The sequence below is a fragment of the Emys orbicularis genome, chromosome 5, assembly GCF_028017835.1.
Source record: "Emys orbicularis isolate rEmyOrb1 chromosome 5, rEmyOrb1.hap1, whole genome shotgun sequence".
NCBI lineage: Eukaryota > Metazoa > Chordata > Testudines > Emydidae > Emys > Emys orbicularis.
In genome coordinates this window covers 135,418,192-136,571,624 of record NC_088687.1, presented here as the reverse complement: position 1 = coordinate 136,571,624, position 1,153,433 = coordinate 135,418,192, and the positions used below count along the sequence as shown (strand labels likewise).

At 41.4% G+C, this 1,153,433-nt stretch overlaps 2 protein-coding genes across 7 annotated transcripts; one reads left to right on the top strand and one right to left on the bottom strand.

The window, feature by feature from the left end:
- The first annotated feature begins 405,147 nt into the window (after positions 1 to 405,147).
- CTNNA2 (catenin alpha 2) lies at positions 405,148 to 1,063,717 on the top strand. 6 transcript variants are annotated; one of them, XM_065405683.1, is made up of 21 exons: positions 405,148 to 405,249; positions 474,916 to 475,111; positions 522,773 to 522,939; positions 531,700 to 531,819; positions 534,778 to 535,044; positions 565,886 to 566,089; positions 596,679 to 596,693; positions 652,026 to 652,037; positions 804,521 to 804,529; positions 902,902 to 902,982; positions 921,393 to 921,545; positions 980,609 to 980,701; positions 980,991 to 981,147; positions 987,503 to 987,703; positions 1,008,045 to 1,008,196; positions 1,016,050 to 1,016,163; positions 1,020,459 to 1,020,640; positions 1,023,487 to 1,023,592; positions 1,027,195 to 1,027,329; positions 1,040,144 to 1,040,287; positions 1,063,430 to 1,063,717. In XM_065405683.1, the coding sequence occupies exons 1-21, from the start codon at positions 405,148 to 405,150 to the stop codon at positions 1,063,715 to 1,063,717; spliced, it is 2,898 nt and encodes a 965-aa protein (XP_065261755.1). The 6 variants fall into 6 exon arrangements, with proteins under 6 accessions (XP_065261755.1, XP_065261754.1, XP_065261756.1 ...); XM_065405682.1 differs by lacking the exon at positions 804,521 to 804,529 and adding an exon at positions 706,852 to 706,860; XM_065405684.1 differs by lacking the exons at positions 596,679 to 596,693; positions 652,026 to 652,037; positions 804,521 to 804,529.
- LRRTM1 (leucine rich repeat transmembrane neuronal 1) lies at positions 849,488 to 851,053 on the bottom strand. The gene has a single exon (XM_065405688.1). The coding sequence runs from the start codon at positions 851,051 to 851,053 to the stop codon at positions 849,488 to 849,490; it is 1,566 nt and encodes a 521-aa protein (XP_065261760.1).
- Positions 1,063,718 to 1,153,433: the final 89,716 nt, after the last annotated feature.

Below are 1,153,433 nucleotides of genomic sequence, written 5' to 3'. Positions count from 1 at the left end.
AATGTTACTTCTGAGTTTGTTCACTATTTTGAACATTTGAGATGAACTCCAATAATTCCTGAGGCTGAAAACCCTATGAACAAATGGCATTTGAATGGCTTATTGGTATGACATGGGAGCAGCTTGCAATACTAAATATCATCCATAAGAAGAGATGGATGAGTAATTGAACAGCGTGCTAATGGCGGGATATTTTGCAAATGGGATAAGTCAGCATTCAGAGTAATCTGATGGGAAATGTCCTGCTGCTAGAAAAGGCCACTTAGGAACATCTTACTCATGTGAGTAACTGTTGGCATTGTGAGAAGGTCATGAACTGGCCCCAGACCTAAACTGGTTTGTCACTAGAATAAAAATGGCCAACATTTATACTACATAATGGCTGTGGAATGCACACTGATGGGTGTGTAACTGCAATAGGACCAAAACCACTTAACAGTGTAGCCTACCTTAATTCATTATTATTGTGGATTATTACAAACTTTGCAGGAGACCATCCAACATCATTGAAACTATGCTAATAAAGGCAAGGACAGTGACTTAACAGTGTTTGTGTTTGTTTGTTTTTTGTTGTTGTTGTTGTTCCCACTGTGAGACCTGTAGTAGCTAATAATCAGAATTTGGAATATATCTATAGAAGTGAAATACTTCACCGGAAATCTGTCATCTTCATGACATTATTGTGTGTGTGTGGGGGGGGAGTTAGTGACAGTTTACAGTCATCAGAGCGGAGAGAATAAGGAAATACTTATCCAGTTACAAAAGTTAGTTTAGAATTCTGCCTATTAAAGGTTTCCTAGCCAAGTCATGGAAATAAAAAGCCCTGATCCAGCAAAGCCCATCAGCCCATGATTAACGTTAAGCATGTGAATAAATACCAGCAAAGCCACGTGCTGAAGGGCGTTGCTGGACCGAGGACAAAGAGCATTTGAAACACCACAAGGCACCTTTGTGGTGCTTGGAGCCTCTCTGTTATGGGTTTGGCCATAAGAGGGTACAACAGGGTGCATGATTGTTTGGGCTATTATCTAGATATAGAGATTAGTGGACTGTTCTGTCCAGCTGAGTTTCTGAGTGTGTCTATAATCATTATTCTGTGCCTAGAGCATTAGATAAATGCTTCTCTCATTTAGTCAGCTATAGGAATCGTATGCAAATTCATCTTTCCTCTCCCCAGTCATAAGTCACAATATGGTGCTTATGGGCCCCTTGTTTATATTTCTGTTCTCCACCTATTGTTCTTCTCCATCAAAATCTCATTTTTTATTATCCTAGGTTTTTTAAGAAATATTTTAAAACTAAATGATATGAAGGTTTTGTTTTCTTACTAACTTCATAGATGGTGAAGCCCCAGTTCATTGAATGCTGGTATCAACATTAATCCTATCCTCTTCTCTCTGCTAAATAAGACCTATCCTGATGGAAAGCCAAGCATATTTGACAAATATTTACAATCCACAGACAAATAGGATGATGCATAAAGAATATGACTTTTGCTCTTCCAGATGGTGAGCTAAGGTTACAACACTGAAGATGACCCCCCCTGGGGTTTTACTTCCTCCCCTGCCACTGACCAAATATTTGACCTTTGGCAAGTCCCCCAACGTCTCAGTGTCTCAGAATATTCATTTGCCAAATGGGGAACAATGCTTATCTACCTCCTGGAAGTGCTGTGAAGCTTATTTCTTAAAACTTTGTGAAGTATTTTAGGAGCTTAAGGTGGAAGGTGGCATAAGTTCAATTCAAATATCTTCCACCTTAGGAGGTTTCATTAGTGGATAGTTAATAGTTTAAAATACATGGATTTGGCATTCTCCCAGCAGCTGAGAGTAGATAAGAGGCTGCCGACCTGCAGATAATCACAAGTGGTGTTTGCTGCAAAGGGAACCTTCTTGACTCTCCTCATCATAGGCCTGGTGTGGAGAGACCACTTGCTCTCATCTATACCTTCCCCACTCATCGGTACTCTGCTCTGGAAGACATCCACGCAGTGTGCAGTGGCAGTCAAAAAAGCAAACAGGATGTTAGGAATCATTAAAAAAGGGCTAGAGAATAAGACGGAGAATATCTTATTGCCCTTATATAAATCCATGGTACGCCCACCTCTTGAATACTGCGTACAGATGTGGTCCCCTCGTCTCAAAAAAGATATACTGGTATTAGAAAAGGTTCAGAGAAGGGCAACTAAAATGATTAGGGGTTTGGAACTGGTCCCATATGAGGAGAGATTAAAGACGCTAAGACTTTTCAGCTTGGAAAAGAGGAGACTAAGGGGGGATATGATAGAGGTATATAAAATCATGAGTGGTGTGGAGAAAGTGAATAAGGAAAAGTTATTTACTTGTTCCCATAATATAAGAACTAGGGGCCACCAAATGAAATTAATGGGTAGCAGGTTTAAAACAAATAAAAGGAAGTTCTTCTTCACACAGTGCACAGTCAACCTGTGAAACTCCTTGCCTGAGGAGGTTGTGAAGGCTAGGACTATAACAGGGTTTAAAAGAGAACTAGATAAATTCATGGAGGTTAAGTCCATTAATGGCTATTAGCCAGGATGGGTAAGGAATGGTGTCCCTAGCCTCTGTTTGTCAGAGGGTGGAGATGGATGGCAGGAGAGAGATCACTTGATCATTACCTATTAGGTTCACTCCCTCTGGGACACCTGGCATTGGTCACTGTCGGTAGACAGGATTCTGGGCTGGATGGATCTTTGGTCTGACCCAGTACGGCCATTCTTATCCACGCTGATGCTGCTTTTGGGACTCTGATAGGCTAGCCATATATTTTTGTCGTCTTCTTGTTTTTGTTGGGTCTCTTCTTCCATGTGTTGGACTTAGCAGGAAAATGTCAGCAAAAACCAGGTAATCCAGTTATCAATTGTCTTCTGAATTTACCTTCCCCATGACTTAGTCAATGACCAGTGAAAACAACATTGAGAGCATAATACACCCTTGCTTTACATTAGTTTTCCCTGCAAACCACTGGCAAATGTTGCTATCATCTCAGTGCCAAGTGGACAGTCCATCATATAGCGCCTTGATTCTCCTTATTTTTGCTGGTATTCCATAATAAGCCCTAGTTTTGTAAGGACTGTCTGTGTAGATTGTCAAAAACCTTCTGGAAATCTACCAAAACAAAACAAAAAAAATCAAGAGTTGCTTGCTATTCCACACTTTTGTTCTCAGATATTGTTATATAACACAGAATGGTCTGCATGTGATCTCGGTTGTCTAAAACCCTTTTGTTCCTGCAATGTCCTGTCCCTTTCTGCCCCTCACCCCTCTCCAGTCTGTTAGTTTTTGTTGCCAGAGAACACCACAGTATACAGCTGTGTATCTATCTGCTCCCTTTGTCTCCTTCTTTACTAGGTCCAAATATAATAGTTCCTATCTAAATTGGCGATCTAATTCTTTCTTGATATACTCAGGATTATGTTGCACATGATTCTTCCAGGCTCTGAGTAATGTGATTCCTCTCCAGTTATTGCGGTTAGTAAAGTCACCCTTCTTTGGTAATTTTACTGTAAGGCCTCTCTTCCATAGGGCTGGGTTCCCTTTCATCATTCCACATTGTATCCAAAAACCAAAGGAAAGTCTGGAGGCTGTTTAGCCACTTGCTTTAATCATCTCAAGTAACGTTATCCCCTCTATTTACTTTCCCATTTTTGAGTTGATCAGAGATTTCTCCCCGCCCCCCAACTTCTTTCCTTGCAATAGTTACTAAGCATATTATGTTTCTGCAAAAATAAATCCTTTTCTGCTGGTCAACACCCCTTCAGAGCTATTGTTTCAGTCTATCTGCAGCCACAGAAAGATGATATTGGTATACACTTTGCAGATTAACTCTGACCCAGAAGGGGCTAGTAAAGTGATATTCTTAGTAGTTTCAAACTGGTCAACGGCTAAGAAGCTCATTTGACAATAGGAACGAGAGACCTTGAATTATCAAACTGTGCCAAACGCTACCCCTGGTAGAAGAAGGAGATAGCGATTGAATGTACCAGGTTTGTGAAATGCTGACCTCTGGAAGCTATTTGCTATGAAGCAGGGGACTGGACTGATCTCTGCTGCCCTTTTTGCCTGTGGAATGATCCACTTCCCAGGATCTCTCCCCCCTCAGCAGAATTTAGTTTGTGATGTCTTGCATTAAAAGATGAGTTGTGGAATAAAAAAACAAGGGTGATTTCATGGAAGGGGTCTACTACAAAGCATCTAACCAGGAAGAAGTAAGTGGATGAGGCTTTTTCTTTATTTAAAAAACAAACAAGGAAACAAACAAACAACCCTCAAAAGCACAGGACTTCAACTACCTAGACATCTGTTGGGAAAAATAACACAGCAGGACACAGATTATCCAACAAGCTCTTGGAATGTATTGGGGAACATTTTTTAGTTCAGAAGGTGGAGCAAGCTACTTGGGGAGAGGCTGTTCTAGATTTGGTTTTTGGACAAATAGGGAGGAACTGGTTGAGAATTTGAAAGTGGAAGACAGCTTGGGTGAAAGGGATCATGAAATGGTAGAGTTCATGATTCTAAGGAATGGTAGGAGGGAAAAGAGCACAATAAAGATGATGGATTTCAAGGAGGCAGACTTTAGTTAAATGCAGGAAGTTGGTAGGTAAAATACCATGGGAAGCAAGTCTAAGGGGAAAAACAGTTCAAGAGAGTTGGCAATTTTTCAAAGAGACATTATTAAGAGCAGAAGAGCAAACTATCCCACTGCGTAGGAAAGATTGGAAGTATGGCAGAAGACCACCCTGGCTTAATCAGGAGCTCTTCAATGTCTGAAACTCAAAAAAGAGTCCTACAAAAAGTGGAAACTAGGTCAAATTACAAATAACACAAGTATGTAGGGATAAAATTAGAATAAACTAGCTAGAAACATAAAGGTAACAAGAAAACATTGCTCAAATACATTAGAAACAAGAGGAAGACCAAGGACAGGGTAGGCCCATTACTTAATGAGGGGAGGAAAAACAATAACAGAATGTGGAAATGACAGAAGTACTAAATTACTTTTTTTTGTTTTTCACCAGAAAGGTTAGTAGCGATTGAACATCTAACATCGTGAATACCAGTGAAAATGTGGTAGGCTCAGAGGCTAAAATGGGGAAAGAACAAATTAAAAATTACTTAGACAAGTTAGATGTTTCAAGTCACTGGGGCTTGATGAAATACCTCCTAAAATACTCAAGGAGTTGACTGAGGAGATATCAGAGCCATTAACGAATATATTTGAAAAGGCATGGGATACGGGAGAGATTCCAGAGGACTGGAAAAGGTCAAATATAGTGCGAATCTATAAAAAGGGGAATAGGGACAACCTGGGGAAATACAGAGCAGTCAACTTAACTTCCGTACCCAGAAAGATAATGGAGCAAATAATTAAACAATCAATTTGAAAACCCCGAGAAGAAGATAAGGTAATAATTAACTTTCAGCGTGGATTTGTCAAGAACAAATCTTGTCAAACCAACCTAATAGCTTTTTTTGACAGGGTAACAAGACATGTGGATTATGGGGGAAGCTGTAGATGTGTTAGATCTTGACTTTAGTAAGGCTTTTGGTACTGTCTTTCATGACCCTCTTATAAACAAACTAGGGAAATACAAAATAGATGGAGCTACTGTAAGGTGGGTGCATAACTGGTTGGAAAACCGTTCCCAGAGAGTAGTCATCAGTGGTTCACAGTCAAGCGGGAAGGACATAGCGAGTGGGCTGCTGCAGGAATTGGTTCTGTGTCCGGTTCTGTTCAATATCTTCATCAATGATTTAGATAATGGTATAGAGGGTACACTTATAAAGTTTGTGGATTATACCGTGACATTCTGTACCTCGGGGGAACACCTAGCACCTCCATGTTCATCCTTATAATATGATTGTGTGGTATCTAATGCAAAGTTTGTCATGTCAGGTGTCTTCGGAAGGATCATGATGCACTGAGCATTGTTGTTATTGTAATGTTATAGACTGTAATTTCATGTATATAGTTATGAGGCTGAAAATGTGTTCTTATGGCTTAAAGCAAGCCCAGGCAAAAACTCTCCAGAAGCAGAGGGGTAGTTCACAACTCATCAGGGCATGTATCGGACAAACCCAGCCCAGCCTCACAGGAACAAAGGGCGCTGGCCTAGGCAACAGCAAAGGATCTGTTGGACTCTCGAGTGAGTCACCCCCTTCCTTTGGTCAGTTTGGAACTGTGATGTGGTTATGCTAACCTGACTCTGAAGGGGGGGGCGCAAAGCCAAGAGGGAAGAAAGGACATGATAAAAGGGAGAGATGTTTGCCATGCTCTTCCTCTCTTTTCCACCTACATCTACAACCATCCCCACGGAGCAACTGAAGCGCTGATCAAAGGGGAGAGCCTGGCTGAAGGGCAACCAGCCAGCCTGTGGTGAGAAGCATCTAAGTTTGTAAGGGCATTGAAAGTGTGAAGATCAGCTTATAATGCATTTTGCTTTTATTTCATATGACCAAATCTGATTTGTTATGCTTTGTCTTATAATAATTAAAATCTCTCTTTGTGGTTAATGAATCTGTTTGTTTATTTTACCTGGAGTAGTGAATTTAGGTTGAACCATGTCAGAGACTCCCCTTGGGATAACAAGCCTGGTACATATCAATTTCTTTGTTAAATTGACGAACTCATATAAGCTTGCAGCATCCAGCGGGCATAACTGGACACTGCAAGATGGAGGTTCCTAGGCTTGTGTCTGGGACTGGAGATATTGGCTAGTGTCATTTGGTTGCACAATCCAAGGAGCAGCTTACATGCCAGAGACTGTGCGTGAACAGCCCAGGAGTGGGGGGTCTCACAGCAGAGCAGGGTAAGGCTGGCTCCCAGAGTCAAGGATTGGAGTGATCTAGCAGATCACCGGTCTGGATAACACCAGAGGGGAACGTCACAGATACCAAGCTGGAAGGGGTTGCAAGGGCTTTGGAGGATAGTATTAAAACTCAAAATCATCTGGAGAAATGGTCTGAAGTAAATAGGATGAAATGCAATAAGGACAAATGCAAAAGTACTCCACCTAGGAAAGAACAATCAGTTGCACACATACAGAATGGGAAATGACTGCCTAGGAAGGAGTGCTGAAGAAATGGATCTGGGGGTCATAGTGGATCACAAGCTAAATATGAGTCAACATTATTATTTATTTAAAAAAAAGCAAATATCATTCTATGATGTATTTGCAGGAGTGTTGTAAGCAAGACACGTGAAATAATTCTTCCATCTTACTCCACACTGATTAGGTCTCAGCTGGAGTATTGTGTCCACTTCTGGGTGCCACATTTCAGGAAAGAGGTGGACACATTGGAGAAACTCCAGAAAAGAGCAACAAAACTGATTACAGCTCTAGAAAACATTACCTATGAGGGAAGATCAGGTTTGTTTAGTCTGGAGAAGACTGAAGGGAGACGTAACTGTTTTCAAGTACATAAAAGGTTGTTACAAGGAGTTGGGAGGTAAATTTGTGCCCCTTAACCTCTGAGGATAGGACAAGAAGCAATGGGCTTAAATTGCAGCAAGGGCAGTTTATGTTGGACATTAGGAAAAACTTCCTAACTGTCAGACTAGTTAAGCACGGGAATAAATTGCCTAGGGAGGTTGTGGAATCTCCATCATTGGGGATTTTTTTTTTAAGAGCAGGTTAGATAATCACCTGTGAGGGATGGTCTAGATAATACTCACTCTTGCCTTGAGTGCAGAGGACTGGACTAGAAGACCTTTTGAGGTTCCTTCCAATCCTATGATTCTATATCAGCTTTGTTGTAATCATGGGATAGATGTCTAAATGAACTTTACCAGAGAGACTGCAGACCCACTCCTGTCATACCATCCAGAAGAGATCTTGGTGTAAACAAGCAGAACTGCAGGATATGAAAATACCAGGGACACTCTAGTTACAGAGTCAACTGTCTGAAATCAGATACACCTCTACCCTGATATAACGTGACCTGATATAACATGAATTCGGATATAATGTGGTAAAGCAGTGCTCCGGGGGGGCGGGGCTGCGCACTCCAGCGGATCAAAGCAAGTTCGATATAACGCGGTTTCACCTATAATGCAGTAAGATTTTTTGGCTCCCGAGGACAGCGTTATATCGGAGTAGAGGTGTACTTCAGTTAATATATTCAGAGGGTGACTTATATTAACCTTGCACAAGTCACTTACTCTCTCTCTACTTCAATTCTCCATCCGTAAAAGGGGGTAATTCTTCCTCTTTCCTAACCTTTGTTTTCCTTGTCTATTTGTTTAGACTTTAAACTCTTGAGGGTATACTGTACATGTGTGTGTATATACCAGTGCTTAGCACATTGAGACCCTGTGCTTAGTCAAAGTCTATGGATACTACAAGTCCTATTGTCATATATAAAAAGCTTCTTATTAACTAACCACATGGAATAGGGAAAATAGACATTTGTCATAGCATCTAGCAGCTCCAGTCGTAGGCTAAGATCCCATTGTGCTAGGTGCTGTACCGACATAGAATGAAACAAGTCCCTACCTCGAAGAGCTTTCAATCGAAGAAAAGAGACAACTGATAGATACAGATGAGGCAGTTCAAGGGAACAATGAGACAAAATTGGTCAGCATGATCAGCAGTGGTCTCAGCTCACCAGCAGCCTAACCATTGTCAAGTTTTTTGTTTTGTGGGGTTTTTTTTTAATGCATAATTACAAAGGAAAGCTTTTAAGGAGGGATTTGAAGGAGGTGGATGTTTACAGGGAGTTCCATGATAAATATAACTCTCCCCTTTTTATAATGAAACCTTTATGCATGGACTTACTAAATGAAGTCTGTCAGCATGCCGACGTGTGGCAGGAGAGGTCTGATTAACATAATAAGGAAAGAGAATCCCTGTAGCCAATCCCTGTTGTCGTAAAGTACAGAATGTTTTTGCTGGGGCTGGATAAAATCTGCTGTCTCACTGTTGGATGAAGTATGAGAACTTGTGTCTTTAGATCCTAGAATAAGGAAAGATTCAGGCTGCACAGAATAGACTGCTAGAGGGGAGAATATTAATGATGTGGAAATACTGGCCTGTCACTTCCCTTGCAAATAAGAGAAAACAATTGTCTGTAACAGTTGCAAGGACATCACTGTAACAACACTATGCTTGAGGAGGATTGTTTTGACAATGTTCAGGTGTACTGCACTGTCAGGACTGATCATTTGCAACCATAAGGCAGTGCTGTATGAGCAAATATAATGTCAAATGAAAATCAACTACTTTCTTTAAACAGATAGAACCTCCTTCCCCTCCATTTTCAAAGGCTAGCCCTATGGATTATTCATTTAGGGCCTTGTTCTGCATTCCTTAGTAACATTACCTAGCATTTATGTATCAGAAAAATACTACTGCATTAAATGGAATTATTCAAGGAGTAAGGTACCATTCAACATGAGTGAGGATAGTAAAATTGGGCCCAAAATTATTGCTACTTGAAATCTGTGTCAGGTTGACTTAATGTCAGTGGAAGACACAACTGAGAACCCAGTGAGTATTTCACATACTGGGGGAGATGAATGATGTTAATGATTAAGTTGCTGCCAACTCCCTTAATGTCAAAGGCTTGTGACTGGTCTAAATGGATTTACCTACAATACGTACTAGGAATAATTACATGAAATTGAGATGGTAAAATGTGGCTTAATAGCAGGGGGAAATGTCCTGACACTGAGATGCATTAGAGTAGAAAAGTTTCCAAAGAGAAATAGTGGAAGGCTCATTACTTTGAAATGTCCCCAGCAGACTTCATCAAATGATGGCAAATGTATTGTAGGGAAAATCCATCAGGCATATTGATGGGGTGACCCAATAGGTCTCTTCCATTTGTAACTTCCAGGGGTGTGGCTATGCCCTTAATGATGCAGTCTAAAATTCAAAAAACTTATTAGGGCTAATGGATGAGTTCATGAAATGTTGTTAAATGGCATGCTTTTTCCTTACTTCTTAACATGGTTGTTCTCTGTACCCATTCCATTTTGCTTGTGAGCACTCAGGAGCTTGTCCAAAGACGGCTGAAATCAACTAATCTTTTCATTGATTTCAGGACCTTAAGTACCACCATTTGTAACAAAAAAATGAGATAGAAGCCATTACCATTGGAGCTGATTGCCATAAATGATTAGTACAAACTAGTGTTTGTAAGGAATCCTAACACAACAATGCCTACAATTCTGCCACCATTGTAACAAGATATCACAAAATAAATTGGTTTGAAATAGATTATTTGAATTTCAAAATATTGTTCCTCAATGTTGTTTCAAGTAATATCTGGAGCCTCAATGGGAAAAAATGAAAACATTTATCACTAGGAATAAATGTGAAACCTGGCTTGAATATGGTGGTAACTTTGGCCCACTTGTGGAATACAAAAGAGAACATGGTAGAATCTGCAAATCCTCAGTCTTTGGGGTAAAGTGCAATTAAAATAGCTAGCTCCTAAATGTCATTACTTGTTCCATATGTTATCCTTGGATAGTCCATCTACATTCTTTAAATAATAAGAAACCTCAATCTCAAGATTGTTTTGGATAACAAAAGGCATAGAATAGAAAACTAAGATTCTTGCAATTGAAGAAAATCATAGCTTATACGGCTGGTAAGAACCATGTGGTCATCTTGTCTGACCTCTTGTATAATATAACATAGGCCATTGGACTGGGCTGTATTAGTTCTTATTTGAACTAAAGCAGATCTTTTAGAAAAACATCCGATCTTGATTTTAAAATTGCCAGTCACTAAGCATCCACCATAACCCTTGGTAAATTGTCCAATGGTTATTTTTACACACACTGTATTTAAAAAAGAAATAAAAAAAGTGTGCCCTATTTCTTGTCTGAATTTGTCTAGCTTCATGTCTAGCCCCTGGATCGTGTTAGCCCTTTTGCTATGTTGAAGAGCCCATTATCAAAGTTTTATTCCCTGGATAGGTATTTATGAAATGTGATGGAGTCACCCCTTAGTCTTCTCTGTGCCAAACTAAACAGATTGGCAGAGTTTAAAATTACCCAGTGTATGTCTCGAATAAACCCAAATGTTGATACCATCACAGACTGTTAGGGTATAAGAGATGCATGAAGCTATACAACTGTGGTCAAGATGGCATCCCAAAGAACAGGATCATAGGAGGCTAACATTTACCTTCAATATAGAAGGATTAACTAAAGCCATGTAGCAAGGCATATCTTAAATCTTGGAATAAGTATCACAGAATTTTGAAAATTTAATCAAGGTAACTTTTTTGTAACTACAGTATTTTGAATAAGCCTTATATAAAAATAGCAAGAAGAAAATTCTGGAATTCCAACCAGTCTTAAAGATTTAAATCTCTCCTAAGATCTACTACTGCCATGATGCCCACCCCTCCCCCTTTAAGCCAACTAATGGCTGGGTAGAGGGACAGTTAGCTTTGTTTTATTAAATATGTGACAGATTCCTATTTAAATGAAAGTTTGTGTGTATGTTAGTATTTCTTTTCCCCACAACCTGGATCTGTCTTAGTGTAAGATCTTTTGGGCAGGGAGTATCTTCATATGTATTTGGACAGCACATGGCACATGATGGGTGCTAGAGAAGTAAAAAAAAACCACTATGTAGGGTTTATGAGACACATCTCAAATGACCAACATAATCTAATACCTAAGTGGTTTAAAATAAGCCTTCAGAAAACACAGAGCATATATCTACAATTGGTCATTAGACCTTGAAGTCAAAGTTTGTTTGAGCAAGAACATCACCTCTAAGGAAAAGGCATGGAATTATATCTGGTCCTCCACCTGTAAAGCATGCTGGGATGCCAATTGTAGGATAACACATCTTGCTCCTTTGAACAAACTGTAGAGGACCCCTAAAGTTTAATCCCGCAGAAATCAAACATTGCATTTTGTGTCTGCACCTGGTTATTGGCCTCTGACATTGAAACTCTTAACAAAATGTTGGGAGCAAAACCTAGTATCAGCTGTAAAGAGAAGATTTGGAATATCTTTCTGTCCTAAACCTGCAGAGTAGAAATGGACTCTAGCCTCTGATCAACAGAGTTTAAAACTCTGTCCAAGTTTTACTGGATTCCTGAGATGTAACAGGCTGGGGCTTCAGGCTCTCTGATCATTGCTGTCAATTTCTGAAAACATTTAGGAACAGATTTGCACTTGTCTGGGAAAAGTACATAAGTGAAAGGACTTTAGGCAAACATTCTTTCAAATAAAGTACACCTTTTAAACACAGATGTCATCTGACAATACTACTCTATATATTGGGAAATGCATATGCCTCGTTTACTGTAAAATCCACTCCCTTTGTAAGTTAAGTACCATTACCAGGTTATTATCACATACAAGGGAAAGTCCTCTCTCCCTCTTGCATATTCAGAGTGCTTCTCTGAGGCTGCTACTTACAGAGAGAATTATCTCCAGAGGACAGGCTAAAGCCAAGGCCTTACATGTGGGTTCCTTTTTTAAAGCACTTGGAGCTAAACTTAAATGTTCACATGCATTTCCCTGGCCTGTCTATTATTATTACCTTTGACTCTTTACCCCACTTCCATCAGTCTCTTTCACTGTTGATTTTCCTCCTTAGTCTGAGTCACTTCCTAAATTAGGCTGATAAGGACATAGTGGATATGTCTACACAGCAATGAAAAACCCACAGCCTGCTCATGCCAGCTGACTCGTGCTGTGGGGGAGTTTCATTGCGGTGTAGACTTCTGGGCTCGGGCTGGAGCCCAGACGCTGGGATCCACCCACCCTGCTGGGCCTTAGAGCCCGGTCTTCAGCCTGAGGCCAGACGTCTACACAGCAATGAAACAGCCCTGCATCTCGAATCCTGCAAACCCGGGTCAGCTGGTATGGGTCAGCCATAGGTTTTTCTTTGCTGTGTAGACATACCTTAGGCCGTGGCTGCACCATTGTTTCCTTGGCTAGGCAGTCTGGGTCTCTGTCACCCAGCCTAATGTAGGTTCTTCTGAAGTTTCTTTAAAAAAATTGCCTTGACAATATTGCATTTACTGATTTGTCCTGGCAAGACTGTATAATAAGAGTAGCACCTAGGAGACCTACTGAGATCGGACCCCCCTTGTGTTAGGTGTGTACATACACCTAGTAAGAGGCAGTCCCTGCTCTGAAGAGTTTACACTCTAAATAGACACAGGATGGGAAAGGAAGGAAAAGCAAAGTGATTTTGGCCAAGATCGCACAGAAGGTCAGTAGTAGAGCTGTGTTAGAACCCAGGCCTCCTGCGTCCCAGTCAAATGCTCTATCATCTGAACCAGGGGTCAGCAACCTTTCAGAAGTGGTGTGCTGAATCTTCATTTATTCACTCTAATTTAAGGTTTTGTGTGCCAATAATACATTTTAACATTTTTAGAAGGTCTCTTTCTATAAGTCTATAATATATAACTAAACTATTGTTGTATGTAAAGTAAATAAGGTTTTTAAAATGTTTAAGAAGCTTCATTTAAAATTAAATTAAAATGCAGAGCCCCCCGGACCAGTGGCCAGGACCCGGGCAGTGTGTGCGTCACTGAAAATCAGCTCGTGTGCCGCCTTTGGCATGCATGCCATAGGTGGCCTACCCCGATCTGAACAATGCTGCCTCCTAACTATTACTAATAAATTAATAACCTGGGATTGAAATAAATGATCAAGGAAAAGAATAGTAGTTGCTCTTTTTTTTGGGGGGGGGGGGAGCTAACCTCCTTCACTTTCACCCTGCTACCTCCGTTGCTGTTACAGCAGGCACCATTCTATCCCTTATCTTTGCCCAGAACTCCCATCAGCCTTAGTGGGTGCTCCACATGCTAAACAAAGGTGGACTATGGCCCAATTAGTGCAAAACAACACAGTTTCATGAGTCTCACTGCAAGGTCCAGTTGGTGCTAGCCCTTATTGTAAATGCATCCTCTCTTTAAATATGCAGGCGTGTTGTGCTAAATATTCCATCATCGGGTGGCTGGCCTTTTAAAGGGAGTGAGGTCCTAGCCCATCTGTGATACGGCCAGTTTACCTCTCCAGGGGCAGAGAATGAAATTAAATTGTGACATATGGTCATGTGACCAAACCAGGCCTCTGTTGGGAGTGAGGAGTGGGGGGGGGGACAAAGCCTTGGAACAGCTGCTCAAAGTGGGAGGAGGGTCTGGGCCCACCCTACGGGTGGGGGGAGGGGGTAAGAATGGTCCTCTCCAGAAGCAGGAATCTGTGTAAATTTACACAGCCTGGGGGAAGACTGTGACACTCCTCTGCCATCGCTCCTCACCAAGAACTACAGCCAACAGACCTGCAGGGAGGAGGAATTGTGCCCAGCTGGAGTTTGGGTGAAAGAGACTGGATTATTTCAGTTTAAGTGTTTTAAATCAATCAAGGATCAATTTGAGCAAAACCAAAATAAGTGTCCATGCAGTCTCCTACACTGGTTTAACTAAATGGGTTTAAAATCCAAACTCATGCAGCTTTTTATTTTAGACAAGGCCTACGAATAATCCCTTGTCCCCCAGCAGGCTTAGTCAGACCCATTTGGCATGTTAACTACCTGCTTTTTAACAGGCTGTGCGGTGCCAAACTTTTTGTGAGTACCAGATTTTTGTTTACTGACCTAAAAAAACAAAAAAAATTAATAAAGATGGTAGCTCTATACAGACCAGTAAAGAAGAAATCAATTCCTTGCAAAACCTCCTACTTTCACTTATGTTATCCTGGAAAGGAATAAAAAAACACCAGCTCAGTTAAATACTGGGTTGGATAAGGCCTGGGAAATCCAATCAGAGATGCACAATTGTGACAATATAAGGCCCGCACTGGATATGACCTTACCCTGGGTACAATCTGGACTGATGGATAGCGGTGTCCCCTCAATTATCCAACCTGGGGTGCCTTTCACCCTGCTTCGCTGTGAGAGCAACCACTCCCAGTCTGCTCTCACACAGCTTCCGGCATGTAAATCACTGCCAGCTATACTGAATGAGTGCTATGGCCAGCCATTCATGAATTACATTACAGGGCAACACCAGCAAACTTCTAGTCCCAGAATGTGCATCTTGTACTGCTCAGCACCATCTTGGATAATACAAGCTCATATGAAGTCCATCATTCCATTACTAGAAAATGATATGCACAAATCTTGTAATCCCAAATGGAGTTTCCCAAACACATCAATCCAAACACGCTGGTTTAGATAAAACACCAAAACAAATTTGTTAACTACAGAAAGATTTTAAGTGATCACAAGTAATAAGGCATACAAGTCAGAAATGGTTACAAGGAAACATGTTAGGTGTTAGTTGCATTTTACCTTTTAACAAGCTAAATGAATACAAAGCAAAAGTCCTTTTCACCACATGTTCCAACAATCTTACTAGGTGAACCTCTTTCAGTCAGCATCTCTACCCCCTCCCATCCCAATCTGTTTCTTCCCTTGTTCTTCAGGGGTTGATGTTGCCCTGGGTAGAAAATAAGGGAGAGATGATTTGGGGCGTCCGCCCTCTCCTCTTATTTCACTTTCTCTTGCACAAGAATGATATGCAGCTGATGTTCAAGAGACACAGTTGGTGTGGCCAGGAACTTTAAGCTGTTTCTTTGTCAAAATGTAGATCTTTTCCTCACACCCTTTAAGTGGCCAATCTTTGGCAGGTGAATCGGCTGATGGTCCCTTTGATTCCGTTGACACCTGGCTGAGGCTAGCCTTTTGTCTCTTCAGAACTTGTTTGTGACTGCCCTCCAGAACATGTCTTGGTAATATTATACAGTGGAATCTTATAACTTTACATACAATGTTGCCACACATATTTTACCAGGACAATAATGATCAGAAAATCATGAGTTTTCAAATGATACCTTACACAGTATGCTTTGTAACATTTAACATAGTCTTGGAAAAGGGGTGAACATAGAATATACAATTGTATATAAGGCTAATGAGAACTTATTCCTGACACCAATACTCTTGTTTTTTCTAACGTGAATGAAAAGATCATAATGGCACCAAAGTGTCTCTAGCTATGAAAAATGGTTTTTGAACTGGAGTCCAAACAATAATTCAAGACTTTTTGTTTTTAAGTATGAAATAACTTGTCCTAGTTTACATACTGCTAAAAATGCTTATTATAATTAACTTAGTTTAATGATGGTTTTATGGACTCGCAGTCAATAATGGATTCCCAAAGTATGAAATTTTGGCAAAATTATCTTTTACTGAGATTATGTTGAAAACATAATTATCTGGAATAGAATAAATCAGTGGCGGGGGTGGGGGGAGATGCTTACAGTGTAGGGAAAAATCAAAAGGGAGCTATTTTCCCATTTGTTCACAAGAAAATTTACTTGTGCAACTACCATTTGTTTAACTCCCCCACATATCACTGGAGAAACAGCTCTCTGAGTCCCTAATCTGATTGTAGCTTGCAATAAGAGAGAAAATGATCTGAGACTATAATAACTCAGAGTTTGGGAAATGGACTGGATGATAAAACAGGTTCTAAATTGCAAGTTTTCTAATTTATTCCAGTGTGTGCTGTTGTTTGTAGGATAGTTAACTTTCTAGGAGAGTTGCTTCACGTCAACTACTGTAGCAATCAGCTGTATAAAAATAGTATTTGTAGTAGGAACTGTACTGTTAGAGATTCTGTTCTTTCCTTCCCCCCAATTCCTACTGAGCCAGTGGAAGCTAGGTCCATGTGTTAGAGTAAGGGTGTTAATAGGTCCTTTTTTGTACTTAATCAGAATTTATAGATTGGCTTCCCATGTATTGGTGTCAGATTAAGAATTGTCTTTAACTTTCCAGCCAATTGTATAGAAACTCTGACTCAGAAATGAATGGCAGTCTCATTACGGTTTTCTGTCATGTGCTAAAAGAGTAGATTCCATATAAATCCTTCACTTGTACACTAATCTTGATTCATTAGAAATTATTACCATTACATGGCTGTAGGCATAGGCACCGACTCTGTGGGTGCTCCAGGGCTGGAGCATCCATGGAAAAAAATAATGGGTGTTCAGCACCCACTGGAAGTCCTGTGGATCAGCATCTCTCCCTCCCCTCCAGCGCCTCCCACCTGCCATGGTCAGCTGTTCAGCAGCGTTCAGGAGGCGCTGGGGGAGAGGAGGAGGAACAGGGGCAGGAACAGGAAGGGGTGGGAAGAGGTGGGGTGAGGGTAGGGCCTGGGGCAAAGTGGGGGGTCAAGCACCTCCCAGGAACAGAGGAAGTCGGCACCTATGGTTGTAGGATTTATTTATTTATTTTATTTTTGGGGGGGTATTTGTATTTCATGGTTAATTCTGTGGAAAACTGGTGACTAGATCATAGCAGTGAGAGATGGAAGAGCCCTTTTTAAATCACTGCATTACCCCTCTTCCCATTAATGCAGTATCTAGTGTTTGCGTGTGTATATATATATAAATGAGATATTGGATAATAAATGAATGCTATGATTACTCTGGGGCAAAGGTTGAGGAAAAAGCAATGGTATATGCTCATAACCACTGTTACTGGAGCTCACAATTAGGGCTGTTAAATGATTAAAAATAATTTTGATTAATTGTGAGATAAAAATTAATAGCAGTTTTAATTGCACTGTTAAACAGTAATAGAATACCATTTATTTAAATATTTTTGATGTTTTTTCCATTTCCAAATATATTGATTTCAGTTACAACACAGAATACAAAGTGTACAGTGTTCACTTTATATTATTTTTATTACAAATATTTGCACTGTAAAAGAGAAAAAATAATTTTAAATTCACCTCATACAAGTACTGTAGTGTAATCTCTTTATCACGAAAATGCAATTTACAAATGGAGAATTATTTTTTTACATAACTATTTTATTTTTGAGGGCAGTGTAAAACTTAGAGCCTACTAGTCCACTCGGTTCTACTTCTTGTTCAGCCGATCAGTAAGACAAACAAGTTTGTTTACATTTACAGGAGATAATGCAGTCCGATTATTTGCAATGTCACCTGAAAGTGAGAACAGGCGTTCACGTTGCGCTATTGTAGCAAGCGTTGCAAGGTATTTATATGCCAGGTATGCTAAACATTTGTATGCCCTTTATGCTTTGATCATCATTCCAGAGGACATGCTTCTCTACTGATGACGGGTTCTGTTCAATAACAATCCAAAGCAGTACAGACTGACACACGTTCATTTTCATCATCTGAGTTGGATGCCACCAACTGAAGGTTGATTTCATTTTTTGGTGGTTTGGGTTTTGTAGTATCTGCATAGCAGTGTTGCTCTTTTAAGATTTCTGACAGCATGTTCCAGACCTCATTCTTCTCAGATTTTGGAAGGCAATTCAGATTCTTAAACCTTTGGTCGAGGGCTGTAGCTATCTTTTAAAATCTCATATTGGTACCTTCTTTGCATTTTGTCAAATCTTCTGTGAAAGTGTTCTTAAATTACAACATGTGCTTGGTCATCATCTGAGACTGCCATAACACAAAATATGTGGCAGAATATGGGTAGAACCATGGAGCAGGAGACATACAATTCTACCCTAAGGAGTTCAGTCAAAAATGTAATTAACACATTATTTTTTTTAATGAGCATCATCAGCATAGAAGCATGTCCTCTGGAATGGTGGCTGAAGCATGAAGCGACATACGAACTTTTAGAATATCTGGCATGTAAATACTTTGCAATGCTGGCTACAACAGTGCCATGTGAACACCTGTTTTCACTTTCAGATGACATTGTAAATAAGGAGCAGGCAGCATTATCTCCCGTAAATGTAGACAAACTTGGTTGTCTTAGCAATTGGCTGAACAAGAAGTAGGACTGAGTGGACTTGTAGGCTAAAAAGTTTTATATTGTTTTTTGAGTGTATCTATGTAACAAAAAAAATCTACATTTGTAAGTTGCACTTTCATAATAAAGAGATTTCATTACAGTACTTGTATGAGGTGAACTGACAAATACTATTACTTTATCTATTTTACAGTGCAAATATTTGTAATAAAAAATAATATATAAAGTGAGCCCTGTACACTTTGTATTCTCTGCTGTAATTGAAATCAATATATTTGAAAATGAAGAAAAACATCCAAAAATATTTATAATAAATTTCAATTGGTATTCTATTATTGTTTAACAGTGTGATTAAACCTGTGATTAATCACGATTAATTTTTTTAATCTAGTTAATTTGTTTTGAGTTAATCACTTGTTAGCTGTGATTAATTGACAGCCCTACTCACAATGTAATGAACCTGAAATATTTGAAGTATACTTTGACTTCGTAAAAACGATAAGATTTTGAGTGAAGTGGAAGATCTAAATTTTCAAAAGTCACTAGTGATTATTGGGTGTCCAGTCTGAGACATTTTCGAAAGGACTCCTTTTTAGGTGGGTGCTCAGCAACGTCTGAAAACCAGATCCTTAAGGTGTCTCCAAGCAGATCTGAAAAAAATTACCCCTTGTATGTAGGCCAGAGTGTTTTTTCAGCTGGTTTATCCATACCCAGTGACAATCCAATGAAGGATGCGAGTGTGCATGTGCATGCTGTGACAGAGGTGAGACCTGGGAATCATGAGGTCTTCAGAAGATTATTATATTGAAAGGTGCCAGGCAGGCATGGACTATTGGGACAATAAATGTTAAATGTGTTTTGGGGGTCCTGTCTTACTGAACTGGTTTCCTGGGGAATCTCTGAGTGGTGGTTAATGCAAATTCCCCAACACTAATTAGGCAAAAACCCAGAGGTTGAAACTTCACCCTCTGAGGAGAGGGACATTTACTGGTGTTATCTGTTACAGGAGGCCAAAGATCAAGGTCCTGAACCATATACAGAAATAGCTTCCCCACACAGATATGTATGTATAGACTGTAATGAAGTCAACCCCTTAACCTTCTTTGTTAAGCTAAATAGACTCAAGAAGCTCAACCTATTTAGTTTAACAAAGAGAAGATTAAAGGGTAACTTGTTCAGTCTATAAGTACCTAAATGGGGAACAAATATTTAATAATGGGCTTTTCAGTCAAGCAAAAAAAGTTATAACATGGTCCAATGGCTGGAAGCTGAAGCTAGACAAATTCAAACTGGAAATAAGGCAGACATTTTTAACTGTGAGAGTAATGAACCATTGGAGCAATTTACCAAGGGTTGTGGTGGATTCTCCATCACTGACAACTTTTAAGTGAAGATTGGATGTCTTTCTAAAACACTATGCTCTAGGCATTATTTTGGGGGAGTTCTATGGCCTGTGTTATACAGTGGTCAGATAAGATGATCTGGCCTTAGAATCTATTAGCTATCCCAAGGTGGTTCTTGTCAGATTTCAGATCAAGAACAGGAACTTCTAACTAAGAGAGCAAACCCAGTTGAGGAGTTTGAAAGACTGACATCTACCAGAACCCTATTTCGAGTTGGGGTTACCTTACTATGCATATAGGACCATTTATTGTCTTGTGTATGTTTTCTGTGTGATGCTTTTGCCCTAAGAATGAATGTACTTTGCTTTTCGGAGGCTGGTTGATAACTGGTATACACTGTTTTAGCCCCTGGAGAAAGCGCAAAGCGCAAACCACAGGTGCCGGCACCAAGTCAGACCTGTTGAGGAAGTCACAGTGAGGTGCAGAGGGAATCAAATCCTAAACTGCTGCTCTGGAGGGAGAGAGACGTGAGTTTCTTCCCAAGAGAGGTGATAGCTAGGAGGCATGAAACCTTAAGTGGGTGCCGTCAAGGATGCCAAGGAAGGGCATGCGGTGAAGCTAACCCTGAAATTGTGACATGAGCATCATGCTTCTGGAAGGTGCCATACTGATGGATCTGAATACTCTGTAGGGGCTGTAATTGACACAGCAAGTTCGGCAATAAAGGATTAGTGCTGTGTGTCATCAGTTCAAATTTATTTATAGTGATCAGGGTCTGAGTCAGGAAATACTTGTTCCAAAGGAGAGTCTGAAAGAATCTTTGCATTTCTCCAGAGATGCATTTCTCCAAGGCTTCAATCAGTGGATGGGTTTCTTTATCTGTTACTAGGGTGACCAAATGTCCTGATTTTATAGGGACAGTCCCGATTTGGGGGGGGGGGGGTTGTCTTACATAGGTGCCTATTACCCCCCACCTCTGTCCCGATTTTTCACACTTGCTGTCTGGTCACCCTATCTGTTACATATTTTTGGAATCCTCCTGCCCCCATAGATGGTAGAACAGGATAATTTTTGTTAAAGCAGCTTTTTTTTTTAGCACTGACTTCTTTGCTGCCAAAGCGTGTCATGGAATGATCTGGCAAGCCTTCTTCCTCCTCTCTGTAGAAATCCTCACCATCTTTCCAGCAGCACAAGACCGATTATTGCAGAACATTTTCACCATTTGTTTGATCACTGATGTTTGGAGTAGCTAGTAGGAATATTTTTATTCGGTGCATCTTCCAGGCACAGTCCAAGCACTACTTTGTCTCCCTCTCAGGTCTCCATAAACCATAGATTGAGAACCTCCAGGGTATATGTCCCTCTTCTTTCTCTCTCCAGTCAAAAGGGGGGTGATGTGGCTCAGTCAGTTGTAGAGCTGATTGAATTCTTTTTTTGCTCTTTGTCCAAAAAAGACCATTTTCATTTTGGTTGACATTTTCCAGTTTTTCCAATAGAAAAACTGGAACATTTCAAAACACCCAAATATGTTTATGTTATTTTTTTTTGTTTTTGGAAAAATATATTCCCCAAACTGGCTTGTGAAAACAAACAAACCTGGAGTCTTGGATTTAGGTTTTTTTGTTGAAAAATGAAAAATATTTACAAGAGTGGTGGTGGTGGGGAGGGAAGGAGGGTGTTCAACACAATTAAAACTAAAACCCATGAAAAATTATTGGCTTTTTTGATCATCTTAAATTAGTTTCTTCTTGCTGCCTCCTGCTCACTCTACATGACCTGTCATTTATTTCTGCCTTTCCCAGCAACAGCCTTTGTCCTTGTGTGGTCTCTTGGGTCCTGCTTGCATTATGTCAGCTTCAGAGAAGGCAGCAGCTTCTTAGACGGTATCTGCTCCCCTCAGCCTTAAAACATTAAGGAAGAAAATGGATGTGAGAGGCAGCAGCTGGGTTTATTTTATCTTAATGATGCAGCCTTAAACTTCAGCCCCAGAGAGCAGCTACCTCTGGGGCTGAAGGTAAACATTATTTAGAAACCTATTGTTTTGTTGAATGTATCCATCAGCAGATTATTGTGCTTAGCCATGTTGCTTCATTTTTCTCTCTGCTGAAGGTACAAGTGCAGCAATCCTCCATCCTCCTGCTCCTCTTGCTGACTTTGGATCCAGGGGAAAAGCAGTTTTTGTTCGGTTACCCAAACATGCATGTAATAGCAAGATTAATTCTGGAGCGGGATGTTGTTGCTCTGCTGGATGAGTGACTCTTTGGAAAAGAGACAAGAGGCGGTGAGGTAATATCTTTTACTGGACCAGCCTTGGTACAATAAAAGATATTACCTCACCCATCTTATCACTGTAATGTTCTGGGACCAACACGACTTCAAAAACACTGCAAATAATGTTGGAAAAGAGACCATTGTCGATGGACAGACTTTAAATGCTGATCATCAGGATTGTTTTTAATTCAACTCACCTCACATTGACTCTGGCACCTTCTGCTGCTTGTGGGAAACAGATGTACTGTCCATGAGCAGGACTGAGAACCAGGTGTTCCTGAGTTCTGTTACCAACTTGGCCATTGATGACCTCTCCGGGCTTGAACAAATCACCTAAGGCTAGATTCATAAAGGTATTTAGGTGCCTATAGATGTAGATACGCATGTAGGGTGGGATTCACAAAAGTATATAAGTACCTAACACCCACTGGAAGCCAATACATTGAAATATCTGGCCCTTAACCTCTCTGAACCAGATCTTCAGGCATACCTCCAGAGTAATAAGCTCTTATATGGTCCTTTCCATTTGAAGATCACAGATCATTTCGCAAATACTAAGGGCCAAATTCTGATGATGTTACATATTTTCAGTAACCCCTTACTCCACAAGGAGTTCTGTTGACTTCAGTGGAAAGGTTTTGTGGAGTAAAGGTATCGGAATCTGGCTGTAATTGACTAACCTTTAGTATCATCCCCAACTTACAAATATGGAAGCAGAGACAGAGGTGAAATTGTTTACCCAAGATAACCCAGCAAGTCAGAACTCAAATTAGAACCCAGGCCTCCTGATGCCTAGTCTTGAGCTTTAACCACTGGACAACACTGCCTCCCTTGTGAGACTGTGCTGAAGAACAAAGATAAGTGCAGTCGCACCCTCACCCTTTATCTGCCAATGCAGCAGCAATCGAAATGGGAAACTTCTCTCCATTTCTCTTCCCGTAACGTAGTCCTTATTGCTTGGAATTCCTTCCAGCTCCTAGTGTGTGTGTTTGCCTCCTTCTCTTCCTTCAGATCCCTCCTTAAAACTGCGCACCTTCCTGAAAGCCTTTCAGTGATAATCCACTGTAATGTTAAAAACAGGTGGGCCACTTTCATATTGGCCCCTCTGCCTATGTCACTGATGCGTGAAGTGTGATAACACTGTTTGCTTTGGGGAGGTACAATGTCTTTTCTGCTCCTCCTTCAGCCAAGTGTTTTCTGCCATGTGGTAGAGATCTGTGCTGACTGGCCTGGGCTCAAGCTCTGATGATGACCCAGGCTATGGTCATTAAAGCTGCACAGGCTAAAATGTGGAGGAAGGATTGTCTTGTGGTTTAGGCATTAGTCTGTGACTCAGGAGATCTCATTTTAGTTCCAGCCAATGCCATAAGCGCTGTGTGACCTTAGCTGAGCCATTTCTCTGTAAAATGGGGTGATAGTGTTACCCAGAGCTCTTGGTAACTTTTACTCTGTGCAAGGTGGTGTCAGGAAATAAATCAGGGGAGACACGACCGTCCGACCAATAGATGGCTGGCACAAACAAGACAACACGAGAGTGCTTTCACTTAAAGCTAAACTTTACTTAGTCTCAAGCACTTACACACGTCCACAACAGGTTAGTAAAACACCCCCAACCCTTGATAATTACCGAAGCTGAGTGTGACTCTCGAGTGGCACAGGGACAGCCTTCCGTTGGCCAAACTTCCGTCTGCCGGTGGGGACCACAAGATGTGTCCAGAGGGAGAGTCCCTGAAGAGCCCCTTCTGAGGAGTCCACTACCTCAAACTTTTCCCCCTTATTTATACATTAGTAATACAATGACCTATCACTTAAAGAAAATTTGCTAAAGAAGCAGTTTCTAAAGGACAAGTAAGAGGTTTCCTTCTGGTCATCAATTAACCAGCTGTGGGTTTTTTCAGAGTGTTCATGCCTTGGGGCCCTGACAAACCCATTCCTGAGGGCACATATAGACAAGCTTCCTGTTTTTCTAAAATACATGTATCAGCAATTTCAACATTCTTAGCAGGAAGGACACGGGGTCAAGCTGCCCTTTCTGTGGCACCCAAAACCCGCTCCCCTCCTACCTTGGTTAAGCTAGGGCCACTGCATGGCCAATTTACCGCCTGCTGACTTGGCTACTTTTAGTAATAAGCAATACTGGTTCAGTGCGGCCTGCTGACTTGGCTACTGTTAGCAATAAGCAATAGTGATCCAGGCACTTTACTGATTTGCCAAAAACTTCCCGTACAATAGCACTTCCCTATCTCACAGGGTGTTGTGACAATCAATTTATTAATGCATGTGAGGTGCTCAGATACTATAACAATGGGGACCATGTAGGCACTGGGATAATTATACCTGAATGGCATAGTACATTTGTATGTTGCTGATTGCAAGTCATGGTGAAATTTGGGAGGTACACAGGCTTGTTTTACCTTCACAGGTGAAGGTGGAGTTAGAGGGAAATAGATAAGTAGGGAGATAACAAATGAGGAATATACAGACTTATTTTCTAAGGTAGAGCAAGCAAAATATCGACTTAAACATTAAATGAGAGAGAGAGAGAATATACGTCAGAACACATGGTTTAGAAGAGACTGCACAAATATTTTGCTTCATTAGCATTCATTCATTTTCGGTCTAAGCTATTTCCCAAGCAGATTAATGTCATCAGGAACATGAATACATTTAAAAACATTATAGCCAGCATAGCTAAAGCCTTGTTTAAAGAATAAATGAGAAACAGCAGTTCGTAATGGCAATTCATCTCCCATAGTGTGTGGTTAATGTGAGGAACAACATTCAAAGCAGGTCTGGCATGGGGTGGGGGAAGACAGATTCTCTACAAATGGGAAGAATGCTGGCCTGCTGAGCCCAGAGGCAACATGGCAGTAAGTCAATCTGACAAGAGATAAATAAAGGCATCTCTGTGTAGATCTGAGAAGCAAAATTGTTACACAAGCGAGGGGTGGCCGTGTCATTTAGTCTCTCAGGTTGGGCATCACCCAGACACATGTGCAGGGTTGATCCAAAAAGCAGTGCTAGTGTTTCTCAAGAGGTGTATATAGGGAGGAATAAGGGATATAATAACTGATCAGAACCTCTGCCCAAAACACCAAACGGAAACCCCTGAGATTTTGAAAAAAATCCATCCATATTTAATCACCTAACTTTAGGCACCCAATGTTGAAATTGTTGGCCTAGGGATTGAACAAACCATTTTCCCTATTATCAGAGGCTTAGCCATGTTAGTCTGTATCTACAAAAACAACGAGGAGTCCGGTGGCATCACTTGCCCCATAACCTCAGCGGTACAGAATGCAATGTCATCCACAGTCTCAGAAACAACTCTGACATTATAATCAAAGGGGCTGACAAAGGAGGTGCTGTAGTCATCATGAACAGGTTGGATTATGAACAGGATGCTGCCAGGCAACTCTCCAACACCACATTCTACAGTCCACTATCCTCTGATCCCACTGAGGAGTACCAAAAGAAACTACACCATCTGCTCAAGAAACTGCCTGCTATAGCACAGGAACAAATCTACACAGACACACCCCTAGAGCCCCGACCAGGGGTATTCTATCTGCTACCCAAGATCCATAAACCTGGAAATCCTGGATGTCCCATCATCTCGGGCATTGGCACTCTTACAGCAGGATTATCTGGCTATTTGGACTCTCTCCTCAGACCCTACACTACCAGCACTCCCAGCTATCTTTGAGACACCACCGACTTCCTGAGGAAACTACAATGCATTGGTGTTCTTCCTGAAAACACCATCCTGGCCGCCATGGATGTCGAAGCTCTTTACACCAATATTCCACAGGAGGATGGACTACAAGCTGTCAGGAATAGTATCCCTGATGTGGCCATGGCACACCTGGTGGCTGAGCTTTGTGACTTTGTCCTCACCCACAACCATTTCAAATTTGGGGACAACTTATACCTTCAAGTCAGTGGCACTGTTGTGGGTACCCGCATTGGCCCCACAGTATGCCAACATTTTTATGGCTGACTTAGAACAATGCTTCCTCAGCTCTCGTCCCCTAGTGCCCCTCCTCTACTTGCACTACATTGATGACATCTTCATCTTATGGACCCACGGGAAGGAGGCCCTGGAAGAATTCCACCTGGATTTCAACAATTTCCACCCCACCAACAATTCAGCCTGGACCAGTCCACACAAGAGATCCACTTCCTGGACACTACAGTGCAAATAAGTGATGGTCACATAAACACCACCCTATACCGGAAACCTACTGACCACTATACTTACCTACATGCCTCCAGCTTCCATCCTGGACACATCACACGATCCATTGTCTACAGCCAAGCCCTAAGATACAACCACATTTGCTCCAATCCCTCAGACAGAGACAAACACCTACAAGATCTTTATCAAGCATTCTTAAAACTACAATACCCACCTGGGGAAGTGAGGAAACAGATTGACAGAGCGAGACGGGTACCCAGAAGTCACCTACTTTAGGACAGGCCCAACAAGGAAAATAACAGAACACCACTGGCCATCACGTACAGCCCCAGCTAAAATCTCTCCAGCACATCATCAATGATTTACAACCTATCCTGGAAAACAATCCCTCACTCTCACAGCCCTTGGGAGGCAGGCCAGTCCTTGCTTACAGACAGCCCCCCAACATGAAGCAAATACTCACCAGGACTACACACCACAGAAAATACTAACCCAGGAACCAATCCCTGTAACAAACCCTGTTGCCTACTCTGTCCCCATATCCACTCTAGTGATACCGTCAGAGGACCCAACCACATCAATCACACCATCAGGGGCTCATTCACCTGCACATCTACCAATGTGATATATGCCATCATGTGCCAGCAATGCCCCTCTGCCATGTACATTGGCCAAACCAGACAGTCTCTATGTAAAAGAATAAATGGACACAAATCAGACATCAGTAATGGTAACATACAAAAGCCAGTAGGAGAACACTTCAGTCTCCCTGGACATTCAATAACAGATTTAAAAGTAGCCATACATCAACAAAGAAACTTGAAAAACAGACTTCAAAGAGAAACTGCAGAGCTACAATTCATTTGCAAACGTAACACCATTAATTTGGGCTTGAATAGGGACTGGGAGTAGCTGGCTCACTACAAAAGCAATTTTCTCTCTCTTGGGATTGACACCTCCTGATCAATTATTGGAAGTGGACCACATCCAGCCTGACTGAATTGGCCTTGTCAGCACTGGTTCTCCACTTGTAAGGTAACTCCCTTCTCTTCATGTGCCAGTATATTTATTATCTGTAATTTTCCCTCCATGCATCTGAAGAAGTGGGGGTTTTTACCCATGAAAGCTTATGCTCAAATAAATCTGTTGGTCTTTAAAGTGCCACCGGACTCCTCATCATTTTCACTGTGGAATAAACACTTTGCAATTCCATAGGCATGATTAAGATTCATTGGGTCACACAGGTGGTTATGAATCAAATGCCATGTTTCTTGCTTCTATCTTTCGTTCTTTAGTCCATGCTACTGAAATGAACAGTCACAGTAATGTCATGATAATTTTGGGAGAATTGCATACCAAGAAAAGCTTAGAATATAACTTTCTATTTATCACAACTAATCAGTTCCTTTGTGAAAAGCAGCTACTGGCTTACTGCTCATGATTCACCATAGTGGAAGTGATTTGTGTACATGCTTTACTAAATATTTGGGGATAAATTCTGCACTTAACTGCATGTTCAAAGATCCCATCGAAGTAAATGGGAGCTGTGTGTGTGCATCAGAGGGCAAAATCTGGACCTTGATTCACTCTGCTAGTTACAGTAGTAAGAAATATGCATTCGTGTTCTGGATTTTGTTTTATCATACTGTCTGTGTGTGTGCTACAGTATCTCTGGGCTTCAGAGACTCTTCATAAAGAAATGTAGGCACCAAAGGGACACATATATTCTATTAATGTTGTTGTTGCTATTTACCTAGGTTCCTTCCTACCTTTCTTCTATAGCTCTGCCCCCCTTCTGGGTCACCATCAGAACAACTTCTGCTCCCTGTGGCTATTTCATTCCTCTCAGATTCTTGTCCGAATCCGTATTCCAAGGTAGGATCTCAGGGCTTATTCCCCCCTATAACTACCCAGTGTCTGTTGCCAACTCCCCTCCTATCTAGGGAGTGACTGAAGAGTTGCTTCCTTTGGTCCTCTTAACACCAACTTCCTCTGTTTATAGCTGTCCCAGCTCCTCCCCCAACTGGGCTTCATCAGCCATTAAGCCTTTTCAGTCCTGATTCTCTTCCAGGTGCAGACTCTCATGTGGTTAACTGGCCCTCTTTTCCTACTCAGGCCTCATGTGGAGTAGACACCCCATCACAACACCCCAGAATATTTCCATTTTGTAGTTATGCATTTGATTTTTAACCCCTTCCTAAGTGTAGTACTTTGCATTTGTCTTGATTGTATTTCATCATGTTGACTTCAAGCCAATTCTCCAATTTGTCAAGGTTTTTTTTAATACTACTCCTGTCCTCCAAAGTGATTGCAACCCTTTCCAGCATGGTGTCCTCCCCGAATTTTATAAGCATACTCTCCACTCCATTATCCAAATTATTAATGAATATATGGAATAGTACCAGACCCAGGACAGACCCCTGCAGGACATCTCTAGATACATCCTTCCAATTTGATTGTGAACCATTGGTAACTACTTTTTGAGTACAGTCATTCAACCAATTGTGCATGCACCTTCTAGTAATTTCATGTAGACCACATTTCCCTAGTTGGCTTATGAGAATGTCATGCAGGACTGTACCAACAGCCTTACTAAAATCAAGGTCTATCATGTCTACTGCATCTCCCCATCCATTAGGCCAGCAACCCCTTTCAAAGATGGAAATTAGGTTGGTTTGGCATGATTTGTTCTCAACAAATCCATGCTGGTTATTCCTTATAACCCTATTACCCTCTAGGTGTTTACAAACTGATTATTTAATAATTTGTTCCAGTATCTTCCAGGTATCGAAGTTACACTGACTGGTCTATTATTCCCCAGGTTCTCTTAGTTACTTTTTTTTAAAAAATAGGTACTATGTTTGTAGTTCTCCAGATATCTAGGACATCACCCATCCTCCTGTGAGTTCTGAAGATAATTGTTAACAGTCCGCGATTGCTTCAGCTAGTCCCTTAAGCATTCTCGGATGAATTTCATCAGGTCCTGCTGGCTTGAATACATCTAACTTATATAAATATTCTTTAACCTGTTCCTTCCCTATTTTGGCTTTGTGTCCAAATAGCATGAGGTGAAACAACTTTTATTTTTTGAATGCGGATCCCCTGAAACTTGCTTGAGGCCCCCCCAGTTGAAAACCACATAAGTAGAGGACCTACACTTTCCTTAGTCTTTCTCTTGTTCATAAGGTTTTTGAAGAACCTCTAATTATCTTCCATGTCTCTTGCTAAGTTTAATTCATTTTGTGGCGTAGCCTTTCATTTTGCCCCTACATGCTTGTGCTATTCTTTTGTATTCATCCTTAGCAATTCATACACGTTTCCATTTTTGTAAGATTCCTTCTTGACATTCAGGTCATTAAAGAGCTTCTGATGGAGCCATATCGGTCTCTTACTATTCTTCCTATCTTTCATTTGCTGTGGGATAGTTTGAAGTTGTGCATTTAATATTGTCTGCTTAAGAAACTCCCAGCTCTCCTATACTCCTTTATCCCTTAGATTTTCTTCCCAAGGGACCTTACCTAAAATTCTCTGGGTCCATTAATCCTTCTTTTCTGAAGTCTATTGTCCTTATTTTGCTGTGCTCACCCTTTCCTTTCCTTAGAATAATGAAATATCATTTAATCCTAATGGCCTTCCACCTTCAGACTTTCAATCAATTCCACCCTGCTGATAAGAATCCACCTCCTTTTCCGGATGTCATGGTCTATAGTAGACTCCTACCATGGGTCACCCCTATTTTTTTTTGTTACCCCTTTTATCTTCGCTCAGACTTTCAACTGGTCTGCCTCTCACCTCCTTCTGGACCTTAGAACAAGTGTATACCTTCTTGATGTGCAATGAAACACCCCCTCCCTACCCCCCCATCTGCCTTCCTGAACAAGCTGTACCCTCTATCCCAATATTCCTGTCATGAGATTGTCATAATTTAGCTTATGTGCTAATACTTTTAGTTCTGCCTGTTTATGTCCCAATCTCCTTGCATTTGTGTATAGACACCTAAGATGTTGAGCAGACTCCCCCCACCGATTTCCCTGTTGTTGCTCCTCTGACTCTGTGTGCTACCCACAACATCTGGCCCTCTGAGGTCATCTTTTGAATGCTTACCTCTGGGCTTTTGTCACCTACCCCTTTGAACTTAGAGCCCTCTTCACTAGGTTCTCCAGTTAGTGTGCAAAGATGCTTTTCGTCCTCTTGGTCAGGTGGACCCCTTCTCTTCCCAGCTCCTTCCCGGAACGGCATCCCATGGCCAAGGAAGCCGAAACCCTCCCACTGACACAATCTGTGCAGCTATGTATTCATCTCCAGGCTGCAGAGATATAGCCAAAGAGCATTGCTGTGTTTGCTTTCTTGTCAGCTGCCTCTGTAAAGCTTCCCTGAGGATGTTCCAAGCTAGTGGTTGACATAAAAGGGCTGTGTTATCAAATTAGTGTGTGACATTTAATCTGCAGCACACCCACTGATACCAAATTCTCCAGAGTCTATTTTGCATTCCTGACCTCCATTTTGAATAAGCAAGAGTCACTCCGCCATTGGAAGCTACAGGTCACATGATATTACCAAGCATGCACAGTCAAAAGTAGGGGAAAGGTCAGCTGAGTTTCAAAAATAGGGGAAGGATCAAATGAGGTAAACAATCAAAGTAGGGGAAAGGTCAGGTGATCATAACTCTGAGGTAAACAATGGCAGTGAGCATGTGTGGAATGTTTTGAATGTTGTCATGCATTCAAGAATGTTTGGAATGTTGGTACTGAGTATGTGCAGTAAAGATTTGATGTCATGTCTAAAAATAGAATTGGGAAACAGTATAAAGGTCAGTGTGTCAGTGGGCAGCGGACAGTGTGCTGACAGGATAGCTGAAGAAAGGAGTAGGAGGTGAAGAGTGGAATAAAGCGGAGTGGACATGGTGGAGAAACATGGACCAGTGCGGAGAAGAACAGCAGTGGCAGAATCATCATCAGCAGTAACAGGAAAAAACCAGCAGCAGGAGTCCTGTGTCAGCAGACAGAGTAAGCTTATCAAATTATAATTGTAGTGTAGTACAGTATAGTGTTAGTGTGTGGATTAATAAAGATGTATGTGCATTGATTGTGAAAGAAATGTATAAGATTTAAAGTGTTTAGAAAATGCTATCAGCAACCTGTGACAGACTGGCCATCTGTGACAGGGTGCAACCACTTAGAATCATGTCAACTGTACGTTATTGAAGTCTGGAATGCTCTCTAACTTTGTTATAAGGGATTTGTGTTCTAGATCATTATTGCTAGGAATTATTATTTGCACCAATAAAGAGGTGCCATGTTTTGGAAAGAACACTGTCTTTGTGTCAGTCATTTATCGGAAGGCTGTATCCGTATCCTCCAGGTAATTTCTTAGCCACCTTGGATGCAAACTACTACCGTTGGAAAACAGATTGGTTGTAAAAAGTGCTGTTTTGAAGGAATCCCTTGGTAAACCCAGGTAGGGGCAATAGATTAGTTATGTTCTGGGGGTACCCTAAATCTGTTTTTGGGGTAACACCACAAGCTGGAATGGGAGTGGAGCAGCTAGAATAGGGATGGGCAAACTTTTTGGCCCGAGGGCCACATCTGGGTATGGAAATTGTATGGCAGGCCATGAATGCGCACAAAATTTGGGGTTGGGGTGTGGGAGGAGGTGAGACCTCCAGCTGGGGGTGCGGGCTCTGGGGTGGGGCTGGGGATGAGGGGTTGGGGGTGCAGGAGGGTGCTCCAGGCTGGGACCAAGGGGTTTGGAGGGTAGGAGGGGGAATCAGGGCAGGGGCTTGGGGTGCAGGAAGGGATAAGGGGTGCAGGCTCTGGGCGGTGCTTACCTCAAGCAGCTCCCAGAAGCAGCGGCATGTCCCCCCTCCGGCTCCTACATGGAGGCACAGCCAGGCGGCTCTGCGTGCTGCCCCGTCCGCAGACGCCACCCTTGCAGCTCCCATTGGCCACAGTTTCTGGCCAATGGGAGCTGCGAGGGCAGCGTGTGGAGCCCCTTGGCTGCCTCTATGCATAGGAGCCGGAGTGGGGACATGCCCCTGCTTCTGGGAGCCACACAGAGCAGGGCAAGCCCTAGATCCCACTCTCCAGCGGGAGCTTAAGGGCCAGATTAAAACATCTGGAGGGACAGATGCAGTCTCCAGGCCATAGTTTGCCCTGAGCTAGAACCTCCATGGACCACTTTGACAATGGTGATGCTTTCCACTTCCTAGCACTTTTCCTTAGAGCATCACAAAGGTCTTTATAACCGTTTAGCCTCATCACACCTGTGAGGTATGAATTTCTGTAACCATGTCACAGAAGGGTAAACTGAGGCACAGAAGTCAAGTGATTAACTCAAGGTTACACAGCAAGTTGGTGTCAGGACTGAGTCTTGACCTCCTCTTTCTCTAATCACTTGATAAGCCTACTTCATATGCTACCCCCATGATCTTTCCTACAAACAAGTTCAGCTTGCTCTTATGCTAGGTGCTAAATCCATGGTCCCATTGAAGTCAAATGGAGTTTTGCTTCTGATGTCAGTACAGACCAGGATTTGGCTAGGAAGGCCTGAGCCTACAATTGAATTGATTTCAGTGGGGCTTCAGGAGGGCAGATTCATATGTCCATGCAGAGCAGATTTGCCCATGCAGATCAGATGGCAGGATCACAGCCTAAATTGATAGAATTTCCTTATAAGAATTCCAGTGCATCCCAGGCTACACCACACATTTTATTAAATTCAGATAAAATTGATTTTCAGTTGCTGCACTGTCTAAATACACAATAGAAATCCTCTGAGCCACTCACCCAAAGCTCCAGATAGTCCTCAAGTGGAAAATTACATCAGTTTTCCCAAATGCTCATCTTGCTTCTGTTTGCAAGAAACCATAACACCCTAGATCCTCAGCTGCTATAAATGAGCACCGTTCCATTTACTGTGGTGAAGCTATACTGATTCGCACCAGCTAAAGATCCCACTCAGAGTGGGTCAAACATATAATTATAAAACTGGTATTAGTGGGTGAGGGCTTCCTATGAGTTCAGTGAAGCTTTCAAAACTAGGTGAGCTTAAGACTATGGAAAAATTCCCGTGGCATGTAATTGTTTAAAAGGTGCTGGGCTAGCAAGGGGACAGTCAAATGGGGTGGAGAGGAACAGCACTGCAGCTGGAGACCCCATGAAGAATTCTCCCAGACTCCACCTGTGCAGAGGGTGTGCTTCCTTATCCACACCTAGAAAGCTCCCTGAGTTGCTCTAGGAGATGGGGCTGAGGGCATGTCCTTGCCTTTCAACCGAGGGCATGGCTACACTCGCAGATGTAGAGCGCTTTGAGTTAAACCAGCCTTCGTAGAGTGCAGTAGGGAAAGCGCTGCAGTCTGTCCACACTGGCAGCTGCCAGCGCACTGGTGTGGCTACATTAGCAGCTCTTGCAATGGCCACAGAGAGCAGTGCATTGTGGTAGCTATCCCAGCATGCAAGTGGCTGCAACGTGCTTTTCAAATGTGGGTGGGGTGGAGTGTGACAGGGAGTGTGTTGTGTGTATGTGGGGGGAGAGAGTGTGGGTTTTTGGGGGGCTGAGAGCATGTCAGCATGCTGTCTTGTAAGTTCAGACAGCAACAGACCTCCCCTACCCCCCGCCTCTCTCTCACACACACAGCATTCCACAGTAACGGCTTGCATGCTGGCTGTCAGAAATGGAGCTTTGAAAGGGCATTTCCGCATTCCTACAGGAGTTCAAAACAATGACAAGTGGCCACTTGACTTAAGGGGATTATGGGACGTTTCCGGAGGCTGGTCAGAGCGCAGTAATGCAACACCTCGTTCACACTGACGCCCGGGCGTTGTAGCCAAGGCGCAGCAAACGTTATTCCTCTCACCGAGGTGGAGTACCAGGAGCGCTCTAGCCGCAGAGTCAGAGCGCGCTACGTGCCTTGCCAATGTGGACGGGGAGTGAGCTAGTGCGCCCGGGGGTCCTTTATTGCGCACTAATTCGCAAGTATAGCCAAGCCCATAGGCACGTGTGGGGAGGCTACGACACAGCAGGTAGCCCACGTAATTCTAGTCAACCCCTCTCTAGTGGTGAAATGGGGTATGTACTTATCTATAAATACCCCTGTAGACACAAACAGACTAAGGATCTATGTGCTTTATCGGTATTAAGGAACTAATCCTCACAACACACTGCTAATATAAGGACGCAGGCAATAATTAGACAGTTCTTCCTAGTGAGTAGAGCAATAGAGTGAAATTTGGGGGACCGGGGTTCTATTCCCAGCTCTGTCATTGACCTTTGGGTATTTCATCCCTCTCTGCCTTAGTTTCCCCAATTGTAAAAGGGGGCTAATGATGCTGATGAGCTCTTTTATAAAATGCTTTGAGATCTACTAAGGAAAAACACTGTAGATGAGCTAGTTGTTGTTATGGTTAAAATTAACATTTGCTACCATTGGCGATGACTTAATTCTTTCCACTTGCATAGGAACACAGGAATTACCATATTGGAGCAAACCATTAGCCCATCTACTCCAGTAAACAATCTCTAAATGTGGTCGGTACCAGGTGTTAAATAGAAGGGGCAAGAAACTCTGAAGTGGGCAATAATAGAATAACCAGCCTACAAGGAGAGTTTCTTTCTAACCCTCTCAATGACTGGTTCTATTCTATATAGGCTCTTCTGCTATGCTCATCACTGTAGTACCTGAGCACTTCTTATGCCCTGAAGCACGAAGGCTTATGATCCTTCCAAACTTACTTTGTTTTAATCCTGACGAAAATTGTGGATACGCTCCTATCTTCTTGAGGGGAGGGAGGGTGTCACACTTCTGTAGGCTGAGCTCCCTGCATCCCTCCATTCCCACTCACAAGTTCCCTGTGCACCTCCCTCCCATCCTCTGCTATTTCAGGCAGGACTCTGTGTTCTCCCCGAGTTGGGGTGTAAACACCGTGCACTGGCAGCAAAAGGGTAATGAGGAGCCTGAAGGATAAATTAGCCCACTTGGTGGCACCTGGAGGGTGGGGGAAACCAATTAATCATTGGATCCAGCTGGGGAGGAGCTCAGAGCAGCGGGAGAGGGCTGAGAGAAAGAAAGCTAGGAGAACGGTAGGCTTTGGGGAGCTCCCTTAAGAAGAGAACTCTGATAAGAGGCTAGGAGAGAAACTGAGAAACCACAGGGACAGAGCAGACCCTACAGAGAGCCTTGATAAAGGGCGGGGAATGCCTTGGGAGTTGTTGCTGGCTACCAGAGCCAGAAAGGACTCTGTGGAGTCCAGAAATTCATACAGACCCTAAGGCTAGAAGAGACCATTGTGGTCATCTACTCTGACCTCCTGCACTTGCAGTCCACAGCTGGAGTGGGTGTTGGCAGAGGCTGCTGTTAGCGGGGAGAGCCTCCTATGCCATGCCCAGTCATGAATGTGTGCAGGGGTGGGTCTACCTTTTTATGCTCCTAAACCAGAGTCTCCCATTTTCTCTATGTCAGGGGCTCTGTGTATCTCCTTCCACCATGCCAGTGTCCCCCACTCTCAGCACCATGACAGAGGGTCTGGTATGACTCCTGAACAGCAACGTTCCCCATTTTCTGCATCATACCAAGGGCTCTTTATATATGTCTCTTCCTCCTCCTCCTTCTGCCACCCCCATTACCTTTCTTTTCCCCTGTCTGAAAAGGAGGGGTGGACAGTCAGTACCCTCTCTTCCCCCACCTGGAGGAGGTAAGATGTCAGGAAGGAGGACTGAATTAAGCCTCTCTCCCTCTGCCTGACCCTGCTGGATAAGTATCTGCCCCACAGCTCCCAGCAGGTGGAGCAATTATTCCCCTGCTGTCATTCAGGATGCCATCAGGTTGAACTCTGGGAGGATGAGCCGGGGTATTGCTATGCTACAAAGTGTTAATGGATGCCATCAACAGGTGACAGCAGCTTCATGTGTCCCCCATTGTCCCCTCTTTCAACGTTCTGATTGTCCCACCAATCAATACAGTTCCGGTGATTAATGCCTGGGGTGTTCCCTGAAAGATTAGAATCAATTGGATGCGGTATTCAAAAGTTACTGTGTTGCAGATGGACAAACAGACATGCTGTCCAGTTGAGAGTAAGGCCTCACGAGCTTGCCCGATAATAAATGTCTAACTTTCTTTTGAGCCCTGCTAAATTCTTGGCCTCTGTCTTGTGTCAGTGAGTTCCATGGACTAATCAGACATTTCTTTGGGGCGGGGGGAGGAGGGGGGAATATATGTTTCCTTTTTGTCAGCTTTAAATACAACAGAAAGCAACTGCGTTCTCATGCTGCCACCCTCTCATTTAATATAGGCTAGCAGGAGTCGTTCAGCATAGCTTGCTTATCAGAGTGCTACTGGTGTACATCATACTGGTAAGGAAGATGGCAAACCTCCTTTTACAATAGACAGTGACTTTATACCTAAACATACGCACCACACACATCAGCCTCTATACATGGCTGCTGCTTTGTTTTTGTTTTGCTTCGCATGATCCTTTATACTGAATTAACGACTTACATAACAGTTGTCATGTTTTGCTGAGCTGCCTGGCGTATGTTCCCTGAATCCAGATGCACGATGCTTTTCCTTCTACCTTGAATGCTGATGAATAAGTCAGCTGTGCCTCTGACGTGGACGTGCTAAACAATAGATCAAACCAATGGATGTATTTGAGCAGAAGTTCCCTTGGTTTGCACGTTTCCATGACAGCTAAACTGAAGTGTCTCTGGACATGCCTAGTGCACCATCTTGTGTTTATTTGCTGTAAATGCATGATTTACAGAGTTACAGTTGATCCACATTTCATTGAATTTAGACACAGGTAGGGTGACCAGATAGCAAGTGTGAAAAATTGGGACGGGGGTGTGGGGTAATAGGAGCCCATATAAAAAAAGCCCCAAATATCGGGGCTGTCCCTATAAAACTGGGACATCTGGTCACCCTAGACACAGGTGAGGGTGTGAAATCAATGTCAATCAAGGTTTCTTCATTGGTGTCTCAGCAAAGATTGGGGTGGGGAGAAAGAAGAGACACTTGCATTTGGGAGTGGAGGGAATTCTTGGCAACTCGGTGTTTGGCAGAAGTTTGTGTCCGATCCTCAGCTGCTGTAAACGGGTGATCCAGTGATTTGTCAGAAGCTTGTGTCAAATCTTCAGCTGGTGTAAATTGTTGTAGCTCTATTGAGGTCAGTAGAGCAATGCCAATTTATACCAGCTCAGGATCTGGCCCTTCATATAACTGCTTCATTACTAAAAATGAAACAAAGTAAAAACAGCTTGGGAAATTAACTCACATCAGCCTGCTGCATGAAATAAAAACTTTTGTTTTAATCTCCAGCCACTCTGAATAATTTACTTATGCATTCAATTCACAATCCTATTCTTTGGGTCTTAAAAGCACATTGAAAGGCTTTTCAGATCATGATCAATGGTACATGGAAGCTAAAGAGATTTTCCTGGTCCTCCTTAGTATGCTTGCTGGCCTGTCATGGGCAGATTGCCCATGTCTTTCTCCCTGTTCTGCTTTTTACCACTTCCAGACAAGGAAGAAATCCTTCTAATAATTATCCATTTTGATGTTGTCAGCATAATTTCTTCTTATTGATTTTCCTTTCTAGCTTCAGCCCTACTATTGCAAGTCTAAGTTTCCCAGAACAGTCACCATAGTGACAGCTTTTGAAAGAGCCTCGACTGGACATGTGAGGTGCCTATTAACAGTGAGACAATGATAGAAAGACTTCCCTTCCCTTCTCAGTTATGCTAAATGGAAATCTAAACTTACCTGAACAAAGTTGCCCTCAAATTATCCTGGCTGGTTCATTCCCACTCCTCTCACTGCCTCTTTGCATTGACTGATTAAGGTTTATAAGCTGGCCAATAACTCCTTGCACAAGGAGGGCTAAAGTATATTCTTGCTTCATGTCCTTGGCACTGTGACTGGGTCTATCAGGCCTTCTCTGCCTCTTACTGCAGCCTTCAATGCCCTGACAAAAACCCATTCAAGTGGGGCTACCAACAAGACTTAGGCAAGGTCTACACTATGGGGGGGGGGGTGTCGACCTAAGATATGCAACTTCAGCTACGCGAATAGCATAGCTGAAGTTGTGTATTTTAGGTCGACTTACCTGGCTGTGAGGACGGCGGCAAGTCGACCGCTGCCGCTCCCCCGTCGACTCCGCTTCCGCCTCTCGCTGCAGTGGAGTTCCGGAGTCGACGGCAGAGCGATCGGAGATTGATTTTATCGCGTCTACACTAGACGCGATAAATCGATCCCCGATAGATCGATTGCTTCCCGCCGATCCGGCGGGTAGTGAAGACGTGCCCTTAGTCCCCCAGCAGCTGAGACACAGACAAATTGGGAGCCAGCAGTCCAGTTAAGAAGGCTTGGCTGGCTGCTTCCTTTCAGGGGGGAGTGGTGGGTTGAACCTAGTTCTAACCACACCACTATTCCCGAACCCCAAGGCTGTGCCCAGGCCTTTGCTTAAAATGCTGCAACCAAGCAGTTGCCACTTCTGTAGGTTTGCTAATTTAAAGGTGCAGACAGCCAAATTCCAAGTTCTGTTGTTTAGCCATTTAAAGACTGATGCTGATCTTATGGTATTTGCTGTTCTGCTCTGGGCAGGCTGCTATAGGCATGCATTGAAGTCAAAGGAGACAGAGAACAAAATAAGGTCAATATGTGCAATATTACAGAGTTTTAAGGGGGACTGCCAAAATTCTGGTCTTAGCCACATCCTATGCAATGCCATACTTTGGCCCATTTATGTATTCTCAGGCCTTAATGCTGCTATTATAAACAGAATTGCATTGACAGCCAGTCATGCAAATTTCTTACATGGGGCTTATGTCTGTTTTGTAAAGCACTGAGCAAACTGTTGGCAATCAGCACAATCACCTGTAAAGAAGGTCAAGAAAGAGTCACCGGGCACTATGATAAAACCACCACACGCATTTCTGCTTGTCAGCTAAACAGGAGTTTTCATCTGGATGAAGGTCTACTGCAAAAATGTGAATAATATTTTTTATGATACTTGATGCTGCCTCAGCACAGGGGTCTGGACTCTATGACCTCCTCAGGTCCCTTCCAGATCTACATTTCTATGATTCTCTATTTTTTTTTAAGTAACTGGGGTAGGGAGGGGGGAAGCACAATGGTTAATTTCAGATGAGGCATGAGTCATGTGTCATAACTTTGGCCACTGTTGCTGTGGTAACCAACTATGACAATGTGTCAGACGACAAGTACACTTTAGACAAAATAAACTGTTTCTGAAATGTGTGGGAAAAACAGATGGATTTTGTCTTAAAATGGACTCTTCAGCGTTTGCGTTCTGAAAGAACTTACATGGAGAGAAAATAAATCCACGTTCATTTCACGGTAGCTGTTCAGAAGCTTGACCACAGGACTGTGAGGTATCTGAATTCCCCTGTACTCACTCAGCAAAGCACTTTCCTACCTCCATAAAAACTGGTACTCTGGCCACCTAGCAGTGAGAGAAGGATGTGAGCTTTGCCTCGTGTTCTTCCAGATGCATTTCTCCCCTCTAAGGGTATGTCTACACAGCAAAGAAAAACCCAGAGCTGGCCTATGCCAGCTAACAGGCTCCTGGGGCTTGGGCTGCGGGCAGGGGTGCTGGAACAATTTGGGGGTGCTAAGACCCAGGGAACCCAACTGTAAACCCTGTATATGATAGAAACCACTTCAAGGCAGCACCCCTCGTTCCAGCAGCCCTGGCTGCGGGATTGTCTCATTGCAGTGTAGACCTTTGGGCTCAGGCGGGATTCTAGGACCCTGCGAGGTGGGAGGGTGTCAGATCTCGGGCGCCAGCCTGAGCCCGGAAGTCTACACCGCAACGAAACAGCCCCGCAGCTTGAGTCCAGGTTGACATACTCTTAATGACTTGTTTTGGACACACACTCAGCTGTCCTTTCAAACCACATACTTATATACACATACTTGTAGACATAGAAACAAGCAGTAGTTGGAACCACTGTTACCTGATTGGCTCCAACACTCAATGGCACATGTCACCATGGGTTTTTTTGTGTGTGCAGAATGGATACAGCTGCAATTCTGGCCTTTGTTCCTATTAATAATTGTGAGTGTTTCCACTTTTTGACCAGCTCTAGGAATCAGTATTTTCCATCTCCTGGGAAATGACACTATTTTGACATTTTGTTTTTATCCCAAATTAGGGGCAAAAAATTGACATTTCAAAATTTTTCATGATGCAGAAAGCTAAAAAAATAATTAAAATCAGAAATTTCAAATCCTTTAGTTCACTGTCCAACTAGGTCAAAACTATGTCAGCCATGCTGCGGTTCCCCATGGGAGTGGTAGTTCAGAAACCTCATGTCTCTCTTCTCTTCTATGAGCCAGATTGCTCAATCAGATTACATCTCCCATGATGCCCCATGGTCATGAGATTCCTATGATGCCCTGTGACAGTTCAACCATAGGGGAGATTGTGGGGTTTCATAGGTTATTGTAATGGTTGTCTGCCTCTTTAAGGGCCAGAGGCCTGCACTATCAGTCCTATTTACTAATCAAATGTGGGTGGGAAGAAGACAGGTGTGCCCTATACAATGCTGCAGGAGAATTGCAAGAGGGGACTCTGTTGATGGGGGAGCTGCCAGAGGGATAGGGTCTTCTCTGCCTGGCCCTGAAGGAAGAGGCCAAATCCCGTCAGACAAATGGGGATTTGCATCTAGCTTGGGAAGAGGCAGACAAGGGGAAGGACTTTATGGAAGAAGGCTGAGAGTCAGTGGCTTGAGGGGAGGTAGGCCTCCAGGGAGAAAGCCCTGAAAGGTCGTGCTCTATAAGAGGAGCAGAGAAGAACTCTGAAGAGCCCAGGTGAGGGGGTAAAGAGTCTGTAGAAAACTGAGCCTAAGAAGGAAGCTAGAGTTTACGTTCTGTTATGTTTACTTTCCACTTGGGAGAGTAGAACTGCGGATAAGCCCAGCTGAGGTAGAAGATCTTTTGATCTGTGGTATGTGAAACATTTGGTTTGGACTTTGTTTACCCTGGTAGTGGGGATAGAACTGAGGGTGAACTGGCTGAAGGGGCCAAGTCACCATACGGGATGCACCGAAGCCTGAAGGAGACAGGGCTGAGTTGCTGCAATGCCAGGTCATGCTGGGCAAGGGTGCTTCTGGGATGGTGAATCTTGTTTCAGAGATATAGTCCATGTTGATAGGAAAGTGCCAAACCAGCTCTACTTATTTTATAAATAGTCATGGTGGTTTATAGACAAATGAAAGAATGTAGGCCAAAATCTGCTCTGAGTTACACCAGTGTAAATCTGGAGTAACTACAATGACTGTAACTTCCAGAGGAAGAACCATCAGTAGTGGCAGGAGGCAGTCAATCCTGTGTGTTTCGCTGTGTTTCCCTCGATATAATGCAGTATATGATGGTCCGATGTTAGTAGGATCATCCTAAAACTCATAACAATAAAACTCCTGCAAGGAAAGCTTTGATAGTCTCTAAAACCCACAGGGAATTCCAGGAAGGTTCATGTAATAAAGGATCAAAAGGTACCTACAGGATTTCAGACATTGCACTCTCCACAGCTTGCTACCGAATCATACAAATTAGAGAAGCCCTGTTAGGTTGTCTAGCACGTCTCATGACAATGTGGGACTTCTCCCTGCTATCCACTGTATTGCAGTATTTTGTCCAGACCAGTTTTGAATGTTTCTGGGATTTCTAACACATCCTTCAGGCAGTCGAATACTACCTCAACCTGCACATGTCTCTTGAGAGGCTCTGGAGTGGAGCTGAGCTGAGCATCTTTCAGGAGGTGCTCTGCCTCTCAAAGGGTCAAATCCATAGATCTCTCCATTGGAGAATTGCTCCTGACATTAAAGCCTATGTTTCCCTTTGTTTAATTTAATCCTACTGCTCCTAGTGATGCCCCGTGGGCCACCTTAAACAATTCTTCTCCATTCATGGTGTTTATCCTTCAGACTTACTCCCCTTTTCCTTAGTTCAACATCATTGTTCTTCTGATCTTTTCTCAAAAGTCAGTCCCTCCAGCCTTCTAATAATTTTTCTTCTTGGAATTCCCTCCAATTTGTCAACATGTTCCTGCCTTGCAGGTACTTAGTAGTGAAATCAGCTTTACACAGGTAGTCAGCATGGTTGCCTTTTATAGGTGGCTATAGTTTTTTCGGCTACTTTGCCTGCCATTATCATTTCTGGCTCAAATTTCTTCCTTTTACCAATCTCCTTAAAACACATTTCAGGGTAGCAAAGGTTCGTTCTTGCTGGAAAGATTTGACCCTATGTAGCTGAGGGAGCATATTGAAAACATGGTCCTCAAACGTTCCAACACCCAACTACATGCTTGTAGTTTCTGAATATTTTACACTATTGTAGGCATTAAAAGGCCTGCTGTTACCCCTCTCAAATATTCATCAGAACAGCCTGAGGCAACAACTTAAGACAAACACTTGGGGATGCTTCCTAAGGTTACTTATGAACATCTGAGTGGTTAGATGCCAGAAGCATTAATAAAACGTAACCTGTCCATGTGAAATAGTGCTATTACAGAAGGGCACAGGAAGGACATCAATTTAGAGAAGGAAAGGAAAATAAACTTTCCCCAGCCTGTTAAAATGTCAGCTGCAGTCCAACACCAAGCACTTTGAAAGTAAATTGCATATGTAAACAATGGGAGGCAGTTGAAGGTTGTGGGGGCAGAGAAACCTGTGCTGTTTTATTGTTTCATAATATTCACCATCTCTCAAGGTGAAAACCAACAACCAATCTTGCTATCAATAAATATTTAGCCCTTTCAAATAGCAAAGTAAGGCTGAATCTGCGTCAGTATTATTCCCCTTTCTAATGTTTTCATTAAGACCAGGGTTATACGATACACAGACATATTTTTGTACTTATCATGCATGCTTAATTGATTTACATTGTATGAACATATTGTTATCTACGAAAAGATACCTTCGCAGTGTCCTTAAAACCTCATTAGCTTCTGCTTAATATCCATTTAAATTTGAGTTTTATTCACAAATGCAAATTACAAACATTCTTAATTGCATGTCACACATCATTGTGATTACAACTCCATTTCCTCTGTCTTGACGTAATGCGGATTTAATATTTTGCTAAATCACAAGCCGAGATAATGCATAATGACTTATCACTTAAACGGAGGCAAATCTTTCCCATTGTTCTGTCAATTTGGTAAATATGTGCAGCAAGGAAAGATATCTTGCAACTAGCAGGAACAAATTAACATTAGCACTCTCATGGCCCAGTGTAAAAGCAATACAGCACTCACTTTCAAACAGGAATCAGTAAGTAATCCTTTGTTAAGCAAAATAAACGCCATAATGCACATTTCAGCTTTGTACAGTACAGCGGTGTCCCATAGAAACTATATCTCAAAGCCTATTCAGTGTTAAATTATATAATTAAAAGGAAAATAAAAGCCAAATTCAGCATCACCTGAGCTGTACCAGTGTAGCTTTTTCTCATTTAAGGCACAGGGTTTTTGAAGATCACGACATTCGAACAGACACCAAGCTTCTTGTTTATCAAGCCGTTATTCTCCCAACACTGTTGTATGGGTCTGAAACTTGAACAACCTATAGACACCACTTGAAAGTCCTTGAGAGGCACCATCAACGCTGCCTTCGTAAGATTCTGAAGATCAAATGGGAAGAAAGGCGCACCAATATAACTGTCCTGGAAGAGGCAAAGACCACCAGTATTGAGGCAATGATCATCTGTCATCAATTCTGCTGGACTGGTCACGTTGTCCGGATGCCAGACCATCACGTCCCAAAACAGGTCCTGTTCTCTCAGCTGAAAGAAGGGGACCATAATGTGGGTGGACAATGGAAGCATTATAAGGACTTACTGAAGGACAACCTAAAAAAGTGTAATATTGACATTGACACTTGGAAGACACTTGCCCAGGATTGCTTAAAATGGAGTGAAGTCCTACATGATGGTCCCCTGCATTTTACTTGCTCACGAACAAGCTGTAGAGGACAAGAGGCGCACAAGGAAGGAGAGACTGGCTTCCAGTCATGGTCAACAGCCTCCTGCTGAGCCTGAAAACATCTGCCCTCATTTCAATAAAACTTGTGGTTCAAGGATTGGCCTCCTGAGGACCCATAACTCCCATGGAAGATGATCATAATCGGTAACGAGTGATCGCCCATCATCATCATCATCAAAAGCCAAGGGAGAGAAACTGAAAGGTCCAGATTGTGTCAATTACATCTCTGGGCATGCAGCAGAATCAGAGTGCAATTCTAGGCTAGATTGTGTCTTTAGGAACAGCCCTGATGAAGGGGTGTTACATAAGCTGTACTACTCCATTTGCTGCCTAAGGAGGGATTATGTTTCGGAGACGCCCCTCTCAGTCAGAAGTTTTCTCCGTACTCTGAATGGGGAAGGGTAGTCATTTTTCTGCTGGCCTATACTATTAATAACTTACTATTACTAACCTTCCTCTGCCCCACCCTTTCCTTATGAACTTATGCTGGGCAATGAGTATGGGGGTGGAGTAGAGGCTGAACTCAATCCCTGCCCAACTCTGATGGGGAGGGAGTAAATGAATGCATAGATTTGCTGACTATTGTGTGCCAAAACACACCTTCTGGGGGTGGGAGGGATAGCTCAGTGGTTTGAGCATTGGCTTGCTAAATCCAGGATTGTGAGTTCAATCATTGAGGGGGCCATTTGGGGATTTAGTTGAGGATTGGTCCTGCTTTGAGCAGGGGGTTGGACTAGATGACTTCCTGAGGTCCCTAATAAGCTATGACCTTTTAGAAAGAGAACCTTGATTTAAGGACTTCAAAAGATGGAGACTCCACCAGACCCGTAGTGAAGCTGTTTGAATGGCTAATTCCCACACTTAAAAATGTGCACCTCGTTTCTAGTCTGAGTTTGTCTAGCTTCAGTTTCCAGCCTTTGAATTTGGTTATATATTTGTCTGCTAAAGTAAAAAGCCCTTTTCTATCAGAAGTCTTCTCCCCATATTGGTGCTTATCACCCACTTAATCTTCTCTTTGATAAATGAAAGAAATTGACTTTACTCATTTGCTGTAAGGCAGGTTTTCCAGACTTCGCATCATCCTTGCAGCCTTTCTCGGAACACTTTCCATTTTGTCAACGTCCTTTTCAAAATATGGACACCAGCCCTGGACACACTAATGCCAGGTGGAGCCCAGATGTACAGGAGAACAGTTACAGGTGACAGGAGCTGTAGAGGAGAAGCCTCAATATGATGGGACAGGGAAGCCACTGTTAATTGAGTGAAGCTAGCTGAAAGGGGAGTTGAGAGAGACAGGGCCTTGAGCAAGACCACTCCAGGACTTAAATATTGCATGTGTTTCCTCTAATGTACTTAGCTAACTTGACAGCTGAAATATCCCTCTGCCCATTTTTCACTCGAAATACTTTATTTACAGGTTTATAGCTGGTTTCTTGTCTCTTACTGTTGTGGGCTTATGGAGTTGAAAGTAATTAATCATAATGAATAGAGACTCTGCCAATGAAGGAGAGATGTGCAGTTCTGCAGGCTGTTAGTCAATAAAGAGACTTTAAAGGCATTCTTAATTATCTGTTATTTATCACTAGTTTTCAAGCAGCAAAACCTTCAGTTCACCCAGCTGCAAAATGGGCACCTGATCCATTGGGTTAGGGCAGTCAAAGGCAGTCAGACGTGATGCTGGCCACGTCACTTCCTTGTGTACTGATGGCTGTGAAACTCACATGCCTTAACCACGTCAGCCCAATGAGCCATGGCTTGGGGGAATGTGACATTGCCCAGGATGCAACCTGGACTGCTGTGTCCCCTTAGCACTCCAGCCTTTTACACTGCTTTTCTGGTGAACAGCAACCCCTCCAGGCTCTGCTCACACACAGACACTAGCATGTAAAATCACTCCCGCCCGAATACCTGAATGCTATGCCCAGCCATCTATAAATTACATACAGGGTGACACCTGCATATCTCCAATCCCAGCTTTGCTGCCCCAGAAATGTGTGTCTTACACTGTTCTATACCCTCCTGGACAGTGTAAGCTCATAGATATTCCAACACTGGGAATGATTATGCACCAGGCTTGTTGATTTGAGCACCTGAGAGATCCCCAAGTACTTCAAAACACACTGGTTTAGATAAAACAATAAAACAAGTTTATTAACCAGAGGAAGATAGATTTTAAGTGAATACAAGTGATAAGGCATAAAAATCAGAATTAGTTACAAAAGAAATAAAAGGATGAATACGCAAGCTAATTCCTAAACTTTACCAAGGCTAATAGGTTTAAAATAGGGCTGTCAAGCAATTAAAAAAATTAATCGCGATTAATCGCACTGTTAAACAATAATAGAATACCATTTATTTAAACATTTTTGAATGTTTTCTATATTTTCAAATATATTGATTTCAATTACAACACAGAATACAAAATGTACAGTGCTGACTTTATATTTTTTTCTGATTAAAAATATTTGTGCTTTAAAAAAACAAAATAAATATTATTTTTCAATTCACCTCGTACAAATACTGTAGTGCAATCTCTTTATCATGAAAGTTGAACTTACAAATGTAGAATTATACAAATGTACAACAAAATAACTGCATTCAAAAATAAAACAATGTAAAACTTTAGAGTCTACAAGTCCACTCAGTCCTACTTCTTGTTCAGCCAGTCACTCAGACAAACAAGTTTGTTTACATTTGCAGAAGATAATGCAGCCCGCTTCTTGCTTGAACAGGCATTCACATAGCACTGTTGTAGCCGGCATTGCAAGATATTTACGTGCCAGATGCACTAAAGATTCATATGTCCCTTCATGTTTCAACCACCATTCCAGAGGACATGCGTCCACGCTGATGACGGGTTCTGCTCGATAATGATCCAAAGCAGTGCAGACCATCGCATGTTCACTTTCATCATCTGAGTCAGATGCCACCAGCAGAAGGTTGATTTTCTTTTTTGATGGGTTGGGTTCTGTAGTTTCGGCATCAGAGTGTTGCTCTTTTAAGACTTCTGAAAGCATGCTCCACAACTTGTCCTTCTCAGATTTTGGAAGGTACTTCAGATTCTTAAACCTTGGGTCGAGTGCTGTAGCTATCTTTAGAAATCTCACACTGGTACCTTCTTTGCATTTTCTGAAATCTGCAGTGAAAGTGTTCTTAAAATGAACATGTGCTGAGTCATCATCTGAGACTGCTATAACATGAAATACATGGCAGAATGCAGGTAAAACAGAGCAGGAGACATATTATTCTCCTCCAAGGAGTTCAGTCAAAATTTAATTAACACATTTTTTTAACGAGCATCATCAGCATGGAAGCATGTCCTCTGGAACGATGGCTGAAACATAAAGGGGCACGTAAATACCTTGCAATGCTGGCTACAAAAGTGCCATGTAAATGCCTGTTCTCACTTTCTGGTGACATTGTAAATAAAAAGAGGGCAGCATTATTTCCCATAAATGTAAACAAACTTGTTTGTTTAAGTGTTTGGCTGAAGAAGAAGTAGGTCTGAGTGGACTTGTAGACTTGCATTATTTTGTTTCTGAGTGCAGTTATGTAACAAAAAAAATCTACATTTGTAAGTTGCACTTTCATGATAAAGAGCTTGCATTATGGTACTTGTATGAGGTGAATTGAAAAATACTATTTCTTTTGTTTATCATTTTTACAGTGCAAATATTTGTAATAAAAATAATATAAAGTGATCACTGTACACTTTGCATTTTGTGTTGTAATTTAAATCAATATATTTGAAAATGTAGAAAAACATCCAAAATAGTTAATAAATATCAATTGGTATTCTATTGTTTAACAGTGCAATTAATCACGATTAATTTTTTTAATTACGATTAATTTTTTGAGTTAATCACATGAGTTATCTGCAATTAATCAACAGATCTAGTTTAAAAGCAAGAATGGAGTTTTTTCTCACCAAAAGCCTACTGCAGTCTGTACTGTCTGGAAAACCTCCAGACAGGACCACTCCCCAATTCAATTATGCTTCTTTTGTCTTTCAAGCGATCTCAGTGCCGTGAGTAGAGATGGAGGGGGAGAGCCTCTTATTTTTATACCCTCCTCCTTTCTTTGAGAATTACTCCTCACGGGGTTCAGACAGTCTCCTGTGTACATGAGGTTTGAAGTGTTTCTGGGATGAAATATAAATTCTTTGTTTATACCTTCCCTCCTGCTGGTGGTTGGCCAGTTAAGCAGGTAGAGGCTCTTTAGCACCTTGCTGGTGTGCCAGTAAGCCTTTGTCTATTAAAAAATGGTTTGTGAGCATTCCCCAGAAATGCAACATATTTCAGTAACAATCATATAGCATAATCTCATAATTTTACATGCAGTCATGTTACACACACTTCAACAGGATAATAATATTCAGCAGGTTATGAGTTTTCAAATGGTACCTCACAAGGCATACTTTGTACAAAATATATTATAACCTTACAACAGTGGTGAACATGAGATACAGGGTGTCACAGGGAACTTTGACTTTGAAACCTCTGCTAATGGTACCTTTGCAGTACTTAGGAGTTGTAATCAAATAGAGATTGGTACTGAGCAAAAAAGATGATCTTTAACCCATCACCTTTATGCTACATTAGATTTTCAAGGTCTGAATTTGAAGAGAAGAGAGACAAGCCTAGGAAAAGGAGGAACTGGGTGCAAAGATCTAGGTAGAATCTAAGCACCTAATAAGAGAAGTAAAGATAGGATAGTATAGCTAGCAGAGGAGGAGTAAAGGCAGGGAAATAAAGTCGAAAACCATCAGAGAAGATGAGAACCTAGAAAAGCCACTAGACAGAAGTTGTGGGGACAAACTTTAGAAATGTAAAAGTATTTTAGGAAGGACAAAAGAACAACTAAAAAACTCCTGGGGTAGGACACACTGAGTTATAATGACCACACTATGAAAATAGTTGTCTTGACGCTCCAGAATGATGTGGTGAAGTTAAACAAGAAAAGAAAAAAATGTAGGAAAAATGTTCCAACAGAGTAAGATCTATCAGACTGGAGAATATTCTCCTAAGGGAACTGATGAAAGACCAGTCACTTCAGACAAGCCTAAGATGCAGAATCTATAGTGCTTGGTAAACTATAATAAATGGACTGTATGTTAGATTGGAGAAGACATTCTAGTTTCTATGAGCTAGATAGTAACTTGAGCTACAGACACATGGAGGAGAATAAGAGGGGGTTATTTATTTGTGTTTATTACAGTAGTATCTAAGGGGCAACTGATGAGCTTACACTGAGTGGCAACACCTTCTGAGGTTAGTCATAGAGTGGTGCAGCCCTAGGTTGCACCTAAAGTCACAGTCCAGTCCTGTGATATTACATGCCCTATTATCTGATTGTGATGGGTTGGATCACAGAAACCCCCTTGGGGCTGCCAGCTAATGCGCCAAGACTACTTCTGCCCCTGCTTTCCTGCCCTGGCAGCTCAGGACTTCAGTGTCCTGCCTGGTTTGAGCCAGACCCGCTAGCCTGCTGCAAACCCAGACCCAGGTCTGAATCAAGTCCCCTAACAGCTGTAGGCTTAACTGAAAGCACCTTACAGAAGTTTTCTTGTCTTTACCACTCAGATGCCCAACTCCCAATGGGGTGTAAACCCAAATAAATCAGTTTTACCGTATATAAAGCTTATACAGGGTAAACTCATAAATTGTTTGCCCTCTATAACACTGATAGAGAGATATGCACAGTTGTCCCTCCCCCCACCCCCCGGTATTAATACATACTCTGAGTTAATTAATAGTAAAAAGTGATTTTATTAAATACAGAAAGTAGGATTTAAGTGGTTTCAAGTAGTAACAGACAGAACAAAGTGAATTACCAAATAAAATAGAACATGCAAGTCTATGTCTAAGAAACTTAATACAAATAACACCTCACCAATTCCAGTAAGCTTCCTTTTACAGACTAGTCTCCTGCTAGTCTGGCTCCAGCAATCACTCACACCCCCTGTAGGTAGTGTCCGTTGTTCCAGTTTCTTTCAGGTATCTTTGGGGGTGGAGAGACTCTCTCTTTAGCCAGCTGAAGACAAAATGGAGGGGTCTCCCGGGAGTTTAAATAGACTTTCTCTTGTGGGTGGAGATCCCCTCCTCACTCCTATGCAAAGTCTAGCTCTAAGATGGAGTTTTGGGGTCACATGGGCAAATCACATGTCCATGCATGACTCAGAACTACAGGTAGCAGCCATGATTCACATGCTACCTTGAACATCCTCATGTAGACTTCTTATGTGGATTGGAGCAATCCAAGATCCATTGTTCCTTAAGTGCTTCTTGATTGGGCATTTAACTTTGCAAATTCCTTTCTAAAGAAGCTGACCAAATGCCTTACAAAGCTTACTTAGAAATCAAGCAAGTATACAGCCAATATTCATAACTTCAAGTACAAAAATGATATATGTGTACAAATAGGATGAATAGATTCAGTAGACCATAACCTTTACAGAGATAAGTTACATGGCACATGTAGCATAAAACATACTCCAGTTATGTCATATTCCCATCAAGCATTATGAAATACGTCATCACACTGATAAATAATACATAATGGCACAAACAGGGACCATGCTATAAGGCATATACACAAGGGAGTCTAGTTAAGGTTGAGCTTTCAGCCTTAACATTGATTTTCTCTGTTTGAATGTTTACAAGGAATTATGATGTCCGCACTGTAGTAAAGATTATTTTTAAAAAATTATTGGAAAGGCAAGTCCTTCAAGTGAAAATCTGCAATATGGGATAACCGTCAAGGTACAGCACGCTAAGTGTTTAGTTCTAACAGCCTCCCTTTAAGTGCCATCAGAGAAAACAATCTTTAACATAATGATCCAGAAAGGAGGCTTTGGAAGCAATTGAAGACACGGCTCTTTGACTCTATAAGGAAGGCTAGCCTGCAAAAAGGCTGCAGACGAGAAATGCTGAGAGAAGGCACTGTGTCTATTTGAAAATGGCGTATGGGGGATGCGGACAGAAACAAACTTGGATACGTACGGCATGAGCCCATTTGGGTCACTGTTCTCTAGTGATTTAAAAAAAAAAAAGTCATCCTACTATGGAAGTTTAGAAGCACTGTCCTGCTGTTTGCTGCTGCTAAAAGGAACGTAGGTACGCAGAGCATCACAGCAGTTCCTTTAGGCTGGCACTCCTTAACCAAATCTCTGGCCTGTACCCCCGCGATCACTCCATTCTGAAGGGAATGTGCTATGAGCAAAGCTGCATGCAGTGAACTGTTTTTACCCAAGGCGAATCTTGGGCCTGTCGCCATGGCTCTGGAAGATTCCTTGGCAATGGAACTGCCATTCAGTTCAGGCAGGGCAAGACAAGAGTTGTCTAGTGATGGGGCTATGGTTGGGGAATCCTTGGCTGCATGGAATCTCTTATCCTCACCAATGGGAATGGAGCATTTCTCTAGCTATTCTTCTGCCCACCAGTACATTTCCCCAGCACCCAGCCCTGTTACTCACTCTACGTGTTATACAGAGAATCTGCCCCCGACTGAGTGTGGATGTGCTGAGAAAGCTGGTTTAGTACACTCCATTTAATCAGTGTGTGCTTAATCGGGATGGCTCTTTTAGTGGGATATCTCCCATGTAACCAATTTTGCCTAATGATACTCAGTGCAATAACTGATGCTTAATTAGAACAGTCATAGCTATTGCCGGAGTTTAGAAATGGATAAGACAACGTAAGTCATCTCATCCCTCTCCCTCTGAATACAGCATGTGACTTAAACTTGTTGTCATAGGTTGTAGTTCTGGCTTTTGAGTGAAGTGTGGCAGCACAGAAAGCAGGAATCTTGATACCAGCTTTTGAGCAAGTAAATACAATGAACCTCAGCATTTATATAGATTGCTTGTATAAATGATCAGCGGAGGGATCAAGGTCCCTGATCAACAATAGCTCTGTTTCCTCACATTAAAAATTAGAATCACCTTAATCAAGGGAGCCTAAATGGTGATGGGCTGACTGATCACAAGCAGTCCGAACTAAGGGCCTGATCCCGCAGTCCACAGCCAGACAAAGCTCCTATTTATTTCCCTAGTCGATGTTCTCACCTAAGGAATGAGCCTTACACACAGCCGCGTGGAATATCACACACACAGAGACAAGAGCATCCTTCTGAGGGAGGTTAAGCAAAAGAGAACTTGCGCAAGAAAGAAAGAAAAAAATCCAGTGCAGAATGGACAACAATTTAAATAAGAGAGAACACATACTTAGAAGCATCTGCTATGTATGACACTGAACACAAAGGAAAGCGAACAAGAAAAGACTAGTTGCAAACACAGAACAAGAAAATCTGGATTAAACCCAAATGAAGCAAGAGCATGCCCGTTTTCAGTTGGGAGTGAGAACAGAGATCATAACCAGCAAGATGAACAAACAAGATACTTCAATGGTAGAAGGTCAAGATTCACACGTGATGGGATCTACCTACCAGTCACTAATGAATCACTTCATTTTATAATCCCAGAGAACCTCAACCCTGTCTGTCTGGTATCAGCTGCCACAAGTATCATGGCCATGTGGCTGCAAGGGGGAAGTGAAGATTGATGTTCGAGATTTGTACACAAGAGAAATCTGGTAGGAATGAGCTAATCAGTTTGGGTAATGTAACAACTGCTATCTGAACCTTTATCCACTGCCGTCCCCAAAACACCAAAACCTAAACAAACACCAGACCTTCTGATGATGGAATCTTAGTGCCCATCACTTCTATCCCTCCATCCAGCTTATAATCTAGTTCTTCTATCCTGTTAATTGTGCACCTGCAACTCCCTCTGCAGTCATAGGGTTTGCTCCTACAGTCATGGAGCGTTGAGCACACGCAACTGAGGGTATGAGCAGGCCCTTGGCCTGCTTCTGCTACGGATGTTTGAGTACCACCAGTAGTATTCTCCACTGGACAGCTTGCATGGGTATGGATGCTTTCTGAGGGGGATGCAGGGTTGTGAGTTATCTCACTACTACCTACCCTTAGTGAGAGGGATCTCTGTCTGGACCTGCCAGAGGTCAGCTACCTGCCAGCTCTGCCCCAAGCAACACAAGCACTCCCCTCTCAGCCAGTGCAGGCTTCGCTGTCCCTCATGCAGGCTAGCGATAGGCATGCTCCAATGCCTGCGTCCTCTGAGCGTCCCCCTGTGGCGTCCAGCCATTGATCTACTGGATACTCACAGAATTACCAGGGTTGCTGTCCCCAAAGGAACAATCCACTGCAGCTTACTAGTTACACCTTAGAACCCAGCTCTGCTTCACACACAGCAATGAGATTTGTTTATAGAAAAAGCAAGTATAACAAAGAATAGGGATTCACGTGATACCAAACAGAACTGTTGGAAAGAAAGGGTTACATATAAAAGCAAATTGTAGCATGCATTGTAGAGCCTAAGCTCAACTACCAAGAGGCACTCTTGTCTAATAAAGTACTGCTTGCCCCCAAATCCTTAGCAGCATTTTTCAGTCAGGATGGGTGAGACCCTTCTTTCATGAGGCCAAGATCACTAGCAACGTGCCTTCCCTGATGAAAAATAACTAGGAATTCGTCTGCACCCCAGGTATAGTTCCAAAAATGCATTGTCTTTACTCCTAAACAGAATAACCCCTGGTGCTTTTTGTTTTTTTCCTGTGGTCCCTGGAATTTATTAACATTTGTTCAGAATGCAAATGGTTGTCCATTGTGAACCATATAATACTGAATTTGCTCATGTTTGGTCAGAGAGAGAGAGAGAGAGAAGCTTCTCTCCCTCCCCTCTCCTACCTGACAGGAGTATGTGAATCACTATTTGATGACTTGTCTTAACTACAAGGGCTTAGCACATACTTTCCAACATATATATATATATATATACACACACACACCCCTTCTTAAATATTATCCATACACACATTTTGCAATGACTATGAAGACCAGTGTGACATTGTCTTCAGAAAAAACCTTACATGACACTCTTTGGAGAACTAGAATGTAAATACCAGACCCTAGGGGTCCCTGTAACATGTATTCCCTCTGTGCCCTCTACAGTTGGCATCAAGAAGTCCTTGGGTCACATTGGGCACCTCTAAATTGTCTGTGCTTGCTGTCTTTTCTGTGGTGTTCCTACCAAAGAAAGTGCAGAGGCAGCAAGGGGGCTGGCACTGCATTCTGAATGGTGAAGGGATGGCTGGAGAATCTGCTGCTAGCAATTCCTGCTGCTAGTATAGGGGCCACTACCACATCTCACCTTTGAACAATGCTACCACAGGAAGGAGAACCTCCAAAGCTGCTGTTAGTGTTACACCTTCCCTGTAGAAAAAAGTGCAAGGTCAGTGAGTGGGCTGGGGTTCAGATAACTTAATAATGATTTAAGAGTCATTCATCACTAGCATTTAGGAAGGTACCCATGTTGGAAACTGGCTAGGTCTCTGGAGTTAACACCCTTAGGCTTGGTTAGGAAAAGTGTCCCAGGATCATTGGTGACTATAAATGGTCGTGGTCTCGCATTTTAGAATCTGATTAGTTAAATCAGGTCCTCTCACCAAATTAGATATCAGTTCCATGCTGATTCAGAGGGAAGAGCACCCCCTACTGAACTGCCAATGCATCTTTGTGGCAGCGTTAGGATTTTCTTCAAAAGTCGCTCATCCCATCTTAGCCTATAGAATCTGAGAAGGGCAGAGCCTGAGCTATTATGACTGAATTTCAGTCCAATCAGCATAGCATGGATCATTTGATGTTTACCCACACACGAAGAGAAGCTCTATAGCTTGAGCCTGAATAAGTTATTTTATATTAATGGAAACAGCAAAGTAAGAAAGAACGAATATAAAGTCTCCATGAAACAGAGAGAGTGGTGCACAACTCGATCTGTAACATCAGGACCTTGAACTGAATCTGTTCTCCAAAATAGAGACCCTTGTAGCAGAGAGACACGTGGCTATCTTAACATTTTTTATGTATACAGCAAATAGGGAGAGATACTAGACTGCTATAAACTTCACGGCTACTTGTTGAGTTACAGTTACTTTTTGTTACTTTTGAGATAAAGTCAGTCCTAACAGAATTTTCTACTGCTATATAGTTAGGGGATGGAGGATTCCTGACCTTCTTTCTCATTCATGTGCCCAAATATAAACTATGGTCTATTATATCCCCCATTAAGAGGGAACGCTAAGTTTAACAACACTCCTGGATGGCTCATCAGTAGGATGTAAAGAAAGGATCATTTGATCTAAAAGCATCAGCTGCTACTATTCAAACTAAAGGTTCAAGGATCTGAGCCAAAGACCACTGAGTTCAATGAGTCTTTTCATTGACTTCGGGTTGGGTTTAAGTCCATTATTTGGAAGCTATAGGCCTGGTCTACACTACCCGCCGGAATCGGCGGGTAGAAATCGACCTCTCGGGGATCGATTTATCGCGTCCCATCAGGACGCGACAATCGATCCCCGAATCGACGCTCTTACTCCACCAGCGAAGGTGGGAGTAAGAGCCGTCGACGGGAAGCCGCGGAGGTCAATTTTTCCGCCGTCCTCACAGCGGGGTAAGTCGGCTGCGATACGTCGAATTCAGCTACGCTATTCGTGTAGCTGAATTTGCGTATCTTAAATCGACCCCCCCCTGTAGTGTAGATGTAGCCATAGAGAACTGGTAAACCTCTAATGTAGATGAACCATTAGTAAAGGAGACCCTGACTGTGTTCATAAGACTTCCATATAGTTGAAGAGTTGTTTCTGTTATACACCGCTGACTTCAGACTCTCGTAATTTTCTGTCAAAAATTTCCCTTTCAGGCTGGACTTTTCCATCATTGGTCTCAGCCAAATTTTGATCTCTTTTCTTGACTATTTGAGGCAACTTCATTTAGCCAATTACATATATTTTCCCATTTCAAAGAGAATTCTACTCACACTTTTTTTTAAGTCACAGCTAAAGTCAAAACAGCTGCAGCTTGAAAATTGGCATGTAAATACCTTTTAATGAGCATTAGCACTTTTGGGATTGGGGAAAAATAAAGTTGAAACATCACAGTCAAGGACTTTTGGTGGGTGTGTGATCAGAAATAGAGCTTAACATAGCCTTGTCCAGGAGGAAACTATATATGTTAATAAAATCACATGTTATTTTAGTGTCTTTCCTATGTTTGTACTATATCCTGAAATGTTAGAAATTCCACACTTTTTCAAAAATAAAATAAAATAAAATAAAAAGCCCCAAACATAATTGGGTATTTTCTATTGTTTCAAAGATACTACCCCAACTCACATTGGGTGCTCTACCAACACTCAGACAAAGACTCTCTGTCCCAAAGAGCTTACCATCTAAATAGACAAAAAGTGGGGAAAAGGGATTAAATATACAAGTGTACCCCTTCTGCCAGGTGGAGCCAGCATCAACCAGGACCGGGTTCAATATCTAGGGGTTCCTTTCCATTGATACAACACAGAACCGGCTCGAGCCCCCACCCAGTAACCTGGGAAATTTACACACCATCCCTGGGTGCCTCTGAGAGGCAAAACTTCCCCACTCACAAGCACAGACTCTGAGCGTAGAAAAGAAACTTTTAATAAAAAGAGGGAAGTAACTGGATGCTAATTTGGGAAAACACCGCAAACAGGGTTCATAAACCATGAGTAAAAGACCCAGCCCAAGTAGGTTGGGCAGTGCCCTTTTCCCCTCAGGTTCCTAAGTCCAGCAACCCAAAAGTCCCTTTCAGGTACCTGACCCTTCTCTGCTCCCCACTCACAGTTGCTGTCCTTGGTCAGTGCAGACCCAGAGTTCCTAGGTGCATTTGCAGAGTTCACCTCCCAGCCTGGGTGGGGTAAAGAGGTACCTTACTCGCTCTGCTGCTCGGGCACTCGCTCACTGCTCCTCTCTGCCAGCCACCCTGTTGGCCACTCTTGCTTGCTGCATCTACCGGCCGCCTGCTCACCACACCTCTCCACCAGCCACCCTGCTGGCAGCTCATCACACCTCTCCGCTTCACCAGCCACTCGTTCACCAGCTGACTGTCAATGGCTATCTGCTGCCACCTGCCTCTCTGCTGTGACCTCTGCACATCAGTCTCTTAGTAATTTTCAGCTCTTTGCAGGCTGGGCAGAAACACTTCCCTATCTCAAGTGATTTCAACTCTGATTGGGCATTTAACATAACAAAGAGGTGCCTAATGAAGCCTATTTAGTGCTATTCTTTGAATAGTGGGGAGGAACAGGTTAATACAGTTTAGGGAGGATGAGAATTTGCAGCCTCCTGACCAGGAATTATTATCCCCACCCTTCTTACTTTCACAGGGTGCTGGCATTCGAGCCCCTGGCTTAATGACGTCCTTTCAGCTAAGGGTGATCCCCTCATTTGGGACAGGTTCAGCACAGTACTGCTTCCCTGTATTCCCACAATAATTACAACATTTTGGTAACAGCATTTCACTACCTCTGCATTCAGTACTAAAGTGATTTGTACCCAACACCAGCCAAAATTGATTACTTTGACACTGCTCTATGTGCTGAATATCTAAGCAGAGCAGGAGCAAACTGTATTTACATAAACACGCCCAAGTCTGTCCCCCTCCCAGCGAGCTGTCAGGGAAGCATTCAGACCCTGCTTACACAAGCATAAGCTTGGGAACTAAATTGGTGAGAGATTAAGGCCAGGTTTTTCAAAGGAGCCTACCTCAATGATAGTTGAATGCTAAACTCACTTGCAATCCTTTGAAAATCCCAACCTAATGGATTAGGGTTGGAAGGCTGGGTTAGAAGCAGGAATCAAACCAAGGTTTCTCAAATCCCTGTCCAGCCCCTTAGCCACAAGACAACTCAATTGTGATAGTTGTCATGCTGCTCCGTTAACTAGGTGGAAACAGAAAACTGCTTGCAGTCAAACAGTAGCAGCAAAAAGGCGGGAAAAGTCAGGACAAGGTTGACAGTAATGAGTCTACACCATTGTTCATTGAGTCATGAACAAATGTTTTATGACATTTATATTTATAAAATTTATATTTATATATGTTATTACTTTAGTTCTGCCTCTCATCTAGCAAGCGGGGCAACAGGAGTGAGTTCGTAGGAAGGATTTGGGTGAAGTGGTGAGGAACGTGTCTGAGGAGGGGGTTGCAAGCATGAGGGACAGCTTAGAAGAAGGCATGGAAGCACCCGTGGGACGAGGAGATACATAGATTATTGAGGCTGATGGTACTGGAAGAGCAGAGGGGAGGGGAGGATTTGAAACTATACCAGGTCCACAATGTAAGCAGAGGCTGCTTGATAAAGGGCCACTACTAAAAGGGAATTACATTAAATGCACTTTATAACCATGAGGGTGAAGTTATTACAACATAAATAATGGTAGGGCCTGTGTGAAATTCCTTAGCTGAAGAAGAAAAAGACTAAAATTCTTTTGTTCCGATGCGGTTTTCAGTGGGAGGGACTTAATGATTAAAAATAAGGTCAAGATTTTTCAGCCTACTTCCAGACATGCCTCCCAGTAAGGACCTGATCCAAGGCCCGTTGAAGTCAAGGGAAATACTCCTTCTGACTTCAGTGGGCTTTGGGTCAGGTCCTAAGGGCATTATTGTCACTTACACTACCTTTAAAACCCTTTGACACTGCAAGAGCAATATAAAGCAGTCTTAGTGTAAAGGAGAATCAGGCCCTAAATGAGGAAACAAACGGAGAGAGAGAGAGCCTCCTCTGGAAATGACCCCATACCCTGCAAGCCTCCATTCTTGGTTAGAGAATGAAGCAATTTCAATGCATCTTGCTTGTAATATTGTCCAGAAGCCATCCAGCATGGAGAGCCAACCTAGCAGGCTCGACAGATATACAGGTGCAAATTGTTAGCATGCTACCTTATCTTGTGTTTATGACTAATAAAATCCAGTGTCTAATGCTAGGTGGGTTGAAGCTTATTCGGATACTCTCTTTCCCTGAGTTTATAATTCCTTGCACAGATAACATTTAGTGCCAAAGATAAAATGTGCTTAAAGCAGAAGAATTGGCTGATGAGTAATCCCTGCTTCAAAATGAGAAAGCAATAGCTATTACCCAGTTGCATGTTTTTTGCTCTGTGGGTTTCCTCTACAGGGTGGTATAAAACTTCTAACCAATCTGCCTAATGATAATATCCACAAAATGAATTTCTTCAGACCGGCAATTAAAATTAAATTTAACAGAAGGTCTGACGTGATTAATAAAACCTTGGGAAAAATTCAATTCCTCTTCATGCCCTAAAACATACACACAAGCTGATATCAGTATGGTATGGGGCTAATTCCTAATTGTGTGTGTGTGTGTGTGTGTGTAATTTTTTACCCTAATGGTTTATTATGATTAATGGGATCTGTAAACTTCAGCGCCACACAGCAGATATTTTTAAATAATATTGAAATCACATTTATGATGTTAGCTATCCGGAGGAAAAAAACGGTTCATGGTTACAAGTATCAGGGGGTAGCCGTGTTAGTCTGTATCTACAAAAACAACAAGGAGTCTGGTGGCACCTTAAAGACTAACAGATTTATTTGGGCATAAGCTTTCATGGGTATCCAAAGAAGTGAGGTTTTTACCCACGAAAGCTTATACCCAAATAAATCTGTTAGTCTTTAAGGTGCCACCGGACTCCTTGTTGGTTCATGGTTAGTACATTAATGAGGAGGCCAAGTTGATAGAGTGGCTAATTCCACCCTCTTGAAGCAATGCAGTATGTGCAAGACCATCTCTGTGAGGGATTATTACTGGAAAGATAGTTCCGATGAGCCTGACCCAAACCTGATTGAAGTGAATGGAAAGGCTCCCACTGAATTCATTGGATTTGGCCCCATTAAAAAAGTGTGTTAAATATATAATTAAATATACAAAATTACATTAAAATAACATAAAGTTGTGATGTCAAGCACTCAAAAGTTGAGAAGTGCCAGAATTGAGGTTCCCTATGCAATCTTAATTTGCTCTCCCGTGTGTGTGTGCATTATGATATAGCCTTTAATTACTTGATCACATACTATTTTTTCCACAGGATGCCTGCATCATTCAGTGCATGGGATGAATGGCGCTCACTTAATGAGCAGCTCTTTTGTTTTATCTTCATTGTTCACTGGGTGACCCCACGCTGGTAGAGGTAAAACATTGTTAGTAGCTGACAAAATAGCTACTTGCTGGCCTATGTGAAAACAAGTTCAGTGGCCTCAGTGCAGCTCCTATATGTAATCTATCTATGGCATTTGTATCGCCATAGTATCTGAGTATCTCATAATCTTGAATGTATTTACCTTCACAGTGCCCCTGGGAGATACAGAAGTGCTATTATCTCTGTTTTACCGAGATGAGCTAAGGCACTGAGAGATTATGCAGTTTGCTCAAGGTCAGCAGGAAGTCTGTAGCAGACAGGGTCAGCTCCAGCTTTTTTGCCGCCCCAAGCGGCGAAGAGAAAAGGGAAAAAAAACAAAAAAAGCCGCGATCGGCGGCACTTCGACGGCAGCTCTACCGCCACTGCTTCTTCGGCGGCAATTCAGCGGCCGGTCCTTCCCTCCGAAAGGGACAGAGGGACCCGCCGCCAAATTGCCGCTGAAGACCCGGACGTGCCGCCCCCTTCCATGGGCCGCCCCAAGCACCAGCTTGCTGCGCTGGTGCCTGGAGCCGGCCCTGGTAGCAGAGCAGGGAACTGAAGTTGGATCGCCTGAATTCCAGGCTAGCCCCCTAAACACTGAACCACCCTTCTTCTCCCGAAAGCCACTATCCTCATTAGCATCCTAGTTTGTGTTCCCAGAAAAAAGGCCATGGTGGGCTCCAAACCGGTCACAGTGATTGTGAAGTATGGGGAAGCTTCCCCTTTGCCTTTTCTTTCCCTGTTCTCTGCATGCACAGGTGACTTCCTTCTCCAGTGCTGTGCTGTCAATTTGGCATCCTTTGATATATTACAATTCTCTTAACATGAAAATAATAACAACCTTGCATGGAAAGTATGAGGTTACTACCTTAACTGACATGTTCCTATTGAAAGCGCAGTCTTCGCGTGTCATCTGAGTGTAATGTGACAATATAATCAGATCTGACAAATCATCCACTTGCCACGTCAAGCCAAGGAAACTTGAAGGACACTGTTAAATTTTCTGCAGCTTTTAAATTTTTTACATTTTCATAACAGGCAGTGCAAATCCTAGGTCTTTTCAAAGTGACACAATGCTCTTTTATCATTGACTTGCTCAGAACTCTGATGCTAGAGCCTTGTAAAGAGATGCAGGGTTATTTCAGCTGTCTCACTCTGATGTCAGAGCATGTGGGTCCTATGAACTGAACAATAGAAGGGGATGGCCTTTTTCTCTGAGGTACAAAGACATTTGGCCAGGGACAACCCCTACAAGAAAAATCCTAACAACCAAGCTCAGAAGAAAACTTATATTTCATTTGTATTTACATTAACATTAAAGGCAAACCCCAGAAAGCAGGTAAGATAGGACCGTATCCAGTGGGTCAGTGCTAATGACAGCAGCATGGAAACTCCACTTTCTTACAAGGTTTCATTTATTTATTTTAAGTTAACAGTGTATTGGGCACATGGGACAGTAGATGTAACACTTGCATGATATATGGCACATGGCCACTTTACACAGTCACCCCTTGAAAAAGCATGGCACTGTCATGGCTAAATTGAAATTGGGCTCCTTGGAACTATTGATGCTGATTGACCTCTGGATGATGAATCTCAAAGCTGAGGGTTTCAAAAGGTCCAGTTTAGGCTCACTAGAGCAGGGAGGGCCTGGGCCATGAGCCTTGCGTGTGACTGCTTGTGAACTTTTGGGGAACCTGTCACTCCACCATTGTCCTAGCAGGTCACGGGCCAACCCCATCTCTCTACTAGTGGGAACAGAATGGAGAAAAACATTTGGTCCCATTCCCTCCCCCTACCACTTCCTATCTCTGCATGCGGACCAGAGGGTGAGGAAGTTCTCAGCCTGCACAACAACTCTCCACTGGTAATGTGACCTCAAGCATAGATCAATCAGCCCCGAATATCTGCCTGTAGCCTCTTGGAACCCTGCCTTTACTGGGCAACATGTACCTGTGTTTGACACAGAGAAGGACCCAACCTGCAAAGTCCAGTTCCAGATTCTCCTTTCAGATCACTCAAAGTTCAGACAGATATCACTCCAGGGTTTTGGTTTGTCCCATTGTACAGACATAGGGGGCACTTGCAAAGTGAGGATCTGGATTTTGAACATTCCTAAGGTTCATGGATGGATGTTGGGTCTGGGGGAGGTAAGGATTGGCAGGGGTCGTCTCTAGTGGGGATGTCCATAAGTTAATCACTTTTGGTTTGTGGGGAGTATCTCCCCACACCAGTTCACCTACAGGTCTGATTCTCCTCTTGCTTGTATTGGTTTTGCACTGGTGTAATTCCACTCTTTCTGGTGGAGTCACTTCTGATTTACACTGGTGTGAGTGAGAGAAAAATCAGGTTCCTTCTTCTCTCACGTCTTTTTCCCTTTTCTTCTTTTAGTCTATTTTCACCTTCCTCTTCTCCTTTTTTTATTCCCCCCACTGGCTTCAGTAGCATAGTCCATGCCAGTTACGTTGTTTTTGTTCACCTTCTTTATAATTGGTTCTGAAAGGCTTAAGGTAAACAAAGAGGAGCAGCCTGATAAACAACTGCTGCAAGAAAGCCAAGCACAATAAAAGATAGCAGTCTGGAGCAATATTTGGGAGTAGGATGTAATTTTAAAGGTCAATAATGCACCAAGGAAATTTTGCCTGAAGCATGGCTCACATTGATAACTGAGAGTTTGGTATCTTCGGATTTTTTTTTTTTTGTGGTGAACTGCTAAATGAGTTTAACAGCCTACCTCTGAGTTTATCATTCTATCTCCCACATCTTGCTTCAGGCTAACCTCTTTCCTTTTTCTTCTTCTTCTTCTTCCCGATTTATCATCGGAGCTTTTAAAGTCTTTTAGCACATCCTGAAGTTCATCTGTTTAGCGTTTATTAAAATTATTTTTCATTTCTAGATCCGGTGGAGTCAACGTGTGCCAGGGCCCTCAGTAGCCACGATAACAAGAGTGAGTTTTGCCTTTAGATTGCGAGGCAGTGTGGTCTAGTGAGAAAGGATCAGCCCCTAGCAGACAAGTTCTGTTACTAGCTCTGTTAACAATTTACTGTGTGACCTTGGACATACCTCTTCACCTCTCTGGGCTTCTGTTTCCCCCTCCCATCCTTCGTCTGTCTCTATTTAAACTGTGAGCTCTTGCCGGTAGAGTCTGTGTCCTACATTGTGCCTAGCTTAATGGAGCCCTGAACTCAGTGGGGTTTCTGTCAGTGGGGTCTGATTATGTGAATGGTGTAGGAGATACGGATTTCATTCAGATAGTTGAGAGTTCAGCTAATCAAGGGGGTAGGAGCCATTCAGCAGAGGGATTGCCTCCCCCGTGGCTGGGGGCTCTTCGTTCTCCTCCTGGCAGTCTCTGCTCTATTATCCAAACTGATGCATTATCCAGACTGGGGGACAAGGAAGGGATTCGGATAATGCAGAGGTTCAGATAACAGGGTTTCAGATAAACTGGATTATACTGTACTAATCATCATATTAAAAGCAAGCAGTAAAGGGAACCCTGAGATCTTTTCATCCAAAGCTGTATTAAAATGAGAAATCAAATGATGTTTAAACATTACACCATGTATTCTCTCACTTCTTAAAATACATAATGAAAACCCGGGCTATAAAACCTGGCAAAGATTTTCAGAAGTGCCTATGGATTTGGAGTGGCTCCATTTTTCAGTCCTCACTTGAGACGTCTTAAAGAAGCCTGATTTTCAGAGGATGAGGGCTCAGTGTTTTCTGAAAATCAGACCCATTTTAGGTGATGCAAGTTAGGGTGCCAAAAAATTAGGGCACTCAAAGTCACTGGTCATTTTTGAAAATTTCAATATAATATCCCAACTTAAAAGGAATTTGCAGCTTAATATATAATAATCTTTCATCAGAGGAGCGAAAAGCACTTTACAAAGGCAGGCATGTGTTATTGTCCCTAGTGTACAGATAGGAAAACTGAGGCACAGACAGGTTGAGTGACTTCCCAAGGTAACACAGAGAATCAATGGCAAAGTTAGGAATGGAACACAGCTCTCCAAATTCCCAGTCACCTGGCCTAACCTTTAAGAATTGCTTTCTAACAGGTATTTTTGGTATATCTACTTACCAGGAAGATTAAATAGCTAAAAATGTTTGTCTTTAATATAGTAACAAAAAAAGAATAGCACTGTAGAAGCGGAAAATATTTGTGGTTAATATGTCAGTGAATGGCTCATTATCCAATGAAGCAAAATATTATTTTAAAAAAGAACTTACTTTACAGCATCTCTGAGGGTCTACTTTTCAAATGCTGCCTGTCATTTTGCACGTGCATATATTTGCATGAGGAAATCCCCAAATCTGCGTGTGCACATGGAAAATGCATATGCAGAATAGGAAATTAAGAGGCTGATTCTCCACTGCTCAGTACTTTGTCATCATTTGCTTCTGTACAAAATGAATGCACAATGCTACCGCTCTGATCCAGTAGCATTTGAAACTCTCTTTGTGTTCGCTTTGCACAGGAGTAAATGACAACACAAGATACTAGGCAGTGGAGAATCAGCCAAGGTGTAAGTCTACCCAGTGTTGTGAGTACCTTTGTGAGATGTTCCCCCGTCTCCTGCAAAGCCCGGGTGCTACTGTATGTGACTAGAACCTTTCAGATGTCCTCAGCAAGGGCCTGGGACTCAGCTCCCTGGGTAGGAGTAGGGCCGTAGCAACAAAGAACGTGGCCCCCTCTGAACGGTGGCCCCCTCCGAACATATGTCCGGGCGGGGCCCCTTACAATGCAGAAACTGGAATGCGGTATTTATTTTGCCACTTTTAGGGGCCCCCTTCCTTGCGGGGCCCCCTCCGGTCGGAGGGTACGGAGGGCGCTCACTACGCCTCTGGGTAGGAGCTACGTTTAGTGGGTGCATAGCTATTCATTTGCCCATGACAGGGTTTTTTTGGCTTGGGTTATACAGAAGGTCAGACAAGATGATCAGAGTGGCTCTTTCTGGCCTTACAATCTATGAACTCCCTCATTATACCAATATATTTCCATAGACACAGATCACAGGCAGACTGTACAGCTCATGCCAAGTATCATGTGTTAGAGGAAACAGGACTATAAAGACTGAAGAATTTAGATTCACCCATTGCTAAAATACTGCCATCTCTGGGACGGAACATAGGACCTGTCACACAGCAGCGACACAAAGCAAATGTGACAATATTTATGGAGCATGATATGCAGCTGTTTCAGGAGATATCTGTTCAAAGCATGCTGTTACTAGGAGAATGGAAAGCTTTATTATCCCTAAAATATCACCAGTGGAAGCTTCAGATATATTGGATGTATCTTTTAATTAAAGCTTTGGACAGACTCCTGAGCCAATAAAGTAGCCCATAAAGTATTAAAGTAAAAGCCATTACTATTATAAAGTTCTAACATTAATATGACAAGACTTCTTGATTTTGTTATTTGGTTCTTAGGGGTTGTATTTTTTTTTTTTTTTTTTAGACTCTTCCTTGTATAGGGCTTGTCTCTGCAAACAAAGGTCAGAGGAAGATTGCATTTTCAACTGAGCTCACTGCATCTGACAGGTAAACACAAATGGCAATTAATACCATCAGCACTAATTAATACTGCTAAAAGAACAATGCCCAGAAGGCAGCCACATATGGAACTTAACATAAGAAAATAATCTTAGCAAAAAGAGATTATTTTCTTGTATTAACTAATTATAGGGTGCTCTAGGTGTTTTCCCTCCATCTTCACAATGAGATACGGTAGCACAATAAAGTGTCAAGTTGGCCCTATCTAGGACTCTGTGAGCCTTGCTGCTATTCATATACTCATGTTATTAGGCTTTCACAACACCAATTACCTTCATATTAAAGATCTGAATTTCCTATGCAGAAATTCACTTTTGCCTTTTCGTTAAGGTTTTATTTTATACCTAAATACTTGGCTCAGTAAAACTCAGCAGAAAATTCAGGCCAGATTGAAGTGTTTCTCAGGATGAGTAAAGCTATACCTTCACTGCAAAAAAAACACACCAGGTGTTGTGGAGGTTTTTTTTTTGGGGGGGGGAGGAGTAGGGGTTACAGCTGGCTAACCTTCATTAGCTATCCCACCGTGAAATCATAAGTGGAGACAAGGTTCCTCTAGTTTTTAACCATAACCTTGGCGAGGTCAGTATTACCCTCCCTCCCAGCATTTGTCTACAATTCTGAAGGTTGTGGATTTGAGTCTCACTTGATCTCACACTGAAATGCTACTTCCAGTTCAGCCAGCTGCAAACTAGGTACCTGATCCATTGCATTAGAGGAGTCAGAGGCGGCTGGACGTCATGCTGGCCACATCGTTCCCTTTTGTACCATTGACTATGAAACTGATGTGCCTTAACTGCGTCAGCCTGCTAAGCCATTGACTTGGGTGACCTTTGATATGGTTGACGCGCGTAGTTTACTCCACAGTAAGAGTATAGGACCCTGTCTCCACCAAGATTTTACAGCTAGTTAGTTAACATTAGTTCTGCTATGGTAAAAATGCACCTTTTTTGAAGACAAAGCCTGAATATATGCCTTATGCTCTGAATAGGGCCCTCAACCTTTCAGAATAAGCCTTGCAAGAATACTAGATCAAGATTGTACCCAATTACAGCAGGTCAGAAGTTTTGCTGGCATTTTGACAAAATGGAAATGCTCATGAAAAAATATGTTTTTGCTGAACATTTTCTGGTTTTCATTGAAAACCAAATAAACTTCATTTTTCTGTTGCCTTAAGCCAAACAGTTTCAGTTTTACACCAAAACATTTAAGTTTTCAGTGGCCGAAAACTGCAAAGTTTTCTTTTGAAATGAAAGGAAGGGATTGGAGTTATTACTATTTGTCCAATCATCAGGTTGTAAAAGAAAAATGTAGGGTGGGGACACGATATCGAAGGCTCGCGTATACATCGGTTTTATGATTAGTGACAACACAGTAATGTCCCTCCATGTTATTGGTTACTCTTCCCACTGATTGCCTCCATTTCATTAGCCTGACTGGACATAAGGCAGTGGTGGCCAGCTGATCTGTCTCATTTACCCCATCTGATTGGTCCAGTGCTGTATGTACACTCACCGGGGTTGCAATATCAAAGACTTGCACACATATCGATGTCCCGCAAAGGAACAGCACGCTGTGTGTGGAGCCCTGCATGACTGTGTGGTTTATGGTAGACCAGTAACTATGGCAAGCCCAGTCACTTCTTAAAGGTGCCAACATCCAAGCACCCTACTGAATGGACAGTGGCTAATTTCTTAATTACTGCAGTGCCAGGGTCTATCACCCATAAAGACATTGTGAAAGACCTATATAGGACCTAGAGACTGAGCACAACAGTGTGAGATAACATGAGCCTTGATTTGAATGTGGTATCACTGACCCCAAATTCTTAATTGTACTAAAAGGTATCTTCTGACATGATTTAATATACTGAGGCTTTTCCTCATTACCCATAGGGGGCAGTACCATGTCAAATCATAGAAATATAGGGCTGGAAGGGACATCAAGAGGTCATCAGGTCCAGCCCCTTGCACTGAGGCAGCACCAAGTAAGCCTAGACCATCCCTGACAGGTGTTTGTCCCACCTGTTCTTAAAAAACCTCCCTTGGAAGCTGAATTTGAGAAGCTGCTCACTCTTAATGATATCAGGAATTTTGCCTTGCTTAATGCTTTTGAGTGTTGTGACTATGGTGTTTGACACATAGCTCCTATAGGCAGAGCAAATAATTTTCCTGCCCAACTGTCGAATCATAAAGTCAGACCCCAGGATATCTTGTGGTTCCAATGAAAGGGCAAAAACATAAAGTCTACACATTGACCCTGTTGCTACCAGAAGAGGTTAAGAAAGTAAAGGAACAAGGTTACTTGGAAAATTTTCTAAAGCAAAGGGTTTTCCCAAAGAGAGAGGAGGAGGAATACAGGGTTGTTGTGGTTTTTTACATATAGCTCCTATATCTGTTAACATATTAAGTGAATCACCTTCAACTAATAACTTACATTACCAATAAACAAGCAACAAAATATTCTCTCTCTTTCTCTCGTTATATATATAAACACACACACTTAATGCTTTCATTTACCCCTAAGGGTTTTACTTTTGCTCTTTCTCCTACTTCCCCTGCCCCTGCCATACTTTGAGGTTAGAAGGATGGTGAGCAAAATTTTATTTTTATCCTATTTTCATTTATTAATTGACCTTTTCCATTTACATCAGGCATCGCCTTTTTTAAACAGATGCTGAACTTTATAAAAGCACTGATAGGCTCAAAGGGGCATCTAATTAAAATGTATAGTTTAATTGCTAAACAACAAAGCCAATTGACAGTAGTTACTTATGTTTGACTTGCATTTTGCTTTAGAGTTTAAGATCCATTATTCAAATTTAAAATACAAATTTTAATACTTTAAATGTAATTGGGGGGGGGGGTTACATTTTTTTTCTTAGGACTGGGCGCCATGGGCAACAAATATTAATTGTCATTAACCAAATTTTAGATTAACAGCAATTTGCTTATCTGTCTCTTTTTTTACAGACAAAGACTTCCAGGAAAGACACTGGTTTTTTTCTTTACTGCAACATGTTGGCCGCCAGCCAAAAAGTCTTAAATGACATTTTTGCCCTTTGCTCTTCACTATCCTCTGTCAGCTTTTCAACTTGGACCTAATGATTACACAGGAATTACAACCCAAAACCACAGAAACACTTAATGACTTAATACCTTTAACTTTAAAGTATTTGGTGAATTACTTGAATAATACCTTTATTCCAACAAGGTTACTTTATCTCACCTTTACAGAGATTTAACTCTTTAATTATTAAGGCAGATTCTTAGGGGAATCTTTTGAAAGCCCATTTATTTTAGACACACATTTTACATACACCTCCATCCTTCTATGCAGGGAGTTTTTGTTAAAGCCTTCCACAATTGTACAAATGTGTTGCCTCTCCTTTTAAGTGTTCTGCTTAAAATGTAGATTAATTTACTTAAATTAATTTTTAACTTAGACTCATGTGATTACATGGATATACTCCTCCCCCCTGCCCCCCGCAGGAAGTGGGGTGATGTGCATAGATCACACCCATATGTTAATTTGCAAAAGCATTTTATGGCAAATTCACATTTTTAAATTATTTAGTTGGGTAGCAGGAATTTTTACCTGCTTTTTAACCGCTAGCCAACTGTATTTTTTTTCAACTTAATATAAAATTTGTTAAAACCACACTGCTTTTCTTTTTAAACTAATCATTTAGGTTAGATTTCATATTACAGTTTTCCTTTAGGAGTTTTGTCTGGATCTATTATTAGACTGATGTGGTTTTTATTCCACGCTGGTAGTTTCTTCAGATAATCTTTTTTATTTGTGCGTGTACCTCTACTCTGTAACCATAGTTGGTCCCACTCATAGTCAGATTTCTGATAACAAGAACCCTTGTTCCCTATGGGACCCAGATAGGGTGGAGCAGAAAGTCACAACACTATGGGCCCCATAGCCGTGATCTGTTCCTTCAATACATGAATTTGCTCCCTTAATTCTTCCTGCTCCTCTTTACACCTGATTCTCCTGTAAAACAGCATAAGTGCTTTTTAAATGCTTGGCTTGCTCTTTCTAGGGTGACCAGACATCCTGATTTTATAGGGACCGTCCTGATATTCGGGGCTTTTTCTTATATAGACGCCTATTACCCCCTCTCCCATCCCGATTTTTCACACTTGCTATCCGGTCACCCTAGCTCATTCCAACTAACCTCCTGTCCTATCTCCTCTCCCCATCCTGTGCTCTTCCCTGTCTGCACTGATCTTGGCAGTCTTTTGAATTTCACTTTGTTTTTTTGTACATGGTAGGCTAGTGAAGCAGTCAGGCCTCTAGCATTTTTCTAATTGCTATTTTAATTCTACATTTTGCTGCCATTCCTTCTCTAATTTCTCCCCCAGCTCCTTAAGGTTTTCCTTTATTTCCTTTATCCTGTAGTCTCAAACTCTGGCAACCAGGAGAAGACACTGCATTGCTTTGCCCTTTCTTTTAAGCTCCTTTGCAAACAGTGATTCCACGTGACCCCACGGGTCTGGGTGGCACACAGTGTCCAACGCTATGTCTGAACCTCCACGGTACCTGTCATAACTATAAAGGGAAGGGTAACAGCTCTCCTGTGTACAGTACTATAAAATCCCTCCTGGCCAGAGACTCCAAAATCCTTTTACCTGTAAAGGGTTAAGAAGCTCGGGTAACCTGGCTGACACCTGACCCAAAGGACCAATAAGGGGACAAGATACTTTCAAATCTTGGGGGGGGAGGCTTTTGTTTGTGCTCTTTGTTTAAGGGGTTCGTTCGCTCTTGGGACTGAGAGGGACCAGACATCAATCCAGGTTCTCCCCATCTTTCTAAACAAGTCTCTCATATTTCAAACTTGTAAGTAAAAAGCCAGGCAAGGCGTCTTAGTATTACTTTGTTTTCTCAACTTGTAAATGTACCTTTTACTAGAGTGTTTATCTTTGTTTGCTGTACTTTGAACCTGAGACTAGAGGGGGGTCCTCTGAGCTCTTTAAGTTTGATTACCCTGTAAAGTTATTTTCCATACTGATTTTACAGAGATGATTTTTACCTTTTTCTTTAATTAAAAGCCTTCTTTTTAAGAACCTGATTGATTTTTCCTTGTTTTAAGATCCAAGGGAGTTGGATCTGTATTCACCAGGAGTTGGTGAAAGGAAGGAGGGGGGAAGGGTCAATTTCTCCTTGTTTTAAGATCCAAGGGGTTTGGATCTGTATTCACCAGGAGTTGGTGAAAGGAAGGAGGGGGGAAGGGTCAATTTCTCCTTGCTTTAAGATCCAAGGGGTTTGGATCTGTATTCACCAGGAGTTGGTGAAAGGAAGGAGGGGGGAAGGGTCAATTTCTCCTTGCTTTAAGATCCAAGGGGTTTGGATCTGTATTCACCAGGGAATTGGTGAAAGGTTTCTCAAAGCTTCCCAGGGAAGGGAATTAGCTTGTGGGAATGGTGGCAGCGGACCAGATCTAAGCTGGTAGTTAAGCTTAGAAGTCCTCATGCAGGCCCCCACACTTGTACCCTAAAGTTCAAAGTGGGGATACAGCCTTGACAGTACCAGATACACTTTTTAACAAATTACACTAGAGTTCCTTTAACTTCATAAACGGACATTACACTACTATTTTTTACTGAGGGTGGCGTTATGCCTTTCTCCCTTCTCTTCTATTGATATATGTATTCATTTTGCTATTATTCTTTTACAGCATTCACCAGGGCAGCGTTTCGCATAGTTATTTTATATGTTCTGGTTAAGCCCTTATCCCTTATTTTGATGCTTCTATATCTATTTATCTGATCTGAAAGGCCTGCATGCAGGGTGTGCTCTGCTCCTGAACATCCAGTCAGAGTCCCAGCTCTACTCTAACAAGTCCTGCTCCCGGCAGGTAAATTGCTACTCCACCTTGCCATATCAGTCATTAGCCACCTGTCAAGGTCCCTGATCTTACACACTTATTGATAATTGATAATAGATCATTAATAGATAATTAGTAATATGTTGATAATCAATAACCAACTGATAACCAATAACTGAGAACAATTTTAATTGAGACTGCATGTTTAGTGATAGAGGTTTTCCAATAGTCTGGTTTAGTTTAAACCCGATAAATCAGCTTTGACTGAATTTATTGATTCAACAGCAGTTTTAAAAATACACTAAAGATTATTGCTCAGCAAAATGCCACTTCTTACAATTAGCTCAACTGCAAAGCACCAGGAGACCCTTGCTCCCAGGTGAGCCTTAAGGTCTCCCTTTGTACTTAAATATCAATATCACACGGCTTTTTTTCCTACACACTGCGGACAGATGCTTAAAAAGACAGGCATTCTGTTCCCTGGTGTAGTTTGGTGGTCTGTAGTAGACAGCAAATAACATCCCATCTTGTGCTTCATCTATTAGGACCTTGATCCATAAACATTCGAGATCAGTTTCTTCTGAGCTATTAGTGACTTGGAAAAAGGTAATGCCATTTTTGACAAAGAGTTTGTTTGCCCACTCAATCCTTCCTAAATGGGTTATAACCATTGATTTTAGCACTCCAGTTGTGCGCATCAGCTCACCAGGGTTCAGTAGTACCAACTAAACTGAATGTATGCACCTAAATGAGCAATTCCAATTCCCTTTGTTTGTTACCCAGACTCATAGCCTTGGTGTAAAGGCAATTAAGGAATTTCCTCTCTTCATGTCCTTTGGCTCCTTGACTAATTTTGTTCTCAACATCTTGCTTCTCTACTAAATGAGTGTGCATATCTTCCCTCTTTTTATCCTCCCCTTTTGTTAATAGTTTAACACTCTCTTGACTACTCTAGCCAACCTGTCCCTGGGGAGCTTTGTTTCCATTCTACTGAGATGGAGGCTGTCCAAACTATAAAGTCCCCTCTCCCTATAGAAGGTGGACCTATGTTCCACAAAACCAAAACCCTCCACCACTTACCTAGTCAGGGCTTCACTTTCAGAATATTCTGCCTTCTGTCTTCCTTTGCTTGCGGGACAGGAAGGATCTCAGAGAAGATTGTTTGAACATTCTAACCCTCTGGCCAATTCACAGGAGCTAAAATAGCTGCAATGACCCTTGATGGATAGACTGTAAAACACAGAAACCAGAATCTAAACATAAATAAACAAATGACTGAAACTCTGTCAAAAACAAGCCAAAGTGTAGTTGTCCCTGGAGCTTCAGAATGGCAGCAGGTAACTCCCCTGTCCAGCTATGGCTTCTCTGTTCAACAAATCAGGTGTGCTCTTCTGGCAGTGTGTCCTGTGTTCAGTAGGATGTACTGTCCATTCCCAGCTATAAATTAATAGATTGTTCAGACCAGAAGGGACCATTACAATCATCTCATCTGACCTTCTGCATAACACAGGCCAAAGAACCTCACCCAGTGATTCCTACATCAAGCCCTTAACCTCTGTTTGAGCTAGAGCATATATAATTTAAAGATATCCAGTCTTGACTGAGACTTCAAGTGATGGAGAATCCACCGCTCCACAGGCAATTTTTTTCAGTGGCTAATAACCCTCACTGTTAAAAAAATCATGCCTTATTTCTAGTTTGAATTTGTCTCACTTCACCTTCCAGCTGTTGGATCTTATGACTTTGTCGGCTCAAGAGATGTCTGGCAGAAATCTCTTCCCAGATACTAAGAAGTAGCCTTTTTAAACAGCAATCTGTGAGGAGAAAAACTCAATAGAAACATGTGAACATCCCACATGAATTGCAGTGTGCTAAAGGGTGGATTGTGGTGTAGTAGTCACTGGAGGCTTCTGGGTTCTATTACTGCAGTAATTCTACCATTGATGTTACATGTATTGATATAGTGTACTTGGATTTTCAGAAAGCCTTTTACAAAGTCCGACACCAAAGACTCTTTAGCAAAGTAAGCAGTCATGGGATGAGAGGGACGGTCTTCTCATGGATCAGCAGCTGGTTAAAAAATAGTAAACAAGGGGTAGGAATAAATGGTCCATTTTCAAAATAGAAAGAGGTAAATAGGAAGCCCCCCTCCCCAGAACCTGTATTGGGACCTGTGCTGTTCAACATATTCATTAATGATATGAAAAAGATGGTGAACAGTGAAGTGGCAAGCTTTGCAGATGATATGAAATTAGTCAAGATAGTTAAGTTCAAACCAAACTGTGAGAAGTTACAGAAGGATCTCACAAAACTGGGTGACTGGGCAACAAAATGGCAGATGAAATTCAACATTGATAAGTGCAAAGTAACGCACATTGGAAAAACTATTCCCAATTAGCTGTTACCATTCAAGAAAGAGATCTTGGAGTCACAATGGATAGTTCTCTGAAACTTCATCTCAATGCGTGACAGCTTATCCTAATAGAAAATAAGACAGAAAATATACAAATTCCAATATATAAATCCATGATTTGCCCACACCTTGAATACTGCGTCCTTTTTTGGCCCCATCTCAAAAAAGATATGATGGAACTGGAAAAGATTCAGAGAAGGGTAACAAAGATGATCAAGGGTATGGAACGGCTTCCATACAAGAAGAGACTAAAACAAGTACGGCTCTTCAACTTAGAAAAGAAATGAGTAAGGGGGTATGATAGAGGTCTATCAAATCATGAATGGTGTGAAAAAAGATAATAGAGAAATGTTATTTACCCTTTCACACTGTACAAAAACTAGGGGTCATCGATGAAATTAATAGCAGCAGTTTTAATATTAACAAGAGGAAGTACTTTTTCACACAACACACAACTAATCTGTGGAACTCATTTCCATGGGATATTGTGATGGCCCACAGTTCAAAAAATAGATGGATAAGTTCCTCAGTAGCTCTTAGCCAATATGACCAGGGCACATCCCAATGCTTGGGGCAACCCGAGACCTCTGACTACCAGAAGCCAGGAGTGGAAAACAGGAATGGATCACTCCATAATTGCCCTGTTCTGTATATTCGCCCTGAAGCTCTGGTATAGGTCACTGTCAGAGACAAGATACTGGGCAAGATGGACCACAGTCTGACCTGGTATAGCAGTTGTTATGTTCTTATCTGTAAGATATCCCGCGGTGCAGTGTCATTAGTGCTCATGAGAATTCTCACCAATGGATCCTTTTCCATCAACTTCAAAAGCCTACCTAATTGTTAGAGTGACTTCTCATGTCTTGGCTCAGGGAAGGGAGCACACTGTCCTGTTGTCTTCCTGTCCCTTCCAGAATGTTGTTTTGATTCTTCTGAGTATTGAATCCCCAACAAAGACTGTCCATCTTCCTTGGACTGTTGGAGAATTCTTTGTGGGCAAGCTTGCCTTTCTTACAGATTAGGCCAAGCTGCCATTCACAGGTGGGTCCTGTATATCTCTCTGTACTCTTGGACCAGCTGGATCTTGAGAGTTATCTTCCATAGTTTCTACCTTGAGGACCTGGTATGAATTGGAAACTTATGGTGTGGAATTCCTCCTCTTCTCTCCAGTAGCTACAGCCTACCCATCCTCATCTGTCTCCAGCTGTGAAGAATACCAACATGACCTCTTGTCTCTGGTGGTTATGAATTGCCACGCCTCCTCTATGACTTCCCATCTCTCTGATTCTTTGGTAGCCAGCTCCTTTCTTCCTTGAATCTGGAGTACTGATGTTTTTTGACTAGGAACTCTTCAGCTTCTCTGATTCTCAGTAGTGTCTCTACTTGCCCCTTCAATCCAAAATCTTTTCCTCCATCACAGTCACCAACTTGCACTTCATGCACAGAATATCCCGTCTGGCTTCAGGCAGGAAAGAAAACTTGGCTAATCTGGTGCAGGTCAAGACCACTGTCCCATTGCTGGCCATCTTGATACTGCTCATAGAGCTGAACTTGAAAGGAAAGCCTTTCACACTCCCTCTCCAAATGCTCTCCAAATGTCTCCTGTTTGTGGCTTCTGTTCATGGCTCTCAAGTTCACCTAGCATGTGCTTTTTTAAACCAAGTCACCCTGCTTAGCTCAGCTCCTCCCCTTACTTCAGGGGAGCGCTAAACCACTCTGAGACTTCAAACAGCAGCTCCAAAGTTCAGAGCCTCATGGCCTTTACCAAAGGGACCAACAAACAAGACCTCTCTCATCTGCTTACTCAGGGGCCTACTGCAGACTCTGTGTTTGGAGGCACAATAAAAAAACCCAAAAATGGATCAAATAACACTCACCAAGTCTTGCTGCCTCCAAACACAGTCCAAACGACACCCTCCAAAACTCTCCTATTAGCTGCTGCTGTTAGCAGCTCTCATGTTCACCTACCAAGTGATTTATTTTTATAGCAAGTCATGGTGCTTTCATACTTTCTTTTGGAAGGCTATATTGTACTAGATATCTCAGGCTGATGTTTAGCCTACATTTTCCTTATCTTCTTCCCATTACTTCCAATGATATGCCCTGTACCTGCTAAGTATTTATGGTTTGTATCTTTCAGCCATCACTTAGAGGGTCATGAGGTTCCCACTCAGATAAGCTATGGCTCTCCTTTTCTTTCTTTAGAAATCAGTCCCTTCAGCTCCTTAATCATTACTTTTGTGTGTCTCTGAGCTTCCTTGGCTCTCTCTGGTAATGAGGTGCCCTGAACTGAAAACAGACAGGGACAATCACCTCCTTGATGTGTAGCAGGACGCCTCCGCATAGAATCATAGAATATCAGGGTTGGAAGGGACCTCAGGAGTCTAGTCCAAAGCAGGACAAATCCCCAGACAGTTTTTGTTGTTGTTTTTTACCCCAGTTCCCTAAATGGCCCCCTCAAGGATTGAACTCACAACCCTGGGTTTAGCAGGCCAATGCTCAAACCACTTCACATCTTCACACAGTGAGCAGCTTTCATATTGAATGAAAGGTTAGAATCTACAAAACTCAGCAACAGTCGGGGAAATATGGATTTTCCATGCCCTCACCAATTTCTCTTACCTCTGTTAAATGTATTGGACCAGTCCCATTGTCGTTTTGCCATTGATTTCAATGGGCCCATAGTTTGGCTGTTTCCTTCCTCGATAAAAGCAGTATCATATTTTCAAAATGGAATAACATAAGCAGGCTTTTATCACAGAGTTTATCATCCTGCTGTCCTTTCTCTGTAGTCTTTGTGTAATAGGCTGTGCACTAGTACGTGAGCCTAAAGAAAGATAAACAGAGCTGGTATTAAACAAACACACAAAGCTATTCACTGCTGCAGTGAATCACTTCAGATGATTCAGAATTCTCAGCTCATTGGATGTGGCTTAGACACTACCATTAACATTACTGTGGATTGCTTCTCTTGCCTTGTCCTTCCTTTAGTCTTTCTCTACTACGCTCACATCTGCTGCCTTTTTGCTCAGCATCCCTTATGCCTGGAAAAGACTCCCTGTTTCATCATGCCATGCATCCTACACTCCTCCTCTGAATTCCTCCTCAAATCTGGCTTCGTTCCATTACCCTTTCACGACTGATCTTTACTCTTTATGCCAGCTACTCATGCAAGTGTGCTTGGCCTTATCTTTGCCCAATAAAACAAAAATTCCAGTGCTAGCTTGATGTATTTGCAATGATAAATTCCTCCCTGGTGGGACTCCATTTACGTTACTGGGATACCACCAAGGAGAATTTAACTGACTATCTTTGCTGTTCCATCCTCCTCCCCTCCCTGCACTGCAAATATCTTAAATAAACTCTTTGAGGCAGAGATGTGTCATCTTATACATACAAAGCACAGGACCCACCTTATGGTGTAGTATAAATAAATAATAAAGGAGTCCTCCAAATCAACTTGTTGGTGTGGCTCCAAGTATTTGGATCTGGGGGAAGTTAGTAAAGCACTGTAGTAGCACTCAGGCAATGTGCAAGTATACCCAATGTGCCCCTGGAAAGAGACACTACATTCTTTAAGCCGTGGGAGAGTTTTTCAAGGCCTTGAAAGGGGAGAACATTACTTTATGCTATAGGCAAGGAGAGAGGAAGGCTGGTCTTCTGGTTAAGGCACTAGGTCGAGACTCAGAACAGCTATGTTCAGTTCTCACCTCTGCCTCAGCCTCTCTGTGTGACATTGGGCAGACAATTTCTCTGTGCCTCAGTTCCCAACCTGTCAAATGGGCATAATAATACCTAACTTTCTCTCTCTTGTCCATTGATACTGTACACTCTTCAAGACAGGGACTGCTTCTTATTATGTTTACATACAGTGCCTAGCACAATGAGGCCCCAATCTCAGTTGGGGAATCTAGGCCCTACTGTAATTACCAGTAGGAATACTAATAAAGAGTGCTTGTAGACTTGTTCAAAGGGGGGAAGTGATATAGTCAGATCAACAGGTGAGAATGATCATTTGGATTTTGGAGAGCCTGGAAAAGGGCAATTTGGGAATTATGGAAGTTGGTGAGAAGGAGGTTGCAGTAATGAGGGGGAAGATGATTAGGGCATGAAGGAGCAAGCATTTTAGCTGCGAAGAAAGATAGGCAGGATCATATTTTAGATATATTGCAGGCAGCAATCTCTAGACAAGATTAAAACATGGCTGCTGATTACCTAGGCATGTGTGCATTCTCAGGGGAGAAACACACCAATTAATGCGAAATATTGAACCTAGAGTCTATCTCAGCCCTCAAGACCTATTACCGATATTGGCAAGATGGATCATTAAAAGCAACACCTTTTGGCTTAATTTGCACAGCACCTGGAAGCAAACGCGGCATGAAGATGGATGTGTTTGTTAAAAAGGAAAAGAGATTTCAAATGTCACTGTGGGGATTGTGGGGGCGAGAAATAGCACCTTCCTAGTCCTGTGATGTGGACACAAATATATATAGATTAAAAAAAGAAAAGAAGAAAGCTTTCTTCATTAATATTGGAAGCCCACAGACTGCTGAAAAGTAGCCTGTGTTTTGGCTTCCTCAGAGTAGACAGTCTGCTGATAGAAATCTATCGAGGACTATATCACAATTACCAAAATACTCATACCCACACCCACCTATCATCCTTTCCTGACTACTTAACTCCATTCCACCGCTTGTTCCCCATAACTCTGTTTGGCAGGGGACAAGCTTACTCTGTATTTGTTAACAATGAGATATTAGCATTTAGGAAGCTTGAGATTTTCCTCACGTATAATATTTGCACCCGGTTACCTAAGCCCGGATTTCAAAGGGAGTTAGGTACCTAAATACCTATGAGGATCTGTCTGGGTGTTGTTAATCCGAAAATAAAGCCTCCCAAATATAAAGTGGGAAGATTTTCCAAAGTGCCACAGGATGCTAAGAGATCTTTTATAGGCCATGGGACTTGTGCTCTTAAATCATTCATTCATTCATTCATTCATTCATTCATTCATTCATTCTTCAGCTCATGGAGCATAGAGGGCATACTTCAGATCCCTCATTTCCAGAGAGCCCTATCTGCTGCCAGTGTTGCGAGCTGCTCTATTTTAAGGCAGAGTTGGGCGAGATCAGAAGCCACAACATCCTTTCAGAGTGTTTAAGGTTGTCCACAAGATCTTCTTCAACCAGCTTGAGTTGGCTTAAATGCATAAAGTTGGTGGGCTGACATATGAAGCAGATAGTGAAGCCGCCTGATCCGATATTGAATCACTTGGGAAGACATTGGAGGCTGGTTGGTCTGACACCAGACATCTTCCTTTGTAACGTGATGAAACCATCATATGCATTCAATACGTCTCCTAAATCCCTTACATCATGTTTAAAATCTCCCCACAAGTGAAACGGGACGTTGGTGGGACTCAAGAACTGTCTTCTTTGAGACCTAAATGGAAACCTTCTTCTCCTGCTTCTCTTCTATTCAGTCTTGTTTTCATGACTGCCCCATCCATGAAGATGGCATTACTGAAGCTCCTGAGTGTTTGGAGGCAGCTCTTACAACTTGAGGAAATCTTCTAGAAGTCCAGGTCTCAGGCCAAAAAGCCTATGGTTATTTTAGTCTTACAGAAACGGTGTCTGGAATTCTTCCTATCCCCCCACTCTCTTGGACCCACTAACTCACTACTTCTCCTTAAACAATCACTCTAATACCTAATCTAGCTTAACTGGCATAACGATCTACCGACCTTAAAGCTCTTTGAAGATGAACAGTGCTATGGAAATGTTGAACAGACTGCTTAGCCCAAACTGTCATGGGCATGACCAACTCCTGGTCTAAAAGGAGAATTTTCATTCCAGAGAATCCCAAAGAGCTATACAGACTGCAGAGATGCAGGAGTGATTTCACCAGTGGAGGTGGGGCTTGATCCTGGGCCCACTGAACTTGGTGATAAAGTTTCCATTGACTTTAATGGGACAGCATCAGTCACCTGGAGACCAGCACACTACACACTGGGAGAAAAGACAAACTTGGGGCTTGTCTTTTGACAAATCCACTGACAACTTTGGCATCAATACCAAATAAACTGCTAGAAAACCTGAAAGCAATCAGCTGGAAGGTGAAATATTCTTCAAACCAATCCTATCTCTATGGTTCACTATCATGGGACCACCTCCTTGTAACTACATCCTGCCAGTGACCCTTGTATAAAGCATCCTGACTGGAAACATTAGGAGATGCTGCATAAAAAGCAGTGGCCAGAATAGAGCCAAACATTTGGCTTGTGATAAAGTCCTTCACGCTGAGAGTTTAGAGAAGTGATACAGCAGCTGTTATAATGGAGAACAGGGGCTAAGTTGAAGAGTAATGACACCCTTACTTTTGCAAAGTGCTTTGACATCTATGGGAGAAGAGTACTGTATACGTGCTGAGTGTTAGTTCAGTTAAAGTTGCAGGGAAGCTACAAGAACTGCTCTTTTCTTTCCCCCTCTCCCTAGATAAGACGTAGAACCAAGATTCTCATTATTTGTGATTAAGATTCCAAGTTAGCTTTGTTAGAGCAGGAGTTCTAGCCTCAATATGCTGGCAAAATTCCAAATGGATAATTACTTTGTGCCAATCTAAATTCCTCCTGAAATTTATATTGGATAAAGCACTTCTCACTTAGCCGAGTTACTGTTTTAAGAGTGCTGTCTTCCAAACCAGCAGTAGCTGCTTTTCAGTGGTGGGGGAAATAAACAATCCTCATAGAAATCTAATTTTTAATGAGTGCTTTGGGATCTTTGACTTCAAGGCGCTATGTCCAGTACAGTAAATGTCAAATATGTTTTTCATGTATTACGTGTATGGAATAAAATCCTATAGTACAAAAAAGTCCATCAAATGTGTGGTTTCAATGAGTAATGTAACCACAGGCACTGGGGGAAATATGCTTTGAGCAATTCACATTTGCTTTCAAAATAATTAATTGTATCAACATTCTGCTCCATAAATAGCTTTTAATGAAATGACATTTAAAATGTGTATGATGCATATAAAAATAAACAGCTGTTCACCTGCTGAAAATTCCATTAGCAAAAATCCAAGCAAGATGAACTGAAATTAATAAAAAGCTGTGAACTTCCTTGAAATGTGATTTAAAAGTTTCCAGTTAAGTAAATAATTAATTGGTATGAGTTTCTGCTTCATTTCAGCAATATAAACTTTTGGAGCATAGTATACATGCCCTTTACTTACTAATGATTCTCAGTGCATCAAAGCTCACCTGTTAGGATGACCAGATGTTCCGGTTTTATAGGGACAGTCCCGATATTTAGGGCTTTGCCTTATAGAGGCGCCTATTACCCTCCAACTCCGTCCTGATTTTTCACATTTGCTATCTGGTCACCCTACTACCTGTGTTGGGTAAGGCAGAACAGCTGAAGAGAATGTGTAAATACAACAATAAAATTGACACAAGGCTACATTAAGGTGTTCAGGGATTGCAGGGATCTAGTCAGTGTTCCCAAAATCTAGTCCTGGCATTGTTGCTTGTTGTCAGCCGAATGCTGGTTAGTCACATGTTGTTGGCTGTAGTCCTTGTTTCCAACTGATAACTCACAGTAGAATAAGCTTAGGCCTTGGCTACACTCGCAGATTCACAGTGCTGCCGCGGCAGCGTTGCCGCGGCAGCGCTGTGAAGCGCGAGTGTAGTCGCGCCGCCAGCGCTGCGAGAGCTCTCTCGCAGCGCTGCAAGTACTCCACCTCTCCGAGGGGAATAGCTTGCAGCGCTGCGAGGGAGCGTGCAGCGCTGCAGGCGCTGATTACACTGGCGCTTTACAGCGCTGCACTCGCTGCGCTCAGGGGGGGTGTTTTTTCACACCCCTGAGCGCAGCAAGTGCAGCGCTGTGAATTGCCAGTGTAGCCAAGGCCTAAGAGTACAGTAAAAGGTTTCCTACTGTGACTTTTTCACAGAATCTCAAAGATGTTACTCAGTCACTGGTGGGAAGGGGAAGTGATTCATGCAATCATGAAAGGGAGGGGAGTTGGTCTACGAGACAAAGAAAAAAAAATGAAGAAAAGAAACAATGAAAAAAATCCTGCACATCATTCATTGCAATGTATTTAGTTGCAAAATGGGAAAAGGAGAAAAAGGGGGGGAAGGAGCGGAAGGAACATACATTTTTTAAACCTGAAATTTTCAAAAATTTAAAATTTCCATGAAAAGGCTAAATATGTGGAATGGTAATTCCTTCAAACTTTTTTCCCCCCCTGACCGGCTCTGTGTATTTCTGTTGCAGGAAGAATTGTTTGTAAACAATTTCAGGTGTCCCAAGTCTTCCACTGCTGGGCTTCAGACTTTTCTCCATACCCACACTGACTGCAGCCAGGTGCTTTTCCAGAACCTTTTGGCTCTGATGGCCCAGGCCTTTGACATGATGGCACCTCAAGCCCCAGTCTAGCTCTTCTGAGGCCAGGAGTGAGATCTATTTCAGCAGCTACGTCCAGAAGCATCTGCCCAATGGTACTGATCCACATTGGAGCTGAGCAACATTTTTCATGCAAACTGTTATTCTTTGCTGAAAAAATGCAGATTTGGGGCAACCAAAAGTATTCACAAATTCAGGTAGATTTTGGCAAATAGTTTTTGTCAAAAAAAGAAAAAAAAATCAGAAATGTCAAGATTCATTTTATTTCCAAAAGAAAACGCTTCAATGTTTCATTTCAAAAAGCTGTTTCCTTTTTGGAATTTTCCATAATTTTATTCAAAATCACATTTTAAAATGTTAACAGCCGCTGCCCCCAAAAAAATAGATTTATTTTTTTTTACTTTTTTGTTTCCCTGAATTTTTTTTTTTAAAAAATCATATTTTGGTTCAAGCTGAAATGATTCTCCCTACCCTGGATTTGGCACCCAAACAAACAAAAAAATGGTTATTCACCCAGCTCTAGTCCTTAAGTTCGTTTAGCTTCAACACAAGATATTGCATTTGACAGAGAAAATAGAAAGTTAAACAGAATAAATTATAACGAATCTAATGACTTGGGCAACAGCAGCTCCAGCCAAGCCAAATCTTGCAATTACAAGATAGTGATTAAACCGGATTAAACATCTTACATGTAAAAGGCTCCTCGGTCGGTTACTTTCTGATTAGTGCAGTGTTTCTTAAACTCCCTGGGTGAAATCCTGACCCCAGAGAAGTCAAGGGTAAAATACCCATTGCCCACAGTGGAGCCATGATTTCACTCGCGTCTGATGTTTATATTCTTTATTTCTTAGGTATTATCCCACCACACAGTATCTGAGCACCGATGCTTAAGTGAGCCTTTGTGCTGACCTGCCAAAAGCCTTATTGATAGGGCAGACTTCTAAGCAAATAGCCAAGCACAATGAGCTTTGAGACATTGCTAGTCCAGTTTGTGATCCCTAATCCGGAGAGAAGGGCCTCCTCCATTAGCTTTTGAACAGTAATTAGCAAATTAGAACCACACACCGCACCATAGTAACTCTAATTCAGGAACCAATCCATGCAACAAACCTCGATGCCAACTCTGCCCACATATCTACACCAGCGACACCATCACAGGACCTAACCAGATCAGCCACAACATCACTGGTTCATTCACCTGCACGTCCACCAATGTTATATATGCCATCATGTGCCAGCAATGCCCCTCTGCTATGTACATCGGCCAAACTGGTCAGTCTCTACGTAAAAAGCTAAATGGACACAAGTCAGATATTCAGAATGGCAATATACAAAAACCTGTAGGAGAACACTTCAACCTCCCTGGACACACAATAGCAGATTTAAAGGTAGCCATCCTGCAGCAAAAGAACTTCAGGACCAGACTTCAAAGAGAAACTGCTGAGCTTCAGTTCATTTGCAAATTTAATACCATCAGCTCAGGATTAAACAAAGACTGTGAATGGCTAGCCAACTACAAAAGCAGTTTCTCCTCCCTTGGTGTTCATACCTCAATTGCTAGAAGAGGGCCTCATCCTCCCTGATTGAAATCTCTAGACTAATTCTTGCTTGCATATTTATACCTGCCTCTGGAAATTTCCACTACATTCATCTGACGAAGTGGGTATTCACCCACGAAAGCTTATGCTCCAATACGTCTGTTAGTCTATAAGGTGCCACGGGACTCTTTGTCGCTTTTTACAGATCCAGACTAACATGGCTACCCCTCTGATACTTAGCAAATTAACGTTTCTTCTTAGACTGTAAATTGTTCACAGCTGGGGCTGTCTTTTCCTGTGTGGTTTCACAGTGCCCAGCACAATGGGCCCCCAAATCTTGCTTGGGGCTTTTAAGTGACACTGCAGTATAAATGTAGAATGATAATAATATGAAATATAATATCAAAGGGAACTTTTGAGTTCAGTGTACACATGCATTAAGAGTTTCATCCTAGGTGTTGTTTGTCTTCCCAAAGGCTAGCCATCCCCTGCTGTGGACTTGAGCAAACATCCCATTTTGAATAGGTCTATTAGCATTGTAATCACCTCTTCATCTCAGGAAGTGTCTCTGTTTTCCCTAGCTGAGCAGTCGTTTTGCATACTTATTTTAGACACCAGCTAAAAGTTTAATCCTGCTGTAATAATTATAGTTTTTTATCCAACAATCAAGTTTTAGGTTGCCACAGTAAGGAAGCTTATCTAAGAAGCAAATTTTAGTACCTAATCTGAATTCTAGGCACTGTCACTAGAACATACTTTGGGACATATTTTAGCTAGCAGTGGAGTGATGGAGATAAGACTGCCTTTTAGCCATGGGCCTGATCCCAAGCCCATTGGAAAGACTCCCAGGGACTTCAGTGGGCTTTGAATCAGGACCCCTAGGATTGATCCATTGAAGTCAATGGGCATTGGATCAGGTCCTCTTTGGATGGTACCTTCAACTCATTCACTTCCATGGCAGTTTTATGACACATACATTATGCATTATAGCATGAGAGAGTATTGAAGGGAATGGTGACTGTATAGCAATAGGAATTTGAAGTGTCCCAAATATATATATCTACAGAGCTGTATATGTTCTTTGTCTGCCTAATCAACTTAAAAACCTTGACTAGTCTGGTACTATGGTCTAGACAGTATTTGGTCCTGCCATGCGGGCAGGGGACTGGACTCGATGACCTCTCGAGGTCCCTTCCAGTCCTAGAATCTATGAATCTATGAATTATGTAGTCTGAGTATATTACTATTAGAATGGCAAAGAGTCAGGAGCAAGGACTGCTGGATTTTATTCCTAGCTCTGGCACTGATTCACAACACTTTGAGCAAAGTCATGTATAGCTTCTTTGTACCTCAGCTTCCCCATCTGCAAAATGGTAATAATAATGTCTACCTCACTGGAGCAAAGTGGGGCTTAATTAACCTGTGTAAAAGCACCTTGAAATCCTTAGATAAAAGGTGCAGTAAAGGGCAGATATAATTACTGTTATTGGAGTGGTGCTGCTATAAAATAGTCATGGTGTAATGGCAAGTCCAGTGAACATTCATGAGCTTGTATGATCAAATATAGGCAGTGATAGGATAACTTGCCCCCAGGGGAAGTTTCTTCCTGCTCTCCCATTATTTAGCGGCTGGGTTCTGCCCTGAAGTCTGATGGTTTATGTCTCTTCCAAGATTCTTCTTTCTTTCTTTTTAATCCTTTCTCATGTCCCTTAGTTGTTCTTGTTATCCATGTAGCTCACCAGTTCTTTTCTGGATCCTCTGAATCTCTTAGCCTCAATGCTATTATGTGGCAAATTTTGTGCTGCAGGAATAGAGCCCTGGGGACACTTGGTTTATGCATGTGCATATATTGGCCATTCTGTAAAGTTCATTTTCTAATCTAAAACAATAATAAAGATAAAATTATTGACTTCCTAATCCAGGGAGAATTTGGTTTTCTGGATGGATTTAAATGAGAGAAGGACAGATGCTTAGTTGAGCAGAGTTAGGAGGGCAGGCATGAGAGTGGCAAGCAAAGTTTCCTCTAATTTTTTCCATCCTTGCGCGGAATAAATGTTGTTATGTGCACCGAGGTATGTGTGGATCTGCGCCACCAGTAGAAACAAAAAAACCTAGATATAATATATATTTTTAAAAAGTTATCATAGGGATAATTAGTCCATCCAGGACAGGTTAAGCATTTTAGAACTCACTACTCAAAGAATTAAATTTAAGTGTAAGAGAAATAAAAATTATGAAATGCATAGACCAGTCAACACCCTAAAATAACACCCTTTGAAAGAATAAAATTACAGAGAATATATGTGCATTGCAGGAAGTACCAAGAAGTAACAACAACAATAATACAAGTATGTGTTGGGAGGTGAGTGTGAAAGAGACAGAGTGTGTGTATGACACAGAGACTGTGTGTGTGTGTGACACAGAGACTCTGTGTGTGTGTGTGTGAGAGAGAGAGAGAGAGCAAGAGAGAGAGATTGGGTGTGCTGCCTGCTGAGGAAGTCTCTGAGACCGTGCATTATCTCTTTAAGGCACACTCACTCACTCACCCGGAAGGCTGGTTCAGACCTCAGACTGCAGCAGCTCTCTCCTGCTCTGAGACTTGAGCCAGGCTGTCCTCTCTCCTCTGCTCTGTGGAGATGCGGTACAGGGGTGGTGGAAGGGAGACACCCTGACATCAGCACCCCTTCCCCCCTGCTCTGCACAGCCAGCAGGATGGTCCCGGGAGCAGCTGCAGGAGCAACGTGGCTGCAAAGCAGCTGGGGGAGGGACACCTGAACAAATGCTGCCGGATGTGTGTGGCTTTCCTAATCAAGTGTGCGGCACTTGAATCTCTCCTGGGCAGCCGCCCAACCGTGCAGCTTAGAGGGAACACAGGCGGCAAGCAGAAAAGGTTCAGACACTTGACAAAGGGAGCTGGGATCAATGGTGGGACAGGGGGAGGTCAGTGAAGCGGTGCAATAAAGACAAGAGTATATAAACAAGAAGGTTCAGATTTGTGATTGGCTCATCAGTGAAGACAAGACAAGAATTTGATTTGCCGGAACAAGCCAGCTACTAGAGAGATTTAAGGAGGGGGATGGGGGCTAGAAAGGTCATTTTAGCCACCACATTTTGGAGGGATAATTTGCAGGAGATAAGATAAGTATGGCCACACTGGATCCGATCAATGGTCCATCTAGCCCAGTATCCTGTCTTCTGAGAGTGACTGGTGTCAGATGCTTCAGAGGGAATGAAAAGAAAAGGGCAATTTCAAGTGATCCATGTTGTCCATTGCCAGCTTCCGGCATTTGAAGGTTTAGGGACATGCAAGGCACAGGGCTGGGTCCATGGCTGTCTTAGCTAACTATCCAATAGGACCTATCCTCCATGAACTTAGCTAATTCTTTTTTTAACCCAGTTATGTTTTGGCTTTCATGAAATCTCATGGCAACGAGTACCTCAGATTGACTATGTATTATGTGACGAACTATTTCCTTTTCTTTGTTTAAACCTGCTACTTATTAATGGCATCGGGTGACCCTCTAGTTCAGGGGTTGGCAACGTTCGGCACGCGGCTCGCCAGGGTAAGCACCCTGGCGGGCCGGGCCAGTTTTATTTACCTGCTGACGCGGCAGGTTCGGCTGATTGCGGCCCCCACTGGCTGTGGTTCGCCGTCCCGGGCCAATGGGGGCGGCAAGAAGCGGCGCGGGTGAACGATGTGCTGGCCGCGGCTTCTCGCCGCCCCCATTGGCCCGGGACGGCGAACCGCGGCCAGTGGGGGCCGCGATCGGCCGAACCTGCAGCGTCAGCAGGTAAATAAAACTGGCCCGGCCCGCCAGGGTGCTTACCCTGGCGAGCTGCGTGCCGAACGTTGCCGACCCCTGCTCTAGTTCTTGTGTTTTCTGAAGGGGTAAATAACACTTCCCTATTCACTTTCTCCATTGCATTCGTGATTTTATCGACCTCTATTATACACACTCCCCTCCTTGGTTCTCTCTTTTCTAAGATGAACAGCTCCAGTGTTTTTAATCTCTCATAGCATGGAAGCTGTTGCACAACACTAATCATTTTTGTTGCCCTCCTCCACACCTTTTCCAACTCTAATATATCTTTTTTGAGATAAGGTGACCAGAACTTCCTGCAGTATCCAAGGCGTGAGTGAACCATGAATTTATATACTGGCATTATCACATTTTCTGTTTTATTGTCTATCCCTTTCCTAATGGTTCCTAACACACTGTTAGCCTTTTCGATTGCCACTGCACATTGAGTGGATGTTTTCAGAGAACTATCCACAATGACTCCAAGATCTCTTTCTTGAGTGGTATCAGCTAATCTAGACCCCACCATTTTGTATGTAGAGTTGGAATTATTTTTTCCAATGAGCATTACTTTGCACTTATCAGCATTTAATTTCATCTACCATTTTGTTGCTCAGTCACCCAGTTTAATGAGATCCCTTTTTAACTCTTCAGTCGGCTTTGGACTTAATTATCACGAGTATTTTTCTATTGTCTGTTCTGTTCAGCCCCTTTTCTAGATCACCTGTGATATACTGAACAGCACAGGCCCTAGTACTGATCCTTGGGGGTGCCGATATTTGTCTCTCTCCATTATGAAAACTGACTATTTATTCCTACCCTTTGTTTTTAGCCACTTACTGATCCATGAGAGGACCTTCCCTCATAACCCATGATTGCTTACTTTGCTTAAGAGTGTTTGGTGTGTTTCCTTGTCAGATTTCTTCTGAAAGTCCAAGTATACTATATCAACTGGATCACCCTTGTCCACATAATTGTTGAAAGCCTCAAAGAATTCTAATAGGATGGTGAGGCATGATTTTCCTTTACAAAAGCAGAGTTGACTCTTCCCAAACATATCATGTTCATCTATGTGTCTGATGAGTCTGTTTTTTTTACTATAGTTTCAATCACCGGCCTGTAACTGCTAGGATCGCCGCTGGAGCATTTCACAATCACTGTCACCATCCTGGTCAGGTGGTTGGTAGCATATTCTTACTACTATCCTCTTATTGTCCAAGCATGGAATTTCTATCCATAGAGATTCTATGGTACAGTTTGGTTCATTTAAGATTTTGATTTGATTTGACTCTGATTTCTTTCACATATAGAGCCACTCCTCCCAGTGTGACCTACTCTGTCACTCCTATATACTGTATACTTTGGTATCACCATGCCCCATTGATTATTCTCATTTCACCAAGTTTCTGGGAAGCCTGGTATATCAATATCCTCATTTAATGCCAGGCACTCTAGTTCACCCATCTTAGTATTTAGACTTCCAGAATTTGTATATAAGCATTTGTACATTTTGTCAATTTTCGGTTGAGATAACATTGGCAGCTGCAATTTCTTATTGGCTGGAAAACAATTAGACACAAGGACGGGAACAAGTGATGTGGGTGTCATGGAGGCCAAAACAGATGGGACGTGGTCATGGACAGGTCATGGACAGGAGTTTTAGCAAGCCTGCAAAGAGAAGAAGGGCTGGGTCTTTAAAATGTGGTGGAGGAAGAACCAGCAAGATTTGCGCACTGTCTGGATGTGAGGGAGAAAGAGAGGAGGAATCAAAGATGACTGGCAGGTTAGGAGCCAAAGTGGCAGGAAGGATGCTGCTATTGTGAACAGGTGATGGAGAAAAGAAGAAGAGGAGAGGATTTGGGTGGGAAAATAAGGAGTTCGATTTTAGCCCTTGCTAAGAGAGATACCCTACAAGAGATGTCAGGCTGAGACATGGGATAGGATCAATGAAGACATATCATGGGCAGAGATGTAGAGTTGTGAGATTTCAGAGAGATGGTAATACTCTTCATCTTTCATCCTGGCCAGGCAGATCCTGGAATGCTTTGCACTTAGTATATATTATGTGGGGATTAATTCATCTGCTATTAAAATCCAGCCACCTCTCAGGTGAATTGTTCCATCCATCCTGTGCCAGCAATAGTACACAAAAGCTTTATGAGAGGAAGTGAATAGTTTCCCCCAATGAAACTATTATAGGAATTTATGTGAGCAAAATGTAATTATCCAAACTGTAATTCAGCCAGCACACTGGTTTTATGTCTCATCTGAAAGAGAACACCTCAGACAGCCAGGAGCCCTTCAGACACACATTTGGGGCATGTTTTCAGTCCTGATTCAGAAGGAAGAGTGCTCCCGAAGAGCCTGATCCTGGCAAGTCCTGAACACACACAGCTCCTATTGTCTTTATGGAGAATAACAGAGCCATCGCTTGGGTACGGCGAATCAGGGCGACTGATGCGATTGGCTGGCGCCAGACATGGTCTGTCCTGGAAGTGCTGGTGCAATTGGCCGGCCCGGTCGATCCCGGAAGTGACGGGTCAGTCCTGGAAGTGACGGATTTGTCACTTCCGTCCCGGGACCCGCACCCTCCTAGGGACGGCCCTGATGGAGATAGCAGGGTGCTCAGCTCCTTTGAGGATTGTACCCTAATGAAGTTGGTGGGAAGGGGTGAGTCAAAAGGCCAGATCCTGCTCCCATATAGACAATAGGAGTTTTACCATTCATTTCAAAAGGAGTACAATCTGCTCCAAGAACACATTCTTTTGCTATTGTGTTTTGCTTGAAGGTCTGTCATCCAGCCCTGGCCAGACCTGACCCTGCTGAGAGTGTCAGATCTGACAAAATCGGAGCCCCAAAAAGTACAGCTGGAAGGGGTATTGAGCATAATTTGGGGCTGTGAAAATTTGGGGCCAGATTCACAAATTAGTCCTGATTCCTTTATGCCACACAGGTAATGAAGCAGGCTGCAACTCAGCCACAAATGCCCAGCAAAGAATTTCCCTGACAAATTCCTTGCTGGCTTATCTGCAGTGCAGCCAGACCCTGCACCTTTGTCCTGATGTTGTTGTAAGGGACATATTGGGGGCAGGAGGGGGCCTGAAAGGGGCAGGAGGGGTTGTGCTGGAGTTCTGCCCTGCCATGGCAATCCTCCACTGGCATAGCTTTGCTCGGCGCACGGGACAATACAACCCTTTATAGTTATTTTTTTTTAAATAGGTCTCTGTGGAGCAAATCTCTTGGGCATCTGTGTCACTTTCTATTTTACTGTGTTTCATTTTTACTATGCAACATCCTATTGAAATGATTGAGCTGCTGCTTGCATCATTATTTCATTGCAGTATTATCATATGGAAAGATGTCCCATAGTAAAACTAATATCAGAGAATCATAGAATTATTGGACTGGAAGGGACCTTGAGAGGTCTTCTAGTCCAGTCCCCTACATTCAAGGCAGGGTATGATTGTTGCTGCTTCATATCATGAGCCGATAGCAATGAATCTGTCTATTGAATTGGTCCGTAAAATACTGTCTTAAAAATAAAATAAATTAATAAAGAGTAAGTTAAAAACACACTATTGTTAAAATTGTCCACCTAACTAATCCTACCTGCTCTGCCCCACAGTGGTGTTGTGAGGGTTAATTAGGGAATGCTAATGTTAATTAGGTGATCTGAAGATGAAAAGCACTGTATAAATGGGTAACATCAGAGGTGCATTTCTCTCTGATATACAGCTTTCCTCATTTGTCCACACCTTGGTGACCTTGGGATTTGATTACTGCAAAGCTCTACCCTTGAAGACCACTAGGAGGCTGTAGCTGGCAAAGTTGCTTCCTTCCTTAGAAAGCATCCCATTTTCCAGGCACCATACCAGCTTCCTTTTTGGTTCAGGTTGCTGCTTTTGACCTTATGTGATTTGGGGCCTTCCTTGTGGGTGTACTGAAAACTATGTTAAAATAACAAGCTATCACTTTAAATTCTCTGGGGTTTTCCTGATCCTGCTCACAGGCTGAGGGGCTCTGTAGGAAAGTGTGCTATCTAGGTCTTCAGCAATCAGTCTGCAAAGATCCAGCCTGGAACAAGGTGGCGTGAGTTGTGACTCTCAGCCTTAGGAAGCAGCCTGCTTTGTCTCTCATTTTTTAATTCCTGTGTGTTGAATTTCTGAATTTTAAGGGGGGGGAGGGAAACAGTGTTATGTTGCACCTTCCAGAAAGATAAGAACATAAAATATTCTAACTTCTCTCTTGGTATGTGGTAAACATAATATTCCCCAGCTAAGTGGCCTTCTCTCTTCCTATGGACCCAGCCAGGATGGGCAGGGATAGTGTCCCTAACCTCTCCTTGCCAGAAGCTGGGAATGGGTGACAGGGGATGGGTCATTTGATGATTACCTGTTCTGTTCATTCCCTCTGGGGTACCTGGCATTGGCCACTGTCGGAAGACAGGATACTGGGTTCGATGGACCTTTGGTCTGACTCAGTATGGCCGTTCTTATATTCTTATCAGCCACAGAAGAGGTCACTTAGGATGCTCTTGTTCACAAATCCTAAATAGGAATGTCTGGCTGCAAGATGTGCTGAGGGGAGGGCCCTCACTTCTGAAATTCCCTCCCTGCACTGAACCCATATTTACTGATCTTCAGGGCATGGTCCAAGGTCCAGCTACAATACTGACAACTCTTGCCCTTTTATCGCGAGTCTCGCAATATTGGGTGTTTTGCTTAAAGCCCCAGCTCCTGGAGTCATGTTTTCTAATGGGAATCTTAACTTTAGTTTAAAGTATTGATTAGACAAGTCACTGTTGATCTGAGGTCTCTCCTTTCTGTACACTTCTAACTAATATACAGAGCCAAATTATGCCTGTTCCTGCTGCATGGTTATGCTGTAGGGAGAGGACTGTGCAGGGAACTCTCTCCCTTCCCAGTGTGACAATGCTGAAGGGAACCAATTATTGGTAAATATCAGCATTTTAAGATATTTGTATGCTAAACTCTCATAATTCTTTGTACATTAATCTTTGCTGTATTAGGCAAAAGTGTGTCTGGGCGCTAAGGCCTCATAGTGTTGGTTCTTAATCTGAACTTAGTGTGTGGCCAGTGTTCAGGAATTTATATATTGGGTTGTACCTAATTCTCCTCAGCACTTCTCAGTCTCTGAGAGTCCAAATTCCCAGGAAAAGGACCCCTCAAAACTAATGAAAGATGCCTATAGAAGTATGTTTGATTAAATAATTTCATTTGAGCCTGTTACTTTGACAGCTCACATTGTTTTTGTTATTAAATTCAAACATGCAACACAGTCTTCTAGAGTGGAAGGTAGAGAGGCTAGTTAATGCTGCCTGCAGCACTTACCAGCTACAGCAGAGACATTTCTAGAAGGGGTTTGGAAGGGTCGGTGGTTTGGCTTTACTGTGAATCAAGATAGCTACACTGTTTGGATAGTGCTTGCCACACCTTTGAAAAAGCATAGTAAGGGAAGAGGGCCACCTACTGTACTACCAGCACCACTTTTAACACATAGCCGTGCCGTAGAGAGGTGGGTCTCATCTAAATACTGAACTAGCCCAACTTGTTTGCATTGTGAAGTCAAGTTGAATGGTTTGGAAGTAGAGGTGAAAGTAAGCCGGTACAGTCGGATACAGCGTACCAATAAGAAAGTGGCCACCGGTACACAGCCAACCATACCGTCAGGGCCACTGATGGGGGGGGGGGGGAGGCAAAAGGGGCAGCTGCCCCAGGGCAGCGCCCAAGGGCTGGCTTGGGGAGTCTGACCTCAGCCCCGCCCCTTCTTCCCAAGACCCCGCCCCTTCCACCCGAGACCCCACCCCTTCCAGGAGCCCAGAGCCGTTTCCCCACACACACACCTTGCCCAGGACGCCAGCCACTCTGTGTACCGGTAAGTCCGTTAAGTTACTTTCGTCCCTGTTTGGAAGTCTAAAAGAAGCAGCCACAGCGAACTCCATTTGATCATGGGGGTATCCATTTAATCTTTTAGCATGTGTTTGTGTTTTTAAAAGCTTGAATTGTTTTCTCTTTTTCTCTAATGGATTCTTGCCTGCTATCATGGCTCATTGGTTTGTTTGTGTATGGAGGGGTATTTTTTTTTTCTACTCGGAGTGACAATTTAAAGCCATGAGGGATGGATGACTTAGTATTTTATTTTGTCTTTTCCTTTTCTTCTTTGTCGGAAATCAAATTCTGGCCTTCCGTCCAGCAAAGAATTTATGATGGGGGAATAAAATAAAAGTTTCAGCTCATATGGTTCAGATGGAGAATAAACGGCTCCCTAGACTCTAGAGCAAAGTGGCTCACAATGAAGCACCAATTCAATGGCTAAAAGTTACTATACTGTCTTATTAATATACAGTGTAAATGTTCTTTAAGGGTTAAGGAGCTTTCTGCCAGCATTCAAAGCCTTAAAAATACTCCATGGGTCAAATTCAGAGTAATGGAGTTCAGAATTTGGCCATATATCTCTCACAAAATTTCAGAGAGCTTTTAAAGAAATGGCTAGAGAGTGCTGCTGAGAGAGGGCCAGATTTTTAAAGGTCGTTAGGTGACTAAAGAGACAGATAGGGACATAGCGGGATTTTCAAAAGCACATAGACAACTAAACTGCTATCAAAGTCAATGGGAATTAGGCACTTTGGGCCAGATTTGTAAAGGTATTTAGGAGCCTGGTGGGATTTTGAAAATCCCCCTAGGCATCTAAATGTCTTAAAAAATCTGGCCACCAGGCTCTTCTGAAAATCCCACAAAGTGCCTATCTGCATCTTTAGGCACCTAAATACCTTTGAAAATCTTGCCTAGAGTCCTTTGGCAATGGAAGGAATATGTGGCACATTTGTGTAAGACTGGATGGATGGCTTCAAAGAGCTACTTATTAAAAGGGTAAAGCAGTCCCTAGACAGGGTTGAGAAGTCACTTTTACTGTGATTCCTATCCTAAAAAATAATAATAATAATTTCTTTGGGTTTTCTTTCAACTTTAATAATTTTTTTAGTATCTGTATGACGTCTTGGGGCCCCAGCTGAGATCAGGCCCCAGTGTGCTAGCTGCTGGCACAAAGATCATTACATACATAGTAAGACAGAGACCCTCCCCCAGGGGCTTACAACCTAAATTGCCTTCTCATGTGTGTGGACAGTGTCTAGCACATTGTGGGCATTCCCAGAATAGAAATAATGAAGAAGAAGAAGAAAGAAGAAAGAAGCCAGGTCCCCACCTTGAGGTTCTTATTGTCTAACTTAATAATAAACGCTGGCAAAATGGGTATTAGGAACTACTAATATCAGTTAGATTCACAGACTGTCGCTTACTGTAGATGTGTACAGTGCCTAGCATTATGGTACCTTGATCCTGATTGGAACTTCTGGGTACTACTATAATATAAATAATAACACAACTAAAATATATATATACACCACTGGTGCAAGGAAAGCAGACACAACAGCAAATAAAGGGAGGAGAATGCTGCTCTTGAGGGATCTCCCTTTGTATTCTGCAGAGAGGGGAGAGTACATATGTTGGGGTTTTGGGGGTGGGGAGAGTCATACATAGCTTGTTTGCTGTTTTATTTAGTGTTACATATGGTTCAGGGCAGACCAGGGGTAGCTAGCACTGGAGTGAAGATGGCTAGTAAAAAGAAGAGACTTTCAAGGTGAGAGTTGAAGGATAATGAGGTGGTTTGTTCTATAGGACTGTTGAGTCAGTTCTAGTTGGAAGGAGCAGTATGAAAAAAAAAACATGCAGTCAAGAGTGGAAGAGGACATCAGGAGCATTAAGTAGAGAGATATGGGCAGGGTGCATGAGGGTGAACAGGAAGAAATGAGGGTTGAGGGAAAGGAAGGGACAGCTTGGCGGGAGGTGCATGAAAATAAGGATCCTGAATTTGTTACAAGACAGGAAGCCAGTGAAGGGATTCTGAGAGATGGTGGAATAATATGGTCAGAGTGGTAAATGCTTCGGAGGGCAGGGAGGAGATGATTACAGTGATCAAGGTGAGAGATGAGCAGGGTCTGAACAGAGGTTTTTGCAGTATAGATAGATTGGAGAGGATGGGTTTTGCTAACACAGTGTGACAATTTGGGGTATACAATTTATGAATTCTGGTTGATATTGTGAAGTTGCCCTGATGACAATTGCTGAATCATGGAGTGCCTCTTTGTCTGTCTATCCACCATTGCTGACAAGGCTTTAAGCATCCCAGGTGAGATACAATGGGGAGTGGTTACCCTTAACTGCTCTACTTTGACCAGTCACTGGGTATGCTGAGGAAATTGGCTAATGCTGGGAGAAGCCACTTCCTCCACCTTTTCTGCAGAGGGCTGGCATTTGGAGAATGGAAAATCACCACCAGCAGAACAAGGGACCCAGGTGGTGGTGGTGGGACATATAAACTTGAGGGACTCAGAGAGTCACAGAGGAAACTTTGGGTAGGAAGGGAAGACATAGGCATTCTTCTGTAGCAAGAGGGGAGCAGTTTAGCTTCAGGACCAACCAAGGTCAGAGAAAGTAAACTGAGCTAGAGAAAGCGGGGGGGGGGGGGGGCGGTGCTCCTGGACACCACTAGAAGACCCATGCCACAGACCAAAGAATGCTCCAGAGTGGTGAGGGAACTGAGGCAGGGCATATGTGTAAGGTTTAATATTTTTGTACAACTCTGTGCATTTCTTGTGCTATTAAAGAAGAGCAATGGTGTTTTAGAATCCTGTGCGAAGTCTATCTGTGTGGGTGCTATGTGTTATACATGTCACATGTCCCTTTGCAGAGTTAACCTGTGCACCCGGAATACCCACGTGGCTGGCATTCTGGAAGAGGATGCGTTTAAGCTTTGGAGTCTGGGAAGTTTGCACTGATCCCAGGGCTGGGCAGTTGGACTACGCTGCCTCAGCTCTCAGGAGGGGGTGCTACAAGGAGGATCTGCACCTCAAGAGTGTTCCCAGAGACCCCAAGCCAGAGGCAGTGCCTGGACTCAGTTCAGATTCCAGAGGCTTAAAGCACATGGGGTCCAGTGAGGTGGTTCCCCTCACAGCAGTCTAGTGAGTGGCCAAGAGGGGGCGCTTGTCTAGAGTCATGACACACTATACTGGAAACAAAAATGGTAAATGGTGATTTAAAATAACTTTGAGTTATTCCCTCTGTTTTCCCTTGCTCCTGTCTTTTCTGTCTCTGCCTATTTGTAAGGTCTTCATAGAAGGGGGTCTGTGTCTGTTTGTCTCTTTTACAGCGCTGACCATATTGTCTGCGCTAACTAACCAAAGAATAACAATCAGAAAGCACATACAGGGAAATCCTGGCCCCATTGGGGTCCATGGGAGTTTTGCCATTGTCTTCACTGGGGCCAGGATTTCAGTCACAGTGAACACCATGTCTCTGCTCCCACTCTCATTGAAAGTAGTGGGATTCGTGACTCTCAGCCTTGCGATGTGGGTGACAAAGACCTGAAATGAAGGACACACAAAATTATTCATTCAGGAAACTTCTATTGGTGTAGGATTCATTCCTTTAGTGTAAATTATTCTCCCTGCAACCTCACTTTCACGTTTCTTTACTGCTGATGGAAGCAATTTTCATCAATAAACGTGAAGGGATATCCAATTTGTGTGCAAGTTGGGATTAATATAAGTGGTGATGCTTGAAATAAGGGCTGGTTGAGATGTATGATGCCAATCTTTCCATCACCTTAAGTGGGACTTGGAATAATCCTCCTCCCCCCAATTAAGTAATGGATCAAGATGGTGAATGGGTGAGTTGGTTTAAAACTGGAGGAAGTTAGAGGAAGGAAGCCAGGGGCAGTAGAGTTAGACTTTTCATTGGTAAGTATATTAGTCACCTACTGTGATGAAGGTAAGGGATAGAGAAGACAAAATAAGAAAAGCTTTTTATATACGTACCATCCTCCAACATCACAATTCCTCTTCTTCCTTTCCCAATGAAAAACCAAGTGTCTAAACAACTAAATGTCCTGAAAACTTTAAAAGGCCATTCTGTATCTGAGAGGGAAAACATCCTGCAGCTCTCCAAAAAGCAGATGGCCCATTAACTTTCCTTCTGTATATGAATTAAAATACTGCTTCTAAAGTAGCAGTCATGCCTTTAAAGACAATAAACAGACACAATGTCGCTTGCACTGAAGTGTAGAAAACTCTGGTAATAGATTATATGAGCAGATTGTCTCATGTCCATTTTCTGTAAACCTAAAGATGAACAGTGGGGTAGGTACAGATGGCATAGCTGGGCGGTGATGTTCCTATATGTCTTTTGTTTAGTAAATACTATATTTAATGGCCTGCCATTAACTGGCGAACGTAATAAATTAATTTTGTATTTAAATAGCAAAACTTCAAGGAAGTTCATAATTGCATATCTTTTTACAAAATCATGAGCCATATGCTAGGAAATTTCAAACTGCTAATTAAACAAAGCATACCCAAGCGTGTTTTTAACAAATACTTTATATCATTATTTAAATTCAAGGCAAATACTATTCTGAGCTCTACAAATAGCTAAAATGGTGTTCAATAAGCTATGCCATCTGCATTTCAAATTGATGCCATCCACATTCAAATTTCTTACATGCCACTTAACATTTGCCGGGGAGAAGAAATCTATCCGAGGCCGTTTCTGTAAATTTGACACAACTATTGTAATTCTCAGTGCTTATTAAACTCACTGGGGTAAAACTGCCAGAGTGCTAACTGCCAGATTCCAGATTACACAAATTGAGAACTGTGCAAAACCAAATTGAACTGTCCTTTAACAGCTCAGGAAGAGGAATGATTGGAAATAAATCAAAATAAATGCAAGGTCTTTTTCACGCTATATTTAGAAACTTCAAACTATCCATAAAGCCTCATAACATATGGAACCCTACAGATTGCATAATCTGCAGATAGCTCTGCTTAGTCTATCCCTTAATCAGCTGGGACTCAGCAAACAAGAATGAAATGCACAGAATAAAGCTCAAAGAGTGGAAAACACAGCATTAACACGGATAGCCATTTTTTTCATGCTCCGTGTCTGTGTCCTTCCCCCCACTCCCAACACAATGCTTCTGAAATCCAACAGTTGTATGGTTTAGGATCCAAACTTCCACCACATGCACTGTGTGTGCAGGTGCTCAGAATCCAAAACACATTACCTCACCTATGCTAAGGCAGCTGGTATAAGTCGTGGGCTAATTGTGTTAGTTCTTCTGCAAAGGAACTACAGGGTATAGTTATGACAATTAACATGGCAATAACGTGGTGGGGAGAGGGAAGGGATTTGAGTAAAGACATCTGCTGGAAAAAGAAAAAAAATCAGTATGTCCCTAGCCTAATGTTTCTTGTTCTGCAATTGATTTCTTGTGGACAGTTACACTTTCACAGAGCTTATTTACTATTAGACCACACAAGCTATCTGCAGTTGAAAGTTATGGGGAATCCAAAAGCCAGGAAATATTGAGTTAAGACTGCAGTTCTACCCTGTTGGGCCAGAAATATATTGCATCACTTACAGAATGTTAAGGAAGAGCTTAGCTTAGTACTATAAGACAGGGTGAGTTAGGAACTGTAGGCTTCTGCATTTCAACATTAATAGAATTTATTTTTTTGTGATTTAAAAGGGTCGTATAAAAAGTGAAATGTATCATTTATATCTGTGGTACTGAAAGCTCTAAAATCTGTTCCTAGCACACACCATTAAGCTCCTTTTCCTGCAGTCTTTGCGGAGGCAAAGCTATCCTATGCATCAGTGGTTGTTCTGCCTGTGCAGGTATAACTCCTCGGTCAGAGTGTGTTCTGCCTCTCTCTGTCTTTCCAATCTCCAGAGAATGTGAGTCTTCTACAGCACCTACTTGTACATTGTCTAGGCCAAAGATTAAAAAGTGGGGTCCCAGAGATCAAAGCAAAGGTTGGGCAAGAGAGCCTGGCTCATTAGGGCTGGGCCTCTGCATAGGGGTGAATATCGTGGATTTTAAGGCAAGAATGGACTATTAGATCATCCAGTCTGACTTCCTGCACAACACACTCTATAGAAGTTTACCCACTTACCCCTGCATTGAGCCCAATAACTTTTATTTGGCTAAAGCATCTCATCCAGAAAAGCATCTGGTCTTGATCTGAAGACATCAAGAGATGGAGAATCCACCACTTGGTAGTTTTCTCCAATGGTTAACCAGCCTCATTAAGATCCTTATTTCTAATTTGAATTTCTCTGGTTTCCAGCACTGGTTCTTGTTCTGCCTTCTTATTTCCTTATTTATGCCTCACCCAATGTGAGTTCCTGAGCCAAAACCACAACAGCTCAGGAGAATCCTTTAGGCTTTCATCATCCAGTATAGCTACTGGGATTCTGAGAAGCCATCTTCAAAGTCACCTGTGCATCCATACTTCACGGCCACCATGCAGTCTACATACCGTGCCTTGTTGCTGAATGTGCTAAACTACTCAGTCAGTATGAACCTTCCGGTGATCCAAATGTTGCTGACCACCTAATCAAGTCACTGGGCATGATAGGAAAAGACAACTCAGAATATCGATGTCTCTCACTTGTGCCGGAAATGCTGGACTTTGATTCATTGTCACGGTGCAGCTCAGCAACCACCAGCCCTAATCTGACCACCTGTCACACCAAAGCAAGCTGCAAGCCGTCTGCTGAATGTGTCAAAGGCCCCAAATAAAAAGCATGTCAGATGACAAGCCCATGACAAATTGCATTAATTCCACTGGAGAAATGGCACTCAGCGATTCATAGAGCTGCTAACACCCTGACTTAGACAAAATTCTGAGTGATATTAGGAGCAGCACAGTTGCTGGCTATGACAGCATATTGCCAGAGTTCTTGAAGCACCTCAGGATTAGTGCTCACCAGTGGCTGGCGCAGTTCTTCACACACGTAGTCTATGAAGAGCAACTTCTGAAGACATGGTGAATGTCAAAAGTCACTGCTCTCCTGAAACTAGGGAGAGACCCACATAATGCTGCAAACCATCAATCTATATATCTGTTGTTTGTGACATTCAAGGTGCTGGAGCATCTCATTCTTCAGCTCATCTCCCCAGAAGTGGAGTCAATACTCAGCATCAAGCTAGCAGCCTTTCAGAGAGTTTAGAGCACCTATGAGCAAGTGCTGGCTTTGACAACATTCATCAAAAATGGTTTTCAGAAAAGCTTGAAGATGGGAACCATATTTCTGGAACTGAAAGCAGCATATAAGACGGTCTGGTACATGGGGCTCTTAGTCAAATTATCAAGAGCACTCCCAGCATGGATAGTCAATGTCATGGACCTTCTCATGTGCAGCAGACAAACCAATGGTCTATCCCAAGGTTCTGTGCTGGCACGAATGCTTTTCAACCTATACGCAAATGACCTTCCAGTCACCCAGTCCCACTAGTTCATGTACACAGATGACATTTGCTTAGGCAGCCAAGCACAGTCATTCCCTTAAATTGGAAATGCTCTAACCACTGACTTAATTAAGATGGCCAAATAGTATAGTTGGTGTAATTTACAACCGAGTGTGAGCAAGATAATTTTGAGTGCATTCCATCTTTACAATACCAGAGCAGACCAAGAACAGAATATATTTCTCAATGGACATCACTGGAAACATGAATCCCATTCAATCTTCTTCAGAGCAACTCTAGATAGATCTCTCACATATCTTATCCACCTGAAGAAAACTGTGGCTAAAGTGAGGATGCATAACAACCTTCTAAGCATATTGGCTGGCACTTCATGAGGAGCAAATTCTCAAACTCTTTAATCATCTGGTTTAGCCCTCTGTTACTCTGTAGCGCAGGGGTGGGCAAACTTTTTGGCCTGAGGGCCACACTGGGGTTGCAAAACTGTATGAAGGGCTGGGTAGGGAAGGCTGTGCCTCCGCAAACAGCCTGGCCCTTGCCCCCATCCGCTCCCTCCCACTTCCCACCCCCTGACTGCCCCCCTGAGGACTCCCCACCCATCCAACCCCCCTTACTCCTTGTCCCCTGACCGCCCCCTCCCAGGACCCCTGCCCCTAACCGACCCCCCGGGACCTCACCCCCTATCCAACACCCCCTGCTCCCTGTCCTCTGACTGCCCCAACCCCTATCCACACCCCTGTCCCCTGACAGGCCCCCTGGGAATCCCATGCCTATCCAACCCCCCGTTCCCCGTCCCCTGACTGTCCCCCCAGAACCTCCACCCCATCCAACTGTCCCCTGCTCCCTGTCCCCTGACTGCCCCCCTGGGACCTCCTGCCCCTTATCTAACCCCTGCCCCCGGCCCCCTTACCATGCCGCTCAGAGCAACATGTCTGGCAGCTGTGCCACCCAGCCAGAGCCAACCACGCCAGAGTGCTGCCCGCACGGAAAGGGGGACAGTGGGGGAGCCTCCCTGGCTGGGAGCTCAAGGGCTGGGTAGGATGGCCCCGCGGGCCAGATGTGGCCCCCGGGCTGTAGTTTGTCCACCTTTGCAGTAGCAGAATGCTGCGCTCTGGTCTGGCTCCCTTGGTCTCACGTCAAGTTGGTTGACACACAACTACATTCAGCAATGCACATCATAAATGGGACAATTCAACCCCCATTAGTACCATGGCTCCCCATGTTAAGCAACATCACTCCTCCACACATCTGTCGTAAGGATTCTACACCCAGAATGGTTGAGGAGATCGGGGCAAATCCGAGCCTCTTCTACCCAGACGTATTCAACCACTCAAGAGCATACTTGTCTTTGAGGCACCCATTGTGGACCCACTTGCTCTACCTAGATTTCTCTGAAGCATTGATGTGGTGTGAAGAATGGTCTGCAGCTGATTTCAGAAACCAGTCTCTTATAACTCACCCCACCATGCACCTACCTGATTTTGATTTTCCACGCTGCTCATGGGCCCTTTTGAACTGATTTCTAATGGGCAAGAGTCATTGTACATCCAGTCTTCATACCTGGAGCCAACAAGAGAGAGTAGCTGTGGCCAAAGGCTGACAATGCCACACCTCACTGACATATTTGACCAGATTTGCCCTCTGACCAGATTTGATGATGGTGGTCTGAGGGCTCTTGACTTCACTGACGAGCCTGCTGTAAATTGGCCTGGCAAGCTGCTTATCCAATAAGATTTGGAATGTACATTTCCCAAAGCTACAGACTTATTTTAGCCAAAGGACTAGACTCTGGAACAATGCTAAACTTCTTGCAGTACTTTGACAATTATCCCCAGTCCAAGGCACGTACTTTGGCTGGGATTTTTTAAAATGTTCAGCACTGACATAACTCTGTTCCTATTGATTTCAATGGGAGTTTTACCGTTGACTTTAATGGAACCAGAATTCGGCCAACTCTGAGCACACTTCAAAATCCATCTTTTATGTTTCAATCTATCCATTTGAATCAAGTACAAACAGGATCCTAGTCTATGCTATGGATTAATGAACTGCACATTTTCATTTACATTTACATAAGCCAAACACAAGTATGAGGAAAGCAATAAATCTAGCAGTAGTGGGATGTTTCCTTTCCTTTTCACATTCCATCTGTTCCTTTTTTGTGTGCGGCTCTTCTTGAAGACCAGCCAAGTTGATTTTTTTAACTGTCTATTAAAAAGAAAGACAATTTTGATAGCAAAGTTATGAACCTGGGTTTAATTTTAATGATTTTTAACTGAAATAATGAAAAACCTTTAACCTTTGTTGTGCTGCTTGGCAGCAACGCTGTAATGAAGAAAAAATAGTATAAAGTATACTCATTTGCAAATGAAAATTGTTTCCAAAGGAATAGTGGAGAAGCTATTTTTTTATTTATTCTAAAGGACCAAAATAGTTAATTTAACCTACATGTATGGAAACATCTTTCATTTGCTCTGACATAGAGGCTGGGTCCATCAATGGCTATTAGCCAAGATGGTCAGGGAGGCAACCCCATGCTCTGGGTGTCCCTAAACCTCTGATTGCTAGAAGCTGGGACTGGATGACAGGGGGATGGATCTCTCGAATTGCCCTTTTCTGTTCATTCCCTCTGAAGCATCTGGCACTGGCCACTGTTGGAAGACAGGATACTGGGCTGGATAGAATCTGAAGGCCAGATTCTGATGCTTAGACTGAGCAACCCCTCACTCCACAAATGTTCCCATTTACTCTAATGTGACCACTAAGGTATTAGTTAAAGCACCAGATTCTGGCCTTTTGAATCTGGTTGAGTCAGACGAAGTGGGTTTTAGCCCACGAAAGCTTATGCCCAAATAAATGTGTTAGCCTCTAAGGCAGTGGTCTCCAAAGTGGGGTGCGCGCGCACCTCAAGGGGGTGTGCAAGAGGATCCTTGGGGGTGCGCGGCAGGAGGAGTGCTGGTTTTTTGTTTTTTTTTTTGCTTTGGTGCGGCAGGGGGTGCATGCTCAAATTTTTTTTACTGATAGGGGTGCACGATCAAAAAAGTTTGGAGACCACTGCTCTAAAGTGCCACAAGAACTCCTCGTTGTTTTTGCTGATACAGACTAACACGGCTACCACTCTGAAACATATTGGCATATGGACTCATCGCACATGGGACCTGATCCTGCAAGGTGCTGAGCCTTCTCAAATCATATTCATTCCAGTGCATCCCTCAGGCTGCTTCTGCTGGTGAGGTGCTTGTTGAGAGCTCAACTGCAATTTAAAGCTGTCTTTCCATTGGGGTTGCTAGTAGGGAACACACCTGGTGAATCCCCCCAATGTAGCAAGCAGTCCTTGCTAGCTCAGGAAAATGCAATTTGCACCTGCTTCTATAAGTGAGGGTTAGTCAAGACCAATATGTTCATTTCCTCAGCCGGTCCTGTCAGAGAGCACTAGTAGCATATTATATGAACACCAGATGAACAGCAAAAATCTTTGTCGCTTGTTGTAAGAAATGGGAATCTAAATTGTACTCCATTGCTGTATGTCTGGCTACCACCAGGCCAGAGATCCGCAGCACAGACTGGAGAAGAGAAACTTGCATAAAGATTGCAAAAGAGGCGTGAAACTTTCAGTAGCAGCAATACACAGACCACTACCATCCAGCTAGGGCGTGAGAGTCCCCAAATGTACAAAAAGTGCCTAATCTGACCTGTCTTCCCCTGCATAATATTTGACTGCACACGTTCTCATTTGAGCACTTATCCATGACAGGTTGTATTGTCCTGTAATTAGTTTTTATGCCATGTTCTGACAACATTCTGAATGTCACACATTTTAATTAGCTACCAACCCATTTAAAAATGATCCCTTTTCAATCGGTGTGTCCTGAGGAGTCTGAATCGCTTGTAAGGAATGATTGCTTATGAGGATGTGGAGAAGCGATACTAGGAAATCAAACAGGTTTATTTTTTTAAAAATTGGGAATAATTATTTTTCTCCATGAGGAAATTCCCTCGTAGTACTTCAGACAGAGCCATCCAAACAGATAACTGCATGTGTTCAATTGTATCACCTTATCTAGAAAGTGCAGGATTCTTGTACTCCATCAGCAAGTTATTCCCCATTGCTGTACTGTTTAAGGGTGAAAAGTACCCCTGAACTTTCCATCTACAAGGTCATGAGCCTGTAAGCTCATTAAATGATCATAAAAAGACAAAAATACATTTACTCTTTTTTAAAATAAAAATAATTTGTGGTATAGCTGTTAGCAGCTCCAACTCAACCCTTCTCTGTGGCTATTTCTCAGAGTGGATGGCATTCTCCAGTAATTCAGGGTATGTCTACACTGCAAAAAAACTCACCAAAACCAAAACCAAACATGGCAGCAAATCTTAGAACCCGGGTCAATTGACTAACACTATGGGGCTAAAAATTGCCATGTAGATGTTTCCACTTGGAATGGAGCCTGGGCTCAGAAACCAGGTGAGGTGGGAGGGTCTCAGAGTCTTGGCTTCAGCCTAAGCAGGAATGTCTACACTGCTATTTTTAGCCCCATAGCATGAGCCAACAAGCCCAGTCAGTTGTCTTGGGCTCAGAGACTTGCTGCCATGGGTTTTTTTGTTTGGTTGTTGTTTTCTGTTTGGTCATTTTTTTTGCAGTGTAGGTGTACCCACACTGCTCTGAAGGAGTAAGTTTATCATGCAAAATTGTATAAGCATCACTCCGAGCAAAAGATCAACTCTGATAGTGTCTATACTCATTTGATTTGCCCTTAACCCCAAATGCTGTTCTTCACACTGAATGCTCATTCCAATAGCCTGTTTGTTCCTAGTACACTAAAAAAAAAAATTCTTCTACCTTCATAGTCCTCCACAGAAAATCATTTCAGGATTAAACTTCCTACTTCATGCCTTAATCCAATATCTAACTATAAGGTATTAGGAGGAGATCCACGCAGGCAGAGTTTTAATGGTAGACTGCTGCCAGCCAGGGTCCCGGCCACCGGCCCCGCTCAGCCCGCTGCCAGCCTGGATTACGGAACCCCAGACCAGCAGTGGGATGAGCCGCTCAGCCCGCTGCCAGTCTGGGGTTTCAGATGCCAGCCCTTTGCCAGCCGGGGTCCCGGCTGCCGGCCCCGCTCAGCCCGCTGCCGGCCTGGATGGACGGAACTTGGACTGGCAGCGGGCTGAGCGGGGCCAGTGGCCGGGACCCCAGCTGGCAAGTGACCGGCAGCCGGAACCCCAGACCGTCAGCGGGCTGAGCGGCTCATCCCACTGCCAGTCTGGGGTTCCATCTGCCACCCGCGCTGCCGGTCTGGCACACAAAACCTTTTACTAGCACGCGAAACCTTAAATTAATGAAGACTTGGCACACCACTTACAAAAGGTTGCCGACCCCTGGTCTAATGAAAGGTTTCTTGCACCTTCCTCTGAAGCATCTGCTTCTGGCCACTGTTGGCCCTGCGTGTGATGGGGTGTTCACCCCACACACAAGGCAGAACAGGTTAAATTAGGCTAATTAACCTGACAGGATACACCTGGGGGGATCCAGGGATTAAAAGGCTGATTGATGATGGACCCCAGTTGAGAAGGAACATGTGAGGCTGGGAAAAAGCCAGGTAGCTCGCACCAGAAAGGGGCTGCAGGGGAAGTAGTCTGCAGTCACTCCCTGGGAGAAGAAAGGTGTGTTTGGGGCTATGGAGGTAGGTAGTCTGTAGTTACTTCCTGGGGGAGGGAGTTTGAGCTGGTAAACCCAGAGATGGGGGAGCCAGAATTTGTAGGAAGGGGTCCAGGGAAAGAGCAACAGGGACTGAGAGAAAGCAGTCTACAGTTGCTAGACATGGGGTCCCTGGACTAGAACCCAGAGTAGAGGGTGGGCCTGGGTTCCCCTACCAACCACTGAGGGAAATGGCATAGACTGGGCAGTGGCACAGAAGACTGCCTGAAACAGTTGTCTGATAGGACTTTGATACCCTAGAAGGGGAGGTCTATAATGACCTACCTGGAGGGCGGAGTCACAACAAAGGAGGACCTCAAATCCCAGAGAGAGAGGGAGAGAGAGGGCCACGGTGCAAGGAAAGGGGTGTCAGACCTAGAAAGAGCTAATCCCCAGAAAAGCCAGGAGAAGGTACTCTACCAGTGAGTGGACCCCATGACATTGGGGTTTGATCCAGTTCCTATATTCCTAATCATAGTTAGAAAGCTCAGCCCGACATTCACCCACAGATTTAGCATTCACTTTCCACTTTTTTTCCTTCAATAAGCTTCTTCACACATTTCACTTTATGGAGATTGCTTCTCTGTCTAGCTCACTCACCACAAATCAATTGAGCTTGTTTGCATTAAAGAACTGAGTTTACAACATATGCTGGCTTTGCAATGAGAGGGAAGGAGGCCTTTTCAAACACTCTTTTCCATTATGACATTGCCAATATGCCCGGAACAAATATTTTTCAGTTTTTTAAAAAATGAACATTTTGCTTAAGTGAAAAACTCAGACAGTTCAGGTGTTCAAAGACAGGTTTTCAGGCCATGGGGACAGCTCATGAAAAAATAGGTCTGTCCGGATGAAACAAAACTATATGGTCTAGAACTGGTCAGAAAATAGGGTTTTGTTTTGCAGGGAAAATGTAACTTTTCATCCAAAAAAACCCAAAAAAACCCCTAAAAATGGAAAGCTTTTTTGGTTTTCAGATGGAAAGTTTCCTCTTTTTTTTCCCAATTAAATGTGGAAATGTTTTCTTTTTTGATTGAAAACCCAATTTTCTGATGGAAAAACTTTTTCAATGGAAAATTTTCAACTAGTCCTAAAATGGTCTCAATGGCTCTGAACCAGCTGCCATTGGATTGCATGGCGGAACAATGTCAGGTTGTAGAGAGGCTGTAATGAGGCAGAAAAATCCCTGTTGGTGCACATGGCCTCAGGGAGGAAGTGGTTTAAGCATAATTGATCCAGACTAGTACTATTGTATGTATAAGGCACTGTTCATGGGAGCAGTAATGGTAGAATCTAGTCCTCGATTAGGAGGGATTGGCAAAATTGGGCTTTACTCTGTAGCTTCTAGGCGAATGGATCCATGAGCTGTTGCAGAATTAAACCAGCCTGGGAGGAGGATCAGGGCACGCCAGATCAGACGCCTTAATAAATTAACTTTTAAAGAAGTAAAATGCTCTATAAGTGCTAAGAGTCATTAAGATTGCCCCTGGTGTATTTCTCTCTGTGCCTTCCTCCTTTTATATGCTGGTCTCTTGAACATTAGCAATAAACCAATAATTATGTAAAAATGCTTAGCTCTGTACAAATAGCATGGTTAAAATTTTAAATGTTAAAGTAAAGGTGTTTTTCCCCTCTTTAAACAACTGTATTTCTGTGTCATTGTGATTTGGTATGAATATTACATTAGCCTCTGCTAGATAAGTAGGGACTCTTGGGAGTGCTTAGATGGGACGTATTATACTGTAATGATTATTAGAAGATTTCCACTTCCCAAATAAGTAAATGGAGTCATCTACAACAATTCAGCTTATTTAGTAAAGGGTTTTTTTAAATTCTTAGCAGCACCCGTGAATGTTTGACCTCAAGGGGAGGAGTTTGCATTCAGTCCTATATGCTAAGATCAAAACCAATGGTGAACTGTAGAGGGATCTCGTGGTTCCAGAATTTTGCTAAAACTCAGTTGCCAAATTAAAGAGAAGGTTGGAGTGTGACGCAGTAGGGAGCGGGGTGGATTGACCTGGGAATGTCGTTTAGTTTTACTGGGACTGTCTCCATGGGGGATGGGAGAGCAGGGGATGACTTTAGGTGAGGGACGGTACCTGAGCCTGTAACCTAAGCCAGGAAGAGGGGTGGGGCGAGGTGACACCTTTGCCCGGGAAACTGGACAAAGGGAGAGGGGGAAAGAAGGAGAGGGAGAGAGCCTGCTGGAGGGGTTTTTGGTTTCAGTTTTGGGCTGGCTGGGAAGAGGCAGGAAACTCCAAGTCTGGGGTCTAAAATCCTTGCCCCCCAGAGGGACCTGGCTGAGGGGTCCTGGTTGTACCTACAAGCCCTGCTTGGGACTGTGTTCCTGTCATCTAATAAACCTTCTGTTTTACTGGCTGGCTAAAAATCATGGTAAATCGCAGAAAGTGGGGGGTCCAGGGCTCTGACTCCCCCACATTCCGTGACATGGAGTGAGAACCCCTCCTTTGATTGCGTTGCCCAATCCGAGGGAGTTAGTGCGGATGGAGCACAGGATTGTGAATTTAGACACCTGGATTCTATTGCTGGCTCTTCCACTAGCCTGCTGGGTGACTTTGGGCAAGTCACCTCACCTTTCTTGTGCTTTGAGATCTAGTGATGAAAAGAGCTATGTATAAAAGCTAGGTATTATTATTATTTTACCAAAACCTCCATGACAGCAATAACCTCAAGAGCAATTGTATTTATTTATTTATTTACGGCCTTTGGAATGGATGAGATTGCACAGAGTGGCAGGTGTTCTCCAAAAATGGAAGGCGTTTCCCTCAATCCCACCTACAGCAGGATACACACGCGCACACACACAATTTCTAAATACACATGGGATCAGATCTTCAGGTGGTGTAGCATGGTGTCAGGGCACCAGTTCAAGATGTCAGTCCATCTGCCACTTGCCACCAGCTGAGGAGCAGGCCCAGCCCCAAGGTGAACCCTGTGTTTCACTATCCACATCAATCAGGTATCTTTAGGAGCATTTTGAGCAAAGTGCGGCTTAATATAAGTATGGTCTTCTGAGCTGTGCAGTGCTGCCTCCTTCCCTAATGACCCTTGCGGCATATGCTCATGGTCAAACGATGTCCATAACCTCACCCCAGGCTGTTTTTACTTCCTTTATAGAGACAGCACCGCTCCTTAGTGCTTTCCTACCTCTTTCCATCTGTAGATTTCATTATCCTCTGCAGGGAAGGGTAAGCATCACTTAAGTTGATGGGATCTTTGTGTGCTTCGAGTGCTAAAAATCAGGACATAATTGACTTACCCACAGCTACACTGTCAGTCAGCAGCATACTCTGGGACAGAACCCAGTTCTCCTACCGCCCAGTGTCCAGGTGCATTTGTAGGCCCAGCCCTTCTCTGGAGTTATAGCAGCATCATAGAGAAGTTGGTTAGCATAGCTCATACTAGGCCGTATACCACTTATTCCTATTTACCAAGATGTGCACGAGTGCCTGGATGGGCCAAAGTCCACCTCCAGGGTAAAATCCGGGTTCCACTTAAGTCAAGGAAGGTTTTACTATTCATTTCAATGGGGTGATTTCACCACGGAACTCTAAACTACAGCAGGCCTGTGCTGAACTGAGCAGCGAGGCCAATAGAATGACTTCTCTAAGTTGCTTTTAATACAAAGACACAGTAGCTGGTAACCTTGCATGTGGGTCAAGCCCCAGATCCCATTCAGCTCTCTGTTGCCTCAGCTGAGCAGGATAGACTAGTGTATCACACCCCGCTCAGCCTATTGGTTGTGATACCTGTGAACCAAAACCATTTACAGCCTGAACACAGTATATGGAAAGAAGTGTTCTGATCACCAGGAACTCCCTGATCCTAATCTCCTCTCTCATGCAGACTCCCTCACGTCACCTCTCTGCCTCAGTTTCCCCACTTGCAGCAAGGAGATGATTGTACCTACCTTGCAGGGCAGTTGTGAGGTTCAATTATTTACTTTTATGGTTAGCCAAGCACTTTGAAGAGCACTGGATCCATGCTGATTCTTCATTATCAACCTTGCCTTGGAACGGCAGTGCAGCTCAAATTTTTGTAGTGGATTGGAACATGAAGATTTTATCCTCCAGTGGTTACCCCAGATGCTAGTGTTCACTTCTCCTTGAGAAACAAGGCTCAATATTTCTAACAGCATCACACCATAGAGTGAGTGTCATATGCACAATGGGGGAAACCATATTCCCTGAATACATTAATTCTTCCCTTCCCTTCCCCCCTCCAAATGCTAAGTATATTAGAGTCACCAGGAGCTCAGCTGCAAGCTACCACGCTGATTACAGCAACAACCAAGAAAAAGCAAAAAGCCCTGTAACCTTTCTTTGTAATTAAAATTAATTCCTTAATGGAAAGCAAGTAACCGTGACACTAAACCATCAAGCCTTAACCCCACTTTACTCTGATAATGGTGTTATGGAACGAGGGAACCAGTCCTTTCTGTCTGATTTCCCCCCCACCCCACCTTCTTTTTCTGCTTATGAGAAGAAAATGAATCTTTCCATCTGTGAATTGCTCTGTATAAATTATTCATCGAGCACTTTTGTCAACCCTATTAGTGGCACAGGAATCTAGGTAAATGTCAAGTCCTCTTCATTAATCCTTCATTCAGACTGCTGGCAGTGATACTGCACCAGGCAGTAATGCTTTTGACCTCCTGGAGTCTTCACATTGCCAGAGCATCACGTTTTGAGGGGTTAGTAAAAGTGCTTCTGTCTGGTAGAGCATGGACTCCCCTCCCTGCTCCCCAAATAATTGGATGGCATGAGGTGGCCCTTCTGTCTCACATTTCCTTCCTGATTGTGTATGTTCCCTAGAGATGGAGAAGGACTCATTAGCTCCTCTTCTACAGAATACCTTCCACAGTGGGGTCTTGCTCTAAGACTGGGGCTACTACTACAATACAAATAATAATAGTAAATGTTAACATGCCCAACTGTTGTAACACCGACAGACCCCGGTTGTTGGCAGGCAGGATCGAACCTGGGATCTCGGGAACTAAATGCATAAGCTGCTACAGGCCACAGGGTTATTATCTAAAGCTGTAGCAGACTCATTAAGCTCTACCTAGTCTCGGTGCCACTAGAGCAGGACAGAGCACCACACCCAAGAGGTGTGTGGGTTACACTGTCCCATTCAGGACAGATCCTTTCAGGACATTTCTTAGCCTTTGGTCCAGTCTAGTTTTAAAAGTCGCATGTGGATGGGGGTTCCATTGTCTCCCACTTCTACTGCCATCTCTTACCCAAATCCTGATCTTTCTGTCCCTCAGTGGATTATTCATCCTGGGGGTTGTAGGTAGATATAGGGCCAAATCCCTCTAGCCTCATTCATATGGGTAATCCCACTGACTTTGAAACCCTGCCTCTAGGTGAGCTGCATAGGCTGGCACACGGGCCATGTGAAGAAATGTAAAGCCTCAACAGTGATTGAGCTCTTCAGGGAAGGGACTTTATCTCTATCGAAGGTAGGGTCCCATCACCATAGTCTCTGAGCCCCTCACAGTCTTTCATGTATTTATCCACACAACACCCCTGGGAGGCAGGGCAGTGTAGGGATGGGGAACTCAGACATAGAGAGGCTATGTGACTTGCCTGAGGTCACACAGGAAGTGGGTGGTGAAGCAGGAAACTGCACTCAGGTTTCACAGAGATTAAGAACAGCAGGGATTATTAGTCTGATCTCCTGTATATCACAGGCCATTAAATTCCACCTAGATACCTGTATATTGAGCCCAATAACTTGAGCTAGATTAAGGCATTTTAGTCCTCAGGAGACTAAATTGTTATGTGCCAGGCAAAGAACAGGAGACACTAAGGGGCACCAATGCCCAAGGCAGGGAACTGATTGGTGGGATAGGCCCCGATGATCCTAGCAGGTGACCCATGTCCTGTGCTGCAGAGGAAGGTGAAACCTCCCCCCGAAATTCCTGCCAAACTGATCTGGAGGAAAATTCCTTCCCAATCCCAAATTTTGAGACCTGTCAGTTAGCTAGTTTTTAATCCATTTAATGTGCTCATGTTAATTTTATAGCATTCTAGTTTTTTAATAAAATTTTTTGGTCAAACACCTTACAGAAATGTAAACATATTACGTCAACACTACTACCTTGATCAACTAAACTTGCAATCTCATCCAAAAAAAGATATCAAGTTAGTTAGATAGGATCTATTTTCCATACATCCAGTTTGATTTGCATTAATTACATTACCCTCCTTTAGTTCTTTATTAAGCTAGTCCTGTATCAGCTACTCCATTGTCTTGCTGAGGATCAATGTCAGTCTAATAGGCTTATAATTATCACAATCATCCCTTCTGAAACTTCCCCTGTGCTCCAAGACTTAATGTAAATCAGCGTGAAGGGTCCAGTGAGCTCTTTGGCCAGATCTTTTAAAACTCTTAGATGCAAGTTATCTTGACCTGCTGATTTAAAAATTACTAACTTCAGTAGCTCCTGCTTAGCATCCTCCAGAGATATTTATGAGACTATTTCATCTGATTTTTCCCCCACCCTCAAAATCCAGAACAGAAATGTATTAAAGATGTGTGCTTTTTCTGCATTGTCAGGATTCTTTTTGTTTCTAATATATTTAAAAAACTCCTTATTGCTCTTAACTCTGCTGGCCATAGATTTCTCCTTATCAATTTTCTACAATTCCTAACTTCTGATTTGTATTCATTACTATTAACTTCCCCTGTCTTCCATTTGTTAATTAGTTTCTTATTTTTTACAGCTGCCTTCACTTCCCCTCTAAACCAGGTTGGCTTTTTAACCAGCATAGCCTTCTTCCTCAATTGTGGCTTTCAGGGCATCTTCTAATAAGATGTCTGTGATGCTGGCAGAGCAGGTGCCAATTCAGACCAAGGTCCCCATGTCTCAACTGAACACTGGCCAATATAGAGCTGGAATCAATCTGGCTCACCTGTGTGTTGATACTGTTAAAATAGGTCTTAGAATTATAAGAATGTGTTTAGACTTTATTGAATACTTGTGAGTTGCTGCATGCATTCATCTCACTTATAACATCAGTATCCCATCTTGTAAGGTAATATTTGAGCATTCATATTGTAAACCTCTGTAATGGTGTAAATCACTGAACAGGAGAGAGACATTGATTAGTGTGAGATACTGGTTTCCAACGGACGGTGTTATGTCCTGCCCAACAAGGAAGGCCCATCAAGGTGAGATGACCTAGAGTGGAACATCAAAGAGGACAAAAGACTGTTGTTTACTCTCATCCACACCAAAGATGAGTCTTGCAAGTGAATTCCTCCCATCAGCAAACATTGCAGCTCAAAGCAGAAGGGGAGAAGGGTATAAAAGACCCTAACAAGGAGGAGTTGTATTTTCTTGCTGCTTGGACTTTGGGGGACAAGGATTGCTAGGCATAAGCAAAAGATCCCGATGCTTAGCCTGCATTAGCCCTAAAGGACATATTGAGCTTACTTATCATAGAAGCTTCTATTACTTTTTGAAGTTTAAGATTGGAACTCATTTGTGCATCTGTTTATCTGCAGTAACCTTGTAAATAACTAACTTCCTTTTCCTATATAATAAATCTTTACATAGTTTATTAAAAGATTGGCTACAAGCGTTGTCTTTGGTGTGAGATCTAAAGTGCATTTGATCTCGGGTAAGTGACTAGTCATTTGGGGTTGGGAATAGCCTGAATATTGCTGTGATACTTGGCGTAACAGACCATCTATCACAAAGGTAAGCTTACCTGGGTGGCTAGATGGATGGAAGTGCCTAAGGGGTCTGTCTGAGTCTCCATGTTTAGGCTGTTACAGTGCTTGAGGAGTTTATGCTTGATAATTGGTTGGTGAAATCTAAGTATCAAACTCACAACCAATTTGGGGTTTGTGCTCTGCTTCCTAACAGTCTGCCCTGAGGTTGGTTTTCATGCTCTTGAGCCACTGTAGGACAGCTAAATGGAGTTCTTAAATGATTGCCAATTATCATTCACATTTTTCAGATTAAATTCTTCCTCCCAGCTGATTTTGCTCATAATTGTTTTCAGCTTTGTGAAATTGGCCTATTAACGCATCAGGGTATGTAGGAAAAAATGCTGTGTGATCATGGGGAACTTCAATTTGAGTGACAAGGTGGAGGTCTCATGCTGCCAGGGGTACCTAAATTACCATTATCTCTTAGTTCTGTGATCAGTTCCTCTTTATCTGTTAGGAGAAGGTCTAATAAAGAATTCCCCCGTGTTGACTACAACACTTTTTGAGTTAGGAAATTGTCATCTATGTTTAGAAATTCAAAGGATGGTTTACTACTAGCAGCATAAGACTTCCACCCTATGTCACTCAAATGCAAGTTCCCCATGATCACATAACATTTCCCCTACACTTTATAGACAGGTGCATAGGAGTTGGTCATCCAGTTCCCTAGTGTGATTTGGTGGTCTGTAGCAGACCCCAAACTAGTACCCCATCTTGTGCTTTATCCGTTAGGACATTGATCCATTAACATTCTAGATCGTTTTCTTCCAAGTTATCAGTGACTCAGAAACAGGTAATGCCATTTTTGATACAGAATGCTCCTCCCTCTCCCCTTTTGCCTAGTTGATCCTTCCTAAATACATTATAACCATTGATTTTAACATTACAATTATGCAAATCATCCCACCAGGTTTCAATAATACCAGATAGATTAAATTTATGCCCATAAATGAGTAATTGCAATTCCTCTTGTTTGTTACCCAAGCTGCTAGCATTAGTGTTCAATTCAAGAATTTCTTCTCTTCATGTTCTTTGGTTTCTTGATTTAATTTTGTTCTCAACATCTCTTATTTGTGCTGAATGCTCATATCTGCTCTCTTTTACCCTCTCCTTTTACTATTAGTTAACTTCCTCCTGACTCCTCTAGCTAGCCTGTCCCCAAGGTGGTTGGTCCCCCTTTTATTGAAGTAGAGGCCATCCAAACTATGCAACGTCTAAGAAAGAGGATTCTCTCTACCATCTCAGGGCATTGTCCAGGCAACCCCATGCATTGTCCATCTCCAGCAGTGGCCAATCTCTGATGCTTCAGATGAAGGTGTAACCTCATTTCCCTGCCTCCAAATACATCTGCCCTGTTATTCTTGAGGGGAAAAAACCCTTCCTGACACCCTGAAACATGAGTTTTATAGTCATTGGCGTTATGAAGAGCTCCAGATGTTAAGAGCATGTAAGAGGAAATGCAGAGCTTCCTGTTCTCACCATGTCACATGATGGAAGGGAATGAACAAGGGGATTCATAGACTCCAAGGTCATCAGGGACCAGCACGACCACCCAACCTGATACCCCACACATAGAGGCCATCAGATTTCTCCCAGAAACTTGATTAAAGCATATTGGTTAGAAAGATAGCTACTCTCATCTTCAAGACTCCAACCAAGGGTGATTCCACCATCTTCCTCATCAGCTGTTCCCTCACTGCTAAGAAACTGCATCTTATTCCAAGTCTGAATTTGTCTAACTTCTACTTCCAGCCCCTGGATCTTGTGCCTTTGTCAGCAATGTCTCCCACTGCCTAGGCAGGTGCCCTGACCACTGGGCCATCCTCCCTTAGATGCTGTACTTCTCTTACAGTATATGGCTGATAACTACATGGATAACATGGCTTCATCGAGTCAATGAAGTCCGGCCAACCATACAACCTGTTTTCCATCTCCCTGAGTCCCCTCACCCCTATCTTCCCATCGCTGCGGCTGATCCTGCTTGTCAAACATAAAGCAAACATCTACTGGTGCCAATTGGAATATTGCCTGAGAAAGACTCAGCATGGAGATCTCCCTTGGTATCCTTACTGTCTATAATGTTTTTCTAATCTCCTGGCAAGTAAAGCAAGACATATTAAAGCTACAAAGAACCAAGTTTGCATGTTCGCTGCCAGTACTTACTCAACTCCTGCCAACTCGATAATGTACTTCCACCAAGTACATTACCTATGGTGGGAGCAATTATGGGTTTTAAACCAAACCATTCATTTTAAAAGTTACCTTACACCAGACAGTTAAGACAGCTGCCTCCTATCCAGGAGAAGGCAGGAAACCAAGTTCCCTACACAAGAAAATTTATATTTTAAAGATATAGAATTGAAGTGATCAGTTTGGCATGCAGGTCACAACCCAAATGACACACATGCAATTTTTAGACCTGTACCAGTGTGAGTATATCTAGTAGTCATAGCAGCTGATCCAATAACACAGGCTGAGCCCAAATCCCCAGAATATAACATTATTATATTTTGCACTTATAAAGCATCTTTCACCTGAGAATATCAGAGCATTTTGCAAATATTAATTTAACCTCCTAGAAGCCCCCTCTGGTACAGTATATACTGTAAGCGAGTTATCAGTTGGATGAGATATTGGAGGCTGAGGGCAAGGTTATCTATTACATTGCACTTTGTGTAGTCATTTGTATGTGTCTCAAGTGAATGCAAAATGCTACCAGATCAGAGCAGCAGCATTTTGTATCCATTTCTCAGGGATCTAAACAACTTTCAAGGTGCAAGAAAGTGAATAATCAGGTTCAGTGTTTCAGGGATATTTGGGTAGTGGAAGGTACCCAGAAGAGCCGAGTTCATTTTCTGCCTTTGCCAGAGTGTCCCTGTGTTACCTTAGGCAAGTTATTTAATCATCTGTGCCTCAGTTTTCTCATCTGTAAAATGGGGATAAGTAATGCTTATTTTTACCCTTTGTCTGTTTTGTCTACTTAGCTTGTAATCTCTCTGGGCCAAAGACAAGTCTATTGCTGTTTTTGCACAGTGTGGCATGTAGTCGCATTTGGGGCTACAGTAATACAAATAATAATCAGTGGCTTGCTCATGGTCACACAGTGAGTCAGTAGCAGATTAGGGAATAGAACCCAGGAATCCGGTCCCCTGCCCTGACAGCTAGAGAATCTTCTTTTTCACTACAAGATTTTGGTGGTCATTGTTAAGGAAAGGTTACTGCTTGAAAGTGAAAAGAACTGTGAAAAGTGAAAAGAACTGTTGATCCATTGGCAAGACCTGATTGAATGTGATCTCGAAAATGAAGAAAAGCCACCAATAGCTGGTGGATAAGACGCTTTACTTTGGCAGTTATATGCTCCAGGCATGGGCATACAAGTGAGGGTGTTGAGAGACTGGTTGCTAACACCACTTCAGCAAATCGTTGGGAGAGGATATATTTGTTTCAGGCTGGTGCCTGCTCTCCCACAGATAATGAATATTTGCAATCTCCAGTTTTGGAGGGTAGCAACCTGCTCTGTGGAAAAGAAAGAAATATCTTTCAGCCTGTCAGCAGCAGAGACAGATGTTCTTTTATGTGCTAATCTTCCTCCATAGCCCCAGAAAATCAAGGGATTTTGTCATTGAGAAACTACATGGCCAAACTCACTTAAAAGAACATACAGCAAAATGATTTGGGTCGTTATGGATTAGGCAGGCTTCCCACTTCTCCGGGAAATGAAACAACTCATTTAAAGAGCTGTGTGGAATACAATCCTCTTTGATACACTCTGTCCCCTGTTGGTGCCTCACACCTGCACAGAGAGTCTGATTCTCCTCTCATTTATGCGAGTGAGAATCAGGAGCAACTCCATTGAATTCACTGGGGATATACTGGTGGAGGTGAGAAGGGGTATCTGGCTCAAAGCCACCAGTGGGCTTGATCTCAGCTTGCAAATGCAGGGATTACACAAGTACAATTCAAGGGATACACATTAGATGCTTCAGTGCAGCCCATGTCACAGCAGGCTCCAATACCATCCAGTTCTTCATCTGACCACTCTCCTCCACTGTGGTTTGAACTCAAGGGTACGTCCAGACTACCTGCCGTATCGGCGGGTAGCGATCAATTTATCGGGGATCGATATATCGCGTCTTGTTAAGATGCGATATATCGATCCCCAAACGCTCTCCCCGTCGACTCCGGAACTCCACCGGAGCGAGCGGCGGTAGCGGAATCGACGGGGGAGCTGCGGCCGTCGATCCCGCGCCGTGAGGACGGGAGGTAAGTCGGAATAAGATATGTCGACTTCAGCTACGGTATTCCCATAGCTGAAGTTGCGTATCTTACATCGACACCCCCCCAGTGTAGACCAGGCCCAAGTCTCCAGAGGTAGAAAGTGAAAGCACTAACCTGCAGCAGCTAGCTCCTAGTATTTCCCACTGTCAGGCATTCTCTAAGGTAAAATGGCCATTCGTCATATTTAAAACCCCTCCATTGACATTCATATGAATAATGGAAATAGAAACAGTCAGAACTGACCAAATCATTTCATAATGAAAAACTTATTCAACAAATTTAGCTTCTTATTTGACGACTGTCCTTTCTAAAGTGTTATGCTATGGCCCGATTAGGGATATTTGAAATTTGATTTATATTGCTTATTTGTGATTGGTCAGATAAGTCACATGGCATATGTTCCCTGATTGTAAGGTCTTCTAGTGCAAATACTGCCAGATGCAAATTTGATGTTCAGTGTCTGCAACTACTAATGCAGGCTACTTTGGAATTTGTTTTGCATAAACTCTTTTTTGTCTGTAAAACTTGAGTGGTGGAATGATCATGGAAAGGGAACAAAAACCATGTGCAACCATGGTGGAAGCGAATTTATTTTAAAAATTGAATGAACGTTCCTGGGAAGTCTGGGGAAACAAGGTGGGGAAACAATCACAGGTCTTTAACTGTAGAAGCAAAACCAGTGCAGCTAATTACACCTGGCTTGTATGTAAGACAAGATTCTCAGAACTTGGAGGGAGACCCTCAGCTGGTCTCAATGGAACCAGCTCTTCTGAAGTTAAAGATCTGGCCCTTTCAGTGTGCGATGCACATTTACATACTACAGAATGAACAAGTAAATCGTTGCAGAAGAGCGGATGCCAAAATGCCAATGGATAGGTCATTAACACTAGGCAAGTATTTAGGAGCAATGGTGGCATTAGGTGAAGCTGCCTATGCAGCCATGTTGAGGGTCTCTCTTTTCATATATATATGCACCCACCAGCCAAAGCATAAACCCAAAATTCCTTGTCTATGGTCCTTCATTATTCAACATCAGCAGAGAATGGATTCCTTAGCTGCCTTCCTCTTCTCACTCCTACTTTCATGGGCAATGCAGTGGCATCACCAGAAGCACCAGGGCCTCAAATAGATGAGGGGAGAGTCACAACTGCAAGCAGGAGGTGGAGCTGGGTGTGCACAGAGAAGAGAATTTTGTGGGTACACAGAAGGATGTAGTGCACAAAGCTGCATAGGACTTGGATGGAGGGCGGCAGGCACAGGATGCCCGAGAGAAGAGTTTGGAGGAAGTACCAAGACATTTGTCTGCGTGCACATGGCTGGAATGCTAGCAGCAGTCTCAGCATCTCTGTAAATAGGTCTCTTAATAAAGAGATATTTTTTTTTTGTTTTACAACAATGGATCCCTCTCATTTTATTACCCAGGACCTGGTAGTTGAAACAGGGAGGAAGCTAGTTGAGGCCCTTTATCTATAATGGTGGCACTTAATCTATACAAGTTGAAGAGCCACTTCACGATCCAACAGATTCGATCAAAAGTCAAGCATGGGTTAGCTGTCTCTTGGCTTAGAAGAAGGAAACTTAAAATAATGATTGCATTTATCAAGCCCTTCTGGGGGTGCTGCAAGAAGAGTTAAAATCGAACCGTAATAAACACCGAATGTAAACGAGGACGCAGCAACCCCTACGTGACTGGATAACGGATGTTTTCTCTGAGGAACAGTTTTTCAGAGATATGAAACGTGCGTATTTGGGGTTTCAGCAAGCAGCGTCAGTGCACTGGTATAGCGGCACCACTGGCATCCGTGCAAACCCGTGTTATGGACATGTTGGAACAGTGCAAAAAGTGACTTGAACCAGCTTATCCCAGGGTCACATTTTATACTGGTGCAGCACATCTACAACAGCGGCTTGCCCTGGCACAGCAAATCGGTATAGCTACACTTGTGCTTAAAGCGCCAGGGTACAGATGCCCATAAACTGGGTCTCTTCAGTACTGAAGGTACTTAAAGAGCTGCGTGTGTAGAGGCCTGTCACAGGGTCCACTCACTGCTAGGAGATTAGGTCTGTCCAGGTCCGACGCCCCCTTCTGCCATTCATTTGCCACCCTGCCTCTCTCTGCACCTCAGAGTGCTATCTTTTCATGCCTTGGCCCTGTGGCCAAGTCACTGGGTGTTTCCCCCTTCTGGGATATCAAGGTCTCTTCCTTCAAGATGTCAGTCTTCCCTTCGCTGCCCAGGATGTGCCACTACCCCAGTGGCTGGGAGGGGAACCCAGGCCCACCATCTACTCTGGGTTCCAGCCTAGGCACCCTTTAATCAGCAGCCAAGGTCTGCCCCTTAAAGCTTGCCACCTTTTCCCTAAGCCTTTTGCTACACCCTCTCCACCTAGTTTCCTTTCTTTCCCTCTCTAATGTCCAGAGAGTAGTTACAGGCTCCCTCGCTGCAGCCCCATTCCACTGCCAGCTTCCTGGCTTTATCCTAGCACTGCCTGTTCCCTAGATTCTATCATTATTCATTGGTTTCTTAGGCCAGCTAATTCCCCTCAGCTGTGGTCTATCCAGTTAATTGGTCTCTCCTCAGAGTCATTTACCCCTTCTATATTGGTGTGGGATGAACACCCCATCACAAAGTCCAAGTAACATCCTCCTCAGGCATATTTCTAACAAAGGCAGGAAATTCTATAGTTATATGCTGGTCTATAGCTGCAATAGCAGATTGCTGCATAAGATCAATTTACTGGTACTTTTCTAAGGAGAAATAGCTATTATATATTGTTTACCTCTAAAGCAAGCAATCCAGGCAATTTCTGGATTTACTAATTTGTCATCAGTTCCAGGAAACTTTGTTGTTGTTGTTTTTTGTTTTTGCTTTTTAATCCATGAACAGTTGCTAGGGTAAGTGCATGACAGCTCAACAGAAAAGTAATATTTAAAAGCAGAAAATAATATCTACCTTAAATTTGAGGTGTTATGGGATTTTTAAAATGTGCATACTACAGATTTATAGTAGTAGCAAATGTAACATTCTACAGTGTATAGTAGCAGGAAATTCCCAGAGATCCATTCTTGGTTTATGAAGTAGTGGGAAAAGCAAAATCAAATGCTTTCACTATTTAAAGACAGTCAGGATTTAAAGAATTTACTCCAGGGTCATTTTATGTTATCATCAGTATGGATATTCTTTATCACCAAAGACTCAGTAGCCAAATTCCATTGACTTCAATGGAAAGACATCAGCTGAGAATTTGATCTAGTATCTTCTCCCCTAACAATCTGTCACATAGTCCATTCATTTGGAAAAGTTGTTCTGCCTAAGTTTTGCTGAGGTATGTGTTTTTTCTTCAAAATGCTCTAGAAACCTTCATCACTTTACAAACTACAAAAAACATTTCAAATGAATCCTACAATTCAAAACATAGAGGGTTCAAAGAACTTTATCACCTCCACTGAAATAAAAAGTTTGCAGGACTCCAACTTTAGGGTTGCCACAATTTTACTATGATAAACAGCTAAAATTCTGACCTGAACTTATGAAAACCTAAGTTAGAGCTAAATTTGTCAAGTTAATGAATTGGGGGGAAAAATCCACAAGGATTTCAGGGGAAAAGGTTGCCTAGGGCCAATAGGGTTTAAGGAACATTGACTTCCTTTGGAATTTGTGGGGAGAGTGGGCTGTTATAGCAGAAATAAGGGAGAGACAAGACAGAACTGGGGGGGGGAATCAAATCAGTATCTTAGATGTCTGTATACTAATGCAAGAAGTATGGGGAATAAGCAGGAACAACTCGAAATGCTAGTAAATAAACACAACTATGACATAGTTGGCATCACAGAGACCTGGTGGGATAATACGCATGACTGGAATATTGGTATAGAAGGGTACAGCTTGCTCAGGAAGGACAGGCAGGGAAAAAAGGGAGGATGCGTTGCCTTATATATTAAAAATATATACACTTGGACTGAGGTTGAGATGGAAATAGGAGACAGACTTCTTGAAAGTCTGTGGGTAAGGATAAAAGGGGTAAAAAAACAAGGGTGTTGTAAAGGTAGGGATCTACTACAGACCCCCTAACCAGGAAGATGAGGTGGATGAGTCTTTTGTTATACAAAGCACAGGACTTGATGGTGATGGGGGACTTCAACTAACCAGACATCTGTTGGGAAAATAACACAGCAGAGCACAGATTATCCAATAAGTTCTTGGAATGTATTGGAGACTATTTTTTATTTCAGAAGGTGGAGACAGCTACTAGGGGAGAGGCTGTTCTAGATTTGATTTTGACAAATAGGAAGGAACTGGTTGAGAATTTGAAAGTGGAAGGCAGCTTGGGTGAAAGTGATCATGAAATGATAGAGTTCATGATTCTAAGGAATGGTAGGAGGAAGAACAGCAAAATAAAGACAATGGATTGCAAGGAGGCAGACTTTAGCAAACTCAGGGAGTTGGTAGGTAAGATCCCATGGGAAGCAAGTCTAAGGGGAAAAACAATTGAAGACAGTTGGCAGTTTTTTAAAGAGATACTATTAAGGGCACAAGAGCAAACTATCCCACTGTGTAGGAAAGATAGGAAGTATGGCAAGAGATCACCCTGGCTTAACCAGGAGATCTTCAATGATCTAAAAATGAAAAAAAGAGTCCTGCAAAAAGTGGAAACTAGGCCAAATTACAAAGGATGAATATAAACATATAACACAAGTATGTAGGGACAAAATTAGAAAGGCCAAGGCACAAAACAAGATCAAACTAGCTAGAGACATAAAAGGTTACAAAAAAACATTCTATAAATACATTAGAAGCAAGCGGAAGACCAAGGACAGGGTAGGCCCGTTACTCAATGACGGGGGGAAATAATATCAGAATATGTGGAAATGGCAGAGGTGCTTAATGACTTCTTTGTTTTGGTTTTCACCAAGAAGGTTGGTGGTGATTGGACGTCTAACATAGTGAATGCCAGTGAAAATGAGGTAGGATCAGAAGAAGCTAAAATAGGGAAAGAACAACTTAAAAATTACTTGGACAAATTAGATGTCTTTAAGTCACCAGGGCCTGATGAAATGCATCCTTGAATACTCAAGGAGCTGAATGAGGAGATATCTGAGCCATTAGCGATTATTTTTGAAAAGTCATGGAAGATAGGAGACATTCCAGAAGACTGGAAAAGGGTAAATATAGTGCCAATCTATAAAAAGGGAAATAAGGACAACCCGGGGAATTACAGACAAGTCAGATTAATTTTTGTACCCGGAAAGATAATGGAGCAAATAATTAAGCAATCAGTATGCAAACATCTAGAAGATAAGGTGATAAGTAACAGTCAGCATGGATTTGTCAAAAACAAATTGTGTCAAACCAACCTGATAGCTTTCTTTGACAGGGTAACAAGCCTTGTGGATGGGGGGGAAGCGGTAGACGTAGCATATCTTGACTTTAATAAAGCTTTTGATACTGTCATGCATGACCTTCTCATAAACAAACTAGGGAAATGCAATCTAGATGGAGCTACTATATGGTGGGTGTAAAACTGTTTGGAAAACCATTCCCAGAGTAGTTATCAGTGATTCACAGTCATGCTGGAAGAGCATAACAAGTGGGGTCCCACAGGGATCAGTTCTAGGTCTGGTTCTATTAAATATCTTAATCAATTATTTAGATAATGGCATACAGAGTGCACTTATAAAGTTTGCGGATGATAGCAAGTTGGGAGGGGTTGGAAGTGCATTGGAGGATAGGATTAAAATTCAAAATGATCTGGACAAGCTGGAGAAATGGTCTGAAGTAAATAGGATGAAATTCAATAAGGACAAATGCAAAGTACTCCATCTAGGTCTGTTACCCTGACATTGATCCTCAGTACGATAATAGAGCGGCTGATACAAAATGGGAAATGACTGCCTAGGAAGGAGTACTGCAGAAAGGGATCTGGGAGTCATAGTGGACCAAAAGCTAATATGAGTCAACAGTGTAACGCTGTTGCAAAAAAAGCGAACATCCTTCCAGTATGTATTAGCAGGAGTGTTGTAAGCAAGACACGAGAAGTAATTCTTCTGCTCTACTCTGCTCTGATTAGACCTCAACTTGAGTATTGTGTCCTGTTCTGATCACCACATTTCAGGAAGGATGTGGACAAATTGGAGAGAGTCCACAGAAGAGTGACAAAACTGATTAAAGGTCTAGAAAACATGACCTATGAGGGAAGATTGAAAAAATTGGGTTTGTTTAGTCTGGAAAAGAGAAGACTGAGAGGGGACATAACAGTTTTCAAGTATGGTAAAGGTTGTTACAACGAGGAGGAAGAAAAATTGTTTTTCTTAACCTCTGAGGATAGGACAAGAAGCAACGGGCTTAAATTGCAGCAAGGGAGGTTTAGGTTGGACATTAGGAAAAACTTCCTAACTGTCGGGGTAGTTAAGCACTAGAATAAATTGCCTAGGGAGGTTGTGGAATCTCCATCACTGGAGATTTTTAAGAACAAGTTAGACAAACACCTGTCAGGGATGGTCTAGATAATACTTAGTCCTGCCACAAGTACAGGCGACTGGACTAGATGACCTCTTGAGGTCTGTTCCAGTTCTATGATTCTATTATTCCTACATTTCTGCAGCTGGGCAATGAAGTCTGAGGCACAAATTAAAAGAGTATTTAGTGTTCTATTTAAGCAGAGAGAAAATAAGATGTACCTTGATCTTCTTCCTTTTCGATAAAACAGAGCAGCTGGAGGATAAGAGACTTCATTAAGAAAAACATTTCCACCTCCACCTTCTTAATATTAGCTAGTTGATGCAAGGAAAAAAATTGGAAGTCACTCCAGTGAAATTATTGATTTACACCAGCTATTTACTCCCCAGCATGTCACCCTTTTCTGAACCTTTTCCAATTCCAATATAACTTTTTTGAGATGGGGCGAGCACATCTGAACACAGTATTAAATATGTGGGCGTACCATGGATTTATATAGAGGCAACATGATATTTTCTGTCCTATTATCTATCCCTTTCTTAATTATTCCCAGCATTCTGTTCACTTTTTGACTGCCGCTGCACATTGAGTGGATGTTTTCAGAGAACTATCCACAATGACTCCAAGATCTCTTTCTTGAGTGGTAACAGCTAATTTAGACTCCATCGTTTTATATGTATAGTTGGGATTATGCTTTCCAATTTGCATTACTTTGCATTTATCAACATTAAATTTCATCTGCGTTTTTGTTGCCCAGTCATCCACTTTTGAGAGATCCTTTTGTAGCTCTTCACAGTTTCCCTGGGTTTTAACTATCTTTAGTAAGTTTGTATCATCTGCAAATTTTGCCACCTCACTGTTTACCCCTTTTTCCAAATCATTTATGAATATGTTGAATAGGACTGGTCCCAGAACAGTCCTCCGGGGGACACCACTATTTACTTCTCTCCATTCTGAAAACTGACCATTTATACCTAGTCTTTGTTTCCTATCTTTTAACCAGTTACCAATCCATGAGAGCACCTTCCCTCTTATCCCGTGGCAGCTTACTTTGCATAAGAGCCTTTGGTGAGGGACCTTGTCAAAGGCTTTCTGAAAATCTAAGTACATTCTATCCACATGCTTGTTGACCCCCTCAAAGAATTCTAGTAGATTGGTGAGGCATGATTTCCCGTTACAAAACCCATGTTGACTCTTCCTCAACAAATTATGTTCATCTATGTGTCTGACAATATTGTTCTTTATTATAGTTTCAACCAGTTTGCCCAGTACTGAAGTCAGGTTTACAGGCTCTCTGCGCATTGCACCTCCCCCCCCCCCACCTCCAGGGGCCACCCCAACAACTTTCATTGGCTGCAGTTCCTGGCTAATGGGAGCTGCAGAGCCGGCGCTCCTGGGGAGGGGCGACAGCACTCGGAGCCCCCATGGCCAGTCCTATGCCTAGGGGGTGTAGGGACATGTCGTCGCCTCCTGGGACCTGCGCAGAGCCAACCAGTCTTTGGCTGTGCCGACAGGAGCTGCCAGGGTCCCTTTTCAACCGGGTGTTCCAGTCGAAAACCGGATACCTGGCAACCCTAGTTAGCCATTCAAGTACATACCCAGGGTTCTGGGAGGGGTTGTACAGACTGTGCTGCTGCTGTGGCTTCACTGCTGTTCTTGCTAGATAGCAAGATCAAAGCTAGCTCGGGTATGTATACACCTGCTGTGGTCACACCTCTGATTTCAATGTAGATATACCCTGTGTCTAATTTTCAAAAGGGTCTTAGGCCTTGTCTTCAAGGGAAAGTTCTACCGGTTGTACTGGAATATATGCCAGGATCTGAATGGCTTTTTTCAGTTTAGTTTACACCCCTTCCCAAGTGACATAAGCTAAATCAAAAAAGGCAACTAATACTGAACTAAAAGTAACCACATGGGGAGAGTTATTGGTGTAACTATATCAATTTAAATTCATACCTTAACTTATACCAGTATAACTTTCCCATGTAGATAAGACACGGGTGACTTAGGTACATGGGAACCTAAGACTCAGTGAACATCAGTAGGTTTTAGGCTCCCAAGGGCCAGATTTTGAAAGGTATTTAGGCACCTAAAGAGGCAGATAGGTGTTTCGTAAAATTGCAATAGGCACCTATCTGCCTCTTTAGGCACCTAAATACCTTTAACTATCTGGCCCTAGCGGTACTAATCAGTGTAAGTAAGGTTGACAGAATTTGGCCCTAATTAATTAGTGGTTATAAAGTGTTTTAAAGAATTAAATACATGTGAGGGCCCCTCGAGTCTTGCATTGCTAGTGCTCATACAGAGTCTGGATGAATTCAGTCCCTCATACGCAAACATAAAAAGCAATCAAAATAACCCACAAAACCTATCAACTAACTAATCAAGCTATTTCTCCTACTGGCTGGGAAGGAAGAAAGAGATTATTATTGCAATTGCTATGTTTAAATACTGGAGAGGCACTCCAGTGCTCACAGTGCTAGGGGAAATATAAGTACCTGGATAGGAAGAAAGGAAGAAGACAGGCTCCTTCTAACTGAGAACCAAAGCCATAGGGATGGTGTCTGATCTGGAGATTTAAATCAAAACCACCCTAAAAGCTGAAGGGGCTTCAGATATGAGGTTCTATTTTTGGCTCATCCCCAGCTATTAATTGTGAAAAGGGAGGTTTTCTGGAAAGTGAAGCTAGACATACTGGAAACAAAGTACAAGATATAACAGTGAGGGGAATTAACCATTGGAACAACTATCCGAAGGATGTGATAGATTCCCCACCACCTGGAGTCTTTAAATCAGCATTAAGGTTTCTTTCAAGAAATACTGTCTTGCTCAACCACAAGACAAGGGCTTATGCAGAAATTATTGGGTGAGATTCACTGGTCTGTGTTGTGCAAGTGGTCAACCCAAATGATCATAATGCTTCCTTCTATCCTTCAAATTCTGAGTCTATCTAAGTCACAGAGTCTTGCCCCAGGAGGCCTTCCTTGGGAATTATTTGTATTATGGCTGGAGAGAAAACAGAATCTGGGCATGTTAGGTATTGACCTTCTGAAAGACTGTTAGACTCAGTATGTTGTAGTTTGCCTGATCACAATGTCATGTTTAAGAGCCAGCACCTCAGGAGCCCATCTGCAGAGCCTGGTGGTGTAACTGGACCATCTGGAAAATCAAGTAGCTCTCTTCTTTTCTTCAGATTTTGGTGGTGGGTTTGGTCACAGAGACCCCCTTGGGACTGTCACCTGATGTGCTGAATTTACCTCTGAGCCCATTTTCCCTGCCAGCTTGAGACTCCAGTAACCTGCCTTGTTGAGCCAGACATGCTAGCCTGCTGCAACACAGTCCCAGGGTCTGAACCATGCCCCCAAAACTGCAGACTTTAACTGAAAACCACTCAGCAGGATACCTATCTCCAGCACCCAGACACCCAGTTTCCAATGGGATCTAAACCCGAAATAAATCCACTTTACTCTGTATAAAGCTTATACAGGGTAAACGCATGAATTGTCTGCCCTCTATAACACTGATAGAGAGAGATGCACAGCTGTTTGCTCCCCCAGGTATTAATCACTTACTCTGGGTTTGTTAATAAACAAAACTGATTTTATTAAGTATAAAAAGTAGGATTTAAGTGGTTTCAAGTAATAACAGACAGAACAAAGTAAGTCACCAAGCAAAATAAAGCAAAAACATGCAAGTCTAAGCCTACTACATTAAAAAAAACTGTTTAGAAGTAAATCTCACCCTTAGAGATGTTCCAATAAGCTGCTTTCACAGACTAGAATCCTTCCTAGTCTGGGCTCAATCCTTTCCCCCGGTACAGTCTTTGTGAGTTCCAGCAGACATCTTAGATGGAAACTAGGGGTGTTCTCATGACTGGCAGTCCCCTTTGTTCTGTTCCACCCCCTTGTATAGCTTTGGCACAGGCAGGAATCTTTTGTCTCTCTGGGTCCCCACCCCTCCTTCTAAATGGAAAAGCACCAGGTTTAAGATGGATTCCAGTTCAGGTGACATGATCGCATGTCACTGTAAGACCTTCTTCTTCATTACCTAGGAGCTGGCCAACAGGTACACAGGAAGACTTGCAGGTAAACAAATCCATTCACAGTTCATTGATTCTGAAGCACCCTTAATGGCTTCCACTTAATGTGTTTACATCAGTAATACAAGTTTATATCTTATTCTCCTAACTCCAGACATATAAATAATACATGCAAACAAATAGGATGAACACACTCAATAGATCATAAGCTTTGTAATGATATCTTACAAGAGACCTTTTGCATGAAGCATATTCCAGTTACATCATATTTACACTCATAAGCTTATTTCCATAAAACATTATGGAGTGCAACGTCATAGTGGGCTCATGAAGCCCAGAGCTCTTCTAGGCCATCTGTTTGCCCATGTTGCCAGCCCTCCATTTCCATCTATGCTCTGGAGCTGGTTCCCTATAAAATGAACTCTTATGGGATCAATGTCACAATGGGCTGATGTCTTGAGAAAAACCTTATATCCTGATGCAGTTCAATATCCAGTTGGGATGCTCTAAACATTATGGCTAGCATCGTATCTTCTTTAGAATAGCCCAGATAAAGGTTTCAGAAGAAACTGGGTAACAACATTGCATACATAGCTCTTACAGAGGACTTTTCATCTCAAAAGTGGGTATTGTCCTCCTTTAGAGATGGGGAAACTGATGCATAGAGGTTGAAGTGTCTTGCCCTATTCATCAATCCCTACTCCTCTCTATAGTCACAATCACTGCCACATAGGATGACCAATGTGTCAGTCAAAGGATTGTAAATGCTCAGGGGCTGCTTACTGTTAAAATTTCCATCTTCTCCTTTCCAACAATTCTCTTTTCTTCCCGTACTCGGTCTCATAATGCTTCTAGATTATAGCAGTTATCTGTTTTATTTGCCTATGCCCCACCAGTGACTTGCTGAAAACAGATTTATCTTGCAATAATGTAACTAAATAAATTAACATCCAAAAGAATTTTCTATTGAAGCCCACAAGCCTAAAGGCACAGCAAAATTGTATCACTTCTGAAGACAATTATTTGGTTTAAAAAGGATAGTTATTCTGCAGGGAGTTGATGCTGTCTTCGAAGTTGCAGAGCCACTGTCTCTATAAATCAGAAGGAAAGTAAAATGTCTCAGATGGTCCAATCTGCTGACATGTTTTCCCCACATTTATTTTTAAAATATATCTAAAAGCAAGCAAGGTTTATTATTGTTTTATTGGGTTATGTTTGTTTGTTTGTTTTGGTACTGTGGTAGTGTCCAGAATAGTTCTGGATGTTCTTCAAACATAGGAAGATCCAATCTCCACTCTGCGCGTACAGCACGTCAGCTAACTCAAAAGAGTGTTCCTTGAGGAAGAAATCTCATGAAGGAATGGATTTTCCTACTCTTACTCATGCTGGGCATCAGAATCCGGCGCCTAGGTCAGGATTTTCAAAATTGACCAATGATTGGGGATACCTCATTTTTTAGGTGACAACTGGAAAGAACCTGATTATCCAAAAGTGCTGAGTTCTAAATATGACTAGTCACTTTTTAAAAACTTGGCCTAGTTAGTGATTAGTGAAGGAGACTGAGACCCCGAACTCCTGGGTAAGGACTTGTGTTTGCCAGCCATTCCGCCTTGTTTTGACAAAGATTTGGGAAAGCTTCAGGAATACCTTTTCCTCCTAACAGGTTGGGTTTGTCTGTTTTTCTGTAGGGGTGGGCAGAGGGGTGGTAAGAGGTCATTTGAACCAGGCTTTTCTACATTTCATGTTTCAAACATTAATTGGATTGATTTTATACATATTTTATCTAAAATAAGCCTGATTACCCTTTGCTGTACCTTTCCAAGATCCACAGTGTGATTTTACTCTCCTAAGTATAGGATTCTAAATAAGGTCTGATCCATTCATTATAAAAATCTTACTGTAATTTCCTTAGACTGATAACTGACTACATTTTCTCCTGACTTTCAGCTTACCTTTTTGATTTAATTTGTCATAATTTCCTGATAGTGAGAGAGCGAAATCCACTTGAGGGTTCTACATTACATGACCTCAAATTTTTAAGTCTAAAATTAACTGGTCTGATTGATTTTACTTTCCCGACGCTCTACCTTCAAATATAATGCAGCTGAGCATATAACATTTTAATAGCTATGCCTAAAGTTGTGGATTTATGGAACTATACTTTTCTGTGGATTATACACAAAAAAAAGTAGGAGAAACTTGGAGGCCAGTCTTATTCTGAGGCTCTTTCTAAACATCTTCCTGACTCAAAATGTTATCACATTTGGCTATCTTGTGTGTGTGTCCTATCAACTTTGCATCTGTTGTGTGGAAATGTGTTTGCTCTACACTGTGTCAGTTCCACCAACGAAGGGATTCAAACCTTTTGAAATATTGATGTCCTTTCCCTTTGTTTGCACTGTTTCAAATTTTGTGCCATCAGCACATTGCATGTGGGATGTCTGCTCATCAAACTCATGCCTGGAAACAGTAAAAGGTCAAAACTTTGGCTGCTGAAATATGGGAATTCATGAGGTCCCTTGAGTAGGACTGTACTCTCCCATTAGAGGTGCAAGTGTCATACTTACCTGGATTTTGTCTGTCAGTGTTCCCAGCCCCTGTGAATTTGTGCTTTGGTTTAGCTAGAGCACAAACCTATTCTGCAGAACTACATCAGATGTTTTCTTAAGAATGCCAGTCATGTAGGTCAATTCGGGATACTAAGGACAATGTGAAGATTCACAGCTTGGAGTTTGGATCCCAATCCTACAATCATAGAAATTCAGGGCTGGAAGGGACCTTGAGATGTCTGTCACAGTTCAGGACAACTGCACCTGTATTCCCCCTTTATGGTGTACTAAGGGCATCTCTTCTAGTCTCTCAGCTCCTCAGCCATCACTTTTCTGCTCTGGCACATTGTTCAGTACAGTCCTTTGAAGTTCATAACACTTCCCAGAGTGCACATCCTATATTCCCTCTAGAGAGAGGTTATATACAATCCTTGCCCACAATAATATATAAACCATTCATTTCATACACTGGATCCAAACATATTTACACCTCACTCAATAGTTTCTCCCAAGGATATTGCAGGATATTGCCATATTGGTCACAAGGTCTTCTAGTCTATCTTCCCACACTGAGACAGGACCAAGTACACCTAGACCAGCCCTGACAGGTGTTTGTTTAACCTGTTCTTAAAACCTTCATTAACAGGGATTTTACCACCAACCCTGGAAGAACATTCCAGTAATTAATCATCATTATAGTTAGAAGGTTTTCCCTAATATCTAACCTAAATCTCCCTGGCTGCAGATCAAGCCAATTAATTCTTATCCAGCCTTCAGCAAACATGGAAAACAGTTGATCACTGTCCTCTTCATAACAGCCATTAAAATATTTGAAGACGGTTGTGAGGTCTCCCCTGCCCCTCAGTCTTCTTTTCTCAAGACCAAACATGCCCCGTTTTTTTAATCTTTCCTCATATGTCAGGTTTTCTAAACCTTTTACCATTTTTCTAGCTCTCCTCTAGACACTCTCCAGCTTGTCCACATCTTTCTTAAAAAGTGCGGTGCCCAGGATTGGACACAGTAGTCAAGCTGAGCCCTCACCAGTGCTGAGTAGAGCAGGACAATTACCTCCTGTGCCTTACATTGGACACTCATGTTAATATACCCCAGAATGATATTAGCCTTTTTCACAACTGCATCACATTGTTGGCTCATACTCAGTTTGTGATCCACTATCACCCCAGGTCCTTTTCAGCGATTCTACCATATAGCCAGTTATTCTCCATTTTGTAGTTGTGCATTTAATTTTTTCCCTTCCTGCAAGTAATACTTTGTTGAATTGCATCTTGTTGATTTCAGACCAATTCTCTGATTTGTCAAGGTCATTTTGAAGTCTAATCCCATCTTCTAAAGTTCTAGCAACTCCTCCAAGCTTGGTATCACCCACAAATTTCATAAGCATACTGTCCACTCCATTATCCAAGTCATTAATGAAAATATTGAATAGTACCAGAACCAGACTGAGCCCTGCAGGATCCCACCAGATACCCCTTCCAGTTTGACAGTGAATCATCGATAAGTACTCTTTGAGTATTGTCTTTGAAACAGTTGTGCAACCACCTTTTAGTAATTGTAAAGATCTGAGGGTGTGAGACCTCAGTTTTGGTCAGTCTAGAATGGGGGGCTGTGGTGGGCCTGGGTGACCAACATTCCCTCGTTACCACCAAGAAGACAAATGAAGCACCACCTCACTAATCTTGGCAGGTCAGGCCCCACAGGAAATCCAATTGGAATGTTGAAGACCTGGGGGCACCTGACTGGCTCACACCCACTACTTAAGTCCTCTGTTGAAGCAACCGTGCAGACCTGCCTCCTCCTCCCCCTCCACTGCCACCACCTGCAGTTCATGACGCTGACCTTACTTTTTTCCTGTCTCCTCCAATATGCTTCCAACCCTGTTCGTGGTTCCGGATCCTCTCCCGTCCTGTTCCTGGCTCCTGCCTTGCTCCTGATCCTTGCTTTGTTTCTGGTTCCTGCACCTGACCCCTGAGCATCTGCTACCAATCCTGGCTCCGACCCCCCACTTGTCTTCAGGCGACTGACTCCAGGTTGGCCCCCAGCTTCTGATCCCAGCCCCAGCAAGGCTACCTATGTCCTGGTTCCTAACAGTAATTTAATCTAGACCATGTTTCCCTAGTTTGGTTATGAGAATGTCATATGGTACTGTGTCAAAAGCCTTACTAAAATCAAGACATACCATATCTACTGCGTCTCTCCAGCCACTAGGCCAGTAACCTTTTAAAGAAGGAAATTAAGTTGATTTGGCATGATTTGTTCTTGACAAATCCATGATGGCTATTTAGGTGCTTACAAATTGATTGTTTAATAATTTGTTACGGTATCTTTCCAGGTATCAAAGGTAGGTTGACTGTTCTATAATTCCCCAGGCCCAGGCAATGGTATTTACAACAAAATTATGTGAAACTCACCTGATTTGGTTACAAATTCAGAACTCAGATCAGGTTCATATACAGGAAGGATGGTTTTGTGGCTGAGGCACTGGACTTGGACTCAGAAGATCTGGGTTCATTTCCCAGCTCTGTCAGAATGTTTTACCTTGGGCACATCACTTAGCCCTGATCTGCCCTTCAGTGGTAAGTCAACATAAGGCAGCTTATATCAACCTAACTCTGTTAGAGTTTACACTATGCAACTCCCACCCATGCAACTCCCACCCATGCCGCTCCCACCCATGTAACTCGACCACTACACCAACTTAATAACTCCACTCCCACAAGAGGCGTAGCGCTTAGTTCGGTGTAGTTAGGTTAATGCAGTGTCAGTGTAGACAGTGCATTGCTTACATTGACTGTTGCTGCCTTTCAAAAGATGTCCCACAATGCCCCACAGTGACAGTTAAATCGGTGCAAGCACGTCTTGCTGGGAGCCGATCAAAAAAAAGAAGCAAGCAGCAACAAGCTACAAGCCCAAAACTAGCCAACAAGCAACTGACAAGCCAATTAAGCCAAAAACAAGCCCAATTTCTGCATTTTTTCCGTGGGTTTGGCATGTCTGGTTGGAAGAGACCTCAGGACATCATCTAGTCCAATCTCCTGCTCAAAGCAGGACCAACCCCAACTAAATCATCCCAGCCAGGGCTTTGTCAAGCCGGGCCTTAAAAACCTCTAAGGATGGAGACTCCACCACCTCCCTAGGTAACGCATTCCAGTGCTTCACCACCCTCCTAGTGAAATAGTTTTTCCTCATATCGAACCTAGACCTCCCCCACTGCAACTTGAGACCATTACTCCTTGTTCTGTCATCTGCTACCACTGAGAACAGTCTAGATCCATCCTCTTTGGAACCCCCCCTTCAGGTAGTTGAAGGCTGCTATCAAATCCCCCCTCACTCTTCTCTCCTGCAGACTAAATAAGCCCAATTACCAGTATCTATTCCTTTCCTATGGTTCATAACATTCTGTTAGCTTTTTTGACTGGCACTGCACATGGAACAGTTGTTTTCAGAGAACTATCCATAATGACTCCACGATCTCTTTCTTGAGTGATATCACCTTATTTAGACCCCATCATTTTGTATGGATAGTAGGGAATATTTTTTCTAATGTTCATTACTTTGCACTTATCAACACTGAATTTCATCTGCCGTTTGGTTGCCCAGTCACCCTTTGTAGCTCGTCAGCTTTGGACTTGTGCAATTTAGTACATCTTTAAGTTTTGCCACCTCACCATTTACCCCTTTTTCCAGGTCATTTATGATTATGTTAAACAGCACAGGCCCTAGTACAAATCTGTGGGGGACCCTGCTTTTGATTTCTCCTTCCATTCCTTTCCAATCTGCCATTTCCCTATTTCCCCCTCATCTTCTATAGTCAAACAGTACAGAGAGGAAAAGTTATAACCTAGCTGCCTGCCACTGTTGACCTCTTTTGCCTTCATTTGTGAATATGCTTTTTGACTGACTCCTACATTCATTAAATCCAATATTTTAAAAACTAAGTGCTTAAAATTAAGCTCTTAACAGTCTTACTGTCATATTTAGGCATCAAAATAAATAGTTTCCAGAAATGTTGAGCAGCCAGCAGCTCCCATTCAGTTTGTTAGATGTCTATGTATGGCAAGGAGGCGTTTAAGAACAGGTTAAATGAACATCTGTCTGGGACGGTCTATATATACACCTCTACCCTGATATAACGTGATCCGATATAACACGAATTCGGATATAACGCGGTAAAGCAGTGCTCTGGGGGGGCAAGGCTGCGCACTCCGGCAGATCAAAGCAAGTTCAATATAATGCGGTTTCACCTATAACGCGGTAAGGTTTTTTGGCTCCCGAGGACAGCGTTATATCGGGGTAGAGGTGTACTTAATCCTGTCTCAGCACAGGGGGACAGACGAGATGACCTTTGGAGGTCCCTTCCAGACCTACATTTCTATGGTTCTATGATTAGTATCCTAACTTTAGGGTTTTTTTTAAATTGGCGTAGATTTTTAATAAATAATTAGCATTTTAGTTCAACATTTTCAAATTTAGGTGCATAAAGCTAGGCCCTGAAGTCCGTATGTAGGCACCTGAAGAAAAGTGGCCTTATTTTCAGTGGTGATGACCACTCCATAAATCCCATTGCAGTTACTGGAGTCTGCATGTACTCATTACTCCTTTTATTTAGGTGTCATATCTGACTTTTAGACCCAAATCCATATTTAGGTACCTCTGTTTAAAAATAGGTTCTTAAATAATGTCCTGCTAGTGCAAAATATAAGTAAATAGGTTGCTGAAATATATTAAAAAATAAACAGTTGAATCTTTCCACGCCTAAATATAACTGCCAGTACTTTATTCTCTACATGACAGCTGTGTTCCCAATTACATTTCAGGGATTGTTGATGCATGTTTTCTAAGATGTCCTGTAAGGGTGCCCAATCTTACCCAAACAATAGAATAAAGCTTTCCACTTACAGCCATGTATTTCCGGAGAGTCCGCACTTGCCAATTTATCCTGCTGCTTTAACCCTTTGGATCATGTGATCTGATTCGGAGTAGCTTATCCTCTCTCGTCAGCCTTTGATGTCTTGACAATTACTAAGCCATACAAGAAAGAGGTTACAATGACTTTTAAATCTTCTTAGATCGTGTTAAGACACTTGAGCATAATCATTGTTGCAAAGAAAATACTCCAGAGGTCTTTCCCTTTATTTCAGACTGAATTCACCATCTCTGCTGTCACAGTTTTCAAGATAGATATGCCATACTCTACCTACTTATTCTATTGTGGCTTCTTCACTTCAGCACAAAAATGTACCTGTTTTGTTTCTCAGTGTTAATCTTGTTAAAGTTTCTTTACAAATAGATAAGAAGACCTTCAGCCTTTCAGATCTCGTTATGTACCCAGGTACTCAGATGACCCAGTATTTGTTGAGGCTACCAAGGGTAGTTAAAATACCATTAGCAGAGCTCACAGCAGACAGGAGCCAAATTATTGCAACAACTAATGGGCCAGGAGCTATGCTGATTCACACCAGTTGAGGAGCTGGCTAATATAGTCAATTAAAGTAGTTCTTTCCCTGCTCACATAATGTCTGCAGGTGTTACCCACACACCTCCTGGATGTGGTGTTCTGTTCCACCTGGTGGCTCTGGGACCACTTAAAGAGAGAGAGCTAAAATGAGTCTGCTCTACAGCCTTAGCTAACAGCCAGTTGGCTTTTAACTCATGCAGTAGAGGCTCATGCCCTAAGCTCCAGAGGTCCCTGATTCAATTCTGCCCACCGACACCCGGGGTCTGTTGCCGTTACACAGGCATTTCACATTTATTTGTCCATTTGAATTTATTTAACAAATATCTCTTTAATTTTATGGATTCATTGTGACCATTCAAAAACCAAACGCTGGTGCTTCAGTGTGGCTAGTCCAACAAGTCCCATGGCACTGTTTCTGTCCCTGGACTGGATAAGCAGGCAAACACATAAATGCCAATGCCTGCTAGTGTGAATTTAAAATTCTGTGTCTGTAAATACTCATGTTGGTGCCTTTGAAATTTGCTTTCTGCCGAGGGGCAACTCTAACCCACTCTGGATGGCAAAATCTCCCCAAAGGGTCCTTTATCAATACAGAACTGACAGAGCAACATGCCCTGGCTATGTCCCCTCTATCTGATGTGCATCCACGCTGCCCTGCTGCCATGTCCAAGAGAGAAGCGTGACATAGAACCAGATTATCCACCAGCTAAGGGGTAGTTTTCTGATAGCTAGATAGAGCCTGTGTCCAGACCATTTGGGCTGGCTGAAAGGTGCAAATGAATGACATCAGGGCAGGGCCGGCTCCAGGCACCAGCCCACCAAGCTGGTGCTTGGGGCGGCACCTGGAGGGGGGCGGCGACTGGGCTCACCGCCGGGGAGAGCGGAGCTGCGGCGGGCTCGCCGCCCTCCCCCCGGCGCTGCCTCTGGCCGCCGCGGAGAGCGGAGCCCCGGCGGGGCTCTCCGCCCTCCCCCCGGCGCAGCCTCTGGCCACCGCAGAGAGCGGAGCCCCGGCAGGGCTCTCCGCCCTCTCCCCGGCGCAGCCTCTGGCCACCGCGGAGAGCGGAGCCCCGGCGGGGCTCGCCGCCCTCCCCTGGGGGGGGAGGCTTTTTTGCCTGGGGCGGCAAAAAAGCCAGAGCCGGCCCTGCATCAGGGGAGAGAATCTAAAACATCCATGACCTGGTTCTCTGGTGGTATAACTCTATTGACCTCCATGCAATTAATCTGATTTATACTGGTGTAAGCGAAAGGAGAATCAGGCCTCAGACAGGACCCAAATCTGCCATGGAATCTGGGGCATTATCCTTGCAGCACAATGGGCTTCCCAAGGAACAAATCACACAGTACGAACTGGATAGCTTTTCCTTATCAAATTAAGGACAAAGGGAATGCGGTAAAGGTTTCTGGACTTTAGTACAGCATTTGATGCAATGTCCCATGGACTCTCTCTTTAAAAATAATTCAAATTTACTTGGATGTGAGTCACATTGATTAAAAACTGTTTGAAAGACTGAAACAAAGGATAGCAGTAAACAGAAATTTATTGTGTTGGGTGGAGGGGGCCAATGCAGTGCCTTGTCTGGCATTTCTACATAGTTCCAGTGCACAGTTAAAACACAATTATATCTCTCTATCAGAGACATTTCTTAGGTGCCCACTATGGCCAGACTTTCAAGTGTTCCTCCACACCCAGGGGATCTCATTGCAATTTGGCTATTTCCTTTAGATGCCTAAACAGAAGCCGAGTTTTTCTGAAAATAGGTATTAAGGGCCTGATTCTGAACTATTGAAGTCAATGGAAAAGCTCCCATTCATTTCAATAGGCCTTAAATCATGTTCTTTGTATTCAGACTATGTCAGATCTGTGTTGTGTCTGTCCAGGAACATGTCTATGATAACTACTACTGTTGCATCTGAAGAAGTGAGGTTTTTACCCACGAAAGCTTATGCCCAAATAAATCTGTTAGTCTTTAAGGTGCCACCAGACTCCTTGTTGTTTTTGTGATAACTACATACCACAACACAGCTTTATTTATTGTATAGGTGACTAATCAAATAATGACTGAGTAAGCTGCAAAGTCAAACATACATGTTTTCATATAACAGTTATAAACATATTTGAATATCAATAAAGCCGAGTGCAGAAAAAAAAATATTCCTGCTGCCACTGAGAATATCGACAACTCTCTGTTATATACCCAGACATTTCAACAGTCAGTACAATTTAAGAGTGACCAAGAACTAGACATTATTTGGAAGGGATACCCCAGGTAACAGGGATTTGCATTGCAGGAGATTGACAGGTTTTCATCTCTGCTGCCAGCTACATATCACTCCGACATGGCCCAACTGGAGAAATCCATTCCCTGGATTGTTCTCAGACTTGATTTCCTGTTTTATTGAAATCTTTCTGTGCAATATTCTGCTGGTCAGATAGAATGGCATCTGCTCAGACGGCAAAAAGAAAAAAAGGGCAGTATTTAAATCACCCCAATGAATACCAAAGGTTGGGTTTTTTTATACTACAGACAATATTTACAAACTCTAAAGCTTTTATAGAGTCTATTGTATTAAGACTTTAAAGGCTTGTGCTATCCAAATCTCCAGGGTGGAGAGTGGGTGGTAGAGGATCAGGGAAACTACAAATGCACTGTTTCTCTCTGAGTTTTGTTGAAATGGAGCAAAACTCCTGGAGAGATATCACCTCTTTCTACAGGAGTAAGTGAACTCTGCCTCTTGTGCAATTTAGCCAGCCTGTACCCAAGCAATTATTTTTGCAGAAATTTAAGCCCTTGAGTGCTGACTACCCTAGTGCATACAGCAAAGCACCCCTCCATTCCCATCCAAGAGGATGTACCAGTTACATGGGGCATTATAGAATGATAGAGGAAAGTTTTGTAGATATGGAACAGGACTGACAGTAAGGAGAGCTGGCTTCTCTTCCTGGCTTTGCAGCAGCCTTCCTGTGAACATTTTCAACTCACTCAGGCCCCAGTTTTCAAAAGTGGCCATTAATTTTGTTAAGTATCAGAGGGGTAGCCATGTTAGTCTGGATCTGTAAAAAGCAACAGAGAGGCATGTGTCTGAAGAAGTGGGTATTCACCCACAAAAGCTTATGCTCCAATACATCTGTTAGTCTTAAAGGTGCCACAGGACTCTTCATTAATTTTGTGTCTTCTGGTTTTGGGGTGCTCAAATTTAGACTCCTTAATGGCCAAAGCTGAGAACCAAAAAAATGGAAACCAAAAAAAAAAAAAAAAACAGAGACCACTTTTGAAAATGTGTCTTCTAAGTTCTTTGTGCCTCAGTTTACGTCTCTATAAAATGGGCGCGACAAGGTAAGGGCAATGGAGTCTCTTAAGGGTTAACAAGTTCCTGAAGGTCACATGACTGTTTAGGGCAGCATTTAAAAGGAGGGGAGAAGTGGGGTTAAAGGGTAACTAAAGTGGAGGGTTTGTTCTCTCCTCTCTTGGCTGATGAAAGCAGGGAAAGCCTCGAGGGATCATTACCCAGTGTTTCTCGGTTGATTTGTTTTTTTGTTTTGTGACTTTTTTATGGACAATAAAGCAAAGGGCATTTAAAGGCTAATGCTTTCAGCTTCATTTCCCTTCCCTGGCTAGAGAAACTGCCCACCAGTTTACAATGGGGAAAAGAATAATAATTTCCTACCCTGGCATGTTGATGTTCTGAGAGTTAATTCACTGACAGGGTGCTAGAACCAGCGCTCTGGTCACTGAAAGTCCAATTAGTTTCTCTAGAGAAGGGCCTGACTGTAGGAAGCTGGGGCTAATTATTAGATCGTCTGAGCTGGGGAGAGTTAAGGAGCTAATTAACCCATTAACTGGCAGAGCAGAAAGGCGCACATGAAGGACGAACAACGAATGAATGTGGGAGAGAAAGTGTGAGTGGCTAGCAAGGACAGTGCAAAGGGTGACCACTGTGTGAGGAGTTCTCTTCTCTATGGTAAAGGGGGGTAGGGTTGCTAATTTTTGTTGGACGTATTCCTGGAGGCTTCATCACATGACATAATAGTTAATTCTTGGAGACGCCAGGACAATCCTGGAGGGTTGGCAACCCTAAAGGGGGATGATATCGGTATGCCACTGTAAGCAGACTTGCTGCACTGTAAAGGGTGGTGGTTCAGAAAACATAAACTCCATCTCATCGTTTACAAACTGGAGGCATTAGAGCCATTCCTACGAGAAGACTGGAGCGGAGAGCCGCGGCCCTGTCACAGCTACTCAGGGCTGTGCCATGCAAATGCCCATCAAATAGTTTTAAATGATTCATAGATCAGAAGACTAGGAGGGACCACTGTGACCATCTAGCCTTCTGCATAACATAGGCACAGTTGCCAACGTTCCCACGGTAAATAAGCACCCCGACTGGCACAATAAGCCAAAAATTAAGCTAATCCCATTTCAAACCAAGGCCAAAACAAGCCAGTCCCTAAGAACCTCAACACTCTATATGACTAGATCCCCCCAGCGTGCAGTCTGGGACTGTGGTGGGCCCGCTGTGCACCCCGACTCTCCCCCCCCACGCCGCCTGTTGCCCCTCCTTGCGTGGAGCTGATCAAAAAAAAAGAAGCAACAAGCTACAAGCCAAAAACTAGCCAACAAGCAACTCACAAGCCAATTAAGCCAAAAACAAGCCCGATTTCTGCGTTTTTCCCCACGGGTTTGGCATGTCTGAACATAGCCCATAGGACTTCCCTGAATTAATTCCTGTTTGAACTTGAGCACAACTTTCAGAAAAACACTCAAGCTTGGTTTAAAAACAGGGTGACATTTCAGAAAGAATTGGTTTGGGGGGAGGAGTTATCAGCATATAGAATATTGTATGTGATTATACTGGATCCTTGAAAGTCTGGGGGAGTGAGGGTGGGGGTAAAAAGTGGAGCTTATAGATCCATGAAAAGTCTGTGGGGTGGAGACACCTGCCTCCCTTGCCCCATAACAAACCATGTCCCTGTTTGAAAATTGTCAGTGAACGTAACTTAGCAAGTATGTGAGCCATTCTGGTAGCACAAGATACATGAGAGAGGGCTGGAGGTATCAATGTGGACCTGATTAGAAACCCCTCAAAGGCAATGGGAAAACTCCCAGTAACTTCAATGGGCTTTTGAGTCAGACCCTCAGGGAGTGAAATTGGAACGTTTGCACATGCAAGAACACCTGCAGGCTTTTACTGCCACATAGGTGAGAACGCATAGAAGAAATGTGCAACAAAAAATCCAGCAATTATGCTTGCTACACCTACACAAAAGGTTAGAATGATCCCACAAAAAAGACATATTTTTCTCTGGTTATTTGAGTCCTCCGCTGACAATGGTTATGTTTTGTGGGTGGGATGGGAGGAGGGGTAAGATTCTTTTCTTTTTTTTTGCATGCTTTTATATGGTCATACGAGCACTGAAGCCAGCTTGTTTTTGTTGCTTGAAGGTGCATCTGTTCTGTCAGCAATTTCCTATAGAACAGACATTAAAATGAATCTAAGGGCCCTAATTAACTACTGCCTTGTGCCTAGGGCCATGGTGTGGTGGAGTGGCTAGGTCTATGGACCAGGAAACCAGAGCTGTATTCCTGGCTGTGCCACTGACTTACTGTATGAGCTTGAGCAAATCAGTTCACCATTCTATGCCTAGGTTTCCCTTTGTGCCTCTAGTTTATTTAGATTGTAAGTTCTTCAGGGCAGCAATTGTCTCATTATATGTGTGTACAGCATCCAGCACAATGTGGCCTGAGTCTCAGTTACACCCTCTAGGTGCTATTGTAATACTACTACTACTAATAATAATACCAGTCATTCATAACTCTGCAAGATGATGCTTCTCTGTTTCCCAGGGGAATTTTTTTTCTCTGCTGCTTCTTGCACCATAATCCCAGTACTCTTTAGCTCACCAATTGCCTCTTCCCCACTTCAGAGAGCTGTGCCAGTGGCACTGAATGTTCTAGGAGTAGCTCAGACATTTTTTACAATTGAAAGTCTCTGGCTCCAAATCTCAGCTACCCGATGATCTCTTAAATGTGCTTCCTGACTGACAGCAAAGACACAATGTTCTGCCTGTTCATATAGGGACCAGACAGAGGCTTATGTGTTTTCTCACTCGGGATCAAAGGCAGCTGTTCAAGACCCCCCCAAAAAATTCAAAATCAGCCTTGGCAAGGAATAGCAGATGTAAAGGTAGCCATCTTACAGCAAAAAAACTTCAGGACCAGACTCCAAAGAGAAACTGCTGAGCTCCAGTTCATTTGCAAATTTGACACCATCAGATCAGGATTAAACAAAGACTGTGAATGGCTATCCAACTACAGAAGCAGTTTCTCCTCCCTTGGTGTTCACACCTCAACTACTAGCAGAGCACCTCACCCTCCCTGATTGAACTAACCTCGTTATCTCCATACTGATTTATACCTGCCTCTGGAGATTTCCATTACTTGCATCTGAAGAAGTGAGGTTCTTACCCACGAAAGCTTATGCTCCCAATACTTCTGTTAGTCTTAAAGGTGCCACAGGACCCTCTGTTGCTTTTTACAGATTCAGACTAACATGGCTACCCCTCTGATACATTTCTACCATTTGTTGCTCCCGACCTCCCCCAAACCCCAATTTTCATGGGCTAGTGCCAGCTGCCAACTGCTCCTCATTGTCCTCCTCTACCTCCTCCCCCTATTCTGGCATCTAGTCCCCTGTTCAGAGGAGCAGAAGCCCCTCTTGGCTGAACTGCTGAGGTTAGCCCAGCCTGGAGGATCTTTGGGCCTGTGCAGACCATGGATCTTAGGTCACAAAGGGAGGCAGAACAGACTTTGCTAGGGACAGGGAGGCACAGTAAGTCCTAGGGGAGGATGAATAGCCCAAGTTGATAGGAAGAGGAGATGAGACAGAGAGAGAGGTGGATGGCGCAGGAAGAGAAACAAAGGGCAGGAACAGTGACAATCCTAAATTTTTCCTGCCACCATTTTTTCCCCTCCTATTGAGCAATGCTGAATGCAGTAGTTAATTTTTCTAAAGGTCTGAGCCAAAGACCACTGAAGTCAACAGAACGGTTCCCACTGACTTTCAGTGTTGGATTGGCCTTCGACGATTAAGCACCTACCTGGGGGCAGCCTGTAGCCTTCTATTTTGGTCCACACTCCCCTTGATATCAGAGGGACCCCGGTTATGGATTCAGAATTAGTCTACAGTCTTTAACGTTCAGTCCCAGGCCAGGTCTATCCTACACAATGAAGTCGACCTATGTTAGGTCAACGTACAGCCACCGCAATAGATACTGTGTTTTTTCATGTCCACACTAACTTCTGTGTGTTGGTGGGGTGTGTCCTCACGAGGAGCACTTACACTGACTTAACTAGGGCCGGGGGTGGGGGGGGCTGACAGCCTAAACTGCCAGCTCTGCGCAGGTCTGACAGCTGGAGCCACGCTGCTGGGCACCCACAGCCCCTGTTGTCGGCTCTGTATGGAGCTCACAGGCGATGTGAGCAATTCAGGGTCTACACAGACCCTGCGTCACCCTAACTATATTGACCTAAGCTCTATGTCTCTCGTGGAGGTGGAGTTATTAGGTCAGTGTAGTGGGGTTATTTACATTGGCGGGAGCAACCCTGTAGTGTAGACACTTACAGAGTTAGGTTGACGTAATCTGGCATGGCCCCAGCTCCACAGACTCTGACTAAACATGTAATTCAGCCATCTCTGCAGAGTGAGCTTTTAAAAGTTTACAAGTAACTTCTCTGGAAGTGTGACAGTGCCCACAACGTGTGTGATGCCTCTGAGCCAGGCGAGTGCCCTCCACATTCACTAGTCTTTGAATAATTGGAAAATTGCTCACCCAATATTTTATAGCCACTGCTGTAAAGCTTACCCTGAATTGGTGCAACAGCCCTAAATGCTTTGTTTCTGTTTAACAGGATGAAAATCGCGTGGCTGCGAGTTGGCTGGTTGTGTCTGCGTTTGCCTGGGAAAGAGGCATGTATGCTGGTTTTGATCAAGTGTGCTGCAGCGCAAACTGACAGCAATGCTCACACCTCATTTCAACACAGAACTCTGCTTTCTGGAGTGTGCAAACATTCCCCCTGCCTCGCTCCTCTTTCCAACAGTCATGTTTGTATTTATTATTATTATTGCTGAATGTGTGCCAGGCATTTTACAAACAGGCTACATATAGTCCCTTCCCCAACTTGTTTACAATGCAATAGATTATTATGTCATATCTACAATCTTTCTGTCTAGGCTTTTGATCACATTTGACTGTGTGTGTGTGTGTCTGTCTTTCTGTCCATATATAAGATCTCAGTGTAAACTTAATTGTAAAGCCACTATCAGAGCCCCTATAGCATTCATATGTGTTTAAATATATATGTACATGTTTGTATGTATGTGCATGGTCACACACACACACACACACACACACACACACACACACACTGCATTTAATTTTTTAGAGGCTCTGATGTTAATACACTTGGTAATCCCCCCCATTCCTTTAACTCTTCCTTAGCTCATTCTGTCCTGGCCCATCCCTTGTATTTTGTATGGATTTACCCCCTCAGTATTTCAGGTTTTATTACTAAGCTAACATCCCCAACGTAGGCCTATTCACCCCTTGATTAAAACCTACACATTATTATGGGGGGGGTTATTGGTCTTATCTGTTAAATTCTCCTTCCTTCTAGCAATGACCCTCCACTACACTTTGTCCTCCCTCTACCCAGAGGTCTATGGCCCTTTTTCCAGTGTTCTCTTGACACCTCCCAATAACTATCCCCTTTCCTCAGCAAAAGCCTCCTTCCTCAGCATACATAAGCAGTATATGCATATGTGCCAGCAACAGCTTTTATTCCCAAGTTGTTTTTTTTCCTTCCTGCTTTCAGAAGCTGGTTAAAAAAGAAGCAACCATGGTAATTTCCTCAATCATTTGACAGCTGGAAACAATAAACAATTCTCATCCTGTGGGAAGGTTTATTTTGACGGATTGACTGATGGTGTAACCCAAGAGTACCTCCATTGAAGTCAGTGGAGTTGCACTGGAGTGAATTCAGAATTAGGCCCAAAGCCTTCCATGGCAGTGTGAATGGATATGACTGCACTGAAGCAGGAAGAGAGCCTCCCAACGCAGGAAGACAGACTCGTGCTTGCAGGACTCAAGCGAGCATGCTAAAAATAACTCAGTGTGGACTTTGGGCGGCAACTTGGGTTCTCGACGTGGAGAGCCCGCGCACTGCTATTTTTAAGCACCAGCAGCACAAGTTTGTCTGCCTGGTTTGGAACGCTCGGTTGCAGCAGCAGTATTGACATACCCTATAAGTTCATAAGAGATCATTGTGAGTTAAGTGTCTAAGGGTACGTCTACACTACCCGCCGGATCGGCGGGTAGCGATCGATCTATCGGGGATCGATTTATCACGTGTAGTGTAGACGCGATAAATCGATCCCCGATCACTCTCCCATCGACGGCTGAACCCCAGCAGTGCGAGAGGTGGAAGCAAAGTCGACGGGGGAGCCGCGGCTGTCAATCCAGCACCGCGAGGACGCGAAGTAAGTAATTTTAATTCGCTCTAAGATACGTTGACTTCAGCTACGATATTCTCGTAGCTGAAGTTGCGTATCTTAGATCGATCCCTCCCCCCCCAGTGTAGACCAGGCCTAAGGCACAAGTGCACCTAGGTGAAATTGATCCCTGGTGTAATGCAGCTCGTTTCAATGTGGTATTACACCAAGGGTAAAATTGGCCATTAATGTACTACCAGTCATCCCTGGTTTGATAAGACCATTGACATATTAAATAGCACTGCACTGCTCCTCATGGGACTGATGCGTGAAGGCTATGTCACGCTTTTTCACTGAGAGAGAATAAAAATAAACACATAATCCGTATTTAAATGGTGCTTATATCTATGGGGTCTGAACACAGTCATTGTAAAATCCTCTTAATTAAGACACCCATCTTCCCAGTGAAGATTGCTCTTAATTAATAGGTCCCCCAATTCAATTAAGGCTTATTAGCACTGACCCCCCACTTGGTAAGGCAACTCCCATCTTTTCATGTGCTGGAATATCTATTCTGCTTGCTGTATTTTTCACTCCATGCATCAGATGAAGTGGGCTCTAGCCCACGAAAGCTTATGCCCAAATAAATGTGTTAGTCTCTGAGGTGCCACAAGGACTCCTCATTTTTGCTGATACAGACTAACACGGCTTCCGCTCTGAAACCTCTTTTATAAGAAGCCTGAAAAAATACTTAAGTTGACCTATAATTTTGCACTGAATAGGAACCCAAGCTTTTCAATCTCTGTTGTCTTTTCTGCTAGGAGCTTCTGATTTAACTCAGAGTTTGCTGTACTGGTTTACCATTCTGTCATGACTAAAATTGTTTATGCCCAGTATAGATGGAGGCAATTCATGGTATGAAACCTTTTTAATCAACACTTTTATAAGGGAGTCAATGGAGTTGCACCCATTTGTACGAGATCTGGACTTGAGGTCAAATATTTAAGTGATTTAGGAGTAGAGCTGGTTCCAAAAAAAGTTTTCCCCATGGAAATTTTTGACTTTTCTGTGCACAGTGCCATCGGGAAACCAAACATTTCCATTTGGAAATGTGACTCTGGTTCCTCACGGGAGTTATAATTCAGGTGCCTCATTCCCTTATAATTCTCTATAGTTTGGGGGTCGCAAGGTTATTGTAGGGGGGTTGTGGTGTTGCTACCCTTACTTCTGCGCTGCTCCCTGAGGTTTTGGTCAATCTGATCTATGCAGACAGACAATTAAACCTGAATAGAGTCTTGAAGATGTTAATTAGTCAATCCTCACAGATTTCCTGAACCAACATTTTAAAATATGCTACATGATAAAATTCAGAAAAAAATGAAAATCTGTTCTCTACAATACAACAGCTGCTCACACCTCATCTAACTACATAAAGGTTAAGGAATGTGAAGAGAAGGTGTGGAAGCCTTTTCTCAACGAAATCGAAGAGAGAATTTAGGCAGGCACCTCTAAATACCTGATTGGGGAGATAGCCAAGACCCTGATGTTATCACTCCTCCTCTTACAAAAAATTCCATGGGACCTTTAACAACCGCAGGTCCTGGTTTTATGTCTCTTCTGAAAAAAAGCTGGAGATAAAGAGTTAGAGACACAAAAATGGGTTCCATCTGAAAGCCATGAGCATATCTGGTGATAAATGGTGAGGTTCACTGTGAATAAAAGAGCTATCATGATTTTAAGGATTAATGCACGATTATTACTGAATGCAGGGAACCCAAAGAAGTTCAGCCCAAGGGTCCTCAGCCTAGGTTATTTTTAAAGAAATTCAGGAAGCGTATGACTTAGCAGGCTTCAGCCGAGGCCCTTATTAAAACCTGGCTTGCTGTTACCTCTCCTGCCTGTGTTTCTGAGCTTTTTTTTTTTTTTTAAACAGATCATAAAATCTAAGGGAAAAGTAGACAAATCTTCCCAGAGCCTCCTGTCCATGCTGAAGAGGTGTTCAGGCCAGGAGTGCTTGATGTATAAATTCTTCCACCTCAGTGACATTAACCTCTACAGGGGGTTGCTTCTGCCGCAGTGGATGGTTTTCATCTTCCTAAATAGAATCACTGATGAAAAAGCTGAAATGTCAGCAGCACACACAAAAAAGAGATAGCCAAGGGAATTCGTGATCTACTAAGCTTATGGGGGAAGAAAGCAAGAAAAGTTACTCCTGGGTTGTAGTAACTTTTTTATTATTACCTGTATTTCCTGAGCCAGGATGGTCTAACACAGGGGTCGGCAACCTCTGGCACGTGGCTCGCCAGAGTAAGCACCCTGGTGGGCCGGGCCGGTTTGTTTACCTGCCACGCCCGCAGGTTTGGTCGATCACGGCTCCCACTGGCCGCGGTTCGCCGCTCCAGGCCAATGAGGGCTGCGGGAAGCGGCGTCCAGCACATCCTTCGGCCCGCGCCGCTTCTTGCAGCCCCCATTGGCCTGGAGCAGCAAACCGCGGCCAGTGGGAGCCACGATTGGCCAAACCTGCGGACACGGCAGATAAACAAACTGGCCCAGCCCCTGATCTAACAAATAGAGACTGCACTGAGATTTAGGAGATCTGGGTTCTAATCCTGCTTTGGCCACTGATCTGTTCTGTTGGCTTGGGCAAGTCTTTTTATAGTTCTGTGCCTCAGTTTCCCATCCGGTTTGCCTATTTAGGTTATAAGTCCCTGCCCCAAAGAGTTATCTCCTACCATGTGTATGCATAATGGGGTCTTTTGGGGGTATTGTAACATAAATTATAATGATGATTATTTTCCTCTACCTTTCCCACCTTTAAATTGGGAGCTTACCTACCTCATTGGGAGGATGCTGTGTTTAGGGCAATAGCAATTCTAATTTTAGAGGGCAATTTGGAAAATAAGTGACTAAAAGCTTACCTCAGAGTGCACCAGGCCAACTGTGGGGTCTGTGAGGGAACAGATGATGGATAGGAACAATGGAAATAAGGAAAGCATCATAACTCTGGATTGACTGCAAACATATTTTTCAGCTCTTGGGAAAAACTTCAAGTGACTCCTCAAAAGTTGCCGGTCTCCTCTCCCTGCTCCTATGGTGGCCCTAACAAGGTTGGCTGTGGAAGATGTTTATATGTAGAGGACTGCAGTCCCAGGCAGAAACCTACTAGGCCAAGCCTCTCTTTTCTTTTCCAGTAGCAGTCAGCTCAGGTACAAGAACACATGTGGCTCAGAGGCGTATACAGATCAGTGCAGATCCATGAGAGAAGTGGAGTTAAAGAGAGATGCACTCAGAAGAGGGAGAGGAAAAAATTTACTCAGAGAGGGAGACTAAAGACAGCAAGAGAAAAGAATGTGGGGGCAGCAGACAGAGAGAACGGACAGGAAAAAAAACAGGGAATTTTGCCACTCTGCCAAGTCATGGCATGAGGGGCAGGTATGGGAGTCACCCACCCACCAGCTCTTTGTGATGTGAAGGCTCCAGCAACAAGAGAAAGTTTGGTTATGTGCAGCTCACCTTCCCAACCATTCATGGTTTTAGATTGTGAGATCTTCCAGACTGGGACTATCTTCTTGTGTGTGTAGCCAGCTCCTTGCATGCTGTGTACACTTCTGTAATACTGCTGCTGCTAATAATAGTAAAAAAAAAACAAATTAAGTGAGTCAGCTTTAGCAGTGGTGAATCTATTGTGCAGAAGAAGACACTGAACGGCATATACCCATTGTAACATGTTTGAATAGGTCTGTGTCTCTGACATGCTAAAAGGTTACAAGAAACCAGGCACCAAAACTGTTTGCCCAAGGCAGCAAATACAATATTGAATGAAACTGAAACCATACAATGCATATTATATCAATAAGGGACTGGGATTTGTCATGTTCCCCCCAGTGAGCACACTAGTGCAAATATCCTTGTCAGGATGATAATTACAATGAAAGATGTTATGCCTGGGATGCTAATGAGTAAAGTCACACTTTTCCCTGGACTTGTCAGTGTAGGAGTTATGGGCAGAATTTGCCAGACCACGAGAGACCAATGCTTCATGTTAAAGATGTGTGCCTCATTTTGTTTCCCCTTAAGTATATTTTCACAGGGATTGGAGCTCACCTGGGGAATGTTTTAGCCCCAACTCTGACTTTGGTGCTATTTGCTTTTTATTTTGATTACTCTGTTTTTAGTAAATCTTATTTTCTTCAAGATACTTGTGGCCTGACACTGTTCACCCAAATGCATCCTGCAGGATCCTTCTCATCTGGGTCTAGAGTCTATGTCCATTCAGAACGCTTGGTCAAAAGGAAAAAAGTTTGGTCCATAAGGTGTAATCAATGCCAGGACTCTGGTTGGTTAAAAAGCCCCAACGATCACTGACGAGAGCTAAGTCAGAGAGGCATGAGGTGACATAAGATGTCATGTGACAACATAATCAACCAAAGGAATATCAAGTTAGAAATATTACATCAGCAGAACAAATTCTCATTGGCTGATCATACCCTAAAATCCATCATGACAATATTTACAGCAATTTCTGAAAGCCACTTTTTCAAGTTAAACCTTTCAGGTGAATCAATAAAACCACCGATATGATGCATAGTGCTTTGATGTCCTCAGATGAAAGTTTCTATTCAAGCACAAATGTGTATATTATTATTGATTACATGAGCTCAGTCTTTCTGAATGGGCTATCGTGATCTAGACACATTCTACAGATGTTTCTGGGTACAACAGGGGGGGGGGGGGAAGGAAGCCCATTTACTTTCTATAATGGAAGGTGAACACCTGAGCTGAAAATAGAATTAGCTGAGGAACCTGAATGTGAGGTCCTCTGTACTGTAGCAATGGCCATCTGGCAAAAGCTGGGAAGCTTTCTGACATGCTATTTAAATATGAAGGGGACATTGTCAATGAAAAGCTCATGGGAGGTGAAGAAAGGGATGTTGGCTCATGCAGAAATTCTGGGGCAGAGGGTTGCAGTGGACTGGGCTATAGATTAGATTATAGATTATAATGTTATATTTCTATGGCACTTCTAATCCTGAAGGATCCCCAAATTCGTTACATACTATGTATATATAGTACCACTGAAAGCAAGCCACTTCTAGACTGGGAGGGAAATGACCAGCCAGTGCTGGCAGCTCAGTGTGGGAGAAGAGGACATTTTGAGAAGGACACTGGGCACTACTTCTCTTGTTATGCAGCCTGCCAAAGGATCTTTACAGCAAACAAGATTTCATGATGTCAGTGGTATCTGAGAGCGCTCAGTAAATCCAAAAATGAGGCTATCAAGTCTCATCTGAAAGACTCTCCACTCAGTGGAGCGTGGAAGTCGGTTTGTCTGCCTCAGAAGGCTAAGAGACCGAGTCACTTGAACTCATGGTTTCAGAGAATGTATGAATTTCAGGGATTAATTTTAGCAACTAAGCCATACCTTCCAGGCAAAATTAATGTCTGGTCTCAATTATAACCAGCAAGGATTCTTTCCAAAGAAATCCCTGAATTTTAGGACCAGCGGAGAGAAGAAGCTGATGAACCTGGTGATGCAGTGTCCTCAAGGGTGTAAGGCTGATTATGAATAATAAAGTCCCAGAAGTTCCATTCAGAAATAAGGAGGATACAAAGAGTTGACATTTCACATAAGGTTAATGGGAAACTGGGCTAAAATCCTTTCTTGCTTTGAAATGATGGTTTTCTATATTCAAAATGAAGGCTTTGCTGATAGTTTCAATGTGGTTACAGCTGAAGCCAGGGGGAGATGAAGACCATTTTGTATGTGCTTTGGCTGAACACTGTAACTGGGCTGTCTCTGGCTGAGCCCTTGTGTATGTAGAGCTAGAGGTGTGCTGCTTGTCCTGAAAATATCCAGCTCGTTCTTCTTCATCTTCTCCTCGTCCTCTCCCCTTCTCCCTTTTGTTGAAATTAAAACTGTTATTCTTTGCCTAACAATGCTTTTTGACCTGAAAGGTTCACAAAGAATGTGATTCTTGTGTCAGGAAAAACCTGGGGAAATAGAGAGTATTGCCAACTCCCATGATTTAATTGCAAGTCTTGTGGTATTTGGTGTTTTTCAAAAAAGCCCCAGCTCCTGGAGTCAGATGATTAGATAAGAATATCAGCATTCATTTTCAAAACAGTAAGGGTACGTCTATACTTACCTCCGGGTTTGGCGGTAAGCAATCGATCTTCTGGGATCAATTTATCGCGTCTTGTCTAGACGCGATAAATCGATCCCGGAAGTGCTCGCCGTCGACGCCGGTACTCCTGCTCCGAGAGAGGAGTATGCGGAGTCGACGGGGGAGCCTGCCTGCCGCGAGTGGACCCACGGTAAGTACTTTATAGTTTGAACTAAGGTACTTCGACTTCAGCTACGTTATTCACGTAGCTGAAGTTGTGTATCTTAGTTCGAACTGGGGGGTTAGTGTGGACCAGCCCTAAGTTTCTAGCCCTCACAGTAAGGAGAAAAGTTTGAAAGCATGTCCAAGTGTAACAAAGGCTCAGAAACCAGAAGGCAAATAAATAAATAAATAAACAAATCCCAACATGTATTCTTTTAAGCAAACAAACAAACAAACAAAAAACCTCATGATTTTTAAGCCCTTCTTGTTGTTTTTGAGGGAGGCCTGGCTCGTGATTTTTGAACTCTTGGAGTTGTCAGTACTCAGAGTTAGTTTTGGTCCAGAGGCATCCAAGATTTTGGGGTCTCCTTTTTCACTGTGCTTTGTGTACTGATGAGCCAAAGTGCTGCCTAGCAGTTGATGAAAGTCAATATCTAACAGTCCAGTGAGAGAGAGGAGGGATACACCGACTGTAAGGTTATTAGTATTGTTTCTTTAAAACCAGGCAGGAGCAAAGTTCTAGGACTGACCTTTTTTTGTGTATCCATTTAACAAGCTTTTTATCCACACAACCACATGGACATCAGCATTGCAGACTAATCCAGCCTGACCAGCCACTATGCTTTACACCTGACCTGGAAGGGTCACTTCTAGGGGTGTGACACTCTGTACCTCAAAGTAGCACTGTGGAACCCCCATATTCACCACTGTCATATAATTATGATATGTTTTGTACAAAATATGCCATGTGAGGTATCATTTTAAAGGTCTTGATCTGTTGAACATTAATATCCTGTTGGATTGTATGTGCTATCATTATATGTGGAGTTATGAAGTATTGCTATATGTGTTACTGAAATATGTTGTGAGGTTGGGAACACCCACAATCAGCCTTTCAGTTACAACAAAGGAGTAGCCATCGATAGCCGGATGGTCATTAATGGCTCCTCAACACACAATCCACTCTCCCAGAGACTTCTCGGAGAAGGCACATACACCATGGGGGCAGACTAACACACATCGCAGCAAGGATCTTTCTAGCAACTGGGAAAAGGTATAAAAGGAGAGACAGTGACATCATCATTTGGCCTGTCTCTCCCTCCCAATCTCAATACCTGAAAGAAGGTCTGGAAGAAAAAGACACTGAACTGAAGGAGCTTGGTCGCAAACTGGAAAAGGGTCCAGTCTGTGTATTGAAGAACTGTAAGCTGCTTGTATCATCTGTTGGGGTGTTTGATTCAGCTATTGCTTAGACTAAAAGTTTAGGATTTAGAATGTACCTTTACTTTTTATTGTCTTAAGGTAACTATCTCTGACCTTTTTGCCTACCAATCAACTTTTCTGTAATTAAACTTATTTTAACGTTTTAGACAAACTCACTGGTAAGGATACAGTTCTTGGGAAATCTGCTCAGGTTACAAAGGGCTGGTCTACACTAACCCCCCCACTTCGGACTAAGGTACGCAAATTCAGCTACGTTAATAACGTAGCTGAATTCGAAGTACCTTAGTCCGAAGTTACCGCGGTCCAGACGCGGCAGGAAGGCTCCCCCGTCGATGCTGCGTACTCCGCTCGCCGAGCTGGAGTACCAGCGTCGAAGGCGAGCACTTCCGGGATCGATCCGGGGCACTTCCGGGATCGATCCGGGATCGATTTATCGCGTCTTAACCAGACGCGATAAATCGAACTCAGAAAATCGATTGCTTACATCCGGACCCGGATGTAAGTGAAGACGTACCCAAAGGCTGATGTTTGTCCACTTCCCTTTGACGAAGTGGCGAACTAGGTAATGAACTTACACTGGCCAGGCTTCTGACCAGTGCAAGATAGAACAGTTCTGGGTGCAAGGCTGGTGAGTTGGGGGGCCGTGGCTATTGATGGTTCATGAGTGGCTGGGAGATCATTCATGTAATGCAGTTGGGTGTGTCCCTGCCTGTGGATGGCTGTGTAAGTGCAATGCCTGTCAGAGGCTTGTAGCTTGACATCAGCACCACAGTGTGAGAGGCAGCCCAGGCTGGTGGGTTTGGAGGACTCAGCAGTCCCAGAGTCCAGGTTGCACCCCGGTGACCCCATCACAACGGATGAGTGCAATCAATTCTTCATAGCCTGTTCCCTCTTTAGACCCTCTGCTGTGGCTGCTATTAACAGTACCCTTTAGGATGCTGTGTTGGGGCACAGGGCCAATAGTCCATGGGGTACGGATCTGAAACTCTCAAACTCACTTTGAAAAGACCACTGAAAAAACACAGGGGGGGGGAGGGACAAGTTTGGGTCACCACTGACCTGGAAAGGATTTGAATAACTGTCTTAGGCACAAATCCTGGGACAGATTCTGCCCAGGCAGCCCCTAGCATGGAGATTCACCATGCAGAGCCACTTGGAGGATCAGAGCCCTAGAGATGAAAGGCTCCCTAGGTCATTTCTAGTGGTTTTATTTGGAACAAGCAGGATACTTAAAACATGCCCATTCTTCTTATACATTTGAAGATTGATTCTCCTTCCAGGTTAAGAACAAACACCCTGGGAAAACAGGGTCTTTCGAATCCCCCAGGAACCTGACTTGTGGAATGGTGTCCTCACTCCAGTTTATCAGAATAAGGACTTACATTTTTTAAAAGAGGCAGGCACTGCCCAGGCAGTCCTGGAAGCCTTCAGGGAGGGTGGGGAAACAGGAAGGATGGAGGGCAGGGGAGAATACACAGAAGAAACATTGCATTATAACTTTGCTAGGAAAAAACATCCTCTAATTAGATGACAGCAGAATGATGATCCCAAAAAGCCTCACGCACAGTATCAATATTTTATGTTAACGGGGGCCCATCATGCATTCTTTAACATTCATTGTTTGCGCTTCGCAGACTACAGATGGTCTTCGCTTTCTGTGCAAAAATAAGTCCTCATCTTTAGCAACCCTTTGCAAAAGAGAATAGGCTGTTTCCTTGCCATGGATGGATGCAAATTATTTTTTACCCACTGTTGGGATATTTACCTATTTTGAAAATGACAAGATAGAAAACTGTCTCTAAAATTACTTTGGATTTTTTTTTCCATTTATGATGTAAGAGTTTAGAAGCAAAGTGAGAACGAATCCTCATTCTGAATTCAAATTAGATACATATTTTAAAACCCAGCCACACTTGTCCGATGTTTGAAATGCTGTAGACGGGCTTTACTTCATCTCATTTGTTGATGCCATTTTACAACCAAAATGAGCTCTGCTGTGGAAATAACATTCTTTGCAAAGTCATTGTGCACATTTTGTTCGGTAGCAAATGGGCCAAGAGTCTAGTTTCATTATCCCAGTAATGAATTTTAGAATAAGTGAGCTCTTACCACTATGTGAAAAGCCCTTGTCACACTTCTGCAGTGCTCAACATATAGTGCTTGATAGTATAATGGAAGATGGAACTGGAATTATCCTTTTTTATCAGGGGACGATTTTACCCATATGTCATAAATCTTCCTCACCCACCCCCACTCATACATTGTCTGCTGTGCTTGGTGCTAACAATCAAGTCTAGAGGACAGCCTGATCTTTCAGACTAACATGGAAGTCGACTTTCAGCCTCCAAGACATGAAAGTGCTGGTGGCACCTAGGCAGTGGCTATGAACTCTGTTGCCCATATCTCATATGTTATTACTATGTGTATTGCAGTAGAGTCCTGAGCAGGTCCCCAGTGTGTTAGGCACTGTCCATGCACATGCTGAGGGCATGTCTACACTTATCTCCGGGGCGATCGATCCAGCAGGGGTCAATTTATCGCGTCTAGTGAAGACGCGATAAATCAACTGCCGAGCACTCTCCCGTCGACTCTGGTACTCCACTGGAGCAAGAGGCACAGACAGAGTCGATGGGGCAGTGTCAGCAGTCGACTTACCACAGTGAAAATGCCACAGTAATTAGATCTAAGTACATCAACTTCAGCTACATTATTCACATAGCTGAAGTTGCGTAACTTAGATCGATCCCTCCCTCCAATATAGACCAGACCTAAGAGATAGTTGATGCCCCAAAGAGCTCATAGTCTAAATAGAAAAAGGGTGGGAGAAGGCACAGAGAAGAGAAAAGACCTGTCCCCATGCACACAACAGGTAGCTGAGAACACAACCAGCTGGTGTGGCGGTGGTGGCCATCGCCCAACCAGGATGATTTTTTTCCCCATCAAACTTTCTAGAAAGTTGGAATCTGGGTTTTTGCTTTACGGCATTACTCCCACTGTTGTTGATTTTTCTCTTGCTGTTTTTCACTTCTCACTCCCTTTCCCCCCTCTCCCATTACACTGCTCTACAGCCAAAATGCTTCTGAAATAAATGTAGTCAGACTTTACTAATTCTGGGTCCCTGAGAACGAAAATGATGCTTAAAATTGTTGATTGGCTCTAGTTTTCAAGATATGCTATTGGGTCAGTATATACGACCCTTGACTTGGGAATGGCAGAGGATAAGTGAGTTATAAAGGGAAGGGATCTCAATTTAAACCAGAAATGACTAAAATACATCTTTGACTGGATCTATGAATAAATCTATGACTGGGTTTGGACAGTACTTGCTTTTTAGGCAAAACAATGAATGATGCAATCTGAAGCTGGTATTGCGTCATACATGATATGAATTGCATCATGTTATTCCTAGAAGTCATGGATGATGCAATCATAACAAAGCTTACATCACTCTGCTGAACAAATTGCCCTATATCAGCTTTAGAAATCATACAGTGTCGTGCTCTCTTATTTGTCAGTGTTTGATTTTGCAAAGGGACACATTTCTGTTTAGCCAAAGTGAGCAGAGATGCCTCGTACTTGTGTGAACAGTGCAGATAACTTCTGCTATGTTTGTGGTGAAGTGACTTTTGCATCACAAAAGCGCAGTATAACCACTATGGTTAAGAAAGCCTATCACCTTTATTTTGGCTGCAAAATTGGAGATCAGGACAAGAGGTGGGCCCCACACATATGCTGCAACACTTGTGCAACAAATCTTCGCCAGTGGTTGAACAGGAAAAGGAAATCTATGCCTTTTGCAGTGCCAATGATTTGGAGAGAGCCACCAGATCATACCAGCAATTGTTACTTCTGCATGGTGCCTCCACTTGGGAAAGGTGTGTCAAAGAAGAAAAAGTGGACTGTGCATTATCCAAACATTCCATCAGCTATACGCCCAGTACCCCACGGAGAAGGACTGCCGGTTCCTGATGCACCAGAATCATTCTCACTTGAGTCAGATGAGGAAGAGGAAGAGGATGAAACTTCTGGTCCTGAACCATCAATGTCACAGGACCCACATTTTCTCCCATCCTCCTCCTCTGAACCACACCTCATAACACAAGGTGAACTGAATGACCTTGTCAGGGATTTGGAACTACCCAAGAGTAAGGCAGAGCTGTTGGGCTCCAGACTACAGCAGTGGAATCTCCTGGCAGGTGATGTTAGGGTTTCCATGTTCCGTGACCGTCAAAAGGATCTTGTCCCATTCTTCTTCATGGAAGGTGATCTTGTAGCCTGCAACAACATTGTTGCTCTCTTGCTTGGTCTGCAGACTGGATACACAAAGTACTGCTGTTTTCTCTGCAAATGGGATAGTCGTGCAAGAGATTCCCACTACATCAAGAAAGATTGGCCACTCCGACAGTCATTGGAGCTTGGGAGGAAAAGTGTTCAGCATCCACCACTTGTTGAATCAAGGAAGATTTTGTTACCACCCTTACACATCAAGCTGGGTCTGATGAAGAACTTTGTCGAGGCCATTGACAAAACACAAGCAGCTTTCAAGTACCTCCGTGGAAAATTTCCAAGGTTAAGTGACTTGTATACCAATTATAATTGGTAGGAGAAAGGAAGAGTTATTATTCTCCATAGGGAACTGAGGCACACAGAAACTAAAGACCAGATTTCCAGAAGAGCTCAGCTCCCATTTAGGCACCAATGTGGCTAGATTTAATAGAATAAAACATGGATTTACAGGGCTTGCAAACAAGTAGTGAGTCCTGCAGACCCAAAAGCTTGCCCAAGAGTTTTATAAACCCTCAAATGCTAAGAAATTCACATTGCCTTATTTTATTATTAGTGTTTAGTATAAGTTGCTAAAGAATAACTATTGTAAGTGATCTCATCGTCTGTGATCCCCTGAGGTCCAGGATGATCTTTTTCACAGGTTTTATTTTCCATGGGTCCTTTGGTGACTGAGAAGTCCGATCCTTGAGCCACAGGTTCATTGGCAGACATTGCAGGTGGTGTTGGAAGACAGGGTTGGACCGCGATTCCTTTGTGACCGTTGTCTTTCCTTTCTTTTCCGATGCTTTTCTGCGACCAGGGCAAGGCAATTTTCCTCAAAAGTGGACGTTCCCCTCTATGACAAGTCTTCACCAGTTATTCCTATCCTGGGCTGCTCTTTCCCAGTGTGTGGTGTCGATGCCACATTTCTTGCTGTTTATCTTGAGGGTGTCTTTAAAGCATTTCTTTTGGCCTCCCCATTTCCTTTCTCCTTTGATGAGTTGGGCCGCTCCACCTCAGTACCCGCTCCACCTCAGCTGGATAATCAGGGCCTCAACACTGAAGATGTTGGCCTCTGTGAGGACACTCACATTAGTGCGATGATCCTCCCACTTTATGTTGAGGATCTTCAGAAGAAAGTGCTGATGTTGGCGCTCCAGGTATTTCAGGTGTCTTCTATAGGTCACCCAAGTCTCACAGTCATAGAGGAGAGTTGGGATTACCACTGCTTTATAAAGTAAAAGTCTAGTGTGTGTTCTGATGTTGTGATTGTTGGCAGACTGTCTTGCAAGACTGTTCAAACTGTTCAAAGGCAAGGCTGGAACAGCGAATTCTGTGCTGAATTTCGATGTCTATATCTGCCTTCTGTGAGAGATGACTGTCAAGATAGGCAAAGTATTCTAGATTTTCCAGTAGTTCATTGTCGATGTAGCTCTTCCTTGCTGGGTCTGATGATTGACCGGGGACGGGCTGGTGAAGAACTTTTGTTTTGCTGATGTTCAGTGTTAGCATTAGGCTTTTGTAAGCTTCAGAGGAGCAATTAAGGGCTGTTTGTAGATCCTCCTTTGAGTGTGCAACTACAGCACAATCATCTGGAACAATTTTTATAGTGGGGGTACTGGTGATGTAAAGCATGTATTTGGTGTTTGTTATTACTACTTCAAGCCAGGGGTATGGCAGCACCCCTGCATTTACCTCCCTAATCCTGTCTCCCAAGAAATGAAGCCTCACCCATATCTAATTACTCATGCCAACCCAACCCTACAAACATAATCCCAACTATACCTATTAAGTGATGTGCTCTAAATTAGCTATTATCACTCAAGAACGAAATTGTGGATAGTTCTCTGAAAACATCCTCTCAATGTGCAGCAGCAGTCAAACAGTGTTAGGAACGATTAGGAAAAGGATAGATAAGCCAGAAAAATATAATGCTAATATATAAATATAACATTAAAAATATAATGCTACTATATACATACATGGTATGACCACACCTTGAATACCGTGGGCAGTTCTGGTGACCCAATCTCAAAACATATTAGAAAAAGTACAGAGACAGGGGAAAAAATGATTAGGGTTATGGAACAGCTTCCATACAAGAACAGGGCTTTATCTGAGAAAAAAAGACTACTAAGGGGTTGATATGAGAGAGAGCTATCAAATCATGAATAGTGTGTAGAAAGTGAATAAGGAAGGTTTATTTACCCCTTCACACATAACAAGAACCAGGGGTCATCCAGTAAAATTAAATAGGCAGCAGATTTAAAACAAACATAAGGACGTACTTCTTCACCCAATGCACAGTCAACCTGTGGAACTCAGTGTCGGGGGATGTTGTGAAGGCCAGACATATATCTGGGTTCAAAAAAGAATTAGCTAAGCTCATGGAGGATAGGTCCGTCAATGGCTATTAGCCAAGATGGGCAGGGACGCAGCCCTATGCTCCAGGTGTCCCTAAACTGCCAGGAGCTGGGCCTGGACAACAGGGGGATGGATCACTCAATTGGCCTGTTCTGTTCATTCCCTCTGAAATATCAGGCCACTGTGAGAAACAGAATACTGGGCTAGATGGACCCTTGATCTGGGCCTAATGTGGAAATTCTTATGTTTTTTCCCCCAACCCTGAGCAGCCGAGCAAAAATGTCAAAACAGCTGGCTAGTCAGAGGGGATGGAGTGGGGGAAAGGGAGTGGCACAGTGTTACCATACTCTCAGGAAGGAAGATGGCATCCATGGCAATGAGGGAACTGGCCCTGATTTCACCCACTTGCTCAATTCCAGTAGTGGAATTCTAAAGACTGGTGTTTGGCTTTTTGCAGGTGTGTGGGTTTGTTGTGGGAGGAGGTGGCCTTTTGTCTTTACAGACATAACTCCAACTGCTTAAATCCATTTTACTCACCAGGTGACACAGCAACAAAAGAAACCAAAAATAATGGCCTCCTGTATCTTCAAAATATGTGGTACGATCTTCACAAAGAAAACTGGTCCACAGGGAGCCATTTTCCCCTCTGGCTTCCCAATGAATTGATCTCAGTGCTGTTGCTCCTGATTTACACCAGTATATCTGACATCACAGCTGGCCGGTGGTGTAAGGAAGAGGCTTGGTTGAAGATATTGGGGGGGGGGGGGAGAAAGAGTTTTAATAAAAATCTTCTTTCAATCAGTCTCTTTCTACAGTGAATGTACTGAAATTCAGACTCCTGGGAAAGATCTAAGAGACGTACAATTTGACAGACGAGGTTCCTTGGAGAAATTGTTTTCTGGTGTTTCTGTTAAAGTAATGACAGTTTCAATTGGAGAGAAAAAAAACTAATTTAACACTGAGGATTTTGTTCTGAATCACAATGTGCCTCTGATTTAGTATATTTATCGCCAGGTTTCACTTGAGAAAACATGCTGTTGATTAGAATCGAAGCCAAATTAGCAGACGATTCTAGCAGCATCCTTGATGTCTGTTTTTATGTTGAATTCATGCTATACTTATTTAAAGATAAAAGCAATATTATGGGAATTACCAGCAGAGTATTCTTGTTGCATAACTAGCTGAGGCTTGTGAATTACTGCAGCACGTATGTATGGCTGAGTTATACCAAATTGTTTACAAGAGTGATTTGTTAACTCAAGCCGGGTTCAGTTCTAGTTTGTTAATGATTAACAGCGCCAGTCTCATACTGGTCAGTCATCCATTTTTAAGTGCTGCAGTGTAGCTTTGAAACAAACTTGCTGGAAAAAAACTATAGACCACTTTCTAGCATTTTGCATTCCATTAATGCAATGGGACGAACAGGGTAGTCGAAAGGGGCACATAATAAAGCCCAACCGTTTTAAAAACTCCCAGGGAAATTAAGTCCTGTGGAAAAAACAAGTATGTGATGATAATGCGTACTCACAAGGGGGGGGGAGGGGTGAATTAAGATTTCATGAATTCTGACAATTCCTAACTTTTGAGTGCTTGACTTTGCAACCTTAACATTCTTTTAATGTAGTGTGTGTGTGTGTGTGTGAGTGTGTGTGTGTGTGTGTATGTGTGTGTGTGTGTAATACTATATACTTACTCTGTATGTACAACACCTAGGGCCCAATCGAGACAGTACTGTAATAATAATCTTGAAATATTGCCATTTTCTTTCCTTCACCCCATTGTATTTTGTGTTTAGAGATCTGCCCAAGAAAGTATTACATTTTTCTGTGTGTAAAAAGTAAAACTTTGACAATGAAATTTTTTTGTAAAAACACTGGCTTGAAAGAAGAGGCATTTTTCATTTAAAAACAAACACAATCCTTTTCATGTGGGAAATCTCAACCAGCTCTTCCTTTCTGTGAACCTGAGCTGGGTTCTGGGTGTGCCAGATTTATAGGTGGGGCTAGAAAACCAGCAAAGCAGGGTAAGCTTCCTTGGTGTCAACAAGGCAAGAGTTAGTTTGGAGCTTGAAGTGAACCTGCATAATTTTATATCCCTTCATCCATTGGGCCTTCCCTCCTTGAGAAAGCATTTGGAAAACCCTGGATAGGGTGGTCAGGTGTCCGGTTTTCAACCGGAAAGTCCGGTCGAAAAGGGGACCTGACAGTGTCCAGTCAAATCTACTAACCGAACACACAATGTCTGGTTACTGTGGGCGGGGAAGACGAAGACTCACCGAGTCACCACCTCTGCCAGCCTCTACTCAGCTGGGGCCGCCTCCTACCTGCATTGGGTGGCTGCAGCTCCCAGCCCTCACTCTGCAAGCAAGTCCCTCCTGACCTGAGTGGGGGATGAGAAGGAAAAAGCAGCGAATGACAATGGTGAAGGAGGAAGAGGAGTGGACAGGGGTGGGGCCTCAGGGGGAAGAGGCGGAGCAAGGGGAGGTTCCAGCACTCCTGCTGGAGTGTCCAGTTTTTAAATATTCCCAACTTGGCAAACATAACCCTGGAGGATTTTTTTTAACAGTAAATGAAAGGTGTTTTTTTAATTCTTCCTGAAGGTGAGATTCAACAGAGGGCCAACAGAAAATTATATCTAACAAAATTATGATGCTATCTTATAAGGAATTGCCCTTTTATGCATATGGCATCTAGCCACCTTAGTCAGACTGGCTCCTTATTCTTCAGTAGTTGCCAGCTTTATTGCTACAATATACAGAGTGCACCTTGTGAAAAGGGGGAGCCAGCACACCCTCAAGATGAGTTAATGACACTCCCACTTCTAAAACTGTGCCTAGCACATGGCCAGTGGTTGGCCGCTGTGGTCCTGCTCTTTTGGCAAAAGAGCGAATTCCTTTTTTTTAATCATGAAGGGGAAAAAATTCATGAACACCCAGAAAGTCCTGGACATAAAAATTGCACATGAAAATTGCAAAACCTAATGCTTCTGCTGGCATTACCCCTCCTCCCATGTGGATACACGGTCGCTACTAACTGTCTCCTTGTCGATTTAATGATAAACTACCCCTTGTGATAACAACCTGCTGCTGTTTCTTTTCTTTTCCAATCCCCGTTACCATGCGTTAGAGTTTAATCTTTCCAGCTGCCACTACTAAGGGCGCACATAGCTGTGATGTCTCAAGAGCAGAGCAGGCAGCTATGCTCTAGGACAGGAAGTAAACTGTGCCAGCCCTTCACCTGGTAACACTGACTGCCCTATCTTCCCAGGCCAGCACATTGGAATGGAGGCGCCGAGCCCCTGCCCATTCCTCACCCCTGCCCACCAACCCTGGTAGAGGGAGCAGCTGCTCTCTCTTAGATGCTGCTATGCCCAAGGCAGGTACCAAGCCCAGGGTGCTCCTTATGACCCCTTGCTCCTCTGCACAGTTGTGAAGTAAGAGTCATGGGCTGGTCCCAGATAAATAAGGAGACATGGAACCATCTCTTTAAAGCCCTAATTTGCTTTTACAGCAATCTGTCTGTAATTCTTGGTCATCCCTTTCAGTTTGCTCTTCTCACTCAGTGTAAAGTAGCTTCTATTTTTTTCTAGATTATTCCTTTTTATATATTTTAGATATATTTTAGAGATATTAGTTATGAGGTAGCAGAGATGTGGGGTGTTTGTACGCATGTGAGAAAGAGAGAGATACAAACACACAAGCTGGAACTCAGGAGCCCTGGCTTCAGTTCCCAGCTCCACCACAAACCCTTTGTGTGACTGTGTATAAGTCACGCAAATTCCGTGCACCTCAGTTCCTCGTCGCTAAAGTGGGGCCAGCAATACTTCCTTCTGCTTCTCCCCACTCCTCTGGGTTTGCCAGCCTCACAACTCCATGCCCCTGGGGAGTAACCATGGGCTATTTGTCTCTATAGCTCTCATGTCAGCAGAGAAGCAGGTGATGTAGGGGCAGGGTATTTTCTTAGTGCAGTCTACTTAGTCACAAATGAACAGACACAGTCACAAACCACACACAAGCAACTCCATCTTGCAGAACTACTGTCCCTTCAAAAGGAAGAGGCATTTATGGGCCTGTGTCTCATGGCTTCCCTGCCCCTCCTTCAGCTTCTGAGCTTTTTACCTTAGAACCCCCCAAGCCCAAATCTGCTGACCTAGAACTATGTGACCCAAAAATGCGAGCCTAGGCATCAATTCTCCTTTTGTGCAGCTACTTTGCAGTACCACGAGACCTCAGGAAAGGTTTGATTGTGCTTTACTGCACCCCCTTAATGTGTGTCTCAGTGCAGAGAGAATTCTTCCTTGAGTCTTTATATATCAGCAACTCACAGCATGCATGACATTAGCACCTTTCGTACAGACAATAGGTTCTATGTGAAGAATTGGTGAGTCTCAGGCCACTTTTTAATAGACAGGTGTCCAATCACAAGATCACCCCCACAATGGGCATTGTCAGTTTCTCATCAAGAGTTGAAAGGCTGATAGAGAATGACCTACAATCTCCCTGCTAGACTGGAATCCTGCAACTATGAATTGAGGCACATTTCTGGGGCAGCTGACGTGCGTCTATCAATCCTATGCTTCTACCAAGATTATTACTATTAATTATTGATATTACTGTAGAGCCTAGGAGCCGCAGTCGGACTCGTAGACCAGTGTCCTAGGTGCAGTACAACACAGAACAAAATGACAGTCCCCACTTTAAAGAGCTCACAACCCGAGGGCTTGTCTAGATGGAGACAAGCTGGCGTGCAAATCTACAGGGCACACTCACTGCTGTGTTGGCCTGCTGCTGCACACTAAAAATTCCTCAGTTCTTTGAAACTGGAGCTCAAAGCACACTGAGAAAGTTTTAGTGCATGGTAGCAGGGTCCACCCAGGAGTGAGTGTGAGGCAAGCTAATGCACTGTAGAGTTACTCCCCAGTTTGCAGCTATCTCTCTGTCTAGACAAATCCTGAGTTGTCTTCTTTCATATGGCGTAAAAACAGCAATATTATATGTCCAAGGCTAGGTTGGTGAGCCAATTGATTGCTTCAGGTGCTGAGGAGTGGATGGCAGAGATACCACCAGGATATGGTCATTTGGAACTTTGATTGATGAGGTGTACAGATGTGCCATAGTTTGAAGCTCGCTTCTGCAGTCACAGCTAAGATTGTGTCTCAGTCCCCATTTATGGAGAATGAAGGCACATCTGCCATGTGATGTGTGGATGAGAGTCAAAGTGGACCATGTTTTCTGTGCGAGTGAAAAGCCACTGGGTTCACTGGTTGAGTCCTTGATGAGGTGTTTATTCAGGATGCTGGAGTCCTTCCATCTTGCTCACTATTGATCTTTGGGTCTAACTCCCCAGTCTTCAAACTCTTGCACCACGAGCCAAAAAGGCTTTCTGGATTTGAATTGGAGTCTCAGTATATTATTTTGGTCTTCATGTACTAGAAGAGCCTTATTCCCTCAAATACAATGGAGCTCCTGAAGTATTCATATGTCACAGAAAATTGGGGTGGGTGGATATGCACCAGTACAGGAAGCCATGGTTGTGGTATTGATTTTACTGTGCTTGTAATAATCCACATGATGTTGTTAAATTGAGAATCGACAAGTGATGCATGGGAGCTATGTGTCCAGAGAGTTGAGCAGTATTCTGCAGTAGAGCAGACCTCTTCGGTAGTCCTTGTTTATAGAGTTTTTGCATCAGCTCCCCAGGTCAATCCTGCCAGTGTCTGAATGAGATTCACAAGCAACTTTATTTTTTCATGGATATTTTTCAGGTGATGGTGGTGGTATGTGAGGTGGCTTTCTAATGTCACACTAAGATATTTTGAAGTAGGATCGTGTCTCATCTGCTGACTCCAGAAATCCACATGCTGTTCTGCCCTAGCCTTTCAACCACCCATATAAGAAATATTCTTCCATGATTTTAAGGTCCTTAGTGAAGATTTGTTCTATGGTAGGCAAATCCCATGGCTGTATAGTCAGAGCAATGTCACCAGCACAGACAAATTTCTGTGATGATGTTCCCAGAAGGTCACTGATATAGATATTTAATAGGATCAGTGCTTGGACTGGTCCTTGTGGCACACCATCATTGAGAGTGCAGGGACTGATGACCTGGTCACTAAGGCAAATGTAAAACCTATGACTAGTCAGAATTTCTTGGAAGAATTTTTATCATTGCATTGCACAGGTTAATTTGGCTGGCTTTCAGGAAGAGACTGTACCTTCATATAGTGTTATAAGTGGCAGATAAGTCTAAGAAAGCTGTTCCAATCTTGAGTTTTTGCTGGAATCCCACCTCAGTGTGTGTTGTTAAGGCTAATACTTGGTTGGTGCAGGTGCAGCTGCAGCCTTGTTGGAAACCTACTTGTTCATTCAATAACAATGCATCTAAAAGTGGCACAACCCTTGCCGGTAACATTCTGGCCATGGGCTTGTACGATGTGCAGGGGAGAGATATGGGCCGGAACAAGGAAAGATTACTGGTTGGCTTCCCAGGCTTGGCAGTGACAATAACCATACCTCACGCCAGATCCTCAGGACGAACCCTGAGGAATGGATATTGGAGAACAGTGCTGCCTACCATTTCAGTCCTTTGGCTCCAAGGATTATAAAATATTCTGGAAAGACGCCATCAGGTCCGGCAGCTTTCCTGGCTTTCACGAGTGAGGGAGATTTGTTTCCCTCCTCAAAAGTATAGGGTAGTGAGCTATTTATCAGAGCTCTCCGTGTACATGACATTTCATAGATATATGCCCTAGTGCTTTAGAATTCATAAGGAGCATTCTTGCGAGTGCATCCTCTGAGACATCAGGGTTCTGATGTTTAAGTGGGTTTGCAGCTCCACACATAACTAATAGCCAAGCTCCACACAAAAATAGCCAAGCTTTGTGGCTAGAATGAGTGAAGTCCAGAGTTTCAGCCATCCTGATCCATCTTTGATGGTGCGCTAAATTCAGTGACTCAACTAAGGATATTGAAGAACCTGGGTCACCAGGCGTTTGGTACTCCTTTAATAGCCGATCTGTTTCTGGTTTCCAGGATGGGGTGTATCCTTTTCAATAGCGGTGGGAGATGGTTTTTCTTGCGGCTATTTGGATGGGCTTGGTGAAAACAATCAGAATTTCCGGGCATCAGTGGAGCCACATCATTGATTGCCTCCGTTGTTGCAGTGAACCCTGGCCAATTTGTCTTTCAAAAATTCCATCGTGGTTTGGATGATGATATGACTATTGAGAGTTCAGTCCCACTATGGTTGATGCTGACTGTGTGGAATGCTGCCAAGAATAGTTCTGGAGCGGTGATGAGTGACTCTGGAGTAGTCTTTGGTAAGGAAACAGAGATCTGGATTGTAGCGTCTGTTCCCATGGGCAGAATAAAAGGTGCCTCTGTCTTTCACACTGAAAAGAAGGTATGTGTCTTCATTTATTCTGCGAATGCCTTGTCTGCCGTATTGTTACTATTATACTCTCACATCATGCGGTGGCTATTGTACTTACTGACATATATAGACGGCTGAAAGGCTGTGGGTGATGGGGAGATGGCCCACCTGTATTCATTGGTTTATACACATTAGCCACCTTGATTTTGCTAATTCTTATTATGATGGTGAAGGTTCTGGTGCCTATCATGTCATAATCCTTGATGCACTGCTGGAAGTATGTGGCAAGGTCATGTTTCAAGTTATGGAGGAAAGCGACAAGATTATAACTGACAATACAACAGCATGATTCTTGGGCGTCATCATCTTTGAAATGGGTTTCTTGCAGGGCAACGACGTCAATCATATTGTCTCTCATAATGCCAGCTTTTAGAACAGAACATACCTTTGAGGCCCAATTGTCAAATTCATAGCGCTTGGCCTAGGGTTCTCTTCAAATGGCTCTGGAGAGAGTCACTTTTTGTAGAGTAACTATTTTCATAGCTGTTCGATCCAGGACTTCGCTGAGCGATGTTCAGATGCTGATGTGATTACATTGGTTGTGCCTTGGCTCGTCAAAAGGCAGACTGTGAGCAGGTTGTCATCAGCTGCCCTGAGTAATTCTGAAAAACATAGGGCTCTGACCTTCAGGGCCACCAGTTTGGACTAATAAGTCAACTAAAGAAAAGTTTGGGCGGTAAAAAAGGAGAGAGAGAAACTCACTCCACATTTGTTCAAAAAGTGGAGGACCAGGTAGCTCGATCTCCACATTGCTGCCACAGTAACAGACATATTCTGGGTGCCAAATATGCTGAGAATCCTCCCCCACAATCCACTTCTGTTATGATGCTACATAACATATTGCACTTCTTATGCCATTATGTTCCCTTTTTAAAAATACAGACTGTTAGGTTTTTCCTTACACAAATAGCAACCATACTTTGTCAAAATGCCCTATATTGGAGAGAACACTAGACAAGAATGAACAAAAGGGTGGGTCTCTTCTCTGACAGTTTGCACTGAAACCGAATCCAACATAAATTGGTGGAGTGTCTCTGCAGAGGGCAGAGTCCTTAAAGATTAGAAGGTGCAGCATACAGAAAGCAAAGGTTTAGCAGCTACAAAAAATCATAGATTCACAGATTATAAGGACAGAAAGGATGACTGTGATCTTCTAGTCTGATCTCCTGTATAACACAGGCCTTAGAACTTCCATGAATTAATTCCTATTAGCATTACAGCATATCTTTCAGAAAAACATCCACTCTCAATTTTAAAATTGCCAGTGATGGAGAATTAATATAGCATTTTTTTTTTATAAGTTTAATTGGTTTTCCAGGTTTTTTCTTAATCAGAAATGCTTGCTGTATTCCCCCAGTACACAAAGTTTACATGCTGTGAGAAGATAGTAATTCACATTCACCAGTCTCCATTGATTGCAAGAATTCCTAGTTGCAGGGGGTTAACTCTGCTGTTCTTCTTGCAGGGGTATCTCTTTTGCAATTGCTTTTTCACACTATGCTTTACAGTTTAAGAATTTCTGTTTTGGTTTTAGTCCAAAATGCATACCGGTGATGTTAACACCTTGCAGTGTCTCCAGCAACAGTTATCCTAGGCCAGCTCTACTCCACAGCCTCTCAAAAATATGCTTCGAGATGCAGAAGTTATCTTTCAGTTGAGGGTTGTGGCTATTATCCTCTGTCAGTTTTTTTCCTGTAGCAAATTAACTTGCTGTAGGAGAGGATGTACGTTGCCATGCAAGAGATTATGCTGGGTGTAGAGTTGCCAGGCATCTGGTTTTCAACCGGAATGCCCGGTCAAAAAGGGACAATGGTTCGGAGTGCAGGGGAGCACAGCTAACCAGGCCACTAAAAGTACGGTTGGTCGCAGAACCAGCGGGGCAGGCAGGCTCTGTGCCCAGCTCCATGCAGCTCCCAGGAAGCGGCTGGCATGTCTCTCCCGCTCCTATGCAGAGGGGCAGACAGGGGAGCTCCGCATGCTGCTCCTGCAGCTCCCATTGGAACCCTGGCCAATGGGAGCTGTGGGGGTGGCATCTATAGGTGGAGTCAGCGCATGGAGCTCCCTGGCTGCCCTTCCACCTAGGAGCCTGAGGGACATGTCTCTTCTTCCAGGGAGCTGCCTGAGGTCAGCACCGCCCGGAGCCTGCACCCTGAACCCTCTCCCGTGCCCCAACCCCCTGCCCCAGCTCGGAACCCCCTCCCACACCCAAACTCCCTCCCAGATCCTGCACCCCGCACCTCCCCTGCACTCCAACCCCCTCGGCCCCAGCCTGGAGCTCCCTTCTGCACCCCAAATCCCTCACGTCCAGCCCTACCCCAGAGCCTGCACCCAAGCCGGCACCTTCTCCCTGCCCCTCACCCCAGCCCCCTTCCCCAACCAGGAGCCTCCTCCCACACTCCGAACCCCTCAGTCTCACGCCCCAGCCCAGGTCCCCTCCTGCATCCCAAACATCCTGCACCCAGGAGCCTGCAACCTCAGCCGGAGCCCTCACCCCTCCCACACCCCAACTCTCTGCCCCAGCCCTGAGTCTCCTCCCACACTCCAAACCCCTCTGCCCCACCCCAGAGCCCCATCCTGCACTCCAAACCCCCCAGGCCCAGCCGCACCCCAGAGCCTGCAACCTCAGCTGGAGCCCTCATCCCACCCACACCCCAACCCCCTGCCCTAGTCCGGTGAAAATGAGCGAGGGTGGGGTAGAGCGAGCGACCGAGGGATTGAGTGAGTGGGAGGCTGACCTTGGAGAAGGGGCAGGGCAGGGGGTGGGGCAAGGGTGTTTGATTTTCTGAAATTAGAAAGTCGGCAACCCTGGGCAGTTTGGCTTTTTATATATATATATATATATATATATATATATATATGAGAGAGAGAGTTTCTACAGATCTGTGGCCAAGACAGTATTGTCTTAATCTTTTCCTGAGACTCCAAGGCATAAAAAGTTTGGAATGGTATATGGAGATGCACGTCGTTTTATGAACATGCACTACATTTGTAAGGGTATGAAAGCTGACTAATAATAGTTTGCACTTCTGTCTGAGGATCTCAAAGTGCTTTACAGGCATTACTTTAAAATAGACCTGACACCACTCCTCTGAGATAGGTATTATTAGGGCTGTTATTTTCATAGTTATAATGGGTTTAATGCAAATCATTAAATTGACCATTCACTTTAAGAACCATATGGGCCCAGATACTGATTTGCTTTGTGGTCAGTTTATGCTGCTTTATTGGCACAAAGCATCCCTAAAGTCAATGTAGGTGACCATAAGAGGATCGCCCCGGTATAGAGGAATTCTCCAGAGACATAAAGCCATCATAGTGGTTCCTACACTATCATCCCTTCCGATGGCCAGCACAGCTTGTAGCTAGGAGAAAAGGAATGTATCTGTAAATACATATCCTGATCTATATAGATATGCCCTGCTGATCCTCAGCTGCCATATTAGATCTCTGAGGCCACTGACACATGACACAAGTTACAAGGGGAAACCGAGGTGCATAGCTAGTCCATGATTAGGAGAGAACAAAGGCAGACAAAAGCCATCTTTGCGTCCCTCTTTTCTAGACTGTGCTGTGCAAAATCCATAGTTTCCAGTTTTTTTGCTCCACTATGAAAATCATTTTGCTAAATGTGAAAGTCACTCCCTAGAATCTGCTTGCAAGAAAACTGCCAGTTGGAATGAATGTGAAGAACTCTGTCCTTCACTTTGCAGCAGCTTGGGGCTTTATCCTTCCAGGTACGGAGCACTTTGTCCCCAGTCAAGCAAAATAATTAAGTATGTGCTCTACTTGAACCATGTGAGTAATCCCACTGAAGTTGTCTTGTCTTATATTTAGATTGCAAACACTCTGTGGACTCTTTTTTGGCTCCATGTTTGTACAGCACCTAGCACAATGGGGGTCTTCGTCCATAACTGGGGCACCTCAGTGCTAAGGAAATAAATTATAATACAATAATATTTAATAATAATTTGTTAATAATCAGCACCTTTCAGGATTGAGCCCTTTGTGCAGAACATATCCCAGACCTGGCAAACAATTAGTTGGCTTTGTGTGCCAGTCCAGATGACAAGGGCTAAAAGACCCATTTCACACTACTGCTAAATGCTAATCATAGGTTCATGTTGAATTTATACAGCAAGCTGCAACAGGCTGCACTCAGCTGAGCAAAACCATGGAACTTATGCTTATCTTAATTTCGTAAGTGTTCTGTGCAGTTTTGAACATGTTCTCTCCCGTTCTTGGCATTCTTTTTCCAGGTAAAGCTCCAAGGAGCTAAAAAACAAATGGAAAGGTGTGGAAAAACTTCAAGCACCTTAGTGTTTGATTGGTAATGGCCTCTAAAATATGTGCTAAAGACATTTAACAGTGCCCCATGAAACTTGCCATTTTGCTGTCTGGGGAAATATATATATATAGCCTTGGTATTATTATCACAATTTTAATGGGGTGGGGGGAATCTGAGGCCTAGATCCACAAAGGTATTTAGGCTCCTAACTTCCATTGACTTGAAACCAGTGGAAGTTAGGAGCCTAATTACCAGTGAGGATCTAGGCTTAATTCACTTACAGCACCAAATGCCACAGGAAGTGCCAGAAGTAAAACCCAGGAGTTCTAATCACCAGTTTCTTGTTCAACCCACTGGACCATATGCCTTCCCACTGAGTGTTTAATTCTTTCCCACCTTAAGTTCCTGAGATGAAATCCTGGCCACATTGAAATCAGTGAGAGTTTTGCAGAACCAGCTATGCAATTTCCATTATGCGCAGCAATTTGAATATTAGCAATGCCCTCACAGTCTGCCATCGGATATTATGGCGATCAGGGCCAAGTAGCGACCTCAACAGATCACAGCAAACATTTTTCCTGCTGCTGTACTCTAAAACAATCTAATTCTTCTGTCAAAACACACTCCTATTGTCATCCCCATTCTCTCTAATAGGAGCTGCATGCATGCAGTGATGGGAGCATATACCCGTAAGTGGCTTTTGTTCTTCTAATCAGTCATCTGTTCCTTTCGTTCTCTCTGTCTGTTGCTGACTGTGTTCCCATTGTTTCTTTGCTGACTGCCTCTGCCTCATTTCCCTGGGCGTACTGTGCCATAACCACTAAATCCTCTCTCGTCCTCTTCGGCATTAACTACTGTTGTCACCAACTACTTCTTGTCAATATTGCTTGATTTTGTTTATGCTTCACCCTGTCATGATTCCTTCTACCTGAAATTCATCAATACACACAAGCAGTGGGGAGGTAAGTAGCTTTTCTACAGTGTAAAAAAAGTCTCTCTCTCTCTCTCTCACACACACACACCCACACACACACACTCTTCCAATCTCACTTACGACATATTTGTTTTACACTCCCACAGTTCTGCTAACTTCACCTGAGCTCTCCCTAATTTAGACCGGTGTAAGAAGGGGGAAGAGGGATAGCTCAGTGGTTTGAGCATTGGCCTGCTAAACCCAGCAGTGTGAGTTCAATCCTTAAGGGGGCCATTTAGGAATCAGGGCAAAAATCGGTCTGGGGATTGCTCCTGCTTTGAGCAGTAGGTTGGAATAGCTGAGATCCCTTCCCACCCTGATATTCTATGATTATATGGAAGATCAAAATCCAGCTAAGAGGAGAGTACCTCCCTGTTATAGAATTGCTCTTGACCATGCAAGAGATAGAAGGCATATTTTCTCACTAGAAATGGATTTTCATCACATTTGGCATGCAGGGCTCAGTGAAAGAGTGCAATTTGGAATTCTCTGCCAATCATTTGAATGACTGATAATTCTTTAGCAGCCCATAAGCAATAATAACACTCAGCATGGCATGAGAAGTAATGTGATCGGCACATGCAGTACGTGGTGAAAGGCTGAAGGCCAAATTCACCCCCAGTGTAAACAGATTTAACTCCATTGAGTTTGGTGGAGCTGCATCAGCTTACATCAAGGCTGAATTTGGTTCTCGGTGCCTCTAGCCAGCATCCAGGATGTGCAGTAATCCTTGTGATTTGCAGCCCATGTTCTGGCACATTAATTACTCTGATGCTTTTATAAAATGGCTCTTTTTTAATTCTGAAGGTTTTATGTAAGGTTGGAAATACATTTAAATGCAAACTATGGGTGACACTCCGCCAGCACTGTGTGTAATAGAAGCAATGGGCTTAAACTGCAGCAAGGGAGGTCTAGGTTGGACATTAGGAAAAAGTTCCTAACTGTCAGGGTGGTTAAACACTGGAATAAATTGCCTAGGGAGGTTGTGGAATCTCCATCTCTGGAGATATTTAATAGTAGGTTAGATAAATGTCTATCAGGGATGGTCTAGACAGTATTTGGTCCTGCCATGCGGGCAGGGGACTGGACTCGATGACCTCTCGAGGTCCCTTCCAGTCCTAGAATCTATGAATCTATAACATCCCAGTTCACATTGCTATGTATGATCCATATACAGTATACCTTTGAAGGACATAAATCCACACCCTGTAGAGGTCAAGCATAGGAGTTTATTACACACAGCGCTGGCGGAGTGTCACCTTGCTTATTAGGCTCAGAGACACTGCCAATCAATTGATTACACTAGAATATATAGATTTTCCATGAGCGGGGGAAAGTGACAGGGCAGGCAGTTCCACACCCCGGGATAGGTTTTGCAGCAAGAGAAGATAGCACAGTAGCCAATAGTTAACAGGTTACATAATGTCTCCGCCCATGGTCTCAAGTTAGCAAGTTAACATTTAATTAATACTTTGATAAAATGTTATTAGTATCAAATATATATGTTGAATTCTGATTTGGGGTCCATAGGAATGGAGCAACTCCTTTGATTGTCCAACAGGTACATTCCTAGGGGTTAAAGCAAAGAAACAATGAAAGTATATGGCAATAAAGAGTGTCTTCTGTGTGTTTAGGGCAGGCATTGGTCCCTTGGAAGGGGAGGTGGGAGGAGGCCATATCTTATACTGACATGTGCCAACTTTTCATAAACTCAAGGCTGGATCTGTGTGAAGAACGTCTCCCTACAGAAGAAACTAACAACTGAAACAGGGCTTCTTTGTTCAATCTCAACTCTGAATAAGACACAATTATTTAGTTCTTAGCTCCAACACCTGGCAATTCTACTGACCAAGCATATCTTAACAAAAGCAATGTTATCTTGTTTATTCTTCTTTTCCCTTAGCTAATGACTATTTGCTAGGCCTCTGGTTTCTTGACCAAACTCTGGACTTTGGGTCTGGAAAAGAGCTGGCACAATCCATACACCAGGTTGTTATATAAAATGCACATGGATTTTAACCCTTCAACCTTTGAATATGTTCTCCCCTCAGTTACACTGCTGCAGCCTCATATAAATCTATGGGGCTGCCAAAAAGACTTGCCCAATGGGTACTATAAATGGTGATATCTAGCCAATAGGCTGTGCCCATACATTGTACAGAATTAACCACAAAGTTGGGTCTCAGCAGCATTACCTTTCCTCAACAACTTTTCTCAGTGAAAATACAGGAAAAGCACATTATGAAATCATGGACCATGCAATTGGTATGCATTAGTATAGCTCCATTGGCTTCCAGTTTACACCAGCTAGGATCTGGCCCAAATAGTCATTTATTCCCCTTGCTCTTCATGGACTCTGGCTTTTCTCCCTGTTGGGACAAAAACTGCTTGGGTTACAGTTGTGTAAGTGTTTGTTTAATCACCTCAGCATTGCTATCTGAACACCTCTGTAAGCAACTGATCATTCAATAGTTCAACAGATTGCACCACACAGATGTTTTGTCTGACATGCACCCAACATTTTCTTTTATTCAGTCTCATCCCATGATTCCTAGTTATAACCCCCAGGTTCACCCAAAGACATCAGATTTGAGGAGGAAAAGTAGCTATTTCTAATTGCCTTACCCATTAGAAACTCTGAAGGTCATTTTTTGTTTCCAAATATGAAAAAAAAACGTTTTGTTGCATTCACGCTGTGAAGTAAATGCATACTTTGTGAATGTGAGAATTGGTTCGCAATAAAGGTTTGCAATTGGTTTGCGTGCACACACACACACACACACACACACACACACACACACACACATATGTATAGTGACAATCATGTCAGGGCTCAGTGTCTCTCCCTCTGGCGTTGGGAAGGCCTGGAGTAAATCACTCCCACTCTGGAAGTTAGATACTTCATGGTTTATTTACAATATTTTTAGGGTTGGCCTGAGGATGTTTTTTTTACACAAAACAAAAAAAAAATTACATTTCCTAACTCCCACTGAAGTACTGTCTCTTCTTATGCTGACTATCAATTGCCAGCCATCCTCTCTAACCCACTCTTGGCCCAGCTATGCTAGGAACCAAGGCCCTCTCACAAAGCGGAAATAAACACATTTCCCTTGATAGGAATAAACAGCTCTTTATATAGGAGAATCCTTTCCCCCTCACTGCACACAACCCTTCTGCAGCTTACTTCTCATCCCTGGAAGAGGTTTAAAAAGGTCAGAGGCTGCCCTTGAATACATTCAGGTGTCCATAATTAACCTGTGCTAACATCTTTTAATTCATAGGAAAAAAGGACTTTCACCATTCTAAGACTGATATACCTGCCTTCACCATTCTTCCGGAGCTGCCAGTTCTGACTTTGTCACCACACACACACACACACCCCACCTTTACAAAATGCTGGTGCTACAGGTCAGTAAGTAAGGAGAGGTATCACGTTACCAGTGTGGGAGTGAAAGGATGGAATGCTATGACTTTGCTAAAGCGAGTGCGAAGTCCCTGAGCATCAATGTATATTTTTTTGTATTACAATAGCAGGCCTTCATTGTGCCAGGCACTGTTCAACATATAACAAAGTCATGATCCCTGTCCCCAGAGAATTTACAATATAAGTGTAAGAACTAGATAACAGGTGGAGAAAAAAAGACAGGGAGCATTGTATTAATTTGGATGGAATAAATGGGCCAAAGGTGTTAACATAACCTAGTTATTGTCCAACATTAAACGGTGTTAAACAAGGTCCAGAGTTCGGTATACAGAGACCTCTGCTTGCTTAGTATCATGGCAAACACACCATTACAAATCTTTTAAACCTTTTATTAGAGATACTGGAAAGAAGGAAAAACAGTTAAAACACGTGAAATGCAAAGCATTAAAGCTTTCATTTGACATCAGCCCTTGTTCCCTTTAGCTGGAAAGAGTTTTTAGAAATTAAAAAAAAAACCTTGTTTAACAGTCTCTTAGATGGTATCAAAGCTGGTAAGAACTGTAAATGAGAAGAAGTTAGTTGAAATGAGCTGGAGCCATTGTTGTTGCTGCTGTCATTAAAGTCCGATCTCGTTTAATCTCAGGTGGTGTTTGGGATTCAGCTGGAGCTGTTTGGGATGGCGATGTCATTTGAATGCCTCTTTCTGGCCTGGTTCAGTCAGGACATCTCTCAGGATTAGGATGACAAAGGCGCGGGGTCCCAAGAGATGGTAGAGGTGGCAGCCATGATGACGAGGCTTGCCTCAGTAGCCTCCCTCTGTTCTTTTCTATTCCCCCGCCTCAAAGTCTCCTTCTTTAAGGACCCACAAAGGGAATGGTAGGTGGAATAGTCCATCCGCTCATACTGTGTCCATCAATTAAGCCTAATAATTGACTAACCAATTTTAGTTCATTCATTTCTGGTTCCACATCTTCTATTTTATTAAAATAATTTTAACATAGTCCTGGAGTTATATCAGTAGGCCTTTTTTGTTTAGACTAATTCAGTTTTTCTGTCTCCTGTTTGCACTGTTTCCCATCAACCTTTGTTATTCTAGGTTATTGTGACATTTTATGGACATTTACATACTTTTTATAGCTCAGCTTACAATTAAGGTAAATTTGTAGGACCAATTATTACAGCAGGGAGTATAAGGAAACAATGAGATGATATTGGTCAGCATGACACAGCAAATCAGAGGTCTAACCATAGATGATTTTTTGGTAGGTATCACAGCAGAAAAAAGTTTTAAGGAGGAATTTGAAAGAGGAGAGAATGATGTGGTTGTGTGGATATGTATGGGGAGTGCCTCCCATCTATAAAGGGCAGTGTGGGAGAAAGCTGTTGGAGATTTTTTTTAATGGGTGATGAAGACTGGCATCATTTGTGGAATGATGGTGGGCATCCACGTCGCAGTACTGTATAAGAGATGATCGGTTGGGTGGGGATAGGCCACGAAGGGTCTTGAAAGTGAAGATAAGTAGTATGTGTTTGAGGCATTAGAGCAGTGGTGGGCAACCTGCGGCCCATGGGCCGCAGGTGGCCCATCAGGGTAATCTGCTGGCAGGCCACAAGACATTTGGCCAGGAACGGCAAACCGTGGCCACTAGGAGCTGCAGGTGGCAGTGCCTGTGGACGGTCAATGGAAACACTGTCTCATGGCCTGCCAGCAGATTACCCTGACGGGCCGCGTGCCAACCACTGCATTAGAGCAAGGGGATTCAACTGAGGGATGCAAAGAGAGGGGCAATGCGTTTGAAGCAAAGAACCAGGAAAATGATCTTTGCAACAACATTTTGAATGGATATAAATGGGCTATGATGGAGTTTGTCACTGCTAAGAGGAGGAGATTGTAGTAGTCAGGACAGGAGATGATGAGGGACTGGAGAAAAGATTTAGCTGTGTGGACAGAGAGGAAAGGTCTCATCTTAGAGATATCATGCCAAATGAAGTGGCAGATTTAGATATAGCCTGCATGTGAAGATCTAGAGGGTTGAGTCAAAGATCATGCCCTGGCTATGGCCCCGAGTGATGGGGAGTATGGTGATGTTGTCCGTGGTGATTGAGGAAGGGGGCAAGGTTTGGGGGGAAAGATTAAGAACTCTTTTTTGGCCATATTGAGTTTAATCTGATGGGCAGACAAAAATGCTTGACTGTGCGAGAACAGGAGCAAAGTAAGTGAAAGTTGGGGGTGAGCCAGGGCGTGGGGTGAAGAGGGCAGACCTTGCAATGGGAAAGAGGGGCAAAGAGTCAGGAGTGGAGGATAGCGTAGAATGCAGCGCAGAACAAGGAATGAGTCCTGGCTCCACTGAAGCCAATGGTAAAACTCGCATCTTCAGCTCTTCAGGAGCCTGAGCAAACTTAGATTGAGCTGAGTGCTCTTGCAATTAAGTAAAATGCTGAGCAGTCTCTCCCAGCAAACCTGATTCATTGAACATTACTCTGTATTGTCTACCTTGTAGAAAAAAGTGCTACCGACTGAACAACCAATCCTAATTCCTTTCAACAACTAGGTCTCCCTCCCAGTTCTAAACTGGCCTGACCTCATTTAGTTTGCAAATTCTAAGAGAATAATAGTGCAAGGTTGTGTGACAGGTACTGTATATCTGATGTAATCTTAAAACACAACAATTTCTTAAGAGCAAAACTTCCTGTTCTTGTATGTATTATAACGGTGTTTCAATTTTCGAACATACACGAATGAGAGAATAATGTGTGCATATGCTTAGGTGATTTTGGTTGATTTTTTAAAATTGCATTTCTTTTATGCCAGAAACGATGGAATGAGCAAGAGAGGCACCTACTTGTTCTGATTCTTCAACATGCTAAGTGCACGTGCTTTATCTTTATAAATATTATTTTAAATTTTAAATTTACAGCAGGAATATATGGTTGTGGTTCAGATGAAAATTATCATCTTTCAATCTGATCACTTCTCTCAGCACTATTAAATTAGGACCTTTTATATCATCTTGCCACCCTGCTGAGGGACTGAGAGTACAAAATTAGTGGCTGGTCATAAATTCACCCTCCTGTCTGACTCTGTCCTGAGCAAATGTGGTTTTCCTCATTCATTTCCATTTCTTAGCTTATTGAACCATTATTTTGCAGACATGGCTTTCTTCTTTTTCTTTTCTTTTTTTACCAGTTCAGGCAATTACCACGTTATAGCAAAAAGGCATTTACCTTCATGTAAGAAGCCATCTTCCTAAATGTTGATGTGCTATATTGTAATCCAGTGCAAATCCTTAATTAATGTTTGTTTGGGGTGTCCAAGGAATAAATCATGATTCCCTAATGGCTGGAATGACCTATGGTCTAAACATTCATTTAAGGTTAAGCTGTTCTTTGTGTCACTAAAGATCTGGTAAGTAATTCTGTTTCCATTACTTGTTTTCCCTTTAGATACTGTATTCCTTCCATCCCTTTTATGCAGCTAATTATCAGTGCATTTAGTTAATGCTAATTAAAGTGCATTTAGTTTTGAGCCTTATTAATAGGGACCTGAGCTTTTAGATTTGGAGTTGCAATAGCAGAGTATGGTCTCATGATAGTATTAAGAATGTCCTCAGAATTCAGAGTTTCACCTTGAATCTGTACAGGTTAAGCAATTATGTTTTATTAGTTTCACTTTAAAACCTCTTTCTTCAGAGCCTAGTATATGGCATTTCTCAGAACTCTATATACACCATTAGCTGATACGATTGCTTATGGTGTTTAACCTCTCACTGCTACTCAGACAATACATAGATTTACTATTCTGCTGATAATCGGTCCTTTAATCACTGGTGATCAAATAGGACAGTTTAAGCACCTTCACTAATAAGGACACTTGAAACACCCACTACTTCGAACATTTTATGGTTTTGGAGCTGAGATTTTTCAGACCTCTTAAGTGCACCTGCACTTTTTTTTTATTACTCCACTTAAGTGGTTACATTTACTAGCGAGCATAAATCTCTTATATCTGTGCACACCAGAAAAAGAATTATAAAAACAAGAATCATCATATTATAAATTAAAATTTGTTTCTGGGAAAGATAAAAATGTTATCTTTTTCAAAAGTTGGTGCCTAAAGTTAGGAACCCAACCTAGAGCCTATCCCAACACCTATTCAAGTCAATGGATATCCTTCCATTAACTTCATTGGTCATTGGATCAAATTGTAAGTGGCCTAATTTCCAGAGGACCCATAGTTTCCATGAAAACCAGGCTGACCGCCTCTGAAAATCAGGCCACTTTGCATCAATTCAGGACATGAACAAGGAGTAATGGTCTCAAGTTGCAGTGGGGAAGGTTTAGGTTGGATATTAGGAAAAACTTTTTATCTAGGAGGGTGGTGAAGCACTGGAATTGGTTACCTAGGGAGGTGGTGGAATCTCCTTCCTTTGAGGTTTTTAAGGTCAGGCTTAACAAAGCCCTGGCTGGGATTAATTAGTTGGGGATTGGTCCTGCTTTGAGCAGTGGGTTGGACTAGATGACCTCCTGTGGTCCCTTCCAAACTTGATATTCTATGTGGGTTAGCATTGTCCTTAATAGGGATGCTTTCCTGAATCTGAGCTTTAGTTAGGTACCTAGATGTGTGGACCTAGGTGCCTAACTTTAGACACTCATTCTTGGAGAATAAGGTTCCTATTTTAAAGGATTTTTATCTGTGTCGCTTTACTTTTATTTCTTATTATTATTATCACTTATTTTTCACTGTTTATTTCTTTCTTGCATTTCCCTCTGGTCAACAAATCTAGATAGTATAATGTCTCAATTATTTGCTCTCTCATGCACTAGCACAATGGTGCATTGTTTTGGGGTTTCTAGTACTGCAGAGAAAAGTTGAAATTAAAAAGAAAAGCCACAAAAACAGAGGTGTGCATATTAGAATTTGCAAATCCTCTCTTTAAAAAAACAAAACAAACAAACAAAACCCCTTCCATTTTGGAGACCAACCCTACTTGGCAATGTCCCTTTAATAGCAAAGAAATATTATCTCCAAAGGAGATACCGTTCTATACATTTTTGGCCAATATAAGTCTGTGACATTAACACTATTCTGAGCAGCAGCATAAAACCTGGAATCACCATCTAAAGACCTTTGCAAACGTTCCAGGAAAAGCATTACATATGTATTTTTAATCTTTATACTGGCAGCAAGATCAGTGTGAGATAAATTTGCATTTCATAGCTGGAACAAACTCCATGTGGATCTGATAAAAAAACATCAGAACAAGAACAAGATACTTTGGCACGCACATACATTTCCTAAAATGACACAAAATGGGGATTTTAGGAATGCATTTCTACACCTTCTACTTCAAAGTTTTGTTACTTAATCTTATTGAATAAGGAGCAACTATTTCTGGCCCCTTAGTAAAACTCATTTATTTCTGCATGGTTCCCCCATGTAATTCTGACAAAAGGACTGTCCAGGTAAGACGACAGATATGATGTTTTTGCATTAATCAAAGACTGTTTATTACAATGGTACCCCATATAGACTTTACCTTGGGAGATCAGTTCTCACTGGTGTGCCTAAAAGCTTCATCTAACTTTTCCAAGCTTAGGTTTACAGACCAGCACCCACTCCAAGGCTGCATCACCATAGACTTAATAGAACAGCAAGATATACCGTGGCTTTCTGTTATATAAAATGTAGGCTTCTGAGATGCATAAGGGAAAGGCTTCTTAATCTGGTTCCAACTACATTGTACAGAGTTAGGGGACCTGTTCATGGGGATGCATTACCCACAGTGCTCATTACCCTGGTTAGGAAAAATGTAAAAATAGGGGGCAGAGGGTAATGGGATAAAATTGAATCATACTGTCCTGTACAGTAGGTCTAAAATGTTATGTCTTCATTTCCTGTGTACTGCACCTAAGAGCTTTTCCTGGCCTGCAGAGATAGCAGCCATTTTGTTTTCTGAATTGCAACAACCTATTACAGAACAAATGCATACACTGTGCTCTCTCTTGGAGATTTTATTCTAGTTCTTTCTTGTTTTGCTTGCTTCAAACTAATTAATTTTAGACTGAAAGTAAATCCTGTGTTTGGGAAATTGGACATACCATTTTATTAATTCACAAAACAGGAGTATTTGGAACAGAAGTAACACCTTTGTTCTAAAAGTCAGTCATGGAGTCAGAGGAAGAAAAGACCTATTTGAATATAAAGTACATCTCCTCAATCACTGCAGGATACAGTTTTCAGAATCAGGAAGGAGACATAACAGCTTACCCGGATTTAAAAAAATTATTAAAGCTAATGTTAAAAAAAATTATGTAATACATAGGTTGAGAAAAGTGTCTGTCCATCTGGGTATAGTGCTTAGATTATCCACAAATACAGAGTTTGTTTTTAAAAGTCACATGATACATAGAGTACATAATCAGCAATAACACGAATTTAGGTGAATAAATTAAGGAATACAGTTTAGATATTAGCATCCAGGTATTCGGGTACATCACTCATGAGAAGTTGTACAGAGATTTGGTTGTGGAAAGCAAAATATATCAATGAGTGGAGATTTTCCCTCAGTAACTGAGAATTAGGGTAGGTTGTTCATTTAGGAAATACAATCTATCAGGGAAGTCTTTCAGTTACTTTCCTTACTGAGCTTCTCATTGGCACTCTAGCTCATCCTTCCTGGTATTGTCGATGTCCAGTGATGTGTTCTATGTTCTTTGCAGATGTCCCTCGACCATCTGATGGTGTCCAACACCATGAGTTGCCGCATCAGCTGAGCGTAGCATTGACCGATTCCACATTCTCGCAACACCCACTCATTATTGGGGTCCCATGCGCCCAAGGCTATGACGATCAGCGCGTGTGTCTGGACCTGGTAAGCCCTAGCTTTCAAGGTGTCAGCCAGAGGAGTGTATTTCTCCACCTTTTGAGCTTGGGCATCATGGAAGGCCAGGGTTCTGTTTTCGAAGGGCACTGTGACATCCACCGTGATGATCTTTCGGTCCTCGTTGGTGATGACGATGTCCGGTCGCAGTTGGCTGTCGGTTCTGGGGATGGTGGAGTTCAAGGCAACCTTCCCCATGACTGGCGGGATGGCTCTGACCAGGCGATCTTGGGTGGTGTTGTGTTGCAGCTGCCAGGCTCTGGAATGGGGCTAGCAGCTACACAGGACATGGGGTAGTGTCTCGTTGGCATAGTCACACTTCCTACATCACTTGTCCCAATTCCCATGGCAGACGGCTCCGTTCGGTGGGACGCAGTTGAGCTGGGCCCTGTGGATGAACCTCCAGTTGGCAAATTGGGTGAAGCTGCCCCTGGGGAGGAAGCGGTTGCTGGCGTCCCACTTGCACATCACCTCGAACGCCTTGCCCTGGTCTGGCTTCTGCTTCAGGTTTTCCACATACAGGCAGCGGATGGCATCCTTCAGCATCCTCTCCATCATGGTTCTAGCTCTCGGAATGATGGTTGTGTGCTTTGTATTCTTCACCTGTGGCACCAGGACTCCCAGCTCCTGGCATTCCTTGCACCACTTCCAGTGGCAGCCAATACTCTTCTCCAGTCGTCACGTAGCATTGCGGGCACAAGTCCAGAGCGAAGCAAAGTCTCCCCCATCTCTCCCAAATTCGCCTTCCAGCGAGCTGCTCAGGTAGGTGGCGGCATCTTGGTTGGAGGGGGTCCTGGCGATCCACTTCTTGATGACATCCCGCATGGCACTTCCTGCGACGTTCCTCCCCATGATGTCTGGGCACATCAGAAGGTGGAAGGCATGAGTGATCACTGCAACATCTCACAGATCACCCATATGAGGGATGTTGGCACTGCCCTGTCTGTGTGAGATGTATACCAGTTCATTGCTGGCTTTCTGGGGAAGAAACATCCACTTCTTTACTAGCTGTCTGATAGTGTTGTCTGCCTTTTCAGAGGTACCTTCGCCACGGCAGATCCCCTCAGGACAAATGAGAAACAGGGGATCAGGAAGGTGTTCAAGGCGTTGATCTTCCATGGTGCCAGTAGGGAGGAGTCGATCCTGGCCACATCTCATAGGATCTCCACGATGGTATCCTCAGGTGTCTGCTGGACACTGAAACCCGTGGGCATGCCGAGATCTTGGTACGCTTGCTCGTCCTCTAGGAAGATCATGTGTTCACCCTGAATCTGAAAAGACATCGCCTGGACTGAGTCCCTTCTACTGCCATCGATATGCAGGGATGCACACTTCCTGGCATTGAATCAGAGTCCCATCCAGTGGGGAGCCTGGCTGGTGATGTCGAGCATTTGTTAGAGACACTCGGGGTTGTCTGCAATGAGGACCAGATTGTCTGCGAAGGCCAGGATATTCATGCCATTGCCGTACAGGTCGAAACTGCCTAGCCCGCTGGAGATGGCTGAAATGAGTGGCTCCATGGCTAAGTTGAAAACAATGGGACTGAGGGGACAACCTTGCTTCATGCCACTACAGATAGGAATTTCAGGTGTCTCTCCTTCCATGGAGCAGATGGTGGTGGTGCAGCCTTCATAAAGTTCCCCGATAAGTTGGAGAAAGTTTTCAGGCATCCCGAACTCTCACAGCATGACAAAAATGTGCTGGTGGGGCATTGATCCAAAAGCATTAGCCAGATTGAGCCACGCTATGGCACATTGCCTCCGTGCCCTCCTGGCAATGTGGATGGCAGTCTGAAGGACAAAGTTGTGTTCATAGCAGCCTTTGCATGACATGAAGCCTTTCTGTTTGGAGCCGATGGCTCCTCTGTTCACTGACCAGTCTGTGATCCTCGCTGGCATACAGTTTGTACATGGTGGAGCAGAGAGAGATGGGTCTCCAGTTGCTGGGGTAGTCTCGCTTGCCTTTCTTGTAGACGAACACCGTCATAGACTTCTTCCAGGAGCTGGGAGTATGGCAGAATTGTTTGCATTTGTTGAAAAGTGCAGTTAATACCAGGCAGTTGGGGTCTCGTTTTTTCAGGGTGTTATACCAAATGCCATCTTTACCGGGGGCTGTAAGTCTGGTCTCTACTTCCTGTGATGTAAAGTCTTGTTCCAGGTCCTCTGCATAGTCAACCCAGAGTAAAGGATGCAGGCACTCTGGATGCTACGCATAGTTCTGAGCTACACCGTCACACACCCCTTGAAGTACGAGAATAGTCTCTCGGACGGGATTGCGGGCCCATCGAGGATCTCTCTTATAGCCTTAGGGAGGTTTGACTGGTAGAGCTTCTGGATCCTGGATGCTGCTGCTGGATCATAGCAGCAACTGATCTTCCTTCATGTTGTTGTGGTTCTCTCTGGATGCAGGAGTTCTGTGCACACTCAGTGTTTTCTCCTGAGTTCCCTTCCTCCCAGATACGATTTCTGAAGACTGATCTTTAGTGAGTCTGTCTACAAGGAGGTAAAAGTCCTCGAAGGAGACTGTCCTCGCCAACTCCTCCATACAAGCGGCTTGCTATGGTGTGGCAGCTAGTGCTAGCTCTTCCAACGACAGGATCCTGTGAAGTTACCTGGATACAGGTGTGGGGGCGCTGACCCTTCTGACGATGGCGTTGTGCTGGACGTACTGTGAGGAAGCACTAAGCCATCTGGAGATGGAGTTGCCTTGCATAAGCTGTGAGGGAGCACCGATCCTTCTCTTGGCAGAGTCCAGTTTAGGGATTTTCGAGGCAGCACTTACTCTTTCAATGGTAGTATCCAGTTGGGTGGTCCCAGGGGCAGGGGTAGTCCTTCCCTCAGTAGATGGTTGGACCACTTTTTCGTGCTGTGGCACTAGGGGAGTTGGTTGGGATGCAGTAGCCAGAGTGATTGGGGAGCCGGAAGCTGAAGCTGGAGTATGTGGTGTTTCTGCTTTCGGAGCAGAGATGGGGTGGTGGCAACATAGACTGGTAGAGTTGGACTCTTCCAGTTTGAGATGTCCTTTGCAGGTGACTTGATGAGACTTACATTTCTTCTGCATCTCGAAAGGCAGGTCGCAGAGGGCACACCGGAAGGCGATCCGCTTGCTATGGATTCTCTTGAGGTGTCTGCTGAGACCGCCAATGTACTGGAATCCTCAGACCGGATAGCAGATGGGGCAGAGGAGTGTGTCCGTAGGGAGGGTATACTGGAGATGCAATCGTTCTCCTTTTCTTCTCCTTCTGTTGGATGGGCTTCAGTTGTATCAGCGGATTCGCTGGATGGTTCTCGTTGCTCTGGGAGAGTAGTATGGAGAGGTTTGGCTGGGCAGGCATCTAGTGAGACGTTGAGGTCCCGCAGGGTGGTTTCTGAGGGGAGGCTGGTCTCACCAGTTGGGGTACCTTCCAGCACAGAAGGACAATGACCAGCATCAGGATCCTAGGCAATAGGGGAGATGGAAGAAGTTCTCCTTCTAGCATCCTTCTCCTGAGGAGCAGGGGGGATGATGTTTCTCCTGGCTGTGATGTCCTGGAAGACCAACCTCGAGGTGCAAGATCTCCCTGTGGTACATTTTGGCACAGTTTCTGACTCTAGCTGCTCTGAAAATGTTTTGAAGCTGGTAAAAATATAAAGACTCTACATATTACATAAGTACCAGACATGGTTTTATTCGGGTACTTGTTTCTTTAGAGCTTCCCCAGAATGAAAATTATAAACTCTATGTTACAGAGAAAGCCTAATTCCTGCAGCCACAGGGAGAACAACCCTTTCTTTTTTAATTTTGATATGCTTTAGCCCTCAATGCTATCATGTTGCAAAGTGTTCCACAGGCTAACTATGAACTGTGTGAAAAAAGTGACAAAGAGTCCTGTGGCACCTTATAGACTAACAGACCTATTGGAGCATAAGCTTTTGTGGGTGAATACCCACTTCGTCAGACGCAGAATTTCTTTATACCAGTTTTGAATTTGTTGCCTTCCAACTTCAGGAATATCCCCTTATTCTTGTATTATGAGGAAGGGTGAGTGGAAGTTCTTCATCTTTCCTCTCTATACCATTGGTTATGTTCTATACTTGTACCCTGGCCCTTCTCATTTGTTCTGTCTCTTAGGGAATCAGTCCCAATTTTTTAAACTTTCTTTTACAAGAAGTTTTCTATTCTAATCACCTGCTTCTGAATCATCTCTATTTCTGCTTTTTGAGATGATGGGTGACCAGAACCAAACGTAATAGTCCAGTTAAAGGCTGATTTATATAATTTCATGATAGTGTCTGTATTATTCTCCTTCCTACTCCCTATACAAAGTTTCATTTTTGTTTACTGTTTTGACTGCATCTGCACATTGAGCCCAAGTTTTTATCGAGCTGTTCAGAGTGATGCCCACGTCTTTTTTCCTAAGTTGATATAGTTAATTTACAGCTCACACAGTATGGTATATGAGTCATTCAAATTATTCTCTCTTAGTGTGTATTATTTTACATTTATCAGCTCTGATTTTCATCTGCCATTGTGTTGCCCATTTACCTAGCTTGGTTGTGTCTCTCTGGAGTTCTGTTCAGTCTTCTCCAGTCTTGAAAATAATCATTTTGTGTCATCTGCAAATTTTGCCACCTCAATGCTCACCTCCTGTTCTAGATCATTAATAGACACATTTTTTTAAAAACCCATTCTAGAACAGAACCTTGTGACTCCCCACCATTAGCCTTTTGCCACGGTGAAAACTGACCATTTTAGTACAACTCTTGAAAGAGATGCTAAAGGAGTTTGGCACTATCTCTACATTATCATCTTATGTCTATGTTTACTGTCTACATCAGCATCTAACTTGCAGTAGTGTACCCCAAAGCAGAAGTAACTTTCTAAACCAGAAAGACGGGTATATCAGTGTGCTCTGGCTGTTTCACACTGGTGTTGCAAAAGCAGCCATAAACCTTGCTTAATTGGATAGCGCAGAACAGCCAGCGCATAGCAGTGAAACTTGCCCCTGGCTTGTAATACCCTTATAAAGTCCCAAACAGCTTTGGCAATGATCCATTTTGAAAACCTAAGGAACAGAATGTAGGTGCATAACTATTACTTACACCGGTAGTTTGTATCAGAGCTTAAATACCATGTCTGAAGATTCACACTACCATAATCTAGTCTTCCTCAGGCTGCATTTTGCATTAGCAAGAGGGGTGTGGAGTAGATGGCCTAATAGATGGTTTTAATCTCTAACTTCCATGCTGTTCCTAACCCAGCCCACCACAATCCCATCCACAAAATACAGCCTGGAATGTTGCAATGGTTAATGTAGACACTAGAAAGAATCATAGAATCATAGAAGATTAGGGTTGGAAGAGACCTCAGGAGGTCATCTAGTCCGACCCCCGGCTCAAAGCAGAACCAACAACATCTTGTTTTCTTCTACAATAGTTTGAAACTAAGGGGTCTGTGAAGTCTGTGTTGATTCAGAAACAGTGAAAGGGGTTGAATAGAGTTGTATTCACAATTCATTCGCACAGAGGAAATGTTATATTAGCCGCATGCCGATAAGACGCCTGTGCCAACAGCTGCTCAGCTTTCCCACATCTGACAAATGCAGACCAAGATCATAACAGTGTCAGAAGGTGACACTGCAAGAGATTGACTTGCCTTCGTTGTCAGAGTGTGCATTTGTTCTTTCCGTCACTAGGTTACTATCCAGGATGACCAAAAACAATCCAAAGAGTTTATGGGTTATTGGTCTATGCAAAACAGTGTTAAATTTAGCTACAACTGTATTTGCATTTTTGGGGTATTGACTTAAGTTAATGAGGAATGTGATCAGTACTAATGGGGAAGACACTGTGTTTTCACATGTGTATGCAAATGCAAGTAATTAGCATGTGCAAATGAGGAATAGGTGTCCAGGGGAATGTTGCTATTTGCTTTCTATCACTTTTGCATGTTAATTATCCAAATAATATTTGCTAATGATCTTATATTTTAAGTCCAAGGTTAATAATGAAACTCGGTGAGCTTTGAAACAGCAAGGCTTGTATTCTAGCTTTGGCATGCCACCAAGAGTGCTCTACAAACTCATAAGCTTTACTGATTTACAACTCTTAGGCACTATATCTGTCAAGAAATTGGCCCACTTCTCAAGCTTCATGGCTGCTGAACAGGACCATCTGCCCACTTTACTGTCATCTCAGGGTTTTATTTAGGATTTAAGAAACATTGGTCAAGATTTTCAAAATTAGGAGCTAAATTTAGGCAGCTCCATCCCTATTAAGACACCTAAATAAGTGGCCTGATTTTTCATGAGTGATGACCACCCAAGAGGTCCCATTTGGGTGATGGGAGCTGTTAAGTGAATCATAGAATCATAGAATCATAGAATATCAGAGTTGGAAGGGACCTCAGGAGGTCATCTAGTCCAACCCCCTGCTCAAAGCAGGACCAATTACCAACTAAATCATCCCAGCCAGGGCTTTGTCAAGCCGGGCCTTAAAAACCTCCAAGGAAGGAGACTCCACCACCTCCCTAGGTAACGCATTCCAGTGCTTCACCACCCTCCTAGTGAAATAGTGTTTCCTAATATCCAACCTAGACCTCCCCCACTGCAACTTGAGACCATTGCTCCTTGTTCTGTCATCTGCCACCATTGAGAACAGCCAAGTTCCATCCTCTTTGGAACCCCCCATCAGGTAGTTGAAGGCTGCTATCAAATCCCCCCTCATTCTTCTCTTCTGGAGACTAAACAATCCCAGTTCCCTCAGCCTCTCCTCATAAGTCATGCGCTCCAGACCACTAATCATTTTTGTTGCCCTCCGCTGGACTCTTTCCAATTTTTCCACATCCTTCTTGTAGTGTGGGGCCCAAAACTGGACACAGTACTCCAGATGAGGCCTCACCAATGTCGAATAAAGGGGAACGATCACGTCCCTCAATCTGCTGGCAATGCCCCTACTTATACAGCCCAAAATGCCGTTAGCCTTCTTGGCAACAAGAGCACACTGTTGACTCATATCCAGCTTCTCGTCCACTGTAACCCCTAGGTCTTTTCTGCAGAACTGCTACCTAGCCACTCGGTCCCTAGTCTGTAGCAGTGCATAGGATTATTCCGTCCTAGGTGCAGGACTCTGCACTTGTCCTTGTTGAACCTCATCAGGTTTCTTTTGGCCCAATCCTCTAATTTGTCTAGGTCCCTCTGTATCCGATCCCTACCCTCTAGTGTATCTACCACACCTCCTAGTTTAGTGTCATCGGCAAACTTGCTGAGAGTGCAGTCCACACCATCCTCCAGATCATTAATAAAGATATTAAACAAAACCGGCCCCAGGACCGACCCTTGGGGCACTCCGCTTTTAACTGGCTGCCAACTAGACATGGAGCCATTGATCACTACCCGTTGAGCCCGACGATCTAGCCAGCTTTCTATCCACCTTACAGTCCATTCATCCAGCCCATACTTCTTTAACTTGGCAGCAAGAATACTGTGGGAGACCGTATCAAAAGCTTTGCTAAAGTCAAGCTGTGGGAGACCGTATCAAAAGCTTTGCTAAAGTCATCCACTGCTTTCCCCTCATCCACAGAGCCAGTTATCTCATCATAGAAGGCAATTAGGTTAGTCAGGCACGACTTCCCCTTGGTGAATCCATGCTGACTGTTCCTGATCACTTTCCTCTCCTCTAAGTGTTTCATAATTGATTCCTTGAGGACCTGCTCCATGATTTTTCCAGGGACTGAGGTGAGGCTGACTGGCCTGTAGTTCCCCGGATCCTCCTTCTTCCCTTTTTTAAAGATGGGCACTACATTAGCCTTTTTCCAGTCATCCGGGACTTCCCCCGATTGCCATGAGTTTTCAAAAATAATGGCTAATGGCTCTGCAATCTCATCCGCCAACTCCTTTAGCACCCTTGGATGCAGCGCATCCGGCCCCATGGACTTGTGCACGTCCAGTTTTTCTAAATAGTCCCGAACCACTTCTTTCTCCACAAAGGGCTGGTCACCTTCTCCCCATATTGTGCTGCCCAGTGCAGCAGTCTGGGAGCTGACCTTGTTTATGAAGACAGAGGCAAAAAAATCATTGAGTACATTAGCTTTTTCCACATCCTCGGTCACTAGGTTGCCTCCCTCATTCAGTAAGGGGCCCACACTTTCCTTGACTTTCTTCTTGTTGCTAACATACCTGAAGAAACCCTTCTTGTTACTCTTAACATCTCTTGCTAGCTGCAACTCCAAGTGTTATTTGGCCTTCCTGATTTCACTCCTGCATGCCTGAGCAATATTTTTATACTGCTCCCTGGTCATTTGTCCAATCTTCCACTTCTTGTAAGCTTCTTTTTTGCGTTTAAGATCAGCAAGGATTTCACTGTTTAGCCAAGCTGGTCGCCTGCCATATTTACTATTCTTTCTACACATCGGGGTGGTTTGTTCCTGCAACCGCAATAAGGATTCTTTAAAATACAGCCAGCTCTCCTGGACCCCTTTGCCCTTCATGTTATTCTCCCAGGGGATCCTGCCCATCTGTTCCCTGAGGGAGTCAAAGTCTGCTTTTCTGAAGTCCAGGGTCCGTATTCTGCTGCTCTCCTTTCTTCCTTGTGTCAGGATCCTGAACTCGACCATCTCATGGTCACTGCCTCCCAGGTTACCATCCACTTTTGCTTCCCCTACTAATTCTTCCCTGTTTGTGAGCAGCAGGTCAAGAAAAGCTCTGCCCCTAGTTGGTTCCTCCAGCACTTGCACCAGGAAATTGTCCCCTACACTTTCCAAAAACTTCCTGGATTGTCTGTGCACCGCTGTATTGCTCTCCCAGTAGATATCAGGGTGATTAAAGTCTCCCATGAGAACCAGGGCCTGTGATCTAGCAACTTCTGCTAGTTGCCAGAAGAAAGCCTCGTCCACCTCATCCCCCTGCTCTGGTGGTCTATAGCAGACTCCGACCACGACATCACCTTGTTGCTCACACTTCTCAACTTTATCCAGAGACACTCAGGTTTTTCTGCAGTTTCATACCGGAGCTCTGAGCAGTCATACTCCTCTCTTACATACAACGCAACTCCCCCACCTTTTCTGCCCTGCCTGTCCTTCCTGAACAGTTTATATCCATCCATGATAGTACTCCAGTCATGTGAGTTATCCCACCAAGTCTCTGTTATTCCAGTCGCATCATAGTTCCCTGACTGTGCCAGGACTTCCAGTTCTCCCTGCTTGTTTCCCAGGCTTCTTGCATTTGTGTATAGGCACTTAAGATAACTCATCGATCGTCCCTCTTTCTCAGTATGAGACAGGAGTCCTCCCCTCTTGCGCTCTCCTGCTTGTGCTTCCTCCCAGGATCCCATTTCCCCACTTACCTCAGGGCTTTGGTCTCCTTCCCCCGGTGAACCTAGTTTAAAGCCCTCCTCACTAGGTTAGCCAGCCTGCTGGCGAAGATGCTCTTCCCTCTCTTCGTTAGGTGGAGCCCGTCTCTGCCCAGCACTCCTCCTTCTTGGAACACCATCCCATGGTCGAAGAATCCAAAGCCTTCTCTCCGACACCACCTGCGTAGCTCAGTATTCTTTCAAATCAGGACATTTCCATAGATGCCTATATAGGGACTTAGCTGCATAATTTTTAGGCTCCTCGTTTTGAAAATCTTGGCTATCTAGAAGGCACCCCATTAATTGGTCCAACATGCCTGTGTTGTTGTTGTTTTTGTTTGTTGGGGTTTTTTTTGCTTTCCTCATATTAATTAGCTAGTGCCTTTGAAAACTTCACTTATTAAAATAGATATTCTATACGTCAATTAAAGTATGTTATAAATGGCTTATTTAGAGCCTGCAGTAGCTAGACACATAGGATGTGGGAGACCTGCATTCAAGTGCCTGCTCCAAATAAGGTGAGTGGGAATTTGAATCTTGGTCTCCCACATCCCATGTGCATACCCTACCCACTGGGCTATTATTTATTCTGGGACAGACAACCACACCCACACAAATTCTTGCCCCTAGCTGTCTGTCTGGGGCCCAATCCAGTAGGCATGATCTACACATGCCTACCACATTGAGCCCTGTTGAGGAAGTTTGGGAATCCCATTGGGTTTAGGCATGAATGAGGGCACTGAGCATCTCATTAGCTGTGGGGTGATATCAGGAATTAGGCAGCTTTGCACATGGTTATTGGTGGGAATGTAGGTTCTACAAAGGCAGCAGTTGAGCGGTGGTTCTGTGCCTAAATATCTTTGTGAATCTAGCCCTAAGTGGCTTCCTCAAGGTCAGATAGGAAGTCTGTGGTAGAGCAGGGAATTGAAGTCAGGGCTTATGTGCCCTCCAGTAGAATCCTGGCCTCTGGACCATCCTTCAAACTGAAATTAGGGCCTCATCACTCAGTTCACATCAGAAAATGTGTATCAGCTGGGCACTGTACCAATGCTCCTGACCAGAGTTTTCAGAAAGGCTCAGCACCTGCATTCGGAGTCAGATTTACAAGACCTCAGTTCCCATGTAGGCCCTAAAATGAGCAGTCAGATTTTAATAAGGGCTCAGCTCCCAATGTGCTGGGCTTATTTGAAAATGCATCAATAATTAGTGGCAACTCCTGCCCTCCAGAGTTTACAGTCTAAAGGGGGGGAGGGTCTGAATGATGGGATGTGCCAGAGGCCCTGCGAGGTGAAGTGATTTGCACAAGTTTACACAGCCATTCTGTACAAGAGTCAGGGAATATACCCAAGTCTCCTGTATTGCATCATTCTGTATCTAGAGGGAGAAGAAAAATAGATTAACATTTCTGTTTTTTTTTTTTTTTTTTATAAATGGAGATATCCCATCTCATAGAACTGGAAGGGACCTTGAAAGGTCATTGAGTCCAGCCCCCTGCCTTCACTAGCAGGACCAAGTACTGATTTTGCCCCAGATCCCTAAGTGGCCTCCTCAAGGATTGAACTCACAATCCTGGGTTTAGCAGGCCAATGCTCAAACCACTGAGCTATCCCTCCCCCCGTTCTGCTTTGCACAAGAGACTAAAATATGGATTGCAGATTCAGTATTGTACAGTGTAGGTCTTTGCATTAATTTCTTGAATGTGACAGTTTCAAATAAAATGTCTTTTGCCTCAGCATGCTGGGAGGTGGCAAACCTGTTAATTACTCTGCAGTAGCTGACCGCACTTTTGGGGCCAGACCTTTTCCCACTGAAATCAGTGGCATAAATTCCATTGACTTCAATGGAAGCAGAACCAGGCCCAGCACTGCTAGCCATAAACTGATTGGCTTTAACGCAACTACTTGTACCAGCATGTGTTTGCAGGATTGGGCCCACAGTTTGCAAGTGAGAAGCAGCAAGCAAGCAAACCCCTCTCTAGAAAGTTGTTGGAACTTACTTCTATGGAAACAAACACCATGTGAAGACCTTTTCAATATTTCTGTTTCAGTTTATGTGAAACCATTTACATGGCCTGAAGTTGAAGGATCTGGAGTGAGGACCACATACTGAGTGAGCCAGGAGTATCCAAGGGCTTTGTGTAACACCAGAGCTGTCACAAGGATGACTATCGGCTCCATAAGACTACAAAAATGATGATCATACCTGGACCATTTGTAGTTACCTTTAAAGAGCAGCAACTGACTGGGCTGACTGACTCTGGGGAAGCAAAAATATATTTTTAAAGGAAGGGGCAGGAAGACACAGCTTTTGAAAAACAAGCATCACTCTGTCTAGATTAGTACTTACAAAGTGAGCAAGATGCCCCAGATTGCCCCAATCTGCATTAAAGGTAGTAAGTGTCCTCTGGGAAATTGTGACCCCTGGGACATTTACATGTCCGTGAACCCCAGCTTAGCTGGTAAGAAACTGAGATAAGGCAAGGGAGCCTGGGTTTAACTGCGGATAACTTTAGGTATAAAGGTTATTCTTCCTACATGCACTGGAGATACAGACCGAAAGCCCACAGGGTTTACAAAACGACTAATAGGGCCCAGGGAAGTTAGGGACAAATTCTGCTCCCACTGAAGTGAGTAGGAGTTTTGCCATTGACTTTAGTAGAACCAAGATTTAGCCTTATTTGAGGCTGCTTGAGTCTAGAGAAAAGTGCTTAATTTATGCCAGGACTTGCCAGGGCTGAGCCGCAGCATCTCTAGGTTTGGGGGTTCATAGTCCCGGCACCTCTGGGTTTGCCACATCAGTGATGAAAGTAAAATAAAAATTGGCTAGAGCCTGGGCACCTCTTTCTTTACCAATTAAGTGCTGCCAGGGAATAGCAGGGTTCCCCCATCAAAAGGAGTGGGGCTTGGAAAGCAGGGTAGCCTTGTAAAGACAATGATTCATTGTACCAAAACTACCCCCATCATTTTATAATCTATTGTCCATGTTATTAATTCATCATTCCTATTTGCAATCCCATCTTCCTATACCACCCTGCTCCTTCTCACTACAGAGAGAAAAGGCTTACAGCCAGAGGTCTATGCTCTTTATCCCAAACATGCACAACTCCCATTTACATCAGTAAGACCTTGCCTGTATTTAAAAAGCAGTTTAGTTAAACAGGTGCAAACCCCTAATGTAGATACACTTAAACCAGTTTAACTTTTGCTTATAGTGCTTTATCTTTAAGTCAGTAATCTATCAATGCAAGTCAAACTGATTTAAGCAAGAATTAAATTGGTTTAAGGGTAGCTACATTAGAGGTTTAAGCCAGTTTGCACCAGTTGAAGAAGACTACTTTTTATGGAGCATCCCATCACTCTATGTTAAGACACTGGTTCATAGTAACTCAGAATGAATCAATAGTGCTGCTAATTGCTTCACCAACATCACTTTCTGCAGCACCTGAATTCCCTTGAGGAACCCCCGCCTCCTAGTGCTAAAACTAATTGGGCTCAGCCCTGCTTCGTTTATGTCACCTGCTAGTATCCCCCAATGCAGTGGCATGGCTGCAGGCTATGTTAAAGCCAAACAAATAAGGTTTATAGAGCACAAGATATATTGTAGGTAATGTAGTGAAATGCAACATAGCTTTTCATGTCATACTGTTATTTGATTGCACCTCTTAATAATTACTTGTTGGGCACCCAGCAGTTGATTAGACAATACATCTTGTGATTTTACTCTCCTGTGCAATAACTGAAGGTTGCAGCATATTTCTGTCTAGCATACGCATTATTACTTTGATTTTGCTTCCTTTAAAATAAAGCATTATTTTGAACAAAAGCAAAAAAAAAAGTCATTTAGACAGGCACTGCATCGAAAGTCTCATCAATCGGCTGTAATTATACAGAGCCAGTGCAGTACTAACCCAACACAAGGTAGCTGACATATTTTTCAGTTTTCCCTTTTCTCAAGTCTTGAGTGAATTCAGTGCTATTAAACAAAAAACAAGTATATGTACTTCCAGTCACAGTACAAGCAGCCCTGTACAAATGTTAGCCCTGATCCTGATGTATGCACATATTTAATAGAGCTGGGTAGGAAATATATATTTCTCCCTAGTGAAAAAGGTTAAAGAAAACAAAAACAGAGAAAATAAACCCCACATCTAACCTAATATGATACTGAGAGGCGAGGCATGACACCACACAGAGAAATCTTCTTTGGTGATCTCCTACTCCTTATTAAGGCTCCTTAGTGGAGGATTGCCTTCTTATGGGAACTTTATCCCAGCATGCCTTTCTACAGCTAGCCCTTTAAATATGGCAGAACCAAACACTTAGAGCATGAAAGTAGACATTTTATAAATGGTAGCTGTTACTCTCTTTCTTCTAGCTAGTAAGGACTTGTTATGTTTTCCTTATTATTATTGCTGCCTGTTCATGAATCTCTTTTTTAGAGAATATAGATGGTGTTTGCTTTCTTCAAAGAAAGCAGCCTACGGAAGAGTTATCCAAATATTTTAGAGAGAGGCTGAAATTCAAACCATCTCTCTCTCTCCTTGCTTACTTCTCTTCAACTTTAGGAACTATCGCCTCTGATATTGTGCAACTCAAAAGACATGAAAGTAAGGACTAACCCCAAGCATACCCCTCCCTCCTCCCCCCCCCCCAAAAAGCTATTTAAAATATTAAAATTGGGTTCCTTTTTCTTTGGCTTCTCAGGTTTTCACCTTTAGGGCTCCTATGTACAAGCATTTCTCTGCAATCAGGAGGGCTCAAAACTTACTTTTTAAAAATGAAAGCTGAGAGTCTCATGTAATCATATGACCTTTGAAGCTGTGGCTGTGAAAAATACAACCAGTATCACAAGACATCTGATAAAATCACAAGAGTTGGAAATGCTGATTTAATATCTAGCCAAACTAGATAAATGCAATAACTAGGTGTTTGTGGTACAACGCTCATCAATGCAAATCCCGGCCTGCTTCCTTTGAAGTCAATGGTAACAATTCTAGTGATTTAAATAGGAACAAGAGCAGGTCCCCTGTTGAAATTTCAGTTCCTCTTTGTGCAACTGCAATGTTTTGGGTGGGTCTGGAGCTTGCCTAAACAGAAGCAACATGGGGGCCTCAGCATTTATAATTAGGCCTCCAAATTAAACACCTCGTCTCCATAGTCTCATCAAGCTGAAAACTCCTCAGCTAGCGATAAGTGCCTTGCCAAAGATTTTTATCACCACCAATGCCCCAAACCCTTACTAATCCAAATTATTTTACTAGCACTAGAATTCACAGAAAAAATAGTATACTAAATAACACTTGGTTCTTTTAGGACCTGATCCCAAGTCCACTAAAGTCAACAGAAGGACTCCTATTGACTTCTGTGGGCTTTGGATCAGGCCTGCAGAACACTATGGCTCTCAAATCATTTCCAAAGCAGAAAACGCTTCTGAAATAGAAATGTTTTCTGATATTGTTTAAGGGGGTCTCATTTGCACATACTAAAGGCTAGAAAAGCAGCGTGTTGCACACAAGCGGGCCGGATGGCAGGACTACAGAAGAGAAAGCGGTGCCAGAGCACAGTTATTCATATATATTTTAATTCAAATTGTATGGAGCTGAGGGGGGAAAATGTTGAAATCCACAGAAATTGATCTTTTTCCTGCTCTGCTTCAGTGTAATTTAAAACGTCAAACCAGTTTTTAATCAGCTTTAGTGAAATCAGGTCTTGGCTGTGACATTGAATGCCAAGATTTAGCCTGGAGCAAGTTTTCATAGTTGATTTATAAATCGCTATAAAACAGGGTTTGATAAAGAAAACACTGAGTAGCAAGCACTGCTAGAGTATGATGCTGAGGCCTATGCGCAGAGCTGGAATCTGGAGAGAGGTTCTGTGAGGTGAGGTTTGCCTAATCTAGCTATCACAGAGTTAGAAGTTCATTGGCCACGCGGTACTCTTTATATAATGTTAAAACTCTGCATAAGGCATTGTTCTTTCAGAGCTTTATGGCTCTGACATTTTACCATCTTACAATCAATGAGAAAATCACTTTAAAGAAATAAAATACACAGGAAGTGGCACGCACCACCAACCTCTAATGCAACAGAAGCCTCTGAAGGAGAATCGGTATGGTACAGCGAAAAGACAGTCTCGGGAGGCTGGCTTCTATTCCTGCCTTGGCCAATGACTTCCCATGTAACCTTGGACAAATGCTTTCTGTACCTCTGTTTTCCCTCCTACCCCATGTCTTCTCTATACTGTAAACTCTTCAGGGACTGTGTGTGTATGTACAACAGCTATCATAATGGATGCCTGATCTCAGTTGGGGCCTCTGGGTGCTATTGTAATAAAAATCATTAGTGGTAAAATAAAGGGCTACCTTGCTCACTTCTCTCCCACCTCACTACAAAGACAACAGAAATTTAGGGTATTAGGAGGTCACATGTGTCCTCGTTTCCATTTTCCCCTTGTAGGCCTCTCCTATGTGCTCCTTATAATAATAATATAATATATGGAGATATACCAATCTCATAGAACTGGAAGGGACCTTGAAAGGTCATTGAGTCCAGCCCCCTGCCTTCAGTAGCAGGACCAAATACTGATTTTTGCCCCAGATCCCTACATGGCTCCCTTAAGGATTGAACTCACAACTCTGGGTTTAGTAGGCCAACGCTCAAACCACTGAGCTATCCCTCCCTCTTTGAGGAACCTGCTATAATGATTCCATAGCTGCACAGAGTTTATGGTCATCTCTTCAGCTTAATATAGCCCTATGGGTTTCCTTGTCAACAGCATGGGCAAAGCTCAGGAACTTCTGCTCTGAAAACATAATTTGAACTAAAGAAAGATCTCCATTATCTTATAGCCCCTGACTTTCTATTTCGTAGAGGGCAGTGGTGTATATGCTACACCAGCCATCCATTCCGTCCGTGCATGCTCCCACCCTGCGTCCTTCTCCTCAATTTCTCCTCCACTGTCCAAAATATCTTCACTCCTATGAAACTCACAGTAGAACAGAACATTCTTCTTATGTGCATTCCCCTCCTCAGAAAGGTACCTGATTCCCTATGTTCTACATCCACTTTGTAACATCCATTTCCCATAAGAGAAGGCTGATTCTTCCATGTTCCAATCCTTTCCTTCAAACACCAAATTCCCTTTCCCCATACGAGACACAGCACCCACTTTCTGCTCCCTCCCTCTGGCACAGTCAGGAAACTAAACCATCTTTTAAAATAAGTTTAAGGGGAAAAAAGCGATGTGTACATTAAGGTCGTGTTTGTTTCCCACAAGCAGTGCACAAAAACGGGGAAATTATATTATGGTCCTGATCCTGTAATGTGGTCCATGAAGAGCAGACCTCTGTATTTACAAGGTGCATATTGTGGGATCAGGGTCTGTGGGACAGATGCTTCCCCTGTTTTCTCTGAAGAAATTCCATTGACTTCAAATAGGAGTTGGGGTGTGAATGTGGTGGAATAATTTGGTCATTAGCCCTGCACTCTATTTAGATGTAAGACTGATTACTTTTCGGAATAGGTTGAAGAAAACAGAGAGAAATGCTGTGTTTAAATAGCTCCAACGAGAACATTGGGGGGGGGGGGGGGGATGTGTGCTGTGTATAGCAAAATCTTTTTCTACAGCTCCTTATAAAATGTGTGTATGGCTTAAAGTAGTTTGTACTTGACTTTCTATTGTTTGTATTTCATCTCCCTCTGTAGAGAAAAGCAACACAGCCAAATAGATAGGAGCCATCAGAGCTGGGCTGTATTCCTAGCTCCACTACTGACTTGCTGCATGGTCTTGAGCAAGTCCCTGAGCCATTTTGTGCCTCAGTTTCTCTATCTGTAAAGTGTTGTCATGACACCTCTATAAAGCCCTTTGAGATGCACAGGTGCCAGCTATCACTGTCGTTGTTGTCAGTCTGAAGCTAGCTGTTCAGAGCATTCTGTACTGCTGCTGGTGCTCAGAACTGTAGCTACTAATATCCAGTGATCTGATATGCTCCCCTAAAAGAGCTAGGCTGTTTAAATATCTTCTAGTTTCTCTGTCCACCAAGGAAAAAAAGAAAAGCACTTCAAAGAACAACCCCCTTGCCCGGAGCATAAAGATCTGAAAGCACACTGCTCAACATGGTTACAATCCCCCAGCTAGACAGAGATCAAAAATGTAGCTTCAGTAGCTCTCCCTTACAATAAAGCTAATCACGTTAGTCACTTCACAAGAAATAAATCTTTCATTTCCATTTCACTTTGATTTCCCCATTCCATTTTTAATCTTTAATAGGAAATGGTTTGCGTACAGTTATGGCCAACAAAGAGACCCTAGGTGTCACAAAAGGCACACTTGGGACTAGGTTACATTGATGATGACCTAACAAAGGATGCAGTCTTGTAGGTGAGGTTTAAAATTTCACCTTAACATTTTTATAACCTGTTCAGAGGTGCCTTTCCGATTCTTGATCTGTTTTCTTTTGTTGTTGTTTGGGGTTTTTTTTAAGTCTGCCTCTATATCACTTAGAACAAAATGTAAAAAGAAGGAAAATGTGCAAATTTAAACATGCAAAGTTTTCTTCTCCATTGCTTTGCATTTTGTATCCTCATTTACTACCCCATGCAAAGTGGGTACAGGTGAGAGGAGACTGCTGAATTGGTAGCATTTAACCTCTCTGTGCACAAGTGTAATGGACAATAGTGTAGAAGGCAATCGATGACCAGGCCTGTAAGTCAGTGAATGGGGAAAAAAAGCTAAAGCTGCCATAGCATTATCACAATATGAAGTCACCCTCGTGGGAGAGATGCTGCACCACTTTGTACCTGGTGCAGTCAAACCTTGATTTTTAACATAAGAGGAAAAACTCTGTGTGCTTAGAGTTAGCATTTATGCTGTTACTGTTCCACTGGTGGCAAGTTCTCTACGGTGCTATGTCAAAAGGGCAGCAGCGCTTTCATTTACGTTCTAACAGCTTCATCTTCACAAATTGGGGGGAGGGGGCCTGAAACTTGTTTTTAATGAAAAGTTTGAATATTTTGAAAAAGTTCAAAATGTGCAGATAGACCCTAAGACCTCAAGATCGATAAGGGTGTGTGCACACAACTTTTTCTGTCTTTGATGTCAAAGCAGTTTTGGGGAGGAAATGTTCTGTCTGTTTCACTGTTTATAGGGTGGGATTTAGCACTGGCCTAAGGGTATGTTTACATTGGAGCTTACGGTGTAATTTCCAGCTCCGTAGACATACCAGCTCTGGCTCTGATAGTGTTAGAGTGCTAAAATTAGCAGTGTAGCCATGTCTTCACAGGTGGTGGGAGAGACTAGGCACTCCAAATATATACCTATGGTTTCAGATGGGATTGTGGAACGTCGACAGACCCCAGTTGTCAGCAGGCAAGATCAAACCTGGGACCTCTGGAGCTTAGTGCATGAGCCTCTACTGCGTGAGCTAAAAGCCAACGGCTCTGAGCTAAGGCTGTAGAGCAGACTCATTTAACTCTGTCTAAGTGGTCTCGGTGCCACTAGATGGGACAGAACACCACACCCAGAAGGTGTGTGGGTTACAATTGCACTTGGGGCGGCTAGCCCCTCCCACTGCCAATGCCGCGATAGTTACAGTGCTCAGTCAGAGCTAGCGTGGGTATGTCTACGCCTCCAGCTCCAATGTCGACTAGAATTGCTCGTAGAAATGGCATGAAATGAACGTAATGCAGCCCGAGGAGCAAAAATATGAAAGTTGTGACATGAGATAAGGTACTCACACTGCAAGTCCAGAAATGCAATGCAGCAATACATTTTTTCTCTGTGTTAAGAAGTGTGAGAATGATGGAAGTACAGTGTCCCTTTGTATAGAGAGAAGTATCATGACTCAGGCATTAGCCAAAGTCTTACTGCTCTGACATCATCTAGCTGCCATCTTTTTTTATGGGAATTAAGAAATAAAAATAACCCTTCTCAGCCTATCATAATTTGGATGGAGGAGGAGAAAGAGGTTCTTAAATGGAAACCACCATATACTGGTGATTCCGGAAAATAGATAGGCACATCCAACACAACATTACTATTTTCTGTGCTCTGGGTCCCTTTGTCTGCTACTATTCTTGTTGGTCTGATTTGGATGGTTTGGGGAGGCCATTGAAAAAACGGAATAGGCAGTGTTCATGCCAACAGTTCTGAGCTGCTGTCTTTGAGGAAATCTTGCATGTTTGCTTGGTTGTTTTTAACAAGTATGGCCCCCGTCTTGCAAACAAGTAAGCTTCTGTTCTACTCCATGCTTATTACTCCTCAGCATTGTGTCCAGTTCTGGGTGCCACATTTCAGGAAAGATGTGAACAAACTGGAGAAAGTCCAGAGAAGAGCAACAAGAAATGATTAAAGGTCTAGAAAACATGACCTATGAGGGAAGATTGAAATAATTGGGTTTGTTTAGTCTGGAGAATAGAAGACTGAGAGGGGGCATGATAACAGTTTTCAAGTACATAAAATATTGTTACAAGGAGGAGAGAGAATAATTTTTCTCCTGAGCATTTGAGGATAGGACAAGAAGCAACGGGCTTAAATTGCAGCAAGGATGGTTTAGGTTGGACATTAGGAAAAACTTCCTAACTGTTGGTGGTTAAGCACTGGAATAAATTGCCCAGGGAGGTTGTGGAATCTGCATCATTGGAGATTTTTAAGAGCAGGGTTTCTCAAACTGGGGTCCGCGAGTCATATCCAGGGCTGCCGGCCCCACTGATCACCTCCTCCCTCTCCCTTCCCGTGCCTCCTGCACGCTGAGGAACAGCTGTTCAGTGGCGTGCAGGAGGCACTGGGAGGGAGGGGGAGGAGCAGGGACGGGGCACGCTGAGGGGAGGGGGGCAGAAAGAGGCAGAGAAGAGGAGGGGCAGGGGTTGAGCGGGCATGGGAGGCGTCTTGGGGTAAGGGGTGGAAAGGGGGCAGGGCCTGGGGCTGAGCTAGGGGGTTTGGGGGCCCACAACAATTTTTAAATTAAAATGGGGATCCTCAGGTTGCTAAAATTTGAGAACTGCTGTTCTAGATAATACTTAGTCCTGCCATGAGTGCAGGGGACTGGACTTGATGATCTCTCGAGGTCCCTTCCAAGCCTATGATTCTATGCTCATCTTTAAGCATGTGGGTAGTCCTGTTGTTTTCATGCTTAACATTAAGCACATGCTTAACTATTTGCAGGATCAGGACCTTAATTTTTTTTCTCCTTCAAATAAACTTCAAGAGGCATAGAGTAGCAACTGATAGACAATGGCTGTACAAAATGAATTCTCTCTTTGTGTTTACAGGATAATGGAAGAGACAGGAAACTACTAGCCAAGAAAATAAATTAAAAAACAAAAAATTCTAAGCCAGGTGGTTGTTTCTCAAGGGATGTATAAACCATCTTCTTAGCCTGTTAGAATACCTTCTCTCTGCCAAGGTATTTATACCATGCATGTCTCTGGGCTTATCCTATTGTTTGATTTGAGAATTAAGAAAAAGGAAAGCAAAGGAATGGATAAAGATGGTGTTTGGCAAATGGAGTCGTGTAACAGTGTAAGCGGGGGAGAAGGATAATGGTGTTGTGGTTAATGCACTGAACAGGGACTTACAAGATCTGGTTTAATTCCAAGCTCTGCTGTAAACTTCTTCTGTGACCTTGGGGAAGCCTCTGTCGCTCAATTCCCTGTCTGTCAAATGGGGAAATAATATTATAAATTACACCCCAAATGGGTATTTGAGCAGTAACTTCCACAATGCTGACCCAACTCCCACTGAAGTCAATGGAAAAGCTCCCATTGCTTTCCATGGGATCTATGTAGCTACCCTCGTGTTTTATGCTGCCGCCCATCATTGTAGTATCTGAGCCTCCCTCATAAGACCCATAGGAATAGTAAAGTCCCTAATGGACAACTGGAGTCTCTGGTTTGCCTAACTCTTCTTGGTTAATGTGTCTGCTTGGGGATATATTTGCTGTTGATATTGATTGCGGGAGGAGAGGCAGGTTCCAGTTGAGGATACAGCAGACCGTGAAGTCAGGAGCTGTTTATAAATACTAATGGAAACACAAGAAATTAGGCTGAACCAGTAGCACAAGAAGGTAACAAAATCCTTGAAGAGCAAGGGGTCTGAATAGTCGTGAGGTAGCTTGGGAAACGTTTTTTTAATCTGTTTGCTTCACAGCATCGGGATGAGAAAAGGGGTTTTTTTTGGAAAACATAGCATGATATCATGTCATTATAGACTGAATCATAATGTGTCCACATAAAGGGGCTGGTTTCAAGTTGACCAGGCTACCCTAATCCTGGCCTTTCCTAACCTTTTCAGTGTTTGACTCTGCAACCTTAACTTTCTTTTGCCATAGTTCTCTGGATAACATATATATTTATCTTGAAACTTTTCCATCAACAGCCAGTGTTTTAAAATCACAATGAACACAACAAAGTAATGGCTGATTGCATGTGTGTGTATGTGGAGAGAGAGGGAGAGAGAGAGAGAGAGAGAGAGAGAGAGATTCATTCTCTTCTTTATTTTGTTGAGCAATTGCTGAGTATAACATTGCCCTCAAGACAGGAAAAGTCATCTCTGTTGTACTGTACAAATCTCAGCCTGTACCTACAGGCATTACATCATAATCTCAGTAACCTTTTATCCCTAGGGCAATATTTTACCATAATTTCTATCAGCAGTCACTATTTATAGACAGAGAGCCAGCAGATTGTGGTATGTAGTACATGTGGGATTTTGGTTTTTGCATATGGAAAGACCTTGAGGTTTGCTCCTAACAGTCTAGTCTACTTCAATCTACATTCTCCCAACATGCTTGCACAGACTGCTTTCCACTGAAGAGTCTAGCTAGTGCATTTCAAAAGACACTTTCTGTTCCCAGTGCTACTGCCAATTCAGGGCATTCAAAACACTGGGCCAGCTTTATTTTTTCTGCTTTCAGTGACAGTAGCATAAATCCATCTCCAATCCATTAAAGTCAATGGAATGACCCTACTCAAGATTTACACACACATAACAGAGCAGAATTTAGCATACTCTGTGCATATACACAGCCTCCATTACATGCAGAACCTTAATGACACATGCAGTAACATGGTAGGTAAGTTCTTTAGCACTGGTTACACTTGGTTTTTCCATTCTCCCCTCCCAGTTTCAGAGATAGTTACTCCACAGAGAGGGTAGTCTACTTGATGGCATAGGTCATGGGTTCTCAACTTGGGGATCATTAACAGGTTTCAGGGAAGTCTCTTTTTTGAGACATCCTCTTGGGAGGGGAGGAACGTAAAACTTTTCTCTGTTTTAACTTGGGGTCATTGGATGGTCTATTTCTGCTGGGGGAGGTGCAGCACATCCAATTATTAACCCTTAGGCCTGGTCTACACTACGAGTTTAGGTCAACTTTAGCCGCGTTAAATCGAATTAAGCCTGGACACGTTCACACGACGAAGCCCTTTCTTTCGACTTAAAGGGCCCTTTAAACCGGTTTCTTTACTCCACCTCCGACAAGGGGATTAGCGATAAAATCGGCCTTAGGGGGTCGGAATTGGGGTAGTGTGGACGGAATTCGACGTTATTGGCCTCCGGGAGCTATCCCACAGTGCTTCATTGTGACCGCTCTGGACAGCACTCTCAACTCAGATGCACTGGCCAGGTAGACAGGAAAAGCCCCGCGAACGTTTGAATTTCATTTCCTGTTTGCTCAGCGTGGAGAGCACAGGTTACCACGCAGAGCTCATCAGCACAGGTAACCGTGATGGAGTCCCAGGATCGCAAAAGAGCTCCAGCATGGACAGAATGGGAGGTACGGGATCTGCTCGCCATATGGGGAGATGAATCAGTGCTGGCTGAACTCCGAAGCAGTAAACGAAATGGCAAAATATTAGAAAAGGTCTCCAAGGCCATGAAGGACAGAGGGACACACAGCAGTGCCGCGTGAAAATTAAGGAGCTAAGGCAAGCCTACCACAAAGCCAGAGAAGCAAACGGAAGGTCCGGGGCTGAGCCGCAAACATGCCGCTTCTACGCGGAGCTGCATGCCATTCTAGGGGGTGCAGCCACCACTACCCCAACCGTGTGCTATGACTCCCTCACTGGAGAAACACACAGGGAAGAGGGTTCGGAAGAGGAGGATGGAGAAAATGTAGATAGCTCACAGCCGCAAGGAAGCGGAGAAACCGGTTTCCCCAACAGCCAGGATATGTTTGTCACCCTGGACCTGGAACCAGTAACCCCCGAACTCACCGAAGACCCTGAGGGCACACAGGGGACCTCTGGTGAGTGTACCTTTGTGAATATTACACATGGTTTAAAAGCAAGCGTGTTTAATGATTAATGATTAATTTGCCCTGGCAATCGCGGCCAGTACAGCTACTGGAAAAGTCTGTTAACGTGTATGGGGATGGAGCGGAAATCCTCCAGGGACATCTCCAGAAAGCTCTCCTTCATGTACTCCCAAAGCCTTTGCAAAAGGTTTCTGGGGAGGGCTGCCTTATCCCGTCCGCCATGGTAGGACACTTTACCACGCCAGGCCAGTAGCACGTAGTCTGGAATCATTGCATAACAAAGCATGGCAGCGTATGGTCCTGGTGTTTGCTGGCATGCAGACAACATCCATTCCTTATCGCTCTTTGTTATCCTCAGGAGAGTGATATCATTCACGGTCACCTGGTTGAAATGGGGTGATTTTATTAAGGGGACATTCAGAGGTGCCCGTTCCTGCTCTGCTGAACAGAAATATTCCCCGCTGTTAGCCACGCGGTGGGGGGGAGGGGTGAAGTGATCATCCCAGAGAATTGGGTGTGGGGGGGAGGGGAGTTAGTTGTGTTTGTGCTGCATGTTAACCCTGAAACTGCAGCCCCTCCTTTTACATTGCAAACCCATTTTAAATGGCCAACCCAACGGGTGCTTGGTATGGGAAATGAGAGCACTACTGTTTGAAACCATTCCCACATGTTAAGAAGGTTAAAAAAGCCAAAAGACTGTGTCTTACCATGGCTGCCTGCAATCTGAAATCTGTGGCCTGGCACTGCGTGAGTGATCTCTCACACCAAACCGGCAGGCCCTCAATATAAGAGGAAAAATGCGACCTTGTAACGAAAGCACATGTGCTGTGTAATGTGAACAGCAAAATTTAACGTGAAAGAGTGTACCCATTGTTCTCTAAAATGTGTCTTTTTTAACCACCTCTCCCTTCTCCTCCACCAGCTGCAAATAGCAACAGAGGGTCCTGTGGCACCTTTAAGACTAACAGAAGTATTGGGAGCATAAGCTTTCGTGGGTAAGAACCTCACTTCTTCAGATGCAAGAAGTACTTGCATCTGAAGAAGTGAGGTTCTTACCCACGAAAGCTTATGCTCCCAATACTTCTGTTAGTCTTAAAGGTGCCACAGGACCCTCTGTTGCTTTTTACATATTCAGACTAACACGGCTACCCCTCTGATACAGCTGCAAATGTTTCTCCTTCACAGAGGCTAGTGAAGATTAGAAAGAGAAAGCGTAGGACGCGTGATGACATGTTTACAGAACTACAGATGTCCTCCCACGCTGACAGAGAACAGCAGAATGCGTGGAGGCAGTCAATGACTGATTTCAGAAAAGCACAATATGAACGAGAGGAGAGGTGGCGTGCTGAATCGCGGGATGAACAGAGCAAGTTGCAGGCTGAAGATGATAGGTGGCGTCAGCTTGCACACAGAAGACAAGAGTCGATGCTCCGGCTGCTGGAGCATCAAACTGATATGCTCCAGCGTATGGTTGAGCTGCAGGAAAGGCAGCAGGAGCAGAGACCGCCGCTACAGCCCCTGTGTAACCAACAGCCCTCCTCCCCAAGTTCCATAGCCTCCTCACCCAGACGCCCAAGAACATGGTGGGGGGTGGCTCCGGCCACCCATTCACTCCAACCCAGATGATTGCCCTAGCATCAGAAGGCTGGCCTTCAATAAGAGTTAAAGTTTTAAACTGCAGTGTGTCCTTTTCCTTCCCTCCTCCCCCACCCATCCCGGGCTACCTTTGCAATTATCCCCCTAGTTGTGTGATGAATTAATAAAGAATGCATGAATGTGAAGTAACAATGACTTTATTGCCTCTGCAAGTGGTGCTCGAAGGGGGGAGGGTAGGGGAGGGTGGGGTGGTTGGTTTACAGGGAAGTAGAGTTAACCGGGTGGGGGGGGCGGAGGGTTCATCAAGGAGAAACAAACAGAAGTTTCACACCGTAGCCTGGCCAGTCACAAAACTCGTTTTCAAAGCTTCTCTGATGTGCACCGCGCCCTGCTGTGCTCCTCTAACCGCCCTGGTGTCTGGCTGCGCGTAATCAGCGGCCAGGCAATTTGCCTCAACCTCCCACCCCGCCATAAATGTCTCCCCCTTACTCTCACAGATATTGTGGAGCACACAGCAAGCAGCAATAACAATGGGGATATTCTTTTCGCTAAGGTCTGAGCGAGTCAGTAAGCTGCGCCAGCGCGCTTTTAAACGTCCAAATGCACATTCCACCACCATTCGGCACTTGCTCAGCCTGTAGTTGAACAGGTCCTGACTCCTGTCCAAGCTGCCTGTGTACGGCTTCATGAGCCATGGCATTAAGGGGTAGGCTGGGTCCCCAAGGATCACGATAGGCATTTCAACATCCCCAACGGTTATTTTCTGGTCCGGGAAGAAAGTCCCTTCCTCCAGCTTTCGAAACAGAGCAGAGTGCCTGAAGACGCGAGCATCATGTACCTTTCCCGGCCATCCCACGTTGATGTTGGTGAAACGTCCCTTGTGATCCACCAGGGCTTGCAGCAGCATTGAAAAGTACCCCTTGCGGTTTATGTACTCGGTGGCTTGGTGCTCCGGTGACAAGATAGGGATATGGGTTCCGTCTATCGCCCCACCACAGTTTGGGAATCCCATTGCAGCAAAGCCATCCACTATGGCCTGCACGTTTCCCAGAGTCACTACCCTTGATATCACCAGGTCTTTCATTGCCCTGGCAACTTGGATCACAGCAGCCCCCACAGTAGATTTGCCCACTCCAAATTGATTCCCGACTGACCGGTAGCTGTCTGGCGTTGCAAGCTTCCACAGGGCTATCGCCACTCACTTCTCAACTGTGAGGGCTGCTCTCATCCTGGTATTCTGGTGCTTCAGGGCAGGGGAAAGCAAGTCACAAAGTTCCATGAAAGTGCCCTTACGCATGCGAAAGTTTCGCAGCCACTGGGAATCGTCCCACACCTGCAGCACGATGCGGTCCCACCAGTCTGTGCTTGTTTCCCGGGCCCAGAATCGGCGTTCCATGGCATCAACCTGCCCCAGGAACACCATGATTTCCACATTGCTGGGGCCTGTGCCTTGTGAGAGGTCTATGTCCATGTCAATTTCCTCATCACTCTCGTGGCCGCGCTGCAATCGCCTCCTCGGCTGGTCCTGGTTTTGCTTTGGCATGTCCTGGCTCTGCATATACTCCAGGACAATGCGCGTGCTGTTCATAGTGCTCATAATTGCCGCGGTGATCTGAGCGGGCTCCATGATCCCAGTGCTAGCTATGGCGTCTGGTCTGAAAAAAGGCGCGAAACTAGTATCTGACGGACCAGGGGAAGGAGGGAGGGAGGGAGAGAGGGGCGAGTGACGACATGGCGTACAGGTACAGGGAATTAAAATCAACAAAGGTGGCTGTGCATCAGGGAGAAACACAAACAACTGTCACACAGAATGCCCCCCCCCCCAAAGATTGAACTCAAAAGCCTGGGTTTAGCAGGCCGTTGATTTGACGGAGGAAGGGGAAAGCAAATGAATACAGAACAAATCTATATTTTACATCTTAAGACGACGGTGCAGCATGACTGATAGCCCTCGGCATCTTCTGGGTGCTTGGCAGCAAATACTGGGCGCTTGGCAGTTATAGCCACATTTTTTCTGTATGATGACGATGGCCTTCAGGCCTATTGCATGATCTGCTGCTCAGGGAAGACTCTGCTAATGTGCGATGGGCGCTTGGCAGAAAATGACATACTACGACTGATAGCCATCATCGTCATTGTGAAGGCAGCAGAATATGACTGGGGGGATGGGGGACTGGGGGACATACGGAGTTCCAGCCACTGCTGTACGACGATGACAGTTACCAGTCGTAATAAACCATCTACTGCCAAAAGGCAAAAGGCAAGGGCTGGTGCAATGCAGCCCTACGGCTGCCAGCCCCACGGCTGCCAGCACCCAGATCGCCGATGAAGGCTACCAGTCATGCTGCACCGTCTACCGCCAAAAGGCAGTTAGCTGCTGCTGCTGTGTAGCAATGCAGTCCCACGTCTGCCGGCACCCAGATGACATATGGTGACGGTGAGCTGAGCTGAGCGGGCTCCATGCTTGCCGTGGTATGTTGTCTGCACAGGTAACCCAGGTAAAAAGGCGCGAATCTATTGTCTGCCGTTGCTCTGGCGGAGGGGGAGGGGCCTGACGACATGTACCCAGAACCCCCCGCGACACTGTTTTGCATCATTCGGGCATTGGGATCTCAACCCAGAATTCCAATGGGCGGCGGAGACTGCGGGAACTGTGGGATAGCTACCCATAGTGCAATGCTCCGGAAGTCGACGCTAGCCTCGGTACTGTGGACGCGGTCCGCCGACTAGAGCACTTAGAGCATTTTATGTGGGGACACACACAATCAGCTGTATACAACCGATTTCTATAAAACCGGCTTCTATTAATTCGACCTAATTTCGTAGTGTAGACATACCCTTAGATAATTTGCTAATTCCCAGCTGTACAACTTCTGCCAACTTGTTAATTTCCAGCATTTGCAGGTGGCCACTGTGGGGCATTTCTAGCTGCTGAGAGATGGGCAGCTGGGAGGAGGGGTGGTGAAGGAGGTCCCAATCCACTCTGCTGAAAATACGCCCTTCCCCCGCAACCACCACTACTGAGTCCTAACCTCTGCTTCAGGCTGGGAACCAGTAGGGAGACAAGGTTCACCAGTGGACCTGATCCTTAACAGCTAGGTGGGCTGCCCTTCCAGCTGAGTGTTTAATCTTTGGTTCACAGGTAGCATAATAAAGCATGAGATTGCTCCTCTCCAGCACTTCACCTCGTCTCCTAGGCACTGGCCTTAGCATACATCAGACAAGGGATAGAAGGGATGAAAGAAGAGGGTTAATGCACAGCCTGAGCTAACCGGCTGGGCTCCCAGATCTCATTCCTCCATAGGCAGGGGAGAGGAGAAGGATAAAACCTTTCCTGGGTGACAGATAAGTTGAAAATCCTTCCCATGAAGTAGGTAAATTGTGCTGAATAAATGAGATTCCCTGCCTAAAAAGCTTACGATATAAAACATAACCTAGAGTTTACGTAACCTAGGTCCTAGACCAAGGTAAACCCAAGTGGAAAGAGTGAGGTCATCAGAGCTGAAGTACTCCCCAAAAGAAATGGGCATCTGGGAGTTTCTTAGAGAAGTCCAGGGTGGTAGAGCTGGTCCCCAACTAACAATTATTTTTGGTGGGAAATGTCAGAAGAAAATATTCATTTTTTTTAAATTTCTCATAATTAATTTTCTGGGAGATTTTTTCAGAAAACAAAACTAAAAAATGTTTGGATTTCAAAGGCTGTTTTGGTGAAAATTGTCCATTTTTTGAAAAATATTTTAAACTGAAAAATGGCAGTTTAAATTTTTACTTAAATATTTCTTTGTTTTTCATTGAGAAACCATGCATCAAAAAATATTTTTTCTGTTAAAATTTTCACTTTTGACAAAAAGCCATTTTTCACGTAAATTACTTTTTAACCAAAAAAAACCCGATCTAGCTGTTGGAATTTGGCAGGTATTCACTAAGGGGCCTTTTCAAGCACTCAGGCTGCTTGAGAGATGCTTTGAAGATCATAGAATCATAGACTATCAGGGTTGGAAGGGACCTCAGGAGGTCATCTAGTCCAACCCCCTGCTCAAAGCAGGACCAATTCCCGACTAAATGAGTGTCATCAAAAGAGTCAAAGGAAGACATCAAGACATCAAAGTGCTGCTTCTCCCCTCACAAGAGTTTTACACTGGTGTAACTTTATTGACATCAATAGAGATATTCTTCATTGACCCCATTTTAAATCATGCCAGATTTGGGCCCAAGCTTGGGAAGAATAAGATTAGTAGGAGAGGAAGAAGATTAGAGGAGAAGGTGGGAAAAGAAATGGAGATGGGGCAAAGTTGTGTAGTGTCTTCTTAGATTTCAAGGCCAGAAGGGACCATTGTGATTGTCCAGTCTGGCCTCCTGTATAACACAGGCTATAGGACTTCCCTCAATGAATTCCTGTTTGAACTACAGCAGATATTTTAGAAAAAGTCCAATCTTGATTTTAATTGCCAGTGATGGAGAGTCCATTACAACCCTTGGTAAGTTTTTTCCCCCCCAGTAGTTGATTACCTTCATTGTTAAAGACTTGTGCCTTATTTCCAGTCTGAATTTGTCTAGCCTCAGCTTCCATCCATTGGATCTTGTTATACCTTTTTCAACTAGATTGAAAAGCCCATTTTCAAATATTTGTTCTCTATGTAGGTACTTGTATACTGCGATCAAGTCATCCCTTAACCTTCTGTTTGTTAAGCTAAATAGATTGAGTTCTTGGTGTCTACCATTGTAAGACATGTTTTCCAATCCTTTAATCATTCTTGTGGCTCTTCTCTGAACCCTCTCCAACTGATCAACCATCACCAGCAAATGCACATAGTCTGCCGAGAACTTTTGCACCAGCCAGAGTGACCAAGGCTGATAGATCACACCAGGCATCATAATGTGAAGTTTCCAGGTCTGGCTCAATCCTGCAAATCCATGAATCTCTGGGGCAGCCCCATGAGCAATTCTAGATAGGGTCAGGGCATGCACTCCTTCACATGTCCACGGAGCATTTGAGAGCATGGTGTACATGGTTTGGGGTTTTTTTTTGTTGACCATACACATGATGTGGCTGAAAAGTATGCAACACTGCTTTTGCATGTACTGAACAGTTAGTTGGAGGAAGGCCAGATTCTTGCAAGATTGTGGCATTTCACACAATGTTGAACCACATTCTGCTCAGGATTTGTTGCTGACAGCGCGCATGGAGTTGATCAACATCCTTCTTGAATTGTGGACACCAGAACTACACACAGTATTCCAGTAGTGGGCACCTTAAAATTGACACTGAGTACCTGGAGGAATGGAAACCAGCAATGGCCATGAAGCAGTGGAGAGTTGTATTTAAGAGTTAAATGTAGAAAAGAGTTAAATATAAGAACCTGCCCTTGTGATAGTCCCCACTGTACCTGGCTTCTTGTTATTGTTAAACTTTGGGGGGTATTGAACAGAAGAGATTATGTAACTCAGAAAGTTTCCAGGGACACCAATAATCTTCTCCCCTCTTTCTTCAGGACCTCAATTTAAATTTAGTCTACATGAAAGTATATCACCAAATCTCCACTCCTTAAAAAGAAATTCCTAATCTAGCTTTTCCTGTCTGTCAAAAAAATATTCTACTAAACTCAGCACTAAGTGGAAGTGAGTGGGCTCAGCCTATATCCAACTGAATGTAAGAGCAGCAAAAAAAGACCGAAACAAGCAGACACATATGAAAACAGGACTATAAATTGTAGATTACAGCACCCTGTGCAATGAAATTAGAGAGAGACATTGAATCTTGCAATGGTCATGTTCACTTGGGATGCATAGACCCTGGATGGTCATGTTCATTTTAATACAAACGAAACAAAGCGCATCACCTGATTTTTGCCCCTTCTCTTTGCACTGTTTCCATGCTGCCTTTTATGCTTGGAACTCCCAGGGGTAGCTGTGGAGTGTGCTTCTCCGGAGCCCTGGAGAAATTCTGCTGCATCAATCACAAAACTTGTGGGTCTTCTGCTGTGGTGATACATCTCCACATGCCCCCTTGCCCTCCAGGGACAGTATCTTAAATGTGCAGCTAACCCCTTACCTTACAGAGCTGCTGGCAGGATAAAATTTCTTGTTTTGAAGGGCGACTTGAGGTCATTTGATAGTAGGTGGTATAGAGACAATGCTGACAGACCCACTCAATCAAAAGGCAGAGTACTAACGATATAATGCTGGCTCACTAGATCGTCATTGTGTAGAGGAAATACAGGTCTGATTCTGATCTGGCTTATGCCAGTATACATCAGGAGCAGCACCTTGAACTCTGTGTTTGTACAGTGCCTAGCACAGTGCAGTCCTCATCCATTATGGGGGCTCTTATGCACTCCTCCAATACAGATAAATAAATAATAATAATAATAATTAATAAGTCAGTGGAATTACGTGAACATAAAACTGATATGAGAGGAGAATTGGGTCCTACATATTTTTCTCCTTACTTTGCTGTTAATTATCCCATGTTGGCCTTCAATAAAGGGCTGGCAATTAAAATTACACTGATCTAATTTAACATAAATGACATTTCCTATGCCTTTGTTATCCTGATGATTCAGCATTTTTATAGCTATAATTATGATAGTGACAAATACTTTGCATTTGTATTATGCCTTCCATCCAAGGATCTCTGAGCTCAAGTAAACCCCACAACTCCACTGTGAGACAGGCAAATGTTCTCAATTTTATGAGTAGGGATCCTGACCCAAGGAGAAATCAAGTGTCCAACATCTCATCATGGAGGAGGCCACCCAAATACCCCAGAAGAATATGCTTCAATATGGGGGATAGGCCACACTGACCACACACTGCTAATTGTCATGTGTGCCCCCACTAGAACCCCACATAGAGGGTATCATAAAACAGTCAGAACCCTGAACCCTCTCTTCTGGCCTTCAGACAACCCCCCAAGCTCATCGTCGGATGCGAGTTTCCCCACTGACCAGGGCACACCAACTCAAAGGAGGACCAGACCCTGCCAGAACAACAGATGCAAAACCTGCAGACATATCTCCACTGATAGACTGATCAATACTCACTGTCAACCTGTTTGGAGTGGCTCAGGAGCGTGAGTACCAACATCAGGACAGACTGTTAAGAAGAAGGGCACAAAACCCAAACTGGTTCTGAGGGTACTTAGATTTCACCAACCAGGTACCAACTGTGAACTTCTCAAGTGATATGACAGCCTTAACGTGGAGTCACAGACAGTTCCCTTGGGTACTGCGGTCTATCTTGCCACCCGGGTAAGCTTAACTTTGTGATAGACGGTCCCTTACACCAAAAATCACACAATATTCAGATTAATCCCAGTCCCAAAGATCCAGTCTTTTACCCCAGGTCAGTTGCACCTCAGATCACCTACCAAAGACAACGCTTGTAGCCAATCCTATAATAAATTAACTAAAGGTTTATTAACTAAGAACAAGAAACTGAGTTGTTCACAAGTTTAAAGCAGGTAAACCATACACACACACACACAAATGAGTTACCTTTTGAAACCTAAGACTGTAATAAAAGCTGCTGTAATATGCAAGCTCTATATGTTCTCTAGGACTAAACCAGGCTAAGCAACTGGGAATCCCTTTCTTATGCTTAGAAATCTTGCCCTCTTGAAGTCCAAGCAGCACAAAGATCCAGTTTTTTCTTGTCAGGGATTTGTATTCCCTTCCCCCAGAGTACAAGATGGGACAAGTCCAAGTCTCCTTTTCATGGTTGTGGGGGGAGCAATTAAAGTCGTTCTACTTTGATGTTTCACAATGGCTCATTTGGTTTCAATGGACCTTCTTAGTGGACAGGACCTAACATCTTCTGTAGGAAGCCAGAATTTTACATTAATTATTGCTCCTTTCCTGTTTGATGACTTGCACCATTACAAAGGGTACACAGGGTACAGATGTTATAAGTGAGATTACTACATACAGCATCCTACTAGCATTTCATAAAGTCTAAACACCAAACACCTTCTTATAAACTTAACATCTATTTTAACAATACTAATACATAGGTGAGCCAGACTGGTTTCCAGCTATGTATTGGTCAGTGTTAATTTGAGGCTAAGGGTCCTTGGGATAAGCTGATACCTGGTCTGCCAGTGTCACGCCCTCCCCACAACACATCTTTCACGCTCCATAGGTCCCTACGCATGCCTATCACAGCCTGTGGTGTACCTCATCCAGTGTATCAAATGCCCCTACAACAACTATGCACTCAATCACTGCGCTCTTGAATGAACGCAAACCGAAAAATGATAAAAGACAAAAACATGTATCATTTGTGGGGGAACTCTTTTCACAAAATGATCACTCCCTATCTGACCTCTCAGTCCTCGTTCTCACATGAAACCTGTACAACACCTTTAAAAGACAAGCCGGGAACTTAAATTCATAATTCTGCTGCTGGACACCAAAAACCATGGACTTAACAGATAAATTGGTGTTATGGCCCATTATAACAATTTGTAACATACCCTGCTGTCTACTAATCCTCCATTGTACTATGATTGCGGAGGTATTAATTGCCACTTTATTTTAAGTGGTCTCCAAGAACATGTGTGAGCCCCATTTGCTTAATCTGCCTCACCTTATATTTAACGTGAACACTCTGTTTTCCTTCTCCAGATCTGAGTAAGAGCTCTGTGAAGCCTGAAAGCTGTCCCTTCCACCAACAGAAGTTGGCCCATCCACTTTGTCTCCCTCAAGATCTCCTGGTAAGTCAATGACCAAACTGAGAATGCAGTTTAGGAGACCTGACTCTTTCCCCTCTGTAACCACTAAACAACAGATTGGGGAAAGCCTCAGTACAATAGCACCTCAGAGTTACAAACACCAGAATTATGAACTGACCAGTTGACTGGTCAACCACACAATTAATTTGGAACTGGAAGTATGCAATCAGGCAGCAGCAGAGACCCCCTCCCAAAAAAGCAAATACAGTTCTTGACATGTACAGAGGAATTTGCCCCTATAAATCCCAATGCACTTTACAAAGGAAGGTATTATCCACATTTAATAGATGGGGAAACTGAGGCACAAAGAGGCGGGGAGGGGATTTGTCCAGAGTTACACAGCAAGTCAATGGCAGAGCCAGGAATAAAATACAAATCTGTTAACTCCTAGCCATTGTCTTATCCAATGAAACCTTCTGCTTCCGTCCTTCCTCACCACCACAACTCGTATGACTGTCTCAGAACTCATGGAAGTTTGGCCCATGGAGAATATATCTGTCTTCAGTACAAAATAAACAAATTATAACCTCTTGGTACATTGGTCACACTTTAAAAGTTGCTTCAGTTTTAACAATGATTATTGTTCCCACTGGTCTTCTCCATTTTAAGTACCGGGAATATCTCTCATAGATCAGGTTCTGTGATCACAATGGTCCCTTCTGGCTTTAAAATCTATGAACCAATAGAATCTTTCAGACCTGAAGAAATGCTGTCACTGAACATAAGCAAATTTCTCTCTCTTTTCTTCCACCTTCTTTTCATTTTTTATTTATCTATAGCCAGTAACAACCTGCATTCTGAGGCCATGCAAATCAGACTTGGAGTAGCAGTAGGTCTGCGTTTCTACTCTCCAGATGACACGCTTTCTATTTCCAGCCATGTGCACCAGCTGTCAATTTCCATCTTGCCTTTATTGAATCTGATTCTCTATCAAGCTGATTCTTTTCCCCAAGCTTGTGCGGCTTCCAGCTGGGTGTCCTTAAAACAGTGATTTGCAAAACATTAAGGCAGGCACATAAATAAGTCACGATCTAAGAATGAGTCATTATTTAATAGAAAACTGCTGCCAAATCCATAGTTAGCAGAGGGGTTATTAAAGCTAAACAGGGCCTTGCTCCACCAAAACTTCATACCAGTTTCCTCTGCCCCCTACTCTGGGTGGACAACAGTCTTTCTTCCACTCAAGAAGCCTTGCTGTTCCTCATAAGTAAGACAACCCAACGTAGCCCAGCAGCCGGCAAATGAGGGGTGTGCTGCACCAGTGTGCACTGCTCCAGCTCCGAATCACTGCTGCTGCTTCCTATAACCATGGGGCCTACGTTCTAGGAAATCTTTGGCTCTGCCCTGAAGCAGGGTATTGGTTTATCAGTGATGGGGGTGGTGGGAGGGAGGATGAAGTGGAATAGCAAATACTGTCTTGTCTTCAGTCCACTTTGTACATATAGTAGGGCTGTCGATAATCGCAGTTAACTCATGCGATTAACTCAAAGAAATTAATCGTGATTTAAAAAATTAATCACGATTAATCATAGTTTTAATCGTACTGTTAAACAAGAAGTAGGACTGAGTGGACTTGTATTCTCTCAAGTTTTACATTGTTTTGTTTTTCAGTGCAGTTATGTCTGAAAAAAAAATCTACATTTGTAAGTTCAACTTTCATGCTAGAGAGATTGCACTCCGCTACTTGTAATAAGTGATTTGAAAAATACTATTTCTTTTATTTTTACAGTGCAAATATTTATAATAAAAAATAAATATAAAGTGAGCACTGTGCACTTTGTATTCGGTGTTGAAATTGAAATCAATATATTTGAAAATGTGGAAAACATCCAAAAATATATAAATGGTATTCTATTATTGTTTAACAGCATGATTTGTAGCGATTAATTTTTTTGATTTGTTTTTTTTTAAATCGCTTGACAGCTCTAATGTATAGCCCTGCCCCACAAAGACCTATAATTTGGGGTCAGAGAGCATCTCCTCCTCAGAGACCATCTCAAAGCTCAGCAGTTAGATTCTGTACATGCACCACGCTGCTGCTTGGCTTTTCATGTGTAAAAAGGGGGAGGATTACATGAAACCCATCGTCCAGCAACACCCTTGTCCCTACATTCATGCTCCAGTTCCAAATAGCCCTCCATATACTTTTCTAAACATATATGCAGCCCAGCTCAGAGACTTTCTCTTTCTCTAATGCCATTCCCATTCCCACTGTACTGCCCTCCATTCTGTTGGCTCATATTCGCGGCATTGCTCATATCAAGACCTTTCTCCTCTGCAGTGCCACTCAGCTCGAACAGCCATCCCGCATGGCTCTGCCTCGAGCAGTGACAAAGTCAATCCTCTCAAACAGAACAGTACAACCAGCATAGACTTTTTATTTCTTTAGTCTTCATTCAGTTCTTTCTTCATGGCTCTCTACTTGAAGAATCCCAGCTAGTGAAGTCCGAGTGTATTTCAACAGGATTACACAAGCTGAATTTTTTTGAGGATTATTCTGTGTTCTGGCAGGTGCAACCCCCCTTTAACAATAATGATCATTTTCTCATATGAGTACATTGCCCTGAAGCTTCCACATGGCCTGTCAGTATACAGAATAGATGTGCTTTGTTTTACACATTCAACAGCATTTTTTAAAAGGTATATAAAAATGCTATAATGTAAAGCTCAGTATTAGCCTGTCAGGCAGGACTTGTGGGTCAGTTCCTCAGTTGGTGTAAATCAGTGTCGCTCCACCGAAGCAAAACCCAAAGTGTTATTGAAAGGAGCTATGCTAGTTTAACCTGCTGGGGATCTGACCCTGTGACTTTCAATGCCTTTGTACAGCCCCTTGCACATTTTCAGTGCTACTGCAACATAAATAATCAATGGTGATTAATAATTTATCTTTCTAGCTTGCTTTGATCCACACTCAGCTCTCACTCGCACCAGAGTAAATCCATTTGTTTGCATACGTTTTAAGGGGAGCAGAATTTGGCCCTTGTTTTGGACTCAAAGTACATTTACAAGAGTCCCACAATGTTGTCCTTATAGGCAAGAGTGCCAGTGAAATCAAAGCAGCAGGGAGGGAGGATGGGCTTGTGGTTAAGGCATAGACTTGAGATTCAGGAGATCTGGGTTCAGTTTCCAGCTCTACCCCTAACCTAAGGCAAGTTGCTTTCCCTCTCTGTGCCTCTGTTTCCCATCATTTGTCTGTTTAGACTGTGAGCTCTTTGCAGGGCCACCAAGAGCAGGTTTGGGCCCCAGTGAAAAAAATTTTTCGGGCCCCCCAGCAAGGGCGGACTGGCTAAACAGGGCTGACGAGAGGGGGGGGAAGTCGGACCCTGGGCCTCCTTCCGGACCGCCGGGCCCCAGTAATTTGTACCGGCTTCCCCCCCCCCTCTAGTCGGCCCTGGCTCTTCATGCAAGGTCTCTCTCCTACTATGTGTTTGTGCTGTGCCTAACACAATGAGGTTCTGATCTTAATTGGGACCAGAAGATGTTCTGTAATATAAATAATAAATACTTATAAAATGACCAAGATGTCATTTCAAATCAGTGACTGAGCTTGGAATACAGCCTAGGAATCTCAACTCTCAGTCTCTTTCTGTAACTACTAAGTCATGGACCGGGGAAGCCCCCCAATATGTGGAAGATTGAGATAAATTTGAATCTAAAAGAAGGTATGTGTCCTGTAATGAGGTAGAATGGTTAGCAATGGTTGTGTTTGGTATATAATGCTGACCACGTCCAATTCCCATTAATGGGCAGGCAGAGCCAAGCTATACAAGACGATTTTTTTCTTTATGCATCCTGAAGATTACAAATACATGACAGAGGTTCTGTCTCCTTTGCCCTCCAGTCTTTCCCTTACTTTGGCGAGGAGCCAGTGTGGAAAGTCTGTTTACTCACAGCAAAGAAAGCTCTGTTAAAGTGAGTGGAAAGGAGTAAATAATTAGCTGTCCTTTTTTTTTTCCAAATCATTTAGGCTAAATTGTCTGCCACTGGAGAAAATAATCATCTTAATGGGATATTTTTGTTTTGCTTTTGGAAACAAGGAAATGTAGCATGTCTTGACAACAGGAGAGATTTAATTCTACTTAAAACAAACCAGGAAATACATTTACCAACACGGTATCATAAAATCAATATTGATTATTTTTATGAATAAAAGGACTAGTTCCTGACCTCTTGTGGTCCTCATTTCTCACAAGTGTTAAAGTATTAAACCTGATCTCTTAGTGAAATCCCATTTGGATATTACATTTCTCTTTTGCAAACCCTTCCCCTTCAGTTTCAATTAGATAAGGCATTCTTCACTTCCTGTCCTAAACTGGTTGTGAAGGCTATTATCATGGTGCTACAGGGGCAATGGTCAGAGGGAAAGAAGACAATGCGATGGAGACACCTGCCTACCACACCCCTGTCTGCACAGGTGGGTTATCTTTTTCCTGCATGTGCACATCTAGTGGTGCAGTGGAACAATACACACCAATTAATTGTCAATACAGTCATGCAGCACGAACTGGCATAACTTCTGATGACATCTGTGGGCGATTTATTTGAGTGAAAAAATGTAGGATTTGGTCCATAGATAGTGTTCAGCCCATCCCATTACCGGTGAATAATGTATATCACTACTGTGTTCTCATGCATTAATTGGCATCTGATCCCTTGCTTGTTTTTATTTAGTTAGTTAATTAAAGTTACCTGTGTATGAAGAAAAGAATAAACAAAAGCCACATTTGGAGCAGATACATTTTCAACCTGTGTAGATAGGTGGGTGTACCAGTGTCTTCACCTGCCTAATAAAAAGAACCTATTAATATGATTTACAAATTTGGTTTGTACATAAAGCAAATTAATCATATTGTACAAGTTTCAAAAATATGCCAAGCATTTTATAAGTTAAGAAAACTTTGTGATTAAATCCTCTTAAGATTCAATATGCACTGCAGAGGTTAATTACATTTTTATGGATTTATTCTTCATTCAGTGATGTAAAAGGTTCTTCTGTTTCAGCTATCATTGCCAACGTGATGGAAGAAACAGAGCCCAGAACTATATCAATTTTCTCTGTAACCAGATGCTGAAATAGTGTATAGAATACCAGTATGGCATGAAATGGGGAGAAATGGAAGAGGGGGGAATTACAACTGAATGTCATTTGGATGCTCTGTGAAATACAAGGAATAATATATTTCCACAGACACTGAAAGGAAGGAAACCCATGAAACCCAAGAAAGTTTGAGACTTTCTTACACTGTGCATTTAACACAGCAGAATGAATGCCCTCCATCTAATTAGTCAAACAAAACTGATAAACACTGATAGTCAAACAAAACTGATTCACTATACAGAGAGCAGGTAAAGTGTATGCCAATTCCTTGAAAATATCAAAGGAAATATAGTTATTAAATGCTTAGATAGCTCCTGTGACTCTCCATATTATAATTAGTAGTAAATATTTCCATAGCCATAGACCTAGGAACCGCAGCCAAGGATCAGGGTTCCAGTGGTAAGGCACTGTACAGATGTGTAGCAAAGCAGATGGACATCCCCTGCCCCAGAGAGATTTACATTCTAGGTGTTGGACAGTATATAGCAGGTGGATGTAACAGAAAAATATGAGGGACAATGGGAAACTGAGGTAACAATGAACGGAATACAATTTAGAATAAAAGTAAAAGTCTCTGCTTGCCATTTGCCTAATTAGTTCCTTAAGGTCCTGGCTCAGCAAAGCTTAACACATACTTCAGTCATCCCTTTTCAGCAAAGCACTTAAGCACATGCTTTACACTAAGGAGGTGATTAAGTGCTTCATTGCATATGGATTTAATCTGATGAGGTTCAACAAGGACAAGTGCAGAGTCCTGCACTTAGGACAGAAGAATCCCATTCACTGCTACAGACTAGGGACCGAATGGCGAGGCAGCAGTTCTGCAGAAAAGGACCTAGGCATTACCATGGCCGAGAAGCTGGATATGAGTCAACAGTGTGCCCTTGTTCCCAAGAAGGCTAACGGCATTTTGGGCTGTATACAGGGCCGGCTCCAGGCACCAGGCAACCAAGCTGGTGCTTGGGCGGCACCTGGAGGGGGGCGGCGCGGCGCTCGGGCCGCCGGGGACAGCGGGGCCACAGCCGGGCTCGCCGCCCTCCCTCCGGCGCTCTGGCCGCCCTCCCCCCCGCGCCCTCCCCCCGGCTGCTGGGGGGAGAGCGGTCTGCGCTCTGGCCGCCGGGGGGAGAGCCGAGCCCCAGCCGGGGCTCGCCGCCCTCTCGCCGCCCTGCCCCCGGCGCTCTGGCCGTCGGGGGGAGAGCCAAGCCCCAGCCGGGGCTCGCCGCCCTCTCGCCGCCCTGCCCCCGGCGCTCTGGCCGCCGGGGGGAGAGCCGAGCCCCAGCCGGGGCTCGCCGCCCTCTCGCCGCCCTGCCCCCGGCGCTCTGGCCGCTGGGGGGAGAGCCGAGCCCCAGCCGGGGCTCGCCGCCCTCTCGCCGCCCTGCCCCCGGCGCTCTGGCCGCCGGGGGGAGAGCCGAGCCCCCGCCGGGGCTCGCCGCCCTGCCCCCAGCGCTCTGGCCGCCGGGGGGGGAGAGCCGAGCCCCCGCCGGGGCTCGCCGCCCTCCTCCCAGGGCTCCGGCCGCCCTGCTCTCCGGCGCCCTCCCCCCGGCCGCCGGGGGGAGAGCGGAGCCCCCGCCGGGGGGAGAGCGGAGCCCCCGCCGGGGCTCGCCGCCCTCGCCCCGGGGCTCCAGCCGCCCCCCCCCCGCCTCCACCCCCCCCCCCGCAGGGGGGGGGGGGGGCGGCCAGAGGCTTTTTTGCCTGGGGCGGCAAAAAAGCCAGAGCCGGCCCTGGCTGTATAAGTAGGGGCATTGCCAGAAGATTGAGGGACGTGATCATTCGACATTGGTGAGGCCTCATCTGGAGTACTGTGTCCAGTTTTGGGCCCCACACTACAAGAAGAATGTGGAAAAATTGGAAAGAGTCCAGCGGAGGGCAACAAAAATGATTAGGGGTTTGGAGCACATGACTTATGAGGAGAGGCTGAGGGAACTGGCATTGTTTAGTCTGCAGAAGAGAAGAGTGTGGGGGGCTTTTATAGCTGCTTTCAACTACCTGAAAAGGGGTTCCAAAGAGGATGGATCTAGATTGTTCTCAGTGGTAGCAGATGACAGAACAAGGAGTAATGGTCTCAAGTTGCAGTGGGGGAGGTTTAGCTGGATATTAGGAAAAAACTTTTTCACTAGGAGGGGGTGAAGCACTGGAATGGGTTACCTAGGGAGATGGTGAAATCTCCTTCCTTAGAGGTTTTTAAGGTCAGGCTTGACAAAGCCCTGGCTGGGATGATTTAGTTGGGGATTGGTCCTGCTTTGAGCAGGGGGTTGGGCTAGATGACCTCCCGAGGTCCCTTCAAGCTCTGATATTCTATGATTCTATGATTCTATGAATGGTGAATCAGGGCTTAAGGATGTCTGTAAAACAGTGGCTAAAGGAGAACTGGGCATGAGTGGTGGAAGCTCCCTAAAAGTGGGGGGGACCTGGGCACCTGAACCATGCTCCCAGCACCACACCTTCCCTCCAAGATCCTGCCCCTGTGCTGCCTCTTCCCCTGAGGCCCCGTCCCATGCATAGCCCTCCCACTTTTAAATGTAATGGGGCCAGGCCCCCTGGCCTCCCCTGTTCTGGTGCCCCTAGAACTGGGGGGTAATATTATTTAGTTGGACTTTCAAAAAGCATTTGACTATGTCTGTCACAAGAGGCTGTTTAGGAAATTAACTCTTCACAGGGTGAGAGGGAAAGTTCTGCCATGAGCTAGAAATTAGATCAAAAGAATGTATGGTAGCGTTCTCCAAAATGCTTCCAGGTCCAAGGGTGGGACAGATAGCCAGAACTGCAAGGTTTCAATGCTTGGGTGAGACAATGGTGTGTGGAGGAGGGATTTAGGTTTATTAGGAACTGTGGAAACTTTTGGGAAAGGAGAAGCTTGTACAGGAAGGAACCAAAATGGAACCAGATTGCTAGCATGTAAAATTAAAAAGGATGTAGATGAGTTTTTAAACTAAGGGTTGTGGGAAAGCTGACAGGCATGGAGGATCATGCAGTTTGGACAACATATCCCTTAGGGAAGGATTTATTATGGGAGGCACTCTCTATCCTAGTAAAGAGCAGAGGATAGAAGTTGATAAAGTACAGGCAGGAACTGAAGAGAAACAGTCAAACAACGTCCTATTCAATTACATCACATGAAGGTAGACAACTAAATGTTGATAAACTTCATAAGTGCTTGTATCCAAATGTTAGGACTCTAAATACAAAGATGGATGAACTTGAGTGCCTGGAATTCAATAAGGATTTTGATATAACAGAAACCTCAGAAACTTGGTGGAATGACAATAATCAATGGGACACAGTAATACCATGGTACAAAATATATAGGAGTGTTGTGATGATGGAGGAGTGACACTATATGTGAAAGAAAGCATAGAGTCAAATATAGTAAAATCAAATTGTACCATAGAATCTCTGTGGATAAAAATTCCATAATTGAATAATAAGAGGATAGCTGGAGGAATATACTACCACTCACCTGACCAGGATGGTGACAGTGATTGTGAAATGCTCAGGGAGATTAGAGAGGCTACAAAAATAGAAAATCCAATTATAATGGGCGATTTCAACTATCCCATATTTACTGGGTACATGTCACCTCAGGGTGGGATGGAGAGATAAAATTTCTGGGCACCATAAATCATTGCTTCTTGGAGCAGCTTGTTTTAGAATCACAAGGGGAGAGACAATTCTTGGTTTAGTACTAAGAAGTGCTCAAGCTCTGGTCCAAGAGGTGAATATAGTCGAACCGCTCGGTAATAGCAACCATAATGTAACTAAATTTAACATCCTTGTGGGGGGAAAAATACCAAAGAAACCCACCATAGTAGCATTTAAGTTAAAAGAAGGGAATTTCACAAAAATGAGAAGCTAGTTAAATGGAAATTAAATGGAACAGTCCCAAGAGTGAAATCCCTTCAAGCTGCATGGAAACTATTTAAAAATACCATAATAGAGGCTCAAACTAAATGTATACCCCAAATAATAATTTTAAAAAGCCACAGAAAGGACCAAAAAAATGCCACCATGGCTGAACAACAGAGTAAAAGAGGTGGTTACCGACAAAAAGGCATCTTTTAAAAACTGAGAGTCAGATCCTACTGAGGAAAATAGAAAGGAACATAAACTCTGACAACTTAAGAGTAAAAACATAATTAGGCAGACAAAAAAGAAACTGTAGAACTGGCAAAAGACACAAAACATCATTGGTGCTGACTCCATGGGTGGTCCAGGCCTCAGGGCCGGCTCTGGCTTTTTTGCCGCCCCAGGCAAAAAAGCCTCCGGCTGTGGCCCCGCTCTCCCCGGCGGCCCGAGCGCCGCGCCGCCCCCCTCCAGGTGCCGCCCCAAGCACCAGCTTGGTTGCCTGGTGCCTGGAGCCGGCCCTGCCAGGCCTGGAGTACCCATGAAAAAAATGGTGGATATTGAGGACCCACCGGAAGTCCCCCTATCAGCTTGTGGGAGGGGGCAGAACGAAGCAAGGCGGGGCGGGGTGGGAAGAGGCAGGGTGGGGGTGGGGTCTTGGGGGAAGGGGTAGAATGGGGGGGGCTGGGGCAGAGGCAGTGGGGGGAGCCCCCTTCGCCCCCCCGGCACATTAGAAAGTCGGCACCTATGCAAAAACTAACAACAACATTTTTAATCATATCACAAGCAGGAAGCCTGCAAAACACTCAGTGAGGCCACTGGATGGTCGAGGTGCGAATGGAGCACTCCAGAAACATAAAACTATTGCAGAGAAGCTAAATGAATACTTTGCATGGATCTTCACTGCATGGATCTTCACTGCAGAGGATGTGAGGGAGAGTCTCACACCTGAGCCATTTATTTTTAGGTGGCAAATCATAGAATATTAGGGTTGGAAGAGACCTCATGAGGTCATCTAGTCCAATCCCCTGCTCAAAACAGGACCAACACCAACTAAATCATCCCAGCCAAGGTTTTGTCAAGCCGGGCCTTAAAAACCTCTAAGGAAGGAGATTCCCTAGGTAACCCATTCCAGTGCTTCACCACCCTCCTAGTGAAATAGTGTTTCCTAATATCCAACCTAGACCTTCCCCACTGCAACTTGAGACCATTGCTCCTTGTTCTGTCATCTGCCACCACTGAGAACAGTCGAGCTCCATCCACTTTGGAACCCCCCTTTAGGTAGTTGAAGGTTGCTATCAAATCCCCCCTCACTTTTCTCTTTTGCAGACTAAATAACCCCAGTTCCCTCAGCCTCTCCTCGTAAGTCATGTGTCCTGGCCTCCTAATCATTTTTGTTGCCCTCTGCTGGACTCTCTCCCATTTGTCCACATCCCTTCTTTAGTGGGGGCCCCACATCCTTTGTGTAGTGGGGGGACAAAACTGGATGCAATACTCCAGGTGTGGCCTCACTAGTGCCGAATACAGGGGAATAATTACTTTCCTGCTGGCAATGCTCCTACTAATACAGCCCAATATGCCATTGGCCTTCTTGGCAACGAGGGCACACTGCTGACTCATATCCAGATTCTCATCCACTGTAATGCCCAGGTCCTTTTCTGCAGAACTGCTGCTTAGCCAGTCGGTCTCCAGCCTGTAGTGGTGCATGGGATTCTTCCTTCCTCAGTGCAGGACTAATATAATATATGGAGATATACCTATCTCATAGAGCTGTAAGGGACCCTGAAAGATCATTGAGTCTAGCCCCCTGCCTTCACTAGCAGGACCAAGTACTGATTTTGCCCCAAATCCCTAAGTGGTCCTCTCAAGGATTGATCTCACAACCCTGGGTTTAGCAGGTCAATGCTCAAGCCACTGAGCTATCCCTCCCCCCAAGCATATAGCTGGGATTATCTTTTCCAATGTACATTACTTTGCACTTAACTGAATTTCACTGGTCATTTTGTTGCCCACTCACCCAGTTTTGTGAGATCCCTTTGTAACTCTTCACAGTGAATTTTGGACTGAATTATCTTGAGTAATTTTGTAGAGTCTGCAAACTTTGCCACCTCACTGTGGCACTGTGACTCTGCACTTGTCCTTGTTGAACCTCATCAGATTTCTTTTGGCCAAATCCTCCAATTTGTCTAGGTCACTCAGGGCCCTATCCCTACCCTCCAGCTTATCAACCTCTCCCCTCAGCTTAGTGTCATTTGCAAACTTGCTGAGGGTGCAATTAATCTGAGGAACTGTCTTAGATTGAGATGTCAATAGAGGAGGTATTGGTACCAATTGATAAATTGAACAGTATAAGTCACCAGGATCAGATGGTATTCACCCAAGAGTTCTGAAGAAACTCAAATATGAAATTGGAAAACTACTAACTGTGATAGGTAACCTATTGCTTAAATCAGCCTCTGTACCAGGTGAATGGAGGGTAGCTAATGTAATAATGATTTTTAAAAAAATCTCCAAAGGAGATAGTATCAGACACATTGGTTGAAACCATAGTAAAGGACAGAATTAACAGACACATAGATGAACACAATATATTGGGAAAGTGTCAACATGGCTTTTGTAAAGGGAAATCATGTCTCACCAATCTATTGGAATTCTTTGTGGGGATCAGCCAGCATGTGGACAAGGGTGATGCAGTGAATATAGTTTACTTGGATTTTCAGAAAGCCTTTGACAAGGTCCCTTGCCAGAGACTCTTAAGCAAAGTAGGCATTTGTGGAATAAGAGTGAAGATTCTCTCATGGGTCAGTAACTGCTTAAAAAATAGGAAACAAACGATAGGAATAAATGATCACTTTTCAGGATGGAGAGAGGTAAATGGCAGTGCCCCCAAAGATCTGTACTGGGACCAGTGCTGCTCAACATATTCATAAATTATCTGGAAAAAGGGATGAACAGTGAGGTGGCATAGTTTGCAGACTCTACAAAATTACTCAAGATAATTTAGTCCAAAATTCACTATGAAGAGTTACAAAGGGATCTCACAAAACTGGGTGAGTGGGCAACAAAATGACTAATGAAATTCAATGTTAAGTGCAAACTAATGCACATTGGAAAAGATAATCCCAGCTATACATATAAAATTATGGTGTCTAAATTAACTGTTACCACTCAAGAAAAAGATCTGATAGTCATCGTGGATAGTTCACCCGAAAACATCTGTTCATTGTGCAGTGCCTCTCCAAAAAGCTAATAGAATGTTAGGAACCAGTAGGAAAGGGATAGATAATAAGAAATAGAAAAGCTTCCATACAAGAAGGGATTAAAAAGACTGGGACTATTCATTTTAGAAAAGAGATAACTAAAGAGGGATATGATAGAAGTCTATAAAAACATGACTGGTATGGAGAAAGTGAATACGGAAATTTTATTTACCCCTTCACATAAGCCAAGAAGCAGGGGTCACCCAATAACATTTGTAGACAACAGGTATAAAAATATATATAAAGTAGTATTTCTTCACACAACTTGTGGAACTCATTGATGGGAATGTTGTGAAGACCAAAAGTATAATTTGGTTAAAAAAATTAAATAAATTCATGGATGAGGTAAGCCAAGATGGTCAGGGGCACAACCCCATGCTCTGGTTATCCCTAAACCTCTGACTACTAGATGCTGGGACTGGACAACAGGGGATGGATCGCTTAACAATTGCATTGTTCTATTTATTCCCTCTGAAGCATCGGGCAAAGGCCACTGTTGGAAGATAGGATACTAGGCTGGATAGACCTTTGGTCTGACCCAGTATGGCCGTTCTTATATTCTTAAGATAAAAATTGAAGAGTAGGGGAAAAAAGTCAAATTTACCATGGAAGTAAAGCTGCCACAGGGGTCCATATGAGGACTGTGGTTGTTTAAACAAATGTATTATGTTACGATGCCTACCGAGTAACTAGCTGACTTACACTGACAAGTCTGAGAAACACTTGGGATAGTTTTATATCAAACCTTTTTTAAAAAAGATTGTAAACATAACCTTTATATTACCAAGATATGGGCAATCACCAGCTTGACAGTTCTGCTTACATGTTACACTCCTGGCCTCAAAACTCTACCGTTAGCTTGTGAGCTCTCTAGGGTATGGACCATGCTTTCTTTTCAGTTTGAAAAGCACCTAGCATGTAGTGGGCACTAGCTGAAATAAATAACAATAATTATTGTTAATAATCTGGAGAAGGGAGTTTGGTGGCAAAATTTGTTTGGCAACGTTTTTTATTGTATTATTCTGTAACACGTAATTTATGTCAGTCAAGACTAAACAAGACTTTGCAGAACTATAGATGGGTGTGGTGGGGTGGCTGCCCCACCCCCATGCTAGAGGGGGCTGCAGCAGGCAAGTGGGCCTGCGCAGACGAACAGTCAATAGGAAGAGGACTTATTGGGAGCCAATCAGGGCCCAGATTGGAGACAGCCAATCAGGGCCAGGCTCAGCCCTATAAGAAGGCTGCTCAGGGAGAGAGCAGGCAGTCTGTCCCAGACCTTCATGGGGGAAGGTCTGTTGCCAGAGCAGGAGACCAGCACCTTGGACAGAGCAGTGCTGGGCAGGCTCAGGGGGAGTACAGTAGGGCTCCGGCCCAAAACCTGCCAGACTGCAGGCCCTGAGAGAAACGGCCTAGAGGGTGTGAGGGGCCAGAGGGGAAGTGGGCCAGAGACGAGAAGGAGGGCAGGGAGGCTGCCACTAGAGGGTCCCTGGGTTGGGACCCAGAGTAGTGGGCGGGCCTGGGTCCTCCCCTTCCTCCTTGTACTGCACCTGGCCATGCAGTAGGGTGGCTGAGACAAACTGCAACCGGCCCTAGAGACAAGGGGCTAGACTTTGGAGGTTGTGGTTGGCCACTGAGGCCAGTGCAAGGACTGCTGAACAACCGCCCCCCGGAAGGGGGTGAGGATGGACTAGGGGGCACTGCTGGAGGGCAGTGGCCTGAAGAGGACGCCGCCGAGCGGGGAGCAACGCGGGTCCAGACATCAGTGAGGAACAGACGACGGACGGGACACCACCGGCAGAGGCCGCTCCCCATGGACTGAGCTAATTCCCAGAACAACCAGTAGGAGGCGCTGCAGTGGTGAGTCCCAACCTTGTCACAATGGGCCAGGCTAAACTAGATGTCTGGCCAACACTAAAGGCAGATGAAATTTGTTGTAGACAAGTTCAAGGTGATACACATTCGAAAGGACAATTCAAACTACTCATGTGCATTACTGAGTTATACTTTAACTGTAATCAGTCAGGAAAAAGTTCTGACTGTCACTGTGGACAGCTCAGGGAAAACATCTGCTCAATGCACAGCAGTGATCCAGACACAAACAAGTTATCAAGATGTATTAAGAAAGGGATCGAGAATAACACTGAAAATATTATAATACCTCGCTATAAATTGATGGTGTGCATTCACCCTGAAGATTGTGCTCAGTTGTGGTCATCCCATCTCAAAAATGATATCCTCGAAATAGAAAGAGTCCAGGGAAGGGCACGATGTATGAGTAGAGGCTTGAAGAGATTTCCATGTGAAAGGAGATTTAAAAGATGGTTGAAACACATCTATGAAAGGAGAACAGGTGGCCTAATGGAGGTTTATAAAATGCCTTAGGAAAAATGAATTGGAAGGCCCTATCTGTCCTCTGTCATAATACAATACATGGTAACTAAAAATGCAAAACTAATTTAAAGGAATCTCTTTAAAAAAAACCCACAGGCATAATTAACCAGTGGAACTCAATGATACAAGATATGGAGTCAAAGAACTTAGCACCATTCAAAAAAGATTAGCCATGTATATGAATAATAACATTCACAGTTACATATATAGGCTGAAAACTGCTAAGGAATATAAACCCTCATGCTCTGCATCATAGCGGATTGCAGGAGATCAGTTGCAAAATGGTTTACTATAATCATTGCCTCAGACACAGGATGCTGGACTAGATGGACTATTGGTCCGACCTCGTATGGTAATGACCATGTTCAGACCCACTCCCAGCTTACTTCAATATTTGTGGGTAGTGAAATAATTTTGCATGATGAAGTTTCAAGATTAAGCTGTCTTATTACCTTGGAGGCTTCAGAGACATGCTGTTTTCCCCTCACAAAGACATGCTGTTTTCCCTCATCAGCAATTATAAAGTGCTGAATATTATTCTATATATACCCACACAAGTGAGCTTACTGGAACAAGCTGTATGTAGCTACCTGCATGAATGTTAAATCATTTGGCATTTCTCTAAATGGGATTCTTGCAAGTGAAACTGTGTACCAAACAGCTGAGAGAAATAGACACAGCAGACCCAAAGAAAGGACGCAAGGATCAAAAAAATGAGAACATGGGGAATGCAAAATAAGATTAAAGGTTCTACTCCATGGCCTGCAACATGGACCATTACCAGGTGGACTGGAACAAACAAGGAGCTTAGTGTGACAATAAATGCAAGCCAGGCACAGTTCTGGGAATTACTTCAAGGCAAAAGCGTTCAGAGATCTGAAGCACAAAAATATATCTTGTGCTATTGTAAGGGGCTGATGCTGCGCTGCCGCAGGCGGCAAAACGCCCATTGGCTCCCAGAGGGAGTTGTATGCATTCAACACCTGAAGACCGGGGGGAGGGATAGCTCAGTGGTTTGCACATTGGCCTGTTAAACCCAGGGTTGTGAGTTTAATCCTTGAGGGGGCCACTTAGGGATCGGGAGCAAAATCAGTACTTAGTCCTGCTAATGAAGGCAGGGGGCTGGACTTGAGGACCTTTCAAGGTCCCTTCCAGCTCTATGAGATAGGTCAGTCTCTCTCTCTCTCTCTCTCTCTCTCTATATATATAGGTTCAGGCCATAGATGCTAACACCTCATGTTTTGTCCACTGTAGAGATATGCACTGTTGCAGTCTGCACTGCCCTGATTGAACAGCAACAAGCTGCAGGAGTACAGCTGTAACCCACACTTGACTGAGAGTATCGATTCCCCCTCTGTGCCAATCCACAGAAGAGACGAGTCTGGTTCAGCCCTACATACGGTGCTTTAACCCAAGTTATATCATCTCATGCTTTTAGTTCTGGAGGTCCCAGGTTCAATTCACTGTGTGTTGGCCAAGAGGGCAGCCCTCCCATGGTGCTGTCCACATTAGCCATCCGATTTCAGATGCACTATTGCCCTGTGTCTATACATATGGTACTCTCTGCAAGTGGATACAGCAGCACGGGATTAAACACATTAAAACTAATATGACAATTTATTTAATGTGGCACTAGATTGATATTGTAATGGTTACCATATATGATTCTGCTTTTATTTATTGATGTTTGGCTGTTACCTCCAATGACTTAATATCATCACTTATTTGTATTACAGCAGCACCCAGAGGCCGCAACCAAGATCAAGAGCCTATTGTGTTAGGTGCTGTACATGCAGACCGGGTCTGTGGTTGTGTTGTAATTCGAATCAAGTGATTGCAAATTAATGTAAGTTGACTGTTATGATTGCAAATGCTAGTATAGATGCTCCAGATGGTTTTGTCCCTGCTTGTGGTTCAACCGAAGAACAAAATATTTGTGTCCTGGAACAAACATTTATGAAGTGTCTACACTAGCATTTATACTTGTGTTGACTATTTTGACTTAATTGGCAATCAGATTTCTTCAGCTGCATCCCAACCAAAACCACTGACCTACGCAGACCCACAGTGAGAGGCAGTCCCTGTCCCAAAGAGCTTTCAGTCTGTATAAACAGAATAGAAAACTTGTGGGAAGTTTTGTTAACTACTTTCAATTTGTAATACCTCTCACAGGCTCTTCACATGCATTCCTGGGAGCTATATCATCACACTGTTCTTTGTAGTGAGATGGCAGAGGCTGTTTCTCCTCACCCTAACTGACTGTGGGCCTACTGCCCTAGAATATATTGTAATGAGCACGACGTTATGTGAGTGGTGATATTCGAGGATGTGAGCAAGTTGTTTTCTCCTTTTTGTGTGTGCACACTTTGTGGAAAGTTTTTCTTTTTCTCTTTTGTTGGTTTCCTTGTTCTTTTTTGCACCAGTGGTTTCCTGCACTCTTGTGTTCTCTCCTTAGAATCAACAGAGGGGCCTTATCAGGGTCAGAATGTGAGCCAAGCATATGCCTCCTGCACCCAGAGTCAGTAGCAGTCATCTATGCAAGTGGTCCTCTTGGCAATAAATACTGTGAGACCTGGGCAGGGGACACAAATTGTGGATAGACAAAGAACCACTGCCAGAAGTTAAGACTTTCTTGGGTAGCAATGTCTTGGTAGGTAGACCGGTCTGTCTGTTGAAGATGATTGGTATTTTGATGAACTGTGTAAAATGTTTTACTAATCTTCACTCTTCTTCTTTCTCTTCCAGTTCTCTGGTGTCCTGGAGATGATTATCTGATTGAGTAAGACAGCAACAACGTAGGTACGTGCCTTTATTTTATATGTGCAGCATCTTTCAGGAGTAGGACAGAGGGATTGATTTTTCCCATGCCTTCTAGCTTTTTCTATCTTTTGGGGGCGGTTGTATTTTTAATAAGGTTGAAGGGGGGGAAAAGGAGCAAAATATATAGAAAGGAGAGGTTGAAGAATAAAAACAGGAGTATAGTTGTTTTGTAGCATTAGCTTTTTTCCTGAATTTAACTCATTCTGGTTAGTATTTTTGTCAATGCAGGTGCTATTAAAAGCTTTTCCCAAAAAGCAAAACAGAACAAACAAAATACGATGTAATAGGTTTAGGATATTTTTCTCCTACTTTCTCTTACCTGGCTATGATGTTGGGGTAGGTAGAGGTTTCCTTCTATCCACTAACCATTATTGCAATTATCTTTCTATCTAGCAAACCCACCAATGAACTTTTGATAGAAAGAATCCTAGAAAACTTCTCACATTCTTGAGTATTTTGGGGATTGGCCTGGTGTTAGATTCATAGATTCTGAAGCCAGAAGGGACAATTGTGATCATCTAGTCTGACCTCTTGTATAACAAAGGCCATAGAACTTCCCCAAAAGAATTCCTAGCTCATATATTTTAGGAAAACCTCAAATCTTGATTTAAAAATTGCCAGTGATGGAGAATCCACCACACACGTTCGTAATTTGTTCCAGTGGTTAAATACTCTCACCATTATAAATTTAGCCTTATTTCCAGTCTGAATTTGTATAGTTTCAACTTCCAATCATTGGATCGTGTTATACCTTTCTCTGCTAGATTTAAGAACCTATTATTAAATATTTGTTTCCCATATAGATACTTATTGACTGTAATCAAGTCAATCCTTAACCTTCTCTTTGTAAAGCTAAATAGATTTGAGCTCTTTTAGTCTATCACTATAAGGCAGAGTTTCTAATCCTTTAATCTTTCTCATGGCTTTTCACTGAACCCTCTCCAATTTATCAACATCTTTGAATTGTGGGTACCAGAACTGGACACAGTATTCCAGCAGCGGTCACTCCAGTGCCAAATACCAAGGTAAAATAACCTCTCTATTCCTACTCAAGATTCCCCGGTTTATGCATCCCAGGATTGTATTAGTTACTCTGGCCACAGAATCACAATTGGAGCTCATGTTCAGCTGATTATCCTTTTTCAGAGTTACTACTTCCCAGGATAGACCCCCACCCCCATCTTGCAAGTATGGCATACGTACTTTGTCTCTCTCTATATTTGTTTACATTTAAGTGTATTAAAAAGCATATTATTTGCTTGTGCCCAGTTTACCAAGCAATCCAGATCCCTCTGTCTTCCTTGCTTCACTTTTTTCTAATCAGGGAACATTCATTCCTTGCTGATAAAGTGACCAACATAAATCTCCCTTTTTTTAAACCAACTCTCACTCCTTTGACTTTAATTTCAAACTAGCAGATTTACACTTACCACCAACCATTTGTAAATGCATTAGTTCTCTTTTTTTAAGATTTAGCATGCACCAAGATGTCACCCAGATTTAATAAACAGGCTGAGAGCGGCTTTCTGTGCAATTGCAGTTGCAGTATCCGCTCCATGAACCATTCATAGTTGGCAAGCACACTGCATAATCCAAAAGACATTACTTGTAAACTGTCAGTCTTTGTCCTGCTTCAAAAGAAGTCTTCTCTCTGCTTTTTAGATCTACTTTCACTTGCCAATAACCACTTTTAAAATTATAGATGGGAAACCAAATTGACCTTCCTATAGCTCCAATGAATTGTCTATTTGTGACACATTTAATCAAACCATCAAACTTTGGAGGTTGGCTCACCTCCAGCAAAGAAATTAGTGATAAAAGTTGACCTACTTAGCTAGTCATTAAATCTTCAGTTTCCACCTTTGTGTTGAGTCTATCCCATCATGCCTGCATGACATTCCTAGGTCCCTTAAAATCATTTTTCTCTGGCCTGCAAAATATAATGATGTTGCAAAACCAAAATATGGCCACATCATGATGCAACATTATAAGAAGGTGCCATTTTGTGAGAAGGAAGAGCTTTCCAGGATGGTTATGAGAACACTTTCATTGTGGACATTTTTACAGGTGTTTGTTTGTGCTAGTATTCATGAAGCTTTTGTTCTCTGCCAGCATTCTTAGGGATATAAACTCATTCACCTGACTGTTCATGAATAAAAAAGGGTTGTGTATACCAGAACAACAAATTGGCCAGGGTTTTATTTGCAAAATTATTCACAAACATTTTTTTCCTGTGTTTGCAGTACAATACTCTATGCAAGTACATGAGCTCTAGTGCACACGTTATTATGCTTCTGTCCAAGTGTTGCAGTGAATTTGCTTTAAAAAATAAATACACAGAAAAATGTCTTTGCTGGCTTTAGTCCTTTATTTTGGTATATTTCTTGAGGCTATTTTGTTTTCTGCTGCAGTAATATATGATTTGATGTTTGGTATCTCTGAAATTAGTCATCATATTAATATACAGTATTACAATAGCCGTTAAGATAAGTTGACATGTTTGAAGCCTGTAAAGGCTGGGTCTACATGGCAAATACAAGCATTTACCCCCTGGCAGAAAGAGAAAGATTTAAGCAAAAGTACTTTCATATTATATTAAAATCTGATATAAAATGTCATACTGCTGACCGAGTGAACCTGCCACAAATTGTCTCATATAATACCAGCATAAAAGATGTTAAAGAAATGGACACACCAAGAGCCAGAGAAATCATTAAAAACTGGAATTGTCCCAACCATTTGAGCATAAGCTGGAAATGGGCAAAATAATTATGCTGCTTCCATTACACATGGTGCACAGTTGACAGCGGAATAGTAATGTCATGAAGGGAAAGATAGATAAATGTGCCCTTTGCGGCTTGTCTGGAATTACTCCATAAGTATCAAAACAAAATTTAAATTCACCGAGATTAAATATGCGGACCCTTAAATACAGAACGTATTTGGCAAAAATTAGTCACTGAATCTGTTCCTTTAGGCCTTGAATTTCAGTGGAAGGGAGTCAGGATCCATAGGGTATGTCTACCCCATAAAAAAAACAAAACAAGAAAACCACCCACAGCAGTGAGTCTCAGAGCCTGCGTCAACAGACTCGGGCTCACAGGGCTTGCTCTACAGGGCTGAAAACAGCAGTGTAAATGTTCCTTCTCAGGCTGGAGGAGCCCGAACTCTGAAATCCAGTGAGGAGGGTGGGCCTCACAGCCTAAGCTTATACCTGAGCACGAACCTCTACACAGCTGGTATTAGTCCCCATAAGCACAGTCTGTCGATGGAAGCTCCGAGACTTGCTGCCTTGTAGACGTATTCTTTGGCTCCTTTCAGAATTCCAGCCTGAGGGCCAGTTGTGCTCCCCTCACTCACTGTGGGGAATAGTTACTTACCTGGGTAACTCTACGGACTTCAGTGTGACTGTTCACACGAGCAGGCGCTCACCTAGAAAAGGACTGTACAGGCAGGTCCTAAATTTAGAATGTAAATTCGAACTTAGATTGTAAATTCTTTGGGTCAGGGGCTGTCTTTTTGTTCAGTCGTGCAATGGGGTCCTGGCGCTTTTCATTGCTTTTTATCTATTATTAGTTAGTCCCTAGTTTCTGTAGCATTTCCGTCCGAATTCAAATGTGGTGTTGATTATTCCTACTTTAAGGAAGCTTGATCTAGAACCTTCACACTATTAGTCATTGTCATCTGTTAATTTGCTTTCTTTTGCCTTGTAACTGTCAAGAGCATTTCATCCTGGATATATAGCTGAATGGAGGAAGACCAGAAGCTGACGATTGTGAGCATCTAATCTGACCTTCTGCATAACACAGGCCAGAATACTTCCCTAAATTAATTTCCTGTTTGAGCTACAGCAATCTTAAAAAAGAAAAATCTACACACCATCTCTTTGACCAGTTTAATTCTAGGGATTAGAACAACCAGGAAACCAGGATTATAAAGGGTCAGCCCTTGAAGGTGTCTTAACTTGCATTGACTTGAACGGGAGCTAAGTGAACTCAGCACCTTGAAGGATCAGGCCCTAATTATCTAACAGGCCACGTACATGGGCTAATGCCTGGTCTTGATGCACCCACCTAGTATTTGCCCTACATGAGATATGGGCAAATATTTGGCCCATGGTTTCATAAAGGAAGAGTCTACAGAAACTGCCTCATTCAAGGTTTATAGAACACTCGCTATTGTGAAGTTGAATTGGGGATCAGCTCTCATAGAATCATAGAAGATTAGGGTTGGAAGAGACCTCAGGAGGTCATCTAGCCCAACCCCCTGCTCAAAAGGGGACCAATCCCTAGACAGATTTTTACCCCAGTTCCCTAAATGGCCCCCCCTCAAGGATTGAACTCACAACCCTGGGTTTAGCAGACCAATGCTCAAACCACTGCACTATCCCTCCCCAATTAGACTAACCTGTGTCATTCTACACACTGTAGTAGGAAGAGGGCCTGAAACATAAGCCTATGTATCAGAGGCCTAGTATGAGGCCTGGGCTAAAGTAGTCAAAACTTTGCTGATACAAAGCAAAGTTAAATTGTGAGCAAGAGGCAGGCCCTGGTCACAGAACCTGGCAAGAACAGGGCTGATATTGCAGAAACACACATTCCTAAGTGGTGCTAGGCATAAGAATATATACGCAAACACATTCCAGAAAAGTGGTACAAGAACACCGATACAAGTACATTCCCCAAAGATAACAGGAACATGCTGACCCATCCTAAAGATAAGATCAGGATGACAGCATGATGGATAGAAATGTTTTGATCGAAATAACAGGTACAAGGTAATGGGTGGTGCTTACCTACATCAGAGAGTGGCACCTAACTACATCAGAATGGTAATACATTATTTGTTTGTATCTGTGTATAAAGATGTATCTCAGAGGCAATATCTTTGTCTGGCCGAGGGGAGAATGGAAAGTCCCGCCATTCACTGAGCCAGTCCATTGTCACGAGCATACATGTGTTCATGTACCTGTAATTATTGAGTTGAGGCATTAGCACCGGGCTTCGTCGGCAATAAACCTGACCAAGTTCCTTCACTGAAAACCGAGTCTGTGGCTTTATTGGGCAGTTCGATCGGAGCCTGCTGTACAGGTTATCTGGCCAGAGTCAGTACAGCACACAGAGAGAACACACGCACGCAGTCAAACATCTGACAACGTTAGTGACTCCTGTCACATATTTACTTTGTGTTCATGAAAGAAAATCATTGTATAGAATGCCATGAATATCACACTGCATGGTATGTAGTAACTAAAGGAATTGTTGCATCCGCTTATATTACCAATAGTAGGTTTGGATTGCTGCATTCTGAAATAATGAATTGCTGAGTGTAGGTTCCATTGCCAGTGTTTGTAATGAAGAAGAAAGAATCATTGGGATACATTTTGTGGCTAGTTACTCTTCTGCAATGCTTTCTATGACAAGAGGGATAACTGAGATCATAATTTTGCCTGTTACTGTGTCCAAGTCTGTTGTGTCATACCAACATACGGGACCAGATTCTGACATTCTTATGTTGAGCAGTATCTTACTCTCTCAGTAGTCCCATTGAAATCAATGTGTTGACTATGGTGTAAGGCATTACTTGGTGTGAATAAAGGTGACAGAATCTGGCCCATAGAGAAGTGATACAATGGTATATTAGAACTAAGAAAGATCTCATAATGGAAGAGAAGAAAAACCACAAGTTAAATCAACTTAAATCCCAAAGTGATTTGCACAAATTGAAACTTCATTTTTCATGCAGTGAGTTTTGGCTTACCATTCTCCAAGTCCCCAAACACACACATATCAGCTGAGATTAAAAACTTTTAGCTGTTGGTAGGTGACGTACAACTGATTGCACCTGTTAGTTCACATGAGAAAGAGATGGAGGTACAAACCAGAGGGCGGGCTATGCAGACAAATGTGGCTTATCTTGGCTGACCTCAGGAGAAGTGTCCAAGTCATTCTCATTGTGCTGAATGCTGTAGTCAATGCACACTTCTACATTGCCCTCCCGGATATTGCCGAAGATGCAGACAGTTTAAATGATTTTATTTGCTTTGTGTGCAAAATAATGCATTGTGTTTAAATTAATCAAAGTCAAGATATAGTTCATATGCTAGACACCACTATTTCAGCCCTTTGGAGAGGCAAAAAAATCACTAATGCTACAGTCTAATTAATTGCTGTGTGAGCAACCAGTAATTACTAAGGGATAAAGTCTAATATCAATGGCACATGAAATATTACGTTGCATAAAACTTGCATTAAATTAAAAGAGGGTTTTTTATTGTGGGGGAGAAGGATGTGCATGTTTTCCTTTTAACTTTTGGAATTCCACCACTGGTAATGAAAATTCATTGCTTCCTTTTTAAAATTGAAAACAGGGTTTAAAATGTGCACATTGCAAGAAATAATCGCTCAGATGAGGCATGTTTCTGTCTACAGTAGTTGTCAGAGCAAAAGCCAGGGAGTTTAGACTCCAGAGCTCTAGTCCATGCTGTGTGGTACCACTGTCTTGCTGTTGGGACACTGGATAAGTCACTAAGGCTAAAAGTGTCAAGAGTGTCCACTGATTTTGGATGCTCATTTTGAGACGCCTCAAGAGGGCCTGATTTCCAGAGATGCTAAGTGCCCACAAATCCAGTTGAAGTCAACAAGAGCTCAGCAGCTCTGTAAATTAGGTAGATGTCTCCAGTTAAGTATCCAGAAATGGAAACAGTTAAGAGCAGTGGATCAGTTTGAGAATGGATACATGTAGGCAGTACATATCACTGTAGGAATGGTAGTGGAATTAGAGATGGGAAAGGATTGAATTACTACAGCTGAGAAAATAACTCATAATAAATAATGTAGCTAGTGAATTTAGCTTCTTTTTCTGCTTCCAGAATACCCAGGGTTTTATAGTGATTTCCTCACTATTCCAAATATAGTACTAGTAATGCACCTCACAAACATTAATTAATTCCCAGAACATCCTTGGGATGTAGGGTATTATCGCTACTCAGAAGAGCCTGGCCATTGGCCCAATCCTAGACCATGGTGCCGCTAGACCATCAGATCAGGAAGGATGAGTTTAAGGACCTCATATATTAATTATAGAAAATCTGAGCTAAATAACGGTGATTCTTGTGAAAATCCAGTAGACGACAGCCAGTGACACCTCCCAAGCTTATATCTGGTGGTGGTGGTGTCTAATGACTTTCTCCACAAAAGCCATCAAGGGAGTTAGTTGCCTTCAAGATCCACTGTATGAGTTTGTGTACTCTCCACAAAAGGTTCACACCACTACCCCCTTCTTTTCACCATCTGTTCTTCAAATCCTCCTTAAAAACCATCTGTGGGAATTCATAGAATCATAGAAATGTAGGGCTGGAAGGTATCTCAAGAGGCCATCTAGTCTACCCTCCTTCCCCTCCTCCATCCCCACCGCCTGTGGAGCCAGGACGGAGTATACCTAGACCATCCATGACAGATGGTTGTCTAACCTGTTCTTAAAAGCCTCCAAGGATGGGAGAATTCTCTCCCATCCCTTTGCTGAACTGTTGTCCAATGCCTTGTCTACTGTTAGGCCATCCTGTCGTTCATGGATTTTAAGCTGTTTAGAGCAGGGCATGTCCCTTCCTGTGTATACAGAGCAGTGGGTAACTTTGTGGTGCTATATGAATGGGGTTTGATGCTAGTGTAATAGAATGATATGGCTGACCCCATTCATTTCAGCGACAGTTTAACCAGCAGCTCAGGACAAATGATGCAATAAGGATACTTTTTTTTAAAGTGTTTGACTTCAGCGGGCAGTTTATTCTGCAGCCACATTTGGGGAAAAGCCAGACTTGATTATTTTCCTCATGTTTTAAATCAAAGAGCAGGACTTCACTGGCCTTGAAAGTAAGAGAAACAAACATTTGCTGGCTCATGGAATTGGAAGAACAGCCCAATCTGAAAGGGATTCCTGACTGCTGCTACTTTGTGCTTCTACTTTCTCTGCCTTCTGACCATTCAGAAACACACAGGCATAAATTCACTGCTCTATCACTGCTGAGAGTGCAGCTTCTCCTGTTCTCTTTAAGGAATGTGAGGACAAGGAGGGATGACAAATATTTATTTGGATCTGTAGGAGAAAGCCAGGCTGGAGGAATGGATCGTGGAGGGGATATGGGGGTTTTCAGTGAAGGAGGACAGAGAAGCTTCAGAGAGGACCCTTTCTGCATATCTTTACCACTGTCACTAACCCTCAGTGTCTCAATTTAGGACTTCCTTTAAAAAGACTGAAATGAGAAGTTAAAAAAACAGCCCAGAAGTTCTGCCAGTGTTCTTGCTGAAAAGACAACCCTGTAGCAAAAACTATATCCAAAGGCTTTTTCTCTTCCTTTGATTTTTCTCTAGCAGCCAGTTTGTCCACCGGGGGCACAAGAGCATCCCACAGGCTCTCTCTTACGGGAATCAAACGTAAGTGCTCTTAAAAGACAGGGAAGATGACAGTTTATTGTTTTTCCTTCCTTTTGACTTTGCAAGAAGCTTTAGCAGATGAATTTCTAGTTTTTGTAATTCCCAGCAATTCACTACATTTAAAAATAAATTCTTTCTTGATTTTTTTTCAAGAAAAATGCAAAAGCAAAAACAGGGCAGTGATCAAGGCATTTAAATTAGTAGCTTAAAATAATAAACTGAAGTTAGAGAGTAGATGGGGAAATCATTTGCCCAAGGTCCCAAAGCAGGTCAGTAGCTGGAATAGATCCCAGGACTCCAGACTCTCATGCAACACCTTAGCTGTTCTGACACCCAAGAGACTGCAGTAGGCATCTCCCCAGTGGCAGAAGTTGGTGGGAACATGGACCTGTCTTCTCCACAGCCCTCCTGGCACTTTTTGGGGGTAGATAGCAGCTCTAGACTTGCACAGGTCTCAGGTGATCACAAGGGACTGTGATTGTAGCCAGCTCCACACAGAAAGTGCAAAGGGACGCTCGTTGCACATGATGCAAGAGCCAGTTATAATGTGTCCCTTACTGAAGAAACTAAGCTAAGTTAGATTCATATGAATGCAACTCTTGATCTCTTTTAGATTAGTGAGTAGCACACCCCCAAAAGAAGGTGAGGTTATTTCACAACAGGCTGTAGAAAAGCCCAGATGAAAGCTGACAGTTCCTGAAAGCCTTTCCTTTCAAGCTGTTGAAAGGAAGGTACATTGAATATGCAAGAGACAGAAAAAGCAAGGAGTTTGCCAAGTTATGTAATGTATTTGGATGTTCCAGCTCTAACTACTGACCTGCATCAAATCAACAACCAGCTTGCTTGCATGGAAGTTCAGTGACTGATGCAAATACCTGACCTCAGATGCATTATGAAGACCATTGCATGGACTTTCCAGCTAATAACTCAGTCAAGAAATCAGTCAAGGATCTTGCTTTTTATAATTATAGATAAAGAAAGCTAAGATACTGTTGGCCTTGAATGCACTCACCAGAATATTGCATGCCTTTTCTGGACCTTTAACCAAACAGGTTTGGATTACTTAATACACATTGTGTTCAGATCTTCATAAATGTATGGCTTGAACCCAGTAGTTTAACCATTAAGAGTAAAGGCCATTTTCATCTGAGCCATCTTTTTTCAGGCAATATTTTTTTTTCTCCTTTTGCCCCTTCTGTTAACTTTAATTTTCTAATTTTCATGTCCAAGGAAATGTGATCGTTTAGATTGCAGGCCTTGGACCTGGTTGGCTGAGCCACACCCAGTTGTTCTTGGGTATGGAAGAATTGTACAACAGCAGGTTAAGCAACTGCAAATCAAATCAGATTTTTGCTCTGCATCCTCCCACTACAGTGGGACTTCCTTAAATGTATGTAAATGTAATTAGAAATCTATTCTAATGTCTCTGATTTGAAGTCTGACTCATTAGTTGTAGTTGCAGTCATTTATAATAATACCATAAGTAATCATTGTTGCAGATAAAAGGGCAAATGAATTCATGACTGCCAATTAAAGCACAATTAAGTCAAAGCTGAAGTGAATTCATAATATGGATAGTGGCTTTTCTGGAAAGAATGGTAGTGTTTGACAATAGAGTCTGTCATTAGAACTTAGAAGATTGTAGACCAAAGGCATCATTGACTGAACTCCATTAAAGTCAATGGACTTACACTAGGAAGGAATCTGGTCCATTATGTTTAGAGTGCAAATGAAGTCCAAGTGTTTTTAAAATGGAGCATTAGAGTGTCTACTGTAAAGATACTAATGGGTAATTCATATCTGAAGAGAAGCTTAGCTAGATCACACATATTTGTGGAGGGGGTGCAATTCTGTATCATACTCCTCCAATTGTAAGGACCTTGTGGAAGCCCCTCCAATGTGCTCCTATGGGATTAAGTTTTTGCATGGACTCATGAGTGGGTCATGGACAGAAGGTAATGGAGATAGGGAGTACCCACACTACGTTGCCTTCCATGGGCACTAGACATGGGAACAGAGATCAGTGTCCAAGCTAACGTGGCTAGAAGAAACATTGCAGGCATCGGTAGGGTAGGGTAGGGTGGGAAGACATTGTGTGGCAGGGTATGGGGGATAGGAACTTGGGTCATGCTGCCAAGGGCAGGGAGACCTGAAGAGCAGTGTATATGGTTGAGTCTCTGCAGGTGTCCCAATATCTAATATAACTACTAAGAAGATTCACAGAAGTTCCTCTTAGTGTGTTTTTTTCCCAATTTAGGGAGACATCGGATCTTAGTGATTTTTTTTTCCTTCTGCAAAACTACACACAAAACATCATCACCAAAAATTTTACGTTTTTAATAACAATGGGGGCGTTCTTGGGAAGATGGCAACAGCTTTCAATGATCCCACTGCCTTTTCTTCTTTAAGATCTTCAGATTATTTATTTTAATATTCGTGTCTTTAGTGCTGGTGTTATTGCTGAAAACTATGAGAGATATTACTTGTTCCAAAAAGCTGAGATTTTTTTTTCTGCTGCAGCTATGGCTGTCCTCTAGTTTAAAGTAAAGAAACTGACTCATTCTTTGAATACCCCTTTTAACTCCTGTGACTCAGAGCCGTACACAGGGAAATGGCATATCTCGAGGGCTTTCCCCAGCTGAAAAGCGGGGTGTGGTGAGTGTGTATAAAGTTAGAGAGATGCATACTCCAAATGCAGACCCTCACTCTTGGCTTGTAGCCTGATGATCAAAGTCAATCTGGTGAACTTTCAAGCAGAGAAGTTACTGTACATCTTACTCAACTTGATTTTGATATGAATAGACGTTGCAGAATTTTCTTTTTATAATATAATTTCAATCCATAACTGTGACAGGGCGCAATTTACCACTGCGGCACCTCCTGCTGGCTGTCCTGGGAATTGGCTCTGATTCATTGGTGCTCCCTCATCTAATGGCATCTCGCCGCTGTCGCTTCTGTCGTCAGGACCCGTGTTGCTCTCAGGACCACAGTGTCCTCTTCTGGACAGAGCCCTCCAGCTGTGCCCCACTCGGTTCTCTGCCCCCTCTTCCGATGTGGGGCAGCAGTCCTCTGTCCAGCCACTTGCCTCAGTGGCAGGCTGCAGTCCAGGGTCTAGCCACCTGCGTCAGTGGCAACTGGGGCCAAAGGGTGGGGGGGGGGGCAGTCATGCACTGCGTCACCTCCAACCCCCGGCGTCTGTTTCCCTAGACCATTTCCCCGCAGCCCTAGCACCTTCTCCACCCTTGTATCATGGCAGCGGTCAGCCAGGAGCTCACTCATGCTCCCCCGACCCCACCCACCACTACTTGGATCATGGTACTGTCGCTTCTCCCTCCTTCAGGGGAGCCAGTCCTCCCTCCTCAAACTCCAGGGAGTGACTGAAGCGTCTCTGTTCAGCAGCCCTTCTTATCCCAGCCTGGCCCTGATGGGTTAGAGAGACAACCATTCTCCCGATTGGCTATCTCTACAAGCTCTTTCCTAATTGGCTTCCTACTGCGCAGCCTCCCCAGGGCTGCTTTAACCCCTCTTCTGCCAGTGTGGGGCAGACACTGCATCACTAACATCAATGTTTATTTTTAAGTATTTTTTTTTATTTTTATCAATTTATATTTTCACAGTTCCACAGAATGATGGGTTTTAAGTATATCTTTTATTTTGATCTATTTAAAGTTTTTAATATATTTAAAGCATATCATATTTAGAGCATAGCTTTCATTTTTAAGTATTTTTTTTTATTTTCATCAATTTCTATTTTCACAGTTCCACAGAATGATGGGTTTTGAGCATAACTTTTATTTTGATCTATTTAAATTTTCACATGGGTGGGAAATTATGGCAGGGGTCAGACAATATTTATGTAATGACAGTAGATGTTGAGATTCAAAAAAAAAATAAAGCTTCATAGCTGTTCAAACACAAATTGTCAACATCATCTGTCAAAATATACAAAGTAAATACCCTTACATCAAACTCTAATTTCTCCAGCACCAATTTTCTTACTTTGTGTAGCTGTGAATTTCTATTAGCTATGGATTTTTTGTGTGTGCTTGTTTGTGTGCATACAGTGAAATTATCATTTATCATCATTTATCAGTACAAATCTAATCCTTCCTGGATATGAGACAAATGAGATTTGCCTAGATATGAGACAAATTCAGAAATCAGTGTCCACAGTGGTGGGACTGTCTTTTGATTACCCTTGGGGTCCTGCTTAATCAACATATAAATCAAGGTGATTCAGGTCATGCAGTTCTAAATTAGAAAGATGATTTATGCTAGGTACTGAAAGCAAATAAAGGAATGTTTATAAAGCAGAACAAGCTCATTTAAGCTAACCATACATGTTTACCACAGATCTAGAGATAGCTAGTGGTTGAATCATGACCCTGCTATGCTTCTGGGGTGCAGATCAACAAACTGCTGTCAAAGCCAGTTCCACACACAGGGGGTCCTTACTACTGATGAGAAAGCATGTGGTAAAAGCTGTGTTATACTGCCTGGTTTTAGAAGTATGCAGCAAACACACAGTTTAAGCCTTAAGAGCCTTAATATCATAGACATTTTTGTTCCTAATAATTATGGTTGAGTTGTGCAGAACCAGTTTGACAGAATAGAGATAATGCCAAGAGTCTGTAAGGTTTAAGTGTTGCTGAGAGTATGTAGTTACACATGCTCAAGTGACAACATCCTTCAGCAACATTACAAGCTGGAAAATCAATGAGAATTATAGCAGCTTCTCATTTCCATCTTGTGATTTTTTTTTTACAGAGATTTTTAAACTTAAAAATTAATCTTAAAGCAACAGGGACAGATTTTTAGATCCCAGTACTTTGCCAACCCACTCCCCGTTGTTACTATGCCAGATGCCAACAGCCCCACACGTCAATTCCAGCCACCAGGGATTGCTAGGCAATAGGGATGTCTGGCCACACTTCTTTTCCTATAGACAAAGCCCTTAGGCTGGGGGTGTCCCATAGCTATTCTTGGTTGGTTGTACTTTGCACAGCTGTCAATGTCTAAATAAGGTTCAAGGTCGTGGAGAATCAGGACCACTGTGTGCATCTCTTTCTTCTTAAATTTTACATTCCTTCTGCTTTTCCTGTTTTACGAGATCTGTTTTTATGATGACTCACTGATGCAGATTCTGATGATCTACACTGCAATGAGGTGTTTGCAGTACCACCGTGTCTTTCATTTTGTTTGCCTTTTAAACAGTGTTATAGCCTGTCATCAGCTTTCATGCCAAATGCCACTGACTGGAAAGACAGCCTGATGCTGCCCTTAGAACTCTAATTAGGAATAGAACACCCATTGACCAGCTGGGACCAAGGATTGTCTCTGCTGTGACTCTGGTGTCTCCTCTCAGAATCAAGGGCGTTTACATTGTGTAGCAGTGATACCTTTCTCTAACTACAGCAGCAGATCTTGTGCTTCTTTCAAGCACGGAGCTTACTGCCAGAAGTACAGAGGCGTAAATTGTATATAAACAGTACAGATGGGAGGCAATATAATCTGGTGATTAGAGCACTAGACTAACTCCGGAGACTTGGGTTTAATTCCTGGCTCTTCCACCAGCCTGCTGAGTGACCTTTGTAAAGCGCTTTGAGATCTGCTGATGAAAAGTGCTATGTAAGGCTTAGGTATCATTATTATTCTAAACACCACTGGTGGAATTTTGATGCCATTGAAGCTGATGGCAAAATTCCCGTTGACTTAGGGTCAGAATTTCAGCCTCCCAGATCTCTCTAAGAAAGTACGTTACAGGGAGTGTTATGAAAAAAGGGACATCTACCAAAATAGAAGGACAATGGCAGGAACATCTGAGCAGAAAAAAGCAAAAGAAAAGAGGGCTGGTTCTCCACTGCCTTGCATCTTGTGTAAGCATTTACCGCCATGCAGTCAGTGCAGAGTGAGTGTAAAACAGTACTAAATTAGAATGGCAGCATTTTACACCTACTTTATACCGGTGTAAATGGCTTTAAACAAGATTCCAGGCAGAAAGGAATTAGGCCAAAGATGGGCATAGGCATAAATCATTACAACCAAGAAGTCTCAAAGGATCCAGCTTAACACACAACTCCAGAGTCTTGTGGATCTATAAATAATCATGATGTAGTTGTCTTTTTTATGTAATTTGCAGGATTTGTCCCTAAAATGATTATCCAAACTTGGAGGCATTCCCAAAGTTCTGCTTATATATTTCCCAGAATGCATCTGGTTTTTAGCACAAGCAAAGTGCCAATGTCAGCAGCTGCTGTTCCAGAGAATTAAAGCATTTGCGTCTGGCACATCTTAAGTACACTGAGCCACATCATGCCACCCTGGAATCAAATGCGAGGGGATCCTGATCTCTCCTCCCTCTAAACAAACTAGGGGTCAGCCACTTCCACAGCAGTGCTTCCCCTTTCCCTAGTCATAAGGAGTGGGCGGGCTGTGTGGGGCAGCGAGTGGGTTGTGTCTCAGAATAAGGGGTGCCCATCACTTTTGCTTCCCCCTGACCCTGTGAAGTTTCAGCAGGGAAAGAAGTAATAGTTCTAGTTCACTTTCCCTTTTCTAGAAGGCCTTAGACTTGAGGGGGGTCCTGAGAATCTAAGGGCTTGTCTATATTACCCGCTGGATCGATGGGCAGCGATCGATCCAGCGGGGGTTGACTTATCACGTCTAGATGCGATAAATCGAACGCCGAGCGCTCTCCCGTCGACTCCAATACTCCACCAGGGCAAGAGGCGCAGGCAGAGTCGACAGGAGAGCGTTAGCCATTGACTTACCGCAGTGAAGACACCACGGGAAGTAGATCTAAGTACGTCGACTTCAGCTACGTGAATAACGTAGCTGGAGTTGCGTAACTTAGATCGATCCCCCACACCTAGTGTAGACCAGGCCTGAGTGCCTAACTCTAATCTCACCCACGCTAGTCCACTCTTGAAACTTATATCAGCATAGGCATACCTATGTCGGTTGGGGTAAAAAAACCAATACAACGACTGACATAGCTGTGTCTGCACTGTTGGAATAGCTACACTGATAGAGTGCTTCTGTTAGCATAGCTAACATCATTCAGGGAGGCAGTGTTCCTACAGAACTTCTGTTGGTGTACACTGTGTCTATACTAGGAGGCTACGCCAGCATAGCATGCCAGTACATGCTCTGTAGTGTAGACAGCCTTATGCTGGGATAAATCAGGAGTAACTCTACTGCAGTCAATAGCATTACACTTGTGCAAATGAAATCAGAGCCAGATCCTGTCTGTTTTGAAACCCAAAGCTTGGATGGCTCAGTCATCCCATCATTCTCTTCCTCTGTGTTTGGAACCCTGAGAAATAGTTTATTTCAGTTTGGAATCCAAGGTCACCAGGATCCACATAGCTTGAAAATATTTATTTGTTTTGTGTGTGTGTGTTTATTTTTTTTACCTTTTCAAGTTGCCTAACAGAAATGTGCACTGGGATTCCCTGGTCTTTGAAGACTTTACAAAGCTAGTATAAGACTCCTGCAGTTGTCCGTATAGTGAAAGAAGTGCCAAGAAGCTAGTGAGAACATTTTCCACATTTTTAGTTCCCTGAATCCAAGCCTCTCAAAAGCCATCACAAAGTTTAGTTTAGCCTCACAAGCATGCCTTATGAGATAAGCAAACATAGCTAGAGTGGCATCCACCATGAGTGAACGCTCAAAGGACCAACAAAAGCCCATCATCTACTAGTGGATCCTAAAAGGAAAATTCCAGTCTCTATATATTCTTAAACTGTGCTCATCACCATAGTATCTGAGCACCTTCCAGTAGTGCATTAAGCAACATGACTAATGTTTGTCATGTGTTGTCTGTTTTCTCATCCTCCCTCCAGAGTTTATGCAGTGGAGTGTCATGCTTTGGTAGTTTGTTTTTTGTGTATTGAAGAAAGCAAAGTCGAAGAAATGTGCCTTTCATTTGGAGCAAAAGGTGGTGAGGTTTGTGATGTTCTTTGTTCCTGGTAGGGTTCATGCCGTAGTCTCAGACTGCTTTGGAAACCTGTGCATACTTTAAAGACCCTTTCCAATGAGCAACTGCTTTAATGTGAGTTTCACTGTGAAACCATTTTGCAAAGTAAAGCTTAGGTACTGTGACTTCTCCTAAGGTAAAATTCTCCCATGGTACACGGGGCCTGCAAAATGCCTTCTGCAACACTTATAACCCCTCCATATATGTGGGTATGGGGGGGGGAGCGGTGGGAGGAGGGGAAGAAAAGCCAGAAAAGGGACCCCACAGAATGGGTCTCCACTAGAGCTTGGCACAACTTTTCAGCCAAAATTCTTTTTGGAGGAACAATTTGTGGGTTCACAAAGCATTAGTTAATCTCAATTTGTCAAGACTGAGATTGCTGGTAGAAATGTCATTTGGGGGGGTCAGTTTTTCTTGGAATGATATATCATCATAGCAATAAGCCTGCAATTTTGGCAGTATGTAGTGGAAGGCACCTGGCAGTGGGAGAGCGTACATAACTTTAGTAGTGATGCATCTCTATTTTTAAAGAAACACCAGTGGCAATACTGAACATATTGACTAAATGCCTGTGTACGTATCCATGTAGTTTCACAAGTACTACACCTACATGTACTATAATCACATGCCAAAACGTGTATATTTACTAAGCTTAGGTGAATACTTAATGATGAACAATTTATTTAGTGAATTTCACTTCTTTTTCTGTTCTTGGATTGTCCATGAACCTTATCAGAATTTTCTCAGATATTGATTGTTTGAAATTTTAAACTGAAATATTTCTGTAGTTCTTTAGTCAAGAGCTGGCTGCAAGTATTCTGTTTTCAAAATTTGAGCAGTAGTTAGTTGAAAATAGGTCACATAATAAGCTTTTAACCCCCCATTGGGCAAGCATTAATCTTTAGAATTAGGCTTCTGGTGGGACTATTACCTATTTCAAAATTGAAAATTAATTTCAGATATGCTGCCAGTAAACTCATTTGCTAAAGTGAATATTCATGGAATGCAAACACACAAGAGGTTGAAATTAGAGAGACAAGGTGGGTGAAGTAATATCTTTTATTGGACCAACTTCCTGTGTTTCTCAACAACAGAAGTTGGTCCAATAAAGATATTACCTCACCCACCTTATCTATTTAATATCCTGGAACCTTCTGCCCAGTATTTGCTCAACCTCTGCAATGGCAGAAGACCCCAATTTTCAAATCATGGTGCATAAAGTAAGGTGACTACATATATATATATATATGATTCATTGACTTCCATTTTGTTAATATTGATCGTTAACCAGACCCTCATGTCTGAAAGGCAGTTAGTGCTGAATGTCAGTGAAAGGTTGTCATTTGAATCCATTTGGAGATATAATTGTGTGTCATCTGCATATGATTAGAAGCAGGTGAAGTGTCAGTGAACCACCAACTCAAAGGCAACTTTCAAAAATTACATGAAAGAAACCCTGAAACAGGGCTGAAATACGATAGGTAGCAGCCATCAGCAAATGAGACAGCCTGGGATTTCAAAGACAGATTAGACTGGAATTCTGGCAAAACACTGTTGGAATGATCATTTTTAAATGTATGTGAATGATTTTAAATGTTAAGGAGGAAGGAGTTAAGTGAAATGCAAAAATTTACATTAATGCCATGTTAAGTTTGAGAATTTAAGCATACTAGAATCAAGAAATGCAAAATATGAAGTTGCATATACCATCTCTGGACCAGATTCTGCAAATACCTATGCATATGAGACGTCCCACTGGTTTTAATGGGACTAGTCCCTTGCATAAAACTCAAGTATTTTTGCAGATTGGGGCCTATGTGTATATAAATAAGCCCTTTATCACTGAAGACTATTATTACCTAGTTATTTACCATATTACTAGCTATCAATTGCTTCATGTTTTCCTTTTTGGATAATATCTGTGTAAAGGTGCAGGACTCACCCGGCGGGGCCTCCTGCTGGTCGTCTCAGGAATTAGCTCGTTTCCAGCCTTGGAGCGCCCTCTGCAGGCCAGTGTCCCACTGCCGCTAGGCCCCCGCATCCCTCCCTGGACTCCGGTGCCCTGTTATCTGGGGTGCTGCCTCCTGGCAGTAACCCCTCACTCTCAGGGTCTCCCCACCCCCCTATCCCCACCTCAGTTGTAGGCTACTGCCAGTCACCAACTAGCCCCCGCTCCCTGGGGCAGACTGCAGTATAAGCCACTCATCACAGGCAAGGGGTTTTTTGGACCTGCTGCCTTTCTCTACAACCTCTATGGGGGCTTGGACAAGGCCCTGCAACCTGGGGAGTTGCCAGCCTGGAGCTCCCCAGCCATCTTGGAGTTCCCCCAGCCCTGCCTTACTCTAAGTACCCTGAGCTTCCCAGCAGCCAGGCCCCCCCTCTCTGAAAGCAGATAGAGACTGTCAAGCTCCTGGCTCCCAGTCTCTTATATAGGGCCAGCTGAGGCCTGCTTGGGGCGTGGCCCAGCTGCGGCCGCTTCCCCAATCAGCCCAGCTTTTCCCCTGCCACAGCCCTCTCCCAGGGCTGTTTTAAGCCCTTCAGGGCAGGAGCGGGGTAACCACCCCGCTACAATCTGCTATACCAATTCTGTTATGGGGCAGAGAAACTTTTTAGGGGCTAGATCCAAAACTAATTGATGTCAACGGGCTTTCGATCAGGTCCTAATTTATCTGTTTCCAGGAGATTTGCTAGTTAAGTGCTTCAAAAATAGCATTTACAGACATTCCTATGGAATCTGAATGAATCTTCAATTCAACCACATCCGTGTCTTCTTTTTATTCGCTATTCACAAAATCTGTGTAATCAGGTGTTTACTTGCATGATTGGCAAACAGCTGTTCTCTGCTAATATTCATGTGTGCATGAAATTATGTTATTTGCTATTTGTTATTCATTACATATCTCCTTTTTTATTGGACCTGAGTGAAATGTTTATCAATTATTTTTTTAGGTGAAAAATGGCCTTTAGACAGACAAGAACATTTTCAGTTTTGTCAAACTGTTTGTTTTTTTCAACAAATAAATCCAAAAAACAAAGTGTTCATCTTTTGGGGTGTGTCCCCTCTCATTGTCTCCTTTTCTTTTTTCTCCCCCTTTCCGATGAAAAATGAGGAAGAAGGAAGACAAATCAAAACTGAACAAATTTTGTTTTTTTGAAAACTGAAAAAAATCTATTTTATTTAGCCAAAAAAATGGGGGAGGGGGGAATCTGTGACAAAGCATAACATATATAGCATTTTTTGACCACCTCCACTTTTAAAAAAGTTTCAATCACCCAGTCATGGAGCAAAAATAATACCATATGATCTAAGTCACCAGCCTCGAAAGTGAAAAGTCTAAAAAACAAAAACAAATTGTGAACACTCTACAGGCTGTAATTTGTTCCCCTAAATTATTTAACAATTACAGATAACAAATATGCAAAAGATCGGTGTGATTGCAAACTATTCGTGAACAGAACGAAGGGCTGAAATTCATCGGATAACTGATTACTCATTAGCAGAATGTCTGGCCTGGATTTCATATTGAAATGACATATTGAAGTGCTTGGACTTCAATGGGAGCAGGATTAGGCCCTAATAGTTCAAGTGCGTGCAGAGATGGTTTGACTTTTTTTGGCACTAAACAACATACCTCTTCTCTAAGATCCTTCCGGAAAGTTAGTGATCATTTTGTTACAACTTTGCCAGGTTTTAAAAATGTGCCACATAATGGAAAGGAATGAGAGGAGAGGGGGAAGGAGAAAATCCCTTCTTACCGCTGCTGACTCACACGTGCTTGACAAAAGTACTTGGATCTCCGATAACATTTATTTTAAGAAGCTAGACACAAGCCTGGGATGAAAGGCACCGTATAAATGCATATTCTCGAATTGATTTTATGTAGACAAATGGGAGTTTTAATCAGAAAAAAAATGTATTTTCTATTTATGTGATTTGCAAAATAATAGCAGCACTTTTTAGAGTCCTCTGCAAAATCTGTAATTTCTAGGCACAGGTTGATGGAATGAGCATTTTGTTTCGAGCACAGCGGGCTTGACTCTGTGCCATTATAGTCAATGGGAATGTAGCCATGCATTTCAATGGGAGCAGGCTGCGGACCTAATGTGCCCGGTCTTGATATCAAAGGGAGATGAGAATGGTCAGCTCCATGCAGGGATGCTCAGCACTTTGCAGAACTGAGCTCATTGTCAGCCAAATATCTCTTGAAGAAGCAAAAGGGGCACTGGTTTTTGCTCAGAATATTGATAGTGAGTGTCACGATGGATAGAAACAGCTGGGAGCTGTATATTTTGGTGGCGGTATTCAAATGATTTAATTATGAAGCGTGTCGAAGGCAAAATTGGGATGTCTGTCTTCCAAACCAGTCAATGCAGCCATATTTCCACCTTGCTTAAATTGTTGTTCAATCTTGTGGGCCTTTAATTGTGCATAACTATTCCATGTACAGTACAATTGGACATCTGAAAAACAGATGAATTGTTTACAGGAAGTCTCTAAAGCTAAATCAGAGGGCAAAATGACTATTGCTTCCTACTGTGTGTGACTGTAAATTAAATCAGGAAAAGCAAGTCAAAGGAAGTGTAATGGAATAATACAAGTAATCAGAAACAGCAGGTTCCTGAATTTCAGTCTCTAAAGATGAAAGCTTTTGGATCAGAGCTTAAAACTAGCATGTGTCTAGGATTCTGAATAAGAGAATTAACAATCTGAAGACATTTTAAACATCCAAGTGTTGCGAGAACTCCTGAAGCACAGGAGCCGTTCATGTAAGGATTAAAGTTAGTGGACTCAATTCTGCCAGCTCTTTAACCACAGTGCAACTCCACTGACTTCAGTGGAGAAGCTCTCAATTTACAATGGTGTGAGTGCAAAATCAGGAGCTGCAAGAACGCAAGCAGTCTAGGAGACCAACCGAAAGAAAAAAACACGTTCTGAATAAAATAACTCAAGTAACTTTGGGAGGTAAATAAATTATATAGAATAAAGCGGAGATACATAAAGGCAATTTACTGCAAAGTGCTCAAATGCAGGAGTGCAGAGCTCTGATGTGTGTGAAAGATGGTCAGACGTCTATAAATAAGTGCTATTTCCCTGTCGCAGCCACAACATCTTTCCTGTTGTTAAGCTGGCTGAACCATCTGGCATGGGAAGCCAGATAAAAGTCACGCAATTATTAAATCAGACTAAATCAAATTAATCTAAATTAATCACAGCCCTTACACACATGTATAAAAATAACTGGCCAGAAACATTGCATCATCTTTGTTGTTTTAAGAACAATGACCTATTTTTCTGTTTTCACTGGACTTTCCCTAATTATGGGTCCAATCTATTTCCCTTGAAGCCAATGGTAAAAGTCCAGTTGACGGAAAGGAGAGGAAGGAGCTGCATTGGGTGCTGTCTTCTTTATACTTGAGTAGTGGTGTATTTCATTAGACAATGTGCCAAACTACGGCACGATGAGAGGTGTGGATATGTACTGCTAGTGTGGATTGGTTCATTTTTTACAATACCAATTTCTATGTGTATTGTTTGTTTATATTATGAATTGTTGGTTTAAGAAAAGAGCAGCATTAAGTATTTGATGCAGTAAAATATGAATAATTACTAGAGTTGATCAAAATGTTTTGCACACAGTTTTTTGTTGAAAAAGTCCTTTTATTGAAAACATTTGTTGCCAAAAATAGCCATTATAAAAAATTTCCACTTTTGTTAAATTTTCCACAATATTTTTATGAATAATTTAATCAACTGTTTATCAGAATTGATTGCAAAATCATTACCAAAATGTTTTGTTTACTGCAAACCTAATTTTCAATAAGAAAAAACGAATGCTTGTCAACAGAACATTTCAACTGTAATTTTGACAAAAATGTTGGTTAAAATATCATGACGCATTTTGAAAATAGAAAGTGACTCTATTCTGCACTCTTCAAAATGGAAACAACTTAAACAGTTTTTACAAAATAATAATAATAATGATTGATCTTTACTAGCTCCAGTAGCTCTGGGTTGGATTTTCAAATGAACCTAAGATCACAAATCCCATAGATTTTCAAATAAATGTAAATTCCACCTATCGTATCTATCATCTTTGAAAGTGTCCATCACTGAGTATCCTGGCACCAACAAAAGTGTGTCAAGTGTCATTTATTCTGGAGGATACTTCTTTTTTGTATATTTTCCTCCTTTGTATTTTGCTATTAGTGGGTATATGTGAGGATTTTTTTAAATATATGAACAGCACAGTCATGTATATGGATTATATATAGAAAAGGATAAAGGTTGGGATTTACAATTGGGGCCTAAGGGAGTTAGGCACCCAACTTCCATTGAATTTCACTGAAAAATCAATTGAAAATGGGGGCCTGACTCTCTTTAAGCTCTTTTGAAAATATCAGGCAAAGTGCTCAGATCGAGCCTTAAAGTGGCTATCAGTAACATTATTAGTGGAAACAAGTGGTGTGAGAAAGAACTTGGAGTCATGTTTTCAGAGTGGCCTTTTGCAAGTCACATGAGAGATGATTCCTCTGTTCATTCATCCTTAAATAAGGCATAACACATCTCTTCCATGTGGTTTGATATAATTGGATGGAATCAACTATTTTAAAGAAGAGTAAAGTATTATTAGATTGAATGGAGTATTCTATTGAACACTTCCCCAGGCTATTTTGCAAGTCAGGCATGTGCAAAACTGCCATTTTGAAAACTTGGACCAATATAACTAGTCTGATGTGTGGTATTTTTGTCCATGTTTTTGCTGTCAGGATTTGTGACAGTTGATTTTGTATTACTGGAGTTGTTAAATGTATTTCCCATTTATTGAACAAAATGAAAATATTTTAAATAGGTAAAAAAGAACATCAAAAATATACATTCATAAAATGCACTAACAGGCCTTACATCTGTGATCGTTCACGGTGCAAAATATATTTTACATGGCATCTATAATGAGCATTATTTGTCCAAAAGATGCATCTAGCTGGCTTGTCAGAAATGTGAACTTTAGTGGCCTTGCCTATTCTAGGCTTTCCTACAAAATATCGCAGAGTCACTGTTCTCTTAGTAGGTTCAAACAAGCCTGAGCATTCTGACAGACTCACTTCCCATTAAAGAAGGTTTAGAGGTAGAAGTTTTATAGAGCATTGAAAGAAACCTCAGAGGTGGGAGAATCCAAATTCTAGCGTGGAGGATTTGCTCATTTTTCCTTTATCATCAGCCCGAGAGTTGCCAAGATCTAAGCATCCTCTACCCTCAGGCCCCTATTCCAAAATGTTAACTCTTCGGGAGTAATCTGTGAGAGGAAGAGGGAAGGGTCTTGTAGAACCTTCTTGAGACTGCACTCCTGCAGTTTCCAAGGAATACTACCCTCAGAGTGCAAGGTCCTCAGGTCTGACATAGAGCAATGTGTGCAACTTTGAAGCCCTGCAGATCCACTAGATCAAAGGACCACCTCAGCCTGTAAGGAAAGGCAGCTCTTCTGTGTGGCTACAACACCTTCCTATATGCTGGCAGCAATCTTTCTCAAACATTGTTGGGGCCCATACAGCCACTGTCTGGCCAGCCAGACCAAGATGGGAACTAAGTTAGTGGGAAGAGTGTTTTGTCCAGATTTAAATAAGATTCCCAAACAATGGTTATGGATAGAATAGACTTTCATTCTGTTTGAGAGTCACCACCCACCAGATCTATCCAGCTGAGGACTGAATAACAGAGGCCTCAGTGCCTTCACCATTGTGCATTACCCTAGTGCCTCCCAGAGTTCCTTGGCACATGGTGAGGGAGGTGTGTGTGTGTGTGTGTGTGTGTGTGTGTGTGTGTGTGTGTGAGAGAGAGAGAGAGAGAGAGAGAGAGAGAGAGAGAGAGATGGGTGAGGGAAGGAATGGCTAGGATCTTACCCATTCCCTCCTCTCACTCACTGTGGTCCTAATTCAGGAAAGCACTTTAGCATGTGCTTAAATCCAATTCACTTCAATGGGACTTAAGACCATGCTTAAAGTCAAACTCATACTTAATTGCTTTCTTCAACAGAAATTCTTTCCTAAATCAGGGCCCAACCACATCTGTAATCATAGAGTCATAGAATATTAGGGTTGGAAGAGACCTCAGGAGGTCATCTAGTCCAATCCCCTGCTCAAAGCAGGACCAATCCCAACTAAATATCCCAGCCAGCACTTTCTCAAGCCAGGCCTTAAAAACCTCTAAGGATGGAGGTTCCACCACCTCCCTAGGTAACCCATTCCAGTGCTTCACCACCCTCCAAGTGAAATAGTGTTTCCTAATATCCAACTTAGACCTCCCCCACTGCAACTTGAGACCATTGCTCCTTGTTCTGTCATCTGCCACCACTGAGAACAGCAGAACTCCATCCTCTTTGGAACCCCCCTTCAGGTAGCTGAAGGCTGCTATCAAATTCTCCCTCTCTCTTCTCTTCTGCAGACTAAATAAGCCCAGTTCCCTCAGCCTCTCCTCATTAGTCATGTGCCCCAGCCCCCTAATAATTTTTGTTGCCCTCCTCTGGACTCTCTCCAATTTGTCCACATCCTTTCTATAGTGGGGAACCCAAAACTGGACACAATACTCCAGATATGGCCTCACCAGTGCCGAATTCAGGGGAATAATCACTTTCCTCGATCTGCTGGCAATGCTCCTACTAATGCAGCCCAATATGCCGTTAGCCTCCTTAGCAACAAAGGTGCACTGTTGACTCATATCCAGCTTCTCGTCCACTGTAATCCCCAGGTCCTTTTCTGCAGAACTGCCACTTAGCCAGTCGGTCCCCAGCCTGTAGCAGTGCATGGGATTCTTCAGTCCTAAGTGCAGGACTCTGCACTTGTCCTTGTTGAACTTCATCAGATTTCTTTTGGCCCAATCCTCCAATTTATCTAGGTCACTCTGGACCCTATCCCTACCCTCCAGCATATCTACCTCTCCCCCCGCTTAGTGTCATCTGCGAACTTGTTGAGGGTGCAATCCATCCCATCATCCAGATCATTAATGAAGATGTTGAACAAAACCAGCCCCAGGACCGACCCCTGGGGCACTTCGTTTGATACAATCTGCCAACTAGACATCGAGCCATTGATCACTACCCATTCAGCCCGACGATCTAGCCAGCTTTTTATCCACCTTATAGTCCATTCATCCAATCCATGCTTTTTTAACTTGCTGGTAAGAATACTGTGAGAGACTGTATCAAAAGTTTTGCTAAAGTCAAGATATATCACGTCCACCGCTTTCCCCATATCCACAGAGCCAGTTATATCATCATAAAAGGCAATCAGGTTGGTCAGGCATGACTTGGCCTTGGTGAATCAATGTTGACTGTTCCTGATCACCTTCCTCTCCTCCAAGTGCTTCAAAATGGATTCCTTGAGGACCTGTTCCATGACTTTTCCAGGGACTGAGGTGAGGCTGACTGGCCTGTAGTTCCCCAGAGTCTCCTTCTTCCCTTTTTTAAAGATGGGCACTGCGTTAGCCTTTTTCCAATCATCCGGGACCTCTCCCGATTGCCACAAGTTTTCAAAGATAATGGCCAATGGCTCTGCTATCACATCAGCCAACTCCCTCAGCACCCTTGGATGCATTGCATCCGGCCCCATGGACTTGTGCATGTTCAGCTTTTCTAAATAAAAGATGATGATGGCTGTCATCTTGGCAGAAACACCAGAGACTTAATTGAGGACCTCCCAAGGCTAAACACACATGCAGCTACAGCTTGAGCAAACTCTTTAGCTGGGGCTGTTACAAACTTGTATCCTCTGAGGATCTGGCACAGAGCTGTAACACATGCTCACCGGTTAGTTACACATCCTCAGAAGGTGCTAGCGTAGTCTGGCCCATAATCTGCTTTGCTTTTTTAATAGATGCATAGATTCCAAGGCTAGAAGGGACCACTGTGACCATCTAGTCTTACCTCCTGTATAGCACAAGCCCATAAAACTTCCCCATAATAATTCATAATATCTTTTAGAACAAACATCCAAGCTTGATTTTAAAATTGCCAGGGATGGAGAATCCACCATGGCCCACAGTAAATTGTTCCAGTGGTTAATTACCCTTTATGCCTTATTTCAGTCTGAATTTGTTCAGTCTGAATTAGCTTCAACTTCCAGCCATTGGATCATGTTATACAAGTAACCCCTTAACCTTCTTTTTGTTAAACTAAATAGATTGAGCTCCTTGAGTCTGTCACTAGTAAAGCATGTTTTCTAATCATTTTTCCTCCTGTGTCTTAGGCATTTATTTCAATTGCATTCTAATCAGATACTCTCTTTTATAGACGTTCTTAAAATCTACCAATAAAGAGTGTTTTTAAAATGTGTGTAAAGAGACAGCTCAAGTATTGTAGCATATTGGATTTCAATGAAAACAGATAAAATATACTGTTTATTTGTTTTTATGCTCCCGATGTGATGTCCCCCATCCGGCAGAACAGTACATTACATATTAGAGAGAACAATGGTGAGGTCTGTGTGAAGAAGCTGCTGTGACCAATTGAAAGTATCCTTTAAATATCCAGGAAGAAATGTAAGGAATTAAGATAAACTCTATTGAATTAAATTAAACCTTACGGAATTAAGATTAACATTTTTTGGAGTTCATTGTTTTACAAATGCAAATGTTTTTGTGCTATTGTGAGATTATATGGAACTTCTCTAGCAGAAAGACAAGATTAATTCAATCTCTGGAAGGTATGAGGAGGTTCAAAGATCTTTTTAGAACAATATGTCTGAAATGGATTTCCCGAAACACTGTGAGGTGAGGGGAATACAAATTCTTCCTCTCCAAACCAAAGTTTTGAAAATATGCCCTTGGGAGAGACACCCATTGTATACTAACTTCCTGCTTCTGGAGGCTCTAATTCAAAGACTTCTGAACTGTATCAAAGGAAACTGAGCATGTTATGAGGGTGCTAGTTCTGAGCTGAAGCTCCGATGAACTTGTAACCACAAGGATGCCTCTATGGTGGGACATTAAAAGACTGTACTTGCTATGTGAGAGTTAGGGTGAACTCTGGTAAGCTTATTAGCATGCATGTAGGTTCTTTTATTGTTTTTAATGTTTTCTCTATAGTGCTTTAAAATAAAAAAATGGTGTGGTAACATATCTGTAGCAATTACATTGTCTGTCTCTGGAGAGAAAGCAAGCAAGTTTCCTAGGGCAAGCTGTCTGTGCGGGGAATGACACAGTGAAAGCAGGGAACTGTCCAGCCTGGCAATACCCTAGTCAGAAGGGAGTGATTCACATGACCCCTCCGAATAGAGGGAACAACTGAGGAGCTGAAAGCTAAAAGTGGGTCTTTACTGTACCACGGAGGGGAAATACAGGTGCAGATGCCCAGAATTGTGTGACAGCTGCATCTCAATACTGACAAGTAATTTTAAAGGGGGGGGGGGAGTAGAAAAGAAAAGAAAAGAAAAATCTGTTTTAAGACAAACCTTTTCCACTGAGCAAGATCCAAATGCAGCATGGGCAGGAAAATTAATGGCCAGCAAAAATTAGTAGCAATGGCCCCCAAATGCATCCAACTTATGGTTCCGTTCAAAAGCCTAACCCAGATGCCATTTTTCACATAGTCCCCTAACTTAATCATGGGGTGAACAAACTCAATGGAGTTGCAATGGAGATCATCATATTGCCTAACATGTAGGCACCTACCGAAATCACTGGTAGAGCACTGTGATCCACAAAATCAAGGTAGGCATCAAGGCTCCCTAGTCAACGAATGGGGACAAAGAGGCTCTTAAGACTGCGCGCCATTAAAGCCAGCATCTGAGGCGAGGAGCTGCCTAAGCTAGTCAGTGGCAAATGCTGAGGAGAGGGGTATAAGAACCCACCCTGTCTCAGAGATAGGAGCCTAAATCCGGGCTCTAGGGAGGTGCCTCGCATTGCTTAGGGATCCCCAAATAGGAACCCCTCTCTTCTAGTCAGGGGTTTAGGCATTTAAGTTGCGGCTTGAGGGAATGAATGATTGGAGCATGTATTTATCCACAGTGGGGGAGGGGGAGAGGGAGAGAGACACACACACAACTCTGTAGTCCCGGGCAGCCACCTAGGAGGTAGGAGATGCCAGGTCCAGTCCTTCTGCTCCACTTAATCTTTCATTATTTATCACCGTAGGACAGCTTCAGTGGGCAAGACTGAGGGCACCCCGTCCCAATATCAAAATATGCCATAACTCGCGGGCTAGAGTTGGGAGACCCCTCTTCAAATCCTTTCGCCCCCTCTGGCAAAGAGGGGGGGAATTGAACCTGGGTGCCTACATCCCAGGTGAGTGTGCTAAACACTGGGCTAAAAGGTTTAAGGTCAGTAGTAGTTTAGGCTCCTAAGTACCTTTCTGGATCTGGGCCTTCATAGATTCATAGAATCATAGAATATCAGGGTTGGAAGGGACCTCAGGAGGTCATCTAATCCAACCCCCTGCTCAAAGCAGGACCAATTCCCAACTAAATCATCCCAGCCAGGGCTTTGTCAAGCCGGGCCTTAAAAACCTCCAAGGAAGGAGATTCCACCACCTCCCTAGGTAAAGCATTCCAGTGCTTCACCACCCTCCTAGTGAAATAGTGTTTCCTAATATCCAACCTAGACCTCCCTCACTGCAACTTGAGACCATTGCTCCTTGTTCTGTCATCTGCCACCACTGAGAACAGCCGAGCTCCATCCTCTTTGAAACCCCCCCTTGTCTCGAAGGGTATTGTTATAGCCATACTAACTCTTAGAACATCCCATATGTCTATTCCTTATTTGAGCATGTAATTCAAATTCTCTTTCCAGTAAACTCATTATGCCTAGACTTCAGCAGGCTGCCCTGAAATCTCCCCTTTCATGCCTTCCCACTTTTTTAGAAGCATATTGGTTATGAGAGACAACATGGTTTAATAGTTAAAGCCAAGGAATAGGAATCAGGCAGACATGTGTTCTTGTCCCTGAATCTGCCACTGACTCCTCATGTGAAGTTGGGCATATGCTTTACCAAATTATGCCTCAGTTTCCTCATCTGTGAAATGAGATAATGGCCTAAATTCATTCCTAATTAACACAATTCAGGTGGTAGTGCTACTTGAGGGCTAGATTAGGTCCTGTAAGACTAACTCACATTTATAAAGTCTTTTCAGATAAGAGGCACTAGAAATGCAAAGTATTATTATACTAGTTTCAGTGTACCATAGATCTTGGTGAACAATCAAATGTTTAAGGCTTTTATATTTCTCTGTGTGGTTATTTCCAGTATAGTTGTTTAAAAATATTATGAAAGACGCAGATTATTTGCAAAAGCCCTAATCATTTTTATATGCATTAAGGGCTAGAATGTTAAAGTTAGCTGTATGCAACTCTGTGCATATATTTGTGCCTCCCTAACTTATGCACATAAATACCCAATACACACATCAAGTATTTATGCATGTACACAGCTAATTTATTTCCTAAATAGCTATGTGTATTTGTGACCAGCTAATATACAAGCACAAATACCGGATTTGCATTTATACGTTGGGGATTTGCACACATAAATGGAGGCATGTGAAAATGTAGGCAAACAATTGTGCTTGCCTAGCTTGGAAAATCTGGCCAGTAAAATCTTTCTCTGTACTCAAAGAAACAAGCATTCTCTTTCTCTCTCTCTCTCATCTTTGTGTGCATGCTATTGTAATTTAAATCGACAATGAGAACAGGTGAGTTTCTGGTAGGAGATGAAGGGGATCCCATCCAGTGGTTAATCTGGCAAATGAAGTATTTTGAGAGAATTGTTTGCATGCAGCTGAATTTTCTAAAATGTTTGTTATAAAGTAATTGCATAATGAAAATAATCAGTCTCTCTGCATTCTGATCATTAGGAGTTGGTGATATAATTGTGTTATAATGAAAAACATTCTGGTGATTATTCCACAGAGAACTTCTCTGTAGATAATATTCAAATTTACTTTAATTTGGTGTCATTTCAAAAAAAGCTGAAATTACAATGTAAGCAGCTGGACTGTGATGCAAGGTTATTAAAAATCTTCAAGTAGGTTGCTTGTTTATATTCATTATCTTCAGAAAGTTCCTTGAGTTTATATACAATCCATCAACCCAACTTATTTGTTTTGATAGCTTGTTATATAATTTTATATTGTGTTTGAAATGGGAACCAAGCGTTTTATTTTTCTTCTGTGAAAATTTCTTTCTAAAACACCTCAAACCCTTATTGAACCAATCAATGCCATTATAATTCCATCCTAATGAGAGCAAGGCTTTATCACATGTTCTCCTTTATTAATGTTGTGGGGCAGATTTTGCTGTCAAGTTACATCAGTGACTGACTTAAGTGGCATTATTCAGGGTGTAATTCAAGTCAAAATTTGGCCCTAGATGTTGTCATCCTTAAAATATAGTGTGTACCTACAGTAAGTCACCGAACTAAATATTTTTAATTCTTTACATCTTTCCTATACACTATCCCCCTTAATCATTCCTATTGCTCTTTGGTTTCCATCCCATTTAATCTGGTATTGAGATGCCAGAAATGAACACATTACACTAGGTATAGCCTCAGAGTTACAGTGTACTGATGTACTACTTCTTGTATTTTGCAGGGTTTGGGTATGAAAATGGCTGTTTTAATGAAATTCCACCCAAAAGTGAAATTTAAGTCATATAATGGCCCAAAAGGAAAAGACAACAATTCAGAGGTGAACTTTTAAGACCTATTTCTTGTCACTTTTATACAGTTCTAGGTTTTGTTCAAATTGTTTCAGTCCTAGAAAACTGTCTACAGTAACTTATCTACTTGGTGAAAGGAAAAAGTGAATCTCCCCAATCACCTTGGTTTCCTGATGACTTTCCAGTCTGCAGGCCCCATAATGGTCCTCTCAACATTTATTTTGGTGTCCTTGCTCTTCCCAGGGATATTTGACAGATACTGTATAAACTGTACCATTCTAATTCCCCCCCACACCCTTCCCAATCTCCTTCTGACTCTTTGTTTTCATAAGATTATACCATTTAACTCTCATTAACCCTAGTGCTGTTGGGCCTTCTATCATACATTAACACTCCACTGAAGTAAATTGGAAGATACACTGTACCTGGTACATATTCAAAGGCAGAGCAGGTGCATAGTGTCTGGTCATACTTAGAATATCCTGCATCCATCAAGAAGTTAAGTAATTCAATCGATTTATTTAATAGCTCTCTGGTTTTGCTTCTGCTCCTATAGCAATCAAATGCACCTTGAATATGTGAAATGTAGTTTTATGCTCTGTTGAATATTTTATTTGCAGGGAGATATCTGGGCTACAATATGGGCTAATTTTTGAATGTCATACGCTCTAGTTTCTCTTTGTTTTCTACTCAACATTTCCTTTATTGTCTCTCATCAGATGACTAGGTAGCTGGAGCTTGATTTGATGGATAATGGAAACAAGAAGTCGGAGGTAAATGTTGTTCTCCTTGATAAGACACATTAGTTCCCCTTGCTAAAAAGCAGTATCTCTAGTCATTGAATTTCCCACCTGATTTAAATCCTCTCCTGCTGTTAGATTCTATCAGTGTGACACAGCGCTGTTTTCAGTGTTCACCATTCAGTGCAGAAAGGAGAAGCCAATTCAGTATGGTGCAGGATCAGCAAATCTTAACAACAGAGGTGGCAGCAGCAGCAACAATTGTGCATGAACAATCAATCATAAGAATGTAAGATCGGCCATACTGGGTCAGACCAATGATCCATCTAGCCCAGTATCCTGTCTTCTGACAGGTTTCAGAGTAGCAGCCGTGTTAGTCTGTATCCGCAAAAAGAACAGGAGTACTTGTGGCACTTTAGAGACTAACAAATGCTTCAGAGGGAATGAACAGAACAGGGCAACTATCAAGTGATCCAACCTCTGTCTTCCTTCCAAGCTTCTGGCAGTCAAAGGTTTAGGGACATCTGAAGCATAGGGTTGTGTTCCGGACTATCTTGGCTAATAGCCATTAATATAATATAATAATATAATAAATGGAGATATCCCATCTCCTAGAACTGGAAGGGACCTTGAAAGGTCATCGAGTCCAGCCCCCTGCCTTCACTAGCAGGACCAAGTACTGATTTTGCTCCAGATCCCCAAGTGGCCCCCTCAAGGATTGAACTCACAACCCTGGGTTTAGCAGGCCAATGCTCAAACCACTGAGCTATCCCTCCCCCATTGATGGACCTATCACTGGTGTAGCCAGGTTCTAAGCGCAGGGGGAGCGAACACATAAAAAAAGGTGCCACCCGCTGCGAAGCAGTGAAGAAAAAAAAAAGAAAAACCCAAGTCTTGCCGCCGAAGACTGAAGAACCCGCCGTGCCGAATTACCCACCGCTGAATTGCTGCCGAAGACCCAGAGCGACTGAAGCACCCACTGCCAAATTGCTGCCGAAGACCCGGAGCTGCCTGTGGGAAAACCGCGCTGGATTAGTCCTCAGCCAAGCACAGCCGGAGCCGCAAGGTAGCAGGCGCCCCCCAGCGGGCACAGGGAGGAGCGTCACCCGGTCGCCACAAAGCGAGGGTGGGGGGAGCAGGAGAAGCACCGGCTGCAGGAGCTGCCGCCGCAAGATGCATGCAGCGGCCGAAGACCCGGACGCACTGGGAAGCGCCGAGTGAGTGCTCAGGGGAGTGGCCCCTCACCCTGCTTGCCCCCAGCTACGCTACTGGGACCTATCCTCCATGATCTTAGCTAATTCTATTTTGAACCCAGTTATACTTTTGGTCTTCACAATATCCCACGGCAAAGAGTTCCACAGGTTGACTGTGTGGTGTGTGAAGTACTTCTTTTTGTTTGTTTTAAACTTGCTGCCTATTAATTTCATTGGGTGATCTATGGTTCTTGTGTTATGTGAAGGGGTAAATAACACTTTTTTCCCACACCATTCATGATTTTAATGATATCTATCATATCCCACCTTAGTTATCACTTTCCCAAGCTGAACAGTCCCAGTCTTTTTAATCTCTTTTTGTACAGCAGCTGTTCCATACCCCTAACCATTTTCATTGCCTTTCTCTGTACTTTTTCCCAATTCTAATATTTCTTTGTTGAGCTGGGACAACCTGAACAGCACTCAGTATTCAGGGTGTAGGTGTACCATTGATTTATTTAGTGCCATTATGATATTTTCTTTTGTTTTATCTATCCCTTTCCTAGTGGTTCCTTCTATTCTATTAGATTTTTTGATTGGATGTTTTCAGAGAACTATCCATGGTGACTCCAAGATCTCTTTCTTGAGAGACAGCAGCTAATTTAGATCCTATTATTTGTATGCATAGTTGGAATTGTTTTTTTTTTTCCAATGTACATTACTTTGCACTTATCACCACTGAATTTCATTTGCCATTTTGTTGCCCAGTTTTGTGAGATCCTGTGGCAGGGCAGGGGTGAAACCCCTTGAATGCCCTGCTAAAATGCTGGCTAAGCCCTGCTTTTGGGCAGAGAGGCCAGGGGCAGAGGCTCAAAGCAGCCAGCAGGGAGCCCAGCTGCGGGCCCTAATGAGGGCTGGCTCACTGCAATAGACTGAGCTAAGCAGCGACAGCTGGGCTGAAGGCTGGGAGGGCTATAAAAAGCCCTGAACAAAACTCAGTTGGGAGGCTAGCCTGGGAGGGGACAGGAGGTGACAGCTCCTCCTCACCACAGGAAGGGAGCCTCAAGGGCCAAGAGACCCTGGAATGGGTTAGAAAGGGGATAACTGTTGGGGGATACAGGGGACTGCACGGTGGCACTGTAAAATAAAGCATGAGGGTGAAACACCAGAAGAAGGCGTGGGAGCTCTTATTTTACCAGCCTAAGCACAGGGCGAGAAGGCAGAAACCTGTGCGGACCCTGTGACAGATCCCTTTTTAACTCTTCGCCCTCAGCTTTGGACTTAACTATCTTGAATAATGTTGTGTTGTCTGAAATTTTTGCCACTGCATTGTTCACCCTCTTTCCCAGATAGTTTGTAAATATGTTGAACAGCACAGATCCCAGTACAGATCCTTTGGGTATCAGTGGAAATATTTGAGGAAGACATTGAAACTGTCACCCTGCAAGTGCTTGTGTGTTGAGTGCATAGCTGTGAGTGCAGGGTTTTTACCATCTTGTGCCAGTGTGAGCAGACACTGTCTGTGCATTTCTTAGGGATAAGCACTAAGCCTAGCCAACTGTTAAAAGAACCAAGATATACATACAGTGAGCAGAAGTTAGCCTGAAGCCCCATACACCCGAAGAGTACCTGAAAGGTGTTCCTGGTGCAACTTTCAGCCTACCACGCGTTCCACTGTAGGCCTGTAAGGGTAACCTGGTGACCACACAGCAATCCTCTCATTAATGCAGACTCAGCTTTCTCTGTATTCCCAGTCCTCCTCCTCATTTTTAACCGTGTGCTCATAGGCACCACATCCTGCGCCTGTGTTGTTCAAAGGTCGGGCCCTGAGAATGGTACAAAAAGTCCTGATTTTCACAGGCATTAAGCACCCACAGTTCCCACTGATTGTAGTGGGCACTGCAGGTAGTCCATAACTTTGAAATATCAGGCCACTAATTTAGGATGCTTCATGTGGATTTAGGTCCCTAACTGTAGTCTTCTAATTTTGCAAATCTTGCCTAAGGTCACATAAAAAGTTAGTGGCAGAGTCAGTTATAGAATCTAAGAGTCCTGACTCCCATTCTCTTGCTTTAACTATTACATACTACTGCCATTTGGGAAGAGACAGAAAAAGGAGGCAAAAAGACAAGAAAGCGTTGTTCTCTTTCAGTGTTCCCAATTCAGCCAGCGAACAGAGTTCCTATGTACACCAACACAAAAACTGCACTACAGCCACAGTTAATGTCTGACATAAAATAGCAAGGAAATACCAAGTGTAGGCTGTTTGTCCATCACTCACCCTTTCTTACCCACATGCTGCAGGGGTCTGAGAATGGCGTTCTAATAACAGGATGCTGTAATGACAGGGTGAGTTTACTATAGTTGGAGTGACAACTGTGACTTGCTAGCTATTATGATTTTACAGTGAGCTGGATTTTTCAAGTAGGTTTTGAGTGTTCTTTTTTTTCCTAGTCTCTTTTATTTTCCTGCAGTAATCAGAGAGAGGCAAGCATCTCTCTGACATGCTAGGTTGTTCCAGCAGTGATATGCTAACAAGTGGTGTTTGGAGTCCCTGGTTAAATATTCTGTCCCCAAACTAAGTGGAGGTTTGGGGTAATTTCCCTGGCTCTGATGGAGTTCACCCCCTCTGTGGATGTTGCTAAATCATTTGTGTGAGAGAACACTTCCACCTGTACTGGAAGAGCAACATTTTTCTTTTTAAAATTTCCCAGATTGTTCCAAATGTCAAATGTTTTTTATCTTTCAATGTTTTCTTGAGAAACCATAGGATCCCCCTACAAGAAATGTCCTCTCCCCAATCATCTCAAATTACACAAATAGAACTCCAGGACATGCTGTCTATGCAGGAAAAAAAAGTATCACCACTTCGAGCATGTTACCATGCTACAATTTTGTTTACTAATGTGTACTTGAACCTAGCACAACGGGCCTTGATCCATGGCTGGGACCTGTAGGTACTGCCAGCATGCAAACAATAAGTTGCCACCATCCTTGGTTATGCATATGAGCAAGGATTTTTATTTTCAAATGAATAGATTCCTGAGTCCTTCAGCCCTCTCTGCAAGAGCATGCAACCACCTAGGGTTTATCACAGGCTACGTCGGATTTCCATTTGTAGAAACAATGGCAACGTATCACTGTGTCCCAGAAACCTTCAGACCCACTAATCTATAACTATGTTTTGTGTATTATTTTCACCTGTCTTAACAGAGCACATCGTATCATTATTTTTAAAATTATTTCACATTTATACTGCAGGGCCCCTTTGTATTAAATGTCACAATTCAGGGCAACTATCCCTGTATTTCTCTCACCAATGGCAGCTACTCCAGGTTCCTGGCTCCTCAGCTGCCAGCCTTTTGGGTAGAGAACCTCATGTCTCTCCCTTCTCTCCAGGGTTTTTCCAGGGTGCACAGTTGCTTGCCTGCACTGTGATATCCCCAGCAAGCCAGACTGCTGAAACAGACCAGCATCTGTGCTTAGCTTGCTGTCTGAAGGCTCTGAACAGCTGTATTTGTCAGCAGTCACAAGTTACTACACAACTATTTATAAGCAAGCACATTTATTCTTAAGGCATTACGGATAAAATATATTAAAAACAATAAAACACCTACATGCATGATAATACGTTCACAAGAGATCACCAGCCAACTCCAACCTCGGGCTCTAGTAGGAGTCAGTTCTTCAAACACCACAAAGGGGTTTTTCCCATGGTTATAATTTCAAAACAGTGTTAGCTCAGAACTAGAATCCCATGAATAAATTATTCTTTCCTTTATTCAGGTCAGGCCTTTGATCTTGAGACTCCAGGAACAGGTACTCAGCAGATAATGGTCCTCTTCTCAGGGTGTAGCTTCAAAAGGCCTTTTTTTTTTTTTTTTTGCCAGAGGTGGGGAATTTGCATTCACCATTTCCTAAAGATTCCCCAAGCAAACCACTTGACGTTGTTTGTCTTGAAAGTCCATCCATTTCTGAAATGTTGTTCAATACAGTCCTTTGAAATTCATAACACTTCTGAGGCTTCACACCTCTTCTCCCCACTAGACAGGTTACATACAATCCTGTCCCAGAATAATATGTCGCTGTTGCATTTAATGCAATGGACTCCAAAGATATTTAAATTTAATTCAATAAGTTTTTCAAGGATATTGCAGGAAGTTGTCATATCTGTCACACTAAGCTCTGTACAAGCATACAGTTTGTGACAGTTCCTGCCCCAAAGAGATTACAGTTTAAAATTATGTGTAGGAGAATACTGGTAATAGAGGGGCTGTTACAGGGTATTCTATTAATGCCTACTAAGGATTGGATGTGCTGTCTATCAAAATTGTGGCTAGAAAATGAAAATTCTTCTGAACAGTCATTACTGTGAATAAACAATACATTTGGTAGACTTAAAAAGGAAAATAAGAAAAGCAATTATCCCATGTAATGTAACCTCCAACAGTTCTGTTCAAATATGCAGTCAAATTTAATTTGTAAATCCTACGCACAAGCTACATTTAAAAAAATAGACTAAAACTTGGTATGATCAATTTTTGCCCAGAATGAACTTCTGCAGGGAATTAAAACACCCTGGAAATAGATGCTTAAATTGGAAGTGTTGAATGACCTTTAATTATAGTAGCATGAACAAAACCTTTGTAATTCATACTAATTGTTCTCATAACTAAATCACCCATGTCCTCAGAATTTGCCATAACTTTCCTGTTTCCTTTGGTAATTTTAAGACAACTTCTGTGTACTGTCTGCTATCTATAAAGCTTAACGTTTCACATCCTGTATTATGTCCTCCCCAGCAATTCTATATTACTGTTGGCTTTCTATTATATGACTCACAATTACTTTGATAAAGGTTGGTAATGGTCCATGTCCTTCTCATTTTCTATTCCTGCTTTAAAAGCAGCCACTCGTTGTTTAACATGTGTAACATGTATGTAATATAGAGTTGAAACAATTTTGTTCGTTTGCTTAAAGTCAAAATCCTGGTATCCGTGTCAAAACTCCCATTGACCCCAATAAACGCGGGATTTGGCCATTACTGTTTATATTTATTTTCCCTTGCAATAGTAGACTGAGATCAGACTTCCCTTTTCAGACATGTGCCTCAAATGGAAGCATGCAGTGCACACTATGGATAACCCATATATAAACACCATACCTAGAAATTAAAAATAGCTACAATCAGCAGGTTCTAGTGCTGTGGTTTTTAATCCTTGGCAAAGCACCAGCGGCCTGCTCCTGCAGTTCTTGCACACCCCAAATGCCCAGTGAAAGTTCAAAAGTTGCAAAATTAGGGCTACTATGAGCTTAAGAGGAGTGGGAAATAGTTCCACAAGCAGAACCACGGTGGAAAAACCTCTTTCCAGACTGCTTTCCTTGCAAATAGTTTTATATGGTCCCAAGGAGAGGGAATGAGCATAAAACACTCTCCCCTACACCAGCAACCTGCACAACTTGCTTAGCAAGAGACAGGCCAAGGACCACTGGCATGGTGAAAGCAGTCTGGCTTGTCTTAAACCTGGCATGTGTTTTTTTGCTTTGTCTGAGGGACCAATGAACATTAATTCCTGAATGAGCAGGTGCCTAACTTTAAGTGTGTGGGTAGTAATGGCCTTTATAGGACTACTCAGAAAGTTATGAAACACACTTTTTGAAAAAACTCTTTCCTATTTGGAAATCCTGTGATATATCAGTTGAATAATCCTAAAACCAGGCCAATACCATTTCATCTAGCCAGTCCTTGTGGGTGTGATCCATCAGCCCCACTGTCATGTATTACAAGTTACATATTCATTAGCTGTGTATTAGAACATACTTATTGCAGATGATCAATGTTGCAATAAGTGTGTAAGTATTACAGAGCTGCTCACATTTAATAAATATTTTCCATACTCTGTGATTATTTTATTAACACAAATTACAATAACTGTCTAATAACTGTAAATCAATATAAGCTATAATAAATCATTCTGAACCACAGAGCTTTTCTGAGAAGTGACACTCCAGTCCATGCTTCTCTCTGGCTCTTTTCATATCCTTTTTGCACTGTTCCCCTGTGAATTTATTTATGAACTCTTCATCAACAAACACCCTGACAGTATATCTGTTACATCTCCTCACTCTGGATCCAATCCTTCTCCCATTGAACTCAACTGGTCTTTTGCTACTACCTTTGCTGAGAGTAGGATCAAGCCCTTCATTTTTCCTAAAAGCTGATTAAGATATTGTGATTCTCCAGATTTTATGTTTTGACTTATAGTTATCCTGATTTTACTTCCTACTGGTGTTTTTTTATTGACTGGATTAACACTTCTATGTCCTGAAACAAAATCATATTTTCAAATCTCAGTACAAAACTTTACCCCAATCTTCCCCTACACACTAAACTGAATAACACCACCTGGATGTGAGCATGGAGGGGACTCTCAGCACATTGATCTCTCCCTTCTGCATAGAATAAAGGCTCTGTTGCTTCTGTAGCACTGACCCTCTCATCCCTCCTACTCACTGAAAAGTAGCCACTTCTGGGTAATAGAAGCTATTCATTATCACACAGAAATATTACACTGTGATTTAGAAATTACATAATCTACAGCTGAAGTTGTGTATATATAATTTAAAAGTTTATATATATACACACTTAAATTAAATTAAATTGAGAGTTGAAGTTGTAGAATGGAATTTAGGTAGCTGGATGGGCCTGATCCAAAACCCAATGAACTAAATAAAGATGATGCTAATGATTGGGAAACCCTGTTAAAGTTCTGCCTGCTACTTAACAAGCTGTGCTTTAACTATATTATTCTGTTTAACAGTATTCTCAAAGTAGGAAAATGGGTTTGTGCGCTCACAGATATGTAGTCTGGGATCAGGAGGGAAAGAAAGACGTTTGCTGTTTGCAGGACAGGTGAACTATTATATACAAAATGGAGTCCATGGAACACATGGTAGTGATATGCAGAACGTTAGTTATAGCCAGCTCTCCTTGTTTGCAGATAATCAGAATGGGTAGGTTGCTTGGTGATACGAAATGAAGAGCAAATGAAGACAAAGTAATAAGTTGTTTTGTCCTTTTGGAAATAAGAAATCACACTATCCACAGGCAAAATACATAAATAGTTTCCTAACATTATAGATTCATAGAGTATAAAGCCAAAAGGGACCACAATGATTACCTAGTCTGACCGCTCCTTCATAGCACAGATTATATAATTTCACCAAGGCTATAACTTCTGGCTGAGTTAGTGCATATCTTTTAAAAAGACATCCAATCTCGACTGAAAGACTTCTAGAGATGGACATCCCTTGGTAATTTGTTCCACTGGTCACAACAGTACCATCACTGTTAAAAATGTGTTTCCAGTCTGAATTTGCCTGTTAGATCTTGTTATACTTTTGTCTGACAGTTTAAAGAGCCCTCTACTATCAGAAATCATCTCCTTATGTAGCTACTTAGAGAGTGTGCTTGTCACCTCTTAATCTTTTCTTGGATAAACTAAATTGATTAAGCTTCCTTAGTCTCTCGCTATAAAGCAGGTTTTCCAGATCTTCATGAACTCTATTCCCTTTTACAGTCACTGATTTCCAAAATATAGTTCTTCATCCTGCAGTTATGACTAGCATTCTTTGGCACTAAAGTTATGACCTTGCATTTTGCTATATTAAAATGCATGTTGTTTGAATGAGCCCATCTTCCCAAGCAATCCATTGTCATTATTTCACGTAAACAATAGCTGTCATTGATAACTGCCCTAGGGGTGTTGTGTGATCAGAAATGTGAATGGAGATGTCACTGAGAGAAACTCTATAAAGATGTAGTTGCCACTGTGGAAAAGTTTGAGACCCTCATATATACATGCCATTGAGATAGCTAAAACCTGTTCAGAGGTCCTGTAGGATTTTTCAGGTCTGTTATTTTAATGATAATTTCGGCAAGATTATGCCGAATTTACATTTACAAAGAATCTCATAGGGAAAAGCGCAACAGCATCGCTCTTGGTTTAAAACTTTCTCAAGTACTTTGCGTAGAGACTGTCTGGTTTGGCCAATGTACATGGCAGAGGGGCATTGCTGGCACATGATGGCATATATCACATTGGTAGATGTGCAGGTGAACGAGCCCCTGATGGCATGGCTGATGTGATTAGGTCCTATGATGATGTCACTTGAATAGATATGTGGACACAGTTGGCATCGGGCTTTGTTGCAAGGATAGGTTCCTGGGTCAGTGTTTTTGTACATTGGCCAAACCGGACAGTCTCTACGCAAAAGAGTTAATGGACACAAATCTGACATCAGGAATCATAACATTCAAAAACCAGTAGGAGAACACTTTAACCTGTCTGGTCACTCAATGAAAGACCTGCGGGTGGCGATTTTGCAACAGAAAAGCTTCAAAAACAGACTCCAACGAGAAACTGCTGAGCTTGAATTGATATGCAAACTAGATACAATCAACTTAGGCTTGAATAGAGACTGGGAATGGCTGAGCCATTACAAACATTGAATCTATCTCCCCATGTAAGTATTCTCACACTTCTTATCAAACTGTCTGTACTGGGCTATCTTGATTATCACTTCAAAAGTTTTTTTCTCTTACTTAATTGGCCTCTCAGAGTTAGTAAGACAACTCCCACCTTTTCATGCTCTCTGTATGTGTATATATATATATATATCTCCTCAATATATGTTCCATTCTATGCATCCAAAGAAGTGGGCTGAAGCCCATGAAAGCTTATGCTCAAATAAATTTGTTAGTCTCTAAGGTGCCACAAGTACTCCTGTTCATTTCATTGCTGTTTCATATCCAGGTCAGGAGGGGAGATATGGAAAGTTATTTCAATCTGATGGTTTATTATCGGCTGTGTGACATGGGTTGGGTAGTTTCAGTCCAGTTCCTAATGGAATAATGTCTACATCTCAAACTTACTACCACAACTGGCGCTAATTGCCATGCTGATCGGCTAAAGATTGAATGTACCAAGGAGATGGATTGACATTTTAATTTTTAGAGATGAAAGGTGTTAGCAGTATCTGTACCAACATGCTGGCTACTTTCAGAATACTTATAAAATTATTCCAAGCTGCATCACATGGTGGTATAGTTGTTTGTTTGTTTTTTTGTATAGTGTATATCAAAATAATCTTTGTGGTATCTAACCTCTAAAGGAGGCAGTTTAGTGAAGTCTCTTACAACTCTGCAGATCAGTTCTTTATCTGCCTGGGCTTCAGTCTTATAGAAGGTGGTAACAACTAAGGAAGTCTTTGTTCTTGTTGTATGACTACCTCTCGTAGAATATGCAAGATACCTTCCAGTTGGAGGCCACTTTGCTTTTTATTCCTATGTAGTCCTGATGTAAGAAGATGCTGACGTAACATTCTTTTCAAGTGAAAAGAGGTGAAAACACAGGAATAGTTCATGCATGTTTGTGTTCGTAATGCAGCAGCTCTGATTTGAATTTGACTTCTTGACCATAATCTTCTAGCGAATGTTACTGGCTGTTCAGTTCAACATTTTCCTTCTAAAAACATGCAGAAATGTGGATATACCATCATATCAGCTAGCTAATAGTTCTTCACAGTCTTTATGTGACAGATGATACATCAGATAGCTGCCTTTTTTTTCTTGAACCTTTAGTTTTAATGGTCTGGAATCCATCTTCCTGAAAATACCAAAATATAAAGATGTATCAAGATAGCAAGGCAAGAGTTGTCTTGTCTTGTTATCTTAATCTTGCTTGTAAATTTAATATATGATTCACTAGTTATGTTACAAAATGTGAACTCTAATCAATGAAATTATAAATGTTTAAAACTTTTATTCACTTCTTAATCTATAATCGAGTCTTGCTTTTTATATATTCTTCTGAGAAATGGTGCTTAATTTTTCTTCTGTATCAATTTATTAAGTCTGACAACATTTTCTTCATTGCAGGGACCAATTACTATAATATTTTAATATCTTCCCAAATATAAAAAAATGTTCCCAGTATGCACATGACCTGAGTGACAACGGGGGAAAGAACAAACAAGAAAAAATAACATAATGCATTTGTTGTACAATAGAAACAATCTTAAAAGTTTGACTTGGTCTCCAGTTATAAGAGCTATCCTGACAAAATGATTTTAAATGAGTGCCATATATAAAATCTTGGCCAACCTAATACCACTTTCATCCCAGCAAAACTAGGGTTACCTTGGGAGAAACAAATGGAGGGAGTGGACTTAATTCAATAACACATAGCATTTTCATTTTGTTCATAAAGGAACTTGCCAAACATTAGAACAAATTAGATGCTGCACCTGCACATCAAATGCAAGGATCTTGTCTTTACCTTTAAATGTCCTTTATAGCTTAGCCCCACCTTATCTACTTGACCTAGTAGATACTGTGACATCAACCTCTGGCAGCATTACCAGCCATTATTGCCCACCAGTCAACTTATTGCTTAAACAACTTTATGTTTCCCCTCACGTTGCCCTTTCTACATGGGAAAAAACTCCCTAAAAAAATCCAGACAGCCACTATCTTATCTTCATTCAAATCCCTCCTGAAGATTCATCCCTTCCATGATGTCTACATCTCTCCTTGGATCACCACCTTGTAGTGGTGGAGAGGCTTGTGTGTCTCAATGACCCCAAGAGCGATGCTGCCTGGAGTCATGTACTGCCTTAGGGTCACCCATGGCAGAACGGTCAAGGGCGAGGTTCCAGACAAAGTGTGATCCAAGAAGTCCCTAACAGCAGAGCAGACGGAGGATAACTGTACAGTGAAGGTGAAACTGTTGTGTAATGTTACAATGGCTGTGAAGGTGGATGAAGGCTGCAGCAAATAGAGGATTTCCAATCGTCATGGTATCCATGCCGTTGGTTTCAAGTCCTCTATCTGTCAAGGGTAGTGTGGTGACTGTTGTGCACCAGTCTCCCCACTTTAAAAGAAGTCCCACACAGGCATCATCTTCCATGTCTACAAAACCCAGGCTAATGTGTCATGACAAACTGACAATTTCTCTTCCCCTTCTTTCTTTTTCTTCCTCCCCACTGCTACCTCCAGTTAACAAAACCAAATCATAACTAACAAAGGAGTGCCATTTTTTTCACCAATTTACTTGCATGTTGTATCCTCTTCCCCTAACCTGTCATCAGTCTGTGTTTTTAGTCTGTAAGCCTGGCAAAGATTGTCTCTTTTGTATGTTTGTACTGCACCGAGCAAAATGGGGCTCTGATCCTAGTTGGAGCATTTTGGTGTCACCATAATATAAATATTAATTGGAAATATCTACCTTTCCCATGTATCTGTATTTTCAATATGAAGCTCTATAAACTCAGACATCAAAGAACAAATAAACTGAACACATATTCACCTGGATATAATAATGTATGAAATAAGTGCAGTTAAGTACCTTTTTAGGAGCATTTGCAGATTGCTTCATAGAAATGCCAGCCGTACTGTTAACAAAAATGGGTGGGGGATAAAGAGCTGAGCATAAGCATTGGCCAAGAAGCTTGGACGGGGATTATGTACTCCTTAAACAAGGTATTGGTCTCATTAGACTATCACAACCACAGTTTAAACCATTAGCAAGAATACACTAGACAAATTAGCTAGTATTTCAGGTAAATACTCTAAAAAACGCTGGAGATGCTGTGGGCAGGAAAACTTTTTTGGTACACTTGAAATTGCTTTCAAAGCTAGTTCCCTCCTGGCTGGAGATGTACAACCACTTGCAGAATACTGGACCGACTGTATGTGGCTGCTTGGATGTGCAAGGGAAAGAGGAAGCAAGAGTCCCCAGCCATTCTTAGATCCTTATGCAGTGTCTGAGTACAATATAGAGTCCTCATATTCTCCTGAGTTCAGAGACTGCTCCTTCCTGCTGCCACAGCAGATGCTGGCTATCCCAAAATGGGTATTGAGCCTGTTTTCCTTCTGCATTGGCCAGCAGAAGTGGCGGGGTGACCAATGAATGCATTCTGTACTCACTTAAGGAGCATAGCAATGGATGTTCTCCTTCTGAGCATTGGGGAGTTGAAGAAGGTACCATGGTATTGCTTCATATTTCCTTACATTGGAATCTTCAGACCACTGGAAGATGCACTTTAGGGGAGCCAATATTCTGGAACTTGTCGTTTGTTTTAATTAGGACCCTTCTGAACATTACACAAAGGTAATGAAGTTACCCTCATTGTGTGCTAACTAGGATGTAGAAATAGGGCAGCTCAGGAATTCTAGAGAGGTAAAATGTGCTAGTAAGTACAGGTGAACCAAATGGGCAAAAAGTAACAATGTAGCATATTGCATGCTGTGTATGGGCCTGATCTTGCAGCTTCTCTCATGCGAGGACTCCTCAAAATTAATATAGTTAATTGCATCAAGAGTCCCACTTTTTCATGAGCATGTCTGTAGATTAGCTTGGGAATATCTATACAACTATCCATAAGCAAAAACTATATGGCATTAAAATATTACGAGGCTATCATTAATTGCCTGATTTTTGTTGTTGCGGTGGTATAAATTTAAACTAAACAAGAGTGCCATCCAAGTTCTAGACATGCTTGACACTCTTCTTTAAAAATATAACATGCATATAATAAATAATCAGACCCCCCCAACCCCCATCCCCTCAACCAACTGAATATGAATAAGAGTGCCGAAGAATAAAAGTGGCAAGGATAAGATGAAGAAGAGTAGCAGGTTCAGGCCTGCAGTTCAGATAAGCTGCTTTAAAAGAACAGCAATGTAATTTTCAAAATGTGCCTACAGAACAATCTATAACAGGCATAAAATAATGTGGGAAATCGTGATTGCAATAGCAAACATTCCGATGATGGTTTGAGCCAATGAGGCTTCTCCTTAGTCCTGTGCTAAGGAGCTCATTTCGGAAGTGTTATGCCATGGTTCAGGTTTTAGCAGTAACTTTCCTTATTGTTTAACAATGTGCACTTTAATAAACTGGAATCTCTATGACACTTCTGTCATTTCCCAGAAAACCTTTTGCTACAGTCTTGCTGTTGCATAGCATGCTTTATTCAGATCAAAAAGCAATTTCAAGCACTCCAGCTTGATGTAAATTGAGCAAAGACTGATCAGATTTGCAATCTGAAGACACTCTTTAAGGAAGTATTGTACACAGGCATATTTATTAGCTGTTCTACTGATGTACCCTAAATGTTATATTTATTACATTTGCAGCTCTTTTGGGTCTTGTTGAATGGGGAGAGCCTTCAAAGGACTTTGCTATATAATGTCTTAGCTTGTGTATTGCTTGAATAAAATATAGATGGTTTTAAAAGGAAAACTGCAGTGATTAGTTATAATATTGTAGTCACCTAGAGAAATGCTTACTAAATTTGAACAGAGTGGGCCAAGAAAGCAGCATTTGACCCAGGTTTTTGTTCTGGCTAAGGTTCAGAAGTCTGACTGGGAGAGGAATGAGGATTTAGGGGCAACAATGTCTCTTCTGAGAACAAAGTCTAAAATGCTGGAAATACTGTAAAAAAAAAATAGCTGGTCTAGCAAGATTTTTGCCACTTTGAAAAAAATCTCACTCGTGTGGGATTATCTGTTTTCATGAGATTTCAACTATTTTGTGCCACATCTAAATTGGTTCCTGGAAAATAATACTATTCCCATTCATGATCCAATCTTACACTAAAACTAGAGGGGCAGATTTAGCTCAGGCAGTTACAATCCTAACCCCTTTATGTGCAGGGGTTTGGGTCTGAAGTTTTGGTATGTGCCATCTCCAAATAATTATTTTGAATAGAGTTTACAGAAATTCTTGTCACTGTTCCATTATCACACCTTACAGTAACTCTGAATGGTATTTTGCAGTAGGACCTGACTTTTTGCAGATATTTTAGGCTAGACCTCCTACTCAGAAATAGACTGGGACACAAGAAATGTGTATCATCAATGGAATGGGTAGGAAATCAGATGGTTTCAAAGATGTAAATTCTATTCTTCCTTGTTCATTGCAAGCTGCAGGATTTGGCCTCAGGGAAGCAGCCAAACATTCTCTTCAACAGCCTCCCTGAATTAATTGTTCCACTGAACCAATAGCATTGGATGGAATGCAGGATCTGATCTGCCTATTCGCTGTTATGTATGCTCAAGTGTTTGTTAATGTTTGTGAAAGGCTCTCTATAACTTCCAGTTTATGTACCCTAATCTTTTGTATCACTCTGCTTATGATTCTCAGTGCCTTCTTCCATGCTACATCCTATGCATGCAGAGAAGTTCCTGACCTGGTTCTCAAGAGTCCCACTTTTTCATCAGCATGTCTGTAGAGCAGCTTGGGAATGCCTATATTGCTATTGATAAACAAAAAAAAATATGGCATTAAAATATCAGTATATAGTTAATTGCTTGATTTTTGTTGTTGCTGATGTGAGATAAACCTAAACAAAGAAAAAGTGCCATCCCAAGTTCTGGACATACTTGACGGTCTTAGTTAAAAATATAACATTCATATAATAAATAATCAGACCCTGCCCTATTCCCAGCCAAAATATCAAAAAAGACAATCCTATTGTTTCTATTTCCCTGATCCTCTTTCTCTGTTTTGTAACATTTAGAAGGTAAGTTCTATGGAGCAGCGACCACATTTTCTATGTTTGGAAACTGGCGATTACATTGTGGCTGCTATGAGACAGAAATAATAACAACAAAATTGTTTATCAGCAATGTCATATAGAAAAACGGAAGAAGTCTGCATTGTGCTGTAGAACTTGTTTTTCTTGTTAGCTACGTCTTGCTGATTCTTGTTTAAAATGTGCATAATTTTGTAGATATAGTATTTGTAGACTTTAATCAGCAGTTAAGATCACAGTACCACTTCTGTTCCAGTGCAAAAAGCTGTTTTCATGTAGTGTCACTAGTTGCTCATCAAATGCATTTATTTTGAATTTCTTGTACAACATGATTATTCCACTGGAGCATGATATTCTTTTCCCTTTTTTCCTGTTGTGAACTTTCCCACATTGTTTTACATTTCAAGTTTATGAACCAAGGTTATTCCTATAACAACACTACTCCTCCCATCTTCTAGCCATAAACAACTTCCCAAAATATTGATGCATAAAAACTCCCCTGCTGTTCACAACCCACTTGATTGCATTGATTCAACTGAAAATTATAAAAATGTGAGTGAAGATAGAGGTGGTCAAACTGATTATTAACTAGAAAGTTCTGACAAAATCATGTGGAATAATTTTTTTTAATCTGATAGGCATATAGACAGAATTTGCATGCCAGAATAGGTGGGAATACAGGCAGAACTGAAGTACTGAGGGCCAGATGCACATCTGGTATAAAATGGTGGAACTCCCTTCATTTGAAATGAGACAGATTTACACCATCTGAGAATCTGGCCCTTATTTCTTATATGTAAGAAATATACAGAATTCTATAAATAGAAGTAAAAAACCAGGCCATGAGTCTTTTTTTTTTCTTTTGATGTGTACATCTTATGCACACACCATGGCTTTAACTTGGAAAAAGTTCAATTAAAAAACATAAAAACTTCATGACTAGACAAATTCTCTCCCATAGCATATGTATAATGATCTTGTACTTAATAAATGTGTTTCATTTACTTGTCATTTATTTCCTGTTAAATTATCAAATAAAACATTTGAGCAAAATAAAACTGAGCCAATGGACTACATGTATACAGTACATGCCAATTTAAAGGGATTTATATTGTCCTCGTAGCATTTTTTCACTTTAAGGTAAAGCCTGCTAAAATGGAAGTCAGTGGCAAAATACCCACTGTCTGAAATGGCACAAGGTCAAGTCCATTGTTAGATTTTATTTATGTAGAATCAAATACTGTGATCCTTTTGCCCAGACAAAACTCCCATTGATTATCCCATGCTGTCTTTTCTGAAGGCCTCTCTCTCTATGAAATATCTTGTCTAAGTTAAGATACGATTCTTCACTAATAAAATTCAAGTTGAGTTTGCTGTTGATTATAGTGGATGCAGGAGGGGCCACAGTATTCTTGGGGTTGTAAAAACCAGTCTTTTATCCCTATTTAATGTGCTATGTCAGGACTCAGTCCTTCACTGAGATTGATTCAGGGCTTTGTGTAAGCTGGGGGTCTGCCAATGTACAGCAGTGTGCATAACTGTGGTCTTCTGGCCTGCTTCTGCTCCCGGTGTAGTCAATATCATGACTCCCATTAACTTAAATGGTGCAGGATCAGGCCCTTAAATCATGAGGTTTTTTTAGATCAGGGTCTGTATTTTCCTGTGTATGTATGGACTGTGCCTAGCACATTGTGAATGCAACCGGAATACAAATAAATAATAATAGATCTCAGTAAGGCTACATCACATCACTGATGTCTTTTCCAGGAAGCTTATTTGATATGTCACTGTGAGGGTTGCCAGGTAGAAGACACTGTAGACTTTAGCTAAAACATTGTTTTTAATTGTAAATCCATTGTGTTCAGCTATATATTTCAATTTTTGAATACAAATATTTCGATAATGATAATTGTAGTAATACTTCACACTTCTAGAGAACTTTCTGAGGATCGACAAGCACTAGCTTGCCATAGGACTGGAAGGGACCTTGAGAGATCATCTAGTCCAGTCACCTGCACTCATGGTAGGACTAAGTATTATCTAGACCATCCCTGACAGGTATTTGTCTAACCTGCTCTTAAAAATCTCCAATGACAGAGATTCCACAACTTCCCTAGTCAACTTATTTCAGTGCTTAACCACATTAACAGGAAGTTTTTCCTAATGTCCAACCTAAAACACCCTTTCTGCAATTTAAGACCATTGCTTCTTGTCCTATCCTCAGAGGTTAAAGAGAACAATTTTTCTCCCTCCTCCTTGTAACAACCTTTTATGTACTTGAAAACTGCTCTCATGTCCCCTTTCAGTCTTCTCTTCTCCAGACTAAACAAACCTAATTTCTTAAATTTTCCCTCATAAGTCATGTTTTCTAGACCTTTAATCATTTTTGTTGCTCTTCTCTGGACTTTCTCCAATTTTTTCCACATTTTTCATAAAATGTGGTGGCCAGAACTGGGCACAATACTCCAGTTGAAGCCTAATCAGCACAGAGTAGAGCGGAAGAATTACTTCTCATGTCTTGCTTGCCACTTCTGCTAATACATCCCAGAATTATGTTTGCTTTTTTTTGCAAGTGTGACACTGTTAACTCATATTTACCTTGTGATCCACTATGATCCCCTTTCTGCAGTATTCCTCCTTAGGCAGTCATTTCACATTTTGTATGTGTGCAACTGATTGTTCCTTCCTAAATGGAGTACTTTGATTTGTCCTTATTGAATTTCATCCTATTTATTTCAGACCATTTCTCCAGTTTGTCTAGATCATTTTGAATTTTAATCCTATCCTACAAAGCACTTGCAACCCCTCCCAGTTTGGTATCATCTGTAAACTTTATAAGTGTACCCTCTATGCCATTATCTAAATCATTGATGAAGATGTTGAACAAAACCAGACCCAGAACTAATCCCTGCAGGACCCAACTTGATATGCCCTTCCAGCTTGACTGTGAACCACTGACAAGTACTCGCTGAGAACAGTTTTCCACCTAGTTATGCACCCACCTTATAGTATACTATAGTAGTATAGTAGGTTCTGTTTCCCTAGTTTGTTTATGAGAAGGTCATGAAAGACAGTATCAAATGCCTTACTAAAGTCCCCCCATCCACAAGTCTTGTTACCCTGTTAAAGAAAGCTATTAGTTTGGTTGACATGATTGGTTCTTGAAAAATACATGCTTTCTATTCCTTCTCACCTTATTATCTCCTAGGTGTTCACAAATTGGACCTTTAGGTGAAGGGGTAGGTCTTATTTATTATTTTAACTTTATTTTATTGTTTTTATATAAACTATAAACACCTAAAATAAAAAAAATATATAAATACATTCATAAGATGGAAATATCACATAAATAACAAAAGGCAGTGTTCAGTATAAAATCTGAAAAAAATCACAACAAACCAAAAACAAATAAACAAAAGCCCTGAACCTGTAGAGGTCATGCAGGGTATCAATTGTTAAATTGATTAAGTAGAAAAATAAGTGAGAATATAGCCTAAGAGTACTGGGGACTAATATATAATAAATTGCAAAAGCATGTAATAGTTTCCTATGTGACCAGACAACCACATATTTTTTCCAAGTGTTTCTATTAGACAGAGCCATATTTTTCCATTAATGCAGTAGTAGAGAGCTCACTAAGCAGTCTGTGTATGAAGGGGAAATTGCAGATGTCCATTTCTTCAAAATAACTCTTTTGGCCACTAAAATAGTTACTGCAATTTATCTTAATGTTAATTGGTAAGACCAATTCACCCAGTACCTCTAAAATACACAGGCTTGGAGAAGGAAAAGTGGCAATACTTAAAAGTTTTTGAGAGAGCACTGAACACATGCATTTTTGACTGGTATAGAGGATGTGTGAAAGACTGGTATGGGGCTGTTTGCATCTCCAACCTTCACTGTGTATTGCCAATCTAGCCTTAAACCAATGAGGGTTGGCCTATGGCGCTTTGAGACCTGGGTCTCATGTAATTGGATTTGTCCAGATGTCTATCTAGTGTAGTATTCCAATCACTTCCCAATATTATAGGAACATTTTTTTATTAGAAAGAACATCTGCAATGTCTTTGAAAACATCAAAACTACCTCCGCTTGGATTGTAAATGCTTCCTAGAATTAACTTTTTTGAGTTGAAACAGCCTTCAAGAAGAACATATTTTCCTACAGGATCAGACCAAGACTGTATACATTCAAAAGTTATACTTTTATGAATTAAGATGGATGTGCTTCTGCTCTTAGAATTCAATGATGAATGATACTCAACACCTACCTACATCTTCTTGATTCTACTGGTATCTATTTCTGCTAGCTGAGTTTCCTACAGTAAAGCTACTTGGCACTTTTTCAATCTGAAGCATCTCAGGATTCTAATTCTTATGGAAGGTTGATTAAGTCCACTTACATTCCAGGAGCACACTTTAAGAAAATTCATGGCAAAGTTTTAAAAAAGATATATTAAGGTATATAACCTTATTCTAAAGATACATATTTCCCTGTTGATATTCTACAGCCATATTTCTAGGACATGGTCTGTATTTATATATATTAGATACTGTTTAGTTTTGAATGAATTTATGCCTTCAGTTGAGCCTCTAAGAATGTCAGGTATACAGAAAGATCTATAGTTAAATATCATGTGTCTTCCAAAGTATATTTGTAACAGAAAACAAACAAACAAAAAATTAATAGCCATAAAACAAGCCAGTTTGGGCACATTCATATCCCTGATGGCTTCAGTTCCATCTGCTCCTCCCCTCCCTATATTATCTAAGACTAGTCTTTTTCTAAATACAAATATATTTTAGGTAAAATATTACCCTGTAAATACCATTGGGCAGACTAGAATGAATATATATATATATATTTCTACAGAAGATTTTATGTATACATACACATATGTAGATGCATATACATATGTACAGACTCATCACATGTAAATTTACAATTGATTTGGTAAATCAAATATAAATTAGTACAAAACCTAAGTATGAAAAATAAAATCGGTTATAGTCTACTTTACATGTCAGGAGTGTTGACTGTTCCAAGGGACTTGTGGTCACCATAACATAATCCATCAGAGGCAAAGTTAGTGAAGAGATTCTGTCCAGCAGTACAAGCTGTGATGATTAGTGTTGATAATACTTCAGTCAGTAGATGGTGTTATAAACCCCAGCTTAGTGTTAAACTGTTAGTCTATGCATTCCCATGCTATGCAGTTGTTGTTGCTCAGTTCCAAAGGATATCAGAAGAAGAGTTCAGTATAGCTGGTTATCTGCTAGGAGTTGAAAGATTACATAAGTTAATATTACCATATCTACAAGGATACACATGAAAACAAAGTGATTTTTAAACTTGTTGAGGTATGCTTTTCATGATGAAAAAAACATTTTGCTATTTTTGGTCAAATCTGGTGTCAGTCTTTGAAAGTTTCTGCCAAGCTTCAGAGGCGTTTTTGCAAAATCTTGTGAAGCCTACTAAATCCATAGTGAAGGTGGGTGGGTACTTGATGCTGTATCTGACGTTGGTCCCCTTCAGGATTTACTTTATGCCATTGAATGCAGCCATCTTTTTGTTTAGAACAGCTGGGAAGTCAGGAAAAAAAATTGTGGCCTTTAAACATAAGGGTTTCAGCCTTCTGGCAGCATTCATTAACATTGCTTTATCAATAAATTTCAGCAGCTTGAAGATGATGGGGTGTGGGCTTGCCAGACTCCTGCCCTCCAGTACCAGGCATTTGATGAGCCCTTTCAATATCTAATAGGCACAACTTGGGGGTCCAATTTATGTCAGGTAGCAGTTTCTGAAGAAAGCTTATAATATCCTTCCCCTCTAGACCCTCAGCAGTGCCCAAAAGGCGAAGGTTGTTTCTTTGAGATCTGTTTTCTAAGTCATCCTGTTAACGAGGCAGCTTCTTCATTAATTTTCCTGGTTTCAATGACAAACTTTTGTAGCTCTTTTTTCAAGAGAGCCATTTGGGATTTTACATCACGTATATCTTTACAGAGACCACAAATATCTTTTGAGATTGAATCCAGTCAGTCTGTGAGGAATTCTTTTAGTGCTGCGATATCCTGGCCTAGATTCTGCTGCGGCCTTGCAGTCTCCCCCTTCAGCTGCTTAGGTGATTCAGGCATAGGTCTTTTGTTGCCTCTCATGTTTTCATTGGAATCCATAGTCAACAGTTTGAAGTTTATCCAGGGGATTAATTTAAGCTTTTATGACAGAAACTTACTTGATAATTTGTTAGGAATGTAATTATTAGAGATGAATTGATGGATTGATATGTAGGGAGTGAGGAGGTCCAGGACTAAGCAGCCATCTTCTTCATGGGTACCATGTCACACCTCCCGCTCCCCAGATCTCCTTTTTATTTACACTTATGCAAAGTGGGTGTAAAATACTACCACATCAGCATTCTTCACATTCTTACACTGCTAATAATAATTTACATTTCCTGTGCACAGGTGTCAATAATGACACAGCGTGCAAGGCAGTGGAGAATCAGGCCCAAGATGTTGCCTTACAGTTGGCTGGAGAAGGTACCCAAATGCTTCTAAGAATGGACAAATCAGGCAGTCCCTCTTTCCCTGGAGGACTTTGCCAGCAGTACCGTTTGCAGACATTGATTTTAGCGTCTCTGGATGAGACCTCTATTTTCTATGGTCTCCCCTGGCTGACTCCGTAAACTAAATCCAGAGCTCCAATCAGAAAACATAGGAAAAAGGGCCATTTCCCTCCTGGAGTCACAGTTTCATTTGGTACAATCTTTACATTAACCCTAGAGTTGGGTGTTGCAAGAGGAGCTCCATGGCATACAGGGAAAAATTGGTAGGGCTCTCAAACAAACCTATGGATGAAGTACATGCATTAATACATTTAGTCTCTCAACACTGTAGTGAAGTAGAAAAGTCTCTTTTCACAAATGGGGTAAGCGAGGCTCAGAGAGATCATATGATCATATTATGCAGGAAGTCTGTGGCAGAACTTGATATAGATCCCAGCTCTCCTGAATTGCAGTCCTGTATTTAAGAACACAATTATTGTTGCATCCTTATGAATGGAGGCTTTGATTTTTGCTTTACCTTAAAAATGAGTTCTAGAAATCTAGCTCTATTTTCAATTTCTTCTGCGCTATTTGTAATCTAATCTTTCAAGTATACATCATTATGATAATTTACATCAGTAATTTGGTTTTACTCATTAAATTGCTGCCTTTTCTTTTTAAAGATAGGGCATATTTAATGGCCGCATTATATAATGTACAGCCAACCAGGAATATCCTGCACTCTTTTGAAAGGCAGTTTAGTAATTTTCCACCAAATTTATCTAAGCATCTAAATCTCATTTTTAAGATACCAAATGTTCTTTCAATTATCATTCTGGTCATTTTTTGAGTTTCATTATAATTTATAATGAAACAGTTTTCAGAGATAGGCTGTAGATGAGACAGAAGAGAAATTAGGCAGTTTTTCAAGGGATATCCAATGTCATCTAAAAAATTGGTTTAAAAAACTCTCCAAACCTGCAGTACTTTATATCTGAGCACCTAGATAGCTGCTTCCTGAGAAGCCATCCTTGTTGAGAATTGCCTTTTGCAAACAACAGTAAAATGTTTGTCTTTCAAATATGTATATATAATTAAAATATGTTTGGAGTAAAAGTTCATATTGTACAGGATTTTACTCCCATGACTCCAGTTAAAAAGTCAACCATTCACACAGCTGTAACTCAGTGAAGTGTTTTGAAATGTACTTAATACACAAAAATGACCTCAAACTAATAAAATCTACCATTACAATTAAGATGTATACATGCCTTAACTGAGTAACTGCATGATCTCAGTATTGTAACCTTTGTCTCACGCCTCCTCTTACCCTTGTTTTGTCATATCCAAGGCCCTGATTCTGCTACCCCACTGGTGAGAACATGTGTGTGTCTCTCTCTCTCCCCATCCCCTGCTGCCTCTCTTCAGAAGCATCAGTAGCAGGTCATGAATCAATTGCTATTCCTACAGGTTTATATTATAGTCCAGAGTATTTACACCAGATGACTACATGCACTGTACAATATATGACAGAGTGAATTTCAGTAAGGTATCATTGAATAATGAAATTTTCCATTGAACCAGAGTTAAGGAAACACCTATCCCAAATATATTGGACCAAATTCATCGCTGGTGTAATTACATTGAGCAACAAAAGGGTTCACTGAAGATAAATTTTCCCCTCTGTGTCAATCAGCAACTAAAACTGACTGGTCTAGTGGTAGCAATATAAAACACTCAGGCTAGGTCTACACTACAGCGGGGGTCCGACCTAAGATACGCAACTTCAGCTACGTGAATACCGTAGCTGAAGTTGCGTATTTTAGGTCGGCTTACCTAGCGGTGAGGACGCGGGAAAGTCGACCGCTGCCGCGCTGCCGCCGACTCCGCTGCCGCCTCCTGCCGAGGTGGATTTCCGGAGTCGACGGCAGAGCGATCAGGGATCGATTTTACCGCGTCTTCACTAGACGCGGTAAGCCGATCCCCGATAAACCGATTGCTACCCGCCGGATCGGCGGGTAGTGAAGACAAAGCCTTAGTTAATGATGTAAGACTTTATTTATATGGCCTATAAGATATCTCTGAGTTTTTACTCTCTGTACTTATAAACTCCAATACCTTACAGTATCTATGAGATTCAAGATGTTTTTTATTTACAAGAGAGTCAATTTTGTACATCCTTATTGCTTTCACTGTGCATATTATTACTGGAATTTAAAAAGAAAATTGTTGCTGATGCTATACATAATGAAAGATTTTCTATAGCTATAGTAGAAGAGTCATTTTTGTTATGAGAAAACAAACACATTAGAGGTGTGCAGAAGACAGATGCTGTTTCACACAAAAAAATTGAAAAATTGGCTTTGTTTTGAATCTGAACAAAACCTGAAAATTTTTAAATTTTCTGCAAAGGAAAATTAAGAAAAAATATTTTGAGTCAACTGAAATGTTTTATTTCAACTAAATCATTTTTCAATTGTGACTTTAAAAAAATGTTGTATATTATACAAGAGAGGCAATGTGGCCTAATAAATAGAACAATGAACTTGGGGCTCAAGGGACCTGAGTTATATTTTTGGGTGAAATTGGGCAAATCACTTCATCTCATTGTGCCTCAGTTTCTCCATCTGTAAAATCGGGATAATGATACTGACACCTCTTTTGTAAGGTGCTTTAGATATCTGGAAGAAAAGAGAGGACATGAAAATCACTGCCATTAAATATGTTGTGGTAGTGATAAGAACTGGAGTTAGAGTTCATCTGAGATCACCCCCTGCCATCTGGGAGCAAATTATAGTAATATCATCATTATATTTTGCATCACATTAGTCTATGTCTCACACTGTTACTCCATCTCCTATCCCGGGCCTCCATCTCCTCATGCTGCACTGCCTCTATCTCCTTACATTAATCTCTTTCTTGACCTTTCTCCTCCTTTTGTTTTATAGCCTCCTGCCTCCCCAGGAAAACCAACGTTCTGTCATCTTCATAATTCATCAAGGCCTGAAATGGACTCCAGAAGCATCTCCTTTATTTTGCTTCCTACTAACATCCTTGGAAGCCCTTGTGGACTGTTTTCAACATCTGGCTGGTCCAAGGGCAAGTGCATCATGAGAGGTGTTAGATAAAGATGCATCATCCTCAGAATCACTGGCATGCTGGGATTCTGTTGATAGTGGGGAGAAAGCAAAATATTGTTAATTTTCTATCTGAATACAATCTCATTAACCTCATGATGTAAGACACCGTTTCTGTATGGGCCATTGTGTCCCTGTCCAGAATCTTGACTTTGGCATTTTTTTCAAGCAACACAGTGTATTGAGGTCAGAGTGGTTTTTTTGTTTTGTTATTCTTGTGATGTACGAGAGAGAGGATTAAGAACTGTCTAGCTACCCTTACATCAAGCCAATCCACTGTATAATGATATTTAATGTTAATTAGTCTAATGTACTACAAAACAGAGTTCAGTAACATAGTAGCAGAGCTAATGAAAGGAAGACTACTGTAATTATTTCCTTGCTTACAGGCCAACAACTCTGCTGCCTGTGGTTGCCATTACCCACTGTGATGTTAGTAAACATTCCTCATCTGCCATGTGAATTTATCTACCATCAGACCACTGGGGAATAGAACTGTTCTGATGTGAGACTACTGACAAGAGTAAACAATAAGATCGGATGCAGCTGGACAAGTCAGGTATTGTACACAAGCAAACATGCACTGACTGTGATCCCCATGTATAAAGTGGAAGATTAACCATCAGAAAACTTCTTCATGATTTTATTTAAAGTTCAAAGAAATATACAATCTAGGAAAAACTCCTACATCAGATAGATTGCTGAGATTCCCCCAGAAGAGCTGTCCATCAGTAACTGGTTAAAATTCTAGCATCCAGAATGTAGTCAGGGGTGTCTGGCATAAACTGGTTCCTATAACTCATGATGTATTGTCCAAAAGTAAAATGGGGCATAGTAAAAGGGGCATATTGTAAAGGAAAATATGAAATGTAAAATCAGTAAGATGTCATAAAGGGTAGAATTTATGGTTCAGCATGTGTTAAAGGAAACATGAAGGGCCAAATCCTGCAGCCAATGGGAGTTTGCCTAAATAAGGACCGAATAAGATTGAGTAGGACTGTTGAGATTTAGCTCAACATTTTTAAAGTGAAATTTGAAGCGAAGTGATGTGACTCAGTGTCTAGAAGATGATTCCAGATGAATGTTGGAAAAGCACAAGTAAATGGGAGGCCACAAATAAAGGAATGTGAGGTAGTAGGTACATACAAGCTCACAGAGGTGAAGCAAATCCATTGACTGTTTTGTTAATTATTCTAGCAAATGAAGCTTCTGAACAATTACTTATGAGGAGAAAGGATGGCCAAGTGGTTGAAGCACTGGCCTGGAATGTGGGAGACCCAGGTTAAATTCCCTATGCCAACATGAACTACCTGTGGGACCTTGGGCAAAATCACTTAGCCTTTCTGTGGCTCAGTTTCCCAACTCTAAAATGGGGATTATATTGCTTTCCTATCTCACAGGGATCCTGGAACAGAGACAGACACCACCAGGCTAAAAGCACTGCCTGTGGGATTCGTGCCCCTATGACCAAGTCAGTCATGGGACACACAGAACTATTATTTGTATTGCGGTAGCACGTAGGAGACTCAGTCTTGGATGTGGACCCCATTGTGTTAGGCACTGTACGCACACACAGCAAAAAGATGGTCTGTGCTCCAAAGACCTTACAATCAAATTACAAGGCAAAAGACAACAGAGAAGTAGGAAGCCTTAGAAGACAATGCTGATGGTATCCACAAATCAGCTGCCTATCTGTTAAGTTTTCTGTAGGCACTATGGCAAAGGAGGGATTTGAAGGAAGACAATCCTGTGAAGTATGTGTAATTATCACAGTTTTTGTGATGGGGAAAAAGAAGCTGTTTAAAAGAATCTAAGTCAGTTATTAAAGGTCATATGTAAAGTTTGTGGAAGAGTTGGGAATAGAAACCACATTTTCTGAGTCCCATTCCTGGTCCTTAACTCCTGCCATCCTCCAGAGATGCTTCATTTAGTTATCTGAAAATGACAGCTATTTTTAATGATATCTGAATTTAATGTTTAAATGAGTACGGCATATTCTCTCTACATATTCCTAATTCCCTAATTCCATTTCCTCCACTTCAACAATAGAAAACTATATAGATAGTTGGCATCTTTCACAATTAAACAAAAGACAGCACTCCCCCCCCCCCACACACACACACACACAAAGGAAAAGGCTAACATTAACAGAAGTCCAAAGTAAAAGGAAAATAAAAAGGCAAAACTATTCCTGTGGTTTGTAAAGCAATTATTAAAAGAAAAGCCCCTAAATCAGTCTCCAATGAGATATATTACTATATCACTGGATATATTACCAAGGGATATATTATGAGGAAGAGTGCTGTGGCTTCTGAATTTCTAAATTCAGCTTTCCAAAGGGAAAAAGGATAGTTGTCCCATCATCTTTGCAATATAAAAGAAAGGGCAGAAGTGACCCCCGTGGTTTTTCAAAACAAACCACAGCTGCTGTTTGCCTTCTAGCTACTACACAAACACAAGTCAGTGTAAGTTCCTCCCTGCTCTGACTGACAGGTTCTTTAGAGTCAGAGAACGTAGGGAGAAAAGGTGATTGAGAGCATGGCCAGTGATAGATCCCAGCTTGCAAAGGACTCTTCCTACAATACTCATTTTAAATGACCTGCAAGGTTTGAAAGCATTACTGTTACTTGCTGTGCTGCTCAATTTTCAATCATAGATGCCAAAAATTACACTCCTACGTCCATATGTAGGCACTTAAATACCTATTTTAAGCACCCAAATTAGCACACAGATGCATAAAATGGGTATTTAAGAGTCCACATATGGATTTCTGTGCATACATTAGCCAACCAAGTCTGAAAGACACTCTCTTGATAGATGGACAATATTATATCATCCTCACTGCTCATATAACCTCTTAAATAAAGTTACATTATTATACTGCATATTTAAAAAAAAAAAAAAAAAAACATACCCAACCACTTATAGTCCTGCCCAGCTGCCACTTATAGACCAGAGATTTCCTCACATCTACCCAACCTACTTTGGAAATGGCCTACAAACCCTCATAAAACACCATGCTGCCATGCACCACATCATCTTTGAAGGTACAGAGAAGCCCTGCATTAATTCTCCAACACTTACTCATGCTAGCAGTACCATTCATTTCAGTAGGACTATTATTGTAGGTAAGGACTACCCAGAGTGAGTGAGGGTTGTAAAATTAGGTCCTCGGTGCACAAAAGAAAACACTCAGGACCTGATTCAGCAAAGTACTTAAACATATCCTTAAGACTGTCCCTATTCCTCTGTTCCACCACCTTATGGAACTTTTTTTTTTTTTTTTTATAGATTTTCAGGAGGGGGAGGGAATGGGAAGAGAAGGACATTTATTTCAAAATATATTCAAAGAACATTAAAGTTGTACAGTTAAGCACTCAAAAGTCAGGAAACACCAAAGTTAACACTATACAGGCAACCTTAATTTTGCCCCTTATGCTGCAATCTTTAATTACGCCATCCCATACTATTATTTCCAAATGGCCCTTGAATGAATCATACAGTGCAACAGGTTGGGCAGTGCATGAGGCAGCAGGATGGTCAACATTTATATTTAGTAACTTGCTAGAAGAGGAGAACTGCACACAGTAATTGATCTGCCATTATCAAATTTAAAAAAAAAAATCTCATATGTAAAATGAACTAAATACTAATTTTTAAATCATTTAAAATTCTGCACTACAGATTAATCTTGCTGAGGGACCAGAATACAACACAGGAATTCCCCTAAATGGCTGAAACAGTTTCATCTTGTTGCCAAGACAGGATTTAAGTTTGTTTTAAACATGTTCCCAAATTGTTTAAATTTGGCACTATGTTTAAAATACTGTTATGGTCCTGATGGAACCACGTTTCAGAACATATGAATTGCCATATACCTGGTCAGACCAGTCATCTATTTAGTCAATACTCTGTAACTTACAACGAGAAGGGCAAGAATCTGTGTAATACATTAACTTGCCCCAGGGGATGCTTCTTCCTAATTCCCAACAGTAGATGGTTTATGACCTGAAACATGTGGGTGCCTATCCTTTTTTAACCTAATGTAACTGTGAATGTTCTCATTTTCCTTATAAATGTTTAATCCTGCTAAACTGTTGGACTCTGATTATCCTGTGCCCCTGAATTCCACAGGTTAATTACGTATTGTGTAAAAAAAAAAAAAAAAGTGCATTTCATCTAGGTACAGTACAATGATTTTTTCCTCACCCCTGGTAATCAAACAGCATGAAGAGTGGGATGATGCTTCTTTAATGCAAGGAACAGAATTTGGTACTGGAGAGTTCCATGGCAGTTGGAGTTAGGAACAGTCGGTTGGTTTCTTGTGGCTGAAAGACTTGCTCTCAAGTTTCTTCTCTGGAGGAACAGAAATGCTACCATTGCTAGGTTACAAAATAATACTTAGCAAATTATCTCAGTTTTTGGTAGCCAGTAGTAACATTGTTTCCATTTCTATGAAACAGTTAACAGTGATAAAAGAAGAGGGAGGAATAATAGTGGTTTCAAATCAGGTAATATCCTAAAGGAGAGAAATAAATTCCCACATTGCAAATAGTATTTTTAAAACAACCTCTGGTGATTTACCGACCCAGGGAAAAGTCCCTACTGCTCTTCCAGGTCTTCAGACTTCTTCACTGCATTCAGGCACACAGTTTAGCAGTGATGCAGTGCCCAGATAACCATCCTCCTTGGCTTAGTTCCTAGAAATCTTGATGCCATGCATTGAAAAAGCAGTGTTGTAATAACTGAGGCCTGGCAGGCCGTTGTTAATTGTTAGCCTAACTGGTAAAAAGTGGCCAAAGTTGTATGAATTGTCACAATAATCTGTTATATAGAACTGTTTAAGAAAAGGTCTGAGGAGACAGAGACTGAATTAATTTAAACAGAAAAGGTCTACTGATACCACTTCAGGACTGTGTTAAGATTATGACTGGTAAACAAATGGAGCAGAGCAGAGCCCAAATTGGTGTGTCAGAAATTAGGCCTAGTTGGTGGACAAATAATGAGAGGATGGATTATTTCACTCATTCACTTTTTGGGGTACTTAGAAAGAGACTTGGGTGGGGAAGAAAGAAATTTTTATCATCACCGTGGCTACAGTGGAAGGATTGTTGCTGTGACACCAGAACTTGATACTCCAGTGGGGACACTTGACCATCATCACTGCACCAGCGAGGACCCAAACTTCATACCTGTGAGAACTTGTTCAGTTTTCCCTTCCTCGTATGCTCCTTTCTACACCCCATTTTTCTCCTGGTCTCTCTTTTTCTCTTGGCTTTTCACCTGATTCTGAAATCAGCTGCACTGCATGGCACCAGCAGAGTGATATGAGATGCCCATACAGCTCTGCTGTCCTGAGAAACTCCAGTGAAGAACAGGGAGGTGAGCTTGGGTTCAGAGCAACAGGCCAACCGGACAGCCCAAAGCATCCATTCATGAATGAGAACATCAACAAAGCTGTTGTAATGCTGCCTACAGTGACTCAAGAACATGAGTGTCACCCTCAGGGCAGACTGTTAGGAAGTAGGGCACAAACCCCAAATTGGTTGGGAGTTCTAAACTTAGATGTCACCAACCAATTATCAAGTGTAAACTCCTCAGGCACTGTAACAGCCTAAACATGGTGCCACATGCAGTCCCCGTGGATATTCTCTATGCTGCCACCCCAGTGAGTGTACCTTTGTGAAAGATGGTCCCTTAGACAAAGAATCATGGCAAATATTCAGGTTACTCCCAGTCCCAAAGGACCAGTAACTTATCCCAGGTCAATTGCAACTTAGCTTTCACACAAAAGACAACATTTGTAGCGAATCATATAATAAACTGTAGGAAGGTTTATTAAATAGGAAAAGAAAACAAGAGAGTTATTTACAAGGTTAAAGCATGGAAACATAGATGCACAAATGAGTTACAATATTAAGTTTCAAAAGGTAATAGAAGCTTCTATAACCAACAAGTTCTATATATTCTTTAGGGCTAACCCAGTCTAAACAGCTGGATATCTCTTGCCCCCCAGAATGCAAGCAGCATAGAACTCTTTAGTTCCTTTTGTTTGAGGTTTTTATCCCACTTCTGCCATGTGCTCTGAACTGCAAACTCAGCAGATGGGAGGAATCCACTTGCACGATTCATTTTTGGAGTTGGAGGGGCGGAGAGCAGAACTACAACATCCCAGAATAGACTGTCTGGTGTTGATGGAGCTTACCTGTTTGGAAGGACGTAACGCCTTCTGTTGATTATCATCCCTCCACACTAATTAATGTATGTCTCTCCTGTCTGGTGATTGACAGAGTTACAGAGGCTCACAACGCAACCACTCAAACCACACCTTACAGTAAGGGATACTGATGTTATAAATGAGATTAATGCATGCAGCAACTCACAAGCATTCAATAAAGACGTAACACATTATTATAATGCTGATACCTATTTAACAATACTGACAACCAGGTGAGCCAGACTGATTCCAGCTATGTATTTGTCCGGGTCTGGAGCACCCATGGGGAAAAATTGGTGGGTGCTCTGCACCCACCGGCAGCCAAGCCCACCCCCTTGCCCCAACTCACCTCACCTCTGCCTCCTCCACTGAGCGCGCCGTGTCCCAGCTTCTCCTCCCAGCGCTTGCTGCTGCGAAACAGCTGTTTCGCGGCATAACAAGCTCTGGGAGGGATGGGGGAGGAGCGGGGACACGGCGTGGTCAGGGGAGGAGGCGGGGCCGGGGTGGGGATTTGGGGAAGGGGCTGGAATAGGGGCAGAGAGGGGGCGGAATTGGGACGGGTATTTAAGGGAAGGGGTTGGAATGAGGGCGCGGAAGAGGCGGGGTGGAATCAGGGCGGGGCTAGGGGGGTCGAGCACCCACCAGCGCCAGCAGAAGTCAGTGCCTGTGCTTGTGGACTCCTCTGTGCTAACCCCAAATGCTTTTGTTTTGCTTGTAACCTTTAAGTTGGACCTCAAGAAGGTCATTCTTGATGCTGAATTTTTGTAAGTGGGTTTTTAAATCTAGCAATAGCCTGAGTTTTCAATATATTTTCTTTCTTTTTGTTTTCAATAAAATTTACTTTTTTTAAGAACAGGATTTAATTTTGTGCACATGTTGTTTAATTAGCTGGTGGCAACAGCTGATTGCCTTTGTTTTCTTTCTCAGCTCCTCCCTGGAGGGGGGGTGAAAGGGCTTGAAGGTACCCCACAGGAAAGAATTCCCAAGTACACCTTCCTGGGTTCTCAAAGGGATTTTTGCACTTGGGTGGTGGCAGCATCTATCCATCCAAGCTCAGAAAAAAGCTGTAACCTTGGGAGTTTAAGACAAGCATGGAGTAGCCAGTATTAATTTTTAGAATCCTTGCGGGCGCCCATCTTCTGCACTCAAAGTGCCAGAGTGGGGAATCAGCCTTAACAGTTGTAGACCAAGATTCCCCATTAGCTGCACAGCTCATGGGCATGGTCTGTGTGGGAACTTCTTACCTAGGATGGCATCTGCCTCCAAGCTCTCCCATTTCCTCCTGGTACTGACTCCTGGCAAGTGGGCTCTGGATTCTCCCTCCTGCTGCCTCTTCCATGGTCACTTCTGCTGCTCTTGGCTAGGGGGAAGTCAGAATTAAGATTCCTACTTAGCTTCCCTTCCCAGGCTTGGGAATAAGGAAACTGTAGACCTCAGGACTATCTCCTCAGGCCTGGGAATGGGAGGAAGAGAAGACTGGAAACAACCCCCTCTCCCTGAGCCCTGAATAGTGGGAAGAGATTGAAGATCCTTGTGACCATCCCCTATGGCTGAGGGGGAGTAGACCTCTGCAGACCTCCCCCCCCCCTTCCTAAACCTGAAAAAAGGAAGGCCGAGATGAAAATCTAGATATCCTTACCTACCTCCCAAGCAGAGGGCCTCCTGCTGCTCAAGTGAGCAGCAGCAGCAGGGCCCATCTTGGCTTGAGGAACAGAAGCCATTGATTTGGGGGTTGAAGGCACTGTATGATTTTTGGATGGGGAGATAGCAGTAATATATGGTTGAGAGGAGGAGACAGAGACTGCAGTTATTGATTTGGGTAAGGAGGAGGAATAATGGGGGAGAGAGAGATGGACAGAGAGAATGTGAGATAGGAAAGAAGGGGAGAAGAAGAGAGAATTGGGAACTAGATTGGGAGAGAGTGTAAAAAGAGTGAGTGAATGACTGAGATGGAGTGAATAAGAATGGAAGATGGATTGAGAGAGAGAGTGAATGACAATAACTGGATGGAATTTGTGGAATGAGACTGAAGGAGATGGAATGAGAAGAATAACAAAGCGAATGAGGATGAAGGGGCTACACTCATAAGTATTAAACTTGAACTCAGCATGTCATTCTGCATGCATTTAAAAACAAAAGTCAGAGGGAAAACCAAGGTAGACTCCCTCATGTTTTGATATAATTAGCTAGTTTCATGTTGGCATCATGCTGCGGGTGGGTCTCCAGGAGAGATGTAGATATGGAGAGTTACACAGGGTAGCTGGCCTTTAAGGGCAGATGGGCCCCAATCCAACTGCAACAAGCCTAATTTGCCTCCCCAGGTGGGAAAATGATTTTGGTCATGTGACTAACTCAGTCCATGCCTAGATCTGAGGGGTCTGAGCTGCTCCACACAGCCCCAGGAAGGAAGGACTGTGAGACCCTAGCCTTCAAGGGTGACTCACAGCTCAGGAAGCCAGAACTTTAAAGCCACAGTCCCAAGGCAGAGGACTTTTAAACCTGAGGGGTGGGCACAAAGGAATCTTTGTAGGAGATGAATGATACTGAATTAGACCCCAGGAGAAGGGGAATATTGTTTCAAAGAGTGACCGTGACCACATTATTCTGAGGAAGGTGCCTGCAGGGTCACTCCAGGCCACAAGGGGGTGTCGTTTACAGAGAAGTATAATCTTGTGAACCAGCTCAGGGAAGGTGTTCCATCTGTAAGGATCAAATAGTGTGGTGAGTCTGGCATCACTGTTGAAACTGAGGATGTGAGGAAGTGTCATGGAATAAGACCAGGGCAGAAAGGTGTGAATGGGGCTTGTGGGGATTTGGCAGAGATATGAAAGACTTGAATTATGGAGTTGCACAAATCACATAACAAGACAGCCCACTGCTCCAAGGCTAGAAGACACAGAGAGTATATCTACACAGCAAAGAAAAACCCGGAGCTGGTCGGGCTAGGGCTGCAGGGCTGTTTCATTGCTGTGCAGAGTTCTAGACTCAGGCTGGAGCCTGGCTCTTGCACCCTGCAAAGTGGGGTGTCATTTCAGCAAACTAAATCATCAACAACACATTAGTAGCAAGTTGCCTTATTTTTGGATGTTGGTCTCCTGGCCTCTCCCATTACTATACTTAAACTTATGGGATCTTGAAAGATGGGCTTAATTTACATACACACAATTAAACTCCAGGAAGACGACTGCTCTTCATATCGCATCTCTCCTATGCCTGCTACCATTTGCTATGCCCCATACCATCTGGGCACCCTAGATGTGTGTATAAGACCATGTGCGAAGGTGATCGCCTCATGCAATCTGTGGCTCTCTCTCTCTGTCAGACTGGCATGATCCACCCTTGACCACGGAGTCCTGCACCCCGTATCGTCTAGGGCTATACTCTGCCCCATCAGCACTCCTGTCTTTCTTGCTCTGTGCCTGCTGCTACCTGTGTGCAGAGGCGGTCAAAAAAGCAAACAGGATGTTAGGAATCATTAAAAAGGGGATAGAGAATAAGACTGAGAATATATTATTGCCCTTATATAAATCGATGGTACGCCCTTATCTCGAATACTGCGTACAGATGTGGTCTCCTCATCTCAAAAAAGATATACGGGCACTAGAAAAGGTTCAGAAAAGGGCAACTAAAATGATTAAGGATTTGGAACGGGTCCCATATGAGGAGAGATTAAAGAGGCTAGGACTCTTCAGCTTGGAAAAGAGGAGACTAAGGGGGGATATGATAGAGGTATATAAAATCATGAGTGATGTGGAGAAAGTGGATAAGGAAAAGTTATTTACTTATTCCCATAATACAAGAACTAGGGGTCATCAAATGAAATTAATAGGCAGCAGGTTTAACACAAATAAAAGGAAGTTCTTCTTCACGCAGCGCACAGTCAACTTGTGGAACTCCTTACCTGAGGAGGTTGTGAAGGCTAGGACTATAACAGAGTTTAAAAGAGAACTGGATAAATTCATGGTGGTTAAGTCCATTAATGGCTATTAGCCAGGACGGGTAAGGAATGGTGTCCCTAGCCTCTGTTTGTCAGAGGGTGGAGATGGATGGCAGGAGAGAGATCACTTGATCATTGCCTGTTAGGTTCACTCCCTCTGGGGCACCTGGCATTGGCCACTGTCGGTAGACAGGATACTGGGTTAGATGGACCTTTGGTCTGACCCGGTACGGCCTTTCTTATGTTCTTATGTTCCATTCCCATGGTTACCCTGCCCACTGCTATCCAGACCCTGTATGTGAGCCCCACCCTGTGGCCGGCTGTTAATGCCTTAGTCCTGTGCCCACCCCATTGCCCTAAACCAGGAACCCCATTTCCCTTGCTGTCCCAGCTCTGTACCCCATATTGTCCTTGTCCAGCACTGTGCCTAGCTACTGCCCCTGCCTGGCACTGTGCCTCCTGTACACAGCTACTGCCCCTGCCCCACCCTGTGCCCCCATGCCCTGCTTCTGGTAATGCCCCGCATTATGCCCCCCCCCCCGTGTCCAGCTGCTGCCCCTGCCCCACCCTGTGCCCCCATGCCCTGCTTCTGGCCACTCCCTGCACTGTGCCCCCCGCCCTCGTGTCCAGCTTCTGCCCCTACCCCACACTGTGCCCCCATGTCCTGCTTCTGGCCATGCCCCGCACTGTGCCCCCTCATGTCCAGGTACTGACCCTGCCCCCCCCTGTGCCCTCATGCCCTGCTTCTGGCCACGCCCTGCACTGTGCCTCCCCTTCCCGTGTCCAGCTGCTGCCCCTACGCCACCCTGTGCCCTCATGCCCTGCTTCTGGCCACACCTCGCACTGTGCCCCCCTGTGTTCAGCTGTTGCCCCTGCCTCGCATTGTGCCCCCCCCCCAATGGCTGTCCCTGCCCCGCACTAGGCTTCCTCCATGCTTAGCTTCTGGCCCTGGCCTACACTGCCCCCAAGCCCCCATGTCCAGCTCTTGCTGGCTCTGCCCCACACTGCCCAACTGCTGGCCCTACCCCTGCCTTGCACAGTGCCCTTTTGCCCCATAGCTGGCCCTGCACCACAGTGCTCCCCAGTGCCCAGCTGCCAACCCTGCCTCACACTGCCCCTCCCCCCCCGCCTAGCTGCTTCCACACACTGTGCCCCCATACCCAGCTACTGCCCCGTCCCACACTGTGCTCCACCCATGCCCAGCTGCTGGCCCTGGCTTGTCCTCCCCCACCACGTGCCCAGCTGCTCGCCCTGCCCTGGGCTCCCTCCGTGCCCAGCTCCTGGCTCTGCCCTGTGACCCCCCGTGCCCAGGAACCACCTCTGCCCTGCGCTGTGACCCCCGTGCCCAGCAGCCGGCCCGCCCCAGCTGCCCCCTCGGCCCCGTTTCCCCGCCGCTCTGTTGCGGGGCCCCCCGCGCCCGCCCCTTGGTAACGCGGTTTCCATACTCACCGCACCTGCGCACTGAGGCGGCCCGAGCCCCGCGCCGCTCTCAGGTAGCCGGGCCGGGACCGGACTCCCCCTCCGCGGGCGCTGGAGCCGCCGGCGGCCCCGCTGCCTCCTCCCGTCTCGCAGCCCGGGCGGCGGCGCAGGCGCGCTCCCTCCTCCCCTAGCGGCGGCTGCTCAGATTCCGGCGGCGGCTCCCGGCTCCCTCAGAGCCCAGCGAGCGCGGCTCGGGCAGCAGGAGGCGGGGACGGGGCGAGAGCAGGAGGCGGGGACCCGGCGCTGTGTGAGGGGAGCCGCACCGCACCCCTGGCCCGTTAGTGACCATCGCGGCTGCTGGGGAGGAGCAGGAGGCGAGGGGCTCGCCCATCCCCACCCACCGAGCTGAGGTGAGGCCAGGGCAAAGCATCCTCCCTTTCCTTCCCCCATCCCTCCATCCCCGGGCTCCTTCCCTTCATCCCCCTTTTCCTTCCCCCTTAGCCCTGCTCCCTTCCCCTCATCCTTCCTCCCTCCTTCTTCTCTCTGGCTCCCCTTCTCCTCCTTCCCTTTCTTCTCCCCTTCCCCTCCCACCCGGGCACCTTCTCCCCGCGTCCACATTTGGCACCCACCAGAAAGAATCACAATTCTCGCTCTATTTTTAATGCAGTCGTGGTGCTCGCCCAGAAGGAGAGAGAGAGAGAATCAGACAGGCACAGGCAGAGATAATCCCCCCCTCGTCTCTTTCAAGGATGGACTTGAATTAATGGTCATTTTGTGCGGTGTGTATGGTGGGAAGCGGAGGATTATATTTAGGAAGGGAAGGAAAAGGGTCAGAGGTGGCTTGGGTCCTTTCTTTTCTCCCCTGCCATTCCTTGGAGGTGATTCTAGCTCCCTATTCTTTTCATTTTTTTTCTCTCTCTCTCTCTCTCTTTATTTATTTTGTATATTCCCTTTTCTTCAGGCATCAGAGGGCTTTTTAGCCATCCATCCTGTGTCTCTAATTTACAGCCTTTCTCTGCTGCTGCTCTGATTGTCTCAGTAAGAAGCCACCAGGAAAGGGGAAGGGGGAGGCTAGTGTGGAGAAAGCAGCTTTTTACACCCTTTCCCTTTAGGCCTCTTCCAATTTGTAATACATTTCAAACCACCCGCTTAATATTTGATTTGGAATCCAGCCTGAAAGGTCCTTAGTCCTGTCAAAGCATTTGGTGAGGGGCAAAGAACTAAAGTTTTTAATATGTACAGTGCAACCTTGTTTTTATTCACAATGTTCTGGGGACATCAAAAACATTCAGATGAATGGGCTTTGAATAATTAGGGGTGGGAAGTGACAGACAAAGTGTTTTATGCTACGGGACGTAGCACGGTTTTGGATTAGGAGCAGATTCCGCAATACATGGGGTGTATAAACAGGGTGTACTTGGTATGTAGAGGTGCGATTTTTGTTGCTTTGTTTGCTTCTTTGAAGGGCTGTGTTTTGTTGTGTGCATAGTGAACATGTTTTAAAAATGTTGTTATGCAAAACAGAGAGGATGTTTAAAAGAAACTTGCAAGGGGAATATGTAGCATGCACCTGCTTCTCGATGGGTGGGTGGGTTATATTATCTCATGACACATTGGGGGTGTAAAATTCTTGTTTCTTTTTAAGGTGCTGGGCAGGCATTTTTAAGAAATGCTTTATGTGAATGCTGCCTTTTCTCTCTTCAGTTTCAATACAATGATATGTAAAGCATTTATGAGATAGGTATTGTATTCCAGGCAATTTTATTTTTTCCTGTTCTTTTTCAAACATCCATTTATTGAGCTATAGGAAGTTTATTTATACTTTGTCAGGATGAATGTGTTCCAGCATTCCTGTTATTTTCAAAATAAAAAGATACTATAGCTAGCAATGCAAAACTCTATCAGTCAAAGGAATGTAAAAACCTTCAAACTGTACCATATTTTGGCATATATTCCTTGGGAACATTAAGATTATGTTAACTTGTCAAGATTACGGCAAATATAGTTGTGTATTTTGGAGCGGAGGGTGAATAAGTAAGGAATAGACTTAAATCTAGTGATATTCCTGATGAGAACGACAGACTTTATTGGCTCTCTAGCTAACTATTAAAATGTATTTGATTTTTCATTTCAAATTTCATGGTTAATGTTATAGTTTTGTAGTTCTCTTCTCTCCCTCCACCCCGTCCCCCAACTAGGAGCATAAAAAATCAGAGAGATTAACAGAATTCCTCCTAAAAGTGCACAAGCGTTGACTTTGGTAGAAGAAATGTTGCAGTCAATCATGTAACAGTATTTAGGGACTGTTTGAGGAATAATGTACCCCCAACTGTACATAATGAGACTGTAATTGCATTAATGGGTTCTGGTGACAACATAAGCCACAAGAGTGCAGCTCTACTACCTTGTCAATATCACTGGAACTCCGAGGTGGAATTACAACCTTCATTTATGTAGGTTTTGGAGGTTCCTTATGAAACGTTAACATTGAAAATGTGTGGGTACTGCTGAAATGCCACAGAGCCACTTAATTACTAGAGTTACTTAATTATCTTCTGTGCCAAATAGTGTTTGTCATGATAGTCTTCTATAGGTACTGTACACTATCTGTATCTGTTGGTTTGGGAAAATTTTCTCTCTACACTGCCCCAGCCACTCAATTCATTAGTTTTCAGGACAGAGTGGAGACTCAAGAGTTGGCCAAAGAAGTGTAAGCTATTTATTCCTTTTCTGTACCCTTTGTTTACAAACAGCCCTCCAAAAGCATAACAAAACAGAGGAGCTCTGTTTATGTTAGGATTCATAACCCAAAACAAAGGATAGCTACAATAAATACAGTAAGTAATGTTAACAAAGAATGCCAATATTAAACTAATATAAAATTATTTGTATTATAGTAGCAGTGTGGAACCTAATCAGGTTTGGGGCTCTATTGTACTGGCTCTGTACAGACATAGAGGAAGACACAGTTCTTCTCCAAAAGAGCTAGCAATCTGATGTAAAAGAAGATACAACAAGAGGATGTGACAAAATAAATGATTGGGTGAGGAAGAATAAGGGTAATAGTGATAAACGCATGTTTATATAGACTAGTTAAGTGCTCAGCTTGATGACTAAAGTCACTTAAGGTCTGTGTTCTTCAATTATAAGGTATAAATAAAGATATACAATAAATGTCAGCAATTACCACTGTCTATAGTCATTAGCCAAAATAAACTTTTTTTCAGTACTTACCTACGCGTGTGCCTTAATTATTTGGCAATTGCTCAGACACAAACCTTTGATAGAACTTCACTAGGGTACTTTCACTACACTAGGGCTTTATTGAAACTGAAGGTTACCCAAATCACCAATTCCTTTGTGGTGTTTGCTTTCTAAAGCAAAGCACCAAAAACCCTGGCTATGGGACTCTAGTGCCTTATCTACACCAGAAAATTGCCTCTTGCTGATAAGAGTTGTTAGCAAAGGGTACCCTTGAACACTGTTGAACATGATTTAACTGCTAGTGTAGATGGGACAGAACTGTTCTCCACACCGTTGCAGAAAATGTGATTAAGACGTGATTCTACTAAGAAGAGAAAGGAAGGCTTGGCTCATTAACAGGATGGAATTGACAGCTAACTTAATTGTTGCAGAACATCTGTGGTGACAACAACTGTATTATAATTCCTTATTTTTTAAAAATAGTGCAGTATTGTTTTATTTGGTTTTCACAATATTTGAAGTATTTTGCCTCCTTACTACAGAATGTAGCAATGTTTATTGCCACATTGTAGAAAATGTGTGTGATACTTACTCAAACATGAAATATTAATTAGGCCATAGCACAAGTTTTTAAAAAATTGAATGGTGAGGGACAGCTAACAATGATTATTCAAGTGGGATACTTCACTGTTTCCTAATAAATTCCATAACCAGAACTATTTTTGTTAAACATTTTTGTTGCTGTGCCATCAAGGATTCTTTTAAAAATCAAAACAGTACTTTATGCTTGTATTGAATCTCTTGTCATGGGGGCTCAAAGTGCTTCACAAATATGAGCAGGTCTTGTATCAATCTTGCAGAACAGGAAACTACAACACAAACCAGTTAAGTGATTTACTCAAGTTCATAATGTGAGTCAGTCGGTGAGTTAATAATAAAACACAGGTCTTTCCTGACACAAGATGTCCTACAGATTTTTCTCCAATAACTCTCCCATTTAATTGTACATGAGGCATTCTGGTAAACTCTGGAATGAATAGATAGGTTGAGGACAGGGTTAAACCATTAAAATCCAACTACTCTAGGAAACTGAACTGCAGCTGGTAACTTTTATCCATACGGCTGGTTGAAACTTAGAATTTCCATTCCACAGGACAGACCGGCATTTACAATTTCTTTTTGTCCCAAATCAGAATGAAAAGTTGAAATTTTCAAATTTCTTTAAAAATGGAAATTCCCCCCAAAATTATTTTAGAACTATTGAACAACCTTGTAGAAGTGCTGCATTTAGACTTTTCTGTTATATTATCAACATGAAATGCTTCAAGGCTTTTTGTAACATTTCAAAGAAATCTATTGATTTCTGTTTGAAAATTTTCAACCAGCTGTAGTTATCAGTCACATTTTCCCCTGCACTGGTGTTCTTAGTGTATGCGCAATGTGCCTCAGGTGGCATATGACTAGGATTCATCACTGAATTTGGTCTGCTGGTTGGATCATTGAAAGAAGGAAATATCCAAACACCCCCTCATGCAACCCTCTCCTCCTCCAGTTTCAGCATTGTTACAGAGACTGGACCAGTTTTTCAAGATTTATTGAGAACTGATCACTTTGAGTAAGGTTGAAGCCCATAAAATATTCAGTTAGATTACATCACCTGGTTTTTGTTTGAGAGGTAGGAAAAAATAATAGTCGGCAGTTATGTAGTGCTTTGCATATTTTAAGTGTTTTATAAGTATTAACTAATAGATATTGTAGGCTCTTTTGAGAGTCAGTTGCTATTGTAAACGGGGTTAGGTATAACCTCTATTCTCTCCTTCCCTCTTCTCTTTGTCTATATATTTGGGTTTCTTAATCGTGTTTATATGCTGCAAAAGGCTTAGAACGCATTTGAAGATGGTGATGGGGGACACTTTATAAATGGAGGATATCATTTTCATGTGACTTAGAGTCTGTCCCTTTTAATGAAACTTAAACTCTGACATGCCTCAGTCACTTTTGAAAATGGGACTTAGGCTTCTAAGTCTCAAGCACTTTTGAAAATTTTACCTGAAATTATTAATTTGTCCATGATGTTAATAAATAATTGACTTTAATTTTAAAAATACTTTAAAAAACACCTTATTGTTTACTAGTAAGCCATCTTTTCTACATTGCATTGAATCTGTGTGTAGGGAAATATGTATCAATTTACATTAATTTCCCTTCAGCACATAAGGAGGCCATTAAACCTCTCAATTTCAGTGCTTCTCCTAAAAAAATGGACCAGTTGACAACACGTTCTCATTCAGAGTCTGACTGAAGCTGAATCCATCATGTGATAGCTTTTACCATTCTTGCTTATCACTCTGAGAAAATGACTCTGACTAGAGAGCTTATTGTATCAAAACAGAAAAGATCAAAAGGAAAATGTCTTTAATATGTAACTTTCCAGTTAGAATCACATACATATGGTATATATAAATATACCTCTTTTTAATTTTTTTCTCTTTTTGATATTAAGATTTTAGTAGCATCTGATAAGGTTTTTCTGTTACAATGTTAGGTATTTTTCTTGTAGAATGTTTGTTATAACTCGATATGAAATTAGTAGCAAGTGACAAGTCATGGTTGAAGCAATTCCAAGAGCTTGATATTAACAGTGGATCAGTGAGTTCAATCCAGAAGAAAATATTGTTAAACTACAGTAGTAGTAATTGTGCCCTTTCCAAAGGAATCATATTAACAAGTATGAATGCAATAAAACCTATTGAGAAGAAGCACAAAAATTATTTGCAGTTCTAACTTGCTTGAATAGTTTGAGGAGACATTTATCTGATGAGGTTTTTTTTTTATGCTTGGCTGCTTCTGGAAAAGAGATTTTGGTATTTGCTGTTTCAGTTAGGATAAGATGTTCTTTTTATTTTAATGTTGGTCTAGGACTTCTGAGTCCACATATCTTGTAATCTTACAAATTATGTAAATAAATATGCAACACAGGCAGTGTTTACTGTGATTGAATATTTTTCACCCTTGAGTGTTTGCTGAGCAACCTTTTTTTCTGCTTTAAATTATCAAGTTTGTGCTGTGTTGAGTTGTCCATTATTGACAATGGCCCCAATTCTGCAATTCTTTGTTTATGGGCTCACAGCTACGCCCATATGGAGCCCAGATGAATCAGCAGGGCTCCATGTGGGTGCCCACCTGCACATAGAGAATTACAGGATTGGGGCCAATGTTAACAGGATATGAGAGATTCATGTTCAAATCCCCACTTTTCCTAATTTGGAGTAGCTAATTGAACTCAGGTCTCCTGCCTCCAAGGTGAGTGCTATAACCAATGGGCTATCTGAGGGTATTTTGAGACAGGCCTCTCTCAATGTTTCCTTTTGAAGCTGTTCTGCTTAAATAATCATTGGGCCAGAGAGTAAGCGTGACTATATAGGCCACTCACTTGGGATATGGGAGACCTGGGTTCAGGTCAGTGCTCTGAATCAGGCAAAGTGGGGATTTGAATCTGGATCTGTCACATCTGTCTTGAGTGCGCTAACCATTGAGTACAAAGTGGGTGCGGGGGAGTGTTAGCTGTGCTACATCCTCCTCTTTGTTTTTTGGCAAGAAAAGACTAACCTATCTTAGGCTGTGAATCCTGAATGGAGGGAAGTGCCTCCTTCGGGCCACGAATTAGGTGCCTAACTCACTTTAACGGGTGGGACCTAAGGCATTTCTCCTCTCTTCAGCATTTCCTACTGGCTAGCTTAGGCATCTCCCCACTCAGCATACTAGCTTCTGTGAATCTCTTTTTTAGGTGCCTAACTCTCCCTGTGCATTCTTTGGGAAGCTTGGGTGCCTGACTTAGGGTTGTGAATTCTGCGAGGTGGCAGGGAGTCTAAAAGGTGGACATTGCAACACTCAATGTTGCTATGCCTAAATCTTCCTTGTAAGTCTAGCCCTTAAAATGTGTGCATGGTCTATGCTGTATAATGTAGACTTTCATAAATATATAAGATAAAATAAGAGCTACAATCTTTGTTTAATAGTACAAAGAGGACAAAGCCTGTGTTTAACATCCTGGAAGTAAAAATTATGATTGTTTTGACTAATAGAATTATATTGATTGAGAAATTGCTAATATAGGGACAAATTCTGATCTAATTTATACCAGTGTAAATCCAGAATAACTCCAGTGACATCAGTGGAATTAATCCAGATTTGCAGTGGTATAAATGAGGTCAGATTGTGACCTGTAGTTTATCTAACTCCTAGAAAGATAATATATTTATTTAGCTGTAGCATGCTGATTACCTTAGGATATCTCCATTAATTTTTTTTTTAAACTATCTCCTAGAACTGGAAGGGACCTTGAAAGGTCATCGAGTCCAGCCCCCTGCCTTCACTAGCAGGACCACGTACTGATTTTGCCCCAGATCCCTCAGTGGCCCCCTCAAGGATTGAACTCATAACCCTGGGTTTAACAGGCCAATGCTCAAACCACTGAGCACAAATCGCTGTATCTTGATAGTTTACTTAATCATAATGTTGGTAGAAGTGGCCAGCTAAATTCCATTGTTACATTGGTGTAAATCCAGAGCAGCTCTAATGAAGTTCCTCAAAATTCTGATCTGTGCACCTGAAAACATCATTTTCACCTAGTATCATCTCCTTTAAAAGTAAGTGTGTGTGCGTGTGTGTGCGCGCGTGTGTGTGAGAGAGAGAGAGAGAGAGAGAGAGAAATGTCTTTAAAAAACTTCCAACTACAGTATTTTGAAAAATGAAATAATAGGATACATGGTTAGACTTGTATTTTAAGTGAATGGAAGAGGCTTTTATACGATAAGGCCCAAGTTCAGGCCCTCAAGTTTCTATGTTTCTTCTGCAAAAGCTTGTGGCCTAACAGCTAGAGCACAACAAGTGCTGTGTTTCTAACACCACTCCGCATGTCATTGGTCTCATCTATATTAATGAGGTCTAATCTTGCATTCTGGCTGTATTTCACTTTTAAAATGTATTTGTAATTTTTAAGCCTCCACATATATCCTATTAATTTGTGTACACTTTGGTTTTTGAGGATTTTTATTTCATTTTTAAGAATTAAAATACAAACTACTCTAAAAATGACTATCACAAATTCACAGTGAGTTTCCATGTTTGCTGTCTATTGATTTCTAGAACCAGTTTTCTCTCTTTACTGATAAAAAGATATATTTTTGAAACCGCCAGTGTTGCAGGCTCAGTCTACAATCTGAAAACCAAGAAGGGTTGTTTTTGGCTTGTATATAGTAACCAGTAATACAGTTCTGAAGGCTAATTGTTTTACTTGGATACACACATTAAAGTCTCATTAAAAAGACTCCAGGACAACCCTCTACTCAATGGGCATTTATACCTTGGCCCCAAAGAGGAAACACCACATACAGATGTATACGCCAAGACCCTCTCCCCCATAGCCGTTCTACCATCAACACTGCACGAGCTGCCAAGCAAATCCCAGAAGAAACAAAAACCAAGGTATACAGTCTCCTCTACCTCAGCCATTCAACCCCTTCCACCATCCAGGGCCACTGTATGCAGTGCAAGTTGAGGCGATACTAGAGCCAATGAAAGCTTTATTCCATCCTCTTTGCCTCCCGCCTCTAAAAGAGTGGAAAGAAAGTACTATGTACCCTCCCATGGGCTTGAGTACCTTTCATAGAATCATAGAAGATTAGGGTTGGAAGAGACTTCAGGAGGTCATCTAGTTCAATCCCCTGCTCAAAGCAGGACCAACACCAACTAAGTCATCTCAGCCAAGGCTTTTCTCTGGTAAATGAGGGCAGACTGCAGGGAGAACCTCACTGCAGGAGGGGCTGGATGCAGCAGACTTGGCCGCTAGAACCATGGCTCTGTGGTGACCAGGTATAGATCATTCTGGTGACAGTCTTCTGGTCCCTATGAAGTCCAGAGTACTATCCAGGACTTGCCATTCGAGGGTCCCTCTCTGTTCTCGAACCAGACAGACAGCAAGATTCATGGATTTAAGGACTCTAGAGCCACCCTGAAGTCCTTGGGTCTGTATACGCCTGCTACAGTGAGGAAGTAGTCAGCCACAGCAGACACACGAATATTCCACTCCTTCTTGGCAGAAACCATAGGCCGCCCCCTTCTGCTGTTCAGCTCCAGCTCTGGTGTTTCGATGGGCCAGTCAAGGTTGACATAACAGTCTCCATTTCTCCAGACCCGAACCTCCTCACTTTCTCAAACTATCTGTTCCTCTTCTGCAGTGCTTGGTCCCAGATTACTTTGGATCAGTGGGTCTTGAGCACTGTGTAAGTGGGATATACTCTGCAGTTTGCTTCTACCTTTCCTGCCTTCCCTCCCTCCCCATCCCTCTTCAGGGACCACTCTCATGAAAAACTCCTTATCCAGGAAGTTCAGTTGCTCCTTTGCTCTGGAGCCATAGAGGAGGTTCCATGTTGTCTCAGAGGAAAGGGGTTTTAATCCTAGTATTTCTTAATCCCAAAAGCAAAGGGAGCGGGGGTGTCATCTCAACAAATTATTTAAAAAAATAAAATTTCTCATAGTCACCCTAGATTCTATTATCTCTTTCCTGGATCCTAGGGACTGGTGTCAGTTTAAAAGATGTTCATGTGGCAATCAATCAAGTCCACAGAAAATACCTCCAATAGCTGGTAAGTCAAAATCATTACCAGTTCACTATACTATGTTTGGGCTTTGTGACGGGTTGGATCACAGAAACCCCCTTGGGAGCTGCCACCTAATGTGCAAAGACTACCCCCGCTTCTGTTTTCCCTGCCAGCTCAGGACTCCAGCACCCTGTCTTGCTGAGCCAGACACTCCCGTCTGCTCCAACACAGACCCAGGGTCTGAATCACTTGCCCCAAAGCTGCAAGTTTACCTGAAAACAGCTCACAGAAGTGTGCTTGTCTTTAGCACTCAGATGCCCAACTCCCAATGGGGTCTAAACCCAAATAAATCCGTTTTACCCTGCATAAAGCTTATGCAGGGCAAACTCATAAATTGTTCGCCCTCTATAACACTGATAGAGAGATATGCACAGTTGTTTGCTCCCCCAGCTATTAATACATACTCTGAGTAAATTACTAAATAAAAAGTGATTTTATTAAAAACAGAAAGTAGGATTTAAGTGGTTCCAAGTAGTAACAGACAGAACAAAGTAAGTCACCATGCAAAATAAAATAAAATGCGCAAATCTATGTCTAATCAAACTGAATACAGATAATCTCACCCTCAGAGATGCTTCAGTAAGTTTTTTCTCAGGCTGGACACCTTCCAGGCCTGGGCACAATTCTTTCCCCTGGTACAGCTCTTGTTCCAGCTCAGGTGATAGCTAGGGGATTCTTCATGATGGCTCCTCTCCCCACTCTGTTCTCTTCCACCCCTTTATATATCTTTTGCATAAGGCGGGAACCCTTTGTCCCTCTGGGTTTCCACCGCCCCTCACTGGAAAAGCACCAGGTTAAAGATGGATTCCAGTTCAGGTGACATGATCACATGTCACTGCAAGACTTCATTACCCACTTGCCAGCACACACATATACAGGAAGACTCACAGGTAAACACAGCCATCTGCAGACAATGGGAGTCATCAAGATTTCAAACCACCATTAATGGCCCACACTTTGCATAATTACAATAGGCCCTCAGAGTTATATTTCATATTTCTAGTTTCAGATACAAGAGTGGTACATTTATACAAATAGGATGATCACACTCAGTAGATTATAAGCTTTGTAATGATACCTTACAAGAGACCTTTTGCATGAAGCATATTCCAGTTACATTATATTCACTTCTTATTATGTTTTTATAAAACCATATAGACTGCACAACGTCACAGGCTTATCAGCAACTCCCACAGTTTTTATGAAAGTCATGGCAGTAGTAGCCGCATTCCTCTGAAGATTGGGAGTGCAGGCTTACCCCTACCTAGGTAACCCAGTCCAAATGGCAAATGCAGAGGAGTGTTGCCTTGATCCAGTTAACGTTCAGTGCTCTGGGACAGTTAATTGACACACAAAAAAAATCTGTCCTCTCCCCAGTAAGAGGATAGTGTTTATAGGGGAAGTACTGGACTCATCTGAAGCCAGGGCTTTTCTTCCGCACTCCAGGTTCCAGGCAATTTGATCGATTGTTATAGAGTTGAAGGCTAACTTGGTCACAACAATATGAAACTGTTTGAGGTTTCTGGGTCACATGGCCTCTTGCATCTACGTGGTTCAATACACCAGACTGAAACTCATTCCCTAGATTGGTGGACAGATCCAGCCAGGACTTAGTTTTATGCATCAATGTCAGAGAACTGAAAGCTATCAGACTGGTGTGCCAAGTATTTTATCGCAGATCAGGAAAGCAGCCTTTTCGTCCTCACTGCATCTATCAATGAAAGTGACATTTTTGGTGACCTTTACCTTGGTCAGAAGAGTAGGGATGGTGCAGGAATTAATGTTGGGATTTTTTAAAGACAAGGTTTACCTGTGTCCTCATCCAAAGTTTGTCCCAAAGATGGTTTCCTCTTTCAACATCAGTCAGTTTGTTTGTCTGTTTTCTACCCAAAACAACATACAACCAGAAAGGACGAGTATTTGCATACCTTGGATATCAGAAGAGCTTTGACATTTTACCTGGACAGAACCTGTAACTTTTGTAAATCCTCCAGCTGTTTATAGCAGTGGCAGACCGAGTAACAGGTCAATTATTCTCTACCCAGAGAATTTCTTCCTGGATCACATCCTGCATATGGATGTGCTGTTGTGACCTGGCTAATGTTGCTCTGCCCAACAGAATCAGAGCTCATTCGACATGGTCGCAATCTGCCTTGGTGGCCTTTCGACACAAGTTCCAATTGTGGATGTTTATAGGGTGGCAGCCTGGTTTGTCCATGCGCTTGCCTCCCACTGTGCTGTGGCTCAAGACTCCAGAGATGATGCTAGAGTGGGATGAGTTGTTCTCCAATGTTGATTGAAATAGAGTCTGATCCTGCCTCTTATCTTACAGCTTGTGAGGCACCAAGCGTGGAATGCACATTGCAATCACAAGAAGATTAAACGGTTACGAACCTATTCTGTAACTGTTGTTCTTCGACATGTGTTGCACATGTCCATTCCATGACCCACCCTCCCATCTCTCTTCATCAGAGTTGGGGCAAGAATGAACTGAGGGGAGCTAGCAGCGGCTCTGTCCTTTACAACTGCATGGCACGTGATAGCTGGGGAAAAGTTGCCAACGGCAGTGCGCTGGACACACCAATAACCAAAGTGGAATGAGTATGTGCAACACATCTTGAAGAATAACAGTTATGCAACAGCTTAGGGTACGTCTACACTTACTTCCTGGTTCGGCGGCAGGCAATCGATCTTCTGGGATCGATCCCGGAAGTGCTCACCGTCGACGCCGGTACTCCAGCTCGGCGAGAGGAGTACGCGGCATCGACGGGGGAGCCTGCCTGCCGCGTCTGGACCCACGGTAAGTTCGGACTAAGGTACTTCGAATTCAGCTACGTTAGTAACGTAGCTGAATTTGCGTACCTTAGTCCGAAGTGGGGGGTTAGTGTGGACCAGGCCTTAGTAACCATTTTTTCAATCTATCTATCTCATAGAATTGGAAGGGACCCTGAAAGGTCATTGAGTCTAGCTCCCTGCCTTCACTAGCAGGACCAAGTACTAATTTTGCCCCAGATCCCTAAGTGGCCCATTCAAGGATTGAACTCACAACCCCAGGTTTAGCAGGCCAATGCTCAAACCACTGAGTTATCCCTCCCTGGTTTATAGAATGATCTGGCATGACAAATGTGGAAGTTACACTCTCTTTCTTCCACATACGATACTTTGGATCCATCATGGGATTAAGTCAGGTAAGGTTTAGCCTAATTGTTTTATGACTATAGGGCTCATGAGAATGACGTTTAAATGCATTGACAATGCAAGCTTGCTCAGGTAGTCTCCTGATATCCTAATGCACAAAGCTTGTTCTTTGCTAGGTGGTTGTCAGTCAGCAATGAAAGAAATTTTAAAGGGCTACGTGGCCAAAAGACATCTTCTTGACTGAATTCCCTTAAGGAGCTAGGTCAGGAGGAAGAGCGGGAAATCAGTTGAGTTGCTGAATTTTTTTTTCTCTCTCAGCTTTCTCTAACCACATGGAATTAGGAAAATTTCTCAATTTCCTTCTCTGCAAGAGCCAAATAGTGATAGAGACTGTGAGAGACCTTTTCTCTGGCAATCAGTGGCACAAGGGCTAAGTCACCACTATCCCTAGGAGAAGAAGGTGAGGGAGGCCACATTTTATGTAAATTATGTAATGAGCTGCTTTGCATACTTGCAAGTAATTTGCATATAGCCATTCTCTTTAATTTTAAAATATTATATGTGATTTAGTGTTGGCAAAAGGTGTCATATTAATTATCAAGAGGGCAACAAGAGGAGACACGTCTCGCATGCAGTGTCCTACCACTATGCCTCATCCCTGATCTTAGAGGGCAGGGTGAGTGTGGGGAAGTTTCGCTGAAGTAACAGACATAGTTTATTTTCCATGGCCCATGCAGTTCTTAATCCCTTCTGAGTCTGTTAATGCACAGTGTTGTGATGAGTCTGTGATGTGGGAGTTGTAAAAGAGGTCCATCCAATTAATCTCATGCAGGGGCCAGCAAACATCCATTAGGTGGAATGGGAATGACTTTCAGTCCCTATTGAGCTGGGTTGAATTCAAACAGGTGACCTAGAAGTGAAAGCTGGTGTAGCTCATCAGCAGTGCGGTAAACCGTCAGTCTGCCTATAATCTCATAGGAAGATTATATAATACAAAAACCTGTGTTGAAAACATGTTAAGATTTTCTCCTCACTCAATCTAGCTGATAATTTTTTTAAATGGTTCATAGTCTGGCCAGACCTTGGCCCCACCCTCTGAGAAATGTATAAGGTGATTATTTCAGCCCTTAGGTACATAACTACTGGTGCTCTGGTTGGAGAGGGGGAAGGTATTAGGTGCAGCAGCAACTCTAGTGAGAGAGGGACACCTGCATCTCCAACAAAATATTCTGTAGAGCCTAAGGCAGTTTCCCAAAAAGTGGAGCGTCCCCTCGCTGCTCCCATACATGTCCTGGAGGGGGCCCAAAGGAATTGCTGGCGGGGAGTAGGAGGATGGCCTCTCAATAAATCTCTAATCTCAGCTTTCAGTTTTGTAAAGCAACAATCAAACAAGTCTCTAGCCGTTATGGTTGCAAAGAAAACCTTGAAAAAGTGACCACCAAACTTAGTACAAACTTGTAGATTCAACAGAGAAGTCAAGAACTTCAGGGACCATGGACACTGAACTACCTCGGTTACCCTTACAGGAACTTACCTTTCTCTGCCACCGTCCCAGAGGTATATTGGGAGGGCATTGTGTGTAGGATGATTGCCCTGCTGCTTCCCTCTGTGTGAACAGAGGGCCTCATTCACAAGACGCCTTTAATGGACACTAAATCACTTGCAGTTGTTTTAAAACTGAAGTCTATATGCAAATTACTTGCAAATGACTGTGACGGGTTGGATCACAGAAACCCCCTTGGGAGCTGCCACCCGATGTGCCAAGACTACCCCTGCTTCTGTTTTCCCTGCCAGCTCAGGACTTCAGCACCCTGTCTTGCTGAGCGAGACACTCCCGTCTGGCTCCAGACACCGACCCAGGGTCTGAATCACTTGTCCTAAAGCTGCAAGTTTAGCTGAAAACAGCTCACAGAAGTGTGCTTGTCTTTAGCACTCAGATGCCCAACTCCCAGTGGGGTCTAAACCCAGATAGATCCGTTTTACCCTGCATAAAGCTTATGCAGGGCAAACTCATACATTGTTCGCCCTCTACATACTCTGAGTAAATTACTAAATAAAAAGTGATTTTATTAAATACAGACAGTAGGATTTAAGTGGTTCCAAGTAGTAACAGACAGAACAAAGTAAGTCACCAAGCAAAATAAAATAAAATGCGCAAATCTATGTCTAATCAAACTAAATACAGATAATCTCACCCTCAGAGATGTTTCAGTAAGTTTTTCTCAGACTGGACACCTTCCAGGCCTGGGCACAATTCTTTCCCCTGGTACAGCTCTTGTTCCAGCTCAGGTGATAGCTAGGGGATTCTTCATGATGGCTCCTCTCTCCCTCTGTTCTCTTCCACCCCTTTATATATCTTTTGCATAAGGCGGGAACCCTTTGTCCCTCTGGGTTTCCACCCCCCCTCACTGAAAAAGCACCAGGTTAAAGATGGATTCCAGTTCAGGTGACATGATCACATGTCACTGCAAGACTTCATTACTCACTTGCCAGCACACACATATACAGGGAGACTCACAGGTAAACAGCCATCTGTAGACAATGGGAGTCATCAAGATTCCAAACCATCATTAATGGCCCACACTTTACATAATTACAATAGGCCCTCAGAGTTACATTTTATATTTCTAGTTTTAGATACAAGAGTGGTACATTTATACAAATCAGATTATCATACTCAGTAGATTATAAGCTTTGTAATGATACCTTACAAGAGACCTTTTGCATGAAGCATATCCCAGTTACGTTACATTCACTTATTACCGTATTTTCTCTAAAACTATCCCAGTTACATTATATTGACTTATCAAGTTTTTATAAAACCATATAGACTGCACAACGTCACAGTGCATATTTCTCATTAAATAGTTTGCATACAATGTCACACATGTGGCTTCAAAAAACTTGGCAGCTATGGAAGGAGTTAGCAGATATAAATAATAACCTTTGACTTAAGCATGAATGCCACTGTAAATTAATGTGAATTTGGTACAAAGATTGAAGGTAGAATATGGTATCTGTTAAGTGGGTGAGGGAAACCCAAAAGTGGCTCATTTTTCTTCCCTACATCTTTGGGCAGGGGACAAAGGAGCCTAGTTGTGACACACATTTCTTTCCTCCTTCTCTTTTGGACAGAAGCTCAATCACAGAATCAGAAGTAGAAATGACAGCACTGCTGCACTCTGCATCTTTATGCCAGCGAACACTTAAAAAGTGATGGAGAGGTGACTCTCGTCCTATTTATTTGCCTTTTAATCCTAGAAAAATGGAGAAGCAAATCTGATTGATATTTCTCCAATAAATGATCAGTAATGAAAAGTTATTTTTTCAGGGTTGCAGACAGACTGAAACAATAGCGGAGGCCATTCTTCTCAGTAAATTTTTCTGAAACTTGATGATGATGATATTTTAAATATCCAAATAATTAGCTATGTCTTTATGTCAATGATTCACATTAGAAGATTTTCTTTGCAGTCATAAAGAAAGGTCAGACTAGAACTTTGCATTACAAAATATGAATTTTTAAATTCTGCAGAATAATAATCTCTTCTGAGGAGGTTGACTGAAACATCAAATGGAGCAGATCTGGCCTGCTGCATGGGTGATTGCTCTCCTTGTGTTAACATGTTTAATACAATACTAAAATTGAAGATTTAAATGCACAAATGTGGATACTTCAAACCTCAGTGCCATATGAACATATTATGTGTTATAACATGCCTCAGTTAGTGTGGCTGAGGAAACCTAAATTTTTGAATATTCTGACTTGTATATTTCCATTTCATTCTTTATGTTGCAGAGGTAACTTATTAGAAACATTCATTTGGCATGGTATATGGGTGTTTGTTGAGATATTCAAGATCTTAACATGATACCTATGGCTTTACTAGTCAAGATGTAATCAGCTGCGATGGCTTGGACCAAGAGGTCTTGCTTTGCACCTCTTTCTAAATATCTACATTCATATAAATTCCAACACCAAAAGGGACTCATTGTGATCATCTAATCAGACCTTCTGTATAACATGGCCATAGAATGTCCCCAATATAATTCCTAGAGTAGATCTTTTAGAAAAAAAAAATCTAATCGTGATTTAAAAATTATCAGTGATGGGGAATCCACCATGACCATTGGTAAACTGTTCCAGTGGTTAATTACCCTGACTGTCGAAAATCTATGCTTTATTTCCAGTCTGAATTTGTCTAACTTCAACTTCCAGCCATTGCACTGTTATACCTTTCTCTGCTAGACTGAAGAGCCCATTATTAAATATTTGTTCCCCAGTAAGTACTTAAAGACTGTAATCAAGTCACCCCTTAATCGTCTCTTTGTTAAGCTACATAGATTGAGCTCCATGAGTCTATCACTAAAGCAGGTTTTCTAATCCTTTAATCATTCTTGTGGATCTTCTCTGAACCCTCTCCAATTTATCAACATCCTCCTTGAATTGTGGGCACCAGAACAGACACAGTATTCCAGCAATGGTCACAACAGTGCCAAATATAAAGGTAAGATAACTTCTCTACTCCTACCCGAGATTCCCCTGTTTATATATCCCAGGATCATATTAGCTGTTTTGGCCACAGCATCACATTGGGAGCTCATGTTCAGCTCATTATCCACCATGACCCCCAAATCATTTTTAGAGTCACTGCTTCCTAGGAAAGAGTCCCCCATCCTGTAAGTATGGCCTAATTTTTTTTTTGTTCCTAGATGTACACCTCTACCCCCCCAATGCTGTCCTCGGGAGCCAAAAAAATCTTACCATGTTATAGATGAAACCGCGTTATATCGAACTTGCTTTGATCCGCCGGAGTGCGCAGCCACGCCCCCCCGGAGCACTGTTTTACCATGTTATATCCGAATTCGTGTTATATCGGGTCGAGTTATATCGGGGTAGAGGTGTATATATAACCACTGGGTGGGCTAGAGTTTACTTCATTGTCCTTCTCCCGTGCCTAAAAAACCCCAACTCCCAATAGAAAAGCACCAGGAGACCCAGAATGTAGTCACTAAGTATTTTCTGCAAGGATTGCACGGGGTCAACCTCCCCATAGTCAAGTCCAAAAAAGAACAAAAGGAATGAACTTAATTTTTAAGTACCAACTTTATAAAGATAAAGAATCACAATAATAGTAATAATAATAATAATAATAATAGTAATAACTTAATTTCTACAACATATAAGCCACATACATTATTTTCAGAGGTGTACATAAACAAAAATAAAGAAAACAAATTAATCTAAACAGGTCAGTCACCACAAGAACACAGTGAGAAGTAACTCAGAGTTCCCAAAAGCTTAGGTTAAGTTCACCTGAGTCTCAGTTAGTTTTTGATCACCATAATCTATACAGTCTATTCAGTCAAAAGCACTGCAATAACATCTTCCCTCCACTTGGTTGTAGAAATCTTCAGCTGGAATCCATCCAGACTCTTCCTCCTCCTTTGAAATCACTCAGTTAGCTAACCAGCTAACTAATTAACCAACCACTCAGTTAAGTATATAGATTTAAAAAACAGTGTTGCAAAATGCTTCAGAGTTAGGGAAAAAAGCCTGTTTCCTGCTCCTGTGGCTCACCTTCTTCCAACCCACACAGGGCACATGACCTTTTGTAAAATAGCTACCCTGACTACTTGCCCTCATGGAGTCTGAGTCCAGCTACAGAGGACCTGATGAGCAGACCCAAAACTACTGCACCCTATTCCAGAAACTTCTAGATGTGGAGTGCTAATTGTGCATCTGCCTAGCAACAATGACCCAGACACAACTCATTCCTACCCTCCCAATAGATCTCTTAAAGAAATATCTCCCTATTAGGCACATGGGTTATATTTACATTTAACCATGTTAAAACACACAATTTACTTGTGCACAGTTGACCAAGTGACCCAGATAGCTCTGAATCAATGACCTGTTCTCTTCATTATTTACCACTCTCTGAATTTGTGTCATCTGCAGACTTTGTCAATTATGATTTTATTTCCTTCTTTTAGGTCATTGATAAAAATATTAACTAGCATAAGGCCAAAAACTAATCTCTCCAAGACTTATTGAAAATCAACATTTGGAAGTTGTTTAGGAAATATAAATAGAATAAAGGCATATTGATATATCTTTTAAAGATAAATGAAGTGCAAATGAAGTGTAAAAATATAATTAGGAAGGCCAAAAAAGAATGAGGAACAGCTAGCCAAAGACCCCAAAAGTAATAAACATTTTTTAAAGAACGTCAGAAGCAGGAAGCCTGCTAAACAACCAGTGGGGCCAATGGACGATTGAGATGCTAAAGGAGCATTCAAGGATGATAAGGCCATTGCGGAGAAACTAAGTGAATTCTTTGCATCGGTCTTTGTGGATGAGGATGTAAGGGAGATTCCCAAACCTTAGCTATTCTTTTAAGGTGACAAATCTGAGGAACTGTTCCAGATTGAGGTATCATTACAGGAGGTTTTGGAACAAATTGATAAACTAAACAGTAATAAGTCACCAGGACCAGATGAAAAAACGAGGAGTCCTTGTGGCACCTTAGAGACTAACACATTTATTTGGGCATAAGCTTTCATGGGCTAGAACCCACTTAATCAGATGCATGGAGTGGAAAATACAGGAATTTTCTGAATTAAATTAATGGAGATATCCTATCTCCTAGAACTGGAAGGGACCTTGAAAGGTCATTGAGTCCAGCCTCCTGCCTTCACTAGCAGGACCAAGTACTGATTTTGCCCCAGATCCTTAAGTGGCCCCCTCAAGGATTGAACTCACAACCCTGGGTTTAGCAGGCCAATGCTCAAACCACTGAGCTATCCCTCCCCCCTATAAATACAGGAAAGGATGGGAGTTGCCTTACAAGTGCATCTGATGAAGTGGGTTCTAGCCCACGAAAGCTTATGCCCAAATAAATGTGTTAGTCTCTAAGGTGCCACAAGGACTCCTCGTTGTTTTTGCTGATACAGACTAACACAGCTACCACTCTGAAACCAGGACCAGATGGTATTCGCTCAAGAGTTCTGAAGGGACACAAATGTGAAATTGCAGAACTACTAATTGTAGACTGTAACCTATCATTGAAATCAGCTTCTGTACCAAATGACTGGAGGATAGCTAATGTGACGCCAATTTTTTAAAAAGGCTCCAGAGGTGATCCCGGCAATTTTAGGCTGGTCAGCCTGACTCTAGTTGAAACTATAGGAAAGAACAAAATTTTAAAACACATAGATGAACATAATTTGTTGGGAAAGAGTCAATGTGATTTTTGTAATGGGAAATCATGCCTCACCAAACCACTATAATTCGTTGAGGGGGTCAACAAGTATGTGGACAAGGGGGATCCAGTGGATATAGTATACTTAGATTTTCAGAAAGCCTTTGACAAGGTCCCTCACCAAAGGCTCTTAAGCAAAGTAAACTGTCATGGAATAATTGGTTAAAATATAGGAAACAAAGGGTAGGAATAAATGGTCAGTTTTCAGACTGGAGAGAAGTAAATAGTGGTGTCCCCCAGGGCTCTGTACTGGGACCGGTCCTATTCAACATATTCATAAATGATCAGACTGCTGCACTGGGCAGCACTGTATGAGGAGAAGGAGAGCAGCCCTCAGTGGTGAAAAAACAGGTTAAGGACTATTTAGAAAAGCTGGACATGCACAAGTTCATGGGGCCAGATCTAATGCAGCTGAGGGAGTTGGCTGATGTGATTGCAGAGCCATTGGCCATGATCTTTGAAAACTCATGGTGATTGGGGGAGGTCCTGGACAACTGGAAAAAGGCAAATATAGTTCCCATCTTTTAAAAGGGGAAAAAGGAGAATCCGAGGAACTACAGACCGGTCAGCCTCACCTCAGTCCCTGGAAAAATCATGGAGCAGGTCCTCAAGGAATCCATTTTGAAGCACTTGGAGGAGAGGAAGGTGATCAGGAACAGTAAACATGGATTCACCAAGGCCAAGTCATGCCTGACCAACCTGATTACCTTCTATGATGGGATAACTGGTTCTGTGGATATGGGGAAAGCGGTGGACGTGATATATCTTGACTTTAGCAAGGCTTTTGATACGGTCTCCCACAGTATTCTTACCAGCAATTTAAAAAAGCACGGATTGGATGAATGGACTATAAAGTGGATAGAAAGCTGGCTAGATCTTTGGGCTCAACAGGTAGTAATCAACAGCTCCATGTCTAGTTAGCAGATGGTATCAAATGAAGTGCCCCAGGGGTCTGTCCTGGGCTGGTTTTCTTCAATATCTTCATTAATGATCTGGATAATGGGATGGATTGCACCCTCAGCAAGTTCGCGGATGACACTAAACTGCGGAGAGAGGTATATGTGCTGGAGGGTAAGGACAGGGTCCAGAGTGACCTAGACAAATTAAAGGATTGGGTTAAAAGAAATCTGATGAAGTTCAACAAGGACAAGTGCAGAGTCCTGCACTTATGACAGAAGAATCCCATGCACTGCTACAGGCTGTGGACTGACTGGCTAAGCGGCGGTTCTGCAGAAAAGGATCTGGGGATTACAGTGGACGAGAAGCTGGATATGAGTGAACAGTGTGCCCTTGTTGCCAAGAAGGCTAACGGCATATTGGGCTGCATTAGTAGGAGCATTGCCAGCAGATCAAGGGAAGTGATTATTCCCCTCTATTCGGTACTGGTGAGGCCACATCTGGAGTATTGCGTTCAGTTTTGGGGCCCCCACTACAGAAAGGATGTGGATAAATTGGAGAGAGTCCAGCAGAGGGCAACAAAAATGATTAGGGGGCTGGGGCACATGATTCATGAGGAGAGGCTGAGGGAACTGGGCTTATTTAGTTTGCAGAAGAGAAGAGTGAGGGGGGATTTGATAGCAGCCTTCAACTGTCTGAAGGGGGGTTCCAAAGAGGATGGAGCTCGGCTGTTCTCAGTGGTGGCAGATGACAGAACAAGGTGCAATGGTCTCAAGTTGCAGTGGGGGAGGTCTAGGTTGGATATTTGGAAAAACTATTTCACTAATAGGGTGGTGAAGCACTGGAGTGGGTTACCTAGGGAAGTGGTGGAATCTCCATCCTTAGAGGTTTTTAAGGCTCAGCTTGACAAAGCCCTGGCTGAGATGATTTAGTTGGGGTTGGTCCTGCTTTGAGCAGGGGGTTGGACTAGATGACCTCCTGAGGTCTCTTCCAACCCTAATCTTCTATGATTCTGTGATTCTATGGAAAAGGGGGTAAACAGTGAGGAGGCAACATTTGTAGATGATACAAAACTAATCAAGATAGTTAAGTCCCAAGCAGACTGCGAAAAGCTACAAAAGGATTTCACAAAACTGGGTGACTGGGCAACAAAATGGCAGATTAAATTTAATGTTGATAAATGCAAAGTAATGCACATTGGAAAACGTAATCCCAACTATACATATAAAATGATGGGGTATAAATTAGCTATTATCATTCAAGAAAGAGATCTAGGAGTCATTGTGGATAGTTCTCTGAGAACATTCACTCAGTGTGCAGCGGCAGTCGAAAAAGCGAAGAGAATGTTGGGAATCATTAAGAAAGGGATAGATAATAAGACAGAAAATATCATATTGCCTCTCTATAAATCCATGGTACGCCCAGATCTTGAATACTGTGTGCCGATATGGTTGCCCCCATCTCAAAAAAGATGTATCGGAATTGGAAAAGTTTCAGAAAAGGGCAACAAAAATTATTAGGGGTATGGAACGGCTTCCATATGAGATGAGATTAATAAGACTGGGACTTTTCAGCTTGGAAAAGAGATGACTAAGGGGGAATCTGATTGAAGGCTATAAAATCACATCTGGTATGGAGAAAGTAAATAAGGAAGTGTTATATCCTCCTTCTCGTAACACAAGAACTAGGGATCACCAAATGAAATTAATATGCAGCAGGTTCAAAACAAACAAAAGGAAGTATTTTTTCATATAATGCAGTCAACCTGTGGAACTCTTTGCCAGAGGAAGTTGTGAAGGCCAAGACTATAACAGAGGGGAGGGATAGCTCAGTGGTTTAAGCATTGGCCTGCTAAACTCAGAGTTGTGAGTTCAATCCTTGAAGGGGCCATTTAGGGATCTGGGGCAAAAACCTGTCTGGGGATTGGTCCTGCTTTGAGCAGGGGGTTGGACTAGATGATCTCCTGAGGTCCCTTCTAACCCTGACATTCTATGAAAAAAGAACTAAAGTTCATGGAGAATAGGTCCATCAATGGCTATTAGCTAGGATGGGCAGTGATGGTGTCCCTAGCCTCTGTTTGTCAGAAGCTGGGGATGGATCACTTGATGATGACCTGTTCTGTTCATTCCCCTTGGCCACTGTTGGAAGACAGGATACTGGGCTAGCTGGACCTTTGGTCTGACACAGTATGGACGTTCTTATACATGTATTGACAAGGTGAGCATAATATGTTTTCCATATTTAAGGTTATGAAGTATTCTTATTACTAGATACTTTATTCCTATTATATAATGAAAAAGTCATATTGTGGCAGTAGCTGAACTTTTAAACTACAAATATTTCACTTTTTTCTTTAAAAACACATTTTATAAAAAATTGTTTTAAATCCAGGAGAGCAAATTAGTCAACTGGAATGTTGGTGATGGTGTTGTTTTTTCATTATAATAAACCTTAAGATATATTAAGATACTTTCTAGAGTCTTCATTTACTGAAAGAGTGTAGTTCCACTTTTGCAATATCTTACACTTAAGTTTTACTTTTAAAAATATTTTGATTTTCTATTTCTTCAAGAACTGAATAGGCTTGTCATATGTCAGCAGATATTTAATACTTCAGTGACCTTAGTAAACTATATATTTTTCTTACTATTTTTTCATATTTGAAGATTTTCAAGCTGTCTGAATGTCAGAGAAATCTTTCTCCGACAACCAGTTTTCTCCTACAAATTCATTTAAGAATGTTACAATCCAGTGTTTGTGACATCATTATTGCTACACATTTGGGTAGCTTGTGACTTCACAAATATTGGACTTTAAAATCACAGGAAGAGGCTATGTAGAAAATAATTCTCTTTATTCACATATACTGTGTAGTAACCTATAAGAATAGAAATATGGAAATTAAGACCAGCTTGGCTTCTTGGCCTCACTTTAGAGCACCCCATAAGGGTTTATAAACCCTAAGAAATTGGCCATGTTATTCTTCATTGTGTACATAGTTAAACCTCTCAGTATGTCTTTTTTTTACCAATAGCACATTTTTGGATTCATGTTCAAATAATATTGCCAGCTGGATGTACTAGAGGTGTGTTGTCTTCAACTCTCAATACAACAAAGTCCCTTTGTCCAAAAATAGTTGTTCTGAGGAGGCTCTCTTTTCCTTTATGTCACTGTTTATGGCGTGTACTTATTCAAAGGTAGTGAATGAGGTTCAGGCCAAGAAAAACTGAATCAGTCTTCAGCTGAACCTCACTCACTCCCTTTGAATAAGTACCCTCCATAAACAGTGACATAAAGGAAAAGAAAGCCTCCTCAGAAACAACTGTTTTGTACATTGGCAATAAGAATGCTGTGGCTTGGCTTGACCGTATTGCAAATGCCAATTAAATAATAAGTGAGGTTCAGAATCTTGGTGTCACTTTCCGCCATGCTCCTTCCATGGGAAGCCATGCATCATATGCATTGCAACAGGTTTTTTTTTTTCCAGATGTACAGTTTGTGCAGGCTGTGTACTTATTTTATCTAATGATGACCTTGAAACAGCAACCTGCACCTTTGACACACAAGGGTCACTTTCTGCAAATCCTTCTTTACAGAGCTTCTTTGTCACTTGGAGCTTGTTCAAAATGCAGCAACATGTTTGCCCTTTGACTTAAGCAACAGTTATTGTATTGCACATGCCCTGCATTATTTACATTAGCTGCCATTTTTATGGCTAAACTGTTCTATTTGGTGATTTTCTTTTCAAATTGTAACTGTTTGGGATTTTTTTTTTTTTAAATGCTGTTTTCTCCAGTAGTCCAGTACTGATGGCTTTGTTCTCTTCATGCTTTGGAAGCAGAACATGAGACCTCTTGTGACCTTTTTTAAATTTAAGCTGTTTGGCAGCATCCACTATTGGTCCCCTTGAGGAAATGCAGTCATGCTCAGACTTTGGTCTTCTGCCTCTGTTTCTCTTGGATGCTCCTTAAACCCTCTCTCCAGGCAAGAAAATTGTGGCCTTATTCCTCTTCTTCCATCCTGGTGAGCCTCAGTAAGGATGTGGAGAGAAGCTGAGGATTCCCCAGTCTTAATGCATCTCTGGCCTAGTGAATGGGAGGAAACAGTGGACATGATAGATCTTGATTTAATAAGGCTTTTGACACAGTCCCACATAACATTCTACTAAGAAAACTAGATGAAATTACTGTAAAGTGGGTGCATAACTGTTGAAAAACTGTATTCAAAGAGTAATTATCAATGGCTTACTGTTAAACTAGGAGGATGTATCTAGTGGGATCCTGGGTCCAGTACATTTTCATGAATGACTTGGATAATGGAGTGGAGAGTATCCTTATAAAATTTGCAGATGATACCAAGCTGGGGGGGTTGCAAGTGCTTTGGAGTTCAGGATTATAATTCAAAAACCTTGATAAATTGGAGAATTGGTGTGAAATCAGCAAATGAAATTCAATAAAAACAAGTGCCAAGTTCTACACTTTGGAAGGAAAAATCACATTTAAAAACTACAAAATGGGGAATAACAGACTAGGGAGTAGTACTGCTGAAAAATATCTGGGTGTTCTAGTGGATCACAAATTGAATACGAGACGACAATGTGATGTAGCTGCAAAAAAAAAAAAAAAAAAAAAAAAAAAGCCAGAATCACTCTGGGGATTGCTAACAGGAATTTTGTACATAAGACAAAATACATAAGAGGCAGTTGTTTCTCTCTACTTGGCATTGAGGGCTCAGCCTGGAGTATTGTGTTCAGTTTGGGTGCCACACTTTCTTAAAGATGTGGACAAATTGGAGAGAGTCCAAAGAAGAGCAACAAAAATAATGAAAGATTCAGAAAATCTGACCTATGAGGAATGGTTAAAAAAACTGGGTATGTTTAGTCTTGAGAAAAGAAGAGTGAGAGGGGACTTGATACCAAACTTCAAATATGTTAAGGGTTGTTCTAAAGAGGATGGTGATCCATTGTTCTCCTTGTTCACTGAAAGTAGGACAAGAAGTAATCTACTGAATCTGCAGCAAGGAAGATTTAGGTTAGATATTGGGGAAAATGTCCAACTATAAATATAGTTAAGTACTGGAATAGGCTGCCAAGGGAGGTTATGGAATCCCCATAATTGGAGAACAAATTAGACAATGGTTTATGTATGCTTGGTCCTTACTCATTGGGGGGTTGGACCAGATAACCTCTATAGCTCCCTTCCAGCTCTGTATTTCCAGGACTCTTGCTCCAGTGTTCTTGTGGAAACAAGCCCAGTACTAATTGTCACAGTTGCAGGGCTAGTTGCACCTCTGCCCCCTATCTAGTGTCACTGAATGTATCCCCCAAAGGTGTCAGAGCTTGTGTCTTAACCTCTCCTAGGGTGAAATCACATGATTCTCCCGCTCTTAGACCAGACCCTGAGCTACAGCATTCTCTGCATCCACTATGCTTACCCAGCATGTTCTACTGGCTTAGACATCTGTGGTTTTTCCCTTCAGAAGTTTGTGACCTGTGATGAATAGTGAAACTAATTATACTTCTGTAAGCAGTGCAGACTTACCCTTGCAGTGCCTCCTGCTGGTTGTCTCCGGGAATTAGCTCTTCCAGCATCCTGGAGCACCCCCTGCAGGCTGCTTGGCCCCTGTGTCCCTCCTGGACCCGGTGCCCTGTTGTCTGGAGTGCTGCCCCCTGGCAGTACACCCCCTCAGTCTCAGGGTCTCCCCTCCCCAGGGAACCCCCACCCCCTGTCCCCACCTTGCCTCAGTCATAGGCTACTGCCAGTCACCAATTAGCCCCCACTCCCTGGGGTAGACTGCAGTATAAGCCACTCATCATAGGCAAGGTTGGGTCTGGACCTGCTGCCCCTCTCTGGAACCCAGTGCCTCTCTGGGGCCTTGGACAAGGCCCTGCAGCCTGGGGAGTTGCCAGCCTGGAGCTCCCCAGCCCCTCTGGCCTTTCCCCAGCCCTGCCTCACTCTAGGCACCCTGAGCTTCCCAGCAGCCAGGCCCTTCTCTCTCTGAAGGCAGAGAGAGACTGTGTCCTTGCTCCTGGCTCCCAGCCTTTATAGGGCCAGCTGGGCCCTGATTCGGGTGTGGCCCAGCTGCGGCTGCTTCCCCAATCAGCCCAGCATTCAGAGCTGCAGCTCTCTCTAAGGGCTGATTTCAAGCCCTTCAGGGCAGGAGCGGGTGACCACCCCGCTACAACTTCTTACACCAAAATGTTATGTAATCTCAACAGTAGGAATAAAACATAACATGGCCCAGTGACTATTCATTGCCATTATGAATGATAGAATAGTCAAGATTAGTTAAGTATAGTTAGTCAAGGATAGTTAAGATTATGCCATACCGTTAACTGAGAAAGCTGTCTGGTCAGCTGTATTAATCACTGGTCACAAGTTCCCAAAAGGAAGACTTTCAAGTGCCAAACCCAGTTGAGTCTGCTGAGTAATCATAGTTGGTACATGGGGTACTGTAGCATAGGGCTTGCTCTAAGAATGGGAAAAATTCAGGATTCCAACTGAGGATAAGTATATCCATGAAGCCTAACATCTCAGAGTGTGCACTCAGTGAGGCCAGAAGAGGGGACAGGTGCAGTTAGCCTTGTAACCATGACAGCCTGCATAGTACTGGCTCTCTCAACCAATTTCACCAGCTGCGGCTGCTTAAACGGAGGTCCAGGAGATCCCACAAGTACACAGAAAGGACCTTTAAAAAGAGCTAGTTCTTTAAGGTGCATTGTTTGAAGTGGTTAGCAATTAAAAAAAAGTGATTGGAAAGAATTGCTATCCATTTGGGGAAGGGGAGGAAAAGATGGGAAGTGCTACATAAGAGTGCAGGTAAAGAAAGGACAATATACCAATAAATGTGAAGGGAGAACTGAATATGTTGCTGATTAAAAAGGCAGAATGGTAAATAAAGATAGCCAAGATTCTTCTGTGCAAAGTGCAAGAAAGCTGATTAAAGATTTTTAGTTTATTTCTTGGAGATCTCTTCGAACAAATACTTGCCAAATTAAAACCAAATTGGGGATGAAGAAAGTTCCAAGAACAGTGAAATCAGTTTTTCAGGATTTCTAAACATCACAATATTTAAAACTCTATGAACAGATACATCCTCCACATATCAATGTTAGTGAGGTTGAGGTTATGTGCAAATCATTTTATTTTATATTATTACAACTCTAGTTACTGCATATACTGGCTGTTTTTAAAAATAAGAAAAATCTGGGTGGAGTGAATGTATTTGAAAACAATCCATAAAAGTGAGCAGATATTTCCCTCCAGGTCTTTAAAAAGCAAACTTTGGGCCTAAACTAGTTCATAGTTTCTCTTTAATTTAGTAACATTTATTCATTATCATTTATATGTTGCTCTCTAAGCTACAGTGAGTGAATCACCATGAAACTGGATATTGATGGACAATTTGATATTGTTATATAATCTGATTCTTTTGTTTGCCTTTCTTCTCAGAATTTATTGGAATTCTGTCTCTTCCTTTACATGCTGTGAATTTTCTCTTATACTTTATGCAGGCTCTCTAGTTCAGCCACTTTTTAAGAGGGCAAAAATAGTGTAGCTCTTCTATGCAAGAGATATTTTTAAACACTGTCTGAAAGTTGGAGGGAAACAATTAATTAATGCTGCTTGCTAGGATAAATCCTGATAAATTTGTGATTGGAAACCTGGCCTGTGATCCAGAGCATTTTGTTTGCTTTTGTAGGTTTTGTAGTTGCCTGATATAAAACTGTATTTTGCTTTAAAATGTAGCAAAGCCTTCCTTCCATCAGAATGTTGATTTTAGGTTACTAAGACTATGTTAACTAGGCATTGTAAGCATTTGTTAACCTATTGGTTAATCTTAAAACTATTGGTTTGGATTGTAACTACTAGAAATTTTTCATGATTTGAGACTAAAAGTCTGACAAAACTCTTTCACTGTTGAGCAGCTTGTCAAAACATTTAGACCAAGTTTAAGCACTTAGTAGCAATTTCTGAACATAAATATAATGTAGTATATGGAACATAAGATTCTGCAGCGGTCAGAACAGTTTTTGCTTTGTATTTCAAAGTTTTGCATCTCTCTCTTATTGATGGGTTTTAACATGGCGATAGTGGTAGCAATTCCTCAGCATGGGAAAACTATTAAATCTTCCAGGTCTGACAAAGTTTCTTATGTCTATTATTTCTTGTAATGCTTTTTACTTCCTCTCTTTCCATCACCAATAATCTTTATATGCTAAAATGTTTCATACTGCATGGAAGTACCGGTAGAATTATACTTATCTGCCAGACCTGAAAGGCTTCCGTTTGTCTCTGCCATTTCTCCAAGTTTATCTAGTTTTCTTTGTTTTTCCCTTGATCTTTATATAGATTGAAAAAGTAATCACACTAGATCAAAGGGTCACAGTGAATATATAGTTATATGTGGAGAGAAGAGTTCTTAGCTGTGTTGAAAAACTGGGTTGGTGTTAGCAAAATTGACAATTTTCAAAATTTATTTTATTCTTCATTATTTATGCTCTTTATTTACATCTTGCATTTCTTTTAGCTTGTAAAGTGACAACAGAGTAGTCAGTGTTTCATCAATCACTCATGCATGGGAGAGTCTTACAGATGAGTTCAAGGAGTCACTTCATACATAAGGGGCTGTAAAGAAGCAGTTATTCTTCCAGCAATAGAAGCAATTTTCACTATTCCACTTCCTTTTCAGACTATTTCCAGTTCTAACAAGGTTCTGGATCTAGTCGGTTTGGAAAGTTTTTCAAAGGGTGAGAGAAAGGCAATTGTCATCTTCTCCTTCAGGTCCATTGGCATTCCTCCATGGATCCAGTAAAACAATAATTATGCAGATGGGCTAGACTGCTTAGAACCAATTTTAAATTCAACATTCTTCTTTCAATTATCTCAAATCATGACATCATCACATTCCTTGGTGACTTTAATGTTCCTGTTGATAATTCAAGTGGAGGATGGAAAAACTATTGGACTTTTTATCACAGATATCTAAAGGCAAATGCCTTTTACATTGTATGTTTCTCATACATTGTCATTATGAATACCTGGTTTCTTAGAATGCAAATTCACCAGTTTACTTAGTTGAGAAATGATGGCCAAATAAAGAATATGATAGATTACACTGTTATCTCTTGTAGTTGGAAATTGTGCATCAGCAACTGCAGAACTTGCTTATCTGCTGAGCTCGGTAACACTGACCACAAATTAGTCTCAAGAAATGTCCATCTTAGACTTTAAAAAGCATAGGAAAGATGACAATTAGGCTACCAACATTTGAATGATCAAATCTAAAAATTGAGAGCAGTCGAAACCACTATATAGTTGAAATTTTGAACAGTTTGAGACCATGTTAATATATACTGATGCTGAATCCACCTGGATGGACGTCTTCTTATCTCAGGTAATCAATACTTCTGTGACTGCCTTTGGTTCCCCCCTCCCCCCCCCAAAAAAAGAGTTAAGAAGTCCTGAATTTCTGTTAATACCTTAATCATCTCATGACTCATTTGAGAGGTAATATGATCATGTATCATAAGCTAAATGGTGCTTGTAAATAAAGCAGTACATATTGACTGCAAAACTTTTTTGGAAGCCAAAGCCAAAATTATCACTCTTGAGGATAAATGCTGTCAGGATCTAACTGATAAAAAAAAAGGTCATTCACTCGGTGCGGTCTACTTTCGTTCTGCTGAGCTAATCAATGCGGAAGCTGAGTGCCTGGCACACTGGAGTGAACATTTCAGTCAGCTGCTAAATGCATTCCCAATTTCTTTGGACCCTGATATTAAGGCCTCTGCAAGTTGATACATTCTGTACAAAATGATCTTGGCAAATTCACTATTGGCAAAATCCACAGAGCTGTAAAATACATTTAAGGGAAATAAAGTGGCAGATATCTGTGAATTCCTGTGGAACTGTTAAAAAATGCTGGACTAGAGAGAGACATTATTTTACCACTTTGGATAAGTAACTGATAAAACGAGACATCACTTTCTCAGCATTACTCTTCTATCCATTTTTTTTCCTTTTGCCTTGCTGGCCTGAGCCACTGATGTCTCAAGGAGCAAGAGAAGATCACAACAAGCTGGCCATTCCACGATGGAGCAAATCTTCACAGTATGCCAGTTTACCAAGAATACACAAGAATTCAAGCAGCCCATTCACATTGAATTTGTGGATGTCAAGGCTGTGTTTTACTCTGATAGGAAATCACTTTGGTTGATCTTACAAGTTCTGTAGAATGTTCTGTCTTCTATATTGTTATAAATTGGGTGAAATCTTGTCATCTTCAAACTGATGTGTGATTGAGCCCCCTACTTAAATCAGTTGTAAGAGACAGTTAAGAGGCCACAATAATACAAAGCCTAACACAGTCAGCCCAGAAACTAGCACAAGATAGTGGAGGGTTCGACTGGTTGTTGTGACTCGGTGGGTGCATGGGAATGGATGGGAGAGAACACACCCAAACTGAGAACAGATTGAGTAAGAGAACAGGCTGAAGGAGCAGCTGAAGATGTGTGACTGAGCCTGGAAGAAACATGGAGAGAGGTGTTTTGGGTCAAGGGTGCAAGTCTGTTCTCGGTGCTGTGGGCAAAAACTGGTTCCTGCTATTTGATTCACTATGCATTCAGAGATATAGAACTTTGTACATTTGTTGTAAATAAACAAAACTGCATCAGAAAGATACCTGATTCTTACCAATTGCTAATCTCAACCGGAACACCCACAGGGCCCCAAACTTTGACTAGCTGCTTGGGTCAAAAAGGGGCAACAATATAATGACTCCTCCAGCTGTGTTCTTATAAAGGGGAAAGAATCATCTTCTTCTGAATTAGATCAGGCATTTGATAAGGACACGTTGCCACTCCAGAAGTCTTCAATGCCATCATAGACTACATGCTTGACCAGACATTAAGTAAACCCATTTTAAGCATATGTCTTGATGATAAGAACCCCACTGATGTTAATTTTGTTGACAAATAAATGTGTGAGCTAATTGCGGCACTTAAAGCCCTGGAAAGCTCAGGAGCAAAAGTTGGCCTGAAAGTTAATTGGAGGTTAATCTTCCAGTTGATGATTTTGAGCATGTTGTGGGGGCTTGCATCTTAGTGGGTGATCACCCATTCAAGATTGTCAGTGATTTTACCTACCTCAGCTTTGTTGTTAACATGGGCATCATCAAGAGAGAACGTAAATTCCGCACTGCAAAAGTATGGTCTGTAATGGCATACATCATCAAGAATGTCCTTTGCACACCAAATACCCTGATAAGTTGAGAAATGAAGTTGAGGATTAATGATGCTTTGGTGGTCATTATTCTGATCTGTGGGACTAAACCATGGCCCCTCATTGTCAAGATTGAAAAGAAATTGGGCACCATTCAGATAAAGCAGGTAGTGATCAATGGCTCCATGTCTAGTTGGCAGCCGGTATCAAGCGGAGTGCTCCAAGGGTCGGTCCTGGGGCTGGTTTTGTTCAATATCTTCATTTATGATCTTGAGGATGGTGTGGCCTGCACTCTCAGCAAGTTTGCAGATCACACTAAACTGGGAGGAGTGGTAGATACACTGGAGGGTAGGGATAGGATACAGAAGGACCTAGACAAATTAGAGGATTGGGCCAAAAGAAACCTGATGAGGTTCAACGAGGACAAGTGCAGAGTCCTGCACATAGGACGGAAGAATCCCATGCACTGCTACAGACTAGGGACCGAATGGCTAGGTAGCAGTTCTGCAGAAAAGGACCTAGGGGTTACAGTGGACGAGAAGCTGGATATGAGTCAACAGTGTGCCCTTGTTGCCAAGAAGGCTAATGGCATTTTGGGCTGTATAAGTAGGAGAATTGCCAGCAGATCGAGGGACATGATCATTCCCCTTTATCCGGCATTGGTGAGGCCTCATCTGGAGAACTGTGTCCAGTTTTGGGCCCCACACTACAAGAAGGATGTGGAAAAATTGGAAAGAGTCCAGCGGAGGGCAACAAAAATGATTAGGGGGCTGGAACACATGACTTCTGAGGAGAGGCTAAGGGAACTGGGATTGTTTAGTCTGCAGAAGAGAAGAATGAGGGGGGATTTGATAGCTGCTTTCACCTACCTGAAAGGGGGTTCCATAGAGGATGGATCTAGATTGTTCTCAGTGGTAGCAGATGACAGAACAAGGAGTAGTGGTCTCAAGTTGCAGTGGGGGAGGTTTAGGTTGGATATTAGGAAAAACTTTTTCACTAGGAGGGTGGGGAAGCACTGGAATGGGTTACCTAGAGAGGTGGTGGAATCTCCTTCCTTAGAGCTTTTTAAGATCAGGCTTGACAAAGCCCTGGCTGGGATGATTTAGTTGGGGATTGGTCCTGCTTTGAGCAGGGGGTTGGACTAGATGACCTCCTGAGGTGCCTTCCAACCCTGATATTCTATGATTCTAAGCATCTCTGAATGATAGAAAACAGTAAATGGTATGAATTCAGGTTGAACAAAGAGATCCCATTTTCTAACTAAACAGGTTGCACTCTCTCAAGCAGTCACCCAGTGCTCTCTAAGGAGGTATGGTCATCTGCTCTGAATGCCTACCAACTTCCCTGCAAGAATTATCTTTGATTCAATGACAGTAGGGTGGAAAAGACCCCCTGGAAGACCTAAAACACAATGGCTGGATGGCATCAATGGACACCAGTCCTTGACGAGCATTCTATCCTGTAACACAGCAGACTTGGCCCATGACAGAACATAATGGAGGCACATAATGTGCGTGTTTGCCTCTACGCTATCCAAATTACAGCATGAGAACTAACCTACAAGTATTCCTCCTTTTAGGGACAAATTGTGCCAGGTTTTGCAGACATGGACCAGCAATCAAATGCTTTGGTTTGAGGTCTGCCAAAACCTTTTAAGCCACTTGTCAAGAATCCTTCTCAACAGATTCCTGAATGAAATGAAGTCTACTTCCATTGGGGATAGGTACTATTGAGTTAATTCTAGAGCTTTACTGGGGAGATGGTTTTCATTGATTTAATTTCCTTATTCCCCAACAAAAGAAAAGGTCTATGTCCTGTTATAGATCTTGAGCATTAAATTCATATATCTGCAGTCCTCTCAATACACTTTTTTATTTCCATCTCAACCACTGAAGAAAGACTTTTGAGCTGGGATGGTTAACTACATCATTACCTCCATTATAAAGTCTCATTTTCAGAAGTTTAAAACTCATCTGTAAGAATTTGTTTCAAGTTGTAATCTGCTTCAAATTGTAATCCATCCACAAGATGTGCTCATTTCAAAAAAGTAATTTCAGGGTTGTGGGTTTTGTTTGTTTGTTTTGAAAGGGGAGTGGAAGATGAGAATACCAACTGAACTTGAACTGGCTTTGGTGCGTATATAGTCGCCTACTGACCAAGAGCAGTCAGGAAAATTTCCTAACCATTCTCTCTTGCAGATCTGTACAGTTTGCGCTGCTATTCAATATCTAAACAATTAATTAAAAAGTCTATTAGTGTTCTTACATCCGTGTAATAACTATGAACATATATTGCTGACTTGTTTTAAGTTTCCAACCATTACATTATATGGCATGCAATTTAGGTGTATTATATACTGTTAGATTTACTTAAGAAAAAGAGAAGTTAACTCTCCAAGGCTTCTCCAGAACTAAATAGCATTCATAAAGAGACAGTTAATTAAGGTTAATGCATTTGCATTATATATTAGATGTGTCTTAGAATTTGTAATGAAAATCATATTCTTTGAAACCTGGAATTAAGGGAAGAATGCTGCTTAGAAGCTCATACTGTGGTCAAACATTTCTAAATAGGTATATCTGAAAGTGTCATTGAAATAGAGCAAGATGGTTTGAGAGATAAATGGTAAAGATAAGACAGCATAAACGAACCAACCTATCCCCCAGCTATCCCTTAGTTTCTCTCCAACGCTTGACATCTTTTTTTTTAAATTTCTTAAGCACAGGAGATTGTCAATGTGTGGATCTGCATATATAATACATTCAGAGAACAAGATTGCCAAAAACCTTCTATGTGTTTTATAATACTGTCTTCACAGATTCCTATTGTAGAAGACTACCTGACAATGACAATCTTCAGCAGGATGGCTGAGAATTACTACTCATTTAAAAAAAAAAAATGGAAGCAGTGTTCTGCCAAATTAAGTATGCAATCAAAGACATTATATTAAGGTCTTTGATCGGGGGAAGAAACATCTATAGGGCAAGTCATTTCATATGTAGCTGTAAAAAGATTTATGTACAGTCTGGGATGTAGCAGTGCAAGCTCTACAAATGTGCAAGGCAGAGGCGGATCACTGAACTGCAGAGAAGACTCATAGACTTTAAGCTCAGAAGGGACCATCGTGATCATATTATCTGACTTTCTGCACATCATAGGCCACAGAACCTCACCCACCCACTCCTGTAATAGACCCATAACCTCTGGCTGAGTTACTGACATCCACAAATTATGATTTAAAGACTTCAAGTTATAGAGAATCCACCATTTGCACTATTTTAAACCTGCAAGTGACCTGTGCCCCTTGCTGCAGAGGAAGGCTACATACTACAATCTTAAATACTATGCCCTATAGTCAGTGTTTGCAGCATCAGATTGTTGGCCTGTAAGAGTATCTTTAATTGAGTTTATTCCACTGAATTTTCTATCAGCATTATCATAACTTTTAGTTGAATAGCTGATCAGTGATAGTGTTAAATTGCTGGGTTTTATTGAAATCTGCAAAACTAGAGTGACACTATTTTTATTGAATATCTATATTATTTGAGTGATGTTTTATTATATTAAAACTTATTCTAAAATTAACATCGTGTTGTCTTGTCAAATTGTCATACTACCTAAATATCCTATGGTTGCTTTTTCATCTTTTTTTTTTTTTAATCTCTAGATATATTCCACAAAATTGAGACACTTAGGATGCAGAGAAATCAGAGTTCTTTTTTTGAATGCTTGCATATGTAGGTGTCTGCAAGTGTCATGCTGGAAAGTTTTCCCTAGCAGTACCTGTAGGGATGGCCCAACCCACACCCAAGCTCCTCATGCTCCAAACTGAGGTTGTAAAGGGTGGAGCCAGCCCACACCTCCTTCAGTTCCTTCTTACCATTGTTGGTAGTCGGAGCATACTCTGTTCCCTGTGAACAAAGTTCTTTTTACATTTTTCTTTTTTGTTACTAGTGGTACTCTTTCGTTTGTTATTTGATGTTAGTTTTCTGTTAATTTTTATTTTGGTTTAAATTTTTCTGGTTTTAATTTTTTTTCCATCTCAGGTGGGCCTCCAGGCCCATCCCAGTACTGGAGAGGCTATGCCCAGGTCCCTACGGTTGAAACTGCTTGGATTGCTGAAAGCCCAGGCCTGTTGGTGACTCTCATTTACACTGTCTCAAGTCCATGGGTGAGGGCCATGTAAGGTGCTCCATTTGCTGGGGTTTCAAGTCCAAGACAAAGCAGCTCTGGGAACAGCATCTTTGCTGGTTTGGGGTCACTCCAAACATCAGGCATGTGCCATTATCCATCAAATTCTCTGTCCAACATCCTGGTCCTGAAATTAAACAAAAAAAAGTTGACATTGTCTCTACGAAGGATAGAATTCATTGGGATGGTTGTGGACTCAATCTCTGTGACAGCATTTCTGCCTCTTTCCAGATTTCAGACTATATGGGACTGTATGTCCCGCAAGGATCACCCACAGACCACTGTGAGGAATTACCTTAGGCTCCTAGGCCACATGGCTATGTGTACCTGTGTGACCCCTCATGCCAGGCTTCCAATCAGAGCATTACAGGCTTGGCTTAAATCAGTCTATCGCCCTCATATCCCACCCTAAATTCCTCTCAAAGGTGGTGTCTGATTTCCACCTGAATCCATCCAAATGCTTGCCAGTTTCCATTCTGAAGCCACATGCTCACAAAGATGAGTGAATGCAGCACACCTGGACATTCACTGAGCTTTGACTTTTTACCTGGATAGGACAAAGCCCTTTCACGTTTCTTTCAATCTTCATCTGCAGAGCATACGAAAAGACAACCAGTTTCAACACAGGGACCTTTTCAGAACGGATCGCTGTCTGCATTGCCATGTATTACACTGGCAAAGGGATAGTGCCTCTTGACAAGCTGACAGCACACTCAATCAGAGCACATTCAGCCTCAGCGTCTTCTGTGGCATAAGAACATAAGAAAGGCCGTACTGGGTCAGACCAAAGGTCCATCTAGCCCAGTATCTGTCTACCGACAGTGGCCAATGCCAGGTGCCCCAGAGGGAGTGAACCTAACAGGCAATGATCAAGTGATCTCTCTCCTGCCATCCATCTCCATCCTCTGATGAACAGAGGCTAGGGACACCATTCTTACCCATCCTGGCTAATAGCCATTTATGGACTTAGCCACCATGAATTTATCCAGTCCCCTTTTAAACATTGTTATAGTCCTAGCCTTCACAACCTCCTCAGGTAAGGAGTTCCACAAGTTGACTGTGCGCTGCGTGAAGAAGAACTTCCTTTTATTTGTTTTAAACCTGCTGCCTATTAATTTCATTTGGTGACCCCTAGTTCTTGTATTATGGGAATAAGTAAATAACTTTTCCTTATCCACTTTCTCAACATCACTCATGATTTTATATACCTCTATCATGTCCCCCCTTAGTCTTCTCTTTTCCAAACTGAAGAGTCCTAGCCTCTTTAATCTTTCCTCATATGGGACCCTCTCTAAACCCTTAATCATTTTAGTTGCTCTTTTCTGAACCTTTTCTAGTGCTAGAATATCTTTTTTGAGGTGAGGAGACCACATCTGTACACAGTATTCGAGATGTGGGCGTACCATCGATTTATATAAGGGCAATAATATATTCTCAGTCTTATTCTCTATCCCCTTTTTAATGATTCCTAACATCCTGTTTGCTTTTTTGACCGCCTCTGCACACTGCGTGGACATCTTTAGAGAACTATCCACGATGACGCCAAGATCTTTTTCCTGACTCGTTGTAGCTAAATTAGCCCCCATCATGTTGTATGTATAGTTGGGGTTATTTTTTCCAATGTGCATTACTTTACATTTATCCACATTAAATTTCATTTGCCATTTTGCTGCCCATTGGCATGCATCCCCATTGTGGACATCTACTGGGCAGTGACATGGTCTTCTCTTCATACATCCTCCAGATATTGTCAACTTACTGCTGCATCAAAGGAGGTTGTTAATATAGGAAAAGCAGTCCTACAGTCCCTGTTCTGATGCAATTCCAAGCCCTGCTGCCTGGGGTAACAGTATGGGAGTCACCTACATTGTAATGGACATAAGCAAGCACTTGAAGGGAATTATTTTTACCTTTGCATAACTGTTGTTCTTTGTGATAGGTTGCACATGTGCATTACGCAACCCACCTTCCTTCCCTGACACATTGGAATTACCATTGGCTTCCAATGCAAACGAGCTGAAGGAAGGGTGGGGGGCTTCAACCTTTATACCCTCAGTTCAGAACACGAGGAGCTTGCCCCGACAGGTGCCACTGGCACCAGTGCACAAGACGTGCACACACCTACAGTGTAAGGGACATATGCAACACATCTGAAAAAACAACACTGTAAGAAGGTACCTGTTTTTTTTTTTTTCCTTCTCATTGCACAGAAGTGACTCAGCCAAGTACTATAATTTTATTTTCCATGAAATCTGAGATTCTCCACATTCCTTACTGTGGCATGCTTACATTTGGGTTGATACTGTAGTTGTATGGTTGCTGAGGTATTGTTATAAGGCAGAAAGCCGGTTCCATTGTGCAGTACTCTATACGTACATCTATTTTATTCTGCTTAACGGTAGAAAGAGTTCTTGAAAAATCCTACTCCTTCCAAGGACATCAAGATTTCTGATCAATAGCTAAAGTCAATTTGTGATTCAAAAGCCGTATTAATTATTTTAGTGGCATGAGGAATAATGGGTAGTATTAAAATGTCTTCTGACTAATTGTGCATGTGATTCGCTGCATTGAAAATTTGCCATTGTATTTATTCTCTAGAACAAATACAATCTGTTACAGGCACTTTTTTTCTGCCTCTGTTTTATCCCTTTCTTTTCACTTTTGTTTCTATTAAGATTATAATGGCTTCAGTGTGTAAAATTCGTTAATGGGTGCCCCAAAACCCTGTGTGCAAGTTACCTTATTGAAGGTGTGTTTGTGTAAAATGGGGGCCATTACATGTGGATGTAAGATGAGCTCTCATAGATAACATTCTATGTTTCCTTTGAGCTAAAAAGAAAACTTCTTTGGTATTATTTAAGGAACAGTATAGCTAGGACTGTAAATGAACAATTATTTCTATCAGATGTCTGTGGCATGTGTTCATCTACCTGCATTCCTTGCAGTAATGTCAACATTTTCAAATGTGTGTGCCCTACACCTCTGAAAATCAAGCCTGTTTTATTTATGTAGCTAAATAGGCTATAGTTGCCTAAATTTAGGACCCTGACTTTGAAAATATTGGCATTTGCATTTAAAATAGGGATTGTGACTATTGGGTTATATAGCTAATTCGTTGTTATTGTCTGACCATGCTTAAACAAGATATTCTTTGTAGAGTAAACAATAAGTCATGGTCATTATATTTTTCATATTCTGAAGTATGTTGGGGATGTGTGCATGTACCAGAACTTGTTGCTCAATTAGAGCAGTGATAAGGCAGAATGTTACATCTACATTATATAAAATCATCCCTGATAATGTGTGCAGATGACACAAAAACTGGGTGGGGAGCGGTAAATAATGACAAGGATAGGGCACTGATACAGAGTGATCTGGATCATTTGGTAAGCTGGGTACAAGCAAACAGTATGTGTTTTAATATGGCTAAATCTAAATGTATACATCAAGGCATAAAGAATACAGGCTGTGCATACAGGATGGGGGACTTTATCCTGGGAAGCAGGGACTCTGAAAAAGATTTGGGGGTAGTGGCAGATAATCAGTTGAACATGAGCTCCCAGTGTGATGCTGTTGCCAAAAGGCCTAACACAACCCTTGGATGCATACACAGGGAAATCTTGAGTAGGAATTGAGAGGTTGTTTTACCTCTTTATTTTGCACTGGTGAAAATGTCGCTGGAATACTTTGTCCAGTTCTGGTGTCTGTTATTCAAGAAGGATGTTGATAAATACGATTAGAAAACCTTCCTCCTAGTGATACTCAAGGACCTCAAGGTAGGTATTTAATTAGATTTAAAATTCTTAATATTCGTAATTGACCTGTCTCAAGAATGTCCTTAAATGGAAATTGATTTAAATATTTTCTTCAATTTCATAGCAGAGAAAGGTATAACACAATCCAATGTCTGGAAGTTGAAGCTAAACAAATTCAGACTGGAAATAGGGCAGAATTTTTTAACAGTGAGAGAGAGGGTAATTAACCACTGGAACAGCTTACCAAGTATCATGGTGGATTCTCCATCACTGACAGTTTTTAAGTCAGAAAAGGATGTTTTCCTGAAAGATCTACTCTAGGAATTAGTTTTGGGGAAGTTCCCAGACCTGTGTTATACAGGTGGCCAGACTATATGATCACAGTGGTCCTTTCTGGCCTTGGAATCTCTGAAAAAAAATGTGTGCACCCACGTGTGCACCACATATAAAAAGGCAGAGAGAAAATTGTGTAATGTATAATTGGAAGGAATCTCTGGGAAGTAGCATGAGTTAATGCCATACTCCCAGAAGAAGAAAATATTTTTCAGAAGTGGGTTAGGCAAGGCACTTGGGGGACCAGTAACTTTTTCAGACCTTTCCACATTATTAATCCTTGCTGTAAGGTCATAAAATATACTATTCAGTATTAGGACTTCTTGAAACTTCTTACGTTTAATGTATGTCTCCAATTCTAAAATTCTGGACCTTTTAAGACTCTGTTTGTGAATATAGCAGATCTGGATCACATAACTTATTTAAGGACAGTGTTCATTTGTGACTTCTCTTTGACAAGAGGGTCTTAAAGTTATTCCATCCCAGATGGCCAAAAATGAAAATAACAATTCTCAGTAGTATGTTGGTGGAAAACTCCATAATGCTTTGAAAATGGTTCTTTGGGTCAGAACTGAAGTTGTTGGGCAGGAACATGTGTGGCATTTGAAAGGGTAATTTTAAATCATTGGATAGCAAGTAATTTTATTCTAAAATTATTAAAATATTTAGTTTAGAGAAACAAGAAATGGTAGGGCCAGTTCTTATGAATTGTTTCTGTTATTGCCAACTTAGGGATGTCGCTCCCACTCTTTAATCACAGGGTTTGGTTTTTTTTTACATACCTGAGTGGCCGAAAACAGATGATAAACTGGTTACTTCCTTTACAATCTCTTATGTGTATCTCTCTGTGGAGAGCTTTTAACAGAGATTATATCCTTGACAGTGAAACTGCCTTGGTGGAGCACTTCCTCTTGGTAGGTTGAGATCAAAGTATTTTGTTTCCTAAAATTATTGGGAATCTGTTCTGGAGTATCTTATTAGATATTTTAAAACAGTTTTTGACTGGACAAAATGATTTTGTTTAAGGGCAGATGGATCCTGTTGGTTAGTAATGAAAAACCAGATAGTTTGTAATTGAGCAAAATAAGCAATCTTAACTAAATCCTATGAAATTGAAGAAAATATTTAAATCAGTTTCCATTTAAGGACATTCTTGAGACAGGTCAATTACAAATATTAAGAACTTTAAATCTAATTAAATACCACTTTTTTTTTACCTATGTTTAGCCCCGTCTCCTCTCCAGAAATACATGGTGTAACCACTTGGTAAATAACAAGAGAAACTGTTAATATTTTAAGTTATTTAAGGATTTGAATTTCCCAATAGAATCATTATATGAATTTAAATCTAATCTCTTGGCAGTGTCTTAGTAAACTTCTCTCACCAATCCATGTTGAAGTTTTGGGGAAGTTCTCCTTGGGTTGGTTTCTTCTTGAGTCACCTTTCTTTTTCTCATTTGTCTGTGTCAGCTTGCTTATAGAGATGCACAGGATGACTTATGGAATGTTTGCTGTCTAAAAGTAGCAGGGATATGTGTGAATGGGCTGCTCACTTCAGAGTCTTGTTATACCCTTCTCCATCCTATTTTCATTAAATTATAGGAAACATACTTCTTTCAGGCTTGTTTATATTCAAATCTGTTTCTGTCACCCTTTCATTGGCTTTGTGGCTTCGGGTTTGGCTTAGGTCACACATGCAGCTCCTGAATATGCAGTCTGCCTAATGAATATATAACATTTCTTTAATTGCCTTTGTTGTTCTTGTGGCAGAAAAGTGACCGATAACTTCGAAAACATTTTAACAGGTTTTTTTCTACTTAGTCCATTTTCTGAGATATTCTTTCAATTTTTTTTTTATAGTTTGACAGGAAATGAAATTCTGTTTTCAAAAAGTCCAAACACTCCAGTTCTTCATATAAATGATTTCAGCTGTCAAAATCGCCTTTTAAAATTAAATAGCTCTTCAAAAATCTTTAGCTTGAGTTCTTCATTCTCACAACAATTTGTGGAGAGATTATTCTTGCCTCCTGGAGTTGGATGAGGGTTGGGTTGCATACTGCCAGTAAGTAATTAATTCCCCATTAATATAAATATTCTACACTTAAATGACTTCTTAGACTAGTTTAACATGGCCCTTAGATTCCATGTTGTTACATAAATCACATCTACTACTTCCCCCATCAAGCCTTGTGGATAGGAACAAGCAGTAAATGTGATACATCTAGACTTTAGTAAGGCTTTTGTTAGTCTGACATGACCGTCTCATAAACAATCTAGGGAAAGATGGCGTAGAAAAACCTACCATAAGGTGGGAGCACTACTACTTGGATAACCATACTCAGAGAGAAGTTATCAATGGTTCACTATCAGGCTGGAAGGGCATATCGAGTAGTGTCCTGTACAGATCTATCCTAGGTTGAGTTCTATTCAACATCTTTGTAAATTATTTGAATAATGACATAGACAGTACACGGATGATATCAAGCAGGGAAGGGTTGCAAGCGTTTTGGAGGACAGGATTGCAATTCAAAATGATATTGACAAACTGGAGAAATGGTCTGAAATAAATAGGATGAAATTCAATAAGTAAAAATGCAAAGTACTAAACTTAAGAAGGAATAATGATTGCATAAATACAAAATTTGAAATGACTGCCTAGGAAGGAGTACTGCAGAACAGGATCTGGAAATTATAGGGGATCACGAACTAAATATGAGTCAACAATGTAGTACTATTGCAAAAGAAAGCAAAGCAAATATCATTCATGGATGTATGAGCAGGAGTGTTGTAAGCAACACATGAGAAGTAATTCTTCTGCTGTATTCTGCACTGATAAAGCCTCATCTGCAATATCGTGTCCAGTTTTGGGCACCACACTTCAGGAAAGATGTGGACAAACTGGAAAAAGTCCAGAGGTGAGCAAGAAAAATGATGAAAGGTCTAGAAAACATGATCAATGAGGAAAGGGTGAAAAAAAATAGGTTGTTTTTGTCTGGAGAAGAGAAGACTGAGGAGGGACATAATGATCTTCAAGTGCATAAAAGGTTGCTGTAAAGAGGAGAGTGATAAATCGTTCTCAGTAACCACTGAAGACAGGACAAGAAGTAATGGGCTTAAATTGGACGATGGGAGATTTAGGCTAGACATTAGGTAAAATTTCCTAACTGTAAAGGTAGTTAACACTGGAACAAATAACCTATGGAGCTTGTGGAATCTCCGTCATTGAAGGTTTTAAAGAACAGGTTAGACAAACACCTGTTGGGTGGTCTAGACTTAGCCCTACCTCAGTGCACGGGACTGGTCTAGATGACCTATTGAGGTCCCTTCCAGTCCTACATTTCTATGATATCTATACAGTAACTCCTCACTTAACATTGTAGTTATGTTCCTGAAAAATGCGACTTTAAGTGAAACGATGTTAAGCGAATCCAATTTCCCCATTAGAATGAATGTAAATGCGGGGGTTAGGATCCAGGGAAAATTTTTTTTGTCATACAGTACAGTACTATAGTTGGGAGGTGCCCCCAACTTACCCCACACAGGCACAGCCCACTGGCACTGGAGACACTGAGGCAGGCAAGGAGGCTGAAGGTGCTGTAGGCTCAGAGAAGCACATTGCGCAGCAGCAGCGGCAGCTTCCCCTACTCTGCAAGCACCGAGGGTGGGGGGCTCAACCCTCGGCCCACCCACGCCACCCCTTCCCTCAAGCCCCACCCTTAACCCGCCTCTTCTTCCCCCCCTCCTCCCCCTTTACTCCGCACGCCATGTCCTCGCTCCTCCCCCCTCCCTCCCCTGCCTCCTGCCCACTGCAATCAGCTGGCTTGCAGCGTTCAGGGAGGAGGGTGGAGGAGTGAGGACACGGCGCGCAGGCTCCCCCTCCCTCCCCTGCATCCTGAACGCCGCAAGCCAGCGGATTGCTGCGGGCAGGAGGCAGGGGAGGGAGGGGGGAGCCCTGCACGCTGAGTCCTCGCTCCTCCCCCCTCCCTCCTGAACACCTCAAGCCAGCTAATTGCTGCGGGCCGGAGGCAGGGGGAGGTGGGGGAAGGCACTGGTCTGCCGGCGGGCGGGAGGCGCTGGAGGAGCTGGGGTGTAGGGGTGCTGATAGGGGGCCTCCAGCTGTGGACAAAGCAGCCAGCCAAACGACGTTATAGCGAAGCATTGCACAACTTTAAATGGAGCATGTTCTGTAATTGATCAGGGTCGTAATTGAAACAACGTTAAGTGAGAGGACGTTAAGTGGGGTGTTACTGTACTCCATATAAAAAGAGCCTAAGGGCAGAGCAGGGTCAGTAGCTGCCTGGGGCTCAAGGAGTCTCTAGCAGGCTGAGACCTGCAGCAACTTGGACAGAGCTACTGCTGGCAGGGACCAGGTGAGCAAGAGGAGCCCCTGACTGGCTGCTGAGATTGGGTAATTGCAGGCCCTGAGGAAGTGTGAAGAAGGTGCTAGGGCTATGGGTAAGTGGCACATGGAGACATAGCAGCAGGGAGAAAAAATTGAGGCACAGCAGGAGGCTGCGATCCAGAGGGTCCTTGGTCTGGGACCTGGAGTAGTGGATGGGCCTGGGTCCCCCCCACTCGCCACTGGGGAAGTGGATGGACTTGGAGCTAAACTCCCCTGGAAGAGGGGAACACAGACAGTGACAAAGCCAGAGGGCTGAGCTATGATGAGGATGCTGTGGTTCCTGACACTGCAAGAGGGGTTGCAGGCAGACTACAAAGAAGGAGTGGGGTGCAGACCGTGGACAAGGGCATCGGCCTCAAACTAATCCCCAGAACGACCAAGAGGAGGTGCCAGCCCAGTGTAGTGAATGACGTGCACCGTAGCAGTCTCCTTCCTGAAATCTCAGGCAGCCTCCATCTCCAGTGTGCTGGCTGCACCCTCCCCCCCCCCCCCCCACAGTGGCTGTTAGGGAAATCCGGGGACCCTTGAACTAGCAGTTCAGATCTATCTGTCAGACCTTTCTGCTCCTTCCCTGGGCTGCTTCTTACCCTGACTTTTTCAGGCTCCTACTCTCCCCCTTGTATCTGGGAGTGTGACTGCAGGCTCCCTGACTACAGCCCGCTGCTCTATCCTCATCTTTTAGGTTTTATAGAAGCCCTACCTGTTCCTGCCCAGGTTAGCTTTGTTCTCAATCAGACTCCTTTACCCTTAGCTCCCCCGCAGGTGCAGCCTATGGCTAATTGCCACTTGAATCCCATCCTTGCTGGTGTGGGGTGAATGCTCCATCACAATAAGGAAAAAAAATCAAACACAGGAAAATCTATTTCTGTTCTCCTCAGTGCTCTGTCCAAGCATATAACCTAAGACCTCAATTCAGGAAAGCATCCCTGTTCAGAACATCACTTAAACACATTGTAAATGTTAACCATGTGTTATGTTTTGTCCTGAATAAAGATAGACTTAAGTATGTGCTTCAGTATTTTCCTCCATCCAAGACAAAGGGTTAAGCCATTCCTTCTTCATGGAAAGCTTTCCTCGAGGAAAGCTGTGAAAGTACCTGTGTTTCAAGCCAAAAATCATAGATTACAAGGCCAGAAGGGACCATTGTGATAATCTAATCTGATCTCCTGTCTAACACAGACCAGAGAACTTCCCCCAAAATAATTCCTAGAGCAGATTGTTTACAGAAATATCCAGTTTTGACTTAAAAATTGTCAGGGATGGAGAATCGACCACAACCCTTCATAACTTGTTCCAGTGGTTGATTACTCTCTCTAATTGTTAAACATTTCCAGTCTGAATTTATTTAGCTTCAACTTCCAGCCATTGGATTGTGTTATACCTTTCTCTGATAAATTGAAGAACTCGTTATTAAGTATGGTTTCCAGGTAGGTACTTTTAGACTGTAACTAACTTTAACCTTCTCTTTGTTAAGCTACAGAGCTTGAGCTCCTTGAATCTGTCATTGAAAGGTATGTCTTCTAATCCTTTAATCAATCTCATGGCTCTTCTATGAACCATCTCCTATTTTTCAAGATTGTTCTTGATTGTGGGCATAAGAACTCGAGACAGTATTTCAGCACTGTTCACCACAGTGCCAAATACAAGTAATCTCTCTACTCCTACTCAAGATATCCCTGATTATGCATCCGAGGATTGCACTAGCCCTTTTTGTTACAGCATCGCACTGTGGGTTTATGTTCAGATGGTTATCCACCACAATCTTGAACTCCTCAAATAAAAGCAGAGTCACTACAAGTACTTCGAGGAGTGTCACTGTGGTTGCTCCAGTTCAGGTGAATGTGCATCCCTGCTCCTTTGATCAGAGAATTTCAAAAGCAGTGCTCATCTGGGTCGCACATGCGCTCTCCCTGTCTCGCGCCGTTGTCGGTGCCTATCTAGCGCACGCGACCAGACCCCCCTCAGTTCCTTCTCAACTGTCCTCGGCCTGAGACGGAGCTTCCAGCAGTGTTAAAATCGATAGTTATTTTAGGATTAGGATAGTCTTTTAGTATGCTAGTTAGACTTAGCTATCCATCTCTCCTCATTTATTTCTTATTTCTTTAACAAAAAATTGTTTCTTCCATTTTATTTTCCAAGTTTGAATACCCCTTAGAATAGTTCATGTTCACCCTTAGGGCAGAACTGGTACCATTCAAGGCATGCGCAGTTCACTGCCTTTTCTGCCAGGAGATGATCCCGGTCTCAGATGGCCATCTTAATGTGTCCGGTGCCTAAGTGTGACACATGTCCCACAAAAGTGCTCTCACTATAGCAACTTAAAGACTCGCACCAGAAAGGACAGAGACCTCTTTGTTAAACTTATCCTGATAGAGAAGTATCTGCGCCCAGCATCCGATACCTGATAGCAGACCCCCTCTGGACAACGGTCTCCAATGACTGCTTCTGAAAGACAACTTTCACTCTTCTCACAGAGGAAGGCTCACTCCGCCAAAGAGGTAGCAAGGAAAAGAGCAACAACCTCCCCTCTTAAAGAGCCATTGGAAAAGAAATGGTCTTCAGCTTGTTCTACATCCTCACTACCAACTGCACCACGGCTGAGTACATATAAGACACCGGGATCCTCCAGTACTGTGAAAGCCAATGACCCCAAGCAGGCAGGCTTGAAGTTGAGAGGCAAACAGAAGCCTATCTCCTTCACCATGGCACTGACAGAGCCTCCTAAAGATGCAGCACCTGATGCACTCTCTACACAGAGCGCTCACGTTTCAGCACCAGCGCCTGCAAGCACAACGGCATTGTTAGCACTGGCCACCTTGGCACCAAAACTACCAGCACTGCCGGCTCTAGGTTTTTTGCTGCCCCAAGCAAAAAAATGTTTGGCTGCCCCCCTCCCCAGCCCTGGTCTACCCCCCGCAGCCCTCTGCTGCCCCAGCGCTGGGCTCTCTCCCCCCACCCGCACCCCCCGACGCCCCAGCTCTGCGCCTCCCCCCACCAGCACCCCTTCACCCCCACCAGTGCCCCCCCACCCAAACACACCCTGCCGCCCCAGCCCTGGGCTCTCCCCCGCCAACTGCACCCTCCTTCCGCCCCAGCCCTGGGTCACTGGTAACTCGCTCCCAGGGCGGGTCATTCAGCAGGAATTTTAGATGTGCACAGAACACAGACAGGATTGGTTCCCATATGGTAACAGAACTGCAGTAAAGTGGAACAATTTTCAGCTTGTGTGACTGGAGGATATCTGGATGCATATTATAAGACTGTCCTACATAAATGACGAAAAGTTGAGGTGCCTTTATTATTCTTTTGTTCCATTCTTTGTTTCCATGGGGAATTTGCCAATGCAATATCACTGTCTTCCTTTTAAACAAATAAAACTAAAAAAAAAAAAATGGCATTGGCTGTTGAAAATAGCAATTCCAGTCCTAATAACCACTGGGAAGCATTTCTTGCTCAATTTTATCCTACTTTTTCTACAGCAAGTTACAGTGGATCGGTATATTTGATTTGGGAGAAATGAAGTAACAGCTGCCCAAATTGAGCTTGAGCACTCCTGAATTTTGAGGTGTTCAAATCTGGAAGGCAGGTGCTAGATTCCCTTTCTGAATATTAGCTAAATCTGGAAAGGAAAAGTCAATTTCTGCTTCCATGGCTCAGAAGTGGAAATCCTCCTACGTGACTGGTACTGTATCTAAAGCTGCCCAGGTCCAGAGCCTCCCCTCCCTTACTTTTCATTTTAAATTCTAGTGGGATCCACGTACCTCCCTTGCTAGGCTTCAGATAGAGATGTGCACTGTCCATTTAGTCCACCCAATTCTTTCTTTGGGGGCTGCAAGGTGAGGTCACACCAGTATCCCTAATCCAGGCTGGGGATGTCTTCTGAAGGGGATATCTGGGCCAAAGCCTTCTACTCCTTACTTGTTCCCCGTTCACAGTGCCACCCCGCTCTAGCAGTGAGCTCTCCATTCACAGCAAGCTGCAGCATGAGGTTTCAGCTACCATACTCCCTCCCCCTCCCTTTCCTGTTGATAGCGGCCAGGGGAATGCTGGGAAATGTAGTTCTTTCCCTGCTCCAGGGCTGGCTCTATAGGCAGGGAGCTAACCAAGGAACTACAGCTTCCAGGGCCCCCTGTTGGTTCTCAGCTCCCATGCTGTCTCCCTGCCGGCTGCCGCCCCTGCAAATGGGCTGTCCCAAGCACCTGCTTGCTTTGCTGGTGCCTAGAGCCGCCCCTGACTGCACCATTTCCTGCATCACAAAGAGTTACTGGTCTCAGCAATGCCAAAATCACCGATGTATCTCTGGTGCGCTGGTACCCTGTCAAGCCACCTCATCTTTGGCACCTCCATTTTCCAGCAAAGAGGAAGACGAGGAGGAAAGTGCTTTTTTATCACATCACTCCCCTCCCATCCAAAGTATTTCAGCATTAGGGGCACCTATACAGCCTAAATCTCACCACAGGGTTGACAACCAGACCTGGTTTGGACACCCATGGATGCTACTGCCTATGCCATTCCCCACTCAGTGGCCCCACTGGGACCCCAGGGCATACAAGAGACAGTACCCCAGGCCCCAAAACTCCTATAGGGTGGGGATTAGACTTAGCCCGGAAGGTCACAGACTCAGAAAAAGCAGGCTTATTTAAAGAATGAACTGAATTAAACTCTTTTGTTTTAAAATTTTTGTTTTTCCTATATAAAGGCAAAGTGGTCTTGCTGCCCACCTTTCTGAGCTCGTCTCCTTTTGTATTTCTCTCTGCTTTCTTTGCTTTACCAATTACTCTGCTTCCTTTGCTTTGCCAATTATGTCAGTCCCTTTGTCTTCTCTCAGTTGCTGCTCTACTTTCTCCATGCTGTTCTTTACCCTTGAAATAGTCTGTCCAAATCTGTTTTCAAAACCATGTCCTTGGCTATATTGAAATTCCAACTAAAAATTCATTCCTGCTATCTCTCCTTTTTCTAGGGGGAGAAAATATAAGCAAGGGGGAAAATTGGGAGGAGGAAGTAACATACTTAAGTTGTAAACTCTTTGGGACAGGGACTATCATTTTGTGTTTATACAGCGTCTTGCACAATCATAGAAGATTAGGGTTGGAAGAGACCTCAGGAGGTCATCTAGTCCAAACCCCTGCTCACCCAACCCCAACTAAATCATCCCAGCCAGGGCTTTGTCAATTGGGGGGGGGTCTCCTAGGTGTTACTACAAAATAAATAATAATAATAATTAATAATAACATAACCTTAAAGTTTTGTAGTTCCTTACTGTCTAACCTCATGTGCTTACTATTGTCATCTTTGTCTTCCCGACCCTCTTCTTCTCCTCCATGACCTGTCTGTTTGATTTTCAGTTGTCAGTTTGAATTTGTATGCTTTTTGGGATAAAACCATATATTTACTTGTTTTAACTAGCATATTTCTGGTGCTTGAAAAATACTAAATGTGAATAACTTTCTTACACTGCTCCAGTCTTCAGGTTCTTTCAGGAGTTTCTTGAAAAGGTTGAGAAACATTGTCATACGTCTAAGAACCAAAAAAGGCCAAGCAGTGTCCAAATCAACTCCCTCGAAGCAGATTAAAGAATTGATTGGGCAGACCTACTTTTACACTGGGGAAAAACGTGTCAGAGCCAGTTAAGGGCTTTTGACTTGATCAATGGTTAGTCATGCTCAGACAGAGGGTAAGCATCCTTGCTACATATTATTCAGGCAGCTACCTGATGTTCATTTACACCTTTGTCAAACATTATAGGATTGATGTGAAGACATCCACGAATGTGGCTTTTGTCATACAAGTGTTGATGGGAGCTGGCAGGTTCTAGTTTCTTACTAATTGAGGTTCTTGAACTGTTTTGGGAGATCCTAAACATCTGGATTAGTATAGAGGATGGATGAGAGAAGGTGAAATTTCCTTCACCTGATGCTTTTTTTTTTTTTTTTTTTAGCATGACCTACCAGTCTAAACTCTTTCCCTGCACAGATTAGGATTATCTGCTCTAAATTAGATTTAAATAAAAATTGTCATGGGGCTGTTTGCATATATTACTGTACTAAAGTTATTGGTTGTTGTTTATAACAGTTGCCTGTCTGTTGGTACTGATTTCATAGTATTTCAAGAGAAGCCTGAGAGAAAGTATACCCCTTGTATAGATAGAGTATATAAATACAGTATTTGACCTGGTGTAGAAGATCCCAAAATAGGGAAATTATCAGGAAAAGAATTTTCATTGTGTACAGTATTTTGAATTATTTCTTTCAAAAATTATTCTGGTGATCTTCTGTTGGGTGAAGCTCTTTGTGAAATATCAAGTATGTGAGATTTTGAGAGTGTGTGTCTATGAAGGCCTCAAAAAATAGAATTCTTGTGTAAATCTCAATAGAGGAATAACTTTAAATCTTTTAGAAATCTTAAGGTGGCTTTGGGGAGACAGAGCAGTGCCAGGAAAGTAAAGCTTGCCTTCTGTCTTGAAGTATTCCAGATTTGAGACGGTTTTGTGTGAATTACTATGTTTTAGGGATATACATCCAACTTTAAGTGGAAAATTCAGAATTCTAGGTTGCTTCCATGATAAAAATGAGGATTATGCTCAAAATGATTTTCAAGTAATATATATTTTAAAGTGGTACAGTGTAATTGCAAATTCCTACAAAGGACTGCGATACACGTACTGCACAGATTTAATCTCTTCTTTAATGGAAAACAGTTATTGGGGTGAAATTAACTCATGGAATGCTTTAATTAACTAGTCTTAAATGAATTTCTCTACTCAAAATCAGTCTTATTTTTGTAGTAGAAAGACTTAAACTATCAGGAAATCTCACTGGGGACCTCATAGGTTGTGTGCTGGCTATTCGTGTGCTGGCAAACAGCATATATTGCCACATTAGGCATTACAGCATAGTTTCAGAGGGGCAATTGGGATGTTATCTACTGCCCAGGTTTGGACTCAAATGGGAATGTATTATTTGATTTGTTGATAATTTGATTGTGTGTGTGTGTGTGTGTGTGTGTGTGTCTGTGTGTCTGTGTGTCTGTCTGTGTATGAGTAAAATAGTCTAGTCATTTCCAGTGTTCCTAATTAATAATCTATCTGGCACTACTAGGGCTTGTGCCAGCAGTCAGAGACAGAAATATATTACTCACTGAGAATGTCTACTTGATTCTTGATGTTCTGTCAAATCAGCCAGCTCTAATTATATATGAATACAGAGATTTTTAAACAAAATACTTTGCAAAAGGAACAGGAACATTTAATTGTTACATAATTATCGCAAGAACTGATAGCATGGTACTTATAAAGACTACATGTACAGCAGTATAACTTTCACTTTGTCATTACTGTACCAATCTTTCATATCTGTATAAAAATGCACGGATAAGCAATATGATCAAGAATATTCTTACTGAAAAACACATTATAAAGTCTGTCTGCTGACAGAAGCTTCCACAGATGATCAATACCAGGAGAGGACATACCCAACTTCTAGCTGCAAACCTGAAACATTTTAATTTTAACATCTTAGTTAGTGTCACTAGAGTTCACCCTTGGATCTTGTGTGTTAACCTGTTAATTTTGAAAAGTGGATATCAAGGGTTCTTAAATGCTGTCACAGGTTCCTTTCCTTAAGGAATATACAGTATTCAGATTTCCCTAAAGAAATGTGGTGTTACCCTCTCCTCCTTGAAACATAAAAAAATAAGAAAAAAAGACATATTTGGATAGGCAGCCGGGAACAGAACCCAGATCTCTTCATTTCTAGTCCAGTATTTTAGCCAGAAGAAAATATTGTTGCCCCTCTTCAACAAGAGTGACTAGTCAAATTTGGGGCCTTGAGGAACTTCCAGTTGAAAGTAGAAATTGATGGAGTCTGATATTCTCTTTGATGCAGTCTTGTTGATTTACTAGGAATATCCCATGTTGTCTCCTCTGAATACAAGATGAACCAAGAACAAAAAGAACAGTTTCCTAGTTTACAGCCCAAAGACCCAAAAGCTCTTTCTCTAGCTTTTTCCAGGGGCACACAGTGTTCACAGGCTACTTCTTGGCTTTCTTGTTTTTTGCCTCTGCCCCTCTCTCTCTCTGGTCTTGTTTTTTTCCAGTCTTTTATCTCTCCTGCCTTCAAATCTCCACTCCTACCGCTAAAACAGTACTCAGCCAAAAACTCTTGGTGGGTTCACACACTCCTTATGTCATAGGTGGTTGCTATCTTTTCACTGACAGCCACCTACCTCAGCCGTTCTCAAAGTGCGGGTCACAACCCTAAAGTGGGTCATGAGTTTGTTTTAATGGGGTCACCAGGGCCAGCATTAGACTCGCTGGGGCCCAAGGCTGAAAGTCAAAGCCCTACCACTGGGGCTGAAGCTGAAGCCCGAGCAACTTAGCTTTGTGGGGCCCTGGGCAATTGCCTTGCTTGTCACCCACTAACGTTGGCGCTGATTCTAGAGTAACACAGATCATGTAGTAATTTTGTTGTCAGAAGGGGGTCGCAGTGCAATGAAGTTTGAGAAACCCTGATTTCTACCTTGTTAACTGTCAATCATATTAACTTTTTGAAGTGGCCGTCCTGTAGAACAATTAGTATATGATATAATTCACCATTGATTTACTCAAACTGCTGAATAGTTTTGAACATTTAAAAAAAAATCCCATCAACATTACCTCAAAAAATGTTTGTTTCCTCTAAGTTTTGCCATGGAGAACATGCATAGAAGGAGGAAGCAGTTGAAACAATTGCCTAAAATACCAAAGGTTGGACCTGTAAACTAATCCTTGCAAGGAGGAAACTTTCTATTAAAGGCAAATAAGTAGGGCTGTCAAGCAATTAAAAAAATGAATCGCACTGTTAAACAATAATAGAATGCCATTTATTTAAATATTTTTAATGTTTTCTACATTTTCAAATATATTGATTTCAATTACAACACAGAATACAAAGTGCACCGTGCTCAGTTTGGGGGGAGGGATAGCTCAGTGGTTTGAGCATTGGCCTGCTAAACCCAGGGTTGTGAGTTCAATCCTTGAGGGGGCCACTTGGGGATCTGGGGCAAAATCAGTACTTGGTCCTGCTAGTGAAGGCGGGGGGCTGGACTTGATGACCTTTCAAGGTCCCTTCCAGTTCTAGGAGATGGGATATCTCCATTAATTATTATTATTATTATTATATTTATTTTTATTACAAATATTTGCACTGTAAAAAGAAAAGAAATAGTATTTTTCAATTCACCTAATACAAGTATTGTAGAGCAATCTCTTTATCATGAAAGTTGAACTTATAAATGTAGAATTATGTACAAAAAAACCCTGCATTCAAAAATAAAACAATGTAAAACTTTAGAGCCTACAAGTCCTCTCAGTCCTACTTTTTGTTCAGCCAATTGCTCAGACAAACAGGTTTGTTTACATTTGCAGGAGATAATGCTGCCTACTTCTTGTTTACAATGTCGCCTGAAAGTAAGAAAAGGCATTCGCATGGTACTGTTGTAGCCAGTGTTGCAAGATATTTACGTGCTAGATATGCTAAAGATTCATTTGTCTCTTCATGCTTCAACCACCATTCCAGAGGACAGGCGTCCATGCTGATGATGGGTTCTGCTCGATAACGATCCGAAGCAGTATGGACCGACGCATGTTCATTTTCATCATCTGAGTCAGATGCCACCAGCAGAAGGTTGATTTTCTTTTTTGGTGGTTCAGGTTCTGTAGTTTCTGCATGAGTGCGTTGATATTTTAAGCCTTCTGACAGCATGCTGCACACCTCATCCCTCTCAGATTTTGGAAGGCACTTCAGATTCTTAAACCTTGGGTTGAGTGCTGTAGCTACCTTTAGAAATCTCACATTGGTATCTTCTTAGCATTTTGTCAAATCTGCTGTGAAAGTGTTCTTAAAACGAACAACATGTGCTGGGTCATCATCCAAGACTGCTATATATGGCAGAATGCGGGTAAAACAGAGCAGGAGACACACAGTTCTCCCCCAAGGAGTTCAGTCACAAATTTACTTAATGCATTATTTTTTTAACGAGCATCATCAGCATGGAAGCATGTCCTCTGGAATGGTGGCTGAAGCACAAAGGGGCTTACAAATCTTTAGCGTATCTGGCACATAAATACCTTGCAATGCTGGCTACAAAAGTGCCATATGAACACCTGTTCTCACTTTTTGGTGACATTGTAAATAAGAAACGGTGTTGATCTGAATTTGATGGGCAAATTTTTATGGCTCGCCACTGATCGCATCAGACCAGAAGATTTATAGGTTCTTATCCAATTCAGACTACAGAGTTTAAGAACTCAGAGAGCTCTATATTGGGAGAGGATTCTCGGGGTACTTGGCAAGAACGCATACACTGAGGACAATACCAAATTGATAAAATCTTTATTGCCATTAACATAAAAACAAGGAATGCAATGGAACATATAACTGCAAAACAGTAAAAGAATTCCAAAACTCCTGCTGGTAACATTTCTATTATAAGTACCTTAACCTAACATACTCTCACCCTTCCTTGGGAGCCTGGTAATAGGAGGTGAAGGACCAGCCTCACTCCTGACATGCCCGATTACGCGATGGTGCTGGCTTCCCCGATGGTTAGGAATGTTGAGTAGTTATACTATACTGCATAAACTGAGCTGATAGCGTGATAGAAGATAGAGTAGATAGTCTCTAGAGTAAAGTACTCCAAGAAACTGAAACTTCAGGAGTTAGAAGAGTATAGAGCTTAGAACCAGAACTTAGAATCTAGAGGAGCGAGAGCCTACTAAGAGCTCTCTTACAAGGTATTTTATAGGATCCTGATCTATGTAATATCGGCCCAACCTACTATACCCAAATCTTGTTTCCGTACCCTAAGAAATGTATGGGTACCCTTCTCCTATGGGTTAGTGGATTATGACACTTACTTTCTAAATATATTAATAAGAATTATCTCACTCCAAAACTGCCAACCTAGGCTCTCTTGATGACCTCAAGTTGTGGTGTACCCTGCGGTTACCAACCGGTTGTAGAAGCCGGATAAACCTGTGATGTGGATAGTTCCTCCTTTGGTTCCCCATAGTTCAGGGACCATTCTTATCGGTGCCAAAGGTTGCCAGCATTTATGCTGACATATTTATAACTGATTATACTTTTTGCTATATAGCGGATCTTACAAGACGGTAGGCTTCTTGCATTTCAACAAAACTTATTATAGGAAATACATGTCTCAACACATCCTAAATTCCAAGGAATTAATACTGATAAAATATAAGAATAAAATGGATTAATATTAGAAAAAGAAACATATTAATTAATACTGCTGGCTGAATTAGTAGGATATAATAGCTAGCAAAATAATCCTATGGGCTACAGCGGGCAGCATTATCTCCTGTAAATGTAAACAAACTTGTTTGTCTTTGCGATTGGCTGAACAAGAAGTAGGACTGAGTGGACTTGTAGGCTCTGAAGTTTTACATTGTTTTGTTTTTGAGTGCAGTTATGTAGCAAAAAAAAATCTACATTTGTAAGTTGCACTTTCACGACAAAGAGATTGCATTTCAGTACTTGTATGAGGTGAATTGAAAAATACTATTTCTTTTGTTCATCATTTTTACAGTGCAAATATTTGTAATCAAAATTAATAATATAATGTGAGGACTGTAAACTTTGTATTCTGTGTAGTAATTGAAATCAATATGTTTGAAAATGTAGAAAAAACATCCAAAATAGTTAATACATTTAAATTGTTATTCTATTGTTAACAGTGCGATTAAAACTGCAATAAATCGTGATTAATTTTTTTAATCACAATTAATTTTTTTGAATTAGTTGCGTGAGTTAACTGTGATTAATCGACAGCTCTAAAAATAATGCATGGGGAAAATATATTATTTTAAAAGCCTAAACACACAAACAAAATTTTCAGGTAGAACAAATTTCTCATTACTTTTAATCTAATTACCTAGGTATTTAAAAAATATATCATTTTCAGACAGTGGAGTGCCAAGATTAAATATTTATCTTTTTAATTTTTTTTCTTTGATTACAATAACAGCATTCTTGCAACTGTAGGAGAGAGGAAGTTCTGTATTTTACATGGTGTAGATGCTATTGTTTTAATTGCTACATTTTTTAAAATGGATTTGAATGCTAATGGTAAATGTGCGCAAAGCAGATACAAACCAGTGACCGATTGAAACTAATCATTTGGAAAAAGTGCTGTTCTGTATTTGGTGCTTTGGGCAATAGAATTCTGACTTAAAAGTTTTTGTATTTGGTTTTGCTGTAGGGTAGCGAATGTTTGATCTACAAGTTTTGAGATCTTAGCAAATAGAGTGGAAAAAGACCTTTCCCTGCCAACACAGGATTTTTCCTTAAACTACTTTTTCAATTGTGTTTGTCCATTTTAACCATAAATATCTCAAGTGATGTTGCTTCTGCTACTTCCCATGGAAGATTTTTCCATAGTCTCTAATAAATGTCACTATCCAAAACATATGTCTATTTCCACTTCCTTAGTTTCATCCCATTATTTATAATTATACTGCTGGGCATCACCCTAAAAAATTCCTCTTCCTCTTTGATGTGTTTTGGTGTTTGCCTTCCCTCCCCTCTCTGGAATTTTAGTGAAAGTGTGTGTGTGTACATTTTATTTATTTATATACCAATATATAGCTAGCTAGCAATAAATCCCTCCAATCTTCTATTATTTCTGTTTGCTATTCACTCAACTTCCTCCAATTTGTCAAGATATTTTTGGTAGTGGTGTTGTGCCCAGAATAGAAGGCAGAATTACAGATGTGCACATAGAAATACCCAGAGACACTATTATATTCAGTATATTTAGTGGGTATAGTTTGCCAAATGAGATTTATATCTAATTTATCCAAACTCTGCTATCTAAAATGAATTATCATTTTTTAAAAGTGAAACGTGTATTTTTACAGATGTTTATGAATATTATAGAGCTTTATCCCAGTCAATGTAGATGTCTAATTTGTGATGTCTTTTATTTTAAACACACTTATCCCTCTAAATTGCCCTTTTATGTTGGACTTTTTTCTTTATAAGTAATGTTTTAGACATTCAGGTATTCAGCAGTATTCTAACACTGCTTCGAAACTTTCTATGGTATGCACTTTATATAAAGAATGACTTCAAGAACAGAAGTGTGAAACAAGGATGATCTAGATGTATGCGCAAGACTGGAAATGAGGAACTGTTTAATCCTAATTTATTTGGGCATAAGCTTTCATGAGCTAAAACCCACTTCATCAAATGCATGGAGTGGAAAAACACTAACCCAGGAACCAAACCCTGCAATAAACCTCGGTGCCAACTCTGTCCGCATATCTATTCAAGGGACACCATCAGAGGACCTAACCACATCAGCCACACCATCAGGGGCTCGTTCACCTGCACATCTACCAATGTGATATATGCCATCATGTGTCGGCAATGCCCCTCTTCCATGTACATTGGCCAAACCGGACAATTTCTGCGCAAAAGAATAAATGGACACAAATCTGACATCAGGAATTATAACATTAAAAAACCAGGCAATTCTTCAACAAAAAAACTTCAAAAACAGACTCCAAAGAGAAACTGCAGAACTGGAATTAATTTGCAAACTGGACGCCATCAAATTAGGCCTGAATAAAGACTGGGAGTAGATGAGTCATTACAAAAACTAATTTCCCCCTACTGTTACTCACACCTTCTTGTCAACTGTTTGAAATGGGCCACCCTCATTACCACTACAAAAGTGATTTTTTCCTCCCTTGGTATTCTACTGTTGAGAATAGCCTACTTCCACTTTAATTGAATTGTCTCGTTAGGACTGACCCCCAACTTGGTAAGGCAACTCCCATCTTTTCATGTACTATGTATATGTACCTGCTATTGTCTTTTCCACTCCGTGCATCTGATGAAGTGGGTTTAGCCCATGAGAGCTTATGCCCAAATAAATTTGTTAGTCTCTAAGGTGCCACAAGGACTCCTCATTATTTTTGCTGATACAGACTAACGCGGCTACCATTCTGAAACATGTTTAATCCTAATCTTGGCCATGATAGAGTCCTCCTGTGTAACCCAGGGCAATTTACTTAACTGTTTTGTGCCTTATTTGCACTGATGTGTAATTGTGGATATAATTTCTCGCCCAAGTGTTGAGGATTAAAGTTTATAAAATGTTCTTAAAATAAAACTACTAACTATATTTTATTAGAAATAAATCCTTGAAACCCCCCCCCACACACACACACAATTATGAAATAAGTAAAATAAAAATATAGGCCACTTCTCATTTTAAATTGAATTAATTTTATGTATCTGAAATGTGATTCTTCGATTTTACATCTGCACTGTGGCCTCATTGTTTAGCTTGCTATCCACAGTTGACAGTTTTCTTCTTAGTTGTTTTATCAGGCACTTGAATTTTAAAAGATTCAGCCTGGAGGACTGTTTTACTTGCTTCTAGAGAAGGTTGTGAAGGCTAGGACTATAACAGAGTTTAAAAGAGAACTGGATAAATTCATGGTGGTTAAGTCCATTAATGGCTATTAGCCAGGACGGGTAAGGAATGGTGTCCCTAGCCTCTGTCTGTCAGAGGGTGGAGATGGATGGCAGGAGAGAGATCACTTGATCATTGCCTGTTAGGTTCACTCCCTCTGGGGCACCTGGCATTGGCCACTGTCGGTAGACAGGATACTGGGCTAGATGGACCTTTGGTCTGACCCGGTACGGCCTTTCTTATGTTCTTATGTTCTTATAAGAAGTTTAAGATATTGTCAAATTCTATATTCATTTTGGGTTGTCTGAAACTAAAATGCTAATCTTTAAAGATATTACATTTATAAAAGTAGCTTCTATATTTAGTTTTAATAGCATTAGATGTATTTTTGGGAATATAAATTAGTTTTGATTTTTATGCTTCCAAATTAGCAGAGGGATAGAAGTGGATCGCTAGCTCCAACAGCAGTTTAAAAAAAAAAATTCAGGGGCGGGGGGAAATGTAACACCATCTGATGAGACAATGTTGCTGATACATATCAGACTTTGTTGTGATTTTCATTTAGAAATATACTAGACACTTGTTAATTTGCTCAAGTGACTAGATGATCTGTACATTTTAGACAGTAAATGAACAAATATTATAAAACAAATTTCAAGGATACTGCATCACAAAATATATCTTGTTCATTTATTTTTACAATTACACCTCTACCTCGATATAACGCTGTCCTCAGGAGCCAAAAAATCTTACCGCGTAATAGGTAAAACCGCATTATATTGAACTTGCTTTGATCCACCGGAGTGCGCAGCCCTGCCCCCCCGGAGCACTGCTTTACCGCGTTATATCCGAATTCGTGTTATATTGGGTCGCATTATATCGAGGTAGAGGTGTACAACTGGGTTTTATTGTGATACTTCATAACATACTAACAAATGTTCAGTCCTGTATGTTATAAAATTAATGAAGTCTTAGTAATATGAGACCAGAATTCACCCCAACACTATGCTATTTTCCATTTTATCCATCTCTGCCAGAGCTACTAGGGGGTATTTCTTGTCTTCAGCAGATATTTTTGTATGTCTGTCTTACGGACTGAGTGTGGTGAGGGCAGAACTATAACAATCACACTTCAATTGCCTTTGCAGCAGCCTTTCTTTTTCTTCAGACTACATCTGCCTAAATGACCCTCAACAGCTTTTCCCTCGCAGCACACAGGAAGAGTGATACTTCTTCTGAGAAAGGGATTAATCAACAATCTACAGGCTGTAGTGTTTCACCAAAAACCCTAATATAGCTACATTTTTCTTTGGGGAAAGAGGTGAGATTTGTGCCAGGGAGACATCCCTTCCTGCCCTTCCCTTCACTCTTTCTTATTTCACAATCTGTTGCTGAAAAGACACCAGTTGGAGAGATACTTGCTCTTTCCTGGAAATAAAGATGGAGGTCCTTCAGAGATTGATATGTCGGAAGAAGAGTTGTCAAAAATGTGAGATGCAGTAAGTTACCAGGCCCAGACTGTGTACATCCAAGAGTTCTGAAGGAGACCAAGCATGAAGTGGCTGAGCTGGAAAGCAAAAGTATGTGATCCTTTATTTTTAAAAAAGGTACTGTACCAGCATATTGGAGAACAGCAAATGTACCTATATTTTTAAAAAGGCCGTAGGGGAGATTTGGAGACCTATGGGCCAATACGTCTCACATCTATACCTGGTAAATTAGTTGAAACAATAAATTAGAAATAGAATAATAATATCTGGAAGATATTAATATGTTAGGATCTCACCAGCACAATTTCAGCAAAGAAGAAGTATGTCTCTCTAATCTGTTAGAATTATTTTAATGTGTCAGTAATATTCAGGATAAAGGAGAATGGGTTGACATTAATTATTTAGATCCATTCTTCTGCTGCCCCGATGTGATCCGTCTTGGAGAAACGATTCCTTTATATATTCATCATTGTTTGTCACCAAATCCATGACTTCAAATGCAGTACCAGAAAGTATGTGGGATCATTTAACATGAAATTCTGTTTTTGCCTTCGAAAGGCATTTTGAAAAAGTACTCACCACCACCACCACCTTTTTTTTTAATTTGGTATAGAATGGATCAATCAGTAGAGCCAAAAGTTCATGGAGTTTGTCAGCTGACATCACTGGCAGCGCTGTGAAACCTCCAAAACTAGAAAATTAAGCAATGGCTCTTAGTTGGCTCAAAGAGAAGCTTAATTAGCCAATTAAGATTACATGAGAACTGGAGAGCACAGGGGACTTTTAACATTGGAAAGGAGTTTTAGCTGCCATAAGCCCTTCATAAATCTGATAAGTTTGCTCCCAAGAAAAATAGTATATTTTAAGTGCTGATAGCAAAACTAAAATAGCTGCCAAATGATCTTTATTGGAGCAAGTTCATAATCCAGGAAGAGAATTAAAAGTCAATCAGTGTATTTGTATGTGTGACTGAAGGATTCCTGTTAGTATCCCCACTCCAGCCCACAAACCTTTCCCATGGGTGCCTTCTTGGCAGGCAATTACTGAGTAGCAGAGAGGACTCATGACACCACAGCGAGTCTCTTTCTATCCTTTCATTAAGTACCCTAACATGACTGAGATCCTGAATTTAGGATGTGAAGTGATATTTTTACTTGGACTGGCTGGTCATGGCAAGATGTAGAGCCTAATGAGATCAGTCATTGCTGTTTCCATCACAAGCAGAAGCTAGACTTGTCCCAGGAAGTGTGAAGCTACTAAAAAGCATAACTCTACCCCCTCCTGAGCTTGATCTGGTCAGTGGCTTCTCAAATAAGGAGGACAAGCGAGAAGGCACAGGTGAAAGTGTAGGTAAAATTTCCATTTCCCATCCAGTCCTTGGAAGGAAGAAATAATCTTTTTCCATTGCAGTCTTTTTTCCCCCCAGCTTCTTATAATACAGTCATTATCTTTGACACACAGCTCCCTTGTCAAAGGGTCCCCTGCTCTGAGAAAACTATTCTCGTCTCATACCTGGCAAACTCACAACATCAAAAACATTACTTACAAAGTAATTGCCCATAAAGGTAGCATCTAAGGTCTCCAGAATTTATTTAGCATTTACATATTCACTACGCCAAGCAGTAGTGTTCTCAGTGGCCAAGTGGAGCTCTTGGAGCCCACCACTAAATTTAGTTAGTGGGCACTCCTCGACAATGTGTATCATTGTTTGATCTGTGCCGCAGCTGCAGCTTGGATTGTCTAGAAGACCCCAGCAGTGTTTGGTTGACTGCCCAAAGGCCTTGCCCCGTCCAGAATTGGTTAAGCATGCCCCACTGATGACGTGGCAGGTTGAAGCCGGGCAGGTGAGCAGGAGGGTCTGTGATGGGGAACTGATTGGTGGTGGACTCCCCATGAAGAACCAACCAGTTCTCTAAGAAGGTTGTTGCATGTCTTGATTTTTCACTGCTATCTTGCTCAAGTGGTCTCTAGTGAAAGCTTGCAACTTACTGATGTTTGTAATCATGGTGTGATGTGTGTATAGGAAATATTTAAGGCATACTGTAACTATATTCAAGTTTATCCCCTTATGGTCTTAAAATTAAAAGAGTCACCAGGGAGTGACTCAGTGACAGCCTGTTTATGCATGACAGAATGGCCACCCCTCCCTGATCAGCTGGTGAGGCAATGCAGGATTTTAATATATCCCATTGCCCCATCACAGAACGGTCAAAGGAAAATCATCAAAGACAAATGTGAGCAACCAAAACCACTTGGTAGTAAAAAAGAAACATTGTTAACAGATGGGATGATTCCTGTCTATGAACAAAGATAAAAGACTGTTTCAGTATAACACCGAGTCGGGAGAGAGACTCTGTATCCATTCTCTGAGGAGATATCTTGTAGAGTACGGATGTTTTTCATGAAAGCTTGGATCCTGGTTCCTCTGAAGCCAGCCAGCTCTGCAACAGACTGAACTCGGGAGGAAAAACCTACTTTATTAGATAAGACAGGTAACTATTAAGAAGCATAGGCCCTAGTTTATGTTTTATGATTTTGTTTTGTATTGTAGCCTTTTGCTTCTATCACTTTGGAATTTCTATTCTGTCTTAAATAAGCCTCTTTTTGTTTCATTGCAAGTGATGCATGTTATAGAGGAGCAGTGGTTTAAAGTAAAACTGGTAAACTGGGGTACACTGCTCCTTTTGCGACAGAGGATCTGGGATTTCTGTGAGCAACCAACGTCAGGCACTGTATATCACAGAGGAAAGCTTCAAGAGGATTTGGGGTGCACCTCTTGTTAACTGCAAGGCAAAGACAGGGCACATATCAGTAAGACAGGCTAATATGTAGGATTGGTTGGCGGGAGATAAGTCTTTAGCAGAGAGTTGAGAGGTATCTGCATCAAGATATTTGAAGCCATGCTTTTGAGTACCAGTTTCTAGAGAGAGGTTGTAAAGAGAAAAGCAGGTGACCATGATCAGAGCTTGGGGGAGGGGGGACCCATCTACTGAAAGAGAGGTAAGAAGAGGAGGAACCACCAAATAGGACACTGAAGACCAGAGGTAGGAGGAGAACCCCAGAAGAGGACAGAGTCACAAAGGCAATGGAGTACAAGGTTTTTAAAAAGTTGATGGTGTCAAAAGTGCCAAAAAATCAAGGGAGGAGAAAATAGAAGCCTTGCAACTGGGCCAGGAAGAGACCATTTGAGACCTCTTAGTCACAACTACTTAGGTGGTGTGGAGAAGCCCGAAACCAGACGGAATGTAGTTGCAGAGTTACATTCTCTATATAAAGATGGTTTCATTACAGGATTTTCAGTCTATATAGACAGCTAGTATAAATGCAGTTATTCAACCATCCAACTTAACACCTTTAACTTTCAGTTTTATTATTTCACTTTTAGGAATGATACAATGAGAATAGTTAAGAAAATATTATCTTTCAAGGGCAAGAGATGATAACTTGGGAGATACCCTGTATTTTTTGTGGAAGAAGTTAAATCATACAAAGGCCGAGTTTAACAGAAAAATGGACTACAGATATAACTGTAGAGAGCTGACCGCAGCTACGTCCTCATCACAGCAGGAGCAAGCATACTAATAATTATTTTATTGTTAACTCACTTCACTTTAACACTGGGAGCAAACAAGCTTCTGTATTAGACATGCTAAATCCATTTTCATGTTGCTTTTAATACCAGATTAAAAACAAAATCAGGACAAAAATTGTATGGATTAAAACACTCCATAACCTTTGTCTGTGAAGGTACTACCAAATTAGCCCAACATTTCATGACCTCTACACAAGTCATAAATGGTGCCACAGTGCAATAGGAGCTTTTAATTGACCACAATCACAGAAGTCAGCACACGCATGGTAAACAAAACACCTCACTATGCCAGGCATATAGTATACACAGAGAACAGCCGTCCATATTTTTGTGCTGTCAAAAAAACCCCTAAGAAGATAAAACTTTAAGTATATATTTTGTGACACCCTTAAAAGAATTGCTGACTTTATGAACAAAGATAACTACCACTGAGTCTGAGTTGCTGAACATACACTGTGTGTGTGTGTGTGTGTGTGTGTGTGTGTAAGAAGCTGCCTACTTTACACAGAAGTATGATTATTATTATTACCTCTCACATCAAGCACACAGTAGTCAGCATGTTTGAGAAGCCACCCATGGATAAGAAGCCTATATCAACTCTGCTGTACATACATGCCAACTATAACAAAGATAATTTCAATTCACAACTATTTCTCTAGAGTAAAATATTTTATTCCATGAGACAAACTCACAAGAACTAACAAGCATAATTAAAAATAAATAAATACAAATTCTGGGGGCATCAGTATGACTCTTGTAACTTTTGTGCTTATAAAATGCTGAAAGGAAATATGGTCTGTGAATTCAGTAACAGTTCTGAGCTAGGACTTCCTGAACTCTAATTTGAGCTCTTCCAAAATCTCACCATGTAGCCTTGAACAAGTCACTTATCTTCTTTGTGTCACTTTATCTTAGATTTTTCATCTTGGTTGTCATGCCAACAATATCCAAAAACATGATGACAATCTAACTCACCTTCCCCATTGTCTCTCATCTAATTATCACTGAAAACTCCATCTTGCAATACACAGGCTTGCTAGCTGTTTGTCACATTGGGACTCTCTCCTTTTTCCCCACACAAACTGTGCACAATTTTTTCACTTTCTGCTTCTCAGATGCTGCCATATTGTTTCAGTGTTTCGGTTACAAACATTTGAGAGCAATGTGAAATTAAAATAAAAGTGTTAAAATGAAATTAAAAAAAACATTAATGAGAATATTTGTATGAATACTAGACTTGTATAAAACTTTTAAACAAAATGTAATTAAATGTAACTAAATTACTTGACAGTATGGCTCTCAAATTCTTTGCAACATAGTAGTGGTTAGCAAACTACAGCATGGTGTGAGAAATTTACAATTTATGAGCAAGTTCTGTATCATCGCATGTATGCCCAAGGCCCCCACAACAGCAGAAGCAAAACAACTGGCAAACTGTGGAGAGGCTATGTGAGAGTGTTTGTAAATTCACTGATTTACAAAGATCAGCTTGCCAAAACCAGTGGGCTGCAATTGCGGCTACAGACCTGAGACTGTAGTAGTGACTGTTTTGATAAGAACATTAGAATGGCCATACTGGGTCAGGCCAATGGTCCATCTAGTCCAGTATCCTGTCTTCTCACTGTGGCCGGTGCCAGGTGCTTTAGAGAGAATGAACAAAATGGAAATTTTGAGTGATCCATCCCCTGTTGTCCAGTCCCAGCTTCTGATAGTTGAAGGTTTAGGGACACATGGGACTATGTCCCTGACCATCTTAACTATTAGCATTTGATGGAACCATCTTCCACGAACATAACTATTTCTTTTTTGAACCCAGTTATCTTTTGGCCTTCATAGGCTGATTATGGGTTGTGTGAAGAAGTACTTCCTTTTGTTTGTTTAAAACATGCTGTCTATTAATTTCATTGAGTTACCGTTCATTCTTGTGTTATGTGAAGGGATAAATTACACTTCCTTATTCATTTTCTCCACACCACTCATTATTTTATAGACTTTGATCATATCCCCCCTTAGTAGTCTCTTTTCTGAGCTGAACAGTCCCAGTCTTTTTCATCCCTTTTTTGATGGAAACTGTTCCATGCCTCTAATAATTTTTATTGCCTTCCTCTGTAAGTTTTCCAGTTCTAAAATATCTTTCCTGAGATGGGGAAATTAGAATTGCACACAGTATTCAAGGTGTGGGTATACCATGTATTTATACAAAGGCATTATGATATTTTCTGTGTTATCTGTCCCTTTCCTAATGGTTCCTAACATTCTGTTAGCTATTTTGACTGCTGCTGCACATTGAATGGATGTTTTCAGCGAACTATCCACAATGACTTCAAGATCTCTTCCTTGAGTGATAACAGCTAATTTATTTTGTATGTTCAGTTGGGATTATTTTTTTTTCCAATGTGCATTCCTTTATCAACATTGAATTTCATCTGCCATTTTGTTGCCCAGTAAACCAGTTTAGTGAGATCCCTTTTTAACTCTTCGCAGTCAGCTTCCCTCGACTATTTTGAGTAATTTAGTATCTGCAAATTTTCCCATCTCACTGCTCACCAGTTTTTCCAGATCATTTATGAATATGTTGAACAGATCCTTGGGGAATCCCACTATTTACCTCTCTCCTTTGCGAAAAGTGACCATTTATTCCTACCCTTTGTTTCCTTATTTGACTTCCAGTTTTTAAAGGATATCTTTTTGTCTCTAATGCCCTCTTTTACTCTGCTGTTTAGCCACAGTGGCATTTTTTTAGTTCTTACTTTTTTATTATTTGGGTTATACATTTAAACTGAGCCTTTGTTTTAGTGTTTTTAAATAATCTCCATGCAGTTTACAGTTATGTCACTCTTGTGACTGTTTTCTTTAAATTTCTGTTTAACTAGCCTCCTCATTTTGGTCCCCTTTTTGAAGTTAAATGCTATTGTGGTTGGTTTCTCTGGCATTTCCCCCCCCACAAGGATGTTAAATTTAATTACATTATGGTCGCTTTTACCAAGAAGTTCAGCGATATTCTTTTAGAAAAGATGCTGTGCTCCATTTAGGATTTAACCAAGAATTACCTCTCCCCTGGTGGGTTCCAGGACAAGCTGCTCCAAGCAGAAACCATTTATGGTGTCTAGAAATTTTATCTCGGCATCTCTTCCTGAGGTGACATATACCCAGTCAATATGAGCGTAGTTGAAATCCCCCATTATTGCATTTTCTGCCTTCATAGCCTCTCTAATCTCCCTGAGCATTTCACAGTCACTGATACCATCCTGCTAAGGTGGTCGATAGTATATTCCTACTGCTATGCTCTTATTGTTTAAGCAGGGCATTTCTAGTCATATAAATTGTATGCTACAGTTTGATTCATTTAAGATTTTTACTTTATTTTACGCGCTTTCTTTCACATACAGTGCCGGTCCCCCACCAGTGCAACCTTCCCTGTCATTCCTATATATTTTGTACCCTGGTATTACCGTGTCCCATTGATTATCATCATTCCACCAAGTTTCCACAATGCCTACTATATCAACATCTTCACTTAATATCAGGAATTTTAGTTCACCCATTTTAGTATTTATACTTCTACCATTTGTATATAAGTGCTTGTACGTTTTGTGAATATGCAATTGCTTGCCTTCATGTGTCATATTTAAATGAAACTCTTACATTTGACTGTTCCTGACTAGCTCCTACCTGTATTTTACCAACTTCTTTCCTATCCTCTTTAGTAGGACTTCGAGTTCCCCCTTCAATAAATTCATCCCTAAGGGATGTCTCTCCCCGAATCATGTGCTTCTCCACCCCTGTCAGGTATCCCACAGCCCTTAGTTTAAAAAATTCTCTAAAATATTTTCAATTTTACATATCAGCAGTCTCGTTTCATTTTTGTCTAGGTGGAACTCATCCTTTCTGTACAGGCTCCTCCTTTTCCAGAAGGTTCCCCCAGTTCCTAATAAACTTAAAACCCTCTTTCTTATACTATCATCTCGTCCTCACATTGAGACGTTTCAGTTCTGCCTGTCTTTCTGACCCACGTGTGAAACTGGAAGTATTTCTGAGAATGCTGCCATGGTGGTCTGGGACTTTAAACTCTTACCTCGCAGCCTAAATTTAGTCTCCAGGACTTCTTTCCTTCCTCTCCATGTGTCATGGGTACCTACATGTACCATGACCACTGGCTCCTCCCCAGCACTGTGCACACATGCATCTACGTGTCTTGTGAGATATACAACCTTCTCAATTTACCATGCCGTTCTCCCTGTCATCACAAACCCAACTGTCTATATTTCTAGGAATTTCCGGCCATGTTCCTTGCTTCAGCCAAATTCATAGCTTAACGCCAGAAGGGACCATTAGGTCTTCTAGTCTGACCTCCTTAAATTTTATCCAATTACCCCTGTATTTAGCTCAGTAATTTGCTTGGCTTGTGTCCTGATCTGTGACATTAGTGTAAATATGGAGTACCTCCATTTAAACTAATAGTGTTATTTCAGATTTACACCAGTATAAAAGGGATATCAGAATCTCTCCCCTTATTTCTGGGTTTGGAGAAGATTCTATCCCTTCCTAAGCCTAGTGTATGTCTCCCCTAGAGGTCTGATGCTTCCAGCCAATGATCTCTGGATTTCTTTTGAAGATGAGAATATTGTTCTTGTTAAATGTGAATTAATAATAAAAGGTGAATATATCATGTATTATTGCCTCTTTCCCCATATGACCTGTATCCTCTTGTATGAATAAACATAATATCAACACTGGGTCACATTCCACTTCATCATACCCTTGTATATCCTCAGTAAATCTATTGACTTCAGTGGCATTACTTTGTACACCTGCGACCCAATATAACACGAATTTGGATATAACGCTGTAAAGCAGCGCTCTGGGGGGGGCTGCACACTCCGGCGGATCAAAGCAAGTTTGATATAATGCAGTTTCACCTATAATGCGGTAAGATTTTTTGGCTCCTGAGGACAGCATTATTTCGGGGTAGAGGTGTATTTACATGGCTCTCAGATCAGAATTTGTAGTCAACTCTACCATTGTGGTTCTAAAAAACTGCCAAGTTTGCACCTACAATATACAAACCACTTTTCAGAATGTATTGTGATCAGCACATTTTCCATGGTGCTTGATGTTGAGAGCTTAGCAACTGTTTGTTTGATTATTTCAAAGAATGTTGTTGTCGGTTAGTCAGTATTGCTGGGGTGAATTAATGCTGGCTGTAGTACACCAGATGTTCGAGATAAGTTAAAATGCTACTTAATTCATAGAAGCCATTGCAGAAAACAAAAATCTAACAAAAATCTACAAGATAGCACCCAGCTTAAATTGGTTCTAGGAGAAAGACGTTTTGAATTGGCCTTGATTCCAACTTGTAAATCTGCTGTGGTACTATATTTCCTAAAGTGGAAAAGTTTGCTTTCCAATATTTGTTCTGATGCAATATGCTCAAATTTCACAATAATGTATATTTTTTCTTATTATCACTCTTGAAAATAATAATGTAAATATCAGATACATCCTTACAAATATTTACTTTTGAAGAGTGCAACTTAGAATTTCTTTGTGGGGTGGGGAGTCACTTTAGATATATTTTGAAGAACTGTTTATTCCTTTCAGACATTTGTGAACACCGAAGCTACTTCATTTAACCCTGAACAGTAATAGTCCCACTTGTCTTTAAGAAAATAATTTAATTGTATTAGACATTTAATGAGCAATATGTATTTGATTGTCTTTAGAGTCTGCAGACCAATGTAGATAGGAAAACACAACTAAGCAAATTAAGGAATGGATGAAAGAACATAAAATGTTAAGAAGACATGATATGAATTGCTGAGCTGCAGTCTGTTTCAACAGTTGCTATGGAAATTCTTTGTTGCTGGGTTTGTGTTGTGTGTGCAATGAGGCATTCAAATGATGGAAGGGGTTACAGACAGTTGGAAAAATAAAGACGACTAAATCCTGTGGTGTGAAGATTGAGAATAATCTTCAGACTTTTGCTTAGGGTATATAGGAATTTGATATTCATGTGAGAATGATTTGTACTGTTTAAAATGACTAATTATGCACTTCAATGAGAGTGCTAACAGAACACGATCAGGCAAAGTTTGGACAAAAAACAAGGGAGAAGTACACCTCATTCCCATCAGTCCTCAGTCTTCATTGTGCTCTGCCTCTCCAAAAGTCAGGGAGAATGGGGGGCTTTGCAGTGTGCCCTTAAAGCCCATGTATTCAGGCTATTTCAGACCAGATGGGGAGTAAGCTGCAAAGTCCAGGGCTCCTGAGAGAAAATCCTGCCTTAACTTTCCTTCTTCTGAGGGGGACTTAGAGTGCTCTCATTTATGCTCATTACTTCTTCATAAATACATCATTATCACTTGGAGAGGTAGTATTCAAGTAATGGGGCCTTAAACCCATTTAGAGTGTTCTAGGTAAAAGCCAATAAACGATAAAGTTATGTTGTAGATTAACTATAGTGATCGTTGATCACATGCATGGGATTCAACTGTTTAATGCTGGTGTTAGGAAGTATTTTCTCCTCTGGAGTATTAAGCAGAGATCTGTCCCTGGGATAAGGTGAGTGTGTCGCATACAATCAGTTATGATTTAAGGGGGGCAGATATAAGTGAACCTTGGTCCTTCCCATCATCTTTTTCTGTTGCTTTTATTCAAGGGGGGAGGGATAGCTCAGTGGTTTGAGCCTGCTAAATCCAGGGTTGTGAGTTCAATCCTTGAGGGGGCCACTTAGGGATCTGGGGCAAAATCTCTACTTGGTCCTGCTAGTGAAGGCAGGGGGTGGACTTGATGACCTTTCAGGGTCCCTTCTAGTTCTATCAGATAGGCATATCTCCATATAAAAGTGATAAACTAGATATATTTTTGTCTCAATAGCCATTGTATCTTCATTTGCAGACCAGAGCTTTTCTTTTCTTTTCTTTTTCTTTTCTTCTCAATGATGGTAGTAACCCAAGGATTTCAACAGATGAGAATACACATCTTGCAAATACAACACTGATGAAAAGCATTGTTTTAGAAAAGTTGATAAGGGAAGTTTTCTAAGGTGAGGTACACTTTAGGAAGCCAGTCCACTGGAAAAATACATTATGGAAACATTCTCCAACAAGCCTACAGCGTTACTAAAATAAAGTGTGTGATAAGAAGGGAATGCAAATCAGCAAATAAAAAAAACAGGAGGACCTTTAATTGACTTGGAGGCAGTCCTACGTCAGGATATGCTGTATGGCTTCTTCACCATATATACTGCATCACACAGGCTCTGATTCTTCTACGACTGAAGTCAATGGAAAACTCCCATTGGCATCAGTGGAGCAGGATGAGGTCCATGCTGTGGTATGTAAGGTAAAATGCATCTTCATTAATGCCCTTTGTATCTGATATGTTCCTTTAGAATTGGCAACGTGCCAGTGAGTGCTACCTTGATTTGTGGCAATAGAGGACATACCTGTAAATGTAAATATGCTGGATTGGCTAGGGTAACAGCTGATGCTTCCAGATAAATAGAAATCTCCATCCACAATATTTTAATTGGTCAGACAAGGACAGGGTATTCTTTGGACACTTGATTCTCACATTTCAATCAAGTTCTCAGGAAAAAATGATCACTTGCAATTGCTGCATTGTTACAGTGGTCTAGCTGAGTTTGGTTTTGCAAAGGTTTGGGCTACATGGGTCTTGAGAATGTAACTGTAGAGGGGAATCATTATCAATTAGGTCTATTTCTGGTGGGATCCCACAGGGATTGGTTCTTGGCCCTATGCTATTTACCAGCTTTATCAATGACCAGGAAGAAAACATAAAATCATCACTGATAATGTTTGCTGATGACACCAAAAATGGGGGAGTGGTAAATAATGAAGAGGACAGGTCACTGATTCAGACCTATCTGGTAAACTGGGTGCAAGCAAACAATATGCATTTTACTATAGCTAAACGTATACATCTAGGAACAAAGAATATAGGCCCTACTTACAGGATGGGAGACTCTAGCCTAGAAAGTAGTGACTCTGAAAAAGATTTGGGAGTTGTGGTAGATAATCCACTGAACATGAGCTCTCAGTGTGATGCTGTGGCCAAAAGAGCTAACGTGGTCCTGGGATGCATAAAAAGGGAAATCTTAAGTAGAAGCAGAGAGGTAATTTTAACTCTGTATTTGGCACTGGTGTGTCCGCTGCTGGAATCCTGTGTCCAGTTCTGGTGCACACAATTCAAGAAGGATGTTGATAAATAGGAGAGGATTCAGAGAAGAGCCACAAGAATGTTTAAAGATTAGAAAAGATGCCTTCTAGCAGTGGTTCCCAACCTTTTTCGTCTGGCAGGCGCCAGGCGACGAGCATCCACCGAAATGCCGCCAACAAGAGGCAACGTCAATAGGCGTTGCTGCCGAAATGCCACCGAGAAGCAGCGTCATCCAAAGGTGTCACCGCCGAAATGCCACCGAAAATCGGCAGGAGAAAAGTAGCGGATAATGTATATTAAATTTGGCTAATAAGTAATTGCAGATACCACATTCATTATGCTGCAGTACTGTACATATTTTTTTCTTAGAAAATAGCTATTTGTGCATATCAGTATTTGTAACTTTAACACATTGTTATGTGAAAAACGTTGGGGACCCCTGCCTTATAGTGATAGACTTAAGGAGATCAATCTATTTAGTTTAACAAAGAGAAGACTAAGTGGTAACTTCATTGTAGTCTATAAGTACCAACCTGGGGAACAAATATTTAATAATGGATTCCTCAGTGTGGCAAAGAGAAGTATAACATGATCTAATGGCTGGAAGTTGCAGCTATACAAATTCAGACTGGAAATGAGGCATACATTTTTGATAGTGAGGTTAACTAACCATTGGGACAACTTACAATGGGCTGTGGTTGATTCTCCATCACTGACCATTTTTTAATCAGGATTCAATGTTTTTCTAAAAGAAATGCTCTAGCAATTATTTTGGGGAAGTTCTCTGGACAGTGTTATACAGGAGGTCAGATTAGATGATCACAATGGTGCATTTTAGCCTTGCAATCTATGAATCTGTACATATGTATGTGCCATCATTGCCATAGTATTGTCACACCTCAACCATGAATAGATTTTTATCTTCACATGACCCCAGTGAGTTGGGGAAAGTACCTCTGGGATTTTACAAATGGGAAACTGAAACATAGGGTAAATTAGTGCCTTCTCCAACGTCAAACAGGAAGTGTGTGGCTGATCTGGGAATTGAATCCACTTATTCCGAGTCCCAATCAAGTTTCCCATCTGCAGGACCAACACAGAAGAGTTAAGTGATTTGTAAAATGCAGTCTCTACCATCATCCCAATATTCTATGTTAATCAAAACAGTTTAGTGAGCTGTATTACCAACAACCAAAACTCACTTTAAATAAAGGTCTAAATTAATGTTTTAATCTACAGGACAAATACTTCACTACTGATGAGACAATGAAGATTTTCTTAATAGCTTTACTTTTTTATTTCTACAATTGGCTTAATACAAAGGTACTTATTTGACAGGGACAGGTGAGCAAAGCCCACAGGTAAGTGGGGAACATGGAGACCTGGGAGATGGATCGGAAACAAGAGGGAGCGTGGGCTATAATGGCAGAGAGAAAGGAGGGTCAGGGCAAAACTGGGAGGCAAGATCAAACCAGTATCTTAGATGCCTATATACAAATGCGAGAAGTATGGGTAATAAGCAGGAAGAACTGGAAGTGCTAATAAATAAATACAACTATGACATTGTTGGCATCACTGCAACTTGGTGGGATAATACACATGATTGGAATGTTGGTGTGGATGGGTACAGCTTGCTCAGGAGGGATAGACAGGGGAAAAAGGGAGGAGGCGTTGCCTTATATATTAAAAATGTACACACTTGGACTGTGGTGGAGATGGACATAGGAGACAGAAGTGTTGAGAGTCTCTGGGTTAGGCTAAAAGGGGTAAAAAACAACAGTAATGTCATGCTAGGAGTCTACTACAGGCCACCTAACCAGGTGGAAGAGGTGGATGAGGCTTTTTTTAAACAACTAACAAAATCATCCAAAGCCCAAGATTTCGTGGTGATGGGGGACTTCAACTATCCAAATGTATGTTGGGAAAATAACACAGCGGGGCACAGACTATCCAACAAATTCTTGGACTGCATTGCAGACAACTTTTTATTTCAGAAGGTTGAAAAAGCTACTGGGGGGAAGCTGTTCTAGACTTGATTTTAACAAATAGGGAGGAACTCATTGAGAATTTGAAAGTAGAAGGCAGCTTTGGTGAAAGTGATCATGAAATCATAGAGTTTGCAATTCTAAGGAAGGGTAGAAGGGAGAACAGCAAAATAGAGACAATGGATTTCAGGAAGGCGGATTTTGGTAAGCTCAGAGAGCTGATAGGTAAGGTCCCATGGGACTCAAGACTGAGGGGAAAAACAACTGAGGAGAGTTGGCAGTTTTTCAAAGGGACACTATTAAGGGCCCAAAAGCAAGCTATTCCGCTGGTTAGGAAAGATAGAAAATGTGGCAAAAGACCACCTTGGCTTAACCACGAGATCTTGCGTGATCTAAAAAATAAAAAGGAGTCATATAAAAAATGGAAACTAGGACAGATTACAAAGGATGAATATAGGCAAACAACACAGTAACGCAGGGGCAAGATTAGAAAGGCAAAGGCACAAAATGAGCTCAAACTAGCTACAGGAATAAAGGGAAACAAGAAGACTTTTTATCACTACATTAGAAGCAAGAGGAAGACCAAAGACCGGGTAGGCCCACTGCTCAGTGAAGAGGGAGAAACAGTAACAGGAAACTTGGAAATGGCAGAGATGCTTAATGACTTCTTTGTTTCGGTCTTCACCGAGAAGTCTGAAGGAATGCCTAACATAGTGAATGCTAATGGGAAGGGGGTAGGTTTAGCAGATAAAAATAAAAAAAGAACAAGTTAAAAATTACTTAGAAAAGTTAGATGCCTGCAAGTCACCAGGGCCTGATGAAATGCATCCTAAAATACTCAAGGAGCTAATAGAGGAGGTATCTGAGCCCGTAGCTATTATCTTTGGAAAATCATGGGAGACAGGAGAGATTCCAGAAGACTGGAAAAGGGCAAATACAGTGCCCATCTATAAAAAGGGAAATAAAAACAACCCTGGAAACTAGAGACCAGTTAGTTTAAACTTCTGTGCCAGGGAAGATAATGGAGCAAGTAATTAAGGAAATCGTCTGCAAACACTTGGAAGGTGGTAAGGTGATAGGGAATAGCCAGCATGGATTTGTAAAGAACAAGTCATGTCAAACCAATCTGATAGCTTTCTTTGATAGGATAACGAGTCTTGTGGATAAGGGAGAAGCTGTGGATGTGGTATACCTAGACTTTAGTAAGGCATTTGATACGGTCTCGCATGATATTCTCATCGATAAACTAGGCAAATACAATTTAGATGGGGCTATATAAGGTGGGTGCATAACTAGCTGGATAACCGTACTCAGAGAGTTGTTGTTAATGGTTCCCAATCCTGCTGGAAAGGTATAACTAGTGGGGTTCCGCAGGGGTCTGTTTTGGGACCGGCTCTGTTCAATATCTTCATTAATGACTTAGATATTGGCATAGAAAGTACGCTTATTAAGTTTGCAGATGATACCAAACTGGGAGGGATTGCAACTGCTTTGGAGGACAGGGTCATCATTCAAAATGATTTGGACAAATTGGAGAAATGGTCTGAGTTAAACAGGATGAAGTTTAACAAAGACAAATGCAAAGTGCTCCACTTAGGAAGGAAAAATCAGTTTCACACATACAGAATGGGAAGAGACTGTCTAGGAAGGAGTACGGCAGAAAGGGATCTAGGGGTTATAGTGGACCACAAGCTAAATATGAGTCAACAGTGTGATGCTGTTGCAAAAAAAGCAAACATGATTCTGGGATGTATTAACAGGTGTGTTGTGAGCAAGGCACGAGAAGTCATTCTTCCGCTCTACTCTGCGCTGGTTAGGCCTCAGCTGGAGTATTGTGTCCAGTTCTGGGCACCGCATTTCAAGAAAGATGTGGAGAAATTGGAAAGGGTCCAGAGAAGAGCAACAAGAATGATTAAAGGTCTTGAGAACATGACCTATGAAGGAAGGCAGAAAGAATTGGGTTTGTTTAGTTTGGAAAAGAGAAGGCTGAGAGGGGACATGATAGCAGTTTTCAGGTATCTAAAAGGGTGTCATAAGGAGGAGGGAGAAGACTTGTTCACCTTAGCCTCTAAGGATAGAACAAGCAGCAATGGGGGCTTAAACTGCAGCAAGGGAGGTTTAGGTTGGACATTAGGGAAAAATTCCTAACTGTCAGGGTGGTTAAACACTGGAATAAATTGCCTGGGGAGGTTGTGGAATCTCCATCTCTGGAGATATTTAAGAGTAGATTAGATAAATGTCTATCAGGGATGGTCTAGACAGTATTTGGTCCTGCCATGAGGGCAGGGGACTGGACTCGATGACCTCTCAAGGTCCCTTCCAGTCCTAGAATCTATGAATCTATGAATTGGTGTGGAGATATTGCAGCAGAATAAATGTACCCGAAAAGCCAGATTAAATATATGCAATGAAGTCTGGTTCTGTTCTAGTTTTCATGGAGGGAAACATAAAATTGGCTTGTAGAATTTCATCCTCTCTCTTCAGTGAAGTGTAGCTTCTGTGGCACACTTCCTTTAGAATCTGTAGATCACTTGTGTAACATCCTCCAGGACAGGAGATGGTTTGCTGATCTCTATTCTTGGGTACAAGACTTCTTCTGAGTAATTGTTTATTTTGTTTCTGTCATGAATGAGATTGAAATTATTTGTACCTGACATTTTGTTTGTGTGTATGTGCTACATAAAAGCTTTTATCTCATAGTTACTGAAGGAAAGCCATCAACTAAAAATGTAAATTATGCTGAGAAAAACAATGGACAACTTTTAATGAAATACAAAGAAAACCATAGTTTCTGTTGATATTGTACAGCACAAGACAAAGCTGAAGTGGTTTATATCTTCAGAATCCTAAAATGAAATCATTTTCCTAAGCTTGGTTTTCTGCTCTTTATTATTTTATAAATCCTAGATTTTTTTCTCCCCAAGATCTTTCATAAAGCTTCAAAAAAAAAAAAAAAAAAAACATAATTTTGTCTTTCAGTGATTTACATTCTCTTTTCTTAGGTGGTGTGGTGGTACTGTAGAGATAATTTCCTCCCTAACTTTATATTCTAAAACAAATATTCATAAGAGAAGCTTAGATATAATTAGCACCACAATAAGTATTATAACAACTTATACTCATATTAGCTACCTCCTTCACCCCTCCCCCCCACTACGTACTTAGGGTACGTCTTCACTACCCGCCGTATTGGCGGGTAGCAATCGATTTATCCGGGCTCGATATATCGCATCTCGTTAAGACGCGATATATCGATCCCCGAACACGCTCACCGTCGACTCCGGAACTCCACCAGAGCGAGTGGCGGTAGCGCAGTCGATGGGGGAGCTGCGGCCGTCGATCCCGCGCCTTGTGGACCCCAGGTAATTCGATCCAAGATACTTCGACTTCAGCTACCCTATTCGCGTAGCTGAAGTTGCGTATCTTGGGTCGATTCTCCCCCCCCCCCCCCCCAGTGTAGACCAGCCCTTACTCAGTTAAATTGCATCAGTAAGCTACAGCCCATATCTTTCCAAGATGCAAGCAGAGGAATCTAACTCATATGCAAAAGTACAAGACATTGACTTGGCTCAAGCAGGAATCTTTTCAGAAGTGTCCCATTAACAATGAGTGGCCAATATAGCGAGAGAAACCAATGTTTAGCTTACCACGTACTTGGATTACTGTTAGTCAGCTAGGGTGGATAAAAATAAATGATTTTTAAAAAACCCATAAAACTTGTATTTTTAAAACTAAGTACATTTTCTTTTTTAAAATCTATTTAAAATTTAACTGTAGACAACATAGACTGTCTTTATTTAAACTTATTATAATCTATTAAAATAATTTAAACTATTTTTGTAAATTAAGCAGTACATATTTTCTGCCAAGCTTTTAAAGAAAGTCAGACCACTGAAATGGTTGAAGTTGTTGGCTAAGCACCCAGAATCAGAATTTGTTGAAGTGCTATACCAGCTTTGATAGGTTCAGAGAGAATATTTTCTTCATTTCAGCTTATTTATCTATTTCAGTTCAATGATTAATTCATTCAAAGTCAAGAAACTGATTGGGAGTTGAAAAAGCAGAAAAGCTTGTTTTGCTCTTCTAACTTATGAATAAAAACTAGGTGTGAGAGGATGAGATCTACTAGTTCTGAAGTCTTGAAGGACATGATGACCAAAAATTGAGTTCAATTCACTTCCTTTGTTTAATAAACCAGTTTGTTTTAAATGTAAAACATGTTTTGATAAACGTATTTTTAATCTTATATATCTAGTACATTTAAAGTAAAGGGATAGCTCAGTGGTTTGAGCATTGGCCTGCTAAACCCAGGGTTATGAATTCAATCCTTGAGGGGGCCACTTAGGGGTCTGGGGGGAAAATCAGTACTTGGTCCTGCTAATGAAGGCAGGGGGCTGGACTTGATGACCGTTCAGCGTCCCTTCCAGTTCTATGAGATAGGTGTATATCTCTGTATTTTTTAGCAAGTAGAAATAGATTTAAATGCAATTAGCAGCATTTTTAATCAAATTCTAATTTCCATCCAAATTGAGCTTCCATCCAAATCCACACAAATCATGAGTAAAAAAATTAATCCTCTAGAAAATAAGAAATACATCATTCACCATTTTCTAACAAAATAAAAACGTAAAAAATAAGAAACTAAATAAATATATCTTATTCTATATAATTTCTTAAATTAATGTGTTTTGATCTAGCGTATCCTCCCAGTTAGCAAAAAGAAGTACTAAATTCAATGTAAAGGCTAGCTCTAGTTGTAAATCAAAATGTTTTAATTATTACCAACCAAAAAAAAGTACAAATGCCAAACAAGTTTAACATGGATTACTTAAATCGAGTTAAATCATGATTTAAAATTTAAAACATTCCACCCTGGACTCAACACCTTTTACTTTTCTCATTGAAATGTGAAACTAGATAAAATAGGCTGGGTGAAATTCTGTTCTAGCTCACTAGTCATTCAGCCATGGCTCATTAATCGGTTTGACTGGTGTGTTGGGAAGAAATTGTGTGAAACTGTGGTTTCATATGATTTCAGCTTGAAATCTGAAAAACCTGTGCTGTTTCAGCTGAAATTTGCTTTATGGTTTTGTTGAACCTGACAACTGCAGGAAAGTTCTAGTTTTGAATCCACACAAACAGGGCTGGCTCTAGGTTTTTTGCCGCCCCAAGCAAAAAAAATTGTGGCTGCCTCCCGTCCCAGCCCTGGGCTCCTCGCCGCACCCCCCTGCCGCCCCAACCCTGGGCTCTCCCCCACCACCCACACTCCCTGCCCTGGGCTCTCACCCCCCGACCCGCACCCCCCTGCCACCCCAGCCCTGGGCTCTCCCACACACACACACCCTGCCGCCCCAGCTCTGAGCTTCCCCCTACCCCCCCCCACACCTCCTGCCACCCCAGCCCTGGGCTCTCACCCCCCCACCCGCACCCCCCTGCCGCCCCAGCCCTGGGCTCCCCCTACCCCCCCACCATTGCCCCACACACACACCTTCTGCCACCCCAGCCCTGGGCTCTCCCCCCCCTGCCCTGCACCCTCCTTCCGCCGCAGCCCTGGATCACTGGTAACTCGCTCCCAGGGCGGGTCATTCAGCAGGAATTTTGGGTGTGCACAGAACACAGACAGGTTTGGTTCCCATATGGTTACAGAACTGCAGTAAAGTGGAACAATTTTCAGCTTGTGTGATTGGAGGATATCTGGATGCATATTATAAGACTGTCCTACGTAAATGAGGAAAAGTTGAGGTGCCTTTATTATTCTTTTGTTCCACTCTTTCTTTCTATGGGGAATTTGCCAATGCAATATCACTGTCTTCCTTTTAAACAAACAAACAAACAAACAAAAGGCAATGGCTGTTGAAAATAGCAATTCCAGTCCTAATAACCACTGGGAAGCATTTCTTGCTCAATTTTATCCTACTTTTTCTACAGCAAGTTACAGTGGATCAGTATATTTGATTTGGGAGAAATGAAGTAACAGCTGCCCAAACTGAGCTTGAGCACTCCTGAATTTTGAGGTGTTCAAATCTGGAAGGCAGGTGCTGGGGGGCGGGGGCTGTGGCTCCGCAGGGGAGCACGGCAGCATGTATGCAGCAGCGTGTCTGGCGCTGCGCGAAGCCAGACACGCTGGTCTGAGTGGCACGGTAAGGGGGCTGGGGGGTTGGAGAAGGGGTAGGGTGTTCCGGGGGGGCAGTCAAGGGACAGGGAGAAGGGGGGGTTAGACTGGTCAGGGGTACGGGGGGGGCAGTCAGGGGACAGGCAGCAGTTGGATAGGCATGGGAGTCCCAGGGGGTTGTCAGGGGACAGGTAGGGGGTGGGGTCCTAGGGGGGAAGTTGGGGGGGGGTCTCAGGAGGGGGAAGTTGGGGACAAGGAGAAGGGAGGTTTAGATAGGGGGTGGGATCCTGGGGGGCAGTTAGGGGCAGGGGTCCCGGGAGGGGGTGATCAGGGGACAGGGAGCCGGAGGGGTTGGATGGGTTGGGGTTTCTGAATGGACTGCCTCTCTGTGTGGGATTTCTTTCTGTAGTTTTGTATAAGAACATTAGAAAAGTAAAAGCAGCTAGGTATAAACTGTAACCTTGAGATTGTTTTCATTATTGTATTCCAGGACTCTCTTGGGAGACATTGTGACCACAGAGATATTCTGGTATTTTGTTCTCCATTATTACTATTTTTTTAGAGAGGGGTGTGTGTGTGCAATGCATGTAAATCTTGGTATTGAGTGGAACGAGCCTTGTTGCTAATAATTAATGACACATTAGAAGAATAGCTCATCTTTGCTATAATATTACAGCTGCAGTTGTAGAAGTTGCTCCTGCCAGGGGCTAATCTACTGCAGCTTTATCACTTGACTTTAGAGAGCTTTGTTGTTGTTTTTTGTTTGTTTTACACCTCTACCCCGATATAATGCTGTCCTCGGGAGCCAAAAAATCTTACCATGTTACAGGTGAAACCGCGTTATATCGAACTTGCTTTGATCCGCCGGAGTGCGCAGCCCCGCCCCGCCCCCCTGGAGCACTGCTTTACCGTGTTATATCAGAATTTGTGTTATATCGGGTTGCGTTATTTCGGGGTAGAGGTGTTTTTGTTTTTTGGGGGGGGGGGGTTATTTTTATTTTGTTGTTGTTGTTGTTCCTAAATCAATTCATGCTGCTTAAGTGCACTATGTGCTCCCTTTCTCCACAATTTCTCAGCTGGTTGCATAATATTATCTTAACTTTTCCTATCTATGTTCAGTGGAACCAGTGCAGCTAACAGGGCCGGCTCCAGCATTTCTGCCGCACCAAGCAAAAAAAAAAAAAAAAAGCTGTGATCGCGATCGGCGGCGGCAATTGGGAAAAAAAAAAAAAAAAAAAAAAGCCTCCGCGATCGGCGGCGGCAGTTCAGCGGCAGGTCCTTCGCTCCTAGAGGGAGTGAGGGACCTGCCGCCCCCGAATTGCCGCAAGTGCCGCCCCTCTCCCTTGGCCGCCCCAAGCTTCTGCTTGTTAAGCTGGTGCCTGGAGCCGGCCCGGGCAGCTAAATACAAATAATGTGAACCTACTTGCAATTTGCATGCAGTTCTTTATGAAATCCTCTCTCTGGTCAAGTCTCCATTTTGTCTAGTTTTTCAATAATTTATTTTGAACTACTTTGTGTTTCTTTCTCATACCTTTCTTTCTGGGTGAATTTTCTTCCAGTCCTCTCCTTACCTTCAGAATCAGATGATGTTCGTCCATCGTTATCGATGAAGACCTCAACAACTCATTCTTTCGATGACCGGGCTCTGTGCGTCCGGAGATGACTGATCAGTCCGATTCGGGCATGGAACGTCCTGTCACACGTCGGGCAGACATATAATGGCACTGTCGATGGTGTACGAGCAGCTCTGGACTTGCGCAGCTCACGCTTTTTTTCAGCCTCAGCAATACGCCTCGCCTCAGAGGTATTACTGCCTGTGTGAATGAGGCTGTGCCATGCTGAACGGTTCAGTGCGAAGGTTTCCCATGTGGCGGTGTTGATCTCGAAGGACTTCAAAGAGGTCTTCAGCGTGTCCTTGAACCACTTCTTTTGTCCTCCATGGGAGCGCTTTCCCTGAGTGAGTTCTCCGTAGAAGAGCTGTTTAGGAATGCGTTCATCTGACATTCTCACAACATGTCCGGCCCACCTGGTCTGGGCTCTCATCAGCAATGTGTAAACTGACGGCAGACTGGCTCTAGTAAGGACATCAGTATCGGGCACTTTGTCCTGCCATCTGATTTTTAGAAGCTTTCGCAGACAGGAAATGTGGAAGTGATTGATCCTTCGTGCATGACTCCGATAGACAGTCCACGTCTCGCAGGCATACAGCAGAGTTGGAAGCACCACTGCTCGGTAGACCTTCAGCTTCGTTGGTAGGCTGATCCCTCGACGTTCCCAAACATTGGAGCGCAATCGGCCAAATGCAGAGCTGGCTTTAGCAATTCTGCAGTTTACTTCATCATCGATTGACACTGCTCGGGAAAGGGTACTGCCCAGGTACGTGAAGTGGTCCACTGTCTGAAGTCTCTGTCCATTTACAGTGATGGACGGTTCTGAGTACGAAGCGTGGGGAGCTGGCTGGTGCATGACCTCAGTCTTCTTGATGTTAATGGTGAGACCGAAGTTGTTGCATGCAGTTGAAAACTTGTCCATACTGGCTTGCATTTCTGGCTCTGTACTAGCATTCAGAGCACAATCATCGGCAAAGAGAAAGTCTTGAAGTACAGTTTCTTTCACCTTGATGATGGCACGCAGTCGCCTCAGATTAAATAGTTTCCCGTCAGTTCTATACTTCAGGCCTACTCCTTCAGTGCAGTGTTTAAAGGCATCAGTCAGAGTGGCAGAGAATATCATGCTGAACAAAGTGGGTGCTAAAACACACCCTTGCTTGACGCCGTTGGTGACTGGGAAGGCCTCAGATGTTCCACCGTCATCCAGGACACGAGCCATCATACCGTGATGAAATTGACGTACCATTCGTATAAATCTGTCTGGACAGCCAAATTTCGACATGATCCTCCACAGGCCCTGGCGACTGACAGAGTCAAATGCTTTCGTGAGGTCCACAAAAGTTGTGTAGAGTTCATGATTCTGCTCTTGACATTTCTCCTGTAGCTGACGCACAGCGAAGATCATGTCAATAGTCCCACGTCCCTTGCGGAAGCCACACTGTGATTCTGGCAGCAAGCCCTTCTCCAGGTGAGTGATCAATCGGTTCAACAGAACCCGTGCAAGAACTTTCCCCGCTGTAGAAAGCAGCGAGATTCCACGGTGATTGTCGCATACCTGGCGATTGCCCTTCCTCTTTTAGAGGTGCAAGATGGACGCGTCTCTAAATTCTTGTGGAATGGTTCCCTGCTTCCAGAAGGACTGAAACAGCTCAGTGAGTTTCCGTAGCAGCACGGGTCCACCGACTTTGTACACCTCTGCTGGTATGGCATCTGACCCTGGGGCTTTGCCACTTGACAGCTGTTTGATAGCTTTCTTCGCTTCGTCCTCTTCTGGTGAAGCATCCATGGAGTCATTGACTGCAACCTGGGACATCTTGTCAATGGCCTCATCATTGATGACTGAGGGGCGATTGAGAATTGCTTCAAAGTGTTCAGCCCATCTCCGGAGAATCTGCATCTTCTCTGTAAGGAGCACAGTACCATCAGAGTTCAGGAGGGGAAAGCTCCCAGAAGACTGTGAACCATAGAGTGTGTTAAGGGCTTCATAAAACTGCTTATAGTCGTTCCTGTCCGCATATGCCTGTATTTCATCTGCTTTGGTGCTCAGCCACAATTCCCGCATTTTGCGCAGTCGGTTCTGTACTGTTCTGCGAGTGTTGATAAAGGCGGTCTTCTTTGCTGCTGAGGATGGATCGATTTGATATGCACGATGCAGGTGGTGCTTCTCAGCAAGTAAGACCTGGATTTCTGCATCATTTTCATCAAACCAGTCTTGCCGCCTGCATGTGGAGGGCCCCAATACCTTCGATGCAGCTGTATGGACAGTGTTGCGGAATCGCTCCCAGTCTTTCTCAGCGTCATCCTCAATACGAAGATCAGCAAGTTCATTCTCTAGGTCTTCCGCTAGATTTTCAGTGATGCGGCTATTCTTCAGCTTCGACACGTTGATCCTTTTGAAAGCCTTACAGCCTTGTGGTCGTCTCTTCGGCATGATACGGAGCTTCATTTTGGATACTATGAGCCTATGATCCGTCCAACAGTCAGCGCCACACATAGCTTTTGTAACCCTGACATCTTGTCTATCCCTTCTCCTGATGATGACATAATCGATCAAATGCCAGTGCTTGGAACGGGGATGCATCCACGAAGTCCTGTTACGGGTAGGAAGGCGGAAGACCGTATTGCAGATCAGAAGGTCATGTGCTACACAAGTTTTCAGCAGTAACAGACCATTGCTGTTACACTTTCCCACTCCATTTTTCCCGATGACTCCTTCCCAGGCTGCGGCATCGCATCCAACTCTTGCGTTAAAATCGCCAAGCAGAATCAGCTTGTCTATGCGGTGCACTGACGATAGCAGAGTATCTACTTCTTCGTAGAATTTATCCTTCACATCCTCTGGGTTGGTCATTGTAGGAGCATATGCACTGATCAAAGTAGCTTGTTTTCCTTTTTGAAGCGGAAGCTGCAATGTCATGAGCCGGTCATTCATACCCTTGGGGGAACTGGCAAGTTTCCGAACAAGATGATTCTTGATGGAGAAGCCAAATCCAGATTCGCGACGCTCATCAATGCTGCGGCCACTCCAGAAGAATGTATAGCCACCGCCTGACTCGGATAGCTGTCCTTCATTAGCAAGGCGAGTTTCGCTAAGGGCTGCAATGTCAATGTTGTAGCGTGCGAGCTCTCTAGCGACAAGTGCTGTTCTTCTCTCCGGTCTGTCTGCCGTGATGTTGTCCAGTAACGTGCGCACATTCCATGTGCCAATAGTGATCGGTGTCACTCTAAGTTTTGTTTTTGTTTTTGTTCGACCGGGGGTGTATGGGGTTGTCAGGGAGGGGTAGTACCTCTGATGGGCAGCAGCCGTACTCCTAGGAGTAGCTCATCCACTTTGGACTCCACTTGACACCCAGCTCTCACCTGTGGCTCCAAGTAGCTGTCAGCATGCGATAGTGGCCACACCCCGTAGACTGTCTCGATTGGCGGGCTAAACCAGGTGAGGGTAGCCGATGAGTTTGAGACTCTCGGTGAGTTAGGGCCTGTCTACCCATTGCATGCGAAGGCTGGATCCGGCTGACTGAGGCAACCTGGTTCAACCTGGTTTAATGGTCAGGAAGGTGGTGACAGCAAGCGTTGTGGAACGCTTAAGAGCACGACAAGACACGTAGGCGTCCTGGTCATCCACTGCGCCCTGTCCTATCTCCAGCCGTCTCGACTTCTGTCCTGCCACTGGATACAGATAGGAACTGGGAAGAGAGAGTGAGGCTGACGTCGCGCAACTCTCCCTCACTTTAATCCAATTCACGCGCAAGTCTCGAATCAGATACCTTTGTAGCAAACTATATTTAATTATCTTCATAACAGCTCTCTGTTGAGAAGTATCCCACCTACTTTTGTTGGCTCCCTGCTAGAAAGCAGCCCACTGGTATTTCCCCAGTTTTCTTAAACAGCTAAGAGGGTGGAGCCAAGCTAATAGTATGAACATAATATTTCTGGACTTGGTGGAGGTAGCATCACATAGCTCCATGGTTTCACTGCTTCATCATGGACCCCGTCCATTTGATAGTGTAAAACATTTGAGCTCAGAGTCCCCCCCGCCGCAGTGTTTTGGTTTGCAGTAGGCACAGCAATGGTTGCAGTAGAGTAAATCCTATGTAAGGGTAACTCCTCATTAAGGCACAAATTGGTACCATTTTCCTTGAAGTTGCTTACCTTGCTGCTTATTGAATAAGGTATGGCCAAATGGAATGAAAGAGCATGCAAATTGTCTGTATCAGACCAGTGATTCTAGTGGTGGGGGACCCTTTCACAATAGTTATATATGTTATGATGCTTGTAGACCAATAACGCAGGAGTGTAACAAATCCATCCTCTTCAAATTAGATTCCTCCAAAGTGTTTTTTTGTTTGTTTGTTTTTAATTAAGGACCAATCTGGCTGTGGTGATTTAGCACATTGTCTGCACTCTTCCATCTCTGGATAGTTATCTTTTAAATTTAGAGGACTGCATGCATTTCCTGGCTCACTGCTTTATCAAGTATCTTTTCAATAGATAGCAGACTGCCCCATACAAGAGAAAACAACACTTTTATTAGCTTTAACACCCTTTAGTCAGCTTTATTCCTTCTCATAATATAGCTATGATGTTGCTCCCAAGTTGTATTCCAATATTTCAGAAGTGGCTTAGAAAACCAGCCTCTTGATCGAATCCCTAGCAGGGCAGAAAGGTCCAATGGACTAGAGGAGCAAAACAGCTTATGAGAGTTCAAGAGCTTCCTATGATGAATTGGGATTCAATTAAATAAAACCAGAAAAGTTAAGATGAATATCAGGCAAACTTCCTGTCAGTAAAGGGAAATGAAGTCAGACTAGAAGATCTAATGAGTCTTTTCCATCTCTGCTTTCTGTGATTATATTACTTTTTTTTTTAAGATTAGCTGGAGAGAAGTGAATAATTATAGCATGGTATAGTTGGACTGCATCACAGATAAATCCTGGCATAGTACTTTAGAAATGAATATGGAAGTTTAGGCTCTCTTGAGCATGGGCTCACTAACCATAGATTATGTCAAAGAAATCTAACTTCTTCTAAGGAGCAAAAAAATTAATGAAAGCATGGCAGTGGATGTGAGTTACCTGGATTTCAGTAAGGCTTTTAGTAAGTTGTCTCACAGGCAATCGGTGAACAAGATGATAAATCTAGATATCAGTACTGATGAGAAAATATGTGCAAGTTGGCAGGAACAGTGAGGAGGGTTATCATTAATGGCATAAAATCCTCCTGGAGTGAAATGACAATTGGGTTCCCACAGGATTTTATGCTGAGAACAATCCTGTTTAACATATTAATTACTGAGTTGGAAAATTGAACTACTGTATTTGCTTGGTATCCATACTTGCAGATGGTACTGAAGCAGGAGATAGTTGACACAGTGGTGAATATAGTGAAATTGTAGGAGCTTTTGGACTTATTGGGTAAATTGTCAGATGACTAAATATTCTTTTAAATCCAGGAAATGTGTTGCTTCTGGGGTGAGAAGAACAAAAAAGTGAAATACCAATTAAGTGGATTAAATATTAATGAGACAGGCAAAAAGGCATGTAGAGGTGATATGAGCAGTGTCAGTATCCTAATAGAGGGGATAGGTTGCTTTAAACAAAGAATACATGTTAAATCTAATGAAATGGGATTTTTTTCTTTTTTTTTTTTGCATTTCTGCATGGCACTTCTGCATATTTTTGGAATATTGTGTGAAATTTAGATAACTTAATTTAAAAGATCTCTAGTTATTAGAGAGACCACAGAGGAGGGCAATGTGGTTGGTTGACCTAAAGATATGGAAGGAATCTTTTTTGATGAAAGAGATGCAGGGAGACTCAGGTGTGATTTCATTAAAGTCTTCAAGTACAGGAATTTAGGAGTAGGCACAGTGATACTTATAAGGAAGTGATCTCATATTTTCACAAATAAAAGTTTGAGCAGGAAAGGTTTAGGCTACATATCATGTGGAGCAGGTCCTCAAGGAATCAATTCTGAAGCACTTAGAGGAGAGAAAAGTGATCAGGAACAGTCAGCATGGATTCACCAAGGGCAAGTCATGCCTGACTAACCTAATTGCCTTCTATGACGCGATAACTGGCTCTGTGGATGAGGGGAAAGCAGTAGAAGTGTTATTCCTTGACTTTAGGAAAGCTTTTGATGCTGTCTCCCACAGTATTCTTGCCAGCAAGTTAAAGAAGGATGGGCTGGATGAATGGATTGTAAGGTGGATAGAAAGCTGGCTAGATCATCGGGCTCAACAGGTAGTGATTAATGACTCCATGTCTAGTTGGCAGCCGGTATCAAGCGGAGTGCCCCAAGGGTCGGTCCTAGGGCCGGTTTTGTTCAATATCTTCATTCATGATCTGGAGGATGGTGTGGATTGCACCCTCAGCAAGTTTGCAGATGATACTAAACTGGGAGGAGTGGTAGATATGCTGGAGGGTAGGGATAGGGTACCGAGGGACCTAGACAAATTAGAGGATTGGGCCAAAAGAAATCTGATGAGGTTCAACAAGGACAAGTGAAGAGTACTGCACTTAGGACAGAAGAATCCCATGCACGGCTACAGACTAGGGACGAAGTAGCTAGGCAGCAGTTCTGCAGAAAAGGATCTAGGGGTTACAGTGGACGAAAAGCTGGATATGAGTCAACAGTGTGGCCTTGTTGCCAAGAAGGCTAACGGCATTTTGGGCTGTATAAGTAGGAGAATTGCCAGCAGATCAAGGGACGTGATCATTCCCCTCTATCCGGCATTGGTGAGGCCTCATCTGGAGTACTGTGTCCAGTTTTGGGGCCCACACTACAAGAAGGATGTGGAAAAATTGGAAAGAGTCCAGCGTAGGGTAACAAAAATGATTAGGTGGATGGAGCACATGATTTATGAGGAGAGGCTGAGGGAACTGGGATTATTTAATCTGCAGAAGAGAAGAATGAGGGGGGATTTGATAGCTGCTTTCAACTACCTGAAAGGGGGTTCCAAAGAGGATGGATCTAGACTGTTCTCAGTGGTACCAGATGACAAAACAAGGAGCAATGGTCTCAAGTTGCAGTGGGGGACGTTTAGGTTGGATATTAGGAAAAACTATTTCACTAGGAGGGTGGTGAATCACTGGAATGGGTTGCCTAAGGAGGTGGTGGAATCTCCTTCCTTCAAGGTTTTTAAGGTCAGGCTTGACAAAACCCTGCCTGGGATTATTTAGTTTGGGGATTGGTCCTGCTTTGAGTAGGGGGTTGGACTAGATGACCTCCTGAGGTCTCTTCCAACCCTGAGATTCTATGATTCTATGATTTTAGAAAGGGCTTCTTGTAGGAGTTGTTAACATTTGGATCAGTCTACTGTATGATATTGGGAGCACAAATTATCAACCACTTTAAAGCAAAGATAATTACTATTTACTACACTAAGTACTTTATAAATGCCAATAGCTAGATATTTTGAATAAAACAAAATCTACAGTAGTAAAACATGTATACTGAGTAACAACGTACATCTGGTGCAAGGTGTGAGAATGAAATAAATATTCCTTTTGGTGTCTTAATCCACACATTTTGTCTATCTACTTTAAAAGAAGAGGGAATATTGCATTGATATTACCGAAAATGATGAAAAGTTTATGAAAACTGGTCCATACTGTGAAATATGTAGATAATGTAAACATTTGATATTCATGAAGGTGCTCACTAACAATAAATAGAAATTTAGGGCCAGATTGTCTCCTCTGCTTCTGTGAGGGGAGGCAATTTATGCTAGGGTGAGACTGCATTGCATAGTATAAATTCACCCAACCCAGTCAATAATCCATTTCTCAATGTCATTTTTCACAAGGATCTGATCCAAAGCCTATTGACTTCAATGAGCTTTCAATTTGGCTCCAATTTGGCTGCAGTACAGCGGTGGTGAGCTCAAAGGTATTGGTCCATTAGAGCCCATTAGAACAGGTAGAACAGTTTCCATCTGAGGTCATGAGAGCCTATGAGGCTAATCTGCTGTGTGTGAATGAATAGTGGTTAGTGGTCCAGGATAAAATTGTCTAATGTCTAAGTGATGTAAGAGCCTTTCAATGGGACTTAGTTGCTTTTCAAAATGAGACTTAAGCCTAAGCCACTGTAGGTACTTTTGAGGCGCTTTTCTTGTCAACGGTCATAGTTATTCTTTGGACAGAAGTGCATTCTTATGTGCATTGCAGAAAAAAATAGACATAGGAATTTTACATGTTCTTATGTTCTTACATGTGGCTATTTAAAAACTAGTTGGAAGAAAATTAATTAAACACTGACAACTTGACCTTATTTTTTTCCCTTTTTTTTGGCAAGCAATCACCCTCTAATTGTTATTGACTTGAGCATCTGGCCATGCCACCCTCGTGTGTATGTGTGTGGTATGCGTATAACCATGTTTTGGTTATTTTTCTTGTTTAAGTTTATGGAGAGAAAAGGCAGCACACATAAGAAACAAAATAAACAGGTATGTCAAAAATGTGTAGTTCAAATGAACAGAGACAAATATCCCTCCAAACCATCCTGTCCCATCTTTTAATTTTCTTTTATAGGTAAGGTGGTTTGGGCCTCCCATGTCAGCTGCTGTTATTTCAGCCAGATCTGCTGAAGGCTGTGCTGCTTGTCAGTGACTGATGACAGATGCTCCTACCCACAGGGTGTTTCTCCTCTCTGCCGTCTTCTGTCATCTTCTTTTCCTTTTCAGTGTTTGTATCTTTCTTTCTATCTACCTCTTTCCTTTCATATTTCCCTGGATTTTTTTTTTGCCACTTCTTGCACAATTACCTTTCAGATTCTTTCTACTTTGTGCCCTCCTCTACTTTAAGTCTGATTCTTTTTGTCTGTCCATACCCATTGTGACAGGTAGCACAGTCTACTGGATTGAGAAAAAGGCTGTAAACCAGGATCTTTTGAGTTCCAGTCCTGGCTCTTGCAGTGATGCATAGTGTGACTTTGGGCAAGGCACTTACAATCTAATGAGATATAGAGAAGCTAAGTTCCTTGGAGGAGGAAACATAGATTCTTAAAATACATATGCCTCCAAATAGGGTAGCTACATTTCTTACAATATTTTTCTATTAACAAATACAAATCAGGTAAGCAGAGAACACTTAGTTTGTGACTTACACTCCGAGAGTAAAGGATAGGGTAGTAGCAAAGGATCACACTTTGTGTCAGAGAATCAGATTTAGAATACATTTACTACATGCCATACACATTTTTCAAATAGCATGGCTTTTCTAAATATAAGATGTGGAGTTCTCAAATCCCTTATAAAAATTTATTTAAAGTGTTGTAGAAATTCATTTAAAACCATATGTCACAACATACTTAGGCATGAGGTGTTAGGTGGGAGATGGGAGGTTGTTGGTAGTATGGATGGGAGGTTGTTGGTAGTATGGATGGGAGGTTGTTGGTAGTATGGAAGCAGAGCTAAAGTTGCTTAGTTTATCTGAACTGTGCACTTTCATGCCTCCCAATTATTATTTTTTTTAAAACTGCAGTGTTCCATTAACGAATTTTCTAAATGCACTAGTGGTGTGTCTGCTCAACCTTAACTGTGAATGAACTGTTGTTTGTTGTTTTTGTCTGGGCTATTACCTATTTATCTACTACACAGAACTGTTGAGAATTATTTAGTTCATATTTCCACTGGGTTTTGAAAATGTAAGCCTTTCTAAAAGGACTAAGGTATTATTTCACTCCTGCTTGTTGCAACTCTCTTGTTACTCTTATTTCTATTTTTCTGCTTTGTCCTTCCTGTGTCTTTTTTTTTTTTTAAACAAACAAGTATCCTTTGCCTAACATTATTGTAGTAAGGCCTGGTACGAGGCCTCTGATACAAGGCCTCTGATACAAAGCCCTATGTTTCAGGTCTTCTTCTTACTACAATTATGTCCTTCCAGTAGTAAATGTAGTGTTAGGAATACGATTCTGTGTTCCTCCACTACTGTCACTAGGGTCATCCTTCTTTATTGCTCGTCTTTTGTGCACTTTTACCCTATACAGATGCTCCCCGACTTATGCAAGTGTTCTGTTCCGGAACGCCTTGCATAAGTCGAATTTTGCGTAAGTCCGGATTTGCGTAAGTCGGGTTTGCATAACCCGGGGAGCATCTGTATTATACATATTTCATGGGGGAGACCAGCATTTCTCAAAGTCAGGGTCCTGACCCAAAAGGGAGTTGCAGGGGGTCACAAGGTTATTTTAGGCGGTCACAGTATTGCCACCCTTACTTCTATGATGCCTTCAGATCTGGGCGACCAGAGAGCGACGGCTGCTGGCCCGGCGCCCAGCTCTGCAGGCAGCGCCACGCAAGCAGCAGTACGGAAGTAAGGGTGGCAATACCATACCATGCCACCCTTACTTCTGCGCTGCTGCCTTCACAGTTGGGCAGCCAGAGAATGGCGGCTGCTGACTGAGGGCCCAGCTCTGCAGGCAGCAGCGCAGAAGTTAAGGTGCTAGTACCATACCGTGCCATCCTTACTTCTGCGCTGTTGCTGGAGGCAGCTCTGCCTTCAGAGCTAGGCTCCTGGCCAGCAGCAGCGCAGAAAGTAAGGGTAGCAGTAATGGAACCCCCCCTTTACAATAACCTTGCGACTCGCCCCCAACAACTCCTTTTTGGGTCAGGACCCTACAATTACAACACTGAAACTTCCGATTTAAATAGCTGAAATCATGAAATTTAGGATTTTTAAAATCCTATGACTGTGAATTTGACCAAAATGGACTGTGAATTTGGTAGGTCCCTAACTATGTGTAGAGTTATGTTTATGAAAGATTGTGATTTGGAGACACTCCCTCATAAGGGACAGTGTTGTGAATGTGGGAATTTGGAGATGTGCCCTGGAAACAGGGCTTGGGAACATAGCATGGCTGTGTGCAGCAGCTCAGCAGAGAGGCTCTCCAGTTTGTTTTATTAAAGTTTTATTCCTTTCCCATTCACTAATTTGTTATTTAACGAAGCCCAAGATTGTTACACTATTGATGAAAGCAACACATTGTAGTGTGGTAGACTCAAGAGTTTGATTTCTCCCTGTTTTCCATGAGTGGAAAAGACAAGTCTCACATACAGTAAAATATGTCAATGTTTTGTTTTTAAAAGTTCAGGGTAGTGTGGACCCATGCAGAGTTCCACTGAAATTAGGATTCTGCCGGGACACAGGGGCCCACACTACCATGGAAACAGACACAGACTGGTGCAGGAGTAGGAGCAGGAGCAAGGGCAGTTGGTTGACACTACTGGCAGTGGGAGTGTTCCTGACCAGATAGCGATGCTGAGCAGACTGAAGAGACTGCTTCCTCTAAGAGCCTATATATTTACCCTGGAATCATATGGGTGGGTCCTTGCCTGTGATTGGCTGGCATGGGGCCTATCACAAGACGTGCAGGTAATTGCCTCTGATGACTCATCACACTCTCTGGCTCAGGAATTTCCACTGTTGACGACATGCTACAAGTTTAAATCATGCGCTGTCAGCGGAACAATAATGAATATGTTTTTCAGTCAGGTTTTGTACTGAGGAACTGCATGTCCTCTCCAATAAACATTTAGAAAGATGTTGGTCATAATTTAGTTCAGTGAAACTTACTTTGAATAAAGATCAGCACATACCTGTAAAGGTATAAGTATTGACACCCAAACTAACTTCAGCTTTCAAGAAACATTGGATTATTATTTATCTAACTACATCGTCAATATAGATTTTCAAAATGGAAATAAAGTTTTGAAAAGCAGATACTCCTAGAGAAAAGCAAGAACATTAAAGGAACTTGGAAAAGATTGTAGGCAATGTTGAAGCTGTGTTGGTCCCAGGATATTAGAGAAACAAGGTGGGTGAGGTAATATCTTTTACTGTACCAACTTCTGTTGGTGAAAGAGAAACTTTTGAGCTTACACAAAAGATATTACTTCACCCACCATGTCTCTCTTGGAAAATATTGGCTTTCTTTCTGAGCTGGGAAATTAAGATGAAAAGAGAGAATTTTTCCTGACAACAACCTTTTCTCTCTCACATTAAAAAATATCATATTTTATATTTAAACAAAAATATTAATTGTATTAAATCTTGTGGTTATCCTCCATTGACGGATAGCATAGGTTCTCCTCCTTATACATAATTGGTTGGCACAAAGGTGGTGGTGTCATGCTGTCTGGAGTGGCTCATGGGCATGAGTGCCTACCTCAGGGCAGACTGTCAAAAGCAGGTCAGACACCCAAAGTGGTGGTATGTTCTATAATTAGATTTCACCAAGACAGTGCCAAATTGAACTCCTAAAGTAATACAATAGTCTTATAATGGAGTCACAGACAGTCCCCTTAGACACTGGGAAAGCTAGTCTATGCAGTAAATGGTCACTTGCACCAAAACCCACACAGGGTCGCCCAGAGGATTCAGGGGGCCTGGGGCAAAGCAATTTCGGGGGCCCCTTCCATAAAAAAAAATTGCAATTCTCTAGTAACATGTATTTGGAAATGTTAAAAATAACCAGTGAAATACATTCAAAAAATAATTTGTAATAATTTGGAAATACACAAAATACATTATTTAAAAACATTAAATGCTTTAATGGTATGTATACATTTGCAATTACATAATGGGCTGTCGCTGGGTGATGGTTGGTGCCAATGGGCTGTCGCTGCCTGGGGATGGCGCTGCTGTTGCCCAGGGCTGGGTGGGGAGTTGGGCTCTGGGTCGGGGGGTGCCCAGCTCACAGGGGCTGGGCTCAGAGCTGGGGGTCAGGGCTGTGGGGGGATGGGGTCAGGGGGTGCCCGGCTCAGAGGGGCTGTGCTCAGAGCTGGGGGTCAGGGCTGTGGGGGGATGGGGTCGGGGGGTGCCTGGCACAGAGGGGCTGGGCTCGGAGCTGGGGGTCAGGGCTGTGGGGGGAATGGGGTCAGGGGGGTGTCCAGCTCAGAGGGGCTGGACTCGGAGCTGGGGGTCAGGGCTGTGGGGGGGTGGAGTCAGGAGGGTGTCCGACTCAGAGGGGCTGGGCTCAGAGCTGGGGGTCAAGGCTGTGGGGGAGGGCAGGGGGGTGTCCGGCTCAGAGGGGCTGGGCTCGGAGCTGGGGGTCAGGGCTGTGGGGGGGTGGGGTCAGGGGGGTGCCCGGCTCAGAGGGGCTAGGCTCGGAGCTGGGGGTCAGAGCTGTGGTGGGGGGGGATCAGGGGGTGTCCAGCTCATGGGGGCTGGGCTCGGAGCTGGGGGTCAGGGCTGGGGGGGGGTCAGAGGGGTGTCTGGCTCAGAGGGGCTTACCATGCTGCTTACTCCCGCCTCCCCCCTCCCCCAGGAGCCTCAGCGCGCCACGTCCAGAAGCGGCCCTGCACAGCGCTGCAGCGGCGTGGCTCCACGGGACCTGAGCGCCCGCCGCTCGGCCTGGAGCTCGGAGCCCTGCCCCCTCATCACGCAGCTCTGAGCAGGAGGAGCTCAGGCCACGCGACTGCAGCGCTGTCCAGGGCCGCTCCCAGATGCGGCGCGCTGAGGCACCGGGGGATGGGGGAAGGCGGAGGCGGGGGGGGAGCCTCTGACATTCTTGTGCGGGCCTGGGACAAATTACCCCACTTGCCGCCCCCGGGCGGCCCTGAACCCACAGAATATTCAGGTTGCACCCAGTGCCAACAGACCAGTTACTCACCCAGTATTTGCTTCCTAAATTTCACACCAAAGACAGTGTCAGAAGTCAATTCTATAGCAAATTAACTAAAGATTTATTAACCAGGAAAAATAAATGAGAGCTATTGAGAGGTTAATACAGGTAAAATATATGTACAGGTGAGTCACAGTCTATAATTCCAAAAGGTAGCAGAGATGAAGTAATCTGCCCGCTTCTCAAAAGTCTCTCAGGGCTACCCAGAATAATTCTGGGGATCTCTGTTCTTGTTTGGTTATTCTGCCCTGTTAGAATCCAAACAGTCCAGAGATGAAGGATTTTTCCTTGTATCCATACTTATAGCTTCTTGTCACAGAAAAACAAGTCACTACCCACCTGGGCTCTTTCTTTGATGATGCGGAGAGAGAGGAAAGCATTTAGAGTCTTTGATCGTCATACATGACCACTTTTTTGAAATATGCAGGGATTAGCACCTTCCTGCTATAGTCCTTCATTTGCATTACACATTTGTTCTGTTTGATGGGTTACTTAGTTACAGAGTGTTACAGAGTGTCACAGGACACTAGTTCAGGTGGTTCCGCAGTCATAAACACACACCAGGCTGTTTATCATTCACCAAGGTGTGCATTTATTTCCCTCTTACATCACCAGAACATGTAACATGGGCTTAGAGCAAGGACAGACTGCCCTGTAGCCCTCATTCTTCAGCCCAGGCTCACCCTCTGAGCTTCCTTCTGAGTTTCTCTTGAGCTCCTTCCTCAACTGCCTTTGCTTCATGTTTCCTCTCCTTATATTCTCCCCAATTACCTCGTTAGCCCAGTGATTATGATCCATGTGGTCACAATCCCCCACCAGAACGTGTGTAATTGTTAAGGATACAATTCGGTCATGGAAGTCACGGAAGTAATGGAGTCTGTGACTTTACTGGAGCTCCGTGACTTTACTGGAGCTCCATGACTTCGGCTTCAGCTGTCAGAAGCTGGGGCTGGAGTCAGGGTTGTGGGCCCCTCACCCTTGGTTTCAGCCAGGGCTGGGGATGTGTATCCCTCCATCCCTGTGGCTGTGGCCAGTGCTGGAGACAGGGCTGTGTGCCCCCCTGGTCCCCTGCGGTCAGCGCCTGGGCTGTGCACCACCCCACACACACATTGCCGCTTTGGTCCGTGCCAGAGCTGGGTCTGTGCATCTCCCCTCCCACGGCTTCGGCTGTGGCCGGAGCTGGAGTTGCTGCTCTGTGCCCCAGCCCCATGGCTTCAGCCAGGATTGAAGTTGGGACTGTGCTTCCCCTGCCCCGCCCTGCTCCTCCCCACCATGGCGGCAGGGCTGGGGTTGTCAGTCCACACCATGGGGCTTCAACTGTCATTCCTTCCCGCCCCCAACCCACCCTCTCTCCCCTCATTATTTTTAGTAAAAGTCACAGACAGGTCATGGCTCCCATGAATTTTTTTTGTGTATATTGCCCGCGACCTGTCCATGACTTTTACTAAAAATAACCATGACAAAATCTTGACCTTAGTAATTCCCCCAGGCTTCAGCACTTTCAGTTATCAGGGATATATAGAATGCAAGTGTTCACTGTTACATTATAACATGGGGCATAGTTGAGTGAGAAAAATATATGCGTCATCCATCTGGTTTCCAACTATGCATTTGTAAATGTTCAGTGAGGCCTGGGGCCTTGGCATAAACTGGCTCCTGGTCTGCCAGTGTCCCACCTGGCCTAAATGCATTGGAATACTTCAGGGCTGTGAGGTTCTTGTGTTTAAATACAATATGTGAAGTAATGTTTTTGCTTGTTTGGGTAGAAGAGATAACAGAATATGTGAACAGACTATGATCAACAGACTATTCCTTGTTTGACTGTTTTTTCGGCTTGGAAAGAATTCCCTATGAGTTGCAAGGAAAATCTTTAATCCTTAGAGATTATGCTCAGGCGTGTAATTCACTCTTTTTTTCATTTTAAATTGTTCAGGTGGCCTTAGTTAATGAATTAGAATGAATAATTATTTAACTCGACATTTTTGTTTTTTTTGCTTAACTGTGTTAACTTTGCAATCAGGGTGGATTGATTTAAAGCAAGGCAATTTAAGTCATGATTTAAATCCAAATTGGAAAGCCTTGATTTTAATCAATTTTTCCATTTGTACTTTAGTTATTTTCTAAATAACGGTGTTTTCTCATTGGTTGATATAACCATTAAAACATGTTGATTCACAACTAAATGGAGTCTTTGTACTAGATTTGGTACATCTTTTTGCTACCTAGAACAGTACGCTATAACCATCTACATTTATTTAAGCAATTATATTGTTTAATATTTTAAGATTTTTATTTATAGTACATTTTAGTATATTAGAAAATAGTGAATTATATACTGCTTATTTACTAGATAATTAATTTTAGCTCATGATTTGTGTTACGCAGCATTAGGATAGTGATTGGAATTTAATTAAACACACAAAACAGCTTATAAAATTTATTTTTATTAAAACAACCTTAATTGTTTTTGATATATAAACTTCTCTTATCAAAACACGTTTCACATTTACAACTAAATGATTTATTAAAGGAACAGAAGGATTAACTGTAGACAGTGAATTAAACTGACTATTTCAGTTTAACCTGGAGAAATTTTCAAATATGCCTGGATGAAAGTGACTGGAGCTTAAGTTTCTACTCACGTATGTCTCTTGAAAATGAGACAACAGTCTCGTAAGTTATTTAAGCTGTCCTTTAAACTGTTAAAACTAGTAGATCTCATTCCTTCCCATCTCATTTTTATTCCTAGACTGGAAGAGAGACAAGTTTTCCTGCTTTTTCAACTCCCAATCGATTTCTCAGCTTTAAATGAATTAATCCAAATGAAGACAATATTATTTCTGTGTGTGAAGAAGAGGCTACTGCTGTCAAAAGTTGGTTTAGCATTTCAACAGACTTTTGTTCCAAGTGCTTAGCTAGTGATTTCCAGTCGTGTGTTCATTGATGTGACTTTCTTTAAAACATCTTCAGCAAACGTGTACAGCTTGAGTGGTTCACCTCAAGCCCTGAAATTTATGATGGTTGGCATAACCATGGTGATTATTAGATGCCCATGTCAATCAGCATCATGTTCTTCAGCAGTTAGGCATCTACCCTGATACTTTTGGTGGAGAATATTGGCAAAAATGAGAGAAAAGAGGGCCGTTTTTGCATGTGCAAATTATAAGGAGCATGGCTTAGTTAGGTTCTGCAGTATTACACTCTGCTTTCGTATTGGCTTATGCTATATTTTAGGTAGTGTATGGACAAGATAAAAATCTCTTTGTCTCTTGTGAAATGCCTTTGGTCTGCATTTACCTACCTATGGTTCCGAGTGGTAGTTAATGGGCACTGCAACTTTTCTGAATGACACAGGGCAAGTCCTTCCTATTTCATGTCCTTCCTATTACAATTCCTTCCATCAGATGTTGCCTGGTGGTGGGCAATATTTACAGTACCAAGTGTGTGCTATGGATTGCACACTTCAGGGTATGTGCCTGAATGCCTCTGCTTTTGTAAATTATAATGTGCCTTTCATATTACTCAAATACATTCCTCTGTGGTTTAGTGTAGGCAGTAATTAGTTTGGATTTAGAAAACCATTTTAAATGTCTGGGTTAATTAAATATAGAAGGCTTTATTCTGATCTCAGCTATACAAGACATTGCAAAACATTATTATTGCTACTTTTATTATTATTTATTATTGTTATATGGCAGTGCTCATGCAATGCTAGGCACTTTTCAGGAATTTAAAATGGGATGGATCCGAACCCAGTGAGCACCCTGTCCAAAGCCTGGTAGGTAGATAGAGGTTAGAGGAAGAGGAACAACGAATGGTTAGCTTTTATGCAAGTCAACATAGTAATGCTAACGCCAAACCTTCAAAAATTCTGAGTTAGTCTCTGCTCACCAAATCATGAGATTTTAAACAAATAATACATTTTGTTTCTTTTTATAAGTGTTCTGGGTTTTGAGCCTTTATGGTTCACATTTTCAAGCTGTTCTCTGCAGTGGTGGAGGCTGTAAACTTCCTTTTTGTTTTGTAAATAAATGCTGAGATGTTCACGTAATTACATTTTTCCAAGAGTGGAGGCTTTGAGAAAAATGTCAAATGTTGCCGGACTAATGTTAAAATTGCAAGAGTTGGCAGCACTGCAACTAGATCAAATGTAGGCAGCATGACAAAAGTGGGTGTTGAAGAAGGAGTTCAGAGAGAATGTAGCGGGAAAGGGACCTTGTGAATGAATTCAAACATAGTGTGAAATTTGCTGTGGGTCTTGTGTACATGTGGGAGGTAGGTAAGTGATGCAGGAATATTTGTTGTATATCTTGTGTGCACAGAATATGTAAGTACTCCTCTTTATGTAATATCTAAAAAATATACAGACTGAATAATTTACATAGGTTTATGTAATTTTGTCTCTTCTAGGGAGCATGACTTCTGCAACTTCACCTATCATTTTAAAATGGGACCCCAAAAGCTTAGAAATCAGGACTCTTACAGTAGAGAGGCTCTTGGAACCACTTGTTACACAGGTAAGTTGATTGTTTTGTACACTAGTTAGCTGTTGTCTTGAGTGTGATGCTGTATCTCAATGTATTGTTATTCTTAAATACTTATATTACAGTAGTACTTAAGGGCTTCCAGGCAGTCTCCATGCGCTAGGCAGTGTGTAAACACATATTCAGGAGTTCTTGCTTTAGAGACTTTGCAGTCTAAGACAAATATCATAAAAAGAGTAGTGGGAGAGGCATAACATCAGACAAATACAATGTATATATAGCTATAATAGATAACGACAATCAGCAATTATTCTTCTAACAATTATATATAAAGTAAATGCCAACTATCCCCTTTTGTCCCTCACATCATTATTAATTAGCAGTTTTCTTACAGATATTATGGCAGAGGTGGGCCTTGGGGAGTGGCCTGAAGGACAAGGGGTAGGCTTTCTTTTGAGTTTAATGCTGGCTTCTACAGTGAGAGTAAAACTGATATTAAACAAAAGTTCTATTTTTAAATGATATTTTTATGTGTGGCTCCCATACTGCTCATGTTGAATGATGTCACTTTCCAGCAAAATTGCTGCCCCCATTAATATGTTTGTTTTGCCTTTTATATGTTGGAAAAAAAGGTATTTTATATTTTTCTTCAAATTACATTTGACAAGCCAGTATAAGGTAAGCCTTGGCTACATGACTTTTGAGATTGCTGAAGTGATCAAATGGGTTGGGACACTCTGTACCTCGGGGGAACACCCTGCAACCCCATGTTCCCGCCATTTTCATCCTTATAATATGATTGTGTGGTATCCAATGCAAAGTTTGTCATGTCAGGTGTCTTCAGAAGGCTCATGATGCACTGAGCATTGTTGTTATAATAATGTTATAGGTTGTAATTTCATGTATATAGTTATGAGGCAGAAAATGTGTCTTCATGGCTTAAAACAAGCCCAGGAAAAACTCTCCAGGAGCAGAGGGGCAATTCACACCTCATCAGGGCATGTATGGAACAAACCCAGCCCAGCCTCACAGGAACAAAGGACACTGGCCTAGGCAGCAACAAAGGATCTGTTGGACTCTTGAGTGAGTCACCCCACTTCCTTTGGTCAGTTTGGGACTAGGATGAGGTAATGCTCACCTGACTCTGAAGTGGCGAGGGGGCAAAGCCAAGAGGGAAGAAAGAACATGATAAAAGGGAGAGACATTTGCCATGCTCTCTCTCTTCCACCTCCATCTACAGACACCACCACCAAGCGACTGAAGTGCTGATCAAAGGGGAGAGCCTGGCTGAAGGGCAACCAGCCAGTCTGTGGTGAGAAGCATCTAAGTTTGTAAGGGCACCGAAAGTGTTAAGATCAGCTTAGAATGCATTTAGCTTTTATTTCATTTGACCAAATCTTACTTGTTGTGCTTTTACTTATAATCACTTAAAAACTATCTTCTGTAGTTAATAAATTTGTTTGTTTATTCTACCTGAAGCAGTGCTTTTGGTTTGAAGCGAGTCAGAGACTTCCCTTGGGATAACAAGCCTGGTACATATCAATGTCTTTGTTAAATTGATGAACTCATATAAGCTTGCAGCGTCCAGCGGGTATATCTGGACACTGAAAGATGGAGGTTCCTAGGGTTGTGTCTGGGACCGGAGATATTGGCTAGCATCATTCGGTTGCACAATCCAAGCAGCAGCTGGCCAAAAGTGCTCACTCACATAGCTGGGAGCAGCTTACATGCTTGAGGCTGTGCGGGAACAACCCAGGAGTGGGGGTTCTCACAGCAGAGAGGGTAAGGCTGGCTCCCAGAGTCGAGGATTGGGGTGACCTAGCAGATCACTGGTCCAGAGAACACCAGGGAACATCACATGGGTGTGGCTTTCATTTAACATGTTAATGAACTCTCCTGACAAACCTAGACAGATACATCTGCTGCTAATGTGGAGAGCTCTTTTAAAATCTGCAAGATCCTAACATGCTGAGTTGGGGTGAGGAATTAGGTTATGAGTTGTCTTTCGTTCTGGTCCTGCTGATAGAAGGGGAAGTCAGGCAAAGTTATAGCAGGATGACTCTGTTAGGCAGTAATAGGTCAGGAGAGGGCAGTCTTTACTAAAGGGTGAAAAGTCTGCCAGGAGGGGAAAGTTCCAGGGTCTCTGAAAGGATGGTTGAAGACTTCAGATGAAAGCAGTAAAGCTCCTGTTAGGTTGGGACTAGTGATTTAAACTCAGGTTTCTGGATTTGCCTTGGTGACGTTTGGTGTTGCTGGGTTTAAGATCAGCAAGACCCATGTACATAATGTAAATAATTATACCTGACTTTGTGACATCATTTTATCCAGCAATAGAAACTAACATGTGCCCTGAAGTCCACCACCGTTTGGATGAGTGCAGCAACATGTTGATTTTTTTTCATAGTTTGGCAGCAAGATGAGAGTGGGAGGCCAGCAGATCAAGGGATGTGATCATTCCCCTCTATTCAACATTGGTGAGGCCTCATCTGGAGTACTGTGTCCAGTTTTGGGGCCCACACTACAAGAAGGATGTGGAAAAATTGGAAAGAGTCCAGCAGAGGGCAACAAAAATGATTAGGGGGCTGGAGCACATGACTTATGAGGAGAGGCTGAGAGAACTGGGATTGTTTAGTCTGCAGAAGAGAAGAATGAGGGGAGATTTGATAGCTGTTTTCAACTACCTGAAAGGGAGTTCCAAAGAGGATCGATCTAGACTGTTCTCAGTTTAGTCTGCAGAAGAGAAGAATGAGGGGAGATTTGATAGCTGTTTTCAACTACCTGAAAGGGAGTTCCAAAGAGGATCGATCTAGACTGTTCTCAGTGGTAGCAGATGACAGAACAAGGAGTAATGGTCTCAAGTTGCAATGGGGGAAGTTTAGGTTGGATATTAGGAAAAACTTGGTCACTAGGAGGGTGGTGAAGCACTGGAATGGGTTACCTAGGGAGATGGTGGAATCTCCTTCCTTACAGGTTTTTAAGGTCAGCCTTGACAAAGCCCTGGCTGGGATGATTTAGTTGGGGATTGGTCCTGCTTTGGGCAGGGGGTTGGACTAGATGACCTCCTGAGGTCCTTGCAACCCTGATATTCTATGATTCTGTGAATGCACAGTCTAGCTTCAGGAGGGGGAAATTGAACCAGTTTGTACATTTCAGAGTTTGTGATGGTCCCTAAGCAACTTCTTGGTTTCATAGATTTTTGAGGCCATAAGGGACCTTTAGATTTCCTAGTCTGATCTCCTGTATAACACAGGATTTCAAACAGCCACCCTGTTTCGAGTCCAATAACTTGTGTTTGACTAAAGCATATCTTCCAGAAAGGAATCCACTCTTGATCTGAAGACTTCAAGAGGTGGGAAATTCACTGCTTCCCTTGGTAATTTGTTCCAGTGGTTAATCATTCTCACTGTTCTTTTCTAAAGTGCCTTCTTTATCATTTGAATTTGTCAGCCATTGGTTCTCATTATGCCTTTCTCAGGTAGATAAAAGATCCTGTTAATCCTGGTATTTTCTCACTGTAAAGGTACTTGTATACTGTAATAAAGCCACTGCTCAATCTTCTTTTTGATAAACCAGATACATTGAGCTTCTTAAGTCTCTTGCTGTAGGAATATTTCTTCAGCTTTCAAATAATTTTTGTTGGTCTTTTCTGCTTTGCTTATGAGTGGCCCTGCTAGTTTGAAATGTTCTGAGCATAGTACATTTATTTTTAACAGAAACATATTACACAAAAATGATTGCTTTTGAATTTGACAGTGATGTTCCATCTCCTTTCCATATATGGAAGTCTTCCTGTGGAATTCTGTTGCTGTGACATCTCATGGTCAATGTAGTCAGCCCTTTGCTCCCACTAAAATGGAATTGTAGGAGACACATTGAAAATTATATAGGGCCTTTTCAAAAAGAGTGTAAGCTAAAATATTCAAGTTCTTCTCAATGTGATTGCCTTTGTCTATTCCACTGTAGGTGTGTGCGTGCCTCGTGCATGGTTGTCAGAGGATTTTCCCCTCAGCAGTACCCGTTGGGGCAGCACAAGTGCCCTCTGGTACCTCATGCCACTGTACACCAGTATAAAGGCCCAATCAGCTCCCGACTCCCCTCAGTGCCTTCCTGCCACCAGTGAGAGTTGTTGGAGCTGTTATCTTTGCATTTGCAAGTCTTCCCTCCCTTCTTGTATATATAGTACCTGTCATGTTAGTTTAGCATAGAGTAGTGTATTTTGTACGTAGCTAGAGATTAGGGTAAGTTTAGTTTAGTTTAGTTTAGTTCTTAGAGACATGTAATCTCTGGGGCCCGTTTGGGTACTGATCCAGTGCTGAAAGGCAAATTTTGTGTTCTCCTTGCTTCAAGGCCTGCTGCTCATGTGGCAAACCTATGTCAGTGAGCAACCTTTACCCCAGCTGCCTTAAATATTTGGGAGAGCACATGTAGATGACAAATATCACATTTGTAGAGGGGTTCAAACCTTGTTCCAAAACGAACAGGGCTGCCAGGCTCAAGTACTTAGTCATGGAGTCTGCATTTCACCCTCCATTGGAACATTCCCACTTGGAGCAGATACTGAGCATGTCCAAGTCTTTCAGCCTTAACATTTTTTCCCCTTGCTTTTGTGGTTTTATGTTACAGATGATCTATATGTAATATACCTAACTCACACACAAGTGGTTTTGTGTACTAATAGGAAGAGATTCAGGCAAAATAGGCTTTACTGGTAATACCCAAATAACTAAACCAAAACTCATCACAGCTGGCAATAAGCATTTCTTTCTTAAACAACATATTATACATTCAGTTACACAGAATTTACAATGCAATTGTTAATAGTGACATCTGGTGACTTCCAGTGGTTATAGAACCAGGGGGAGATTATTCAGAAATGAAAATTGTTGAATAAGTTACAAAAATTTTGGATGCAGAAGCAATGCAAAAATATATTTAAACTTCTTTGCTCTTCTTCTTTATACCTTCAACTAAGAAATATTTGCCAATTTTTCTAAATATAGGTGCCTAAATCTGTATTTAAATACCTAAATATTGACCTGACTCTTAAAAGGTGCTGAGCATCTATCGCTTCCATTGAAGTCAGTGGGTGCTACAGGTACTCAGTGCCTCTAAAATCAAACCATTTTTCAATTAGTCACCAAAATTTGAATATTTTAGCTTATATTCTTAATGCTCGTGATGCAAAAGATTTCAGGGACATTTTGCAAAAGTAGAAACAATAATATCCAGCTCTTTGGGACCTAAAGGTTTAGGCCTAATTTTAAAATATGGGTGCCTAAATTTAGATTCTTAAGTTCATATTTAGACATATAAATAAGTGACCTGAATTACAAAAGGACAGAGCACCCAACTAATGTCATTTAAGTCTTGAAGAATATATATCAAAAAAAGTTGAATTGAAAAATGGGTTTAAAAAGAAAAAAAAATGTCCAAGAAAGAGTGACCCATTGAGCCAAAAATGTTACATTAAAACTGAATTTTAGACAAGCTAATTAAAGTTCCAAATGAGAAACTATGGAAAACCTATTAAGCTGATTAAAAAAATCAATTAACCGATCATGAGCATTCATAAGAAATGATAGAATTACTTTTACATGAGGAAACCCTGGACTAGCAGACTAATTAGAACTTACATAGCTGTCAGAGATCTAAGAACATTAGAACTTGCTAAAGCACCCATATTCCCATTGCTTGTCATCATATTGAAAGGACAATAGATATGCTATGCCACATGCCATTTGACTTTCTTATTACTGCTGTTATTAAGTGGGCTTTTTAGGAAGAAATTTAATTGAGAAGAATTTAGCAGAATTTCTATTTCTTACAGAAAAATACTGAATAGATTTATCTAATGATTACAGTTGTCATGTTTGTCTTTCCTCTGTTTCACTCATTCTACAACTAACAATAAAAAGTAATTACTGTATTTGTGGCCTTCTTTGTTTTATGAAGGTTTATTACAATTTACCTTCATTATAAAATTTTGTATTTATGAATACTACATCACACATAAATGTAACTCAAGTATCAAAGGGGTAGCCATGTTAGTCTGGATCTGTAAAAGCAGCAAAGAGTCCTGTGGCACCTTATAGACTAACAGACGTATAGGAGCATGAGCTTTCGTAGGTGAATACCCACTTCTTTGGATGCATAATCCTTTGCTGCTTTTATAAATGTAACTGGACATAGTTCCTCAAGGAACAATATGCACCTTAGTACATAGGCTGAGTTTTAACAAAAAGCTATCTAAAATCATTGAGGTTAGTAAGGGCTGAATTCTGTGCTCAGATACTTGTGTACAGCTTCCACTGGCTTCTGTGGAAACTGCACCCGAATAGCTGGGGGTTGACTTTGGTTCATAAAGATTACGGATAGTTCTGGATAATATTTTAATATAAATGGTGTTTAGTAGTTTGAAAAGTTATCCACATTTAAACTCCGTATTGCCTTTGTCGTCCCCCCCTGCACCATATGCTCTCTCCACTTCCTTCACTGTTGCTGATGACACTGGTAGACCTAACTTCAACTGTTTCAAAACCTGTAACTGTGATGGAAAGGTGATTAGATCCTCCAAATGCAGGGTTTTTTTCATAGAATCATAGAAGATTCGGGTTGGAAGAGACCTCAGGAGGTCATCTAGTCCAACCCCCTGCTCAAAGCAGGACCAACCCCAACTATGGCACATTCATAAGAGGATTCTGTAATGTAAGGAAGCCAGATTAATTGCTTTATTGATTATTAATAGTTTAGACTCTAGAAAAAACTAGAAGAATTAGTTTGCCTTTGTGTTCCAGTCATGTCACCCAAATGGTGGGCCACTAGTTCCTCTTAGTAATAAAATTTGCACAAAGGACAATGGTTGGCAAAAACATCTATTATAAATATGAGCAGATTAAATTATTACAGAGCATTCACTTTCAGTCATAAAGGGAAAATATAGGACTGTGGCTATTACTGCCATTTTTGTTATGGTAGCACCGAGGGTCTTCAAACAGGGATTAAGGCCCTATTGTACTAGTCAATATACAAACCCCCTTCTACACACTTCACTCCCAAAAATCCCAAAGGTTTATATATGTTAATTGTTTACATACTATAGTACTAAGGATTTAATTCAAACTACTTTCCCCCTTTCTTACCTGTGCCATTGTGTTCCTTCTGGCAGGAGTATGGTAGTACAGTTTACATAGATTTTTAGCTCCTGGGCAGCATGGCATTAAACACGTTGTTAAAGTGTAGTCCTCAGTTGTTTTTGTTTTGTATGATAATTTTTAACATGGCAATAACTTTATTCTGGCACTTCTAGAAATCTTGACAGATGATATTGCCTAAGAAGTACAGTAAGTACTAAAGCACTTAAAGGAACTGATCATGTAAACAAGATATTTTGTGCTTCTTATGTTTTCAAAAAATGCAACTTCTGTAAGAAGAATTTAAAATTAATTCTGCTAGATGGAGTTTTTTTTAGTATACAGCTATACTGTAGGTTTTTTGTTTTATGTTCAAAGCAAGGCAATTTTGTATTGCAATTATAACACATTGTACTGTCCTCAAGAACTGGGGACATTTAGCACCACATTAGCTCAGAGAAACATAAAGATAATGTATGGCAAATGCAGAGATATCGATTATTCAGAGTGAAAGTTTTTCTGTACTGTCAATTAGTAAAATTAAGAAATCTATATAATATACATACGATTTGATGTAATTCCAAATTGCTTTAATGTAAGTGAACAATAGCATCATACTAACATTACTACAGTTATGTCTGGGGTGGCACTTCAATTCTAAGCTTTTATTTTTAATGGTTTATAATCAAGCCCAACAAGTGAGAGATTAAAACCCAGAGAAGAATCTAAAGTAAAATGTTTAGGGATACTTTAAAAAAAATGTATTTATCAATTTCTAAATGATCAAAGCATGGGAAATAGTGGTTTTTCAGCCATTACCATAGTTCAGATTCTATTTGCTCTTGGATAACCCTAGAACTCATTGCATTTAAACTCTAAATCTGGCACATATCTAGTACACCACGAGGAATGTACGATTTACTGAGTTGGGGCAGGTGGGAAGTGTTTTGGAAATAGTTATAGACATTGTTTATCAGACTTGCACAGTGCATTATTTTCACCATCAATTTTAAATGTATATTGGTACAGGTTTGCAAGTAGGCATGCATACTCTGGACACCCATGAGAGCCCAAGTTCCTCCCCCTTCCTGGCACACATACACACACACATACACAGCTTGGCAAACTGTCTTTCCTCTGTATATTCTTCTGAATCCCCAAACATGTCAGTAGCCATCTAAAGGGCTAGTGCACTGTGCCTATGAGAGAGCAGGAAATTGGTGGCACCATCATCACAGCTGGATAGTGGAGCTAATGATCTGCTTTTCATTTCTTATTTTATTTATATTAATAAATAATTGATTACATATTTGAATGTTAACAACGTGCTTTGTACAGTTTAGTACAAGCAGGAGATCCACACCCACACCCAAGAAGTTTATACTCTACATTAAAATAAAAAAACAATACATTTAGTGATCCAGGAGATTTGGGAGGTGGAAGTATCACAGGACAACAATTACTTGGACTTTTGTTTTAGCTGTTATGAATATGAACCAACACAGTCCTGTTTTCTGTACCCGCACAGTGCATGACTGAAATAATAGAGAAGTATGAACGGTGCCTATTCAGCTCAATGGATGTTAACTTGGAAGCCTGTCTGTCATGTTCTCGGCATTTCTTCCCCTAGTGTACCACTCTAGCAGGGCTCACAGTGGTGCAGTAAAAGTAGTAGCATGGGTGTTGTGGCTCAGACAGCAACTCAGCCCATCCAACCCCGAGTCGGAGCTTGGCTGGCTAGCTCAAGTGTTTGCCAAAGCTGCAATATACATGCTGTTATTTTTAGCACACTAGGTTGAGCCCCCTTAGCAGGAGTCTGTCTGCTCTGGCTCAGGGGCTCACTCTCAGCTGTAGTGTAGACATACCCTGAGAGACTTGTAATTTGGCAAATTTTCACTGAGATAGCAAAAAGGCATTTTCCTAACACTAGGGTGACTCTCCTGCTAAATTTCAATTGACTTCTCCAAAACACGTAGGTCCTAGAGCTTCCCAACTAAAGAGTGGTGAGAAATTTTTAGCACAGGCAAACCGTATTTTCACCAATTTTGTTTTTTTGGAAATGGCTAACTGCTTTTGCTGAATTTTTCAACAAAAACAACAAAAAATCAGTGTGAGGCAGAAACCCAGCATAAAAATTGTAGCCTGAACAGTTAGTTTGGCAAAGTAAGAAGTAACTGAAAACAAGGTTTATAATGGAAAGTGTTAGACAGCCTTTTAACCATAGGTGTCACTACTAGTAACTACTATAATTACAGTAAACTAGTGTAACATTATGGTTGAAATTTCAAGTGCACAAAAGGGAGAACATTAAGAACATAAGAACGGCCATACTGGGTCAGACCAAAGGTCCATCTAGCCCAGTATCCTGTCTTCTGACAGTGGCAAATGCCCGGTGCCCCAGAGGGAATGAACAGAACAGATAATCATCAAGTGATCCAGTCCCTGTCGCTCATTCCCAGCCTCTGGCAAATAGAGGCTAGGGACACCATCCCTGCCCAACCAAGTTAAAATCCTCCACAAGGAATATGTAAATTAATATTTTAAAATATATGCCATGTACATTATTCCAGACTGCTACATATGTTCAAGAGACTGAACTCCATTTTCAGGGGAAACATATATTGTTCTTGGCTCTTAAATTAATTAATATTCTGAATTCTTATTTTGTTTATTAAATAGATAATACCAGTTAATTGAGGGAGGTTGCTTTTAGAGTAAGATTTACAAAATTAATAAAATAAGAAAGCTCTACAATGTTTAGTGAAAAGTATTAGTATGTTTTGGTGCATAATGTATTTTCTCAGCTTGTCTAAAAAGCAATTCCATGAACTCTGTCAAAATGTCTTGTGAAATTAAATGTCATATTCAAAATTAGGTTTATAATTCATTGTTGTGTACCAAAAATGATTTACTAGTGTTTCACGTACTATGTGGTAGTGCTGATCTGAACAAGATGGAAAGTGATCAGCATGCTAACCCCTAAACTCAACTTTTATCTCAAATATATAAACAGAAATAAGGAAGGTGTTATCAGATAACATTAATTGAATTAAAGGATGGGAGTGTAATTAATGACAATCAACATGGTTTAATGGAAAATTGGTCTTGTCACAGAAACTTAATAACATTTTTTTTTATCAGATTACAATTTTGCTTGATAAGGGAAACACTGTTGACATAATAGATTTCTGTAAGCCATTTGATTGAGTGCCACATGACATTCCAACTGATTTTGTATAGTGCTTTTTAAAAAGTGTAGCACATATTAAATGGATTAAAAATTGGCTAATACATAGATTTCAAAAAGTACTGGGGAACCATCATCCAATGGGGGTTTTTCAAATGGAGTCTTGTAGAGATCTGTTCTTGGCCCAACGCTATTCAATATTTTTATCAATGATCTGGAAGAAAATAAAAAAAATAATAATTACTGGCACAGTTTAAAGATTGACATCAAAGAATGGTGGAGTGATAAATAATGTCAGCTTAATTCTATAGAGCAATCTTGACTGCTTAGTAAACTTGGCTAACTTGAACAATGCAATTTTAATATAACCAAATGCAAGGTCAAACATTTAAAAAGAAGGAATGTAGGTCACAATTACTGGAATAGGGTCTGTATTCTGGAAGGCAGTGACTCTGAAAGGAACTTAAGGGTCATGGTGGATAACATCTGAACAATGAGCTCAAAATGCAATTCAATGGCTAAGAGCTAATATGATCCTTGAAGATAAATATGATCCTTGGTCCTGCTAGTGAAGGCAGGGGGCTGGACTTGATGACCTTTCAGGGTCCCTTCCAGTTCTATGAGATAGGTATATCTCCATATATTTTATTTTAGAAGTGGGAGAATATCAAACACAAGTAGTATTATCACTGTAATACAGCATTAGTGAAACCATTCCTGGAATACTTTCCAGTTCTGGTATCCACACTGTAAAAATTATGTTGACAAATTGGAAAGGGTTCAGAAAAGAGCTAAAAAAATTATATGAAGTCTGGAGAACTTGTCATAGAGTGAAAGACTAGAAAAACTCAAAATCTACTTAGTTTTTCCAAGAGAAGGTTAAGAGGTCACTTGGTCAGGATCTATATAAGCTTTTGCATGGTAGTAGAGGCCTTTTAAATCTAGCCTAACCGGATCCTATGGCTGGAAGCTGATGCTAGACATATTCAAACTTGAAATAAAATACAGATTTTTTAACAGTGGGGTAATTAGTCATTGGAATAATTCTATGTGGAGGATTCTCTGTCTCTTGAAGTATTTAAATCAAGATTGGATGTGTTTCTAAGATATATGCTATAGTTCAGGCCCTTCATTTTTGGTTTTTATTTTGTGTAAATTTAGTGTTTGTTACTAAAATTAAAAAAAAAAAAAACTGCAAAAAATTGACTCCACGGTTTTCTGGGTAAGTATCAGGATTCTGGAACTAGAAGAGGTGGATGAGGCAAGGGTGCCATCTCCTCATACTGCCTCCTCCATATCTTCCACTTATGCACCTGCTCCAGTTATCAAGCCACCAACTCTTCTTTCAGAGCGGGATAGTTGGACCTGGGGGGCTTCTCCCTTGGATCCTGTGGGGTCTGTCCAGCTTGCCAAGCTGCCATCTCTCCTTCTAGAGCAAGGAGCTGGGCGCAGAGAGTTTCCCGAAGAACTGTCCAAGTTACTGAGCTGCATCCAAAATTTGACTGAAAACTGGTTCAAACAAACAAACAAATAATAGCTTTTTGGAAAACCGAGGACATTTTTGGTAAAAATCGGTAAAAACTGAAAATGAAGGGCCTTAGCTATATAGTTCAGTCAGAAGTTACAATACTATTCAGGAATTATTGCGTCAAAATCTATTGGCTATGTTATATAGGGAGCTCAGATTGGATGATAAATATGGATCCTTCTGACCTTAAAATGTATAAATCAAGCAAGAAAATGATAACTGATATTAATCTCACTTTGTAGTTAAAACTCCCAAGAGACCAAAGATTTGATTCGTAACCCAGAGAATTAAAATGAGATGCTTCCATGGGCTTTGGAGGAGACCCAGAGAGCCTAAGCTATGTATTGAGAATGAAGCTTGAGCTGTAGTACATTAAAAATCTCATTTGCTTTATTATTGTTCACTGCATTAATTTGCTATATGACCTCATACAGTGTTTATCTTAAAAGTTAGAAAAGCTCCCCAATCATCCTGATTACTGAAGAAATAAACCAATTACCAGTTCTTGCTTTTAAGTCTTAATTAAGTTAATGTTGTTCTGTGTAAGCTTTTGGAAAATGATAGATTTTTTTTGCATAACACATTATGCAGTTCTCAGGTATGTGCATTATTTACTTAGAATTCTTTGACATTCAAATATATTGCACAATCATTTTGTCCATTTTTTTTCTTCCTGCGCTAATTATCTGGGAATTTCTATTGCCATTGTTGGATGTACACCTTTTCATTGAAATTTACATAGCTTAAGGTCCTAACAAATCTTTCTTTGCTGGCTGTCATTTTAATATTTCAGAAAAAAAATGCATTTGGGTCAAACTGGCTGGCAGAAACTGCCCTCTTCTGGCTAGATATGTTTAACTAAACATTGCTTCTCACTCTGAGAAGTGTGTAAATGAAATACAGTTGAGGTATGTTAAAATATTTGTCTTAAGCAACCTACTAAAATCTTTATGTAATCTTTAGTTCTTCCACTTGTTAAAATCCAGATAATAACCCTCTCCTATTACAAGTTCATTTGTGGTTAGTGTCTCTACCTGAAGATCGCAGCTCAGAGTAATCTATGCTCTAATTGTGAAGAAATGTTTTCTGTACATGAACTTAAGGAGTTTGAGGTGTCTGCATTTTTCAAAGGGTGATTAACCATTTGTCCTTCATGTAGGTCTGCTCTAAATCTGCGTTATGTTGGTCACCAGGCATTGTGCTATGAAACTTTAACCCATTCGTGTGATATGGTGGGAATCTTAAATATGTCTAATTAATTTACAGCTCATTGGACACTCACATGCTAATATGAAGGCCACTTTAGAAAAGTGTGCAATAAATATTGCCTTCATGTGAGTTGAACAGAAGCATTTCTTTTATATCAGGCAACTGGTTTACGATTAAACATAGCCGGGGGAAAGCAAGTTTTGAATGCAAATTTCAAAATTGGAATTTGAACCCGCTTCTTCTTCTTCTTCTTCTTCTTCTTTTTTTTTTAACAGTTTCTCCATAATTGTACCTGACTTGTTGGCTCATGTTGTGCAACTAAACAAACAGAAGGCTGGTTGCTCAAATTTTCAGTGTTGGTTCACAGCCAGCTTGTAAATAAAAGGCTATTGAGCATTCACCACAACCAGAACAAAGAAGCTGCCTGAGCTCTTGCTATTTATGTAAATGTTTTGGTTTAAAAAAATAGTCTAGACTCTGAAAGAAGCAGCAACATGATGGAACATGCACTGAAGACAGAATTGATAACATAGATCCACATAACTGAATAAGAAATATACTTTAATTTTTTCCTTTAAGAAATTGTCAATGTATACATAAAATTTTCAACTTTCACAAAATTCTGAGTATTATAATTCAACAAACAAAAATTTAAACTATTCAGTAAAACCTTCCCCTCCACACACACACACACACACACACACACACACACACACACACACACACACACACACACACACACACCAAAGAAAGAAAGGTTATTGCATTATTTGCCCTGATTTTTGGTAAAGTCTGTTTAATATGCGCCTTCCCCCAACAAACAAAAAACTGATATAATCAGTTCAACTGTGTCAAATAGTCTTTTTGTTGTCTTTGAGCCAAATTATGGTTCAGCTGGAGCATGAGCCTAAGGGGGTACCTTGTACAAACTATTCTGTTGTATAATTGGGCTGTGATGAGCCTGTTAGAGAAAGATATACCTCCAGGGCCCAAGATGAAGACAAGCTGCAAACCACAAACCTGAACCTTGTATTAACTGTGTTTGTCACCAACACACATCTGAGGTACATCCTGTGCATCTTCCTCATGGAGATGTGTAAAATACATTTTGACAGTTAACTGCTCAGAGCCGGTTCCAAAGATTTAGAATGTGGATTACCTGTACATTCTCTAGGGAGTTTGGTTACATTTTATTTTTCTATAATTGATGAAGGTCCACACAGGGGCACTGCCAGCATTGCTTTTGGGATAAGGAAACCTCTGCTCCAATATGACTGGCACCTTTTCTCTGGTTCTCAATTGCAAGAGACTTGATATTTTCTTTTGCACTGCTCCCCAGAAAAGAGTTGGGTTTTGGTGTGGCCACTAACTGAGGGAAATACCTCATTCAGTGATCTCCAGGACTCATCATTCTAAAGAGAGAACCTACAATGCCAAGACAAAATGGGAAAAATGACAGGTTAGAAAATGAAAAGTTTGTCTTAAGTTTTATTACAGCTTTATCCTACACAGCTACAGATCTGCTGCTTAAAAGCAGATGCTGCTTGTTGCTGAATTGGAGAATGAAGACTTTTGTCTCCTCTGTCAAGGTTTACAAGTCTACCTCAGCTAATTCAGTGGGGGTTGCTGCTAGAAACATCTTAACAATCAAATATGCTGGTACTGGCCACTTTGAAACCAAAAGAGAGAGTTCTTTTGGTAGGAACATGGTTTACTCTGAAAGCTCTAGCTATTGACTTTGTTATTTTCAATTTTTTTTAAAGGATCCTCTCTGTTTTAGAACAGAAAAGGTCTGAGACTTCAAATGAGAGACAAGATGGGTGAGGTAATAACTTTTATTGGACCAACTTCTATTGGTCACCCACCTTGTCTCTTTAATATCCTGGGACCGACACAGCTACAACAGTACTGAATGAGACTTCAAATGACAGATTAAATCAGGGGTGGTAGAACTCAGGTGACAGGCAGTGGGGCTAGCACCTATTGTGGAGACTTCACCCTGGCATAAACTCATGAATGCTGGGGGTGGAGGTGAGACCAGGACCCAAATGAGCTGGATCAGTAGCCACAGGGCCCATGATCACGCCAAGGAACAATGAGCAGCACCCAAAAGGCCTGGGATGGGCCCAGGAGTAGGTAGGAACCCTAGCACCCTCCTTCTCCTGAATCTGGCTCCCTCCCCGCTTAGTCTTAATGCCTCTCCTATCCCTTCCTATCCCTCTGCCCCCCTCCCCATTCACAGGGAACATGAACCCCCAAATTAAATGAGTTTGGATTGAGCTACAGCAGACAGATCCAAAGTATGAAGCTAAGGCCTGTCTAAACTACAAAGTTAACCCAACCTAAACCTTCAATGGAAGAATTCTTCTCTCAACCTAACATCCCGCCTTTCGGGGAGGTGGATTGCCTGCTCTGATGGGTATGTATGTAGTGTCTATGCTGAAGCACTACACACCTTCTGTAGTGGTTCAAGAGTAGAAGAGCTCTATGACTATCTCACAGTGCTATAACTCTAGCTAATTACCTAGCAGCTGCGTCAAGTACATTTTAGGATGCTTTCATGCTTTCTGCAAGGCTGTTTCTGATTTTATGTATATTCTCATTTAAGTAATGTAGGAACCATATGCCACTGGAGGGCCTTAGCTATAAGGTTGGGTCCCAGCATTCGGGGCAATCAGCTGATTCACCATTTGTAACTGACTCCATTATTCTCCATTCACAAGAGACATTTTGAAGAACTGCATGTGCAAGATTTCTATGTAAGGAAGTATGATGGCACTTCTTAAGTTCCAGCATGTAAGGGCACGTAAAAGCCAAATTCCCTGTCTATCACATGAATGATCTGGGATGGGACTGTAAAAGAAAAAGGGAACTTGGTGTAGGAAACGTTATCCAGGAGAGAGAGTATGTCCTCTCCAATCCTAGCTTGCTGAAAGCTAGGTGGAATGACCTCTGTTGGCTTCTAGCAAGTGTGCAGTGTTACTTTGACTCCTTTTTGGAATCCTTTTGATTAATAAAGCTGGCCCAGATGAGAGGAATTTAAATTCAACTAAATTTTGGGCTTCATTTTAACTCCTTGGCTGGGGCATCAGCCCACTGGCTTACAGTTTATTTCTAAAGTAAAAATAAAACACTTACAAAACAAAACAAAAGCACCCTGCATACTTGCAGAATCCGTTTTAGCTTCTCAAGGACTCCATTCAAAATATGAAAGTGATACGCCAGTTCTAAAGGTGCAGAAACTGAAAGGTGCTGATTAGAACTTCTGTGTCAGAATCAGTTGTAAACTATTGAACTTTATGTGCTTAATATAGGTAATAATTTACATATTTTTCAGTAACAAACATAGCTGGTCTTGATGGTGTGTCCCCAAATGTATGGTACTCCCACATAATCTCATTTGCTGTGTAGACTGTAGACAGAATTTTAAAGGCTAGATGCAGTACAATGTAGTTTTTTGCATAATAATGAGTAACCAGCTGTGGCAAATGTATTTTCTGTGAATGTATGTATCAGACTAGAAACCTTGCAGTTTTCTCGATACATATGGTCTTCTCTTGGAGGCTCAGAAACTTTTGCTTATTTGTATTTGTTTATTGCATGTATATAGTGTTCTCCTGATTTTTAGACTGGAGTAGTCCTATCAAATTCCTTAAAGTGAAGCGGTATTGTTTAATGTCTTCCATTATCTGCTTGCATAAAAAGGTTAAGCTGCACCCATGTATATGAAGGAATTTAACAAAATGAAATTTGCAAGCAGGAATTATTTTTCTCTATTTGTTTCTTGTTATTCTACAACAATGAAAACGTATTGTACCTTTTTAGGCTGATAGTAAGTACTTTTATTACTAGCTATTCATGTGGAAGCATAAACAATCCAACATACTGAATGGCTACTGAATATTGAGTTATTTCCAGAGGATGTATATTAATCTGTTCAGGTTTTCGCAGCAAATTAAGCATATGTGTTCACTCTATGAACAGAGTGATTAAGCTTTAATACATGGCTCGCAATGCTTTAATTAGCAATATAGTGGTCCATAAGATTATACGAATCCAAGTACAAAATAGTAAAAAGTCAAGGCAAACATTCCTCTCTGTTTTTGAGGGAGAAAATATCAGTCTCTTTCTCCCCTGGGCATTTGCCAAGTTGGCTTTCCCCTCTCCAAAACAATGTGTTAAGAATTTTGGACTGATATGAGTTGCAAAGGGAGGTTTTTGAGCCAGTGTTCATTTTGGGGTGCCTTTGCCTCCCACAATCTGTCTTTTCCATTACACACAAAATACCTAGTAATGTTACATGCTTTGTGTAAATACAGAACTCAGCGTTTACAGGACTACTCCTCAATGAGCCTAAAAAGTCTGTGATGGTTATATGTTCTGTCTTTTCAAACCCTTGGGCTCCATGGTCTCAAATAAGTGCCAAGTCTGTCATTGTTCAGTGATGGAATTTCAGTGGTTAAATACATTTATGATGCTATTTTCATCCTTTGAGGGGACAGGAAAATGTTTTATAGTTCTAGACACCAGCAGTAAAGTAGATACCAAGGTGAAATGGTTTGGAGTTGCCAGTCACAAAGTACTGTTAGACTATCCTAGAGAATAACAGGGATGGGGCCTGGAGTGGTGATGTAGCAGTGTCTGATGTGTAAATCATTTGGGTTGAGAGTAAATATGCTGACACCTACTCAGCTTTTCATCCTCATAGGGGCCATTCTGGACTCCAAGCTTGCCCTATCTCAAGACACAATCAGGCTCATACAATATATTTCCAGCCTGAAAAGTACAGAAACATTATTTCATGGGCATTCGGTCCTGTCCAGTGCATCTGTATTGCACTATTGCCTATTCCTAAGAAGTCAGTTAAGCAATGATAATTTGCTTGTTTATTAGTCAGACTTAGCTGATTTTATGTATTTAAAATAAAATAAAATAAAATTCCTGATTTCATTTTTAAGTTGCGTATGCAGTAGTCAATGTATGTAACTTCATAGTTTTATTTGATTTCCCTTGTATTCCTGTCCCTCTTATTTCATGTTTTTCACACTTACTTGATGCATCTTTTCTCAGTGTTGATTTAGGTAATTTGAGGAAGGGACTGTTGCATGTTTTGACAGCACCTAACCTAATAGGACCTTGATCCTGTTTGGACCCTGAAGGTGATACTGTTACACAAATAAACAATGAAAGGCCACCAGTACAGTACATCAGGTCATTCCTGTCCTGGATATATTCAAATTTGTGATCTATGTGTGAGATGTTTAATATCTCATTAGCAATCCCCTGAGTCAGCCAATCCACTTCTTTTCTACTGTCTTCATCTTTATTTCTGCAATGACAGCATCTCTCTAGCACCTCTTTCTCCACTGGGAAATGCTTTGCAGAGCCCCACTTTTGGGAGCCTGCATCCTGAGTCCAGGAATTATCCAGGAAGCAGTGATCATTTGAGTAATTTCCTCTTCAGGCTAAAAGCCACAGATCCATTACCATGGTACTTCATCCTGCTTGCCCCTTGGGTGCTGAATCAGAGCTCTTAGTCACTGGCAGCCTGAGAATACCTTGCCTGGTTTCTTGCCAGCCTGCCCTCCCAGCTCCTCAGGAGCACAGCAAGCCTGCCTGGCAAGCCAAAGAAGAGCCGGGAGTCTGGGAGTCCTGGACCTGAGGTGTGCAGCCAGGGGCGGCTCTATGTATTTTGCCGCCTCAAGCACGGTAGTCAGGCAGCCTTCGGTGGTGCGCCTGCGGGCGGTCCGCTGGTAACGCGGTTTCGGCGGCATGCCTGCGGGAGGTCCGCCAGTCCCGCGCCTTCAGCGTAGCCGCCGAATTGCCGCCAAAACCGCGGGACCGGCGGACCTCCTGCAGGTATGCCACCAAAAGCAGCCTGACTGCCACCCTCATGGTGACCGGTACGCCGCCCCCCTTGGCTTGCCGCCCCAGGCATGTGCTTGGTGCGCTGGTGCCTGGAGCCGCCCCTGTGTGCAGCTCCTCAGCATCCTGGGCTCCCAGGATCACCGGCTCCAGGCAGGTTGCCTGGAGGACTGCCAGGGCTTCCAGGCTCTTCAGCTCCTTGGCAGCCCAGGTTTTCAGGATCCCCAGCTCCAGGGCAACTCACTAATGGAATGCCTCAGAGCAGGAACTCCCGGAGTCCCTGGCTCCTTGGCAGCCCACCTAGCAGGCTGGCGAGGAGCCAAGAGTCTGAAAACTCTGGGAGTCCCAGCTCCCAAGTTCCCAGGCTTGTGGATATCAGCTGCCAGGACTACTAGGCCCATGCATTCTCAGCAGCCAGGCTTCTAGAGACCCTAGCTCCAGGGCAACCTGCCATGTGGACTGCCTCAGAGCCAGGGCTCCCAGGGTATATCTATACTGCAATGTAAGCTTAGGCTTGGACTCAGGCTTGAGACCACCTCCCCCACTGCCATCTACACACAAATCTCTCAGATTTGGGCTTGGACCTAGGGTACTAGCACTCTGGGAGGTTGGAGGATCTGAACCTGTGTTAAGCGGTGACCCAGGGTTCGAGGCCCTATTGCTTTGCAGTGTAGACACCACCCCACTTCACTTGGGTCCTGGGAGTCCACCAAAAGTATCCCAGAATCCCATGGGCCAACTTCCTTCATCCTCTATCCCAACAATCTCCAGTGAACTCAGTTGAAAATGGAAGCCACCCCCTTGGCATACAGCAGCAGCTCAGTGAGTCAGTGTTAATCCTTCCATTGTCTTCTGACCACAGAGCTGCAAACACACCATCAGAGAGCCTTTTGTTTTTGCAGTGGAGACTGACCAGAACAAGCCTTTTGCAAAGCGCACTGCTTCATGATCATGGGAGCACAGCCAGATTTTGGTGACTCTCTGGTGCAAGGCCAGCAAAACTGTGAACTTTAGTGACGGTATCAGGAATGATCACGCATAACACCAGATTGAGAAGCAGGCAGCGTTGCAAATTTAGAGGACCAGAGACCGGTGCAGGGAGCAGACTAAGTGACTCAAAAGCAAGTGCCAGAAGACCAGGGACCAGACCCATACTTCGGGCAACTTGCCGACATTGTGCCCATTTTGTGAGTTTGACCAGGTGCCAGGCACTGAGCCTAGCAGGAGGCCGACCGTGGTGTATGATGATGTAGTCAGCCAGCATGGTGCCCTGCTGGCCCCAGAATCCAGGATGGGGACTTATGGGAACCAGCAGCAGGCACCAAGTGAGGACCATGAAGTCACTCTGTTGCTGAAGGCTTTGGAACAGGATCAGCAGCAAATTCTGGATCCATACTTGGAGGGGCTGTTTGATGCCCTCCCCCCCCCCCGAGGAACAGCCCACTTCCGAGCCTGCAGCAGACATGGAGGGCACAGAAGCCGCCCCTGAATCCAGTAAGTTTCTGCCTCCAATTTAATGTTTATTGCTACAGTAATGGGAGGGATTTCTACTCTAAAACAAATGCAAAAGTCATGAGAATCCCAGGCTAGCAGTGCGTATCCGCTAATGGTGGATTGTATTCCAGTGCCTTTGCATCCCCCCATCTCCTCCCTCCCATCACATGTAGTTCAAAATGGCAAACAGGAAATACAAACAGTAAAGAACACCTGCAAAGAGGACTTTTACTGGAAAGGCACAGATTTCTGCTAGGGCCATTCTTGCTTTTTTTAAATAATAACTAGGGCAGTCAAGTGATTAAAAAAATAATTGCAATTAATTACACTGTTAAACAATAATAGAATACTATTTATTTAAATATTTTGGATGTTTCCTACATTTTCAAATATATTGATTTCAATTACAACACAGAATACAAAGTGTACAGTGCTCACTTTACATTTATTTTTATTACAAGTATTTGCACTGTAAAAAATACAAAAGAAATAGTATTTTTCAATTCACCTAATACAAGTACTGTAGTGAAATCTCTTTATCATGAAAGTTGAACTTACAAATGTAGAATTATGTACAAAAAAATCTGCATTCAAAAATAAAACAATTGCAAATTTTAAAGCCTGCAAGTCCACTCAGTCCTACTTCTTGTTCAGCCAATCGCTCAGACAAACACGTTTGTTTCCATTTGTAGGAGATAATGCTGCCTGCTTCTTGTTTACAATGTCATCTGAAAGTGAGAAGAGATGTTCTCATGGCACTGTTGTAGCCGGCGCCACAAAATATTTACGTTCCACATGCGCTAAAGATTCATATGTCCCTTCATGATTCAACCACCATTTCAGGGGACATGCGTCCATGGTGATGACGGGTTCTGCTCGATAACAATCCAAAGCACTGCAGACCGACACATGTTTATTTTCATTATCTGAGTCAGATGCCACCAACAGAAGGTTGTCAAGTCTCAGGGGGTTAGTCTGTATCCACAAAAACAACGAGGAGTTGGTGGTTGTTTTTTTCAGCAGAAGGTTGATTTTCTTTTTTGGTAGTTCGGGTTCTGTAGTTTCTGCATCGGAGTGTTGCTCTTTTAAGACTTCTGAAAGCATGCTCCACACCTCGTCCCTCTCAGATTTTGGAAGGCACTTCAGATTCTTAAACCTTGGGTCGAGTGCTGTAGCTATCTTTAGAAATCTCACATTGGTACCTTCTTTGCATTTTGTGAAATCTGCAGTGAAAGTGTTCTTAAAATGAACAACATGTGCTGGGTCATCATCCAAGACTGCTATAACATGAAATATATGGCAGAATGTGGGTAAAACAGAGCAGGGGACATACAATTCTCCCCCAAGTAGTTCAGTCACAAATTTAATTAACACATTATTTTTTTAACAAGCGTCATCAGCATGAAAGCATGTTCTCTGGAATGGTGACCGAAGCATGAAGGGGCATACAAATGTTTAGCATATCTGGCATGTAAATACCTTGCAATGCCAGCTACAAAAGTGCCATGCAAATGCCTGCTCTCACTTCCTGGTGACGTTATAAATAACAAGAGGGCAGCACTGTCTCCCATAAATGTAAACAAACTTGTTTGTCTTAGCGATTGGCTGAAGAAGAAGTAAGGCGGAGTGGATTTGTAGGCTCTGAAGTTTTACATTGCTTTGTTTTTGACAAAAAAAAGTTATGTAACAAACAAATCTGCATTTGTAAGTTGCACTTTCACAACAAAGAGATTGCACTACAGTATTTGTCTGAGGTGAATTGAAAAATCCTATTTCTTTTGTTTATCATTTTTACAGTGCAAATATTTGTAAAAAAAATAATATACACTTTGATTTCAATTACAACACATAATACAATATATATGAAAATGTAGAAAAACAACCAAAATATTTAATACATTTCAGTTGGTATTCTATTGTTTAACACTGTGATTAAAATGGTCAGTTTTCAAAATGGAGAGAGGTAAATAGTGGTGTCCTCCAGGGATCTGTACTGGGCCCAGTCCTATTTAACATATTCATAAACGATCTGGAAAAAGGGGTAAACAGTGAGGTAGCAAAATTTGCAGGTGATACAAAACTACTCAAGATAGTTAAGTCCCAGGTAGACTGCGAAGAGCTACAAAAGGATCTCACAAAACTGGGTGACTGGGCAACAAAATGGCAGATTAAATTTAATGTTGATAAATGCAAAGTAATGCACATTGGAAAACATAATCCTAACTATACATATACAATAATGGAGTCTAAATGAGCTGTTACCACTAAAGAAAGAGATCTTATAGTCATTGTGGATAGTTCTCTGAAATCATCCACTCAATGTGCAGCGGCAGTCAAAAAACCGAACAGAATGTTGGGAATCATCAAAGGTATATATCATATTGCCTCTATATAAATCCATGGTATGCCCACACCTTGAATACTGTGTGCAGATGCGGTCGCCCCATCTTAAAAAAGATATATTGCAATTGGAAAAGGTTCAGAAAAGGGCAACAAAAATGACTAGAGGTATGGAACGGCTTCCGTATGAGGAGAGATTAATAAGACTGGGACTTTTCAGCTTGGAAAAGAGGCAACTAAGGGTGGATATGATAGAGATCTATAAAATCATGAGAGGTATAGAGAAAGTAAATGAGGAAGTGTTATTTACTCCTTCTCATAATACAAGAACAAGGGGCCACCAAATGAAATTCATAGGTAGCAGGTTTAAAACAAACACAAGAAAGTTTTTTTTCACGCAACACACTGTCAACCTCTGGAACTCCTTGCCAGAGGGTGTTGTGAAGGCCAATACTATAACCGGGTTCAAAAGGGAGCTAGATAGATTCCTGGAAGATAGGTCCTTCAAAGGCTGTTAGCCAGAATGGGCAGGAATGGTGTCGCTAGCTTCTGTTTGCCAGAAGCTGGGATTGGGTGATAGGGCATGGATCACTTGATGATAACCTGTCTGTTCATTCCCTTTGGGGCACCTGCCATTGGCCACTGTCAGAGGACATGATACTGGGCTTGATGGACCTTTGGTCTGACCCAGTGTGGCCGTTCTTATGTTCTTATGTTCCTATCTCCCCAGTGTTGTGTGGCATCCTGTACTTCTGCTGGCTGCTGCCCTCCTCCTCAAGTATTGTTTTAATGCTGTGGTGCTCTATATAATGGAGAAAGTGCTATGAGATTATGTAAATGAGATGATGCTTTGCTGTGATATAAATGAATGATATTAACACAGTATGCTCCACTGGGATGCAGTATATGGGATCACTATACTATTAGAATTCTCCACTCCCCCTTCGGAATATTATTTAGTCCGATAGTGAATGATGATGACCACTTCCTAATTGGGACAAGTTTAATTTGTGAAATATAGTTTAATGGTGAATAAAAGTGTACTACTCTGCAGATCCCATGGATCTACTTGTTAGATGCTATTGACCCTTCAATGGGGCTTTTCTTTTTGGATTCCTCTCCTATAGGTTTCCCAGTGGAAGTTACTGCTGTTTTAAACAGCATGAACTCCAGATCAGATTTCTGATTGTATATCTGCAGGGAATAATGTAAGGAAGAGGAGCTTGGCCCTTCCCAAAGTATTGTGTAGCCTAACACCACAGAACTCCAATGGAGGACCTTCAGTGGGTCCAAGTGAAGTGGGAATATGTCGGAGACCTGGCTTTCTTGTCTCCATGTCTCTTATCTTGGATCTCTCTAAGTTTTTGTCCTTTCTGCTTTTGGATGCAGATGAGACAAACTGGAGCCTTTATAAATTTTTATAAAATAATTATATTCTGCAGAAACTTGTAATGCTCAATTTAATTATGCTTTTTAAAATAACACCATTCTAAACCAGTAGCTTGTCCATGGAAGATTGTTAAGACGTTAGGGAGCTGAACATGAAAAAGGTGTCCAGATGTCCTTCCTACTGAGTTTTATTATTTTTCTCTTAATTATTAAATCCATATACTTATTTTATTTTAAATAACAATACATGTGGAACATTTACTGAAGTTGTGTTTTCTCTTATTCCAAAACTCAAAAATCTTATTTTGTGTAAAAATTAGCTCTTTTTCTCTTCTTAATTTGGTAATACAATATATGATGAAATATTAATAATAAACCTTTCATTAAATTATCAGTTTTGATCAAACTGGGTTTGGATGAATCACCTTGGTTCTGAAAATGCAAGAATATTGTCGTATGAATCAGATCACTATTCTGATATTCCTTCTGTTGCTCATTTTAGATGTGAGAAAGGTGTTTGACTATATTGAGTGGGATTGTTTGTTTTCAATTTGTATTGGTTTAGTTCTGGTCCTAAATTTATTCAACAGATTTGTGTATTACATCATTTCCCCTGTGCTAGAATCTTTATGAATTGTTATGTATCTCAGCAGTTTATACTTTTCCAAGTAGATAGGCAAAAGTGTTTACCCTTTTTGTAATACAATCATTCGCTGTGCCATTCCACCAAATAGATACAATTTGCATCCATACTTGAATGGGGACTCAGTATGCGTGCCCTGTGCAGATGATAGTCTGTTTTTGTCTTTGGTTTTTTTAAGCCAACCTCTAGCAAATCTCTTCACATCCTTATGACCTGTTTTTCTCTGCTGCATAAAATGTAGTGGTCCAGTTTGAGAATATATCTCAAAGCTATTTTGACACTTTCACCTTAGTCTTGTTGGCCTCCAACTGGCTTAAAATATTTTAAAGTATATATTTACCAGACTGATAAAAACATGGAATTTAAAGTGCACTTTCACTTGAAAAAATGAAATTTTAGAAATGTCACAAGTTTATTGTTTGTCGTGTGTCACTGGTTCCATACCAAATTTATTCATTTTACAAATAAACTGCTGTTTTGTAACTGCCACTCTACAAATTCAACCGGTGGTCTCAGAACAAAGCAGTGTTTTTTCTTCCACACATCATTAGCAGTGTTAGAGATTCTGCAAGTTTTAGAACAATAACAGTGAGCAAAAGAATATTTTCCTATCCTTCCCTTTCATGATCACAAGAGAGGATGAGATGTTCAGAAGTGGGCCAAAAGATTGTCAGCCACCAGATTGTAAATGCAATGCACCATTTAGACTGCTCAAATGAAGTTGTCTCTTAAATTTGTTGGTCTCTAAGGTGCCATAAGGACTCCTAGTTTTTGCTGATACAGACTAACATGGTTACCATTCTGAAACCTACTTATTTAAGTTACCTTAGTAGGATGAGCATGACCAAACAACTCTGAAGAGCAAAACTGACCAAGATGTATGATGAGCTCTATGGAAGAGATGCCAGGAACCATTTCTGAGAACAAGTGAGAAAAACCTTTGTCCAGCACCTTAATTTCTGGTCAGCAGTGGGAGGTTAAACTCTGTGCATCAAAGATACTTGACTGACTGCAGAGCCTAGGCCTGGGGAGGCAGTCATGGTACATGATTTACACAATCCCCCTGGGGGTCAGGCAAACAATGAAGAAGAGCCGTTAAGCAGAGCGACTGGGCTGGGAAGCAATAGCCAGCAAGCTGTAAAAATTCCAGTTAACCGTGAAAAGGAACACGAAAGACATTTTTTAAAATGTCCAGTTCTTGTTTATATAGCTCAAGTTCTGGAAAACAGGTAATTAATTAGTTTATTCTGCTGGTTGCCTTTTATTTTAAATGACAAAAGAATCAAGCTGTTTATAAGAGTTCCCCTGCGTGTATTTTCTTGGAATTAAAAACTCTTCTCATCTATTGTTTTGATGATACTAACTCCTTCATACCAGGGAGAAGTAGTTCTTGGAATTGCACAAATAACATTTGAGAATACTTTATAATTCTAGAAACAAACAATGGAGCTCTTATAATGATAATTATGTACACATATTCCCTTCTGTCATGTCAATGACACTCTGAGATTACAGTGTAGAAATACAAACATTTAGATTCCATGTGTAAAAAAGAAACCTAAGCTAAGATGTCTTTTCCTTTTGAAATCTGGAGCTACTGGAACAATCTGGAGCTGAGGATTATTCGAAAAACAAAGAGTATCCTCTGCTAAGTAGCTCTGATTGGTAATCATTACGGTTGCATGGCTTTTCAATTGGCATATCACACTTATTGATATTTAGGGTGACTCTTACCAGCGAGTGGAGGAATTTTCTCAGATATCAGGCTTTAAAAATATTGTTATAGATACTCATACATTTTGCGTTCTAATGCTTTGCTTCCAGGAAAGGTGAAATCAGAGAAAAAATATGCTTTACTATAGCTCTCATTTGGCACAGAAGAGGTTTGTTTCAAAGGGTGACTGAGCTAGATAACTAGCAAGCTAGATAACTTTTTTTCTGCTTAGAAGATTTACTACATCATTGTCTAGTGACCTAACTCCTAAATGGCAGATTTTTGAAGGTGCATTCCCCTCATGTAAGAAACATACAGTCTGGAGCTTGGAAAGCTTTAACTTACAGAACAAACTCTTGAATTTGGGTGATATTTGTAAAGTGATATACAGACAGGTATATCACTAGTCAACTCCATGGGTTTTCTCTAGGTAGATATAAAATGACATTAGAAACAAGTAAGAGTGTACTCCTCCGGCTTTAAAAACAGTAATTCAACTGTGGCATTTTGGACACCCAAGAATACTTGAGCTGCTCTGTCACTTTCCTTTTGCGCCAAAAAGCAGGTTTTCACTTACAACATGCACTGAATCAGAATTGACTTTTTCTCTTAAGGTAATCTTTGTATAAGTTGACAACGTCATCCCTAGACTTTCAGTAGGCTCCTATAAAAGTTTAACACGATGTATTTATAATGAAAAATCTGACCTCCTTTTGCCCTAGCTCTGAAATGGCTAAAGGAAGTTGGTGGGTGCTGCTGTTTTTGTGAGGTGAGTTGTGATATTGGAGCAAGATGTACCAATATACTTTGGAAAAAGTTCATTCTATTATGGTGTTGGTAGTTCTGTAGCAGTGATGCTTTCCCCCCCCCAAGTGATGCTTCTTTTCTCTGTTTACATAGGTGTAACTTGGTATTTTAATCTACTCTTTTAGGCTGTCACAGGTCTAGCTGAGCACTCCCTTTGCCCACTCACCAGATTTCTGTAATGTAATGCAGTCGTTGATTCCCCAGGAGTTTTAATCCTTCAGAGTGTGAGCAGAGTCCAGCCACTGTCCCGTCTTTGGAACCTCTAGGCACACACTTAGGATGTAGATCCTCTATCTAGCACCATCTCCTGAGACCTATGACCATGTAACCCTCTCTCCAGCCCTGGTGTGCTAACTCCTCTGACTTCCCCTGTAGCTTAAACACACCCTCTCAGAGAACTGTAGTTGGGTAGGTTTTCTGGGCCCACAGGTTACCTCTCCACAGGGTATGTGAATAGTGTAACATACATTCAGACAGATTTTGCACAGGATGCTGAGACCATTGCTCTTTTATAACGTGACAAATACGCAGATCTATGCAAAAATAATAAGCACTGTGTGCATTTCCCTGCCTCAGTTTCTTCACCACTCCAGAGTATTCTTTGGACTGGGGTCAGAGTCCTTCTTCTGCCGTGCATGGCTTGGGTTCTCAACACGGAGCTTTCTCTGACCTTGGCTGCTACATCTTTTTTTGTGTATCTCGCTATCTTCACTCTGTACGTTCTTTTTAAAAGCTAGCATCATCACCTCCAGTTGTTGTTCTGCTGCTAGTAGTTTCTGCTCTCCAAACCCTCGGTTCCCTGTTGAGGGAAGTTAGAGGGAACTGGTTTTCCCTAATTTGCAGCTACCCTTGTGTTCTCCCCAGGTAAGAACCATTCTGGTGCTGATAGTGTTTAATGTCAGCTATTGTTCCTAGGCTGGAAGAGACAATGCTGAAAACACAGACCTAGAAGCATTCCATGATCCAGCAATTGTTCAGAGTCACGACTTCAAAATTTCAAACAGAATGCATAAGTTGTACAGAAAGATTCCTCAAATTATCACATAGGCCCTGATTCTGCAAAGTACTCACGCATATGCCTAAATTTAAATAAGCAGTGTAGTTGTAGCCATGTCGGTCCCAGGATATTAGAGAGACACTTTGGGTAAGGTAATATCTCTTATTGGAGCAACGTCTGTTGGTGAGAGAGACAAGCTTTCGAGCTACACAGCACTGTTCTTCAGGTCTGGGAAAGGTACTCCAGCGTAATAGCTAAATGCAAGGTGGAACAGATTGTTTAGCATAAGCAGTTAGCACATATTCTAAGGGACCATTCAAGGTAGAGTGACCCATTAAATCTTTCCTGTACACCCATTTTTGGCTTTCAAACAATCCCTCTAACCTCTCCAAGCTCATCATCAGAAGCAACCTCCCCACAGACCAGGATACATCAACTCAAAGCGGCACCAGACCCTGCCAGAACAACAGATGCAAAACCGGCAGACATATCTCCACGGCTACAATGATCAGCACCCCCCCACAACACACCTTTCAAGATTCATGTATCCCACACATACCTATAACAACAAATGGGGTACCTCATATTGTGCCCCAATAACAACTATGTGGGTGAAACCAGACAATCACTATGCTCTCAAATGAACTCACACAGGAAAATGATAAAAGACAAAAACACCCTATCACCTGTGGGTGAACACTTTCAGAAAGCAATCACTCTATATCTGATCTCTCAGTCCTCATCGTCAAAGGAAACCTGTACCACACTTTCAAAAGATGAGCCTGGGAGCTTAAATTCATAACTCGGCTAGACACTAAAAACCATGGACTGAGCAGTGGATTTATAGCTTATTACAATATTCTACAACCCACTAACCCCCTCCTTTTCTCTGATGACTGCAGAGATGTTGTTAAGAGGCCACTTTACCTGACATGGTCCCTTAGATTAGAATATGTGCTAATTACTTATGCTAAACAATCTGTTTGTGTATTTAACTGTGATGCTCAGACCATCTTTCCCAGACGTGAAGAAGACGACCTCTGTGTGGCTCGAAAGATTGTCTCTCTCAGCAACAGAATTTTGTCCAATAAAATATATTACCTCACCCACCTTGTCTGTCCAAGTTTAAATATGTGAGTAGGCCCATTGTTATGACTCACCAGGTATTCATTCATCTGGATATATCAAAAGGTACTCTACTAACTGAAGTCAGCATCCTTTTCAGGAGTTATGTCTTTTTCATAGAATTTACCACGCTGTTACTTGAAGGTCTCTGTGAACTTTATGCGAAAAATTGTCCCTCACTCAGATCCAATCTTGGAGAGTGAAATTGTGGTCCCTTCTACTGAGCTGCTATCTAGAGCAAATGGGTTTTTTTTCCCAGCAGTTGTGTAGTCCTTATGTACTTAGAACTCCTTAGTCCACCTTCCTAAGGGATTGTACCGCTTGCTAATCTAAGAGTGAGAATATACAGAGGCTACTCGAAGAAAGAGAGATGATTTATCATTAATTGCTGTGCTTCGAGAATGTCACCTCTGCATTGTCACACTCCCTGCCCACCTTCCTGACCTCTTTGGAGTCTCAAGTAAAGAATTATGAAATTAGAGAAAGAATTGGAGGGGTTTTGGAGACCCTTTTATTTTGTACCCTCAGAATTGTCCACTATGGGAGGGACTGGGAGAGAAGTGGGGCATTTCAGAGGCTTATCACATGGCTAAATTTGGGTGGCTTTTCACTAGAACAGCAAAAAAACCCCACATTTCTGACACCTGGGCACCCTCTCTCTCCTGCCAAATTTCAAGTCCCTGCTCCAAAGCATAGAGGCGCTGCAGCTTATCAACAAAACAGTGTTAAGATTTGTTTTTAACAAGGGCAAAATTGCGTTTTTTCCCCATCTTGTTTTTTTAAACTGTCTGAATCATTTTTTGCTGAAACATTAGAAAAAAAAACAACAACAAAAAACAAACTTCAGCCTGATGCAGACATCCAGCATGAAAAAATGTAGCCCAAATTATTAAAGTATGGCAAAGTTACAAGCAACTGAAAACCCGGTTTTAGTGTCTGGCATTCTTACCTATGGTCATCATTGCTTGTGTTGCCTATAATTATTTTTTTAATTAGAAAATACTTTGATAATTTAAATTATTACGTTATCATGCCTGCATTCGTTTAAAAAATATTGCGGAAATGAAACAAGCTATTTAGCTTCAAATTTAGTTTCTGACAACTCTACTGCACCAATATGGGAATTATCACCAAGAATGTGGTATTCCTTGTATAGTAATAACTGTGGCCCCAATTCATGACAAGCGCTTAAGCTTGTAAGAACATAAGAACATAAGAAAGGCCGTACTGGGTCAGACCAAAGGTCCATCTAGCCCAGTATCTGTCTACCGACAGTGGCCAATGCCAGGTGCCCCAGAGGGAGTGAACCTAACAGGCAATGATCAAGTGATCTCTCTCCTGCCATCCATCTCCATCCTCTGACGAACAGAGGCTAGGGACACCATTCTTACCCATCCTGGCTAATAGCCATTTATGGACTTAGCCACCATGAATTTATCCAGTCCCCTTTTAAACATTGTTATAGTCCTAGCCTTCACAACCTCCTCAGGTAAGGAGTTCCACATGTTGACTGTGCGCTGCGTGAAGAAGAACTTCCTTTTATTTGTTTTAAACCTGCTGCCTATTAATTTCTTTTGGTGACCCCTAGTTCTTGTATTATAGGAATAAGTAAATAACTTTTCCTTATCCACTTTCTCAACATCACTCATGATTTTATATACCTCTATCATGTCCCCCCTTAGTCTTCTCTTTTCCAAACTGAAGAGTCCTAGCCTCTTTAATCTTTCCTCATATGGGACCCTCTCTAAACCCTTAATCATTTTAGTTGCTCTTTTCTGAACCTTTTCTAGTGCTAGAATATCTTTTTTGAGGTGAGGAGACCACATCTGTACACAGTATTCGAGATGTGGGCGAACCATGGATTTATATAAGGGCAATAATATATTCTCAGTCTTATTCTCTATCCCCTTTTTAATGATTCCTAACATCCTGTTTGCTTTTTTGACCGCCTCTGCACACTGCGTGGACATCTTTAGAGAACTATCCACGATGACGCCAAGATCTTTTTCCTGACTCGTTGTAGCTAAATTAGCCCCCATCATGTTGTATGTATAGTTGGGGTTATTTTTTCCAATGTGCATTACTTTACATTTATCCACATTAAATTTCATTTGCCATTTTGTTGCCCAATCACTTAGTTTTGTGAGATCTTTTTGAAGTTCTTCACAATCTGCTTTGGTCTTAACTATCTTGAGTAGTTTAGTATCATCTGCAAACTTTGCCACCTCACTGTTTACCCCTTTCTCCAGATCATTTATGAATAAATTGAATAGGATAGGTCCTAGGACTGACCCTTGGGGAACACCACTAGTTACCCCTCTCCATTCTGAGAATTTACCATTAATTCCTACCCTTTGTTCCCTGTCCTTTAACCAGTTCTCAATCCATGAAAGGACCTTCCCTTTTATCCCATGACAGCTTAATTTACGTAAGAGCCTTTGGTGAGGGACCTTGTCAAAGGCTTTCTGGAAATCTAAGTACACTATGTCCACCGGATCCCCCTTGTCCACATGTTTGTTGACCCCTTCAAAGAACTCTAATAGATTAGTAAGACACGATTTCCCTTTACAGAAACCATGTTGACTATTGCTCAAGAGTTTATGTTTTTCTATGTGTCTGACAATTTTGTTCTTTACTATTGTTTCAACTAATTTGCCCGGTACCGACGTTAGACTTACCGGTCTGTAATTGCCGGGATCACCCCTAGTGCCCTTTTAAAATATTGGCGTTACATTAGCTAACTTCCAGTCATTGGGTACCGAAGCCGATTTAAAGGACAGGTTACAAACCTTAGTTAATAGTTCCGCAACTTCACATTTGAGTTCTTTCAGAACTCTTGGGTGAATGCCATCTGGTCCCGGTGACTTGTTAATGTTGAGTTTATCAATTAATTCCAAAACCTCCTCTAGTGATACTTCAATCTGTGACAGTTCCTCAGATTTGTCACCTACAAAAGCCAGCTCAGGTTTGGGAATCTCCCTAACATCCTCAGCCGTGAAGACTGAAGCAAAGAATCCATTTAGTTTCTCCGCAATGACTTTATCATCTTTAAGCGCTCCTTTTGTATTTTCATCGTCAAGGGGCCCCACTGGTTGTTTAGCAGGCTTCCTGCTTCTGATGTACTTAAAAAACATTTTGTTATTACCTTTGGAGTTTTTGGCTAGCCGTTCTTCAAACTCCTCTTTGGCTTTTCTTATTGCACTCTTGCACTTAAGTTGGCAGTGTTTGTGCTCCTTTCTATTTGCCTCACTAGGATTTGACTTCCACTTTTTAAAGGAAGTCTTTTTATCTCTCACTGCTTCTTTTACATGGTTGTTAAGCCACGGTGGCTCTTTTTTAGTTCTTTTACTGTTTTTCTTAATTTGGGGTATACATTGAAGTTGAGCCTCTATTATGGTGTCTTTAAAAAGGGCCCACGCAACTTGCAGGGATTTCACTTTAGTCACTGAACCTTTTAATTTGTACTTATGTCCCATTGACTAAGCACATGTTTAAAGTTAAGCACATGCTTAAGTGCCATCCCTGAATAGAGATGGTTTTCTGAAACAAGTCTTCAGTAAGGAGTGTAGTTTTCAGTCCTCTAGTTTTTGAGCGTATTGGTTGCTATGTACGGACAACTGCTGAAAAGGCATCAAACTGTTCTAATTAGCATTTTCTGTCTCCTCCTGGTGGCAAGAATTAATCCTGAATTGATACAGCAGGTGAAAAATACTGTATTTGTACAAAATAATTAGGCATTTTTATCAAGTGTACTCCTCCTCCTCCTCGATTTATATGCCCACAAATAGATTGGAAAGTAAATTCAGTATATATATTGAAGAGATTTCATATCCGAAGGGAGTAAAGAGGCTAAGATCTCATACTTACAGATCCTGCAGATGTCTATAGGGACTATTTAAATCACATAAATTGTTAAAATGTGCTGCTAAAGGTAAATGCAAAAATAAAATGGTTTTCCAAAATGGAATAAATTCAAGTGTCATCTAAGTGAAAAGAATTGTATTGCTAAAAGGATATATCCAAATGTATTTTAAATTGGTCTATTTTTTTCCCAACAGATGTTCTAGTTTTAAGAGTCTATTTTTCTAGAAGTTAGGATAAAATTGACACAATAAGTCCCTAATTAAATGTAAAGTAGAGATTATAAAAAGTTATCAAAATATGCTGCTATGTAATAGATGTTCCCTGGTACACTCTAATACTGAATATTCTAGCTAAATGTTCTACATTATTCATTATTACACTAGAGCACATTGGGCAGCTTCAATAACAAAAGCAGATAATAGATGTAGGCAGGCTCCTGACAGTTTGACAGCTTCTCAGTGGAGCTGAATGACCCAGCTGGTTTGCATCTTTTTTAATACAAATTTTGTAGGGGGCTTGGATATGTCTGTAATTATACCGACATCTGCAAGGAGGCATAATTTGTCAACTCCACGAATCTTATTGGTTCTATTGATAACTAACTTTAAGTCTTTTAGCATTATAGTACCCCTGCATTACAATATAAATTATTGGACCTCTTCGTAGTTAACAATTCCAGCACACACTTTACCATGAAGATCCTCAAGTGGGCTGATCCTACTTCCATTTAAATCAGTGGTTACATTCTCATTGATTAGAATGGAAGTAGAAATGTGCTTTGAATAAACAACTGTTAGGTTACAGCCTCTCTCATGGACTGACAAGCAGAAGTAGCAACAAATTACAGATTGTCAAAGATTTTAGCATCCTCTGGAGTATTCCCCCTTTTCTTGTGACTCCTCATTCTTTCCTGTGCATTTTGTGATGAGAGACAGTAGCTGCCGCCTCTGATGTTTGACAACTGTTTTTGTTTCTTTTAAAAGTTGAGGATTATTTTTAAAGGCAGGGAATGCTTAGAACTTTTGTTCAGCACTACAACCCATAAGTCTGGGGGCAACTTGTCGCCTTACTACCACTGAATCTGAAAAAGCCTATTGTTCTTGGGGCCTGTCTACATTTACAGTGCTGCAGTGGCAGAGGTGCATCCACTGTAGTGCTTAGTGAAGACGCTATCTCCAGAAAACATTTTCGATTTTTTTAAAAAAGGAATTTTGGAACAAAAATTTGTTACAAACTAAAAAATCGGAACATTTCATTTTAAAAATTGTGAAAGGAAACATTTTGATGATATCTAATTTGTTTTTTGTTCTTTCAAAACAATTAGATGAAATGGACGCGGATTTGCAAAATGTTTCAGTGTTGCTCCATCTACATTTTTTGCCGAAAAAAGAGTTTTGGCTGAAAAATTCTGAGCACCTCTACTAGTAAGCAAACTAATTCCTTAAATTTGGGGAATTTGTACACTAGTGATAAGGCAGCAGGCTCTCTCCCTTCTATCTCCCTTCAGTAATAGGATTGTAAATGGAAAGATATATCTTAGATTGAACGCCTTTGGGGTGAGGAAAGTCTTCTTTTGTTCTGTGGTATAGTGCCTGGTACAATGGGGCCTTGGCTCATGACTGGAGTTCTTAGTGACTAACAGAATAATAATAGTAATAACAATAATTAATAATAAAATGCATAATTTATTTGGTTTTCATCTACAGATCCCCATCATGGATTGGGCCCTCACTGTTGTTGGCACTATTAAAATACATGAAAAAAGACTATCGCTGCCCCCAGAGAACTTACAAGATTTGCTTAAAATCTCTACTACACCATTTTTTGTTTGTTTTTGTGTGCAATCTTCACCTGTTTTAACAGAGGGGAAATGCTTAACATGCCTTTTTTAGAATGGACAGTATCTGATACAGAATACACATATTAGCTCTTTTGCTATCTAGTGGTAAATACTTTGAAGGATTTGTCCTCTACTTTGCCCTACATAGTATAAACATGGAAACTATTCTGTTTTGAATTTTAGATTATTCTATTTGAGTTATAACACATTTAAAATAGAAATACCGAATGACTTGTATTCTTATTATTAATTTCAAATACAAATATTTAGCAAAAACAAATTGTGAGGGTAATTTTCAAAAGGAGTATAGCCCGACGTCCTTTCTGTGGAATCAATTTGTGCTTGAAAAGCAAATTTGTGGGCAAAACTTTGAGTATTTTTGCCTTTGATTACCTAATCAGGTATGTTAGAATTGTCAAGTTCAGATATATTTCTGTACTTCAGTTGTTGGCACCAAATAATGCAGACACAAATTATGTTGGTATTCATTATGTCCATAAAAGAAAATCTTCCATTTTGAAAATCAGACCCTTAATGTCCTCTGAGGATAAGTTGTAGCCAAAAGAAACCTGTTCTGTCTGCTAGTTACTCTTGATGCAGTAAAATAAAAATATGAAGTATATTTTATTTAACTGCTGCCCGGTGAACTTAAAGGAGTACACAGAACTATGCAAATAGCAGATTCTCCTATTCACAACTTGTGCATTTATAAAGGTTATGTATTATGGGTATTGAATTCCAAAACAAGTCTCCTTGGTCTTTTAGGAGAGGGTGATTCATTGGTAGATCTGATTGCTTTAACAGAAATAGTTAAACTTTCTTGAAGTATTGGGAATATCTTTAGGTGCTAACATAAGGTGATTTAGCCCATTAAAAATTTGGTCTCTACTACAAGTTATATTGTAGTTGATAGATATCTACAATATGTAAGTCTATTTGTAATTCACCATTATGAATAGAAATCTTTTTCAAATTCTGTTTATAGAATTATACAAGTTGGAGATGGAATGTTCCTTTGTTGTCAATTTTCTATCTTTTGTCTAGTCTAAATCTAAGTCTGTCAGACAACAGGGACTTCACTATTTCCCTTGAACAATAGTCCACTGTTTAATACATCTCACTTTCAGGAAGTTTTCCTGGTATTCAGTCTTAATTGTAACAGAGAGTCCTGTGGCACCTTTAAGACTAACAGATGTATTGGAGCATAAGCTTTCGTGGGTGAATGTCCACTTCGTCGGATGCATGTGATGAAGTGGGCATTCACCCACGAAAGTTTATGCTCCAATACATCTGTTAGTCTTAAAGGTGCCACAGGACTCTCTGTTGCTTTTTACAGATCCAGACTAACACGGCTACCCTTCTGCATCTTAATTGTCTATTTCCTAATTTTATCTGATTGCTCTTAGTTAAATCCTTTTGTCTTTTCAAAATCATTTTATTTTATGTTATCATATTTCCTCTTACTTGTCACTAATTTTATCTGATTGCTCTTAGTTAAATCCTTTTGTCTTTTCAAAATCATTTTATTTTATGTTATCATATTTCCTCTTACTTGTCACTTAGTCAAGCTACAGATACAAAACTCATTTAATCTTTCCTCACAAATCAGTCCCTCTAATCACTTGGTCAGATGTGAACGCTGTTTTCCAAATGACCTACAATTGGTTAATATCTTTCTGGACAACACAGCCATTGGGCCTCCAAGGTATGTGGCTTCATCTGCCAGAAATACGCCATAAAGGACATGGTATGTCATTGTGGAGGAGTTATGTTGGGGGGTCTTGCACCTTGCTTCTGAGATGTGTGTAGCTAGGACCACATTCTTTAGAACCTCCACTTTCCAAAGTTGCAGATCAGCCCTCAATAGTTCCTTTTTCTTTCCTTTTTTTCCCCTTCTCTGAATTGTAAGGTTGTTTTTGCCAGAGCTCTGCCCACCGGAGGGGGGAAAAAAACATGTTTATCAGACAAGGAATACCTTCAACATAGCTGATAATTTTGATTAAGAACATAAGAATGGCCATACTGAGTCAGACCAATGGTTCATCTAGCCCAGTATTCCGTCATCTGACACTGGCCAGTGCCAGGTGCTTCAGAGGGAATGAACAGTACAGGACATTTAGCAAGTGATCCATCCCCTGTTGTCCAATCCCAGGTTCTGGCAGTTGGAAGTTTAAGTGCACCTGAAGCATGGGGTTTCATCACTGACTGTTTTGGCAAATAGACATTGTTGATTCTGGGATCTGCTGAGACCTAGGGCTTTCAATATTCTAATCATTTTACTTGGTAATGAATGTGCTAAGTATGTTTTTCTTCCTAGGGCATACTGATATGAGGTAGGAGGTTGTATAGCAATTAAAACGCAGTTATAGCAACTTTTGCACCAAAATAATTTAATTACAATAATTTCTCCTAACAGCAATCCTAATTTAGCTGCCACGTGAAAATGGGTAACTCACTCTAATCTAATTCGGAGTTTAACACACTTTTGAAAAGTATATCTTATCGAATGTGCTCAGTGTTTCCGCTTTCATCTGAGAGATTTTGTAAAAAATCAGTTGTCAAGCATGTACTTTTCTGCATCATACTCCCACATCTACCACTCAAAACTCTTCCCACCTTTCTGACAATCTGTCAACACAGCCAATCAATTTATTCCTACTAGAATTTTATGGATAACAAACTCACTTATCAAAGAACTATGTTCTTAAATTTTTGTGTGGTGTTTTTTTATGATACTCAAACATTCTAATTAATAAATTACATCCATTGTGTAAGTTCTTGGAATGTATTGGAGACAAGTTTTTGTTTCAGGAAGTGAAGGAAGTAACTGGGGGACAACCATTTTAGACTTGATTCTGACAAACAGGGAGGAATTGGTAGCAAATGTGAAGGTGGAGGGCAATTAGGGTGAAAGTGATCATGAAATGATAGACTTCATGAGTCTAAGGAAAAGAAGGAGTGGGAGCAGCAGAGTAAGGATAATGGACTTCAAAAAAAAATAGATTTTAACAAATTCAGAGAACTTGGTAAAGTCTGATGGGAGGACAATGTAAGTGAAAAAGGAGCTTGGGAGAGCTGGCAGTTTGCAAGGAGACAATATTAAAAGCAAAACTAAAACTATTCCAATGAGAAAGAAAGGTAGGAAGAATAGTAAGAGGCCAATACAGCTCCATCAGGAGCTCTTTAATGACCTGAAAATCAAAAAGGAATCCTACAAAAAGTGGAAACATGGACAAATTACTAAGGAGGAGCAGAAAAGAATAGGAAAAGCATGTAGGCACAAAATCAGAAAGGCTAAGGCACAAAATGAGTTACAGAAAGAGACATAAAAAGCTATAAGAAGAGATCTTTAAATACACAATGAGCAAGAGAAAGATAAAGGAAAGTGTAGGTACTTTCCATAGCGGGGAAGAGCGCTAATAACTGATGACATCAAGAAGGCTGAGGAGTTTGAAGCAAAATAGGCATTAATTTTCACTAAAAGGTTAATGGTGATCATACTCAACACAATATTAGTAACAATGGAATAGGAATGCAAATCAAAATAGGAAGAGATAGGTTAAAGAATATTTAGATAAGGTATATGTATTCAAGTTAGCGTGGCCTGATGAAATTCACCCTAGAGTACTCAAGGACCTAGGAATAGAGTTAGGAATTATCTTTGATAACTCATGGAGAGGACTGGTGAGGTCCCAGAGGACTAGAAAAGGGCAAACATAAAACTTGTCTTTAAAACAAAGAGCAAAAAGGATCCAGGGAATTATCGATTAGTCAGCTAACTTTGATACCTTGAAAGATACTGGATCAAATAATTAAACAATCAATATGTAAGCATCTAGAGGATAATAAGATTATAGAGAATATCCAGCATGGCTTTGTCAAGAACAAATAATGCCAAACCAACCTATTTCCTTCTTTGACAGGGTTACTGGGTTAGTGAGGTCAATGGAAAGGCTAAAAATGACTTACAGTGGTATACAGCTTACACTCTTAAATATAGGTCTATAATAGTAGAAAATAGATCCTGAATTTGTTGGCCTTTAAAAGATGCTGCTAAGCCCATGTATTCTCCCTACCGTTATTGTATTTTAAATTATGTCAAGTTGACCAAAGGGGATCATTCTTAAGAAGACTATGGTTTACCCAGGGAGGAGAAGGGGAAGTGTGAGATCAAATGGGTATCTGGATAAGTCTTACGCCCAGGGTATGTCTACACTGCCCCACAGTTAAGAGAATGGGGGTATGAATAGAAGTGCACTTCAATGTTCTGTGCTGTACCTCCCCCATGTGGATGAAGAGGGAGTGAACTTAAAGGTCCCTAGTTCTCACTAATGTAGTTCTACTTGAAATCAAATTACGATTCAAGTAGTGTGTCCACAGTGGGTTTTGTACTGGTTTAACTAAGTGGGTTTGAATTCATACCTTTAGATAATCTGGTGCAATTTTGTGTGTAGACTAGATTTTAGGATTTCTGTCTCTTCTCCCTCTCAATGTCCTATATCTTCTCATGGCTCTGTACTGGCACAAAATGAAAGTTCTTCAGTGCACATGTTAGACATTTAGGAACATCTTGATACAGGTCACTGGCTGGAGCATCAATCTCCCTTCCTAATTTGTAATGCCGGTAAATAACAATAAACCTATGATTGTGAGTGATGTATAAAGCTTAGTGAAATTAATTATAGAAGTTATGTACATAATAATTAGACTGCAAAATGGACTACTGTTATCCTAGTCCAAAACACCATTTCGACTAAAGAATTTTTTCACACAGTCATATAGATTTTGAAGAAATTTCCTACAGGGGAAAAATGAAAACCAATGTTTTTATGAGCTAATAAATAGTAATTCCAATTGGAATTTTCCAGAATATTGAAAACAGCTGCTTCACTTATTAGTACTCGAAGTGCTTATCTTATTTTCTAGCTCAAAGTGCCAAACTGCTGGAAATGGCATGCTGCAAGGGATGGGTGAGTGCTCTGAAGTGGGACTGAGCATTCTTTCTGTCCGGTGCTTGCCTGGTTGGTTCTTGTTCATATGCTTAGAGGGAGAGGGATAGCTCAGTGGTTTGAGCATTGGCCTGTTAAACCCAGGATTGTGAGTTCAATCCTGGAGGGAGACACTTAGGGATCTGGGGCAAAATCAGTACTTGGTCCTGCTAGTGAAGGCAGGGGGCTGGACTCAGTGACCTTTCAAGGTCCCTTCCAGTTCTAGGAGATAGGATATCTCCATTTATTTATTTTAGTCCAACTGATTGCCATACGTGGGGTCGGGAGGCAATTTCTCCCAAGTCAGCCTGGCAGTGACCTTGGGTTTTTTTTATTTTTTTTTTGCCTTCCTCTGCAGTGTGTGGGTGCGAGTCATTTGGCAGGATTATCTGGGTATCATCTTCCTCTTCTTCTTTGTGTTAATCCCATCAAATGGGGTCTTCTCTACAAATCCTCTGCCCCCAGTGATCTATTCAATGCCATATCCTCTATCATACCACATAGATTCATAGATTCTAGGACTGGAAGGGACCTCGAGAGGTCATCGAGTCCAGTCCCCTGCCCGCATGGCAGGACCAAATACTGTCTAGGCCATCCCTGATAGACATTTATCTAACCTACTCTTAAATATCTCCAGAGATGGAGATTCCACAACCACCCTAGGCAATTTATTCCAGTGTTTAACCACCCTGACAGTTAGGAACTTTTTCCTAATGTCCAACCTAAACCTCCCTTGCTGCAGTTTAAGCCCATTGCTTCTTGTTCTATCCTTAGAGGCTAAGGTGAACAAGTTTTCTCCCTCCTCCTTATGACACCCTTTTAGATACCTGAAAACTGCTATCATGTCCCCTCTCAGTCTTCTCTTTTCCATACTAAACAAACCCAATTCTTTCAGCCTTCCTTCATAGGTCATGTTCTCAAGACCTTTAATCATTCTTGTTGCTCTTCTCTGGACCCATGCTAACATGGCTTCCTTTATGACATCCCACCACTTCTTTGGCCTTTCTTTTTCCTTCAGTCTTGATCTGTTGGACTGTTTTACCCACATAGTTGTTAGGACTGCACTTTACATAACCAAACCATCTGAGCTTGCACCCCCTCATTTTTTCGTGTATGGGTATTACTTTGAGCATGTCTCTAATAAACACATACCTCATGTGGTGTTTCTTGCTTACACCACTCATCCTCATTTGCTTATGTTTCTTCTTGGCTGCCCAGTACTCAGTGCTGGATAGACCACATATAGATTTTTCCTTTTTAATCTTACTGGTATCTTCCTATCACACAGTTAACATCTTATCTTTCTCCATTTGAACCAACCATTTATTATCCTAGCTCTAATTTTGTCCTCTATTTTCCCAGATCCTTTAAACATTATGTTTTTGGTGTTATCTTCCCATTTAGTTTCAAGGATAATTCTTCAGTATTCACATTATTGAAATTATATACGAAATTCTTTGCTTTTTCTCTGCTTATTTTGAACCCATTCCTCTCCAACACATCTCTCCATTTACCAGGATCCTCTTCTAGACTTTCTCCTCACTGCGTAGTACATGCACCAAGGTGCCTCTTTCTGTATGTTCCATGTGAGGGTATCCAGGATGACAATAAACATGAGAGGATTCAATGTTGATCCCTGATGTACTCAATGATTTTAAAAGTAAATTAAAAAAGAATATTTTAACGATTTTTATTATGTCATACTATGACATGACTTCACATATGTCTTACTGACATTCCATGCAATATCGAAAAATAATAAATATAAAAATGAAAAATAAAATAAATGTTGAAATAAAAATGTTTTGAAATGAAAATTTGATTTTTTTCCCAAAATTTCTATTTTGTGTGAAATTTAGAAAATATTTGTTTATGTTCCAAGTCAGAATGAAAACAAATTCTGAAATGTCTATATTTCCTTGAAATGGAAATTCCGAGTTTCAATTATCTCTAGTAACAGACAGAAATTAATTTTAGTATTTGTATCAAATCAAGTCAATGATGTCACTCCCTAAGTGTATAAGGAACTGAGAAGCCCTTAATCACCATATCCAAGGTTAAAAGGGTGATATCCAGAAGGTATTCCCTCATACAGAAGGAAGGGAAAAGGATGACCTGGGTCAACACCCAAACCTTTTAGGTCACAGTCTGGGGCAAGAATCCCCGACGTCCTGTTTTACTTAGAAAATGAGAGAGACACATATAGGTATAATTAAGCCATGCTTCAGGTAATATGTCTATAACTTGTAATACGAAAGTTTAATACAGGCCTAGTGGAGGTTTTTGTACTGTGCAACCAGAGGTGTTTAGGTACAAATGTCTTTCAGTTTCTGATGTTTCTAGTTTTGGTATTCTGCCAGTAAACTCAGTTTTTATTGCATTGAGAGATTGTGAAGTTGAGGTTAACCATTATGAGCTGTCTTGTAGAGAAGGAATCTAAACTCTATTCTCAGAGGAGGCTGAGTGAGCAGAGATGGTAATGGTCCGAGCACAGAGTCACAGTTGAAAAGGGTTGTGATTCCTCTCCTGGGGCGGTGCTACCCAGAAGCTGACTAAGGACATAGTGGGCACATGCATAGGCAAAACAACTTGAGGGTACTAGGTTTAGCTATAGAGAGTAGTGTGGTAAAAATAATTTTACAAAGTATTAAACAATAATAAATTACATAAAGAAATTGAGGAACTTTGGGGAATATTTTTCCTTACACACAAATCAAAGAAAATATCTTTAGAAGGTGCTTCTAGGGAAACAAATCCCTTTCCTGTAATGGTATCCTCAGGGCCGGCTTTAGGAAGTGCGGGGCCCAATTTGAACATTTTAGGCGGGGCCCCGGCAGGGATGACTAACAAAACAAACAAAAAAACATGTAAAAAAAAGCCTTTCATTTCTTCCATGGATTATTTACTTTCCATAACTATATAAATAATAAAATTATATATTATGTACATTGTGTCATATATGCTGTTGATCAGTTATTAATGAGCTCCTTTTCACATGTGTGGGTCCCCGCCACTCCTTGCAGGTGTGGTGTGCACATGTGTGGGTCCCAGCTGCTCCCTGACCCTCTCATTGAAGCAGGTGTGCAGGGTTACTGCCCTGGGAACTGCAGGGCACCAGTGGACATGGGGCTGGCTGGAGGCAGGGCAGGGGCTGACAGGAGGTAGGGGCTGGCTGGAGGCAGGGCAAGGGGTGCAGGGCTGGCTGGAGACAGGGGTGTGTGGAGCGAGCTGACTGGCTTCAGGCAGGGTCACAGGTGGGTGTGGCAGGGGTTGGCAGGGCTGGAGACAGAGGAGTGCAGGACTGGCTGGCTTCAGGCAGGGGGGTGCAGCAGGGGTTGGCTGGAGACTGGGCAGGGGGTACGGGGCTGGCTGCGGGCAGGGCAGGGGGTGCAGCAGGGACAGCTGGAGCCCCGGCCCTTTAAATAGCCCCTGAGCCCCCACTATCCCAGGGCTCTGGGGGCTATTTAAAGGGCCCGGGGCTCCCCTCCTTCTACCGCCCCGGCCCTTTAAATAGCTGCGGGAGCCCTGAGGAAGCAGCGGGGCTCCAGCGGCTATTTAAAGGCCCGGGGCGGTAGAGGCAGCGGGAGCCCCGGACTTTTTAAATAGCCCCCAGAGCCCTGCAGCCCTACCCCAGGGCTCCAGCAGTGGGGCTCTGGGGGCAATTTAAAGGGCCTGGGAGCCCCGGGCCCTTTAAATTGTCCCCTGGGGAAGCCAGGCCACGCCGGTACACCGTACCGGGGCATGGGCGCAGGGCCCTCTTAGGGGCGGGGCCCGATTCAGGGGAATTGGTTGAATTGGCCTAAAGCCGGCCCTGGGTATCCTAGTTCTGTTGTTGTCGTCCACGTAAAATTAGTATACGCTGCAATATAGATTCATGGATTTCTAAAGCCAGATTTTATGATCTATTCTGACCTCTTGCAAAACAGGCCAAAGAACCTCACTTAGTAATTTCTGCATCAAGTCCGTGTACTGCAGTGTTGCTGTCGAGTCACATATTTGTTATGTTGATAAGAACACCCATTATATGTTCCTTCATTGCTTGTGGCTGAGTGAGTTGAAGCAACTCCATCTCACAGAAAAAATCTGCACTCCTGATTTGATGCTTGCTGGTCTGTCCTGCCAACTGTCCTCCTGGGGGAGAGGGCTGGCTCAGTGGTTTGAGCATTAGCCTGCTAAATCCAGCACTGTGAGTTCAATCCTTGAGGGGGCACTTAGGGATCTGGGGTAAAATCAGTACTTGGTCCTGCTAGTGAAGGCAGGGGGCTGGACTCAATGACCTTTCAAGGTCCCTTCCAGTTCTAGGAGATAGGATATCTTCCTTAATTTATTATACATTTATAACTGTCACTTGCTGGTGGCAAGCTAGATATTAGATCCATTTATTAGGACACCTAGTATTTGTATTCTCACTACCATTGTGTGTGTGTGGAGAGGGATCTTCTCTCAAATAAGCTTGCACCTGTAGTTTTAGCCTCACTAGGGATGGCAAACGTTGGTAAATCACTGACTCGGACTGTTACTGCAAAAATCAGGGCCAAGGTTATTCAGAAAGCGGCTGCTGATATTGGTGGCGGTAGCAAAGATAACAGGGTAGGAATGGTAACTCCAGTTGCAAGAAAAGACTCATTGTCTCAGCATGGAAGGAAAAGCAAAATCCAGTAATCTGGTGGGCAGAGAAATGCCATGTATTGTGGTAATTCAAAAGGCATAGACACCATATGCAATGGAATAATTAGATGTATTACTCATGCTTTTGTTGAAAAAACAAAGAGGAAAAAGTCTTGCTTTCTGTGCAACTACATATACATGTGGAACGTGTGGGACAGAAGTAAATTTTAAAATTGTGTAGGATGGTTCTGCTATTAGGGTTACCATTCGTCCGGATTCTCCCGGACATGTCCGCATTTTTGAGTTAAAAATAGCGTCCAGGGGGAATTTGTAAATGTCCGGATTTCCCCCCCATGCAGAGCGCGCGCGGCTGACAGGGCAGCCGGCCGGATCGTGCCACTCGCACGGGGCTCTGACAGCCAGAGCCCCTCCTCTGCTTCCCCCTCCTCTCCCCTGCAACTTGAGACCACTCCCCTCCTCTCTCTCCCTCCCTCCCGCTCCCTGCATTCACAGATCGCCGGCCGGCCGTTTGCCTCGGGCCTCTGGCAGTCTGGAGCTCCTCCCCCTGCTCCCCCTCCCCTGCTGCCCAGCGCGCCGCTCCGCAGCACTCTGCGCGGCACGGTAAGGGGGTCGGAGAAGGGGCAGGGAGGTTCTGGAGGGGGCAGTCAAGAGACGGGGGGGGTCGGGAGTTCAGGGGGGGGGATTTCTGGGGGGGGTGGATAAGGTTTTGGGAAGTCAGGGTACAGGTAGGGGGTAGGGTCCTGGGGGGGGCAGTTAGGGTGGGGGGGTCTCAGGAGGGGGCAGTTAGGGGACAAAGAACAGGGAGGCTTAGGTAGGGGGTGTGGTTCTGAAGGGCAGTTAGGAGCAGGGGTCCCAGGAGGGGGCAGTCAGGGGACAAGGAGCGGGGAGGCTTAGATAGGGGGTGGGGGTCTAGGGGGCAGTTAGTGGCAGGGGTCCCAGGAGGGGGCAGTCAGGGGACAAGGAGCGGGGGGGGTTGGGAGTTCTGAGGGGGGCAGTCAGGGGGTGGGAAGTGGGAGGGAGTGGATGGGGGGGCAGGGCGGGGGTGGGGCTAGAGCGGGGCTCCCCCCCCCCCCCCAGTGTCCTCTTTTTTGATTGTGGAAATATGGTAACCCTAGCTACTCTTGAGGAAGATCAGATCAGCAGCAGGCATGCAGGGTTTTTGTTTGTTTGTTTGTTTGTGATTTTGATTTTTTATTATTTTTTTTTGTTCCAACAATTTGTCTCACCTTGGTGAAAAGCCAATCGGGAGACATACTTATTTCAAGTTTGCTAGGTTATTTGATTTATTGTGCACCATCTCCTTCTTATTCCTCCATGCACTCCTAGGACATAAAATCATGAAACTTAGTATTGGCAAAGACCTGTTAGAGCATCCAGTCTATTCCTCTGCCACTACAGGATTACACCCTAAATGTATGGCTTACCTGTGATAGCCAGCAGCAGTACCCCTCAGCATATATTTGTGTATATATGCATCTGGACGCTGAGGAGTGCTGCTGCTGCTGGCTGGTCACAGGTATGCCACCTAGGTATAAGAGTGTATTGAGGCTCATTTTGGGGGATATGATCAGACTTGAAATCTAGTAAATTTAAAAAAAAGTCCTGAGTCCCCATAACAATGTTTAGTATCAGGGGGTAGCCGTGTTAGTCTGTATCTACAAAAACAACAAGGAGTCTGGTGGCACCTTAAAGACTAACAGATTTATTTGGGCATAAGCTTTCGTGGGTAAAAACCTCACTTCTTCGGATGCATAGAGTGAAAGTTACAGATGCAGGCATTATATACTGACACATGGAGAGCAGGGAGTTACTTCACAAGTGGAGAACCAGTGTTGACAGGGCCAATTCAATCAGGGTGGATGTAGTCCACTCCCAATAATAGATGAGGAGGTGTCAATTCCAGGGGTATGTTTACACTACAGGATTAATCCGAATTTATATAATTCGAATTTAGGAAACCGATTTTATAAATTCGAATGTATTCGGCCACACTAGGCACCATTAATTCGGTGGTGTGCGTCCAAGCTACCATAGTAGCATCGATTTCCAGAGCGTTGCATTGTGGGTAGCTTTTACATAGCTATCCCATAGTTCCCGCAGTCTCCACCCCCCTTGGAATTCTGGGTTGAGACCCCAGTGCATGATGGGGCAAAAAACATTGTCGCAGGTAGTTCTGGGTACAGCCTCCCCCTCCCTCCCTGAAAGCAACGGCAGACAACCATTTCGCGCCTTTTTTCCTGAGTGAACTCTGCAGACTCCATTCTGCATCAAGCATGGATCCCGTTGTGCTCCAGAACGCAGTCTTGAACATTATAAACACCTCACGCTTTCTCGTGGAGTTTATGCTTACACAGGACCAGAAAAAAGAGGCGAGGAGGAGGAGGCGGCGATTGCAGTGCAGCGACCAGCGTGATGAGGACATGGACACGGACACAGAATTCTCTGAGACCGCGGGCCCCGGTGCTTTGGAGATTATGATGTTAATGGGCCAGGTTATAGGCTTGGAACGCCGATTCTGGGCCCGGGAAACAAGCACAGACTGTTGGGACCGCATAGTGTTGCAGGTGTGGGACGATTCCCAGTGGCTGAGAAACTTTCGCATGCGTAAGGGCACTTTCATGGAACTTTGTGACTTGCTTTCCCCTGCCCTGAAGCGCCAGAATACCAAGATGAGAGCAGCCCTCACAGTTGAGAAGCGAGTGGCGATAGCCCTGTGGAAGCTTGCAACGCCAGACAGCTACCGGTCAGTCGGGAATCAATTTGGAGTGGGCAAATCTACTGTGGGGGCTGCTGTGATGCAAGTAGCCAAAGCAATCACTGAGGTGCTGCTACGAAAGGTAGTGACTCTGGGAAATGTGCAGGTCATAGTGGATGGCTTTGCTGCAATGGGATTCCCTAACTGTGGTGGGGCAATAGATGGAACCCATATTCCTATCTTGGCACCGGAGCACCAGGGTACCCAGTACATAAACCGCAAGGGGTACTTCTCAATGGTGCTGCAAGCACTTGTGGATCACAAGGGACGTTTCACCAACATCCATGTGGGCTGGCCGGGAAGGGTTCATGACGCTCGCGTCTTCAGGAACACCAATCTGTTTAAACGGCTGCAGCAAGGGACTTACTTTCCGGACCAGAAAATAACCGTGGGGGATGTTGAAATGCCAATTGTTATTCTTGGGGACCCAGCCTACCCCTTAATGCCATGGCTCATGAAGCCATACACAGGCAGCCTGGACAGGAGTCAGGAGTTGTTCAACTACAGGCTGAGCAAGTGCAGAATGGTGGTAGAATGTGCATTTGGCCGTTTAAAAGGTCGCTGGCGATCCTTATTGACTCGCTCAGACCTCAGCCAAACCAATATCCCCATTGTTATTACTGCTTGCTGTGTGCTTCACAATCTCTGTGAGAGCAAGGGGGAGACCTTTATGGCAGGGTGGGAGGCTGAGGCAAATCGCCTGGCTGCTGATTACTCGCAGCCAGACACCAGGGCGATTAGAAGAGCACACGATGAAGCGCTGCGCATTAGGGAAGCTTTGAAAACCAGTTTCATGACTGGCCAGGCTACAGTGTGAAATTTATGTTTGTTTATCCTTCCTGAAAACCCGCCCCCTTTATTGACTCATTCTCTGTAAGGAACCCACCCTCCCCCTTCCCCCAGCTTGCTTTCAAAGGAAATAAAGTCACCATTGTTTAAAAATCATTTATTCTTTATTAATTGATTATAAAAAGAGGGAGAGAACCTGAGTGGGGTTTGGGAGGAGGATCAGCGGGAAGGAAAAGCCCAGTAAAAAAAGGTTAAGAAAATGGCAGCCTTTTGCTTGGGCTGTCCACTGGGGTGGAATGGGAGGGTGTACGGAGCCTCCCCCCCCCCGTGTTCTTAAACGTCTGGGTGAGGAGGCTATGGAACATGGTGAGGAGGTAGGGGGGTTATACAGGGGCTGTAGCGGCACAGAACCTGAGTGGGGTTTGGGAGGAGGATCTGCGGGAAGGAAAAGCCCAGTAAAAAAAGGTTAAAAAAATGGCAGCCTTTTGCTTGGGCTGTCCACTGGGGTGGAATGGGAGGGTGTACGGAGCCTCCCCCCCCCCCCGTGTTCTTAAACGTCTGGGTGAGGAGGCTATGGAACATGGTGAGGAGGTAGGGGGGTTATACAGGGGCTGTAGCGGCACAGAACCTGAGTGGGGTTTGGGAGGAGGATCTGCGGGAAGGAAAAGCCCAGTAAAAAAAGGTTAAAAAAATGGCAGCCTTTTGCTTGGGCTGTCCACTGGGGTGGAATGGGAGGGTGTACGGAGCCTCCCCCCCCCCGTGTTCTTACACGTCTGGGTGTGGAGGCTATGGAACATGGTGAGGAGGTAGGGGGGTTATACAGGGGCTGTAGCGGCACTCTGTTCTCCAGCAGCCGTTCCTGAAGCTCCACCAGACGCCGGAGCATGTCTGTTTGCTCACGCAGCAGCCCCAGCGTTGCTTCCCGACTCCTCTGATCTTCCTGCCGCCACCTCTCATCTCGAGCGTCTCTCCTCTCCTCACGTTGGTCCCTTCTGTCCTCACGTTGGTCCCTCATGTCCTCACGTTGGTCCCTCCTGTCCTCACGGTCACTGGCTTCTTTCCTATACTTGCAAACCGTCTCCTTCCACTCATTCAGATGAGCTCTTTCATTCCTGGTGGATTGCATGATTTCGGAAAACATCTCTTCTCTCGTCTTTTTTTTACGACGCCTTATCTGGGATAGCCTTCGGGAAGGAGGAGGGAGGCTTGAAACATTTGCACCTGCTGGAGGGAGTGAAAAAAGGAGAGAATTTTTTTAAAAGATACATTTTTCAGAACAATGCTTATACTCTTTCACGGTGTATACTATTCACATTACATAGCACATGTGATTTCTGTGCAAGGTCGCATTTTGCCTCTTAATATTGAGTGCCTGTGGCTTTGCTGCTAGAGATCACAGACGCAGGTCCGGGCAACAGAATTCACCTTGCATGCTGCCATGGTAAGCCACTGTCTTTAGGCTTCTGCGCCCTGCTTTCCCACATACCAAGCAAAGCCCGTTGTGCTGCAGTTTTCCTGTTAGCTTGTTTTCTGCTGCTGAAGGTTAACACCCCCCCCCATCCAATTCTCTGGGATGAGTGCTTTCTCCCTCCCCCCACCGCGTGGCTGGTATCAGGGAACATCCCTGCAGGAACCAAACTAACAACATCCCCCCCCCCCGCCATGAATTCTCTGGGATGAGTGCTTTCTCCCTCCCCCCACCGCGTGGCTGGTATCAGGAAGATCCCTGCAGGAACCAAACTAACAACCCCCCCACCCCCACCCGCCATGAATTCTCTGGGATGAGTGCTTTCTCCCTCCCCCCACCGCGTGGCTGGTATCAGGGAAGATCCCAGCAGGAACCAAACTAACAACCCCCCCACCCCCACCCGCCATGAATTCTCTGGGATGAGTGCTTTCTCCCTCCCCCCACCGCGTGGCTGGTATCAGGGAAGATCCCAGCAGGAACCAAACTAACAACCCCCCCCACCCCCACCCGCCATGAATTCTCTGGGATGAGTGCTTTCTCCCTCCCCCCACCGCGTGGCTGGTATCAGGGAAGATCCCTGCTAGCAAAACGCGAAAAGCTCTGGGCCAATCCTCCCCCCCCCCCCCTTTGCACTTGGCTAAATGCAGGGAAGGATTTCTTTTCAGCCACAGGCAAACAGCCCAGTAGGAACGGCCACCTCTGTCCCCTTAATTAAATTCCCTTATTTCAACCAGGTTACCCTAAGCGATATCACTCTCCTGAGGATTACACAGCAAGATAAAGAACGGATGTTGCTTGAATGCCAGCAAACACCGGGACCATACGCTGCCAGGCTCTGTCAGGCAATGATACCAGATTACTTGCTACTAGCATGGCGTGGTCAAGTGTCCTACCATGGAGGACGGAATAAGGCTGCACTGCCCAGAAACCTTGTGGCAAGGCTTTTGGAGTACCTCCAGGAGAGCTTCATGGAGATGTCCCTGGAGGATTTCCGCTCCATCCCCAGACATGTTAACAGACTTTTCCAGTAGCTGTACTGGCTGCGAATGCATCCCAAGTGCTCAGGGCAAATTAATCATTAAAAATGCTTGCTTTTAAACCATGTTTTATATTTTAAAAGGTAAACTCACCTGAGGTCCCTTCCATGGGGTCATGGTCTTGGGTGCTGGCTTGGGAGGCTTGGGAGGGTACTTCAGTCAGGGTGAGAAACAGATCCTGGCTGTTGGGGAGAACGGAGAGCTGGGTGCTCTCTGCCAGCTCGTCCTCCTCCTCCTCCTCTTCCCCTTCCACGGAATCATCAGGTGTACCTGATGAGATTATCCCCAGCTCGGAATCCACAGTCAGAGGTGGGGTAGTGGTGGCGGCCCCCCCTAGAAATGCATTTAGCTCAGCGTAGAAGCGGCATGTCCGCGGCTCTGACCCAGAGCGACCGTTTGCCTCCTTTGCTTTTTGATAGGCTTGTCTGAGCTCCTTGACTTTCACGCGGCACTGATCTGTGTCCCTATTGTGGCCTCTCTCCATCATGCCCTTGGAAATTTTTTCATAAGTTTTGGCATTTCGTCTTTTCGAACGCAGTTCTGCTAGCACTGAATCCTCTCCCCATATAGAGATCAAATCCAGTACCTCCTGTACGGTCCATGCTGGTGCTCTTTTTCGATTATCAGCCTGCATGGTTACCTGTGCTGATGAGCTCTCTGTGGTCACCTGTGCTCTCCACGCTGTGCAAACAGGAAATGAAATTCAAATGTTCCCGGGGCTTTTCCTGTCCACCTGGCCAGTGCATGCGAGTTCAGATTGCTGGCCAGAGCGGTCACAATGGTGCACTGTGGGATAGCTCCTGGAGGCCAATAACATCGAATTGCGGCCACACTAACCTTAATTCGGATTAACAATACCGATTTTGACGCTACTCCTCTCGTCGAGGAGGAGTACAGAAATCGAATTAAAGGGCCCTTTAATTCGAATTAACTGGCTTCGTTGTGTGGACGGGTCAAGCGTTAATTCGAATTAAGGCAGCTAAATCCGAATTAAAGTCGTAGTGTAGACCAGGCCCAGGAGAGGAAAAGCTGCTTCTGTAATGAGCCAGCCACTCCCAGTCCCTATTCAAACCCAGATTAATGGTGTTAAATTTGCAAATGAATTTTAGTTCTGCTGTTTCTCTTTGAAGTCTGTTTCTGAAGTTTTTTTGTTCAATGATAGTGACTTTTAAATCTGTAATAGAATGACCAGGGAGATTGAAGTGTTCACTTACTGGCTTATGTATGTTACCATTCCTGATGTCCGATTTGTGTCCATTTATTCTTTTGCAGAGGGACTGTCCGGTTTGGCCAATGTACATGGCAGAGGGGCATTGCTGGCACATGATGGCATATATAACATTAGTGGATGTGCAGGTGAATGAGCCCTTGATGGTGTGGCTGATGTGGTTGGGTCCTCTGATGGTGTCGCCAGAGTAGATATGGGGACAGAGTAGGCAACGAGGTTTGCTACAGGGATTGGTTCCTGGGTTGGTGTTTCTGTGGTGTGGTGTGTAGTTGCTGGTGAGTATTTGCTTCAGGTTGGGGGGTTGTCTGTAAGCGAGGACTGGCCTGCCTCCCAAGGTCTGTGAGAGTGAGGGATCATTTTCCAGGATAGGTTGTAGATCGTGGATAATGCGCTGGAGAGGTTTTAGCTGGGGGCTGTATGTGATGGCCAGTTGTGTTCTGTTATTGTCCTTGTTGGGCCTGTCCTGTAGTAGGTGATTTCTGGGTACCCGTCTTGCTCTGTCAATCTGTTTCCTCACTTCCCCAGGTGGGTATTGTAGTTTTAAGAATGCTTGATAAAGATCTTGTAGGTGTTTGTCTCTGTCTGAGGGGTTGGAGCAAATTCGGTTGTATCTTAGGGCTTGGCTGTAGACAATGGATCGTATGATGTGTCTTGGATGGAAGCTGGAGGCATGTAGGTACGTATAGCGGTCAGTAGGTTTCCGGAATAAGGTGGTGTTTATGTGACCATCACTTATTTGCACTGTAGTGTCCAGGAAGTGGATCTCTTGTGTGGACTGGTCCAGGCTGAATTGTTGGTGGGGTGGAAATTGTTGAAGTCCAGGTGGAATTCTTCAAGGGCCTCCTTTCCGTGGGTCCATATGATGAAGATGTCATCAATGTAGCGCAAGTAGAGGAGGGGCACTAGGGGACGAGAGCTGAGGAAGCGTTGTTCTAAGTCAGCCATAAAAATGTTGGCATACTGTGGGGCCATGCGGGTACCCATAGCAGTGCCACTGACTTGAAGGTATAAGTTGTCCCCAAATCTGAAGTGGTTGTGGGTGAGGACAAAGTCACAAAGCTCAGCCACCTGGCGTGCTGTGGCCTCATCAGGGATACTGTTCCTGACAGCTTGTAATCCATCCTCATGTGGAATATTGGTGTAAAGTGCTTCTACATCCATGGTGGCCAGGATGGTGTTTTCAGGAAGAACACCGATGGATTGTAGTTTCCTCAGGAAGTCGGTGGTGTCTCGAAGATAGCTGGGAGTGCTGGTAGCGTAGGGTCTGAGGAGAGAGTCCAAATAGCCAGATAATCCTGCTGTAAGAGTGCCAATGCCTGAGATGATGGGGCGTCCAGGGTTTCCGGGTTTATGTTTGCAATTGTATAATTACACTGTATTGTTTTGAAAAAAGTTTCTTTTCCCTGTTGCTGTGTAAAAGACCCATACAAGCCAGAGGGGGTGGACGGTGGACTGAGGGACTGATTTATATGGGAAATCATCTTAATTCTGGGTAGAGAGAGACACACTATACTCCACCTTCTTAAAGTCCCAATTTTTGATCTTTAAGTAGGTGGAGTGGATTTCACCAGTGCTGTCAAGTGCACCATGTAAACATGCTGAATAACAAAATAGAGGAAATATTTTTTTCTCTAATCTCTTTTGATTGATAGTACTCTTAGGTGTTACACACACGACAAAAGAGTCCCTCGAATATTTGGAAAGTGCTTAAGATCCTTGGATAAAATGCATTATTGTTATTTTATTTTATTATTATATTGCATATGATTTATATTAAGTTTGGATTTAAATACAGCTGCAGAACTGCGCTGGAAGCATTGTTCTTGTACCTGAATTCAAACTTTGTTTAGTAAAAATATTTTTTTAAAAATCACTGATAAGTTTTTATCAAGTATTTTTAATATGTATATTTATAATAATCCATGAATCCCTTAAAGTTCTCTTGTGCCAACTGCTACGCTACAAGAGATACAGATGTTAATTTCATTGTTAGCCATTTTTAGCTGATTGCCAAATCAGCTGATATTTCACACGGGAAATATGACTTCTGAAGCAAAAGAATGAATACTGGATGCATTATTGTATATAACTGTTTTGATTCAAATCCTTGTTTTTTCATATTGGATGATGAAAAGAGTGTTTATGGAATAGTAGAAGTTAGAAATGGGTATATGATCTGGTCCAGTCTTCTGATCAGCCTAGGCTTATTGTTTTCAGTATATTGTCTAGTGCTTTATTTGGTCTGATTTTAGTTACATTTATGTAGGTCAAGTATATAAAACAATGCCCTAACAGCCTACATCTCTCCCATATCCAAAGGTTTCTGAATTTAAACAGGTTTGTTGTAATCAAATTTCATCTTTTTATTGGAAACGTGTTTTTCTGTCTCTGTTATTTTCCTCAATATTCAGTCTAAATTGATTGCCCTAACTTTTCCCTATTCTTCATTCATTTATTACAAAACTGCCTAGATAATTTTGACCTTGAGTATTGATTTTTTGAATTCACATTCAGTATGTAAATATTTTTCGAGCCTGACTGGCTTGCAAAAATTTAGATAATAAAAACATTTTCCTGGATTCTAATTTATTTAATCTGGTTTAGAGGATTAGTTACTTAAATTAGGGAATTTTTATCTGCTGGTGTTTATCTGAAGGAGTTAGATGCAACACAGATTGACTTATTTCCTACTTATTTGTGAAGTGGGTTATTTCCCTCCCCTTCAATGTCAATTTAAACGCTTTGAATGATTTGTCTTGGATTTGTAATGGTGCATAGAAGAATTGTGAGTTGACTATTTATGGTTATTTGATTGCTGACTGGCATCCTAGTTTAGGATCTCCACTTAAGGATTATTTAAATCCTCTTATGTTATTTCAGTTAATACAAAGTCTTAATCATTGGAACAAAAATAAAGATAATGTAATGTTAAAGCTTCTCTTTTAGATGTGATATCTGTTAATCTAACAAATGTACATTATTTTTCCAAGTATGAATGACCCTAGCTTTATTTATTTTTTGGAAAAAATCATAGGACCCTGGTAGAAGCAATGGTGTCGTGCCTTTTTCAACAGGAATTTTGCATATGTTGGCATTAAATAGATCTTCCAAGAATTAAGTCTGCTCTTACACTTTTAAATGTAATAGGTTTTTAAAACTAAAAAAGCAAAATATTTCTTGATCTCAGATAAGGCAATATTTTGTAAGTGGCATTCAAGGTACGAGGTGTGGCTAGCCACACATACCACTGAAACCCTTTGTTACATCCCAAAGATATACACACCCCAGATATTTCACAGTTTAGCATATCCCCCTGTTACTATAGTATAGGATGCCCTCCTGTGGTCAAATGAAATAACTTCCTACCATGACCCAGACTGGCATAATTTGGGTTTAGTCTCTTTCTATTCAAAATAATGGAGAAAAATAAAGTTCTATCGCTTAATGGAAAATAGTTTTCCTGTAAAGAAAAGTACTGTTAAATAAATGGGATTTTGATACACAACCCACAAAAGTGAAATTATTTAGTTCTCGGGGATCAGTATAAAAAAATTAAAATGTGTCCCTTCCCCCCCACCAGTCAACCTTTGTATTTTGTTTGTCTTCTAGATTTTGAGGTCTTTTGGGGCGTGTACTTGGATCTCCCTGTATATTTGTACAACAGCTAACATAGTGTGACCCTGATTCTGGTTGACTGAATTTCCTTTGATAAATTCAAATGTGATGTAAGAAAACTGAGGCGTATTTATTGGTATTACATGTCATTGGAAAATCAGTAATCCATAGGCACAATTCTAGAAACTGGGCCAATGGCACTGTCACCTGCAGACCCGGTAAAAGTTTTCCAACAAGATGTTTTCTAACTTTTTCTTACTCATACATGCCTCTTGGTATCTTCAGCAGTTCCTACTAGTCTTTCATGAGTAAATAACAGCCCAAACTCACATTTTAGTACTAAACATAAATTTGACTGCACAAAATGGCATAACCTAGATAGAACCAATGTAGATTTCTTATAGATGCTCTCTTGCCAGTCTGGTGGTACTAGATTAACAATGTTTATTTAAAATTTAATTTTATTTAATTTATTTAAAACTTGTTTGTAGAAGATATTTAGGATTTTAGAAAGTCGCTGTCTGTTTTGGAAGAAGCTGATAATGGAGAAAAGATGAGAATGCATGAGAAACATTTATGGAGTTTGATTTAAGTATATCCCTCTGTCAATTTTTTTATATTTAATGTTTATTGAGCTGAAAAGGATTAAAATCTAGCCGGTGTTTTGAACGGAGTGTGGGAGACTCAGTCAATAAAATAATATAAAAATAATGAAACGATGAATGTATATTTTATACTGCTTTCTGTATAAATGCTATTTTACTGGGAAAGGCAGGTCTTTTTAAGAAGTGTTTGTTGGAAATTGGAGGAAATATGAATTAGGAAGATGATGAGGAAAAAAAAGTTTTTAGAAATTTTCTAAATTCTGCTTGCATAAAAACCACTGAACAGACTTTTAAATGGGACAATTAAGCAATCAATTTTGTTCACATCTGCCTTCACTGAGAGTTAAATGGCAAACCGGAAGTGACTATAGATTGCTTAATTAGCTTCAATTAAACACCTGTCTAAGTCTTTCTAATTTGAGAAAAGCCATATTTATCAAAATTACTAACAAGGTGCTAAAAATATAATATCTATATGTGTGTGCTTGTATATCTATAATCTGATTTAGTAAGCTAAAGGACAGTTTTTGAATTCCTAAATCATAGCACAGAAGATTCATTATTTAAAAGTGAATGTATGTGTTTGGCGAGTGTCCATGTCGCATCAAGGCACCAGCACAAACGTCACAAATTGACATTCTTCTCAGACTGAGCAGAGAGTTTATATGGGCCATGACTAAGGCTCCGTGTCTGTGACGGATTCCGTGACTTTCCACGACATCTGTGACTTCTGCAGCGGCCAGTTTGGCTGACCCTAGGGCTGCCCAAGCAGCTGGCCCCAGGGACAGCCACGCCGGCTGCTTCTGGAGCAGCTCCGCAGCCAGCTGCAGAGGTGCTACTGGAGCGGCCCCCGGGCCAGAAGCACCGGCCGCTGTGTGGGTAGCCCCAGGCAACGGGCCCTGGGGACTGCCTGAGCAGCAGTCCTGGGGGCAGCAGGAGCAGTCACAGCTCAGAGGCCCCCGGCAGTGGTCCCGGGGGCTGCGGGAGCAGCGGCGGGTTGGTGGCCCCGATAGGGTGACCAGACGTCCCGATAAATTCGGGACCGTCCCGATATTTAGGTGTTTGTCCCGCGTCCCAACCAATCTGTCCCGATATTTCGCTCCGCCGGCAGCAATGGGTTTTTTTTTTGCTCCGCCGGCGGACCCCTCCCCCCCCATGTGTCCCGATATTTTCTTCCTCTCATCTGGTCACCCTAGGCCCTGAGGACAGCCAGAGCAGCTGCTGCTCAGTGGCCTCCGGCAGCTCATGCCACTGCCTCTGCCCTGCCCCAGCAGCAGTCCCCTGCACCCACACAGAGCAGCACCCCCCCCCCAGCTAAGATTTAGTTAGGGGTATATAATACAAGTCATGGACAGGTCACAGGTTGTGAATTTTTGTTTGTTGCACGTGACCTGTCCATGACTTTTACTAAAAATACCTATAACTAAATGGTAGCCTTAACCATAACCACAGAGCAACGATCTTACCCTTGAAGGGACTTTCCCTGGATCAAGACTGAGGCGTGTTGGCTTTGCAGAGTGCGGAAGCTTACACTACATGGACATGTTAACTGGATAAATGGAGAACTTGATGGATATCAGTCAGGTAGCTTTCATGAACAATACATTCACACAGACTTTTCTAAGTAAAAAAAAAAGAGGGTGTTACTGGTTATAAAATAATCAAAAACACAGATATTTACCACAGGAGAGATACCTGGAACGTTCAGAGAATCTTACAGGTGATAGCGTAGAATGAATTACATATATTTGTGATGTAATTTGGCAGGAAAAAAGAAACAATACAATTTGTGGTAAGGAAAGTGCAAATTTATTTAAAGTGACAAAGAGAGTGTGACTGGGAATATTGGCATGAAATTGAAGTATGATTATGATCAGAAAAGTAGTTATGTAAAAACACAACGTCTTACTCAACAGAATTTCTATCTGGATGTGTTCAGAATCATATTGGCTTAAGTTAGAAATAAAAAGTAAATTTATATTTTTTTCTATTTGTACTACAGAGCCTGCAAAGCTATGGGAGAGTACGTTAGATGTTTTTTTTGTCTTGCACATGAACAGAATGCACATACCAACTGTCAAATGCTTTTACCTTCTCCTCACATCTAATGCTTCTCAGTTGGGTAAGGGTTATTATGGACTACTGGTAATGAACACAGAAAGAGCACAGCTTGACTTCCAGATCCTAGGGTGAGTTTGCAGTATGCAGAGCTGGACGTTTATAAAACAAGCAAACAAAACCACACATTACTTATAAACTTAGCAAAATTAATGTGTAAGTCATTGAGAACCAAGAAATCTAGAATCACTCTTCAGTATATATCTGACCTTGAGAACAGGAAACTTTAGACTGTGAAGTAGTCTACAAAGTTAAATGGAGGGATCCCCTCACATAGGACAATTAAATCCAGACCAGACAAAGCATTAGAAAATATAGAGTTGGGAATGATCTTGCACTTGTCAGTTGATAGATTCTTAACAGAACTTTTCCATCTCTTATTTCTAGAGGTTTTTACCCAGTTTCAAACTGTGTCAGATGCATGTGAAGGGAAAGAAATGTTGGTTAGAGAGGTGGGAGGACCACTGGACTATATTTAAAATAAAAATTCTATGGGCATTTTTAAAATTTTGAATTGTTTTTGTGTTAGGACCCAATCCTGAAAGGTTGGCGCGGCAGGTGCTTAGCACCTTTGAATATAAGACTATATAAGGTGCTAAGGTGGTCACCCAAAATTTGAAGCAACCACAATTACCAGTCACTTCTGAAATATAGTTGGTGTGTTTTTAAAAATACATTGTTAAAGAATCATAATACCCAAATTACTGTCCCTTGTAACTTTATTCTTGCAAAAGGATTTCACTTAATAAAGTATTGGAAACATATAATTACAAACATGTTTTTTCCTCTTTGATGACACAAAGTTTTCTCAGAACCATGAGTATTCTGAAAAAAACAATGCTTAGAGTGATACCATTAGTATAATCAGTCAGGCAATAAGTGCATTCAGGTGGAAGGCTGCCATTATATCTAGAAGGAGAAAAAAAGGCCTTATACTAAAATGTCAGGACTGCCTTTATTCAGGTCATTGACTGTTTCTAGCAGATTGATGACATATTAGTATTTTGAGAAGAGAAGAATAACGTACAACCATTTACATTTAGAGTTCAAAAAATGCCACTGTCTGGAACAAGAAACGTTTACTTGGATATTAGGGGGGAAATGGCAAAACATTTTGCCCAATACTAATAACCTTTCAGAGATGCTATTTTAAATTAATATTTTTACCTCTGGCAACTGGAATTTTATGTTTATAATATGCATTATAGATGTGCATAGAATAAATTCAATGAAATAAACATGTTTTACAAGTTTACCTTAATTTTTTACCAGTTTTTTAATCCAGTAAAAGTCTTAATTTATCGGGCTAGAGTTCATTGGACCGTTTATGTTGATTTTCAGTAAACCTTGGTGCACTGGGGAAGTTCCAGAAAACTGGCAGAAAGCTAATGTTGTGCCGATTTTTAAAATGGGTAAATGGGATGATCAAGGTAATTATAGGCCTGTCAGCCTGACATCGATCCCAGGCAAGGTAATGGAGTGGCTAATATGAGACTTAATTAATAAAGAATTAAAGATGGGTAATATAATTTATGCCAATCAGCATTTGTTTATGGCAAGTAGATTCTGTCAAACTAACGTGACACCTTTTTTGATGAGATTACAAATTTGGTTGATTAAGGTAGTAGTGTTGACGAAATAAATTAGACTTCTGTAAGGTGTTTGCCTTGGTACCACTCAACATTTTGATTAAAAAAAAACTAGAATGATGTAAAATTAACATGGCACACATGAAATGGATTAAAACCTGGCTAATGGATAGGTATGAGAATGTAATTATAAATAAGGAATTGTCATCAAGAGGGTGTGTTTCCAGTGGTGTCCCTCAGAGACCCATTCTTGGCCCTGTGCTCTTTAATGTTTTATCAATGACTTGGAAGAAAACATAGAATCATCACTGATAAAGTTTGTAGATAACACAACACTGGTCTTAGGTTGCATGACTCAAAACACATGGCTATTTAGAGATAATCTATTTGGAGTTACTGGTGGTTTATTCAGGCAGTCAGTTTACAACAGGATGCCACCAAGCATGAGCTCTACACTCTCTATTCAACTTTAAGGTGTTTGCAAGGGAAGGTGGCACCAGCTTGTCCGGTAGTGCCATCTGAATTATCAGCCAGAGTCTGCAGCATCAGTGGGAAGATCATTTTAAGATGTTCCTCAATTGTCCGTTGCAATAATGTCATTGATAGAGCTCTGTAACACAATGGACAGCTGCATTTGAGTCAGTGGCAGATACACAGCATGGCTTCCTATCTCCACAAATGTTTGGCAAGGCCGTGGTCTCTCACAATCATTCAGTATCAGCATAAATTGGTTGATGGATAAGCTTGAGGAGTCAACTGTAAGTGGCATTGAGGGGAATATACTTCTGCTTCAAGATCTTGACTACGTCAGTGACTTTGTCTTGTTGGCTCAGTTTGATGATTTGATGCAGCTGATGGTTGATCTGGTCTGGCCCAAAGCAGTATGCATTGCTCTGGTTATTAATCCAGATAAAACTAAGCTCTGGTCTTTACCATAAAATAGCTCCCAGCTCAGTATTAACCTGTCTGGAAGGGACATTGAGCAAGTGGCAGGTGGCAAATACTTGGGAGGCATCACAGAGAGTGCTGGAGGATGTTCAAAAGATTTGGACAGTCATCTAGCAGCAGCTGCTGCCATGTTTTAGGCCCTTCCTCGGTCTCTGTAGGGATCTCATGACATCAAGATTGTGCCTACTTAAGCCAGCGATAGGAACTGGAAGCTGTCCAAACAACTGGGCTCCACCCTCTTCTAGACTCTGTGCCTTGTGCTTCCTTGCTCCCGCTCCTACTCCCCTGGCTTGATTTCCTAGCATCCAAACCCGGTGTGACTCCTGGCATCTGATTCATGGTTCTGATCTCCAGTTTGTTTCATGACTCTGACCTCCTGGTCTCCTGACCCAGCTTGACTCTTCTCTTGGGACCGCAGATTCTGGCTCTGATTACTAGGTCTGGCCGCTTACTGCCCAGTCATGACAAGCTTGCTACAAAGCTGTGGATCTGTGGAATCACAGTTACACCAACTCTGTTGCATGGAAATAAAACATGGGTGCTGAGGAAAGCTGATGAACACCAGATTGACATTTTTGATTCTTGTTGTTTCCATCAGCTGCTCCATATCAAGTGGCAGGACAAGATCCAAAGTGAGGATATTTTAAGCTGAAACCAACAACCACCTCCATCAGTACTGGCTTGGTTTTGGCAGTTTCCTTGATATGGACATACTATAAGAATGAAAGATCCGCAAATTCGGAAACTTTTGTACCAAGGAACACTGCTACATGGCTGTTGAATGTGTGTGTGTCAAAAGCTTCAGTGGTGTAACAGGATTGTCAGTGAGAGACATAAATTGAACATATAATCAGACTACCTTAAGCACCTTGCCAGAGATCAATCTGGGTAGTCCTTAATTTGCAAGAAGACCAAGTCCCTTTGGGATTTTCCGTGTTGATGAGGATGATGAGTTATTGGAATAGTAGCCATCCTGGGGGGGGGGGGGGGGGGGGTTATGTGTGTTCTAAGTATTTATTTTTTCCTCTTTATTGTCATGTTCACTAGAGTAAAAGTACGTATGAGATTGATCTCAGGCTGCAGTTAGGCTCCAAATCTCTCCTTTGTTCAAAGGTGAATGATGTTACTTTGTTTTCGAAATTATCAACCCTCTGCATAAAAACCTACTAGCAATGACTTGCCTTTGTTTTGATAATTGTCAGATGTTGCTAGTTCATGCCTTCCACGTTTGGAGCTATTGTCTGTCCATTGTTTAAAATTTGTAAGCCATTGTTTAAAAGTTAGCAGTCAGTGCAAGTCAATTGTTGGAAAATCTGTGCCTCTAGCATGAAAATGGTTTGATAAATTTTGCCTAATCACAGGCAGGGTTCTCACACAACCCTGTTTGCCAGAGTTGCAAGGGACACCTGCCTGGCTCCCTGCCAGCTCTCAGGGACCCTTCCAAGAATCCATGGCTCCAGAGTGACACCACCATGCCAGGGCTTCCAGACTCCCTGCCATGGAGCTTGGGAGTCTGGTAACACTGCAGCTCTCAGAGCTTCTAGGCTCCATGCCAAACTGGAATGAAACCAAATTCTGAAATAGTGAAATTTATTGCAAATCAGAAATTTGTAGTTTTGGCCAGCGATACGGAAAAAGTCTCTTTTTACACATGTGAAGTACAAAACCCCCTCTCATTTTTAAATGAAACTATGATCATGGTTTAAAGATCAGCATTTCATTGTAAAAGATGTATTGTTTGAGATGTCTTTGTTCACAATTCAGTAATGTAAAAAGACAGCAAAAGCCTGAGGCTGGAGTGGAAAGCAATAATTCCTAGTGTATGGTGCTCCGTTTTGGACTGATAACAGCTCTGAGGGTTCTAAAAAAAAATTCGTAGTGATGCCAGTTCATCATCCTCTGCAAAGCCTGCATTTATATTCTGACCTAGATGATTAATCTTTATCTAGATTATGGGTTCTCAATAGTTCTGAACAACATGTCAGTGGGTTGCAACCAGATTGCTTTTCTCATATTGCTAAAGGAGGGAAGAGTCCCAGCTGGATGGGAGGAAGTCTCCAGTTCCTGGCATGAGAAAGGGAGTCCTGGTACGGAAAAGGTTAAGAACCACTGGTAAAAGATTCATAGAATCCATGGCCAGAAGAGATCATTGTGAGCTTCTAGTCTGACCTCCCATGTAACACAGGCCATAGAACTTCCTAAAAATAATTCCTAGAGCAGATGAATATACGTTTTTTGGAGACCTGTCTTTATATACACGTATTGGACAGTGCAGAAAAATTCTGCCACTGACAACCAAATTGATATAAATAATGTATTTTCCTTATTCTTGTTCATGTCTGCCTGTGATTTAGGAGCAGCTGTGAAACATAATGTATTATAATTTGTTTTATGTTAACAGTTTTTAAATCTTTTACATAGTTTTGTAGGCGTCAAAAAATTCTTCATCTAGGATATTAATATGCTTAGGGCAGCTTGAAACAAAAGAAGGTTTTTCTGCTGGTGTGACTCTTTGGGGCAGGGGGAAGAATCTCCTCTCTTCTACCTCTTTTGTTTTCCCCCTTAGTTGTAAAGCCAGTAGTGTATGAGTATAGAAAGACAAAGGCATATCTTTAATTGAGGACATAATGTAAGGATGCGCATTCAGACTCCATGTTAGCAGATTATATAGGATAGCATAAAATTGATTGAAAAAAAGATGAATGGAGGGCAGACAGCTAATGGGAGGGCGGGGGAAAGTGAGTGTGGGTGCATGTGTTTGCAGGCATATAATAATTGAAAGTCTATCAAAGAAAATAACTGGCTTCTAATGTGTCTCACTCTAGGCCACTTTAAATTACATAAAAGGGATATAGATGATGAAGAGATGAGCCACTAAAAAGGGAAACTGATATAAAGAACGAAGATTAATGTTGGGGCATCCTACGTCTTTAGACATGACCAGCGGGCACACACAGGAACACACGGAGACTGGAGTCTTCGGTTATGGCTCGGTTTATTGTAGCAGAAGCTCAGCTACCCCCTGCAGAAGCATAGCTGTACCACCTGTTCACCTCCCCCACTTCCCAAGGAGTGAGCACTGGGATCCTTTTGCGTTTCCCCTTTATTGTAATCATCAGCCCTCCCGCTCCCCAGGCAGGCAGTTCTACTCTCTGTCTCGGCCCAATAATTGCCCTCTAATTTCCCTGCTTAAATCCTTGGCCCCTGTTTATGTTTACATCTGCTATGACCTTTTGTTGCCACATAAGGAGCTGTTTTGAGCACTTGGGTGTCTTTAGTCAGTCAACACCTTCAGGCTTGTGGTTTTGGGGGTTTTCGTGTGCGTCTTTCGCCAGCAGTTTACCAGAAAGACTTAATGTCAGATAAAGCCAGGCCCCCACAATTAACACCACATTTTTCAAACTGGTCATACTTGGCAGAGTCTCCCTGGAGCCATTTTGTTCTTTATTATATAGTTTCAACCAGTTTGCCTGGTCCTGAAGTCAGGTTTACCAGCCTGTAATTGCTGGGATCACCTCTGGAGCCCTTTTAAAAATTGGCTTCACATTAGTTATCCTCCAGGCATTTGATATGGAAGCTAATTTAAATGATAGCTACAAACTACAGTTAGTAGTTTGGTAATTTCACATTTGAGTTCCTTCAGAACTCTTGGGTGAATACCATCTGGTCCTGGTGACTTGTTACTGTTTAGTTTATCAATTTGTTCCAAAACCTCCTCTAATGACACCTCAATCTGGGACAGTTCCTCAGATTTGAAGAATGGCTAAGGTTTGGGAATCTCCCTCACATCCTCAGCCGTGAAGACTGATAGAAAGAATTCATTTAGTTTCTCCGCAATGGCCTTATTGTACTCGAATGCTGCTTTAGCATTTTGATCATCCAGTGGCCCCACTGGTTGTTTAGCAGGCTTCCTGCTTCTGATGTACTTCAACATTTTTTTGCTATTACTTTTTGAGTCTTTGGCTAGTTGTTCTTCAAATTCTTTTTTTGGCCTTCCTAATTATATTTTTTACAATTCATTTGCCAGAGTTTATGCTCCTTTCTATTTTCCTCACTAGGATTTAACTTCCACTTTTAAAATAATGCCTTTTTGTCTCTCACTGCTTCTTTTACTTTGTTGTTTAGCCACAGTGGCACTTCTTTGGTTTTCTTATTATGTTTTTTAATTTGGGGAATACATTTAAGTTGAGCCTCTATTACAGGGGTCGGCAACGTTCGGCACGCGGCTCGCCATGGTAAGCACACTGGCGGGCCGGGCCAGTTTTATTTACCTTCTGACGCAGCAGGTTCAGCCGATTGCGGCCCCCACTCCCCGCGGTTTGCCGTCCCGGGCCAATGGTGGCGGCGAGAAGCAGCGCGGGCGAGCGATGTGCTGGCCGCGGCTTCTCGCCGCCCCCATTGGCCCGGGACGGCAAACCGCGGCCAGTGGGGGCCGCGATCGGCCGAACCTGCCACGTCAGCAGGTAAATAAAAGTGGCCCGGCCCGCCAGGGTGCTTACCCTGGCGAGCCACGTGCTGAACGTTGCCGACCCGTGCTCTATTATGATGTTTTTTAAAAAGTTTCCATGCAGCTTGCAGGGATTTCATTTTTGGCACTGTACCTTTTAATTTCTGTTTAATTAACTTCCTTATTTTTGAGTAGTCCCCTTTTCTGAAATTAAATGCTACAATGTTGGGCTGCTGTGGTGTTTTCCCCGCAGCAGGGATGTTAAATTTAATTACATTAAGGTCACTATTAGCAAGCAGTCCAGCTATATTCACCTCTTGGACCAGATCCTGTGCTCCATTTAAGACTAACTCAAGAATTGCCTCTCTTCTTGTGGGTTCCAGGACTAGCTGCTCCAAGAAGCAGTCATTTAAAGTGTCAAACTTTATCTCTGCATCCCGTCCTGAGATGACGTGTACCCAGTCAATATGGGGATAGTTGAAATCCCCCATTATTATTGAGTTTATTTTTATAGCCTCTCTAATCTCCCTGAGGATTTCACAGTCACTGTCACCAGGGCTTTGGAGTGGAGCGCGGAGCTGGAGCGCAGAGCAGCTCTGAAGCAGTGGAGCTGCAGGTTTTTGCCTGGAGCTGGAGCGGAGCCGGAGCACAACTCCAAAGCCCTGACTGTCACCACTGTGGCCAGGTGGTTGGTAATATATCCCTATTATTAGAGCATGTAATTACTATACAAAGAGATTCTATGGTACAGTTTGGGTCATTTAAGTTTTTTACTTCATTTAATTCTATGCTTTCTTTCACAAATAGTCACAAATAGCCACTCCTCCACCAGCATGACCTGTTCTGTCCTTCTGATGTATTTTGTACTTGGCTTGGAAACCTGAAGCTTGTGGACCCAGAAGTTGAGCCGTGGGTAAAGCTGGGGCTCCTGGGCTTTCAGGTTCCCGGATCCATGACCAGGAGTCTGGAAGCCCTGATACATCTGGCTACTGTGTAGCTGGGGATCCTGGAAGACCCCAGCAGCCTGGAGAGGTGGCAGGTTTCCCACAGAAACCTCCCTTTGATTCACCAAAAGTTCATCGAACCCATGATGTTTCTGCAAAACATTTTGAGTTCTACAAATCTGCATTTTCTGATTAAACTATTTTGTTGGAAAATGTATACCCAGCTCTGTGCTCAATATCTTCACATATTAGCATTGCAATGGTTGGGGAAAATTTGAAATAAAAGTACCCAACATGTGTATTATTTCAGTGAAATTCCTTGATATCAGTTCTGTAAGGATGGGTGAATATTTTGAAAATTAATAATTTCCTTTGAAATAATTAATGCAAATTTAATATTATGCTATTTTATCCATAATAAAGGACCATTTCCATTAAGATTTAACCAAGATCAGTATATTGAATTTTTGTGGAGGTGATTTTGGTTACTTAATTTTTGTTTAGTTGTTTCTTTATCATGGTAGGATGTGCAGAATGGTGCACTATACCAATCAACAAGATTAGGTTTGATATTTTTTTAATGGAATACTTAATGTTTTGGGGACAGGAAGAAGTTAAGTGTGTCCTCTGTCTCTGCCCATTCATAGTAGTTATGTAATTTTTCTACCAACAAAAAATTCTAGATGTTACTACAGTAATTTATTTTTGAACCATTGGACTCCTTTGTCTTTGGCTGCCCCTGCTGCAACATGTTAGTGATTCTTCTCTACGTAGAAACTTTCTGATGACATTCCTTTATTGTCCTGCTTTTCCTTAATTTATGTTTTCTCCCTTTGTATTTATTATCTGAAGTACCCTGGCAGCAACAGACCTAATTCTTCTCTGAGTGCTAGTCTATATGTGTTCCACTTCTGTGGTCATGTGCCCCATGCACTGGAGATCAGAATGCTTTAGCCAGCACTGTCAATTGGTCACACATGCTCTGTCACATCCGGCCCCCATCAAGAGTATAACTGAGCTCAAATCCCAGCCTCATTTTCTTTGCCCTCAGTTTAACCATGCCAATTTCTGCAATATCTTGTTATTGAAAGTATAAGGTCAATTAGTTTCACTGCCAACTGCATTTGAAACCTGTTCTTACTAGTCTTGTATGAGTAATTTATTGTGTTTCTTTGTTAATCTGGAATTAGGTTACAGAGATCTACCACCATGATATAAACAGTGAAACCAACTGTTAAAAGTATGGAAATTCAAAGTTGAAATTCTGCTTAAAATAAAAAGAAATAAACAAATAAACATGGGCTCTGAGTTCACCAAACCTGTGTGTGGGTGTCCAGACTGCTAAGTGAGTTGGAGAACCTGTGCTCTAACTTGTACCCCAACTGGCCTAGTAAGCCCAGGTCCAAAGCAGATACAGACTTGGGTACAAAGATTTTGTGTTAGAATGTTAGGGAGAGGTTAGGGTTTAACACCCAGATAATAATCCATGTTAACTCTGCAGTACATACCCTAATGGTCACCCAAACAACCTTGTGTATCCTGATTAGAGCTATTTAAATCCACCTGCGATTGTGACTCAGCAGTAATTCCATTGCTTTTTCATTCATGGTTTAAGTACCTGATAACAGAACACCTCAACAGAGGTGTCCAGCATGCTTATGCTAGTTCCTAAAGTATATTATCCTGTTATATATAACTTGAATGATTTGAATTTTGTGATGTAATGTGATTTCTTTGGGCAGGCGGAGTGGCAGAAAGGCACATTAGATACAGTGTGCAATGTTTTCTAAATCTCCAAAATTTCCAAAAAATCTTACTCAAGTTATTCAACATGTTTGCAACAAATTCTAATTGTCAGTGTGACATAATACTAAAAAAATGTGAAAGCATGAACAGTATTTATAAGTTTAAATGTCTTCAGTGCAAAAATGGGACCATTACTGCAGCATCAACTACTGTCCTACCTTAGTATGTGTACATTGAAGCAATAAAACTAATAATGCTTTTTAGCTTGCATAGTTTTTGCAGCAGGGGCTGCATCTTCCTTTGTGTCTGGAAAGTGGCCAAAATTTAGACACTACCACAATATAAGTAATACCATTTGTCATCCCAGAAAAGTGTTGCTTTTTTGACTGCTGCCAACTTTTGTGTCATCATATTTAATTGCTCGATTGTGGCATTACTTTAATACTGTTGCTTTCTGGACTTTGCTTCTTAACACTATCTCTTCAAATGTTTGAGTGTTACTAAAATTTGGCTCTCCCAACCTGGGCTGGATATGGATCAAGAAATAAGCAGTAAAAAATCTCTGTCCCTTATTATCAGTATCATTTTCTGGACATTTGGGACTACATTTTCAAACTTGGGAGCCTCATATTAGGCACCTAAATCCATATTTAAGAAATTAAAATAAGTGGCCAGGTTTTAAATGTAAATGTATACACCTAGGAGTAAAGAATGTAGGCCATATTTACAAGCTGGAGGACTCTATCCTAAGAAGCAGTGACTCTGAAAAAGATTTGTGGGTTATGATGGCTAATCCACTGAACATGAGCTCTCAGTGCAACACTGTGGCCAATAGGACTAATGTGATCCTTGGAGACATAAACAGGGGAATCTTGGGTAGGAGAAGAGAGGTTATTTTACCTCTGTATTTGGCACTGGTGCAACTGCTGTTAGAACATTATGTCCAGTTCTGGTGTCAACAGTTCAAGAACAATGTTGATAAATTGGTGACGGTTCAAAGAAGAGCCATGAGAATGATGAAAGGATTAGAAAACCTGCCTTTTTATAATAGACTCCAAGAGTTCAATCTATTTAGCTTAACAAAGAGAAGGTTAAATGGGGACTTGATCACAGTCTATAAGTACATGGGGAACAAATATTTGATAATGGGTGTTTCAGTCTAGCAGAGAAAGGTATCCAATGATCCAATGTCTGGAAGCTGAAGCTAGGCAAATTCAGACTGGAAATAAGGCATATATTTTTAACAGGGTAATTAAACATTAGAGCGATTTTCCAAAGGGTTGTGGTGGATTCTCCATCAATGGCAACTTTTAAATCAAGTTTGGATTTTTTTTCCCTAAAAAGATCTGCTTTAGGAATTATGTGGGGCAAGTCCTCTGGCCTGTGTTCTACAGGAGGTCAGGTTAGATTATCCCAATGGTCCCTTCTAGCCTTGGAATTTATGAATTTAGGTGCTGAGCACTTTTAGCTCCCATGAAAGCCAGTCAAATCTGTGCATGCTTGGCATGTCTGAAGGTTGGGCTATTTTTATTGAAAAAAAAAAGACACATACAGATCACATGACCTTCCATATGGGACAGTTAATTTAATACTAATTAGGGCAACTAATTAAAGTGCTGTGCAAACTTTTTAAAAAAAACCTTTTTTTTCCCTCCCCAAAGGTGACAACCCTTGTTAACACAAGCAACAAAGGGCCATCTGGTAAAAAGAAAGGGCGATCTAAGAAAGCACATGTGTTGGCTGCTTCGGTAGAGCAAGCTACTCAAAACTTTTTGGAAAAAGGAGAACAGATTGCTAAAGAGAGCCATGACCTCAAGGAGGAATTGGTTGTTGCTGTAGAGGATGTACGCAAACAAGGTATGTACAGTGAATCTGTCCTAACTCTGAACTTATTATAATTGCTACATGGGAGAACATAGGGGGGAAATCAAATCAGTATCTTAGATGTCTGTATACTGATGCAAGAAGTATTGGGTATTAGCAGGAAAAACTAGAAATGCTAGTTAATAAGCACAAGTATGACATAGTTGGCATTACAGAGACTTGGTGGGATAATACCCATGTCTGGAATATTGGTATAGAAGGGTATATACACAATAAAGATAATGGATTTCAAGAAGGCAGACTTCAGCTAACTCAGAGAGTAGGTAGGTAAGATCCGATGGGAAGCAAGTCTAAGGGGGAAAACAGTTCTAGAGAGTTGGCACTTTTTCAAAGAGATATTAATAAGGGCACAAGAGCAAACTATCCCACTGTGTATGAAAGATAGGAAGTATAGCAAGAGATCACACTGGTTTAACCAGGAGCTCTTCAATGATCTGAAACTCAAAAAAGAGTCCTACAAAAAGTAGAAACTAGGTCAAATTACAAAGGATGAATATAAACAAACACAAGTAAGTATCAACAAAATTGGAAAGACCAAGGCACAAAACAAGATTAAACTAGCTAGAGACATAAAAGGTAACAAGAAAATATTCTAGAAATACATTAGAAGCAAGAGAAAGACCAAGGACAGGGTTGGCCTGTTACTCAATGAAAAGGGGGGAAACAATAATAGAAAATATGGAAGTGGCAGAAGTGTTAAAAGACTTTTTTGTTTCAGTTTTCACCAAAAAGGTTAGTAGCAATTGGACGTATAACATAGTGAATGCCAGTAAAAAAGAAGGTAGGATCAGAGGCTAACATAGGGAAAGAACAAGTTAAAAATGACTTAGACAAGTTAGATGTCACCAGGACCTGATGAAATACATCCTAGAATACTCAAGGAGCTGATTGAGGAGATATCTGAGCCCTTAGCCCTGAACTACGAAGTCAGCGTATCTTAGGTCGACTTACCTGGCCATGAGGATGGCGGCGCCATTGACTCCGCTTCCGCCTCTCGTGAGCTGAAGTTCCGGAGTCGACGGGGAGCATGTTCAGGGATCGATTTATCCGCGTCTATACAAGACGCGATAAATCGATCCCCGATAGATCGATCACTACCCACCGATCCTGCCCTTAGTGATTACCTTCCAAAAGTCGTGGAAGATGAGTGAGAGTCCAGAGGACTGGAAGAGGGCAAAGATAGTTCCAATCTATAAAAAGGGAAATAAGGACAACCAGGGAATTACAGATCAGTCAGCTTAACTTCAGTACCCAGAAAGGTAATGAACCAAATAATTAAACAATCAATTTGCAAACACCTAAAAGATAATAAGGTGATAAGTAACAGTCAGCATGGATTTGTCAAGAACAAATAATTTCAAAGCAACCTAATAGCTTTCTTTGACAGGGTACCCGGCTTTGTGGATGGGGGAAGCAGAAAATGTGATATATCTTCACTTTAGCTTCTGATACTGTCTCACATGACCTTCTCATAAACACACTAGGAAAATACAAGCTAGATGGAGATAATAGAAGGTGGGTGCGTAACTTTTTGGAAAACCATTCCCACACAGTATTTATCAGTAGTTCACAGTCAAGCTGGAAGGGTATATCAAGTGGGTCCTGCAGGGATCAGTTCTGGGTCCAGTTCTGTTCAATATCTTCATCAATGATTTAGATAATGGCATAGAGAGTACACTTATAAAGTTTGCGGACAGTACCAAGCTGGGAGGGGTTGCAAGTGCTTTGGAGGATAGGATTAAAATTCAAAATGATCTGGATAAACTGGAGAAATGGTCTGAAGTAAATAGGATGAAATTCAATAAGCACAAATTCAAAGTACTCCACTTAGGAAAGAACAATCAGTTGCACACATACAAAATGGGAAATGGCTGTCATGGAAGGAGTACTGCGGAAAGGGATCTGGAGGTCATACTGGATCACAAGCTAAATATGAATCAACAGTCTAACGCTGTTGCAGGAAAAGTGAACATCATTCTGGGATAGATTAGCAGGAGTTGTAATCAAAACACAAGAAGTAATTCTTCCACTCTACTCCACGCTGATTAGGCCTCAACTGGAATATTGTGTCCAGTTCTGGGTGTCACATTTCAAGAAAGATGTGAACAAATTGGAGTAAGTCCAGAGAAAAGCAACAAAAATGATTACAAGTCTAGAAAATATGACCTATGAAGGAAGATTGAAAAAAATGGGTTTGTTTAGTCTGGAGAAGAGAACATTGAGGGAGGACAGGATTACAGTTTTCAAGTACATAAAAGGGAAGTGGTGGAATTTCTATCCTTAGAGGTTTTTAAGGCCCGACTTGACAAAGCCCTGGTTGGGATGATTTAGTTGGGGTTGGTCCTACTTTGAGCAGGGGGTTGGACTAGAATGACCTCCTGAAGTCTCTTCCAACCCTATTCTTCTATTATTCTATGATTCCATGAAAAGGTTGTTACAAGGAGGAGGGAGAAAAAAATGTTCTCCTTGGCCTCTGAGGATAGAACAAGAATCAATGGACTTAAATTGCAGCATGGGCGGTTTGGGTTGGACATTAGGGAAAACTTCCTAACTGTGAGGGTAATTAAGCACTGGAATAAATTGCCTAGGGAGGTTGTGGGATCTCCGTCACTGGAGATTTTTAAGAGCAGGTTAGACAAACGCCTGTCAGGGATGGTCTAGATAATACTTAGTTGTGCCCTGAGTGCAGGGGACTGGACTAGATGACCTCTCAAGGTCCCTTCCAGCCTTATAATTCTATGATTGCTGGATTTCTTCCAAGAAAAATATGCCTCTAGCTTCCTGGATGATGATCATGTGATTAAAACTACTTATATGGTGTACATTGCATTATATTTTCAATATTTGTACAAATAACTAATTGTTTATTCAGTAGTAGCCATGTGTTTAGCTGAACATTACAGCTGGGTCAATAACTGATTTTTTTTTTTAATTTATTGGTTGTTCAGGGGGGGGAAATTAGTTGAGATTAAACTGAAACCAATAAATGCTTAAAAAGTTGATGAACTGGTTGAACAAAATATTTTGTTTGGCATGAAACATTTTGTTTCTGGACATTTTAAAGGGCTAGATTCACAAAATGGGGAGGGGGAAGGCAGAGGTGGTGCCCACATCTCTTATAACATTTAGCCCAGCGATTAGGGCACTCACTGGGGATGTAGGGGACTTGAGGTGGAGCATCCTAACGAGTGGGATGTGAAGTATTCTGGGGCTAGTCTTTTTCAGTCTCTCCTGTTGAAGCTGTTCCTCTGTATAAAAAAACTTTAATAGGCAAAGAGTGAGAACGATCGTGATTCCATAGGCTGGTGGTTAGGGCACTTATCTGGTTACTGGGACTGCCACGTTCAAAACCCTCTACTTTAATTACTATTCTGGATGCATGTCCTAACCATTGAAATTTAAAAATATGAGGGAGGTGGCACCACCACTGATCCCATCCCCCCAGTGCATTTTGTGAAGGCCGCTAAAGTCCCCCAATGAATGTACTCTGAAAAATTTGGGTGTGGGGTGGGACAAAACTGTTTGGAGAATTTGGGTCAAATTCACGAATAGTTTGGCAAAGGCTGGAACTGATTTTTTCAGTGAATAAACTGAAAAATGTTCTCCCACTCTACTGAACATTCTATCTTAGGTCATTTACCGCATCATCTCATCACTTTGCCTGAGCTCCACTGACTCAGGAAATAGGAAACTCAGAGATTGTTCAGTGTCCTAAATGACCAGTGCTGATGCAAAACCATGAGGCTGACTTTGCTTCAAGTTATTCTTTATATAACCGTGTAGAGGATGAGCTTTTTTCTGTAATGAAAATTACAGGGAAAATAGTTTGCAACTCTGTTAAGCTCTTAATAGTGGCTTAAAGAAAAAGTATGTATAGCATATAGGTAATCAATATTTTGTGTGGTGAACAATTTAATAATTAACCACCAAATAATGCAATGATGTAGAATTTTTTGGTTTTTAAATGTGTAACACAAAGATTAGCATAATCTTAAATCACAAAAATACAAGCAATATTAAAATGTGATCTTCACTATGTAGTTGGTGGTTAAATAGATGTTAAGGAGACCTTGCATATTTTATAGAATGGTAACTTCAGGATATACCAACAATATGCAAGCTACTTATCTAATAAGCATCTTTCACAGTAGCATGTGGGAAAGAAATTTAAGAAATTTCATTTTATAACCATTACAGTAGTTTGCATTGTTATTATAGGACACCTGCTTTCAAATAAATAATAACTACAATAAGACTTTGGAAATTCAAAAGTAATCTTGTATCTCAGCTAAGAATTTTAAAGGTAAAATGCATAGCAGGTGTGACAGTTGTGGCAATTTAATGCAATATCCTTGAAAAACCTTATTGAATTAAGTTTAAATATTTTTGGAGTCCATTGTATTAAATGCAGCGACTATGTATTATTGTGGGCTGGGGTTGTATGTAACCTCTCTATGCTGAAGATACGATGTGAACCCTTGAAAGTGTCATGAACTTCAAAAAACTATGTTGAACAATGTGGCAGACAAGAATGGATTTTGGGGGGAAACAGTGCCAAGTGGTTTGCTTGGAGAATCTCTAGGGAAAGGTGAATGCAATTTTCCCAGCTATGGTTTTTTAGAAAAACAACCATTGGAAGCTACGCCCTAAGGAGAGGACCATTATCTGCTGATTACCCGTTCCAGACTCTCAACATCAAAGGCCCAAGCGGTATAAAGGAAAGAGTAACCTATTCATGGGGATGCTAGTTCTGAGCTAAGGCTGTTTATGAACTTTGTAGTCAACAGGAAAAAAACCCCCAAAACCTTTGGGTTGGGTTTGAAGGAATGACTCCTACCAGAGCCTGAGATTGGAGTTGGGGGATGATCTCTGGTAAACTTATTAGCATGAATGTTGGTTCTTTTATTGTTTTTAATGTTTTATCTGTGATATTTACACCTTAAGAATAACTGTGCTTACTTATAAAGAGTTGTGTGATAACTTGTGACTGCTGGCAATTTCAGCTGTTCAGTGCCTCCAGAGAGAATGCAAAGCACAGCCAGGGCTGGCTCCAGGGTTTTTGCCGCTCCAAGCGGAGAAAAAAAAAAACACACCCCGCGATTGGCGGCAATTCGGCGGCAGGTCCTTCCGTCCGAGAGGGACCCGCCGCCGAATTGCCGCCGAAGAGCCAGACGTGCCGCCCAATTCCAACGGCTGCCCCAAGCACCAGCTTGCTGAGCTGGTGCCTCGAGCCGGCCCTGAGCACAGATACTGGGTTATCTAGGCAGTCTGGCTTGTTGGGGATATTATAGTGTATGCAGGGAACTGTGCAGCCTGGAAAATCCCCGGTCAGAAGGGAGAGAGTCACTGGTCTCTATCCAAGAGAGGTGACAGCTAAGGAACCAGAAGCCTAGAGTGGATGTCCTTGAGGGATGATGGAGGGGAAAATACAGATACAGTGCCCCTTAATTGTGACAGTAAAGTATTTCAATCTCTGATACTTAGTTAGGGGGGAAAGCAAGAGGCTGGTAGTGAATTTCCATGACAAACTTTTCACATTTATTGACTTTGGTTAAAGCTGTCCTCTTTACTGGCAGCATAATAAAGCTCTTGTCAGTTTTCTCATCTGTAAATCCTATTATCTAAAGATACCATCTGCCAGGATCATCTTTCTTGGGTCTTAGCACAAGATTACCAGAACTTCAGCTATCATTTTTAAAGGCACCTAAAAGAGTTAGGTGCCCAATTCTCAGTGTTCCAATGAGACTTGTGTCTCGCTCATGTAGGACAATTTGGAAATACCATCATCAGTAGCTCTTAAATAATTTTAATCCTGAGAGCAGCGGTAGCAGTGTAGAGTGCAAATCAGGCCCTTTCTGGCTGATCTGTGCCTCTGCCTGGCACTCTGTTCCATCTTGATGGTGGCTAGGGAAAGATTTACCTGTTTGTTTTGGTCTCTCCTTAGTCCAGCACCTGTTTGTTCTTGGTGCACTGAACTATGATCCAGAATTTCCATGCTGACCTCACCACTCTTGTTCCATCTCAATATATGATCATGTGGCGATACCCCTTTGGTGCTTTGACATTCATTCAGTTTTGCTTTTCTTAGTCCATGTGTGCCTGACTTAGGGTGATCCATGTAGCCTATCTAATCTAAGCATAGATAGCATGTTCATTATCATATCTGAGCTCATTATTCAGTTTATCAGTGCCTTATATTAGTTTACCACTAATTTGATTTGTAAACTTGTGCTTCATAAAGTTAAAGGCACCTGAGAGGAATCCTTCCCCTCCCCCCACTCACTAGATTTATGGCACATGACCACATTTTCAAATTGCTCACATGCCTCTTTTTTAAAATGTGGTGTGTGTGTGTGTGTGTGTGTGTAAAGCCACAGAAATAGTGTAACAAAAGATAAAGGTCTTAAACAGTACTCTGTGAAACACTAAAGATATTCAGATTATGTTCAGACTCTATGTCTGTCATAAAAATGGGGTGGATTGTGGGTCTGCAAAACATGATAGTTTATTACTATATGAGCAAGAGAAGTCCATGTGCCATTTTTAATACAGTGGCACGTGGACCAGTCCAGCTGTGGTGAAGCATGAACTGACACGTTTAACTAGATGACATCATAAATTGCTGAAAGAAAAATCTCATGGTATGTTTTGCAAGAGTACTGTGTGTGGCTTTCCTGGCTAAATTTCATATTGGGGTAGTTCCTATCTAAAACTTCCCCTGCAGTTTCAACTGGATATGATATTCTTCATTTCCAGTCCTAAATTGCTGTATCCTGTTGTCTGCAGTTAAGCAGCTGGGAGCGGGATGCATTTCATTAGTGGGTGAAGCAATTGTAGTTTGTTGTTTGCTCAGTGCTTTGGGATCCTACTTGTTAAAAAGGACTATTCAAATGTAAGATCATTATTACTGGAAGAAAGTGGAAGAAGTAAGATTTTTTTTTCCCCCCAGCAGGAATGAGGCAAAACATCTTGATGATCAACACTTTCAGTTTAACAAGTCAAGAGTTCTTGAAAGCAGCTATTCTGGGAACAAGGAAACAGAGCTCTTTCATGTCTCTTGCAAATGTCACACTCACAGAATTATTACAAAAATAATTCTACGTATGTTTATATATCAGAAAGCATACAGGTATGAACTTCTTAACTAACCTAGCAAATTTAACAAGATTGCCAGACAGGTCAGAAAATAATCTCTAGTCCTAACTCAAAATGACTGTACACTAATTAGAATTTCTAATTATGATTTCTGAGATGAGTAGGACTAAAGCCAATGCCTTAAAATATTGGTGCCTAAAGATTGGCCCCCAAACAAATTGCCTGATTTTGAAAGGTGTTGAGCACCTTTTTAAAGGTGTCTTGGGTTTGAAAATGTTGGTCTTTCTTTGAACTCTTTTCCAATTGCCATTTTATATGGTCTCTAGACTTTTGAATCATGCAGCATTAGAATCTCCTCTGATTTACACATAGCCAATATACATGGAATAACACCTCAAGTGAGGTACAGCCTATCAGTTACCGAAAATTATTTTTAAGATTCTGCTTTGTTTACAAGATTTTTTATGCATACTATTAGAGAATAAATATGTCTGCCTCCACCCCAAAATGAAAACATCACACATCAGTTCTTGAAGTTTTGTGGGCCTTTTGAAATTCAGACAATTTTTCAATGCCTCATTCAGTTGAGTCCCTTTCTTCACATTTGAATTATGTAAAATATTATTTCCCATTATTTTCAATACCTTATTGCCACCAATCAACACATAGTTATAGAAGAGGTGTAAACAAATGTTTCTCAACTATAAATTTATCCTTTTGTTACAAATTGTCTGTCACTAGATGAAACATGGAATCAACAATATATATTTTTAGATAAACCATTTGTAATAATTAGTGTCAACACATGAGACATTTGCTCTTTTCACCAAATACAACACATAGTACTCTATGGTAATGACTGCATAGCATTTTAAATGATTACAAAATACTCTATATATTTTCAATACAAAATAATTTGAAACTTTAAGAAAAGAAAAGTCAAACTGTTCAGAAAATTACATGAACCAGTTTTCTGTATCTTCGTGAGTGCTTTACAGTTGAATGGATAAATGTATAATTAGGATCAGTTACTAAAAAATTCCATAAATTAATTTAATACTATAGTTAATGTAAAGGAGAAGCTGGCTTTAGTTAAAGTCAATAGCATATAGTTTTAGAAATAAAACTAATGTTGGCAGAGATATCAGAAATTGGAAAGTAACTGCTATTACAATTATATAGTGTGTGAAATTTAACATTACAATTATTATGCCAATGGCTCTCTGATTTTGGTTTAATTATCACAGAAGCACATCAAAGACACAGAACTTCAGCAGGAGACTTTTTAAAATATGATCTGGTCTAGCTGTAATTTACTATTTTTAGACTAATGTGATATTTATTATGTATAACTCAACGCAAACTCACCCAGGAGTCTGAACTTTGTATCTTAGAATAGAGGGATGGAAAAAGAGCTATTAAATCATTAGAAGCATCTCCCTGACACTGCAGGAGTGTTCCATATTCAGGAACAGTAATACATAAAACAAGAAAATTAAAAGCTAAGCCCACCTTCTTTCTCCAACATTTCACTTCCCTTACAATTCTCCCCTGTTTTCAAATGCCTTGGGAAAAAAGATGAGCAAAGTTAATCAGATCTGCTCTATTTCAGATCAACGTTTGGAGTGTATTCCAACGCCATGAAACCAACTACAGTTCTAATTTATAAAAATGATGCTTCTTAAGTTTAAGCGTCTTTGCTGATCTCAACGACAGCAGTATGGTATGGAGAGAGAGTGAGAGCGCATTAACTGGCTGTTACCTGATCCTATATCAGACCCTGCTGGTTCCTAGGTTTCCCCTTCTTGGGGGTTCTCAAGCTCTTCTGTATCAAGCCATCCTCCCTTTTTGGGTCCATTTATTTAATCACCAAAATTCAGTTTTCATGCTCACTTCAGGGGTGGGTCCATAAAAGTAGTGATGGGTTCTTCAGTCCCCGATATACATTACATGAGGCAGAGGCAGATCTTTTTGATTGGCTGGACTATAACTCCTTCTACTGAAGAGCCCCTCCAAAATTATCTCTGCCTCCAAAGTGAAGCAGGCTAAGAGTCATGTTCTCTATAGATCATAACCTGATTGTTTTTTCTTTTTTTCCCCTTTTCCCCCACTAGGCCTTGTTTTCTCAACTCTCCACTTTTTGGGGCTACTAACTTTTTAAGGGCCATTTAAATTTGCTCTACTGAGCTCCGGGCAGTTGAGAGAACTTTACTAAGCTCTCCCCCCAAATTAGCCCCTGGTAATGGCTGCAAAAAAAAGAAAGGGAATAGGTAGAGCCTTGTCCGAGTGCACTGAAGGGGAAAAGTGTTCCTTTTGCTCAACCAGACAGCGCAGTGGTGTCTGTGAACAAATAGCCCAGAAAGACAAGGGATTGGGGGGGAAAAGTACCCAGGACTCTAGGGTTCAATCTGTGGCCACTGACATGAACCAGGACCCTTTGCCAGGTATCACACCCCAGGTGGGTGTACTGTGTAGGCTTGAGGAGCCGAAGCTAACAGAACTGGCATGAGGTAATTCCCTCGAGACCCAGTCCCCCCTCCAACAGCCAAAGCACAATGCCAGGAGGCTATATGTGTTGCCAGAGACACTCCTCTTCCTTCAAAGGAGCAGGTACTGCAGTTAGGGGATCCTCTTTGTCCCTCTGGGATCCCAAGAACCACCCACAGACTGAAAAAAAAATTAATATCCTGCCATTGCCCACCACTCTCCTTTGCAATAGGGTTTCAGAGGCCATTTTGGAACTGGGAGCATTAGCTCCTCAGGGGGTGGCCATTTTAGAAAACGCTCCTGCACAGTCTTCTCTGCAGCATCTCACAATCTTCAACTTGCAGAAGAAAGGGGACAAATGAGGAGATATAGATGTAGAAGCTACTCCTCATCCACTTCCCCCTCCTCCTCCCTGGAGCTCAGGCAGGGGGAAAAGGGACCAAAAAGCAGACATAAATCAAAGAAATCCTCTAAATCTAGACACTCCTCCTCCAAAGAGAGAGATGTTCAGAATCCAAGGCATCTGGGAATTGCCTTTTTGGGTATCTCCCATAGCTTTCAGCCAAAAAAAGATTTAAAAAAGGAGTCAAGGATGAGGTCAAAAAGAGAGAAAATACCCATAAATATTTTCCAACAGGCTCGAAAACTGACCCTCACATTCCCATTCCAGTCATCATGCTTGAGGTCGCAAAGGCTGAATTGGAATACCCAGGAAAGGCAAAGAGTCTGACCAAAAGAGCAACAAAATTCTCAAATGTCCACCAGTCAAAAACATTCATGGTTGGATTACCTAAAATGGATGCAGCCTTGTCAAACCTTGTCAAGGACACTGTCCTCCTTGCTGAAGGGGACTTCTTACCCAAAGATATCTCTGACAGAAGGATGGAATCAGCTCTCTACATTGGCTATGAAGCAACCTCAGCAACAACGACATTTTCCCCCAGAATAGTACTTGCTTATGTTGAGTCCTTGCTTTCTGAGATTCCCAAAAAGGTGAAGAGACCCAAAGGGTTGGGCTCTTCCTTAAAGAAAATCTCTCTAATTTCTAGTTCTGGTTTCAGATGCCTTGGTCAATGCCTTCAGGTTCTCTGCCAGATCAGTGGCATCCAACACAGTGGGAGGAAGGTATCTTTGGCTATGGGCAGCAGATATTTCCACAAAGCCGGGGTTGATAGCAAAGCCTGTCTCAAGAGAAACTTTTTGAAGAACCAATAGAAAAAGCCGCACAGAATACTCCTCAACCCCAAATTTCTCTGTTAATGATCAAATTCAGCAGAAAGATTTAAAATCATCTTTCCCCTCCAGAAAGCCCTTTGGTGTTAGAGAAATTCATATAGATATGGTAGGAGAGACAAACGATTCTTTAAGAATAGATGGGAGAAAGCCAGGCCCAGTAAGATAAACCCAGAGGTGACTCCTTCTCCTGGTTTACCTCCACCCTTGACAAATGAGGGAGAGACATCATTTCAAGGGTTATGCCATAGAACTCAAAAGGACCCCCATCCCAGATTTCTCACCTCTCCCTCAATCCATCCAAGAATAAGGCTGTATTCAAACAAATTGACTACCTTTTCCAAATTGGGTCAATAGAATTTGTCCTGGAACAGGAGCAGGTCATGGGCTTTTTGGTTTAAAGACCAAATAGCTTGTGAGGCTCAGATATTTTTTCTGAGTAAATTGAGTCATTACTTCCTAACTTGGATTAGTGGTGAAAGGAATCCTTCCCTAGTGAATTTATCTAATCTATCTGCCTATATAATGTATTATTTCTAGGTTTGTATAGATTGCCCATCACCAAAGTATCTAGGTGCCCCACATATATTTAAGAAGAAATACTCATTCCCCTTTCTTTCCCATCCAGGCAGCAGCTAGCAGCAAATTAGCAAATTATTTAGAGTGTGTGTGTTAAAAGAACGTATTGGTGGAAAGGTTTGTCAGAGAAATGAATTCTGCATTTAGTACTGAATGCAGTGAGGCTTGTAGGAATTCATATCTCATCTGGAAATGAGTTTTGGTCTCACCCTATGAAAGTTCCTTCTTCTGCACTCAAATCTCCACACATTGGCCAATAGTTTTATAGTTACTGCCATTGGACGTCCTTTGCCTCTTATTCTGAACTGGTCTCTCTGATGGCTAGTGCTACTCCAGTGGAGGACTTTGAAAATCAGGACAGAGGCCTTGGATTCAGCTGTGTATTCAGTGAGGAAACAGTGCAGTTGTAGTCTGAACAATGGCATCTCATTATTCCAGTAAATATTCATAACCAATTTAAAGTGCTTATTACATTTGGAAGTAAGTTCAATTGTTATTCATATTTGCAGTGCTCAGTCTAGGGAATATTGTACACTAAGTGCCACTCTGTGCAAATGTTCTATTGTTAGTTCATTCAGACCGTTTTCAAATCTATTAATTATCTTTCAGCTCTTAGTGAACATAGCATCTGAAAGATATTAAAGTTCCCATTCCAGAATGATATAAAGCACCTGTAATAAATAATAGACATTGCATAGAGTCTCAAAGATGTGTTGTATAGATAATATATTTCCTTTATGGTTTTAAGAAAAAAATAGTACCTCTTAAACAATAAACATGAAAAGACATTATTTTGAGATGGAGGGAAATGAAGAACAAAGTACCTTCAACATCTGGGGAAGCATTACCTCATTCTGATACCAGCTTTCTTTCTTTCTTTTTTTAAATTCACAACCGGGATGTAGTATCTCATGGATCCTTAGCCATTAAATTTTCTATAGAAGCTACTCCTTGCTGCAGAATTATGGTCCATATTCTAAAATTTACTTTAAAAATGAAAGAAAATGGAAATCAGGAGCTAATTTCCTACTCAAATCTCTGGTGGTCCAAGCTACCACAAGGAGAAGATTTTGTTTAATGAGATATAGGGCTTTTAACTTAAGTCAATCAGGGGCTAGGGGCCGATATCAGAAAGCCCTATAAAATAGCACACTAATAGTCTGAACAGGGAAGAACTAAGGTTAGTAGGGAGCAGGCTGAGCAGGACGCCTCAGAGGAGAGCACCACACTTGTTTATAAAGGAACTGTCTTTAGGTGTAGCTTGAGTTTTGCCTTTTTTAATTTGAGTTCTGTTTCACCTTATGTTTTTGTTTTAACCTGTTAAATTTATAAAGTCATGCCAGCATATACCGGGGAGGAAAGTTCTTTCTCTGAAAGATTCTTGGTGTTGGAACACATTGGTGGACTCTGACAGCACTTAAAACAGCACTTACGGAAATGTAATAACTGCTTTTACTGGGGAAAAATAATGAAAATAGATCTATCTAAGCAGCGTGACTTTTTTCATATTTAACTTATAATATTGATATAATGTTTTTATAGAAATGTTATGGACATTCATCCTTGTATGACTGTATTTTAAAGGATGCATGATTGCCTTAAAATGTCTCCACTTGATTGTACCCCAAAATGTAACTGTACCATAATATTATTGTTTGTCTGCAATTGCGAGGCCAAATCCTGCAATCTTTATCCATTCCTTTATGAGCAAAATTCCCATTCGTTTTAAGGAGAGCTTTGTTAAAAAAAGGATTGCAGGATTTGGCCCACAATTTTAATAATTGGAAAGGATTGTAATTAATTTGATTCAAACCATCTTTTTTATATTATTGAACTCAATGTAATTTTGACTATACGCGGTTTTCGCTTTACGAGCTAAGCGCGGAACGGAACCCCCGCGTAAGATGAGACAGACCTGTACTACATAAATGAACCAAAGACAAGTGTGTGAGCCTAACACCTGCAGTAGTTGTCAAGTGTTCTTTCTAATCTTATTTGAAGTTATGTATATACTCAGTAGTGTGAATAGCTGAAATAATTAGTTGTGTAGCAAAACTTAATATTTTATCTACTTGTCAATATAATACCCAGGGTGAGCCTACATGAAAGCAGAAGATATCTGATTGTCAGAAGTTCCAATCCCTGTATTTACTTTGTATGGTATGATATACTGGGGTTTAGGCCCTGTGTTATATTCTTCACTTAAAGGAAAATAACAAATCTCTAGTTAGAGATGTTAGTCTAGCTAGGGTGCATTGTAACTGCTGTGTTGTAACAGTTTATCTTTGGAGTGTTATTCATAAAAATGGAATTTGAAATTATTACGTATATGTGTGTGTGTACCTGTCTTATGGTAAAAACTAGTGCTGGATTCCTAAGAAGAGAAAGAAAGTGAATCCTATTATAATTTCCCCTTTTAATATTTGGAAAGTTCCTATGGAAAATCCAGCTGTAGTCTCTTGCAAGGATAGGGATTCAGGATCTGTGCAAATACTTTAAGTCAGAGAGAAGAACTCTATAGTACAGAATTGGTAAGTAGATTGACTTTGCCTCCCCATACATAGGTTACACTATCATAACTTTGTAGCTGTTAATGATGCCTCCTTAGTAATAGGCTGTCACAGGCTTCCCTCAAAGCAGTGATTTGAACCTGACAAACATTTGAACAAATATCCAAAGACGCAATTAAACAGCTGCTCAGATACCACCATGATAAGCATTGTATAAACGCTGAGATAGAACACCAGTTGTTGGCGCCAATGAGTATTTGAACCACCTAGGGTATGTCTACACTGCAATTAGACAGCCCCTTAGTCCGAGCTCTGCAAGCCCAAGTCAGCTGGCAGAGGCCAGCTTTAGTTTTTTAATAGCAGTGTAGACATACCCCTACAGGCTAATTACCTCTGTGTTTCCCTTCTTCTCAAGGTTAATTTACAGTTATCGTGCATTCATTGGAGATATTACCTGCCAAAAAACCTGTTTTTTTGTAAGTAGCTACAGGATACAGACATCATAGATATAAATAAAAGAGCAGGTTTATTTGAACACTTACAGGAGAGAAAAACACAAGCTCAGTGGAGTTACACTAAGGCTGAATGTGGCCCAAGGTTTTATGTTATGCAAGAGACCAAAGATAGATCTGCTGTGCATAGACAAGTATCAGGGGGTAGCCGTGTTAGTCTGTATCTACAAAAACAACAAGGAGTCTGGTGGCACCTTAAAGACTAACAGATTTATTTGGGCATAAGCTTTCGTGGGTAAAAACCTCACTTCTTCAGATGCATAGAGTGAAAGTTACACATGCAGGCATTATATACTGACACATGGAGAGCAGGGAGTTACTTCGCAAGTGGAGAATCAGTGTTGACAGGGCCAATTCAATCAGGGTGGATGTAGTCCACTCCCAATAATAGATGAGGTGGTGTCAATTCCAGGAGAGGAAAAGCTGCTTCTGTAATGAGCCAGCCACTCCCAGTCCCTGTTCAAACCCAGATTAATGGTGTAAATTTGCAAATGAATGTTAGTTCTGCTGTTTCTCTTTGAAGTCTGTTTCTGAAGTTTTTTTGTTCAAGAATAGTGACTTTTAAATCTGTAATAGAATGACCAGGGAGATTGAAGTGTTCACTTACTGGCTTTTGTATGTTACCATTCCTGATGTCCGATTTGTGTCCATTTATTCTTTTGCGGAGGGACTGTCCGGTTTGGCCAATGTACATGGCAGAGGGGCATTTCTGGCACATGATGGCATATATAACATTAGTAGATGTGCAGGTGAATGAGCCCTTGATGGTGTGGCTGATGTGGTTGGGTCCTCTGATGGTGTCGCCAGAGTAGATATGGGGACAGAGTAGGCAACGAGGTTTGCTACAGGGATTGGTTCCTGGGTTGGTGTTTCTGTGGTGTGGTGTGTAGTTGCTGGTGAGTATTTGCTTCAGGTTGGGGGGTTGTCTGTAAGCGAGGACTGGCCTGCCTCCCAAGGTCTGTGAGAGTGAGGGATCATTTTCCAGGATAGGTTGTAGATCGTGGATAATGCGCTGGAGAGGTTTTAGCTGGGGGCTGTATGTGATGGCCAGTGGTGTTCTGTTATTGTCCTTGCTGGGCCTGTCCTGTAGTAGGTGATTTCTGGGTACCCGTCTTGCTCTGTCAATCTGTTTCCTCATTTCCCCAGGTGGGTATTGTAGTTTTAAGAATGCTTGATAAAGATCTTGTAGGTGTTTGTCTCTGTCTGAGGGGTTGGAGCAAATTCGGTTGTATCTTAGGGCTTGGCTGTCGACAATGGATCGTATGATGTGTCTTGGATGGAAGCTGGAGGCATGTAGGTACGTATAGCGGTCAGTAGGTTTCCGGTATAGGGTGGTGTTTATGTGACCATCACTTATTTGCATTAAACTCACAATCCTGGGTTTAGTAGGCCAATGCTCAAACCACTGAGCAATCCCTCCCCTCAAAAAATGTACATATAATCAGCATGGTATGCTTTCTGTCCTTTTTACATTATCCTACAAAAGCCACCATATCTTTCCAAAACATTTTCCTTTATATTAAAATTGAAAAAGTCATTCTTCTAAGTGAGATATTTATAAAAGAGACAATGTCGGTGAGATAATATAATTTATTGGACCAACTTCTGTTGGTGAAAGAGACAAGCTTTCGAGCTTACAAAGAGCACTTCTTCAGGTCTGGAAAATGTATTCAGCATGTCACAGCTAAATACAAGGCGGAACAGATTGTTCAGTATAAGGAGTTAATATAGATTGGAAGAGACCATTCAAGATGAAGTGAGCAGTTAACACCTCTGCTTGTAGAGAAAAGGAGGTTTAGTGGGTTACAGATTGTTATAATGAGCCATAAAAGTGTCTTTATTGAATCCATTATTTTTGTTGTCTAGCAAAGTTAAGAATTTAAGCTCCCAGGCTCACCATTTGAAGGTGTGCAGATTTCCTTTAAAGAGGAGAACTGAGTGGTCAGATATGGAGTGATTGTTTTGTTAAAAGTGTTCTCCCACCAGTGATATGGTATTTTTGTCTTTTATCATTTTTCTATGTGAGTTCATTCAGGAATGTAGTGATTGGTTTCAACCACATAGTTGTTACTGGGGCATTTATTGCACTTGATGAGGTATGCCACATGTAGTGATAGGCATGTGTAGGACCCCTGGATCTTAAAAGGTGTGTTGGGGGAAAGTACTGATCATTGTAGCAGTGGAGATATCTGTTGTTCTGGTTTTGCATCTATTGTTCTGGCAGGGTCTGGTGCCTCTTTAAGTTAGTGCATCCTGGTCTGTGGGGGGCTTGCTTCTGATTAAGGGTGGGGAGTTGTTTAAAGGCCAATGGAGGGAGTTCAGGAACAATTTCTTTCAAGCTGTGGTCCTCATCAAGTATGGGTTGTAATTGGTTAATAACACCCCATATGGGTTCCAATATGGATTGGTAGGTGACAGCTGTGGTTGCATGGTCAGTGGTTTGTTTTTTTTCTGTATTGAAGCAGGTTCTCTCATAGAATCATAGGGTTAGAAGGGAACAGTCAGCATGGATTCACCAAGGGCAAGTCATGCCTGACTAACCTAATTGCCTTCTATGAGGAGATAACTGACTCTGTGGATAAGGGGAAAGCAGTGGATGTGTTATTCCTTGACTTTAGCAAAGCTTTTGATACGGTCTCCCACAGTATTCTTGCCACCAAGTTAAAGAAGTATGGGATGGATGAATGGACTATAAGGTGGATAGAAAGCTGGCTAGATCATTGGGCTCAACGGGTAGTGATCAATGGCTCCATGTCTAGCTGGCAGCCGGTTTCAAGCGGAGTGCCCCAGGGGTCTGTCCTGGGGCCGGTTTTGTTCAATATCTTCATTAATGATCTGGAGGATGGCGTGGACTGCACTCTCAACAAGTTTGCAGATGACACTAAACTGGGAGGAGTGGTAGATACGCTGGAGGGTAGGGATAGGATACAGAGGGACCTAGACAAATTAGAGGATTGGGCCAAAAGAAACCTGATGAGGTTCAACAAGGACAAGTGCAGAGTCCTGCACCTAGGACGGAAGAATCCCATGCACTGTTACAGACTAGGAAGTGGCTAGGAAGCAGTTCTGCAGAAAAGGACCTAGGGGTTACAGTGGATGAGGAGCTAGATATGAGTCAACAGTGTGCCCTTGTTGCCAAGAAGGCTAACGGCATTTTGGGCTGTATAAGTAGGGGCATTGCCAGCAGATCGAGGGACGTGATCATTCCCCTCTATTCGACATTGGTGAGGCCTCATCTGGAGTACTGTGTCCAGTTTTGGGCCCCACACTACAAGAAGGATGTGGAAAAATTGGAAAGAGTCCAGCGGAGGGCAACAAAAATGATTAGGGGGCTGAAGCACATGACTTATGAGGAGAGGCTGGGGGAACTGGGATTGTTTAGTCTGCAGAAGAGAAGAATGAGGGGGGATTTGATAGCTGCTTTCAACTACCTGAAAAGGGGTTCCAAAGAGGATGGATCTAGACTGTTCTCAGTGGTACCTGATGACAGAACAAGGAGTAATGGTCTCAAGTTGCAGTGGGGGAAGTTTAGGTTGGATATTAGGAAAAACTTTTTCACTAGGAGGGCGGTGAAGCACTGGAATGGGTTACCTAGGGAGGTGGTGGAATCTCCTTCCTTAGAGGTTTTTAAGGTCAGACTTGACAAAGCCCTGGCTGGGATGATTTAGTTGGGAATTAGTCCTGCTTTGAGCAGGGGGGTGGACTAGATGACCTCCTGAGGTCCCTTCCAACCCTGATATTCTATGATTCTATGACCACAAGGGTCATCTAATCTAACACCCTGCCAACATGCAGGATTTGTTGGGTTTAAATGTAAGACAGATGGCTATCCAGCCTCCTTTTGAAAACCTCCAATGAAGGAGGCAGTCTGTTCCATTGTCCTGCTGTCCTTACAATTAGGGCAGGTCTACATGACGGAGTTAAGTCGACCTAAGTTACGCAACTCCAGCTACCTGAATAATGTAGTTATAATCAACGTAGCTTTGGTCGACTTATTACAGTGTCTACACCACGCTGGGTCAACAGGAGAAACTCTCCCGTTGACTTACCTTACACTTCTAGTTCCGGTGGAGTACCACAGTCGGCGGGAGAGTGATCTGTGGTTCATTTAGTGAGTCTTCACTAGGCCTGCTAAATGACCCCCGGTGGATCGATGGCAGCTGCATTGATCCCCGGTAAGTGTAAACATACCCTTAGAAAGTTTTTCCTGAGTTTAATTTAAATCTGCTGCGCTGTAGTTTGAACCCATTGCCTCTTGTCCTGCCCTCTGTGGCAAGAGAGAACAATTTTTCTCCATCTTTTTTTATGGCAGTCTTTCAAGTATTTGAAGACCGCTATCATGTCCCACCTTAATCTCCTCTTTTCCAGACTAAACATACCCAGTTCCTTCAGCCTTTGCTCATATGGCTTGTATTCCATCCCTTTGATCATCTTTGTCACTCACCTCTGGATCCTTTCCAGTTTCACTACCTCCTTTCTATACAATGGTGACCAAAATTGTACTCCAGCTGATGCCTAACCAGCACTGAGTAGAGTCGTACTATCACCTACATGACTTGCATACTATGCCTGTGTTAATGCAACCCAAAATTGCATTTGCCTTTTTTTTTTTTTTTTTTTTTTTGCAACAGTCTCAGGGTATTTGGGTGTCCCATTCCATGATACAATTTGGTAGAGTGTCCTTGCTTGGTGAAGGCAGTTTTTAAGTGTGTTAAGGTGTTTCTCCTTGGAGCATATTCTGTGGTATCTGTAGATATCAGATTTCTTGGTGTGTTTGAGGTTGTTATTGGAGCTGTGAAAGTAAATATGGTGACCTGAGGATTTCCTGTACATACTTATCTGTAGGATTCTATTGTTGAAGTTGCTTATGGTGTCTAGGAAGTTGATGCTGGCATGGGAGTGTACTAGAGAGATTTTGATGGATGGGTGGTGTTCTTGAAGTTGTGGTAGAAATCTATGAGGGAGTGCAGGTTATCTGTCCAGAGGATGAAAGTATCATTGATATATCTCAGGTATATCATTGTGAACAATGTTTCATTTGTTTCATTTGTGAACAACATTGCAAATAAGATATTTATATCAATATATATATACACACCGCTACCTCGATATAATGCGACCCAATATAACACAAATTCGGCTATAATGTGGTAAAACAGTGCTCCGGGGGGCGGGGCTGTGCACTCCTGTGGATCAAAGCAAGTTCAATATAACACGGTTTCACCTATAACACGGTAAGATTTTTTGGCTCCCGAGGACAGCATTATATCGAGGTAAAGGTGTATATATATTTATATGAATGATATATCATGCTATTTCACATTCCTTTTCTGAGTCACTGTGTAAACTTGATGTCATTTATCCATCTGCCCTATTGTTTTATTCCCCCATACCTCCTTTCAGTAATTATTTTTGGGGAAGGGACCATTTCTTATCTATGCTGTGAGGCACTTTGTAGACTTTGGGATGCTTTAAGATAGGAAATAATGATAATTGTGTTATGCAGTGCTCCAGCTTCATCCTCTGTAAGTAGCAAAGATGGTAAAAAATAGTCAAGTGTTTGTAAACACTTTTCTTATAGCTTAAGTATTTCTGACATGCCCATGAGACTGGAACCTCTCAATGTTTGTTTGTTTATTTATTTATTTTAGGTTTACAATGTTTGCAAAACTAATGTGAGTTAATGATTTTTTTCCCAATAATTTAAACCTGTAAATCATTTAGGCATAGAAGAGTCCTCAACCATTTAGATAGTTACAGGTATTTATATTATGTATGTTTATTGTGATATATATATAGTGAATTTGAATCTATAGATATTAAATAGAGAAGGGGCAGATTAATTGCTGCACCTGCACGCTGCAGTGGAGAGTGGGAACTGTAGAGGAGCCAGTTGCTGGCTATCTGATTTTCATCTACCTTGTCCTGCTGTAAATTAAAGGTGCAAGGGAGCAGCATTAGCTTACACCACTCAGTTAAGGTCCCTTGGGGATATTAAGACAGTAGGGTATAGTAGAGCTTTGCTGTGCTGTGACCCCTCTCTTCCCTGTGCTGTCCATGCCCTGCCCCTGGAATGCCCCTAACTGAACCCCATTGTTCCCTTATGCTTCGAGTGGGGAGATGGCAGGAGTTTTCCACTGGCAGAATTCCTCTGTGCAGGGGAAATTCTCCACCTGCTCTCCCCCACTGCTCTGAAGCCACTTTGTAGCCTTAGATGGTGAGAGAATTGGGCCCCAAGTGTTTAAGAAGATTGCAAAGATGCTACTGAAGGGAAATCCTAGTACTGCCCAACTGTGAAGCTGCTAGCAGCATTTCCAAAGTAATTTTTATATATATTTTCATTAGTCTTATGCTTCTCCATGGACATATGCCTTTTATGCCTCTAGTTCAACAATCTTATATATCCTACTGGGAGAAGCAATTTCCACTTTTCTCTTTTGCCCTTCTTTGCTTTTCCTCTACGTCCCTACAGTTTTTACCCTGTGAGAAAACTTGGCATGCGGAGAGGTCTCCTTTTCATTCATAGTGAATTCCCATTACTAATTCAACAAAGTAGTCAAAGTAAGGATTGCTCTGTTTAGTAGTTTCTGTTAAAGGGAAATGATGACAGTATTTTTTTTTTTAATTTAAAAAGCAAGATATGAATCAAATAAAAATAGCATATTTCTAGTAAAAAATCCATCTTAGTCATATATATATATATACACACACACACACACATACATATATAATTTTATATATATATATATATATATATATCACTTTTAATGTATACAATAAACTGTGTAAACATTATCTAATTAATCTGTAGTATAACCCTGTTAGGTAGGTAAGCATTATTAAACCCATTTTACATTATTAAACCCATTTTACATATGGGATAACTGAGTTGCAGAGAGGTTAAGGCCAAGATGATCAGCGTATCCATTAATCTTGGGTGCCCTAGCAACCACAACTCCAGTTGAAGTAAATCAGATATAGTTGCTCAGCACCTCTGAATGTCAGGTTGTAGATTTCATAAGGTGGTCACTTCTTTCTGAAACTTTTGGCCAAGTGACGTGTCCAAGACCACACAACAAGCCAGTGTCTGAGCCCATGGTTAGAATTTAGGAGTTCCTGGCTCCTAATCATATGTTGATTCTTCTAGACCATGTTTACTCTAATTCTTTAAGAAGAAGAATGATTATTATGCAATAGACTAACCAAAGTATTGTGATATAATTTAATATTTATTTTCTTCATAAAACAAACCCCACTCACAGTGAGATGCTCAGAGCTCTACACAATTATCAATAAACAAGAAAAATTAAAATCACATAAAACAAATGGTATTAAGATTAAGAAGCTGAAACACAGAAGAGTCATCAGGGGTGGGGGCACATGGAAAGTGGGGCTTGGTGGCCGTTATGCTCAAGGTCCTACCGTGGTTAAACAGGCAGCATCATAGAGAAGAATGTAATTGAATAGTGAGGAGAGATTGGATGAGGTTGTTACCCAAGGAGAGCATGTTCTCTACCATAGAGGTCACCATAGAAATGGCTCAGTGATCCATCAAACATAGGTCTAAGGGCGGAGCCTCTAAAAAGGTAAGGGGTGTCAGAGTGCAGATAGCAGTAAACAACAAATTAAGACTGAGGGAAGAGTACTATCTATTGCCAAACCTCCACCTTCTATTTGGGCACTTTAAATGCCATAAGGTGGGTCTGATATGATCATGGCAGATCAAGGCAGTGAATACAAATGTATACAAAATTATAGCACCTATTTTACAAATTCGCATGGGCTGGTGTGCCTCAGAGACTCATTGGTCTCCTGCAGGTGTGTGCTTGTAGGATTGGGGCCTATACCAGCAAGAAAGCAAGTAAGAGGTAGAAATATTTTTGATGTGCAGTGTTGTGACAGAATGTATTTGAAGATGAATAATGGAAATATAAACTGCAATAACCATGATTCAGTAAAATGTGTTGAAGTGTTTGTGTGTGTCAGCGTGAACAAAACGGGATATGGAAAAGATGAGAGGATAAAAAATGGCAGCTTGCTCTAGATCACTGGGATGGAGGGAGAAAACAACTCAGTAAGGAAGACAGGAAAGGGAAAGCGGAGGGTAGATAGAGTGTGTGAGGTAACAGTTATTAAATGTTATAGAAAAAATACAATGAAGTAAAACACTGGAAAAAAGAAAGGTAAACATTAAACTAGGATGGAGATATTTGAGAGAGAAAATAAAAGGGGAGACAGTAACTTAATTGCTATAAGGTTTAATAGAAAGTTTAATGCTCAAATAATTCACAAAATTGATTGATTTGGGTATGAAAAATTGTTTTTAATAGAAATCTAGCAAAATAAAACCCAATTAAACAAGCTGCTAGAAATGGGGTGAGGATAGGTATAGTAAACCAAAACACTGGGAGCAGGATGTTGGTGTAAAAACAGTGGGAGTGCTTTTCTTTCTTACCCCAGTCTCTCTAAATCCTGTCTGCTACCCTGGTTTACAGTGTTGCAACCATGAAACAGTATCTCTTACTTTTTTTTTTTTTTTAAGGAAGTCATGCTATTCTGTGCATGGATAATTCAATAACGTATTTTAAATATAAAATTCTATAGACTTAGTTGTTTCGGGGGGGAGTAGGGTGTTGCTTTGTAACTCTAATAACTCCAGCGGCGTGCAGACCCCCAGATATTCATATTTGTGTATCATTGGACAGTGCACTCAATGACTGTTCAAAAATAACAAAAAATAAGTACCGTGCATGTCTTCTATAAGGTTATGAACCAAATGTCTTCAGAACATCAAAGTCACTTGCTCTCCTTCACAAGCAAAGGAGGGTTAGTCTGGATTAGTATCTGGATGAGAGACTTCCAAAGGAGGGGACGGCATTTCAGGAAATGACATTAACTCAGGTTGCACTTCTCCTTTGGAGTAAGAATTAAATTGCTTCCTTAACTTGGTATTAGGACATTCTGTGCTACTGCAGCTGTTGTCTCTTGGAAATGATGTAAACCCTGTGTTGGGTCTCTTGTGATAAAGATTGTATTAAATTATTTGCAAGAATAAAGATATTATCCTTAGCATACTAACCCTTATACTACTATGGTGACTATATTCTCCCTGCCTCAGAATCCTCCTGCACTGCACTCACTTATACTTAAACTTTTCTTTGGTGTTGCTATGCAGTGTTAAATTGCTTGCTTGTTCCATCTCAGAAGTGGATGCATTTCAGTGGAAGATGACGGGATCCTTAAATATATAAACATTAATTTGTAATTCTGTAAAACTGTCGTACTGTGAGAAAGATGTTATATAAAATTCTTGCCTTGTCCTGGTCCATGTCCTGTTAGCATATGGTTCTTGTGAAAGAACCATATCCACAAAGTTATCCTTCATTCAACTCTCCATATGACAAAATGTATGGATTGCATACAATACTTTAGTCAGGGCCTGTCCCTTGAGGTTATTTTCTGTCACAATAGAAAGGGATCCCTTAAGGGTACTTTCTATTGTAAACTTCTGTATTTTACATTCTTTCCTTTCTCCTTATTTTTTCTCCCTCGCCCCATTTGTTTTGCTAAACTGCTTCCTCCACCATTTCTCTGACTAATACTATTTTCTATTCTGAATCTTCCTCATTGATAACCTTCTTCTCTGCCCTATTAGGCTTTCTCACTTATATTCAACCACAGCTTCTACTGTTATGCTTTTCTTCTGTGACACCCTTGTCTGCAACTTTCAGAGCTGGCAGTGTCCTTTCCTGTCACTATACATCTAACAATAACCATGTGTTATTTGTGAACCTTTTATATTCTAAAACACATCACCCTACCTCTTTGATTCTTCTCCCTGCTGATGGGCAATATAATGCTGTATGTGTTGATTCAGATCAGAATATAATTTAACAATATAAAATGCAGGTATCTTTATCTCGCTACATCAGTGCTGCTGAAATTTTGAAACATTTATGCATTGTGCATCATTAGATAAGAGGTTATCTATATTACATTAACATACACGGTAGATGAATTCTGATTTCAACTGGCAGCAAAATGGTATTGTATTAAATTTTTACCAGAAGTCAAAGTACAGGTCAGAGATTATTATACTCCATTAAACTTCCTTGTGATTTTTATCTAATGTTGCCATTTATTTTATATAGATAAGCAAAAAATAGATTTAGCTTTCATGCAAGTTGATTCTTTGGGCATGATTCCAAGAATTGGTGCTGGGTTTTTTTTATGATACAAAAGCCAGCCATATGTTTTTGCTAAATTGGGTCTCAAATATAAGTTCTTATAAATGCCTAGTTTGAAGATTATGTAAACTGGTAGCAATGAAATAATTTAGTCTCAGTCAATGCTACTGCAACTTGTAAATATGTCTCCAGCGCTCTTCCATTAGCTTCTGAACCTGCTCCTGCATTAATTCCTGACTTCTACCTTTATTACCACAAACCTGTAATACAGTCACTCCCTCTCTTCCAGAGACGTCTTGTGTGCCTCTGTCCTATCTTCTGCCATCCAGTCTCTGAGTGCCTTTCTATTTCTTCCTGGACATCTAAAACTGGTCTAAAATGATACTCCTTTTCTCTCCTCCCAAAGTATTCCCTTCTCACTTATCTATCACTGGTGGTAACATCACTGGCCTCTCAGTCCAACAGAATCTCCGGAAGTTATTTTCAACCTGTCACCTACTGCTCACTACAATTTGCTGATGTTGCTAACCCCCCACCCCCAACATCATCTCCATAATCTGCCCATCCCTACTACCAAGGCAAAATCTGCCAAGTATCACATGTTTCATGTAATCTCCTCACTTGCACCTCTCTCTTTCTCTCTCCTGCCCATAGTCCATCTGGAGTCCTGTGTATCCAGGTGAGCAACAGGCAGGAAGCAAGGACTCCTCTACAGTGGTAACTGTTGCTCTGTAGGGTCTTCTGTAGAACCTACTCTGCAGGAAGCCAGGTGGCTTCTACCTCTACTTTTACTGTTCCTTCTTGCTGTATGCAAGTCATGAATGAACAGCCAGGAGCAGAGGATGATGTAGCAGGCAGAAGAGAGCAGCCGGTCAGGAAACAAGGTGATAAGTTCAATACTAGCCCCAGGCTTCCATTCCCACCAACAAACATCCACCCGCTGCCCCAAGCTGGCCCCCTCAGCAGTCTTCCCACCACTACCAGCTACTTGAGATTTCCCCCATCACCAAACCCCTTAGTTGACCATTCAACCATCACCTTACCTAGGTACTTACCCCCACAACTTCCCCTCAGTTATCAACCAACTTGTTCAGCCCTCCCATGTCATCTCCCCACTACCATCATCCCCACCACTAAGCACTCACTCATAGACCCGTCTTCCCCAGGCACAACCCCCCCATCACCAACCTCTGTACATGCCTATGCATATTGTATCTTCCTATATCCCCCATCACCAGCCTTTTCAACCACACTTCCATTTCCACCTCCTCCCAAGATGTAAGCTCATTGCGCCTTTCTACCTGTCTATAAAGGATTTGACACATTGTTAGTGTTGTACAAGTTATACATTAACAGTAATAAGTATGTGTTTAAATGTACATTGTTATGCATTCACATATTTATGGATTTGTTAACTTTCCAGGTATGTCATAAAGCCCATCTTTTGTCTCTCTTGTGTTCAGGTTATTGAGCAGAGACTAAGAGCTAGGACTGCTATATTTATGGAAAGCCCTCCTGTATTATTTTGTGTGTTTTAACCCATAGAATGAACATCTATAACTCTGTTTATACATTCAAAGTAGTAACAGAATAAAGAAAATCATTATTATCTGGTCATGGCTGCATCAACAATAACCACCATTTCTAGTGTAAATGCCCCAACTGGTGGAATACACCGCTATAGTCTTAGGCTTCTGTCAAGCCAATGGTTGGTTGAAAATAGAATCCTTGCATCCCAGGTGAGCAGGCAGTCACAAGGAGATAGTTCCAAAGCATGGAATCTAGCATTGAGAAGACCTTGCCTCCATTTCTCAAGAGGTCAAATAGGGGGTGGTGGTAGATAGAGAATGAAGGAAGTAATTATAAAAACACAGGGCTTATGCTCATCAGCATTTTGAATTGCACCCAGAAAACTGAAAAATCTGTGCAGTGCCTAGAGCCCAGGTTTAGTGTACTCACTAATTTGCTTGACTAAACAGGATTTAAAAGGCTTTAAGAAGCAAAATCAAAGTAATATTCTAAATGATACAATCTGAATCTTTCTAATGCAGGCTGCTACAATAGGTTACATAAAATACTTTCCTTTCTATTCACACTATGTATGTTGGAGTATCTGTGCATCCTCTTCAGGCATTGTCCTTTATGTAGTTGCTACATTTCATTGATGTTTGTTAATCATAATGCACTTTTCATTCATGAATGGTTATGTAAGAACACTTTAAAGGATTAAATGCAAGATTTTAACAGAACTTAGTGTAAGATTTGTCAGACTTTTGCATCCTCCTACAGTTAAACAGTATGTTTTACCTCATATTTTTTGGAGTTTTTGTAGTTTGATCAAAATGTGCAGTACCATGTTACTGTACTATTTAAAATATGGTAGCATTTCTAATCAATTACAGAGTATTTCAAACAATTCCCTTGTAATTGAGAGTCATTGTTATGTTTGAATAAATGAATACTTTACTATAATATGTTGCCAATTTTTGTGATTACTGTTGTAATTATTTGAATATATTCACCAAGAAGTTCTCCTGAACTTTCAGCTCCTTTAGCTCCATTCTGAGATTGAAAAGTCTTTGATGATTGGTGAAGTGTCTTCTGAAGCAATGTTATTCATTCTAATGTATCTAATAACCAAAGGGATTATTGCCTGTAGTCTTCAGAATTCCATCTAGTCACGTGTATTATCTTTGCTCCAGGAAGACAGCACACAATCCCATTGTAAGGAGCTGTGAACTGAAACCTGGGTCTGCAGAACCTGGGATGGCTGATATTCCCACAGTGCCACCAGGAGGCAGAAATACAGCCAGGGAGCATGATAGAGTAGGTGCCACAGGAAGTACCACCCAAGGGAGCCTGTGGCCCTCTGATTGGCCAAATATCCTACTTAATTCCAGGGGTTGGCCCAGGAAGTTGTCTGGGCAACCACATAGACTTTGACCTGCTCTGACTCCAGATTTTGCCATTGCTCCTGATCTGCAGACTCTTGTCTCAGCTAGACTCTGACCCTGACTTGGTACTCTCTCTGATCTTTGACCTTAGCCTGACTCTGACCCTGATTCCAGCGTGGCACGACATGTGATATCTGGTCTCTGACTACAGCGTGCCTCTGACCCCGATTCTTGCTTACTGAACCTGGCACTTGTGATTCCTTTGACTCCAGCTCAGCAACTGCCGCCCTGATGTGCAGCTGTGACCGCTAGGACCAGGCCCCAGCTGTGACCACTAGGCCAGACTACCTAGCCCTTGGTCTCTTACACCCATCATCCACTGTCCCCTACAGAAATTTTTTTCAGCTTTTTTTTATCAAGTCCCAATTAAGAATTGTATTTCTTGTTTTAGGCACATTTGACATCAAGGATTGGGCTGGTGTATTCTGTAAAGATCCCTTTTCTTCCATTGGATTACCCAAGACATTCTCTGCAGCTGTCACACTGAGTACTTGAAAGCAATTATATATCTTTGCATAGGACAGATTTCTTCTGATCACCTTTCCTTTGGTAGTCACATACTGCCCAACATCTTCTACTATTTCTACTGCAGAGTGTCTCCTGCTTCTTGGATTACAAACTGCCAATCCTTCTGTTTTCTAATCTCTCCTGTTCTCTTGAAACCAATTTGTTCTCTGGTTGGATCTGCAGTGGTTTTACCCAAATATGATTGTCCAAGAATTCTTCTGCCTCTCTAATGCTACACAGGGTCAATAGCTGTTCCTCAAGACCACATTTCCCCCCTTTAATACAGCTATCAACTTGCACATCATGCATAGCAAATCTTTGTTTTCAGGCAGGAAACAACAATGGCATATCCTTACAGGTCACAACAAATGTTCGGTTATTTGTTTTGCAGAGCTATAACTGGAGAAAATGCTCCTTCTTTCCTTTGTGCAAACTCTCTCAGAAACCCCTGTTAGCATGTTCAGGTTGCAAGTGCCTTTATACACCTAGCCTCGGGTGTCATTACTACCCCTCACTAACAGAGAGGGATTAGCCACTTAGAGTTGTGGTGGGCAGCCCGTGGGCTGCAGGTTGCCCAACACTGACTTAGAGAATTCAAACACCTGATCTGATAAAAGCCTGTACAAACTGTTCAGAGACACAGCCCTCACAGAAACCCACACAAAACAGAACTGACTTGCCCTGTTCAGAGGCCTGGAAGTCCAGCCACATACCCCTCTGAATGCCAGAGAACAAGAGTTACTCCATTTTGTTACCTTGCCACCATTTTGTGTTAGGCAAACACATCACTAAGGTACCATTCCACTGTTAGCTGAAAGTAAGGGAGCACATAAGAATTGGTGGGGAAAACAACAAGGAGTGGTGACAGGTTTCAGTGGTAGCTGTGTTAGTTTGTATCAGCAAAAAACCCCGAGGAGTCCTTATGGCACCTTAGAGACTAACAAATTTATTTGGGCATAAGCTTTCGTGGGCTAGAACCCACTTCATCAGATATGGTTGTATCTTTTACTTCATACATGAAAGGATGGGGGAACCTAACACTTGGTAAAGCAACCCCCATCCCTTCATATATTTATACCTGCTCCTGTATCTTTTACTTCATACATCTGATGAAGTGGGTTCTAGCCCATGAAAGCTTATGCCCAAATAAATTTGTTAGTCTCTAAGGCGCCACAAGGACTCCTCGGGTTTTTTTAAGGAGTGGTGAGGCAGTTAGTCATTAGGTTGGGTGCATTAAATACTATGTTGCAATGTTGGCACATGCATCAAGGGTTCTGACAGAAAGATATGAGCAAAAGTGAGATAAACAAGTGTGTGAGAGTCCAAGAGAGAGAGTGGGAGTAAAGAGACAGACTGGAGAGACGAAACTTGATTCAATAAATGCTTAAGGACTGCTAAAAAGACTGCTGTCAATGACCTGTGGAAGACTGACCATCGGAAGCTGGGTGCCTCCACTTCAGCATCACTTCTAATTGTATGTTACTGCAGCTTTTAGTCTATTGACAGGGATTGTTATATTAATAAAGTGTTGTTTTAGAGATACTGCTTGTATCACTTATTGGACGGATGTGCTGTGTCCTTTAGTTATTCCCAAGACTACCCTAACACAGAGAAAGCCTTGAGGTAACACTCTGAGACAAAGAGCCAGATTGACAAAAGTACTTGGCTTCCAAAGTCCAACATTTAGGTGCCATGAATTTTTTCAAATCTACCTCAGCTGATGTCTACCACTATAGGCACTTAAGTTTTCACCAATGGAAATGCACAAAGACACTAAGTTGTAACACTTACCCACAGCTAATGAGCTGGTCACAGCCCTAGCTCATGTCTGCATTCCAGCAGGATTCTCAGAGTAGGTCTTCACTTGTTTATCTTAACGACTGGATTGAGGCCTGAAGGTATGCTCTGAACATGAGTACCTGATCACGCTCAGCACAAAAAACAGCTAGGGTGAGCAGGCTGGGGATTTTGGGGCTGACTGACATGCTTATGTGTGCACAGATAACCCAAGAGTTCAGTGGTTAGGGAACTCACCTGTGATGTGGAGGACACATGTTAAATCCCTGCCCTGCCCTGACTGAGAGCAGGAACTTGAACCTATGTGTCCCACAGGCCAGGTGAGTGTCCTAACTAGGATTCTATTAGGTATTCTGCAGTAGGGCTGTTGCAGTCTCTCCTGTTGGAGCTGTTCTACTTCGTAGAACTAATTAAATATATGGCTGTCAAATGATTAAAAAATAATTGTGATTAATTGCACTGTTAAACAATAGAATACCATCTATTTAAATATGTTTGGATGTTTTCTACATTTTCAAATACATTGATTTCAACAACAGAATACAAAGTGTACTGCTCACTTTATTTTTTATTACAAATATTTGCACCATAAAAAACAAAAAGCAATATTTTTTCAAGTCAGCTAATTAAAGTACTGTAGTGCAATCTCATTATCATGAAAGTTGAACTTACAAATATAGAATTATGTACAAAAAAATAACTGCATTCAAAACCAAAACAATATAAAACTTTAGAGCCTACAAGTCCAATCAGTCCTCTTTGTTCAGCCAATCGCTCAGACAAACAAGTTTGTTTACATGTGCAGGAGATAATGCTGCCCACTTCTTGTTTACAATGTCAGCTCAAAGTGAGAGCAGGTGTTCACGTGGCACTGTTGTAGGCGGCATCGCAAGATATTTACATGCCAGATGCACTAAAGATTCATATGTGCCTTCATGCTTCAACCACCATTCCAGAGGACATGTATCCATGCTGATGATGGGTTCTGCTCAATAACAATCCAAAGCAGCACGTATGGACATATGTTCATTTTCATTATCTGAGTCAGAAGTCACCAGCAGAAGGTTGATTTTCTTTTTTGGTGGTTCGGGTTCTTTAGTTTCCCCATCAAATCATTGTTCTTTTAGGACTTCTAAAACCATGCTCCACACCTCGTCCCGCTCAGATTTTGGAAGGCACTTCAAATTCTTAAACCTTGGGTTTTGTGCTGTAGCTATCTTTAGAAATTTCACACTGGTGCCTTCTTTACATTGTCAAATCTGCAGTGAAAGCGTTCTTAAAATGAAGATGTGCTGGGTCATCATCCAAGACTGCTGTAAAATGAAATATATGGAAGAATGCAGGTAAAACAGGAGGAGACATACAATTCTTCCCCAAGGAGTTCAGTTACAAATTTAATTAACACATTTTTTTAATGAGCGTCATCAGTATGGAAGCATGAAGGGGCACACGAATGTTTAGCTCCTCTGGCACGTAAATATCTTGCAATGCTGGCTACAAAAGTGCCACGTGAATGCCTGTTCTCACTTTCAGGTGACATTGTAAATAAGGAGTGGGCAGTATTATCCCCAGTAAATGTAAACAAGCTTGTTTCTCTTAGCGATTGGCTGAACAAGGAGTAGGACTGAGTGGACTTGTAGGCTCTGAATTCTACATTGTTTTGTTTTTGAGTGCCGTTATGTAAGAAAAAAAAAATCTACATTTGTAAATTGCACTTTCATGAGATCGCACTATAGTACTTGTATGAGATGAACTGAAAAATACTATTTTGTTTATTATTTTTAAAGTACAAATATTTGTAATATAAAGTGAGCACTGTACACTTTGTATTCTGTGTTGTAACTGAAATCAATATATTTGAAAATGTAAAAAAACATCCAAAAATAGTGAATACATTTCAATTGGTATTCTATTGTTTAACAGTGTGATTAAAACTGCGGTTAATCATGATTATTTTAGTTGCGATTAATTTGAGTTAATCACCTGAGTTAGCTGTGATTATTCGACAGCCCCAATTAAATATTTATTGGAACGGGGACTTGAACCTGACTCATGTACGTGAAAGTGAGTGCTCTAGCCACAGGACTATAAAGTCAAAGTCAGTGTCAGTTGCTTTCTCTTTTTCTGTGTATATGGTGCAATCAATATTTAGTTATTTATACTGAATGGAGCAATGGAAATTGGGTACCTAGGTGCTTTTTGAAAATCAAACTATGTGCCTATTTACATCTTTAAAAGCCTAAATACCTTTTAAAATCTTGCCCCAGGTCCTTTACCTGCCCCAAAGCTTCTGTAACACTTTGCAGCATCTTTAGCAAGTGCTGGGCAGCTGAGACATGAGAAACCAAAGTGAGGCTTCTAGGAACACTTCTCCCTGTTGCTTCTGATTGGCCTGTGAAGTAGGGGCTGGACTACAGAGATCTCTAGCCAGCAGAGGAAGGAAAGAGCATCATAGATGAGGAAGACTGCCAAATTCTTGCCCTCTCCCTCTGTAAACATACACCTAAGATGTAGCTCTGAAATCAATAAGGGAAAGAGACAGGGAAGCAGATTGGTTTCTTTGGAGGACAGCCACCACTGTTGGCTGAGGGGTAGATTGCCATGTTATCAACAGCCCAAAACCATGGTATGTGGAACACAGAATAACTAATGGCCATGCATGGTGAGAAGAAGAGAGAGGAAATGGGAGTGACTGGAGAGAGGATGAGGAGAGCAAAGAGAGAAGTGACAGTTATATGGGGACAGTATGGGGTAGGAGAGGGACAGCTACTGGGAGGAAGATAGCATGTGTTACGTGGACAGTTTGTATGAATGAGGAAGAAAAGATAAAGTGTGCAAAATGGGTATAATCTGAAGGTGACAGACTTACAAGGGAGGCAAGAAGCTGCCTTAATTTTTTTCCTATTGAGTGGTCAGCAAAATATCATCCTTCCCAAACTGGAGCACAATAGAGCTTTGGTAGTCTTTTAAAATTTAAGGAAGTGGAGCTGTATTCCCAGGGGCCTAATTTGAATTTGGCAAAGTGAATTTGGCTGTCTATCCCTCTATGCACAGGCCCAACAAAGAAAATAACAGAACGCCACTAGCTGTTACCTACAGCCCCCAACTAAAACCTCTCCAGCGCATCAAAGATCTACAACCTATCCTGAAAGATGATCCCTCACTCTCACAGATCTTGGAAGACAGACCTGTCCTTGCTTACAGACAGCCCCCCAACCTGAAACACATACTCACCAGCAACCACACACCACAGAACAAAAACACTAATCCAGGAACCTATCCTTGCAACAAAGCCCGATGCCAACTCTGTCCACACATCTATTCAAGTGACCTAATCATAGGACCTAATCACATCAGCCACACCATCAGGGGCTCATTCACCTGCACATCTACCAATGTGATATATGCCATCATGTGCCAGCAATGCCCCTCTGCAATGCCCCTCTGCCATTGGCCAACCGGACAGTCTCTAGGCAAAAGAATGAATGGACACAAATCTGACATCCGGAATCATAACATTCAAAAACCACTAGGAGAACACTTCAACCTCTCTGGCCATTCAGTAAAAGATTTAAAGGTGGCAATTTTGTAACAGAAAAGCTTCAAAAACAGACTCCAATGAGAAACTGCTGAACTTGAATTGATATGCAAACTAGATACTATCAACAGGCTTAAATAGAGACTGGGAATGGCTGAGCCATTACACACATTGAATCTATTTCCCCCATGTTAAGTATCCTCACAGCTTCTTGTCAAACTGTCTTAAATGGGCTATCTTGATTATCACTACACAAGTTTTTTTTCCCTCCTGCTGACAAGTTCATCTTAATTAATTAGCCTCTTAGAGTTAGTTGGCCAACTCCCACCTTTTCATGTTCTATGTAAGATCTATCTATCTCTCTCTCTCTCCTCACTATATGTTCCATTCTATGCATCCGATGAAGTGGGCTGTAGCCCACAAAAGCTTATGCTCAAATAAATTTGTTAGTCTCTAAGATGCCACAAGTACTCCTGTTCTTTATGCACATATAGTCATACAGCTCTCTGATCTTCTTAATTAGGGCTGCTTCCACATCAGTACAACTCCTTTCCCTTTGGTCAGTACTGGGTTCATTTCTTTGCCCAGGTGTTACATAGTGAATTCAGACTGAAGACAACAAGTAGCGTAAGAGTAGAATGCTGAAGACTGTCTATCTAGGCTTTATCACTGTGCCTATCAATATAATATTGAAGGGACAGATTTTTAAAGGTATTTAGGCTCTTAAAGGTTCCTGGTGGAATTTTCAAAAGCAGACAGAATGACTAACTCCCATGGCTGTTAGGACCCAGGTGCTTTTGAAAATTCCACCACACAAGTATCTGTATCTTTAGGCTGCTAAATACCTTTACAAATCTGTCTCTAAGTGTCTTTTAACTTGGTACATTATGCTTCTAGAATGTCTACTGTCTCAAGATCGCAAACATTTTTACAAACATACGGGGGTTTAGCTCACAACACCCATGTGTAGTAAGTATTATTTCCAGATAGAGCAACTGAAACACTGAGAGGTTAAGCCATAAAACCAAAGGCTAGAGGAGGGAGAATAAAAAGGTGGGGAGTGGGACTGGGCAGAATAGAGAACAGACAGAAGAACATTGTCTGAAGAACAAAATAATTCAACAGATGCTGATACAGGAGTGAGGGAGAAAGCCAAATTGCCTGATACATGATAGGGAAACAGAGAAAGGAGGATTTCATTTCCCTTTTAAAAAAAATACTTGCATGTTGCACACATGCATTTTATATTTATCAGGTGAAGGATTCCAGCAAATTCAATTTCTTCTATGGATATCTGGTAATGCTTTCTCTCCATTTGCACCCGCCTCCCAACTTCTTTCTAAATAATCTGCTGTGCCTTTTCCTTTTAAATAACTCTCTGCCATAGTCTTCTGCTATACCCCAACACAAACTAAGCTTTCAAAATATATTTAGGTAGATGGGTTAATAGCTCTGACACCACCACATTATCTAAAGGGTCATGCATTATCTAAAGGGGCACACAAAACAAGCCACTGAACCTAAAAGAGCTGGCTGAGGAGATCTTTGGCCCACCGTAATCAGGTGCAGACTCACCCCTGTAGCGCCTCCTGCTGGTCGTCTCGGGAATTAGCTCACCAGTCATCAGAGCGCCCTCTGCAGGCCAGGTTTCCCACCTGTCACTGGCCCCCCCATGTCCCTCCCGGACCCCAGTGCCCTTGGCTTGGGTGCTGCCCCCCTGGCAGTACCCCACTCTCTCTTTAGGTCTCCGCACCCAGGGGAACCCCCACCCCCTATCCCCACCTTGCCTCAGTGTAAGGCTACTGCCAGTCACCAACTAGCCCCCATTCCCTGGGGCAGACTGCAGGGTATGCCACTCATCACTGACAAGGGGGGTTTGGCCTGCTGCCTTCTTCCACCCTCAGTACCTCTATGGGCCTAGAACCAGGCCCTACAGCCTGGAGCTCCCCTGCTCCTCTAGCTTTTCCCCAGCCCTGCCTCACTCCCAGGTACCTCTCAACCTTCCAGCAACCAGGTCTGTCTCCCTCCGCAACTAGAGGAAAGACTGCTGAGCTTCTGCCTACCCTGGCCTTCTTATAAGGCCCGGTTGCTCTGTTTGGGGCGTGGCTCCAGCTGCAGCCACTACCCCCAATCAGCCGGGGTTTTACTCCTTTCCCCAGCCCCAGCCCTCTGCAGGGCTTTTCCAACCCCTTCAGGGCTGGAGCGGGTGCTCACCCCGCTACACCCACTGATGTAGGCTGGGGGGAGGATCCTTTAGCAGTGGGCGGGCTTTGCCCGCCCACTTCCCGGAACCCAATAGGTACACCCAATAGGTACACCCACTGATGCTAATTCTTTAGCACTAGGGAAATTCCAGAATGCTGGAAGTGTGCTAATACTGTGCCAATATTAAAATAAGGACAAGAAGGCCAGTCTGGGTAACTAGAGGCCAGTTAAACTAACATCAGTTCTGGGCAAAATATTGGGAAAATATTTTGGGATAGCTCAGTGGTTTGAGCATTGGCCTGCTAAACCCAGGGTTGTGAGTTCAGTCCTTGAGGGGGCTACTTAGGGATCTGGGGCAAAATCAGTACTTGGTCCTGCTAGTGAAGGCAGGGCGCTGGACTTGACCTTTCAAGGTCCCTTCCAGTTCTAGGAGATAGGATATCTCCATTAATTAATTAATTAATTTATACTGGATTAAATTAATAAAGAATTCACGGATAGGGATATAATTAATGCCAGTCAACATTGTTTTATAGAAATAGATCTTCTCAAACAAACCTAGTTCCATTCTTTGATGAGATTACAAGTTTGATTGATAAAAGTAATGGCGAAGATGCGATATTCTTAGACTTTAGTAAGGCATTTGACTTTGACAGTGTTGGCAAAAGAATAAATGAATATAAACTGGCCATGAACAGATTCAGGTTAGAAATTAGAAGAAGGTTTCTAACCATCAGAGGGATAAGGTTCTGGAACAGCCTCCTAATAGGAATTGTTGGGGCAAACAATATAGTTTTAAGAGAGAGCTGGACAAATTTATGAGTGTGATTATATGGCAGGGTTGTTTGTGATGGTAAAAGGCTGGGCTCAACAGCCCAAGAGCTCACTTCTGGTTTACATCTTTTGTTCCTATAAATTCATGCTTCAGGGTTTCAGCTGGCCAGCTGCAGGTGTCAGGAAGGGATACCCCCCTCCCATGAATTCTGTTTTGTTGTTGTTTTTTGTTTCCTTCCTCTAAAGCATCAGGGATGCCCTCTGATGGAGATGGGATATTGGATGGGGAGGGCCAGGGAGCTGAAGTGGCACCAAGCATTCTCTCTCTCAGGTGCTTGGCTGGCTCATTCTTGCTGACAAGCTCAGAGTCTAATTTAGTGCCATATGTTGAGTCAAGAAGGATTTTTTCCCCAGGTCAGATTGGCAGTGACCTTATGTTTTTGTTTGTTTGTTTGTTTTTTTGTCTTTCTCTGCAGCATGTGGGTGCAGGTCACCTGTCAGAATTATCTGGGTATATCTCACTTAATAATTTCCCTGCCATTGTGGGGGGCCTGGGCCCGGATGCACCTTGGTCCCTCCTGTTCTCTGCCTGTGGCACATAATAGTGTAGTCTCCTGTGGGTTGTAATACTTTGGTCTGATTTCAGTGGCTGGATATAGTATGTGCGTGCTGGATGGTGTTGGTGGCCTGTGATATACAGGAGGTCAGACTAGAGATTCTGCTGGTCCCTTCTGGCCTTAAACTATATGACTCTATGTATAAACATGGGAGTAGCATGTAGGAGCAGGCATCCTTTGTATATGGCATTGGAGAGACCAACACTGGAATACTGCATCCCATGCTCATGTACACAAGAGGACTGACAGGTAACTAGATTACAGTGTATAAGTACCTTCATGGGGAGAAAATATTGTGTACGAAAGTATCAGAGGGGTAGCCGTGTTAGTCTGAATCTGTAAAAAGCAACAGAGGGTCCTGTGGCACCTTTAAGACTAACAGAAGTATTGGGAGCATAAGCTTTCGTGGGTAAGAACCTCACTTCTTCAGATGCAAGACTTGCATCTGAAGAAGTGAGGTTCTTACCCACGAAAGCTTATGCTCCCAATACTTCTGTTAGTCTTAAAGGTGCCACAGGACTCTCTGTTGCTGTGTACGAAAGGATTCTTTAATCTGGTGGGGAAAGCCATAGCAAGAACAAATAGCTGGAAGTAGAAAACAGACAAATTCAAATTAGAAATTGGGCACAAATATTTAACATTGAGGGTGATTAAGCACTGGAAGAAATTACCAAGGGAAGTGGTGGATTCTCTATCCCTTGATGTCATCACATTAAGTCTGGGTGCCTTTCTGGAAAATAACCTTTTGTCAAGCACAAGTTATAGGCCAAATAAAAGGATAACTGGGTGATATTTACTGGCTTGTGATGTACAAGAGGTCAAACCAGATGATATAATTGTCCTAAATGGCTTTGAACTCTATGAATCTTGGTGGGGGGGAGGGAGGAGTAGGAGAATCTGTTCAGAGGAGAGGTCAGTCTGTCATAAAAGCCCCAAAGCAGAACAAAACCACTGCTTCAAATGGAAACTGATCCAGGGAAGGTACTAATAGGGGGTTTAAGAGGAAGATTTCAACAGCAGCTTACTGGTGCAATTGGAGAGCTGCCAGTGATGATTATCTTACGTTAATATAGCACCTTTCATCATGAAAGCTCCCAAAGTGCTTTCCAAATATTACCAACTGATTATACTTTCTCTGCATAGGGATTTCTTCATTCACTACTGAAATGCAGTCATTACCATCATGAAACATGACAGCTGTTTAACAGTGCACAACAGGAGAGTTTAGGATAGGAAATTAATAATTCCTTATACAACTTAAGCTACAGGAAGAATCTGGCTAGGAGAAAGGAACTACGAAAGTTGGAATTTGACCAGGATACCTGGGTTAATACCCTACTGTTAGGAAAGGTTCATTGGAGTTGTTAATAACCACAACTGGTCTGTATCATTCTATTGCATTTCTTCAGAAAGACACCTCCAGCATCACAGTGCCCTTAAATTACCATACTGGCTGCTGGGGCACTGGTTCAGTGACTCAAGGGAACAATGTCTCTTTCTCAATCAACATTTCCTAGAGCTCCTGGGATTTCCTGGACATCTTTTATCCAAGTGTTTCTCTTTCCTGTGGATGTATGTGTGCATTACATCTCACCAGATCAAAACTAAAGGAGAGAAGGCTGCAGATCTCTGCATTGCTATAAAGTGTCAAGGAAGAAAATAAGGACATAAAGGAAGAAATAAGCTAACATTATTTTAATACAACTTGCATATTTAAAAAAAAATATTAGCAATGTTACATTGTTAGATTCCAGCATATAACCTTTAAAATAACTGTTCATGACAAATCTGCAACTCACCTTGGTCAAATGTGCAGCTATCTGAAAGAATGAGTGACAATAAACTCTTGCTCTAAGCTCCAAATAGCTTCTCAGTTCTCTAAAATATTAAACACGGCAGTTAGCGCATGGATCAGATTATGCCTCCCAGTGTCCCAGACATGTGGGAAGAAAGACAAGATGGAAGGGATATGGTTACATTAGGCTGCAACTTTATTAACTTAAGTCATCTGGGAACTATCCCACAATAACTTGTATGATGCATGTCACCATTCCTTCCATAATAGTTTCCACCTGGTAGAGTGCTCCCATCAGCCCCTACTCTTACAAGGGCTGTTCCCCAAGCCTATGCTGAATTCCATCACACTCCCCTCATATGAGGGGCTAGGGAAAGGGCATTGTCTTCTCACTGCACCAGACATTAGGAACCTCAGACCCATTTCTCAGCTTCTTTAGGGCACACCTGCCCCTACATCTGCTTCCATGTCTGGTTTATCAGGGTCTTGACCCTCTATGGAACGAGTACCTCATTGCACACTTACTACGAGGAAGCACTAGCAATTAGCTTGACCATCTCTCTTCCCTCCTCACCTCCCAAATAGCTTCTCAGTTCTGTAAAATACTAAATACTTCAGTGAGGGCATGTATCACGTGTCACCTCTTATTCTAAAATGCTGAGTTCAGATAGTGCTTTCTTTGAATGGTGGCCATAGATTAAGTGACAGCTTTCCTGTAGGTCTCTGAGAGGCAAAGGCTTCTTTTCCATGCCAACATGAAATAAAGGAGCTTGACACGAGGGATAATTGATATGGTCCAGGGGAAAAGGAATCTTCCACAGCCTCTAATGCAGCCTTGTGGCTATCTAATCTCTCTCTCTATCCATTCAGAACTTGCCCAATACCATAGTATTTAGAGACACAGATCACTGAGAATAGCATCTCTTACATCACTTCTAGTCTTTAAATCTATGAAACTTTCCTAGGTGGGATCACTCCTATTGTTAATCTCCAAAGGGAGTGTTGCTGAGATATTGAGTGGACATCATTACTGACGGGAGACCTGCTTCATGTTTTATCTCCTGCCCAAATTTCCAACCTCCGTAAGCCTTGTTTAGTAGTATTCTCTGTTCACATCTGATTCAGTACCTCCCATATTATTGTCATCTGCAAATGAAACTAATGTGCTGGTAATCCCATTTTGCAGATCATTAAACATGATTTTAAATAATATGTGTGTTGTTCAGTGAACACTCAGTGCTTAAGATGCTTGCAAGAGTTGGGTTTACTTGGTGTCTGGTTCCCACTGGCTGTGCATAACAGCAAGAGTTTTACAGTGGCCTGCCCAGACTCGCCGTCAGGGAAACTCAGCCCTTAAAGACACAGCCCCTAATATCACAATGTTCTCAATGTAGATTTCTGTGGAACCCCAGTGAACTCCCCCAAGTGCAATACATTGACAGATAGCAGAGGACCAATCTGCAGGTGTAATGACAAATAGTAATCTGTTTTCTAATGGTAATATCCACGCCAATCTAATTGTTTTAATGACTGCCATACCATTACTTCATTTACATTTATCTTAGGGATTTCCAAAGCACCATTACCTTAGTATCTGTCTAAAAAGGTCCTTTGTTAAAGGGACTATTGTAAAGTGCAGACTATCAGATTGATAGTTTTGTTACTGAAACGCCATAAAATTGTGCATGCTTTTAAAGCATCCCTAGGACTAGCCTATAGCTATGATAATTAAATCCTTATATTTAACGATCTGTGCATTATGTGAGGTTGTAAATTATTGGAACTATATAGACTAGAAGAGGATGAACTCTAAAGGTGACTAGACTCAAGTTCATCCTGTTCTAGTCTATTTATTTTTTATACCATGCCTATGACTGCGGCAACTGATAGTTTTTAGAATTAGAAAATTAGTCAAGGAGACTAACTTCTTCTACATATAGTTTCTACTCTGTAAGTTCCTGGAACAGGCAGATTGTGTGTATAGAGAGATTGTGTGTTTATTTGTTTTGTTGTTGTTGTTTGCATAATGTGCTTATATGTTGGTCTTAGAGAAGGCCAGGTCAAAAAAGAATGTTTTGAATTTAGAATGGAAGCTTCTGTTTGAACAACAGCATTTTTTAAAAAGACATCCATTCTCGATTTAAAAAAAAACAAAACTTCCCATGATGGAAAATCCATCACATCCTGAGGTCAATTGTTTTAATGGTAGATGATCTAGTCTCCAATCCAGAGTGAAACAGCAGTCCAGGTAGTAGGCAAACACTCCCTTTATGTTCTGGTTGGTCTGTTTTAGCTAGAAGATGACCTGCTAGATGAACAATGGCATTTGTGGTTACTGTTGCTACGTGTGTATCCAGTAGGGCCATCTATTTTAACAATCCAAAGAAAAAGCCCTTGTGAAGTGTCGCTGGGTGGCCACTGCCACACACCTCCTCCAAGCATGCGCTGCCATGCCCAGCCCCAGTCAGGCCGGTTCATTCTTTTATAGCAAAGGTTAACAAACAGAAGACAGTCTTAAATCAATACCTGGCCCCTAGTCTTCAGGGCCACCCCTCCGAGGGGTCTCTGGCTCTCCAATCTTGGCAGCTTCCTTGCCACCTCCAGCGCTGCTCCCCTCTTAGGGGCACAGCTGCAGGGTTGCTTTCTTGAGCCCCGACCCTCTTGCTCTAGGGACCCACCACAGGAGTTTGCTCCACTCCAATGTGACTTCTGCTGACCAGGGCTCAGCCTGTCTAAGTCCTTCCTCCTTAGCTGCCTACTAGCAGCCTTTATAGGTCCAAGTGTAGCCCAGTCCTCTTTAATTAGCTGTATGAGGCCTGCCTGCTCCAGTCCAAGGGTTCTTGGCTCAGTCTATCCACAGAGACCAGCTACCCTGTGACATGAGGCAAAGAGGCCTGTATATAGAAATTGAATCCCCAAACTATGCTTTTTAGAAGTAAAAGACTTGTACTCCAGTAGAATTAAAGTCTAATCTTTCACCAAAATTTTGTAAAAAATGCAATCCAAAGTTCAATGACTATCAAAATGTAAAAGGGGAAGTTATAAATTCTATCTACAGCAGATCCTGTGTGCCACTTAGGACTAAACCAAGAATTGTCTCTTCCCTTGTGGGTTTCAGGACTTCCTGCTCCAAGGAGCAGTCATACACGGTGTCTAGAAATTTTATCTCTGCAGCCTGTTCTGAGGTGACATGTTCTCAATGAATATGCTGATAGTTGAATTCCCCCATTATTATTTTGTTTTCTGCTTTTTAGCCTCTCTAATCTTCCTGAGCATTTCACAATCACCATCACCATCCTACTCAAGTGGTCAGTAGTGTATTCCTACTGCTGTACTCTTATTATTCAAGCATGGAATTTCTATCAGTCTGTGTTACAGTTTGATTGATTTAAGGTCTTTACTATATTTGATTCTATACTATCTTTCACATATAATGCCAATACCCCATCAGTGTGACCTATTGTGTCATTCTTATGTATTTTGTACCCTGGTATTACTGTGTGCCATTGATTATCATGTTTCCACCCAGTGTCTGTGATGCCTATTATCAATATCCTTGTTTAATACTAGGCACTCATAGTTCACCCATCTTAGTATTTAGAATTTTGCATTTGTAAACAAGCACTTATAAAATTTGTCACTATTTAGTTGTCTGTCTTCATGTGATATAACTGAGTATAACTGGTGGTGGAATCTCCATCCTTAGAGGTTTTTAAGGCCTGGCTAGACAAAGCCCTGGCTGGGATGACTGAGTTGAGGTTGGTCCTTCTTTGAGCAGGGGGTTGGACTAGATGATCTCCTGAGGTCTCTTCCACCCCTAATCTTCTATGATTCTATGACTTATGTCTCTATGATAGGACTCTTTTTTGTTTGTTTGACTGTTTTCTTCAGTTCCTACCTGTACTTAATTAACGTCCATCCTCTCCTCTTTACTCGAATATAGAGTATACTCTTTAATAAATCCTTGCCTAAGGGACGTGTCTGTCCAAACCATATGCTCCTCTGTTGGCTTTCTCCCAGCCCTTAGTTTAAAAACTCCTCTACCACCTTTTTAATTTTACATGCCAGCAATCTGGTTCTGTTTTAGTTTAGGTGGAGCCCATCCTGTATAGGCTCCTCCTTTCCCAACAGTTCCTAATAATCCTAAAGCCCTCCTCCCTTCACCATTGTCTCATCCATACATCGCGACTCTGCGGATCTGCCTATCTAGCTGGTCCTGCTTGTGGAATTGGAAGCTTTTCAAAGAATGCTACCATGGAGGCCCTGGACTGTAATCTCTTACCTAGAAGCCTAAATTTGTATTCTGGAACCTCTTGTTTACCTTTCCCTATGTCATTGGTACCTACATGTACCACGACAACTGGCTCCTCCCCAGCACTGCACATTAGCTTGTTGTGAAAGCTCCACAACCGTTGCACCCAGTAGGTAATTCACTGTGCAGTTCTCCCAATCATCACAAACCCAACTATCTATATTTCTAATAATTGAAAACCAGCATCACTATTACCTGTCTGTTCCTAATAACCGGGATCCCTTCCCTCGAAGAGGTATCCTCAGTGCGAAAAGAAATCATGACTTAATCTGGAGGTAGGGTCCCAACAGTGTGATCATTTCCCTCCACTCCACCTTGATGTTCTCCTTTCCTGAGACTTTCATCCTCCTCAACAGCACAGAGGCTGTCAGACTGCAGGAGTGGGACCTCTCTATTTTGTCCCAGAAAGTCTTTTGTATGTTTCTCTCTGTCTCCCTTATCTCTTCCAGTTCAGCCACTCTGGTTTCCAGAGCCCATATGTGGTCTCTGAAGGCCATGAGCTGCTTGCATCGAATGCATACATATGCCATCTGCCCAAAAAGCAGGTAATTAAACAGGGCACATTCAGTGCAATAAACTTGATAGCCCCCCACTCTGGTGCTGGGCTTTTGCTTGCATTATTTTAGCTCTTACTGGGTTATTTTTGTTTGTTTGTTTTGAAGGGGAATTTATTGGCCTACGTTTAGAGACTGTTTGCTGCTCCTGTTCACTAGCTCCTCTGGTCGCTTAGGAGCTGACTTTTCAAACTCTGGTTCTCCCTGACATAGCAACATTGCCTTGTCCTGCTAATTTAAATATAAGACATAATATTGAATTTGTACTTTGGAACAGAAATCTCTAATATAAATCCAGTTAAACTTCTTTTGAATATTAAGTGTCCTGTTGTAATAATTTTAATTACTGTATGTTTAATAGAAGGTTTAAAAAAGATTTTTAGTAGTGCATTTTCAGTTGTATTAAGCAAGCTGAGATCTCTATATACCAAACCCTGAACCTTGATTAACACTATTTAATGTTGCACAGTGACTAGCTTATGTTAACCTTTGGCTAGTATATTCCATCTAAATTAATACAACAATTCACAATTAAATAGCTGGAACATTTTTTAAAACCTAGATATGTCATTGCTGGCAGTCTTTGGAATAAAGTATTATGAAGATTCATAAGTAGTAGTAACTCATTCAAGTATCCTCTCACTTTCCTGCTGTTGGACAAATGGGTTTTGCAAGTTTAAAATCCTTCCTCAAACTAAGCCAAACCTTGCATTAAAATGCCCTTGGAAATCCTGCACTTTCCTGTACAGGGGAAAATCCCACTTCCCATCCCACAACTAGCTTTGGAGGAACCTGAAGGCAGTGGAGCCAATGTTGTTCTGCTGCACACATGAGATAAGATGTCTGGAATCCCATCCAGGATGTAGTTGGAAACCCCCATGTGCTGTAGTTGTCAATTCCCAAGACCAATGCATGCAAGGATAATTTGGGGTTTGGGAGGGAATGTATTGCATACACTCAGGTTTCTGCAGATGGATTAAAAGCAGGGACTTAAAGGTCAAACCAGACAAAAGGTGTCTCAAGAGGGGCACCTAAAAAGGTCATATTTTTAAAAAGAAAGTTGGCTATACCTTCTTTCTTTTACTGTTTCCTCATGTATAAAACAAGTATAGTACTTACTGTATCTACTTTATTGCACAGGAATAGTGTGAAGTTTAATTGTAAGTCTGTGTATAACTTGTGTCTGCCAGTTTGGCTGTGTAGCACACAGCAACCCCTACTAACTCAGGACAGAAAGGGGGGCAATCATCCAGCTATCAGCAGCTTTCCTTTAAAGATGGATATGTGGTCATTTTGTGTTATAAATATTTGTGATTTTTCTTCGGGTGGTGTCATATTTGGAAATGAGGGAGGGGAGATCCCATAGGAGGATTTTTCATAAGGTGAAATTTCTTGAATCTCTTTGGTTCAGAAACATTGTCCACTGCTTTACTGCAGCTTAGTAGTTTTCTTTCACATAGTTCATTTTGCTTAATATGTAGTATAAGCTGTTAACTGTCATTTTGCCTCCTAAGAGTTAGTTTTGTTGTCTCTCTTTTACTCTTACAAAGAATTTGTATGAGTCTCTGTTATGAGTTTTGGCAGTTTTTTTAGAAATCTAACAAATTGTGTCTTGGATAGTCTTGCTGCAAAATAGAGACAGTAAGAGAAATAAACCATTGGAATCTTTATGTATGCACTTAGACTGTACGTTCCTTACTTAACACCCTAGATGCTTTGCACACAAATTACAGTAACAATAATTAGGCCTAACAGTGGTATAGTAAAGGAAGGAAGTCCCAGTGGGAATTCTTCAATGAGAATATGAAAGCCTCCCCTACACATTGTTTGTATTGTCTGCTGGGGAGTTTTGTCTTCAGAGATTTCTTTGAATGCTGTTTTAATGGTCATAAAGACAGTGGAAGTAAGGTTTGACGCCACATTAGGAACAGTCTCCCATGAGTCTCTACACTGGAGATAAATTTGGAACAAACTGAAAATCTTTTAGCAATAGTGGATGCATGTTAATATAAAATGTGATCTTAAATACTGTTAATTCCCTTTTTACTACAGTAGTTAAAGAAAAAAAAAAGCTGTGCAAGTTATAGATTATGGAAAATCAAGTCACAAGTAGATACAGCAGGACATTTGGGATTCAGCTGGGTAATAGTGAATTTGAAAAGGCAACTAGAATAGGAACTTGACTTCATCTCTTGCTGGGTTAGAGGATGATTATTTTCACCCAGTGCAGTTACAATATGGTTCCAGTTTGAGGTATAGATGGGGCCTTAACAATGTTCCATAAATGGACTCAATTACTTTTGAATACTTTGAGATCCTTAAACATTGTCAACTGTTATTTTTGTTCTTAGAGAGGGCCACAGATCAGTAATCTCACCAATGAAATTTTCTTTATAATTGCATTTACTTTCAGAATGTACTCTTGCTCTCATTGCCTGAATTGGGAAGATGGTATGTTCTGATTTTTCTCATTGTTTTTCAGTTGACAGCAATGAGCCCAGGGGCTGCCCGAGCTGCTCAGGTGGTTCCTGAGCCAGCCGCAAGGGCTGCTGCAGAAGTCACGGAGATCACGAAAAGTCACAGAATCCATGACTTCCATGACCTCCGTGAAAAACACAGAGCCTTACCTATAAACTCTCATCCTCTGTTCTAAAAGATTTAGTCTTAGTAGAGAGACAAGGCAGGTGAGGTAACATATTTTGTTGGACCAACATCTGTTGGTGAAAGAAACAGGCTTTTGAGCTCCACAGAGGTCTTCTTCAGATCTGGTTTCAGTAGTCTGTTAAGCACCTAGAACACTTTTGGCACTTTAATAATAATAATATAATTAATAATAATAAGGAATGTTATTACATTATCTAGACACTAAACAAAATAAAAAAAATGATCAAAAGCATTATTTTAGCATATTGAATGAAGTTTAACAAATAATAATACTATAAATCCATGTGCTGTAAGCGGAGGACTTTGTCCTCCGTGTTTTAAGTCTCTAACAAGTAGCTTAAAGAAAGAGAGAGTTCTGTCAAGTCCATTGGGAGAAGTGTCTTAAGTGAAACAAGTGTAGATTAAGATGGGGAGTATGCAGAGGGAGAACTGGAGAAGTGGGTTCATTACAGGGATTTTGCGTAACCCGGGGGCATCTGTACAGGTAATTGTAATGGCATGAGAAATCTATAAACAGGATTGATAGCTATGGGTGGGAAGATCAGCTCAGGATCTCTGGCCATATGAACAGGGCACCAGGAGCAAATGAGGGGTAGAAACTTGGGAGGATAATTGGAGTGGGAGCTGGTCAAGAAGTAATGTAGATATGGGAGGGAAAGTTGGGAGCAGAGAGAAAGTGGATTGGTGAGTCTGCATAGAAGGTGGTTACTTCTATAATAGTAGGATAGGAGCCCTTCATAGGGGAAAGATAGCTACAATGGGAGTAGATTAGAAAATCTGTTTATGGGAGGAAATTCTGCATATTTCAGTTGGAATCAACCTAATGAGTCTCTGACTCTGTCCATCCGCATAAAAGGAGGTGAGTTTTATGTTTCCTACAGCTCTCCAATAGCAGCTTCTCTAACCTTACGGTGAATATCTCTGCAGGTGGCTATTCAACAGTTTGTCTTGGTATCTTATTCTTCGAATTCTGCAGCAGGGGGCTGCAATAGAAACAGAAGAGATTAATACAATGGGAGAAAAACAGTAGGGAGTGTAGTCTGCGTAGAGAAGGTTGCTGAGTAGTCTGCCAAATGCATAGCTACTTCCTGTGCAGCTTGTTGTAATTGACCTGATCATCCCAGGTCATTTTGAGATTCTAAAACACTTTGCACAGAACCCCTCTCTTCAGCAACCCACTACTGCAAAACCAAAACCAAAAACTAAATTCCTTCCTGGCTAGCAACAGTTAAGTAGTTCAGGGAATTGTTTGTTTTTCTGGGTGGTGTAAATGTAAAACTTTTGTGTAATCAAAATTATTTTATTGTATTGTAGGTGAAACAATGAGAATTGCCTCTTCAGAGTTTGCTGATGATCCATGTTCCTCCGTGAAACGAGGCACCATGGTGCGGGCTGCTCGGGCCTTGCTGTCGGCTGTTACTCGCTTACTCATCCTGGCTGATATGGCTGATGTCATGAGGCTTTTGTCCCACCTGAAAATTGTATGACTTTTTAATTTTCTACACTGTTTTCTTCGTTTAAGATGTGTTGAAATTATAAATTACAAACAAAAGTCCGAGTTTCACAAGTTTTCTATTGTCTTTGTAGTTGCTGTTCTTGTGGAAGCACTAAAGTGGAACTAGAATATAATACATTTCTACTTTTTAGACCCTTATATGTTCAATCTAAATGAATTAATGTATTGGAGAGTTAAAATCAGCATCGCTAGGTACTTCTGATAGATTGTACTTGTATTGCTGTTGTGTACCATGCTGGACTAAAAGCCACGTTTAAATCACAATAAAGCTCATGCCAGTGGTTTAATAATGCACAGTAGTTGTAGAGTATTGCTATCTTGTGGCAGAATTTAAGTACTACAGTTTTGTTGTGCCATGTCAGTTAGGTGCTTCTCTATGACTACGGAATGTATCACAAGGGTGGAGCATTGATTGGGATTAGAAGCAGGATATGTGTCTAATGAGTATTCAAAAATGGAAAAAAATAGCAGAGAGGACATGTAGATTAGCAAATGATTTGCTGTAGATTTGTACTCTGCTTTTGCTGCTGCCTATCTACTTGTCTGTAAAGGCATACAACAGTGTTTTATAATTGTCAATACCCAGCTTAATGATTGATTTTTCTCTTGGTCTTTATCACATGGCTAGTTTTTGCTAATCTGGAGGAGGGAGAAGAAGAAGAAGAAAAAGAAATAATAATAATATTAATTTAAAAAAAACCCACCACCCTAGGTGTAAAAATGCATATACATAATGTTTAAAACCTTGTTTATTTTATTGATAAATGGCCCCAAAGTTACTCCCCCTCCCCTTTTTTTTGTAAATTGTAGATATTGTTCTCTTGCAGAGATATATGAGAACCTTTAGCCTGGAAGAGATTGTAGAGACACATTTTAATCCTTTGAAAACAGAGTCTACAATGAAAAATCGCAAATGCTTTTCTGTACAAATGCTAGAAAGCACTACTCTAATGAATGCAGTGCTATCGTAGTAAAATGTCAGCACATTGCCCCGTGATTATGTGCTGTGTAAGCAGTGTGACTCTCGAATATGCCTTCATTTTTTCAACTTAATAATGAACAACATTCGAATTCAGGTAATGCTTTGTCGGTGGAGACTTTCTAACTCTTAATTTTAACAGTAAGAGATTGCCTGTGTGTACACTACAGTTCAAATTCTTATCCAGACCATTTCAAAGGTGAAGAGATCATTTGTTCTTGTATCTGAGCAGAATCCAGAATTTTTTGGCTTTCCGTGTTGATAAATTCCTTTGTTGGAAGTAGTATGATATACTGCTTAGAGTAGCATTCTCCAAATGATCTTTTGTAAATGGGTGCTGTTTAGTAATTTTCTCATATCATTTTTGTCTCTGTGGATTCTCAAGCCAGCATATATCAACATACTTTGTAGCTTTTGCAAATCATCCAAGAAATTATTTCAAAGAATTTGCACCCTTATTTTAATGTATTTTTGTCTCCTGTGCTTTTTGTTAAGATTGTATTTAAGCACTTGAAAGTTTAACTTTGCATTTGATCATTTTGCATTATTTTTACAGCTTTAAAAGAACACCCGTTACTTTTACTTTCCAAGAGAGAGAGGGGCAATGCAAATATTTGCACCTTATTATTATTTTATATTATTTTTGAGACCAAAGTAGCTTTAGGCCACTTTTTGGCATTAAAAGGCCAAAGATTGATGGTGGTAGTTGTCACACACGGAACAGCATTAATATCAACTTTCAACTAATGTACAAAGACTGATTTAAAGTATGTAATGATTTTAACTTCAGGTACTCTGAAAATTAATTCATTAAAATCACTTTGCATTGTCAGAGTTATAAGAGGTGATTTATCCAAGAGGTACCCTAAAATGTACTATAATCAGTTTTAATTGAAATCACGTCAAGGCAGTGAGTTGCACTTCAGTCTTTATGGAGAGAAGTGCATTTTAATCAATTTGTAAATGTATGTAGGTGCTCTTCAGAAAGATTGTTAATTACTTTATCAGATTATTTGAAGAATGAGGATATTCTCAAATGTGACTTTGTGAAAAATGTCAGTTTAGGAATCCATCTTCAAAGACTTTCAATAGCTTCCATATACAATTTTCTCATTTTAAAATGTCACTTCTACCCCTACAAACTCAACCGGAGCCTTGAAAGTCATACTGCATTATTTGTGACTTGCATGTCATTGTCAATCCTACATATTTTTTCATTCTGAACTTACTTAGTTCTGCTGATAATATATGAGCACAAGTAAAATCTAACTATCTTTCCCTGAGGTATGTTGACTCTTAAATACTAGTTGGAGTAAAAAGTAGCACCGTAAAGTTAATTGTAATTGGCCTTCATTATCTTTTTGATTTTATAAATCATTTGTTTTCTCCACTTTACTTCATTGGGCCATTGTAGGTCTTACTGAATGTGGAAACTGGAACTGTTTGCCATGTCAGATGGAACTAGGCCTGCCGACATTTCTGGGAAAGGGAAATCAATTCCTTTCTCATAAGTAAAATTGAATACCACACTTGGGTTTAAAATCAAGTCCTTCTCATTATTGTCTTGTACATCCCATTACTTCCCCTTCCTACCCACCCACTTAAATTGCACCATGATTTTATCAGGCTTTAAAGACATTGGTTTTAGCCTGAGCAGTTTCAGTAGAATAAACTCTGAGCTAAGGTCAAAAATGGGTGAGAAAAGGTAAGATGGTATTCGAAATGATGTTAATGTAAGGTCCAATATCCTGTGAAGATAATTGAAGGTCCAATATCTTGTGAAGAAGAATGAGGGGGGATTTGATAGCTGTTTTCAACTACCTGAAAGGGGGTTCCAAAGAGGATGGATCTAGACTGTTCTCAGTGGTACCAGATGACAGAACGAGGAGTAATGGTCTCAAGTTGCAGTGGGGGAGGTTTAAGTTGGATATTAGGAAAAACTTTTTCACTAGGAGGGTGGTGAAGCACTGGAATGGGTTACCTAGGGAGGTGGTGGAATCTCCTTCCTTAGAGGTTTTTAAGGTCAGGCTTGACAAAGCCCTGCCTGGGATGATTTAGTTGGGAATTGGTCCTGCTTTGAGCAGGGGGTTGGACTAGATGACCTCCTGAGGTTCCTTGCAACCCTGATATTCTATGATCTCTACAAATAACTGACACACACACACACACACACACACTCACTCACTCTCTCTGTGATGCTGGGATTCTCAGCTTTATATCCCTACCTTACTTTGTATCCTTGATGTTTGGCATATATTGAACAGTGATATAGTGACCTGTCTCTTGGGCCATACAAATTAGGCTAATTAACAGATAAACCAAGGTGCTTTCAGCATTGCAGCATCCTGGGCTACTTGAGACAATGAGAAGATTTGTTGCATAGGAAGATGTTTTGTATAGTAACTTTTCTGGCCATAACCATGTTTCAATAAAATAAAATAAATAAAAATATCAGTCATTGAGCTATAACAAAGGTACAACTTACATAACTCAAGGTATTGTAGAAATAATACATGTAGGCCCTTTCATCCCAAAGGATCTTAAATAGCTATACAAAGTAGGCAGCAGAGATCAAATTTATGGTTTCTTACAGTTCCCAATAAAGGTGGTGCAATAGTGGCTTTGTTGGAAGGGAGAAATGTTTGATGAGGTGATGCAGAAATAACTCAAGTATTTGGAATTATAACAATTTATCTACCAGCTGCTTGTAACCTAGTTCTGATATTGGTCTAGTAATAATTGTTGAGTTGAATTGAATTGTAACTCTGCACTCCAACCCAAACCTATGCCTAGATCTTACTTGGTAAATGTCAGACACCATCCACACACCCAAAAGGAATTTGTACGGATCTGGGGAACTTCATGTGGAGAGAGGGCCAGCAAGTGGAGTGTGGAGGAGTGTTATATTCACATTTTCATGTTCCCCTGGCAAACAGTGGTGCATCTGCTCTCCCCTTTAACAGAACAGGATTACAGTAGGCCAGGGGAGACCTTGGCAAACACCAGGGAGACAGAGTGGGAAACAGAATGGCACAGGTTCTATGAACCAGACCCTCTGTTCATTACATTGGGGGCAATCTCCCACCCATCCTGATGGAGTGATCCAAGGAAATATCACTTCCTAGGTAGGGTTCCACCCTGTGGGGGCAAACTGGCTCTGTGTTACTTTACTGTAGCTTTCAGAGTAGCAGCCGTGTTAGTCTGTATCCGCAAAAATAACAGGAGTACTTGTGGCACCTTAGAGACTAACAAATTTATTAGAGCATAAGCTTTCGTGGGCTACAACCCACTGGGTTGTAGCCCACGAAAGCTTATGCTCTAATAAATTTGTTAGTCTCTAAGGTGCCACAAGTACTCCTGTTATTTTTACTGTAGCTATTATTCTTCTGAAAATAGAAATAAAACATTGTTAAATATTGAATATTTCACCTGAAATGTATTGATAATTAATATTAATGAATTATAATAAATTCACACTAGTGGTTAATGACCTATTATGTGCTTTCTAAATCTACTTTGTTTTTTTAATAAAGATTTTCAAAAATATGTGCTCAGACTTATTTAGGCACCTAAATAAGTTGCCTGATTATAAATGTGAAGAATACCCAGCAGCTCCCATTGATTTAAAAATTACTACTGCTTGGGATTAATTTTAAATATTTATCTGGTCTCTCATCAGCACCAGCCCCCTCACCCCCACCCCCACGTGGAGGCCTGGGGCCAGCACCCCCCACGGGGGGGAGGAGGGGCTGTGTAGGGCACCAAAATGGCTACGGACGGCCCTGCTGTCATGATAAAAATGTAGGCAGTGTAGTTGCAGCTGTGTCAGTCCCAGGATATTAGAGAGACAAGTTGGGTGAGGTAATATCTTTTTTATTGGACCAACTTTGTTGGTGAGAGAGACAAGCTTTCGAGCCACACAGAGCTCTTCTTCAGGTCTGGGAAATGAACCCCCAGCATCACAGCAACATGCAAAGTGGAACAGATTGTTTAGCATAAGTAAGTTGTTAGCACATATTGTAAGGGACCATTTCCACAGACCAGGGCACACCAACTCAAAGCGGCACCAGACCCTGCCAAAACAATAGATGCAAAACTTGCAGCTATATCTCCACTACTACAATAAGCAACCCCCCCCCCCAGCACACCTTTCAAGATGCATGTATCCTACACATGCCTATTGCAATATGTACTATACCTCATCCAGTGCAATAAATGCCACAATAACAATTATGTGGGTGAAACCAAACAATCACTATGCTCTGAAGTTAACTTACAAAAGGAAAATGATTAAAGATAAAAAAGACCATATCCCCCGTGGCAGAAGACTTTTCATAAAGCAATCACTCTATATCTGACCTATCAGTCCTCATCCTCAAAGGAAACCTCCACAACACTTTCAAAAGACAAGCCTGGGAGCTTAAATTCATTGCTCTGCTAGACATCAAAAATCATGGACTGAACAGAGACACTGGATTTATGGTTTGTTACAACAATCTGTAACCCAGTAACCCCATCTTTTTCTCCTATGACTGCACAGGTGATAATGGGTCACTCTACCTTGAATGGCCCCTTACAATATGTGCTAACTACTTATGCCAAACAATCTGTTCCACTTTGCATTTTGCTGTGGCTCTGGGAGTTCCTTTCCCAGACCTGAAGAAGAACTCTGTGGGTATATCTACACAGCAAAGAAAAATCTGTGGCTGGCCCGTGCCAGCTGACTCAGGCTCACGGGTCTCGGACTCTGAGGCTGTTTTCATTGCTATGTAGACTTTCGGACTTGCGCTGGAGCTCAGGCTCTGGGACTCTGTAGGGAGGGAGAGTCCCAGAGCTTGGGCTCCAGCCCAAGCCCAGAAGTCTACATCACAATGAAACAGCCCGGCAGCCGAGCCCTACAAACCCGAGTTGGTTGGCATAGGCCAGCCGCGGATCTTTCTTTGCTATGTAGACATACCTGCATGGCTCGAAAGCTTGAGGGTTCGTATTTCAAGTGGTGGTAGATAAATAGCAGGAACAAATTAGACCATACAAGATAGTTTTCATACTAATTTTGGGAGCTGTCATGGCCGTTAGGATTTGAACATCATTGTCCAGTTTATGGGTAAGAAATGAGATGATACAGGCCCAGATTGATTCAACCAGAAAAGCAAAGTGCAGCTTGTAACAGTTAGATGTGGCGTAACACCTCCAGGAAATAGCTGTGCATTTAAATTGCCAGCCAAAGCATTTCTCTGCAGGACTCCGTGAGCCTGATTCTCCGTGGCCTTGCACGTTGTGCAGCCTTTGTGGGTGCAAAACGTGACAGAATGAATATTATCCACTCGGACTGGTGCTAACCTTTTACATTCACTTTGCAAGGTAAAAATAACACAAGGTACAAGTTAGCGGTGAAGCAGACCCTGTATATTTTAAACCCTGCCTAAATTAATTAGATGCCTGCTCTTGTTATTGACGTTGATGAGGTGCCAGAGACTTTACAGAGACCAAGATAGAGCTCTAAATCCTTTATTAGGAACAAGTCCCTATTGGAATTAAATAACCTTTCCTCTGAAAAAGGAAGGTTCATGTGTCTGCTGTTAACGGTATGTCCAGATTGACAACACCTATTGTTCCAGTTAAATATTTCATTAATTCAACTTGAGACAGATCAGGATAGATCTACATTCACTGATTAAACCCATCTGCTGGGAATTTCACTCATCTCTCAAATGACAGAAAAAGTTCACAAAATTTCACTGCCCCACTTGCTCACAGGACGGGTAATTTTTTTTCCGGGATGAATAAAGCATTTTAAATCTTTTGATTATAATCATGATGGTAAGCAGCTTTTATGCTGGGGCTGGTAAGTTTGGGATAGTTGTACTAGGCGGGCACTTAGTAATACATCTAGGAGCTTCGTATCTTCACCCCTTTTGCTGAACAAATTTGAATCACTATGCAGAATGTGTTTTTTCTATTAAATTCTGCTCTTTATGTAAAAGTAAATGCAACACATTTGAGAACAGGAGAAAAAATAGAAAATGAAGCCCCAAACTAGTTCTTATGCCACAGTTACTTTTCCATGTTGGGCCTCCTGTTTTAACTACATTTAAAAAGATGCTATGTTAGCTATGTAACACAGGGTACTCTATACATTTAGTTTCAACAGTAAGTTTAATTTTCTTTGCTTTTGATTTGTTCCCATATGCTGTAATTAGCCTCAGGCCGCGTCTAGACTAGAGACCTTACAGTGGCACAGCTGTACTGATGCAGATGCGCCGCTTTAAGATTTCCCGTGTAGCTGCTCTGTGCCAACATAACTAAACAAGTGGTGGTAGCTATGCCAGCGGGAGAGTGTCTCCCAGTGACATAGCACTGTCCACACCGGCGCTTCTGTAGGTGTAACTTTTGTCTCTCAGGGGGGTGTTTTTTCACACCCGTGAGTGATGTAAGTTTTACTGACAAAAGTGCTACAGGAGACATACCCTTAGTTTTCATATAAGGCCTATACTACACATACACAGTTAAGAAATTGTTCTCTCTGTATATAATTGGAGGGTCACACACTTAATAACTTCTGTTGACTAGACTTATTTCACATGTCACGGGCTCCTTACATCCCTCCATTCCACCCACAAGTTCCTTGTGTGCCACCCTCCTATCCCTCTCTATTGCAGGGACTCCTGCAACTCCCCCCAATTTGCCCTTGCTAGGGGTTCTGTGTGCTCCTTTCCTCCATATCTGATTCTCTCAATCTGCCCCCTACCAGTAGTTGCGTGTGCCCCCCCACCCCCCCAATGTCCTCCTCGCATCATTCCAGGGTCCTTCATTCCCACCCTTTTGTCTCTGCTGGGACTCCATGTGTGCTTCCATTTTCCACTTCCCCCATGCCAGGCTCCTCCAATCTCTGCTTTGCCAGACTTCCCCCTCCCCCTTACCTGAGTCCCCAATTTTCCTTCCATGCCAGGAGATGGGTGCTATCCCCCAGGTCTCCCTCGCCTTGCTCCCACAGTAGTTTATTAGTTTTCTTTCAGTCTGGGAGAAAAGTCCTTCAGGGTGTCAGCTTATTAAACTCCATGGGGAGGATAGGCAGAGCTTGGATATGGGTATTGTTTTCTTGGGTGGCATTAATGGTACCATCATCCAGTTGTTTGCTCTACAGACAATTGCAGAGCTGATTGTAGCTGTGACTCTGCTAATCAGATGACACAGGATCCTTGTGGTCCCCCATTTTTCTCCTTTTGGTTTTCCAATTTCCCCCCAAATCAATAGAGTTTAGGCCATTGATGCCTAGAATATCCGCTGAAATTTTGTAATGGATTGGGTATGGTATTCATAAGTTATTGCGTTACAGACAGACCGACATCCAGACAGAGAACAGAGAAATTACATACAGTTGAATGTAGCTCCTTGGCAATCCTGGCCAATAAAAAAAATGACACAGATATTAAACATGTTTAATCTAGGAAGTATATCTGAATAAGACAGTGTCTAAACTAATGACTGTTATATGAAGTATACATTATAGTGTCATGCAAAGAAGGGAAAGTAATACAGAACAACATTAAGAGAAAGCTTTTGTATTAGCTTTATTAAACCAAACTGAGGTCAGTTGAATTACTCCAGAGTTACTGTACATTGGTGAAACTGAGAGTCAAATTTGCCTATGAGAAACTGGGGCATAGAATGGTTAGTGACTTAGTCAAGGTGGGAAAAGTGACAGAGCCGGATTAAAACTAATAAATGTCATCTATTAAATTCTAGGTAGAAGAAGCACTGGAAGCTGTGAAGAACGCAACAAATGAGCAAGACCTAGCAAATCGTTTTAAAGAATTTGGGAAAGAGATGGTGAAACTTAACTATGTGGCTGCTAGAAGACAACAGGTGGGTAAATTGTAAAGCAGTGGGTGTGAAAATTCAGTCATATAAAATAACCTGGATTTTTATCGTGTTCAAAGAAATGTTGTTTCTCCTTTGCATCATCAGATCTGTCAATAATTATTATATTGTTACCTATATCTTAAGCCTATTCATTTTCCAATTCACAGTTGCCTTTCTTTAGAAGTGTTTTTTTTTTAAAGGAAAATCTTGAAAAACAATGCTTCAATTAAGAATGGCTTAAAGAGTAAGAGAGTAAATGACCAAGGAAATTACGTTATTTAGTGGTGACTTCAATCCAGTCCAGGTCAGTAGAGACTGGAGGTCACTATCTGATCATTGTGTGGTGGTCTACATGCAGTGTTATTTATAAAGATAATATTTTCTTTACAAAAATGTTCTGACAAATTTTCAAAAATGGTCTAAAATTCATATTTAGGCACCTAAATAAGTTGTTAGGGCTAATTCCCCACTCTGGCACTTCGATTACAGAAGGTGGGGGCCTGCAAGGATTCTAAAGATTAATACTGACCACTCCAGGCTTGTATTAAACTCCCAAGGTTACAGCTTTTCTCTGACCTTGGATTGGTAGATGCTACCACCGCCCAAGTGCAGAACCCCTTTGAGAGCCCAGGAAGGCACCTTTGGGAATTCCTTCCTGTGGGGTACCCTCAAGCCCTTTTACTCCCCCCCCCCCCCCCCCCCCCCCCCCAGGGAAGAGCTAAGAAAGAAAAACAAAGGAAATCACCAGCTAATTAAACAACATGTGCACAAACCTCTTAGGACACAAAAAATGCAATTCTGCTTTTAAAAAGGGGTAAATTTTATTTAAAAAAAACAGAAAGAAAATACATCTGGGAACTCAGGCTATTGCTAGATTTTAAAAGAAACAACTACAAGGATTAAGCCCCAAGAATAGCTTTCTTGAGGTCCAGCATAAAGGTTACAAGCAAAACAAGAGTACCTGGGGTTAGCACAGAGGAATCCACAAGCCATAAAGAAATAAAAGCAATAAACCTAATCTCATCTTCATAGACATTTCCTGATCTACTTACATATCTGGGGTTTTAAATGAGTAGTTTCTAAGTATGATACTGATGATTTTTCATACCTGGCCCAAGCTTCTTACAGCATAGCTCTGCCCTGTCCCCTGTCTCTGGGAGAACAACCACAGACAGACAAAAGGGGAGTCTTGTTTCAATTTTAACAAGTTCTAGCCTTCCCATTGGCTCTTTTGGCCAGGTGCCCATTCACTTCCTTTTACCTATGCATAGCAGTGAGACTTTTTAACCCTTTACAGGTAGAGCAATTAGAGAACAGTTACTAAGAGGGATTTTATAGCTACTGGGTGGCTGGGTGTCCATAAAAGGGAGCTATCCCCCCTCCCATCATTTATCACATAAGTGCTCTAATTTTCAAAACACCCAACACTACTAATGGAAATCAAAGGGAGTTGGTAGGACCTTACTCTCCTGAAAATTATCCCACATATTTAGGTGCCTAACATTAGATCTCATTTATTTGAAAAATTTTGCCTTTTTTTTTTTTTAAACAAAAAAAAAGTTGCTCAAATGGATAGAGCTCTCTGGTAGTCTAATGTAACAGGAGTCTTTCCATTTCAGAAGGAACAGGAATTTATTATGAATGCTCACAAACAACATTGTTAGTTTTCAGATGATTAAAAAGATAATCTGATTTTTTGTATTAACAAAGAAATAAAAAATAGAAGACCTGAATGTGACAAAAATGATTCAGCATCCAAAATCACATATGTCTGTGCAGAAGGTCAGACTTTTCCCTTTTAGAGCCTACACAAAGCTGATGATTACTGCAACCTTGGGTCCTTATAGGAGCAGACGTCATAGGGTCTCACTGTTATGCATTCCCCTCCACTCAGCATATAGCTTTCACCTAAGCAGCCCAATCAATGAGAGCAGGCTTGCCCTGTTACAGATCTTTAAAGTAGATTTTCCTGTAGAGATGGGAAATAAAGGAGGGAGAATACACGTGCATTCACTAGGCTGTTCATAGCTAGGCCTCCTCCCGGCCAATGCTGCTTCCAGTCAGTCTCCACACCTTCTAATAGAGTAAGAAAGAACAGATTATAGTGCTGCCGCAAAATATCTCTACAGTGTATTATTTCAATAAACAATTTACAGAGAATGTTTAATGTGCAACACAATTTAGAAACAATATACTTCCACACACACTGCAGAGAAGGCCACCTTTCAGGAATATTGCCTTGTGTGTGTTTCTTTCTCCACCCTGGATATGATTCTTTCCTTCTTCTTTTGACATCACACATGTTTCTAGTTCATACATATTTTGTATATTTTCTCTACGTCAGTTATTTTTTTAAAAATATTTTTAATAATTTCCCTGGTGTTTAAGAATATTCACATTTCCATGTAGTTGCCACCCTCTCTTTCTTTTTCTTCTTCCCATGAGGTCCACTAGCATTCCACGCTATCTTTTTTGTGTGTCTTGCTGCTGTTCTTTTAGACGTTTTGCCCAGAAGTTTTCCTGCATTTTAAGATCGTTAGCGTTTTCCTCTTATTTTCCTCCATTTTTCCATGTGGCCGACCTGTTATAACATAGAAGAAAAACAAAACAAAAGAAAACAAAACAAAAAACAGGTTTTCTAGGGCAGGAAGAACATTTTGTTGTGACATAACTGGTAAATTCTGTGATGGATTCCATTGCTGCAGAATCAGGACCACAGGGCCCTACTTACGAGTATATATGAATAAACATTGTAACTGTGGGTGTAGCGTATTCTAATTAGGATGACCAGATATCCTGATTTTATAGGGACAGTCCCAATTTTTGGGACTTGTTCTTATATAGGCTCCTATTATCCCCCCCCCCCCCATCCCGATTTTTCACATTTGCTGTCTAGTCACCCTAATTCTAATGCTAAAGCTTCATTATATAACTGTACAGTGTACATATGTTTTTGTACAGGAACTGAAAGATCCTCACTGTAGGGATGAAATGGCTGCTGCTCGAGGTGCTCTGAAGAAGAATGCTACTATGCTGTACACAGCATCTCAAGCGTTTCTCCGTCACCCTGATGTAGCAGCCACTAGGGCCAACAGAGATTATGTCTTCAAACAAGTACAAGAAGCAATAGCTGGTATCTCTAATGCTGCACAGGCCACCTCACCAACCGATGAGAACAAGGGGCACACTGGTATTGGAGAACTTGCTGCGGCACTAAATGAATTTGATGTAAGTATTAAATGTGTGCGCAACATGACACACCTTTCAGGAAATGCCACGTACCTTTTGTCAAACAGAATTTGAAGAGTATATGCTTGCTTTGTACACAATTTTATTTTGGTTGGCTGCAGCAAGCAAGAGGCAAGTAGTCATTACATTTTAATGAGAAATAGCTCTTGCTTTCAGTGAACGCTAGAACTTCCAAGCCATTGTTTGTGTTCTTCTGCTATGACTGGTAGAGGCAAAGAAGTCTCTCTTCTTCTGCCTTAGCATCAGCAAAATTTTATCCAGCTAACCTGTTCAAGTTGGTTGGTAATCTAATTAATCTGGCTGCCTTAGTTCTGTTGAAGAGTTGAATTTTAAGAGTATCTTTATCTACTTTGCTGAAAAAGATAAGCTGTGATTTAGGATGATTTGGTTGTTGTCACAGGTAAAATCAGTGCAGGAAGATAGAAATACATTTTCTTCTCTGAAATGTTGAAGGAGCTATGCCCAACTGGTTGTTCATTAGATTCTTGCCCCTCACATCCAGTAAAAACCTACAGGGATATTTTCAGCGAAGACCGCTGCTGCTAGCTTTTGTGCAGACAGGGTGCCACTGCCTTCAAGATTCAGGTGGTGGCAAGGCCCATGGTTAAAACCTTGTCAATGACTTCTTAGTTCTAAGTTTCCCCCATCCCATTTTCGTGGAATGCCATTTAGAAGGCATTTTTGGAAGAGCTCTAGATGCATAATTTCGTTGGCAGGGCCTGACAGAATTCACCCTGTGGTCTTTAAGGAACTAGCTGAAGCAGTCTTGGAACCATTAGTGATTATCTTCATGAACTCATGGAGGATGGGTGATATCCAAGAGGACTGGAGAAGGGAAAACATAGTACTTATCTTTAAAAAGGGGAACAAAGAGGACCTGGGGAATTATAGACCAGTTGGCCTAACTTTGATATCTGCAAATATACTGGAACAAATTATTAAACAATTAATTTGTAAGCACCTAGAAGGTAATAGGGCAATAAATAATAGCTAATGTGGATTTATCAAGAACAAATCATACCAAACCAACCTAATTTCCTTCTTTGACAGGTTTCCTGGCCTAGTGGATAGGAGAGAAGCAATACATGTGATTTTATTAAGGCTTTTGATGCAGTCAAAGGGGGGAGGGATAGCTCAGTGTTTCAAGCATTGGCCTGCTAAACCCAGGATTGTGAGTTCAATCCTTGAGGGGGCCATTTAGGGATCTGGGGCAAAATCAGTACTTGGTCCTGCTAGTGAAGGCAGGGGGCTGGACTCAATGACCTTTCAAGATCCCTTCCAGTTCTAGGAGATAGGATATCTCCATTAAAACAAAAACAAGTCCCACATGATGTTCTCATAAGGAAATGTGGTCTAGATGAAATTACTGTAAGGTGATGCACAACTAGTTGAAAAACTATCCTCAGAGAGTAGTTTGCAGTCAAACTGGGAGTACATAACTAGTGGGGTCCCACAGGGATGTGTTCCTGGGTCCAATGCTATTTAGTATTTTAATTAATGTCATATAATGGAGTGAAAAGTATGGTTATCAAATTTGTGAATGACACCAAGCTGGAAGGGGTTACTAGCACTTTAGAGCAGGGGATTCATATTCAGTTCATGGTCCAGTATAACCCCCAGATCCTTTTCAGCACTGCCTAGCTAGTTATTCCCCATTTTGTATTTGTCATTTTTTCTTCATGAATGCAGTATTTTGTATTTGTCTTTACTGAGTTTCATCCTGTTGATGTCATACCAATTCTGCAATATATCAAGATTGTATTGAATTCTAAATATAGATTCTAAGACCAGAAGGGACCATTGTGTTCATCTAGTCTGACCTCCTGTATAACACAGGCCAGAAAACTTCTCCAGAATAAATTCTGAGAACATATTGTTTAGAAAAACAGCTCATCTGGATTTAAAAATTGTTGTAATGAAGAATCCACCATGACCCTTGGTAAATTGTTCCAATCATTAATTACTCTCACCCTTAAAAAAATTACACCTTATTTCCAGTCTGTCACCGACCAGGCCATGGGCAGTCATGCCTAGTGGTGAAGGCAAGAGTTCAACCTATGAGTTAGAGCTGGGTCCAGGGTGAGTGGAGTACAGGAAACAAGCTGACCTATCAGTACCAGAGGGGCAGAAGCCAAATGCCAGAACAGAAGGGTCAACTGGAGTCATAAGCCAGCAGAGGCAAACCCAGGGTTCGAAACCAAAACACTGAAGCTACTGGGGAGCCGGGCAGGAGCATACACTGGACGCAGGCTGAGACAAGCAGGAGCAGGGAACTGGAATAAGCAGGAGCAAGGACTGGAACAAGGGCAAGCACTGCTGTGAGTCTAGTATGCATTGAGCAGCCTATGAACTGCTGTGGGGGCCAGGCTTTTAAGCAGCACAGCTAAACCAGCAGTCAGTCAGGAGCTGTGGCTGTCTAAGAGGTCTAAGGCAGTGATTCTCAAACTTTTTTTTTCATGGACCACTTGAAAATTGCTGAGGGTCTTGGCGGACCACTTAATGATCTTTCCAAATGTTGTTTGTACCGTTAGCTAACTATTGTAAAGCACTTTGGATAAAAGTACTATATTAAAAAAAAACCTAAATAATAATAAACGTTTTTTAGTTCTACAAATAAAAGCACAAAACTCATATTTTAATATCAGTAGTCTTACCTTTCTAATGCAATGGATGCGCCTTCTCTCCCCCACTGCAGCAGCCCCAGAGCTGGGAAGGAGGGCTGTTTCTCACCGGCGGCCACTGCCCTGGGGCTGGGGAAAGTCGCCTCTTTCTCTGGCCACCGCAGCCCTGTACGTCCCAAATTTCCCCCACCTCCTCTTCTCACCTCACTGCCCCCTCCCACCTACTCCCTATTCCCCCACCTGCGCAGCTCCACTAATTAGCTGGGTGGCCCTTCATTCTCTCGTGTGCGGCCGCCCAGGCATGCACCTTAGAGGGAACTATCCGCGGTCCACATGAATGGAGCTCGCAGACCACTGGTGGTTCATGGACCACAATTTGAGAACCTCTGGTCTAAGGCAATGCAGCTGGGCTCATTGGTTGCCTGCAGCACACTTAATCTGGGAGCAGGACAGCAGTTGTTCCTAGCTGGTCTGGTCCCTGACACATCTGAATTTGTCTAACTTCAGCTTCCACCTATTGGATCATGTTATACTTTCCTCTGCTAGATCGAAGAGCCCATTATTAAATATTTATTCCCCATGTAGGTACATATAGACTCTAATCAAGTCACCCTTAACTTTCTCTTTGTTACTCTGAATAGATTGACCTCCATGAGTCTACCACTATAAGGCATGTTTTCTAATCCTTTAATCATTCTTGTGGTTCTTCTCTGAATCCTCTCCAATTTATCAACAACCTTTTTGAATTGTGGACAGCAGAACTGGACACAGTATTCCAGTAGCAGCTGCACCAGTGAACCATATGGAGATAAAATAACTTCTCTACTCCTGTTTATGCATCCCAGGATTGCATTAGCTCTTTTGGCCACCATGTCTCACTGGGAGATCATGTTCATCAGATTATCCACCATTACCTCCAAATCTTCTTTAGACTTACCACTTCCCAGAACATAGTCCCCCATCCTGTAAATATGGCCTACATTCTTTGCTCCTAGATGTATACATTTACGCTTCGCCGTATTAAAATGCATAGTTTGCTTGAGCCCAGTTCACCAAGCGATCTAGATCTCTCTGAATCAGTGACCTGTCTTGTTTACTATTTACCATTCCCCCAATTTTTGTGTCATCTACAAACTGTATCAGTGATGATTTTTTTGCCTTCCAGGGCATTGATAATGATGATAAATAGCGTAGGGCCAAGAACAGATCCCTGCTAGACCCCACTGGAAATAGACCCACTTGATGATGATTCCCAGTTTACAGTTACATTTTGAGACCTTTCAGTTAGCTAGTTTTGAATCCAATTAGTGTGTGCCATGTAAATTTTCTTATTCTAGTGTTTTAATCAAAATATTGTGCAGCACTGTCAGGAGGTCATCGGGCAACTCATCGCGGCTGTGAGCTGGCTTGGGCAGGTGCAGGTGGATGCTGGTGCAAGGTCAGCTAGCAAAAGCTACTCCCCCTCCCATTTTGTCCACTTGATCCTTCCTAAATATGTTATAATAATTGATTTTAGCATTCCAATTGTGCTAATCATCCCACCAGGTGTCAATAATACCAACTAGATCAAAATTATACTCATATATGAGCAATTCAAATTCCTCTTGTTTGTTACCCAGGTTCCTAGCATTACTGTATAGGCAATTCAAGAATTTCTTATTTTCATTCCTTTGTTTACTTGATTAATTTTGTTCTCAACATCTATATTTTGTGCTAACTCAGTGTTTATATCTTCACTCTTTTGACCCTTCCCTTTTGCTGTTAGTTTAACTCCCTCCTGACTACTCTAGCCAGCCTATGCCCAGGGAGATTGGTTCCCCTTCTACTCTATCCCCATAGATGGACCAAAGTTCCACAAAACCAAAGCTCTCCCCACTACACCACTTACCTAGGCAGCAATCCACTTCTGGAATCTTTTGTCTTCTGTCTTCCCTTGCTTGTGGGACAGGAAGGATCTCAGAGAGGATGGCTTGGACATTCTTCTTCAGCATGCTTCTGAATTCCCTGAGATCTTCTGTTTTCTGCAGGAGATCCTGAAACATACTATCATTAGAGCTGATATGAACCATCACCAATGGATCCTTGCCTGTAGACTTCAGAAGCCTGTCCAATCTTAGAGTGATTCTTGTGTCTTGGCTCCAGGAAGGCAGCACGCTGTTCTGCTGTCCGCATGTCCCTTGCAGAATGGTCGTTCAGTTCTTCAGAGTATTGAATCTCCAACAAGAATCATCTGTCTTTCTTGGATTGTTGGAGAACTCTTTGCAGGTAAGCTTGATTTTTTTTTATAGGTTTGGCCAAACTGCGATTCACACATGTCTTCTATATATCTCTCCTTTCCCTGGGATGTGCTGGACTTTAAGAGGTATCTTCCATAGTTTCCATGCTGAGGACTTCATCTGGATTTGAAATTTCCAGCTGTGTGGAATTCCTGCTGCTGCTCTTCTCTCTGGAGGCCACAGTCTGGCTATCCTCATCTGTCTCCAATGATATAGAATGACACTATGACCTTTTTCCTCCTCTCTGACTTCCACTCTTGCCAATTCCTTTTATGCCCATCTCCATTCTTCCTTGAACCTGGGCTACTGATGTTTTCTGAACTTCCTTGTCTAGGAACTCTTCAGCTTCTCTTATTTTCATTAGTGTCTTAACTTCCCCGTCCAATCCAGTAATCTTTTCCTCCAGCATAGCCACCAATTTACATTTCATGCACAGGAAATCTCATCTGGCTTCAGGCAGGAAGAGAACATGGCGCTTCTGTTGCAGGTCACCACCACTGTTCCATCACTGGCCATCCTAATATCACACATAGAGCTGAACCTGGAAGGAAAGCCTCTCACAATCCCTCTCCAAACTCTTTCTGAAACTCCCCTGTTAGCTGCCTCTGTTTGTGGATCTTGACTTCACCTAGCTAGTGACTTTTTATACCAAGTCTTCCCTGCTCAGTTCAGCGTAGCTCCTCTTCTCACCTCACCACCAAGGATTGATAGGCACTCAGGGTATGTCAACATTGCAATGTAAACCTGGGTTTCTTAACTGGGCTTGAGCATCTACCCTCGTTTGTAGCCCCAGGTTAGAAATTGTTGAACCCTTGGTCCCGGTCTGGAGCTTCAGCATCTACACTGCATTATGTGGGCCTCGGTCCAAACAACCAGATTCCAGACTGCCCAGTGCCTTCCCAAAATGTGGCCGCTCTAGTCCTTTGTCCATGGGAAGACTTGACTGTCCAGAGGATGAATAAAATCAGCCTGTGGGATTGTGGGACACTTTTGGTGGCCTCCCAGAGCATAAGTCCGGTGAGGCTGCATCTACATCTACAGTGCAAAGCAATAGAGCTTGAATCCTGGGTCCTGGCTTGACTCAGGCTCACACATCCATCCCCATGGGGTTCTGGGACCTTGGGCCTGAGTCCTGGGCTAGTGCAATTTGTGTGTAGACAGAAGGGGGGTTATGCCTGAGCCTGAGTTTGAACCCTGGGCTTAGATTGCAGAATAGACATACCCTCAGAGACATCAAACGGCTGGGCTGATCCACGCTCCAGGGCCCTACTCAGGCCCCCAGGGCCCAGCTATGCAGCCTATACAGAGAGCACAAACAAGCAATCAAACCAACAAAGTTTACCCTAGTCTACCGAATGCATATCTAGCCACTGTGATCCAAGCATTTTGTCCCCACCAGGGTGGACTACTGTAATTCATTATAGCAGAGCTGTCCCTCTGATGTGGTTAAGATAAAGATTAAACTATAAGATTAAGATTAATCTACAACTAAAATTAAGACCAGATTTCTATTTTAAGCTTGACTTTGTAAATGCTCTAAGATCTATATGGTTATTTGGATTGCCTTGAAATTTGGTGTGCCTCATGGGGAGGCGGGTATGGTCAGTGATCCAAATTTGGAGTCGTTTGACCAAGAGATACAATCCCTGCAGAAAACCATGAAAAACCCAAGCCCCAACCCCCAGCTTTTCTTAAAGTTGACACATTCTGGGAATGTTTTTAGTGCACAGATAGGGATCAAACCAGGGTTCAGATCATTGCCCCAGGGGCTCAGATATTCAAGAGTTATCCCAATGGAGTCGTCGGCACCCATCAGTCCTTTGGGGGAAATGAAATTAAAATATTATTTGAAAAAGAATTTGCTTCTCCAGTTAGGCATGTGCCCAGCAGTTCTAATACTCATGAACCTATTGACATGCCCAATTGATTACATTGAATGTGCGCAGACAGAGGAGTTAACATGACTGTTAGCCTTCACCATTGTACACCTGCTTCATATCTCAAGGGATTAAACAGTAGTTCTTTGAACCCCAATCACCCGGTATCATCTTGAGTCCCACCTCGGACAGAAATCTGGGAAAGGTAGAAAGACATTTGGCTAAAATCTCTGTCGGGTTTTTTTTTTTCTGTTTTTTTTGGGGGGCGGGGTAATCAAAGTATTTTTCTAAACAATTTTTTTTTAAATTGACATGCAAATGCCTGCCCTCAGTGGTGTGGGAGGGTATCTTAGGGGGCAGAGAAGTGGGGGGAATAGGAGTGAGATTCATTTGGGGGCTGCATTGAGGGGAGGGGTAAATGGGGATGGGTAGTAGGGGAGGTGAGAGGAGTTGGGGGGCTCATGAGGGGGAGGGGAAGGGACACTGGGAAGGGGACATAGGGGGAGTGGCAGAGAATAGGGTCAGGGGGCTGTCATTTCCACATTTCTCCTTCTGGGTGTGTGCCAGGATCTGGTGGTGGTCTGAGGCCTTCTCCCCACCCCAACCCATGTGAGCTGGGATCTGGGTATCCCTGCCCCCACCAGGGGCTCTGATCACTGCTACCTTCCTCCTTGTGTGTGTGCCAGGATTTGGGGGGCCCCTACTGGTTTAGGGAATCTGAGCCCCTCTCCAATCCCCCCGCCTCATGTGGGTTGGATCATGGGGATGCTTGCCTCTTTGGGATGTCTGAGACCTGCTCCTTGACCCCCATGTCTGTGCCAAGGGCTGGGGGGACCCCTACCCATCTGTGGGGATCTAACCCCCCTCCATGTGCATCCTCATGTGAGACAAGTTCTGGGGGGTTTGCCTTTCTGGGGGGGCAGCAGTCAGAGCCCCTCTCCCTACCTTCCCTCATGTGAGCTGGAATATCCTGGGTCCCTGCTGAGTGGGAGTGTCTGAACCCCTCCCTCTGTTTGTGCTAGGATCTGGGGGTGTGGGCCTGGTGGCCCCAGCCCATCTCTGGGAGCCTGACCCCCTCCATGCCCCCCTCATATAAGCCTGCTTCTGGAGGAATCTTGCTTTTCTGGGGCGGTGTCTGAACCCCTCTCCTTAGCCCCCGCCCCCCGAGCCTTCCCCCAGTTGTGTCTAAGCCCCACTCCCTCCCCCGTGTATGTGTGTCAGGATCTGTGAAGCCTCTACCCATCTATGGGAGTCTGACACTCCCCCACCCACCCTTGTGTGAATCAGGTTCTTGGGGGGATTGAGTCCCATTCCTTGCCCCTTTGATATGAGCTGGGATCTGGGGTGCCTTGTCCCTCTAGGGGGGTCAGAGCCCATCTCCTTACCCTTCCACCTGGCCCATGTGAGACACGATCTGGGGAAGCCCTCCCTGTCTGGGTGGGGAGCTTAGAACAGCCATGCTGGGCGCCTGTATCAAGAACACACTACAGACCCCGGGTGAGGAGCTGAGAACGGATATGCTTGACACAATCAGAAACTCTCCAACATGGAGGAGGGGGAATGAGAACACCCACTAACATGAACGGAGCAGTTCTCATTGCTCTGAGCTATTTTTTCAGGCTGCAATCCTCTCCATTGGGCATCCTCTTTAATCTGAGAACATTTCAATCAGATGTGTGGCTCACCTCACACCTCTCCCAGCCTGCTGTGCTGCTGAGAGGTGTGTAGTGCCCCTCCCCTCCCTTCTCCACTCTCTAATTACAGCAGTGGAGCAGCAGCTCTGCTAGAGGTAAGGTCATGCCATTCTGGAAGGGCAGGAGCTGCCACTGGAAAGCCTCAACTCTGCCTTAGCAATGGTTTTTGGGCCTTCAGTTGTAGCTAAGGTTGAAGGTGGGAGCAACGTAGATGCTCCATCTCACTTAGAATGTAAGAACTTGATTCTTCAGCAGGCTGGGCCTTTTCAATCACTTTGCAGTTGTGATCGACTTGTCTCCTTGTCTGTATTGGGCTGAATAGGAGCAGAGGAAGGAAATGGGGCTATGGGATCTAGGGAGGAAGAAGGAGCAGAGGGGAAAGGAGCTAGGGTAAGGAGTGCATTGAAGCACTGGAGGAGAGGAGCTGGAGCCAGGAGATTGGGGGTAGGAGGAGGCCAGGGTGTTTGTGTGGATGAGAGCAGAGGGGGACAGACTGTGCCCACTAGAGAACACTCCCCTCCAGAACCTGGAATTGAACCCAGGGGTCCTCAGTCTCTATGGTCCTCGGCTATCCCCAAATAGCTGTGAAACCCTCTGGTAAAGTATATGGGATCATGTAATTAAAGCTTGAGTCATAATGCATAGCAACAAGGGGGGCAGATTAAATTTGCAGAGCCAGCCTCAATTCTGGAATTTTCTGGCCTTTGAGTGCTTGACTTTCCTGTAATTAAATTAAATTAATGGAGATATCCTATGTCCTAGAACTGGAAGGGACCTTGAAAGGTCATGGAGTCCAACCCCCTGCCTTCACTAGCAGGACTAAGTACTGATTTTTGCCCCAGATCCCTAAGTGGCCCCTTCAAGGATTGAACTCACAACTCTGGGTTTAGCAGGCCAATGCTCAAACCACTGAGCTGTCCCTCCCCCATGTAAGTTTTTAAAATGTAATTTATTATTTTGATTGTGGTAGTGTCCTAAATGTTTCGTACACTCAGAAACAGACCCCAAAGTGTGCCTTTTAAGATGAACATTAGTACTCTGTTTTCTGCATTAGTTACCAGGCACAGTCCCAGGTGCGAAATGAAGGTGCTGGTTAGGATCTCTAAAACCCTAAATGGTCTGAATCTGAGTTATTTGAGAGCTGTTGAGAGAACAGCTCTTCCCCTCCCCCTGTTGTTCTATCTATTTTTTCCTTGGATTTAACACTCTGTAGTGGCTGATGACATGGCTTCTCAATGGGGAGCCTAGTCTCTGGAATATGCTCCATCTGCTAGAGCTTGGTACCTTCAGTGCACATTGTAAGACACAATTACTTTGATCAAGCTTTTCCTATGTCTATATAGGGATATTTAATGTGCCTTTGATTGCCTTATCCAGAAACAAATTGCTTGACACGAATTAATTTAATAACTGGGATGGGAAAGTTGTGTGATTCTTTGTGAAAAGGGCTCTGTTATTGAGGAAAAAGTTTAAAATTGTTTTTTTAAATGATTTTTTATAGTATATGGTGCTGTGTTTCTTCTATGCTGGGTGTCAATTTAAATGGTCTAGCAAATATTGGTAGCCTTGGAAATGGTCAATTGCTTAATCAGTATTGACTTTTTATTAATCCTATTTTTTTTTATTTTTGCCATAAATATGTTGTTAAATGGCACGGAATCTTAACATTGCCATGATGTTAATATATCTTTAAAATTATTGATGTTTATCACTGCTAGCATGGAGCAGAATTGCTAGTGCCGTGTCAAAAGCCTTAATACATAAAAGGACAAATTCATCTCTGGCAAATTTATTGACTTGATTTTGAAGGTCTGAAATTGGCAAAAAACAAAAAAAACCCTCTGTGTAGATATTGCAGGACCCTGTGTATAAAGTGTAACCCACTTGGGTTTAAAATCATTTTTGATTTGTGCTTTTCAAAACTTCTTTGTGCCCATAATAAATGTTCTGTATCTTCTGATTAAACTGATCATATTTTTCATATTGAAGTTATTGTGGCTTTAAACTGTGGGTCAAGATTTTAGGAATCCCATATTTTTCAAGTGTCTGTACACATTATTATTTTTTTTAACTCCCTTAATGTTGAGAATCCTATAAAATGATCACTGTTTGCTCTAACTGCACTTTGATTCTTGCACAGGAGTTTTTTCCACATGGTATGGACAGCAGAATTTTGAAACTGACTATAATCATGTGATGCTTATCAGTTTCAAACTGATGCTGCCACCACTATCTGGAAAGGGCTACTGTTCAATGCAACAAGGGCCATTGTGCTTAGTGATAATAAATGCATTGATATTTGGGACTGAGAAGACTATGCAGGTCATCCGATAGGATCCCCTGATTCTTCGTAGGAATATTCAGCCACCATTCCTCTTTCAGGTATTCTCTTTTCACACTTTTGCATGGTGTTGCAAGTGTAATAGATTCATGTGTGATATGTAAAATCGTAGTCACATCATTCATGACCTGTAAGTGTACTTGTGAAAAATTTATATCTTTTTCTTCCTAATATTAAGAAGTAAAAAGGAAGTTATTTTCATTTGTCCACTTCACTGAGGACACAGAGGCTTCATTTGAATATAATCTTGTTTTGCCCGCTTTTAGCCACTTTCACCTGAATGCTTAGCTGCAAACAGGGACTTACTCAGCCTTGTTCTTGAGGCTGAGACATCGCTCTCTTTAGCTCTAAGATTACCAACAAATGTAGCTGCAGTTCTGAGATGATTCTGAAAACACTTCTCTATGTGCTAACAGCTCAAACAGGCCAGCATGACTGCAGCACAGGAAACAAGGGGATAGAGAGTATCCGGGGGTAGCCGTGTTGGTCTGTATCCACAAAAACAACAAGGAGTCCGGTGGCACCTTAAAGACTAATAGATTTATTTGGGCATAAGCTTTCGTGGGCAAAAAACCTCACTTCTTCAGATGCATGAAGTGAGTTTTTTTTACCCATGAAAGCTTATGCCCAAATAAATCTGTTAGTCTTTAAGGTGCCACCGGACTCCTTCTTGTTTTTAAGGGGATAGAGAGAAACTTCTGACCCTCCTTATGATAGTATACCTTCAGCAAGGGAAAAGAATACTACTGTTAATCCTTTTGGTTGAGTAATTAGCATTGCTACATTAATGTTTCAGTATCTCCTGTAGTAAAAACTTGCGTGAGCGGTAACATGGCTTTTGATATGAAGTGTATGCTAAAGGAACACCTACTGTAGGGCAAAAGCATCATTCTGCACTAAAGCAAAAAGAGTTCAGATTTGTCCTTAAGCATAATCCCATTTGAAACTGCTTTCGCCGAGCTACTGCAAATTTCAGACTCAACTTTCCATGGTTCTCAACATCGCTGTCATTTGCAAATACCTACATTGTTAGTGCTTTGAAGTACTTTGTGAACCAAAATAGCCTGAAATTTAGTTTAAATTAGGTTGTACCTATCTTAAACACTTAAACTGTCATCTTTAAATAATTTCACATGGTAATTGTCATATTCTATGACATGTTGATTGTATACTGCAATGGAACAGTTACCTCTGTATGATTTGTATGTATCTTAGTCTTTGGAGAAGAACTATAATTTATTAGACTTTGGAAATATTTTATATAGGAATGAAAAGAGCTTATGAATCCATTTAGTCAGAGTTTGACATTTTGAAATATTGTTTAGTTTTAGAATTTTTCTTTTGTTTTAAACAGGAGATCGTAAGTGTATAGTATTTGACATTGCCTATATTTAATGTAAGTATTATTGCTCTTAGTTTCAACTGGATAATTTGACTATTAATTAGGGTTTGATGTTTAATTTCCATACAATTTATCTGACTCTCTAGATTTTTGTTATGACGAATAACATGCATACAAAAAAAATTTCTCTAAATTCAGGTTTTATTAAAGAAAGAGAATAAGATATAATAGAAGAAAGGACAATCATTTTTTTAAATATATAAAATCCAAAGTGGTGTTATAAGCAGAACTAGTTGTTCCTCATATTGGTAAGATTGCCTAACACTTTCCATTGTGAGACCTTGTTTTCAGTTCTGTATAGTTTTGTCAAACTTAAGACATTTAGGCTGAAAATGTTCCTGTTTTATTTTGTATTTGTTTGTTTTTTGGAGTTTAAGCTAAAATGGTTCAGCCATTGCCAAAAATGAAATCCATTGTTTTCCCCATGTTAAAAAGTTCCTACAACTGTCTCGTTGAGAAGCTGTAATGCCTTCATGCTTTGGAGCAGGGAATTCAAATTTGGCATGAGGGTTGCTTTGGTGTCAGGGATGTACCTTTTGCTGTCTCCATAAAAACTGGGCCAACTTATAAGCATTTGAAAAATCTTGGTTCATGCATGCTCAGTTGAGACTTGTTAAAAATTGGCTGCTAAATTCTCCAAAGATTCCATTAACACTGAACATGTTCTATGCTAGGGGCTGAGCCGGACTTTCCCTGCATTTGCTCCTCCTGGTATCTAAAGGCTGCTGTGGCACAAAGCACAGGGACTGAGAGCATCAACATAACTCATGCCCTGAATCAATGCTGCTGCATAGCGTACAAAGATCCATGTTGGTGTTAGTCATCCATGTTAAGGCTCTGTAACATACTTGTAAATCCATTCCCCAAAATACTGACAATCACTTCACTATTCTTTTATTCTATTACCAGATAAAACTAGACTCATAGACTCATAGACTTTAAGGTCAGAAGGGACCAATATGGTCATCTAGTCTGACCTCCCGCATGATGCAGGCCACAAAAGCTGACCCACCCACAACAGAATCCTCCAGCCTGCGACTCCTGCCCTATGCTGCGGAGGAAGGCGAAAAACCTCCAGGGCCTCTGCCAATCTACCCTGGAGGAAAATTCCTTCCCGACCCCAAATATGGCGATCAGTAGAACCCCGAGCATACAGGCAAGATTCTACAGCCGGACCCTCATTTTACCCGCGATGGCACGTTAATGCCTAATTGGCTAAAATCCCATCAAACCATTGACATAAACTTATCAAGCCTAATCTTGAAGCCAGAGAGGTCTTTCGCCCCCACCGTTTCCCTAGGAAGGCTGTTCCCTAATTTCACCCCTCTGACGGTTAGAAACCTTCGTCTAATTTCAAGCCTAAACTTCCCCACGGCCAGCTTATATCCATTCGTTCTCGTGTCCACATTACTACTGAGCTGAAATAGATGTGTGTTTGCCTTAGAGCAGTGGCTCCCAAACTTTTTTACTGGTAACCCCTTTCACATAGCAAGCCTCTGAGTGCGACCCCCACCCCCTTATAAATTAAAAACACTTTTTTATATATTTAACACCATTATAAAATGCTGGAGACAAAGCGGGATTTGGGATGGAGGTTGACAGCTCGCGACACCCCATGTAATAACCTTGCGACCCCCTGAGGGGTCCTGACCCCCAGTTTGAGAACCCCTGCCTTAGAGTGACCAGTCTATAACAGTAGCTACTGGAGCCATTGGCTACTTATCCCTGACATGTGACAGAACTGTATAATCTTTGGTAACTCTGATCCAGGGGCGGCTCCAGGCACCAGCGCACCAAGCGTGTGTCTGGGGCGGCAAGCTGCGGGGGGCGGCCTGCCGGTTGCTGTGAGGGCGGCAGTCAGGCTGCCTTCGGCGGCATGACTGTGGGAGGTCCGCCGGTCCCGCGGTTTCGGCGGTAATTCAGTGGCGGGTACGCCGAATCCGCGTTACCAGCAGACCTCCTGCAGGCACGCTGCCGAAAGCCGCATGACTGCCATGCTTGGGGTGGCAAAATACATAGAGCCGCCCCTGCTCTGCTCCATGCCATGGTTCTTATCAGCACTCCTGTGTGTCGTACCTTTATTACATGGTGTCAGAACAAATTGAATCTTGGGCAAAAAGGGAGCAAATTAAGCCATTTGAATACCTCAACCTGGTTGATAACTGAAGGCGATGGCTGGAACACTTCCAAAAAATTGTGGAGGCAAATTGATATTGCAGAGAAATCAGTGTTTAATCATCAACACTGCTGCAGGTTGAAGGCCCCAAGATACTGAAAATCTACAGTGTGGTCTATTGGAAGGAAAAAGAAGACTCCAAACTGCTATACAAAGTAATTCAAATTTGTCAATAATTCTGTGATCAATGGAAGCCTGTCATTTTGGAAAACACCTTTTCTTTATTACTAACCAGCTGCCAGATTAAATCATTGGGCATTCTCTTACAGACCTATATAATAAAGCTAGGTCATGTGAATTTGCACTTAACAGATGGACTGTTACAAAGTGCATATTTACCGTATAACTGATAAACAAATCATGGTAAGGTTATTGTGAGAAACTGACTTGGCTTTTGGGGAAAAAATGGAAGTTTGCCGGGCTAGTGAAAACAGTGCTTCTTAAATGCAATGAAAGATCTGGTGTGCATCTAATGAAAACTGCATACCAAGGCACAAAAACAGAATACAATGGTATACAAATAGGAGAAAACACTTTTGTTTGTAATACATGTGGGAACAGTCACAGTGTGAAACAAAAGTGTTCAGCATAAGAGGAATAATGTCATGTAGGCAATAAAAGTGACCATTTTGCAAAAGCATGTTGTTCTCAAAACAAATTGCAAAGAAATAAAAAGCAAACTACATTAATGAACATACAATTACAATACAAAGCTATGATGCTGCTGACACAGAACTGTCTGTTAGATGTCAGTATATTTATAAAGCAAAAGTATACAATAGCTTGGTTTGTGACACTGGAAATAAATTAATTAAAAGTAAATATCAGAATAGAAACTGGAGCAGTATATAATGAAATCACAGCAAACATTTACAAAAAAGATTGAGAACCGTGTATAGAAATTCTAAGCTAAACATGTCTAAATACATGTGATTCCATATATGCTCAGCTTCTCTACCAAACAGGATACAAATGTTATTCTTAAAGAATTTGATGAGGTGTTACTGAACTTGGATGCATTAAGGCTATAATACATTACAATGGCATAGGTCACAATGTCCCACTAAAAATGCATACAGAACATAATGTCCCAGTAGCATTGGGAAACAAAAGAACAAGCTGAAATTGATCAGGTGTGAAAATTAGATGTTATTGAACAAATAGACATAACTGATGTAAACAAAATTGCCTTGTAATAAAACCAAAACTAGTAAAGGATTTGTATAGATTCAAAAGATTTGACTAAGGCCATCCACCACACATGCTACCTCTTTAGAACAGTGGAGGAGATTACATCTAGGCTTCAAAATGCAAGAGCATTTTCATTTTTCAATAGGAGCCAATAGTTTTGCCAAGTACAACTTGGCAAACAGTGCAAAACCTGTACCTTCGAATTTTCCTTTTTGATGGATGAACATTTATATGATTTCCTCTCAGCAACCTCTAACTCATTCCCACCAAATATCGTTGAGGCTAAGAGTTTGGTAAGATTTTTAAAAAGGATGGGACACTTCTATGGATAATGAGAACAACCAGAGGTACAATTAATTTAAAAAAAATACTGAACAAGGGATATAAACCCTCATGCTTCTGGGTTTAAGTCAACCTGTGGGTGAGTGGGCTAGGAAGAAACTTCTTCTGTGGGCAAGTTATTCCATGAATATCCACCTAGGATTTCTTGAGCTTTCCTCTGAAGCATCTGGTGCTGGCTACTGTCAGACTAGACAGACTACTGGTCTGATCCAATATGGCAATTCCTATATTTTACATATATTTGAGGGTCTGAGTGGGTGGAGCTAATCTTTCTGTCCTGTTGAACTGGGATGATAATGATCAAGAACACGAGAAACTGCGTAATGTTCTGCAGCTTGCCTAAGAAAAGAACCTTACATTGATGTGAAAGAAGTCTTGGCATATGCTGAAATTCCCCCTTCCCCTTCCCAAATTCACACTGCTCCTCTTCCCTAATACAATTCAGTTAATTTAGGCTACCTCTTTTCAGGGCTTCTTGCAGCTGGTACCCCTTGTAGACTCAAAAGTTCCTCAGGGCTGGTTTTCACTACCCGCCCGGATCGGCGGTAGAAAATCGATCTCTCAGGGATCGATTTATCACGTCTCGACACGATAATCGATCCCCGAATCGACGCGCGTACTCCACCAGCCCAGGTAGGAGTAAGCGCCATCGACGGGGGAGCCGCGGCGGTCGATTTGCCGCCGTCCTCACAGCGGGGTAAGTCGGATCAGGTACGTTGAATTCAGCTACGCTATTCCCGTAGCTGAATTTGCATATCTGAAATCGATCCCCCCCGTAGTGTAGACGTAGCCTCAGTCTTGCATATACCACCTCTCTGGCAGCTCTGGGCCCCCTACTCTCTCTGCCACCCATCTGCTTAAAGGAGCAGAGAGGCTTCTGAATGAGGGAACTGAGCTGCCCAGGTGTTGATGGTTTTGAAGAAGATGAGAAAAATATATCAGTCTGAGCTGCTGTCTGCCACCCTAAAAGAGAACCATCACCTCCTGGTCCCCTCCGCTACCTCCCGCAGGGGACTTCTGCTTACTCCATTAGGGTAGAGGAGGCAGAGAGAGGAGCATCAATTAGAATGTCTCCAACTGAAGTGGAACAGTTGAGCAGCAGGATCGGTCTGCCCTGGAATGCAGAGCATTTGAGTGATCTGAGCCAGAACTCTGTCCTAAATGTCTCTCTCTGTGTGTTTAGATAAGTGGGCTACGTTAGTTTGTGGAAGTTGGATTTTTAGAGGGGATGGTAACTGTAGACACTGGAACTCATTGGGTACTCGCCTCACTCATGCAGCAGAGAAAAAAACCTTTTGTAAACCATGTTATATGCTGTGTGTTGCACCTGTATTATACAGCAAAAGTCTCTGCTGCCTTCTGTTTTTTGTAGAATTGCACCACCTTGTGGACTCTTGAATTATTTCAATTTCTACTCTGTACTATATAGCATTTCCTTTCCCTAGTAAGTTAATATTACAGAAAGATATAGCAATTCATCATGAATATAATTTAGATTTTTTTTATTATACAAATAATGATAAAATACTGTTTCTTTCTTGGATACCAAAAATAAACTTAAAAGCCAATGGGAAAACAAAACCACTTAATACTTTCATTGTACAGCATCCTGTATAATTTATTATTGAATAAATTTACCATATAGTGAACATGGAGAGTAGAGCAGAATAGTAATCATTTTTTTTTTTTACTCATACAACTTTCTGTGGTGTGAGATCATCTAAATGAATGTGTGGGCAGATATTTAAAGTGGACACATTAAACTGGAACCAAAACCATCAACATCTGTTTTTCTTATGATGTGTTAGCTATAATCAGAAAAATGTGAGGAAGCAGGATGCTAGACCACAAAGTGGATAAATGAATTGCAATACTGTCATTATGACTTATATAATAACTGAGAAACATCAAGCAATGCAAGTAGAGCTATTAGAAGCCTAGAATATACTTTTCTTTGGTTTATACTTTTTTTTTCTTTGGTAGGACACTTCTTTCTGTCTGAGGTAGTTATACAGCTCCCATTACTTTTCTGTCTGAGGTAGTTATACGGCTCCCATTACTGTAGTATTGGAGTGCCCCACAATCTTTTAATGTATTTATCTTCACACCACCTTGGGTGTTAGGGAAGTACTATCCTTATTTTACAGTTGGCACAGAGAGATTAAGGCCCAGATCCTCAAAGGTATTTATAATCCTAACTTCCATTGAAATAAATGGAAATTATTATTTTTTAAAAAGGTAGAATGGAAATACAAATTCATTAAGTGTTTGTACAGTCATCCTGTAACTTATTATTGAATAGCTTTATCATGCAATAAACAGAGTGAGTATAGAAGAATAGTAACCAATCCCCACTGTATTCAAACAAATTGAAATTAAGATGGATTTACTTCTAAAAGTTTTGATAGATTCTCTTTAGATTCTGCCCTGGGGAGAGGCAATTTTTGTTGTCTTTAAAAAGATTGGGCAAAACAAACAAACAAACCAACAATCCTCAGACTTCTCCTTAATGAAAATATCATTGCATTGACTTTTGTATTGTGTGTAAAGTGATGATTTATTAAGACTTTGGTGGGGGCGTGGGAGGATCTATAATCCATGAAGCTGTCTGGTGAAGTGTATCAACATTAAATTTAAAACTTTTTTTTCAAAAGAAGTTATCTAAGCCTTTCTCCCATGCTGATGCTTCTTTTACTTTTCAGATGTGTGTACATAGGCCATCAGAGCAGTTTTCATCTGTACAGGCCAGTTCTTGCAAACCTTTTAATAGGGGTAGTTAAGAATATAAGAACTGCCATGCTGGGTCAGACCAAAGGTCCATCTAGCCCAGTATCCCATCTTCCAACAGTGGCCAATGCCAGGTGCTTCAGAGGGAATGAACAGAACAGGTAATCATCAAGTGATCCGTCCCATCACCCAGTCCCACCTCCTGGCAAACAGAGGTTAGGGACACCATCCCTCCCCATCCTGGCTAACACCCAGTTTTGTTGTGACTCTTCACAGTCTGCTTTGGACTTAACTATCTTGAGTAGTTTTGTATCATCTTCAAATTTTGCCAGCTCACTATTTACTCCTTTTTCCAGGTCATGTATTACTATATTGAATAGTGCTGGTCCCAATACAGAACCCTGGGGGACACCACTATTTACCTCTCTCCATTTTGAAAGCTGACCTTTTATTCCTACCCTTTGTTTCCTATCTTTTAACCAGTTACCAATCCATGAGAGAACCTTCCCTCTTTTCCCATGGCATCTTTCTTTGCTTAAGAGCCTTTGCTGAGGGACCTTGTCAAAGGCTTTCTGAAAATCTTAAGTACCCTATATTCATTGGCTCACCCTTGCCACATGCTTGTTGACCCCCTCAAAGAATTCTAGTAGATTGCTGAGACATGATTTCCCTTTACCAAAAAACATGTTGACTTTTCTCCAAGAAATCGGGTTCATCTATGTGTCTGATAATTCTGTTGTTTACTATAGTTTCAACCAATTTTCCTGGTACTTAAGTTAGACCAGGGGTCGGCAACCTTTCAGAAGTGCTGTGCCGAGTCTTCATTTATTCACTCTAATTTAAGGTTTCGCGTGCCAGTAATACATTTTAATGTTTTTAGAAGGTCTCTTTCTATAAGTCTATAATATATAACTAAACTATTGTATGTAAAGTAAATAAGGTTTTTAAAATGTTTAAGAAGCTTCATTTAAAATTAAATTAAAATGCAGAGCCCCCTGGACCGGTGGCCAGGACTTGGGGAGTGTGAGTGCCACTGAAAATCAGCTCGCGTGCCGCAGGTTGCCTACCCCTGAGTTAGATTTACCGGCCTGTCATTGCTGGGATCATGTCTGGAGCCATTTTTAAAAATTAGTGTCGCATTAGCTATCCTCCGTTCATCTGGTACAGAAGCTGATTTAAATTATAATTTACATACCACAGTTAGTTCTGCAATTTCACATTTGAGTTACTTCAGAACTCTTGGGTGAATACCATCTGGTCCTGGTGACTTATTACAGTTTAATTTATCAATTTGTTCCAAAAGCTCCTCTAATGACACCTCAATCTGGGACAGTTCCTCAGATTTGTCACCTAAAATGAATGGCTCAGGTTGGAGAATCTCCCTCACATCCTCAGCCATGAAGACCAACGCAAAGAATTCATGTAGTTTCTCTGCCATGGCCTTATCTCCCTTCAGTGCTCCTTTAGCATCTTGATTGTCCAGTGGCCCCACTGGTTGTTCAGCAGGTTTCCTGCTTGTGATGTACTTTAAAAAAAAAAAAAAAGTGTTACTTTTTGAGTAGCTGTTCTTCAAAAAAATAAATGTTGGCCTTCCTGACTTTATTATTACTCTTTACTTGCCAGAGTTTATGCGCCTTTCTGTTTTCCTCAATAGTTCTTACTACTGTGATTAGTCCAATTGTCATCAGTCATGGTAATAAGTATCAAGGGCAAATTTGTGGCCCCATTGAAGGCCAAAACGCTCACTGATTTCAATAGAGATAGGATTTCACCCCAGCTTTTTAAAGTTTACCCAATGCCTGCTAACCCGGGTGAATAATGCCAGTGCTGCCATGCCTCTGAAGCCAAGCACCTGCAATGTAAGAGTTGAACAGTTGAGCACTGTTAATTGTACAATTTAACTGTAATTTGTTGTCATCCAATTTCCTATTAAATATATATTTTAAATGTAACTTACTACCTCTCTCTAGCTTTTCTTAAATTTTCTCTCTCTTCCTGGTTTTGCTCTTATCCTTCTCTTTCCTACTACCACCGCTTCTCCCTTTCCATTATGTTCTCTTCCCTTCTCCCCTTTGTTCTTTACCTCCAAAATACTCTCAATATCATATTTTGTTTTTGTAACTTAGCCCATCACTTCCTTGCTGTCTTTCTTATATGCACTCCACCACTCTTTCACCCACATCACCTCATATGTAGGGCTTGGAAATTGGACCAGATAGCCAATAGCCAGAGAACCAAACCAGTAAACAAGAAAGATTGGAGACTCCTCTCTAGGGCAGTGCCAGTTCAGGAAGGAAGCCAACCCTTCTTCCTCACCAGCTTCTGAGAAAGTGTAGGTGTTGGCATTCCTATCAGGGTGTTTTCCTAGTCTCTACTCATGAGCTCCAACTATTCAGAGACTGACAAGAAAGATGGCGTCTAATACATTTGAAGTTGATCCGGCCAACTACGTCTTGCTGTTGCAAAGGAGAGGAAGCATTCCATCTATGTGTTTTCTTATCCCAATCCAGAGCTGCCTTGTTGCTCTCTGTGTGCATTTTTCTGCTATTTTAACACTTCCTCAGCTTTCTGGTTGTTGTGAGGGGTGGTGCTGTTCTGCTTGTCCCTCTGCCTCTTTTTCTGAATTATCCTTTCCAGTGAATGGTTACACTGTTTTCTTCTGTTGCTGGTCCCAGCTTTCCCAGGCAGCAGTAGCCTGAAACTGTCATGCTTCTTGTCAGTTTCACAGTTGCTGCTTTGAATTCTGACAAAAGGGTGCTCAGGTTGCACTTTTTTTGGAAGATGGCTAAAGTGATGAGCAACGTGAGATGCTATGTAGCTATTTGTGGACTTAGGAAGACAACACTGCATTGAGTTACACTAGTTTGAGATTTGGAAGTTTTCCCAAACTCTTGAAAAACATAAGAGCGAGAACTTTTATTTTTAATCAAACCTTTGTTTCTGCAGAAGTTAATGATGTTTCCCCAGGAAATCTTACTTGCCACAGGCTGGTGAATGGTGTGAGTAGCACACCTAGTAGTAAGGTTTTGCAAGATTGGGTTTTAAATGTAGGAAATACAATCATGAATCAAGAGTAATATTACGTGGAGGAATTATTTCTGAGGAGAGTATTTAAAAAACCCTCTACTTGTGCTTTTGGTAAATGTTTTAAAAAGATGTATTATAGTTTGTTACAATTTTTGTTTCTATTTTATAGAATTTGTTTTTCTGTTCAAGGAGAAACATAAATCTGTTTAGTATTATTGGAACAAATTTCTTTTTTCATTAGTGATAAATTGATGAAATTTCACTTAGTTTTCATTTTTATGTACTTTGGGCTTAATAAAATATATTTGTGCAGTGTATATGTATCTGGCTACCCTCACAGATTTTATTCAAGCTACAAATTATTTGCCCCCCCTTTTTTTTTTAAGGATTCTTAAAACCTTCAGAAATGAGAAACCATAATTTAAGCAGTTATGAGTCACTGTTTACTATGGAACACAACAAGCTGTTTTTCTTTTAGCAAAAAAATTGTTTTACAGAACTTGTTACCATTAGTTTTTAATTAGCATTTGTTCTCTGAATATAACATGCAGGTGTGCTATAAACATTAAACAAATGGAGAGCATTTAGTTATTTTTCATAAGATAAAGACATTTCGTATATTCTACCATGTTAAAATGGCATTTCTCAGGACTTTAATAATCAGTAAATAAGTTTCCATGTCAAGGTACTTAATTTTTAAATTTTAATTTTATTTCATCTATTGGGAAAAAAATGTACACTTAGTATATCAGCAAAAATACATTAGGGAAAAAAATTAATCTTCAACAGTAAGGAAACCAGAAACAATTATTCATAACCTGAATTATAGTGTCAGACTTTGATTTATGACTTTAAAGTTTGTTGATTAATTATAAATGTAAATGAATTGGAACACTTTACATTAGTCGTTCACTAATTGGCTGTCAGCAAATGATGAAAAGTTTACAGTGTGTCCTTTTCACATTTTTGAAGGGTATTTTTGTGTGAAATCTTTTGTCAGATAATCAGTTTTATTTCTAAGATTTTTCTAAGGTTAGTAGTTATATAGCATCAAATCACTAGTATAAGAACATCATGCTTCCTGTTAATGTATGTTGAGCCTGTGCCCAGATCTAAAGTTTCTCCTGAAAAGAGCAGGAAACACTGTCTGGAGCAGAATAACCTCTTTTTTGGGACTTGATTTTTGAAAGCCATCAAAGAGCTAAAGGCCCTCCTTTCTTCAGGATGCTTACTTAGGCAAAGTTTTCAAAACAAAATAAGTAACCAAAACATATGGTTGTAACAATCCCTCAGGGAGCATGGACTGATATGACAATTTGAACAGAATAGTTTTCTCTTAACATTGGCAATCTCCATAAGAGACTGTCCTCTTTATTTGTGCTGTTGAAAGTTAGGTGCAGTTATCCTGCCTCTCCTTCCCTTGAGCTCCTGCTGGTTCTCTGGGTCCTTAGCTTGTTGACTGTAAACCAGATGTATGAAATTTTGAGTTGTAGAATGAGTTCAAACTAATTATAGAATTATTGAGCATGAACTATCACAAATGTATAATACAACACAAATCATCTACCTATACATGAAAGAAAACTTGACTTCAGTGTGAATTTGGGCTAAGTAAAGACTGTAGGACTTGGACCATAAATGGTTTTAGTAAAACATTTTACCAAGATTTGCAAAACAACAAACAAAACACCCACCTTGATAACGGTATATTTAGGCAATTTTTGACCATGACTTTGATGTTCTTTTATATACTACTTATTTTATGTTCATTTGAAATCATTACTCAAGTTCACCCATCTTAGTATTTATATTTAGTGCATTTTTATACAAGCACTTAGTGGGTTGGAGTCTGTGAGACTGATGGGGGTTGGGAAGCTGACCTTCTCTCTTGAAAGTATTCCATCAGGTAGTTGTCAGTCTTAATGCACAGTTCAATTAGGGTGTCCAGGCCAGTCAGAGGCTCCACTCACACCAGCTCACCTTTGATCTCTTCATCTAGGCTGAGCCAGAAGTGATAGTGCTAGGAAGTGATAGGAAGCTGCACAGCTTCCTTTCATTTGGTGTCTGCTGCCAGGCATCGAAATTCCACCATGCAATTAGCAACTGGCTGGCAACACTTGGAGTGCAGCCTCTGCAGTATGCACATGTCTCAGGTCATCAAAAATCACTTCCATGGCATGAACAAAGTTCTCAAGCCGGCTCAGTAGAGGGCTAGATTTCTCAAAGAGTAGAGAGGCCCAGGCTAAGTCCCACTTGTGACTGATGAATGGGGAACGACTGGAGGTGCAACAGAAACCCGCAGATTTCACCACAGTCACTGGCAAACTTGTCTGGCAGTGAAATTTTTGGTTCTCAAGCGGGTGGCATCAGAGTTGTGCATGGCACAGCCTGTTCCTGCAGTGTCTCACTCTGTGCCTGCAATCTGCATCTGCAGGTTTTGCAAAGCGCCTACTATTTCTGACCATGGAGATGCTGGCCTTAGTGAAAACCATTCTGGTAGCAGAACCTGTCCCTTCTTCCTTTTGGTTTGGGCTGCTGAAACTGTCATGGACTAGTTTCATGCCTAATGTTTGGAGCTGTGGCGATCAGGAACCAGGAGGCAAAGTCAGGGGAGCAGTGTAGGAGCAAGGCAGGCACATGAGTGATTGTAGCTTCAGGTGTAAGTGTTGAGCAGCCACTGGCCTAGTTCTGCTGATGAGTTTAAGAACAGGTCTGGTGATGCCTCTCAGCCAAGCAGGTATTTTGGTCTATCATGGTGTTCAGCTGGAGGGCAGCTATCTGGACCCAGGCTCAGCTGCAGGCCCTGATTCCTGATAGGGTCTGTGCATATTTCCCCACTTGTGGGATGTGCCATGGCCAGCTCTTGCTCCCATCTGTAGGGAGTCCTGGAGGAGTAAGAAACCTCTCATTACACGTCTGCCCATAGAGCAGAGAGCAGCTGGAGTCCCTTGGGCAGAAGAGGCATGTCTTTACATAGCTTCAGGTACACAAAGACTATTTTATTGGTTTTTGTTGTTGTTGTTTGCTTGTATCACTGAGGGGTGGGCATACTGGGTTATCAGTGGTGAAGCAGGCTCAGGGTGACCAGATGTCCCAATTATATAGGGACAGTCCCGATGTTCGGGGCTTTGTCTTATATAGGCACCTATTACCCCCCAACCCAGGCCTGATTTTTCACCCTTGCTGTCTGGTCACCCTAAGCAGGCTGTCTGTGGCACCTGGGTAATGGTAATGTGGGGGATGGGTTGGCACAATTTAGTTTTGAGAGGGGAAAAAGGAACTAACAACATTGGCATTTTTTTACTTTTTATATGTGGTGCTTGATCACTAGCATTTTACCTGTTCCTCTACCTAGATTATACATTCTGCAGACAGAGACAACTCTTGCTTTGTATGGTGTCACCTTGATTCTTACTGGAGCATTTCTTATCTGGCCTCCATTACAATGTTATTGGAGTGCCTCATGATCTTTAATGTACTAATCCTCACAACACCCCTTTAGGGCAGAGGCCTGTGCATTTTACAGATGGGGAACTGAAGCACAGAGAGACTAAATAACATGCCCAAAGACATGCAAGGCATTGGTGGCAGAATGAGACATTGAACCTTTATCTTCTGAGTCTGAGGCTAGCATCCTAACCACTGAACATCTTTCCTATTACAGATTATGCTGTAATAACAATAAGTATTATTAAATTAATGATGCACTTGAGGAATCTTCTGGAAAAGCAATGCCCTTTGGAAATATCAGTAACACTGAAACTCAGAATGCCTAGAGGCTTTACATGCACATTAAATAGGAGGGGAAATAAAACAGAGCCAGATAGGACCCCGCCTATGAGAGCCCTCAGGGAATATGAAGCATTGTCTGCTGATATTCCACAGTATTTCCAGAAGGAAAAAAGTGAACCTACTGAAGGCCATTCCCTCTATGCCTACAGGATCTTTCAGATGACTCAGACTCCTCCTGGTCATAGAGCTAAGCAAGTTGATAGGGCTATACCTCATATCCATTAGTAGGTGAGAATTATATAAAAATAAATATTATATAGAGATTTGTTTCTTTTGTTTTATTGTGGTGCCAAGGAGCTTCAGTCAGGGAGAAGGACCCCATTGTGCTAAGTGCTGTACATACAAAGAACTAAGAGACAATCAGAGGGTAGAGATGGATGGCAGGAGAGAGATCACTTATAATCTCTTCCCCAAATAGGAACTAAGTTAGGTGTGTAGACCCAGATGATCTCAGGAATTGAAAAAGGTTATTTGGGACTTTACTGGGAGGACCAGTTGCACTGGTGCAACTGAAACACTAGAGCAGTGGTTCTCAAACTTTTTTTTTTCTTCATGGACCACTTGAAAATTGCTGAGGGTCTCGGCGGACCACTTAATGATATTTTCCAAATGTCTTTTGTACTGTTCGCTAACTATTGTAAAGGGTTTTGGATAAAAGTGCTATCTAAAAGAAACCTTAATAATAATTAACATTTTTTGTTCTACAAATAAAATCACACAACTCATATTTTAATATCACTAGTCTTACCTTTCTAATGCAATGGATGTGCCCTCTCTCCCCCACCATGGCAGCCCCTGAGCTGGGGCTGGGAAGGAGGGCTGTCTCTCCCCGGCAGCCGCAGCCCTGGACCTCAGGAAAGTTGCCTCTTTCTCTGGCCACTGCAGCCCTGCACATCCCAAATTCCCCCCACCCCCTCTTCTCACCCCACTGCCCCCTCCCACCTACCCCCTATTCCCCTCAAGGCCACCACCTCACCTTACATGTGCGTCTTCTCCAGGGTCCAGACACCTAATTAGTGCCTGTGTGTCTCCACTAATTAGGTGGGAGGCCCTTCATTCTCTTGTGTGCTGCTGCCCAGGCGTGCACCTTAGAGGGAACTATCTGTGGACCACCTGCATGGAGCTCACGAACCACAGTTTGAGAACCTCTGCACTAGAGCAACAAGACAGAGGAACAAGAGTGCAGAATGACCCAGTAGAGGATACAATATACTGAGTCTTGCTTTAATCAAGTACAAGTACTGTGTGTGGGCAAAAGGTGTTACAAGCAGGGGAAGTGTTTGCAGTGGAAAATCCTCTGGTCGGTTGTAGAGACTACCGCATGGGTTACGTCAGGGTCTCAAACTCCCAGCCCGCAGGCCATCTGCAGCCCATGAACCTCCCCAATGTGGGCTGCGGGGCTCCAGTAGTTTTGGGGCCAGGTCTCTCCCTTGGCCCCACCTGCCGCCCTTGGGCGCTCCCCCCTCAGGGGTCCCGGCAGCGCAGCGGAGCTGAGCGGCATCTTCCTGCTCGCTCCAGAGGCTGCTGGCCCCTCCCTGCGGCCCAGGGGAGGGGCGGGACTGTGCCTCCGTACGCTGCCCCTGCCCCAAGTGCCCCTGTGGCCAATGGGATACTGCGGGGACGGTGCCTGGGGGCAGAAGCGCGCCTTGGAGCCCCTGCTCTGCCTTGGAGCCCCAGGTAAGCGTCGCACCCCCGACCTTCTCCCAGAGCCTGCACCCCCACCCCCTCCTCGCATACCCTCTCCCACCCCCAAACTTCCTCCCAGAGCCTGCACTCCAGACCCCCTCCCCCACCCAAACTCCCTCCCAGAGCCCAACCTTTCACCCCTTCTGCACCCAAACTCCCTCCCAGAGCCTGCACCCCAATCCCTTACTGCAGACCTCCTCCCCCACCCAAACTCCATCCCAGAGCCTTAGGCAGGTGGGGGGTGGAGTTTTTGGGGGGGCATGAGTGACATTGGCCCGCTGGGAGGATTGGAGGACTGGCACTGGCCCTAAGGTAAATTGAGTTTGAGACCCCTGTGTTAAGTGTTAGTATGTATGTTTCGAATTAAAAATCCCCTTTAATAAGGGAATGTTGAAAACGTTCTGAAGAAAAAGTAATCAACTGACCATTGTCTGTAAAAATTATTCCTTATTATTTCCTTACATTTTAACTATCCCAGTTTATTCACTGCATTTTCTCTAGTGGTACAGGTCTATTAACGATAAGTATGATAGTAAAGGTAACTTTACTCTTTTGTTAATTCTTAAGGATGTATAATGAATGTTAATGAAACTAGGTCATTTTCAAGTGCAACAGTGAAGTGCATACCCAAGGAATTAACATATGAGTGACAAGAACAGCCTGGATCGTTGGATCATTTCTCTCAAAGAGATCAGTTATGATTTAGTTGCTAGTAAAACTGGAACACTTACTTTCTATCGTATATGTCAAAGAATGTATGAAACATAATGGCACATTCTAGCGAATGATACATTAATTTCCACTACACCAGCAGTTGGTGGAGCTGGAACAATGTGACATTTGGTTGAAATTGTTCAATTTTGTGTTTCCTCTTTATTAAACAGTGAATCTTAGTGAGGTTCCCGCATATTTCTGTTCGTTATTTCTCTGCCATTCGCTTATTTAGATTGTAGACCCCCCAGGGAAGGAAAATTATCTTCTCACTTGTCCGTATGTATAGTACCAAACACTTTTAAAAAAACAAAAAAGTTAGACATCTGGGGTGAAATATGGACACCGCTGAATTCAGTGGCAAACCTCCTGTTGACTTCAATGGGGCCAGGATTTCACTTTGTTTATGTGAATGAGTGTACTGTAATCAGAATACAATTTGTTAGCTTTGCTATAACTTGACACTGTTAGAAGAGGCTGTTGATAACTAGGGAGTGCACTTTGTTTATTCTAATATATTATCGGGATTTTAAAATCTATGTTGGTTCTCCTAATTAGCTATGTCATTTGACCTATTAATGACGTGTTGATTTGTGCTGTCCCAGGCAGTAGATTGCACAAACTTATGTTTCATCAAAATGTTCTGAAAATTAAAATATTCCATTAGAATTTATCATGATTTGGTATTTGAATGATCTATTTAAAATAATGACTGAAATGTTATGCATCTTGATAATTGGATTAATTCTCTCCCATCCCCAGTTGTAGCTCTCTCTATATTTACTTCTTTCATGACTCATTTTCTTTTAAGGTTCAGATGGTAACAGCAGAGAAATGGTAACATAACATCTTTGCAAACAGTTCAAATATGAAACCTGCTTGCATGATTCTAGCCAAATTTTATAGAGCAGCAGGTGGTGTGGGTAAAGTGCCTCTAGGCAGGAGCACAGATTGACTCTTCTTTTGCATCTGCCACCTTGAACTATAAAGAAAAAAAAATGAGTCAGAAAATAACCCAATGGTGATCCAAAATCATTTATCATTATCTCATACAATACACTTAAGATTAAGGTTTATGTACACTTGCAAAATTTGCCATCTGGTAATTTGTTTATGCTAAACTACAAATCAAGTTGTGCACCCCTATAATAACATTAATTTGAGATAAAAATGTTAACCTGGAAAACAAGTAGATTGCTCTTCGAAAACCATTTTTTTTCCAGTTGGAATTAGTTTTTTATTTCCTAATACATTATGTGACTGAATAAATTATTCTGTGCATTTACACATAACACATGTGGTTTAATCTATTTCCAAGGACTACTCAGTTAAATAATTTGATTATAAAAACATCTCTTTTCTAATCAAAATCTGCCTAGATAATCTAATCAGTTCTAATTACTGACTCACTTGTTCAGAAGCTGACCTCTGTGCTACCATGTAGGAGACTTGGCTTCAAAGCAGTTTCAAAATGTTCACTCCCTAGGCAAAAGTAAGCAAAGTCCATGCAATCCTTCAGGTTTTGCACGGTGTTGGAATAACTGCCAGGTAGTATGGAATGAGGACAGGAGGTGAAAAATGGGCTAAAATGAAAACTTGGGTAAACAACCTAGGACCTTCTGTCATTGAAAACTGGAAGGCAGCAGTAGAGGTTCTGTCAAGAAAAAATAAAGTAGTGGATTGCTGCCGGAAAGTAGCAGCAGACCTTTTGTGATGCTGGCCTCCAACATTACCAATTGGTACAGTACTTGCCATTCAGTACTTATGCCTTTTAGCACAAAAACAAATATTAATTATTGCTAAAATATTTTTATAAAAAATATATTGCTAAAATATTTTTCTAAAAAACACTAATTTCTGTGCATGTGATATACAAGAACTTTTGCCATAACAGGGAGATGAAGTATTATTTACTTTTGCCATTTCACAGGTAATGGGGGGGGGAACCCAGAAAGCTCAAAGGATTTGTCCAAACTAGTACAAAAAGGGGAGGGATAGCTCAGTGGTTTGAGCATTGATCTGCTAAACCCAGGGTTGTGAGTTCAATCTTTGAAGGGGCCACTTAGGGATCTGGGGCAAAAAAATCAGTACTTGGTCCTGCTAGTGAAGGCAGGCGGCTGGACTCCATGACCTTTTAGGGTCCCTTCCAGCTCTATGACATAGGTATATCTCCATATATTATTATTAAATCTGTCAAACTGGGAATTGAACCCTGCTCTCCTGATTCCCAGAGCAGTGGGTCAAATAAAAGTCGGTGCTCCAATAAACAAAAACATGACCCTACCAGCTCAACACCTAAATGCAAGCTTACGTTAGTACATTGTTTGTGTTTTCAAGTAAGGAAGAAATGTATTCAGAGGACATTGTGGTTGTATACACAAATCTTTAAGCAATAGTTGTAAAAATTATGAAAAATACATTTAATGAGTACATTTAATGAAATCCGTGTAAATTATAGTGATGCTGAAAATGTGGAGAGGACCCATTCATTGTACACAGAACTGAACATTAGATTACTTGAATAAAAACAGAGCCAGTTATGTTATGATACTAACAGAGATTTAAGTATTCAATGAATATGTGACATTCAGGACAACAATAGAATGTGAAAAGCTTCATAAGATCCAGTAAAAGTATAATAGTCAACAATTACTGTGCTTAAAGGTCACCTCCTTTTTTTGCTTTAGGCTATTGACATATTTGAAAACTCATCTGTTGAGATGTTTATTGCCAAGAATATAGTTTTAAAACAATTGTATGTTGTCTGGTCCTTTGAAATATGTCAAATTTCATAGAGACTAGATATTTCAGTAAGTGTAGTTCCTCCTGGAACGTAACAGAGAACTAATGTATTTATTCAGTCAGAAAGATGAAAAGCCATAAAGGGGGATATTTCAAAAACTATAGCAAACACCCAAGAATGCTGTTCATTTTCCTACATATGTTTTATATTTCAGAACAAGATTATTTTAGACCCTATGACTTTCAGTGAGGCCAGATTCAGACCATCTCTCGAAGAGAGGTTGGAGAGTATTATCAGTGGAGCAGCACTGATGGCTGACTCTTCATGCACACGTGATGACCGCCGAGAGAGAATTGTTGCTGAGTGCAATGCTGTACGACAGGCCCTCCAGGACCTACTTAGCGAATATATGAATAATGTAAGTGATCTGCTCTTTTTAGTCTTTTCCTCCTCTATGGATTGTTAAGCAGTTCTATGACTATTCTGCAGTGCCTACATACTTAGTAAAACTGATGATCCTAAATAGCAGCAGTTCAAGAAAATCAAGGCAGTCACTTAAAATCCTTTGGTGGTATTCAACATTTTGGGATTTGAGATCGTTTTATAGCAGTTTGTTACAAATAATTATACATTTTGCTCTGAAAAGGAATGCCCCCGATTGTAAGATTCCCTCACCCTACTGCAGAATAAGAGACTACCGCGTTCTGCATCAGTGATTTGTTTCATTTTAACAAAAAGGTAGTCCACACAACTTTTAAATATTTCCAGTGAGCCCAAACACTTTTGTGAAACTTGTATAAAACTGCTGGTTGGTAAGCAAAGAGTGGATATGTCAAATTAATATATCCTAGATACTCATTTTCTTTTACAAAAATAGTACAGTCAGTTTCTAGCATTATTCATTGTTGTAGGGAAATAGTCACTTAGTGTTTTATTCAGATGTATGCACAGAAGTTCGCATGAAGTAGCATAGTGGAGCAGTGTTCTGTTTTACACTTTATATATGGTGTTTAAGTAACTGAGTTGATGGGTATTTGACCATCTTTATATTTCTATTATTCTAATAGCAGTCTAATTAGATCTAAGATCCATAATTCCCAATTCTTTTTCTCTTCATGTTTCATATGGAATATAACCAAATCAGTTTAACAGTTCATGTATAAGTATCTTCTTCTTAATAAATTAATGTTTAGTTTGAGGTATAGTATTTTAAAAATAAATATTTCATGTAATAACACTCTAGTTTTTGTTTGTTTGTTTTTTTAACATTTGTGTCTACCAGCATGGCTTCTATTTTCGTTTTTAACCCCTGTCTTGATAAGAGGACATGGGATTTTCAGTAATGAGAAGCAAGGGCTTTACAACTGCCAAAGATTTCACTTGCAAAATTCCCAAAAGCTTGGTAGATTTGTTGCAAGGTAAAACTAAATCGGATTGCGATAAGGCATGACTTGGAACAACTGACAGCCTGATCAAGAGATGGCCAGACTGTAAGAGTGTATTGTTCCCGGTTAGTATCGAGATACATTTGCAGAGCTGTCCGAATGAAACTTGTTTAACATCTGCCCAGAATGCCTTTAACCAGTGCATCTGTCCCTCATTTTAAATTTACTCATACATTGTTTTGATTAAAGAAAAAGAGGTAATGGAAAAAAATGAAAATTTGTGGCTAATAATGAGTCCTAAAATGTGCACACTCCTTTGATACTTTTAATTAAAAATACAGTTATTTTATGACCGTAATGTATGCCAATATTTCAGCGAGACTGTACATTGCAATTGCAATACTATTATTATTTTCTTGCCTATTCAAATGTTAATAGCTCTCCTCAACCTAAAATCACCTTCCCCTCCACTTATCCTCTTCAGTGATCTAGGGCAAGGGAGACTCACTCTTCATCTACAAGTTGTTTTTTGTTTCATATTGTTTAAAGAAGAGTCCTGATTCTCAACTCCCTTGCACTAAGTTAATCATTTACACCTGTGCATAGTGAGTACAAAGTGGGTATAAATTGTAGTGTTTTACATCTCATTTTACAATCAGTTTGCTCAGGTATGAATGACTCGGTGCAAAACAGTAGAATTGGAATGGATGCATTCAGTCTTAGGACAAATCAGCCTATCTTACCTTTCACTATTGTGACAATAGGTGATGTTACCCCAGCTTTAGGTCAAACAGGTAAAGGATAGAAAATTGTGGTGCATGAAGGAGAATTCTTCTTCTCATTTTGTAGATCCCCAATCTGCTAGTGAGTTACTAACAATGTCCTTCTAGCTAATTATATGCTTGAAATGGAGTTATTGTATATAGCATACGCTGCCACCTATACAATGTTTCAAGCAAATTGACACTGGATATCTGATCAGTAGGTGAGGGAGAGGCAAGGTAGGACAGGGTCTGAGGGTCCTTTAAAAAGCTTTTGTTCTCTCTCACACTGTTCTCAGCCATTAGTTTTTGTACTCAGGCAGAAGGAAGGTTTGCAAGGGGAAAAGGGGGAAGAGTATGTTTCGGTTTCAGAAAAAAACGATTTTCAATATTATGAAGATTTCAGGCAAAGTGACACAATTTTGTGCTCAGAAGTGATGAAAAGACAAAACTTGACAATTTCACTTTTTTTTTTTTTTTTTTTTAATGTACCGAATTAGATTTGGTTCAGTTTTATTCCCTCATCAAATATTCTGGCTCCATTGCAAATATTTGTTTGAATGATTAATACTGTGGGAGGTTTTGCAGTATTAGCCCACGGGAGTTCTATCATTGTTATTAATAATTGTATATTGGTATTGTGATAGTGCACAAAAGCCCCAGTCAGGACTGGGGTTCCATTGTGCCAGATGTACAAAATGCATAGGAAGCACCTCTAAGAAGACAAGATAGACAAAGTCATAAACCTCATATAACTAAAATGTCAAAGGTACATATCTTGTCAGTTACATTTTTTTTTTTTTTAAGATTTCCCCTCAACAATCCCTCCACTTTCTTTCTTTCTTTTTTTTTTTTTTCTTTCTTTCTTAGCTCTCCCAAAGGACAACTCTGATTTTATTGCGAGTCTCAGGGTATTTGGTGATTTATTTTTTTTATAAAGCCCCAGTTCCTGTAGTTTTGTGATACTTTTGTTTTTAAATGAAAGAGATTTCTAGTCCTCATGGCTTCAGAGAAGAGCTTGAAAGGAGAACTGATCAAAAATTTTCCCTGTCTGGTTTCATGCCAGTTCGCTTAGCTGGCTCCTTGGCAGACTCCCAGCTCTTCAGCCTGGTGGGATGATGGGGAAGCTGAGAGCCCCAGAAATCATAAAAGTGCCAGCTCCTATGCTTCTGGCTCTGCCAGTGCTCCCAGGCTTCCTGGCTCCACTTCAGGCCACCTGGCAAGCTGAAAGGGAATCGGGATGCTGCAATCCCCAGATAACCTGGGAGCCTTGTAGCTTTGGGATCTGGGGCTTCCAGGCTCCTGGCTCCCCTTCATTTTACAGGCAGAATTTCATTTTTAAATCATCTAATTGTTCCAAGTTTTGAAAAAAAAAATATCATTGATTCTGTTACTTGGAGAATTTTGAAATTTTTGGTTTTCATTCCAAATTGGAACAAAACCAAATTTTGAAATTCCGTATCCTTCTTGAAAATGTGAATCCCAAAGACCCCAACACCAGAAGGCAAATAAAAAAGAACTCAAAAAGTAAAACTTCTTATAAACTCATTTTTAAATCAGTCTCATGATTTTGGGGGCTGACTAGGGTTTTTTTAAATCTTGGGATTGGTAATACTGAAGTCCTTCCACCTCTGGCTCCTACATTAATACTCAGACAATATAACTACATTTACCATATAAGAGAGGGGTGTGATTTTCCCTGCTCTGTACACATACGCCAGCTCTCATGAAGCTAGCCCAAGTATAAATAGCAGTGTAGCATTTCCAGTAGCATGGCTTTGTCATGCCGAGTTTGTACCCACCATTGCAGACGGATTTATGCTCAGTCTGGCTAAGCTGTGCCTCCACTGCCAGTACCTGTGCTACCATGGCGACACTACCATTTGTACTCTCACTAGCTCGATGATTTGTGCTAATAGGTGATCCCCCTGCTTGGGTAATCACACCCATAGCTTGTAGTATAGACTTAGCCTATATGAGAAAGGGAAATACCTTTTAATATCCCCACCACTTCTAAAAAGCCACAATTAACTCCTCCCCAACAATAATCAGCCTGTTAGATCAGTGCTCGTATTACTGAGTGACACAGGCTCAATGGTAGGTAACCTTTCTGTTTTCAGCAGAGGTGTGGAAAGGGGCCTTCCTGACTGGCATCTTCCTCCAGAATCCACTGGCTCTTGGCACCTCTTTCCACCATGGAGGAGACTGGGGCCTGCTTCAGGTATGGGATTCTAGGTGCAGGACAGGAGAACAGAGTGGCTGGTCCCTGCCTGCCGGCTCCCAAGTCGACTCCTAAAGCTCTTCCCCTCTGTGAAGTGGGACAGCTTTTGGCAGGAGCTCTGGGCAGAGGGACAGGGAATTTGTACGGCCATTGAGTCTCATGGGCTCAGCGGCTTCTGTTGGTTTTCCCCCCTTGTAGTGCAGGGAATGTTTCTGGTCAGGGCTTCGGGGCCTGCCTGGCTATTTCCTGTACCTAGTATTCAAGAGTTATTGCTGCTGCTTTTCCTGCAAATGGGGTTCCTCTGTCAGCAGGTACACCAAGGCTGGGGAAAGGGAACGTTGTAGCAACACTATCTGGGACTTACAATGAACTTCAGAATGAATGCATTCAAAATAGTGACAGGGTGCAGCGGCAATCTTTTAAAGACCTATTTATTCTATGGCACAGATTTAGTAGAAACAGAATCCTCTTGTTGTTTCCTTGTTACTCTGATTCCCCTCTGCTGCTCCTCAGCGTTTCCCAGATTTCTGATCCATCTCCTCAATCTGTGTGGGGTTTTGTTTTTAAAGGCCCTCTAATACCCTAAACGTATTTGATATGACACGTGGATAGATTCCCCTTAATCCTTTTGTATCTTGCCCTCTAAAGTTGTCACCTGTTTCCAACTCCTGATCACGTGAGCTCTATGGCTACACTATGGGTCTATGGAATGCCATGTCTGTAGAGAAAATGTAGGCCTTTAGGTAGTTTTGCTCACTGAAATACAGGGAAATATATTTGATTTTGTCCCAAATAAAATCGTATTTTCAGAAAGTGCTGCAGTGAGTAAAATTTAAAAGTGTTTAATGGGCAGTTAGAGGTCATTGTTCTTGAAGGCACAACCAAATTAGAATGAAAAAAGGTGATGGAAAATGAAAATCTATGGACTCTCAAGCCACTGTCAAGTTCCATATTTAACAGCTATCGCTGAACTCCTATTTAAAAGAGAAAAAAAAATCATTCTTGCATCCTTTAGAGAGGTGGCTCTGAATCACACAAGATTAATCGGTGTGACAGTGAACATTAAATTACATTCACGAGACAGCAAAATGTCCATAGCTGTCCCGAACTCAGTAATCAGTGATTGGTGACAGAGGTTGGCTGCTGAGTCATCAGGATTGTCTGATTTAGTTACAGCAGCCTAGCAAGGACAATCTGTCAATTTTTCTCCGTATTGCTCTGCTAGCTTTTCAAGGAATACTTAGAAAAGCAAGTTTTAGTCAAAGCTACATACTGTAGTTCAAGATTGAAATAATGAACTGGGCCATTTCATATCTCATTTTGCTCTCCTAGAGGACATCTGGAAACAGTTTTATATTTCCTGGCCTTGAAAAAGCCGTGTGGATAGCACTGTTGGCACTGTGAAAGAGTGAGCCTCTGCCTTTTTAAGCATCAGTCAGAACAGTGTGTTTATATTGTAATGATCCATCCTTGAGATACCAAGCCATTTTTAGTAATAGATTCAATGTTGTTTTGTTGAAAATGAAATATTCAGGCAGTTTTTTAGAAGCACGCTGGCTTTACTAGGCAAGGAAAATGCAGCTCCCCCCCCCCCCCTCCCTTCACAAACTTCTGAGCAGTTGAGTCACTGGGATGATTGACAACAATATCATTTTCCCTTGTAATTCTTATGGAAATCTTGACATGTGCTGTTTCAAAGTGATTGATCAAATGCTTGGCTTGCTTTGCACCTGGTTGGTGGCAATCTCACTCTAACTCCTACTTCCATAGGATGTGCCCATCTAGCATTCTAAATTTATGTGAGACTTCTGGGTACCTTGCCTTTCCCCAACTACAAAAAAAATTACCATCTGCTTACCCTACCCAGAACACTAGTTCAAAGGGTCCCAGACACATGGCAAGTAGTTTGGTTTCTTGTCTTTTCTTGAACAGCAGCAGGACCTGCTGTTGATATACCTATTGCTTAGCACTTTTATGACAGTACTGCGGGAATCTGTGCTGCCTGCAGGTTTTTATAAGCAAAAGCTGCTACAGAATCCAGACATTCCCATAATTTCAGGATATTCAGGATCACATTCACTGCCTTGTGTTTCCTTTTGCAGGGCCAAAATATCCTGTTGCTGTCCTCCATAAACACAATTCACAATAAGCAAGCCCCATAGAAAAGAAAGATACCTCGTACTTTACAAATAACAGATATATAAGCACTTTGTCCAATGTTGGACTTTGGTAGTCACATTTACACAGTATTGCATTGAGCATTCTATTAAAAGGCTCAAGTAGGTCATCTATTTGAGCATGATAGACTGTGGTTTTATCTGACTTTAAAAAAAAAATATCTGGGAAAAGCATGCATCTTGCAGCAGCTGAGATGTAATGCTCATGTCATGGTCTGTCAACATTATTATCTTGGGCACGTCAACCTGGGAGAAATGTTTAAATACCTGTCTTGGGTTCTGCACTGGCAGGAGGTAGGTTCCATATGTGTTCCAGAGAGTTCTGTTTCCATGGAATCTTTGGAATGAGAATTCATGAAAATGAATGCCTATTTGAGGTTCACTGATGATTCTGACCAGCATATTTCCCACTAAGTTAAAATCGAAATACTAGGTCCACCAAAGCCTCACTAACCACAGCCAAACACTCATATGTGACTGAGCTTTTCATTGTCTCTTTTCTCTTCTATAAAATCAATGGAGCTCAGTGACTGGTCATCAAGTGGTATAACCTTGAATGAATCCCCCCCTAGTTGAGTACCCCTGGACGGTCTTAAATCACACTAAGTTGCACTAAATCACACTAAGTAGGCCCTTTTCCTTGGTTCCTTCTGGGTAACTATTATTCCATTCTTAGCTAACCAGTATTCTGTCTCTACTTTCCCCACCTACTGAGCCAGAAAGTTCAGAATAACTAAAATGGAAAACCTTTCAAATCTGCCAGTCATGGATCCAATTGAGTCCAGGTCAGTGCCACAGTTGATTTGAAAACATATCAGTCTGTCCTCACTCATGATCTAAAACTTCAGTGGAATGGGAGTGGGGGAGGGCGCGCGCGCACACACACACACACACACACACACACACAAAGTTACAACAAAAATCATATACAGTGGGAATAACCATCACTGAAATTTGGCTATTTACTGTCACCATAACCCAGGAGCTAAGGTAAGGCTGAATTTCTCTACAAGTGCGGCCAATGTGCAGCATCATGGCAGATAGATGTATGTCAGGGCCCACTATCCATTCCGGCACAAACATCTCAGCATACTAAGAATCTAACAGCCCTTGAAACTTAAGCTCATGAATTACGACGGGAATCAAACAAATCTTGCAGACAAATCTGGAGACATCTGTAAAATGGAGGCAGAAGCTACAGCATAGTTATAATCCATCGAGGGGCAGGAATGACAGCCATGACCCTCCCACCTACATGAAATACAACTCCAGGTGCTGCTTTTCCCTGATGTTGTACAAGATCTGGCATCAGCTTGTGTGGCAGCGATCACTGCCCCTTGACTTCCCGAGAGAGATTCACCCAGAGCCTAGTCCAAGTGGAATCCTCGATGTTTTCAGTACAGTTCTGTGCAGTCAGGGTTAAATTGGGAAAATATTTGGCCCACTGCAAGTCTTTCAAAAGACATTAGCAAACTCTCTATTTTTCCTTTACTATCTCTCCTGGCTTCTCTTCATCTGAACACCCAGACCTCTGTCTTCCTAGCTAATGTCACACTTCCACAGTCAATCTCTGAAACCAGGAAATTATCCACCTGTCATGTGCTCACCTAGGCTGACAAGCCAGTGGCCTCAAATGCAGTCATTATCTCCAGCTAGCGGAAACAATGTGGTTCTGACACAACTCCACTGGAGAAGCAGTAGAGTTGATTAAGCTCTGTTTACAGCCACTGGCTGCAGAGGCAAAAACAGTTCCTGTGCCACGGCTTGAAATCATTAACTATTCTAAACTGCCACGATAACCTTCCTCACTCTCCCAGCCCATACAGAATGCCTGATTATAGATTATATCTTTGAGAAGATTATAGTCACCGATCCATTAAGGTTCCCCTCAGCAGGCCCATTGCTCAACATAACTGCTCTTCCCAAATGTTCAAATGTTTCAAGATCAGGGTCATTTCCTGGTCCTGTTTTTTCAGGAACCCTCTCCGCTTTTGGAGTTTGGTACAGGGTGGTACAGCTCTTTCTACCATTGGGGTGTGTATCCTATCTGCTTCACTTAATATTCCTACTGGTGTTGCTGTTGCAGCATCAGTTGGAAATAGTTGGGAACTGTTCATTCTCCCGCTGCTAAGCTATCCACAACATCAAGTTTTACTGCTTTCTGTTTTTAATTAGTCCTCAGTATCTGCATGAGTCTGAAATCTCACATCCCTTCTAACCAGGGATTAGCAGGGTTACTTGGAAGAAATTTAGCAATAATGAGCAGGATTTTTCAGCAGGAGCAAATCTTTATCAGCATACATCTGAACAAGCAGCAAAATATAAACGTAACTGAGTTTCCAAAACCTAAATTTTACCCAGCCCTCATGACCAGGGTGTGGAACACTGTACATTTCAAAAGGCATTCTCCCTCTTTTGTCTCTTCCCCAGACCACCTGTACTAGCGCAAGAGACCCAAAACAAGAAGTTAATTCCTTGTGTTTAGAGGGCCAAGTAATACTTTTATTGTGTTGTTTATTTATTCTTAATTTCTGGTACTGCCCACAAAGGACATAGTACAAATGCAAAAGAATATGGAATCCCTGAACTGAAAAGTGAATGTTCCATGCATCCTGACATGCACACAGACACACACACACACACACACATTTATGACTGTCAGTTCTGGGGGAAATGGATGTATGGAGAAAAGGGATATTCAACAAAAACAATGCAGCCTATAAATAAAACTGTATGAGCAAGGGTATTTCTTCACAAAAGTACAATAGCAAATAGTCTACAGTTCACAATTTCTGTCATCTCCTCTAGGTGCCACTACAATCTATATAAACTACTATATTATATTATACAGAATATATGACTTGTTCAGTAGAACTAAGGGTGTTGTAAAACATTCTGAGTGGGTTTTTTTGTTTTGTTTTTTTCCCCCCTGGGGTTTTTAATCCCTTTTTGCGTTTTTGAGCTCTAGATTATTTTTGTTTGGTTTAGCCTAGTTCGGCCTAAATAAAATTAGTTTTCAGCTGGCTTGACATATTTAGTTATAGAAGGAGAAAACAGTTTGTTTACACATAATGTCAAATACAGAACATGGTAGTACATAGCATCTTTGTTACTTGGATTGAGAAAATGCTCTTTATGTGATGACCTACGATTTGGGAAATATTTGAATCTCTGAATAAAAAGAGTAGCCAAATTGAAAACAAAACACCCATTCCCTCCTCAGGCTTCCTTCCTCTTCAGTTACTATGAGCTGTCTTCTTACAGGGTATGCTCTTTTATCCTTTTCCCCTCTTAGGCCCAAATCAGCAGAGTTCTTAAGGGCATGCTTATCTTTTAGCATGCACTTACATCCCATTAAAGGCAGAGGGTTTAGGCACGTACTTAAGGTTAAAGTTCAATTTGTGCTTATGCGCTTTGCTAAAGCGGGGCCCTTTGACACAATCCAGTTTCTTTGGGGGCCATAAGGGTGGACATCTCCCACCCTACCAACTCACCCAGAGGCATTATAGATCCCCCACAGCAATTTGGTATGGAATCCCTCATCACCTTAGATTAATTCATGTAACAAAACTGGAAGCAAATCCTCAGGTAACCACCACATCTAATAATAATTATGTTGAAACAAAGGTTTTTCTGGTGTCTCATTTCCAGCTTGATTGATTTGGTCTCTCCAGAATCTGATAATTTTAACTAGGTCCTTCCCATAAAATTAATCTATTGTACTCTTGCTTTCCTACTTTTTTTCCCCCTCTTTCCCTATACATGTCCTTGTATATTTGAGCCTTCAAGCCTAATCAAATCCAATTACAACACACTATTGTGTTTGTAGCACCAAGCAGCGGTCACCATAAAGATTTTGAATAAGGGAGAGGATTTTCTTATCACACTGATCATACCTACGTACCATCTATTATCACAGAAAGTATAGTGTAGCAGTTAAAACACAGGATGGGGAGTCTGGAGATCTGAGTTTTATTACTTGCTTTTCCTTAGACTCAGGTCATTTTATCACTCTGTGCTTCTGTTTCTCCCCCTGCAAAATTGAGATATTTACCTATTTTTCAGTTAGACTTAATTTATTAATGTTTAAGTGCTTTGAGATCCTCAGGTGGAAGGCGCTGTGGAAATGTAAATAATTACTATAGTAGCTGGCACATGGAGGATGCATTGAGGAACTTGATGTCTACCCAGTCAGAGAGAAGGGGTTTCCTCTCAGCTTATTCTCTGGCCTTTTTAGGGTATGTCTACACTGCATCTGGGAACAAGCCTCCCAGCCCGGGCAGATAGACTCATGCTAACGGGGCTTGAGTTAGCACATTACAAATAGCAATGTGGACATTGCAGCTTGGGTTCGCAAGTCCAGGTGGGGCAGGTTTGCGACCCCAAGCTGCAGCCCAAGCCACAACATCCACACTGCTGTTTTTAGTGTGGTAGCTCAAGCCACGCTACCATGAGTCTATCCGCCCATGCTAGGCTTGTTCCCAGATGCAGTGTGGACATATCCTTACTGTCCAGGCGCAGTCTCCCTCTCCTTTCTCCCCCATGAGTGCTCCTGAATATTTATACTTTACAATTGTTGCCACCCCTCTAAATCAAGAAAAGGGATATATGACTTGTCCGATAATACAAACGGTACAGTACAACATTAAGTCTTTCTATCATTTTCATTCTCTTTCATTTTAGGAGTACAGGGTAACAATTTACTTTTCTTATTTCAGTTATTCAATAGTAATAGTCTATTTTTTTGTTGTTTTGATGCATCTGCTTACAGAAGTAAAGACTGCTCCAACAGCGCATCATATACACGTTGCTAGATTAGAAGTTTGTACTTCAGTAATAAGCAACAGAGGGTCCTGTGGCACCTTTAAGACTAACAGAAGTATTGGGAGTACTGCTCCCAATACTTCTGTTAGTCTTAAAGGTGCCACAGGACCCTCTGTTGCTTTTTACAGATTCAGACTAACATGGCTACCCCTCCGATACTTCAGTAATGATTGTCAGTTCCAGAACGACTGAACATGCTATTGTTTAAAGTTATTTGTTCACCTGTTAGAACTTCCAGAGTGAACCCTGATTATAGTTGTGTGACTGTTCAATGCTCTTTAACTACTCTTTTCAGTGTTGGAGTTTGAGTGTATGGGTCATTAATTTGTTGCTTTTGTTTGTCTACATGTCCTATGGAGTTTATTATCCTGTTGTGAGAAGTTTTTCTGTAGTTAATACAATATCATTTGTGGCATGATGATTTTGCTTTCTATATGTACCTCTGCTTTGTGCATATTTCTCCTGCATTTCAGTATTTTTACAGGACAGATTTCCATCTTTGTATATCCTATAGATGTTGGGTTAAAGAAAAAAAGCCTTAAATATTTATTGGGAATGTATCAAAATAAACACGTCTGCTGAAATTAGCGAGCTTACAGAAACTCATGTTTTGAATTTATTTTTCCCAAAAGGCTTAATGTCTTCTGCTCTCTTAAGGATGTTTTGGTATCATGACATCTTAATTATGTAATATCCAGATATAAGGCCAAAAAACCTACAGAGAGTAGTAGGAACATATGGTGTCAGTTGGGTATCTCCATTTTGATTCCTCTAGAGTCTGTACTTTCTGTGGTTTTTAGCATAATAGGGATTGTCCACAGAGGTGGCTGTACATAGGACTGGTCTCAGGCAGCATGCAGGTCCATGTAAGCAATATGTTTTTTTGGGGGGGTGGGGGGGTATCTTATCTATCTTACAATTTGGGATATAGAGTTATACCCTTTATCCCGACATTAACCAGAATTTGGCTTATAATAATAATTTTAAACCTGCCTTGGATTTAATCCATTTTATGTATAAAATCAGTTCTTCCTCTAACTACAAAACTAGTAGTGATTGTAATAAAAAAAAATGAATCCCCTCCAAAATTCATATAAAATTTGAAAGCTTGTCTCGCTCACCAACTGAAGTCAGTCCAATAGAATTTATTACTTCACCCAACTTGTCTCTCTAATATCCTGGGACCAACATGGCTACAACTACATTGCATACATACATTAAAAATGGTGTTTTAATAACCAGGATGCATTTCCTTGAAGGTCACATGTAAAGGCCAATCCTCTCTTGTACATATGTGTGGGAAATTCCATTCTTGTGTTGTGTTAGACATCAAAACTTGTATTAAATGTCAAAATAGCAAAAAATATAAAATAAAAATATGTGGGATACCCTGGTATGTAAACATGGGCCATGTATATATTGCAGTGGTGAGTTTTATTCATTTGGATGTACACTTTCAATGTAGAATTACAGGTTAATCAGTGCTACTACTGTTGCTTGGATTACTATTTTTCTTTTAATGGTTATTCTGATATGATGCTATGTTCGTTTTTGATGGAGTACAGTATAAGAATTCAGAAGCACTTTTAGAAGCCTGGTTCTGAAATAATGGTCTTGGCCCAGAAGAGGGCACACTTGCATACCATAAGGATTCTCTGCATAATTAAAAGAACTGCATTCTGATGTTGTATAGCTGTAATAAAAGGAAATTTAATAATAAACAAAATGGAGAGCTTATTTTTATTAGGTACAGGATCTTTAACAAGACACCCGAGTCAAAAGGTTTGTGAAGACAAATAAATTATTTTGAATGTTGTGTAGGATATGTGCATAAATGAGCAAAGAAAAGATTAGCTGCTAAAGCCCTCTTGCATTTCTGAAAAGTATTGGCATTTTGGTTTTAATATTAGAGAAATTATCATGCCAGGAATAAACATTTATTTTTTCTGATTGATCTCATATATGGGGAAGATATCACAGATGTGTGCTGAAATACACAAAGGATATACAGTACTAATATAGGCTACCTTACAAGTTTCCTTCTACTAAAGTAAATTATACAATATAATGAAATGTTATAAAGTAATTGCATTGTATTCAGTGGAATTTTACTGTCTGACCTGTCATATCGTCTTATGATTTAATGATTACAATAGAATTACTGTGACAGATCATACCTTGTGAGTATATCATAGGGTAACTTGTCAATTTACTTAGACTTACTCCTTCCAGATCTGTGTGTTCTTCATACAATAGCAGCATGTAATGATATTTTTTTTAACATACACAAATGAAAGTAAGAAAAATAACCTGTGATATGATCAGTTTCCTAAATCTTGCATATTATTACAATATCAGGTTTTTTTTTTTTTTTGCGGAAGGGAAACTGGGTTGGAACATAATTTTTTTTTCAGTTTATTCTTGGATTTTTAACACTGAATTTAAAATATTGAATTTTTTTTTTTTTTTTTCACAGAACAGTTGAATCTGATCTCTAATTAAACACCAAGCATAAAATATGATAATTTTGGGTTAGCTTGCAATATATCAGGATATCACAAAACAAATGCAATGGAGTCACTGTCACACAAGTAGCATATGCAACTTACATAGAACTCATTTTATCACCAGGTAAATATATTTTAAATATCACCTTTGTCTTGTTACCGATACAAGAAAAATTTATTTTAAATAGTTTGGCATCCATTTTGTTACACTGAAATTATATGGAATTTCCTGACATAGGATGAGTTCACTATAATACATTTATCTGTAACTGGTTTTCCTGTTCATTAGTCTTATAATGTAATATACAGTGAAACCTGAAATAATATATTGCACATATATTGTTGCAATACATTTATTATTGCAATATATAGGGCTCTACATTTGGATCCACTAGTGGGGACCCCTGTGCCCATGTTGAGCCCCACTGAAGTCATTCATGTAATAAAATGATAGCAAATCACCACTGAAGTCATGTAGTCTTGTGTCCAGGCAAAAGGATGTGAATGCAGGATTGGGGCTGTAGAAAACAAAAGGGAAGTCTTCCCTTAACACATTAGGATTAATATTACAGTCCACCAAATACACTTTACACTTGATCCTCTGCTGGTGCAAACTTCATAATGGAGCTGTCAGTGGTGGAAGTGAGAGTGCACCCTCTGCTACTCTAACTTCTGCCAATGCTGGGCAGCCAAGGATCACTGAATCAGCTGGCACCCTTGCAGACGCCCCGCTTCCCTATGTCCAATTACCGCTCCGACATTTTGGAGAATTGGGGCCTATGGGCGAGATCTTAGGCTGGTTTAAACTGTCACAATCCCATTAGTTCCAGTGGAGCTATGCAAATTTACATTAGTTGAGGATCTGGTCCTAACTAGCATAACTAGATTTTTGCATTATGATAAAACATTTGTTCTTCACTCTGAAATCAAAGAGCCCCAAAAGAGATTTCTGCAGCTCTAAATGAATTTTTTAAACATTATTTAGAATACCTTGGGGCACAATGTGTAGTAATGTAGTTACTATAAGGCTGTCAGATTCATTGCCAAATAGTATTCAGAATCCAGGGATCAGATAAATTAGATTTTAATTGGGTTTTAAGGCTAAGTTGAATAAGTAGATAAGGTAGAATTAACCAGAGACGTATTAATTTAATGAAACCCTTGGCTCTCTTTGTATAGTTTTTAATACAATAGCCTATCTGTCGTTGATAAGAGATGTCATGGAAGAGTCAAAAAAGATTGACACTGATAGGTAGAGGAAACCGTGTTATCTAATATAATCACATTATCTTGAACACTGGAAACCCAAGGAACTGGACAAAATTGTGTTAGTTAGTTTTTATTATAGCATTTTGAGTTTTACCCAGCTGGTAGGACCAGAGAATATACTGATGTTTTTTTTTTTTAAGAGAGCAAAATAGAAATTACTGCTTATTGTGAAAGGATAGTAACATTAGCTTGTTTATCTCACTTCTTATTAACAAGCTGATGATTTTTTACAGTGGAGAATTTAATTTTCATTGCAGACATGACCTTTTTCCTAATAACTTCATTTTGTCTTTCATCTGGCTTTTGTATAGACATGTTCAATGACTGAAATTTAAATTAGGTTCTAAAATTCAAGCACCGAACTCACTCCTTATACCATTACTTCAGTTTAAAGATATCTGTTACCTGTTAAAGCTAAACGATATTTTGAATGCCTAAGGGCCTCATCCTGCAAACCCTTATGTGTGTAATTTATTACATAAATGCAAGTAAAGATTACTGGTGTGAATAAGGCCCTGTGCTTGCAGTGGGTGCTTATTCAATTATCTCTAATTTATTATGCTTATTTTTCTAAGAAAACAAGAAGCATTCACTATTTTTTTTTAAGTTTCTTTATTTTACAATATTTAATATAAAGTTAGTACAAAAGACGCTGGAAAAAAGCAGTCTGATTTTTCACTGTTGCTTATAAAATCATATATTCCAAGGCCAAAGGAGCCCACTATGATCATCTAGTCTGACCTGCATCAGTCAGGTCATAGAATTTCCCTGAATTAATTCCTTTTTGACCTCAAGCATAACTTTTAGGGAAAAAAATCCAATCTTGATTTAAAAATTGTCAGTGATTGAGATTTCACCACCCCCGTTGGTAAGTTGTTCCAATGGCTTATTACCCTATCTGTTAAAACTTTGCACCTCATTTCCAGACTGAATTTGTCTAGCTTCAAGATCCAGCTATTGAATCCTGTTATACCTTTGTCTGCTAATTTGAAGAGCCCATTATCAAATTTTGTTCCCTGTGTAGGTACTTGTAGACTGTGATCAATTCTTAGTTAAGCTAAATAGATTGAGCTCCTTGAGTCTATCACTATAAGGCATGTTTTCTAATCTTTTAATCATTCTCTTCACCGAACCCTTTCCAATTTGTCAACATCTGTCTGGAATTGTGGATACCAGAACTGGACACATTATTCCAGAGGTGGTCACACCAGTGCCAAACACAGAGGTATCTCTGCTTCTACTCGACATTTCCTTGTTTATGCATCCGAGGATCACATTCGCCCTTTTGGCCACAGTGTTGGACTGGGAACTCATGTCAGCTGATTATCCACCACCACTCCTGGAACATTTTTAGAGTCATTACTTCCAAGGAGAGAGTCCACCATCCTGTAAGTGTGGCCTACATTCTTTGTTCCTAGATGGATGCATTTACATTCAGTAATATTAAAACACTTTTTGCTTACCTGCACCCAGTTTATCAAGCAATCCAGATCACTCTATATCCACTCCCATTGTGTTGGAGTGGAGGCATCTAAGCATCTCACGAGAATATACAGGGTCTGATTCAGTAAGATATGTAGGTAGGTGCATAACTTTATGTATATGAGGAGTCCCACTGAAGTCAATGGGACTATTTATATGCTTCAAGTTAGACACATAAGTGCTTAAGTACTTTGCTGAATTGGGGCCTTAGCTTCTTGTGGGAGCAGGTGTTTGAGTTCTGATCCTGTAAATCTTTCTGATGTGAGTAGCCTTACATAAATAGTTCAAATTAATTTGCAGGAATGAACGGTGTGTGTTTTATTACAATATACAACTCTACCCCGATATAATGCGACCCGATACAACACAAATTTGGATATAACGCGGTAAAGCAGCGCTCCGGGGGGGTGGGGCTGTGTGCTCCAGCAGATCAAAGCAAGTTCAATATAACGCAGTTTCACCTATAACACGGTAAGATTTTTTGGCTCCCGAGGACAGTGTTATATTGGGGTAGAGGTGTATTTACATTAAAATTATAGAGTAAAAATATTAAACTTAAATGAGTTAATGAGCAGTACATTATCAGCATGTTAAATTAAGTTACCAAGCAAGTTCTAATGCAGAAAAAAATAAAGATAAAGGCATTGTTTTTCTCAGGATCTTACGGTATAGAAACGTTCTTTTAAAGAAGTCCATATTGATATTACATGTGTAGATAGCTTGGTTCTGTGTTCACAGATCATAATATTTATTAAAACTTAATCAATGTTATGAAAACTTAATCAATGTTATGCCTAATTGTTAGTATGTAAAAATTGTAGGCTTATAAAAGAGATCCATGTCCAGCCATTTGTAGACGTACCAGACAATAAAACTTGAAGGCTCATTAGCTTGGAATGACCCAGCTGTGTTTTATGCATAGGGGTCATTTCTTTACTAATGAGCCACTAAGCCAGATGGCTAACCCCACAGTAGTCTAACTGCATTAGTGTGATTTAGATCTTTAGGCAAATTACTTAAAAAAAAAAATAAAAAAATAGGAGCAGCCAGTGGCAATGGTAAGGGGTAGTTTGATTAGAACTGCATGGAACAAAGTACTTTGCCTTTAAAAGACATATGGCTGAGGAGAATCTGCAATTTTTATAGATTTACACCAGTTTCTGTTTCAAATTTGCATAATTATTCAGGATGTTCCATACCACCCACACTGTACAGCTGTTTTGGGGAGCAAAACATTTGATTAGATAATCTAGTCAAAATGCATAGCCTCTAGCACTGTCCTGTCAGAGCACATTTATGAGGCTACTTAAATGTGAGTGGCTACTAATTCTTTCCAGGTGAGCTAGCGGTACAATGTTGTTAAGCTTTATTAGAGGTAGTCATTAGTGTCATATATTTTGAAAACTAAACTATGGATGAAAACAGGATCTCTTCCCAAATAATTTTATATTCTGAGTTATATACTGGCAGTATGTTTCTGTCAGATAATATGCCTGATGGATAGTTGATGATCCCTTTCATTGGTGTATTATCTTGGAACGTCTTCATGAAAATAGAGTTCTGAGAATGGATTTGAATGAAGAGAGATTGGTCGTTTGGTATACAAGGAAGGGTTGGAAGTTACAGACATAAGAGGCCCAAAGAGGAGAGCAGAAGAATTATGCAAACAGAGAGCAGCTTGGGAGGCAGCAAGGAGGCTCCACCATATTTATATTGCTGTTGGTATAGAACGACGGCAGTGGCTTACCCAGAGGTGGCTGCATTCGAAAGAGTAATGAATGATTCCTACATAATCAGTCTGTAAACCACTTTGTGCTCCTGGTGGATGAAAAATGCTGCATACTGATAGTTACAGTTATTTTAAAAATATATTGAGCCAAATCTTACAGATGTTATTGGTTTCAATTGCAGTTTTATCTGGGTAAAGACTGCAGAATCTAACCCATCAATAAGGCAGACATTTATGAGTCAAGCAAGAGGTGATAGGCAACTGACAGTGCTGAGGATTGTTTTTAGCAATGATGCTATTCTAGATGATAGGGTCAGAGTGGAAAAAGGACCTACGATTCGTTGTACAGAATACTTGCTGGTGAACGAGAAGAAATTAGGTTAGAGAGATGGTGCCAGATTATCCTTCCTAGACTGGTGTGTGGAGAAAACAGTCTATGGCATTTTGTCCTTCATTTCCCCCTCCCCCCTTCCCAAATCTGCAGAAGCTTCTCTGTGCAGTCCAGTGTCTATGATGCAGGGAGGGGTAAAGACTCACTGCACAGTTAACCTTTGACACCCAGGTCTGAGCACCTGCGTTGATTAGCCCAGGTGATTTTTGTCTGCATCCTCACTGAAAGGGGGGTGGGTTCCAGCCTGACTTACTCAAACCTGTACCCACAATAGGGTAAGCTAGCCTGGGCCTAAAGCACCTACAGATCCACATCAGAGGCAGGGCCGGCTCTGGCTTTTTTGCCGCCCCAGGCAAAAAAGCCTCCGCCGCCCCGCCCCCCCCCCCGCGGGGGGGGGTGGAGCCCGGGGGGGGCGGCGAGCCCCGGCGGGGGCTCCGCTCTCCCGCCGGGGGGAGGGCGGCCGGAGCCCCGGGGCGAGGGAGGCGAGCCCCGGCGGGGGCTCCGCTCTCCCCCCGGCGGCCGGGGGGAGGGCGCCGGAGGGGAGGGCGGCCGGAGCCCCGGCGGGAGGAGGGCGGCGAGCCCCGGCGGGGGCAGGGCGGCGAGCCCCGGTGGGGGCTCGGCTCTCTCCCCGGCGGCCAGAGCGCCGGGGGCAGGGCGGCGAGAGGGCGGCGAGCCCCGGCTGGGGCTCGGCTCTCCCCCCGGCAGCCGGGGGGAGGGCGCGGGGGGGAGGGCGGCCAGAGCACCGGGGGGAGGGCGGCGAGCCCGGCTGTGGCCCCGCTCTTCCCGGCGGCCCGAGCACCGCGCCGCCCCCCTCCAGGTGCCGCCCCAAGCACCAGCTTGGTTGCCTGGTGCCTGGAGCCGGCCCTGATCAGAGGGGTTTTTGTGTAGCATTGGATGGTGGGGGGGGGTGGACCAAAACCTGGATCAGAGCATGGGTTCACAGTGCAGTGAAGACATACCCTCAATAGGATTAGGACTGAGAATTTGTTCTGTTTACTGAAATAGACAGGACACTAGTGACCATTTCTGAAGGTGATGTAGTTTGTTCTGGCCTCTGGGCATGAATGAGAATAGTCGTCATATTTTGGACAAATTGAACACTGTCAAATTGAGAATTAGGGAGTGTGTAATGGATGGAATTAGAGTAATCAAGATAAGAAAAAATGTGATTTGGCAGTGTTGTCGCATTAGTGTCTTATGTAGGTGGTGATTTGGAGGTGTTGCTAGGCAGAATAATTAGTCTGGGAGATCTATAGCCAATGAAGAATTTGGACTCAAACGGAACAATAAGCAAGGAAGAGAGACACAAAACAATGAAAGAGATATGTATATGATAGCCATGAATTTAGAAATAGGAATTAAATGAAAAGATGGGATCAAGGACTAAATCCTCAGGATATCATAAAAGAGTGGAGTGTCAATTGCACAAAATAGGTGGTTGGATATGCAGTCATGGAAGTAAGATCAGTAGGTGCCTAAAATGCACAGAACAGTTCAGGTCATGGATAAAGATGTTATAGGTAAAGTATCAAATGAAAATCTTAAGTTCAGAGAGGCAAGCAGGGTGACATTAGAGAAGAACACCATTTGCCATAGAGCGGTGTGAAAGTCAGACTGAAAATGGCTAAGGAGGTTTTTTGGTTTTTGTGGGGGGGTTTTGGAGGAGGGGTAAGAAAGGTGGTAAAACATGACTTTTTCCATTATTTTGCTAAGAAAGGGAAGATGAGAATTAATACAGTAACTGATGTCACAGAGGCAAATTAAGGAGGGTTTTTTATTATTTGTTGTGTTTTGTTTTTAGTGGTAGTAATCGTAGTGATGAACTAAACTGTTATTTTAATAAATTATGTGATAAATTCCCAACAAATATATTTAAATAAAATTACATATGATATATTTTTTCATTTGTCTGTCTCAGAAACCAAACTGTATTAAAATGTGCTGAAGAGTTTGCAGGAGTAATATACCCTAATTAGTGACTCCTTATTTTGCATTTCAAGCCACAGTGGGAGATTATTTATTTTTCATATGATAAGTTGCAAGTCTAACACAGCTCCAAGGTTTTCTTATATTTATAAGGAAAGTATGAATGTGCATATACTTCCTTTGTGTGGTTAATGCTATTGCATCTATGAGTTTGTTTGCCTTTATACAGAAGAACATTTTTTAAAGTTCAGAAAAGCTCTGTGCAGGGGTCCGCCTGCAGTCAGTCAGTTGCTGGATCAGGGCCTAATCTGGACAGATAACACAAGTAATAATATGTAACATACTAGGGGAATAAGAAAAGCAATGCCAAAAAAGGAAATTTGGATTTGGGAGAGCATTCTACTTTCTTTTCCATTGTCATGTTTGCTACATTTGAGTTATCTTGTTTGTTTATTTTTAATACATATTTATAACTTATAAATAGCTCATCTTCAGGAATGGGAGTTGAAGGGGGTATTATCTGAGCAGAGATTGGTGATCAAAACAAATAAAAAGTTATTTTAAGGGAGGATTTTGACTTCTATTGTTAGAATCCTCAACTGGAAAGTGATATCCATCATTAGAACCGCCTCTGATTTTGGTCAAATGCAGGCTTATAAACAATCTCAATATTTCATAAACGTTTTTTTTTTTTTTTAAATCTTAAGCTAGGAAAGCTTATTACTTTTCAAGCCTACTGGTGCTTTCAACATGTGTTATTTCATCATATTTACATTTCTGAGAAGAAACTTCTAATTGGGAATGTCAAACTGGTCTCTCCAAATGATTATCTGTCTGATGGGGAATTTAAATGCTATTTATCTATTTAATTTAATTGCCAGCCTAATAAAATAATAATAATCAAAATTAACTATTTTTGTCAAACAATGTAATTAAATTACTGTGAAAACCAAAGAGTGATCCATGCAGTGAAAAGCGATTACACCTTTACTGCTTATGTATGCAAGGCTGTACTAAAATAATAAAGGCATCATATACTGAATACACTTTTATTTGCTGTTAACAAATTTAAAATGACAAATAGTTTTCATTTGGTAAAACTCATATTCAATCTCTTGAGAATTCAATAGCACAGTAAATGTAATTTGCGGTTCTTTACAATTATAATCTAAATAGACCAAGTCTAAAGGGAGTCTGCCTCTTTGATTTTCAAATTTGCATCACTTAAAATCCAATCAGACCAACTGTTCAGATTTTTATTAGATATGAAATACATGAATGGGTGCAAGGCCAGGCCACACTGTGTATAGCAAAAACAGATCAGATTTTACAGCATGGATTATCTGAGCAGATACTGTAGTGTGTGATTCAACCTTCAGACCACACACCTTCTTGTCAACTGTCTGTAATGGGCCACTCTCTTACCACTTTAAAAGTTATTTTTCCTTCCTTGATATCCTGCTGTTAATTGATTTATCTCATTAGACTGACCTCACACTTGGTAAAGCAACCCCCATCCTTTCATGTATTTATACCTGCTCCTGTATTTTTCACTTCATGCATCCGATGAAGTGGGTTCTAGCCCACGAAAGCTTATGCCCAAATAAATTTGTTAGTCTCTAAGGTGCCACAAGGACTCCTCGTTGTTTTTAAAGGTTGCTTACTGACTTCTTGAATTGTTACCATATTGAACCCTTTGATTTTCAGTAACCAGTGTTTTATAGGCCGACAGATTGCCTTTGATTTGGGGAATTTGCTGTAACATATTGAGTTTAACAGATTTATGCAGGAACGTAAAACAAAAATAGTGTAGCAGGCACTCAGAATTTGAGAACACAAGGGGATTAGGCTTGCAGATGGCTGATGACATTGAATAATTTAGCCATGGAAGGTAATCTGTTTTTGACAAAATACATTAACATTTAGCCAACGCATATAGAGGTTTGGGTAGTGCTACGTATGCATTTCGGGGGGGACGTAGTAATGTGGAGTAGAGTTTTGATCTCATTAAATATGCTTTGGTTACGGATACAGTTTTAAAAATAGGAGGATGTATTCAGAACATGGTGAGATCTATTTAAGAGTACATTCAATACTATGTTTTTAAAAATGATTTCCCACAATGTGCTTCCTTCGGTAATCTGTACAATGTGGGAGTGAGGGGATGCTTATTTAATGCTTTGATTATAATTGCACGTTCATTACAGAGTGCGTCTCAGAAAGTCAGTAGAGAGAAAAGATGGTGATTAGAAATAGTTTCTCTCATTTTCCTGTCTCTCATATCAAAGCATGGGTTCTACCTTTCCCTAATCACATGGTGTCCTTAGCATTTTAAAGTTCTCATTCTAGAGACAACAAGCTTTTTACCATGGCAACAGCATTCATCTTGAAAACGTAGCAGCCACAATGTTGTTGTTCTGGCTGAGAGAAGCATTCTGCAGTGATAATGCTACTACCACTATTAAGCTCAGTTGGCCACTGTCCGAGTGGCCCTTTGCAGCTCCACTGATGAGTCAATAAGTGATCTTAGGTGGTATTTCTACACTACAATATGCTGTATTTGCTTGGTGCTCAACTCCAAGCCACATTCATCTTTTTTTCTTTTTCTTTTTTAATTGCTGCTGTTAATAATAAAGAAAATAATTTTTGGAGAACAAATTAAAAAATCATTTCTCAAACTGTTCATTATGTGGAATAAATGAAATTTCTTCTAAGTCTATAATAAAGCAAAGTTATAATTATAATAATTAAAAACAATGAGGAGTATTTGTGGCACCTTGGAGACTAACAAATTTATTTGGGCATAAGCTTGCATGGGCTAAAACCCACTTCGTCAGATGCATGGAGTGGAAAATACAGTAGCAGGTGTATATATACATAGTACACGAAAAGATGGGAGTTGCCCTACCAAGTGGAGGAGTCAGTGCTAATGAGACAATTCAATTAAAGTGGAAGTGGGCTATTCTCAACAGTAGAATACCAAGGGAGGAAAAATCACTTTTGTCATGGTAATGAGGCCAATGTAATCAGGGTGGCCCATTTCAAACAGTTGACAAGAAGGTGTGAGTAACAGTAGGGGGAAATTAGTTTTTGTAGTGATCCATCTACTTCCAGTTTTTATTCAGGCCTAATTTGATGGTGTCCAGTTTGCAAATTAATTACAGTTCTGCAGTTTCTCGGGTTTCCGGCGGGCAACCTGGACTTTGGATCCCCTGAGACCTCCAAACCCACCAGCCTGGACTGCCTCTCACACTGTGGTGCTGCAAAAGCCACTGACAGGCACTTACACACCCATCCACAGGCAGGAACACACCCAACTTATTGACATGAATGATCTCCCAGCCACTCATGGACCATCAATAGGGAGGCTTCAGCCAATTCCCCCCAATTCCCCAGCCTTGCAGCCCAGAATGGTACTGTCTTGCACTGGTCGGAAGCCTGGCTAGTAGAAGTTCATTACTTAGTTTGCCATATCTTCCTAGGAAAGTGGGCATGCACCACACTTCGTAATCTGAGCTGAGTTTCCCCAAGCACTTTCACCAAAACACACTGTTTTAGGTAAAATATAAACCAGATTTATTATCTACAGAAAGACCGATTTGAAGTAATTATAAGTAGCAGGTGTAGAGATCAAAGTTGGTTACCTTAGAAATACAGTCTACATTCTAACTTTAGCAGACTAAGCAAGGTGTGACTCAAGCAATGTCTCAGAGGGTACAAGCAGGTTACAGTTCCTCGATACACAGATTAGAACACTTTCCAGCCTGGGACCAAACTTCCGGAGTTCAAAGTCTTTTTCTTGTGGACCTTCTTCCAGGTGTGGAGATGGGGGAAGGGAGGGAAATAGGCCAAGTGATGAGGTCACTCTCCCTCTTTTATACTTTCTTCCAAATGCTAGAAAGATCCTTGCTGTGACTTGATGGGCCATCACCGATATCTGGCCCTCCTTTGTTGCAACTGAAAGGCTGGCTGAGGGCATTTACCAACTTCTCAACATATTTCAGTAACACATACAGCAATACTTCATAACTTCACGTACAGTGGTAGTGTGATGGCTTGAATCCCACTTCTAGGATGCCACCTGATATACTGGGATTTCACTGAGCCTCTCCTGCTCAACCAGCCTGGGTTCCCTCTCCCTGCTTTGCTGAATTAAAATCTCCTGTCTTTTGTGGCGCGCACACACACAGGTAGGGCCACACCCCGCTGCAGACACAGACTGAGGTCAGCTCTGTGTGAGAGGACTCCCCCAGCACTCACATGCCCACCCCTTTTGGGAGACAAACCCAAAATAACAATGCCTTGCACTGTATAGAAATATCTGTACAGCACAAGCTCCTAAAATTCTCCCCTTCCTCAATGTGAAGAGAGATATGCATGACTTCTTGTCCCCGACCCATTATGAATTGTACAAACGGGGTTATAGTATAAACAATAAATATGTTTATTAACTACAAACGGTGAATTTTAAGTGAATATAAGAGATACCAGACAGAACAAAGCAGATTACGGAGCAAATGAAACAAAATATGTAAGCTAAGATCAATATACTTAAGAAATTGGTTACAAATATTAATTTCTCACCCAAGATATTGTTGCAGGCAAATTACAGAAAGTTTTTTTTTTTTTTTTTAAGGGGGAGGGCGGTCTGGTCCGGACAAAGGAGTAGCTGGAGCAACAACAGCAGCAGGGAAAGCCCAGGTCCTAGCAGCACCAGCAGCCCCCTACCTCCTTCCGTCCAGGCCAGAGGGCTACAGGAGAGTGATTCTGTTGGGATCCGGGAAGTGGGCGGGCAGAAGCCCGCCCACAGTTAAGGACCTCCCGCATCCTAAGGGGAGGATCAACAAGGTCCGCGATTTCAATTAAGTGCGGGGGACAACTAAGGCAGCTACGCTAGTCTCCAGCTTGAAACCTCAGGTATTGTTACTCACAAACTAGATGCCCTTCCAGCTTGGGCTCAACCCTTCTCCCCCCAGTTCAGTTCTTGCTTCCTGGTGTTTTTCAGTGTCTCTTTGGGTGAGGAGGCAAAGGAGAGCGCTATGATGCTGTCATTCCCCTGCCTTATATAGCTCTTGTGTATGGCAGGAACCCTTTGTCTCCCAGTAGAAGAATACTGGCAATCCAAGGGGTGGATCCAGTACCAGGCCACTCAGACCCATGTCTCTGCAGGGCTGTGGCAGCCATTACTCGTAGGGTGTTCACAGGAAGACTAAGCTCTTTCACAGTCCATTGCCTTAGCGAATAGGCCATTAGCCCTGTGTGGCTTTTCCATTGTTGTACCTGAAGGGCTGGTTGGGGGAGACACCCAAAGTAACCCATTTGAAATACAGATACATAGTCAATATTCCTAACTTCACATACAGAAATGATACAGGCCTACACATTGGATAATCACATTCAGTAAATCATAACCTTTCCAATGAGATCTTACATACACCATCTTGCATCAAGTATGGTGCATTTCAGTTATGTCATATTCATATCATAAGCATATTTTCATAAATACTATGGAGGTAAATGTCACAGCTAGCACATAAAATTCAACAGGATATTAAGATTTGGCAGATCAAGACTTTTAACATGATACTTCGCAAGTGATACTTTGTATGAAATTTATCATAATCGTATGACAATGGTGAATATAGGGCTTTCAGGGTTGCTACTTTGAGGTACTGAGTGTCCCATCATATTAATATTTGTCATTGATTAATGAGCAGCACCAAGGGTTAGCGTGACAGGCCAAATTCTGTCCAGTCTTATATAGTATAAATAAGGAGTATTTCTGCTAGCTTTCTTGACCATTTACAACAGAATGAGTGTGAAGAGAATTTGGCCCTCAATTGGAGAAGAAGGCTAAAACACAAAAGTGTACACCTGACAGGCTGAATATAGTAGATCATCCCTGATAAACTTTAAAATACTATGTACATGTATAACATGTATAAACGTTAATATATTCCTACATACTTCCCACCTTTTATCTTAATTCTATGGGACAAGTTGTGGTCACTTCTGCCCTGATACTGCAAAGTATGTACCAGTGGCATGTTCAGGAAATTAAGGCACAAACCTTTAACAAATTCTATTGTGCACGTGCAAATGGTGATTTTTCCATGGCTTATAACTTGGCCAGATCTGAATGATTTTTCACAGGGACAGCAAAAATCAACACTCTGATCCCCTCATCCTCCTTTTATCCTGGGCACGAGGAATGTGTGTCCAGGGATGAGGGAGTGGTGGGAAAGACAGTACCTTGGTGTGCAAGGTTGTGACTGGCCAGTTAAAGAGAGAGTTGTGGGACCCAATAGGGTCCTGTGTCAACCCATTCTGATAATAATGGCCCCTCCTAGCAGCTGGTGACCTCTTAGAATTGTACCCACCCATCCTGGCCTTGTACATGTCGTTGTCTGGCTGGAAGTCTGAGTAGGCTCTGTGCCTAGACAGTTCGCCTTTCCTGGAGTTGGGAATAAGATTGGCTCATGTTAGGTTAGGATTTTTATCTTCCCCACAACAGCCTGGATGTCCTGCTGGTTAGTTAGGATAAATAAAAGAGGGGGGGGAGAAACATTAAGCAAAAAACAAAGCAACCAAAAACTGTGTTGTAACCCATGGCTGACATCCCGTGCAGATAGACAACGTAAGTGAGTAACCTGGAATAAACCGGTGCATATGGAGCACAAGATCCAAAGGGGACTGGCATCAACCTAGAATGGTTTGGGATCAAGTGTTGAACAGGCTAAGTCACTCTCATGGGAATCATATAAGCGGAGGGTGTAACTGATCCTAGCATGGTCTGAATCCCTGATTGAGAACTCTTGGGGGGGGAGGGAGAGTGGAAGGGGGAAGGGTGAGTGTCATCCCTCATCCCTCTTGATTAATTTTTTAGTTTTACCAAACTGAACCCAAGTAACTGCCTGGTAGGCAACGTGGGGGATAACTTCAAACCCCCCCCCCCCCCCAGGAGTTTGGGCTTTAATAAAGTTGCTTCCCACCACATTAAACCTAATGTCATTGTCTGTGTCTTGTTTCCTACATATTTGGATCAACCAGCTCCCCCATTTTTGTTCCAATTTTCCAAAAGAATTGAACCTGAGGCAGAGACCAAGCATAGAAAATTCCAGCTGGAACAGTTAAAATTTGTTACAAAATTTAAAACTGTGCATTTTAAGGGGAAGTGTTGGTAAACCTTAATATAGTTGTAAGCAGTAGCTCCTTCCGTAAAACAAAGCATGCGGGTCAGAATGGTCAGAAAGTCCCTAACCATCATATTGAGTTTGTAATGCTTTTTCTTATTGTGGCATTGCAGCACCATGCCATTACACCTATTGGACCCATAATAACTGAAGTGCAATTCCAGCTGATGGAAATGAAATTAAACCTGCCCTCAGTAATAGAGAAGTGACTTCCACCAAGAGTGGAATATGAAACCATTTTCCTGGCTTACATTGTTCAATTATAAAGCCCTATAAATAAAGGGTGAAAATGTATTTTGGAAGTAATTGCTGTTCAGCGGTGAATGATTGATGACCTTTACATTTCTATACATTCTCAACAAGTGTACATGCACCCACGCACACACAATAAACAACACCCCTAACAAAACTCGCAAATCCCTCAGTATGTTATCTTTTACAATTCAGAGACAGAATTAAATATATGATGTCAAAAACTGGTTTAAAAGCAACAGCTCTAATTTTGGATGAATACACTCTAATATAAATATAGCAATGGAAAACATCCTTTCTTTGAAACTAGCATTGAGGAAATAATTCTTAATGAACGATGAATTGGTTGAATTTAGCTTCTCTGTTAGGGTACATTATATAAGCAGATCACAGTTGCCTTCAATGTATTTGATCAAATGTATTCATTGAACTTTCAACAACAACAACAACGATGGGTTAATCACAATTAGTTTGTTTAAAGCATTTGATTTTCAGTTTTTCAAGTTTTGAGCTGTGTTGTTTAGGTTGAGATCAGTCAGATAGGTTCTATAATGTTGTTTCTGTTCCACGGCTGTATGAGATCACAAACTCTTTTGGCCCAAACACACATGTGTGAAGTTAGAATTCAGTCTCTGGAAATCTTTATTCAGGTGACTTCAAACTTTGCTTTCCACAAAATATGTTGCCAAGTAACTTAATTGCCTTTGTATTCATGGAAAGCAGGTGAAAAAGGGACATTAGTATAGATGATAAATTTATCTTAAACACTTGTTCTATTAGAGGAAATTGTTTGCAGTGTTCACCCGACTCAGTTTAAAACCGTGAAGTATTATACATTAGACCAACTTTGATTACTTTTGGTGGTTAGTTAATACTTAAGAGAATGAAAGTTATATTTTTATTTAGAAGAAAAGTATATTTATTTATCAAAAACACTATATAAAATGTAAGTGCAAAACTCCAATATTTATGCACTATGTGTTGGAAATGTTAGCGTATGCACAAAGATCAGGATAGTAAGAATGACATGGCTCTTAAAACAGCCACAAGTCCGTTGTCCTCGCATGTAGCATTTTCTATTTCAGTATTTCAAGATGGGTTTTATACCTCAATGTACTGTCACTATGGGAACCATAATGTAGATTGTAGAATGTCCTGTGTTTTGAATGTGAAAAATACTAAACTCAGATTTTCAGACCTGCACGGTCATCCTGCCTTGCTGGAGAGGAGTAATAATAATGAGAAAGGAGTAATTGCTTGAAGCGGTTGGTTTTAAAGAGGGATTTGAATTGGTGAGGGAAAAGGGCTCTTGACAAAGGGAGAGAGTTGATAGGTTGGTGCTGTGGTCCCAGTGAGAAGAGAAAAGAAGACTAACAGATGCATTTTGGATGTTCTGGAAAGGAAACTGGGTGCAGGTGAGAGTTAGAGGTTGGACACAAGAAAATTATTGCAATCAAGATTAGAGATGACCAGCTGTTGTACAGGATTTAACGGTGGCAAAAGTAAGGAAAGGGGGAGTTTTGGTTATCTTAAGGAAGAAGAAGCACAAAAGATGTAATGAAATCCTGGATATGGAGGGAGAAATATAATGAATACTCAGATTATGCTGAAGTTACAGACAGTATAGGATAGGATAGGAAAGACAGTAGAAAGGGGGTAAGAGATCAAACGGACAGGCAGTGTCTTCAGTTTTGTCGAGATTGAATCTGTGTTGGGAGCTGGGTATTCAAGAAGAGATGTCAAAGAAAAAAATCATAGAAATCATAGAATCATAGAATATCAGGGTTGAAAGGGACCTTGGGAGGTCATCTCGTCCAACCTCCTGCTCAGAGAAGGACCAATCCCCAACTAAATCATCCCAGCCAGGGCTTTGTCAAGCCTGACCTTAAAAACCTCTAAGGAAGGAGATTCCACCACCTCCCTAGGTAACCCATTCCAGTGCTTTAGCACCCTCCTAGTGAAAAAGGTTTTCCTAATATTCAACCTAAACCTCCCCCACTGCAACTTGAGACCATTGCTCCTTGTTCTGTCATCTGCCAGCACTGAGAACAGTGTAGACCCATCCTCCTTGGAACCCCCTTTCAGGTAGTTGAAAGCAGCTATCGAATCCCCCCTCATTCTTCTCTTCTGCAGACTAAATAATCCCAATTCCCTCAGCCTCTCCTTATAAATCATGTGCTCTAGCCCCCTAATCATTTTTGTTGGCCTCTGCTGGATACTTTCCAATTTTGCCACATCCTTCTTGTAGTGTGGGGCCCAAAACTGGACACAGTACTCCAGATGAGGCCTCACCAATGCCGAATGGAGGGGAATGATCGTGTCCCTTGATCTGCTGGCAATGTTCCCACTTATACAGCCCCAAAATGCCGTTAACCTTCTTGGCAACAAGGGCACAGTTTTGACTCATATCCAAAATATGACCTGGGAGCCTGGACAAGCAGGAGTGGTCAGAGGGGTAACTGTTAGTAGAAGCATCTGGAGGAAACTAGGTGATGTGAGTAAGTTACATCTGTACAAAGAGAGATGAAGGAGATGTGAACACACACTAAGAATATACGGGTACATGTATTCCATTGTGCTTATTTCTGGGTAATGGCTGAGAGACTGGGTCTCTGGGTGAAGGAGTGAATAGAGACATATTATGAGGTTGGTGATCGTGATGAAGAAAAGTAATTGGGGTGCATTAGCCAATTAGTGGGTTAATTCACCTGCCAGCCAAGGTATCAGAGAAAGCTCCCAACAGTGGCAGGATTTTAGTCCCTTTCTCCAGGGATAGATTTATTTTTCAACACCAAAGCAGCTCAAAACAAATAAAAAGAGACACAACACGTCCTGCTGCCTGGCCCCACCACAAGTCTCTTCTTCATAAGGTTTCTGTTCCTGCCAACAGTGCAGGTATCCAACAGTGCAGTTATCTTCCACCTAGCTGATGTGGAGAGAACCCTCCTGGGTCTTTTTTCTCTGGGACTCCTGCAGGAGCCTGGCAGCTTCTTTCAGGTCTCTACCTCTAAACTGGGCTTGTTGGCCTTTTAGCTGAAGTTCCAGGTGACCTGCAGTGTACCATCTGATTCCTGGCCTCAAAATCACCTCTTGGGAGGTAGCTAGTTACTCGCAGATGGGGCTAAACCCAACTCCCTGAAGGATCCATGCCCACCTGTCACAGGGTGCGTTAAAAACATTTGATGATTTTACCTGAGTCCAGAGTGTTGGATAATTATTAAAAACTGCATCATTGGAGGTTCTCGCATCCTTAGTGTTAACATTGATGTCCTGGCTAAAGTGCAGCTACTGTTCATATATTCAGTCTGTCAGTGTTCCCTTGGGTAGAGCTTTCTTCAGTTCCTGTTCTGAACACTTGCCTAGTATTCCTGTGACTGATAAGATTGCATTCAGGAGGGTAGGTAAATGGTAGGTGTACAAAGCACTTCATGATCTTTCATGATGAAAGGAATGATATCATTGAATGTTATAAGAATTACATATGATATGCATATTATATAGAATATATTTATATAACACGATGCATTTTCTTACTTCAGCTAAAAGTTGTAAATTGGAAAAAAGTGAAAGTGCTGAGGTTTGTTTACAATTTTCACTTCATTAAAATTTCTTTTACATAAGAAGAAACGACATTCAGGGTTGCTAAATGACCCTTTGAAAGCGTTATTAAGAATTCAGAGCAATTCTTGCTGTTCTCCTCTTGAGCTTGATGTTTGTATTACTCTGTGTGGAGTCATTTTCATTTCTCTGACTCCTTTCAAGATTTCATGACATGTAACTGACAAGCTGTACCTGGAACATAATGCATGAGGGGCTCAGCTGAAAGGAAGCAGAGTAGGATGACATTGGGATATGAAATGCAACCTTTTCCTGTCACATTTGATATTAAAGTGTGGCTGGCATCAGTGACCACACTTGTCTACGCGGGGGGGAAATAAGTGAGGGTCAGATCAAGTTATAAATCAATCTTGTTTCCCTTTGAAAGCAAAAAGCTCTCAAAAACTTATTTTGGGGGACCCACTGATTTCCCCCCCCCCCCCCCCCGTCTTCCTGGGTCCAGAAAGGAGATTTCTCCCCAGCATGCCATTTATGCTTCTCTAGTTATGCTTCTCTAGTTAAGTAATTGTGTAGGAGCAGAATCAGCCCAGGGGTTCTTAATAGTTGAAACTGGTTAATGCCATCATCCATGTTGCTAGTAGTATTATTATTTATTATTTCTTTATTTTGAAAATTTACATCTTATTTTTGTTTTAAAAAAAGTCATCTATGTGGGGGAGGAGGGCAGCACTTGCTGAAGAAAGGAAATCATCATCTTTATACTATGTGTGTGCCTGGAGGACAAGTGTACGTGCCTACACCTTACATACGTTGACTACCTGGCATGTCTGGGTAAAGCAGCTGTTTGGCCTAACAGGGTCCATTGGGAAATCTATGTCTATGACATCGACTACTCTTTCCACTCCTGCTTTTTTCTACAGACCCCCAACCCAAGCATACATTTCCTCCTTGGCAGCTGGCCTGTTAATCTGCTCTCCCGAGAGAAGTAAGAGGAAATGTGGCTGACTCTTTTCAGCACCTCATTTTCTCAGTGGCTATCAGGCCAGGGGGACTAGTGCTTTCAGAAGGGCCTCATGGTGGAGAGGAAGTTGATGAAACTCAGACGTATTCTCTCTCCCCTACCTCTTGACAGCAGAGCATATGTCTGGCTCTCAGAAGGGTCTCAGGGAGCTAGTGTTCTGCTCAGCTGGAAGTACAACACATTAGACAGGCGAGTACTGAAAATGTCCCTTGGATAATTCCAGGATTGCTCTTGCTGCCACTTCTCCTATGGCTAAATGTGAGTCCCTTTGGGTCTGGTGCGACTAGAGGCTTGATAGTGATTTCTTAGGGAACTGTAGTAGATTGTTCCTGTCCCCTTGTTCTTTTGGATGCTAGATGTGGTTTTCACATCTCCCTTCCTCCATGTAGGCTAGCTGCAGGTTGTGGATACCTGTCTCCTTGGCCCGACAGAATCTGCATTCTGCTTCCTCTTCCTCTGCTGAATAGAACACAAAGAGGAATGATAACAAGCGGTAAAGAGATTTCTCTCCCAAATTAGGAAGAAGATAACACGTAGTGGGGATCCCAAAACAAAGACAAGTCTTTAACAGGGCTGTCGATTAATCACAGTTAACTCACGCGATTAACTCAAAAAAATTAATCACGATTTAAAAAATTAATTGTGATAAATTGCAGTTTTAATCGCGCTGTTAAACAATAGAATACCAATTGAAATGTATTAAATATTTTGGATGTTTTTCTACATTTTCATATATATTGTATTCTGTGTTGTAATTGAAATCAAAGTGTATATTATTGATTACAAATATTTGCACTGTAAAAATGAGAAACAAAAGAAATAGTATTTTTCAATATACCTCATACAAGTACTGTAGTGCAATCACTTTTCCTGAAAGTGCAACTTACAAATGTAGGGTTTTTTTGGTTACATAACTGCACTCAAAAACAAACAATGTAAAACTTCAGAGCCTATAAGTCCACTCAGTCCTACTTCTTGTTCAGCCAATTGCTAAGACAAACAAGTTTGTTTACTTTTACAGGAGATAAAGCTGTCTGCTTCTTATTTACAATATCAGCAGAAAATGAGAACAGGTATTTGCATGGCACTTTTGTAGATGGCATTACAAAGTATTTACGTGCCAGATATGCTAAACATTCGTATACCCCCTTCTTGTTTCAGCCACCATTCCAGAGGACGTGCTTCCATGCTGATGATGCTTCTTAAAAAAAAAATGCATTAATTAAATTTGTGACTGAACTCCTTGAGGGAGAATTGTATGTCCCCTACTCTGTTGTACCCACATTCTACCATATATTTCATGTTATAGCAGTCTCGGATGATGACCCAGCAAACGTTCATTTTAAGAATGCTTTCACTGCAGATTTGACAAAATGCAAAGAAGGTACCAGTGTGAGATTTCTAAAGATAGCTACAGCACTGGACCCAAGGTTTAAGAATCTGAAGTGCCTTCCAAAATCTGAGAGGGACGAGGTGTGGAGCAGGCTTTCAGAAGTCTTAAAAGAGCAACACTCCAATGCGGAAACTACAGAACCCGAACCACCAAAAAAGAAAATCAACCTTCTGCTGGTGGCATCTGACTCAAATAATGAAAATGAACATGCGTCGGTCCGCACTGCTTTGGGTTGTTATCGAGCAGAACCCGTCATCAGCATGGACGCATGTCCCCTGGAATGGTGGTTGAAGCATGAAGGGACATATGAATCTTTAGCACATCTAGCATGTAAATATCTTGTGATGCCAGCTACGACAGTGCCATGAGAATGCCTGTTCTCACTTTCAGATGACATTGTAAACAAGAAGTGGGCAGCATTATGTCCTGCAAATATAAACAAACTTGTCCGTCTGAGCGCTTGGCTGAACAAGAAGTAGGACTGATTGGACTTGCAGGCTCTAAAATTGTACGTTGTTTTATTTTTGAATGCAGGTTTTCTTGTACAGAATTCTATATTTTTAAGTTCAACTTTCATGATAAAGAGATTGCACTACAGTACTTGTATTAGGTGAATTGAAAAATACTATTTCTTTTCTCAGGGGGTAGCCGTGTTAGTCTGTATCCACAAAAACAACAAGGAGTCTGGTGGCACCTTAAAGACTAACAGATTTATTTGGGCATAAGCTTTCGTGGGTAAAAAACCTCAGTTCTTCAGATTCATGGAGTGAAAGTTACAAATGCAGGCATTATATAATGATGCATGAAGAGAAGGGAGTACCTCACAAGTGGAGAACCAGTGTTGACAGGGCCAATTCAATCAGGGTGGATGTAGTCTAATCCCAATAATAGATGAGGAGGTGTCAATTCCAGGAGAGGCAAAGCTGCTTTTGTAATGAGCCAGCCACTCCCAGTCCCTATTCAAGCCCAAATTAATGGTGTTAAATTTGCAAATGAATTTTAGTTCTGCTGTTTCTTTTTGAAGTCTGTTTCTGAAGTTTTTTTGTTCAAGAATAGTTACTTTTAAATCTGTTATAGAATGTCCAGGGAGATTGAAGTGTTCACCTACTGGCTTTTGTATGTTGCCATTCCTGATGTCCAATTTGTGTCCATTTATTCTTTTACGTACAGTAAGATGGGCTGATTAAAAAATGTCTTACCAGAAACGTTCTGGTTTTATATGGCATTGACTCCTATTTACATTTATTCTGGCATTGCTTTTTAATATTATTTTCCTTGCATTTGTTGCACTAGAGGGTCAAGGGAGTGAATCACTTGTTCCAGCTGTGACCTCTAGAGTGTATGGGGGGCCCAGATTTTAAAGAAGCAATGCAGCTGGTGTGATGAAAGAAGCTGGGAGACTATGGGAGTTAACCAGTGGAGTTCACCAGCAGAGGAATGCAGAGAGGTGTCTTTTCTTCAGCTTGCAGGTAATCTGAAAGGAAGAACCTGCAGTGCGGAGAAAAATGGTATGCTGCCACCACTGCTAGCTCTTCCTCTGCCTATATCTGTGGGGACCCTGGTCAGATAAACATCCTGACCCTGGAGGCCTCTACCCAGGTCCTGGTTTTCACTTGCTGGAAATGCAACCTTCATGTACCTGCCAAACAAAGCCAGTGTGAGAGGCATCTGTTGGTGGAGTCCCTCAGGAAAAAGTTAAGAGATCTGCAGGAGGAGGTAGCTCATGTGCATAGCATCTGGAAGCATGAGGATTTCATTGACAGGATGCACATGAAGATGTCCGGGATGGAGGATACTAGCCAACTAGAGAATACTACAGCTGCACCAGAGGAGGAGAGAGAGCCAGCTGCTCTGCAGGGAGGAGACTGGCTGTTGACCACCTCGGGCAGCAGACAACCTGCCAACCTGACCTGACATCCTGGGAGTTGTGCTGCCTTCCTGCAGGCCTCCTCTGAGATGTCACAGAAAGGTTGTTGAAGCTCGTTTGTCCCTCTGACCCTATGCTGTGCATCTATGGGAGCACTTATGATCCTGATCCTGAATGGACCAATAGTGACTACAGGGCTCTGGAAGAGGGGATGAAGGAGTCAAGGTCACAGGTGGCGTTCTTGTTCATGCTCCTGCCTGAGATTGGTGGTCCAGGCAGGGACAAGCATATCTTGGAGATTAATGATTTATGAGGAGAGGCTGAGAGAACTGGGATTATTTAGTCTGCAGAAGAGAAGAGTGAGGGGGGATTTGATAGCAGCCTTCAACTACATGAAAGAGGGTTCCAAAGAGGATGGAGCTAGGCTATTCTCAGTGGTGACAGATGACAGAACAAGGAGGAGTGGTCGCAAGTTGCAGTGGGGAGGACTAGGTTGGACATTAGGAAAAACTATTTCACTAGAAGGGTGGTGAAGCACTGGAATGGGTTACCTAGGGAGGTGGTGATTTTTAAGGCCTGGCTTGACAAAGCCCTGGCTGGGATGATTTAGTTGGGGTTGGTCCTGCTTTGAGCAGGGGATTGGACTAGATGACCTCCTGAGGTCCCTTCCAACCCTAATCTGCTATGGGTCTATGATAAATCTTGAAAGGTGTGTTGTGGGGTGTATTGATCATTGTAGCAGTGGAGATATGTCTGCATCTGTTGTTCTGGCAGCATCTGGGCCGCTTTGAATTGATGTGTCCTGATTTACGGGGATCTTGCTTCTGATGACGAGCCTGGACAGATTGGGTGGAGGGGTCGCTTGAAGGCCAGAAAAGGGAGTCCATGAAAGATTTCTTTTAGAATGGGGTCCCTATCATATATGGGTTGTGATTGTTTGATACCCTGTAAGGATTCCGTTGTTGGGTGACAACTAAGGGTGTGCGGCCATACGGGATTTTATTTCTGTTTTTAAGTAAGTTCTCTCGGTATTTGGTGGCCCGTTCCATGATGCAATCTATTTCTCTGCTGGAGTGGGCTTGTTTGGTGAAGGTAGTTTAAGTGTGTAAGGTGTATATGCCGGACGTTCTCCTCAAAGCATTTTCTGTGGCATCTGAATACATGGCTGTAGATAACAGATTCTTTGGTGTGTTTGGGTGGGTTCCTGAGATAGCCAGGAATAGAACTCAGGTCTCCTAAGTCCCAGTACTATGAATTAGTATGACTTTCTGAGGACTACCACTGAGTACATAAAAGAGAGGCTAAAAGGGGTCATCATTACTGAAAAAACAGACATTATCTATGAACATTTTGCAGCGTATCTCAGCCTGACCATCTACATTTATTTTTATAATAAATAATCTAAAATAGTGTTTAAATTTGGCAAAAATATTGCTATTTCATATTAATGTATCTTCTGAGAATAGAACTCTCATAAAGTATATTTCTATTGTTAGTTTGATGCTTTAGCACTGGAGATATTCATAGTATTAGGAGATATTATGCAAGTTGAATTTTCATTTAGCCACATAAAAGTGTGTTCAAATGCCTGTGAATGAAACTATCCACAGTTTAAAATAGCTACTTTATTTGGCTTAATTTATAGCTCCCTTTATTTTCTAAATCTTTCTGGATGAGTAAGCTTTGTATTTATTATTATTATTATTGTGTTATTAAACAAAACTTTCCAGAACGTATCCTAATACACAAAGAAACAGGAGTATAGAAGAGTGTGAATCTGAAATACAGAAAGAAGAGCATAAGCATAAGTCTCCTGATCCTTACTTATACTCCTCTATATGGTATAATAATTGGATAGCTGTGCCTTTCATTTTTGTTATTCTTGGCCTCCACATTTTTGCAAGAAAATCAACTTTTTTTTTTTTTAACGATCATATCATTTAGTTTTCTCCGTCTTGGACCTAAAAGTATGGGAAAATTCAAACATGTTCTGTGATAGTTATATTGCTGCTGAGAACTATGGATAACTGTGATAGTGCATTCATTAATTTTGATATAGTTACACAGTCCCATGCATTGTTTTAATTAGGGAAGCTTACTTGGGTTAAGGCTATGTCTATATCGGCATAATCTATGTTGCTCAAGGGTGTGAATAAACCACCCCACTGAGCAACGTAATTTACACTGCCATAAGCATTCATGTGCCCAGCGCTATGTCGGCAAGAGAGCGTCTCCCACCGACATAGCTTCTGCCGCTCACAGCACTTCATGAGATGGGACAAATAGGAGTATGTCTGACTGTGGCCCTAGTGGAGCATGCCTCTAGTAGAATCTGTGGTACTTGCAATAAATTACCCAACTAACAGTGGATAGATTGAGGAGCAGCTGAGTATAACTGATATTTATTTTTGAAATGTATATAAAATGGTAAATGTTTTAATAGTAGTCCTCTCCCACACACTTCATATGTTGCTTGACTCCTTGAATTGTAAGCTTTGTTTTAGGAGCTGTCGGTGAAATCCTGCCCTCATTGACGTCAGTGGCAAAACTCCGGTTGACTTCAGTGGGGTCAGGATTTTGCCCTGTCTTCGTATGTGAGTATACAACATCTTGCACCGTTTGGGTTCTACAAAATAATAATGATAAATAAGCTTCACTATTATCCATAGATAAATGAAATAAATAATAGTCAGTTATTGGAATGCCTTTGCAAATAAGATATTAGGGAGGGTCCCTCGCCCTTTACACTAGTTTTACACCACTGCATTCCATTCCTTTCAATAGTAGTTACACCGGCATAAAATTGGTGTAACGCAGTGCAGAATTAGGCCCATTAACGCTAAATTGTAAGCTAGCTCAATATGCATTTTGCTTGTTGTCTACAATTCATTGCTGGATTAATCTTATTCCTCCTTCCAAAACAGAGTGCACACAATTTCCAAGCCATCTTCTGAATGCTTAGCTTGTTTACGCCGGGCTTTACTTGTTAGTAGAATCCATGGCTGATATGCCTCATTTATCAGCCAAGTATGGAAGGATTCTGAGCGATATTTTTGTCATTTACCACTGTCAAAATGATATATTTTCTTATATCCTGGGTACCATAAAAGCTTTATTTACACATAGTTTGCAGGGTGAACATGTAGCAATAAATGATATAAGACCGAGTAAACATGGAAGCAGAACAAAGCATTTTCTTTCTTTATGTATTTTTTGGATTAATAATTCACATAGAATGTCTTCATTTATTAGCACTGTTTACTGAGTACGGTAACTATGGTCAGTGCCTTATAAACACTGGTGATGATGCTCCTGCTCGAAGAAGCTATCAGTCTAAATCAGAGTACAATTTAACCATGAATGATACACAGGTTAATGATCCAATCTCTCAGTAGTTCAAAAACTTAATTAAAAAAATAATTATTGGTAAATTACTATTGAAAGGCTTCACAGAAGAGTTGAGATTCGGGAGTAATGTGAATGCAGAGAAGGGAGATCTCTTGGTACACAAGGAAAAGGAGTGGGAATTCAAAGCTTTATGGAACAATATGAAAGAAAGCATGAAGCAATGAATGGGAAATGTTACTTTCTCTTTTATTATCATTCGCTAAAAGCCAGAGATTAACATTTACCTGCAAATCGTGTTTGTTATTTTTTGTTATGACAGGACTGTAATAAAACATTTCTCATGAAACCCATTGATCTGATTTAATTTTATTACCCTAGTCATCAATATGTTTTGTGGTGTTTGTCATTTGCATTAATGAAAAAGACACACAGAATGACTTCCTGTTAAATCTGGTGCTGTTCTGGGAATGCAAGGTTGTAAAAAAGAAAACCTAACTTTCAGATCCAGCAAAGAAAGTGAAGTGTGGTCAAGACCTTCAATTCCATACTAAAGGCAATGTCACAAACAGAACTGGAAAGGATCAGATGAGGAGGGTGGTTGTGATCATAGCTCTGAATGGAAGAGGCCATGTATACGTAGATACAAATAGGGGGTAAGGTTTTCACTCAGGAGGAAGGGGACTTCTGTAGATGAGGAAGTTTACATAAGCTGCCCAAGTTTTGAATTCTTATCTGAATTGAACCAAACATTTTACATCTTTTGAGATTTGTCCATGAGGAATCTAGGGAAGTCAACGTAAATGAGTCATGCTCTACCTGAGATCACCTCAGTACTTGGCTTCCTAACTCAGTCTTTAAAAACTATTGAAAGATGCCACCACATAAATAAACCAATATGTAGTAGTCACTGCAGTTATCAATAGACTGAGGCATTTTTGAGAACTAATTTATATATTAATTTTTTACAATGATATGAAGCACTAGCAGCAAGCAGTGCCTGCATTAATCTTATAGCTTAGTAAATTTATCATTGATCATGTGAGATATGGAATACCCAATGCCATTCAGATATGACCTAATGATAAAATGATTCTTTGTGAATGGAAAGTGTGTCTTTCCGTCAGTGTACTGGTTGTATGCAATGGCGATGGTAGAATAATTGATGATGTAGGCACAGGATTGGAGAGACATCTCTTTGCTGAAAGATCCAGGTGGGAATGATTGCATATACACTCATGTTCTTCTTCTGTTTACAAGGCAATCTGTTGTGTGTGGGTGTGTTTTTTAGACACATGTCTGGCAAATTCAACCAGTAGCGCAATTGTGCTCTTGAAATTACGAATTTGCTGAAAATCATGTTCACTTCGGCACATTGTGTGCTTAACTTTTCCAAAACTGTATTTACCCATTTTATTTTAAAATCTATTCTGTTTTCAATATTATAGCAAGATATGGTAACACTGAGTCTGTGGATCCCTGAAACCCTGTAAGGTGATTACTTTCTTCTGCCATTTCTCTCTCCTCTTCTTATAGCTCCTGCTCTTGGTCTGTTTGCTACTTTGATGAATTCCAGAGCCTAATCTTGACTCTAACCACTTTGGTGTCTTATCTTCAAAACTTATGGTCAAACACACCTCCTGCCTCAGGCTCTCATGCTATTGACATTTAACTTTGTCTCCTGTCATCTGCAACTTTCAATTGGCACTTCAGATGTGACATTTAGAACCAGACTGAACAAAGCACTATGAAATATTCTGCAGGGATTTAGTTTGCACTGGCAGGGGATCAGTGTGGGCTCCACATACGTCTTTTCTGTCCCCGATGTCAACAATTCTCTGTGTAGGTTAACTTATTTCATTGTAAAATATTGCATTTGGTACTTGAGTCCATACATACATACATAGCCATGTAAAAAGATGATTTAAAATGCTGTCTTTTAGGCCTGGTCCACACTAACCCCCCACTTCGAACTAAGATACGCAACTTCAGCTACGTGAATAACGTAGCTGAAGTCGAAGTACCTTAGTTCGAACTTACCACGGGTCCAGACGCGGCAGGCAGGCTCCCCCGTCAATGCCGCGTACTCCTCTCGCCGAGCTGGAGTACCGGCGTCGACGGCGAGCACTTCCGGGATCGATTTATCGCGTCTAGACAAGACGCGATAAATCGATCCCAGAAGATCGATTGCTTACCGCCGGACAGGAAGTAAGTATAGACCTACCCTTAGATCAGGATTCTAATTCCTTCCTGGACAAAATTCTCACATAGCATTGCTTTTAGGTTTTGGCCATCTTCTGGTTCCAATGCCAAGCATGTGTGCCATTGGCTGCAAGGTACCCAAACAAACCAGCAACATTAAAAAAAAAAGTATTCAACTCTCTGAATCTGGATTTCATGTATTTTGTCCTTAGAATTATATAAAGTGTTCCTGAAGTCTAACTCTTGAAAACTTTCCTTTCTCTTTTTGAGATACATAAAATATTTTGGAAAAGAAAGAAAAAAATGGAAAGGTTGCAACTTGATCATGTGTGGGGTTTTTGTTGTTTTTTCTTTTTTTCGGGTATTGGAAGTTTTAGTCCTAATTCTGAATGATTGGATTTAATACTTAACACTTTTTAACTGTCTTAACTCTACAAAAAAGCAACTTTTAACATGAAATGCTAGGGTATTCACAAGGAATGTGATAAATACTCAAACCTGAAAGTAAATGTTATCAGAAAATCGAAAATGTCATGTTTAAATATGATTGGATCTGATTTTGTCGTACAAGATATCAGAACAACTGATTGCAAGTTCAATCTTAAGTATTTTTGAATTTTAATAAGTCACTTCTATTTGATCAGAACTTCATTGTTGTTCATTTTTATTGAGCTCACTAGTATTGAACTATGCTCAATTTCTTTTCTGGTGTCCCTAGCCTCTGTTTGCCAGAAGCTGGGAATAGGCATCAGGGGATGGATCACTTGAAGATTACCTGTTCTGTTCATTCCCTCTCGGGCACCTGGCATTGGCTATTATTGGAAGATAGGACACTGGGCTAGGTGGACCTTTGGTCTGACCCAGTATGGCCTCTCTTATGTTCTTATGTTCTAATAAAAGAGTCTGTTTTCAAGTTTCCACTTTATTCTAATTGAAATTTGAAGGCCCCATACATCTCATTGCCTAGTTTAGACTTAAGCATGGTAGTTTTTCTGCAAAATGTTACTCAAATGACCAAGGCTCACTCATATGATTTGCCCCATTAGCTTCCATGGAACTATTTGTGTGAGTAAAGGTTTGCAAGAATGAACATTCATGTAATGGCCTAAGTATTAGAGAAGTAGGCAGCAAGTAGGTTTTTTAAACAGTCTGTAACACAGGCCTGTTTTGTAAAAGAGTTTAGAACACAGGCCTTTGTTAGTACTAGCTATATAAAGAAGAGCCATGTCTAAATATGATTCATACTAACACAGTTTCTCTTCTAGTATCGAAGGAATCCAATTGTTCCTATATTCAATATAAGGTGTCAGAAACTGCAAATTGATGGGTGTTCAAAAATATCAGCATTCAGGTCAATTTAAAACAAGATACAAGTAATCGTATTAGAATTATTAAAGAAACCACAAGAAGACCAGGCTGTAGGGCCCACAACACTGCTTAGGAGAAGGCTGCTGATGTACAATATAGGATATTTCTATATAGATTTTTGGGGGGATTCTGATTTTTTTAAATAGTGCGTGTCAAAACCTCAATGAATATCCTGTATTCTTCTAGTAGCCTCTGTAAGATAGAGTAATTCTCAGATTGAAAACAAACAAACAAAAGCAAACATGCCTAAATGCAAATTTAACATTTCAATAAGCTGCTTGATTTTCAAAGATGCTGAGCACGCAGTGACTCCCACTGAGTTTGTCAGTCTTTGGCTCTGTTACTTCTCCTACCTCACCTTTGCACCATTAAGCACAATTTCTTCCAACACCGGGCTGCGCTTTAAAGGAACAGTCTAATCCATCCTGGATAGCAATGCAGTGTGGTGCATTGGAGGAACTTACTTAGAAAGTCAGTGATTTGACTTTCAGTTTGAGGAAGATTTTAATTCTCTTCACCCAAATCAACCATCATTTACTTTTCAACTTGCTACTAGTTTCCATAAATGAGGACAGGGACATAGATCATCTTGAATTATTTTTTTTTCCAAATAATCTTTCTTTATGAAATTGAAAGAACATCAATACACACAATATTTTTACCTTATATATTAATCTTTCTGAAAAAATAGTCACTGAGATGAAATCTGGAAAGCATATACATCCTGTTATCTTCTGTAGTTTGTCATTTTATCCATAAACTAATTGTTCTTTTAATAGTAATTCACTTTGTTCTACTTTGCAGATCCATATCTTATACATTGTTCTTTTCCTTTCATCTCAACTAGTTCTTTTAGATTATTGCAAAAATGTGTGATATGTGAACTCCACAAACTTTCTTCCAGAGGGTGGTTGGGTGTGTGTGTGTGTGTGTGTGTGTGTGTGTGTGTATCTATCTATCTATCATCTATCTATTCATAGGTATTTAAAGAAACACAAAGGAAAAATACAAAGTACTTGGGAGTTAAACACGTTGTTTTTTATTTGTGAAAACAATTAAATACTAAGTTCTCAAAAATATGCAGTATTCAGTTTTAATCAAAACATACTCTGTAAGAGCCCAGTCCTGCAACTGACCTTGCACAGGCAGAACCCGGCACCAAGAAGTTGATATTTGCAGAATTGGACCATGAATCTCTAAGATTTTAACCCAGATGTTTTGGGGATTCTGCGTGAAAGCAGCTTATGCTGTATCCTAACGTGATCCTCTTCCATCCAAATAAACAGATAAATGTTAATGGTTTTTTTAAGACTTTAATAAGAATCCTGTAACTTATAACACATAAATTTTGGGGAAATATTCTTACAGTAGAATTTCACAGAGCAATTTAATGTGACTAGAAATGCAGTAATTTTCCTTCTATGACCACTGAAAGGTTGAAAAGTAAAAAAGGCTGCCGCTGCTACAACTGCTGTTATTTATATTGTCCTAGGGTCCTATTCAGAATGTTGGCTCCCTTGTGCTGGGAGCTGTATGATCACAAAGTATCAATAGTATCTGCCCCCAAAGAGCTTACTCTAAACAGACAAAGGTACTAATTCTACAAGGCATTTGGTTAGAATGATGGCAGGCATGTTTCCTTGTTCATTCCTTTTATTTTGGTTCCCAAGATAGTAAGTAAAATTATAAAGGGTGGGGAAGAAGGAAACAATCATGTGCACTTACTTTATGTATATTATGTACATTTTAAAATAAGTTTTATATCCATTATATAATACTGTTTTAAATAAATACATATCATAGGTGAAATCCCAGCCTCACTGAAATTAATGGCAAAACTCCCATTGACTGCAATGAGTTCAGGATTTCCCCTTGAATATCCCAGAAAGCCCCTCAATCTAACCGTTATTAGTTAGCCTGGGTGGTTGTTGGTTTTTTTTCCCCATAGTCATCACAGAAGAAGTGGCTGTTAAGGAGGGATTGAAAGGAAAAGAGGCTTGTGGCTGTATGGATAAGTGTCAGGAAGGCATTCCATACATAAGGGCAATTTAGAGGAATATATTCAATAAGCACAAACTTAAACACTTCTGGAGTCCTTCCACAGGAAACAGTGCAAAAGGCAATGAACAGAGAATAAAACACCAAAAAAACCCACAACACACTGTTACTAGGTACTCAGCATTCATCGAAAGCCCTGTGTCTTCCAGCTGAGCCGTTTGAAAGCAACCTACAGCTGGCAATTTTGTTCCCTTGAACTAATGAACTAGCTTCAGCAAAACACCTGTTAAGTCTGTGGGTGAAACATTGATGGCAAAACCCCCACTGACTTCAACAAAACCAGTTTCACCCTCCAAGTAATGACTTATAAAACTACATAAAAGACATTTTTCCATGTTGAAACAGTTCATGCAAGTTGTTGCACCCTATATATTAGTGGATTCACTGTGGTGATAGCTAGGGTACATTATTATTCACTATTCTTAATATCATTGTAATTGGAAATGTGCGTTTAAATGCATGGCTTTGTGCTGCTAGAATGATCTTAAAGTTCATCACATTTTTGGTCGACCATGATTCCAGATGTTTCTATGGTATGAGTAATTAAAGCAAACAGAAATATAGGCCTCAACTGTAAATGTTTGACAGCTCTTATTGTATTTGGATGTTTTACTTTAAATGAATGTCATAGTTAAATCGTTCTTGTTTCTTTTGTTCTGAAAAATGGCTTTAAATTCAATCTCTATGGCAGTGACAGATACTGATTTACTTTGTCAAACAAGAAATATCTTCTGTAACTTGGACTAAAAATTCAATGATTTTCAGCAGGCTTTCTGAACATAATAAAGTAATTTGTCTTCACATGGGTATTAAAGTCAAACCTTGAAGGTGAGAAAAGAAAACAAGTCAATTTCTGTTTCAGATTTTTAAAAAAAGATAATTTAGAAAGAACTGAATTTATAATCATTTGCATTAAATTAACTAGAAATGTAGATGTGGGGGGGGATACATTTTTGTCAAGACTAAAATAATGGACCACATGGACCCTGAGTTGTTAGAAACAGTTTAAAATATCCTAATTATGAATGTATTATATTAACATCTTAGGAACTTGTAGATCACACAAAGCTGGGGAGGTGGCCAATACTTCGGCGGGTAGAGCTAAAATTCAGAGGGAACTTGGTATAGTGAAGAACTGGGCTATAGGCAACAAATTGTAATTCAACAAAGACAAATGTAAGGTGCTACTCTTAGGGAAGAAAAACTAAATGCACAAATATAGAATGTGGGAAAGGTGGCTTGGCAGCAGCACTGCTAAGAAGGATCTGGGAATTATGATGGATCACAATCTAATCATGAGTCAGCAATGCAATGCTGTTGCAAAAAAAAAAAAAAAAAAGCAAATGCAATTTTAGGTTGCATTAACAGAGGCACAGCATGCAAATCACAGGAGGTGATAGTATCCCTCTACTCGGCGCTGGTGAGGCCTCAGCTGGAGTCCTGTGTCCAATTTTGGTCACCAATGTATAGAAAGGATGTAAAGTAACTGGAAGGAATCCAGAGGGAGTGACACAGATGATCAAAGGGATGGAATGCAGCCATGTGAGCAAAGGCTGAAGGAACTAGATATGTTTAGTTTGGAAAGGAGGCGATTAAGGAGGCATATGATAGCGGTTTTCAGATACTTGAAAGAATGCAATAAAAAAGATGGAGAAGTTGTTTTCTTTTGCTACAGAGGGCAGGACAAGAGAAAATGGGTTCAAACAACAATATTGTAGATTTAGATTAAATCTCAGGAAAAACTTCCTAACCTTAAGAACAGTATGACAATGGAACAGACTGCCTTGGGAGGTTGTGGAAGCTTCTTCCCTAGAGGTTTTCAAAAAAAGGCTGGATAGCCATCTGTCTTGCAGGATTTGTTGTGTCTAAACCATCCATCTTGGCAGGGGGTTAGACTAAATGACCCTTGCAATCACTTCTGACTCTATGATTCAGCAGACAATTTCAAGTGAGAAGTCAGAACCATGCCTGAAAAAATAACTTTTTAGTTCTTAGTTCTGTGATTTAATTGGCATATGCTAATGACATTTTACATACATTTTAATTTTGATTTTTTTCAATATAGTCAATAAAATATCTATTGAAAATGGAAACATGGTAAGAAACAGCAGATGGATTTACTCTTAGAATCATAGAATAGAATCATAGAATATCAGGGTTGAGGGACCTCAGGAGATCATCTAGTCCAACCACCTGCTCAAAGCAGGACCAATCCCCAACTAAATCACCCCAGCCAGGGCTTCGTTAAGCCTGACCTTAAACACCTCTAAGAAAAAGAGATTCCACCACCTCCCTATGTAACCCATTCCAGTGCTTCACCACCCTCCTAGTGAAAAAGTTTTTCCTAATATCCAACCTAAACCTCCCACACTGCAACTTGAGACCATTACTCCTCATTCTGTCATCTGCTACCACTGAGAACAGTCCAGATCCATCCTCTTTGGAACCCCCTTTCAGGTAGTTGAAAGCAGCTATCAAATCCCCCCTCATTCTTCTCTTCTGCAGACTAAACAATCCCAGTTCCCTCAGCCTCTCCTCATAACTCATGTGCTCCAGCCCCTTAATCATTTTTGTTGGCCTCTGCTGGACTCTTTCCAGTTTTTCCACATCCTTCTTGTAGTGTGGGGCCCAAAACTGGACACAGTACTCCAGATGAGGCCTCACCAATGCCAAATGGAGGGGAATGATCACGTCCCTCGATCTGCTGACAATGCCCCTTTTTATACAGACCAAAATGCCATTAGCCTTCTTGGCAACAAGGGCACACTGTCCACTCATATCCAGTTTCTCATCCACTGTAACCCCTAGGTCCTTTTCTGCAGAACTGCTGCCTAGCCACTCGGTCCCTAGTCTGTAGCAGTCCATGGGATTCTTCCATCCTAAATTCAGAACTCTGCACTTGTCGTTGTTGAACCTCATCAGATTTCTTTTGTCCCAGTCCTCTAATTTGTCTAGGTCCCTCTGTATCCTGTCGCTACCTTCCAGTGTATCTACCACTCCTCCCAGTTTAGCGTCATCTGCAAACTTGCTGAGGGTGCAATTCACGCCATCCTCCAGATCATTAATGAAGATATTGAACAAAACCAGCCCCAGGACCGACCCTTGGGGCACTCCGCTTGATACCGGCTGCCAACTAGACATGGATCCATTGATCACTACCCATTGAGCCCGATGATCTAGTCAGCTTTCTATCCACCTTATAGTCCATTCATCCAGCCCATACTACTTTAACTTGCTGGCAAGAATACTGTGGGAGACCATATCAAAAGCTTTGCTAAAGACAAGGAATAACACATCCACTGCTTTCCCCTCATCCACAGAGCCAGTTATCTCGTCATAGAAGGCAATTAGGTTAGTCAGGCATGACTTGCCCTTGGTGAATCCATGCTGACTGTTCCTGATCACTTTCCTCTCCTCTAAGTGCTTCAGAATTGATTCCTTGAGGACCTGCTCCGTGATTTTTTCCAGGGACTGAGGTGAAGCTGACTGGCCTGTAGTTCCCCGGATCCTCCTTCTTCCCTTTTTTTAAAGATGGGCACTACATTAGCCTTTTTCCAGTCATCTGGGACCTCCCCCCGATCACCATGAGTTTTCAAAGATAATGGCCAATGGCTCTTCAATCACATCTGCCAACTCCTTTAGCACCCTCGGATGCAGCACATCTGACCCCAGGGACTTGTGCTTGTCCAGCTTTTCTAAATAGTCCTGAACCACTTCTTTCTCCACAGACGGCTGGTTACCTCCTCCCCATACTGTGCTGCCCAGTGCAGCAGTCTGAGAGCTGACCTTGTTCGTGAAGACAGAGGCAAAAAAAGCATTGAGTACATTAGCTTTTTCCACATCCTCTGTCACTAGGTGGCCTCCCTCATTCAGTAAGGGGCCCACACTTTCCGTGACCACCACCTTGTTGCTAACATACCTGAAGAAACCCTTCTTGTTACTCTTAACATCCCTTGCTAGCTGCAACTCCAAGTGTGATTTGGCCTTCCTGATTTCACTCCTGCATGTCTGAGCAATATTTTTATACTCCTCTCTGGTCATTTGTCCAATCTTCCACTTCTTGTAAGCTTCTTTTTTGTGTTTAAGATCAGCAAGGATTTCACTGTTAAGCCAAGCTGGTCACCTGCCATATTTACTATTCTTTCTACACATCAGGATGGTTTGTTCCTGCAACCTCAATAAGGATTCTTTAAAATACAGCCAGCTCTCCTGGACTCCTTTCCCCTTCATGTTATTCTCCCAGGGGATCCTGTCCATCAGTTCCCTGAGGGAATCGAAGTCTGCTTTTCTGAAGTCCAGGGTTCGTATTCTGCTGCTCTCCTTTCTTCCTTGTGTCAGGATCCTGAATTCGACCATCTCATGGTCACTGCCTCCCAGGTTCCCATCCACTTTTGCTTCCCCTACTAATTCTTCCCTGTTTGTGAACAGCAGGTCAAGAAGAGCTCTGCCCCTAGTTGGTTCCTCCAGCACTTGCACCAGGAAATTTGTCCCCTACACTTTCCAGAAACTTCCTGGATTGTCTGTGCACTTCTGTATTGCTCTCCCAGCAGATATCGGGGTGATTGAAGTCCCCCATGAGAACCAGGGCCTGTGATCTAGTAACTTCTGTTAGTTGCCAGAAGAAAGCCTCGCCCACCTCATCCCCCTGGTCTGGTGGTCTATAGCAGACTCCCACCACAACATCACCCTTGTTGCTCACACTTCTAAACTTAATCCAGAGTCTTTCAGGTTTTTTCTGCAGTTTCATACTGGAGCTCTGAGCAGTCATACTGCTCTCTTACATACAATGCAACTCCCCCACCTTTTCTGCCCTGCCTGTCCTTCCTGAACAGTTTATATCCATCCATGACAGTACTCCAGTCATGTGAGTTATCCCACCAAGTCTCTGTTGTTCTAATCAGATCATAATTCCTTGACTGTGCCAGAACTTCCAGTTCTCCCTGCTTCTTTCCAAGGCTTCTTGCATTTGTGTATAGGCACTTAAGATAACTCGCGGATTGTGCTGCTTTCTAAGTATGAGGCAGGAGTCCTCCCCTCTTGCACTCTCCTGCTAGTGCGTCCTCCTGGTATCCCACTTCCCCACTTACCTCAGGGCTTTGGTCTCCTTCCCCTCTTCTTGAGGGCTAACCTGCCAAGTTATAATCAACAAACTGAAGGTGAATTTAGTATGGGCTTCTACAGGGGTGGCTCTATGTATTTTTGCCACCCCAAGCACGGCAGTCAGGCAGCCTTTGGCGGCATGCCTGTGGGAGGTCCGCTGGTAACGCGGATTCAGCGGCATGCCTGCGGGAGGTCCGCCAGTCCCCCGCCTTCGGCGTAGCCGCCGAATTGCCGCCAAAACCGTGGGACTGGCGGACCTCCCGCAGGCAGGCCGCCAAACGCAGCCTGACTGCCGCCCTCACGGCGACCGACAGGCCACCCCCCGCGGCTTGCCGCCCCAGGCACGTGCTTGGTGCGCTGGTGCCTGGAGCCGCCCCTGGGCTTCTAATGGTATTGTTAGTGGAGGATTCTTTTTGGCAAACCTCTCGGGAACTCTCTCCAAGTTTAATATGGCTACTAGCTGTTTGTGCTTCTGCAGTCCAAGCAGTTCTTCAAGCTGCTGTCTTCAGGCAGTCATACTGGCCAGATTGTTGCAGTACCATGGTGTGGTGGTGCTGTTTCTGAATATTGTGAGCCAAATTGTTGCCAGATATGCAGCATGTCCAGTATTCATTATTTTGGTAATAATTCATACAAATGGACAGTTAACATCATTATTATAAATTGTGATGCATGACATTCTCTTGGGAAAACGTCATGCAATTTACAAACTACAGAGGCAAGACTAAAATGGAGCAAAGAGCACGTGGTATCAAAGAAAGGGAAGAATTTGATAGAAAATGTAACCAATTCAGCATTTATCCTACATCCTCTTTTAAATTTCAGATATCCTCTGTGAGCTAGAATCAAATACTGACAATCAACTAGCAAAACATTTGTTGTTATTTTGCTTGAAGATGTTGCTGATATTCCGTTCTGCCCGGAGAAATCAGTCTTTTCTTGCTATTAACTGGTGTTATGCAAGTGCAGTGGCATGATGCTACTGATATCCAGAAGCACTGATCTGCCCAGATATATTTGCTAAATCGTCTCTGGATGGAAACTCCTTATAAAAATCAAGCAAAACTTGGTTTCATTGTTGTGTATATGTGTGTGTGTTTGTATAAGTGCCGTTTACTGGACAATTTTGTAGAGTTACTAAAAAGTCTAGATTTACTAGTCTTTTTCATTCTAATGTAGTTACATTTGGTAGGTCCTGTTCATTAGATAATTTTTTTTAGGCTTTTGAACCTCTCTGTGAACGGGACAGGTAGGTACCCTGATGATCACTAACACTGAAGAGTAAAGAATGAAAAATGGCAATATTAGTCCATCTTTTTTGACTATTTGTCTTCATTCTAATTTGTGTAGTCATTGGAATGTCTTAGATGTTTAGGGTACTGATCTTTTTTTGCCCCCATTAGTTGCTTCACTATGAGGTTAATTAAAAATGAATATGGTTTAATGTCTGAAATTCACATTGTTTCTGAAAGGCATTTGATGCTCAGAGGGATAAACAGCTAAAATTGTTATTGGAACCTGGAAATGCAGAGCTAAGACATGTAAAGGTTCCTTATACTTTGGGTTTTCATGATATTGCTGTATATGAATGAGTCTAGAGTCTTTTAAAAAGAAAAAAAAATCCCTTACTGATTTTCACATTAAAGACATAAATATGTTCAAGATTCACCCAGAATCTAGCTTTAAGTGCCAGTAAAACAGAATTTGTATTGGTTCTGTCATCCTTCCACTCAGCCATGAGCTTTAGATAGTTTTCATTCAGTTTGTAAAACAAAAGAACCAGATTGGACTGAAGTAGCACTGGATTCTTGCTCTTGGAGATCATCTCCTACTTAGAGGTGTTTGCAATAGACAGTGTATGGAATAAAACACTTCAGCTCCTTCTCATGTATGTTCAGTAATATGGTATTGATTGTATTCCAACTAGAGAATAAACATTTCAGTTGTCTCTCCACTAAATGGTGATACAGCACAATTTAAAAAATATCACAGAAGCACTGATGAAGCAGGGCTTTTCTTTTCTTTCTTTTTTTTCTGTTGCTTGAGGAGGGAACGTTCTGGCTGACTCAACAAGGGACTCCTTCAGCCAACAAAGGAACTGCACTGTCTGAGAGAGACTAAGTTGTTCTCCATGATTGTGAAGATGATGACCTTAAGCTAAGAGCTTGAATAGATATAGTTCAAAATGAGGGGAGAAAGATAAGGGACTCCTTAAGATTTTATTAGTCTTTTCCAGGAGGAGAAATGAGATAAGGTTAGATATTGTTACATTTTGTATTTCAATCTATAGAATATTGCATACATTTTAAAAGGCTGTTGTGTCTATTTATGCATTGGAAGTGTTGTAAAATGGGAATCTAAAATACATGGAGAAAGAGAAGGTAAAGTTAGAAATAGAAGCTAAAGACCCTTCAGCCACAGGGTTGCTTCAGCATCTGTCTGTAAAGGAAAATGTATAATCAACTAATGACTATGCCTTCAAAATAGCTCTTCTGTTTCAGTAATTTTCCTGATTGAATGTAGTTACTAATTTTACTTATTATGTTCAGGTGCCCAATAATTAGTGGGTAACTCTATCTTTTCCTTCACAGATGGATCCTAGACGAGGTACCATGGGACCCATTCCTAATTTATTAGCTTCTTGCCAACTCTTGTCACTAGGTTTAAAAGACCCCCTTTGCTGTGTCACACATTCATGGCGAGCAGAAGTGGCATCTAAAAAAGAAATAAGCAACAGTTAACTTTCTGCTTTTGTTATTTTTTAATGAAAAAAGAAAAATGCGTTGCTCTACACTAGACAATATCTTGGGTCTGTAACAGTTAACTGGTGTCTTTAGTTAATACTAAATCCTTAATTAAATATGATTGTGCTTTTAGTGGCACAGAGAGCTCTTATAGTTCTTTTTGTCTGATTACATCATTTGCTACATTAAGTTCATTAGGAATATTAAGCAGTGAATAAAGGCCAAGGGAAATGAACCATTTTTAATGAATGATGAATGGTACTGAGACCATTTATTGAGTAAGGATGAATAACGGTAATAAACCATGAATTAGTTTCTTTGACAACCTATTAAAAGATGTGTGGTTTTGGTGTTTTATTCAAGTGCATACATACATTCGGGAAAATCACTTTGTAAGATGAATACAACTCAAAATCACTTAAAATATTAACATTTTATTTTCTTCAGATTTCTAAAATGCATCTATAGGCACCCATCCAGTGCTCTGGGCATCTATCTTATAGATTAAAAATCACTGCTGTGAACCAAGGACCTCTGTGTGCCAACTGTACAGGAGTACAAAGGAGTACAGGGATCCCCTGGGTTCACCAAAGGAATGTAATGTAAAGTCTCTAATGAAAGCCTGTGTCACATTGGTCGTCATAATCACTGTGAGATGTATGTATGGAAAATACGTGAGAATCTATGTATATATACTGAAAAGTATGTTCTCTACGGCTTGCAATTAAAGGCAGACCACTCCAAGGCAATGTGCCTTGAGACAAACTTTCCAGACAGGAGGTGTGATCCACTTATCTCCCTGGTGGACTATTGTGCATATTACAATAGAATTCTATTGGCATATTGATTCAAGTGCTACTGAAGAGCTTGCAGAGACTTCAAAAGCAAATTAACAAGAAGAGATAAACAGTGGGGGTGAGACCCTCTTTTTCAGGTGAAAAACAACAGTATGGTCTGGTACAGGGCTAGGCAACCTATGGCACGCATGCGAAAAGTGGCACGCAAGCTGATTTTCAGGGGCACTCACACTGCCTGGGTCCTGGCCACCAGTCCGGGGCTCTGCATTTTAATTTAATTTTAAATGAAAAACATAAGAATGGCCGTACTGGGTCAGACCAAAGGTCCATCCAGACCAGTATCCTATCTACCGACAGTGGCCAATGCCAGGTGCCCCAGAGGGAGTGAACCTAACAGGTAATGATCAAGTGATCTCTCTCCTGCCATCCATCAGCACCCTCTGACAAACAGAGGCTAGGGACACCATTCCTTACCCACTCTGGCTAATAGCCATTAATGGATTTAATCTCCGTGAATTTATCTGGTTCTCTTTTAAACCCTGTTATACACCTAGCTTTCACAACCTCCTCAGGCAAGGAGTTCCACAAGTTGACTGTGCGCTGTGTGAAGAAGAACTTCCTTTTATTTGTTTTAAACCTGCTGTCCATTAATTTCATTTGGTGGCCTCTAGTTCTTATATTATGGGAACAAGTAAATAACTTTTCCTTATTCACTTTCTCCACATCACTCATGATTTTATATACCTCTATCATGTCCCCCCTTAGTCTTCTCTTTTCCAAACTGAAGAGTCCTAGCCTCTTTAATCTTTCCTCATATGGGACCCTCTCTAAACCCTTAATCATTTTAGTTGCTCTTTTCTGAACCTTTTCTAGTGCTAGAATATCTTTTTTGATGTGAGGAGACCACATCTGTACACAGTATTCGAGATGTGGGCGTACCATGGATTTATATAAGGGCAATAATATATTCTCCGTCTTATTCTCTATCCCCTTTTTAGTGATTCCTAACATCCTGTTTGCTTTTTTGACTGGTGCTGCACACTGCGTGGATGTCTTCAGAGAACTATCCACAATGACTCCAAGATCTTTTTCCTGATTAGTTGTAGCTAAATTAGCCCCCATCATATTGTATGTATAGCTGGGGTTATTTTTTCCAATGTGCATTACTTTACATTTATCCACATTAAATTTCATTTGCCATTTTGTTGCCCAATCACTTAGTTTTGTGAGATCGTTTTGAAGTTCTTCACAGTCTGCTTTGGTCTCAACTATCTTGAGCAGTTTAGTATTATCTGCAAACTTTGCTACCTCACTTTTTACCCCTTTCTCCAGATCATTTATGAATAAGTTGAACAGGATTGGTCCTAGGACTGACCCTTGGGGAACACCACTAGTTACCCCTCTCCATTCTGAAAATTTACCATTTATTCCTACCCTTTGTTCCCGGTCTTTTAACCAGTTCTCAGTCCATGAAAGGATCTTCCCTCTTATCCCATGACAACTTAATTTATGTAAGAGCCTTTGGTGAGAGGCTTTGTCAAAGGCTTTCTGGAAATCTAAGTACACTATGTCCACTTCCCATAAGTATAAGTGTATCCACCTCAGTCCACCCAGCCCTAAAGAAAAAAGATGAGCTTTTCAGCATGTCCCAAAGAGTAAAAAAGCTTTGGTTTTTAGGGCTGAGTCCCAAAACTTAGAACTCCTTAGAGATTGCCCTGCCAGCAGCTCATTCTCATTTCCATTGAGGGAGCTCAAGGATTCCAGCTGAAGTGCCTCTACTGATCTCAACTGTGACTGTATGTGACCGTGATCTCTCAAGTATCAAGGTCCCAAGCATTTAGAGCACTGTAGTTTACAACTAACATCTTACATTCCACCCCAAAGCATATTGGAGGCCACTGCGGATCACAGGGGTTGATCTAATGTGCTCCCAGCATATAATTCTGGTGCTTCACCAGCTGGTCCATTTTCTGGCACTGTCTCAACACACTGGCCTGCCTCCAGAGATTAACTTTGCACTGGGTCTCTGCGGGGGTGCTGAGCCTTCCCCTGGAGGAGTCGGAACAGGGCTTGCTCTGCTTCCACATTCAGATCTGTCTTTTGCCTCCAGGCCCTGCAGAGACTCCTTTATGGTGCAGGTAGTCTAGCGTGGAGCACACTGGCACACACCTTCCTCCGCTGCCTCAGATTGAACCAGCAGCTCTTTTACCTCCATCTGAGGAGTCTTCTGCAAGACCTCTTTGAGCTGCCGGTCTTCTACCAGGACCTCCTCCGGACCTGGAAGCTGGTCTCTTCCACCATGTCCATGGCAGCCGCTGAAGGGGAAGATTTCCTCATGGAGCCTCTCCTACACAGCACCCAGCTTGGTGTGCAGGTGGTGGAGTCTTCCTCATTGTGTTGGAGGTTGGTCCTGGCAGGTACCACCAGGATCGGAGAGCTCCTGGACTATGACCAAGGGGACTGGGTAGATCCCCTGGAGCTCGGCTGGTGCATGGGGCTTTCCACCCCTCGTGTACCCCGGCGCATACTCCAGGAGGTGAGGGCAGCCTTGTCATCCCACCTCTTGGGCCTTGAACAGGTCCTGCGGGAGGGTGCTCCCCTCCTGCCCCTTGCCCTCCAGACCTTGTCATCAGGCCCCTGCCCCACAAGCCCTCCTGGCCACCCACCCTGCATAATCCGAGTGGCTGTGTGACCTTCAGCTGGTTCATTTCCAAACCGTGCCTAGGGCACAGCTCTACGCACACGTGCACCATACCTTTCATTTCCTCACTCTCGTGTCCCAACCTGACACCAAGTAGCGAGACCTCTTACTGCCTGTGGAGGGTAGGGAACCCCAGAAGGCCAGTCTGTATTCCACCCTGGTCCCGTGGCCTGCCGGGGATATTATTTGGCAGCTCCTTCACAGAGCTGTGAGCACAGGCATGTACCTGGTGTGGTTAGCCCACCTCCTCAACGCTTGCGCCTTCTGCAGCATGAGGGAGACCCTGGCACACATCTATCTTGAGTGTGCCAGACTGCAGCCCCTTTTCCAGCTCCTCCACATCTTTCTCCTTAGGTTCTGGCTGTACTTTCCCCCCGCACCTCTGGATTTACAGACACCCTGACTGTGGCCCATAAAGTCACCAGACGACATTGTCAAGCTCCTCCTGGCAGTAGCCATGGTGGCCATCCACCCTACCAGGAGGAGGATGTTGGGTGGGGAGGTGCTCTGCAACTGTGGGGCCTATTTTCACTCCTCCCTTCAATCACATATCCAGGCAGAGTTCCTCTGGCCCACATGCGCTGGCTCCCTGGATGCTTTTGAGGAACAGTGGGCACTGTCCGGGGTTCTCTGCTCAGTGTCCCCCTCTGACTCCCTGCTTTTGACCCTGTGACCCTCACTCCCTTTCCTGTTATTCATCAGTTGTCCCCCTGACTTCAGTTGAGGCCTGGGTTCAGTGGCTCCTCCCCTTAGGCTAGGGGATGGGCTTTTAGATGAGGGCAGGCTTGCACCCGCTAGCTTCCAACACTGTCACAACAATAACATTTATGGTGTCCTTAGCTATTGATTTCATAGAATCATAGAATATCAGGGTTGGAAGGGATCTCAGGAGGTCATCTAGGCCAACCCCCTGCTCAGAGCAGGACCAATCCCCAGACAGATTTTTGCCCCAGATCCCTAAATGGCCCCTTCAAGGATTGAACTCACAACCCTGGTTTTAGCAGGCCAATGCTCAAACCACTGAGCTATCTCCCCCCCGAGTAGTTGGATTTTGTAAATGATGAGAAAAGTCCGAGAGACACGGTGGGTGAGGTAATATCTTTTAATGGACAAATTTATGTTGGAGAGAGAGATGAGCTTTCTGAAGAAGAGCTCTGTGTGGCTCAAAAGCTTGTCTCTCACACCAAGAGAAGTTGGTCCGATAAAAGATATTACCTCACCCACCTCGTCTCTCTACTATCCTGGGACTGACATGGCTACAACTGGACTGCCTACAACAAGAGAAAAGTACAAATGTTTTTTGTCACTAACTGTAACTATTTTGTTGTTTGTTGTGTTTTGTTTCTTTCCCAAAATGAAATACAACTTCACACCACCCAGGGACTGAATGAGGTCCTAGGACAAGGAACGATCTGGCCTCTTGGAGGTGGGGCATTCCCTCAAAGCCATCAGATTCAGGAGAGTCTCTACTAATGTCAGTTTTCTCAGATTTGCGCTGACCTGTCTGGATCAGTCTACATTTTCCCATGGCTCTTCTACATTAGTATATTGAGGGAAGACTTGTACTTCCTCACTGCCACTCAGTTCCAAGTGAGGGAAGAACCAGTGTTATCTTCTTTGTAAGATTAGGACACTGTTGGGTTATATAGGTGACCTCTTATTCCCATTCCTACCTAATGTTCAACCTCTTACAGAGTTGCTCCACCAGGCCTTTTTCATGATCATTCCAGCAATCATAATTTTCTTAGGTCTACAGTATATGCAGCCCTTCCCCTGAGGAACAGCGTAAGCCTTCTTTCTCCAACATGCTTGCTATCATCATTCATCTGTATTGGGAGAGGGGAAAAGCTAATCCTCACAGGGGCTGGGTCTTTGGTTCTCTTCTGGCACCTGGTGCCTCCATCCCAAGGTGACTCTTCACTGTGCCATCTGCTGGGGTGTTGTCGCTGCGGAAAATCAATATGACTATCTGGAGAGGAGTATAAAGCCCAGGGACAATATAATGCATATGTTCACAATATGTTCACATCCCAATAAAGGAAAGACAACCCCAAAATAACAGGATAGCCAAGGGGGACTTTATTGGGAACAGGGAAATAGGATCTGGGGAACAAATGTACTAAACATTAATAAATAACCCAATCCCCTGCCTCTGAATATACTCAACCCCCTCCATCCCAGCTCCCTGCCTTGCACCTTCTCAGGCAGATGGTACACTGAGATTGAGTTCTGAGACAGTGTTCCAGTGCTGTGATGTTGGCCAGCCTCAACAAAGAAGGTCCCCTAACTTTGCTCTACTGGGTGTGGCAGGGTCCTCTCATGACTTCTACCAGACTTGCTGGCTTCTGGTCTGGAATCCTGTGGGGGCCTTGGCAGATCTCAGTAAATGGCACTGGGTCGGATAACTCTCGGCTGGATGCTGGGCACTGCAATGCTGGAATTGTCTGATCCGCTCACTCAGCTAGATCTCCCAGCAGAACAAGGGAGTTTAACAGGGATTCCCTGAGCTTCACTTCCTCTCCCACAGCTTCCAAACCAAAACTGAAGCTAAACTGTTCACTCATATGTAAAGAGTCGGATTGTGCCCTCACTGAAGTCTGCACATTCCTGGCTTGTCATTGGTTCAGTGAACTGCTTATTCAGAACATCCCAGGTGGAAACCTCTTTATTGGCTCCAACAGGGATTTCTAGTTCTTTCTGTCTTTAACCCCTGACTCCAAGATTGCTGAAAATTGGTGTCAGAGGGCTCTGGTAGCTGTCTTAGTTGGAGTCCTTTTGTTAGGCCCTGTAGAGGACCAGTGCGGTACTTGAGGAGCTGGCAAACTCCAAGTGCAGGTTACATGTAATTTAAGGCTCCGAAAGTCAGCATCTTTCCTTAGGCAAAGTCAGTTAAATCATGGGAATGTACTGAGTTGAAGGAATAAATAATTTTTTGCAGAATCTGCTGTTGCATGTGGGATTTCGTGAGCTTTGGTATTTACTGTTACTAAAGCAGATTCTTTAACAAGATTGTTTAATAACCATTTATGGAGCAGTTCTTCCCTGCCCCCCACATCTCAGTAGCACAGCATTGCCTATACCTAGGGGAAGAGCTCTGCTCTTTAAAAAGCTATTAAAAACAACTACAGCAACATAGCTTAACAGTTATTGAAAATGTAACTTCTCTCACCTCATATGTTGAAACTAGTGCCTCAGGCCTGAATTTTAAACTTGGTTGTCTAAAGTTAGGATCCTAAATCCATTTTTCATTTAAGGTACAACTACACTGCAGACTTCTTATGGTGGTGTGTAGAATACGTACATGGGCAGGGCCCATAGGTATAAATAGCAGTGCAGACATTGATCTGGATAAGCAGTTCACTGGACCAATGACAAGGTTAGGTGACTAGAGACATGCCTGAAGTCTGTGGAAATGTATCTGTATGTATACACACATGGCTCTATTCTTGCCCAAGCAATGCCTCCCCTGTTCACCCTGCTATTTTTACTACTGCCTCCCTGCTGCTGGAGCCTTTCCCCGCCACAGAAAAAAAAACCTCCAGTAGGAGGGAAAGACTCTGGCAGCAGGGAGCTGCTGAAGCCTTTCCCTTCTCTCTCCCCTCTGCCACAGCCTTTCACTGATGCATGCAGCTACACACCACAGTGTACACGCACCATGCTTTCCACTGTGGCATGTAGCTACACCCGAGATGCCGCCCCATCATGTAGACATAGCCAGAGGTGCTGGGCATCTTCAGCTTTCAACGACTAGGGCTGTGCATGGACCTGCATGAACAGAGACCAGTGCAGGGACCAGGGCCTTACATGGGAACCTTTTCAAGGCAAGGCCCATGCTTTCATTTTTTACATATGGAAAGTACCTCATGTATGGTGGGCAGTACTGGAAACAGAATAAATAATAAATCAGTTCTGCCTGTCAGGATCTTAGTCTGTGGTTCTTTGTTTCCCCTTCAATTTAAGTGACATCATAAACATCTGAAGAAAAAATTTACTGTCCAGTTAATAACAAGGAGTCTGGTGGCACCTTAAAGACTAACAGATTTATTTGGGCATAAGCTTTCGTGGGTAAATGCATCTGAAGAAGTGAGGATTTTACCCACGAAAGCTTATGCCCAAATAAATCTGTTAGTCTTTAAGGTGCCACCAGACTCCTTGTTGTTTTTGTAGATACAGACTAACACGGCTACCCCCTGATACTTGTCCAGTTAATGGCATTCACAGTCCTCTTCAGATCATTACCTTTGAAGCCATGAGCTGCTACTGTTGTTGCTGTTAGGAACCAGAATTGTTAGAAGCAGTTACATGGTGTAAGTGGTGCTTGCCTAGACACCACAGACAGCAGTTATGGATTGTGTGTCTAATAAAGGACATTGCACATTGACTCCATATGTAGGGTTTCAAGGAGATTTGTACTTAAAGTAGGGATTAAATCCCTAAGTGTATTTGCTGTATTCTCCCCAAATTCACAGCATTGACTTGTAGGGACTTTTGAGAATTTAAAATTAATTTTTGGGTCTATTTTTAGCAAATGTCTGGAATTTGAGATTTTGAAATGCACTCGTAGATTTTTTAGAAAATCTATGATTTAGAGTACGTTTGAAGTTTATTAGTTATTAACTCAAGTCATAATTGCATCTATTTCCCTGTTACAAATTATTTTCATTGTCAAGTAATTTGGCATCATATGAATGCTCCAGAATCTAAACTTTTATTTTTTTTAAATATATTTTTCTAGCCCTTATGGCTGCCAAGAGAACCTTGAAAAACTAAATGCAACAATGTTGTCTTCTTTTAACTGCAGATCATCCAAAACAGTAGCTCTTGAAAGGCATTGGATTGTCTCTTTCATCTGTGTTTTAGCTCTGAAATATAAGGTTTCCCATTTAAATACTAGCACTGTTAACTGTTTTATTGCTGATTATTTAGTAGAAACATCCTTCGTGTGCTTATATCAAAATGCTTATAGGTCCCCATCACATAGTAGGTGGGTGCCTTACAGTCTTTAACACATTTATCCCCATGACACCTCTCTGAGGTAGGGAAGTCCATTTTACAAAGGTGGCTTTGAGGCACAGAGTGCCTAAGTTATTTAGGCTCCTTGCTTCCATTGATTTTTCATTTAACTTGCCAAGACCTCCGTTGCCGAACAGCGACTTGAACTGAGTCACAGGCTTAACCATGGCCCCAAATCAACTGCCTCCCATGCTTCCCAACTGCCAAATGCTAAATTGTCCCTACTCATGTCTCACCTGCCAATTAACCACTTTCCCTATCAGCTTCTATGATTCAGTAATGTGCACTCATTAGAAAAATAGAAATGTGTCTGCTGCAGAATTTCCAATCTGCCACAGTAGTGCCAAAGAGTACAGGTCCAGTGGATTTGATGACAAATAGATTTAATCTCAATTATAATTGACCAAACTTTAGGTGACAAATGGACAGAAGCTCTGGAAATTATTGTGTGGGCTGTGGGAGATTCTTGGACCAAATGGACACACAAATGTACACAAATCTATGGCAATTAATATTCAGGATTAAAGGAGTGTTGTGATCCAGAAGAATGGGGGAGGAACAAGCTATCTTTTGTATGGCTTAAAACTAGCATTTAGATGTCCGAGTCTAGGCTGGTGATCCAAATGATTTCTTCAAGTGACAAGGAGTGGATGGCAGAGATGCTCTTTTGGGATGTTGATTGACAAGGTGTCAGTTTTCTGTGGGAGGGAAAAGCCACTAGGTTCTTCTGTTGGATTCTTGATTAGGTGTTTATTTGGGATGTTGGAGTCCTTCCATCTGGCTCACCATTGATCTTTGGGGTTAATCCCCAAGTCTTTGAGCTTGTGTGCTGCAAGCCAAAAAGGCTTTCTGGATTTGAGTCAGAATTCAGTATATTATTTCATTCTTCATGTACTGGAAGATCCTTGTTCCCTCACATACAATGGAACACCTGAAGAATTCATGTTGCAATGAATTTGGGGTGTATTTCCACCAGTACAGGAAGCCATAGTGGTGGCATTCATTTTTCTTTCTCTAAGAATCCATGTGACGTTGTTGAGACTTGACAAGTGGAGTATGGGAGCTATGTGTCCAGGAGGGTGAACAATATTTGTGGTACGGTAGACAAGGGCTGGTGAAGAGGTCTGATATTTTTGCATTGGCTTCTCAGGTTGTTCCTGTCAGTTTCTGGATGAGATTTGTACACACATCCTCATTTTGTCATGAATATTTTTCAAGTGCTGGTGGTATGCAGGCCCCAGTCTAATGTCACACCAAGAAATTCTGGGGGTGGCAAATGAGTTAGTAACTGTTACTTCCAATATTGTTGGAAATAAATTCAATTGTTGTTTTCCTTTCACTTTAATGGGAGCTGGACTAGTTCCTTATGTCTTTCTAACATTATAAATGTACACCTCTGCCCCGATATAACGCAACCCGATATAACACGGATTCGGATATAACACGGCAAAGCAGCGCTCCGGGGGGGGTGGGACTGCGCACTCCGGCGGATCAAAGCAAGTTCGATATAACGCGGTTTCACTTATAATGCGGTAAGATTTTTTGGCTCCCGACGACAGCATTATATCGGGGTAGAGGTGTATATAATTGAGTATATGAGTATATTTATTCAGTGTGGCAACATTTGAGAATTTATCACATGAACAGTTCCTATTCTAATGCAGTGAATATACTTTTATAATCTGGCATAGCAGTTATGTTTATGCAGTAGCTTTGCCTCAATGAGATTTGCCTAGTTATGGGCCCTTGGGATTAATTTACTTGGTAGAAAATGGTTGAAATTTTGATTTACTTATATAATATTGTAAAGGGCACTATAACTACTATTACTGAATACTGGCCACTTCAAATCATCTTTAATAGTTAAAGTTATCATAGGTTTTGCAAGTTGTGTATGATTGCATGAAAGGCCAGAATATTGACAATCATTTTATGAAAAATAATAAAACACTCCTGTAAATGCTTCTAAGGACAGGTGAAAACTAATTCTAAAAAAAAAATAAAAATAAGACACCATCACACATGGTAATTATGCTTCGTTAGAGATTAAATGTTCAACTTGCTGATGAGGCAGTATGTTTATACACAGGCTTGAAAGGATTACATTTTTTGTCAGTAATTGTTGATTTCACCATGCACACACAAACCACTGAAACAATGTTTCCATTGACGATGATTGAAATTTACAAATCGGAAAAGATAAAAATGCTGCTTGAAACGTCTTAGAGTCAAAATTAAGTGATTTAAACTTTTGAATTAGGCTAGTTATGAATGGGCTAGTGAATGGTTTGAATTGTTGATTAAAAGATATTTACTAAGAATGTTTTTGACATGTAATGTTGACAATTTGATTTAATGGTTTACAAAGCTGCAACTCCTTTGAATATCAACAGCTACTCTCATTAAATAATTGTCTGAACCACCCTCCATAATTTCCCACAACTGCAAAAATTCAAATAGATAAAAATTGGGCGGGGGGGGAGGGGGAAGCACTTAACCTGTAATTCTGTAAACGTGTGGGATTGTTGGCATAGAGAGGATTAAGGACATTGCCCCAAGTAATTCTAGGATACATCCGGAAGACTTCTGGGACCCCGACACCAGCTGGTGCCGGGTATACACATGAAAGCAATAGGTCTTGGACCCTAGGTCCCAGTTTAACATGGGCTCGGACCCTTCAGCCCTGCAGGGTCCTGGGACCCAAGGTTTGAGCCCTAGGTAAACACAGTTGGCATTTGGATGCAAGGGGATTTACGCTGGAACCCGGGCTTACGTTGCTGTGTAGACATACCCTACGTGCTTTGCTCCCTATGGTTCTAGCTCATATTGTTTGTTGTGTGACTCCAAGACTGTTGAACTATGTAGTTATACATTCTGAGAACACAGTTAAAATATTTGCATATTTAGGGGCCTGAAGTCAGTGGCAGGAGTAGGTGCTCAACACCTTGAAAATCACACCACTTAATCAGGTGTCTACATTTGAAAGAGGGGCAGGGGAGTGCCTGGCTCCAAAGCAGCAAAGCTGTTGCAATGTTTTCTTATCTTTAAGGAGGGTTTTCTTGTTGTGCTGAGTAAGGCTTGGCTACACTGGCGCTTTACACCCCCCTGAGCGCAGCAAGTTACAGCGCTGTAAAGCGCCAGTGTAAACAGTGCCCCAGCATGGCTCCCAGTGCTGTAAATTAATCCCCTCGTGGAGGTGGAGTACCTGCAGCACTGGGAGAGCTCTCTCCCAGCACTGGCGCACGACCACACTCGCACTTCAAAGCGCTGCCGTGGGAGCGCTCCCATGGCAGTGCTTTGAAGTTTTGAGTGTAGCCACAGCCTTAGGATTTTGAGTTTTGAAGTTTTGGGTGTAGCCTTAGCCTTAAGATTCACTGGGAAGTTCCTGGGAACAGGGACTCCTCTGGGATTGATTATTTTATTGTGGTTACTGGTACTTTCCTTGAACAAGTGATGGTGTAATGCATTTATACATGAATTTTACTCTGAGCTGCTGGGATTGACTGATTCAGGTGAAGGGGAGGGTGGGGTGTAACTCTAATGGTCTGATTCTGACACTGTTATCCACCTAATGTAATTCCTTACTCTGCAAATAGTCCTGCTGATTGCAGTGGGACTACTTTTGCAGTAAGATTCTACTTGATCTGAGTAAGGGTGTCAGAACTGGAGCCCACATGTGTACATTTGCAGTAGCTTTCCACTGGTCCTCCTCTGCAATGCTGAACCAATATTAATACTGCCTCCCCCTTCTCCAAGAACTGACTTCTGGATTTAGACCGAGGGAATAGACGCTGCTTTCTATAGTGCTTGTTCAAGGCTGTGAGGACACAAGCAGCACAGCAGCAGTAAAAATTGTGATAAAAAGCAGAAGAGCAGACTTAGAAAAATTGATTCCATAGCCTTTGAGATTTTTCTAGTGACCTCGCTCATGACTTACTAGCAGTGAAACATTCTTTTAAACCCTATTTAAGAACTTTGGTACAGATTTAAAAAGTGTCTGCTTTTTCAGGTACAAACAAACTTCAGTGAATGTGCCGCTCAGATTTGAGTATATGTATGCTGTAGTTATGTGCATTTCAGGATTTATGTATGCTGGACATTTATGGGCACTCTTCTGAAAATCTGATCCCAGATTAAGGGACATTGTTAAATGTTCTTTGGTACCATGTTGATGGACACTTCATAAATACTTGTAGACAAACAGGATGACAAAAATAACTTCCGTTCATCTAGTATTTCCTGGTCCTAAATGGTTGTAATCTATTATTTGTATGAAGTTTCTTTGAATTAAGGGACACATTTTGTCCTCTATTCTACAAATTCTTTGGAGCAGGGACTCTCTTACTATGTGTGTGATCAATGCCTAGCAAACCATGGTAGCTACTAGAATACAGACATTAATCCAAGTTTAAAAAAAATTGAACCAAAATATACAATATAAAACATATAGCAGGAAATATTTCTACTCTCATTTTTGTTCTTATTTTATTCTGGGGAAACAAACTAAACACTTATTTTAAAAATACATAATTTATATTTAATTACTTTATTGCGTCTTTTTACACTTTTTGACCTAAAGTCCAGAGACTTTTTACTCTCCAATCTGTTTTACTGATTGGATGTTTTTTAGTTTTTTCTCCAGACAGAAAGCAAGGTCAAGCTTATTAAGTTCTGACCTGGTAATTATAAAGTCAGATCTTCTCCTACTTGGCCTGATCCTGTACATTTCGTCTTTTTTTTTTTTCCAATTCAGATTAAACCAATACTACACCATAATTAGAAATAAAACGATGCAACTTTTAATAGCCCCCTACAGTAGGTGTGTAAATAAAGAAGCTGTAATCACAGTCATTACACCAAATGTTGCAACATTAAACTGCTGACCCTACCAACGGACAAGAGCTGTTCAGCTCAAATAACATTTTATTGCAGGTGAGAGGTTCCATTTATTGTCTTCTGTGAATGACTGCTATTGACTTTCCTGCTCTGGAAAGTCTTGCTCCCAACTTAGAAGCAAGTGCCTTCATCAAAATATGATGAATACTCTGACATCTCCATTTCGGAAATAAGTGCTAGTTCTAGTGGAGGGTTACAAAATAGTGACCAGTCAAGTGCATTCTTGTCTGGGATTTCCTTACCGGTTTGTCAGGAAGGATCTTCCTGAGTTCCCTAAACCAGAGCAGGGACCTTATCTTCTCCATGCTTTGTACAAATCTGAGCATATTGTCAATGCTTGAGAACTTAGCAATAATAATTTTCTCATACAACATCTTCTACCGTGACCACGTTCCCAAAAGAGAGGTAATCTCTTTTATTCGACCAACTTCTATTGGTTAGAAAGGCAAGTTTTTGAACTACACAAAGCTCTTTACCCCCCCAAACTTGTCTCTTTTTAATACCCTGGGACCAACACTGCTCCAACAACACTGCATGCAAGTGTTCACAAAGGCACCTAAAATGATCAGTAACATATTAATGCCCTGTCTTTTGCCAAATTTGATGTAAATCCAGCTGTTGCTTTCATGTCCTGATATCATCATCGGCAGAGATAGCAACTAGAACCCAAACATGTAAGTTGACTACGGTCTTTTGGGATATGTCTACACTACAAATCTAAGGTGTGATTGTAGCATGGTTAGGCATAATTTAGCTAGCATCGGTAATAAGAGTAGGGAGGGGGAAGTCTGCACAGGTTCAGCATGGTCTAGTAATCTGAGTGTGTTTGGACTGAAGTGTGCGGGAGCTTCCACTTGAGATAATAGGGCTGGTGCATATAATTTACCATTGATGAAAGGATGGACTTGCATTGCCAAGTACAGAGCTGGACAATTTCTGATGCACATTTCTGGGGAAAGGTCTGCGACTGGAAATTTGCTGGTATTGCCCTGTATGTAATTCACGAGTGGCTGGCCGGAGCATTGATGTAATAGAGCTGTGAGTGACTGTCATGAACATAACATATTGTGTAACTCATCCAGTGCACGGAATGCCCCAATAGCAATTATGTGGATGAAACTAGATAATCACTACATATTCGATTGAACTCACACAGAAAAATGAAAAGACAAAAAACACCCTACCACTCCTGGAAGAATGCTCTTCACAACGCACTAACTCCACATCAGACCTCTCAGTCCTCATCCTAAAAGGAAACCTGCACAATACTACCCTCAGAAGATGAGCTTGGGAGATTAAATACATAATCTTCCTAGATGCTAGAAGTCATGATCCCAATACAGATTCTGGATTTATGATTTATTACAATAATCTATCACCCACTAACCACCACCCCCTTTTTTTGTGCCATGACTGTCAATGTGTTAACTGGCTATTTCACTTTGAATGTCCCTTGAAATGTGTTAACTCCTTATGCTAAACAATCTGCTGCACCTTTTATTTAGCTGTGACACACTGAGTTCCCTTCCCAGACCTGAAGGAGAGCTCATGCTAGAGGCTGTCTGTGAACTGGCCAGGAGTGGTGTAAATGACACCCCAGGCTGGAGTATTGAGGGGACACAGCTGTCCAATGTTAGGATTTAGATATTCACGCCTGTCTGCAAAGGCCTATACTTTAAGAATTTAGGTGTATTCTTATCACTTAGCTAGTTATAGAGAGATGAAAGAAAGAATCAGAATCATTGTCTGCCGGTGTAAGGGCCTTCTCTTACTGTGACAGTCTAAGGCCCTGTTCTGAGGCTAAGTAAGGCCTTTGGCTAAGCAGCGGAGGCAGCCATAAGCTGGGAAGTGAACGGTCACATCCTCACATTCCAAACTAGTCACATTGAAATAAAGCAATCTGGGGCTGTTAGGAAGGTGATCTGATCTATCACCTCCAAGGAAAGGGAAGAACCTAGAAGATGTAAAAGGAAACTTAGTTTGATAGCATCCTGTCTGGCAAGAACTCACTTATCAATAGCTGGGATGTGACATCCTCATTTCTGTATTGTTCTATCACTGTAGTCTCCACTTCCCTATTGTTTGTCTGTATAATCTCAGTCTGGTTCTGTGATTGTTTCTGTCTGCTGTATAATTAATTTTGTTGGGTGTAAACCAATGAAGGTGGTGGGATATAATTGGTTAAATAATTATGTTACAATGTGTTAGGATTGGTTAGTTAAATTTCAGTAAAATGATTGGTTAAGGTATAGCTAAGCAGAACTCAAGTTTTACTATATAGTCTGCAGTCAATCAGGAAGTAAGGGGGGGAAATGGGAACAGGGAATGGGGGTGGGGGAATTGGAATCATGTTTTGCTAGTGGCGGGGAAATGGGAACAGGGACACAGGCAAGGCTCTGTGGTGTCAGAGCTGGGAAGGGGGACACTGAGGAAGGAAACTGGAATCATGCTTGCTGGAAGTTCACCCCAATAAACATTGAATTGTTTGCACCTTTGGACTTCGGGTATTGTTGCTCTCTGTTCATGCAAGAAGGACCAGGGAAGTGAGAGGGTGAAGGAATAAGCCCCCTAACATCCAACAGTCCAGATTGTACCCTGGGGAATGTCACAGTGTAGTAGCTGTGTTGGTCCCACAATACGAGAGAAACAAGGTGGGTGAGGTACTATTTTTTACTGGACCAGCAACTGTTGATGAAAGAGACAAACTTTTGGGCTATACAGAGCTCTCCTTCAGGTCTGGGAAGGGAACTCAGTGTGTCACAGCTAAATAAAAGGTGCAGCAGATTGTTTAGCATAAGGAGTTAACACATTTCAAGGGACATTCAAAGTGAAATAGCCAGTTAACACATTGACAGTCATGGCACAAAAAAAGGGGGTGGTGGTTAGTGGGTGATAGATTATTGTAATAAATCATAAATCCAGAATCTGTATTGGGATCATGACTTCTAGCATCTAGGAAGATTATGTATTTAATCTCCCAAGCTCATCTTCTGAGGGTAGTATTGTGCAGGTTTCCTTTTAGGATGAGGACTGAGAGGTCTGATGTGGAGTTAGTGCGTTGTGAAGAGCATTCTTCCAGGAGTGGTAGGGTGTTTTTTGTCTTTTCATTTTTCTGTGTGAGTTCAATCGAATATGTAGTGATTATCTAGTTTCATCCACATAATTGCTATTGGGGCATTCCGTGCACTGGATGAGTTACACAATATGTTCTAATAGCATGTGTAGAAACCAGGGATCTTGAAAGGTGTGTTGTGGGAGGTATTGATCATCCTAGCAGTGAAGCTATGCTTGCAGGTTTTGCATCTGTGCTGGCCGCTTTGAGTTAGGGTGCACTGCTTGTAGGTAGCTTGCTTCCAATGATGAGATTTGTGAGCCTGAGAGGTTGTTTGAAGTCCAGAAGAGGGGGGTTGGGAAAGATTTCTTTCAGGATGGGGTCCCCATTGAGTATGGGTTTTGCCAATGGATTTATACTGGCATAAATCTGCAGTAATGCACTGGTGAACTGGGCCCTCAGTATCTGAAGCAAATGCAGTTGACCAAAATGGTCAAGGGTTGACTTTTCAGGAGTGCTTGGATTAGCAATTAACATTTTGCAAAATCAGCAGTAATTGAGGTAGCATTAAAAAAATTGATAGTGCAACTGTTGGCATGAGACATCATGGTGTGTTTTTAACGTCTAGCATGATATATTAAGTGTTATGCTCTGATGCACCTGTATTCTGATCTATAGATTATATATTGATTATAATGATTACTTAAGAATTCCCAGTTGTCTCTTTGAGGGTTGACAAGTTCTTGTCCCAAGATCAGGCCCAATATTGTTCAAATTATTATACAGTTGGGAACCCCGATGTGCACAGCTGCACATTCACACTATAGGAACTCTTCTATAGTTACAAATAGTTTATTAATACATTGAGCACAGTCAGACCCACCCCAACTCGGTAAGGTAGATAGAGATACTACAGAATGTACATCTGCACATTCATATATTGACAACATCCCTTGTAAAACAACATGAAATGTTACCCATCATCTTCCTCATCACCATCACCTTCCCCCTCATCAGTGGCCATCATTCTAGCACTTCCCAAGGACTACATCTTTCTCCTACTGCCCCATAGACTGGGATGCAACTTTTAGAATATGATACGCCGACGCCACTATGTTTGATGCATATTCAGTAGGGTTATTTTCCCCTTTTCCTTATTTGTACACCTTTACCCTGATATAACGCTGTCCTCGGGAGCCAAAAAATCTTACCGCGTTATAGGTGAAACCGCATTATATTGAACTTGCTTTGATCCACCGGAGCACGCAGCCCTGCTCCCCCGGAGCGCTGCTTTACCGCGTTATATCCAAATTCGTGTTATATCGGGGTAGAGGTGTATATCCTCACCTTACTAATGTTGGAGTGTCCTTTTTTCTACAGGTTAGTATATCAATCATCTCAATTTATTATCATATACATCAATTCATTGCAATGACACTCTGGTGGTTGGGTCATATTCCTGTGGTCGGAAATTCCCCTTAAACACTCTATTTTCAGCTCCATGCTTGGGGTTTTCCGTCGGGCTGTGTATCTGTTCAAAGTTTATCTGTTCAAAGTTCATAGGCCTCAAGCCTTATGCCAACTTGCTGAAGCTAATGTCTTACAGGATACAAGCCTGTAGATTCCTTGCATTACTGCTGAATGTAATGCGAAGCAGTGAATATAATAAAGGCAAGTCAGCCGTATGGGCTACACACCCCAGAACAGCAATCCCAAAACACAAGGAAATCCAAGCAAGATGTGCAGGTAGGTGGTCAATCAAAATATGTAATAACCATGAACCAGTTAAGTCAGCAACAGTCTAAACAAAACATAACAGTCCAAAGTCTGACAAGTATATAGTACTCTGAGTAACTGCACATACCCAACATTACGTACGCATACACATAGGAACAGGAAAACTGAGTTCATGGACCATAAAGCAACGAGCAGGAAGATATGCGCACACACCAGTCATCAGCTAAGAAAAGAACTCTTCTAACCAAGGGCTGAACCAAAAATAAATTAAAAAAATAATTGACTTTTCTGGAACTTGATCATAACATAGGATTTGAGAAACCCTGTATTAGCGAATCATTAAATTGTTCAAAGTCTATTCAGAAGCAGACGTTAGCCGTTTTTCATTGGCATGAAGGAGTTATGTGGTCATTAATTTGTGCTCTGCGCAAGGCTGACCTGCTAAGAGAAGGAGACTGCCTGCCAGGGAGACCAGTAACTGAATGTGAGGACATAACATAGCTTTAAAACTGAGATGATTGGGGTTGGTTTATTTTAACTTTTCTCTGACTCAGAGCAATTGACTTGTATTTTCCTATTCAATCCTTCACCCACTGCCATCCTGGAATCTCAGTATTAATATGAGAGCCTAATAAAGTCCCAGTTTCATTGGTTGATCACAGTCTATTTAGGGTAATTTTATTTGCATCTTAATCAGTAAACAAATATATGTAATCTGTATCTGTTTAAAAAATCAAATTTACTTTAATAGTGACAAAAATAGCATTGTGGGAAATTTAGCTTCTATGGGACAACACATGTGCTTAAAGTAAGGCATTTACTCAACTGTACCTGCTGCACTGGGGCCTATATAGTCAGAAAACCACTTTAATGGCAGAACTACTGCATGCATTAAAAAAAAAAATGTGAACTTGCTGCTGTTAAGGAAACTGCAAGTGACCTGATCCAGCAGAAAATATCTGCCAGCTCCAAGGAAAACTGACTTATGTGGAGGTGTTTGTGTCATTAGTTTCTGAGATTAGGTGTATTTTTAAAAGATAAGAACGGCCATACTGGGTCACACCAAAGGTCGATCTAGCCCAGTATCCTGTCTTCCGACAGTGGCCAATGCCAGGTGCCCCATAGGGAACGAACAGAGCAGGTAATTATCAAGTGATCCATCCCCTGTCGCCCATTCCCAGCTTCTGGCGAACAAAGGCTATGGACTACATCCCTCCCCATCCTGGCTAATAGCCATTGATGGACCTATCTGCCATGAACTTATCTAGTTCTTTTTTGAACCCTGTTATAGTCTTGGCCTTCACAACATCCTCTGGCAAGGAGTTCCACAGGTTGACTGTGCGTTGGGTGAAGAACTACTTCCTTTTGTTTGTTTTAAAACTGCAGTCTATTAATTTCATTTGGTGACTCCTACTTCTTGTGTTATGAGAGAGTAAATAACACTTCCTTATTTACTTTCTCCACACCAGTCATGATTTTATAGACCTGCTCTATCTGTTTTATAAATATGCTCTAGCTCAACAGAAGTTATGGGCTCGATGTAGGATGCTGAGTGAAATTCTAGAGCATGTGTTATGTGGTATTACAGGGCAGACGAGATGGTCACAGTAGCCCATTCTGGCCTTAACATCTATATGTTGGGTAGAAGGTAAGTTGTTTGTTTGTTTTGTTGTTTTGTTTTTGTATATATCCCCAACAACATTTTCACTTCACTTATCTTAGTAAACTGTCATTGAATTTTTTTCTGTTTGATGACATGTGGCAGTTCTGTTAGATACATGTCTTACTGTGGGCACAGTATTCGTTTTATTGGCTTCTCAACTTTCATGATATCCCCCTCTAAAAGAATGTAGGTTTCACCTCTTTGCTAATATGGAGACAGTGTTTCTGTAAGCAAGAAGTTTTAATGCACAGAATTGTAGAAATGTCAAAATTAGTTGGCAACAGATATTTGCTTACAGTAGAATCTCAGTTACGAACTGACCAGTCCACGACACACCTCATTTGGAACCAGAAGTACGCAATAAGGCAGCAACAGAAGGAAAAAAAAAAAGTGAATACAGTACAGTACCATGTTAAACGTAAACTACTAAATAAATAAAGGGAAAGCAGCATTTTTCTTTTGCATAGTAAAGTTTCAAAGCTGTATTAAGTCAATGTTCAGTTGTAAACTTTGGAAGAACAACCCTAACCGTTTGTTCAGAGTTACTAACATTTCAGAGTTACGAACAACCTCCATTCCCGAGGTTTTCGTAACTCTGAGCTTTTACTGTGTTTGAATTATTCCTTTTGGTCGTAATCATGTCTGTTTGTTAGACTGAGTTGCATGTTTCATTGCTCATCATTAAGTCTAAGTTGTTACAACTTTAGTGGGTTATTTCCATCCTGTTTTGTTCTGTGTCACAAATTATGGGTGAACTTATATTATATATAACGAGTATATTTTAACTATTGCTTATGGAAACCAGTATGTCAGCATAAAAATGTCAGCTGTAACATGTTTTCTCTGCCATGCCCCAGTGGCCTTGAAAATACTGAAAAATGATTATATTGTCATAGAAAAATATTGTTTCAAATGGTGTCTTTCCACATAGGGATGAGTGTTTTATGCATAGTGAAATTTTAGAAAACCATCAACTAGCATTAGTTTGTTTACAAAATGGTCTCAATGCTCTTACTTTTGGATTCCCCTTCCACGTTACTACTACATCTCAATAAAGACTAGTTTTACTGTGTTTTTATTGCAAAATAAAAATCTTTTGCTGACACCTTTTGCAGTTGATACTGCCTCATAATAGGTTTTAATTTCAGCACTGCTGCAAGGCAAATAATCATTTTTGTGCTGGCTATTCAGGAGTACACAGTTAATGACATTAATTAGTGATAATCTAATACTGAACTCTTTATAATTGTGTAGTGTCTAATTTTATATGTTCCCTGGATAGATCATGAGTGGATTGGTGAAAAAATAAAATAGACTTGATGATTGCACCCTCATGCAATTCTAGGTAAGCCAAAGGGAGAAATGCTGAAGGTTGCAAAACATTTGTTTTAATGGTGTCCAGGGATTACTTAAACAATGAAGAGATTGGAAAATTGTTGTGGTAGGGTATTGCCACACCTTGGATGGATGATGGGACACAAGGCTTGTTTCAAACCTTTGAGAAATAGCAGTCTCCCAGCGTAACACTCCTCCTGAAGTGTTTCATTGAAATGATCAAATAGTCCTACAGAGGCAGAAAAAAAAAATATCCTGGCCTCTTCTGACCTGTACCTTTGCTGGGCTGAATATTTAAGCAACAGTGTGTGCTTCATACACACATGTACTCTCTCCAGCAGCACCAATCCCCTAATGTTTCTAAAGATTAAAGAAGTGGAGGCCAATGAAGGCGAGTGTCTATTTGTATTGGAGAAAGAGGTGTGAGGATAGGCAAGTGTTTGCAGTACCCTATGCTGGTAGCATAGCATCCTGGTCTGTAATCTGGGATGGTCATCCATATCTTCTGTAAAGGGGCTAGGTGCTTCTGTAATAAAAATAAATAATAATGCAAAATATCCTTATGCTTTAAACAACCCCTACTAATAGTTCCATAAAGAAAACATAAATTAAAAATGTTTCCTTACTTTTTAGGATTTCCTTGTATCTCAGGAAGAAAATGACGTTCCTCAGCCACTTCCCTGTCATCTACTTCCTCCTACTCTCATCTGTCTTCTCCCCTTCAGATTTTTTTTTTTTTTGGTAGCATTTATTTTATATTATAGAATCATAGACATGTCAGGCTGGAAGGGATCTAGAAGTTACCAAGTCCAACCTCCTGTGCTGAGGCAGGATCAAGTAAACTTAGACCATCCCTGACAGGAGTTTGTCCAACATATTCTTAAAAACTTTCAAGGATGGGGGTTCCACAACTTTCATGGAAGCCTATTCCAGAGCTTAACTACCCTTAGTTAGAAAGTTTTTCCTTTTTCCTTAAGCTCATTACTTCTTGTCCTACCTTCAGTGGACATGGAGAACAATTGATCAGTCCTCTTTATAACAGCCCATAGCATATTTGAAGACTGTTACCAAGTCCCCCTCAGTTGCCTTTTCTCAAGACTAAACATGCCCAGTTTTCTCAACCTTTTCTCATAGGTCAGGTTTTCTAAACTATGGACTATACCATTTTTGTTCCACTCCTCTAATTTTTCCACATCTTTCTTAAAGTGTGGTGCCCAGAATTAGACAATAATACTCTAGCTGAGGCCTCGCCTGTACCAAGCAGAGTGGGACAATTATTTCCTGTGTCTGACATATTCCACTCCTGTTAATACACCTCAGAATACTAGTTTGTTTTGCAACTGCATCCCATTGTTGACTCATTCACTTTGTGATCCACTATAGCCCTCAGATCCTTTTCAGCAATGCTACCACTTGGCTAATTATTCCCCATTTTGTATTTATACATTTGAGTTTTTGCTTCCTATTAGAAGTACTTTACATTTGTCTTTATTAAATTTCAGCGTGTTGATTTCAGACCAATTCTCCAATCTGTCAAGGTTGTTTTGAATTCTAATCTTGTCCTCAAAGTTCTTGCCATTCCTTCCAGCTTGGTGTCCCTGCAAATTTTATAAGGATACTCTTCACTTTGTTATTCAAGTCATTAATGAAAATATTGAATAGTACCAGACCCAGGCTGGACACTTGCTGGATCCCACTAGATATTACCTCCCAGTTTGACAGAGAGCCACTAGCTACCCTGAGTATGGTCTTTCAACCAGTTGGGCACCCACCGTATTGTATTTTCATCTAGACCACATTTCTCTAGCCTGCATATGAGGATATTATGTAGGACTGCCAAAAGCCTTACTGATCTATCTATGTCTACTGATTTCCCCACGCTACTCAGCCAGTAATACTGTCAAAGAAAGAAATTTGGTTTGTTTGGCAAGGTTTGTTGTTGAAAAGTCCATGCTGGCTATTCCTTAATGTTGTTATCCTCTAGGTGCTTACAAGCTGATGGCTTATTAATTTATTCCAGTATCTTTCCAGGTATCAAAGTGTGGTCTATAATTCCTCGGGTCCTCTGTTCCCCTTTATAAAGATAAGAACTATGTTTGTCCTCTAGTCCTTTGTGACCTCAGCTGTCCTCCATGAGTTCTCAAGATAATTGCTAATGGTTCCGAGATTGCTTCAGCTGGACCCTCAAGTACTCTAGGATGTATTTCATCAGGCCCCGCTGACCTGAATACATCTATCTTATCTAAATATCCTTGAATCTGTTTGTCTCCCTTGTTGTGAAAATTAAATGTGTTGAGTATCTAATTCCCATTAACCTTTTTAGTGAAGACTGAACCAAATAGGCATTCTTGATGTCATCACGTATTAGCTCCACTTCCCTGCTAATTAGAGGACCGACACTTTCATGTGTCTCCTTGAAAGTTGCAAAGCTATATCAGAAGTTTTTCAAGTATGTTTGAACTTTTTTTCCCCTGGAGAAGGTGCAGAAAACCCCACCCACCTTTCCTTTGCCACAACTGAAAAACTATTGAGGAGGCACAGTGAACAACTGTAGCTTCTCAGAGAAGGGAGGAGGGAAAAAAGTTGTAAAAAAGAAAAGTATCAGCCTTTAAAAATGGTTACTTGGTGCTTGGAGTAGCTTAGTGATGTGCCAATTGTGGTGGGTAGCCTGATTCTCTGATTTAAAGAAAAATAAAAGTCCAAGGGAGAAGTAATTGATACAAGTCACTACACCCCAGATGACAGAGGAAGAGAACACATAGCTCAAGGGAAGAATTCAATATGTTTTTAAATTTCTTAATCAGCTTTTCTTGATGCTAAAGACAGGTAAATGTTTATAAATGGGGTAATCCTGCTCTCTGGGAAATTAATTTGCTTTACCCATGAGAGGTGCCTTGATATTATACTTAATGTGGTTGGTAAATAAAAGTACTTCCCAAATAGCATCAAAGCTGTGGACCAATCAGGTTGTAGCTTTTCCTAATTTAACTGAATAACTAAGTTTATAGTATTGCTTCCACTGTTGACGCTTTCTTTTCTCCGTGGTCATGCTATGTTCCGAAGGCTCAGCATCTGCGTGTGGCTTTTTCCCTCCTTGAATTAACACTCAATATACTGGTCATTCAGAATGCAATATGTGCTTCTTCACACAGCGCACAGTCAACTTGTGGAACTCCTTACCTGAGGAGGTTGTGAAGGCTAGGACTATAACAGGGTTTAAAAGAGAACTGGATACATTCATGGAGGTTAAGTCCATTAATGGCTATTAGCTACGATGGGTAAGGAATGGTGTCCCTAGACTCTGTTTGTCAGAGGGTGGAGATGGATGGCAGGAGAGAGATCACTTGATCATTATCTGTTAGGTTCACTCCCTCTGGGGCACCTGGCATTGGCCACTGTCGGTAGACAGGATACTGGGCTGGATGGACCTTTGATCTGACCCAGTACGGCCGTTCTTATGTTCTTATGTGATACATAGTTTCAGTCACACATTTGTGTAATATTATGGATTGAGTATAGATTGCTACGGGGCAGAATTTTCATCTGATGGATTGACGTGGTGCAGGAAATGAGGCTGTTAGTAAACTATCTCAACCAGAGAGCACAACGTTGCCTGCTTTTTAAACTACCATGTGCCTAGACATCACAATGAGCAACATACATTCCATTAAATAAACCAAAATGTATGTCGTTCCAATAACTGGCAGTGAAGTAGAGCAGTAAAACAGAAGTTCTTTTGGAGAAAGAGTTAAGAGAAGACCTCTTTGTGGGAATGTAGTTATAATGAAAATGTAACAGCTTTGGTGTAAACAAGTGACTTGGCATACTCAGTTTCTGTTCACAGTCCTATATTTAATCTGACTATGTCAATATGTGGATGTATTTATTTGGGCTTTATTTTGTGTTGCTCATTAGACTAATTTATTGGTTTTAAGTGTTAGATAAGTAATATCATATTATAACAATGTTTGTTAGTGTTTGAACAAATAGTATTTAGGAGAATCGGGGGAGGGATAGCTCAGTGGTTTGAGCATTGGCCTGTTAAACCCAGGGTTGTGAGTTCAATCCTTGAGGGGGCTATTTAGGGAACTGGGGTAAAAATCTGTCTGGGGATTGGTCCTGCTTTGAGCAGGGGGTTAGACTAGATGACCTCCTGAGGTCCCTTCCAACCCTGATATTCTGTGAATCCAGTGATAACTTTGAAATGCAAAGGCATTTTATGAATAATGTTATTGTCATGAAACATAGTATTTGAAGTAGCCCCGTAACTGAGGAGGCATGTGCTACCATACACAAAGGCTGTATCTGCACTACCCTTCAGTTTGGACTCTGGGGCTGAATAATAGTGCGCACCAAAGTGCTGTGCTGTAACTCTGTGTGGACGCTGCAGTGTGAACTAAAAGGTTCCCAATATGCATTAATGTGAAGTAGAAATCTCTTAGGCCTGGTCCCCACTAAGCCCCCACTTCGGACTAAGGTACGCAAATTCAGCTACGTTAATAACGTAGCTGAATTCGAAGTACCTTAGTCCGAACTTACCGCGGGTCCAGACGCGGCAGGCAGGCTCCCCCGTCGATGCCGCGTACTCCTCTCGCCAAGCTGGAGTACCGGCGTCGACGGTGAGCACTTCCGGGATCGATCCCAGAACATTGATTGCCTGCCGCCGGACCCTCCGGTAAGTGTAGACGTACCCTAAGTTTGTGCCCACAGCTTCGACACAGGGGAGTTACAGTGTGCACTACTGTTTACATCTATGTAGTGTGAACTGCAGGATAGAGTAGCCAAACCCAAAATAAAGACGCTAGTACTATAGGAAACACCAGTCTAGAATCCTTGGTCTGGCTAAGTAGGTCAGGGATGAGCCTAAGAGTAAAGGTTGCTTCAAACCATGTTTGTTTCCCAAACCCTAAGAAAAACTGGGCGCTGGCCCAGCTTCTGCCATAAATTAGTGGCCAGAAGGTTTCTCTAGCTCACAATTAACTATCCTTGGCTCCAAGGAGACATTCTAGCAGTCAGGAATTGCTGAGAGATTGAAATGACCCTTTTTCCTCAAAGAAAGTCTCCTGCATTGGGGGGCTGAGATGGGGTGGTGGTGGTGGTGGGGGGGGGTCTTATGCTGGAGCAGCTACATTGTCTCTATCCCAAGTAGTGATTTTCCTTCTACAAGGAGGATCCTTAGACAAGATCAGCCCATGATTGCCATCTTAAACAAAAGAAAAAGAAAAAAAGAAAAGATGAAAAAAGAAAGATGAAAGATGAAAATGAAATAGGACATTGTCTGCATAGAACCCTTGTGCATTGGCAGGAATAATTCTAACCAAGAAGAATTCAGCTGCAGCCCATATCTGCCAACTCCCCCCAGCCTCCTCTCCTAATTAAAGTAGAACATTTTCCGCATTCAGTAACGCCCGCAGCAAATGGTGCATACTGTTGGCAGGGGTAGAAGTAGGGAAGGCAGCAGCTTCTGCTGCTCTAGGGAACGCTCAGTGACTGCCGAGAAGCTCAGGGTTGGGGAGTAACCCTGCAACTGGAGGGGCTGGGGTGGAAGGTGGGGGCTGAGTATGGCACAGACTTGGCGGGTGGTGTGCTGGGCCCAGCAGCTGCAGTGGGGATGGCGACACAGGGGATGGACGCAACGGTTCCGCTTTGGAGACTAGAAATGTAGGGAGGTATGCTACCCACTGATCTTTTCCCACTTGTTTTTTGAAAACAAATGTGTTCATTCTGGTATGCTACAAACATAATTCTAGACAGATAAATGGATTAAAATGACAGTTGGATGCAAGTGAAATTTGTGCAACTGAGGAGGGAGTCCAGACAACAGAAAGATGTTGCAACACAGCTGAATGGGCAGCGTGTTCTTTTTGCGGATACAGACTAACACGGCTGCTACTCTGAAACCTGTTATTACTTTCCATAGTATCACTACAAGTGGATGTATGTAGTATGCCAGTATAAAGTGTCCGATTCTGTAACCCAGGCCTTCATCCTTCCTGAATAGATACACTGAGTACCATTCAGTTCACTGTATAGTATTAAAAATAATGACCTGTGTGCTCCTTGTGAACATTAAAGATGCCATAGCACCTTTCGTGAGAGTAGGGGAATTCCACCTGCCCTTATCCAAATATCCCTTCCATTGCAGCTCTTCTGTGTGCTGTCTACTGGATCCAACCTCAAAAGTAGCTACATTTCAGTCAGACTGCTTATATGGCATATATCGTTGACATAATACTTCCAAAATCAGATCACTATGCTTCTCTTATGTTCAGATAAATTAATCTTTGATGAGTGAGCAAAATCTTACAACTATGTGAAGAGATAAAAGCTGGGAGGAAAAATCCAACATAATAGATCAGTACTTTTATGGAAGATCTTGGTCCTGTGCTCCTCAGTGTGATCTGCTGAATACACATGCACAGGCGGATTACAGTTTTGTGGGGCCCTGCGCCAGAGCAACTGGGGGCCCCTCCTCACCCCTTCCATTTGTAGTCCCACTCACCCCCATCCCAGCCTGGTGCTCCTGCCAGGGTGCAGGGGCTTACCCTGTCCCGTCTCCTGCCCATCGCTCCTGCCGAAGAGTGGGGCAAGCCCCTGTGCCCTAACCCTGTGCCCTGACCCTGCTCCCTGGCAGGAGAGCCGGGCTGGTGGAGCAGGTGGGGTGCAGGGATGCCCATTTTTCCAGGGCCCCCCAATTGGCTGGGGCCCCTGGGGATGGGCTCCATTGGCCCAGTGACTAATCCGCAACTGTACTCGTGCACTAAATTCCCATAATTTCACAAAACATTGATAAATAATATTTTGTTCCTATGTAGCACTTTCCATCCAATGTCTCAAAACACTTTACAGACATTAATGATAGAAGCCTCACAACATCCCTGCGACACACATGACGTAAGTTATTTTTATTTCTGATTTTACAGAGATGGAAATTGAGTACCAAAGTAGTTAAGTGACTAGCTAGCATCAGACAAAATCTGTCAGAGCAGTGATAAGAACTCCTTTCCTGGCTCCAAAATCCTGTGCTTTGTCCTTCTAAGGACAGAAACATATAAGAGACATTTCCAGCTACAGGTATTTGAAGGAGCTATAGGAGAGGAGAGAATGTTTAGTGTGGTACGGGTTTGTGTAACAAGGTATGAGATTAAATTGAGAAGAAAGATAATTTAAACTGAATATCTGGAAAGTTTTCCCAACAATGAGATCTAGTAGACCTCAAAATCTTCTAAGGAAACTGGGTTTAGCATCATTCCTTAAAATAACACCAGAGATATGGGTAGATAATATAAGGCTGAGAGCCAGTCACGGAGGTCGCGGAAGTCATGGCTTCAGTGTCTTTCTGTGATCTCCATGAAATTCTGCAGCAGCCAGTGTGACCGCCTGAGCAACTGACCCTGGGGCCAGCCACACCGGTCGCTGCTGGAGTGGCCCCAGGGGCAGCCGCACCACCCACTGCTTGGCGGCCCCACGCAGCTGGCCCCGGGGCCCTCTGAGAGTAGTGGAACCCTGACACAGCTAAGATTTAGTCAGGGGTATTTATGGAGGTCACACTGTACATTTTTGTTTATTGCCCGTGACCTGTCCATGACTTTTTTTTACTAAAAATACCCATGATTAAATCTTAGCCTTAAATATAAGTAACACATGTGCTTTGGCTGGAGGTTGAATTAAGTAACCTAGTATTGAGTTGAATTAAGTAACCTTGTCTCTTGTGGACAACTGGATTTTGCCTATCTGACTTTCATAAAGAAGTATATATTTAAGATTACTGAATCTCTCCACTTTTTATAGATTTACTTATGAAAACAAGTTAAGCATAAGGGGAAAGAAGGCCAGTTGAAAATGCTAATTGCCAGTCACTTTTTGGAACAGTAGAATTATTTTTGAATGTAATGAACCTCAGCAAGTTGATTAGATGTCAGAATGTGTCAGACTTTCAGTTGTTAAATGAGCCTGTACGGTCTAGGAGTGGGACTAATAGTCAGCAGAAGAGGGCACAGATAATGTTTGTTTTAAATAGGCAAATTAAACTGTCTCAAATATCATTAAGGCTAACTCCTCAATAGACACACTTCAAGTGATTTCCTAAATTAGCAGGCTTGAACCTGCCCATTTGTTGTTTTTCCTTGATGTGGGAAGCATGATCGAGAAATTCAGCAGAGCATCCCCACGTGATAAAGGCTGATAGCCCCACTATTCTTTACATTTGTTTTTATCATTGTGTTCCCTGATAACCTCCTCAAACTTCAATTTAATATAAGATGGAGTCATACTCAAACTCTGTTTGCAGATGTTCCAATAGCTAACGCTTTTTTTTTTTTCCAGACATGGAGACATTTAGCAAATTTGTCCCTTTCCTGAAACCTCTTAAGAAACTCTGGTCAGATCTCTGCACTATCTTGAGAACATGGCCGGATCAAAGTTGTAGCCTCAACCCCAAAGAGGTCCTTCTCCCCAGTGTGTCAATCCCTTCAACTCCAGAATAACCCAACAAACTTCCTTTCATGGGAGTTCACTCCTCAGATCCTCAGCACTGATGCCCTCCTGCCATCTTGGTGGGGTGTTGTGTGGGAATCCTGCCACATGCAGCTGCTCAGCTACTGAATCTCTAAGATTGACAACTTCCTAGCTGCTGTAACTCAATGGTAGGGACATTGCCTTTCCTTCCTAGCTGCTAATAGTCACCTATCCATCCCCACTCTTGGCTGATGACTTCTTTTAACATGGAGATGTGGGTTTCATTGCTTCTTGCCAAAGGTCCCCTTTCCTACTTATTTAAGAGAATCCACTGCTCTCCATATACTGGTCTGCAATCATAACCCTGAGCTTAGTGTCACTGCTTGCATCTCAGGAAATCAGTGGAATAATGTATGTGAATAAAGCAAGCAGGATTTGGCCCATATTCCATTGCAATGTAAAAGAGAAGTTTTACATTAATACTTTTTTTAAAAAAAAGCAAGCAACTTGTATTGGGGGGTGAGGGGGAAGCAATGGAGCTGTAGAAGTGAAAGAGTCAGAGTATTTAGAAAAAGAACTGAGATGGCACTGTCCATAGGCTTATCAAGCCTGCACCATACTGCAGTTATTCATGCAAGAAAGCATGTTGATGGGTCTTCTGGACAAGAAGATGAACCACTCTTGCTCAATACAGATGAATCATGTATCTGTACAAGAACAGTCAGATCTTTCAAAAGGTGCCCCAGGCCTCTCACATTAGATTCTGGCCCAGAAAATGTATGAGTTGATGTATTAGCCACTCAAGAATAAATTAATACAGGGGTAGGCAACCTATGGCACGCGTGCCGAAGGCGGCACGCGAGCTCATTTTCAATGGCACTCAGACTGCCCGGGTCTTGGCCACTGGTCCAGGGGGGCTCTGCATTTTAATTTAATTTTAAATGAAGCTTCTTAAACATTTTAAAAACTTTATTTACCTTACATACAACAATAGTTTAGTTATATATTATAGACTTATAGAAAGAGACCTTCTAAAAACGTTAAAATGTATGACTGGCACACAAAACCTTAAATTAGAGTGAATAAATGAAGACTCGGCACACCACTTCTGAAAGGTTGCCGACCCCTGAATTAATATATCTAAAATGCTCAGCTTTATCTCTTAAAGGAATGTGTATTTCTTGTTGTTTCGTCAGTCTAGCAAGAAAATAATGAGAGGTGGGTTGATAAAAGTATAGGAGCTATATTGTGAACCTTAAACAAAACTTTGGGGCTGGATACATAGTGAGAGTTATCTAGTATATACAGTTTTCAGAAGATAATTCAGGAAATATATTGTATTGGTTCTTGAACTCTTTGGCACATGCATCCCAGAGTTCTTTTTGGTAGGAGCTAATGCTTTTTGCATTATTACTCTGCTCAGGAAATCCTGATGTCAGAAGGTTAATTGAGTAAGCAGTGTTAGCCATGAGTTGTAAATTTGTCACAAGTAATGTCCAATAGGCTAACCGTTATTATGGGTTTATTAGAGTGGCATTACTACTTCATTCTTCCCTGAGCATGTCATCAGCATTTCTGTTACAAACCCTGATTTTTTTTTTCTGTGGTAGTTTAGCAATATAAATTCTCTGGGGCTTAAATTTAAAAGCTCATTGTCCAGTGACCATTTTATTTAAGCAATTTAAAAAATAATTACAATCATGTTACTTTTGGGGGTAGTCCTTGAAAAATAACAATAATTTTGAATAATAAAATTTGCAAAAACAGAGTGCTTTTTCATATTGCTAATATGGAACGGACAGGCAAATGAGAGAGGGGGGAAATATTGGAACCATTGAAACAATGTGCACTTGGATTAGGTCCTCATTACATATGTGCAACAAAATTTATCTATACCTCTTCAAAACTTTTCTAACTTTTCCAAAGATAATATACACCTTATTTACATACAGTAATTACAAGAGAAAACCATTTTATTTTAAGAGATAAATAAATCACTTTTCTTTTCAAATGTTTAACCAGTGGCCAGGTGTGAATAGTTCAGCTAAACAGTGTGGCCAAAATTTTCTATTAGTGCCTGTAGCTAAGAATCTAAGTACATATTCAGGCACCTGAAGTCAAGGTTGTTCTGGGTATTTGGTACCAATCAAAAAAGGCCAGCTTATTTAGACACCTAAATCAATATTTAGGGATCTGATTTCAGGCCCCCAAGTGTGAAAAATGTGTCTATTACTTTGGAAATTGAGGCAAGGGACAAAAAAGAGTAATTCTGAAAAACACCTCTGTACCCCAAATATAAAACCAACATAATGATAGATTAAGTACTAAACTTGGCATAGTGTGCTCTTAATTCACATTCATAGGAGAGTTTTATTAACAGTGCGCATAGTATAATGTGCATTGAATCTTTTAATGTGTGTTTCAGTTTGGAGTAACAGCCTTAGATGCAGGGATACTTGATTCAGCTGAGGCAGAATACAATGATGTGGTTCATGTACGTCAATCAGGATTTATAATCTAAACATTCTGAGTTGTCTTTAGATTCAAGAATCTTGAGTTGCAGCAATTGCAGTTATGTGCAGAAAGCAGCCCAGGGTTATCAGAACATGTTTGAGAATACGACAATATATCAACCTTTGAGAAGAGTGTGTCAACCTTATTTAGCAGTTTCTGGTCTTTTCTATAGCTGTCTCCATCTACTTCTATGTGCAAACTGCTGCTGTATGTATTTTTCTCCATCACTATTAAAATAATGTGTGCTGGACCCTTCTCACTGAACTTTAAATGCAAGAGCCTTAAAACTCAGCCTTAACTTTGGGGTCACCACCAGTACTTCTAACCTCTAACACAAGGAGGTTAATTACACCAATATTTAATTCAGTTCAGAAATCATCCAGATGTGTATTTATACACCATAAACTATAAGATATAGTTCTTGGTAACTGGTATAGATCAAATACTGCTGTCAGTTATACTGGTATAAATTCGGATCGCTGTCAATGGAATGGAATATGTCCCTATATTTCCTTTTCCAAATACTGCTTTTACATGATCGGTTTTAGAACTGTTGTTCTGAGTATTTTTTAAATGTTTGCAAATATGGGCTTGCCCAATACATGCTAGTTAACTCTACATAATTTTTATATAATAGGTTACTGTCTTATGTTGATTCTTACACAGTTCTCTGAGGAATGTGTGGCTATTTTTAACTTAAAGGATATTTAATCTTTTCTTCTGCTGTCATTACCATAAAGAGACTAAAAATAAAAAGAACTGTGGGAAGAAGATGAAAAGGTAGAGACAAAGAAATAGAAACAAAACAGTAAAGAAAAGATACATACAGTTCTTCACTAATTTAAGATGTTCATTGTTTGGATAATATTTCTGCTTTAGAAATCTGATCACTTTTAGACATGCTATCATCTTTACAGCTGCACCAGACCTTAGCAGGATTCATTTAGCTGAAAATGAGAATTGTTCACCTGTTCAATACAAATACTCCTCAGTTCAATAACTGCTCTTTTCCATGGATTGGTCTCATTATATTTTAGTTCCCACTGTGGTAGGTACTTGAGGTAGAAGTGCACAAACCTACCATGGCTGCTTCTGTTTTTGTGTGAAATGTACCCTGAATTCTTCCTGTATTGTTATGGATGGGTCTGTCTACAAAACCTTATTGGGACAGACATTTCTGAAAGGTTTAAGCCTCTGAAATTTTAAACTCAATTTCTTTGGATAATTTATTGTCTTCACCATTCTTAGAGCCAAATAATAGTATGCCAGATCCAATGCAGTTTCTTCCCAGCTGCCCTAACTATACGTATGAGCCTCTTCTCAACAACTGGACCCAACCAATCCTCTTCTTTTCCTTCACCCAGACTCAGGTATCACTCTTACAAGAGTGTGATCTGTTGGTAAATTTGTACATAGTGGCTAGATAAGGTGTAAGTAGATGGCATTCATAATATGTAACATAGTATATGGGTTTCATAGGACCAATAAAACTTCCCTTGCAGTGTAATTGGCTTCTTTTGTGCAGCTTTGTCATTCATTAACAATTATTTCTATACATTTACACTAGTGTACCTGTGACCCACCTCCTCAAGAGAAAAATCCCTCATACCACCCCCTCTCCCACTGTTTTTTAGAGCCTGTTGTGATATCTATCATTATATTCTTCGGCAATGAGAAGTTACTGGTCCATTCTTCTGTTGCTCTTTTGAATCTGTAGTTTGATCCCAATCTTTGTGGTACTTCTTCTGCAAGATCCACTGAGCTTTGGAGGGGAACTCCAGTTCATTGTGCAACAAGGAGGAGAAGAAATACCCTGACTTCTGCATAGAACATGTGGTAATTCCATGAGACCTTTTCCCCCTGGACCTGCTCTTACACATATTTGTGTCACAGTGCTTTAAGTAGGCAATATTCTATGTTGCTAAGCACATTTTTTTTTAAAGACTGGAATAATGTTTGTCAGTGTAGCCCTAACTTTTAATCAAAAGCATTTGATTATATGAATAGGCTAACTGTGAAGCAGTTGCTTCAGGGTAGTTCTGGCATGATGTGCTTCTGTAGGAATCTCCTACATAAAAAAGTATCTTTTTAAAGTAATGCTATAAAGAAGCTAAGATGGCCATGTTTTGGTTCCTCCACATGTTAACTAATGATGTGCAAGGAAGAAAAACAAGTTCAGCTGATAGAGTTGAAGCCTGAGTTTATTTATGCAACAAACCTTTGCCGTTTTTGCTGAATGGCTCTTCAGGAACTCATTTTGTGAGGTGATAACAAAGCAGAGTATAATGCAATAGGAGGAGGCAGGTGCAAGCAGAGGACTACTTCTACTCTGTGCCACCCTTTGAGTGGTCCCTTGCCAGTAATTCCCATCCCTTGATAAAAGTGATGAGATCAAACAATAGCAGCCACCCACAAGAGAGGGATGCTGGTTGGCCTGGGGGCATGGTTATACCTCCAGCGGTATGTTGGCCAATCCTGTTTGGTCTCTGCTTGCAATGTAGCACCAGCTGTGGTGGCAAACTTCCTGTATATTTAAGAAAACATTGTCATAAGTCCTATTTTCAACTCTTCTGTTTATTAACTTCACAAAATGTCTGCCTGAGGCCTTGCTTTGTTTGTAAAGGGCATCTTCTGCTACCTTAGGAGGGTAGCTGTCATTCGCCCATTTCACACAAAGGTATTGAGAGCTTGAACACGGTCATTTCAGCCAGAGAGGGGAATAGAACCTACGTTTCTAATATAACAAACCCAAACCTCATCCACTTTGCCATACAGCCTTTCAGAAGCAACATACCAAATTAGATGCTTCTGTAATCATGTTTATACAGGCACTCAGTATTAGTCAATGGGATTCTCCCTACATGGCAAGAAATCCCCTGCAACACAGGTGGAAATGTGACTGTAATACTCTAGGAATACAGTTTGTAACGCTTACAACTGTGTTTAAGGGTTTGTTTGACAAATATTTTTTTCTTAACTTTAAAACCAATCTCGTGACTATCAGTGACAGAGGCTTTCTATTTTGTGAGATAGCATCCGGGATACTAATGAGCCATATATTAGTGGACATGTGTTACCAACTCAAAGATGAATCAGTATTTTTTCTCCTTTTGCAACCATTTCCCTAAATAAACTTTCTAAAAATCAAGTCAACCATTTCACCCACACAAGCGTTTTCCCTCTTGTAACCTTGGAAACCTACTTGTTCAACTATAGTTGCACCTGTTGTCTGATTACGTTAGTCATTTCTCATTAAACTTGTTTTTGTGAGCATGCAAAATAGTTTGCTTGTGGGTTCCCTCCCTCCCCAAAGTTTCAGATTATTGTCTGTTTCCTCACTGGACTTCAGCACCTACTTAAGTCCAATTCTTTTCAAAGTTAACACATGCAATTAGCTAGTTTATGAACAATTATTATTGTGCAACTACCTTTGTCTTTGACTGTGTATTAAGAAAAATGTCCATGATGAGATGTGGGTAGCCAAGGAGAAGATGGATTCTAACATAAATGATCAAATCTTCTCTTCACAAATACAAAACTCCTAACATTTCTCAAAGCTGGATATGCCTTTTAAAACATCTATATCAGTGGTCATAGACCCCGCCTCTGTGGGTGCTGCAGCCCTGGAGCACCCGCAGAAAAAAAATAGTGGGTGCTTAGCACCCACCGGCAGCCAGCTCCCCTCCTCCCTCCCAGCATCTCCCGCCAGCCGCGATCAGCTGTTCTGCGACGTGCAGGAGGTGCTGGGAGGGAGGGGGAAGTTTGGGGACGGGGTGTGCTTGGGGAAGGGGCGGAACTGGGCGAGAAGAGGCAGGGTGGAGCAGGGGCACCCCCAGGGCCTGGAGGAAGCCAGCACCTGTGTCAGGAGTTCTCAACCCGTGGGCCACATGCGGCCCAGCTGTGTGCTAAAAAATAATAATCAAAGTTTGCCCCTCCCAGGTCCTGGCAGGGGGTGGGGCCAGCTGAGGGGGAGATGGCACCACAGAGCCCTGCTGGAGTGCTCCTGCCATTAGGGAAGGCAAAGCAGACCCCTGCGGTGAGAGAGGAGCTCAGCCGGCAATCAGCAGCCCTGCTGGTTCCTCTTCCCTCCCCGTGCTGCAGGAACACCCTGCCAGGTATCCAGTAGAAAAGGGAACCTTTTCGTGTCCGGTCAGCACTGCTGACCAAACACTAAAAATCCAGTTACCATGGGCCAGGGGAGGCGCCAGGTCATCAACCTGTGCCAGTTGTGGGTGTAGTTTTGGGGGGGGGAATGCCCCTGGCAGATCCCCCACCCCGATTTCTCTGAGCACCAAGCAGGGTTTGCTTTGCTCAGCCTGTCAGGGAGGGAGGAGGCTCGTTCAGTCCCTCTCCTTGGTTGAGGCTGGCCTGCAGCTCCAGGATGCTACCTCCTGGGTCCTAGTGCCTGTTGTCATGGTCTTCTGTGTGTGCTGGGTCCTGTTTCCGTACAACGGTGAGTGTCCATGCGGGGAGGGGCACAGCAAGTGGGTGGGGTCAGCAGAAGAGGCAGTGGGGAAGGAAGAGGGATGGGATAGGGCAGGGGGAAGAGAAGGGGATGGGGGAATGGGGCGGGAGAGGAAAGGGGATGGGGTGGGAAGAGGAAGAGGGAGAGGATGGGGTAGGGGGAAGAGAAGGGGATGACTGAGAGTGCCACCGCCAGGGAGAGCGCTGCCTCCTCGCTTCTGAGCGTCTGCACCAAAGGTGTCCAGAGAAATGAGTGGGGCATGTCCCCCCCAGCCACAGCTACATGTCGCCTCTGGGGGGGATGAGCATGCTCCAGGCTGCAGCGCGCCCAGGGCTGCCTGCAGCAGACAGCAACCGCCTGTCCACTCCCTAATGGCCATTTCCATACCCTTTACTTCAGTGCTTCTCAACCCGCAACCCACGGGCTGCTTGCAGCCCAGTCAGCACACAGCTCTGGGCCATGTGACATCCTCAGGGCCATACAGGTAGTATTGGATGTGGCCCACAATGGTAAATAGGATGAGAACCATTGGTCTATATACACTAATCTATCTAGGTTCTCGTCATAGATATTTGAGGATTGCTCAGTCAGCTTTTTCTCAGGTAAAATGGATACTCATGTGGCAGAAAACCCCAAAGCTCATTGGCCTTGGGATCACTCGCCAGTCTTCCTTTACATACAAACTTCCTCCCATGGCATGTGGCCTACATTGAAACCTATACAGATCACTTTCAGCTGGCAGCCTGCTCTCTTAAGCAATCTCTTTAAACTACATTTACATTTTTATTTAAAAGATCACCTCTACAAGTCAATTATCTATGGTTTGTCTCTTGGGCAGTCAGGCATCATAGCGTTCTCTTTTTGAACATTGCCAATGTCAGGGAAACATTGGTATATACTCAGTGATGTTTCCCATTTGTCCAATATTACTCAAAATACAAGTTTCTGTTTTCAACCCAATCTATTTATAAGAGCCCTTTTTAGAACTAAGGTGTTAATGCGCAACTTGTACTATTTTGGATTTTTCTTTTTCTTTTTAGGCATCAGAAGGTGATACACGTAGATGTTTAAGGCCAGAAGGGAGCAGTATGACCATCTCTTCTGACCTCCTGTATAATACAGTACATAGCATTTCACCCACTAATTCCTGCAATGCAGGGAATCATTCTCCCCTACTGTTGAACCATTGACTACAGAGTGAAGATACAGGCCCTAATTTTCCACTTGCAGGGGAAGAAAAGGGTATCTACAGTGAGCCAATTGCAGCAGTTGATTTAGACCAGTGGTCACCAACTGGTAGATCACAATCGGCTGGTCGATCCTGGAGCCTCTGACAGTCAATTGTGATCTCTGGCCACTAAAGTCTGTCAGGGCTAAGGCAGTCTCCCTACCTGTCCCAGCCCCGTGCTGATCCCGGAAGCGGCCAGCACACCCCTGCAGCCCCTGGGGGGAGGGGGGGGCAGGGGTCTCTGTGCACTGCTCCTGCCTGCAAGCATCACTCCTGCAGATCCCATTGGCCAGGAATGGGGAACTGCAGCCAATGGCAGCTGTGGGGGCAGTGTCTGCAGGGAGGGGCAGTGTGCGGAGCCACATGCCCCCCCCCCCCAGGGGCTGCAGGAGGGTGCTGGCCACTTCTGGGAGCAGCATGGGGCCAGGGCAGGCAGGGAGCCTGCTTTAGCCCTGCTGCGCTACCAACTGGGAGCCGCCCAAGGTAAGTGCGGCCCGGTGGGAGCCCAGACTCCAACACCCAGCCCTGAGCCCCCTCCCAGAGCCAGCAACCCGAACCCCCTCCTGCACCCCAACCCCCTGCCCCAGCCCTGAGCACCCTCCTGGAGCCCATACCACCTCCAGCACCCCAGCACTCTGCCACAGCCCGCACCCAAACTCCCTCCCAGAACTTGCACCCCTCACCCCTCCTGCACCCCAAGCCCCTGCCCTAGGCTCAGCCTGGTGCCCACTCCCACACTCTGAACCCCTTGACACCAGCCCAGAGCCCGCACTCCTTCCCGCACCCCAAGCCTCTGCCCCAGCCCAGTGAAATTGATTGAGGGTGGGGGAGAGCGAGCGATGGAGGGAGCGGGGATGAAATGAGCAGGACGGGGTAGATCCTGGGTTGCACTTAAATTCAGAAAGTAATTTTGTGCGTAAAAAGGTTGGAGACCAGCCTGGCATCGATGCAAATTAGGCCCTCAGGCCAGGGACCTTACACCAGTGAACGACCCCTTTTCTGCCATGTTCCCTTTTCTCTCCATCCTGCCCACATTGTGGCCTCCAGAATGTCCCTGACATCCCCTCCCTCCTCTTATGCTGGGTGGCAGATCCAAGAGGCAGCAGAAGCACTTTTGTCTGTTTTCCACTAGCAGAACATTTTCTTGTACTGGAGGAATTCCCCGCTCTGTCTCCAGCCACACACAAAAGGTCCTTCGTGAACTGGAGGATGTGGCCCTCTAAATGAAGACGACAGCCTCTTCCTTGAGAAATGATGGTGTTTCTAATAGTTGTGGCAACATACTAAATGTTATTACCTATAGTAGCTCAGTAAACATGTGTTATTTAGCATTGCAGCTCCAAATCCATAATGTCTTCATTTTCCATTGCCTCAAAATGTGACGTATAAACCTATTTATCTACACCAGATTCTATAGGGGTTTGCATAACTGAGGAAGCTGTCCTGTTCTGTACTATGAAACCAACTTCATTTTGTGCATTGCCCATTAACAACTAAGAGAATATTCAAGCTGAGTATTTTGTAAAGTGTTCATGTACTATTAAGACTGGCATTGTTTCCTCGTTTAGTCCCAAAGAGGGCAGGGGTCTCTGTGCACTGCTCCTGCCTGTACATTGGTACTTGTACCAATGATTGAAATAGGCCCATTGTTGTGAAGTTTAGTCAAGTCACGCACAGAGAGCAGAGCCCAGTATCACATACTGTAGTTCCAGTTTTTTGTGTCTTAAATATTGGGTAGCAGTAGTAAACTTAAGTTTTGTCACAATTAAAGCCATTTGATTACATCAACTTGGAACATATTCTGTAATCAGATTAAAATCACATTGGAATGCATTCAGTAGTTTTACACTTCAATGATATACAATATGGAATGGAAACCTGACTGATGAATTCAGTGTTGCGTGCAGGAATACAAAGTAAGCACAATTTTGCTGTTTCAGAAGAAGTGGGCAAGTAATGCACTGCAACAAATTTTGCATTTGTCTTTGCTTAATCTTCAAAACCGTGCTGAAAATTTTACGGGTGTAATTTGCAGCTCTTTTTAAGGTTATTTCAGCGTAGCTCCCCTTGAGACTGTCAAATACAAGGAGGCAGAATTTGTCTACACAATGCAGATTTTAAATAAGATCCTATGCAGACACCTTTCCTTCAATCCAGTATGTCTCTAAGTTGCTATTATCCTGTTTCTGCGCCCTGCCTCTTTTTGTCTTCGACACCCTCGTATATACAATCTACTTCTGCTGTGTTAACACTGTCTCTTGCAGCTCCCATTCTTGATCCTTCTTATGTGGATTATTTTTTATTTGGACTCCTCCAAGCTACTTCTCCCCTCTATTGAAACCACCCTTGTCAATATCATGGAGGACCTGCTTTCTAAATTTAAGGTGCACGCCTCTATCCTCATCCTTGATATCTATTTCCTTTGATACTCTTGGTCAGTCTGTCCTCCTCCAGGGTCTATCAATTTCTGATAAAAATGCTGAGAAAAAGTTGAGAGAAGGGGACATGGAACAGAACCTGAAAGATGCCAATAGGCAAAGGATGAAGAGAAAATGAGGATCCATAGGAAGACAATGTTCATTTCGCCCTGTCTTTCATTTTCTAAGACCAAGCTCTTCTGCTCCTCTCCTGCTGACTGCTCCTTCACTGTCCACTTTGATGGTGCCTCAACCTCTTTCCTCCTCCTGGCTGTTGCATTTCAGAGTTGGGTCTACAGGAGCCCCTCTCTTCTCTCCTTTCTCAGCATTTTCATTTCTTCTCATGGCTTCAACTAACATTCTGAGTATGGTATGTTCTCCCCGCCTTGAATCCTTCTGTTGGTTTCCAATGCTATACTGCATTAAATTAAAAACTTTGTCTCATCTAAGAGCCCCTACATACTTATATACTCACCTATGTCTCTGTTCTCACCTAGTCCCCTTCCCTTCTCCCAATCCATTAATCTCCTCCCATTCTCGTGCCTTCCATCATATTGCCCCTGACTTCTGATACAGTCTCTCTCTCTCTCCTCATCCACCCCATGTCCTATGGCTGTACCTTCAAACCTCTCCTTATAATCCCTCTCTCTTCTTCTTATTGACTGTAATCTGCACTCCTGCCCTTACTGAGGTTGGGGATCTGTGGGGCAGAGAGTGTGCTTTGTAGTATTTGGTGTAAATTTGTGGCGCTGTACACACATTTTATAACTGTAGAAGTAATTAAAAATAATGTGATAAGATTCTTGCTGATATGCATAACTAGAGTGTAGGACTAATTTAACATATAGTGGCATATGTAGCATGCACAATAATGCTCACTTCCAAAATATTTATCAACTCTAACGTCCTATTTAGAGAGACCGGTCCAAATTTTGCATTCAGTTCCTCTGGTATAATCTGCACCACCTTCACTGAAATCTGCAAGTCTCAGTTAAAGTGGTGTCATGGCAATCTCTTGACATTTTAAATTTTGTCTTCCCAAAAAAGGTGTTACGGTGTCAAAGTTAAAAGTGTATCATTGTGGCTTTGTCTCCTTAAAGTCACAATGCCAAGACAGTTTCTTGCTGTGGAAGCAAGGTTATGCTATCAAGCTGCTTGCAAAACAAACATTATGTAAATCTATATAATAATGACAAAATATGATTTCAGATGTATTCAAGTCTAAAGGTCCTGATCCTATGGATGGTTATGTCCTAGACTGTGAGCTCTTGGGGGCAGGAATCAGTTTGCTGCCTGTACCTTAGGGAAATTAACTGACTTTGGTCTGAGCAAAGTAAAAATTCCTTTCTCATCTATGTTGCCCAGGAAATCTCCATAAATTAAGGCTAGTTTATGGCAATGCTTCTCAACCAGGGGTACGTGTACCCCTGGGGGTACACAGAGGTCTTCCAGGGGGTACGTCAGTTTATCTAGGTATTTGCCTAGTTTTACAACAGGCTACATAAAAAGCACTAGTGAAGTCAGTACAAATAAAATTTCATACTGACAATGACTTTTTTATACTGCTCTATATACGATACACTGAAATGTAAGTACAATATTCATATTCCAATTGATGTATTTTATAATTATATGGTAACAATGAGAAAGTCAGCCATTTTTCAGTAATAGTGAAATTATGTCTGATTTTTGTAAGCAAGTAGTTTTTAAGTGAGGTGAAAGTTGGGGGTACGCAAGGCAAATCAGACTCCTGAAAGGGCTACAGTATTCTGGAAAGGTGGAGAGAGACTGGCTTATGGCACAGAGGCGGCAACTTTATTAATAAACAGGAATGTAAATAAACAAAGGAGAAAACAAATGTAGCAGCAAACGGCGGCTCATAGCTGCTGAGCCACAACATGAGCCACCCTGTGTCCTGATTGACAGAGCCCAGGGTAAAAATGGCTACCAGCCAGAGATGCTATCTGTCCCATGCAGGCCTGGACACACAGCTTGTGCAAAGCCAAGCTACACCCCTCTAGAAAGGGTTAGAGCTACTGCAGTCTCTGCCAGTGAGTCTTTTGGTCCCATATACATGGGAGTTCTTCTGTTCTCTGAGAGAGACTCTTCCCTACTTACCATCCCGGCCTAAACAGCTGAATAAATGTTACCCCCTGCAAAGACGACATCCACCTAAAGTTGAAACAGAATGTATTGGAACATGTGTAACCCAGTTGTAATTCAGGTTTGACTGGACCAAAAAAGAAAATGCAATGGCTAGTGAACATCAAACCAGCGTACCCCCAGCAGTTATATGCCAATGCAATCTCCTAGGATTAAACACCAGTCACTTGTCCTAAGTGCAGGGGTGGGAGGGAAAACCTTTGCTGCAGCAGAAGGAGAGACTGAATGACACTCAGCTCTTCCCCTGTTCAGCCTCCATGGTGAGGAGGGAGAGAATTCCCTCTGGGTCAATAAGATGACTCTTTAGAGCCAAAAGAGCAACCTTTAACACAGTCCAAAACCAAGCCAAGTTTTGATTAGTCAGGAGGGGTAAGGAGCCCAGAGCATCCATTCAGGAAAACATGCAGCAAATCCAGCCCAGCCAGCGTCTTCCCTTCCAAGCTGACAGTTTGGAGGTGGGAGGGGCTATTGGTGAGGAGTCAACTGAGCTGAATTAGTGCTTCTACCTTTGCTAACATAAGTAGGAGGAGATTGATTAGAAAATTCCCTACAATTCTTAGTGAAGACAAGGCCTAAAATCAAAGCTAATTTTTAATACTTCTGCAATGAGATTTGATGGGATTTTTTTTTCTTCCCCACATCCCCTATGTTTATCTATCTACCATGGTTCTATTCTCCTGCTTAAATGTTTTGCTTGTAGTTTACTTGTTTTGACTGGTAGTTTTCATTTGGGATGTGGACAAAAGGAATGTTAATTTCAAGACAATTCAGAAAGAGCATGCAATTTCTCACTGGCAGGTTTGTTAGGTTTGTTGGTTGGGGGGGGGGTCTTCAAATGGCATGGTGACATTTATTAAAAATCTATCACTAGAAAAGTACAATAAACTTGCTTTTAGTGTTTTCATTTTATTGCCTTTCACCCTTTTTGTTTTAGTTTTTTTCTGGTGATTAGTGTTTTGGGTTATTTTTTCAAATTTAAATGGAGTGTGCTTGTTTGGCCCAGGAATATTCGTGGTACTGGCACAAATTCCCAGGAGTGGTACTGAACATTATCACTGTGTGCAGAAGAGGAAAGGTAACACGATTTTTTAAAATGAGCATATTGAAAAGTGTTGGCAATTCATAATCAACATATACATCTTTCTTGATTATTTTAGCCTTTTTTTAAAAAAAGTGTAGTTTGGTTTTACAATTATAAATGAGTTACTCGTACCACTCTCTGCTATTTCCACTTCTGTTTAATGCTTTATTTTCAGCTCTTCAAGTTTGCCTTTTAAATTTAGGTTCAAGCACTTATACAGAAATTGTTATCTTGCATATTACAACCAAGACCTTGTCTGTCATTCTTGCTCACTACAAAGTTTTATTAACCCTGGAGTGAATTTAGCGTTCAGTTCTGACTGTGGGTTACCTGACATGCTGTATATAACCAAAATGAAAGCTACTTGATAAATGGTTGCAGAGTAATAGACTTCTTTCACCCAGACTAAGTCATTACTAGCACTTACATTCAATAAATCAGAGGTTGTTCTTAGACTGCATCGGGGGGATATTTTTTCAAAACCTCTGGTCAGCATTGTGCTACTATATGATATATGTAAAAGTGAAATGTTGTCAGAATGATCGTGAACTTGATACCAAAGTTGATGCATGTAGCTCTGACTCAAAATGCCCTGTGTAATAGGGCTGTATCAAAAGTTTTGGAAGAAAATGACAAGTTGTTGCCTTTTCTCATTGCTTTTCTGAAAAAGCAAAATAACTTTTTAACAACTTAGTTTTTGGGGGGAGGGAATGGGGCAGGGTGTATGTGGCTTTTAATGGCAAATAAGGATTTCTGTTGACAAAATACTTAATTTGGACCTCATACAGCATGGAAATTATGAAATGCAGCAAATGAACTCCATCTGCTCCAACATAGTGTTGTATACTAAATCTTTCCTACTTGATCAACACTGAGCAATCCGCCATGGAGAATGAAGATTTCTAAGTGATAAGTAGGAACAACAGTTTTGGAAAAATCTCACATATAGGTACCCCAAGTGGAAATTTATTTTTGTCCCTTAGCTCCCACAATTAAAATGTATGTTTATTTATATAGATAACCAAATTTAGTATCTTTGTTTCAGAGAGGAAGACAAGTGGGTAGTAGAACATGATGAAAGGGTGAAGTCTTCCTTAAAATTTTTTTTTATAAGAGAAATATGCACAAAGAAAATATTAACACACAAAGTGATGAGATTATGGGATCATCAAGAATATGATTCTGATGCTGGATGTATTGCAGGAAGGGGGAGAAATCTGATAGTCCCCAAACTTCAAAGTAGACTTTCCCTTCCTCTCCCCATCCCACACCAACCACATATTTGTCAAACAGGATAAACCAGGAAATATACCTTTCATTTTAGATTTTTTTTTTGAGTGTATAGGGTATAAGCAAAAATAGGATTAGGGTAATGTCTATTTTGCAATTACCCATATTAGTGAAGAGGATTTTTTTCTTTCAAGCATTCCAAGAAGTAGAAGTCTGCTTAAAAATTAGGAATCATTTATGGAAATGTTGCCCTGTGTTTTTATTAATATAAAACTCCTGAGGGTAGGCTATTGGACAGATCTCTTCTATGTGAATCAAGAATCTGTGAGAGTTTCACGGGAGGGAACTTTGTTCTCATATTGTTTGTATAGCTATTTTATTTTGAAAACCCAACCTTTTAGTATAACCTGTTTAGTAGCTTGAATGTCTTTAATATGTTAAAGAAAAATGTAGAAGTAGTGCTGCTCTTCAGTTGAATGGCATATTATCAGAAAAGATTGTGTGTTGAGTAAGTCAGGCAGTACAGCTTTATTAACCTAAGGTAGACAGCGAGAGAATTGCTCTCTATCTTCATAGAGTTGAAAAGAGCAAGGTCAAATCCAAATCTATACAAAGTTGGTTCCCAGCCAACTGTTTCTATAAAGTTTTCTTAGAATTGATTTTACTGCTCATGAGAAAATGATGCTGCAGTGAATAGACAAGCAAATAGAGAGCGCAACACTTCAGTATTCATTCATACAGGTTAACTGCAGCAATAGAAATACGATGTGGCAAGTTTATGCTGATGCTACATAGCTGATTATCTATGAGTGACCTTTAGATGACAGTTAGCTACAGCTGAATAGTATTGACAAATCAGTGTGGATCAATTTAATTTGTTTTAATACATTTCACTAATTACTCTTTAAATTGAATTCTAAGAAAGTTTGGTTGTAATCTCTCGGAAGAATATCTGGAAAGGAATTGAAAACTTGCAACTATAAGCACAATGGCTTCATTTTAGGCTATTTCTGTAAAAGGTTATTGCCAGTTTAACAGGAAACAGAGGATCAAAATCAGAGTGATTGTCTGAAAAACAGTAATAAAGATAAAGCTAGATATTTAAGGGGGTGTGATGGTGGGGAAAAATGTTTGCACACTGTATTTAATATGCATTGTGTCATTTTGGGCTATATCTAATTTGTAGTCATAGTTCCCTCTTGAACTGCACATTCCTTAGATTCCTTTAATCCATATGCGTTTTGTTGAAGAAAATAACCTGAATTTAATTTATGGACATACTCTGGTATTATGTAATGTTCACGTTATGCTAACATTTGTTTCTATAGTGCTAAAATAAACAATTATGGTCGTGACGAACTTCTGGGTCTCTCGGGGCGTGTCTTCACTACCCGCCTGGATCGCTTGGGGATCGATTTATCGTGTCTCATCTAGACGCGATAAATCGATCCCCGAATCAACACGCGTACTCCACCTCGTCAGGAGGAGTAAGCGGCGTCAATGGGGGAGCCACGGCGGTTGATTTGCCGCCGTCCTCACAGCGGGCTAAGTCGAATAGGATACTTTGACTTCAGCTACGCGAATAGCGTATCTTACATCGACCTCCCCCCCCCCCCCAGTGTAGACCAGCCCTTAGTTTCATCAGTGATGATGGGATGAGTCATGAAAAGGAAGTTATTTTGGGAACTTGACTGTGGAAGAGCAGGAAGGGGAAAGGGTTTGAGAACTCTTGGAAAGAAGAATCCACTGGGTGACTGGGTTGTCGTGGGGACAAACAGAGGCCTCATGCCACTGAGATGGGGAATAACAGCACCTCTTAATACACCTTTCTGTTCTGGGCACCTCAGTATCAGAGAGATTAGAAATAATTTGGAGTTCACATTATCATTATTAAAAATATTCACTGAGCACCTAATAGGTGGTAGGTATGATCCAAATATAGCAAAGACACTGCCTGTGTCCTGAAGAGCTTACAAGTTGACGTTTTGGACAAGATGCAGCAAACAATAGGCTGGGAGTGTGGGGCGGAGGGAAGTCAGACAAGGGTTGAGCAAGTCAGGTCATGGAGTTATGTGCACCTCTTGATGGTTGCTATAAGTATATGTATGTAGCCATGCACATGCTATGAAAGGGTTTTTTTATTTTTTTTTATTTAAATGAAATGCATCAGTTAAAGACCTGTGTGAACCTGTGTGCGTTTAATTCTTGTGCTTAGATAGGTTGGGTGTGGGCAGTTGGTGAAGAGGGGCTTAGTGGATGGATTTGTAAGAGTATAAAAGTGGAGAAATGATAATGGTTTAAAGGATATCAGTTTGGGGAGAGAGTGGAGAAAGAGTGAGGGTACGGATCAGGAGACAAGGTGCAGTGTCTGGTGATGAAGAACAAATGGATAATAGTAAATGTCAACAAGGAAGTCCATTAACTGCAATTGGAAAGTCTGAAGGCCAAAGGGCCTGATAAAGGGGTGAGGGACTGGAGAACAGGAATGCTTGCTTGTTGTGTTTGATGCTATTGCTGCTGACTCTGGGGCTGGAAGGGATTTTAAGGAAGCTGGCACGGGGTTAAGGTGATGCAGGGAACCACTTTGGAGCAGCATGGAGGAGTTAGGGCATCACCAGAACCCCAAGCAAGATTTTCATGTTTATGTAGGAAGGGAAAGGGGAGGAAATTACACCCTGCTCCTCTTGCATTGCTGCTTCTGGGATAGTTGGGGTCTTTTCACCCTGCTCCTGCAGGATAGAGGTTGCCACACACCCACTGAAGAGCCTGGTCATGTTCCCCATGGCTCTAGTAGAGGACAGGCTAGTGTGAACAAACCAGGATGCTTCTGCACTATGCCAGTAGGGATGACGCTTTAATGGGAGCTGGGATTTTTAATATTGAAAACATAGGATAATGCCTAAGGGTCGGGGAATACTCCCAGTGATGAAAGGTCAAGAAAAGTAGCAACGTGTTTGTTTAGACGGTAAGCTTCTTGGGCAGGAACATTTTGGTATGTGTTTGTACAGTGGCTAGCACAGTGAGGTCCTGGTTATGATTGGGGTCCCAAAGTGCTACAGCAATATAATGAACAACAATGATCGGTATTGTATTACGTGGCTAAGCAAAGACTCCATAACAATAATCTGAAGGATAAAGACAGCAAATACGTATTTGGAATGAGGAAGAGAAAGGGGATGTAAAACTTAGGCTACGTTGTTGTTGTTGAATGAGGTCTATAACCTATCAACCATAGAAGCATTTCTAAAGACTACGGAATGTTTTCATGAGAGAAATGGCTTAATGCCCTTTCCCAGAGATGTACAATTAAACTAGATAAAGCACTAGAACACAGTGGGGTGGTCTGGGCCATTCTTAGATCTTCATATGGGAGGATCTCTACACATGGATCTTCCCTCCTACAAACGGAAAGGGGCGTGGGTATCTCTGACACCCCACCCAGGATCAGGCTGTACATGACATATCGTCAGAGATACCTAAGCTAAAACGCTTCAAATTAAATGTTCAAAAACATCCATTAATTATGGGTGCCCAGCTTTGGACATCTAGGCTTGATTTTTCTGAAACCCTCACCTCCCAGTGACTGCAATAGGAGCTAGGCTGCTTATAACCTCTGAGAGTTGAATCTAGGCATTTGAAGTTGGATATCAAAAGTAATGACAGTTTTTTGAAAATGTTGGCTCTAATTTGCACTGGTCTGTATTTGGGTTTGGTATGGATATGTCCCCTGTGTCTCTAAACCTGTCCGATAGATCTGTAATTTCTTTTTGACCATTGAGAAACTTTCGTATTTTTCTCTTTGGAGCAGATTAATATGATGGAAAGAGTACGGAACTCTAGTAACAGATTGGAATCCACACTTTATTTCTAATAACCAAGCATGCTAATTAGGTATCCGAATTTCACAAAATCATTTAATCAATGAAATTTTTTGAAGAACTAGAGATATACAGAAATGAACAGACCTTCTCTTGTTACATATTGCCATACTATGACATCTCATGGCATGAAACATTTAAGAAGATATTTGTCTTATAACAAGACATTTTGCCATTTTGAGTGATGTATGTAGAAACGCTTTTCAAATCTTAACATTCATTAGAAAAGAAAGTGAAGAAACCATGAGAAGGGGAAGAGATGACAGTTTAACTTGCACATTTGTCAGAGTTTCCTCATTAGTGAGGGGTTGCTTTGTGGTGAGTTAAAATCTGAAAAGTCCATCAAGGAGTGTCTATCTCAAAGGGGATTTTGCTGGGGCTATTGCGTGGACAATATTCTACACCTTTAAAAAACAAACAAACAAACAAACAAAACCCACTATCCTTTACAGTATTTTAATGCTCCACTGTAGCTTGTTGACTTCATATACAGACTCTGACCTCTTTGCTCCCATCTTGGCCATTCTAACACCGCAGGCTCTAAACACAATTTCAGGTTAAATTAAGTAATGTTTTGTCAGCATTCGCAGAGACATAGGAAAATTCCTGAAATAAAAGATAGGTCTAACTAAAAATGAAGCTTAAATGGATACTTCAGGAAGCAGCCTGAGAACATCTTAGAACTCTGTTCCTAGCCACTTGGCAAAGCTGCAGTGAAAGCCTGTGCCATGTCCTTGCCAGTAAATGACTAGAAAGTCTTTATTTATAGCCCTGATTCGTTTGATGTGTATAAAAGAATTTATAGCAGTCCCAATACCTTGAGAGTGGCTGAGGGAGGTATTCACTTTTTGGGGTAGATGTTGATAACTGCCTCTCTTAAGCTGGGGTTCTGCTGGTCATGGAGCAGCCTTTTCTATAATCAGAAATGCATAGGGCCCTAGGCAGAGTCTGCTTGTATAATGCACTGACGCGGCATAACTCCAAGCCAGCCTTGCCTCAGCTCCTGGGAGCCCAGTCTTGCCCAGTTTGGGCTGTACTAATGAGCAAAATGGGGTTTGTGAGAGGCTTGCAGCTCTCTGATCTTTGTCCAGGTGGTCTTAATGCCAGTGGAGTTCTAAATGTGCATTCAGCCAGCACAGACATGATCTGCCTTCTGTGTTTACCTAACTCAGTATATCCATCCATTGTTGGATGAGATTATGGAGACATTAAAAAATGATACAACTGATGCTTTCCCACAACATCCAACCTGATTAGAGTATTTCTGTGTATGCAAAAATGATTTTCTAATATACTGACTAATAATATTTATCCTCTTGGTTTTAATTTTACATTGATACCTCGGTCCCTTTAATAAATGGATTTTCCTATTTCAAATAAATTCTATGATCTAAGTGATAGTCCATAAATTTCACTCTTAACAAATTGAGTAGCATTTGATGTATTACTGTGCAGATGGAGATAGGGTCTTTACAGAGAGCTTATCCCAGTATAGTAAGGTGTTTTTTAAAGAATTTTAATTACTATTTAGTAATACTTTTATCAGCATTTGTGCAGTAGGCATTTTAGCAGCAAAGAGTCTGTCATAATCTGCTATACTGATTTAAGATTTTCCTCTTTAAGGTGGTAGCAAGCAGAGGAAGTATGCATTTGGCTAAGTTTTCCTAAATTCTGTAAAGCACATCACGTCTGGAAATTGAAAATAACTTACACAGGGACATACTGGTCTAGTGGTACACACTTTTGAGAGGACTGAAGAATCTGGACCAATCAACAGTTTAGCACAGAAGATATTTGTAGTCACTCTAATGCATGAATTATTGCAAATTTACAGATCAGCAGTGTAGAACAGAGAATTAAGTAATATAAATTAAGTAGTTAAAAAGTTCAACCTGTGGGTTATAAGTGAGCTATTGAGCTTTTCAGGCGTGCTGTTCATTGACTTCTGAGATCTTTTTTTTTGTATTGTCCCTTAAGGAAAATTTCAGATTTGTATCAGTTTCATACAGTATGTTTTCCACTTACTTTCAGTAATGTCTAAATGTAAGAATATAGATTCTAAGTACGATTTCTTTTGCATCCACACTGCCTAGCCCAAAGAAATGGAGCATACTGTGAAAAGAATCTGAATAGAAATCATTTGCTACCTGAAGCGGGATGGCTGTCTCATCAATCTTTAATGCTAACCCTTTTAGAGGAGATAAATAGAAACTTGGATAGTGTAGGCAGAATTAGCTCATGCTCAGTCAGTAACTGTAAGTATAGAGTCATATACTTCCTTCTTGTGTATGGGGTACATTTATGAATAACTATCCTCAGAATCAGAGGACTGGAGATTATACCATGTCATCTCATTGCACATTGGGCCTGTTGTCAGAAGTGGCAGTGGTTGTGGCCTCAAAGTCATACATGCTGCAATACTTTAGGTCAAGACTCTAGAGTCCCTGATGAAGCATGCTAAAGATGTTGAGTGGTATGCCAATAGAGATATCGATTCATCCTCTGTCTCTCTGGGCAGCATGGAGCTCCCCCTACCATGAACAATGTGGCTTGTTTGTTCCCTTGCTGTATTTCACCCTGCTTCCGTGTGTGTTACAAACAGCCTCTCTGTTGCTGTGAAAAGGTTGACTAGAGCATTTTAAATTTTGTTTGACAACATACTGTAGAAATTTTGTTCAGGAATACAAGGCTGCCATAAATCTTTAATATACTGAGTACCTATAGTAGTGAATTGTTTTTGTTCTTTTACCTTGTGAGCTGATGTTCCATTTTTTTCTATTGAAAACCATTGACCAATATAAATAGTTATGTTGATGATAGGGGAACATTATTGAGACAGTCATGGCAAGACATATCTGGTGCCATCTGCATTCCCCAGATACTCCTGATCCTTTACAGTCTGACCTTAGGCACGGTCAGGACAGACAAATTGTACTTGTCTCATTGGTTGCCTCCTGTGATGGTCTCCTCTCCGCTGCTAATATTTATTACCAGGGTGCTATTATATGATATTAGACTTCGATACTTTTACAAAATATATTTCAGACTCTTTATTATACCAATATGGTGGAAAGTTGATCATAAATCATTTAAACAGGACTTGTGGAACAAATTAACATTATTTGTGTTGCATTGTCCTTGTTCTGTTTGTGTTTATCCTTTTAATTGCTAATTTATAAAATTTTGTATTGTGCAATGAGTCTTCAATGTGAATTAGTGAGATTCTGCACTACTAATATCCAGCAGCATATATAAAATAAATTGGACTGAATAATGTATTACTATTTTCCTGTATTCATATACCATTTCAGGTTTAGTAGCACTCTGAGTCTGCTCCCATTAAAAAGCTTGATCCGGTGAGCTGCTGATTGTTCTTGATTCCCATTGAAGCCACTGGGCGTTGAGGACAGTCAGCACCTCAGATGTGCTCTGCACCTTGTAGGATTAGATCCACTTTTAATAAAACAAAAACATAAATGACGCTAGTGGTTCAGGATCAGACACTATGGGCTAGATTCACAAAGAAATGTAGGTGTTGTGATGCTCAGTGTCAATTTTAGGTGCCTATAAAATTGCTGGGATTTACAAAGCCTGAGTTAGGTGCTCAGGCTGTCTATACAATGAATGGAGAGAGATTGGCACCTAAGATGGGGTTCACAAAAGTCAGCAAACTGAGCATGGAACAACCTAAATTAGCCAATGGGAGACCAGCAAGAGGGCTGTTTCCTAAGCCCTGCCCATCTCAGAGAGTTTGGCTCTTAAGACCAGACTGCAGGGACGCACCTATTTCTGCTGTGAACCCTCCCCTAGAGTCAGGCATTACATGCAAGAAGCTGGGGGAGGGACAGGAAGGAGGCCTTCTTTCATAACGTTTAGCCCAGTGACTGGGGCAATCACTTAGAATGGGAGATACCCCTGGTTCAAGTCCCACTTATGCCTCACATGGAGAAAGGATTTGAACATGGATCTGCCACCTCTCAGGTGACTGCCCTAACTGTTAGGCTATGGCATAGTCTGATGTGGGTCTCACTCAATCTCTCCTCTTGAAGCTGTTCTACTCTGGATAATAGAGACACTGGAGCAGGGGGACTGGATCCTGGGTTTCCCACATTCAGGCTGAGTGCTCAACCTACCAGGTTATTTTCATGTTTTCTCTCTCGCTCGCTCTCTCTCTCTCTGGCCCAATCAGAGCACTTTGTGAGGAGTTAGGCATGATCAGAGGACATGTTCTCAAGTGGGCTCCGCTGGCAAGTTAAGCGGAGGAACATCCATCTTCGCCCAGTTTGTGAATCGCTCTGGGGGTTAGGAGTCTGGATTGTTAGAGTGAGACTGCAGTGTGTATACGCAGAGGAAGAAACAGGCACCTTTTACTGCAAACATGTAAGCATTGAGTGAGTTTAGACTTCTATAGGGTTAAGTGACAGCTGCTCTGGGTCTTGTGAATATCAATAGCACCTAAATCCCTTTGTGAATCTAGCTCTAGGATTCCCTAAGTCCCTTTGTGAATTCCCTGAGATTCCTCATAACCCTCCTTTGTTTTTACCAAATTGAAAAATATTAGGTGCCATAGGCTAACTGACTGTCTAACTGTCAGCTTTACTAACTGACTGTCCACTTCCCCAGAATTAAGCATTTACTCTCCTGTTAACTTCTCTCCCCTTTGTATTATGACTTCTATCTTGTTACTCTAAATCAGTTCTTAATACATGCTTTGTCTACTTCCCCATGCTTATTTTCTTTAGTGAGTCTTGTACAGGTCTGGTTCTTTAAAATTCCTGCTTTCTTCTATGGAATTTCCTGACTTGAAGTGTTGGATATCACTGAGTGCCTACAAATAAAAACTTCCTTGGCTGAAGTACAGGCAAACTTGTAAAGGCTCGGGGTTTTATGAGGGACCTTCTCAAAACCATTTTCAAGTAAATTGAATCCAGTAGGTTAGCTTATCTTCTGTGGTCTTAACTTTTTCAAAGAACTCGGCCAGATTAGAGAGACAAGGTTCCTTAGCAAAAAATGTCATGGTTGGACTCTACCATTTTATACTTATCCAAGTATTATTGTACTATTCAGTCCTTAGTAGTACTGTCTATTTCCCTGGTATAATATCTTGTAAATGAAAGAATTCAATTTACAGCATCACTGTTCCATCATGTCCTATGTCCTGATTGTCAAGTCATCCTTTAATATTGTCGTAATGATTCATGGCAGTTGTTTTTATACAACTACCCTCGTTTTTATAATTGTCATACTGTCATAATCCTATTGTTTTAAATAAAGGTAGATCTTGGCATTATCAGAATGATTATTACAGAATAATCTTGTGTGTCTAAGAAAGGTCTTTTACATTGTTGGATTACACAATAACACAATTAAGCTTCATAGGTGGAACAGGAAAATGTGCACTGATATTTTGTGTTTTGAATTTAATTTATTGCTTATCAGAGGAATTCAGTTCTGGTCACCAATATTCAATATTCTGGAGGGACTATCTCAAAGACTATGCATAGTTCAGTCTTTGTGCCAAGGTCACATACTGCATACAATGTGGGACTAAGCCCCACAACTGTTAGTCATGTTTTATATTGTATCTTTTAATGTTATTAAATATAATTATGAATATATTATCTTGTTCACTAGCTGGACACCATCTTGATTCGCCAGAGGTTCTGAAGCACTTCTGTTGTAGTATAGGTGGTGTTGTCTTGTCCTGCTCTCAGAATATTGGATGATCAACCTAAGTGAATGTCTAGTGAGATTGTTCCTTATTTGTTCTGGATTTAAAACAAGCAAACAAACTCCATTTACAACTAGACTTTAACACTAATTAACTTATTTTTTAACTTGAAATATTTACCCTTTTCTCACTCTTGTTTGGCTACAGATAGGCTGCTGTCCTGTTAACCCAGCCTGACAGAAAACTGTTTATAAAGTGATAATTGTACCTTTGCCCAAAGGGGAATAAAACCTTTGAAGTCATAGAATATCAGCGTTGGAAGGGACCTCAGGAGGTCATCTAGTCCAACCCTCTGCTCAAAGCAGGACCAATCCCCAGACAGATTTTTGCCCCAGATCCCTAAATGGCCCCCTCAAGGATTGAACTCACAACCCTGGGTTTAGCAGGCCAATGCTCAAACCACTGAGCTATCCCTCCCACCCCTTATGAATGCTTAGAATTTGCAAAATATTGCTGAATGTAGTCCAAATGACCAAGAACAGAAAACCTACCACAAAGTGGAATCATTCAGAAAGTTCTGAATATATGAAAACAGGTTTTTTTTTTAAGAAGACATTTTACTAATGGTAATTATAGTGGTCACTACAACACAGTGGGGACATACACCATAGAAAAAACTTTGAAAATGATAAATCGCTTCAGCAATATTGATATTATACATATATGCAGGGGTGAAAGTAATATTAAACAGTTACCAGTACGGGGGCATGGCTCCAGGCCCCTGGAAATGGCAGAAGGGGCGGGGCTGGGGGTCAGCCTCTCCTAGCCAGTCCAGCCGCGCTGCCTGGCCCATGCCACCCGGGGCTCCATCAGCGATTTAAAAGGGCCTGGAGCTCTGGTCGCTGCTGCAGTAGCAGCGGCCGGGAGCCCTGGGCCCTTTTAAATCGCCTTCCCCACCCGTTGGCGGCCCTGCCAGGAGGATCCCTACCTGCAGGGCCGCCAACGGGGGGCAAAAGCGGCAGCAATGTTAAAGCAATGCTGCGGCAGTACTTTAAGGAGGGTGCTTTGCCGCGGCAGCGCTTTATAGTCGCTTTATAGTCACTGCCCCTTTTGCTTCTTACCGGTACGCCGTACCAACCTGTACCAGCCTACTTTCACCCCTGCATATATGGAAAATTGTTCCAAATGGTAAAATCCTTTTTCATATGCCTACTCTGGTCTGATGTGATTTGCTGAGCACTTACAGCATGTTAATTATTCGGTTATTAGTATTATCGCACTTGGGACATTGTACCAGAACCTCTTTCCTTCATTGTCTTCTAGTTTATACAGTTCAAAAGGGTAATCCTTGATGGTATGCCTTCAAATGAATAACAATAATTACTATGACTATGGACTCTCTTTCATAATCTGCAATCCTTTTATTTTAGCATAGAAACTGGCTGGTAATATTTGTTACTTTATATTGCAACTTGTAAGTCCAGTGAAACAGTCATCCAGTGAATCTGCCCTGTAAAAGAGAGAATAAAGCAGTGCAGTTTTGCTTTTAAAGCTATCCAGACATAAGCCTTAAGTGTTTCTAAACCATGATTTGCATTAAAACCCGACTGCAATTAAACTAAAATCCGTACACCAGAAACTAGCTTTGATATAAAATCTTATGAATAACTGGTAACAGAAAAAGGTATCCTAGTTAGTTTTTAAACACACGTTATAGTTAAATCATAGATCCACATAATGAAGACACATATAATGTGACATATTTTATGTATGTATTGCTAATCGCAAAAACAGTGGATGGAAGCAATAAAACTAGTACATTAATATTTTAAATGTTGGTTAGGAAACTCAGCAGCATGAGGATCAGATGCTTAAAGGACAGCACCTTAATAAACACTATATTCCCAGTTATATGACCCACAACAAATAGGCTTCAGTTGGGTTTTTATTTAGCAATTTGTGTTTAGTGTTTGCACAGGAGACGTTATCCTGTTACATTTCATTACACCCTTGCCATAAGTAGTTAGGGAGTATTGAAAAGTAAGACCTGTCAATTTGTAGCAGTTCATAAACTAATTTAAACTTTGAATAAAAGAGTATTTGAAACATAGAACTTCTTTTCTCTCTGTTTGAGAGCATGCAGTCCTCCCAAGAGTAAGATATTTCTGCTAGTAATAAACCTATGTATTTTATTATTTTTAAAAGGATATTTAATTTAATATTGTCAGTATTTTTCTTACCCTTCCTACTTTATTCCTATGTGATCTTATTGATAGGCAGAGCTGATTTTTCCCAAAGAGGGTTTTTTTTTTTTTTTAATGGAAATATGGTCTTTTTTTTTCAAAAAATAAAACTTTGCCAGATGGTAGGTGGGAAAGGTGCCTTGATGAGGAACCTTTCAGGGGATCCGTGTGGTTTGATGGGCAGAGCAGAGTGGGAGTAGACAGTGTGTGGATGTGTTAGAATGTGTTTTACAGGGGGAGGTGCAAAAAAAAAAAAAAGGGAGAAAATGCAGAGAATGAAATGGCACCCTTCTACTTATGGTTAAAGTATTAATGTCTCTACCAATTACATGTCAACATGCATTTGTGAAATAAACTTACTGATGCTTCTACCCTTGTCTTTATTAGCTTGGTACATTTCTCTTCTGACCCCTTTAAAAAAAAAAAGAAAGAAAGAAACTGATAACTTATCACTGTTTAACATCACAGGTCCGCTACTTATTTATGGCCATCTCATTTCTGATGTCAATCCCTCTTCCATAAATTCCAAATTAAAAGTGCATTAAATAGATAACTTTAAATCAAAGATCCCCTTAAACTTTTTCTGAGTAAGTACTAGTTTGGTTGATTCAATCAGTGCTACCAGTTGCATAACACTAGCAACAGTGCTAATTCCCTTTCCTGTCCTCCAGATCATAGCAACTGAACTATACAAAAGTGTTTTTACCATGAATGGACTAGTTTGGAGAGGACAGTCACACTTAATGTGCTTAATCGCAGGACGGAGAAAGATGTATGTTTGGTAACACTAGAGACAGGAGAATGAACAAATGTGTGAGAGAGAGAATTAAAGTGAAGGAAATGTTGAATGCTATGGAGAAGCTACAGTGGTAATGGAATGTCCATAGTTCTTTAGTAAGCCATGAGATAAATAAAGCTGTTCTTTGCTATGTTAGACTGGAGATGAATGGGTGACAGGTGTGGCAAGAGCTAACTGGAGCATTTCAGGACCTGCATGGTTAAATACATTCCTGAACAGTAGTACTTGGTGGTGACATAGTAATGCGTCACTGGTTATTTTCTAGTATCCGTATCACATCAACAAGCTGATGTTATTAAGCCGGGGAGAGAAAAGGGAAACCCTAACTCGGAGCTATGTTCTGTAAAAAGCTTATTTCTCTTAATTCCCATTGAAGCCATTGAACTGAGAATGATCAGCACCCTGCAGGATTGGTCCCTTGGTAGGTTTGATTGTGTCAATACACTTGTGTGAAGGGCTGAGTCACAAAAAATAAATGAACATATAACTATTTCTTCTAGCTCATGTGTCAATGTATATCCATTTAACACTACAGATAGCTTAAAAAATGTGACCAGGCTCCTCAAAATCTCTGGAGTTTGGTGTGTGCTGCTTTGATAGATTTTGGCAAGCATGAAATAAGAATTCATAAGATTGATTTACTTGTAAATTTATGAGCAATGAAAAAAAGCTCTCTTTGATGGGCAGGTATTTCAACAGTCACCATCAGTGCTATATTGCAGTTTTAGGTATCTGAATACTTTTCCCATCTAATCATCTTATATAACAAATACTCAATTCACAGCATGTGCCACAAACAAACACCAGAATGGGACCAGGAGAACCATTGTTACGTGTCATTAAAGAAGTTACACTTGCAATGGGGAAGCATTGGGCAAGACTATAAAATTATTTATACTTATAGACTTTCCTGATGCTTTTCAGTGAAGGCTTCCCCCAGTTTCCATATATTGATGAGTAGTAGTTGAGGTTGTCTACTCTCTTGCTCGCTTTTTGTTTCTCTCTGTGTGGGGATGCTACTATGTACGTGTCAAGAAGGCCCTATATTGTATTTGATCGGCTCACTCTTTTCTAAACAAGAAACAATCATTGCCTGCATGTATGGTGGTGATCCCAAATCATCAACATAAAATTAGTCAATGCAGTTACTAACTATGTAAACAATTGTGGGAACATTCTGTCAATGTTCAGTAATAGCTGTCCAAATAAGGAGGTATTTAATGGTTGCTGCTGCAAGAACAGGTACATAGGCTACCAACAGCGTTAGCCTACTAGTTTAATAGAATTGTAAGACTGGAAGGGCCTCGAGAGGTCATCTAGTCCAGTCCCCTGCACTCAGGGCAGGACTAACTATTACCTAGATGTTTCATATTATTGCACAGATCTCTTCACAGCATTCCGGTGAGGTATATAAATAGAACTGACCCTGTTTTAAAGATAGGAAAGTGAGGCTATGTGGTTAAAGGGTTTATCAACTAAAAATTACACTTCTACCCCGAAGTATTGTTACCTACTGTTGTTACCAGTAACATCCACAATTATGAGAACTGAGTCAGATTAGAAGAAATTACAATTTTTCTCTACTTTGATTTTTACTTGTGTACATGTGGCAGTACATTGGGGATCGTCAGTGTTGCTTTTTCTTCTATATGGACAATAAACTACACAGCTTCATATGTTGCTTGTGTAGGTGTTTTGCCTATCAACAGAAGACAGAAAATATACATTTAAAAATAAAATAGAAAATGTGTTGGAAAACCATGAAAATTGGCAGGGGTAATCAAGAGTTTGTGCAGTGCCTGAAACTTTTGATTTTTTTTTCCAGATTGACTCGATTTTAAGTTGACAGTGTCCTTATGAATTGCTTATTCAAATCCACAATCAATGCCAGATTTAAAACTAGAATTCAGGGATTTCTGGCTCCCTGATCTGTGGCTGTCAAAACAATAGAAAATACAGCTACCTGTGGCTGTTTTTTGGAGACTTTGAAATGTTTGCGTGTGGGTTCCTAAATTATAGGCATGACTTTTGCTTTCTATTAGGGTATGTCTACACTTACCCGCTGGTTCGGCGGCAAGCAATCGATCTTCTGGGATCGATTTATCGCGTCTTGTCTGGACGCGATAAATCGAACCCAGAAGTGCTCGCCGTCGACTCCGGTAATCCTGCTCGGCGAGAGGAGTATGCGGAGGCGACGGGGGAGCCTGCCTGCCGCGTGTGGACCGCGGTAAGTTCGAACTAAGGTACGTCGAATTCAGCTACGTTATTCACGTAGCTGAAGTTGCGTACCTTAGTTCGAATTGGGGGGTTAGTGTAGACCAGGCCTTAGATTATCTGCTCCTTTCCTGTTCTCTTACCTCTCTGCATGTGTTTGTCCATTAATATTATTGTGTTGTTTTGTTTTATGCTGAGTCTTAACTTTTAATTAGATTTTTGCATGAAACTGGTAGGTTAGTAACAAGATATGAATGTGAACATATTTCTGAAGAACTGAGGCAAAAAAAAAAAAAACGCAGATAAAAAAACCCGTTATCTTTTCGACGAACACTTAGATTTATTTTGCAGCTCTTCTGTTGTTCTGGATCTGGATGGTTACAGTGAATGGGAGAGATATATAATTTAATCCGAAGTAGAGTACTATGTTGCAAGTAACTTCAAAGCTATGATTAAACATACTTATAATAATTAGTTTCAGAGAATTCTAATTTCTTTCAGTGTTTGAAGAATTCAGCTTCTAATGAAGTAAAATAAATTACACACCACTTTGTTCAATGAACAAGCACTTTTCTCATTCTAACTGCCATTTATCAACTGTTCCTTTCACCGTGAAAGTTCTCAACACTTCTTTTAAATAGATATTCGCTAACAAGCACTCTCCTCACCTTTCCCTCCCACACAAATATAGAATGAGCTTGATTATAACACTTTCATTAGATTATCATTTTAAACACTAATCCTTCACTTCAAAATTAGATTTTAATAAAGGGGAAAAGAGACCTTTCCCATGCATGCTCAGTAAAATATTACTTCAGTCCTAGCCACTGTCTTTTAAAGAGAGAACCATGTTACAAAAATCCTATTTTAGAATGCCCTTAATGTTTTATAAGTTGAGAAGATCTGTGTATGTTGCCATTTGTCTTACGATGCTTTTTTTTTTTTTTTCCCCTGTGGGAAACATTTGGTGCAATTTGCAGCTGCAACTGCTGGTTGGAGCCTAGATAAAATCATCAGGAGAGTGATGTGTATTGATTAAAGGCCAAATAGTGTCTTAGGAAGGAAGTAGCATTTTCCTTTCCTCGCAATATGGAAATTGAGAGACTGAAGTTTCCAGCTGAGTAGGAGGGAAGTGGATGGCGGGTGCCCCAGCAGAATCAAGAGCAAGGAAACACACCTTTCTGGGGGCCATTGGAAAGTAAGCTGACTTAAAAAATAGTGATACTAAAAAGATTTGCAGTAGGAAGATCACAGAAATCTTCCCTAGTGACAATTATCCATCTGGAAATTCTAAAGCATTGGAAAAAATGTGGATGTTCTCACAAATCAAGTTGGGAAAAGCAACTAATCACCAAAGAGCTGACCTAGTCATGAGATCTTCAGCTGGGAGAAAAGAATGAGCTACCAGACCTAAAAAATTGAAAGGAGCCCAACTTAATTCCATGCAAACCTAAAGGTGTGTACTGACTATCTATTGACTTGGGCCTTAATTCAGCAAAACCCTTAAGTGTCTGCTTAAGTGACTTACCTAAGGTCATGCAGGAAGTCTGTAGCAGACCCAGCAATTGAATGCAGATCTCCTGTGTTCTAGTTCAACTGTTTGTCAGAGGGTGGAGATGGATGGCAGGAGAGAGATACCTTATTTTTTACCTGTTAGGTTCACTCCCTCTGGGGCACCAGGCATTGGCCACTGTCGGCAGACAGGATACTGGGCCGGATGGAACTTTGGTCTGACCCAGTATGGCCGTTCTTATGTTCTAACCACAAGACCATTCTTCTCCCAGACAATTCAGCCTCTCTTAGGGCTTGATCCAAAATCAACTGAAGTAAAGGAAGAGACTCTCATTGACTTAGGTGGCCCTTGCATCAGGCCCTAATGTGTGTAGCTAGAAAAAATTGTATGATTGTAATATTTTGGAATCTATTACTTCTTTCTTTGACCCCTTTTTATTATATAACTTGGACTTGTCGTGCATGCACACGAACATATGTGTATAGTATCTGACTCCAGACACTCTGGATATACAGTAAATGTGGAGTTTTCATGCTGCCACTCATTCATGAGCAATATCTGTACCCAGTCCTGGGTCACTTACCTTGAATACTAATGTTGGAAGATGAATCTTGCCTGGGGGGGGATATAATTTAAATAAGTATTACTGTATAAGTTAGTCCGTTGAGATGCTATAATAATAGTAATTGAGACAAACATTGAAAAATTAATTTAGTAGGAGTAATTTTGAGAAACAATGTGATTTATTTATCACTAAGGAATATTGCATATAAAAATGCGTTCTACATGCACTTTAAAAATGTTATTTAAACCCTTGGGTAACTGAAGCCAATTTTTAAACAAGTTTCCTCATTAATTTTCAATTTGTAGTCTACATTGTGCAGAACATTTTAAATCATCTGGGGATGGTTCATCATAGATTTTTCTCTTGGGACCTAATATTTCATTGGTTATAATGAACTGAACAGGCATAAAAATGTATAATATTAATCTGCATATAAATACATATATAACGATAAGGATGTTTTTTATTAATAGTAGTAAATAGAAAAGATAAGTATAAATAACATAGCAGTTACAATCGCAAGCCAACCAAATCTGGAAAATCAAACATTAAGGACAATGATCTGTCCATACTTTATTTCCTTTAAAGTCATTCATTATTGAGTATTCAGTGTTGATTATTTATCAGATAAATCCAAATGCAGTGATTGCTGCTTGGTTATGTGCATGTATTTAGGCTTATGTAAATGTGTGTCTAGAAATAGCAAAAGATCCTTATAAATGCACCAGTAGCTTAAAAAAATTAAGATCTAATTCTTTAGCCACTCTGTGCACAGATCACATGCAGGATTGTACCCATATTTTGTTATGAAACTACAAGGGATGACTTTAGAGATCTTAGCTTGTGCTTTTAATTTACCTGTAAGCTATAGAAATACAGGTTTGAACCCTGATAGGGTAAATTTATTTTTCCTTAGTCAGATGAATGGAGTCCCATGTATTTTACGGTTTGAGTGCATGTTTGCATGCGTGTTTCTGTATGTTTGGTGGTTGGGGCAGGGTAAATTTCAAATGGAAAACTAAAAATAACTGAAGATCAGTCTTCTCCGCATGGTCATTAACAACCCTATCACACTTTTTGTGGGAGGAGAGGTTTGGCACAGAATCTGTCCAAAATTTTCTACAGCACAAAATTTTCTGTGCTGTGCACAGTCTGTCTGTCTGGTGCCTTTTACCCCTGATATATGGTGGTAGTTTTAGTGATGTGTATCTATCATAGAATTGTACACTGTAGGGCTAGAAAGTACCTCAGTATATAGTTTGTAGCTATACAATACCTAAGGTGAAAGGTGCTACATAAATGTGAGTTTTTATAGTTCTTCAGAGTTAAATAATAATTCTGTGTGTGGTAGATAGGAGGTCCATGCCTATACTTAACCACCTATTAGGCTGTGCTTTTCTTTTATCTGACATTTGATAAAAAGTATTTCTGTATGGTCAAGCCCTGTGGACCCAATTACTGAATCACTGGTCTTGTCTTGCAAGATTTTCTCATGAGAGTTAATCTGTTGACTTCTCTCCTGTGAATGAGAGTTGCATGATTGGGTCCCCAGTTTGTTTTTCTCCCAATAACCCAGTTGGTTATGTAAATATTATCTCATGGGTTATTCGCCTTGGTGTTCTAATGGTTTCACTTGAAATCTCTGGCTCATTAGGCTCCCAAATCTACTTTTCATTTAAAAGTTCCAAATCCATTTTTATGTTGTGAAGGATAATGAGTCTGCAAACGAATGATGTGTATGTTCAAAATTAGTACAATAACTCTGTAACCAATGTATCAGCAGTAAATATCAAAATACATATTTAACCTGGGCAGTTAATACATATTATGTAAAACTGGGTACTGTTCTTATTCATTGTGTTTGGCAAAGAAGTGCAAAATTGTCAATAAAAAAAATCCCATGCTTGTGTTGCTTTATTTTAATGTGAAAGTATGTGTGTGTGTGTGTGTGTGTGTGTATATATATTTCAAACTGCAAACCTACACTATTTCAAAATTGTTGAGATCCTCTCTGCCAAGTTTTAAGCCTGGATAACATGTTACTCCTGAAATTTGAGATTTACCATGGAGATCTTGACACAGCTTTATCTACAGAACACCCACAGAAAGGATGTTTCTACAGAAAAATGATAAGTCCAACAGAAAGAACTTTAAAACTTGTTCAATTAAAATAAAATAAGAGCAAGTTAGACAAACACCTGTCAGGGATGGTCTAGATAATTCTTAGTCCTAACTTGCTAATGTTGCACAGGTCTAACACTCAGAGGATTACTATTATTAGGTTATAAAACAAACTTTCATATAGCAGCATGAGTTAGTTACCTTGAGTCACTTTGGACTTCTCCGGGTTTCTTTCTCCTTTCGTTAAGGGTTAGATCTTAGGGCCTGTACCTATGCCATGTAGCATTCCATGGCTGTGGGAAACTAAAGGAACCCTCCAGATAGGTCTATGTTTAGTTTTTATCCTGAGTTAATTGGCAGTCAATTAACTTCAGATATTTAACACCATTGAAAATTCGGGACACCCAGGCTATTCTGAACACTCTCCCGCACACTTGTTCCATGGTACAAACAGTGGTTTACCTTAGATCAGAGCCTTGGCCATCAATTAAGTCAGTTTTTAAAAAATAACAACCTAGTGAGGCCAAGCCCTGCATAATGAACACCTATCCCACGAGCTGTATTATGTCAGGTGTGCAGCTGATGTCCACCTGTACCCGTTGGAGACTCCCATTGGAATCTCTGCATTCTCCCTCTCCCTGGGTGCTGGCAGATGTCAGTGAGTCACAGAGCATATTCAACTTCTCAGCTTACTCCGACATTATTTTAGCTCTGAGGCTACAGTAACTTCCACAGGACCAGTCTAGAAGAGAAGGACAAAGATCTTTAGAGGACATCTCAGTAGCATTAGGAGAGAAACATAGGTGTTTCCATGCCTAATTAGAGCAATGTTCCATCAGCTCCAATTCCCTGCCTGACAGAGGCCAAGAGTTGATGTTTCAGAGCAAGGCAAATAAATAAAATATACACGAAAAAATACGGAACCTGGCTAATTATGCAGTTCTGTTCTTGTAGGGGAAAAACTCCTTCCTGGTTATTCAGCAATCTGATAATGCCCTGAAGGATATGATTTGATTATGTGTATATTAGCATGTAGAAAAGATGGGGTATGTTTGGGGGTTTTTGTTTCATTTTTGCAAAGGTGACGGAGATGGACTTTTACAAATGGCAGTATAATATTACAATAATACAGGTGCATAATTTAGGTAGTGTTAATCAAAATTAATAACCGGCAAAGGTAATAGCCTTTCTCATTATAGAAAAAAATACCTCACCTCTCCATAGCTTTTTTTAAAATAATCACAGTTGTTCCATTTCCCCCCTGCACATTTGTGCTCTCTGTATTGAAAACAACAACAAAACCCTTTTATATTCACTCTTAGAACTGCTGCAAAAATCATTAACTTGCATAACAACAGATGTCTTTGCCCCCCAGTAAATTTCTCTACTTGACCTTGGAAATTTGTCTAATCATCAGCACTCAGGAATGTAGGCTAATTTACCTAATACAGGGAATAGTGACAAAAGAAAGTGCCTTTGTCTTTATTGAGCATGCTGTGCTATGGCTCTTTTGACTCTCTGAACACTTAAGGTGAAAAGATTTGGAATGGCTCAAAAACAATGGGCCATAAATGACATAGGAACATTAATAATTAAATTTATTATACATTCGTGGGAAAAAATTATCCAGTACAGCAATTCTTAATGACATCCTCTATGGACCGTATAAGTCGATGAATTTCAAGTTCAACCATTTATGCTAAAGAAGGTTAAAATGGCTAAAAGACTGACTATATTTTAATGTACTATAAAGAAATTAAAAGCCTCCAGCAGTCCATAAAATATCATCCTGCAGTCCTGAATGCAATGCCCATTATCACTAAAGGGTGTAGTTAATCATAGGGCAATAACTAAGTATGTGGGGCTGCTGTAATTGCTAATAGACACTGTGTAACTGAGGCTTAACCATTTTTAATTCCACTGTTTTTCTATTCCTTTGGCCAGAAACAGTCACTTCACGATTTTAATAGTTTAGTATAATGTGTACCATTTTTACTTCATTTGTTTAATTTACAATTAAATTGTTGGTGTGCAGAACTCTGTATTTAGTTTGTTAAAAGTGAAATGTTACATTCATTGAGTTTATCTAAACGTTTGTAAATTAACAATAAAACATGTTTACTTTTATGTTTCATTCCAGTGTTCGGTTCAATTAACCCCTTGACATTCGGGATTTTGCTGACATAGAGCATAATGCATTTTTGTATTGCTAGTCTCAGCACCACAAGCTTACTGATCTATTTTCCTCTGATTGATAGGGGGTTATTGCAGGTAACTCCCATGAATAGTAGTGTAGGTTGTGCATATAAATTCCTCCATGGCTCAGTGGAAGAATAAAACCACCAAATGGAATCTCATTATTTGTGTGTGTTTGGTGCATATGTAAGGCGTGTGGGGAAATAGAGCAGGGGGGGCCTTCTTTTCAATAGCCAGAGCTGTGAATCTGAAGGCCCCAAAATAAACCCTCCAACAGAGATCTGTTATGCTAACTACCCTTACACAAAGCAGTACAGGCCAGGGCCCAGGCCAGGGCCTGAACTAGACTAGACTGCACAATTCCCTGCCAAACGCGGTCAAGGGTCATGACCAGAGGAGGGGGGGGGGGCAAGGAGGGAAAGAATAAAAAAAAAAAAAAAAGCCCCAGCAGCGGCACTAATGAAATATGTTCATGACTAATGAAATATAATAACCACTTGAGTGAAGCAGTAGGTAACTTTAGCTAAATGCAATTTCTTAACTCATGCAGCTTCTCCTTTGGGTGATCTGTGACCCACTCCGTGATTCCAGCTATCTGCAAAAATAGCCAATCATAGATCCTCTTTAGGCGTCCCATGGAACCCCCCCCCCAATCTTTAACCAAAAGACCCCGGAAAATAACGTGTCTTGAGAAATGTACCCAAACTGGTGCCAAGTACCACCCCTGGGGAAAACCACCAAGCGCCCCTCTACCCAAATAAACACCCAATTCTCGGAAAATAATGAGGAAGGTACCAGGGGAGAAGGGGGAGGGGGGACTGACCCCGACCCTAGTTTCTTAACTCGCGGTTTAGGGGAGGGACTGACCCCAACCCTAATTTCTTAACTCATGACGTATTGTTTGTACTTTGCTTGCGGTTTAATGCAATAAAGCCGCCTGCGAGCGGTACTCGGGGTGTCAGTCTTCGGACTGCACCCCAGTGCACTGTATGTATGTCAATAAACTGGCCTCAGGCTTGAGTCTTTGAACTAAAATCACTGTGTGGGTGTCTATGACCACAACAGGCGGAAAATACATAAGGACACCTTTAGTGATGACAACTGCATCCCTTTTTTGCCATTATTGTTTTGAACCATAGTAGTAATGAGATTCAGTTGATGCAATGTTCCCTTGGTGGGGCAGAGTGCAATGTCATGCAGAAATGTACAAGCTTAGGGTAAAGTCACATGTAATAAACATTTCATTGGTATAAATGATGACTGAGCTGTCTTGTACAGGAGCCCTGACACTGTTGCTGTCAGGGCTGGATTAACCTTTTGTGGGCCTGGCGCCAAACATATTTGTGGGCCCCCATGGGGGCAGTGGAGCATGGTGCAGGGTGGGGGGGGTCGGGCCCCAGAGAGAGGGGCTGGCCAGGGGCATGGCATGGCAGAGGCAGCCCCGCTCTGCCCAGCCCAGTGAGAGGGCACTATTTACAAACCAGCACACTGTGCCCTCCTCCCCCCAACTGGCCGAGACTGGCCAGGCTTCTGCACCAGTCCCAGGCAGCTCAGCTCCGGGGAGACAGGGGGGCCCCACAGGTGGTGGGAAGCAGAGACTGCCCAGAGCCGGAGGTGCACTGGGGTCCGGCCAGGAGGCAGAGAGAAGCTGGAGGATGGGGCCGGGGGGGGGGAAGGAACCCTCGGCTGTCCAGCGGGCAGGCCGAGAGGAGCAAGTGGTGGGCGGGAGCCAGCGGGGTCTCGGGGCGCAGTGCAAGCAGAGCAGGCCAGGACCCCTTCTGAGCATGGGCCTGGCTCCATGGAGCCACTGGCGCCATTGTAAACCCGACACTGGTTGCTGTAACTTGTATCCTTAGCTCACATGGTGCACACCTACATCTAGCTAGTGAAACACATAGTCAGCAATGGGCTTTTGTCCACCAAACCACATATATAAGACCAAGTGTGATGCAATAGCAGAGTTTCACCTATGGATGATGGAGATAGGGCAGACTCCCCCCTTTTCCCCTCCCCCTCCCTTTTCCCCCCTTCCTCCTTGGGATTCATTCAGACAGGGCAGCATGCTTGGCTAATCCCCTTCAGAGGGAGGCAGGATCTTTCTTCCTTAGTTCTAATAACAGATCAAGACTGATCTCTCAGCAGTTAGCATAGTAGACAAACAGTAATTTTATTTGTAAGCTTTGAAGGAGAAACAGAGGTCATGCTGTGAAACTGACTAAAGTTTTGTTAGTTTCACACAGCTGCTGCTTGGCATTTCCTTGTTGTCAGGTTTAGAAAACTGGCACTGCATTGACTTTTCACTCTTTTGTTTTCGATGATTATCTTTGAAACCATAAATTATTGCCCCCCCCATTTTTTTGTTTTTTTGTTTTTGGAAGCTAAGACTCTGCAGACATTGATAGCATACATCTGTGAAGCTTCGTACTCACCCTGGAGATACAGATTTCTTAAGCCCTGGATGTATAAATATGAATATCATTTTATTCAACCTGTTCTTATAGGAGTTCTTGCAGGGAGGATAGTATGAGAAACTATTTTAATTAAGACACTTATTCAAATGTGAAACAAGCTGGCTGATGTAGTAGACTTTATTTTAATTTAGATTTTTGGCCAGGTGGATTCTGGATGGGACTTGATGCACTTGTGGTCAATTTAGTTTGACAAATCCTTTCTTCGTTATGTGGGGTATCACAACAAGCCTTACAGAGACTGAAGCATAAAATCAGCAAGAAAAAAAGGAGGTGAGGAAATGTGCTAATAAGAGAAGTGTCTCATCTGGGTGTTGAAGAGGAGGGTGTTTCAGATACACTGTGCAGCACAAGTAACCTCTAACTATGGTGTATCACAAGGAGAGGATAAAGAAGTCACCAGGACAGTGATGAGCTGGCTGATATATAGTCAAATGTTGAAGTGAAGCATGCTAAAATGAAATGCAATAGAAAATTAAACATCAGCTAGGCAGATAAAACAATGCATCACCAACCAGATAAGGTCTCACTTCCTGGAATTATAATAATAATAAAAAAAGCCTGCTACAATATTCTGGACCTCCTAATGTTTAGAGCAGGGGTTTAAGAGTAAATAAGGAAAGGGTAAATAGCAACCATTGATATGGGAAAGACATTAAAGCAGGACTAAGAATTTTGCAGTGATGGGATCAAATTTAAGGATTCATGTGGACAAGGTTGCAGAGGAAGAGCTAGACAAAGTGAAAAACAAGGGAAGTCTGAGAGAAAAATCATTTTGGAGTCATGGATAAGTATGAAGACTTGCAAAAAGAAGGCTTCAGATGCAAAACTTATTAGTAGAAAAAATAATGAAGCAAATTATATTCCATGTCATCAAGAAGCATGGAAAGTGTAATTGTTTTCTGTTGCATGTTGTGGAGACATGAAATGACACAGAACAAACTGAACAGACAGGGAATATTTAAACGAAATGGCTTAGTAATGTGAAAGTGAAGCTACTGTGCCATGTATCCCTTTAAAAGCGCAGAGCAGGAGGAGAGTGGGAACAGAAAGAGAACATGATTAATCTTTAACAGTAAACTTTTTGCTTGTCATTCTGAACCTTTTGAAGAGCAGTTCTGTGTCAGATGTGGAGTTTGAACAAAATAAATTAAAAATCTTGCTTTTCAGTCTGAAAGCTTTGAAGAAGGCACGTGAACCTAGTCACTTCTGCGTAATTTTCTGATCATAAGAAAACTCTCGTTGTCTTTGTCTGGCATAAATATGGGCAAAAATGATCTGATTTTCTCATCTCACTCACTGATTATTCCAGAACCTAAATGGAAAATATCATGGGCAGGGCCGGCGCTTCCACTAGGCGACCCTAGGCGGTCACCTAGGGTGGCAGGATTTGGGGGGGCGGCATTTTGCTGCCCTCGGCGGAAATTCAGCGGCGGGGGGGTCCTTCCACTCCGGGTCTTCGGTGGAAATTCGGCGGCGGGTCCTTCACTCGCTCCGGGACCTGCCGCCGAAGTGCCCCGAAGACGCGGAGTGGAAGGACCCCCGCCACCGAATGATCAGAGGAGGAGCGCTGCCACCTAGGGCGGCAAAAACCCTGGCACCACTCCTGACCATGGGCAGTCTAAATTGTAGATAGAAAAAAATCAAGAAAAACTCTCTGGTTTGGGATTGGAATGAGTGTTTGAAAGGCCAATATAGCCTGTTTTTTATTGTGAACTTTGGAGTGTGCCCAGTGGGACAAACTTAGCAGCAATTACAGTGTCATGACTTTTAAGCCTTCTCAGCATGTTGTAACATCATCTGGTGAGCTTACATCAAAATAGCACCACAACACAACTCAATGTCATTGTCGCCAAAACCAGATTGCGTCGCAAGAGAACACTTCAGGGATATGGGATCATCCAGGTGAATGCCAGAAATCTGGGGTGGCTGGCAATCCTGCACTTCAGTGATTTAGGAACTGAAAAGGTTTTAGTGGAGAGTACACATGTCCCTCAGTCTTCCTTGCTCACTCTTGTTTGTGTGGTTTTTCCTATTTTAAAAATCCCTTCTTAATGTGTGGAAAAAGTCTTGTGAACAACCAATAGAACAATGATCTGATTTTGTAACCCTTGCGCTGAGTAGTATACTGTTTCTGTAATTAGTTATGTTGAGGTCAGTGGGACTACTTATGTGAGTTTTATTCATGCTATCAGGCCCAGATTGTATTTTTCCAGGGTGTTTACCTTTGTTCATTTGATTGCAAACATTTCTTTAATCTCTTTCAGGTAATGATCTTGGGTATTACGGTGATAATGGTAAATAAAGCATCCTCAAACAGAAATGTGAGTTTTCAGTTGAAAGTATCCCTTTAATACTGAAGTTTTTAGTTTGGCTTTTTTATATTCTGCAGATCACCACGAATAGTAAGCTTTTTCTATAATGCTTAGGTCATAATTGACCATTTCTCATGATAGCAAATATCAAGGATAATAAACAAAGGCCAATGCCATGTCTCTGTGTGATAAAGTAAGTTTGGATCCAATTGTAGAACTGTCTATCTTTATGACACCTACTCAGCTATGGTCAGAAGAGAATATGAGAAAACAGTGACTTGGTACACTTCCTGAGGGAACCCGGGGGACGTGTAACAGAAATGAAACACGTAACTGTAAGTGTGAGTCAAAAGAAATTGAACTGCCTGCTGCATTGTCAACTAATATGAAAGGCTAAGGGTTGCTGTTGGACTCTGAGTAAAATGAATTCCAAGCTTGCTCTCTATTTTGCTGCCCACATTGCTATGTATTTCAGAAAGTTGGCTACTGTGTTGAAGCAATGTTCGCTCAACCAAACATATTGTGCAATCTACCTTGCTTACTTCAAAATGGCACAAATTTATCACAGCCATTTCTAAGCTCTAGATTCATGGATATATACTTAAGCTCTTAGACTAAACCATAGATGGAACTTTAAAGTTCTGAAAATGTCTATAGTCTTGGCTGGAGTTGCGAGAAACTAATTGAATGAAGTGTGCAACTAGAATAGCCACAGCGTGTTCTGGGCCCCGGGGGCGTGTGGTGGGAGTGTGAAGAGAAGGTTTAGAGTGGTTGCACCTTTCTATTTCAGTAAGAGAGCTGCAGGAGATGGATTGGGAAGAAAAGTCTGTGAGGGGAAAACTCATCGTCATACAGCAGCAAAGTTGTCTGAAAAGCTACTTCATACAGTGATATATTTGGGGATTCATTTGTGGTGCAACTCTTCTTTTTTTTTTCTTTCTATAATTCTTTTACAGAGGAGTCTACTTGCTGTATCGTTAATGCCTCAGAGCGTTGCGTGCCACAAGGGAGGAAAATAAATTCTGCACTACAGATATATCTTAAAACATATACCCTCATACAAACAGCCATTCAAATACCTTTACTTGCTGCCTCCTGTATCCAAGACTGTATAGTTACACCTAGCGTCCTCACAGCAGCCTAGCTGTAGCAAGCTACTGCATCTCTGCTCCCATAAGGTATGCTTCCATTCCACCTTCTCCATCAAAGAAAGGGGAAGTATTTAGAAGGGAGGCATTAAATGCCCTCTTGACGGTTCATATGATTTTCTTAACTTAATAAAAGTGCATGAGAGACAGACTATGAACAAGGGCTACAGGACTTGGGAAGGCAAAGGAATGTAACTCTATTTAATTCAGGGAGCAGTAACACCAAACTACTTAAAATACACTCTCTTTTTTGAAGGATCAAGGGAAGAAGGGGAGGAGGGGCTAGGGATGGTGGTTCATTCTTTCCATCATTCCTTTCCCCGGTACTATTGGGTGAGACACAGAGCCTAGTTCTTTTCTTTTCCTTCTCCCTTGCTTTGCTTTGTCTGGGAAAGGCAAGGTTTTTTGTGACCGTAATCGGTTTGTTCAGCATTCCCTGTTGTATGTTGGCATGTGTAATAATTTTGGGATTAGACCAAATTCTTGTAACCAAACCTGTCAACTCCTCCAAAGACACGAGGCTCCAAAGAGCCAGATGCTCATCAGGTATTCTGCCAATAACCATTCATGTTTGATAGTTGCTAGCTTTCACTTTCCTCTCTGGTGAGGATTATGTAGAAAGCGCAGGATTCTTCATACTTGCAAACATTCTTGAAGTTAGCAAATTAAACAGTGACTTGGGAATAATCATATAGGATGGATGGAACTGAGAGATAAAATGGGATTTCAAAACCACATTATCTACCAGCTCTGTTGAGTGTTTGTGGCTTCAATTGTCACCCTGGATAAAACCAGCAGAATAAATAAGATAATTATGTAAAACATATTTGTTACAGAACACATGATTTTACAAATATAGTGTGTGTGTATTTAATTAATTAGGATTTTTCTTTACTGCTCTTCCTGTAAAGCAAGGTGCTGGTTTTCCTCCTGCAATAGGACCAGGAGTGTTAATGTACAGGCCTGTGTGGGAATCAAAAACCAAACTGCATGACTGAAAATAGGATAAAATATATAACAATTTTATAATAGTAAAACCTTTTATCTTGGACTCTTCTAGAGCCAGAAGTGAGCACTCCGTCACTTCAGGAGCTGGTAATCTCTCTTTCCCAACAGGATAAAGCTCCCTTTCCGAGTCCTGTACAGATGCAGGATATCAGATTCTAAAATTTTACCATCCTTATCTGTAGAAAAGCTATTACTGAGCTAAGTCTGGGTTGTGCCCTCCATTGGGCCGATGTAATTTGGGGATGCTGGGAGGAAATCCACATTTTTGTGGGAGCAGGGGAAGAAGAAATATTTCAGTGGCACCTGGATTTAAACAAAAGTAACAGCTTTTTGAAACTTCTCAGAGGTTTGGAATCTTAGAGTAAGATGGGTTAATGAGCACAAGACTCAGAGGTGCCTGATAAATTCATTTATTGCATGGCTATGCCTTTTATCATCTCCACATAAGGGGTGTGTGTGTGTGTGTGTGTGTGTGTGTGTGTGTGTGTGTAAGTATGTGTGTGCGCACACACACACACCAGGCTTGCACTATAAACTTACATTGGTATAACTATGTTTAAAACAGAAGTAGATAAATTCATGGAGGTTAAGTCCATTAATGGCTATTAGCCAGGATGGGTAAGGAATGGTGTCCCTAGCCTCTGTTTGCCAGTGGGTGGAGATGGATGGCAGGAGAGAGATCACTTGATCATTACCGGTTAGGTTCATTACCTCTGGGGCACCTGGCATTGGCCACTGTCAGTAGACAGGATTCTGGGCTGAATGGACCTTTGGTCTGATCCAGTATGGCCGTTCTTATATTATGTTACGTTGCTCAGGGGTGTGAAAAATCCACACCCCTGACTGATGCAGTTACACCAACCTAACCCCCAGTGTACACAGTGCTATATCGATGGGAGGGCTTCTTAATTGACATAGCTACCACCTTTTGCCGAGGTGGATTAACAACGCTGATGGGAGGAGCGCGTAGTCTAAAAATACTAACTAAAACAGTCAAAAATCTTGGTAAACTTCAAAGCTCTTGTTCTTCTTAATGTAAAACAGAAAATGTGGTTCTGATATCTGTATTTCAGAATCTTTTAACACAAATGGCCTTAAAATGCTGCTTTTGTTTGCAAAGTCACACTCCTATTTGAGAGTGAAAGAGAGTTGAGAGGTAGGCGCTGGATACATTCATTATCTGCAGTGGTTATTGCACTAGGAGGAGGTGTTTGCTTCATGCATATTGATGCATTCTGAGGTGCATGGGTGTTGCCTTTTAGCCTATTCTAGTGCTTGATTTAGATGATAATGTTTTAGAATCTACTGTAATCAGAGACACTGCTACATTTCCAAAATAGCAAATTAGGCTTATGGCCAGCTGCAGAGACTTTGAAAGTACATAACATTCTTGTTCATCATGGTATATGTTGACATAAATCCAAATACACTCAGGATGAATTTAGCTTTTCAATTTCCCCCCCAATTATTTCTGAGCATGTTTTTTGGACATAACATGTTATGTTGCACCCTAACACTGATAACCCAAGCTGACCTTTTGGGCCAATGATTTTGGGGACCTAGAAAAATCACGCCAAACCTCCACTTTTGTTCTTAATAATAATAATAATAATAATAATAATAATAATATAATTAATCAATAATTAAAATCTAGCTTCCCCCCCCCCCCCACGGTGAATATAAATATAAACCAGTTGCTAGGGGGTGAGAGTTTGTCACAATTTTTTCCTAAAGATCCCAGGTGGCTTACTATGCTCCCTTTGCCAGCCACCCACACAAAATCAGCACGTGCACACACACACACACACACACACACACACACACACCCATGTACGTGTACACAATCAGCAGACCAAGTCTGACTTGAGGGCCTATGAAACCTACAGAAACAGAACTTTTGTGTTTATTTGTTGTTTTTGTTTTTTGTTGTGTTTTTTTGGGGGTGGGAGGGGGTTGGGTGGGAAGTGGGGGGGAAGAGCCCAACCGTCTTTCAGTGTTTGGATGCATGGCCACTTCAGCTGCCAGTAATGTGCATCTTGCAGAAGGCTGCTTACAACTAGCAACTCTTCCTATTGAGCAGGCTGTCTAATCTCTGGCTACAGAGGTGAACTGCTTAACAGCATGAGACACAACATGATCTGATGGACTCTGTGGGATTTGGAGCATGGGTTTGTACAGTCTCATCCCTGCTCTGCCACTGACTCCTTCCATGACCTTGGTCAAGTCACTCCCTGCCTCAGTTCCCTATCTTTAAAATGGAATAATAACTTTCTTCATTAACTGAGCTTCTTCTTAACTCTGGGCAATTGTCCTTGACAAGCTTTAGTAGAAGTTGTTAGCTATGCATGGACAAGTTGCTGAGTCGCTGCCTCTGCCCCCATGTTTTATATCAGTTATGCTAATGTCCTCAATAGCCTCAGGCTGGTGACATGCACAGTGGTGATATGCCCAAATAACTTTGTTAGTCTCTAAGGTGCCACAAGGACTCCTCATTCTTTTTGCTGATACAGACTAACACGGCTACCACTCTGAGGCTAGGTCTACACTGGGGGGGGGGGGGGCGATCGATTTAAGATACGCAAATTCAGCTACGCGAATAGCGTAGCTGAATTCGACGTATCCTATTCGACTTACCCCGCTATGAGGATGGCGGCAAATCGAATGCCGCGGCTCCGCCGTCGACAGCGCTTACTCCTCCTGACGAGGTGGGAGTACGCGCGTCGATTCGGGGATCGATTTATCCGTCTAGATGAGACGCGATAAATCGATCCCCGAGAGATCGATTTCTAGCCGCCGATCCGGGCGGGTAGTGTAGACTAGCCCTGAAACATGCACAGTGGTGTGATCAGGGCGAACAAAAGAAACTTGTGTCCTTTTTGGGCGATTGGGGCAAAACATTATTTTGCAGGCCCAACCAAAAATGCAAACCACATCATGGGGACACAAAAGTAAATTAAAGAAGAGGAAGTATTGTGCTTGATGTCCAGTTCTGACAATGGCAGACACACTAGCACTGTGTCTCTGATTTCAGCACTTAGAATATCGCCATGTATGGTGAGGGAAATTCTTGCCTATCGGCCATGATACTTTGCGCATGTCCCATTACAATTATTACTGTGCTGCTTTCCTCCTACTGATATACCTCTTGCCTTCTTCACCTGAGTCCAAACATAATGACAAGATTTCTCATATAGGTCACATTTTCCCATTGCTATTTTAATTGAGTTATGGTTTTCTGAACCACATTAGTTTTAGCATTTTGTGCTCTTTAAAATAGAGGTGTACATTGAAAATTACTTGTTTGAAATGGGATTCTATAATTTGGACTTTTAAAACCCCCAGAAGAATGCAATTATATGTGTATAATTGGAGTTAAATTGCAGTCACAATTACACTTTAATGCAGGATTAAAATGCCTCGGTTTCATGCTTTAATATTTTAACTTTCCATATTTAACACAGCAACTCTGGAGCCCATTATATTTTCCATAATTTTATCAGGTTTTTTGTTTTATCATTAAAAAGAGTCTGACATTTCCTGATTTTCTTTTATGGGCTCCAGAAACCGTAAGTACATATTTTGCACACATGCATTTTGATAACATCTTAGGGATAAGACAATTTTAGACTTCAACATAAGAATTATTCCCCCTTCTTTGTCATAACTATTTTAGCTCCCCCAAAGAGAAGCCGAATGAACCGTTGCATTCTCCTAGCTATTACTGCTCTTCAACATTGCCTAGCCTGCCTTTTTGGATCCCCCGCTCTACTTCTACTGCTCTATACTTCTACCTTCTCCACGCTAGGAAGGCAGGTTGGACACCAAGGGTAATGGATGGAGGAACATGGCTGTACAGCAGGAGAAATGGGACTATATGGGAGGACAGAGGGCTGGGGGTAGCAGGCAGGAGAAGAAGCAGGATTGTGAGGAGGCTTGAGGTCAGTTTCTAACCACTGAAATGTCAGCAGTTGCCGCTGTCAGTTCTGCTGGGAGAACTAGGGCAGCAGTGCTATGTGAAACCATTCATGGAGCACAGAACACTGGAATGGGTTACCTAGGGAGGTGGTGGAATCTTCTTTCTTAGAGGTTTTTAAGGTCAGGCTTGATGAAGCCCTGGCTGGGATGATTTAGTTGGGAATTGGTCCTGCTTTGAACAGGGGTTTGGACTAGATGACCTCCTGAGGTGCCTTCCAACCCTGATATTCTATGATTCCTCTGGAACACCAGGCTTCTATTGTGAGGCTCCCAGAGCTGGATGACCTCAATATAATTCCATCCGCACCCCATTTACAATTATATTTTTTTAAAAGCTTATATTATCACCATCCTCGGGTGCATCCCATGTGTTCAAGTCTTTTCCTTGTCTCTCTCAAATCTCCTTGGGGTAGAAACCATGTCTATTGCACTGCAGAGCACAAAATGGGAAATCAACATATCACTAATATTAATTCACCAGGGAACAATCTTGAACTGTCAAGGGATACACTAGATGACTGACCGCATCTTTCCCGTCTCTATTCTTCATGATTCTTTATCCGAGCTGCTTATTCCTAGGAAATAGTTTCATGTAACTGCAGTGTGTACAGCCTCCTATCGAGGCAGAGGGCTGGCTGCACAAGGAATGATATAATAGTAAATTTACAAATGCAAGGGCTCCGCACTGACCTTTTGCAATAAACAGGAGCCCAAGCTTTGGAATGTGCTTGGTTCACAGAGGGGGATGAATGTCAGATTCCTGGCATAAAACTGTATCCAGGCACCAGCGGAGCAGGTGATTATAACAAAGCTGAACTGGGGGGGAAATGGAAAGGAAGGAAGGAAAATACCAAAGGAAGTAGAATTTTCAGGTGGTGAATTCCAAAGCTATTGATGGCATGGTGAAGGGGGTGTGGCACTTTGAAAATCTGAAAGCATTTTAATGCCAAAGTAAAATGACACCGACACTTCTTCCCCCTTTGCCTTTTATTCACCCTCTTTGCTCTCTTTTTCCTTCATTGGGTCAGGTGGTTCAACTCTCTTCTATTGGTCCCAAAATACGCAGTGCTAGTGCTGATTTTCCTTAAGGAATCTATCTCATCTCTGTGACTGATAGAGGATGCTGCTCCTACCTGGAGTCCTGTTCTCCCTCCCGCCTTGTCTTTGTTCTCTCTGCCAGTCCTGTCCTTTAGTGTTTTTTTTTCCTTTTCTTTTCTGATGTGTATTTGAGTTGTCTCTGGTCTAAAACTCTGTGAATCTATGAAAAGAATGGTACATAGGACAATCATAATTGTCCAGTGAAGGTGTGTGTGTATATATAGAGATAGAGATGGATAGATAGATATGAATAGTGTGACATGAAATGTTAGAACACTGTAATCTCAAATGATACTGAAAGAACACATTATGTAAAATTGCACAAATAGAACGAGCCTTTAAAATAACTCCCTACCCGATACATTCTTGTGGAAAATACTGCCTCAGGATGACAGACTTGTGATATTAATGTGAAACTTATCTATTTGCCTGTTTAAAGGAATGCATTTCTGTGAATCTTTTTTTTTTGTTTTTTGGGGGGGGGGGCAGCAGAAAGTTAATAACTCACTGAAGACATGTGAGTAAGAAATGGCACCACTATGTTAACTTTGTTTACTCTTGCACACAAAGTGGAATGGTCACCACTAAAAAGAGAGAAAGCCAGTAGTTATCATACACATATGCGATACTGCATTTAAACCCTATATTTGGAGAATATTTTTACATATTTAGGGGTTTTTGTTTGTTTCTATATATTGGAAATAACTGGGCTATCTCAGATACCGCTGCATGCCACCTCCAAGTTAATGCTGATTTCATTTCTCTCTCTCACCCTTCTTTTAAGGTCATTTAAACACCACTGTATTAAGAATGTGCCAACAGATTGTTTCTTGTATCTTAAAATCCTCCTTCCAGACGTAGCCTGTTTTTAGTTTTTAATTGGCTCTGAATAATAATAAATGCATCAATGTGTTTTCACACTGTTTTCTTTTCTTCACAAAAATCAGCATGTTACTTTGCTGTAAGGACCTGTGAGCTGTGCAGCACAATGGAACCAAAATACCCCAAATTCCTCATCAATGCTCATTCATTCTGTCTCTGTGAAATACTCTCTATCCTCATCCACTCACCAGAACACACAACTATAGTTCTTCATGGAAGGTTAATATTGATATACCATTCTTCTATGTTTTGTTTTCGGCAGTGATTTTCCTTTCCCCCACCCCCCACTGTGCTTTCAATGTGTCCCAGCGCCCCTCCTTGAGCCTTGGATCCTGTGATGTTCTCCAGGTACTTTCCCTCAGAACTTCCTTCCTCCTTCCTATGTGCTTGGGAAGTGCAGAGCTTGGAGGCAGCTTCACTATGGCCTGGTCCACACTAACCCCCCACTTCGAACTAAGATACGCAACTTCAGCTACGTTAATAACGTAGCTGAAGTCGAAGTACCTTAGTTCGAACTTACCGCGGGTCCAGACGCGGCAGGCAGGCTCCCCCGTCGACTCCGCGTACTCCTCTCGCGGACAATATATACCTCCAGACCAGTGGCACTCTCACTGAAGGACTGTCTGGATATGTGGACTCCCTACTCAGACCCTACGCCACCAGCACTCCCAGCTATCTCCGTGACACCACAGATTTCCTGAGAAAACTACAATGCATTGGTGACCTCCCAGAAAACACCATCCTAGCCACCATGGATGTAGAGGCTCTCTACACAAACATCCCACACACAGATGGAATACAAGCTGTCAGGAACAGTATCCCTGATGATGACACAGCACAACTTATTGCCGAGCTCTGCGACTTTATCCTCACGCACAATTATTTCAAATTTGGTGACAATATATACCTCCAGACCAGTGGCACCGCTATGGGCACCCGCATGGCCCCACAATATGCCAACATCTTTATGGCTGACCTGGAACAACGCTTCCTCAGCTCTCGTCCACTCACGCCCCTTCTCTACCTACGCTACATTGATGACATCTTCATCATCTGGACCCATGGGAAGGAGACCCTGGAAGAATTCCACCATGATTTCAACAGCTTCCACCCCACCATCAACCTCAGCCTGGACCAATCTACACGGGAGGTCCACTTCCTGGACACCACAGTACAAATAAGCAATGGCCACGTTAACACCACCCTATACCGAAAACCCACCGACCGCTATGCCTACCTTCATGCCTCCAGCTTCCACCCCGGACACACCACACGATCCATCGTTTACAGCCAAGCACTGAGGTACAACCGCATCTGCTCCAACCCCTCAGACAGAGACCAACACCTACAAGATCTTCACCAAGCATTCTCAAAACTACGATACCCACACAAGGAAATAAAGGAACAAATCAACAGAGCCAGACGTGTACCCAGAAGCCTCCTGCTACAAGACAGGCCCAAAAAAGAAACCAACAGAACTCCACTGGCCATCACCTACAGCCCTCAGCTTAAACCTCTCCAACGCATCATCAGTGATCTACAACCCATCCTGGACAATGACCCCTCACTTTCACAGACCTTGGGAGGCAGGCCTGTCCTCGCCCACAGACAACCTGCCAACCTTAAGCATATTCTCACCAGCAACCACGCACCGCACCATAACAACTCTAACTCAGGAACCAACCCATGCAACAAACCTCGATGCCAACTCTGCCCACATATCTACACCAGCAGCACTATCACAGGACCTAACCAGATCAGCTACAACATCACCGGCTCATTCACCTGCACGTCCACCAATGTTATATATGCCATCATGTGCCAGCAATGCCCCTCTGCTATGTACATTGGCCAAACTGGACAGTCACTACGCAAGAGGATAAATGGACACAAGTCAGATATCAGGAATGGCAATATACAAAAACCTGTAGGAGAACACTTTAACCTCCCTGGCCACACAATAGCAGATGTTAAGGTAGCCATCTTACAGCAAAAAAACTTCAGGACCAGACTCCAAAGAGAAACTGCTGAGCTCCAGTTCATTTGCAAATTTGACACCATCAGATCAGGATTAAACAAAGACTGTGAATGGCTATCCAACTACAGAAGCAGTTTCTCCTCCCTTGGTGTTCACACCTCTACTGCTAGCAGAGCACCTCACCCTCCCTGATTGAACTAACCTCGTTATCTCCACACTGATTTATACCTGCCTCTGGAGATTTCCATTACTTGCATCTGAAGAAGTGAGGTTCTTACCCACGAAAGCTTATGCTCCCAATACTTCTGTTAGTCTTAAAGGTGCCACAGGACCCTCTGTTGCTTTTTACAGATTCAGACTAACACGGCTACCCCTCTGATACCTTCCTGATACTGTTAATGGAACCCTTCCCTCAGTTGTTACTCCAAGCTGGAGCTCTGCTCACCCTATCTAATTTAAGTGTGAAGCAGAAGTAATGAATGCACCGTGATCAGATGACACAGAAGGGAGCGCACTGGCAGTGCGACAGTAACCTGGGTAGTAATCATCTAAAGGCAACAGTGTGAGGCGACTGCGTTCTTGCAGCAGAGAAGAAACACAACTCTATTACATTGAATGGAAAGGTGGTTATTTATGGGACTGCTAAACACACATTTTTGTCTAGCTTCCAGCCTGACTGATACAGACTTGAGTGCCTAGTTTCAGCACACAGGGTCTCTGTGCAGGAAATCCTGATTTATTCATGGAACTGCTGACTGCAGAAAAGGAGACGGGAATCTCAAAAAAGTATGTGGCGTGGGGGTAAGAACAGAGCAACAGGGCAAGAGATGGACATAGAATCTGAAGAGGGGATGGTGGAGATAAGAGAAGAGGAGGGGAGCCAGCTGTCAAGTAATAGAGAACTGCCAAGAATATATCAGAGGTCAGAATGTAGCTTGAACATAACTCAGGAGAAGAGGTGGAGCTTTGAAAAAGGGGGCCAGAGGAATGATATAAACATGGGGGAACTTTGTTTAGTTTTTGTTAATCTGGATGTTGACAATCCTAACTCTGCACAGGAGATTCAGTAGAACATAATTTGCCTGGTGAGGGTTTTTTTAAGTAACGGACTATTTAAAACAACCCACTTTACTATTTTATGTGATGGAGCAAACTGTGAAATAGATTACTGCTTTATGGATTTCTCTGACTTCAGCAACAGAGTTAAAGGGTCGTCTAACTTAAAAGAAAAACAGAAGTTGCGGGAGGCAGGCGCAGCTGGGCCAAATTTGTGAGTGGCATTGCAACCTGGCACATGGGATTGCAGCATCGTTCACTCAAATTTGGACTGATTGGCCCCCTGTCATCATGATGGAGGGGCGGCTGAATCAAACCTGAGTGGTGCTGTGACATCGGAGGTCACAGCAGTCAGAGCAGGGAGCCAAGTCCAGCCAGTCCCATGCATCTGATGTCACCGTACAACACTTGGAAACATTCTGGAGACCTAAGTTTGGGTCATGACCCACAGGTTGAGAAATCCTGCCTTAGATAAACAGTGAACCTCACGGAGTCTGTTTTTCCAACAGTAAAATACAAATAATAATCTCTTCAGTCTAATATGGGTGTTTTTATTAGGCTTAAGTAATTAATGTTTGTAAAGAACTTTTATATGTTCAGAAGAAAGTTGGTATGTAATGTAAAGTGTGTGTGTATTTAAAACAGTTAACACACAAAAATATTAAAATATAACACGTTAAAGCAAAAACAACAAAACCCCAACCTGTGTTAAAAGAGTAAGATGGCAACTTGATGTACAATCTGCCTGTCTCACCAAAGAATGGCACTGATTTTATTATTTCAGGATGGCTATCCTGATAGCTAAGAAATTAGAGAGAACTGTGCTCCTCTAAATGAAAGGTTGGGAGATCCTGAGAATTGCCACTAGAGCCATTGATGTGAAGTTACAGGTTTTATCAGTATATCTCTTGCAAGTCCAATGACTTTGCTGGAGCCACAAGAAGTGTAAATCAGGACATATATAGTTCACTGTCTAACAGACTTTTTTTTTTGAAGCTACATGAAGGCTTTTCCTAATGACTAAGATGACCATAGCTAATCTGTCACTTCAATGAGGTTAGTTAGAACATATGCATGTTCATTATTTGAAATATGCTACATGATGATATTGCAGCTTTTGTAGTAATGTGCAGGTGTTTGAAATTCTGTGTGGTTCACTGAAAGTAGCTTGTTTCCTCCCATTGCTGACAAGGTTAATTCTGTAAAATATGGAGAGATAAAGCAGTAATTCCAGTCTTTCTGCAAATAACTCTTGTACTTCAGTAGAAGACTTGTGTGTGCTTCCTTTCCAGAAAATATTTATTTGACAACAGAAAAAGATCATTTGGACTGTTTCCTTTCTTGCCTAAAATTCTTCCCTGTTTTTGAAAGTGGTAGAGGAATGGAAAATCAGATAACATTGAGGTTGCACACTGGTACACAGCTGGAGGTGTAGAACTAGCCTGTCGGAACTGTGAAAAGAAAAAAGAATTAGCAACTTTACTTGAAAAATATATAATTCGGTTTAAATTAGGGTGTTGTTTTTTTTAAACCTACTAATGTTGCTTTACTTCTCATTCAAATAGCAGCTTGTTCTTAAGGTTCTGAATCAGAAGATGTAGGCTGTTTCAACTCCCACTTCAGGATACACCCAGTGCTGGCACTGCAATGCAGTAATAGTGAATCATGGAAATTAGAGATGGAGATGACCTCCAGAGAATCGTTACCTTCCTACAGTATTTTCTCTAGTGCTTTATTTAGTTGAGAGACAGTTTTATTGCTAAAGACATGGCCTTTTGAAAAAAAGTTTGCATCTGTCTGTCTGGTGGCCAGGAATATAAGAACAGCAAAATTGGATCAGATCATCAGTGGTCCATGTAGTCCAGTATCCCTGTTTCTGCCAGTGGCCAATATCAGCCAATTTCAAGTATCCCAATTGTTTTTGTTTTTGTTTTCTTTTTAACTTTTTTATGAAGCAACCATTACTGACCACTATTAGAGACAAGGTACGGGACTAGGTGGATCTTGGGTCGAACAGAATATCACAATGCCTGTGCTCCAAACAATGTAATGCATGTTCTAAATTTAAAATGACTTCACTTAAGTTACATCAGGGTTGAATTTGATTCTGCAGCACAGGCACAAGAGCAAAATCATTTCCCCAGCCTGAATAACATGGCTGGGTATGGACACTACATGGGGGGAAAGAGAAGAAACCTTTCCACCAGACAACAGTGCTCCTACTCCAGCTAAGAAGATGGTGTAACCTCCAGAGCCATAGAGCTCTCCTGGTGGCATCAAGGATGCATTGTGGCTTGGAAGCTACACAAGCCCCTCAGTTTAGAACAGTGGCATGACTGCTTTCCTCTTCCCCTGTGAAATACATTGTACTGTATATGTTCAAAAACACATGCATTATTCTGCTTCTTTGTTTTACATTGCTGCATCCTTAAAAATGGTGAATAGGATGTGTGTGTGATATAGATTACACACACACTAGTTTTTGGGCTTAATCCTTCAGGCTTTATTCATGTGAAGTCAATGGGGCTACTCACAGGAGTCAGGCCGTTAGAAAAATAAAAGAACAAAGGAAACAGCATTTGATGAGAAGACAGACTTGAAGTGAGTCTATTTGTGTGTTTTGACGTCTGAAAGGCTGATAACTTCAAAGGCATTGTAGCCAGAAATATAACTTGTAACTTTGAAATATTAATGAAAGCCATAGAAATTTGTTTGGATGAAGTAAAAGGTGAGCGGCTATCATGCATAGTCTTCAAATATCTAACTGCACTGGCTACTTTTCAATGGAGAAGTTTCCATGACTGACTTTCATTTGTTCATAATAAAACAGATCATGGTAAAAAATAAACTCTATTATCCTTTAAAAAAGAGTGAACGTGGTAAACTATTTATTTTTATATATATTTCATCCCAATTTTGTCAAACAAGCTTAAATAATGAGTCTAAAATTCATTATTACTGTAAGGCAAGTCTTGTGTTTGTATGGAGATAAACAGGCACTAAAGGCAAATGTGAGAATTCCTGGTTATAGAATCCTAAAATACCTGACAATATAGAATCTCCAAATACTGAAAGACATATGAATAACTTCCATGTATTCAGTATCTGCAAACAAAGAAATACTAATGTAGTGCTCTGGGCTCAACTGTCTCTGAACCTCCATAATGTTGTTTAGCTGGTGCAGATATGCTGCACTTGAGGTTGTTCCTGACATGGTTTTCTTGTTGAGAGAGATTTAACTGTCAGAACTGCTGAGCTAGAGTCTATTTCATATACATTTCTGGGAGGTCCAGTAAGGATCCATTGTAATGTTGAATGTGCAGATTGTGAGGATTAGGTGTGAAAGGCAATAAAAATGAGACACAGCTTGGTCCGGGCAGAGTTCATTAGGAAACTCTGGTATCATTTTTCCCCCGGCTGTTGAATGGCAGCTCTGCAAAAGATGCAGTGAGATGTAGTAAGTTATTGATTCAGCATGTGTATTATTGACTAGAGAGGCCTTGCTTGAAAGCAAGCAGTAGTAAACTTGGTAAAGAACTGCAGTGTCAAAAAACTTGATTTTATTTGTTAAAATTTAAAGCAATTAAGGTTCTTCACCCAGTACATTAAGCCAGTGGTTTGGTTTGGCTCTTGAACTGTGTCATGTTTATTGAATGAAAGGAAATGTTTGAAAAAGTTTGTGTTTTGCATTGCAATTATGCCCCAGAAGCATCACTACTGTAAGTTAAGTTACTATTGTAAGTCTATTTTGCCCATGATGCAGAAGGCTTCCAGTTTGGGGTTCCTTACTAAATATGAGATGTGAACATCATGTGGCTATTCCAGCCATCAAAATATTAAACACAATGAATGTGCTCTGGACATGGCAGGGGCACAGGGCATATGGCTCCACCTGCTCTTTGCTTTTTAACCGCAGGTGGCCCTCCGAGGGTGAGCAACTTGTTTGTGCACATCCGAGAGGTTCCAGGGCAGACATCATCCCAGAACAATTACAACAAGGTTTGTAGCAGTGCTGGCTTCCCAACAATGGCTCGCCAGTGTCTGTCACCCCTGACCTTTGACTCTAAGGAAATGTCTTAAAAGTATTCAAATATCAGCCTGCTTAATGTAACCGAACTATCTGCTGACCATACTGCTGGGAAGGTGCAGGAGTGCTAGGATAAGTGTCAGGTTTCAGAGTTAGTCTGTATCCGCAAAAAGAACAGGAGTACTTGTGGCACCTTAGAGACTAACAAATTTATTAGAGCATAGGCTTTCGTGGGCTACAGCCCACTTCTTCGGCTGCATATAGAATGGAACATACATTGAGGGGATATATATATACACATACAGAGAGCATGAACAGGTGGGAGTTGTCTTACCAACTCTGAGAGGCCAATTAAGTAAGAGAAAAAAAACTTTTGAAGTGATAATCAAGATAGCCCAGTACAGACAGTTTGATAAGAAGTGTGAGAATACTTACATACGGAGATAGATTCCATGTTTGTAATGGCTCAGCCATTCCCAGTCCTTATTCAATCCTAAATTGATTGTATCTAGTTTGCATATCAATTCCAGTTCAGCAGTCTCTCGTTGGAGTCTGTTTTTGAAGTTTTTCTGTTGTAAAATAGCCATCCGCAGGTCTGTCATTGAATGACCAGACAGGTTAAAGTATTCTCCCACTGGTTTTTGAGTATTATGATTCCTGATGTCAGATTTGTGTCCATTAATTCTTTTGCGTAGAGACTGTCCGGTTTGGCCAATGTACATGGCAGAGGGGCACTGCTGGCACATGATGGCATATATCACATTGGTAGATGTGCAGGTGAACGAGCCCCTGATGGTATGGCTGATGTGATTAGGTCTATGATGATGTCACTTGAATAGATATGTGGACAGAGTTGGCATCGGGCTTTGTTACAAGGATAGGTTCCTGGGTCAGTGTTTTTGTTCAGTGATGTGTGGTTGCTGGTGAGTATTTGCTTTAGGTTGGGGGGTTGTCTGTAAGCGAGGACAGGTCTGTCTCCCAAGATCTGTGAGAGTGAGGGATCATCTTTCAGGATAGGTTGTAGATCTTTGATGATGCGCTGGAGAGGTTTTAGTTGGGGGCTGAAGGTGACAGCAGGTGGTGTTCTGTTATTTTCTTTGTTGGCCCTGTCTTGTAGGAGGTGACTTCTGGGTACTCGTCTGGCTCTGTCAATCTGTTTTTTTCACTTCAGCAGGTGGGTATTGTAGTTTTAAGAATGCTTGATAGAGATCTTGTAGGTGCTTGTCTCTGTCTGAGGGATTGGAGCAAATGCGGTTATATCTTAGAGCTTGGCTGTAGACAATGGATCGTGTGGTGTGTCCTGGATGGAAGCTGGAGGCATGTAGGTAAGTGTAGCGGTCAGTAGGTTTCCGGTATAGGGTGGTATTTATGTGACCATCGCTTATTAGCACAGTAGTGTCCAGGAAATGGACCGCTTGTGTGGATTGATCTAGGCTGAGGTTGATGGTGGGATGGAAATTATTGAAATCATGGCGGAATTCCTCAAGGGCTTCTTTTCCATGGGTCCAGATGATGAAGATGTCATCAATGTAGTGCAAGTAGAGTAGGGGCGTTAGGGGACGAGAGCTAAGGAAGCGTTGTTCTAAGTCAGCCATAAAAACGTTGGCATACTGTGGGGCCATGCGGGTACCCATAGCAGTGCTGCTGACTTGAAGGTATATATTGTCCCCAAATGTGAAATAGTGAGGTGAGGACAAAGTCACAAAGTTCAGCCACCAGGTTAGCTGTGACATTATCGGGGATACTGTTCCTGATAGCTTGTAGTCCATCTTTGTGTGGAATATTGGTGTAGAGGGCTTCTACGTCCATAGTGGCCAGGATGGTGTTTTCTGGAAGATCACCGATGGATTGTAGTTTCCTCAGGAAGTCAGTGGTGTCTCGAAGATAGCTGGGAGTGCTAGTAGCGTAGGGCCTGAGGAGAGAGTCCACATAACCAGACAAGCCTGATGTTAGGGTGCCAATGCCTGAGATGATGGGGCGTCCAGGATTTCCAGGTTTATGGATCTTGGGTAGCAAATAGAATACCCCTGGTCGGGGTTCTAGGCATGTGTCTGTACAGATTTGTTCCTGTGCTTTGTCAGGGAGTTTTTTTAGCAGATGGTGTAGTTTCTTTAGGTAATCCTCAGTGGGATCAGAGGATAATGGCCTGTAGAATGTGGTGTTAGAGAGCTGTCTAGCAGCCTCTTGGTCATATTCCAATTTATTCATCATGACGACAGCACCTCCTTTGTCAGCCTTTTTGATTATGATGTCAGAGTTGTTTCTGAGGCTGTAGATGGCGTTGTGTTCAGCATGGCTGAGGTTATGGGGCAAGTGATGTTGCTTTTCCACAATTTCAGCCTTTGCACTTTGACGGAAGCAATCTATGTAGAAGTCCAGTCTGTTGTTTCGACCGTCCGGAGGAGTCCACTCAGAATCCTTTTTTTTTGTAGTGCTGGTAGGGGGGATTCTGTGGGTTAGTATGCTGTTCAGAGGTATGTTGGAAATATTCTTTGAGTCGGAGACGTCGAAAGTAGGATTCTAGGTCACCGCAGAACTGTATCATGTTCGTGGGTCTGGAGGGACAAAAGTGTGTTTCCTAGGACATATTGTCTCACTATCTCCTTGTACTCCTCCAACTGTCTGTTTTCATCTGTGGTCTCTTGTCTTATTCTTAGATCATAAGCTCTTTGGGGCAGGGCAAATCTTTTTGTTCTGTGTTTGAACAGCCCCCAGCACAATGGGTTCCTGTACCATGACAAGGGTTCCTAGGCCAGTAATACTAAGGCTGAGGCTCACGAGTGGCTTTAATGTGCCTCCTGCAGCACTTTGCAGCACCTATTAAACACTGTGATTTAATTATTAACCAATCAGGATGCTTTTATTGTGTTATTAACTAATTATAGTTGATAAAATAAAATAATAAACTTGGTCAGTCATTTTGCTGTGGAAAATTTTTTATAATACACTAAATATTTCCACTGTCATACAATTTACTATAGTACTATAGATTTAATGAAACAATGAATTCACACGACTGTGGCTCTTTTGGCTCCTGAACCACTGAGGTCTGAGTATCACTGTCTTACAAATAAGGACAATAATAACGTTCTGTATCAGGATGGTGCAGACAAGGTCACGGATGTGGGGATCACCCTCTTGCCACATTACAGCTGCTGTGTGCTTCTGAATGCGGCATACACACTAACAAACTGGGGCCTTTACTATGGCCCCTAATCCGCAGGAAATGTCATTTTTGAGACTGGGTTGTGCTGGATGATGGGGACAATAAATAACTTCTTGGCTCCTTCTTGAGCATGAGGAATGATTCCTGCCCTGTTGCTTCACAAGCACATCCGTGGGTTTGACGAGCAGTGATTCTGTTTTCCCTTCTTCACCCTCAAGGGACAAGTGTAGCATAGGGCAGGAGCTGGTCCATTCTGTAAATTAATGCTGGAGCTATAATGAAAGCCATGTTGGTTTTATATCTGTATAGTTAATCTGTAGACAAATGTGCTATTTTCATTATGTAGTCAGGTAACCATAGTATCATAGAAATGTATGTTTGGAATGGACCTCGAGAGGTCATAAAGAGCAGCCCCCTGCACTGAGGCAGGACCAAGTAATCCTAGACCATCTCTGAGGGTATTTGTTCAACCTGTTACTAAAAACCTCTCTAACGCTGGGCATACCAAGTATATTCCAGAACTTAACTATCCTTATAGTTAGAAAGTTTTTCCTAATATCTAACCTAAATCTCTCTTGCTGCAGATCAAGCCCATTAGTTCTTTTTCTACCTTCAGTGGGAATGGACAACAAAAGATCACAGCCGTCTTTATAACAGCCCTTAACATACCTGAAGATTGTTATCGGGTCTCCCCCCCTTGAGTCTTCTTTTCTCAAGATTAAATATGCCTAGTTTTTTCCACATAAAATCAGGTATTCCAAATCTCTTATCATTTTTTGTTTGTTTCTTTTGGACTCTCTTGAATTTATTCACATCTTTCCTAAAGTGTGGTTCTCAGAATTAGATACAGTACTGAGCGCTGAACAGAGTGGGACAGTTACATCCCATGTCTTCCATATGACACATCTGTTAAAACAACCCAAGCCTTTTTTGCAAGTGCATCACATTGTTGACTCATATTCCATTTTTGTTTGGGGTGTTGTCACCATGATGTTTCCAGGATTTTAGAGAGAGAAGGCTGGTGAGGGAATATCTTTTACTGGACCACCCTATGTTGGTGAAAGAGACAAACTTTCGAGCTACACAGAACTCTTCTTCACACAAAGCTCTGTGTAGCCTGAAAGCATGTCTCTTTGACCAAAAGAAGTTGGTCCAGTAAAAGATTATTCTTCACCCACATTTGCCACTCTCATATTCAATTTGTGATTCACTACAACCCCAGATTCTTTTCAGCAGTACTACTACCTAGCCAGTTATTCCCCTTTTTGGGTTGTGTATTTGTTGTTTTTTCTTCCTCAGTGTAGTACTTTTTTGTCCTTATTGAATTTCTTCTTGTTGATTTCAGACCAATTCTCTAATTTGTCAGGGTTGTTTTGAATGCAGGGCTTGCAACCATTCCCAGCGTGGTGTTATCGACAAATTTTATAAGAATACTCTCCACTCAATTATCCAAGTAATTAATGAAGCTACCTCAGACCCAAGACCGACCCCTGTGGAACCCCACTAGATATTCCCTCCCACTTTGACAGTGAATCATTGATAATTACTCTTTGAGTACAAGTATCAGGGGGTAGCCATGTTAGTCTGTATCTGCAAAAACAACAAGGAGTCCGGTGGCACCTTAAAGACTAACAGATTTATTTGGGCATAAGCTTTCGTGGGTAAAAAACACTTCTTCAGATGCATGGTGTGCACCGAAGGAGTGTTTTTTTACCCATGAAAGCTTATGCCCAAATAAATCTGTTAGTCTTTAAGGTGCCACTGGACTCCTTGTTGTCTTTCAACAGTTGTGCACCCACATTATAGTAATAGCATCTAGACTATACTTCCCTGTAGTGTTAAAAATGAGGATTCCCAAACATTTAGTTGTGCAATATTTGTATTTTATTTTTAACATTTTCATAAGTGCACTATCAAGACTCCAGGGAATTATTCTGTATGGTCCTTATCCCACAAAAACTGGACCATGATGTAGATAAGACAGGAACATAGTAGTGAAATTCATAGGCCCTGATACCGCCTATGACTTTGACTGCTGTAATACCATCTTATCTGTCCTACATATCCTGTGTTGTGCAATATATGAAAACAGAAGCAGGGATACAAGGTAAAATCTCACTTCAAAGCAATGTCATGGTTTATGTTGTAAAGTGTCCATCAAACCCATTATGATGCCAGATTTCAGCGATGGTTTTGTGTATTAAGTTGTATGCCAAATTCTGGCAAATAGACGTCAAGGTATAATTTTAAAAAGACATCATTGACTCTGTTACCAGTATACCTGCAGCTAAATTCAGCACTTCCATTATGAGTTCTTGCTGTTTAGGGGTTTATAATACAGCTGTGAAATATCACTCTAGGATAAAATTTATCATGTAAAGTCTTGGCAAGGGAACACATTTTGCCTTTCATTAAGCTCAATTTGTTTGGGGGCAGAAATCATAGATGTTTACTACCCTGTTAAAACTTAAAAATGTTTGTTTTTTTTTCTTAGTGTTTTGTTTGTTTTAACAATGCAATATTTCCTGCTCTTGGTTAATAGGACCCTGTGGATTTTCTTTCAAGAATTTATTTGTCATAAAGAGTGCCAGATTGACAGCCCTGGAAGATTACCACCTTTGTCCACAGAACAGATAAAGCAATGTAGGTAGCAGTAGTAAAAGTTTCTCTACATTACTCAGCCAGCGTGCTTCAAGTTTGTTCAGGAGGTGCCACCTCTGTGTATGGAAAAGTTACTCAGGCATAACTCTGAGGCAAGGAATATTTTGTTTTTCCTTTAACTTAAAATGGCTAGTTCACAATCCTTAAAAATTGACTCCTGCAGCTGATTTTTGCTATAGACAGACATATCCTAATGGTGGTGATTCATGCTGTGGATGTCATAAATTATTTAGAGTCCATTCTGATCCTTCTTTCCTGGTTTTACATCTGTATAACTCCATTGTCTTTAATAGAGTTATTCCTGACTGACGACAAGCATGAATAAGTTCTGAATTGGACCCCAAGTTTTCCTTCCAGATTTAGAAATTTTCCTTTATTTTTGAGGAAATTCTGTGAGTGAGAGCTAAGGTGCCTAGTTGTCCTTTGAAAATACCCAGCATTTTTGCTGTTGGTCAGAAAGAATATGAAGTCTTCTAGGATAGGGCTGAAATGAAAGTGATATGAGACAAATACTAATCATTTCACTAATACATGGAGTTTAAGTATGACTTAAAGCTTTGCAAGCTATTAGGTAATGGTTCTTCTTGCCTGGGGGATCAAAATGGTAACTGATATGGATTTATATGGAAGATGAGTCAATTATGCTAATTTTAGAGTGTTGGTAAGTGTGTATTCATGTATGAGACCAGAACTGTTCCTTTAGAGAATGCCAGGCTAAATTATGTGTTTTATATTATTTTCCATCTGCTAGAAAGATTAAGTATCTTTAATTTCTAACAGGACATCAACAAAGGATTAGATTTAGTTGGGGCTTGGTTCTGCTTTGAACCAGGGGGTTGGACTAGATGACCTTCTGAGGTCCCTTCCAACCCTGAGGCCAGGTCTACACTATCGCGGTAGTTCGACGGCTGGCAATCGAAGTTCCGGGTTCGATTTATCGCGTCTGGTCTGGATGCGATAAATCGATCCTGGAAGCGCTCGCCGTCGACTGCGGTACTCCAGCTCGGCGAGAGGAGTACCGCGGAGTCGACGGGGAGCCTGCCTGCCGCGTGTGGACCGCGTCTGAACCGCGGTAAGTTCGAACTAAGGTATGTCGACTTCAGCTACGTTATTCACGTAGCTGAAGTTGCGTACCTTAGTTCGAATTTGGGGGTTAGTGTAGACCAGGCCTGAGATTCTATGATTCTATGAAAACCAAGAAGTTCAGAATTAAGGCCTCTCCTAACCTTCCGTCTTGAAAGTAATGGGCAGGTTTATCCATATAATTCCAATTCTCTTCAAAAGGAATTGGATCATGAAACCTGAGACAATGTTTTGCAGATATAGAGGCAAGTCTCTGAGTCATCTGTTTGTTCCTAGATATTTACTACAGACTTAACATTATGGACACATGCCCTTTTTCAGATGGTCCATTTTATAAAACAAGCCAAGGCAAGAAAAGCTTGGGCATTCTCTTAAAAGTCCTAGGGCCAAATTCATCATGAGGTCAACAGAGAAACACCAGAAACTAAATTATTGAAAACACAACAGTTTGGTAGCATTCTGAAACATATTGGCTGTAGTTTTAATTGCATGAGAACTTTAATGAGCAAAGTAAGGTTTATGTACAATCCCAGTGTTTTACCCCATTAGATTGACAGTGTCTCATTTCACTGTTATATTTACTTCCCCCCCCCTTGTAAGTTCTGCAGTAGTAGGGGAATGCAATTGATATGCAGTCAAATTGTTCTTGACAGAGGGATTTTGAAAGCTTTTAGAGTGGATGTAAAAGGGGAAGTTTTGTCTTCATAGAGTCCACTTAGCTCATTTATCTGCATTAAGTATCTAACAGTTACACTGAACAGAGATGACATTTTAAATAAGAGTAAGTGCTGCTTAGCTTTTTAATGTCATTCTTGGGAGAAGCAGAGTTGAAGGGTTTTTTTTCCATGTTTTTTTTTTTCTGGTTACATGTATCACTCCGTATGGTTTAAACTCATGGCACTTTAGATTTATGAAAAATAAAACAGTATCTCCATTCTAAATAGCTGGCTTTCTATTTTTCATGTTGCATTATAAGGAAGGTAGTCTTAATGTTTCAGCATTCAGAGTGAAAGTACCATATCTCTGTGCAGCTGGTCTAGATGTGGTTATTTAACTGTCCTAGACTGTGATAATATTACAGCCAAACCATTTCCCCCTAATTACTTCCTCCATATAACTGTCTTGCTGACCTAGAACTGGACATGAGATTAGGCCAGCATATAAACTTAAAGTGTTGGTAACACCGATCTCATTTTCGGCACTGGTGAGGCCACATCTGGAGTATTGCATCCAGTTTTGGGGCCCCTGCTACAGAAAGGATGTGGACAAATTGGAGAGAGTCCAGCGGAGGGCAACGAAAATTATCAGGGGGCTGAGGGAACTGGACTTATTTAGTCTGCAAAAGAGAAGAGTGAGGGGGGATTTGATAGCAGCCTTCAACTACCTGAAGTGGGGTTCCAAAGAGAATGGAGATAGGCTGTTCTCAGTGGTGGCAGATGAAAGAACAAAGAGCAATGGTCTCAAGTTGCATTGGGGGAGATCTAGTTTGAATATTAGGAAAAACTATTTCACTAGGAGGGTGGTGAAGCACTGGAATGGGTTACCTAGGGAAGAAGTGGAATCTCCATCCTTAGAGGCGCGGGCCAGTAAGTCCCATGGCCCGCGCCGCTTCCAGCAGCTCCCATTGCCCTGGAGCAGCGAACCGCGGCCAGTGGGAGCCGCGATCGGCCGGACCTGCAAATGGGGCAGGTAAACAAACCGACCCGGCCCGCCAGGGGCTTTCCCTACACAAGTGGCGTCCCAAGTTTGGGAAACACTGTTCTAAGGCATGGTAGGAGGGAAAACAGCACAATAAAGATAATGGATTTCAAGAAAGCAGACTTCAGCAAACTCAGGGAGTTGGTAGGTAGGATCCCCTGGGGAGCAAATCCCAGGGGAAAAACAGTTCAAGAGTGTTGGCAGTTTATCAGAGACATTATTAAGGGCACAAAAGCAAACTATCCCACTGCGTAGGAAAGATAGGAAATATAACAAGAGACCACCTTTGCTTAACCAGAAGACCTTCAGTGATCTGAAACTCAAAAAAAAGAGTCCTACAAAAAGTGGAAACTAGGTCAAATTACAGACGATGAATATAAACCTATAACACAAGTATGTAGGGACAAAATTAGAAAGGCCAAGGCACAAAATGAGATTAAACTAACTAGAGACTGAAAAGGTAACAAGAATATATTCTACAAATACATTAGAAGCAAGAGGAAGATCAAGGACAGGATAGGCCTGTTACACAATGGGTGGGCGGGGGGGGGGAATAAAAGGAAACGTGGAAATGGCAGAAGTGCTAAATTATTTTTTTTTGTTTCAGTTTTCACCAAAAAGGTTAGTAGTCATTGGAAGTAAAACATAGTGAATGCCAGTGAAAATGATGTAGGATCAGAGGTTAAAATAGGGAAAGAACAAGTTAAAAATTACTTAGACAAGTTAGATGCTTTCTAGTCACTAGGGCCCGATGAAATACATCCTAGAATACTCAAGGAGCTGACTGAGGATATGTCTGAGCCATTAGTGATTTATCTTCAAAAAGTCATGGAAGACGGGAGAGATTCCAGAGGACTGGAAAAGAGCAAATGAAGTGCCCGTCTATAAAAAGGCAAATTAAGACAGCCCAGGGAAGTACATACCAGTCAGCTTAACTTCAGTTCCTGGAAAGGTAATGGAGCAAATATTTAAGCAATCAATTTGCAAACAACTAGAATAAGGTGATAAGTAACAGTCAGCATGGATTTGTCAAGAACAAATTATGTCAAACCAACACAATAGCTTTCTTTGACAAGCCTTGTGGATGGAGGGGAAGTGCTAGATGTGATATATTTGGACTTTAGTAATGCTTTTGATACTGTCTCGCATGACCGTCTCATAAACAAACCAGGGAAATATAACCTAGAATGAGCTAATAAGGTGGGTGGATAACTGGTTGGAAAACCATTCCCTAAGAGGTTTTAGTACCATTTGCCTCAGGTCTACTGGATTGAAGTCGCTTTGAGAAAAGAGGAAAAATCCTAGACAGAGGCAAAATGATGTTTCTGTCTGAGTCACAAATTGTGTACGATTTTTCATTGAGGGAGCAATCACCAGGGATGCTGCCAGATGTAAAGTCATTCTTCCGCTCTACTCTGCGCTGGTTAAGCCTCAGCTGGAGTATTGTGTCCAGTTCTGGGCACCGCATTTCAAGAAAGATGTGGAGAAATTGGAGAGGGTCCAGAGAAGAGCAACAAGAATGATTAAAGGTCTTGAGAACATGACCTGTGAAGGAAGGCTGAAAGAATTGGGTTTGTTTAGTTTGGAAAAGAGAAGACTGAGAGGGAACATGATAGCAGTTTTCAGGTATCTAAAATGGTACTAAGATTGCCAACTCTCCAGGATTGTCCTGGAGTCTCCAAGAATCGAAGATTAATCTTTGATTAAAGATTGTCATATGATGACACCCCCATTTTCCTCTGTTTTGCTCAATTATGCTAGGGGGTAACTTGCTCTAGGAGGAGCCAGATCATGACTGAACAAAAACCGAACCCTACTATTCTTCACTGAAGAAACATCTGCAGAGGCCAATGCCTCAATCCCTTCAAACCTCCCTTCCCATGAGAATTCTATTTTCAATCACTTTGAATAAAAGTCTGTCACAGTCCCTGATTCCTGGCTGTGTTGTGTTTTCAGGGCACTCTTTCTGAAGATGGAATAGTTAACCCCGTCCAAGCCATGTATGCACCTGGAGCAAGGCCCTTGGAAAACAAGAATTCCAAAAAAGCCACTTTGGGGTGTTAGTGAACAACAAATTAAATATTAGCTCTCTGTGTGGTATGATGACAAAACCAGCCAATCAGCCCTCACTCATCAAAATCCTGGCCATTGGGAGTTTTGCCATTGACATTAAGAGGTCAAGGAGTTCCCCCAACGTGATTTAAACAGGGAGGAATCATGGAGAAAGGAGGTGGGATAGTTCATCTCTGTAAGACCCTGTGAGATCATGCCTAGAATACTGTAGCTATTGCATATAGTTCTAAGACTCTTAATATCTGGAGAGGATCAACAAATTGGAGGGTATTAAGAGAACACCATCAGAAATTATTGCAGGGTTGGAAGACATAATTTTTGAGAAATGATTAAAGGAACAAAATATGTACAGTTCTCTTAAGTGATGATTAAAGGATGAGCCACACACAGTTATAAATACCTATAAACATTGGAAGGGTGCAAACATGAATGCAGAGGAGGGAGAGGAATTGTTTTAGATGTCTACACATTAAAGTATGCCTTTGCCTGCAGGTCCTTCACCTATGTCACACCCATGCTGGATCTTAGGACAATCTGGCCTTGAGTAAACAAACTAAGATGTAGCACCCCCTCCCCCCAACAGCATCATAACATGATCTTTGGTATTTTCCTTGAAGGGTGCTTCCCCTTGCAAAATGAAGTTTAAACAAGGGTCAATAAACACTTTGCAGAGATGGAAAAGATCCACCATTGCATAGTAAATGGTGGAGCGTGTTTGAGTTACACAGTAGGTGCATGTCTTAAAGAGTGTCCAGTTACTTCTTTCTGATAAATGCTGAGAAGAACTTCAATCTACAGTATGCTCTATTTGACTCAGTTTTCCGACCTAACAACTAGACACACTGTTGAATTTAATTAGCATTAGTTAAGTTTAAGATGTCAGCATGTTCCATTATATTTAAGATAAGTGCACATTTTATGAAATGCCCCTTGTTCATAAAAAATGGACCACTCATCCTTTGAAAAAATGAACATGGAATTTCATTTATATATATAAGGGCTTGTTTTAGTGTGGGCAGGGGGAGGAGGGAAGGAAGTCTCTGTTTGCCTTCTGTAAAGCCTTCTCCTGATTTAGCTGCCTTTCATGAGAATAAAATTGCAGTGGGCTTCCTGTTCCTGCCTCTTCTCCATGGCAGAACCTTTCAATCTGCTTGCATCCCTTGGCCATTTATGGAAAAGGATATTTAGTGATGTCAGGGGACCCCATTTAATTTGCTCCAAAAGGCCCCTGATTTCATTTATACAAAAAAGCTTAACCCACTACTGTGAAGTCACTAAAGGCATAATTAAACCCTTCTTTGACCAGGTTAGTGGCCTAGTGAATGGGGGAAAGCAACAGATGTGATATATATATTGACTTTAATGAGGCTTTTGACGCAGTCCCGAATGACATTCTCATCAGCAAACTGGAGAAACGTGGTCTAAATGAAATTAGTATAAGGTGGGTGCACAAGTGTTTGAAATACTGTATTCAAAGAGTAGTTATCTATGTTTGCTGTCAAACTGGAAGGATATATCTAGTGGGGTTCTGCATGGGTCAGTCCTGAGTCCGGTACCATTCAATTTTTTAATTAATGAGTTGGATAATGGAGTGGAAAATATACTTATACAATTTGCTGGTAACACCAAGCTGGGAGGGGCTGAAAGCACTTCTGGTAACAACCTTAGAATTCAAAAGAACCTCGACTCTGCACTGGTGAGGCTTCAGCTGGAGCACCGTGTCCAGTTCTGAGCGCCACACTTGCGAAAAGATGCGGGTCAACTGGAGAAAATCCAGAAGAGAGCCACCAAAATGAGAAAAGGTTTAGAAAACCTGACCTATGAGGAAAGGTTAAAAAAAGGGAAATGTTTAGTCTTGAGAAAAGAAGACTGGGGGGGAACCTGATAAGTCTTCGGGTATATTCAGGGCTGCTATAGAGAAGATCGTAATCAATTGTTGTCCATGTCCAAAAGAAGTAATAGTCTTAATCTTCAGTGAGGGATATTTAGCTTAGATATTAGGAAAATAACTTTGTAACTGTAAGGGTAATTATGTTCTGTAATAGGCTTCTGAGAGAGAAGTCCCCATCATTGAATGGTTTTACCAACAGGTTGAACAAACACCTGTCAGGGATGGTCTAGGTTTACTTGGTTCTGCCTCAGAGTGGGAGGCTGGTCTGGATGACTTCTCAGTGTCCTTTCCAGACCTATATTTCTATGATTCTATAATGGCTTAAAAAAAGACAACTGATAACTATGAAAGCCATGCTGCCTGGATGAGTAAATTAAAACCCTACAGAACTTTTATTTAATGTCTTGGGGTAAGTATGCATCTGGGGCCAGACCATGTAAGGAATGTACTTAATCAAAGTTCTAGCTGAAACTTCTCTATTTAGATACCATCCAATCCACTGCCCGCTGAAGTAAATGAAAACAATCCCATTCAGTGGGTATTGCAGCATGCTCCAACCTCCGCTCCCCCTGCTTCCCCGCCCCCTCCTCCTCTAAACCATCATTCAGGGCCCTACAGTGTGTTAACCTTTCTTCTTACTGAAGTTGACAGGGTGGGGACATAGCCAGATGGGGTGACTTTTAGAATTTGCCAATTCCACTGCATAACCAACTGGAGTGGTCACTGCAGAGTGAGCTCAGGAAACAAAACAGACCTAGGCCTCTCATCCGGCTCTGCAGAGCTCTACTAGAGAGCCACTGGGCATTTGGACATAGTTTGTGAACAAAAATGTGACATTTAAGATAAATTTGACAAGCTTAATGGGAATGATTAGAATTTTAATCTGAGGCATTTTAATTACAATACAACAAATGATGCCTCAGTTCAGAGTTTGACATGCACTGTGGCTTTAAGTTGTTTTTAATAAACATAGTAGACAGTAATATCAGTTTAGAAAAAAGATAAGCGAGAATAAAATGCAAATTTAAATGCAAAGGTTAGGCTAGAACAGATGACTCATGCTTTATCTGTGTGGAAGTAATTATACGCTAGAAATTCAGAACACCGGTTCTGGACTTATAAAGAGCAAATGACCATAGTGAGATTTATCTTCTATCTAATTTTATGGGTAATTGAGAGTTTTAAGAAGCTGCTGTTTAAGGGGGGGGGGCGGGAAGGTCATTGTTACTTCAGTTCCCTCTTTCCTTTTTCTTTTTGTTAAAGGCTATTCAGTGTGCATTTAATGCATTCACATTTATCAAATCATTTTGTTCTTTCCTGAAATTTCCCATCAAGGACGTTGATCGTCTCATCTATATTTCTTTACACTTTCTGAGATTATTTGAATGCCTTGATGGTCCCACAGAAATGCTTGCCAATACCTTTGAGATGTAATAGTCTGCAAAGCCACAATGACAAATAGAAAATTCTCAGGGGATATTTGATAAATCAGAGTTATTTTTGTTCTGTTTTCAGTCACCTGTAAATATCTTGCAATCTTGCTGAGAGTAGCATCTTTTGTGTTTTCAAAGACATTTGGTCATAAAAACCACACACACTTAGTTCTTATTAGGATTATGCACAGATCTTGATTTAAGTGTTTCTAAAGATTGATGCCAGTAGGCATCAACCTGCAGCCTGTTACATAAAGTCAGATTATGGGAAACTAAAAGGTGGTTTGATTGCTAAAATACTGAACTTGCTCATCAGAGGGTGTGTCTTGGGCAAATTTCTAATCTGGCGAAGCCCATCCCTCTCCAGGCAGCCCCCTTTTAGTCCCCTCTTACGACATGCAGGAGGAGCTGTGGCCCTATTCTGTCCCCGGACCCACAGTTGGGGCATTCAGCGATGGTGCCCCAACGACCAGTGCAGTTCTGGGAGTGGTGATGATGAAAATACTGAATGGGGGGGGGGGGGGGGGGCGGGAGTCAAATAGATTTGTAGTATTTTTCTCCTCATTCTCTGTTTCCATTTTTTAATTTAATTTGACTTTTTTCTTCAAATGCAAGTTCAAAAATAAATAGTATCTAAACAGCTGTCTGGATGCAAGAAAGCTTTACCCAAGAAAGTAAATATGCCTTACCATAAATTCTCTCTTTGAATCCTGAATCCTGCCCCTTTGATACTTGGGAGTAAAGGTACATTAACCCCATATCCTACATGGTTGCTGCACATTTGCCTGACTGTTCTAGAGGACAGTACAGAGGTGTGGGAGAGAGCCAGGATGTGGAAGGGGCGGGTGAGGACCTCTGGTCTGGGATTAGTACCTAGGGAGATGCTGAAGGGGCCAGGGAGATCACTATCCCTCTGACTAGTCCTCCTTGGCTCCTGCTTCCTTTCTCCTCCATGCAGATTACTTCAGCCCTGAGCTGCAGGTATCCACAGTGGAGATGCTATGAGGTGAGAGAGAATTGTGGATGACAGGTACAAAACTACCCTTTGGGTTGGAACTTGGAGAATTCCAGGGGCTGAGCCATCTCTCCTCCCCCTGTCCATAACTGCCCTGAAGATTCAGGAGAATTGTAAGCACCTATGGGGCCAACTGCTACAGCTGATAGCTCTGTTTCAAAGCCCATAATAGGCACTTGTTTCTGAAAGCCATTCTGCCCCTTCATCCACTCCCCAGTTGTCACAGCAGGGAAGATCCTTCCTGTCTCACTGTTGCTTCAGGAAAGCACTTCCTTCTTAGATAGCAGTCTCTGGTGGTCCCTGCCATGATCCCTAACCACATACAGCAATGTTGGGACAGACTCACTGACTCTTCCATGTGGGGTAGGTCAGCTGATGTAGGGTAGAGTTCTGCCCTCAGGATTTTACTTCCCCCCCACGAGTGTATAGATCAGGCTGACTATCCAAGTCCTGAGGACTCTGCACTGTATATGGGACCAGTGCTCAGATTTGGCCCCGAGTATGTGAGTGCCTATATACTATGGGGATAGTCACTACACACAGACCTATTTGATAACAAGAAAATAATCTCTGAATTAATATTTACATCATGTTTACTGTACTGGGGATTTGTGGTCTATTTTGGATGGTAATACACGTTTATGTAGTGATTTCCATTTTCAAAGTGATGAAAAACATTAACTAGTCTAATTAGTCTTTCACAAGACTATTCCCCACCCAGCCAAAGTTGAGAAATAATAGAAATCTTGTGTGGCCTGGCTTTTTTGTGAACTTTTCCACTCAGTGTCTAGTTTAGATAATGCTTCATTGAAACTCCTACCATGGAATGCTCAACCATCATTATTATTTACTTTTTTTAATAAATAAAAATAAGACGTTATATTGAATTAGATCTGCACGTAACAGTTCTGCTGCATACTCTATGCACCGCAACTGTTGCATGCAGAAAATCTAATTCAATGTAACTATTTGTATATATCTATCACCTACTAGTCCATGAAGCCCTTTACAGTGGGCGTAGACAGGCATGGTACTTCCCCCAAACAGTTTACAATCTGAATTTGGATTTGATGTAAGAAATGGGGTAACACACTGCAGAGAGAAAGCTGTGTGGGGTATGATGAGGGTTACAACAATATGCTCACATGACTGATCAGTAGGCCTAGGCACATCTTAGTGGTTCATTTGTTTTCCTTTTCTCCTTCCAATTATTTTGGAGCATTATTCAAATGCCTAGGGAGCCAGCATGTTTCTAAGAAAAAAAATCCGCAACATTTTAATCATATTTGTTTAATATTTCAGAAGATATAATACAAATGATCCCCTTAAGGTTTAACACAAGGGGTAGTGCTGGTTACTATTACAGCACAAGATTCTTCTCATTAAGGCCCTAATTTTGCAACTGGATGTGTGCACCAATAGGGGTCTGCACTTGCCCAGGACTCAGCTGGATGATCAGGGAGTAAGGAACCATATTTTCCTTCAGACGTCAGTTTTAAAACAGGCCCCTTTATCTTTTCTTCTCTTGTTATTTATACAGTTTTTATTTAGCAAATAAATATTGACAGCTCCTGGAATTTCACATAAAGGAACACATCAGCCATTCAATTAAAAAAAGTAATGCAGGTTTCAAAGAGGGAATATGTTTTTTAAGCAGTAATTAAGGTAATAAATACATTAATTATTTATATAATCTCTATCTTTAAAAAATCAAGATTTTTCTGCACAAAATAGACACTTAATCTTTTAATAAAAGAAACATTTGAGGCAAAAATACTTCGGAAGGGAATAAACAACAGTAGCCCTCTGGCGGCAAATATTTTCAGGGCAACTATACAAAGTAATTCTGAAGCCCAAAAGCACTCAGAGGCCTATAATAGCTTTAAGGCAACTTCTTAATATACTGAGGTAATGAAGAGTACCTAGTAGTTCTTAAGGCAAGTGATTAATACATCAAAGGGACAGACTCTTAGACTTTTAAGGTCAGAAGGGACTATCGTGATCATCTAGTCAGACCTCCTGCACGTTGCAGACCACAGAATCTAACCCACTCCTGAAATAGACCCTAACCTCCAGCTGACTTACGGAAGTCCTCAAACCTTGTTTTAAAGACTTCAAATTACAGAAAACTCGCCATCTATACTAGTTTAAACCTGGAAGTGACCCAAGCCCCATAGGAATGTGAAAAAATCCCAGGGTCTTGCCAATCTGACTTGGGGGGAAATTCCTTCCCAACCCCAAACATGGCGATCAATTAGAACTGAGCATATGGGTAAGACCCACCAGGCTGATATCTGGGAAAGAATTCTCTGTAGTAACTCAGAGCCTTCCGCATCTAGTGTCCCGTCTCCAGCAGTTGGGGATTTTTGCTACTGGCAATCACCAAAGGGCCACATGCCATCATAGGCAGTTTGATCATACCATCCCCTCCTAGGGTGACCAGATGTCCCGATTTTATAGGGACAGTCCTGATTTTTGTGTCTTTTTCTTATATAGGCTCCTATTACCCCCACCCCTGTCCCGATTTTTCACATTTGCTGTCTGGTCACCCGATCCCCTCCATTTTAAAACTATTTTAATTTAGAAAGTGGCTTTTGGCTGTAGTTAAGGCTACATGGCAGTTTGTATGTATGATCATGCAAACAATTATGTTTTACTCCATGATCTGTTATTTGAATCAATAGGAACTTCTTTCGAAGAGGTAAACACGTTCCTCTCTGTTACACCGTTCCTATTGCCTTGTCAACCTGAGATAATTGTATCAATTTAGTTAAATCAGTGTAGAAAGTGATTTAGTTAAAATGGTGTAACCCCCTGGCATGGACATTCTTATTTTAATTTAAATTGGGTAATATCACTCTACCTTAAATCGTTTCATTACCAGCATAAAGCACCCTTAAACTGAAATAAGTGTGTCCATACAAGGTGGTTGTGCCACTTTATTAAATCACTTTCTAAATTGACTTATTTAAATCGGTACAATTTTCTCATGTAGATAAGGCCTATGAGATTTGGAACATTAGAGTGGTGCTTAATACAGGCAGTTAGCTTGCAAGAGTTCCCACTTAGGAGTCAGTTCTTTAAAAGACTTATCAAGGAAGGATTTTTCCATGCAAGATCAAAGAATAGTCTGAAGGTTTCGTTTACTTGTTTGTTTTGTTTTTCGGCCTCTCCCTAAAGCTAGGTAGTCACCTTTTGTGTTAGACAACTAGGTAACACCTAAGGAGTAGTTATTAACCACCAGCTTTTAATGTCTAATTTCAGTATAACTCCAGTGGCTCTGAACCAGGTGAAAGTTATCTAGTTACTTCAGTGTGTGTGTGTGTGTGTGTGTGTGTCTCCATGTGTTTAAATGAAATCTGACTAGTAGCTTAAGTTCCTGGGTCCAGCAAAGTTACTCTATCTTTGAACAGGTTTCAGAGTGGTAGCCGTGTTAGTCTGTATCAGCAAAAACAACAAGGAGTCCTTGTGGCACCTTAGAGACTAACAAATTTATTTGGGCATAAGCTTTCGTGGGCTAGAACCCATTTCATCAAATGCGAGGAGTGGAAAATACAGGAGCGGGTATGCCCAAATACATTTGTTAGTCTCTAAGGTGCCACAAGGACTCCTCATTGTTCTATCTTTGGAGTCGGTTTGGGGGTCTGGAATGCACCGTTGACTGCTGTGCCATAGAAGAGGTGAAATGGCAACATTTATTTTTGGTTCACAATTCTGCCATTTGGATCCTGATTACAGGTAAGAAGGCACCGTGGACTGCCAGTCTGAAGGAGAGCTGGAAAAGCAGCTTTGGTTGGTTCACTGCTCTGCTTACACTGAAATGCTATTGGGCTGAGCCGGAGAGTATTTTCATAGAGGTTTCTCTGAATTACAAAATGCTCAGCATGAAAAGCTCCAGTTGCCCCCAGACTTAACTGGTTAGTGGAGGGGTTACTCAGAGGCTATGTAGAGGAGCAAATATTTATTTATCATCAAGAAAGACCTACTCATTAAGGATCATAATCAGAAAGATTTAAATGATGTGAGGACGGGGATTTGACAGACCAGATCTGGGTTTACAAAACCTGTTTTGAAATATTACATTAATAGGTGTGACTGGTTACAAAACAAAACAAAACAAAAACAAAAAACATGATTTAAAGGCCTATGTGCATTGCACTCCAAATTGGGTAATGGAAGATTCCTCTGCAAAGTTAATGTGACTTTTGTTAACTGTATATGAAACATCTAGTTGGCATTTGGGAAGATTTGAAGCAGCTAATCCAGCCTTGAGCTGGATTATTAAAATTACAAAACCAACTTCTATAGTCATGGAGGGGTCAGTTTCTGACCATTTTTGAATTAAGTGGAGAGCAGCTTGAGGGGAAGAGAGACTAATTAAAAAGAAGTCTGTAGGCCTAATCAACTCTCTGTCACAGGCAGCTGCAGAACTTGAAAAATTGCTTTCTGATGCCCAGCTGAATTCTGGTTATTCAACTGGCTGGTTGAGGAAACCATCCATGATGTTCAACAATGTGGAAAGCCACAAATCTTTTGTGGTGAAGAGGAACCCAAAAGCACTGGGGATAGAGTAGGTTAGAATTTCTGAAGGTAAACTTGCAAGTTTGGTTTATTATCTTTGTCCAAGGATGGTGGAAAACTAGTTTGTATGTAAGACAGAGGTGGAAAAAAGATTATTAGTATTTGAAGCTCAAAAATAAAAAAGCCAAATGTTTATTTTAGTGCATTGATTTATTTAGATACCTAAAGGACTCGTTCAGTGTTCTGTGTATTGGGCACGACATTAAAAACACAAAAATAGGAATAAAATGCAAATATGCAAAGAAATGTAGATGAAATGCCAAATAAAGATACTTTAAAATGCCTACCCAGTTAAAATACGTTAGTAAAGCTGACTGGAAAAAGTAAAGGGAAATGACCTCTCGGTAGTATTGATTGTGTTGCTGTTATTGTCATTCAATTTTACTGTGATGTTTAAAATACTTAATGGGCAGAACATTGATTGCCGGGTCAGTGATGTCAGAACTTAATTATGGTCCTGGAATGGTATAATCCCAATAACAACTTGCAGTGTTAATATATAAAATACATCTGGTTTAAGGACTTTTACTGTTTGTCCCTGGGAGTTTCATCATATGTTTATGTGTTTGGCTTTCATATAGCCAGATATGATAAATAGTGCCCAAACACCTGCATTTCCATGTAAAAAGACCATCCAATCTTGCATGAACACATGGACAGCATTTTTCACCCCTCTGGAGTTATACATACATAATATAACACCTGCCTCACAAACCAGGCAAAAGAGAAAGCAGGAATTGCTCAGGAATTAATGTGCAATTTGTATTTTATCCATTTGGTAATAAAAAATAGTCAATAAATCGTGTTCCTTGTGTTAAATCACAGCCACAATTAATGTCAAATAGATGTGCAGTAGAGAAAACGGGTGCCATTTTTAAGGGTCCATTTAGTCTTCAAAAAAGTCCTTTTGTTTATGCAAACATCTTAGTTGTTCACACTGAACTTGATCCTCATCTGGGTAAACTGGTATTGCTCCATTGACTTTAATGTAGCAATGATTCACATCACCTGGGGAACTGCCCAACATGTTTAAGAAAATGTGAGCCTGTGCATTATGTGTAATAAATATTTCTAGCTGAGCGTAAGTGTGAAATTCCTCCGGAAATATGAACTAACACTATGATTTTTTTTTTAAATAACTATACTCTTATCACCTCACTAATTGGCACTAGTGTGTGAGAGAAGGCATTCTGTGATGGATGAGTGAGGTTTTCAGATTACCAGATGCTTGGAGTAGATTCAGTACACATGAGATCCTATTCCTTTTGGATAGGGAAATACTACATCATCCCATCCCCGCCTGCTGTGTGAGCTCTAAAGCTCTGAGTCAAGATTACTTACCGTGTCTGTTCTTTGATAGTGGTGGTGTAGCTTGGGGAGGAGGGCTCGGCTTCTAGATCTTCTGTGACTGCCCTGCTCACAGTGGAAGTGAGCTGGAGGAATGAATCCCACCACAGGTTGCCTGATCCACGCATGGGCTTAGGACATCCCATCCCACCACAGCCCCTCTCCTGGTCATTGTCTTTTATGACTGCTCCCTCCTGGCATGCGCAGGAATGCAAGCTGCACCACAGAGAGCAGGAAGGTGTAATAAGGATGAAAGACCCTGTTCCTAAAGGATGGTGCAGCGTGTACACTCCATCTATGTAGTGGGGAGCTTGGAGGCGAAGGCCCACCTAGAGCTCCACCTGGGTCAGTGCCACATTTTTCCATTCCTAATTCAGGGCTGTTCTCATGGATTGCTTAAACCAACATAAGTCTGCAATAGATTCTCTTCAGTGCTGCCTCAGGTTAGCAGTTTGAATTCAGCATAGTCAGCATCTTGCACTGTTTCCTGTAACCCTTAGTCATCATTGTGACTGTGTGCGTCTTCAGATGTATGAGTTTATTTTTTGTATAATGTGCAGGGATGTGAGTGGGCGCGTCTCAGAATTGAGATTAGAACATACGCCTTAGTGTTCATGGTAAAAACTGATTTTCATTTCATATTAGAAATAACTCATGTTCAACCCTAACAGTTCAAAATATTCATTAAGACAGTGGAAAATGTGTTATATCCCTCTATTGCAAAATGGGACACTGTCCTTATCCATTTCAGCAGTATACACAAGAGGCTGTTTTAATATTGGGGATAGGCTGATCTCTTTGGAGGAAACTATTTCTACCATTTATTCAGGCTGAACAAAAGGATAACTGTGAGTATAGAAGGGTTTAGTTTATTTTGGAAAGGAAACTTAGGAATGAAAGCATGTATTTTGTTAATATACTATAATATATCTTTTTCTCACACCCGTGTACTACATGTATCATATTTTCACAAGCACTTGGACACTATAGTTCTACGAACCATATAAATACCTAGATATATAGATGGACTCTTCAGATTGTCAGGGATTAAAGTGAATTTATAATGTAGTAAATAATGAGAAAAAATGAAATCTATATTTTCTTTGTGTATGAAAAAATTAATTAAACATTTTAGAAAAGGAAATTAAGCCAGGAAAAGTTTTCAGACACTTTTAGTGTCATCCCCAAATTAGTTTAATCAAGATGACTCATGTTGTCTTGGATGGAATGGTGCAGTGCAACTACTAATCCTCTCCTGTCTTATTTTATATTTGTAAAAATGCAATCAGATGGGTTCTTTGCCTGTAAATTTATCTGCCATTTAAGGGTGGCAGAGTCTAATAATAGATGAAAAAATATAGCATGGTAATTAGGATACTGGCTATAGCTAGGAAAACCACACTGGTGGAAAAACTGACATAATGATATATTGACCTTAACAGTTTGAAGACAACTTTGCAGCCCAGTTTATGTAACCAGTAATACACAGAGCAAATGGATCTGGAATAATCACAAGGCCTTGGAGTAGTAAACTCTAACACTGAGATGCAATTTTGAAATTAAATATACTGCAAAGAAGTGGGAGTAGACTGTAAGTGTTGTTTTCTTTTGTGATATTATGAAGATATGATATTGTAATGCCATGGCATGCCATTCCAGATACCTGGCAGTATTTTACTTATTTAATGTTTTTTCTGTGGAAATAAAAACTAACTGAGATTGGACATGTAGTCTCAATACTATAGGATTTGTCTATTTGGAGAGCTCCCACAATCCTGGACGGGGCAACCGATCATATCCTAAAACTTTTAAGGTAAAAATGTTGACAGCCCTTCACATACATAAGGTCTGATCCTGTTAATGCACACAGGTACACTTAGCTGTCATTGTACTTGTTATCCCTAGATTTCAAAACTCATGACAAAGGACAGTAAGTATCATTGTCCCCATTTTCCAGATGGGAAAAGCGAAGCACATTTAGATGAGTGACTTACACGGTGTCACACGAGAGCTCAGTTATAGAACTGGGAATATAACCTGGTCTCCAGACACCAAGTCCAGTGCACTATATCCACTGGAGCATGCTGCTGTCCGTGAGCGTTTAAATCCATAGTCCTTTATTATTCCTTTTAGTATGATCCGTAACATTTGTAATCAGACACCTTATGTAAAACTTGGAGCAGTGTTTAAGAATAGTAGTAATCTGCAAATGATGACAGGATCACAGTCAAATTTGTCTGATTTCATTTTTTTCCCTCTTGGAAAGAGTCAGTTTTATCACCTCTAGTAGGGAGAAAAGCTTTGCCTGTTTCTAGTCCTTGGTGAGAGATTTAGTTGCCCTTGCAAGCAAGTGGAAAAGATAATGGTACTTCATCATGACTCAAGCAGTTTCTGTGTAGTATTTGCAGATTAGATTGAAGCCCAGGTTTTTAAAGGTATGTAGGCAATCAGCATTGCAATGTCTACAAGATTTAGCAGCCCAAATCTCATTTTCAGAAGTGATTTAGGCACTTACGAGCCTAAATACCAAACTCTTAAGTGCCTAAATTTATGTGCCTAAATCTCTTTTGAAAAGGGGATGAAGATTCCTAAATCAGTTAGGCATTGCAACACTGAGCACATCAATGTGCAGGTACCTTTAAAAATCTGGGCCTAAGTCTTCCCTCCTCCCTGCCCCAAACTTGATCTCACTTCCCGCTCAACTCCTATTTCCTTTTCTTCTTTCATTCTGCTAATAAAGGGCAGGCTCTACAGGTACAAAGTAATATTTTATCCATATGCAATATGGAAATGCAGATGTAGTTATATGCAGTAATAATATCATCCTGTATGTGTGAGAGGCTATGTATGTTTTAACAGTGTATATAAAAAAGAAAAAAATATTTCAATACTTATTAATGTATTAAATACTTCCATTAATGTGTTCTTGCAAGCTTCAGAGATCAAGAATATTTTATTTTCTCATTTTTGTGTTTCTGGAGAAACAGCATTTGGGTATGTATGGATTTGGAATCCATAATAATGATTCCATAACTAAAGTTGTGAGGTGTAATGTGGTTTTCATTTCTAAGCGTGATTTTTTGACCCCTATATATTGTTCTCCAAAAAGTTTCTGTTTTACCTTAAATTGCATATGCTTATTCACAAACAAGAGCATTTTGTTGGCAAAGTTTGACTTTAACTGGGCAAGATTTTTTTATGGGAACAATTGCTGGGCTTTCCCTAATTGAAAAGTCATCAAATATCCCTTTCTCTCCAAACATAGCTTAAGAGTTATCAGTGTGCTGCTGGTCATGTCTTTTAAAGTATGGTTAACATATCCCCCCCCACCCTTCCTCAAATATGGTATATACATTATTCTCCCCTAGTCTTCAGAATTGGTACTATAAGTCTTCTAACTTCCCCATAGATGGCACATCAGAAGTGGGTCTTCCAGAGAGGCTTGAATGGGGAGAGGATGAAGGCCTTGTGGATGAGCTCAGGAAGGGCTCTCCATTCATCAGCTTTGGAAAGGAGGCACACAGATGTTAGTCTGAGAAGTTGATAAATGGGTGGATGAGGCTGAGGCCACTCATGGAGTAGATGAGGACAAAGGTTCAATAGAATAAGACAAGGTTGGGTACATATGGAGGGTGGAGTTATGCAGAGCTTTGAAGCTCATGACAAGAAGCTTCAACATGTCTAGTCTAAAATCTTCAGATGGGGGGGGGGGGTTGTTTGGAGTGGTCTTCCTTAGTGATTAGTAGGGAGCTGAGGAATTTTATTCAGGTTGGGTTCAATATGTTGGCCTTATTAGATGCAAATGTTTTGAATCTGTAGAATCTCAATGAGGGTCTCTGTGAAGATTACAAGATCATTGAGTGATCCTGTGGAAGTTTCAAATTACATTAGAATATTTTCAGAGTTAAATCCCATGAGACTGATACCATGAGTAAGAATGTAAGGGGTAGGGTGTGATTTTGACTAAGTGCTCATACAAGCGAGTAATATGAAGCAAGATCTGCCCCTGCATTACACTGTTACCCAGCATGCCATGATCTTGGGTCCAGCTGTGCAGGAATCAGCAAGGATACTTGCCTGTTTACTCCATTCCTGGATCAAATACGAGTAGACAAAGATGGGCAGGGAATTAACTTAGTTTTGGCTACACATCTTACCTGCTGGCCAGAGTATCTGAGGCACTGCAGTGTGGGCAGTTACTTAGTTTGTACAGACCAGCAGTCAATTTCTACCTCCCAGGAGCAAAGTTGGTAGCAGGGGAGGAATTATGCCTAAGCCATGTCTCTCAGTCACAATATCTCCTGCCTCTTGGCTTAGCACAGTTTATGCACTACCTTTGACTCAAGGCTATGCCTGAAGTCACAGTCTAGTTTTAGGAGAGTTTCAGTTATATGTTTGGATTTAATCCAGCATTAATTTTCTCAGAAAAATTCTTTTGATCGGAAATACTCTCAAATATTTCTAGTATCTTGGTGGAAGAAAATTTTGGAAGGAGGTTCGGTGTTAACCAGAGGAGGTACTTTTGTCAGACACACATCTGAAAAAGAGAGGGTTTTACTTTATGAAAAATCTCCGAATCTCCTTTGGTTCCTATAGAGTTTATAAACATTTTGATAGGTCATGCAGTGTTTAGAATGCTGCAAACCCATCCAGTTTAGTTTGTTTACTGCTTGTGGAGCTTAAACATCTACAGGCTAGCAGCATGAAAACTTCATTCTAAACACGACAGACCCCTAACAATTCTTACAAGACTGTCTTTAGACCTTAAAATGACCTTTCTATGCCTGCTTAGTTAATATGCTCCATATGCCCACTTCTACTGTAAATTATAATAATCTCTGTCCTTCATTTCAGGGTTTACGGAGTTTACAAGCTCCTCAAGTAAAACGTTAGACTAGTATCTTCCAAACGGTTTTGAGAAGTACAGCTAGTATCCATGAAATGTACATGCTTTAAAACATACCCAGCAATGCTCGTAAATTCTATACCAATAGTTCTCAAACTTTTGTACTGGTGACCCCTTTCACATAGCAAACCTCTGAGTCCGACCCCCTTATAAATTAAAAACACTTTTAAATATATTTAACACCGCTATAAATGCTGGATGCAAAGTGGGGTATAGGGTGGAGGCTGACAGCTTGTGACCCCTCCCATGTAATAACCTCGCGACCCCCTGAGGGGTCCCGACTCCCAGTTTGAGAACCCCTGTTCTATACAATCAATAGCTAGACTTTATAAATACTGGGTGAGCCGAAAGACGGTCTCTTGGTCAATTGTGGTGATTTTTGAGAATTTAGGGCCTTCATTGGAAATGATTGATTGAGGGAGGATGTAAAAAGATTTCTGATCCATAGAATAGATGATGGGTGACACCAGAACAAAATTAGGATTACTTGTAGGCCCTTAATGACAAATTTCTTTATTTTTCAAATGTCAGCATTTTATAACCACAGCAAATCATCACTTAAACATAATGTTGTTTTGAATGAATGGAAGAGTGAATATATATCTGTCTCAATTTGTGCATGTGTATGTGAAGGTTTATGCTCTGTGTATACACACACACATTAAAATATATAACAGAATAGAAAAAACAGAATGGTTGGCAGCAAAGAAGGATATTTACTGCTTGAGGTGCTTTTCAGCATTATCAGAAATGCTGATAGCATTACATCTGTGGTCTCTGAAAAGTGCCAGAAAATCTTTTTAATGTATAACGTGGGAGGAGGGAAGTGAAAAAAGATACGGTGCTGAAAAATTACACACGGTAGGAGATAGAGCTGACTAAACAATAATTTAAGTTTTATTCTCACTGTATAACATTGCTGCCACAATGTTAGGATTCCAGTCTATAAATCAACCTCCTATTCAGCATGTCCATATTTTATATAGAAATGGGCCATGTTTTATTTTGTTTTATTTTGTTTTTGTTTGTTTATTTTCCAGCAGAAGTAATGTGGCTATTTAGCTTTGCATAGGTATCCACTAAGACAAATCATTACATGGCTGCATCACCTAATTTTTCATTTTTTAGCAAAAATGTGATATTTTCTAGCCTCTGTGTGTGTTTGTTTTAGATGTAAAGGGCTTGCTATTTAGACCTCATTTCTATGTGGTGCTCAACTACATTTAGTTTCTCAGCCCATGCAAATTGTGTGGTCAAGGTGGAGCTTATAAAAGAGGGTGGGTCCTCTTATCAAACGTACCCACTGCAGCTTTAGCAATACAAATAGTCAAATTGTATTTTTAGATTTACAAATAAGTTATTTTTTTACTAATTTTGGAGAGGTGGAGGAGAGGAAAGTTAATATAGGGTTCTATTTCATGACTTGTACAAAGATATTTCTCTTTACTCCTTGTAAACCCATAGCTTGTTGCATGTTATGTACATTCTCCAGGATAGCATTGTGACTCTTTTCTCTGAACTTTTATTTTCTTGGGTTTTTCACACATCAGATACTTCAGTTCATGTGACAGCTATTAAGGGTTATCCAGACATTGTGTTATTGTTTGAATGCCTTTGTACTCTATGAATCCGTTGTTCACGCTATGTGGTAAGTAGCTGTAAATGCTGCTCAATACAAATACGTGCTTGAATATCTACCTAGGCAAATTCATAGAGCCCCAGTCATTGCTGTAGTTAATTATTTTAACTCAGCCCATAGGGAATAAATGAGTAGGCATTAAATGGCTTAAACTGTAGCTTTTTTGCAGTTAAGCAAATAAAGCAAGGATGCCCAAACTTTCGGCTACTAAGAACAACAACATTCTTGGAGCCCGAGAGCCACATTGAATATGTATTTTTTAAATTAAGAATAAATTCACACAGCCACAGTGTTTCTGTGTACTTGATACAGGGGTAGAAATAGCTTGTGTTGAGTTCACTAGCAATTAAAATAAACATCAACAACCAAAAATACCCTGAAACATTCACAAAGCCAGGCAAGAGGAATCGCACACTTGGCCTCTGGCCTGTTCGAATCATTGGTCTCTGTGAGCTGCTCTTCCACAGCTAACATACAGCATATCAAAAGATGCGTATGAGTCATATTTGAGGATGCTGAAGGCCACATTTATCCTCAGGCTGCACTTTGAAATAAGATTTTGAATATACTGTGACAAGTTTGTGCCCACCTTCAAACTTCCTGGTTATCAATGTGCTAAAAGCTCTGGTTACCTGTAATTTCACAGCAACGGTAGCTAAAGGAGAGTCTTCTGTAGGAAAGGAATATATAATTAGGAATATAGGACCTTCACCACAACCGAGCCGCTCCATTTCAATTCAGGAGAATGCAGTGATACACATACAAACTAAGCAGGTTCATTGCATACTCCCCTAGTGAGATAAAGCTCATCTTTGAGCATCAGATGCTCACAGGAATGGAAATCTGACTGACGGACAATACAATTTAAATTTGGGAGCAAGCAGACTTTAGGAAATTCTGGGGTTAAATTTCTCCATGTAGTATTATTTCTGACTCCTGGTGCATATCTGTTATGATCGTCTTAGATGAAATGATCACATTATTCCCTCCCCCAGGATCACACCCTTATTCAATGTGATGGACTTAGCTCAGGGGATGAATCTGAATTGCAGTGTGAATGAGGCTATCATCTGTAGGACACCAGCCTCATTAACTATAGGAGTAGAAAAGTTTATACAGAATGGTGCAGAGGACTTCAATAAGGGGAAAAGATGGTCTTGTGGTTAAGGTGCTTGAATGCGGGAGTTTGATCCCGGGGTGTGCCACAGATTTCCTGTGTGATGCTAGGCGAGTTACTTAAGCTACGATTTTCATAGGGGGCTACTAATTGTATGTGCTTCATTTTCTGAGGGCCCAGTGTGAGACACCTGAGGCGTGGTGTTCCAGGAGTGCTGAGCATTCTAGGGTTGCCAACTTTCTAGCTGCTGAAAACAGTACACCCTGTCCTCCCCTCTGCCCCACCCCTTCCCTCTGAGGCCCCATCTCCGCTGCTTCTACCCTTCCCTCCACTGCTCCCCCCCATCCCTCTGTCATTGACACCCCCTGTCCCAGGATTCACCTGCTGCCTTCAGAGACGGGCTGGGAGGAGCTGATGCGGAGCCTGCCTGCCTTCCCAATGGTGGGAGTGTCAGTCACTGGAGCAAGGGGCCGGGGGCAATCGAGACACAATGGTGCGGGTGGGGTGGGCTGACAGAATTCCCCCCTGTATCTACCTCTCTGCAGGAGAGGCTGGGAACTGGTCAGGAGCCAGCCATCTACTTCTCTCCGTGAGCAGCTGAGCAGAGAGCAGCGCCTCCAGGCTCCAGCCACAGCTACTGCTCTTCCCGCCCCGCGGTGGCAGAGGGAAACCAGACTTTTAGCACCACTGACCGGACACTGCCAGGTTCCCTTTTCAACTGGATTTTCCGGTCAAAAACTGGGCACCTGGCAACCCTAAGTGGTAGTTGTGAGTGCTCAGGACCTCTGGTGGCCAGGGTAGTGTATCCTGGAGGAACGAGCGCTGGTTTGGGAATAAGGTAGTCCTGAGTGCTAATCCTGGCTCTGCCGTTGACTCACTGTGTGGGCTTGGTCACTTAGCCTTTTTGTCTATTTTGCTTTCTGTGAAAAGAGAGTGATGCCTGGAGTTGGTCAGAAATTTTCTGACAGAATGTTTTGCTGTTGGAAAATGCCAGTTTGTCAAAATGTAAACATTTCACTGGAATTAATCGGTGTTGATGAACTTCCAATAGAAAACAGGCTTCCAGGTTTGCAGGTGGTCAGCAGCCTGGCTTCTCAGAAGGTTTGCCTCCCAGGCTTCTTAGCTGTTTGGCTCAAGGGTCCCCCAGCTGTCCTGCTCCCATCTGGTGGATTGCTGGGGCTCCAGGCAACTTTGGGAGCTGCAGAAATGGTTTGACGAGGTCAAAATAAATTGTAATTTTGACTTAAAAAAAAATGTTTTGGAATTCCCATTCTGTGGGAAATTTTGGTGTGTTTGGTCTATTTTGCAATTAACTTTTTTGTTGAAATTTTGAAATTTCCCATAGAACAGGAATTTCAGTTTTCCAGCCAGCTCTAGTAAGAACACTTACCTCCCACAGAAGGGTGTTATGAAGATTAATGTCTTTGAGCTTTGAACATAAAAAGCACTATTGTGTTCAGAAAAATCAGGCCTTATGTTTCTCAAGTTGCTTACACAATCAATGAGGCATCCAATTTGTTTTCAAATGTTTACCTTAGTGTGTCTGTGCTTCAGTTATCCATGTCTAAATTGGAGATATTAATGCTTTCCTATCTGTCAGGAGACTTGTGAAGTTTAATTCATTAATATTTGTGAGGAACTTGGGGCTTTTTGAAAAGGAAAAAAAGGCCAATAAAGATTGTTCTGTGCTGCTGTAATTTCCCATGCATGCCTTTCCCCCTTCCCAGCATCAGCAGGGTTTGAACCCTGAACCTCATCAATGTAGCAGACTTCTGTCACTTGTCTTAAAGGATTACATATAGCTGGAAGCATGAGTAGACAGCCTATTTGGACCAGTCTGTAAAGGAAGACATGTAATATACTGATAATGAGGTTTATATATGCATGAATAGCTCATTTCATAGACAGAATAGCCAAGCACATAGATTTGGTAGATTCTTTCTGGGTGCAATATGACTAGGTGAATGAGACTTGGGTATTAGAGATCCAGGTTCTACTCCCAGCTGGTGTGACCTCTCAGAAAGCTCTGAAGCCTTTTGAAAGACACAAAATGATCAATGTCCATTAGTAAAGGAGTCTAGAACTCATTGTCTTCTGGTTCCCAGCTCAGTATACTCTACACCAAAGGGTATTTACATCAGAGAAGGCAGAAGGAGGTGCATCCGTTTTGTCTGTCATCTCTGGAGGCTCCCTTCCATGTGGCATGCTGATGCAAGATTCTGGAGAGCATGCTCTGTGTGGATGCAGTGTTGACAGATTTTAGCAACATGCTCCGGCAAGCTCCACGAAGTGTTACACAGACCGCAGGTAGTGATTTTCAACATTTTATAACTTAGCCAAATCTGAACAGATTTTTATGGGAACAGCAAAAGATTTGACCCCAGGATTGCCCCCTTGCCAAATTTCAAAGTTCTGCTGTGTACCATGGAGACAGTAGAACTGTTTTTTAAAAAAGGTGGCAAACCGTGTATAATGGGAATTTTACAATCTTACTGTAGTAGTCACTACCACTCCCCTATAATATCTTCTGGAAGCTTTTGTGAGACTGAGGACATTCTTAATTCTCTCTCCTTAAAACATAGTTAAATGAGTGGTGGCATAGGAATAATCAATCATAAACAAAGGAACCCTAAATTATAAAAACAATTATGATTATAATTCATTTGAATAATTTGATTTGTTATGTGGGTAAATTACCAAAGGCAAATTTGATAGTCTATCTAATCCTTGATATGAGTGTTATATGAGTATACTAGAGTTAGTGGGAGACATTTTGAGCCCCCATTGTTTTCTTTCCCCCTTCTTTCTATTTCTGTCACCTTCATAATGTTTATTTCATTTCTTTCTCTCTCTCTCTCAATGTCTCCCTCTCCTTCCCTCTTTCTGTGTCTGTTTCCCCTTTCTCTTTTTTCCTCATAGGTTTAGAACAGAAGAGGAGTTCCTCCATGTTCCTGCTTAGATGTACTGTTTAATAATGATAAATTACATATAGCCCCTTTCACTCCAAAATATCCCAAAGAATTAATATACATAGAAATCCCTTCACTCACCACTAAAATGCAGCCACCGCTGGAATGGAATGCGGCAGCTGCCTAACAGTGTACAGCAACACCACACAAATGCTCGGTATAGGAAGTGTAGACAATTATGCAGGTGTGTGTGTGTGTGTGTGTGTGTGTGTGTGTGTGTGTGTGTGTGTACTATGTTGCAGGGGGAAATGATATGGGCAAAAAGTAATCACCCAAATTAGAAATGACCAGAACAGGGATATTAGTAGTATTACAGCAGCACTTTGAAGCCATAACAGAGTTTGGGGCTCCAGTGTGCTAGGCACTGCACAAACACATAGAAAGAACTTACAGTCCAAATAGACAAGAGAGACAAAGCGTAGGTGAAAGAACACGTGACTATCACCATATTACAGATGGAGAGCTGAGAAACAGAAAGCCAGATTTTGAGATCTACACTCTCACTCAGTAATACCTTGCTCCACAAGTACAGTCCAGTAGATTTCAGTGGGCCTACTTATGGGGTAAGGTAATACTCAGTGTGAATAAGGGTATCACACTCTGTCTCGGAAATTAGGTGATTTGTCCAAGATCACGTAGGAAGTCTGTGTCCCTGTCCAATGCCTTAACTACAAGACCATGCTTTCTCTTTAAACTCTTTGTCTTGCAGAACACGCCCCAGTACTTTTAAGGTCCGTAAGTTGTTTAGAATTTGATTTTACATCCCCTCTAAAACATGATACCTCCAACACCACAGAACCCTCTAAAACGGGGGTCGGCAACCTTTCAGAAGTGGTGTGCCGAGTCTTCATTTATTCACTCTAATTTAAGGTTTCGTGTGCCAGTAATACATTTTAATGTTTTTAGAAGGTCTCTTTCTCTAAGTCTATAATATATAACTAAATTATTATTGTATGTAAAGTAAATAAGGTTTTTAAAATGTTTAAGAAGCTTCATTTAAAATTAAATTAAAATGCAGAGCCCCCTGGACCAGTGGCCAGGACCCGGGCAGTGTGAGTGCCACTGAAAATCAGCTCGCCTGCCGCTTTCGGCACATGTGCCATAGGTTGCCTACCCCTGCTCTAAAACCATGCTGGGGCTTTGGCCTTTGGTTCAGTATAGACTTGAAGAGAAGAATGGCAGCTACAATACTGAATCATTACCACCACTTCTGGCCGTACCCATGATTGTCCTTGGAGGTTTCCCATGTAAATACTCACCAGCAGGGTCACTGCCAGGATGCAAAAGGTATCTCAATTGTCCTTGGTGTAGGAAAGAGTTAAGGCTCAATGCTGAGTCAGTCTGTTCTAGGCACAGAGTAATGTGTGTTTGTACACAAAGGCAATTGAATAACCAACACACAACTGGGCTGCATGGGGAAGTGGAGATGAGCGGGGGCCAGGCAGGTTGTGTGCAATATTACTGTAGCTTGAGCAAGAGCATATGGGAAGGGAGCGAAGAGGTGAATCCTTGAATGCTATCCCGTGGCAGCAAGAGAAATGTCTGCCATTTCCTCCACCTGCTTTCAGTTGGGTTTCTGTCTGGCAAGCAGATGAAGTAAAAATGTCAGGAAAGTCTGTGGGCCAAGAAAGCTGACAAATTGCTGGAGAGGGGTAGAGACAAGCTGGAAAGAGAGCTGTCAGCTTTAGTGGTGATATTGAGAGTTGTGCAGTTTTTGGTTTTGCCATTTTATTCTTAATTTTTTTTTAAGCTACTCATTGTATTGAGAAAAGTTAGGGCATTCTCTCCCATCCCCTCCCCCCCCCCCCCATTATCAAAATTGCCCAACAAATCACATTGTTCTCAATGACACTGAAATCACTGGCTGCTCTTGGATAAGATGGCTGCCATCAGTAGTGTAGTCAAGGGTAAAAACGAATAAACACAGTTTACCTATCAACTCCTCATTATGGGTTATACAGAATTTAGTTTAGTTTAGTTTACCCATTTCTTTTTTCTTTTTTCTTTTTTTTTTTTAACCACACATCACTGGCTACCATCTCCTACAGTCTTTGCAAGTAGTAATGAGGCTGCTCATAGCACAGATGACCCCAGTCTCCATTTTTCCCAATGGGACAGAAGTCAAGTGGGCCTCATGTGCAGGTAGGGAAAAGGGAATCAAAGCTCTGGGGGAAGAGATGGTGACTGAGGAGCAGGATTGTATTGGGGTGGTGGAGGGGAATGTGGGGAGCAAGACTGAAGAAGCTGAGGAATGTTAGGAGGCAGGTAGGGAGAAGAAGGTAGACCAGGGTCCGAGCAATGGGGGGCAAGGAAATGTTAGTGGATAGGGAGGGAGACAGAGGAGCGAGATGATGTAGTGGGTAAGGAGGAAGCTTAGGGCAGAGGAAGGGAGACTGAGGAACAAGAAAATAAGGGAGGGAGATTGGGGGTAATGTAATCAAGGGAGCCAAAAGGAAAATAGGGTGGCAAGGGAATGTATAAGGCATGGGAGGGAATCTGGGGAGATAGCAATGTCTGGGGTGGTTAAGAGGCAGAACATAAAATATAGAAGACTGAGGGAAGCAGGGATGGATGATTTGAAGGACAAGAGACAAAAGGGAAATGGAGATAGACTGGGAGGTGAGCAAGAGACTATGAAGGAGAAGCTGAGAAGGTGGGTAGGAAGGTAAGACAGTGATAAAAGAGGAGTAGAATGGCACCTTTCACAAAACATTGGTTAGGGTAACTGGAGTGTCTCCCAGCACAGCAAGGGGAAAGTTCATATTTGTCTGTATGTAAGCTTGTATAAGCTAGTGGGCAGCCGAGGAAGGGAAATAAAGCTCCAAGCATCAGGTTTTTTAGTGCTCTTTCCTCCGGGTTTGTTTTTTTGTCCACAAAACTGCTAGACCTAGGTTGTTCAGGGGCTGAAATAGCCTCTGGAATAATTGAAAGCAGCCCCAGACCCCAGAGATGGCTGTGCTGGCCAGGGGTCAGACAAAGTGCTGTGCGCTCTACACAGTCCCTCTTGAGATTGGCACCCCCATTCTGCCCCTATGTGCCCCCAGCATTGACGGGTTGTGTAGAATTAGCTGCATCCTATGGACGCCACCTATGGACTTTATCACACAAAGATTCCCCTCTATCAGATGAATCATTGGCTGCTTCTTCAGGGCAGTATTCTGCCTCCTGTAAGTAGCTGAGGCACTGTTAAAATGGTGGAATAGCTCAATGGTTTGAGTGGTTCTGCCATGAGCTGGGAATATGGGGGATGAAGAGGAACTGTTTCAGTTGTTTCCTTGATGTTTTAATGCAGTGGATATGAGTAGACTAAGCATAGCTTAGTTTCTTAGTACTATTTTTTCTTCCATGGATCTCATTACAGTATCTGTGTTTCTGTTTCACAGGATCAAATCATAGAATTGTAGGACTGGAAGGGAGCTTGAGAGATTATCAAGTCCAGTCCCCTGCACTGAAGTGGGACTGAGTGTTATCTAGACCATCCCTGACAGGTGTTTGTCTAACCTGCTCTTAAAAAAATCTCCAATGATGGAGATTCCACAGCTTCCCTGGGCAATTCATTTCAGTGCAAATAAAGGTTGCATGCGAATCCAATAGCTAATACGTTCATCACCACCATGAAATGGCTCCTGACTTTCATTGTCACTGAGACCTGATTGAATGATGCAGCCTCAGTCCTTACTATTAATATCCTAGTAAGACCTTTTATCTTTGACATTAGTATAATGGCTCCTTAATACTCTGGTCAGACACTCAGTTTAAATCAGCATAGCTCCATTGAGGTCAACAGATCTATAGGGATTTACACCAGCTGAGGGCCTGGTGCTCTCGCCTAAAATAACCCTAAGGATGTTGTGTCTACACTGTAGTTAAACTCCTGTGGCTAGCCTGTATCAGCTGACTCAGGCTCACTGGACTTGGGCTGCAAGGCTATCAAACTTCACTGCAGACGTCTTGGCTCAGGCAGGAGCCCAGGCTTTGGGACCCAACAAGTGGGCAGGGCCCCAGAGCTCAGGATCCAGCCCAAGCCACATCTATATGGCAGTTTTATAGCCCTGAGACCTGAGAGCCTGAGTCAGCTGACGCAGGTCAGCCGTGGGCATTTAATTGCAGTATAGACATACCCTTCGAGATCGCTATGACACACAGGGGACCCTTCCCTGTCAGAAAAACAAGCAGTACAAATCAGAGTCATGAACCAGAACAAGGAACATTCTTAAACAAGTAGGGTTTTTCCTTTAAACATATAACATTCTTCTGCTAGCAGATTGTGTAAAGACTTTGTGGAAGAAGTATGACTTGAAAGGATATTAAGGTATTTCAGATGATGGTTGTTTATGCCCTAGATATGAGAGACTTTTTTAATGTGTGATGCAGAGTGGCGGGGAGTCTAGCGAGGAAAATGAATTTCAGATTAGATGTTAGTTGTAGGGATGAAATTGAAAGTAGTGTTTTAAAATATGGTTCTTCCTTTACAACAAAGTATTTTAGTGGCACCCTTAGTTTGCATGTGGAGAGTGGAGAGCGAGAGAGAGAGATGACATTGTTGGCCCCCATGTTGGGAGGATAGTGGAATTATTGGCAACGACTTTGTAGAGAGGAAGAGGGGAGGTTTTAAACTGAAAAAGAAAACAACTTTTCACATTTCATTTTTATTTAGGGTTGTATTGTGCTCTAGGGTGCCCTTTCTAAAAGTTTGAGCATAATATGTAAGAGACTAGAACTTTTCATAGTGGTTTGTTGCTCAGCTTCAGAAGAACTGTATTTGTGGGAGTGTGGCCGGCAATGTATTTCGGTCTGAGACTGAACAAATTAAATGAATACATTGTGAATATGTAGCTGCAGTGTGAGAACGAGAACATCATTTGTCAGAGCAGAATGTAAAGATTAGAATGGATATTCAAGGAGGTGCTAATTGTAGCATGTGTAGCTATGGGAAAGAAAATGGGATATATTGAAAATTATTTGTTATATCATAGGTGCAAGTCCTGATTATTTTCTTAAAATCCTTTATATAGTAACACAATACAGGTCAGACTCTTAGCTCCTCTGGCAAAGCAAGTGCTGATGTCTTAGTTTAATGCAATTGTACCTGTAGTCTTACGGTCACCAATTAGACTCACGTTGAAGGAATGTCATTCTACTTTCTTATTCAGCAACCTCTCCCCTTCCAATCAAAGCAAACTAATAACATTCTTGTAAAACAGTTCAGGTTTAGTGTGTAAAGTGCCCTTAATTCAATAGCAAACTCAGAGATTATTCTTGTTTACTGTCTATAAATACCTCCTCCATAGAGGAGTTCTCCTGAGCCCTGGTCTACGCTACAAAGTTATGTTGGCATCACTATATCGCTCAGGGGTGTGGAAAATCCAGGTGTAATGCTAACAGACCCAGGTCATCAGCGGGCAGGATTGAACCTGGGACCTCTGGAGCTTAGTGCATGAGCCTCTACAGCAGGGGTAGGCAAACTTTTTGGCCCCAGGACCACATCAGGGAATAGAAATTGTGTGGCGGGCCATGAATGCTCACAAAATTGGGGTTGGGGTGCGGGAGGGGGTGAGGGCTCTGGTTGGGGGCGGGCTCTGGGGTGGGGCTGGGGATGAGGAGTTTGGGGTGTAAGAGGGTGCTCTGGGCTGGGACCGAGGGATTCGGAGGGAGATCAGGGCTGGGGCAGGGGTGCGGGAAGGGGTGCAGGTTCCAGCTGAGGATGCGGGCTCTGGGGTGGGGCTGGGGATGAAGGGTTTGGGGTGCAGGAGGGTGCTCTGGGCTGGGACTGAGGGGTTTGGAGGGCGGGAGGGGGATCAGGACTGGGGCAGAGGGTTGGGGTGTGGGGAGAGGCTCAGGGGTGCAGGCTCCGAGCGGCACGTATCTCAAGTGGCTCCGGAAGCAGTGGCATGTCCCTTCTCCAGCTCCTACGTGTGGAGTGGTGTGGCCCTGACCCTAGGAGCAGGGCCATTCCACGGCTTCCGGGAGCTGCATAGTGTGGCCCCCGACCCAGCACCCCGGCTGGAGGGCCGGAGCGGGACCGAGCCGCGTGATGCAGCCACCTACCCGGCTCCCCAGTGGGACCTCACGGTCTGGTTTAAAAAGGCTTGTGTGCTGTAGTTTGCCCACCTCTGCTCTACAGCATGAGCTAAAAACCAACTGGCTGTTAGCTAAGGCTGTAGAGCAGACTCATTATCTCTCTCTCTAAGTGGTCTCAATGCCACTAGATGGGACAGAACACCACACCCAGGAGGTGTGTGGGTTACAATGGCATTATCTGAAGATAGAAGATGCTGACGATATATTATTGTTACTCCAGCAGTCTCTGGCTTATCAGATGATGACAGGATGTTAACATATTGTCTCTTCCAGTGTAGCCTATTGAAATTGGTGGTGAAATCAGCTGTCAGTGTGTTCCTGTGGAACATAACAGAACCACTAATCCACATTGCTACCCTCTTCTGCGTTTTGCCAATGGGGGTTATAGTGGAATGACATGACCTCCTTCCTCCTACCCGAAGCGGAAGATGCTGCCTCCATAGCACTCCTTATTCTTACAGTGCTAGAGAACAGGATATTAGTCTGAGAATTATTAGGACAAAAACAATAATTAGACTTCAGGGAGGCCTCAGTAGGATGGAATCTGCGGGTACACAGTACTTAAGGGACAGGAGTCAAAAGAGAAAATGGGTAGTATGTGACTAGTGCAAAAAAGAGAGTCTGAAAGCTGATATTAATAAAACTGTTGTCACATTTTACATCTTATTCCCCAAAACTAATAGTGCCAACTAAAACCTGGCCAGTCACTTCTGCTTCACAAGCTGCTTTGCTCAGGATAGCCTCTTTCATTTCCTAGAGGAAAATGGTAATCAGCGATCCTATATATTTACCATAAATCATTTGTTTCATGGGGAGGTGGAAAGGCATTTTAGATTTGTTTTTTCTTCTTAATCTTCCCTTCCACCAACTCTGAATACATCATCTCTTTCAAATACAGACAAAGGCCACTTTGAAAGACCCCTGTGTGGTGTATTAAGTTGCTTAGTATGGTACTTCATGCCTATCAATGAAGTGAGTCAGGTACTTTTGATTTACAGTAGAGTAGGTCTTTTAAAAGATTGTAAAGGAGTGGCACAAAGGCAACCAACTAGACCTCACAAGGGAAGCAGTTAGCAAAACATACACTGTTAAACCAGAAAGAATTTTTTAAAAATGCGATAAGACTGTGGAAACACACGATAGATCTTTTCTTGAAGGAAAAGAACAGAATATATGCAAGCTTTCAAAAAAGCATATTAAGGATGGCATTTTAAAATTATCATGGTACCCCAGATGCTGTGATGAGTTTGACATACAGGAAATGCTCATACAGGTACACAGATTGGGGGGAAGGGGGGAGGGTGCATTTGAGTTTTCACCAATGTGACAGTTATAGCTAATATTCACCTTAACATGAATAGGAAATACTTCTCAAACTACTAAATCTTCTTAGAAACATTTTAAGTAGAACCATTCTGAGATGTATTAAGAGTGTTGCACGTAAGACATTGGGGGTAATTGTTCCACTCCACTTCGTGGTGGTGAGGTCTTAGCTGGAGTACTGTGTCCGATTTGGGGCACCACACTTCAAAAAAAAAAAAAAAAAAAAAAGAGATGTGAACAAATTGGAGAGAGTCCAGAGGGGACCAGCAAGAATGATGAGGTTTAGAAGACATGACTTGTGAGGAAAGGTTAAAAAAATTGGGCATGCTCAGTCTCGAGAAGAGAAGACTGAGTGGGGACCCAAGTCTTCCAATATGAAAAGGTAGTTATAAAGAGAAGGGTGATCGGTTGGTCTCCCATGTCCACCGAGGATAGGACAAGACATAATTGGTTTAGTTTGCAGCAAGGGAGATTTGGGTTAGATACTAGAAGGTTTTTCCTAACTAAAACGGTAGTTAAGCACTGGAGCAGGTTACCTAGGAAGGTTGTGGAATCCCTGTCACCACCCTCCTAGTGAAACAGTGTTTCCTAATATCCAACCTAGACCTCCCCCACTGCAACTTGAGACCATTGCTCCTTGTTCTGTCATCTGCCACCACTGAGAACAGCCGAGCTCCATCATCTTTGGAACCCCCCCCTCAGGTAGTTGAAAGCAGCTATCAAATCCCCCCTCATTCTTCTCTTCTGGAGACTAAACAATCCCAGTTCCCTCAGCCTCTCCTCATAAGTCATGTGCTCCAGACCCCTAATCATTTTTGTTGCCCTCCGCTGGACTCTTTCCAATATTTCCACTCCTTCTTGTAGTGTGGGGCCCAAAACTGGACACAGTACTCCAGATGAGGCCTCACCAATGTCGCATAAAGGGGAACGATCACGTCCCTCGATCTGCTGGCAATGCCCCTACTTATACAGCCCAAAATGCCATTAGCCTTCTTGGCCACAAGAGCACACTGTTGACTCATATCCAGCTTCTCGTCCACTGTGACCCCTAGGTCCTTTTCTGCAGAACCGGTACCTAGCCATTCGGTCCCTAGTCTGTAGCAGTGCATAGTATTCTTCCGTCCTAAGTGCAGGACTCTGCACTTGTCCTTGTTGAACCTCATCAGGTTTCTTTTGGCCCAATCCTCCAATCATGAGTTTTAGTACCACCATTAAAATAAGAGTTGCTGTGTGATGCATGTTGGCAGTGTTCTTGAAAAATCCACTCCGTTAGCAGGTAAATTTCCTGCTGGAAAATGTTTTTTCTGTTTACTCACTGCTGTATATAGTTTTATGACCGCATTCAAGCCTGGGGAGATGTCATGGGCTGTAGGGTGACCAGACGTCCCGATATTTCGGGGTTTGTCTCGCGTCCTGACCTACCTTTGGTCGGGATGCAATCTGTCCCAATATTCGCCGACAGCGCTGGGTTTTGTTGTTGTTGGTTTTTTTTTTTTGCTCCGCCAGTGGGCACCCCGTCCCCCCCATGTGTCCTGATATTTTCTTTCCCTCATCTGGTCACCCTAATGGGCTGTATTATGTGATATTACATTTTTCGTTCCTTTTGTGTATAATACCAAACCTAGGAAAGGAATATGTTGTGGCCCATTAGAACTTGTGGGGGAATCCATCTGCTCACAGGGAGGACAGACAAATCTCCCTTTTTGTTCTGTTTGTACAGTGCTTACCACAATGGGATGCTGGTTCATGACTGGGGTGTCTAGTCAGTATGAAAATACAAAAAGAAAAATAAATAAATAAAGGAGGCTCTGCCCTCCAGATTTCAGTGGTCTCACCAATGTTTGTTAGGGAGAGGCAATCCTTGATACAGATTTGGATTTCTCTCTACCTAAGAAATCTCAGTGTAATATCAGACCTGTTATTGTCTTTTGTAATTTCTCCCTTCCCAGCCTGTCAATATGTGTATCTTAGAGTTTCACGAGCAATTTTAGAATCAGCCCTTTCTGAAAGTTTGAGGATAATGCCAAATTTAGAGTTGATGCCATGGATAGGCAGAGCAGTGAGCAACTCTGACTTCTGTGGTTTGGAAATGTGTATTTAAAAAAAGCTTGAGTTTGAAAACTGACTCAGTTTTTCCGCCTATACTGCCAATTCGGAGCACCAGCAAGTCATGAGTCCAGAAATGTGTTAATCAAGAGACCAAAAGATGTGGGAGCAGCAACTGGTGAAAGCTTCATTGTTGCTTTTGACTTTTACTTCTCAACACCTCCATAGTCTGCTGGAGTCCAATACTGAAAGCCAGCCTGGAATTGTGAAAGCAGAAAACATTGCCAATTACAAAAATAATTGGGTTTCTAATGAAGGTAAATGTAAATCAGTGTCGAATTAAGGCACACAAATGGTACATTAAGACTGACACACACAAATACTGGGAAATATTTACATTTTAATTAAAGGTTGGGATTCTGTGCCTAATCTTCACTGGCAGTGGGGCACAAAGTGGCTACTGTTTTTTATTAATAAGAGAAATATGATTGGGGGTTTGGGTGCCTCATTGAAGCAAAGAAGAGTATGCATGGTTGGGGTTTGAGGACTGGGCATCCACCCACTGCTTATTAAAGGGGGGGAAAGGGGGAAAGTTGTTCCAGGGCCGCAAATGCCTAAGATCTGTGTAAATAAAATGAAATGGGAGGGTTGGGGTCCTAGCGAACATGATGTACTGGGGCCCCAAATTTCTTTTGGTGGGCCTGCCTCCACCCAAAACACAATTGGGAGTGTCCAATTGTGTGAGTGGGAAGAGAAGCTGATTCATGGGGGATGTTGTGCAGCTGTAAAAAGGGAGTACACTGACATATAAGGGGGGTAACAGGCCAACAGTAGCCTGCCTCACTATCACTATGGGGTAGTTCTTCAGTGACAGCCTCTTGTAGAACGCAATGGCAGACAACCCCCTTTTTTTGGTTAGAAATTACCAGGATTCCCCACTGAACTTTGATTTTTGTTGTTGTTCACTGCTGTTGGCTCACTTTTATTGAAGGCGAAGGTCACTGCTAGCCAATTACTTTAAAAACAAGGACTACTGACTTAAAATTATTTGGTGCTAACACTGCACGCGGTTCTCTTTCAACTCAAACGTAGAGGGACCATAGTAGGTCTCAGGCTCTGAATGAACTGGGATGTGGGCAAAAGTCTAAGCTGATGCCCATCCACATTGAAATGTCAAAAGGGGTCCACTTTGCACCAGAAAGAAATCTATCTGCAGAGCTCCAGGACACTGGAGACAGGCTGTAATTCCTACAAGTTGAGGTAACAGCAGATGGCTGCACTCAGTTATTTCCACCAGTGGTGAGGCACAAAATAGGATCAGGTCTTTTTGGGGGGTGGGGTGGGGTGGGGCGGAGGAAGATAGCACAGTACATCCGTGCACCAAAGATACTGATCCCTGAAACCAGTGAAAAAATCGACAATCTAAAATAAGGCAGCTGACACCTTCCATGACCTGTACAGTATCCTCCAAGCTAGCCTCCACTAGTCGCAGACCTGATCGAAAGGAGATTCTGGACTTTGTATTCTGTGGTGCCTGCCATGATACATCCATTGAACTGAAGGTAGTCATGGGCATTTGAAAGCTGCAGCAGAATGTAGGCACTTTGGTAAATTGCATGTTTCAAGATGTTGCTCATGGTGTCAATAAATAGTGTGCCCCTAGAGGCAACTCAAGCTCTGTGGACATTATATAGGTATATGTACACAACAAAAGCAAGATTTTTGCTTTGTGAATCTTTTAATTAAGCTTGTCAATAATAGCTCTTAGGGTATGTCTGTGCCACCATTTAAGCTCAGGGTTGAACTCAGGCTCAAGTGCAACCCCCCTTCCATCTACACACAAATCACACTGACCCAGTGCTCAGACCAGGGTGGTGGAGGTTCTGAGCCTGAATCAAGCCAGGATCCAGGGTTCAAGCCCTATTGCTTTGCAGTGTAGATGCAGCCCCTCTGGACTCTGCCAAAAGTATCCCACAATCCAACAGGCTGACGTTTTGTGTCCTCTGGACAGTCCAGTATGGTGGACAGTCAAGTTTTCCCATGGACAAAGGGCTAAAGCAGCCACATTTGGGAGAGTGCCGGGAAGCCTGGGATATGGGTGGTTGGACTCAGGCCCACATAACGCAGTGTAGACACTGGAGCCCCAGGTTGGGACTCAGGGTTCAACAATTTCTAACCTGGGGCTACAAATGAGGGTAGAAATTCAAACCCTAGGTTAACAAACCAAGGGTCTGCTAAAACAAGTTCTGTTAACCCTGGGGTTACATTGCAGTATAGACATACCCTTAGTTAATAGGAAAAACTGGCATTGTTAGCTGCTAAGCTAAATAATGTTTTAGAATTATTTTCACAGTGCATTTGTGCTGCTTTATGACTCTTGTAAATAAATGTTAAGACTCAGCAGAGAACAGTTATAAATCATGAAATCCATGACAATCTTACATTTTAACTAACCCATATCTCCTTATTTTCTTCGTAGGCAGTAATAGGAATTTCTTACAAAAAGTAGAAGAGAATATTAAAGCAATTTCCTTTCTGGAAATTTAAGAAACTACTTGATTTCTCAGTTCTGATCTGCAAATTACCATATGTAAATCTTGGCAATGGAACAAAACATATAGGGGGTGGGAGGATGGAGGAAATTTAATTACATTTAAAACCTACAAAACAATAGATCCCTATTAGACAATTTTTTAGCACTTCTGGAGAATTACAGCTAAAATGAGATAAATGCAGCTTCATATTTAAATTAAGATTATTTTTAGACTAGTAATCTCATTTACTGTTTAGCAATTTTAATTCAAGTCAAGGCAGTACAATTAGTGTCATCATCCCATTGCTATTTCTCATTTCTTTGTGGCTGTATTTACTGCTGTGAAGACAAGACTACTCATGTGTAAAGTATAAGTCAAGATAATAAATTATTAAAGGTAGCATACATCAACAAGTACTACTAGTGCATACTGATGAGCCGGACTTGCCTTCAGACACTGCAAATGCATTGCTGCACAACATGCAAAGAGATCCTCCTTAAAACAATTGGCACGTCCTTAAACGTGTGTTTTTTCTTAACCACAAGATTTAAAAAATATAATATCTTGGATCTGAATTGTTTATTGTGTGGATTCAAAATGTAATAAGTATCTCATCTGTGATAGATTTTCCTCACACTAATACAAGGACATTTTGCTGCTGCTGGCTATTTGTTTTGTTGGGTATTTGTGTAAGGCAGTATTTCCCAAACTTGGGACACCGCTTCTGTAGGGAAAGCCCCTGGCGGGCCGGGCCGGGTTGTTTACTTACCGCGTCCGCAGGTCCGGCCGATCGCGGCTCCCACTGGCCGTGGTTCGCTGCTCCAGGCCAATGGGAGCTTCTGGAAGCGGCGGCCAGTACATCCCTCGGCCCGCGCCATTTCCAGTAGCCCGCATTGGCCTGAAGCAGTGAACCGCGGCCAGTGGGAGCCGCGATCAGCCAGACCTGTGGACGCGGCAGGTAAACAAACCGGCCCTGCCCGCCAGGGGCTTTCCCTACACAAGCGGCGTCCCAAATTTGGGAAACACTGGTTTAAGGAATGATGACCCATATTTGAGTTGTTGCATTATCCAACAGCTTTCATAGTTTGTTGCTGATATCTCAGGGAAACAAAACTGTCTTTTGTTAGTGACTATTTGTTTTAGAAAACAAAACAACAAAGAATCAAACTCTGGGAATGGGGCCTGATGATGCAGATGGGGAAAAAGTGCAAAATGACCCCAATACAACTAAGAACTTAAGCATATTTTAAAGCTAAGCCCAGACGTAACTTCCGTTGACTTCACTGGGATGTCAGTACATACTTCGAGTCAGGATTTATGTCTGGGCAAATTAAAACCTAACCCTGCTCAAAGCAATTTTGTTAACAGGTAACACGAGGGAAGATTCAGTTAGAAACTCTATTTTTCATGGCATTCGGTGGGCTTTTACAACACTAAGGTGATGTGAAATTTTGTTTTATTTCTGAACCCTGTGTGCAGTCAGGAAATAAATCTTTAGGTGAGTCATACAGTATAAGGAAAATCAAACTCCCCGTGCACAGCCTCCGTATCAGGGCTGGGAACTAATAGTTTCTGTTGGTCTGGGGAGGAAGAAATCTTCCACATCTGTTGCCACTCCAGGGCTTGAGCAGCAATACTAATAAATTATTGTTATAGCTGTAATAATAACAGCACTTTGCTCTTAAATAGTTTACTAATTGCTCCTGATTCCTGGCCATATAGGGATGCAGTAAATGGTCAGTAGATCCACATTGCAGTGCTGGTGGATCTGCACCAGTGAAGCCCCCCTTGCTGGGTCCTTGTTTCACCGGTACAGCTGGGCAGCCCTCCCTTATATGCTGTGCGTGGCGGTGCTCTCTCACCTTGGGTGCATCCTCTGATGTCGGTGTGGGATGTTGCCTGTATGCATGACTTCAGTGGCTCTGGCTGGCTGCCCGCCTCTGACTCCAGGTCTTCTGTGGCTCAGCCCTCTGGCCAAGTCACAAAGTCCAAATGAAATCAGGATAATTCTTCTGCCCCCTTGGGCAGAAGTCCTGAAATCCTCCCCTTAAACTTGCAAAACCCTGTCTCGGGCATCCCTTCCAGCAGCCTGTGTTGCCCCCATTGTATCTATCTGTTGTCCCAGTCCCGGGCTTCTCTCAGCCAGGGAGACCTGTCTCAACTGAGCTCCTTCAGGCTACTTGTTTTGGTTTAGCTTCACCCCCTCTGGCCAGAAGCCAGTTAGCTAGTCATTTCCCCAGGTGCAGAGCATGACCAATTGGGTGTATTCACTAGCCTTGCAGGTGATAGGGGTTAAGCCCCATCACACAGATTAGGCAGGATAGTAACCCAGGAGAAGTTCTCATTTTGTAGCCCTTCAATTACTGTAGCATGCTTTCAGAGGATAAGAGGAAGTCACAGGGTAATAAGTACTCTGGTTGCTTTGGCACTCTTCTATCCACATTGGCCATGGATATGCAGCCCCAGGCCCACTTTCTGAGGTAACTGTTGGCTGTGAGACACGCCAGCAGCCCTTGCTTTCAAGCTGCAGAGGGGACTCTGTCATGTTGGATTCCCACCCTATGAACTCTGTGCTACTTGTTATTTAAACCTAAATCCATTTTCTGAGGTGACTTCTAGGTGCTGTACCAAGGGAGTAGCTCACCCTTCCAACCTCCACTTCACAAAGAGGACAACTAGCCGTACACAGATCTCTGGCATCCTGCAGGAACTGCTTCTACCTACCTGGTGGCTGCAATGAACATGAAGAGGAAATGGCTTTTGTTCAGGCCTTGGGTTCCTCTGTACTTGCTCCTCACCAGCCAGTAGAATCGGAGTAGCTACTTATCAGACTATTGAGTCCCTTCTGCTATTCCCGCACTCACTGTATGCAAATGTGTGGCCAGATGGGTGTAACTGGGCGAGTGTTTGGCATTGTCTAAGGATGCAACTGACTGGCTATGGGTGAGAGAGGATGAGGGCTGAGTGAGGAATAAACAGATGTGGAGGTTGGGTCAAAGGAAATATGATAGGCTAAGGGGCCTTGGGAAGGAGGAAGATTCTGTTGGGATAGATCAGAGATGAGAAAACATGGAGGTAGAGAACACAGTGCAGGGATAGGAAGAAGAGGAGGTGTGGGGGGAAGGACAGAGAAAACAACCCATGAAAGATACCCAAGAGATACAAGAAGAAAATAGAGGAGTTTGGGCGGGGGCAGGGGGAAGAGTGAAGAAAAGCAAGAGACACAGTAAGTTACATATAGACATATACACAGGTCTAATAGAAAGCTAAATGTCAAATTATTGCAATTGCAAACTAGAGAGAGTTTTAGTAGCACAAGTGTACATGTTTTACAATAGACACAGTAAACTATGCCAGAAATATAACAATTGCTTTAGAAGAACTTACAGTTTTCAGCAAGGTATTTAAATACATGCCTCTCTTTGACCATGTGAGGAATCCCACTGACAAAAATACATGTTTAAGCATATTACTGCTTACTGTTTAAGCATGCTTAAGCATGTTTCATATGCTTACTGATTCCAGAACCAAAGGCGCAAGCTAGTTTTCTGAGCTGTGTGTGTGTACGTACAAATACATATACATAAAGGGAAATGATTATGTGTAAAATGTATTCACACACACATTTTCACGTTTAGGGAGCGTTTTCCCTGCCATGCTGCTGATTGCCCTCTGTGTACTGCTAAACCATCCCCGCATGGGATGAATAATAAAATTACTTTTGAAAAGCAATTTATTTTACTTTTTGTATTTTCTTCCTTTTGTAATACACTATATTGTACCAAATGATAGATATTTGGGGGAAATAATCCCCTTGAAAGAATGCTTCAGAGCTACTATAGAAGATTCCCTACTTCTTTGTGTCCACAAATGACTCGATATCTTTGTACTACTCAAACCATAATTGCCCTGGCTGCTTAAATCTGACATTCCAGTTCTGAGGACGGGAGAAGGCGCCTTTGAACTTGATATGGCTCGCCTGCACAGTTTGTCAGATTAACCAGCATTGAAGAGAGACTTTTGCTCTTAACTATTTACTTTAATTAGATAGAAATTAGCAAAGTTTTAAACAGACAAGACTCGTGTTCTTTTTATTAATGTATTTATTTATTGCTCATTACCCAGCCTGTGCAGTCAAGCAACATGAATTTCAAAGTCTTCCTTTGCATAATTGAATGACTCTATCTATAGATCTTTGAAGGGGAAAGTCACTTAGCAGAATGAGCTCAAAGCCCAAATAGTGCCTAAAGCCCTAGGGAGCAGCATAGGCCATCAGAGAGGAAGGATCCAGCCTTAGAGCAAATTGAGGAATGAATTCACCCGGGAACTCCAAGAGACACAAGCAACAATAGTCGGAACTTTCCACAGCTCGATCAAGGCATCAAGTTCAAACAGTTCTGAAAATTTGGAACAAGGGAGGCAAAAAGCATTGGAAGGTCCTTTGGATATAGTTCAGGAAAAAGCATATACATGGTTTGATATTCTACAGCCAGCATCCAAAAGCGGTATTGCACTACCTAATAATGAAGGGATATTGGATCTGTCAAAAGATCTCTGGGCTGTCCCTGCCGCCATTTTAGCTACTTCAGAACATGCTGATGATAGGTATCAGATACCCTCCAGAGGATTTGGGTAATTTTATATTAATCCGGCTCCATTGTCACTAGTTGTTGCTGCAGCCAATGAAAGATCAAATCACTCTGGGAAATCTACTCCTAAGGGGAGAGAATCCAAGAGACTGTGTGTTTTTTGTAAAGAAAATGTATTCTTTATTATCATTGCAGGTCAGGATAGCAAATTATCAAGCCACGCTATCTAAATATGACTTGCTTAGTGGGATAGTTTTAAGGACAAGTTATCACCAGAGTGCAGAGATGAATTTAAAGCTATTTAAAAACAAGGTCAGATTATTGCTAAAGCCTCTTTTCAAGTTGCATTAGATGCTGCTGATTCTGGTGCTCAATCAAAGGCTACAGGTATTGCAATGTGATGCTTATTGTGGTTATTTGGCCAGGTTTACCAAAAAAAGTTCAAGCAACCATTGAAGACTTGCCATTCAATGGTTAGAATCTGTTCAGTGATAAGGCTAATTAATCTCTGCATTAATTAAAAGATTCAAGATCCACGCTCTGATCACTGGGTTTATATAGTTGTCATTTCAAAAAGAAACAATTTCTTATTTTCATATTCTCATCACCAGAGGCTTTCTGAACAATTTAGAAAGAGAACTAGCTATAGAAGAAGTGATCAGCTCTATTACCCTCTTCTGTCGCTACTCAGATAGGTCAGACACAGACACATCAGATATGATGTGATGGTCAAGGATCTTGGACTAATTTACAGGATGTATGTTTTTACTCCATGTTTTGGCTACAGTCTAACTTATTTCCTGGAGACTTGAATGGTAATCACCTCAGCTCAATAGGTCCTTCGAGCAATCAGGACTGGATACACCATTCAGGTTCAATCCCTGCCTCCTTCCCACCCACCCCCTTTCAGGGACCATTCTCACAAGAGTACCCTGCATCAGGAGATAGACTGCCTTATCCAGCTAGGAGAAACAGAATTAGTACTTAAGAAGTACATCAGAAAAGGTTTCTACTCTCCTTATTTCTTAATACCAAAAAAGAATGATGTCTGGTATCTGATCTTCGTTCTCAAGAACGTTAGCAAATTCATTTGGCACGTGAGCTCTGCATGGTAACTCTTGCTTCAGTTATCCCATGGATTGGTTCATTACCATCAACTTACAGGATGCTTATTTTCATGTGCAAATGCATTCTGCCCACTGGAAGTATTTACATTTTATGGCTCTGGGAGTCATTATTAATTCCAGATACTTCCTTTCAGAATGGCATTGACACGGAGAGTGTTTATGAAGTGCCTACCAGTAGCAGCAGCTCATTTATACAGACAAGGTTTGCACATTTACCCATATCTGGACCACTTCTGCGGGGCAAGTTATAGTAGCAGAGAGGAAAGTGATTCATCTATATTCATCCCTGGGTTTGAGGATCATCTTGAAATCAAATCTGGATCAATCCCACTTTAAAGAAATCATCAGAGTTCTCCTAGATTCAGTAGCAGCGAGAACATTCCTCCCACCAGACAGATTTTAAATATTTTTTTAAAAATCTGATCCTTTACTTCATATGTACCCTCAGACTACAATAAGAATGTGTCTCAACGTTTTAGGCCATGTGGCTTCATGTACATTTGTAACCCCATTTGCCAGATTATGTCTCAGATCATTTCAAGCATGGATCGAATCAGCTTACAATACTCCAGTACTAATTCTAGATGAAATCTGAACCTCAATGGAATGGTGGATGATTGAGGGAGATGTATGTATGGGAGTTCCATTTGCCTCTCCGAGGATGTCCAAAACTGATAAAAGGAGAATCCAAGACAGGTTGGGGTGCACATGTAGATCACTTTCAGGCTCATGACCTCTGGTCATGTCTAGAATCCATGATTCATATAAACATACTAGATCTAAGAGCAGTGAGATTAGACAGAAAGGCTTTGCAAGCTATCATCAAGGACTTCTTCAAGACAAGTTCTCATGGACAGTTTCACAGCCACATATTATATAAACAGACATGGAGGTGTGAGATCAGACCATCTTTGTCAAGAACCATAAAACTTTGGGGATGTGTATTCAGAATCACATCAGCCTGACAGCTTTTAACCTCCCAGGAGAGAAAAATGGTATTGTGGACTCACAAAGCAGATATATGTCCTTGTCTCATGAATGGGAACTGACAAATTGACTATTAAACTGAATCCTTCAAAAAATGGAGAATTCCCCAAATAGATGTGTTTGCATCAAATCAAAATAGGAAAGGTCTGTTGTTGTGGGGTTTTTTTGTTTTGTTTTTTGTTCTTGAACAGGCAAGAGTGCAGGATTCTTGGCAGACGCTTACATGATTCATTGGCCATGTCATTTGATGTATGCTTTTCCTCCCTTTCTGCTGAGCACAAGGGTTTTACAGAAAACAAGACAGGAAAAGGCTCAAATAATATTGGTAGCTCCAGATTTGTTGTGCCAGCTTTGTTTCTCAGACCTAATACTATTGTCAAATCACCAATTTATCACAATTCCGGTTCAGAAAGACATTGATATAGCAGAATCACAATGAAATTCTTCACCCAGACCTGGCCTCTTTACATCTCACGACTTGGATGATATCTGGATGTTCTCAGTAGACGGAGTGCTCTTCAGAGCTCCAGAGTATTCTTCTTCAGAGCAGAAAATTATCCACTAGGTCTACATACATTGCCAAATGGAAATGTTTTTTATTATAGTCAGAGGCTAAGTGTTCTATTCCAATTACCGTACTTGTTATCATTAAAGCACCCAGGACTATCTATCACTTCTGTTAGCCCACTTAGTAGTAATTTCTGCATTCTGTCCTTCAGTAGAGGGAGATTTAGTTTTTTCTCATTGACCAGTAAATGAATTTGGGAGGGCTTGTTCATGTTTTTCCTCCTGTGAGAAAGATCACTCCAATATGGGACTTAAACCTAGAGCTTTCTTCATTTATGGATACCCACTTTATACCTCTATTGGATTGTAAAATTCATCTGCTATCAATGAAAGTGGCATTCTTGTAGCAATTACATCATCTCGTAGAATAAGGAAATTACAAGCCTTAATGATAAATCCCTCCTACAGTTTTTCATATGGATAGCATAACTATGAGACCACATCCGTCTTTTAATCCAAAAGTACTGTCACTTACCATTCCCCCCCCCCCAAAAAAACTGTACTTGTTGTTGGCCAAATCTAAACAACATATTCTAGATGGGAGAAGGTTGCTGTTGTATTACCTGGACAGAACTAAATCTTTTTGTAAAACTTCAAGACTCTTTGTGGTTTATGGTACTAAATCTAAGGGGAATGGCTATTGCATCCCAGATATTTTTGAAATGGGTCAGATATTATTGAACTGCTTATGATATTAATAAGAACCCTTCACTGAATATCAGAACTTATTCCACCAGAACACAAACTGCAGTGATAACATCTCTAAGTCAAATTTCAATATTGGAAATATGTAGAGCTGCTACCTGGTTTCAGCTCATACGTTTACAAATCATTATTTGTTAGGCACTGCTTCAAGATCTGATGTGCTCTTTGGAAGGGCAGTTTTGTAGTCTAGTTTTAGATACCTCCTGGCTCGCCCCTCCTTGAACGATGACTGCTGGCCAATCACGGTAAGTGTGTTTCAAAGAAGATAACAGTTGCTTACCTTATAGTAACTGTGGTTCTTTGAGATGTTCTGCACATATGGATCTTAAGACCCACCCTCTGGCCCCACAACTTGAAGTCTTATAAATGAGGAGTTTGGGCGGTGAAAGAACTGAGGTGGTGGTTGGGAGTCTCTGTGCCCTTTATGGCCTTGGGGGACATGAGGGCATGCAGGATGCACGCACAACCCCTATTGGACACTGTTAGTGAAAACATTCCAAACTCCTGTGCTGGGGCACGTGGAAACTGTAAGTGGGATCCATATGTGCAGAACCCTATGAAGTAAGTAACCGTGTTTTCTGATGGCTGGTGTGGATGGGGAACACAGCTGCTGCCCATTTTGTCCCACTCCTTTCTGCCCTCTTTGAGGTAACTGATAACTGCAGACTTTCCCAGTTTGTATTTGTGCCAGGAGCACAAATGGTTCTAGAGCCTTTCATGGGATTGGTTCCTTGTACTATCCCACATGGGGCAAGAGATAGTCTGGTCCTTAATCTTCCTTTGTCACTATAAGATTTAATATTTTAATGTTGCAGAAAAATGTTTTAATTAGTTGTGTTGTCATAGAGGCAGGTGAAACCATGTTCTTACTGGATGGAGACCTTACCAGATATAACCACTGGATATATCCATTGTGCTTATAATAATAGAGTGCAATATTTCTTATTCTGTCAGCTTGACAGCAATAACAACATCTGCTTTTATTTCGGCAGGCCCCAAGTTGCATGTGCAATCAGTTCAGAATAGTTAAAAGTATGTATTGGATACAAAATATGGGATTTTGCTCACTTCTCTCTTCCCCTTCCCTAATTAAAATAATCAGAAAAACAATAAAATATCATGAAAAATGCCAAGTGTCTTTTGAGAGAAGCCCCAAAGACATTCATTAAATAGCCTGGGAAATGCCTGTTATTTATCGTGTGTTATACAGTGCCTAGCACAATGGAGCCCCATCTTGTTGTGGCCTTTAGGTGCTACCAAAATATAAATGTTAATTTATAATAATTAATAAATGTGAAGATGAGGGTTTGGATTCTGAAACTGTTATTCAAGGTGAGTATTGATTTCAGTGAGACTGTTCAGTGCGTTGAACTTGAGTGAATGGTTTGCAACCTTGTCTGAAGTCAGGATATTTAATTTCATGTCAATTATTGTCCTTGGAAATAGTCTATAAGGTGTTTTCCTGATACTGTATGTAAGGACCAAATCCTGTTTATCTTATCACACAAGTAGTACAGTTGATGTCAATGGGACCATTAGCAAGCGCTGGGTGAACATAATTTGGTTTTAGGTTTTAAAATAGAAATGTAATGTCATACTGTCTCTGGTACATGTTTTCTGTCTTTTGATAAATACTGTCTATATTCAAAGCACTAGACAAGTTAGGATTTCTTCCTTCATTGCACACACTACTGGCTACAGTGAAGTTAACACAGAACTGCAATTGTTTTTTTTTATTTTAACATGTTGCACCAAAGAGCAAAAGTTCAAGTCAGTAACAAGTGACCTTACTGAGTTTTCATAATTCAGTTAGCATTACTAATTAGAACATTTCCCCAGCCCCATGACATTCAAGTTACAATACATGCTGCAAGAATTAGGAAAAATAAAGTATGCTACAGTTCTGCTTTAGTCATTCATTTCTTATTGTATGCAAGACCAAAAAACCACATAGCATTGGGTTAGGCAGGCCATTTGTCCAATTTTAAGATGGACAGTCCTGGTTTTGTAAAGTTTGTCCCTGTCCAGTACTGATATAAACCTGAATGTGGTTTTATCCGGTATTATCGTGGATGCATGGAGGATGCCATTTTGCAGCATGCGCTCTGCTCTGACCATGCTGATGTGATCACAGTAGAGGTGTGGTCAGGCCAGCAGGGGTGGGCCCATGCTTTTCCAGAAGTCCTGTATTCCGGTGATGTGTCAGTGACCACCCTAAATTGGGTTGGCATCCTGCAATTCACCTTCAATAAGGGACAGCATGCAGTTATGCAGCCCCAGGAGCAAAGGAGGGACCAAATTTGACCCTGCTTCTTCCTTGCTCCATGAGGGAGGTGATCTGCACCAACCATATATGTGGTGAACATTTTTTTCCATTTTTCACTGGCTTAGTTGCACCGGACAGAATGTTATTGTTGAGAATATACCCTTACTCCACTGCACAGAGTTGTGAGGGTCAGAGTCTGGCTCATAGTTTTGTTCCAATCACTGGCATGGATTTCAGACAATAATTGAAGTGTTATATGAGGTCATTCATTCCATCTTCTTCAATACTCGGGATTGTTCCCTATAATACTTTGTCCAATCTAATTTTAAAATTTCAAATGAAAGATCTTCTACCACTTCCTTTGGGAGAGTATTTCGCTTCCAAATAGAGTTCATTGGCAGACGTTTTAAAGTTTTATGCTGTTCCATAAATATTGCTATTTTAGAAAATATTACCCCTTGTGTGGCTATTGAGGAGCATGATAGTTAGCTGTGGAGCATTGGGAAATACATATTATAAAAAATGTTAAATCCTAAATTATTACACACAGGATGAAATCCTGGACTGATTGAAGTCAATGGAAGTTTTCCCATTGACTGTAGGATCAGGATTTCACCAATAATAATTCTTTAGTATTTCATTCGTTGGCTGATTGGTTAACTTGTTAATTGTGTGGAGTTGATCCAGATAGGACATGCTATCATACTTGTTAATTTCTATTAATTTTACTATGACTTATATACATTAATTATGTACAAGTGCCTAGAACTCTAAGAAGAGTTGTTTGATTTAGAAGTCAAAATAAATAAAAATAGTAAACTATTGTGAGTGCCCAGGAGTAAATGGGAAAAATTAAACTTGCTGCAGTAAGCATAGTTTAATATTGGTATACTTAAATTGCATTTGCAGTGGAAATTTGATTACAACACCATTTCAATGTAAAAGTGACTACTATAGAAAGGTCATGTTCAGTGATCATCAAATATTGGCTTACTGTTGGCTGTGTGTTACTTTACCATTTATACCCACTTCATTGTAATGTGACATAGTTAATGACAAAGCAGGTGCATTTCATAGGTGTGGGGGGTAAATTTCAGCAATCTCCAATTGAAAGTTTGCAATGATTAGAAGGACAGGTGTTTTCAACATCTGATATGGGCAGCATCCAGTTTTGCATAATGATTCCAATCTAAAGTTTTACTAGTGATCTTTCCCTTTAATTACTATACAACTTCATATCAGATATTTGCATTGCGATGATATCAATATATTTTTATTTTCATGTCTTACAATGAACGAGTTAGCATGCCTCTTCCCCCACTCCCCAAAAATACCAAACATGGAATCAGTTTGATATTTTGGCCTCATTTATACTACTTGACAAAATCAAATAATTTCAAATTCTGTAAAGCATTTATTAAATTTCTACCATTATGCAAAGCACTCTCATATTCTTATTCCTGCTACCAACGGAATAATAAAAGCATCAGGCTAAGCTAAATGACAGAAAAACCAAATCAATTTGGCATCCCAGACAAGCATGACTGACACTCCCCATTGAATCAATCAACTTTTTAAACCTTTCAAGAGGGTAGAGAAACAGTAGCATTACTTTTAAGATTGCTTCCAGCACTCATGTTGACACAGTTTGGGACAAATGCCAGTCTTTTGGAAAGCTTTAAACACAAAACAAATTGACTGTGTTAAAATGGTTTGAAGTTGCAGTATATATTTTTAACTTTAATTCTCTTCTTTTTCTCAAATTGATGGAATCAGGTGGTATGCCAAAACCAATACGGTTTCACAGCTCCCTTATCAGTTACCTGTGACAGACAATTTGTCAGTACACTGCCGCTACAGTACACTGATTTCCATTATTCAGGTCTCCTCTCCTGGCAATGAGTGGGTGTTCTGTGGTCACTGTGACAAAGTGAACATTTGCCAACAGTTGCCACAGTCCCAGTCTGTTAAAAATAATGTACTGGGGAGGAGGCAGTGAGGGAGGACCTGGTATCTCATATACCGCTGTGTGGTAACTGTTGTAAATGTTGACATTTTAATCGTGACCATTGTATTTCCTATTAATATTACTGAGGACTTTGCCTCTGATCCAGCAAAGTACTAAAGGTATGTGCTTACCTTTAAGCATGTGAGTAGTTCCAATACAGGAGCACCGTAAAGTGCTTTGCTGGACCTGGACTTCAAAGAGCACCTTGTTAGAAAAATGGTTGCTATATTCTGTAACTCTACATATACATTTACAGCATTTTTTTCTATTTGTGTTATGGCTTGTTTGGTGTGAATTGTGACAGAGTCACTACTCAGGAGAGATTAAAAAAGGGAAAATCAGTACCATTAAATCAGACAAAGGACACCAGGATTAGTTGCAAGGATCTTCACAAGATGAATACTTTTGAGTTTGCCTTTCAGATGCTTTTAAATTCTGGTATCTAATCAAAATACAATAGGGGGACTTAAGGTGAGTTTCCTTGTGTAATCAGTTGTGTTTAGCAGGCTTTTCCCACTTACAATGATATAATTTCTTCTAGGATTAAAAATCGCACAACTTCCGGTGCCTAAACCAAAATGCTACTACTCATAAAGCTTAATTCACTAACATTTCTGCTCACTTTGGTGTCTAATAATCTGTGTATGGCAGAATGTCAGTGGGGGTCACTGGTAACATGGGCATCACTCACCATGCTGAGTGGGAGTGGGGAGCTGATATCTGAAGGTATGGGCTTGCCAAGTCTCATTAGGAATAGGTAGGAAACTGTCTACCAGCACTGCCACTGGAAGTAATTCTATCAGTGGCTGTTTGAAAAGAGTCTCAGAAAAGACAACCATTAATCAAGGACATATTGCTCTCAACTGTAAAAAGACTGAGTGAACAACTAAACATTATTTTCCATGTAGCCAATATTAAGCACTGGAGAAACTACTTTATGGGGAAGAGGGGACTCCTTCTCCCACTTAGATCTACTCAGGAGGAGGAGCAGTGTTTGGATGAGGTAGGGAAGGGTAGGTGAGTCAAAGGGGATACACATCATCTCTCCCCTGCACCAGCAGAGATTCCTAATAATTTTCTTTCTGTGGCACCACTGATTCCTTTCAGCTATTTCCTTCCTCCAAACTGTTTCTCATGGATTTTATTGGGGAGGGGAAGGTGTGTTCAGGCTAGGAGGCAGTGAAATGAAGTGTATCTCATTCAGTGAAGCTGTGCTGGTGCCTTTCATTCAGCAGGGAAAATAGTGCTACTTATATTAAGGGTCATCCAGGGATCTTTAGAAGTATTATGGCCAAGATTCAGCTTCCCTGAAAGCAGAGACATTGACCACTTCACATCCAGCTGTCCTCTGTGTTCACTCCTGCAGTCATTCATCCCTCAGCCAACAATTTACAAGCCATGAAATGTAGAATGTCCAGGATTGTATCTGAAACATGCAACTGGACACACAAGCCTGCATCCTAGTTAGGGTTGCCAGGTGTTTGGTTTTTTTACCTGAATGCCTGGTAGAAAGATCCAACAACAGTGTGAAGATCTCTAAATGTTTGGTGACAAAATGAAACACAGGGTAAAATAGAAGGGAAGATGGAAGATGAAATGGTTACATGGATAGCAGACTGTGAACGAAAATTTATTTAAAGAAAGAATTTTATCTTGGGTGATATGCTTGTGTATTGAAAAGGAGACAGCATTAGGAAAAGATGTTTACCTCCACGAGGGCTTTTATGTTGTAGACAAGAATAAATAAGTGGAGTTGATTCTATGCAGGTAGGAAGAACATCCATTTTGCAGTGTCCACAGTTTTAACAGTAGAACTGATGTGGTGTTGGGTTTTGGTTTGGATGTTTTAAAACTTTATAGTGAAATACAGTACAATACCTGTGGGGGGGGGAAAATTACTTTTGAGCTACAGTACAAATCATGGGCCTGATCCAAACCTAGTGACGTCAGTGGGAGTCTTTCTGTTGACTTTGGATGAGGCCTATATGTCTGACTATACACTAATGATTCATGAATTTTGGAAAAGTATTATGGAATTTAATAGAAAATTCTAAGCTATCAAGCAGCTTTTTTTTAGCTTTTCTAAGAAATTTAATAGAATAAAGTTATTCCATTGAATAGTTTTTAAAACAACATAGATAAGGAATCTTTGTCTATGATATTCATAGTTAGGCACATAAATAACTGGTTGGATTATTAAAGGTGCTGATAATTTACAGTTCCCGTTGTCTTCAGAGGAACTACTTGTGGGAGTAAGGCAACAACATTGGTTCCGCTGTGTGGAACATGGAAGAGAAAAACGGATATTGTGAAAATTATTCAGGATAGAGCAAGATCTGCCCCTGCCTCTAGACATTTTATAGTCTTCAGTTTACTGCGCCAAACATGCTGTGGTTATATTGTTACTGATGAACGTGGGTAGGGGAGGGAATTGTTATTACCAATCATACAGACATTTATTATTCAAACACTCAGCTGAAGCAAAGAACACAGGTCAAAATGGTTAGTTCTGTGAACCCACGGCTGCAGAGCACACCTACCTGAGAGGATTGTATAGTTATTGTGGGGGGAGAGGGAATGTTTTTTTTTTTTTTAATTCCCGTAGGAATGACAAAGTCCTATGTCTTCCTCATGAGTATCTGGCTCAGCTCCATGTGCATCAACTTTTATAATGCCTTCCTTCAGCAAAATAAATATTTCCCATGTATCAAACTCATTATTTCAGTGGGTACGTATGACAGTTTTCAGAACACCCAGGACTGTGAGTCACCTTGTTACCCCCTGCCTAAAGCTAGAGGGAACCCTTCATATGGTATCTGGGTGTCTTTTCCCTAACACTGCCAGCCTTTCAGCCACTCAAACGCTCTCATCTGGGTAGGTCAACCCTGACTTCACCTTGCGGGTTAACAAGAGATGCAGCCCAATCCCTGAGTCTCTTTGAATTATTCCCCCTGTAATATCCTGCCCCTGACACTGGCTGCTTACAGAGATTCCAGATCCTTTTTTACCCAAAGATCCAGTGTGCCCCGGTTTACCAGTTTTATCTTAACCCATCGCTTCTGTAACCTGCAGAGCACTTGTGAGCACTTATAGCAAAACAGAAGTAGGTTTATTTGAGACGGAATAAAGATTTAACTAAAAGTGAGAGTGATGGAAACAACTGATTACAAAACAAAACAAAATCACAAAACATGAAGCTGGTCCACTAGTTACCTTTCCTATCTAATAAAGTAGGTGTTCCTCCCAACGTTCAGTCTACTGCAGAGCGGTCTGGTTTCACAAGAAGCAGAATCCAAATGTTCATGAGAGCCCTTTGCTTCGTAAGGGGTTTCCTTAGTGAATGGGTACATTGCCTTTAACTATACTGTTATATTGAACCAGTCTTTTGTATTTATTGACAGCCAGGATGATCTCCTGTCTGCTGTAATGTTCCTTTTAATCTCTTAAGTGGCGTCAATCCTTTACTCCTGAGAGAATTCTGCCGCCAAAAAATTAAAAATGATGTGCAGAATATTTTAAAATTCTGCAAATTGTATTTATCAATAAATAAATCTGGCTCCAGCATGGCAGTGGGGAGCACACGCCACTGGCGGCCTTGAGGTGGGAGATCACCCTGAAGCCCCCACCTCCCTCGATACAGGGACTCAGCAGTGAGACTGCACCTGACCCTGACACAGTGCAAGGGCTGGGCCTGCCACAGAAACACCCCAGGGCCTGCATCCTCTGAGCCAGGTGCACCAGGTGTGGGTGGGCATGCTCAGCCCCGCAGTATCCAAGTATGGAGGGGCTTAGTGTGGGGGGATCCAGGTGTGGGGTGAGAGGTTTCTGTGTGGGGCAATCTGGGTGCGGGCGGCTCAGTGGGAGATCTGGATGCATGGGGGCTCGTTGGGGGCGGGTTCCAGCTGCAGGGGCAATGGGACTCTGCAGGGGATCCAGGTGAAGGTGGTTGGGGATCAGGAGGATGCAACATGCCAGGCTCAGACTTTGTCCGCTCCAATCCTGGCTAGCCTTAGTGTATCCGCCGGTTCGGTATAGTTTGGACAAGGTCGTGACTCTGTCTCCTTGTGTCCTCGACTCCCTTCTGTGGTGGCTCGACCCACAGGTGGTGTGTGCTGGGGTTCCTTTCGACAGCCCCCAGCCTACACTCTTGTTGGTGATTGACGCATCAGACTTGGGCTGGGGGGCACACCTGGGAGACCTCAGGACACAAGGCTTCTGGTCGCAGGCAGAGCTGGCTCTCCACGTCAATGTCAGAGAGCTCAGAGAAGTGTGCCTGGCATTCCAGACTTTCCAAGCCCACCTAACAGGCAGATGTGTTTGTTATGACAGACAACACGACGGCGATGTTCTATATCAACAAATGGGGGGGGAGGTGCATGCTCCTCTCTCCTGTGCCAGGAAGCCCTCGTGCTGTGGGACTTCTGTGTAGAGCATTCAAGACACCTGCAAGCTTCAAACCTCCCCGGGATGCAGAACGAGTTGGCGGACTACCTGAGCAGGTCGTTCCAAGGCCACAAGTGGTCCCTATGCCTGGATGTTGCGAACTCCATCTTCCCAGGTAGACCCTGTTGTCATGCGACTCAACAGGAGTGTCAGCAGTTCTGCTCCTTCTGGAACCACAGTCCGGACTCCACAGTGGACGTGTTCCTATTACCATGGGGAGATCATCTCCTATATGCGTTCCCCCCATCCCTCTCATTCACAAGGTGCTCCTCAAGATACGGGGGGAAGAAGCTTTGGTGATATTGATAGCTCCAGCCTGGCCCCGCCAACACTGGTACACATCCCTCCTCAAGTTGTCCGTGGAAGCCCCAGTCACCTTGCCGCTCTTCCCAGACATAATAACTCAGGATCACAGTCGCCTCCAGCAACCGAACCTCGAGTCATGGCGCCTCACAGTGTGGAAGCTCCATGGCTGAACCCAATGGAGCTTACCTGCTCAGACCAGGTTAGACAAGTCCTCCTTGGCAGTAGAAAATCCTCCACTAGGGCTACCTACCTGGCCATGTGGAAGAGATTTTCAATCTGGATGGCGCAGCATCATTCTTCCCCAGCGCTCACTGCTATACCGCTTATATTGAACTACCTCCTCCATCTCAAACAGCAGGGCCTGTCCATGTAGTCAATAAGGGTTCACCTGGCCGCCATTTCAGCATTCTATCCAGGCGCACAGGGACGGTCAGTCTTCGCCAACCCTATGGTCAGTCGATTTCTCAAAGGTCTCGACAGGCTATATCCACATGTCAGGCAGCCAATCTCAACTTGGGAACTTTAACTTGGTCCTTTCCAAATGGATGGGTCTGTCCTTTAAACCACTGGCGACGTGCTCCCCATTCTCTCTCTCTGAAGGAACATAAATCCACACCATGTAGAGGTCAAGCATAGGAGTTTATTACGTACAGCACTGACGGAGTGTCACCTTGCTTATTAGGCTCAGAGACACTGTCAATCAATTGGTTACAATGGAATATATGGATTTTCCATGGGTGGGGAAAGTGACGGGGTAGGCAGTTCCACAATCCCGGATAGGTCTAGTGGCAAGACAAGATAGCACAGTAGCCAATGGTTAAAAGGTTACATAATGTCTCTGCCCATGTTCTCAAGTTAACATTTAATTAATACTTTGATAAAATGTATTAGTATTATATATATATATATATATGTTGAATTTTGATTTGGGGTCCATAGGAATGAAGGATCTCCTTTGGTTGTCCAACAGGTACATTCCTAGGGGTTAAAGCAAAGAAACAGTGAAAGTATATGGCAATAAAGATGGTCTCCTTTGTGTTTTAAGGCAGGCATTGGTCCCTGGGAAAGGGAGGTGGGAGGAGGCCATATCTTATACTGACATGTTCCAACCTTTCATAAACTCAAGGTTGGGTATGTGGGAAGAACATCTCCCTACAAAAGAAACTAAAACAACAGAAACAGGGCTTCTTTGTTCAATTTGCAAGTTGAATAAGACACAATTATTCAGTACTCAGCTCCACCACCTGGCAATTTGCTGACTAGGCTTATTTTAGCAAAGCAAGGTTATCTTTTGTTTATTCTGCTTCTCTTAGCTAATCACTACTTGCTAGGCCTCTGGTCTCTTGACCAAACTCTGGACTTTGGGCGTGGAAAAGAGCTGGCACAATCCATATACCAGGATTTTATATAAAATGCACATGGATTTTAACCCTTCACTCTCATACAGGGAGGCATTTTTGGTTGCGATAACCTCAGCCAGGAGGGTGTCTCAGCTCAATGCCTTAACATCAGAACCCCCCTACACTGTGTTCTACAAGGACAAGTTTCAGCTCAGGCCTCACCTGGTTTTCCTCCCGAAGGTTGTCTCCTAATTTCACATCAACCAGGACATCTTCCTCCCAGTGTTCTATCCTAAGCCACACACGAGCAGTAGGGAGCAGAGGCTCCATTCATTGGATGTCCACAGAGCGCTAGCCTTCTCCATCGAGAGAACAAAGCTATTCTGAAAATCCATCCAACTATTTGTGACTCTGGCCGATAGAATGAAAGGTCTTCCTGTCTCTTCTCAGTGGATTTCGTCATGGATCACGTCCTGCATATGTGAGTGCTATAACCTGGCAGGGGAGGCTGCCACTCCGATTACTGCACACTTGACCAGGGCGCAGGCCTCCTCAACAGTGTTCCTGGCACAGATTCGGACCCAGGAAATTTGCAGAGCAGTGACATGGTCCTCCATACACACTTTCACCATGCACTGTGCAATCACCCAGCAGGCCTGAGATGATGCGGCCCTTGGTAGAACAGTGCTCCAATCAGTGGACAACTCCGATCCCCCCGCCTCCTGAACTTGGGCTTGGGAGTCACCTGATTGGAAATGACATGAACAAGCACTCAAATAAGAAAAAACGGTTACTCACCTTCTCCTAATTGTTGTTCTTTGAGATGTGTTCATGTTCATTCCAATACCCTCCCTCCTACCCCTCTGTCGGAGTAGCCAGCAAGAAGGAACTGAGTGGGGGGTCAGGTCAGCAGGGCCCCATATTGGGTGGCATGAAGGCGCAACTCCCGGGGGCACCCACGTTGACCCTACAGATACTGCTAAAGGAAAAATCTTCTGGCTGTCGAGCATGCAACGCGCGCACACCTAATTGGAATGGACATGAACAACACATCTCAAAGAACAACAGTTACAAGAAGGTGAGTAACCGTTTTTTTCCTCTTTTAAAGCTTGGGGACTCCTTTATTGACCAAACTAGTGAAAACATTTGTTTCTGACTATAAATCACAAGGCTACCAATGTGAAGGCCATAAAAAAGGTTTTATGTTAAGTTATTTAAGAAAAATGTAGTCTATGAGTCCTATGTGATGTATATATTTTACAAGTAAACTACAGTCTCTTAATTTTTCTTTTTTTCATTCTTTAAGATCTCACCATTGCTTATTTAGGTCCATACATCTACCAAATCCCAGCAAAAATAACATTGTTATATGGAATAAAATATTGCAACCTTGTCGAGCAGATTCTCATTTAAAATGGCACATAAATCTGTGGTTATACAGCTTTCTCCCCAACTCCCCCACTGAGTTATTGTTTTATTAAAATTCTTGTTTGCATTATTTCCAGACACCAGTCAACAAAATGGTATCCTATATAGATAAAATATATTGATTTGTTGGAAAAGAGAAGATATTTTATGGAGTCTACCTTCTGAGACAACATTAATATTTATTTGGGCTAAAAAAGCCTATTTTAAAAAAATGGCACTATATAGGGAACAGCCGATGATAAATTCCCATGATGGAAGCTGAAGGAGCATGTCCTCAGCTTTATGTGCCCTGTAAATGTTGTTCAACTTTTGTCAATGTCATTGGAGCTACTAGTAGATTACTTCAAAAAGTTTAGTCATTTAAAAATGAACTGAACTATTATTTATGGGCATCCATTAGCAAAGAAGAAATAAAACAGATTTGTCAGGGCTGACTCTCCTTTACTGCAGTTTCCCATCAGTTTAACTATATTGCCTTCAGTGGAATTATTCCTGATCTATCCCCTTTGCAAGATGATAGAGTCATGATTTTAAGGTCAGAAGCACCATTCTGATTACCTAGTTAGACTTCTTACATAGCATATGACACAGAATTTCACCCAGTAATTCATGTATCAAGCCCAAGAAATTGTTTGAACGATAGCATATATTTTAGAAAGACATACAATATTGATTTAAAGAGTTCAAGTGATGGAGAATCCACTACATCCGTTGATAGGTTGTTCAATTGTTAATTACCTCACTTAAAATGTACACCTTAATTCCACTTTGAATTTGTCTAGTTTTGACTCCTAGCCATTGGATCTTGTAAATAGCCCAGATATCTTCACCCCATGTACTTAGTGATTAGTTCAGAATCTGGTATATCCTCCCTTCATTTTCTCAAGTGGATCATGCTAATGGGTAAAATTCACCCTACAGCAAAAAGACCTAACAAAGTTCAACACACTATTTGAGCTTCACATAAGGTCTTGCAACATGTCCAAGGAATGAATAAACCCTTTTGAAGGGTTCCGCATTGGATTGATTGTCACCAACACAAATATCCAAAATAAACGGCATGAAGAGTTTTTAGAAATTATGACCATCAGAACAATTTGACTATCAAAGACCTTCATCTAGATTCATAACTAACTACTATGTGTCATTACTCCTGTTGATGTGTGTTTATATAATGCACATTAATGTTAATTACCTGCATGCATACAGAGATCAACTGTTAAGGCTTTTAAGGCAAGTAAGATTTGGTCTGTTGTGTAATGATACAGTGACTAAGAATATATTAAAGATTTTTTTTAAAAGAAAATATCCTCTTATGTAATCAAGGTATTTAAACAATGAACCTTACCACACCTTTTAAAATTAATATAATTAGTTTTTCATTGAACCCTAAATTTTATACAAGGTGTTGTAATCTAATTCTTCTGTAGTGCTAATGGACATTAAATTATGCTATCTAGGAAAATATGGACAGGGCAGTGCATTGGGAATCAGGAGAACTAAGTGATCTTTCTGGTTCTGCCATTGTCTTGCTGTGAGACCTTGAAAAGGTAACCGTGCTTCCCCACTTCTTACTTCCTATCTGCCACATGTGCAGTTTATGGATGAAAAGCATTATAGAAGCACTAAGTATGGATTTTTAATTTGGTTTATTCTCTTCATAGTAAGATTCCACGATTGTCACTCTGTCTGGGTATCATTCTGAAACCTAGAATGTCTGTTGAGTCAGTGTGAAGTGATGGAAAAAGCTACAAACATGGTTGAGAGCTCTTTTTGCTTATAATATCACCAGGTTCAGTCATCGCTGGGATTTGTGGACTGTTACCATTGGGTGCCTAAGTTCTCATCATTTTTTAGCTTTTTATTACACACGACTTTACAGATTACACCTGTGTGACAACACAGGCTCTCAGTTAGTATTCTATTAATTATTTATTATTTACTAATTGGGTGCCAAGTTCTGCTCTCAGCTAAGCGTGTACAATTCTCTTGGGTTCAGTGGGAGTTGTATACATTTACTCAGAGGCCAGAATTGGGCCATAGATTATTTTTGTTACGTACATCGTTAACAGCCAGACAAAAGTGTGCTCTTTGAATATTTGCATTGGAATGCATGCATCCCATATGCGCAAGACTAGATTTTTTTTTGTAGCAGTGTCCACTACAGCTCTGTGCCTCCTCATCTTCCCATACAAGGACATAAAAAGAGGGGCGGCTACATCCCTCCCTCCCTTCCCTCTTACTGCATGTATTAGTGAGATGGAACCTGGTGAGTGTCCAACTCACCAGACCTCTGTTCTGCATTAATTTCTCAAAAGCTTCTTCAAACCTACTTCCTCAATTCCTTTACTTTTACTACCCTGACAAGGGCACTGGTCACAGACCCATTAGGGACAGGCTGGGGAGCCCACCTGAAAATACAGGGTTTGTGATTCAGGATATTTTAAAACCACACATGAATATCTTGGAACTGAGAGCCACCATACTTGCTTGCATGGCATTCCTACCTGCCCTTTCAAATGCCACAGTGTAGATTCAGGTGGACAACACATCAGTGATGCACTATACAAATAAGTAGTGAGGTGCTCTATTCCCTCTCTATCTGAAGGCAGTCAAATTCTAGGAATCGTGACATCAGCATGGAGTAACTCTAATAGCTCTGCACCTACTGGGGGTCAGCAATGACCTGTTGGACTTTCTGAGCAGGAATGGTAACCAGACATGAGTCATCATTGCAGAAATACATCCTAGAACCGATATTCTGGCAGTGGGGGACTCTACGTGGACAACTCCAAATGCAAGGATTTCTGCTCCAGGGGAGTTGCGATCCAGTTCCCTCCAGATGCATTTACACTTTGGTGGTATCAAGTGGCTGCCTTCCCATTGATCCCCCACCCCAAGAATGGATAAGACCAGATAAAGCTATGGTCATCATGTTAGCCCCTTACTGGCTGAGGCATATTTTGCTGTTGGATTTTCTACAGATATCCACCAGCTCCCCATCTATCCAGAAATGCTCCCACAGAATCAGGAGCAAATATTGCACCCAGCCCACAGTCATTGCATTTGGTGGCCTGGCTGTTGGGTGGTTGAGCAAGACTAACCGAGAATGTTCTCTGTGCATCCAAGAGATCCTTCTATAGAGTTGGAAACCCTCCATCATGAAGCTTTACTCCTTGAAGTGGATATGATTTTACCATATGGGAAATGCAAAATGATTTGAACCCATTTGAGGTCCTGATGTCAAAGATTCTGGACCACATACTGCTCCTGATGCAAGTAGGACTAGTATTTAGCTCCTTTAAAGTCAATCAGGCAGCAATATCAGTGTACCACATTTTGGTACAGTCACACTCACTCTTTTCACATCCTGTGGTGTTGAGCTTCCCCAAGGGCCTTCTCCATATCTGCCCTTTGGTTAGAGACCCTGTAGAGACCCCACATTGATGAGGAAGGCACCGGAGTAGCCCTGTGTGCAGGGCTAGCCCTACCCCCTGGCCCTGTCAATCATGTATAGTAGGGAGGAGGCCTTTAAAAAGGATAAATGTCCCTAGCCTCTGTTTGTCAGAGGGTGGAGATGGATGGCAGGGGAGAGATCACTTGATCATTACCTGTTAGGTTCACTCCCTCTGGGGCACCTGGCATTGGCTACTGTCAGCAGACAGGATACTGGGCTGGATGAACCCTTGGTCTGACCCAGTATGGCCATTTCTTTTGTAGAAAACTGCAGTCATCTGGGGGGTGGGGAGAAGAGATCGCCCTGAGCAGGAAACTGCTGGGCAGATTCCTGAAGTCATAGGGGGAACATCTATCCAGGAGGTTTCCACCCCAGAACTTTCCGGGGAGTGCAGTGAGCTCCCAGGGACAGGCTGACAGAGTGATCCTGATTCAGCAGCCCAGCCAGCACTCCTCAATAGCTGCTACGCAGATGGCACTGAAGTAAGGAGGTTCTGTAGGCCTTTTTCCTGTTTGAGGGGTTCTGGGAAGAAGTTATTCTTGAGTGCTCTGGGACATTTAACTTTCCTTTTGATTCCTCCATCCAAAGACAATTAAGGCCCACAATGGGCAAGGTCTGCCTTGCAAGAAATAAGAAATAGGAGCCTGTGTATAAACCACCCTGTGTAAATAACTGGGCATGGCCTGGGTCTCCTACCATCTTGGAGAAAAGCCTAAGGGGACTCTTTTACAGACCCTATTCCTATGTGGGATCTTAATGTTGTTCTTCTACAGCCCTAGGGAGCCTTTGCTCAAGCTCATGAGACTGTCTTGATGGCAAGATTATATTTCTTGTTGCCATCACCTCAGTGAACTACAAGCTCTCGTGGCTGCACAAACATATTCGTCCTTCCACAGCGACAAAGTGGTGATGAAACTACACCCTAAATTCATCCATAAAGTGGTCTCAGAATTCCACCTGAATTGGCCTTTTACGTTAATGTTCTTCTTCCAAAAGCCGCACTTGTCGCCAGGAGAAAATAAGCTTTATTGCATGCTTCATTACATCAAAAGAACCAGACCTTTTAGACTTTCTCCCTGCTTTTTCATGGCCATATCTGATGTATTGACAGATCAAGCCATCTTTTCCCAGGGACACTCGAAATGGGTTGCACAAAACGTGTCCACTGCTATCAGTTGAGTGGCAAGCCTCTCCCTGGGAATGTCATAGCGATATCTTTGGCCTACTTCAGAAATATACTGATCTCTGGGGGAGGGATAGCTCAGTGGTTTGAGCATTGGCCTGCTAAACCCAGGGTTGTGAGTTCAATCCTTGAGGGGGCCACTTAGGGATCTGGGGCAAAATCAGTACTTGGTTCTGCTAGTGAAGGCAGGGGGCTGGACTCGATGACCTTTCAAGGTCCCTTCCAGTTCTAGGAGATAGGATATTCCATTAATTAATTTATTTATTTATCACATGGAGTAAGCCACTGACTTTTGTGAAACACTATGCACTTAACATGGTTTCAAGGGTGGATTCCAAGTTCAGAAGAGAAGAACTTAACTTAACTCCCTGTTTGACTGAGTTACCTGAGAGGCCTCATGCCCAGCATCTGGGGAGGATGCTCCTTGCCAGCCACCTACAGCAGGATCCACACTGACACACACGTGAAGAAGAAAATACAGTTACTTAACCAATGGTTCTTCAAGATACTACACTCAGAGTAGATCCTGCCCTCCATCCCTGCTTTTCAGAGTCTTCCATTCTATGGGCTTTGAATTGTGATGGAACTAAGGAAGGGTTACGGGAGCACAAAGAGGCACAGGATGTGTGAGTGGCCCTGATGGACACTGCTATTAAAAAAAAAATCCAGTCTCATGTACAGAGAGGAGTGGGATCCACACTGATGACAACATCTCAAAGAACTACAGTCACTGTGGCATACATAACTGTATATTGGTTTTGTTTTTCATCTTAACTGAGATAAATTAGCAATGTTGTTGTAGCGGTGTTGGTCCCCTAAAATGAGAGACAAGGTGGGGTGAGGTAATATCTTTTATTGGCTCAACTTCTGCTGATGAAAAAGACAAGCTTTCAGGTTCTGCAGAGCTCTTCTTCTCTAAAGACCTGAAAAGAGCTCTGTGGGGCTCAAAAGCTTGTCTCCTTCACCAACAGAAGTTGGGCCAATAAAAGATATTACCTCACCCCACCTTGTCTCCCTCATAAATTGGTCTGATAGTCCAGATATGTGCCTGTGAAAGGGATTAGAGAGTAAAGATCTCATTGCCTGTGGAATGGAAATTATGAATCAGTCTTGTCAAGTTGTGATACATGTGTAATGGAGAGTACTATAAATTGCGTGATTAACAGACATCAGTAGCTGAATATGCAACAGAAATGTTACGCGATATAATTTAATCAGGTACCTAAATACATTGGTGTTTTTGTTTTGTTCCTTAAAGAGTACTTCATAGTGTAAATGTCAGAAAGGTTAATGAGACAAGGTGTGTGAGGTAACATCTTTTATCCAACCAGCTTTTGTTGATGAAAGAGACACACTTTAGAGCGCCACAGAGAAGTTGTTCCAATAAAAGACATTACCTCACCCACTTTGTCTCTCTTGCATCCTAGGACCAACACGGCTACAACACTGGAAACAAAAATATTAATTTAAGTCTAAACCAAATTTTTTTTTTTAATGTTATACCTAGCAGTTGTCAAACTTATTTTACATTTAGGCCTCCCCAACTCTCCCTCTAAATATCTGGTTCCGTTCTCTGGTCATGTGGCCTCTTCCACTATAGGATAAAGCTCCCTTCTGTTCTTCTTGCTATTCTTTCTTAAATAAATAAATAAGTGGACTGCTGGGGTTGAGGCAACACAATCTGATATGTGAGAGAGAAAAATGGGTAATGCATCCTTTTGAGGAAGAAATATTGAAATAAAACAATTACAGAAATAGTTTCTGACATTTCTCTTAGTGGCAAAACCACTGGGACTGTTACTGTGATGTAAAAAGCATGTTGACATTCACTCTTGGTAGTCATTGCACCTTGTACCATACAGTATATGACTCCAGCAGGAACCCAATTTTACCATTAAAAGTATAAAAACCTGAATAGAATAGAACATCAAACATCCCATTGTTAAAGTGATCAGGGCTCAGTTCCGCCTTTTAGCATTCACACACGTTACCATCGTATCCTTTTTAATTGCCTTTCAGGACTGTCTGAATCCAGCATTGTCATCATGGGTTTATCTCATTAGCAGGATCATGTGCCTGCAGATGACCTTATTACCGGACATTCTCACCACAGGACAGTCTTATTAAATGTCCCCTCAAAGAATAGTAATGGTGGGTCTGTCTAGGAATTGGATCACAGCTATAAAATTAATATCCTTTTGTATATCCCATCAGCTCAGGGTTAGTGTTGTATTTTGCAATCAGAATGACCTATTAAGGACAATGTATTACATAAAGTAGTGGATATGGAACAAAATCTCCTCAGGACTCATTGGGGGGTTTATGTCCTGCCTTGTACTGGCTATTTGATATAACCATAGTTGAATATGCTATTTTATGTATGTTCCTAAGACAGACCAACACAACTGCCACCAAGAAGTCTTTGTGTTAATTGAGTATTCAGACCATAAGGTTGATTTTTATTTCCAGGTGCCATATGTATTGAAAATTACATATTTTATTCAATAGACCCAAATAAATTTGCATAACCACCTGAAGATAATTCTGTTACTCTCTCTCCTTCATGGTGAAAAGGCATTGAGAGTAATGGAGATGATATTGAATAGAAGAAACTGCAGGGGAAAACTGAAACTATTTTATTTTTTAATGTAATGAGAAATGTCCGTATAGACAAACGGCATTCATGGCTGCTAAGCGTCTCCCTGATGAAGAATTCTATTTAATAAACATAACCCGGGGCTTCAAATCTGAGAGGTCCTAGGTAGGCCTTTTGTCTATTAGCTTATCATACCAAACAAGACAGAACTACTGATGACACTAATTAAGAGATTTGAGGGCCAGGTACAGCTCTTTGTGGTATTGTAGGTCAATACAAATGAGAAAATAAAACATACAAAACAAATTATCACAATTTAGTCAACTTAGACTGAGCTATTTGGGGAGAGATGAGTGTGTATAAGAAGAAAGGCCTGTATAATCTATCCAACAACACCCTGCTCTTCCAAAGAAAATCAGACAACTTGGAAAGTGTCACAATGTATTTATATGGAAAAATAAAATATATATACCCACTTCAAAACTGGATTAAATGTAGAGTTGCCATCTTATATGGAGTTAAGATGGAAGCCCTTGAAGCAACTTTTGCGATAATGTTTCTGGGCCAAATCCTGCTCAGTTTAGTCACATGAGTAATCCCAATGAGTATTGATTTTAATACGACTACTTATATGAATAAAGCAAGGAGGATTCAGGCTTTTTAATATAAATGCACTTAAAGTTACAGGAAGAATTATATTGCTGCTTCTTTTCATCCAATTGATCTAGGCCATATCTTGCGGTATTTATTCATCCTTCACACCATGTTTGCCTTGGTCACACAACTATTGATCTACAATTGGTCTCTGAAAGAGGAAAGCCTTCAAAATCTCATCTAGTTTTTTAATTTCACTGGATAGTCTGTACACAATGATGAGCTGCTTACAAATACAGTCCCTGGAGTATCACCCAAAAGCAAGACTTCAACATAATACTTAGTCCTGCCTTGAGTGCAGGGGACTGGACTAGATGACCTCTCGAGGTCCCTTCCAGTTCTATGATTCTATTATCTGAGCTAAATGCCTCATTCTATTATATAGTATATTCATGTAAACATCTATTTCTTGTAGCTTGAAAAAAACCTGGCTTCCCCATTTACATGATCTATATTACTCAGAAATATGTAGGGTCTTCATGAAATACAGGAAAAACTTGTTTTCCAACTGCATCTTTTTTTCAGGTTACCCTTTTAAGATTCCAGTGTCACAACAAACAATTTGTAGCATTCAATAGTTTTCTGTGGTTCTTTGTTTAGATTCTCATCTTAACAACTGAAGTTCATGGCTAGACGCACAATGCAAATTGAATCTCTTTGTACCTGCAGTTCCAGTGGAAGGCAGGTTATGATAGTGCAACCCCTTACACTGAAGTTTCCATCTGTGAAAGGCAGTTTTCCATTAAGACTCAATGGATTTGCTGGCATTCATTATAAGGTCTCAGGAGTTCTAACAGTGTCTTCTGAGACAGCCTGCTGTCGTCACCACCTCAAAATTCGGAGGGTTTCTCCAGGGACAGAAGGGAACAATATGTTCTGTGTTCTGTCTGGGCTCATGAAAGAAAGTTAGGGAATCAGGAGGCATTTCTGTCTTGCAGGGTGAAAGATAATTGGGTGAAGGGAGAGAAAATAAATAGAGAGGAAGTGGTGACGAAGGGATAAGGGAAGAAAAAACTGTGCAAGACAATCCATTAATTCTGGCTGCAAGAGCTTCATCTGAAGAGTTTAAAACGGGCAGCTAGTGCCATACTTCCTTCATTCCAGGTTTTTGAGTCTGACAAAAAATCTCTCTTAATTTCCTGAAATAGACAATATGTTCTTTCAAGCAGGGCTCATGGGTTCAGGTTTCAAGTACTTCATGTAGGCCTAACTCTGTTCCCATTGATGTCAGTGGTGAAATTCTTATCAGGTCAAAGCTGAGTATTTTTGAAAGACTTGCCGCGTGTCTTGTGCATCTTTCGTAGAGCACCATATGCCCTTAAGTAAATAATAAGAAATACTGTACACAGTGAAAAGGAAAATTTGTCAAAGTATTGGGAACATGTCAAAGTATCAGGATGGTTCAGATTCCTCTTATATATCTGTAGGTTAAATACACATGAATACACAAAGGGACCACTTAGGGAAGTCACTGAAAAAGCCACTTGCATCCACACTCATCCAGATTCAGTGCATGAATCTAAAAGTACAAAAATATGTTGTGACAGCCCATTATCTGCCTGGCAAGCAGTTCCATATTCTATGCAGAATTGCCCAATTTTCAAAGCCTGAAAAGAAGGAAGTTCTTAACAACATAAGTGAGGGAAAAAATAGAGTGCTTTACTGTACTTAACTCCATTACTGTACTTAACTCCTTTACTATAGAAAAGTAAAAGTGATACAATAAAGAATCATGTACTAACCGTACTATTCAGCACAGATTTTAATAATGGCAAAGGAAACATATTTTCCCATTGATTCAAACATATTGGAATTAAACAGATGAAATATTAAGTGTATGCCACTAAACTTTATATAGAAACTATTTTTAGTGGTTACTTGAGATGCAGTTTACCTAACATAATGCCCAAAAGTCACCTTGGTATAGGAAAACAAGGCAAAAGAGATTCCTTTTTTGGCTAAGAATGAATCAGCATAACAGCAGTTTTCAGATGATGTGCTTTTAACTTAAGAGGTCATAGCAAAAGGTTCTGATCAATCATTTTATCCTAGATAGTCTGTGGTAAATAGCTGAAACTTATTACAGCAGGAGTGACAGTGACTGCTGTACTTAGGATGGGAACTATTATACAACCTTAATTCCTTGTTTTCACTCACTCGTTATCTTCTGAAACTTTTACTATAAGACTGAAGTTTTCATGATTGATCTCTGCCCAACAATGATTTAAGTTATTTTATTTATTCACTGACTGTTCTCTTTTAAAATGCCTACAATGTGTGTGTTGAATTATGAGACACAAAATATAGATAGTCCCTGCTCAAGAGATCTTACAGTGCAAAACAGATGCACAGGGCAGATTAGCTGGTGTAGATCACTGCATCTCCATTAATGAGAGTAGAGCTATTCTGATGAACAGCTAAAGGTGTAGCCCCAAGTAGCTAGAATGCACTGTCAAGAGGATAACTTGGGTTTTGAAAGATTTTATATCAGCAGTTCTAAAAATGGTGGCACATGTACCTAGGGTGACCAGATAGCAAGTGTGAAAAATCGGGACGGGGGTGAGGGGTAATAGGCACCTATCTAAGAAAAAGCCCTAAATATCGGGACTGTCCCTATAAAATTGGGACATCTGGTCACCCTACATGTACCACTGGCAGTAAATGGACCGTGATCAGGTGATATTAGTGTTGGTTTATAGGGCTAAGAATCCTCTAATTCTATACTAATTAAGGCAGTGCACCAAGGATTTCTGAGCATTAGATGGGGTGTGCTCAATCTTAAAGTTGGAGAACCATTAGATTATCTCATTTTATTATTGGCTTATTTCTTATATGAACATGGAAGATCTTTTTGTCCTTCAGGGAAGGGTCAGTATAGCAAGGTTGGTGACTTATCAGAATGAAACTGAGTTGTTCTCTTGTGTTGGAAGAGGCTCCTGCTGCTTTTGAGCACGAAGATAGGGAAAAATAAACATTTCCCATTCTGGAAATATTCTTGATGCTTTTTCTGACAGCTTTACAGCCCCAGTAGCTGAGGTTGGAAAGGTGAAATTTGACATGAGGAATTAGCCTTCATGGTGTTTTTTTTTTCTGCGAGGAATGACATTTGTTACTGCAAAATGGGTAATTGCCTGTATGTGCAAATATGGTGTTTCCCTTCACTAAGGTTGTGCAGAAATTTTGCAGGGACAACTTAATTGCCAACCTTTGAAAATTTCGCCCACAAGGTTCCTATGAATACATTACATGTATGAATGGAAAATTAGATCCATTACAAATGAGTAAGTCTGAATTACATATAGTTTATCATGTGTGTGTTAATAACTATAATGACACAACGGAAGATTTTCAAGTATTTTTCAGTTAATAGCTGAACTTCACAACACCACAGTACCACGCAGCAGTTTAGGACAGGAAGTAAAGAATAGCATAGAAACCGGAATCAAAAGGGTGTAGGGATTTACTTAGACAAAATGTAATTACTGCGTTGGCATTAGGTCAGAACATGTTGACTTCAATTCCCAGTCTTTTATGAAAATTCATCTGGATCTTTAATGGCCACAAAGAGATGGAAATTGTGCAGTGCTGATTATAAGGAATGTTTGAAAGATATTTTATCAAAACCACACTGCTGTATCTAGTTAACTTAATAGGACTTGTGTAGCACTCCTTTTGCAGTAACCAGTTTACTGCAGATGTTTATGGGATGAAGTTAAAACCAGCCTTCCCACCACACCGTTCTTGTTGCCACTGCCAGTAATTCACAGGAAAGAGACAAATTAGAAGCCTTTCAGCAGTAGCAGAGGCAATATTATTAAACTGCCAAGCCCCTAATTTCATTATGTCTTCAGGAATGTATTATTTGATTAGGGAAATCCAGCCACAAAAAGAATATCAGAGAAAAACAACACAGAACAGTTGAAGGCTCCCCCCCCCCACCTGGAAATACAAGAAAACATTATTTGAATACTGTCAGGCTCTAAAAATGACAATATAACTTGTTTCCAAAGTTGTATTTCCAAAGGAAGAACATATTTTTCTAGCAGTATAAGCTTAGTAGAAAACTCCTGTTGGTGTAAGTAAAATAAAAAAACAAGTGTCTGAGTAAAGAAAATAACTGGATCTAAACACCATGAAAACACTGATGTATAAAAAAACATTTCTAACACGGGAGATGTTATGATATGGCAATTTCCTACTCCATATAGAAATATAGTGCTAGAAGACACCTAGTGGAGTTTAGCATTAACTACAAGTATGTGTGTAACTCTGGGAAACTGTTAAGGAGAGGCCCATAAATATGTGATTTCCGAATACTCTGAGAACCAGCGTGCTCCCATTGATTTTAGTTGTGAGAGCTCAGTGCCTCTGGAAATCAGGCCCATAATAAAGCTCTTGTTGATGATGAACATGGATAATCCTAAAACTCTGCTGGGAAAAGAGGGTTTAGGAAGCCATTCTGCAGCCTGTAAAAATTTCTACCAAATATTGTTCACTTTATGCTTCTCGGGCTAACTGGTTCAGAATTAGAAATCATCTGCTCTATGCTCGATTTAATACTTAGCATTTCAGGTTTACAATTATATATAAGTTTTATTCAACCAAAATATATTTGAGAAAATTGTAAAGCTTCTTATTCAACTGAAGCCACATAGTAACTACTAAAATTAGCTATTTTTGAAATCTCGTATTTTGATTGAACTATACAAACATATTATATTGTTAGCACGCTCTTGCTCAAGTGGGCCCATCTTTTCAAAACTGTATGCTCATATTGTGCACATGCTTTTCTCTGTGTGTGTGTGTGTGTGTGTGTGTGTGTGTGTTTGCAGTTTATAGAGATGCGCAGCTTTCCCCATAATTTGGGTTTACACTCATAATGTAGATACACACCCTTGCAAGCCCAATTTATGTGCACATTGGAAACTATGCTCCTATTGGGTGAGGGTCACATTTGTTATTTAGGCATAGGCCTAGTTTTACGTCACTTGCACACTTTGGCACAGCCCATTTTCAAAATTTAGGTCAAAATCAATATGTTCTTAGGGCCTGATCCAATTACCATTTTAATCAATAGGCATCTTTCCAGCAAGTTTAATGGTGGCTTGAGTGAGCCTCTAGTTCTTAAGAAAGTTAGACATGGAAACTAAGACAAATAAATGTGGACAGTGCCATCTAGTGGTGGTGCACATCAGGGTGGTGCAGTTTACACCCATCTCTGTCCATGGGTGTAGCGGAGAAGGCAAGAGCATATCACTGGGGAAAGGCAGGCAAGGGCACTGGTGCCTCCCACCCTCCATGGGTTCCACACCTGGAATGCAACTTTATTTGTGTTTGGGGCTCCACAGGGGTGAAAGCTGGTGGAGGTTCCACAGGAGATGTGCTGAATTAACCTGATCCCAGCCCAGTCCAGGCTAGATCCACCCATTTTGTGAGTCGTTCTAGTCAAGTCTTGGTTTCCCAGCAGAGTGGGAAGGAAAATGGCTTGTGTCATTGTGTTCTCATTTGTAGTAGATTTAGCATTAATGGGTATAGATTGCACCTGAGAGTGAGTTTGACTCTTGGAATTGTAAATTTTATGTATAAATTGCTCAAAATTGGGACCGATATGTCCTTTGTTTCCTTGTCACCTCCACCATGTGCATTCCCTAACACCACGCATGGTATGAGGCCTGATCTTACAGAAGTGCTTAAGCTAGAACTCCTTGTCAGTAGGGAACTTTGAGGGGTCATTCTGAGTTGCAATGCTTAATTTGCTAATTATGGCTTAATTATAAAAGTGCCCTGCAACGTTCACGTAGCGAGTTTTAACGAGGAACTTGGGTCCTTTTGCGATTTGTAAATGGATTTCAATGTGTGTCTCTCCACTGTGCATACAAGCATCATAACAGAGGCAGTTTAAAATGGGAGCTCAGAAGAGAAACAGTAACTCTGATTCAGGAGCACGGAGAGGATTTAATTAATTTTTCTGTTTATCCATAGATATCTAAAATAATTTCAAAAACATCCGATAAAATTAGTCAGCAGTAGCTCCCCACCCTGAAACTAAAAATAACCAACCACAATACAGTAATAATAATGTGTTGCACTCTGATACTGTAGGGCAAGATTTGGACTAAATTCAGGATCCCTGTTTGGGTGAGTGATGCTTAGACACATTATAGAGGTGATATGTTCAGGCTCAGTTATGGGAGAGAGGGCCTAATTGTGCACACTCTTACTCACACAAGTAGTCCCTTTGGTTTCACTAATGCTTAAGAGATTGAAGGACCAGACTCCCTGATTGTAAACTCTTCAGGGCATGTATGTGTGTTTTTATAATTTGCCTGTACAGCGCCGTGCACACCTGTGGTGTGGTATTATCAGTAAAGACCTATGGTTCTTTTGAAGCCCTGCTATTATCTGATTTCTGTGACTGTTAGTTAGCCCTGGCCTCTTTAAGATAATGAGGCATCAGTGTGCACAGTTTTCTTTCTGACTTGGTAACTGACTTTAAATGGACAAAATATTGCAACATAGTTAATACATGCATATTTCCAAAGATAGACATGCAAACGTCATCTTGTTTTCTGTTATATTATTCGCTCACATGGAAGTGGTTATGCCACCTCCATTTCTGGCTGCAGCGGATGGAAGTTTGCTCCTCTTTGACATCTCTGGGAATTGAATGTTCTCAGCACCTCACAGGATTGGGTCCATACAACAAAATCTAAAAACAGGTTCTCAGGTGAAATCCTGCCCCCATAAAATGCAATGGCAAAACTCCCATTGACTTCAATAAGGCTGGGATTTTACCCCTTATCTCAACCTGTTTACACAGATTAAACCTCTCATCACCCTCTCTGAGACAGCTGTCATTAGAGTACCTGAAAAATGATTCAGGGGAGATCCATATTGATTATGCCTCAGTGATTTCCATAGGCCAATGCAGAGAGACATTCTGCAAGGCACTGGGGTTGCATAGGAACAGCTGTTCCACTGTGCCAGCCCAGCTCCAAGTCAGGTTTTATGTGATGTGGAGGGGCTTGATCTTGAACCTTCAATACCATGGGCAAATCATGCGGTCTTTACTCAGATCAGATTTCCATTGACTAAGTACTTCAAGATTTTGCCCATAGTGAATGTTTATGACTATATGTTGTAACTGACTGTTTTGTCTCATAGACCAGACCTAAAGGAAACCATTAAAAGAACCATTCTGTTAAAAGAAACCCCACTGGAAAGTGGATGTCTTGTGCTTGCACTGGCAGTGTGTGGTTTGATGCCTACAGTTAAAATAAAATTAAAGACCTTGTTAAACTATAAGAGATTCAAAAATTAATCTACACCAACCTACATGACACTGAGGGCTTAAATACTTTATTGACCAAACTGGCGTTCATAGTCTCTCTTGTAAAAGTTATGAGGGGGTTGCATCATTTTATCTTTCACACACAGTGTGCACACACAATTTTGGCTGGCTCTTTGAGCATTAAAAAATAGGCTGATGCTTCTGCATTTAGTAGTATTTTATACAAGTGAAATCAAAAGTTGTAATGTTGTAAATGCTGTAAAGGTTGTAATGTTCTGTAAAATTCTTACATGTTGTTCAGAGGCGTAATACGGCTATGGCATACACGTGATATGAGTAGTAACGTTTCCCTCTGTTTAATATTGCATAAAGGAAAGTAGTGTTTCAGAGTTAAATCTAGTCACATCAGTCAGCTGTGATCTTTGGAAGCTGGCGTGTTAAATATTAGTGGTCAGACTGGGCTCTGGGCTGTTCTGCTTGTCTTCCCTTCTCCTGTGGAGTATTGATTTTTGTAATACATTCTACAGTAGTTCCACTAGATGGAGTAGGGTAGCAGCGATGTGGTGTAGGCTGGCCCGCTAAAGCAAAAAAACACATGATTTGTCAGACAGGGAATGGGAAAAAAAAGAGGGAGGAAATGGAGAGAGAGAGTGAAAAACAGTGGGTGTGCGAAGAAGCAAAGAGCAGAAGCGAGAAAGATATAGTTTAGACTCTTGTCAAAAAGCAAAGGAGGGAAACCCTCATAGGCAATGTGTGAGAGTAACCAAAAAAACCCTGCAGTATGAAGAGGGATATTGGACTGGATTTTTAAAGGCTGATTGCATTTTCCCAACATATATTTTAAATGTCTCCACAATCTATTTTGCTTAGACTTCTCCCTCCTACCCCAAGGACAGATAGGGTTGGGAAATGGGGATTCCTTTATGAAGCTGTATTTTTATCTTGAGATTCTTAGTCAAGTCTGAAGCATCCTCTGCAGTGACAATTAAGATACAGATGGTTTTTTTTAAAGCCACAGTTGGCTGCTTTACTTTCATTCTGGCACATTTACCCAGAGTGTCCTTTACAAACTGCCATTACTTGTAGGTGTCCCCCCCCCCCATTATGACAGAAAGAAGAGAGAAAAGTTAATTGTTCAGTCTTAAAATATAAATAGCTACATAATGGTGGTGGTTCCATTAGTGATGGTTAAATATCTAATGAAAATAAATATTAGTGTTCTGAGTGGTTTGGAAATGAGCATTAACTGCAAAGCTAAAACTAGATAATCAGATATTGTAAAAGTAGTAGGCTTCCTAATATAGATTTTATCATGTTGATCATTGAGTAGTACCAGGAAAATGGAGAAAAGGGAAAGTATTACAATAAATCAGTGTTAAAAACACTTTATAGGTAATTTTTAAATAAGCATGGTTTCCTCTCTGTTGGTGAATGAATCTGGAAAAGATTAAAATTACATGAATCAGAATGTAGAAGGTTGCAAATTGGGACATAAAAATTGAGTATTCAATATGCAAGCATATAAATGATCATAAATTACAATATAATTTATAGGAGCTTTCTTTCCTTTCCGCATCAAAAAGCACTGCTAATACAGTAGGACACTGATCAAAGCTCACTGAAGTCAATCAGATTCTTTCCATTGACTTTGTGGGATTTGGATCAGGACCTACATGTCTGATCCTGAATCTTCTGAAGTCATTGCAATACTCCCATTGACTTTAGTGGATGCAGGTTTGAGCTCTATAAGGATTGAGTCCTGTGTGGCTCTGCCTTCTGTTGAGGCTGGTATTTTCATATATTTACATATTCATAAATTCTAAGACCAAAAGGGACTTCTATGTTCATCTGCTCTGACCTTCTGCATAACACAGGCCATAGAATTTCACCCTCGTATTCCTGCGTCAAGCCATAGTTTCTGGCTGACCTAAAGAATATCTTGTAGAAAGACATCCAGTCTTGATTCAAAGACTTCAAGTGATGGAGAGTCCACAACAAACCTAGGTAAATTGTTCCTCTAGTTAATTACCTTCACTGTTAAAAGTGTTCACCTTCTTTTCTATCTGAATGTATTTAGCTTCAGCTCCCAGCCACTGAATCTTGTTTATGCCTGAAAAACTGGAACAGCTGATTCAGGCATTTGAGGAGTGCTGTGACCTCAGAGAGAATGACACTGTGGAGAGAGACTGTTTTTTACCTGAAACCAAGAGGCAGAAGAGGGAATAACAGACACTTACATTACAGAGCTGAGAATTCTGGCAGCCACATGGAACTTTGGAGACATGAAAGATTCCCTAATTAAAGACAGGATCATTTGTGGGGGACATGATTCCAGCTTATAGGAGAGATTGTTGAGAGAAACAGATCTAACCCCGGAGATGTGCCTCCAAATACCAATGGTATCTGAACTGTCTGGGTCATGGATCAAAACAGTGACAGCCACGAGTGAAGATCTAGTACATAGGATCAAGTTAAAGGACCCCAGAAAGCAAGACAGAAAGAGACTGACCAAGAATGCAGGCATTATGGTCCAGTGTAAACACTGTGGAAAGCAGCACAAAAGACAGAAAGAAAAATGCCCATCCTGTAGGCAACAGTGTAAGAGGTGTAGACAACAGAACCACTTTGTGCCCTGCTACAGCTACCTTAGGAAATGAAAGAAAACCAGCAGTACATACAGTGATTGAGGCCATAGAGACTTCCAGGGTGACTTCAGCAGATCGAAAGAATCTCAGTATACACGCACTGCAGAAGAAGGCTGTCAGCCATTCAGCTGCCATATTTGCAGCTATGTTATTAGAGCAATTGCCAATTTGATTCTAGTTTAACTGTGGAGCCAGCTGCAATCTAATCCCAGCCCCACTGATAAGCAGCAATATTAGACTGGTGAAATGTGACCAGTTGTACAATAAAACCATTCTGAGTGGGCAAATGCAGGTTGTCAGTAAGAAACCCATGAAATAAAAGACACTATTGCATAGAGTTTATAGTCGCTAATACATAGGAATACCACTGACTGCTGGGCAGCAGGGCAGTATCAGCCATGGATTTGATCTCAGTACAACACCAGAAAATTTTCAACTTGAGAGAGGAGGGAGAACAGTCACTGTGAGCCCTGTGCAGCATTGTAACAGAATATAAGTACATAAAAAATAAAATAAATTAAGGGAGATATCCTATCTCCTAGAACTGGAAGGGACCTTGAAAGGTCATTGAGTCCAGCCCCCTGCCTTCACTAGCAGGACCAAGTACTGATTTTGCCTCAGATCCCTAAGTGGCCCCTGCAAGGATTGAACTCTCAACCCTGGGTTTAGAAGGCCAATGCTCAAACCACTGAGCTATCCCTCCCCTCAAAATGAATACTAGTTTAAAGAAATTACTTTCCAAAACACTGTTCCTACCTCAAAGATCATAGAATATCAGGGTTGGAAGGGACCTCAGGAGGTCATTTAGTCCAATCCCCAGATCCCTAAATGGCCCCCTCAAGGATTGAGCTCACAAGCCTGGGTTTAGCAGGCCAATGCATGGAGACAGACACCCAAAGGGCAAGCTGAAGTTAGGAATAGATTGCAACATCCAGTCCATGAGACTACCAATTCCATTAGCCCTAGGGGAGCCACTGAAGAAGGAACCGACCGGCAAGCTTACAAAGCCTACAGAGAAAATTAGCAGGCTAGTAGTGGTGAGGAAACTTTCAAGTAAACTGAGGATCTATATTGACTGAAAGGCATTGGACAGAGCATTGAAAAAAAAAAAAAAGTCACTGCCCATTACCAGCAATTGAGGAAATACTACCTGATTTATCCAGGGCAGTTTGTGTTGTCAAGAATGGATTCTGGCATATTAAACTAAACGAGTCATCCAGCCACCTGACAACCTTTGCCACGCCATTTGGCAGGTACTGCTGGGCGTGAATGCCTATGAGCATCAGCCCAGACCCACTGGTCTTCCAGTGTAAACTGATCCAGGCATTAGAGCAGTGGTGGGCAACCTGCGGCCCGCAGGCCGCACGCAGCCTGTCAGGGTAATCCACTGGTGGGCTGCCAGACAATTTGTTTACATTTGCCTGGCCGCCTGCAGCTCCCAGTGGCCGCGGTTCGCCATTCTCAGCCAATGGGAGCTGCGGGAAGCGGTGGTCAGGCCCGCGCTGCTTCCCGCAGCTCCCATTGGCCGGGAATGGCGAATCACGGCCACTGGGAGCTGCGGGTGGCTGTGCAAATGTAAACAAATAGTCTGGCGGCCCACCAGTGGATTACCCTGCTAGGCTGCGTCGGGCCTGTGGGCCGCAGGTTGCCCACCACTGCATTAGAGGAACTCCCAGGTATAAAGATGGTGACAGATGAGATTCTTATTGTAGAAAGAAATGACAAGGAAGATACAATCCACGACCTCTGAAGGTCTTTGTCAGACTAAGAAACTGAGAGTCATAAAGGAAATGCCCAGATCAAAGGATGTGAAGGCAGTCTAGCGTCTTACAGGGATGACTAGCAATGTATAGGGATGGCCAACTATCTTTCCAGATTCTGTGCACACCTATTAGAAACCTATGAATCTGTGAGACAGTTAACGCACAATGGTGCAGTGTGGGAATGGTCAGAGAACCAGGAACAGGAATTTGAAAGTATAAAGAAAAGCTTAAGTGAGGCACCAGTCTCAAAGTACTGCAACCCTGAAGAGCAGCTAGAACGTCAGTGTAACACCTCAGAATGAGGCCTATGGAGCCACCAGCCCCATAATATTTGCTGGTAGAACCCTGATGGGCACAGAAAAGGGATGTGCTTGGATAGAAAAGGAGCTACTGACACCTGCTCTTCAGAATGGAATGATTCCATCTGTTCACCTTTGGGCACAAGGTGACTCAGCAGTCTGATTGCAAGCCATTAGAAAGCATCACGAAGAAGCCAGTGTTGTTTGCACCCAAGTGATGACAGTGCATGCTAGTGAGACTCCAGCACTAGGAAGTGAGGATAAGGTATTGCCCAGGAAAGTCAGTACTGGTGCTAGATACGCTGAGAATGGCATACCTTTCAGAGTAAACACAGTTAATTCTGCTAGACAGGAGATAGAGTCTAACTACATGCCTTGGCATCTCTGATAGGAGGCTCCTGGCAATGCAACAAAGCATTAGCCTGGATGAGATGCTACTGGCCCTAAAACCTTTCAGATGCCAGGGTTGGCCAGATCATAAGAGCAAGTGCCACTGGTGGTTACACCCATTTCCAAGTGAGGGATGAACTGTGTGTGCAAAATGGGATTTTGTATAAATTGGGCAGTATTCCCAGCAAATTTCAGAGCTAAAACTACGAGATGGACACACACTTCACACATGGGGGTAGAGGCATGCCTGAGACGAGCCAGGGAGTGTTTGTGCTGGCCAATCAACATTTGAAGCATCCCAAAATAAAGACCACTTCTGAAAATTTGGGCAAAGCCACAGAGCACCTCAGTGACAGAACCCATGACTCCTGACTGTCAGTTCCCAGCTGTCGAGCCTTATCATCTGCAGGCCAGTGATGTCAGTGGGAGCCATCCCATTGACTACAATGGGCTCTGGATCAAGTCCATAATGATTAGCACACACTAGACACCCTGTGAAAATATATCAATAGCAGTGAGCAAGAGATGAAACAGAATAACAGTTTGGTGTAGTCTGATAAATAAAATACACAGCAAACATATAACAGTCTATTTTCCATTTGACAAACTCCTGGACATGTTCTATTTTTTCCTTTGTATGTATCTAAACCAAACAGCAAATTTAAAAGTGAACAAAAGGTTTTCCACACTGCTGAACCTTGAAAAATGCTTTATTCTTGATTTCCTATTGTGAATTCATTAGCCGAGAAAATTGTTTAGGTTTGGAAAGCTGTGACACAGTGTAGAGAATTTGTTTTTATTTCTTTTTTCCTTTTCTTAAACTTACTGTGAAAATTATGCAAAGAATGTTTTGCTTAGAGTTATGGCACTGCCAGCATCATTTAACTTCTTGCACTTAATTTACCTTATTTACATTTTTATTAGGTATCATTATCATGTACATACAGCACATACTTGTAGGGCTATTCATTTTTGGCAAAACATCTATCTACTGACCAGGGATTTCAACATGTTTTCATCTTGATACATGGTTGAATAGTTAACCTTTTCAGGTATGCAAGTACATGTTCAATTGGCAAAGGTATCACATAATCTATGACACTAGTTTCTCCCATTTTCAAGATCACATTTCTACAGTCTGACCAGATGAGATGCTAGAAAGAAAAATGGTGTGTAGACCACAGAACCAGTATTTGATTTCAAGCCTTGATGCACCAATACTCCACTGGGAAATGATCTTGATAGGATGGTGTTCTGCAATCTATCCCGAGACAGCATGGGAGCTGTAAATTGTCATAACTGAAGTTTGCTACTGAAAATGGGTGGGTAAATTTTAGTGTGCATTTATATTGATTGGGACTCTGTTTGAAGGTCATTGGTGCAGATGAATTGGCTTTTCTGTAGTGATACTGTAGATTGTCCCTGGAAAATTGTACAAACACATTGGCTTGACGCATATACTTGGTATAAAAATGCAACATTTGTATCCAGACATTTAAAATGAATTCCCTTATGAAATGAAAGTTTAGAACATAAAATGCTTCTGCATTCTTTTGTAAAGCATTTTTTTCAGTAAGAACAATACGTATTTACTGAAGTTAATGGTATTAGAACATTGTGACTATGTGACTGATTACTTCTCCTAAACTATTAGGAATTGAAGATCATGTTATATGTCTTTCAATAAGTATTTTCCCCTAAATTTTCAACAAGGTCTTGGATGTACAGGGCCGGCTCTAACTTTTTTGCCGCCCCAAGCAAAAAAAAAAGAGCGCTGCCCCACCGTAACACCCCCCCCCCAAGCGCCGCCCCGCCCCACCAAAACACCCCCCCAGCGCTGCACCGCCGAAACACCCCCCCCAGCGCCGCACCGCCGAAACACCCCCCCCGAGTGCCGCACACCGAAACACCCCCCCGAGCGCCGCGCCACCGAAACACCCCCCCCCCAGCGCCGCGCCATGCCACCGAAACAAAAACAACCCACTCTCCCAAGCACCACCCGACCGAAACAAAAACACCAACAAAAAAAATCCTCGAGCGCCCCCCGCCACCTCAAGATTGGCCGCCCCTTACAAGGTGCCACCCCAAGCACGTGATTGGTCGGCTGGTGCCTGGAGCCGGCCCTGTGGATGTGACCTGTGAACTTAATGTTGTTAGGTATTAATGATCTCCATACTAGAAATATTCAAGCATACAAAAGTTTCCTCTTTTTTTTTCCCCTCAGAGTAACTAGAGTTCCATTCTTTGTCAAGGTGAAACTCAATTTGCAGTAATTATAATTTCTTAAATTTGATTTATTTGCACTAAGTAGCTATGTCAGTTTCTCAGACAAGTAAATGCACTAGGATACATTAATATTTAAATATCGACACTGTTTCCTCTATCATCTTTGACAAAAATCCCACACTCACTCTGCTTGTAAAATCATTGTAAAAATGGTCATTGTGAGAAATGGTGTAGGCTTTTGGATATATATTCAAATATAAAGGTTTCGATCCAGTGTGGTCTATATTATCATGAAAAATACTTTAGGATCCTCTAATTTACTACCTCTCTTTTTAATTTAACACATACCTCTGCACTGATTAGAAATAATTTGTTCTCTACCTTGTTGCAAATGCAACTACAAATGTTGGTATTATAGTTTATTTAGATTATAGTAATGCCAAGAGGCCAACCGAGATTGGTCCATGGTTCACACAGAGTGTAAGACAGTCCCTGTCCTGATTTGCTTATAGTCTCAACAAGACAGACAAAGCATTGTGGGAAAGGGTTATAACATAACAAGCACAGTGAATAAAGTGCTGGTCTGCCATCTGCATTTTAGTTCCACATTTTTTTTGCTTTGCTTTTGATATCTTTCTTTTGGGTTGAGGTGAAGGGGCTGCAAGAGGGGGACTAAACAGAAAGACAGGGAAAGGAGGCAGTGGAGGTGGAGAGGTGAGAGAAAGCAGGCATAGAGAATGGGTAGAGTGAGGTTGAGAACAAGTGACCGTGTTGGAGTAAACAGCCAAGTCAGGAAAGGGAGAGAATGCCCAGAGGAAACAATTGTTCCCTCTAGTATTACCTACTATTAAAATAGGATGGTGAATGACTCAATACATTTTTAACCCACTTTATCTGGGCTGCTATAAAGCTCTGTAAAGCACCCCAATGAACTGTCAGGAATATGTTTCCCAGACCACAGGTGTTAAATTATGGTATCCCAACTCAAAGTGTTGTTCAGAGTAAACAAATGTATCTGTACCTCAATTACGGTAGTATCTAACTAGGTAGATAGTTCTTCCTTTCCTTCTGTATCCCTCAGAGTGTGGAATGGACACCTATACTGTATATCTTAATTTTAATAGGATCCTCTGAATTTTCTCCCTCTGAGTAACTCTGGTATGAGAGATGAAATCTTCCACTTCTGTCTGGGTATCTTTCACAGCAACCTTCAGAGAGAAAAATGAGATTCAGTTTCCAGAGTTAATTTACCCTAAATCACCATTTGTTTAGACGTAGGATACATATTTCCCCCAGGATTATACCACATCTGGTTATCACTCTCCTCTACTGCTTAAAATTAGACATTTGTTCATCCTAAATCAATGATTTCTAGCTGGTGCAAAATCAATAATCCCTACGGTGATGGGTCCCACACAGACATAAATGGGAAAGAGATATCCAGCTCTGAGGTTTAAGGGTGTTTTAGATTAATTAAATCAGTTTATATTTTGACTGAAATACCTGAACTGAGATTCTTGTATCATCTGGAGCTTTTATTTGTCCTGTTGTTTGTTCTGAATTGGGAGTTCTTGACTTCAGAATGAGTCAATTTGTAAAAAGATAAGAATGTGTGTTATTGTTGACCATGCTTGATCATGAGACTATTGGATTCAGGTTTGTGACATTCATACATGTAACATTGAGGTATGAGGCCCTAGATGAAGTACAAATATGGGCCTTCCCTCAACCTGTAGAGAGAGCTGAATCCCTCCCCCAGTAACTCTGCCCCTCTCCCCCACTATGTCCACACCCTCATCTTCATAAAACTTGCTGCTTGTGGACAGAGCAATGGTGACACAGAGTATACTGCTCCAGGAGGTGTGAACCCCAGCACCCCACAGGGCCCACTCATGCACTCACATTCCACCATGTTTTGCTTGGGAAAGGGGATTTTGAAGACTTTCCTCCATCCCCCAGTAAGAATTGTCTGCTCAGGTGCTGCAGCCCCAAAAGCATGGCAGTTCCTCCTTCCCCATCTGCCTGAAGAGGTGGAACAGCAGTGGGCTGAGGAAGAGGGAAACCTGGGCCCATCAGCAATGCAGAGTAGCAAGCCAAAGTCCTTCTCTTCCCAGCCCATCCAAATTATATGAACAATAGGCCAACGGGAGGGCTTTTCCTCCTCTTTTCACCAGAAGAGGTGCAGTCGTGGTGGGCTGAGGAACCTGTTTAATTCCTCCATCATGTCGAAACCCTGGGTTCTACAGCTGACTGGGAGAAGGGAAACCCTAACTCGCTCATGTAGAATGCAGCCTCATTCTTCCCAATTGGCCTGAACATGGGGTAGACAATAAGGGCCAACAGGAACAGCAGCAGTAGCAGCTAACTATTTCACAAAGCCTTAGTAGTGAGAGGTCCTCTGCTGTGGAAATGGGGAGCCATCTAGTTCTGCAGCCTCTTATGGAGCTCTCCAGAGCCCAAGCCATACCTGTTTATGTTTATGTGACATAATAATGTGATCCTAGAAAGAGAGAGAACTTCCAATTACTGTCAATAATGCAAAAAACAAACAATCCCCCCCCAAAAAACCAACAGCCCTCCAAAAAACCATAGAAGGCCACAGATTCAGTGTCTCAGACCCTAGGCCTGTTCTGCCTAGTGGCTAAACTGGCCTTGAAAACTGCCACATGAATCCTTCTGCTCGTATAACTTTCCTCATAGGGAATGTAAGAATTCTCAGACCTGCCCATTCTTTTTTTTTATGCTCTGTCAACACAGCATTAATATACCCTGATGACAGTTCCTTTCCCTTTATACTGGATCTGTGACCATCTGCATTTTTTGATATATTGTATGTCCTTGAAATTCTCTACCCATCTGCACTGGAAGGCAGCTCGCAAACTCTCCTTAGTGTTTGGGACCATAACAGCCATCTTTTTGCCAGAGGAAATTAAGGACGATTAGTTGCTTGCTCAGTAGAAAAGGATCTAGAATTTCGACCCTGGGTAGCATGCTTACTGAGTGTATGTGGAATGCCTGAAAAAAGTCTCATGTCTTACTTATGTGAGTGTGGCAACCTTATTGACAAAATGTAGCATTAAAACATCATAAGCAGCATTGGAATAAAGTGTCATGAAGCCTTTTCACCTGCTTGAATGTTGGTTTATCAATCAAAAGAATAATTTTACTCTTTAAACATAAAACTTGTTACTTAATTAATAAGAAGTAAAGTTATTTAGCGTATTAAATCTGTATAAATAGTAATAAAGTATCAATGATGATACAGAATAACTTGCCTATTGGCCTTATGAGTGTGGCATTAGATTATACTCCTTAGCCTCTTGATATATCTAGTTTTTAATAAAAGCAATTGACCAGATCCTTCAGTTATGCCTTGCTTTGCACTGTGACTGGGTAGTATACACACTGCCAGGGGTATGGCTATAGTTGTGTGTCTGCTTTCAAATCATATTCACATAAGGAAAAATCCTTCCTCTGTGGGTGTGAAAGATCGCAGCCACGTTGGAACAGGTGTGCTTCTCCTGTGCAGGATGTTGACTCTGGTCTGTGCTTTAATGGGTCTTCCTGCTCTCCAGTGTCAATGGTTTCTTTTTTGTGTGGGGATGGAGTCGTTGGATTTTATGTAGATCAATTGTGCTTTTATCTTCCTAGAACCGCTGTGCTGCCACACATTGACTTAAGGGAGAGAATTCCTTCCTCACGGAATTTAGCTGTCTCATAGTGGTGAGGTAGAGAGGCTGTTGGAAAGAGTTTTACATTTCTAATTTAAAATAAAAAACCCTTTGTAATGAGAAACATTCTTTTGCCAAGATGTGGCCAGTCACCACCGGTATCCAGTGAGCACAAATGAGAGGGGGAACCACAAAGGTGCAGGTTGTGGCTCCCTGATTCTGCAGCAAGTGAAGATTAGGACACATCCCCTTCCTGTCATGGACCCAAACTTTGGGAGCTGCAGGATGTGATGAAGGTGGAACATTGGCCAGAATGGGCCTCTCACTAACATGGAGAATCCAGCTCTGCTTGTTTTTTTTTGTTTGTTCCATTTTTATAGCAAGGTGGATAGTGAAGAGGGGCAGCATCAAAGTTGGGAACAAGGCCCCAAATATTGGTTCTATCCTTTTCCGCTACCCTTTGTTTGTTGATCTCTTAGACTGCAAGCTCTTGAGGATTATGCCTTCCTTGTTAAAAGTATAGCGCCTAGCACATCATGGACAGTACTGGAAACGAGTAAGCAGTAATAACACTGATAACTGAGGCTATGCACTAGAATATAGATTTAGCCTGTAAGTCTTTCCCCAAATGTGGTGAGTGGATTAACGTAATTCACGAGTTTGAGTTTCACATGGGTGCTTTGGGTATGCTGTTGTATACTGCTTTCTAGCACTAACTATTGACTCCTAAATGATCACCAAAGATACCCTGCAGCTAATTATGCAACACTGATGACTTTTTTCCTGATTGTTCTAATTATCTTGTTTATTGTGGAAGTAAGATTAATGTCCAACCAGTATGTAAGTTTAATGGGGGGAAAAAGGGATTCATGGTTAAAATTCCAAAAATTCAAGTAATTCAAAAGTGAGGGTTGCTGCATTAAATCAGCATCATTGTGTGCCCTGATTATTTTATCATGTACATTTATACAACATATGGAATAATCTACCAAACTACCCAGAACCCAGGGAAACAGGAATCAAAAATATGTGTTTAATGTAGTCGAGTTAATGTGGGAATTACAAACTTAATGCCTGCATTTTCTGATATTTTTGTCATTTTTTAACTGCATCACTTTAAATCTAAATTAACAGAATTTTGCATAGCAATTCTCTTTTGTAATAATAATGTGAACATGTAAGTGTTTCCCGCTTCCCTTTGAAATCCACACCTCATTGAAATGAGTGAGATTTGGGAAAAAAGAGTTCTTACCTTTCTTTGGTTGGGAGGCAGTGTGCTGTCAATTTTTAAAGAAAAGCTTAGAATCTACAGTATATTTTAGATGCAGCAGAAATTGCAGAGTCCCTGAAGTAGCAGGATCCACATTTCCCCTCCATGTCCATGATTTTCTCTTGTCCTTGAAGCTAAGGCTATTGTTTTTAGAGGAGTTTGCTATGTGCATCTCAGCAAGGCAGTTACAATCTCTTTCCTGCAAGTTGTGCCATCAGCAGTCTGATTTCAGCCCTCTTTGCTGTAGCCATGTTTTTAAAATAAAGTTGTGTTGATTTTTTCTCCTTTTTACATTGGAAAATTGTATATTTTTTTACTATACTCAAAATAACCTTTATGTGCAAGCCAAGCACAGAAGAGTTCATCCCAAAAGATGCATGTTACAGAAAGTGGTGAGCACTTTGAAATGGGGGTTGTAATAGATACCATTTTGCAACCCCAAATATAGCATGCACTGGCAGCCCCCCTCTCCATAATACTGTGATGTATGTTTGGTATATATTTATACCACAGTCCTGCTGAGACACTGCAAGGAGCCAGTTGCTCCATTACTCCTGGAGAAAAATTTTCTTCCTTGCTCATAATGAAGGAAAATCATTCACACAAGAAGCAGCAATTTGTACTTATTCTCTCAATATTAGGGATTCCTTCAAGAAATTCTCTCATCATAAATTCTGTCCACAGGAGATATCTTAAAGATGACACCTGTCTTTAAGTCCTCTGTTGGTATCCTCTCTTTCCGCACCATCAGGGGTGAAAGTAACTGAGGACACTTACCGGTACGGGGAGGGGGGGGGGCAGCAACAAAGCGCTGCTGTGGCAAAGGACCATCCTTAATGCGCTTTAATGTCCTTGCCCCTTTTGCCTCCCCTGTCGGCTCAGCCGGTACGGACCCTACTGGCAGGGCCGCCGACGGGAGAGGTGGGGGGGGAGGGGCAGCAATGTTAAAGGACGGTCCTTGCCGCGGCAGCGCTTTAACGTTGCTGCCCCTTCCCCCCCGCCGTCAACAGGAGAGGCAAAAGGGGCGGCGACATTAAAGCGCTGCCATGTGGGCTGGGTATGGGCCGGTGCAGGTTCTTACCGGTACAGAGTACCGGCCCATACCAGCTCACCCCTGCCTACCGTTAATATGGCCTCTTACTATCCTTCTCTGCTTCCTTCTCTTCCCAGTCTCCTTCCATTTCTTTCTTGATTAAGGTCTACACTTGGATAATGGCTCTGCCACACCGATAAAAAAAAAAAAAGCTTTAAACATCTCTTTTGGTTTATCTATTTTATTTATCTATTTTTATTCTTTTTTTTTAATATGCTGTTACGTGAATTAATGTTATATAAATGCTGCCTGCCATCTTGTACTGTGCATGTGTTGAAATGTACTGTTAAGTAGACAATTTATTTAACAGTAAATTCCTTATTGTCTTGTGGTCTTGAAAACAGAGACCACAAGACAGAGAAGAAACTAATGTGAAAAATATTTTCTCAAGATAGGGATGACCTCATAACTCAAGAGAGAGAGAACTGGAGGGAGTTGCACATGGCATCCCTCATGAGCTGAAATATTTCTCATTAACCTACTCTCTGCTCCAATAATATTAGAATATTATAATTTTCCAGGTCTGCTTGAATTCATTAAATTGTGAATTTCCAGTGAATGTCCTGTTTCTCCACTGATGTTGCTGTACATGTCAAATGAACAATGAGGAGTCCAGACTATTCATGTTTTTGTGGATACAGACTAACACGGCTACCCCTCTGATGCATGACAAATGAGTAACCTGTAGACATGGTATAAGGTCTTGGTTTTTTGATTGTCAATGAGTGGTAGTGGTGGTGTTGTTTTGTTTTTACCTTGGAACAGAGCGCAGGAAATCAGTGTTGGAAAACATTTTCCCCTTTTAAATAAACCGGTAAATGTGTAAAGCAAGCAGATCTAACCCCAACAAAAAAGTTTAAACTTGACCTAGAGGTAAATTAGAACCACTTATTGAAATACTGCTTTATTACTTGTTCACCAAGGTAAATTGGATAAAGGAGAGTAACTACGACCAGTCCTGTGGTGTTACATAATTGATAGGAATTGTATAAATCAGATATATAGGGCTCATAGAATTTTGGCTTGTTTGTTTATTTATACCCAGATATGTGGTTTGCATGGTACTGCTGTATGAAAGTCAGCAAACTTTCATACAGCATATATCACGTTGGTAGATGTGCAGGTGAACGAGCCCCTGATGGTGTGGCTGATGTGTGTCACTTGAATAGATATGTGAACAGAGCTGGCATCGGGCTTTGTTGCAAGGATAGGTTCCTGGGTTAGTGTTTTTGTTGTATGGTGTGCGGTTGCTGGTGAGTATTTGCTTAAGGTTGGGAGGCTGTCTGTAAGCGAGGACTGGTCTGTCTCCCAAGATCTGTGAGAGTGAGGGATCATCTTTCAGGATAGGTTGTAGATCAGTCCTGGCTTACAGACAGCCTCCCAACCTTAAGCAAATACTCACCAGCAACCGCACACCATACAACAAAAACACTAACCCAGGAACCTATCCTTGCAACAAAGCCCGATGCCAGCTCTGTCCACATATCTATTCAAGTGACACCATCATAGGACCTAACCACATCAGCCACACCATCAGGGGCTCGTTCACCTGCACATCTACCAACGTGATATATGCCATCATGTGCCAGCAATGCCCCTCTGCCATGTACATTGGCCAAACTGGACAGACTCTACGCAAAAGAATAAATGGACACAAATCTGACATCAGGAATCATAACATTCAAAAACCAGTGGGAGAACACTTCAACCTCTCTAATCACTCAGTGACAGACTTGAAGGTGTCAGTTTTGCAACAAAAAAACTTCAAAAACAGACTCCAAAGAGAGACTGCTGAACTCAAATTAATATGCAAATTAGACACAATTAACTTAGGTCTAAACAGAGACTGGGAATGGTTGGGTCATTACACTAATTGAATTTTTTCCCCCCCATGTTAAGTTCTCCTCACACCTTCTATGGGTCATCTCGATTATCACTTCAAAGTTTTTTCTTCTGCTGCTACTGATAGCTCATCTCAATTGATTGGCCTGTTACAATTGGTATGTGTACTTCCACCTTTTCATGTTCTCTGTATGTATAAATATCTTCTGTCTGTGTGTTCCACTCTATGCATCTGAAGAAGTGAGCTGTAGCCCACAAAAGTTTATGCTGAAATAAATTTGTTAGTCTCTAAGGTGCCACAAGTACTCCTGTTCTTTTTGCGGATACAGACTAACATGGCTGCTACTTTGAAACCTGTCAATCAGGAGGGAAAGACAAAAAAACAGAAAATGCAGCAATGGCTGAAATGTTAAATGCCCTTTTTGTTTCAATTGTCACCAAAACAGTTAGCAATGACTGGATGACTACCATAGTGAACATCGGTGTACATGGGGTAAAATCTGACACTAAAATAGGGGGAAAAACAAGAATTACTTAGACAAGTTATATATCTTCAAGTACAGATATAGTACCTATCTATAAAAAAGGGAATAAAGCCAACCCAAAGGATTATAGATTATAGAACAGACAACTGAAGTTCGGTACTGGGAAAGATAATAGAGCAAATAATAAAACAGTCAGTTTGTAAACATGTAGAAAAAAAATAAGATGATACATAACAGTCAACATGGATTTGTCAAGAACAAATCATGTCAAAATAACCTAATATCCTTTCTGACAGGTAACAAGCCTTGTGGATGGGGGGAGGGAGCAGTAAATAGGATATATCTTGATTTTAGTAATAAGACTTTTGATACTGTTTCACATGACCTTCTCATAAGCAAACTAGAGAAATACAACCTAGATGAATCTACTATAAGGTGGGTGCACAACTGGTTGGAAAACCATACTCAGAGAGTAGTTATCAGCTGTTGACAGTCAAACTGGAAGGACATATTGAGTGGGGTCCCACAACGATCTGTCATGGGTCCGGTTCTGTTCAACATCTTCATAAATGATTTGGATAATGACAGAGAGAGTACACCTATAAAGTTTGTGGATAATACCAAGCTGGGAGGGGTTGCAAGTGCTTTGGAGGACAGGATTAGAATTCAGATGCTCTGGACAAACTATAGAAATGGTCTGAAATAAATAGGATGACATTCAATAAGGACAAATGCAAAGTACTACACATAGGAAGTAATATTCAGTTACACAAGTATAAAATGGGGAATGCCTAGGAGAGGGTACTGCAGAAAAGGATCTGGGGGTTATAATGGATCACAAACTAAATATGAGTCAACAGTATAACTGTTGCAAAGAAAGTGAACATCATTTTGGGATGTATTAGCAGGAATATTGTAAGCAAGATATGAGAAGTAATCTGCACTTCAGCACTGATAAGGCCTGAATTGGAAAGATGTGGATAAATTGGAGAAAGTCCATAGGAGAGCAAGAAAAATGATTAAAAGTCTAGAAAACCTATGACTATGAAGAAAGGTTGAAAAAACTGGATTTGTTTAGTCTGGAGAAAAGAAGACTCAGAGGGTATATGATAGTCTTCAGGTATGTAAAAGGTTAACGTAAAGAGGAGGGTGATAAATTATTCTCCATAACCACTGAGGACAGAACAAGAAGTATTGGGCTTAAACTGCAGCAAGGGAGATTTAGGTTAGACATTAGGAAAAACTTCGTAGCTGTCAGCATACTTAAGCACTGGTACAAATTACCTAGAGAATCTCTGTCATTGGAGGTTTTTAAAAAAACAGGTTAGACGAACAGTTTTCAGGGATGGTCTAGACCTCTGGCACGCGGCTCACCAAGATAAACACCCTGGCGGGCCGGGCCAGTTTATTTACCTGCCGCGTCAGCAGGGTCAGCCGATAGTGGCTCCCACTGGCCGCGGTTCGCCGTCCCAGGCCAATGGGGGCTGCGGGAAGCAGCGCGGGCGAGGGATGTGCTTGCCCCGGCTTCCCGCCACCCCCATTGGCCTGGGACGGTGAACCGTGGCCAGCGGGAGCCACGATCGGCTGAACCTGCTGATGCAGCAGGTAAACAAACTGGCCCGGCCCGCCAGGGTGCTTACCCTGGTGAGCCGCGTGCCAGAGGTTGCCGACCCCTGGTCTAGCTAGTACTTAGTCTTGCCCCAGATTGGACCAGGTGACCAATCCTCCATTTCTATGATTCTAAGTGCTTATACCATTTAGGCCACGAAAGCTTATGCCAAAATAAATGTGTTAGTCTCTAAGGTGCCACAAGGACTCCTTGTTTTTCCAGATACAGACTAACACGGCTACCACTCTGAAAAATGGGAAATAAGGGCATGCTTAAAGTTAAGCACATCTCAGTACTTTGCATTTTAGTCAGGGTCCTAGGACCCTCCTTTCGTCCTGCCCAATTCTGGCTACTTTGATATCTTCTCTAAAATGTCTGATGAGTGAGCGGTCCTTTCAATCAGGTTCCAGGTATCATCTGGTGACTCTTGTGGGTGACTTCAAGTCCCTCATCAGGTGATCTATTTTTGGTTTCAGACTCACTTTGCAGAGATGGTTCTTCTGAGCAGTAGCCATCTCATTGGCCCAGGGAGTTTCTGTTTGTTTGAAAGACCAACTAGTATTGATTGTTCTCCATCGTTAGCCCTTCGCTAGGTGCAATAATTTCTCCTGACATTTCTTGGAAGTTTTCAGCAGAAGATGAAGGGTAAAAGGCAAAAATGTAGGCAAAGTACAGACCTAGACTGAAAATGGTGCTCACAAAGGAAAATGGAGTTTGATGATTGATATAGATATATGCAGATATATACTAAACTGTCACATCACTCATTTGGAGAAAAATTCCCTGATTTTAGATTACCATTAAGGCAGTGTTAATGACTCTGGGCCAGATCCTCAGCTGGTGTAAAGCAACATATGTCTGCTGAAGTCAGTGAACTACACCAGTTTATACCAGGTGAACATCTGGTGCTCTGGTTCTGATTTCACGCATGAGATTGACACAAATATAGTTCTATTAATGTCACTGGCATTACTCCCAATTAACTGAGTTGTGAAATCAGGCTCAGATTCATTTGATAAGGATTTTGCTGTAAGGTTCAAATTCACTTATTTTCTGAATGTCACTTACTCAGCTTGTTGACTCCTTCCAGTCATTCACTGTGTCTCATAATTTTGATAATTTGCTTAAATTTGTTCTTAGAATTGTCTAATTTTGAAACTCTTTGCAATGTCAATTGCCATTAATATAGTATATAATCTCCCTTTGACTTAGTGTGCTATACAGATACAAATTTCTTTTTCATTTTACATTCAGAAGCGGCATTGTCAGTGGATTTGCTATGTGGCAAATGGAAACTTGACTGGATAATTTTCTCTTCTTTAGTATTTTCTAAATTGCTGGTTCATCCTCTGCATCTACCTTGTATTTTATAGGTGCACTAAATTTGATGACCATCAAGGGTCGTTAAACAATATACTGTGATAAAAATAGTTCCCTCTGCTGACATTAGGTGTTTTCTAAAACTAGCTCCATAAATTTCATCAACAAAAGCTATTCATGCTTTTTTTTCTGGAAAGCTGAAGCAGAGAAGTTAACTTGTAGCTATGGGTCTGATCCTGCAACATTGTCTCATGTGAATAATCCTTACTCTTGCAAGAAGTCCTATTTTAAAGAGATGATGCTTCCACCGTGAATAAGGATTACTCAAATAAGTGTTGCTGGATCAGATCGTATATCTAAACCAAAATGTTCTACAGTATCTTGTGACAAGTTTTTGTGAAATTCAACATCTGACAAGATCAAGGGATTTTTGTATACATTTCAGCTTGTGGGGCGGTGATGTGATGCTAAACGAGTGAATCAAAGGTGTTAGCAGTTGCTGATGTGTGGGAGAAAATGTCATATACTGTTTTCATATAAGCTGTTATAGGAGCTTGCATATATTGCATGTAAGTATGAAGAGCTACAGCTATAAGAAAATGTCTGATTTTAGTGTGATGCTTTAAACAGAATCATATAAATAAGAGTTAAGCATTCAATTACATTGATCAAACAGGTCAAGGAGTTGGATAAGAGTTAGTATTTTGGGAGATACTGACAATTTCAGTAGGAGAAAAGGAGATTAAAAAAAAATCTTCCCAAATTGAGCAAAATAATACAATAAAGAGAACCGTGTTTAGTGAGAAGGCAGTGTAGGAAAGCTGATAATCAGGTATATCATTTCAGGAAAGGTCAACCACAGAAACAATGGCTTGATTATTCAGCTAATCAAAGGAATCAGGGAGGCATTTATTTCTGGCAGTTTTATTTGTTATCGTTTCCCAACTTCTCACAGAGCCATATAGTTTCTGCTGATAAAAGTGTGGTAATTACATGAATATAACACACACTGCCTTCCACTCCTTTACCTTTAGTTTTTATTGTATGAGGTGAAAACATGCCTTAATTCTGGGAGGTAATGGAGCTATAAGTAATAAAGAGTGTGGGATTGTAAAGAATAAATGTTGCTAGTCCAAATATTTTTGTCAAGAATTAAGGCTGGGAATTTAAAGGAGACTAAGCGTATGTCTACACTACAAAGAGAAACCTGTGGCACCAAGTCTCTGAACCACCTGGGTTAACTGACAAAGGCCCATGAGCCTCAGGCTGCGGGTCTAAAAATAACAGTACAGGGGTTCAGGCTTGGGGGGGGGACCCGGGCTCTGAAACCTGGTGAGGGAGGAGAGTCTCGGAGCTCGGTCTCCAGCCAAGCAGGAACATTTACACTGCTATCAAGCCCGAGCCCCTCAAGCCTGAGTCAATTGACCTGGACGCTGAGACTTGGTGCTGTGGGTTTTTCTTTGCAATGTAGACATACCCTAAGGGAGTTTTGACATTCAGTGGATTTTAAATGCCTAACTATCTTTGAAAGTCCCATCTTTGGGGTGAGGGGGAAATAGTGGGTGAAGGAAATACAGTAGATTAAATATATTTTTTGATTTTAGTAAAGCAATTGATATTGTGTCCCACAATCACAATCACAATAACTTGGGGGGGGGGGAGGGATAGCTCAGTGGTTTGAGCATTGGCCTGCTAAACCCAGGGTTGAGAGTTCAATCCTTGAGGGGGCCACTTGGGGATCTGGGGCAAAATCAGTACTTGGTCCTGCTAGTGAAGGCAGGGGGCTGGACTTGATGACCTTTCAAGGTCCCTTCCAGTTCTAGGAGATGGGATATCTCCATTAATTATTATTATTATTATTATTATTAACTTACCTGAACATTCATTTCAAATTGGCTTATCTAGGAATGCTGTGATGTGATATGAAAACTGGCTTAATGACCAGAAACAAATGGTACTGATACAACAGCAATATATCAAGCTGAGAGGCATTGCCTTCTAGGGTTCGGTAGGGTTTGTGTAAATGGGGCGTTATTTAACACCATCACTAATGATCTGTGTTATAGCGCCTGCGGCACTGTTATAGAATTTACAGATGATACCCAAATTGTGAGGCATTCTAAACATCAGTGAACAGAGAGAGAAATTATAAGGATTTTGAGAGATTAGGTTCCTGCTATAGGTGGAAGGTAACAAAATGAGATTCATCTTAGAAACTGTCCACTAGTACATCTTAGGGGTGGGTAGAGGCAAACCCTTGAGGAGATAATGGACAATGAGTTGGACATGAATTTTCAATGTGAAATGGCTGCACTTATAGTAATGGCATCATATCACACAATAGGATTACAATAGTTCTTTTCTGTAGTGCTCTGTGTAGAATTTGTTTCTGATCCATGTTACCAGATGCTGACAAAATAGAAAGTTCAGAGAGTAACAAATAAGGAGCTGGAAGGACTGACCCATGAGGAAAGATTCAAAGAGCTATGTATGTATACTATAGCTTGGCTATAATAACTAAGGGATACATGTTAACAATTGACAAATATTAGAAGAATGTTAAAGACAGAGCAATTATTTATTGTGGATCCTTACAATGAGTAGTGGGTGGAAATTAAGAAACAGAAAATTTATGCTGACTATCCAGACAACTTCCTGACAGGGACCCCCACGAGAGTGTCAAATGGTCTGTTAAGGGAAGTACTTAACACCCCAATGCTTGAGATTTTTTAAAACTTGCCTGAACAAAATACTGGAAAATGTACTTTAAGGACTAGTTCCTCATGAGAAGGGAGATAGAATTGGATGGTCCATAAGTTGTTTTGCATCTGACTTGTAGGGTTCCTTGATAAAATTATCATTCACCGACCTTTCTTATTTCCCCCTTTTTCTCTGTATAAATGTCTTCATAAGGATACAAAAATATTTTTTTTTCCTCTTTAGAGTACCGGAAAATTGTGCTAGGTATTTCAAAATGCATGTAAAAGATTAGGTCATATGGCAATTTACTCATTAAATACAACAGCTACATTTTCAATTGGATTAATAGACCTGTAAAGTTGCCAGATTTTTTGGGTGGGGTCAGAGGAGGGAGAGAGTTTGTTTATTTTTACTGCTGTACATCTGTAAATAGTTTGGGTATGTGTTCAATCAGTATTTATTGAATAAAACATATTTCAATAAAGATTTGAAGTAATTTAAAGGGGGAAAAAACTCTGAAAAATAAAAAGTGGAAAAAGGACTTGTGAAGAGTACAATAGAATTTGCTTCTCCACCTACTAGTGGAGGTTCAGTTGCAAAGGTGATCAACACGTTACTCAGATGAACATTACAATGTAAGTTGTATTTTTTTCAGGCCATGATTACACTGGACTTAGTATAAATATAACTAGTAAAAATATACCTGGGCTGTTCTTCAAGTTTAATTTTCATCCTTCCATTCAGAAGGTAATAGATTAATTCATGCTTCATCACTTTTACTATCCATACGTTCAGTATTGGTAAATTCATACATAATCTGATTGCTCAGCCCTTTTTCATACAAATAATTCTTCAGTTGGACTGCTTACATGAATAAAGATTATTCATGTAAAGGTTATAGTAAAACAGGCCCAAAGTTTGTTTAAAAAGAGAATGTTTAAAGGTCAAAAATTATATATTTAAAAACACGCAGATCATTGCCTATACTGGTATTTCTAACACTTAATATAATTAAGGATGATTAAAAAAAATATATCCAATTTACTTTCCACATTTGTGCTTTTTTGTACATAATTCACCTTGGAAAATACACACTTTATAATTATTGTTATTTACAGAACACAGGAGTGTAAATGTGTAGTGCGGTAAAACAAGGTGAGTGTGTACCAGATAATAACAGAACCCTTCCTGGAAGAGTATCAGGGGGTAGCCGTGTTAGTCTGTATCTACAAAAACAACAAGGAGTCTGGTGGCACCTTAAAGACTAACAGCTTTATTTGGGCATAAGCTTTCGTGGGTAAAAACCTCACTTCTTCAGATGCATAGAGTGAAAGTTACAGATGCAAGCATGGAGAGCAGGGAGTTACTTCGCAAAGCATGATGAAGCATGAATTAATTGGGAAGTAACTCCCTGCTCTCCATGTGTCAGTATATAATGCCTGCATCTGTAACTTTCACTCTATGCATCTGAAGAAGTGAGGTTTTTACCTACGAAAGCTTACGCCCAAATAAATCTGTTAGTCTTTAAGGTGCCACCAGACTCCTACCTGGAAGAGTTTACTGTATAAAGGCCATGATCTTGAAAAGACATACTTACATGCCTAACTTTACAAACTGTGAACTGTCCCGTGGAGTTCAGTGGGACAACACATAATACATAAATTTAAGCATGTGTGTAAATCACTGTAGGATCATGGCCTACCGGGAGAAGCAGGAGTAATGCAACACAGAACGACACAAACTGAGGTCCCAGTCTTGCAAATAGTCCCAGTGTGACTACACATGGTAGTTAAGTATTTGCACCCAGAGAGGGCGAAGTCACTACAAACTGAAAGGAAATGGCTTTGGGAAAGGAAGAGTTGGACAGAGATTGTCAAAATTTATTGGGAGTCTGCTCCAACCAGATAGTCTTTGGGACAAAAAAAACAAAACAAAGAAAAAGAGAGTAACTGTTATGCTACTGTTTCCAGTCAGTTTCACTAGCTGCATCTCTGACAATGCTGCTCCGGTTGGGTTGCAAATATTGCTGGAACAATATTTAAATACGCATGTGCGCACACACGTTTTATGTATGGAGCTATAGATATAGATAGTTGTGTGTATATAAGTTTCAAATGTTATTTTTTGTACCAAAGCTACCTGGCAGTGTTTCTTGAAATATAGTCCTACTTTCTTGAGAGGAAAAGTAGAGTCTGAAAGTGCATAAATATGGCAAGAGGAGAGGTGGGAGGGTAAAAGTTGACAAGAGGAGCTCCTAAATCAAAGCAGTAATGAAGAAAAATCTATCATCAAATCATTTGCATTCTAGTTTGATAGGAGTGCCTCTATTATAGGAATGTCTCTCCACTTATGCTTCTTGACGTATTTTTGTGTGCAGATTACTCTTGGATTATTTTTGAACATACCTTTCAAAAACTGTTCAGACATATTATACATTATTTTAAAAAAGACACTGAAGAGACATTTTATTTTGATAATATAAAACTGGTTTCTGCTCTTGGAGCAGCATAGATTCATTGGCCTTCCATCTTGGTAGTTATTGCCAGAGAGAATCAATCAGAATTTGGGGCAAATTTTCAGTTTCCTAGGGACATATCAAGATGGCCTACATACATTTCTGTGTGTCACGTTGTCATATTTTTTCTATTATGGCTGAGTAAAAAAAGGAAAGTAGAACATACCTTATTTGTCACAAGCTGTTTTGCTGTGACTTGGGTTCATTGCCTTTTCTATTTCAAGGAAGAAAATTGAACACATTTTTCATACAAGCTCTTACTACAGTAGGCCATTGCCCCCTTCAGAACAAAAGGGGAGAAATAGAGCCATTGCAAAAAGAAAAGGCTAAAAGAGATTGAGGGAAGAGCTGCTAAAACAAGTGCTTCCTCCTTTGGTTATCTAAATGTAGTTCTTAATAGTTAACTATATACTATTTTTGAAAGTGCTCAGTTGTTATCTTTAGTAGGCCCTAACCCCCCTTTGAGAGTCGATATTTCCAGTTACTGTCATCATGCCAGGAAAATGTAAAAGGACTAAATATTAATATTTTGATTTAACTTGAATGAAGAGGGATATAATAATCTGCACAAGTATTTGAAGAACGTAAGTGCTAAGGAAGGAGAGGAATTGTTCAGGATGAGAGTATAACTGTTAGGCTCAACTTGGGACTGAGGAATGAAATAGAGCAAAGGAAGATGAAGGTTGAATACCACACAATATTTCTTTAGAGCAGGTTCATTGAAAATATAGGTTGACTTAAGACTTATCAAGATATTTTGGTAGAAGCCATTTGATAATATGTTACAGGTAAAAATCATTCAGTGTTGATGGGACTAGACCAGAGGTCTGATAAAGCTCCCGCTGACTTCACTGGAAATTGGATCCGGTTCTACATGATTTTCTGGGTCCTACTGTTCCTAATTTTATGTATCTATGAAAATTGGTCACTTTAACCTGGGCTTCTCAACATACACGCATTTCTTGATAACTCTTTATCAAGCTCTCCCTCCTCATATTCTAAGCTAACAAGAGAAGCAAATCTATTTTATTCTTTTTTGATTCTGTGACGTAAGAAGAGGAAAGTGCCACTACCTCTGCAGGGCAAAATAGTTCAAGAACTGTTAACCATGATTACATCAAGTTATTAATTAAACTTGTTTTAAAAGCTCTAGGGGTTTATGCATTTTTTCAAACTCTGCTGTGCTGGAATTAGGTTTTTTTTCTTGACGCTCAGAAAATTGACAGACGGATGTGTCTATGCCACACTGAATTGGGAAAATAGAGACTCAGAAATTTAGGACAGTCTACCTATCTGAGTTTTACAAGTCCAACTTTTTATTAAGTTATACAAACAAACAAAGAAAACATCCACACCACAGCACACCACACCACAGCAGCATGTTGAGGTTCTTTTCTCAACATTGTGATTACATCATCAATTCCCAGACAGGGTAATGTATCTTTGTCTGGTCTTTCAGATAGAAAAATAAAAACAGTTCTAAGAAAGGGGTTGAGATTCCTTTCTGGAGGGTTAGGCATGTCATTTGTCACTCAAGCATTGTTTGTTTGACTGGATGGCATATCAAAAGGAAAGGTCTTTTGGTTAAAAGAGACATAAAGATTCCAGAAAGAAATGGGATGCTTCCACTTAGCAGCAGAATTCATAGCTGATGAGACTTCAGATCTCTTTGGCATGTCTGCCAAGTCTGTGGCTAGTAAAGTCACAGTAAAACATTCAAATGAGGCTGGTGATTTGGGGAAAAACTAAACAAAGCAATGATGAATTTTTCAAAGTTAAGAGCCACCTTATTTGTGACCAGTGAGGAAAGAAAAGAAGGACCAACTATACTCTTGCTCTAGGACCTTATTTTTTAGACCATCCCTTGAATATCGCCCATATTTTAAGGTTATTCTGTTGAATCCTGGCTCCTTTGAAATCAATGGCAAAAGTCCCATGACTTCAAAGGGGCCAGGATTTCACCCTTAAACTTTAAGCTTATATATATCTAGTAACCCCTAAGCCACTTTAATTATGAGATTTCTTTGGACAAAAAATAAGCAGCCCACAAATAGGCTGTTGTCAATAATCTGTTCTTGAAATGCCACTTCTTGTCTATTTCTTGCTAAATCTTTACTTTTTTGCAGTCATTAATATCTGCAGTCATTAATCTCTCTCCGTAGATACACAAAATATAAAGTCATATTTATGATTGCATATAGAATGACACAATATCAACCTCTGAAATCATTGTGAATCATTCAGAAATTCAAGTTGAACTGAAATGCTCAGATCCAGATGGGGAATCAAATTCTAGCAGCAATGGCTCTTTACTGAGAATACTCAGCCCCAAGAATTAGGCACTGTCGGCAAGATTTCAGATGGTGGGGAGCCTGAGGAAAGCGGTAGTCCAACTCTGTATTTAGCCAGGATCAAATCATATACAGTTCCATGTTTTGTATCATTGACCACAATAAATAAGGTAGCACTAAATTATGTCAGTCATTCATCTGATGAATATTCATGCAATAATTTTAGTCCAAAAGGAAAAGATATATATTTACTTTTAAGAGTCCCCAAAAGATCTGATAGGCATAAACCATTTCACATTATTAAATTGCTGTGTATACAATGTAAGACATTCAAAATTGAATTTCCAAGATTGTTAATAGCTAGCTGGGAACTGATATCAAGAGCTAGGAAATATCTGATGTCAGTAGGGATGCATACATATTATATATGGTGAATATTTGCCCAGCTAAAGGTCAACAAAATTTTAATCGCTCAGAGCTAGATTGTGAATCCTTTCCTACCATTGGTGAGCAGAAATAGTCCAACAGTTGCACTGGTGCTATAAATTATCTTGGAGATTATATTTTGCATGTACAGTCTATAGAGTAATTTAATCATTTGGTTTATCTATATTTATTGAAGGCCAGGTTGTAGGTGAGCAGTTACATAAATCCCAATGAGCTGGGTGAATCCAAACCTTTGGTGCTCCACATACGTGCATATTTAATTAGCTAAGAAGTGTACATATTTTATGCATTTCTACTTATAATGTGTCTATAGCCGATTTATCTAGGTAAATTTACATAATAGAAAAATAATTGAAGAGTGCAGACATGAAGACTTTACTCAGGCAGAATTTCCTTTGACTATAATGGGATTTTAGTAAAGACCATATCTGGCAATAATTTGGAGGTAGCACAATTAAACCATGGCATAATTACAGTTTATTATGATGTATTATTGTTTTCATTTATTTAAGTGCCAACTGTGCTTCACAAGACACAAATAAGGACACAAAGTCTGCCCCTTATAGATTCCATGCTGGGAGACTGAGAAGATGGTGCTGCCTTAGAAGTATATTACAGATGGAGCTGGTAACACCACCTCTTTTCAAGATTGCCTGACACTTCCCATGATAAGACTTTGTTTTCAGTTGCTTATAACTTTGCCAGACTTAACTGTTTGGGTTGACATTTTGTATGCCAGATGTCTGCCTCAGGCTGATTTTTGTTTTAATTTGATTTTAACCAAAACAGTCCAGACATTTGTGAGAACAAGTCTAGGAAGTAATACATTGTTTTGCCCATTTTAAAAAAAAATCTTGCAATCTTCTCTTGAAATACACGAGTGTTTTGGAGCAAGGACGTGAAATTCGGATTGAGGGGAGCTAGGACTGGCAGCTAGTGGTGGGGGGGGGGGGAGGAGACAGCAGATGGGAACTGTGACTGGGCAAAGAGACTGGGAACAAAAAATTGGAGCAGGAGAGGGGGGGATTGGGACTGGCTGCACAAGGATACTGGGACTGGGATGAGAAGCCTGAGGAGTGGAGACTGGACTGGGTAGGCAAGGAGCCAGGGGTGGGAAAGAGACAGGGACAGGTGGGAGGGGATGGCACAGAAGGGGTCAAGCGTGGCAGGAATGTGCAGACGATTCTGTGCCCACAATAGCAGACTCCCCTCTAGAGCCTGGAATGGAACCCAGGATTCCTATCTCAGCATTCTTTAGCAGTCAGTAAGTATCAGTGAAACCTGTTGGCAAAGTGTGTGTCTCATCTCTTTCAAACGCTGGCTCACATAGATGAGGACAGCTTACTGCGGTCTGTCAGTTACCATGGGAGAAGTCTATGCAGTAGATCAAAAGGTTCCAACCTTGCTAATGACCTATATAGGTGTTAATGTGGTGGCATATGATGGGATTTCTGTTTTTCCAGTTCGCTTGAAAACATTATACCTTCTTATGGTAGAAAAAAGCCTTAGCAAATGGGTGGATGATTAAAGTAATATTTTGGGGCATAATTTTGACCCCTAAATGTGATAACACAATACTAAAAGAAATGTGTGTACTTGAGAGACTATAATGAATCCTTTGGTTCTTTGTGGTAATTACTACAGATTGTATCAAATTTCATACAGTATCATTCTATCTCAGCTGCCAGTACCTCATACCCAAAATTGACACGGCATTGCTGCTGGGGTAGAGGTGCTGTATCACTAATGCTGCCATTCTCCAGAAGAGACTTTTTTTTTTTTTTTTTTAAGTTCCACATCACTGACTGGATGGAAGTGAAAAAAATCCCAAGGCACTTTTCAAAAAGAATATACTCTAAACCGGGTGTTTTTGCCAACATTCCTTCACTCAGTAAAATATATTCTAATGAACAAAGCTGTATGTTAGTCTCGGATTAGCACAAAATGATTGTACATTTGATTGTGACGTTATCATCTTACCGGTGTCTAATTCATTAGCATGGAGATCTTTCAAACAGTCCAACTATGAAATTCTGCACTGTGTTGTTCTAATTATAAAAATACTTAGGGTGAAATCTGGATCCAATTGAAGTCAATGGAACAACTTCCCTTGACCTCAGTAAGGCCAACAATTCACCCTTAGTTGCCGCTTGGTGGAAGAAAGTATGTGTGTACAAATACAATCAATGAGAGACCCAATTTATAATCTAGTATGCATATTAAAAATTAATGGGAAGAACTCCTAGAGTCAGGACACTGAGATTTCAATGCAGCAAAGCATAAAAGTACAGGCTTAAGTCCATCCATATTCAGCAAAGTACTTAAGCATGCGCTTAACTTTTAAGTCAGACGCGTGCATAAATCTTTCAACGATTAGGGCCTGTGATTTCGAAGGAGCCAACAATGAAAGAATATGACTAATTCTCTTAAATAAGGCAAATGAGGGATAATGTATGCATGTTATTTCCTTCATTATAGATGGGAAAACAAAATATTAAGAAATCTTGCATTTGCGTGATCTCTTATTAACATGGGTGGCGTGTGGAGCCCCCCTTTGGGGAGGCTAGCCCCCAGTTTCGCCCCTTCTGTCTGCGCCCTCCCCAGGGCTGGAGCCCCAAGACCCTCTGTCCCCCCCTCCCCTCAGCTAGAGGAGCGCTGGGCTGACGGCAGCTCAGAGTGCCCTCCCACCCCCCTCGGCTGGCCGAAGCCGTGACTTGGTTCCCCTCCCCGCCCATTCTTCTTAATTATTCCCAGAAAACTTTGTATGACCAGAATATGACAATGGATGTAAAATGTGCAGCCTAATCAAACTATAGGGGTTTAATCAGCTAGATAATAAATGTAATATATTTTCTATACAATGTTTTATAAACCAGCAGCAGTGTATAAACATTACCTAGATATTCTGCAAAGTATCTCTCTCAGGTAGGTAGTTTGGACCTTTCCAGTTTACTTATATTGTTATCCCTATTTTATAGATGAAGAATCTGATCTCCATACCATGATCCTTCATTTTCCCCCCCTCAAAGCACTTTTTAATGAAAAATGAGAGGCCCAAAACTATGTTGGAAAAACATTTAAACCATAAAACAAATTAAAACAAGCCAAATAATTAAAAGTTCATGTTTCAACATACAGGCATTATCATGCAATTTTGCCTCATTATGAAATAAAGAAAGGAATTAATACTAACATCAAATTTCCTTGTCTCTTGTCTCAACCTTCCATTAAGTGTGGGATTTTCAAAAACAGTCAGCATTAGGCTTACTCTGTTCCCACTTAAGTCTATGGGAGTTCTACCCTTGACCTCAAGATGAGTAGATTTAAGCCAATGCTGAGGTTTGTTTGTTTTTTAAATCCTACCCTAATCAAATGTAGCTGTTGTATTAGTGATAGTGTGACTTGGATATGTAGAGGGGTGTGTGTATGTATGTGTGTGTGAGCATGTGTGTGTGAGAGAGAGAGAGAGAGAGAGAGAGATGTTGTTTGTTATAAACTTTTTACTACAAATGCCCGGATGCCTGATTAGACTTTGATGGCCATATACATCTTCTAATGAGGTTTGGTAATTTAGCTGCTGGAGATGGCTCAGTAGCAAAAACTCATAAAAATTTATTGACTTTGACATGCCAGCTTTAAGGTGCAGTAGTTTGTTTCATGGAAATTACCTTAATCCGATGTAATGACTTCGTTACAAATCCGTTTGCATACTGTCAAGCTCTACCTAGTATATATTTAACATTGGTTTGTAACTATGTCTAGCTATTTGTATGTAGTAGCATACTGGTTTAGCTAATATACATTGACAGGATGAAATGTAATTGAGAAAGGTCTTAATCTTTCAGTGTTCTTGTAGTTCTTAACTAGCAATGTAAGTGTAGATAATTATTTGAAAACTTCCAAATCCAGTTCCAGTGCAATAAAGAATTATAATACCAAGCATGTTCTTTTTACTGTTACAAAATAAAAGCTGATTCATCACGGCCAACTGAAAATGCTGTTTACTCTTTACATAAATGTACAGGAAATGGATGATAAATACATCATCTTTTACTTTTACTACTTGATATGTATTTGCACTAGCAATGTTTTCATAGATTTTAAGGCCTTAATGGACCATGGTGATCATATAGTCTGACCTACTACATAACACAGGCCAGAGAACTTCCCTGAATTAATTCCTGTTTCAAGCTGAATAGCTATGGTTGGATTTGAGAATATCTTTTAGAGAAAAAAAAAATCTTGAATGAAAAATTTTCTGTGATGGAGAACCCACTACAACCCTTGGTAAGTTGTTTCAATGGTTATTTAGCCTCAGTGTTAGAAGTTTTACCTTAATTGTAGTTTGAATTTGTCTAGCTTTAACTTTCAGCTATTGGATCTTGTTATATCTTTGTCTGCTATAGTGAAGAGCTCGTGTTTATCAAATTTCTGTTCACCATATAGGTAATTACAGACTGTGATCTCATCACCTCTTAACCTTCTCTTTGATAAGCTACATAGATTGAGCTCCTTGAATATCCTGATATAAGGCATGTTTTACAATCCTTTAATCATTCATATAGTTCTTCTTTGAACCATCTCCAATTTTTCAACATCTTTCTTCCATTAGTAGTCTATATTACCAAATATAGAGGGAATATAACCTCTCTACTTCTGTTAATTCAATGTCCCCCTGTTAATGCAATCCTTAAATGTGTTGTTAGCAAAAGTGTTGCACTAGGAGCTCATGTTCAGTTTATTATCCACAGTGATCCCCAAGTTTTTTCCAGAGTCACTTTTTCTCAAGTTAGAATCCCCCAACCTGTAAGTATGGCTTACATCCTTTGTTCCTAGATGTATGGTTTTACATGTCTGTGTATTGAAATTAATATTGTTTGCTTGTGCTCATCTGACAAAGCAATCCAGATTGTTCTCTATGAGTGACACGTACTCATTATTTACCATTCCCCCATTTGTGTCATCTGCAAACATTATCATTAATGATTTTGTTTTCTTCCCAGTCATTAAAATATTAAATGGGACCCCTGTGGGTGATGATTTCCCATATGCAACTCCATTTGGAGACCTATTAGTTAGTCAGTTTTTAATCCATTTAATGTGTGCCGTGTTGATTTTGTATCATTCTAGTTTCTTAGTCAAAATATTGTAGATTACAAAGCCAAATGCCTAACAGATGTTCCTCAGTACTGTTGCCTTTATCAACCAAACTTGTAATATCATCAAAAATTGTATCAGTTTAATTTGACAAGATCTATTTTCCATAAGCTCCTGTTGATTGGCATTAATTATACTATTTTCTTTTAATTAATTGATAATCAAGTTTCATATAATTCTATTATATTGTCTAGAGTTAATGTCATGTTGACAGGCCTATAATTATGTGGGTCATCTGTTTATCTTTTTAAAATATTGGCACAACATTAACTTTCTTTCAGTCCTCTGGAGTTTTCCCAGTGTTCCAAGATTTATTGGAAATCAACAGTCCAGAGAGCTCTTCGGCCAGCTCTTTTAAAACTCTTGGATGCACGTTATCCAGACCTGATGATTTTAAAATGTCTAACTTTAGTCGATGATGTTTAACATCTACCTTAGTTACTAATGGAATGGAAAGTATTTAATCATCATAATCTGCTATGAATACATCATCTGCCTTTTTCCCAAATACAGAACGGGAATATTTGTTGAAAGTTTCTGCTTTTCTGCATTTTTACTAACATATCTGCTATTTCCACCAAATACTTGGACCAAGTATTTCCACCTGATATACTTTAAAAAAATCATCTTGTTCTCCTTAACTCTGCTGGCCATAGATTTCTCCTTTTTTCCCCTTTTACTTCCCTTATATTTTTCTACAATTTCTAACTTCTAATTTATATTAATTTCTATCAACTTCCTTTTTTCCCATTTTGTGTATGTGTGTGTATTTATATATATATATATATATATCTATGTATAGATATAGATGCACACACATATTTTCACTTCCTCTCTAAGCCAGGCAGTTTTTATCTCCACTCTAGCCTTCTTTCTCAGTTGTGGGATTCTTCTAGATGCCAGACCTGCAAGTGAGTTAATAGTGCTTTTCATGGGCATAGGGGCCACCTTTCTGGATGAGATAATTTGGGAAAGAGTCAACACTGATTTTGTAAAGGGAAATCATGCCTTACCAATGTATTAGAATTTTTTAAGGGTGCCAGCAAACATATGAACAAGGGTGATCCAGTGGTTATTGTGTACTTGGACTTTCAGAAAGTCTTTGACAAGGTCCCTTAGCAATGGCTTTTAAGCAAAGTAAACAGTCGTGGGATAAGAGGGAAGGGATGCTTTCATGCATCAGTAACTGGTTAAAAGATAGGGAAAAAACAGCAACAATAAATAATCAAACATCCAGTCCTAGAATCTATGAATCTATGAATGTAAGGGACCTCGAGAGGTCATCGAGTCCAGTCCCCTGCCCGAATGGCAGGACCAAATACTGTCTAGACCATCCCTGATAGACATTTATCTAACCTACTCTTAAATATCTCCAGAGATGGAGATTCCACAACCTCCCTAGGCAATTTATTCCAGTGTTTAACCACCCTGACAGTTAGGAACTTTTTCCTAATGTCCAACCTAGACCTCCCTTGCTGCAGTTTAAGCCCATTGCTTCTTGTTCTATCCTTAGAGGCTAAGGTGAACAAGTTTTCTCCCTCCTCCTTATGACACCCTTTTAGATACCTGAAAACTGCTATCATGTCCCCTCTCAGTCTTCTCTTTTCCAAACTAAACAAACCCAATTTTTTCAGTCTTCCTTCATAGGTCATGTTCTCAAGACCTTTAATCATTCTTGTTGCTCTTCTCTGGACCCTTTCCAATTTCTCCACATCTTTCTTGAAATGTGGTGGCCAGAACTGGACACAATACTCCAGCTGAGGCCTAACCAGAGCAGAGTAGAGCGGAAGAATGACTTCTCGTGTCTTGCTCACAACACACCTATTAATACATCCCAGAATCACGTTTGCTTTTTTTGCAACAGCATCACACTGTTGACTCATATTTAGCTTGTGGTCCACTATAACCCCTAGATCCCTTTCTGCCGTACTCCTTCCTAGACAGTCTCTTCCCATTCTGTATGTGTGAAACTGATTTTTTCTTCCTAAGTGGAGCACTTTGCATTTGTCTTTGTTAAACTTCATCCTGTTTAACTCAGACCATTTCTCCAATTTGTCCAGATCATTTTGAATTATGACCCTGTCCTCCAAAGCAGTTGCAATCCCTCCCAGTTTGGTATCATCTGCAAACTTAATAAGCGTACTTTCTATGTCAATATCTAAGTCGTTAATGAAGATATTGAACAGAGCCGGTCCCAAAACAGACCCCTGCGGAACCCCACTCGTTATGCCTTTCCAGCAGGATTGGGAACCATTAACAACAACTCTCTGAGTACGGTTATCCAGCCAGTTATGCACCCACCTTATAGTAGCCCCATCTAAATTGTATTTGCATAGTTTATCGATAAGAATATCATTCGAGACCATATCAAATGCCTTACATAAGGAAATATTTCTTCACACAATGCAGTCAACCTGTGGAACTTGTTGCCAGGGGATCTTGTGAAGGCCAAAAGTACAGCTGAGTTCAAAAATAATTAGCCAAGTTCATGGAGGATAGGTCCATCAGTGGCTATTAGCCAAGATGGTCAGGGATGCAACCCCATGCTCCGGGTGTTCCTAGACCTGTGACTGCCAGGAGGTGGGACTGGACAACAGCAGATGGATGACTCAATAATTGTCTTGTTCTGTTGATTCCCTTTGAAGCATCTGGCACTGGCCACTGTTGGAAGACAGGATAATGGGCTAGAAGGACCATTAGTCTGGCCCGGAATGGCCATTCTTATGTTCTTATATTGCAAAATCTGATAACCATACAATTTGGGCAGTAAATAGTATACAAGATAATGATGTCATATAATTGCTGTATTTGGAAGCCTAAATATTATTTATTTAAACAGTACTTAGCCATTGGGTGGGACATAGTTTCATGATAAAGATATGTGTCTAATTAATTGTGTATGTGTGTGTTTGTATGCATGTGTGCATATGAAGAATGTCTGGGGATATACCAGGGCTTTTTAGTAGTCATGTATGCCAGTGTAAATTGTAAGTACTCAATTAGCTTTAATACAACCACTTCATATTCTGGTGGCAGAACATCTGATATAAAAGGCAATATTACATGGAATTTTCCTTCTTTTCTAATCTTAGGCAGAGCCATTTTTCAGAAGATATGTTTTAATTGACAAATCAAATGACTACTCTATTAGAAGAGAGTCTTTAAAAATCCCCCAGGAAGTAACACACATTTTATTTACTTATTTTGATTTTTTTAACCAAATATTAAAATAGATTCATGTCCAAAACTTTCTGGGTGCCCCATTTTCAAACTTGGGTGCTTAAAGTTAGCCTCCTAAACTGAGGTTACTAAATACATGTGGCTTCATTTTTTTGAGGCCCTAATAATAAATTTTGGCCAAAATTTATAGGGGCCAAAATCCAATATAATGAAACCAAATAAAGTGTGCCCTCTTTCAATGCCCATTTTTTCTCAAAATCCAACATATCCTAAGTCCAAAACCAGTGCTCCTTCACTCCTTTGACACCCGAGGGGAAAAAGGGGTTTTCTAGTGCATCTTTTAACAGATCTGGGGTAGAACAGGACTGAGTAAGATTACAGAGGGTAGCAAGTTCCTGAACTGAAGGATCATTACTGAAACAACTTGCAGCTGCCCTCTCTTACATTATGGATGCTGGAGCTCCAGTGTGTCTGGAATTACACTATTCCAAACTATTAAGGGGACCATAAATCAAAATCAACACCTTCAGGTCCACCCAGAAGCCGATAGCCAGTGCAATTCACAGAGCAATGGTGCTGTGTGTTCTTGGTTCAGAACTCAGTTTAACAGATGATTAACCACATTTTGGACTTGCTTAAGCTTCTGGAAATGTTCAAGACACATGTAGTACACATAATAATCTTCTAATCTCAAGGAGACCAAGAGCATAAATAAATGGAGCATGGTCCACATCCAGCAAACATAGTTACACTTGCCTTGACAAAGAGATGGGGGAGGAGGGAGTGCTCTTCATGACTTTTCCTTGTAATGTAGAAAAAAAGGTAATTTTGAAATTAAGTCATTTCAAAACAAAAAGTTAAACATTTCATTTAAAAAAATTCTAAACAAATTTTAGGTTGGGAGGGTTTGACTGAAATAATTTGCTGAAATTGACGCAAAATGTTGTGGTTCACCCCTAATCTAGGGGAAGAAAGTTTTTCATTGAAATAAAGGTTCCGTCAAAAAAATTCACCCAGAGCTAGTAAGGAACTTCATAAGTTCACACAGACTTTGCAGCGTAGGGGGTTATTTGCACAACATACCTAGTCCCAACATCCATTCCCCAGGAATTATACCCCAAAAGAAAACACCATATTTGATCCAGGGTTGGAAGGGGAGACCTCCTAGACTCCAGGTTGTATGAACAAAGCACTGCCATGCCAACTCATTCCTGAACCCCTTTTAGGCTTATGCTGTACCAAATATCTTGTCAGTGTCAACTGTTGGAAAACCAGTCCAACAGAACCATTCTACCAAAATTTGGGAATATGTGCAAAATTGGGGGATTTGTCCATGGATTAGGCATGGACAGTCAATGCTTTAGTAATGAGCAATATTGCATTTGGCAGCAGAGTGGGATCTTTGTCTATCAACAACTTCTATCTCTTGGCTAAGCCAACGGAAAAGAGATTATACATATCAATGCTGGGATACAGTGAACTCTGAATTTCCTCCTGCCTTGTCTACTGCCATAGTGATTGAAGGACCCTTGATCAGTAACTCAGACAGATGTGGAATCCAAAAACCTCCTACTTCAGTGTAGTTCTCTAAACATTCAAATTCAAACAGTGATATCAGTACCATAATATTAGAAGTATCTCTAGAATCCATGGATTATCAGGGCTCTAAATAAGCATTTAAGAAACCTATTTTTCTTTATATTATATTTACATAGCTACATCAATCTCTCTTTCTATATAGATACAGCTTTGTGTTGTTTGTTAAAATGTACTCCAAATAAACTGGACATTTGCACATCTTTGCTTTTAACATTAGGGTACTCCAAATAAACTGGACATTTGCACATCTTTGCTTTTAACATTAGGGTGTGTTACTCTTGCCTCTGAATGTGTCTCCTCCCTTCCTATTTCAGATTTGTTAGGCCATGTGTATACTAGCGAGTTTACGGCAGCATAGCTATACCAATGCAGGTGTGCTGCTGTAAGATCGCTCATGTAGCTGCTCTATGCTGATGGGCAAAAGCTCTCCCGTCAACATTATAAAACCACCTTGACGAGCAGTTGTAGCTGTGTCAGCGGGAGAAGCTCGCCCACGGACACAGAGGTGTGCACACGACCACTTATGCCAGAAAATCTTATGTTGCTCAGGCTAGGTCTACACTACAGCGGGGGTCCGACCTAAGATACGCAACTTCAGCTACGTGAATACCGTAGCTGAAGTTGCGTATTTTAGGTCGGCTTACCTGGCGGTGAGGACGCGGGAAAGTCGACCGCTGCCGCGCTGCCGCCGACTCCGCTGCCGCCTCTTGCCGAGGTGGATTTCCGGAGTCGACGGCAGAGCGATCAGGGATCGATTTTACCGCGTCTTCACTAGACGCGGTAAGTCGATCCCCGATAGACCGATTGCTACCCGCCGGATCGGCGGGTAGTGAAGACAAAGCCTCAGGGGAATGTTTTTTCACACCCCTGAGCGACATAAGTTTTGCTGAAATAAGTGGTTGTCTAAACATGGCCTTAAGAATGTTAGGGTGTGAAAGTTTGAAACAGCAGTATGCCAAAGCACAGAATGGAACTTTTAGTGCATGGTTTCAGGGTCCAAGTGGCCAGTTAGTACATAGCAGGCTAGTGTGATGTAAATTTACAGCTCAGTTTGCTGCACCCTAACTAGCCATGAAGACAAGGCCTTGCCCTAGATGGGTTTTTGTTGTTCGTTTGTTTGTTTGTTTTTGCCAATGAAGTGATAAAGTGGTCTGATGATTTAGATTGAAGACTGTTGATTGATGCATTGATATTTTTATTAGCTATAAAATGGCCTGGGTGACTGACTGCTTTTTGGTTTGCACCAAAAATCCATGCTCTTCTCAGGTGTACAGAAATGTCTTATTTGAGCATTAGAGAGATAAGGTGGCTGAGGCATGATCTTTTATTGGGCCAACTTCTGTTGCTGAGAAAGACAAGCTTTTGAGCCACACAAAGCTCTTCTTCAGGTCTGGGAAAGGTACAACCAGCATCACACCTAAATGCAAGGTGGAACAGATTGCTTAGCATAAGTAATTAGCATGTATTCTAAAGGACCATTCAAGGGTAGTGGTCCATACCTTTCCCAGATGTCAAGAAGAGCTCTGTGTGGCTTGAAAGCTGGTCTCTCTCACCAACAGAAGTTGGCCCAATAAAAGATCATGCCTCAACCCCCTTTTTTCCCTCTGATATCCTGTGACCAATGTGGGTACAACTACACTGCACACAATTATTTCACTATGTCTCATTTGTTGGCCCATGGTAACTAGGAACCATAATTTTATTATAATAGTGCTACTATACCTCTAAGGGAATAACTTAGAGAGGCTTGAAGCTATTTTGTATTGTAATTAAATGCTTTAGGTCATGTAATATTCAATTTCCTTAATTTTGTATTTTTAACATATCACTTCACATTTAACTATAAATAATAAACTACTTAGCTCATACATATCAATAAGAAAGCCCGTTAGAAGTGAGAGATTGCTTGCTTAATACCAACAAGTACTTTGGAGAACATCAAATCCCTTGAGAGATGAGTGTTGCCAAAAGGATTTATTTTCTGCAGCCTTTAACTAAAATAGCTTCAGTTGCATTTTGATATTTAAGAATATTGAAGTAGACAGTTATAGCAAAATGATTTACAGATAGTAATTGCATTCCCTAGTTTACCGATTTCTATAAATAAAATCACAGATTCAATCTGTAGTTGGGTCTTAAGCACAGCAGTGTCAATATTGGTATATTCACCATTTGAACTAAAATATAGTCTCCCTTTGTTCCCCTCTCCCCCCAAAATCTATGTTTAAAACTTTTGTAACACATTCTAATTATTTTCTTTCTTTCTTTCTTTCTTTCTTTCTTTCTTTCTTTCTTTCTTTCTTTCTTTCTTTCTTTCTAAAATACAAAGAAATATGTTTCCAGTTGTTGAATACTTTGGTTCTTAGGAAAGAGAAACATTTGAATTTCAGAAGCTTTGTAGTGGGCATAGCAAAAGTAAACCTTCTCATACTGTACTTTGGCTGTATAAATTGGCAACCCATAACAGATGAGTCATTGTGAAAAAAATATCCGGTCCTGCATAGTATCTTGAAGTTGAATCTTAATTAAGCCATCTTGAGATGTACAGACAACACACATCTTTAGAAGTAGATCTCAGAATCTGGAAGTTTACCTGTATGATTAGATAAACCAAATAGACTGCAGAAACTAGATTAAGAAGACACCTTAATAATATATTGCACTTTGATCACAATATCTCAAAGAGAAATATTAAGTATCGTAACACCATATGTGAAATAAGCTATTTTTTAGCTCATTTTACTGTAAACTAAAGAACAGAGTGGTTAAATGACTTACAGGACCACATAGTGAATTATTTGTAGAACCAGCTATAGGCTCCAATCCAGCAAAGCCCTTAAGCATGTATATACCTCCCAGACAAGAAGATTATAAGACTACCCATGTGCTTAAAGTTACATATGTGCTTAAGTGCATCAATGGGTCAGGGCCAGTTTCCAGTCCTCTGCTGTAAGCAATATGCTGCATTTTAACCAGCATGGTATAAACAGAAAACATCGGCTATTAAATGCATGTTTCTTATGTGGGTGGGATGCTATTTCCCAGTTAATAAACTGAATTCTCTCTAGCTGTAATTCTCCAGTGTTTTCCTTCTGCAGGCCATTTATTAAGACAGAGAGAGCTCTCCTGGACATCTGCCTTTCTGCCCTCCCCCCCCAAACACACACACACTATTGCTTGGTTCTCAAATTGCTCGGTCTGCAGAATCCCAGGAAAGGCTCCATGAACCTTTATACATTTAATGTCATAGTTAATTAAGACACTTTGGATGTCTTTGCAGTACTACTTTTAATTGCATAGTCTCATCGTCTTACATTGTGGTATCTACTACAGTGTTCTACTATCCAAACTGAGCACTTTAATCAAAAAGACCAGTCAATATCATCTGAATGGTAATTGGTTAGCCGTGGCTATTAAATCAGTGGGTTTTGGCTCAGCTTTCTGGTAGCAGCAGCAGAGCTATTTATAGACAGTGACATTTAACACTTCTTATATTTTAATATTCTTTCCCCCATGCAAAAAAATCATTTCACATCTTTGAGTGTAACGTTATGGACCACACAAATGTTTCATGTAAAAGGGTGCGTATAATTTACAGGGCTCTGTAACTTAGGGCCAATCCAGTGTCACTGAATTCAGTGGGAGTCTGAAGTAACAGGAGCTGGATGGCGTAGTAACTTTGCAGTTTTAATAATGTTCTGTACAGCTAGATCAACATGTAAAACGGTAGTTTAGAGTGCATGCCATATTTTTTTGTTTTCATAAACTTTACAAAAGGCCTCAAAGTTCTCCATTACAAGCTGAAAGAAACTGTGATGTTAATAGAAAAGCTTTATTTATGAACAAGAAAGACAGTTTGTTGTGTAAGGCCACATGGCACAGCATTGTCATTACATGTTGTAAGGTTTGGGGAGAAAGCATCTTTCATTTTAATTCTTTGCATGATTAAAGTCATTCAATTACCATTCAAGTTAATTAAATAGCTTTTATGATTTAATTTCAGTGAAGGGAAAAATGATCAGCCATTAAAATTATGATTGAATGATGATTTTTTTTATTATTGTGGTAGATAACAGGAAAGAGCTTTTGAGATAAGTTTAGTAATAAAAAATCCTTCTGGTAGTCTGTAAAATGTGTTATCAGTAATGAAAAAGGGTTTGTTGATATTGTTAATTAATAAGTGATGAATTAGTCTGGAACCTGACACTTAATTTGCCCCAGTAATGGCACTGTGGGAAATCACAGAGTATATCAGGCTGTCACTCTGAATAAGAAGCCACCCTTTCTGAAATTTGTAACATGATTTAGATTTTCAAATGAAAATATGCATTGGGACTTTAACTAGAATGAGGAACCAGCTGAAAGAATATATTTAGTCTGTAATATATTAGGGCAAAGAGAAGAAAAACCAAAACGTCTATTTCACTATTTATAGAAGTTCTGCTGTTTTTCTTAAGAGCATGTATTTCCCATACTAATGAATGAAGTTCATTGAAAATCTGTAGACAATCTTTTAAATGAAGAGGCTAAAGTTATAAGCATGATTTCTATTTACTTTGGAAGGAATAGCTGGAGGGGGATTATACACACTTTGGAGATTTTATGAGGCATTTCAGTACCTTGATACAAAAGTTTCACCTACATTTAAATCTTACCCAATGTGCCCATTCACACACTCATGTGCATCGTTTTTTTTCTGTTTACTAATCATAACTGTATAGTTCACTGTGTAGGTATTGGTGAAAAAAATCTTTGTCGTCTTAATCCATAAGAGGAGACGTCTTAATTTCACATTGGCCTGTAAGAATCAATTTTATGTTTGTTTATCCATAAATTTATCCTCCTTATACTGCACCCCATCACCATGTTACCTGAGTGCCTTTCTTTCCTTTGGTTTATAGTCTGTAAAATTTCTTATACTCCTATTCTTTATTCCTACCTGAACACAATCTATTGTAAATACAAGTGTAGTCTGAAACTGCCCTAGAAAAAGATAGATTCCCAAACCAGTTCTATCCGTGATACACAAGTGAATTCATTTGATGTGGGAGGAATGATTCACTGATACCTTTATGAAATGTTACTTGGAATGTGGGGCTAAGGGGAAATCCTTTGTTTTCTGAATATTTTTCAATAAGGAGGAGCTATCAGACACAGTTCAAATATGTGTCTTTTTCTGAGCCTTTAGGGGTGGGGAACCTCCGGCCCCTTGCTTAATTTCATCCAGCCTGCAGCAAGTCTCTGTGCTGGAGGCCGAAAGCCGTGAGCCTCGGCACCCCTCTGGAGGGCTGGAGCCGTGAGTGCCGGCTCACCCTGCTGCGGGGAGAAGCTAGGGTGCCAGGCCAGTCGGTCGGCTATTCCTGTGGCCCCTAGGTGCAGGGGCGATCAAGAAAGCTCCGAGTCCCTGTGTGCCTACCCCCGCCCGCAAGGCCCTGCCCCCGCAGCTCCCATTGGCCGGGAACCGCAGCTAGGGTGACCAGACAGCAAGTGTGAAAAATCAGGATGGGGTGGGGGGTAATAGGTGTCTATGTAAGAAAAAGCTCCACAAATCTATAAAATCGGGACATCTGGTCACCCTAACCGCGGCCAATAGGAGATGCAGGGGCAGCGCCTGTGGGTGCGGGCACCACGCAGAGCTGCCTGGCCACATCCTGGCTACTTCCAGGAGCGGTGCGGGGCCAGGGTAGGGGGGGAGACTGCCTTAGCCCCGCTGCCTACCAGGAGCCGCCTGAGGTAAGCAGCGCCCGGCTGGAGCACCCTCCACCCCCACCTCCCTTACCCTCTCCTGCACCCTAATCCACTGCCCCAGGCCTGATCACCCTCCTGCACCCCACCCCACCCCACCCCCAGAGCCTACTCTGAGCCCCCGCCCAAGGTCGGAACCCCCTCCCGCACCCTAATTCCCTCCCAGACTCTGCCTCTCACCCCAGCCATGAGCCCCCTCCTGCACCCCAATTCCCTGCCCCAACCGTGAGCCTCCTCCCACGCCCAACCCCCTCCCAGAGCCCATCCCTCCACCCTGAGCCCCCTGCCCCAGCCATGAGCCCCCTCCAAGAGCCCACGCCCCCACCCTTGAGCCCGCTCCCATACGCCAAACCCCTCGGCCCCAGCCTGGAGCCCCCTCCTGCACCCCGAGCCCCTCATTTCTGGCCCCACCCCGGAGCCTAGGCGCAACCCCAGGCCTCCATACCCCCCTGCGTGGCACTGTGTGGCCCACGACTGATTTTTTTCTGAGAGTCAGTGGCTCCTGATAGAAAAAAGGTTCCCCACCCCTGCTCTAGGAACCAAAATACGCCCCCTTTACAACTATGTTATTTCTTTGACTTCAGTTGATAATGGGAATTGCCACAGGAATTTTAGAATTGAAAAACTGATCAGACAATAAATCCACCTAGTCCAGTACCTGTGAAAGTGTCTGTTACCAGATGTATGACGAGATAACTGGCTCTGTGGATGAGGGGAAAGCAGTGGATGTGTTATTCCTTGACTTTAGCAAAGCTTTTGATACGGTCTCCCACAGTATTCTTGCCGCCAAGTTAAAGAAGTATGAGCTGGATGAATGGACTATAAGGTAGATAGAAAGCTGGCTAGATCGTTGGGCTCAATGGGTAGTGATCAATGGCTCCATGTCTAGTTGGCAGCCAGTATCAAGCGGAGTGCCCCAAGGATTGCTCCTGGGGCCGGTTTTGTTCAATATCTTCATTAATGATCTGGAGGATGGCGTGGACTACACCCTCAGCAAGTTTGCAGATGACACTAAACTGGGAGGAGTGGTAGATACACTGGAGGGTAGGGATAGGATACAGCGGGACCTAGACAAATTAGAGGATTGGGCCAAAAGAAATCTGATGAGGTTCAACAAGGACAAGTGCAGAGTCCTGCACTTAGGACGGAAGAATCCCATGCACTGCTACAGACTAGGGACCGAATGGCTAGGCAGCAGTTCTGCAGAAAAGGACCTAGGTGTTACAGTGGACGAGAAGCTAGATATGAGTTGAGAGTGTGCTCTTGTTGCCAAGAAGGCTAATGGCATTTTGGTCTGTATAAGAAGGGGCATTGTCAGCAGATCGGGGGACATGATCATTCCTCTCTATGCGACATTGGTGAGGCCTCATCTGGAGTACTGTGTCCAGTTTCGGGCCCCACACTACAAGAAGGATGTGGAAAAATTAGAAAGAGTCCAGCGGAGGACAACAAAAATGATTAGGGTGCTGGAGCACATGACTTATGAGGAGAGGCTGAGGGAACTGGGATTGTTTAGTCTGCAGAAGAGAAGAATGAGGGGGGATTTGATAGCTGCTTTCAACTACCTGAAAGGGGGTTCCAAAGAGGATGGAGCTAGTGGTACCAGATGACAGAAAAAGGAGTAATGTTCTCAAGTTGCAGTGGGGGAGGTTTAGGTTGCATATTAGGAAACACTTTTTCACTAGGAGGGTGGTAAAGCACTGGAATGGGTTACCTAGGGAGGTGGTGGAATCTCCTTACTTCAAGGTTTTTAAGGTCAGGCTTGACAAAGCCCTGGCTGGGATGATTTAGTTGGGGATTGGTCCTGCTTTGAGCAGGGGGTTGGACTAGATGACCTCCTGAGGTCCCTTTCAACCCTGATATTTTATGATTCTATGTATCAGGGCATGGGGCAATACACCCAGAAGAGAACTGTGGAATAATCGACTGTAACAGTCTGGCAGCATTTATAAGAAACACCCCATCCTGATAGCAGTCATTGATCCTTCTGGGAAGGTTTAAGTATTTGGATAGCCTGTTAGAGGTCAGACTTGGGCTCACCAGCCATCTATGATGAGAGAAGTAGTGCAGCACACAGTGTTTTTCATAGAGGTTGAACAACTGAAGAGCCCAACACATCTGTGGCTGCATCTCTGACCTAAAAGATATTCCAAGGGATGGACTGAGATACTGATGGGGAGAAAAGTGAAGAGATAGGGAGATTGTAGAGGGAAAACATCAATTGCCCAGGCTGCAGGGTTTTGGGCAACAGGAATACCAACAAGTTCTGTCTTATCAGGAAATATGAGTTTGGGCAGATATGTGTGCTCATTGAGACCACAACCCAAAAGGACATTCACTCAGACTCTGAGTTGGAGTCACCAGCCTTCTTGCAATCTATCCTTTTTTGTGGGGAACAGCAGCACATACAAAAAAATTGTCCCTTTCTGAAGTGTGATGATGGAGCAAGATTGCCATCTTGCTGTGGCTGTGTGGTCTTAGTTTTCCCAGAGTATATACTATGACGGTATGGATCAAAGGGGAAGTAGAAATATCAGCCAAGTGGATTCAAGTGTATCCAAACATTGGTACAGGGGGGATGTGAGATCTTGCAGGTGACTCCTGCAACCACTGAAGCCTTTTACAATGGTGACCTTGTGAGCTGGAGATAGAAGGGCTGACTACTATTGTTGGTGACCCATTCATTGCCCTGGACAATTGTTGTGAGGTAAGCCTCGCTATACATTCAATTTTTCGTGAGCTACAGAGGGTGACCTGTGGACAAGCGACAGGATCATGACCACAAAAAAGAAGATGCTGCAGGAGGCAGGTCCTCTGGCAACTGTTTGAGTATTTGGGAGCATCCCAAAGCAATCCAACAAGGGAGAGGAATCCAGAATACATGATTTACACTTGTAGGGAACTATTTAACAGGTTGGCAGTATAACTTAAAACACCCCATTCTATTAGCACGTATTGATCTTGTTGGGAAAGGAATCAATACGTTTTGTTGGGCTCTGAGACAGGCAACTCACCACTCTACCTGAATATAAGGAAGATGAAGGTGTCTCTTTGGAGAGCATGTGGGCTGAGCAGTTTTGATTGAGGAACCATAGAGGCAGTTAAACCTGGGCAGAAGGTTTGAACTAGTCCTTATGTTACTTTAAAAAAAAAAAAAAAGAAAGCAAGCCAAATCTAGGAAATGGTTGAATTTTTACTTTACATACTGAGTGAACTCCTATTGTCGAGTAGGTTAGAGAGAAAAAAAGTCTTCCTTAGGGGATGTTTGTCCCCCAACTCATATCAAATGGTGGTTGTCTTATTCCTGAAGCATGAGAGTTTATAACTCCTTTATCCAGTCTAATATTCTCATTATGTGTAAGTGGATGAATAGGTGGATAGTCTTATAAATAGATAGATATCCCATCCTTTAAAAAGAAATCTTGAAAAGCTTTTTGCTTCAGCAATGCCTAGTGACAATGAATCCCACCGGTTAATTATTATTAATTATTATTCACATTAAGGTAATGCCTAGGGGCACCAATCATAGACCAGGTCCCCACTGTGCTAGGTTGAGCATAAACACTTAACAAAAAGATAGTCCCTGACTTAAAGAGCTTACAATCTAAATAATTTGAAAAGAAACAACAAGGAGTAAAAGAAACAGGTAGAGAGGGAGCACAAGGTAACAATGACACAATTCTGGCCACCGTAAAAATCAGTGATCAATTTTGCATTGTGGGAGAAATAAAAATGTGGGTTTTTTTAATCAGTTTCCAATTTATTGCAAGTTCATTTTCATTGCCCATTTTTTTGGTTTTGTTTCTCTTTTATAATATCCTCTATATGGACCGGCCACTAGAGGGCGAATGGATACACATTTTATAACTGTGTTACATTAGTAGGCCCAAATCATTTCTATGATGGATTTTCCATGCTTCTAATTATTTAAATTACTAATTACAGAACCCCTTCTACATTCCTTTTCTATTTAGGGTAAACAGAACTGAACACAGTATTCCCATGACTTATACAAGAGAATTATAATGTTTTCAATGTTACTCACTGTGACGGGTTGAATCAGAGAAACCCCCTTGGGGCTGCCAACTGATGTGCCAAGATTACTTCTACCCCTGCTTTCCTGCCCTGGCAGCTTAGAACTTCAGTGCCCTGCCTGGTTTGAGCCAGACCCGCTAGCCTGCTGCAAAGCCAGACCCAGGGTCTGAACCACGTCCCCTAACAGCTGTAGGCTTAACTGAAAGCAACTTACAGAAGTATTCCTGTCTTTAACACCCAGATGTCCAACTCCCAATGGGGTCCAAACCCCAAATAAATCCATTTTACCCTGCATAAAGCTTAAACTCATACATTGTTCGCCCTCTAGAACACCGATAGAGAGATATGCACAGCTGTTTGTCTCCCCCCCCCCGGTATTAATAACATAGTCTGGGTTAATTAATAAGTAAAAAGTGATTGTATTAAATACACAAAGTAGGATTTAAGTGGTTCCAAGTAGTAACAGACAGAACAAAGTGAATTACCAAGCAAAATAAAATAGAACACGCAAGTCTATGTCTAAAAAACTGAATACAGATAAAAACCTCACCCAGTAAGCTTCCTTTTACAGGCTAGTATCCTTCTAGTCTGGGTCCAGCAATCACTCACACCCGCTGTAGTTACTGTCCTTTCTTCCAGTTCCTTTCAGGTATCCTTGGGGGTGGAGAAGCTCTCTCTTTAGCCAGCTGAAGACAAAATGGAGGGGTCTCCCAGGGGTTTAAATAGACTCTCTCTTGTGGGTGGAGACCCCCTCCTGACTCCTATGCAAATCCAGCTCCAAGATGGAGTTTTGGAGTCACATGGGCAAGTCACATGTCCATGCATGACTCAGTTTTTACCAGCCAAGCACATTCCTGGGAAGGCTCAGATGTGGATTGGCATCTTCAAGTTCATTGTTGGCTTAAGCGGTTTTTGATTGGGCACTTAATTTGCACTTTTCTCAAGAAGCTGACCAAATTCTCTACTAGGCTAGTTAAAATCAAACCAGTACACAGCCAATACAAAAATGATACATGCATACAAATAGGATGAATACATTCAGTAGATCATAACCTTTACAGAGATATGTTACATGGCATATGTAGCATAAAACATATTTCAGTTGGGTCATATATAAAAGCATATGCCCATAAAGCCTTATGGGGGGCACTGTCACACTCACATTTATGTTACTCACACTTCTTTAAATGTTATTTCCTTTCTTTGATCACCTCAACACATTGACCAGAGGTTTTCATTGAGCTTTCCAGAATGATGTTCAGGTCTTTTTAGTTAATTGTTACAAATAATTTAGACGTCAGCATTGTGGACAAGTAGTTCTAATGATTCCTTCCTATGTTCTTTACCTTGCATTTGACACACTGAAGCTCATCCATTAGCCCTTTATCCTTTCTCCTCACTTTTGTTAGTCCCTTTGCAGATCCTCAGTCTTCTCTGCTTTTGACTAACCTAAATAATGTGATGTCATCTGCAAATTTTGCCACTCTACTGTTCACCTTTCCCCCCGATCATAACTAGAAATGTTAAACTCCAACCCTGGTATGGAATCTTGGGACAAACTATTCTTAACCTTTTTCTGTGTACAAAATTGGCCATTTATTCTCTTTATTTTCTGTCCCATAGCTAGTTTGTAATATAGGATGGTAGGTGACATTTCATTTTGTGACTTTCATTAATAAGCTCTTGTGAGGGACATTGTCAAAGGCTTTTTGAAAGTCCAAATGTATGATTTTCTACTTTATCCTCCACTATGTTTATACACTCAAAAATGGATTAAAGAAGCATGATTTTCCTTTATAGAAGCTAGGATGATTCATCCCTATTATGTCAAGTTCATCCAGGTATTTTATCATTTTAATTATTGTTGCAACCAATTTACCTGATACTGAGGCAAGTCTTACTGATCTAAATGGGAGTTTTTATTAACACACCTAGTATGAGTTCCTCCACTGCTAATATTAGTTTGAATCTGAGAACTCAAATAATGACAAGTTAGGACTAGGATATTCTATGAAATTGAAATAAGGACTGTAGAAAAGAAGGGAAAACTCTTCAACTAACACTCCAGGGAAGAATCAATAAAATATATCCTTATAGCTCTACCAAAAATAACCTAAGTCAAAGTCCACTATGGTTAACATATGTTCTCTCCATTTGTTGCTGTAGTCAGGGAAATAGATGTTGGATGAGAAAAGTATGGGTATGACCACAAAGACAACACAGTCCATGTCTACAGCAGGCTGCATGCACCCAAGGAAGTACCAGTACATTTCCCCTCATAAGAACATGAGAATGGCCATACTGCGTCAGACCAACGGTCATCTAGCCCAATATCCTATCTTCTGACAGTGGCCAATGCCAGATGCTTCAGAGGGTATGAACGGAGTAATTTATTGAGTGATCCGTCCCCTGATGTCCAGTCCCAGTTTCTAGCAGTCAGATGTTTAGGGATGCTCACAGCATGGGGTTGTCTCTCTGACCACCTTGGCTAATAGTCATCGATGGACCTATCTTCCATGAATTTATCCGATTCTTTTTTTAACCTGGTTATGCTTTTGGCCTTCACAATACCCCCTGGAAGAGAGTTCTACAGTTTGACTGTACAATTATTGAAGAAGCACTTTCTTTTGTGTGACAAAGTCAGACGAGATAGCTACCAGAGCGTGATGGAAGGCAGGTATATTAGCCCTAAAATGCTAAAGTCCCTTTTCTCCATGAGCTAAAAAGAAGTTACCTTAGGTCAACTAGGGACGCCTGCATCCAATCAAGGGCTGCCTGTGACCTATAAAAACCCCTCTTCTGGTGAGTGAAGAGGAGGAGAGATGAGAGACAAGCTGCAGCAGGGCTAGTAGCAGCAGGGAGAAAAAGGCTTTTCATGGGGGGAAGGCAGCTCTCCTCCCTATAGAGGAAGGAAACCAAACTAACTGACTTTTTGGGGAAGGACTGGCACACAGAGGCCAGAATAACAAGGCAATACCCCTAAGACAGGGCATGGAGAAATATTCCCTTTTTGTGTTATGAATTGGTTCCTTTTGGTTTGGCTGAAGAGTGCTGCTTAGGCCTACCCTGCAGCCCACCTTGTAAATATTGAAAAACAAACCCTGAGTGGGGAATAAAAACTCTCCGGAGTGGGACTGACTTGCTCCAGACGCCCACCACCAGAGCAGAAATGCTGAGCCTAGTTAGGTGAAGGAGGTGCCTTACCACATATGTTTGTTTTACTCCTACTGCCTATTAATTTCATTGGATGACTCCTGGTTCTTGTGTTACGTGAAGGGGTAAATAATACTTCCTTATTCTCTTTCTCCACACCATTCATGATCATATAGACTTGTATCATATACCCCTTAGTCGCCTCTTTTCAATAAGAACATAAGAGTAGCCATATTGGGTCAGACCAAAGGTCCATTTAGCCCAGTATCCTGTCTTCTGACAGTGGCCAATGCCAAGTGCCCCAGGGGGAATGACCAGAACAGGTAATCATCAAGTGATCCATCCCCTATCGCCAGGGCCGGCTTCAGCTTTTTTGCCGCCCCAAGCGGTGAAGGGGAAAAAAAGAGGTAATGCCACGATCGGCGGCACTTTGGCGGCAGCTCTACCATGCCACTTCATTATTCGGCCGCCAGTTCTTCCCTCCAAGAGGGACTGAGGGACCTGCCACCGAATTGCCGCCGAAGACCCGGACGTGCTGCCCCTGACCGTTGGCCGCCCCAAGCACCTGCTTCCTGCTCTGGTGCCTGGAGCCGGCCCTGCCTGTCGCCCATTCCCAGCTTCTGGCAAACAGAGGCTAGGGACACCATCCCTGTCCATTCTGGCTAATAACCATTGATGGACCTACCCTCCATGAACTTAGCTAGTTCTTTTTTGAACCCTCTTATAGTCTTATAGCCTTCACAACATCCTCTGGCAAAGAGTTCCACAGACAGGCTGTGCGTTGTGTAAAAAAAATACTTCCTTTTCATTGTTTTAAACCAGCTGTCTGTTAATTTAATTTGGACCCCTAGTTCTTGTGTTTTGAGAAGGAGTAAATAACACTTCCGTATTTACTTTCTCCACACCAGTCGTGATTTTATAAACCTCAATCATACCCCCCCTTAGTTGTCTCTTTTCCAAGCTGAAAAGTCCTAGTCTTATTAATCTCTCTTCATACAGAAGCAGTTCCATACCCCTAATCATTCTTGTTGCCCTTTTCTGAACCTTTTCCAATTCCAATATGTATTTTTTGAGATGGGGCGACCACATTTGCACGCAGTATTCAAGATGTGGGCATACTATGGATTTATATAGGGGCAATATGATATTTTCTGTCTTATTTTCTATTCCTTTCTTAATGATTCCCAACATTCTGTTTACTTTTTTGACTTCCATGGCACATTCAGTGGATGTTTTCAGAGAACTATCCACAACGACTCCAAGATCTCTTTCTTGAGTGGTAACAGCTAATTTAGACCCCATCATTTTATATGTATAGTTCGGATTATGTTTTCCAATGTGCATTACTTAGCATTTATCAAAATTGAATTTCATCTGCCATTTTGTTGCCCAGTCACCCAGTTTTGAGAAATCCTTTTGTAGCTCTTCACAGTCTGCCTGGGACTTAACTATCTTGAGAAGTTTTGTATCATCTGCAAATTTTGCCTCCTCACTGTTTACCCCTTTTTCCAGATCATTTATGAACATGTTGAATATGACTGGTCCCAGTACAGACACCTGGGGGACACCACTACTTACCTCTCTCTGCATTTTGAAAACTGACCATTTATTCCTACCCTTTGTTTCCTATCCTTTAACCAGTTACCCGTCCATGAGAGGACTTTCCCTCTTATCCCATGACTACTTACTTTGCTTAAGAGCCTTTGGTGAGGAACCTTGTTAAAGGCTTTCTGAAAATCTAAGTACACCATATCCATTGGATCCCCCTTGTCCACATGTTGTTGACCCCCTCAAAGAATTCTAGTAGATTGGTGAGGCATGATTTTCCTTTACAAAAACCATGTTGACTCTTCCCCAACAAATTATGTCCATGTAGGTGTCTGAAAATTTTGCTCTTTACTATGCTTGCTTATGTCATTCCCTATGTCTTTCAAGCTGAACTGTCACAGTCTTTTTAATCTCTCCTTCTGTGGAAGCTGTTCCATACCCCTTGTCAAGGCTGTATCCCCACTTTGAACTTTAGGGTACAAATGTAGGGGCCTGCATGAAAACTGCTAAGCTTATCTACCAGCTTAGCTCTGGTCCGCTGCCACCATCTTAAGAATTCCCTCCCTGGGAAGCCTTGAGAAACCTTTCACCAATTCCCTGGTGAATACAGATCCAAACTGCTTGGATCTTAAACAAGGAGAAATTGACCCTTCCCCCCTCCTTCCTTTCACCAACTCCTGGTGAATACAGATCCAAACCCCCTTTGGATCTTAAAACAAGGAGAAATCAATCAGGTTCTTAAAAAGAAGGCTTTTAATTAAAGCAAAAGGTAAAAATCATCTCTGCAAAATCAGTATGGAAAATAACTTTACAGGGTAATCAAACTTAAAGAGCTCAGAGGAATCCCCTCTGTCTTAGGTTCAAAGTATAGCAAACAAGATAAGCACTCTGGTAAAAGGTACATTTACAAGTTGAGAAAACAAAGTAAATCTAAGACGCCTTGCCTGGCTTTTACTTACAATTTTGAAATAAGAGAGACTTGTTTAGAAAGATGGGGAGAACCTGGATTGATGTCTGGTCCCTCTCAGTCCCAAGAGCGAACAACCCCTTAAACAAAGGACACACACAAAAGCCTTTCCCCCCCCCCAAGATTTGAAAGTATCTTGTCCCCTCATTGGTCCTCTGGGTCAGGTGTCAGCCAGGTTACCCGAGCTTCTTAACCCTTTACAGGTAAAAGGATTTTGGAGTCTCTGACCAGGAGGGATTTTAGTACTGTACACAGAGAGCTGTTACCCTTCCTTTTATAGTTATGACACCCCTAATCAATTGTGTTGCCCTTCCCTTTATCTTTTCCAATTCTCATATATTTTTTTAGGTGACACAACCAGGACTGCATGCAGTACTCAAGATGTGGGTGTACCATGGATTTATACAGTGGCATTATGTTTTCTGCTTATTATCTATCCCTTTCCTAATGATTCCTAACATTCTGTTAGCTTTTTTAACTGCAGCTACATATTGAGCAGATGTTTTCAGAGAACTATCCTCAATGACTCCAAGATCTTTCTTTAGTGATAACAGCTAATTTAGACCCCATGATTTTGTATGTATAGTTGGGTGTAACCGGGCGCAGACTCACCTGGTGGTGCCCCCTGCTGGTCATCTCGTGGAATTAGCCTCCAGCCTCTGGAGCGCCCCCTGTCAGCCAGTGTCATGCTACCGCTGGCCCCCATGACCCTCCTGGAGCCCGGGTGACCCTTTCAGTGGGTGCTGCCCCCTGGCCGTACCCCCACTGTTTCTCAGGGTCCCCCCCCACCCAGGGGAACCCCCACCCACTACCCCATCTCGCTTCAGTCATAGGCTACTGCCAGTCCCCAACTCGCCCCCACACCTTGGGGCAGACTGCAGTGTAAGCCACTCATCATAGGCAAGGTTGGGTCTGGACCTGCTGCCTCCACCTATTGTTGGGCTGCCCCTCAGCAGCCCCAGTACTGGTCTTAGGCCCTCAGCTAGGCCCGCAGCCTGGGGGTTTTCCAGGCTGGAGTGCCCCAGCTCCTCTAGCCTTCCCCCAGCCCTGCTCCACTCCCAGTACCCTGCTCGGCTCCCTAGCAGCCAGGCCCTTCTCTCTCTACAAGCAGAGAGAGACTGTTTGGGCTTCTGGCTCGCAGCCTCTTATAGGGACCAGCTGGGCCTGATTGGGGCATGGCCCCAGCTGTTACTGCCTTCCCCAATGAGCCAAGGCTTTCCTTCACAGCCTCAGCCCTCTCCCAGGGCTGGCTTTAACCCTTCCAGGGCTGGAGCGGGCGACTGCCCCGCTACATTGGGATAAAGTTTTCCAGTGTGCATTACTTTGCGTTTATCAACATTGAATTTCATCAGCCATTTTGTTGCTGAGTCACCCAGTTTTGTGAGAACGCTTTGTCCTTTGTCAGTTTATTTACCTTAGTGTTATGGTTTGCTGATACCACCTTATTTCCTTGCCAATTCATTTTATTTTAGCTACATTTTCCCTCTATTTTCAGCTAATGGTGGCAAGGTGATGCTTTCAGTGCTGTGCTTAATTAAAAATAGATTTGTCTTAAAATCTTCGGTATCACTCAGGTGGTCAGTAGTATATTTCTACTGCTATACTCTTATTATTCAAGCATGAAATTTCTGTCCAGAGAGATTCTATGGGACTGTTTGATTCAGTTAAGATTTTTACTATATTTGACTTTGTTTTCTTTCGTATATAGTGCCAACTAGCCACCAGTGTGACCTGCTCCGCCATTCCTATGTATTTTGTACCCTGGTATTACCATTTCTCATTGATTGTTCCACCAAGTTTCTCTGATGCCTATTATTTCAATATCCTCATTTCATACTAGACTCTCAAGTTCACCAATCTTAATATTTAGACTTCTTGCATTAGTTTACAAACACTTACAAATTGGTCAGTATTTAGTTGACTGTTTTCATGTGATGGCACATTGCAGGCCACAGAACTTCACCCACCCATTCCTGTAATAGCCCCCTAACCTCTGGCTGAGTTACTGAAGACCTCAAATCACGATTTAAAGACTTCAGCTTACAGAGTATTCACCATTTACACTAGTTTAAATTTGCAAGTGACCTGTGCCCCATGCTGCAGAGGAAGGCGAAACCCCCCCAGGGTGTCTGTCATTCTGACCCAGGGGAGAATTCCTTCTTGACTGTGAAAACTGACCATTTATTCCTATCCTTTGCATCCTATCTTTTAACCAGTTACTGATCCATGAGAGGACATTCCCTCTTAGCCCATGACTGCTTACTTTGCTGAAGAGCCTTTAGTGAGGAAACTTGTCAAAGGCTTTCTGAAAGTCCAAGTACCCTATATCCACTAGATCACCTTTCTCCACATGTTTGTGGACCCCCTCAAAGTATTCTAATAGATTGGTGATGCACGATTTCCCTTTACAAAAGCTGTGTTGACCCTTCCCTAACATATGGTATTATTTGGGTGTCTGATAATTCTGTTGTTTAATCTAGGTTCAACTAATTTTACTGGTACTGAAGTTAGTCAGATTGACCTGTAATTGCCAGAATTGCCTTTGGAGACTTTTTTTAAAAAATCAGCATTACATTAGCTGTCCGACAGTCATCTGGTACAGAAGCTGATTTAAGCAATAGGTTACAAACCACAATTAGTAGTTCTGCAGTTTCATATCTGAATTTCTTCATAACTCTTGGGTGAATACCATCTGGTCCTGGCCTAATCAGTGCTGAGTAGAGTGGAAGAACTACTTCTTGTGTCTTGCTTAAAATACTTCTGCTAATACATCCCAGAATGATATTCGTTTTTTTTTGCAATAGTGTTACACTATTGACTCTCATTTAGCTTGTGATCCACTATGACCCCCCAGATCTCTGTCCGCAGTACTCCTTCCTAGGCTGTCATTTCCCATTTTGTATGTGTGCAAGGGATTGTTCCTTCGTATGTGAAGTACATTGCATTTGTCCTTATTGAATTTCATCCTATTTACTTCAGACCATTTCTCCAGATTGTCCAGATCATTTTGAATTTTGATCCTATCTTTCAAAGCACTTGCAACCCCTCCCAGCTTGGTATCATCCGCAAACTTTGTAAGTGCACTCTCTATGTCATTATTCAAATCCTTGATGCAGATATTGAACAGAACCAGACCCAGAACTGATCCTTGCAGGACCACACTTGATATGCCCTTCCAGCTTGACTGTGAATCTCTGATAACTTCTCTCTGGGAATAGTTTTCCAACCATTTATACACCCACCTTATAATAGCTCCATCTAGGTTGTATTTCCCTAATTTGTTTATGATGACATGTGAGACAGTATCAAAAGCTTTACTAAAGTCAAGATATACTACATCTGTCCCTTCCCCCCTATCCACAAGGCTTGTTACCCTGTCAAAAAAAAAAAGCTATTAGATTGGTTTGACATGATTTGTTCTTGACAAATCTGTGCTGACTGTTACTTATCTTATTATCTTCTAGGTGTTTGCAAATTGATTGTTTAATTGTTTGCCCAATTATCTTTCCTGGTACTGAAGTTAAGCTGCCTGGTCTGTAATTCCCCAGGTTGTCCTTATTTTCCTTTTTATAGAATGGCACTAGATTTGCCCTTTTCCATTCCTCTGGAATCTCTCCTGTTTTACATGACTTTTTGAAGATAATCCCTAATGGCTCAGATATCTCCTCTGTGAGCTCTTTGAGTATTGTAGGAGGTATTTCATCAAGCCTGGGTGACTTGAAGACATCTAACTTGGCTAAGTAATTTTTAACTTGTTCTTTCCCTATTTTAACTTCTGATCCAACCTCATTTTCACTGGCATTCACTATGTTAGACGTCCAATCTCTACTAACCTTTTTAGTGAAAACTGAAACAAAAAAGTCAGTTAACACTTCTGCCATTTCTGCATTTTCTGTTATTATTTTCTTCCTCATTGAATAAGGGGCCTACCCTGTCCTTGGTTTTCCTCTATCTTCTACGGTATTTGTAGAATGTTTTCTTGTTATCCTTTATGTCTCTAGCTAGTTTAATCTCTTTTTGTGCCTTGACCTTTCTAATTTTGTCCATACATACTTCTGTTATTCGTTTATATTCATCCTTTGTAATTTGACTTAGTTTACAATTTCTGTGGGACTCTTTTTTGAATTTCAGATCATTGACGATCTCCTGGTTTTCAGCTCGGATGGTCTCTTGCCATACTTCCTATCTTTCCTACGCATTGGGATAGTTTGCTTTTGTGCCCTTAATTATGTCTCTTTGAAAAACTGCCAACTCTCTTGAACTGTTTTTCCCCGTAGACTTGCTTCCCATGGCATCTTACCTATCAATTCCCTGAGTTTTCCTAAAGTCTGCCTTCTTGAAATCCATTATCTCTATTGTGCTGTCTTCCCTCCTACCATTCCTTAGAATCATGACATCTACCATTTCACCTAAGCTGCCTTCCACTTTCAAATTCTCAACCAGTTCATCCCTATTTGTCAAAATCAAATCTAGAACAGTTTTCTCCACCTTCTGAAATAATAATAATAAAAATATATATATCTCCAATACATTCTAAGAACTTCTTGGATAATCTGAGCCGTGATGTGTTATTTTCCCAACAGATGTCTGAGTAGTTGAACTCTCCCATCACCATGAAATCCTGTGTTTTGGATGATTTTGTTAGGGGTTTTTTTGGTTTGTTTTTTTAAACCTCATCCACCTCTTCTTCCTGGTTAGGTGGTCTGGAGTAGACCCCTACCATGACATCATCCTTGTTTTTTACCCTTTTCATTCTTACCCAGAGACTTTTAACAAGTCTGTCTCCTATTTCCATGTCAAGCTCAGTCCTACAGTATACATTTTTAATATATGAGGCAACACCTCTTCACCTTTTTCCCTGCCTGTCCTTCCTGAGCAAGCTGTACCCCTCTATACCAATATTCCAGTCATATGTATTATCCCACCTGTGATGCCAACTATGTGATAGTCGTGTTTATTAACTAGTATTTCTAGTTCTTCCTATTTATTCCCCATACTTCTCACATTAGTATACAGACATCTAAGATTCTGATTTGATTTCTCCCCTGGCAACACCATGCTATCGTGGAGATCCTGGAGTTTAATCTCCTATTTAGCAGCCTAATTTGGACCTCCAGAACATCTTTTCTACCTTTTCCTATGGCACTGGTTTCCTATATGTCCATGACTACCAACTCCTCTCCAGCTCTGCACATAAGCCTGTCTAGATGTCTCGAGATGTCCTCAACCTTCACATCCAGTAGGCAATTCATGTGGTTCTCCTGATCATCACCAATCCAACAATCTATATTTCTAATAATTGAATCCCCCTTTATTATTACCTATCTCTTCCTAATAATAGGGTCCATTCCCCCAGAGACGGGTCCTCAGTGCGAGATGATAGGTCATCTAGTTCAATACCCTGCTAAAAGCAGGACCACCCCCAACTAAATCATCCCAGCCAGGGCTTTGTGAAGCCGGGCCTTAAAAACCTCTAAGGATGGAGATTGCACCACCTCCCTAGGTAACCCATTCCAGTGCTTCACCACCCTCCTTGTGAAATAGTTTTTCCTAATATCCAACCCAGCCTCCTCCACTGCAACTTGAGACCATTGCTCCTTGTTCTGTCATCTGCCACCACTGAGAACAGGCTAGCTCCCCCCTCTTTGGAACCCCCCTTCAGGTAGTTGAAGTCTGCTATCAAAACCCCCCTCATTCTTCTCTTCTGCAGACAAGCCCAGTTCCCTCAGCCGATCCTCATAAGTCATGTGCCCCAGCCCCCTAATCATTTTCGCTTTCCTTCTGCTCCAGCTTGATGTTCCTTGAGACTTTCATCCTCCTCAACAGCCCAGAGGACATCAGAGTGGGGATGGGACTGCTCTACTGTGTCTCAGAAAGTATCATCTATGTATCTCTCTGTCTCCCGTAGTTCACTCACTCTGGTCTCAAGAACCCATACTCGGTCTCTGAGTGCCATGCGCTGGTTGCTCCAAACACACATATGCCACCTGCCAGGCAGGTAATCATACGTGCTGCATTCAGTGCAATAAACTGAATAGCCCCCCCACTCTGCTGCTAGACTTTTGCCTCCTTTCTTTTTACGCTTGCAGGGTTTCTTTGTGTTTGTTGGGGTGGGGGGTGGGAGGAGGGAGTGTTGAGCGAGAAGGCAGTGTTATTGGCCTAAGTTTAGAGAATGTTTATTAGGTGTATCTGGCTCATGCTCCCTTGAAAAACTCCCCTGTTTGCAGCTCCTGTTTGCTATCTCCTCGGGTCACTTATGAGCTGTTTTTTAAAACCCCTGCTCTCTCTGATTTAGCCCTTCCCCTCTTGTGAAGTAATCCTAAAGGGATGACAGGCTAGAGCCTCCTTAGGCAGATCTCAGCCTTGCCTGGCAGGCCCCTAGACTCGGCACACAGCCCCCTGAACAGACCACACAATACATTTCTATCAAGCAGGCACAGGGCAAGCAAGCACACAACAACAAACCACTAACAGACAACAAACTCACCCCCTTCGCCTGGAGAACTCCCTCGCAAAAGTCCCGTTTGCTAGCCCCTGAAAGCAAGTTCTGGTTTCATCATTGTACACTTAAGCCAAATGGCATGGAGGTTCCATGTGGGTGACAGATGGTGATAGTATAGTCAAGGGTAAAGAAGCATGAAAATACCAGGGCAAAGGAAGGTCCTCAGGAGTGTCTATATTAGATCTTGTGGACTTCTGGTTTCCCCCTGTATATGGTGCATATACTTGTTGTTTTGTATTTTGATTGTATCTTTGGGTGGATGTCATGACCCAGCATAATCTGTTGATGAGGGCCATCCCCATTGTAGGCATCCATCACTTCTGTGTCTGACTATTCCTCACTTTGCCAGTTACCTCCAGTGAGTTTACTTCCTCAAATTTGCTGTCTAATATACACACTATTAGCAGTTAATTCTGTCTCAGCAAGCATTAACTTCTGGAGTTTGATCATTCTGTCCCATGCTGTTTTATCCATAGAGTACAATCCTGTATACTGCCTGTCACCCTGCCTATTTACTCTCCCCATGGTTGCCTCACATTTAGGGACATATAAGCAATATCTTCCTTCACCTCATCTCTGGTAGTACTAGGCCCTGTACCACATTTCTGTCAGTACCATCAGTTTTCCAGCCTCATTGGTACTTTGATTTGGATCTCTCTGTACTGTGAATCTTATGGAATTACTTAGCCCATTGACATAAATTCATGTAGTAAAAATGTATGCAGCATATTAGGTTATCATTCTGTAATGAGTTAATTACAATCAAGATATTATCTAGATATATGAACTGATGGTATGATCTTTTTCTGTAGTTGTTTATATGGAAAGCAAAAATGCCTCACATTAAGGTTTAAGGTCATGGCAGTGAGCAGCTGATTATGCTAACGTGAAGTAATGGTGTCCAATACAGTATGACATTTACATGAAGTTGAGGTAAACATTTGACATTCAGTGGCCTCTTTAGCATTGGGATTGAAAACCTTTTAGCAGCAACCACAAATTTATGTTTGCTGTTGGAAAATTGCTTTGGGAAATGATCTGGATCAGAGAAGTAAATTTTCTGTCAAGATAAACTTTAGTAGTGAGCCAAGTTTGGTTTAAAAAATCCCTAGATGTTTTATCTCATTTTTATTAACATTCTTTAATATTTACCACACTCTCTCTTAGCAAGCCAAACTGTCAGTAGAAGCATTGAACTACAGACACAGATTCAGGTTTACTCCAGAGAGCTCACTTTAGCTCTAGTCTTGCAAACACGAGCCATTGATAGCAGACGTGCTTCAAAGAGCTGGCAGTTGCTAAAAGAATAAAAACCACTGGAATTCAATAACTGTGAACTATTCTTGCAGTTTAGTTTTGGATTCTCAGATTTTATTTTATTTTTCTTTTGATTCAGATTCTTTTTCAGCTGATGTACAAATTCTGGGAGTGGAAAGACAGGGATGAGAAGGGACTGAAAAATAAGGAGAATAAAAATGGAGCAGACTTAATACAAACAGGAAAGAAAATCTGTGTTTAAAGGATCTTCATAAAACAGTTTCCAGTTTGAGTCCCACATCTATTAGGGAGCTGTTTGCCTGCACCTTTTACTACCCATTAGAACACAGAGGTGTCCTATTCCGTTGAGTCTTGTTATAGGCTGCAGTGAATACCTTAATTGGATAACCCCCTTTTCTATCAGTTAAATACACACATGCATATTTCTTATTACGGATTTTATTGAAAAAACAATTTGAAGTCTTCTGTCATTAAACTCTGCTGCTACAGCTCGCTGTTAGTAGGAAAGGGAACAGCATGTCTTCAGAGGAACACAGAGGAAAGTCTGCTGAGGCTATGTGCTTAGTCACTAATCGTATAAGCCAATCATAATTTAAAATCATCTGCATTAAGCATGAGGACTAGCTGGTACAGTGGATTTGATACAAACCTGTCACATTTGGAGTCTTGTAGTCAGCTCTTGATAATGTCACAAATGGAAATGAATTGGTCATAATCCCATACTGTCCACAGTAACGAACACCTACCTGGGCATTACTAGCTGTGCCTGCTGTGGACTTGAACAGTGCAGGAGAGTTGGTGTGGATCAGAATTGAGGTTTATTAGTAGAGCTGTGTGTGATGTTTGCCTAGCACCTGCTCACTCTATTTATATTTGGCCACTGCTAATAGTTCTTCACTCCGAGGAGCACTAAGTTTTACACATTGCTTTTGTAAAGTACATTTTTTACTTTTCCCTTCATGTGAATAGTTGGCACATTTCTGAACTCAGAGTCCATTTCATTTTGGTTGGCTACATTTAATTATTTCCCACAGCTTCTTCCTCCCTGGCCTTGAAAGTAGACTGTTAGGGATGACTGATACTAGAGAACAAGAAGAACAATTGGTTTAAATCCTAAATAATTGTGTCTGAGTACCAGCAAGTGACATCTTATTAATAATAATAAGTAATTAATAATAATGATAAAATGTCTGTCTTGAAGAGAAATACAGATTTCACTCCAAATATGTTCATTATAAACCCGACATATTGCAATAAAATTACTGTGCTCCTCAGCATTCAGCTGGGTTCTTCACAGTCACCCACCCAATTATAAATTTCTGTCTTGTTGCTTTGTTTCATTAATTTAGTGTAGTCAGGCCTTTTTTTTTTTTTTTTTAAGACAACTTCAGAGGCAGACTGCATTCAACCCTGTTCATTCAGCAAGTTTCTCTGCTGTAACAAAGGATGTGGGTAATGCTTTCCATGGTTTTGATTGTTTGATTTTTACCTAATAAATACTCTGAATGGTTGTTTCTACGAACTGACTGGGTTTGGTGTGTGTCAGTATTTCTCTGAAATGTTAACCTTAGGTCTCTGGCATTTTTCCAGACCACCAGACAAATTCAGGCTTTGAGGATAAGTATATGTTTCCTCAAGTAACTGGACATTCAACTTGTTAACACTGGACTGGTCCTAAAGAGCAACCTTGTGGCATACTGATAAATTGTACATGGGAAAAATGGCTGATATTTGTTTGTTGTAATATCTGTGGCTACAAAAGCTGAGTGTGAGAGAGATTGAGTCAGGGTATGGTTAAGAGAATCAATTGAGCTCAAGCTCAGCTCTGAAAATGGACACTTTTTGTTAGGAAAGCAAACTGCTTTTGGTATAAATATCTAGTTTTCTAGAAAGTCCATAGTGAGTTGCTACTAATACAGCTAGGAAATGCTGCTGATAAAACTGAAAGAGGTACATGATGTTGGAATTCAACTACCAGAATTGTGGAGAGGGAAGAGTGCATTGTTGTTTAGATTCACCTCCCAATTAAAGTGTGTGTGTGTGTGTGTGTGTGTGTGTGTGTGTGTGTGACAGTATCCTTCTAGAATGTCTTTGGATGACCCTCCTACAATTACAACATGGGAGGTAACATAGAAAAAGCTAACTTATCTTGTCTGCCTTGTCACCTATCCTTCTCTCTCCCTTCTTCATGTTCCTCCATCCTTCCTTTTTGTCTTTCTTATGCAGCAAACCTATATTTTTATTGTACTCTCCTTTCCACAAGCCCTTCCATCTTTGCTTGCTCATTCTGTAAAGCGATATATTTCTATACCCACCTCAGCCTTAGATTTTTTTTTCTTTATCTTTGCCGGTTCTTTTGATTTATCATCTTTTTTTTTAAACCTGGTTTAGTCCTCTTCAATTAAGTCTTTTCCCCTTGTCTTTTGCCTCCTTGTCCTCATTTCCTTCCTCTTTTCTTTAATTTGAATACATTTTAGCAGTAGTAATAAGCTTGCTAATTAAATGCTGCTTCCCATTTGCCTTTCTGAAAGCTGTCTGATGTAACTGGGCTTTTTATTCAGAATGTTCTTTTGCTACCACAGTAGAACAAAACACAAAAGGAAACAAATTTAGTATGTCTGAAAAAAGCAAATGCTGGGCTTTTTAATCAGAGCAGAAGAAGATGATTAAATATAGGCATTTAAAGAGTTACTCAGTACCCTGACCATAAAAACATACCATGTATGTTAAACTACACAAAATACGTTCAGGTATATGATCTTTCTTTGATATACACAAGCAAGGAGATTAAGAGCTTCATCTAAGGTTTCATCCTTAGCCCACTATAGAATACCTAGATATTGCTGTACATATGGCATGTAAGATCATCCACTGGTGCACTTAAGCACCGGCAGTACTTAAGCACGAGGAGTCTAAAGGATGGAGTCTACAGCTTTAACTTAGAATTTCTTTGTATTTATATATTCAGGCCAGATACAGAATATGATACATTAGCATTGATTTTGTAATTTCATGTCATTTTTATCTGTAGTTCAGAAAGTAAAAGAAAAAGCCGGGAAGGGACATAAATCATCCCTCATATGTATTCAGAGCATACACACTAACATTTCCTTCAGAACCGTTATTGGGTACACTGTGACTGCGTATTGATGTTAGTAGCAAAAGATTGTCTATTAGGGATCCATAACACTGACTGAGTATTAACAATCCTCATGAAAGATAGTTTCCTTGCCTTGTCTTGTGTGTGAAAATACTGAAAGGAACAGCTTGAGCTAATTGCCTAGTTAAAAAAGGGAGATTTTCTTTCTAGTGGAACATAATAAGGGGATGTATTTAAAATAGTTTTACCCTCTGACCTTCCCCTAGAAACTCTTGGGCGAGAAACTGTGTCACATTTCACCCAGAAGCATATTTGTGTAGCCATACTATAAATCTCTGATAAGGGGATCAAAACAGAAACACTGACATTTCTGTGGATAGTTAGTTGAATATCAAATCTGAAAGGAATAATCAGCAAGAGCTTTCTCCTATTGCTCCACGTACACTACAAAGGTAGTGATGTTCAAATATACCCATGTAAGCTGCCTGAAAGTGGAATGGATATCACTGCATTTTGATTAGTTGGATTGTAACACAATAAATGCTTCCCCTTTGCATTTGGAATATTCATTTATTTCTCACATTAACTTTCAGAACAGATTTGGGCAGCCTTTAGAGTATCATTGTGGTTTATAGTCATAGCTTAATTTAAATGACAAGGGGCCACAGTGACTGCTCAGGACCCCCAGGAGATATGTACAGGTGTCCTTTGGAGTCCTGAAGAAGCAGAAGTTTGTCTTGTGATGTTGTGGCTGTCACTCATCTGATTAGAAAAAAGATTGTTTGTGATTATTTGAAAAATATCATCTCTGAAGTTGAATATCTGTTATCCTATGTGTGGAGGGTTCATCTATCAGCAATGGGGAGCAAGTCATTGGTGGTAACTACTCTCCTTTTAGAGAAATGGTAAGAGGAAGTAATGAGATTAGCCCTCATTGTGAAAAGTACTGCACTTTTAAAAGTCAGATTATCTCTTTTAGTTTGCTTAAGGTGTCAATGCAAGATGCATGAAGCACAGAGGTGAATAAGTCACCAAGGCTGAATTGTTCAAGTCTCACAAAACCTAGTTTGAAATCGCTAACACTGATAAACAGCATGAATAATCTGTAGATGTTTGCAATGACTTGCGTGTAAAACACACCCCACCCGTATGCTAAAAATATGAAGAAAGCTGGTATGTTTGCATCAGTCTTGCAGCAGGTTTACATGCACCAAGACATCTTATATGTACATGAACTCTGAGGAAAAATGAATACACCAGCACTGTTTCTTATAGCAACAGGAGTTACTGAAGAAATAAATGCAGTTCAATGTTTTTCACATATGTAGAACTTTAACTGTCTTGGGGTGGTCTTGGAAGCTTTCTGTCAAACCAACTTAAACCAATCAGTTTGCAAGATGACATTAATGTTACATTTTGATTTGAGGGGCATACCATAGTGCTTGTAATTAAAGTTAGAGAGCCAAATTCTGCAGACCTGCCTCAGGCAAAACCCCCATTTGCACTCAGTGGAGGTTTTCATGAGCAAAGACTGGAAAATATGGCCCTAAATTAGCATTGTGAAGGTATTTTGTCTTAAAAAACTCAGCAGACACTGAATCAAACAAGGGGCTGTCTTGCTGTTGGTTCCATCACTGCTCATTTAGGGCCTTATCTTCTTCCAGTGAAGTCAATGGGAGTTTTGCCATTGACTTCAGTGGCTGAAGGATTAGACCCTTGCAGATTTGAAGTGGAACATAAAGAGAAATGCACTATTGCTTACATGGTTAAATACCATCCTAGCTATAATAGTCTGAGCAAATTTCAAGACAGCAGGGAAATTGTAAGTGGCTTAAAACCAAAATCATTAATTTTTGATTTTAAAATTTGCAATAATGAAAAAAAAAAAAAAAGATCCTCTACCGATGTGGATTATCTTGGCTTTCATTTATGATATTGTAGTTTTACTATATAAAATAATCTGATTACTGTGCAGGAATACCTCATATTTAATTAATATAAATCAGAGTGAAAGTTGCTAAACAGATGAAGAATAAGCTTTGGCTCTTCAAAGGATGTGCTCATTTGACATTTAGAAATAATTTATAAAATATTCCTTTTTATATAATTAAACATTATTGCCTACTAAGGGTCTATGCAGAAAAAAAAAACCCTTGGTTTGATCCTTTCGTGATCTGTATTTTATAAACCCGTCTTAGTGTTATAGGCATTTTTTAAAAAAATTGTACATCTAAGTTAACATTAAAAATGTCAATTTTGTGGCACTTTCTTCCATTGTTGCTAGCCCTGGCATGAAGAAATAAGTACAAAGTGTATACATTTTACAAAATCCTTTATCTGTCACATTTTATTAGAATGGTATGCTGTATGAAGAAGGTTTGAAAAGATGCATTGCCTGATGATATAAAATTGCAACACCCTCATTTTCATTGACATGTGTGGAGTGGTTCAGAAAAGCAATCAGTAGGTTGGTCACATATTGGAGAGAAAAATCCAAAATACAGGAAAAGCAAGCATTTAAAGAAGGGCAATAAAATGAAACAGCTGCATGGCTCTGTATTAACAAAGCACTGTTGATATAATCACCAATCCCTGTGTCAATACTTAGTAATGTAGGATCATACTTTCTACCTCTGCAGATATTTTTAGAAGGGTGGGCTGTTAAGGATGTCTTGTGATTAAAGTGACTGGCAAGCTAGGCATTCCCAAGACAGGGTTTTATAGTGGTTAGCTATAGTAACCATAAGTATGCTCTAATCACCCTATGCCTAATGGGCCTGCAGTGTTACACCCAAGGTTCTACTTTTGAAACACACAGATCTTTCACTTCTGAAAATTGGATTGCTGCCTCCTTAGTCCTTTCATCATTACTCTACATTGCACAGATCAGTGGTTTCTCCACTTTTAGCATACGGCATAAGAGCATGAAAGGGGGACATGCTAGTAGATTTTAAATAAGCCCTTTAAAATAAGGTATGTTGGTTTTTTTTTAAAAAAGGGAAAGACGAAGTAGCATTTTGTAGGCTGGCTTTTGTTTTTTAAATCAGACTTTGCAATGTGATTAATTCCGATACAGAATGTACTGATGGGATATGCTGCATCTTTGTGGCTCTTAGTACAACTTAGAAGTCAGCTATCTTGAAAAATCTTCAGAAATATTCCCTAGTGACAGTTAGAACTTTAGCCTTTCCAAGATGACTCAGCTCCTTCTTTTAGTGATATACTGTTACAGGTAGCATATTAACAAAAATATATTTGCTATGCCATGCTTTTTTTTATTTTCGGTAACATGGTGTATGTGGATGTGTAATAATTACACTGTGAAGCCATCTGCTAAATTTTAATTTTTCAATTTTATGTGGCTTCCTCACTGCTAGATTTTCATTTCAACACTTGTATGTGAAGAGAAAAGAGGTTAAACTGTTGTATTTTGCATACAGGTAACAATTCATGTAGTATACACCAGTCTGTAAAAACTGTAAATGCTATTTTTTTTTATTTTAAACATTTTTGTAGTTTACAAAAAAAAAATCAATCAATAATTGGTACCTTTTTACACTCTTGGATTCCTGAATATTGTCAGATCTTCAAAGGGAATATTATCATATGAAATGTTAGGACTGACTGTCCTGAAGATTTTAAGACACAATAAAGCTAACATATCAAGTCTTTTAGACAGATCCTCTTACAATTTCAGCAAAGAAGTGCATCAGAAATCATCAGAAAAGCACAGTAAACCCCCATCCAACTGTCTGCCCATTGTTATTTGGTTGCACACTGTTTAAATTCCCACAGAAAATCACACCTCACATTCCCTTGCTGGCTGCTGGTGACAGGAACAAGATCCATATTCATTAATGATCACCAGGGCTCCTTCAATGTGGTTGGGTTTGTAATCAACGTAATACTCCTGGGCTGACATGGCAGCCATTTGATGCATGGTTTGTTTCTGCTTCTGCTTTCTGCGCTGTGTCACAAAGCACTGTCTGAGTTGCCTTAGGCTGGCTGGAAAACACTTCCAGGAGACATACAACACTAAAACCACTATGAGGAAAGAGAAAATCAGTGCCATGGTCCCTGTCACCACCTTGTGAATCTGAACAGCATTCTCAGTGTTTTCATTGGGGATAGTTACGGTTATGGCATTTGTTGTTCTTTCTCCTTCAGTATCCTGCACATCATATATTATTGTGGCAGGGCTATAAGTGAACATTTGGTCGCTGTTGTTTGTTACTGCTGATAGCATGTTAACACTTGTTGGGTCTTCTGCATCTTCGCATAAGTGAAAAGCATACACTGCATCTAAAACATCCTCCCCCTGTGCATATTCAGGGGTGGCACAGAGCAGATTGCTGTCATAGCGACCCTTAAAGTTACTTAGCCAGGAGGCCAAGGCGCAAACGTTACGGCTGCAATCCCAGATGTTTGCAGAAAGGCTGATGCTAGTGAGTGATTTCCAGGAGTTGAGGATTCTTGGATCAATGTAGGTTAGCTGGTTGGAATCCAGCTGCAGTGATTGGAGGTGAGGTACACTTTCGAAAACATGAGGTTCAATGTATTCAATCTCATTGCCAGAGAGATCCATTTTTTCCAATTTCCATATCCAGTCCAAGGAATTGACTACAATAGTGACTTTATTCCTTCGTAGGCAGAGAGAATGCAGTGAAATGAGCCTTGGAAAATGGGCTAAATTCACCTTCACCAAATCATTGTGCTCGAGGTGTAGTTCAGTGAGTTTAAACAAGCCTGCAAACGAGTTTCGAGCCAGGCTTTTCAACTGATTGTATCCTATGTCTAGAAACTTCAGGCTGCGACAGTCCTGAAAAATTCTCACTGGCACAAACTTGATGGCGTTTGACCGCATGTGCAAAGTTGTTAGTTTTCTCAGCCCATGAAACAGATCTGGTTCCAAAGACTGCAGGTTATTATATGATAAATCCACACTACGCAAGTTTGGCATAGGTCGGAAAGTAGTATTGGGCAGTTGAGTGATTTTGTTGGAACTCAGAGTGAGTTCTTTAACTCTCCGCAATTTTTGAAAGGCATTCTCCTCCACTGAGCAAATGTGATTGTGATCCAGATAGAGCCACGTGAGCTGCATTAACCCTGTGAACTGTCCATCATGCAGCTCTGAAAGGCTGTTGTACCGCAGAGACAAGCCCATCATGCCCGACAGGTTGCGAGGCATCTCTGTAAGATTCAATGACTCACAGTACAAAAGCCTGCCCTCACACCGACATAGCTGTGGACACCCACTATTCACGGCTGGAAGCATTTTTAAAAAGACACCCAGTGTACACAATATCAACCCTGGGGGCTTCCACAGCAACCAGTTTAAACAGAGACCAATAAGAAGGAAATCCATTAGCAAGAATATTTCCAAATATGCTTGAGAATGTCCATTGAAATCTTTTCAAATTCTACATCATATTTTATTTCAGGGCAAAAAAAAAAAAGACACAGAGGCAAATATTTCACTTTACAGCATGCAGGAGCTGTGCAGCATTAAAGTTCACAGACATTCACAGGTAAAAGGATGTTGATTTTGTTCATGTTAGATGCTGCAGCAAAGAAAAAAAAATCTTTCTTCATGAAAGAATTTAATTAAAAAGTGTCTTACCCACCCTTTTCCAGAGAGTGACAACCTCCATTCAGTTGCTTCCTTTGTGTTTGGACTAATTATATGCAGAACTAAAAAAGACCCCTCTGTGCTACAAATTCAGTCCCTTTCAATTTTGTGCAAAGCTGGCAGGCTCACAATGTCTTATTTTGCTTCTGCTCAAAGAGCTAAAGGGATGTCCAGCTAGCTTTTTAGCTGACTTCTAGGACCTGCAAGTTTCAGAACTATGTGCATGAGCTTGATCTTCTCTTTCTCTCTCTCTGTGTCCTTTTCTCTGCAGTTAATACTGTGACGTTGTGAAAAAAACTCCAAACTCTTTACTAACGACTCCACAGGATTTGACAATCTCTTTAATGTCCATCATTTGAAACGACCATTGACCGGCACAACCTTTACTCCACAGAGACAGATTACAATTCACTCACTGACCGGCTAAGGATAGCTTTATTTCCCATTCTTTGTTCGCTTTGCTTGTTAGGTGATGCTTAGAGCAGAGAGAGAGACAGCAAGAATCCCTTCCCTTCAGCTGAGCAGTATGTTGCTAAAGCATGCAGAGGCACCTAGTGCTCACTGAGTGTCGTAAGCTGCTCATGATTGTACGCCTGCACTGTGCATCTCAGACATGGGCAGATTGAAAAGGGGTGGGCATAAAACCAACATTTTAGTGAGCCAGTAAAGTAATATATGTTCTTTGATGAAATGGAAAATACTTTAAGCCTATCTCTCCATTTCTCAAACACACACACACAAAAATCATCAGCAGGAGCCCGGCATTTCTAAGTAGGAAGCTATAGAATTAGATTTTTTTTCTTTCTTCCCCCCACCCCTTTCTTTTAAACTCGACTGAATTCATAAGGCACATAGGGATTAGATGGGGGGGGGGATTTGTTTCTTGTTTTGAGAATGAGTATATAAAATGTGATTTTTGGATTTTTTTTCTATTTTTTTTTTCCCCCAAGACAAACGTTTGAATTTTATAGTCATTTGTTGGGAATATTTTTATTCGGATACCCTCTCACCAGTGCATGTTTGGGAATTCTGTGCGATCTTTCTCACAGAAAGGCACTAAGAGCTCTGCAAATTCTAATGTCTGGACTCAGACGTTTTAATTACATTTGGTCTTTTACCATCCTGCATATTTTTAATGTGGTCAGCATATGCTTTTCCTAATGGCGCTTTTTTTTTTTTTTTTTGCAGTGTATGCTACGGCACACAGAACTATTATTCATGCAGCATAAAGAATGCTGTGCTTTCTGAATGAGATCAACATGCAGGTTGTCCCTTTAGTGTGTGTGTGGTGGGGAGAGAGGGGATTTGGAACCCGATTAGATTACGTTTTCCCAATTGTGCTGCCCTTTGTTCCATGGACCAACAAATCATTGCATACTAATTTTCATTCATCATTATGTATAGATAAGACCACTGTTGATAAGCTATCTCTGTAATATTTAGACCGAGAAATATGCAGTACTATTGTCAGGGAGATATTGGCCATCCTTTTCCATTATGAAATACCATCAGAAATGAATCTGCTGACAAATGCTATTGGAACTGACAACTTGGGGTTCAGTGTGTCCCTTTAAGGAAGTTTGACATGAAAACACATTTCATGCAAAAGAAAGTGCTGTTCTCTTATTTAAGTCACCATTGATTATTAGGTGGGTGTGTAAAGTTAGATTAGCTTTGAGTTTGGCTACAATATTGACCAAAACAATTTTTCAGGTTTTTGATAAATCAATACAAGATTCTGGTTCACTAAATGTATTTGATTATGATTGGCTGCTTTGAGCATGTGCTGGTACAGCTCAAGGAACACAGTAATTTGATACAGCAGAAGTTCTCTTCCAAGGGAAGTCACAGAAAACTTAATGCCAAAAATATTTTCAGGAATTCAAACATGAATATGTGAGAGAATAATTTCAAACATATTTGTTCAAAACATCCTTTGAAAATAGGTTAAAATTCTTGGATTGCAGTCTCAGAACTGGGAATCAAGAATTCTTTATCCTCCTAATTCAATGTATTTATGCCCTTCTACTGTACATATCCATTATTTTCCAATAAGAGTGGTTGGGCACATACCAAAATCTGAAACTTTTGTAGCATTTAGACTTCTCGCATGGATGGAAAATTGACCGTGTTCCTCCTCCCACTCGTGTTCCTTATTCACAGCTCAGGAAGTCCTGCAGTGGCAACTACAGCCTGTTCCTGTCCAGTAGTAGCAGTGCATATTGGCTTCTCTTTCCCAGTACACAAAAACATTGGGGAAAGTGATGAAAGAACATGGGGAGCAGGAGCGCCGCCAGCTTTTCCGCAGTGCCCCGAAATGCCCCCCCCCCACACAGGCGGCAGAAGGTCCCGCCGCGGAAATACCGCCGCGGTCGCCGCCCCCCAAATCGCAGCGCCCTAGGCAACCGCCTAGGTCGCCTAATGGGTTGCGCCGGCCCTGATGGGGAGAGACTAAGGGAAGCAGACAAGGAAAGGGAGGCTGTAAATTCATGTCCATGCCAGGGCATATTCAGGATTCCAGTTCTGAGTATTTGATAAAGTCAGTAGCAGAGGCTGAAGCATTGGGCCTGTATGGAGACTGCACAAAACCCGCAATGTTTTAGGACTGGAATCCCATGAGGAGCTTAACACTCTCTGCCACTGAACAGGTCAGGGGCAACTCTGCAAAGGGAACTTCACAGAATTCCCTTATCCCTTCAAGAGAGGTTGGCAGGTCCTATATTTATAATGATGATACCAACCCCTTAAATGGCATAAAGGAGCCATAGGCATCTGCAAATCATCAGAAAAAAAATTCTTCTGGCATTGGTGAGCACTCTACTGGACATTAATTTTCTAAATCTGGCCCCTTCTCCACTGGTGTAGGAGGAAGAGAGATTTTGGGGGAAAGGTGCTGCTCTGCTCCAATCCACCCATCTTGCATGGGCATAGGATCTATTAAGGATCCGATGCCAGTGGCATAAATTAGATCTTACTGCAGCTGATGTAAGTAGTGTCAAAGTGAAGGCTGGCTCTTAGAATTAGGGAGCCAGAATTAGGGTGCACTGAGCAAAGCTCTGTTGCAGGGAGAATGTGCCCCTATCTCTAAAAGGCTTTTGTACAAAGAAACCAGGTCATTCTAGCTACAGCCATTGAAGCAATGGGTTGACTAAATCCAAGAAGCATGGAATATGGGTTCGAACAAAAATAAAAGTGGGTGAATGTGTCTTGGTTCTACAATGTCTTTGGTAAACTTGTCTATCAGAGAGTGGCTAAATATTTTTAAATGTACCTTTTACTGCAATAAAAACAGAAATCTGCTTTCAACCTAATTGTTCTTCAGATGACTTAATTTCCTCTGTCAAAGCTGTTATCACTGCCAACTTGTTAAGTTTACACATTTTCTACAGTTTAAAACCCTATGGCAAATTTGTATAAATTAAAAGACTTAAATTAGTTGCATAAAATGCAGCTATTATAAGTTGTTTTCAGAAGTATAAATTAAGTATATATGTATTTAAAGGAGACTGATTAAATCAATGCAAAGTAGGTTGCAGAAGATAAATATACAGCTTTAGAAAAAGTTTAGCTGATAGTAGATAATGTTTTCACCCCTCAAACTACATATTGAAATCATCACACAAATGAAATTTGCTGGTATTCCAGTGCAATGATTCGCAAAATTGTTCACAATGTCAAAGTAAGTGGTAAAGTCATCTTTCTTTAATTTGTTTAGTCTCCTTCCATTTGATATCGTCTTCATATTAATGTTATTTGTACATTTAACAAGTTAGCACATTAACTAGTTTCAATCATACTTCATATTTATTAATTTCTGGTATTGTATGCTATAATTATCATTTATGCCCAAACATTTATTAGGTACAAATCTGTACTTCACTATACTGATTTATGCCCTGTGTTATACAGGGAAATCAGACTAGATGATCACAGTGGTCCCTTCTAGACTTGAAAAATACGAATCTATGACTTCAGTAGAGTTCCACCAGTGTAAATAAATGCAGAATTTGGCTCATAATCTCTAAGTGTATGTATACTCTTTATTTTATTAACAATCAAATATGTAAACTCAAAAATGTGCAAGATCCCATTAAGCAGAGTGTATAATCTTGTTTTTGTGCCATGCACCAAGAATACCAAAAATGTACTTCTTGCTTTTGGTATTTTCTAAGTTATTTCTATCAGTGTAATAAGGAATAGGAATTTGATTGGTGATTTTAATTTCCCTTTGTGGCTAGGAATGGACAAACTCAAACCTTGATCTTTACACTGTAGTCTTTAATTTTCAAGTGCAGTGAACTGTGGCATTTTTATAAAGGAAACATTTAAAGAAAGAAAAGGAAAGGAAAAGAAAAGACATGACTTCAAGGGTAGCAAATTAAATCTGTTATTGCTCTGATATTTACATCTTGGACACTCCTGGCATTTGGCTCACTGTCTCTCCCAAATAGGATTCAGAATATCAGTTGATAAGGAGTGGATGAGCTATGTAAAATGGTATTTTTAGTGGCCACACAAACATTGCAATATACAAGTTTTTTGAATCAAAATGACTCTGGCCATTCAAGGTGTTGAAGTAATAAGTAAAAGATAGCTATCTCTGCTGCCTTACTATCAGTACAGAATAGACACATTGGATGTGTTACGATCTTTAAGAAATAGATATTCTTATGTAAATCAGCCTATTTATTTTGACAATGTGATAAATACACTTTTATCTCTTCATGCAGATACTTGGTTGCCATCACCAGCCATAACAGTTACCCATGTGAACCTCTGTAAAGTCAGTTATGGAGTCAGGCAAAATTGTCAGTGTATCTTTAAAAGAAAATATATCAACAGTGAGACAATGTCTCTCGTGTCCACTTATTACTAGTGTAAAATTCCCATAAGCTAAAGAGTTACCGACTCTCTCCCTGAGTATCTGTGAAATTGCAGCATGGCTATCTGGCTGCACAACGGAAATCTGTAACCAATCATGTTGGTTGTGAACGTCCTGAAGTCAACTTTTGTCTACACTGAGAAAAATGAGTTGTGTTAACTAACAAGTTTTAATGAATACACACATTGTTAAAGACCACATAGCACATAGTTAGGCACAGATAATTGTGCTACAAACAATTAAGCTGGTTGTAAACAACTCCTAGTTCATGTACGTCTAGACTAGAATTTTGCTCTTGTTGTAACTGGAGTTAACTGCATTTCAGTTAAATCTAGTTAACTAACACCTTCAGAAATGCTAATCTAGACACACCACAAACATTTATTCCAAGACCTTCTAAAGCATTTCTGGAGGTGTTACTTAACTAGAGTTAATTGATTTCCAGTGAACTGGTGTTAAAATGGGACCACACACCAGCCTAGACATACCCCAGGGTCATCGTTTCCACTTACTGTTAGTCATGACTAGGTAACACATTTCAAAATATAACTGTCTTTGCCGATACTACATACTAAATAGTCTTTAAAACATATTAATTGAAGTGTGTTAATTGATAAATCTTGTAACCCAATTCATTTTCCCGGCATAGAGAAAACCTAAGGTTATGTTTCATTGGAAAGAGACACATTTCTACATTGAGATAGCTAATTTGACATAGTGATTGCAATGTAAAATCCTTGTTGAGACAAGGCACAGGTAATTTTTACCTTGAAGTAGCAAGTCAAAATCAACCCTTTACCCTCCCACCAGGGGTTTAAATTTGACTAGCTAGCTTAAAGGAAAAAATACCTGTGCCTTGTCTCAACTGGGATTTTACATTGAGATAGCTGTCTTGATGTCAAAAACTCACCTTTTTTGCAGTGAAGACAAAGCCTCTCTGCCAAAAAACACTACTCAGACTAGTAAGGTGCAGGAATTCATAGAAAGAAAGTTCTTAAATAAGTTTTCAGAAGCTTGGGGGAAAATTAAAAGCTGTTCCTGGCAGCCTTACCGGGGAATCATTTTACAAATGGATAAACTGTTCTTGGAAAATCTTCACAGTGCATTAGGCACAAATCTGTTCTCCATAGTATTAGGAAAACAGTCCTTCTCAAGTCACTTCTTTTGCTCCTTTCCAAATATATTTCTCATGAACAATCAGAAAATCAAAACAAAAACAAAAACAAATCCCACCCAGTGTTGATATTTGTTTTCTCATAACCTTCTGTGGGAATATAGTATAGTTCCCACTATACCATTGCTATGGAGTATGCACTGCCCCCATTAGTTAAGGAATTTGAGACTAAATTAATTTCAAGGCATCCGATGTTTTGGCACTGAGAACATTAGCATAAATAGGCTAGGTTGGTGCAAGGTTTTTCTACTTGAGCCAACGAACAAACCAGACTTGGAATAAAGTCTCTAGTTGTGCTTTCTTCAGTCAGAACAGGTATTATTGCAAGTGAGTGAGTAAGGCATTACAGTTAAGCAATATGTTTCCAGATAATTTTATTGGAATGTTTTATAGTCTGAAATGTTCTCTGAACTCCTAGAAATCCTACAGTCTCTAAACAATACAGACTGGCCTAGATAGTCATTGGGATAGATGATGATCAATATCTCACAACCCCAACAGAAAACATACAAACAGATCTTTGGCAGACTAAATCATGCCCAGATATCTGTGCCTTTTTGCATATTTTGGCTGTTTAGAAGGGCAATATTTTTATGCTACCATCCTTCTGCTCTGACAATATACAGAGGCTGAAAGGAGGAAATTTACAAAATTACCATTATCAGAATATAGACCTCCTTTTGAAATCATTTTTTTCCATGTAATCCATTTCACTGGAAGATTATAGGAAGTTTACATCTTATCATATATAGTAGGAAAAATATAAAATACAAAAATATAAATACTGATCATCATATCAAATAGGGATTAATTCTGATAATGGTGGTAAACCTAGAGAAGCTGAAGTATTGCTATAATTTATATTGCTACAATGTCTAGAAATACCAGTCACGGACCAAGATCCCATGGTGTTGGGCACTGTAAAAACACATAACACAAAGATGGTCCCTGTCCTGACAAGTGTACAATCTGACCTTTCTTTAAATTATTGACAATAATTAATAGGCATTACTGAACAATTTAGTGTGTGTAGGGATATATATATATATATATATATATATATATATATATATATATATATTGTATTTTAAATAAAGCTATCTTTGTTCTTTAACAGCCTAATTTAAAGTCAATGCGAAGCTTTGGATCATGCCTCTTCAAATTTTTTTTGTGTTTTCACATTCCTATGCTAAGGACCTTGCAAAAAAAGACATGATAGTGATCAGTAAAAAGCTTTGATCCTAATTGTCTTGAAACAAATGATTTGAAACGTATAGTGAATTCTATAAACAGATGCAAAGTCACTTGAGAAGTTGACCTTGGTCTCAGGGGCATCTAATATACTTAGCGTTCCTAACTAGTGAGTGTTTCTACTCACTGATGCAAGTCTGAGTCTTTAATTTTGGTAATCTCTGCTATAGGATGAATATCATAGAGTTTATTAGGACCCATTCCATATTTTGTGCAAATTAGTGCAAGGCTTCATAGTAAAAATGCACTGTCCTCTCTAAGGCCTGGTCCCCACTAAGCCCCCACTTCGGACTAAGGTACGCAAATTCAGCTACGTTAATAACGTAGCTGAATTCGAAGTACCTTAGTCCGAACTTACCGCGGGTCCAGACGCGGCAGGCAGGCTCCCCCGTCGATGCCGCATACTCCTCTCGCCGAGCTGGAGTACTGGCGTCGATGGCGAGCACTTCCGGGATCGATCCGGGATCAATTTATCGCGTCTAAACCAGACGCGATAAATCGATCCCAGAACATCGATTGCCTGCCGCCGGACTCTCCGGTAAGTGTAGACGTAGCCTAAAGGAAAGTGACACAAGGGAAAACCTGTTTTTTTCAGGACATTGGGCCTTTTTGTGTCTGTTAAGAATTCTAAAGAACCATTTTTAAAGAACACTTGGCTCACTTTGTACTCTTTTTGTAGTGCAAATATTTATAATCTGGCAAGAGAGTGCTTGATTTCTTTTTCAGATTTGGTACGGAGCCAAGCTTGTATTAGTTAGAGCTTCTGAATCAAAATCAGTGGTCAGAATCTGTGAAATGCCCAATAGCTCAAAATGTATTGTAGATCTTTTAACATTATTTAGAGATTGTTGCCTATGAACAATGTCTTTATGTGTATAAATGCATTCTGCATGTTATATCTGAGTGTGACTACACACTGTGGAAAAATAATAATCATTTTACACGAGTATGTCAGTGAAGTTCCAAATAATGTGATCCTATGACAATAGTAAATCCTAGGTATGTGGGAAATAATTGGTGTGAAACTAGAAACACTTGATATGTGCCCCTTTTTGAGTTTGTAGTGTGTATCTGCCACTCCAGACCCAGTGACCGGGGATCCATCTCCCACTGTACATTGCCCCAAGCAGCTCCTCTTCTCCTAGCCACGTGGGCTCAGGACAGTGGGGACAGAGAAACAACTCCCAGGAGATTCCCAGCATGATACTTCAGCAGCTCATATCATAGTCTATGCTGCTTAATTGCCAATTCATGAGAGATTCTTCAGATTGGCTACAAACCCCACCCTCTTTCCAAGGCCCTAAATTGGGGATGGGATCCACCTGGGCAGTAGGAAAATAAAGGACAAAAAGTGATTAAGGAAACCAATTTGTCATTGGGAATATGCCATCTGAGGACAGAAGTATAGCTAGAATGGCAGACGGGTACAGTTTATATATAATAACAATGGCTTAGTGAAGGAGCATTTGAGGATAGTTTAAAAAAAAATTATAAAAGTAATCATGCATGCCCCATCATCCTGCTCATTCTTTGTGTATGTCATATGCCTGTCCTCCCCCTCTTCATATGTCTTGTCTTTTTGTAGATTGTAGTCTCTTCAGGACATGTACTGTTTCCTTTGTTTCTGTTTTGATACAGTGCCTAGCATAATTGGGGGAGGGATAGCTCAGTGGTTTGAGCATTGGCCTGCTAGACCCAGGGTTATAAGTTTAATTCTTGAGGGGGCCACTTAGGAATCTGGGGCAAAATCAGTACTTGGTCCTGCTAGTGAAGGTGGGACTCAATGACCTTTCAGGGTCCCTTCCAGTTCTATGCAATAAGTATATCTCTATATATTATAATTGGGCCCCAATTCTGACTGAGGCCTTTGTGCTGTGGTTCAAGACAAATAATAATAATACACAAAACTGGGATGCTTCATGCAAACATTTTTGGGGCCAGCATAAAGTTATTTGAAGTTGCCCATGAAATTTGTTTCATGCCGTATGGAAAGATTTGCCACATGGTATTTCTTCAGATTGTTATATTAGCTGAGCCTAGCCTGTGTGCTGAGGTAGGTCAACTGAAGCCATGTTCACTTGTTCTCACAGGCTTATTGAGCATTGGAGGAGATATGCTACCAAAACATGTTAAAGATGTCATCTTTCAAAAATACCAGAGAGAGTTAGAAGGCCATTTCTGCCCCCAAGAAAATAACTCCAGGAAAGGTAATTAGGGTTTGTCAAATGGAAGATCTGTAACAGGGTTTGTTGCATAAGGATGGTGGTCCGTGGGTCCTGGTGAAGACCCCTGCAGGATTCAATAAGCAGGCAGACTTTTGGATACGTACCTGAAACAAGCTCAGTTCTCAACATTTGGAGTTTTCTTTTGACTTTTTTTTTTTTTTTTTGGTATGGTTTTATAACATTAAGGCTGGTTTACAATATAATTTTATATGTAGCTTTGGGTGTTATTACTGGGATTTACATTTTTCTTTTGCTGTTTGTTGTTGTTGTTATTACCCTTGTAACCTTGAAGAAGGACAATAATTATTTGAAGGGGAAAGGACAACACTGTGTCAGTATGGGAGTCGTAGCTCAGCAGGGGAAACTTAGAAGGTGTGCAGTTTCCATATTCTTGTTGGTTTGAGTCCAAATCCGAACCATCTCAACTTGCCCTATGTCTAGCTTTTATGTAGCTGAGGAAGAATTGGAATTAGTGTGCACATTTTTCATTCTGGGTTCTCCTTACTTTTATCTGAGGTATTTATTGTCTGGTCTGTTGCTGATATTTGCTTTTGCTTCTGAAGTATCTGTGAAAGTACCTCATTTTGGAGGTGGCCAATTTATATGATGCCGTTCCTGTATAATCATATTTTATTACATGTTCATCTGCTATGAGTGAATCCTGTGATTGTCAGTGTGCAGGTCACAGCCCGCTGAGGTCAGATCCTTTGAGTACAAATTAAAAAATAGGAGAGGGAATGCTAGTTTGGAACCGGGGTGGGATTCTATCTAATTCAGCTCTGCCACTATTGCTTCTCAAGTGCAGCCTCTGTACTGGTGACCTCCTCTCTTGTTGGAACATGAGAATGGGCTGCTGGGCCGATTACAGACTTTTTTGGGTATTCATACTTCTTTGGTTTCTATGCACCAGACCAGACAGATGGACAAGTAACCTTTCCACTATTTGTGCATTTAGCATAAAATCCCAAAAGCCAAATCCTACCATCTTTTACTCAGTCCTTATTCTGACAAAACTGCCAGTGATGTCAATTGTCGGATTGGTTCCAAACTTGGTGAATGAAAGAAATTGACAGTATCCCTTTAAAAAACCCTGTTCTTTATTGATCAGCTTTTGCCATTTTGCCTACAAACTGGGGTAAAAAATAAATTGGTTACTTTTAGGCTCTGTTGGAGAAATACATCATTTTTCATCATGTCTGATGACTTGCTTGCAGTACTTGCTTGACTTAAAGCTTCAATTAAAGATCACCTCCCAGTCAAAGGAAAAATGTGATAAAAATGTGACTTGGAACTATTCAGAACATTTTCTATGGCCCTTTGGGATTAATTCCAGTGATTATACAATTTGACGTTTTACAGAGAAATAATCCTTTGTGTATGAGCTCCATTAATCATAATCACAAAGTTCACGTCAGAGACTTCAGTCCAGTCACTTAATATAAAGGATTTAATAACAGACTAATGAATGTGTTCACTAAATGCTAAAGAAAAAATTAACTTGTTAAAAAAATTCCAAGAAATGCAAGTGTCTTACAGCCATGGTCTTTTTCTTGAGAGGTGCGATGCAGTGTGTCAGTGCTCTTGCCGATTGTTAGAGTCTGTCCCTTTGAATACATTGAATTGCTAGGTTGTAGCTGTAACGGACATCATGCCTCCTGCTAGTTTGGTGTAATTTCCCCTGCAGCATTTGTGCCTCTTTTAGATATGCTAACCAGAAATTCAGAGACAGCCAGCATGTGAACTGTAGCACTTGTTCTGTACTTCTTGCGTTCCTTACTGAACTGGTGATTACAGGTGTTCTGATCTACGTGGGAAAGATCTGTTTTGTCTTGGGAATGATTTGGTATATTAGTGGTTTATGGAAGTGTTTTTATTGAAGAGCTTTTGTGTGTTCTGCCCTCTGTTAGAGGCGTCATCTGAGAAACATCATTTCTGCTATAGATCTTATTTGAATAAAGAAGTGAACAGCTTTTTTTGGCATATGATTACAATTGCACAGATGAATATTGAGTAACTGTGTTTAATAGTAACACAAATGTAAAAAAAAATGCTGATTTGTCTTTAGATGTTTCATTAGCTAACGATATTTCATAAAGTTCTCTTATTGTAGGTCAAAGAATAATGGTGAAAAATAACAACAAAAGATAACAATGATTAGGTATTCATATTTGAAGAGTGGATCACTGCTTTCATTACAGCTTCTGGTGTTTTTATGTTAGTGAAGCTTGAATAGGGGAATAGGCATGTGCTGCTATGAAGTACTAAGAATAATCTTTTATAAGACATGGATAAAAAAGTTAAGCAAATATGATGGTTTTAGTACAGCCTCCTCATGTATTTTCTGAATTGCTGAAAAATTGTCATTGAAGAATAATAACCCTTTATTTATTTTTTTATTTTTTTGATAATTGTGTGGCAATACTTGGTCTTATTTTGACTAATTATTTCACGATAGGATTTTTATACATGTCAGTTGTCATTCTTTGTACACTCCAGTAGATGGCAACTCCAGTCTTCTTGTCATTTAATCTCTACTCAGACTAGAAATATTTTGTTCTTTCCCCTCCACCCACCACATCTCCCACCCACCTTATCATATATAAGGCTATTGGTTACATAGAAACGCGATTCAATTCCATTTTTATTGGAATCACCCACTACTATCTGATTTTAGACCAACCAGTTAAAAACAAAAACAACCCCCCCAAACACATGGCTGGTAACCCCAGAATCATAAACTACACAATGATTCCTCAGCCACAGTTAAAAAAAAAAAAAGTCAAGAGATTGCATAAAAAGGACTAGTGCTGGAAACTTTTCACGTGAATTAAATTAATTGAGTAATTGCAAACACAACATATTAGCTTCTTTATATGTGATGATTTCACTGTAACACACATAGCACATATTTTCCCTTGTTTTATGTTAGTCTATTAATTTTCTCTGTTTATAGAAAATGCTTGATTAAACCTAGTGAAAAGGTGCACATTAAATTAAAATTATATCAAAATGACTGTTCTCATGAAAATCTTATCACAATGGGCCAGACCCTGATCTGAGTTACATTAGAGTAGGTTCAGATTAACTTGGATGCCTTGAATGGAACAACTCTGGATTCCCAGCAGTATAACAGAGATCAGAACCTGGCCTTATGTCCCTCTTCTGCTGACAGAATTGCTGGATCTAACCTACCTTCTTCTTTGCTTTTATTATTGTTTCCCTCAGCTGTATCACTAAAGTATTAACATAGAGAAGTGTGGTTTTTTTCTCAATTTCACCCCACGGAATCTCATGATTCTTAACTACTTGCCTGTGGAATTTGCAAAAATAAAGAACAACATCACTCTATGAATTAATGCCAGTCTGAAAATGAGCACACACAAAAAATATGCTCGCTCTGCCTAGACTGGAAACTAATGATCATAACTATCAGACAAAGGCTTCTTTCTCTGTCACTCTGTATCCAGACCACAGTTTAATTTTCAAACCCCTTCCTCTGCCTAACGGGGTTTTATTTGGTAATTAATGATAGACAAGAGGCAGTTCAGTCATCATTTATGGGATATAGTGCTAACCTCAAAAGAGCACAGGCTGCTCCTCTGTTTATTTTTATTTACCTACAGCAATGGTGGATAGTGTCCAGTTTTTTTTGCAAGAAACCTTCAAACGACAGTCTAGCCTGTAGCTTGCACCACCTACATATTATGGTGATAAATATTTTAATTGTTTTCAATAAACTACAAAAAGTTACTATGACTATTAATGTTTAAAGCCATTTTTAGATATTTGCACTTTATGCTGGTTTAGTAAAATCTTTAGTTATCAATCAAGTTTTGCTTACTACGTGGGCATTTTTACTTTACCAAAACATTATTAAAATAAATTATGCTCATACAGGATAACCAGAATATTGATCAATTTAAGCCTGACTTTTACATAATAAATTAGTGAGCAAGCTCTTTTGGATCTTGGTTTCATCTCTGGAAAGAATCCCAAGAACCTTAGACAACTAACGTTAGGATTATATACGGGTCCTGGGTCCATTGAAGATAAGTGGTTTGTTTCTCATTATCTCATTTAGTGCCACAGAAACTACTCCACCAGAGTCCTTATTAAAACTTGCTTAAGGCTAGCATTTCCCCTCGGGTCAATAATGAGTTTAGAGGCATGGATGTAAAAGCTTGATTTGTTCTAGCTAGGATAGTGAATGATGTCTCATTGGGGCCCCCAGGCTACTATTTCAAATTTGCCACAAGGTACTTCAGCGAAAATTCTACTTCCGTATTGAAAAGACCATGCGCACCTAGTAGCAAATGCAGAGTGTACAACTTAAGATCTTTTCTTTTATGCCATTATATTTTTCTACACTACGAGCCCATTGAGTTGCCACCCACAAATGAAGACCACATTTTCGATAGTTAACCTTAAGATTTCATGCACCAATGAAGAAGTTTTACCATTTATTTTCAATTAAAACACACAGCACAAAACAAGTTCAAATTTCTTCTGTGGCACTCATAGTGCTAATAGCCTTTAAAACAGTACAGCCCATTTTTGGTGGCGTTAGCGTGCAAGTGCTATTCACTGCTGCAAATCCTTACTCATAACTAGTCCTGCTGTTCTGGGGAAGCCAGCATTACTACTTACGTGAGTACTCACATGAGTAAAACTTTGTATAATACGGGATTTCTTCAATAAGGAAAGAAGCTGTAAAATCAGCTAAACTTCATCTTTTTTTGCATAAGAAAAAGCCAGTTCAAAAGAAAGTACTGTACTACGAGAACATTATTAACCCAGTCGAGATTTTGGGTTTATGATCATTAGTGTGAATTGCTGGCCCTTCTGTTACAAACCATTATTTTAAAAAATATCATTTTCACAATTTACAAAATATAACCATATAAAAGATAACTATGTCTTTTATTGATGTGTTTTTCTAAAATTAAATATGCCTTGGAAGGCAAAGGGTATGTGCCATAAATATATGTCCAGTATGGAGTAACGTATGGAATTTTGGTTTGTGATTGTGACTGGAAGGAGCCAAATGTTTCACTGCATTTCCAGGACAGCTCACATGCACACAGGGTTTCAGACTCTCGTCCTATTCTTTCTTGCTGTCTAGATTCTCACTAAGTCCTATCCTTCTGAAGCTACAAATGCAAAACTACCTAAAAGGTGCCACTAAAATCTGAAGCAAGCTGTGAGTGTTATGAGGCATATTGCAGTTTATTGCATATTTGACATGTCTAACTGCTTGTATATGGTAGCTTCCTAGGTAATATAAATAACTATATTTACATTTTCCTTGCACAGTGAAATCTGCTTTAAGACCACTTTCATACTGATCAACTGTATTTATTTACAAGATTCTTATCACCATGGTATCCACCATATGCCACATTCCCGACTCCATTCTAGAGCAGGCTTTCCAGTTATTTCTTTATAGGACATAGAAGAGGTCAACAGAGCAACTATGCCAGACTGATAACACTGTATTCATTCACTTGCACAGGGTGTGCTTGTGTGTGTGTGTGTGTGTGTGCGTGTTCACACATATGAGAGAGATCATTATTTTTTAATCATCATCATCATGGCAGAGGTGGTGAGTAAATTCTTTTGCCAACACTAGTAAATTTTCAGGAAAATTTCTCAGGGTCTACACATTTCACTTTATATAAGAAAAAATCAAGCTTCATATGAAATTACACAGTTCAGATTGTTTAACCCAAATACCAGTATGCATAATCAGTAAATAAGATACATAAACATAGAATTTTGGACCCATTTCTTATATCCTATATTTAACTTCTACAAACAAAATCCAACAATGTCTGTCACTTGATCAATATGTAATGGATCAGTTGTTGCATATACTATGTCCTCTCCATTTGTTCTTTCAATCATGGTGATCTAATACAGTAAAACACTAGAATAGGGCTTAACTTATTTTAGGCAGTCAGTTGCAAAGAGATTGGAGTAGGATGTGGAGAGGGAGATCAGACCAGTTGAGTGTTTAAAGTAAAATATTAAGGTTCAAGATGTTTAAAGTAAAATGTGTAGGCTAAGATTTCCAAAGCTGCCTAGGTGATTTCATCGCACAGAGCCCATTCATTGCAACTTTGCGGTGGGGCACAGTTAGGAAGATAGGAATGCTGTAATGAGAATAGAAAGGACAGTTAAATTCATGCCTCATATGACATATGTGCACACCTACCCCCTTTCTCCCCCCAAAAGTTTCCAGGGAAGACAAGAAACCCTAAAATTAAATTGAAATATCCACAGAGGCTTAGAAGGGAGAAGACATGGAACGCTTTCCATCCTTACAAGAGCTCTGATCCCATGGATGTGTGGTTCTGTTTTTTGCCATCAAAGTTGCCAAAGAGTCCTTCCCTCTGAAGCCCCAAGATACTAAATATTCACTTAAATGGACCAATTGCCCCAGCACATAGACCCTTGTACTAAATTACACATTTCCTTTGCTTTAGAATGTTGTTGCATATTACAACAAAAAATATTAGCCATGTTCCACGTGTTAAGGAAAAGGACACATGTGTCTGTTCACATATAGCCACAAAGACCTTGAGAGAGGAAATACCACATTCACATGATGTCCCTGTGTGATAGACATAGCACTGGGATATCTGATTTACCTGAATGACGTGTAAAAGATTATGTCATCAGACAGTTACACATATGGGAAGGCTCAAAAGCGTAAATTATTTCACTGAAGGTCTGGAATAAATTATGCCCAATAAACTCTCCTCCAGACCTGCCTGTTCTTAGATGGTAGCAACTCAGAGCCACCACTTGTTGATAATTGTTATCACACATGCAGAACACTTTCCAATTAGGGGCTGTACTTTGGGGAATTAATCTGCCATAGCAGAGGCAGAGCCTTTGTTATTTACTCAGGTAGAATACAGTAGACACTGGGGGGAGGGATAGCTCAGTGGTTTGAGCATTGGCCTGCTAAACCCAGGGTTGTGAGTTCAATCCTTGAGGGGGCCACTTAGGAATCTGAGGCAAAATCAGTACTTGGTCTTGCTAGTGAAGGCAGGGGGATGGACTTGATGACCTTTCAAGGTCCCTTCCAGTTCTAGGAGATGGGATATCTCCATTAATTTTTTTTTTTATTAGTATTTATGTGTGGGTATATTTCTTTCCAATACACCTCTTTCCTCATGTTTTCAAAAGTCCCTCACAAAAATGACAAATACATATCTCTCCTTTTCATATGTTTTCTTCTATTTCAGTAAGAATGAGGCTCATGGGGAATGTCAAATGTTATTTCTTTCCATTTAGCTAGGGTGACCAGATGTCCCGTTTTTAAAGGGACAGTCCCGTTTTCTGGGGACTTTTTCTTATACAGGCGCCTATTACTCCCCCCACCCCCTGTCCCGTTTTTTCACAATTGCTATCTGGTCACCCTACATTTAGCTGACACCTCTCCATACATCTCTGTCTGTTTTAAGTACTTGTATGGCTCCCATGACCACAGTATCTGAGCATTTTGCAATCTTTTAATATTATTTATCCTTGCAACACCACTGTGAGATAGAGAAGTGCTGTTATCCCCATTGTACAGATGGGGCACAGAGAGACTAAATAACAAGCCCAGGATCTCATGGGAAATCTGTGGCGGAGCAGGGAATTGAACTGGTGCTTCCTAAGGGAGCACACTAACCACTGGACCATCCTTCCTCTCATGTAATGTATGAAACACACAGCTGTACAGTTTTTCCCCAGTACAATAATGCAGGTTTTTGCAGTGACCTAAGCTATCCCCACTGAGAGGACAGGCAGAGGCAAACCAATATAATGGAAATAACCTTAAATGTTAAACTTTATAAAATAAAACCAAGAAATTTGGCAGGAACAATAACATCATATAAATAATATATAAAATAACATCAAATAATTGCTTAGCAGAATAATAAACTGTAAATTACGATCACAATAAAACATTTTTTTTCCCAACTACATGCTGTCACCCCAAGAGAGAATCTACTCTTTCTCTACCTGGCTGCAAAGTCCAGTTTCATCCCAGTTTCACCTCTCTCCAGCAATACTCCTTTGCTTTGACACTGCGATGACCGCACATCTCCACCTGTGAACGACAGCTCCTCACTCAGAGAGCCACCCATTCCCCAGGTTACCAAACTGTATTCTCTCTGTCAGTGTCCCAACGGTCAACCTTGCCAGCCAAACACTGTTTCCCTCACAGCCAGGCTCCTTGCACCCGGCTCGTCACAGTCCAGCTTCCTCTAACACGTCTTCTTCTGGCCAAACTCCTTTTCACCCAGGCACAGTCGCTTTTCACTTCCTTTTTCTCTAAATGCCATCCAGCTTCCCTTTTGGGCAGATTCTGAGCACCTTCCCCAGCTGGAGCTGCCCTCTCATTGGCTGTCTCTTTCCCCAGAACAGCATTCAAGGCTGCTGCACCATGTCCTAGTGCCTGACAAGAGATATTTGAGGACCCAGTACATCATGTTCACTGGGGCCCCATCCGCTTCCTCTTTCACCCCAGTTATAGATGTTTTGGGGGATGCCCTGAGCTTGGGGCCCAGTACAGCTGTCAGTCCCATGCATCTTCAGTTATTTCAGTTGATAATTGATGTACTTCGACTGGTAGACTCAATCACAGAGAAAATGGCAGCTTGTCCTAGACTTTGGTGCCCAGGTTTCGTTTTTATTTCAGATTCCTTCAGCTGTAATCTGCATCTTTGGAGGAGGTGGCTGTACTATATGTTCTATTCCTCTACTGCTTGCAGTACTAAGCACACACCAGAGCCTCATTCCTTCAGGGTTGGTCTATTCTGCAATTAGACACACACAGCTGGCCCATGCCAGCTGACTCAGGCGCATGGAGCTCAGGCTAAGGCTGTTTAATTGTGGTGTAGACATTCAGGTTGTGGTGTAGTCGTTCAAACATCTACACTGCAATTAAACAGCCCTTAGCCCAAGCCCCGTGAGCCAGAGTCAGCTTCCATGGGCCAGCTGTGGGTATTTAATGGCAGTGTAGACATACCCTTAGGCCTTACTGGCAGCTCACTAGACTTGAAATCGCCTTGCATGGTGTCAAGTATCAGAGGGGTAGCCGTGTTAGTCTGGATCTGTAAAAAGCAACAGAGAGTCCTGTGGCACTTTTAAGACTAACAGATGTATTGGAGCATAAGCTTTCGTGGGTGAATACCCACTTCGTCGGATGTAGACTTGAAATGACAGTTGTGATATGTTCTAGGGATAGTCTCTCGGCTCTAAAACAGCATGGCCGATTTTAGGACTGTGCCTGGGGCTCTTGTGATGTCAGCAGCTTGGAATCAACAGAGAGATATGTTGATGGGTCATTCTGAGGTTTGGTCTGGTCTGCTCAATTAGCCCCAATCTAGGACTATGAAGGAGATTTTGGAACAGCTTTTCTAGGTCAGAGGAATTAAGGGGTAGAACCAGAGGTCCTGCAAGAAAACCGTAGAAACAGCTAAACATGGGGAGAAAGCTTAAAGTAAGGTTTATGCACAGTCATTGTTATGAGTTACCAATAAATGCAAAATTTGGGAAGCAATTAAGTTTCGATTTTATACTCTGCAGTGTGCACAGTGTGTTACAGAGCAGAGTATGAATTCTACTTGTTTACAGACCCCTATTTTAACATTGCTTTTTTGATAGGAGAAAGGGGTTCCTTCCCTTTGGGAGAGAAAATTCCAGTTCACAGTAATGTCTTTTTTTTCTTGCGATCCAAGGGCCAATTCCCACTGTCGATCCCTTCTTTTATTTATGCCCAAATGGACTCTCAATGTTGGAAGTTGGCACAGTACCTGCAGTTTTAATGCAGGTATTGCTGGCAACTCCTGTAACACCTTCCCCCCCCCCCCCCAAATCATAGCCATTTGTTGTATGGATCTGATGGCAGAATTAAGCCCTGAGCTCGCCAAACTTCAGTGTCTCTCCAGGAAGAGCTGGATTTATAAAACTGAATGTAGAGGCAGCTGTCAAAGAGAGTAAAGTGGAGGTTGACGGTTTATAAAGCAGAGATTGTAAATGCCAAAGGAGGAGATGGGTGGAGCGATTTGGAATGTATTTCACATTGGATAAAAATGTTGTTATGGAAAACAAATCAGAAAGAAGGAGTTTTTAAAATTAATGCAGGAGGAATTAAAGCACAAATTAGTGGAGGACAAAATAAAATATTAAACAAAAGAAGGAAGCACCTGTGAATCCAAAGGTACAAATACTATGAAGCTGCATGAATTTGATAAAATTAATAGAAGACCAAAAATAATATATTTGCCTTCTCTCTAACCCAGCGGTTCTCAAACTTTGGGTCGGGACCCCACAGTGGGTCACAACCCCATTTTAATGGAGTCTCCTGGGCTGGCGTTAGACTTGTTGGGACCCGGGGCTGAAGCTGGGGGTCAGGCTTGGGCTCAGGCTTCGGTCCCCCCTCCCGGGGTTGTGTAGTAATTTTTGTTGTCTGATGGGGGTCATGGTACAATGAAGTTTGAGAACTGCTTCAGGATCCATCAGAAGTTGGCAAACTTAGGGGAAAATGGTGTCCATGATAACTGATTTACACATTGAGGCTTGTACTAATATTGGGTCTGCATTCGCCAAAGCCATTCTGCAACCAGTCATGAAGATACAAAGAGTCAGATTCAATGGGACTGCTCACTGAACAAAGATATTATTTGACATAGGGGTACCATAATCTGACTTTAAGTAATTAACATATAGAAGAAAGTGAATTAAGCCAACATGGTGCTGTAGCCTTGGTGTATTGCCTAATGATTTGGGATGGCCAAGTGTGTGATTAGAATTAAAATCTCTGCCCATAAAGCTGGTCAATAGCTTTGGGACAAGTAAAAGGAGAGGATGAAAATAGCAAGGAAATTTAAATAATGAAATTAAAATGACATATAAATTAAACTCTTGCTTGTATTTGTAACTATGACATTGTTTAATGGGGTTTTGATTAATGTAATACAGTATGCCATACGTGAGAGCAAAAACTGAATTTGTTTACTGTATATGTATCATCAGATCCCTGTTGGTGGGAGAGAATGAGCCTGTATATTCAAATAAAAATGTGATTTCAGTAGGAATAGTGAATTAAATATGGGGCCATTTTTGTTCCTGGCGGAAAAGCTATGTGGAATTGATTCACTGCTTCTCTGTGACTGCCCCAAAACCCATGAGAAATCCATACAAGCTGAAAAGGTCACATATTGCTCCAAAGAAATGGTTCTAAACAATGTGATTCATATAAAAAAGGGAAATCCTGTGATTTCCCCCCCCCACAGTAATTCATCCTGCTTTTCTGCTATGAACAAATCTAACATTTGATAATCTATAGTATGTTTTAAAATAATGCAATTTTGTTCATTGTTATGTTGTGCTACAATTCAACGTTGTTTTACATATTTATCACAGAGGTGTATGACATGATACAAACATCATGAATATTAATGACTGAATCTTCCAAAGTAAAGGGAATGAGGCTTTCCAGCACATTTCTTAAATTGCCTTTTCTCTGCTGTGAATCTTTGAAGTCCCGCGATGACTGGTTCCCCTCAGTGTAATGGGTCAGCATTCAGAGCCATCAAGTGTGATCACATCGACCATTAAAGAGAGTCTACCTTTTAGGTGTTTTTTTTTTTTCTTTCAGTATTGCACATAAGTCTTTTCTGTTCTGTGCAAGATATAGAAGAAGACATGCTCGGTGCCCCAATTTGCTTATACTAAATAGAATGAGAAAGACGACAGGACCAAAGGGGCAGGGTATACCTGAGAGCTTTTTCATTTTATTTCATTTTTTTTTAAATTGGGGTGTGACATTTTGTTGTTGTTGTTGAAGTGCCCCAGAGCACCAGGTTTAATAAATTCATAGATTCCAAGGCCAGAGATGGACCATTTGTAGACTCAGGAGCTCCAAGCTCTTTTGTGGGTTTTGGATAATGACTTGATGGAGAAGGAGTGGGGTATATGTAGTAATTGAGTAGAAGGCTACAGACAGGAGGCCCTAGCAATACCTTCGCACTGCAGCTCCACACTGCTGTGAAGTCAGAGTGCATGCTGTATAAATGCATATGGATGTTCTGCCCTCTTTCACTTGACAGTTGCAAAGAGTGTGAAAAAGCCTTTGGCGGTCTTGGTGGCCTCCTCACCTGACATGTAACTGCCATCCGAAGGAGGGAGTTAAGTACAGTGAGGGGAAGACAATTGCCTGAAGAGGCCATGGGGATAGCATTTGTTTTGTTTTCATAAAAGTTACTCCATAATGCTAGGTTAGTTATGGATTGTTTATATAGAAGGAGGAAAAGGAAACTATACATGATTAATATTCAAATACTTGGCAGCAAGCCCAGGTCACTTTTTCTGGGGGTGGGAAGGAAAATATTAAGGGAACACGGGGGGCTACAATTTGATAATTTAAATTATTCTTAGCCATCAATCTGTTGGGCATATAGCTAACCTCTGTAATAGCATATTAGTACTGTGACCGCCATATCCCCGCTGCCTCTGTCCAGTTGTTTGTTATCTCACTTTAATTAGACTTTGAGCTCTTTGGGGTAGGGGACATATCTACCTACACTTTTGTGTAGCTCCTAGCACTCTGTGTGTGTGTGTGTGCGAGAGAGAGAGAGAGAGTTGTGGGTTTTGCTGGAAAAAAAGGTGAATTAGAGGGAGTAGGTGCACTAGAACAGGAAAGTAGTTTAAAAACATGAAAGATAGGTACATAAGGATATTATAATTGCAGATTTGTAGTCAGTATTGTCAACTCTTGTGCGAGTTACAATAAAATCACAATAGTTGATGTTTTTTGAAAGCCCAACTCCTGGACTCATGTGATTCCATGACTTTAAAAAAAAAAGAACGTTTCTAGTCCTCACGGTTGTGGAGGAATGCTTGACAACACAACTAAAGGCTAAACAACCAGAAGGCAAATACATGGAACCGCCCCCCCAATTTATTTTTTTAAAATATCCCGTGATTTTTAAACCAATCTCATTTTTTTTTTAAACCTGACTTGACTTTTAAATGAGTGTGGCTGGCAGTACTGTGTATTGCAATACTATCTACATTGCCGAATCAGGGCTCCCATCCTCATAGTGTTAGGCTCTGTACACATGTTATAAACAGAGTGATGCTCCAGGACCAGCAATTTGTAGGGTGCCAGGAAACGAATTAAAAATTGAACCATCAGAATCTGCTGAAATGAACCTAATCCATTGATCTGGTGTGTTCTGGTGATATGTAGAGGAGTTCATTCTTCAGAGTCTACCAATCCAACACCAACCATGAGCACTAAATTCACCTATATAGAAAGATCAGTCAATCCAAAAGCATCTCCATTAGCATCATTTTACTGCATGACAGGGCTCAGATACTATGGTGATTGGCATATTTAAAATGTTTGGACAGGTTAATGTTAAAGTTGTTGGGTTTTTAAAGTAAATTTTTGCTGATCACACTTAAGAAAAAAATTAGTTAATTCTCCTTTCCTGAAGAAGTATAAAGTTCAGTTTGATTTCCAAACATTCTTTAAAATTATTCTTGAATCTAAATACTGCTTTTTGCAGTTGTGTGTTCTTTCAAATGCAATATGCTTGTTACTTTGAATAATTTATTTAGTGTCTATGTAAGAAATCACTGAAAAAAGGTTTTATTCTCTTTTACAGTTTACTCAATACAAGTAACTCAAATTGAATGATGACAAGGGACATTGATTGTCCAAATCGACATTCTGATTGGCTGGCTGATCTTTTCTAATGATGTCACAGCCTTGCACCAATACAAGTGGAGCACAGCTGAAACCTTGTCATTTAGACAGACATAATCTCTTCACGTATTATGTTCTAGATGCATGGACATTTCTAAAAATGTGGGGATTTATTAATATAGGAATCTCAACGGTTACACTTTCAGGTGAATTCTCCATCCAGCAAAAACGAGGGTGAAAATTGATTAATCATAATGATTTGAATTAAGCTAAAATGTCCTGGACATAAAAGACAATGCAACAAAACTACTGATGATCTTTTAGAGCAGTGGTTCGCAAAGCCGGTCCGCCGCTTGTTCAGGGAAAGCCCCTGGCAGGCCGGGCCGATTTGTTTACCTGCCGGGTCCACAGGTTCGGCCGATCGCGGCTCCCACTGGCCGCGGTTCGCCACTCCAGGCCAATGGGGGCTGCGGGAAGTGGCGAGGGCCGAGGGATGTGCTGGCCGTCCTTCTCGCAGCCCCCATTGGCCTGGAGCGGCGAACCGCGGCCAGTGGGAGCCACGATTGGCCGAACCTGCAGACGCGGCAGGTAAACAAACTGGCCCGGCCCGCCAGGGGCTTTCCCTGAACAAGCGGCGGACCGGCTTTGAGAACCACTGTTTTAGAGCATGGAGGCCTGTGAGATATTTGTGATTAGGGGTATGTCTATACTGTAGTTAAAAACCTGCACCTGGCCCATGCCAGTTAATTGCAGTGTAGTCGTTTGGGCTCTAGACAGAATCCAAGCTCTAGGACCCTGCAAGGTGAGCAGGTCCCAGAGCTCAGGCTTTTGCCCAAGCCCAAATGTCTACTTTGCAATTAAACAGCCAAGCCCCATGAGCCTGAGTTAGCTGGCACGGGCCAGCTGCAGGTTTTTAATTGCAGTGTAGACATACCCAAAGTCTCTATTTGTTTCAAGTTGCTGTGTTTATTTTACTCTGTTCTTTCGGGGAATTATATAGTTTATAAATTGCATGCCATATAGAATGATTGATGTGACATTAAGTATGTTAGATCTCCATGCTTACCGTTATGGGGTTTTTTCTTCTTGGAGGCTCTCCAACTCTAATAACCATGTTGCATGTAGAAGGATAAGCATCTGATTCAATGGGCAATGAAGTCAATGAGTCTTTCTATTGACTACAATACATTTTGACTGTGCCCAAGGAGTTACAAACAATCCTGACTTCTATACCTTAGTGAAGAGACAATGGGCCCAATTCTCCACTGTTACACAAGTTTTGTGTCAGTGAAAATCAAATGAGGCCACTTGTCCTATTTAAAAAAAAAAAAAGATTAAATGTACTAATAAAAACAGATCAACCTGATGCATCAACTCAGTGAAGTAATCAAATTAGTAAATGCGTTAGCGGGAAATAAAACCAGGTAATTTTTATGGTGGTCCCTTATTATAGATCAACATTTCCCCAGTATTATCTGAGATACTGCAGTAGTTCCTTGTTCAGTATAGAACTTTTTGAAGACACATGCTTTTTAGTGAAATAGTTTACAAACAGACTAGGAATTTTGAGGAAGTTTTATTTCTCTCTACAAACTTTTATGACACCTGTCAGCACAGTATTTCATCTGCTCTTTTCCTGTCATTCCCTGGGACATTTCTTTTCTTGTGAAAAACAGAAGTGTGCGCAGTTATGATAATTAAACACCCTGGAATACTTTGCATCGCTTTATTAATGTCAGTGTTAACTCCAACTTGAGTAATAAATTCTGGCATTTTGTAACTTTTGAGTGCTCAACTTTCACCTTTTACAATAATTTAATTTTTTTTCAATGTCATATGAGTAGAGAAGATACAAGAAGTAAATCATTAAAAAAAGTAAATAGTTCATAATATATGGTAGTGTATCTTTAAATTATGAAAATATTAATTATTCCATTAAGAACCGGTGCAATAAATAGATGGCACAGTGAAAGTGAGAAATGTATTAACTTCATGTTGCCTTTGGCTTTGGGTATTTGTTTTCATTTATTTTGCTTATCCAGAAATAAAATAGAATGGATGCAAATTATGAAAGCAGCCATTTTGTGAATCTATCATTTCAAAATATTTCCTACCTCCCATCCAGCTTTGCATTTGATGAAATCTGGAGCTATTTGGAATGATAAATAGCTTTTTGTGGCAGAGTCTCATTCTTTTTCATGTCATTGCAATTTGTTTCTGATATCAAAAGTACACGTTTCTGAGAACAGAATCCCCATTAGAAGAAGAGGACTCTGCTCTGAGAAATTATTTGTCACATTAAACTGTTCCGGGACTCATCAGTCAACAAGAATACTAGCCCAGTCAGTCATTCTGCTATCCTCATTTTAAAAAAAGAACACTCTAAAACTCCTACCTAAGATTTGCACTCGTTAGCAAACGTATTAGATGGGAGATGATTATAGGTCTCTTGATTTAGTAGGTTACTTACAAAGTGAAATTTTATCATTGAGTTTAACACACTATATGCTTTAAAGGTGACGCATCTCCTTTTCTGTAATTCGTGCCTCTAGTTTGGGGGGGGGGGGAGGTTTTTGTTTGTTTGTTTTAAATCTGAAGACCAGCTGAAATTTTAAAAAATAATATAATTGGATTGCATTCAATTTTACCAAATTTTACAGCAACCTAGTTCTGTTTTATCCCAATGATGGACCAGTAGCAGAAGCATGATACTTGAATCTTAGGGACAAACCCTGGGACATACTGAGCCCATTCAGTTCCCATTGAGATCTCCAAGTTAAGATGATGATTTTGAAAAAGGCATGTACACAATCGAATGCACAACATTTGCATGCAGTTAATTTATAACAAAATCCTGCATAGAGGTGGATCCCTGTGCCCACAAAGGTCCTTGCATATTGGAGCTTTAATTTGTAAGCACGGTTACTGCGGGAATATTCACAAACGTGATATATGTGCATGCAGATGTCCTGATGTGTATTTACTGGACATTCACATATGCAGCTGTCCAATTTTCATGTCTAATCCTGCAACTGACTTTGTCCAAACAAAGCCTTAAGGGTTGGATTTTCAAAAGCGCTCAGCGTTGGCCTAATTCTGTTCCTACTGGAGTTATTGGGAAAACTTCCAGTGATTTCAGTGGGGACACAGTGAGGTCAGTGCCTAACTCTAAACACACAGTATTCTCATCCTAAAGGCACTGTATTTTGAAGAGCATTAAGCAAGCGCTACACTGTCTTTCAGATGACATGGCTGTTTTTCCTTCTGGAAGTAGCAATTTCTGATCCCAGAGCTCAAGCTGTGAATGACATTTTACTTCAGCAAAGAAATATTCACAATGTGTATTTAGAGGCCTGGGGCTAGGTTCACAAAGGGGACTTCAGCTCAGCATTACAACACCTTATGTTAGGCAGCCTGCCCGCCAAGTGGAATCTACAGCCCCGAGAGAGTTAGGTGCCTAAACTGGGAGCCACAAAAACCAGCAAGCTGAATGGGAAGCTGCCTAAGTTTGCAAATAGGGAATGCTGAGGAGAGGGATGGCATCTAGAGCCCATCCCTCAAAGTCAGGGTTAGAGGGAGGCACTTAACTTGGGATTCACACCCATGAACCCTCTCCTGGAGTTAGGTGCCTAAGCCCTTTCTCACAAAATAAATATATATATATATGTAAGGTATTGGCCCTCCCCCCAACTTCCCCTTTAGCTCAATGGTCAAAGCACTCACCCTGGACACAGGTTCAAGTCCCTAGTCCAAAGGCTGATTAATTATACAAAGTGGAATAGCTTCAAGGGGAGCTATTGAGAGCAGCCCACCTCAGAATATCCTATAGCCCAGTGATTAAGCCTCACTTGTGAGAAGTGGGAGACCTGTTTGAAATCCCTGCTCTAAATCAGGCAGAGGTGGGGATTCATAGATTCATAGATTCTAGGACTGGAAGGGACCTCGAGAGGTCATCGAGTCCAGTCCCCTGCCCGCATGGCAGGACCAAATACTGTCTAGACCATCCCTGATAGACATTTATCTAACCTACTCTTAAATATCTCCAGAGATGGAGATTCCACAACCTCCCTAGGCAATTTATTCCAGTGTTTAACCACCCTGACAGTTAGGATCAAACCCAAGTCTTCCACATCCTTCCATATCCTACCAGGGTAAAGGCTATAAGGGGGACACCTAGATTTGATTGGTGAGAAAGGGTTAGGTGTTTGACTCCAGGAGAAATTTCATGGCTATGAATCCCCCAAGCGGAGATAGGCACCTCCCTCTGACTCTGATTTAGGTGGTTAAATTCCTTTGAGGGGCAGGGCTTAGGCTACACCCCTCATAAGAATATTAGAATGGCCATACTGGGTCAGACCAAAGGTCTGTAGACCAGTGTCCTGTCTTCCAACAGTGGCCGATGCCAGTTGCCCCAGAGGGAATGAACGGAACAGGTCGTCATCAAGTGATCCATCCCCTGTTGCCCATTCCCAGCTTCTGGCAAACAGGCTAGAGACTAAATCCTGGCTAATAGCCATTGATGTACCTATCCTCCATGAATGTATCTAGTTATTTTTGAACACTGTTATAGTCTTGGCCTTCACAACATCTTTTGACAAAGTGTTCCACAGGTTGACTGTGTGTTGTATGAAGAAATACTTCCTTTTGTTTGTTTTAAACCTGCTGCCTATTAATTTCATTTGGTGGCCCCTAGTTCTTGTGTTATGAGGAGTAAATGACACTTCCTTAATTACTTTCTCCACACCAGTGATGATTTTATAGATCTCTATCATATCCACCCTTAGTCATCTCTTTTCCAAGCTGAAAAGTCCCAATCTTATTAATCTCTCCTCACACAGAAGCTGTTCCATACCCCTAATCATTTTTGTTGCACTTTTCTGAACCTTTTCCAATTCCAGTATATCTTTTTTGAGATGGGGCGACCACATCTGCACACAGTATTCAAGATGTGGGCATATCATGGATTTATATAGAGGCAACATGATATTTTCTCTTCTATTTCCTGTTGGCTAGCCTCACCAGTTCCCCACTCAGCATGCTGGTTTTTGTGGATTCCTTTCTTAGGTTCCTATCTCTCCCCATTTGTATTTGGAGGCCCCTAACTTGGCACATTGGGTTCCACTAGGCAGCAGGTGCCTAAAGTTGGGCATTGCAACACTTTGTGGTCCTAACCCTTGGCCTACACAGCGGACAAAGTGCTTTTCAACATTCATTTGCAAAAAAAAAAATTGTTCCCAGGCCATCCCCCGTCAGCACATATATGTTACCCCAAGTCCTTTCAAAGGTCAAGTCTTGAAAACTGTTTCAGAATACAGGCAACTTCCCTGAACAGATTAGGCTAAAATGACTTTGCAGGGGGTTGTGTTGTTGATTCTAAAATTGTCTTTTGATCTTTCTTAACACCAAACAATTATGTATGCTGCAAAGGTAATAATAGGGAGTCTTCTCCTTTTGCCCCTGCAACAAGAATTATCTGATATATTGCTGATATTTAATCTGAGAAAATAGCACTCTTATGTCTTTGGGATGGCAATTTTATGTAAATCCTCAAAAAATCTACAGTATATGTTGGCCATTTACACTGATGAAAAGGTCATTAACTAAAAATGTTTTCTCTGAGTTGCACCTATAAACCACTGAACTCAGATTGGCACTCTATTAGCACAATTCTGCAAGTCTTCATTTTGAATCAGGACTGAATTCCGCATATGCTCTGCCTACAGATTTTAGTGTGGAAGTAAATAACCTTATAACTGGCATTTGTGTTTTAATGAGCCAATACCCACAAATTATTACAACCAATTTGAATTATTTTTTGTCCTAGAGAGAGAGCTTTTTTTTCCGTATTACTTGCATTTCTCCTCCCCCCCAACTTCTAGCTAGTAATAAATGAGATTGTCTTAAATTAACATTTTTAAAAAAATTATCCAGCCACTGGAATAAATTATCATTTGTTTAGGCAAAGGCCTCTCTCTCTCTCTCTCCATCAAGATAATAGTATTAAAAAAAGAAACACCACTGGGATGAAGTATCCATACCCCACACTAAACCCTTGTTTGCACTACAATAATTACTTGTTGTTGGCTGTCAACAATGCGTAAATTGGTGCTCATAATGTTTTACCTACAAGTGTAGACAAAGGCAAACCGTGTTCAGCACTGTTTCCCAAACCAGGGTTAATGGGGCTGTTCCTCTTACCACCCCCATCCCCAGGTACTTGCTCCCTGAAATAAGAATAAGTTATGGCTCCACCGTGCACCAGTTAACTTGGCAAGGAAATCCTGACTCTTCCAGCATGGCATAGCTACAGCAGTAGTCTGATCTCCCTAATCTGTGTCTGCTTGTTTTGGCTCTTTGCCCTTAGCTTGTGAGCTCATTGGTACAGGAACTATACCTTCATTTCTCTCTGAAAATTGCTTAGCGCATAGTGGACATTATCCTAAACGCATAAGCACTGACTGTGTGGGTACCCCAGGGCTGGAGCACCCCTGGAGAAAAATTAGCGGGTGCTTAGAATCCACTGGCAGCCATGCTCCCCTCCTTCCCCCCAGTGCCTACTGCCCTCCAGAAGCCCCACTGTTCAACTCCTCGCGCTCCCTCCCAGTGCCTCCTGCACGCTGTGGAATAGCTGTTCAGCAGCGTGCAGGAGGCACTGGGAGGAGAGGATGAGTGGGGACGGGGTGTGCTCGGGGAAGTGGGCGGAAAGAGGCAGGGCCTGGTAGGGCCTTGGGGAAGGGATGGAGTGGGGGCAGGAAAATGTGGGGTGGGGTGGAGGCTTGGGGGAACAGGTGGAATGAGGGCCGGGCCTGGGACTGAGCAGGGGTTGAACACCCCTGGAGAAAATTAGAAGCCGGCGCCTGTGCCTAAACAAATAATTACAATAAACAGTGAGCATTTCCGGGGAGTCCGGAGAGAGAGAATCCTGCCTGGGAATGCCAGGCATTCGAAAATGAAGTTTCCCTTTCTATACATGCTCCTCCAAGGCTACGTCTGAGCTATGAGCTAGGGATGTGATTGCCCTGCTCACATACACATACTCACACTAGCTGTCATAGAGCTAGTGCGAGTATAAACAGCAGCATAACATGGGTTGTGGCAGTGGAGACACAACTTAGCCCAGCTGAGCATGCACCCACTGATTTCTACAGGTATTGTAGGTGGGTTTGTACTCTGGACGGCTAATCTGAGCGTTAGCTGCCGCTCCCTCTGCTTCCACCGCTACACTGCTATTTATACTCCCACTAGCTTGATGAGAGCTAGCGCGAGTATGCGTCCGCAAGCAGTACAATCACCCCTAGTTCATAGTGTAGATGTAGCCTGAGAGAGAAAAAAGATTGATCACGATGATTCTAGGGAGGCAATATAACATTGTGGCACTACTTTAATAAGAGGGTTTTTTTTTTCTGTCCATTTGGTACTATAGAATAATTGCTTTTCACAGTGCAGGCCTTTTTATTCACAGTAACTTTTACTCAGTAATTTACTTAATAGTTTTTCAGTGAAAAGCACCATGCAGTGTGATAAGGTATCGAGCTTCTCCTGCAGAGCTTCATTTTATTGTCTACAGTTACTTTAGAGTGACATTTGATCATCGCCTGTAGAACGGACTCACCTTTAAAGCCAATTCACATGTTAAAGAAATCAGGCTGGCATTGGCCTGGCAGATTGAATTTGGTGTTGGAACAAGGAGCTCATTGGTTCGAATCCCAGCTCAGTCACTAGCTTGCAGGATGATGCTGAACAGGTAGTTGAACCGTTGTAATTGTTGCTGTTTTATGGAAACACCTTTTTAACCATTACGCTAGTCCTTTGCTAGTGGAAATGATGATGTGTTGTATATATGGAATAAAATAATAAGCCAAGGAAACTGGAATGCTATATTATGCTACTTCTAGAATTGTTATTGACGACCAGGTGAATAATTCACACCCTTATACATCAAAATTAAACTGTGTTGAATACATTTTTCAAAGGGCCTAAGGGCCAGGTATTTAAAGATGTTTTGAAGCTTAAAGATGCAGATAGGCACTGGGTGGAATTTTCAAAAGCATCTAAGAGCCTAACTCCCATTGATTTTGAAAATCCCATCTGCATCTTTAGGCATCCTATCTGCATCAGCTTCCTAGCTGCATCTTTAATCACCTACCTATCTTTAATAATCTGGCCCTAAGTAATGTAGGAACCTAAATCCATTTTTTTTTAAATCGGATTTGAGCTCCTAAATCCTTAGGCCCTTTTGAAAATTTTACATATGTTGTCTTACTGAATGAATTTGCTTAAGTGACTTGGCAGCACAGGCTGAGATTTTTAATGTAACCCAAAGAAACCAGAAACCTAGGGTTAGATCCACAATAGGATTTAGGTGCCTAACTGCTGATTTAGGTGCATAAGTCCAAAAGATCCTGAAAACCCCTGCTCAGCTGTCACCTATCCCTGGAGGCTCCTAAAGTTCTTCAGTGCCTAAATTCCAGTGAGCATGCACACAGCTGCCTCAGTCTAGGCTCCTGGGTGCATCTCGCAGTCACACCAAATCACCAGCGGGATTCATAGACTAGGCATTGTCCTACCTATCTTGCCTGTAGGGCCCAATCTGGTAGGCATGCTCTGAACATGCCTAACCCTACACAAAACTACCATGGACGGAGGGGGGAAGGAGGAGGAGGAGGCAATCTCCTGGGGAGGGTTCATGTCTGAGAATCCCAAGCCTAGATAGGCACCTCCCGCCAGTTCAGATTTAGGTGCCTAAGACCCTGAGAAGGGTGAGGATTAGGCCCTGCCCCTCTCCTGGATATTTACTTTTTGCTATTTTAGTTGACTGCCTGGCTTATCATGCTGGTTTTCAAGGATCCCATTCTAAGGCACCTCTCTCTCCCAATGCATTGTATAGAGAGCCTGGGCACCTAATGCAGGGCTGTGGATTCCACTGGGTAGCATAGCATCTAGAAATTAGGTGTTGTGATGCCTAATTGCCTTTGTGGATCTAGCCCCCAATTTCCACTGAATTTCAGTGGGATTTGGTCACACAAACTCCCTTAGGCTGTTTTTAAATCCCATCCATTACAATAGTAGAACTGAGCTGGCCACAATTAACAGGTTTTTCAAAGCTATGTCAGGTTGTACAGCAGAACTTTAGTTTTCACTGTGGTGTTATTTCATTTAATATTTTTTAAAATATTTACACTGTAGTTCCTATAACAGGTCTTTGTGGCAGTGATGAATTCTGATGTTCAAAAGAGGATTGTCTTGCTTTTAGCCCCTTTGAGACTCTTCTCTGACTTAAGGTTTGCCTTAGGAGGAAGATGTACCATGTGAAGCACTAAAAATAATCACCATGCATAGTAAATCTTTTTTTTTCCCCTTTGAAGTTGTAAAGGATGGGCAGAAAGTAAAGTGGTTTTATTACTATCTTAAATGTTTTGCCTGTTGCGTATAGGTTTTATCTGCCTGTTTTCAGTTAGCTATAATATCAGGTCAAATATTAATCATCTCATCACGATTAGTACCTTTTTGTCACTCCTAGCAAAATTAACTCACATTGCATAAATATAACAATAATATGTAAGTAGGTATCAGTCTACAGGAAAGTGAAGAGCTATTCACTAAATCACCCTGCTTGTCAGACCAAGTAGGTCCCATTAATTCCTATATTTCTCATGAACATAAAAGATCAAAGTTAAAGGGAGTGTAAAATGCTACTACCAGTAAGAGTGGAGAATTATGATTTGGTAGCAATTTCAACATGTGGAAATAAGTACATAAGGTGAAAGCGAGTGGCAAATCAGGCCCTTAATATTTTATGTTCTTTGGACCAATTAACAAAATCCACCTGATCTGCCCTGCAGGGTGAGTCTGTAGGAATGCTCTGCAAGGAAATGGAAATATGGTTTTGAGAGCAGTACAAATCCTGTCTCTCAGTAGAAAATGTAGTGGCAAAGCTTATGTGTGCAAGAAGAGTTCTGCTAGGCTTTTTGTTAATTTAATTAAGAATCAAGGTAAACCCAGAAGGGGGTGATGAGTTTGGGCATAGGTCCAGTATGTATGTATGCACTGTGCTAAAAGTGGGGTGGAAACATCCAGCCTTTGGCCAAATTAATTTTATTTATATATTGTCCCATCAGGTCACATAGGCTACTGAACAATAATCCACAACAAATAAATAAGACAATTTTAATGATAATAACCACCTTCATACAACTACAAAGAGGAGTGGGAAATGCTGTGTATAAAAAGCAAATGAGAGCATATTAATCACAATAAGGGGGAAAAAAACCCACCTTGGACAGGTTTGTGTTTGTTTCAAAGTGGGAAGGGAAGAAGGTAGAGATTTGCCAAATGGAAGGGAGGGCCACACTGCAGTGCTCACTGCAGCAGAGGTACAATTGCCTGACAGTCTAAAATATGATGGTAGAATCCCTAAAGCACAAATGGCATCAGAGCACAAATATCAATTGGAGGAAGCTCAAGAAAGTGCTTATTAGCTGGGCCATTCAGAGGCCGAAAGCTGCATTTCTTGTGCATTCAAAACTCCCATGGAATTCTGTAGAAGTTTTGGGTAGACATAAATTACAGCATCATGTCCTAATACCATACATTTTATGGTTTGATCCTACTTGCATCAGATGATTTAGTTGGGGATTGGTCCTGCTTTGAGCAGGGGGTTGGACTAGATGACCTTCTGATGTCCCTTCCAACCCTGCTATTCTATGATTCTGTGAAAACTGATAAACTCTCACTGAATTCAGTGGGAGCAGGAACACGTCTGTTATGTGTAGCATGCCTGAGTTCACATTGCAGTAAAAGCCTTATTATTTCTTTTTCATAATTAGCTTTGCAACCTTAACGTTTCATAAGCATGGAGGGGGGTAGAAGAGGTTCCATTTAATTGTTTTGGGGTTTTTTTGATAAACAGTAACAAAAAAGAAGCCAAAAATTGTAGTCTAAAAAGAAATATAAGGGTTTAATGAGTGCACAGATTAAAAGCATTGGTTAATTCACTATTAGTTTATAATGATATTTGCTAAAGTGTTTTTCTCAAGTAACATTTTAATAAAGATTGTTGATGAAAATGTTACATAGTTACTTTCTGCAGTTATTTGCCGCAAATGTCTCAAATGGGCCTTCTGCTGTTTTATGCTGGCTTTGCACTAATGCCCTGTAATTGTGTTTCACTTTCTCTAATTAAACTGACAAGTAATGTGAATTGATATCACTTAGCACATTGATCTGAGGAGGAGACAGGAATAGATTGCAGCATTTCTATACAGTACACAGTGTCTAAGGTTTATTACTATATGTCAACGATGTCTGGTATGGAAAGGGAGAAGAACTAAATACAGAAAGTCAATCCTTTCCTTTTTGTCTTCTTTTGAATCTCTCCTTCTTGGGCTTAATTAGATCCAGTTCATTTTTTGTTTCAAACTTCAGCCGCTTCCATCTCTCTGAGTAGCGATGTCTTAGAAATATTCAGGCACAAAGATGAAGGCAATATTCAATAGTGATCCATTATTTACACTAATGAGGATCAAGTCATTTTCTTTCCCAGGCTTGCTTCCATCTCCATTAATTTAAAATGATAGCTAAAGTTGCAGTATGTGTCCAATTAATTCTCATACACATTGTTTGCTTGCAGGTGGGTTTTCCATTGGAGGTGTGCCAGACTGGGAAAGGCTTGCTGCCAAACACACAAGTCATTGCCCTCAGAAAGTTTGACACATACACTAACCTGATATTATGTAGGCAGTACAGTAAAATGCCAAGAGAAAGCTAGCGGTGGAAAGTAACAGTGATTTCACTGATGGAAAAAGCACATCAGCCCAAATTATTTGAAGATATGGTTTCAGTGTAAACTGCAATTAAAAGAGGCCAGAAGGATGGGTTGGCAAACAAAGATAGAGAGCAAGGAGGGGAGGAGGGAGATGACAGAGTAGGGGAGAAAGTAGGAAAGCATATTTGAAAAGCATTTAATTCCCTGCTGTAAACCAGTTTGGATCTTCCAGTATTAAGTGCCTGTGTCCCTTATATTAGATTTTATTTTAGGAGGACACTTCCTTCATTGACACCCACCTATCTGATAGAGTGTGGACATCGAGAAAGGAGACAAATTGTGTAGGGTCACCTGAGGAACATAACGTGAGGAAATTGAGAAAAGGGAAATGTAGACACGATATCAGGATATATGGCCTTATGGCAAGATCTGGGAAGGACTCACCCAAGTGAAGTAGTAGAAACCCCCTTGCTCCAGACATTTAAAAGCAGATTGGGCAAAGCACTAGCAATTGCACTAACAGAATAATCCTGCAATTAATTCTTGAAGATAGGCTAGATATTTTCTGTCTCTGATTTTTAAGATTGTGCGATGCCATACTGTAAAAGGTGAACTAAAAATAAATAGACCTGGTAAAATATATTTTAAAAGTTACAGTTGGCACTTCAGCATGTTCATTAAGACAAAAAAATGCATGCAAATCAGCAACTAGTCTCAGGGTTGGATATGCCTACCTTTTTGCTAATCGTTTGGCTGCATTTCCAAAAATCTCTTCTTTTGTAAGTGACATGTTCTTGTTCACAATGCCTCTCTAACAGAAGAAGAAGACCATCCCCGCAGGAGACAATATGATCAAATATTGTAGCCAAATATAAGTTTTTTGTAATATAGTTGCCAACAGTCAAACTATCTTAGTGGTTATCCTGTTTGATCTAAAAAGCTAAAGAAGGTGAGGCCCGATCAGTACTCCAGAGGGAAATTTCCAAGGTATGCCTACGTGCTGCAGGAAAAGTTATAGGTAATTCATTTGGTGACATTTATCCTGTGAGTTAGCATTTTGTGTCTAATTAGCATGGCGTTGGGGAGAGGAAATTTGCTGGAGATGCTGTCCTTTGAATGAGACATAAAACTGAGATTCTAGCCAGCTGTGGTCACTTAGGTTATGTCTACACTATGAAGTGGGGATCAGTTTTCCTTGCTTTTGTGCACAGTTTAGCCTTGCTGAGAACATGTCCACCTGTTTCAGGCAGGTTTGCACTTCGCATGGCTAAGCCATGCATCCACTCCTGCTGTCCGTTCTCCCACAGCTACACTGCTATTTATATTCATACTACCTGTAGCTCATAGTGTAAAAAAAAGCCATTTTTTAACAGTAGGAGTGTTAATCCAACTATTCTTGCCAAAATGTAATTTAGGGAAATCCATTGCACCTCCTTACGTTTCCCTTGGATTTTAAATGCACTTAATATTGTTCGCTATTTGTCTTAATAGTTTCATGGAGTTGCTATGTTCTGTGAGAATAGTTGATGTGTTTCACCCCTACTGTTTTCTTACCTACTCATTGGACTGTTGTAAAATTTCAATGGTTAGCTTTTTAAAACACTTAGAGATTCTTTAGCAGAAAGCAGTAAAGAAGATTAAATTATTATTAAGTATTATTATTATTAATAATATTCATATTACTGTTGATAGAATGAGAATGTAATTTTGTTAAGAGATTTATGATTTCATTCTAGCTTCTTTTCCTTACATAGCCCCATCATGTGAATGGGGACATGTGCTTACTGCCTCTTCCCTTTTCCTTGAATCATTCGAGATTATGAAACAGAGCGGTGGAGATATAAAAGCAGATTACAATTCACAGTTGGGAAGCAGTTGGTTCTTAAATTAGGAGTTTGTGGTGGACACTATGTAAATGGATGGCAATGAAGAAATGAGAATAATTTCGCTTCCTAGAGTAAGTGATTTTGACCTTCTAAATGAAAGCATCTGCAAACTTACATTTAAAAGATGAGGAGGGCAGATCCTCATCAACTGTAAATTGCCGTAGCTCCTTTGCCGTCAGTGGAGGTATGGCAGTTTACACCAGCTGAGCTTCTGCATCCAGAAGTTTATTTTTTATAAGCACTAAACTGTAACAGAACAATTTGTGTACATTAGTGTCTTCTGAGCTGAACTGTATGTTTGCTGCTATTTTTTTCCAGTTTAGCACTGTCAATAGCCAATCTAAGTTGAAAGGCATTCTTTAAACTACTCTGAGGATCTTATCAGTACAAAACTTTAAATTGGTATGCCGATGTATGTAGTTATACTAAGGTTGCCCTGAGGAAAATGTATCTAAAAATGTGAATAATTTGTCTAGCATACAAGGTTCCAGTTTCAACAAATATATGATTATATCCTGAGAGCCTAATCCTTTCGAGGTGCGGAGTACCTTCTTCCAATGACTTCACAGAGCTGGTCCTTTCTAGATCCTGAATGTTTACTTCTTTGTAATTTTAAATTCAGTGTGATGATAGCAACCCCAAAGTGACAGGTTTCAGAGTAGCAGCCGTGTTAGTCTGTATCCGCAAAAATAACAGGAGTACTTGTGGCACCTTAGAGACTAACAAATTTATTAGAGCATAAGCTTTCGTGGGCTTGCCTATATTTCTTTATCTGAGAACATAGCGTTAATGTGAGTGATCACTTTTCCCCAGGTTTTCAAACTCCCAGGAGGTGCTAATGCCAATATTTAGGTGACGCTGGCATTTCACAGAATCCCTGCTCAGCTACTGACTAACTCTAGAAGCATCTGCATTCCCTAAGTGCCTACATTTTCACTGTAAAAGTCCCATGTGCCTAAGTTTCTGCTGCTGGGTATGCACACTGCTGCCTCAGGCAGGAGCCCAGACACCTATCTCTCGCCTAGGCCACAGTGGGATTCTCAAAGTAGGTGTTACCCTGCCTATCTCGCCTACAGGGTCCAGTGAAGGTAGCGTGCTCAGGGCTGTGAATTCCACTGGTTGGCTAGGTGCCTAAAAGTTAGGCATTGCCATGCCTAAGTTGCCTCTATGAATCCAGCCCCTAATGGCAGCTTTTCAAAAGAAGCTAAGCATGTTAGGCACCGAACTGCCATTGAAATCAATGAGAATTCGGCTTTACATAATTCTACTAGGTGCCAGTCCTGTATACCGTTGAAAACCTGCCCCCTAGGGCCAGATCTGTAAAGGTACTTACACATTGCAGTGCCTCGTCCATAGTTGCTCTGCCACCTAATGGAAGTCTAAGCCCTGAATTAGGTGCCCAGACTCCCCATGCATTGTATGGGGAGAGTCAGGTGCCTAGGGAAGCAATTCTCATCCTGTCCAAGATAGCCAGGAGTGAAGTGTTGAGGAGAGAGGCAGGAAGAGAAGAGGCATGCCGTGCAAAGAAGAATATCCTTCTATTTGGACTGGATTACTGCAATACATTCTCCACTTGATGACCATTCAGAGGATTTAACTGGTGCAGGAGGCAGCAGCCAAATTACTCAACAGTGTTAGATGCAATTATAGGTGCATTTTTCACCCTATAAGTGTCAGCAGAAAGTGACCTTGTTATGTAAATGAAGAGCAAAGTTCTGTTTATAGTTTGGAAAACACTCTGGGACCCTTTGGGCTGAAAGTTGCTATGTAGTAGAAATATATAATTAATTATTGTATTAATTGCACTTATTTATTATAGCACACACAATTTCAGACATATTATCTGCTAACAATCCTATGACTGAAAGGGACCTTGAGAGGTCCTCTAGTCCATCCCCCTGCACTGAGGCAGGACCAAGTATACCTAGGCCATCCCCGACAGCCGTTTGTCTAACCTATCCTTAAAAACCTCTGATGATGGGAATTCCACATCCTCTCTTGGAAGCCTATTCCAATACTTAACTATCGTTATAGTTAGAAAGCTTTTCCTAATATCTAACCTAACTCTCCCTTGCTACAGATTAAGCTCATTACTTCTTGTCCTATCTTGAGTGGACATGGAGAATACCTGATTACTGTTCTCTTTATAATAGCCCTTAAAATACCTGAAGACTGCTGTCAGGTCCTCCCCCCCCCCCCCGTCTTCTTTTCTCAAGACTAAACATGCACAGTTTTTTTAATCTTTCATCAGAGGTCAGGTTTTCTAAACGTATCATTGTTGCTCTCCTCTGGATTCTCCGATTTGTTCACACCTTTCTTATAGTGCCGTGCCAGAACTGGAACCAGTACTCCAGCTGAGGCCTCGCCAGTGCCAAGTAGAGTGGGATTGCCACACCTAAGTTGCCTCTATGTTGTCTTACACACAACACTCTTGTTAATACACCCCTGAATGATATTAGCCTTTTGTGCACCTGCATCACATTGTTGACTCATATTCGATTTGTGAGCCACTGTAACCACCACTTCCTTTTCAGCAGTATCACTGCTTAGCCAGTTATTCCCCATTTTAGTGAATACTGAATATGCAAATAACATTTATATAGTGATGTTTAATATTAAAGTAACATGCAAATGATTGAAAAAATGATTAGTTTTTCTAATATTTATGATGGTACTAAATTTTTTTTGGTGTTTTATTTAAGCATTTTCTCCCACATTTGAAACCTCCCACTTGTGATTTTTTTTTAAATGGCTAAATGTATTGTTATGGAAAATATCATGGATCTTGAATGGTTTTGGGGCTAACATGCAAAGCAAATGTTGATAGGTGGAAAAATACATAGTACAGTCATGCATAGCTGGATGTACAGTTTACATTAATAAACCATTTGCCATTGCAGAGCCATAATGTGCCAATAATTTCAGCATCACAGAATAGCATCAGGAGAATAATTTTTGTACATTAATTAACCACTTTGTGATAACAGGTAAATGTGGTATTTTTAATGGCAATTGCCGTTGTGCAGCAAGTAGTGTAATCAAGCCCTAATCCTGATTGGGGTCTCTGAAGCCTACTGAATTCAATGGAAACACTCCCCTACACCACAATTTTCTCCCGATGAGACGATGACAGAAAGAACAAACCTCACTTGATAAATGTTAGTCGCATCACTTAACACACCCCACTGGAAGATGCTCAGATATGATGGTGATGAGAGCTAAATAGGAGCCTTTATAGAATGAAATATTGGATTGTTTCCACATTACTAATATATGACTAGTTGTTTAAACATCCAAAGACAAATTACATTCATCTGTGTGACACAGTAAACCAGGAAACACATCTACACATTATTCTTTATAGTGGAGTTATAGAAATCAGACATTAAATTCATATAAATAATTAAGCATTGTGCTCCGAACGTATTAACATGTTCTCCATCTCATGGTTTCCTTCTCTTACATTGCCTTCATTTTATTGCGCATGGCAAAACCAAATATGTGTCTGGGATGGGGTAGCTGGCCCCTTAAAGGGAATACTGCCGACTGGGCCGTACTCCCCATAACGTGGCATGGCCCTTTAATGGTTTGGGCTGGTCTGATACTCAATGCCTGAGGAGGTATGGGGAGAGGAAAGGGGTCCCAGGAAGAAGTAGCATTTACAAGGACTCCTGTTCTGTATCTTTAAGGGACTATGACCTGGAGCCTTGCTGAGAGGGTGGGGCAAAGTGCTTCTCTTCCTAAAGAAGAATGAGCTGGGAGTAGGAGCAAGCATAAATGCTGCCCTCCTACTGCATAGAAGGCAGATACCTGTAGACACTGCAGAGAGCAAGAAGGCTTCTATGAGGGCCCAGAGTTTAGGGAGAAGACAGTAGCGGGGGAAATAGGCCTGCTGAACCCTCCCAGCCTGAGCGTGACTGGGAAAGGGGCCAGCTGGAGGAGAAGCTGCTGCAGGCTCTACAACTGGACCAAAGTACGACTTGAGCTCCAAGGAGAAGAGCTTAGAGGCCCCAGTCTTAAGGAGAGGGATGGAAGGATTGTCTGAAGTACAACCCAGCTCTGGCAGGAGGGCTGGGACCTCCTGAACATGGGTGGAAATTGAGCAGGATTTTTACATGGGTGTGAGAATGGGTGGCTGTGAAATTGGGTGGCTAAATAAGTAAGTTATCCTCTGTAGAATGAGAGAGTAAACCAGACCTGCAAAGAGGGATTGAACTAATCTAGTCTGGGTAACTGTTTGAAAAGACCCCAGGGGCACTGAGTGCAACTTGCCTTCAGGGCCACAACAGGCCAAAAGGGGTATGCTGGAGAGGCGCATGCCTTTATGACTGTTATACTTGCATCTCTGTGATGTTCTCTACAAAGAGATAATTTATGCCATTGGCATGGAGATGGTGCTAATTACACCAGCAAAGATCTGTCCAGAAATGTTTAATGTGATTGAAAACCCATGAAGACAGTTAGGGGGAATTTTGAGTTTGGAGCTTGTGTTAATGAACAAGTTGCTAGTCTCCACTGAGCCATAGCCTGGAACTAACTTACAGCTTGGAAGGTCCCTGAATAAACACGATAGGTCAGTAAGGCAAGGTAGTTTACATGCAGTAATCTTTCTGCTCTGTCCTTGCTGATTTTCTGTGTGAGCTGAGCCAGCCTACCTCCATGTAAATACCTCTAAATAAACAACAGTATTAACCATTAAGGCTTGACTAGGAATAAGAATCCCAAGTGGGGCTTTTTTCCTAATCTATGCAAAGTTCCCCACTCCTCCTTTACTTAATTATGAAAATAGACAAGAGAAAAATGGGACATACACATTAAAACTGAGTATGTGATGAATCGCTAACAAAATTGTGTGTGTGTGTACACACTTTGAATTAGGACAGATTCGGTGAGTGAATAATGTTAGTTACTATTCAAAAATGAAAATATATCCTGGTATTACTTAAAATCATGGGTGAAATCCTGGCCCCATTGAAGTCAATGGGAGTTTTGCCATTGACTTCAGTGGAGCCAGAAATTCCCTCCATGTTTCTAAGAGTTAATAAGTTTTGTTATCTTCTGTGGAGGGTGTTAAAAGAAGGAAGTAAAAGATTATTATTTTTTTATAGATGAGTGGAAGGCCCTTTCTTAAACTAAAACTGGGGAAAGTATAAAATTAAATAGGATGGATTTTTCTAAGAAATTGACATATATTTTGGCAACTTTTTCCACTGTAAAGATTCATCTGAGAGTTAAAGTATTGTCCGTTTTCCCAAAGTGGTTCAAAGCATGTTAGCCAATTGAAATTGTGACATATATGTTGAATCTTGTCTAACTATGTTGCTGTCCCAGGGTGTAGAGATAAAAAAGGGTTAATTAAATATGGCTTTCTCAAGTAACAAAAGGTTTACTGATGCTAATTCTCATTAAAATGTTGGTCGTGTACTGCTCTCTGGTGACATTGTCATTTGCACATCTATCCCTATTTTGCTCTAGTTAATCAGGTTAAAATTGGTTTGTATGTGGCTGATTATATATATATATATATATATGGAGAGAGAGAAAGAGAGAGAGAGATTAAACTTTCTATCACTTCCAAAAAATTTTCATTCTTTTTCCTAATATGTCAGATATTACATTTTTTTTACTTAATTTATGGCTAATGCAGTATCCTATTCAGATTATTCATATGGGGCCTGACTTTTCATCCAAAATATATTTTCCTGACCATTGTCTCCACTTAGGCTGGGGTTTTCAAATATCATTGACATTTACCTTTATTTGATAGGATAGGTGGTATAGTCTTCTCCTGACGCAACTTAGTCTCCTTTCATTGTCCATAGGGCTAAAAATACCAGAGCATATTTTCCTATCTTCCCACTTAAAGCGGCCACTTGTGTCTGTTGTTCTGTGTTTTTTTCTAGTACTAAGTTTCAGTTCATCACTTTTATGAAGATATTGAAGAGAAACATAGTTTTAAAAGAGTGATGTTGTTCAGCAGTGAAAAGAAGATATTAGGACTGGTATATTTTTGAATATTAATGTATACCTTAACAGTGTAATGTTGCAGTTGTGAATAAACTCTAATAATGGAGGCATCTACCTAGGTGATGATGGGAAAAAAAGTATGTTAAGGAATGGTAGCTGTTGGATCGATAGATAATCTTTCCACCTGTCTCCTTTGGGCTAAATTACTGGATAAATGACAGCAGGTCTGTCTTGGTCATGCAACATGTAATACATTACTAGACTGAGCTCTCCCAGCTTCCACTTATCTGAGCAGAGAAGACAGAAGGCGTCTGAGCGTGTGAAAATGATAGCATCTTCTGATTCCTTTTCACACAGCTAGAGAAGGGCTTTTTTGTATTGTAATAAATTGAACCATTATTCTGTCTAACCTTCCAGATAAGACATCTTAAAGGGAAAAGAAGGTAGTTTCTTCCATACTTTTTATTTTGAAGTCTTCCTCTTTATTGGTGACATAACAACAAATGTGTCTGTCTGCACTGGAACAATGCAGCTCTGTAATCATAGAAGCAACTTTGAGTGCTATGCAGCACCTACCTCATCCCTGTTTGTATATGGGTTTACTGTCACCTTTCTTCTGCCTAATAAAATCTAGATTTTGAGTCTAGTGTGATAATGCTCATGTGATGGTGCTGCCCGTGGGAGCCAGCTGAGGTCACTCAATTAGGGTGAACGGCAAACAGAATGGGGCAGACAAACCCCAAAAGCTGGTGGTTATTCCAATGCTTAGATTTACCAAGCCAGCACAAAACAGCTTCTGTAGTACCTCACTGGTTACTCAGAAGTCCAAACAACGCAGTTCCCTTAAAGTACCCAGCCTCAGGCCTCCGTCCAGACACACCTGTCAGATATGATGATGATTACTGAAAATCTTATCTCATCATATAAAAGAAAAGGTTCTTCCAATCCCAAAGGATCAGCCACATACCCAGGTCCAATTATAACTTAGATCTTACCCAAAATACACACTATAGTCAATTCTTATTAACTAAGCTAAAATTTATTAAAAAAGAAAAGAGAGAGAGTGTTGGTTAAAAGATCAATATACATACAGACTTGAATTCAATTCTTGAGGATCAGATACATAGCAGAGGTGAGCTTGTAGTTGCCAAAAGTCCTTTCAGATATAGTCCATAGGTTATAGTCCAATGTCCATATTCAGGGTGGCTCCAGCCAATGACTGGGGATCTCAATCCTTGTGGCTTAAGGTTTCCCCCTCTTGAAACCCAAAGCAGATCTGAGATGCAGAAGGATCATGTCCCAAGGTTTTTATACATTTCCAGCAGCCTTTTGGCCTGAGAAAACAATAGGCTCAACTTTCCTTCTTCTAAACATCATGGCAATTAGCCCAGGATAATTTATCCATTAAACAGTTCAGATACAGGTTACCACAACCTTCAAAGAGACATATAGACAATAATACTATTTCACTCAAGTATCATCATAAATGTTAATATTCTTTTTTTTTAATCTTTGAATTAAAGCTATAGCAATAGACAAGACTTGTTTGCTTACATCACAAGACCTGAGTAAACATCTACCCTTCTACCTCTAACAATACAGACTTACATTGCAAAGCTCTATTCATTTACCTATCTTCCTAACCAGTCGCTACAGGTCAGCCATGGGTCAGGTCAGTCTGTGAGTTAATTCACTCTTTCTGGCCCCGTCACCTTCCACTGAGATATTATATTACACTCATAATGTCACAGCTCAGTTGGGTGATTATTCAGCATACAAGTTCTCAGCTCAAGGTCCCTTTTTTATCTCTATGCCTTTATAATGATGCCCATCATCACAATTATCTAAGCACCTCCAATATTAAAAAATATCAATTCACTCTTAGTTGTGTTGTGTGTGTCAGTTTCAGGATTTTTTTTTTAACTCTGATAACTCACATTTGTGTAGTATTTAATGTTATGCAAAACTGACAGCAGAGTTCCTCTGTAATAGCTAAGCCTCCTCCCTAAAGGCTGATAACATCACATCCACAATACACCATCGCTTTGGATTCACTGGCCTGCATCCCAGTAGCCCAACTCTTCTCCGTATGCTATTCTCCAGGGCTGCAAAAGAATGTTCTGTAAATGCCTTCAAGCTGGTCAAAGTGGGTCTTGATTACTAAGCAGGTATCAGGAATAGCAGGTATCATGTTTATGGAAATATTTTTAGAGAGAAAGATATAACTTTAGTTCAGTACCATGCAGCTCATGAGAAAATTGTCTTAAGAATAAAAACCACTACATGTTAGAACACCTCATTGCAATAGAGGATGGAATTCCTTCCACACTGATTCCTAATTCAGTGGGTGGAGTATTGGGGGTACTCTTGTTATTTGCTCTAAGTAAATTGAGTTACTGTATTAGTTTAAATATAACTCTATGGTAACTGTTGACTTTGACTTTGTTTAATTTATGGAGGCCAGTAAATGTTTTTCTGTTTCAGGGGTCAGGAAATATTTTTGACTGTTGAGATTTGAGAGGGGGCAATAACTGGAGGGTCGCACACTTGGTTGTTCATGGAGGCTGAGCACTCTGTGCTCTCCAACTTTTTAAGTGTAAATAGTTTTTTAGGCTTACAAACCATTTGAGAAGGTATCTGGGAGCTGGGGGGGGGGGGGGATTCTTAGCTTGGCTGCTCCCATAAATTGAGACTGTAGTGGAAGCTAAGGCTGTGAGATTAATGAAATCTCCATTTCCCAGCTAATAGACACCACAGAAACAATGTGAAGTATCAGAGGGGTAGCCGTGTTAGTCTGAATCTGTAAAAAGCAACAGAGGGTCCTGTGGCACCTTTAAGACTAACAGAAGTATTGGGAGCATAAGCTTTCGTGGGTAAGAACCTCACTTCTTTAGATGCAAGGCATCTGAAGAAGTGAGGTTCTTACCCACGAAAGCTTATGCTCCCAATACTTCTGTTAGTCTTAAAGGTGCCACAGGACCCTCTGTTGCTTTTCACAGAAACAATGGAATCATAGGACTGGAAGTGACCCCCCCTTCATTCATGGCAGGATTGTTTATTATCTGACCATCCCTGACAGGTTTGTCTAACCTGCTCTTAAAAATCTCTAGTGATGGAGATTCCACAACTTCCCTAGGCAATTTAACATAAGAATAAGAACATAAGAACATAAGAATGGCCATACTGGGTCAGACCAAAGGTCCATCCAGCCCAGTATCCTGTCTACCGACAGTAACCAATGCCAGGTGTCCCAGAGGGAGTGAACCTAACAGGTAATGATCAAGTGATCTCTCTCCTGCCATCCATCTCCATCCTCTGACAAACAGAGGCTAGGGACATCATTCCTTACCCATCCTGGCTAATAGCCATTAATGGACTTAACCTCCATGAATGTATCTAGTTCTCTTTTTAAACCCTATTATAGTCCTAGCCTTCACAACCTCCTCAGGCAAGGAGTTCCACAGGTTGACAGTGTGCTGTGTGAAGAATAACTTCTTTTTATTTGTTTTAAACCTGCTGCCCATCAATTTCATTTGGCGGCCCCTAGTTCTTTAATTTATTCCATTGCTTCTTGTCCTATCCACAGAGGTTAAGAAGAAAAATTGTTCTCCCTCTTCCTTGTAACAACCTTTTATGTACTTGAAAACCATTATCATGTCTCCTCTCAGTCTTCTCTAGACTAAACAAATCCATTTTTTTCAATCTTCTCTCCCATGTCATGTTTTCTAGACATTTAATCATTTTTATTGCTCTTGTCTAGACTTTCTCCAATTTGTCCACATCTTTTCTGAAATGTGGAGCCCAGAACTGGACACAATATTCCAGTTGAGGCCTAATCAGCGAGGAGTAGAGCAGAAGAATTACTTCTCATGTCTTCTTTACAAAACTCCTGCTAATACATTCCAGAATGATGTTTGCTTTTTTTGCAAAAGTGTTACACCGTTGACTCATATTTAGTTTGCAATCCACTCTGACCCGCAGATCCCTTTCCGCAGTACTCAACCCTAGGCAGTCATTTCCCATTTTGAATGTGTGCAACTGATTGTTCCTTCCTAAGTGGAGAACTTTGCATTTGCATTTGTCCTTTTTGAATTTCATCCTATTTACTTTAGACCATTTCTCCAGTTTGTCCAGGTCATTTTGAATTTTAATCCTATCCTCCAAAGCACTTGCAACCCCTCCCAGCTTGGTATCATCCAAAACTTTATAAGTGTATTCTCTATGCCATTATATCAATCATTGATGAAGATATTGAACAGAACTGACCCCCGCAGGACTCCACTTGATATGCCCTTCCAGTTTGACTGTGAACCACTGATAATTGCTCCCATCTTATAGTAGCTCCATGTAGGTTGTATTTCCCTAGTTTGTTTATGAGAAGGTCATGCGAGACAGTGTCAAAATATACCACATCTACCACTTCCCCCCTATTCACAAGGCTTGTTACCCTGTCAAAGAAAGCTATTAGGAATTTGTTCTTAACAAATCCATGCTGACTGTTACTTATCACCGTATTATTCTCTAGGTGTTTGCAAATCTATTGTTTAATTATTTGCTCCATTATTTTTCTGGGTACTGAAGTTAAACTGACTGATCTGTAATTTCCTGGGTTGTCCTTATTTCCCATTTTTATGGATAGGCATTATATTTGTCTTTTTCCCATCCTCTGGAATCTTTCCCATCTTCCATAATTTTTTGAAGACAATCGTTAATAGATACTTGTCAGTAGCCCATTGAAAAAAACCCATCCCAGTTGACTGAAAAGAAATCGGACAAGGAGAGGAATGGCTCCCGGGCTATTTGGATGGGACTAAAATTGATGGAGATGGTACTGTGAAAATGTCCTGACAGAGAAATAATATGTGAATAGTTAAGCTTGAGTTGTGATGATGGAATCACTGACCTGGCTGAAGCTGATACGTGTGCCCCGCATCTCCACCTTCCTCTGTATCTGGGTTACTCCATTCTACCTCCTCATGCCAGAGGCTCTTTTGGCCTCCCATTTCCTTCTCCCTTCCATGTCTGGGGCTGTGTGTGGCCCACATTCCCTCCTCCCACACCTGCCACAGGTTCTGCGCCTCTCTCTCCCACTTCCAAAGTACTTTTCATGCCCCCTGGATGACGGTGAGGAACAGAGAAATGCCCTGATATTGAGTGTAGGGCCTCACTTTGTCAGCCAGTTCCCTTCAAGGAACCCAGGCAGAAGATCTACCCCATAACAATTCCAATACAAGAGTTTTTAAAGACTACAATAAATAAACTTTTATAACATATATATTTTCAGCCAACAACAGATGGCATTTGACAGAGCTGCCGGATGCTATGTAACATCACGGTGCCATGCTATTTTTGCCAATAATACCATTTATTTAAGGTGTTTCTCTTGTTCTCCTGTTTGAAACTGTGTACTGAGGGAGGCATTGTAACCCTTTACAAATGTAAACAGCAATGACAGAGGAATTGTTCAGGGGGGAGGGATAGCTCAGTGGTTTGAGCATTGACCTACTAAACCCAGGGTTGTGAGTTCAATCTTTGAGGGGGCCACTTAGGGATCTGGGGCAAAATCAGTACTTAGTCTTGCTAGTGAAGGCAGGGGGATGGACTTGATGACCTTTCAGGGTCCCTTCCAGTTCTATGAGATAGGTATATCTCCACATATAAACTCTGAGGGAGTGACATTACTTCCAAAGCATATTGGGTCAATCAAAATAATGTGTTGAGATTAAGATGGTGTACACTTAGACTGAATGTCACCCAGAATTGCCCTGAGTGTGAGTAGTTGTGTAAGACATCAGAACAGTCTCCCAAGAAATTACGTTTGGGACATTCAGAACTGGATTGCAACGGCTAGATCCTCAGTTGCAATAGAGTTCTGTTTGCACAGGACCCGGTTATGAGGGGAAGGGAGGACAATATGGATGTATCCCATCTCTGTTCTCCCCCAGGATTTTTCATGTTGGTTCAGTCCATGGCATAATTTAGACCAGGCTCAGGATCGCTGCTATAAATTATTGTGCCTTGCAATGGCGCTTAGAATGGCTGGAGATAGCCATAGCACAGCATGCTCTATCCTTGTCCCCCATCAGCCCTGGCTTGGTCCCTGCACTGAGAGGGTTGAACTTTGGGAGAATTCCCAGCTACCTGGTCAGGGCAGCTTTATGATCCCTTTTAATGGGTGCTAAATGGAAGTGCTTGATTCTGCATCACTGAAATCAAGGGAGGACCCAAGGAAAATTTGCCCTGCACCAAATTAGTACAGAAATGCTAGTCAATTGTTGCATAGTGATGTAACTATTTAAAAAATTCATCCTGAAGTGGCTTTAAATTATGTTGATTAGAATAGTAATTATTATCATTTTGCTAATATGCAGAGTAACTTGCATTGTTTATTGGCAGCTCTTTTTACATAACAATGAGGTATTATCCCTATGATGGCAATACATGGATTAAAATATTTCATACAGTTTTACCTCTTGCGACAGCTCTGGGATCAGAACTTCACCTGGTAGCCAGCTTGAAGAGAGAGGAGAAAGAGAGACCTTAAATAACATTACATACATAAAAAGTTACAAAGAATCCTGTAAAAAGCAACAGAGAGTCCTGTGGCACCTTTAAGATTAACAGATGTATTGGAGCATAAGCTTTCGTGGGTGAATACCCACTTTGTCAGACGCATGCTTATGCTCCAATACGTCTGTTAGTCTATAAGTTGCCACAGGACTCTTTGTCACTTTTTACAGACCCAGACTAACACGGCTACCCCTCTGATACATTACATACATAGCAACAGAGGGTCCTGTGGCACCTTTAAGACTAACAGAAGTATTGGGAGCATAAGCTTTCGTGGGTGAGAACCTCTCACCCACGAAAGCTTATGCTCCCAATACCTCTGTTGCTTTTTACAGATTCAGACTAACACGGCTACCCCTCTGATACATTACATACATAGTCTCTCAACAGAGAAATGAAAATGGCATTGAATACTAATGTCACTAAGCCGCTTTACTGCAAACAGTTAAAATATATGTAACAGAGTTACTGGATTTTTTTTTATGAGAGTACAGCTTTATATTCTAAGTTTAAACTAGCACCTTGATTGTATTGATATATTATATAGACCAGCACACTTGACAATCCCTCTTTCCGTTGCCACAATTCAAATATGTTTTGATTACATATCATATCAGTCCAAATCTCTTTCCTTTGTTTGTAATGTTAAATTTCACCTTGACAAACTGTAGGCTAACCATTTAAAAACATGGTGCCCACTAACTTGACTGACACACTAGTGCCTTGGGGTAGGGGGGATGACACACCTGTACTACCAACTCACCAGTGGGCTACACAAATATATTCTGTTGTAAAATATTGAAGGGGTTTATAGTCCCTATTCTCTTGTGTGGGTGTGTACAATTCACTTCAATCAGTTTATCATTGATTTTTTTTTCTGAACCTAAGGAGTAAAATTGTATTTTGTTTGAAATCCTATTGTCGTTTGCTACTGTAATGTTTGAATTTCTAGATTGAGAAAAGAGGAGCTGCAGAGGATTTACAGATTCCTGACTGATTATAAATGCATTGGCCTTTTATCAGAATTAACATTACAGTAATACAAGTCAAACATTGACTCAGCTAAATGGTTAAAGCAGAGGATGAGAAGATGACCATTTAGAGTTGATAGCATAGTCATATGTCTTAGAGAAATCATTATTGAAAGGGTAGGTTTAAAAAACCTTTTGAAAGTGGATTTTCAGTAGATCCCAGAAACATATGCCGTTAGGCTTTGTTGGAAGTACAAAATCCTGGTTAATTGTATGCGGGGGATCATTGTAAATATGATATTTGAAAACAGATGTGGGAAAAGAAAATGGGAGAAAGGATTGAAGAGTTCTTTGTTATTCTTGATAAACAAAACCCTATCAAATAGATTTCAATGTGATAAGAAATTTAGCAAATCTTTAGAGAAGCAGCCTTCTCCTAAAAGAAAGATAATACAGCTGACAGTCACTTAAAACTTTTTTTGTACCTTGGAACTTTAAAAAGATTTTTTTTTTTACCCTAAGTTGCAGAAAACTTCCCCTTTCTCCCCCTCCCCTTTTTAATCTTCATTGAGGATCTTTGCTTTGAGACTTCCTGCACAAGAGAGCGTTTTAAGTGGAAGTCTCCTTTATACTATATCTGATGTCTGCCAGTACAATTCTTGTGACAATCATTTGGAACATTTTCCTTCTGTCCTCAAGCTGTTTTGCTGCTTATTATCATGTTTAACATACCCACCGCCCGGCAGGACAGAGATTAGAAACTCTAAATATTTGTTATATAGTGAGAGGTCTTGCCATTTTTGGCAGCAAGTGCTATAGTATGCGAACATAATGTATCAGTGCAAAAGTTCTGAACTGTCTAGTAAGTCACATTAATCTCCTTTTTTTATCCTTTTATGAACTGTTCAAAAATCTGCTATACTCAGCAGTGTCCCCTTAATAGTGTGGTTGATAACGTATATTGAAAAGAAACCTTGATTTGTGCTATGATGGGTGCAAACAATACAGAAATAGATTTACTGTATGTATACATAGATATTTAGGTGTTTTTTGAAAGTACTGAATGCTTCTTTTGATACATTTTCAGAATTTTAAAACCTGTATATTTAGACTGTATTTTTTTTGCATCTTTGAACTGTTTTTTTCCTAACCGTAAAAACATATATATTTTTAATAGACTGGGAGAAAAGAAAAAGGGGACCCACTGAACATTGCCATTGACAAGATGACCAAAAAAACAAGGGATCTACGAAGACAGGTATTTTGTGCTCTTCATTATGCATGTTCATTTTCAAGAAAGTTATTGTTCTGCATGTTCAGACACTCTTTGACACTAGTAGAATTAGAAAAATGCATGATCTCTTTATGATTTATTATTACATTATAATTAATGGTGGATGCAGGTTTAATACCCGCTGAGTAACAATGGAGAAACTGAATTACATGCTAAATGAATCACCCAGTGCTCTTTATGTCGAGGAGGAGGGAAAACACTCTAAGCTTTAATTGCCTCTGGAACCACTAAAGCCAGTTGTGCAGCCAGAAGCTGGGAATGAGTGACTTGGGATGGATGACTTGATCTGTTCATTCCCTCTGGGGCACCTGGCACTGGCCACTGTCGGAAGACAGGATACTGGGCTAGATGGACCTTTGGTCTGACCCACTAGGGCCGTTCTTATGTTCTTATGCAGCCACCGACGTATGTGCTTATCTTTGCTCACATGAGTAGTCCCATTGAAATACATGGAATTATTAATGTGAATAACGTTAAGCACATGTGTGTTTGTAGGACTGGAGCCAAAGCCTCTAACATTTTAAAAGAAAACCCACCTAAAATGCTTGTTAAATGGAGAAAGCATATGGATAGGGAGAAGATGGAAAAACAGTAGTGAAAAGGTGCTTATTGCTTTTTCCATACTATTTTTTCCTTATTCTACTAGGCAATGTATTTTGTAACAGAATAATATGATGCAAAACACTGAAACTGGGGGTGGGAAATTGAGGAGGGAGTTGAATTTTTTCCCCCTAAATTAAATTTCCTTGGTGTTTTACCAATTTCACATTAAGGATAGAAGGATCTTCCTCTTCTTTTGTGTGATGAAATCCCAGCTCTGAGTTGGTCCATGGTGGAGACATTATCAGAAAGGATCAGCTAGCCAATCAGACCATTGCTGTATACAAACAGGCCAAACTATGCAAATAACCAGGATGAAATAAGCACCCAAGTCTGTATTTAGGTACCTGTATAAGTAGCCTCGATTGCAGAGGTCCTAGGCATCCACAGTTTTTATGTATGTTAGTTCTCATCACCTTGAAAATTAGGCCATTCATTTAGCTACTTCCCTTTTGACACCCAGGTATGAAAATATTGGCCCCAATGCACATTGCAATACTGTAATAATAAAAAATGTTGCAGTTTTACAATGTGTTATAGTTGGAACGCCCCCCCCCCCAGTATGAATCATCAGCCATGCTGTAGGAAAGCGAACATTATCTCTGTTGCTAAAGTTAATGAGAGCAGAAAAATAGCACATCTCTGCAGGTCCAGCCTCCTGATGTTTGAGACCTCAAGCTGCAAGAGTGTGGTTTGCATCATATGTTGTCTCCCACTCTGTTCCCACTGCTAGAGTGACGTACAAGGTCAACACACGAGTTGCTATTCTGTGTGGGGCCCCCAGCAGTCACTTGCATTACTCATGTCTGAATCAGGTTCCAGTCTCAGATGGGACTATGTAAAAATGGCACCTCCTTACTCAACACAACTGTTCCTTGTGTGCATTCGGCATCATCTCTACTAACTTCAACCACAAAAGTAAGTTGGAGCTAATCATGTGAGCAAAGTTAAGTGTATGTCAGTCTTTGCAGAATTGGAACCAAAACCTCTAACATTCTATCTGGGTTTTATTCCTGCTAGCCCTGAAGAGTCTATTATTTATTAGAGTTACTGTAGCGGCCCAAGGCCTTTCTCATTATAATCAAATCACAAATGTAGTAGGTGCTATGGAAATGAACAGGAAGACAAAGTCACAGCACTGAAGAGTGTGTAATCAGAGTGGAAATTGACCACAGCTAAGAGACATAAACTGCATTCTATTTCTCCTTCTGCATCATCAAGAGAATGAGTGCTAATCTCCACTCAGTTGCAGCTACGCAACTCCACTTAAGCAATGATATTACACCGGTGTCACTGAGGACATATCTGAAGACAGGGTGTTTGCACATGTGGGGTTGCCCAGTGGAGTTGGCAGGATTTGTCCAATAGATTCTTTATAATAGGCAATGAGGTTCAAGAAGAAATGAACCAAGTTTGAGACTTCAGGGCTGGCAGTTTGCAATCTTTTTACTTGTGAATTAATCACATTATAAGCAGACATTTTTCAGGGACAGCAAACATGGAGCCTCATCATGCCATCCAGGGACATGGTTTAGCATTCATGTCATGACATCAGTACCTGGTGCTGGCCAGGGAAGCTAATGATCCAACCAGCGGACCAAATTTCGTGATGAATCCTGATCCTCTGCCACCCGAGGCACATTGCACATTCTCTAAGCAGAATAATACCCTTTTTAGTAAGTCACTTTTTAGAGTGGGAGCCTCTTTAAGTTATTGTCAATCAGACTCCCCCAGCTCACTGTTATTTACCTAGAACTGAGTGATCTACAAAATGAATTTGTGGGCAAGGGAGGGATTGTCTTCCTTCTGTCAAAAAGCGCTCTCTTCCCAGGCTTCAGCAGTCAGACTGATTTTTTTTTTCCCCCAGGCCACTCTACTCCAGATCTCATTGAGGGTTTTATTTGGTTAGACAAAGGAATGCATGGGCATGCTGACATGGTTGTGGTTGGGGAATCTGGTGTTCAAAATCCATTTCACAATTTCTAGTAGTATCAGTTTTCCTCTTTTGGAGGAATAACGCCCTTTATAATCATCACTTTGAATCCTCTGGGTATTTGAAAAATATTATGTAGATCTAATTTTTATATCTGCATGTCAACTGTGAATGAGAATAATATCAAACTGAGTCAGACTGAATAAGTGCTTAGAAGCAAGTGTCCCACAGCAGCCTACTGCTTCCTGCTGCCACTTACTTTGTTTTCAGTTGTTTGGGAAAAGCAGAGACTTCTGTGTCTGATAACAAGTTGTGCCAATTGGCAGGATTTTTTGCTTTTTTGTACACCCAAGTTTGTCTAAAGGAAACAAACCAACCCCCCCAAATTGGAAACATCCTTCATAGTATGCTACAGCTGACAAGAAAGATCACAGCAGTGAGAAGCCTGCTATTACCAGTTATTTTGTTTGTATGTTCTCTCTATTGAGAAAAAAATACTAACTCTATCGTTTAAATATTACAACTAATCAGAAACAGCATGTACACACAATCTTTGAGACACTGTAACCTGGCAGTAACGTTGGAACAAAGATAAGCAGGGAAGAATTTGGCTTACATGCAGGCTGAATGCAGTGATGGCCAACATGGCTATAGATCATTTGGAATAGAGTTAGCAGTGTACCAGCTGTTCCGCTGTCACCACCACTGGTGTTCCACCTGTTAATTCTGCTGCCTCCTGCCATTGCTGCCACAGTCTCTGTGCCCCAGACTCTCCTCCAGTTTAGCAGCTGATCTTGTTCAGCCACTATTCACCAGTGTTTCTTTGAGTTACAGTAATTAAAATGTTTTGATCACTATACAATGGCAACCAAATCAGAGCTTTCTGTTGTGGAGAATTTAGAAGTTTGGGGGGGTTGTTCTGAATAGTCATGAAAACAGATTTCAGAATCTCAGTCTTTTGTGAAACAGAGTTTACTCTCTGCGGAGCTTTAATTCACAGGATGTTGTACTAAAAGAATAGGAATCAGGATTGTAAAGTTAAAAACCCCAAAATCACTAGGATAACATTTTCATTTCAGTAAATTCATTTGGTGGTCCAAATCTTTAGAATGGTAGAAAACCATGAAACACATTATATATGTATATATGTAAGTTTATATAATTCATAAATAAAATCCTCTGTATCATTGGCACACTTATTAATTGGTTTCTTGTATCAACCTACTAAAAGGATCTTTGAGAAAACCTCGATTTAACTCCATCTTTAGCACTTGGCCCTTATCCTTGACCCTTCTTGTTACATCTCTTGTCTTAGCATATCATTTTATGCTCTTTATGTGGGGCAGCACCATTGAGAGGAAGTTGCATTACCGTTGCTTATGAACTCTGGGAACAAATAATATTTTACAGCACTTTGAAAGCCATTCAAAATTCATGTATACGCTAGCGTCTCCAGGAGTAAAAACATGAGCATTAGGCCAAGCTGTTAGACAAAGGTAGGGTGACCGGATGTCCCGATTTTATAGAAACAGTCCCAATATTTGAGGCTTTTTCTTATATAGGCACCTATTACCCCTCACCCCCTTGCTATCTGGGCACCCTAGACAAAGGGGAAACCTAACCCCGGAAAATGTATTCTGTTGCAGTAGGCTTTATGGTATCTAAATCCATATAATGCAAATTATACCATGGACAGATGCTTACATAATATTCTTAGTCTATGGATTCAAATCTATCTATCTCCAACCCCCTGCCCAAAGCAGGACCAACCCCCAACTAAATCATCCCAGCCAGGGCTTTGTCAAGCCTGGCCTTAAAAACCTCTAAGGAAGCAGATTCCACCACCTCCCTAGGTAACCCAGTCCAGTGCTTCATCACCCTCCTAGTGAAAAAGTTTTTCCTAATATCCAACCTAAACCTGCCCCACTGCAACTTGAGACCATTGCTCCTTATTCTGTCATCTGCTACCACTGAGAACAGTCTAGATCCGTACTCTTTGGAAACCCCTTTCAGGTAGTTCTTCTCTTTGGCATACTAAACAATCCCAGTTCCCTCAGCCTCTCCTCATAAGTCATGTGCTCCAGCACCCTAATCATTTTTGTTGCACTCCGCTGGACTCTTTCCAATTTTTCCACATCCTTCTTGTAGTGTGGGGCCCAAAACTGGACACAGTACTCCAGATGAGGTCTCACCAATGTCGAATAGAGGGGAACGATCACGTCCCTTGATATGCTGGCAATGCCCCTACTTATACAGCCCAAAATGCCATTAGCTTTCTTGGCAACAAGGGCACACTGTTGACTCATATCCAGCTTCTCATCCACTGTAACCCCTAGGTCCTTTTCTGCAGAACTGCTGCCTAGCCATTCAGTCCCTAGTCTGTAGCAGTGCATGGGATTCTTCCGTGCTAAGTGCAGGACTCTGCACTTGTCCTTGTTGAACCTCATCAGATTTCTTTTGGCCCAATCCTCTAATTTGTCTAGGTCCCTCTGTATCCGATCCCTACCCTCTAGTGTATCTACCACGCCTCCTAGTTTAGTGTCATTGGCAAACTTGCTGAGAGTGCAGTCCACGCCATCCTCCAGATCATTAATGAAGATATTAAACAAAACCGGCCCCAGAACCGACCCTTGGGGCACTCCGCTTGATACCAGCTGCCAACTAGACATGGAGCCATTGATCACTACTCGTTGAGCCCGACAATCTAGCCAGCTTTATATCCACCTTATAGTCCATTCATCCAGCCCATACTTCTTTAACTTGCCGGCAAGAATACCGTGGGAGACCGTATCAAAAGCTTTGCTAAAGTCTAGGAATAACATATCCACTGCTTTCCCCTCATCCACAGAGCCAGTTATCTCCTCACAGAAGGCAATTAGGTTAGTCAGGCATGACTTGCCTTTGGTGAATCCGTGCTGACTGTTCCTGATCACTTTCCTCTCCTCTAAGTGCTTCAGAATTGATTCCTTGAGGACCTGCTCCATGATTTTTCCAGGGACTGAGGTGAGGCTGACTGGCCTGTCGTTCCCCGGATCCTCCTCCTTCCCTTTTTAAAGATGGGCACTACATTAGCCTTTTTCCAGTCATCCGGGACTTCCCCCGATCGCCATGAGTTTTCAAAGATAATGGCCAAAGGCTCTGCAATCACATCCGCCAACTCCTTTAGCACCCTCGGATGCAGCACAGCCGGCCCCATGGATTTGTGCTCATCCAGCTTTTCTAAATAGTCCCAAACCACTTCTTTCTCCACAGAGGGCTGGTCACCTTCTCCCCATACTGTGCTGCCTAGTGCAGCAGTCTGGGAGCTGACCTTGTTCGTGAAGACAGAGGCAAAAAAAGCATTGAGTACATTAGCTTCTTCCACATCCTCTGTCACTAAGTTGCCTCCCTCATTCAGTAAGGGGCCCACACTTTCCTTGACTTTCTTCTTGTTGCTAACATACCTGAAGAAGCCCTTCTTGTTTCTCTTAACATCTCTTGCTAGCTGCAACTCCAAGTGTGATTTGGCCTTCCTGGTTTCACTCCTGCATGCCTGAACAATATTTTTTATACTCCTCCCTGGTCATTTGTCCAATCTTCCACTTCTTGTAAGCTTCTTTTTTGTGTTTAAGATCAGCAAGGCTTTCACTGTTAAGCCAAGCTGGCACCTGCCATATTTACTATTCTTTCTACACATCGGTATGGTTTGTTCCTGCAACTTTAATAATGATTCTTTAAAATACAGCCAGCTCCCCTGGACTCCTTTCCCCTTCATGTTATTCTCCCAGGAGATCCTGCCCATCAGTTCTCTGAGGGAGTCAAAGTCCGCTTTTCTGAAGTCCAGGGTCCGTATTCTGCTGCTCTCCTTTCTTCCTTGTGTCAGGATCCTGAACTCGACCATCTCATGGTCACTGCCTCAGGTTCCCATCCACTTTTGCTTCCCCTACTAATTCTTCCCTGTTTGTGAGCAGCAGGTCAAGAACAGCTCTGCCCCTAGTTGGTTCCTCCAGCACTTGCACCAGGAAATTGTCCCCTACACTTTCAAAAAACTTCCTGGATTGTCTGTGCACCGCTGTATTGCTCTCCCAGCAGATATCAGGGTAATTAAAGTCTCCCATGAGTACCAGGGCCTGCGATCTAGCAACATCTGTTAGTTGCCGGAAGAAAGCCTCCTCCACCTCATCCCCCTGGTCTGGTGGTTTATAGCAGACTCCCACCACGACATCACCCTTGTTGCTCACGCTTCTAAATTTAATCCAGAGACTCTCAGGTTTTTCTGCAGTTTCATACTGCATGACCTCTGAGCAGTCATACTGCTCTCTTACATACAATGCAACTCCCCCATCTTTTCTGCCCTGTCTGTCCTTCCTGAACAGTATATATCCATCCATGACAGTACTCCAGTCATGTGAGTTATCCCACCAAGTCTCTGTTATTCCAATCACGTCATGGCTTCCTTCATGATAGTAGCTGAGAGCTTCACAGATATCACAATACGCAATTCAGGGGCCTCGTGAGGATTCATTAGATAGTTTATAAAATAATTCTGAAGATTGCAAAGCTGTATATATTTGCTAAGTAATAATAGAATATCCAGAAGAGCTTGCAGCTTTAAATTAAGTCTTAGATGAGCATTTGCTAGCAACTTATTTTGCAGAGGCAAAGTTGATGCAAAGTCATGTTACAGTCAGCTTGTAGATGAATAGATTAGCCATTTGACCCTTTCTTTCTAAGGTTGCATTGTATTACCAGAGATGAAGTTTCAGTTGTCCCCCAGAGAATTTGCAGTGTGTTTGGTGACATTGCTTAATCCTGCTACACCAGAATGCTTCCTGACAAAATGTTAGCATTTCTGAAAGTGACCCCACCCTGAGTCAACTTGTATATGACTTTGAACCTAAGGCCACTTGCAGCATCAGCCTTTCCTCATTAGAATCTCATCAGCTTCCTTCTTGAGGCTTAATACATCATTGCTTCAACTGCAGTTCCTCTACTGCTCTTGGTTGTGGAAATCTGGAAGCTATTTCTGTAAAATAACTTGGTAGCGCAAAGGGATACTGGCTTTTGCCAGCAGTGTATGTTTATGTTATGCATAATGTTTAGTACATATGTACTGTTATTGTTTTTGTGTATACATGGACTTTTATTAAATCATTTGATCTAAAGCCTGGTACAAGGGTATATTGGTCTTGGATAGAAATCTGGGTACGTTGCTGAATGACACAGTACAGGGAATGAGCGCACAATACAACGAAGTGCTGTGCTCTTTCACCTTCCATACAAGTCACTGCCAGCACTGAAGATACAGTGAACTAGAGGCACTTTGTAGGCTTGGGCTCAGAAAGGTGTAGGTTTGTGGCAAGGTGTACATTTCTGGAACCACTTTTTGTCTTCTACTATTTAATAGAACCATTAGTATATTTAGTCTTTGAACAGTTGCTTTAAATAAATATCTAAATATCTGATGTCAAAATTAGAGGCAAGAGCTGGTTCCTAAACTTCTTGAGCTTAAAAGGCTTATTTGAATTCCCATGTCTTTTTGTTGCCTATCTCAAAATGTATTTCTTCTAGATGTTTATCACTGTGACATTGAGTTTTTATGACACTCGAGAGTGCTTCAGAGGAAATGGAGAGTGTTTTAATACTGCTGATTTACTCTTTCAGGTCTTCAGTAATTTCCTTACTGCCTAATTATAAGGCTCAGTTTAATTTACTCTACACATAATGTTTACTGATGCACATATGGTGCCGTATTTCAGAAAACTATACCCATAACAGGTAGTTGTGTGTAACACTTCTATCAAATGAAGAAAAAATTGATCTGGAACTTAAATACTCATACCAGATTATTTTTGCCTGGGAAAGAGTGAAGGAGCCACAGTTAATCTAGACTTTTCAGTAGGATCATGACTGTTCTATAAACTCACAGCAGTCATTGGCTTGAAACAGTAAATTTGTATTGTGTGATGCTGTGAACATATAGGCAGGTGTTTTCAGAGTGTTATGCAAAGAATGATAGTTTTTGATATTATTCCCCATACACTGAGTTCCATTAAAAGCTCACTGTTCACCAACCCAGCTACCTGTACTAAGTCCAGTAACCTCCTATATTTAGACTAGAAGGAAGCATGTTTCCGCAGTTTCACGGAGTAGCAAATGTTGAATGTTTAATGGCATCCTTTTTAATGTGAGAAAAAAATCAACATGCGGGGGAAAGTCAATGGATAATGTTACAGTTACATCACATAGACCAAGACAAGCAGACACAAGAGATACAGACACAATTGCTAGTACCTCGGGTATATCGCAGCAAATTACTGCATCTGGTACACACAATAATATGCGAGACATCTTGGGAAGGACGAGACCCAGTCTAGGCTCCTTGCCTGATACTTTTGGCCAGGGTTTTTTAAGAAATCGAGAATTTCTGTGCTTTGTGTCCCGAATGCCCATTAACAATCCCTAAGAGAATCCTGTGGGTTCCACTAATACTGCTCCCCTTGGTGAAGACTGCCTTTGAAAGAATTGGAATTGACCTTACAGGACCCAAAGAGAGGAGTGCTTCTGGACATCAGCATATACTTGTCATCATGGACTATGCCACCAGATACCTGGAAGCCATATTGCTGTGGACTACAGCTGCTAAGACGACCCCACTTTGCCATTAAAACATATTCCTAGGACAAGATGGCTTTTTTCTGCACTGCTAGGCCTATTTTAATTTAAGACCATGCCATTTGGAACACAGGGCGGTGGCCACTTTTCAATGTTGGATGGACCAATTACTCCAACAGCATAGTCAATATGCAGTGGCATACTTGGATGACGTAGTTATCCATATTAAGGATTGGGACTCCCATCCCTGAGAGAAGCTGGGTTAACAGCAAACCCTGCTAAATGTGCAATAGGAAAGGAAGAAGCTCATTACTTGGGACCCAGAGCTGGTGGAGGACAAGTCCACCCATTGGTGGATAAAGTTCATGCCTCACAGGCATACGAGACACCATGACCAAAAGGCTAGTGCATGCCTTCCTAGGCTAACCTGGGTATTACCATTGATTTATACCCTGTTTTGCCAGCCCCATTAACTAACCTAACTAGGGATACCTCCCCAAGTCAGGCGCTGTGGACACCCACCTGCAGAAGTACCTTTCAAAAACTCTGTGGACACCCAGTGCTGTATAGCCCAAACTTTGAAAAGGAGACCATACTACAAACAGATGCATTGGTGGTAGGACTAGGGACAATCCTTTCTCAAGAGGTAAATGGAGAAGAACATCTGATAGTATATATCAGCTGGAAATGTCCCCTGCAAGAACCTATACTCAGTGATAGAAAGAGTGCTTGGCTACCAAATGGGCAATAGAGAGCCATGGTACTATCTCCTAGGGAATGAGTTCACACTCGTTAAGGCTTATGCTCCCTTGTGTTGGCTAAATGTGGTAAAATCAGAGGATCATGAGATGGTACCTGTCATTACAACCATATGCCTTTTGGATAGAGTACCAAGCAGGAAGTTTACATTGCAACACCATTTTTCAGTTCAGGGACTTGGCCTATGCCAGCCAAGGCTGGGCTTTGGCCTTGCAGGGGAGGATATTAACAGGGTCAACAACCCCCAGACTGCACATAGACTGGGGTGGAGTGGGAGCAGAGTCCATCCTGTTTACAAACAAGCAGCTTGACCATAAGCCATGCAGCTGCCACAGCTGCCAATCATTGAAGCAGACACCCACAGCAGCAACCAATAGAGGAAACAAAGTCTGCTTTAAAGGGGAGAGTACAGAGAAGGAAAGGAAAGCAGAAACGCCTGGGACAACAAAGGGGTGACAGCCTCACATCAGGCTGCCTTTGAGAAAACAGCTAGAAGATGGAAGGAAACTGCAAGTGCAAAAAGTGAAGGGCTGATAGACATAATTGGAGGTGAGGGTCTAGACATTGACCTGACAGAGCAAACTAAGGAGGGTCAGTCAGAAGAAACTGAAACCCCTCAAGAAAACACACTACGAGACGGTGACATTGGAGCATACCTTAACAGAGAGTATTTCATGGACCATGGTCTTACCATTTGTGATTGATGTTCCTTTCCCTTTCATGAGCAAGTAACTTCCTCATGGCAATTTGCAGAAGTTGCTGACAGAAAAAGTGATGTTAGAAAAGTACTTCTTGTATGTTTAGCTTATGTTGATGTACTTTAACAGTGGGAAACAAGAAGGAGGGTTAGCACCTGGTGACCAGTCAGCTGTCCGCAAACCACCCAGCAAGTGATCTGTGGACCTCTGGTGGTCAATGACCCAAAATTTTAGGAATCACCGATCTACAGCACTCCTTTACATTTGCATATACTTACTATGGGAAATACCACAATGATACAAATACTAAGGGTATGTAACCACAGACTGTTTAGCCACGGAAGACAATTAGCCAGTTTTAATATTGGCCCCTAATTTTCATATCCTTTATGACTATTACAGTTAAAATATATATATAGCCCTGCAGTGCAGTATACTTGATCAATATATGTTGCATCATTTTGCCATTAGAATTACAGCATTTCATGACTTGTAGCTGTCAGTGAAATGGAATGATTACCCCATGAACTTCTTATGCTTCCTCCATTACCTTTCTCTTTGACTCACCTTTCTCCTGCTCCAGTGACAGCTGCTCTATCTGTGTCACTCAGGCTTGCATTTGCACTGTCATTTTTGACACTTTATTGTCCTTGCCCCTGCATGCCCCCCCCCAAGCCTTTCATAAAAATCCTGTCACTTCTTCCTCTTTGGCATCGTCTAAATCCCTCCTTTCCACACTGTCTCTACTTCTAAAACCCTGGCTCATGCCTTAGTCATCATCTCTTACCTTGTCTGCTGTAACTTGCTCCTTTCTGGCCTCCCATCTTCTTACCTCTCCCTCTCCGTAACACCCAAAGTGCAAACATTAAAAAATCATCTTCCATCACTTTGACTCTGTCACTCCTCTTCACAAAGTACACCAAACTCTGTGTCCTTCTTCTACAGTTTCAAACTCCCAGTCTTTTGTTCAAAACACTGGTCAGTTTTGCCTATATTTTAGCTCTACCTTTTCCCCCCACCACCTTCCCTGTACTCAGCCAGGGCCGGATTTACACCTTGTGCGCCCCTAGGCACAGCATCTTCAGCCCATCCCCGTTCCCTCCTACAGCTGACCTTTGCGTTGCATACAGTTTAGAGAGGTAAGGCACCCGTCAGTGCCCCTAGGCACATGCCTATTATGCTTAATTGGAAATCCGTCCCTGTACTCACCACACTGCCCATTCCCTTCTTCTTACTACCCTGTTTGTTCCCTTATTATTGTAATTTATTATTATTTGTATTGTGATAGTGCCTAGGGACTCTATACAGAGTTGGGGCCACAATGTTCTATCCACTCTATAGACCTATAGTGGGAGTCAGTTTCTGCCCCGAAGAGCTTGTAATATTTGCTCCTCTGCCTTTTTCACATTTTCAAAAGCACCTAAGAAACTTAGGTTTCTTGGTCAGTAGGACTTAGGCCCCTAAGGCCCAGACCCTCAAAGGTATTTGGGTGCCTAACTCCCATTACAATCAGTGAGAGTTAGGCACTTAAATACCTATGAGGATCTGGACCTTAAGTGCCTTAGTCACTTTTTTAAAAATGAGACTTAGTCTCCAAAGTCAGGCATTGCAATGCTGAGTGGAGCAATGCCTAAATACCTTTAAAGATCGGGGCCTTGTGCTCCTAAGTTACTTTGATGCTTTTAGAATTTGTACCCTTAGTAGTTTTACTGCTGGAGAAGACTTCCTCTTCCTGTCCTCCTTCAAATTGTGATGGGGAAAAAAAATCACTATTTGCAGTTGCTTTCCATCAGTAATAGCAGCCCCAGACTTTTCCCTCATAATCACTAATCATGTTTAGGGAAGAGAAAAAGGTCCTACACCGAAAGACACAATGAAATGAATTATCAGATTTATTTGTAGTAACATTCTTCTGGGAACTATTTCCCTTGATGCTCAAATCCTCAAGTACATCACTTATGGTTGATCTTGGAAATCTGCAGTGAAAGTCTAAGCGCAGAGGCCGGGCTTTAAATGTTCAACCTTCTCCCCACTTAAGCTACTGTGGGCACAAGATGAATGCATTGACAACTGGGTTCACAAACAGAGAACATGAAAAGGTGGGAATAGCCTTTTTTGGTATGGCTATTCCCACCTTTTCATGTTCTCTGTATGTATAAATATCTTCTTTCTGTGTGTTCCATTCTATGCATCCGATGAAGTAGGCTGTAGCCCACGAAAGCTTATGCTCAAATAAATTCGTTAGTCTCTAAGGTGCCACAAGTACTCCTGTTCTTTATTCTGTAGATAGTGTAATTACCCAACATTTTGTCAGGAGCTATCGTGTGTGGGGTTAGCTGCTCTCAGGGTGTTTTGTTTGTAAGATTTCTAATGCCCTCCTAATCTTTGGGGTAAAAGAAATCTAAATGACAGCTACACTGAGTCTTAATACATGGGTAGTGGATGAGAGCTCTGCAGGAGCATATGAAAATCTGCATCACCACTGCAGTTACTGGAACAGTCACTAGAAAAGAAAGGAATCCTGCCATGGATCTAGGCTGCAAATCGTCTTGGAGCTTCAGCAGGGGTGAAAGTAATATCAAATTCTTACCGGTATGGGGGCTGGAAGGGGCGATGCCTCAGGTGGAAGAGGTGGGGCCTCGGGCGGAAGGGCTGGGGTTCAGTCTCCCCCAGCCAGCCCATTCGCGCTGCCTGGCACGCGCCGCCTGGGTCTTTGGCAGCGATTTAAAAGGGGGCAACAGGGGCTGCGACGTTAAAGTGCTGCCACCACAAAGGACACTCCTTAAAGCGCTGCGTACGGGCTGGTACCGGCTTCTTACCGGTATGCTGTACCGGCCCGGCCTGGCCCACTTTCACCCCTGAGCTTCAGAAAACTGAGCCAGCAAAGGAAGATGAGAGAGCACTAGGGCAGGCCTGCGGTTCACATTTCACATACTCCTCTTCTGTGACCATAGTTCAAAATTTCTAATGCAAATTATTAAATTCCTGTTATGAAATATTACAGGAGCTTTTGATGGTCACTGTATTGTACCTGAAAACTCAATTCCTCATAACATTTCTGGAGACATACTTCATTCACTAGAACTGCAGTTGAAAAGTTTGTTTCCATTTGTCTGTACCTGATTGTTGCTGCAGAACACTAACAAGCCATGTGGTTGGAGCTGGGTTCAGTATATATCGTGGTGTTAAGTAGAAAGTGGCGAATGCAATGCTGTTTGCGGTGTGATATAGTTACGAACAAAGGGTTAGTAAACTTTTTTTTACAGACAGCTTTATACTGCCAGTCTTTATAAAATTTAACAATCTGTTAGAGCCATTAATCTCCTGCTGTGGCATTACCTTCTAGTGTCAGGATTAGACATTTAATTCTCTACATGACTTTAAGCAGCACAGAGACATTTGGTTCTAAAATTGTTATACAGCAATGAAAAGCATCATTCTGGAATGTGCAATTAGAGCTGTGAATCAACAATGATAAAGTAGACCCCACTAGTGCTTAGAATGGGAGAACCCCCAGCTATGAACAACAGTAACTTACTCTGTGCACCATAAACTGACTTCATTGATTGTATTAGGTGGGGAATAAAATGTGCCTTGTGGTAGACTGTTCATGATTTAAAAAGAATATTTGCATGCTTTGCTTACACGTCACATCTCTGTGCTTGGCTGATACATCAACTTTTTTGGATTTAATTTGATTAACTTTGCATTTAACATACTCGATTTAATAACAATGATTTTCCTTTAGATGCCACCCTCTATTAGTAAGTAGAACTTTACCCTGTAATTAATAGAAACCACGCTCATTTTGAAGCCACCCTTGATTTTAAACTACAAGGAGGGAGAATTTAATATAAGACACGGCTTCTAAATGGCAATATACAGTACAGTGTTTGCATCTGCATCAGGGAAGCTCTTAAGGAATTGTAGAAGAAAGTAGCTCATCTTTATATGATCACAAGATCCGATGAGCTGGCCATCTTTTGTTAAGTAATTTACTATAGATTAATCTTTCCTTATGCTATCACTTTTTATATGCCCATTTAAATACAAATTTTTTGCATTTCCCTTTGAAAGAATGGCATCCATTCAAAACTTTAAATACTCTTCATTCATGAACCATCACTTTGGCTGGACTTTGCTGCAGGACCTAGAGGAAGATACAAGATTAGCTTTTCCAGCAGTTATTTACATTGATAAATAGCCCTAATTGGATACAATAGACTGGTAGTGCTGAGCTAATACCTTTAAATGTCTTGTCTTGTGCCATTAATATTACCTTGCCATGCACCTGTTTAAGCTATTGGAAGAATGACTTATGTTCATAGTCTGTCACATTTAACAAATGATTTTGTCAAGTCATTCCTTATAGCCTGTGCTGATGGATAGTTAAACTTGTGGTTTCCTGCATATATAAAAACTGTTATCTGTACCTTTCAACTTCCATGCAAGGGCATCCAAAAATTCAGATAATCAATTTATAAAGAAACTACAGTGACTCTCTACATGAGGGTTCAGAAATATGTTACTGACATCTATGAATAATAGCACATAAACTAAACGAGGATTTACTAAATTTATATTTATCAAATCAGCCACGATGCAGAATGCTAACAGTTCAGTTTTTGCAAAAAGAACAGGAGTACTTGTGGCATCTTAGAGACTAACAAATTTATTTGAGCATAAGCTTTCGTGGGCTAAAACAGTTGACCAGACTCCTGTGAGGACCTTTTTGTCAACTGCTGGAAATGGGCCATTTTGATTACCACTACAAAAAGTTTTTTTTTCTCTCCTGCTGGTAATAGCTCACCTTAACTGATCACTCTCGTTATAGTATGTATGGTAACACCCATTGTTTCATGTTCTCTCTGTGTGTGTGTGTGTGTGTGTGTGTGTGTGTGTGTGTGTGTGTATCTATATATATCTATCTTCCTCCTGTATTTTCCACTGCATGCATCCAATGAAGTGGGTTTTAGCCCACGAAAGCTTATGCTCAAATAAATTTGTTAGTCTCTAAGGTGCCACAAGTACTCCTGTTCTTTTTGCGGATACAGACTAACATGGCTGCTACTCTGAAAACAGTTCAGTTTTTGTGACTGTGGACTCAGGACCCTCGTATCCAGCTCTAATCATAAGTTAGATGTTCATTACTGTATAAATAAATTCTATATTTACAGTATTAAGGTCCAAATTGCAGTTATCTGATGATCTCCTTTTTCATTGACATCTAATGTGTTTTTTAAGAGTAGAGGTACTTGATACTACCAATGAAAATCAATGGTGTATTTTTAGATATTCTTACAGATTTAATGTTATATGGTAAGAGAGTATCATGACATAGTCAGAAATATAATACTGCATTGGCCAGAGTAAAAATTGTATTGTTCGTATCTTAGATTCCAAGGCCAAAAGGGACCATTGTGATCATGTAGTCTGACCTCCTGTATAACACAGGCCAGGGAACTTCCCCAAAATAATTCCTAGAGCAGATCTCTTAAAGGAAAAAAAAACATCCAATTTTAAAATGATCAGTGATGGAGAATCTGTCACAACCCTTGATAAATTGTTCCAATGGTTAATTACTTGCACCTTAGTTCTAGCTGAATTTATCTACCTTCAATTTCCAGCCATTGGATCAGGTTGGCTAGACTGAAGAGCCCATTATTAAGTATCTGTTCCCCATATACCTATTTATAGATTGTAATCAAGTCACCCTAATCTTCTCTGTGTTAGACTCAAAGAGCTTATTTTAGCTTATCATTATAAGGCAATGAATACTCCCATTTAAATCAATGAACGTTAGGCACCTCCCACTAGGCTCCTATCTGCTTCTTTATACACCTAAATACCTTAAAAAAATCTGATAGTGACTGAAGACTTGTCAGCCTCATAATGCACCTTAGGTTTGTGATACTATGGAGTATCACGTGCCCTTTCATATGTTATTTTATATTAAATTTTCAGTGTTTTAATATTCTATTATGTATTTATTTATTTTATTTTAATTACTGCAGTACCTCGGAGCCCCAATCAGGAAACAGAACCCCACTGTGCTAGGCACTGTACGAGCAAAGAACAAGTCAGTCTCTGCCCCAAAGAACTTGCAATATGTATATAAGACAACAGATGGACACAGACAGACAGCGGAGAACATGGAAATATGAGACAGTATTGGTCCACATCATAGGCAGTGGTCATAGCTGTCAAGTTTTTTTTTATGAAAAAGTTTGATCATAGAAGATCAGGGTTGGAAGGGACCTCAGGAGGTCATCTAGTCCACCTCCTGCTCAAAGCAGGACCAATCCCCAGTTAGATTTTTGCCCCAAATCTCTAAATGGCCCCCTCAAGGATTGAACTCACAACCCTGGTTTTAGCAGGCCAATGCTCAAACCACTGAGCTATCCCCATCCCCAATTATGTTGAAGCACTTTAATCAACTTGGCAGGGCAATATAATATCTCATTTTTATTCATCTATTACTAATCGTGGTTGTGTTATTTTAATTGTCATCATTTTAGCAAAGGAAACATTACATTGTCTTTCAAACCATTCAGCTTTGTTAATGGCGCTTGCGTTTTCCATACCAGGTAATGGATGGAGTGGTCACCTGCAATATTTTGGTTTCTCTTTTCCCTTTGAAGAAAAATCGCACACAAGTCAATGCAGCTGAACTCCACAGGGCTCTTGAATCCTCTTTTTATTGCAGCTACCGATATAGTAATTATCTGTGCAATTTTGAGCATTGATGGGACCTCAGCTAGTTAAAGCTTTCTAGTGTGGATTACAAAATTGAATGATTACCTTAATTGACCTTCAATCTAGCTACAAAATATATGACTTAATGAGACTAATGTCTGGTTGGACCTTCAGGCTAGATGGCTCCCAGCCTGGTGGCTTTGAGTTTGCAATTTTTCATTTTTAATAACAATTATACCCAAAAGCTTAAGGAAATATGCTAAAATATGTCTGCCATCCACACTATCATAGAGCAGTGACATCTCCATGAAACATTATTTAAGATTTCAATCATATTTTTGTGCATTTTACAGATACTAGGAAAGTCTGACATTGATTAGTACTTTGCAGAATGGCAGAGGGCAAGTTTGTGCCATCACCCTTAAAGTAGTGGGCTGTGTTTTTGTGTTTTTTTTTTCAAACATCTGGGTATTTTTTTTAAGGAAGAACAGGTGTTTAATCTTTAATGGCGTGTGTTTTTTCATTAAGAATACATTTTCTATACACTTGTTAATCCTGCCTATGAAATGCATGGGAAAGTTTTCAGATTGTTCACACTAGAGATTCGCTAATGAAAATGAGACACCATGCATGTGCTAAGTGTAATACTGAGTACAGATTTTACATGAGATCTGGAAATACACTGGCCAATATTTTAAAAATGATTGCCTAAAGTTAGGCTCCTAAATCTACATTTAGGCTCCTAAAAGACCTGACCTGACTTTTAAAAGTGTTGGGTACCTACCAGCTGCCATAGACTTGCAATCCCTTATGTGCGTAATGCTTGTCCAGCTGGGTAGTCCCATGAAAGTCAGTGGAATTGCTTGAGTGAGTAAGGATTGCAGAACCAAGCCTTTAGTTATGGACATTTAAGTGCTACCAAAAATTCCTACAAATCAAAAACAAATGCTACAAATCCATAAATACTATAAAAAAAAAAAGTTGTACAACATTGAGATATTACACGTACTCAACTATAACTCACTGATCAATATGCTGGAAATGTGTATTGATAACTCTTCAGTTACTTACTGCTCCACTTTCTTTTAACACAGCTACGGAAGGCAGTGATGGATCATATATCTGACTCATTCCTGGAGACCAATGTTCCATTACTTGTTCTTATTGAGGCTGCAAAGAGTGGTAACGAGAAAGAAGTGAAGGAATACGCTCAAGTTTTCCGTGAACATGCCAACAAGTTAGTTGAGGTAAGTTATGCTGTTGGCGGCATTAGAGTGCATTGTCTTGTGAGAGTCAAGGAAAATGATAAATTAGCTGAAATGTTGCAGGCTTTTCGTGTGGGATTTAAGCAATTTGAGGTTTACTTGTGATGGTTATTTAGAAATCTACTGATTTGTAAAAATGACCGGCAGGGACAGCCCTGTGCTTTACTGTAAGATTAAACCAGCTGAACATGTGTTATGCAGAATTTCCTGTGTCTTGTCAATAGTAACTTGAGTAACAGCAAGCAGATTTCAGTTAAACTTCACCAGCAGTGCAGTATAGCAGGCTGTCTTCTATACCAGGCAGGAAGCCAAATAGATGCTTCAGTGTGTTGTATCTGACTGTGATTGCTTAGAGAGCACACTAGATTATTATTAGACTGTCTAGCTAAAATAGTGAAAGCATCATAAAATGGGTAATAGTCTAAAACTGGCCATCTCCCCCACCCTGTGTGTGTGTATTATATATTATATAGTGTGTATGTAAGTATATTGTTTTGTATTAGTACACACACAAACTGGGTTTCTCTATGTTATTCTTCTCTCTGTATCGACACTTTGCAATGTTAGCAAACTAACTGGTTTCAAGGATAGTACTGCAGTGATTTTGTTCCTGAAACTGCCTCTTTCAAGTTATAATTCAAACAAAACATAATGGTCAGGAACCTCGATGCCTATCGAAAACTTTTTAACTAGTCAAACATGTTTGTTCAGCCAAGTTTGCTCTCCATGACAGATTAAGAACTATTAAAAATTTTCATTTCTTGAAAATACAAATACTGTTTAGTGTTTGATATTATATGGGGTTATTAACTCCTCTTTACTAGCCCTCTTTTGAAGACTACGCAGCTCATAGTAACATCTTTTTATAACAATTCATGGTACATGCATTTTAATTAAAATTAATTCTTGGATAGTGCAGATTTGACAGGGAATATTGGGTTATAATTCTGAAAGATTATGTTTCTTAAAAACTGCAGGGACAGATTCTGATCTCACTTACGTTGGTTGGTTTAAACTAAAGTTATCCATCTAACTGAGATCAGGAACTGATACTTATTGTTTAAAAACTCGGGGTTTGATTCTAGACAGTGCTGGGCGCCTACTACAATATGCTGAGTACCAGCATCTGCAATGGGAGAAGAGGGAACTCAGCACCTTGCAGGGTTGGGTGCTTTGCATTAAGATAAACATGTATATTATTGGTGACTGGTGCAGTAGCAGTGAAAAAGAAAATAGCCTCTAGGTACTTTCATTTTAATTCTGCAAACATTACGACTGTGTTATGATTCTGAATCTATGATCATATTACACCGTTCATTTTTGTACAATGCTGCTTTTGTGAACCTGGCTTACTATGTTGTATTGCACTCTTGATGACAATGGGATGAAGTACCATAGTAAGTAGCAAACTGAACAGTAGCCTTATATGTTTTAGTATTATAGCAGCCTCAATCACAATTCTGTAGACATGGGTCTAACTGCATTGTTAAAGTGTAACACCCGACAGACCCCAGTTGTCGGCAGGCGGGATAGAACCTGCGACCTCTGGAGCTTAATGCATGAGCCTCTACCGCATGAGCTAAAAGCTAACTGACTTTATATATATAAATCCACCTGTCTGTTTTAAAGTTTCATGCTTTTGTAACTCACAGATCTCCTGGGTGTGGTGTTCTGTCCCATCTAGTGGCAGTGAGGGGGGGACGAGAGAGAGAGAGGGACAGAACACCACACCCAGGAGATCTGTGGGTTACAAAAGCATGAAACTGTAAAACAGACAGGTGGATTTTTAAGAGATGGAAACTGAAAGTGAAAAAAAATAGCAGTTAAAGGCCAATGTTTTCAAAAAGAAGCTGCTCAAGTTGGGTGCCTAAATATGAGTTTGGGAGCCTAATGTGTCACTTAAATTTGGGAGCTAACTTTAGACATGCATTTTTCAAAAGAAATCTGAGCCTGTATTTAGTGTACTCATCTACATTCCAGTAACTCAGAAAAGGATTTCTTCATGCCCGTAGTACCTATTTTTCTAGGCTATTGGGGCAGATCAATAGAGCTGTGACACTTTTTTTACACCAGAAGAGGATCTGCTCCTTAGCTTTTAGACAGTGCTTGAGTCTGAAATTTCCACCTCAAACCTGCAGGGGATTTTCTGCTCTGCAGAGTAAAAAAAAAACCAAGTTCATGTTATGGATACTTCCTTCTTGAAGGGTAGGTAGAATTCTGAACTTCAGGTGTGTAGGTTCATAGGAAAATATGCCCCAAGAGAACATGTCAATTTGAAATCATGGCTTACTGCCCATATACAGTAGTATATTCAGCTAAAATTTTCTGATCGTTTTTTATTTAGAGATGCATGAGGCATGTCATAGCAGCCAAGCTTCTGTGGTTGCTTGTGTCACTTATTTTGCAAATAAAAAATAGATGACAGTGCTGCCCATCACACTTACAAAATGTGATTTAAAGGTGATATGTTCATGATTAAGGAGCTAAAGATTCTCTCACAGGCAGAGGGCCAACGTCACCCTTGGTGTAGACAGGCACAGCTCCAGTGAAGTCACTGGAGTTGTGCCTACTTACGTCCGAGAGGAATTTGGCACCAGGCTTCACTACAGTCTCGGTCCATGACTCTGGAGCCTGATTCTTCATTCCTTGCCAATCCTACTGAGTTTAATGGGTGTTTTGGATACATGCAGAATGCAGGCTCAGAACAATATGTACTTGTGTAAGTGTGACATTTTCGTAGACGTTTGGCCAGCCAAAGGGGAGGGATAATTTACTTTACGTGTATTCCAGTACTTTTCTATAAATTACCTTTCTGCAAAGATCTTCTGCAACATGCACTATAAAATCCTGCATTAAGGCCTGTGTTGACTATTTCTGTCCCTTTTATGAGGGAGCGGGGTCAACGCTTTGCCGCATTCGGGAATAGTAACCTCCAAATGGCTTCCCACTACCTTCTTTACCTGGATTACGAGTGATCATCTTACTAACTATAAATAGCTTTACCTAATGAGAAATTAATATTTTGCTAAAATGTGGGAGTACCAAAATCTAACATTAAATAACACTAATCAAGGGGAAATACTTGCCAAGTGTCCAAAATGTATGCCCTACTTCAACACTTGTACGTTTTTCTAAACTGTATTACAGAATGTATTTTCATTTTGTGGGAGTTAGGTGCCAGCCTGTGTAGATACTTCTGAAAACCCCACCAGGCACTTATTTGCAGCTTTAGACACCTAAGTACCTTTGAAACATTGGCCCTTGGAAGATCTCGTTTTCAGAAGTGACTTAGACACTTAGCAACCTAAGTCTTATGAAAAGTCACTGGGATGTAGACTCCTAAGTGCCTAAGGCCTTGTCTACACAGTGCAGCAATGTGCTCCAGAGGAAGGTGAATTCTAAAGCACACCAATGTGTTGCACACTAACTGGCCCATGTAGACCATACTAGTGTTCCCTAGTCTGTGTGGGACAGTTGGTGTGCAACACAGTGGGTTTTAGAATTACCCCTCTTCTGGTGCACATTGCTGCACTGTGTAGACAAGCCCTTGGTTATTTTTTTAAATGGAACTTCAACTCATAAGTCACTTTGGTGCTTTTGAAATTTTTTCCTCTCACTATTGAAAGCCACTAAACTCCTGAGTTCTATCCTCAAGTCAAAGTCTGACCTTGGAAAAGTCATTTAACCTCTGTGTTTAGGTTTCCTCATTTGTAGCATAAGGATAATGATAAATAATAATACCTACCCTCAAAAAGGTGTTTAGATGATTAATTAGCTAATATTTATTCAATGCTTAGTTAGATGCAAAGCATTATATTAATGCTAATTAATTGATGTTTTATTATTCTCTGTTGAGTACTATTCTTTCTGGTTAACTGTTAGGTCTCTGAAGTTTCAGTCATACATTGATATTTTTCACAATGCTTTTCACAGTAACTTGTCCAAAGCAGGTAGATTTCCTGGGCAATCAGAACCAATAGCCAATTCATTCTCAAGAACAGAATTATCTGCAATGTGACAGGTTCACTAATACCTATGAAAATGCAAGATATAGGGCCACATTCTCATCTTAGCTACACAGATGTAAATCAGTGGACTTATTCTGGGTTCATATCTTCGTAATAAGAATCAGAATCTGTCCCACAGTGCATATGTTAATGACAGAAGTCAAGGAATGTAACACAATGTACATTCTGCAGCTACTTTTCCAACTTAAATAATTGGAAGGTTTTACGTTACAACTAGTAAATAGCATAATTATTTATTTCTGAACAGTATTTTTGAAAGTGAGTGTAATGCTCATGAAATGTGCACCCCTATCAGTGGCATTGCTTTCCCACACATCTCTCAACCAGGACTTGGAAATACTATGAATAGAGACGGGAAAGGATAGGTCAATCTCCACTCATATTCAGTCGGGCCTCCCTGCTAGTCAATAAGGATGTCAATTAGTGACAACTATTGGGTTTATGATGTGGTCACATGTCCACTTTGAACTACAGAGAAGTCACCAATTTCATGTGATGTGGAACAGGCACTGTACAATAATATCTTTCAGGCACTACCAGTGCTGGATTTGAACCATAAACCTAGAGGTGAAAAGACTGCTCTATAAGCAATTACAATTTTTCTTAGCTCCCAATAGAAGTAGCAAAAGAAAAACAGATACCCAATGAAATTAATAGGCAGCAGGTTCAAAACAAATATAAGGAAGTACTTCTTCACAGAGTGCATAGTCTATCTGTGGAACTCATTGCCTGGGGATATTCTGAAGGCCACAAATAATAACTGGGTTCAGAAAAGAATTAGATAAGTTCATGGAGGATAGGTCCATCAATGGCTATTAGCCAAGATGGTCAGGGATGCAATCCCATGCTCTGGGTGTGCCTAAGGCTCTGATTGCCAGATGCTGGGACTTGATGAAAGGGATGAACCACTTGATAATTGTCCTGTTCTGTTCATTCCCTTTGAAGCATCTGGCATTGGCCACTGTTGTAGGACAGGATACTAGCCTGGATGGACCATTGTTCTGACCCACTATGGCCATTCTTATATTCTTACCTAAATAGTAAACTCCATTTTAAAACAACATCAACAACAAAACGGAGTATATAAACAGATATTTTGGCGGGTGTGTTGGTGTGGGGAGGGGCAAAAGGCTGCTGCTCTAGAAAACAACAGCTGTGCTCATTGTGAGGCTGGAGTAGAAGGGAGAATTGCAGCTGGATTTATAATGTGCATAAAGTACCAAAGTTGGAATCTGATGTTCAGAGAGTCATGTTATAAACTTCTGAAGAATGGGAAATGGCATAATTGAAATGGCAACTGACCCATAATCAAAATTCACAAACTCATCACTACATTGCACTGTGGTAGTTTGTCCATAGCTATTGTCATTTGGAGAGGATAAATAAATTAATAGATTGAGTGCAACAATCTTGTCATTGATCTGATGGAGGACACAGCGAGTCTTTGTGAAAAAGAAATAAAGTTTCAGATGATGTAATTCTCAGTGTTTTTAACTGAAAGAAAGTCTCTGTACTTTTATTTTAGCATCTTGATGAGGAACATTGCTCCAGTGAGTATGGGCTGGAACATTTTTCAATGGAAAAATAAAGGACATTGCCAAAAAAATCAAGAACGGTGATGATGTGCTGTATCTGAATGGGGTGTCAGTTTTTTTGACCTAAAATGATTTCCCCTGAGGGCACAATATAAAATATTAGATGGGGGTTATAATAGATGTGAAAACTGTCTTCTGCATCAGTAGAAGGAATGCTTAGTAAGTTCACATCTGTGACCTATTCATTGCAAATGGAATTAAGTCCTTAGATGTTGGGGGTCAAAAGTTCCTGCTGGTACCGTGAGCCTCAAGAAATTCTGAGCCCGAAGGGTTAAATTGACTTAAACTTTCCATTCAAAGACCAGTTAGCCAAAATCAGCTACATTATTCTGTTTTGAAATTTCCTTTCAACAATTGTTAATCTTACCATGTGTAGCACTTTTATTTTTAGCTGTTTTAAATTTCGTGCTGCATCGCTTCCCACTAAAACACAGTCCTTCCAAAAAACAGAGTGTCCTACACACTTTGCATGAATATGAATTAATTTAAAGAAGGATTTTATGAAGCCCTACATGGATCTATCAGTTTCCTCCCATATAAACTTAAAGGCCAGGGATGTCCAAAATAATCAAAGTCATCTACTAGAAGCACTTGTTGGGGGCTGACCTGTATTAGTCTATGGTTTATGGTGATTAAAATTTGATATAGTGCAGGCAAATCAATAGAATCACATTGGTTGGACAGTAATTTGCAGCAGATGGGACCAAAGAACAGCATTTCTATTTCTGTTTTATAGTCTCTTTGTCTGTTAGGCTTACAGGATCCTTCATTAACTCCTGGCCATCAAGTTGTCATTCTGAAAAGTTTTTTCCTCCACAATGTCATGGAAGTGTAAGTGTCTTACTTAATCTTTTTCTCCTTGTGAAGATACTATGAGCACTGCCCTTCATTTCCTATGAGATATCTCATTTGTTGCTGCACAATTCAAATTGATCATACGGTATTGTATGATACATGGAAACATCTGCAAACTGAGAAGAAGGAGAAAAAACATTGCTAGTATACTAGGAACAAATTAGGCAGTCACATCTGTTCAAAAATTCTTTGCTTTGGAAAAAGAGAGGACAATTTTACCGTGCTAGCTGAATACTAGAGATCTCTTAAGTCAATGGAGTTATTGGTCTTGATTTACACTAGCATAACTGAACCAGAATCTAGTCCTACATTGTTTGTGTTATGTAAATCTCTCTCTGAAATATACTTTAGACATTCTGAATGAATGAAAGCATGGACTGGAACTTCTAGGAGTTGACATACATCATTAGAAAGATATCTTCCATTGTCGTATAAAGTGGTGTTGTAGACAGGTCATTAGATATTAGAGAGACAAGATGGGTGAGGTAATATCCTTCACTGGACCAACTTCTGTTGGTGAGAGAGACCAGCTTTCAAGCTTACAGAGAGCTCTTCCCCAGACCCGAAGAAGAGCTCTGGATAGCTCGAAAGCTTGTCTCTTTCACCAATAAAAGATATTACCTCACCCAGGGTGTCACGTTAGAAAGATCATTTACTCTACATATGCAATCAGCTTTTGGGCTTCAATCATGGAGCAAGGTGTTCAGCTGTCGTAAAACAGCAAAAATCCTTTGAAATCAATGGAGTGATACCGATTTATGGCAGCAGAGAATCTGGCCCATTAACTGGGTGTTACAAACTACTAGTAAGCTCTATGAAAGAAAAATACAAATATATACATTCTTTGTGCTTTGATTGGAACTTTATGAATTCACAAGGATCCCATTGGGCACTCACTTAAAGCAGTGAAAACCAGAGTAACAAGTTTATTTCTGAAACCTTAATTACTGAACAAGGAATATTCCCACGTAACATACCTTACAAAACCTGACCCTCCATGAAACGTTCTGTTCTCTTCATATTGTGCCCGTGTTATTTGAGTACCTACGACTCCCTCCACCCCCACCCCCATCACCCTGAAGTAATGAAGGGAAGGTGTCAATATTCTTTCAGAGCTTTTGTATCTCAGCTACCTTCATGAAAAATAAATACCTGCCTGAGTTTTCCTCCCTACATACTGATGTGATTTGTTTTTTGTATTTTTGTTTCCCCTGACATTTGAACTAGAATAGATAAGGACTTATACACTAAGGTTATTAATAATTGAGTCTCATAAATCAGCATTTGGAAGGTCAGAGTGTGCTTTAATTCAAGACCTTCAAATTGAGAGACTATTTTTTAAAACTAAAGCTTTATGTCCAGTGGTTCCTCTTCAACTGATTCATCTTAGTTCAGCTTTCCTCCTTGTGTTAGCAGCAGATGCTCATAATCCTTATTAAACATCAGCAAAAATAATATATAGAAATGTGTTAAATTTCAGCGAGGCTAATTTGTTGTAATTATTTGCACGGAGAGTATGACAAGTTCTAAGAGTCTGCAGAGTTATTTCTTCTGACTCACCACTGAAGCCAGGCTAAGTAAGTCTATCATCTCCATCTCGGGAGTATACAAGACTTTGATTGTTCTGAAGCTGAGGGATCTAGGGGCATAGATAGAGGGGCCTTTCAGGGAAAAAGACATTTCACTAGTGGCATATGAATCCAGAACCCTACTCTGAACTGGTTCTTTTAACTCTCACTGTTAAAATAAGGCATAATTTCTTAACAGTAAGAATAATTAACCATTGGGGGCAACTTCCAAAGGGTTGTGGTGGAATCTTCCTCACTGACCATTTTGGATGTTTTTCTAAAAGATATTCTCTTGGAAATATTTTGGGGAAGTTTTATGGCCTGTGGTATATCAAAGGTCAGATGATGATCACAATGGTCTCTTCTGGCCTTGGAATGTTTGAAAAAGCTATGAGACTTTATATTCAGCTTCTGCTGTTCACATCGGACTGGTAGCCCATTGCTAGTTTTTAAATCTCTGGGGATCCCCAGAAATTTCCCCTTCAACCTTTATGGCCAACCTAATTGAAAACCAAATTGCTGCAGGGGGGCAGAAGAAGTAGGGGAAGAAATTGCCATTTTGTGACCTCTTCAGCTTCTTGAACACTCTGGGGGAAGTACCTTATCCATAGAAGTGATAAAATAATAAAAGTTTGAGTGTTAGAGACCTTATTCATGTGAGAGTCCATTGACTTCTGCCAGCATAGATCCTGCCAGAGACCCCGGGGTCTGGAAAGTGCCAAGGGCAGGTTGTGGATGCAGTCTTCTCTCTGTGGTGAGCCAGCACTGGAGTAAAAGTGTGGAGCCCTGGCCCAAGGGGCATGGGAGTTGGGGGTTTGGAGAGCATGGCCAGGGCAGTTCTTAGATGTACTGTTTTCGCCCATTCCATAGCATTCTTCATTGGCAAGGCTTCTGTGAAGCTCTGTCATCCAGGATGGCTCAAAGAGTTGGAATTTATATCTCCCTGTACTTGCTCGGTAAATATATCTGTATGAATTTTTTGCTTTGCATCCAAAATACTATTCTAAAAATAAACAAACCACTAACTTATGGGCACTTGAACATATGTGAAACTATCTGAATTTTCTTATGCTACTGTTTTATTTTTTCCTCTTCCTCCTTTTCCTTTATTTGCAGTGTGATAAGATACAAATGTCTTCCAGAAAAATCGGGTGTGGTAAAGGATAATTGTACATCTCATAGAGGGCTGTGAGAACAAGTAATACAAGCAATTATTTGGGACCCCACGTAGATTTGGCAACTGAGAGTGGGACCAGAAGGGAATGGTCATGAGTAATAGCTCCCCAAATGGAAACAGGAGTGGGGAAAGTGTGAGATTCCTGCAAAATTTCCTCCATTAATGAGCACGAGTCTCACTATTACTTAGGGCCTCACAAATTATAAAGCCAATGCTGGTCCCTCCTGTCACCATACACCTTTAAGTGACTAAACTGGTTTGTTATGTGCTATTTATGATTTTTCTTTTTTTTTTAAGTGAATATATTTATTTCTGCAGTTTTTTCTACAAATAAAAATATAATTTAATCAACTCTTTTCCCCTAGTATAATCACCTAGAATAGTCTCTTTCATTCTGTGAATGATATTACACTATATCATTAAGAGCAATTTTCATCCGATTGTTCTATTTTCTTTTACACGCCTCATAGAAGGTGTTTTCCTCAGTAAGCTCCCAATATTTTTAGTAAGCTGCTATTTTTTTCAAGATAATTTAGTTTTTAACCATGTCTGTCATTTACTATATAAGAAAGGTGTTGAAGTCCTATTTCTTCCTTTTTAATCGCTGAGTAATCTTGTGCTTTAACTTTGAAATGCCTAAGCCCTGCTTGGCTAAAGAGAAGTATTTTTCTGTATAACACCTCTGTTTCATGTTGTTCAGACAGTACATGAGACTGAGGCCCACTGAAGTGGCTGGCTAGAAAGTAGGAAGACCATTTTGTGAAAAATGTCAAGGTTTCTGCATTTGTTTCATTCTGCCTCAGAATGCCAACTAGCCTTTTTTGAAAAGTTTCTGATTCAAAACAGGAACATGATCCTCGGTCTGCCACATCCCAGATGAATGCCTCAGCCAAAGGGCTGTAGAGTCACTCTCCCTGTCATTCCATCCTGACCTGAGAAACCTTCCCAATGTAATGTTTAGGTTTCTGTCAAAAGTTTCATTTCAACAAATCAGCATCTTTTGCTGAGAAAACGTTTTGTCGAAAAGCTCCCAACCAGCTCCAGTTCTGCAATCCTTTTACTTGCTCCCTAGCTGGTACACTCCTATAATATAGCACAGTGGTTCTCAAACTTTTTTACTGGCGACCCCTTTCACATCGCAAGCCTCTGAGTGTGACCCCTCTAATAAGTTAAACACACTGATTAATGTATTTAACACCATTATAAATGCTGGAGGCAAGCGGGGTTTGGGGTGGAGGTTGACAGCTGGTGACCCCCCATGTAATGATCTTGCAACCCCCTCAGGGGTCTCGACCCCCAGTTTGAGAACCCCGATATAGTAGTTTGGGTCATTTAGACCTTAGTAACGCAATCAGGAGCTCATAGGACCATTTTAAATAATTGATTTTTATGTATCAGTGAATTAATGACAGTTCTGTCACAATCAGGGATAGAATTTGTAACCTCATTACACTGAAATTCCATACAATAGGCTAGCTGGCAGGCACCTAACTCTTAAGATTTCTACAGCAGAAAGCACTAGAGAGAGGCTGAATGTGTATGAGCCTTCCTATGGATGAGAATCATCTGAAGCCTAGATGTCATTTCACTTAGAACTAGGCTCCTGTAATCTTGTCAGTCTTTTATTAACTGTCATGTCAGATCTTACACGAGAGAGGAACAATGTGAATAGAAACTCTTAAAGCTGAGTCTTCCCTAATTACCCTTTAATAGGCTAGAGAAGAAGGAAAACTCATCAGGGGTTGCTCTTAAGCTGTCAACATGTGTGTGAGTGAGAAAGAGAGAGACACTTGTGTGATGACATGGTGAAAAATTCCCAACTCCCCGCCTGCCCTGGTAGGCAGAAATCAATACTGTCAGCCCTATCATTTGCCTGTCTTTAGTGACAGGTGCACTCTTTTTTTAAAAAAAAGAACAGGAGTACTTGTGGCACCTTAGAGACTAACAGATTTATTAGAGCATAAGCTTTCGTGGGCTACAGCCCACTTCTTCGGATGCATATAGAGTGAAACATATATTGAGGAGATATATATACACACATACAGAGAGCATGAACAGGTGGGAGTTGTCTTACCAACTCTGAGAGGCCAATTAAGTAAGAGAAAAAAACTTTTGAAGTGATAATCAAGATAGCTCAGTACAGACAGTTTGATAAGAAGTGTGAGAATACTTACAAGGGGAGATAGATTCAATGTTTGTAATGGCTCAGCCATTCCCAGTCCTTATTCAATCCTGAGTTGATTGTGTCTAGTTTGCATATCAATTCCAGCTCAGCAGTCTCTCGTTGGAGTCTGTTTTTGAAGTTTTTCTGTTGTAAGATAGCCACCCGCAGGTCTATCATTGAATGGCCAGACAGGTTAAAGTGTTCTCCCACTGGTTTTTGAGTATTATGGTTCCTGATGTCAGATTTGTGTCCATTAATTCTTTTGCGTAGAGACTGTTTCTCGCTTACAGAAAACCCCCCAACCTAAAGCAAATACTCACCAGCAACCACACATCACTGAACAAAAACACTGACCCAGGAACCTATCCTTGTAACAAAGCCCGATGCCAACTCTGTCCACATATCTATTCAAGTGACATCATCATAGGGCCTAATCACATCAGCCATACCATCAGGGGCTCGTTCACCTGCACATCTACCAATGTGATATATGCCATCATGTGCCAGCAATGCCCCTCTGCCATGTACATTGGCCAAACCGGACAGTCTCTACGAGAGGCAGCCGTTAATGAGACTCCACAGCAGCTGAAGTAGCTGGGTGGAATAATTGTAGAAACCCTGCCCAGTGCTGGCTGACAAACTGGATGTGGGAAAGTCCAGCAGGAAAGTCCAGCAGGGTTTGCACGAGCGCTGCAACTAAAGCTTGACTATTCTGAGTCCTACCACTTGCTTGCTGTAATATTGTGACTTCAACGCTTATCTTTTCAAAGAGTCCAGCACTTGCCTCCTTCCATTTATTTCTCTTGGTCTCTTCATTTCATACGACTATTTTCAATGTGTTGCTTAATACAGACACTTTGCCAATTTTCTAATCTCCAGCTGTGGAGATCTAAAGGGGATACATACTTTTTAAAGACAGAGAAAATGACTTTGCTGCTATTGTAGTTCTTCAAAGGTCGTATGCTCTAGAGTCTCACTTACTCATCTACAGCCCCATGTGAGAGCTGAAATGCAGGCTGGGTTGAAAAAGAATTCTGTCATTTGTGTCTATGATGACACACACTAAGCACAGCTGCAGATATTGCTTGTGTTTCTTTAAAAGGGGGCACTTTTTCGTGCGTTTTCAGCTTTACAGTTGCATTTGCTTAAGCTGCCCGGCAAGCTGGTTTACCTTTTCATTTCTGTATAACTTATTTTTGGCTGTTTTTCTATTGAAATTTAATAATATTTTATTTTTCAATTGATGGGCAATTTGAAATATCTTTCCAGTTGTGTATTTCAGATCTTCGTGTGGTTAAGCTGAGTCAGATGTGGAATACCACTCTCTCTTAACGCATACGATTTATGATAGAAGCAAGGGGGTATAACTAGGAGCAAAGGGATAAAATTAAAGAGGATAAATTAGGTTTGCTCCATAAAGGCACAGACAGGTAAGAGATGGAACAAACACTGAATGGTGTTATACAATACAGCACAAAGGCTGAGTGATGTATGGTCAATATAACTGGAAGCTTTTTGGAAGAAAGAAGTAAGTAAACTTGCCATTCATTCTGCAGAAAGACCCATTTCATGCATAGAGTGGCATGGCAAAAGGTTCAAAGTTGGAGGAGGGGCAAAAGAGATGAGGGAAGGCAATAAGGATGTTGGAGGGAACTGGAGGACTTAAAACAGGAAAACAAGATGGCAAAAATATAAGGGACAGAATTCCCCACCCCTTGGAGGTCTTCCCTTAAAGTACTGATCAGTCTATGGGATCTGACAAGACCACAACATAGGACAGTATGACTGCAGGCTAACGACGCACTTATTTATTTTTGTACAGCTTGAGTGAGAAGATATTCCTTCAGAAAAATACAGAGCATTATGAATACAAGCCACCAGGCCAGATGTCTAACACAGAAATTAAACACTTAGCTAAAATCATTAAGCTCAGCGTTTCCTACCGCAGATTAACCACAAGCCTAGAAATCAAGTAATGGTCAGGCCAGCCATTGAAGGCCTAATCCTGTTCAGCTTTTTCCAAGAAGCAATGTCAAGCGGATCCAGACCACCAAGGCCACTGCCTTACAAACACTCAGCTGCTATTCCTCCCGTTGCAACTGATTATCACACCCATAACTTCTCCCTCCCAGGATGTACGTCTATATCTGCCATGTCCTTATTTGAGTTGTGTTATGTCATTAGCATTACAAACTGCTGTGCAGATGACAAGTTCAAAAATTAAGGAAGGTTATGGTAGCAGCAAAAGCTTGAGCAATGCTATATATGCTTGATGCATGATGGCCAGGAAGGGCTCCCAGTTTAAAAGATTGCCAAGTCTAACCTACCTGTACACCCCATCAGTTAGGCTCACTAGCAGCTGTATGAACGATTGCACAAATATCTGTGCCTGGATACTTAAATGGGTAATTAAATCAGTAAGTTATAGTGGGATTGGATAGCTCAGGAGTTTACAGTGAAATATAGAGTTTGTTGCTTTCAATAACAGTGCAGGTCATTAGTTACTGAAAGGTGCTATCATCTGATGGCTGCCTGTAGGCTGAAGTGAAATGAGCTGATCTCAGTCCAGTTTCACTCCCAGCTTCCCACCCAACTTTCAAACGGCATTGGGGATCCAAACCATACAGGGCTTTACAAATGTAGATCAGTGTCTGCACCTAGAAGTGAAAAAGAAGTCAGTGTAGTATTTGGAGCACCATTGTAATGTACTATCGCCAATGAAATCCACTAAGCAAACAGGCTGCCACATTCTACTCCAGCTGTAATGTAGTGTAGTGGTCTGCAGTAGTGTCCTCATGCAGAATGCATTTTAATAAACAAATCCTTTCTTTTAGAATGCTCCCAAAGATCTCCTCCATCTCCAGAACACTCACTCATGGAGTCCAAAAAGCCCTGATTTTCTCCCCATCCTTTTAATAGCTATATGTACCATTCAGGGGAACTGTGAGATGCCCTGGTCTCAAATGGCACTAATACACCGAAAAAGAAAACCAACTCTACAGTGCTTTCACCTCAGATGCAAATAGCACTATTCCCCTACTTATTCCGATGTCTGGCCACGATCAGCTTTAGCCTGCTAGTTTTCATCCAGGGGCTGAACCCAAGCAGGACAGAAGTGATATGTGTGGGAAGAAGGAAACATTAAGAACCTACAAAAAGAACAGGAGTACTTGTGGCACCTTAGAGACTAACAAATTTATTACAGCATAAGCTTTCGTGGGCTACAACCCACTTCTTCGGATGCATATACAGTGAAACATATATTGAGGAGATATATATACACACATACAGAGAGCATGAACAGGTGGGAGTTGTCTTACCAACTCTGAGAGGCCAATTAAGTAAGAGAAAAAAAACTTTTGAAGTGATAATCAAGATAGCTCAGTACAGACAGTTTGATAAGAAGCAAGTGTGAGAATACTTACAAGGGGAGATAGATTCAATGTTTGTAATGGCTCAGCCATTCCCAGTCCTTATTTAATCCTGAGTTGATTATGTCTAGTTTGCATATCAATTCCAGCTCAGCAGTCTCTCGTTGGAGTCTGTTTTTGAAGTTTTTCTGTTTTAAGATAGCCACCCGCAGGTCTGTCATAGAATGGCCAGACAGGTTAAAGTGTTCTCCCGCTGGTTTTTGAGTATTATGATTCCTGATGTCAGATTTGTGTCCATTAATTCTTTTGCGTAGAGACTGTCCGGTTTGGCCAATGTACATGGCAGAGGGGCATTGCTGGCACATGATGGCATATATCACATTGGTAGATGTGCAGGTGAACGAGCCCCTGATGGTATGGCTGATGTGATTAGGCCCTATGATGGTGTCACTTGAATAGATATGTGGACAGAGTTGGCATCGGGCTTTGTTACAAGGATAGGTTCCTGGGTCAGTGTTTTTGTTCAGTGATGTGTGGTTGCTGATGAGTATTTGCTTTAGGTTGGGGGGTTGTCTGTAAGTGAGGACAGGTCTGTCTCCCAAGATCTGTGAGAGTAAAGGATCATCTTTCAGGATAGGTTGTAGATCTCTGATGATGCGCTGGAGAGGTTTTAGTTGGGGGCTGAAGGTGACAGCTAGTGGTGTTCTGTTATTTTCTTTGTTGGCCCTGTCTTGTAGGAGGTGACTTCTGGGTACTCGTCTGGCTCTGTCAATCTGTTTTTTCACTTCAGCAGGTGGGTATTGTAGTTTTAAGAATGCTTATGCTCTAATAAATTTGTTAGTCTCTAAGGTGCCACAAGTACTCCTGTTCTTTTTGCGGATACAGACTAACACGGCTGCTACTCTGAAACCTGTCATTAAGAATCTAGTAACTACCATCAAGTCACCCTTTATCAAGGGAGTCTGCCTATGGATCATCAGATTGGTTTGAGTTGTTCTGGACTCCTTGTTACTACTGGAGCCTCAAATAGCTGTGGCTGCAAAAAATACCTTATTCCATCTAAGAGTACCACATCCTAGCAGATGGTGATTGTGTACAAACATTCATGACCCACCAGACTAGATTACTTCAACTTTATTATATCTGAACACATAGATCTTAAAAAGCTTTAGTTCGTCTGCTCTATGCCCACCTGTAAGCACTGTGTTGCAGGCAGGGGACACAGACCTGTAGTTGTCATTGGCAGCCAGGAGATCCTAAGTGAACCCAGAAGAATCATCAAACCTAAAGACACTGAAATTGTACAGGCCAAAAACTTGAGAGCTCCATCAGCTGCTAAAAAATGAATTAGCTAGGATGGGAAATTTGAGATTTTAACAGATTAACACTAGATTTGTGCACGGGGTGAATATTTGGCACTATGAGCCTGATCCTGCTTCCATTTAATTCAATGGCAAAAATCCTCCTTCAGTGTATGGAGGATTGATTGGGCCCTAATCAGCACCCTCACATACTTACTGCTGAGAGAGAAGTCTGGCACTGAATGGATGTGGAGACAGACATCCTCTCACCCGCTAGAGCAGTTCATCTTAATTAATTAGCCTCTTAGAGTTGGTTGGGCAACTCCCACCTTTTCATGTTCTCTGTATGTATATATATCTCCTCACTATATGTCCCATTCTATGCGTCCGATGAAGTGGGCTGTATCCCACGAAGGTTATGCTCAAATAAATTTGTTAGTCTCTAAGGTGCCACAAGTACTCCTGTTCTTTTTGCGGATACAGACTAACACGGCTGCTACTCTGAAACCAAAAAAAAAAAAAAAAAAGGTTCTCAATTAATTTCTTAGTGTGAAAAATCACTGTTTTTTCTTGCTCAGATAACTTAAAAAAGAACTTCAATGGATTTTCTTCTAAGTTCCAAAAAGTGTCACCTATGGGCTTAGACCAAGCATGAGAAATTTCAGCCCAAGGGCAGCTGTTTGAGAAAGTTATGAGTATTGAGAACAGGGATTTAGAATGAAAGTGCCCTCTCAACCTTAGTTATAGTGTTACGGTAGAGTGGTTATAAAACTCTAAATAAAATTGCGTTTTGCTGATCCTGAAGTGGTTCTAAGACTTTAGAAGTTTAGAAAAAGTAATCCGCAAGCCACAGAGTGCCTTTAAAATAGATAGTGTTTAAAAGCAGTAACTATAGAAGTCAAGTAGGACAAAGATTCCCCCAGTGCCTGTGTAGCCCCCCCTCCTGTTCACTGGCCCAGTATGAGATTGTTCAAAATAGGGGAAGCCTGCCTTGCGACTTTTTACACAACTTTGGGAAACTGGGCCTGAGGCTCCTTTGTGTGCTCTGCGATGTGTGTCACTGTGTGTTCACCTCAGGCCAGACTCACTCAGACAAACCACCAGGAACAAGGCTTTATGCTGTAAAGAACACAGAACAGGATTTCAGTCCTGCATCCGCCTCTCTGCTTGCCTGCTGCGTGCTCCCAGCTCAGTGCTGAGACCTCCTACTGTGGGGGCAGAGGGTACATCCTAGCAGGAACCAGGAAGTTCTCCCAACATGCCGCAGTTTGTAGTCCACAACTTGTAGTTCCCAGGGCTGGTGTTGAAGCCCACTGGACCTTGGGCTACACCTGTATTTGGTGCAATCACAAGAAATTTATCTATCATGTGGGAAATGCCCATTTGATCCTCACAGATGATCAAGGACCTTCAGGCATAGGTGCCAGAACTAGGGGTGCTGGGGATGCTGCCGCAAACCCTGGCTTGAAGTGGATTCCAACATATAGAGAGCTTACAAGTTGGTTCAATGGCTCTCAGCACCCCCACTATACAAATTGTTCCAGCACTCCTGCCTTCAGGAAGGTGAAATCCTCCCCAGGTTCCCTGTCATAGTGCCACGACTAAAACTGAAACTGTTACCTGAGACCGAGTCTATTTTCTGCCTTTTTCATTAGAAGATATCTATATTTTTGACCATTTTTACTGTCATATCAAGTTAGAGAATGTGTGTAATTTCTCTCTATGCTCATGTTCATAGTCTTTTTTGAGATTACTGTTTTCCAGGTTGTTCCCTCCAGCGGCGGCTCCAGGCACCAGTGCTCCATGCGCGTGCCTGGGGCGGCAAGCCACAGAGGGCGCCCTGCCGGTCCCTGCGAGGGCGGCAGTCAGGCAGCCTTCGGCGGCGTGCCTGTGGGAGGTCTGCTGGTCCCGCGGATTCGGCGGCAATTCGGCGGTGGGTACGCCGAAGCCGCGGGACCGGCGGACCTCCCGCAGGCATGCCGCCGAAGCTGCAGGACCGGGGACCTCCTGCAGGCAAGCCGCCGAAGGCAGCCTGCTTGCCGTGCTTGGGGCGGCAAAAAAGGTAGAGCCACCCCCGGTTCCCTCCAATTAAGTGTGTCAATGATTGTTTAATTTTTTTCCTCATATGTTTTGAAGAACAAGAATCCTTTTTGTTCACCGACAAACCAGAAATGCGGAACAGTATATAATATCAGCTGTTATGATTCAAAACAGGCACAGTATACTGTTCAGAGGTTATGAACAAGGAAGCAAATTGTTACGAACTGCAATCCTAGGTAAGAGTTCGAAAACAATTTTTCTGTACAAGGGTGATAAGCAATATGTGAATGTTTTAAATGCTAAAGAAGATTAGCATTAACGCAACATAAGACAGAAAATGAAGCTCTTCTTTAATGAAAAGTGAAGTTTGAAAAGAGTATTAATATATAAAAATGTTCAAATAGGTGAGAATAATGGGAAATGAGTAAGAAGAACTGGAAATGATACCAAATGATTGTGATTATTATTTGTTGTGAATAATTGAAGTCTAGCCAAGAACAGAGGCAACTAACAGGAAAGTTTCAGAGGGAGTAGCTCCAGCTGCAGACTCTGTACTTGGAGGTAGCTGGAATTGGTGAGTTGTGTGTTTGAGTATTTGTACACAGAGAACAAACAGTTTGCGTAGCTAGGCTGGGGAGCCTGAGTAAGCCCTTGTAGCTTTGATCAGAGCCTTGCTAATGTCCCTGAAGCTCTGGCCCTTTGAGCTTTGATCAACCCAGCTGTTTGAAGTCCCTGAGTGGTTAATCACTCCCTGGTGGTGAGGGGCAGAGGTGAGCTGAACTAAGCAGGGAAGACTTGCTATTAAAAAAAAAATCACTTACTAGGCAAACTCGACAGTCACGAACAGAGGGAGCTAACAGGAGAGTTTTGGAGAGAGAGCGTGAAAGGCTCAGTATTATGTGTGATATCAAGATGACCCGTGATGGAATAGTGGTGGTGACTTTCAAAGAATGTGCCATGTTCTCTTTCCTACTTGAAGCCAGAAGGGATTTCCTGTGCATGAAGTGCAAGTGGGTGGCTGTGCTGGAGGAAAAGATTCTTGGATTTTAGGGGCAAGTGGAGATGCTACTAAGAGTCAGAGAAACTGAGGGGTTCCTAGACAACCAGTTTTGGGAAACACCAGTACCCCAGGTTCAAGGAAGAATGGAGCTGGCCACAAAGAAATCAGTGAGAGAGGAAGTCAGAGTGGAGACCTGACCGTTCGTACTCACCAGAAGCAAGACAAAGTGGCAGCATTCTGTATGAATGGAGACAGATAAAGATAGGCATACTCCGGCCACCAAAGAGTAGAAGAGAAGCAGGACAAATTCCATAAAGCTACAAATTTCAAAACAATAACAGCTGCTCAACTTCAAAACTACTGAAAATACCCCTCAATCTTCAGCAGGACCAAGGGAAAGCAGCCAGGTACAGGATAGGTGTGAATGCCAGCTCAGCTCAACTTGTAAGAAAATCAAGCTTACTAGCAAAGAGTTGTCCAAACGTCAACAGTAAACAGAGGATCCTTGTTGCAGATTTAGTACTCAGAAGAATTGAATGAACATTCTGCAAGGGAGAGGCAGACAACTGGATGGTGTGCTGCCTTCCTGGAGCCAAGACATGAGATGTCACTCTATGATTAGAGAGACTTCCGAAGTCAACGGGCAAGGATCTGTTGGTGATGGTTCATATTGGCAGAAATGACACTCTGTCATGGGATATCTCACAGACAGATGATTTCAGAGAACTCGAGAGAGTGCTGAAGAAGACTGTATAAGCCACTTTCTCTGAGATACTTTCTGTTCCTCAAGCAAAGGAAGACAGAAAGCAGAAGATTCTGAAAATGAATCTATGGCTAGGTAAGTAGTGGAGGGTTTTGTGGAACATTGGTCTACCTTCTGTGGGGAAAAGGGGCTATATAGTTTGGATAGCGTCTACCTCACTAGGAGGGGGACCAATCTCCTTGGGGACCGGCTGGCTAGAGGAGTCAGGAGGGAGTTAAACTAATAGCAAAAGGGGAGGGTAAAAAAGAGGGAAGATATGAGCACTCAGCATAAAATCAAGATGCTGAGAACAAAATTAATCAGGGAACCAAAAGACATGAAGAGAAGAAATTCTTGAATTGCCTGTACACCAATGGTATAAGCCTAGTTAATAAACACGAGGATTTGGATTTGCTTATTGACGAGCACTAATTCAATCTAGTTGCTATTACTGAAACCTGGTGGGATGATTTGCACAATTGGAATGTTACAATCAATGGTTATAACCTCTTTAGGAATGATTGAGTGGCGAAAGGGGAGGGAGAGTGGCACTCTATGCAAAAAATGGCATTGCCTGTTCCCTAGTCACTGATAATTTGGGGGAAAATGATCTTAATGCTTATACATCAATGTCCTAATAGATAAAGCACAATGAGGTACTAGTTGGTGTCTGTTATGGACCACCAAATCACACTAGGGAACAGGATGACTGTCTTCTATGTACCTATGTATAATGTGTAGGAAAAAGGGCTGCATGATCATGGGGGACTTCAATATGAGTGACATATGCTGGAAGTCTCATGTTACCAGTACTAAAACAGCCTTGGAATTTCTAAACATAAGAGATGAAAATTTCACGACTCAAAAAATGTTACAGCCAACATGGGAAGTTCTGTATTAGATCTCATCTGAACAAATAAAGAGGAGTTGATCACATAACTAAAAAATGATGGTAACATAGGTACAAGTGATCCAGTGGGACTGTAACCAGTGGGGTCACACAGGATTTGGTTCTTGGCCCTACGCTATTTAACATTTTTTATCAATGACCTGGAAGAACACACAAAATCACCAGTGATAAAGTTTGCAGATGACACAAAAATTGGGGGAGTGGTAAATAACGAAGAGGACAGAATACTGATTCAGAGTGATCTGGATCACTTGGTAAACTGGGCTCAAGCAAACAATATATTTTAATATGAATAAATGCAAGTGTACACATATGGGAACAAAGAATGTAGACCATACTTACAGGATGGGGCACTCTTACCTGAGAAGCAGTGACTCGGAAAAAGATTTCCGGGTAATGGTGCATAAACAACTGAAAATGAGCTCCTAGGGTGATACTGTGGCCAAAAAGAACTAACTGATCCTGAGATGCATAAACAGGAGAATCTCAAGGAGGAGTAGAAAGGTTATTTTACCTCCGTATTTGGCATGGGTGCAACTGCTGCTGGAATCCTGTGTCCAGTCCCAGTGCCTACAATTCAAAAAGGATGTTGATAAAGGGGTCAGAGAAGAGCCACAAGAATGAATAAAGGATTATAAAACATGCCTTATAGTGATAGACTCGCAGAGATCAATTTATTTAGATTAACCAAGAGAAGGTTACAGGTGACTTGATTACAGTCTATAAGTACCTACATGTGGAACAAATATTTAATAATGGGCTTTTCAGTCTAGCAGAGAAAGGTAAAATGTGATCCAATGGCTGGTAGTTGAAGCTAGACAAATTCGGTCTGGAAATAAAGTGTATATTTTTTACAGTGAGAGTGATTAACAGTTGCAACAATTTGCCAAGGATTGTGGTGGATTCTCCATTCCTGATAATTTTTAAATCAAGATTGAATATTTTTCTAAAAGATCTACTCTAGGAATTATTATATGGCCTGTATCAGAGGGGTAGCCGTGTTAGTCTGAATCTGTAAAAAGCAACAGAGGGTCCTGTGGCACCTTTAAGACTAACAGAAGTATTGGGAGCATAAGCTTTCGTGGGTAAGAACCTCACTTCTTCAGATGCAAGTAATGGAAATTTCCAGAGGCAGGTATAAACCAGTATGGAGATAACGAGGTTAGTTCAATCAGGGAGGGTGAGGTGCTCTGCTAGCAGTTGAGGTGTGAACACCAAGGGAGGAGAAACTGCTTCTGTAGTTGGATAGCCATTCACAGTCTTTGTTTAATCCTGATCTGATGGTATCAAATTTGCAAATGAACGGGAGCTCAGCAGTTTCTCTTTGGAGTCTGGTCCTGAAGTTTTTTTGCTGTAAGATGGCTACCTTTACATCTGCTATTGTGTGGCCAGGGAGGTTGAAGTGTTCTCCTACAGGTTTTTGTATATTGCCATTCCTGATATCTGACTTGTGTCCATTTATCCTCTTGCGTAGTGACTGTCCAGTTTGGCCAATGTACATAGCAGAGGGGCATTGCTGGCACATGATGGCATATATAACATTGGTGGACATGCAGGTGAATGAGCCGGTGATGTTGTAGCTGATCTGGTTAGGTCCTGTGATGGTGTTGCTGGTGTAGATATGTGGGCAGAGTTGGCATCAAGGTTTGTTGCATGGGTTGGTTCCTGAGTTAGAGTTGTTATGGTGCGGTGTGTGGTTGCTGGTGAGAATATGCTTAAGGTTGGCGGGTTGTCTGTTGGCGAGCACTGGCCTGTCTCCCAAGGTCTGTGAAAGTGAGGGATCATTGTCCAGGATGGGTTGTAGATCACTGATGATGCGTTGGAGAGGTTTAAGCTGAGGACTGTAGGTGATGGCCAGTGGAGTTCTGTTGGTTTCTTTTTTGGGCCTGTCTTGTAGCAGGAGGTTTCTGGGTATACGTCTGGCTCTGTTGATTTGTTTCTATATTTCCTTGTGTGGGTATCGTAGTTTTGAGAATGCTTGGTGAAGATCTTGTAGGTGTTGGTCTCTGTCTGAGGGGTTGGAGCAGATGCGGTTGTACCTCAGCGCTTGGCTGTAGACGATGGATCGTGTGGTGTGTCCAGGGTGGAAGCTGGAGGCATGAAGGTAGGCGTAGCGGTCGGTGGGTTTTCGGTATAGGGTGGTGTTAACGTGGCCATCGCTTATTTGTACTGTGGTGTCTAGGAAGTGGACCTCCTGTGTAGATTGGTCCAGGCTGAGGTTGATGGTGGGGTGGAAGCTGTTGAAATCATGGTGGAATTCTTCCAGGGTCTCCCTCCCATGGGTCCAGACGATGAAGATGTCATCAATGTAGCGTAGGTAGAGAAGGGTCGTGAGTGGACGAGAGCTGAGGAAGCGTTGTTCCAGGTCAACCATAAAAATGTTGGCATATTGTGGGGCCATGCGGGTGCCCATAGCGGTGCCACTGGTCTGGAGGTATATATTGTCACCAAATTTGAAATAATTGTGTGTGAGGATAAAGTCACAGAGCTCAGCAACAAGTTGTGCTGTGTCATCATCAGGGATACTGTTCCTGACAGCTTGTATTCCATCTGTGTGTGGGATATTTGTGTAGAGAGCCTCTACATCCATGGTGGCTAGGATGGTGTTTTCTGGGAGGTCACCAATGCATTGTAGTTTTCTCAGGAAATCAGTGGTGTCACGGAGATAGCTGGGAGTGCTGGTGGCGTAGGGTCTGAGTAGGGAGTCCACATATCCAGACAGTCCTTCAGTGAGAGTGCCAATGCCCGAGATGATGGGGCGTCCAGGATTTCCAGGTTTGTGGATCTTGGGTAGTAGATAGAATAACCCCGGTCGGGGCTCTAAGGGTATGTTGATTTGTTCCTGTGTTAGTGTAGGGAGTGTCCTGAGTAGATGGTGCAGTTTCTTAGTGTATTCCTCAGTGGGATCTGAGGAAAGTGGCCTGTAGAATTTGGTATTGGAGAGTTGTCTGGCAGCCTTCTTCTGGTAGTCAGACCTGTTCATGATGACAACAGCACCTCCTTTATCAGCCTCTTTAATGATAATGTCAGGGTGGTTTCTGAGGCTGTGGATGGCATTGCGTTCTGCACGACTTAGGTTATGAGGCAAGCGATGTTGTTTTTCCACAATTTCTGCCTGTGCACGTCGGCAGAAGCATTCCATGTATAGGTCCAGACTGTCATTTCGACCCTCAGGAGGAGTCCATGTGGAGTTCTTCTTCCTGTGTTGTTGGTGGGAGGGTATCTGTGTATCAGTGTGCTGTTCAGTGTTATTCTGAAAGTATTCTTTGAGTCAGAGGCGGCGAAAGTAGGCTTCCAGATCACCGCAGAACTGTATCATGTTCGTGGGGGTGCTGGGGCAAAAAGAGAGTCCCCGAGATAGGACAGACTCTTCTGCTGAGTTGAGTGTGTAGCTGGATAAATTGACGATATTGCTGGGTGAGTTAGGGGTACCCCTGTTGTGGCCCCATGTGGCAGGTAGGATTTTAGAAAGCTTACGGTCCTTTTTCCTTTGTAGAGAGGTGAAGTGTGTAATGTAGATCTCCTGTCTTATTTTAGTAGAGTCCATTTGTGTGGAGGGTTGGTTGTTTATGAAAGTCTCCAGGTTGGAGAGCTCTTTCTTGATGTTTTTCTGTTTGCTGTATAGGATGCTGATCAGGTGGTTCCTCAGTTTCTTTGATAGTGTATGGCATAATCTCTCATAATCTATATGCCTGTGTTATACGGGAGGTGAGACTAGATGATCACAATGGTCCCTTCTGGCCTTTGGATCTATGAATCTATTCTTATAACTTGGATGTCAATACAGGTGGCTGGAAAAGGAAGAAGATTTGGGGATTTCTGTTACACTATATGTCAAACAAATATACAATGCCAATGGACTAGACTTGGACAATAAAGAGTGTAATAGTGAATTCTTTGGGTTAGGATATAAGGAGTGAAATCTAAAGAAGAAATAACAGTATCTGCTACAGGCCACCATGATTAGACTAGCCAACAAAATATTAATAGTGGACTAATTTACAGAGTACTAGAAACCAAAAAATCACCATACTCCCTGGATATCAATTGTTTAACTGATAATGCCAAACATTCAAAATCACAAAGTAGAGAGAACTGTAATCATTCATATCTGCATAGTCTGTCAGAAGGGGAGAACAGTGTTGGGAGGGGTAATGTTATATATCCAAAGTATTTACAATGCCAATGAGCTATAAAAATCTAGAAATTCAGGACTAGTCTCAGCTCTGCCCACTGACTCCCATGTAACCTAGGACATGTCATGTAGCTTCTCTGTGCCTCAGTTTACACATCTGTAAAATCACTGTAATATTACTTGCCTATCTCATAGAGATGCCATGAGCTTTAATATTGATAAATTACTGGCAACATCATATAAAAGCCATTATAGAAGAGTAAAATAATAACAACACTTAGCTACGACAGCTGATATTGAGTATCTTAGTAGATTAATGTATGAATGTAATAAATAATTCATTTAAGTTGACCTTTCAGTGGAACACAGTATCGGTCGTTTCTTCCATTTTTGCATACTATCTGTTCTATTAAAAGTTGATCAAAATAAGCCGTATAAGATTTGTTCGTGTTCTTTCTGAACTTGTTACTTTAGCAGCCAGGTAAGAGTCCATCTTTTTTCTTTCTTTCTGAATTTAGAGGGAAACTACCATGCCACTGCTTTCTGAGTCATGCTATCTATTTTCATCTCAGAAAGTCACTATCAGTACTGATTGCACTTTTCCCAGCTGAAAACACACACAGAGAATGAGATGGCGAAAAGCCAGAAACCAGTAAGAGAGTCTGGCATGCAATGTGCAAATAAGATTTTATCTTAAATTTTGTTTTACCCCTTTCTTTGTTCCTTTTTTTGTGAAGAAGCTACCACCTCTTTTGCATAGGATGGTCCAGGCCCTCTCACATTTTGCTGTATTTTTAGTTTTGATGGAATATTTGATGGAAGCTTTCCTTGCCTTTTCTCATTTATTGATGTGCTGATTTCTGAAAATACAGACATTCGTTGTGTTCTGTACATACCCAACTTTGGTAATTATCATCACAACTACTCCTCATGTATAAATACATTAAACTATAGTATGAAAAATGCCATCCCAGTATTCTTTTGATTAATCTGGTCTATGGCCTCTTCCACAGTTTGATTTCACTGTTGCTAATGAATTTCTCTTTTATGGAATAATTCTTTCCAATATCTTCAAAATAGGACAGTGAGCTGCTTCTGCTTTTTTTAGTTTTTAGTTGTTTTAAGCACCAACAATGCTTGATACTATGTGTGCCACAGATAAAGACCAAATCCTGAGCTAGTATATATTGGCATAATTCCATAAACTTCTGTGGAGGTCTGTTGATTTGTATCAGGTGAGGGCCTTGTCCATGATGTCTACCATGACTGAAGTCAATGGAGCTGCACTGATTCACAGCAACTGAGGATTTGGCACATAGCCCTTGTCTCAACTAGCAGTCCAAAATATTTCTTATTCATAAGAGGGGAGACAGTTGGTTCCTGTCTCAGGGTTTATTAGCTGTCTCCTCTCCCCCTGCCCCACAGTCTCAATTATCTTCATTTAACCTTCAGACTTGAAGAACATTACACTAGATTCAGTTATGTGCAAAGGGCTTGGGCCATTTAACAGCCAGTTGTATTGGTCAATCTGTTGCGTCCATTTTAGAAATCATTGGCTACCACCCCACATTTAGTAATTATATATTCAAATATAGATAAAACATAGAATCATAGAATATCAGGGTTGGAAGGAATCTCAGGAGGTCATCTAGTCCAACCCTCTGCTCAAAGCAGGACCAACCCCAACTAAATCATCCCAGCCAGGGCTTTGTCAAGCCAGGCCTTAAAAAACCTCTAAGCAAGGAGATGCCACCACCTCCGTAGGTAACTCATTCCAGTGCTTCACCACCCTCCTAGTGAAAAAGTTTTTCCTAATATCCAACTTAAACCTCCCCCACTGCAACTTGAGACCATTGCTCCTTGTTCTGTTATCTGCTACCACTGAGAACAGTCTAGATCCATCCTCTTTGGAACCCCCTTTCAGGTAGTTGAAAGCAGTTATCAAATCTCCCCTCATTCTTCTCTTCTGCAGACTAAATACTCCCAATTCCCTCAGCCTCTCCTCATAAGTCATGTGCTCCAGCCCACTGATCATTTTTGTTGCCCTCCGCTGGACTCTTTCCAGTTTTTCCACATCCTTCTTGTAGTGTGGGGCCCCAAACTGGACACAGTACTCCAGATGAGGCCTCACCAATGTTGAACAGAGGGGAATGATCACGTCCCTCGATCTGCTGGCAATGCTGCTACTTATCAAGCCTAAAATGCTTGATTTTCTCGGCAACAAGAGCACACTGCTGACTCTTATCCAGCTTCTCGTCCACTGTAACCCCTAGGTCCTTTTCTGCAAAACTGCTGCCTATCCACTCGGTCCATAGTCTGTAGCAGTGCTTGGGATTCTTCCATCCTAAGTGCAGGACTCTGCACTTGTCCTTGTTGAATCTCATCAGATTTCTTTGACCGAGTCCTCTAATTTGTCTAGGTTCCTTTGTATCCTATCCCTTCCCATCAGCATATCTACCACTCCTCCCAGTTTAGTGTCATCTGCAAACTAACTGAGGATGCAATCCACGCCATCCTCCAGATCATTAATGAAGATATTGAACAAAACCGGCCCCAGGACCGACCCTATGAGCACTCCGCTTGATACCGGCTGCCAACTAGACACGGAGCCATTGATCACTACCCATTGAGCCTGATGATCTAGCCAGCTTTCTATCCACCTTATAGTCCATATCATACATACATGTCACATATTATCCTAGATCGAGTTATGTCAGTGTCACCTTGGTAAAGGGTTTGTCCCAGGCAGACCACTGCTATCTACTGGTTTTAGTTTTCTGCTCTTCCTCACAGCAAGAATTGACCCTTCTGGTCTTCCCAGCTTTCCCCACTTAACTTTGGACTATCATGGAATTTTTTTTTTCAGTGTCCCCAGCCATTGTGCAGCAAGGGGATAATGTGCCTGTAATGACCTTCTGCAGAAAACACACACTTTTTTTCTTTAAATCAAAATCTACCCCTTGTAATAGGCACCATAAGGCCCTTTTGGAGTCTGCAATGTGAAGTCCCTAGGGAAAAAAAAATCAAGAAAATAATGGCAGGAACCTCAGCTGGGCTGGTAGGAGTTGACATTCATCAATTCACACCAGCTGAAGATGTGCAAAAGGGTTCCTATTTCTACTTTTCCCACTCAAACTAAAACAAGGAGATAAGGTCCCATAGCTATTGCTTATGGTCAGTTGTATTTTATCCGAACCTATTCCACGTATGCAGTTATTTAAGATTCATGGAAAAGGCTGCAATGCCTCTCAAAGATGTTCTCATTTTTTCTTATGCCATTGGAAACTATTTTAGCATAAAATGCTAACACAGCAGCTGGGACAGCGAGCATCTTGGCTGGTTAAAGTAGTTAAATATCTCAGCTATATTTATTATTCATGAAGCCAAATAAGTTTCCATGAATTTCTTGCCCTATAAATCAGGGCAAACAGTTATAATTGCAATAAATTAAGGGGTTAGTTTTAACATCAATATCGTGGGAATGAAAATGACTCCCACTGACTTCAAAGAGAGCCATGGAAGATGAAAGCCATGAACTGCCTTAAGAATCTAAGGCGTCCCCCTTTCCTAAAGTAGGAAAGCCAGAGAACTTTCATGGTACTAAGCCCTGTGTTTGCTAGTACGCGTATGCAGGACTACACATGGTTTTTTTAGGGTATTGTTGTTGTGTTTGGGACCAAAGCTCGAAATATAAAAAACTCCGTAAAGAAATCGTGCTGAAATATTGTCAACTAATATACTTTATATCAGTATGAGTATCTGCCCCATGAGAGTCTTTGTATTCAGTGATTTTCTTGCTTGTACTACTTTATTTCATCTCAAAGAAAAAACAAACAAACATCTTTATTGTTTTGTTTTCCATTTCTTTTGCTTAAAAGGATGGTGAACACCTTATAGAATATAATCATGCCTACTGCTCTCTAAATCAGGTTAACAATGCCCATAACTTAGGGACAGATCCCACAATCACTAATGCTTCTGAATACCTACACTCACATGAGTAGTCCAATTGACTTTTAAGTGAACGACTGTTACGATTCCAGGATAAGCTGTACTTTGACCCCTCACTCAGTCCTTTTGGGGGCAACCTGCAAAGTGACAGTACTTCTGCTTGCACTTCTCCCAGAGTGGAATCCTGCAATTCACCCCACTTTTAGACTTACACCAACTTACAGCACCCCTTTTTACCAGCCGGGTTTTCTTAGCAGGTCCAACTGGGTTTGGTGCCTGCCAGATACGTGAACAGTATGAAAATATCGTTATTACGAACAGCCCCTTCAAAACAAAATAGTATTTATTTATCCATTAGTACTTAACAAACAGAGAGGAAAAGGATTAAAACAACTAGAGGCTTGTATGCATATTGTCTTAACTTAGACAGGTCTAACATACCCCAGACACCCCCAACATCTGGGATTGGAGGGACACTGACTCTTTCTAACACCTCTCAGCTTCAGTACTGTGGTGCTTAACCCCTCCACATTTCTTTGTTTAATTATTTCCACTTGGATTTCCTCCCTGCCCGCCCCCCCTTGAAGTTACTGGCCTGTTGATAAGAAGGTGATGGGGATAAACACAGACAGCCCCTTCATCAGAATGTGGTGGGAATACCTTCAAAGGATCTGACACCTGCATTGTTAAATTTCAGTGATTGGGGTATCTACAACCATTATCTGCCTTCCTATACATGTGTAAATCCACCCTGGACTCTTTGACCCCTTATAGCAGACAGCATGACAGTAATCAATGAAACAAAAGTACTCATCATATAAATTAAAAACCATATCTCCCACATAGTTTACAATAAGCATTTGTGAAATCTAGACCCTAGTGAAGATTTATGAATGATTTAAATGCCAATCGAATATAAGAATGGCCTTACTGGGTCAGACCAAAGGTCCATCTAGCCCAGTATCCTGTCTTCCAACAGTGGCCAATACCAGGTGCCCCAGAGGGAATGAACAGAACAGGTAATTATCAAGTGATCCATCCCCAGGTGTCCCCAAAACACTTAAGTATGTGCTTAATCCCATTGTGCTGAGTGATATTATGGGAGTACTCACATGCTTAAAGTTAAGTACAGTATGTGCTTAAATGCTTTTCTGGATTAGAGTTGATTGATTCATAATATTCACCTCCTTCCCTTACTTAATGTAGCCCGGTGAATGGTTTATTTGCTTAGGCCTGTTTACAAATGGTTTCGCTTGGCCTCTCAAACTCTTTGCTCAATAATAACAGGAGTACTTGTGGCACCTTAGAGACTAACAAATTTATTAGAGCATAAGCTTTCGTGGGCTACAACCCACTTCTTCGGATGCATATAGAGTGAACCATATATTGAGGAGATATATATACACACACATACAGAGAGCATGAACAGGTGGGAGTTGTCTTACCAACTCTGAGAGTTGGTAAGACAATTAAGTAAAGTTACTTAATTGGCCTCTCAGAGTTGGTAAGACAACTCCCACCTGTTCATGCTCTCTGTATGTGTGTGTATATATATCTCCTCAATATATGGTTCACTCTATATGCATCCGAAGAAGTGGGTTGTAGCCCACGAAAGCTTATGCTCTAATAAATTTGTTAGTCTCTAAGGTGCCACAAGTACTCCTGTTATTTTTGCGGATACAGACTAACACGGCTGCTACTCTGAAACCTGTCTTTGCTCAATGTTTGTCTTCAATGAAAAAGGAGAAAACAAATTACTTATACAATTAAATAATAATGGTATGTTTTACAGAAAATATTTTAGTAAGGAGTTTGAAATACAGATTTTTACTTGCCATAAATGTTCTCTCTAGCTTTTCCAGCTCAGGTTTTGTTATTCTTTTCATTGTCTCTGCTTCCCCTTTTTCTCACATGTATAATAAATAAAGCAGGCTCCTATGTATTCGTCCCCATATCCTATATTGTGATTATGGCATTTTTTGTTGTTCTAATATTGATTTGAAAAACCCGTCTGTGTTCTTGTGTATAAAGTAATGGAAATCTGAATCTTGCAAGAGGGAGCTATTTAGTCTTTATTGAGATGATTTATAGAGAGCTTTCAAAACAGAAAAATAAATGACAAATAAAATGCCGTGATCAGAAATTCTACCTTTCCTATCTCTATCAGAATAAGAAAAGTTTATTATAAACTTAAGAATTATATATATTTTTCCTTTACTGGTCAATCCTGCAGAAGGTCTTGTGGCCAAAGTGCTATTAATGTTTAGTGCTTGTACAGAATTCTGAAGCTGTGTCATACTCAAATACTAATTATTATTATTATTATTTATTTTATTATGTTCTTTTCATTGTCTACCGAAGACAGTCCTTTGTTTTGTAGTAAGAAACATAGGACAACATTTTCTTCTCAGACCCCAGGATGATCTTAACTCTGTATAAGGATCTCTTATTGATCCCACACATTTCAAGAGAGAAGAATATTGGTGTTAGCACTTGCCATGAGAGGAGAATTATTTTAGGGGAGCATTTACTACAGAGATCTAATGTGTCTCTTGAATGAGATCCTATCTCTCTCCTATTTTAAATATCTTGGGCTAGATCCTCCACAGTGCTGTGTCCACTTTGTGTCACACTACTAGTGTAACCTGGCTATAAAGTTAATTCATAGGGATGATGTAGAGACTCTGCTGCCTACATACCCTTTCTGCTGCCAGCATGCCATGGAAAAAGGACACAGCAGGAGTAAAGTGGATGTGGTCACACACTCTTATTTTAGGCCAATCCTTGGCTAGATTTTCAACTGTGATGGTTGTTAGAATCCAGCATAAATTAGTGAAGCCCTTGCATCGCATTCATCTGGGGGAATGGCCTACACAGAGCACTACTAGGATCAAGGCAATGTGGAGAAGAGCTTTGGATGACCTTTGCGGATGATTCTCTGATGTGCATTTGGTGCACTTTAGAGGTCAGAACTCTGATAACCACCAATGGTTCCATGCAGTGAGATCAGTCTGAGTTGGTGTGAACTGAACTAGTTTAGCAAAACTCTAGCATCTGGTCTCTACAGACATTGCTACTGGTAACCAAGCCTATCTGGCCTACCTTCTTAAATAAATATCCATGCAATTTTCCCTAATTGAATATCTTCATCACTTTCAAGAGGCCTATTAGCAAAACTTCGATGCTGGTAGTACCCGCTCTGGGGTTTTGGCTGGATTATCTCAGATTTGGTCTTTCTGGTTTGCCAGGCTTATTTCATGCCTCTGGTTGTCTTTGTAGATAGTCCCTTGTACTTAACACATGTCAATGTTACCTTTGGTTAGCATTGATCAGGTGATATAATTTCTCCTTTTATTTAGTCCCCCATGCTTTTTCATTCTCAGCAATTTCTGGGTATAATGAACAAGCTTCTGGCTAATTCAAGCTTCTTTGGTAAATCCAGTACAGTAATCACCAGAGGAATGAATCTAGTACAGTCTAGTAAAGTCTCTTTCTCAAAAGAAACATGCTATCCCTTCACCATTGCAGATACCCACACCTTTAGGAAGGCAGGCACTACTGGGAGATAGATATAGATCTTAAGGGATGGGCAGGAAAATGTTGGCTAATGTTTAATTGTTTGTGTTCATCTGTGTCTGTCCTGAGACTCTTTTGAGACCTTCAGATCATTCTTTTTTCTTTAAAACAAAATTGCCTATCTGGAAGAACATTGGTAGAGCTCCCCACAGCTGAAGGAAGCTTGAAATGATCATTACTTGAAGCAGCGCTTAATCTGGGGTATTTTCCCATTTCCAACTTTTATTGATTGATTTTCTGTTCCAAAATGATTTTCTTCTACATGTCAGCTCTGGGCTGTACTAGCAAAGCTGCTGAGCTAGACATTGTGACCTTGTAGCTTTGACTAATTATTACTGAGCATCAGAGCGACACGTATTTTTTTCATAACAACAACATGAATCTGAGGAGTGTATATATGTCTGAAAACCTCAAACGCTCTGGTAAGTTATGATTATTGATTGATAAATATACTTGTATCTAAGAGTGTGTGATTGACATAAAGCTGAACCATGGCACGACAGCACAGCAGAATGTCAGTTTAAGGGAAGATGGGTCGAAATTTTCAAACATTAGATAGTTCATTGAATTATTTTGGCAATAGCAGACACTAAGCTAAATGCTAAGAGAATAGTCTTTGTACTAAAGGATAAAGCATGTGGGTGGCAGATGAACGCAGTAGTGCCGTTTGTATTGGTAATAGGTGGCGCCATTCTGAAGACAACTGCTCTGAAGTGAAGTCATAGCAGTTGGACGTAAAGTTCTTCACACACACACAAAACAAATGCATACATTGGATGTTAGATCACAAAACCACATTAATGCATCATTAAAGGTTTGATTGATATACCCCCTGATACTTAATAAAATCAAAGATATCCGGTGTTAAACATCAGTTTCTGTGAGGCAGAAATTTTTGACATGAATTTTCTTTAGATACAGTTCTTCCTGCAGGACCCAATTTCTGTATTTTTCTTTCCTTATTTATTACTAAGCATGTTCATGAACTACCACAGTCTGACCTATTTCAAAGGGTATTTATTTGTGATGTGGGAACTAATCCTATGAGGTCTTGAATACCTTCCCATTGACTCATCACCTTGCAGGATTGGGCCCTTCAAAATGGGACTGTTATCTAGTGGCCCTAGGTGTCAAGATCCCTCATTTATTATCCCGATTCTCCCACCCCTTATAAAAATATACCACAGTATTTTAATATAATATTTCTAACCCCCATATTTTACAGCAGTGCTCCTTCCATTCTTTGGGCAATTACTCTCAAACACTATATATTATTATCAGGTCCTGCGTCATGGTGTTGCCTTAGGCTAGTCATTTAGATTGGTATTCTGAAAAGACCCAAAGGGAGTTAGGTACTCGATTCCCATTTAATTTTAACTCCCTTAGGTTCCTTTAGAGATCCCAGCCTTACCCTCGCTCTGTTAGGTTTACCCATCTGGACAATGAGAATAGCTACCTTACAAGATGTTGATTTGTATAAATTGGTTTGAGATTCTTAAGTCTTACATTCCATTGATAACAGTGGGTGAAAGGCCCAAAGTGTTTCTGTTGCTACAGAAAATGAACATGAAGTTTGCAGTTTTGTGGATAGAAGCTAAACTGCCCCACCCACCCAACACCCCTTCCCCATCCCTGTAATTTGTTAAATGTATCTATGAAGAGAAAGAATACACCATCAGATATTTATGTGTGCAGTGGTGTTGGTCCTAGGATATGACAGATGAGGGGGTGGGGTAATATTTTTTATTGGACCAACTTCTGTTGATGGAAAGAGACATGCTTTCAAGTTACACAATTTCTTCAGGTACTGAAGAAGAGCTCTGTGTAGTTCAAAACTTGTCTCTTTCACCAACAGAAGTTGGTTCAATAAAAGACATTTCCTCCCCCACATTGTCTCTCCCACCAGATATTTATGAGATTTATTGTTGCCTGCTTCCTTTTTGTCAGTATTTTTTTTCTTTTCTGACACAAAAGACAATCCCCCAGAGAGGAGATGTAAGACATCATGGTTAACATGTTCTCTAAAAATTTGACCAGTTAATTATATGTTATTCACTTTGTTATAGTGGACTTGAGATTTGTGCATGTTAAAGAAGAAAATTGTTTGATAGCAGCAGAAGTGCTACCAGTGCTTATTACTGGAAGTTGATGACCTTAGTTAATTTGAAAAGGGCCTTTATGCCAGCAGGCAAATGCAGAGAAAAAATCCCTTAGTCCTCACAAATCTTTGCAAATTGTTCTCTACTTTGATAGCATAATAAATATTAAGGTTGTGTCGGCCTGGGATTTTTGAAATTGACTTTTCCAGAGGTTTATGTGCTAAAGTAACAGGTGGCTCAAAAGTGGATCGGAAGAAATGAACAGTTTGTTTGTAACTATTTAAAAATAAATAAATATGGGTCTCAATTCTCAACTGTACTCAGTAAATGCTAGACATCACTTATGGAGGGAGCCAACTAGGAGCTGTTTACAGCTACCAGTCTTGGTGTCTTTTCCGCACTGGCTTTGTCCCCAGCATAGTTTAAAGCAGCCTAAGGGCTACTCTGAGCTACACTGGTTGGCGATGGTTCTGATGGGCTAATAACCTACCCAGAGATCAGCAGAACCTAACAACATTCTGGCTATGCCTCCATCTTCCCAACTATATCCCCTCCACTGGAGATCAGGTGTAGAGGGCACTGATGTGGAAGCCAGCTATACCTGCCTTTTGCCTCACAGAGATTCCCTCACACTACGCAATACCTAGCTGGCTAGTTACATCAGCCTAGCAGCCCCTATGGACCACTGGAGAGGTGAAAAGGGGCAGAACGGGGCCCAAGCATCTGGTACGTTGTCACCTCAGTGTCCCAAGAATAGCCTTCTTATAGATGTCTGCCAGGGGGATTGTGCAGCAAACCTGGCCTGTCACTGTCTTATGTCCTGCTCTGTCACTATCCCTGAGACAAAACTTGTTGTATTTTGTTCATCCTATGCTTAAGAGGCTTGTGTGATGGGTTAGATCACAGAAACCCCCCTGGGGCTGCCAACTGATGTGCCAAGACTACTTCTGCCCCTGCTTTCCTGCCCTGGCAGCTTAGGACTCCAGCACCCTGCCCGGTTTGAGCCAGACCCGCTAGCCTGCTGCAAACCCAGACCCAGGTCTGGACCACGTCCCCTAACAGCTGTAGGCTTAACTGAAAGCAACGTACAGAAGTGTTCCTGTCTTTAACACCCAGATGTCCAACTCCAAATAAATCCGTTTTACCCTGTATAAAGCTTATACAGTGTAAACTCATAAATTGTTTGTCCTCTATAACACTAATAGTGAGATATGCACAGCTGTTCCCCCCCCCCAGGTATTAATACATACTCTGGGTTAATTAATAAGTAAAAAGTGATTTTATTAAATACAGAAAGTAGGAATTAAGTGGTTCCAATTAGTGACAGAACAAAGTGAATTACGAAGTAAAATAAAATAAAACACGCAAATCTAAGCTTAATACAGTAAGAAAACAGTACAGATAAGAACCTCACCCTTAGAGGAATTCTAGTAAGCTTCCTTTTACAGACTAGTCTCCTTCTAGTCTGGGTCCAGCAATCACTCACACCCCCTGTAGTTACTGTCCTTTGTTCCAGTTTCTTTCAGGTATCCTTGGGGGTGGAGAGGCTATCCCTTTAGCCAGCTGAAGACAAAATGGAGGGGTCTCCCAGGGGTTTAAATAAACTTTCTCTTGTGGGTGGAGAGCCCCTGTGCAAAGTCCAGCTCCAAGATGGAGTTTTGGAGTCACATGGGCAAGCCACATGTCCATACATGACTCAGTTTTTACCAGCCAAGCCACATTCCTGGGAAGGCTCAGATGTGGATTGGCATCTTCAAGTTCATTGTTCGCTTAAGTGGTTTTTGATTGGGCACTTAATTTGCACTTTTCTCAAGAAGCTGACCAAATGCTCTACTAGGCTAGTTAAAATCAAGCCAGTACACAGCCAATATTCATAACTTCGAATACAAAAATGATACATGCATACAAATAGGATGAATACATTCGGTATATCATAACCTTTACATAGATATGTTACATGGCATACGTAGCCTAAAACATATTCCAGTTATCTCACATATACAATTTTAAGCATATTCCATTAAGCCTTATGGGGGGGGGCACCATCACAGCTTGATTCCAAAAGTCTTTTTGCTGTATACAGCAGGGAGTCACAAGGTTGCTACTGTTTTATGCAACTATGAGCAGCGGTTAGATGTGAGCACAAGTAAACTTAATCACTAGTAAACGTGAGCACAAATCAGATTGGTAGTATTTTATACCCATTTTTTGCATTCATCTAGCACAGGTGTAAAAGACTACACAGAACGCCGGACAATGGAGGCTCTATCATCTTCAGCCCTTGTAAAGCAGAGGCATTTTAGCCACTGCAAAGTAGAGACAATACATTCAAAATAAACATTAAACATCAAGGGTTGCCTTTGCTGAGGGCCAGCATTTCTGGAAATAGGAGATTCTATTACAGCCATTTCTATTTGAAGAGCAGCTCAGTGAGGGCCATTGAGTGATTCTTTTAACTGATCGAATGCTTTCTAAATATTCTGAAACCTATGAAGGAGGAAATGTCATTATTCTTTTTTTTCTGGCTTCTCCTCCTTTCCAACATGTATTTATCATAGTTATGTGGCCTTTTTTGTCAGCCTAGCACATGTGTAATCCCAATTTGTACAGTGTTCCCTGAATAGACAATGACTTGCATCCCATGGAAATTGTAAATCCTTTTGGAATATGTCTGGAGACCGAAGTCCAGAATCTGCTCATAGTTACACTTGTGCAAATCCAGAGGAATGTCAGTGACTTCAGCAGAGGCGAGCTGCAATTGGCATCAGTGTGATTGGGTGCATCACCTGGTCCTACTTTGTGTTTGCAACAATTCTTCAAAATAGAATTCTTCTTAGCCAGAGTGTTAGTTTGTCAATGATTATAATGAATTAAATGTCTTTTAGTCCATACAGATGAAATTAACATTTCTCAGAGGTCATATGAATTTGAACAGAACATTAGGTAAAGACTTTTGTTTTTACTGTATTTGCTTTTATTAAGCCATTCTCTTAAAATGAAGCTCATGCTTTGGGTCTGATTCACCACTCTGCTACTCCTTTCCATTAAATGGTGTTACAGTGGTCCAAAATATGGAGTGAGACAACAGCAATCAGTCTCAGTATCCATATTTTAAACAATTCCATAGAACTGGTCAAAAATATCCATCAAAATTTTATTAGTAGTTTTTTTTTGTCACAATTTCTGCAGGTAATAAATATCCTTTTGTTTTGTTTTGTTTTTTATTTTCAGTTGCTGAAAACTGAAAAAAAATCTTTTGTTTTCAATATTAGAATGAGAACCTGAACAAGTTCAAAGAACTTTTTCATCAGTTTATTGAAATTGTTCATGGAGAAAAATATATTTCTTGACAAGCTATACGTTAAAGATGATAAAAGAAATTGGGATCTGTTTTCATGGCATTTCACAAAGCAATTGATAGACAAGTTTAGTTCCAAAGTATACAGGACTTGATTCTGATGTCACATTGGTCTAACTGTACATGATATCTGAGTTTTATGTATGGCTTCTTGGTGTGTTTCTCAACAATTTATTGTGATGTATGTATCGTAAGTAACAGATTTGTGATTGAATATTGTTGTACGTGAAAAGGCTCTTCATTAAACTAGAAAATCCTAGGCTAGATTATGATTCCATTGACTCAAGAGATGAATTTGGCCCCCTGGGTTCACACAAATAAACACTTTTAAACAGCTCTTATTCTAAAATGACTGGGACTACTTTTCCTCTCACTCACATGAATGTAAATGAGGACTAGCTCTGCTGTAGTCCGTAATCTCACACTGCTGTAAAACTGGTCAGAAGAGCATCAGGCTCATGGTGATGTAATTTTAAAAACTGTAAAGTTCCTAGAAAAAAGGAGACTTTAAAGAATAGTATTAAAATCCTGTTAGACTGAAAATCCACGTTGCAGCACATTGTGTTGCCATGTGGGAATCCCTGTCTGTGGGACGAAACCCCATCATACGCTTAGTTCAGCCACACACTGTTGGAGCACTCCTGCTGTTTGCTCACCTGCCCTTGAGCTGGCAGTAGGTTGTCATCATGGCAACTGCCAAGGGGGTTACAGAGCTTAAAAAAAAGTAACTGGAGAAAAAGTAAAGATTAAAAAAAAGAACTTCAGTTTCTTGACAGTGAAAAAATATGTGTGTATAACAGCTAAAGCAAGAAATATTTTCCTGAGTCTTTGTCTTACTGTTATTCAGGTTTCAGTCTAATGTAGTTTCTTCCTGTTCAATATCTATGTTACATGTTCACTGACCCCAGATAACTAAATAAGTCTCAGTTTGTAGCTATACTAATAAGGCACAGTTTGTAGCAGTGCAAATACATGCAGCGGATTGATACAATGAATTCAGAATAAATCAACCATTAAATCCATGTATTTTAGTGGAATAAAAGGAGGGAGGACCAATCTAACTTTTTTATAATGCATTATTAATTATCTTTGTGGCTATATATATACATATAGATCTTGAATACGGTTTCCCCTATAGAGAGATGAAAATGGAACATTTTCTACATTTCAAATATAGTTTCGGGGTTGATTCTGGAATTCATTTCCATCACCGAATCAGAATGTCTTGACCACCAGATATGTTGTATGATCTATCTATACACTCAGGATCAAGTCCTCAGCTGGTGTATATGGGTGTAATTCCACTAAAGTTAGAGCTATGCCACTACACATCAGCTCAGGATCTAGCCTTCAGGCTTTTTCCAGTGAGGCGATTTGAGTGAGGAGGATTTCCAATTTTGCATTTGAGTGGGTCGGCTGTATATTTCATGTCAGCCTTATGTCATTTTATCATTTTATTGTATGTGATCAGTAAATATTTACTGTTGGTGTGCTTAAAGATATTTTGATAGTTGACCTATGCAAAAATAGGCAAAGAAATGTTTTTTTTATACTGGTCACACTTCTAATGTTTCTGTCTTTTTAAATGAGCTTTCTGGTTCTACTGATATTCCCCACTCTATATTTAGGAAAGATCTTTCAAACCAGGAGAACCATTTTAAGTTTGACCACTATATATTATATGTATATATTACACAAATGGTCAACTGATCAAGCATTTCATTCCAGATGTCACCCAAAAGACAAGGTGGGTGAGGTAATATTTTATGTTGGACCAACTTCTGTTGGTGAAAGGCACAAACTTGTGAGCTACACAGAGCTCTTATTCAGGTCTCCAGAGTATTTTATCTTTAGCTGTGGGTGTCTAAGGTACCAGAGGCAGTTGAGTGTAGATAATGATAATAATGCAAGAATCAGATCAGAGGAACTGGCTTTTCGCATATTTCTGTGAGGAAAGATGTCTCCCCAGGGGAAAAAAAAGCCTTCAGATAAATGTTTTAATAAGGTTTCATTTTTTCCTTTGGTCTTTCACGTGCAAGAAAATATTGTAAAGGTCCAGGTAATATGTGGGGATTTAATTTATAGGATGAAAATGTTTAGACTCAACAAATAATCCCTTTCAGTGCTTTTTCAAACACAAAAATACACATGCAAATACAACAGTATGAAGGGATTTCAGACCTCTTGTTTTAGATATTCATGTCATTTGTACTGATGTGTAAAACTTCTCAGACACCATTTTAAAAAAAAAGTGTTAAAGCTTCCTGAGTTGGTTATAAATCAGGTAAAAGATGGTCCCAAAGGAAGCCAAGAGGTTTTTTTTTTTTACTGCTATTGCCATTTATGGTTTTATTCTGCTTATTCCTTGTAGTCACAAAATCTAGCAACTCACAGGTCCGTTTTAGCTTCTATATTGCAATGACTCCACAAATGATAAGTATATGGGGAGAAAAAAAGCATGGCTACATCAGCATGGCTTGTTTGTGTTTATTATTAGTCAATTTATTTTCATATCAGCATGTTCTAAAGGTAATTTTTTTACACTTCAAGGTGTACAATCCTCATCATGTGCATACACTTTTTCTTCTCTAAATAGCATTGGGTATACAAAGTTGACAATGTAATAGTTCTTAGTAGTTCTTCCAAACAGGGCCATTTTACTCTATATCTCTGACACATCCCTGTGGCATCTTTCTAAGCACCCGTCATGTGTTCCTTTCCTCAACAGTTCAGTGATTTCACCCTATGCTGTTTCCCTCTTCAGTGGCATCTCAACAATCCTTTCAATGCTCCATTTGTTTTCCCTGGTTGGAAGTTTCATTAATATTCTTTGTTTAAATCTAGCCTTTTGCTCATACTGTTCAAACCAAAATATTTATTTCATCTTTTAATGACTTTGTAATAAGAATTATGCTGGATAGAAAATAGGTTCCTAGATAGCTAAGCATTAACAGTTAATGCAGAGGCTTCCAGAGTGCAGAGTTTATTGTCAATAACTACAGTCATAACAGTTTCAGAAATTTTAAGCATTAAGATTTTAAGGCACACAGTATAATATATTCCCCCCCACCCCGCAGAATGTGGATTTTATCATTTAATTGTTATCATTAAGTTTACTTCAATTTAATTCTGACTCTGAAATTCCCATGTGTAAAATTACAGGCATTAAAAGTTAATTTTCATGTACGTTTCTCTTAGACTAAATCCTGAGGCAGTCTCAATGTATCAGCTGCTTGCTAACATAGAGACCTCATCTCCAGACCTACACTAGCGAGTCTTAGACAGAGACACTAAGGATGTGGTTTACAAGCCCTTCTACACAATGATAAAGCCCAAAGGGGATAGTTCCAGCCAAGATTTTCACTGGGGAATGAATTAGCAAGGTTACCAGTATGCATTTCCTTGTCCCTCTCAAGGAAATGAGGAAAAATCAAAGCAAAAAAAGGCCAGCCTTGTCTTTTTCTAAGATTCCTACAAGGCTGATGATATCTAGTCCTGAATTTCATTCATTCATGTTGGAATCTGAGCAAAAAACTATCTGAGAGCCAGAAACATAGCCTAAGGCCCTAGTGCCTAAGAAAGGTAAAGCCAAAAATAGATACAGAAACTCATCTTCCTTTTTCTCATTGTTCTCTGGTTCTACGCAGTCTAGCCAGAGAGGCCGCCATGACAAAAAAGAAAGGGAAGGAAGAGGGAGGTTTTCCATGCATTTTCATGGGAGGAAGTCCATCTGTCGGAGTCCAAAGTGTAGTGCCTAGAGGAGGAGACATAGGAGAAAATCTTTCCCTCAGATATCTTTGAGGTGAGACCTTGCTCAGAAAGGTCATGTTGGTCCTCTAGCGAGAAACACCCCACAGAAAGAAAAGGAAGAGAGGAGAAGCAGAAGGCCATAAAAAGGATGAGAAAATATTTCTCATGAGGATCAATGATGGATACTTCTGTATTTGGCCCCTTAGAACATCATCAGGGTGGAATTGGGAGTCCTCAATAAAACCCAAACTCTTGACCACACAAGCCAAACTTTGTCAACCCTCCTCTGTAGTGAAGGACACAACTATTCCTATGGAGGACCAGTTCCTCCCAAAGGACTCCACAGACAGGAGAGGGGACTCATTATTGAGTTGAAATGATAAAGTAACCTCAGTGGGACTAAGAGCATAGGTAGCATCTACCTGCTTCTGCTGGACAATCCTGGCTTTGACTGATATGCTGTCAGTCATTGCGCCACAAAACTAAAAAGGAACAGAGGCTGGTATAGGGTGACCCTGAGAAAGAACTCACTGACACCCTCCTTTAAATCAAACACGTCCCTGGAATTCCTGTCACTTCTCTGTTCCATTCCGTATAAACATTCAGAATCTTGACCTTTGTAGATTAGCAGTTAGGTGTCTCGTTTCTGTATTGCATTAAGTGGCATAACTTGCTAACAATTAATTTAACTTCTGGTATTGCCAGCAAATCATTATAAAAACTGCATGCCTGTGAGTTGCATCATTATGAGATTTTTATTTGGAAGAGTCAAAGAAAAAAATATCAAAACAGAGCGCTTTGTGATGGACAGAAAATAATCACAATTATGTACACATGGGTTTGTGTATTTATGAGCTAATAATGATCTTTTGAGAAGGTAATCGGCTTTCATGCATAGAACTGCAAAATGTGTGAGGATTGGGATAAAATGTAAGGCCAAATCAGCAATATTATTCCTCTTACAGTCTTTTAATTAGATAAACCATATGGCTCAGGTTATTACTAGGATGAAAAATTTGTGGATATCTGTTAGTTCTGTAATAAAAAATTAAACCCTAGAAAAAAGCAGAAAAATATAGTCTTTAATTTAGAGATAGTATTATGTAGGGATATGAATTTCAACAAATTTAATAATTAATAATGCTGCAGTATCCAAGGTCTATAAGAAAATATTTCTTCCAATAATAGATGTTCTCTGCTGTTTGAACAACGTAGCTTGTGTCAGCCATCATGGTCTCACGTAATCTAAAATGTTAGGAAATATAAAAGAAGGGCCAAAAAGAGACCCCCGTTCTTAATAATATTAGAATAAAAAATCCTTTATATCCCTCTGTTTGCTTTCCTTTGAAATATGTTGATGGTCTTACCTTGGTTCTCGGTGATCAGACATCCACATTACAGAAATCACCATCACAACTTGCACTCTGCCAACAAGACTGTCACTAACCTACCAGAAAATGTGGAGAATAACCTACTCTCCTGTCCCCCCACAGGCTGTCTTTCTGTGTCATGGTTAACAGATATTGGTGGGGGTGAAGGGAAGAGGAATCTTGCATGGCTGCTGCCAGCTCTACTTCTGTGGCTAGATAGAAGACATCAATTTCCATTGCCATCAAACTAGCACTAATCTATGGTATGACAGAATGCACCCTTGTATTCACACCCTATACACTATTGTAATAACCTTTGTACAAAACTAATAACCTGCTGGCCAATAATATCATGGTAAATGTATGTTCGGTCAGCAATGTACTGAAAACATGTGGTAGGGGACTTCACCTTGAACAAAGTCTAGTTTAAGTTTAGGAAGTGCTTTATCTTTATTTCTTTTGTAAACATTTCTGACTTTAATGCCTCATTACTTGTATTCACTTTAAACCCATCTGTTTGTAGTTAAATTAACTTGTCTTACTCTTTAATTCTATGTAAAGTTATGAACATAAGCTGACATCATGACTGAATTTTGTTTAACAGACAAGTCTGGGAAGTGGGTAAACCTGTTTCTCAAAGATAAAGGACAACTAGACACCCCAGCCAAGTGTCATCAATGCTAATGGGACCTCACCTATCAAGTGGCCCTCCTTTGGCAAAGAAGGGGGGGGGGGGGCAGAAACAGACAGATCTGCATCTTATCAAGCAACAAGGAAAAAAACCTTTCCCCCACCAGACTACATGTCTCCTTGCTCTCAGCTGGAAATAACTTTATCTAGGGGTCACTTTCAGGAAAATCATTTTGAAGGCTGACCGAACTATAAAAGTGAGGGGCAAAAGCATCCCAAGTTGTCTCTCCCTACCCATCTCTCTCTTTTCACCTACGAAGAGAAAAGAAACAGCCATTGGACTTTAGGAGCAGATCCTAGCCTGAAGGTTCGGTCAGCAATGTACTGAAAACATGTGGTAGGGGACTTCACCTTGAACAAAGTCTAGTTTAAGTTTAGGAAGTGCTTTATCTTTATTTCTTTTGTAAACATTTCTGACTTTAATGCCTCATTACTTGTATTCACTTTAAACCCATCTGTTTGTAGTTAAATTAACTTGTCTTACTCTTTAATCAAAACTAATCCAGTGTTATGAGCTGTGTGAGTAACTCCATTTGAGGTGGCAAACTGTTGTATCTTGATCCCCTCAGAGGGGTAACGAGCCTAATATATCTGGACTGTCCAGGAAAGGGTTGGACAGTGCAGACACATTGGGGGGGGCGGGAGGGGAATCCGGGATGGGGAGTGTGTTGGGGTTACCCTGCACCAAGGCTTGTGGAAGCCAGAACATGACTGGAATGTGCTGGCAGGCGGCAGCTATATATTGACATTCTGGGTGTTACCGGCATGCTGGCAGACTCTTTGCTGCCTTAGCTCCCACCTGAGTCACTTACAGAGCAGTGTGAGGGGATGACACAGCCCCTCACTGGTCTGAATTGCACCCAAGGATGTCATATATGGTAAAGGAATTTAAAAAGAAAATCATGCCAGGATCACATAAAATCCATATTGCAACTTGCCCTGCCTTAAAATAAACATGAACAAAAAATTGTTAATATTTGAAGTCTCTCGGTCCCTCTCCCACCCCTGAAAAAGAAAGGAGCATATTTTAAAACATAGCTCTGTGTGCTTTACCTTGTATGGTGTTGCAGTAACCATTGAAAATAATTACTGACAAGTTTTAACAAAAATCGCCTTAACTACAGCTCAGCAAAAAGATTTCATACACAAGTAATGCATTGGTTTTTCTTTTTCTTGGAATACCAGAGAGAAAGAGAGCGTGTCCTTTGGTCTTTTCACAGTATGTGCAAATGTAAAAGTTGCTGTTAGTTAAGCTTTCTGTTCTATTGGAGTGCATAGGTGATTTATATCTTTGTGCTAAACCTTCCTCTTTTGTTCAATGCTTTTTCCTTATTAAATAAATAAAGTAACCTATACAGAATTACTGGGGGGGGGGGGAATCTTAACTCTACTCACAAATTAAACAGAAAACAACTAGAATCTGCTAAGAAAGGTAAAAGGAGATGGATGTGCCCGTTTATCTCTGACCTTCGCAGAAAAAATTCTGTTAGGCAGTATAAATTTGCTTTCTGCGTATGGAAGAGCATAAAGGTGCATCAGCAGGATGTAAAAAGCATTTATAGCCATAACACAGAAAATAAATCAATCATATTAATTTCTAGCTGTCACCTCTGAGACGCATTTCCCATCAGCCACATAAGAAAATGAAGTACCTGTTAACTAATAATGAACAGTAAAGGTGTGGACTTGATGGTAGAGTTAGTTATTTAGCTCAGATTAGATTCCTTTTTTCCTTGGCCCACCCAAATATATATATATATATATAGCTAGATGATGGAGGAGTGTCCACCAGCTGTTTTATAAACCCTAATGATACCCCTTTTTATCTAAGGGCAAGATTCAGTCACTTTTCCTCATGCTGCGTAGCACCGTACTTCTCAAGTAGTCTCATTGAAATATGTTCCTGAGGCCAAATTCTGCTCTAATTTAACCCCTGAATCATTGCTGGTCTTTATTATTATTTCTATAACATTATATGTGTGTGTAGTACTTTACAAACAATTGCCCCTCCCGCCAGTGTGGGTCGGGGAGTTTGGATGGACTAGAAGGGGATGGCCAACTCCTGGGGGGGGAAGGGAGTAGAGAGAGCTCATGCCCACACTTGCTGGAGTGAACTTCCATCTTGTGCCTCAAAGTGCGGATAGGGGATGCCCTCAGGGAGGGGAAGGGACTTCTCTGCCTCCCATTGGTCAGTTGGCATGGATAGGTATAGCTGATTGGTTCTCATTTTAAAGCCTGCCCCAGGCACCCAGGGGCCCTCTTGATGTCCCTCCCTGCTTCCCTGTACTTCAGGTATTATTGAGCTGTGTTTCCAGAATGCTGTGGTTCTGACCTGTTTGGGGGATCAGGGAGGATTTTTTTTCTCCGCTGTGCCAAATAGGAGGGACTTTTGTCTTCCTTGCAGCATTGTGGAGGCACGGGTGAGGTGAAAAGTAGTAAGACTAAGAATTTAATGCTAGGAGGAATATAGGAATGTCAGTCTGTTGCAACTTGCAGCTGGTATCCAGGCGCAGATAAAGGTGAAAGGGGGCAGCTCCCAGAGGTACATGATATCCGGGATTTGACTGGTGCACCTTTTGCCTGTAAGTGTAAGGAGAGAAGTCTTTGCAGAGTGAGGTACCCCTTGGTACCTTCTATTCCTCTTGCGAGAGGAAAGACAAGAGGATTCAGAAGTGAACTGAGTCCTAGGAGTTGTCCGAAGAAGGTCTATCTCCTACTGGTGGGAGTCCATTTAACCTGCACTGGACCCAGGGAAATGCCTGGTGTGTGAGAGGGAGTGGGAGTGCTTCTTCCCATAGTTCACATAATAAAATGGTGGCCTGCTGCTTAAATCCATCCCTGTATCCATCTTCCATTCACCTGTATGTCCTGATCCATAAAATAAAATTTCCTGCCCTGGGGTTCATATAATAAAAGTTACCAGAGAAGTAAGATTACTAAGGATGATATAGTGTGGGGATGAGAAGGAAGACAGCTATGAGAGTAAATGTTCATGAGATGATCTAGTCGACATGCATATCTGATTAGTTTTCTATTTTTGAGTTGAGTATATATATTTTAAATATCATAGGGGTTTGGTTATGTGTTTTAAATAAGGTACAAAGTTAAATTAATCATTTGAGGCATCGAAGTCCACCAGAAATGGTGGAATGGATGCGTGTAATGGAGGGATACTCAAAATATGTGAATTTCAGATTCCAGAAGGAGAGTCAGGAATTGGGCCTCAGAGCTTAAATAATATTAATTTAAACAAAATAGCAAGTTACTATTTAGTAACTAACAATAATCACAGTTTAATCATTTTAAAGGGCCTGTTGATGTTACCGTTACTGGGCCTTTTAAGGCCCTGATTCAGCAAGGTATTTAAGCAGGTGTGCAACTTAACTTACTTTCCTTACTCCATGCTAACTAAGGGTATGTCTTCACAACCGGCCGGATCGGCGGGCAGCAATCGATCCAGCGGGGATCGATTTATCGCGTCTAGTCTAGACGCGATAAATCGATCCCCGAGTGCTCTCCCGTCGACTCCTGTACTCCAGCTCGGCGAGAGGCGCAAGCAGAGTCGATGGGAGAGCGGCAGCAGTCGACTCACCGTAGTGAAGACACCGCGGTAAGTATATCTAGGTACGTCGTTTTCAGCTACGTTATTCACGTAGCTGAAGTTGCGTAACTTAGATCGATCCCCACCCCAGTGTAGACCAGGCCTTAGAAACTGATTCTTCAGTAAAGTATTTCGGCACATTTGTATTTGAAGTCAATGAGATTACTCGCATACTTAAAATTATGCATGTGCTTGAGTGCCTTACTCATCTGGGTCCCAAATTAGTATGCAGTAACAGTCTCGGCTACTAAATGTGTACATTTTGCAGGGCTGATTCAACAAAAAGCTTTATTTGGGAAGGTCACACAGATTGGCTCTACACCCGCATAGCTGATTCAGCTAGGAGAAACCTGGCCAGTGGAAGTCATAAAACACTGACACTGGTCACAAAAAGATTCAGAAGGCTCATGCAGATAGTTACCTCCAATCATTTCAATGTTTTTTTACCCCAGTCCTGAAGGAACAAGGTGGGCAAAGCATCCAATCATCCAAATGCCAACTGAAAAACAACTGTGAGAGATATTATCTTTAGACAGAATCAGAGGGGGTGGTAAGTGTTATTTCCCCAATCTTCAGAAGGCTCCTTGCACTCATTGATAAGTCTTATATTTTAACAAAAAGTTTGTCTCCAGTGGCTGATGTACACAATAATGGTATTGTTCAGGGGTAGGAATGTTTTAGGACTGCACTTAGGTTGTCTCCTGGCTTCATGGAATCCGTTGGTGAATGGGAGAATATCTGAAGAGTATAAAGTAGGAAATATCCAGTAAACTTAATATACATTCATGCACACACACATATACAGCTTTTATGTATACAGTATACATTAAATGTACTGGATTTTTATATATTGTGACAAAGTTCCTCCTCTATCTTGGTGGGTCCTGCGCTTATTGGCGGATTTTCTTGCCTCAGAGATTCACCATGTGGGTTGGGGAACAGCCCAGAGACCTTCCCCTCTGGAAGAACCCACAGTCCAGGTCAATTGGGAGGTTTGGGGGGAACCCAGGCCCGCCCTCTACTCTGGGTTCCAGCCCAGGGCCCTGTGGACTGCAGCTGTCTATAGTGCCTCCTGTAACAGCTGCATGACAGCTACAAGTCCCTGGGCTACTTCCCCATGGCCTCCTCCAAACACCTTCCTTATTCTCACCACTAACTGAAGTGAGCTCCTTTTAAAACCCAGGTGCCCTGATTAGCCTGCCTTAATTGATTCTAGCAGCTTCTTCTTAATTGGCTCCAGGTGTCCTAATTAGCCTGCCTGCCTTAACTGGTTCTAGCAGGTTCCTGATTACTCTAGTGCAGCCCCTGCTCTGGTCACTCAGGGAACAGAAAACTACTCATCCAGTGACCAGTATATTTGCCCTCTACCAGACTCCTGTACCCCATTGGTCTGGGTCTGTCACAATATATATAAAATAAAATCTATGTGTATGTGCTTGCATTCCTGATTCATAGATTCCAAGTACATCAGGGACCACTGTTCATCTAGTCTGACCTCCTGAATAACATAATCCATAGAAAGCAACAGAGAGTCCTGTGGCACCTTTAAGACTAACAGTTGTATTGGAGCATAAGCTTTCGTGGGTGAATACCCACTTCGTCAGATGTTCCAATACATCTGTTAGTCTTAAAGGTGCCATGGGACTCTGTTGCTTTTTACAGATCCAGACTAACACGGCTACCCCTCTGACACATAATCCGTAGAACTTCCACAAAATAGTTCCTAGAACATATCTTTTAGATAAACATCCAGTCTTGATTTCAAAATTGTCAGTGATGGAAAATCCACCATGACCCTTGGTAAATTGTTCCACTGGTTAATTACCCTCACTGTTAAAATGTTACGCCTGATTAACATGACATGATAATCTCTCCTGAAGTTTTAACAGGCAATTAATAAATACATTCTTGATTTCAATACCAGGAGAGTTGTACATACAGGAGATTATATTGAATATTAGTATGTGCTACTCCAAAATAAGTAATTAATTTCCAGTATACGTGTCTGGTGGTGGTTCAAATGAGGAATAATTTTAGTATGAGAATAGCCACCTGCTAGTCTATAATGGTAACTATCCAATAACCTCAGTGGGACTTTATTCCCTAATCATGCTGATTAGAGTTTGCCAAGCATTTCTGACTGTCACCTAATTGTACTGCAGTTAAGTTCCCCAGATCCATAGTATTCATGCTGGAGAGGGGATCATATGTAATTCCTAGTGTTCTGCCCAACTGCGGAAGTTTTCTGCAAAGGGAATTAGATTCCACAGAGACTATTTTATGTCATTGAATTCTAAACTGCTTTAAATACATACTTTTGTTTCCTGATCTGTGCGTTTTTTTTTTTAAAGGCCTATCATTAGGAGTCACATTCTATCTGAGCAGAGCCAATCTTTCACAAAGAAGTTTCTATAAACTCTTGCTCACCCACACATGCAACCACACACAAAAGGGATGGATGCTGAAAGTAGGTACAGAACTTCCACGATTTTGGTTTATAACATGTGCTGTGGAAAATAACTCCATATTTCCATGAGCAGTAACACATACACCCATTTCACTAGTATCTTAGTAATAGCTGTATCCAAGTCACTGCTTTCACCTGGAAATTGATTATGGAGAAAGAAATTTCACCAGTGAAAATGCAGTTTTGAAAATACTAAAATGTAAGGATTTTTCAGTGTGTTTTATTTTGGAACCCTCTTGCATTTCTAGCTTCTCGTCACGACCAGAAGTGCAAGTACCAAAATGCTGCAAGCAAGCAGGACAGATTCTGATCTCATTTATATTGCTTCAAACTTCACCACCAACTCTATCAGCCCTTATGCAGTCTTCCTTTGGCTCCCTATCAGTTTGCTGGAGGCAGCCTGGCATGGCACTGTTGCTTTTCTGTCATCATAGGCCCTTCTGCCTCCTCTCTCTTTCTGTTCTCCTTCCTTTATAGCTGAGCTTGTTTTCCTTATTAGTTCCAGCTGTGGGTACTTGCTCCATGATTGGCAGCTGTGCTGGGGTGTAGTCAGCCTGCTTGCCAATAGGGTTGGAAGGCTCTCTTTTTCTCTTCTGCCTACAGCCTGTATGGGGTTTGTTAACCCCATTATAACCTCTTATTTGACTTCAGACTGAATTGTTCCAGAGTAGTGAGTGGTGAATTGAATAGGATAATGGACTGGCTCAAGATTGTGCAATAACTCAGTGACAAAGCTGGGACTACATATCTCCTGACTCTCAGACCTGTTCTTTAGCTAGTTGGACTTACCCCCTGTTACCAGGGTACAGTCCAGACCAGTGTGGGGCTCTGTCATCCCTGCCCTGCAACCTTGGGTGCCTTCCAATGCTTTGCTGAAGTAGCTCCTACCTGGACTGCTCAAAAAACAGCCTTCCAGCATGCAAGCCACACCCTGAGTGTCTGTGTGTATCTGCAGCCTGATAACCACACTTGGGTTACATTCTGGCTCTCACCAGCCTTGGTTATGCCACAGGCTGACCCCAATACACCCCCAGTCCCAAATTCCCCCCAGAAATATATGTCTTGTACTGCCCAGTCTTCTCCTAGACAATACAGATATTTTAAGTCTTATTCCTTTAAGGAAACAACATGCCAATTTATTATCTCAAATAGTTATTCACACACTTCAGTTTAAACACACTGGATTAGATAAAACAGAAAACCAAGTTTATTAACTACAGAGAGAGAGATTGTGAGTACAAGTAATGAGGCATAAAAGTCAGAAATGGTTACAAGAAAAATAAAGATAAAATGGTTACTAATGGTTACTGACTTAACAAACTATATCAGATTCAAGCAAAGTTTCTCACCACTTGCTTTCAGCAGCCATACTGACCAAACTCTGTGGGTCACGACCTTTCCCCCAGATTCTAATGACTGCTTCCTTTCTCCATTCAGGAGCAATGAATGCAATGGGCTGGGAGAGAGAGAGAGGTGCCATGGGGTATTTGTCCCTCCTTTTGATAGTTTCAGTCCCCCTCTTGCAAAACATTTCCAGATGAGCACTAATAGACAAAGGGCTAGTCTACACTGGCAATGCTAAAGCGCTGCCGTGACAGCGCTTTAACATGTCTTGTGTAGTCCCGGCAGAGCGCTCCTCCACAAGAGGCGTAACTACCAGCGCTGGGAGCGCGGCTTACTTTAAAGTGCTGAAACTTGCTGCGCTCAGGGGGGTGTTTTTTCACACCCCTGAGCGAGAAAGTTGCAGCGCTGTAAATTGCCAGTGTAGACAAGTCCAAAGAGTGTATGTGGAAGGATGTCCCCTGCTGGCTTTTCTCACTTGTTTGAGCTTCCTTTGTTTCCCTCCCTGCTTGATGGCTCTGTTCACTGCTTAAGTGCAAATTAAGTAGAACACACATTCCTTTTCTTAGGACAGACCTGTTTGCCAACTTCTGTTTGGGCAGGGCTGTGGGGTGTGGAACTTGTATTAATAGCACCATAGAGAGGAATCTTATAACTTCACATACAATGTTGCCACACATATTTTACCAGGACACTACTGACCAGCAAATGATGAGTTTTTAAATGGTACCTTACCAGGCATACTTTGTACAAAGAGAATTACAATAGTGTGCATGGTGTGAATACAGGGATGTATTCTGTCACACCACATCCATTATCTAAATTAAGCATATACTCCAGACGTATTGATGATTGTTCATCACTAATTTTCAGCCAGTGGAATATGCTATAAATCTCATTATGTTACAAAAAGAAGATTCTGGATGAAGATTCCATTGCACAGAAAAATCATTGTAGTGTTCAGATGTTGCTATACCTATGACAATAAATTTACCTGTCTAGCACTGTTAATTAGACTGTAAGCTCTCTAGAGCAGTGATTGTCTTTTTGTTATATTTTAGTATAGTATGTAGTGCAGTGGTGCCCAGATGTCTGATCGAGGCCTCTAGGTATTATGGAAAACAAAAATAATAATAATTAGTAATGTTAAAAAGCAATGTAATTAGGCTGAAATTTTTTATGCTCAAAAAAGAAATCTGAATTGCAAAACCAGCACTGAGTTGCCTGGGTGATGATAGCTCACACAGGTAGGAAAAGAGCAATGCAGGGTCCCAGATGAATAAAAAGAACATTAAATGTGCCTATTATTTTGTTATTTGGGGACAGTGCTTTCCTACTGTTATTCCAAAACCACATATGCCTAATGAGAGTCTGTTTGGAAACCATTAGTTCATGCTTTATTGCATCGTTTTAGGCCAGTGAGGTTTTTAGATATGAGTTGTGTAGACTGATGCTGAGTGATTCAGCTTTGGACCAGAGCATTAGTTTGTTCATGAATGCAAACTAATGATTACTTTCCCATTAAAGTCACTGGGACAGATTGATCACTTGTATTTGGGTAGTGGCAAACAAACAATATTGACTAGTTTGTCTGCTCCTGTGAACATGAACATGACTGCTAATTTGAACCTTAAATACTAGCTCTTCCTCCTTAGTCCTGACACCCTTTGCATTCTTAGCAGCAATTTTAACGCCTACTCCAACCATATCTTAGCTAATGTTGTACATGTCAAAACCCCAGTCCTGCAATAAGCTGCAAGATGGTGGACTCCTGTCTTTATCAGGAGTCCTGTTGAAGTGAATTACATTCCTCACACATCTCATCCCAGGACTGAAATCTGAGCTATTTTATTCTTTTCGCATACAGGAGGCTCGCTAGACCCATTTTAATCTGTGTTACTATTTATAGATTCTCTCCAGCTTGTTGATCTCCTCCACATACTGAAGTACCTAGAACTGTAGAGAGTATTCAGTGTGTCTTTTCCCCAGTTCTATGTGACCAGGTATCAAGAAAGAGAGTAGCCCCCAGGAGTTTCCTAACAGTAGGAATTGGTACAGCTAGTTGAACTATGTTCTGTGAAGGAGAAACTGCTGCTATATGTAGTCTGTGATACTCTGGTTTTTAGCACTTATTTGTGTATGGACAAGAATAGGTCCTATATTGAGCCCATGGAAATCTGTTCATAATACAGAATATGAGTACATAAAAAAGAATGGGTCGGCAGTTCAGACATTAGAATGGGACTTGAAAGACCTGCTCCCCCGCAGGCTCCCTTTGTAACTTTAGGCAAATCTCTTACTCTTTCTGTGCAATTTTCTTACTCTTACTTTCCTACCTCATGGGGTATTGTGAGGATTAGTACTTCCACAGATGGTGAAGTGTTTGGACACTAAACTAAAGGGGACCAGATACATACCTAAGAGCATGTCTACACTGCCCTGCAGTTCGGACTGTGAGGAGGTGGGGGTGAATAGCAGTGTACACCAAAGGGCTGTGCTGAACCTCCCCCATGTGGACACTGGAGGCACAAACTTAAAGATTTCTAGTTCACACTAATGTGGTCCTCCTCAAACAGGAGTCCATTAATACTAACTAGGAACCTTTAATTTTGCACCCACAGCATCCACATGAGGAAGTTACAGTGCAGCACTTTGGTGCACACTGATATTCACACCTGAGTAGTAACTGGGGGGCAATGTAGACATGCCCAGAGGTAGATGAGTGTTTTCACTTCTGGACTCAGAAAATGGCAACTAAAGTGTTTTAACATTCTTCTGTTGCTCACTGAAAGGAAATAGCTCACTGCCAATTTTCTTTTCCACAATCCTTAACAGAACCAATGTCAATTATATATATATATATATATATATATATATATATATATATAATTGACTAAGGTCCCTTTGGATCAATTATATATATATATATATATATATATATATATATATATATATATATATATATATGTATGTATGTAAGGCAGCCTCAAACAGTAGTTGCAAAATCACCATTTAAACATGTATTTTTCTATTTTCTTTGAACTGTTGCATAGTCACTGAGAGCCCAGAGCATCTGAGTTCTTCTGTAGCGTGCTGTCTTCACCCAATCTGTGCTGTTAGGGGGGTGGGAGAGGGGGAGGGAATGACTATGCAAATTACTGAATAATACCCTGTAGTATTTATATTTGTATCTCTGCTTTGTTGTAACATATAGTGGAACCTTCATCTGAATTTTTGCTCCAAGCAATTAATTTGTGTTTCTTTGGACTACTTCCAGTATATCCAGAGCAGCCCTGCTAAATCTTTGAATTTAAGATTAATACAGAGGAAAATACATTTTGATCATCACGATTACTTGTAATGAAATCCCCAAAGGTTCAGTTTAAACTGTGGGAAGTGGAAAGGGTGCAGTTCAGAAATACAGAAGAAAGATATCTGAGCCTGATTCTCATTAACATTCTAGCAGTGCAAAGGGACCTGAAAGATTGTGTAAATGTAAAGGGGCCTTATTATCTTTACTATGTCCTAGAACTGCAATTGTAATCCTGTATACAGTAATAAAGATAAAAATAAATTAAAAGAAATATTTTATTTATTTTATTTTAAAAATAAAATACTGTTTTCCAATTGCGCCATATTTTTACTTAGTGCAGGAATATTCCAGTGTCTAAATCACAGAAAAAAGTATGTGCATATCTGATCCTGCATATCTTTTAACTGAAGACAGTAGAGTGACTTACATGATTAAAGATACGTATGTAAGAATTTCAAGGAGAGGGTCTACAGGGCTTAGTCCAGCTAGTGGGGAAGGGAGGTAAAGGCGCTTCTTACACCATCTGTTCATTTCTGCTGATGCTGGGGCTGACCTAGTGGCAAGTAGGCTGGTGGTAAGGACGGCTGGAGGGAGTCTTTCAGGCGAAGGAGGGACATGGTAGAGCCGGCTACGCTGGTTTGATGACTGCTGACAACTAAGGTCCCTTTGGATCATTCTGATGGTCCAAAAGGAGATCAATGGGGCTGAGGTTCTGGACCTTAATGGTTATTTAAGCTGCTGATTAATATTAGTTTAGCTCCACATACATATCAAAAGATGTTTCACCGTTTGCTGATTTGTTTAGTTATCTATTCATTTATTTAAGTACTCTAGAGTCTTCACAACAATCTTAATTCAAAAATGAAAACATTTTAGGCAGTTAGTGAACTCCGTGTGTTCTATAAACTTAGTAGACTTCCCAGACATTTAAAAAAACCCGACCACATCAACAATCCTGCTACTTTCCAAGCCTACCAAGCCACCTCCTCCCCAGCTGCCCAAAGGGAAAGATGGTATCTGCAGTATGGTTTGGAAGTCATCAAATCTCGCATCAGGCAGACCACGGGAGAAAGTCGATTGCAAAGCCAAAAGCCTCTCATGGAGAACACCTCACCAGCAGTCCCCTCTCATTTTTACACATTCTGAAGATTTTGCAATCAGAGCCAAATTCCAGGGGTGAAATCTGGATCCCATTGTAGTTAATGGGAGTTTTGCCAATGACTTCACTTGGGCTAGGATTATATTCCAGATCATAGAAAATTAGGGTTGGAAGGGACCTCAGGAGGTCATCTAGTCCAATCCCCTGCTCAAGGCGGGACCAACACCAATTAAATCATTCCAGCCAAGGCTTTGTCAAGCCGGGCCTTAAAAACCTCGAAGGATGGAGATCCCACCACCTCCCTAGGTAACCCATTCCAGTGCCTTACCACCCTCCTAGTGAAATAGTGTTTCCTAATATCCAACCTAGACCTCCCGCACTGCAACTTGAGACCATTGCTTCTTGTTCTGTCCTCACTTTTCTGGTACTTCCCAGTCGATAGACGCTTTGGCATGGTACTCTGTTATTTCACATCCTTAGAACATAATATTCATTGCAGAAGGTTGTACCTTCCAACTTGGGCCCTGCAGGTAAGGAACTTTGGACAGGTCACCTTGCTACCCAAATAGCTGGATATTATTCAATATACATGTTGAAATGGCACTGCTGTGTACTGCAGTCTTGACAAGGTGCCATGATTGTGTCAAGGTGCTCAACCCATTTCATTGTCATTTCAAAGCAATCCAGATCCAAGGCTGTTGATCTGTGCATGTGGCACTATTAAGAGAATTCCAATGAATGGTAAATAATTTATCATCCAATGAGGGTTCTTCACAATACATATTGTTGTTATGAAATGTGAACACCAAAAACAAGGTTTCCCTGTACCTCTGAAGAACTCTCTTCTCTTATTTTAATAATATCATGATCCAAGTTAATCATAGTCAATAAACATGAGAGAAAATTTGCACGATTGAGGGGTTGAATGAGCTAAAATGTGTTCTTGTTCTTGAAGCCACACTTAACAGCATTAAAAAAAAAAACTTTCCCCCCACAAGTCTTGTCAAATAATGTGATGTCTATCTCATGTTGTGCTTTACAGGCACAATTTCCCTTATGATGAGTTGGTCTAAAATTCTAATTTGTACTAAAGTGTAACCTCCGGTGTAAGATTTGTTTGCTGCTGTGCACAGTTTTTGAGTCAGTTGGACAGATCCTTAACTGCTTTAAATTGGTTTCACTTGATTGTAATCAATGAACGTGGCACAATATTTGTACAAGACTTAAAACAACTCAGGGAATGGAAGAGATTATAGTTGATATACATCAACAAATTTGCATTTTGGATATAGATGGATATAGATAGGTATCATGCATATTATGATGCATATTGAATATGGTCATTGATTACTCTTGGATTCTTTATAGTATTGATCTTTATACCAGACTCTACATTCTGTTCCCCATATTATGTATGTTGGATTTTACAAAAAAAAATAAACAATTGTCCCAGGATGACTCGAAACAGACCCTTACAAAGTAGTTTCCAAATATTATCCTCACCAGAAGGAACCAAGAGAGCGATTAATACAGAGAAAGAAGAAGCACGTTTTATTTCAATGTCAGTGCAATGAGAAGAGTCTGTTCCCAGTAGAATTGGAGAGATCATGCCAGCTTGATAGTTTTATTGCCATTTCAAGAGACCTATTATGGTCCTATTAAAGTGACTTTCAATTCCATATCGCTCATACCTGAGAGAAAGTAAGATGTATAGTACATTTTGGGCCTCAGGACAATTCTTTCATCTTGATCATCATAAAAAGAAAAGAAAATCTAAAAGATGACTTATTTTATAATATGAGGACCCTGGTTTGTGCTGAATGTAACATCGTTTGCTGGTATTTAAGTCTGTAATCCTCCTATACATTTTATCAACTCACCTACTGCATTCCAATTACTATTTGGTATAGTTTTTATTTCCAATGAAGATTAAAGGGTACTGCTAGATGTATGCAAAAAAATGTGACTACAGAAAACAGCAAATTAGTTGGAGTATGTCAGCTTAGGAGAACATTTCTGATATGAGTGCTGTAAGGGTGTTAATAAACAGACTAACTCATTTGTCTCACCATGGAATGAAAATAAGAATCACCGTGTTATAATAAAATCTTGCCTGGGAAGTGCCTAGAATACTCTTTGAAGCCTAGGGTGGTTTCCTTCCATGGATTTTGACACAGCGATACATGCAAACCACATTCTAAATAACTGTGAAATGAAATGGGTTCTGTGGAGAACAGATGGATCAAGGCTAAATATGGTGATGTGCACTGGAGACAGGAACAGATTAATACCACAAGGGGAGACTAAAGGAAAATTGGAAAGACTGGGGTATTAGAACTAATTCATGAATCATTTCCAACTGATAGTTCTGCCTTCAGGCACAATGAATAATACCAAGACAGCATCTTTAAAAATGTATGTGTGTTTTGATGTAGCTTAGAATTCAGAGCCATACTTCCTGGTGAAATTAAAAGAAAAGTTCTTTACTGTTCTTAAAAAAAATTACTCATATTTCTAAACACTACACGTGCAACATTGTTTAGTTTTTTGTACTCTGGCATGAATTGCTATTTTAACAAGTTAGATCAAACTCCCCTCTGTGACACAAAGCCTTTGAAAACGAATTTTTTTGCATGGATGTTCTGTAGCAGTTAGGAGACTTGATTCCCCCATTCACATCCAGGCTATAGAGCTCCAGCCCTTTTAGTGGTTAAGGGCAAGATTTGACTGGTAGGTCTGCATGCACGTCTCCATAACTCTTCCCAGCCTACTCCTGCTCCAAACACCCTCAGCATTATAATGGCTCTAACCAGCCCCCTTCCTGGACCAGTGCTCCACAGCACGCGGAAGGATACATACCTCTAAATGAGATCTGGATATCATGTCCTCCTTAATGTCGTTTTTAACGGTTACATTCCATGAGATCAGATTCTGATATCCTCACTGAATGGTACCTTACACTGCATGCAGCCCCATTGAAATAAATGGGAGTACTTGAGAAATAAGGTACTTCTCAATATGAGTAAGGGCATCAGAATCTGAGATTGAAAGGAGTACTCAAGCAGTAGGGAACTTCTGTGTGTGAGTACTGGTATCAGAATGTTGGCTGTGGTTAGCCAAGCAGAGCTGTGCCTGTTAGGACCTCTGAATCTCTTCAGTATGGCATGACTATCAGGATATGACAGAGCCTGAACACTGTTATTCATAACAAACATGGAGAGAGAAAGAAACAGCTCGATAATTGTTTTGAAACGTTAACAATCTCCCGAGAAATCTTACAGGAAGTGTCATGTACGAACTACGGAGAGATGCAGAGCACTTGGCAGCGAAGGAAAATTTTGTGAAATATCTTAATACTGTGGATGGCTGCAGGTTAGTTTGCGAGGGAGGAAACGATCTGCATGGGTTTCTGCTCAGTGATGCAGTTTGATGCTTCTAATATGATTCCCTCATTCTAAGCAAGGTTCAGTAATAATATTAAAAAAGATATAAAATGTACCATTTGCCTGAAAACCTGATTCTCAGTCTGCTGTTTTCATTTCAGGTTGCCAATCTGGCCTGTTCTATCTCCAATAACGAAGAAGGTGTGAAGTTAGTCCGTATGGCAGCAACCCAGATTGATAGTCTATGCCCACAGGTAGGCAACATTCTTGCTGCAAAGTACTCAAGAATTGTTAAAGCATTAAAGAGCATAAGGTATTTGACAGAGAAAAATGTCCCATATGAAGATTATAGCCTTGCCTTTTTCATTATATTGTTGACTGCCTTGCAAAAACTGTGAAAAATACATTTGTATTGTGAGACTTGCTTAATGAACAAAATGAGCACAGTGCACAGCTGTGCTTTTAACGTAGTATTTAATCAGTTTGTTCTTTCCCTTGAGCAAAGTTTTGTCATTTCTTGTAACAACTTATTCTAAATAATAGGTAATAAATGCTGCACTCACGTTGGCTGCCAGACCCCAGAGCAAAGTAGCTCAGGACAACATGGACGTCTTTAAAGATCAGTGGGAGAAACAAGTGAGAGTTCTCACTGAGGCAGTTGATGACATCACTTCTGTGGACGACTTCCTCTCTGTCTCAGGTACGGGGATCAAAGGAGCCTCCTAAAAATAAACCAATAAATTAAAGTAATGGTCACATTAGAAAGGCAGCTAGAATTACAGCCGAGTCATTAGTGCGTTCTTCCAGCCACTTAGAATGCTGGCTTGCTGAACTCAGTGGGAGTAATCCAGTCCTGCCAATTAATCCCTAATAACTGGTCACATTGTACACGTGTTTCTGTCTTTTGGGAGATGTTTTGAATTTCAAATCCTGATGGGGCTAAAACAATTGCAGGTAAAACAAGTATAAATTTTTAGCACCAGTTTTCCCCTTGTTATGGTCAAAATTCATTGCTAGTGCATGTATTCGTAGTTGGACAGCTACCTATCTACCTAATTTGCATCTTTTAGTTTCCGGTGGCTAACATATGCAGCCAAAATGAGTTGAAGGTGTTGCCCTTATAGAAAGAGAGGCTGGGCAGGAGCCTGGTTGAAAATCTGGCCTTTAGTGTTTCTCTGTGTGCTGCAGTAAATGGCAAAGCAACTTCATGGAATCAAAGAAGTTAAGAGATGGAGACCCAGGTTCTCTGGTGCAATCCATTCACTTTGTGCCACTCAGGTGGTACAAATGGATGGATTCTGGGCAGAAATATTCAGCAGAGATTTTCCTTGTGGAGGAAAATTCTTCACTGGTGTAAACCTGGCAGAGGTAACTACTGTGCCGGTAACTCCTGTGCCAGTCACTCCGGTGCACACACTAGTTGTTCTAACTAATATAAGGATCAGGCAACCAGTGAATTATGGAGTTATAATTGGCTTTCTGATGCACTCCCCCAACCTGCACCTAGCAGAGCTCAAATATAGGGGAGGACTGAGCCTGGAAAAGACCTATTAGATTATCAAATCCATTTCCCCACAGTGCAGGATTTCTGTCTTTGCTGTAATTAGCAGAGACAGCTTCAAGCCACAGAATTCTGAGTTGGTTCCAGATTCCAAGCCTCCCAGACTTCAGGGTTTGTTTGAGCTCATTATAAAGATATGGATCACAGGCAAAATTTGAATCCAGGTCTGGGTTTGGATTTCAAGTTCAAACTTCAGAGTTTTGGCTGGACCTGACTGTATTGCCAATAAGTACAGAAGAATTTGGACCACTCTTTTTACATTTATTAATGTCTTGTAACAGGCTGCCGCCAGTGTTTGCAAATGTTATTCTTGATTGTCACAGCCCTTACCCAAGAGGGAGAGAGAGGATGCCTTACTCTCTTTCATAGTCCTTCTCAGATTGTGACTCACCACTGCAAGCAAATGGGTGGGAAGGGGAAAGAATGAAGTGTAAGTTGAAGGATACCTGATGTGGCCCTTCACCCCTTTGCTCACCCACCAGAATAGCTGGCCAGGAACACAGTAGAGAGCAAGCTGTTCCACAAAAAGAGGTAAAGTAACTTACTCCTCACCCAAATACAGGAAGGAAAGGGATTTGGACTCTCAGGTTCACAATCTTTTCTCTCTGCTGCTTCTGGGGAGGTGTAAATACACACTACTCCATATGGCAGAATGTAAAGTTACAATCTAGCTATAAGCAGCTAGTGATCCTGCTGCAAAAAGTGGTCTGTTTGTGTGTTTGACTCACTGTTGCAGGTAGCTTGTTATCCTAGCAAGATATAAGTTAGGTGGAATCGGCCGTTATGAGAAAAGGACATAGAGTACGGGCTGAGCAATCCTTTGAGAGGATCTCTGAGAGCAGCCAAGCCTTTGGAAACAGCATGGGCTGAATTCTGTGGTGGTCTACTTTGAGATTCTTTCACGAATAATACCAAATCCTAGGAAAGGGATAAGTTTTTACGTGCTACAACTTGTGTCAACTGTGCGGAATCCAGTTATACTTCTTTTGTGTATAAAAAGGTAATAACAGCTAACTTAGAAAAAAGAAGAGGTACATTTTACATGAAATAATGTAAACAGTTCTTGTTTCCAAGTAACAGGAAAATCCCTATTTCTATTATGCATTTGCTCTCTATTCTTTGTGAATTTTGGCAGATGAGGCATTATTGGATCTTAACATCATATTAGGAAAGATTTTGAATATATACTTTTCTCTCCTGAGGCATATGCTTTTAAAAATAAACCCAGATTCAAACTGGAAATAAGTAGAATGGTTTCATAATTCAATCAGTGTGTGAAGTTATAATCTAAAGTGCACATTTCAAAAATACTATTTTAAAATAGAATGTGTGTGTTGGGGGGGGGGGGGGGGGATGGCTTATTCATCCCTAGAAAGGATTCCTTCATTTTCATTTTTTTTTTCTGTTTGGTTGCATCATGTTATTCCTGGTAACAAGGAAATGGTGCGGTTGAGCCTGATTACACTCCATGATTCAAGCCCAGTACAGAGTGCTTACAACAAGCCATGACAAGGAAATGAAAATTGACTGTCAGAAAACTGCAGAACGTGGGAGAGCATAGATTTTGATTTGACAATTGGTGCTGGCAAGCACCTTTGAGGAGACCTAGCTCTACAAATAATGGACGGACCAAGCCTGTGGTCCATAGATACAGTCCACAAGCTGAGAAGCTGCCATTTGATTATTTATTTTTGTTCTACTGTTCAAAGCAAAGCACTTGCATCCATAAATTGCACGTTCTTCCCCGGGGTAATTTGTACTGACTCTGTTTTTCAGAAATCAGTTTATTCTCGTAATATATTTATTGGGGATAAGCTTGAGTTACAAAACTTGGAACCAGATCCAAATTTTTCCAAGGTGGGTCAAATCTGGGGTTTCAGTTCAGGTCTATCTTTTCAATATTTTATTTTCTTACCTGTTTAAAAATGATGTTCTATCCCACACTGTTTATAGAACTCTGCTCTATTAGCAGTGAGCTCTGAAGTCTTGGCTTCAATCAGAAATTCACACAAAGAAGCAATAGCTTATTTTTAGTTGTTAAACCATTAAAGTATTAAAAACCAGTTGGTGACTGGTTAAGAATTTCTGACAAAGTGACCCCTCCCCGCTTATTACCCCATGCCACAACTGATGGCACATTTTTATCGGTGCCGTGGCTACAGGAGGCTGAGATTAATTTTAATCAAACGCTTTACATTTCAAATACATTGTCCATTTGTATTTCTAAAAGTGTTTCACTTCAGGCAAAATATGGGCATGCTGTGCTAAGCAAAATGGGTTTAAAAAAATCTTTTAGCAGAGTAACATTTTTGAAATGTATTCATGTACTTTTTTTGAAGAGAACTTTCCCTTTGAAATGACCTTTGTTCACAACACTGGAGAATTTCAGTTCTCATTCAGAAATGTTATAATTTGAAATGCAACATTGTTAACTTTTCTGGAAAATTTAAATGAGTGAACCCTGGGATCTTTGGCAAGGCACGTGACAATTTTAGTCTATTTTTGTAACCCTGGAATGGCTAAAAAAAAGCAATTGGTTAAATGATCAACCTTGGTTTATTGATCATGGCATCTTACTACAAGTTACATCATTTTATCTCCAGCTCATTTGTGGTGGTACTGGTAGAAAAGGAAGTTGCACGTCAGATTTGTCTGAGATTAGCCAAATGTAAAATTCAGATAACACTTTCATTGTTGAAATGCCTTTTTGAACTGTGTTGATTCAACACATGACAGTGCTGTGTAAGGCACGCATTATATACTGCAGTGTATAAAACCTGGCGGCCAGCTTGTGTAAATTGGTGTATCTCCTTTACTTTCAATAGAGCTACAATAATGTACACCAGCTGATCTTGCCATATGTTCATTAGTATAGTATCATGATACGCACAATCACTGACACTTAAGAGCATGTTCCCTGCTATAAAAGCTTCCCACTTCTGTTCCTGGTCTGGTGGGAAGCAGATGAACTGTTTGCTCCTCCACTTCCTGCTCTCTGCATGGAGTCCCTCACTTCTCCTGGTTCTGAATGCAGTGAGGGACACAGAAACCAGCTCTTGCTCCCTCTACTCTTCCACTGCTGATTCCATTTGCATAGGTATGGAGAGGAACCCCTGAAAAAACTCTCACTCCCCTGGATTATTTCTAAAGACACCCTACTGCCCGCCTAATAAGACTCCTGGGTGAGAGGTGGTAGAGACGATACACAATAATACTTACAAAGGTAAAAAAAAAGATTATTTTACAAACCGAACCCTGACCCCTGTGTCCATGGCAAAGAGCTCTGGAGTGAAATTCTGACTCCATTGCACTCATGACAAAATTCTTATTGACTTCATTGTGCCAAGAATCAATCGCCTGTGCTCCCCAGCCACCAGAAAGTTACCTACTGAAGTGCCTTCTCTACAGAGTCTCTTGTGAAGATGCAGGTTAGAGGTCAGGACGTTGGACTGGCCATGCTCTCAGATGTCATGCTACTATCACAGCCTGGTGACTGAGCATGTGCAAACTTTCTTCACAAGAGTGAATTTTACCCGTGATGTAAACCTAACTAACAGGCTCCAAACTTTCATTGACTTTCAATAGCAGTTGGGTGCCTAATTCCTTTAGACGCCTTTTTGAGACTCACACCCTAAATATTTTCAGTAGTAAACAGACTAATCTTCCAAATATTGACTTCTTGTCAATGCATATACAGAATGTATGGCCATATTATACTCCAGTTTTATTTATTGTTATTTTAGTAACTCTTAAAAATTATTTAATTTAAGAGTTGATATTTGAAGTGAATTTCAGTGTTTGAGAAAAGTACCAGATTTACACCCCTGGAAATCCCAAGAGCTGTACTTACCCTTAAAATAATTCTTGGATCCGTCTGTGCCTCAAGATTGTTCTGGAGTGACAGTGTGTAGTGTGAGACGGGTAGTTAAGTTCACAATGGTAAGTAAGTTCACTGGTTTGTCCACTCTGCTGAGACTCTGAATAATGGTGCCAAGTAATGCTAGTTAAGTAGGTGAATTTTGTGGTGAGAAGACCTAATCAACCTATTTAACACAGGATAAGTCACCAAACAGACATTGGACAGAAATTAATTTTGATCAGTACTGACCTAGGTTCAGATTCAAAACAGTGACCTGGGATGTAAAGCACCATAACTTATTATGTACCCTTATTAAGAGACTACAGTATCCCCCAGAAATGGCCTAAAGTACGGTGGTAATAATATTTTAAGCTGTTGTGTTTTAGTCACATATGACACAGTCCTACATGACATTCTCAGAAACAAACTAGGGAAATGTGGTGTAGATGAAATTACAATAAGATGGGTGCACAATTGGTTGAAAAACCTTACTCAAAGAGTAGCTTTTAATGGTTTGCTGCCAAAGTGGAAGGACATATCTACTGGGGTCCCTCAGAGGCCTGTCCTGAGTCTGCTACTATTTAATATTTTCATTAATGGCTTGGACAATGGAGTGGAGAGTATGCTTATAAAATCTACAAATGATACCAAGCTGGGAGGGGTTACAAGCCCTTTGCAAGAGATTATTATAATTCAAAATGGCCTCGATAAATTGGAGAATTGATCTGAAATCAAGATGAAATTCAATTATGAAAAGTGCAAATTACTACACTTGGGAAGGAAAAAGCAAACGCACAACTATATAATGAGGAATAATAACTAGCTAGGAAGTAGTACTGCTAAAAAGGATATGCGGTTGTAGTGAATGACAAATTGAATATGAGTTAACAATGTGACGCAGTTGCGAAAAAAGCGAATATTGTTCTGGGGTGTATTAACAGGAGTGTTGTAAATAAGACATGGGAGGTAATTGTCCTACTGTACTAAGCATTGGTGAGTCTTCAGCTAGAGGATTGTGTCCAGTTTTAGGCAAGACACTTTAAGAAATGTGGACAAATTGTAGAAAATCCAGAAAAGAGCAACAAAAATGGTAAAAGGATTAGAAAACCTGACCTATGAGGAAAGATTAAAAAGAACTCGCCATGTTTAAGCTTGAGAACAGAAGACTGAATGGGGACCTGATAACAGACTTCAAATGTGTTAAGGGCTGTTATAAAGAGGATGGTAATCAATTATTTTCCATGTCCACTGGAAGTAGGACAAGTAGTAATCAGTTTAATCTGCAGGAGGGGAGATTTAGGTTAGATATTAGGGAAAAAAATCTTTCTAGCTATAAAGATAGTTAAGCTCTGGAATAGGCTTCCAAGGAAGACTGTGGCATTCCCATCAATGGGAGTTTTTAAGAACAGGTTGGACAAACACCTGTCAGGGATGGGCTAGGTTTACTGTGCCTCAGCTCAGGGAATTGGACTAGATGACCTCTTGAGGTTCCTTCCAGCCTATATTTCTGTGATTCTATGATTCCATGATTCTAAAGTACTCAGAACAGACAAGTTATTCTTTATGACTCAACAGTTGCAGTATACTCATATAAGCCTAGCTATGAACTGAAAATTATGTGTGTTCTTTCTGCAGAAAACCATATTCTGGAGGATGTGAATAAATGTGTGATCGCCCTCCAAGAGGGGGATGTTGATACACTGGACAGAACTGCAGGTGCAATCCGTGGTCGTGCAGCCAGAGTCATTCACATCATCAATGCAGAGATGGAAAACTATGAAGCTGGAGTTTATACCGAGAAGGTACTGGAAGCTACAAAATTGCTCTCAGAAACTGGTAAGCTTACTCTAACTAAGCTCTCTAACCCAGTACATTCCTAACCAGTTTAAGTCTGTATTTTCAAGACTGTAATTTAGAAGAGCATCTGTGCTCTCGCTGTGTGGGTGGATCTGCTTGTTAGTGACTAAAGTTCATGTTTCAAAACAAAACAATAAAAAATACACACTGACATGTTGAAAAAAGTACAGAAAACATAAATCCAAATAATAAGGCTAATTTCAAAACCTCATGTCCTCTCCAAAGGTCTAAGAAAACCTCAGAATTAACAATGTTTCAGTGAAAGTACTTTGGAATGACTGACAATTCATGAGTATATCATTTAAAAAGTAATAAAATGTCATAGTTATTTCATAGAAGGACTATGTGCAGAATCAGAAACTCTTTCCACTCCTGTTCTCACTCATATACTTATTGACCACAGTAGTTGATCTAGGCTTTGTACTCACCAGGATACTGCCAGTTGTGACAAATAACTAATGAACAATTCAAACACATGTAGCAACAGATAATATAAGTAACTGTAATTTTAGAGTGAAGCAATCAGATTTGTTGCTGCAACATAGTGAATCCTTTATCACTGGTAGCATGTTTGTTAATACTTGATATATAAATCAGGCTATAAAGCAAGCTAACAAAATATATTGATATATGCATTATAATTTATTATTATTTTATTGTTCCAATTGAAAAGTGTGGCCCCATGAATGAAACCGGGAAAGGTGAACTGTTAGTAGCTCTGCTTTCTATGTCCCTTCATTGGAGATTAAGGATTGAATCCCAGATTCTGACTGTACATCTTTCAGTATATGATCAAAACTAGAGCAGGCTAGGAAACAAACTCTGTCTTCTCAGAACTGGTGAAATTTACCCTTGCTTTGACCTGTGGAGGGGCATTTCAAAGGAGGATTTAGCGTTTGGGAGCATGATCTGCACATAATATTATATACCCTGCCACTTAGTCCTAATCAGCATACATCCCCTAAACACCTCTCTGTCTTATATTTGGATAAACCCAGAGAAAGGGGATGATTGGGACTAGAGAGCTTATTTTATGAGAGGAGACAAACAGAACTTGGCTTGGTTAGCCTAGCAAAACAAAGGCTGAGAGGGGATATGATTGCTGTCTATAAATACATCAAAGGGGCAAAAACAAGGGAATGAGAACAGTTATTGAAGTTTAAGGACAATGTTGGCACAAGAACAGATGGGTAAAAATTAGCCAGGAATAAATTTAGGTTGAAAATTAGAAGGTTTCTAGCCATCAGTGTGAAGTTCTGGAACAGTCTTCCAACAAGAGTAGTGGGGAACAAACAACCTAAATGGTTTAAGATGGAGTTGGATACATTTATAAATGGGAGTATAGGATGGGCTGCTTGTGTTAGCAGGTGACAGGACTTCATGACCCACGTGGTCACTTCTAGTCCTGTGTTCCAAGAGAGTGAGAATTTGGCCCTCTACGCCTTTGAAGATGCTGGGGTGGTCATCCTCTCACCATAGTGTGATTCCATAGAAAATCTTTGTATAGTTCTTAGTCAAGGAAACACAAGAGGATCAGAAAGTGGTTATTTTAATTCCGTATTTATTGCATAATCAATATAAGATGAAAGGTTTTTAACCATAACTTTAGAAAGGGCATTTCATGAGCAAAATAATGTAAACTCTAGCAATAAGCAATTGTCATGGATTCACAAAAGGAAGATATGACCTATCCAGTGTGAATGGGTTCTTGGGTCAACAGACTTTCATAAAACCAGCAAAATATACTGAAGTTTATTTCCATTAAAGTCTTCATTAGTAAACTGAGCGATTTCTGAACAATATGAATTCATTGTTAAATAGAACAAAATTAATTTTCAGACATTTTATTATGCTAACATTTCTGGCCCAATTTTATGTAAAATGTGTCCAATTCACCTTTCATAGAACTAATTTACAATGATAAATACACAATGAAATGGATCTACAACAGGGACATTAAATACTTACATTGCATAGTTAACGTGTTCTTTAATAAAGCCTGAATTATAACAAAGTGCTAATTATATTAAGTGCATCTTTTCCAAGCCCTTCTGTGATATCTGGGGAAAAAATGGACCTGGTTGCTGTAATATAGAGAAAGAGGACTCCAAATTACAGATACTGTATTTTAAAGCCTGCATTTCAGTTCATTCTGTTTTCTCTCTCTCTCTCTCTCTCTCTCTCTCTCTCTCTCAGGTACTTATATGTCCCCTATAACTGTAGTATCTTAGCAACTCAGAATCCTTAATATATTTATCCTCGCAACATCACCATGAGCACATTGCTATTAACCCCTTTTACTTACGGGGAGCTGTGGCATAGAGAGACACTACATGCCTTGCACAAGGTCACACAAAAAGTCTCTGGCAGAGCAGGGAATTAAACCCTGGTTTCCTGATCACTAGGTTAGCACCCTAACTGCTTCCTTCTTTCGTGGAAGTGTACTGAAATGTCCTTTTTGCAAATTGTATATCTTGAAGACAACACAATTAGGGGAAACTAAAGCAATAATCAGATTAATACCACTTTTGTCTGACCAAATATAGCACTATTTGTCAGTAGATACTAAAGTGCTTCACAATGGCATTGTCACCTCCAGACTACAAAGAGTGTAACGGAGGCCCAAATGGTGAAGGGATTTCACTCCAGTCACAGTGTGAGTTAGCGCTAGAGCTGAAGTTGGAACCCAGTTCCCTAATTCCAATCCCCTGCTCCATCCTCAAGATCAAAGTCACTGCTTATCTTATTCTCATAAGACAGAAGTAGAGTTGTGACTATAAATCCATAGGCTTTAATGCCAAAAGGGACCATCATGGTCATCTAGTCTGATCTCCTGCACATTTAGGCCACAGAACCTCACCCACCCAGTCCTGTAGAAGGTCCATAACCTCAGGCTGAGTTACTGAAGTCCTCAAATCTTGATTTAAAGATTTCAAGTTACAAAGATTTCACCATTTACGCTAGTTCAAACCAACAAGTGACCTGTGTCCCACATTGCAGAGGAAAGCAAAAAAAAACAAAAAACAATTTGACCTGGGAGGAAATTCCTTCCCGATCCTAAATACAGTGATCAGTATACCCTGAGCATGTGGTTAAGATCCACCAGCCTTACACCTGGGAAAGAATAGAACATAAGAGAATAAGAATGAGCATCTAGCTCAGTATCCTGTCTTCTGACAGAGGCTGGCACCAGATGTTTCCGAGGGAATGAACAGAACAGGGCAATTATTGAGTGATCCATCCCCTTTCATCCAGTCCCAGTATCTGGCAGTCAGAAGTGCAGAGACACCCATAGCGTGGGGGTTGTATCCCTGACCATCTTGGCTAATAGCCATTGATGGACCTACCCTCCATGAACTCAGCTAATTCTTTTTTGAAACCAGTTGTACTTTTGACCTTCACAACCTGCTCTGGCAACAAGTTCCACAGGTTGACTGTGCATTGTGTGAAGAAGTATTTCTCTTTGTTTAAAATCTGCTGCCTAATAATTTCATTGAGTGACTACGGTACTTGTGTTATGTGAAGGGGTAAATAACACTACCTTATTCACTTTCTCCACACCAGTCATGATTTTCACGACCTCTATCATATCCCCTCTTAGTCGTCTCTTTTCTAAACAGAACAGTCCCAGTCTTTTTTAATTTCTCGTCATATGGAAGCTGTTCCCTAATCATTTTTGCTGTCTTTCTTTATATATTTTTTTCAATTCTAATATAACTTTTTTGAGATGGGATGACCAGAACTGCATGTAGCATTCAAGGTGTGGGCGTACTATGGATTTAAATACTGGCATTATGATACTGCCTTATTATCTATTCCTTTCCTGATAGTTCCTAACAATCTGTTAGGTTTTTTTTAAGTGCCGCTGAACATTGAACAGATGTTTTCAGAAAACTATCTATAGTGACTCTAAGATCACTTTAGCAGCTAATTTAGACACCATCATTTTGTATGTCTGGTTAGGATTATGTTTTCCAATGTGCATTACTTTGCTTTTGTCAACACTGAATTTCCTCTGCCATTTTGTTGCCCAGTCGCCCAGTTTTGTGAGATCCCTTTGGACAGTCAGCTTTGGACTTAACATCTTCAATAATTTTGTATCGTCTGCAAACTTTTGCCACTGCAATGTTTACCCCTTTTTCCTGATCACTTCTGAATATGTTGAACAGCACTGATCCCAATACAGATCCTTGGGGCACCCCACTTTTTTTTCTCTCTCCACTGTGAAAACTGACCATTTATTTCTATCCTTTGTTTCCTACCTTTTAATCAGTTATTGATCCATGAGAGGACCTTCCCTCTTTTCCCACAACTGCCTATTTTGCTTAAGAGCCTTTCGTGAAGGACCTCATCAAAGGCTTTCTGAAAATCCAAGTACACTATATCCACTAGATCACCTTTGTCCACATGTTTGTTGACCCTCTCAAAGTATTTTAATAGATGGGTGAGACAGGATTTCCCTTTACAAAAGCTGTGTTGACTCTACCCCAATGTATCATTGTCATTTATGTTTCTGATAATTCTGTCTTTTACTATAATTTCAATCAATTTGCCTGGTACCAAAGTTAGTCTACCAGCCTGTAATGACCAGCATTGCCTTTGGAGCCTTTTAAAAAAAATTGGTGTTACATTAGCTATCTGCCATTCATCTGGTACAAAGCCTGATTTAAGCAATAGGTTACATACCACAGTTAACAGTTCTGCAATTTCATATTTGAGCTCCTTCAGAATTCTTACGTGAATACTATCTGGTTCTGCTGACTTACTATTATTTAATGTATCAATTTGTCCCCAAACCTCCTCTACTGACACCTCAATCTGGGACAGTTCATTAAATTTGTCCCCTAAAAAGAATGGCTCAGGTGTAGGAATCTCCCTCACATCCTCTGCAGTGAAGACCCATTCGAAGAATTCCTTTAGCTTCTCTGCAACAGCCTTGTCTTCGTTGAGTGCTCCTTTAGTACCTCAAATGTCCCATGGCCCCACTGATCGTTGGCAGGCTTCCTGCTTCTACTCATTCTGACTGCAAGTCGTCTTGTCTTCTCTTCTCACTTGCAATCTTCTGAGAGTCATTCTCTATGTTCTTGGAGCTCCAAACTCTGGCTATCTCCATGGTCTATTCCCCTCTCCTTGTAGGGTTATTCACACTTTCTCTTCTTCCTTTGTCTCCCATCTTCTGTTACTGACTGCCTCTCTGCTCCATTTTCTGACTCACCAAACCTATTCCTCAGGTCTATTTCTCCTTCACTAGCCAGTCTTTCCCTCTGTTTTGTTCTCATAGTCACATGCTTCCACTAGCCACTTTCCTCATCATCTACTCAAATCTCCTATGAAACTCAACCATAGTTTCTAGCTCCATCTCCTAACCTTAGCTCTTCTCTTCCATTGGATCTATCGGGTGGCACTTCAGACATACAGGTGTGGCTCCTGTGCTGCTGTCTGGCCAGTTGGCTGCAAGGAAGCCACATCTCCTAATCAAGGTTCAGCTGTAATCAAAGGCTCTGCTTCTCTCAGTTCACACTGCCCCCTACCAGACTTTGCAAACTGAAAGCAAACCAGCAAGCAAACAGACTCTCAAGTACTCACTCACAGCCACTACGGAACACGGGTTTGCTTGCCTCTGTTCTCCTCCAACAGATCTCCAGTCAAACTCCTCTGCTTTCAGCTCTCTCTCTGCTGGCCCCTGGGCCACTGCTCAGAAAGCAAAACACTGAAGAATAGGAGCTGCATTTCAGTGGAAGCACACATGACTGTGAGCCAGAAAACAGTAACACGGCCACAAATCCTGGCTGTGTGCAAGTCTGTGGAGCTACACTGATTTACCCCAGGAGAGCATCTGGCTCATAGTATTTTGTACTTATACAGTGTAGTGTTTTTCCAGCTGCAGTTCTCAAAACACATTACAAAGGTATGATTGGTCCTGCTTTACAGATTATTATATTGAGACACAGAAGGGTGAAATGACTTGCCCAAGTCACATAATGAGTCAATGGATGAGCTGAGAGGAGAGCCCTCCTAACTCAATTCTGTGCCCAATCCATAGGCTCATATTCCCTCCAGGGTTGGGTTCAACAAAGTCACAAGTTGTGGTGCTGGTTCTGCCACAGACCAACTGTGGCGCCTTACGCAAAATCCCTTAACAGCGTTTTCCTTTGGTTTCCTCATCTGTTAAAAGATGATATTAGCCATCATATCTTACAATGAGGCTTAATTTAGTAAGGTCTGTAAAACACTTGGCGATCCTGAGAAGATGTGTTAGAAGGATAAAGTGTTATTAGTATATAGGGACAGATTCTGCCCTTAGACATGCATGTGGGATCATAGTGGATTCGATAGCTATGAGTGTGAAACACTACGGTAAGTCCCTAATCTTTTTTAATTGAACATTTATTCATTTTTAAAGGAAGAGCTTTTGTAGACTCAGGGAAACTAATTTAAATGATAATAGTGAGAAAAAATAGCACTGAACACTTCCTTGATTATTATTATTTACTCTTTGAGGGCTCAGCTCAAGAAATGCATCTGGCTGTTGAGCTGTAAAAGCCCAAATTACAAACTATAGTTTTTCGGGGACACCAGAGCCTTGTGCATTTTTTTTTAACTGGGTGTTCAAAGAAATACTGGGCCAGATCCTCAGTTGGTCTAAATCAGTGTTGCTCCCCTGAATTTCAGTGTAGCTATGCTGATTTAGACCAGTTGAGCAGCAGTATGGTGAGATTTTTTGAAGACAGATTTCATATTTGGTGTCAGGGCCAGCTCTAACTTTTTTGCTGCCCCAAGCAGCAAAAAAAAGCGCCGCCCCCCCCCCAACCCCCCGCCGAGCGCCGCGCCGCCGGAGCCCGCCCCCCCCGTAGAGCGCCGCCGGAACCCCCCCCCCCCGGGGCCGCGCCGCCGGAGCGCCCCCCATGGAATGCCGCACCGCGCCGCGCTGCCCCCCGCCACCCCAAGATTGGCCGCCCCTTACCAGGTGCCGCCCCAAGCATGTGCTTGGTTGCCTGGTGCCTGGAGCCGGCCCTGTTTGGTGTAAACACCTATGTTGATTTTAGGGAAGTGGCACCTACTTACACGAGATCTGAATTTGGTACCTGATTTCTAGATTTCATTTAATTATCTTCTTTGAATAATTTATAACCCATAATCCAACCTTTCTTCATTTTAAGTTAATGGTGACTTTTAAAAAAAATATCTCCTCATATGTGTAGGGTTTTTTTTCGTTAGGAATTTTTTTCTTGTTGTTATGTTTCATTTTTTCACTGCTTCCTTGGCTATGTTTAGTTGACTGGTGACCTTTATTCTTGTGCTTGTTAGAGCCTGTTCTGATCACATTTATGCCCCCAGTGTCTTTGATATTAGCATTAATTAAGGACATGCTGGTTAAATCCTCTTGAATAATGACATGGTTTCATTTCCCTTTAAAAACAAAGCAGATGCTTGACTCCCACTTCGTGACAGTTGCAGAAATCTAAGACAAAAACCATGAAACCATAACATCTAAATGACTTCTTAGAAATATAAAAGCAAAATTCATTTGGCTTTCAATGGATGTTAATTGTTATCTGCAGTGGGAAAACAAGGCCCCAGAGTTTAATCTTCTGTTTTGTCATGTACCGCATTCTACAACAGTGCATGGATTTTAGTTTTCTTTGTATTACAAGCTATTCCCTGTATAGTTAGCTCTGCTTTGTCTTTACAACAAATAGAACAGAAAGTGGTTATTAAGAATAACTATAATAACTTAAAATATCTCTCAGATGTATTTGCCTTTGTGAGCATTGTGTTAGTATTTTTTTTTCACATATATGCCACTAATTCCAATTGATAATAGGTGTAGCTATCAGTTGTCAGGTTGTTATTGTTTGTGGAATAAAACAAATAATTATTTTTTTCTTTTTATTTTGCAGAAATTCATTCATTTCTATTTGCCATATTGCAATATTATTATTTATGATTTATAAATAATAATATTTATGACTATTATAAGGGGGGAGGGATAGCTCAGTGGTTTGAGCATTAGCCTGCTAAACCCAGGATTGTAAATTCACTCCCTAAGGGATCCACCTAGGGATCTGGGGCAAAATCAGTACTTGGTCCTGCTAGTGAAGGCAGGGGGCTGGACTTGATGACCTTTCAGGGTCCCTTCCAGTTCTATGAGATAGGTGTATCTCCATTAATTTAATTTATTTATATAGCACCATCAATGTAAAAAGTCAGATAAACACATACAACATGACCTTGCCATAAAGGGCTTAAAATCTAAAAAATAGAGAGAGAACACCATACAGTCAACACAGGTAGAAGTAGGTGGATTTCCATTTGGATGTCAGTCAACCTTGGCCTTGTAGATCATGTGGATCTCTAGGAGTGGTTTGAAAGTGAGCAAAGGAGCCTGGTCTAAAATAGATAGGTAGGAATAGGAGAACATGTGCAAGAGAGGTTTACCAAGAAATGTGGGTGGAAAGGAAAAGGCAAATTTTTGAGACGTGCATCATAAGAGAAAAAACAACATGATTGCTGAGGGCCTGGTCATGCAGGGAGAAGGTAAGCAAGACTTCAAAGATGCCCCCATGATGAGTTAACGGGGTAATAGTGAGTTTTGTCAGCAGTGACAGAAAAGAGGGGAGGAAAGAAGGGAGGAAAGAAGATGAGCTCCATATTAGATGTGGTGGTGGAAGAGATATCAGAGTGGAAGGCAGTTACAAAATTCCAGGATGGCGAATATTTGTAAGTGATCAGTATTAATTTCTTATCTTGTTGGGCTTCAGTTGACCATATTTCAGTTTGTGAGTTTCATCACCTTCAGGACCAGAGGCTCTTTTCCCAAGAATTCTGAAGGAAATCAAGGCACTGATTCAACAACGCACTGAAACATGTTTTTAAATGCTTTGATGAATCAGGGACTAAAGATCCAAGTAGCTGAGCAACTAACAGCCGTATCTAATTTATCATTCCAAACAGCTGTTATACTAAAAGACTAGAGGATATCCAACATTATACCCGTATTTCAAAACAGTCCTTATTGTGACCCTGAGAATTATAAACCAGAGAGTACTATGCTTCAGTACTATGAGGAATAGAATGGAAACCCATCAACATAGAGTTATAAAACAAGTAAATGAGTCTCACAAGAGACTGATAAATCAGTGGGGCTTCTGTAAGGTTAAATTATACTTTCCTTATCTGTTATCATTGTTTAAGGAATTTTAAAAAATTAAATTTAATACAGAAAGAGACTCGGTGGATATAATTTAATGTATTTAGATTTTTAAAAGATGTTGATAGTTTTTCACAAGAGGCTGTTTAGGAAACGGATAACCAGGGGGTGAAAGGTAAAGGCCTTTGGTGGATTAAGAAAAGTTTAAGAGATAAGAAGCAAAGAATAAATGTCCAGAACTCAGCATGGAAAAAGATTAATCCTGTGATGCCCTGTTGTTAGCACTGTGGCCAGTGTTGTAGAATATATTAATTAACAGGTCAATAGTGAGGAAGCAAAATTTGCTGGAAGGAAAATACTGATATAGCTGTCAAGACTAAGTAAGAAGCACCCCAAGAAAGGTAATTTTATTCAATTTCACAAAATAGAGAAGTAATTTAAACTACTTGCATGCACACTGATGGGTTCTGAGTTAATGTAACCTCTCAGCAAAAATATCTAGTCATTATTATGGACAGCTTGTTGGAGATATCTATTCAATGCACAGCAGCAGTCAGCCCATGGATAAGATGTTAGGCTGTACATTAACGAGGATATTCATGAATACCCTGAATACTGCTTTCAGTTTTGATCACCACAGCTCAAAGACCTAGAAGAAATAGTAAAGGTCAAGATTAGAGCTGTGTGAATATCTGATTTCTTTTGGTTCACTGGCAGTTCCAAAAAAAGTTGTTTGGGGTCAAACTAAAACCATTTTTTTTCTGAATGATTGGCAAATCATTTGACCTGAAACTAACGATTTTGTTTCAGGCCCTTTTAACATTTTTTTTTAATTAACAAAAAGGAAATAAAGGACTAGATTCATAAAATGGAGGAGAAGGTGGTAGGCTTATACCCATTAGTCTAGACGTTAGGGCATTCACCTTGGATGTGGGAGATCCAGGTTTGAATTCCCACTTTGAGCAGGAACTTGAACCAAGCTCTTCTTCCCTCCCAAATGAATTCCCCAAGCACCAGATCATAGTGCATTCTGGAGTGGGTAGCTCTGTCAGTCTCTCCTTATTGAAGCTGTTCCCCTTTGTATCCATAAGTAAATACTCATTGGAGCAGGGAATGGAACCCATATGTCCCACCTCCCAAGAGAGTGACCTAACCACTAGGCTATAGAGCCATTTTCCCACTCTCTGACTATTCAAGAGAATTGGACACCACAAAAAATTAGGACACTTGCGTCCTAATCTCTACGTACTTCAGATCTCATCTGTAAAATGGGGATAATAATATCATTTTACCATCTCACCATATTGTGAAAATAAAATTCATTAATGTCTATGAAGGCATTGATTACTATGAGGATGAGTGCCATAAAAAAGCCCATGAGGAAAGTTGTAATTCTGTACTGAGAGCAAGATGTGGTAGGTGTGCAATAAATAAGGCATGGAGTCATGCATTGAATGATGCGGATAAAACAAAACAAAATATTGAATAGCTACCCACTCTGTAGCATCCATGCTTTGGACCAAATGGGGCAATGGTGCTGTGGAAAAAGTAGTATATCCTAATGTATGGCATAAGGCCCATGTATAAGGGGCCCAAATTAAGGTTGCATGGTCATCATTAATATTGGCATTTCCCAAATTATGGGTAGTTACATACATAAGAACATAAGAACGACCGTACTGGGTCAGACCAAAGGTCCATCCAGCCCAGTATCCTGTCTACCGACAGTGGCCAATGCCAGGTGCGCCAGAGGGAGTGAACCTAACAGGTAATGATCAAGTGATCTCTCTCCTGCCATCCATCTCCACCCTCTGACGAACAGAGTCTAGGGACACCATTCCTTACCCATCGTGGCTAATAGCCATTAATGGACTTAACCTCCATGAATTTATCCAGTTTTCTTTTAAACGCTGTTATAGTCCTAGCCTTCACAACCTCCTCAGGTAAGGAGTTCCACAAGTTGACTGTGCGCTGTGTGAAGAAGAACTTTCTTTTATTTGTTTTAAACCTGCTGCCTATTAATTTCATTTGGTAACCCCTAGTTCTTGTATTATGGGAATAAGTAAATAACTTTTCCTTATCTACTTTGTCCACATCACTCATGATTTTATATACCTCTATCATATCCCCCCTTAGTCTCCTCTTTTCCAAGCTGAAAAATCCTAGCCTCTTTAATCTCTCCTCATATGGGACCCGTTCCAAACCCCTAATCATTTTAGTTGCCCTTCTCTGAACCTTTTCTAGTGCCAGTATATCTTTTTTGAGATGAGGAGACCACATCTGTATGCAGTATTCAAGATGTGGGCGTACCATCGATTTATATAAGGGCAATAATATATTCTCAGTCTTATTCTCTATCCCCTTTATAATGATTCCTAACATCCTGTTTGCTTTTTTGACCGCCTCTGCACACTTCGTGGACATCTTCAGAGAACTATCCACAATGACTCCAAGATCTTTTTCCTGATTAGTTGTAGTTAAATTAGCCCCCATCATATTGTATGTATAGTTGGGGTTATTTTTTCCAATGTGCATTACTTTAAATTTATCCACATTAAATTTCATTTGCCATTTTGTTGCCCATTCACTCCATTTTGTGAGATCTTTTTGAAGTTCTTCACAGTCTGCTTTGGTCTTAACTATCTTGAGCAGTTTAGTATCATCTGCAAACTTTGCCACCTCACTTTTTACCCCTTTCGCCAGATCATTTATGAATAAGTTGAAAAGGATTGGTCCTAGGACTGACCCTTGGGGAACACCACTAGTTACCCCCTCCATTCTGAGAATTTACCATTAATTCCTACCCTTTGTTCCCTGTCTTTTAACCAGTTCTCAATCCATGAAAGGACCTTCCCTTTTATCCCATGACAACTTAATTTATGTAAGAGCCTTTGGTGAGGGACCTTGTCAAAGGCTTTCTGGAAATCTAAGTACACTATGTCCACTGGATCCCCCTTGTCCATCTGTTTGTTGACCCCTTCAAAGAACTCTAATAGATTAGTAAGATACGATTTTCTTTTACAGAAACCATGTTGACTTTTGCCCAACAATTTATGTTCTTCTATGTGTCTGATAATTTTATTCTTTACTATTATTTCGACTAATTTGCCCGGAACCGACGTTAGACTTACCGGTCTGTAATTGCCGGGATCACCTCTAGAGCCCTTTTTAAATATTGGCATTACATTAGCTATCTTCCAGTCATTGGGTACAGAAGCCGATTTAAAGGACAGGTTACAAACCCTAGTTAATAGTTCCGCAATTTCACATTTGAGTTCTTTCAGAACTCTTGGGTGAATGCCATCTGGTCCTGGTGACTTGTTAATGTTAAGTTTATCAATTAATTCCATAACCTCCTCTAGTGACACTTCAATCTGTGACAGTTCCTCAGATTTGTCACCAACAAAAGCCAGCTCAGGTTTGGGAATCTCCCTAACATCCTCAGCCATGAAGACTGAAGCAAAGAATTTTTGTTTCTCTGTAATGACTTTATCGTCTTTAGGCACTCCTTTTGTATCTCGATCATTGAGGGGCCCCACTGGTTGTTTAGCAGGCTTCCTGCTTCTGATGTACTTAAAAACATTTTGTTATTACCTTTTGAGTTTTTGGCTAGCCATTCTTCAAACTCCTCTTTGGCTTTTCTTATTACATTTTTACACTTAATTTGGCAGTGTTTATGCTCCTTTCTATTTACCTCACTAGGATTTGACTTCCACTTTTTAAAGGAAGTCTTTTTATCTCTCACTGCTTCTTTTACATGGTTGTTAAACCACGGTGGTTCGTTTTTAGTTCTTTTACTGTGTTTCTTAATTAGGGGTATACATTTAAGTTGGGTCTCTATTATGGTGTCTTTAAAAAGCGCCCATGCAGCTTGCAGGGATTTCACTTTAGTCACTGTACCTTTTAATTTCTGTTTAACTAACCCCCTCATTTTTGCATAGTTCCCCTTTTTGAAATTAAATGCCAGTGTTGGGCTGTTGAGATGTTCTTCCCACCACAGGGATGTTAAATGTTATTATATTATGGTCACTATTTCCAAGTGGTCCTGTTACAGTTACCTATTGGACCCTCTCCTGCGTTCCACTCAGGACTAAATCTAGAGTTGCCTCTCCCCTTGTGGGTTTCCGTACCAGCTGCTCCAAGAAGCAGAAATTTTATCTCTGCATTTCGTCCTGAGGTGACATGTTCCCAGTCAATATGGGGATAATTGAAATCCCCCACTATTATTGAGTTCTTAATTTTGATAGCCTCTCTAATTTCCCTTAGCATTTCATCATCACTATCACTGTCCTGGTCAGGTGGTCGATAATAGATCCCTAATGTTATATTCTTATTAGAGCATGAAATTACTATCCATAGAGATTCTATGGAACATGTGGATTCACTTAAGATTTTTACTTCATTTGATTCTACATTTTCTTTCACATATAGTGCCACTCCCACCCCGCACGACCTGTTCTGTCCTTCCGATATATTTTGTACCCTGGAATGATTGTGTCCCAGTGATTGTCCTCAGTCCACCAGGTTTCTGTGATACCTATTATATCAATATCCTCCTTTATCACGAGGCACTCTAGTTCACTCATCTTATTATTTAGACTTCTAGCATTTGTGTACAAGCACTTTAAAAACTGGTCACTGTTTATTTGTCTGCCCTTGACTTTGACTTTGACTTTGCAACCTCAACATGTGGGTTGTTTTTTTGTTTCTTTTTACCATTTTTGATATGTATATGTGATATATATACACCTCTACCTCGATATAACGCTGTCCTCGGGAGCCAAAAAATCTTACCACATTATAGATGAAACCGTGTTATATCAAACTTGCTTTGATCCACCGGAGTGTGTAGCCCCGCCTCCCCGGAGCACTGCTTTACCACGTTATATCAGAATTCGTGTTATATCAGGTCGCGTTATATCGGGGTAGAGGTGTATATATATATAGCTAGAGATCGATATAAGGTGGGTTTTTCAAAGCCACTTAGATGATTTGGATATCAATTTCCATTCATTTTTAATCGGCATTGGGCATCCATTAGGCACTTTTGAAAATCCCAACCATAACAAATACACCAGTGTTTCTCAAACTGGGGTCGCCTCTTGTGTAGGGAAAGCCCCTGGCGGGCCGGGCCGGTTTCTTTACCTGCCCCATCCACAGGTCCAGCCAATCGCGGCTCCCACTGGCCGTGGTTCGCCGCTGCAGGCCAATGGGGGCTGCTGGAAGCGGCAGCTAGTAAGTCCCTCGGCCTGCGCTGCTTCCAGCAGCTCCCATTGGCCTGGAGCAGCGAACCGCGGCCAGTGGGAGCCGCGATCGGCTGGACCTGCGGACGGGGCAGGTAAACAAACCGGCCTGGCCCGCCAGGGGCTTTCCCTACACAAGCGGCGACCCCAGCTTGAGAAACTCTGAAATACACGCATATGTATGTATGTATTGAAGGCACACTACCAAGACAATTTCTCTTATATTTCAAACAGCATCTTTCTGACTGGACTCAAAGCGCTTGAATGACATCTGCTTGTTTGAAAAACTAACAATGTAACATACTGCACAGTAGTACTCTATTACAGTATTATGGTCAAAAATTTATGTTTTCTTAATTATCCACATAAGGATCATGAGTGGAAATTTTGTAAGTTACACTTATACAACTTTTATACTGGACTAAGATGTAATATTGAAATATTAAATATTTATAATCTGACAAAGAATTTACAGTGCTTATGGAACCAGACTTTGACAAACACCTCAAGCTAAATAAGGTGTCATGTTCAATTCTATATTCATTCCTCAAGTCAAATTGAGAACCTATGCCATCTTTTACAGAGAAGGCCTGACAACCAATTGGGATTACTTTTGAAATACTTCAATTTCCCAATAGACCGTTGTTTTCTCAGCTAAGTGCATTAATAATTAGGAAAATACCAGTTAGACAAGGAGAAGCTGTATTTGGAATTAACTTTTTTTTTCTGTGCTTCGTGATATCAGTGCACTATATCCCTCTTAAATCTGGACAATTATTTATCTTCCAAAGGCAATACATTATTAGGCAGTGGATCATTCATGGAATTTTGCTTTTTTAAACTCTTCCTCTTACTTCTTGTTGATAACCCCATTGACCACCGTAAATAATTGTGGTCCATCCATATGATGTGCACAATTATGGTTCTTTATGCAAATGTAAATCCTTTGGTAGGCTTCCCAGATATCCATCCCCCAGCAGCACAACCACACTATTTCTGTTGCATCTAGGGCTCCATCAGGATCTACTATGTTATTTTATGGAACAATTAGCATTTTGATATGGCTCAATGTAAATGTATACATCTGGGAACAAAAAATGTAAGCCAGACTGACAGGATGGGGGAACTCTATCCAGGGCCGGCTTTAGGCCGATTCCCCCGATTCCCATGTATCGGGGCCCGTGACCAGCCAGAGCGCGGCAAGCCCGCGGCCCTGCAACCCCGGCCCGAGCGCGGCAAGCCCCGCGGCCCCGCAACCCCAGCTGGAGCGCGGCAATCCTCGCGGCCCCGCTTCCCCGGTCAGAGCGCTGGCCGGAGCACCCGGCGCCACCCGGTGAGTACAAGCCCCACAAATCAGGCCCCGCACGTGCTAAAGCCGGCCTTGACTCTATCCCGGGAAGCAGTGCCTCTGAAAAAGATCTGAGGGTTGCGGTGAATAATCTGCTGCACATGACCAACACCTCCATGTGATGCTGTTGCTGAAAGAGCTAATTCGATCCTGAGATGCATAAACAGGGGAATCGCCAGTAGGAGTAGAGAGGTTATTTTATGTCTGTATTTGGCACTGGTGTGACCATTGCTGGAATACTGAGTCCAGTTCTGATGTCCACAATTCAAGAAAGATAAATTGGAGAGGATTCAGAGAAGAGCCATGAGAATGTTTGAAGGATTAGAAGTATTATAGTGATAGACTCAAGGAGCTCAATCTATTTAGTTTAACAAAGAGAAGTTGAAGGGGTGACTTAATTACAATCTATAACTACCTATGTGGGTATGTGGGAAACAAATATTTAATAATGAGCTCTTCAATTTAGCAGAAAAAGGTATAGCATGGTCCAATGTGTGGAACAAGTTGAAACTAGACAAAGTCATACTGGATATAAGGTTTCAGAGTAGCAGCCGTGTATAAGGTGTAATTTGTTAACAGTGAGAGTAATTAACCATTGGAACAATTTACCAAATGTTGTGGTGGATTCTCCATCACTGACCATTTTTAAATCAAGATTGGATGTTTGTCTAAAAGATCTACTCTAGGATTTATTTTGGGGAAGTTCTATGGCCTATGTTATTCAGGAGGTCAGACTGGATGATCACAGGGATCCCTTACAACCTATGAATCATAGAAAGGAAAGGTGATTCAGTGGTTAGAACACTTGCATGGGTCTTGGAAGGCCAGGATTCATGGTAATTGTAATGTATTATGGTATTGAGGGTCATATATGTTCTGTAGATAAAAAGCAGTCAGTTTAACCGTGTAAATTCCATAAACTGATATTGTTCTAATGGTAACAATGATAAGTTCTCAATCAAAGCTTATGTTTCTGATCCTGAGCAATAACACCGTTATGCGACTTGAGTTTCCTATTCTTGTTTCTAGAAATGTGTAAATTTGCTTACTGTGAAAGAGAATTGAATTAGTACCATTTTATCAGGAAACATTACAAAAATGATACTATAACTTTAATGAGAAGGCAATATTGTGTTCAAACCAAAACAAAAACAAAAATAAAAGTGGCATAGTTAAAACACATTTTTTTTTAAATGTCAGGAAATACAAATATTAAAGTTCTTCTGTCAAAATTAATTCAGACATGTTGCACATCTTGTATATTGGATGGTACACATGTAGAAAACTAAACAGAAGTTTCATAATCTGCATATGAAACAGAAAAAAAAAAGAATAGGGGTTACATACAATTATGTGCAACATGGCATCATAAACATTGCTGGGGGGACTTTAATTTTTGCTTTTCTTGACTTTTCTTTAATTAATTCTACAACATCAGCGTTAGAAGATTTCTGAATTTATTGTAATTTGGTTTACTTGGAGTGTTGTGGAAACCACCTTTGTAGAAAAGCTTTTACACTGTTATCTATTGGATCAACTAATTTGCCTATTGGATCAAGCCTGGGAGGGAGAGCAGCGGCGCGCGAAATGGCTGTTTCGCGCGCCGCGGCCGCTCGGGATCTCCCCCTCCCTCCCAGGTTTGAGAGCCTGGGAGGGAGGGGGAGACTCCGAGTGGCCATGGCGCGGGCACCGCTTCTCCCCCTCCCTCCCAGGCTCTCAAGGGAGGGGGAGCAGCGGCGCGCGAGCGGCAGCGGAGGTGAGCTAGGGCGGCCGGGGCACATTTTTAGGGGCGGCATTCTGGCGCCGCCCATGCCGCCCCTAAACATGTGCCGCCCTAAGCACCAGCTTGTTTTGCTGGTGCCTAGAGCCAGCCCTGGCTCCTGTGAGGACAGTCTAGCTCCTGTGTGGCCTATCACAGAGCTATTGCTCACATTAACAATTTAGTCCTAAGAAATGTATAATAGTGGGTTGTGTTGCAGTATATTGGGTAAATATGTGAGTTTCAAACTCTTAAACAAAAATTCAATATGCAGCTTATCTATGGTGAAAAGTGCTTCTTACCAGGTACATTGCTGAATAATGTAGGGGGGAGGGATGGCTCAGTGGTTTGAGCATTGGCCTGCTAAACCCAGGGTTGTGAGTTCAATCCTTGAAGGGGCCACTTGGGGATCTGGGGCAAAAATCAGTACTTGGTCCTGCTAGTGAAGGCAGGGGGCTGGACTCAATGACCTTTCAAGGTCCCTTCCAGTTCTAGGAGATGGGATATCTCCATTAATTATAACAAAGCAGGCATAGCTGCCTTTTAAATGTTTTAAAGTACATATTTTCATGATACCAGAGGAGCAGTCATGATTTATCAAGTAAATAATCCCTTACAAATACTCCAAGGCAATATGCTCTGAAGTCCACATTTAAAGCTACAATTTCACTGAGTCTCTTCTTATGACCAGGCTAGCTGGAAATACACATTACAGAGTTCCATCTTTTTTAATTTCCATGCGTCAGAGTGTATGGATCAAGTGAAGCTTTAAGAAAAAAAAAACCTATATAAATAAATATAGCCCAGCTATAAATATAAATTGCATTATATATTACAAGCAGGGGGATGAATTACAATGGAGAAATAAAGTAGTAAGAAAACATATGTGGGATCACTTGAGGGGAAAATCCCATCGACGAGCAATTTTTGGCCATGCTCTAGTTAGTCTCCTTAAGGAAGCGGTAGTTGCCTCTTAATTTGATTCACTTCAAACTGAATCAGAGAAAGTTTTCAGATATATAGTGGAGAAGAATCCTACATTGTCTGGACTAGGTGACCTTATAGGTCTTTTCCATTCCTAACTTATATGTATTAAAGAAAGCTCCACTATCCTCTTACATAAAATATATTTGGGGGGGTTGGCAGAATAAACTGTATTTGGAGTTGATTTATTCTTTTAACAGGTTCCACTAAAGTGAGTCATGTCTAATGAATACCAATTAATATAAGAGTTTCTCGTGCCAAATTCAGGTTAGAAAGAATAAATTAAATCATGCATAAAGCTCAGAAATGGAAAAGATGAGTCTGTGGTTGCTATCGGTTCTTCTTCTAAATATGAGATCATTTCTCCCAGTAGTATTGATGGGAATTTCTCTTGCATACAGACTGCAGGATTGGGCTTGTGGTGAGAAATAAAGGGGATTAAAAAGAATAAAATAGCAGAAAAAGGATTAGATGTTATTCTAAGGTCTTCAGGACAGGAACTGACTTTTTGTCATTGGTTTGTACAGCACCTGGTGCAACAGGGTCCTGGTCAATGACTGGAGCTCGTACATGTTACCACAATTCAAATAATAAATAATTATTATCTCTAAGTCAGTAAAGATGGCCAAATATTTATAAATCTATTCACCTCAATCCACAAAATCAATCCATGAAATCAATGGGAACTGATCAGGTCATGCATTGCTTATATTTGTTATATATTATTTATGGCCCCAATCTTACAAACATTTATGTATGTGCTTAACTTTAAGCATTTGAATAGTCTGATTGAAGTCAACAGGATTACTCATGTACTTAAATGTATGTAGAATTTGGCCTTAGCTGAAAAAAGAACTGATTCTGGGAACATTTGCTACTCTGCATAGAACCAATGACTGTGAATTCAAGGGACTGTTTGTGACAGTCTTTTGCTCCATGGTAAGTGCTTGCGGGAAATAGGGTTGCCACCCCTCCAGGATTTTCCTGGAGTCTCCAGGAGTTAAAGATTAATCTTTAATTAAAGCTTATGTCATGTGATGAAACCTCCAGAATACGCCCAATCAAAATTGGCAACACTAGAGGGGAAGCACCCTAAGATTTTTACAGTTACTGCAGAGACAAAAACTATAGAAATGCCTATAAACTACTAAAATAAATAAATAATGAATATATTCATTATGTGTGTATTCTTAGAGCATACATATACTCCAGTCATTAATACCTGGAAGGGATTGTTAACTTACAGCCGCTGATATCTTTCATCATGTAAACATTACTATAATGAAAAACTAGGGTGCTCTCTTACATACCTTCAGAAATATAATTTACCACATTTTTGCAGTCTAAGAATGTTTGGGGTTGGGGGGGGGACTTTTTATTCATTGGGCGTTACGCTATGGTTTGTTAACTAATATGAATTAATGGGAGTAACGGCTAAATTGCATTTTGGTCATTTTGCATGAATAACATTGTATTAGCATAAATTCCAAGTTGTAATTTTCTAGGCATGCTTTTGGATGTACTTAACTGACATATGAGATTAGTTAGAGACTTTAAAATGACAGTGAGTCATTCTTTGCTAAAGAGTTGTTAATTCTTTGTCATATAATTACAGGTAACTACATTGTTTTCTTTCTCTCACAAAAATGTGACAGAAAGCCCTGCACGCCTCTAAGTCAGCACAAATCCAGTCAGGGAACCTTCCTTTCTGTGTCTTGAAACTATGACAGCAGCATGTTCCATGCCCGCTGGAAAGTATTTATGCCCAAGGGCAGGGGAAAATATACATGAAAGAAGGTCTGTAATCATACTGCCTTTCATTTTGTTTAATCTAGTTATGCCACGTTTTGCTGAACAAGTTGAGGTTGCCATTGAAGCTTTGAGTGCGAATGTCCCACAGCCATTTGAAGAGAATGAATTCATAGATGCCTCCCGCTTGGTTTATGATGGAGTTCGTGACATCAGGAAAGCTGTTCTGATGATAAGGGTATGTAAGGCACCTGGGAAATAAAAGTTGGTGCTTAAAGGAAAGTATCATAGAAGACGAGAGGAATATAAAAGCTGCCTGGCACCTACATTGTTTTATAATCAAGAAGAATCAATTGACATGGAAATAAATGTAGAACAAATGTTTGTACAGCAGAAAGATCTTGTTAGTAAAGAGATTAGATTATTGTAACACTTGTATGTGAGTCTGAGGTTTGTAAAAGTTAAGGAGCAATAGCAGAGGCTACAGCCGTATGTCGCACTACTAGGTTCCACAAATAGCTGTCTGTGCACCTTTGCATCTGAAGAAGTGAGGTTCTTACCCACAAAAGCTTATGCTCCCAATACTTCTGTTAGTCTTAAAGGTGCCACAGGACCCTCTGTTGCTTTTTACAGATTCAGACTAACAGGGCTACCCCTCTGATACTTTGTAACCTATTGCACCCTATTGTTCTAGTCTATGGCCTCATTAGAACAGAGGTTGATATCTGACGTTGCGTAGGTTTTAGTTTATGTAGCTCTGTGTTCCCAAGGAAACAGGAAAAGATGCACCAAAGATACTTTTGTTAATTATCTAGGGTACAATTTGATCACATTTCTCTGTAGATGCAAGGCCTAGTACAACAGAATTATTTCAGTGTTAGTGCAATTGTTTTGTTAAGAACTTAATTGTTTACATGGAATATTTTATTGCTAATCTCTGCGTGCATCTAGGTGAATGAGGTAGGTATTGTTAATTACTAAATGAGTAAATTAAATACCTTGCTGCTCCACAGAGCTTCCAAAAGGATGGTTTTAAATGTTCATGCAGGTAAAGAAAGTGCCATTTGAATGTTGACTAGCCAATTGATTCAATTTGATCAGGCTTCCTTTGTATGAACAACATACTAATTCAGAGAATAGGTCTGCCGAGTTCTTCAGTGTCACCGCAGCCACGTCGTAAAGAGCCTGGCCCTAAGAACAACTGAGCTCCTGTTTGTGAACAATCGGATGTGTGGCTTCGTAGGGTCAGGCCTCAGGCCTAGTGAAAGCCGTGCAAACAGAGCAGCAGTGAAAACACTTTGAAGAATCTGCAACACAGCAAAATGAAAAAAATCCCTATTTAAACAACTGGCAGTGTTGAAACAACAGCCCTCACTTTGAGCGGCTTTCAGCAAGCTGGTAACCATGCTTGGTGGCTGTGACTATCACATGGCGCTGATGAAAACTCTGGAAGGATTGGGGACAGTCAGGTTTTTTTTTAATTCATCTGCCACTATCTGCTACAAATGCAACAAAAGCTATTTAGACGCTCAACTTTATATTTGCAATGCATTTAGGTTCTGTTCCAGTGCCTAGTGTCAAACTGGGAATGTAGGCTTGCAGAGGCAATCCTCCTCCTAACAACAGGCATATGCAGCCCCATCACATGAGAGGGAAACTAGAGGATGCTTATGTTAAAGGATCAGACCACCTCTGACTGTCCTCTTTCCCCTTATATAAGCTGACACAGATATCAGGTCTTTCAGCTACCCCCTGCAGAAGCCCCTGGATTCCAGCTCCTCCCCTTGCATAGCAGGACTATACCAGATGTGTTACCAAGGCCACCTGCACTCCCACAGTGGAAAGGGCTAGATTTTTTCCTAGCAGTAAAACACCATTTTTAATTCTGGATTCGCATCATATTTATTTTTTTCCTTATTACCCTATTGACATGTTAACCACTAGCCTGGAAAGCTGATCAGCATGCAGGTCTTGTGAGCTCTATGAAAATATCCCAATTTACATTTTCAATTGTATCATTCTGCTGCTTTTCAGTGCTGCATGTAATCTGAGCTGGTGAATGCTGCAGAGGCACATTATGAGGTCAGGGTAAAAACATCCTTCCAAACATTAACAAATATATGGAACCTGATGGGCATTCCTCAGTCAGGCAAAACTCACACTTGTTTTGTCAGAGCAAAGACGGAGGGATGGGTAGATTATTTTGCGAGTTCAATGGGGCAACTCAAAGACAGAAATTTACATGGGTCCATCTTTGCAGGAGCAGTCTTACTTATAGCAATAGTGGGTACAAAATGTCAGACAGAAATGTGATTTTCAGTCTGAACAGTTTCTCTTTAGCATACCCATCCAACCAACTACAAGGTAGGAGAAATTGACTTCTGTAAATGATATTGGGTACTGGCAGTGCTAATTTTCCCACACTGCCTTGCTTGGTTTGCTTCATTTATTACATGAGGAGTCCATCTATATGAATAAAGGGGTAATTTAGTCATCAGTCTTGACCTGTGCTGAGATTGCCAACAATGAGATAGTAGGATTTTCTTGTAAATTTACCTGACCTTTAGGTACCAAACAGATACATTCCAAACTATTATATAATAATGACAAGAGATCCAGAATCCAGTAATAATAGTAAGAGATACAGGACCATGAAAATAACCTTGTATTGCAATTAAATGCACAGTTATGAAGGCTTACTTTAAAAACAATCTCTGAAGTATTTCTACCCAGTGATGAAGTTAGTCTCACATACCCCTCTGATTTGTGCTTTAAACCTTCTCCCAGGATTAAAATGACTTGTAATCTTGTCGGAGCATCTGACAGAAAAAATTATCATTCCCACAGTAATTGTTCATGTGCATGTCACAGAAGAATGGAATTTTCTGATAGTCGTCTCATTCCATGGAAGAAATAAATCCAGTTCTTTTAAACTAGTTTTTCTTTGTATTACTGGTTTTAATAAACTAAAGAAAGGGAAAGAAATCTTTTTTTTCTTTATTGTCCTTATGGAAGAGAAAAGAGAACCATTATACTACTGGGGAATATTAATATAGTTGGTATAGAAAAAAATCCTTCTTCCAAGCTTGAAAAAATACTGATGGTAGCATATATGTAGGAATACAATTATGGTAGCTAAAATGAAGATAGAAAATAACTTAATTCAGCCATCTATCACTGTCTAGGGATCCTGTTACACATTGGTTTTTTCATAGCTACTTATGAGTTTTCCTTAGTTATGGGAATGAAACCCATTGTACGGTTAGCAACTGCCGCGACAGCATCTTTTTCATGTTTGAGTGGCCAGGAGGTTGAGTCTTTTGCTCTCAGATGGCAGTCTTTCGCGATCATCCGTGCCATTGTTACCTCAAGATTAGATTACTACAATATGCTCTGTGTGCGGCTACATCCTAAATATATTTGGAAATGGAGCTGGTGCAGAATTTGATCACCAGCTTTTTAAGCTGTGTGTCTGTAAGCATATTACACCAGCATTCTGTGATCTGTATTGGCTACCTGTTGGTTTCCAGGTTGAATTTAATGTGTTGGTTTTGACCTAGAAGACTCTAAATAGCCAAAGATCTGTTGTGAGACTGCTGCTCTCTCATTGCCAGTCAGGTAATGTTGCAGTCAGCAAAGGTGCTGCTAGCAGGACATTCTCTATTAGGACCTCTCAGTTATGGAACTAGTCCCCTCTTGGTCCAAAATACTGCAGATTTGACAGGGCCGGCTCCCCCAGCGGGGGGAGGGCGGCCGGAGCCCTGGGAGGAGGGCGGCCGCTCTCCCCCCGGCAGCCGGGGGGAGGGCGCCGGGGGGGAGGGCAGACAGAGCGCCGGGGGGAGGGCGGCGAGCCCGGCCGTGGCCCCGCTCTCCCCGGCGGCCGGAGCGCCGCGCCGCCCCCCTCCAGGTGCCGCCCCAAGCACAAGCTTGGTGGGCTGGTGCCTGGAGCCGGCCCTGAGATTTGACCCTCCAAGGAATGCTCCAAGAACTTTGTATTCCCCCTAGTTTTTGGAGAGTAGGAAGAATTCTGAGGGTGTCTGGTTATTGATGGGAGAATAGGGTAATTTATTTTTTGTCTTTCTTTTTTTCTTGTTAGGAGGGTTAGACTGGCTTGTTGGAGTTATAGCAATGCTGGATTTGTTATAATAATTGCATTTGTTATAGTTGTCAAATACATATAAAACTATGGCTGGGTGGTTCTTTTATCTTTATAAAATATATTTAAACTTATAAAAAACCAAACAACCCTTTCAAATCTGCTCATATAGACTTTTTTTTTTTATCTTCTGATGGATGCACAATTTTCCCCTCTGGTTTATGGTGGAGCCACGTGGAAGGTAGAACAGACTTATATTGCTGAAGATTATTTTGCTTCCATTGCAGTTTGGTAATGTAGCCTGATCTTGCTTTCCCTGCCCCCAACGATTGATGCAACTTGGACTTAATATGGGTGTTTTACTGGTGCCTATAGTGTAACCCACACACCTCCTGGGTGTGGTGCTCTGTCTAATCTAGTGGCACTTAAATGAGACCACTCAGAAACCATTTAGGGAGAGATAAAATGAGTCTGTTCTACAGTTGGCTTTTAGCTCATGCAGTAGAGGCTCATGCACTAAGATCCAGAGGTCTCAGGTTCGATCCTGACAACTGGAGTCTGTCATTATTAGAATAGCAACAGGTTCAAATCCTTACAGAATTTAATCAGTCCTTCATTCTTCCAAAGTAGATTAATTAAATTCCAGACACTGTTGTGAGCCTTGGAGATTAGATTTTAAAAACAAGATCCTGTCTGCTGTGCACTGATATTAAAGACCCCATGATACTTTTTGTAAGACCCTGTGTAAGGAGTGTACTTTAAAAGTCAAAGTATGTGTTATATAAAAGTGTGGTTTGTATCCCTGTGCCTTGTCTCCAAGCAAATTGAAGAGATAGTTAGCATTCAGGGGTATACTTAAGAGATCAGGCTGTGGGAAAGCAATGTTGCAATAGTAAATTACAACCTAAAGAGTCAGCTGATGAGTCAGTTTTAGGCCCCAATTTTCAAAAGTGCATTCACCCTTTTGTGCATACCTGACGTGGTGGGTGTGAAGTTGGGCACATGCAAAAACGTGCAGGCAAATTTCAAATGTGGGCCTAAAACTAGCTGATCGCTACTGTTGATCTTAATGCAGAAAAGAATCAGCTTCGGAAGTAAATGAGGACATTTCATCCTCCAGAGTTGAAAACCCTTAACGGAAAATGGGATGGATGTGTAAAGCTAGCTTGGGGCTAGATCTGAGCTGTGCATGGAGGAGGTATTTAGGTTCCATATAACTACTGTAGAATATTGTTACACAAAAATACCTCTATTAAAGTGTCCCTTGTTTTTCATGACTAGGGTTCTTTTTCGGGGGGAGGGGAGGTTGTTTTTTTTTTAAGCCTACCACCTAAACCAAATTGGATGTTTTTCCCTCTTTTGAGTATTGTGGTTTGTAAGACAGCAAATATCAGATATTAAAGCAACGGCTGTGTTTTCTTTCAGAATGCTTTCTTAGGCATAAGCCACTTAAATGCTGAGCTTCCTGAGTATGCCTTACCTCTTTCACAGACTTCCTCCTGTGCCCTAAATTGATGTCATTTGTCCACATTGTTTTGATTGTTCTACCAGGCTGTTCTCTCAGGGCTAGATTATCACAGCCCTTTCTTGGCTGCATGGGGTAGTTACAAGACCCCCTTACTACCCTGCTCAGATTGCAACTTTGGCTGTGGGTGGTAGAGGAGAGACTAATTGCCCAGTATGGTCACCTGTGAGCAACTGGGAGTAGAGGGAGTTGAGAGGAGCAGGAATGAGGAGGAACTCTGGCTCCGCCCTCTATTTGACAGCTACAATAGCTGGCTAAGTGCATGGTGCATGTGAAATAAATTGATTCATGACAAGCACTTAGAGCAAGGGGCGAGCTGATGAATAGCTGGACTCTGAAGTACAAGTCCTTCTCTGGTTTGCTCCAGGACTGGCTCTGCTACACACTAGGCAGATTTTAATGTCACGGTCTAGCTGTTAGGCAGTTGAGAGATGACTGTAGCACATACAATGGAGGTATTAAGAGAACCATACAGCGGGATGTTATAATGATGGGTAGCCGTCAACAATTTCCCCAGTAGTAGAAAAGAAAAGAATTTATATTTTTCACCTCCACTTTATCTTCTGTCTAACCTGTTACATGCACTAATTGTACATGCATCCCTTTAGTGATTCTGCCAGCGTTTCATTTCCATACTTCATACTGTGTTATTTCTTCCTTCAGAGCTCAACGTCAAAACTCATATTTAATTCACACTCTATAAGTCAAGTGAAGACGGCCCCATTTCCCTCTTCTTGTCATGTGCACATAACCATATAGGAAGCACAATCACAATGAACCTATGGAACTCCTTGCCAGAGGATGTTGTGAAGGCCAAGACTAAAACAGGGTTCAAAAAAGAACTAGATAAGTTCATGGAGGATAGGTCCATCAATGGCTATTAGCCAGGATGGGCAGGGATGGTGTCCCTAGCCTCCATTTGCCAAAAGCTGGGAATGGGCTACAGGGGATGGATCACTTGATGAATACCTATTCCGTTCATTCCCTCTGGAGCACCTGGCATTGGCCACTGTCAGAAGACAGGATACTGGACTAGATGGACCTTTGGTCTGATCCAGTATGGCTGTTCTTATATTCTTAACTGACAATGATTAGCACCTCTGCTGGCAGTTGCAACAAGGCCGCCAAGCATTGAATATATTAATGTGGACACTTTCTGCCATAGAGGTGATACCTCCAGGTTAAAAGATGAGTAGAGCCCTGCAGATCTGCAGATATCTGCTTTATATGTTTCTGGATAGCGGATGGATACGGATCCAAATTCTATATCTAGAGCCCAGCAAATCTGCAGATATCCACTTTACATCAGCAGATCACGTTTGTGGCTCACGGATACAAATTTGATATCCATGCAGGGCTCTAAAGATGAGCCATATTTATAGGGCAGTGAGGGGAAGATTTCACCAATGACACCTGTGATCTCTCTGTTCTGTATTGTTATTATGATTATTTATTTGGATAGGGCAGCTCCTAGCAATATTATTAACTGCTCAATATTGTCCAATATATTGTTACATATTGATATTGTTAACATATTAATATTAATAATGTACTGATATATTTTTATTTAGTCATTGTGTTCCCCCCCAAACTACAATACAAGAGCACCCATCCAATGCAAAACCATTGTAAAACTACACTAATAAATAAATAGACCCACTAGATCAAAGGACCTAGTGACAACATAAATAGAACAAAAACTAATTGGTTTCCCCACGCAACCACCAACAGAGCTCGCAGCACCACTGCCCAGCCCTGCCCAACACCCAATTCTCTTGGGCAAGGGAGAAAAGGTGTATCTCACAGCACGCCCTGAAAGCTAACAATCTTTCACTCAATGGGCCTGAGGAAGAACTAAGTTACAAAGGCCTGGGACTATGCAGAGTGTTTAGTTTCCATCACCACCAAGATGGCATGTTTCAAAATGTTATACCTGCTTTAAAAATAATTGACCAGATCATCTACATTTCCTTTGAGGGGGAGCCCTGCATTTGCTTTGAGAACTTCTCTTTTTCTACCAGTCTGTCGGTTACCTTTTCGCAGGTACTTACTTTCTCTCTTGAAGTTTATGCAGGGTGTTCTGGCACTCTAATAGTATTAGTCTCCCTTTATAGACCTATTAGCATTATTTTGAAATATTGCATTTCGGCGGTGAATACATCCAAAAGATACGCATTCATGAGACCGCATTCATCATGTTAACTGAGTTAAGAGAAATCACAGCAAGGCGATGATGAATGTCGTTGGTGAAAGAAGCCAGAGTTGGAACAACTTAATTTTGAGGACAATTCAATTTCAGGTCCTGACTGCCTGGGCAGCCAAGTTAATTTAAAAGAAAAAAAGAAACAGCGTTTCCTGGGCAGGTAGTCGATGAAATAAGAATGTACTATACGCTGGAGTTTGTCTGTATCTTTTATAAGCCCATCATCACTCCCTCCTCCTCCTCTCTATTTCTCTCTCTTTTTTCTAGACCCCTGAAGAGTTAGAGGATGATTCAGACTTTGAACAAGAAGATTATGATGTTCGCAGCCGAACGAGTGTTCAGACTGAGGATGACCAGCTTATTGCTGGGCAGAGTGCAAGGGTGAGTATAAAATCCATGTTCCCCATCAACTCTGTATACAGCTCCAAATGAAAAGGTATGCCTCTGAAAGCTAATTGGACGATTTTAAATTTTGGGGTTCACTTCAGTAAGGAGGCTGGCAATTTTGGTTTTCAGACATAGATATTTATTTAGGTCTTTTCGCTTGCAGTACATTTGGACCAAGTTTATTATATGATTTTGTCAGGGTTATGTGATGTCTTGTATCAGTTATTTGCTCAAGCTAGAACTGTAGCAAAAGGCCTTGCACATTTCGAATGTACTGTAGCTAAGAGTATTCAGGAAATTTAAAACAAACAAACAAACCTTAAGGGCATAATGTGCACTATCTGAAGATATCTTACATTTGTCATGTTTCTCAGTGTGCTGACGTGTCTAGGAAAGCCGTTTAAGGTGCTGAGTAGTCTCTGTAATCTAATTGTAATTGAAGATATTTGTTACTGAGTCAATGTAATTTTACCAGTGTAATTATAGCATGATAAACTGGAGACATTGTGATTTGTGACCTCAGCTTATGCACGGCGATTGCAAATGAAGCGGACAAGTGCTTCAGGGGTCAGAGATGCTGGAGAAATGAAGTTAGTTGACCCTCAGGATTATTCCATCCTCTGATTAATGTTTACCTTTTGCTAAGTAGGCTGCTCAGTTCAGATAAGAAATCAAGTGAATACTGTGTTGTTAACACACCACATGAACATGTATTTGACTGGAAAGAGAGTTTAAAATCCTCCCTTTTTTTAACCTGGTACAGAAGCAGTGTAGAGAGATTGTGGAGAACTGGAAAATATCTGTTTTATTTTTATGACTATTGTGCATGCCTCTATATATTTGTTTATGGTGGGTTACTTACTCTTCAGATGGATAAAAAGAGAGCTATTAGGGGAACCAAACTGGAAACACAATAGCTTAGATGGGGAGCATCCCCCAAAACACCATAACACCATAGCCAGGTTGACTACAACAACTTCTTGGTCCCAACCCTGCTTAGCTGTTTGCCAAAGCTGAGAATCTGGAGAGCAAAAGATGTTGAAAGGAAGGGGGAAGCTCTCAGCTGCTGCAGGCTGACACAGAGAGAAGGAGGAGCAGGGTCTGCAGCAAGCAGGCTGTAACTTGGTCCCCAACAGAACAGAGGCACTGAGGTTATGTCATGTCTACCTTGAAGGGAATGCCAAATGTAGGTAAAATAGTCCGCACACAGAGCTCTTTGTTGTTTTATATCCATGTCTCAGTGCTGTGAACCTTTTGGCAAATAAATCTTACTTTTTTAACAAAAAAATTGCTTCTGGGTCACTGCATGCTATTGCTGTCCACAGGGTCCTGGCAGGTGCCAAACCCGTTAGGCCTGCTAGGTATCGTGGTTGGTAACCAGGAAGTTTGGATCCCAGAGACCCTGTCAGAGCGTGGTCAGATCACAGGAGAGGTAGAGGAACAGAACTGTCACTTGAAAGGGGAGCACTTAGGGGACTGGCAAAGGGTCTCAGAAGAGGCAGCCTGCCCAGGAACCATGGCAGATATATCGGAGAGGTTTTTATGGTTTAAAGAGTGTAATATAATGTTTGATCCATGCAGAAAGACTGAGTGCTGAAATAAACTAAAGTGTAAAAAGTTTCCTGGTGCTCTTCAGTTGATTCCGATTCTGTCCTTATTTCTTTCATGGCTAAACCTGGGGCAGTGGGATCATGCTGCTCTTTCAGTAATTAAAATTAGAATTAAAAAAATAGATTTAGATGAAGAGAAATAGGGACAGTCACAGCATCTTTATCAAGGGCCTAATCCAGCTAGCAGCTGAATAATCTCAAATCCTATTGTGGTTATAATTGTGGTTGTCAATTGTGGTAGGTGCTGGAGAAAAATATAACAGACAGTCACTGCCCCAAAGGGCTTACAGTCTAAGTATAAGACAAGAACCAATGGGTGGATACAGCAGCATCAGAAGGAAGACAGGGTGAAAATGAGATGATTATGATCAGTGTGATAAGCCGCAAAAGCCACTGTGTTGAGTGACCCCTTGAGCTGAAGCTACTCAGCGAGGAGCTCCGGAGGCTCCTGAGATGTAGGGGGGCCACTGGTGCCCGAACGGTGGCCCCATCCCCCAGCTCCGCCTCTTTCCCTGGGGCCCCATCCCCAGTCCCCTGAGGCTCTGCCCTCGTTTTGCCTCTTCCCGAGGCCCCGCCCCCTCCCTGCTTCTTCTCCCGAGGCCCCACCCCCACTCTGCCTCTTCCCCCGAGGTCCCGCTCGCTCCTGTCTGCCCCCTCCCACCCCCGTCGCTCACCCTTAACGCAGGATAATAGTGATGGGGCAATGGCCCCCTGGACCCTCCTGTTCCAGCACCCCTGTACTCAGCCTCTTGGAGGATCGTGCCATACAGGACTCCTTGTTGGAGAAAAGTTAGGTTTTTAGTTAGAGGCTATAATAGATTTGTATAATATGCCTACTTCATAAACTCTATTAGCATTTCAATGGAAAGGCTTGGTGTCTGTCTTTGACGGGAGATAAAACTTGAATATACAAGCTGCATTTGCTGCTGGGTATGGCTCCTTAGAAATGCATCAGCAACTGAAACAGAGTCATTAAGACATACTGGACCAGTACTAGGAAAATCAGGTTAGACTGTCCACAAAGACAGGAACCAAACACAAGTAATACAGATTGGCCTTCTTAGCTTTCTGATCATACAGAACTTTATTTTCACATCCATTAGTTACAATGAATTCATCAGTTCTAGAGTGTTTAGAGGGGGCTGGGGGTGGGGGGGGAGAAAGAGAGAGAGTTTAACTTACACTGCATTTCTCTGTGGAAAGACTAATGTGTTAACATTTGAAACCGCTGAGTTACATTGATAAGGCCTAATTAAAACTCATGTGTTGAATTTTAATATGATTAACTTGCAAATTTCTCATTTTCTGATCTACTGTTTATAGATAACCTTTTTTAATTCCAGTTTTGGAAAAGGTCAATTATGAATTTTTAAAAGCCAAGAGCATTTTAAGGATATGTAGAGAAAGGCTTCAGCTGATTGAAAGTGACATAAACAAGAAAAAATGTAATGACACTTAAATGTGTCACACCCCATTAAATGCATAATGCGGTCTTCAGAACCCCGAAGCCAAATAGTATCTCATCTTGAAAATCATTGTTGGAAGTGTCCATTTGATCTTCAAAAGTAACTTTCATAATTTTGCCATTTTTTTGGTAATTTTCCTTTTCCTTTGTTGATAGTCAAGGCAAATTAGAATCAACCTATTTAGTGCCATTTTGCATATCATCCAAGAACCAATTAAACCACTAAATGTTATTGAAAGGTACGTTCATTCCGTTCATTTTAAACATATTCCCTTGCATGTCATGGCTTATTTCAACCTCAAGTTAAGTAGAAAGCCAGGGTGTTTCTGACTGACAGTGAGATATGAGAGAGGTGGAGGTGTTTGAAGCTTAGCCAAACTACGGGGCTGCCTCTTAGTGTGTATTTCCTTCATTTTTGATCTGTCTAAAGTTTCAGATATAATAAAAAAATCCTGTCTTTTAGTTGGATTGTAGTGGCGTCTGCCCACTCTCTTCAGTCTACAATGTCATAGATGTACAGTCTTTAAACTTGCAAAGATTTTATAAGGACTATAAAAGTCCCTTGTTTTACAAGAATATGCTGTAGTTACTCTTGAAATAGCTGATATAGTGAAAACAAAATTTGGACCATGTTATTAAATGTATAGGCTTTAATTTAAAAAATGTTTAATAGTGTGACTGCTCTGACAGTGAAGTCAGTACTAAAGACCAACTCTAATAGGCCACCCCTGTTTTAAGAGACCATTCTGAAGCACACCTGAGGGGTTTCCAGTTCAATTTTGCTTGTCATGTGGTTATGCTATAACTTATACTAAACAATCTGGTCCACTTAAGACAACTGGACTCATTTATGGCAGATTTCACTGTAGCCAGGGCCACATCCTGTGCTCGCATAAATCAGTGTAATCCGACTGAAGTGAGTAGAGCTATGTTGATTTACACCAGGTGAGGGTCTGGCACTATATACTGTAAGCTTTGATTGGTTTCTGCTATTCTGTATGGAGTCCCTGTGAGTTTTTTTGTTCAGTGTGAAATTATAGCAGTGATCTTTTTCTGAAGAAACTATCTGTACCATTTGGCTTTACAGCTTTCAGAATTAAAATCCTATCCTAAAAAGTGCTGAGTGCCAGCTGTGATGGATTTAGCATCACCTTAGAAACTAAAATGGTTTCTAGCTCTCTTTTTGATGGGCAACTACTCTACATTTTATCCAGGCTATCATGGCTCAACTGCCCCAGGAGGAGAAGGCTAAGATTGCGGAGCAGGTAGAGATATTCCACCAAGAAAAGAGCAAACTGGACGCTGAGGTGGCCAAATGGGATGACAGTGGTAATGACATCATTGTGTTGGCAAAGCAGATGTGCATGATTATGATGGAAATGACGGACTTTACTAGGTAAGCACAAAAGAATTTGTACTGAGTGCTTCCTCTGGAACCCTGCATCATTTCTTTATTATGGCATTTAAGGAACATTGAGTGTATTTACGATGTTTAGGTAATGTGTCTATAACAATTCTAATATTGCTGGTTCTATAATCGTTGCCCTGTGTATTTACCTTTTAACACAAAGGAGAGCTTCAATATTGTTTAAACACTGTTCAGCATTAAGACACTGATTCAGCAACGTACTTAAGCACAAGAGCAATTCCATCCCGATTCAGCAAAGCTCCTAACCACATGCTTAGCTTTTAGGAGGGGAGGGATAGCTCTGTGGTTTGAGCATTAGCTTACTAACCCCAGGGTTGTGAGTTCAATCCTTGAGGGGTCCATTTAGGAATCTGGGGCAAAAAAAATCTGTCAGGGACAGTAGTTGGTCCTGCTAGTGAAGGCAGGGGTCTGGACTCAATGACCTTTCAAGTCCCTTCCAGTTCTGTTTTTCCAACAGGGGAGGGATAGCATAGTGGTTTGAGCATTGGCCTGCTAAACCCAGGGTTGTGAGTTCAATCCTTGAGGGGGCCATTTCGGGAACTGGGGTAAAAATCTGTTTGGAGATTGGTCCTGCTTTGAGCAGAGGGTTGGACTAGATGATCTCCTGAGGTCCCTTCCAACCCTGATATTCTATGAATCACATGAGTAGGCCCAGTGAAATCAGTTGCAGAGGTGCTTCATACCAACAAGCCAGAACATCAAACAAAGACGCTTTAGTGACTTGTTGGTTGGTTTGGGGGGACATAAAGCCAGCTTACTGACATGCCCAAATAGTTCCTTTCACCTGGTTATTTTCAACAGTTCACCATTTAAGATTAAACGTGTGTTTTTTTGTTAGTTATTTGTGCATCTTTAATTTCAGCAGAAGTAGTGCAGCAAGGATAATGTGTGACCTGATAGGCCCTCAAATGACCTTTTGTCTAGCAAGAGTCAAAATGCACAAGTCTTGCTGAACATTGCAATGAATGTCAATCAAAAATAATGGCAAAAAATCCACTGAACTCATTCTCATGACTGAATTTCTTTAAACAAGCAGCCCTTGATTTAATCCAGAAGTAACTTTCATCAGGATTTGTCAATAACAATGACTTTTTTCCTTGCTATAATATTTTGTTCTAATTACAGTGCATCAAAAGGCTATTAATTAATGTTATCATTTAAACAAAATCAATTTTGTTTATATCCAGCCACATTGTTAATCAGACCAGAGGGACCATTTTACAAAAGATTAAATGCACCCTCTTAAAGTTAGAGTAATCTATGCAGTGCTACAATCCCTGCTATTTTGGGGAGTAAATGACCAAAAAATCCTCTCCAAAGCTCATGTTTTGGATATGTTTTGCCACACTTCTGCAAGACAAAAAACAAACAACTAAGCAAACAAAAAACCCAAACCCACTGAGGCCTTATTCTTCCTTCCTGTACTCTATAGGGAAAAAGTCATGTAGGGATCTTTCTCTAGAGAACTGAGTTTCTCTTCTCCCTACAATATGTCTAGGCCCCCCTGCCCATCTTTCATGGGAAAGGAGTGAAATCCCCCTATACCCTTCATGAGAGGGACATTAAAAAAAAATCTCTCTTTGGTCTGGATCTCTCACCTCTCTTTCCTGAAGCAGAATGAAAATTTCCCCATGCCTTGCCATCAGTTCTGTGGAGGGAGAGGTGATGATCTAATAACTTCTTCAGGGGACCAGAGTATAAAGATTTTTCTACCACACACTGCATACATTTTAATACCTTAATCTTCAAACTGAAAGTTTGGTAATTGGATGTTTCTAACATCAAAAGATGAGAATTAATGTGAAAATGAGAGTAAAATCACTGTCATGTTTGGGGTAAATTAAAAGAAAGTCTAAGTGGACCTTAGTGCCTCTGTTTACCCCAGATTCAATAAAACCTCCTTTAACATCTTCCACTAAAAAACAAACAAACCAACAAACCCTTTGCATCTCCTTTGCCTACGGTGACTTCCGTGGTGTTAAAATGGAATAACTCCCAAATGTCTGGAGTGTGTTACAGCCGGATGTGCTGATCTCTTCATATAATTGACATAAAACCATAGGCGGTCACTCTTAAGGTGACTGGGACTTAGGACCAGCGTACAATTCCTGGTTCTGCCTGTGGTTTGCTGGGTGACCTAGGGCAAGTCACTTCCCCTCTTGCACCTCAGTTTCACCATGTATAAAATGGGAATAATGATGTGGACCTCCTTTGTAAAGCACTTTGGGATGTGTGGGTGAAAAACACTATAAAAGAATTAGGTGGTATCATTATTTATAAGAACTTGTGTCTTTTACATCATCTTACAAATATCAAGAGAGACAGATTAGTAGTAAAGTTTAAAAAAAAAATCAAGCAGGATTTAAGCACAACTGAATTATGCCTCAGGTAGTTTAGCAGCTTTATGACAAAAATCTACGAGAAGAGATTTCCTAATGTGACATTTCTGCACTAGACTTGGCAGACTTGGTGTTAAGCACTGGTTGGGGAATAACAGAATTTTTAAAAAGTTTTGTATTCCCGCAGGGACATTTTCCTAATGAGCACTTAAAAATGCACATACTATTAAACATAGTTCATGTGCTTGAAGGCACCATCAAATTAAACTGCTAGCGAGGCATTTTGTATGTGAAAGGAAATATAGCAGACCCGTTCCTTAATCAAGCTATCGTATAATTAGTAGTTAAGTCCAAGGTGAAGTTGCAGTAAATTAGGAAGGCATTCATAAAATAAATAATCATACACTGAGTTAGGACACTGCAACTGTGTCATGATTTAATTAGACTGTAGTATAACCATATTGTTCTTTCCAGAGGTAAAGGGCCATTGAAGAATACATCTGATGTCATTAATGCTGCCAAGAAGATTGCAGAAGCAGGCTCTAGAATGGACAAATTGGCACGAGCTGTAGCTGATCAGGTAATGATCCAAACAAATAAATATATAATATGAATCAGTCAATAGTGGCATTTTGTATGGACAGTACAAATTATCTGTGTGGTTTAAGGACCTTCTAGAGAAAGTCTCTACTAGTGCTGTGATCTAGTGACTGAAGAGAGGCTGTTTGTTCAGCACCAGTCAGTTTGGTAAGATCATTGTTGGTTGAAATGAAGCCGACACTGCAGCCCTTTAATTCACTGGTTCAGAAATCAAACCACCTAAATAATAATAGCATCAGCTACCATAGATAAAAACACCAAGGTGAGCTGAGATACTCCAGCCTCCTCGTTGGTTTCCTTACTTAAAAGGGGATTACGCACACCCTTCTGTATTTGATGCATGTACCTTTCACACTATGGGAAATCTGTAAACTAGTCTAAGAACCCCAGAAAACCCCAGAAGGTACAACGGTCCCATGTCTTCATCTGGAACAAACGAATGCTGGCTACAGATGATGATTGCAGTAGAATGTGGATGGCTAAAAGCAATAAAAAGGTCACACTCTTTGTTGCTTCAGTAGGCCAAGCTCATTGCACATGCCAGGGCTCCTTGCATTTCTCTATTCTCCCCTCCCCCCCGACTCCCTGTGCACCCCACTCCCACCCCCCTCTATTTCAGGGATCCCATGCAACCCCACCCCTACCCCTTCCTCATGCCAGGGATTCTGTGTGCCCCCTGTTCCCCTTTTTGCCACATTCCAGGAGCTCAGTGTTCACTCCAGGTCTCTATCCCTCATTCCACTGTCCCCAGTTCTCCCTCAGTGCCAGGGAATCAATGTTCCCCCTCATTCACTCCTTTCTCACTATACCCCCCTTATCCAACATGGCAGTGGCTCCATGTGCCTCCCCATGCCCCCATCCACCATATGTCAGGGGTTCTTGTGTCCCCCATGTCCAACCCCATACCATTGTCCCCTATTTTCCAGCCATGCCATGGCACTGTATGTGCCCCCGTGGCTCATGGCCCCCGTTCACTTCATACTGGGACCCCCATTTTAGGGGCTCTTTGTGTGCCCCCTTTCCCACACCATTCTCTTTACTTTTCTGTCTGTCTGGGAGATAAGTCATTCAGGATGTCAACTTTTTAAACTGTATTGGGCGGATGGGCGAAGCTGAGATAGGAAGTATTGGTATGTTGGCTGCCAGAAACCAGTTCTTTGCTTTATTGACAATTACAGAGGTGGTCGACACTGCTGTGCCTGCTAACCAGATGCAGAGGTCTTCGTGAGTTGCCCATTAGCCCCTTCCAGTTTTCCAAATTTCACCAAAACCAATGAGTTCCGTCCACTGATACCTAGACAATTCCCTGAAAATTTGGAATGGATGAGATGTGGCATTCAAAAATGATTCCATTACAGACAGACAGAAAGACAGAGAAATGCCCCCAAGGGAAGAAGGACCTGGATCATCCACTCCCATGGAAAACCCATAGGAGGGGGTTGTAGGTGAGGAGGATATCCTCACAGATCCCCTCCCTAATCACCCCCCTCCAAACCTGCAGCTGTGACCTCTAGCCATCCTTCTCTTCCCCTTAAAATGGGAGAAAGTCTGCTGGTCACAGGAATTCTAACGTATCCATGGAGAGTGGGAATAGCATTAGTTTCATCCTGCAAGATACTCTGGGCCAGAGTTGCACACAGAGATGCAGCTTTTTCCTATAATCCCCAAAAGTTTGGCAATGTGAACTGTTCCACCCAATTGGCCCATTTCCCCCTCTTGAGCCCACTCCTGCTGGATACATCCTAGGAAGGAGAAATCCATCCCTGTGTTAATGTAATTCCCACTGTTGAAAGAGCTATAAACATGCTCGTTAATGATCTTGCAGTTTGCACTCTGGTGTTGTGAGAGGTGGCAGAGTTTAAAGAAATAAATGTCAGGTACATAACACATGCAGCTTGTTTAGAGAATATTGGTTTCAGTCATGTCTTTGATCTACATTCCTTCAGAAGGATGTAAAATACAAAGTTTAAAGTTTTTTTTTTTTAAATCAATATGAGAGTTAGATGTCTCTTTTAATCCCTTGGCCGTGGTGATATTTTACAGAACTTTTGAGACATACATGGAGTATAAACTTTTTATTGACTGTTGCATTTTTAATTACTGTTCCAATGAGAGAGAGCTTGCATCTTAATTTGATTCAAGGTACTTGTATGTAAAGCTTTGTCAGCTCTCTAGAGGTATCATTTTAAAGTTCATTTCTTTCAGCTCATAGGCCTCACGAGCAGGATAAATATTACTGTATTGAATTGTCACAAGTAGGAAAAAAAGGTCTCTTAGGAATTCGCTCTTGAAAGATATTGCAACTGCGTGAGAGAAAGACGTTATGGCATTATCATAAGTACAGAACAGATTAAACGGCCTAACGGCCCCAAAGTACTCACAGCTCTTTTTTGTTTGTTAGACTTAAAGACAGAGGCGCAAGCAAAGTGATTGCTTTCAGAGTTAGGGGCCACAGTGTGTGTACGGAACCAGTGCTGTTCTTTTACATCTAAGAGCACTATAAACATTTTTCCCTTGTGCCTTATTTGTCATTGCTATTATAACCATTTAGACAGATGTTGTGGGGCCATTGGGCTGTGAGTGCTTAATCTGATCATGGTTAGTTTAGGTGCCATGTGGTGGTTTTACTCTTCAAAATGGAAAATTGAATGTAGCATTTTAATGACCTAAAGAAACTAGTTCAAAAGACTCTGAATCTTTGATCTCCATAGTCAAACAATATTGAAAGGCGGACTTTGTTGTGTAGCTCTGACAAGTGTTTATTGGAGACATGCTCTTTGGAAGGGGACGTTTTAACTCTGTTTCATTTGTGTGAATTATACAGGCCTGTGCTCAGGAGACAAGTCTAGGAATATTAACTATGGGTGCTGTTTATTATGCTGTTGATTATTGTTGGGGATGCTGCAGTTCCTTGTAAGAGTTTATTTCAATGGACTATAAATGAGTTGTGCTTGGGCCATGTCTGGTTATATTGATTATGAAACCTTCACAGATTCTACTTAGTTTGACCTCGTGTAATTTTTATCTGCACACTTTTGTCATGAGGAATATGTCAAAATGGTACAGTACTTTAGATGGCCTACCAGTAGTAGTGAGAAGTATTGCTTAGAAAGGCATGGAGACCAGATTATTTCATTTCCTTCTTATTAAGGGCCGCAAGCCTGAAAGCGTCTTCTATAATATGTCACGTATATTACTATAAATAATTTCCTTCCAGTATAGATGGACTGGTATATTATGCCTGAGTAGACTCCTATGTTTATTACAAACTGAACGATAAACTAATCTATGTAGATGTTTTCTTAGGACGTTTTCTTTAAGTTCATCAGGGAAGTGCCAAAAAGAGATTATTTTTATAAAGCACCCATGCTATCTTCACATTCTAATTCATGAGTGTCAAGCTATAGATGAGGTACAGAATATTTTTCAGCTCTCATCAAGTTCCTCGCTAACGGGTTAAGTGATATGGATGAATCTAATATGGTGTCAACACTGCTGCTATTTCCTTGGATTGCCTTTGTATAATGAACATATAAACTGAGCTAGATCTAATCAATTTTGCTTATTTTTTTCCCCTGGCAGTGCCCTGATTCAGCCTGCAAGCAGGATCTGTTAGCATATCTACAGCGCATTGCCCTCTATTGCCACCAGCTAAATATCTGCAGCAAGGTGAAGGCAGAAGTGCAGAATCTTGGAGGAGAACTTATTGTATCAGGGGTAAGCTGGTATTTGTATTTAGCAGTTTACATATCCCGTAGTTGCACTTGCCAGGGAGCATTTTCGGTGACAAGAATGTAAAAGACAAAAAAATAGTGATTCATAAGCAAGCTTCTTAAAATGTTATCTCCAGTATTCCAGACCTTACAATAACTTGTGTAGAGCAATTTGATTTTCCAATTACCCTTTGTTTATACTAACCTTGTAAAATCTTCATTCCTCCAAAAGAAAGGTAATTTCATAGTCTAGAAACTCATTGCCAAGCTGTGAATATTATAATTATTTGGAGCTTTTGTTTATTTGCTTATTGTAAATCTACTTTCCTTTGTTAGTATTGGTAATTTCCCTTCTCTGAGCAGGAGCCAGCACTGCTCTGTATGGAGTGCATATTGTTAAGATGGTAATATCTAACAGGATTTCATTCACTCAGGTTCCAATGCATACTAGGTTTAGCAAAAACTCGGGAAGGCTAGCAAAATATTTTACTTTTTGTGTGCTGTTTCCAAATACAGATGCCAAACCTAAAAATTACATATTCTAATTCCTTCCATTTGCTTGTTTCAGTAATTTTTTTAATGAAAATGCAAATGTTTTATCCACAATCACCAGGCATTTGTTGTCCAAATTAGAAATGTGTAGAGACAGTCAGAACATAAATTGTTTTTGCTGCATTTTAAAAGATGTTTTCTCCCCTTCACCTCACCTAGAGCCATCTGCCTCTGTGAGACCAATGGCAAAAAGTACTAGCATTTGCTACTCTTCATGGGTTTTTTTGGTTTTTTCTTTATGCTACTCACTGTAGGTTTGACCCAACCACACTTTGGTCACTGTCCAAACTGCATATAGATTATGTGTATACTCGTGTATACTGTATTCCCTCTTGCATATACCAGTGTTTACTATATTCCCTGACCCCCACTGTGCTTTCAAGATGACAGAGATTTGTGAAAACTGAGACACTTTAGACAAGTTTGTTTGAAAATGCCATTTTGGGGAAAAATAACACATCCTCTGATTGTTTAAACCCAATCAAATTTGAAGACTGTTGAGACAAGCTGTGCCCTCTATTTTATCCATACAACCCCAAGGGAAATCAGTGGGCTTTCCCAAAGCTAACTGAGAACAAAACATATGCCCTTTTGTTATATATATAAAACAATGATTTTTTTGCCAAGCCCTGTATGCAGCTTTAAAACTTGGCTGGGCTACTTGCAACTATTATTTTGAAATCATGCATGCAGTGCTAGAAGGAAGTTGCTGCACTGTACTGCTCCTGTGCCTCTCCTGCAGATGGTCTCCACCTCTTGACATAAGTACAAAGTAGTGTAATTTTAACAGCTTGATCTTCCCACAACCATTTTCCTGGTGTTGAATGAGTGATCTTTCCTTATATCACTGACAATTGTACTATATATAAAATGCTTCAGACCTTATCTTACCTGCTGCCATACAAGTCCGGCTTTCCATACCCATTTATCTTTCACACCCATCCATCTATAACAATTGCCCAAATTAGATCTTCTATCAGCTTGGCTTTTGTGCTTATGTTTATTTCTTTTCCAGTTCTCTTTATTTACTGTACGTGGATGTTGAACAGGCCATTGTGAACCTCTAACATACAGTTTGTTATTGAAACATCATCATACACTGTGAAATTTAAGTGGCTGAAATGCTTGACTTCTTCATTTCCAAGCTGGCATTGTTAGCATCTGCTGCTTCCCAGGCTTCATCACCATTGTCTTGTTTTGCATTCACTTGCAGTACAAAGCAATGCTAACCTCAGCCATTCAAATTACTAGCTTTTGAGTTGACTCCAAAGACAGTGTTAATGGCATTGACAGTAACCTAAACTCGCCGTATCTGTTTCTTTAGTTATTTCTCTGTCATGGACTTAATGGAGATGGTGCAGAAAGTTGATCTTTTGTCCATCCGTTTTTGAGAACCATATCTTAGAGCTTGGTGAAGCAAAATGAATCCACTGCTTTTCTGGTAGCATTTAACGTGATTTACATCTTCAAGTGCTGGGTACTGTATGCTCTTTTGCCGACCTCGGGACTATCCAGAGATCAGATGTCCAAATCCACATCTACATCTGTAGCCTGCTTATCCACTTGCCACTTCTGCTTCCATCTTGTTCTTCATTCTCTCTTGGATAGCCAGCTGCAAATAAAGAGTACTTTATTTGCATAAAAAAGAACAACAGTTATTTGGCAACTTGCATACAGTACAATGATCTTGAAAGTGCAGTGGAAATCCAGAGTTCGTGGCCCCAAACCATTCACTTTTACAGGAAACTGATGTGTATGCATTATATTCAATTATTTTTTTGTGATGTAACAATCACCCTGGCACTTGACATTTACAAATTTTGAAGGAGATGGAACTATAACATACATCCGTATTTACTAGGAGTCACCAAATTATTCACCATTTCCCTCATCCAGAAGTTTAGCTGTGATTTCAGAACCACTGGTTCTGGGGAATATAAACTCTGCCTGACTTTCTGCTTTATTAGGAATGTTAATCCATGTTTCCAAACACAGTGAATAAATATAAAATGACTAGAACCTCGGAGACATACATGATCTGTTCCGATTACCTTAATTCTATTCTGGCAAGGAAAAATATGTTCCATTTTATATGATATGTTGAAGTTATTGCATAATGTGGTGTATGCCTTTTTGGTGAAATTTCTGTTTATTTATATTCTCCATAAGTTACTTGTAGTGCAGTATATTTTACATTCAAACCTAAGCACACACCCAGTCTCTCTCTCTCTCTACATCAGTGTGACATTTACCTCATGTATGAAGATTTTGTTGGTATCATTAACTTACTTATAGATAGGCTGAAAAGTATATCAAAAAGCAAAGAAAATGAGGCTATCAAACTCCTGAAAGGGAAATTATTTCAATAAGAGGAAAGAACCCTTTAAATCATTTCCCTTCTTTCTCTCAATCCTTTCTCCTTTAACTTCCCTTCCATCTCTCCCTTGATCTTTCCATCCCAAAATGTTCTCTGCCTACCGATCAACAAGACTCTTTTCCCCAGGTAAATCTCATACACCAGGTCTTCCACTGGTTTAAATCAGTGTAGCTCCATGTGTTTCAATGGCACTATTCTGAGTGCTGATTTATACCAGATGGTGATCTGAACCAGTAGGTTTATGTTTAGATTGTGAGACTCCAACTCCCTGTCTCCCAGTTCAGTTTTGAAACACAGTGTAAGAAAAATGTATTTGAGAGCTCTTCTGTGGTGAAGAGCCTTATTAACCTGGAGTGAGGGAAGCATAGGGAGGCAAGGAAGATATAAAGGGAGGGACATAAAATAATAAGGAGATAGGGGAATAGAGGCTGAAATGCCCAAAATGATTTTTAAATAGCTGCTAAAGATCTTGAGTGAAATCCTGACCTCATTAGGTATGTCTACACAGCAATTAAATACCCACGGCTGGCCCATGACATCTGACTCAGGCTCACAGGGCTCAGGCCAAGGGGCAGTTTAATTGCAGTGTAGACGTTCAGGCTTGGGCTGGAGCCTGGGCTCTGAGATTCTGCAGTGGGGGAGGCAAAATTCCCATTGACTTCAGTGTGGCTAGAATTTCATCTCCTGCTTTGTTTCTAGTTGCAGCCCATGTGGTTTTGTAATTTAGTATTTGAATATTTACAAAAAACCCTGTATAATAATAATAATAATGAGTTTGACAGCCTCATTATTAATTATTATTACTGTTTTTATTATTAGGCATTTCTTATTAAACAGTTGTTACAATATCCTGGGATAATAAGCACCTCGACTTCAGAGTTCATTTCCTCAGTCTTCAGCCAGAGAGTTCATTCAGTGCAAAGTGCAGCTATTGCCTGATAAACAGGAATCACTCTTAAAGTGGATTAACTTCCATGAGATGCTGTTACATATTTCTCCCATTGAAGTAAATGTCCATTACAGATACATGGCCTCACAACAGGTATTAGCATGGTGTTGTTGTTATTGTTGTTGTTGAAAAGGGGTGTAATCTATGAAGTTTGGATCCAGATCAAAATCCAAGCTTCCCAAGAGTTTGGGGTACTTCTTTTCTCGGTGTTCCAGCTGGGCTCCGGATCAAAATATATCATTACGTCAAAACTGACTTGTATGTTCTCTTATTGCTATGGAGCAAACAGTCAGCAGAAAGTCTACTATACATTTTGTCCCTGAGCTTGCATTTCTTTTTATTTCATGTTTGTGTCAGGAGCTTGATGTCCACTGTCTTGTTACCTACAATAATTTAATCCTGGCTTTAACCGGGTAAGAGTTTAGCATTATGTGAAAGAAAGACAACCTGCTCAATGAGCGATTTGGTAAACTGCCAAGACTGTCACCTCCTTTTCATTTGAGAGCATCAGGAATCTAAGCAAAATATTCCTGTTTCCAGCCACTAACTGTGTAAGTTTTACTATTGAATTAGAATTTAAACAGAAGAATAACGCATGAAATAAACCCATGAAAACAGGCTGATAAACCAAAATTTATTTAGACCTCTGTGGGCTGGGCTGCTTGGACAGTTGATCTCTCAGATTTGGAAGAAATCTGTTTAAGCAGTATGTTTTGTAAAGAATGTCCTCCCATCTGCTTTTTAAAATACAATAGTGATTTTTTCCTAATCACAATTCATAGCTATTGGTAGTAAGATTCCTACTTTCTGTTTGTTAGTAATTGCATCTTATTTAACTCACTGTGAATATAGTAGAAGAAACTATGGCTGTCAGACAATTTAAAAAATCAAAATTAATTGTAAGATTTTTTTTAAAATAGTTGCAATTAATTGCAGTTTTAAACACACTGTTAAACAATAATAAAATACCAATTTAAATTAATTATACATATCTGTGGATGTTTTTCTACATTTTCAAATATATCGATTTCATTTACAACACAGAATACAAAGTGTACACTGCTTACTTGATGTTATTTTTTATTACAAATATTTGCACTGTACAAGTCAAAGCATGAAGGGGCATACAAATGTTTAGCATATCTGGCATGTAAATACCTTGCAACGCTGGCTACAACAGTGCCAGGCGAACGCCTGTTCTAACTTTCAGGTGATATTTTAAATAACAAGTGGGCAGCATTAACTCCCATAAATGTAAATAAACTTCTTTGTTTTAGCGATTGGCTGAACAAGAAGTAGGACTGAGTGGCACTTGTGCTGGAACAATTTGTATCGTGGGGATGCTGAGAACCATTGAACCAAACTGTAAACCCTGCATATAATGGAAACCACTTCAAGCCAGGGGGTACAACAGCACCCCTAGTACCAGCACCTATGCTGAGTGGACTTGTGGGCGCTAAAGTTTTACATTGTTTGTTTTTTGAGTGCAGTTATGTGTAAAAATAACAATGGATAACTTTCACGATAAAGAGATTGCACTACAGTATTGTATGAGGTGAACTGAAAAATACTATTTCTTTTGTTTATCCTTTTTACAGTATAAATATTTATAATAAAAATAATAATATAAAGTGAGCCCTGCACAATTTGTATTCTGTGTTTTAATTGAAATCAGTATATTTGAAAGTGTAGAAAAACATCCAAAATATTTATAGTAAATTTAAATTGGTATTTTATTATTATTTAACAGTGTGATTAAAACTGCAATTAATCACAACTGTTTTTTTTTATTCTAGTTAATTTGTTTTGGGTTAATCGCTTGCGTTAACTGTGATTAACTGACAGCCATAGAACGATCCTACATTTATGACTGGAATCACAGGAATTTTGAAGTGTTATTTACCCTGTCACGTAACACAAGAACCAGGGATCGCCCAATGAAATTGGTATACAGCAGGTTTGAAACAAACAAAATGAAGTACTTCTTCATACAATGCACAGTCAACCTGTGGAACTCATTGCCAGGGGATGTTGTGAAGGCCAAAAGTATACCTGAGTTCAAAAAAGAATTAGATAATTTCATGGAGGATAGGTCCATCGATGGCTATTAGCCAAGATGGTCAGGGATGCAACCCCATGCTCTGGGTGTCCCTAAACCTCTGACTGCCAGAAGCTGGGACTGGATGTAAGTGGATGGATCACTCAAAATTGCCATGTTCTGTTGATTCCCTCTGAAGCATCCGGCACTGGCCACTATCAAAATATAGGATACTGGGCTAGATGGACTCTTGCTCTGACCCAGTATGGCCATTCTGATGTTCATATTATTAGCAGATACTGTTCATTTTACAGATACTAAAAGTGTTCTAGGCACTTCACAGAACAAATAGAAGATAAGGCTTTGCGCCCATTTGACCTCATTGCAGTTGAAGGACTGCAGGGGTGGTAGAAGGCTGAGATCAAGGCTGGACCAACTGCCAGTGGCAGTAGAGCAAACTAGGGGGAAACACAACTTGGATCTACTTTTCAGAGATGACACTGCTGCTGTGAAAGTGCTATGTCTGGGCCTGGGGGAAGAGAGGCTGCTGGGAAACTGGATCACCTTGACTAACCCCGTGTGCTTGGCTGCAGCTATTGCTTTGGAGGAAATGACTAGATATAATGAAACTCTTTAAATAAGCCCATTTGAGTATGGATGGATGTAAGCTACTCTTTGTGTTCACATAGGTATATGACAATGAGTTCTTTAAAACTCTCTAAAATAGTAAAATAGGTGGCATATGCAGAATACGTGATGGAGTAATATAAACGTTTTATCAGTGTTCACTTAGATTGACCTGTTTGAGCTTTGCTACTTATAACTAATGCAGCTGTCCCAAACTCATGCTAATATAATCTTTATACAACCCCACCTCTTTCCCTAAGTAAAATAGGGAATCTGTGAACAGGTAGCATGTTGTAAAGATTTTATCGGGATGGGACAACTTGGGACAACTTCATTACTCACAAATGATGAGGACACAAGTGAGCAATGTAGGCCATCCAAAACTAGTGCTGATAAAACCGTTACATTGCACAATCACGTAGTCTGTATATCCCATGTGTTTTACAGAAACACTATTACAGATTTGTTTTGAGAATTTAAAAGAGCAAAGACGTACTTGTGTTGCTCCTCCTGTAAAGCCAGATGTCTTCAATGATCATACAGTCAATGCAACAGCTCACAGAGGGACAGAAAAAATGAAAGTTAATAAATTTGCAATGCCTCTAAGAAAGACCTAAAATAGCTTTTTTAATAAAACAATGTCACAGCTTTGGTTCATTAGCTCAGGTCCTTCCAGTGCTACAAGAGAGGGTAAAGTCCCACTGGGAACCTGAGAAATTTCCATTCCTATTTATAGCTCTGTGGGTTCCAAGGTATTGGAGTTGATTTCTGTTACTGGACCTAACAACATTGTTCATCCTGAATCTTGTGTCAGTGGGATGCTGGGGGAGGAGGAGGAATTCCATATTTGGAGTGAAAGAGAGAAATGTTTTTGGCAGGATTTAAAGGTTTCTCTTTAAAGCTGCTGTTGGGAGATGGGCAGAGTGCAGGTGAGGAAATCAAGGGCACATGATAAATACAGTTTTTGACATAGCTGTGCAATTAATCACATGGATATTATCACCAAATGGACCCTGCAAAAACTGCACTGAAGCTACTAGATTTGTTACAAGACTGTTTACAAGAACATGCACTCTAAAGAGCAGTATCTCATCACATACATACAAGCCACACAGATGTAGGAGTGATATCCATGAGATAAATTGCAGTTATGCCAAATTGTATTCCATTATACAGACATACTCATACATACATTGAACACATACATCCCATTTATGTGTATATTTAATCAACCGGTCAAATATTTCTACAACACAGATGTATCACTATTAGGAAGTAGAGGGGTTTTCCTCTCTTTACGGTGCATGTTCTTATGATTAAATTTATAAAAAAACTAGTAACTTCATGAATTATTGGATGGTACATTTACTGAAATTTAAAATTAAGAGTGTTTTTCAAAGAAAAAAAGAGTCTGATATCAAAAATAAGAAATCCCGAGCAATTTAATTCAATGGAAAAAAATAAAAGTTTATATATTGGAAGTTGATGCTTGAAACAAGTATGTTATGGATTTGAAGGCAATACTAATCTATATGTTTCAATATATACTATTCTCATTATATTAATATAGGAAATCTGACAATCAAAAAACTTCTGTTCATGAAATAACTAGAATGCTCGGCCAGATTCTTTCCTGTGCCATGATATGATCAGCATGGAGGAGAAGGGAATGTCAGAGAGCCACTTACAGCTTCCTGATTCTCAAACTACCCCGGCAATGCAATAAATTAGAGAAACCTAGGTGCTGCTCTAATTTACAACAGCTGGCAATGATCCCTAAGGATCATGCAGTTGAGAACTTCTGTAGAGGAATAAGGCTCCAGCCTGCCCCATCAGGCTCCCTTCTCTGAGAGTGAGTGGTTGGTTTAGAATCTGTCTCCACCAGCATTACACCAGTTGAGATTTCCCCAGTTGCATCCGTATTATGTCCCCAGCTTAGAAAATAGGGTTGAGTGTCCATCCCATTACTTTAAACCTGACCATATGTAGGTGCAGCAGTTAGCTAAATGGCATGCATGGGGAAATGGCAAACCTGGCCTGGAGCACCTAAAGATTTAAAATAATAATGGAAGGAGACTTTTGGATAAAATCAGAATTGATTGATAATATACAATGAAACTACAGTTCTACCAGGTTATTTCACTCTGATCTGTGTAGTGGTGACTTAATCCCACTTCCAAAATACTGCTAAGTGATTTTCTATGTGATATTAAAGAAATAATGACTTCAGACTAGACTCTTCAAACTCTTTCCCTTTAATTACAGTTCTTGACAACTTTCATTGCAGATGAATAACACACACAAACACAAAGACATACCCTCAAGGAGAAACTTCACACAGTTTTTCCAACTAATCGCAAATACTGAGTGAAAATACTTACAACAGCATATAAAACACTCAATAAAACTCACCAGGGAAACTTAATTCCATCACACAAACTATGTAGGGATAACTTTAGGAAGAAAAAAGAAGCAAATAAGTCTTTGCATTAGGAAAGTTCAGAGTCTCTTATGTGTCATACTTCTTAAGTCATTTTTTCCAGTCACCAGATGCAATCTGGCTGCTTTTATTCATGAACTTCTCAGGAGAAAGGAAAACATATGTCTATCCTCCACATCACACCATTAGCCTTGAATTACAAACCAACTCTCTATACGTGAGGCCAATATTTATTGATTTAAGACACAGACATGGGACCAATCCTACTAAAATACCCTAAAATTGATACTACCTAGAACTGTGTACTATTGGACATTTTCAACAGCAACTGTTGAACGTGAACTTATTCATTATCAAAACACCCTGTTAGCTGGGTAAGTAGTAATACCCCAGTTTTACAGAAGGGGAAAATGAGGCAACAAATTCAAATGGTTTGCCCTGCCCTCATTAAAGGCCCTATTAGATCTTTAGGCTAATCTGGGTATGTTGACAGCATCCAGCCCTGAGCTAATAGACCATATCAAGAATTCTCTTACAAACCAATAACTAAATTCAACATGTAATCTGCCAATTTAAAAAACTTTCAGAAATTAAATGTTCTATCCAGTGTCATATGGGATATTATCTGTTTGGCCATTCCTTGGATATAATATATGATGAATGAGATGGATTTCATTATCCATCCATCAAAACCAACTTAGTCCACCACAACAGCAAAACAGAATTTTTTTTCAGGGGTGTGGAGTTAAGGTCTCTGTCTTGACCTTTAGTGACCCTAATCAACCTGGCACCTTGACATGCCTTGAGTGTGATCTTTTATTTCAAGTTGTCATTTGAGTTTCTCATGGTATATCAGTTTTTTATCTTCCTTAGCTGGAAAAATAGCACATCTATGGACTGGTATTTCTAAACAGTCATCATTTTTCTCAGCCTTCCACAATCTTGAGGGAAAGCATTCAAACTTTACATCAGTGGCACCCACCAATGCCTGAATAGAGCCTATTCATTTATTACCTTCTGCCAAATTCTTATTACGCAAGTTTGTTGTTGTTTTATCTGACAGATGATTGTTGTGAAACCAAACCTGGACAAATGCACCTCCTGGCTGCTAGACATTTAGGTGCAAGATGTCAAATCATTAGTTGAACTAAGTTTATAGCCTTGTTAAGCTACAGAACTGCAACCACTTCCCTTAGGAAATGATTTGACAACCTAAAAGTCCTCATCTAATTCCTCTTGATATTCAACTTTGCATATGTTCATCCAGTTACTCATAGTTACAGTTCTTTGGCACACTAGGAGTAATTTCTCTCTCTTCTGAAATATACTGTCCTGCAAGTGTGTTTAGTTCATTGTAGTAGCTCTTCCTTAGTTCTCCGTTTAACCAAGTTTTATGTATATTCTCCTAAATCAATCCCTCCAAGCCCCTCATTATTGTTTTCCTCTTCTTTCTCAACCAAAGTCTGTCCAATATTGAGTGGCCCAAAGCAGTACACCAGGTGTGGCCTCCACAGTGCAAACCAATAATGCCCTCTCACATTTTCTAATAGTCTATCATCAAACCTAATCTTTCTAGGTATTTATACCTTGCTATCACTATGGGATCTGACGGCCTCATTTTTAATAATAGGTTATTAGTGGAGAATTTATTTGGCCATCACCATCCATTAGAAGGTTCTCTGCTATGGCATTTCCATTTGAGGGTAATATTTAAATGACAATTTGCATCTCCCCACAAAATCTAGTCTTACCGTTCCAACTACTATTTGCTTGGGCCTCAGAAGTTCTGGTGTCTGCTGAAGAGTTTAGATTATGCTCCTACTTCATTTGGCAAAAACAACAATAGTGCAATGGTCAAGACAAAGAATCCTTAATCCTATGGATTTTGATCTGATTGGATTACAGCAGTTACCTTTTACCTCAAATTTAAACCTTTAAAAGCTCAATTTTCCCTGTCCATGTGGCAGATTAGTAATAACACATATTGGTTAGAAAAGGTAACAATGAAGTCTCCACCAATTGATTGAAGATTCACCAAAATGTGGAAAGCCTTTAGCAGCAGGTCATACGGTTCAGATGGACATAGCTCAATCCAGTCCTATTACAAGGCAGAAAAGTTATTTTTCCCTGTTTAAACATTGACATAGCTTAAAGACATTATCCTTTAACCAGGAATCAGTTACAAATCCTAACCCTTAATTCAATTATAAACCTAAATTTACAGCACCCGTCATCACTTTGCATCATTCAGATGCAGCCTAGTTTTGCATTGGGTCCTGAACTCATATTTCGCCTCTAACAGTTACAGTAGCTCTTGCTTAAGATCGGTAGAACAAGCCAGATTGGAGGAACTGATCAAGGTTGTAAGGTTGTTCTTGCTCTTTTTTTTTTTTTTTTAATTTGTACTTTGAATGTTAAAAATTACAAATATGCTGTTTCATTTCCAAATGTAGTGAAAGCTGTTCAGATAAAGAGGAAATAGCCTTGACCTCTGTTATTAGATGAAGTGATTGGTAGTAGGCATTAATCAAAAAGACTTCCTTTTGCTGTAGCAGAAGAGGAGGGAAACCAAAACCAACACAAGCAGAGCAAAGGATGTACATTAATCATTAGTGAAACTGAAAAATAATCCTGGGTAGATTACAATTTACATGATCCTTGTAGCAACTGGGCACCTAAGGGAAAATATTAGTATTTGCTCAGTGTAACTTTATAATTCTGACTCTTAAGAGCATTCCTTATACATCAACAACAACAAAAATCGGACCAGATTCTACCGCACTTGCTCACATTGAGTAGTCCCTTACTCTGGGAGCAATGTGGCTACCTACTGATGGAGGTGCTACTCAATAAGAGTAAGTCTGGTACATTTAGCCCATAGTAAATTTACTAATTTTTTAGCTGGGATGCCTAGTTGGGTTAATAAGAAAATCAAAACTGTAATAGATAATGGGAATATATACTGTAAAACCTGCTTTATGCAGAATTTGATAGAGCAAAATTCCATTTGGAGAGAATTAGAATGAACGTTCCCTTTGTAGACCACAATTCTGGTTATAGGGAAGTTTTTTTTCTCTGAGAGAATTGGCTTCAGTCTAGAAGGTGCCATTGTGTGTAATTCCTAGACTAAAATATACACTCTCTAAAGCTCTCACCTTTGTGTAAATTTGCTGATACTTTAAAGTGTGCTTTGTAAATAAATGTTTGCCCAGCATGTTTACCATTCCCCTCACTTGCTCTCTCAGCTCAGGCAGGCAGGTGAGAGAAAGTTGACTCTCCCTGACCACGTTTGGACTTTCATGCTAGTGAAAGTTCCCTGCCCTCTAATCTGATTTCTCTAAAACAGTTGGCCAAAACTCTCCTCTGACTTGTGTATGGACCAAATTCAACCCTAGTGTATATGTATGTAACTCACATTGAAGTTGGTGGAATTCCAACTGCTTACGTCACCTTTATATGTGCATTCCCAGTGTTTAAAAAGATACACAAAAATGTTATTTTTTAATCCCTCTGCCAAATTCCCTAGTCCACTCTCGTGCAATGAATGTTCAACAGGGTAGCCATTCCTGGCCCTTCTAGTTTTCATCATTCATACAGCACCATAGCTCACTTTTCCCCTCTTAGCAAATTGTTCAGTACTTTTCTTACCTGTAGTAAGGGAGCAAGTGAGAGGAATCTCACAGTGGGGTTACTCACCATGGAAGAGTCCCTGTTTCCTTTACCAAGCATAGCTCCTTCAGCACACATTTTCTCCTCTTCTCCCCTCTGCACTAGGGTACAATATTTCTCTTGCTCTCTCTCTCACTCTCTCTTTTCTGTATCTCTCGGAAATCAGACTGGAGTTCAGAGCACTTTCACTACCTTTTATGAGGTAGAATGTGATGTCATAGATGGGGGCAGGGCTAGTCAACTTTCTACCCACCTACCCACCTGTGCTGAGGGAGCTACGCTTGGGAACGGAAGCAGTGACTCCTCCACGGTGAGTAACCTTGTTTCTAATTTATACCTTCATGTAAAGCTTTGACTGTTTTTGGGCGGGGGGGAGGGAAGGGGAAAGATTTTTAAGAGAGGATTTTGTTTGTTGGTCGGTTTAGTTTTTTGGGGAGGGGTTAAAGTACAGAGCTCACACAAAATCAGTTGCATGTTATTTTTCTAAACTTTAAAAGATGTTTTTCTTCATTTCCCAATCTAGATTGTTGTGCAGACTTTCTCTGAGTTGTAAAACAGTTACCACATTCTCCTTCAGAGATGGCCACATTTTAGTAATGGGTGAAGGGATCCCACTGAATATGGTTCATATCAATTTAAGAGCCCAATCCTGGTCCCCTTGAAATCAGTAGCTAAACTTCCATTGACTTCACTGGTGAAGAATCAGGCCCTTACTTTGTAAAGTGCTTGGGATTAAAGGTGCTTTATAAATGGAAGATATTGTTATTCCTGTATTTATTATTATTATTATTAACTGTGTAGATATGTCTACTTTTTTAGGATAGACGGAACATTTCTTTTCTCCAGATCTTCTATATTTTTTTTTTTCTGCTTAATTCTAAATATGTGTATGCCTACTTGCTGACATCAGCCCATTTTTAAGAACCTTTCTACAAAAAAATATTAAAAAGGAGACAAAAACATATTAAGAAAACGATGTAAGTCCAAAACACATGATTAACATTTAGACGCAAACTAGACACAATCTTTGAAATTCAAAGTCAAAGCTTCAGAATGCTGTAAATTAATGTAGTAGCCGAATGAGCTCTAACGGAATATCCTGGCTTTGCTGGTTTGTGTTACAGCCCTTATGTTATTTAAACATAGCTTTTATATTTAATAGTTCTTAAAGCTTGCTTTTCTTTTCTTGGGTCCTGGTATTACTACTTGTGTGTGTTTTCCCCCCCTATATCCCTCAGCATTTTAGAAAGACAAGATGGACTGCAAAGATCTTTTACTCTTGTTCTGCCTCTTGGCTACTATTAAAGCTGTCACAATGTCAGAGCTCTCTTACTAAAGGGCAGAAGAAGGGTCATGTGAGGATTTTGGCCTCTAGGGATGGCAGAGATATTGCTCTTCTTGTTCATTTAAAGCTCCTTCCCAACTCTGTGTGGGGCCTTATCATATCACAGTGAACGGTACTGGAAGGTGGTAATGCATACTCTATAAATCAAAAGACAAAGAGAGCATGATCATAGCCTTTTCAACCTAAGTGTAATTTAGTCTGATGGATGACATACTTTTTTTCAGATGACTGGATAGCTCTGAGGAATTGGGTACAAGATGCAGAATCTTCCATCTCTAGGTCACTGGCATATATTAGACATGCAGTGGGATCAGTGCATTTGTCACTTGAAGGCTATGGAGGGTTGGTTCCCCAAATATATCTTCCAAGATAAATGAGGGGGGGGGGGGGGGGTCCACAGTGGGCCAACCAGTGGATGGGGTTTGAATGAAGGACAGTAAAGGGATGGACATGCAAAGTGACACAACCCTAAGCAACAACAAATCAGGCAGATGCCTATGGCTAGTCATAATAACAAATTTCTGTCAGTACTATCCCAGGATTATAATGGACACTGCAGCCTGAAAGTGAAAGGCTAAATAGCCTATTACTAATCTACAGTGCTATCCACTTCCCCTGTTCAATTATTTTATTGGCAAATATGCTAAAGACAATAAAGAAATTGGGAGTACAAAGTACTTATATTCCACACTGCATGGAATAAAATATTTATTCTGTCATTGGCAATATTTATTTTACTTTCTGGTATTTGTACATGAAAGTTACATACTTAAAGTAAGGTAAAAAAAAAAACCCAAAAACGGTGGTCCAGTTTTTTTCACTGATCTCATTTAGTGTGTAATATGGGGACTGTAACTGCAGCAAGCTGAGCAATTTGTTCCAAATATCCGCTCTTTGAACTAGTTAATCCTTCCCAACTTCTTTTACGAATTGAAAATTACTTGACAATACTATTTATTAAAAAAAATGAAGGCACACATCCAAGTTTGTCTTGGATCAGTTTGGCACTCACACTGGCTAGCAGTGTAAGAACAAAAGAATTACTCAGGTTTATCTATACATGTATGTGAAGCAGATAAACACACAGAAATCCTATGTGACTTCCTCAAGCACATACTGCTAAATTCTGAGTAGCAGCTTAATTATATGGCTTCAACTGCATGAATCCACACACATTATCAGTGTGATTAATGGGCATCCCTATGATTCCCAAATCCTCAACACTTGCCAGTCTGAACTCTCTCAGAAGTTGAATTAGAGGCTTCTTGGCTAGAAATGACTGTTATCTCCTCCTTTTCCTTTTATGATATTGGGAATGAGGGAGGAGTTGTGAAATTGTGAAATGCTCCGTCTGTTCAAAAACTGTCAGCTGGCAGATGGAGGATCATCATTCTGCCCTCGTTTGCATTTTTTAGAGTGGTGTAACTCCATCGACATCAAATGTGTTACTCTTGATTTATCCCTGTTTCACTGAAAAGAGAGTCAGACCCATAGCAGTCGGGGAACCCTTCATGTTGGTTTAAATCACAATTCTTTTAAATCTTGTCCTGCGGTCACTTGAACCACTGGTAAAATGTTAAACCATAGCTGGCTAAATGCCAGTGGTCAGAGGAACCAGGAAGGAGACTATGACCACCTTCATACCCTAGACTTTTTATCTGTAGGAGAGTCCTCTCTCAAAGGCATTAGCCAATCAGTCATCTGCCAGACTCACTTAACTAATAACTAATAATGCTACTTTGCATTTTCACAATGTATCTCATTTGAGTATCCCAAAGAACTTTGCAAACAATGTAGCCTCACAAAACCCATGGCGGAAGGGTAAATGGCTTGAACAATGCCATCATAGCAAGTCATGGGCAGAAAGAAATCCATGGAGTCATGACTCCCAGTCGTGCTTTAAACCATTAGGTCCTCAGATAATTTTTGAGACACCTACCTTCCCTATCCAGGTCTCACCAGTTCCCAGTCTGCACTCTCCCTGGCAAAAAAGATCAAAACAACGAGAGCTAGTGGGTGGGGGTTGGACGGAGGATACCAACAATGAAAGGATGCAGCACTTGTACTGTATAAAACATCCCAGTTGACCACAAGTTCTGAAGATTGTATATCTTGTTGTTCTGAGAGCATCTTCTGAGTTATAAAAACTTCATCTTTTTCTGTCATTGCCATTGTTACTTAGTCGACCATTTCCATCATAAACCTGGTTGTATCACTGCTGGAAGCTGGTCCAAACAAGAGAATCTGGTGAAAGATGGTGATTCAGCAGAGCAAGGCTTCTAACAGCAAGAGCAAATATAAGAATTACATTTAATTTACACTACGTTAAATTTACATGAAAGAAGTAGGATGAAGGGAAAACAATAGTAATGGAGGTGACAGGATCAGACAAAGGAACTGAGGCAATAAATGAAACACATAACAATATTTCATCTTGTTATAAGCAACAGAGGGTCCTATGGCACCTTTAAGACTAACAGAAGTATTGGAGCATAAGCTTTCGTGGGTGAATGCCCACTTCATCAGACACAAGTGCGTCTGATGAAGTGGGCATTCACCCACGAAAGCTTATGCTCCAATACTTCTGTTAGTCTTAAAGGTGCCATAGGACCCTCTGTTGCTTTTTACAGATTCAAACTAACACGGCTACCCCTCTGATACTTGTCAGCTTGTTATGGATTCCACCAAAACATTTGGCCAAAAAAAAAAAACCACAGCCCAAGGGAGAGAAACCATGTTAATACAGAGGCATCTGATAGCTTCGCCCTCACGTAAATTCTACCCTGAGCTATCCTTATTACTTCTTCCCCAGACGTTAGTTGCAGAGTGCAGTATATGGGAAGTACTCATGCTAATAGAATTAGTGCTGCAAAAGAATTCTTGCCAACTCATTAGAAGTGGCACCAGAGTCACCACAGTATTCTCCAGTAAAATTAGAAATAGCTTCAGAGTCATGGCCATCATTTGCCAACACCATTAGCAGAGATATCCAGGATAGCAACTTGGATTTACAGAAGCCCATCACTAAATATTAGCTGCTCAATTGATTACACTGGGAACGTTGCTGACAAAGAAGATTTAAAGTATAAGAGGTATCAATCTGCTTAGGGTCTCATAAGCAAGGTTGAACATTTAGAGGCAACACCAACCATGTTCTCAGTGACATGCTTAATAGCCTTGGAATGTACATGAAAAAAATATGAGGTTGGGGATGGAATGGGGCTTTTGGAGAAATGGAGATCATCTTGTACCCAGGTCCAGGCAAAAGTTTAAAAATATTTTGCAAAGAACATTTATCGAAATAAACCAGTGATCTTGGAGCCATGAGATCTTGGTGAGTTTTCACACTTTTGTAGCATTTTACAAACATTAACTAATTAATAATCACAACACCCCCATAAGGTATGTAATTATCTTCATTTGGCAGTTTGGAAAAATAAGACAGAGAGATTAAGGACAACAATTTCAAAAGTATCCACAGATGCTGTTTGCCATAATTCTTGGCCTGTTTAATTGGAGACAACAAGGAACTGATTTTTTTCAGAAGTGCTAAGCACCCTCAGGATTCACTTACTGAACTGGGTGTTGTGGGTTCTCAGTAGGTCTCAATAATTAGACCATCAGTTTAGGCATCCAAAAATGAATTTACCCATATGGAAAAGGCATTTTAAATTATTTTGGTCTAATTGTATTGACCAAGGCCACAGAAGAAGCCCATATTAGAGTCAGAATTAGGACGCAGCAGTCACTTCTTCTCGATTCTATGCCTAGGCCACTGGACCACACTGTCTTTATCATGCTCATGAATTATTCCTTTTTGAGGCCAGACACTGAAAGAGATTCAGAGCAGAGGAAGTGGCTCAGATTCAGACAGCTGAGAAGGCTGTCGTTGGTAGCATTTCATGCAACTCTGCCCCCATAACCATGAAAAATCATGGATCCTCCACAAAATGAAGAGACACATGGCTATGGTTTTCACAGATACCAAATACTAGCTCTAGGGAACTGTACAGAGAACCATAAATAACCCCAAATCTGTAGATACACCAGGGTTGTCTTCACAAAGGAAAAGGCTTCCTTTTATTTTCCCTTTTTAAAGTAGAGGCTGAGATTAGCTGTGTAACATTACTAGGTGATTATAAATTGGAGAGAAGGATTGGAGGGAGGGTTGCATTATTCTGCATATATATAGAAATGAGTGTCCCAAGGATATTTAGTACAAAAAATCTTAAAGCATGTGAATTACCCAGACTGCATTGTAAGTACCTTTGCATTTGTTGTTAAAGTTCCTTTCAAGATTCTGATGCTCAGAATAAAACTTTGACCAAATGAGTTATGATTTCCTAATGTAACTCGGTAACATAACATGTAATTGCTAAAGGAAATGGTGTTGAACCAACCAAATCTGATGAATTGTTAAATATCTATTGATGCCAAATATGTGATTATTGTCCTCTAGCACTTGTCTTGAATGACCTCTCTTGCAAATTCTAAAAGTTGGCCAAATGGAGCATTATTCACTTAAATCCTAGTCCTGCAAACACTTTACATTTGTAACTGTGACATTGAGCTCAATAGGACTACTCCTATGGGTAAAGTTATTCAGCTGTATAAACATTTGCAGAATTGACATAAGTGATGAAAAAGTGTCTTTGGTGTCTAAATTGGGCTTAATCCTGCTCATTTTACTCATTCAGGTAATCCCACTGAGGCCACCAAAATTTGACATGTACAAGACTACTCTTGAGAATAAAATGAGTGGGGATTGGCTTATTTTACTTCCCCTTGTTCTTTGTTCTTTCTTGGGATATCTACTGAATTTGTAACTCATTTGTTTGTGTTTTAATTTATTTGCAAAGTATCCAGAAATTCCAAACTGCTTCTTTTAAGGAGTAAAATGGCCAATAGTATCTACATAATGAGCCACTTTATATTCACAAATAACATATTCGGTGATTGACCAGAATCTTCACATAACCTGTAACATGGCTACGCCTGTGCTGAAAAATTGAGTTATGCATTTGCTAGCTGACGGACTATCATATCAACTGGAATATTAGATCCTCTACTACTACCTGTGTGATCATATTTCATGTGGTCAGGACTTCTTTTCCTTCTTCCTTTTGCTATGGGCCCAGTCCTGCAAGGTTGAGCTCACTGAAATCAAAAGAAATCTTTCCATTGATTAGGTCTTGGATCAGGCCTTGAATGCTCTCACTGACTTCCGTGGAAATGGAGGGAACTCAACATCTTACAAGTGTTCAGCACTTGTGAGTTTTATACAAGATGCAAAATATTAGTTGGCAAGCAATGAAACACCATGCCAGTATAGAAGCAATGAACTGTTGTTCTGCCAATATCTGCCATTCAGCAATGCTATTACATCCTATTCATTTCAGGACTGAATGTGATTGATGGTTTTGGTAAGCTCCCCTGAGGAAAACCATGTATGCCAGCAAAGTCATCCTCAAACTCTTCTTATGTTGACCTGGGCAAAGGCAACCTCAAGCATCTGAATTTAGTTAGGAAGCAATTTGCCTTGGAATGTGAGATATCATCTCAGATGAAGACAGGAAGATAACACATACACAGAGGTTCTGACAGTCTTACAAATGGAAAAAAAGTTGGACAGTCACACTTTTTTAGCAATATAGATTGAAATGCCACATTGTCCTGTTTGATCACACTGACAAAATCACGAGCAACAGCTGTGGCTAACACACTCTTATGAAAAGAAATGTGCTAGTCTATGTGCTTTATTGATGCCATTGTACTGAAAGTCCATTGCACTTTGTGTCTGATAGTTACCCTACTTGGTGTTGATTGTGCAATAACCAATCAACATGAGTCTTTTCCAAATATCTCCAGGTAAGACAGTAAGGAAAAACATGCACTGTCTCTCTAGTTGCTGTACCTGTTCTCTGGATAAATAAGCGAGACTGGTCTCCAGGGTTGGCAATCTAACACCTTTATAGAAGCATTACATTCACTTGGAAAAATTGAAATATAAAAAAAATCTAGATATATTTGTTACATCCTTAAACCTTCTCACAAAAGGCATACAATACAAAATTCAACCCAGGAGGAGACAAATCAATAGTATTGACCAGCTACCCTATATCGAACTCTTATAGATGTAATAGCAACTGAATATGAAAGCCTGCACTTTCTTTCATGCATCTGACATAAATGGGTGCTCAGATTCAGGAGGGTTAGTGAAGAGACCTGGCTGTGGGTTTTATATACGATCTCAGGTTCAGGAGATGTCCAGTATCAAAGATGGACTGATTTGTGTGTATTTGTCTGCTTGTGAATCCCAGCATAAAATGTTTTATGAAGTTCTGGCTGCATGCAGACCACTCACCTGAATTTTTACCTAACTGCTTGTTGGATCATTGGATTCTCAAGAAACTTTTCATTCTGGGCAGCTTCAGTATCCATGCTGACAATGCATCTTCTGTGATAGGTTGGGATCTTGTGCCTTCTCCAAAGTATTGTTTGACTCAACCACTCTAGGAGACGTAATCTTATTTTATTTTTGTGATGGGACCTTCATCCTCTCCTCCACCCTGTGATTAGGTCTTTTCCTCAAACCAGATGTAGGAGGGACTGTGTCTGTTATCCATCCACAGACACTAAAAGATCCAGCTGAGACGGCAGAATGGTTTCGAGGATTTTATTGTTGTAACATTAGATTGTACAAGAAATTGGATGCCTTTGCAAAGAGAGTTGAAGTGTTCTGCAATATGTGGATAATATGAACTCATTACATTTAAAGAAATGGCTTTGTAGTTTTCTCATGTGTGATCTACTCGTTTGCTGTATTTTTAATGCAGATGTCAAATACAAACTTTCTAATATAGTTACACTGGGTGTGACAGGGCGTTGTGCAGGAACTCCTGAGCCACCCTCTGTCACCCCTGCTCCAATTAAGGGAGGTAAATTGGAGCTGGCTAGAGAAACCTGCACCTGTTTGCAAAGGGGAAATAGCTGCCAGCCTAATTAGGCTGGGGCTGTATAAAAGGCTCAGAGGAAGGAAGCCAAGGGAGGCAGGCAGAAAGGAGGAAGCCAGGGAAGGGAAGGAGCATGGTACCTCTGCCCTTCTGGGTCCAGGGGTTAAGAAGTCCTCAAGGCTGGAACCCCCAAGCTGTACCTGGTGAGAAGGTGGTGGGATGGCATTATATAAATAAACTGCACTGGTGCCTGCTGAGCTGGAAGGTCTTGGAGCGGTTTTTGGAGCAGAGAAGAGGCAGGACCAAGTGGGACCCTACTATGCCCTGTTACACTCGGATAAAAAAACACTGCATCCCAAATAGAACCCTCATCCACATGTCCAGTTTCACTGCCTCCCACGCCACTCTAGTTAGTTAGAAATGTCAGATATTTCCCCCATTGCTTTAAGACTACTGAACCAACAACACAAGGATCTATATCCCTGCTTCCTGTGGGATTTATGCCAGATGCATGGAAGAAAGTACAGTTTCTTAACATTCAGTTCCTATCAGGATGAAAAGAAGCCAATAATAATAATACTTACATAGCTGTAGCTGGACAACATTAAAAACTCAGTGGCTTCCATTTGGCTTGTGTTCCATATTTTCATTTCAAGTGTTAAAATTTATGCTCTCATGATACCTCATTCAAAGGCTAAATGCTGACAATTTGGAACATCAGCCATTGACATAAGAATGGTATTTTGAGAAAGCAATTTTCAAAATTTCAGCTGGAATGGAATTACTGCTAATGGATGACTGCTAAAGCACATAAATCTGATCCTTTGTGCTACAACAACAGGCCTTTCTTACTCTAGATTCTATAATTTGAGAAAATGTGCAATAGGGACCAATCCTGCACTGTCAGGGGCATGGTCTAGCTGACCCAATCAAGCAAAGCTGCTGTAAAGTGTCCTAACTCCATTGAAATGAGCTACATTGAGTTACTCCAGCTATGAATCTGGCCCAATATATTGTTCAGTGCTAGAATATAGGGGCCAGATTCTGATGTAAGGCCATATCGACACTAAGAACATTTTACTGATATAGCAATACCACTATTGTGCTTTTTTTTAAACTGGTATAGCAATACCACTATACTGGAGGGCTGCATTAGAAGAAAATGGTTTATGAATCAACCAACAAAAGACGGAATACATGCAAAGCTTTATTGAGAGGGACAATGAGAAGCCAGTATAATTAGATGGTACAGAGTTAAAGTCTGTGCAACAATTTAAATACCTCAGTTCAGTGTTGAGCCATGCGAGGACCATGGAGCAGATATTAGGGGTCACATGAAGAGCGCTTGGTGCAAATGGAAGGAGTTGACAGGAGTTCTCTGCAATAAGAATATGGCAAGTAAGCTAAAGAGCAAAGTGTATAAGACCATAATTACACTAGCCATGACATATGGGTCAGAAAGTTAGTGGATGAATGAGAGAAGAACAACTACTTCATACTGCCAAAATGAGAATGCTTAGGTGAACACTAGGAAGACAAGAGTTGATGGATGGGGTCACACAATGAAATGGTATGAGTTATCATGCAGGTGGCCCCCATCATGGAAAAGCGGAGAGAGTATCAACTAAGATGGTTGGGTCATGTGAGACAATGAGACATGGGGTGTGTTGGTCAGAGAGTATCAGATCTAGTAGTCATGGGACAAAGACCAGGAGGAAGAATGAGAAAAAGGTGGTTTGAGATGCCAAAGTAGGACATGAAGAAAGTTGGTGTCAGCTTGGACAAAGCAGTCAACAGGAGTGCTTGGACCTGAACAAGAGCTGCTGACCCCAACTAATAGGACAAGGTGAAAGCAAGAAAAAACACTACCAGCAAAGTGCTCCTAATATGGATGCAGTTATACCAGCAAAACTGCACTTTGTACACATGTGATTAAACCTCCCCCAACAAGCAAAACAAACTGTACTGGTAAAAGTGCAGCTTTGCTGATATAGCTGTGTCTACACTAGGGACCTCCATCGGCACAACTACATTAGTCAGGGATCATACCTCTTCACTCCCATGACCAACATAACTGTGCCGACAGAAGTCTGCATTGCAGACCTGGGCTAAGTTACACTAAATCCATTGTATTCTGGATTTAGGCCTTAATTCAGCAAGGTACTTAAACACATACCTAAGCTGAAGTGAGTGAGTAGTCTTATTTGAAGTCCCCTTAAAGTTAGCAATGTGCTTAAGTACCTTGCTGAATCAGGGCCCTGCATCAGTATAAATAAAATCAGAAGGGGATTTCACTGGGGTCAGTGTGGCCGTGGTATTAGTTGTCTGTGATATACGGGAAGTCAGACTAGATGATCTGGGTGATCCCTTGTGGCCTTAAACTTGATTACTTTAAAGGAACATCTACACTGCACACTCCTTTCAGTGGCATGCAGAGTACATACACGATATTCCCTCCTAGTACAGGGCTAAATATCAGTGTAGACAGTGAGAGAGTTCTTAGATGAGCAAAGACACACCTTGACCCTGTGGGTATGTACCCAGGTATATACCTTACATGGCTCTCTATTTGCCCAAGCAGTGCCTTCCCTGCTGACACTGCTGTTTTTAGCAGTGTAGTGTCCTTCTGCCTACTCACTTCTGGAGTCTTTCCTCACTGCATTGAAAAGATCCTACAGAGGGGAAAGACTCCAGCAGTGTGGAGGCAATGGAGAAAGGCTCCTGCAGCTCCCTGTGGCAGGGAAAAGCTCTGACAGCTCCCTGCAGCAGGATAAGACTCCAATAGGAAGGAGGTGCCCGAGCCTTTCACCACTGCAATGAAAAAACTCCAGCAGCTGGGAAGGACTTTGGAAGTGGGGAGGCAGTGGGAACATGCTCTGGCAGTTCCCTGCTGCTGAGCCTTTCCCCACTGCCTCGTCCCTGCTTTCACTAACACATATAGCTACACGCTGCAGTTTTTGACGCAGCCGCTTTTGATTGTGGAATGTAGCTAAACATACCCTACCTGCTGCTGCAAGTGGTATGCAGTGTACAAGTAGCATAACAGTGAAACATGCACTACCGATTACCTCCACACACAAGCTCCATCTTAAATTAACACTTTAAAATATCTTCAAACTTTCTAGTTCACTACCATTTGACCATTAGGGTTTAAGACCTTTTCTACTGGATGACCATTTGGGGCTGGATTCATATCTGATACTTAAAATAGGTTTAACTTTGATATAAACAAGGGTCCTGATTTTTCAAACAGGTAATCTTTATCTCTGGGTAGTTGCAGAGTGTAAAAACAAAGTGAAAGTTTTTAGGGCTGATGTGAACATTTTTGTTAACTTTTAGGATCATTCACATGGCAGCCTTTAACCATCAGGAGTTATGGGTCAACTGGGTTGATTTAAAATTAATTTAATTAAAATTATGTATTATTGACCTATTATTATAGATAGTTTTTGAAGAAGTAATAAATATTATTCTATCTCTTCATTTAGCTATTAAATGTAATTTAAAATGTAGCTAAGTTCAGTGAATATCTTCTATTATATTTATCTCTAGATATTTTGTTTTCACAAATTAAATACCTATTTATATTAAATAGACATTTTTATACAAAGAAAATAAAATGGGATCTATTTTTTTTCTTTTTTGGCAATTAATATTGGTCAAAGTGATTTACTCAGCAATACAAATGCATCCTCCCGGTCTCTCTATATCGTGTGTGTTTGCCTCTGTGTGTGTCTTCTTTTATTAGAACACTACTTATAGTTTTGGATATTTTCATAATGAAACTGGTAACCAACCAAGTTCAATGTAAGTCTCTTCTCAAAATGGCAATGATTCATGTTATATGGAGGAGCTACCCATAATTCTTGGTACGTTTGTCTGTTTCCCATTATGATGAAAGAAATGGTATGAAAAACCATGGTAAGGATGCAGAATGTGTTCAATATAACTAAGTCTGCTTGGGAGTCCCTATGGTTTACCTACCTATAATTGAAAAAAATGCAAATGGCAACAAGCAATCAGTGGATTGGCAAGTTATGAAACACAGCTACCTACCTAAATGAGTTAAAATGTCAACATGTCAAGAGGAGTAAGTTAATTACAAACCAATGGGAAAATAGCAAGAAAATGGGGAATATACTTTGTTGTCTCTAGGTAACCATGAAACCTTTTTAACATCAGTGTCATGCCCACATTCCAGTTTGGATAATAGCATTTTGCTTACCTACAACACATTGCCACATAGTTTCAACTGATTAATGCATTTTACTTTTCTTCAGGTCCTGGCCCCAGATCCAGCAAAGCACTTTATTACATTGACTTCAGTGGAATTCCTCATGTGCTTAAATGAGTTGGTGGATTGGGGCCTTAGCCTGTTGTGTAGTGTTACTTTTAAACAACCCAGAGATGGTTGCATTTGAGTCCTGGGTGTAGTGATTCCTATATTGGTTGTCATTAATACGTACTTGTAAAACCCTAAAATGCTTTCGGATGGAAACCACTACAGAAATGTCAGGTAGCATTACTATAATTGTGAGAAAAAATATACATTTATTTATATAGGATTTGAAAAAAATTATCTCCCACTGATCTAACTCGCCCACTACACCGACTTAATAACTCCACCTCCACAAGAGGCATAGCACTTAAGTTGATGTCGTTAGGTTGATGCAGTGTCAATGTAGACATTGTGTTGCTTACGTCGACCGTTGACTCCTTTCAGAAACCATCCCACAATGCTCCACACTGGCAGCTAAATTGGTGCAAGTGCTTCTGGTAAGGACACACACCACCTACAGAGGGCGCATAGTGCAGATATGTAAAAACTGATTCAATTACTTCGGTAGCTGTACGTTTAAGTCACTTAGGTCAACTTAATTTTGTAGTGTAGACTTGCTCTTTGCCTTAAGACACAGCTCTGAGCAAGGGCTGTTGCAGAAGGTGAGCTGCCACAGCAGTAGCTCCAGGAGGCATTATTCCTCATATGCCTTTCTGAGTCACAATTCCTCCCTTGTTTCCTGCCAGCTCCCAGGGGATACTAATTTACTGCTGATCTGTACCAGAAGCTAATTGGCCAGTACTACCCCTACAACAATGGGTGGAATGGATCCAAGGTTCTATCCATTTCACACTTCTTCCTTGCTACTTGGTACGGGGAGGAAGAAAGCAGATGCATAGCACTGCTTATTTCTCTGCATCCAGGTCCTGTTAGCCAGAGTCGGGGTGTAAGAGGGTCCTGCACAGTTATGTAATCAAAGTCTCAATCTAGCCCTTACACTGCTGTTCAGTGACTATCCCAATGGTGCTGTTGTAACATTTTAAAATATATGATCACCAAGAATAATAATAATAATAATAATAATAATAATAAAAAAACTAACCCGATAAAGCCAATCAGACTGAACAATAACCATTAGTACTAGTAGTAAAAATTAATAATTCATACATTTTAAAGCCTAAAGGGACCACTGTCATTCTCTAGTCTGACCTTTTGCATAAGACAGGCTACAGGACTTTCCAGTATTAATTCCTGCTTCAAGTCCAGTAGCTGTGATTGAACAAATCTTTTTGAAAAACATCCATCCTTGATTTAAACGTTTCCAGTAATGGAGAATCAACCACAAGCCTTAGTAAGTTATTCCAATGGTTAGTTATTCTCACTGTTTAAAATTTACATTTCATTATGACACTGAATTTGTCTAGTTTCAATTCTGGCCATTGTATCTTGTTACAGCTTTGTCTGCTAGGTTGAAAAACCCTTTATTATCAAATTTCTGTTATCTACGTAGATATGTATAGACTGATCAAGTAACCCCTTACTTAACCTTCTCTTTCTTAAGATAAACAGATGGAGCTCTTTGAGTCTTTCACTGCAAGGCATATTTTCCAGTGCTTTAATCATTCTTGATGATCTTCTGTTAATCTTCTCCAGTTTATCAACATCCTTCTTGAATTTTGGACACGAGAACTGGACACAGTATTGCAGTGATGGTCACACCAATGCTGAATATGGAGATATTACCTCTCTACTCTTCTTCAATATATCCCTATTTATACATCCAAACATTGCATTAGCCCTTTCAGCCACAGCATCCTTCAGGAAGCTCATGTTTAGCTGAATATCCATCAAGTCTTTTTCAAAGTCACAGCTTTTTGGGATAGAGTCCCCCACGCTGTAGGTATGGCCTATATTCTTTGTTCCTAAACATATGACCTGACATTTGGCTTTATTGAAACTCACTTTGCTTGCTTGTATCAGCATGTTAAGCAATCCAGATCACTATGTATCAGTGACCTGTGCTCTTCATTATTATTTGTTTCATCTGAACACTTTATCAGGAATGATTTTGTTTTTTTCCAGGTCACTGATACTAATATTAAATAGTGTAAGACCAATAACAGATGCCTCCGGGACCCCATTACAAACACACCCACTCAGTGATGATTCCCAGTTTACCATTATATTTTGAGACCTATCAGCCAGGTTTTAAACCATTTAAATTAACCTTTCTGGTTTTGTATTATTCTGTTTTCTTAAACAGTTGTGTAGAGCCGAGTCATATGCCACACAGAAGTCTAGGTGTACATTAATACTATTACCTTTATCAAACAAAATTAAAATCTCATCTAAAAATTATATCAACCTAGTTTGGAAAGATTTATTTTCCATAATCCCATGTTGATTGTCATTAGTTATATTACCGCCTTTAATTCTTTTTAATCAAGTCCCATATCAGTCATTTCATTACTTTACCCAGGACTGATTGCAGGCTGACAGGTCTGTAATTACCCGGGTCATCCCATTTACCCTTTTAAAATATTGGTACTCTATTAGCTTGCTTCCAGTCCTCTGGAAATTCCCCAGTTATCCAAGACCTATTAAAAATCAACACTAATGGTTGGGAGTGCTCCTCAGACAAATCTTTTCATAGAACCATAGAAATGTAAGGCTGAAGAGGATCTTGACAGTTCCTGTAGTGGAGCCCCCCCCACCACCACCACGCTAACACAGCATCAAGTAAACCTATATAATCCCTGGCAGATGTTTGTCTAACCTGTCCTTAAAAAACCTTCAGTGATGGGAATTCCACAACCTCCCTTGGAAGCCTGTTCCATTATAGAACTATCCTTATAGTTAGAAAAATTGACATAATACCTAACCTAAGTCTCCCTTGCTTCAAATTAAGACAATTACTTCTTGTCCTATCTTCAGTGGCCCTGGAGAACAATTGATCACAGTCCTCTTTGTAGAAGCCCATAACATTTTTGAAGACTTTTTTCAGGTCCCCCTTCTCAGTCTTCTTTTCTCAAGACTAAACATGCCCAGTTTTTTTCAACCTTTCCTCATAGGTCAGGTTTTCTGAACCTTTTATCACTTTTGTTGCTCTCCTCTAGACTATCTCCAATTTTTCCACATCTTTCTTAAAGTGTGGCATCCAAAACTGGACACAATCCTGCAGCTGAGGCCCCACCAGTGTCAAGTATATCGGGACAATTGCCTCTTGTGTCGTAAATAGGACTCTCCTATTAATACACCCCAGAATTATATTAGCCTTTTTAACAACTACATTACATTTTTGGCTCATTTTCAATATGTGAGCCACTATGCCCCCCACCCCCAGCAGTACTAGTGCCTAACCAGTTATTCCCCATTTTGTATTTGAGCAGTTGGGTTTTTTAATTCAAAACTGTAGTACTTTGGACTTGTCTTTATTGAATTTCATCTTGTTGATTTAAGACCAGTTCTCCAATTTGTTGAGGTTATTTTGAATTTGAATCCTGTCCTCCAAAGTGCTTGCAACCTCTCCCAGCTTAGTATCATCTGCTGATTTTATGAGCAGACTGTTCATTCCAGTACACAAGTCATTAATGAAAATACTGAATAGCACCAGACTTATGATGGACCCCTGCTGGATTCTACTAGATACGTCTTCCCAATTTGGCAGTAAACCATTGCTAATTACTCTTTGATTATGCTCTTTCAACCAGTTATGCACCCATCCATAGTAATTTCATCTAGACCACATTTCCCTACTTGGTTTATGAGAATGTTATGTAGGAGTGCGTCAAAAGCCTTACTAAAGCCAAGATATATTATGTCTACTGCTTCCACCCTATCCATTAGAACAGTAACCCTGTCAAAGAAGGAAATTAGATTAGTTTGATATGATTTGTTTTTCCTCAATCCACTTTGCCTATTACTTATTACCCTTTAATCCTTTAGATGCTTACACATTGATTTTTAATAATTTGTTCCAGTATCTTTCCAGGTATTGAAGGTAAGATGACTGATCTAAAATTCCCCAGATCCTCTTTGTTTCCTTTTTAAAGTTGTTTGCCTTTCTCCAGACTCCCGGTACCTCGCCAGTCCCCCTTAAGTTCTTTAAGATAATCGCTAATAGTTTGAAGATTGATTCAGGTAGTTCCTTAAGTACCCTAGCGTAAATATCTTCAGGACCTGCTGACTTGAATACATCGGTGTATCCAACTATTCTGTAACTTTTTCTTTTCCTATTCCAGTGACACAACTTTCTCACCAAAGGGAGAAAAAGATGAGCACTGCATTGAAAAAGCACATTGGATTGTGAAAGATCAGGGTTCCCTTCCTTCTGCTAGCTCCACTCTCTCTCCTTCTCTAAATCATAGGGTGACTGCTGGAAAGAAAATGCTCTTCCTTTTAAAACTGAGTCATGATTTTCCCCCCATTAAGGATGTAATAAAAGGAAGAGGGAAAATTCTTCTATGTTTTCATATTGTTGGGGAAAACATTAGCAGTCTTCCCTCCCCCCCCCCCTTTAGTTTTGTAACTATTGCTTTTTTTTTTATTCAGACACTTCTGATTATGGTGTGTCTGTAAAAGAAGCAAAACATCCTTATTGCCACAAGACTCTGGAAAATTCTGCCTCTATTTCAGGGAAAATATATCACAGCATATAAGCTGATCACACATCCCTCAAAGCCTTATGCAGTTTTTTACACCTGAAATTATCTTCTTGGCAGATAATAGGCTCTGCTGCTCCAGTTCTCTAACCTTGCATTCATTAATTGCAAAGTTAGCTTGTAGCAAAGTCTTTTTTTTCCGAATGATTTGTGCCTCCTCTTGGGTAGATGGCTGTTTTAACCTGAATGAATGACCAGGCACCAGTGGAATGATTCCAAGTTTCTTTAAGAATTGTGATTCCTTCCCCACCCCTCTTTGCTGTTGAAGTTTTATGGCACAATAGCCTACGTTTATCATTTATGACTTAGAGGGCTTTTTCCCTAAATGAAAGCAAAAAGTGATCCAAATAGCAGAACTCTTGAAAATATATCACTTGTATAGCTTGTCAAAAAGACTGTGTTAGCTATTATCACAAAGGGTATCATCACATTAATAATTCCCTTTCCATTGCTAGGGAGTGGAGTTTGCTTTCTGTGTCCGCACAATAACATCCTACTGTTGCTTTTATTTTCAGTGTTAATTTCCCCTTTTCAGTTATCAGCATTACATATTTGGGAAAGTGTGTGTGTTTCTGTGCCCAGATTGTGTAGGAAATTAATACATCAAGCTCCTGATTCACTATTGCATCTGCTCGGTGCCAGTGTACTCTGCTGATTTCAACAGGCCAGTTTAAAACTGAAGTACTGCAGTGGCATAGCAAGGCCTAAAAGTGAATTGAAGTGATGCTCATTCGGATTAATTCTTCTCTGCTGAACCAAACTATAGGCCAGGACCTGGAGGCAATAAGGAACTCACTTAGGTGGCCAAATTGGATATGGGGGATAATTATGAGCAGGTTTGGTGGACATTCAGGACCTAATAATGGTAGGGGCTTTTCATGTCTCTCATAAGCTTTCAGCGCGTGGAGACATATTAGAATGTAAATAAATATTAAGACCAATGATTGGGTGTCTGGAACTCATCCTTAGATTAGTACTGGTGAGGATGAGCAGCCCTTTAATAACCAGTTGAAAAGGAGGGACAGGTGATTAAAGAGGCACAAAACTAAGTGATATGATTTTCTGAGGTGCTGAACAATGGGAGACATCATTGGAAGCCGCAGGTGTGCTCAGCATCTTTGAAAATCAGGCCACTTTTTTAGGTATCCTGGGGTACATCTACACTGCAAAAACAAACCCTGTAGCAGTGAGTCTCAGAATCTGGGTCAACTCCTTGGGCACCCATAAAGGCTAAAAATAGTAATGTAGATGTTCCCGCCCAGGCTCTGAGATGACCCAACACAGACAGGCTGGGTTTCAGAGCCCTGGCTTTGGCCTGAGCTGGAATGTTTACCACACTACTATTTTTAGCCCCATAATGTGAGCTCTGTGAGCCCGAGTCAGTTGAACTGGGCTCTGAGACTCACTGCCATGGGTTTGTTTGGTTTGGGTTTTTTTTGCAGTGTTGACATACCCTAAGGCCCTGGTCCTCGCACACTTATATGCATGCTTACCTCTAAGCATGTGAATAGGCCCGTTGGCCCCCATGGAATTACTTACATGCTTAACTGCATGGGGTAAGTGTTTGTAAGGTCAGGCTGTAAATATGGATTTAGGTGCCTAACTTTTGAAGTTTTGAAAATGCTTCTCTTAATGATTCTGTGCTTTAGTTCACACCTTCTCTAAACTGCCTATAATCCTTCCCTCCTCAAAGATTTGTCATGAAAATTAAAGTTTGTCAGGCTCTTTGAATTATGCAGCTGAAAGGAGTTCATGGGAGCTCAAAGTATTTTGGCTGTCCCACATTGATTGATTACAAAGGAAATGCTCCTTGACTATATCACTATATATACTGTATCTATGCATGGAAGTTTCAAAAAGAATCATTTCAAAATGAATGTTTGACTGTAGCCCTCAGTCATAACTTAAAATACCCTAATTTAATAGAGATCTGTTATTTGCCAACAAACACATAGACCGCATTATAAATCGGGCAGTGGTTTGGGTATAGTATAATGGGTCGCCCCATCTCAAAAAAGATATATTGGACTTGGAAAAGGTTCAGAAAAGGGCAACAAAAATAATTAGAGGTATGGAACGGCTGCCGTATGAGGAGAGTTTAATAAGACTGGGACTTTTCAACTTGGAAAAGAGACGACTAAGGGGGGATATGATAGAGGTCTATACAATCATGTGGAGAAAGTAAATAAGGAAGTGTTATTTACTCCTTCTCATAACACAAGGACTAGGGGCCACCAAATGAAATTAATAGGCAGCAGGTTTAAAACAAACAAACGGAAGTAGTTTTTCACACAACCCACAGTCGACCTGTGGAACTCCTTGCTGGAGGATGTTGTGAATGTGAAGACTATAACAGGGTTCAAAAAAGAGCTAGAGAAATTCATGGAGGATAGGTCCATCAATGGCTATTAGCTAGGATGGGCAGGGATGGTGTCCCTAGCCTCTGTTTGCCAGAAGCTGGGAATGGGCAACAGGGCATGGATCACTCAATGATTACCTGTTCTGTTCATTCCCTCTGGGACACCTGGCATTGGCCACTGTCAGAAGACAGGATACTGGGCTAGATGGATCTTTGGTCTGATCCAGTATGGCCGTTCTTATGTTCTTATGTTCATAGGCGCCAACTTTCTCCGGTGCCGGTGGGTGCCCACGCCTCCCGCCCCTTTTCCCGCCCCTGGCCACACCCTGACTCCACCCCATCCCCGGCCCTGCCCCCCATTCAAACCCCATCCCCTCCCTGCCACTATTGGATCCCTTCCCCAAATCCCCGCCCCGGCCCCACCTCTTCCCCCAGTGCACCGCGTTCCCCCTCCTCCCCCCAACCTCCCTGCCCCACAAATCAGCTGTTTCATGGCGCAAGCGCTGGGAGGGCGGGGGGAGAAGCAGGACGCGGCGGCGCGCTCGCGGAGAAGGTGGAGGCGGAGGTGAGCTGGAGCAGGGGGGTGGGGCGGCGCCACGGGGAGCTGCCGGTGCGTGCTGAGCACCCAGCAATTTTTTTCTGTGGGTGCTCCAGCCCAGGAGCACCCACGGAGTCAGCGCCTATGCTTAGGTTATGTTAGCTAGTCTCCATCAGCATGGTTTTGATGAAAGCTCAGTCAATATGTTTTGCCCTTCCAATGACAAACCACTGGCTTCAGCTTTGATTTAATGGCCTAGCAGAGGCATTGAAAAACCTCAAATCAGGTGCTACAAATATGCATCTGACTGTTAGGGCTCATCAGCAACAAAGGGTGGCACAAAAGGAAGCACACAGAACCAAAAGTCATTGCAGGCAGAGAGGGGGGAAAGGAGCAAGAAAGTGTAGGAATGCAGCATGACAAGTTGTGAGAGCCAATCACTCTTCCACCCGAGGTAGTAATCTCAGGGGATGGCACAAATGTACGAATGGGGCAGTGAAGTACCCATTGACAATGTGGAATACAAAGTAAACAGTGCAGTGAACATTTTCTATTACACATGTGAAGTGCAAAAGGTCTGAAATAGGGTGCTGGTGAAGAGCACACTGATGTTTTTTATATGTAAATCACTCCCACTGCATTTTACAAATCTGGATGCTGTGTAGATATCATCTAACTGGATTTTGGAGGCTCCATTCTTGTGCAGAGCAGGGACGGTAGAATCCTTGTGTCTCCGTCTCCATGGAGAAGCTGCAGAGTGTGACTCACTGCTGGCAGTGAGGGATCCCTCTTTTCCTGCCTCTGCTTCCTTCTGCTTTGTGAATTCATTTGCTCTCTCACACATCCTCCAGGCCGCTGGAACATTGTTAATAATACTTCGACGCTGCCCATTCCCACCTCCCCTTTCTATTCTTGGAGGGGCGGGTTTCTTTCTGGTTATATTTTGAGCGTGTTGATTAGGGCAACATCCTTGCTTATATTTAGTAACACAAAGAGTTTTCATAGTGCCCATGTATTCTGCATATTACATGTTTGATGTTGCCTTTGTGTGTATTTTGCCTTTTAAAATATATATGCAAATTGTTGTGAAAGATGAAAATGCATCACCCAAAGCTGGGGCTGGAGGGAACCCAGGAAGGGAAGAGGCGCATTAGGAATATTGTGAAATTGACTGGGAAAGTAGAGTAGGACAGAAGCAGCGCTATGGTAAGTCGTCTCATCTGACATAGTCCCAACAAGCCTGAAAACACTGTTATTTTAGCAGAAAATTAAACCTGTTGGAATGAGGACCTGGTTGGTTTAATAACAAGGAACTAACCCCACTTTTGCAGTGTTTTGGAAAGAACTATTGGGACATGGTAACTTGAGCCCCAGTTTAGCAAGTCACTTAGGTCCAGTTCCTCAAAAGTATTTTGGCATCTAATTCCTATTGATTTAACTCAATGGAGTTCGGCACCTTAATACGTTTGTGGCTCTGGGCCTTAGGGCCAGATTTTCAAAGATTTATAAGCACTTAAAGATGCAGATAGGGGTCTACGGCTAGATCTACAAAGGGGATTTAAGCTCAACGACTAACTTCAGGTGCCCTGCAACCTAGTGAAATCTTCAGCCCCAAATCAGGTGCCCAGGCTCCCTATACAAGGTACATAGAGAGTTAGGGATCGGCAAGAGGGGAGTCACAAAAGCCAACAATCTTTGTGGGGAGCCATCTAAGGGAGCCAGTAGGAAATGCTGAGGAGATGGGTGTGGCTTACGCTCTGCCCCTCAAAGGAGCAAGGCTCCTAAATCTGCTCAGAATTCACAGCAGTGAACCTTCTCCTAGAGTTAGCCATACAAACTAAATGAGCCCTTTCTTGCAAAAACCACCAGGCTACAGAGTCAGTCTCATTGTCTCTCTGGCCCAAGCAGCAGTTATTTACTTACACAAACTGGAGCAGCCTCCATAGGAGATTGAGACCTGCCCCGGGATCCTTCATAGCCCGGTGATGGAGGAAAATGCTAAGTCCCTGCTCTACATCAGGCAGAGTGGGGATTTGAACCTAGATCTTCAACAGCCTGGGTGAGTGAACTGTTGGGTAAACCTCCTCTGGGCTGCGTTTTGTGTGGAGATTTGATCCCATACATGTGCTCTAAGGCATTTTCAGTGCACGCTTACCAGATCAGGCCCCACAGGTAAGATAAGTGGGGGGAAAGCCTAGATTGTAATCCCCCTGTGGCTTAGATGGGAGCTAAACACCAAGCAGCTCAGCGATGGCAATGTGCACACACACTGCCAGAAATTTAGGCACTGTGAGGATTTTACTGGCAGAAATTTAGGTGCCTAGGAATTTGGGGCACCTCCAGGGTTGTCAATTAGGAGTTTGAGGATCTGCATCAGTGGTGGGCAACCTGCGGCCCCCGGGTAGAATCTATCATTGTGACACCATTGTTTTACGTACTCATATAATTGTGAAATCTACGCTCAACTACTTTGTCTTTTCTGCTTCTTGAGGGTTTCACAACCTTTTTTAAACTATTCAGGTGGGATTCCCCAAAGGGTTTAGCATGAGCTTAACTCTCCCAGGGATATCAATTGGTGTTTTACACTGACTATGTGGGAGCAGTTAGGCTAAAGGTGAGAGTTTGGGGAAATCCCACCTGACCTGTTTTATTGTCCCTCGCAGTTAAAAGTAAGGGCTTGTACAGACTGCCACTTATGTCGGTATAACTTAGGTCGCTCCGAGGTATGATAAGTCACCCCGTGAGCGACATACATTACGCTGACGTAAGCGCCAGTGTGGAAAGTGCTCAGTAGTCGGGAGAGCTTCTCCCGCCCATATAGCTACCGCCTCTCATGGAGGTGGTTTTATTATGCCGACGGGAAAGCTCTCGCCCGTCGGCAGAGAGCATCTTGAGCAGATGTGCTACAGTGGCACAGCTGCCCTGGTGCATCTGCAGCGCTTCTAGTATCGACTAGCCTTACATTGTTAGAAGTTTGGTGAGAAGTCACTTTTGAGAGGGATTTATGTAATCGAACCTCTCACACACACAAGAGAAACAACTTTTTTTCTTTTGAACTGTTTGTAAAGTTAACGTAGAGTATCACGTAGCTTCTATGTAGCTGGCAGTCCAATTCAGTGCACATTACTGGTGGTCTGTACCCGGGACACCTGTGCTACAAACCAGGGTGTATCCTGTACAGAGATTGTTCTTTTTGTATAATATTCTGCTGGCCTTCTGCAAGAAAATCTAATCAGACCTGAGAGTATATATCAAATCCTTCTGGAGGTGAGTTCAGCAATAACCCCATCATATTTCATTCTCTTTTCTATCCACAGCTGGACAGCGCTACGTCCCTCATCCAGGCAGCTAAAAATCTGATGAACGCTGTGGTCCTTACTGTGAAAGCATCATATGTGGCTTCTACGAAATATCAGAAGGTCTATGGTACAGCTGCAGTGAACTCACCTGTTGTATCTTGGAAGATGAAGGCCCCCGAGAAGAAACCCTTAGTAAAGAGAGAAAAGCCAGAAGAATATCAGACACGAGTGAGAAGAGGTTCCCAGAAGAAACACATTTCCCCAGTACAGGCTTTAAGTGAATTTAAAGCTATGGATTCCTTCTAAAACACTAGGCTTTACCAGGAGGGTTTTATATTCCTTTTTGTATGCATACCTGCCGACTTGTATGCGTCTGGCATGGGGGAAAAAACTAATGAAGCAGTGTCAATTTGCATGCAACCTGAGGCTCTATTAAAGTAATTAACAATCTGCAACCCATGAATGCAGACCAATCTATTCTGATGTTACATGGAGTTATCCCAAGCTTACTTTTTTAAACTATAGCCTAAAATTGGCCAAAAAATTTTCACCTCAAGTGTGGGGGTAAATAATAAACTGAAAAGCAAAACTTTATGCATGCAAGAAACATTAAGTTGGCAGGTATATTTAAAAGAAAAAACCTGGAAGTGTAATGGTAGACCATAAAGCTCGTATTGCTTCTGTTACAGTGCAAAAATGTACTAGCCAATATGCTTAAATGTGTGGCCCAATAATTAAACAATTTAACTTTTAAGTCATCTTCATCATAGTATGTGAATTTTGAACAAGGATAAAGACTAATCCATTTTAAAAATGCTTCCTTTAATCCATATTTTATTCTTTATATTCTAGTAGTGGTTATGACTATGCTCATGTTTCAATTAATCCCATTAATATGGAAAAAAGTTTTACTTTTTGCCAATTGAATTCTTTATGGTGAAGTATGAAGCACAATATGGTGATTGACATTGCCTTTTATATTATTATTATGTTATTGTTAGAAATAGAAGACCTGGTGGTGGAATGCTTAGACACAGAAATTGATTATGTGAGAATTTAGAGGCAAATATGTAGGTGTAGCTTGGATTACAGGTATCTAATATACCATTGTAACCACTAAATCTCAATAAACTCATTTAACCTTGGAATCCTGGGTATGACTTCTGTCTTTTAATGCACAGATATCATTCACCATGGCCTTCAGATGAAAATCAATTTATTTTGCATTCACGTGTCCATTTTGGGGGTGAGGGAGACAAAGTAGTGTATTGTGTACTCACTTTCCCACAACAAGGAAGGGGAAGGGTGCAAATCCGGCTTGCAGCATGTATGTGAGATAAAATTCTGTGATTCTTCAGTTGAATACCCTCCTATCAAGTGTATAGAAAACCAACCAAACAATTGCCCCAGACAGATTCTTTCATGTAATGTGGCAGAAAATATTTGATGGGTTTCAACCCTGAAGCAGCTACACAGTAGTTAATTTGTACTGAATTTGTAAAGCTCTATTTAATGTAGGTGTCGGAGCATCTGGGAGATCATTTTAACATGCCAGAACTGTCTACACATTATTGTACTGAAAAATGCATCATTAACTTATATTCACTTTACAGCCTAAGAATTGGTTGAACTGCATTAATTGGGTTAATATCAGTATAACAAGGTTTTCCCTCTATTTGAATGTAGGACAATCAGCATGAAAGTATTTTTGTTGGAATTAATTGTTATTTCCTAGAACTTAATAGAGCATTCCTGACCTCTCATGAAAGAGCATGAAATAAAATTTGTATTAATCTGGGGCAGAGTGAGTTATACCGTACATGGCATTTATCTGCTTTATATGATTTTGAGAGATGAGTTAGTATGTTTGCCCAGGATATATTGGTTGGACATATGCCGTTGTCTGTTAGAACGTCAGTGCAACACAACAGCATTATATTGCTTCCTCACATACAGACTGAATGCATTAAATACCCTTCAGTCACACCACAAGGAGAAATAAGAATTCTCTTTGGCTATGTTATTTGTCTAGTGCCTAAAGACTCTCAATGAAGATCAGACCCCACTGTGCTAGGTGACCTTCAAACACATTGGAAGACACGAATCCTCCCTTGAAAAGCTTACACCAGAAGCCTGTGACGCTAATTGTCATGATATATGGTATTCATTATTACTACTTATTGAGCACCATAGATGTGGTTGGCTCTTTACAAAACAAAGACACAAGGACAAATTCCTTGATGGTGTAACTCCATTGGCTTCAGCAGAGTTACACCAGTAGGGAACGGAGTCCTCGTAATCCCTGCACTGAAACCTTTAAAATCTGTTGCCCAAATTTCCCAGTCCACTAAGGCCAACAACATATGGATTTAAACTGGCCAGTTTCCCAGCAGAGAATCCCTCTGTGTACACAAAAGATGGAGGAAAGGGCGAGTCAGGTGTGAGCTGCGTATGTATCAGGAGTGGGTAGAACATGGCAGAGCTATACTGAGACCTTACTTGATGGTGGGGTCCTTACACCAGAAGTTCTAGTAGCATAATTTAGAGCAGTATCCTTCCTACTCTAATTTACCCTGGGGCCAAGCAGCCCTAAATTAGAAAGCTGCAACCAGTTCCCCATGGCCATCAATCAGGGCCTAAGTATTGGATCACAAAAACACAGATCACGGAGCATCGGGAGTATTCCAAAGGGATCTCTTACCACTGGACGTATCCCTGTGGGATTAGGTAATACTGGAATACCTTCTATTCATGTTGAACTTTGATGATCTTTATCTGCTACATGTTTTGCCTACTTTAATTATAACTAGTTGTAAGCCAATTAAGAACAGTGTAAATTGTGGGCGTTGGTCTCCCTAATTTCAATATTACCATTGCTATATCTTGAAGTAACATTTCAAAAATGATGACTTAAAAAAAAATAGTACAATGTACAAACCATTTCTTCGAAGAAATGTGGGCTTTTTGTTTGTCTTCCTCCTTTCACTCCCCACCCCACTTTCAGGAGGAGTAAACAGATCTACCTATCAGCTTAAATGATGGCTCAAAAATGGGAGCCAGTAGAAAGCAAACATTTCAAAACTGAAGACCATTAACAACCACAGGTGATCAATTATTCAATTCAGTAACAAACCAAGGAAAGAGAGTTATTTAAACACTGAGTGAGGGGGGGGAGGGATATCTCAGTGGTTTGAGCATTGGCCTGCTAAACCCAGGATTGTAAGTTCAATCCTTGAGGGGGCCACTTAGGGATCTGGGGCAAAATCAGTACTTGGTCCTGCTAGTGAAGGCAGGGGGCTGGACTCCTTGACCTTTCAAGGTCCCTTCCAGCTCTAGGAGACAGGATATCTCCATTAATTTATTTATTGAGTGCCACATTTCTAACTCAATATCATACCATAATTACAGTGCAAGGAAAAGCATTAAGCCTCTGGCTGCAGGAGGTAAAATTCGGTAACATTTCTTGCACTTGATCAGGTCTCTTTTGATAATGATTTGCTCCCAGCTGGTGAGCAGACTCCCAGCCATTGGATTGAAGAACAGCATGGCGTTCTGGCAGGCATCCCTGAGTTGGATTCTGTTTTCAGCAGGAATAAAAAAGTCCTGGCATAGCTCTCCATACTGTGGTCACTATTGTTGTTATTCAAATGCCAGAGCATGTGGCCTTTGCATAGGAGACCAGAAATCCAACCTACAAGACTGGCCTGTACACTATTTCCAACAATGGTCGGTTCTTCTGAACTGTGCCTCTGCAGAGAATGCTGTGGGATTTGGGCTTGCAGCCCATCTTGATGAAGCTGAACCAAAATGTTTCTGTTTTATAGTTTCTCCCTTTGGTAAGTATAACCACCAGTTTCTGACTCAGGTACTAGTGAACACATAGACGTGGTGGACTTTTTGTGGCAGGTTGGGAAGCACTTTTCTATGAGAGCATTTTTTTTTTTTTGTTAATAGTGACTAGCAGGAAGAAGACTTTTAAAAGTTAAATGTGGTCTAGTCCAAAGGGTAGCTAATGGGACAGGGTACCTGATGGTCATCTACAAGGGTATGAAGGGTGCACAAATCAAGACCATCAAAGAAATCTTTTGAGCGAGCCAAAGCCAGACTACAGGCCTTGATTCAGCAAAACAATTAAGCCCATGCTTCACTTTAAGCATGTATTAAAACTTAAGTTCCCAGTAAGACTTAAGTGTGTGCCTAACTTGAAGCGTGTGCTTAAGTGCTTTTCTGCCTAGGATAAACTTAAATGTGCTTAAATACCCTGCTGAATCGGAGCTATGATTAGTAGTAAGAGGATGAATCTAAGGGTACGTCTATACTACCTGCCGGATCAGCGGTTAGTGTTCGATGTATCCGGGATCGATTTATCGTGTCTCGTCTAGACGCGATAAATCAACCCCTGAATCGACGCTCGTACTCCACCTTGGCATGAGGAGTTAGCGGAATCGACGGGGGAGCCGCGGCGATCGACTCGCCGCCGTGAGGACGGCCAGTTGCGTATCTTAGTTCGAACCCCCCCACACACACACACACACTAGTGTAGCCCAGGCCTAGTTCGAACCCCCCCCCCACACACACACACACACTAGTGTAGCCCAGGCCTTAGCAAAGTAATACTTTGGGCTAATAATGTCCCAATGATGTGATCTACCAGGGTGAACTACCTTCCAGAGACCCATTGCTAGAGTACTTTAAAAGCAGAGTGGATATGAAGCACTAGAAATACACTGCAGACAACAATCCTACATTGGCCAAAAGGTGGACTGGATGATATTTTCCATTTTAAATTGTTATGCTCCTATGATTAAAGCTGGCTATAATTTTTCAGCTGAAAAATGTGGCTTTGGCAAGAACAAAAGGTTTTGTTGGAATTTTTTAAAGAAAAAAATTGATTTTTTTTATGGGAAATTTCAAAATAAAACCAAAAATGTTGTTCAGTTTAGATCTGCATTTTTTTTTTTTTGCTTCATGTTGTTTTTTGAAAACTGAACTGAAACAAAAATGTCTATTCCAATTGAAATATTTTTAATTGAAACAAAACTTTAAAAATTTCATTTTGTTTAGAAATTTCCTGTGAAAAGTCAAAAAATTGCAAACTAAAATGTCTCATTTGAAATTTTTTGGCAGTGCATTACAACAATTGTTTTGCTCTACTTATGATAAGGCGCTGATAGACTTCAAGGCCAGAAGGGACCATCGTGATCATCTAGTCTGACCTTCTATGCATCACAGGCCACAGAACCTCGCCCATCTCATATCATAGAATATCAGGGTTGGAAGGGACCTCGGGAGGTCATCTAGTCTGTAAAAGACCCATAACCTCTAGCTGAGTTACTGAAGTCCTTAAAACATGATTTAAAGACTTCCAGTTATAGAGAATCCACCAATTAATCTAGTTCAGGCAAGCAAGTGACCAATGTCCATGCTGTAGAGAGAGGCAAAAAAACTCCCAGGGTTTCCGTCAGTCGGACCTGGGAGAAAATTCCTTTCTGACCCTAAATATGGCGATCAGTTAAACCCACCAGCCAGATACCTGGGAAAGTATTCACTTAAGTAACTTATAGCCCTCCCTACTTGTGATGAGTCTACCTAGTGATACAAAGTGGACCACAGATTTCTTTCAACACTCTCAAGGTCTCATCTTGTATTTTCAGCTCCTTCTACAATCAAAAGGCAGTCCACTTGGCGTTCCTAGACAATGTTTTAAATCAAGGTATTATCTGTGCTTCACAGGTGCCTGGTAATTTTCAGACTGAGTTGAAACTTTTCTCTATCTACCCTTTGGTTTACACACTTAGGCACTTGAGTGCATGTTTAAGTGCTTTGCAGAACAGGGATGGACCTAAGCAGGCCTTTAGAGAGGCACTTAACTTAGGCCTTTAGAGAGTGACAATTTCATGTGTAGCTAAAGGGTTCATCTAGGGTTACCATACGTCCGGTTTCTCCCGGACATGTCCGGCTTTTTGGTAATCAAACCCCCGTCCGGGGGGGATTGCTAAAAAGCCGAACATGTCCGGGAAAAATGCCGGCTGGGCACTTCCCCTCCCGCGGCTGCTCTGCTCCTCCCCTGACTCTTCGGCTCTGTTTAAGAGCCGAGCTGCCCGAGCGCTATGGGCTTCAGGCAGCCCCCTTGCCTCCGGACCCCAGCCGCCAGCCGAGCACTTCCCCTCCCGGGCTCCGGCGGCGCAGGGTCCAGAGGCATGGGGGCTGCCCGAAGCCGGTAGCGCTCGGGCAGCTCGGCTCTTAAACAGAGCCGAAGAGTCAGGGGAGGAGCAGAGCCACTGCGGGAGGGGAAGTGCCCGGCCGGGGGCGCAGGGTCCAGAGGCATGGGGGCTGCCTGAAGCCGGTAGCGCTCGGGCAGCTCGGCTCTTAAACAGAGCCGAAGAGTCAGGGGAGGAGCAGAGCCGCTGCGGGAGGGGAAGTGCCCGGCCGGGGGCGCAGGGTCCGGAGGCATGGGGGCTGCCCGAAGCCCGAGCGCTACCGGCTTCACGGTTTGCTGGGCAGCCTCCAGACCCTGCGCCCCCGGCTGGGCGCTTCCCCTCCCGGGCGCTTCCCCTCCCGGGCTCCAGCTGCGCTGGGGAAGCGCCGGCCGGGGGCGCAGGGTCTGGGGGCTGCCCGGCAAACCGTGAAGCCGGTAGCGCTCGGGCAGCCCTTTTCGCGTGGCTGGGAGTGGGAGGGAGGAGGGGGCGGAGTTAGGGCGGGGAAGGGGCGGAGTTGGGGCGGGGCTCGGGTGGGAAATGGGCGGGGCCAGGGCCCCGTGGAGGGTCCTCTTTTTTTATTTGTTAAATATGGTAACCCTAGTTCATCCCTTTACTCCAATTTTAGCGATGTTCCCCTTGTATCTCAGTTAACATCAAGCCATGGAGAATTTGACAACTGGTGAAGACTACAGGTGACTGAAATGTGTTTTCTTTTTCTTGTTATTTTTTAAAGCAATATATATATATATTTAATGACTTGATCTACACTGCCTTTCATTGAAACTCTTTGCTGGAGTGCCAAAGGAATAGTTTGATGTTGCAGATTGTCCAACCCAATAGTCATTTGTACCTTGAAGTAAAATTTCAAAGTTCCAAACTTGTTTGGCAGGTTCTGAGTGATAATGGATCTGTAAATAGCCATATCTTTGCAGACTGTGAATTTTCCACTATTATGCTCACTTCTAGTTCCACCTGTCTGAAAATTGGACCAGGGAGAGAGAGATGACATTATTCTGGTCTTTCTGAGCCTGCAAAGGACCCTTATATTCAGAGGCAATTACTTAGCTTAAAGGACATTTCTGATCCAGTTTAGCTTTTACATGCAGACATTAATCATGAGGTTCTTTGGCCTTTGTTATGCAGGAAGTCAGATTATATTCGCATAATGGTCCTGTCTAGTCTTAAAATCTATGCTCAGATTCTACAGTGATCAGCATGGTATAAATGCATAGACAGGTCAGATTGATAGACCAGATATCCTATAACTATTGATTTGGCTACTGAAAGACAGATACTAATAAATAAGACTCAGGTCTTAGGAGAAATGTTACTCCATTCTCTTTTAGAATCTTTTGTTGGTGGTCCCAGAATTTGCTAGCAGAAAAATGTTTAACCTATGATATAATAAGTAGTCTTCCAATGGCCCTGAACACACCAATTTAAGAGTTCAAGTTGCAGCCTTTTGGTGTGTGTAGATGGAGTATTTTTTTAAGATTTCAAGAGTGACTTCTCCCCAGAGTTAATTCAGTTTTTAAGAGCTGTAAAGATCATGAGACCTAAAGGAAGAACTATTACTGGACCCTCATTGAAGAATAAATTAGGTTCCTTAGCTCCTGACAAAGGTCTGTGTAAACACTCACATGCTTTTTTTCTTCATTTGTCCCCTAAGACCCCTTTTCTAAAATTGCAATGAGCTGAGGTAAGAGGCCCAACAAACTGCAAGCCATTTTCATTAGTGACCCATTTCTCTGTCTTTATGGAGGAAAGGTGGTTGTCTGAGTTCGCCTAGTTTCACTCTAGAAGTCAGTTCAGGTCTTTATAAGAGTGAGGAAGTCATTCTTTTGCCCCCTCTTCTATTTCGTCAACAGTAATAAGTGGGAGATCTGCATCCCATGGCTTGTAGACAGATGTTATAGTTCTACTTCAGCAGGAGTGGTTGGAATGTCATTTATTTATTTTGTTGGGGTTGGCTAAAAGTTTCCCTGCACTAAAGTCTCTGTTTTACCGGGGGTGGGGGGAGGGGGGGGAACAGCAGCTAATTGATCTCAGCCCACTTTTACACATCATTGTAAAATTGGGCTTCCTATTGGAAAGAAAATGGTTATTCTGTAATTATTTTATTTACGTCATATTCTCTTTCTTGCGTGTTCTCACACAAACACACACCTACACCATTCTCCCTGTGGTACTTTTCATCCCAATACCATCAGATCCAAATTAGTAGAGGAAACCTTACAGCAAGCGATCGATTGCCAACCCCTACATTTTCCTACGTGTAAAGAAATTTTGGTTGAGATCTTAAAAGCGACTTGTGAATTGGGGAATTTCAATTTTTGGGGGCCCAGCTTCAGACATTTTAAAGGGATCTGCTTTTTAGAGAGTGTGGAGCACCCACATCGGAACATCAGTCCCCTGTTTAAGATATTGCATGTTGGGCACTGAAAAAAATCCCATATCACTACTTACTTTTGAAATTTGTCCTTCCAATCTGTGAACCCTCAGAGTTATTTCAATGGGAAACTTTTTCTCTGTTTTGTTTGCTTCTCTAAATTTTGAAGCAATGTCAAAATGGCATTGGTATGTCACTACCAATCCTTTGCTTCTGTACATTGTCAGTTATAGCATTCCATATGGGTGTGTAACCGAATTTAAAGTAATAAGAAAGCACCAGTTACTTTGGACCATTGTTGGACTAGTGTCGGTTTGCCATTGCCTGACAAAGGATCAAATCATCAGTTCTAGTACCCCAAGTCCAACAGTGGCCAGCACCTGATGTTTCAGCAGAATGTGAAAATAAAAAATAAGCAAGGCACTTTGCTGTTTGAGCTGTGCAGAAATTCTTCTTGGCACCTATGTCAATCAGTTTATGCCCCAAAGCACAAGATTTAATTACCCTTTTTCTCAGCCAGCACAGCTGCAAATGTTGTTAGTGCTCATAAAAATCATCCAACTTTTTTTAACGTTACCAGTGACCTGTCAAATAATTATATTGACCCCCCCCAAAAATACTCTATATCCTGGCAAATTCTTTCTGTGTAGCCCAGTGTTAAAGGAATGTCTACAGAAAAAAATATTATCAGCTCACAAATCATAGGCATTTTCCCAACTGGACAAAATAAATTGTGCTACAGTTAAAACCCTGCTCACTTTTTTTCTCTTTCATTATCTTTCTGTAGTTTCCTCCAGCCCTCTTTGATTGATCCATCTTAGTCATTCTTTCTTTTTTACAGCTACTCCCTAAATTTATCTCCTCTCTGAAACAGAGGCAGTGCAAATGTAAATACAAGAGTCACTGGGAGGAGATCACATCTAAAGAGATGGGAACAGAGGATGACCTCATGAGGGGGGAGAGTTTGAGTGTGACATTTTGGGGTTCACCCAGAATAGCAAGGGGTTCAATCACTGTCTGCGTTGCAACCATGGGTGTCTTGTGGCTGTGCAGCTGTGGTCCAGAGCTCTGACCTCAACAGCCTGGCAGCAGGCCACAAGTCTCACCCTGGCTTTGCCTAACCTGGTTACTCCTGGCAGGCTGACTTTAGTACACTGCCAACCCCAAATTCATCCCAAAATTGTCCTACTGCAGGGTCCCTCACAGACAAAGTGTTGGGTTTGCTGCCTTTGCAGAGCCAGTCAAAGACTCCAACCTCTTAGCTTCCCTAGAAGCACACATTTTACTGAACTTACACAGCACTGATGACTGATGATGAAAGCAAAATAAGTTTATGAACAAAAGAACATGGATTTTTTATTTAGCGTGTGCATAGTCATCTAGCCAAGCGATGGCATCTTCAGTGGTGTGATGCCGTTCTTCTAGGCCACCACTGAACCTAGTCAGCAGGCATTCATTGACAATGTATGTCATCGTCTGTGTTGTGCCGCAGCTGAACAAAGGGCTGTCATGAAGGCCCCAGTGATACTCGTTGGCTGCACAGAGACCCTGCCCGGTCCGGAACCTATCAAAACCAGGCGGACAAATTGTGGGGTAGGCGACGAGGGACTGGTTGGGAATTATAACAGATATCCATTCCTCTCGCCAGAGTGTTACCGCCCTAACATCCTGGCATGGCGGATGAGACCATAATGGGTGATGTGACGGCAGACATGCAGCTGGTGGTTTAAAAAGGTCATTGTGCAGCGGCAGGCTTGAGTTGGCGCGTACTTTCTCCAGTAACCGGCCAGTGGCAACCTCTCATCTGATATGAGGAGGAGCAATATTGCTCAGAACTGGAAGCCATGGGAGTGGAGTCGGATGCAGGGTGCCGCAGATGATACGCATGGCGGCATGTAACTGTGTATCCACCAGTTTGGTGTCTGACGATCAACTCCAAACTGGTGCGCAGCACTCCGCCACCGAATACGAGGTGGCAAGAGCTGATTTCCGCAAAGTTGGAGCACGAACACCCCATAACGACCCTGCCAGTTTGCTAAGAAGATTGTTGTGCATCTTAACTTTAGCTGCTGTCTTATTCAGGTGGGCATGGTAACTCAGTGTGTGGTCTAAGGTCACACCTAGATAGAATGGTTCTATTTAATTCTTCACCTTCTGACCGTTCAGATAAACAGGGCCGGTGCTACCATTAAGGCAAACTAGGCAGTTGCCTAGGGCGCCAAGATTTGGGGGCGCCAAAAAGCGGTGCTCAAGATTGGATCTTAAATCACCAATTTGGAATACGAGATTTAAAAGGAAATGGAATCTCCAGTCCATACGCTGGGTGCAGCTGCAAGCCAATTTCACCTAGTTGCTTTGTTACTAGGTGACGGCTCGGAGGTGAGGGTGGAACTGATTTATTTCTCAGATAGCAGAAAACAAGGGCAAGGCCATTAAGATAAGAAACTAAAGGGTGATGAAGACAATGAATAAAATATATCAACAAATAATAATAAAACACGTACACGGTGCTCTCCAGCTGTTTAAAGCCCTGGACAATGGTGGGGAAATATGATTAAACTCACGTGGGGAAAATGAGGCCAAGAAATTTGAATGACTGGCCCAAGGTCACATGGTGAGTCAGTGGCAGAGCCAGGAATCGAACCTGAGTCATAAGTTTCTGACACCAGTGCCCTATCCCTCAGGGACTATGCTGCCCTTACTTCCTTTAAGGAAATAAATAAATAAATAAAAATAAGAGGTTAAAAGAACTTTGGAATGCTGTTAAATACACGTCTCTCTTGCTGTAGCCATCTTTTAAAGAAAACTAGGGAGGGAAGGATCTTTATCATTTACAGTTTATTCAGTCCAGAAAAGCAGAGTCATTAAGAATCAAGACCTTCTCTACACTAATCCTGCAGGCCAGTACAGAGTACCCCACCTTGTCACTGGTGCCATATGGCGGAGGGTATATTTCAGCATCGAAAACTTCTTGAGTTAAACAGAATCATATTGATATCATTCTCTGCAAACGCAGCAGAATTATGCAAGACCAACATCATTGCTACCCTACCTATTCAGTTCACCCTGATGGAAGCCAGTAGCAACTCTACTCAGCTGTCAAGTATTTCACTAATTGAATCTAAGATAACACAAAAGGACTTATGTTCCTACACTTTTATGATAAAGCCAGATTTGTTTAATAGTTAGGCTCACAATAGCTTTGTCCTGAGCCCTTCACTTACACCATCTGGTGCTTATCTGACTGCTAAAAGGCATCCGTCTCTAGTGCTTCAAAACTAAAACTCAGTACTCCCACAAATGACAGACAGGTGATGGAGGCTTTCCAATTACAACTTACCATATTTCTTGTGTTCTGAATATATTTCTATCTACCTCTATAAATGTGTATGGCTAGACAGATATAAAATAAATGAAGTCTAGTAATGTATATTGGTTTGCAGAAGTATTGTGAATGATGGAAGCAATTTGTGCTATTGAGCAGGCCGGCTTTCAATATGTGAATTGTTTGTTTTATCACATTTTATCACTATCATATTCTTCAGCCAATTTTTATTTACTTTCTTGGATTTCTAAAAATCTTACGAAAATGCACCTATCCTTTTGCCCAAAGCACATGTGCATTTTTTAAAAAAAGTATGAAACAAACTGTTACTAATTAGGGGTTCCCTTCAATCTTTTTACCTGTTAGAATTGACAAAGACCACCACCTTAGCCCATACACAAAATCACTAATCCACACCTTCACCCATGTACTCCATCTATAAGTCTTCACTTTAACTCAGGCACACCATAACTATCATATGTCACTACTCAAGGAAAAACAGATAGGCCTCATGCTGTGCCTTGAAGGTCAAAATACTCTGGATCTGTCTGAGGTTTGTCTAGTTTTGGAATAGCAGTCAAGGGGTAGGTCAAGGTTAGCAAATATATGTGAGTCTACCTCTTTGCCTCAATTTAGCTGGTTGAAGTTGACGCTGGAAAGCTTAAGGTGAACTCTAATCAACTAAATCGAGGTAACAGGAGTTAACCTGCATCAGCAGTTGGGAAATAGTTGGGTTTAGATAACCCTGATCTCTTTCCCTAAAATAAAAAAAATCTTAAATGGGAACCAGTTCCAGAATCAAAGGCAAAACTATGCAAGCGTCCTTATGGGAAGCTAGTATTTTGATTTGTCTAAAGAAGACATTAGGAATAAGGAAGACATTAGGACATTGATTCCTGCTCTGTCCCCTCTGGCTCTGGTATGGCTCTGACTTTTTAGAAACATTTAGTAAAGCTGTTCCAAAGCCTGATATTTAATAGATTTCTTAACACCAAGAATATCTTCCTTGCCCAAAGAAGTGTTTTTTAATGTACCTTATTGGCAAGTTGAGCACTTTAAAGTTCTGATAGGTACTGTTAAGTGCCTGGTGTACTTTGTTATCTCATGATAATGGCCTCTTCCTCACGGTTTATTGATTTATTAAGGATAATGTGAATAGTGAGGCCATAAACTTAGAAGAGTAATAAAAGTGCTAGAACTGATATGGGAATGCATCAGAGAATATCTTGCATATTACATTGCTGGAAGATGGCCTCTTTCCCTTGTGCCTTGGCCAACAGGTGCCTTTGTTTAGAAGTGACGCCTTCCGTTAAATTTAATTACTTCCCTTGTGGCTCACATGATAAAGATGTACTTACTGAATGAAAGGTGGCTTTCTGTTTAAAAGTGCAGGGTAAAGGTATGACGATTGAGAAGGGAGACTTTTAAATGAAGCTACGCAGGATGTGGGCTCTGTTATTCCACCGGTGGTGATTGGGGCTTCAAAGGCTCAGATTCAGATGTTTCGCACAGCTGAATTGCATAGTAAAATATACCCCTTGATAATAAGACAAAGGTTATTCATAATGGGTGACCTGTATTCACAGCATTCCGACAGGAAACAATGAGCTATCAGAAGTCACTTGTATAAAAGTGAGTCTCATTCATTATTGATGAATATTCCACATTGCAGACAAGCTTTATATTTTTTTCTCCATTTCAGCCAAGGTCTTTCTCATTCGAGGAGTATTTTCTGCATTATTAATTCAATCATGCTGGGCAGCTTGCTTTCTAATTTTTGCTTTTGGATTCCTCTCACTCCCTTTGACACCTTGGGATAGTTAGTTCACATTCAAGCTATTGAAAGAGATGTCCTTGCTGCAATAAATATGTGATTACTGCTGAGTTTGGGGTTTTAAAAATCTGTAGCATCCTGTGTCTCATCACCTCCATAGCAGGGATTTCTCAACATTTGGTGTTCAAAACACAGCAGCAGCCTTTACACTTCCCTGATCCAGTGGCCGTCTGATAATACCCCACCCTCCGCCACTGCCCCAAGAAATTCTTCCAATAACCAGGGGAGGCCAGAGCCTGGGGAAAGCCTGACCATATGCCTTTGTCCTCGGTCACACACTTTGTCCCAGGCAGAAAGGTGGGTGTAGGAGCTTCTATCCGTGGTGTATTGAAAACTGAGTTAAAATGGTAAGCTATTGTCTCAGGGAGTTTCCAGGTCTTGCTTGCAGGCTAGGTGGCTCTATAGGGAAGTGTGTGATCTGGGTCCAACATCAGTCTGTCTGCAAAGAGCCAGCCTAAAGCAAGATGGTGTGAGTTATGCCCTCTGCCTTAGGGAGCAGCCTGCTTTCTCTCTGTCTGTTTTTGGTTCTTGTGTATTAAGATTCTGGATTGTAAGAAATAAAGTAGTGCTATGCTGCAACCTTCCAGGAAGAGTATTTTAGGTTTTTACTAAATATCTCTGTTTGTATGCTTTGAACATAACACTACCATCCAGATATTCCACTGGAGGGAATCCTCAGGGGCCTGGATCTTCTAACACCCAAGTGGAGGTGGCACAGTATCTCTAATTGCCTATGTTCATTTTCAGTCCGCAGTACAAGGACCATGACTTTCCACAGTAGCACAGTCCTGGACCACCCTCAATGTACTCCTTTTCTGAAACAAAGTGCCTAATCTTCATTATGGTTAAATTCCCATTAGGGCTCAATGGTAAGGCCCTCTTCAGCTGGAACAGTCAATGGAATTTTGCCTGAGGTCTCCAGAATTAGACGCTGGGAGAGAAGGAGAGGCACCTTTAGCACATGTTCATAGTCTTGGATCTCCTCACCTACAAGAACAGAGGAAACAGCACAAAGAAAGTGCCCGAGGGTGGAGGCGGGAAATGAGAGTTACACTATAATTTCACATGCTGACTTCTCTGAGCTGTGAGTTCAGTTGTTGTGAGCTAAGAAAAGCTTCAAAAATCAGATGTTCTGGTTTGAGTATTAGTTTATAACAGCACTAAGGACCTCAATAGGAGACCTTTATCTGTCAAATCCCAACCAGCCTTGGTAAGTCACCTTTTGTCACTTCACTTTGTTACTCATCTGAGTGGGGGGTGGGGGTGGGGGACCATGATGTAGATTAGTCCCCAGATTTGAAGTCGGGAATGAATTTCCACTGAAATACTTGAATGACTGGCTAATGCTTATACGTAACTATTCACTCTACTGACTGGAATCACAATTATTCAGTTGTGTGCCCTAGACACTATACTGTTAACAGTTATTAGAGATTTTTCTTTAGCTCAAGTGGTAGAGGCATCCATTTCTGGAGCAGTAGAATGCGAGTTCTATCCCTGCTTCATGTTGCCATGAAGTTCTGAATGCTTGTGGTGCTCAGAGTCATGGTAACCCTGAAATTCCTTTATGGTCAAAGGTATGACAGCACAAGGGCATAAAGGGCAGTAATGGGTAGACCACAAAGGGTTGGGGTTTAGTTTTGGGTCAAAGAAATATCTAAGTTTGCCCAACATACTGAATTTGCAAAATATGACCGAGGGCTCACAGGGACAGAGCCACTCACAACAATGAAGGGAGAAAAATGTCATCAGAACTCTTCAGAACACTCAGCAAAGATTGTGTCTAAAATTAGGAGGAGTTAGGTTTGAGTCGTGGGGGACAGAGAGGGCGGGGAATGGAGGAAGAAAATATTTTTATCTAGACTAGTTTGTCCATGTCTAACATGGTCAGCTGGAATGGGCACTGGACTGGGATTCAGGAGATCTGGGTTCTGAGCCCAGCTGAGCTACTCCCCTTTCTGTGACCTTGGGCATAAGAATGGCCATAGTGGGTCAGACCAATAGTCCATCAAGCCCAGTATCCTGTCTTCTGACTGTGGCTGGGGCAAGATGCTTCAGAAACAGGGAAATCTTTCAATGATCCTCCCCTGTTGTCTAGTCCCAGCTTCTGGCAGTCAGAGGCTTAGGCCAAATCATATTATCTCTCTGTGCCTTTGTTTTCCCATCTGCCTTGTCTATTAGCCCATAAGCTCTTTGGTGCAGGGACCGTCTCTTACTGTGTTTTTACAGGGCCTAGCACAAAGGGCTCCTCATTTCACTTGGAGACTCTAGATACTAATGTAATTATAAATAATAAGATATCAAGAAGTCACCGAAGGCCCAATGCTGAAGTAAAAATATACTAAGGTAAAACACCATTAACTGAATAAGGACTTCAGTTATATGCTACGCACAGTCTCTCAGACACGATTAATTCCATATTAAAGTCTGTATGTTGATAGATAAGAAGCCAGTAGAGAATGGTGATGAGATGTTTTAGACTGCATTACACCTCATGCTGCAGAATTTTATCAGGAGGACAGACGGATCCTATTTGAAATTGTCACAAAGATTCCTCATTCTTAATTAAATTTGACTGAGTCTCTGTTAGGAAATCATGTATCATTTTATATTATAAAACCTTAACAAATGTGAGTTCTTGTCCTGTGCGGTAACATTAAAGTAACTTAAATTCCACTTACATATACAAATTGAACTGGGTAGCATTTAAAATACTCACTCTTGAGCATAAATGGTGTATAATTATATTGTCATGATGGCCCTTCAGTTATAAATTAAATTAGACTATAATACAGTGACTTAACATCTTGTTCTTACACATTTATTCCCTCTACCAGTAGTGATCTGACCCAGATTTAAATTCATATTAGCATGGATATCTTTTTCCCCAGGACTGTTAAAGACTCAGTTCTTATGTTCTTATCCTTAATGTTGTTACTATCAAGAAATGGCAGCTCAGTCTCCTTTTTAGCATTAATTGAACTCATCAGTGAAATTTAAAATAATGGCCCAGGTCCTCTGTTGCAATCTGGTCATTTCACACCACTCAGGTAGCATAAATTCTGGTGATCCTTGGCTGCTGGAACATTCTTTAGTGGGGGCCATGGTAGTTGGGTCTAACTCAGCCTCAAGGCTGCTCTACAGCTGTTAAGGCCCGGCTTATCAAAGCCCTGGCTGGGATGATTTAGCTGGGGTTGGTCCTGCTTTGAGCAGGGGGTTGGACTAGATGACCTCCTGAGGTCTCTTCCAACCCTAATCTTCTATGATTCTACGATTCTACATTGAACATGGAGCTGAACAGGCAGGACCATTAAAAAGGAAAGACGATGTGCGGGCAAAGGGACATGGGGCACAAAAGAGTCATCTGCAGTTCCTCAATCCTGGGGCTGGTTACCCGTCAGTCTGGATTTACAGATTAATATAGCCAAAGGACTTTTGCATTAATGAAGAAAGAGATCCTTAGAGTGCAGGGAATGCCCCAGCCATGTTTTCCTCTGGCTGGCCACATCCTCAAGGGCTGCAAAGAAGGGGTGGCGTAGAGCAAGTTATGCCAGATTTATACCACCTGTGATGCCCCATGCAGTGAGATTCCTCAGGAAGCCGGTTAACGTGGCTTAACAGCCCTCTCACGTTATGGGAGTGCTGCAAAGGGTTACTGTGCACCAGAGAATCTGGTCAATTGACTTGATTTATGCCATCCCAAGAGAGAGCAGAATCAGGCCCGATGGCTGTTAAAACAATAATGCATTCAAATTCTGCTTGCAGTTACAGCAGAGTAAGTGCCATATTTACACCAAGGTAACAGAGGGAAATGTGGTCCAATATTTTTCCAAGGCCTACTATTAATTGTGCTAAGATGACTCTTAAAAAAAGGAGGGGGGGGTGCAAAAGAATGACACCGATGATAAACAATCTACAGTTTTCCAGTGAACTTCTAAGGTCTTGAATCCACTGGAAACACTATTTACTTGACAGCGTCTCACCAAGGGTTCTAAATAATAAGATCCTATCAAATAAGCTTACTGGGGCAAAGGGAGCATGTTGTGTTAATAAGTGATAGCTCAGGGCTGAGTGTGAGTGAATTCGTTACAGCTGTTCTCGTGTGTGTAGCTTTTTGCTGCTGTACTGTAGATTTGCCATGAATGCTGTTTTTCTTTGAAGGGATTTTGCTACACGCAGTTAAAAAAACAATACAGCTAATACGAAGCCTAGATGTTATTTTCAGTTTGACGATTAAAAATTAAAATGAAACCCAAATTCCTTGGTGCTCATGGATGAGTATCAAAAATGAACATTGTACACTTGCCTGTTTAAGTGTAAGAAACCAAGCAACTCGGAATGACTGGAGTTAAATGTCGGTTAAGGGAAATATTTATATTCACCACTGTGGGGAATAAAGCAAACTTGAAATTCAGAAGCGACAGGGCTTCTATTTTTTCTAATGTTTCAGGGCAAAACAATAAGATCTCTTGGCATTTTTTATATCCCCAGAGCAAATAATATGAGGATGCTCACAAGCTTTGAGGCTCAGTTCAGGGAATAGTCTTCTATAACTCCAGTAGCTCCCCCTCTAACAAATTCCAGGACATATCAGGCAGTGGTTAGCTCCTCATTTTCCTGGAGGGAAAACAAGAAATAAGACATTATTCAAATGATGTGCTATATCTGCTGAGTTAATTCATCACCTCAACCATAGACAGGAGGAATAATTTTGCAATCAGACTCTGAGAGCTACTTTTGACAATTGATTTTTATCAAATACACCCAAAACCTTGGGAGAGTACTGAACTCAGTTTCTATCTCACAGAAAGTGCAATGTGACAATCCAGGACAATCTTCTTTGTCTATAATGCTTCCTTATGCAAAATACTCCCTGAGCATCTAATCGATCCCATATTAAAATAAATGCTGGGGGGGGGGGGGGGAGAGTTTTTAAATGACATTCATATAGGGCTTCATACCTTTGAAGTAGAGCATGTTGGAAAAATGTAAATATTTTCCATGGCTTTTTTTTCAAACATTTTCATGGAAATTTTGTTTTTTCCCCCTCAACGTAAATCTAATATTTTTTTCCTTTTTTTCAAAAAGAAAAAAAAATGACTTTGGTTTTCAATAATTGTTTTCAGTTTTTAGAAACGGAAATATTTCACTGAAAAAATGTGGGGAAATGGATGTGTTTTGTTGTTGTTGTTGAAAAGACAGGGCATTTACAATGAAACAGAAATTTGAAATGCAGAGAAGCCATTTTTTTGTTGAAAAGAATTTTTCCCTCCAGCTCTATTGTAAAATAAATGGAAAGATTTCCTATAGGGCACATCCTCAGTTGGTGTAAATTGGCATACCTCCATTGAAGTCAATGGAGCAATTTATTCCAGTTGAAGACTCATCAACTTTAAGATGAGAAGGGGCCATCATAATCTAGGCTGACCTCCTGAACATTGCAGGCCTCAGACCCTCTCCCATCCACTCCTGTAATAGATCCCTAACCTCTGGCTGAGTTACTGAAGTCCTCAAATAACGATTTAAAGACTTCAAGTTACAGACCTGCCACATTGATCTCAACGGAGTCGGCACTGGGCTAATATAAAAGTCTTCCTAATTCTGGATATACAAGGTAGGTGAGATAATATATTTTATTGGACAACTTCTGTTGGTGAAAGAGACAAGCTTTTGAGCTGATACAGAGCTCAGTATAAGCTTGAAAGTTTGTCTCTTTCACCAACAGAAATTGGTCAATAAAAGATATTACCTCTGTAATCTGTGATCAATTGTTCTCCATGTCCACTGACGGTAGGACAAGATGTAATGGGTTTAATCTGGAGCAAGCTACAACCCTGATGATCATAGATTGTAAAACCAGAAGGGACCATTGTGATCATCAGGTCTGACCTCCCGTATAACACAGGCCATATGATTGCCCTCAATTAATTTCTGTTTCAACTAAGACACATATTTTAGAAAAAAACATCCAATCTTGATTTCAAACTTTCCAATGATGGAGAATCCACCACAATGCTTTGCAAATTGTTCTGATGGTCAATTACAATCATGGTTAAAAAAAATCATCTTATTTCCAGTTTGAATGTGTCTAGCTTTAATTTCCAGCCATTGGAACTTGTTATAACTGTCTCTGCTAGGTTGAATAGCCCTCTGTTATCAAATTTGTGTTCCCCGTGTAGGTACTTACAGACTATGATCAAGTAACCCTTTAAGATACTCTTTGTTAAGATTTTGCTCTTCAGTGTGCATTGTTAGTGACTCTAAACCCAGATAGCTGACCTGTAGGCAGGCAAATGTTAACATCCAGATTACATCACTCTTACTCACAGTCAACAGCTCTATGAACTGATTGTGAAGTAAGGTACAATTCAAGGTGAGCAAAGGTGGCAGAATCTATCCCTAAAAAAGACTATCAGATATCCTTTTAAGAGATCCCCAAGAAATGTTCTGACTGAGTGGAAAAGCTACAGTGAAATTAACATTTGCTGAGTCATTTAATAAACTCAGGTTGGTATGAAAAAGTAACTGCAATGATAGTTGCTTATTATATGACTCCCAGGAAACCTTTATTAGACACCACAGAACTATCTGAAAATGTATAATTTAGCATTCCCCTTCCTCAGACCTGCTTGTTCTTGTTCAAGATGGTCTCTTTGCACCTCTCTGTTTCCTTCAATCCTTCCTGACCTCTGGTACATTCTTTATTTTTATGGTATTACTGTACTCTATTTTAGAGAATCAGTATCAATTCTGGGGCTGAAGCTTCAAGCTACTGAGGACTTCTGCCAGGTAGCATGTTCGCAGCTCCCATTGGCGTCAACTCCCTAGCTTCAATTTAATCCATTCATCTATCCGTGCTCCTGTATTGGTGTCTATCAGAACAAGGGGAGTCCAGGGGGATCTGCCCTGCACAGGACCTGGACCAACACGATCAAAGTAGAATGGTGACGAAGTCCCAGAGGGGAGTCAGTGTGATGGGCTGGACCCCCCTTCCGGGGTGCCACTTGATGTGCTGGGGTCCCACTGAGCCCACCTATCCCAACAGCCTGGGTTCCCCTTACTCTGTGCTGCTGTGACAGGCTCTCAAGCCCCATTCCAGCACACACACAGGTACAGACACACCCAACTGCAGAATCACACAGTGTCTGCAATCAGCTCTGTGTCGGAGGACTCAGCTCGGGGAATTGCCCAGCATTTTGGTGCACACCCACTCTGGAGTGTAAACCCAAAATTATATTGTCTTGCACTATATAGAGATCTATATAGCATAAGCTCATGAAATTTGCCCCCCTCCCTCAATGTAGAGGAAGATATGCACAGCTTTTTGCCCCCCTCCCAGTTATGAATTGCACAAACTGGGTTTTAACAAGTTTATTAACTAGAAAAGGTAGATTTTAAGTGCTTATAAGGGATAGCAAACAGAACAAAGCAGATTACTATGCAAATAAAGAACAGGAGTACTTGTGGCACCTTAGAGACTAACAAATTTATTAGAGCATAAGCTTTCATGGGCTACAGCCCACTTCTTTGGATGCATATAGAATGGAACATATATTGAGGAGATATATATACACACATACAGAGAGCATGAACAGGTGGGCGTTGTCTTACCAACACTGAGAGGCCAATTAAGTACGTGGAAAAAAAACTTTTGAAGTGATAATCAAGATAGTTTGATAAGAAGTGTGAGAATACTTACAAGGGGAGATAGATTTATTGAATGACAGACCTGCGGGTGGCTATCTTACAACAGAAAAACTTCAAAAACAGACTCCAACGAGAGGCTGCTGAGCTGGAATTGATATGCAAACTAGATACAATCAATTTAGGATTGAATAAGGACTGGGAGTGGCTGAGCCATTACAAACATTGAATCTATCTCCCCTTGTAAGTATTCTCACACTTCTTATCAAACTGTCTGTACTGGGCTATCTTGATTATCACTTCAAAAGTTTTTTTTCTCTTACTTAATTGGCCTCTCAGAGTTGTTAAGACAACTCCCACCTGTTCATGCTCTCTGTATGTGTATATATATCTCCTCAATATATGTTCCATTCTATATGCATCCGAAGAAGTGGGCTGTAGCCCACGAAAGCTTATGCTCTAATAAATTTGTTAATCTCTAAGGCGCCACAAGTACTCCTGTTCTTTTTGCGGATACAGACTAACATGGCTGCTACTCTGAAACCTATGCAAATAAAGCAAATCACGTAAACTAAGCTTAATGCACTAAGGAATACTGGCTACAAATAATAATTTCTCACCCTAAATGTTGTTTCAAGCAGGTTGCAGAGTTTCTTGAAGGTAAACTGCACTGCTTGCAGTTTAAATCTCCAGGGATTCTTTTTACAAGCTAGACACCATTCCTAGCCCAGGCTCAGCCCCTGCCTTCCCCAGCTTAGTTCCTTTGTTTCTTCAGGTGTTTTCAGCAGTCTTCCATCTTGGGCAGGCAGGCAGTGGAGAAAATCCTAGATTAACTCACTCCCCAGCCTTAAATAGGATTTGCATATAGCGGAAATCTTTTGTTTCCCAGTTTTGACCCCACCCCCTCCAATGGAAAAGTACCAGCATTTCAAGATGGTATCGTGTACCAGGTGACATGATCACATGACTCTGCAGTGTCAAGGCAGCCTCCCAGGAAACTTCTCAGGAAGGAGGGAGAGGGAGACTTCTCAGGAAGGCATTCCCCAAGTACACACACAGTTCTAATTGTTACATAGTCAATATTCATAACTTCAGATACAGAAATGATACATGCACACAAATTGGATAATCACATTCAGTAAATCATAACCTTTCCAATGACACCTCACATGACCAATCTTGCATAAAACACATCTTAGTTATGCCATATTCATATCATAACAATATTTCTAAGGAGAATATGGGGCATAATGTCAGAGTCAGTTGTTTAGCATTTCTGCTTTAAAGCGTGTTTCAGAAACGATAATGATGCTGACACTTAATTCAGTTGTGATTACAGGAGTGAAATTTCAGTGATGGGACCAGCTCAGAAAAGTACAGTGAGTACACATGGGAGTCACCAGCGGAGGATCTGGGTGAGATCTTCAGCTGGTGCAAACTACCGTTGCTTTATTGGCTTTCCTGATTTACAACAATTGAGTCTCTGCCCTTTAGTGTATGACACAGCCTAAATCAGAAGTGGATTTGTGAAGAATTCATTCAAGCCCTAATCTGCAGTTCATCCCTGTTCAACAGAGCACTTAAGCATGTACTTGACTTCAGTAAGTGTTAAGCACATGCTTAAAATATAGCATGCACTCAATTGCTTTTCTGAATTGGGATGGTCTCCCGGAATGAATTCTTCACACAAGACTTAAATAGGTTGGCCTGATTTAAATGAGACTTAAGCATGTGCTTAAATGTTTTACTAAACTGCAGCTTCAAATTCATGAATGTATCAAAACCAAACCCATACGCAGCATCAAAGATCTCTATTATTACCATTTATAATGCGAAAATGCTTCACTCCCAGAACATATGGCTTTTTCTCTGTAGCTGCCAGCATCTTATCATTCTCCCAGCCATTCCTGGGAAACATATCACGTGCAGTTGTGGGATATAATGTGCAATAAGACAGGAGGAAACTTAAAATTGCTTGGTTTTTATTTTATTGACACTTCTGCTGTGTGTAAAATTACTGTAATATAAAGTGAGTTAACAATAGTCTTTTGTTGGGCAGTGGTAAAATGGGCAATTTAAAAAGAATGGCCTTATTATAATCAGACCAAAAAAAAAAAAGAAATGGAGGGTTGGGGTGGCAGGGATATTGCTTACCTTATAAATAAGTCAACTGGAGAAAGACTGATAAGAGGAAAATAATCAATGCAGCTCACATGAGTTGGAAAGTAAGAAACGCTAAGGATTAGGTTTTCAAATTCTCTGCCCAGGTGGTGGTGTAATTGTTTGTGCAATTTCGAGTGACAGCACAATTCCAGTTATTTTGAAAGACAGTTTATGATCTGCTATTACAGTTTTAAGTTTCCATTAAGTAGTCCTTGCTTTTTACTCTCAGGCAGTCTGTGGCACAAGCTTTTGGCCACAGAAATGAGTCTTTTTAGGGGTTTTGCCCTTTTTCAAGACTGGGTAGTAATAGTAGTAATAATAATTAAAAAGAAAAAAATAAGCTGCCAACTGCAAACTCACAGGATTGAGATTTTAAAACAATAGGTCATTCGGTACAGTTTTTTTTATCAGGCTAGCAGTTTGAATGGAGAATGTGGGTTGTTTAGGAAGAAGTTGCGGGGGAGGAAGGATTTCTTGTTGGTCTGATATTCAGTCATTAACCATGTGGATGTTTCTGTTTTTGGAAGACGAACAAAAATAAATCATGCACCGATGTAACACAATGTGAGTGAAAATAGACCCTGTTAACAGGACTGCTACAAGAAGCACAATAGCAGTTAGAATCTCAAAAGAAAATGAGAGGCCCTGAAAAGAATAGCTGCACTTTGTGGAAGCCATAAGCAACCCAATGAGGAAGGTATTGATTTGCCATCTGGTGCGTAGTATCCGCTATTGTATAAGTCCGTATGGAAATTCAGCAGATGCTATTCTTATGTTCTTTTGGGAGAGTCACAACTGTTGATGCAACCAACTGAATGATACCTGCTGACAGAATTTGTCTTTTTAAAAATAAGACGACTTGTTCGGTGGGAGAAAAATACACTGATGGTACCTACTTTCCTCTAAAAGGGCCTGTATTATAGGGGGAGTTTGGTCAAAAGGAGGACACCCATCATGTGGGCACCCACTCCTCCTTCTCTCATTGCCTTGTGTGGAGCAAGGCAAGTGACTAACTCATTCTGCAAAAAACACCTCTAGGCACCTAAGCTTCCTGACTCCAGGAGCCAGGTTCCCTTTCATGGATCATTAAACAGGGTTAGGTGCCTCCTTTCGGCCTGCATTTATCTACCTGTATCCAAAAGAGGGGTGGGATCTAGGATACACCCCTCTCCCTGGCATCTCTGTTGGCTAGCGTAGGAAGCTTCCCCATTAGGGTCCTGGCTTTTGTGGATCACTTTCTAAAATGTCTCTCTCTCCCCATTCATTGTGTAGGGAGCCTAAGTGTCTAACTCAGCTTTGTTGATCGCAGTCTTGTTCCTGTGATTTTCCAAAGGTAGGTGCCATCATGCTCAGCATTCAACGCCAAAGTCCCTTCATGGATCCTACCCTAAGGGCAGGTCTACACTTACTTCCTGGTCCGGCCGTAAGCAATCGATCTTCTGGGATCGATTTATCGCGTCTTGTCTAGACGCGATAAATCGATCCCGGATCGATCCCGGAAGTGCTCGCCGTCGACGCCGGTACTCCAGCTCGGCGAGAGGAGTATGCAGCATCAACGGGGGAGCCTGCCTGCTGCGTCTGGACCCGCGGTAAGTTCGAACTAAGGTACTTCGAATTCAGCTACGTTATTAACGTAGCTGAATTTGCGTACCTTAGTTCGAAGTGGGGGGTTAGTGTGGACCAGGCCTTAGTCTCTCTGTGTTTTGATGCCTTATCTGTATAATGGGAGAAATGACATTTTCCTATCTCAAAGAGATTGTGAGGATAAAATATATTTAACATTGCAAGGTATTCAGATACTACCATACTGCGGACCATATAAATAACCTAGATATTGGGCCCTGGTACTATAAGGTGCCCCATGCAGGTGGTCCTCAGCTCATTGACTTCAAATGTGGCTCTTGGTGGGCATTTGCAGAATCGGGGCCTTCAGTTGTAATCTTCTTCAAATCAGGGACTATGACCACCTGTGCAGTGTATTTATAAATGGTAGTGCCTGCTACGTCTTTGATGCTTTCCAAACGCACAAGAGGATGGTCTTTGCACCAAGTGGCTTACAATCTTAACTATTGGGATGCATGGAAGAAAGTAAGAAGAAGATGGAAGAAGACAATAAGATGGAGATGAAGTGTTTTCCTTAGCTAAGACACTCTACCTCTGCTTTTTCTTCCACCCTTTGTTTATTTAGATTGCAAGTTCATTGGGCAGAGCCTGTCTCTTACTATTTGTTTGTGCAGAGCACAACAAGGGCCCTGACCTTGAGTGAAATCTGTAGATGTTAAATATATAATTAATAATAATAAAAGTAGAGGGTGGAAGGAGGGTAGGAGCAGAACAGAAAAAGTGAGTGCCTCTAGGTGGAAGATGTATTTTGCATAATTAGCAAATGTTATGATCCAAAATGGTAAACTCAAAAGAAGTAAAATTGAAATGTGATCAAATGTATATGTTTCTCAGGAAGAAATAACCTTATTTCATCCCGGTTCATTGTTACAATTAATTCAGTAATATAGGTAAACTCCCATGACCATCCATTCCAAAACCTAACAAGAGCTAAGATACCAACAATCACGACAGGACATCAAATTTCTTTTCTGACAGAAAAACTCTGCTTGGAGGGGTTTCAGATCCGCCTGATCAGTACGAAATTCAAATTACTTCAAATGATTTTGATGAGCAACGATCTTTCACAGACGAGTTGTTTGAAGTTAATGAAAGAGAGGAAATAGCTAGTGATATGGGGAAAAAATGCAAGCATTGAAAAAGGCATAGAAAGGCCTGTGGTTGTTTGTTTGACTAACCATGCTAAATATATGTGCTTGTACAAAGGGATGAAATAAGAGAAAAAATATTCAGGGCCTGGGAGATTTAAGGGATTTATTCTTTATATAATGAAAGAGGAAATGAACAGCAGTAGACTACGATGATCACATTTCACAAATAACATTATTAACACAGCACATGAATAGCTGAAATGGCAGAGTATGTATTAATTTAATAAATTAAATGAAAATTATACTGGAATTTATGTACTCTCTGTAACTTCCAATAGAGAAGGTCTCATCCAACCACAACCTGTAAGGTGGATGAGACCTGTCAGTCTTATAAGAAGTTACTCAGACTCACAAATAAGCAGACCCAATTACTTTAGCCAAGTAATTTGTCTATAATGTATTATTATACATACTATATTATTTATTTGGATTACCCAACTGAAATCAGGGCCCCATTGTGCTAGGTGATATACAATCATATCTATCTATCTATATCTCTCTATATATAGATATAGATTAGATTAGATTAGATTAGATTAGGGCTGTCAAGCAACTAAAAATTGCAAGTAATCGTATAATTAAAAAAAAATATTGTGATAAATCACGGGATTAATAGTACTGTTAAACAATTGTAACCCTTTTCAGGTTTAGAGAGCATGCCCCCTTTAAGTTTTTTTTTTTCCTGAGGAGGGAAGTGCTGATTGTTCCAGAAGGAGGAAGTGCTGTTGGGGGGAGAGGGAGCAGAGATAGAGGGGAGAGAGCAACAGTGTGTGTGTCTGGAGCTCCAGACAGAAGGACTGCAGGGAAGAATCGCCTGAGAGGGACAGGCTGGAGCTGGACCCAGTATCATGGCTGCCCAGAGCTGCATGGGGCTGTGAGTATTGGAGCTTGTGACTCTGCATTGGGAACAAGGAAGGAGGCTGCTAGCTAGTTAAATAGGAAGGTTGTCACTCTGTGTGGTTTTGCAGAAGAGGGTACCGGAGGGGTTTGTTAGGGGAATTTTACTGGTGCCGAAGATTACCAGGAGAACCCAAGACTCACCACTGGACTGGAACTTTGCCCAGGACTCCAGAACTCTGTGTGCAGACACATTGCTTGGTATCTGCCCTTTCAGACTGTGCTACCACTGGGTCTGTGGGGCCTTGAGTTGAATGCAACCCTGTTTTACCGCTCCCCCTGTTGTTTTTCTCCTTTCATCCTTCTGGGAATAAATATTTCCCTTTCCTATATTCATTGTACTTTTCTGAGGTCCATGAGTTCACTCTGGGGTGTTTGAAACAGGTGCCCTGGGGTGGAAAGAACTTTCTCTGCTGCATTCCTGTGCACGCCTTCCCTTGGCCATGAGGGTGCTAAAGTTACACAATAATAGAATACCATTTATTTAAATATTTTTGGATGTTTTCTACATTTTCAAATATATGGATTTCAATTCCAACACAGAATACAAAGTGTACAGTGCTCACTTTATATTTATTTTTATTACAAATATTTGCACTGTAAAAAACAAAAGAAATAGTATTTTTTAATTCACCTAATACAAGTACTGTAGTGCAATCTCTTCATTTGTAAGTTCAACTTTCATGATGTAGAATTATGTACAAAAAAACTGCATTCAAAAATAAAACAATGTAAAACTTTAGAGCTTACAAGTCCATTCAGTCCTACTTCTTGTTCAGCCAATCACTGAGACAAACAAGTTTTTTTACATTTGCAGGAGATAATGCTGCCCACTTCTTGTTTACAATATGACCTGAAAGTGAGAATAGGCATTTGCATGGCACTGTTGTAGCCAGCGTCACAAGATATTTATGTGCCAGATGTGTTAAAGATTCATATGTCCCTTCCTGCTTCAGTCACCATTCCAGAGGACGTGCGTCCATGCTGATGATGGGTTCTGCTCGATAACGATCCAAAGCAGTATGGACCGACAATATTCATTTTCCATCATCTGAGTCAGATGCCACCAGCAGAAGGTTGATTTTCTTTTTTGATGGTTTGGGTTCTGTAGTTTCCACATCAGAGTGTTGCTCTTTTAAGACTTCTGAAAGCATGCTCCACATCTCATCCCTCTCAGATTTTGGAAGGCACTTCAGATTCTTAAACTTTGGGTCAAGTGCTGTAACTATCTTTAGAAATCTCACATTGGTACCTTCTTTGCGTCTTTTCAAATCTGCAGTGAAAGTGTTCTTTAAATGAACAACATGTGCTGGGTCATCATCTGAGACTGCTATAACATGAAATATATGGTAGAATGAAGGTAAAACAGAGCAGGAGACACACAATTCTCCCCCAAGGAGTTCAGTCACAAATTTAATTAACACATTTTTTTAAACAAGCATCATCAGCAAGGAAGCATGTCCTCTGGAATGGTGGCTGAAGCATGAAGGGACATACAAATGTTGAGAATATCTGGCATGTAAATACCTTGCAATGCTGGCTACAAAAGTGCTATGGGAACGCCTGTTCTCACTTTCAGGTGACATTGTAAATAAGAACCGGGCAGCATTATCTTCTGTAAATGTAAACTCATTTGTTTGTCTTAGCGATTGGCTGAACAAGAAGTAAGACTGAAGGGACTTGTAGGCACTAAACTTTTACATTGTTTTCTTTTTGAGTGCAGTTATGTAACCAAAAAAAATTTCATTTATAAGTTGCACTTTCATGATAAAGAGATTGCACTACAGTACTTGTATGAGGTGAATTGAAAAATACTATTTCTTTTGTTAGTCATTTTTACAGTGCAAATATTTGTAATCAAAATAATAATATAAAGTGAGCACTGTACACTTTGTATTCTATGTTTTAATTGAAATCAATATATTTGAAAATGTATAAAAACATCAAAAATATTTAATACATTTCAATTGCATTCAGTGCAACTAAAACTGTGATTAATCACGATTAATTTTTTTGAGTTAATTGCATGAGTTAACTGTGATTAATCAACAGCCGTAATAGTGTGTAAGGTGTGGACACATGTCATATATATATATTCTTGTGTCCACACCTTACACACTATTGTAATAATTTTTGTACAAGGTATTTCATGTAAGGTATCATTTGAAAACTCATAAGTTGCTGGCCAATATTGTCCTGATAAAATATGTGTGGCAACATTGAATGTGAAGTTATAAGAATGTGAAGTTATAAGATTTCCCTCCATGACATTATTAACACATGTTCCCTACCCAAAAGTTGGCAAACAGGTCTGTCCTAAACAAAGGAATATGTGCACTGCTTAACTTGCATATAAGCAGTAAAGAGAGTCATTAAGCAGGAAGTTCAAACAGGTGAAAAAAGCCCATTAGGGAACATCCTTCCACATAGACTCTTTGTCTTCTGAATCTCAGCTGGCAATGTTTTTCAAGAAGGGGACTGGTACTATAAAAAAGAGGACAAACATCCCAAGAAACCTGTCTCTCTCTCTCTCTCTCGCACCCATTTCCCATCGATTCACTGCACCTGAAGGGATGAAGTAAGTCACCCTTGGACTGGGGGAAGTGTCCTGACATCAGAAGTTTGATCAGTAAGATTTTTGAAAGTATGAAGTGAGAAAATTTTGCTTTGAATTTAACATAGTTCGTTAAACTAGGCACCAGTTGTGTTTTATGTTTATTGTTCTTGTAACCATTTCTGACTTTAGTGCCTCATTACTTGTACTCACTTAAAATTTCTCTCTGTAGTTAATAAACTTATTTTATTGTTTTATCTAAGCCAGTGTGTTTAAATTGAAGTGCCTGGGAAACTCGATTTGGGGTGTCAAGTTGTGTGCATATTATTTCTATTAAAGAAATAATGGACTTTATATAATGGACCTTGTGTTTTCTAGGAGAGGGCTGGGCAGTACAGGGCATACATTTCTGGGGGGAAATCCAAGACTGGGAGTGTGTTGGGGTCACCCTGCAGTATAACCCAGGCAGGTTACTGCGAGAGTGTAATCCAAGTGGGGCTGGCAGGCTGCAGTTGCACACAGAGTGTCAGGGTGTGGCTCACATGCTGGAAGCGGCCCATGTGGAAGCCACTTCAGCAAGGCATTGTAAGACACCCAAGGTTGTGGGCAAGGGTGACACAGCTGCTCATTTGTCTGAATTACACCTTCTATGTCACAATATATATTTTGATATTTACTAGAACCATGGACTAATCAACGTAGCACATAGCATTGGTGCTATATAAGGGACCTTAGGGTAGATCTATACTGTGATAATAAACCCGTGGCACTGAATCTCAGATCCTGGATCAGCTGACTCAGGCTGAAGGACTATAAAATTGCAGTGTAGATGTTCAGGCAGCCTGAGCCCCATGAGTCCAAGTCAACTGACCTGGGTATTTCCACATTCTGTCTTTAAAAAAGATTTGCCCGCTAAGCTGCATAACGATAAAATATCTAAAAATGCTGCTAAGCACATCATAGGGCTAGATTATGGCGTTATCATGAGCCGGGATGCTGCCCCAGGATCTTAATGACTAAATGACTCTCTTTACTGCTTAAATGCAAGTTAAGCAGTGCGCACATTCCTTTTTTTAGGGGACAGTCCTGTTTGCCAACTTTTGGGTAGGGAACATGTGTAAATAACATCATGCAGGACAAATTGTGGACTGGAGAGTCACAATTGGGTCCTTGTTTCTAGGAGGAAATAAACTGTGCCAGGCCTATCCCTACACAATTTATCCCCCCCACACCCCCATATTGACTCAGCTCTACTAACTGATGCATTGGGGGATGGCATCAAAGCTCCACATACTCACTAGACTTCTGCAGTCTTTTTAACGGGAGGAGGAGTAGCTGCCCTATAATGGCTACCCTTCCACACAGACAGACTGGTGATATGGGTAACTGGTGCAGAAGGATAAGGAGGTGCTTTATGTTCTCTTACTCACATGCATTAGTGTGTAAGGCAGTTCACAGATAAGCCTATACAGATTATGGTGGGGTTCACCAATTACATACCAGACAGGTTCTACCAAATGTCATTATCTCCCATGCAGACTTCAAGATGTCTTTGGGTATTACAAATGCGATGATTCTTGGGAGTCATAATTTCCCAAATGTTTTTGTTGGGAACTAATGCCTTGAACAAATCTGTGAGGGGGACCTACTCTTCCTTGCACAAAAATTAGAGTGGGTTGCCAAGGTCATGAGTCACGATTCACTCCTTTCAAGGCAATTTCTCTCTGATGTTCCACTTGCACGTAGCACTACAGGTTACATACATTTTTAAAGAACAACACATCTTTCCATTCTTAAAGATTATTCCAGTCAATATTGGGATGTGGAGAGCAATATGAATGCAAGCCACACTCCCATAGTAGATGGGACACCACTGTTTGCCATGCAATCCATGCACTACTTGATCTGAGTGCTGCAAAAATATGAGTCCAGAAAGAGATTTCTATGGTGGTAATGGTACGGTAATGTCATTCAGCAGTAGTATTTGAGGACCTTCCATGCAAAATTAATCAGCAGTAGCAAAACCCTAGTGAACTGGTAGTATTCCAAAGGAAAGGAAAAATATGTGAGGGGAACCTATTGAATTCCTTAAGGCAATGAAAGATGCAGAACAAACCTATAATAAAAAAGGTTCAGTGAAAAGCCTCATAATGGACATGGTTTTCAGGGATGCTCAGCACCCATGACTTCTCACCAGCTCCAACACACCATGCACTCCCCGTATTTTACAATGCTCCCATAACTCCCATTTAACAGTCTTAAGAGGCCTGTGGTGGAAGAAATGCATCTCCAGACTGTAATCACCCTCCACAAACTTTTCCAAAAAGTTTGAGGGAGACATTACATGTTCCCTATTTCTCTCTCCCCTGTGCACTGTTCTTCATATCTTCCATCACTGATGACTGATCCTGCTCAAGGAAGAGTCCTGGGCAGAGGGAAAAGGTGCCTATGAAGTAGCTGACCACCCCACTCCCCATATAAAAGGATCCTCTACAACTATAGTGTTGGCCAAGTTACTAGTTCTAAGAGCAGAATTGCTCCAAATCATTTCTTTTGATGTTCCTTACTCACTTTTCTGTCACAGGTTGCAGTGTGGCTGCAGGTAATCAATGAAAGATGGAACTTCTAAAACAGAGACAGGCAGAGACTCAAAAAGCAAAGGTACCTTTTTTTTTAAGTTGACCCAATTTAAGCGGAGAATTTCAAATGCAGAAAAGTTGTTTATCTGTAAAAGAAGCATGGGATGTGTGAAAGAGACAGATGAGTACATTTGGGTGGAATGTAAAATACAGTCACATAAGGCAAGGGGATGGTTAGGTCAGTTACAGGAAAATGTAAGGGTTGAAAACCTAGAAAAAGAATATTTGGGCAGCGGTTTAGATGCATGACCTTGGATTATTTCTGGATCCGTGACGTAAATGGAAGCAAATAGGTTAAGCAAATAAAAAATAGTTTGTAGGACCAGATGGGATTCATGTGAGAATATTAATGGAAACAAGGAGGGTAATGCATAATCTGCTGACTGTGATCCTGAGGAACTCATTAATTTCATATATGGTTTCAGGACAACTGGAAAATAAATAAATAAAATCAATGTGAATCAGCACCAGTAGTAGAGAAAAATAGGATGAAAATCGATCTGGAACTAGCTTATCCTCAGCATGTTATATAACGGGAACTAGCGGCATATTAAAGTCTACTGAAAGAAATAGATGCTGTTCATAATATTTTACATTTATATAATTTTTTTCATCCTAATGGACCCCAGTGAGCTTTGCAATCTACACGGTGGGAATCATTTCATCTGTGGTTGAGATGGGGGGAGGGATAGCTCAGTGGTTTGAGCATTGGCCTGTTAAACCCAGGGTGAGGAGTTCAATCCTTGAGGGGACCATTAAGGGATCTGGGGCAAAAATCAGTATTTGATCCTGCTAGTGAAAGCAGAGGGCTGGACTCGATGCCCTTTCAGCTCTATGAGATAGGTATATCTCCATATAATAAAAAAAAAGGTTGAAACATGGCAACTCTTTAGCAGTGCAAAAAGCATTACAAACCAGGTAGTAAATGAAGTATGCAGAGGTATTGTGAACAGTCATCTAGTATCCCTAACACATGTAGTTATCTAAGGCCCTTGTGTTAATAAACCTACCCTTGAAAATGTGCCATTGGATCAATAATGATCACAAGCAGATAATATCTACAGCATCCTGTTGGCCTAGCACAGTTATGGATGATTGGTTATGTTCTGGCAGAAAGAAACATATCACCTACTGAATGATTGACACCACTTAATGTAGAACCATTTGTTTCCCCTTAGTGGTATCTCCTTATTGGCAATGTGATGTCGAGGTTACTTCCGCACACCATTAATGAGTTTACCAGGGTTTCATTGCAGTCTCTGCCAGTTGTTTGCTGATTAACCTCAAGCAAGTCACTTATCCGTTCTGTTCCTTAGTTTGTCTACCTGTGCAAGTCAAATCACTTGGATAAATGGCACATTATGGGTATGTCTAAACTGCAATAAAGCACCTGTGACTGGCCCGTGTCAGCTGACTTGGGCTCATGGGGCTTGGGATGCAGGGCTACAAAATTGCAGTGTAGATGTTGGGATTCAGGCTGGAGCCCATCCCCCCTCGTGGGGTCACAGAGCCCGGCCTCCAGCCCAAGCCCCTGAATGTCTACAACACAGTTTTGTAGACCTGCAGCCCAAGCCCCATGAGCCTGAATCAGCTGACATCTGTCAGCCCTGGGTGTTTTATTACAGTGTAGACATAGCTTATAAGTGCAAGTATCATTCTTCTTATAGAAATACTCACTAGGTCACATTGCTTCCTTAACTTGTGAGGTGTGAGGAGTTCACAGTCTTGGATAACAAGGCTGAGGAAGTGAATATGCTCAGTGAGACTCTGTAAAGAAAACAAACTCATAACAGTTCAGCGTAAGAGTAGAATCCTGTCTAATCCCCTAAAAAAAACTGATCTAAAGCCCATTGTACTCACTGCAAAGTCTGCCATGGGATTTGGATCAGACCCTTATCATCTGGTTGGGTGCAAGAAAAAGCTACAAAGTTCATTTGGTATTATCGTCATTCAGATGAATGATCATAATCTGTCCCAATAGTTTTACCCATATAAATCTTATTTGCCTTGTTTGAAAGAAAGAGAATGCATATCTGATCGGAGGCAAATGGCTACAGCTCCCTGCTGCTGCAGTTTAGAGATGACCTAGGAAAATACTTGTCTATTTTGAAGCCTAAAACCCTTCCTCCACATACACTTAATCATATTCGAGGGAGCAGCGCTGAGAAAAAAGCTGCTTGATTTCTGTATTTGAGAGAGGAAGCAAGTTCTGGACTTCTCAGCTGATCCCAACATCCCGATAAAATCCGGAACTTTAGCATCTTTTTCAGAACAAGAACAGAGGTTTCAGAGTTGGCATCGTTAGGATATCATTTCAAATATTAACTCACCAGGTAAATTAGGGAAATGGGTGGTTGGTCAATGAGGAGCACTTCAGAAGATCTACGAGGCTGCATGAACAGTGAGAAATGAAAGCAAGGTGGCCAGGGCAAGCTACAGTTCAAAGTGTTCAGCCTACGTAGCGAGAATAGTTACTCACTGTTCACTTACTGCATGTTTTCTTCAGCCTTTTGACCCTTATGATTAACAGAAAGAGATTGCTGACTCTCTATGTGTTACCAGAAGAACCCTTCTCCTTTGGTCTTAACCATTAAAAGGAGAAGTCAATGGGCCATCATGACTGAATAGACCCCTGTATTCACACCCTACACACTACCGTAATAATCTTTGTATAAAATATGCCTTGTATGGTATCATTTGAAAACTCATAGCTTGCTGGTTAGTATGGTCCTAGTAAAATATGTGTGGCAATGTTGTATGTGACATTAAAAGCTTCCCCTGTATGGTTTTATTAACTCATATTCCAAACCCCACAGCCCTGTCCAAACAGAAGACGGCAAACAGGCCTGTCCTAAACAAAGGAATATGTGCTCTGCTTAATTTGCATTGAAGCAGTAGACCAGAATCATCAGACAGGAAGGGAAGACAAAGGAAGTTCTAACAGGTCGGGGAAAAACCAATGAGGGAGTATCCTTACAAATAGCAACCGAGAGTCCAGTGGCACCTTATAGGCTGACAGATGTATTGCAGCATAAGCTTTCGTGGGTGAATACCCACTTCGTCAGACGCATGACATATCCAGACTAACACGGCTACCCCTCTGATTCCTTACAAATAGATTCTTAATATCAGAGGGGTAGCCGTGCATCTGAAGAATTGGGATTTTTACTCACAAAAGCTTATGCCCAAATAAATCTGTTAGTCTTTAAGGTGCCACCAGACTCCTCGTTGTTTAAATAGATTCTTTGACTCCTGGTTCTCAGCTGGAAATGTTTTTCAAGGGGGCTAGTAAAACTATAAAAAGGAGGGACAAACACCCCAAGGCACACCCCTGCCTACCACATTCAGTACACCTGAAGCAGCAAAGGAAGCAGGTATTGGACCTCTCTGGGAAGGGTCCTGACGTGAGTGTTTGGTCCATAATCGCCTGGAGCATATGGTGAGACACTTTGCTTTGAATCTAATGTAGTTTAAGTCAGGCATTAGTAAGCATTTTGTCTTTATTTTTCTTGTAATCATTTCTGACTCTCATGTCTCATTATTTGTACTAACTTAAAATATCTCTCTTTGTAGTTAATAAACTTGTTTTATCTAATGCAATGTGTTCAAGTTGATATGTCTAGGTAACTCCATTTGGGGCGACAAGTTGTGTGCATATTATTCCCTTAAAGTAATAAGGGCCTTATTATATTGATACTGTCCAGGAGAGAGCTGGGCAGTACAGGACACACTTTTGAGGGGGAAATCTGAGACTGGGAGTGTGTTGGGGTCACCCTGTGGTAAACTTTAGGACTGACAAGACCCAATGAGTGGCTGCCTGCAACACACACAAACCTAGCTGGGAGTGATTATCACCACAAAAGTTTTTTTTCTCCTGCTGATTATAGCTCATCTTAATTAATTAGCCTCTTAGAGTTGGTATGGCAACTTCCACCTTTTCATGTTCTCTGTATGTATATATATCTTCTTACTATATATTCCATTCTATGCATCTGATGAAGTGGGTTCTAGCCCACGAAAGCTTATGCTCAAATAAATTTGTTAGTCTTGAAGGTGCCACAAGTACTCCTGTTCTTTATGCCAGAAGTTTTTGTGAGCAGCAAGGCATTGTAAAAGGCACCCCAGGTTACAGGGCAGGGGTGACAGCTTCTCCTTAGTCTGGATTGTACCCATATTGTCTCAGCTTGTGTAAAATGATGTTGCTCCACCAACCAATATTTTAAAGTGAATTTGGGGCCTGTGAGAATCATAGAATCATAGACTTTAAGGTCAGAAGGGACCATTATGATCATCTAGTCTGACCTCCTGCACAACGGAGGCCACAGAATCTCATCCACCCACTCCCAGGGCCGCCCAGAGGCTTCAGGGGGCCTGGGGCAAAGCAATTTCAGGGGCCCCTTCCATAAAAAAAGTTGCAATACTATAGAATACTATATTCTCGTGGGGGCCCTTGGGCAAATTGCCCCATTTGCCCCCCCCCCCCCGGAGCAGCCCTGCCCACTCCTGTATCAAACCTGTGTCTGAGCCATTGAAGTCCTCAAATCATGGTTTAAAGACTTCAAGATGCAGAGAATATTCCAGCAAGTGACCCATGCCCCACGCTGCAGAGAAAGGCGAAAAATCCCCAGGGCCTCTGCCAATCTGCCCTGGAGGAAAATTCCTTCCCGACCCCATATATGGCAATCAGCTAAACCCTGAGCATGTGGGCAAGACTCACCAGCCAGACACCCAGGAAATAATTCTCTGTAGTAACTCAGATCCCACCCCATCTAACATTCCATCACAAGCCATTGGGCATATTTACCCCTAATAGTCAAAGACCAAATAATTGCCAAAATTAGGCTATCCCATCATACTATCCTTTCCATAAACTTATCAAGCTTAGTCTTGAAGCCAGATATGTCTTTTGCCCCCACTACTCCCCTTGGAAGGCTGTTCCAGAACTTCACTCCTTTGATGGCTAGAAGAGTGTGCTGGTGATGGAAGTCCTCCATTTAGCCACGCAACAGGTACAGCATGCGTGAGAGCAGCACAGGTTTCCTCACCATGCCTCAGCAATGTGCTGCCACCCTGTTCTGGAGGGACCAGCATGAGGGGTGAGTTATTTCATCTCCCTTTTAATCCTTTTCCTCTGCTGAGACTGCCAATTAGTGCCAGACGAGTCTCCAGCTCATCTCACATAAGACATCAAACGGGCATCAGGCAGTAACTATTTCCAGTGACTTTTGGATTTAAGCCAATGTTCTCCCATAAAGGTGGGAGGTTCTGTATTCCATTGCCTGTCCCATAATCCATCCCTCCATCCCTTCCCCTCATCCCAAAGGAGTATTGGAATTTAAGGTTGAAATCCTGGGCCCAAACAAAGTCGGTCATAAAACTCCCATTATCTTTAACAAGGCCAGAATTTCACCCCAAAATGTTGCCCTTCCCTATAAGCAAAAGTTACGATGACATTTTGCTGTGTCATTAAATCCAAGCAAGCTGAAGAAACTTTGGCCAAAGTGAAGAACACAAAACTGTTACATGCAATTAATATGTAAGGGTTGTGCAAGAACAACTGATGAAGTCTGTTTAAATCTAGCCTCAAATTAATCTCTGTGTCGTGATGAGGGTGTATAAACCTCACGCTGACAGGAAATTGGCCATGGAGGCTCTGTGGGATAAGGTCGCCCCACCCCTGCCAATTATGCATGGTAGGGAGAAGGGCTTTAAAAGGAGGAAGCTGCAGTTTACAAGGGGAAGCCCTGAGACGGAGTGGCTGGAGTGTGTCCTGAAAAAGTAGGAGAAACCTCCATGCCAGAGCCCACCTCTGCCCCCAGCTCTGCAGGGAGTCTAGTGAACCCCTGGGACAAGCCCAATAGGGAGAGACTGACACTGCTACCTAGCTGTGAAGACCCCAGTAAAGCTGCTACCCAGGTGTAACCCATGTGCCTAATAGGGAGATATTTCTTTTAAGAGATCCATTGGTGGGAGTTTGGAGTGAGTTGTATCTGGGTCATTGTTGCTAGACAGATTTAGCACTCCACCTCCAGAAGCTTCTGGAATTGGGTGTGGTAGTTTTGGGGATGCTCCACTAGGTTCCCTGTTGCTGGGGTCAGACTCCATGAGGGCGAGCAGTCAGGGCAGCTGCTTTGCAAAGGGCCATGTGCCCTGGTTGAGTTGGGAGAAGCTGAGCCCAGGAGCGGGCAGCAGGCTGGTGTCCCTAACACTGAAGCATTTTGCAGCAGGGTTTTCTTTAATTCTATACACGTAACTGAGTGGTTGGTTAATCAGTTCGCTGACTGGCTAGCAGTGATTTCAGCAGAGGAAGAGTGTGCCTGGATTCCAGCTGAAGATTCCTACAAGCAAGGGGAGGGAAGATGTTGTTTTAGACTCAGCAGACTGTATAGATTTGGTGATCAAAGACACTGAGACTTAGGTGAACTAAACCTAAGCTTTTGGGAACTCTCAGTTTCTTCTCACTGTGTTTCTGTGGGGACAGAACTGTTCAGATTTTAATTTGTTTATTTATATTTATGTATAACAGTGGGTAATGTCTGTGGATTATAAAATAGCCACGTCATGATGTAAAACTTAGATTATTTGTTTCTGTATCATAAGATTTTATAAAGTTATTTAATTAAATTCATTTAGTTCCTTTTGGGACTTGAATGTGGGGAGGTTGACCCTGTGCAATCCTTGCTGAAAATCCTTACAGACTGAACTCTGGGTCTCCAACTACTTTCTATGGGAAGTTTTTTTGTTTGTTTGTTTGTTTTTAAGACACTGGAGAAGGGTAATGAAGTGAACTCTAGCCCACCCAAAGGGTAACTACACAGGTACCCCTGAAATAAGGTGCTACCACTGAATATTTTGCTTTTTATTGACTCCAGGAGGGGCTTGTTTTGTGCTGAATCTGAAATTTTTCTTTTCCCCGACCTACGAACAAAGTAAGCAGGCCCACAAGGGCAGGGCCCACTGCAAGGACTAAGTGGCTGTGGCCTGTACTGGGCTGACCCCGTGGTGATAACTGGTTATGGCATAGGCCCCCAATCCAGGCGGGAGGCACCTCAGAGAGACACTTTTTAAAATCTTCCTTAGCTTTGTGCTTGGGCATAGGCCTGACATACCAGATTCCTTCTCCAAATCTGTCTCCACTTCTTAATTTATACAATGACTGCTAGGAGGCTAATGATAGCTATTACAGATTATAGAATGTACAATAAGACCTAGATACATCACACTGTACTCATAACTTCTCACGTGGTCAGACAAAGCCCTGGCTGGGATGATTTAGTTGGTGTTGGTCCTGCTTTGAGCAGGCGGTTGGACTAGATGACCTCCTGAGGTCTCTTCTAACCCTGATCTATGTTTCATCACCTCTTAAGTTTTCTTAGTGTTGTGTCATGTTCTCAGTGGGTGAGTCTCAACAAATGATTGACCCCATAGTAACATCATGCAATAACCATACAATTGTGATTGAGGCCTTTTAGTGTTTCTGATTCCAGATAAAATTAAATTGTGTTTTTTTTTTAAAGACTGATTTGTTTTTTATCCCTCCTCCATGGCATTGCTACAGAGCAGAGTTAAGGTTGTTTGGGGTCCCTTAGCTGTTCATTCCAGACCTGAAAATATCTGGATTTCTTTTAAGTTTCAATTTAATTATGAATTGCTTGAGTTTATAATGCCTATTTTTTAAGATAATTACAACATTTATGTAATTTTTTTGTTTTACCCTGAAGTTACTGATATATATTACCCTTAACTTCAGCTTAATGTAACGTTTCTGTCTGGGGATATAATAAAAAAGTTGAAAAATTGCACTGAAATCCTATCCCATGGACATGTCCACTGAGCAACCATGCGACTTTATTCCTGTAATTACTTTCTAGTACTACCCCGACTGATTCCATTACACCCCAAATTAGACCCACTCTGTTACTAGTTTCAGGCGGGCACACTGCTGTGCCCATACAGAGCCCTTTGAAATCAGTATTGGGGCTGCAGATTGTAAACTCTTTGGAGTAGGGACTATTTCTTTCTCTGTGTGCTGTAAAGTACCTAGCAGACTCTCGGGCAAGATGCAATAATAATTGGAATGATTGAAGATACTAAAGTGAAAGGCATCTTGGATATACCCATGGTAGATGAATAGAGCTCTTTCCTGAACCCTTAACTCCAGGAGTATTATCAGATCAATGTATAGTGGATTTATAGGATATCCGATAGGAGACCAGACTTGTATCCATGTCCCATTGTCTTCCAGGAAAAGCTGTTAAAATGTTCTCTCAGGACATACCACGCCACTGCCCTGACCACATTTCAGGTATGTCTACACTGGTGCTGGAGGGTGTAATTTCCAGGTCAAAATACAGAAGTGGAGCAGGGGGAGGGGGCTAGCCACCCTGACTATGATCCCATCCTAGGCGCTAGGCATTTCTTCGGGGCAGCTAGCCTGTCCCATGCTCACGCTGCTGTGGTAATACTTTTATATGAGCACACTAATTCAATCAGACGTAGGGTGGGCATGTCTCCTTAAGGTAGAAATTTAACTTTCCAACTTCAGTGTACTCATACCCTAAAGGTTTGACCCCCGCGAGGGAGTAGGGTCCCAGAGACTGGGCTGCAGCCTGAGCTGGAATGCGTACACTGCAACTTTGCAGCCCCTGAACCCCGTGAGACTGAGTCAGCTGACACAGGCCAGCCAGGGGTGTTTAAATGGAGTGTAGACATATCCTTAGAGTCCAACAGATTGAGTTGCAGTTCAGCAGCATTGTGTTTCTAAAATTCCGCTCTGGGCTTTATCTGTGACTTCTACAGATTCTAAGTATTGATTGATAAAGTCTGAACTCACGCTAGGGAGCTGGTGGATTCCTTCAGCCTGTTAACTCACTAGGAAGGAGGGAAAGAATCACATGACCTGGATTTCTTTAGCTTGTTCAGCTATCTATCTATATATCTGACATTACTTCCATTTTGTTTCTAGTGAAATTCTTTATCTCAGAAGATGAGATTATGAAATTTGTGAGTTGTATTTATATCCAAAAAGCCATTTCCCCACCTCAGAGACTTTCTGCTTTCTCACTTTGGTTGTATTTCTTTTGTTAGATACTCAAAACAGCTACAAGTAATGCTTTCTATTATCTCTGATTGGCTAAGAGACTCCATCCCATCAAGACAAATGAAGTCCTAGCCTCAATTTTTCATGGCTGTGTCATCTCTCAGCTGGATTACAGCAATACAATATATGTGGGTAGGAAATTCTCTAATCTGAACATGTAGCAACAAGTATATTTATTTAACAACAACAACAAAGACAAAAAAACCCTACCAAAACGAGTCATTCCTCTACGTACACTTCTCCCTCTGGGGAGAGGAGCACAGAGCAAATAGCATATGACAGATGTGTAGTCACATTGCTTAATGCAGCAGTGGTAGGTGCTCAGATACTTAGGTGGTGAGTGCAGTATAAAAATCTATGTAAAATAGAATGCATCAGGGCAGGACAAAAGTTAGAATCTTGAGAAGCTGTTAATAAGGCTTTTCTTAGGGTCATCCATCCCCCTATTTATCCTTCAGTATCGGAGCCCTGGCCCAAAAATGCATTTTAGCATGCTTCCTTGCTGTTCCGTCTAAACTCTCAGCTGATTAGTGCACTTCCTAACTCTGCTTGACATGGATTTATCCTTGTTCATTACCTCCCAAAATGTGAAAGTCAGTTCTGGATACTTTTCTCTGTAAATATCAGTGATGGGGAAAATAAAAGAATAAACCGCTAAAGGGTTAAATTTTAATTATAATTATTTAGACTTTTCTAATGAAAATACTTATTTTATTCATTTACGTACCATTCTAAAGTAAGCAATATACTCTAGGGACAGATCCACAAAGGGGATGTAGGCACCTAACAGCCACTTTCAGGTATCTAAATAAAAAATTTGGATCATCATATCCATCATAGCTATCCCCTAAATTTCCACTGGTAAAGTCACCTAGGTGCCTAAATTTCTGTCAGTGGGCTTCCACAAAGCCACCTAGTTTCTGACACTGCACCAAACTCATGCCTAAACCTCAGTAGGATTCTCATGCGAGGTGTTCCCCTTCCTGTTGGGCCTGAATTAGTTGATCAGGCCCACACAAACACAAGAAGAGGCAGTAGAAGACCTGGATATAAACCTTCACTCTGCCTGATTCAGTGCAGGGGAGGGCCCTAACCACTGGAATAGAGGGTATTTGGGGATAGGTGATAAACTCAATCTCTCCTATTTAAACTGTTCCAAGAACAACTTAAATATTGATTGGGCCAGAGAGACACTGAGACTGACTCTACAGCTGAGAGGGTTAGGGCACTTACCTAAGAGAACTGGATTCTAGTCCCTGCTCCACTGAAGACACATAGGAAGTAATTGTCCCATTCTTCTCAACTCTGATGAGGCCTCAACTGGAGTACTGGATTCAGTTCCAGCATCCACACTTTGGGAAATATGTGGATAAACTACACAGAATCCAGAGGAAAGCAACAAAAATAATAAATGATTTGGAAAACCTGACTTTTGAGGTAAAGTTATAAAAACTGGGCATCTTTACTCTTGAGAAAAGAAAACTGAAGGGGGACCTGATAACAGTTTTCAAATATTGTAGAGGTTGTTATAAAGAGGACTGTGATCAATTCATAGAATCATAGAATATCAGGGTTGGAAGGGACCTCAGGAGGTCATCTAGTCCAACCCCCTGCTCAAAGCAGGACCAATTCCCAACTAAATCATCCCAGCCAGGGCTTTGTCAAGCCGGGCCTTAAAAACCTCCAAGGAAGGAGACTCCACCACCTCCCTAGGTAACGCATTCCAGTGCTTCACCACCCTCCTAGTGAAATAGTGTTTCCTAATATCCAACCTAGACCTCCCCCATTGCAACTTGATACCATTGCTCCTTGTTCTGTCATCTGCCACCATTGAGAACAGCCGAGTTCCATCCTCTTTGGAACCCCCCTTCAGGTAGTTGAAGGCTGCTATCAAATCCCCCCTCATTCTTCTCTTCTGGAGACTAAACAATCCCAGTTCCCTCAGCCTCTCCTCATAAGTCATGCGCTCCAGACCCCTAATCATTTTTGTTGCCCTCCGCTGGACTCTTTCCAATTTTTCCACATCCTTCTTGTAGTGTGGGGCCCAAAACTGGACACAGTACTCCAGATGAGGCCTCACCAATGTCGAATAAAGGGGAACGATCACATCCCTTGATCTGCTGGCAATGCCCCTACTTATACAGCCCAAAATGCCGTTAGCCTTCTTGGCAACAAGAGCACACTGTTGACTCATATCCAGCTTCTCGTCCACTGTGACCCCTAGGTCCTTTTCTGCAGAACTGCTACCTAGCCATTCGGTCCCTAGTCTGTAGCTGTGCAATTGTTCTCCAAGTCCTTGAAGGTAGGTCAAAAAGTGATGGACTTAATTTAAAGCAAGAGAAATTTTGGTTAGATATTAGGGAAAATCTTTCTAATGATAAAGCTGGTTAAGTTCTGGAATAGCCTTCCAAGGGAGGTTGCGGAATCAGCATAATTGGAGGTTTTTAAGAACAGGTTGGATAAACCCCTGCAAGGGATGGTCTAGGGTTTGCTCAGTTCTGCCACCATGAAAGGGCTGGACTTGTTGACTGCTCAAGGTCCCTTCCAGTCCTACATTTCTATGATTTTAGAGTGTGCCCAAGTGGTTAAAAATATTCACATTCATTCAATAATTTGGGATAGACATTTTCATAAATGTTATGCATGGGAGACACATGTGGCTCACTGCATTTAACTTATCAATTCCCAGTGCAGACTATTGAATAAAAACCATAGACTAGTATTAGTTAACACTACTTCAGACAATTGGTGAAAACTAATTTGAAGATCGTGTGTAGGGATTTCTTATTTCCCATTAGAGTCATTAGATGACATCTATCTAATTTGCCAGTTAAAATTTGTACATGAAGTTTATATGAGAAAATTGATTGGATCTCATTTGACTGTTGCAAAAGATTCACATCAGTAAATATAGCGACTATGTTAGTATTAGCTAAACCTCTGAGCCACAAAATACATTTTTGTCTCATTTTATTTGTAGAAGAATGGCACAATTATTTTGTGAATAATTAACTCCTCAATTTAGTCACAATTACATCCTGTTATAATAATTAAAATTACACCGCTATTTGGATTATTTCAATGAAATAATGATTTCTTGGTGCAAGATTTAATTAGATATTATTTTTCTTCCCCAACCTTTGGAAAATAATCTTATCTTTCAATCATTCATAGGTTGTGCACCAATGCTCAGCCTTCATCTGACCTGGCAGATAGTCCAAAAATATGAGCACTAGGATGCCAGTGGCCAGCACTCAGAGTTGTGATTTTTGCCCTTTGGGTTGGTGGAGGGATGTATTTCCATTTGGAGGGTATTATCTGTAGGAACATAGGAACACACATTACACGCTAGTTCCATCTATTCTAATATCCTGCCCTGACTGTGACCAACATCAGATGCTTCAGATGAAGGTGCAAGAAACTCCACAGTAGGCAGATATGATTCCTCCTAAACGGCTGTTACTTAGCGGTTCATTTATGTCCTGAAGCATGAAGTTTTGTATCCCTTCCAAAACTATTGGTTATTTTTTTAAAGTATTTACTATTCTTAATTATGGATAAAGGTGTTCAATCTTTTTTCTTTTGATCCTATTGCACTTTGGCCTTAATGATATCCTGCGGCAATGAGTTCTACAAGTTAATGTTGCCTTGTGTGAAAAAGTATTTCCTTTTAATCATTTTTTAATTTGCCCTTTCAGGTTCATTGAACGTGCCCTCACTCTTGCATTATGAGAGAGGGTGAATAGAAGATTCCAGTCTACCTTCTCTATTACTACACTACCTGTATACCTTTATCTTGTCCTTTCTGATCCATCTCCCCCTAAAATAATCTTTTCAATCTCTTCATCTGAAAAGTCTTTCCACACTGCTGATTACTCTCATCACCCATCTCTGAGTCATCTCCATTTGTTATATCCTTTTTGAGATGGAGTAACCTGAAATGACCACAGTTTTCAAAAGGAGGCCATGCCACTGGTTGATTGTGATGGGGTCCCCATCATGGGCTAGAAAGGATTAAAAGCCAATTAGACATATCTACTACACCTGTGCCATAATTAATTATTTCTCAGCCAGAGGGGTGCAAAACAAAAGGTGTCAGACCATAAATTAATGGACACTTGGCCTCATAAAAGGCTAAGTGAGTTGCTGAGGGGAGAGGAAGTAGTAAGGGGGGGGGGGGGGGAGATAGTCAGCCAGTTACAGAGACTCCTGTGATGAGGCTTGAGCCAAAGTCTGCAAGAGAACAGATACCTTGGGAAGACTCAGTCTGAGGGGCTAGTGCTCAATACCAGGGCTGGCGAGAAGACTCCAGAGTAGCTGAGAAAGGGGAATGAAGACAGAGGCCAGAGGAAGGGCTGAATTGTTAAGACACTTTGGATGCAAAGTGAACTTCTGTTACCCCAAAAGGGATTTGAACTAAATGCTTGTCAGCCGGAGCACGGAGTCGGGCACAAAGGAAACAGCCTACAGGAGGTACTAGGGCAAGAACCCCTGCGAAGAGAAGTTTTGATATTGGGGTGGGAGGCTATGACACTGCTTATATTTATATGCTGACATTAAAATACATTCTGTATCATTCTCCATCTCATTCCTTATACATCCTAATGTTTTGTTTGCTGCACATCAAGCAGAGGTCTTCACTGAACTCCCCATGACATCATGCTGGCTAGAAAATTAAGTTGCACAAGTGGCAATTTTGTAATAATACCTTACAGAGCTTTACACACAGAAATAAGCGAAGTGACTGATAGGCATTGGCCTATGTTGTTCAAGAAGCACAATCCTTTCCCCCATCTCTGCAGCATACAGAGGAAGTGGATACACTCCAATGTCCCTTTGAATGGTGCAGCCTGCTCCTCTGTGCACTGAGTCAGTCAACTTAGAAGAACTGTACAGAGAGAGACTCCCCAGGTCCGCACCTCTATCTCCCTCTGTTCCTTCCTTGAGGTGTGTGATGGGGTGTTCATCCCCAACACTAGTGTAGGAGGGGTTAATGATGCTGAGAAGGGGCTAATTAACTGGATAGGCCACCTAATTGCCCTCAGCTGTGGCCTAAGTGATACCCTGAATGATGATGGAGCCCAGCTGAGAAGAAACCGGTAAAGCTAGTATAAAGCCAGGAAGCGGGCAGCAGGAAGGAACTGTAGTATGGGAGTCTGAAGCTATGCTCTAGACATTAGAGAAATAAGGAAGAAAACCTAGGGGTGAGATGTAGGAAAATGTTCAGGGAAACAGCAGAAAGGTTAAGATGGTGTAGACCTTAGCTTCTGATTAGAGGGTCTCTGAGCTGGAACCTAGAGTTGAGGGTGGGCTCAGGTTTGCCTCCCAGCCATTGCGGAAGGAGTACCCTTTGGGCAGTGAATGAGAACTGCCAGAGACAGTGTCCACAAAGGGCCTTTGATACGTTGGAAGGGGAGGACTATAGTGATATGGGTGGAGGCCCAAGCCATGGAGAGAGAGAGCACCCTGAACTGCAGAGACAGAGGGGTGACAGGGCATGTGAACTAGCAGCCGAAGGAGGCTGGACCTGAAAGGAGCTAATCCCCAGAGTAGCCGGGAGGAGGTGCCCCTTGGCTAAGTGGGTTACTGTGACAGGGTCTGATTCCCTCGTCACCCTAGGAATGGGAGCAGTGAGCAATCCTGATGTCACCCAAGCACAGGAAGTGATACTGTGCTTGGCCTTGCAAAAAGGCTCCTTGGGCACATCTTCCTGGCCCAGCCCCACATGTCTGTAATAGGGACAGACACAATCTGCCCCAAAGCTTCACTACTTGCTTGTGAAATAGATATATTCACCCACAGATGGGTAAACTGAGACACAGACAGGCTAAGGGCATCACCTAATGCATTAATAACAGATCCAGGGATAGCACTGTATATCTCTGTCTGACAGTGTCCCGTTCCAATCTAAACCAAAATACAAGCACCTGCCTCTCTAGTTAGCAATACCCTTTTACAGATAGGAAAAATGAGGCACATAGAAGTTTTATTAATTACATATGGGTGAAGTGACTTAAAGGCCACACAGGAAGTCAGTGTCAAAGCAAGTCCTCTTGATTCGTGAACTCCTGGTTCCCAGTCCTCCATTTGGTCTGCTAGGACACATAGACTTTTGGATCTTACAGAATCCAAAATAGACAGAATGCACTGGCCACTTCAAACTGAGCCGTGCAGGTGCTTTGTATAAGAGCAAGATTTTCACTGGGAAAGTGGGGGAAGCGGGGAGAAAGCTTATTTTTTGGTCAAAGGTAATCTTAAAAGATTAAAAATGTAATCTACCTCGTGAATATCCATCTTTCTGTCTCTAACTTCAATGAAACAGAGTCCATAGCTTACTATACTGAGAGCTGCAATGTGCATTAGTATCCTATAAGGCCTTGAAGTCTTTTTTGCACATATATCTGCATAATTAAATAATGTAAAGAAAAGCAATAGGAGAATAAGTTAAAGATGTTCTGTTATTCCTGCCTTTTAGTGAGTGAATTAGAATGAGGAAATCTAATATGACTAAGATATTATAAATTCTTAAGAAGCTCTATACACCTGGCCATCCATTTTATGAATCATCTGAAATCTAATTTCTAAGGTCTCCAGACATTTATGTACATAAAAACCAGAATCCAATAATACTGCATAATCTATTAGTACTTCATAAAATGTAGATCTTCTAGCAGCTTCTATGTGAAAGCATAGTCCTGGGGTTCAGAAGCTGCAGCGGGATTCTAATTTTAATTTCAGCTTCTACTACAGACTTATGTGACTTTGGGCAACTCCTATATCTATCTAAGTCCCAGTCCTCCATCTGGAAAGTGGGGTAATACACATCTACCTCACAAGGATCTCTTGAGGATAAGCTTATCAAACAATTAGGCAGTGCTCAATGACGTGAAGCATTTAGGTACTAGGTAGATAATATCTATATTGCTTAGAATCAACCTTATTCTCTCTCCTCTTCAGCCCAGGTTCCTATCACTGTTCCCTGAAATCATTCATATCATTCCAATATTTGATTGTGATAGGCTGGCAGTCAGCTACTGAATGATTGCAGCCACTTACTCTATCACAGATGGCTGAAGTCCATGGACCATGTTTGATTGCAGTTTAATTGATCTGAATCTAGGGTAACTCCTCCAAAGCAAATGTATTTATACAGAGATCAGAATATGGTCCTCTATAATAATGGATCTGATGCATATGTCTTCTGATACAGCCATGGCTAGTGCAAAAATAAAGACAGGCTGTTGTTATAAAGTTTTATTGATGACTATAATCAACACTTCCACCACCACAAATCTCACCCTTTGTTTCCTCTTCAAGCCTGAACATGGCTATGGGCTTTCCTCCAAAAACCTGTCTTCTGGATCGTAATTGCTTATGCCCCTGAGAACCCCTCTATTTTTTATTATTATTAATCATGTTTATTACAGTGGCACTTAAGGATCAACTGAGGACAAGGTCCTGGTGTCCCAAACACTGTACAAGTACTCAGTGAGAGACAGGCTGAAGAGCTTCAACTAAATCAGTGGTTCCCAAACTTTAACAACTTGTGAACCCCTTTGACTAAAAATGTCAAGTCTCGCGAACCCCCTCCTAAAAATGAATATTTCCAGAGATTTTCTCCTTTACCTGAGTATAAACTATAAAAGCAGTGATCTTGGAAATATGAAATTTGTTTTTATGACATGCTTATTACACACTATTTATTATTAATTATTATTTATCATTCCAGTATTTTTATTACATTATGAAAATGGCAACACTCTTCCAAGATCTCACTTTCGTAGCTTGTATCACTTTAAATAAGCCTGTTATAAGACAAGGCTCCTATGTTTCATCAAGGAGTATCAGATGTGAAACAGCAGGAAGGCATTTAAGAAGAGTTTCTCCTACACAAGCATTCAGGTCTTGAGAAGTGCAGGCAAACAATGCACATTACAACAAAGCTTAAACTTGTTCTTCATAATAATTTAAAAACAACACTAACAGCCTATTTAATTTTAAAAACAGCAAAAAATATCCACCTCCCTTTCTATTTCGTATAAGGAGTCTTGAAGTTTAAATCTCCTCAGTGTGGTAGATATGCTTGCTTTGATCTGCTTAGCTCATGGAAGTCCAGGGGCTCCGGGCTGCTGGCCCCGTGCTGCCTGGGGTCCCTAGGGACGACTCTGTCTGCCATTAGGGAATTTTTCCCTAAGAACCCCCTGTAACATTTCATGAACCCCCAGGGGTTCATGAACCCCAGTTTGGGAACCACTGATCTAAATAGACAAGATAGGCAGAGGGTAGTGGGAAGGGATATATAACACAAGATACACAACGTGATGGCAGATTAGTTGGAAGTATTTTGTGGGGAGAGATACTAGTTTGAAGAGGATATTTTAAATGGAAAGAAAAATGAACGAGGGGCCATTTAAGAGAAGAGGTGATGGGGACAGGGCAGGGGAGAAGAAGAGGGGAGAAGAGCCATGTTGTAGAATGAGGCTGAGGTGACTGGGAAGGAAGAGGTTTGAGGGGGTGGAAGCAAACAGCCAATCAGCCCAGGGCAGAGAAAGTCAGGACAAAACTGTAGAAGTCTGTGGCACTGGTTTAGCTGCTTCTGTGCAGCGGCTCCTACCAGCTAGAATCCCTGGCTGACTTCTTCCTGCAGTTTCTTTCCCCATTCCCACACGGTGAGGGGATGCCTAGTCCACCCAGTCATGTCTCCGCTGTATGATTAGTAGGATGGCCTCAACTGGGTCCCTATTTTGTCTTCCTCTCTTCCCAGCGTAGCAATCTCTGCTTTAGCTGCTTCTGCTTTTTGTGTCCTGGTATGAGTTCATTTGGATTCACCTGCGGTCAGAGTACCTACACTTGTGATCTCACCTGATCTGAGTGCAGTTTTCTCTATGGTCCCTAGAAGCGAACAAGCTGCGTGTGTAGCAGGAGTTAGTTGTCTGCTGTTTCTAGCTGCCCTTTTGTGCTCTGAGCTGCCCCTCTCATCCCAATGCTGTGGAGCAAGGTTGGGAAATTGGGAGGTGGTGGGGTAGGAATCCTAGCAGGGGCAGCCCCTTTCTTTGCCTGTAGCTCAGCTGCTTCTTAGGGTGACCAGACAACAAATGTGAAAAATCGGGTCGGGGGTGATAGGAGCCTATATAAGAAAAAGACCCCAAAATCGGGACTGTCCCTATAAAATCGGGACATCTGGTCACCCTACTGCTTCTCCTCCAGCAGCTGCCTCTTAGAGCCTGCAGGGCAGATGGGGGAATGGGAAGCAGGAGGGATGCGTATGTAGGGTGACGGTACTGCTGCCTGCTGTGGAGAGTTGGAGAGGGAATTCCTGTTAAGCAGGAATAGGGAAGGAGACCGCTGGAGTGAGAAGGGGGCAGCAACTGTGTTGACGTCATTAGGCCTATATATATGAACCAGAGTTCTTCCATGTTTAAACTCTGTCCTTCCATGTTTAACTCTAATCGACCTCAAGAGCCAAGGACAGGAATTGGAATGTGTAAATAGCCAGTTACCAATTACAACCCCCCCCCCCCCCTCATACCAGGTACCAAGCGATAATGATGAGGTTTGCATGTTTTTAGCTGGAGAAGGGGTAATAAACGTAGGGTAAACAAGTCCAGGTACCTGTTTAGAGGAATGTTACTAACAAGCTAGTTTTATAGCCCTAGAATGATTTAACGGCTTAAATGTATAAACATGCCTTCGGTAGAGAGGGGAGGGGGAGTAGAGGGGGAGGTGGTAGAGGGGGGGCTTAGTTGTGAAAAGTATATGAGGAGAGAAACTGTTTTTGCTGGGGTGCTCGATTTGAGACTTGCCTGTCTCCTTGCACCACTTTGAGATCTCAAATAAACTTTGATTGTTTCTCCACCCCGGTATGTTTATTGGCGCGAAGCACGCCGGGCAACGAACCCCGCTGTTGCTGTCCTCGGGCCTCTGTGCCTGCAACAACTGGAGTTTGTATGTTGTGAGGGATGGGTACTGACCTCTAAGCCTGCCATTGTTCCCAGGACGAGGGTTGGAAAAATCCAACGAAGCTACTGGAGAGACTCTGAGGGAGAAGAATAAGGGTTAAAACAGAGTCGTTGTCTTGAGGGAGGTTTTGATTGTGTTTTTTACCCTGGCCCAAACACAGTAATGAAGGGGGAGCAGGATGTTTTCTCTTTGAAGTCACCCCCCAAAACCATGTGATATTTTGGGTTATTGTTTTTAATAACACTATTTTGGCATCTTTTATAGCTAATCTCTTGTTATTTGAGAGTTTGCCTCATGAGTTGGAATCATAGGCTAGTGTGATGTTGTGGTCTGCTACTAATAGTGATTCCTGGTGGAGGGAGTCAACACCTATAAAGCTTGCCTCAGCTTTGAAAGAGTCATTCTAGCCTGGGAGCTTGGTTTACACGGGGGCCTGCTGCAGCTTTGTAAGAATGAGTTTAGCCTGAAAGCCTGGCTCTAACAGGGGCTTGCCAAGCTTGAAAGATTTGTTCCAGCCCTGAAAGACTTTGTCTAGCCTGGTAGTTCACCCAAGACCGAGATCTGCCCTAGCCCAGAAAGATCCCAGCCAGGGAAGCTTAGTTCAGGCAGAAGCTTGTACCTAAAAGATTGGATTAGCCTGGAACTTCAGCTGATGTAAAGATGTGTTCCAATACTGGTGAAGCGGTGAGTTGGGGGAGGAGGGGAAGGGCTTTTACTTTATAGATTTATAGATTCTAGGACTGGAAGGGACCTCGAGAGGTCATCGAGTCCAGTCCCCTGCTCTCATGGCAGGATCAAATACTGTCTAGACCATCCCTGATAGACATTTATCTAACCTACTCTTAAATATCTCCAGAGATGGAGATTCCACAACCTCCCTAGCCAATTTATTCCAGTGTTTAACCACCCTGACAGTTAGGAACCTTTTCCTAATGTCCAACCTAAACCTCCCTTGCTGCAGTTTAAGCCCATTGCTTCTTATTCTATCCTTAGAGGCTAAGGTGAACAAGTTTTCTCCCTCCTCCTTATGACACCCTTTTAAATACCTGAAAACTGCTATCATGTCCCTTCTCAGGCTTCTCTTTTCCAAACTAAACAAACCCAATTCTTTCAGCCTTCCTTCATAGGTCATGTTCTCAAGACCTTTAATCATTCTTGTTGCTCTTCTCTGGACCCTCTCCAATTTCTCCACATCTTTCTTGAAATGCGGTGCCCAGAACTGGACACAATACTCCAGTTGAGGCCTAACCAGCACAGAGTAGAGCTGAAGAATGACTTCTCATGTCTTGCTCACAACACACCTGTTAATACATCCCAGAATCACGTTTGCTTTTTTTGCAACATCATCACACTGTTGGCTCATATTTAGCTTGTGGTCCACTATAACCCCTAAATCCCTTTCTGCCGTACTCCTTCCTAGACAGTCTCTTCCCATTCTGTATGTGTGAAACTGATTTTTCCTTCCTAAGTGGAGCATTTTGCATTTGTCTTTGTTAAACTTCATCCTGTTTACCTCAGACCACTTCTCCAATTTGTCCAGATCCTTTCGAATTATGACCCGATCCTCCAAAGCAGTTGCAATCCCTCCCAGTTTGGTATCATCTGCAAACTTAATAAGCGTACTTTCTATGCCAATATCTAAGTCATTGATGAAGATATTGAACAGAGCCGGTCCCAAAACAGACCCCTGCAGAACTCCACTTGTTATACCTTTCCAGCAGGATTGGGAACCATTAATAACTACTCTCTGAGTACGGTTATCCAGCCAGTTATGCACCCGCCTTATAGTAGCCCCATCTAAGTTGTATTTGCCTAGTTTATTGATAAGAATATCATGCGAGACCATATCACATGCCTTACTAAAGTCTAGGTATACCACATCCACCACTTCTCCCTTATCCACAAGACTCGTTATCCTATCAAAGAAAGCTATCAGATCGGATTGACATGATTTGTTCTTTACAAATTCATGCTGGCTATTCCCTATCACCTTACCACCTTTCAAGTGTTTGCAGATGAGTTCCTTAATTACTTGCTCCATTATCTTCCCTGGCACAGAAGTTAAACTAACTGGTCTGTAGTTTCCTGGGTTGTTTTTATTTCCCCTTTTAGAGATGGGCACTATATTTGCCCTTTTCCAGTCTTCCGGAATCTCTCTTGTCTTCCATGATTTTCCAAAGATAATAGCTAGAGGATCAGATACCTCCTCTATCAGCTCCTTGAGTATTCTAGGATGCATTTCATCAGGCCTTGGTGACTTGCAGGCATCTAACTTTTCTAAGTGATTTTTAACTTGTTCTTTTTTTCATTTTATCTTCTAAACCTCCCCCCTTCCCATTAGCATTCAATATATTAGGCATTCCTTCAGACTTCTCGGTGAAGACCGAAACAAAGAAGTCATTAAGCATCTCTGCCATTTCCAAGTTTCCTGTTACTGGGAACTATTTTGTTATGAACTTGCTATGCAAATCATAGAATCATAGAATATCAGGGTTGGCAGGGATCTCAGGAGGTCATCTAGTCCAACCCCCTGCTCAAAGCAGGACCAATCCTCAACTGTGACCAACATCAGATGCTTCAGATGAAGGTGCAAGAAACTCCACAGTAGGCAGATATGATTCCTCCTAAAGGTCAGAAGGGACCATTATGATCATCTAGTCTGACCTCCTGCACAACGCAGGCCACAGAATCTCACCCACCCACTCCCAGGGCCGCCCAGAGGCTTCAGGGGGCCTGGGGCAAAGCAATTTCAGGGGCCCCTTCCATAAAAAAAAGTTGCAATACTATAGAATACTATATTCTCATGGGGGCCCCTGCGGGGCCCGGGCCCTTGGGCAAATTGCCCCATTTGCCCCCCCCCCCCGAGCGGCCCTGCCCACTCCTGTATCAAACCTGTGTCTGAGCCATTGAAGTCCTCAAATCATGGTTTAAAGACTTCAAGATGCAGAGAATATTCCAGCAAGTGACCCATGCCCCACGCTGCAGAGAAAGGCGAAAAATCCCCAGGGCCTCTGCCAATCTGCCCTGGAGGAGGAGGAAAGATTGAAAAAAATGGATTTGCTTAGTCTGGAGAAGAGAAGACTGAGGGGAGACATAAGTCTTCAAGTACATAAAAGGTTGTTTTACAGAGGAGGTTGATAAATTGTTCTTTTGATTCACGAAGGACAGGACAAGAAGTAATGGACTTAAATTGCAGCAAGGGAGATTTAGGTTAGATGTTTGGAAAAACTTCCTAACTCTAACAGTAGTTAAGCACTGGAACAAATTACCTAGGAAGATTGTGGGATCACCATCAGTTGTGTTTTTTTTAAGAACAGGTTAGACAAACTCCTGTCAGGAATGGTATAGATAATACCTGGTCCTGCCTAGGTTGAGGGGACTGTATTAGATGACCAATCAAGGTCCCTTCCACTCCTATATTTCAATATTTTTATGATTATATTACAGGCAGGGCTGGTAGCCCTGTCTAGTATAAATGGTGCCAGACAATTTCCATTCCAAGACCTGTTTTCAGTTGCTTATAACTTTGCAGGACTTTAACCATTCAGGATGAATATTTTCACATTGGGTGTCTGTCTCAGGCTGATTTTTTTGGGGGGAGGGTAGAGAATTTTCACCCAAACAGGGTTCAGATGTTTCAGAAAACGAGGCTCAGGAAAAGCACGTTCTTTTGTTATGTTAAAAAAAATTCTGGTGACCTTTTCCTTGAACAAGCTATAGTGCCACCTACTTCATGCAGGAATTTGAAATTTGGCAGGGGAGGCTTTTAGACAACAGCCTTCTTCACTACACAACCCTGATTCACCCTGAAGCAGGTCCATTTTCTTCACTGAGCAAGTCGGGAATCCTGTGCAAATAGCATTTGATCATGTAATTCAAGACTGTGTCATCATGCATAAACTCAAAGGAGCAAATTAAGGTTGCATAGGCATTTAGCATTTCCCAACTTTTCAGTGCTTGACTTTGCCATCTTAATGTTCTTTTAATGAAGCTTTATTTTGTGTAATATAAACACAGTAGCAATCAAAGTTGCTACTGTTGGCTATAAAATACTTGATACATGATATTGGTGTTCAGGCTACCCTACATTATGGCGTGGTAAAAATTTCTTGTCTGAGTGCCTTTGCATAAATAGCAGACAATGATGTATTGTTTTCCCAGACTTTTTATTTGTTGTGTATGTTGAGTAAGTACAGGTCAAGTGAATCAATAAACACTGAATACATTAGCTGTTGTATGAAAAATATGAATATAGTTACTGTTCATGCAATATTGTTTTAGGTTTCAACCTCCCTGACTCGTTCTCTTGCATGCCCAATATCTCTCTGTAACGGGAAAGAAATTGTGTAATGTGAACACACAGTGCTAGGAATATTTTTAATTGAGGATTAAGATATAATTATACAATACCCTCCTCTTCTCTGGCCTCCCTACCCCACTTCAGCCTATCCCATATACTGCTGCAATAATAATCATAATTTCTTGTCACCTTATGCCTTTCTGCATGAGGTTTAAACTCCGAATTTCCAGGAATTTCCAGGAGCATGGTCACTCAACCCTTACCTCTGTCCTGCAGTCTCAAACTCCACATTCTGCTGGCTCCTCTCAGCTTGATGCTCCTCTACATCCTTTTAAAAAACATATCAGGCCCCTTTTTTTCTGTTTCACTACCCTGTCCGGCAGTGGCAGATTTAGAGTTAGTGGGGCCCTGTGTGCAGCTTCATCCCCCCCACCCCACCCCGCGGGACCCAGCCAAGATAAAGGACATTCTCTCTTATCTCCCCGCCCTGTTATTCATTATTTTTTTTCTTCATCTTCCTCCTATATTATAAGTAATGGGAAGTAAATGAAAATACAGTGCAGTATCTTGATTGGGGCAAGAGGTTGGGGTGCAGGAGAGGGTGCGGGGTGCCGGCTCTGGGAGGAAGTTTGGGTGCGGGCTCTGGGCTGGGGCAGGGGTGTGTGGGAGGGAGTGTGGGGTGCAGGCTCTGGGCTGGGGCAGGGGGTTGGTGAGCAGGAGAGGGTACGGGGTGCCGGCTCTGGGAGGAAGTTTGGGTGCGGGCTGTGGGCTGGGGCAGGGGTGTGTGGGAGGGGGCGTGGGGTGCGGGCTTTGGGGCAGGGGGTTGGGGTGCAGGAATAGGGCACGGGGCGGTGCTTACCTCGAGCAGCGTGGCTCCCAAAGCGACTGGAACACCCCCCCCCCCCGGCAGCGGCTCCTAGTCGCCGGCCACACAGCTCCCATTGGCCGCAGTTCCTGGCCAATGGGAGCTGCAGAGTCGTTGCTTGGGCTGGGGGCAGTGCATGGGGACACACACCCCCCATGGGCTTCAGGGACATGCCAGCTGCTTTCGGTAGCGAAGCGGCGTGGAGGGAGGCAGAGTGGGCAGGGAGCCTCCTTAGCCCTGCGTGCTGCTGCTGGCACGTCTCTGTGTGCCCCCTTGGGGGGACGGGGCAGCTGGTCTCCAAGCGCTTCCTGGGGTGGGGGCAGCGTCTGGACCCACCTCCCCCCTGGCCAGGGGCACGCAGAGGTGTGCCAGCAGCTGGCCGCTTCTGGGAGTGGGGTGGGGCCACCGACCACGGCATGCAGGCAGCCTGCCTGAGCCCTGCTGCACTGGGGCACATTGTCAGATATTTGTCCTGCATTTTTGTGCCCCCTCTGTCGTTGGGGGCTCTGTGCCACCACACGGTTTGTTTGATGGTAAATCCGCTCTTGCTGTCTGGCCTTCTCACTCTGTTACAATGGTTGCTGGAGAGCATATGGGGCATTTCAATGGAAATTTAATGGATTTTATAGGCCATCACAGCAGGGTCGACACAAGATTTTTGCAGTGCCCTAACCAGATTAAACCAAAAGGGACCACATTCACTCCCATTTGTGACTGGTTACCTCCACCTCTTTACATTTGCTGTAGCCCAAGAGCCTCTGGGAATGTGGTGATATGTGTGGACAAGAAAGCCAGGACAAAACGCCAGAAAGGGAAACTAAGGAATTAAGCCTCTTCTATGGTTCATGGGAACTGGAGTGAAAATCTGTGGTGGAGAAGGGAATTCAACCTGGGGTTTCCCAAATTGCAGGCTAGTTCCCTAACCAGTAGACCAGTGTTCCGCTCTAATAGAGGAACTTGTCATTCCTAGGCTCAAAAATGGATCAACTGCATCTCACTGCCTCAGACACAGGCTTTTCATCAGTTATCTTATAGGTCAGGGAGGCTCTACAGTCAGAACCAAAGGGGAGGGGTGTTAACCCCCAAGTTCCTATGCCACTCCATGGCCACCTTCTAGGGGCTCAGCTGGATCATGGGTTATCATGACTGCTGGTGTACTCCTCTCCTGCTTGCACCCTATGCCCTGAACAGGAGACCAAAAGACCCGTATCTTCCATTGCAGGTAGTTGACATTTCTTACTATTTTTTCAGAGTTGCTTCACAAATTAGTTTTCATTTATTGGAAATTTCTAGAGTAGATGAAGTCTTGATAACATGGTGCATAATCAGAATTTTTCCTGCTAATTTGGTAATCTGTGTTGAGACTTTATTCCTTCTAAATAGTACGTAACTGTTTTAAATCATTCTACTCTCCTCTTTATTGTATCCCATTATTTGGACACCTGCATAAATTACTGTCACCTTATTATGATTGTATTCCGATTTCTCAGAGATTAGGCAGTAGGTCAAACAGTTGTGTTTTGTCTGAGAAGGCTTAAAAGCTGGTTCTACTTGTACTTTGAACATCTTTTTATGGGCTGGGATGTGAGTTTTGTTCACCAATGTGGAAACCAGCTCATGTCTCTTTTATGAGCCTTCTGTCTCTTCTTGGAGTATTCTTTCTTTTAATGTGTTTATATCTTTCAGCGTACTCATGTGGGTATATCAAGGGTGCTTTTTAATAAAATCTTTGATGAGGCATAATAGGAAAACTATCAAAACGAGCCTCTTGGCAATTATAGGAGTCAAATCTGCCCTTAGTTAAGAACATAAGAGCTGCCATACTGGGTCGGACCAATGGGTCATCTAGCTCAGTATCCTGTCTCTGACAGTGACCAGTGCCAGAACAGGGCAATTTTGGAGTGATACACCATGTCTTCCACTCCCAGCTTCTGATAGTCGGAGTTTTAGGATCGCCCCGATCATGGGGCTGCATCCCTGACCATCTTGGTTAATAGCCCTTGATGGACAATTGATAGTTACTCAGCATAATTCCAATGAAGTCAGTGGAGATATTCCATATTTATACTGATGTGAATCAGAGTTGAATCTGATCCATAGAAATTTGAGATGGAAAACACTTACCAGGCTGTTGTCTTCCCCTCTTCCAGTGCAGGATTGTTCCCTACAACATATTCTCCTGTGCTTTTATCCTGCCTATTTTTAAATGACCCAAATGCTGCAGCTTCCTACAATGTTATTATGCAACTTATTGCACTGTCTAAAAAAATGTAACATATTGGGGAATTGTTCCTCATGGTCATCTTGATATCACAACCTCATACTCAGTGATGTTGATGCTGTTTTTGCCACTTGGACATTAATTTAATGAATGGCTACATTCAGGGTGGCATCCCAGTGGGTTTAGAGGGAAGCCGTACAAGCAAAATATGCAACTAGGCCTCGGAACAGTGGGCCAGATTCTGCCCTCCATCACCCATGAATAAACCTTACTGAAATGAGGACAGAATCTACCTTCAGAGAGAGAGACCAGGTGCTCCCCTACCAAATCAAACCAATGTACCTATTTTTGTCAGATTCTCCTAATTTAGGGCAGGATTTTCAAAAGTGCCTGGGGGGGTTTAATGGGATGTGAGCTTCTAAACCTCCTAGGTACTTCTAAAAATCTCCCCTGTAGGGTTCAATTCTCCAAGATGCTGAGCACTCCTGTGAGGTAGTGGAAGCGCCCAGTGACCTCAGTGGGTGTTGAAGGAACTGAACGTCTTTTAGAGTCAACTCTGTCTTTTTACATCATGGTTAACAGTGTAATCAGAAGCACAGAGCCAAAGTTCAGCCCTGGCTTATGTCCACTGAACTCAGGGGTGAATTGGGCTCATGTATTCCAGAACCTTCAACTTCCAACTTATTCCAGAACCTTCAACTTCCAACTGTGACCCAGAGGACAAGAGCAATTCTAAAGGATTGTAACTGTCAGGAGTGCACTTCCCTTGGTCTGTACAAAAACCAGCATGAAACAACTGTTTCAAGTGTGTCAGTCAGTGAGTCACTCTCTGCTAATATGATATTGGCTCACCAGCAAGTCTGTGGTGTTCAGGTCAGTGATTGTGTGCCCTGGGGAGATTACTGGTGTATCTTCAATAAAGCAAAAGTAGCTAGAACAAATGCAATGGAGTAAGCTAATGCAATAAGTGTTCCTTTGCTTTTATTTTGCAACCACAGTTACTCTGTGTGTTTTCTGAGAGTCTGTGTGGAATGCCACTTCTCCTTTACATGAATTCACAGCACCTCCTAGAAGTAGGAGACTCGGGATTTGATTATGAAAAGTATCAAGATATGTGCTTTAGTCATATTAAAGTTGATATGACAGAACGGCTTTATTGAATAGGGATTGTTTGCTTAGCCGGGGCCACAGCTGGCATTTTCACAAGCAATTGTAAAGAATTTTTTTCCTGCGGCACCAAGCCACTTTCTTGTGCTTATATAATCTACTGGTGGGTGTGTCTTACTGGGACGCCTCTGTGCCAATCCACAGATGATGAGTCTGTTGCAATCTGAAATGCAGAGCCCTGGCTCTCTGGTTCAAGCTCTCCTGTTGAAGCTTTTAGCTGTAGGGGTCCCCAGTATGTCGGCGAAGACGCAGGCCATCACACTTTGTTTAAATCTCTGTGTCTGGTTGCAAATTTGGTGCTTATTCCCTCACTACCATAATAAATATTTTCAGGATTGCAGCCCTCTGGTTTCCTACCCTCATGAGACTTACACAGAGACCAACAACCATGCCACCAGATTTAGTGAAGTTGAACAAATATCCACTAGAGAATGGGCTCAAACTTTAGATCCAGATTTTGGTCAGAAATTGGTTTGTGGTTCCTCTTTATTTGTATTGTGGCATTTCAGGACTGGGGCTCCTAGGTGCCAGCACTGCATTGTCCTAGGTGCTGTACAAATACTGCGCTGGTTCGGGTTCATCTTTTATATTTACTAGTAGCCTGATGTCTAAGGCCAGGTCTACACTACCGCGGTAGTTCGACGGCTGGCAATCGAACTTCCGGGTTCGATTTATCGCGTCTGGTCTGGACGCGATAAATCGATCCCGGAAGCGCTCGCCGTCGACTGCGGTACTCCAGCTCGGCGAGAGGAGTACCGCGGAGTCGACGGGGAGCCTGCCTGCCGCGTGTGGACCGCGTCTGAACCGCGGTAAGTTCGAACTAAGGTATGTCGACTTCAGCTACGTTATTCACGTAGCTGAAGTTGCGTACCTTAGTTCGAATTTGGGGGTTAGTGTAGACCAGGCCTGAGTCTTGATTCAGGAAAGCAGACTACTTATTAATGCAATGAAGCCCCAAATAACTTCAATGGGACTGAAGCACACGCTTAGGTGCTTTCCTGAATCAAGCTCATTGTCTGGTTTTATTTTGATGTAGCTCCACTGAATGAAATGGAGCTACCCTTGATTTACAGCAGTGCAAGTGAGAGGAGAATCAGGCTTCTGCATTTGTATTTGTAAATCCATTAATTTATAGGCAAAATAAGTGTTTGCACGAAGTCTCCTGATGCAGTTAATCCTGTTGACAGCATGATCTAAGGATGAAACCGGACTTCCAATAAATGACTGATGCTATTTGTGCTGCTTATAGAATGAGATTTATCTGCTGTGAAGAATAAAGTTTGCTCATGGTAAAAGCTATGCCTCATTTTGGGCCATCTTCACTTCTGCTACAGGCTTTGCAGGGTAGGAACACACAGGCAAGCTGTTATTGTGCTTTCAAGACGTTTTAAGAGAGAGAACTGAGATACGGTGGCTCAAAAATGAAGAAAATACATTACTATTTTCATTAGAAAAGGGGCTTATTTTTATCTGAGCTGAACTCTTAAATGTTTTCTTGCTATCTTATTTCTGAGGGGAAAAGGCCTATGCCAGAAGGGCAGGAAGAAGGCAAAAGCAAAGGAGGCAAAATGACTCCCAAAAGACCCATATCAGTTTGGGTAGAGAAAGGGTTGATCTATTTATTTTGCCAAAGGAGAACAGATGGAAGAATTTCTGAAGAAATGCACATTGATAAGGGAAAGAATATCTGAAAGCAGTGAGCCGAAGAATTAGGTTTAATTACAAGCGCCGACACAGCTGATGGTTTGGAGGTAATGAGGACAGTGCTATAAAAGAATATCTGTGAGGCTCTGAATATAAAAACTTTGGCTCGGCTTTAACTACAGCAATAGTTCTTACTGGGAACAGGGCCATAATGTAACTCTTTGCTAAAACATTGGCACCGCTTGTCATCCAAGTACCTTGGAGACCATCATGCATATTACTTCTCCTCTTCCTTTTCTTATTAAAGCCTAAACATGAAATTGCATAGGTTTCATTGGGCTGTAGCTGAAAGGGTCAAGTAAGTCTGTAAGTCTGGGTGAAATTAAGGTAGGTAGCTCAATTATGGTGATATCTGGATCGTTGATGATGGGTAGCTGGACTAAACAGTACATCAATATAGAAGTAGCACAAATCAAGAGACTGGTATTAGACTGAACCCTTCTTAGCAGATTTTTGTTTGAATGTTCTGTTCATGGCATGCAGCAAATCCCCTTTGTTATGTAGCCATGCAATACTTATTCTTGTAGGGCCCAATCTTGCAAGGTGCTGAGCATTTCTCTGAAGTTTCAAGACTCCTTTGTAGTATTTCTCTGTCCTGATTGGTATTTGCAGATCCTCCCAGTTAAAGATTTTTGAGGAATACTACTGACATGCTGACTTCTTTTTCTCATAGATTATTTAATGAAGATATTAAATAGAGCTGGTCAGAAAAAAAAGGTAGGGAAATCACACCCATTTAAAAAAAATGTTTTCCACCTTATTTCTGAAAAGATTAAAATTAGAAATATTTCAACCAGCTTTAATGTTTGTTTAAAAATGGAGGAGAAAATGTTCACAGAAGCATTTGTTAAAATATTACCCAATTTTCTTTTTTTTACTTTGCCATTTTCCTGGAATAAAATGTCAATTAAATTTCAAAAATGTTGACCAGCTCTCGTGGTATATAAGATAAGATTTGCTCCAACCCAGATTACTGTGGTTTCCTTCCAGAATCTTTACTTCCCTCAATAATTTCCTATTCATCATAACCCTTTGTTTAGATTCCTTCTATAAGTTTTCAGACCACATGCCAGTCTATGTATCCAGGCTATTCTGAACTACATTAGGTCATATATTTATTATTACTAGGCAAAAATATAGTGGTTGTAATGGGCCTGTGACTGTTTAAAATTTGTATTGTGGTAGCACTTAGGAGACCCAATTGTGGATCTGGACCCCATTGTGCTAGGTACTGTACAAACACAGAACAAAAAGTCCCTTCCCTGAATGGCTTATGATCTAACATTGTTATGACATTAAAACAACACAACAATCCTGCCTATGTGATTTGGACACCCAATTCCCAACTAATATTAATGGGGAACTGGGAGTCCAGATCCATTAGGTATTTTTTGAAAATCTCTGCCTGAGAGCCCTATTTCTTATTTATGGTCTTTCCAAATAAACCACTAGAAACATTCTGGGAGCAGTTGTTCCTAGGAGCCGAGTCATTTGTACTGTGTGTGTTACACTGACTGCAATGTGGCATGTTGAAAGCAGCTACTGATGGGAATATAATACGTTTTAACAGAACTGTCATAGACTTTGGAGAGGAAGAGGCTCGAGACAGATGAGATGAGGACAAAAAGTGACTTACAGAAACTTCATGACACAGGGGGAGAAAAAGCCCTACATTGTTATGGATGGGGGACTATTAGCAACTCTGGTTGTTGCTTTGTGCTGGAAATGGTAGGAGGTCTTTTTCTTTTTCTTTTTTTTTATTTTAAATCCTTTGGGACAGAAGGACAAAAATTATGCACCATAATTAAAAGGAGGAGATGGGTTGTTCCAGGTTAACTTTTTTCTGCAGAACTTTGAGATAACATTTTTCACCTGTGACCGTGAGCCCTGTAGTTTTCAACCCTTCTGAAATGGATGAACGCAACCCCATGATAAAGAACTCTTGGGACTTTATTGTAAACAGATGACATCTTTTTACATCAGGTTAAAGATCCTTGTGTATTTGCTGATAGCAATAAAATAACCCTATTGATTTTATACAGAGGGCCTGATCGTGTAACCTTTACTTATGGGTGTAGTTCTGTGGAGCTAGTGAGCACCTAATAATCTTTGGGGACTGCTGGCTACTCAGCACCTACCATTTGTTTAGGTGCCTCAATACGGGTACAGCTTTTTAAGTAGAGCTGGGCCAACTCTCCTCCCTCCCCCCCCCACAAAAAAAACAAAAACAACAAAAAAGATTACAACTAAATTTGCCAAAAAATTGCATTTTGGGGGACATGGAAAACATTTGTGAATTCAGATCAAAGTTGACACATAGTTTTGGCCCAAAAAATGAAAACAAATTTAGAAAATGTCAGAATGGTTTGTTTTGATATTTTGTTTCCCAATGATATTTTTAAATGAAATGTCAATTCAAAAGGACTTTTTTGAATTGTTTCATTTAGATTTTTCTTTATTTTATTTTTATTTTTTTGCTTTTTTGTTTGTTTGTTTGTTTGTTTGTTTTGAGGACAAATGAAAAAACCCAGATTTTTTAAAATTATTTTTTGGTTTAGCCACTGAACCAACAAATCCATTCAGCTCTATTTCTAATCAGCTGTTTGTGGTTTTTATTGTCTGTTGAACCTTGGTCCACCTTGATAGTGAAGTTTAAAACTGTAATTCCCATAACCAGAGTTTTTAGCGAAAGGTCTGAAGTTCTTGATTCTGGGGAGATATTTGTAATGGACTCCAGGCAGGGCCGGCTCCAGGCACCAGCTTGCCAAGCAGGTGCTTGGGGCGGCCGCTCCGGAGAGGGGCGGCACGTCCAGGTATTCGGCGGCAATTCGGCGGACGGTCCCTCACTCCGCCTCGGAGCGAAGGACCTCCCGCCGAATTGCCGCCGCAGATCGCGATCGCGGCTTTTTTTTTTTTTTTTGGCTGCTTGGGACAGCCAAAACCCTGGAGCCGGCCCTGACTCCAGGAAAAGGAATAAAATCACAGGGAGTGAGAGACTACTAAGCTAAGTGAGTTATTTGATGTATGGGGTTTGATGCATGTCAAATATACACACACACACACACGCGTAAATCCTTCTGGCTCTTTTTTTTTTCTGGTGCTGGACACTGACTGGCCTTTACATGCGTGAGCAGAGAAGCATGCCTAACAGCAGCCTCCTTGTATAATGCTGAGGGTTGAACTCTGGTGACCTCCAGAGTTAAACGCATGAGTCATTACAGCTTGTACTAAAGAACCAAGGCTCTCAAGGGGACAGGCGTAAGATCCTTATATCCACTGTGGTTTGGAGCTGGGTAACACACTGATCAGTGGAGTTACAGTGAAGTAAGCCAACCCACCCCCTTGAATAGTCTATGCAATGACTGCTCACAGCTGCTGTCCTTCAGGGGGCATGCAGGGACTACGCTGTTCTGATGGTGCACATCACCCCAAAAGGGAAGAGGAGAAGCTCAAGCTATGGCCTTGATACCCTCTTTTTGCACTAGGACCCATGCACGGAGAGGGTCAGCCTGTAAAGTCCTGTTGCACACTTACCACTCAGGGAGGGATGGTGCTTTTTGGAGACACCATCCCTCCCATACTTTTCCTTGGGGCAGGGCAACTTGGCACCACGTTCAATATAGAATATTAGGATTGGAATGGACCTCAGGAGGTCATCTAGTCCAACCCCCTGCTCAAAGCAGGACCAATCCCCAGACAGGCTTGCAGTTAAATGCCAAATTTGAGCCCCAAATGAATAATTGGTATCTGTTGGTATAGAAATAAAGGGGGAACCCAGAACCAGTTTAGAAAATAATCGAATGAGAGACGCCTCCTCTTAGCTGGGGAGGGTGAATGATGGGGATGTGTGAGGTAGATGAAGCATAGAAATATCACTGCATGGCTTGTGATATAGCCCTGTTTCAAAGGCACCAAGGAGAGCAATACATCATGGGCTGACTCTTGAATTTTCTCCGTGTCTCCAGTTATATTGTATGACCCCAAAAGCTGCTGATGTGTGCTTTCCTGCGCTGTTGTTTTCCCCTAGTCGACCTGTTTCCCACCGGCAGTTTAAAAGTTGAGGAATAGTTCAGATTTAATCAGAACTTCACATCCAGACCAAGGTATTTTAGAAAGCTGAGTTAACAGCATTACAGTCTGTATCCACTGACCCCTGTCAAAAAGCCAGCATGTTTTACTGGGAATAGAGGGGAAGTGGTGAAAAGGAAATTGTCAGATTTAGCAAATAATCCAAAGGGATCTGTACGTCTGTCTAGGTACTATTTGTGACGGTACCTCCCATAAGGCTTTATGGAAATATGCTTAGAATGTGTTTTATGCTACATTTGCCATGTAACATAGCTCCGTAAACGTTATGATCTACTGAATGTATTAATCCTATTTGTATGCATGTATCATTTTTGTATTCAAAGTTATGAATGTTATGAATGTTGGCTGTGTACTGGCTTGATTTCTAAATAACCTTAGTAGAGTATTTGGTCAGTTCCTGGAGAAAGGAATGTTGAAATTAAGTACCTAACCAAGAAACATTTAGAGGACAATGGATCTTGGAATGCTCCAATCCACATAAGAAGTCTAACACAGTCAACTTGTGGAACTCCTTGCCTGAGTAGATTGTGAAGGCTAGGACTATAACAGCATTTAGAAGAGAACTGGATAAATTCATGGAGGTTAAGTCCATTAATGGCTATTAGCCAGGATGGGTAAGGAATGGTGTCCCTAGCCTCTGTTTGTCAGAGGGTGGAGATGGATGGCAGGAGAGAGATCACTTGATCATTACCTGTTAGGTTCACTCCCTCTGGGGCACCTGGCATTGGCCACTGTCGGTAGACAGGATACTGGGCTAGATGGACCTTTGGTCTGACCCAGTACGGCCGTTCTTATGTTCTTATGTAGACCCCATTGGGAGTTGGGCATCTGAGTGTTAAAGACAGGAACACTTCTGTTAGCTGCTTTCAGGTAAACCTGCAGCTTTGGGGCAAGTAATTCAGACGCTGGGTCTGTGTTGGAGCAGACGGGAGTGTCTGGCTCAGCAAGACAGGGTGCTGCAGTCCTGAGCTGGCAGGGAAAGCAGGGGTAGAAGTAGTCTTGGCACATCAAGTGGCAGCTCCCAAGAGGGTTTCTCTGATCCAACCCGTCACACTATTACTAAGGGTTACAACATTATGTATGTGCATGTCTTGATGATTCTGTAATCTAAAAGTAAATGAAATTACAAATAATACGCCTTGTTGCAGGTGTCTCTGAAGAAATTAATTTTAGGAGGGATTTAAATGAGGAGAGGCTAGTGGCTTGGATGACTATGGTAAGGAAGGACATATCAGGGAAAGCACAAGGCAGTGGCAACAGGGAAGGCGGAGCAACAACAGGATTTAAGAATACCAATGTAGGCAGCTAGCCCTATGAAAGTAGTACTAGGAACTACGAAGCCAAGCCCACAGCAGTAGTTCCATATTATTTAGGCCCTTTTACTTCACCTATTACTATGGTATGTACAATGCTTTAAATATTAATGAATGAATTTATCCTCAACATCCCTCAAAGTAATAGTATCCCCATTTTAAAGGTGTGGGAACCAAGGCACAGAGAATAAGTGACTCACCCAGTGTCATCTAGAGAGTCTGTGGTTGAGTTGGGATTTGACTGCAGTCTCCTGAGAGCCTTAAGCACAAGGTCATCATGTCTCTGTAATGGTGGTAGAACACTCAGAGTTCCACTCGGTAAGAGTGGATGGGAATCAGGATAGAAATAGGCCAGCCAAAACAAAAACAAGTGGGTGACCAATCACCACTTGCTTTTGTTCTGGCTGGCCTATTTCTGGCTCTATCACCCTAGCAGGATGTAATAATTCAGTCCCGTGGATGGCAAGAGTTTGTGCACCTGAATGACTTAAGGCAGGGGTTCTCAACCTTTTTCTTTCTGAGCCCTCCTCCCCCAACATGCTATAAAAACTCCATGGCCCACCTGTGCCACAATAACTGGTTTTCTGCATATAAGAGCCGGCGTTAGGGGGTAGTAATAGGGCAATTGCCTGGGTCCCCAGGCCACAGGGTCCCCCGCAAAGCTACATTGCTCAAGCTTCGGCTTCAGCCCCGGGTGGCAGGACTTAGACTTGCTGGGGTCCAGGGCAGACAGCTGAAGCCCCACTGCATGGGACTGAAGCCCGGGACCCTAACACTGGCCCCACTTGGCAGCCCCCCTGAAACCTGCTTGTGGCCCCCTAGGGCCACGGACCCCTGGTTGAGAAACACTGACTTAGAGTATGGCTACACTACAAGCATGCGTAGCCATAACTCAGCTACTATGTACCCAGGGTGCTGGGTGGGGCTAGCCCATGCATCCGCTCCTACTCTGCAGCTACACGGCTATTGTTACTTGAGATGGCTTTGCCCGGCTATGTCTATACATGCAGGAATTGTAGGTACCTCCCGATTGCAGTAAAGACATGCACTTATGACTCCAAGTCACTTAGCTGCTTTTGAAAATTTTACCCAGTACTTTGAACTGTGCTGTACCTCATTAGTTCACTTTATGTCCCTCATGTTTTGTTTACTGCAAATTTCCAGCCGCCACAGAAGTCTTTAGGTCAGTATAAATATTCCTTACCAGATGCAATACCACTGACAGTCTTGGCTCTTTTTTTTTTTTAATAGCAGAACTGAAAATGGCACAGACATTTGCCCAGACTGTTTGGGCAGAATCAGTAGCTTTTTTAAAAGAATCTAGTCATATCTCTGTTTGAAGCCTTTGTCTTCCGTGGTCATTAACCAAACTTCTTAAAATTCAGGATAATTAACAGCCAGGCAGTTCATTCAACTGGAAGAAATGTTAGATGCCTGCATTACATTTAAATAGGCCAGCTAATTGTTGTAATTGTTTCCCTGATAGAAAGTAAAAACAGTTTTGTTTTGTTTTTTCCTGAATTGTGAATGACTGTGGCTGATATGAATGAATGTGGTGAACATAAGTTTGGTATGGCTGGGTATGTCTGAATTTGCTAGAGGATTCTGGGAGCGGGGTTCTCTTAGCATCAGACAATTGGTGTGGAAATGTACTGAATGATTAGAAGCTCTATCTGCATGTATGTTTCAACAATGAACTTCGGAATATATCAGCCAGGGGCCAGCTCATCTTTACCAGTAAAGAAAAGGTAAAAACATGCAATCAGTGGGCTTGGTACAGTCTGACCCAGGTCAAAATTACCCTCTTGGATGACATCACACTAACAGCTCAAGAGAATGATTGATGAGAGGGTAAACATTGACTGATGTTTGGTCTTTGTCTGTTTGCAGTCCCTTCTAAAATATTAATTAGAAAATCTAGTAATGAAATGCTCACAGAGCATATTTCTGGAACATGTAACTCCTTTGAAAACAAAAGGTATAAATGCTACGAATCAGTGTTAGTTAGTTCCCCAATTAACATCTAAAGAGGTCTGTAATGCTGAGAGACAGTGGTCTCCAGGTAGCCAAGACCCTGCTACGAGGGACTTTTGAACCAGAGGGCCTTGGGGTCACCAAGACCCTGCTTCGGGGGACATTTGATAGACCAAGTACTTGAGAGGGGAAGAGAAGACAATAAGTCTCCATCTAGGACTGGTAGCTATACCTGCTTTGTTTGCCAATCAGAATACTGTGTAAGGCCAACATAGTTACTGAGGTTTTATGCTTGGGGAATTGAGGCTTATTAGGGAGACATATTATAGAACGTTTTACTGCTTGTGTGATTCTTTCTGAAATAAACTGTTGTGCACTGAGCAAATTGAATCTGAATTTTCACTGGTACCGGTAACAATCTGCCCAGCTGTGGGCCATTAAAGATCCATTTCAACAGTTTCCTCCAGAATTTATTTCTGTTCAGAGCATGTGGAAAGAAATGAAACACCAGACCTCTGAAGCACTAGAGAGAATGACCTTGCTGGGAAGATGAGATCTGAAAACTAAGCAGATTGCCATTTGTGAATGTAGAAAATGACAAGTGATTGTGAACCTAGCAAGACCGAGGAGTAGTAGTTCAGGAGCAGTGGTTTTATCAGACTATGACCATTTCCAAAGAAGAGAAGAAACCAATTCTTTACTCTGCTCAGTCATTTATATTTACTGCAACTGATGGGCTTAATTTATATTAATGCCTTACACAGGTTTCATAATTGAACTCTCCTTTTGAAGTGCTCTTAAAAGTTAAACTGATATACAAACTCTTTGTAACGATAATTAATCTGTAGCTGAAATGCAGCCACCTCTGGTGGGTAACATCTCACAGTAATCCTATACTAAAGTTCAGGACAGGAGGTGGGGAAGTATACCATATGCAGGAGAAATATAGACAGGTAGAAGGCAATTAACTGTGTTTGGATTTGGGCTAGCAATTGTAGTATGGAATATTTAATGAGCATAAGTGGTCAGGGTCTTGACTCCTCATCTCCGGCTAACCTTGCTCCCTCTAAGTAAGGTTTTATTTAGCTGATAACACTTGTTTGGTCATTGCTGTCTTATCTATGTATCTGGGATCTGCTGGGAGAAATCTAAGATGCTGCACAACTAGGAGATTGCAATGAATTATGAGAGAATGTTTGGACTAAGATGCTTGGGAGAGGGAAGGAACTATCCGAGATCACTGGCTCACCAAGCAATTCAAAAATAGCACTTGTTATGGGGCCCAGCTGCAAAACTAGGTGATGGAGCTGTTTCTAAACTTTTCTAGAGTTGAAAGGGGGTGTGGTTTGGACTGAAATCTGATCCCTATCTTTTATTCAGTGGAGATAACTCAACCATCCTCCCACCAACATTTCATAAACTGTGATTGTAGCTACTTTACCTCAACTTCTGATTTTGATCCTTTGAAACTTGTATCCTTACCTTTACTGGAAGGCTATTCAATTGTCTTATTTTTATGATTCACTTTCTTATCAATCCGTAGAGATAGGAAGCTCCAAAACATTTTTAAATGGCAGTTATATTCCAGACTGTTCCATAACCTGACCATACAAACAATTTTCAAAAAGAATGGTCTGGCCTTACTTTTTAAAAAAAAATGTATGTTGTTTTGTAATTATGTATAATTGCACTGCCTGACAGCTATAGTGAGTCTGAGATATATACACTATGCTGTGGGGCATAGTCTTACCCAATATTTCACAGCAATACATTTATGGTAGTTTTTAAATAGATCAATTTGTACTGCTAAAGCACATGAGCTATATCTGCAGAACACAGGCATGCAGATCCCTTTGGAACATGTGACCAGGACCCAGTGAGAAAAAGAAATCCATACCAGGCACCGTTTCATATCCCATCCCTGAGTTTTGGAACAGCCAAGCAATAATATTTATCTAAGTGCAAATCTTATTCTGTGACTTTGTTTCTGGCTGTTTCAGAAAACTAGCTAATCAAATTCTCTACTTTAAAATTAATTGACCTGTGTGTGTGAGAACTAGATGGTGTAGACTGGTGATCTGATACAGAAGCTTCTGCCTTTCCTTCTCATCCTTTCAAATACAGTTCTGAATATAGTCACCAAGCATCGTTTGTTACTATTGTCTAAAGACATAGTTCTATTCCATTGAAGAAAATGGTAACAAAAAATTGGTTTCAAATAGTGAAGGACCAAATCCAATTATCTATTTGATAAACTGAGCAATCTGTTGGTGGTCTCTGTCCACTTCCTAGTGGAAAGTACCACAGCACAAACACACACCCTTTCCTTCCTCCCTCCACACTTCTGGAATTGATAATAATAATGCCCTTTCTGTTGTCTTAGCAGAGAAATTAAAATGTGAATGCATATGGAAATCAAGGCATTTCAGCAACCCAGATGTGATCCCTCCAAGTCAAGGTTCAGACAGTGCAGAAAGGTTGCATTGGTGCTGACTGTACTATATTAATTCTGATGAGTAAATAGAGGAGTTCATTCTCCATGGCTGTCAGCTGCAGGTCCAGATAACTTGCATCCAAGGGTTTTAAGAGAGCTGGCTGAGGCGCTTACTGGACCATTCATGTGGAGTTTCTGTAACTTTTGGAGCACTGGGGAAGTTCTAGAACACTCGAAGAATGCTAATGTTGTGCCAGTTTTTAGAAAGGGTAAATAGCAAGACCTGGGTAATTACAGACCTGACCTAGATCTTAGGACAGATAATGGAGTGGCTGGTATGGGACTCAATTTAATTTCCCTCCTTTAATTCTTTAAAGAATGCACATCACCATGGATTTATAGGAAATATCAGGTTAGTTTGACAGGATCCATTTTTTATTGATGAGATTACAAGCTTGCTTGATAAAGGTAATTAGTATTGACAAAATATCCTTAGACTTCTCTAAGGTGTTTGTCAAGGTACCCCACAACATTTTGATTAAAAACTTAATTTTATATTCTAACATGGCACACATTAAATGGATTTAAAAAACTGGCTAACTGATAGCTCAAAATAGAATTGTAAAGAGAGAAACACCACCAAGGGGTTGTGTTGCCCAGGGGTCCCACAGGGATTGGTTCTTGATCCTATGCAATTTAACATTTTCATCAACAATCTGGAAGAAAACATCAAATCACTGATAAAGTTTGCAGATGACACAAAAGTAATGAATAATGAAGAGGACAGGTCACTGATTCAGAGCCATCTGAATCACTTGGTAAAATGGGTGCAAGCAAATCATATGCAGCAACACTGGAAAAGATTTGGAAGTCATGGTGGATAATCAACTGAACATAAGCTCCCACTATGATGCTGTGGCCAAAGTAGCGAATGCAGTCCTGGCATGCATAAACGGGAGAATCTCAAGTTGGAGTAGAGAGGTTATTTTACCTCTGTATTTGGCACTGGTGTGATTAGTGCTGGAATACTGTGTCCATTTCTGGTGCCCACAATTCAAGAAGAATGTTGATAAATTGCAGAGGGTTCAGAGAAGAGCCACCAGAAAGATTGATGAAAGGATTAGAAAACATGTCTTTATCTCTGAATATAATTCAGCTCTTTGAGTCTATCTTAACACAAATGTTAAGGAGTAAGTTGATTACAGTCTATGAGTATCTACATAGGGAATATGCAGTGTTTTTGTAGCTGTGTTGGTCCCAGGTTATTAGGGAGTCAAGGTGAGACATATGCAGGGAACAATCCTGACTAATGAATAACTGTCACTGCTGCCCTCCAAACTGGAGTTCCCTTTTCAATGCCTTGCTGCTGTAGCCTCCAACCTGGACTGCTCACAAACAGCCCCCAGCATGCAAGCCACTCCCAGTTGTGTGGGGTGTGTATGTGTTGCAGTCAGCCAGCCACACCTTGACTCTTACCAGCCTTGGCTACAAAGCAGGGTAACCTGAAAACAGTCCCAGATTTTTTCCCCAGAAGTGTCCTGTTCTGCCCAGTCCCTTCCTGGACAATACAATTTGGTATAGGTCAGTTATTTCATCAATAAAAATAATATGCACACGCTTTGTTATCCCAAATGGAGTTATCCCAAACACACACACACTGGATTAGATAATACACTGAAACAAGTTTATTAACTACAAAGAGAGATTTAAAGTGAATATAAGTAATGAGGCATAAGAGTCAGAAATGGTTACAAGAAAAATACACAAAACAAATGCCTAACTTAAACTGTCAAATTCAAAGCAAAGTTTTTCTCACCACATGCTCCCAGTCTTAGGCCAGGATACCTTCTTCTGTTTAATGGCTGCTTCCTTTGTCCCTGCTCATGGAGTGAATCAATGGACAGAAGAGGGAGGGTCTGCCCCTTCTTTTTATAGTCCTGTCCTCCTCCCCACCCCGGATTTCCAGCTGAGAGTAAAGGTGACAGGCAGTCTGAGTGGATGGGAACTCCTTGCTGTTTTTTTGCTAAGATATAGATTTTTCACCCATGCCCCTTTTCCTGCCAAACAACAGCCACTTAGCAAGTCATGGCCCATCAGTCCCGTTTACACAAGACTGAGGCTTCAGTTTGCCCTTTGTCTTGGAGAAACTGGTTTAGCCACTATCCAGCCTTGGAACATATGTTAGTTACACCATACAGTGCATTTTACATACAATGTTGCCAAACATTTTACCACAGCAATAATGACCAGCAGATTATGAGTTTTCAAATGATAGACTCATAGACTCATAGACTTTAAGGTCAGAAGGGACCATTATGGTCATCTAGTCTGACCTCCCGCATGATGCAGGCCACAAAAGCTGACCCACCCACTTTCCCTTAACTCAGCTGTTGAAGTCTCCAGATCGTGATTTAAAGACTTCAAGTCGCAGAGAATCCTCCAGCTTGCGACCCCTGCCCCATGCTGCGGAGGAAGGCGAAAAACCTCCAGGGCCTCTGCCAATCTACCTCACAAGGCATGCTTTGTACAAAGATTATTACAATAGCGAACACAGCTATATTCTGTCACACAAGGTAGATGAAGTAATATCTTTTATTGGACCACCTTTTGTTGGTGTGAGACAAGCTTTCAAGTTTGCACAGAGCTGCTCTTCAGGTCTGGGAAACTAAGGCTTTCTGTACACTGGCAATTGAACGACAACTTGTGTCTTTCAGAGGTGTTAAAAGAACACCTCCTGAAAGAGAAACGTTTTGCCGACGACAAGCGCTGGTGTGAACAGCGCTCGTTGGGGATGGAAGCTTTTTGTCGGCAGGTGAGCCAACAAGCAGCGGCTACATTGCGTGACCTTTAGCAGCATGGCTCTAGTGACACAGCCATGTCATTAAAAGCTGTGTAGTATAGGCATAGCCCAACTCAGTATCACTGCTAAATATGAGGTTTGAACAGATTGTTTAGCATAAGCAGTTAACACATTTCAAGGGACCATTCAAGGTGAAGAGGCGCATTAGCACCCATCCAGTCATAGGGGGGAAAGGAAGGGAGTGGGGAGAAAAAAGTGGAGGTCTAGCAAAGTTAGGAATTTAAGCGCCCAGGCTTGACTTTTGAAAGTGTTGTGCAGGTTTCCTTTGAGGAGGACAACTGATTGGTCAGATATAGAGTGATTGCTTTGTGAAAAATGTTCACCCACAGATGATAGGGTGTGTTTGTCTTTAATCATTTTCCTTCTGTAAGTTCATTTAAGAGCATAGTGACTATCTTGTTTCACCTGTATAGTTATTATTGGTGCATTTAGTGCACTGGATGAGGAATAATATTTGATAAATAAATATTTAATAGATTGTCTTACACCTTCCTCTGCTGGAGCTCAGTGGTTGGAAATTAAAGCTAGACATATTCAGATGGGAAATAAGGTACATTTTTTTTTAAAACGACTGGAACAATTTACCAAAGGTCAAGTGGATTCTCCACCACTGACCATTTTAAAATTGGATGTTTTTCTAAAAGATCTTCTCTAGGAATTTTTTTTTGGGGGGGGGGGGGTGGAGGAGTTCTATGGCCTGTATTATACAGGAGGTCAGACTAGATGATCACAATGGTCCCTTCTGACCTTGGAATCTAGGAGTCTATTATCTCTCGGGCAATACATGCCTTTTTAAAAGCATAACCTCTGTACAGTATTTTAAAATAAATTCTATTTTTTTAATTTTTAATGCCAGCATGACATGGAATAATGACACTTCATTGCCACTTCATTGCCACTCACCCCTCCTCATAACCTGCTGATTCAAAAATAGTGCAAAGGTACTGTCTGGAGAATTTTCTCCTTTACATCGCAAGCCAGATCCTCATCTTATGTAAATCAGTGTAAAACCATAGATTTCAATTTTCACCTACTGGAGATCGGATATCAAATCCTGAAATATATTAGAGTTAAGGCTGAATTCTTGTCATGGGAGTTGAGGATTCTGTGATTATTAGTATTTCTGGGGGTTGGGGTCTAATTTTCAAAAGTACTGAGCACCAGCAGCTCCCCTTATCTTAACTATAGGTATCCACCTCTTAGCCTATGTTTTCTTGTTCTGCTGTAACATGGGGGAAATTCATGATGATCCCTCTTGGTAAAATGACTTAAGAGTCCTTTCAAAGATGCTTCATAAGTGCAAAAAACCCATTTATATCTTTGTACTTGCCTGGTTGAGACAGTTTTGGCATATTCAGTTTAACAAAATAAACGGACAATGGAGAACTTTGGCTTTTAGTCATGCTATAGTCCTCCTCGGGTCTATATAATCTTGGTGGCTTGCACTCAATTTGTTTTTTCCTTCACTTTCAGGCCCCAAAGTGTAAATGGTTTCCTCCCAGCCTACAAGATTTCTCTTCCTTAATGATATGGAGGAAGATGAACTATTTGTAGTGCTGACAGAGGTAAGGGTACTAGAATAAGCAATACTTCAGAAGCAGAGTGATATACTGGTACTGGGAGTAAACTCAGAGATTCATATCTCAATACATAGTCCATCAGCGCTTCTGTCATTATCTGCTTGGCCACAAATCTCAAAGTAAGCTTCAAGGTCAGCTACAACTATTTCTGGAAGCTGTGGATCTGACACATGCACAAATGATTGGCAGACCTTTACTTCTTCGGTTATATTTTAAAGTGGGACCACTTTACATCTGAGCCTTCCACAAAATGCTCAATCTAATGGGAATGGCAGCCAACATAAGAACCTGCAAGGATAGAAAGTAGGGCTTGTTTTTTAGTGAGGACAATGAAATATTATTTGCATTTGACAGAAACACGGGGTACTGTAATAGTGGGATGAGGATTTGTTGAGCAATCAGAATCAGATTTCCATATTAGTCAATCCTTAACTTCTTTAATACTTGCTTAAGGAAAAGCCTACATTTTGGTTTGCCATTGCATCATCCTTCCGTGAACTACTATCTAAGTAGTTTCATTTTCTTGTGGTTAAACTTTCAAACCTTTGATGTATTTAAGCTATAAATGGGGAAGGTATCTTGTGACAATTGGGCCTACAAATTTACCGGAATTGTGAGATTAATTGTAAAAAGGATGTAAGTGTGTATAAGATGTTACAACAAGTGTTAAACAGGTGCAAAAAGTAGAAAAAAGGAATTAGTCTCAACAAAAAAGGCCAAGTTAGTATGACTAAAGACTGTTGAAATTATGCTAGTTAAAAACAGGAGATATGAAACCGGAATTAATGAGGCAACACTGGTACATTGGTTAGGCCTAATTGGTAGACAAAATAAATGAGGGGATGGGCTATTCTACCCATCACTCCCTTTTCTTTTGAAAGAAAGATTTCACAAGGAAAGGACAGACAGGTTACTTAAGTGAGTTTCACCATCATGTTTGCCACCCCACCATTTCCTGGAACTCTAGGCCTTTATCATTCTGATACTAAAAAGGTGTTATAGCCAAATAGGGCAAAAGAAAGAAGCCCAAACAACATCGCCAGCCCTACCAGTACAACTGAATCCCAAATGCCACCTAAAATGACAGCTACCATCTTTACTACTAACTAAAGGGCTGCCAAACAAGGGAGCTTTTCCTTCTAAAATTAAAGTTTAACAGCAACAATCTCCAATCCATCTCAACTAACGTCTTCTCTTTTTCCCCAAAAAGACAGTTATTGCCATCTTTAAATCTAATTTAAAAAAAAAAAAAAAAAAAAGTTGTCCAACAATGTTTTTTCCCTCTAAAAATCTCTGTCCAGATTAAGGAGGAGGTGAATTATTACAACAAAAGCCTTATTTAATAATTTAAATTTCAAATGCTTTAATGTTTTCCCTTTTCTGTATCTTTAATAAAAAGTATAAAGGATTTATAATAGTGCCTTTGTCATTGTGTTAAGCATGTTAAAGTCTCTCTATACCAAGCCCCAGACCTAGTTTAACACTCTAATGTTAAACAATTGTTATGTTAATGACTTTAGCTCATGTATTCATCTAAATTAATACATGCTTTACAATAAATACTGCAGCATCATCAATTAACATTTTTCTTACACGAAGACCTGCCAATCTGCTCAGTGACTGATGTGTTTTCTTCCTCTGAATCGCTGACTACATCCATATTTGCTTTACCATTGAACTAAAAATACAACCAAGGTTGCAGAAGTATATTAACTGGAAAAAAATAATTTAATTTTAAGCCAGAAATCCATCTATAACTTTAGAGACAAGTTGGGCAAGGTAATATCTTTTATTGGACCAACTTCTGTTGCTGAAAGAGACAAGCTTTTGAGCGACACAGAGCTTTACAGAGCTGGGAAAGGGAATCAGTGTCAAAGCTAAATACCAGGTGGGACAGATTAAGCATAAGGAGTTAACATATGTCTCAAGAGACCATTCAAGGTCGAATTGCCAATTACATCTTTGCAGCAATAGGATAAAGGCGGTTTAGTGGGATACAGGTTGTTGTAATGAGACATAAAACGATGTGTCTATTGAGTCCTTGATTTTTAGTGTCTAGCAAAGTTATGAATTTAAGTCCCCAGGCTTGTTTTTTGAGAGTGCTATGCAGGTTTTTTGTATGGATGAGGACTGAGAGGTCAGATATGGAGTGATTGCTTTATGAAAAACGTGTCTGAAAATGCGTGACAGTGTTTTTTGTGTTTTATCATTTTTCTGTGAGAGTTGCAACATATGCTAACTCCGTATGCTTAACAATCTGTCCACCTTGTATTTAGCTGTGATACTCTGAGTATGTTTTCCAGATCTGAAGAAGAGCTCTCTGTAGATCAAAAGCTTGTCTCTTTCAGAACAGAAAGTTGGTCCAATAAAAGATCTCACCCAGCTTGTGTGTGTCATTCTGGGACTAACCTGTTTATGGTGGTGTTGTGGCCAATCTATAAACTTCTTCTTTTCAGCCTTGTTGTAATTTTGCTATTGACAAAGGTATGCTAGTAACAAAGGGAGAGCATGGTTTCGTGATCTTTGAGGTTCAGTCCACATGCTCTGAGTTTGACTATGGGCAAGTGATGTAACAGCTCTTTACCTCAGTTTCCACACCTGTAAAATGGGTATAACTACACTCTATTATTATTCACAGCAGGTGGTGAAAATAAATGAATATCTGTACACTGCTGTGAGTTACTCTGAGGAAAGGTTCTTAAAGTGTAATGTACTATTAGTATTATGAGCTCCCCAGTGAAAATAGTCATAAAGAAAGACTAGGTGCATGAGCGTATTGCTTTTGAGTATGCCAATGTTTGTCTCCTTGTGTTTTTTTTTCCTCTCACCAAAAATTGAAACCATTGCTATTTCTCATTCAGAAGTCCTTTTTCAGAGCTAGAGTATTTAGAGGCTTTTAATGTACACCTTCAACTGATAAGTACTATGACAGACTAGCATTGTTGGGATCCAGCCATCACTCACCTGAGCAGTCTTGCTTTTGGGGACCTCTTCCCTCCCCAATACATTTATTCACCTTATGCGACAGTATCACTACCAAAAGCTGCAGAATCTCTTGAGGATGCAATACCATTTAGTCTATTAATTCATGCTAATAAGCTGCATGTTGGCATCTTTCATTTGAAGATCTCAGAGCTTCATAAATATTGGTAAGTATTTTATTACACCATTATTATACATGAGCAAGCTGAAGAACATGGAAGTTGCATGCTCAAGATCACACACTGACATAGTAGCAGGGTTTTAATTTCAAGATCAGACTGACAAAGACTTGCTAAGCGCAAGCCTTGCTTAGGGCATGATGCAGCTCCCTCTGGAACCAATAGAAGGTTTTCCATTGGCCTCAGAGTGTCTACATTGACATTAAAAACTCATGGCTGGGGACTGTGCCCAGCTGACCTGGCCTGTTTGGGTTAAGGGGCTGTTTAATTGAAGTGTAGACATTTGGGCTAGGGATGGAGACTTGGCTCTAGGACTCTGTGAGGGGTCCCAGTGCTGAGGCTCCCCCTTGAGCCAGAATATCTACATTGCAATTAAACAGCCCCTTAGCCCAAGTCAGCTGGCCTGGGCCAGCCAGGGGTTTTAATTGCAGTGTAGGCATACCAAAGAAGAGTTGGATCAAACCCTGAAAATTTTTAGCTACCTTTTCCATTCAGCACAGCTCAGTAATGCTAAATTGGCAAAGCAATTGGTTTTTCAAATACATAAAATCACAGTGAGTAAAGCTGTTGTGTGAGTAAAGCATTGTGTATCTTAATTACTAAAAATCAAAGTGCACACACAATACATTTTAACCGGTCTCTTAACTTTGTGAGGAACTTTTTATCTTGGCGCGCTGTGGCTGCCTAATAGTTTGATATCACAATCTGAACTTAAAACTGAAACTACATCCAACTCCAGCAACGGCTTGTCACTGACCTGTTGAAATCTGCATATATATGGTTAGCTTTTTTCCAGAACTGTGACTAATGGAAAGGGAAGATTATTTCCTACTACTTACTTGTATTTCCAGATATTTACCATAAGAGGCCCAAAGATAAGAACTCCAAAATAACAAACTTCTGCATAATCGCCAATGCAAGGAATATTTTCCTCTCACAGAAAGCATAATAGTATCAGAACTTTCTCCTTTTATTGTTTATGCTCTGTGTATATGGACATTGGGTGAAACAAGAAAAGCGTTTCATAGTCTCTCTTCTAATGGCCTTGAAATTGACATTCAACAGCCATACATAAGCAATTAAAGTTTTTTCCCCATCTTCAGATTCTTTCAAGACAGGTGCATCTTAGACACAAACCATGTAACTTTCTCAAGTGAGCAATTCACACCCAGTATATTATCTTCAGGATGTTTGGGCAACTCTGTCGTATGTTAGGAGCCCTATTAAACCATTGTGTTATCAGTGGTCTTCTAGATGGAGTGAAAGCAGTACATCTCAAGCTATGGTCTTGTCAAACTAAGCAAAGTTGTACCACTCTGGTGCTTTGGTGGGAAACTGCCAAGGAAAACAAACAGTGATGGTTGTTATTCAGTAGAGGGCAATTGTTAGAGCACAATGCTTGGGAAACTGTGTTGATGGAGGTCTTTTGGAAGAGACATAAAAGCAAGGTCCTGACCCACCCTGGTTATCAATCCCAAAGCTGTTCTTGTGGAAAAATTGGGGGATTAGCCGTGATGTAAAAAAATAAAATAAAGTAATCCCAACATCACACCAGTTAAGGTCACTAAATCCTGCCTTTCTAAATTCCTCAAGTTTTATATGCATAGGTTCTCTCATTTCATGTTTGAAATGTTTCTTTTGTTCTGTTTTGTGCTGTTAGAGCTGCATGTTCCATCTCAGAAGTGGCTGGATACTATTAATGGTTATTGTATGAAGAACTAGGGAGCTCACCTTTCCATGTGCTTTGTGCTGCTTCTGAACAGCTAAGGAGTCCCCCTGAGGCAGGGGAGTCCCTCTGTGGTGGAAATGTGTCTGTGTAGAGGATGACTGGACTAGAATTCAAAATGATCTTGACAAACTGGAGAAATGGCCTGAAATAAATAGGATGAAATAATCAATTGCATAAACACAAAATGGGAAATGACTGCCTAGGAAGGAGTACTGCAGAAAAGGATCTGGGGGTTGTGGTTCACAAACTAAATATGAGTCAACAATGTAATACTGTTGCCAAAAAGCAAACATCATTCTGGTATGTATTGGAAGTGTCTGTAAGCAAGTCACAAGAAGTATTCTTCCATTCTACTCAGCAGTGATATGGCCTCAACTGGAGTATTGTGTCCAGTTCTGGGCACCACATTTTGGGAAAGATGTGGACAAATTGGAGAAAGTCCAGAGGAGAGCAGCAAAAATGGTGAATGGTCTAGACAATGTGACCTAGGAGGAAAGTGGAAAGAAATGGGTCCGTTTTAATCTGGAGAACAGAAGACAGGGTAGGGGGCAGTCTTCAAATACATAAAATGTTGCTGTAAAGAGGATGGTGATGAATTGTTCTTCTTCCACACCAAGGACAGGACAAGAAATTGTCTTAAATTGCAGCAAGGGAGATTTAGGTTGGACATTAGAATGAAAGCTTCCCAACTGTAAGGGTGGTAAAGCACTGGAACAAATTACCTAGGAAAGTTGTGGAGTCTCCATCATTGGAGGAGTTTTAAGAACAAGTTAGATAAACAGCTATCAGGGATGGTCTAGATCAGTGGTTCTCAAAGCTGGTCCGCCGCTTGTTCAGGGAAAGCCCCTGGCAGGCCAGGTTGGTTTGTTTACCTGCCGCGTCCGCAGGGTCGGCTGATCGCAGCTCCCACTGGCTGCGGTTCGCCGCTCCAGGCCAATGGGGGCTGCGGGAAGCAGCGCAGGCCGAGGGATGTGCTGGCCCACCAGGGGCTTTCCCTGAACAAGTGGCAGACCGGCTTTGAGACCCACTGGTCTAGATAATACTAAGTCCTGCCTTAGTGCAGGTTACTGGACTAGATGACCAATCAAGGTCCCTTCCAGTCCTACATTTCTATGATGCTATGAGGTTGCAGTGCCCTGTGCTCCAGGAATCCCTGTCTGCTGCAATGGAACTTTTGAGATATAGGCAGATTAATGCAATTTATAGCAGTCTCTAGATCTTTGTATTAGAGGCTGGGTGGCCACTGGCTAGCCCCATGTTTAGGGAGCCAAAACAGGACTACTTTTAGGCCTCTTCACAGATGCTCTGAATATTTAAGCTGCAGCAGCTGAGGAACCAGTACCTTGCATGTAAAACTGGCAAAATGCTTATAAATGTAAAGTAAGCTTATCAATAAGCATTCACCTACAGATATGTAACTGTGGTAGTTGATGGTCTGAAGCTTCCCTGTCTACATTTATTTTTGATTCAGAATAAATAAAATCCCCATCCACAGACTCAGAGTGCCATGCCAGTTATTTAAAAATCACAAAACCAAAATGCAATGCAGTTGGCTAATCCTTCAACTAAGCTGCACATCACAATTGTATACAACACCCTGGGTCATTGGCCTGCACCTCAATCCATCTGCCCTTCTTCAAAGATCCGGTGAAGCAAATAGCCCCTGCAGCGTATAAGGGGCCTAGCTTGCTTAACTTGCTTAACTTTGGGGGGAGGGATAGCTCAGTGGTTTGAGCATTGGCCTGCTAGACCCAGGGTTGTGAGTTCAATCCTTGAGGGGGCCACTTAGGGATCTGGGGCTAAAACCAGTACTTGGTCCTGCTAGTGAAGGCAGGGGGCTGGACTCGATGACCTTTCAAGGTCTCTTCCAGTTCTAGGAGATAGGATATCTCCATTAATCTTAATCTAAAAACTGACCAGTGTGTTTCAAGTAGGTCAGACAACCAGACCAAAGAGAGGCCAACAAAAGAGAGACTGTTTACCTACTTGACCACCTCAAATGGCACCCCAGGAGAAGGCCAATGAACTTCAACAGACCCCGAACAATAAGTGGCAGGAACCAGAGTTTTCCATTAACCACTTCTGAGGCTGTAGGGACATCTCTCTTTAAACACTCCAGCTTAAGGCAACTGAACGGATCAGCAGGGATTTTAATCATTGTCCGATGAGGACAACCATAAACAATCAAAGGGATACATCTTCCCTGACATGACCCTTAATCACTGCAAATAAAAATTGCTGCCCTTGATTAACATTGTGCTGCTGAATTTGATATCCCACAGATCTCATTGATCATGGATTCGAACAGACTGGAAGCTGTAGCGCCTCTATTTTTGTTCCTTTTATTCAGTTTCAAAATAGACATAAGGTCAGAATGAAGAAGGGTACAAAAGATCACTTGCTTGTATAATTTTCTGTCTCCTTCTGACTAGGAAGCTAAAGGAGGAAGATCTTACTTTCTCATTATGCCCTAGAAAAAATATTTTACTATGATCAAGCATTCAAACACAGGAAATACCAGGGTTAAAGTTGCAAGCACACCAGTAACTCTCTCCCCTTGTGAATGTACACTGGAATACTGCCTTTTATTACATGGTCACATACAATTTCTCAAATACTACATCATTATTCTAATAATTCAGGTGTTGTTTTGACCACCTAAATGCTTGTGTAGCATTTTTGATTTATTTATTTTTTTGCATTCTCAGACTAATTTCATAATTACTATGGCCCATGGTATCTTTATTGACTCATGGGGCAAACATTAAAATCTTGGTACCTAAACTTAGACATCTCGGCCCAGTTCCACAGAGGTACTCAGATTCCTGTGCTTCAGATGTATATGCCTAAATCTCAATTCTAGGCACCACTGCTATGCACAAAACTGCTTGTCTGACTAGCCTTATGGGCACCTAAATTTCTGCTGTAAAAGTTTCTTAGGTGCCTATGTTTCTGCATGTGGACATGTGCACTGCTGCCTTGCTCTAGGCATCTAGAGGCTTCATTTAGGCCAACATGATCCATAAACCAAGGGAAGATAGGAGATCCTCTGCCTCTCATGCCCGTTTAGGCATACTTGACAAACCAGATGAGGGAGGAGGAGGACCTCCCTCATAATCTTTAGCTGAGTGGTTGGGGACTCATCTGGGCTGTTCAATTCCTCTCTTCCCCACCACCGCCGATGAGAAGGGTTTTGAATCGGGAACTCCTGAACTATGGGATATTCTGATATGGGTCATGCTCCATCTCTCCTGTTGGAGTTTTCACTTTAGACACTTGAATAATTAAATATTAATTAGGCCAGAGAGAGAATCCCTATAATTTGATGGGTAGGGCACTTACCTTAAGGCTCTCACTATATGACACAATTTAGCTTTACGATAGATCATGTGGAAGAAATTATCATGCATGTGCTGCTTTTTGAGAAGTCTGTGCCCTATCAAAGGAAGGTATTAAAAACAGTTTCTCCTTAAGGTAACTAGAGCTGGTTAGAAAATGTGGCTTTGGGGTTCTCTTCAGCCCCCCACATAAAATTTGGACTTATCAAAAGCACAGTTTTCTATTAAAAAATTAACAGAAAATTTTTCATGAGACCTAATTGTCACTCCAATGCAAGGTGAGCAATATTTTGTGAAGCAAAACCTTTTTCAATGGAACATTTTCCCAGCCAAACAGTGTTTTGTTGAAATAGAAATCTTCAAGCTTTTCCCATGGGGGTTGGTGGAATATTCTATAGAAAAATAGACCCTAAATGAAATGTTTTGTTTCCGTGTTATTCTTTATATCCTGCTGTGCTGTTGAGATACCTCTGAGGAGATGTAGTTTCAGTTCCTTCATGCCTCTGTCCAAGGAGCAAGGCCCATAGAAGAGAACAATCTCCTATGACACACCATGTTCTTTACCCATGGCTAAGCTGCCATGGTTCATCATAGGATGAAACATTTGTGAATTTCTAAATAGAATTTTTTCTGAAAATTTTCATTCCACAAAAAAGTTGATATTTTGACTTTTTGTTCCATTTTGGGCCTAACAGAATTATGAAAGTATCAGATTCCCTTGCAGCAGAAATTCCGGGTTTTTTTTTTTTTTTTAAATCAGCTCTATCCTTGGGCTATTTGAGTAATACATTCATGTTTGTACACATGTTTCAGAACAGTGTTTCTGATAGTAGAAAAGGCATTGAAAAATTGGCAATGTCCTCCTTCTGAGATAAATTATTCCATAATTCGTTTCCAGTCTCGTCTCAGTCTTAACCTGTTTCTAATACAACAATCAAATCCATCTCTTTGTATCTTTAATGTGTGTCCTTCAACAAACTTAAAGAAAGCTTCTTACTTCCCTCCACCTCCATTCATTTTCCCTGAAGCTTATCGATTGTACCAGAGCATGAAGCCACCATGTAAGATAAGTATTATCCATTTTAGCTTCAGTCTTCTGATTCAGTCAAATACTTAGATACTGGAACAGGGCTCCGCTCACTACACTGGTGCCTCCTGCTGGCCTTCTCAGGGATTATTCTGCAGGTTGGTATGCCCTATCTCGATGTTGCCTCACCTGCTGTCACTTCTGCTCCTGGACCCACGTCACTCCAAGGATCACAGCATCCTCTTAATCCCTTTGGCTGTGTCAGGATATGTGCCCCACACACACACTTCCAGGGGCCCTGCAGTCAATTTTTCCCAGTGGAGACTGCAGCCAATTGTCTGGTCACTTCCTCAGTGGTGAGTGGGGGGAGACCCGGGCCCACCCACTACTCCAGGTGCCAGCCCAAGGACCGTATAGATGGCAGCCATGGGCTGTGTCCCCTATAACTCCTCAGTACATTTTCCTGGGCCACTTCTCCACAGCCCCAGCACCTTCTTCACCCTTACCTCAGGGCCTCAGCATGACAGTCTTCGCAGCCAGCCAAGAACTCCCTCTTGCTCCCCTGTTTCTGCCCAGCACTGTTCTGTCCAGGGTTCTAGCTTCCTTCCACCTGCAAGGCACCCAGTCCTCCCTCCTTGAGCTCTGGGGAGTAACTGACCCTACTCTGCCCCACAGCTCTTATATGGGCCTGCTGGGCTGCTCTTCACTGTCCCTCTCCTATGGGCTGCTTCTTCTGCAGCCTCCCTAAGGTTCTATTAGCCCCTTACAGGCCAGTGTGGGGCCAACACCCCATCACACCTCCTCCTCCTCAAGCCTGCAACCCTCAAGGATAGAGATGTCTCCCACCTTGTAACTGCCTAAGCTTGACTCACAGGTCATCCCTCTCTTGTTCCATATCTTTCAACAGGAAACACACATTGGCCTTCTCTATAGCAGATCAGGCCTGGTTCCTCTGAAAATCTAAATTCTCCTCCACTGTTTGCAGGGCCTCCTTGTCAACTGCCAGTTTTCCCCCCACAGTTTTTACCTGGCCCACCAAATTCCCCAGCACCCTCTCCTCCATAGTGTGAGTCCCTACCACAGCTTCAGTGTGGGTTCCCTTGTGTGTCTGGGTCCTCTCTGTCCCAGTTGGCTTCTCCACCACCTCCCTACCCCTCCCTGTTGGGTGTGGGAGATGGCTCCCTGCCAGGTCATCACTACCCTATGCTTCTTGACAGTCTCGGACCTATCCTGGTTCCCAGGCACCCCTTTCCTATCCTGCCTTCTCCTAAGGGGGCAATGCCTTTTTATATGGCCCTCCTCATGGCACCACAGGCAACCTCCTTGTGGCTTCTTAGCCATGGGACTCCCATTGTCCTTCCCTTGCTCTGATTCCTGCCCTCCCCGCCCAGGCTAGCCTCAACCCTGCAACTGATGTACAGGCAGTCCCTCAGTAGGTGCCCCTGTTGCCCACAGGCCCCACATGCCCACCCCTTCCCTGTTCTCCTCATAGGTGGGACTGTCTTGGGCTCTCTTCTTCCCACTCTGAGTGAGGCTTCTGTCTCCCATCCTTGTAGGGGCATTCCCTCCTCAAGGGTCCCTCTCACCCACAGGTGTAATATGGCCCCGTCCCAGTTGCCGGCCTCCTGGCACTTATGCCTTGCTTCCTCTCTCACTCTTTTCGACTTCTAGTGACCTCTTCGTGCATGAATATAAACAGCTGCTGCTCAGCTAGCTGTGCCAAACAGGCCTGTAGATACTACTGTGCCTCTCACTGTCTCTGATGGGTTTTGAGTACCTGCAGCAGCAGGGCCTGGAGCCACCATTACTGCTTGTCAGCCCCTTTCTGCTGGGATACTGACCATGGAGTCTAGCCTAGGATGGCACAAGAACCCTCAACAAAGAAGGTCTCTGCATACCCTGGCTCCATTGTCTTCACCTTCAGTGTCTCTCAAATCCCTGTGATGGACAATTGTCCCCACAGTCCTCAATCCACCCCTTATATCAGAGGTGACACTGTGCCACATTCTCCATCTCACCACACTGGCACCTCCTGCTGGTTGTCTAGGGTATTCGCTCTGCAAGTTGGTATACCCTCTCCCAATGGTGCCTCACCCACCATCAATCCTGCTCCTGGACCCACATCACTCCAAGGACCACAGCATCCTCTTCAGAACACAGCCCTCCAGCCAGGTCACAATCTGTCCTCCTCTCTTCCAGGAACCCTGCAGTCAGCTGTCCAGCCACTTCCCCCAAGTGGCAACTGCAGCCAATTGTCTGGCCACTTCCCCAGTGGTGAGTGAGGTGTGTGTGTGTGGAAGAATGAGATGACCAGGCCCACCCATTACTCCAGATCTGGCCAATAGCAGCCACATACATTCCCTCAAACTCCTCAGCACATTTTCCTGAGCCACTTCCCCACAGCTCCAGCACCTTTTTCACCCTTACCTCAGGGACTCAGCATGCCAGTCCTAGCAGCCAGCCAGGAATGTCCTCTTACTCCCCTGTTCCCGACCAGCACTACTCTGTCCAGAGTGCTAGCTTCCTCCTGCCTGCAAGGCCTCCCTCCTTGAGCTCTAGAGAATAACTGACCCTTCTCTGTCCTGCAGCTCTTCTTATATGGGCCTGCCTGACCCTGACTGGCTGTTCTTCACTGCCTCTATCCTATTGGCTGCTTTTCCTGTGGCCTCCCTAGGGCTCTCTTAGCCCCTTACAGGCAGATGGGACCAATGCCCCATCACAAATACCAAACAAAGAAATACATCACACACGAATGTAAACATTTTCACAAGTGACTCAGGAGCTTAAGTCCCATTAACTTTTATTAGAAAGTGCCTAAGTATTTGTATTGCGGTAGCACCTAGCAGCCTCATGCATGGACCAGGACCATATTGTGCTAGGCGCTGTACAAATACTGAACAGAAAGATGGTCCCAGGGCTAACCTTTCAAAGATATTTAGATGCCTAAAGATGCAGATAGATGCCTAGCCTGCTTTGGCATGTAGGAAAATGTAAGTAGGCACCTATTTGCATCTGTAGGCAAATGAATACCTTTTAAAAATTTGGTTTGCTGTACCAATTGAACTTCGGCTTTTGGAAAAAATTACTCCATGACGGCCAGTTTAAATGTCCACTCTGCATCTAGGCTAGCTCTGTTTTTGCAATCCTGGGTTTGTGTATTTGCCCACAGTTGCAATGGATAAAACACTAGGTGGAACCTCACTGAATGAGATTTGCATGCTTATTTCTCCGCATCTAAAAATAAACCTTGAGCCTTGTTTAATTTTGTGATCAAACCAAAGGAACAATATTTCTTTGGATAAACTGGAACGTATTACCATGACCAGTGCATGCTCTGTCCCCCCAAAATCTTATGCACTCACAAAAAGGCTGAAATACTTTTATATTTATTTTTTCCTATTAGGTTATGGAATTTCAGGTTGTGCAGAGAAAGGCATGATATGAATTCACATCCTGTATACAAGGCTGCTTAGTTCTTTCTGCAACACATCAGAATCTACCTTTGAATCAGACTTGGGTGGCATGGGCAATGTGCAATGTGATGAGAAGGCCAGCTTCATGATCTCATAGCTTTGGGGGGGTTATCCAGTAGTATTGCTTAAACTGTGGTCAGATTGAACTAAATAAAAACGCTTTCCTTTAGCTTTGAAGGAAAGCTTTTCTGTTGGAAAATCTCTGCCTCTTACATATCTTATGTGCTCATCTGAGAATTTGTATCAGCTTCCAGGACTGCCTCATTGTACAGGTGAAGACAAGTGGAACTTGATGCAGCTGCTCTTAACCAGAGTCCCTTAGGGAGGAGCTATCAGAAGAAGTTGCTTTGCTTTGTTGGCTGCTACAGAAAACAGATTCCAAAAGTGTACCTTATATTCAACAGATTAGCATTTTAAATCCTCTCCTCTTACAGATCTTGAAAATCTCCCCACAGCAAATTCCACTTCTTTTGTAGCTCACATGTGAGGTTTAGTTTTGTTTTTTAGTGATACTGCATCTTCCTGAAGCAGGGAGAATTGTGGTCAGATTCACTGGAGTGTGATTGTTTTTCAGTTCCAAATAGAGTTGTTTTTCCTTCATAGTTGTTTTAAAATCTGGTTCCTGGATGTTCTCTCCATGAATCTATCTGCATCTTTCTCATAGACCTGGCTATATTTATAGTGCAATCTATACAGATGAGACATGAATTAATAATTTGTTGTGTGGCACTTTTGTTACTGCTGCCTATAATGGTCAGACCCAAAGCTCTGCAACCTAGACCCAAACACTCCAGCCTGTGCACCTGAGCTGTTAATGGGGGAGGGTTCGGGCTGGTTGGCCCTTGAAGGTGAGTCAGGCACAGCTTTGCCTGTCACTAGCATTTAACCCCCAGCTGATCCTGTTCTGGACTCAGTTACAATTAGTGATCCCAGGTGTGGGATCCCAGGGAGGAAACAACATAGAGAAGGAAGGGAACTCAGTGAAGGGAGGACAAAGAAGTTCTTTCTCTCTGGGAGGGGGTCTGATGAAGACAACTTGAAGAAGTCTAAAGACATAGAGTTAGTTCTTGTGGTGGGCTTAGGAAAGGGGGCAAGGCCCAGGGAGGAAGCCCTGTAGGTTGGTATGTCAGGGGAGGAACAAGGAGCCGGTGGGGACCTCTGAAGAAGCCCAAGGTCTGGGAACCAGAGCAGAGGCTGTATGAACCACAGGCTACTGGGAAACAGTACAAGGGGCTTGGAGGTTGGAAGTGGCTTATAGAAGCAGCAGCATATCTACAGGCACAGACCTAGCTGCTTAATGCAGAGTCT

What these genes read in the sequence shown, in the direction of transcription:
- CTNNA2 (XM_065405683.1), top strand. Translation starts at nt 405,148, where the DNA reads ATGACTTCTGCAACTTCACCTATCATTTTAAAATGGGACCCCAAAAGC. An exon ending in TTGATAGTCTATGCCCACAG is followed by an intron (nt 980,702 to 980,990) that starts GTAGGCAACATT and finishes TCTAAATAATAG; the next exon opens with GTAATAAATGCTGCACTCAC. An exon ending in AAGCTGTTCTGATGATAAGG is followed by an intron (nt 1,008,197 to 1,016,049) that starts GTATGTAAGGCA and finishes TCTTTTTTCTAG; the next exon opens with ACCCCTGAAGAGTTAGAGGA.
- LRRTM1 (XM_065405688.1), bottom strand. Translation starts at nt 851,053, where the DNA reads ATGGATTTCCTTCTTATTGGTCTCTGTTTAAACTGGTTGCTGTGGAAG.